Below are 1,152,473 nucleotides of genomic sequence, written 5' to 3' on the forward strand. Positions count from 1 at the left end.
ATAGGCCTTGACCTGGGAACACAAATAATTTTGTTCTGCTGTTATAAAATACCTATTTTGCAGATGGAATCACCTTTAATGTTGAAAAGGAAACTGTATCTTTAAAGTAACTTTAAAAATTACATGGAAATAAAATTGATAAAATATTTAAATTCTTGGAAAGTATTTTTAACCCACAAAAAATCAATTTGGGAACTTTTGAAAATCATTTAAATGTTTTGAATACATGAGAAATATTAAAATCAAACTATTTTGCAATTGCTATGTAGAAATTTCATTTTTTTTCTCTTCTAGGTCTTCGAAAAAAAGTTTTTAATGCATATATCCCTAAGGATAATATCAAAATCTGAATTTTGGACAATCATACTGTATGTGAGAATTTATAGTAGGTTTGTTCGTTGGAGAAAACGTAAATTTGTCAGAAGCTAAATTTGGAAGTGGTGATAATTACAAGTAAAATGAAAAAGATAATTGTGGGAAGTAGAAAAGTTCCTTTTTAAAGTTTCCTTTCTTGTTAAAGAATAAATCCTAAGTGTGCTAATAACTCTTTGTTAAGACCTATCCTATGTAGCTGTTAAACATGCCATGCTTACAGGCATGTAGTGCATTCTATGTCCTTGTACTTTAACCAAGATATCTGTGCTGGACATGCTCACAGGCATGTCCCAGCTCTCCACTGCTTTTACCTGTTTAGAAAAGTTTTATTAAGTTGTTAGCCAATCGAGTTTTAAATTGTGAGGTCTGGCTCCAGCCAACAGAGATCAGACACAGCAATAAGGATGACCCCAAATGCATAATGAATAAATTTGTGTTTTCCTTTGTTCACTGTACTCTTGTGGCAAGACGGCTAGCAAGAGTACCCTTCCTGCAGTCCAGTAAGTAAAAATTGCATTGCTGAAAGATCTTTTGTCTCAGTGCTAATTTTTCTTTGTGGCATCGAGCATCTATTTCCAACATCTATTTCCTACATAATAATAATGATAACTCATATTGAAAATCAGGCCGGGCGCAGTGGCTCATGCCTGTAATTCTAGCACTTTAGGAGGCTGAGGCAGGCGGATCACGAGGTCAGGAGATTCAGACCACTCTGGCTAACACAGTGAAACCTCATTCTACTAAAAATACAAAAAATTAGCTGGGCATGGTGGCATGCACCTGTAGTTCCAGCTACTCAGGACGCTGAGGCAGGAGAATCGCTTGAACCCAGGAGATGGAGGTTGCAGTGAGCCAAGATCGTACCATGCACTCCAGCCTGGGCAACAGAGTGAGACTCTGTCTCAAAAAAAAAAAAAAAAAAAAGTGTCATGAATAATTTTTTCTGTATAAATATGTATATTTACAGTTTCTTTGTTTGAATCAGGATTCTTCGAAAGTCCATACATTATATTAATAATTCATTGATATATCACTTAAGATTCTCTTAATCTATTGCTTCCTACTCAATCTCTTTTATTCCTTCAAAATGACTTTTTAACAGAAATTGGGTTGTCATGTTGAATTTCCTACATCCAGATTTTACTGACCGTTTTGCCACAGTGTAGTTTAATATGCTCCCCTGCCCTTAATTTCCATAAACTGGTAGTTAGATCTAGGCTTGATTAGATTCTGTTTTGATTTTTATTTTTTGGTGGTGATTGGGCAAGACTTTTTAAAAAGTATATTGTGTACTTTAATAAGAAGGTTCATAATGTCTGCTTGACTCTTTGTGATTAAGATGCTACTAATGATCATTGCCCAGATCTATTTGGTTTACTAAGGGCTGCAAAGTGGTGATGTTTTAATTTTATCATTCCCTCTTCATTTATTAGCTGGAATATTTCTGTAAAAAGAAAACTGCCCTTACTAACTTTTTTCACTGAATATTTCCCCATACCCTTAAATATTCTTTAAAATACTGTTTTTAAAAATTGTAGGCCAGGCATGGTGGCTGACGCCCATAATTCCATGACTTTGGAAGGCCCAGGTGGGAGGATTGCTGGAGTCCAGAAGTTCAAGACCAGGCTGGGCAATAGAGTGAGGCCCGTCTCAACAAAAAATAAAAAATAAAATTAGTGGACTATGGTAGCATGTACCTGTAAAGTACCAGCTACCTGGGAGGCTGAAGTAGGAGGATCACTTGAGCCTGGGAAGTCAAGGCTGCAGTGAGCCATGATCACACCACTGTACTCCAGCCTGGAGAACAGAGGTGAGACTCAGTCTCAAGAAAAAGAGATGTAGTATTTTCTTTCTTAAGTATGTACCATACTTTATATACCCACTCCCTAACTGCTGGAAATTTATAATGTTTCTGATTTTTCACTCTGTAAACATTGATGGGGTCAACATTCTTATATATTTCTTACACATATATCTTTATTTAGGTATCTGGTTATTCAATTAGAATAGAATCCTAGCAGTGGAAGTCCAAGGGATAAACAATTTTGTAGCTTCTTACTAAACATTAAAAAGTTTCTTCCCAAACATTAAAAAGTTTCTTCCCAAAATGTACCAGTTGACTCCCTCTACCAATGAGAGTTCCTGTTTCTCTAAAACCTTACCATTCCCACATATTTAATATGTTTGTGCTCCATGTTTTATGTTAACTGTAAATGGTTTGAATTAGGAATGCATCTACTATATAGCGAGAAAATTCAAGGTTTGGTATTTTATTTTATAGAGTACAGAGAAATGAGACAAAGCAATTGCTCACATATGAGAAAATAAAAAATTAATCTGTAGAACTTAAAAACCATGAAGAAGTATTGAGCTACTTGGTAGGTCTCATGATTATTCATCAATTGTTTTCAGGAACTAATGGTAATTATAGAGTGTGTATGTGTGACATAATTTTCTAAAAATGTTGAAGTAATGTTTTTAAAATGTAAATTTCAGATTATAAATGTAATATGCTAATAACAAAATACTGCTCTGAGGAATAGCCTTTTAGAAGTAATGCTCCAGGCATCTTTCATATGTATTGCTAATATTTCCTCTAAGATCTTTTTTTGCCTTTTGTCTATGTTTATGATATCTTTTGCTAAACCACCTTTAATTTTTAAGTGTTATGAAATATGTCTATATTTTTCTTTGTCTTCTTAGTTTTCTCCCCTTTTTAACAGTCTTTCCAACCCTCAGATTATACATGTATTATGTAATTTTTTCTGATGCTTGTGTTATTTTATTTAGTTGTTTTACATTCATATAGAGTTGATGTGCTGATTATTCAGCTATCATCATTCAGCTTCAAACCCACCCTTCTGTATCCTGCTTTGTGATGAGGGTCTGGGGACTCTGCAAACCACATTTCTGCTTTGCCAGCTGGTTCCCAGCTAAGTCCTGTCAACGGAAGGTGGGAGAGGGGGACTGGATGGATAAAGGAGGAAGACAAGACTTGATCTTTTTTGTCTTTTCTTTGTTCCTGTCAACATCACTTAAGAAAAGATCTTCACACAGTGGTACTTGGTTCTGGCAGTGGGTTTCAGTTTGTGGTTTTTCCACCTCTTGCAGAAACATCCTCATTGCACTCCCTCAGAAATGCTGCCAATGGGCGCCACCTGTTTACGCTTTCAGAGGTCTGACCTCCAGTTCAATGAGCCCCATCTCCAACCTTCTAAATTTTAATAATCCTCTCTACTTCCCTTTGTTCTCCCAGTCCTATGGATAGTAGCTACTGTCTACATGTTCCCTATGATATCTCAGTATCCTCTTTCTGCCTTTTTATTCCCTGAGCACCTAGTTAACACTCTTTATATTAAATCCTCTTTCTTAAAATAACTGGTATGGTTTCTGTTTCCTGCCTGGGCCTTGAGTGTTACTGTTGAAGAGTCATGGAATGCACAGCTTTTTTTGTTTGTTTTTTTCTTAGTAGAGATGGGATTTCACCATGTTGATCAGGCTGGTCTCAAACTCCTAACCTTGTGATCCACCCACCTCAGCCTCCCAAAGTGCTGGGATTACAGGTGTGCCACCGTGCCCAGCCTGGAATGCACAGCTTTTAATAATTCAAGCTTTAGGGACTCAGGAATAACTAGGCAGCCATCTAGGTTCTGAGTCTATGCTTAACACTGGATTTACATCTTCTTAAATTCTAATTTTGTTTTTCTAGTTCAGGTGCCTACAGCTGTTTATTAGATGGGTTATCATAGGTGATTTGATGTAGATCATGGAGTTCATTCAAATTGCATTTCTTTTTTTTTTTTTTTTAATTGCATTTTAGGTTTTGGGGTACATGTGAAAAACATGCAAGATTGTTGCATAGGTGCATATGTGGCAGTGTGATTTGCTGCCTTCCTCCCCTTCACCTATATCTGGCATTTCTCCCCATGCTATCTCTCCCCAACTCCCCCCCCCGCTGTCCCCCCCAGTCCCCCCAACAGACCCCAGTGTATAGTGCTCCCCTCCCTGTGTCCATATGTTCCCATTGTTCAATACCCGTCTATAAGTGAGAACATGCGATGTTTGATTTTGTGTTCTTGTGTCAATTTGCTGAGAATGATGGTTTCCAGGTTCATCCATGTCCCTACAAAGGACACGAACTCATCGTTTTTGATGGCTGCATAATATTCCATGGTGTATATGTGCCACATTTTTCCTGTCCAGTCTATCATTGATGGGCATTTGGGTTGGTTCCAGATCTTTGCTATAGTAAACTGTGCTGCAATGAACATTCATGTGCATGTGTCCTTATAGTAGAACGATTTATAATCCTTTGGATATATACCCAGTAATGGGATTGCTGGGTCAAATGGAATTTCTATTTCTAGGTCCTTGAGGAATTGCCACACTGTCTTCCACAATGTTTGAACTAATTTACACTCCCATCAACAGTGTAAAAGTGTTCCTATTTCTCCACAACCTCTCCAGCATCTGTTGTCTCCAGATTTTTTAATGATCGCCATTCTAACTGGCGTGAGATGGTATCTCAATGTAGTTTTGATTTGCATTTCTCTAATGACCAGTGATGATGAGCATTTTTTCATATGCTTGTTGGCCTCATGTATGTCTTCTTTTGTAAAGTATCTGTTCATATCCTTCGCCCATTTTTGAATGGGCTTGTTTGTTTTTTTCTTGTAAATCTGTTTTAGTTCGTTTGTAAATTCTGGATATCAGCCCTTTGTCAGATGGGTAGGCTGCAAAAATTTTTTCCCATTCTGTTGGTTGCCGCTTCACTCTATTGACTGTTTCTTTCACCGTGCAGAAGCTGTGGAGTTTGATTAGGTCCCATTTGTCTATTTTGGCTTTTGTTGCCAATGCTTTTGGTGTTTTGGTCATAAAGTCCTTGCCTATGCCTATGTCCTGAATGGTTTTGCCTAGGTTTCCTTCTAGGGTTTTTATAGTGTTAGGTCTTATGTTTAAGTCTTTAATCCATCTGGAGTCAATTTTAGTGTAGGGTGTCAGGAAGGGGTCGAGTTTCTGCTTTCTGCATATGGCTAGCCAGTTTTCCCAACACCACTTATTGAACAGGGAATCCTTTCCCCATTGCTTGTTTTTATCAGGTTTGTCAAAGATCAGATGGTTGTAGTTATGTTGTGTTGCCTCCGAGGCCTCTGTTCGGTTCCATTGGTCTATATCTCTGTTTTGGTACCAGTAGCATGCTGTTTTGATTACTGTAGCCTTGTAGTATAGTTTGATGTCCGGTAGAGTGATGCCTCCCGCTTTGTTCTTTTTGCTTAGAATTAACTTGGCTTCAAATTGCATTTCTAAACAATTTCAGTACCAGCTGCTTTAGTGTGAAAATCTGGCAAAGTATTTTTTTGGTATTCAACTAATTTTTGTCCTGCTTGGGTTATCAGTTTTTAAACTAGTCTCTTTCTTAGAGTTTTTGGAAATTCTTACCCAGTCCAAATGATCTGATTCCAAAGTCATCAGAAAACTATTTAAGTGAGTTTGTCAGGGTCCTTTTGATCTTTTCCCATGAACTGCTTTGAAGACACAATACACTAGAATTTTATTTGCTTGTAAAGAGTTTTTAGAAACTCTTTCAGAATTAAGTAATTAACTAACTGTAAAAATGACTTCAAATGGTTGTAAAGACACACTGACAAGGAAATTTGGTTATTTCTGTCGCCTACAATAATTTAACATAATAATCATAATTATGACTGATAACATATCAAGACATATCAGAGTGTTAGTAATCTCATATAATTTTGGAACATATATTAATAACATATCTATTAAAATGTAACTTGAAGAAGGTTAAACATTATTCTTTATTTCACAATACTTTTCACATAATTTAACATATCAAATAAACTGTTTCTCTCTCTTTTGGGTGTTGTATGAGCCCTCTGTAGCATCTCAAAGTTAGTTGGAGGTCAAAAAGACTTAATTTCTAATTCAAAAATTTGATTTTGAGAAACATCAAATAGGTCAAAGGTTTAAAACAATCCAAATAGAATCACAAGTCACTGTAAAATAATATTCATGTAGTCAAAATTATAAAAGGTTTTAAAAGCAAAAAACATTTTTTGAGAGGAGACTCAGTTTTCCAAATAATCAACAGACCTAAGAAACAGCATTAGACAATTTCTCTCTTTTTCTCTTCTTGTCTTTTACTTAAAAGATGCACAAAAATTTTACCATTTATTAATACTACATGAAAATTTTTGTTTAAAAGAGAAACCCATATTTTACTTTTATATTTGTATATTATAAATAGGAAAGCTAATTTTACTAAAACCTTATAACCCAAATTATCTGATCTCAAACATCTTTTGACTACACTAGACTTTTATAAACCTTATATAACATATTGTAATTAATTTTTTCACTTTATATTTATTTAGCTTTAACAATATATTTCAATTTTTTAAAATTTGAAATAATCTTTAACTTCTAAATGAGATAAAATTATCTTTTTCTCCTTAAACACACATTTTTATGTCTCTCTATTATTTCAATAGCTTTAGGGGTACAAGTGGTTTTTGGGTACATAGATAAATTGTACAGTGATGAAGTCTGGGCTTTCATAGTGCCCATCATCCAAGGCCATTTTCATGTTTTTACCAAGTTTTTCACTAAAATCCCATCTATCTTTTCCATTATTATTATTATTATTGTTATTGAGATAGAGTCTTGCTGTGTCACGCAGGCTGGAGGGCAGTGGCATGATCATGGTTCACTGTAGCCTCAACCTCCCAGGCTAAAGCAATCCTCCCACCTCAGCTTCTGGAGTAGCTGGGACTACAGGCACATGCCACCACACCTGGGCTAATTTTTGTATTTTTTGTAGAGACAGGGTTTTGCCATGTTGCTCAGGCTGGTCTTGAATTCTTGGGCTCAAGCAATCCTCCCACCTAAGCCTCCCAAAGTGCTGGGATTACAGGCACGAGCCACCATGCCCAGTCCTTGCTTTGCGTTATACACTTTGTATACAGAATTAGTGTACTCTTAGTAACCTTCATTTCTTTTACTTTTCCTTCCAACTTTCCTCATTTTAGAGGGTACATGTTCAGTTTTGTTACAGGAGTAAATTGCATGTTATTGGGGTTTGGTGTAGAAATAATTTTGACACCCAGGTAGTGAGCATGGTGCCCAGTAGGTAGTTTTCCAATCTCCTACCCTCCACTTTCTAGGAAGCCTCAGTGTCTATTGCTCCCCTTTTTGTATTCACATGTACTCAGTGTTTATCTCCTACTTATAAGTGAGTACATGCAGGATTCAGTTTTCTGTTCCTGCATTAATTTGCTTAGGATAATGGCCTCCAGCTGCATCCATGTTATTGAAAAGAATATGATTTCATTATTTTTTATGAATGCATAGTATTTCATAGTGTATATGTATCACATTTCCTTTATTCAATCCACTGTTGATGGGCATGTCTTTGTTATTGTAAACAATACTGTGATGAACATATGTGTTTATGTATCACTTTGGTAGAGTAATTTATTTTCCTTTGGGTATATACCCAGTGATAAGATTGCTGGATTGAATGATAGTTCTATTTTAAGTTCTTTGAGATATCTCCAAACTGCTTTCCATAGTGGCTGAACTAATTTACATTTCCATCAGCAATGTATAAGCACTCTCTTTTTTCCACAACCTCACCAGCATCTGTTATTTTTTTTACTTTGTAGTAGCCATTGTGATTGATGTGAGATGTGATCTCATTGTGGTTTTGATTTGGATTTCTCTAATGATTATTGATGTTGGTCATGTATATGTCTTCTTTTTGGAATTCCTAATTTCTTTCTTTCTTTTTTTTTTTTTTGAGACAAAGTCTTGCTCTGTTGCCCAGGCTGGAGTGCAGTGGTGTGATCTCGGCTCACTGCAACCTCTGCCTTTCAGGTTGAAGCGATTCTTCTGCCTCGGCCTCTTGAATATCTAGTGCCACCACATCCAGCTAATTTTTGTATGTTTATTAGAGACAGGGTTTCACAATATTGGTCAGGCTGGTCTTGAACTTCTGACTTCATGATCCGCCTGCCTCAGCCTCCTAAAGTGCTGGGATTACAGGTGTGAGCCACCCAGCCAGTAATCCTAATTTTTTTTTTTTTTTTTTTTAGAGATGGGGTCTCGATGTGTTGCCCAGGCTAGAGTTCAGTGACTATTCACAGGCATGATTCCACTACTGATCAGCAAGGGAGTTTTGACCTGCTCCATTTCTGACCTGGGCCAGTTCACCCCTCCTTAGGCAACCTGGTGGTCCCCTGCTCCTGGGAGGTCACCATATTGATGCCGAACTTAGTGCAGACACTCGACTGGCATAGTGCACTACAGCCCAGAACTCCTAGACTCAAGTGATCCTCCAGCCTCAGCCTCCCAAGTGGCTGGGACTACAGGCATGCACCACCGCTCCTGGCCAGTAATCCTAATTTCTAGAGAAAACCTAGAAAGTAAGTTTGAGCTGTTTTATATCAGTATTTATACATGAAAACATTTTATAATTATTAGAAAGATTTGTTTTCTCACATTTTTATCAGTTCTAAATATATTTAGCTTTTTAAATACCATAAGAAGTTAAAGTATACAAATTTAAATTTATGTTTGATAATTAATGTTTAATATTTTAACTGACTTAGAAATGATCCAGCCATTTTATGATTATCTATTACTTTACTTAATATGGACTTTAAGGTTTTAAATTACTGAAACTATGACACAGGTATCCTTCCTAATGTCTTTCCTGGGTCTTAAGTAGCCATGTGGTACTCAGAAGGGCTATGAAGGGCAGGGCGCATCTGGTTCCTGAACTTATATACCAGGGGTAGGCACAGGATAGAAGACAACTGTGAAGACAATGCCTGAAGGATCCAACCCCTTCTAACATAGCCAGGAAGCAAAACTGGGACAGGTAGGAAGGGGCTATAGTGGGGCTGACTGCCTTACAGCTGGTGGTCAAGGTGCCGAGAATATGTCCCCAGCCCTTACCACAGCTACCTGTCCAGACACCAGAATCCAGAGGTTCAAAAGCAAAACCAAAAGCTTACAGACAAACCAATAAATTAAAAGAAGCCACAATATCAAAAATTGAAGCAGCCACATTTTATGACTTTAAAACATGTAGTAGAGACATTATAAACCCATATGATGAGTATATTCAGGCAAAAATGTCTGAATTATATTTAACTGATAATTCTGAAGTCATTCTTATTTTATTTTACCAACTATTTTAAAACTAGCTTTATTCCCCAAATATTATCACATACTTGTAACACATATTGAGTTATAGACATACAGACACATAGACACAGCAGGTCTTATAGCTTTCATCAGGAATTCTCATTTGCCAGCTTTCAAAAATAAAACAAAATTTAGACAGATTAAATTTAACAAAGTTAAATTAAACGAAAAACAATTCACAACTCCCCAAACCAAAATAGGTTGAGAGAGACTGGCACTGCTGCATGGTCCAAAAAATTTTATAGAAAAAAAAGTGACATGCGAAAAACAAAAATAAAATACAAAAACAGCCAGATTAGTTACAATTCAAAGTTTTCCTTTTAAAAACACTTTTTGAACAGTTGGCCACCTGTGATTAAAATATGGCTTCTGTGATTAACCGAGACTTCACTATTTGTTACAAGATTCGGTTGCAGTCCATTTACACATTCAGTTAGGTGCAGTTACCTATATGGGGAAAAAATCTTCAAGCCAAACTTACATCAGGACTAAACACTGGGGAAAAAATATAGAAAATTATTTCTTTAGGTGATATGAGTTTCAAACAATTTTTTCAAGTTTTTACCTTTATTTGTTTTGTTTAGTTTTGCAAAATTAAAAAAAAAAATTTTGCAAATTTTTTTTTTTTTGGAGATAGGGTCTTGCTCTATTGCCCAGCTGGATCTCAGTGGTACAATCATAGCTTACTGCAGCCTTCATTTCCTGGGCTCAAGTGATCCTCTCACCTTACCCTCTGAGTAGCTGGGACTATAGGTGTGTGCCACTGTGCCCAGCTAATTTTTTTGTTTTTTGTTTTCTATAAGCAATATAGAAAATTTTTTTGGTTTTTAGTAGAGATGAAGTCTCGCTATGTTGCCCAGGCTGGTCTCAAACTCCTGAGCTCAAGTGATCCTCTTGCCTCAGCCTCCTAAAGTTCTGGGATTACAGGCGTGAGCCACCATGTCTGGCCTGGGAAAATCTTATAATCAAGTTTTTAAAACACTTTTTCTCTGGCATTTAAAGTCTTAGTAGGAGTCCAAAATCATACAATAATTCATTTGTTTTATATTCTGATACTTTTATGGATTTGTATTTTAAATTTACATCTTTGAAGGTGATATGTGAAGGTGATATGTGAAGTATGGATCCAACTTTATCTTTTTCCAAATGGCTCCCTATTTGTGCAAACCATTTATCTTTATATCACTGATATGAGATGCTGCATTTCTAATGAGGTAATTTTCTAATTTATTTGGGTCAATTTCTAGACTTTGTATTTTGTTTCATTGGTTTGTCTATTCAAATGTCAAATTATTGATGTTTTATAATTTTTTTTATATCTAACTTCACTGGTTCTCTTTTCAAAGTTTTCTTGGATAGTCTTGCTTGTTTAATTTTTTCTATATAAGTCTAGGAAAAAACCCTGTTAATATGTTTATTGGAATCTCATTCAATTTACCAGTTAATTAAGAGAGAATTGATATCTACAGGATGTTGAATATTCTAATCCAGTCCTAGGATTTTTATCTGCTTTGATTGCTATTTTAAATGGGGCCTCTTTTTCCATCCTATCTCCTAAATGGTTATTGTTTGTGTATGTGAAGAATACTGTACTGATTTCTGAATGTTAATTTTTACCTCCTTGCCTTTTCTAATTCTTTTTGTTTATAGTAAGTTTTCAGTTGATTTTTTTGGGATATACAATGATATCTGCAAATGGAGATAATTTAACTTCCTCATTTCTAATCCTTATGTCTTAGACTGATTTTGTGGTGTAATGGTGGTTGTACTTCTGGCCTTGCCTGTCTTTTCCTTCCTGTCTTTTTTCTAAGCTTGAACTGGCAGCCTCCCTGGCCATTCTCTGTTATTCAATACACTTTCAGTAAATTTCTTTTCACATAATGTCAGAACTGGTTTCCTGTTACTTTATCTAAGAAGCCTGATTAAAAGTTGATTTTGCACAAATAGTGCCCAATGATGCATTATCAATAGTGATATCTATTGCCATTTATTGAAGGGCTATTGAGGCAGTGTGCCAAGTCATTTGTATATATAATATCAATCAATTCCTAGAGAATGTGCCTCTGGTTATACTATCAAGTTTGAACTCATCATTTCAGCTTCTTCAAAGAGACTGCTTTTTGTGTTAGCAGTAGCTCTAAAATGTAAGGTAAGAGTCAGTTTAATATGTGTATGCTTTTATTGTTTGCTTTGACATTATAAAATCAATTTTTATTAGGTTAAGAGTGTTTCAGATTTTTTTTTTTAAAGCAGTGATACCTTATTCCCAAAGCAAATCCTGGAAGCCCAGAATGAAACACATTTTAAAGGGACACTGCAAAGGTTAGGTAGATTACATAGGAGGAAGCTACTTAACCTAGAATATCGTGTTGCATCTGAGCATAGACAAAAAGGAGTTGTTTCGATGATGAAATGTAGACATTTCTGGACACAGATCTTGGTGGCTCTTATGGGTTGAATTGTGTCCTCCAATAAGATATGTTGAAGTTCTAACCCCTAGTACCTCAGAAAGTGACCTTATTTAGAAATAAGGTCTTTAGAGAGGTGATCAAGTTAAAATGAGGTAATTAGGGCAGCCCCTATGACTGGAGTTCTGATTAAAAGAGTAAATTTGAACACAAACAGATATGCACAGGGAAGACAATGTGAAGGCACTAAAGGAATGTCTACAAGGAACGTCTAAAGCTACCAGAAGCTAGGAGAGATGTACGGAACAGATTCTTTCTCAGAATCCTCAGAAGGAACCAATCTTGCTGATACCCTGATTTCACATTCCATGGTCTTGAGAACTGAGACCCAACAAATTTCTGTTATTTAAGCTACCCAGTTTGTGGTATTTTGTTATGGTTGCAGAAACTAAACGCAGCACCTATGTGGCCAATTGGACAGAATTTTGGAAGTGGAGTGTCCTACACATTCCAGAATGTAGGTTCATTGTAAATAATGTTTATCTGGCATGGGTTAAGGACCTTGAGGCTTGTTACTTATCAAATCAAAGATCTCTTCAGGCTCAGGAAGTGAACAATCCTTATAATTGTTGAGTTCATCACTTAGAGTTGGAAAAAGCTGATTTTTATGTACAAACACTTTTTATGTCTTAAACCAGAGAGAGTAAACTGGTAACTTGTTCATAAGTATTTTGTTTGACCTACACAGTGTTTCAAAAATAGGGAGAAAAATGTACTTGCCAATATTTAAAGATCAGATTTCTTATAAACATTTCTGGATGCTATGGTTTGAATGTCCCCTCCAAAACTCATTTTGAAATTTAATTGCCATTCTTACACTGCAAAGTGGGACCTTTAAGTGGTGATTAGGTTGTGAGGGCTCTGCCCTCATGAATAGATTAATTGTTACTGTGGGAGTGGATTAGTTATCCCCAGTGTATAGGGTGACAAATAGGATGAATTCGGCTTGATTTGTTCTCTCTGTCTCTAGAGCTCACTTCTGCCTTCTGCCCTTCTGTCATGGGATGGATCACCTTCGCCAGATGCTGATGCCACACTCTTGGACTTCCCAGCTCCAGAGCCATGAGCCAAATAAACTTCTGTTCATTGTAAACTACTCAGTCTGTGGTATTCTGTTATAGCAGCAGAGAATGGACTGAACACCGGATTTCTGGTTTTGCTTGAAAAATGAAAAGATCTGCATTTCCTCATGACAACAGTTGGCATTGCTGAAGCTCTGCTGCTTCCTTTAGTCAGGCCAAGAATAATTCTGTCAGCTACACAGTCACCAAGCCCACTTACTGGGCTGAGTCTAAAAACCCCTTCCTGCAGCAAAGTAGGGAAATAATAAAAGCTAGTGATTGCTCAGCACCACGATGTAACAGGTGCTTCCTAGACAGTTATTCAACAAATATTTATTGAGGGCCTACTAGGTGCCAGACACTGCTCTAGCTACTTGGAATATACCAGGGAATAAAACAAATGATCCATGTAAAACTTACATATTAAAGTGGATGAAGGACAGAATCAAATAATAATTATGATAAGTAAGCAAATCACATGGTATATTAGAAGGTGATACATTCTAAAAAAAAAAAAAAAAAGTAGAGTAGAGAAGGGGAATTCCAAGTCTTGGGAGAAGGTAAGTTGTGATTTTAAATGAAGTGGTCAGGGTAGGTCTTCCTGAGAAGATATTTGAGTGGACTCAAGGGAGGAGAGGGAGTTAGTCATACAAACTTACTGGGGAAGAGTGTTTCAGGCAGACAGAAAGGCTAAAGGAAAGGTCCAAAGGCAGGAGTGTTTGGTGTTACTGGTGTTTGACGAAGGCAAAGAAGCAAGTGTGACTGGAGCTTAGTAAAAACGGGGAGAGTGGACAGAGGAGAGCTCAGAGGGTAAGGGGCTGTGCCAGAATATGAAAGAGCTTGAGAACTGATTTGGTTTGAATATTTGTCCCCACTCAACTCTCATGTTGAGTTGTAATCCCCAGTGCTGGAGGTGGGACCTGGTGGGATATGCTTGGATCATGGGAGTGGATCCCTCATGGCTTGGTGCTTTTATAGTGATAGTGAGTTCTCATGAGATCTGGCTGTTTAAAAGTGTGTGGCACCTCTCTCTCTCTCTCTGTCCCTTTCTCTCTTGCTTGCTCCTGCTTTCAACATGTGACATGCCTGTTTCTGCTTCACCTTCTATGACTGAAAGCTCCCTGAGACTTCACCAAAAGCAAGCAGATGCCAACATTATGCTTCCTGTAAAGCCAGCAGAACCATGAGTGAATTAAGCCTCTTTTCTTTATAAATTACCCAGTCTCAGGCATTTCTTTACAGTCATGATGGAACAGCCTAACAGAAGGACCTAATAAGGACTCTGGCTTTTACTCTAAATGAAATAGGAGCCATTAAAGGGTTTTAAGCAGAAGAGTGATCTGATCTAATTTAGATGTTGAAATAATTACACAGCTGCTCTGCTGATAGCAGACTGTAGGGGGAAGAAGCATAATGAGGGAAAAAGAGAGATGTGTTTGGAGGCTTTCTGCAGAGATCAAGAAGTGGCTTGGACCAGAATAGTAGCAGGGGAGATGTGTTAACTGGTGAAAGTTAGGATGTCTTTAAAGGTAGAGTCAATCTCCAGATGGATTAGATGTGAGGTGTGAAAGAAAGAGGCCAAACCAAAATCCCAAAGATTTCAGCTTGAGTAACTGCAAGGATGGACTTACTATTTGAGAGGAATAAGCTGTAGGAAGAGTAGATTTCAAGGGGAAAATCAGTAGTTCTGTTTTGGACAAGTTGACCTTGAGATGTATATTGGATATCTGAAGGAAACATTGAATAAACTGTTAGATACAAGTTTGGAGTTCTGGGGACTTGTCTAGTTGGCAATAAATCTTTCCTCTTCTGATCTAGTCTCATAGCTTTAAATAGAATATAATGCCATGTAATGCCAATGACTCACAAATATTTATGGTTATGGTAGATTCTAGACAGATGTCACCTGATGATGTGCCTATTGCCAGCAAGAGGAGGGCAGGGTTTCTAGCGCTGTCTCTTTATCTCCGATTATGTAACAGGCATGGTTTTAGTTCCAATGCTTGGGTCTCCCTGGATTCATTCCTTTGAATTCCTACCCAATATAATGACGGTCAATATCTTCGCCAGCTTTACTAAGTCTTACATCTGGTGAAGTGTACAGACCAATCTGAATCAAGGTCTTTTAGTCCTTACCTGGGGCTCTTTCTTCCATGCCGTTATGCCAATCTTTGTCAAGACTATTTTTCAAAGGCTCATTCTCCTTGCTTCCTTATCTCTTTTCTAGGAATTTTAGTTTCTTTCTTTACTTCAGAAATTAATTTCTCACTTCATTTTAGTAGTAGGAATGTTAGTGCTGAGAAACTGAAATATTAGGAAGAATCATTGACCAAGACTTCCAGGCTCTAGCTACTAGGTGTGTCTTGTTGTAATTAAGGAAACCCTATCTGCTCCACCATAGCCCAGTTTAACGTCCCCAGGAACTCCATCTTCTGCAGTCTCAAACTTTTCGCTTTTTCAATTCAGTCCAATTTATACTCTTCTTTGAAAGTGGCTCCAGGTCTGAAGAACCGTGGTCTTGAGGAAGAGAAATGGCATGCTCAGCTGTAATCAGGCCCACAGCCAGCCCATGAAGTTATGGGGTGGACTCAAGAGCCACGCTTCGTCCGGGCACCTAGCGCAGTCCTCCCTCCGATTCCCAAAAAGCGGGGGTCTTCCGGCGCGGTCCCCTCCCCTATGGGCGGGGCCTACTGCTACTGCTCCCGCTCCCGCCTCCCCGGCTGCGCGCGGCTGCGGGCTGCGGTCACGTGAGCACAGCGGGGCGGGGGAGGGGCCTTGATTTCCGGGCGGCGGAAGGAGACGCGGCCGCGTGAGGACGAGGCTATTTGAAAACACGCTCCGGGAGCAAGAGCGTGAGGCCGGCGGTGCACGCTGTCTCCTTGTGAGCTTTTGCTCGCTGGATTTTTCTCCTCGGGCTCCGAGCCCCGGCCGTGGCCGGGTCCTCAGGTGAGCGGCCGTCGCCCGTCGGACTGGGTTCTCCCGGGGCTCAGGACTGAGCGTGGTGGGGCCGTCGCCCCCTGTCCGCGGCCCAAGCAGGCAGGGTTGGCCGTGGACGATGTGCTCCCCCGGGTCTGGGCCGCGGCGTCCCTCGGAGCTGGGCCTGGGTGTGCAGCAGGCACTGCGGGGGCGTGTGCAGCAGGCACTGCGGGGGCGGGCCCCTTTAGGGCGTTTGAGGAGCTTCAGGTGACTGGGCGGGTTCGTCCAGTTTCAGGTCCGAGAGAGTTTTAGGCCCGGGTGTGTGAATTGGGCCCCACTTCCCCGACTCTGGTCCTGGCCGGCATCCACTGGAGTAGGAGCACGGTGTATAGTACTTCTGGGATTGATGCAAGACCGAAGGCGGAGTGGGGATGAGCAGGCGTCCCATGTTCCGCCCTCTAGTCGCCCAGGCGGGAGAGTTAAGCGAGCGGAAGGGGACCACAGTTTTCTCGAGTCGCCCCTGCCCGGGGCATTTGCTTTTTGGGAAGTCTGTCGCCCGTGGTTGGCCCCTCCGTGGTGTTTGGAGGAACTCGTGAGTTTAAAGGATTTGGGAGGAAATTATCAAAGGCCGAGTGCAGTATGCTTGTTCTCTCTGGGTTTTTTTTTTTTTTTTTTTTTGGAAAAGAAGGTGGAAATGTGAAAGGGTAAGAAGGTGGCAGGCAAACTATTAATAGTTGGAATTTAGTTCAGTTGAAATCCTCATAACGCTAGGATCTGCCTTTTGTTGGAATTAGCAGGAAAAACCTGCAGTAGGAGTATGTGACGTTCAGCTTTGAAACTGTTGTGGATCGCAAACCTAAGGACTAGTGATGTGAGTTCCACCCCTGAGGCTGGCATTCCTACTTTCTGCTAAAAACTGATTTGCTCTGTTATGAAAATCTTTTGTTATAAGTTAAAGTCAATTACTAGTAGAACTTTCAGAATTCTTCGTGTAAAAATGGTTTGTGTACCGTAATAATATTACTAGTTTTAAAAAGTCAAGGAAAGGTCAGTCAGCCCTCTTTAATTTTCCTAACAGAGAAAGCGTTAGTATGACTAATACAAAGCGATAGATAATATGGCATAAAGTTGACAGTAGACTATTGAAGATTCATCAGGTGGTTAATGGCTAAATAGAACCCGGAGGAGTAGGGGAGGAAGCGAGTTAATTTTTCTGAATGTCCTGTACCATTTACTTTCGTCTCCGGTACCAGCTAGCAGTAAAATTGTAGAAAAAGCTCACAACGTGTGCTTGCTTAATTAAAACCATTTTTGTATTAAAAGAGGCCACGTGAGTATCATGGCCTTCTTTTTAGGCTTTATTCCTTTCCCGCCCCTCCCCGCCCTTTTTTTTTTTTAAAGACTAGGGTAACTAGAGATGTGGGTGAGATGAAAACTTGGGAATAGGGACAAATGAAATAAGGTAAATTATTTTGCCACCAAGACTTCCAGTCTTGAAGTTAATTCTGGTGTGTTAAAGGTTATTTGCAGAGCTCAGTTCTGTGAATGAATCCCTCTTCAACTTCTTGATAAAGGAGTGTCTTCCAAACTTTTCTGACATGCATTGTTAAAACTGGTTTAGTACCACCTATCTTGCATGGTTCTGTGCGGATTGCATGCAAAGGTACACAATGCATCTAGAACCGGGCTTGGTATATACTGATCCTGAGACTTTAGGGACATGCACGTATTTATGCTTAGAGCATAACCACTATGTGCCAGGCACAGTTCTGGTGTTTTGCAGTTGTGTAAAACACTCTTCATTGTAGTACCTCATCCTGTGATTATCTGTTTTGTAGATAGAAATTGGGACAATGTACAGGTAGAAAGAGTACGAGTCTGGATAAGAACCCAATCAATCTGGTGTAGAATTGGTTCTTAACCTGTGAGAAATCCTAGCTCATGGCCATCTAATATAACCCTGTAATTAAGTGAATTTGGATATAGTGTAATAGCTGATTGGCTTCGGAATTCCTTGAACTTGAGCTGCTCAGTATTGCACTGGCCATTTTATTAATATTGTAATAATGGAAACTTTTCGTTTTACTCAATTTCTTTATGCCCTCGTGTATAGCATTACCGCTTTTTATGGCCAGGCATAGGATAATTATGATAGACCAGGAGATGAGGGGAAGCTTTATTTATTCCAGAGGTACTTACCCTATTCAGGTGGTGTACAGTGGAAGGCAGAGCTCATTATTTTTGCGGGTGTGGAAGAGGCTTCAAGAATCATTAAGCTGCTTCCAGGTAGAGGAGTCTATTTTTTTAAATAGAGGTTACTTTGTGGGAAGATAAAGCTGGAGAGGTTGGATGGGGCCACATTAGGCTAAGGTTTTACTGTGTGTGAGGAGTAGGAACAACTGAGAACTCTTGAGCCTTCGTCATGAGCTCTGTGTTTAGAGAGGGCTCTCTGGTAAAAGGCCAGTGGACTAAAGAGTAGACACTAGATAGTAGGCAAGAGTACCAGTGGAGAACATATTGAATGGTAGAAATAAAGGACTTCTTTAAAGTCGTGGCCTGGAAATGGGTAAGAGATACAGATCAAAGATTTCATGTGTAGGTACAAGGTTTGGAATGTGATATAGCGGGGGAGGGAGTACAAGATGGCATGGTGTTATGCCTGAGTTATTTTAATAGTGGCTTAGCTGGTCTTTGTTCCTTATCTCCCTGTTACATCATATTTCTGTTTATGCTGCTTTTTATCCTTTTTGGCGAGCAAAGAGGAATACTGTTTTCTGTTTATATCTAGTCTGAATGTTACTTTTGCTGTACTAGGTTTATCCCTTACACCTGATCTTTACCTTGTTTTCCTTGCTCATGAAAGGCCTATTAATCTCCTTGCTGTGTATTTGAATCTTACCCATTTTTCAAATGCTCAGCTTAGGTTCGTAAATCTTTTTCTAACCATTATAGGCTGCATTAAATAATAACATTGGTTTTCCAACTTTGCTTGATATTTATTGCTAGAGAGGTTCCTCTGGGGCTTTTATGAATACCAGGAGCTCACCAGCAGATACAAGTTATATCTCTAGCAAGTCTGTGCTGCACTCCTACACAGGAACAAAGGAAAAGAAAAAAACACTTTTCAAAAGGTTTCACATAGCTTGACAAAAGGTTCCCTGACCCAAAAAACTTTGCAAAACAGTGGCAAGACTGTTGCCTTGTTACAGTATTTTATGACTGAGTTTATAGTAGTTCTTAACAGTATTTTTTAGTATTTTGATCTTTCAGCATACTCACCGATTCTTGATTATGACTGAAATAAATGTGTTGGGAAATGCCTTTTCTTCTTTTATCATTCATCCTTGTCTTTATCCATTGCTTTTAATTAATTCTTTTCATTATAGTAGTCAAGAATGACTAAAAAAAGAAAACGCCAAGATGATTTTCAAAAAGTAAAACTGAAAGTTGGTAAAAAGAAACCCAAGTTACAAAATGCTACTCTTACAAACTTTAAAACAAAGACTATACATCTGCCTGAGCAACTCAAAGAGGATGGATCACTTCCAACAAACAATAGAAAACTTAACATAAAGGTAAACCATACATCTTGTTTTGATAAAATAAGATTTTCTTTGGAATCATGTAGAATGTTGTATTTTGTGAAAATTTGTTTCAACTCTTAAATACTTTGCCTAGGGTCATCATAGGGTTTATTGATGTTTGGAGTTTATCTTTTACCCAAATCTGATCTCTTATCATACAGCTGTGTCTTTCCACTTCCTCCAGAAAGATTTGCTAAACTAAATGCACAGTTGTTTCTCCCTGGTATACTTATTTGATGATTTAATTCTTTTCTTTGGAGACAGGTCTCACTCTTACCCAGGTTGAGCACAATGGGGTGCTATCATGGCTCACGGTAGCCACGACCTCCTGGGCTCAAGTGATCCTCCTACTTCAGCCTCCCAAGTAGCTGGGGCTATAGGCGAGCATCACCATGCCTGGCTAATTTATTTTTTTTGTAGAGACAAGGTTGCACTATGTTGCTCAGGCTGGTCTCAAACTCTTGGATGCAAGCAGTCCTCCGGCCAAAGCCTCCCAAGGTGCTGGGATTGTAGACGTGAGCCATGGTGCCTGGCTATATCTGCAAATAATCCTTACTTGCTTTTGATATGTCGAATTTTTGATGAACAGTTTTCTAGCTGTTTTTATAGCTAATTAAGATACAATCCTGTCATTCACTTTTGAACCCATACAACACATAGCTTATTATAGGTTCTTAGTAAATACTCGAAGTCAGTTGAAGTTTGAACAAGTGTTGCTTAACAATTTAACAACTTTATGGAGACGTAATTTACACATAATTAAAATCACTCACCTAAAGTATACAATTTATTGGTTTTATTATATTTACAGAGTTATGCTACTATCATCATAATCTAATTTTAGAACTTTTTTTTATCACTCCAGGAAGAAAACCTGTACCCATTAGGAATCACTCCTCATTTCTTTCTCCCAGCCCTAGGCAATCACTAATTTACTTCTGATGTCTGTAGATTTGCTTATTCTGGAAACTGCATATAAATGAAATCATACAATACATGGCCTTTTTTACTGGTCTTTTACTTAGCACAATGTTTTGGAGGTTCCTCCTGGTTGTGTGTAGCTTGTAGCATATATCAGAACAATAGTGCATTCCTTTGTATTGTTGAATTGTATTTCATTGCATGCTTAGGCCACATTTTGTTGATCACTCAGCAGTTGATGATAATTTAGTTTCTAGTTTTTGACTCTTATGAATAATGCTGTTATGAACATTTGTGTATAGGTCTTTGTGAGGATATATATATATTTCTAGTTTTGCTTTTTAAGCCCTCAAAGTTAAATAAAGGGTTATTTGAAGTTTTTTTTCCAAAGGTTACATATATTATTCCACATATAAAATTGTGAAGTAGTATACTCTGAATAAAACACAAACACCCTTTGAAAGACCATTTAAAACAGGCAGAAAGGGCCTGCCAAATTAAGAGTATATAAATGAACCTTCCATGATGTTTGGTACATAGTAGCTTTTCAATAAATGATGGTATGATTGCTGGCACTATAAATCATAGAGTGCTTAAGCCTACATGTAGGTTCATGTAAAGAGAGAAAATTCTAACTGAAAATTATGTCATGTTTTTGTTAAGCTGAAAGTATTTTTCTGTTTCTGATCCTAATGAAAGCTAAATAACATTTAAAAAGCACTTATTGAAGCAGTTTCCCCAAGGAGTGTCAGTTTACTAGTATAGTGTTAGTTAGCATGTTTATTTCAAATTGGTATATGTATATAAGTATACATCTAACATTTGTATTTTTATTTATAGGATTTGCTGTCACAGATGCATCACTACAATGCTGGGGTTAAACAAAGTGCTCTTCTTGGACTTAAAGAACTTTTGTCTCAATACCCATTTATAATTGATGCACACCTTTCAAACATATTAAGTGAAGTGACTGCTGTGTTTACAGATAAAGATGCTAATGTACGATTAGCAGCAGTTCAACTTCTTCAATTCCTGGCCCCTAAAATACGAGCTGAACAAATTTCTCCATTTTTCCCTTTGGTAAGTGCCCATCTCTCTAGTGCCATGACTCACATTACTGAAGGAATTCAGGAGGACTCTTTAAAAGTTTTGGACATTCTGCTGGAACAGTACCCAGCTCTAATTACTGGCCGTAGCAGTATCTTGCTTAAGAATTTTGTAGAACTTATTTCTCATCAGCAGCTGTCCAAAGGACTGATAAATAGAGACAGATCCCAGTCCTGGATACTTTCTGTAAATCCTAATCGGAGACTCACTTCTCAGCAATGGAGGCTGAAAGTCTTAGTGAGACTCAGTAAATTCCTTCAGGCCTTGGCAGATGGATCCAGTAGGTTGAGAGAAAGTGAAGGACTTCAGGAACAAAAAGAAAATCCCCATGCCACTAGCAACTCCATTTTTATCAACTGGAAGGAACATGCCAACGACCAGCAACACATCCAGGTTTATGAAAATGGGGGTTCACAGCCAAATGTCAGTTCACAGTTCAGGCTACGGTAAGAAGGATTTCAGTTATGTCCACACTCAGTTTTCCTGTATTGAATTATAACTGCTGACCATTGATGACTATTGGTGGGAATACATGCAGTTGTCTTTCATAGTTTTCATATAGTTACTCATGATTTGATTTACTGATGGGAAGAGTCATTTGTATGTTAATTTATTAATTTATAGCAAAGCCTATACTTGATAATATCTGTTGGCTTTGTCATCTTTGTTGAGTTTCATATTTCATACTAGTTTTGATTTAATTATCAGCTTATGGTTCTTCATTTTACTCTAGTACTTTATATTTAAGATTAAATTAGCAAGGGATAATAAACATTTTTTAATCACTAAATTTTTTTCTTTCTTACCCTTATTAGGTATCTAGTTGGAGGACTAAGTGGTGTGGATGAAGGCCTATCATCTACTGAAAACCTGAAAGGATTTATTGAGATAATAATTCCATTGCTAGTTGAGTGCTGGGTTGAAGCTGTACCTCCACAACTAGCTACTCCTGTTGGAAATGGTATAGAACGAGAGCCTCTACAGGTTATGCAACAAATCCTTAATATTATTTCTCTTCTGTGGAAACTTTCTAAACAACAGGATGAAACCCATAAATTGGTGAGAACTAATGGTTCTTTATTTTCTTAGTATTGCCTTTTATCATAAATGGGAAGATTAGAGATGAGCTCATTGCTACTAATTGGTTATGTATTTTCTCAAAAGTACCCCGGGTTTAACTGTAAACTTGTTTTGCACAAAACTACAATACAAATTAGTTTTCTGAGGTTTTTTGTGAATGTGTATATTTTTAGCATGAAACGCATAACTCATTATGCTTGATTCCATTAATTTTTATTAGGTATAATTCACAGTAGTGTTATAGTGTATTGTTTATGGCAGATTGATTGTGTTGGAACATTCTAGTTTCTAAAGGTCTCTTACAGGATTTAAAAAGTTGCTTATTAGGTAAGTAGTCTCTTTGAATTTATTCCACATTGCCTAGTAGAAATGGACAAAACTGAAGAGCTCATAGCCAGACTTGAATTGTTTTAAGTGTTGTGTTATAGTGAATGTAGTGCATAGTGTATGCTACACTTTTTCTGTGCAACCAAGGAAGAACAAGCTGTGAGATTAAGTTGGTGCTTAATTAATATGGTAACACACTTAAAAGGGGCAGCTGCAGAAGCAAGATTTCAAAGGGAAGCATCTGGTTTTCAGAAGTATTGCTGTAAGGACTTTTGACAAGGCAGGTGTGAATCCTTGAAGTTTTCTGTGTATATATAAAACCGAGAAGGTAGTTTTCTTGTTTTCGTGTTATTTTTATTTCAAGTTGAAGTTTAGAATGAGTTAATATGCTGCATAAAATAAGATGGGATAAGTTAAGTAGTATTTGATAATCTTGAAAAGCATTATAGAATTTTAATAAGGTATGTATTTTAAAAGTGTGTTCTATTGCTATTAACCCATCATCTGTAGGGATGTTTTGTGAATTGCTTTTTAAATAAGATGGCATTTTGTCAGTTACAGTTTTGAGACTTTGTTTTATGATTCATTGCATGCATTGGCAAAAAATTGATCAGGGCTATAATGTATGATTTTGAGAAAGCAAAGCTTGTTTCTCATATGGCAATTAATTTGTGATATAGGCTAGAGACAGTAAGAAGGTATATAGCTCCTTAAAACAAAAAAACTATTACTTATAGTCTGTTATCTGAAAGGTTGAGATAGAAAATAAAAGTAATCATAGTCCTTAAGATGTCCTATAAAAAAGGAAAAGAAAAAGTAATGATATTCAACATGGACTTTGAATGCTAGTTTTTTCTTTTTCTTTTTCTTTTTTTTTTTTTGAGATGGAGTTTCGCTCTTGTCACCCAGGCTGAAGTGCAGTGGTGCCATGTCAGCTCACTGCAACCTCTGCCTCCCAGGTTCAAGCGATTCTCCTGCCTGAGCCTCCTGAGTACCTAGAATTACAGGCATGCACCACCAAGCCCGGCTAATTTTTTGTGTTTTTAGTAGAGGTGGGGTTTTGCCATGTTTGTCAGGCTGGTCTTGAACTCCTGACCTCAGGTGATCTACTTGCCTTGGCCTCCCGAAGTACTATGATTACAGGCATGAGCCACTGCTCCCGGCCTAGTTTTTTCATTTTTAGAGAGTCAAGAAGTAAGAATTCCAAGCTTCTTTAGTGTTTGGTTACATATAAGCACCAGTAAACTTTGGTTACTGCTTTGTTAGTAGTGTTTGTATTTAGATAGAATAGTAGGACCAAAATACAAAATCTGAAAATTCATTAATTATGCAAGTTTTGGGTCATCTTATCATTTGGATAACACTAACAAAGGATCTGAATACTGCTTTAATTTTATAGATATTTAAAATAGTATGATTTAGAACTATTTTGTGCTGTTATAACATAACTAGGCTTATTAGCAGCTCATTAACATAGAATGGTAAGTTTAAAAGACTGCATAGACTGTTGAAGATGAGAATATTAAATTGAGATACTGTATAAAACTGAAATAAATTGAGAGAGGATGGTTAATTCAGATAGGAATGCTATTTAAAAACATCCACTGGTAGAATTCTCTTAATTCACCTTGGCAGAGATTAGTGGTACAATTTATTCAAAATGATGGAGCGTTGGTATGATTCTATACAAAATGACATTAAAATGCAGTTCTGGTTTTGAACTTCTGGCCTCAAATGATCCTTGCACCTTGGCTTCCCAAAGTGCTGGGATTACAGGCATGAGCCACTTTGCCTCGCCACAGCCTAATCTTTAGGAGGAACCAAATAGCATTCTTTGGCATTAAACTCAAATCATGTACCATAAGCTGAATTTGTAACTCTTTTCTTTCAGAAAATCTATAGATTTTTCTATTGGTAAATTGGTGTCTTGATTAGGTTTAGTCTTAGGACCACTGACTGCTTGCTTTTACATGTTGGTGCTACGGCTTAATGCATTTAGTTTGCTAGTATTTGCAGCACAGTTGAGAAATTTCACTTGTATTCAAGTAATTAAAAAAAACCAACTTTTTAGTAATTTAAAGCTTCGATCCTTGTTTTGAAAAGAAGTCTCAGGGTGCATTAAGTCTTACTTCAAGTGGTTGAATAGTCAGATCCTTAATCAACTAAAGTTGTTTGTTTCTGAAATACTGGGTGTTTCCTTAATAGCTAGCTACCTGCATCCTTGTTATAGCTAGTTTTGAAAATAAAAGTAGAATTTGACATTAAATTTTTGATTTACTATGATTTCTCGAGTACTACATTAATAGGGTAGTATTATATGTTATAAAAATTGTGCCTTAGCTTTTCATTTAATGCTTGGCTTGCTTGCTACTTTTTCTCTTTGTATCTCATTGCTTTTATCCTTTTCCTATGAGGATTAGGGTTTGTAACCAAACACTGATGCAGTCATGCTTTTTGAGGCACTTGTTCAAAGCTTTGTTGGGCATCAATAAATATGGCTACTTAATTAAAATGTAAAATTCAATTCCTCGTTCACGCTAGCCACGTTTCAAGTGCTCAACAGCTACATGTGGGTAGTGGGTACTGTATTGGACGGTGCAAATAAAGAACAGTTTGATCATTACAGAAAGGTCTTTTGAGTAGTACTATTCTAGACTTGGGCTACAGAGATAAACATGGTTGCTAAGGTGCTTGCCCTCATGGTGTGTACCTTCTGGTGGGGTCAGTAGACAATAAACAAACATATAGTGTCAGTGCTCGGAAGAAAGATGAAAGTGAAACAGGGTATAAAGAGAGCGTATGCAGGAACAGTGAGGGGGAGCTATTTTAGATAGGTTGTCAGGAAATGCTGTCTCAGAATAAGATAGTTGAGTGTCATTGAATGAAGTTGAAGGAGCACGTCTTGTCAACATCTGTGGGAAGAACATTCAGGCATAGGAAACAGCAAGTACAAAGGCCTTGGGGTGAGAACAGGTTTGCATATTTGAAGAATGACAGGAGGGCCTGTGCAAATGAGATACTAGGAGAATATTTGAAGATGGGGGAGAAGAGTTGGAGTGGCCAGATTATGTGGGACTCTGTGGTTCCTTGTAAGGAGTTTGGATTTTATCCTGAGTGTGGCAGAAAGACCATTGGAGGGTTTTGAGCAGAGGAGTGGCATAATCTGCATTATATTTATTAAACTTTAATTTGCTGAATTTACAAAAATAGAACACTAGTAAATTCCCAGGTGCTTACAGTCTAACTCTAGTAACCATCATCTCTTGGATGACCAGTCCTGTCCTACATGTATATACACTCATTTCCTTTCCCCCTTCCTGTATCATTTTGAAACATGAGATTATGTTTTAAAAGATTACCCTGCTGCTGTGTGGGGAATGGTGTCTAGTGGTTGAAGTAATGAGAAGTAGCTGGATCCAGGTAAAGCCAGCAGGACTTCTGGTATGTATAATGAAAGAAAGAGTCAAGGATGATGCCAGTGTTACATTGCCCAAATGAGAAAGGTCATTTGGTAGGGAGAATTTGGTTTTATTCATGTTAAGTTTTAAGATGCTTATCGGAAGTTGAGGAAATGTCAAGTATACATTTGTATATAAAATCAGGAGCTCAGGCAGAAATGGTTCAAGTACTATTACTAGGCAAATCCAAACATTTAGAAGTAAGGAAGAAGAGAACCCAGTAAAGATACTAAGGAGGAACAATAATTGGGCTGTAAGGCTGGGTGTGGTGGCTCATGCCTGTAATCCCAGCATTTTGGGAGGCCAAAGGGGGCGGATCATTTGAGGTCAGAAGTTCAAGACCAACCTGGTGAACATGGTGAAATCCCGTCTCTACTAAAAATGCAAAAATGAGCTGAGCGTGGTGGTAGGCACCTGTAATCCCAGCTACTTAGGAAATTGAGGCATGAGAATCGCTTGAACCTGGGAGGCAGAGGTTGCAGTGAGCTGAGATGGTGCCACTGTACTCCAGCCTGGGCAACACAATGAGACTTCGTTCTCAGAAAAGAAAAATTGAGCTGTAGGGTAACTAGCTGTTTTAGCGCCTCAAGTCCCACATCTGGGAATCTTCTCAGTCTCTGACAAAATGGATTGTTGGGTTACCCTGGATAACAGGAAATAAAGAATACTCTGATCTGGAGTTAGACAGTGTTTCCATAGGAGGGAAATGATAAATTCACCAAAACTACTGAAGCATTTTAAGGAAATGCATTGCTTTGTGAAATTGTTAACCTTTAATGGGAAATAATGGAATTGCTAGAGAATAGAGTTATGGTACAGATAGAACATCAGGAAGAAAGACTTTCTTGTGTATTTCATAAACATTGCATTGGTGGTCCAAATTCAGAATTTTCTTAAGTCTCAGATATTTTCACTTTTAAGCAGCAGACAGAATGCAAGTAAAACTAATTATTAAGCACCAAAAGGATCTATGGATAAAAACTGGATGCTTTAACAGTTCATTGTGATTTTAAAATTGATTTACACATTACTGGTAGAAAGTGTACTATGACGGGACATTTATTTGACAAGTTGTCAATTTTCTTCCAGTTTTATTGGTTATTTTACATTTTTTTCTTGTAGATTTTACTAATCTTTGCTATTTCAATAGGAGTCATGGCTTCGAAAGAACTACCTTATTGATTTCAAACACCATTTTATGAGTCGTTTTCCATATGCCTTAAAAGAAATAACCAAGCATAAAAGGAAAGAGGCAAATAAAAGGTATTTTGATTCTTTTTCACTATATAACCTTGAAAAGCTGTTTAACCTGAAATTATCAGAAGATAATTAGCCTTAATATGGAACTTTGTATGCTGCTGCGTATTTATGTCTAGATTTTGTGAAAATAAAAGTAGTATGGCTGATTTTTGGACAAGTCAGTTTGAGCCTTGGGATTAACAGTTTTTAAGTTTTGTTTGTTTTAAGTCTGTAAAATGATTTTTTTTTTGTGCTAGATGAGTGTATCAACTTATGTAAATACAAATTTAATAAAAGTTGCCAAGGTGGATGGTTTATTTGGGTGAAGCACTGTGAGATTATTGAATCTCTTAAGCAAGAGAATATTGTAATGATCATCTAGTTTTGCTCTCATTTATACACGAGGAACCTGGTAGTGAAACTAATATCAGTATCCTGAAGAAAGAAGGATAATTGGAGAAAAATCAGAAGTAAAGGGTAACTGATTAGAAGGTGAAGTTTAAAAAAAAATAGTAAGCCTAGAAATTATTTAAAGTGACTACGTCAAGTAAGAGCAGATAAATGTGAGAACCACTTATGTAATAAAATTTGACAAGCAGGTAGAAGCTAAAACACTAATAATGTAGTTCCCGTAAATGAGCAAACACTTGCAAGGGATCTTAAAGTCTGGTAAAGGCTCTTAAATATATCAAAGGGAATACACTAGCTAGAGAATCATTGAGGTTTTTTGAACAGGGTTCAGAGGATATGCTTGGAAGCAGTATTTCAGGCATAAGAGTTTTTCATTCATTCACTAAATATTTATTTTGGTTGCTTACTGTGAACAAGGTAGAACAAAGTATTGTGATAGAAAGGATGAGATTTTTTAAGCTATGTTACCTGCTCTCCTAGGCAGTTATGTTATTTTTTTTTTGAGATGGAGTCTCACTCTGTTGCCCAGGCTGTGGCACCATCTCAACTCACTGCAGCCTCCGCCTCCCGGGTTCACGTGATCCTGCCACGTCAGCCTTCCAAGAAGCTGGGATTACAAGTGTGCACCAGCATCCCTGGCTAATTTTTGTATTTTTAGTAGAGACAGGGTTTCACCATGTTGGCCAGTCTGGTCTTGAACTCCTGACCTCAAGTGATCTGCCCACCTCAGCCTCTCAAAGTGGTGGGATTACAGGTGTGAGCCACTGTGCCTGCTCTTAAGCAGTTATATTCTAAATCATAAAAGAGTGTTAGGATCCAGTCATGAGACAGAAACCTCGACAGTAGTTTTTTAACAAGAGAATTTAATATAAAGAATTGTTAACTAGGTATACCAAGGAAGTTAGGTATTATGGAGGTAGCAACTACAGGAAGCAGATAGTACCTGTAGAACTGGGAGAACAAGGAAGAAGCTTGGAGGAAAGGAGCCAAAACTCTAACCTCTGAGAAGGGGATGCTCCTCAGTGGGTACTGTTATCTTGAGCTGAGAGCAAGGATTCTATAGGGCTGGGGCCGAGTACTTTGAAAAGGGAGTGTTGGCTGGCTGGTGCTGACATTTCTTAGAGGCATGATGATTCTGGTTCTGTGTCAGAAAAACTACAAAGTGGAGTCTGCTATGGCTGCTATAATGAACTGCAAATGACCTGAAGAAGAGCTACTGATTGACACTGGCAGCAATAGGAAACAAAAACAAAATAGCAAGCAAACCAAGAGTGTCCCATCTTCCTCTTACAGTTTTCTAGTCTCTTTCTACCGCCTCTTTATTGGCAGGGCCTAATAAGCCATCTGCAAAGGGAACAATATGGGTCACGGAGTCCCAACCCCAGGGTCACAAAGCAGAGTGTAGAGGGTGACTTTCAAGTTGAGAAACAGTAGCTCAGTAACTGGCAGGAGAAGTAAATGTACATATGTAACACAAAGCAGTATATAAGTATATTAGAACTGTACAAGTAAGTGCTATAGGAATTCATAGGAAGAGACAGATCACTTCTTGTTAGGATAAACAGACAAAGCTAAATGGAAGAGTAGTAGTTAAACTGGGTTTGAACGTGAATGGTTTCAGCAGGTGGAAATGCAAGGGATGAGACTATTGTAACTGGAGGAGATAGCATGTAAGAAAGCTGCAGGATTAGGAAATGGATGGAGAGCATGGATCTGGGTCCAGTCTGATTTCTTCACTGGCATTGATGTGGAAGTCATTTTTTGACTCAATAGTTCATTTATCTTTCAGATTCTTTTGGCATTAAAGACTTTTGGTTCAGTCAGAACTGTTTTAGGGAGCTTCTGTAGTTGAGGGGACAGAATCAAAGGACACTTTATTGAGCAAAATGTTAGATTTTTTTCCCCCCATACAATTTTCTTATTTGAATTTTTATTCTGGGGTTCATAAGTAAGCTTCAGAAAGAAAGTCCATGAACTCTTTAAGTATTGATACAGAATTATATGTGTATTTTTTCAGATAAGGCATTCCATTTATAATTTTCATCAAAATGTGATTAAATTGTGGTTAAAGTGTTTAGGATTTAGTAAATAAATTATTCAGTGTAAATAAATTATTGAAGAGTGTATTGGTGTATCATTCAATAAATTTACTGGACTCTTATGTGCAAGCATTTATTGTACTAGTTGCTGAGCATTTTGTGGTAAAGGAAATAGGATACTAGTTCTCATGGAGTACAGTGTAATGAAAAAGACATCTATTTCACTTGATTCTTTAATCAGTGACTGATTTTGATAAATACAGTGAAGGAAGAGTTTAGGTTAATACAGGAGTATGTAATAAGGAGTTGGTCCTGATCTTTCATGGAGGGAAGACCATCTTGGAGAAGGCTGCCCTGATGGAAGTGACAGTGTGCTGAGATACAAATGGGAAAAAAAGAAAAGGAATTAACTTTATGAAGAGGTTGAGATGATGAAATTGAGGGATTTTTAGCAAAGATGGATTGACAGTATAACCTACTTTTCATAAGATTCCCACCAGTGACTGATTTTTGGAGGGCCTACAGACTGCTCTTAAGTAAGTGCATTAAATACTTAGCAAATAACCTGTGAACGGCGGCACAAAAAAGTTAGGAAAGTCAACAGTGGTCTAGGCCAGAGGTCCCCAACCATGTTGCTATGAGGGCTGGTTTCATGGAAAACAATTTTTCCACGGACCTGAGGTGGGAGAGTTGGTTTTGGTATGATTCAAGTGCATTACATTTATTGTGTGCTTTATTTCTATTATTATTATGTTGTAATATGTATTGAAATAATTACACAGTTTACCATAATGTAAAATCAGTGGGAGCCCTGAGCTTGTTTTCCTATAGCTAGACGGTCCTATCTGGGGGTGATGGGAGACAGTGACAAATCTTGAGGCATTGGACTCTCATAAGGAGCATGCACCGTAGATCCCTTGCATGTACAGTTCACAGTAGGGTTCGTGCTCCTATGAGAATCTAATGCCGCTGCTGATATGACAGGAGGCTGAGCTCAGGCAGTAATGTGAGCAGTGGGGAATAGCTGTAAACACAGATGAAGCTTCACTCTCTGGCCGCTCACCTTCTGCTGTGCAGCCTTGGTCCTGACAGGCCACAGACTAGTGCCAGTCTGTGGCCCAGGGTTGGGGGACCCCTGATCTAGGCCAGTGTTGGTCCACTTATTCATGTACCCTCAGTGTATTGTTACTTTTATTTTTTATTGTATTTATTGAGACAGAGTTTCACTCTTGTTGCCCAGGCTGGAGTGCAGTGGTGCAATCTTGGCTCACTGCAACCTCCATCTCCTGGGTTCAGGCGATTCTCCTGCATCAGCCTCTCAAGTAGCTGGGATTACAGGCATGTGCCACCATGCCTGGCTAATTTTTTAGAGAGAGGATTTCACCTTGTTGACCAGGCTGGTCTTGAACTCTGACCTCAGGTGATCCACCCACCTCAGCCTCCCTAAGTGTTGGGATTACAGGCATGAGCCAGCATGCCCGGTCTGTATTTTTAACCTGATGTCTACATTTTTAAATCTTTTTTTTTTTTTTGAGACGGAGTTTCGCTCTCGTTACCCAGGCTGGAGTGCAATGGCGCGATCTCGGCTCACTGCAACCTCGCCTCCTGGGCTCAGGCAATTCTCCTGCCTCAGCCTCCTGGGTAGCTGGGATTACAGGCACGCGCTGCCATGCCCAGCTAATTTTTTGTATTGGTAGAGACGGGGTTTCACCATGTTGACCAGGATGGTCTTGATCTCTTGACCTCGTGATCCACCTGCCTCGGCCTCCCAAAGTGCTGGGATTACAGGCTTGAGCCACCGCGCCCAGCCACATTTTTAAATCTTAAGGTTGAAATACAGAGTTAAAAAAGATATAATTTATTTTTATTGGGGTAACATATATATAACATTAACCTTTTAAACCACTTTTTAAGCGTACAGATTAGTGGCATTAAGTACTTTAACATTATTGTGTGATCATCATTACCATCTATTGCCAGAATTTGTCATCCTAAACTGAAGCTCTGTACTCAAATAGCCCCCACATACTCCTCTCCTTCTAGCTCCTGGTAACTACTGTTCTACTTTCTGTCTCTATGAATTTGCCTATTCTAGGTACCTTTTATATGTAGAATATTGCAGCGTTTGTCCTTTTGTGTCTAACAGGTCTTCAGGGTTCATGTTGTAGTTTGTATTAAAATTTCATTTCTTCCTTTTTTTAAATAGACTTTATTTTTTAGAAAAGTTTTAGGGTAAAAGCAAAATTGAGCAAAAAGTAGAGACTTCTCATGTACGTTGCATGACACTTAGTGACTGGGATATATCCTGAGAAATGTGTCATTAGGTGATACCATCTTGTGAACATCATAAGGTGTACTGTACTCCCTGCCTCCACACTTGTGTGGCCTGTCAACATCCTGCACCAGAGCGGTACATTTGTTACAGTCAATGAACCTCCATTCTTAATACATCATTACCACCTAAAGTGATACTTGACATTAGGGTTCACTTTTGGTGTTACACATTATGTAAATTTTCATAAATGCATAATGACATGTGTCCACCATTATAATATCATACAGAATGGTTTCGTTGACTAAAAAAAAACCTCTGTGCTCTGCCTAGCTTGTCATCCCTCCTTCCCTCGTAACTCTTGGTAACTACCTACCTTGTTCTTGGTAACCACCAGCCTTTTTATTGTCTCCATAGTTTTGCTTTTTCCAGAATATCATATAGTTGGAGTCATACAGTATATATGCTTTTCAATTGGTTTCTTTCACTTAGCAATATTCATTTTAAGTCTCTTCCATTTCATTTAATGGCTTGATAATTTCTTTTCAGTGCTGAATACTATTCCATTTTATTGATACATATACATAACATTTTATTTATCTGTCAGTGGGCGTTTGGGTTTTTTCTGTCTTTTAGCTGTTGTAAATAATGCTGCTATGAACATTACTCCATTAATTTATGTGTGTTTATTGTTTCACCAATACCATCTTGTTTTGCTTATTGTAGCTTTCAGTGAGTCTTGAAATGGGGAGTTTGAGTCTTCCAGCTTTGTTTTGCTTTAGTGTTTTGGGTTTTTTTTCTTTCTTTTTTCTTTCTTTCTTTTTTTTTTTAAATGATGGGGTCTCCTTATGTTGCCCAGGCTGATTTTGAACTCCTGGGCTCAAGAGATCCTCCTGCCTTGGCCTCCCAAAGTGTTGGGATTACAGGCATGAGTCACCATGCCCAGCTTGTTTTGCTTTAGTCTTGTGTTTAGTATTCTGGATCTTTGGCCTTTCCATATAGACTTCAGAATCAATTTGTCAACAATTAAATAGCTTGCTAGAACTTTGATTGGGATTGTGTTGAATCTATAAATGAGGAATAATTATTCCTTAAACTGCTAGAATGATGCAGAACTAGGATTCAGGTTTATCTTAAGACTGGTTTTTGCATCCCTGGGAGAGAAACCTTTAAGGGCCAAGCTTAGGTTAGGGACATTGTCTGGGCACAGTGGCTCACACCTGTAATCCCAGCCCTTTGGGAGGCTGAGGCGGGCAGATCACTTGAGGTCAGGAGTTCAAGACCAGCCTGGCCAACATGGTGAAGCCCCGTTTCTGCTAAAAATACAAAATTAGCTGGGTGTGGTGGTGTGTTCCTGGAATCCCAGCTACCCAGGAGGCTGAGGTGGGTGGATCGTGCCACTGCATTCCAGCCTGGGCGACAGAGCAACACTCTCTCAAAAAAAAAAAAAAAAAGAGAGAGATGTCTTGGCAGGTCCTAGGCTTTGACTTTTGACTTCCTTTTCTCGTGGAGCCACTAAAAGGTTGCCTTAGTTTTGCAGCTTTTTTCTTTGGAACTGGCAGTTGCCCTCAGGACTAAACCTTGAGTGCTGGAATCTTGCACTTCTAGTTATTTTCAGCAAGATTATAATTACCTATACTACCTTTACTGGAAATTGAAGTTTCATCAGAGATCTGCCTTCCTCCTAGAATTGTTGGTTGGTATATTTAGTCTTTAAAATTTCTGTATATGTTATTGGAGGAGCAGAAGAAACTCTCTCAGGTTTGCAGATGTCCATTGAGACTTTCTGGATTGTAATAGATTATGCTGCTTGAGATAAAATTAGGGTAAAATTTTCAGAGCTTTGCCTCTGTAGAAGAAATGTTGCAAGTCTATCCCAGCGTTTATTGTCTCTTGTTAATGATAGGACTCCTAATTTTCATCTGGATGTATCACTACACAAAATAAAAACTAGATTTCCTAGCTTTCTTTGCCACCAGGAGTGGTCATATGGGTAATTTCTACTAAATAGCTCATACTTCTTCCAGTGTGAGACTTGTACCTTGAGTTATTGTTGGCCATCTTCATCTGGAATTGATTAAGATACTTTAGGCTCAACATATCCAATGTAGAATTAATTTCTGAATCTCTCTGCCCCTTTTTCTTCATCATCTCTATCAATTTAGTCACTAATGCTAGAATCCTTGATGACTACTACTCCTGTCTCCACCATCTTCAGGCTCATATATTTGTATATATTTAAGCACATTTTAAATCTGGCTAATTTTTGTTCTTTAAATGCCCTCCTTCTCCCAGTTCATACCAGTATTGACCCTGGTTCTTGGACTTGCCATCTCTTGTTTGGAGTGCTGTAGTAGCCCCACAACTGCTTGTTTATAGCTTGTAACTCTGATTTTCCTCTTTGTATCCACACAATCATCTCTCTGAAAGAAGTTTGCAACCATGTTATTCCCTTGCTTACAGAATTAATTTTGATGTCCTTAGCCTTCGGCTCTTTATAATCTGGTTCCATTTTACCTTTCCAGTCTCATTTGTCATTCCTGGTCTTATATTTAATGCTCGATAATGCCAGATTTCTTTTATTTCTCTTCTCATATATTTGTGGTTCCTTACTACTGTGTCCTTGCTCAAGCCTAACTGGGATTAATCTTTTCCTTTAAAGTTGATTGGCTTGGCCAGGCATGGTGGCTCACGCCTGTAATCCCAGCACTTTGGGAGGCTGCAGCGGGCGGATCACAAGGTCAGATCGAGACCATCCTGGCTAACACGGTGAAATCCCATCTCTACTAAAAATACAAAAAAATTAGCTGGGCATGGTGGCATGCACCTGTAATTCCACACTCAGGAGGCTGAGGCAGGAGAATCGCTTGAACCTGGGAGGGCAGAGGTTGCAGTAAGCCAAGATCATGCCACTGCACTCAGCCTGGGAGATAGAGTTGAGACTTCATCTCGAAAAAAAAAAAAATTGATTGGCTTGTGATATTTATGGCTTTAGTTAACTTTACATTTTTATTTTTTGTTTTTAGTGATAGGGTCTCTCTTTGTTGCCCAGGTTGGTGTGCAGTTGTGTGATCATGGCTCACTGTAACCTCAAACTCCTAGGCTTAAGTGATGCTCCTACCTCGGCCTCCTGAGTAGGTAGAACTATAGGCACTTGTCAGCATGCCGGACTAATTTTATTTTATTATTTTTTTGAGATGGAGTTTTGCTCCTATTGCCCAGCTGCAGTGCAATGGCACAATCTTGGCTCACTGCAACCTCTGCCTCCTGGGTTCAAGTGATTCTCCTGCCTCAGCCTCCCAAGTAGCTGGGATTACAGGCATATGCCACCATACCTGGCTAATTCTTTTGTGTATTTAGTAGAGATGGGGTTTCACCATGTTGGTTAGGCTGGTCTTGAACTCCTGACCTCAGATGATCCACCTACCTTGGCTTCCCAAAGTGTCGGGATTTCAGGTAAGCCCCTGTGCCTGGCCTTAATTTTCTTTTTATTTTCTGGAGAGATGGAGTCTCGCGGTGTTTCCTAGGCTAGTCTCTAACTCCTAGCCTCAAGCAGTGTTCCCAGTTCATCTTCCCAAAACACTGGGATTACAGGCATGGGCCACCATGCCCAGCTAGCTTTATGGTTTTGAAACGTGAAAGAAATAAGCTCTGCTGTTGAATATACTACAGTCTGAAATGAGTATGTTTAAGTTGCAAATTTTGTTTTTATTTAAATACTTGAGGTTTTTTTGAAATTGTGTTTTGTTTGGCTAGAGTGAATAAACTGATGTTCATAAGTGAATTAGAAAATTGTTTCAAATCAGTGCTTAACTGGATATATCTCCTTATTACACATGTGAGAAAGTTATGGCCAGGAAGGACTAGTGATTCTTTAAAGTCAGATGATTAGTTAAAAGCAGAACCAAGATCTACTGTGATTTCCATCCAAATATAAATATCTCCTTTAGAAGAAATCAGGTGTGTCAGGGTTAAGTCTTATCTTTCAAGTTCCCAAGCAAAACATAAGGGCATTTACATTTTGTGTGAATAGCACTTTGAGTAATGATTTGAGCTGTATACACTCTAATTTATACCTTCTTTGAACAACTCTGATTCCATAATGAAATGGTTTATTTTTAGAACTGTGGCCTAAATCTTGTTTATATACTTATCTTCTTGCCATCTATTAATTCTAGAAGGGAATTTTTAAAAAATCCACTGACAGATTATTTTAAGTATCCTAATGAAGCAGGCATGGTAGATGTAACACTTTATAGATGTGTGTGTCTTTGTTTGTTTCTAGCATCAAGCATTGCACAGTTTTCTCCAATAACATAGATCATCTCTTACTGAATTTAACACTGTCTGATATCATGGTCTCCCTGGCAAATGCCACAACTTTGCAAAAGGATTGCAGTTGGATAGAAATGATAAGGAAATTTGTAACAGAGACCCTTGAAGATGGCTCTAGGCTAAATAGTAAGCAACTAAACAGATTGCTTGGAGTATCCTGGAGGTTAATGCAAATACAACCAAACAGAGGTACGTGATGCTACTTTGCCCTTATTTAAGAGTAGAGCTCTTGTATGTGCTATTTTAAGGTCTAGCTTTGAAATGACAACTTCTAAACATTCCATGTAGTCAGGCTAATTATATTTGAGCCATAAAAGGTAACTACTGTCTACTTGAACGCTAAAATTGTTTATGGCTCAGAGTATCTCTAAGTGGGTAGGTCTACTCTGAAGCAAATTGATAAAGATTTCTACCATCTTCTGATCTAGTTTGACTAGAAATTGAGAACTTTTCCCTTTGATTCATATGGAATGAATCTTCCCTGTCTCTTTACCTTTCTTCTAGCTTGAAGTTAAGTTATATTAAGTCAGTTTTAGAGTGACTTTGAGTCAAAACAAAGCTTTCCTATTTGGTTCCCATCTAAATCGTGTTTCTAATATCTTGTTTTTTGTTGTTCCTAGGTTTGTTCTTAAGAAAATTTATACTGTAGCTACTGATTGGTTTGACATTTTTATTAAGCCATTGCTGTAGGACTTTAATGGTAGTTGCCAGTTTGTGGCTAAAATTGGCTTTGCCATAGGAACAAAGTAAAGTACTTCTGTGTATTCAGAGGAATTTGGGGGCTGTTAAAGAAATATTTTTTGATTCATATGCAAGTTGTTTTCTTTTTGTTTGTAGAGGACACAGAGACTCTTATTAAGGCAGTTTATACATTATATCAGCAGAGGGGCCTTATCCTTCCAGTTCGAACTTTGTTATTGAAGTTTTTCAGTAAAATCTATCAGACAGAAGAACTGAGATCTTGTAGATTGAGGTAAAATCTTGTTATTTTTCCTTTCTTTTTCTCTTGCTGAGTTTTTCTGTAGTCTGTTTAAATATTTAAATAATTTTAGAGAGATTAGATCTTTGGAGAAGTTTATTCTTTGTAATCTTACTTGCTTGCATTTAAGAAATGATATAAAATTTTAAAAGAAGCCTGCATAATAGTGCCAGTAAACTTTATACCCATATTTGGACAAATAAAAGTCTGCTTAGGCGTGCATTTCTGCCTGTAGCTAAGGAACAGTTGGAACAACCGCAGCCTTTTCTCTTTCCTTAAAAATTACAGAGGTTGAATTTCTAGCCATTTGTGACATATTGAGGCATATAGGATAAGAGTGAGGGCAGTAGAAAATGAGAAAGTTTCTGGCCTAGCTTGGTGCTATCAGAGAGACAACAAAAGAGTGAAACTCAGGAATTTTTCGGTAAGGCGAGTTTGAGGTTTATTTGGCATAGTCAGAAATGTTTGAGAGGAAGATACAGATTTGGGATACCGCAACATACATAGGTAGTTGTAACATATTCTATTATTTACTTTAAGCCAGTACTTTACATGACCTCGGTAATTTTCATACTGCTACTGTGAGGTAGATAGTGTTAGCTCCCATTTTACAGAAGGAAGCAGAAAATAAATAAATTGGTGAGTATTATGTAGCTAATGTGTAGCAGAGCTGAGACTTAAGTTCAGGTTTGTCTTGACAGCAGAGTCCATGATAGAATCATCAACCTCTCAGGAGACCTAGTAAAAATATTTACTATTATTTAAGACATTTGCACTCTACCAAGTTTTCTAAAGGAATAAAATAGCACAAGTTTGAAGCCATTTTGTGTCAGAGCAACTTACAGTGAATGTGTTGTACATTTGTTAATATACAATAACACCAGTTAGGATAAATAGTTCAGTTAAGTGTCTTTATCCTTCAAAATAAAAATATAACTTAGATACTGCCCCCAAGTAACATTAATTTAGTGGGTAAAGCCTTGGAAGATGATGCTGGCATCTTGTAGGCTCTCAAATGTTTAAATGAATAATGGATTATTATTTGTACATAATTAGTAACTTTGCGATGTGTTGGTTTAAATTTTTTTGTTGTTTAAATTATTTTCCTTGTCTTTGAGAATTACATTTTATTCTTCCTTGGCCTTTCTAAGATATCGTAGTAAAGTGTTATCCCGTTGGCTGGCTGGTTTACCGTTGCAACTTGCTCATCTTGGCTCCCGAAATCCTGAGCTCTCTACACAGCTTATTGATATCATTCATACTGCTGCAGCACGAGCAAATAAAGAATTACTAAAGAGTTTACAAGCTACTGCCCTCCGAATTTATGGTAAGAGTTTGTTTGTTTAATGGTGTAGGTAGTCATTGGTCCACCCTGCTATACAAAAGGAGTTTTTAAGAGGAGCTCTGTAGGTTTGCCTCTCCGTTAGTCTAAATTAGTGATACCATTGCCAAAACAAAACATCAGCCAGTAAATTCATTTTCTGTAGTATTATTTATTAGAATATAAAAGGTTAATGATTGTAGTTGCTTATTAATTCTTAAATTGTCTTTCAAACTACTTGCTATTCATAAATTCAAAACTAATCTGATACTTAACAATTCCTTTGGCAAGACATATCTTCATTACTTATTTAATCATAATGAATATCTTGTATGACTTTCGTATATTCTTTATTCTAGAACTGACTTAAGTAATATTTTAAGCAAAATTATTAATTAAAACATAACTGGGATGTATGTATGTATATAATTATTGAGATACAATTCACATACCATAAAATTCACCATTTTACAATGTACAGTTCAATGAATTTTTAAAAATATATTCCTGGCCAGGTATGGTGGCTCACATCTGTAATCCCAGCACTTCGGGAGGCCAAGGCTGGTGGGTCATGAGGTCAGGAGTTCAAGACCAGCCTGACCAACACGGTGAAACCGCGTCTCTACTAAAGATAGAAAAATTAGCTGGGCATGGTGGTGCGTGCCTGTAATCCCAGCTACTCAGGAGGCTGAGGCAGGAGAATCGCATGAACCTGGGAAGTGGAGGTTGCAGTGAGCTGAGATTACGCCATTGTACTCCAGCCTGGGCAACAAGAGTGAGACTCTGTCCTAAAAAAAAAGAAAAAGAAAAAAATACATTCCTAAGATTGTGCAACTCTCACCACTATCTAATTCTAAAACATCTTTATCACTCCAAAAATAAATTTGTACTGATAAGTAGTTTATCCTTATTCCTTCCTTCCCTCAGCCCCTGGAAATCACTTACCTACTTTCTGTCTATATGAATCTGCCTATCGTAGATATTTCTTATAAGTGGAATTATATAACATGGGGCCTTTTGTGTCTGGCTTGTTTCACTTAGCATAATATTTTCAAGATTTATCCATGTTGCAGCAAGTATCAATACTTTATTCCTTTTTATTGTTGAGTAGTATTTCATTGTGTAGATATGCCACAGGTATTTGTCCATTTGTCTAGTGATTAACATTTGAGTGGTTTCCATTTTTGTGGGTTATAGTTTTAAATACGTATCTTTCAATATTGGTCATGTATATGTAGGTGTATGTATATATATATATGTGTGTGTATATATATATACACACAGAGCAAACAAACTCTTTTGCTATAAGGTTGATGTTGTAATTGTCACTGTTTAGCAAAATTGCTTGTTTGCTTTGTGCCCAATCTCTTTTCCCCTTTACTCCCATGAAAGTTTTTATTTCTAAAAAGACACTTGGATATTAAATCTTTTTTTTTTTTTGGAGACAGAGTTTCACTCTTGTTACCCAGGCTGGAGTGCAATGGCGCGATCTCAGCTCACCATAATCTCCGCCTCCTGGGTTCAGGCAATTCTCCTGCCTCAGCCTCCTGAGTAGCTGGGATTATAGGCACGCGCCACCATGCCCAGCTAATGTTTTGTATTTTTTTTTTAGTAGAGACGGGGTTTCACCATGTTGACCAGGATGGTCTGAATCTCTTGACCTCGTGATCCACCCGCCTCGGCCTCCCAAAGTGTTGGGATTACAGGCATGAGCCACCACGCCTGGCGGATATTAAATCTTTAAATAAATTATGTTTGGTGTTTTCTGCGGTAGCATAACAAGCTGTGCATATGTGCCTTATGATAGTAATATAATTGTGCTTTTAAGTAATGGATATTTATCATAAAATGTTAGCCTATAATTCAATGGAAGTCATTGATCTGCTTTATTAATACCTGGTTTGTATATCTTTCATAGTTGATTTTAATATGTCTGTCCACCTCACTAGATCCACAAGAAGGCACTGTGGTGGTTCTCCCTGCAGACTCTCAGCAGCGTTTGGTTCAGCTTGTATATTTCCTACCCAGTCTACCTACTGATTTGCTTTCTCGGTTAAGTCGTTGCTGTATTATGGGAAGACTCAGTTCAAGTTTGGCTGCCATGCTTATCGGGATACTGCACATGAGGTAGCATGCTCAAGTGAGCTATATTTTAAGTGTATAATCTTCTCCCCCTTTTGCTGGTAATTTGTGAATTACGGAAGGCTTTTGAAGTCACATACACTACACCTTCATTTACTCTTAATGCAACAATTACAACTCTGTTGATATCACTAGGTAGAGTGAGTTCATAAGAGTAAGACTGTTTCAAGTTACTTGTTTAATGATTTTTATAGATAGGTTGGAATTAAGGGTTGAAATAGAATTTTTAAAAGTGTGCATAATAAGGGGTTTTTTGGTAGGTCAGAGTGTCCTACTTCAAACCTTTGTTGTTATGGAATTGCAATACAGAAGAATTTAATGTCACTGGTGAATTAAATAAGCTCGTGAACTGAGACCAGGAATCACTTGTAATCTCTCACTTTTTTTTTCTGGTGGTTTAATAAACATAAAATTTGCCATTTTAACCTTTCTTAAAAAGTTTTAATATTTTAAGAGATGAGGTCTCACTCTATTGCCCAGATTGGAGAGCAGTGGCATGATCATAGCTAACTGCAGCCTTGAAGGCTTGGGGTCAAGAGATCCTCTGCCTTGGCCTCCCAAGTAGCTAGCTCTACATGCCATTTTCCATAACGGCTGTGCTATTTTACTCTGAAAGGTTTTATATTGTTTGTGTTGGAAGTATCCTTGTATATATATCTTCAGTCATAATATTTTAGTATTCTGCAGTATTACTGGTTGTGGCTCATGGGAAGGGTCTGATGTGGTTTTAGGCAGAAATAGAAATCTAGGGAAAAAAAAAAGAAATCTAGGATGCAGTTGAAAAGTTCTTGTCTAGATCCCCTGTCTCAGGTAGTTAAGAGTAGCTTACTCTAGTAGACTTTCTTCATACCAGTATAGGACACATTCGGCTCTGTTCACTGGAGGTCTGCTTCATAAATGACAATAAAGTTTCCTTTTACCAAAATAGAGAGCAAAACATATAAATAAAATATTGTTTGTATTTAAAAATTCAAGATTTAGTTTTCTTCTTTTTCTTTTTTCTTTTTTTTTTTTTTTTTTGAGATGGAGTCTCGCTCTGTTGCTAGGCTGGAGTGCAGTAGGGTGATCTCGGCTCACTGCAACCTCCACCTCCCAGGTTCAATCCATTCTCCTGCCTCAGCCTCCTGAGTAGCTGGAATTACAGGCACGCGCCACCACGCCCAGCTCATTTTTGTATTTTTAGAAGAGACAGGGTTTCACCATGTTGGCCAGGATGGTCTCAATATCTTGACCTCATGATCCACCTGCCTCGGCCTCCTGAAGTGCTGGGATTACAGGCGTGAGCCACTGCTCCCAGCCTATTTCTTTCTTGTATATGCACATTTGAGGGGCTTGATCATATTTTAAAAGAATTTTAAATACTGATTAGTTTCTCACGTTTTTTCTTTTTAGAGATAAAAAACTGCACTTTGTTTCGCGTAAGCAAAATGCTAGGCCTTTTAAAAATTAAATGTTTTTTTCTATAATTTAAGAGGTTTCTTATTTGACTTCCAGTAGAGGGCACTCTGTTCCTTGGATGTAACAACATTCAGTTCAGTTAAATCACCCTTTGAATTTCTTGAAATTGATTCTCCTTGGAAGATGCATTTAATGTCTTCATCAACATCTGTTCGCTTATTATGTTTAGTAACTTTTGTCAAGGATGTTTTTTAAACTTTTTAATTTTTTAATTTTTTTTTTACTTTTTGTGGAGATTCGTGGCAAGAGTTGGGAAAATATATTAATTTTACAAATATTGATTATATGGACTCATAATTAAACGATTTTCATTATAGTTAAAAGTACCAAATCAAATTTTAATTTTTGTGTTTATACAGAGTCCATTAGTAGACTTCTCTCTATATAGGTATATTATTACCACCTCTCTTTTTTTTTTTTTTTTTGAAGCGGAGTTTTGCTCTTGTTGCCCAGGCTGGAGTGCAATGGCGGGATCTTGGCTCACTGCAACCTCTGCCTCCCAGGATCAAGCGATTCTTCTGCCTCTGCTGCCTGAGTAATTGGGATTACAGGCATGCGCTACCACGCCCGGCTAATTTTGTATTTTTAGTAGAGGTGGGGTTTCTCCATGTTGGTCAGGCTGGTCTCGAACTCTCCTGACCTCAGGTGATCTGCCTGCGTTGGCCTCCCAAAGTGCTGGAAGTACACTGCACCTGCCCAAGTAGTCCCTTTTTAAAAAGAATACAAAATTAGGACTTTTCAGCCTTCTTGAGTCCATGGCACTATCATTTTATCACTTTTCATAGGGTCATAATTTAAAACTGGCCAGGCGTGGTGGCTCACGCCTATAAGCCCAGTACTTTGGGAGGCTGAGGCGGGCAGAACACCTTGAGGTCAGGAGTTTGAGACCAGCCAGAGCAATGTGGTGAAACCCCCTCTCTTCTAAAAATTCAAAAATAGGTGGACGTGGTGGCTTGTGCGTGTAATCCCAGCTACTCAGGAGACTGAGGCAGGAGAATTGCTTAAACCCAGGAGGCGGAGGTTGTAGTGAGCTGAGATTGTCATGCTGCACTCCAACCTGGGTGACAGAAGGAGACTCCATCTTAAAAAAAAGACTAAGTTTAGTTCATTCAGACATATGTTGGGTTACTTCATATCTTTAGTTTTCTCTTCATAATACCTTGTCTTCTTGACCATGACTATAAAATAGCCCATTTTTAAATTATTTCCTACTTAACAGTCTTATAATGTTGCTTCTCAGTCCCATGCATCATGTGCACTGCTGCCAGATTAATTTTTCTGAAATACTCCTTTACTCATTTCTGATCTTTATCTTGTCACATTACATTAATTGGTCTGTGAGATCAAGTTTAACTCAATTTTTGTAGTTCTGATACTTTGCGATCTCTGTTAAAGCATTTGTCTAATGGCAGGACATGTACCACCTAAGCAGGGATTCCATGTGTTAAAAACCCATCAGCAAGAAATCGTTCATGTTTATTTTCTCTCAGCTTTTCAAAAATGTGTTTAGAATTGCTGTCTCTACCTTTTTACCAACCAATTACAGTTTTTTTAATCTGACATTTTCCTCACCAGTGTTCCATAACAATATCCAGTGGCCTTTTCTTAGTTTTTACCCCCTACCCCGATTGGGGGAACATAAAGCATAAATATGGAAAGATGCTCTTTGGTGTTATATAAAATCTCTGAGGAAGGAGAGATTGGCTTGCATTAAGAAGTTGGCTTGGGTTTTAAATAGGGTGAGTATATGACCTGGTCTGCTGGCAACAGTTCCATTTTACTCCTTTTGGCCCAGCATAATTAGTGCCAGCACCCTCTTTTACTCACAGAAGTGTTCAGGCTTGGAAAGTGTGTGTGGTTTTCATAGTTTTAAAGAAAGTGTGATATATTGCTTGTCATTTATCACTTTTCACAGGGTCAGAATTTTAAATAGGCTGTTAAATAAGTTTGCTCCCCTTTTGGCCACTGGATGGCACAATTGCTTCCTGTTTTCATTGGGTTCAAGAGGATAATTATTTTCTAACCACTATTTTGTACTTCTTTCTGTTGAGCATCTATGCTTTTTATAACCCCTTTAGCTTGTGCTATTGCCTTCATAGACCTTTGTTTATCACGTGGGAATGACACTCAGGAAGAGTGTTTTCGTTATTTTACGTCAGTCCCCTCCTTAAGAATATTAATAAGGCCAATGTCGGGTGCGGTGGCTCATGCCTACAATCCCAGCACTTTGGGAGGCCAAGGTGGGCAGATTACCTGAGGTCAGGAATTCAAGACCAGCCTGGTCAACGTGGTGAAACCCTGTCTCTACTAAAAATACAAAAATTAGCTGGGTGTGGTGGTGGGCTGGTAGGCGCCTGTAGTCCCAGCTACTTGGGAGGCTGAGGCAGGAGAATGTGAACCCGGGAGGTGGAGGTTGCAGTGAGCCAAGGTCTTGCCATTGCACTCCAGCCTGGGCAAAAAGAGCGCAACTCCCTCTCAAAAAAAAAGAATAAGCGCTTATAGATGAATTAGAAGCTCCCAATTTTGTTTGATATTTATTCAGATGTCTGTGATAAAATTTCTAGTATCAGCTTGTCTGTATATTCTCAGCCTTTTTGCAATACCCATAGTTGACATTTGTTCTCTTTCTTCCCAGCCTTTCTATGAAGGGAATTTTTAAAGGAGACACTAGAAACTGATCTCAAGAAACCAAATAATCCTCATTTAATGAGAAGCTGCTTTACATTTAGCAATTCCTTTTGAGTCTTCTGCCAATACCTTAGCTGCACTATTGTGAAATAGACCTAGTTACAACTTTGCTAAGAATAAGAACACATAGTTGCCTTATATTTTCTTTGCCTAATTAAGATACTTTTGCTTAGTTATGTAGGAAGCTGAAGCTTATTTAAACTTAACTCACTTACTGAGGCTAAGACTATAAAAATCAAATAGTAAATACATAGCAGCTGAACCTACTACTGAAAAGCAGAACTTTATTTTGGCTCCTTAGAGTCTGATTTTCAAATAGGATGGAAATTTTCTGTTGTACTATGTATGTTGATCAAGTATGCTTTTTAATTAAACTTTATATTAATATACTTGAATTTCAAACTTTCCTACTATGGTACTTGAGCCCTTGGATGTACAATTAATACAGTGCATACTATGGGTTTTATTTTGAACTACTACATGAAACTTGTTTTCAATAAAGAAAAATGGTTATGTACTATGCTACCTTTGAAAAATCTGTCAGCTTTGTCACTTCCGGTAATAGTTCTCCCATTGTTTATTATAGATCGTCATTTTCTGGGTGGAAGTATTCAGCTAAAGACTGGTTGATGAGTGATGTGGACTATTTCAGCTTCTCATTTTCCACACTTACAGGTAACCACATTCACGTGCTGGATTAAAAAAGAAAAAACCTAATATGAATCATAATTCTCCTCCTAAGATTTGCCATTTTATTGGTTTGGTTCAGTTTTGAAGATGACAAATACTCTATCTTGGAATGATTTTTGTGATTAGTAAGTGGAAATCTTTGAAGGAATATTTTTAACCTACATTGTTAGGCTCCTGAGGCAGGAAGATGGATGATTTGTCTTTAAATCTCTTACAGTATGAGTATCAAAATGCTGAACGTTATTTGAATGTCATGTTATTGTATTTTTAAGTTTGATGTATTACTATTACTTTAAATAATTGTATGAATATTTTCATTTTATACTTGGATAATAATAGGATTCTTTGAAATTCTCTGAAGGCTTGAAATTAGGAGAGTTAATGTAGTGTCAGAATCCAAAAAGAACTTGACAGTTCCAATACTGTGCTGAATCTAGCAAGATAAATATTTCAGAAGATACATGTAAACTCCTACATGTTTGTTGTATATTTTTGAAAGTATACATTTGAGATGGCTTTGTTAATAATAGTACTTGTCAAAAAGTTTTTAGTGGTTTTAGAAAGCTCATTGAGAGTCAGTACTATGGCGTGGCTATCAAACTAGATGATACCTCTTTAGGTTGTGCTTACAGAAGTATAGTATTTGAACATCAAGGTAGATAAGGCTGGGCCACATCGGTGGTATTCTGATCATCCTGAGAACTACCTTTCAGGAGGGACTTTGGCAGGTTGGTTATGTAGGTCAGGACAAATGTAATAGAGGTGGTAGGGGGAACCAGAAATTGTTAAATGAACTATACACGTATTGTTAAAGTAAAAACACTTAGGGGGATAGGGCAGTTTTAAGACATTTGAAGGGTTATTATCTAAGAACCTAAAGCATTTGATACATATGTAGGAGTATATTAATGCTTTTACTTGCACATTAGCTCTTTTAAACCTACCATTAATTGGAAAGATTATGTCTTTCACTTTAAGTAAAAGTGTCAAAACCCTAGTAGAAGGGGTAAAACCTGTTTCTTGCTATAGTATATAGATTGAGTCTCATCACATCTTTTATATAATTATATGAATTTAACTGCCTCCATTGCTAGCATTTTATTTTTTTTAAATACTGCATGAAATGCAGAAGCTCAGAGTAAACAAGGTAACTTAAAGAATGTTCACTTGAAGACATGTCATCTCTGTTTTTTAAAAAATTGTGAAAAATGTCACTGCTTTTTTTTTTTAATTGGCTTTCTTTGTTACCTGAATTAGGGTTTTCAAAAGAGGAGCTGACTTGGCTTCAGAGCCTTCGAGGAGTTCCTCATGTCATCCAGACACAGCTTTCCCCTGTGCTTCTCTACCTTACAGATTTGGATCAATTTTTACACCATTGGGATGTAACAGAGGTAATAGCTCATTTAAAAAGAAACTGGTAATTATTAAAATTCAGTTCATCAACCAACAATAGTTACTATATATCAGTTGCCTTGTGTGAGATCTTTTCAAAGATATTTGTTTAAAGTGCTTATAATCTTGGGTAGGAGAAGTAAGTTTGAAAAGGAAAATGTTCTTTTATAAATTATGCCACTAGAACAGAACCAGATCAGCAATTTGAATGATAGATCCATCTTTTTAAAAGAGGAAAACATTATGTAACAGGAAGAATTTGAGTTTTTGAAGGTAAAACTTAAGTAAGAGTTGGTATCCTTGAAGATGACTTTTTAAATGGAAGATTATTCACCAGTTCTTTTGGTTTTAAGAATTACTATGTAGCTTATTAAAATTAAATTTAAAACCCAAATTCTTTAAGTTTTGAAGTTTGGTTTACAAGTCTTACTTTATTTTTATTTTTTGAGACAGAGTTTCACTCTTGTCACCCAGGCTGGAGTGCAGTGGTGCTATCTCGGCTCACTGCAACCTCCGCCTCCCTGGTTCAAGCGATTCTCCTGCCTCAGCCTCTCCAACCCAGGTAGCTGGAATTGCAGGCATGTGCCACCACAGCCGGCTAATTTTTTGTATTTTTAGTAGAGACAGGGTTTCACAATGCTGGCCAGGCTGGTCTGGTCTCGAATTCCTGACCTCAGGTGATCTGCCCACCTCTGCCTCCCAAAGTCCTGGGATTACAGGCGTGAGCCACCACATCTGGCTGCCTACAAGTCTTATTTTTTAAGTAAATTTAAACATTTAAAAGAGGACTTTGATTTAATTTGATTCCTTTTACAAACTTAACTTTTTTACTTTCTTAAGTAACCTTAACAGTATTTGTCAAATACTTCGTTTCCTGACAAATCTTCACAAATGATTGAAGTAAATCTTAGAGATACCTAATAAATTAAACATATAAATGTGGGAAATCATATGCTTTAGTACTACTTAATGAAACTTCAAATTAAAACCACAAGTCTAAATTAACTAACTACTGACTATAAAAAGTTTTTGTTTCTGTTTTGGGGTTTGGTTTGGTGTTTTGTCTTTTAGAGATCTTGCTATTTTGCCCAGGCTGGCCTTGAATTCCTGGGCTTAAGTGATCCTCCTGCCTCAGTCTTCTGAGTAGCTGGGGCTATAGGCATATGCCATCATGCCCAGCTACTGATGTGTTTTAAATTGGAATTATAAGGCTGATCTTTTACTCTAATAGGCAAAATTTTGTCTTAAATGTTATAAATACTTACACTAAACACACAGAAAATATCACAAACATTAATACTAAAGATTTCTTTAATTTCTAAGTTCTTGTTTATTTTTATTCTCGTGTATGTATGTAAATTTATGGGGTACAATTACAGTTTTGTTACATGCAAGATCAGGTATCGGAGAGTATCTGTCACCCAACAATGTACGTACACTGTACCCATTAAGTAATCTCCTGTCATTCACCACTCCCACCCATTCACCTTTTTCAGTCTCTGTTGTCTGTCATTTCACACTCTATGTGCATGAGTAGACATTATTTAGCTCCCACTTACAAGGAAGAATATGCGCTGTTTGTGTCTGACTTGTTTCACTTAAGATAATGGCCTTTAGTTACATCCGTGTTGCTGCAGAAGACATGATTTTATTCTTTTCTATGGCGGAATAGTATTTCATTGTATGTAAATATCACATTTTCTTTATGCATATGGTGATGGGCATTTAGGTCAGTTCTATGTATTTGCTATTGTGAATTGTGAATAGTCCTGTAATAAACATATAATAAACATAGGAATCTTTTTGATGTAATCTTTTTTTTTTTTTTTTTTTTTTTTGAGACAGAGTCTTGCTATTGCCCAGACTGGAGTGCAGTGGTGCAATCTGGGCTCACTGCAACCTCCGCCACTCCTCCCCACTGGACCCCCTCATCGGGTTCTAGCGATTCTCCTGCCTCAGCCTACTGAGTATCCAAGACACAGGTTCACCACCATGCCTGGCTAATTTTTGTATTTTTTAGTAGAGGCAGGGTTTCACTCTTTTGGCCAGGCTGGTCTTGAACTCTCCTGACCTTGTAATCCACCTGCTTTGGCCTCCCAAAGTGCTGGGATTACAGGCTTGAGCCACCACGCCCAGCCAATTATTTCTTTTTATTTGGGTACATACTCAGTAGTGTATGAGTGGTAGTTCTTTTTTCAATTCTTTAAGAAATCTTTATACTGATTTCCACAGAGGTTGTATTAATTGACATTCTCATCAACTGCGTATAAGTGTTCCCTTTTCTGCATCCTCACCAATACCTGTTATTTTTTGTCTTGATAGCAATTCTGATTGGTGTAAGGTGATATCTCTTTGTGGTTTTAATTTGTATTTTTCTGATGATTGATGATGTTGAGCATTTTTTCATGTGCTTTTTTGGCCAATTTGTCATCTTGAAAAATACCCATTCATATCCTTTGCCTGCTTTTTAATGGGATTATTTGATTTTTTGTTGTTGTTTGAGTTCCTTGTATTGTAAATTTTGGATATTAGTCTCCTGTCTGACGTATGGTTTGCCTATACTTTCTCCCATTCTGCAGGTTTTCTGTTTGCTTAGATAATTATTTTTCTGTGTAGAAGTTTTTTAGTGTTATGAAGTCCTATTTGTCTATTTTTGTTTTTGTTGCTTGTGCTTTTCGGCCCTTAGTCATGAATTATTTGTCTAGATCAATGTGCAGAAGAGTTTTCTCTAGGTTTTTGGTATTTTTATAATTTCACGTCTTAAGTGTTTAATCCATCTTGAGTTGATTTTTGTATATTGTTAAGGGAGATCCAGTTTCATTCTTCATGGCAATCCAATTTTCCCAGCACCATTTATTGTAAAAGTTGTCCTATTTCCAATGTATGTTCTTGTTGACTTTGTCAAAGCTAAGTTGGTTATAAATATGAGCCGTTATTTTTGGGTTCTTTATTCTGTTCCATTGATCTATGCTTCTGTTTTTATGCCAGTACCATGTTGTGTTTACTACAGCCTTGTAGGTAAAGTATCACAGTTAATGTGATACTTCCAGCTTTGGTCTTTTTGCTTAGTATTGCTTGGCTATACAGACTCTTGTTTTGGTACTTATTTTAGGATTTGTTTTTTCTAATTTTGTGAAAAATGACATTGGTATTTTGATAGAAATTTCATTTAATCTAAAGATTGATTTGGATAGTGTTGTCATTTTAATGGTATCAATCTTCCTATCTGTGAACATTGGATGTTTTTCCATTTGTGTCATCTATATTTTTTTTTTCATCAGTGTTTTCTAGTTCTCCTTGTAGAGCTCTTTCACCTCCTTGGTTAAATATATTCCTAGGTTTTTTTTTTTCTCCACCCCTACCCGTATTTGTAGGGTTTTTTTTTTGTAGCTGTTATAAGTGAGATTGCTTTCTTGATTTTTGTGGTCAACTAGATAGTTATTGGTTATAGAAATGTACTGATTTTTATAAGTTGATCTTACATCTTGAAAACTTTACTGATTTCATTTTCAAATCTGTTTTTTTGGTGGAATCTTTAAGTTTTTCTAGATATAAGATCATACTACCATCTAGCTGGATGTGGTGGCATGTACCTGTAGTACAAGCTACTTAGAAGGCTGGATATCCTAGCTACTAGGATAGCTGGGGCCCAGGAGTTTGAGGATGCAGTGAACTATGACTGTGCCACTGAACTCCAGTTGGGGCAACAGAATGAGACCCCATCTCTTAAAAAATAATCATATCAGCAAACAGGGATAATTCAACTTACTCTTTTCCAATTAGGATGTCTTTTATTTTTTTTCTCTTGCCTGATTGCTTTGGCGAGGACTTCCTATACTATGTTGAAAGGAGTGGTGAAAGTGGGCATCCTTGTAAGAAATCTTGTTCCATTTCTTACAAGAAATGCTTCCAACTTTTCCCCATTCAGTGTCATGTTGGCTGTGGATTTCTCACATATGGCCTTTATTATTTTGAGGTATGTTTCTTCTTTGCCTAGGTTGTTGAGAGTTTTTATCATGAAGGGATGCTGAATTTTAACAAATGGATTTTTTGTGTCTTGAAATGATCATATGGTTTTTGTCCTAACTCTGTTTATGGGAATTATCACATTTATTGATTTGTGTATATTGAACTATTCTTGCACCCCTGAGATAGAAACTACTGTATCATGGTGTAGTATCTTTGATGTGCTTTTAGATTTGATTTGCAAGTATTTTGTGGAGGAATTTTGTGTCTGTGTTCATAGGGAGTAAAGGAATGAACAAAGCTTTCAGGACATTTGGGACTTATTAAAGTGACTGAGCTTATGAATTATTGGTATTCCCAAGGGGAAGAAAGATTTAAAGCTTAGAAAACCTAGTCAACAAAGTAATTGATGAAAATTTTCCAAGCCTAGCAAGAGATTTAGACATCCAGATACAGAAGGCCCAGCAGTCTTTGGGAAAATACATTGCAGAAAGGACTTCATTGTGGCATATTATAATCAAACTGTCTAAAGTCAAAATGAAAGAATGCTAAAATCAGCAAGGGAATAGTGTCTAGTCATTTATAAAGAAAATCTCATCAGACTAACAGACTTCTCAGTGGAAACCTTACAAGACAAAAGACAATGGGATGACATAATCAAAGTGCTGAAAGGAAAAAAAAAAAAAAAAAATCCTGAAAGCCAAAAAGTACTTTCTTGGCTGAAAGTTGGGATTAGAGAGGTGGTAAAAGATACTGATACAAACAGAAACCAAAAGTGAGCAGGAGTAGCTATACTTTACAGGTAAAACAGACTTCAAATCAAAAACAAAGAAAATTGTGTAATGAAGAAGGTATCAATTCAGCAAGAGGATATAACAATTCTAAATATATATGCACCCAACACCAGAGCACCCAGATTCCATTAGTATTATTAGACCTAAAGGAAAAAAATACAGAGCAATACAATATATTTTTTGGTTGGGGGGACAGAGTTTTGCTCTCTTGTTGCCCAGTCCTGTAGTGCAATGGCACGATCTCGGCTCACCGCAACCTCCGCCTTTCAGGTTCAAGAGATTCTCCTGCCTCAGCCTCCTAAGTAGCTGGGATTTTACAGGCATGCGTCACGACGCCCGGATAGTTTTGTATTTTTAGTAGAAATGGGGTTTCTCCATGTTGGTCTGGCTGGTCTCGAACTCCTGACCTCAGGTGATCTGCCTGCCTCAGCCTCCCAAAGTGTTGGGATTACAGACATGAGCCGCCGTTCCTGGCAGCGTGCAATTTTAACACCCCACTCTCAGCATTAGATCATTGAGAAAGAAAATACAAAGAAACATTGGACTTAAATTGAACTGTAGACCAAGTAGACCTTACAGACATTTACAGAACATTGTACTCAAGAAACTGCAGAATATACATTCTTCTCATTAGCACATAGAACTATTCTGTCTCTCAGATAGACCATATGGTAGGTCACAACATATCTCAACAAATTGTAAAAAAATCAAAATCATACCAAGTATCTTTTCAGACCAAAGTGGGATAAAATTAGAAATTAATACCAAGAAGAACCTCAGAAACGACGCAAACACATTGTTTTGCGTTGATGTATTGCAAAATTAAACAACATGTACCTGAGCAATTACTGGGTAAATGAAGAAATTAAAATGGAAATTCAAAAAAATTTTGAAACAATTGAAAATGGAAACAAATCATGCTAAAACCCATGAGATACAGGAAAAGCAGTGCTAAGAGGGAAATTTATAGCATTAAATGTCTATATCAAAAAAGTAGAGTACAACCTAACATTGCACCTCAAGGAACTAGAAAAGTAAAAACAAACCAAGCCCCAAATTAGCAGAAGACAAGAAATAACAAAGATGAGAGCAGAACTAAATGAAATAGAGATCAAAAACAATACAAAGGGTCAACAGGATGCAAAATTGGTACTTCAAAAAGATAAAATTGATAGCCAGTAGCTAGGCTAAGCAAGAATAGTGAAGATCCAAATAAAAACAGAAATGAAAAGGAGACATAACAACTAATAGCACAGAGACTGTTACAAACAACTATACACCCACAAACTGGAAAACCTAGAGGAAATGGATAAATTCCTGGAAATATACAACTCCCCAAGGTTTGAACCAGGATGAAACAGAAAATCTGAACAGACCAATAATGAATAGTAAGGTTAAATTGGTAATAAAAAAAATCTCCAAAGAATGAAAACCCCAGGACCAGATGGATTCACAGCTAAATTCTACCAAATGTACAAAGAAGAACTAATACCAATTCTCCTGAAATTGTTTCCAAAAATCAAGGAGAGAAGAGGGAATTCTTAATTCATTCTGTGACACCAGTATCACCTGATAACCAAAACCATACAAGAAGACTACATACCTATTGATTTCTCTTTTTTTTTTTATTTTCAATTTTTTTTTTTTTTTTTTTCAATTTTTTTTTTTTTGAGACACAGTTTCACTCTGTCGCCCAAGCTAGAGTGCAGTGGCACAGTGTCAGCCGACTGCAACCTCCATTTCCTGGGTTCAAGCGATTCTCCTGCCTCAGCCTCTTGAGTAGCTGGGACTATAGGCGTGCACCGCCACACCTGGCTAATTTTTGTATTTTTAGTAGAGACGGGGTTTCACCATGTTGGCTGGGCTGGTCTTGAACTCCTGACCTTGTGATCCACCTGCCTCGGCCTCCCAAAGTGCTGGGATTACAAGCATGAGCCACTGTGCCCAGTCTGTTAAACAGTTTTGACAGTGTTCTCAACAAGGTAGTCTCTAGGTTCAAGTTACCACCCAATTCTTTTGTTGTTGTTGGTATACCAATTAATTTATTCAGTTTATATATTCAGTCTATTTTGAATTCTCTTCACGTTCTTCCTGTCTCTAGGGATTATATATTTTATAGATATTTAACTTATTTCTCTCATGGCTTTGTTTGACTCTGGTCGTAATACTAGGGTCATGCCAATGATGTCCTCTTTATATTAGTGCCTGGTACTGTGTTTACTTACAGGTCTTGAAATCTTACATTCATTTTAGGTTTTCAGCTTGCTTTTCTCTCTCAGGGTCTGTGTGGTGACTTGTAAATTCTCAGGGAAAGCTCAACCTCTGATGGTTATGGTAACACGTGTAACTTTTTTGGTATGATACTTGGGTAAAGTTCAAGTGTTTTCTGATTTGTGAAAGAGGAGATTATATTAGAGTAGTTGTGGCAGACCAGTTTTCTACAAAGAACAGTAGAGAATGGTATTTAGAAACCAACATGTGGAATTTAGGTGTGCTCATTGCTGTTTGGTGTTGCTTTTCCTGTATTCTCCTATTGGACATAAAATAGTCATTCACCACCACAGAATTTATTCTAGTTACATCCTGTTCCTTTTTTGTACCTGCCTTCTCCTGGCTCCAGTTTTACTTAATATATTTACCTGATCAGTTTCTCTGTAGTCAGTCTTCCTTTGCTGCCACCCCTCTCATCTCCATTTGGACTCTGGTTTTTGCCCCATCTCAGTACTCCCACTGAATCCAGTGCCAAAGTTTACTTAGCTCGGCCCTATCCATTGGCTTTAGAACTGAATTGTTTAGGGCAGCAAGGGGAGGCAGAAGGGAAGCGAAGTGGTCATTATTGAATGTGTACTTTTCAAATGTGGTTTACCTTTGATTGATGAAAATATTCACCATGTTTGCTCTGAAGTAGGAAGATAGCCTTGGAAATGAGGTTTTTCTCATTGTTACTTATAGGTATAAATGAAAAAGTTACCAAGTAGAATCTCTGGGTTATATCAATATACAAGATATTTTATAGAGAAATAATATATAGATCTGTTGATTTCTCTCCCCCCACTCTAAAATCTCTAAATAATAAGTATGAAAAGTCTCGATTTTTCAGGGCTAGATGACAGTTCTCTTGAACTTAAATGACTTATCTCTTCCTAGAGTGACATTCTTTCTTCCACCATTCTTGTTTTTTCATGTGATTTTTCTACATATTTCATTTTTTGGTAGCATACTGTATCAGATCCTGGAGTTTGTGCTGTGACTGACATCTGTGAAGGACTTACTACTGTTCTTGACTTTTCTCGTTTTTCCAAGAGCTTAGGAAATTAAAAATGCTAGGGGTTGGCTGGATGTGGTGGCTGACACCTGTAATCCCAGCACTTTGGGAGGCCAAGGTGGGTGGATCATAAGGTCAAGAGTTCAAGACCAGCTTGGCCAAGATGGTGAAACCTGTCTCTATTAAAAATACAAAAAAATTAGCTGGGCGCTGGTGGCGGGGGCCTGTAATCCCAGCTACTCAGGAGGCTGAGACAGAGAATTGCTTGAACCCAGGAGGTGGAGGTTGCAGTGAGCCAAGATAATGCCACTGCACTCCAGCCTGGGCAACAACAGAGCAAGACTGTCTCAAAACAAACAAACAACTAGAGTTTTACTTGTAACTACTTTTTGTGCAGATTTCTCTTTTACCTTTAGAGAGTAGGAGGCAGTGTTACGATTAAGTTGAACCAGGATATTGGTATTTTCTGGGTCAAAAATATTTTTTTGTGATACGTTTCTCTATCAGGTGGGCAAAAAAGCTTTTGTTAGCCCTTTGTTCACATCACTCAGATCTTTCTGTTGTAGTACTCAACAGAAATACAGTATGTCCTCACTTAACATCATCAGTAGGTTGCTTAGGAAACTGGAATGACATACATGGCAGGTCCCTGAATAACTTTTTTTTTGGAGATAGTGTCTCACTTTGTCATCCAGGCTAGAGTGCACTGGCATGATCATGGCTTACTGCAGCCTCAATCTCTTGGGCTCAAATGTTCCTCCTGTCTCAACCTTCCGAGTAGCTGGTACCACAGGCACATACTACCACATCTGACCAACTTTTTTTTTTTCCTAGAGATGAGGTCTCACTGTGTTGCCCAGGGTGGTCTCAAACTCTTGGGCTCAAGCAGTCCTCCCACCTTGGCCTCCCAAAGTGCTAGGATTATAGGCATGAGCCACCAGGCCTGGGTGAAAAACATTTCATAATAAAATTGATTAGGGAAAAAAATGATTGCAATATACATTGTTTTACTTAAAGTTACAGTTTCCGAGAACCTGCTGAGGTTGTTAAGTTAGGACTTACTGTATAGTCTCCATGTTGGTAGATTGTAAGCTACTTGAGGGTTGTGAGAAAGAAGAGGTTTCTCCTCCCTTTATTCCTGTGCATGGCACCTAACAGGGGCTAGCTCAATATTCAGTACATGATTAGTAGATGAATTATTTGGAAAATTAGGCCATATATAAGATCTATTAGTTTGATCTTTGACATTTGCATCTTCAAAGTAATTGTTATGTGTTTCCTGTTAATATGCAGAGCAAGTAAGTATTAAAAGAAACTATTGCTCACACCTGTAATCCTAGCACTTGGGGAGTGTGAGGTGGGTAGATTGCATGAATTCAGGAGTTTAAGACAAGTCTGGACAACATGGTGAAACCCCATGTCTACTAAGAATACAAAAATAAGCCAGGTGTGGTGGTGTGAGCTGGGTCACCAGGCCTGGGCGACAGAGCAAGACTCTGTCTCAAAAAAAAAAAAAAAAAAAAAAAAAAGAAGTGTATTGAACTTGTTTCTGACCTAAAATGTTCTGATTTGGTTGCTGTTTTTCTCTTTTTCTGACAGGCAGTTTTTCACAGTTTATTGGTTATTCCTGCCCGAAGTCAGAGCTTTGACATCCTGCAAAGTGCCATCAGTAAGCATTTAGTAAGTATCCTTAAACTTTCTCTTAGGAAAGAACACAAGATGCATTGATTAGGATAAAGTTGACCATAGCCACAGAAAGAGCATTTCTGGAATTCTAAGCTTAATGATACCATAGCCTCTTGCAGCATGATGCATTGGCAAGAACTAAGGAATCTTGGTATTTTTCCTGGTTGTTATTAATTTAATTGTGTGACCTTGAGAAAAGTCTTTTCTTGGGACCTCACTTTTCTACATCAGTGAAATAGGGACCTGAAAATTAAATTTGAAATACTTTCCAACTTCGAATGTTCTTGTAATTCATATTTGCTTGGCCTCAGTGTATTGAGAATTCAACATCTAGACTGGAGTCTGGGTTCCACCTAGAAGGTTTGGGGTCCAAAGTAGGGACATCATCTAACCCGACAGAAGGTGTGGTCACTGGAAGCTAGAGACTCAACCCTGAGACTGACGTGTTATTTGATATTGGGTGTCTCATTTCCATTGGTATAAAATTCACATTAGGTATACCTCCGTAGTGGCTTCTAACTTCTTCCAGTGTTTGCATTCTTATCTTTGGCTTTTTATTGTAATGTATTATAGTACAAAAGAGGGCTCCCAAATTATATCTTTGGGAAACACACTTGTTTGGATAAAATACAGGCACATCCAGACCCCTTTTTCTCTTTTAAAAATGTTACTTCCCTTGAGTTGGAAGAGAGTACTGCTTTGAATTCCTAGTACTTTCTTCCTGCTCTCAGACTTCCAGTCCTTACCCCTGTGTCATCAATGATGCCAACTTTTTTCCCCTATCTCCACTCCAGAGATTACATTCTCCTTTGAATACATTCATTAGTAAAAGATCAATATGCCAGTAAGTCTTGGCCACTATTTTCAGACAGCCTGTGGAGGAAGTTAAGACATCAGAATTTGCAGACTTTTTAAGATAATTACTCAACAGTAAACCATGTATATATGCGGTTACAAGATTAGACTCTGCCTTAACAACAATGCATACAGTATATTCTAGATGAATTAGCAAACCCTAATGACCCTGCCTGGGTTTCTTGGCAGTGAAGCAGTCAAATGTTAACTATAGTAATATCTTTTACTGACTCCAGTAGAGGTGTGTTTATTCATGTCTGAATGACTAAATCAAAGTGCAGAGGAAGGCTGATTTTTAAATGAACTATTTATACATTTAATTACCTGGCATAGGAGTGGTGCCAGATACGAGTTTTCCAGCCTGAATAATCTATAAACATTTTTAAGTATGATTGTTGGTATCAAGATTTTTTCTTTGAGTGCATGAAACAATCCCTTTAAATAGTTATTTCTAACTATAAATAGACATTTTACAGAAGATTTTGTAATGAAGGGGAGGCAGTGGATTGGGTTAATAGCACTTCTTGCATTTGCATGTTTTCATTAAGTCATTTAGGGATTAAATTCTCAAGGGAAAACAGGACCTTAAGGTGTGGCAGGTGGCATCTGTTAGGTATGTATCAGTTTTCAGTAGAAATGATGTAAAATTAATCATGATTTAATAGGTTTTGGTTTTATTTGTAGGAGGGGGGGCTGTTTTGAAGCCATAATTAATCTTGTTTTTCTCTGCTTAGGTTGGGTTGACTGTAATTCCTGATAGCACGGCTGGCTGTGTTTTTGGTGTTATCTGTAAGCTCCTGGATCATACTTGTGTAGTTAGTGAGACTCTACTGCCATTTCTGGCTTCTTGTTGCTACAGTCTTCTTTATTTTCTACTCACTATAGAGAAAGGGGAAGCAGAACATCTAAGAAAGAGGTAATTATTTTTAATTCTTCAACCTTAATTTTTCTACTGTCTCCCCTCCCCCAACCAAATAATAATAAAGAGAGAGTTAACGATAATTAGGTTATACAAAGATCTTAAATCCTCTTTCAGAGAGTTTGTGTCAGCCTAGCTAGCGTTTTCTTTGTTCCTTCATGAATCCCCTTTGTGCTGTAGTGAAAATTAATTTTTAGTTTTTAGTTTTTTCCCCTTTAAGTTACAAATTTGAAAAGTTAGATGGCATTATAAAATTTCTTGAGAGGTTTCTCTTATTAATATTGCTATAAGTCTAGCAAGAAAAATAATTCTGCCCTTAGGAGGATGGGCTATTATTAGTACAAACCTTTGTATTTTGTTTTGAGCTTCATTAGAGCTAGCCAGAGTAGAATTTCAAATCTTGGATTTAAGGAAATTTCTCTAAGATGTTAGTGTTTTTAATTAGTACTTTTGCTCACATATAGCAGGCTAGAGCTTTTAGCCTAGCTGGGAAGATTTTACTTTAATTTTAAAAAGTATTTTATGCTTATATTCTTATTGGCGTGCCTATTAAAAGTTCATTGTGGAAGGTTTTAAAAACTAACAGGTTGGCAAACATGAGAAAATATTCTGTCATCTGCTGTTAATGTTTTGATGTGTGCCTTTTTGGCCTTTTTTGAACTTGTAAATGACATGAAGATACATATACTGAACGTATAAGACACATTTATATAGTTTAAAAGATAATTATAAACTGAACCTCCAATTAACCAACCCCACGTTCAGATATAGAATATTATTAGCACATATACTGCTAATGTACCCAGCACAGTTAAATGTCTTCTACATACCTCTCTGCCCCAGATCACTTTGGTATTGATCAACTTCGTTGCCTTTTTAAATACAATAATAAAAATGGTTTATTTGCATTTGTGAACAGTATCATGTTTGTTTTGCATATTTGTGAATTTTATGGGAATTAATACTGCATGTATTTTTTTGTGATTTGATCCTCTCAGTGTCAGCATTCAGATTTTTTCTAGTAAAAGAGTTAGGTGTGTATGAAAAAAATGTGTATTTCACTTTATGCTATAAAATTTATACATAACATAAACTTGATATTTTTCTTATACATCATCAAACTTTAGATCTGACAGATCAAGAAAAGGCTTTGTAAGTAGCAAGGAACTTCTCAGGGTTCTAGAGATTTTATAAGCTCCCCACTTAGGAAATGTGTATATTGCTATTTGTCATTTCCTGTCACTTGGAAGTATAGCCCCTAAAACAAGTTGATGCAGTTTCAAAGATCTGTTGTAGTCTATTAAAGAGAAACATCCTTTGACGTCATGTGGCTGCACTGAACAAAATTAAGTGTGCATAATACTTGTTGCCTGTTTAAAATGCCCAGTTTTAGAGGTGTTCTATACTGGGTATTGGAAAGGTTGACGTTACTAGGATCTTGTACATATTTTAGGATATCAGGCACAGTTGGCAGCTGAAGTCTTACATGTACCTAAAATTCCCTTTTTCCCCACTGGAGAAGGTATTTATAAGATTATAAAATGATGAGAATGCTGGTCAAATTATTGAGGAGCCTTTGATTTCACAAATGCTGTCCAGAAAGTTAGGTTTGACCAAGTCGAGTTATTTAGTACTATCTGCTGTGCCTTGAAGATACTGTTCTGTTGTCTGCTTGCCTCTGTGTTACTCATGAAAAATCTGTTGTTAGTCTTAGCCCTCTTGGTTTGTAGGCAGTGATCTTACAGGTAGTCATCCAAATTGTTACTGCTTCCTCTTTATCTTTGATCTGTTGCAGATCAGGATGTGTCCAAGTGTAGGTTTTGTGCTTCCATAATAGATTTAATTTTTTTTTTCAGGTCTGGAAAGTTGTTAATTTCAAACCATCTTCTGCCATTGTTTCTATTATCTTCTAAAAACTCCTTTTAAACATAGGGAGCTTTTTATTCTGTCTTCTTTATCTGATAAAAATCTTTCCATTTGCTAATTCTTTTAATCCTCCTACTGAGATTTTATTTCATCAACTATTGTTTTTTTTCTTTTGGATTGTTTCTGTTTTGGATTTTTATTTGTTATTTTGTCATTCTTGCTTGTTCTCGGTTTGTTGATGTTTCTTTAAACTTCTTGTTCCATTAGCTCCTTTTTTTTCTCTGGTGTGGGAATTCTCCCTTATGTTAGGGAGCAAGTTGAACAGACTTGTGTATTTTGGATTACCTACCTTTTCCCTAAGTGTGTCTTTTGTGGGAATTCTGTGGAGGCTTATAGAGACTTCCTGTAGGATAGTTTGATATTTGCATTTTTCTGGCTTCTCCTTCTATGCAAGGAGCATAGTTCAAACTCCCTGCCTTCCATAGCTGGGTTCTGAAGCCTCAGCTTCCAGTATTGTTGACTGTTGAAAATCCTAGCCCTAAAATCCCACATACAGTTCTATATGACTGTTGGGTATCTTTATATTAATTTTGTTATAGTTTCTGTCACATAGAGGTTTCACCCATCTGGCCTTGAGCTTTGCTGTCTTTTTTTATAGGTCTGTGGTTATTTGAAATCCACTCACATTAACAGAAGCAGAAAATGAAAATATTTGGTTATTACAGGAGTAATTTGTAAAACTCAAGGGCTAGGAATTAGAAATTTAGCAAGAGACAAAGCAGCTTACTCTATTTTTTTCTTCTAGTTTGTGTAGTCTGTATCTCCGTGCCTTTGCGTTAGCTATGTCTGCAGTTTGGCTTTCTCTTTTCTCCTTGTACACGACTGTCTCAGCCGGGCTCTGCATAAGAGTATCTGTTTGGCCTAGAATGGATTCATTATTCACCATAGATGCAATTATCATATGTGGAGTCAGGGAAATTGGTTATATGGTGAAAGGACTGGTCCCTCTAGACGTGGAGATAGTCAGGTTCTCTTAGAAAGATTTGGGAACTAGGAGGGTTACATGCTTCTGGTAAAGAAGCTGCAAAGAGGTCAGAGCCTATCATAGTCAGTGGACTCTAGATCCAAATGAATATTGCACCATCTAATTAACACTTGTAGAATATGGTTAGGCTAGCTGCAAGTTCACCTGTCTCTACCATAAACATTTTGCTCTTGCTCTATAAAGATACCAAGTGAATGATGTTTATTGTTCTTGATTTGGCTCTCAGCTTGAATGTTAGTGAAAAAAACACCATGTTTAGTGAAATTTGGATAGTTTTTCTTGTTCTTGAGTTTAATTAGGGCCCACTTGTCTTTTTTTTTTTTTTTTTTTTTTTTTTTTTGCAATTGCCTTTGATGACTTAATCATGAATTCTTTGCTAAGGCCTGTATCCAGAATGATACTTCGTAGGTTTTCTTCTAGGATTTTTATAGTTTGAGGTATTTTTTGTATATGATGAAAGTTAGGGATCCAATTGCATTCTTCTGCAAAAGTATAGCCAGTTCTTGTCTTGTTGCTTGTTTTTGTCACCTTAGTTGAAGATGAGATAGTTGTAGGTATATGGCTTTATTTCCGAGTTCTCTTTTCTGTTCCGTTGGTCTATGTCTTTTTCTACCAATACCATGCTGTTTTGGATACTGTAGCCTTGTAGTATAGTTTGAAGTCAGGTGGTTTTTGCTTAGGATTGCTTTAGCAATTCTGGTTCTTTTTTGATTCCATATGAATTTTGGAATATGTTTTTCCTAATTCTGTAAAGAATGACGTTGGTAGTTTTATAGGAATACAGCTGAATCTGTAGATTGCTTTGAGCATTGTGGCCATTTTAACAGTACTGATACTTACAATCCATATGTTTTTCCGTCTGTTTGTGTCATCTGTGATTTCTCTCAGCAGTGTTCTGTAGCTTTCCTTGTAGAGATCTTTCACCTCCTTAGGTAGATGTATTCCTGGGTATTTTGTGTATGTGTATGTGTCTATTGTAAGTGGGATCGCATTCTTGATTTGGCTCTCAGCTTAAATGTTATTGGAAAACATATTTCTTAAAGGACATTTCAGTTTAGGGGAATATGGAAAGGGGGCTTTTCCTGTGTGCATTTGCTCACTGAATCTTTTCTGTCTCTGTTATTGTAGGGACAAGCTATGGGGGGTCTGTGTCTCCATCCTGGCTCTCTTGCCTCGAGTACTCAGGTTGATGCTGCAGAGCCTGCGGGTGAACAGAGTTGGGCCGGAGGAGCTGCCTGTTGTGGGCCAGCTGCTTCGACTGCTGCTTCAGCATGCACCCCTCAGGACTCATATGTTGACCAACGCAATCTTGGTGCAGCAGATCATCAAGAATATCACGGTAAGAAGCATGGTACCAGAGGCTTTGTAAGATTAGCATAAAAATGAATTTTTGACAGGGGCATGGGGGGGTGTGTTTTGAGGGAGGAAGGAGATTCCGTACATTGAGTCTAGGAATTAAGCCCAATGTGGTAATTTCTCAGGGTCTCTCCTGCTGTTCAGCACCTGACTGTGACTTAACGGGGAGTGTGTCTATGATTCCAGAATCAGTAATAAAAGTCTTAAAATAATCAAACTGAATGAAGGTGCCAAAGCTTAGTTTGAAAAGGGCATCAGAATCATCCCTACCTAGACTCTGATACAGAATCTATTAATGAACGGAGACATCTTGGCAAGGTTTTTCTTTCTTACCTATCCAAGGTTGTTTTCCTATCTGTAAAAATGGGAATAATGCCAACTTTATTGTGTTTTGGTGGTCATTAAAGGAGATAACCCAAGTAAAGTTTTTAGTGTATCTGACACATATTAAGTGCTCAATAAATATTGTCATTAAGGAAATCATTTAGCAGGAATAAGCTTCAGGCCAATTTCTAGTCACTTAGTTCACTGGAAAGTAAGAAAATCAGAAGTTGCACACTTCAGCTTTGTCTAATGGATGGCTCTCTGCCTTCAGCTGTGTCTCTTTGGCGGGGGCAGCTCTGTTTATGTTTAGGATTCCTTTGGTGATTTTAGTTTGTGGGGGTTAAAAAGGTGTTTTGTATAGTGTGATTTGCAGATTATCCCTTGAGATTTGTAGTGATACTTTGAAGTAATAATGCTTTTATATGCATATAGTACAGGTGCTCATTAAAATTTTCTCAGTAGCCTTTGTAGAGGTAATAGAAGTGGCAGTGGAATAATTCAGAAAGAGTAAAGGGAAGAAAAGCAAGAGCTTTGATTATTTCCAGATTGGAGAATCAGCCCATCTTTGTAAAGAAGAGATTCACAGAAATTGTTGGTTGGCCCTGTAGAATTATTCTCATTTGGTGTTGGTGTAAAGATCAGGAGACATGAATGCCAAGAGGGAGGCAAGAGTGAAAGGATGGTTGATGGTGACATTTCATTAGTCTCTAGCATGTGCAGGAGGGAACGGACGTAACAAGAACCCGTTAGCATTTGCGGATATTACTAGGAATTTTCACTGCCTGTGATAATGCCTGATAAATAGTTCCCTGTATCCTGGAAAACTTCCTATGGTAATTTATAGATGGGGATACAATTGCCAAAGCTCTGGGAAATCGTGTTTGGGTGTGAAAAATGCTGTCAGGTAGCATAGTGATTTGGGTACAATTCTCAAATTACTCTTGTTTTTCTCCCCAGACATTGAAGAGTGGAAGTGTTCAGGAACAGTGGCTCACAGACTTACATTACTGCTTCAACGTGTATATCACTGGGCATCCCCAGGGGCCCAGTGCACTGAGTACGGTGTATTGAAGAGTCCATGGTACCTCCTGTTTGAAGTTGTTTATTCACATCTATCTTATTTTGAAGAAAGACTGATGTAATAGATGTTTGTCATTAAAGCTGAACTTTTAAAGAAGTTTACGAACCTTGCTTTGCACTGATGTAGGAAAATAATGCTTGGGAGTTGCCACTGATGTGCAGGCTGGCTTCCTAGACGAGTACATGATACATGGTCACAGGCGGTTGTGCATTTTGGATTTCATAGGAGCTGAATATTTACAAAATAGAGAGTGATACTGTGGTACCTTCTGTTATTTACTAAAACATGTAATCCCATCTAAGCAGACCTCATTCTTTGTGTTTTCACGACCACGAAAATGATGAATATAATAATTAGCAAACTAAAAATCAAGGTAATAAGTGAACATGTCATTGCCTCCTGTCTTTTATCGTTAGCACACGAGTGGCACTGATCTTAAGAAAATGAAAGCGGGCCGGGCGCAGTGGCTCACGCCTGTAATCCCAGCACTTTGGGAGGCCGAGGCGGGTGGATCACGAGGTCAAGAGATCAAGATCATCCTGGTCAACATGGTGAAACCCCGTCTCTACTAAAGATACAAAAAATTAGCTGGGCATGGTGGCGCGTGCCTGTAATCCCAGCTACTCAGGAGGCTGAGGCAGGAGAATTGCCTGAACCCAGGAGGCGGAGGTTGCGGTGAGCCGAGGTCGCGCCATTGCACTCCAGCCTGGGTAATGAGCAAAATTCCGTCTCAAAAAAAAAAGAAAAAAGAAAATGAAAGCAACTCCCAAAATATTTGTGAGTCTTATATATATCACTGTTTATACCTACTGTCTATATTCCCACAGCAGCTTTACCCTTAAACAATGTGAAAGAGCCCAAGATTGCTGGATTTTATTTAAACCAGGTGTTCTTAGAATGCTAGGATGTGTGCCATTACATTCTTCTCTGCCAACAGGAATGGCATTTTAAGAAGATTGCTCACTTCTTCAAGTTGATCAGAAAATACAAGTAGAACATTGAAGCCTGAGTTGGCACCTTGCTGCATGAAGAGTCTGGTCTGTAAACCCTACCTTACAGAATCCTTGATACTGTAATATGGATGTTAGTATTCAGCAGTGAGAAAGCCATTTAGAGAAGACATGGCGGCAACTTGTGGCCTTGGGAGACTAATGGAGTAACTGTAAAATGTAAGAAATCACCAGAATGTATCTATGGTCTTTTGGATAATTTCTAAATGCAAACAGTAGGCATGATTCTGATCTAAAATTTAAACCTGATTAATTTTGAAGTAATAGTGGGATGTGATGTGGTGTGTGTGTGGTACGTTTGTTGCATTAGATTCCAGGAAAGTAGTGAGATGAAGGCTGCTATGGGACAGGCTTCCTATCTCATTTAGGTTTATCTCTTGAGCCAAGAAGCCAGTATGAGCTAGCTGGCAGCCTGAGTTTTCCTTAGATTTTACTGTTAATTATAAATTCTCATTTCCAACCATACAGACTGAGGTGAAAGCAGACAGCCTGGCACTTTGCACAGACATAGTCTATGCTGGTCATTTCCGGGCAGGCTATGATGATTGATAAAACAATGCTGTGTTAGCAGAAAGGAAACATTCTGACATTTTCCTTCAGTTAATACATTTTTAGGTGAATAAGCCTTCAGGTATGAATATTAAAGTTTTCCCAAGGTGCACAAGATTATCAGCAGGAAATCTGAATGCTGCACTAGCTATGCCAGATCCCCTGAACACAGTCTTCCTCCATAGGTACTCGAGGTTTTGTTTTGTTTTTTGGCTGAGTAGCTGATTGCAGGTTATAGGAAAAGTTCTTTGATCTTCCACTGTTCTCAAGGAGATGTATACACTGTAGGTTGCTCACTGTTAAAAACAAATACCAGATAGATATTTAAGTTACTGATTTTAATGCTGAAGGGAACAGTTCATTGGTGGTGAGGAAGAAGGATTTAGGTTTAGGCAATCCCTGGGATGACAGGTCAGTTTACTGTAGAGGCGGGATGACTTAATAGAATAGCTTTATATTTTCTGCAGTCTCAAGATATGGGATATCTCTTCAAGGGAGACTTGATTAAGAGAGAACAGGCACCTGGGGAGCTAGTAGTGGCACCTAGGTCTTCAGTCTGCCTGAAAGAACTAATATATTCTCTGTGTCTCTCATGTAACACATTACATAAACACATTACACATCTTTTAACTCTCCTATTACACTTTGAACAGTCTGTTCTAGAAAACAGGTTTGTTAGAAAATACTCAGATTCTCATGAATGATAAGCTGATGGGAATATCAGACTTATGAAATGGATTTTTTGAGGCCATTTATGATTTTGAATTAACATTTATAGGGTGCCACAGAAAACATTAGTGATGTACTTCGACAAATGATACTGAGGCCCCATATAGTTGAGAGACCTTGCTGAAGACATTGCTGTATTTTGCTTCTAAGTTTTTATGGAGCATATAAGCAAATACATTAAAGGTTGAGTAGTTTAAAAAGTAACAAACATATGTCTCAATTTTTAACTTCCACAAAATTATTTTAATGTGAACTATTGTTTTTGGCTGCCTTCACTGTATCTTGAATTGAGTTGTCATCTATGTACCCCTCTGTAAGTGAACGAGAAGAAACTGGATTTGTACAGGGGTACCAATACTAATCAAAAAGTTATTCCATTCACTGGAATGGAATTTTAAAGGGTGTTCTTTTATTGTTAAAGAAAGATACAGGCCCAGGTGCGTGTGTGTACGTGTGTGTATCAGTAAAAAGCTCTGCTGAGATTCTTGGTGGGAGGTTTGCAGGGGTGGCTGTAGAAGACTGGAGTGAGCAGGGATTGTTTTGCTGCCTCCCAAATACATGTGGAGAAACAGCCCAAGGAGGCCGGCATTGTGCTATATCCTCCTTTCTGTCTGTCTCTTCCTTTTTAAGTAAGTGGTAAAGGAACCTTGGAGGGTATCTCTCCAAGTTGGAGGGTGAGAGCAATAATAGTCATTAACTGGTTAATGCTTAATGTGGGTGGGCTTGAGCCTAACAGAACCTTATGTTCTTTCTAATTTGGGGTTAGGAAAAGATTATCCCTGTCTGATTTTAAACCAGTCAAAAATACGCGTAGGACAAATAAGTTGCTTGTTCATATGAAGTCGTAAGAAACCATTAAGTATTGATTTGAATTTATTTACTCTGTCCCTTCTGAGTCCCTTAACAACTAAAAAACTTTATGCTGCTAAACACCATTTTAAAAGATTTCTGGTAGTCCTGGATTTGTTTTTCTCTTAAGACAGTGGGAAATGATTCGATTATCTAATTTATGCTAGTATTTGATTGTCTAAATCCCACTTCTCTGGTAGTGATATCTCACAATTCTGTTTTGAAATGATTCTTCAATTTGCTCAGCTATAACAAAAGGGTTTTTTTGTTTTTAAATGAACTGTAGGCCTTGATTCCTTTGAAGGTTTCTAACTACCCCACCCACCACTCCCTGATCAGCCTGTCTGTATTACATGAGTTGTCCAACTCTTAATAAAGATTTGGCAGTAATTACTCTGTCCCCCACCTCCAGGTTTTTGCCCCCCATCAAAAACTAAATGAATGTTAAAGTTCATGCTGACAGTCATTGTTCACCTTCCCAGCTGCACTCTGTTCCTCCAGGATGACTGTGTGGATCAGGGAGGGTGGGGGGGAGCGTGTTGCCATAGCCACCTATGAGAAACACTGGACCTGGCATTAGCTGCTGACAGCAATGAACTTATCACCCATATTTAATGCTGGCGTGAATGAGGGGGCCTAAGTAAAACACTCTTGTCTTGTGGCTGAAAAGAAAGTTCCCTGAGCTTCCCCTGTATGAGGGAACGCGTGCACAGCTGAGCCTGGGCTGTACATGCTCTCAATGTCCTCTTCATGGTGTTTTTTCCATCTTGGAGAAGGAAATAGAGGATCATAATGTGTCACCAAAATGAAGCAAGGATTCCCAAGGTATTCCTTTGAAGAATGACAGTATTTTCATTTATCTCCTCCTTTAGTGAAAAAGTGTGTAAAAGTGACCAATAATAGCTACCATTTATTGTTTCTATTGGAGTTAGTTAATAATAGCTTTTAGTTGTGAAAATAATTTGCCTCTTAGGGAGACAAATGTTGGCTACAGTAATCCCTTGAAAAGGGGATAAAACCTGAAATCAGATAACCATTGGAAAACCGTGGCCATCTCTGTTCTAATGTCTTCTACCTTTGGGGATGAAACAAAGGAAAATGCTTCCCTATTCTCCCCCACCATCTGCTTTGCAGTGGCTGCCTTACCTGAGTTGAGACGCAGCACAGAAGGGGCTTTTATAGATCTTGTGGGATGATGTATTTTCCCTTCTTGAGAACAACCTGAAATGAACCAAAGACTGTTACTTTTTTTGGCCAGGGATAGCTTTGGCTTCACCAATTTCTGAATTCCTTATTGTGGTAAAGGCTTGAGCTTAGAGGTGTCTATTAAGATAAGTTAGGTATGGTGTGGAACCCTGTAGGCCCAGAGCAAAGTCCTGAGATTTTGCTACCTGGACTGTAGGAAATCTTTCTAAAGGTGCCCTTGCTTATCTTTTTTTTCTCTTGAGCCAGCAAGGCTTCTGGAACTCTACTGGGTTTATTTGCATGGGCTCTTTGCAGAGCTGAAAGTGTTTCCATTTACAGCAGTTAATCTGCTGAACAAGTATTTACTGTAGTGCATGGGTGTTGAGCATTCTCATAGTGGGCAGCCCTACATCTTAGCATAGGAAAAGTCAAAGTGATGCAGGCAGGGTCTAGCTAAGTCTGGAATGCTCCAAATAATGCAAGGGGGAGGCTCAGGCAGGAGCTGGAGAGGTTTCAAAAAAGCTTGAGGGCACTCTGGGCTGAGATGCTAGAATGCCTCACGAAACCAGTTCTGACCCAGTATCACTGGAAGGGAGGCACAAAATGGTGCTGTTCTCTTGGTGCTTGAAAAATAATAGGTTGGTGCAAAATAATTGCGGTTTTGGCCATTAATTTTTACGCAATTAATTTTCCACCAACCGAACAGATTTATCTGAAAGGAAGTTTGCTCGATGCAATTAAATTCCATTTCAGATTCTGCTGTGGCACTCTGCGGGTACTTGTGAACTACAAAGTAGGCAGAAGGATAGTTACCGTAGATTTGCTTAAGCAGTGAGTGCTTGGTGGACTTTGTGCCTGAGGTGCCCTTTAATGGACTCTTGGGGGCCTTGCTTACTGCAGTGGTTTTGGGGAGTTTTACTTCCAGTTCCTTCCTCCAAACCTGGAGGAGCAATGCTGTGCATTCTCGCCTCCATCTGTCCACATCTCCAGCTCCAAGCTGCTTCATATGCTGAAGGTGGGACAGGTGCTTCCTGAGCTGGTAGCTGGTGGGGTCAGAGGAGAAGAGAGGCTTTAAGATCACAGTACTGAGAAAACCAAATTTCTTCAAGGTTCTTAGAAGCTAGAGAAATAGTATTTGCTGAATTCCTGATAGGTCCATTCAAGCTCCCATTTCTAATTTCAGCGGCAGCATGCTGAATGTGGAATTCTTTTTCCATCATCAAACACTTCCTGAATTAGGATTCAATCATGATTCCGTGCCTTCAAGGAGCTCACAGACTAGTGGGATAGGCTGCTGTGTGAGGAGTATGTGTCGTATGAGAGTACTGTGCAAGAGCCAGGAGCTGGTTGTGCAAACAGATATAGGACTGACTGTGATGGTTTGGTAAGGTTTCATAAAGTTAATATTTGTGTTGCATTTTAAAAGATGAATAGGAGCTTACCAGGCAGGGAAGGGCATTCTATGCAGCAGAACTGGCATCAGCAGAGTTATGGGCATTTGTGCCAGAAAGTCAGTAATGCAGTGTGCTGGAAGCACTGTGTATTTTGTGAGGAAAGGGGGCTTTAGAGTGGTAAAAGTATGAGCTGCGTCTTACTAAGATATGTCTGTTGAAGGTGGGTTTGGAGTGGGTGAGGGATGGAGATGATGGCTATATTTACATCTAGGGTTTATTTGATGCTATCTATCCCACATGCACTTTCAAACTTAGCACAACAACTATTTTGAGGCATCCAAAGGAATGCTGCAGCAATGTTAATTATCTGTATCTGTCTTTATTCCCAGTGAGCCTATAGGTAGCTGCAGAGAGCAACAGGCTTCATGTCTGATTTTACAGTGATCCCATTTGGGCTGCACCAAATGGGAAGTAATCTTTTTCGTAAGTCTGCTAAAAGCTCTTTGCAGTGCTTGGTGCAGCCCCTCCCTCCTTCCCCAAAGGCTGATTTCAGTCTGCCTACATGACTCTCCTTTCTTTTCCTAGTAGACTAATACATGGCATCCCTCTACTAGAATACGTACCACATTTCCAAAAAGCCAAGTCTAGAGAAAAGTATGCACTACCACTTTATAATTCAGTTTTTCCTGTTTAAAATGCTGTCTTCTGTACCTTCTGCTCTTGTGGGCACAGAACTTGTGGGGAAGCGCGGGTAGTGGCTCAAGCTGTTAGCCATGTCAGCCCTCGGTGGGCCCAGCAGCAGCTTTCCTGCTCAGCTTGTCCAGTAGCCTGTTTCAGTCTTTAAAATAGTCATCTTACTTGGTTATTAAATTGGCAATTTTAAGATCAAGTTTCATTTTCTTAGGACCCAAGGTTCATTCTGCCCACTCCTTCCCTCCCTGTTTTCCAGCTCCTTTTCTCCATCCTCCACTTGTCCCCCAGAACCACAGCCTGCATTGAGCAATTACATGTCCAGCTCTGATCCCTGCCCCAGCCCTCACTGCTTAGGTTTGCTATCATGTATACTGTTTCAGGACAGCACTTGGGCTCCTGTATTTACAACAGAAAATGTAGTTAAAATATAGTAGCATCAATAAAAGTATTTTTACTGTCACCAGACTTGGCTTTCTGCAATGTGCAACAATCCCAGAAGTCATTTGGGCCTCAGAATTGCACACTGGCACATCCAGAGGGGGCCTGCGTAGTTGCCTATCCAGGTGGGCATGTTAGACTATAAGCCCACTGTTCTTGGGGGAATGACTGAAGGCTCATTTGCAACTCTGGTCACTTACTGACAGGACCTGTCAGCTTCTGACTCTTCAAAGGAGGCAAAGAACAGACAGTTGAAGAGGGAGACATTTCAGGTAGGAGCAGCTGTGAGTCTGGCATGGTAATCCCTGCTGGGTTGTTTAGATCCTAGATTTCAGCCAAAATACTTAAAAAGTTCCTCTGGATGGTAGCCAGTGCATGTGCCAGCATTAACTCCCCAACAAGGGGATGCAATGGCCATTTCCACCTGTGGCTTTAGAGGCCAACTGTCTTGGCTCAAAGCCAACCCTGGCGCTTGATAGCTCTGTAATGTTGGCGAGTTAATGAACCTCTCTGTGTTTCAGTTTCCTCATCTGTGGAACGGGGATAAGAACAGTACCTACCTTGCAGGGTTATTGTTAATGATTACATTAGTTAATCCAGGTAAAACTAGTTTGAACAGTGTCTGGCACAAGTGTCCAATACATACTAACTACTAGTATGTTAACAATGGGAGTAATAATATCACCCTTCTCTTGGTTACCCTGATATGTGTGACACAACCGAGGCAGACTTCTCCAGCCTATTCTCAGGCAAAGAGCATGGGGCCCACCTCCACCTCCACCTCCATTAGTTTGACCACAGCAAAAACTAACTTAATAATGTAAGGGCAAGGCCCTTGGATTTGAGTCATCCAGAGGTCCAATTGCTGGCTCTGCACTCACAAGGACAAGTCAATTTTTCCTCTCTTGTCTGAAAAATGGGGATACTGCTCCCTGACCTGATAGCATCCTAGTGTGGTTGTGAGATCACATGGGATTAGGCATGAGAGGACTTTGTCAATGGCCAAGGGCTGAAACAGACATGAGGGAGAACACATTGCAAAGTCTGCAAGCACAAAGCAGATCACCCAGCTCTGGGTTAGGCAGTCTCTGGTATGATACTCAGAGGTGTCTCTCTAGACCCCCCAGGAATCTATCTTGTTCTCTCCCTGCCAGTGTTAAGGAGAGAATGTTTTCCTTTTTCTCCTGACAGGAACCTCCATATCTGGCACACCTGTGCCTGCATCATTTGCTTGCCTTGTCTCCCCATTGGTCATCCTCTCCCCAGTGATGGTGGCAATGTAACTTCCACCTATCTCTTTTCTTGAGACAGGGTCTCACTCTGTTGTTGTTTAGGCTGGAGTGCTGTGGCATGATGATGGCTTACTGTGACCTCAATCTCCCAGGCTCAAACGATCCTCCTGCCTCAGCCTCACAAATAGCTAGGACTACAGGCACGTAGCACCATACTTGGGTAATTTGTATTTTTCATAGAGACGGGGTTTTGCCATGTGTCCCAGGATGGTCTCATACTCCTGGGTTCAAGTGATTCTCCCGCCTCGGCCTCCCAAAGTGCTGGGCTTACAGGTGTAAGCCACCACGCTCAGCCAACTCCTACCTATTGGCAATGGGTCCAGCTCCTCTCTGGACACTCATCACTGTAAGGCCTAATTTAGATTTAGGCTCTAGTGAGGCTTTCAGGATGAAAGACATTATGAGATGTTAACATTTGTAGCAAGACTTATCTAGTTCTTCCATAATCACCCCCTGGAGGCATTTGTCTCTACTATTTTGGGACACTGTTTCAGGGTTTAGGACAGCCTTCACTCCCACTCCCAGTCCCTACTCCCTATTTTGAGCTTGGTAGATGCTCAGACAGGTTTATGTAATAAAGTTTAGTCACTCAATCCATCATAGCCAGACCCTGGTTTAGGTGTCGAGTATGACTAGGTCCTGGGTAGTAAAGACATAAGAATAAAAATAAAATAGCTCCTACATGTAGTAATTTAGAATTAATGAAGCGTGCATTATCTCATTCCAGCAACCTGTCGTATAAACAGGACATGTGCAACAATTGTTAAATCCTGTTTTACAGATGAGGCAGCAGAGGGTCAGGGATGCCATGTGATTTGCTCAAAGTCACATAATCTGTTAGAGCTTACCTGAACCTCACATATCATGGTTATAAACCCAAGGCTTTTTCTTTTACGCCATGCTGTCCTGAGCACTTTCCCATCTTTCTAGGTAAAAACATCTTCCAAATGGTTTATACAATGTAAATTACTAGGATCTTGTGTGAATTTCATGGGTAGGCTCCATAAAATTGGCCTTACCATGCCACCACATGGAACTCACTGGGAAAACATCAAAGACCACGGATGCCATGTTGAGAATACCAACAACCAAAGAACCAAAGACGCGGCAGCACCCCGTTTTCTTACCTTCGCCAGGTGCGCTGGATAACTGCTGCTGCCTTGTTCTTTTTGCGAAACAGCTCTTTCCTCCTCCGTTCTCTCTGAATTATCTGCAGTCGGAGTTCTACAGGGAGAAGGTCAATATTCACACTCTGCCCAGAAAGGGGACCAGGTGCTGGATCAGTCTCCTTAGATTCCTGAAAGTCCTCAGACAGGGTGGATGTCCCCAGCCTCTGGGCTCCTGACCTCAATTCCTCTGTGCTCTGTGGCAGATCTGAATAGAGCCCTCCTGCGAGCTTGGCTTGTGTCACTTTGTTTCTTGGTGTACGATGGTGGGGAGGATTCTGCCCAGCATGGACCACCTCCCCCCGGGCACTGCCAGGCCGGCTAGAACCAGCTGGGGAGCATCTTCCTCCTTTGAGCTCCTGAGTGCGCCTTTTCTGGGGGGCACATTTGGCCTTGGGTTCTGTGTCATGCCGCCTGCTGGGCTTCCAGTGGCCACCATGCAGTGGAAGGCTTGCAGCTGCCCGCCTGGAGTCCTCTCCTTTCTCATCAGGCCCAGCCACCCTGATACAGGAGGGCTGCTTCAAGAAGCCTTTCCCCTTTGTACATCGCTGATCGCCAGCTGTCTCACCTCTGGACTTCTCAACAGAGGGAACTCCTGGATGCCTGTTTCTATCATTGCCTTCACTGGGTCTGAAGTGGACACAGGCAGATTGGCCTTTAGAATGTTCTCTGGCTGTTTCTTGGGGAAACAAAGAAAAAATATTGTGTAAAACTTGCATAGTAGAACAATTTTGCTAATATGTTGACATAAAATATTTAGACAGCCTATATCATCACCATAATAGTAGCAGTTACGCCTAGGAAAAAAACTGTTTAACAACTTCCATTTCCAGCAATATGGTAGATAACCTGAAGGCCTTCTCACCTTAACGAAAGTATAATGGCCATTCTTTGAAAAGCACTGTCATACCTTTAAGAAAATAACTCTGGAGGCCAAAAACAAAGAGAAAAGAGAAAATCAAAGCAGTTAAGTGTGTGAGCTGATGCAGTGACTGTCTAAGCAGCTAATAGTGGTAGAGTGGGCAACAGATGGTCTTATTAAATACCCGGCTGTGTTTTAACATCTACATAGGAGCAGAAAATGAGGGCTTGCAGGAAGAAAGTTAACTGGAACAAAAACTCTACATGAAGCCACACTTTTGAAGGGATATACCTTTTGGAAATCATAATGCAGATTTTAAAATCTGCTCTCCAGCACTTGGAGATGACAAGGAATCTTGTTTCAGTCTAAGTTCTGGATGGGGTAAACAGTCTCCCATAAGAATTTAAAACCAAAGTCGTCATCCTCACGTGGGCTTGGTATTCATTTCTCAATCCATAGGAGACATTAATATAAAAACTGGACTTAGGATAGAGATATCCCAGGATGCCTCATAGAAGCAAACACAATATTGCTTTAGTGTGACATGCCCTTAACTCAGGCTCCACAAAGGGGTCCTCTGAAAACGACTTCTCGATCCAAAATCACAAAATGCATGAGGAAACAATCTATACCACAAGCAACAATTAACCCAATAGCAAGATCAGATCTCCCAAAACTTTAGCACACACAGACTGATTAGACACACAAAAGAAGTTTAAAATATGAGAAAAGGATAGAGTTGAAAAAACTACCTACAACATCTAAAATGAAAAATGTGCTGGGCGTGGTGGTTCATGTCTAATCCCAGCACTTTGGGAGGCTTAAGGCGAGTGGATCATGAGGTCAGCAGTTCGAGACCAGCCTGGCTTCATGTAACCGTCTTTACTAACAATACAAAACAGCTGGGCATGGTGGTGCATGCCTGTAGTCCCAGCTACTCAGACGCTGAGGCAGGAGAATCGCTTGAACCTGGGAGGTGGAGGCTGCAGCGAGATGAGATTGTGCCACTGCACTCCAGCCTGGGTGACAGAGCAAGACTCCATCACATACACACACACACACAAGATTAATAAAATAGGCACAGATTATCTAGACAATGTATTTTCAGAAACAGACTTTAAAATAACTATTCTGGCTGGGTGCAGTGACCCAGCACCTTGGGAGGCTGATGCAAGAGGATTGCTTGAGACAAGCCTGGACAACATAATGAGACCCCATTTCTTAGGGAAAAAAAAATGCCAGATGTGGTAGTGCATACCTGCTGTCCCACCTACTCAAAAGGCTGAGATGAAGGTTGCTTGAGCTTGGGAGGTTGAGGGTGCAGTGAGCTGTTTCTGCCACTGCACTCCTGCCTGAGCAACAGAGTGAGACTATGTCTCGATAAAGTAACTATTCTTAAGTGCAAAAGAGTTATCTATGCTACTCTTCATTTAAGAAAGAAAGGGATATGGCCGAGCACAGTGGCTCACGCCTGTAATCCCAGCACTTTGGGAGGCCAAGATGGGTGGATGACGAGGTCAGGAGTTTGAGACCAGCCTGACCAACATGGTGAAATCCTGTCTCTACTAAAAATACAAAAATTGGCTGGGCGTGGTGGTGCAGGCCCATAATCCCAGCTACTCAGGAGGCTGAGGCAGGAGAATTGCCTGAACCTGGGAGGTGGAGGTGGCAGTGAGCCAAGATCATGTCATTGCACTCCAGCCTGGGCGACAGAGTGAGACTTTGTCTCAAAAAAAAAAGGAGGGAGGATATAAGAAAATATACCTGTATCTGCTCATTTGTGCAAAAGAAATACAGAAAACATAAAGCAAAAACTAAAGAAATTGGTTACCTGCAGGGGTTGAGTGGGAAAGAGGTGGAAAGAAGGGAGAAATGGGAGCTGGATAGTAGGGAAGAGGAGGCAGTGACCCTTCCCTAACTACACCTTTTCGTATAGCTCTGACTCTTAGAGCCACTATAATGTTTCACATATATGCCCCGCCAAAAAGCTAAAACTACAAGATACCACTACACACCTATTAGAATGGCAAAAATCTAAAACAGTGACGAAACCAAATGCTGGTAGGGGGGTGAAGCAATAGGAACTTTCGTTCATTGCTGGTAGGAATGCGAAATGGTACATCCACTTTGGAAGACAGTTTGGCAGTTTCTTACAAAACTAAACATATTCTTGCCTAAGATCCAGCAATCATACTCCTTTATATTTACTCAAATGAGTTGAAAACTTATGTCCATACGAGTTGCACACAGATGTTATATTAGCTTTATTCATAATAGCCAAAACATGGAAGCAACCAAGATTTCTTCAGTAGGTGAACGGATAAACTGGGTAACATGCAGTTTCTGCCTTCTCTGTCAAGAGTACTGCTCTGAGAACAATATATATAAGGAAGATAGTCTAACTGGAGAACAAAAGGTCATAAAGAAGAGAATGGAGACGGCCAACAGCCACCACTAATTGCCAGATATATGAAGGAGGCCATCTTGGTACATCTTGTGCAAATTCTATCAACTCATGAGTGAGCCCAGGTAATCAAGTAGAGGAACTGCCCAGCTAGCCCATGGGACTGTGAGAAATAAACTTCTGTTGTTTAAGCCAGTTATATTTACATCTATAAAAGAGAGGTGCTGTCTTGTAATAGAAAATCCATGGTATTGACTTTGAACTGGTTGGCGAGCAGAAGCTGGGAAGGCAATGAAGAGACTGCTGGTGAAGGCTGGAAGAGCAGGGAAGAAACTGCTGTTGGAATCTAGAGAGAAGTGAACCTTGTTAATCAGTGGCAGAATTAACTGGCAAAATTGTTACCTGCAGTAACTTAGAAGATAGAAAATATACCTAATGAAGCTGTAGATACAGCTCAGGAGGTTTCCAGATGGAATGCAGAACAAAATATCAACTGCTCTTTAAAAATACATGACAAAGTATGGGGAGAAAATCAAATAAAATGAAGAAAAAACTGCTCAGTTTGCAAGCAAACTTTAGAGATAATGTAAAGATCCTAGGATGTGCTGGGTTAAAAAATAAAACTTTTAACATTTTTATTCTTTCCAGCCAGCAAAAGAGTCTCATAGTAAGATACGGCCTCAGCATAAAGATCAAATCAGGCTAGGCACAGTGGCTAACACTTATAATCCCAGCACTTTGGGAGGCCAAGGATGGTGGATTACTTGAGCCCAAGATTTTGAGACCAGCCTGGGCAACATGATGAAACCTCATCTCTATAAAAAAGAAATGCAAAAAAAGTAGTCGGGCATGGTAGAACATGCCTATAGTCCCAGCTACCCAGGAGGCTGAGGTGGGGGGCTCACTTGAGCCTGGGAGAAGGAGGTTGCAGTGAGGCATGAATGCACCATTGCACTCCAGCCTAGGTGACAGAGCAAGACCCTGTCTCATAAAGAAAAAAGTATGGTTGTATAACCCTTTATTAAGACTCAAAAGTATTTAAGGTGGTACATAATATAATAGGCCCTCTCAGCTTGACAAAACAGTTTCTAAGAATGGCAAGGGCATTTTCCCACAGAAGTCTGAGCCACTCAAAACAGAGAAAAGTTTGTTTGAAAAATAATGGATGTGGGCCGGGCGCGGTGGCTCACGCCTGTAATCCCAGCACTTCTGAAGGCCGAGGCGGGTGGATCATGAAGTCAAGAGAGCGAGACCATCCTGGCCAACATAGTGAAACCCCGTCTCTACTAAAAATACAAAAATTAGCTGGGCGTGGTGGCATGCACCTGTAGTCCCAGCTACTCGGGAGGCTTAGGCAGGAGAATTGCCTTAAACCCAGGAGGCGGAAGTTGCAGTGAGCTGAGATCACGCCACTGCACTCCAAGCCTGGCGCCTGGCAACAGAGCAAGACTCTGTCTCAAAAAAAAAAAAAAAAGAATGGATGTGGCTTTTGAAACATGGAATGAATCCAGTCAGATTCACAAGAAACTCATGAAGCTTTTGAGATAATCATGTCATTGAGAGTACCACAAGCTTGAACTGGTGACATAGTTCAAAACAAAAAGAAGCCTCTGGGGCCCCAATATCCTATAGTCAGGAAATATGCTGCGAAAGCTACTCAGCTGCAAACACGGGCATTTCTTAGGAAAAGGAAGGAATTCTCAGAGAGCAGAGCCAAAAATTCAGGTAGCAGAGCCAAAGCCATGGAGAAAAATGGAATAGGAAGCCACCAGGAATAAAATGAGACCCTAATCAAGGAATATTTACCTCAGAATAGGGGCCCCAGTAAAATGTGACCAGCTGGCTTTCAGAATTGCTATGGACTAGTGGCTGCTATGCACCTCCTATTCTACTTCGTTTTGTCTCCTGTGGTTATTCTGTTCCTGTCTCACCACTTGTTTGTTGGGTGTGGGGGGGTTGATAATGTATCTTTTGGCTGAATGGTCTCTGAATCAGAAAACAGACCCAACTGGTGAACCTGAACCACATCTGGTTCATGTCTTAAAATCCTAGACTTCAAGTGTGATGTGATAATCAGGATGAGATTTTGGGGACACTGAGATAGAGATGTATTAGTAAATTCTCACACTGCTATAGAGAACTACCAGAGACTGAGTAATTTATAAAGAAAAGAGGTTTAATCGACTCACAGTTCCACAGGCTTAACAGGAAGCGTGACTGGGGAGGCCTCAGGAAACCTACAATCATGGCAGAAGGCAAAGGGAAAGCAAGCACCTTCTTCCCATGGTGACAGGAGACAGCATGAGCAAGGGGGGAAGTGCCACTCACATTTAAACCGTCAGATCTTGTGAGAACTCACTATCATGAGAGCAGCATGGGGGAAACCCGCCTCATGATCCAATCACCTCCCACCAGGTCCCTCCCCAGACACTGGGAATTGCAATTCAACAAGAGATATGGGTGGGGACACAGAGCCAATCCATATCAAGAGGTAAGAAGATCTTCCCTGTGGGAGGAATGTGAATAGGCTGTGACCAAATACGAACTATGGAAGATTGTTTAATAGCCCCAAATTCCTCCCATCTTAGTATGCACAATGGTAGAATCTATTTCTCCACATCATTTGGCCTGGGATGGTCTTGTAACTTGCTTTGATTAATACAATCTGTGCAAATTCTAGAGTCTATTTCTCAAGAGGTCTTGTGGCTTTTATCTTTGCTTTCTGAGAATGCCATCCTGAGATCATGATGTAAGGAAGCCAGTCTAGTCTGCTGGAGGATGAAAACCATGTAAAACAGAGTCAAAGAATCCCATCTAATAGCTAGCATCAATTGTTAGACATTCAAGTTAGTACATCTTAGATATGCAATTCAACTGACTGTCCACCTGAATGTAGACACATGAGACCAGATGAAGCCCGTAAAGAAACTTCCCAACCAAAACAATCATAAAAAATAAATTGTCATTGTTCTAAGTCACTGTGTTTTTGTGTGGTTTGTTATACAGCAGTAGGTAACAGAAGCAACCCTGCTCTTACAGATCTTGTATTTTGGTGGAAAAAATGACAAGTAAATCAGTAATAACAGTAAAAAGTGATGATCTTTATAAGAGGGAAGCATAGAAGTATGGAAGCATATAGCAGGAAACTATAGCCTCCTTTACTGGGGAGATAATGGTTGAACAGAAGAAGGAACACCATCCCTGTTATCTAAAAAATAAGGTAGAGGGAATGGCATCTGCAAAGGCCCCAGGCTAAAAGAACTCAAGGAAGTTCAACATGGCTGTCACATCATGAGAGCTTAATTAAGGCTGGTTGGATGTATAAATGAATGAATATGTAGCAAAGCATCAAGGGTATGTAATCTTTAAGGATTACACTGTAAAGCAGATTATAGAATTATATTCCAGAAATGTTTAGTCATTTTATGTGTGTATATATATGTATATATATGTGTGTATATGTGTGTGTGTGTGTGTGTGTATATATATTTTGAGACAGAGTCTCACCATCACCCAGGCTGGACTGCAGTGACGCAATCTCGGCTCGCTGCAACTTCTGCCTCTCAGGTTCAAGCGATTCTTCTGCTTCAGCCTCCTGAGTTGCATGCACCACCATGCTTGGCTAATTTTTGTATTTTTAGTAGACATGGGGTTTCGCCATGTTGGCTAGGCTGGTCTTGAACTCCTGGCCTCAAGTGATCCTCCTGCCTTGGCCTCCCAAAGTGTTGGGATTACAGGCGTGAGTCACCACACCTGGCCTGTAGTCATTTCATGTATACTTTTCTGTAATTGTTCTTGGCTAACATGTGGCTTAATAATAATAGTTACTGAAGACCTACAATGAGTTACGGGCTATAACAAGTACTCTGCATGAACTATTGCTATCCATAGCTACCTTGCAGTGTAGAAAGTATACCCTCACTTTTTAGCTAAGAAAGTTAAGGTTCAGAGAAACAGACTGAACTGTCCAGGCCCTGAATTCAGTAATCATGAAGTTCCGGAGCCCCTTTTTGACAGAGTGCATAAGATCAGGGCTATTTTCATAAAAATACTAAGACACTATTTGTTTTTTTCATTGTGTTGGCATTTGCACTTAGATTTTGGGAAAGCTCCCACCATTCTCTAGCTTTTAAGAGTAGCTCAGTGTGTTTAAACTGCTTTGTGCAAACAATAGGGTTCGTGCTGCACACCTTTCCTTCTGGGAGTCTGGAATTTTGGCATATGCTAGGTAGAGTGTAGCTATGTGACTTGACTCCAGATAAAAATCCTCAAGTCCTAGATCCACATGAGCTTTCTTTGTCAACAAAAGGTTGTCTGACTGGTTGTTACGATTTATTGCAGAAGGAATTTAATGTGTTGTGTGTGACTCCACTGGGAGAGGGCTGTTGGAAGCTCGTGCCTAATTTCCTCTGGACTTTGCTCCATACACCTTTTCTCTGCTCAGTTTGCTTTGTGTCCCTTTGTTATAAACCTGAGTTGGGAGTACAACTCTATGCTGAGTCTCCCTAGTAAATCCTCCAACATCACCAAACCTGGGGTAGTCTTGAGGGTGGGGATTCCTGGCACACAAGTAAACTCCAAATAGGATAAACTGCAAAAACCCATGCCAAGACACATCATATTAAACTTCTGAAAGCTAAAGATAAATGTTAAAATCTTGAAAGCAGCCAGAGAAAAATGACGTATTACCTAGGACCGTTAGTGAGAAATGCCAGTTTGAATGACAGTGGATTTCTCATCTGCAACCATGGAAGCCAGAAGGAAATGGCACAGTATTTTTCAAGTGCTGAAAGGAAAGAATGGCCAACCATGAATTCTACATCTGGCTCATGCTTCTTCAGGAATGAAATAAAAACATTCTCATACAAAGGAAAACTGAAAGAATTTTTTGCTAGCAGATATACCCTTAAAGATTGGCCATAGAAAGCTCTTCATACAGAAAGGAAATGATACAAAAATCTTAGAGCGTCAGGAAGAAGAAACAACAGAAGAGCAGAAATATGGGTGCAGAAAATGTCCTTTTCTTTGTGAATTTTATAAATTGTATTTCATGATTGAAACAAAATTTATAACGCCATCCAATACCTAAGTAATGATACTTAAAAGTGGACAAGACAAATGGAAGTGAGGTTTATACATTTCACTCTAAAAAAGAAAAGAAAACAAAAAATCATATGTCAATCAAGATGGAATCCTAAAAACTGCTGAAGTAACCTGTAGGAAGGGGAAGAAAAAAGAGAAACAAAGAACTGAGAACAAGAGGAAACAAGTAGAAAACAAATCATAAAGTGGTGGTCCTAAGTGCTGATGTAACAATTACTTTAAATGTACTTGGTCTAAGTACAGCAATCATAAGAGCCCACAGTCCATGGGCTGGCAGCAGATGACAAAGGCAATACACCTACCGTTCGGCCTTCTGGAGTTTGTTCCCTGCAAATCTGAGGAAACATGCTGCCCCTTCTGAAGGGCTCTGCCTAGAGACCCTCCTGGGGACCCTCTGCTGTCTCTTGGCTCAGGCCCCTGGGTCCCATTGCCAGCAGGAGGCTGTTTGTTGGGGGCCTGGCTCTGCCTGCTGGGAGCATCCTGGGTGCTGGTCAGACAGGGAAGGGCCTGGGGTCTGCAGGAACCTGGGCTCCGCCTTCCTTTTTGCTGTTCTGCCTCTTTTCGTTTGTTTTCTTCCTCTCGCTTTCTGCAAGCAAAGCCAAAGAGGAAGAGAAAAAAAATTTAAAGAGCATCACCTGCTCAAGTGTCTCTGCATGAGATTTAAATTTTAAGAGGAGCTACTACATCACAGGAACTATTTGGAAATTCACATTTTTCAAGAGCAGTCTTTTCTCCAGATAAAATAAAAACCATCTCTATTACACCAGGCCTTATAACCCAAAAGATGATGGAGCTGAAAAGTTTGTAGGTCAGTCTTTGTGCTGTTGAAACATATGACAGATAACCAGGTGACTTTTCTGTACAAAACATAACACATTTCCAAGGCTGTGTATGTCCCAAGCTTGTGTGTGATCCTTGGAGCTACCTGTAACTCCATTTTCTCCTGTTTCAGAAAGCACACCAGAAGGCTACTGAAAATGACAGTCATAGGGATAACCTTGAATCTGCTCTATTTATTTGAAAAAGCCCACTGGCAAACCTTAATGATCATATAAAAAGTCACTTGCAAAGCACCTTGCAAGTGATTAAAACACACCTGTGAGTTGCAATGCTGCCGTTGAGAGCTCTAACTAATGAGTTAAATCCACTCATTTTACAGATGAGGCCCAGAAAGTAGGGTGATTTTCAAAAAGTCACACCTAAGTTGCTGGTGGCAAAGCTGGAACCCTTGGGTAGGAAAAGAACAGATAAGGGTTGGGCAGGAGGGGCCTATCTAAAGATGAGTAGCAGGATGAGGCAGGTGGGTCTGAGGTAGCTCAGAAAGGTAGCCTAGGCCCCTAATTCAGGACAAAGGGCTGAGTTATGGGCAGGATTTGTTTGACCACTGCTGTTAATTTGTAGGGATTTCCAAGGGAAAGACAGGAGGAAAAACACTTAATTTCTGAGTATCTCTCTGTAGGGTACTGAGGATACAGAAATGACAACCACAGATTTCAGGTCCTCCCCTGAGGAATCTTCTACCCAGAAGGGGACAGCTAGGAAAACAAAGACCTAATTTATAATGGAAGAAATGTTGTATTTTGTATTTATTCATTTATCTTTTTAAAGACTTTAAAGACAGGGTCTTTTACTCAGGCTGGAGTACAACGTGCAGTGGCACCTTCTTAGCTCACCGCAGCTTTGAACTCCTGGGCTCAAGTGATCCTCCCACCTCAGCCTCCTGAGTAGCATGTGCCACCATACCTGAAAAATATTTAAATTTTTTGTAGAGATTGGGCGGGGCAGGGGTGGGGGTGGGGGTGGGGTCTCACTTTGTGGCCCAGGCTGGTTTTGAACTCCTGGCCTCAAGCCGTCCCCCAGCTTTGGGCTCCCAAAGAGTTGCGATTAGAGGTGTGAGCACTGCACCCAGCTGAAAAAGACTTTAGATCTGTGCTCCTCACACTTTATTGGGCTGAATCACCTGGTGTCTTGGTAATTATGGATTCTGACTTAGAAAATCTGGGGAGGACTCAAGATTCTGCATTTCTAACAGACACCCAGGTGATCCAGGTGTTAGTCTTCTGGCCATACCTTGAGTAGCCAGGCTTAAGAGCACAGAAAAGTCTAATATGGACTGTTCACTATACCACTAGACGGAATGAAATATACAATATGAAATGTGATTCACCACAATGACACCAACTTTTTGTAAGGTCCACCTTGCTCACACATGAGCATGCCTTCTTCATAGGTAACCTGACAAGTTGCAGGGCTAAGGTACAAGACATGGAAGCATGAGACAAGGCAGAGGCCCTAAGCCTCCAAGCACTCACAGAACCCAGACTGCCATAGACTACAGCATTTGAAGCAAAGCTCATTTAGATCTCAAGGGACAGGAAAGCCCCAGCTGACAGATATCTAGGTTACACTTTTTTTTTTTTTTTTTTTTTGAGACGGAGTTTCGCTCTCGTTACCCAGGCTGGAGTGCAATGGCGTGATCTCGGCTCACCGCAACCTCCGCCTCCTGGGTTCAGGCAATTCTCCTGCCTCAGCCTCCTGAGTAGCTGGAATTACAGGCACGCGCCACCATGCCCAGCTAATTTTTTTTTGTATTAGTAGAGACGGGGTTTCACAATGTTGACCAGGATGGTCTCGATCTCTTGACCTCGTGATCCACCCGCCTCGGCCTCCCAAAGTGCTGGGATTACAGGCTTGAGCCACCACGCCCGGCCTAGGTTACACTTTCATTTAAAACCTTGTCAACTTGTTAAATTCTCCTTCTGAAGATCTTTCTTCCTGTATGGAGTAGCCCATGATCCGGGGTCCAAGCTTGCTTATCTAATAGTTTTCTACTGAGTCCCATTACCTACAGCATGGCCAGATGGGTCGTGCTAACTCCTGTACAGCTCTAATATTTTTATTCGACGCTGGCTCTGTGACATCTTTGCCACCTGCTAATGACTGAGCGTGCTGCACTGCAGTCTATAGGCCAGCTGGACAGCCTGTCATCTCGGAGCCTGAGATTCATATGGATGTCAGTAGGTGCCATTTCAGTGCGATCTGAAGGATTGAAAAGGGACAAGGCTGCTTTTCAGAAGAAGGTGGAAGCATCTGGGTAGCCAAAGTGCTGCTAATAGATTTAAAGCCTTGCTCCAGGAAGGCAGAGGAAGTGCTGTGCTTTTTATTAGCACCGACGAGCAGGGCTGTTTTAAGAGAATGATACTGGCTCTTTAGACACATGTGGGTGGTTGTCTGGGTTGGCACCTATATGGATCTTGCTGCCATTAAGGGGGACTCTGAGGTGATAAATTAGACTTTGTTATTTGAGCAGTCTCCTCTTTCTTTTTAGGAAACCAAACTCTCTTTTTCAGTTCCAAGAAGCCTCTCTGTAGCCAGCCCCGGAGCAAACCTTATCACTGCAGACCTTTCTGGGCCTTCAACAAAGGCAGCCACTTGACAAACACCAGCCTTTTAAAGGGATCAGCACGTCCAGAAAGCAAGAGGGCTTTGACTTCTGGAGATTTCTTTGGAGGGCTTTGGCTTCTGGAGATTTCCTTGGAGGGGGGATTTCTTTTCATTTTGGTAGAACTAAGTAAGGAGGATTGGGAGACAGAATGTAATCATCTGAATGTATAATTAGCCCCTGGTCTTATAATTAATTTTTTAGTTGATGCATTTTGCATTAAAAAACATCTTCCAGGTGGCACATGGCCCACGACTGTGAAGTTCTTCAGAGCAGTGGTTCTTGATGTAATAGCAGTGATCATTGGGAAAAAAAAGGGGGTGCAATTCCAACTGGAAATTATGCATAACCTGTATCCTATTTTATCTAGATTGCTGCCTTAAAAATAAAGCAGTAGCAGCAGCAACAACACATACAATTTAGCTCCTGAGAGTTGAACGTGACCCCACATATATGTGTCTCGCTGGGGAAAAGGTCCAGAACCATTGCTCATAGTTTAAGAGTTTGAAGAAACCTCAGTTTATTGCGGGTGACACCCTCATTTGGTAGATAATAGGCAGAGAGTAAATGACTTACCCAAGGCTACGTGGTAAAATACAGACAGAGCCAAGATAGAATTCAGCTGCTTTATCTCCTGGTAAAATTCATCCCAATGACAGAATTGTTTTTAAAATTTTCACCTAATCTTCTTCCATTATTTAATAAATTAATTGGGTCATATGAAGAAGCTGGAGCTGCCACTTCAAACTAACCATTAGCAACATTTAAAAACGAGCTTTCTTTTTAATTTTTAGAGACAGGGTGTCACTCTGTCACCTAGGCTAGAATGCAGTGGTGCCATCATACTCACTGTAACCTTGAAGTTTCAGGCTCAAGCGATTTCCTACCTCAGCTTCCTAAGTAGCTAGGACCATAGGCACACATTACCAAGCACAGCTAATTAAAAAAAAAAAAAAAATTGTAGAGACAAGGTCTCCCAAAGTTGCCCAGGCTTGTCTTCAACTCCTGGCCTCAAGTGATCCTCCCACGTCAGCCTCTCAAAGGGCTGGATTACAGGTGTGAGTCACCACACTCAGCCAAACTAGCTTTCAATGTAGTGTTTAGTCCCTAACTCTTAGATTCAATAATTGTCCTGGAATTTAAACGTTTTTTCTTAAGTTACTATGAAATGTCAAAGATCTTTACTCTTTAAGGTGGGCTATGTTATAAAGATCTATTTTACTTGTAAAGTTTAGGAAAAAAATCAGAAAAAGAACCAATATTATTCTAGTTGATATGAAAAATTAAAAAAAGTTATATGACACAGCAAGCAACACTTCAGCAGGAAATTTATTAACATGGCAGAATATTAGTGTATAAAATAGTCCCACCTTTCTCTCTCCTTTTTTCCTACTATGTGAAGAGAAATTGGCTAGACAATAGCTTCTAATGGGCTGCCAATTTAGTCGGTTTGGACTGTCTTTTTTAGAGCAATTTTTGCAGCTCTTCAGATGCTCACAGATAAAAAAAAGAGAGAAAGTCAACTGGAGATCAAATCTTTTGACAACATCTGTTTCAGGTCCTGTGCTCCACAGGGTGAAGAGGGGTCTCTAGACTATGAGCTGATGGGACGAGGGCTGTCTACTCAGGGAAGAAAAAATTTACAGGACACAATGCTGCTTCACATGGCTGGAGGGCTACTGTGGGGCAAAGATATTCCCCCAAAGACCCCTCAAACTAAATCTAACACCCACATATAGCAATTTTTACAAATTACAAGCCTGGAGGGAAATTTAGCAAGGAAAGGGCTAAAAAGAAGTTGAGTGATCAAAAGATGGCTTGATGTACAGAGAGCTGATCAAGGCAGTAACTTTAATGACTTGAATGTACCATGGCTTCAGCATCTCAGGAGTGGATGTATCTGTTTGTGCAAAATGGCACTCGACTCTGACCCTGCACAGTTGGAGTTATGGAAGTTGATATTTTTTCTACCCCACTATGTGGCTTTAAGTACTGCGAACTACAAGAGAGTTGTATTTGCTCACTTTTGACATGAAGAAATTAATTCTATCAGATACTGCAGAAATAGGCAGGCTCTTTCCCATCTCATGAATATTCAGGTTTCCATTGCGTTGAATACAAGACCTAGTGAGATCTGAGAGATGTGATTAAAATGCTTCTACAGAAAAGAGAAGCCTTGTTAGTGTGTCCTGTTGTACTGATTTAACCTGGCTTTGACTTAATGCTGCCATTCTAGTTCACAGTCCTGGTGTAGGCTAGGGACCAATCAATATTTGTAACTTTCTCAAGGATTTAGGAGAATACTGGTGTGCTCTGTTCTGTTAGTTTTGAGAGTAATAGGAAGTGTTATTGAATTACATTATAGAATTGATAATAGTAGCTTGGCACCATTCTCTTAACAACGAATGGAATCAACAGTGGCATAAATGAATGAGCCAGATGATTATTCAATCAGATGGTTGCCAGTATCTGGGGACAGCTTCTAGCATGGGCTTGGCTGGTGAGAGGATTTCCTTGAACCAAGTAATGGTAGGTAGCTTGGCCTTGAGACTGATTCATAAACCATCTCTCTTCCTTACTAGCTGTGTGACTTCAGGCAGGCTAATTTTTGTGTGCCCATCTCTGCATCTATGAAATGAGATTAAGGAGAGCTGCCATGTCTACTTTTTAATATTTATTTATATTTGTAATATCTAAAATCCACATTATTCAATGGGGCTTCCATTTCTTATGAATGTTTTTGGTTCCTAGAGACAAATTAACATCAACTATTTGGCTAAGCTTCCTTATATCTTCTAAGCAAGAAAACAGGGTATTTTCCTGCAGTGGCTCTTCCTAATACTCTCTGAATCTGGCAGGGATAAGACTTGTAAACAGTTTGAGTCTACAAAATTTACAGAATCATGATTTCATGTTTAAGTACAGACAGCGGTGCGCCCCTTTGCTCTAATCTTTCTTTTTAAAATCAGAACACAGACTGTCAGAAATCTGTCAAATGATAATTTGCTCATGACCAATATTTGGGGAGTTGGAAAACCAAATAAACAAATATATACAAGTGTCACAGGGTGTTGTGAGAATAAGTGCTACATACTGTGTTTGCTGCCTTGAGTAAGGCAAACAAGTTAAAGTTGTACAATTATAGAGAGTCACAGTATAAGAACTGAAAGAGACTTAAGAGAGTATTTGGTCCAACCCTTCCATTTGACAGATGGGAAAACTAAGGCCTACAGTGTTCAACAGCTTACATAAGATCTTAGACCCACTGTAGGGGAATTTACTAACATTTGTTTATTGAATGCTTACTATATACCAAACATTCTCAGGCACTTGAGATGTGGAGGTACGTAACACACAGTCCCTGTTCTCAAGAAACTGACAATTGAGTTGGGGAATCAGACCCTACGCTCCTGCCAACAGTGACTTCTAGATGTGATGAGTGCTAAAGGAGAGGTAACCACACAGAGCTATGGGAGGATGTGGAGGCAGTCACTAATTAAACCCAGGGGGAGAAAAAAGGCTACATATGAAGAATGAGCGTAAACTGAGAGGTTATTTCAGGCAGAGGGACAAGCATGCATGAGCAGAGACTCAGAAGAGATCTCAGAAACCAGCTCCTCACATAATTTTTTGTTTGTTTGTTTTCTTTTGAGGCAGGGTCTCTGTCTTCCAGGTTGGAGTGCAATAGTGTGATCATAGCTCACTGCAGCCTCAACCTCCCTGGCTCAAGTGATCCTCTCACCTCCCTAGTAACTGGGACTACAGGCATAAGCCACCACAGCTGTCTAGTTTTTAAATTTTTTTGTAGAGATAGGGTCTCATTATGTCTTGAACTCCTGGGTTGGTCTCAAACTCCTGGGCTCCAGTGATCCTCTTGCCTTGGCTTCCCAAAGTGCTGCAATTATAGGCATCTCCTCATGATTAAAAAAATTCCTTATATACTGTCCTGGAGAGATGATAATTCTGCTTCTGTTGGATCATTTCCAGTGAGAGGAAAATACTACCTCATGAGACAAAAAAGATTTAGCTCTAACCTTTTCAGCTGGTGTTGCATGGTGTCTAGGGGTTTGTCAGATTCTATCTCTTCATTGTCGCTGAATAACAGGCATAGAAATATTTGATCTTTAACTCCCTCTCAAGGGAATAAGAAAATGTTGTGTGCTGTAGGACCTCTGACTTACAGAATGTTAGAGCTGGGAGGGACGTCAGAGATCATTTAGTCCAGTGGTTTTTGTCTTTTTGTGTGTGACTCATGGATCCCCTTTGGAGAATGTAATTAAAAAAAAAAATCGATAGATCCTTTCCCCCAAAATGCATATGTGTTCCTGACACACAAAATGCTGTGTACAATTTCAGGGTATTCATGGATCCCTGAAGCCCATCTTGAATTAAGAAATCTTCTTTCCATTTTACTGATGAAAATCTGAGGCTCAGAGAAGTGGAATGGCATGAAATAGAAGTATGGAAGTAATTCCCTATAGGCCAGATGACTTTGTGAGCAGATGAGCCAGACACATAGGCCAACCATTAACAATCTGGTGATGTTCAGGGGAGCATCGACTAACTACCAAGTGAAAAGGAGACCTGCGGTAGCAATGGAAGTGTTATGAGCATTTTAAAAAAATCTGAAAGTTGATTTACGAAAAAGGATTTAGATTTTTCTCTTTGGCTCCCAGGGGTAGCTTCAAGACCAAAGGGTAGAAAAGAACTTTTGCTAGACAGAGCCCTCCACTAATGGAATATGCTGTCTTGAGAGGTACAGGATTTCTTGTCACTTGACTTTTTCAAGACACAGAACAACCTCTTGTAGAAGGGACTTAAGCATCACAAGAGTTTGAACTGGGTGACCAAAACTGGACGTGATGATGTAACTCTAAGAAACATATTCAATCACATATACTAGCCAGGAAGGAGCTCACGTCTCCCAGACAGCATGGTAAGTGAAAAGTGAAGAAAGTTCAGGATGGCTAAGACATCAAGTGGGAGGGTGGTGGTAGCGGAGAGAAATGGGACTTGGAAATTTAAGTGGAAGTGAAATGTTGAAGGACCTTACGGAGCACCATGGCTGGTATTTAAGAACAAGGGGGTTGGGCATGGTGGCTCACACCTGTAATCCCAGGACTTTGGGAGGCTGAGGTAGGTGGACTGAGTGAGTTTGAGACCAGCCTAGCCAACATGGTAAAACCCTGTCTCTACTAAAATTACAAAAGTTAGCCAATCATGGTGGCACATGCCTGTAATTCCAGGTACTTGGGAGGCCGAGACAAGAGAATGGCTTGAACCCGGGAGGTGGAGATTGCAGTGAGCCAAGATCAAGACACTGCATTCCAGCTTGGGCGACAGAGTGAGACTCCGTCTCAAAAAAAAAGAATGAGGGCCTGTATATAGCGGTGGTGGCACAGAAGAATGAAAGCAAAAGCATATCAAAGGAGGAATGCACACAATCAATGGTAGGAGCACTAGCAAGCACATAAAAAGGCCAGAAGAGAGACAGACTGCGGTATGAGCTGTTTCCATTTGCATGTCTGTGTGTTGCAGACTCACACAGCGAGTCTGAAGTTATAGTGAAAACAGGACATGCAAATGGAAATGTCCAACGATCTAAAGTGTTGGCAAGTGACAAATGCATAGCAGAAATGCCCAGTAGGCAACTGAAGATATGAGACTTCCAGGAGGTCAGGATGTGAGACAGATTAGGGGGCTACCTACAGGAATGAATTAATTTAAAATTTAAGAGTAGATACATTTTCATTGGAAAAAAGTATAATATAAGTAGAAGTCTAAGAAGTTTGCCTTCAGGGCTGACCACAGTGTGGAGATGGAATAATTTAAAAGATGTGAGAAGGGAAAGTCAGAGAGTTGCAGATCTGAGGTTCAAGTGAAATAAGAACCTGGCAAAAAGCAAGCTTCAAGGAAGAAGGGTGATCAACATAAATATGGTTTTATTTTCGTGTACACTCAACTGTGTGCTTGGGCAGGTAAATTATAGTAATGTTCATTTTGGCAACAACATAGGCAGTGCAGTGTGAATTATGAAGTGCTTTTAAATGGATTATAGATATTCCTTAAATAGCATTTTCCAACATTACCTGTCTTATTAAATATCATCATAACTTTTTTCTCTCCCGGTTTCTCTTTCAGTAAATTAGAAATCACTTTACTTAAATTTAATAAGTTCCTTTCACATCCTCATTTTAAGGAAGATGATTTCTGCCGTCCTAACATAATAAACTCAGAAAGGTACACCAAGGTGACATGCTGTGCCTGGACCACCTTAGTCAATAAGGCAGCAGCAGCAAGGACTGACTTCGCATCCTGATGTTTGTTTCTTAACACAAGAATTAAAAGCAAAATTAGACACTGACTCAGATTTTAAGAAATAACTTTTTAGAAATAAAAGAAACCAGTTTCTCTGCATTTAAGTCTATCTCCTGGAGATCTACACCCTCCCTTTAGGGACAAAGTCAGTTACGTTGCCTTTCTTGAGTCCCACCTTATAGTCAGGTAGATCTGACTTCAAATTCTGAAAATAGATTCTCACAAATTAAACTGGAGTTTATGGAAACATCAGTAGAAGGAAATATAACATTCCATCTGTTTACAAATTATCCTGCAACTTAGGATAATTTGTCATGTGTATTATCTACTTACAGTTGCCACTCACACGCAGAGAACGTTTATAAGAAGACTGGAAAGAGAGGTGTGCAGAGGCTTTTAGGTTGATACTGGATTCTTTGGCAAAAGTGAAGAGAAGGGGGCGGTCATTAAGAGAAGAGCTCAAAATAGTACTTCCTGGGATGCCATCTACTTCAGTAGCTTCAGAGTCACAGAAAATTGTGTGTTTCTGTAAATCTCATCTACTGAAGGCTGACATGATGAGTAGCATTCCAGTACATAGTGGTATTTAACTTCTCATTAAAATGACTTATCTTGCCTCTTATTATTACTTTTAATGATTATTTAGTACACTTATGCTTCCCCCTTGTGGGTAAGATATAGAAGGATTTAAGAGTTGGAAGAACTCAAGATTTAGAAACATTTGAGATACAGCCAAGAAGTTATCCTTCAAGAATCTGCCCAGGCCAGGCACAGAGGCTCATGCCTGTAGTCCCAGCACTTTGGGATGCCAAAGTGGGCAAATCACTTGAGGTCAGGAGTTCGAGACCAGCCTGGCCAACATGGCAAAACCTCATTTCTACTAAAAGTACAAAAATTAGGCCGAGCGCGTTGGCTCACACCTGTAATCCCAGTACTTTGGGAGGCCGAGGCGGGCAGATCACCTGATGTCAGGAGTTCGAGACCAGCCTGGACAACATGGTGAAACCCTGTCTATACTAAAAATACAAAAATTAGCCAGGTATGGTAGCAGGCACCTGTAATCCCAGCTTCTTGGGAGGCTGAGGCAGGAGAATCGCTTGAACCTAGGAGTCGGGGGTTGCTTTTTTAGTTGCCATTTTCTCCCTAGGCTCTAGCCAAGCCTTTTGTCTGTATAGTAAGCATTCAATCAATATTTCTTGAGTAAATTATTTAGTACAGATGTATTAAGAAATGAGTGAAGAAGAGTAAGCTATTTATACAAGTTGGTTGCTTATTTAATAAAATTAAAACCAGACTTAGATTGGTCTAGTGAAAGTAGGCCAGATATTGGCATGTTTCTTTTAGAAAGAGAAGAAGGGCAAGAAGAGAAGTTATCTCTTTTCAGCTCTTATTCTAGCAGTCCCAACCCCAACTCCCTGCCATGGGTGGGAGTAACAGTGGTTCGTCCCTGGGCTGAAACTCATCTAGAAGAATCACCACCAAAGAGAGGTTAGGCCTTTGTCCTTCACTGCAGCCTTAGACCCAGAAGACGAAGTGCTGAGAAGGAGAAGGTGACCAGGTTGCAGGGACCAACAGTAATTCAGATTCTCATCTGCTTCCCTCTTCTGGCCACCCCTAGCACCCAGCCCTGCTTCCACCCTGATTCTGGGTGGCAAGAATGCTATCTGCATAGCTCACACTTACTTTGCAGCGGCATCTTTTCTCAACTGTTCATGCTTCATGAGGAGATTTTTCCGGTCTCGGAAGGCTTTTCTGACCTTGTACCCTTTGTAGACGGCTTGGATTTTGAAGGCGGCAATGTCTTGTATGGCTGCAATGGACAGGGCACCGTGCTCCAACATGTATTGGATCACTTCATGACGCTCACCAAGCAAAGCATAATCAAGGGGTGTGTATCTGAAATGGGAGGAAGATTTCTTTTTTTTAAATTTCAGAATGTAATTCAAGGCACAGTTAAACTGAAAATATTATGCAGCAGAAGGAAACTTCATTATAACATGTGGAATATTCCCCAAGCAAAGCCACCTTCTCTATACCAGGGCTGTTTTTTTTTTCCCCAAGGGGCACAAAACAGGGTTGACTATGACTGTGAGTCAGGTGCTTTGTGCTGCTAACCATGTCAGTTCCCAAGTTTTACTCCCTGGCACACAAAGAGGGGCCTATTGGAAACACATGATCTCTTCCCTTCTTCCCCATGTGCCAAATAATTCCCTGTCCCTATCTAAAAAGGTAGTGAAAATAATAATTGTGAGATTCATAAATTTGAGCCCATGATTACTGACAGTTAATTAGAGTTCCAAATGGAGAAATTTAGTATATGATAAGAATGGCCCTTTAAGTCTCTGCAGAAAAGATAGATTACTAAATAGTGATGGACAACTAGGTAGCCATCTGGTGAAAAAAAGGAGATTCTTATACCACATTTTATACCAAAATAAATTCTGGATAGAGCAAAGATCTAAATATTTAAAACAGGAACCATAAAAGTACCAGAAGAAACCATCAAGATTAAAAAAATGATATAGGAAGTATTTTCTAAAAAAAAGGATACAAAATTCACAAACCATAAAACGGCTGGGCACAGTGGCTACTATAAAAGGGCTGGGTGTGGTGACTCACGTCTATAATCCCAGCACTTTGGGAGGCCGAGGCAGCCAGATCACTTGAGGTCAGGTGTTCGAGACAGCCTGGCCAACATGGTAAAACCTCGATTCTATGAAAAATACAAAAATTAACCAGGCATGGTGGTGCACACTTATAGTCCCAGCTACTGAGGAGGCTGAGGCAGGAGAATTGCTTGAACCTGGGAGGTGGAGGTTACAGTGAGCCGAGATCACGCCACTGCACTCCAGCCTGGGTGACAGAGTGAGATGCTGTCTCCAAAAAAAAAAAAAAAAAAAAAAAAAAAAAAAAAATTCAGACACCATAAAAGAAGATTGACAAATCTGACAACATAAAAATAACAAAATTTTACAGGGTAAAGAAAACATCAAAGACAAAGATAATAGTTCCCCCAAGAGTAAATACTAATACCTCTTAACATATAAAAATAACTTCAATCTCACTCATTTAAGAGAAATATGAATTAAGACTAACATGAGAGAGTACCTTTCACTGATGATCAGATTAGCAAAAATCAGCAAGGTTACTAACACACTGCACTGGCAAGGACAGAGGGAGACAGGCTCTCTCATATACTACTTCAACTTCTAGGGAGGACAATTTGGCAACGTTTTATCAAAATTATTCATGTATATGTCATTTGACAGCCATTTCACTCTTAGGAATTTATCCTACAGATCTGCTCTCATGTGAAATGCTTTATGTACTAGGTTACTCATGGAAGTACAGTTAGTTATAGTAAAAGAATAGAAACAACCTCAATATCTATCAACAGAGGACTGCTTAAACAATGCACAGGCTAGCCATATAATGAAGACATCTGTATATGCAGTCATTACTGTTGTCTATGAATAAATAAGGAACAATCTCCAGGACACCTTGTTAAATGAAGACAAAGAAAAAAGCAAGAAACAGGAGTTATTATGGGACGTTCCATCTGTATAAAAAAAAATTCCTGTATGCTTATCTATGAAAAATACACTTCCAGAAGTTTTCCAAGAAACAGATAACAGTGATGCCTCTGGGGAGAAAACTAGCTGTCTCAGAGGCAGGGGCAGGAGGAACATTGAGTCTTCAGTGAACGTCCTTTTAAATTTTGTGCAGTGTACATACATCATTGTTTTGATAAATACATTATTTAGAAAGGATGAATATTATTGCCATATTGTTGTATATTTGAATCTCAAATGGCAACTTTCTTGGTGTGCTGTTTTCAGCACATTCTTTTTTTTTTTTTTGAGACAGGGTCTGGCTAGAGTGCAGTAGCACGAACACAGCTTACTGCAGCCTTGACCCCTCCTGGGCTCAAGCAATCCTTCCACCTCAGACACCCAAGTAGCTGGGACTACTGGCATACACCACCAAGTCTGGCTAATTTTTATCTGTGTGTGTGTGTGTGTGTGTGTGTGTGTGTGTGTGTTTGTGTGTTTTTGAGATGGAGTTTTGCTCTTATTGCCCAGGCTGGAGTGCAATGGCGCCATCTCAGCTCACTGCAACCTCCACCTCCTGAGGTCAAGCAATTCTCCTGTCTCAGCCTCCTGAGTAGCTGAGATTACAGGTGCATGTCACCACGCCCGGCTAATTTTTTGTATTTTTAGTAGAGACGGAGTTTCATCATATTGGTTAGGCTGGTCTAGAACTCCTGACCTTGTGATCTGCCCACCTTAGCCTCCCAAAGTGCTGGGATTACAAGTGTGAGCCACCTCACCCAGCCAATTTTTGTATTTTTTGTAGAGATGGGATTTTGCCATATTGTCCAGACTGGTCTTGAACTCCTGAGCTCAAGCAATCCTTCTGCCTTGGCCTATCAAAGTGTTGAAATTATAGGCATGAGCCACTGCACCCAGCCCATTCTTTTTAAAAAATATTTCTTTTTAAATTTTGGAAACATAAAAAATTGGGTAAATACATAGAAGAAAATAGCTATCATCCATATTCCGACCCTGAGAATTAACCATTGTTCATATCTTGGGAGATATGATTTCCTTTTTTAAAGAAAAACTACTTTGTCAAAATGATATAGTTTTTTTGTTTGTTTGTTTGTTTGTTTTTTGAGATGGAATCTTGCTCTGTTGTCCAGGCCGGAGTGCAATGGCATGATCTCGGCTCACTGCAACCTCTGCCTCCTGGATTCAAGCAATTCTTCTGTCTCAGCCTCCTGAGTAACTGAGATAGATTACAGTTGCATTCCACCATGCCTGGCTAATTTTTGTATTTTTGGTAGAGATGGGATTTCACCATGTCGGCCAGGATAGTCTCGATGATCTGACCTGGTGATCCGTCTGCCTCGGCCTCCCAAAGTGCTGGAATTACAGGCATGAGCCACTGCGCCAGGCTGCAAAATTATATAGGTTTTAAGAACTCAAACACTGAAAAAAAAAAATACAATAATTGAAGTAAAAAAATCCCCCAAATTCTACCATCCTACTACAATGGCAATGATGATTGTCACTTTTTAAACAATTTACTTTACATCTCTAAGTCTTAGTTTTCCTCATCTGTTAAACAATGTAATACTTTGCAGACTTGGTAGGAGGAGAGAATGGAATAATAAGTGTAAAGAGGTTAGCAATGTTCCTGGCCCAAAGGAAGCAGTTAATAAATGTCATCTCTGATTGTTATTATTATAGGAAATTTACTGCTGTATGGTTTGCAATACCACAGCTGCTTATCAAAAATATTATCTCCATAGGACCCAAACTAGTATCTATGACCATCCCATGACCACCACTGATGCTGATTCCTCTCAGGATGACTTTGACCAGACCAGTGCCATCAGAGGTCTTAGGAGAAAACATCAGATGATTTATGAGGCAGAAAAAAGGATGACTATATATATAGATGCATGATTAGACACAGAAAATGATCCAATTATAGAAAAGAAATGATCTCTCTTCAAAACTTACCTAACAGTCACAGTTAAGACATAAAAGGAAGAGGTTTTCACTTTAAGAGTGTTTTGATCACTTTAGTTAAGGAAACTGAGTTTGGGAGGAAACCCCAAACATTGAAATTAAGGAACCTCCATTTTAGGATAGCTTCATTCGTCACTTACTGTTCAGGGACCAGAAGGCTGTAAGTAGAGGCATCTATATAAACCTTAAAACATTATTTATAAGTAGATAGCATTTTTTAAATTCAGGAGAATTTTTAAAAAATTGTTGCTACATGTTCTGAAATGCCTTTCATGATTATACTTTCTCTAATGGAAAAAATTATCATGGAGTCATTAAATCATGTAATACTAGAGCTAAATTAAATTTTAGAGGTCATTTAGTTCAATACCTTCATTTTATAAATGGATGAACAGATCCAGAAAGGTTAAGCAACCTACCAAAGGTTATGTAAACTGTTTCTATAGAATGCAGACTAGAACTAACATGTTTCCCAGTTCAGTAATCCTTTCACAACGCATATATCAATTACTTAGTATGTTTCCTATAGAATAAAATGATTTTTTAAATCAATGTGCAAACAACATATGTATTTGGTAAGTCTGACCATTCTTTCTATAATTATTGATATGTAGTATCCTTTACATAATATATACGCATGGGTTAACAAATTTGGCTTATAAAATGTAGGGCCAAAATTATTCCTTTACCTACAAATATTACAAAAGGAAATAACATGTAGCTTAATATACCCTAAAGAATGCTGATCTGGGAGTCAGGGGACCTGTGTGACGCTGGGCGTTCTCTTAACTTCTCTGGGGGCAAAGGAATAAGGGAAGAACTAGACCTCTCAGGCTGCTTCTGGATTGAAAATTATATCTTAAATATTTTTCCTGTAAAAAAATTATATTTTCTTATGAAAAATTTTAAGCATAAAAAATGTAGAGAGAATAACATAATAAACCTTTACATACTCATTACCTAAATTTAACAATTTTTTGCTACATTTGCTTCATCTAGCCCCTTCCTTTTTATTTTTGCTGGAGTATTTTACAGCTAATCTTGGAACTCCTATCATTTTGTCAGAGGTATTGGAACCAGAGGACTCACTCTATCTTGAGTGAGGGCTAGGAAAATGAAGCTGGCACTTGCTGGGCTGCATTCCCAGAAAGCTATTCCTAGCCTCTAGATGTTGAAGGGAACAGATAGAGAATGTTTACTAAACAGATCCAGACTTGGGAGTGTCCTAATATCCTGATATCTTGAGAACAAAGGCATTCCTAATTTTGCTTTAAATATTGATTCTTGCAAAATATAGTAATTAAGAAAATGAATCCTTTATCACAAACCCTTGTAGCAGAGCATATCTTCCCATAATCTTTTTTTATCCTGTACATAAACAAGTATTGTACCTAGGGTGGATGCGTTCCTCCTCTTACTTTCGGGAATGCCCTACTCTGTCTATGGTATAACTGTACTTTCACTACTTTACTTTCTTAATAAACTTGCTTTTGCGGCCGGGTAAAGTGGCACATGTCTGTAATCTGTAGGGTCCAGCCCTACTAGGGTCGTGGGGTGTCCCCTATCACTGTGCTGAGGCGCTGGATCCGAGAAATAAAGAGACAAGACACCGAAGGACAAAGAAAGCACAGCTGGGCTTGGGGGGCCAATGCCACTTAAGCGGAGACAGGCGAAGCCCTGAATGTCCAGGAGAGTCTGTATTTATTGGGTATACGTTAGGGGGCAGGGTAGTGAGTGAGGTCATCTTAAGGATAGTGATAGGGTCAAGACATTCACATGAGCGATAAGCAAGAGGCCCACCCCTATTAGGTCATCTAGGCTAGGAGGTGGGCAGTATGCAGCAAGGGGTCCACCCCGTTAGTTCACCGAGGCAAGGAGTTGGGCCGTGCGCAGTGAAGAGGTTGCAGTGTGCAACATCTAGGGGCAGGCTACTTCTAAGAAATTCTATAGGAGGATGCTCTGAGTCAGCACAGTGGCAAGAGAGCTGACAAGGTATACAGTCACCTGCTAGCAGCTTCCAATGATTCCTATAGAAGGATGCTTTGAGTCAGTATATAGCAACAGAGCTGACAAGATATACAGCCACCTAGGTGCGATTATACTGGAGGGGTTTTAAGCCCTCGGACATTTGCGGGCTTGCCAACCTGAGGCCAGCTTTCCACAAGAACTGGACGTGAGATACTACAACTCCCTTACAGGAGTAGTGACTCTTGCTCCAAGGCTGCCATACAGCAGGTATCTTTATGATACTGAACGCTGACGTGTGGGCCAGCCTGCCATGTAGCACACGCCCTTTTAGGCAGGGGCACTACCGCCTGGGCCATAGATTCTTGTCCTGATCTGTTTTTCCCTTAAATCATGCTCTGCACCGTGTCTGCTCTAGATCTTCCTCTGACTATAAACTAAGATATAATTATATATATATGTGGAAATAACTGAGTAGTAAGATATTCTTCAGGCACTAATTGTTCCAACTATAAACTAATACATGATTATATATAAAGGATTATATAAAAGAAATAACTGAGTAGTAACAATACAAACTAAGATATTCTTCAGGCAATAATTGTGCCAGGGATCTGCTTAGCTCTTCTTCCTTGGTGCCCAGATGGGGGGTTACCCACATAATCCCAGCATTTTGGGAGGCCAAGGCGGGCGGATCACAAGGTCAGGAGTTTGAGACCAGCCTGACCAACATGATGAAACCCTGTCTCTACTAAAAATACAAAAAAAATTAGCCAGGTGTGGTGGTGTGTGTCTGTAGTTCCAGCTACTCAGGAGGCTGAGGCAGGAGAATTGCTTGAACTCAGGAGGTGGAGGTTTGCAGTGAGCTGAGATTGTGCCACTGCACTCCAGCCTGGGCAATAGAGTGAGACTCCGTCTCAAAAACAAAACAAAACACCTTGTTTTTGCTTTGCACTGCGGACTCACCCTGAATTATTTCTTGTGAGAGATCCAAGAACCCTTCTTGGGGTCGGGATCAGGACCACTTTCCTATAACATCTTCATCTCTATGTGTTTAAGTATTCATCTGTAAATAATATGGGCCTAGCCACAATGTCATTATTATACTAACAAAGTTAACAGGAATTCCTTAGTAAAATCTAAGGACCACTTCATAATCAAATTTCCCCAATTTTCTCAAAAACATATTTTTGTAATTGGTTTATTCAAAGTAGGATTCTCAATTTTTTATTCAGAGACGCAATCCAAATATCTAACATCATTTTAAGATTGAAGTCTATACCTAGTGTTTAAAACAACTGTGGTCATAAAACACACTGTGATTATTACTACTGAATCTTTCTTTATCCCAAATTCAATTTAGAAAAATTCAAGTACTGTGAATATTCCCATCAGTGTTGGGGTGAGTCTGTCAGATAGTTATTGACTGAAAGTCAGCAGAAGTTGGCAAAAATTATGTCTACAGGGTGTTCATCAACTGACTAGTGTCAATGTATGAGAAGTAAAAATTAGCACTACACTGATGGTAACCAACCAAGAAACAAGGTGGATATAGACAACAGACAAGATACAATTGGACCTGCCATGTGGGAATGGTCTGATGGGATGAGTAGAATGCCTAGACTGGAATGTCAATAAACGTAAAAGGCAGTGCCAAGTTCTGACATTTGTACATCAAGGTGCATTGCTGATGAAACATTAACAGAGACTGGGTTATTGCCACTATCTCTTTTTATCTATAGATCGGCATGTAGTTAGGAGCATTTTTTCCTTTGGTCTTTTGGTCTGTAATTAACATATGTTTATTCCGGGAGGGAGTAAACATCTTAATTCATGCAGTTACTTAGGTCTCATATTCAAGGTTTAGCATACAAATGGAAATTGAGTTACAAAAAATTTCATTGTTTCCTTAAAAATATAGCAGTCAGATGGTAAATGCTGTTACACAGAATACATTGTTATAGAAACAAAACAAATCATCACTGTCTGAGGATTATTAAACTTTCTTTTCTTTTTTTTAAGAGTTTTAAGGGGAGACAGACATCTTCAGCTCTCCCTCTAATGAGGAAAGTTTCTGAAAGAAGTGGTACAGGGGTTAGTTCTAGAAAACAGAAACATGTTTCCTCTGAGATGGACCTAGAGAAATCCCTTCTCAATAAAGTTTCCCACCAACTAATAGAAAGAAAGAATGAGTGGTGGCTAAGAGGATGGGGATGGTATTTTAGCAGGAGCCATTTTAGTTACAGCATCCATGAAACGTGAAAACTAACACAAAGACCTAGGTCAGAGTGACTGTCAGAGATGTGTGAACTCCATCTTAAAGACGAGCTGGGTAAAATGAGGCTGAAACCTATTGGGTTGCATTCCCAAACAGTTAAGGCATTCTAAGTCACAGGATGAGACAGGAGGTCAGCACAAAATACAGGTCATAAAGACGTTGCTGATAAAACAGGTTGCAGTAAAGGAGCCGGCCAAAACCCACCAAAACCAAAATGGCAACAAGAGTGACCTCTGCTCGTCCTCACTGCTACACTCCCACCAGTGCCATGATAGTTTACAAATGCCATGGCAATGTCAGAAAGTTGCCCTATATGGTCCGAAAAGGGGAGGCATGAATAATCCACCCCTTGTTTAGCATATCATCAAGAAATAAACATAAAAATGGGCAACCAGCATCCCTAGGAGGGTGCTCTGTCTGTGGAGTAGCCATTCTTTTATTTCTTTACTTTCTTAAAAAACTTGCTTTCACTTTGCTCTGCAGATTCGCCCTCAATTCTTTCTTGAATAAGATCCAAGAACCCTCTCTTGGGGCCTGTATTGGGACTCCTTTCCTGTAACAGGACCTCAGGTATGGAAGTCTAATCACAAATCAGTTGTTATCTACAAATTATGAGAATCTGCCTAGATCTAAGACCACCAAGAATCACTCTTCCTTAGATTTCACATGCTGCTTGGTCCTTTTTATTGGGCCTGGATTCTTGGGCAATAACCCTAACATAATTCTGCAAACTTTATATTAGTTATGCAATCTGCATTTAGATTAAACCCTGAACTTTCATCTTAGCTTCTCCTTATGTTTTCATGCTACACAATGGCATCTCTTTGTCCACTAACTGATAATATCCTCTCCATCAAGAGAAACCTCTGGAATATATAATACATTCCCCTGCCCTAAATGAACTCCTTGGCTCAGTCAATCAGAACTTCACTGACCTAATGTTAGCCAGAAGTCAGAAGGAGGACTAAAATATTCTCATCTGCAAAATGTGTGCTTGCCCTAGGCTATAGATAAAATTCTGAAGAGCTATAAAATCCCATTGTGGGGAGTGCTGTTGGCTGAATGGGGCCAACAGATGCAGGTCCCTTTAAGGGTGGAGGAAAAGAGGGCAATAGCTTTTCTATTGGGGGACGAAAAGGCTCTGGTCTGTCCTTATCCTCACTAGAAAAAATTTTCCTTATTCCTCACAGGAAGGAATAAAGTGGGGAGAGAAGTCTCTCCCTGATCTTCTGGTTCCTGTCTTTCCTTCTCCTTTAAATATCCTAAATTCCCTTCAGGTGGAGAAGATGGGTGGCCTGACTCACTGCAATCTGGCAGATAAACAGGATACAAGGCAGAGCATACACACCACAGCGCCCAGGTGCTCAAAACAGTAACATTAGTAAAGTGACCTTGCTCATATCCTCTTTTCAGGCAGCGACTTACCTGCTCCTGTAACTCTAAGTCTAAGGTTCCTGATCAGGAAACCAAGGGCATTCCTGCCGAATTAAGAGCATAAGCTTGTGTAGAGCTCCAGGCTCTACAGTGCACTGGATAGCTTTAAGTAGCTGTTGCACTGTTTTAAAAAATACTTTCTGCACTTTGGTCATTTCTTGACCCATGATAAGCTAACCCCTGATATTTTACACATGTGTCCTGCCCTCCTGATGGGAGTCAGGACTGTCCCTTACCAGGATTCCCTGAAAATTAATGAGCTCTCCTCCTTCATGTGTAACTTCAAGTCTATCAAGTCGGGGTCACCACTTGCAGAGCTTATAGCTTGCAGTCAACGCCGAGAATGAAGTACTGAGATGATTGCAGCTGAGCAGGGATGGGGGTAGCTCTTCTGAGAGAGTCCGCCCCAGCATCTGTATGCCAAGTATTTATTGAAAGGGCTTCTATTAACTACAAACATCCACTAGATGGCCATTTGAGGTGGGTTGCTGAGGCACCTGTGACCTTGTACACACTCAAACTGCATTCTCAGGAGGCTGTTTTCAGCGTTCCTTATCACACCACACACTATACTCCTTGTCCTGTTTTCAGGGTCAAGGAGTTTCATTTCCATGCACAAATAACATACAAACAGTGCCTCAGTGTTTTTCATGCCCCAACCTCAAATGCCATGTACATAATAAGCTTGAATATGATGCCATGCGCCCCCCCTACTCCTATGATTCAAAATCAACATTGCATGGAGGTTTTGCTTTTCTATTCTGGCTCACTATTTCTTAGTGTAATGTTTTCTTATAAGTTATTATTTCTAAACCAATATCTAAATGTGAGATTTAAAAAAATCTAGTAGAAAGGATGCAAGATAAACAAAGAGCACTTTAAAAAAAAAAAGTCAACAACTTGGCGGAGCATGGTGGCTCACCCCTGTAATCCCAGCACTTTGGGAGGCCAAGGCAGGTGGATCACCTGAGGTCAGGAGTTTGAGACCAGTCTGGCTAATATGGTGAAATCCTGTCTCTACTAAAAATACAAAAATTAGCTGGGTGTGGTGGTGTGCACCTGCAATCCCAGCTACTCAGAAGGCTGAGGCAGTAGAATTGCTTGAACACAGGAGGTGGAGGTTGCAGTGAGTTGAGATCGTGCCAATGTACCCCAGCCTGGGCAATAGAGCTAGACTCGGTCTCAAAAAAAAAAAAGTCAACAACTTACCTCTCTTCATTGTTTTCCATCTGATTAGGGAAAGCAGCAAAGTCTAGCAGTAATTTAATGGCATCAAGGTATCCATTGTTACAGGACCAATGCAAAGCTGTCCTTCCCTATAAGCACAAACAAAAATCAAGTACATCTGGAGTAAGCATTTTGGAAATGTGGTTATTTAGGCTAACTCAAAATCAATACAAGCAATTATTTTCTCAAATTGCTTATTTACCAAAAGGGAAAATATTAAGTATACAGTGGAGAAAGCAAATGGGATTTGATCCAAGTGACAGTAATTAACTCTACTATTTTTTTTTTTAGATGGAGTTTCACTGTTGTCACTCAGGCTGGAGTGCAATGATGCAATCTTGGCTCACTGCAACCTTGGCCTCCCAAGTTCAAGAGATTCTCCTGCCTCAGCCTCCCGAGTAGCTGGGATTACAGGTGCCTGCCACCACACCCAGCTAATTTTTGTATTTTTAGTAGAGATGGGGTTTTACCATGTTGACCGGGCTGGTCTCGAACTCCCTACCTCAGGTGATCCACCTGCCTCAGCCTCCCAGACTGCTGGGATACAGGCGTAAGCTGCCGCACCCAGCCAATTAACACTATGTTAAGGGGCATCATATATCTCCAGTGGTAATACCCTGAGAAGGATTCACAATACTTATGTAATATTCCAACCAAAAATGTGAAACCTGACTCTAATTATGGGGAAACATAAGACTAACCCAAATTGAGTCAAATTCTGTAAAATAAATGGCCTGTATTTGTTAAAAATTTTAATGTCATGAAAGATAAAGATGAAGCATTGCTGGACATAAAGAGGGACACTTTATAGTGTTAAAGAATTCAAAAAGGAAGATATCAGAATGCCAAATTTGTATGGATCTAATAACAAAGCTTCTAAATATACAAGGGAAAAATCAATAAAACTGAAAAGGGAGAGAGTCAAGACCATAATCATAGTGGAAGATTTTAACCCTTCTTTTAAAACAGGTGATAGAACAGATAAAAGAGCAGTAAAGATATATAAGACCTAAACAACACACTTAAAAAAATGGGCCCCAAGTTTTTTATATATACATATATATAGAACACTGCATCCAACAGGGACAGAGTTAGTACTCTTTTCACATGTATACAGAACATTTACCAAAATCAATCATATGCTGGACTATAAAGAAAGTTCCAAAAAAATAATGCCCCCCTGCCCCCAACAAAGATGTCCATATCCTAGTGCCTGGTACCTGTGAATATGTTATGTTAAGAATTAAGGTTGTAGATGGAATTAAGATTGTTAATCAGCTGATCTTGAGATGGGAAGATTATCCTGGATTATCTGGGTGGGCCTTATCTAATCACAAAGGTCCTTTTAAGGGAAAGAGTCTGTCAAGAGGGTAAGTGTAAAAGTTATACAGATAAGTGATATAGAGAAAGACTCAACCAGCCAATGCAGCTTTGAAGATGGACGAATGGGGTCATCAGCCAAGGAATGTGGGCAGCCTTGAGAAACTGAAAAAGTAAAAAATGGATTCTCTCCTAGACCCACCAAAAGAAAAGCAGCCCTGCTTAACACCTTGATTTTTTAACCCAGTAAGACTCACTTTGAATTTCTGACATCTAGAATGGTAAGATAATAAATTCGTGTTGTTCTATGCCACTAAATCTGTGGTAATTTGTTATAGCAGCAATAAAAAACTAATACAATCAATTCAAAAAGAAATAAGAAAACACTCAACTGACTGAAAATTAAACAGTACACTTCTAAATAATCTATGTGTCAGAGAATAAACCAAAATAGAAATCAGAAATTAGAAAACAGAAAAGACAGGAGCAAATGCCAATGATATAGTAAACAAACTCAAAATACAGGCCAGGTGTGGTGGCTTAGCCTGCAATCCTAGCACTTTGGGAGCCTGAGGCAGGTAGATCGCTTGAGCCCAGGAGTTCAAGACCAGCCATGGGCAACATGTTGAAGACTCTTCTCTACAAAAAATACAAAAATATTAGCCAGGCAGGGTGGCGTGCACCTGTAGTCCCAGCTACTCAGGAGGCCGAGGTGGGAGGATCACCAGAGCCTGGGAAGGTTGAGGCTGCAATGAGCCATGATCATGCCACTGTACTCCAGCCTGGGCGGAAGAGTGAGATACAGTCTTAAAAAAGAACAACAACAAAAAACAAAAAACAAAACAAACCAAATCTCAAAACACAGAAAATCCATAAAGACAAAAGTAAATCCTTTGAAGAGATGAATATCAAGGTGTTTTTGTTTTTTGGGTTTTTTTTTTTTGGTGCTCTGGGTGAGGAATGAAGGAAATTAAAAAAAAAGAAAAACAGAGCGAAAACAAACACCAATTTATGACAAAAACAAGAACTCACTCACTACAGGCCCTATAAACATAAGAAAGATAAGGGAATATGTATGTGACAAAATTCATGCAAATACATTTGACATTTTGAATAAATTCCTCAAAAAGTACAACTTACCAAAGCTGAAAGAAAAATAATTAGAAAATTTGAATAATTAATGGAAGTGAATTGGTTGTTTAAAACTTTTACACACAAAAAACTCCAACATGAGATAACTTCAAGAGGAAATTCTTCCAAATATTTAAGGAAGAAGTAATACCAATTTTATTCTCCCAGAGAATAAAAACAAGGGACTGCTTTCTAAATTTTTTTTTTACAAGGTTAGCCTTACCTTGCTATCAAAACCTCGCAACTATAATACAAGAAAGGAAAATTATAGGCCAATCTCTCTCATAAACATAGATGCAAAAATCTTAAAATATCAGCAAGTAAAATCTATTAGTATATAAAAGTCCATAATATATGTAGGGCTTACTCCAGAAATGCAAGCATTGTTTAACATCTAAAAAAAAAAAAATCAATCAACATAATTTGCTGTATTAACAGAAAAGAGGAGAAAAAAATATCTGTTGATAAATGCATAAATAGTATTTGATGAAAAGCCAATTATGATTTTACTCTTTTCTTTTTTTTTTTTTTTTTGAGATGGAGTTTTAATCTTGTTGCCCAGGCTGGAGTGCAACGGTGTGATCCCGGATCACTGCAACCTCTGCCTCCCATGTTCAAGTGATTCTCCTGACTCAGTCTCCCAAGTAGCTGGGATTACAGGAAAGTGCCACCATGCCTGGCTAATTTTGTATTTTTTTTAGTAGAGACTAGGTTTCTCCCTGTTGGTCAGGATGGTCTTGAACTCCCGATCTCAGGTGATCCGCCCACCTTGGCATCCCAAAGTTCTGGGATTATAGGCGTGAGGCCACCTTGCCTGGCCCAATTATGATTTTTAAAAACTCTTAGCAATTAGGAATATAAGGAAATCTATAGCAACACCTTACTCAATGGTAAAATGCTGAAAACTTGCCATCTGAGAAACCAGAGTGAATGAAGGATGTTAATTATCACCAATTCTATTCAATATTGTATTGAAGGTTCTAATTCAATATGGCACATCAAAGAAACAAAAGGCATAAAGATTGGAAAGAAGAAATAAAAATGTTATTATTCATAGATAGCATGCATGATTGCTTATGTAGATAATCCAAAACAATACACATAACAGCTAATAGAACTGGAAAGATGCTTTATATGCTACTTATGTAAAAAACTGGCAATTTAGTAAAACATTAAAAGTTCTACAAATTTAAAAAGATGCATTCCTGGTATCATAAGGAAAATGACCACATTTGGCATACTTGTCTTTATGTTACTTTTACATACAGTAACAATCCTGATAAATACTTGTTCAATGAGTTTGATAGGTAATTGAGTTAATAGGGACAATTAATTTTCTGACTTGGAAAACATTATTAAAATGCAAATATTTTTAAAGAGTTAAAATAATTTAACTAGCAAAAAAGTTAATACTGGCTAAACTGAGAGAAATTGATACTACACATTTGGGGAAAGTATAGATTAACCTGAATCTTTTAGAAATCAGTTTGGCAGTATATATCAGAGTCTAATCACATTAATAAAGGACTGGTTGCTTTGAGCTGATAATCTCACTTAGGGGGAATTATTCTAAGGAAATAATCCCAAAGGAAAAAAGTTAAATGCACAAAAGTAATTACTGAAATATTACTTATAATAGTGAAAAAGTGACCAGCAATAGGAAGTTACTTATTTAACCTAATATTTGGGTTAAGGGCAGAGTTTGGATCCTGAATCTCCCCTCCAGCTCCCCTCACTGTTGTCATCTTAGGCTAACTACTTAATCTACATGAGCTTCAATTTCCTCTTCTATAAAATGAGTATAATAATAGTAACTACTTTATAGGATTATTGCAAGGATTGAATAAGCTATTAAAAACATAAAGTTCTTAGAACTTTGGAATTTTAAGCATTCATGATTATTAAAAAGATTATATATCACATGAGAAAATGGTGACAATTTTAAGTAAACAAAATGTGGTTTGAAAATTATATAATAGGCCAGGCGCAGTGGCTCACGCCTGAAATCCCAGCACTTTGGGAGGTCAAGGCAGGTGGATCACCTGAGGTCAGAAGTTAGAGACCAGCCTGGCCAATGTGGTGAAACTCCATCTGTACTAAAAATACAAAAATTAGCCGGGTGTGGTGCCAGACACCTGTAATCTCAGCTACTTGGGAGGCTGAGGCAAGAGACTGGCTTGAACCTAGGAGGCAAGCGATGCAGTGAGCTGAGATCGTGCCACTGCACTGCAGCCTGGGGGATAAAAAAAAAAAAGAAAGAAAGAAAGAAAGAAAACCATGTAATATATTTTTATACATGCATACATATGTATACCATGTAATCTTTTATAAAAAATTATAAAATTATTCCCAGCCTATATTATAACTATGTTAAATTATACATATAGAAAAAGACTAGAAGAGAACATGAACAAATAATAGTCATGATTAACAAATGGATTTGTGAGTGGTCTCTTCAACTTGTAAACTATTGTTTTACTTATGTTTACAACAAAGAAGAAATACTCTAAATTCTTTGGAGCAAACTTAATATAGAAAAGACATAGAATTTTTACCTCTTTGTCTTGAATGTTAGGGTCTGCATTATTTTCCATGAGAACTGCCATGCAGTTGATATAGCCTCCATAGGCAGCACACTGCAAAGGGGTTCTTCCTGCATAATCCTGGACATTTGGATTGATCTTATTTTCTATTAATATCTGGCAAACATCAGCATTTCCTCCCAGTGCTGCCCAATGTAGAAGAGAATGTCCATCTTGGTCAACTAGATCTACCCTTGCTCCACCTGGAAAAGCACAAATATAATGAAAATGTCTAATATAAATAGCATTTATTAAAATGAAGAGAAGTAAAAAAAATTGTTCCTTAAATGCATTTGTTAAAACAAACAGAAGTAAAATAATAACAATTGTTCCTTAAATGCTTTATTCTTATGGAAATGCTTCCACATACATCGTCTACTTCAGATTTTTACAACTGGGTAGGAATCATTCCCCCTTATTTAAAATAAAACTGAGGATCAGGCAGGTGAAGTGACTTTTCCTATACCAAGCAACTCCCAACAAGTGGAGCTAGGAGTAGAACTTGAGGTTCCTGATACCACGTTGGGTGACCCTTGTACCTGTGCAGCTCTGTGCTAAGGAAAGCTTTATCTCAAACAGAGTATGCAACAATTCCTACCTGTTAAGAGAGACTTATTAGGAGTACTCTTATTAACCCACCTTTAATGAGTGTCTGAATCACATCTTTGTGTCCCATCTCACAGGCTCGGAAAAGTGGAGTATGTTTCATAACATCGGTAGCATCTACTTGAGCATTATTTTCCAGTAATAACTTCACGGTGCTGACATGGCCAGAAAGGGCCGCAGCATGCAAAGCTAAAAGGGAATCAAAGGAAAGTAATGAACTAGTCAATAACAATTTCACCTTTTAAATTATTATATGTCCTTTCCTTTCTTGATTTCCCCATCATTTTGAATAAATGCAATCTCAATTTTTAAAGATTCCCTGTTTTATTTTTCGTTTTTATAGATTCTGCCTTCCTTCCTTTTCATAAGTATTACTCACACTTTCCCCCTGCCTTCTATCTTTCTCTTCTTGCTGTTTTCTTGCCTTCCATCCTGTTGGTCTGAAATGGTATCCCCTTCTCAGCTACTGGTCTTCTCTTTTCAGCTACTAGTTTTCTCTTTTTCTCTTTCAAGAGAGCAAGAGAACAAATAATAACAAAGGGAAATGATTTAAATGATGTACACAATTCTGCCCAACAACCCACTCAATAAGCATATTCCCCTAAGGGGTCATGTGACTGGAGACATCAATCTACTGTTCCTTCTATTGGTTACATGTGCTGTTCCTTCTGTTGGCCTGTGTACCCCAGTGGTACTAAGAGCACGCACATCCTGCTGGAGTGCATTTTTAATACTATATCACTCCAAATACAAGCCAGCTACTCCCCCAGGGCTCAATTTAAGAAACAATGAGGTGGCATGTGCCTATCGTTCCAGCTACTTGGGAGGCTGAGGCAGGAGGACTGCTTGAACCCAAGAGGTCTAGGCCAGTCTGGAGAAAATAGAGAGACTTCATCTCAAAAAAAAAAGAAGAAAGAAGAAAAACAGGAATTTGTTTCACTGGAGAAAAACTGAGATGGAATATGGTCTCCTCTCTGGTGCCTTCCTGAGGTTTTAAAGAGGTTTTTGACCACATGTGTTTCATGTTACACTGACTCATGACTATGTTACTCCACTGTAATGCTTGGCTTATGCCATCCCTCTATAGGTTTGAATTGGCTACAGTAACATTTTAGAGGCATGGGCCAGTTCTAAGGATTGTGGCTCTATACGGCCTAGAACAGTGTCTCTTTCATAAAGGGTGATCCATGGAGCAAACCTGGGAAGCATATTTTTGGGCTGGGTACTATTATAATGCTAGGTGTTTAGCAGGGAATAAAACAGGTAAGGTTACATTCTAGGAAGGGAAGCAAAGCGCAACAAAAAAAGCCCAAAACAATTCCCCATCAAGAAAGTATTATATAGTGACAACTGGTATAATTAAAGTAATAAAAAGTATTTTGGTATGTAGTCACTTAGGGACTACTTTTGATTGGTGGTTACCGAAAGCCTTGCATAAGAGCTGACGATTAAGTTGAGACCTGAACCATAAAAAAGACAGAGTATTTTCAGCAAAGGGAAGAGTTAGTACAGGACAGGAATGATTGTGTGTGTTTAAGGAAGGAAGGGTAGTTGCACCACAGTAAGTGACAGTGGAGTAAGCCAGAAAGGTAGAAAAGGGAAGATCACAAATGGTCCTATCAGTCAGACTGATGGAAGACACCTGAAGGGCTATGTAAAGTGGAGTGATATTATCTGATTTATGCTTTAAACAGATCACTCTAGCTGTTCTGAGGAGAATGTTTCATAATAGATTAGAATATAAGCAGGGAGACTGGTGAACATTTTAGCAGTAGACTGAGTGAAAAATGATGGTGGTTTGACTAGGATGGTTGGAATGGAGATGGAGAGAAACAGAATGATTTAGAACATGTTTTAGAGGTGGAGGTCAACAGGACTTGCTACAGGATTTGAAACAGAATCTGTCCATATAGCCTGGGAATCTGAATGTAAACAAACACCTCTAGTAATTCTTATGTCATTCTTGAGTTTGGGAACTACTGACCTAAACAGCTGAATGTTAGTTTGACCTAGGCAAGATTCAGACAGACGTGAGTAACTTCAAATATCTGAGTGCTATCACATAGAAGACAGCACAGGGCAGAACATTCAGTTTGACAAATTTTGGCTCAGTATAAGGAAGAACATTCTAATAGAGTTAAGATGAAGACAGTGGATTCACTATATTGGAACTGTTCAACAAGAAGCTGAAAAACCACGGGTGAGAATATTATAAAGCAGATGAAAACATCATACTATATCTGTGATATTTCAGTGACTTCACATTTTAAAAACATAAGAACCTTTTACCCCAAATGAAAATTTATAAAACACCTAACACATAAAACAAGTAAGAGTTGAGTGGTTCTGACTAAATTAGAAGTGGAGCATTACACACTCGACTGCATATTCCCTCAGCTAAGTATTTCAGGTGCCTCCATAGAAAGCTGTTGTTCTAAAGAACATGATTTGGAAAACCCAGGGCTATATTTAATTTTAAGATGACTTCTAATTCTGAAATGCTATAATTCTGTGATGTGACATCAAGTATGAGATATACTATACATACAATATCAATGTCAAATTTTAAAAAAATAAAATTTCAATAAAGTAAAAGATAAAATTCATGATCAAATGAAAGGAAATTCCCCATTTTTGGCTATTTAAATTTGCTCTATTTTTATTTATTTATTTATTTGAGACAGATTCTCACTCTGTCTCCCAGGCTGGAGTGCAGTGGCATGATCTTGACTCAATGCAACCTCCACCACCTGGTTCAAGTGATTCTCCTGTCTCAGCCATTGAAGTAGCTGGGACTACAGGTACCCACCACCATGCCTGGCTAATTTTTGTATTTTTAGTAGAGGCGGGGTTTCACCATGTTGGCCAGGCTAGTCTCAAGCTCCTGACCTTAGATGATCCACCCACCTCAGCTTCCCAAAGTGCTGGGATTACAGGCATGAGGCACCACACCTGGCCCAAATTTACTTTATTTAAAAATAACTTTCCTCTGAAATCTAGGTGAAGGCATCCAAGAAAAAAAAATAACCTTAGGCCAGGTGTGGTGGCTCATGCCTGTAATCCCAGAACTTTGGGAGGCCACAGTGGGTGGATCATCTGAGGTCATGAGTTTGAGACCAGCCTGGCCAACATGGTGACACCCTGCCTCTGCTAAAATTATAAAAATTAGCTGGGTATGGTGGCACATGCCTATAATCCCAGCTACTTGGAGGCTGAGGCAGGAGAATAGTTTAAACCTGGGAGGCAGAGGTTGCAGTGAGCTGAGACTGCGCCACTGCACTCTAGCCTGGGTGACAGAGTGAGACTCCATCTCAAAAAATAAAAATAAAATAACATAAAAATAACCTTGGACTTGGAGAGCAATCCAAGATAGCTGATCACTAGCAGCTCGGGATTGTAGCTCTCAGTGAAAGTGCAGAGAACGAGAGGACGCCACACTTTCAGACGAATTTTTGTTGCTCACGGACCAGGAGATTCCCAGCGGAGGAGCCCCACGGGTCGCCAGCGTGACTCTTGCGGCCGGCGCGGCGGTTTTGCCGGCACCTCGGCGCAGCAGTTCTTGGTGCAGTGTGAGTGGGATTGGGTCCCCTTTTGGCCGATGTTGTTTGGAGCTCCAGGAAGACAGAGTCGCCTATTCAGCTGATTGAAGGAGGGACTCAAGAAGGGAGCTAGACTGGAGATTCCTGGGCAGAAAAGCACCATCAATCTTAACACTGCTGTTTTGGTCAGCGCAGTGGATTGCTCAGATTTCGGTGCTGGGAATCAACAAATTGGACGTCCACTCAGAGACCTAATTTGAAAGTCAGTAATCACAAAGACAACAGGTGGATAAATTTACAATGATGGGAAGAAACCAGCGTAAAAAGGCTGAGAATACCCAAAATCAGAATGCCTCTCCCTCTACAGGGGATCACAGTTCCTCATCAGCAACGGAACAAGGCCTGATGGAGAACGAGTGTGTTCCATTAACAGAAGTAGGCTTCAGAAGGTGGATGATAAGAAACTTCTATGAATTAAAAGAACTTGTTCTAACCCAATGCAAAGAAACTAAGAACTTTGAAAAAAGGTTTGATGAAATCCTAATGAGAATAGACAATTTAGAGAGGAATATAAGTGAATTAATTGAGCTGAAAAACACAACACGAGAACTTTGCGAAGTATGCACAAGTTTTAACAGTCAAATTGATCAAGCAGAAGAAAGGATATCAGAGGTCGAAGACCAACTTAATGAAATAAAACAAGAAGTCAAGATTAGAGAAAAAAGGATAAAAAGGAATGAGCAAAGTCTCCAAGAAATATGGGACTATGTGAAAACACCTAATCTACGTTTGATAGGTGTACCTGAATGTGACGAAGAGAATGAATCCAAGTTGGAAAATACTTTTCAGGATATTATTCAGGAAAACTTTCCCAACCTAGTAAGGCAGGACAATATTCAACCCCAGGTAATACAGAGAACACCACAAAGATATTCCTCAAGAAGACCAACCCCAAGGCACATAATCGTCAGATTCATTAGGGTTGAAATGAAGGAGAAAATACTAAGAGCAGCCAGAGAGAAAGGTCAGGTTACCCACAAAGGGAAGCCTATCAGACTTACAGCAGATCTCTCAGCAGAAACCCTACAAGCCAGAAAAGAGTGGGGGGCCAATATTCAACATCCTTAAAGAAAAGAACTTTCAACCCAGAATTTCATATCCAGCCAAACTAAGCTTCACAAGTGAAGGAAAAATAAAATCTTTTGCGAACAAGCAAGTACTTAGAGATTTCACCATCACCTGACCTGCTTTACAAGAGCTTCTGAAAGAAGGACTTCACATATAAAGGAACAACCAGTATCAGCCTTTCCAAAAATATTCCAAAAATATATCAAAAAGTAAACAGCACTAACATAATGAAGAACTTACATCAACTAATGGGCAAAACAGCCAACTAGCATCAAATATATTATTGAGGAATATATTATTAACTGGATAAAAAGCCAAAACCCATCGGTATGCTGTATCCAGACCCATCTCACATGCAACAACACACAAAGACTCAAAATAAAGGGACAGAGGAAGATTTACCAACCAAACGGAGAGCAAAAATAAATAAATAAATAAAAAGCAGGAGTTGCAATTCTCACCTCTGATAAAATAGACTTTAAAGCAACAAAGATCAAAAGAGGCAAAGAAGGACATTACATAATGGTAAAACAATCAATGCAACAAGAAGAGCTTGCGATCCTAAATATACACGCACCCAATACAGGAGCACCCAGATACATAAGACAAGTTCTTAATGACTTATAAAGAGACTTCGCCTCCCACACAATAATAGTGGGAGACTGTAACATCACATTGTCAATATTAGACAGATCAACGAGATAGAAAATTAACAAGGACATCCAGGACTTGAACTCAGACCCGGAACAAGTAAACTTAATAAATATTTATAGAACTCTCCACTTCAAATACACAAAACACACATTCTTATCAGTACCATATCACACCTATTCCAAAAGTGACTACATAATTGGAAGTAAATCACTCCTCAATAATTGCATAGCATTTCATAGGTTTAAATGAAATATTGGTTGGCTGCTTGTTTGTTATTTTCTTCCCTTATTCCTTCCTGTCTCCATTGTTAAGCACAATTATTGGCATAAAAGAGGTTTTCAATTCCCATTTTTAGACTGCATTCTAGCCTAGGCAATAAAGCAATACTCCCATTCTCTCTCCCTCTTTCTCTTCCTTTTTCTTCCTCTTCTTCATTCTTTTTTCTTTCTCTCTTTCTTTCTTCCTTTTTTTTTTCTTCAAAAAAAAAAAAATAATAACCTTGGACTTAACTATTGTTACTCCCTCTTTGAAAAGTGCTGCAAGTTTATATAGAATCTTAAAATTTTTTTTAAAAATGTAACTTTATATTATGGAAACCTTCAAACATATCCAAAAGTAGACAATTGTCCAGTGAACTCAATATAGCTATCTCCAGCTTCAACAATTATCAACACATGGCTAATCTTGTTTTATTTAAACATTATTCATTTCCTCCACTTCTGATTGTTTTGAAAAAAATTTTAGAGTCATATCCTTTCATCTGTAAATATTTTAGTATTTCTGAAAGACAAGGATTCTTTTTTTTTTTTTTTTTTTTAAAGAGAATGATATAGACCTCAGTATATCATTCAGGGTCCAGTCAGAAGACAGAAACCATACCAGATATAATAGAATTCAGTATAAATAATTATTGGCTTTGTATTGAAGAAGTAAAAAGGCAAGAGAGAACACTAAGGTTCCACAGAGGTAGCAAATGCAGGAAATAGCTACCAATCCTGGCACTGCAGGGGTGAGGGTGGGGGTGGTACAAAAAGAAGAGGATGAAATTATTGAAACCTAAAAGCTTAGAAGAGTCCTGAAGAATGAAAACTCAGATCTCTGAGGAATGTCTCTGCTTGGCTGGTGCTGTTGTCTCTGAGAAGGGTGTGCTGAGGCTGATACTGTGAATGTTGGCAAAACTGCAGAGTGAAACTATGAATGTTGGAAAAAACTGCAGGGTTAAATTAACCATTGTTGCTGAAATAAAGTATCATTGCTGTGTTGAAGAACCATTATTAGGGTGATGCTGACCATAGCAGGAAATAAAAACAAGAACAGGCTGGGCAAGGTGTCTGACACCTGTAATCTAAGCACATTGGGAAAGCTGAGGTGGGAGGATCACTTGAGCCCAGGAGTTCAAGACCAGCCTGGGCAACAAACATACTGTGATCCCATCTTATTATTATTATTTATTTAACTTCTTTTTTTTTCTCTAAAAAAAGAAAAAGAAAAAGAAAAAAAAGCAAGAGCAGGAAGCAAACAGAAAGATGTAATCCCTTGTCCCTCTTCCAGCCTTCCAGTCTCCCTCCAATGCTCCCAAATGGCGGACTCTAAAAAAGCACCTGTGACAAAGGGAAAATGTGATTTGCAGAGCCCCAGGCCCAGCACTGCAAAGAAAGGAGAATAGCTTCATCACTGGTAAAACCATAATGGTGTTATCATACCTAAAAGATATTAACAGAAATTCTGTAATATTCAGTAATGTTGACATTTTCCTGATGGCTTTAAAATTTTTTATAGTTTATTTATTTGAGTCAGGATCCAAATAATGTCCATACATTGCTATTGGTAAGACCTCTTTTTAATAGGAAGGAAGAAAAAAAAAACTTGTAGAGGGATGATGGAGAAGAACTCACTTTCATAGACGAGAAATGTCAGGAAGGCATCTCTGACATAATAAAATCCCCGTAGAAGAAAGAACCCAGCGAATTAATGAATCTGAGAAGAATTTATGTCTGAACTTCAACCATGGTGCATAGGAGAAAGATACTTTTGGTCAAATAATGTAAGTATCCTTGCCCATACCCTATTCAAATACCTGAAAAAGTTAAATTAAAATCAAAGCTAGTGATGAAGAATATATAATGGAAATCTGACAAAATTAAATGTTCAGATCGTTTATAAGGTCAATATCTATGTGTCTACACTATACTCCTTAAGAAATTTAAGAACTGTTGTTAGGCGTTGATAGATAAATACTTTTTTTTTTTTTTTGAGACGGAGTCTTGCTCTGTTGCCAGGCTGGAGTGCAGTGGCGCAATCTTGGCTCACTGCAACCTCTGCTTCCTGGGTTCAAGCAATTCTTCCACCTCAGCCTCCTGAGTAGCTGGGACCACAGGTGCATGCCACCACGCCCGGCTAATTTTTGTATTTTTAGCAGAGACAGGGTTTCACCATGTTGGCCAGGATGGTCTCGATCTCTTGACCTCGTGATCCGCCCACCTTGGCCTCCCAAAGTGCTGGGATTACAGGCATGAGCCATGGCGCCCGGCTGATAAATATTTTTGAAAGTTATAGTCTTTATCATAAAATTGAATTGTCTTCTTAAAAGAATTTTTTTGAGGCTGTGGTTGTCTTGGTATAGGGAGGGAGATTTTAAGTGTAGCAACTCCCCTCCCTTCTTTCCCCCTACTGCTGCATCAATAGTTTTGGTGGCCAAGAAAAATCTTATTCAGGATAACAGTAGATATAAATGGCTCTAGTATGTTTCTACTAATAAAAAAAATAATATGGAGAAGCCCCTTACTGATTTTTTATTCTATTCAGTGTTATTGTGGTGGTATTTCTCCTTCTCTTTCTGAGTTGTAAATGGGATACAATATACACAAGGAAGAGACCTCCAAGTTGACACTGAGGCTGAAAAACTACCTCATTAACCAACACATAGTTAAAGGCCTCTCCTATTAGAGAAAGAAATTAAAAGAAGCATCTAACAAGAGTTTTTGATGCAAGGTTGATTTGAGGCTTTGAAGCTTCTAGAGCCATGGGAGGTTATCTCTAAAAGTGGGAGATTGAGGATGTGGTAATGCTATTCAAACCTGAGAAAAGAGCACAGTAAAGGAGACTGGTGAGAATACACTTAGATGTGTGCATTCCTTAAATATAATTCTAAATTTTTGAAACTACAATTAATAACTACTAAATATGCATAGTTCTAAAGTATACTTTTTTTTTTTTTTTTTTTTTACAAAAACATAAATGATCAGAAGAGTCCCCATTATCATGTCTAAGGAGCAACCAGATAACCAAATGCAACCATTCATTTGGTAGAAACATATGCTAATCTTAGCCATAATACTTGGAAGCAATAAAGCCTTTGGAGTTACAGCCTGGCAAACCCAAACTTAAAAACTTTAGACCAAAGTCAAACAATATTAGATTAGGAACAATGATTTCAAGTTGCTATTTTACAAGTTTTATAGCACCATCGACACTTTGGAACCTGAATAAAAGCAAATTGAATGTGTCTACCAGTTCTCACCTGTACCTCCATATTTGTCAGCCATGTTAATATCAATGTCCGATTTTAAGCTCAGCATAGTCCTAAGGACATCATCACTGCCTTTGCCAGCTGCCCACATAAAGGATGTTCTTCCTTCCAAGTCTGAATCATCTTTCACTGAAGGATGTTTTAAAAACACTTTAACTGTATCCTGTAAGAAAACTTGATTTAAAAAATCGAGAAAAAACAGTAGTATTTTCTATGGTAATAAAGTCATATAATAATATGTGACTTCCATTAAGAAGCAAAGCATTTTCTCCTTGCTTTTTAATCTAATTAAATTATCTTTTTATTAATGACAGAACTACAATTTCCACTGAAGATATCAATCCTCTGTCCTTACAAATTAGTTGTAGTTTCTGTAACACTTCACAAACATCACCTAACTTTCCCACTCAACATCCTCAAAATGGAAAATCATCTTCAATTAAGCTTGGAAACTTCATAGGTCATTGTTTGAGTGACAGTTAAAGACTCAGAAGTATTCAGTGTTTTATTCATTAATGAGCAAAATTAAAATATATGTTTTGAGAGGGAGTCTTAGTCTGTCACTGAGGCTGGAGTGCAGTGGTACGATCTCGGCTCACTGCAACCTCCCGGGTTCAAGCAATTCTCCTGCTTTAGCCTCCTAAGTAGCTAGGCTGTGTCACCACACTGGGCTAACTGTTGTATTATTAGTAGAGATGGAGTTTTACTATGTTGGCTAAGTTGGTCTTCAACTCCTGACCTCAAGTTATCTGTCCGTCTTGGCTTCCCAAAGTGCTGGGATTACAGGTCTGAGTCACTGCACCTGGTCCATAAAATATGTTTTCTTGGACATTTTACACGAGACCCATCTATTCAGGCATGCCTCCAGAAAAGAGTCTGCATTCTCTCATTGCATTTTTTGTTTGTTTTTGCCTTAAATCCAGGAACTGACTGGAACTATGTGATTAGTTACTAAACATTTTTAAAATGGTTAATGTATTTATTGAATATTGATTGATGGTTACTGAGAAACACAGTGCTCAATTCATTAAAATAAATATTTATTCAGCAATTCCTTTATTATGGAATTGTCCTCCTATGGAATCATGTAAAAATTAGGACCCTTGACAATTCTGTTAGTGCCTGAGGATTTTAATGGGGGTTAACATTCCAGCATTTTAAATTGCCTCTTTCCTCAGAACTCAGCCTCATACAAACTTTTAGAAAGATCATAGAAACTGGCCGGGTGTGTTGGCTCACACCTGTAATCCCAGCACTTTTGGAGGCCGAGGTGGGAGGATCACCTGAGGTCAGGAGTTTGAGACCAGCCTGACCAACATGGAGAAACCGTGTCTCTACTAAAAATACAAAATTAGCCAGGCTTGGTGGTACATGCCTGTAATCTCAGCTATTTGGAAGGCTGAGGCAGGAGAATCACTTGAACCCAGGAGGCAGAGACTGCGGTGAGCCGAGATCACGCCATTGCACTCCAGCCTGGGAAACAAAAGCAAAACTTCATCCCAAAAAAAAAGAAAAAAAGAAAGATCTTAGAAACATTTGCTTGAATGGAGGTAAAGGAGCTTCAGACAAAAAATTCTGAATGCTGTGAGCTGATGAAAAATGTATAACATGTTGACTTAGTATTTTACAGAAAGAAGACTTCGAGGCCTCATCTAATCTAGTCCCTTATTTTACAGATGAAGAAATTTAGGTTCCAAGGTCATATAAATATTGGTGGCAGATAAAATAATATAATCCAGGGTTAAATCATAGCACTCCTTCCACTGCATCACACATTGCTTTCTACTTTTAAGACTATTTGTTGAGTTACTGAGGTATACTAACTTAGTACTCCTAAAGTCTAATGGATATGCTTATTATGCATAATAAACCTATTTGCATAAAGAAATGAACTTTAAAAGTTTGTGATTTTTTGCTTTGTTTTCCTTTACTAATTTGCAAACATGTCTTTACTGAGTATGTTTTTACTTAACGATGAATGTTTACATGGCTCTGTGTGTGTAGGGGAACGTGTCTGTATTTTTCAAGGAGCGAGTTGTAACTTCTTGTCAGTTAATAGAGGACAAGGAGATCAAGGGACTTGAAACTGAGCTTATAAAATTTGTATAATTATTTAAAATCAACTCTGGAATTGGCAGATTATCCAACAAAATATTTCTTTGAATAAAATTATTATATTATTATAGTATTGAATCATTATAAAGAATAATGTTCTATCATTTTTTCTTGTTTCCACTAGCACACTTATTTTATTATTGGTATCTGTATATATATTAAATTTGGGGTGTAAGTTTTGTGTTCAAGACCATGAACAAGTTATTTAATCTCACAGAACCTTGTTTTGTTTTGTTTTGCTTTCTGTAAACGGGATAACTTGACTTATCTAATAGGCTTGTGTTGATTTATGGGTTGAGCTCTGATTTCCATAGATTGACTAGACTGGGTCAAGTTAATTTCCTATCTATTTGTAATAAGAAAAAGCTTCTCCTAAAATACTTCTTTGTTAGGTGATAACAGATAATGATTTATCAAAATGCTAGGTGGTAAATTCAATAAGTTGTTAGGAATTTGGAGAGGTCACAAAGATGAAATTATACTATGCTTGATGATAGATTTATTTATTTATTATTATAATTTTTTTTTTATGAGACGGAGTCCTGCTCTGTTGCCCAGGCTGGAGTGCAGTGGTGCCATCTTGGCTTACTGTAACCTCCGCCTCCTGGGTTCAAGTGATTCTACTGCCTCAGCCTCCCGAGTAGCTGGGACTACAGGCACCTGCCACCTCGCCTGGCTAATTTTTGTTGTTTTAGTAGATGGCCATGTTGGCCAGGCTGGTCTCAAACTCCAGACCTCAGGTGATCTGCCCGCCTCGGCCTCCCAAAGTGCTGGGACTACAGGCGTGAGATACCATGCCCAGCCTGATAATATTATTATAATTTAATTAAACAAAGGGTTTCACTATGCATACCCATGTAGAAGGCAGCAAAATCTGCTTTAATGTGTGCATCCTTGGATGAATCTGGTCTTGTCTTTCTTTTTGTTTTTTTAGATGGAGTCTTGCTCTGTTGCCCAGGCTGGAGTGCAGTGGCATGATCTCGGCTCACTGCAACCTCTGCCTCCTGGGTTCTTGCAATTCTCCTGCCTCAGCCTCCCGAATAGTTGCAACTACAGGTGCATGCTGCCACACCCAGATAACTTTTTTTATTTTAGTAGAGATGGGGTTTCACCGTGTTGCCCAGGCTGGTCTTGAACTCCTGAGCTCAGGCAATCTGCCGGCCTTGGCCTCCCAAAGTTCTGGGATTACAGGCATGAGTCACCATGCCTGGCCAAATCTGGTTCTTGATAGCCATTCGTACTCGGGAAGCTGAAGTAGTCTAGACACTATCATGCTGTGTGGGGTGGACTGAGGACATAATGATGAGACAGTGGAGGGGAAGAACTATGAATAATATTCAGTATTTTTGGAAATAATTCATTTTTACATTCTCGGATGTATAATATACATAATTATCAGCATTAGTAGTAATGAGAATACATTCTATTTCTTGAGTACCTGCTCTATGCCAAGGTATACATCAGACACTTCTCATAAATTTTCTCTAATCTTTACAACAATCCTGAAAGAAAAGGTATAATTATCCTCATCTTACATATGAAGAAACTAGGATTAAGAAACTTGTGTAAGGTAATACAGTTTGGCAAATTGCACAGACAGGATTCTAGCTGAGATTGTGCTAGTTCCAAAGCCTTGCCACCCTGCTTTCAGGACAATTACACATGGCTGAACACTATGATGTTCTCAGTGCTATTAAAGTAATACTAAGATGAAGTACTCTTACAGTAAAGTAAAATGTTATGCTTAACATTAAAATAAAAACTGTATAAAACTTCAGATGTGACTAACAAGTTACAAAAAAACAGACTATCATTTGCATCACAGAGTGAACAGCATGAACCATTGTTAAAAGATAATTGCTATAAAAACACAGACAAATGAGTCTAAGTAAAGCTGGGAAAGCTGAATAAGGTCAGTGGATTGTATCAATGTCAATTTCCTGTTTATGATATTGTATTAGATGTTACCATTAGAGTGAATTAGGTGTAGGAGTGCAAAAAGCTTATTGGAAAAATAAATAAATAAAAAACAGAGTGAACTAGGTGAAGAGTACATGGGATCTTGCTGTATTACTTTCTACAACTACGTATGAATCTACGATTATATAAAAATAAAAATTTTCACTAAGAACAAAGGGCATTGTCTTGTTTTACGTACAGCAAAGTTACTCTGAGCTGCATAGTGCAAAGGTGTGGCTCCTTGGCTGTCAGATGGGATAGTTCCAGACTTATTTCTTTCTAAAAGGAGATGGACAATCTGTGCGTGGCCTGAGAAAAGACACAAAAAGATAATTATCACTTATAAAGGATGTTAATTAATTTATAATCTTTTTAAATAAAACAGGTAAGAAAAATCACTAACACATAATACAGCATTCAAAATGATTTCTGAACAGCAGCCCCCAGGGCAGCCTCTTCTAGCTTCTCACTAATATATTAATATGAGGTAGAACAAAATTAAAACTTACTAAAAACTTTATGCTGCAATCAGGTAAAAATGACATTAAGTATAATTGTCAGACTGAGAAAAAACTTATTAAGTATCACCTCATTGCATTCCCTGGCTTCACTTTATAAAGTTGCCTAAAGCAAAGGAGGGTAAGGAGGGGAAGGTGCTTTAGAGCCAGGCCCTCTTAGGCTTCACTGCTCCTACTCTCAAGGTTCCATTGCCCAACCAAACAACTGCACAGCTGTTCTCTTCTACTATTCAGGTGGACAAACTATAATACAATCTCTTCTATCTCTGAGGCCTCCCATCCCTATATTCTCCCTCCCACAATCTTTTATTATATTTATATTTTATAACATCTAGGTAGTGATTTCAAATCCCGGAAAACAAGTGGGCAGGTATGATGAGGTAGCGATGAAGACAATACAGTGCATTCTGGAGGATGTGATCTCCACAAGTGAAGAGCTGTAGAAAAGATTTAAAAATGACTAAACTTGGTAGTAGTGCATGTAAGAAACCTGAAATTTCATACACTCTATTGCTTTCAGATATTGGAGAATGAAGAAGATGTCACATTAGTAGAGCAAGGATATACTGCATAAAAGCCAGGCAGAAAAAAGTAATTTGAGTGGAAGTTGTGTGCATCTATCTGTTCTCCAGATGTGGTATAAGATGGAGTTCTCCATAACACAAATGTAGACTCAAAGACAATCTTTGCCACATAGTTACTCTAAACACATTCCATTTTGTTTGAGATATAAAAGGAAAAATTCAGTAAAGACTACATAAAACATACTATAGGAAAGGGAAAAAGAAACACTGTCAGAAAGATAAATAGCATACCTCTGAATATGATCTAGAGAAGGATCCAGAGGAAAATTTCAGGGAACTGGTATCCTCGACTTAGTGCAAAAGAGATGGCTTCTATGAAACAGAAACAGGATATTCTAAGAAGAAAACAGAGTGAAACAAAAAAGTAATGGAAGGAATTTAAAAGGAAATGAAATGAGAAAAAAATATATAGGTAAGAGAAGGAAATAAAAATATAACCCAAAATGCGATCTATACAGGAGGCAGAAAGAAAGTAGAACTTACAGAACAAAAAGTCAATTTAGTTATGTGGAGACAAATTTGCCAAGTCAGTCCAGAATTCAGAGGAAAAAGAAAAAGAGATGTAAAATAAATCTGAATAATTATAAATCTGATGATAAAAGTGAGTGCACATACACACATTATTTAAAAAAAAGACAATGTGTAATTTAAAAACTAAGATCAAGATTATAATAATTAGGGGGGAACCTCAGATTACATTAACAATTACTAAAAGAGTGATGAGTATCTGCACTAAATTTTTTATCTTGAATAGGTGGGAATCAAGATACATTTTTGCTCTTGACTCTGATTCAGGTTTTAAAAAGTTTTTGATAAATTTAAAAGTAACCACAAACAGAACCTAAACCCTCCTAAAAACATTAGGCAATTTAAAACCAAATAACAACAATGAATCTAATCCATATACCAAAGAGCAGAAAGCAAAGGAAACAGGAAAAAAACAAACAAACAAAAACTTTAAATGGAAAACACTAATAATAGCAGAATAGCAGGAAAAAAAGACCAGATTATTTATTTTATAACAATGACCATTAATGGGTAAAACTACTTCATTGAAAGAGAATGACTTTCAGATTGGCTCCACACACAGAAAAATCCACCATACACATAAAACACATAAATACACTCTCTCATCTATAAAAGTGATCTTCAAAAAAGTTAGGTAAAAGGCATATCAGGAAAACATAAAGAAAAAACTCAAATATCATAGTATTAGCACAAGCATAAAATTAAAGCCCTTCTCCCCAAAAAGAAAGGCATTGAATGTGAAAAGAGGTTTATGTTACATTTCCATGTTGTCAATAAATGTGAATTACTTTTATTACAAAAATTTAAAGATATGATGTTGAAATTAAAACTAATATTTAACAGAAAATAAATTTATATTACTATAATTTAGTTTACAAAACAATGCAACATATCAGTTAGAAATTAAAACAATTAACTATGAGTTGGGAGTGAATGGTGGAAGGGAAGGCACAGAAATATTCCTATACTCATGAAGCTTCTTCTACTGTTAATCCTTGGAGGCACATACCTAATAAAGCTGCCCAGTGCAGTGGGGTTCGAAATAAGTTATCATAAGATGTTATATTGCAGCTTTCATACGAGGTCAAGACATCAACCACAGTCACATTCCCATCAGCAACTGCAAAGTGAAGAGGAGTTCGACCCTCGTAGTCTTGCCAGTTCAGTAAAGACTCCGTTGGAGCAGCATCCTGGTTTGAAGGAACCAGAGACTTCAGACATACATGGAATCCTTAATAAATTACATTAGGCATAAGTATATTTTTCTTTCTTTCTTTTTTAGAAACAGGGTCTCGTTCTGTCACCCAGGTTGGAGTACAGCAGAATGATCATAGCTCACTGCAGCCTCAAACTCCTGGGCTCAAGCAAACCTCCTGCCTCAGCCTCCCAAATAGCTGGGATTACAGGCACACCCCACCACACCTGGCTAATTCTTGTGCTTTTTTGTAGAGATGGGGTTTTGCCATGTTGCTTAGGCTGGTCTTGAAATCCTGGGCTTAAGCAAACCCCCCAACTCAGCCTCCCAAAATGCTGGGATTATGCGCACAAATATTAAATGAGGAATTTTCTAAATAAGACCTCTACATTCTCTCTCAGCACAAGTGATAAATTCAGGAAAAAGTACAAAGCCTAAATCTTTAAAAAATTATTTTCATATTTAATTATAAAAAGTACAAAAAAGAATATAATAACCATTACATACTAATTATCTAAATTTAAAAGGTGTCAACATTTTGCCTGATATGCTTTAGTTTCTGTTATGGTTCAACTAAAGATGTATATTTTATACTTTTGTACATACATACGTATCCATAAATAATACATAAATTTTGTAGGTATGTTTTCAATATTTACATTATGGCAATGTACATACATCCTTTGACAATTCTTTCTTTCAACAATATACTTTCGATATCTATGTTGGTACTGGTTCAACTATTAAGGTGCTTAAATAAACCATAATTTAGCTATCTATTTTCCTACTCAGGGACATTTAGGCTATTGCCATTTTTTTTCACTATTACAGATAATGCTGCAATTAATGTTTCCTTTACATGTCCCTTGTAGCACATGTGTGAGGTTTTTCCATAGGCTAGATACGTAGAAGGGGAAGTGCTGGGATGAAGGATATCTTCAAATAGGTATTGTCACATCACTCTCCAAATGGTCTTATCAATTAACACACCCATGAAAATATGTAAAAATTTTTATTTCCCTACTGCTGGCACAAATTAATCATTTGGTATTATCAAGCTTACTGCATTTTTCTCTTATGGTTATGAAAGACATTTCACTGCTGTTTTAACTTGTAGTTCATTTATGAACAGGGTTGAGATTTTTAAATCACGTATTTACTAGTGATTCAGTTTGATGTCTCTGTAAATGGACAGTGTACAACATTAATTAATTTTTTGACTGGATCTTTGTAGCAGACATTATCAAAATTACCAGGCGAATTTGAAAAAGAACCAAATAGAACTTTCAGAAGTGAAAAATAGAATCACTAAGATTAAAGGTTCAATGGATAAGGTAAACAACAGAATAGACTTATTTGAAGAAAGACTTAGTAAACTGGAAGACAGATCTAATGTCACTACCCAGGATGCAGCAGAAAGAGACAAGGACATGAGAATATAAAAGAGAAATTAAATGACATGGAGGATAAGATAAAAAGGCTTAAAATATATATAATTGCACACACTAAAAGCAAGAGTAGAGAGAATGAAGGAGAGGTGATATTTAAAGATAACAGCTACGTATGTTTGGCAGAACTGATATACAATAGTTAGAATGTATACCAAACGGGATTTTTTTAAAAAGACAACACCTAGACATACTGTAGAAAAACTGTAGAATGCCAAACAAAGAGCAAAATGTAAAAGCGGCCTGAGAGAAAAGATATATCATGTATAAAGGAATGGCAGTAAGACCAATAACATACTCCTTAAGAGCAATAATAAAAGGCAGAAAGTAGCAAAATAATATCCTGAAAGAGCTGAGAAAAATAGATTCCTAGGACTGTGTACACAGGATAATAATTTTTTTTCAAGTGTGAGGTTAAGAGGCAAACATTCTTAACAATTAAAAACAGAGTTGGATGGGTGTGGTAGCTCACTCCTGTAATCCCAGCACTTTGGGAAGCCGAGGCAGGTGGATCACTTGTGGCCAAGAGTTCGAAACCAGTCTGGCCAAACATGGTGGAAACCCTGTCTCTACTAAAAATACAAAAACTAGCCAGGCGTGGTGGCATGCACCTGTAGTCCCAGCTACTCAGAAGGCTGAGGCAGGAGAATCACTGGAACCCAGGAGGTGGAGGTTGCAGTAAGATGAGATCATGCCACTGCACTCCAGCCTGGACGACAGTGTGAGACTTTGTCTCAAAAACAAACAAACAAACAAAAAACACCACTGAAAGATCTATACTAAAGAGAGTCTAGAGGATAACTCAGCAAGATGGCAGAATAAGAACAACCCTGGTCTGCACCTCTCAGTGAGAACAACGCAGAAGACAGGTGATTTCTGCAATTCCAACTGAGGTGCCCAGTTCATTGGGACTGTTTAGACAGTGGGTGCAGCCCACAGAGGGTGAGCAGAAGCAGGGTAGTGTGTTGCCCCCACCCCTAGAAGCTCGAAGGATCAGGGAACTCCCTCCCCTAGACAAGGGGAGCCGTGAGGGACTGTGCCATGAGGGAGGGTGCTATCTGGCCCATGTACTATGCTTTTCCCACGGTTTTTGTAACCAGCAGACTAGGAGATTCCCTCAGGTGCCTACACCACCAGGGCCCTAGGTTTCAAGCACAAAACTGGTCGGCCCTTTGGGCAGACACTGAGCTAGCTGCAGGAGTTCTCTTTTGTACCCCAGTGGTGCCTCAAACCCCAGCAATTCAAAACCATTCACTCCTCTAGAAAGGGGGCTGACACCAGGGAGCCAAGTGGTTTTGCTCTGTGGGTCCCACCCGCTCCAGAACCCATCAAGCTAAGATCCACTAACTTGAAATTCTACCTGCCAGCACAGCAGTCTTAAGTTGACTTGGGACACTCAAGCTTGGTGGGGGGAGGGGTATCCACCATTACTGAAGCTTGAGTAGGTGGTTTTCCCTCACAGGGTAAATAAAGCCTCAGGCAAGTTCAGATTGGGTGGAGCCCACCATAGCATGGCAAAGCCACTGTAGCCAGACTGCCTCTCTAGATTCCTCCTCTCTGGGCAGAGCATCTCTGAAAGAAAGGCAGCAGCCCCAGTCAGGGGTTTATAGATAAAACTCCCATCCTCCTGAGACAGAGCACCTAGTGGAAGAGGTGGCTATGGGCACAGCTTCAGCAGACTTACATGTTTCTTCCTGCCAGCTCTGAAGAGAGCCGCAGATCTCCCAGCACAGTGCTTGAGCTCTGCTAAGGGACAGACTGTCTCCTCAAGTGGGTCCCTGACCCCTGTGCTGTATGACTGGGAGATACCTCTCAGCAGGGGTCGACAGACACTTCATACAGTAGAGCTCTGATGGGCATCTGGCATGTGCTCCTCTGGGATGAAGCTTCCAGAGAAAGGAGCAGGCAGCAACCTTTACTGTTCTGAAGCGTCTGCTGCTGATACCCAGGCAAACAGGGTCTGGAGTGGACCTCCAGCCAACTCCAACAGACCTCTACAAGAGAAGCCTGACTGTTAGAAGGAAAAACTAACAAACAGAAAGCAATAACATCAACATCAACAAAAAGCACACCCATGCAAAACCTCATCCAAACGTCATCAGCATCAAAGATCAAAGGTAGATAAATCCAGGAAGATGAGGAAAAACCTGCATAAAAATGCTGAAAACTCCAAAATCCAGAACGCCTCTTCTCCTCTAAAAGATCACAACTCCTCACCAGCAAGGGAACAAAACTGGACAGAGAATGAGTTTGACTAATTGTCAGAAGTAGGCTTCAGAATGTGCGTAATAATAAACTCCTCCGAACTAAAGGAACATGTTCTAACCCAATGCAAGGAAGCTAAGAACCTTAATAAAAGGTTACAGGAACTGCTAACTAGAATAACCAGTTTATAGTAGAACATAAATGACCTGATGGAGCTGAAAAACAAAGCATGAGAACTTCGTGAAGCATACACAAATATCAATAGCAAAATCAGTCAAGTGGAAGAAACAATATCAGAGATTGAAGATCAACTTAATGAAATAAAGCATGAACACAAAATTACAGAAAAAAGAATGAAAAAGAATGAATAAAGCCTCCAAGAAATATGGGACTATCTTAAAAGACCAAACCTACGACTGGTGTACCTGAAAGTGACAGGGAGAATGAAACCAAGTTGGAAAACACACAGGATATCATCCAGGAGAACTTCCCCATTCTAGCAAGACAGGCCAACATTCAAATTCAGGAAATAAAAAGAACACTACTAAGATACTCCTCAAGAAGAGAAACCCCAAGACACATCAGATTCACCAAGGTTCAAACCAAAAAAAAAAAAAAAAGGTTGAGAGCAGCCAGACAAAAAAGTCAGGCTACTAACAAAGGGAAGCCCATCAGACTAACAGCAGATCTCTCTGCAGAAACCCTATAAGCCAGAAGAGAGTGGGGGCCAATATTCAACATTTTAAAAAAAAATAATTTTGAACCCAGAATTTCATATCCAGCCAAACTAAGCTTCATACAATTCTTTACAGATAACATTTTTGTCACCACCAGGCCTGCCTCACAAGAGCTCCTGAAGGAAACACTAAATATGGGAAGGAAAAACCAGTACCAGCCACTGCAAAAGCATACCAAAATATAAGGAGGAACAACACTATGAAGAAACTGCCTCAACTAATGTGCCAAATAACCAGCTAGCATCATGATGACAGGATCAAATTCACACATAACAATATTAATCTTAAATGTAAATGGGTTAAATGTACCAATTAAAAGACACAACCCAGCAAACTGAAAAGAGTCAAGACTCATTGGTGTGCTGTATTCAGGGGACCCATCTCATGTGCAAAGACACACATAGGCTCAAAATAAAGGGATGGAAGAATATTTACAATGCAAATGGAAAGGAAAAAAAAAAGCAGGGGTTGCAATCCTAGTCTCTGATAAAACAGACTTTAAACCAGCAAAGATAAAAAAAGACAAAGAAAGGCATTACATAATGGTAAAGGGATCGATGCAAGAAGAAGAGCTAACTATCCTAAATATACATGCACCTAACACAGGAGCACCCAGATTCATAAAGCAAGTTCTTAGACACTTACAAAGACACTTAGACTCCCATACAACAATAGTGGGAGACACCCCACTGTCAATATTAGATCAATGAGACAGAAAATTAACAAGGACATTCAGGATTTGAACTTAGCTCTGGGCCAAGCAGTCCTAATAGACATCTACAGAACTCACCACCCCAAATCAACAGAATACACATTCTTCTCAGCACCACTTAGCACTCATTCTAAAATTGAGCACATAATTGGAAGTAAAATACTCCTCAGCAAATGTAAAAGAATGAAAATCATAACAAAGTCTCTCAGACCACAGTGCAATCAAATTAGAATTCAGGATTAAGAAACTCACTCAAAACCACACAATTACATGAAAACTGAACAACCTGCTCCTGAATGACTCCTGAGTAAATAATAAAGTTAAGGCAGAAATCAAGAAGTTCTTTGAAACCAATGAGGACAAAGACACAACGTATCAGAATCTCTGGGACACAGCTAAAGCAGTGTTTAGAGGGAAATTTATAGCACTAAATGCCCAAAGGAGAAAGCAGGAAAGATCTAAAATCGATACCCTAATATCACAACGAAAGGAACTAGAGAAGCAAGAGCAAACACATTCAAAAGTTAGCATAAGACAAGAAATAACTAAGATAAGAGCAGAACTGAAGAAGATAGAGACATGAAAAGCCCTTAAAAAAAATCAAGGAATCCAGTAGCTGTTTTTTTGAAAAGATTAACAAAATAGATAGACTACTAGCCAGACTAATAAAGAAGAAAAGAGAGAAGAATCAAATAGACGCAATAAAAATGATAAAGGGGATATCACCACTGATTCCACAGGAAAACAAACTACCGTCAGAGAATACTATAAATGCCTCTATGCAAATAAATCAGAAAATCTAGAAGAAATGGATAAATTCCTGGACACATACACCCACCCAAGACTAAATCAAGAAGAAGCCAAATCTCAGAATGGTCCGATAACAAGCTCTGAAATTGAGACAGTAATTAATAGCTTACCAACAAAGTCCACAACCAGATGGATTCACAGCCGAATTCTACCACAGGTACACAGAGGAGCTGATACCATTCCTTCTGAAACTATTCCAAAGAAAAAAAAAAAGAGAGACTCCTCCCTAACTCATTTATGAGGCCAGGATCATTCTGACACCAAAACCTGGCAGAAACACACACACAAAAAGAAAATTTCAGGGCAATATCCCTGATGAACATCAAAGCAAAAATCTTCAATAAAATACTGGCAAACTGAATCCAGCAGCACATCAAAAAGCTTATCCACCTTGATTAAGTCAGCTTCATCCCTGGGATGTAAGGCTGGTTCAACATATGCAAATCAATAAATGAAACCATCACATAAACAGAACCAATGACAAAAACCACATGATTATCTCAATAGATGCAGAAAAGGCCTTTGAAATAATTCAACAACCCTTCATGCTAAAAGTATTGATGGAACATATTGATGGTACTGATGGAACATATTGATAGTATTGATGGAACATATCTCAAAATAATAAGAGCTATTTATGACAAACCCCCAGCCAATATTATAATGAATGGGCAAATGCTGGAAGCATTCCCTTTGAAAACTGCCACAAGACAAGGATGCCTTCTCTCACAACTCCTATGCAACATAGTATTGGAAGTCTTCGCCAAGGAAATCAAGAGAAAGAAATAGAGTATTCAAATAGGAAGAGAGGAAGTCAAATTGTCTCTGTTTGCAGATGACATGACTGTGTATTTAGAAAACCCCATCGTCTCAGCCTAGAAACTCCTTAAACTGATAAGCAGCTTCAGCAAAGCCTCAGGATACAAAAATCAATGTGCAAAACTCCCAAGCATCCCTATACACCAATAATAGACAAACAGAGAGACAAATCACGAGTGAACTCCCATTCACAATTGCTACAAAGAGAATAAAATACCTAGGAATACAACTTACAACTCTTCAAGGATGTCCTTGAACCACTGCTCAAGGAAATAAGAGAGTACACAAACACATGGAAAAACATTCCAGGCTCATGGATAGAAAGAATCAATATCATGAAAATGGCCATACTGCCCAAAGTAATATACTGATTCAATGCTATTCCCATCAAGGTATCATTTTAGTTTCTTCACAGAATTAGAAAAAGCTACTTTAAATTTCATATGAAAACAAAAAAGAGCCTGTATGGCCAAGACAATCCTAAGCAAAAAGAACAAAGCTGGAGGCATCACGCTACCTGACTTCAAACTATACTACAAGGCTACAGTAACCAAAACAGCATGGTACTGGTACCAAAACAGATATATAGAACAATGGAACAGAACAGAGATCTCAGAATTAACGTCACACATCTACAACCATCTGATCTTTGACAAACCTGACAAAAACAAGCAATAAGGAAAGGATTCCCTACTTAATAAATGGTGGTGGAAACATTGCACTTATTCTAAATTGACCACATAATTGGAAGTAAAATACTCCTCAGCAAATGCAAAAGACCGGAAATCATAACAGTCTCTCAGACCACAGTGCAATCAAATTAGAACTCAGGATTAAGAAACTCACTCAAAACAGCACAAATACATGGAAACTAAACAACCTGCTCCTGAATGACTACTGGATAAATAATGAAATGAAGGCAGAAATAAAGACATTCTTCAAAACCAATGAGAACAAAGATTACAATGTACCAAAATCTCTGGGACACATTTAAAGCAGTGTCTAGAGGGAAATTTATAGCACTAAATGCCCACCAGAGAAGTGACAAAAGATATAAAATTGACACCCTCATGTCATGATTAAAAGAACTAGAGGACCAAGATCAAACAAACTCAAAAGCCAGCAGAAGGCAAGAAATAACTAAGATAAGAGCAGAACTGAAGGAGATAGGGACACAAAAAACCCTTCAAAAAATCAGTAAATCCAGGAGCTGGTTTTTTGAAAAGATCAACAAAATAGACTGCTAGCCAGACTAATAAAAAAGAAAAGAGAGAAGATTCAAATAGATGCAATAAAAAATGATAAAGGGGATATCACCACTGATTCCACAGAAATGCAAACTATCATCAGAGATTACTACCAACACCTCTATGCAAGTAAACCAGGAAATCTAGAAGAAATAGATAATTTCCTGGACACTTACACCCTCCCAAGACTAAACCAGGAAGAAGCTGAATTCCTGAATAGCTTAATAATATCTGAAGTTGAGGCAGCAGTTAATAGCCTACCAACCAAAAAAAGTCCAGGACCAGACGGGTTCACAGCTGAATTCTACCAGAGGTATAAAGAGGAGCTGGTACTATTCCTTCTGAAATTATTCCAAACAATACAAAAAGAAGGAATCCTCCAAAACTCATTTTATGAGACCAACATCATCCTGATACCAAAACCTGGCAGAGGTGCAACTAAAAACGAAAATTTCAGGCCAATATCCATGATGAATATTGATGCAAAAATCTTCAATAAAATACTGGCAAACCGAATCCAACAGCACATCAAAAAGCTTATCCATCACGATCAAGTCGACTTCATCACAGGGATGCAAGGCTGGTTCAACATCCACAAATCTATAAATGTAATCCATCACATAAACAGAACCAAAGACAAAAATCACACAACTATCTCAACAGATGCAGAGAAGACCTTCAACAAAATTCAACAGCCCTTTATGCTAAAAATTCTCAATAAAGTAGGTATCAATGGATCATATCTCAAAACAATAAGAGCTATTTATGACAAACCCACAGCCAATATCATAATGAATGGGCAAAAACTGGAAGCATTCCCTTTGAAAACTGGCACAAGACAAGGATGCCCTCTCTCAGCATTCCTATTCAACATAGTATTGGAAGTTCTGGCTAGGGCCATCAGGCAAGAGAAAGAAATAAAGGAAGAGAGGACGTCAAATTGTTCCTGTTTGCAGATAACATGATTGTATATTTAGAAAACTCCATTGTCTCAGCCCAAAATCTCCTTAAGCTGATAAGCAACTTCAGCAAAGTCTCATAATACAAAATCAATGTGCAAAAAATCGCAAGCATTCCTATACACCAATAGTAGACAAACAGAGAGCAAAATCAAAAGTAAACTCACATTCACAATTGCTACAAAGAGAATAAAATACCTGGGTATACAACTAACAAGGGATGTGAAGGACCTCTTCAAGGAGAACGACAAACCACTGCTCAAGGAAATAAGAGAGGACACAAACAGATGGAAAAACATTCCATGCTCATGGTTAGGAAGGATCAGTATTGTGAAAATGGCCATACTGCCCAAAGTAATTGATAGATTCAACGCTATCCCCATCAACCTACCAATGACTTTCTTCACAGAATTGGAAAAAAACACCTCAAACTTCCTATGGAACCAAAAAAGAGTCCACATAGCCAAGACAATTTTAAGCAAAAAAACCAAGCTGGAGGCATCACACTACCTGACTTCAAACTATATTATAAGGCTACTGTAATCAAAACAGCACAGTACTAGTACCAAAACAGAGATATAGACTAATGGAACAGAATAGAGGCCTCAAAAAGAATGCCATACAACTACAACCATCTGATTTTGACAAACCTGACAAAAACAAGCAATGGGGAAAGGATTCTCTATTTAATAAATGGTGTTGGGAAAACTGGCTAGCCATATGCAGAAAGCTCAACCTGGATTCCTTCCTTACACCTTATACAAAAATTAACTCTAGATGATTAAAGATTTAAACATGAGGCCTAACACCATAAAAACTCTAGAGGAAAACCTAGGCAATACCATTCAGGAAATAGGCATGGGCAAGGACTTCATGGCTAAAACACCAAAAGCAGTGGCAACGAAAGCCAAAATAGACAAATGGGATCTAATTAAACTTAAGAGCTTCTGCATAGCAAATGAAACCATCAATTAAGTGAACCAGCAACCAACAGAATGGGAAAAAAAATTTGCAATCTACCCATCTGACAAAGGGCTAATACCCAGAATCTACGAAGAACTTAAACAAATTTATAAGAAAAAAAAACCCCGACCGGGTGTGGTGGCTCACGCCTGTAATCCCAGAACTTCGGGAGGCTGAGGAGGGTGGATCACGAGGTCAGGAGTTCAAGACCAACCTTGCCAACCAACATGGTGAAACTCCATCTCTACTAAAAATACAAAAAAATTAGCTGGGTGTGGTGTCGGGTGCCTGTAATCCCAGTTACTCAGGAGGCTGAGGCAGGAGAATCATTTGAACCAGGAAGGTGGAGGTTGCAGTGAGCCAAGATTGTGCCAATGCACTCCAGCCTGGGCAGCAGGGTGAGATTCCATCTCAAACAACAACAACAACAACAACAAAAACCCCATCAAAAAGTGGCAAAGGATATGAACAGACACTTTTCAAAAGAAGACATTTATGCAGCCAACAAACATACAAAAAAAAGCTAATCATCACTGCTCATTAGAGAAATGCAAATAAAAACCACATTGAGATACCACCTCATGTCAGTTAGAATGGTGATCATTAAAAATCAGTAGACAACAGATGCTGGAGAGGATGTGGAGAAAAAGGAATGCTTTTACACTGTTAGTGGGAGTGTAAATTAATTCAACAATTGTGGAAGACAATGTGGTGATTCTTCAAAGATCTAGAAACAGAAGATACCACTTGACCTAGCAATTCCATTACTGGATACCCAAAGGATCATAAATCATTCTATTATAAAGACACATGCACGCGTATGTTTATTGCAGCACTGTTCACAAGAGCAAAGACTTGGAACCAACCCAAATGCCCAACAATGATAGAACGGATAAAGAAAATGTGGTACATATGCACCATGGAATACTATGCAGCCATAAAAAAAGGATGAGTTCGTATCCTTTGCAGGGACATGGATGAAACTGGAAACCATCATTCTCAGTAAAGTGACACAAGAACAGAAAACCAAACACCATATGTTCTCACTCATAAGTGGGAGTTGAACAATGAGAACACATGGACACAGGGAGGGGAACATCACATACCAGGGCCTGAGGGGTGGGAGGCTAGCAGAGGAATAGCAGGGGGTGGGAGTATTGGGGAGGTATAGCATTAGGTGAAATACCTAATGTAGATGATGGGGCAATGGATGCAGCAAACCACCACCATGGCATGTGTATACCTATGTGGCAAGCCTGTGAGATCTGCACATGTACCCCAGAACTTAGAGTATAATAAAAAATAAATAAATAAATGGTGGTGGGAAAACTGGCTAGCTTTGTGCAGAAAACTGAAACTTGACCCCTTCCTTATAACTTATACAAAAATTAACTCAAGATGGATGAAAGACTTAAATGTAAGACCTAAAACCATAAAAATGCTAGAAGAAAACCTAGGCAATACCACGGAGGACATAGGCATGGGCAAAGGCTTCATGAATAAAACATCAAAAGCAATGGCAACAAAAGCCAAAATAGACACATGGAATCTAATTAAACTAAAGAGCTTCTGTATAGCAAAAGAAACTATATCAGAGTGAACAAGCAACCTACAGAATAGGAAAAAATTTTTGCAATCTATCCAACAAAGGGCTAATATCTGGAATCTACAAGGAACTTAAATAAACAAGAAAAAAAGAAACAATCCCATTAAAAAGAGAACAAAGGATATGAACAGACACTTCTCAAAAGAAGACATTTATGTAGCCAACAAACATGAAAAAAAGCACATCATCACTGATCATTAGAGAAATGCAAATCAAAACCACAATGAGATACCATCTTATGCCAGTTAGAATGGCAATCATTAAAAAGTCAGGAAACAACAAATGCTGGAAAGGATGTGGAGAAATAGGAACACTTTTATACTGCTGGTGGGAGTGTAAATTAGTTGAACCATTATGGAAGACAGTTTGGTGATTCCTCAAGGATCTAGAATCAGAAATACCATTTGACCCAGCAATCCCATTATTGGATATATACCCAAAGAATTATAAATAATTCTACTATAAAGACACATGAACATGTATGTTTATTGCAGCACTATTTACAATAGCAAAGACTTGGAACCAACCCAAATGCCCATCAGTGATAGACTAGACAAAAAAATGTGGCACATAGACACCATAGAATACTATACAGCCATAAAAATGGATGAGTTTTTTTTTTTTGCAGGGACATGGATGAAGCTGGAAACCATCATTCTCAGCAAACTAACACAGGAAGAGAAAACCAAAGACTGCATGTTCTCACTCATAAGTGGGTGTTGAACAATGAGAGCACATGAACACAGGGAGGGGAACATCATACACCAGGGCCTGTTGGGGGGTGGGAGGCAAGGGGAGGGATAATATTAGGAGAAATACTTAATGTAGATGACAGGTTTATGGGTTCAGCAAACCACCATGGCACATGTATACCCATGTAACAAACCTGCATGTTTTGCACATGTATCCCAGAACTTATAGTATATATATATATTTTATATATATATATAAAATATATATATATATAATATATATTTTATATATATATATAAAAGAGTCTAAGAACTATATTTCAGGGCATAAAATAATAACCTTAGAAGGAAAATTTAGATACAAAAACATGCAGAGCAAAGAAATTAGTTAACATGCAGGTAAAGCCAGGCACGGTGGCTCAAGCCTGTAATCCCAGCACTTTGGGAGGCCAAGGCAGGCGGATCACCAGGTCAAGAGATCGAGACCATCCTGGCCAACATGGTGAAACCCCATCTCTACTAAAAATACAAAAATTAGCTGGGTGTGGTGGCATGCGCCTACTGTAGCCCCAGCTACTCGGGAGGCTGAGGCAGGAGAATTGCTTGAACCCGGGAGGCGGAGGTTGCAGTGAGCCGAGATTGTGCCACTGCACTCCAGCCTGGCGCCTGGCGACAAAGCAAGACTCTGCCTCAAAAAAAAAACCAAAAAAACAAAAAACAAAAAAAAACATGCAGGTAAAAATAAATAAGCACTGCATACACAAAACAATAATACTTTAGTATCAGAGGTTGTAAAAAAGATAAAAAAATAATACCTTAAAGTTTAATTTGTGTATTAAAAACAAATATGACTAGCTATTGGACTTTCATAGCATGTAAGTTAGAAGCTGGGACAGAGTGATTAGAAAACCTCAAAGAATCTACTGATAAATATTCAAAATAAATAAGGAATTTAGCAAATTGGTTAGATATATAATCAATAAACACAAAGGTCAACTGAATTCCTATACACCTACAACAACCAGTTAAATATATATCCTAGATATGTTCAAAAATGTCAATGCAGCAGTGTTTGTAAATAACCAAAAACTGGAAACAGTCAAAGTATCTGTCAGTAACAGAATAAATAATGTGTGGCTTATTCATAAGATGGAATCCTATATAGCAGTAAGAATTAATACATCATAGCTACTCAGAGCAACATAGATAAAATCACCAGCGGCCGGGTGCGGTGGCTCACGCCTGTAATCTCAGCATTTTGGGAAGCCCATAGTCACAGCTACTTGGGAGGCTGAGTCAAGAGAATCGCTTAAACCCAGAAGACGGAGGTTGCAGTGAGCCAAGATTGCGCCACTGCACTCCAGCCTGGCAACAGAGCGAGACTCCAACTCAAAAAAAAAAAAAAAAAAAAAAAAATCACCAGCATAAGGTTGAGGGAGAAAAAGGTATTGCAAAAAAAAAAAAACCAAACAAACATGCAATATAATTCCTTGTATATTAAATTCAAAAACATTAAAAACTGAGCAATATATTGTTTAGGGATACAAATAAATGTAATGAAAATCAGTGGAATGATAAACACAAGACTAAAGACAGTTGTTGCCTCTGTGAAAGGAGAGAAAAGAATGAGACTGGGAGGTACTCCACTCAGAGGACTTCAAAGGTAATGGTAATTTACTTTTTCTTAAACTTGATAGTGAGTACATGCGTATTTGTTGTTTCATTATTATTTATATTTTACATGTATTTTAATGATAATTATATCTATTCACTTTAACAAAAACAAGTATGAAACAAAGTAAGGAAATAAATTTAGGGAGTAGTTGCTGGGATACAGCAATGAGCATGGCTTAGGCGAAATGAATGCATTTAAAAACTGGGACTCGGGGCTGGGCACGGTGGCTTACGCCTGTAATCCTAGCACTTTGGGAGGCCGAGGCAGGTGGATCACCAGGTCAAGAGACCAAGACCATCCTGGTCAACATGGTGAAACCCCGTCTTTACTAAAAATACAAAAATTAGCTGGGCATGGTGGTGCAGCCTGTAGTCCCGGCTACTCGGGAGGCTGAGGCAGGAGAATTGCTTGAACCCAGGAGGCAGAGGTTGCAGTGAGCCAAGATCGCGCCATTGCACTCCAGCCTGGGTAACAAGAGCGAAACTCCGCCTAAAAAAAAAAAAAATTGGGACTCTATGTGGTCTTAAATAGTAGTATTAAAATGTTCTATTTCTTGGGGGATGGGTCCACATGTCTGTTGTATTCTTTTGCTTAATAATTTGCTTGTATGTCACATGTATGCTTTTGTATATATTGAATAATACATAATAAAAACATTTCTTAAAAAGGCCATTCAGGTCTAGCAGTACCATTCAACTCACCAGAATGCATCTGACTGTGTGAACAGCACTTGGATCTTTATGGTTGGCTGCCCAGTGAAGTGGGATCTTGCCTTCAACATCAGGAATCCCAATGTTAGAATCATGCTTGATGAGCAGCTTCACATGCTCAGGGTTATTGTAGTAGGCACTCCAATGCAGAGCTGTTTGCTGCAAAATTGAGAGGTTTTCAAAATAACAACAGTAACAACAACAACTAACTTTCCCCAAGATTTTATTGTGGGACAGGCACTGTAATAAGAATTTTATACAGTAGATCCCCCTTATCCTTTGTTTCACTTTTCATGGTTTCAGATCCCTGTGTTCAACTGAAGTCTAAAAATATTAAATAGAACATTCCAGAAATAAACAATTCGTAAGTTTTAAATTGTGTGCCATTCTGAGTAGCATGATGAAATAGTGCTTCATCCCACGCTATCCTACCTAGGACACAAATCCTTCCTTTGTTCAGCATATCCCCACTGCAGACACTTCCTGCCACTTAGCAGCCAACTCAGTTATCCCATCCATTGTCATGATATTAGAATCAGAGTGCTTGTGTTTAAGTCATCCTTCTCTTACTTAATGGCTCCAAAGCTCAAAATTATTGATACTGGTGATTCAGACACGCCAAAGAGCAGCTATAAAGTGTTTCCTTTAAGTGAAAAGGTGAAAGCTCTCAACTTAAAAAGATAAAATTGTTTGTTGAGTTTGTTAAGATCTATGACGAAAACAAATCTATCTGTGAAACTGTGAAGAAGGAAGAAGAAATTCATGCTGCTTTTGCTGTTGTACATCAAACTGCAAAAATTATGGCCACAGTACCTGATAAGTGCTTAGTTAAGATGGAGAAAGCACTAAATTTGTGGGTGGAAGACATGAACAGAAATGTCTTCCTATTGATGGGAAATGGGTTTGGCACTATCTGTAGTTTCAAGTATCCACTGGGGGTGTTGGAATATATTTCCTTTGAATAAGGGAGACTATTGTCTATTTAATTGCATGTAGTCATCTTACTATTTTGGGAGACAAGTATGTTTTCAAATTTGCATGTGATTTCTGAGGAAATAATAGCACATGGAACTTAAGTAATCTGCTCAGGAATGTAAGTGGCTGAACTGAGATTTTAACCCAGGCAGTCTGACTCCAGAATCTGACCTCTTAGTCATGACAGTTATTTAGTTCATCTGGTACTGATAACACTGAGAAAGAGAAAGCGGTCCAGTTATTTATGAATAACCATCAATAAAGTAAGTGATGATCTTGATAATGCACATCTGGTTATCACCAAGCACCTTAAGAACTTGATAGGATGTTCTGAATTTTAATATCCATAAAAAAATCCATGCATAGGAAATTAATGCATCTGGAACTCATTCCATATATCAGAAGATAAATTTTAATTTAGCATTTTAGCTATAATTTTACAGGATAAATTATTAGACCCAGTTATTGACAAAAGGATATATTTTGAAAAGATAGCAGCACTTGCTTTTGTCAACCTAAACAATAGAGAGTCTCTCTAAAAGAAAATAATGTTTGGCCGGGCACTGTGGCTCATGCCTGTAATCCCAGACCTTTGGGAGACCGAGGCAGGTGGATCACTTGAGGTCAGGAGTTCGAGATCAGCCTGGGCAACATGGTGAAACCCCGTCTCTACTAAAAATACAAAAATTAGTTGGGCGTGGTGGCACATGTCTGTAATCCCAGCTACTTGGGAGGCTGAAGCATGAGACTTGCTTGAACCCGGGAAGTGGAGGTTTCAGTGAGCTGAGATCATACCACTGGCTCTCCAGCCTGGGCAATAGAATAAGACTCTGTCTCAAAAAAAGAAAGAAAGAAAGAAAATAATGTTTGTTTGGTATCTGGGAATAGGGCATTGCAATAGGAATATGTGTGTCAAGGTAAACTATGTGTACTCAAGTAAAGGAAGACAAAAGTTTTTAAAAGAAAAATGAAGAGGATTACATAATTCTTTTAAAATGATTATCCTTGGCTACAAAGATCAATAACAAAGATAATGCCAGTGCAAGGTTGGTCAGGCAGTTGCTGGGCAAATGTCTTTGAAGAAGTAATTTTTTTGTAAGGTTATGATGGCCTTTGTGAAAGGTTGTGGCTTTTGCACAGTCTATGATTTTTTTTTTTTTTTTTTTTAAATCAGGCTAACAAGCACGAGAATCCTCTCTTCATGGCCTTCTCTGGCTCAGTCAGTTTTTGTTTTTGTTGTTTGAAACACAAACAACTCCATTTTGATTTTAACAATGTTAACACTTTATTTCAGATAAAAGTTAAAAATGATCACATGAACACAGGGAGGGGAACATCACATACCAGGGCCTGTTGGGGGGTGGGAGGCAAGGGGAGGGATAATATTAGGAGAAATACCTAATGTAGATGACAGGTTCATGGGTGCAGCAAACCACCATGGCACATGTATACCCATATAACAAACCTGCATGTTTTGCACATGTATCCCAGAACTTATAGTATATAAAAAAAAAAAAGAGAGAGGGTCTAAGAACTATATTCAGGACGTAAAATAATAACTTTAGAAGGAAAATTTTGATACAAAAAAATGCAAAGCAAAGAAATTAGTTAACATGCAAGTAAAAATAAATAAGCATTACATATATAAAATAATAATACTGCTCCTGCCTTTTGTCTTGTTTTCTTCTCTGTGCCTTTCTGGACTATGCAGATCTGTTTTTTATCTGTCTGACTAGATACTTTTCCCTCTCTGTTCAACAACAGAAGAAAGTTCCAATATCAGAGGACAGCAAGCAGGAAGTTTCTAGAATATACTGGAGAATACGTTATAAAGCCTGAAGATATTTGTAGCTTCTTAAGTGATTAATTGATCTTCGTGGATTGATCAAAGTGCTTTTCTTCAGTAAAGTATTAGCACTACAAATGCTGTGAATTAGGAACAGTGTTAATGTACAGGAGTTGTAAAGTTAAAGTTGGTCTCAGAACTCTGGGTGACTACTAAGGAAAATGTGAAAACTACATAAAGAATAATATGAATATGAAAGAATTATTAAACATAAACTGAGGGGATTTATTCATAAGAGTTTTAATTATAGGCTGGGCGCAGTGGCTCATGCCTGTAATCCCAGCACTATGGGAGGCTGAGGCAGGTGGATCACGAGGTCAGGTGTTTGAGACCAACCTGGCCAAGATGGTGAAATCCTGTCTCTACAAAATACAAAAGTTAGCCAGGTGAGGTGGCAAGCGCCTATAATCCCAGCTACTCAGGAGGCTGAGGCAGGAGAATCACTTGAACCTGGGAGGAGGAGGTTGCAGTGAGCTGAGATCACACCACTGCACTCTAGCCTGGGAGACAGAGCAAGACTCCATCTCAAAAAAAAAAGTTGTAATTATATAGGAGCACTGGAGTTAGCAAGACTCTATGACTAAGTACATGGTGGAAAGAAGAGTATTACTGCACTTGTCTAACTAAACACCAAATTTTTTTCCTTGTAAAGAATCATCAGAGCATCAATCAAAACAATGATTAGTGTGTATAATACATTACAGTTTAAGGGCTAGGAAGATAACGATTCTTAGTAACAAATGACAGAGCAGATGTTAGACCTGAAATAAAACTAATAATTATTTCATAGTTAACATTTATTGAGAGTATACTATGCACTGGGCTTTGTGCTAAGCAAATTATATGTATCATCTCATTTTATCTTCAGTAATCATATTATCCTTTCTTCATACATATAAAAACTGAGGCACAGAGGAGTCAAGCAATTTGTCCAAGGACACAGAACAAGTAGTGGATTCTGGAAGAATGATACCAAAAGGAGGTCTGATACCAAAGCCCAGGCCACTAAACTACTATGTACTTAGGACATTGCCATGGGCACTTAGCCATCACGAGTCTAACCTCCTATAGTAACTATTATGACTCTGTTAAATATTGGGTTTTGGAGTTAGAGAGGACTGAATTTTTTTTTTTTTTTTGAGACAGAGTCTCACTCTGTCACCCAGGCTGGAGTGCAGTGGCATGATCTCAGCTCACTGCAAACTCTGCCTCCCGGGTTCAAGTGATTCTTCTGCCTCAGCCTCTCCAGTAGCTGGGATTACAGGTGCATGCCACCACACCTGGCTAATTTTTGTAGTTTTTATAGAGATAGGTTTCACCATGTTGGCCAGGCTGGCCTTGAACTCCTGACTTCAGGTGATCCGCCCACCGCCGCCTCCCAAAGTGCTGGGATTACAGGTATGAGCCACCTCGCCCGGCTGACAGAAGTGAATTTGAATTCTAGTTCTTCCATTTGCATCTTGGGCAAAATGTTAATCTTCCTGAGCTTCAGTTTTTCCATCTGTATAAAGCAGATGATACTACCTAACACACATGGTTGCCAAGAGGATAAAATGACAGAATTTAAGTGAAATACTTCCCTGGGAATGTATGGAGATTTGGAATCGTTCTATCATGTATATAGGTGGTAATTTAGGTCTTCTTTCTTGAAATTTCACATCATAAAAGGAAACATTTGCTTTCTGGTCTTATTAGTCTTGATTTTGACTATCCATTACCTTGTTTTTATCCTGTGTATCCACTTCTCCAGGTGCCATAAACTTCAGCAGAAGTGCTAAACACTTAGGGCTCTTGTGCCGAGTGGTCAAGTGCAAAGGAGTCATCTCTTCTAGATCCTTTTGCATCCAGTTTGCTCTGCGTGTAAGTAAGAGTTTCATGAAACGATAATTTCCCTAAATAAAAAAAAAGAGATGATTAAAAAAAATTTACTATGGGGTCAAAAAAATTTTTAAGTATGTTAATTATTCTCCTAGAGTAATAACATTCAGAGAAATTGATAAATAAATATATTTATAATTCCACTATACTGAGACATCAATTATTTTCTTTTTTCATTTTTCATGTTTCTTTCCAAGAACCTTCTACATGAAAATAATTTACATAGTGGTTGGTCAATAGTTAATGGCAAATAAAAGCAACATATTTTATTTAAACAGTCTATTATTGTTAGATATATAGAATGTTTCTAATATTTTCTTTTGTAGAAAATGCTTTGATGTACATTTTTTTTACATTTTTTTTCTTAATTTTTTCATAAGACTAAATAAATGATCAGGAACCGAACTACTGAGTCAAAGAAGTTTGTATATTTTACTGTGTTTGGTATATTTTCCAAAATGCTACCTAACAGCAGCAATGTGTAGGTGTACTACTTTTGGCACATTCTGACCAATATAGTACCTATTATTTATACTCAAAGTGTAATAATGTAAAATAAGCAGATATGTTAAATCCCAATTTACAGGTGAGGAAACTGAAATTCAAAGAAGTTAAATGTTTCATTCAGGGCCCTCTGGTTAATAAGGAAGGGATGATTAGTTATTTTAAAGAGAGCTATTTATGGGTACAACTAAGGTAGAGGCAGCTTATTCAGTTTGGATCCCAGACTCAAATGGTCACCTAAATGCCAACTCAGAAGTCATGGTAGGCCCATCCACTTGCAGGCGATACTCTCCATGTCAGTTAAATCCTCCAGTCTGGTAGAATCAGCCTACCTCAAGAAAGAACAAGGGCCACAGCAAGAGTGTTAAGGAGTCAGGCCAACCATTACATAGTAAGTCTGTGTAACATGGGCGCTTTGAACAAAATAAGACTCTAAAAATTGTTCTTCTGGGCTCTTTTCTCAGATCTAGTTTCTCATTTTTACTTCCAGTTGGAGGCATCTATGTGCTTGGTATCTCAGATATTTCAAGGTCAACGTGACCAAACAGTATTGCATGATCAAGTTCTTGGCCTACTTCATGCCTATTTATCTCCACCTATTCAGAGGATAACGGTAGGCAGAATTATTTGTCCATTTGTTATCCTTAACCTTGTTAGACATGGGCCCTTTAGCATGATAATGTATTGATGTTCTCCTATGAGGGACTATCAATATTAGTAAGGAAGATATTTTGTAATCAAGCAGATGCCACTGTGAAGAATGTGAGGCTCTATGGCAAGCTTGTCTAACCCGAGGCACCCAGGCTGCATGCGGGCCAGGGAGGCTTTGAATGTAGCCCAATAAAATTCATAAACTTTCTTAAAACATTATGAGATTTTTTTTGCACTTTTCTTTTTTTAGCTGATCAGTTATTGTTAGTGCTAGTGTATTTTATCTGTGCCCCAAGACAATTCTTTTTCCAATGTGGCCCAGGGAAACCAAAAGATTGGACATCCCTGCTGTAAGGCAAAAGGGATTACTAGAGTGACAATGAGGTGCAGAAGGATGAATGAGACCTAACTGCTTGCCCACAGGGGCAGAGATAGGATTGACTAAGTCCACCAATGAGGCAGAAATAAGAGGAGATAAGAAAGACCATGGCTAGGGAAGAGGATCTGTAGATGGTCTATATTAGACAGGAAGACTTGGAATAGGTGGAAAAGCCAACGGACTCTGCTGGATAATTCCTCTCAGCGAGGCTTCCCTTAAAGACCCCAAATAGAACTTATTTTGTTATTCTTTATTCTAGTACCTTTTCATTTCCTTCACAGTACTTTTCTCAGTTTGTAATTACATATATATATTTGTTTCTCTTCGGTGTGATCTCCCTCACAAAGGGTAAGCTCCATGAAGGCAGAGACCATATTTTATTGATCCCTGTGCTTAGCATAGTTCCTGACACAGAGTAGGTGCCTAATAAATATTACTTGAAGAAATGAGTGAATAAGAAGAAATAAAATGTCTTCTAGAAGTTTTTGTTTTTATTAAAAAATGCTTATTTACAAGGTCAGAGTGGTGGCCCATGCCTGTAATTCCAGCACTTTGGGTGATGGGCAGATCACTTTCAGTCAGAAGTTTGAGACCAGGCTGGCCAATATGGCAAAACCCTGTCTCTACTAAAAATACAAAAAAAAAAAAGAAAAAAAAAAGAAAAAAAATTACCTGGGCATGGTGGTGCAAGCCTTTGGTCCCAGCTACGCAAGAGGCTGAGGCATGAGAATTGCTTGAAACTGGGAAGTGGGGGTTGCAGTGAGCTGAGATTGCACCACTGCACTCTAGCCTGGGTGACAGAGTGAGACTCTGTCTCAAAAAAAAAAAAAAAAAAAAGTAAATAAAAGTAATAATAAATAATAAAAATTCTTATTTACAGTTGCTATATTAGATCATAACAGTTAAGAATACTAGTTCTCAAATACCTGGTATTTGGTTATTCTTAGTTTTTAATGTTTCATTTTTCTGAGATTCATTAATAGTGTACATCATTTATCTAGACTTCTCATTTCATTCGATGTCAGTTTTTAAGAAGGAAGATGCTAAAATTTCCTCAAGAGGGCACCCTGCTCTAAATTTCTTGCCATCTTTTCTTTGAAAATAGAAAAAGTGCCCAAGAAAAACAAATCTGTGTGACACTTCATACTGAAAAATAAGGTCTGACCTTTCTGAACATAACATTTCAAATATTTCAGAATAATTCATCATGACCTTTTAAAGATAGTCAATCAGGACAGTCATTTTGATTGTGAAATTAGAGGAAAAGGGAAGAAGAAGAAGGAAACTAGTATATGTTGGTGGGGGTAACTACTGAGTTACAGACACAGTGCTTGGCATATTTACACTTTACATTATTCTGAGAACTCTACCTACACAAGACACAGTACATCCCAGTAATGATATTTACTCATTCATTCATTCAACAAACATTCATTGAGCCTTGTTATGAAGCAGGTAACAGTACAGTGTTTGCACTTCATTTTACTTATTACAAAGCTCTTTGATGTAATTTCATCTTTGCTTCTCACAGAAGTATCATCGAAAATTTTCGCAGATTAAATTATTCTCCTGTGCCTCTGTTTTCTCATCTATAAAACAGGGGTAAAAATAGTACCTGAAATTATTATGCATATGAAACGAGATCAATGATATTTGTAAAAGTTCTTAGAACAGTGCACAAAGCAAATGCTCAGTAGATGTTTGCTATTATTAGAAATAGTTTTCCTTTGTGAAGTATTCAACAAAACATAGATGGTCAGACAGAACCAAGAATGGCCCATTATAGAGGGCATGCAGATAGAAAGATCTGACTGTAATATACATAGTTCAGCTAGTGATTAAGAACCAAGATTAGGAAAAGGTAAAAATAAAAATAGTTAGAATGTTCTAAATAGAGCAGTCCCTCTTTTTCTGCTGGGGATACATTCCAACATCCCCAGTGAATATCTGCAACTGCAGACAGCATCAAACACTATATATGCCATGTTTCTGTCCTATACATATATATCCATGATAAAGTTTAATTTATAAATTAGGCACAGTAAAAGATTAACAATAAGTAATAATAAAATAGAACAAGTATAACAAAATACTGTAATAAAATTTACGTGAATGTGATCTCTCTCTCAAAATACCTTAGTATTTTTAGACCATAGTTGGCCACAGTAGATGAAATAACAGAAAGCAAAACTGTGGATAATGGGAGACTACAGTAGTGGTTTTTCGGATTTTTTTTTTTTTTTTTTTTTTTTACACTGAGAAAGATGTCTATATTCCACATATAGATAATGATGAAATAGGACCAACAAAGGGATAGGCAATAGGAATTTAGCAGGTACCCTGGGGAGGGGTCAGCTATATGATAAGTCCAGCATCTCCTATTTCAAATGACAGAGACCCGTCAGAAATTATCTATGAAGGCTGGGCTAGAAACAATATAATTTACTTAGACCAAGGCCAACCTCCTTGTTCTCCTAAACAAGCAACTGGATGGCCATAGTGACTCACACTTGTAATCGCAGCATTTTGGGAGGACAAGGTGGGAGGATCAAGTAAGCCCAGGAGGTCAAAGCTGCAGTGAGCCATGATCATGCCACTGCGCCCTAGCCTGGGTATCAGAGATGATCCTGTCTCAAAAAAAAAAAAAAAATTGCCCATTGTATGCAAAATCAATCTTTGGGAATGTGCAGAAGGGACAAAGAACTTTAATTGCTAAAATCAGGAGAATATTTCTAGTGTCAGTGGAATGGGGAAGATACTAGTTTGAGGCAGCAAGCTAATTTGACAACCTCCTGAAGGTTGTGTGATCCCAAGGACCCATGTTATAGGCCACTTTGCTTCCTGTAAAACCTTCTCATTATAGAAAGTCTAAACACTTCCTCAATATTTTTCGTACTAAGGACTTCTTATGTTTTCAAGAATATTCTTATAATGCAAATACTTGTTGGAGGATTTGGAAGTTTATCTATTTTTTGTTTGTTTGTTTTTGAGACAGAGATTTGCTCTGTCGCCCAGGCTGGAGTGCAGTGGCGCAATCTTAACTCATGGCAGCCTCTGCCTCCTGGGGTTCAAGTGATTCTCCTGCCTCAGCTTCCTGAGTAGCTGAGACTACAGGTACTTCTTTTTTTTTTTTTTTGAGACAGTTTCACTCTGTTGCTCAGCTGGAGTGCAGTGGCACAATCTCAGCTCACTGCAACTTCTGCCTCCATGGTTCAAGCAGTTCTCCTGCCTCAGTCTCCTGAATAGCTGAGATTACAGGTGCCTGCCACTATGCCTGGTTAATTTAGCATTTCGCCATGTTGGCCAGGCTGGTCTTGAACTCCTGACCTCAAGTGATCCGCCTGCCTCAGCCTCCCAAAGTGCTGGGATTACAGGTGTGAGCCACTGCACCTGGCCTGGAAGTTAATCATTTAATATAACCTGTTAGAGCTATACAGAAACTGATCCTGTTGTAAGGACTGTTTGTTTTAGGGTCTGCTTTTATAATCTTTGAGTGGGTAGGAAATAGTATAAGAGTGAAGGAGATAATTGATCAAAAGAATATATATGCTTAAGAAAACTCTGATGGTAGGTGAGCAGAAGTAAGGGAGCTGAAGTTACAGGAAGGTCTCGATTTGATCATTTAAAAGGACATTACTCTGCTACAATCAGGTCCATCATACCTCTGAAATGTGAAAACATTTCCCAATATCTTTGAAACAGAAAATAAATTGTTTTTTGTTTTTCATTAGGTGGTCATAATTCTCATCTAAATATTCCTGTAATTAAAAGCAAGAGCTTCTTTTGTCTGTCACATAAAGATTATGACACTTAGATTTTCTCCAAATGTATGAAAAGGGTGAAAGAGAATGAAATGTTCTCTGACCCAGAGAACAGCACTTGAAATGAATCTGGCAAACATCAGCCCCAAATGTGAATTTTAACTTTATATTTGTGTCTGTCCAGTTCTCTTAGGATGAACTCCTTTTTTTAAAAAAGTATATAGTTATTTAATTGTAATAACAATGATATAAAGATTTTGAGCAGAATATTTTGATATTTTGCTTTAGATTTTTCATTTTTAAGTAATAAAACCTAACAGATACAGTTAATATTTCCTTTGTGTCCCCAATTCCATTACCTTCTCTCCCTCTTTGTAGACTACTATCCTGAATTGGGTGTTTATCATTCAAATGAATGTTTCTATACTTCTATTTCATACAAACACATATATATCCATAAAGGACACAGTATTGTTTTACATGTTTTCAATCTTTGTATAAATGATCCTGTATAAATCATGTGCCATTTTTTACTCAAAGCAGTATTTTTTAGATTTATTCAAGTTGCTTGAGTTCATACATTTTCACTGGAATGAGTATGCTGTCATATGAAAATATTTATTCTTCTCGAGAGGAATATTTAGCATGTTTCTCATTTTTCACAATTACAAACAATATTGTAATGAATATTGTCATACATATCTCCTGCTAAGTACGTAAGAATTTCTGAAACTTCTGGGTTGAAATTGCTCTCTAAAATAGCCACTCCAAGTTAACATTCATACCAGTAATGAATAAGTTCCTGTTTCTCCACATCCTTACCACACTTGCTTTTGTCATACTTGCTAATTTTGCCTATCTGATGGTTATAGTTTTTTTGTTTTGTTTTTTAATAAAAGGGGTCTTGCTATAGCTTGCACAGGCTCTACTCAACTCCTGGGCTCAAGCAATTCTTCCACCTCAGCCTCTCAAGTAGCTGGGGCTACAGGCATGCACCACTGTGTCTGGCTTACAGTGGTGTTTTAATTTGCATTTCCCAAATTGAGGTGGAAGGTTTTTATATGTTTGTTGGATATTTGTATCTTTTGTAAATAGCCATTTTGTGTTGTTTACTCATTTCTGAACTTGGCTATTTTTTTTTCCTACTGATCTATAGGAGTTCTTTATGTATTCTGGATACTAATTCTTGGTTAGTTTTACAAATATCTTCTCTCTTTGTGTGGCTTATCTTTCTGCTTTGTTTATGCTCTTCCACTAGGAATGAATTCACAATGTAAATGATAATATTGTTAGCTTTGTTAGCATCAGATTTCTTCAAATATTTTGAAATTTTTGTCTGCAGGTTCATTTTTGCTTTTCATATGTTTGCTTTGTTTTCCTTTTTTCTCCTTGTTCACCCATAGAGAGTCTTCTACCCAGCTCCTAGTCCATTATAACAATCTGGTCTTATAAGGATCTCCTGGAGCCCTGTCTCCAGTGATATTAGGGATGTTACAATTATTGTCAGTGAACTAGTGAGTAACTTCCTGACCTGAGGCTTGGATTGTGTCCTGCTTCTGCCATTTCTCTAGACAAACAGCTTCCTCTAAAGCTGTAGCCTCATAAGGAGGCAATGAATATTCCAACATTCTCAGAATTTTCTTGTCTTTTGCACAAATATGACCACCTTTTAATCACTCAGTGAAAGAAAGGAGGCATCTTCTTGAACCCTGTTCTGAAATAGTATTCTACAAGACTGCTATTTGTTCCCAGTAAGTGTCTTTATTACTAACTTCTAGACAATTGGCAGCTGATCCTCAAAATATTCTGGATCCCACCTCTACCTTTCTTCATAAAATGGCTACCATATTTTCTATCTGTCTCCCTAGGGCCTTTGTGATTTGCTACTTCTTCAGCTGAGGCAATTACTTTAACAGACTTCAATGCCCAAGTCTTGGCAAAACTGCCTAGAGCGGCCCTCTCTCCCCACTAGAGTACTGAAGAAGGCAGATGTTTTCCCAAAACCAATACTTTGGGACCTACATGTTTTCCAATTAATTTCTTTGCATTCTTGTTCTGTGTCCCCAGTGCTTATATTTTTTGTCACTGTACCTGGGAAGAAAAACGATAGCTCACTATATATACAAATGTTCACTATAGTTTTTTGTTCATTTATAAATTGGTATATAATTTTGGCCTGGGAATATAACTATATTTATAATAGCACACACAAATGTTAAGCAGGTACTCTGTCATAGTTCATTCTAAATCCTAACTATATTATATACCCAAAATACATTACTTAAAATTGAAATGGAAAAATAGAAACATGATTTGTTATTATTAATTCTAATGATAGCTATATAATTATATATTTATAAACTCTCAAGGCATTTACTGTATTAATTTTTGAAAAGAATCACTATCTCTAGGAAGTATCTAGGCCACAAATATCAGTAAGTTCATTCTATCAAATTTTCTGAGTGGTTGCAGACACAAATGAGTTTTGGAAATACCACAATAGTGTTGGGAGAGGCAACCTGCCCTGGGCCTTGAGTGTCCCTAAATGTACTTACTGGGTATGCCAAGAATGCAAAAGCTTGACTCCCCTTTACTCGGACCATTTCTCAGAGTGAGGTTTGCAGTGAACAATCTTGAGTGATGAGGTAGTGTCACCCACTGGGGCAAAGAAGCAGGCTTGCTTACTACTCTACTTACTAAAAGCTGGAGATTCCCAAAATTTAGCACTCTTCAGATGTCATGCAAACCCACTGTGTGCTGTGCCCATCTGAGTCCTCTATATTGCCCCCATGATTCTTGAAGGCAACGGAAACTGATACCAACAGGTAAGTACTCATGCTCCTTAGCTAGGCCATCAGTAATAAAGTTTTTTTTGTCTCTGATGAGTCTTGGGTCTTCTGCCAGCATCTGCAGCTAACTTATTACCTTGTAAATAGGGTTAAATTAAATGCAATTTAATTAAATGCAAGGGAAGAATATGGGTGGTGCTCATTCTTTATGATGTGTTGTGAGTAATAAACTACTTTGTCTCTGACCTTGGAGTCTCATATCTATTGTCAGCATGCATGAAACAGTAACAGACTAACTTAACTTCCTAGCTGATACTTAGGGTAAAAATCACATCTCCAACTCTGCAAATAATTAAGTATCATTGTAATATGAAATGCATTATAAGGGCCAGGCATGGCAGCTCATGCCTGTATCTCAGCACTTTGGGAGGCTGAGGTGGGCAGATTGCTTGAGCCCAGGAGTTAGAAACCAGTCTGAGCAACATAGTGACACCCTGTCCTTAATTTAAAAAGAGACAGAGAGAGAGAGAGGAAAGAAAATGAAATGCACTGTAAGAAGAAGTACAAAATAAGATCAGAGAGGTGAGCAGGGGTTATAAAATGGGTAGTCTAATACGCTATGATAAGGAGCCTAAAGTTTATCATATTGGTAAAAAGGAGTGCTATAGACTGAGTATATGACCCCCAACCCCCAACCCCAGCAACTCATGTGTTGAAATTCTAACTGCCAATGAGATGGTATTAGGATACCAGACATTTGGAAGATGATTACATCATGAGGGTAGAGCTCATACATGGGATTAGTTACTCCTAAAAAGAGAGCTCTTTCACTCCCTTCTACCATGTGAGGACACAGCAAGAAACAGCTGTCTATGAACCAGAAAGCAGGCCCTTGCCAGAAACTGAATCTGCTGGTGCCTTGATCTTGGACTCTGCAGCCTCCAGAACTGCGAAAAATAAATGTTTGTTGTTCCAGCCATCCAGTGTAAAGTATTTTTGTTATAGAAGCCCAAGCAGACTAAGGGAACAGGGAAGACTAGAGGAGGAAATTACATGGCTGGATTTGTGTTTTTAGAAAAGACACTGGAAGTTGTGTGAAGCACTGATTTGAGGGGAACAAATCTTTAGGCGAGCAGAGCAGTAAGGGGGTTATTACAGCAATCCACAATAGAAGTGTTCAGAGCTAAATAGAAATAAGGGAATAGATCAGTGAAATACATAAGAAGATTCCTGAATGACTACCAGATGAAGGTGTTGTCAACAACCGAAGAGATGGAAGGAAAAATAGGGTGAGGGATGAAAACCTTTGAGTTCTGGTTTTTTTCTAAAGTGGAGTTTGAGGCACCTGAAGGGAATCTATGCAGAGAGGTCTAGCAAAAAGAAAAGGTGGCAGGGGTGGGGTGGATATATATAGATCTGAAGATTAGAAGAGATGGCTAGATTCAAGATACAGATTTACGAGGCATTTATATTAATAGATGCCACAACTGTTTTCTCAGAAGACATTAATTTTCTAACATAAATCAAAGTATATAAACTGGAAATATGAATCTCTGCACCCTTCTTGAAATATAAACATAATATAAATATCCACATAAACAGCTCAGTACAATGTGGTCATGAGTTAGATACCACTGCCATACAAAATGTGGAGTAAAAACGGATTAGAAAGGAGAGTGCCTTCTTATATGCTTAGATAATTTTCTTATCTCAGTTGATTTAGATGTCTGTTTGTACTCTGGCTTCTTAGTCTTTAAAGTGATTTTATAGGGAAGCAAAGAGTTACAAAAATCAAGTCATGAAAGACATAAATTCACTGAACTACAGAAATGAAATTAAATCTGCATTGCTTTCTCCAGTGACCAACATTCTTCCTCTTTCCTTAAACTTCTGATTGTCAAGGCTTAATTCTGTGCTTTATTGCTAAAATTTCTATTTATTTAACAAATATGATGAGAACCACATCACTAACCTGCCATCTTAAGCAAATCTTTAAAATTATATTTTTTAGTTATTTGACAATTCTCTAAGCAAAGGCTAAGAATGTGCTCCAAAGACAGAATAGGAGCTTTATTTGCTATTTTCCAAGTTTAAGATGTTCATCCATCTGGCGGAGCAGCTAGACAATACATCAGCCAAGAACATCTCTCTGGCTTGAAATAGGTTCTGGCTCTCAAAGAGGATTTGACTGAGGGAAAGGCAACATCTTTAGTTGCTCTGTGGCTGAACTCTTCTAATATTTCTCCCCAATGCCTTCTCCAAGCCTTGGCTCCATCCACTAACTTGGTTTCCATAGGAATAGACAGAGCTATCAAGTGGCACATAGTCAAATAGCACAAATGAAAGGAGAAAATGTTGCTGTCAAAAAAAAGGCTTTTCTCTGTGAGAGGAAACTATGAAAAGGTATTCTTGATTCTGAGGCTTCCTTACTCGATGCCAGATTTTTCATGTATTCTTCCTAAGATAGCCTATTTTATTTAGATTATTATGAAAATTAATCCCTTCAGCGAAGAATCTTTTATATATAGGAAACTAACAAAAAATAAATATAGAAAAAAGTTATAAAATGCTGGGATGTGTATTTCCACAAGGATAATTCTGTTGTGCTTGTGAGATACTCTCATTTATTTAGAGTGGTGCTTTAAATTGGTACAACCTTTTGGGATGATTATAAAGTATATTTGGTTTCTCACAGTTGGTATTTTATTTAAGGACAACAGTTGTTTTTTGTTTTTTTTTTTTGGTCTTAAACTCTAGCAAAAGCAGCAGTTCTCAAACTCTAGCATGCATCAAAATCACCTGGAGAGCTTGAAAACACAGATTGAGAAGACCCTCGCCCAGGGTTTCTCATTCACTAGGTCTGCTGTGGGGACCAAGAATCTGCATTTGTAGCAAGTTTCTGGGAGGTGCTGGTGCTGCTGGTCTAGAATTCTACACTTTGAGAACTAATATTGAAACAAAGAACCTAATCTAGGAATTCTCAATCCTCAGGAGCATTAAAAAAAGTCTGCTCCCATCCTAGATCAACCAAACCAGAATTTCTGGGACTTTGGAGTTCATATTTCTTAAATTCTCGGTAGGTGATTAAAAAATGCAGTCGGGATTGAGAAGCACTGACCTAATTCAACCATTAATTCAACATTCAATGGTTATTTTTGATATAATGAATCTGTATCAGACTCTATGCTAAGGGTTGGGAAACTTTATACAGATGTGCACTTGTATGCAATGCAATATTATAAGCAGGGAAGGGTAAATGCATAAAAAGGATACAGAAACCGACCACAGAGACAGAGGATAGAGGATGTACTTAAAAGTCATCCCTGTGACTTCCCCAAGATGTACTTGTGAAGAGGGGAAGGGGTTAGAACAGAATGACTTCATGAAAGAGATGGCAGTTGAACAGGATCTTAGGATCACTAACACTTTGGCACTCCTCGATGTCTCCATCTTGTTCCTGCTGCCCATTTCTTTGATATGGAGGACAATAAATATTTTCTGAATTTTATGTAAAGTGCTATATAAAGACAGCTTCAACTCTTACTCGCACCCCTTCCAATCAATTTGTCCCATAAGCTCCTCCTATATGGATATTCTAAAGTCAACATTAGGAAGTTGTGTATATCACATCTCTTGGATCCACTTCTTACGTGCTCCAATAACTCTCACACTATCCCTGACTTTGACCATAATAGAAAGTGATACCATATGCAATGCTATTCACTGCTGTCATACAATGAGAGCAGTTCTATGATAGAGGTAAGGACACATGGCAGTAAGAACTCTGTAGAGGGGCACCTAACCCAGACTTGAGGGGTCAGTAGAAGCTTCTTGGAGAAAACAGTGCCTGAGCTGCATGTTGAAAATGTATGCAATTAAGCTAGCTTAAAGTAGGAAGGAAGCTGAATGTGCAAGGGCATTGTGTGTGGAAGATGAGGAAGAGGTGACTAGAATGAAAGCTTTAAATACACAGTATGTCTGAAGCTAGAGTAGAACTGGGAACACAGGACACTGAAGCCAAAAAGATAAGCAAGAACTTGATGAAAAGTACAGGGTGAAGGAGTTTGGGCTTTTCCTTTCAGTCTTCTGAAGCAATACTGAAGGATTTAAGTAAGGGAGTGACATGAGAGAAGTCTCAGCCAGATCACCCCCACACCCAAAGGCAAATCACTGAATTTTTCCTAGCCTCCATTTCCTCCCACATGAAAAATGAAGAGGGTGAATTATGATCTAAAGCCCACTCAGCTTAATGTTCTTTGACTCCATGATTCTAAAAGGCAGAAGACCCACTCTCTATAGCTACTTCAAAACTTAATGTTTTTTATTCTGACTCAACAATGACTTAAATTCTAATAATTTTTATTTTCCTTAACCACAGGGTAATAGTTTTTACATCCATTTCCTTTTTTCCAATACTGTACAAGTAATTCATTTTCCTAGCATACTGATGTTCGCTTTAGGGGATCCAGAAATGCTACCCCATGGGGAGGCAGTGTGGTGTAATTAAATGAGAATGGATCTGGGAACCAGTCAGATTTAGGTACTTCATTGGCTATATTATTAATAACTGTGAGCAAGTTACTTCTCAAAGCCTCAGATTTCCCATTGGCAAAAAAGAAAAAAAAGTGACCAGTGCACAGCGAGTACTCAACAAATATTGGTTTCTTTCTCAGATAACATCATTGCTCTCCTCTCATCATAAAAGTAGTCTCTGTAAATGAAATAACTTTCATTTGCTCCTAATGTTCTCATTGTTTGATGTCCATGATAATCTGTGCAGCCTGTTCTCCTTACTGATCCTGACCAGCCTTCTCAGTTACACTGCAAGCAAAGTTATTAAAACATCACATTTTAATATTAAACTCAGAAGCTAAATGCAACAAATCTTGTTTAACACCTGGTTCCTTTGAAGCACCCCAAGTCTTGTAGGCTCCAGCTTTAGTTTTCCAACAATGTACCTTAGTTTTATTGATCCTAGCATGCAGTTTAGAAAAATCAATTCACCTACTCTGCAAAGACGTGTGCCTTTGGGGGAACTATTTCAAACAACTGATTGAATCCATCTGTTGCCTTCTCTACTTCAGTTCCACACTATGGATGGGATTTCTTAGATGGTAGAAAAAGACAAATACACAGACAAATGTATAAGTAAATTCAATTATACTAAAAAACCTTTAATGAACCTCATTCAGGCCATGCATTAAAGGGTTTAATCCAATGCTGAGCATAACTAGCAATCTGAATTGGTAACTATTATCCATTTCAAAATGGTAGTCTAAATTCTCACAGTGGTGATGCTTGAATTCAAACCTGTATCTTCTAGTCTCAAATTTAGCCATCTTTTAAAAATTATAGCAAAACATACCTCTATCTGCAAATCAATCAATCCCTGAATTCTATACTGCTCCTTATCTGTCTGCCACCATTCTAGACCTTTTTATTTGAAACTAAGAGAAGCAACTGAGTCGAAAGCATAATGCTACAGCTTAGTGGCTGAAGTGAAGAAGCCCTTTGTGGACCAAATGGAAATAACAAACGTACATTTTAGAAAGCCATTCAAAAATTATTAATTCTACATTTTATATATATTGAAAATTTTGGAAAACTATTAAAAATTGGGAAAATAAAGTAAGAAAAAAGATTATCAACAATTCTATTACCTTAAGCCTAACACAAGCTCTGCTAGCATTTCTGTGAAAATTCCTCTATTCTTTTTGAGCTTTTTTGTTTAACATGTGGGGGGATTTTTATAGTTTTCATCAAACTATACATCTAATTTTATATCTTAAGTAAGCAATGGTTCTAAAAATAACTTGTGCATCTGTGCAGAGTGGCTCACATCTGTAATCCCAGCACTCTGGGAGGCAGAGGTGGGTGAATCACCTGAGGTCAGGAGTTCGAGATTGGCCTGGCCAACATGGCAAAATTTTAGTTTCTACTAAAAATACAAAAATTAGTGGGTAGCCACCATCATAATAACCAACTCAGGTGTGAGTGGTCAAATGATGCTAACAAGAGAGAGTGGGTTTGAGGAGTCCCAGGATATTTATACAGTTTCAAATTAGCTCCCACAAGATACTTATTATTAATAGTTACAAAGGAAAAAATAGTGATGTCACAGCAAAGGAACCTGGGAGGAGCTGCTTTATTCAAGTGAACAATCCAAAGTTAACACCACTACTGGGACAAATTGATGTCATATGCTTCCTGATATGAGGTACTGAGAGGAACACAATATCACTCTTGTGGTATTTTTACCAAAAGTGCATAGCCTAAACATAATTATATGGAAATATCAGACAAAAAGGAAAGCTACTGTACAATTTAACTGGCCTGTACACTTAGAACATGTGAATGTCATGAAGTACACATATACATACACAAAAGACTGAGGACTGCTACAGATTAATGAAGACTAAAAAGACAACGACTGAATGCAATGCCTAATCCTGAATTTTTTTTTTATAGATGACACTGTTGGAACAATGGACAAACTCTAAGTAAGATTTTTGGATGAGATAATATTATTTATGTTAATTGTCTGACTGTGATAATTGAGCTGTGGTTATGTAAGAGAATGTCCTTGTTTTTAGGAACTATGCACTGAAGATTTAGGGGCAAAAGAGTATCACACTTGCAATTTACTCCAAATGATTCAGAAGACAATGTCTACACATTCCCATATATCAAGAGAAGGTAGAGAGAAGGATAAAGCACACGTGGCAAAATGTGTATATTTGGGGAATATGAGATTATATGAAAATTCTTCACACTGTTCTTGAAACTTTTCTGTAAATCTGAGATTATGTCAAAATATAAAGTTAGAAAAGAGAAAACAAAACTTAAAATTTTTGTTATAAAAGTAATAACATATCCATTAAAGGAATTTCAAAAATAAAGTATAAAGAAGAAAACAATGATCAGCCTGCACCTCTTTTTTTTTTTTTTTGAGACCGAGTCTTGCTCTTGTTGCCCAGGCTGGAGTTCAATGGTGTGATCTCGGCTCACTGCAAACTCTGCTTCCTGGGTTCAAGTGATTCTTCTGCTTCAGCCTCTCAAGTAGCAGGGATTACAGTCATGCACCACCACATCCAGCTAATTTTTTGTATTTTTAGTAGAGACAGAGTTTCACTATGTTGGCCAGGCTGGTCTCGAACTCCTGACCTCAGACAATCCACCCACCTCAGCTTCCCAAAGCACTGGGATTACAGGTGTGAGCCACCATGCCCAGCCTCAGCCTGCACGTCTTAAACCTGAGGTAAGCGTAGTTTACATTTTGACATACTCTTTTCCTGTCTCTTGTCTACAAGGAGTTGTTTCTTATCCTCAGATTGCACTTAAATTTCAAAATGATCCCTAATCATGCCTTAGTTAATATTCACAATATCCTTGTTGTGAAAGCCAGAATTATTCTCACTACTTAGATGAGGAAATACAAATTCAAAAAGATTAAACTATAGGTTTACTTTTAAAAGATTATCTGTTTATATCCTATAATAGAAAAAAAAAGTCACTAAACAGCTGGTTGAGCATGATTCACAAACTGTCTGCAATTTAGTTTTCTGTAAAATGAGTAGTAGTATATGATTTCTAGGATTCCTTCTAACATTAAAATGCTACAATTCTAACATGCTCTATTATCACAGTTTTTTTTGTATAGAGAAATTTGTAGTGCCTAGCACAGTGCCTCATTTATAATAGGCACTAGATAAACATTTTTTGAATAAATAACAAATGCTTTACAAATTGTAAAATGGATAGTTATAGAGGTTATGAAGATTAACTATTAGATGTGAGTGGTTTATAAAGTATAAATATAATTTATTATTACTGATGGCTTTGAATAGACAACAAATTGCTTATTATTCTAAAATAGAGATTAAAGTTAGGACAACAACCAAAAGATGTCACCTTTTTGTAGGAATCTAAGACATTTACTATGAAGTTTATTTTTATATTACTCTTGTTTCAAGTATAATTCACCTTATTCTCATCAATAACCAATTTAACTGACTGTTTACAGACAGATGGAGAGACAAATGACAAATTAGTACTCTCCAGGTTTGTGGCATGGACATAAAAGTGAATTTATTTTTCAAATACCTTTTATAGCCGTAGCCTTGCAAGTAGAAGACATCTTATCTAGTTTACTATTGATCCAAATGACAAAGCTGAGCATCAGATTAAGGATATGTCAGAAACCTGAGAAAGGCTACCAACAGATGCAGCAGGATGGCAGCTTCTTTCAAAATGATCTATTAAGGCTACTGTGTTTACAAAGGCAGTTGAGAAAACACAGCACAATATACTGGGTTGTATCAAGTAACCAGCAGAGTGGCCATAAAAACTTCTGATACTAATGTGAACCCCCATACCTGAATGATACATGTTTATTTTCAGCAATAAAAACTATGCACAGACTTTTGCAGATAAACAAAAGATACATGACTGTTTTTCACCTCACATCCCTTTCCTTTTGTCACAGTGTCTTCTTCAACAAAAGGAAGCATTTCTAAGAGATGACATCTGTTGTGAGATAATGGGAGATACTATCTAATTTAAGCTCACTGTCAACCGGAAAGGTCAAGAGCAATTCAAGAACTTCATCTTAAGATATTTTCTTTGGTGATACTAAAATATGACATGGCTAAGTAGGTAATGACCAAAAATATCATGCCAAAATGGAATCCTAAAAAACAAAAATCCTGAGGTATTTCTTATATATAGCACAATATTTTATATAAAAACAAAACATTATTTTGGGCATAACATATTAAGCATAATAAAAAAAAGCAGCAAAACCACAAAAAAAGAAATCTGTTCGGAGGTGGGAAAATCTTTTTTTTTTTTTTTTTTGTGATCACCTTGGGATTAGCACATCTTTATGGAAGATCCATTACTTTCTAGACTAGAATGAATTGAAGACTTTTGTGAGAATCATGGGAATAGAAAAAGCTTCAGAAAAATTCCCCTTTCAGATGCCTTTACACATACTTGAACTGGTTTTTCAAAACCCAGAGTGCTCTGAACAATATCAAGAGACCAATATTTGACACTGTTAAAAACTAAAGAGATAGATAACTGTGGTCTAAAACGATTTAAAACATCAGCCAACCATTCAACTTTTTTAGTTTGCCCTTTAAACCAGAATATGATGCTTTTTTATAGCAATTATAAAATATTTTTTATTTATCATCAGCTTAAATAGCAGTGAATAGATATGAACTGCATTATCATTATTAAATGCTATTGTTCTAACTTGTCAGGACAACTGGGTTTTAGTCCTGGCTCTAACTAGTTATGTGAATATAAACATAACATTCAATTTACCAAACAATTATTAAGTACCTACTTTTTGTAAGGCATTGTTTTTAGATGTGATGAGTAAAACAACTTTCTGGGCCTTAGTTTCCTCAACTGTGAAATAAGGAAATTCAATTAAGTTATAAACTAGTACTTTACCTACCAAAGTGTTTTACAGAACATTGTTTTCTTAAATGTTGTTAGTTTATGCTAAAAAAAAAAAAAGTATTGGGATCAAATGATTATGAGAAATTTTGGATTTAAAAAAATTAATGGGTTTCTTTACTGTGCAACTTCTCAGAGCCTCTAGAATGCTTATACACATTGAATTTTCAAGGAGGAACATGCAGTAGTTCCTACACTTATTTGACCATTGAACCCACTTTTTTACACAACATTACATGGGCATATTATTTTAGGAAAGAAGCTTTGGGACTGGGTGCAGTGGCTCACGCCTGTAATCCCAGCACTTTGGGAGGCTGAGGCAGGCAGATCACCTGAGGTCAGGAGTTCAAGACCAACCTGGCCAACATGGTGAAACTCCCTCTCTACTAAAAATACAAAAATTAGCCAGGCGTGGTGGTGCATGCCTGTAATCCCAGCTACTCAGGAGCCTGAGGCAGGAGAATCGCTTGAACCTGGGAAGCGGAAGTTACAGTGAGCCTAGATCATGCCACTGCATTCTAGCCTGGGCGACAGTGAGACTTGGTCTCCAAAAGACAAAAAAACAAGCTTTGGGGAATCCTGCACTAAATGCTTTTTAAGGTTCAAGTTAGCTTTTATAATTTCTATTTCTTTTTGTAAGAAACACAGAGCTGCTAAATACCTAGCCTGGATAAAATAAACTTGAGAAAAAAGTTTTCACAAAGCCAAAGAAAAAGTTACTTGAGACTAAAGTTATTAACAACAAGAAGTCGACCTACTGAGTAACAGGCAATATAAAACACTGAGAATGAATAACAGAAAATGGGGCAGGAAAAAAAATTACAGGGTATGTTTGAAGCAAGGATTTCTTAAAAATCAAGACTTCTTTCAAGCTGCTTTATCAAAGTAACTGGTATGTGCTTCACAATAGCTCACCAAATGCTATAGATGTTAAGCATCCAATGTATGTTGAACTTTATGTTTTGTACCTCAGGAGATATAATTTGTTGAGAGCTATGGTGAAATATCTGTGTTATTGCCTCCAACATGCCTTGCTCTCATCCTCTACAAGCCCATCACATTACTTTCATGACTACCACTAACTCAAATTCCCTATCACATCCTTAACTCTTTTCTGCCAATGGATAAGAGATATTGCTCTGGTTAGAATCAGGTGGCAGTAAACAGGGTTGTAAAGCTCAAAGCTTCCAAGTGCAGTCATGCACATCTGGGGAGGATTTCTGGTAGCCCACAATAAATCCTGTTAGTCTAAGGAGACTAAATTTATGAATGAGTCTGCTTGGTAATAGAGCCAAGTTCAAGAATGAGTCTGCTGACCTAATAGTGGAATATTAAATGGAAGGAACAAAACTTTGGAGGTGAAGCAACTTCTTTGATTCTGAAGTCCACCAAAATAAGTAAGCAATGTCTATGAATGCTACCGTGTGACATCGAAGGCTGAAAGGACAGACAAGTGATGGAAAGAAAGGGAGGGAAGAGAGAAAGAAAGAAAGTGGAAAAGAAAAAGAAATGAAAAAATTCAGGATTCGATAGGAAAGAAAGACATTTGTATAACAGGAAACTCTATCATTCTCTTCTGTAATAACTTCCTCAATGTTTCTTAAAAAATACCATGGCCATTTCTGCCTTTTAATCTTTGCTCACTCTATTTCCTCTGCCTGAAGTTCTCTCTGGGTTCTCATTCTATGTCAAAAGTCGACCATTTCTTTAAGACCCACCTGAAATTTCAATTCTTCCAGGTATTAGGCAGGTTCAGTACAGGAAACAGAAGCCATTTTAATACAGGGAATTATGTGCTTATAAAGTAAGTGGAAGGACTCTAGCTAGGCTTTAAGGAACGACTCCCTGAACGATGTAAAGTCACCATTGTGACTACAGTATTAAGTTCAGTGTACCTCTGTAGATGCATTAGGAATTCAAAATAAAAAAAACGATTGTAATAACTGCTTTTTAACACCCAGCTGGAAGAGTAATGGAAACTGAAATGTTCTATAAAAGCATCCCCTAATGACTGTTCCCACCTCTGAATATGAGAAGCACTATGGCTAGACTTGCTTGTTCAGGACACTCAGCATACTAACAGTGGCTTGTAAGAGTATGCTCTTTTAAAGTATATGTCCATTCTCCTTATCTTGGGTGTAAGGCCCTTGCAGCTAGAACCATAGTACTTATCTCTAGTCTCTTCCTCCTCTGATTAAACCTAACTTAATTCCTTTGGATAGTAGTAAACAGGTAACGCCTGCTTTTGCAGACTACACCTTTCCAGTTTAGTGTAAAGGAGTGCTAGCCCAACCCTTCTAAGGTAATTCTGGCTTCCGGTCTTATACCCAGTTGTGGGATGAAATATTTAAAACCTTTTATGGAAATTTATGTCTATAATTAGCAAGTGGTTGAGATTCTTTTATCTTTGCAGATGGAAAGGAGAACAATAACTGGGGTTGGGAAGCAGATGGACACATTTCTGATATCTCTGAAATCAATCTCAAAACTTGACCTAAGGTAAATTTGATTTCTCCTTGTACTTGTTTGGAAGCAATTCTCCATCATGTTTCTGCATATCTGGTAATCTGGACTATCTTTTCAAAGATGTCTACATAACTAGTTGCATTGGAAGCTAGAAATGGTACTTCCCTTCAGGTGAGAGGAGAGATTTGCTTGCTAACCAGGATAATAAAGATAATGTTTCATTTGGTGGCAAAGGATAAGCAGGTTTGCTCACAGCCTTGATGTAAGATTGGAAGATTTTAAGTTCAAGTTTTCTCAGGTGTGACACTGACCCCTCTGCCTTTTCAGGATCTACCTGGACCTGCCTCCATACCACCCTTATGGGACTTCTGGGCAAGGAGAACCAATGCAAACCTGAAACTCATGCTGCCTGCTGTGCCATAAGCAATAAACTGTATAAATCAATTTGGACTTACGGTCTTCCAGCTGAATCTATGTGGCAAGCCAGACTAGCAGCTGCAGTAGTCTGACTGCTTTAAAGTATTGTCTTTTAGGAAAGTGCTCATTGACTATTTGTTAAATGAGTAAATGAGTGAATGAAATCTGGCTGCAGTGTGAAGAATGCCTTGAAGAGGAGAAAGACCTGAATCAGGAAGATAGGTAGGCTACTTCAGTTGATTAGATAATAGATATGGTAGATGAAATTAGAATGATGGAATAAAAGAGATGGGTAAAAGGGCCAAAGAGGGGAAGCCCCAAATATACATATAGACTCCCTTAAAATCCTTGGCTGATCCCTGAATTGACAATGTATGGGAGACTCCAAGAAGTCTTCAGAAACCCGCAAAAGGAAAGTTGAAAAGCTGATCAGTGATTTAGCTACTACCCAAGGCATAGGGGTAGAATTCGGAGTTTGATTTCACCTACTCAGAGGGCTTAGTACACATTTTAGACTTCTCATTGAAATCTCTGAAGGGCCATGCCTTAATAGTATAGACTATGTACCAGGACTATGGAACTGGTCTAATAGCTTCAACTACAACCAAGGGAAAAACCAAGACACTCAATGAGTTCAGTGTAATTAGTCAGCTTTAACTTCCTTAGAAAACAGTCAACATTCTTTAGAGGAAGATAACAGAATTAAGAGTCCCTACAAGGTAACATCCACAATTCTATACTATAAAAAATTACTACCAATGCAAACAAACAGAAAAACAGGACTCAATTTTAAGAGAACAAAATAAATAGATCTTAACCCAGATGTTGGACTTTACGACAGCTTTATAAATATGGTCAAAGACTTAACAGAAAAAGATGGTCATAATTACCAAACAAATAAGGGAATCTCAGTAGAGAAAAATGACATAAAAGGGACCAATCGGAAATTCTAGAATTGGAAAGTATTATATCTGGTATGTAAAAATCATAGCATGGTCTTAATAGTAGACTAAAAAAGAGAAGAACAGTCCAATCAATTTCAGTTTAGATCAATAGAAACAATTTAATTTGAAGACAAGGAAAAGATTTTTCAAAAATCAACAGAACCTCAATGACCTATAAGACAATGTAGAAAAATCTAATATATGTGTAATTGGTATCCCAGAAGAAGAGAGAATGGAACAGATAGCACATTTGAGAAATAATTGAAATTCGGTAAAAATATCAACTTTTATATCCAAGAATCTCAGTGAATCAAAAGCATGGTTAATATAAAGAAAACCACCTTGCGGTGAGCTGAGATCGTGCCATTGTACTCCAGCCTGGATAACAAGAGCGAAACTCCGTCTCAAAAAAAAAAAAATAAGAAGAAGAAGAAAAAAAAGAAAACCACCTCTATGCACATGATAGGCAAATGTTGAAAACCAAAGCTAAAAACACAATATTGAAAGAAGTCAGAAAAACAACCACCACCATTATACACATATGAACAACTGGAATGATGGTGTACTTCTCATCAGAACTGATGACTACCAGAAAACAATAAAATGACATATTTAACTTATGTTTTATGAGGCATAGTATAATATTCCAATGTGATAAGTGAAAGATGCATACTGAAAGCAACCTCCTAAAAATAATATATAGGTATAAGTAAAGAGCCAATTGAAGAACTAAAATTAAAAATTAAAAAATTTGATTAATGTAAAAGAGAATAGGAAAACAGACAGAAAGAAACAATAACAGATGGCTCAAAATAAAAATAAGATGAAAACCTTAAACTCAATGATATCAATAATTCATTAAATGTAAATGGACTAATATTTCAGTTAAAATGCAGATATTGTCAGACTAGATAAAAAGAATATCTATAAGATATGCTTATGTTGTCTACAAGAGGTATACTTTAAATATAAAGACACAGATAGGTTGAAAGTAAGAATAGAAAAATATTTGTCTGAAGTGAGTAATAAGAAAGTTAGAGTGGCTACATTAGTAGCAGATAAACAATAAAATATTTACATAGCTTCAAAGTACTGCCCCTCAAAATATTTATTGATTACAAAGATGAAAAGCCTACAATGTACCTTAAATGAGAAAGTGAACATAATTGGTAATGAAAAACATAAAAATTTTATGACACATAATAGGATTCAATAAGAAGAACACAGCATTACTACTATGATGTCTCTACCAAAATGAACAACACAAATCTAATCATAAGAAGATACCTAACAAATCCAAATCAAAGGACATTATATAAAATATCTAGCCAGTAATCTTCAAATGTGTCAACACCAATAAAGTTGAGGAAAGATTAAGAAACTTTTCTAGATTGAAGGAGACTAAATAGGTTTGACAAAGGCAATATGTGATTCTCAACTTACTACTTAAGGATATTATTTGGATAATAGGATTTGAGGATAGTAATATATAAATGTTAATTATCTGATTTTAATGGTGGTGATATGGATATAGATATAGGTTTTTTTTTTTTTTAGATGGAGTCTCACTGTCACCAGGCTGGAGTGCAGTGGCACAATCTCAGCTCACTGCAACCTCCACCTCCTGGGTTCAAGGGATTCTCTTACCTCAGCCTTCCAAGTAGCTGAGATTACAGGCATGTTCCACCATGCCCAGCTATTTTTTTATTTTTATTTTATTTTATTTTTAGTAGAGATGGGATTTTACCATGTTGGCCAGGATGGTCTCAATCTTTTGACCTTGTGATCTGCCCACCTTGGGCTCCCAGAGTGCTGGGACTACAGGTGTGAGCCATCATGCCTGGCCAATAGATATAGGCTTCTGTCCATGGTTCCTGGCTCTTAACGCCCACAAACCTTGTTACAGTCTTTTGTTAAAATGTTGGGTGCTTTAAGCCTTAGAAACAGGCCTCAGAAAACAATCTCTCTCTCTGATCTTCTCCTGCCCTCTTTCACCTGCTCCTTTTTCTCCCCAAGGTAGGTCATAGAAACCAAAAATATACTCTACTCTTCCTCTGCCTCTGGCCATAAAGGAATTCTCTGACCTACTTTGTCTGACTATAGGTTACAAGACCTCTGTTTCAGAAGTCTCCTTACACCTTATACAAAAATTAACTCAAGATGTATTAAAGACTTAAATGCAAGACCTAAAACCATAAAAACCCTAGAAGAAAACCCTAGGTAAGACCATTCAGGACACAGGAATGGGCAAAGACTTCATGACTAAAACACCAAAAGCAATGCCAACAAAAGCCAAAATTGACAAATGGTATCTAATTAAACTAAAGAACTGCACCGCAAAAGAAACTATCATCAGAATGAACAGACAACCTAAAGAATGGGAAAAAATTTCTGCAATCTATCCATCTGACAAAGGGCTAATAGCCAGAATCTACAAGCAACTTAAACAAATTTACAAGAAAAAAACCGAACAACCCCATCAAAAAGTGAGCAAAGGATATGAACAGGCACGTTTCAAAAGAAGATATTTATGCAGCCCACAAACGTATGAAAAAACCTCATCATCACTGGTCATTAGAGAAATGCAAATCAAAACCACATTGAGATACCATCTGACGCCAGTTAGAATGGTGATCATTAAAAAGTCAGGAAACAACAGACGCTGGAGAGGATGTGGGGAAATAGGAACACTTTTATACTGTTGGTGGCAGTGTATATGAGTTTAATCATTGTGGAAGACAGTGTAGTGATTCCTTAAGGCTGTAGAACCAGAAACACCATTTGACCCAGCAATCCCATTACTGGGTATACATCCAAAGGATTATAAATCATTCTACTATAAAGACACATGTGCATGTATGTTTATTGCAGCACTGTTTACAATAGCAAAGACTTGAAACCAACCCAAATGCCCATCAATGATAGACTGGATAAAGAAAATGTGGCTCATATACACCATGGAATACTATGCAGCCATAAAAAAGGATGAGTTCATGTCCTTTGCAGGGACATGGATGAAGCTGGAAATCACCATTCTCAGCAAACTAACACAGGAATGGAAAACCAAACGCCACATGTTCTCACTCATAAGTAGGAGTTGAACGATGAGAACACATGGACACAGGGAAGGGAACATCACAGGCTGGGGCCTATCAGGGGGTGGGGGACTAGGGGAGAGATAACATTAGGAGAAATACCTAATGTAGATGACAGGTAGGTGGGTGCAGCAGACCACCATGGCACATGTATACCTATGTAACAAACCTGCATATTATGCACTTGTATCCTGAACTTAAAGTATAATAAAAATAAATGAGAAAAAAACAAAACAAAACAAACACCCCCCTCCAAAAAAAAGAGCTTTTGCCCCATACCCTGGAGGAAAGAATGCTGCACAGAGAGGCCAAGATGAATCTGAATAGACAGGCCTTGATGGGTTTTCCCCCTCAGTCTATTAAAATTACATCACACCCTTTTGGCACCATCACATTTCTACATGGTTGTTAATCATGCCTGTCCAATGAAGTCTCCATAAAAGGCCCAAGAGGATGGGGTACAGGACAGCAGAACATGTGGAGGCTTATAGGAAGGTGAACAAGAAATTCATCCATATGCTGGGAGGGTGGTGCACCCCACTCCACAGAGACAGAAGCTCCTGTGCTTGGGACCCTTCTATACCTTGCATTATGTAGCTTACCTTTTCTTTTTTCTATTTTATTTATTTATTTTGATAGAGTTGGGGTTTCGCTATGTTGCCCAGGCTGGTCACAAACTCCAGGGCTCAAGGGATCCTCTCACCTCGACCTCCCAAAATGCTGGGATTACAGGCATAAGCTATGGTACCCAGCCCATGTATCTCTTCATCTGGCTGTTTATTTGTATCTTTTAATATATCCTTTATAATAAACTAGTAAACATATTTCCCTGAGTTCTGTGAACCACTCTAGCAAAGTAATTAAACCTAAACAGGGAGTCCTAAGAACCACAACTTGAAGCCAGTTTAGTCAGAAGTTCAGGAGGCCTTCATTGTAACTGATGTCTAAAGCATCGGGCAGTCTGGAGACTGAGCCCTCAAGCTGTGGGATCTGATACTATCTCTGGGTAGATAGTGTTAGAAGTGAATTAGGCAGGCCGGGCGTGGTGGCTCACACCTGTAATCCCAGCACTTTGGGAGGCCGAGGCGGGAGGATCACGAGGTCAGGAGTTCGAGACCATCCTGGCCAACATGGTGAAACCCAGTCTCTACTAAAAAAATACAAAAATTAGCTAGGTGTAGTGGCACGCATCTGTAGTCCCAGCTACTTGGGAGGCTGAGGCAGGAGAATTGCTTGAACCCAGGAGGCAGAGGTTGCAGTGAGCTGAGATCACGCCACTGCACTCCAGCCTGGCACCTGGCAACAGAGAGAGACTCTGTTTCAAAAAAAAGAGAAGTGAGTTAGGCAATATCCAGGGGTGTCTGCTGAAGAACTGACTGCTTGCTTGCTGGTGAAGTCTCCACATTATTTGGTCACTGAAGTCTTCTGTGCTGATTGTTGTGTTGAGTGAGAGAACAGATAAAACCCCCAACACACAGAGTGTGTTTTCTCCCCTCAGAATTTCAAACTTGAAGCAAATGCAACATAGTAAAACTTGTGAGTTGCAGGTAAAGCAGTGGTTAGGAAAATTTCATAGACTAAAATAATTATATTTATATGTATTTAAGAAAACTATATATACAATTAGGTAATTATAAATATTTATATAATATGTATAAATATATAACAATGTCTTATGATGATTTTATCATAATGATTATATAAAATCATTGACCTAAGATTCCAAAATAAGAAGTTAGAAAAAGATTGAGATAGAGCAGGGATCCCTCTCAGGGACCTGCTAGCCCCTTCTCAGCATGGAAATAAAGGCAGCATTTTGAGTCCCTTCAAGGCAAAGTCCAAGCACCCAGCTAGCCTGGAAAAGTAAATGAGCAACCTGATAATAAGCAAGAAGATAGTAAAAACATTTCCCAAACAAGCCAGAGTCATAAGGTATTTTGGTGTCCCATGGAAACTAAAAGATAACATTTTAACATATGTTTTTGAGTTGTTTTTCAGAAACTGCACCAGATGAAAAATGCCAACAGTTATCATGCAGGCCTCAGATAAAGGAGAACTGAGGACTGAATTCTGACCATCATTTTTTGTTCTAAATTTCTTCCTGAGGGGCCTGGAGAAATCACTGAAAAAGACAACACACTAAAACGGAGGTAAGAAGAAATAAAATCTGGAAAGTCAAAATCTATAAAAGAAAAGAAAGTAGGTTTGTTGTCAAAAAACCTTCCTACCAAAAAACAAAACAAAACAAAACAAAAAACTCCAGCAGGACTAAGTAGTTTCACTGGTGAATTCTTCAAAAAATTTAAGAAATAAATAATTCCAATCTTACCAATCTTACTCAGCTTTATAAATAATAGAAGAAGATAAGACAGTTTCCCAGCTTATTTTATTAGATCTGTAAATCCTGATGGGAAAACCTGACAAAGACATTACAAGAAAAGAAAACAAAACTATAGACCAATATTTCTTTTAATCCTGTTGCAAAAATCCTTAACGTATTAGCAAATTAAATTGAGCAATATATAAAAAGCATAATATGTCATGACCAACTAGGACTTAATCCCACAAATGCAAGGTTGGTTTCATATTTTAAAATCAATTGATGTGGCTGGATGCAGTGGCTCACACCTGTAATCCCAGCACTTTGGGAGGCCAAGGAAGGCAGACCACTTGAGGTCAAGAGTTCGAGGCAAGCCTGGCTAACATGGTGGAAACCCTTAACTACTAAAAATACAAAAATTAGCCAGGTGTGGTGGCACATGCCTGTAGTCCCAACTGCTCAGGAGGCTGAGGCAGGAGAATTGCTTGAACCTAGGAGGTGGAGGCTGCAGTGAGTTGAGATCACACCACTGCACTCCAGCCTGGACAACAAAGCGAGACTCCATCTAAAAGAAAAAACCTAAAAAACAAAAAACAATTGATGTGCTGGGTGTGGTGGGGTGTGCCTGTAGTCCTAGCTACTCAGGAGGCTGAGGTGGGAGGATTGCTTGAGCCTAGAAGTTCAAGTCCAGTCTGGGCAACACAGTGAGACTCCATCTCTAAATTTTTTTTAAACAATTGATGTAATGAGTAAAATAAATAAAGAACAACAACTATATGATAATTCCAACAGATGTAGAAAAGGCGTTTGACAATATGTGACACCAACTCTTGGTTTAAATTCTCAGCAAACTAGAATCAAAAGAAAGTTTCCTCGATCAGTGTGTCATTTGTCAGTTTTTTGCTTCTCAGCTCCAAATCAGCTTCTTTACCTTGTTTTGTGAGACTAGACCCTGTGAACATTTCTCCTTTGCCAGTTGCCACAATATTTGACTTTATCAGTAGCGGGTGCAGCAGGGATACTGCAAGTAATAGCAGAAGAAGGGGCTCTTCACCATGGTTCCAATGTTTTCTTCCCATGAGGCAGATGTCAGAGGTCTACAGGAGACTCAGTGGACCTCACACTCCAGTAAGTTTCACCATTAAAACAGTGGGCAACTTTCTGTTCATCAGCCCCAGCTCTCTAGCTCTGGCCCTTGGCATTCCAGTGAACTTCACCATCCAGGGCCACAACTACATTCATTCCCATAAGGTCTGAATCTCAGCTTCCAAGTTTGTTCCTCCCTTGGATACTCTCCCTAGCCTCAGAGGTAGTAGCTTCCCCCTATATTTCTTATTCCTGTATTCTTTAGCTCAAGAACATTTTTTTAAAACTGAAGTTAATTTCACGTTTAGTGTGAAATATTACATGCTTTCTTCCTAAGATCAGAAATAAGGCAACAATGGCTACTCTAATCATTTCTATTTAAATTTGTAATGAAGGCATTGGCCAGTGAAATAAGGCTGAAGAAAAGGAAAGAAGGAAAAAAGGATAGAAGGGAGGAAGGGAGGGCAAAAAGATTTGAAAAAAAAAATACCTCACTTTAATTTGCATATGGTATGACTGTTTTTGTAGGAGCCTAAAAAAATCTACAAAACAACTAATAAAACTATGAGGAACTTAAGCAAGGTTGCAGAAACAAGATCAATGCAAAAAGATCAAAGACCTACAAACGACAAGCACATGAAAAGACCTCGGCATCATTTGTCATTAGAGAAATGCAAATTAATAATTAAGACATCACAGAAATATAAAAGATCAGTTGAGACTACTGTCATCACCTCTATGCGCACAAAGTAGAAAATCTAGAGGAAATGGATACATTCTTGGAAATATAAAACCCCCCATCTTCGATTAGGAAGAAACAGAAATCCTGAACAGACCAATAACAAGCAGTGAGATTGAGTCAGTAATTTAAAAAATTGCCAACAACAACAAAAAAAGCCCAGGTCCAGATGGATTCACAGCCAAATTCTACCAGATATTCAAAGAAGAATTAGTATCAATATTATTGAAACTATTCCAAAAGACTGAGAAAGAGGCAATCCTCCCTAACTCATTCAATAAAGCCAGTATCACCCTGATATCAAGACCAGAAAATTATCTAACAGAAAAAAAAAGGAAAAGAAAAAAAAAGAAACTACAGACCAATAGCCCTGATGAATATGGATGCAAAAATCCTCAACAAAATACTAGCAAATTGAATCCAACATAATTCACCCTGAGTTTCATCCCAGGGGTGCAGGGATGGTTTAACATATGCAAATCAATAATTACAATTCATCACATAAATAGAATTAAAAATAAATACTATGTGGTCATCTCAATAGGCACAGAAAAAGCATTCAATCAAATCCAGCATTCCTTTGTAATAAAAACCCTCAACACATTATTATTTTGAGGTATGTTCCATCTAGGTATAAGAGGAAGGCACAGTGCTTGCTTCGGCAGCACATATACTAAAAAATTGGAATGAGACAGAAAAAAAAAAAATGAAAAAAAAAAAAAAAGGAAGGCACATATGACAAACCCACAACCAATAACATACTGAATGCGGAAAAGTAGGAAGCATTTCCTGCAAGAACTGGAACAAGATAAGGATGCCCACTTTCACCATTTCTATTCAGCATAGTACTGGAAGTCCTAACCAGAGCAATCAGCAAGAGAAAGAAATAAAGGACATACAAATTGGAAATGAGACAGTTAAACTATCTGTCTTTGCCAATGATATGACTGTACACCTAGAAAACCCTAAAGACTTCTCCAAATGAATCCTAGATTTGGTAAATGAATTCAATAAAGTTTCAGGTTACAAAATCAATGTACACAAATTAGTAGCACTGCTATACACTAACAGTGACCATGCAAAGAATCAAATCAAGAACTCAACCCCTTTTAAAATAGCTGCAAAACAACAACAAAACAAAACAAAAACCTAGGCATATACTTAACCAGAAAAATGAAAGATCTCTACAAGAAGAACTATAAAACACTGCTGAAAGAAATCATAGATGATACAAACAAATGGAAACACATCCCATGCTCATTAACTAGAAGAATGAGTATTGTAAGAATGACCATATTGCCCAATGCAATCTACAGATTGAATGTAATTCCTAAAAAAACACCAACATGGTTTTTCACAGAATAAGAAACAATTCTAAAATTCAGGTGGAACCAAAAAAGAGCCTGGACAGCCAAAGCAATTCTCAGCAGAAAAAACAAATCTGGAGGCATTACAATTACCTGACTTAAAATTATACTATAAGACTACAGTAATTAAAACAGCATGGTACTGGTGTAAAAATAGATATCAGACCAATAGAACAGAATAGAGAACCCTGAAATAAAGTCAAATACTTACAAATGATCTTTGACAAAGCATACGAAAACATAAACTGGGGGAAAAAACACCCTATTCAATAAAAGATGCTGGGAAAACTGGATATGCACATGTAGAAAAAAGAAACTGGATCCCTATCTCTCACCACATACAAAAATCAACTTAAGATGGATGAAGGACTGAAATCTAAGACCTGAAACCATAAAAGTTCTAGAAGAAAACCTAGGAAAAACTCTTCTGGACATTGGTCTAGGCAAAAAATTATGACTAAGACCCCAAAGCAAATATAACAAAAACAAAGATAAATAAATAAGACCCAATAAAACTAAAAAGCTGGCCAGGTATGGTGGCTCACGCCTGTAATCTTAGCACTTTGAGAGGCCGAAGTGGGCTGATTGCCTGAGCTCAGGAGTTCCAGACCAGCCTGGACAACATGGTGAAACCCCGTCTTTACTAAAATACAAAAACAATTACCCAGGTGTGGCGGTGTGCACCTATAGTCTCAGCTATTCAGGAGGCTGAGGCAAGAGAACTGTTTGAACCTGGGAGGCGGAGGTTGCAGTGAGCCAAGATCACGCCACTGCACTCCAGCCTGGGTGTCAGAGTGAGACTCCATCTCTTAAAAAAAAAAAAGCAAAAAAAAGACTAAAAAGTTTCCGCACAGTAGAAGAAATAATTATCAAAGTAAACAGACAATCCACAGAATGGAAGAATATATTTCCAAATTATACATCTGAAAAGGACAAGTAAACAGAATCTACAAGAAACTCAAATCAGCAAGAATAAAACCCAAATAATCCCATTAAAAAGGAGGCAAATAACATGAATAGACATTTTTCAACAAAGATATACAAATGGCCAACAAACATCTGAAAAAAATGCTCAATATCACTAATCATTAGGAAATGCAAATTAAAACCACAGTGATATAATATCACCATAGCCCAGCCAAAATAGCCATTATTAAACAGTCAAAAAACAATAGATGTTGGCATGAATGGGGTGAAAGGGGAATACTTTTATACACTGCTAGTGGGAATGTAAATTAGTACAACCTGTATGGAAAACAATGTGAGGATTTCTCAAGGAACTAGAAGTAGATCTACCATTTGATCCAGCAATTCCACTACTGGGCATCTACCCAAAGGAAAGTAAGTCATTATATTAAAAAGACATTTATGTGTATATGTATATTGCAGCACAATTCATAATTGCAAAGATATGGAATCAACCTAAGTACCCAACAACTGAGGAGTGGATAAAGAAAATATGGCATATACACACAATGGAATACTACTCAGCCATAAAAAGGAAGAAATAATGTCCTTGTGGCAACTTGGATGGAGCTGGAGGCCATTATTCTAAGTGAAGCAACTCAGGAATGGAACATCAAATACTGTATGTTCTCACTTATAAGGGAAGCTAAGCTATGGTTATGCAAAGGCATATAGAGTGGTATAATGTACTTTGGAGACTCAGAAAGGGGAAGGGTGAGAGTGGGCAGAGGAATACAAAGCTACATATTGGGTACAACACAGACTATTCAGGTGATGGGTGCACTGATCGTAGCCTTCACTACTATATAATTCATCCATGTAACCAAAAACCACTTGCACTATAAAAACTACTAAACTGAAAAAAATATATATGTATATTTTTATTTATATATAAATATATGTTATTTATATAAATATATATATATTTCTGTGCACATACAAAATAAAGCGTGTCTCTTGTAGATAGCAAAAATTTTTCTATTTATAAAAAGTTCAAGAACAGGCAAAACTAACTTTTTGTGTTAAAAATCATAATGGTAGTTAACCGTGGAGGTGGGGACTGGTTGAAAGCGTGCAAAAAAAAAGGAACTTTTTGGTGTTGCCGAAATGTTTTATGTCCTGATTGTGGTGACATGTGGGTACATTTATTAATATCTATCTAATTGTATATTTTTCTGCACATTCTTGTACACACATTTTAACTCAATAATAATCATTAAAAACAAATATTAGAGACAAACATAAAGATGACAGTATGAAGTGTATGTTTTTGCAATGTAAGTTCATTTTAAAAAGTAAATCTATTATCAACATCATTTCATAAAAAAGTGTAAGCCCTGAAAAAAGGAATAAAGGACTGTCCTTTGTGAAAGGACAGCTGGTGGCTTTTCAACAACATCTATATAAATCTTTTGTGCCTGAGGAAAAACGTTAATGATTGACAATCAACAAATCTATGGAATGCATTACACAGAGTTACCCAGGTAAGAAACAGCTTTATAGCAAATGATCACAAATTAATTGTAACTTGAGTATCTACTCCTACCATTTTCCATTTGTGGCAAATATTTAGAATCACTGTTTTTTTCTGCATGCAATGTCTTTAAAAATTATGGCATCTTTCTTCCAATGACCTCTTAAATAGGCCTCTTATTGAATCTCTGTTTGAGATGTTTTGGAAGATCTCTTTGAGTGCTCCCCTTACCTTCCCCCACATGCATTTTTTGTATACCATGTAGCCTCTATATAAAGTCATATTATTCTAAATATGCCTTTCGAATGTAGCAAAAGGCCACCCAGCTATTTTCAAGAGATGTAGTAACAGGAATACAGACTTACTGCATACAGACATACACAAACCTATATATGTTAAATACTACAATGATTCATTAAGGATCTAGAACCAGAAATACCATTTGACCCAGCATTCCATTACTGGGTTTGGTTCTCTGTTCTTGTGTCAGTTTGCGGAGAATGATGATTTCCAGGTTCATCTGTGTCCCTACCAAGGACATGAACTCATCCTTTTTTATGGCTGCATAGTATTCCATGGTATATGTAGGCCACATTTTCTTTATCCAGTCTATCATTGATGGGCATTTGGGTTGGTTCCAAGTCTTTTCTATTGTAAACAGTGCTGCAATGAACACATCTGTGCATGTGCCTTTATAATAGAATGATTTATAATCCTTTGGGTATATACCCAGTAATGGGATTGCTGGGTCAAATGGTATTTCTGGTTCTAGATCCTTAATGAATCACTACACTATCTTTCACAATGGTTGAACTTATTTACACTCCCACCAGCAGTGTAAAAGCTTTCCTATTTCTCCACATTCTCTCCAGCACCTGTTCTTTCCTGACTTTTTAATGATTGCTATTCTAACTGGCATGAGATGGCATCTCAATGTAGTTTTGATTTGCATTTCTCTAATGACCAGTGACAATGAGCATTTTTTCATACATTTGTTGGCCTCATGTATGTTGTCTTTTGTAAAGTGTCTGTTCATATCCTTCACCCAATTTTGAATGGGCTTTTTTTTTTTTTATTCTAAATCTGTTTTAGTTCTTTGTAGATTCTGGATATCAGCCCTTTATCAGATGGGTAGACTGCAAAATTTTTTCCCATTCTGTTGGTTGCCGATTCACTCTAATGACTGTTTCTTTTGCTGTGCAGAGGCTGTGGAGTCTGATTAGGTCCCATTTGTCTATTTTGGCTTTTGTTGCCAATGCTTTTGGTGTTTTGGTCATGAAGTCCTTGCCTACGCCTATGTCCTGAATGGTTTTGCCTAGATTTTCTTCTAGGGTTTTTATGGTGTTAAGTCGTATGTTTACGTCTTTAATCCATCTGGAGTTAATTTTAGTGTAAGGTGTCAGGAAAGGGTCCAGTTTCTGCTTTCTGCATATGGCTAGCCAGTTTTCCCAACACCATTTATTAAACAGGGAATCCTTTCGCCATTGCTTGTTTTGTCAGGTTTGTCAAAGATCGGATGGTTGTAGATGTGTTGTGTTGCCTCCGAGGCCTCTGTTCTGTTCCATTGGTCTATATCTCTGTTTTGGTACCAGTACCATGCTGTTTTGATTACTGTAGCCTTGTAGTATAGTTTGAAGTTCGGTAGTGTGATGCCTCCCGCTTTGTTCTTTTTGCTTAGAATTGATTTGACTATGCAGGCTCTCTTTTGGTTCCATATGAAGTTTAAGGTGGTTTCTTCCAGTTCTGTGAAGAAGGTCATTGGTAGCTTGATGGGGATAGCATTGAATCTGTAAATTACTTTGGGCAGTATGGCCATTTTCACAATATTGATTCTTCCGAACCATGAATATGGAATGTTTCTCCATCTGTTTGTGTCCTCTCTTATTTCGTTGAGCAGTGGTTTGTAGTTCTCCTTGAAGAGGTCCTTTACATTCCTTCTTAGTTTTATTCATGGTATTTTATTCTCTTGGTAGCAATTGTGAATGGCAGTTCATTCTTGATTTGGCTCTCTTTAAGTCTGTTATTGGTATATAGGAATGCTTGTGATTTTTGCACAGATTTTGTATCCTGAGACTTTGCTGAAGTTGCTTATCAGTTTCAGGAGATTTTGGGCTTAGACGATGGTGTCTTCTAGATATACAATCATGTCATCTGCAAATAGAGACAATTTGACTTCCTCCTTTCTTAATTGAACACCCTTTATTTCTTTTTCTTGCCTGATTGCTCTGGCTAGAACTTCCAATACTATATTGAATAGGAGTGGTGAGAGAGGGCATCCTTGTCTAGGGCCAGATTTCAAAGGGAATGTTTCCAGTTTTTGCCCATTCAGTATGATATTGGCTGTGGGTTTGTCATAAATAGCTTTTATTATTTTGAGATATGTTCCGTCAATACCTAGTTTATTGAGTGTTTTTAGGATAAAGGGCTGTTGAGTTTTGTCAAAGGCCTTCTCTGCATCAATTGAGATAATCATGTGGTTTTTGTCTTTGGTTCTGATTAAGTGGTGAATTACGTTTACAGACTTGCGTATGTTGAACCAACCTTGCATCCCCGGGATGAATCCTACTTGATCATGGTGGATAAACTTTTTGATGTGCTGTTGCAATTGGTTTACTAGTATTTTATTGAAGATTTTTGCATCTATGTTCATCATGGATATTGGCCTGAAGTTTTCTTTTCTTGTTGAGTCTCTGCCGGGTTTTGTTATCAGGATGATGTTGGTCTCGTAAAATGATTTGGGAAGGATTTCCTCTTTTTGGATTGTTTGGAATAGTTTCAGAAGGAATGGTACCAGCTCCTCTTTGTATGTCTGGTAGAATTCGGCTGTGAACCCATCTGGACCTGGGCTTTTTTTGGGTGGTAGGCTCTTAATTGCTGCCTCAACTTCAGACCTTGTTATTGGTCTATTCAGGGTTTTGACTTCTTCCTGTTTTAGGCTTGGGAGGATGTAAGCATCCAGGAATTTATCCATTTCTTCCAGGTTTACTAGTTTATGTGCATAGAGTTGTTTGTAATAATCTCTGATGATGGTTTGTATTTCTGTGGAATCTGTGGTAATATCCCCTTTATCATTTTTTATTGCATCTATTTGATTATTTTCTCTTTTTTTTATTAATCTGGCTAGTAGTCTGTCTATTTTGTTGATCTTTTTTAAAAACCAGCTCCTGGATTTATTGATTTTTTGAAGGATTTTTTGTGTTTCTATCTCCTTCAGTTCTGCTCTGATCTTAGTTATTTCTTGTCTTCTGCTAGCTTTTGAGTTTTTTTGATCTTGCTCCTCTAGCTCTTTCAATTTTGACGATAGGGTGTCGATTTTAGATCTCTCCTTGCTTCTCATGTGGGCATATATTGCTATATATTTTCCTCTAGAGACTGCTTTAAATGTTCCCCAGAGATTCTGGTATGTTGTGTCTTCGTTCTCATTGGTTTCGAAGAACATCTTTATTTCTGCCTTCATTTCATTGTTTATCCAGTCAACATTCAAGAGCCAGTTGTTCAGTTTCCATGAAGTTGTGTGGTTCTGAGTTAGTTTCTGAATTCCGAGTTCTAACTTGATTGCACTGTGGTCTGAGAGACTGTGTGTTATGATTTCCATTCTTTTGCATTTGCTGAGGAGTGATTTACTTCCAATTACGTGGTCAATTTTAGAGTAGGTGTGATGTGGTTCTGAGCAGAATGTATATTCTGTGGATTTGGGTGGAGAGTTCTGTAAATGTCTATTAGGCTTGCTTGGTCCAGGTCTGAGTTCACGTTATGGATATCCGTGTTAATTTTCTGTCTCGTTGATCTGTCTAATATTGACAATGGGGTGTTAAAGTCTCCCACTATTATTGTGTGGGAGTCTAAGTCTCTTTGTAAGTCATTAACAACTTGCCTTATGTATCTGGGTGCTCCGGTATTAGGTGCATATATATTTAGGATCGTTAGCTCTTCTTTTTGCATTGATCCTTTTACCATTATGTAATGTCCTTCTTTGTTTCTTTTGATCTTTGATAGTTTAAAGTCTATTTTATCAGAGACGAAAATTGCAACTCCTGCGCTTTTTTTGCTCTCCATTTTCTTGGTAAATCTTCCTCCATCCCTTTATTTTGAGCCTTTGTGTATCCTTGCATGTGAGATGGGTTTCCTGGATACAGCACACTGATGGGTTTTGGCTTTTTATCCAATTTGCCAGTCTGTGTCTTTTGATTGGGGCATTTAGCCCATTTACATTTAGGGTTAATATTGTTATGTGTGAATTTGATCCTGCCATTTTGATGCTAGCTGGCTGTTTTGCCCGTTAGTTGATGCAGTTTTTTCATTGTGTTGATGTTCTTTACCATTTGGTATGGTTTTGCAGTGGCTGGTACTGGTTGTTCTTTTCTGTGTGTAGTGCCTCTTTCAGGAGCTCTTGTAAAGCCGGTCTGGTGGTGATGAAATCTGTGAGTACTTACTTGTTCGCAAAGGATTTTATTTTTCCTTCACTTATGAAGCTTAGTTTGGCTGGATATGAAATTCTGGGTTGAAAGTTCTTTTCTTTAACAATGTTGAATATTGGCCCCCACTCTCTTCTGGCCTGTAGGGTTTCTGCTGAGAGATCTGCTGTGAGTCTGATGGGCTTCCCTTTGTGGGTAACCTGACCTTTCTCTCTGGCTGCCCTTAGCATTTTCTCCTTCATTTCAACCCTGGTGAATCTGATGATTATGTGCCTTGGGGTTGGTCTTCTTGAGGAATATCTTTGTGGTGTTCTCTGTATTTCCTGGACTTGAATATTGGCCTGTGTTGTTAGGTTGGGGAAGTTTTCCTGGATAATATCCTGAAGAGTATTTTCGAGCTTGGATTCATACTCTCCGTCACATTCGGGTACACCTATCAAACGTAGATTAGGTCTTTTCACATAGTCCCATATTTCTTGGAGACTTTATTCATTCCTTTTTACCCTTTTTTCTCTAATCTTGCCATCTCGTTTTATTTCATTGAGTTGATCTTCGACCTCTGATATCCTTTCTTCTGCTTGGTCAATTCGGCTGTTGAAACTTGTATATGCTTTGTGAAGTTATCATGTTTTTGTGTTTTTCAGCTCCATCAATTCACTTATATTCCTCTCTAAGTTGTTTATTCTCTTTAGCATTTCATCAAATCTTTTTTCAACATTCTTAGTTTCATTGCATTGGGTTAGAACATGTTCTTTTAGCTCGCAGAAGTTTCTTGTTACCCACCTTCTGAAGCCTGATTCTGTCAATTCATCACACTCATTCTCCATCCAGCCTTGTTTCCTTGCTGGTGAGGAGTTATGATCCCTTGTAGGAGGAGAGGCATTCTGGTTTCGGGTGTTTACATCCTTTTTACGCTGGTTTCTTCCCATCTTTGTGGATTTCTCCACCTGTCGTCTTTGTAGTTGTTGACTTTCAGATTGGGTCTCTGAGTGGACATCCCGTTTGTTGATGATGAAGTTATTTCTTTCTGTTTCTTAGTTTTCCTTCTAACAGTCTGGCCCCTCTGCTGTAGGACTCCTGAGGTTCACTCCAGGCCCTGCTTGCCTGGGGATCACCTGCAGTGGCTACAGAACAGTAAGAGTTGCTGCCAGTTTCTTCTTCTGCTATCTTTGTCCCAGAAGGATACCCGCCAGATGTCAGTCTGATCTCTCCTTTATGAGGTGACTCTTTCGATATACGGAGGTCAGGGAGCTGCTTGAGGAGACTGTCTGTCCTTTATAGGAGCTCAAGTGCTAAGCTGTTAGCTCCGTTGTTCATTCAGAGTTGCTGGGCAGGTACGTTTAAGTCTGCTGCAGCAGACCTCATAACCCGCCCCCACTTTTTTTCCCCCAGATGCTCTGTCCCGGGGAGTTAGGGCTTTATTTATGAGTTTCTGTTGTGCTGCTGGCTTTTTTCAAGGCTGCCCTGCCCAGCGAGGAGGCAGCCTAGTCACTGTCTGCCTGCAGAGGCTTTGCTGAGCTGCTGTGGGCTCTGTCCAGCTGCTGTGTGAACTTCCCTCCAGTCCTGTTTATATGGGTGTAGTTAGAACTGCCTAGGCAATGGCAGCCCACCTCTATAATGGCGGCCTCTCTCTGTAATGTCGGACTGCCTCAGCAAAGGCGGACTGCCTCAGCAATGGCAAACTACCTCTGTAGTGGTGGAGTGCCTTGGTAATGGCAGATGCTCCTCCCCCACAGAGCTAGACCATCCTGGGTTCAGCTGTGCTTGCTGTGAAACTCTTGATCCAGAGCATTTTCAATTGCTGTTTTTTTGTGGGAGTGGGACCAGCTGAGCCTGATCACCTGGCTCCCTGCCTCAGAGCCCCTTTTTTTTTCCCTCTTTTTTTAGTTGAATGGTCGACTGTCTCCCAGGTGTTCCAGTCGCCTGTTGAAAAGGCGCCGGGATCTGTGTGATTTCCCGTGTGGCAACCCACTGTGCCTGTGCCAGCTGAAACAGCTGCGCTAAGATTCGTGGCGTTTTTTTTGCCTGGGAATCTCCTGGCCTGGCTCCGTGTTTCAGTCCCCCTTTTAATCAGATGAATGGGTGACTCTGTCTCCCAGGAACTCCAATCGCCAGCTAAAACAGCACCTGCTCCCGTGTATTTTGTATGGAGAACCACCGTGCCAGGCGCTGGCAAAACCGCCGTGCCGGCGAAAACAGCCGTACCGGCCAAAACAGCCGCAGGGGCCAAACCAGCTGCACTGGCAACCCGTGGGACTCCTCTGCCTGGGAATCTCGTGGTCTGTGGGTAATAAAAATCTGTCTGGAAATGCGGTGTCCACTCACCCTCCTTGCTTTCACTGGGAGCTGCAATCCTGAGCTGCTCCTAATCGGCCATCTTGGATCTGGCCAAATGTCCTCTTTTGAAAAGTGTCTGTTCATATCCTTCACCCACTTTTTGATGGAATTTTTTTTTTTTTTTTGTAAATTTGCTTTAGTTCATTGTAGATTCTGTATATTAGCTCTTTGTCAGATGAGTACCTTGCAAAAATTTTTTCCCATCTTTTGGTTGTTGGTTCACTCTAATGATGGTTTCTTTTGCTGTGCAGAAGCTCTTAAGTTTAATTAGATCCAATTTGTCTATTTCGGCTTTTGTTTCCATTGCTTTTGGTGTTTTAGTCATGAAGTCCTTGTCTATACCTATGTCCTGAATGGTATTGCCTAGGTTTTCTTTCAGAGTTTTTATGGTTTTAGGTCTTAAACTAAGTCTTTAATTCATCTGGAGTTAATTTTTGTATAAGGTGTAAGGAAGGGGTCCTGTTTCATTTTTCTAGATATGGTGAGCCAGTTTTCCTAACACTATTTATTAAATAGGGAATCTTTTTCCCATTGCTTGTTTTTGTCAGGTTTGTCAAAGATCAGATGGTTATAGATGTGTGGTGTTATTTCTGAGACCCCTGTTCTGTTCCATTGGTCTATATCTCTGTTTTGGTACCAGTACCATGCTGTTTTGGTTACTGTAGCCTTGTAGTATAGTTTGAAGTCAAGTAGCATGATGCCTCCAGCCTTGTTCTTTTTGCTTAGGATTGTCTTGGCTATACGGGCCCTTTTTTGGTTTTATATGAAATTTAAAGTTGTTTTTCTAATTCTGTGAAGGAAGTCAATGGTAGCTTGATGGGGACAGCATTGAATCTATAAACTACTTTGGGCAGTATGACCATTTTCATGATATTGATTCTTTCTATCCATAAGCATAGAATGTTTTTCCATTTGTTTGTGTCCTCTGTTATTTCCTTGAGCAGTGATTTGTAGTTCTCCTTGAAGAGGTCCTTCATATCCCTTTTGTAAGTTGTATTCCTAGGTATTTTATTCTCTTTGTAGCAATTGTGAATGGGAGTTTGTTCATGATTTGGCTCTCTGTTTGTCTATTATTGGTGTATAGAAATGCTTGTGATTTTTTCACATTGATTTTGTATCATGAGACTTTGCTCAAGTTGCTTATCAGCTTTAGGAGACTTTGGGCTGAGATAATGGTGTTTTCTAAATATACAATAATGTCATCTGCAAAGAGAGACAATTCAACTTCCTCTCTTCCTATTTGAATACCCCTTATTTCTTTGTCTTGCCTGATTGCCGTGGCCAGATCGTCCAATACTAAGTTGAATTGGAATGGTGAGAGAGGGCATCCTTGTCTTAGTACCAGTTTCATTCTTGCAGCTAGCTTGGTGTCTGCCCAAATGGCCACCCAGTTTTGTGCTTGAAACCCAGGGCCCTGGTGGTATAAGCACCCAAAAAAATCCACTGGTCTGCCAGTTGCAAAGACCATGGGAAAATCATAGTATCTGGGCCAGAATGCACCGCTCCTCACAGCACAGTGTCTCATGGCTTCCCTTGGCTAGGGGATCATGTCTTTTACTTTGGCTGCTTTTCTTTTTAAAGGTGAAATGATTGGTTTATTCGTTTGTACTTAATCCAGCCAAACTAGTACTGATGTCATCATGAGGCAGCACATTTAAGACCCCTGTCTATAAATATTAGCAAAATCAACAAATTAGGGGCTATAGTAAAACACAGAGCCAAAGGGGCTAATAAAATCAATGAAGTATGTTAGAGCTTAACCGTTCACCTCAATAATTGAGTTTTTAAAAATAAGTCAAGCCTGTCAATCCCAGAAAATAGGAATATACCTTCACCATACCAATTTGTACTTTTGTTTCCTATTCTTGAGGCTAGATTCTAAATCCTAAAGATATTCAAATTAGTATTATATCTACTTATCTATAGCCAGAGACAGCTTCTATCACATTGTCTTTAGCAGCCAAGGCTATTAAAACCTTTTTTCTCCCAAAAGATCCCATAGGAAAAAAGAAAAAAAAAGAAACCTCTCTGATTACAATCATACCCCACCCTCCACAAAATCGACTTGATAGGCATAAAGGAAACAAAGATATGAAGGCAGAACATGTAGCTTCCAAACAAGAAAAATCCTATGAGGGAGGCAGGAGGGGAGAGGAAGGATTCAGCCAGGGTCCAGACTGAAATTGAGTAATATCAGTTGCACTTGTCTTTACACATCTTCAGGCTACATGTTCTTAGAATAGTTTAGGAATAAATCCATGGCTAGTGGAGTACTAAAATACCTAGTGGTCTGCTGTATTACATTAAAGCTTTCCTCAGCAGTTTCCAAGGCAGCCTCCAAGCCACTGGCAGAAGAATTTTGCTGGAACTGCATGCAGCCCTTGCCAAGATTCCTCTCCACAGTTATAGAAGGGATTGTTCCAGGTCTCATTGTTCCAGGATGGGGTACACCAGGTCTGAGTGTTCCAGGAATGGCTGCTCTAAGACTGGCTGTTCCAGGTCTGGCTGTTCCAGGCCTGGTTGCTCCAGGTTGAATTGCTCCAGGTCTGGTTGCTCTGCATTGAAAGGTTTCCAGACAAGTTTGCCAAGCATTCCTGGTGACAGGAAGAGTAGAGGCTGGGGTAGGTAGGTGCTGAGGCCTTCCGAGTCACATCATTGCTATTCTTTGGCCAGTTGTTTTTCTACCACCTCTTACATTTCATTCTCTGGCTCTGGAACCTGTTTGTAGCTAAGGTTCAGGCTGCTGTAAAGTTCTTGCACCTGCTGGAGGCTGAGGTATTTCTGTCTCTGAAATCTATCACTGAGTACACATAGCTGGGTAGAAGAGAACACAGTTCTGGTGGTCTATTGCTTGACCAGGACTTCCTTTTTTGCAGCACTCTTCTCTGCAGAAGTGGGTTCGTCTTCCTTTTTTGTGGCACTCTTTTCTGCAGAAGTGGCTGTCTGCCTTTGGCACTGGTGAAAGAATTAGGGGTGTCCAGACTCTGTGTGCAGCATCTCAGCAGAAGATATATGCAAGGATGGATAGTTTTCTTCAGGCCCACAAATCACAGGCATTGGTGAAGAGTCTTTACAGTTGGATGCTTCAGAGCAAGGCAGGCTTTGGGGACAACCTGGATGCACACTCATGTTATAATTGAAAAAGGGGAGGAAAAAATTTAAAAGCTGGACTGTAAAAAAGGCTAAAGCTTTAAGCGCCCCCCACCTTTTTTTTTTTTTTTTTGGCAGATCTCAAAGGAATATGACTTCCAGAAGTGAAAGTATCAAGAAGCTGGGATGAAGTGAGTCCCCACCGCAGTAACAGAAGGCAACCAGCTCAGTTCAGCCCTTTGGGTGATTTTGAGAGTTTCTCTTCATCTTTGGTTTTCAGCAATTTGATTATGGTATTTCTAGGTGAGATTTTTTTCTGTATTTATCTTATTGGAGTTCATTAAGTTTCTTGAATATTTAAATGTATGTCTTTCATCATGTTTGGGCAATTTTTGACCATCATTTTCTTAATTATTTTTCTGCCCAATTCTCTCTTTCCTGTCTTTCTAATTACAAACAATTTGGTCTTTCAATATTGTCCCACAAACCAGTGAGACTCACTTTTTTCTTAGTATAGTCCCTTCTTTAAGACTGATAAATATCTATTGATCTATCTTCAAGTTTACTGACTCTTCTTTATCTCCAATCTGCTGACAAGTCCTTCTAGTGAAACTTTAGATATTTTTGTATAAAACTTTAGATATATTGTATTTTTCAGTTCTAGATTTTCCATTTGGTTCTTTTTTATAGTTTCTATTTTTCTGCAAGACATCCTATCTGTTTATTCATTATGAACATATTTTTCTCTGCATCCTTAAGCAGAATTAAAAGAGCTGCTTTAAATTTCTCGTCTGCTCATCAAAATTTGAAGCAACAATGATGATTGTTTTCCATTGTTACCTTTTCTCTTGAGTATGGAACACAGTTTACTGTTTTTCCTCATGTCTAGAAATATTTGAGAGTATCTTAGACATTGAAAATAATGTGTTGTAGAGATTCTGGATTCTGTTATGTTATGCTGAAGACTACTCATTTTTTGATTTGGCAGGCAGATATCTTGGCTGAACCCAAACTCCAAATTACGTTTTTCCTGCATAGGCAGGCAGCAGCTAAATCTCAGATGAGTTATTTTAGCCTTAGCTTGGCTGCCTAAATATTTCCTGGTCTATGTTTAGGTTAGGGGTTAGTCAGAGATTTTGGCAGTTTACATGTAGAGGTTAGGGCTTCCCTTATATGAGTCTCTCTGTTCTGGAACATCTTTTTTTCTTTTTTCTTTTTTGAGACAAAGTCTCACTCTGTCACCCAGGCTGGAGTGCAATGGCATGATTTTGGCTCACTGCAACCTCTGCCTCCTGGGTTCAAGTGATTCTCCTGTCTCAGCCTCCTGAGTAGCTGGAATTACAGGTGTGTACCACACATCTGACTACTTTTTTTGTATTTTTAGTAGAGACAGGGTTTCACCATGTTGGCCAGGCTAATCTCGAACTCTTGACCTGAAGTGATCCACTCACCTCAGCTTCCCAAAGTGCTGGGATTACAGGCATGAGCCACTGCACCTGGCCTGAAACATCTATTCTGACTTATAGCCATTGCCTCAAATGCTGTCCTTTGATTCTCCAAAAAGTAAGAATGCAGATTTCTATTCAGTTTTCATCCTCTTTGGAGAATGAGTAGACCCTGCTATAAAAATGGAAATTCACCCAGTGCTATTCTCTATTTACGGTCTTCCAAGTGCTAATTACACTACAATTTCTGCTTCCTTGGTCACTCTTCAATTCTTCCAGATAGTTGTTTTTATATTTTGTTCAGAGTTTATAAATGTTACCTACTGGAGGGCTGATCCAATAGGAGCTACTACATCAGTTTCAAAAGCTATTGCTACTTTAAAAGGCTTTCTAGATGGTGGGAACCGCTGTATTAATCTTGATGATGTGAGAAGTACTTAGGCCATCTCAATCATCCTCCTCCTTCTAAGTTAATCTAAGACAATGGTAGCCCTGGATTGACCACTAAGAAAGCATATATCTTGAACTATCCATTCAACTATTATAACCTGGGACTTGGTATCCTAGTGATTATCATTGGGCTTTCATATTTTCCCCCAAGAAGCCAATTCACTGTATTGAACAAATGATTTGACTCACTGGGTGGAATAGCCACTCTATCTTAAGCTCTATTCTGGCTGGTGATTGGAACTCTCCTATTCTTGCACAGAATTTCAAGTTGCCCACTGCCTACCTGCAGTGGACTCACAAGTATCATCTGACTCTCTATCTACTTGTTTTTAAATCTTGTGCTAACAATAGCAGCTCAATGTCCCCTCCTGCTGAACCTCTGTAACCAGCTTCTCTTAGAGCTTTCCTCGTCCCAGCAGATGAGACTAGTACCAAGCTTCTGTCTTTTCTCACTGAGTCAAATGCTATATCTTATTAATAGATTCCAAAGTTGGAACAATAAAAGATTTTAGAGAATTAGTGGTATTTTTAAACATCTCTACAAAACTGAAAAATGGAAAACAAAATGAATCAAGGATGTTGGATATTAACTGTATCCTGAAAGAATTCTGACACTACAATAATTCATTGTTTCATTACCTGAAGACATTTATTTAGCATCTATTTTGTGCAAGGCATTGTAGAAAGATACAAAGATAAATTTGATAGGATTCTGTATTCTAGAAGCTCATAGAACAACAGGGGTAAATTTGTTCGTGAATAATTATGGGATAAAAAGGGCTAAGATTCATAAGTAAAGGTCCAGTGTTATTCTTAGAACTGTTACCTAAGGGTTTTGGTTGACATTTCTTAATTTTAATTTCAATCTGCTTGAATACATTTTTTTTACATGACTTAGCATTTTGTGATTTAAATCAGGGCTCTTTAGACTATGTGTTCCTTAATATAATCAAAGGTTTTATAAGTCCTTTCAAATTTATTAATTTGTTTAACCCCTGTAAGAACCTAAGTACTGCCACAAATTTAAAAAATAGGAAACAGAAGCCTGAAGTGTTTAAACTTAAAACTTGCCTAAAATCACTCTGTTAGAAAGAAGCAGAGCCTAAGTCATGAATCTAGGTCTTCTGATTTGGATCAGTCCAATGCTTTTGCCAATGTTATACCTGATATACATCAGAGAAAAGAAAGAGACGTATAGAGAAAGTTATAAAGAAGGTAAAATGTACCAATTTTGTCAAGGGATATGAGGAAGTAGGAAAGGTATATGAATTTGGTGATCAGAAGGGCAGTGGTGAGTTAGTTATCAATTCCTTTCATTTAGTCCAATTTAATCAATATTCAAGTTTTAAATCTAACTCTTCAGTAAATATTCAAATGTATTTATTGTCCTCCATGTAGGACAGCCACTTCATGGTCTGATCCTACTTTATTTGTCCAGTATCATCTCTCTATATTTTCCAGCTCATAGTCAATGATCCATATACATTGAACTATATAGTCATATGTTGCTGAACAATGGGAATGTGGTTCTGGAAAATGTGTCATTAGGCGATTTTGCCATTGTGTGAACGTCATATTACACACAAACCTAGATGTTATAGCTTATTACATACCTAGGCTATATGGTATAGCCTGTTGCTCCTAGACTACAAACCTGTACAGTATATTACTGTATTGAATATTCTAAGTAAAAATAACACAATGGTAAGTATGCATGTATCTAAACATATAAAAAGAACAGTAAAAATATGCTATAAAAGATAAAAAATGAGCTAGGTGTGGTGGCTCATGGGACCAGCATCATATATGTGGTCTGAAGTTAAACAAAATGTTATTATGTGGCATGTGACTATATATATTCTCTCTCTCCTTGAAAATACTACAAGGGAATGGAGGGAATAGTCCTTGGGAATGGGTTTCCCATCTCTTTTCTCCTCTCCACTTAGCATAGTTGCTATCTATTGAAGGAAGTCATTCTTGACCACAACACCCCCGGATGGCTTAGATGCCCCTCTTACATTTTCCCATGATATACCTAGGCTTACTCCTTTTCTAGCATTGAACACAGGAATACTATATTTTAATTACCCATTTGGCTTGTCTGTTGTCCCCATTAAACTATGAACTTCTTTGAGGGCAGGACAGTCCCTGTCATGGTTGTATTTCCATAACTTAGCACAGTGGCTTTTGCAAAAATATTTGTTGAGTGAATAATAAGGATTATAAGGAGTTACAAAGCAGCAAAATATTCTAATCTAACCTCAAGAGCAATAATTTTGTTTATAGGTCATAGAAAGTATGTTCTGATCAAAACTCCGAACACAAACCTATTTAAATTTTGAACTTCTTTTGCAAGGATATCAAATCTGATCTTACCATTTCCTTTTTAATTTTATTTTATTTTGTTGAGACAGAATCTTGCTCTTTCACCCAAGCTGGAGCACAGTGGTGTGATTACAGCTCACTGAAGCCTTGTCCTCTTAGGTTCAAGCAATCCTTCCTCTCAGCCTCCCAAGTAGCTAGGACCACAGCTGTGAGCCACCATGACTGCTAATTAAAAAAAAATTCTTTTTTGTATAGACAGGGTCTCACTATGTTGCTCAGGCTAGTCTCAAACTCCTGGGCTCAAGTGATCTTCCTTCCTTGGTCTCCCAGCGTGCTGGGATTATAGATGTGAGCCATTGTGCTTGGCTGACCTTAGCATTTCCTATGAGTAATTATGTTGCAGTATAAATGTACTCACAATTATACTTACACAGAGCTCTAGAAGAACTGCATGAAATCCGAGAGATTTCTGTAATCATGATAAACTATTTGAAATTTTAAATATTTCTAGCTTAGATCAAGTAAAACAAGTACTTTAGATTACTATAATTCTAAATTATTAGTCAGCGTTATTGAGAATTTTGCTGATCTTCACTGTGGATTACACAAGTGAGTTAAATCATAGAATTTTCAAGCTAGCACTGACATAAGAAGAACTTAATGAAATATCTGTAATGGTAATAAGTAGCACGAACCTCAGGGTTTGAAGGGCTCAATGAGATAACCTGGTTCATCCAACTAGTGTCTTTTGTAGAGTTGTTTTAGAGTACTTTTTGAAGTCATTTCAAATTGGTTAGCTGAGCTTTGAATGACTATAGAAAAGGGACCATAGGGTTATAGAGACAGACTGAATATATAATCCATAAGTTAGAAATGCCTATTCACATACTCTTGGCATTACTGTCAACTCACCTTTATTCAAGGCTTTCATAAAGATATACTGTATAGATGATGCTTACAAATGCTTAGTACCTACCACATTGGAAAAACATTTTAAAAAAATTATACATGCTTTTGGACAATAGCAATGTACTGAATTTGTACATAGAGAATGCATTCATAAAGAAGTTTATAAATTTTGTTTTATAAAATTGTGTTTAATATTTATCATCATTAAATTTGTTCAATTTCTATGAAATTTGGTGGAATTTAAAGTCATTTACTTGGCCTTGAAGAGACAATATTAAGAGCTATATAGAGAACAAGTTAACTCATTTTTCTCAAATACCTCCTCCATTCATACTCCAAATGATGGCATGATAACATAAATATAAAGAAGTACAGCATAAGTATGTAGGGGTATATAAAAAAAACACTTTGGGACTGAACTGGATATAATACCATTGATATCACTTAAATGCAATCCTGTCACTTGCTAAGGAAGAAAAAATTGGGCATTCCTTTAAGAAGCAATTTAGCCAATGCATAAATCTTCATTTTTTGGATTAGTTCAGGTTGGAATAAATAAAAGATTTTGTTTTATAAGAAATCACATTTCTAAATGAGCATGGGAGAAAAACAACTGTCAAATAGCCATACTTTATTATTAACTCATTTATCCTTTTAATTTAATGTCTCACTTACTTTTTCTATTAATAGTATTAAAAATGCTTATCACTTGCTAATTCTGACAATGAGATGACTACTTATGCAATTATCTCATAAAGTTTCATTTTTCACCTCCGTTCAAGTGGCTTATCTTCTGGCATCACTAAAGACAAAAGAACCAACCTGGATTTGTATAGCGTGTGTGTGAATGTGTATGTATATTATATATCCAACCTTAAAAATATCATTTAAAGTTCCATAGATTTATTATCTAAAGGGATATTTAATTAAGTTTAAAAGGGACAATATGTTAGCTGAATCAACTTCAGGATCTATTCCTTTGTATAAAGGGCTTTCACATGCCTTTCTCCTCAATTCTGAAAGCACAAGGTTCCTTATTCCCTTCACCATGAATAAGGCCGACATTTGACAGCTTCACAAGGCTGACAGGGTTACCCAACAGCCCACCCTCCCTATTCTCAATCCAATTAGACCTCTAATCCTCCAGATGAAAGGCCCAACTGCTCACGTTCCTCATGACAACGACAGCTATTGATTATTTGTCACTGCAGCTAACACCTTCCCTGTCGAGGCTGCTCTGACAGAAGCAAACCTACCAAATTAGACAGCACTTTATCTGCCCTGGAGGCCAAATGGCACAACAAGTAAAGGCTAATAAATGGTATAAAAATGAACAAATCATAACATTATGACAGGCTGATCGTTGCCAGCAGCCTCCCAGCTCAAGCTTGATGTTGTGTTAGTTTGGCTCCTTCTCTTTCCCCTCTGCTCTAGCTCCAACTTTGACTGAATTAAAGGCCAGAACAATTAAGGCATTTGACCAGCAAAGATAAGCCAATTGAAGTATCACCAAGGGACAAAAATGTCAATAACTGACTGCCATTTGTCAATACAAACATTCTGGAGATGCAAATGCTCCAGCTTCTGCTCTCCACTAGGCTGCACTGACTCACTTGCCAGCGAGAGTCAGCTCAAATGGACAGTCTGTGGCTATTTAACCAGAAGAGGAAAAAAAGAACAGAAAAGAGAAAGAAATATCTAGTCCCAAGAGAGGAAGTATTCTATGAAGTACAAGCAGGAGTCGCTGGGGTGGGGAGGAAGGACTGTATGAGAAAAAGAAAGATAGCAAAACAGGACTATTCTTCCTTTAAAAAATATTCTAGTATTAGACAACTGTAATCTCATCATATTGTTTTTGTCTATAATAGATGAATAATGCAAGAAATCCTGGACCACCTGGGAGAATTAATAAAGCTATAACTTTAGAAGTATAGTCGTTCATTCAACAAATATTTTTTGAGCACTAACTACCTGTTCTAGGTAATGAGGATAAATTAGGAATACACAGACCAAAAATAAATCCCTGACTTCATGGAGTTTATATTCTAGTGGGGCAAAAGACAATAAGCAAGATAAATAAGTAAAATATAAAGTATTTTAGATAGTGTTAAGTGCTAAGAAAAGACATAAAGCAGAGTAGGGAGAATACAATGTGTGAGGTGAGGCAGGTATTAGACACGATAGCCAGAAAAGGGTTCACTGAGACAGTGACTTTTGAGTAAGAAACTGATGAAAGTGAGGGAGTTCAACACAGAGATTCCTACTAGAACAGCATTCCTAGGAGAGGGAAGAGCAAATGTAAAAACCTGTGATGCGAGCTTTACTCACTTATTAGAACAGCACTGAGGTCAGAGTGGTTTATATGGAGGAAATAAGGGGAAGATTAGAAATAAGGTCATACAAACAACAGAATTCAGAACATGACATAAAAGGCTTGATAGGTCACAGGAAATACTTACTCTTTTACTGTGAGATGGAAAATCTTTTTTTTTGTTTTTTTGAGAGAGTCTCCCTCTGCCACCCAGGCTGGAGTGCAGTGGTGCAAACTTGGCTCACTCTGACTCCCAGGTTCAAGTGATTCTCACACCTCAGCCTCCAGTGTAGCTGGGATTACAGACATGCACCACCATGCCTGGCTAATTTTTGTATTTTTAGTAAAGATGGGGTTGTGTCATGTTGGCTGGGCTGGTCTTGAACTCCTAACCTCAAGTGATCTGCCTGCCTTGGTCTCCCAAAGTGCTGAGATTACAAGTGTAAGTCACTGCGCTCAGCCAGAAAATCTTTTAAGGGTCTGGAGCAGAGGAGTGACATGCTTTGACTCACATTTAAAAGATCATTCTGGTTGACATGTTGGGCATAGACTGCAGAGGGTAAGAGAAGAAACCAGGAGACCAGTTAGGACACTATTATAATTATCCAAGCAAGGCTACTACAATAATCCAACCCAACGTGATGGTGGCTAGGACCAAAGTAGTGGTAAAGGGAATGTTGAGAAAGTGGTTGCATTCTGGATAAATCTAGATTTGTATATAAATCAACAAATCAAATTTGTTTATAGATACCAGTATCATACAGGTGAACAGGACTTTGTATAAAAATATTAATAAGTGCTCAATACACGTTAGTTGAACTGAATTATCTACCTGGCAGTTCTGTTAAAAATGCTACTCCTTGCAGCAAGGGATCTGTGGTTTCTTTTTTTTTCTTAGACAGGGTCACACTGTGTTGCTCAGGCTGGAGTACAGTGGTGCAACCATGGGTCACAGCAGCCCTGACATCCCAGGCTCAAGTGATCCTTCTGCCCCAGCTTCCTGAGTAGCTGGGACTACAGGCATGCACCACCATGCCTGGCTAGTTTTTGTTTTGTTTTGCTTTGTTTTGTTTTGTTTGTTGTTGCTTGTAGAGATGGGGTCTTGCTATGTTGCCAGGGTTGGTCTCAAACTCCTGGGCTCAACCCATCATACTGCTTAGGCTTCCCAAAGGAGCTCTGGCTAAAACACAATTTTTCTAAAGATGACTTTATGCAGAAACTTTGGAGTCAAACATCTATATTTGAACCCTGGCTCTGCCACTTAGTGACAAATTACTCAAGCTCTTAAGTCTCAGGTTTTTCATCTAGACAATGTGATATTCTATCATTCTTGACTGGCTGAGCAAAAGGAGTAGAGATGTAAAAAGAGGTTAAGTTTAAAATCTTTTAGCCCCAAATTAGAATAGGAGGTGATGAAATAATACGTTTATTGCTTAAAAAAAAAATCTCCAAGCTCTGTCCACTATAAAAGCCTAGAAACAATCACCAACCCAGTAGCAGTGAACTCCCTAGATCCTAGATTGTGTTCTCCAAATACTTTTTCCTACCAAAAGTAAAGCAAATGGAGAAATGGCTGATTCCAGGTCTGAAGCAAAAAATATAGAAATGAATCTGGAATATTTGGACATAGCAGATAGCAAGTAAGCTATCAAACACTAGGACCATGTCAAATGGATCCAGAAGTCTACTTGAAGGGCCTACCACAAGACAAAATTAGAGTAATTTGAATATTAATTAACTTCAATGGATTGATATAGCAAATATGTTAAAATGATACTAAAAAATTCTAGGCCTTGTTCATAATGATTCTAAAAATGAAAAAAATTGATTATACTGGGAGGATGCCAGGAAACCAACTCATTATTTTGAAAATTGGTAAATAAAGTGAGAGAATCAAGCATTCTTCCTTCGTTTCTTCCTTTCCTATATGAACTGGACCATAGATTGTGAGTAATCTAATAGTATATAAGGGGAAATTTCTCTTTAATGAATTATTCCAGCTAATAACTGTAGGATCGATGATAGAACTAGAATGTCATTATTTTGCAACTCCTAATGAACAATGAGGTCTAGGTACTGAGCATCACTAATTGCTAACATCATAAAAATAGATACAACGAAACATTATGTCCCTCCTAAGAATGAATGTACCATAATAATAAAATAGTTTTGCCAAAAATTGAACTGTAATCCTAACAAAAAAGAAATGATAAATGCTTGAGGTGATGAATACTCCATTTACCCCGATACCATAATGACAGAGTGAGACTCCATCTAAAAAAATAAAAACAAAAATAATAAAGTCACTCGAATCTCTCTGCAGTTAAGCTACCAACTTAATACACAGGTGTCTTTGTTTTATTTGGTTATCAATCTTTAAGGACTGCTCATTGTAGACACTTAATTTTTTTTTTTTTTGAGATGGAGTCTCACTGTGTCACCCAGGCTGGAGTGCAGTGGCATAATCTTGGCTCACTGCAACCTTCGCCTCCAGGTTTAAGCGATTCTTGTGCCTGTCTCTTGAGTATCTAGGATTACAGGTGCATGCCACCACACCTGGCTAATTTTTGTATTTTTAGTAGATACTGAGTTTCACCAGGTTCGACAAACTGGTCTCAAACTCCTGACCACAGGTGATCTGCCTGTCTTAGCCTCCCAAAGTGCTGGGATTACAGGCATGAGCCACTGTGCCCAGCCTGTACACACTTAAATTATTATCATTATGGAAATAACTTACAAAGTTCCAAAATCAAAACTATAGAACAAGATACACTCAGATAAGACTAGCTTCCATTCCTGTCCCCTCTACATTATCTCCTTCTGCCTTTATGTAAGAGTCTTTATTTATTTTTCATTTACTTTTTCATCTTTTAAAAATATAAGAAAATGTTTTTCTCCTCTTTCCTGGAAAAAAGGTTACACGTACTTGTTAGCATCTTACTTTTTTCTCTTAACAATAAACCTGGAGGCCACTTCATAGCTATATATAAAATAAAGACTATCATACACAATATTCTGCACTTGCTTTTTTCATTCATTTTATAATGTTATACAAAAATATTTCTCATTACTCCCTACAGATGCATAGCATTCCGTTATGTGAATACACTCTTGTTTCCTTAGCCAGTCCTCTACAAGTACATTTGTAGGCAGGGCATGGTGGTCACACCTGTAATCCCAGCACTTTGGGAGGCTGAAGAGGGCAGATGGTTTGAGCCCAAGTTTGAAACTAGCCTGGGCAACCTGATGAAACCCCGTCTCTACAAAAAAAAAAATTCAAAAATTAGCTGGTTGTGGTGGCACACACCTATAATCCCAGCTACTCAGAAGCCTGAGGTAGGAGGATTCCCTAAGCCCAAAAAGGTCAAGACCGCCGTTGAGCCTTGATTGTGCCAGTGCACTACAGTCTGGGTGGAGAGTGAGATCCTGTCTCAAAAAAACAAAAAAAAAGTGCATTTGCTTTCAAGCTTTCTCTATTATAAATAATGCTGCAATTAAATAACCTCATGTATACATTTCTTATTTTTTACCACATATTTATAGAATAGATTTCCAGAAGTGGCAATATTAGATCAAAGGTAAATGCATATTCTGATTAATTTTGATGGATATTGTTATGTTTCCCTCCATAAGAGTTGTACCAATGCTATAATTTGAACGTCCCTCCAGAATTCATGTTGAAATTTAATTGTCACTATGACAGTATTGAGGAGGGATCATTAACAGGTGATTAGGCCATGGGGACTCTGCCCTTATGAATGGATTACTGCTGTTTTCATGAAAGTGGCTTCCTGATAAAAGTGATTTTGGTCCCCCTTTTCCTCACTTGTTCTTGCCCTCTTTTGCCCTTCCGCTTTCCACTGTGGAATGACACAGCTTGAAGTCCCTCAGCAGATGCTGATACCTTGATATTGGACTTCCCAGTCTCCAGAATTGGGAGAAATAAATTTCCTTCCTTATAAGTTACCCAGTCTGTGGAATTCTGTTATAGCAACACAAAACAGACTAAGAAAACCATTCCTTCAGCAATGTGTGAATGCTCACTTCCCTACAGTTTTGCCATCTTAGAACATGTTGTCAAACTTTTGGAGTTTTGACAGTCTGAAAGATGAAGCATGTTATCTCTTTTTGATTTTAATTTGTATTTCTTTTATGATAATATTGAACATATTTTCATATATTTAAGGGCCGTTTTCTTTTCTGTGAACTATCCAGGTATACTCTTGCTCATTTTTATAGGGTCATTGGTCTTTTTCTTCTTCACCTTATATATGAGGAGTATTAAACCTTTGATAATGATATAATTTGCAAATATTGCTTCCAATTTGTCTTTTTTTTTTTTTTTTAGCATTGCTTACCATATTTTCTGGAAAGAAAAAGTATTTCTTATTACTATGTTGCCATATTTATTAATCTTTTTCCTATTGCTTCTACATTTCGACTCACAGATAGAAACATCTCCTAACACCCAGATTATTCACTGCAAACCTTCTTGGTATCGTTAACATTTTATAATATGTATAAGCATTACCATTCAATTAACAATTTAAAGCATGCACCTGTGTATACCTGTATACACACACACACACACACACTCACACACACACACAGTATTAGTTTGCAATCTCTACGACATTGAAATAACCAGTTACATACATGAAGTTTACAATCATTACTTCAAAGTACAGTCTAGTATTTTAGCCCAAATTCCTTAAAACAAAATGGCTGACAAAGAGATAAATGACACAGAGATAGGAAAGACTTGAATCAAAGGACCCAAACCATGTCTTCTGAAACCTATAATTGTTTAAGATAAACTAAGAGTATATGTCTAATAAATTGCCCGAAAATGAGTAGTTATACTGGTGAAATGTTAGTTTTATTATTATAAAATCTGAAAGACCACATATTTAGACATAGGTTAAATTTAAAGTACTTTGAGATATAGTATAATGGCTGATACATATTAAATACTAAAAATTTATCTATTGAACAAATGAATGAATAAATGAGTAATATACCCATCAGAACTGGAATGGTAAACAAGTGGATTCTGACAGATTATATAAAATTTTTCAAGAGGGTGAGTTAATACTGATGACATAATTTAGACAAGTATAATAAAAGAATAAAACAACTTTTTAAATTAGTGAAGTTTGTTTTAGTACTAGTGTTTCAATGATTAAGCTTTTCTATAAGCAGGATCTGTTTCAATATCAAAGGTAAGGATGAGAATCCTGGTGACTCATAAGTGGGAGAGATGACAACTATACTGAATGGCAGACTCAAGAATCAAGAGGACCTGGGCAGGTTACATGATGAACCCAATTCAAATCAGCAAGCATTGATTGAGTGTTGTTAAGTACTACTAGACATTGGGAATAAAAAAGATGACTAAGATACTCTTCCACATTAAGATGCTCATCATCTGTGAAGAAATAAAACATGTAAACAAATAAATGTATTTCAGAGTAATAGGTGGTATAATAGTGGTTGAGTACATAAGGTACTGGAGGAGCAAAGGACAGAATGGTCAATTTAGCTAAGTATGTCCGGGAAAGTTCAAAGTATGGATACAATAAGATGCTACATTTGGGTCTGAAAACCACAGCCATATTAATACAGGATGTAGTTAAAGTAGATTTAGAGCTTTTATTTGAAAAATCTTCAATATGAAACAACTGTATTTTGTTACCAAAATGTCAACAGTGATAGTCATGTAACACTCTGGGCTCATCAGATTGGCATCATATTCTGTTGGAGGTATCACATTTTGAAGAGAATTTAGACAAATATGTGCATATCTGGTGAAAGTGATCAGGATGAGGAGGTTGAAAGCATATTATATGAGGAATGGGTGAAGGAATAGATAGTACTAAAACTGGAGGAAAATTTCTTCACTTGGTCAGAATGATTCTTTCATTAATACATAAGTCAGACCATGTCACTCCTTTATTCAAACCCTCCTCATCTCATTTGGAGTGAAAACACATTCTTGACAATGGCCTCTAAGGCCCTACAGGATCAGGCCACCATTCCTTCTTTTTCCTCATCTCCTACAGCTCTCCTTTTGCTCATTTATTATAAGGTATATATATATTTATTATTATTATTTTAGACAGGATCTCATTCTGTTATCCAGACTGGAAGACAGTGGTGTGATCATGGCTTACCACAGCCTCAACCTTCTGGGCTCAAGTGATACTCCCATCTCAGCCCCCTGAGTGGCTAGGACCACAAGCATGCATCACCATGCCCAGCTAATTTTTTAAAAATGTTTTTCCTGTAGAGATCGAGTCTCCCTATGTTGCCCAGGCTGGTCTCAAACTCCTGGGCTCAAGTGATCCTCCTGCCTTGGTCTCCTAAAGTGCTGGGACTACAGGCATGAAGACTTAATTTATACTAATTTTCTTGCTATTTTGCAAACATTCTAGGCTTGCTCCCATCTGAAGGCCTTTGTTCTGACTGTTCCTTCTGCCTGGAATTAATGTTCTTCCCTCAGGTGTTCGCATAGCTAACTTTCTCACCTCCTTTGTCTTGCTTCAAGTGTCACCATCTTAATGAATATTATTTTGATTGCTTCATTTAAAATTACAACCTTTCCTCCCTAGCCATCCCCTCCCTGGTTCTCTTAATCCCCCTTACTTTGGCATTTTAGTTATAATCTGTTGCCATATTTGTAAATGATCATTTGCACCTTGTAAAAGCTTAACAGCTAAAGAAGGTACAAAGAGACTCCCTCTGTTGGTCCTATGATTGGTCATAGTGAAAATGTCATGCCCAAGAGCTGACAGTATTCACACATAGGAATAATAATCATCCTGATTCCCTCTCATTCTTTTCTGAGTCATAAAATATGAGTAGGAAAAAAACAAGAAGAGGAAATGATGTAAACAAATACTGCCCTATGACATAAGAAGGTAATTAGAAAATTAATGCTCAAATTTTCTTTAGAATTGATGTTACATACAAAATTAATTTTTAAAAGGTTAAATGAAAGTAAATGGATTTGAAGTTCCTTTTTACCAGCCATAAAAATATTTGCTGGCCCTGTGCCCAGAGTTTAAAAGAAACCAGCATGAGTCTAATGAAAAACAAGCTGTAGGTTTCATGGAAATTCAATATACACTCTTTCTTTTCCTTTTAGTTTTTGATTGGTTTCCATGGGAATCTAGGCTTGTGAGATCTCTGAATCTATTCATGGAAAGCAGATGCTTGTATTTTCATGACTTTGTAAAAATGAGAGTCAGTGAAGAGATGAAGATGATTAGAAAATGAATATGACTGTGGGAAACATAATATTTAAAACAAAATTCCACAACCATGTAGATTTTACAATAAAATCTTCAAGGCTGCTCTACTGTGTTTGAGAGATATGATAAAGAAAAAACACTGGATTTAAAGAAAGCAGCTTTGGGTTCAAATCCTGAGTCTGACCTATGAGAAAGAAACCCTTCATTACTTCTTTGGAGTTTCAACAGAAAAACTGGATCTAGGTATTACTCATGGCCAGAAGGACCAGAAGTCTGAGAAGGTAAGCTTTAGGAAAGTACGTGAATTTTCTCCCAGTACAGCAGTATCAAGAGCACTAAGATGAGAATCGGAAAATCAGAACAATTCATCATTCTGCAAGTGACAAGGTGACTTGAAGAACTTTTTCAAACTATACCTCAGTTTATTTATATAGAAAACACATAACATACAACTATTCTAACTGCTATGAAGCTACTATGAAGCTAAATGAAGGGTTTTTTTTAATACTAGAACCATGTTAGAAAAATTCAAAGTGGCAATTTCAATCAAGATGTGTTGACATGTTATTCCTGGTTACTATAAATTTTACCCATGTAAACAGAAGTACATAAACTATAATCAAAATGTTAAAGGACAGACAGGCTTTTATTTCAACTCTGGTTCTGATTGGAACACTAATTTGAATGTAAGATCCTAAATATTTGAAAGCAGGAGAGAGGATCCAAGATGGCCGAATAGGAACAGCTCTAGAGAGCAGTTCCAAGCGAGAGCGCAGAGGGTGAGTGATCACCACATTTCCAAATGAATTTTTAACGCCCAGAAACCAGGAAATTCTGAGGCAGAAAAGCGCCACAAGTTTCCACCATGGCTGTTTCAGCCAGCGCAGCAGGTTGAAACTCAAAGCAGGAAAAAAAACTCATACAAATCTGGGTGCCGTTTCAACTGGTGCCTGGAATGCCTGGGAGACAGAGTCGCCCATTCAACTGAAAAAAAGGGGGCTAAAACAGGGAGCCAGGTGATCTGGCTCGGCGGGTCCCACTCCCACAAAGACCAGAAATCTGAAACCTCTGGATTGAGAGTTTCCCAGCAAGCACAATTGGAACAGGGACAGTATAGCTCTGGAGGGAAGGGCGTCCGCCATTACTGAGGCAGTCCACCATTACCAAAGCAGTCTGCCATTAGAGAGACAGTCTGCTATTACTGAAGCAAACCACCATTACTAAGGCAGTTCTAACCATACCTATTTACATAAACTGCAAGGAAGTGCACACAGCAGCTGAGCAGAGCCCATGGCAGCTCAGCAACGCCTCTGCTGGCAGACTGTAACTAGGCTGCCTCCTTGCTGGGCAGGGCATCTCTGAAAAAGGGAAGCAGTACATCAGGAATTTAAAAATAAAGCCCCACTTTCCCAGGACAGAGCACCTGGGAGAAAAAGGCGGTTATGAGTTCTGCTGCAGCAGACTTAAATGTACCTGCCCAGCACCTCTGAATGGAACAACGGAGCTCATAGCTCAGCACTTGAGCTCCTATAAGGGACAGATTGTCTCCTGAAGTAGCTACCTGACCCCTGTATATCCAAAGAGACACCTCATAAAAGAGAGCTCAGGCTAACATCTAATGGGTATCCTTATGGGACAAAGATAACAGAAGAAGAAACTGGCAGCAACTCTTACTGTTCTGCAGCTGCTGCAGGTGATCCCCAAGCAAGCAGGGTCTGGAGTCAACCTCCAGCAGTCCTACAGCAGAGGGGCCTGGCTGTAAGAAGGAAAACCAAAAAACAGAAAGAAATAACTTCATCATCAACAAACGGGACGTCCACTCAGAGACCCCATCCGAAAATCACCAACTACAAAGACCACAGGTAGATAAATCCACAAAAATGGGAAGAAACCAGCACAAAAAGGATGAAAACACCCAAAACCAGAATGCCTCTCTCTTCCTCCAAGGGATCACAGCTCCTCACCAGCAAGGGAATAAGGCTGGATGGAGAATGAGTCTGATGAATTGACAGAATCAGGCTTCAGAAAGTGGGTAATATTGGGAGGCCAAGGCGGGTGGATCACGAGGTCAAGAGATCGAGACCATCCTGGTCAACATGGTGAAAACCTGTCTCTACTAAAAATACAAAAAATTAGCTGGGCATGGTGGTGCGTGCCTGTAATCCCAGCTACTCAGGAGGCTGAGGCAGGAGAATTGCCTGAACCCAGGAGGTAGAGGTTGCGGTGAGCCGAGATCGCGCCATTGCACTCCAGCCTGGATACCAGCCTGGGTAACAAGAGCGAAACTCCGTCTCAAAAAAAAAAAAAAAAAAGAAAGTGGGTAATAACAAACTTCTCTGAGCTAAAAGAACATGTTCTAACCCAATACAAAGAAACTAAGAACTTTGAAAAATGGTCTGACGAAATGCTAACAAGAATAAACAGCTTAGAGAAGAATATAAATGAATTAATGGAGCTGAAAAACATAGCACGAGAACTTCACGAAGCACGCAAACATTTCAATAGCTGATTTGACCAAGCAGAAGAAAGGGTATCAGAGATTGAAGATCAACTCAATGAAATAAAATGAGAAGGCAAGATTAGAGAAAAAAGAGTGAAAAGAAATGAACAAAGCCTACAAGAAATATGGGATTATGTGAAAAGACCTAATCTACGTTTGATAGTTGTACCTGAATGTGACAGAGAGAATGATCCAAGCTGGAAAACACTCTTCAGGATATTATCCAGGAGGACTTCCCCAACCTAGCAAGGCAGGCCAACATTCAAGTCCAGGTAATACAGAGAATACCACAAAGATGTTTCTCAAAAAGAGCAACCACAAGGCACAAAATCATCAGATTCTCCAGGGTTGAAATGAAGGAAAAAATGCTAAGGGCAGCCAGAGAGAAAGGTTGGGTTACCCACAAAGGGAAGCCCATCAGACTCACAGCAGATCTCTCAGCAGAAACCCTACAAGCCAGAAAAGAGTAGGGGGCCAATATTCAACATCCTTAAAGAAAAGAACTTTCAACCCAGAATTTCATATCCAGCCAAACTAAGCTTCATAAGTGAAGGAAAAATAAAATCCTTTATGGACAAGCAATTGCTCAGAGATTTCATCACCACCAGGCCTGCCTTACAAGAGCTCCTGAAAGAAGCACTAAACATAGAAAGGAACAACCACTACCAGCCACTCCAAAAATGTACCAAATGGTAAAGAGCATCAACACAATGAAGAAACTGCGTCAACTAATGGGCGAAACAGCCAGCTAGCATCCAAATGGCAGGATCAAATTCACACATAACAATATTAACCTTAAATGTAAATGGGCTAAATGCCCCAATCAAAAGACATAGACTGGTAAATTGGATAAAAAGCCAGAACCCATCAGTGTGCTGTATCCAGGAAACCCATCTCACATGCAAGGATACACATAGGCTCAAAATAAACGGATGGAGGAAGATCTACCAAGCTAATCGAGAGCAAAAAAAAGCAGGAATTGCAATCCTAGTCTCTGATAAAATAGACTTTAAACCAGCAAAGATCAAAAGAGACAAAAAAGGACATTACATAATGGTAAAAGGATCAATGCAACAAGAGCTAATGATCCTAAATAAATACACACTCAATACAGGAGGATCCAGATACATAAAGCAAGTTCATAACAACCTACAAAGAGATATAGACTCCCACACAATAATGGGAGACATGAACACTCCACTGTCAATATTAGACAGATCAACGAGAAAGAAAATTAACAAGGATATCCAGGACTTGAACTCAGATCTGGACCAAGCAAACCTAATAGACATTTACAGAACTCTCCACCCCAAATCCATAGAATATACATTCTTCTCAGAACCACATCACACCTACTCTAAAACTGACCAATACTTGGAAGTAAGTCACTCCTCAGCAAATGCAAAAGAACGGAAATCATAACAAACACTCTCCCAGACCACAGTGCAATCAAGTTAGAACTCAAGATTAAGAAAATAACTCAGAACCGCACAACTTCATGGAAACTGAACAACTGGCTCTTGAACGATGACTGGATAAACAATGAAATGAAGGCAGAAAGAAAGATGTTCTTTGAAACCAATGAGAACGAAGACACAACATTCCAGAATCTCTGGGACACATTTAAAGCAGTGTCTAGAGGAAAATTTATAGCAATAAATGCCCACATGAGAAGCAAGGAAAGATCAAAAATCGACACCTTATCATCAAAATTGAAAGAGCTAGAGGAGCAAGATCAAAAAAAACTCAAAAGCTAGCAGAAGACAAGAAATAACTAAGATCAGAGAAGAACTGAAGGAGACAGAGATACAAAAAAACCCTTCAAAAAATTAATAAATCCAGGAGCTGGATTTTTGAAAACATCAACAAAATAGATCACTAGCCAGATTAATAAAAGAGAGAAGAATCAAATAGATGCAATAAAAAACTATAAAGGGTAATCACTACCAATTACACAGAAATACAAACTACCATCAGAGATTACTACAAACAACTCTATGCACATAAACCAGTAAGCCTGGAAGAAATGGATAAATTCCTGGACACTTGCACCCTCCCAAGACTAAACGAGGAAGAAGTTGAAACCCTGAATAGACCAATAACAAGGGCTGAAATTGAGGCCGCAATTAATAGCCTACCACTCAAAAAAAGCCCAGGTCCAGATGGGTTCACAGCCAAATTCTACCAGACATACCAGTCCTTCTGAAACTATTCCAAACAATCGAAAAAGAGGGAATCTTTCCCAAATCATTTTATGAGACAAACATCATCCTGATACCACAACCTGGCAGAGACTCAACAAGAAAAGAAAACTTCAGACCAATATCCATGATGAACATAGATGCAAAAGTCTTCAATAAAATACTGGCAAATCGATTGCGACAGCACATCAAAAAGCTTATCTGTCACAATCAAGTAGGTTTCATCCTGGGGATGCAAGGCTGGTTCAACATACCCAAGTATATAAACATAAGTCACCACATAAACAGAATCAAAGACAAAAACCACATGATTATCTCAGTAGATGCAGAGAAGGCCTTCAACAAAATTCAACAGCTCTTTATGCTAAAAACTCTCAATAAACTAGTTATCGACAGAAGGTATCTCAAAATAATAAAAGCTATTTATGACAAACCCACAGCCAATATCATACTGAATGGGCAAAAACTGGAAACATTCCCTTTGAAATCTGGCACAAGACAAGGATGCCCTCTCTCACCACTCCTATTCAATATAGTATTGGAAGTTCTAGCCAGAGCAATCAGGCAAGAAAAAGAAATAAAGGATATTGAATTAGGAAAGGAGGAAGTCAAATTGTCTCTATTTGCAGATGACATGACTGTATATTTAGAAGTCCCTATCATCTCAGCCCAAAATCTCCTGAAACTGATAAGCAACTTCAGCAAAGTCTCAGGATACAAAATCAATGTGCAGAAATCACAAGCATTCCTATATACCAATAACAGACTTAATGAGAGCCAAATCAAGAATGAAATGCCATTCACGATTGCTACAAAGAGAATAAAATACCTAAGAATACAACTAACAAAGGATGTAAAGGACCTCTTTAAGGAGAACTACAAACCACTGCTCAATGAAATAAAAGAGGACACAAATGGATAGAAAAACATTCCATGCTCATGGTTAGGAATAATCAATATTGTGAAAATGGCAATACTGCCCAAAGTAATTTATAGATTCAATGCTATCCCAATCAAGCTACCTACAACTCTCTTCACAGAATTGGAAAAACCACCTTAAACTTCATATGGAACCAAAAAAGAGCCCGCATAGTCAAGTCAATTCTAAGCAAAAAGAACAAAGCTGGAGGCATCACACTATCTGACGTCAAACTGTACTACAAGGCCACAGTAATCAAAACAGCATGGTACTGGTACCAAAAACAGAGATACAGACCAATGGAACAGAACAGAGGCCTCAGAGGCAACACCACACATCTACAACCATCCGATCTTTGACAAACCTGACAAAAATAAGCAATGGGGAAAGGATTCCCTGTTTAATAAATTGTGTTGGGAAAACTGGCTAGCCATGTGCAGAAAGCAGAAATGGGACCACTTCCTGACACCTTACAATACAATTAACTCCAGATGGACTGAAGATTAAAACATAAGACCTAACACCATAAAAACCCTAGAAGAAAAGCTTAGGCAAAACCATTCAGGACATAGGCATAGGCAAGGACTTCATGACTAAAACACCAAAAGCATTGGCAACAAAAGCCAAAATAGACAAATGGGACCTAATTAAACTCCAGAGCTTCTGTACAGCAAAAGAAACAATCATTAGAGTGAACTAGCAACCAATGGAATGGGAAAAAATTTTTGCAATCTACCCATCTGACAAAGGGCTAATATCCAGAATCTACAAATAACTAAAGCAGATTTACAAGAAAAAAAACAAACAAACCCATTCAAAAGTGGGTGAAGGATATGAACAGACACTTTTCCAAAGATGAAATATGAGGCCAACAAGCATGAAAAAATGCTCACCATCACTGGTCATTAGAGAAATGCAAATCAAAACCACATTGAGATACCATCTGATGCCAGTTAGAACGGCTATCATTAAAAAATCTGGAGACAACAGATACTGGAGAGGATGTGGAGAAACAGGAACACTTTTATACTGTTGGTGGAAGTGTAAATTAGTTCAACCATTGTGAAAGACAGTGTGGTGATTCCTCAAGGACCTAGAAATAGAAATTCCATTTGACCCAGCAATCTCTTTACTGGGTATATATCCAAAGGATGATAAATCATTGTATTATAAAGACACATGCACACGTATGTTCACTGTGGCACTGTTTACAATAGCAAAGACCTGGAACCAGTCCAAATACCTATCAATGATAGACTGGACAGGGAAAATGTGGCACATATACGCCATGGAATACTATGCAGCCATAAGAAATGATGAGTTCGTGTCCTTTGTAGGGACATGGATGAATCTGGAAACCATCATTCTCAGCAAACTGAAACAAGAACAGAAAATCAAACACTGCATGTTCTCACTCATAGGCAGGTGTTGAACAATGAGAACACATGGAAACAGGGAGGGGGGCATCACACACTGGGGTGCGTTGCGGGGGACTAAGGGAGGGACTGCGAGGGGTAGGGAGTTGGGGAGGGATAACATGGGGAGAAATGCCAGATATAGGTGATGGGGATGGAGGCAGCAAACCACATTGCATATATGTACCTATGCAACAATCCTGCATGTTCTTCACATGTACCCCAGAACCTAAAGTGCAATCAAATATATATTAAAATATATATATTTGGAAGCAGCTTCTAAACTAGAAAATGAGAGGATAGGTTTAGAGATAGTTTCTACATACATGGAAGAGGACAAACAATGTTAGTTTAAAAACTCCAGAAGTTGGAATAAAATGAAGCAAGACTCTTTAGGACTTTCTCACTGCCTGGAGAAAGTAGTCTAGCTAGTGTTGAAGTAAACTGCAAGAGCTGTCTAGTAACACCATCTCAATCCCGAGGTCTCTTAAGATTCCAGAACATAAGAGTTTCAAATACTAAGACTTTCCTACATTTCTAAGTATAGTGGACATCACAAATGTCTTTTGTTGCTTTCTTTTGGAAGCATACCAACAGCCCAAAACTCATAAACTATGACTAATTGCTTACTCTTCAGATACCCATTGGCTATACAGCTTGTGGTAGAATCGGCACTTATTTTACTGTTTTAAAATGGACTAAAGAGTGAATACAGCCACAGAGATGCCTAGTACTATCTACTGAAAATGTTTGAAGCAAAAGGTATGAGCAATGGCACAAAATTTTTTTTTGCTATAATGAACATCTCTTACCTATATAACAAAAAGACTTTAAGAAAAATAATGACAATATTTGATACGCGGCAGTCTGTTACCTTTAGACAAGATTATGATAGTTCTACTGTCACTTTAACAATATTAGTTCATTTACATAACACGGTAAAATCCCAGATCTAAACATGTTTTCATATATATGTCACACCATGTAAGTCCCCAAGATAACAAATGACTTTTCTTGACATGGATGGAATGTATATAAGTTGGTTTTATAGAAAGACTGAAGTAGAGGTCGAGAATATATAAAGAATAGAGGCTATTTACAATATATATTTTTGATTTAAAATATTTTTGCAGCTTTAAATAATAGCTTTAATTAAAATCTTTCCATTTTAATGTGTTAAACATAAAATCTAATTCTTGTACAGCCTCTTCTCCTGTGCTAATATTTTACTTATGCTTCAGCTGTTTAAATGTTGCTGCACAGTTTAATTACTTTTCTTTGCACTAGGGTAATTTGTCCGGTGCTTGTTGCCTATGGCATTATATCCTTGGTAAACTTGCAGTTACCTTATGTCTATCTCTTTCCCTTGGAATTTCTTTGCCATTTCCCAGTCTTGCTCAAACATGTCTATTTCTATTAACCTTTTTGCTGCCATAATTTTAAAAATAATTTACTTTTACCTTAAAATTTTTGCATAAAATGCATTCAGGTGGTTCAAAAAAATAATATAAAGAGGTACATAATAAAAGCTTTCTCCCACCTCTGCTCTAATCTGCCTCATGCCTTCTTATGTCCTCACTCTGGATAAATTATTTTATTAGTTTATTATATGTCTTTAGAAAGTTTTTATATTCTTAACCTTTTTGGTTTTTTTTTTTTTCTTTCTCGTTTTTTTAGAGACAGGGTCTTTCTCTATTGTCCAGGCTGGAGTGTAGTGGCATGATCATAGCTCACTCCAGCCTCAAATTCCTGGGCTCAAGGTGGTTCTCTAGCCTTAACTTCCCAACGAGCTGGGACTACAGCTGCATGTCACCATGCCCAGCTGATTTTTTTTTGTAGAGACAGGATCTTGCTTTGTTGCCGAAACTGGCCTCAAATTCCTGGCTTCAAGGAATCCTCCTGTTTCAGCCTCTCAAAGTGCTGGGATTACAGGCATAAGCCATGACACCTGGTCTTTTAAAATTTTTCTTTGCAATTTATAGTCTTAATTTTACATAGTCTTATTTTTAACCCATCTCTTGTTCACTTAACGATATATCTTGAAGGTATTTCCATCTTAATAGACAGATAGCATCATCATTCTTTTCACAGTTCCCTAGTTTTCCATTGTATAAATGTACCATATTTTATAAACTAGATTCCTATTGATGGGCATTTGATTTGCTTCTACCTTGTTTTTGTAAATACTGCTGCCATAAATAACCTACTACATATGTCACTTCTTACTTGTGCAGGTTTGTCTTTAGGATAAATTACCAGAAATGGAATTGCCTGGTCAAAGGGTATATGCATTTGCAATTTAGATAACTATCCTAGGGGCAGGGTATGAAAAAACTTATTTATCCACAGCCTCACCAACAAAGTGAGGTGATAGGTGGGAAAAAATATCTTAGCATTGCTTTAATTTGCATGACTTTTATATGCATATTTGAACATACTTTCATGTGCTTGAGGGTCATTTGAATTTCTTTTAATGTAAACTGTCTGCTGATTTTTCTCTAGGTTGCTTATCAATTCCAAGGAGCAATTTGTATTTGCTCTCTGTTTTAAGTTAAAATGTATTTCCCAGGTTGTCTTTGACTTTATGTTTGTGGCTCAAGAACGTCATTTTACGGAAGAATAAATATAAAGAGGCCTTGTAGAGGCCTACAGAAGACTATGCATAGAAAACTAAGCATATAGTTGTGTTTTGCTCAATGTTATACAGTTCGTGGAAGAGTTAAGTCTATAACTGAATTAACATGTGATTAGGTAGAAGAGGTAAAGGAGAAAGAAGTGAACGAAAACTAATTCAACATATTAAGTTAACATATACATTCAACCAATATAAATTTAGCACCTACTATGTGCCATGCAGTTTTTAAACATGAGTGACTAAAAGAATACAGTACCATAAATTGCAAATGAAGGAATTGAAAACAGGTACTCAAACAAGTACATGTACACATATGTTCACAGAAGCACTATTCACAATAGTGGAAATAGCACTTGGATGAATGAATAAATACCTGTGGTATATACACAAAATAGAAAATATTATTCATCCATAAGTTAGCTATATACTGTCAACTAGAAGCTTATTCTAATATACTACCTCTGTTATTTTCTCTTTCCTTTCTAAATCACTTAATTTCACCTAAGAAACTGTCTTTTAAATTCTAGACTCATTAAAAAATTTAATAATTAAAGATAGTGTCATTGATTTTATAAAAGAAAAGATTATTCATCTATAAAAACGAATGAAGTACTAATACATGTGACAGCTTGGATGAACCTCAAAAACATTATTCTAAGTGAAAAAAGCCAGAGACAAAGGTCATATATAATTCCTTTTTACGTGAAATACCTATAAATCCATATAAACAGAATGTATATCGGTAGTTGGTAGGGGCTAGGGAGAGAAGGCAATGGAGACAAACTGCTTAATGGATAAGAGGTTTTACTTTAAGTGATGGAAATGCTTTGGAACTAGATAGAGGTAATGGTTGCACAACATTATGAATGTACAAAATTTCCCTGAATTGTTCAATTTAAAATGGTTATTGTGACTGGGCGTGGTGGCTCACGCCTGCAATCCTAGCACTTTGGTAGGTCGAGGCAGGCTGATAGCTTGAGCTTGGGAGTTCAAGACCAGCCTGGGCAATAAGGCGAAACCCCTATTTCTACAAGAAATACAAAAATTAGTCAGGTGTGGTGGCATGTGTCTGTAGTCCCAGCTACTTGGGGGGCTGAGGCAGGAGGATCACTTTAATCTGGGAGGTTGAAGCTGGCTGCAGTAAGCCCTGATCACTCCACTGCACTCCAGCTTGGGTGACAAAGTGAGTCCCTGTCTTAAAAAAAAAAGGTTAATTTTATGGTATGAGTACTTCACCTCAATAAATTGTTTTTAGGAATCAGATCATGGGACTGGTTACATGTAAAAAGGAAAGGTCTTGTTTCAGATATGTTGAAATTGAGATTTGGGGAAGATATCTCGGTAGAGATTTCTAGAAGATAGCTAGAAATATAAGTCTGGAATTAGGGGAGAGACTAGGGCTAGAGATAAAGATTTGAGAGAAAATAGCTCAAAGTTGCAGAAGTAGATGAGACCTCTGAAAGGTAGACTATATAGAAAGATTTGTATCTTGGGGCAGAAATGGGAGTTAAAGAAAAAGAATTAATAAAGAAAACAATGAACTATCAAAGGAGTAGGAGAAAAATAAGTTACTGCAGTATCAGAGTCCAGAGAAAATTCTGAAATGAACAAGTGGTCAATATATATCAATGAATAAGAGAAGTAAAGAAGTAGAAGAATTGAGAAAGAGTAAGCCTAGGTAAATTAGGTCACATTGTGCATCATGAAAACAACAACAACAACAAAGTTATTTCTGTACCCTATAATATAAAACAAAGAAGTGTAAATCATGTTTGTAAACGAGATCTCTCCACATATTTTTGTTTTGATTAAATAATATTTTGACAAGGAAAACCATCAATAAAAATGATTTGGAAACAAAACTTGAAATCAATAAACTTTCAGGCTTAAAGACTCTACATGCCAGAATCTCTGGGATACATTTAAAGCAGTGTCTAGAGAGAAATTTATACTATTAAATGCCCAGAGAAGTGAGGAAAGATACAAAATCGACACCCTATCATCACAATTAGAAGAACTAGAGGAGCAAAATTAAACAAATTCAAAAGCTAGCAGAAGACAAAAAATAACTAAGATCAGAGCAGAGCTGAAGGAGATAGAGACACAAAAAACCCTTCAAAAAAATCAATGAATCCAGGAGCTGTTTTTTTTAAAAGATCAACAAAATAGATATACCACTAGACAGACTAATAAAAAAAGAGAGAAGAATCGAATAGATGCAATAAAAAATGATAAAGGAGATATCACCACCGATTCCACAGAAATGCAAACTATCATCAGAGATTACTAAAAACAGCTCTATGCACATAAACCAGTAAATCTAGAAGAAATGGATAAATTCCTGGACACTTATACACCCACCCAAGACTAATCCAGGAAGAAGTTGTATCTCTGAATAGACCAATAACCATCTCTGAAGTTGAGGCAGCAATTAATAGCCTAACAACCAAAAAAAAAAGTCCAAGACCATACGGGTTCACAGTTGAATTCTACCAGAAGTACAAAGAGGAGCTGGTACCATTGCTTCTGAAATGATTCCAAACAATACAAAAAGAGGGAATCCTCCCTAACTCATTTTATAAGACCAACATAATCCTGATACCAAAACCTGGCAGACACACAACTAAAAAAGAAAATTTCAGGCCAATATCCATGATGAACATTGATGCGAAAATCTTCAATAAAATACTGGCAAACCGAATCCAATAGCACATCAAAAAGTTTAACCATCATGATCAAGTTGGTTTCATCCCAGGAATGCAAGGCTGGTTCAACAAATGCAAATATATAAACATAATCCATCATATAAACAGAACCAAAGACAAAAACCACATGATTATCTCAATAGATGCAGAGAAGGCCTTCAACAAAATTCAACAGCCCTTTATGCTAAAAACTCTCAATAAATTAGGCATCAATGGAATATATCCCAAAATAATAAAAGCTATTTGTGACAAACCCACAGTCAATATCATACTGAATGGGCAAAAAGTGGAAGCATTCCCTTTGAAACCTGGCACTAGACAATGGTGCCCTCTCTCACCAATCCTATCCAACATAGTATTGGAAGTTCTAGCTACAGCAATCAGGCAAGAAAAAGAAATAAAGGGTATTCAATTAGGAAAACAGGAAGTCAAACTGTCTCTATTTGCAGAAAACATGACTGTATATTTAGAAGACCCCATCATCTCAGCCCAAAATCTCCTTAAGCTAATAAGCAACCTCAACAAAGTCTCAGGATACAAAATCAATGCGCAAAAATCATAAGCATTCCTATATACTAATAAGAGACAAATGGAGAGCCAAATCATGAGCAAACTCCCATTCACAATTGCTACAAAGAGAATAAAATACCTAGGAATAAAACTAACAAGGGACATGAAGGACCTCTTCAAGGAGAACTACAAATCATTGCTCAAGCACATAAGAGAGGACACAAACAAATAAAAAAAAAATCCATGCTCATAGTTAGGAAGAATCAATATCATAAAAATGGCCATACTGCCCAAAGTAGTTTATAGATTCAATGCTATCCCCATCAAGCTACCATTGACTTTCTTCACAGAACTGGAAAAACCACCTTAAACTTCATATGGAACCAAAAAAGAGCCTGCATAGCCAAGACAATCCTAAGCAAAAAGAACAAGGCTGGAGGCATCACACTACCTGACTTCAGACTATACTACAAGGCTACAGTAATCAAAATACCACGGTACTGGTACCATAACAGAGATACAGACCAATGGAACAGAACAGAGGCCTCGGAAGTAACATCACACATCTATAACCATCTGATCTTTGACAAACCTGACAAAAACAAGCAATGGGGAAAGGATTCCCTGTTTACTAAATGGTGCTGGGAAAACTGGCTAGCCATATGCAGAAAGCTGAAACTGGACTCCTTCCTTACACTTTACAATAAAATTAACTCCAGATGAATTAAAGACTTAAACATAAGACCTAACACCATAAAAACCATAAAAGAAAACCTAGGCAATACCTTTCAGGACACAGGCATAGGCAAGGACTTCATGACTAAAATACCAAAAGCAATGGCAACAAAAGCCAAAATAGACAAATGGGACCTAATGAAACTCCAGAGCTTCTGTACAGCAAAAGAAACAATCATTAGAGTGAACTGGCAATCACCAGAATGGGAAATAATTTTTGCAATCTACCCATCTGACAAAGGGCTAATATCTAGAATCTACAAATAACTAAAGGAAATTTACAAGAAAAGAAAAAAAACAGCCTCAACAAAAAGGGGTGAAGGATATGAACAGATACTTTTCAAAAGAAGACATTTATGCAGCCAACAAACATATGAAAAAATGCTCATCATCACCGGTCATTAGAGAAATGCAAATCAAAACCACATTGAGATACCAGTTAGAATGGCGATCATTAAAAAATCTAGAGACAACAGATGCTGGAGAGGAAGTGGAGAAATAGGAATGCTTTTACACCGTTGGTGGGAGTGTAAATTAGTTCAACCATTGTGGAAGACAGTGTGGTGATTCCTCAAGGATCTAGAAATAGAAATACCATTTGACCCAGCAATCCTATTACTGGGTATATATCCAAAGGATGATAAATCATTGTATTATAAAGACACATGCACACGTATGTTCACTGTGGCACTGTTTACAATAGCAAAGACTTGGAACCAACCCAAATGCCCATCAATGATAGACTGCACAGGGAAAATGTGGCACGCGTACACCATGGAATACTATGCAGCCACAAAAAAGGATGAGTTCATGTCCTTTGCAGGGACATGGATGAATCTGGAAACCATCATTCTCAGCAAACTGACACAAGAACCAAACACCACATGTTCTCACTCATAAGTGGGAGTTGAACAATGAGAACACATGGACACAGGGAGGGAAACTGTTGAGGGGTGGCCTGTTGAGGGGTGGGGGGGTCTAGGGGAAGAATAGTAGGGGGTGGAGGGATTGGGGAGGGATAACATTAGATGAAATACCTAATGTAGGTGATAAGAGGATGGATGCAGCAAACCACCATGGCATATGTATACCTATGTAACAATCCTGCACAACCTGCACATGTACCCCAGAAATTAAAGTATAATAAAAAAAAATCTAACTAGGATCTAAGCCTATATACATCTCTTTTCATTAAAATAAGACAGAGTTTTTTGAGCAAATGACAGATCCAGAAAGGGTAGGAGCTGGGTACAGAAACATTAATGGTTGAAGTATATAATAATCTTCCTTTAACTCAAATCTAATGCTTTCAATTAAAGAATAAAACTTAAGACATTGCTCTGTAGGTTAAATGTATAAGGAGTTACATACATATATATGTATGTATCTGTGTATATGTGTATATATATATATATATATATATTTTTTTTTTTACTATTTTTTATTTATTTATTTTTTTCGAGACAGAGTCTCACTTGTTACCCAGGCTGGAGTGCAGTGGGGTGATCTCAGCTCACTGCAACCTCCACCTCCTGGGTTCAAGTGACTCTCGTGCCTCAGCCTTCCAAGTGGCTAGATTACAGGCATGTGTCACCATGCCCAGCTCATTTTTGTATTTTTAGTAGAGGCGGGGTTTCATCATGTTGGCCAGGCTGGTCTTGAACTCGTGACCTCAAATGATACATCCACCTCAGCCTCCCAAAGTGCTGGGATTACAGGCATCAAGGTTACAATCTAGTGAGTACCAAATGTCTTTGAATTATGACTGGAATGTAGATCTTATAAATTCAGATGCCGTTTTTTTCATTATGCTGTATTTACTCTGCAGAGCACTGGAAAATAACAAGGTCCTTGTTATGTAGAAAAAAAAATTATCATTAAACATTAGCTTTCTCACTTCCTCTGTTCCTGAAGTCGGAGTTTAGGGGTTTCATGAAACCAAGGGTGTTAGGGTCTGGTGAGACGGGAGAGGAGCAGCAGTGGTCCCCTATATCCCTAAGGTTTCCTTTCCTATCCAGTCTCCCCTACTTTAGGGCCAAAACATCTCCCTCTAATCAAAAGAAAACCTAGAGCTCTTTGTTTTCCCATCTGTAAAACAAGAATAAATTCCATGGGCCCTTCCAGTTTTCATATTTTATAATTGATTGTCAAGAATATTCAGATAGATGGAGTCTCACTCTGTTGCCCAGGAGCTGGAGTACGGTGGCACGATAGCAGCTCACTGCAACTTCCGTCTCCCAGGTTCAAGCGATTCTCCTGCCTCAGCCTCCCAAGTAGCTGGGATTACAGGCGTGCTCCATCATGCCCAGCTAATTTTTGTATTTTCAGTAGAGACCGGGTTTCACCATGTTGGTCAGACTGTTCTCAAACTCCTGAACTCGTGATCCACCTGCCTCGGCCTCCCAAAGTGCTGAGATTACAGCCCTGAGCCACCGTGCCCTACCCTGTTCTCCATTCTTATCTCTATACTTAAAATAACTAAAACCAAAAAACAACATTCCAGGCATATGCAAAGGCAAAGAGAATGATGAGCACAGTAATTTATAAAGGGAAGAGACGTAAAAGGAGTAGAGTTCAGTTTCCTCATTCAAGGACAAACTGGACAAGATTCTAAAGAGTCTTTCTGTCTCTGACATCTACTGATCCCTAAAGAGTACTTTGATGTTTCTACCTATATTGTAGTGTGACTAATAGCAATAATATTGATGATGTAGTCCTTGAGAATAAATTACTCCAACAAACAGAATGCTTTATATCTACAGACTCATTATCCCTACATAGAAGATAGGATGTATTATTCCATTTTATAGATGAAGAAATTGAGGCATACAAGAGTGTTATTTATTGAGAAATTAAGCTCACAGAAAATCTTTAAAAATCCTGATTGCAAAATTGTAAGAGGGGGAGTGAATAATGAAAAGGAATAAATATAATTGTTAATTTAAACTTCAACAGTTTTGAAGGCCATGCCTGTTTGATATTCACATTTACTGATTAATTTATTCATTAATTTATGTATTCCTTAAAACAAATTACTGTCTTTATTAAGTGGAGGAAACTATGATAGGACTGTAACTATAAAATCAAATATGGTCTCTGCCCTCAAATAGTTTTACTGGGGGTGAGATCTAGATAAACAAAATCTCCAGTAAACTGTGGTGAGTAGAGCTATATATATACTGAGAGGGAATACAGAGTTGAAGGGGCCTGGGGCATGGATTGTTTGTTGTATTTGTGTGTGCAAGTGCAAAATAAGAAAACCTAATAGTGTTACCTGCTATAAGTGTTCCTGAAAAGTTTCAGAGGTATTCTATCTTTTTTCTTTTTGTAAATCATTAATATGGAAACAGCATATCTTGAAAACTGAAAATTAGTATTCAATTTTCATAGATGAACAGAAAATTATTTATTGTTTATTAATTTAAAAAAAGCACAATGCAGCTACAACCCAAAGGTTAATTTTTGTGTTTAAAATGATATGATTTTTCAAAGTGGGTAGTCTTACTCTTCTTGAAGTCAAATGAATAACCTCCTGGAAGATTAAAAATGTATAACTATTAACATTTAGGAATATTTCTAAAGCTTTTTTATCCTTATTAACAAATCTATCTGTAGAAGTCAGGGAAATAGTAGCCTCCCTAGAGCACAACATTTCTAACAATTAGATTTGTTTTGCGAGAAGTCCAGAAAAGGTATGACTGATTGTTTTCTTGGATTAAACTGATGGTTCTAAATGAAAAACAAATTAGGTGCAGATGTTCAGTATATTGAGATTAATTTTATTCTCATGGGTGCCATTTCTCCAGTTTCTTGTACTAACAGTAATTTGTTTCCAGAGAAGTGAACATGTGTCAAAATAACTAAGCCAAGTAGCACAGTTCAATAAGTTTTTCCACACGTACATATACTTTTAAAGTAGATAAATGTTTCCAATAAACAAAAGGTTTTGCATTTGTATTAGTAATGACATTTGTATTAATAATGTATAAGTAAAATAAAGTTCACTCAACCAAAATACGTCAGACTCTACTAGATTCAGAGAGATTCAAAAACAAAGAAAAAAGGTTCTTACCTGGAGCTCCAGTCTAGTAGATAAGAGACAAGTAAGCAATAATTACAGTATAAGGTAATATGGCTCTAATAGAGATGTGAGCAAAATGCTATAAGAACATGAGCTTTTCCCTCAAATGAACCCAAGAAAAGATAACACAATAATATAGTTCACTATCACACACATGCAAAAACTAAACACATAATAAATAACGTATGAGAATGTTTGGTCTTCTTAGGTCAGTAATAACAATGACTATATATTATGGCTATAGATATTTTATATAACACTTACATATTATAAGGTAGATCAATCAGCTTTAATTATGATTTAATATCTTTATCCATGATCATTGTAAGCAACTTAAGAGCAGGAATCATGTTGTTTACCTTTGTTTTATAATAGTTTTAACACATGTTGAATGAATGAATGCATACATACATACATGAGTGTTCATGATTACATAAATAGCACACTTCTGCATTCATGGATACCAGAACTAAGTGGGACAGACAATACTCAGAAAGGATATTTGATATCCAATATATCAGAAGGTTCACTAAACAAAGGGAAACGAAGTTTAATAGGGATGGGTACTGAGAGCACCTATCTGTAAGCTAACACGTGATTCATTTTTTTTCATATTCTCTCTAGTTGTATAATCATAACTACATAGTAGATATTCAACAAATGCTTGTTGAATGAACACTTCTACCTCCATAATATATCTCTTGAACCCAACTTCTTTCTATTGGCCTGAACTTTAATAGCTTTCTATGTATCTCCACTCTTTCGCTTCCAAAGTAGCTTTAGTTGCCATATTAGTCCCCCTAAAATACACTGATCATGTAACTTTTATTTTCGAATTTCCCAAATGGCTTCCTAGTATTCAGGATCCCTCATTTAAAAAAAATGCATAGGGAGTTCATAGTACAAAAGCCTAGAACTGACACAGAGCAGATACTAAATGGTCAAAAATTAATGAACTAGGCTGTGTTGGAAAATTAGTTATCCATATGTTTTAAAATGAGACTGGATCCCTACACAAAAATCAATTTGTTATGTATTAAGAGATTTAAACATAAAAGAAAACATATGATAATTTAAAACCATCCCTACTCAGCTCTCTAGTCTCCCAGCTGTTGTTTACTACTGGGTTTCTTAGCGTAACTCCTTATACAAGCACGGTTTAGGAATCTGCTAAAAACTTGTGAGGAATTTGTATCCAGATTCTTGCATTCCTTCTCTGCAATTTTCTCCTCTCCAGGATTTTGACCTTCAAGTTTCAGCCACTATTGTCTCGAAACTCTGCCTCAGTTTCTTCAGCCCGGTAAGACTGCTGTTTCCTGTGAGAGTTGTATTCTTTTGCGTTCCAATTTGGAAAATGTCATAAAGGAAAAGACCAGGATGAATGTGGTGCTCACTTCATGTGCTTCTCTTCTCTGAATGATTGTAGTCTCTTAGATCCTACCTGTGCTGATTCTTCTCAATGCCTTCAAACAGTATATATAGTATTTTATTCAGTTTTTATAGACTTTTTTGGCAAGCAAGTTAGTTTAAAATAAGCCATCCTGGACAGAACTGATGCCTAGTTATGAACTGATGCCTAGTTTTGTTGGTTTCTTATTTTTCTAATTCCTTGTTTAAAAAAAATTTTTTTAATTAATTTATTTTTTTTTTGAGGCAGGGTCTCACTCCAGTCCCCCAGGCTGAAGTGCAGTGGTGTGATTTCTCCTCACTGCAGACTTCCCAGGATCAAGAGATCCTCCCACCTCAGCCTCCTAAGTAGCTGGGAGTACATGTGCTCATTACCATGACCAACTAATTTGTGTGTGTGTGTGTGTGTGTGTGTGTGTGTGTGTGTGTGTTGTGTGTTGTGTTTGTTTAGTAGAGAAAGGGTTTTGCCATGTTGCCCAGGCTGGTCTTGAACCCATAGCCTCAAGTGATCCACCTGCCTTGGCCTCCCAAAGTTCTAGGATTACAGGTGTGAGCCATTGTGTCTGGCTGGATTCCTTCTTTTAATTATTTATAATATTAAATAAAATACAGATTTTTTGAGACAGGATCTTGCTTTGTTGTCCAGGCTTGGTCTCAAACTCCAGGGCTCAAGCAGCCCTTCTGCCTCAGTCTCTCGAGGAGCTAGGACTATAGGCGTGTAGTTGTAATTTTTTTTTTTTTAAATAAATGGAGTCTCTCTATGTTGCCCTGGCTGGTCTTGAACTCCTGGCCTCAAGAGAACCTCTTCCCTCGGCTTTCTAAAGTACTGAAATTGCAGGTGTGATCTACTGTTCTTGGCTGATTTCTTCTTTCATATCTTCAAACATTTCATCAGTGGTTATTTTATATGGTGTCTCTAATGATGCCAATCCCTGATGTTTTTCATAGACTAAATCTGTTTGTTGTTTCTGCTGACTCTCATTCATAGTAGACTGATCCCTTATGTGTTTGTTGATCTTTCATTGTGAGTTCACGTTTGGTTAATGTAATATGGGGACATCCTGAAAGTTTAAGGTAAAGATGTTTTTTTCTGAAGAGAATTTGTGCTTGTGTCTATTTGGAGGCAAAAAGTATCACAGACCTGGAACATATTATCTCCAACTATTCTTTGAAAATTATTCATACATCATTTACTATCTTATTCCTGACTGTTGTATACTATCTTTGATTTCTTAATGCTGGTGCTTTTTATAAAGCACAAATGAATTAACACAATACCCAGATTTAATTGGATGGAGGAGAATACTCAAGAATTATTACTATGCTTTTCTGGGAATTCTAGTGTTAGTGTGATCATTACTGCTTTTGGCAAGCATGTAAAAACAAACAGCAACACAGAGAAAGGGAAGAAATGCATAATTATCAGATACTTGAAAGAACATAAGATGTTATGAAATCAACTATGTAAATACTGCCATATAAATCATAGTTTAATTTATTCTTTGATACTATGAAAAACTTATAATTTAAAAAATCAAAGTAGAAACAAAAAAAAACAAAAGAAAACAATGCATGTTATCTGATGAAAAGATTTACAGCTAACATGTCTGGTTGTACATTCCCCTTCTTTCAATTACCTTGATCATATAATACCTCTACAAAAATGTTATAATGTTGGATCATCAACTGAAATCCTCACTTTCTCCATATAATCTACTCGATGTTAAGCTAGGTTCCTTCACTCTACATTTTTGAAGCTGAGTTTTACACCTAAATCAATCATAATGAAAAAGCTAAAGGGTATCAAAGTATTAATTTTGGGGCTATCCCCAATCTGAATTGTTTGCTTTTTTATGATAACAAGTTAAATGGAATTACCCTTCCTGAGTGATTAATTTCATCAGCTGACAAGCCTAGGTGAAAGGTTATAATATAAATATCCGAGCAGTAGTTAAAACTGAGATTGAAAATGAGGGAGATTTTTTTTTAAATTACTATAATAAAAACCAAATTCAAGAGAAGCAACTTTGGAAATAACCTGACAGACCTAACTGAGAAGAGCATATAACTAGCATATTCAGTAGTATATCTTAATGTCAGCCTCTTTTTATGCATTTGACTAATGAGAGGTATTTTTCTAACCACTTAATTAATTAGCTATATCTGGTTCACATTTTTTAAATAGAAAATAATGCTAATAGTTCCTGCTGGATCTAACTCATTTTCATTGCTTTTTATTCAAAAAATACAGAAATCTGAAATAACAAAAAGAAAAATATCAGGCATTGGAAATCTATTTTTTGGACCAAAATTTTATGGAGGAAAAATAGTTTTTAGGTGAATAAGTCTTTAAATAAATGTAGAAGCTTCCTGTCTTATTTGTTTGATATGTTCAATCTTAAAAATCTGAGCTCTTAATAAACCTTTAAAAATGAAAAATCATTGATATTGGCAACATGGTTTTAGATTTTAAAAAGCTGAAAATACATTCAGAAAATTAATTTATTTTATGCCACTTAATGCTACATATTTCAAGAGACATTTCAACTTTTTAAATTTTATCTGATTTGATTTTTATTTATTTAATTATTTAGAGACAGGGTCTTGCTCTGTCACCTAGGATGGAGTACAGTGATGTAAACTTGGTTTACTGCAGCCTCAACCTCACAGGTTCAAATGATCCTCCCACCTGAGCCCCACAAGTAGCTGGGACTGCAGCTAATTTTTTTATTTTTTGTAGAGATGGGGGTCTCGCTATGTTGCCCAGGCTGAGATTTCAGCTTTTTTAGGAAAAGTAATACTCATTAAGAAAAAAATTTTAAACAGTGAAAAGTAAAAAAAAAATCCATATATATTTCCCAAATTTGAACCCTAGGATTATAGGTGCCTGCCACCACGCCTTGCTAATAGAGACAAGGTTTCACCATCTTGGCCAGGCTGGTCTTGAACTCCTGACCTCGTGATCCACCCAGCTTGGACTCCCAAAGTGTTGAGATTACAGGTGTGAGCCACTACACCTGGCTAAGATTTCTTTATTATCTTTCCATTGCATAGTTCCACTAATCAACTAGCAGACATCACATAAAACATTTATTCTTCAAGGAAATTTTACTTCTCACCTTCTGAGCTGCAAGATGGAGGGCTGTTCTCTGGCTATGATCAGTTTTATTCACATCTGCTCCTGCCTTCAGGAGAGCATCTGCACAATCCAATCTGTCAGCCAACACGCAATACATAAGTGGTGTTCTCCCAAATTGATCTTCTTTGTCTTTAAGAGCAGAGTTTCCTATGAGGATAAGAAACAGATAATGATATTTGATGACTGTTATTACTAATATAAGTAGGAATGATATTTACTGTTTATTATCAAGTATTGTGCTAAATGCATTAAATATATCATCTCATTTTTACTTGTCCTATGAAGTAGATATTACCATTGTCATATTATAGGAAACTGAGGCTCAAAGAAGTAGCCAGTCTATGTTCACACTGAAAGTAGGTGGAATTAGAACTCAATCATCTTATGCTGAACTAACATTTTGAGATTCAGAGCTACTTATGTTCCTCCCTCCCTCACTCTTGTCTTTTGAAACAAATATTTAATTAGTGCCAATTGTACACTACGTATTGTGGTATGTTTTATGAATGACATAAAAATGAATCACAGGCTGGGTGTGGTTGCTCATGCCTGTAATCCCAGCACTTTGGGAGGTTGAGGTGGGCAGATCACCTGAGGTCAGGAGTTTGAGACCAGCCTGACAAACACGATGAAATCCCGTCTCTACTAAAAATACAAAAATTAGCCGGGTATGGTGGTGGGTACTTGTAAATCCAGCTACTCAGGAGACGGAGGCAGGAGAATCCCTTGAACCTGGGAGGCGGAGGTTGCAGTGAACCAAGATCATACCATTGTACTCCAGCCTGGACAAGAGCAAAAACTCCACCTCAAAAACAAAACAAAACAAATCACAGCTGATTTTCCTTTCTAGACAAGATGACAAGATAGAGCAAGTTCATAGTATCGTCATCCTCCTGCTAATCACAACTGAAATCCCCAAGGCAAAAGACAAAATAAATGGCAGGTGGAGAAGGGAAGGCAACCTTGACTAGGAACTTTGGAACTTGAGAGACAACCTGGTGGTAAGTTCCCTGAAGAGTTTTTTGTTTGTTTGCTTGTTTTTACCTCCAATCTATAGTAAATTAGGGGCTAGAGTAGCCTATAAGCCAGAAACACCAAGGCGCACGGTTGCGGAATTTCTTGAGAAGCCTACTCTCTCTAGTAAAAAGACTGGGAGGCAGGTAGGTCTGCTGAGTGAACCATTTGGCTATGCTCTACTCAAAACACATACAACAAAAGAAACTGTACCTCTTTTCCCCACTGGGCATTACAGAAACTGTTGGGAGGAGCCCTGTCAAACTATCATGACTTGAATTAAGCAAAGGATAGCAACAAGGCAGTATTTTACCCCTTTCAAACTAGAGAGTAGAAGAGGATTATCAAGAGGATGAAGTTGGAGGAAGTAATTCTTTAAATTGGCATAATGTCAGGATGCTTTTGAGCAGCTCATGCGTGAAACTGGTCAGAATCAAGATAGCAAAAGCTCTAAGAATTAAACTATAGTTAGATTACTGCCTTTGTTCTAAATGAGCCTGAGTAGCCCAGAGGTGTGGCAAACCAGAAAAGCCCTGCAAGATCTCTGAAAACTAACTTGAAATTTGAACCATAAAATCAAAAGAGAATGTTCATTCTGAACTTTAACAGCTTGTCAGTTTACTAAAATAAGATATTTAAATAGGATCCAGAGTCTCATAATACAGAAAATGTCAAAGATACAATCCCAAATTACAAAACAACTGAAAAGCTGGGAAAATATTAATTTAAACAAGAAAAGACAATCAACAGGCACCAACACTGTGATGACACAGATGTATTAGAACTATATGACAAGAATTTTAAAGCAACTCTTATAAAAATGCTCTAACAATCAACTATGAACATTCATGAAACAAACAGAACATCAGGAATGAAAAAGGAACAGCAGAGGTCAGGTGCGGTGGCTCACGCTTGTAATCCCAGCACTTTGGGAGGTGGGCAGATCACGAATTCAGGAGTTTAAGACTAGCCTGGCCAATATGGTGAAACCCTGTGTCTACTAAAAATACAAAAATTAGCTGTGCATGGTGGTGGGTGCCTGTAATCCCAACTACTGGGGAGGCTGAGGCAGGAGAATGGCTTGAACCTGGGAGGTGGAGGTTGCAGTGAGCCACGATAGCTTGGGTATTAGAGCCAGACTTCATCTGGAAAAAAAAAGGAAAGAAAAAGAGCAGCAGAATGTAAATAACTGAAAAAAAAAAGTCTGTTTTTATCCTCTTCAGTTTTTTGTTTTTATTTTAATGCGGGTCTTACTGTGCTGTCCAGGCTAGTCTTGAACTCCTGGTCTCAAGCAATCCTCCTTGACTCAGACTCCTGAGTAGCTGGGACTACAAGTCACATCCAGCTTAACCTCTTTAGTTTTTAGAATTATGTTTTGATGATTGAGAGCAAAAATAGCCTTGTTGTATGATGTGGTTCTCAGTTTATGTAGAGGTGATTTTTAAGATAACTATATCAAAAAGAAGGGTAAAGGGACCTAAGTAGTGATAAGGCTTCTGTATCGCACTCAAAGTGGAAAATACAGACTGTAATAAAATGAGTATATATATTCTAATACCTAGATCACACACACACACACACACACACACACAGGCAGAAACAAACAAAAAACCTCTAACAAAAACAAACTATACAAAGAGATTTATTTAAGAACACAATATAGGCCCAACATGGGCCTATTTATTTAAAAACACAACATAGGCCCAGCATGGGCCTATAATCCCAACATTTTGGGAGGTCAAGGTAGGCAGATCACTTGAGGCCTGGAGTTCCAGACCAGGCTTGCCAACATGGCAAAAACTTGTTTCTACTAAAAATACAAAAATTAGCCGGGTGTGGTGGTGGCGCATGCTTGTAATACCAGCTACTTGGGAGGCTGAGGCATGAGAATCACTTGAACCCAGGAGGCAGAGGTTACGTTGAGTTGAGATCGCACCACTGTACTGTAACCTTGGCGACAGAACAAAAACCACAATATAAAATATCACTTCACATACACTAGGATAGTTATAATAAAAAAATACATATAATAACAAGTATTGATGAGAATATTGAGAAATCAAAACCCTCATGTACTACTGGTAGGAATCTGAAATGATGCAGTCACTTTGGAAAATATTCTGGCAGTTCCACAAAACATTAAGTAACCATTTGACCCAGCAATTCTACTCCCAAGTATGTACCCAAGAGAAATGAAGACATATGTTCACACAAAACTGATACACAAATATCTAAATGTCCATAAGCTGTTTATTAGCTGATGAATGGTTAAACAAAATGTTGTGTATTTCTACACTGGAATATTATGCAGCACAAAGAATGAAGGTCTAATAGATGCTCAATATCATGAACCTTGAAAACATTATGCTAAGTGAAAGAAGGCAGTCAAAAAATACCACATGTTGCATAATTACATTTATGTGAAATATCTGGCACTAGCATATCTATAGAGACAGAAAGTAGATGATAGTTGCCTAGGACTGGGGGTGGGGCACAAATTTGAGGAGTAACAGCTAAAGGGTGAAGGGCTTCTTTGTGGGGTTAAGAAATCATTCTAATATCAACTGTGGTTATGTTTGCCCAACACTGAATATACAAAACCACTCAATTGTACACTTCAAATTTTGAATTGTATGGTATGTGAATTATATCTTAATAAAGCATTACAAAAAGCTCTACTATATATAAATTAAAATGGAATACTAAAAATAGTCAAGAAATGGAAAGGAGGACAGGAATAAAAAACAGAAGGAACATGCAGTGTTCAACACAATAAATTGGAAATCTTTGATCTTAACATTCATAATTACGTTAAATGTAAATGGTATAAACACACCAATAAAAAGGCTGAGATAAAAAAGAAGGCTCGATTATATGCTATTTATAAGAAACTCACTTAAAACACAATAACATAGGTGGTTAAAAGTAAAAGAATGAGCAAAACTATAATAAATACTAATGAAAAGAAAGCTTGAGTTAAGTATATTAATATCTAATAAGGTAAACTTTAAAGACAGGACAATTACCAGAAACAAATAGAGATATTATATAACAATAAAAGGGTCAATTCAACAAGAATATATATAATTCCTAAATGTATATGTACTAAATCACAGAGCTTCACAATACAGGCAGTAAAAACTGATAGAACAGAAAGAAACACTTGAAAACACAATTATAATTGGTAACTTCAACACTCTTCTCTCAATAATTGTAGAACCACTAAAATGAAAATCAGCAAGGACACAGAAGAACTGAACACTGAGAAAAAGCAACAGGATATAACTGATATTTATTGAACACTTCATCTAATGACAGCCAGAAATACAGTTTTTCAAAACACCCATGGGACCCTCACCAAAATACTCAATATACTGCATCATAAATGAATATTAACAGATTAAAAACTGAAGTCATACAAAGTATGTTATTTGATGACAATGTAATTAAACTAGAAATCAATGACAGAATGATAACAGGAAACAGTGAAATATTTAAGATAATCCATTGGTTAAAGAGAGAATCTCAAGGGAAATTAAAAAGTATAATTAAATGAATAAAAACATTATTTTAAGGTTCTTGCACCACCCATGAAGGAAGCTTAGAAGGAAATATATAGTAATGAATGCTTTTAATTAGAATAGAAGAATAGTTTCAAATCAATTATCTATGCCTCTACTGTAGAACACTAAAACAGAAGAGCAAATTTAACCCAAAACAAGCAGAAGGAAGTACATAAGAAAAATAAGAGCAGAGAGCAATTACATTAAAGTCAGAAAAAAATTGAGAAAATCAATGAAGCTAAAAGTTGGTTCTTGGAAAATAAAATTAATAAATCTCTAATCAGATTGATCATTAAAAACAGAGGAGACACAAATTCCCAGTATCAAGAATGGCAGGGGGTCATCACTACAAAGACTGCAGATATTTAAAGGCAATAAGGGAATGTCATAAGCCATAAACTCACATTTAAGTGAAATGGATAAATTCCTTGAAAGATATAATCCCTCGAAGTCCACTTCAGATACAGATACTCTTAACAGTACTTGTGGTAGAATTCTGAGATGGCATCTAAAACTTCCAGCCCCTGGTATACATGCCCTATATGATCCCCTCCTCTTGACTGTGGGTAGAACTATGATGTCACTCCCATGATTAGATTTTCTTATGTGGCAAATGTGAAGGGTTTTACAGATGTAATTAGGTCCCTTAATCTTTTAACTTCAAATTAATCATAAGAGAGATTAGTTTGGGTTGCTTTGACCTAATCAGGTGAGCCTTTCAAAAAGAGTGTCGAGGTCAGAGGAAGAAACTGGAGAGATCTGAAGCAGCAGAGATACTTTCCTGCTGGCCTTGAAGAAGCAAACTGCCATGAGTTTTAAAATTGTACCAAAAAAAAAGAAAAGAAAAGAAAAGAAAAACCTGTAGTCAGCTCATTCACCACTATTGGTTGGAGTTAAGGTTTTCAGGTTCTTTCTGGGCTATATAGTTCTTTCCAGGGTACCTTGTAGCAATCTGAGAGTTCAGCATCACATTCTGCCAGGACCAAAGATCCGGGAGGAGCTTAGAGCTATGACTAGACCATTGACTGGTCCATCAACAAATGTGCACCTTGATCCCAGAGTCTTCACAAATGCTCACCAAATAAAGACTCCCAGGATGATTTAGAGGCCTCTCATAACCTCTGCTCCATAACGTTAATAAAGAACCTTGGTAACCTGATTCTCCACCCACATACCAAATTCCCTTACCCTCTACCAGAAGGTTCACCCCAACAACAAGATAGAAGAGCAAAGACCTTCCAGGACTTCAGAGATGGTTTTCCTTATAGGAAGAGAGGAGTGAGGACACTGTCATCTGCGTTGAAAGAATGGTAAAACTGAGATACAAATACTGGGCCAAAGAGTGTTCAGAATGAATCAAGAATTGAACCATTCAAATGTGGGTGCAGTTTCCACATGTATCACAGATGGGATCCTTCTGAGAATGCTGGAATAGGAAATTATGACAATCAGCTGGTTTAGTCATAAACCTTTTCTTGTACTTTTCTTTCTTGCTGGTAATTTTATGCAGTAGTATATGCTACGATAGACTGTATACCAATAATTTCAATAGCCTATGATGAGTGATGTCTTTTTCTTCTTGTATCTTTTCCTTCCTACCTTGATAGCAGTAATTTATAAGGAATCTATATAAGTTTGAATGTATTTTAATAGCTTGAATACACTTTAGCTCCACTTTTTGGTTTGATCCCAAAGCAGCACCAGTAAGTCTGAAGTATTCTCCCATGTTTTATTTTAATTAATTAATTAATTAATTTTTTGAGACAGGGTTTCACTCCTGTTGCCCAGGCTGGAGTGCAATGGGATGATCTCGGCTCATTGCAAACTCCGCTTCCTGGGCTCAAGCAATTGTTGTCTTAGCCTCCCAAGTAGCTAGGACTACAGGCGCATGCATTGCATCAGCTAATTTTTGCATTTTTTGCAGAGACAGGGTTTTGTCATGTTGTCCAGGCTGGTCTCAGACTCTTGAGCTCAAGTGATCCACCTGCCTCGGCCTCCCAAAGTGCTGGGATTATAGGCATGAGCCACCACACAGGCCTCCCATATGTTTTAGAATCATAAGTCAGTGAGATGAAACCCAACATCTAGAATTTGAAGCAAGGTAACTTGTGGGGAAAGAATGAAAAGAAAACATTGAGTAGTTTGACTACAGCATAATAACACACTATTTTTTCAATTTTCAGTAACAAATAAATATGCGTATAGATAAACAATAAAGTTGACACATTTGATTAACTTAAAAAAAAAAAAAGAAAGAAAATGAATTTTGCCAATGTGCAGTGGGGAGAGAATCCTAAATCTCAGATGAGACCTTAGCCCTTGCTGATGCCTTGATTGCAGTTTAGTGACACCATGAGCAAAAGCCTCAGCTTGAGCAGTGTCTAGACTCCTGACATACAGAAACTGTAAAGTAATAAATGTTTGTTGTTTGTAAGCTAAGTTTGTGTCAATTTGTTACACAGCAATAAAAACCTAATATAGTACTATATTTATTAAAAAATTAAATTCATAGTTAATCTTGACTATAAAGTACTACTAAGAATAATTTCTTAAAATCTTCCCAGAGCAATCTTTGTAGAAATGAATGTGCAGTTTTAAAATTATTATGGAAAGGCAAAAGAAGTAGAAAACTAAGTTTTTGAAAAAAAAAAACAACAAAACAAAGTTGGTGAACTCACATTGTATGATATGAAGGCATATTGTAAACCCACAGTAATGAAGACAATGTGGTAGTGGCAAAGAAACAGAGTCATAGACCAAATAGAACAGATTTGAGAGTATGTAAATAGATGTATACAGATATGATAATTGACTCTGACAAAGATGCAAAGGCAAACCAATGTCTTTTAAATAAATGGTGCTGGAAAGGCCAGGCATGGTGGCTCATGCCTGTAATCTCAGCACTTTAGGAGGCCAAGGTGGGCAGTTCACTTGAGGCCAGGAATTTGGACCAGCCTAGCCAACATGGTGAAACCCCATCTCTACTAAAAATACAAAATTTAGCTAGGCATGGTGGCAGGCAGCTTTAATCCCAGCTACTCGGGAGGCTGAGGCAGGAGAATATATATAAAAATTTTAGAAACAATTGAAGGTGAAAACCTTTGTGATTTTGTGTTAGGCAAAGATTTCTTAGATATGATACAAAATAATTCCAAATAAAAAAATGTGCTTGAAAACACAATTAAGAATTTTTTTAAAAAAACCACAAATTGGGAGTAAATATTTGCAAAACACATATTTGATAAGGCCTTTTTTTTTTTGAGATGGAGTCTCACTCTGTCATCAGGCTGGAGTGCAGTGGCACGATCTCGGTTCACTTCAACCTCCACCTCCCAGGTTCATGTGATTCTCCTGCCTCAGCCTCCCACATAGCAGGATTATAAGCATGTGCCATCACACCAGCTAATTTTTGTATTTTTAGTAGAGACGGGGTTTCACCATGTTGGCCAGCATGGTTTCCATCTCTTGACCTCATGATCCGCCTGCCTCGGCCTCCCAAAGTGCTGGGATTACAGGTGTGAGCCACTGCGCATGGCCCCGATAAGTCCTTTTATTCTGGGATAAATAAAAAAATTCTTAAAATAGAACAATAAAAAGATGGATAATGAGACTAAGGCTGGATGCAGTGGCTCACACCTGTAATCCCAGCACTTTGGGAGGTAGAGGCAGGTGGATCGCTTAAGCCCAGGAGTTTGAGACCAGCCTGGGCAACATGGCAAAACCCCATCTCTACTAAAAATACAAAAATTAGCCAGGTGCAGTGGCTGGACTCCTGCCTGTAATCCCATCTACTTGGGAGGCTGAGGCATGAGAATCACTTAAACCTGGGAGGTGGAGGTTGCAGTGAGCCGAGATTGTGCCACTGCTCTCCATCCAGCCTGGGTGACAGAGTATAAGCCTGTCTCAAAAAAAAAAAAAAAAAAAAAAAAAAAGGAAGAAAGAAAGAAAAAAGAAATTAAAAGGTTTTAATAGACATTTCACTAAATAAGCATATGAAAAGACTCAACATCATTTATACATAGGGAAACGTAAACTTAACCCATAACGCAATACCATCATACATCTATTATTAGAATGGCTAAAATGAAAACAGTCAAAAGCAAACCTCACAATACCAAATGCTATTAAGGATATAGAACATAGTTGGTAGAAATGCAAAAATGTTATAGTTACTATAAAAACTGTGGCCAAATAATGATGGCCTAATAATTTTTCACCTAAGTATTTACTAAGGAGAAATGAAAGCATGAAAGCTTAAGTTCATTTAAATAATTGTATGTGAATATTTACAGCAGCTTTATTCATAATTGCTAAACACTGATACATCCCAATTGTCCTTCAACTGGAAAATGAGAAAATAACCTGTAGTACATCCATACAATGGAATATAGCTCACTAATAAAAAAGGAATGATCTACCAATTAACTCAACAACATGGAAAAGTCTCAAATACCTTACGTCAAGTGAAAGAAATCCACTTCACCAGAAACGGTGGCTCACGCCCATAATCCCAGCACTTTGGGAGGCTGAAGGGGAGGATCCCTTGAAGCCTGGAGTTTGACACCAGCCTGGACAACATGGCAAAACCCACATCTCTACAAAAACACACACACACACACACACACACACACACACACACACGAACGACTCGGGAGGCTGAGGTGGGAGGATCACTTGAGCCTAGCAGGTTGAGGCTGCAGGGAGCCATGACTGCACCACTGCACTCCCAGCCTGGGAGACAGAGTGAGACTCTGTCTCAAAAAAAAAAAAAAAAAAAAAAGAAGTCTGTCTCAAAGGGAAATATAGCATGTGACACATTTGCATGGGACTGTATAAAAGTTAAAACTATAGAGACAGAAAACAGACCAGTGGTTACCACAGACTGGAATATGTGGAATGAGGAGAGAAACTGGCCATAAAAGGACACAGTTCTAACATTTTGGGGCATGATAGAACCGTTCTATAACTTGATGGTCATGGTGATTACACGATTATATATTTGTCAAAATTAAATAACTGTATACTAACAAGGGTGAAATTTACTGTATTATACCTCAATACATTTTAGTTAAAAACAATAACTACAAAAGATGCCATGGCTCCAGTCATGTACTGTAAGTGAAAACAAGGTTGCCACTTTTGTTACAGATAATCATTAAGTATTCATCTCTTACTAGCTGAGGGTAATTACATCTGGGTTGAACAAGAAAGCCAGTTACTTCTAAGGTATCTTCGCCTGAACTGTGCTAATGGAGGAAGTGAATTGACAAAAGAAAATGTTTTCTTTGGAAAATGGAAATGTGAATGGGTACAGTTAGATATGAGAAATAAGTTTTGGTATTTTATTGCACAGTAGAGTGACTATACTTAATATCATATTGTATATTTAAAAATAGCTAGAATTTTTAATGCTTTCACTATAAAGAAATGATAAATGTTTGAGGTAATGCATATGCTAAATACCATAATTTGATCATCACACAACGTATACATGTATTGTAACATCACACTCTACTCCCGTAAACAAATACAATCATTATGCATCAATTAAAACTAAAAAAAAAAAAAAAAGACACCAGATAAATGCCTGGGTTGTTTTGGGCATGAAAATAAGCTATTGTTTTAGTTTGAAATACTTCAACATATATTTTAATCTTGGACATACTGGGATCCAGAAAGACTTCCTAGCTTCTCAGCAATTTACTTTGCTAATCCATGCTTCCATGTATACTGGTAAAAACCAAGAAAGGTCATTGGTCTGGAAATTTGAAAGAGCTTTATAGATGTATTCAGGTTGTGATAACACCTAGAGAAGGCAGGTATTGTTTTTCAGTACCTTTGTTTTGAAGATATAGGCAAATTTTGCACTGTATTCAACACATCTGATAACAGAAGCCCCTATGCACAAGGTTCTGTGTGGTACAACAGTATATTCTTTCCACTAGAGCCTCCAATATCTAATCTAGAAGATTCCAAAGATTCTATCACTGTATTTATAGATAAAGATTTATTGAAACCCAAACTCATTAACAGAACTAAAATATAGTACAAGAGCACATTCCTTTTATTGGTTTGAGTCCTTCTGGAGCCAAAATGATACTTACAGAGAATATGCCATAATAAGGCTAGTCTCCAGTTGTCTTTCATGATTAAAGGTCAGTCTCTACTGGCATCTTGTTAGGCTAAGCAAAGATAGTAGTAGCTAGTATTAGTAAGATAGCAGTAATTAATTTATCCTTTCTGCCTAGGGAGACACTCATCCTTGGAAGCTTTATTAAGGGAAAAGATTAGGAACTGAGGTCACAAGAGTAACTGCTGAATAACCAAGGTCATTTTACATTCTGGGATAATCCTAATTCGAGCTTGTCCAACCCATGGCCTGTGAGCCACATGTGACCCAGGAAGGCTTTGAATGCTGCCCAACACAAATTTGTAAATTTTCTTAAACCATTTTGAGCTTTTCTTGAGTTTTTTTTTTTTTTTTTTTCCTCATCGGCTATTGTTAATGTTACTGTATTTTACGTGTGGCCCAAGATACTTGATTTTCCAATTCTCAGGGAAGCAAAAAGCTTGAACGCCCCTGTCCTAAGTGATTAGGCTCCTCAGGGCCAAAGTAGAGTCAGCATCATGGGGTTAATAGGTAACTCACCTTCTAGGACATAGAACTTTAGGCCAATCCTGTCCTCTTCCTAAGTCTTATATAAGATACAGGGAAACTTCAAGCCTTCTCTTTGTTCCCTGACATACCTTGTTTCTATGTAACTGGTATATGTATTTCCCAGAAGAGAAGACATTATTGGGTTATGTCACCGCAATCCAATATGTTGTGCCTATAAGGCCAAATTTGTCTATTTGAGGAAATTGAAAGTATATATCCCCTGGCCAGGCATGGTGGCTCATTCCTGTAATTCCAGCACTTTGGGAGGCTGAGGTGGGTGGATCACTTGAAGTCAGGAGTTTGAGATCAGCCTGGCCAACATGGCAAAACCCTGTCCCTACCAATTATACAAAAATTACCTGAGTGTGGTGGCACATGCCTGTAGTCCCAGCTACCTGGGAGAAAGGCTGAGGCAGGAGAATCACTTGAACCTGGGAGGTGGAGGTTTCAGTGAACTGGTATCACGCCACTGCACTCCAGCCTGGGTGACAAAGTGAGACTCTGTCTCAAAAAAAAAAAGTATATATCCCCAAAATGATTAGAAAAAGCAGCACTCAGCCTCACTTAGGTCCTATCTTAAGTAGCTCTAGGGGGACAGCGGCTTCATGGCTAGTTTCTGAATAATGAAGGTACCATTAGGTTCTGGGCTTCCTGGCTGAAAGACAGTAAGTGAGCAAGGTCTGTGCCTTTATCTATCCATCCTACTTTTTTCCTTAGTTTTCTCACTTCTAACATTCAGCTAATACCTGTCCAATCTACACCATAACTTTTTTTGATGATCCAATAAAAACAATGTATTGTTTGGAAATATTTGCTAATTGCAACATGTTATACAAATGTAGAGCTTATGATGTAACTAATATTCACTAGACGACAGTGTATTTAAATTTGCATTCCTGTCAGGAACAGTTAATATAGAAGGCAGCTGGCTACTGTGCTGTGTTGTGCTAATTATTCTGGCAACTGTGGAGATGGCCTCTAATCCATGACCAATTGGTGCTTGCTCAAGTGGGGCTGGCATTCTGCATGTGCTCTGTCTCAACACAGCCCAGAAAGCTGAGCTGGAAGCATGACTGGAAAGCCACTGCTCTATTGCATTCAGTTATTTTAGGGTTTGTTGAAGCATAAGAGTCTGTATGGTTAATGGGCTGGTATGTGCAGAAACTAGAGTTCCAACTCTAGCAGTTAGAGGAAATGACTGTCACTTGCAGTGAGTTGTGCTAGTCTGCACAATAGCTTCAGCAACACAATGTCCAATACAAGTAACAAAAGCAGTCTCTACCTATATTTTATTTGCTTGTTCTAAAATGTTGTATTTGCATGGTATCCAAGATGTATTTATTTCATCTGATTTCACCCACTTCTTTTTTTCTTTTTTTTTTTTTGAGACGGAGTCTAGCTATGTCGCCCAGGCTGGAGTGCAGTGGCACGATCTCGGCTCACTGCAACCTCTGCCTCCCCGGTTCAAGCATTTCTCTTGCCTCAGCCTCCTGAGTAGCTGGGATTACAGGTGCACACTGCCACGCCCAGCTAATTTTTTTGTATTTCTTTAGTAGAGACAGGGTTTCACTGTGTTGCCCAAGCTGGTTGCGAACTCCTGAGCTCAGGCAATCCGCCCACCTTGGCCTCCCAAAATGCTGGGATTACAGGTGTGAGCCACCATGCCCGGACCCACTTTTTACTTACATATTTTGTACTGTTACAATCTTGGGAAGGCATTTTGCTGTCCTTAAAAAACATTTGCTTATTGTTATAGAGCGACAACATGGGAACCATGGAAAGAACATAGGATTCGTTATCAAATAACTTGGTTTGAGGCTCAACTTTGTCAATTATTAACTGTGCAACTAAATTTCTCAACTTCTGAGTCTCAGTGTCCTAACATATAAAATGAGAATAGTAACATGAGACATATTGTATTTTGAGAGCACTTGAGATTTTACAAAATATTTTTATAACATAATTTGTGCAGGTATCTTACAATATCATTTTCACTCACTGCTATTTCAAAATGATCATATTATTAGACCTGCCCATATACTTTGCTATTTAATATGTTCATAAAAAATTATGGCAGAATATCGCTATGTTTCAATTTTAAAATTTTGATATTTCAATAAAACCAGTTTCCTCTGTAATCCTCTATATTGCATTTCAGCTCTTAAAAATATTTTTTTTTTCCTGAAGAGTCCAGAGGCTTACCAGATTGCCAAAAGGGCCCATAGCACAAAAAGGTTAAGAAAAATCTCATCTAGATAATCACTCATTTCATCATTCAAGGTTCAGACCTAATCAGTTCTTTCTTATCTTTCTCATGCCTATTTATTCATACATATGAAACTGCATGTGTGTGCAAAAATATCTACCTATACATTGAGGTCCCATAGTTTAGTAGTTAAAAGGATGGACTCTGAAGTCAGACTTCTTGAGTTCAATCTCAGTTCTGCCACTTCTTAGACAAGTTACTTAACCCTCTCTGCATCTCAGTTTTCTTACTTATAAAATGAGGGTAATACTAATACCTCAAACTCTTCATATTATTTTACTGTTAAATAAGTTAATGAGTTGCCAAACAATACAGTGGCTGGCACATAAAACATAACTTTATAAATGTTAGCTAATTTTATTACTATTATTGGTATGGATGCATAAACATGTAAGTGTATTTATAAACACATTTGTATATAAGCAAGTTTTTTTTTTTTGAGATGGAGTCTTGCTCTGTTGCTAGGCTGGAGTGCAGTGGTACGATCTTGCCAGGCTGGAGTGCAGTGGCACGATCTCGGTTCACCACAACCTCCGCCTCCCAGGTCAAGTGATTCTCCTGCCTCAGCCTCCCGAGAAACTGGGACTACAGGCACGTGCCACCACGTCCAGCAATTTTTTTTTTTTTTTTAGTAGATACGGGGTTTCACCATGTTGAGCAGGATGGTCTCGATCTCTTGACCTCATGATCTGCCCACTTCGGCCTCCCAAAGTGCTGGGATTACAGGCGTGAGCCATGGTGCCTGGCCTATAAGCAAGCATTTAAAAAACATTTAATGACCCCAACATTTAAAGGTAGGGATTGAGGTAAAGGAAGAAGTAACCTGAAATAGTACCTCTACTCTGTCATTTATGAGGCTCCCTTCCATATTTAAATACTGTGTCAGAAGATGTTAAAAACAAGTAGAGGAAATGATTTAGAGAGATTATGCTTGCTCAGAACATGAACAGTGAAACGAAAGTTGTAGTAGAATCAGAATGGTGCTTCCTGGTCACAATACCACTGCAAATGACCTCAAATATTATTGGCAATAATGACAATATTGATCATTACACACTGTGCATATTTACAATTATTTTGTTTGGTTTTCACAAAAAACCCCCATAATATTAATCTTTGTTGCATTTAGTGCTTTTTCATCTTGAGACATTTCTGAAACTATGAAAAACTTATGTTAGTCTAAGCTGATATAACAATAATAGTAATAGGATATTAACTTATTGTCTACTATGTGCCAAGTACCACGGTAGATATTTTACTGTCATCATTTCATTTAACTCTCAGGCAAGTGAAATATTATAATCTATAAAGATGAGGAAACTGAGTCTTAAAAATTAAATGGCTTAGCTAAGATAATACTACTAATAAATAATAGTTGGAATTTAAAATCCAGGTTTATCTGACTGTAAAGTCATACCTTTTTCTACCATACTATATTATATAGTATTAAAATGAATCTACTAAATTCTATTATCAATTACATTTCTAGTATTCATACAAATTGTTTGAGTTTGGTATTAAGAGAAAAAGCTAAATATCTATAAATGAGAACCATAGCATATAAAAATTTTACTATGTATGCTTATGCTTTCAATGCTCAGAAGTAAGCCCTCATACATCTGAATCTAGGAAGTGGTGAGTTATAGTAAAACATTAATCCACTGTATTAGGTTAAACACTAAGAACTGCTATTGAAATGATGTTTCATTCAGAAAAGCCTCTTCAGTCCTCCTCCAGGACAATGGGCAACATAGAAAGTGTTCGATTTAATTAGTTGTGTATGTAGAAAGAGACACTCATCTGTTTCCATGGAGTCAAACACATCACTGACATACTTCACCATGGAAACAGAGAGGGGAAAACAGAAAATGCTAAAGTGAATGAATTTACTGAGCAGTTGGTGAACAAAGATTCAAGAAAAGAAAATTCATCTGTAGTACTATGTCACTAGTTTAGGAAAGAGAAATAGCATATATTTAGAGATCATCAAACATGTGCTACATAAAGAGATGTTTAAAATACAGTGAAATTATGACCTGGCATTCATATGCATAGAAAAAAATACATTGAAATGTAAGATGAAACAGTTATTATTTTCATACAAATATACAAATGCTGGAAAATACTCAAGAGCAAAGGTATTACTGTCTGTGCACAGAAAACATAATGGCACAATTCTGTAAAGATGAGGAGAGGTACCCTCAGTCAGTAATTAATAAGAAATTCCTCAGACAAGATAATAGAAAACAGAAAAACAATTTATAAGTAAGTTTATTAGCTATATACTGGTTTCATATCATGATTGCTTTTAAAGGATATTCTCTTTGGGGCTTTTCAAGGTTTCAAATTTCATCAATAACACATTAATTAATCTGTATGACTGAGCCATATAAATATAAGGGTTTTTAATTTATGACAATACTGCACTTTTTTCTTTAAATGTTATATTTTCAATTAATATAACAATTAATATTTTTAATATATATTATAATATTTATTATATATTATATATTTATATAACAAATATATAAATACTAAATATAAATATATTTTAATTAATATTTATTTTAATTAATATTTTTAATTAAAGCAATAAATAATTCATTTTACATGGTACTTTTTCTTGATATATTCTGACTTAAATTTTTTTTTCTCTTGGAATTCAGTCTTAACCTGTTCCTCGATTCAGTTTAATTCAACTCAATTCATTTTTAGTTCTGACCCTCAAGATGATTACAGACTATTTGGGAGAAAAGATACTTAAAGAATGATTATAATATTTATTCATTCCTTCAACAAATATATTTCTTATGTGCCTACTATGTGCCAAGTATTGTGCTGAATTTTGTGGATTTAGTGATGAATTAAACAGACCCAGTCTACTTTCATAGAGGCCATTAACTTATGGAGGAGAGAGATGTTAAAATAACCATACACATAAATATACAGTGATAATCTGAAACAAGTTCTATGAAGAAACACTACAGAGGGCCAAGAGGGAATAATACAATGAAAAAATTTAATTGAGGCTGGATGGTTAGCAGGCCTTTTTGACGAAGTGACCTTAAAACTGAAACCTAAAGGATGACTAAGAGTTAGTCAGACAGAGAATGGGGAAAACAGCCTTTCAGGTGAAAACCCTGAGATGAAAAAGGGCTAGGCAGGTGTGAGACACTGAAAGAAAGCAAGTTTTTCTTGTAAGAGAGTGGTAAAACACGAGGATGGACAGGTAAAGAGATACAAGTAACCTGCTAAATTTTATTCCAAGTATAATGGGAAACAATGAAAAAGAGCAGGAAAATGACAAAAATATAATATATACACATTTTTTAGTTCAAGTGAACATGGAAAATTTAGCAAAAAGTTAAAAATGGCAAAATTAAAGTGTTTAAGGATGTATATGTAGGTGGTAAAACTACAATGTAATGATTACTATAAAAGTCAAGATAGCCAATTACTCTAGTGGGGAGAGAAGGATACATTAGGGGCTTCTGGGGTTACTGACCATGTGCTGTTCCTTAACCTAGGTGGTTTAAGTGGATGTTTGCTTTATGTTTATTTGTTAAATTGTACATATAAGTTGAATGTAGTTCTCTATATGTATACTTCAAAATAAGAAAGTATGTTTTGTTTTAATAAAAGAGTGAATTAAGGTAAATAAGTGAGGAGAATGGGTACAGCTGGCCCAAGAATCTTGGTTTTGGTGACAGGCAGCAATACTTGCCCCTCATTCATTCTTTCATTCTTCTTTTTAGAAATTGAGCACTGTGACTTTTAGCTTGGTGTGATACCATCTAGAGAAAGACTTTTTCAGCTTCTTTTGTTCTAGGTGTGGCTCTGTGTCTAAGTCTAGTCTACCTCCTTAATGACAAATTGCCTTCCCTGTACTCTCTCTTCCCCTTCCTGCTGACTGGGCTATGACTATAATGAAAGTATCTGCCTTTGACCCAGAAATAGAAGCATCATGTTGAGAACGGAACAGCCAAGGCCCGGCAGCATACCTGAATGGTTTTGTGAAACGAAGGTATCTATCTAACCTAGACTGCCCACATACCTGTGTACTATTACACTGCTAGGTTCAACTGCTTAGCAGTTGCCAGGAAGATAGGTTTGATCTATCCAGAGTTGGGATTGCAATATTATGAGATTAAAATATACTTCTATCTTATTCAAGTCATAGACATAAATATAGTTCTATCTAAACAGCCATAGTGCAGTTTAGCCTGTGCACTATGCAGTCGTGAGGGAAAGTTGAGAATGGCAATACTTAGAGGGAGATGAAGAAACAGAGATGGGATTTTTAAATAATGGAAACAAGCACATTTAAGTGCTGATGGAAATAATTTAGCATAGAAGAAAGGTTGAAGATATAGTAATCAAAGAGAAAAACAAAAGAAGCAATGTCCCTGAGAAGACAGGAGGAGATAAAATACAGAGCACGTGTGGAAGAACTGGCCTTTAACAGAAAGACGGATCTTTGCTCTGTTTTAGCAGGTAGACAGAGAAGATGGGTACAGCTAGAGGTAGATCTGTAGATGTCATGCTAAGATGAGGGAGTTCCTACTTACTGTATTCATTTCCTCTAGGAAGCCTCCTGCATTAAAGAGAATGAAAGGAGGGGGAACTGGCAGTCAGAAGATCAGTAGAGTGAGAGGTATGAAACATTCATCATGGATAAAATGTGTATGATGAGTGCCTATTTGAAGTGGGTAATCATGAATTTGGGATGCTAGCAATCTTTCAGCTGGATTCAACTGCTTAGCAAGGGTTTGGTACATCCAGAGTCGGGATTGCAACAGTCAAGTCCAACAGAAGGTAAAAAAAAAAAAAAAAAAGGCGGGGGGAATTTTTCCAAGAGAAGGATTTTAATAACAGACAAAGAATCAGGGCTAAGTAGTGAAGAAGGAAAAGACAGAAGAAAAATTGATGGTCAAAACTAGAGAAGATAGTGGATTCGAGGTCTCAGTGAGCATGAAAACTATTGTTTGTCATCGGTAAGTGAGCTGAAAGAGTTTTTGTTGAATGGTAGAATGTTTGAGTGATTTGGAGGTGGGGGAAAATGTCAAGTTCCAGTGAATTGAACAGCTGAGGTAAATCAAGGATAAGCAGAGGAAGAGACAAGCAAATAGACAGCTGAGGTAAATCAAGGATAAGCAGAGGGAGAGAAATCTTCACAGAGTATGTGATAAAATACTTTTGTCTTTAACGATGAGTAGGAGTTTGTTTACCACGGAGGAAGGTAACAGAGTAGCAGATAGAAAAGAGGTGGGGGAACAGAACATATGGAGAAAGGGAAACAAAATTCATAGCTTACTGGGAAATAGAAGTAACCTCTAACCTAGCCAGAGGTTACCGTACACCAGCAGAAGTTCCTGGAGAAACTGCAAATGGAGGGTAAAAACAAAGACGGAAGAAACAGCTATGAAAGGTCAAGTAATTTGGACTTCATTTTGTAGCCCAAGGTGTCAGTCATGATCCCCAGACACTGGTGTGAATAAAGACTACAAAAAAAAATTTTTATTTTATTCTCCTTGGGATTTAGGACTTGTGAATATCTGGATTTGAGATAGACAGATCTTCACTCTGTTTTAGCAGGAAGCTAAAATTCTAGAAAATTCTTAGCCATTCTGTTTTTCCCATACTTTGTTGTCTCCTCTAGAACTCCTACATTGGACATCTCTATATATCATTTACACATGCAAATGACAGGGTTTTGAAACATTGAATCAATTTTAAATCATTAAAAATTAAATTATTTGTAAACTTTAGTATTTAGGGTATATATTACATGTTAAAAAATTAGTATCCGTGGTGTCATTCTAGATTTCTGATAACATAAAGATGAATTTGTTTCCTTAGTACCTTAGAATATCTATCTAAATTTAGTGCTAAATATATAGAAATTTCTCAAATACTTTTCACCTAATCCTAACCCATATTTTTAAGTTTTAGGACTTAATTTCTTTCTTGTCCATGCGTTGGAAAAAAATATAAATAATAACATAATTCATTAAAATGCATGAGTACATGGGACAAACAGTTGCTTTTAAAGTTTCTGTACTTAAGGGAAGTGCTTACCTACAATGAGCCTCTGAAGAGTACCCTTATCTCCATTAATGGCAGCAGCATGGACTTGTGATGCTAATGAGGAACCCGCAAAGAGCAGGTTCTCCGACTTGTTCATAGTCTTCTTAGCAACTGGAGGAACCTGAAACAATGATTCAGACAATAAGCGTATGCAGCAAACATTTCTGAAACCTGTCTCATCAGTTCCAAGTGGGTATTTTATAAATATGATTTACTAGAAATATTTGACTAGGATTAGAAAAACCTATAGTCCTGGCTGGAGGCAGTGGCTCATGACTTTAATACTAGCACTTCGGGACGCCAACACAGAAGGGTTGCTTGAAGCTAGAAGTTTGAGACCAGGCTGGGTAAGATAGTGAGGCTGTCTATCTTGACCTGTCTCAAAAAAAAAGGGGGGTGGGGGGAAGAAAAACAGCTACAGTCCTAGTCCTAGAATTGGCATTAGGTGGCAAATTAGGTGACCTTTGTACAAGTGGCTCATCTGTAAAATGGGAGGGTTAGGTCCTTCTTAGACCCTTCTTAGGGCTATCTGAGGAAAAAACAAAGACAATATTTAACATTAGGCACAGGGCTCAGGGTTACAGGGACAGAAGCAATATGATGCCACATAATCTAAGTTAATACAAGTAATATGATGCCACATAATATTAAACATTATAATTGATACTCGGAATAAAAGTGTGCCCAAGCCACAAAAACAGTATAACATAAACTTAATTGTGAAATCAGAATTAGCTGGATTTAAGCACTAAATTAACTTAAAAAAATTAATTAGGGCTGGGCATGGTGACTCATGTCTGTAATCCCAGCATTTTGGGAGGCCAAGACAGGCGAGAGAGGAAAATTTTTTGGGCCCAGGAGTTTCAGACCAGCCTGGGAAATACAGTCAGTACTCATTTCTAGAAATCCCATCCCCTCTCCTCCCTTCCCCTCTTTTCAAGACAAGGTCTTGCTCTGTTACCCAGGCTAAAGTGCAGTGGTATTCAATCTCAGCTCACTGCAGCCTCTGCCTCCAGGGCTCAAGCAATTCTCTTGCCTCAGCCTCCTCAGTAACTGGGACTATAGGCATGTGCCACTACACCCAACTAATTTTTGTATTTTTAGTAGAGACAGGGTTTTGCCATGTTGGCCAGGCTGGTCTCGAACTCCTGACCTCAAGTGATCCGCCCGCCTTGGCCTCCCAAAGTGCTGGGGTTACAGGAGTGAGCCACCATGCCCTGCCTACAAAAGGTTTTTTAAAATTGGCTGAGCACGATGGCACGTACTGTAATCCTAGCTACTCGGGAGGCTGAGGTGGGAGGATGGCTTGAACCTGAGAAACAGAATTTGCAGTGAGCTGAGATCACACCATTGCACTCCAGACAGGGCAACAGGGTGAGACCCTGTCTTAGAAAAAAACAAAAAAAATAGTTAAGGCCAGGTGTGGTGGCTCACGCCTGCAATCCCAGCATTCTGGAAGGCCAAGGCGGGTGGATCGTCTGAGGTCAGGAGTTTCAGACCAGCCTGGCCAACATGGCAAAACCCTGTCCCTACCAATTTCACTTTTTGTGGGAATGAGGGAAAGAACTAGGTGCCTTTTAATTTAGTACTTAGCCCGGTGTGATGGCACATGCCTGTAATCCCAGTTACTCAGGAGGCTGAGGCAGGAGACCTGCTTGAACCTGGGAGGTGGAGGTTGCAGTGAGCCAAGATCATGTCACTGCACTCTAGCTTGGGTGACAGAGCAAGACTCCATTTGAAAAATAAATCAGTTTAAAAAACTTTTTTAAAGAGACGGTTTCTTGCTATGTTACTCAGGCTGGAGGGCAGTGGCTATTCACAGGTGCAATCCCACTACAATCAGCACAGGAGTTCTGACTGGGACCAGTTCACTCCTCCTTAGGCAACCTGGTGGTCTCCCACTCCTGGGAGATCACCACATTGAGGCCAAACTTAAAGTGGACACTCAAATGGCATAATGCACTTCAGGCTGAAACTCTTGAGTTGAGTGATCCTCCTTACCTCAGCCACCTGAATAGCTGGGATTACAGACACGTGCCATCACACCTGGCTAAGTACTAAATCAAAAGGTACCTAGTTCTTTCCGTCATTCCCACAAAAAGTGAAATTTTTGTTCTCTCCTTGGTACACCAGGAAAATACACCTAGATTGAGGTCTTAACCATAAGATCTTACTTGGAACACGATATCACTAAGATGAACCATATTTCATTAAGGACAATTTTGTTCTGACTGGTAGTCTCATGGAGCTTATAAGAACCTTTCACCATATTGGTCGAGACCAGCCTGACTAATATGGTGAAACCCTGTCTCTACTAAAAATACAAAAATTAGCTGGGCTGTCGTGGTGTTCGCCTGTAATACTAGCTACTCAAGAGGCTGAGGTGGGAGAATCGCTTGAACCTGGGAATGGACAGAGGTTGCAGTGAGCCAAGATGGTGCCACTGCACTCCAGCCTGAGGACAGGAGACCCTGTCACAAAAAAGAAAAAAAACAATTATTAGCTGCATAGGAAGATAGTGAGATCCCTATCATAAGAGTGTTTAAGCAAGCAGAGGTTAGACTATGTCAGAAATGCAAGAATTCAAACATCTGATGGGAAGAAAAGAGGAATAGTTGCATCAACAATCTTAAACATCCTTCCTAAACCTAAGCTGCTTTATCAAAGTTCCAAGGCTGAATACCTACAAGCACTAGAGAGGTAACAACTGTTAGAAATGGAGGGAATCAGTAAACTTGAATCACAGTAAACTCAACACATGCACTTATCTAAAGGGAGCAGCTGTTAACCAGCTCCAGTTAATTGCTGCCACGAGGGTAGGCAAGTCCTTTTCTGATTTCATCAAAAAGCAGGTCATACCAATTTGTTACTCCTGGGGATCTGGGAGTTTTGTAAGATAAATTTATAACAGATGAGCTAGTATTTGTCTTGTCATCAACAAGGATTATTCGTTCATATTCTGCCCTAGAGAGAACATATTAATACTTTCTTAATTATGGCAAAGGACAGCTCTTTATGTCTTTATTTTGCTGACAATTTGAGTTAAGGTGCTGGCAGAAAATACGGAGGAAGAGGGTGTTGTGGGACACTTCAGTCATGTCTGAATGTTAACAGTCATGTCAGAAGAACCACTGTCACATGCAGAATTATATTAAGGTCACTTGAGAGAAGCTACAAAACAGAGGTGGAGGTAAAAACAAGGAAGGGGAGTAACTGCACTTGGGTTCTAGGTCCAGTTGTATTAATAATAAGCAGTGTGGCCAGGCACAATGGCTCACGCCTGTAATCCCAGCACTTTGGGAGGCCAAGGTGGGCAGATCACCTGAGGTTGGGAGTTCAAGACCAGCCTGACCAACATGGTGAAACCCTGTCTCTACTAAAAATACAAAATTAGCTGGGCATGGTGACACACGCCGTAATCTCAGCTACTCAGGAGGCTGAGGCAGGAGAATCCCTTGAACCCAGGAGGTGGAGGTTGCAGTAAGCCGAGATTGCACCACTGCACTCCAGGCTGGGCAACAAGAGCAAAACTCTGTCTCAAAATAATAATAATAAGCAGTGTGTCCTCAGGCTACATCAGCTTTTTGAGTTTCTGTAAAATGCAAAAATAATAAGGGTGGACCACGTTCACATTCATTCAACAAGCTGAGTGACAACTATGTGCTAGGCACTGTTCTGAATTCTAAGACCTGTCATTTTTGATTCTAAGTGAACAGAGTTTTAGGCACATCAGAACAACAAAAAAGTTATTTATATCTTTTGAAAAATACACTAAAAATGTAATCTCTGTTATATATATGTGTGTGTATATATATATGCATATATATACATATACTTTTTACTTCATAATCCTTAGCACTCAGCACAGTAACAGGTATATAGCTGGTACTCAGTAGATGTTTGTTGGATGAAAGATCACAGGCTGAGTGCTAAGTCCAAACAGTGAGCAGGATCAAAGTTTAAATAATGAGTTCACACTTATGAGTCTCTGCTCTTTTAAAATTTTCCATTTCAACTATCTTTGGGCTCTGTCAGGGACATGGACAAGAGATAGCAGCACTAGTGTAAGAATCAGCCAGCCTTGGTAAGAGTGTTGGTTCTGCCACTGTCTAATTTTGTCACCGTGAGAAACCCATTCTCTAGGGCGTTTTAAATAAAAAATGTATTTTTTTGCCTCTTTAAAAAATAAATCATTTTTAATAGATAAAAATCAAAACCATTCTGTTAAAGTGCTATAAAACACAAAAGTGTCATTATCCTTGCCTAATTATACAAGCCCATGTAATAAATGCTCTAATAATAATAACCGTACAATACTAGTGGTACTGCAGTCACACTCATAGGAAGAGTAATTCTGATTAGGACTAAAGGGTTGGTTGCTTGGGAAGTTCTCAGAGATGGTGACATTTAAGATAGCATTCCAGAGAGAGAACGGGGTAAGGCCATTCCAGGCAGCAGGAAAGCTGGAGCAAAGGCGGGGAGTAGGGAGAACCACAGAAGCACGGTGTGCCTCCTGGATACTAAGCAGAGATCATGTGGGCGCCTGGACCTCACTGAGTGTTTGCAGAAGATGCCGCAGAACTACCTGAGGCCAGGTGAAGATCCTCGACTGCTTGGCTAAGGAATTTCGTAATTATATTGGAGGAGCAATCCACGCCTTAGCAGCAATCACTCACGCAGAGTTTTCCAGTTTACGACGTGCTATCCCATCCCTTACCACATCTCCTCCTTACAGGAGCCCTCAGAGACAATTAGGGATAAGTCGCTGACCCGTTCAACTGAGGCCCCGAGTGGTGACTTCGACTTTATAATGCAGGAATTCGCGCAGAAAGAAGAGGCAGCGGGCGAGGAGGCCAATGATGGAGGCTCAGGCCACAACCCAGGCCAGGAGGGCCGTGAGTCTGCAGCAGAGGTCAAGGCGGTGCAGACCGATCGATCCTAGCCTCCCCAGCCAGACGCCCTCCTACTCACCCTCGCCTCCTCCAGGACTGACGTCCCGGGGACGGCTCCAGGAGGTGCGACCCGGACCGGGCCGCCCCTCTCGCGGGGCCGGGACACTACCCGAGGCAGGTCAGACCCCCACGGCGGTGAAGCTAGAGGAGCCCCCTCAGAAGGCCGCCCGAGGCTCTCGCCGCACAGTCTTCTGGGAATTGTAGTTCCCATCCTCCGTAGCACGGCATACACCCGCCCTCCGCCCTTCTATCCCACAGGACGCTGCGCGTAGAAGACTCGGTGGACCTGGGCCGAGAGCCCAGTGGGAAAGGGAGTTCTAGATGACCGACGACGTGCGGGGTGAGGCTAATACAGGACTACATTTCCCGAAGTGCTCCGAGGTGGGCAGGACCCGGAAGTGAGGGTGTGAGAGGCCTCTCTGGAAGTTGTCCCGGGTGTTTGCTGCTGGAGCTCGGGTCGAGAGGACGGGGTGCCTCTGCCGGGAGAATCCTCCGCTGCCGCCGGCTCCCGGAGCCCAGTCCTTTCCTAACCCAACCCAACCCAGCCTAGTCCCAGCCGCCAACGCCTGTCCCTGCCGCGGACCCCAGCGTTACCATGAATCCTGCCCTCTTCCTATCCTTACCCGACCTCAGATGCTCCCTGCTGCTCCTGGTGAGTGAGGGAGGGAATGACAGACCCATCGACAGACGCAGGAACGGCCTCCCGCCCTCGCCCAGGGGGAACATTGCTACCCCTGCCCCTGCTTTCCCTTTTTTTCCTCCACTCTTTTGGAGTGCACCCACCCCCGCTGCCTTTAGTCTCGCCATCCGTCTGTCTGCTTCCCAGGCGCGGGGTCCCCGAGGCCTGAGAAACCAGGGTCGGTGGAGAACCGGAGAATTAGCCCTGAGGGAGTGATACGTGGGAGGGTCACGGCGGAGGAGGTTCCCCTTCGCCCCTAAGTCCAGGGGTTTCATTTTCGAGGGCCAGTGGACCTGATGGTAGCTTGAATCGGAAGAGACCAAGCATAGACCTAGCGTTTCTTCCCACCCTCTCCATTTGGGAAGAATATGAGGTCGACAGGTGCTGGGGTTGTGTGAATCTCACTATAGATCCCTGAAGCGGTGCCCGGGTTGGCAGAGCCCTCTGTTGTGGCTTGATGCGATTGGTTGGGAACCCGGAACTGGAGACTGGTTTGGATTCCACTGGGAGAATAGTTTGAAGTGTGGAAGTTGTGGTTACCTGACAATCTCAGCTCAAGGCCTTCCTCACATCTTATTGCAACGTATTTCCTCACACCCTAATTCCCAAAGAAGCAGATTTCTTCTTCATTTCTTCTTATTTGAGAATGACCAGGTCTTCTATATACATATGCACTCATTGCTAACTGCCTAACCTGCTCAGCATCATCCCATCTTAAGAGAATCTTTCCCTAGTCCTTCTTGCTCCAGAGTACGTCTTGAGTATGCAGACTAAGTGATCCAGGCTTCAGGTCAAATTGAGACAAAAGTGAAGGACTAAAAACATATGGCAAAATGACATACATTTAATTGGGCTGTTATTATAATGTAATATTTGAAAATACTTTGTGGATTTTTAGAAATTCAGATTTAAACATTAAGAACTATTTTACAATTTAAGAAACAATTTAGTGACTCATATGAGGTTACATAGCTAGTTACAGGCAGAGCTGGGATTAGAAACAGGTCTGTTGACTTGCAGTGCTTATTCTGCCATATCCCATTAAATGTATACTGTTTGTGTTTGAAATAGTTCTCTCTATTCTCACTTGGACCTTTTCAGAAAAAGCACTATAAAATGCTAAATGGGATGTCAAAGTACTTTTGAGAACAAAAAGTTGTATATAAACATTGTAATATTAAATAATGTGTCTTATTGCCACTTATAAGTATACAAGAGTGTATGACTTCTGTATCAAGGAAAATATTATGTATAGTGCTGTTTCTTGGTGATTTCACTATACACTGATGCATTTTTCCTTCTAGAAGTATTAAAATAATACTGTTATTAGAGACCACTCTCTCCTTAAGAAGACTAGATACTAATCTTTTTCTTATCCACAAAATGGCTTGAGTTATGAATTGTGTGCTAGAAATTACTTTTAGGGTATCAAAAAATACAAAGGGCAAAAATCTTAAGACATTTGAAAGAAAAGTTGAGACACTGAACAGACAAACTATATCAGATGCACTTTCCTCAAATGGTATGTTTGGTTGTAAAGCTAAGTTATGAGGAAGAAATAATTTATTTTGAAATAACTCATGCTTTTTATAGGAAACTTAACCTTGTTAAATATGAGTTTTTTTGCAAATAGAATCTAGATTTAACTAAAATCTTAGCGTTTTGTATTTTTATCTTTCTAAGCAAATGGAATAGAAATCTAGAAAATATGTTAGAGAATACCTGTAGATATGAAAAGGCTGGAAAATAAAGCCCCAGAAAAGGTTTAATAAACTAGAATTACAGGTCAAACTCGATTCAGTTGGAATACAGTGTTTACCTAGTTTTAATACTCATATGCTGGTTAGCAAATATTTATAAAACATCCATCCTGTCTAATCACAACTTTGAATTGCTTACTTAATTGGTAATTCTGTCCTATTGATGGAATGTGCTTACTCAGTATTGCTGTTTAATAGTTTGTCCTCTTTGTTCCTCTATGTACTTTTTTCCTTCTCCTCCAACTTTCTCTCTCAGACCTCAAGTTTATTCCTTCTCGCATACAGATACAGCAAAGCCAAGTTCCCATTTAGCTGAGGTCATCATTTTTTCCTTAAATGGCCTCCTCTAAAAAGCTGTATATTCTCCTACTACAATAATTTTCTTCAGACACTTTATACCTCAACCCTAAAGAACTAGACCTGTTCAAATTTAGTGGTGTTCAAATAACAGCTGAAACATAATCCCAGACTTCTGGAGGCAAGTAGCTGTCTTTTCCCTGATCTCAAACATTTTGGAATATATCACTCTGCCACAAAGCAGAGTTACCTACCTCTGGATAGGTAACTAAACACAAAAGCTCAATGTGATAACTTTTTTTTCCTGAGCTTTTATATATATTTTTAATTTGCATATGTATAGATTTTTATTTACATATATTTAGATAGAAACATAGACTTAATTAGCCCTTTTCTGCTTATCTTCCTATCTAAGGTGGGTTTATTCAGGATTTTCCCTTGGGAAAATCAGTAAGGGGGATAAAAATCTTGCCAGTTCTTCCGGCACTGTTTGTGTACAAGTTTTGAAAAGTCAAGATAAGAGAAATAAAACTAAGTTGGAAAGAAGTTGTCTCATGTACCCTAAGTAACCTCTTCTGTAGTTCAGATTTGTAGCATTCCAGTCCAGTTGTTTTATTGAAGATGTGCTCTCATTAATCTCTTGATAATTATGTTTATAGATCACGATTGTTACTAGTCCTTAAGGGTTTTGCATTGTTGTTCTTGGTTCAGTATGTATAGGAAGTCAAGAAAAGTTTGCTTAGTTTAGGAAGCTGTATAAATTAGAGAGCTAAGTAAACATTTATTTAATCGTTAGATGTACCTTAAAAATAAGCACAGTAGAATTCAGATATGTCAGTTTTATCCTTTAATGTTAATAGTATATGCAGATTCCAGTCTTCAAGAGGAGTACTTTTGGAGGCATGCAGTTTGATTGATAACTAGGTGAGTTTTGTTTATCCTGTTAATTTAACTTGCCCTAGATAAGTAGTTTACAAAGCCTGGCTGCTCATTAGAATCATATGTGGCAGTTTTAATGATGTCTGAGCCCTGTACTAGGTCAGTTACATCTGTGGCCCCAGAAATTAGTTAAAAAAAAAAAATTCCCAGTTGACATACTAAAGTGTGTCCCTCTAAAAGGTAAGAATTAAACAAAAACCACAATGCCATTATCACATCTAGAAAAATTGACAAATTTCTTCATATCATCAACCATCTGGGCAGTTTTTGGGTTTTCCTGATTGTTTCCTTTTTTTTTTTAATTATTCAAAGCAAGGGCTATATAAAATTCATGTATTCCAATTGGTTCATATGCCGCTTATAAAACTTTTTAAATCCATAGGTTCTCTCTCCATCTCAACATTTTCCTTGTAATTTGTTTAGGAAACTGATCCTCTGTCTTGTAGCATTTGCCACATTCTGGATGTTGCTGATTGCATCCTTGTTGTCGGGTTTTATGTTTCTCTGTTTCTTGTGTTTCCTATACGTTTGTAATTCAATTTATGTGATCTTAATCACCAACTGCATATATATTGTTAGGCTGATTTGTTTCATTTATCTTTTAATTTTTAGTTTTAAAAAATTTGCCTTTTATTTTATAATGATATAAAATCTGCTTCCAAAGCCAAATCTATAAAGCTAACTATATTTGTATAAGGCTAATTTCTGTTTGTCTCTCTTACTGTCTTATCTCCCTCCTAATAACACTTTTTTCCCCCAAGACAAAGCGTAGCTCTGTCACCCAGGCTGGAGTGCAGTGGAATGATCACAGCTCACTGCAGCCTCAATCTCTGAGGCGGAAGCAATCCTCCCACCTCAGCCTCCCGAGTAGCTGGGACTATGGGACTACAGGTGTGTGCTATCACACCTGGCTATTTTTTTTTTTTTTTTTGGTTTTTGTAGACACAGAGTTTTTACTATGTTGCCCAGGCTGATCTTGAACTCCTGGCTCAACTGATCTGCCTGCCTTCCAAAGCACTGGGATTATGGGGATGAACTACTGTGCCAGGCCTAGGAAAAAACTTTTTTTTTTTTTTTTTTGGAGACAGAGTCTCACTCTGTCACCCAGGCTGGAGTGCAGTGGCACCAACTTGACTCACTGCAACCTCTGCTTCCTGGGTTCAAGTGATTCTCCTGCCTCAGCCTTCCCAGTAGCTGAAATTACAGGTACCCACCACCACACCTGGCAAATTTTTATATTTTTAGTAGAAATGGAGTTTTACCACATTGGCCAGGCTGTTCTCAAACTCCTGACCTCAGTTGATACACCTGCCTTGGCCTCCCAGTGTGCTGCAATTACAGCCTGGAAAACTTTTTTAAAAATTTCTTCAATTTTATGTTCCTTTCTTCCTTTTTTTTTCTTTTTTTAATGTGCAGGCTATTTGTATTTATGTGTATATTTGTTTCTCTCTCCCCTTGGAGAGAGAAATTGTAGCATATTAGTCACACTTTTTCCCACTTTTTTTTTAACTTAAAATTTTATTCGAGAGATGGGGATAGAAATTTTGCCTGTTTCTTTTTGACTGCTATGCTTCACTGGATACATGCCAATTCACTGTTGTTACCATTCTTTTGCTATTACAAATAATTCTGCAAACAATAGCTTGTGCTTACATAATTTTGATAGTATATCTTTGAGATATACTATACTTCTGTACTAGAAGTTGCTAGGCAAAAGGTAAATGTATATATAGCTTTGTAGGTGTTGCTATATATTTTAAATTACTCTCTGTATAGGGGTTGTGCCATTTAATGATCTCACCAACAATGTAATAGTTTCCCTCTAGCCTTGGTAAAAAGGTATAATGTCAAATTATTGGGTATTTGTCAGTCTGATGAGTGAGAAGTGGTATCTCAATGTATTTTAATTTGCCTCTCTTTAATATGAGTGTAAATTGCCTCTCTTTAATATGAGCTTCTTAAAGTCATTTGCATTTGTTTTTGTGTGAACTGTCTTCCTGTCTAGCCTGGTTTTTTGTGGAATTGTTGGTCTTCTATTTCTAGACTGTACAGACACACACAAAGTTCTTTTTTTTTTTTCTTCTGACAAGGTCTTGCTGTGTAGCCCAAGCTGGAGTGCAGTGGCCTGATCTTGGCTCACTATAGCCTCAACCTCCCAGGTCACGTGATCCTCCCACCTCAGCCTCCCAAGTAGCTGGGACTACAGGCACAAGCCACCACGCCCAGCTAATTTTTGTATTTTTAGTTGAGATGGGGTTTTGCCATGTTACCAAGGCTAGACTCTAGCCATCCACCTGCCTTGGCCTCCCAAAGTGCTGGGATTATAGGCCTGAGCCACTGTGCCCAGCCCACACAGAGTACTTAACCCTTTATATCCTTAGTTGATTCTGTGTTGATGCTCACAGAATTGAGAAGCACTGGAATAAACAACCATATGTGAATTTAGTCATATGTCTGATAGGTTAAAATTTGTAATAGCCTTGGAGATGTTTAATTGCTTATAGTTACTGAAAATTTTTTCTAAACTGTGCTATGATTTTTAATAGTTTTATAGTAGCTCAACCTTTAAATGCACTATAACTTACTTCATTATTAAGACATTTGGTTACTGGTTATTTCCAGTTTTTCAAAGTTATTAAAAAAATGTACAAAAGGTATGCATACAATAATGTTCACTGCAAATGTCCAGATACATCCTCAGGATACTTTTCTAGAATTATAGTTTTTGGGTTATATGGTATTTCTTATTTTTAGAATTTCTGCTACGTTGTACTAAATTGCCCTACTGAAAGTTTGTGCCAATGTGTATTCCTACTAACAGTGTGTGAATATGCCCACTTCCTCACACTCTCATCAACAGTGGGTGTTTTTGTAATCTGTGCCAATTTAGTAGACCAAAAATGGTATCTCAATTTAAATTTACATTTCTTTGATTACAACCAGAGTCGAATATTTTTTTCATACTTATCGATAATTTGTGTTTTTGTCTGCATGTTTGTGTTATGTGTTCATGTTACGTGTCTTTTTTTGTGTGTGTCTTCTTTTCAAAAAACTGCTTACTCTTTTTCTAGTAATTCAGAATAACTCTACTCACAAGATAGAGTTTAAGAACAATGGAAGATATTATTCTTTTGTCTATCCATTAGTTTCTATTCAGAAGGCAGTGTAATATGAAAGTAGATGTCATGGCATCTATATATGTGTAAGTTCCAACTCTTCCATTTACTTAACCATTGTAACCTTGGTTAAATTACCTATTTTTCTTGTCTATAAGGTAAGCACATGGATTTGATGATTCAGTGATTCTTTGTGTAGTCTGCCTTATTTTCAAGATAGACTACAAAAGAATATTCATTTAGCTCCTGATTATAGACTTATTTGATTGGATAGTTCCTTTAAAAATCTGCTAGCTTGTCAGCATGTTGCAAGAGTGAACGGGGCATGCTTAGCATGCTTTGGTCACAGCTTTTCTGATATTGACTGTTGCTGTGCTCTATTTCTTCTAACCCAGGAAGTGATTAAAAACAGTTTGACATTTTGCAACATTTACTGATTTTTAGCCTAACTTTGATTCCATAGAGAGGAACTTATCTGTGGCTCAGGCTGCAGGAACTTAATCTGTATCTTTGTTATTATTTTTCTTCTCTATCATTTGAAAGCCTATTTGCAATCTGCTATCGAGGAGAAAAAAAAATTATTGAGATGCATATCATGCCTTCAAGAAATGAGTAATTCAAATAAGGAGAGAAGATATATGTGTAAATAATTAGAATATCAAAAGGAAAGTAATGGATGCCAAAGGTATTTGTAGAAGTGGGTTATAAATCCTGCTACTCAGAAGGGTGGTTGTGAGCCCAGGCATCAGCATCATGTGAGACCTTTTAGATCACCTCACCTCAGACCTACTGAATCAGAACCTACACTTTAAGAACTTATATACCCAGGTGATTCATATGCACATAAAAGTTTGAGAAGTACTGCTATGGATGTGTGGAAGAAACAAATTATTTCTCAGTGGAGGAATCAGAGTAGTCTTAGAAAAAGATGAATTTGAATATTTCTTTGAATAGTTAAATGAATCAGCCTATTTTCAGTCCTGAATGGAATGAAGGGCTGTGCCTTTCAATACTGTATTAAATCTTTTATATCAATTGAATATCTGTTTTTTTTTTTTTTTTTAATTGTTTTGTTTTTAAGAAGTCATCTTGTCTGATTGGCTAGCATGGCCAGATGTTAGAATTGGTTCCAAAGAAGCTGGCAAAGCCTTGGCCAGCTTCATTAAAACAGTTTGTTATCAACTTAGCAAAAATAAAAATCATGTTCTTTAGTGGATTCTAACTAGCATTGAAATAAGTTCATTCAAGGAGGGAGAGGAATACAATGCCACTTTGAAGAAGTCTCTTCTGTAATGCTGTGGATCTTGATTCTGTCCTTGTAAAGAATGAAATTAAATTCTAAATGCTTTGGGAATCCTTGGTGATATTGTAGTCACCACATTCATCTCTGCAATTCCTACAACCCTGAGATTTTTCATCATTGTGTAGAACTTTGAGCGTTATATTGGACTCTAATTTTAAGTTACCTGAATTTGTAGACACAAGCATTATAATATAGTAGAGAAAAGCAGAAGAAAACCATCTCAGAAAAACATTGTAGTCTTATTTGAGCTAAAGAAAACTGTAGGCTGAGTAGTATAATGCCAATACTTTTTCCGTTTCTTCTTTATTACAGTCTGGTGGTGGGAACTTTGGTGAGTGGATTTAATTAAGAGACTTTAGAAAAAGGTTGTTAGGTCATGCTTGACATTCTTCTGGGAAAAATTTGTAAAAATTTTAAAAAAGAAAAAAGGTCATTAGGAATATAGATTATGAATGCGTCTACAAAATAAAATGTTAGAGTTAAAAATTGTTGTCCTATAGAGAAGATGCACTCATATTTACAAGACTGCTGTTTAGCTGTTTTGTGGTTTTTTTTTGAAATGAAGTTTCACTGTTGGCAGGCTGGAGTGCAGTGGCATGATCTTGGCTCACTGCAGCCTCTGCCTCCCTGGTTCTAGCAATTCTCCTGCCTCAGCCTCCCAGGTAGCTGGGATTACAGGCACCTGCTACCATGCCCAGCTAATTTTTGTATTTTTAGTACTGAAGGGGTTTCACCATGTTGGCCAGGGTGGTCTCAAACTCCTGACCTCAGGTTATCTGCCCACCTCAGCCTCCCAAAGTGCTAGGATTATAGGTGTGAGCCACTGTGCCAGCCCTGTTTTGTTGTATTTGAAGTTTTAAATAATGTAGGGGGAAATGCCAGCTTTTAAAAATTGCCAATACATCATTGAAGTTTATTTCCTTGCTTATGGAACAGCTTCAGGTGTAAGATATGTATTGTTATTTGGCATTACCTTGAGAGAAGAAACCTGCACATTTTCAGTTCCTTTGACTTATTACTGGAGTTCTGACCCGAGTACAGTAAAATGTCAGCCAGTGATAAGCTCACACTCTTATAATGATTTAACCTCTGAAAGGGCTGAGAATAAAGAAGAGCTACTTTTTTTTTGCTAGTCAAAATGATTTCTTAGAAAACAGCTATTCAAATGGACTCATTCCCCAAGCTTTCTAAATAGCAGAAATTTTTAGTATAGGAATGGATACTATTTCTAACAGGAAGTCTTGTAGTCTGCTAACAACAAAAGTACTACAATGTTGTAAAATACTTAGTTCTTTGTTAGTTTAACCTTTGAATGAAATGAACAATTTCAGAAACTCTTAATTTTTCTGTAGAGTTACAGTAGTCTCTCCTCATCCACAGGAAATATGTTCCAAGATGCTCAGTAGATGCCTGAAATTGTGGATTATACTGAACCCTACGTATACTGTGTTTTTTCTTATGCATACATACCTATGATAAAGTTTCCTTTATAAATCAGACACCATAAGAGATCTGCAATAGTAACTAATAATAAAATATACTGTTCAAAGTTTCATAATATAAGATTCATTCTTAACCTAGATCTCAGCCACCTCAGCATATGATGATTTATTTTCTTTCCATATAACGTCAGGAGCTTTCATCTTTTCACTTAAGGAAGCTCTTTATGGCTTCTCTTTGGCATATCTTTTTTTTTTTTTTTTGAGATGGAGTCTCACTCTGTTGCATAGGCTGGAGTGTGTGGCGTGATCTTGGCTTGCTGCAACCTCCGCCTCCTGGGTTCAAGCGATTCTTCTGCCTCAGCCTCCCAAGTAGCTAGGATTACAGGCGTCCGCCACTATGACCAGCTAATTTTTGTATTTCTGGTAGAGATGGGGATTTGCCATGTTGGCCAGGCTGCTCTTGAACTCCTGATCTCAGGTGATCTATCTGCCCTGGCCTCCCAAAGTGCTGGGATTACAGGCTTGAGCCATTGGGGCATGTCTTAATTGCCAGTATCACTACTCTTGCACTTTGCAGCAATTATTAAGTAAAGTAAGGGTTTCTTGAACACAGTATTGTGATTCCAGTACCACTACAGTTGATAAGGGATGGGTTGTGTCTACAGTGGGGATATGCTGGACAAAAGGATGATTCACATCCCACTTAATCTGAAGCAACCTGGCGTGAGATTTCATCACACTACTTAGAACTGCATGCAATTTAAAACTTATAAAGTGTTTATTTCTGGAATTTTCCACTTAATGTTTTCAGATCATGGTTGGATAAAAGGAACTAATTAAAAGACTGTGCTACGTTTTTAAAGCACATATTCTTATTTGTTTCAGAAATCATCCAGTTTGTTTATTTGTACCTATACTCTGGTTTTAGGATGTCTTCTAGAAGATTCAAAGTATTTTTTTCTTTTAATGATAACTTGACTATATATAAACTAAAGAGAAAACATTTAGAAGAATGTTTAGGGATCAGGGATTTGGGTCGAAATCTTGGCTCTGCTACTCACCACCCCTGTTTCTTCTTAAGATCTCTATCTTCCTATTAACTTCTGAAGAATAATACTGGTATTATGTCTGACTCCTAAATGGTGTTGTTACTCCATGCTACTATTACGATTTTATGTAAAAAGAAAGTGGCAAAATTATCACTTTTTCCTCATTCTTAGATCTGTTTCTAGTACAGTGCCTTATCACAGATTAAGTGCTCAGTAATTTTTTTTTTTTTTTTTCCGGAGTCTCGCTCTGTCACCCAGGCTGGCGTGTAGTGGCCCGATTTTGGCTCACTGCAACCTCTGCCTCCCAGGTTCAGCGATTCTCCTGCCTCAGCCTCCCGAATAACTGGAACAACAGGCGTGTGCCACCACACCTGGCTAATTTTTCTCTTTCTTTTTTTTTTTTTGAGGTGGAGTCTTGCTCTGTTGCCCAGGCTGGAATGCAGTAGCACGATCTCAGCTCACTGCAACCTCCTACTCCCTGGTTCAAGGGATTTCTGCCTCAGCCTCCTGAGTAGCTGGAATTACAGGCATGCACCACCACACCCAGCTAATTTTTGTATTTTTAGTAGAGATGGGGTTTCATCATGTTGGCCAGGATGATCTTGATCTGACCTCATAATCCACCTGCCTTGGCCTCCCAAAATGCTGAGATTACAGATGTGAGCCACCATGCCTGGCCGCCTGGCTAATTTTTATATATTTTTTTAGTAGAGACGGAGTTTCGCCATATTGGCCAGGCTAGTCTCGAACTCCTGACCTCGTGATCTGCCTGCCTCGGCCTCCCAAAGTGCTGGGATTATAGGTGTGCGCCTAGCCGCCTAATTTTTATATTTTTTTTTAGTAGAGACGGAATTTCGCCATATTGGCCAGGCTGGTCTCAAACTCCTGACCTTGTGATCCACCTCCCTTGGCCTCCCAAAGTGCTGGGACTACAGGTGTGAGCCACCATGTCCAGCCAATAACAATTTAAGTACTGTGAAAAAAGAAAAGGTAGAGCTGACGTGAGGAGGATAGGGAGTATATTAGGGGAGCTGTAGTTTGTTAGCATCCCTGGACAAGGGAGCCTTGAAGCAAGTGAGGGAGTTAGTCATTTGGATTTCCTGGAGGAAGAGCCTTCCAGGCAGGGCCATTAGTCAGTGCAAAGCTCCTAATGTGAGAGTGTCCCAGGCATATTCAAGAAATAGCAAGGAGAGCAGTGTGGTTATCATATAGTCAATAAGACATAGCATATTGGAAGATGAAGTCATATAGCTAAAACATATTTTGCAGAACTGTACTTACCCTATGTATGTTGTTTACAGATGCTGTTTTTCTTTTATTTTTTAAAAATTGCTGATCTGACTCAGTAGGGAAGAACTTCTAAGTGGGTGGCTGATATTGCTGATCTCTTCAGCCTGGCCCCATTTGCCTCTGTTGAGAGTAGCCTTGATTGTTTTGATTCTCTGTGTGTTACGGGAGTGGTCCCAACTTGCAGTGTGAAAAATACTGTTGTTGTAACTTAAAATGTTAAACCAAAATATTTCTTGACATATGTTTTGATTCCCAAAAGTGGTATCACTTTCATGGTACAGAAAAGCAGAATGAAGAAAAAAATGCATACATTAACTACTGATAACATTTTAGTGTATTTCTTTTCAGTTTTGTTCTGTGCATATTTGTATGGATTTTTAATAGTATGTGTATATTTTGAACAATGTAAGATTGGGCCCTTTTTGTTTAATCCTGGTATAGAGTGGTAGACTACTGATTCATAGAAATATAGAAAGAAAAGATACCCACATGTGTAGATGTATTCTATCAGTCGGAAATAACTCCTAGCTTGACCACTTAGATTCAAAAAGTTATTTAACCTTTCTGAGTTTACATTTTCTCACACATCAGAGATAAAGACCTCTCCCGCTTAGTTCTGGGGTAACAAATGAGACTGTGAATGCGTCTGTAGCACATTATAGAGACCTAAACTTTTCTGGGTTTTGCCATATAGTAGGTGCTCCATAAGTGTTAAGATGAGGGACTGAGTGAATGAATAAATGACTAAATAGATATCCTTTTTTTGAAACTTTCAAGTTGTCTGCCCAATGCTATTAAAATTGTGTGCACTGATGTAATGAGTTCACATGATCAGCTTCTATCCATGTGGTCTGTGGTCATCTTATCCAAATAATTACATTGTCATTATACCAACAAAACAGCTTAAAAATGTGACTGTAAAGTGAATAAGTTATCAGCTAAGCTCTGTTTTATAACTGTATTTTAATTATATAAATTTTTATACATAAATTTTTTATATTTTGAAAAAAGCTTATGGAGGCAGTTATGTTTTGTTGTATAGTCCATTGGTTTTAGAATTAAAGGAGATCAGGGTTTGAATCCTGTTCTACCATTAGTTTGGTCAAGTCACTTCACTTATTTGAATCTTATTCATTTAATGAATAGTTTTCCTTTTACTATATGCCAGAGACTGTAAAGTTCTTCTTTTTTTTTTTTTCATTTATAAAATAGGGATAATATTCCTACTTCAGGTTCAGAGTTGCTGTGATGATTTAAAGAGATAATATGCGTGTTTGTAAACTGTAAATAGAAGATACTATTAGGTTAAAATATTTGTGCAGGCTTCAAACGTATGTTTGTTATGTGGATTCTTTCCCCAGAAAGCTAGGTATGCAATATATTTCCCTTTCAGGGAGAGTTGATCAATTATGGAAGTAGTTCTATGGTCTGGATTTCTAGGATAACTGACCATATTAGAAGGTAGAGTGACTTTGAAGCCAGAGACCTGCTTCATTCCTAGCTCCCTTTCTTTTTAGCTGTTGTGAGAGTAGGTAAATTTCTTTATCCTTTTGAGTATCAATTTTTCTAAAAGTGGGAATAATTATTCTGCAAGATTGTAAGATTAAGATATAATATATATGAAGGACTGCATGATGTCTGGCATGTAGAAGATATTTGTTTGTAAGGTAATAGTAGACAAGGAAAGGTTGTTAAGTGAATGGAGTCATTGTGAAATGCAGAAAACACCTTAGAAGAGGATAGTGCTTAACATCATCCTTCTCTGATTGTGTTATCTTTTGACCCTCTGAAATGAGTAAATGGGTGAGGCTTTTAATTTTAAAAGTCTAAGTCTAAATATTAGTGGTTTCTTAAAGTGTTTATTAACTTGTCTCTTTCCTTTGGTAAGTTATGGCATAGTCTTAACAAAATAGTGACAAATATAATTATTATTGATAGAAATAAAAATCTAACTGGATATGCATTTCAGCTTTTAAATCAAAAGCAAATAAATTCCTGTAAGTGGTATAAATGAAAGTGTGAAAAAATGCTTTATGCCCTGCCGTTTGAAAGGTATCATTTGCTCCACATAGAAAAACATTGTTTCTATTACCTTGAACATTCAAAATTATTCAAAAAATATATCTCTGACTGTTGTAATTGGCTAGGTATATGGAAAATGATGATGATTCTTTAGAAATATATAATCTTTCTTTAGTTGAATTTAGTAAGGGAAGAGTAGATTATACTGCAGATTTATTGTTACTAAAAGAAAAAAGTTCTGTTTAAGTGTGGAAAGTTTTTTTTTTTTTTTTTTTTTTGAGAGGAAGTTTTGCTCTTGTTGCCCAGGCTGAAGTGCAGTGGCGTGATCTCAGCTCACTGCAGCCTCTGCCTCCCAGGTTCAAGCAGTTCTCCTGCCTCAGCTTCCCAGGTAGCTGAGATTACAGGCATGGACTACCATGCCCAGCTAATTTTCTATTTTTAGTAGAGACAAGGTTTCATCATGTTGGCCAGGCTGGTCTCGAACTCCTAATCTCAGGTGATCTACCTACCTTGGCCTCCCAAAGTGCCGGGATTACAGGCGTGAGCCACTACACCTGTCCAGTGTGGAAGATTTCAAATTGCTAGTTAATGTAGTTTCATTTGCTCCTGTAAGCTTAACTTACATACACCATAGTTACCATAGTTCTGTGGTCTGGAATATTGCTTCTATTGGAGTATAAAGTTTTTTACACAGAAGCATATATAATATTTACTACTTTCAGTAAGTTTTGGCCCTTAAGCTTAATCTATTTATAGACTTGATGAAAATGGGAGATTTAACAAATCTATTTAAATTTAGATACTATAATGAAGGTATTTGATGAGAACCTGTTGGCAGATGAGATAGATTATGATGGATATTTTAATTTGGATCAAGAAAAGCTCATTATATGGTCTAGCTTTTCCGATCTCATTAATAGTTACACATATACCTCCCATTGGAAAGATGCGGAATTGGTTAAAAGAGAAGGGTAAATTGTATCTTCCAGTCTACAATATAAGTAAAATTATAAAGACTTCCTTGATACACACTAGTTATTGTCTTGAATAAAAAATGCTTTAAAATATATAGTAGCATAAACCCTTAATAAATTTTAGTAGCTTTTAATTATGAGAAGTATCCAATATCCTGTAGCAAAATAATCAGAGGGTTCTGTTTTTCTTCTTCATTTGTACCATGAGGCAAGAGAAACCACCTGGCCAGTATGACTGAAGTAGCTAATTGTGGTAAAGCTATTGTGTTTGTTGCCTTAGCTTTTTGTGTTTGATGCCTTTCTTAATTTACTTTATTTGGGGACTACCCATTTCGACAGTAGTATCTAGTGTCTCTAGATCATCTTTAGCTCTTCTGGTGCAAAATGGATTGTGGTATTTAAGAAAATAAGCAGAGAGCTTTTCCATAGTTCCTTATGATTTTGTAAGAGTCTGTCACTTATTTTTGAACATTACTTTGAAGCATTAGTTAAGAAATATTCTGGAATATTGTAAAAGTAGGATAAGAGATGTTTTCTTAATGGCTTTAAATGCACTTTGCTCAGGTTGTTTAAATGGTTTTTAGTTTAAAGAAGGAACAAGCGTGTCTTCAGGGCACAATTTCTTTTAAGAGAAATATGGACTCTTGTATTATTATCAGTTTATTAACCCATTGTCAGGTACTGAAGTAATTCATATCAGTCAGATATTTTAGCTAATTAAAACCAATACCGTTAAAGCAAAACAAATTTGGTTGGAAATCATTTAAAAGTATACACAGTCATCCTCTTTATGTTTAGGTCCTGAAACGGTATTTGTTAATGCCCTTGTGCATAAATCCGGAGTGGCACATCATACAAGCGTTGGCTAATTTTATCTGTTGGTGACAGGCAGAGTCAATGTGGTTTTGCTTCATTTGCATCTGTGAAAACTTTTAAGTGTATAGATAGAAAGACTAAGTAGAAGAAGAGCCTGTTGTCTGACATGCTGGAAGCTATCATACGTGATTTAACTTTTTTTAAGTGATTATGATGTATTCCTTAGGTTACAGTAGCTTCCTAATCACAAATTATAATATCCTTTGGTAAATCTTCTACTGTAAAACTCTTAGAGCATTTTATACTGTTAACTACCTCATTCTTCTCCGATACGCTGTTTTCTCTGGTTCTTTCATGCTCCAGTAGTTCTCTCTTTCTCTCTCTCCCTCTCTCTCTCTCTCTCTGTATCTGGCTTTTTTCTCTTGCTTTTGCACTGGGTGGAGAAAGGGAAAAATATCTACATTTAAGGGACAGAAGACAGTAAGGAGATAAATGTGGATACTCTCTAATGTACTATCTTAGAGCTTTTTTCCCTTCCCATTGCATCTTGATATCCAGACATTTTAATTCATATATGCTATTCAGTTTCACTATTGCATCTCTATAGGTTGGAGTAGCTGGGAACCTGCTACTGCTTTTATTAGTGCCTTGGGCAGTGTTACTCTCTTGGTCCATTAGTCCTGGGTATAAAAGGTAGTGAAACACAATTTCCAAATTTCACATGCTAGTTGGTAGAAGGTATCTCATCTTCTGACAGCTATTTTCTCATTGACTGGAGCAAGGCATGCAGTACTGAAATTGAAGTAGATCTGGGACTGCACAGATATTCTTTTCTCTCAAATAGTCTTCCCTTTCAGTTCTCAGTCACCTAGGTTTGAAGTCTTACGCTTTTTGACTTATTGTACCTTCAGCTCTTCTCATGGCTTCTTATTTTTTGCTATAGGTGATATCAACCCCCCATCTGACTTTTGGTGATCTATTTTATATATACCTTGCTTTTTTCCTTTAATAATGTATTTTGGAGATCTTCCCATTAGTATGTAGAGAATGTCCTCATTTTTATTTTCTTAGTGGCATAGAATTCCATTGTATTGCTGCATTATAATTTATCTACTCTCCACTTGAATATTCAGGTTGTTTCCAATCTTTTGCTATTACAAATAATATTACAGTGAATAACATTATATGTTCATCAACTTTGTTCATTTTTTTTTTAATTGGGAGATTGTCTTTTCCTTACCCATTTCCAGGAGCTTTTTCTATTTTAGGGAAATTATTCTTTTTATATGTTTTCTCAGTTTCTTTTCTCTTGTTCATTCTTTCTGTTCTTTTGTATAAAAAGTGTGCTTGTGTTGTGGTTTAATCAATCTTTTATGGCTTTGGGTTATGATTCATAATTATAAATGTATTCCCTATTCCAAGATTTGAAAGTAATTCTCATGTATATTTTGTTTTTTGGCTACTTTTGTGGTTTCATTGGAAATATGTAAATCTTTAGATTTATTTGACGTATATTCTCATGAGGATTTAGAGCATGTTCTTTAATATACAGTGATTCACCTATGGGGACCTGACAAAGGCTCCAAACAGCATCCTTATCTTCCACTGACACCTCAAGCACCATTGGATCTGCTGGGGTATATGGCCCAAGTGGCAGAGCAGCTTGCACAGCAGCCTGGACCTGTTGCAGAACCTTCTCCTGTTCTGGACTCCACTCAAAACTGGCAGCCTTTGGGTCACTCGATAAGTGGGCTGGAGTAACATATCCAAATGAGGAATGTGTTGCCTCCAGAATCCAAATAGGCCCTCTAGGCATTGTGTTTGTTTCTTGGTTGTAGGAGGGGCCAAATGCAGCAATTTATCCTTTACCTTAGAAGGCATATCTCGACAGGCCACTGGAACCCTAGAAATTACTGAGGTAGAAGTTCTCTGAATTTTAGTTGGATTTGTTTCCCATCCTCTAGCATGCAGATGTCTCACCAATAAATCAAGTGTGTTTGCTAATTCTTGCTCACTGGATCCAGTTAACATAATGTCATCAATATAATGGACCAGTGTGATATCTTATGGAAGCGAAAAGTGATCAAGGTCTCTTTGAATAAGATTATGACACAAAGCCAGAGAGTTGATATACCCCCGAGATAGGACAGTAGAGGTATTGCCAGCTGAAGGCAAATTGTTTCTGGTGGGCCTTATGAACAGGAATGGAGAAAAAAGCATTTGTCAAATGAATGGCTGTATACCAGGTACCTCGAGATGTGTTAATTTGCTCAAGCAATGAAACCACATCTGGTACAGCAACTGCAGTTGGAATCACTGTAAGGCCGGCTGCCTCACTGAAGAGCCAAATGGACACACTTATCTCTCTGTGCTGGCTCCCCACACCTGCTCCTATCTAGTTTCTCCATGCAGGCTCCACATGCCCACTCCTGCATTCCTCACTCAACCCTTTCAAAATTTAAAAAGCCCGCGGAAGATTTGTCCAATGGCAGTTTAACATTAACCTCCCCAGCCAGTCAGCCTACCAATGAAACTGTCTGCTCTTTGTTTCCCTAACAATCAATCAAATCTCCTTACCAATGAAACTGTCTGCTCTTTGTTTCCCAATGACCAATCAACTACCTCCACTTCTTATAAAACCCCACACCCTGAGAAGCCCATTGCGACTTTTCTGGCCCCTTCCTGGACCACAGAACCTCGCCCGGGAGCTGAATAAATTGGATTCTCATTTTTTCTCACTGGCCTCAGTTGCCTCATTTTAACTCGGCAATATACCTTACAATCACCACTTGGTTAAGCTTACGATAATCCACGGTCATTCTCCAAGATCCCTCTGTCTTCTGCACAGGCCAGATAGGAGAGTTGAATGGGAGTGTGCTGGGAATCACCACCCCTGCGTCTTTCAAGTCCTTCATGGTGGCACTAATTTCTACAGCCCCTCCAGGGGTGCAATATTGTGAGTCATACTCTGAACCCACCTCCTTGTGGGTCATACTCTGAACCTTCCCTCTAGGGGCTTGCCGGGACTTTAGTCTAGTTATAGGTCTAGAAGCAAATGGCATGTTCGAGGTGGGTCCTGAGGAGGATCAACATTGTCTTGCCTGGCAGCTGCCTCAGTGGAGGCCATCACTGTTGCCTCAGTCAGCACAGGGCTTATCTCCTCAGACAAAAGTGGAAAGGCTGATGGCAGCGTGGGTCGGAGAGGGGATGTTGCCACTATTGGAGATGGGGAAGCTGTTTTGTCTGGTAAAAAAGGGTTCATCAGAGTTTACAAGTCCAGTGTCCCCAGCTTCATCATGGTCCTCCCACATGTCCCCATTCCAAGTTGCAGAATCCCGTTCTTTTCCAGTCAATGCCCTCACTTCAATAGTAGACACCTGGGGAGGCTGTGGGTGCACCTTTTGTTGCAGGTCAGCCACTAGTATGATAAGGTTTGTGTCTAATTTTCCACAATTTCAGCTCTTTCTCTACAGGGGATAAGACTCTGACTTAGGGCAATCTTAGAAGATTTGAGGCTCAGTATCTGCTTCTGAAGCTGGGAGTTAGAGTCCCTGAGTTCATTATTTTCTTTCATCACTTTGTCCAAAGAACTTAGGAGCAACTAATCAGTTTTATTGTGTTACTTGGTTCTCCATGTATGGTCAAAGGTATTATGTATAGAGTCACTAAACTCCTTGCCTTTCATGAGCGTTGAATCAGGAGTGTCAAATGCATTTATTTGTGTAACTCTAAATAGTTCACGCCAAGGACTATCAATGTTGTCCACACTATTAGAGGTAGAGTCCTTAGCATTTTTGGGTCTAATCATATTAAGCAGCCAACTCTAGAAACCCCAAAACCAACAAAAGAACTCCATCCTTAATACTCTGTTCCTCTAGAACCACTCCTGGTACCAAATCTGTATTAGTCAGGGTTCTCTACACAGACAGAACTAATAGGAGATATACATATATGGAGTTTATTCAGGAGTATTAACTCACATGGTCACAAGGTCCTACAATAGGCTGTCTGCAAGCTGAGAAGCAAGGAAGCCAGTCAGTGCCAAAGCTGAAGAACTTGGAGTCTGATGCTTGAGGGCAGGAAGCATCCAGCACTGGAGAAGGATATAGGCTGGGAGGCTTAACCAGTCTAGCTTTTTCATGTTTTTCTAAAAGACTGTTTATATCCTGACCACCCTCGCAGCTGATTAGATGGTGCCCACCCAGATTAAGGGTGAGTCTGCCTTTCCCAATCCACTGACTCAAATGTTAATCTCCTTTGGCAGCACCCTCACAGACACACCCAGGATCAATATTTTGCATCCTGCAGTCCAATCAAGTTGCCACTCAGTATTAAGCATTACAGTGTTCATTGGAACTGCTGTAGTAATTTCACTTACTGATAAACAGAAAAATTGTGCTCATCTCCATGATAGATATAAATTCCAGCTAATTGAGACTTGCCTTTTTCTCCTTATAAAAATAGAATTCATTGGCAGATACTATATATTTTGTATTCATTCTCTTAATTTGATTGTGAATTGATTTGTCACACTTTTGCTTGCTAGTTTGCACTAAGGCTGGCCAAGTATTTTTCTTAAGTCTCTTTGGAGAATGAGAGGGCTTTAGAATTCTTGCATGTGGTTCTTTTGTCGAATTTGAGTTCTAGTCCCCAAGCAAAGATTCAGAAAGTGCCTTCTATTCTAACTGCAAAGTAAATGTCATTCATGACCTCTGCCAACTTTAGATAGACTTTTTTTGGTGGTCTTGGGAGGCTGAGGTAGGGGAATCACTTGAACCCAGGAGGTAGGGGTTGCAGTGAGCCGAGATTGTGCCACTGCACTGTAGTCTGGAAACACAGAGCAAGGCTCCATCTCAAAAAAAAAAAAAAAAAAGAAAGAAAGGTGATCTCAGAATTGTAGAATGTTGAAGAATGTATGAACTTTAACCTGATCTGGTTCAATCTGTTCGTCCTTTTGCAAACATTGTGAAATCTCTACTATATGTCAAGCACCCGATGTGGTCTTAAGGAAACGAATGAAAATGTAAACATACACCTTTTTGGCAATAGAAAAAAAAAGCAAAAGGAAATGCATTTCCACAGTGAAAAGCTTTTCTTTCTGACAGTCTTAGGTTTTGAAATGCAGGGTTATTATCATACAGAAGGACTAGAACATTGATACTTCTTGCCATTGGTATATTTCATTGCCAAATACATATGTGAATGGTCTTGACTTCTCTTATATATTTATATGGCTCTTTAATGTGAACTAATGTGATTTTGCCTCTGTATTCATTTCCTAGCGTTACCAAAACAAATTAACACAAACTGGAGAACTTAAATTTATTCTCTCACAGTTCTGGAGACCAGAAGTCTGAAATTAAAGTTCTGAAACTGCCTCTTTCAGTTCTGAAACTTTGCCTTCTTTGCCTCTTTCAGCTTCTAGTGGCACCTGGGATTCTTGGCTTATAGATACATCATTCTAATCTCTACCTCCATCTTTATACCATCTTCTCTGTTTCTGTGACTTCTCCTCTTAAGGACACCAGTGATTGGAGTTAGGACCCACACTGAATCCAGGATGATTCAGATCCTTAGCTATAATTATATCTACAAAGACACTATTTGCAAATAAGGTCACGTTTGGAAGTTCCAGTGGACATGAATTTGGGGGTCCTTGTTTGACTCACTAGAGGCTCTATGGCCCTTTTGACCCTAAATCTGTATTTACATAGATTCCTAGGTAGAAAGAAATAAGCTATTAGTGTGTGTGTGTGTGTGTGTGTGTGTGTGTGTGTGTGTGTGAGAGAGAGAGAGAGCATGTGCGTGCACAAGCACACACATATCTCAAATGTTACTTAGCTTGCGTAATAATAAAAATAGTGAATACTTTTGTTGCATTAAAAATATTTAGTAAAATAGCTATTTGCATTGATGGTGAAATAAGGAATAATAACTTTAAAATGATTGCATCTTTTAAAAAAATTTAATTTTAATGATATATTTTAAAAATTCATTATTTTCTTATATCTGTCTCAAGCTTATATCTTTTGCAGATGGTTTAGAACATTTTCAAATGCTTCTACATGTAGACCTGTAAGCAGGTACAGGATATGAGTAATATACATGATGTCGTTATGCAGTAGTTTGTATCCAAAAGGAAAATGTTAAGTAAAATAATGTTATTCAGCGTGATAACCCAGTGGTCTTGAATGTTTTTGGCACCAGGGACTGGTTTTGTGGAAGACTGAGGCGGGTGGAGGACATAGTTTTGGGATGAAACTGCAGATTAGTACTGGTATGTAGTCTGGGGGTTTGGTACCCCTGTGATAACCCACTTTGGACATTTGGCTCTAGTGAAATTTACCTTTTCAGAAAGATCGATCCCCAAAAGTCGTAGCTTTTTAATGATGGAGTGTGTTGAAAAGCATGGATCATGGTTTTTTAAGAGACTTCCAAAGGAGACTTTCTCTCCAAAATATTTTCAGCAGTATTGTTTGAATAAGGTATAATAGTCTTTAGAGCAGTATTTTTGGAAGTGCAGACTGGGATACATTAACGGGTTGTATTGGGGTTATGTTCAACATTAATTAAAAGGATAGGAATAGAAAATATTACTGTGGATTGAATGTAGTAAGGACAGGTAGTTTTGAAAAACTTTTATTTGGGTTTCTGTTTATTGGACTACAGTTTAAAGTGTATTTCTTGCTGTGGATTATGGTCAAAAAAAGTTTGAACAGCCTCTGGTATTAGATGATAACACACATTTGGATATTAACTTCTTAGAGGTTAGTATATGCAGTCTCACCTATGTAGAATATAATTGTATATTTCTGTTGCTGTGTATTTGTGAAAAATGTGAGAATGATTTATTGTGAAACAGCTTTTAGTCCAGTAATGATTTTAATGTTTCTCTTCAATGGAAGACAAATTCCACTGAAATCAGGCATCTTAGCATCTCTACTGAATCTTAGAACATCAGAATCAAAAGCAGCCTTAGATTATTAGTTCAGTTTATTTATGGACAAATAGAAATCTGAGGTCAGGAGGTAGAGAAATGCATGCCTAAGGTTATATTGTGAGTGATAGAGCTGGTACCAAAACTTTTATCTCTTGATTCCCAACTCATAGACTACAGAAGTTCAATTATAGTTTAATCATAATCTCAACTAATTGTATGTAACAGTAATAAAAACAAGTTTTTACAAGAGTTCATGTTCAGAAATAAACAATGACTAATTGTTTCGTTTTTTTAAAAAAAACTTGATCATGCATTACTTTTAAAATTCTCTTTGGGTATAGAATGTGAAATTTTTAATTTGAATTATGTAAGCATATACTCTCTTTGAAAATACTTGGGAAGTTTTGAGTTTGTTACAGGGGACTTATTTTTAAATCATATGCCTCTTGGCTAAAATGCACTGTTACCAGATTCAAATCACCACTTAAAATTGCTTGCAGTGTTTGTCAACTGCTTCATTAAAGCCCAAACGGGGTATATATTCAGTGGGCAATTTCAAAGAATCAGAATGAAGTTCAAACATTAGGAAATTAAGGACATCCTATACTCCATTATTTTAATTAATACATGTTGTAAAAATCTAAAAATCAGAAGGAATCAAGGTTTTAAGGCTGTGGATGACTCAGGGACTTGGAAAATTGCCCTTCTTACCTCTAAGGTTGATTGACTGCCTCAAAACTCCAGAAGATAGATAGAGAATGTTTTTTTTTTTTGAGTTATCTTCTTTTGTCTCTTCTTGTTGGTCTTATCGCTCTACCTCCCAAATTGTCTTGAGGATTAAAGTAAACAGTATATTCCTAATTGTGCCAAATGCTTATTTCTTCTTTCTGTACCTCCATCTGACAGCAAGTGTAAAAGTGAGGACAGACGTGAGCAAAGGAGATAGATTCCTAAATTCAGATTTCCTTTTAACACACCAAGGTCATTCTCTGATTAGCTTTTTGGTCAAAGTGCTTAGAAAGCTGAACTACTACATGGTAGTGATGAAGATCGACCTTAGTGACCCTTAATATATAAGAAAGCTTTGAGAGTGTCACTGGAGGTATTTTAGACCAAATGAGAGACAAATCTGTTTGCTTTACAAAGCTAATTAAAACAGTATGTGACAGATGGGGCAGCATTAAAGATTCTTTCAATCATTAATTAGTATAGGCATCTCAACAAGTATATGGCCTCTCAAGGACTAGTTCTGATTGATATTTAGAATTGGTTTGGTTAGAACAATATAATTTTTTTTGAAGGCAGTTTTATAACTTTATTTGAGGTATTTGATGGTCAGTAATTAGTTCTCATCCACATTGTCTGTAGATTTTTGAAAGTGGTAACAGGTACATAGGTAACCAAAGTATAAAGCTTACTTGTTGAATCTTCATCCTCATTACGTTTTCTAGACAACCACACACAGATTTGGTATGGGACATTCCTTATTCCTTTGGCCCAGACAGCGTTGTTGAGCCTGGTATCAGTACACACATCTGGAGTTCTCATTTCCTTCACGGCAAATTTCCAAATCTCTTTGAATGTCCGAGGGGTATGCTTCTTGAAGCCCACTCCATGGATGCGCTTGTGAATGTTGATGGTGTATTCTTGGGTCACCACCTCATTGATGGCAGAATGGCCCGTTTTCTTCTCACCACTCTTCTTTGTGGGAGGCATTCTGCCAGGTCCAAGTTGGAAAAGAACAATATAATTTTTAAAATACAGATTTTTTTTTTTTTTTTGAGACAGAGTTTTTCTCTTGTTGCCCAGGCTGGAGTGCAATGGCATGATCTCAGCTCACTGCAACCTTCGCCTCCCAGGTTCAATTGATTCTTCTGCCTCAGCATCCTGAGTAGCTAGGATTACAGGTGTCTGTAACCATGCCCAGACAATTTTTTGTATTTTTAGTAGAGACAGGGTTTCACCGTGCTGGCCAGGCTGCTCTCGAACTCCTGACCTCAGGTAATCCGCCCCACCTTGGCCTTGCAAAGTGCTGGGATTACAGGCGTGAGCTACTGCACCTGGCTAAAAAATACAGATCTTTAAAGTAAGTAGTGGATTAATACTTTGGATGTATATAGTAATAGAATCATTAGGGGATTTGGAATAAAAACGTTTTTACCCAAGAATACACACAGTACTCTACTTAAGAATAAGAAACTAGGAAATCTGAGAGTGATTCTGGAACTAAGTGAATGTGGAAAATAAGTAACCAAAGGTATGAACTGAGTCAATGTGGAGAATAAGTAACCCAAGGTTTCACTGAAGACAGTTTTTCCTTGAAGCCTGTTTACTCACCCAAAAACAGTCAGGGCCACATGTTTAGTAATGAAATAAAGGCATTCTCTGACATGTAGGAGATTATTTTCCTCAAACTTTGCAGTGTAAAAATGTGTGTACCAACAGCAACAGCTAGTGAAAGGGCTAAAGAATATTATATGTTAGCTGGATGTGGTGGCATATGCCTGTAGTCTCAGCTACTTGGGAGGCTGAGGTGAGAGGATCACTAGAGCCCAGGAGGTAGAGGTTGCAGTGAGCCGAGATAATGCCACTGTCCTTCAGCCTCGGTGACAGAGCAAGACCTTGTCTCTAGAAAAAAAAAAATTATATAATTTAGAGGTACCACAATCTGTTGAGTATAAACTTCGAAAAATTGTTTAACAGTTTAGTGAAAATGTTGGTATTTCCAATTTAGTATACGAGTACTGTAGCTCACCAGCTATAGTATATTGCCTGTGTTCCTGTCCCTGTCTCACCTCTCTCTTCCTCCTTTATCTCCCAAATACTGACTCCTTGTACTTAACTCCTTGTACTTAACTCCTTGTCTTGAAGTCCACTTCTGGCTGGAGGCCAAATGAAGATAGGCTATCATTGTTTTCTGTAAAATTTCCTGTATTCTGATATAGCAGCTTGCATCTTCATTGTGTCATTTTATATGTTCCTCTGTAGCCAGTGTTTCTTATACACTAGTTTCTTGGGCTTGATTAGATTGAGATCACGTTCAAATTGTTTGTTAAGAATATTTACAAGTGGTGCTTTCTGTCTTGTATTGCATCCCATCAAGAAGCAGAATACTTGGTTGTCCCACTTTTAGTGATGTTAAAAGATTGCTCAGTAACAGTGTTGATATATTCATTCTGCACTAAAATTAATTTAAAGCTTCATGAAAGCCCAGGCAAAAAGAGAGTACTGACATACAACTAATCTCATTGTTTAATGCCCAGCAGTTTCCTTCTTTAGAGAATACATAATAACTTTGCAGGAAAGATGGATGACTCTTAAATTAAAATATTTGAATGAGATAACCTTCTTTCTCGCTTTTATTTTTAATGTGAAAATGAATTTTGTAAGATTAATGTAACCATGTACAACATTATGTTTTTCAGTGTCTAGCATGTAGACACTGAGATGACTCAGTGAAGTATTTGTGGAATGAGTAAGTGAACAAAAGATACCAACATGTATGTAGACTCTCTTAAGGTAACTTTCTCTCATAAAGTATCCTGGGTAAGAATGACAGTGCAGCACAAAGTAGAATGGTCACAATTCTTATCTTAACTTTTCTTCTAGTTCCCATGCTTTGTTAGTGCTGCCATTGCTAGAAGTTTGAGTTTTAGAAGAGCAAAATGTGGTGATTTTAAGAGAATAATTTTTTCCACACAGAAGTTGAGAAGCTCACCCCCAGCTCTGAAAAGCTTTTTATAACAAAAATATCCTCTTCGAAGATCAGAGAAAAATATATTGTCTATTCCAGGTAAATTAGTTAATCACATTTTTAAATACACTGAAGAACGAAACACAGACAGTTGTTAACGGAAATTCATGTGTGATCAAATAACTAAAATTCAAGAAAAAGTATGAATTGCAACACATTTTGTTTCTTTTTATTTGTGTATGATTGTTTTTACTGGCCTTAATTTGAGATTAAGAATTTGTATTATCTATATTTGAACTTTTTTGGGGCAGGGAATTTGTTTTCTCAAACATTTCTGCACCATATTTTGACTGACTTAATGAAGAAATCTTATAATTCTTCTAGTGTTTCTTTATAAATGCAGATTGGTTCTCATATGACCAAGATGAGTTGCACTGATGCTATAGGAAGGTTGTATTACTGAACAATTTAAGGGTTAAAGTAGCTTCTCGGTGTTATTCTATACTTAGTCCTGTTTTTCCCCCTCTCTTTGAACTTCTAGTTCATTATAATGCTTCTGGGAATGTGAATAGTGTGAGATGTGCCTTGATTGATACCCAACTTCAAGGCCCTTTTAGTTCCTGTCAGCCTCGGCTTCTTTTCTCCAGGGACATTTCAACATCTCCCAGCTCCTTGAAGCCAACTGCAAACCTTTATGCTTTTGTTGCCTTCCAGCTTAATGCAAAACTGAAAGTAACAGTGGACTGATTGGAGTCAGAGAAGTGGCCCCCAGGGAAGAGAAGCAGCCTGGGTCCCAGGGCACTGGGACTACAGATGGTAGGCCGATGTGTCAATCTAGATTAGAAATGGAAGAGAGCTGTTGCCTGGTACATTGCTTATTTTTTTGCTATAGGAGAGACATAGTTTGTAAAGAAGGGGCTCTGAGAATCTCCCAACAGAAAGGCAAGTAAATGAAAGATTTAGCAAAAATACACTAAGCTTTTACAGCAGAATACCTAGCAGATGTACTGCCAACCGAGAACAGTAATGCCACAGGAAACGAAACATCCCTTATTGAAGCTTCTATTTTATGACAGTGATTTCATGCCGAAATATCTGTTAAAGCTATTTTTTGAACAGAAGACAGTATACTTTAAAAAAAATTAGCGTCTATGTACCTCTCTGATAGGTTACAGATTCATTCTACATTTTTCTAAAAGCACAGCAATTTGCATGTCAATGCATTGTCACAAATGGATCTTCCTTGTACTTGTGTTCATATTTGAGGACCAAAAACATTGTACAGAGTTTAAATTGAATTTGCACACTTGCTCCTAGAGTAAAAAAATTGCTTTCCAAAACAGTGTTCCTGAACTTTAGTGTGCATAGGAATCAACTGAGGATCTTATTAAAATGGACCTATTCATTCAGTAGGTCTGGGGTGGGAACTAGTATTCTCTATTGCTCACAAGCTTCTAGGTGATACCAGTGCAGCAGTTTCAGAGGCTACACTTTAAATATCAAGGTTTTTAGATATTGAGCTTTAAATAAACAAGCTCACTAGAAATACTTCTTGTTTTCTAAACTCATTTACTAAGCTATTTTAAGACAACACTTGATACCTAACTAATGCCTCTATGGATTAGGAATCTTATTAACAGAAGTAATATTTGATAACCTCGTTACTTGATGTTTTATTAGCCTCTAGTCCTGAAAGTCTCAAATTATTCATTTTCATGACTGAATTAACAACCTTAAATTATAGCACCATACAAAAAGTGTTGAATTTTTATTTACTAACGTAATATAATTCTTCCTCTGTTTTGTGGTAATTTATGGATGATTCTCTTCATTCTACTCCCTAGCTTTATTAGGGTATAGTTGACAAAAATTGTATATATTTATGATGTACAGTGAGATATTGCGATATATGTATATATATTGTTAAATGATTATGTCAGGCTAATTACCATATCTTTCACCTCATATACTTTTTTTGTTGTTGTGAGAATATTATCTAATCTCTTAGCAGTTTTCAAGGATACAGTACAGTCATGCATGACTTGATGATGGGGATATGTTCTGAGAAATGTGTTATTAGGCAATTTTGTCATTGTGCAAACATCATAGAATATAATTACACAAACCTAGATGGTATAGCCTACCACACACCTACTATAACCAAAAAATAATAGCCTATTACTTTTAGGTTACCTGTATAGTATGTTAATATAGTGAATATTGTAGGCAATTGTAATACAGTCTTAAAGATGCCACTCTGCTCTGCTTTCTTGGCAAGTAAATGAGCTAATAAACTGAAGAGAATGACCAAGTTGTAAAATACTTCCTAAGTTCATATCTATATATTTGTATATGTTGTCTAAATAGTTTATCATTAGAGACTATATTCTTTGTGACTGTTAAGATCTGTGAAAATTTCCATATGTCTTTGTTTTGTTTTTAACATAAATTTAAAAGTTTTATTCAAGTCTAAATTGAAAAAAATTAATGATCCTTATCAAAAGCTTTATGGTCTGGAGTCATACTTTATTTTACTTAAGCACTATAGTATTTGACACATGAAGATGTTTCCCTGGGAGAATCTTGTTGCTGCCCAGGGCTGACATGAAAAGAAACAATTTGTCAGACTAGTGGAGCTTACTAACAGTTCAAATAAACAACCATCTTTCTCTTCATACTGCATATTAATAGAAATGTTAATGATAAGCTAACAGGAAACTGCCTTCTTTACACCCTACAGGGAGCAGAGATTACTGGGTCAGAGACAGTTTTCTTGCTTTGGGCTCTCTTAACAAACACAACTATTAGCAAAGTACCGGTCTTATCACTTGCATATTTATTAGCACAGTGTTTTTAAATAGTTACCTGTTTAATACAACCAAATTGATCGTTGCCTCATTTTTGCCATTACTTAGCATGTAAATGTTTTTGCCATGTAAGTATTTCAAGGTAAAATGCAATTTCCACCACCCCCCTGCCTTTTTTTTTTTGTGTGTGAGACAGGGTCCTGTTCTGTCATCCATGCTGAAGTGCCAGTGGCACAATGATAGCCCACTGCAAACTCGAACTTTTGGGTTCAAGTAATCCAGTGGCCTCAGCCTCCCCAGTAGCTAGGACTACAGGCATGTGCCACTATGCCTGGCTAATTTTTAAGTTTTTTATGGAGACAGGGTCTTGCTATGTTGCCTAGGCTAGTTTTGAACTTCTGGCCTCAAGGGGTCCTCCTGCCTTGGCCTCCCAAAGTGCTGGAATTATAGGCGTAAGCCACTATGCCCAGCTAGTAAAAAACTATTAACTTTAGACTTTAAACATATATTCTCTTTACATATTTTGATAGATGATAACTAACTCTTCAAAAATACTTCAGAATAACCAGAAGATTCGATTTGGAGTGTTCCCAACACAAAGAAATGATAGATGTTTCAGGAATGGGTATCCCACTTACCCTTATTGAGTTCTTTAATGACTGACTTTGATAATGCCAAGTTCATTGTTCTATGATAATATTTTTCTGCCTTCTTGAGTATTTCTTTAGCACATAAGTGTAAAATCTTGCTATTACCAATATTATTGAGTTCCACTGTTATCTAGAACTGGTCAGATGCTTATGAAGACAGGATCTGTTATTAAGACATTGATTATATAGAGTAGAAAAGATTTCTTACCCATCTCTAGGTTCCTGTCTGAGACCCCTATAATAAAAGATAGATTAATAAGAGAAAAGCATCCAAATTTATCTAATAGAAGTTTTACATGACATGGGAACCTTCAGAAATTACAGCCCAAAGAAGTGGGAAAAACTTTATTTTTATGCATAGGTTGATGAAGAGTGGACAGTTGTACCCACGTACAACTGGACAAAGGGATCTAACAGTAATAAACTGGGAGAACTGTTAGTTCAGATTCTTCTTGGTGTCTCTGTGTCCTCAGAGATTGGGATGTTCCTTTTCTTAGGGTCTAGAGGATACATCTCTTAGAGGGGTCTTATGACCTACTTTAGAAGACTGTCAGAGAATTATTTTATGACCTGTTTTAGGGGAGAAGGGCAGGAGAAGGTCAAAGAGACCTTTTTGCTTCTGCCATTTTCTCAAATGCCAGTGTGCTATATTTTGGGGTAATGTGTCCTAAACCCCATCAATAGTAAATAATCACTAGTGAGGGAAGTCTGGTCTTTCCAGTTAATGTTTGAGGCACTGAAATAATTAAATTAGTTATATAAGTCAGATATTTGGAGATTTGCAATTATTTAGCCTACTTTTAGGAGAGTGTAATTTATTGGTTGCTGACAGACATGATAGTTATTGGCTACACCATTATGGTAATTTAAAAAAATAAGACTCAGTGTTATCTTTAGGCCTTTCCTAAGAAAATAATAAATCTATAGAAATGTTTTTTAATATTAGCTGGGCTTATTAATATACTAGCATCAGTGTCTCTCTTTACAGCATTTAGATTGAATTGTTGGTCAATTATAAAACTTTTGAGTCTGTTACAAGTGCTGATGTGTTCAGGAAATGGATGGGCAAAAGAGTAATCTTCAGGACTTTGATCAGAGCCTGACATTAGTTGTCATTCAGTAAAAAGCAATGATTTAGTAAATGAATTTCTATACACAAACTCTATTTCAAACAAAAAACTCTAGTGAGCAAACACCAAGTGATTAAAGTCGGAAACTAAAAATAAAATACACTAAGTTTTACTTTTTAAAATGAGGAAACATTTGCTAGTTTAGTTTAAAATTTTATATTTTCGACTGGGCGCGGTGGCTCACGCCTGTAATCCCAGCACTTTGGGAGGCCAAGGCGGGCGAATCACAAGGTCAAGAGATCGAGACCATCTTGGCCAACATGGTGAAACCCCGTGTCTACTAAAAATACAAAAAAAAAAAAAAAAAAAAAAAAAAAATTAGCTGGGCATGGTGGCAGGCACCTGTAGTCCCAGCTACTTGGGAGGCCAAGGCAGGAGAATTGCTTGAACCTGGGAGGCGGAGGTTGCCGTGAGCCGAAGTTGTGCCACTGCACTCCAGCCTGACGCCTGGTGACGGAGTGAGACTGTCTAAAAATAAAATAAAAAAATAAAATAAAATTTTATATTTTCTTTGATTTGCAGATGAGAGGCTCAGGTTTTCTTTGATAAACCTGAACTTTGGATTTCAGGTTTATTAAAGTGGAAGCAAAACCATTCTTATTTTAGTAGCCTCTCATGTAACACATTGTTATCACCAGTGAGTGAAAATGATACTGGAAGGGCTTTTGGTTTATAACTTGCAAAAATCTTTCTTGCATTCTTCATTATTTTCTTCTTAGAAACATGGCAGGATAGAATCAGCAAACTTAGTTTTGGTTTTTATATTTATACCTTAAAAACTGATAATCTCCTCACAAATTATTTCTTGTGATGCTATAAAGTTCTTGAAAGTATTAATTTGAAAGGATATGTACATTATCAGGTTTCCTAATTCTTTAGAAGCAATTTATTTTGTGTATTTGAAAGTATAGAAACTTTTATTTGACCAATTTCTGGGCTTGAGAAACTGATATTTCTTCTATTTCATTTATCTAGTAAAAGGTTAGACTAGGCAATAAAGATTGAATTCAATTGATGGATAATTTTTTAAGGAACAAATGGAATCAACTTTATTTTTGGATTTTCTGCTTTTACATATTTGCCTTTTGTGGACACATTTATTAATTTCTCATTTTTTAAATTTTCAGGTAACTTGGGTTTTTACTCCTGTAACAACTGAAATAACAAGTCTTGATACAGAGAATATAGATGAAATTTTAAGTAAGTACCTCAATATTTTTAAAGTGTACTCTTCTCTATATAGAGTTAGTTTACATATACAAAAAATAAAATAAAATCTCAGTTACCTAGCACAGATGAAGAGCTTGCAGTCTGATGAATTCCATGGCTTTCTGAATTATCAAACCATTTTTTGTTACTTTTAGTCTATTTTATTTGACTTGATATAGATATCATTCTTAACAATTCATGAAATGTTTTGATAAACCTGCTTAGAAGCCAATAGTTCTTACTGTGTAGTACTAAATGTTAATGACCTTAGGACACAGCCGAGACATTTTTTTTTTCTTTTTTCCCTTTAATTAGATCGCCTACTCTGATCTCTTTCATTGTCATTGGTCCAGTTAAGTTCAGTAAGTTTTTTTTATTTTTTATTTTAGAAAAAGCATCTTGCTTTGTCACCCAGACTGGAGTGCAGTGGCATGATAATATTATTGCTCACTCCATCCTTGACCCCCTGGGCTCAAGCAATCCTCTTTCCTCAGCCTTCCAAGTTAGCTAGGACTACAGGTGTGCTCCACTGCACCTAGCTAATTTTAAATTTTTCTTGTAGTGACATGGTCTTGCTATGTTGCCTAGGCTGGTCTTCAACTCCTGGCCTCAAGCAATCCTCTTGTCTTGGCCTCCCAAAGTGATGGGATTACAGGCATGAGCCACCACACTTGGCCTAATAAGTTTTTTACTGAATGCTTTGTTTGTTGACAATGTGATTATAGATATAATTAAGGGAAACCATTTCTTGTTTTTTAAAAATAGTAAAGGAAAGGTGAAGATGTGGTTGATAGAAAATCACAACTTAGGAGCTTTAAGAAAATATACAGTTTGCACAAATGATTTTTTAACCCTCTGTTTTATGCACTGGTTTGCACATAACAAAATCAAAAGTAATAGAGGCAAAAGGAGTTACAACATTCATTTGAGTGTAATATATTATGCTTCTGGACCTTTAAATGCTAAAAGTCTATTCCTGTCTTATGGAGTCTCTTTAGAGAAGTGGTTTCGAAAACTTTAGCATGTATCAAAATCACCTGGAACACTTATTAATATCTATACTGCTAGGAAATTGCTAGACCCCTACCTAAGAATTTGCATTTCTGTGAGTTCCCAGGTGATGTTGGTGTTGCTGGTCCATGAACCACAGTTTGTGAACCACTGCTTTAGAGCAAATAAGCAAGTGGATAAAAAGTAACTTGAAGGTAAAAAGTGAAGAAAGGAATTGAAACTCACTTGTCATTCTCATTTCTGTCATCTTTCAAATCCTAGAATATCTTTGTGTTTTATTTTCATTAGTGCTTGAGGAGTTTAAGTTTCTCTCGTAGGGTTAGGCAAAAAGCACTACATCTTTCTCATGTCTTTACATCCTGATATGCACATAATGCTGTTATTTTTGCAGCAGGGAATAACTGTTGAATGGATAGGAACCAAAATATTAATGTCTTGTGCAACATTGTTGTAGATTACTTGTTGTAACTAGGTGGGATATGTGAGGTTTAGAAATAACTTAGTTATACAGGTCTTTTCTATTATGTGGGATTTTATTTGTAGGACTAGTTGTCATTTATGGATATGAAAGATCAAAAAATAAAAATACAGATCATTCTACTTTACTTTTTATGATAGTAACTTACTTGCCTTATCTGGACTTCATTTCCCATTTGCTTTAAATTCATTTAAGATGCAGTGAAGGAAATCTGGTGTGATGGCTCATGCCTGTAATCCCAGCACTTTGGAAGGTTAAGGTGGGAGGTTGCTTGAGGCCAGGATTTTGAGACCAGCCTGGGTAATATAACCAGACCCTGTCTCTACAAAAAAATACAAAAATTAGCCAGGTGTGGTGGTGTGTGCCTGTAGTCCTAGTTACTTGGGAGGCTAAGGTAGGAGAATCACTTCAACCCAGGAGTTTGAGGCTGCAGTGAGTTTTGATCATGCCACTGCACTGCAGCCTGGGCAACAGTGAGACCCAGTCTCAAAAAAATAAAAGATGCAGTGAACTTTTAAAGATGAAGCATAGAGGGAGGAGAGAAAAAGTCTCCCATAAATTATATAAGCTGTCCATGACTCTAGGTTTCTGAGTGAGAGATAATAGTTACTGTGTTTTTTTAAGTGGACCCTTAAAATGGACAAGATCATAATTAAACTGTATCTTTAATTGTGTGAAAATTATTACAAATAACTTAAGTTATTTGGTTTTGTCTTTCAATTTCAGACAATGCCGATGTTGCTTTAGTAAATTTTTATGCTGACTGGTAAGTAATCTTATTATTTGGGTTTGTGTGTGTTTGTTTTTACTTGCTAAAGGTTAATTTTTCTTTGCTAGAAAGGGGAAGGGAAGGCTTTTTCTATTTCAAGACAGTATTCCATACATAAAGTCAATTAAGGTTCATCCACAAAGAAAGTAGTTTAATTTGATAAGGATTTCTGTTTTAAGAAAGAAAGAGTGCTGATTCTGTTACCTCGTATCTTAAGACCAAGTAACATAAAACTCAAATATGACTCCTTCCACCCCTCCCCACTCAAAGGGAACACATACCGCAATTCTGTATTTGTCCTGACTGGAAGGAGGGTAGTGTTTGTAGGTCATGATTTGGGTATGGCAAGTTTAGAAGGAAAAATAATGTTGACATTTTAAAATTTATACAATCTGCTGCCTCTTCTAGGATACCTTTACTCCTTCCCCTGGCTGAATCAGAGTCTGTCTTTTGCGTTTATATAGTACTCTATGTGCTATTATTTTTCTTACTAAATGTTTTGTTTTTTCTTATTTGTTTGTGCCCTAGCAAACAAACTTTGAGGGCAGAGATAATGGCTTACTCAGTATTCTCAGCATCTAGAACAATTTGGTGTATAGTAGATGTTACAGAATATGGCATGGAGACAGGAATAAGGGAGATGTAGCTAGAAAGATTCTGAAACACTGGCATAATCTTTATTTCTAGACACTCTGTATCTTATCTGACCCATTAAGGCTTACCACCTACCATACTCCAGGCCACAGTCCTGTCATTTACTTAGAATTCATTACTCAGTCTCCTCATTTCTTTTCTGTGCCTCTAGTCTTACATATCTCCATTCTCTTCTCTACGATGTAAGCCAGAGTTCTTTTTCTTACACAGTGTAAATAAGATTGGTTAACACCCCTTCTTAAAACCCTCAAAGGGTTTCCATTACCTTTGGGTTAAAGTTTAAATCCTTTACTTTGACCCAGAAGGCCCCTTACAAACTGGTCTCTTATTCCCTCTGCAGCTGTTATGTCTTATCTCTCTCCACTTCCACAATCTGCTCCAGTTATACTAAGCTTCTTTCAATTCCTATGAAATTCTGTATTTCATCACTGGACTGCTAGGCATGATATTTCCCCTGCCCGGATGGATCATTCTTCTGTCGCCCACTTCTCTACTTAGTTAAGTCCTAATATTTCAAGTCTTAGATTAGATGTCATTTTCTCCAGGTTGTCTTCCTAGATCAATACATTTACTCCTGCTCTTGACTCTGATAAGGGGCCCTTCCGTTATTTCCCATAACACCCCATACTTACCCAATCATAACACTTGTAGGCTATAATCCAGTTGGTGACTCCCTACTACATTATTTGCTTTGTGAAAATGGTTACCATAGTTTTATTTTTAACATTAATCCCCAAGCACTTTGCTTAATATATGGCTGATAAGTACATAATATCTACAGAATGAATATATATATGGTATGATTACTTAAAGAACTTTAGTAAAAAGTTGAAGATACACAGAGAAAATGCTATTTGTAAAACATGTAACTAAGGTAGCATTTTTCAAGGTAAATTAGGGTTGTCAAGATGTATTAATAGCCACAAAATTTGGTAGAGTATTATGTAATCCAATCCATTTTAAAATAAGAAAACTGAGATCCAGGGGAGTGAAGTACTTTCCCAAGGTTACCTGACTAGATGATGTCTGAAGAAAAACTAGAATGACATTCTCCTGAGAGATTCTGTATGTTGCAAGAAATTCTGTATGTTGGAAAAGCTGAATTGGAAACATGGACTAAGTTATTTGGGAAAACATTACCTAAAGAATATCTTCTTAATGAATTAATACTCTTTTATACAACTGAAAGACCTGGGTAATTGGCTGTAGGACATAGACTTATACTGTGTGGTTTCGTAGTCTGGACTCTGAGTTCCCCCTGGAAGTTAGGGATTTGGTACCATTTAATAATTCTGTAATAGAGGTGCTTAAAAATACTGCTACTCCTCGAGTAATACCATAGTAGGTGGTTAATAATGCTGTTTTGTGCCAGACTATTTTTTAAAAGTTATTTAATATTTATGGGTACATAGTAGGTATATATATTTATGGAGTACATGAGATACTTTGATAGAGGTGTACAGTGTATAATAATTACATGGTTGGGCACGGTGGCTCACGCCTATAATCCCAGCACTTTTGGGAGGCCGAGGTGGGTAGATCATGAGGTCAAGAGATTGAGACCATCCTAGTCAACACGGTGAAACCCCATCTCTCCTAAAAAATACAAAAATTAGCTGGGCGTGGTGGTGCCTGCCTGTAGTCCCAGCTACTCGGCAGGCTGAGGCAGGAGAATCACTTGAACTCAAGAGGTAGAGGTGGCAGTGAGCCAAGATTGCACCATTGCACTTCAGCCTGGGTGACAGAGCGAGACTCTAAAAAAAATTTAATAATAATAATAATAATAATTACATCAGGGTAAATGGGGTATTCATCACTTCAAGGATTCATCATTTCTTTATGTTACAAATATTCCAGTTATACTCTTTTAGTTATTTTAAAATGTATAATAAATTTCTGTTTACTGCAGTCACCCTACTAGATCTTATTCATTCTAACTATATTTTTGTACCCATTAACCATTCCCATCCAGACTCTTTACATACATTGTTTTTAATGCTCAGAACCACTCTGCAGGTAGGTATTAAAATTTCCATTTTAGGTTGAGGAATTGAGGCTCAGAAAGGTCATATGGCTAGTAAGTGGTGGAACTGGGATTTAAATTCAGGTATGTCTGACTCCAAAGCTTATTTTTTTCTCTAACTGGATCATATTAGTAGTGCCCTCAAAATGTCTCTGCAAAGATTTATCCATTTGGTAGATTTCTTAAGGATTGATTTAAGCACTAGATTAGAGATTAGGTTTAGATAACCCTTAGGCCCTTTTAATAGATCCATTGCTTTTGTGATGTTCCTTTTGTTCCTTTTATAAATGTATCATTTCTATGTGTATGGATACATGTGTATGAAAGTACAGTAATTTTGGAATTCAACTTTTATTTCATTTTCCCTTTTTACCTTTTGGTACAGGTTGAGTATCCCTTATCTGAAATACTGGTGACCAGAAGTGTTTCAGATTTTGGAATTTTTCAGATTTGGGAATATTTGCCTTATACTTACTGGCTTAGCATCCCTAACCCCAAAAATATGAAATCCAGAATGCTTCAGTGAGCATTTCCTTTGAGCATCTTGTTAGCCCTCAAACTTTTAGATTTTCAAACATTTTGAATTTTTGGATTAGGGACATTCAACCTGTATTAAGATAGGTCCTATTTTAAACATAAACCATGCTTAAATACTTACGGGGTAGCAAACTGGACAATACAGAGAAAAGAAACCCTTGATGTGTTTTTTTACGTTGCCCTTAAGCCATAAAGAGGCTTGCCCACTCTTTTTTTACTATGTCAGATCTAAATTTTTCAAGAAACCATTAATCAGTTCCTACTCCTTGCCTCTCTTGCCCTCCAGCTACCTTATTTTCAGCAAACTGTAAGAACCCACAGTCCTAGCTGCTCCAGTTCCTCCATTCTATCAATTTATTCATTTAACACACATATATGAAATGCTTATTAGAATACGTAGTCAAATAAGACACGGTCCATGATGTCCACAGACCCCACCCACTTATCCCTGATGGGAGAGACTTAAGAATGCTAAAAGAGGAAACAGCTACTTGAAAGCAAGAGATTGAAGATACAGATGTGTCTCCTTGATATATTCTAGGACATCTCCTTAGGAAGTCAGGTGAGTGGGCTAGAAGAGATATATACAAGAAGAAATAGGGAGGAAGTATAATGTTTGCATCCTTTCACAGGCTTTCCAATATTTTTATTGTATTATAGCTAATACATATGACCTAATTACGTGTGGATTAAACTGTTCACTGGCATCATTTAAGTAAATTTGGTGGAAAACAGCTCTGGAAGCAAGAGTAGCAATTTCTTTGTTTACATATCCTTAATACTTCTTCCGTAAGACAATAGCCATTGTAACCCAGCTGGTTATTTGCTGATTCTGATTCTTCCCCTTCTTACTGGGTCCCTTTAATGACCTACAACATAGTCATGCACAACATAATGATGTTTAGGTCAATGACAGAAGTCACATAAGATTATATAATACCATATTTTTACTGTACCTTTTCTGTGTTTAGATACGTTTAGGTACAAAAATGCTATCGTGTTACAATTGCCTACAGTAATTAGTTTATTAACGTGGTACAGGTTTGTAGCCTAGGAGCAATAGGAGGCTGTATACCATATAGTATAGGTGCGCACTAGGCTATATTGTCTAGGTTCATGTAAATATACTTTATGATGTTCACACAGTGAAAAAATCGCCTAATGGTTTCTCAGAGTGTATCCCTGTCATTAAACACCACATGACTGTGTTTGTCAAATGTTTGGCTTGATTAAGGGATAGTTAGAAGTAACTAGTTAATAGTAATATTGTGGGGCTTGTGCGCTGTGTTTAAAGTAAAAGAAAAAAGAAAATATAGACAGTAAGTCTTGGTTAGAATTTAAAATATTTGCTTCTAGACTTACTGTATTTAGTATGTTTATAGATATAAAAGCCCATTTTAACAAAGGATAAATTTTGAGGGGAAATAGTTCATTAAATACCATATATTCTTTTAATGTAACTTATTTAGTATGCTAACTTGCCTATGAGATTAATAGAAGTAGCCAGGTGGACCAGTCTAATATTTGTAATACAGTTAAAAGATTTTATTCAGTAGTCTAAAATTTCATTATTTTGAGGTGGGAGGATTGCTTGAGCCCTGGAGGTGGAGGGTGCAGTGAGCTGAGATTGTGCCCCTGCCCTCCATTAAAAATTAATAAAATAGAGAAAGCCAATTTCTTTTATACACGTTCAAGCTTCAGTAGTTACAAATCCTAATAGTACTTCTTAGAGGGCTTATTTCAGACTTGTTTTATGACCTCTGCAAGAGATCCTTAGCTGTGTGCTTCATAATACTGGCAGTTATCTTAAGATGAATAAAACCAAAATCTATTAGACATTCTTAGAATCCATATACAATCTTTGAATTCAAAATTGTCTTCATCTCCATTGAATGACATCAGGGTCCTTGATTAAATCAAGTGTGTGATTATCTCACAAAGTTGTTTACTGTACCTATATCAAATGTCAATGGGTGATAACTGAAATAAGATTTTATTACTTCTGCTTTTCATTTCTAATTGACATCCTTCTCTGTGTATAGGTGTCGTTTCAGTCAGATGTTGCATCCAATTTTTGAGGAAGCTTCCGATGTCATTAAGGAAGAATTTCCAAATGAAAATCAAGTAGTGTTTGCCAGAGTTGATTGTGATCAGCACTGTAAGTACCTCAACAAGAAGTCTAGAAGAAACTGTCCCATCCCACACACAGGCCCACAAACACATTTTTCTTTTCTTTTTTTTAAATGCTTTACTTTAAGTGCAGAACTGGAAAGGTTCTAGTGACCTTGGTTAAATTGTTACAATTTAATTTTTAGGTACTTATAACACTACTTTCCATTTTGCTTGTGTGATGGTTTTTTTGTTGTTATTTAAAAAATTACAATAGGTCAAGCATAGGGATCACAAGTAGCAATGTTTTCTACCAAAGCAAATACCAAAATCAGTAAATAAAATTGAAATACAGTAATAGAAGAAAAATGTATTTCTGTTAGTTTTAGAATCATGTGAAAATACCATTTATAGTCATTTCAAATAAGATAGTCTCAGATTTTTGTGTGTTTCTGTTTTTTAAAGATTCTGTGAAGATTGGTTTAGACTATTTATGAGGTCTAATTAACTGTAGCAACTGATTATAATTATTAGGAGTTTTAAGAAACTGAGCTTAGACTCTTAAAATCCAACCTCTTGCATTTTGCTTGTCCCAGTGGAGCATACTCTATAAAATCCTCATGGTCTTTTTGTATACATGACAGATTTCTCTAACTTGAGCTAGTGATCTTGCCATTGGTGTTTCTTCCTGTGTGCTCCCATTATACTTGAACTTTCCTCTCTCATTGTACTAAACTCATTGTATTTGGTAGTTCTGGTTCATTGTGTCTTAGTTGTCTTATCAACTGCATTGTCTTGTTCATCGAGGCAGGAATTTTTTTTTTCTTCTTTTTTAATGCTCACTTTTAAGAGGAGACCAAACCATTTATTAATCTCTGTGTCTAAAGCATCTGACAGTTTCTGGGAGACAGGGACTACTCACAAAAAGCTTTTGCATTTAGTTATTGGTAAGTTGGCGTGAATACAGAACTGTCTCCCATTCTTCAAATTTTCTATTTTTTGTACTTAACCTACTGATTAAAATTAGTATGTGTGTATACACACCTAAGTTTTCATTTTACTGATGAGAAATGGATATGAAATGGCTTAATCAATGTTACACAACTCACTGTCTAGTCAAGCCAGAATTTGAATCCTGATCTGACCAGATGCCTTCATTTGCTCTTTTCTGATCAAACATTTTGGGAATTATCGATATATCTTTGTGCTAGGCAGAAAGGCATTTTCCAACAGTAAATCATTTCACAGTCTTCTGAGCCACAACCCATATTTCTGTTGCTGAGATTCATTACTAGATAGGATAAAGGGAACAATAAAAACTTGTCAGTACAGGCATGGGCTACGTTTTCACATTGCTTTCTAGATCTTTTCTCCAACCTTTTATTGACAGAGAACATGATGTTTTTGGTGTGGGTTCTCGTTTCAAATCTTTCTATTCTTTAGGTATTTAATTAGATGTTATAGTACAGATAAGAGTCCCTATTTTTACTGAATTTGAACCATAAAATTGGAAATTACGCTCTAAAGCTTACAGTCATTGGGAGGAAAATTTAATACTTATGTCCTTGAACCATAAATATCATTTATTCCATCTTTTAAACAGATAACTTTTGAAGAAAATCTGACATCATTGCTAATAAGCTTTCTTTTTGTGGGAGCAAATAACACAGTTCAGATGCTTTTCAATCCACCGGAAAGTTATCTGAGGTATTATGCATCTCTCTGACTATTTTTTCTCTTCTATGTAATTCTTCACTTTTTTTTTTTTTTTTTTTTTTTTTTGAGACGGAGTTTCACTCTTGATACCCAGGCTGGAGCGCAATGGGGCGATCTCGGCTCACCGCAATCTCCGCCTCCTGGGTTCAGGCAATTCTCCTGCCTCAGCCTCCTGAGTAGCTGGGATTACAGGCACGCGCCACCGTGCCCAGCTAATTTTTTGTATTAGTAGAGACGGGGTTTCACCATGTTGACCAGGATGGTCTTGATCTCTTGACCTCGTGATCCACCCGCCTCGGCCTCCCAAAGTGCTGGGATTACAGGCTTGAGCCACCGCACCCGGCCAAATTCTTCACTTTTAAAGAAATGATGTTATGAAATCTTTATTGATTAATGTATTCACATTTTCCACAGTCTCTTTAGAGATTGTAAGACAAACTGTACTTTTGTTCACCTCATATGTGCCAGTTAGATTGTAGAGGTTTTGAATTGGAAGAACCTTAAGAATTTTGTGTTCTGAAAAGAAATGCCTTTTAGGCAGATTATTCTGTGGTCAATTTTTTTTTTCTAACTATTTAAACAACTTGAATTTATAAACTCATATACGTATCAGTGCTTTGAAAAATAGATTGTTCAATCCTAAAGCAGCTTTTTAAAAGAGATGTATTGAGATGTAATTGACATATAATACATAAATTTAAATTATGTAATTTAATAGGTTTTGATATGTGTATATATCCATGAAACCATCACTACGATCAAGATATTGAGTGTATCTGTCGTTCCTCAAAATTTTCCTTGTGTCCCTTTGTGGTCCCCGTCTGTTGCCTCTACTCCCCATCTCCATCATCCTTACAGACCAACTACTTTCCATCACTATAGATTAGTTTGGATTTTCTAGAATTTTGTATAAGTGAATCGTACAGCATGAGGTTTTTTTTTTTTTGGTCTGGGTTTTTTTTTTTTTTTGGACTCAGTATGTTTATTTTGAGATTGTTTCATGTTGCATATATTATTCCTTATTATTTGGCGGCATTCTATTGTGTGGCTATATACCACAATTTATTGTTCACTTCCTGACAAACATTTGGGCTGTTTTTACTTGCTGGCTATTACAAATAAAGCTGTTATGAACATTCAGATATAAGTCTTTATACATACGCTTTCATTTTTACTCAGCAAATACCTAGATGTGAAATGCTAGGTCATATGGTAGGTCCATGTTTAACTTTTAAATAAACTGCCAAACTATTTTCCAAAGTATTTCTTCTATGTTACATATCCACTAGTAGTACATGAGAGTTCTAGTTGTTCCATATTCTTGTCAACACTTGGAGTGGGGATAGTCTATTTAATGTTACATATTCTAATACATGTGAAGTGGTGTCTCCTTGTGGTTTAATTTGGATTTTTCTATTGATGTTGAGACTGTTTTCACGTTTCTATGACATTCATATTATCTGTGATTAAGTGCCTGTTCAAATATTACATATTTTTTATTGGGTTGTTTATTTTCTTATTGAGATTTATTTATTTATTTATTTGTGACAGGGTCTCACTGTGTCACCCAGGCTGTAATGCAGTGGTGTAATCTTGGCTCACTGCAGCCTCAACCTTTCAGGCCACAGTGACCTTCCCACCTCAGCCTCCCAAGTAGCTGGGACCACAGGCATGTTCCACCACACCCAGCTAATTAAAAAAAATTTTTTTTAGAGATAGGTCTCCCTATGTTGCCCAGGCGGGTCTCAAACTCCTGGGCTAACGTGATTGTTCTGCCTGGGCCTCTGAAAGCGCTGGGATTACAAGCCTGAGTCACTGTGCTCTGCCCTCTTACTGAGTTTTGAGAGTTAGTTATTAAATGTTGTGAATACAAGTCTTTTTTCACATGTGTAATTTGCAGATGTTTTCTCCCATTCTACCCTTGTGTGTATTTTTTTTAAATTATAAACTACACATAAAATTACTATCCTACCATTTTAAATTGTAAAATTTAATCCTTTTTTTTTTTTTTTTTTTTAAGACGGAGTCTCTCTCTGTCGCCAGGCTGGAGTGCAGTGGCCCGATCTCAGCTCACTGCAACCTCCGCCTCTCGGGTTCAAGCGATTCTCCTGCCTCAGCCTCCCGAGTAGCTGGGACTATAGGCACGTGCCACCATGCCCAGCTAATTTTTGTGTTTTTTAGTGGAGATGTGGTTTCACCATGTTGGCCAGGATGGTCTCGATCTCTTGACCTCATGATTGCCTGCATTGGCCTCCCAAAGTGAGCCACCGTGTCCGGCCAACTTAATACTGCTAAATGTATTCACATTGCTGTGCAGCCGGTCTCCCAGTTTTTCATCTTGCAAAACTGAAGCTCTACACCTGTTAAACCACAGCTTGCCATTGCCCCTTCTCCTCAGCCCCTGGCAACCATCATTCTATCTTCTGTTTCTACAAGTGCGATTACTCTAGGTACTCCACATAAGTGGAATCATACAGTATCTGTCTTTTTGTAACTGTCACGTTTCACTTAGCATAATGTCCACAAGGTTCATTGATGTTGTAGCATTTGCCAGAATTTTGCTACTTTTTTTTTTTTTTTTTTTTTGAGACGGAGTTTCGCTCTTGTTACCCAGGCTGGAGTGCAATGGCGCGATCTCGGCTCACCGCAACCTCCGCCTCCTGGGTTCAGGCAATTCTCCTGCCTCAGCCTCCTGAGTAGCTGGGATTACAGGCACGCGCCACCATGCCCAGCTAATTTTTTGTATTTTTAGTAGAGATGGGGTTTCACCATGTTGACCAGGATGGTCTTGATCTCTTGACCTCGTGATCCACCCACCTCGGCCTCCCAAGAATTTTGCTACTTTTTAAGGCTGAATAATACTTCATGGTATGTATATCATGATTTGTTTATCATTATCCATAGAGGGCATTGGTTGCTTCTGCCCCTTGGCTATTGTGAATAATGGTGCTATGAACATAAGTGTGCAAATACCTCTTTGAGACCTTTAAAGAAAGTTCCCAGTTTTTTTAGGATATACATCTAGCAGTGGAATTGCTAGTTCACATACATTTTCATTAGGAGTACCTAAGGGTTCCAGTTTCTCCACACCCTCACCTGCATTTCTTATTTTCTTTTTGTTGTTGTTTTAGTAGAGATGAGGTCTCACTACGTTGCTTAGGCTGGTCTTGAACTCCAGGGCTCAAGGGATCCTCCCACCCAGTCTCCTGAGTAGCTGGGACTATGGTGCGTGCCACCGTGTGGGCTCTATTTTCTGTTTTTTTTTTTATTGTTGTTGTTGTTAATAGCAGTCATACTAAATGAGTGTGAAATGATATCTCATTGTGGTTTTGGTTCACATTTCCCTAATAACTAGTGATGCTTAGTATTTTTTATATACTTAGTGGTCATTTGTATATCTTCCTTGGAGAAATATTTATTCAACTGCTTTGCCCATTTTAAAATCAAATTGGGTTATTTGGGTTTTTGTTGTTGATGTTGAGTTGCAGGAGTTCTTTATATATTCTGGATATGCTGATTTGCAGATAATTTCTCCTGTTCATTCCATAGGTTGCCTTTTCACTCTGTTGATTGTGTCTTTTGATTCATAGAAATTTTTAATTGTAATATAGTCTATCTTATGTATTTTTATATTGGCTGACTGTGCTTTAGGTATTATATCCAAGAAATAATTGCAATCTAATGTCATGAAACTTTACTCTCTTATGTTTTCTACTAAGAGTTTTAGAGTGTTTAGAGAGTTTAGAGAGTTTTAGGGTGTTAGGTCTTATATTCAGGTCTTTCATTTATTTTGAGTTAATTTTTGTATATGGCGCAAGGTAAGGGTCCAGCTTTAGATTTTGCAGCACCATTTATTGAAGAGACTGTTCTTTCCTCATTGAATGATGTTGACATCCTTGTCTAAAATCATTTTGTTACATATTTAAGGGTTTATTTCTGGACTTTCTAGTCTGTTCCATGGTCTGTATCATCTTTATGCCAGTTTCACTTTTTGATTACTGTAGTCTTGTAGTATGTTTTGAAATCAGGAAGTATAAGACCTCCAACTTGAAGAGTGTCTTTTGAAGAGCAGATGTTCTTAATTTTGCTGCAGTCTCACTCTCAATTTTTTAAATGGATTATACTTTTGATGTTGTATCTAAGAGGTCTTTGCCCCACACAGGATCACAAAGATTTTCTGCTATGTTTTCTTTTATAAATATGATAATATGAAGGTTTATACTTAGGTCTGTGATCCATTTGGAATTAATTTTTACATGTGGCACAGTGTATGAATTGGAGTTCATTTTTTTTTTGCATATGATTCTGGCATTATTTGTTGAAAAGACTATCCTTTCTTCGCTGTCATGGCATCTTTGCAGAAATAAACTGTCACTGTATGTGTAGGTCTATTTCTGTTCTCTCTTTTCTGTGCTGTTGATCTGTTTGTCTATGCTTATTCCAGTACTTTGTAGATTTCTATAGCTTATGAAGAGTCTTGAAGTCTGGTCAGGCAAAGCTTTCACCTTGTACTTTTTTTTTTTTCAGAGTTGTTTGGCAGTTCTGGTTGCTTTAGATTTCCATTTAACTTTTAGAATCAGCTTGTTAATTTTTAATGACAACATAAAAGGCTACTGGGATTTTAACTGGGTTTACTTTGAATCTTCAGGACAATTTGTGGAAAATTGTTATTTTAATGATACTGAGTCTTTGAATCCATGAAGATTGTATATCTCCCCCTTTACTTAGGCATTTTCAATTTCTCCCAAGAATGTTTTGTGGTTTTTCAGTGCTCATGTCTTGGATAGCTTTGTCAGATTTATTCCTAAGTATTTCTTACTTTTTTGATGCTATTATAAATGATATTTTAAGAATAAACTTTATTTGTGGAATAATTATAGATTATATGTAGATTATAGTTGCAAAAATATTAGAGACTTCCTTTATATTCCTTGCCTGTTTTACCCTAACAGCAATATCTTGTATTACTATGGCACATTTGTCAATGCCTAAGAAACTAACATTGATACATGAGTGTTAATTAAACTATGGATTTTATTCAGATTTTATCCCTCTTCCACTTGTCTTTTTGTTGATGTTTATTTAGGATATCACTTTTAGTCATAATGTCTTCTTGGTTACCTCTGATCTATTTGTTTCTCAGTCTTCCTTTATTTTTCACAACCTTTATAGTTATGAGTAGTATTAAAGAATCTTGTAGACTGCTCTTCATTTTGGGCTTGCCTGGTATTTTTTTCCTCGTGTTTTGGACATCTTTTGTGAGATCTCTCAGTAAGTATGTCTTATTTTGGGGTGCTGTTACAAATGGCATTGATAGTTAAATTTTAATTTTTAGTTTTTTTGTTGCTAGTTTATAGAAATAAAATTGATTTTTTTATATTGACCCTGTATACTAAAACTTATTAGTTCCTCTAAGTTTTGTAAATAGAGTCCATAGGATTTTCTACTTAGACAGTTAGGTTTGTTTGCAAATAAAAAGTTTTACTTCTTGTGGTCTCTGTTTCCTTACAGTATTCTTTCCAACCAAGTGCAACTACTTGTTGCTTTAGGATTCGTTTTTGTTAGGCAGAATATCTGTAAGAAGCTTCCTAGCAAGGACAGAAGGTGGCTTCAGAATCAAGATATCATCATGCCCACATATGTCTTGTTCATATCAGTCGCCTGTCTGATACTATGTTAGCCTACTCTGTCCTGCCCTTGAATACTTCAGTCTGTCTGCCTTGCTTTCGACTCACTGCTTCACTGAGAGCTTTTATCCAAAGTCACAGTATTATTTCTTAGAAAAGTTCCTGTAAAAAGTTGCTAGTCAAATTGCCTGGGGAAAAAAAAACCCTACTATTTATTGAGTGCTTACTTGGAATTTAGACATGTTCTTTCACATATTTTAGTTATCTTTACCACAACTCATTACAGCTCAAGTTAAGTAGTAGTATTCATTTAACAATAAAAAAATTTATGGCTACCTTATGTACTGCTATGCGGATGGGTCTATAGATATAGCAATGAACTGAACACACCCAGAAGGCAAGAGAGATCAATACATAATTGCGTATTGTGATAACTATTCTGAAGAGAAGGTACTGAATGCTACGAAATGATGAGTCTGACTTAGTCTACAGGAATAGGGAATACCTTTTTGAGGAAATGATAAAAATGAAGGAAGAGTAGGAATTTTCAAGTGAAGCAGGAGAAGGAGAGTGTTTTAGACAGAAGTAGCAGTAGATGTGAAGTTTCTGAGGTAGGAAAGAACACTGACCTTTCAGAGAGTTGGACTGTGTTACCATTTTACTGATGGAGAGGCTGAAAGATACTGAGAGGCTAGGTGATTTCCCAAGCCTGCATAGTAAATGGAGGGAGTCAGACTGGAACCCAGGACTATATAGCTTTTATCAGCTAACTATGCTATTTCAAAGTCAAAATAAGGTAATTTAAATTGAATTCCCCATAGAAATGGAGAATTTGCCCATTTCTGAATAAAAACAACTTAAAATATCCTATTATGGATTATAAAATAGTCTATTTAAATACTCTCTACTGGATCATTATATAAATAAAAACGCAATTGCTTGTATGTGATATTATTGTTTTTGTACTGTGTGGCCCAGTCTTCTAAGGTAGAATCCTTTGTTCTAGGACCAGAAGCCTCCTACTTAATCAGTCATATACAATTGGGCATGTCACTTTAAGAATCACTGAACTTGATTTCAGTACTGCCCATAAAAAGTATGTGTTTGTATGTGTGTAGTGAGAAAAAGACGTGGTAACCATATGTGGTAAAATTAGGTGATTTATTTTTATTTTTTGGTAAATTTGAAATTTTACAAATTTTTAGAAACATGGTATTTTAAAATCCTGAACCTATAGTTTGTCATTGATTGAGGAAGAAGCAGGTGGGAGTGCCTTACTGCCTTAGAGTTTTTGAGAAAATATGTGTAAGAAGCTAGAAATCTGCACTATACAGAGGTATTGTGATATTGTTAATTGTAATTTGCTTATTTTCACCGATGACCTTCAACACAATTACTGAATTTTTAAAAACTTTTTTTGAATAGGCCTTTGTCAGCATTTTGAGGAATGCTTAGAGCTACTTAATGGCTCCTGGAAACTGACCCACAGTTCTCTGTGTGGTTGTTCTGAGTTTTTCATTTTCATTCAAGATTTTCATTTAATATGTTCATACCGTTCTGTCCATTAAAAGAAAAAGAATTTCATTTAATATGCTAACCTTTGAAAACAACTAGAAGTAGTAGTAGCAGCAGTAGTTATGTTAATAATAACAATAATAATGATAAAATGGCTCAGTGAGGGTAGAGACTCTATGTTTTTACTCTTCTGCTCCTCACACTGGCATGGTATCTAGCACATAGTAGGTGTTCAGTTGTAATTGTTGAACAGATGGATAGATAAATGAATAATAAACAGTACCAGCAGTTATGAACTATTTTGTAGGCACTATAATTATGTCATTATTTCCTAACAATGAAATAAATATTTACTGCCATATTTCTCCTGGTCTAACTCATCACTGATTGTAAGGCAAAATGTTAGGTACAACTGAAAAAACAAAGAAAAAATGAACTACAACACAAAGCTTTCTTATCATTTAGATTTTTAAAATTCACATGTGATAAACATATTTATGAGATACAGCGTAATATTTCAGTACATGTATATACTGTTTAATGGTCACATCAGGATAATCCTCTCTTCTAGTACTCAAAAATATACAATAAATTATTATTAACTATAGTCACCCTACAGTGCTGTAGAACAACACTAGAACTTATTTCTCCTGACTAGAGGTAATTTATTTTTATTTAACTTTTGTGGGTACATAGTAGGGTATATATTTTTATGGATCACAAGATTTTTTTTTTAATTTTTTTGAGACAGTCTTGCTCTGTCTCTCAGGCTGGAGTGCAGTGGCGCATTCTCGGCTCACTGTGACCTCTGCCTCCTGTGTTCAAGCAGTTCTTGTTTGCTCAGCCACCAGAGTAACTGGGGTTACAGGTGTGCGCCACCACACCCAGCTAATTTTTGTAGTTTTAGTAAAGACAGGGTTTCACCATGTTGGCCAGGCTGGTCTCAACCTCCTGACCTCAAGTGATCCTCCCGCCTTAGCCTCCCAAAGTTCTAGGATTACAGGTGTGAGTCACTGCGCCCAGCCAAGAGATATTTTGAAGTGCCTAAGAGTCACATCAGGATATCTATTATCTCAAGCATTTATCCTTTATCTTTCAAATGATTGAGATCAAATCATACTGTTTAAATTACTTTTAAAAGTACAATTAAATTATTTTTTACTATAGTCACCCTGTTGTGCTAGCAAATACGATGTCTTATGTGTTCTTTCGAACTACTTTTTTGTACCCATTCACCATCTCTTCCCCGACCCTCGACTACCATTTCCACCGTCTGGTAACCATCCTTCTAACTCTCTGTCTCATGAGTTCAGTTGTTTTAACTTTTAGCTCCCACAGTTAAGTGAGAACATGGAGTGTTTTTCTATACCTGGCTTATTTCGCTTAAACCAGTAACCTCTAGTTCCATCCATGTTGTTGCACATGACAGAATCTCATTCTTTTTTATGGATTAATAGTACTCCATTATGTATAGGTACATTTTCTCTATCCATTTGTTTGTTGATGGACACTTAGGTTGCTTCCAAATCTAGCCTATTCTGAATAGTGCTGCAGTAAACATGGGAGTGCAGATGTCTCTTCAATATACTGATTTCCTTTCCTTTGGGTATACACTTAGCAGTGGGATTGTTGGATCATATGGTTGTTCTATTTTTAGTTTTTTGAGGCACCTCCAAACTGTTCTCCATAGTGGTTGTATTGTTGTTTATAATATACATTCCCACCAATAGTGCAATATGGCTCCCTTTTCTCCTTATACTCACCAGCATTTTTTATTGCCTGTTTTTTGAATAAAAGCTATTTTAAGTGGGGTGAGATAATATCTCATCGCAGTTTTGATTTGCATTTCTTTGATAATCATTGATGTTGTGCACTTTTTCATACATCTGTTTCCCATTTGTATTTCCTTTGAGAAATGTCTATTCAAATATTTTGCCCATTATCTAATTGAATTATTACATTTTTGAGTACAGAGTTGAGTTTCTTAAATATTTTCGTTATTAATCCCTTGTCAGATGAGTAGTTGGCAAATATTTTCTCTTCTTGTTCTGTGGGTTGTCTCTTCACTTTGTTGATTGTTTCCTTTGCTGTGCAAAAGCTTTTTAAAACTTGATGTGATCCCATTTGTCCATTTATTTACTTTAGTTGCCTGTGCCTGTGGGGAATTACTCAAAAAGTCTTTGCTCACTCCAGTGTCCTGGAGAGTTTCCCCAGTGTTTTCTTGTAGTTCCATAGTTTGAGGTCTGAGATTTAAGTTGTTAATCCATTTTGATTTGATTTTTGTGTATGGCAAGAGATAGCTGTCTAGTTTCATTCTTCTGCCTATGGATATCCAGTTCTACCATTACCATTTATTGAAGAGACTGTCCTTTCCCCATGTATGTTCTCGGATCCTTTGTCAAAAATGTGTTCACTATAGATAGATGGATTTACTTCTGTATTTTCTGTTGCAGTGATCTAGCTGCCTGTTTTTTATGCCAGTAGCATGCTGTTATGGTTCTAGGTTGGTGCAAAAGTAATTGCGATTTTTGCCTCCCCCCCCCCCCCTCGCTTTTTTTTTTTTGAAATGGAATTTTGCTTTTGTTGCCCAGGCTGGAGTGCAGTGGTGCGATCTCGGCTCACTGCAACCTCCGCCTCCAGAGTTCAAGCAACTCTCCTGCCTGAGCCTCCCGTGTAGCTGGGACTACAGGTGCACGCCAGCACACCTAGCTAAGTTTTTTATATTTTTAGTAGAGACGGGGGTTCACCCTGTTGACCAGGATGGTCTCAATCTCTTGACCTCGTGATCCGCCCACCTCAGCCTCCCAAAGTGCTGGGATTACAGGCATGAGCCCACCGCGCCCAGCTTTGCCCTTTTTTTTTTTAATGGCAAAAACTACATTTACTTTGTTGCCAACCTAATATTATACCTCTGTAGTATAACTTGAAGTCAGGTGATGGAATTCTTCCAGTTTTGTTAGGATAACTATGGCTATTCTGTGTCTTTTGTGGTTTCATATGAACTTTAAGATTGGTTTTCTATTTCTGTGAAGAATGTCATTGGTATTTTGATAGGGATTGCATTGAATATGTAGATTGCTTTTGGTAGTAATAACATTTTCACATATCGATTCTTCCAATTCATAAACATAGAATTTATTTCCCTTTTTTGTCCTTTTCAGTTTCTTCCATCTGTATTTTATAATTTTAATTGGAGATCTTTCACTGTTTTGGTTAATTCCTAGGTATTTTATTTTATTTGTAGCTATTATAAATGGGATTACATTTTTATTTTTTTAGATTGTTCACTGTGGGCATATAAAAATGCTACTGATTTTTGTAAGTTGATTTTGTATCCTGCAACTTTATTGAATTTGTTTATCAGTTCTTATAGTTTTTTGGTGGTCTTTAGGTTTTTCAAAATATAAGATCATATCATTTACAAACAAGGATATTTTGACTTCTTCCTTTCTAATTTGAATGCCCTTTATATCTTTCTCTCATCTGACTGCTCTAGCTAGGACTTCCTGTACTATGTTGAATGAGAGTGACAGTGGGCATCCTTGTATTCCACATCTTATGAGGAAAAGCTTTCAGTTTTTCCCCATTCGGTATGATATTAGCTGTGGGTCTACTGTATATGGTCTTTTTAAAGTAGAGGTATATTCCTCTTCTGCATAGCTTCTTGGGGGTGTTTATCATGAAGGAATGTTGAATTTTATCAAATGCATTTTCAGCATCAATTGAAATGATCATATGATTTTTATTCTTCATTTTCTTGATATGATATATCACATTGATTGATTTGCATATGTTGAACCATCATCCTTGCATCCCAGAGATAAATCCCACTTGGTCATGATTAATGATCTTTCTGATGTACTGTTGAATTTGGTGTGATAGTATTTTGTGGAGGATTTTTGCATTAATATTCATCAAGCATATTGGCCTGTAGTTTTCCTTTTGTGGATATGTCTTTGGTTTTAGTATCAGAATAATACTGACCTCCTAGAATGAGTCTGGAAGTATTCCCTCCTCCTTTGTTTTTTGGAATAGTTTGATAGGATTGGTATCAGTTCTTTCTTAAATGTTTGGAATAATTCAGCAGTGAAGCCATCAAGTCCTGGGCTTTTCTTTGCAGGAAGCTTTCTTATTATGGGTTGGATCTCATTATTTGTTATTGGTCTGTTCAGGTTTTGGATTTCCTCATGGCTCAATGTGGGTAGGTTGTATGTGTCTAGGAATTTGTCCATTTCTTCTAGATTTTCCAATTTATTGGCAGATAGTTGCTCATAGTAGTGGCTAATGATCCTTAGTGGTATCTGTTGTAATGTCTCCTTTTTCATATCTGATTTTATTTATTTGGGTCTTCTCTCTTTTTTTCATAGTCTGGCTGAAGGTTTGTCAAGTTTATTAAACTTCTTAAAAAACCAACTTTTTCTTACATGAGCTTTTGTATTGTCTTTTTCATTTCAATTTCATTTATTTCTGCTCTGATCTTTATTATTTCTTTTCTTCTACTAATTTTGGGTTTTGTTTATTCTTGCTTTTCTAATTCTTTAAGAGGTATCATTAGGTTGTTTATTGGAAGTTTTTTCTTATTTTTTGATGTAGGCATTTATAGCCATGAACTTCCCTCTTAGTTCTACTTTTGCTGAATCCCATAGGTTTTGGTATGTTGTATTTCTATTATTATTTGTCTCAAGAAAATTTTCAGTTTCCTTCTTAATTTCTTCATTGACCCCACTGGTCATTCAGGGGCATAATTTCAAAGATTTATCTTGTTATCAATTTCTAGTTTTATTACGCTGTGGTCAGAGAAGATGCTTGAGATAATTTCAGTTTTTTTTGAATGTTTTAAGACTTGTTTTGTAACCTAACATGTAGTCTATCTTTCAGAATGATCCATGTGATGAGGAAAAGAATGTGTATTTGGCAGCCATTGGATGAAGTGTTGTGTAAATATCTGTTAGGTCCATTTGGTCTATAGTGCAGGTTAAGTGTGATGTTTCCTTGTTGATTTTCTGTCTGGAAGATCTATCCAAGGCTGAAAGTGGGGTATTTAAGTCTCCAGCTATTATTGTATTGGGGTCTGTCTCTAATAATACTTGCTTAATTTGTCTGCATCCAGTGTTGAGTAAATATATATTTACATTGTATTACATGCATTACATATGTGTATACGTTGTATTTGCGATGGTATCCTCTTGCTGAACTGACCCCTTTGTCATTATATAGTGACCTTCTTTGTCTCATAGTTTTTGTCTTGAAATCTATTTTGTCTGCTATAAGTATAGTGATCTTGTTCTTTTTTGGTTTCTGTTGATGGAATATCTTTTTCCATTTCTTTATTTTCAGTCTGTGTGTGTCTTTACAGGTAGAGTGTGTTTTTTGTAAGCAACAGATCTTTGGGTCTGGTTTTTTGAAAATCCATTCCACCAGTCTGTGTCTTTTGATGGAAGAGTTTAGTTCATTTGTATTCAGTTATTATTGATGAGTAAAGGCATACACCTTCCACTTTGTTACTTGCTTTGTGATTTTGTGGTCTTCTCTTCCTCCTCCTTCTTTGCTGTCTTTCTTTTAGTGAGGGTGATTTTCTCTGGTGATGTGATTTAATTTCTTGCTTTTTGGTTTTTGTATATCTGTTGTTTGTTTGATTTGAGGTTACCATGTGGCTTTCAGATATGCTCTTATAACTCATTATTTCAACATAATGAGTTATAAGATAACAACATTGATAACAACATTGTTTAACATTGTTATAAGATAACAACTGATAACAACATTGTTTGCATAAACAAATGAACAAGCAAAAAGAGAACTAATAAAAACTGTACAGTTTAACTTCATCTCCCTGCTTTTTAACTTTTTTGTGGTTTCTGTTTATATCTTTTTAAATACTTCTTATGTCTTGAAAAGTTGTTGTGGTTATTATTTTTTATTGATCCCTCATTTAGTCTTTCTACTTAAGAGTAATTGACACACCACGTACTTACTATTTTCTATGACTTTTGTACTTTCAGATGATTTTCTCTTGTTTATTAATGTCCTTTTCTTTTTCTTTTCTTTTTTTTTGAGACGGAGTTTCGCTCTTGTTACCCAGGCTGGAGTGCAATGGCGCGATCTTGGCTCACCACAACCCTTTTCTTTCTCATTAATGTACTCCCTTTAACATTTCTTTTAGGACACATCTGCTGTTGATGAAATCCCTCAGGTTTTGTTTGTGTGGGAAAGTCTTTATTTCTCTTTGATATTTGAAGGATGTTTTTGCTGGATACACTATTCTAGGATAAAAGTCCTTTTCCTTCAGCAGTTTCAATGTGTCATGCCACTCTTCTGGCCCATAAGGTTTCCACTGAAAAGTCTGCTGCCAGATGTACTGGAGCTCCATTTTATGTTATTTGTTTCTTTTCTCTTGCTGAATTTAGAATCTTTTTGTAAACTTTTGACTTTTGGAAGTTTGATTATTAAATACCTTGAGGTAGTGTTCTTTGGGTTAAATCTGCTTGGTGTTCTATTACCTTATTAAACTTGGATATTGATATTTTCTCTAGGTTTGGGAAGTTGTTTGTTATTATCCTTTTGAATAAACTTTCTACCTCTATCTGTTTCTCTGCCTCCTCTTTAAGGCCAGAGTAGATTTTTTCTGTTTGCAGATTTTCTAGATCCTGTAGGCATGCTTCATTATTATATATTTTTCTTTTTTCTTTTGTTTCCTGTGGCTGTATTTTCAAATAGCCTGTCTCCAAGCTTACTAATTCTTTTTTCTGCTTGATCAGTTCTGCTACTAAAAGAGTCTGATTCATTCTGCAGTATGTCAGATTTTTTAGCTCCCAAATTTCGGTTTGATTTTTTAAAAAATATTTCAATCTCTTTGTTAAATTTATCTTACAGAATTCTGAATTCCTTCTCAGTGTTATCTGTAGTTCCTCAAAACAGTTTTTTTGAATTCTCTGCTTGAAAAGTTATCTGTCTCTGTTTTACCAGAATTGGTTCCTGGTGCTTTATTTGGTTCGTTTATTGAGGTTGTTTTCCTGGATGTTCTTGATATTTGTGGGTGTTTGTCTGTCTCTGGGAATTGAAGAGTTAGGTATTTATTGTAGTCTTCACAATCTGATCTTGTTTGTGTCTGTGCTTTTTTGGAAGACTCTGCAGGTATTCATAAGGACTCAGGTGGTGTTACATAAGCTGTAGCTGCATTGGGGGCACCCCAAGCCCAGTAGTGCTGTGGTTCTTGCAGCCTCATAGAGGTACCACCTTGATGGCCTTGGACTTCTGGAAGAATTCTTTGGATTACCAGGCAGAGGCTTTTGTTCTCTTACTTTCTTCCCAACAAATAGAGTCTCTTTCTCTGTTCTGAACCTACTGGAGCTGGGGATGGAGTGACACAAGCACCCTGGTGGCTGCCACCACTAAGACTGCTCTGGGTCAAACCTGAGGTAGCACAGCAGAGTCCCACCCAAGGCCTGCTGTAACCACACCCTGGCAACCACCTGTGTCTCTGACAGAGAATCCATAACTGCCATTAACCATGCCCAAAAGTACATTTCCTGCCTAGTTCTCTCATAACTAAAAATAATTTCTGATACCTTCTAAAGTCAAAAATGCCAGATAACGCAATGCAAAACAGAACAGAACCTTAGATTTTGAGAGGACTCTTAAGAGCCTTCAATTTCGAGAGGAATCTTATCTGCTTCTAATTTCTAGGGTTTCATGAGGAACACAGAGGTTTTTCCCAAAACAGAGTCCGTAGTGCCACCTCTGTTTTTCTTAAGGAATCTCAGGCTGTTTTAGCTTAAATATCTGCTTTTAATTAAGCTGACTTTTAACCATAGCACTCTTAAAAAAAAAAATTCTTTTAAATTTCTTATCACCTGACTTTAGCCAGGCCAAGTGGCCAGTATTTCTGGCTTTTGAACTTTACCAAAAGTAACCTCCCAGGTGCTCAGAGAAAGGAAAATTCAAGATTGTTTGTGGAGGGGAAGGGAGTCAACAAATGGAAAAGACCTTGCAGCTATCAAACCAGGAAGGACTCATTCCCTAAGCCAGGAATTGAACTCTGAACCTGTGCCACCATTGTGAAAATAGAAAGCCTTAGCTACTAAGCTACAGCATTAGGCAGTTTCCATTGCTCTTCCCTGAAGGAGCCTAGAGCAGTCAGCTTTGAGCTTGCAAAGGCTTTTAACTGCTTAAGATAATTTTTTGAGCAAACTATGACATGGACCCCAAAATTTCTGTTCCCTGGTTGACAGAGACCAAGAGAAAGTACTGTCCCATTCTTACGAGGTCACGCTCCCAAAGACATAGAACAAGATGAGAAAGAAACAACTTTTTTTTTTTTTTTTTTTCCGGGAATTGCAGCAAAGTTTGTAACTGACCAGTTTTCCAGGCTGGCTTGAATAGTGGGATTATGAGATCCTAAGCCAGTGTTCTGTGCTAAGGTATTCTTCTGTATGACAGAGCATATGGAAAGACAAAATTGTAGCATAAAATATACCAGGTTCGTTAAGAGTATCCACTTGCTTAGTATGCAATACGGAACTGGCAAGGCTCAAACTTGCCCTTGGATAGGCCCTGTCACTTTAATCCAACCTCTGCCCTTTTATGGTCTCTGGGCAAGATTGTCATCTTGAGTAACAGAAAAGATAGGAAAGGGAGAAAAGCATTGCTTCCTGCAAGGTAGGGAGGGCAAGGAGCTCAGGGAGGCCAGAGAAAGACCCACTCATTGCAGCAACACTGAATCAAAAGTTCAGGCAGTCACTTGTCAGTTGCAATGAGATGTTTTCCAGCAGTCTTACCAGCTCTTAAGTTTTCCCTTTCGGGAATTAAAAAAGCTCCCCATGTCCAGTGATCCTGTACATAATCCTGTCACCCACAGCTGTCAGTGAAGAGTATAAGGCAAGAGAATAGTGGTTAACATCCCATAATGCCAAATCCATTCTTAGCTGAGAGGGACTTTACTGAGGGGGATCTCTCACTCCCTAAATCTTAGGAAGGACTCTAACCATCCTAAGTTGGGCCTTGAACCCCAATTCCATCAAATGTCTTTGCCTTTTATTAAGAGGGGCCTTTAATTCACTCTCTTTTAGGTGATACTCTAACCCCCCTAAGTTGGACCTCTAACCCAATCTCATCCTTTACTTGGGTACCCCACTGCTTACCCAGAGTTGGCCAGTTGGTGCTGCAGTCTGTTTCCTTTTGGGTTGGGGGTTTCCTCAGTATCATCCCTCCATGGTTCGCCAGGAGGATGTTACCGGAAAGGGGTCCTGATCCAGACCCCAAAAGAAGGTTCTTGGATCTCATTCAAGAAAGAATTCGAGACGAATCCATAAAGTGAAAGCAAGTTTGTTAAGAAAGTAAAGGAATAAAAGAATGGCTACTCCATAGGCAGAGCAGCCCTGAGTTGTATTTTATTGTTTATATATACTACATTTTCATTATCCATTCATCTGCTGATGGCCACTTAGGTTGATTTCATATTTTGACTGTTGTAAATAGTGCTTCAGTAAACATGGGGGTGCAGATATGTCCTTGCTATACTGATTTCTTTTTCTTTGGATAAATACTCAGTAGTGGAATTGCTGGATCATATAGTAGTTCTATTTTTAGTTTTTGAGGAACCCCTATTCTGTTTTCCATAGTGGCTATACTACTTTACAGTCTCATTAACAACATATGAGTGTTTCCCTTTCTCCAGATCCTCTCCATTATTATTTTCATATTTTTGTTAATAGCCATTCTAACTGGGGTGAGATGATATCTCACTGTGGTTTCAATTTGCATGTAACCACATGATTAGTAATACTGACCATTTTTTCATATACTTTTTGGCCATTTGTACATCTCTTGAGAAATGTTTATTGAGATGCTATGCCCTTTTTAAAATTGGATTTTTTTTCTTTTGCGTGTGTTTCTTGTATATTCTAGATATTAATCTCTTGTCAGATTATTAGTTTACAGATATTTCCACCACTAATTCTCAGGTTGACTCTTCACTCTGTTGAATGTTTCCTTTGCCCTATAGAAGCTTTTTAGTTTGATATAATCTCATTTGCCTATTTTTGCTTATTTTGCCTGTGCATTTAAAGCCATATCCTTAAAATCTTTTCCCAGACCAGTGTTCTGAAGCATTTCCCCTGTACTTTTGTTTATGGTGAGAGATACGGGCACTTAGAATTTTTTTATACCTATTGTAAAAACTATTTTAGACTTAGTTAGAAATCGATTTTTAAAAATTGTGTCATTAATGTGTGTGCCTTAAAAGGAAAATAAATATGTTCAAGTAATTCCTAAACAACTTTACACTCAGAGACTGACTGTTGTGCATCATTTCTCAACTGAGTCGAGTTTTATTTTTTCTATACAATATTGACCTCCATGCCATTAGGAGTGTTGGTAATGCTCTACTCTCTCTAGGAATTTCTCCCAAGCTGCTAAACCCTTTCTGCAAGTATTGATGCTATCACTTTCCTATTTGACTAACCTCAGAGTTTATTTTTTCTGAATTGAAATATATCTGCTAGTTAAGCAATTTTTCTTCAAAGTTACCAAAATATAAACCAAAATGTTAATAATGGTTTTCTCCAGTGGTGGTTGGAAGTAGGTCTTGTTTTCTTCTTTATACATGTTTGTTTTCCAAAACTTCTAAACACACATAGACACATGTGTACACATGCATATGCACATGCACACAATTAGAACATGGCCTTGCTTCAACTGTGGATCATCATCATATCTCATCTTCTGCAGTCTTACCATTTGGGGAATTTGGGGAGTAGAATTCATTTTTCTCTTTGGTGGTCATGCTTGCTGCCTTGGATCTAGGAAGTCCCATCAGTTAGCCCCTGGTGGGACCAGGTTCTCTGCTGACCTCCAGTGGCCTTAGGCTGTATGGCACTAAGCAAGAGGCATTCATATGTTTGCTGGTCAGTGCAGAACTTTGAAACAGACCCACACTCGGTACTTTGTAATTGTCCTTGTTAGGTAGCACATGCCCCCATATACCTGAGTTGCTTTTACCTGTCTGTCTTTCAGTGCAACTCGAACCTTACTTATTGGAAACTGAGAAGCTTTTTATAGGAACTATAAATAAATACCATAATAAGAACAAGAAAATATGAAGTGAAGAATTTATGTGCATAGAAAAGAATTTGGATAAGCAGTTAAGCCTGGGTTCTGAGTAAACTTCTAGGTTTTGCTTATTAGTTTTCTGTTGAGGTATTTTGTTTTGTTTTTTTGGGGATGTTTGTCTTTTGGGGTTTTTTTATTTGGTTGTTTGTTATGAGGGGTGCAGTTTGGGAATAGGAAGAGGTATATAAGCAGCAGTGGTCCTTCTGAAACCAGAAGAACAGTAAGACTTTCCTGTTGAAATGTTCTGCCTCTTTGTATTTTCTGCCATGGGTATCCATAGCAGGGAGAGACGTTGCTGAAACAAGAGCATAAGGCAGTTTCCCCATTTGGAACCCGGCTGGGCATTAGTGAGGCAGGCAGGCAGGACCCGTCAAAGAAAAGTAAGTGACCATTGGAGCAAAAATACATGCTAATTTTCCAATCAGTGAGCTGTTAACCTTCTGGGATATGTAATTCCTCTGACATCCATTTTAACGTTTGATCTATCCAGTTAATTAAAAAAACCCATTTATTATACCCCTTAAGTCATTCTTTGTTACATTGTCAAAATGTCACATTCTAATTATCTTAAAATCACTTTTGGCCAAAGCTTGTTAAAAAAAAAAAGTCAGCATTATGTCTGAGATTATTGATCAATGTAATTTTAAGGTTTTCGCTTCTTAATAATTAAATGCCGCTGCATTATGCAGCATACCTGCTGCCATGGTTGTTTGAGAATGAAGCAAATGAATATGGGATCCCTTACTGGTTTTCAAATATTTTAAATGTTTTTCTGTCCATAACCAGAATTTTAAAGCAATCTAAAGATTATAATGTTTGTTAATAGACTCTTGTGATTTTTGCCACAACTATTACAGCAGCCTCCTTACTAGTCTCCCTGGTTTCTACTACTGCCAGGTGAATTTTTTGAAAGCCCAGCTCTTACAGCTCAGTGGCTGCTTATCACAAACAGGATAAAACTAAAACTCCATTAACTTAGCACTTAGAACCCTCTAGAGTCCATTTCTAACTTTATTCTACTCCTAGTTTATGCATACTTGCTATTAGCACTGCTTTCTCATTATGCCCACTAATTCATCAAGTTTAGAAAGTTAAAAGCATTATATTGTCTCTGGTAGTGCATCTTACTGTCCATTTTCATACTGGTACGTAGGGCACAAATGGAAAATAGATGTTTTCTGTTAGACTAGTTTTTTTCCTTCTGAGTCCATCTCATATCCTGTCTGCCAGATCCTCTGGGTATTAAAAAGATTCTCTGACTTCTCGTTGACAAATTAGACATCAACTAGGCTAGTTTACCTTTATTAACATTGAATATTGGACCTAAATTAAACCTAGTAGGAATTTACTTTCATAGGGCTTCATACTATTGAATTTTAGTTTAAAAAATTTTTATTATTACTGTTTTTTTGCCAATGTGAAAGACAAAATGTTATCTGGGAGTTTTAATTTGTAACTTTCTGATTACAACTGAACATATTTAATATGTTTATTGCTAATCTGTGTTTCTTTCATAAACTGATATCATTAGCCCATTTATCTTTTTGGTAGCCTTTTTTTTAGCTAATTCTTTATATATTCTGGATATTAATTAGTTGTGTCTAGTACATGTCACAAGTACCTTTCTTCCTGTTTGTCTTAAAAATTTATGTGTGTGTGTGTGTGTGGTTTTTTTTTTGTTGTTTTGTTTTTTTATGTCTAGATGCTTCCTGGCCTATGTGGCTTCAAAACCTGGCAAATGTCTTAGCTGTGCATGGTCTTGATACAGGGTTACAGGTCCTTTCCGAAGTAGACATCATTGTCTCCTAAGTACCATGAGGCCATGTGAGATTTTTCATCTTTGTGACCCAATTCCCCAGGTTCCTATATCACCCCAGCACTCAGCAAATGTCCCCTGGAGACATTTCTCTTGCCTATGCAGGTATAATTCTCAGCCCTGAATCTGCAACTACAGACTTATTTTCCAAAACAAATTACACAGGAAACCTATAAAAACGGTCAGTGATCTTCGCTTACCCTAGGATTGGTTCTTCCCTTCCTGGAATGTCAGTTCCTTTAGTCTTCATTGCTTTCATGATTTCTGATATCTTAAAAATAAGATACGAAGGTTTTTTTAGTTGTTGGAGTAGGAACAATACATTTCTCCTACCCACGACATCCTGTTTGAAAATGGAAATCCATTTATAGGTTCTCTTTTATGTTTTCTATGAACTCAATAAAATCATCTGCAAATAATGACATTTCTTCCTTTCCAGTCTTTTCTTTTTCTTGTTACTTTGACCAAGAACTCCAAATCAGTGTTATATAGAAGGGATAGCAGACATCTTTTTTCTTTTTTGATCTTAGCATGAAAGCTTTTAGTATATCACCATTCAGTTGTTTGGTATTTGTTTATTTAAATATCCTTTTTTCAGAAGTCCTGTTACTAATTTGCTACGAGTGTTTAAGCGTGAATGGATATCAAATGTTTTTCTGCTTTTGAGAGGTATTAAATTTTTTTTCTTTCATTTTGTCAGTGTTGTGATGTACATTAATTGGTTTTCAAATATTTAAACTGAAGTGCTAGACTAAATCTAGCTTTATTGCGATGTATTATCCTTTGTATGTAGTGCTAAGTTTGTTAATATTTCTATTCAAGTTTTACATCCATATTCTTGAGTAGGATTAACACATACTTTTTTTTTCTCATAATTTTCTTGTCAGGATTCCCATAAAGATTATGGGCCGGGCGCGGTGGCTCACGCCTGTAATCCCAGCACTTTGGGAGGCCGAGGCGGGTGGATCACGAGGTCAATAGATCGAGACCATCCTGGTCAACATGGTGAAACCCTGTCTCTACTAAAAATACAAAAAATTAGCTGGGCATGGTGGCGTGTGCCTGTAATCCCAGCTACTCAGGATGCTGAGGCAGGAGAATCGCCTGAACCCAGGAGGCGGAGGTTGCAGCGAGCCGAGGTCGCGCCATTGCACTCCAGCCTGGGTAACAAGAGCAAAACTCTGTCTCAAAAAAAAAAAAAAAAAAAAAAAAGATTATGTCGACCTCGAAAACTAGTTGGGAAGTGTTCCCTCTTTTTGTATTCTCTGGGATAGTTTGTGTAAAATTGCCATTATTGGCTCCTTAAATGTTTGGTAGAACTTACTGGTGAAGATGTCCAGGAATGGAGTTTTCTTTGTGGAAAGGCTTTGAATTAGATTTGGGTTCCTTAATAACTTTAGGATATTTTTTTTAGATGGAGTCTTGCTGTGCTGCCCAGTCTAGTCTTGGAACTTCTGGGCTCAAACAATCCTCCTGCCTCAGTCTTATGCATAGCCAGAGCTATGGATGTGTGTCACTGTACCTGGCAATAATTTTAGGGCCATTTATATCTTCCATGTCTTCTAGTGTCAGTTTTGGTAAGTTATATTTTCATGGGAATTCTTTCATTTTATATGAATCTTCAAACTTAATGGCACTAACTTACTGATAGTAGCTATCAGTGGAATGAGCTTAGAAGTGTATTTTTTGAAAGAGAAAAACATGAGGTCACGCCAGTACTTTCCATTCAAATTATTATGGGGTTTTTACATAATTATCTCAGTTTTATATATTTTTTCGTTATGCTAAAAGTCTTGATTCTTTTTTTTTTTTAAGCCCTGGAAAATTAAAGCAATTAATTCAAAAAGTCTTGATTCTTCATGGCATTAGCATGATTACTCATGTGCCTTATCTATAATACACATGTATTCAGAATAACAATGCCAGTATTAAATATTTTTTTAAAATTTTGTTTTGTTTTAATGTTAAACATTTCCATGGTTCCAAAGTCAAAACTATAAAAATAAAGTATTGTCAGGGAATTCATACCTGACCTCTCCACCCACCATTTTCTCCCATTGGTGGTTTTTTTTTTTTTTTTTGTGGGTAAGGGAGAGACAACTATATAAGCAAGCATATATAGACATGTAAATATGTGTGTATGTATATATGTATGTATTTATATTTCTTCCCCAAGTTTCTTCTTCATATTTCTTATACAAAATATTTGACCTGTACACACTCTTCTGCATCTGGCCTTTTTTTTTTTTTTTTAACTTAAATATGTATGTAGTGTATACATATTTAAGTTAAATATTTGACCTGTACAAAATATTTGACCTGTACACACTCTTCTGCATCTGGCCTTTTTTTTTTTTTTTAACTTAAATATATCTTGAAGATTGCTCCTTAGCAGCATACAGAGATGTTTTTTATTCTTTTATGTTACAGGCTAGTACTTCATTATATGGGTCCCATACTTTATTCAGCCAGTCTCCTATTGATGGACATTTGGAGAAATAGTAACTTTTTTTTTTTTTTTTTTTTTTGAGGCAGGATCTTACTCTGTCACCCAGGCTAGAGTGTAGTGGCACAATGTTGGTTCACTGCAACCTCCGCCTCCCAGGTTCAAGAGATTCTTATGCCTCAGTCACCAGGTATAGCTGGGATTACAAGTGTGTGCACCAGGCCTGGCTCATTTTTGTATTTTTAGTAGAGACATGGTCTTGCCATGTTGGCCAGGCTGGTCTCATAAACTCCTGACCTCAAGTGATCCACTTGCCTCCGCCTCGCAAAGTGCTGGGAGTACAGGCATGAGCCTCTGGGCCCGGCCAAAATAGCAACTTTTAAAAAGGCATTTTCCATTCTCAAGACTACAACACTGTAGTGTTGGCCAGTAGAACTATTTGATCTAATTTTTTAAAACTTTTTGTTTATACATGATGCCAAAATTCATTTTATGGCTAGACACAGTGGCTCACAGCTGTAATCCCAGTTTTGGGAGGCTGAGACAGGAGGATCGCTTGAGTTCAGGAATTCATGACTGACCTGGGCAACATAGTGAGATCTCATCTCTACACACACACACACACACACACAAATATATATATATATACACACACATATAAAATTTAAGATTATCCAGGTGTGGTGGCATACACATGTTGCCTGAGCTACTCTGGAGGCTGAAGTGAGAGGATTGCTTAAGTCCAGGAAGTTAAGGCTGCAGTGAGCTCTGATTGTGCCATTGCACTCCAGCCTGGCTGAAAGAGCAAGACCTTGTCTAAAAAAAAAAAAAAAAAAAAAATCAAAGTTTCTTTTTAAATGATTTCTCAGGTTATTCATCATTCTAAGTAGGACAACCGCAAGTCTTTTTGCCTTCTTTCAGGTGTCTCTATTTTGTTTAAAAGGCTGCTACTTGTTTATGGTACCATTCTCTCATTTCTCAATTTGTAGTACCAATTTAATCTCATTAAATCCTTGCTCAGGTAATAGGACCCATCATCCTTATAACACCCCAAAGACATAGTCTCTCCTTGTAATTTATCAGGTTGAAAAGGGGCTTATAGTTGATATGTATCTATTATTCATCTGCTTCAAGGATGTACCAACTCCTAAAGTAGATTATTGTCTGCGTTAATTATGTATAAATTAAAATGTCTTATTTCAGATTTCTGTGATTTGATGAATAAAGCATTCTTCTCAATCTCAGTATGACCAGTTGTTCCCATTGTTTATTCATATTTGTCTTCTGTTTAAATAATTTTAGTAATCAATCATGATTTCTACTTTATAAATCCACATGCAGTATGCCAAAGTGTTATTTAGTCTTAGTTACTTAGTTTGCCAAAATATTATATAATCTTTTCTCCAGCCTCCCTTCTGAGAGCCCATATTCCATTTTAACCTCTAATATACTTTTAGTATTTTTGATTGCTTATACTAGAGAGAATAAAGTACAACCTTGACTTATCAAAATATTGTAAGTACTTTTGCCTGTCTCTTCCTGGACCATGCAAAGACTTTAGAATGTAATTCACCTTCTGCTTACCTCCCCTCCCCAGTTTATATGCTGCTGTCATGTATTTTAATGTCTGTTGAACCCCATAAGGCATTCTTATTATTGCTGCTTTTTATAGTCATTATTCATGTGCCATGCTTACTGTGGCATGCGTTGTATTACTTAATTTAATGCTTAAGACAATCTTATGTGGTAGAAATGATTATTCTTATGTAATAGATGAGAAACCAAGCCATGGAGAGTTTATGCAGTTTACATGTTCACATGGCCAGTAAGTCACAAACTAGGATTTAAACCCAGTCCAGACTCTGGTCTCTTAACTAATGTAAACTCAAGTCATGATTATTATTATTTTTTTCTCTCTCTCATTGAAAAAGAATGACTTGAACCAAAAAATTCTCACTAAGCAGTTGTAAGATTTTTGGCTGTTAGGCTATTGGGCTCACCCGGACTACATATGAAGGTAAATAACTTTTTTCATTCTTTTAGCTGACATAGCCCAGAGATACAGGATAAGCAAATACCCAACCCTCAAATTGTTTCGTAATGGGATGATGATGAAGAGAGAATATAGGGGTCAGCGATCAGTGAAAGCACTGGCAGATTACATCAGGCAACAAAAAAGTGACCCCATTCAAGAAATTCGGGACTTAGCAGAAATCACCACACTTGATGTAAGTTGTAACTTTTGCTAGATAAATGAACACTGCCTGATTAATTAATGTAAACATTCTAATGCAAACAAAAAATCTGGACATTCTCCTATAGTTTATTGCAATGGATTTGACATACATAATGAGTTGAATATTTTTGAATTAATCTCAAGGGAAATGCTTATGTTATACTGAACTTCTGGATAAAAGACACTGCATACAGTAAAGTTGTACTAATTTGAATTAATTGAGCACAAAGGAAAGCCTCAATTATAAAGAAATGGAAGTTGGGCCGGGCGCGGTGGCTCAAGCCTGTAATCCCAGCACTTTGGGAGGCCGAGGCGGGTGGATCACGAGGTCAAGAGATCGAGACTATCCTGGTCAACATGGTGAAACCCTGTCTCTACTAAAAATACAAAAAATTAGCTGGGCATGGTGGCGCGTGCCTGTAATCCCAGCTACTCAGGAAGCTGAGGCAGGAGAATCGCCTGAACCCAGGAGGCGGAGGTTGCGGTGAGCCGAGATCGCGCCATTGCACTCCAGCCTGGGTAACAAGAGCGAAACTCCGTCTCCAAAAAAAAAAAAGAAATGGAAGTTAAAGTCAAGCATATACAACCAGAGCTTCTGTATTTTTCTTGTGGAGACCTTCAAGGTATCTCCTGTAATCACTCTTGTATTAGCTCTTTTTAAAGTTTTAATGTCCTCTAAAATAGCTTCTTCTTAATAATAAGTTTAGCATACCCCTTTCTTTGTACACTAGGTAGTGTTTTAAAGATAACAAACAACAACAAAAGCAAAAACAATTGAGTTTGGTTACTAATTATCACTGTCATTGGTGACTAACACAGTCAGCAATCAGCAGTGTCAGGTTTGAGATTTGATTTTACCCTACTTGCAAGCTGAGCTAACCAATTACCATTACATGGATTCTATTAGAAGACATGAGACTCCTGGGTCAGAAACAAAAGACTTTATTACTCACATCACAGCAAGCAGTGTGAGCATGTTTGCATTTGTTTCCTTGCCCTCCACATCCTATGGAGGCAACACATAACCAACTGCACATGCAGGTAATGTCACAGGAGAGGGACACTGGGTTTAGGGAACTCACTGTTTCAGAGCAAGCAGTAACCCTGCTGTTTGTCCTGTCAGAAGGAATTACCCCATATCTCAGTGTTGCTTGCTGCAAGCACAACTCTGAGAAATGGCCTGGATAGAGAGTAGTCAGGGTCTCGCCTTTTTTGGTATACCCAGTAAGATGGGTAGGAGTGTGAGAGGGCCATGGAGAAGTCTCTCCAACAGTCACAAGTTATGATTGATACATTGTTTTAACACATTTTAGAATTAGTCTTCTTACTTAGGAAAAGATTGTCACTAATCAAATAGTTCTCTATTTCTTAAAAATTTAAAATGCTAGAAGGAAATGTTTATAATTATATTTATTACAGTTAAGATTGTTTTCAACCCAATATAATCTTTAATCGTTTTGGACTAGGTTTTAAATACTAAATATGCAAAGAAACAAAACAAACAAATAAAAACTATGCATTTATAGTCATACTTCATTTGAAAAATAATTTGATCTATTTAGATACTAAGATAAGGGGTAAATGAAATAACATGTTTATAAAACTATATATGTTTGCAAAATTAGATACTTTATTTTACAGCGCAGCAAAAGAAATATCATTGGATATTTTGAGCAAAAGGATTCGGACAACTATAGAGTTTTTGAACGAGTAGCGAATATTTTGCATGATGACTGTGCCTTTCTTTCTGCGTTTGGGTAAGTATCTTACTTAAAAGTGTGTTAATGGGTTGGTTTGGCTGACATGTTAAATTCCTGTTGTATTTGGTCATTTTCTGAAGATGATCTCTTCAAAGATGATCTCAGTCCTTTTTTTTTTTTTGGAGTCTCGCTTGTTGCCCAGGCTCGAGTACAGTGATGTGATATCGTCTCACTGCAACCTCCACCTTCCAGGTTCAAGCGATTCTCCTGCCTCATCCTCCCGAGTAGCTGGGACTACAGGCATTCGCCAGCACACCCAGCCAATTTTTGTATTTTTAGTAGAGACGGGGTTTCACCGTGTTGCCCAGGCTGGTCTCGAATTCCTGAGCTCAGGCAGTCCGCCTGCCTCGGCCTCCTAAAGTTCTAAGATTATACTCTCTGTCCTTTTAAAATGACCAAGCAGTCTTTATACCTGTCTCTGAATTCTTTTTAAGGGTTTAAAAGTCTGTTCTTCTTTCTATAGTATTATCTATTTCAGAATATGGGTAAGAGGGAAAAAATGGACAAGTTAACAATTAACTCATTCATGCTTTTATTCAACTAATTTCTTAACACTTATGCTTTGTCAGACAAAATGCTAATCTGTGGGGTACCACACTGAAACAACATACTGTTTTTCTTGTTAAGCATGAGTTTTATCGTCTTCATTCATCTCCATCTCTCCACCACCTTTTCTTACACCTTCCCTGTCTCAGAGGAACAATTCTAATCTAACCTCTTCACTGGTGTCCTTGTAACTGTCCTTTCAAACTCCTCTGGGGCTTTGAGACATCAGTTGTTCCTGCTTTCTTATGTTTTCAACCTGACCCTTTTCAAGAACTGCTTTCCTTTTCTGATAACATGCTTCTTTCTTTTCTGACCTGCCTCTTCTATCTCTTAAGCTATAATCTCATTTTTCTTTTTATTCTTTTTTTCCCAAAGATTAGTTTATGCCTGGCTACTTTGATTTTCTCAAACTCTAATCAGTAAAAAACCTTAACCTTTTGGAAGCTGACTTTCACCCTCCATTGCTCTAATGAAACTTGTCTCTACGCAGTCACAAAATGACTTAATTACCAAATCAAGTGGCCTTTTAAACATCTTAATACTTTTCAATTCCTCTGAAGGGTATGATAGTCAACTACCTTTTCCATTTTTTGCTGTGTCAACACTTATATTTGAACCCCCTCGTTTGCTCCTTACCTGTCTGAATTCTCTGACTTTATCTCCTTTTCTCTTTTTTTTCTCAAAATGCAGTCATTTTTATGGTTCTATTCTTGACCCTCTCTCCTCATTGGAGGTTATCTCAACCATCCTTTGACTTCCATGCAGTATTATTTCTCTTTTCACTGGGTTATGACTATTAGGCTCAATTGTAGTTGCCATCTTGAGTAGAGCCCAGATTTGTGGCACAGCATATCCTCTCCATTTTTTGACCTTTGTTGTTTGTTCTTGCTTTAATGCTTTTTAAAGATTTTGTTTGTATATTGTATTGTGCACATTATCAGTTTCTTATTTTTTGTTTTTTAAGCAAAGAGGTCTCACTGTGTTCCCCAGGATGGTCTTGAACTCCTGGCCTCAAGTGATCCTCCTGTATCTGCCTCCAAAACTGCTGGGATTACAGGCATGAGCCACTGTGCCCAACCCATATTTATTAAATGCTGCCAGCACACTTCTGCACTGGAGCGTTTGACCTTACTGTTCCTGTATCTGGAAGTGCTTCTCCCAGATGTCATCTCATCAGAAAGTCCTTGCCTGATAACCTTATATAAAGTAGCACTACCATCATTTAATTTGTCATTCTTTATCTACTTATTCCACTTACTTTCTTCATAGTATTTTTTTGTAACCACCCAAGATAAATAGATCTATTTGTTAGTCTATCTTTACTCACCAAAATGTAAACTCCGAGAGAGAGAGAGTTTTGTTAGTTTTGTTCACTCCTGTTTACTCAGTGCCAACACCATACCTGGTACAAAGGAAGCACATAGTAAATAGTTATTTAATTAATTAATTAATTAATGAAACACATTCTTTCTGTTTCTGTCATTAATCTAAGTTAGCACCCCTTCCCCCATCTCCTGGACTACTCTAGTTAGAAACGAGATAAATCAGTGTTGAATTAATCTAAAAATAATTGATTACAAAAATAATCTGTTGTAGTAGTCACTCTACAAATGTTTATTGAGCACCTGTTATGTGCCAGATACTGTACTACGTTTAGGAAATATCAGTGGACAAATAAACAAAAAATTACTTGATTTATGTAAAAAATTATCTATTATTTATGAGTCTTTTGTATCACCAGTAGATTTTCTGGGTTCATGGATGGTTTTAAGAATGTACTCTTTAGCCTGAGCAACTTATGGAACTATATTTGAGTGATATGGGTTATTTCCGTTTCGTTTTTTTTTTTTTTTTTTTAATTGGTCCATGTGACCAAACCAATGATCTTGATCCCTAGTTGCTAGAAAACAGTCTGGGGTCAAAAACAACCTTTTAGTGCTAAAACTCCCAATCTAAACTTATACAAAACACAAAAACAACTAACTAAAATTTTTCTTTAAAAAGTCTGCCTCATATTAAAGATTTTCTTTAAATGTTTGCTCTTCTTGGTATTGCATAGTCTTATAATAGGAAAAATTATTGATAAGTATATATTTGTAATTCATACATTGCAAAATTCTGTCATTCAGGTTTATTACTATTTCTCCTTTCCTATAGGGATGTTTCAAAGCCAGAAAGATACAGTGGAGACAACATAATCTACAAACCACCAGGGGTAAGTTTCTATTTCTTAATGTGTATGATAAGATATAATTTAAATACATGTATAACACTTAGTTTTAAATGTGTTAATGTTCATAGAATCATAGAACTTTAGAATTGAAAGTACTTTTGAAGCATCATCTTATGCTAATCTAAACCCTTCAGAATGAAGATGGGACCACAGAAGTCTAACGTCACACAGGCATTAGAGTGGCAGAGCTGGCATAGGGATCCCCTGACTCTCAGGCCTTTTCTACCTTTCTGGCATCAGTTTGGGAGCCAAATTTTAAAAATGCTCCAGTTGTCCGTGATCGTCACTTCTACCTATATTGTACAAGCCAAACTCCCAAATCTTCTGGGGTATAAATTTACTAGGTACCTGCCAGATAATAAGGAACAGCTAGGTTGTTTTGAACCTGTGGGGTAAGAAGTTTTAAGTAGCTTCTTAGGCCCTACCATGTGATGGTAGCCATAAATAAGAGGCAAAATTCATAGTATGTGTTATCCCAAATTCACCAAGGGTCTGCCATTGCAATTTTTTTTACATACAAAAAAATGGAAATTTATGGATATTTTTGCAATTCATAGTTTTCATTTTAATATTTATGGTGTTTTGACACTGAGATTTTGAATTTTTATGCAGTCAGATAAATCAATGTCTTGCTTAGAAAATACCCTATTTTGAATTCACCTAGGTGTTTGCCTATATTTTTTGCAAGTGCATTTCTTTGAGTAGCTTACCTTAGTATCATCATCTCTAGATTGTCAGAATCTAGTACATATCTCCCAATGTAGCGTGGTTGTTCAGAGGATGGGTTCTGGTGGCATCAGACTGGGTTTGAACATCAAATGTGCCACCTTCTTAGGTATGTTACTCTGGGAAAGTTTCTTCACTTCTCTGTGCTTCAGTTTCCTAATTAGTAAAAGTGGGATGATAATAATAGTACCTGCTTTATAGGGATGTTGGGAGGATTAAATGAATCAACACATGTTAAATGCTTACAACCATGCTTAGACACATTAAGTTTACTCAATAATATTAGCTATTATTGTTATCATTTTAGACACTTCATAATGATTTTGAGTTAATGTAGAACAAGATACGTAGGTAATAAAAGTAATAGTCTTGCCTTACATCCATATAGCATCTTGCATTTTTCAAGGCCTTTTCACTATTCATAGTTTCTTCTAAAAGAAGAAATTTCTAAAATTTTCAACTCTATAAGAGTAGCTAAATTAATTCATTTGGAGAATTCTTCTTTGCAATTGCCTTCCTGCCTTTGGTGAAGATACTGATAAAGAGTTAATTGACCTAAATCCAAGGAAAAGCAACAGGCTTGGGTGTCACAGGTTGGATTATTAGCTCCCTGGTAATCACGGAATTATCTGCCTTTTACCACCTATGCTTCTCTTTCTTGGAAGTTCTATGATTTATGATTCTTCTGTATCACGAGTAGATTTTCTGGGTTCATGGATGGTTTTAAGAATGTACTTTTTAGCCTGAACAACATAACAAGACCCCATCTCTGCATAAAATAAAATAATTAGCTTGGCATGGTGGCACACACTTGAAGTCCCAGTTACTCTGGAGGCTGAGGTAGGAGAATTGCTTGAGCCCGGGAGGTCAAGGCTGCAGTGAGACATGATCATGTCACTGTACTCCAGCCTGGGTGACAGAGTGAGACCCGCTTTAAAGAAAAATAAATACAATATACTTTTGCCAGCACAGGTTAGATTTAATTTTTTTTTTTTACTGTTTTGTAATAGCATTCTGCTCCGGATATGGTGTACTTGGGAGCTATGACAAATTTTGATGTGACTTACAATTGGATTCAAGATAAATGTGTTCCTCTTGTCCGAGAAATAACATTTGAAAATGGAGAGGTATGGGCTTTCTACTGTGTATTGTTACTTTAAATGTCTGAAATCATGACCTTCCTCCACCTGTCTTACTATGTTAACAGAGTTATCAGTTGTAAGAATCATATAGTGAATATAACTATATCATAGCTATTTCTGTAATATAAGCCAGTGATTCTTTACCTTTGCTGTCCCAGAACCCCTTTGTTACATTTCCAGTAATAGCAGTAGTTCACTACAGCCTTGAAAATGAGTTTGAAAATGCCTTTCAGGTGATTCTGATACCCAGCTGTTGGTTGAGGATTCTGTTTAAGTGGATGTCCTTTAGAACAAGGGTCCTCAATCCCTGGGTGGTGGACCAGTACCAGTCCATGGCCTGCTAGGAACAGGGCTGCCCAGTGAGACAGCATTATGGCCTGAGCTCTGCCTCCTGTCAGATTAGCAGCAGCATTAGATTCTTATACGAGTGTGAACCCTGTTGTGAACTGCACATGGAGGGATCTAGGTTTCATGTTCCTTAGGAGAATCTAACAAATGCCTGATGATCTGAGGTGGAATAGTTTGATCACAAAATCAAACTATTCCCCCACCCCAACTGGTGGAAAAATTGTCTTCCATGAAACCTGTCTTTGGTGCCAAAAAGGTTGGGGACCGCTGCTTTAGGAGCAATGCTTTGCTGATTTTAGTTGCAATTATTTGTATACAATGAATAACCCTTTGGCACTAAAAGATTTTTCTGTCTTTTTGTAAAGCAGTTATGTTGTCTTTTTCATTATAAATAATCAAAGCGGTTATCAGTGATCATGTAACTGACCTAAGTCATCCCATGTATCTGAAATCAAGCCGATCAAAATTTGTACAACTCTCACAAAAACAAAACTCCAAAACCTAAGAGGCTAGAGGAACAAGTACAAAGAGTTATGCCTGTAAGGACCTCTCTCCTTTCTTTACTTCGTTAGACATATATTCAGTTTCAGGTCTTTTTTTTTTTTTTAAACCAGTGGCCTAAGAATGCAAGTTTTTAAAAACTTTGTAAAATGTATATGTATGCATGTACATTTCAAAGAATTGTAAGTGTATATAAATCACAGTTGAAATATCTGACTTCCCAAAATTATCACAGAGTAAACATATCCATATAATCACTACTTAGGGTGGTGGACCAAATATTTGTGTGTCCCAATATTCATATGTTGAGATCCTAATCCCCAGTGTGATAGTATTAGGGAATGAATCCTCCATTCATGAGATGGACTTCTCATGAATGGTATTAGTGACCTCATAAAAGAGACCTCAGGGAGTTCTGTAGCTCTCTTTCTACCATGTGAGGATACAATGAGAAGTAGGTAGTCTGCAACCTGGAAGACAGCCCTCACTAGAACTGACCTTATTTTGGACTTCCAGCCTCCAGAATGATGAGAAACGAATTTCTGTTATTTATAAGCTACCCAGTTTATGGTACTTTAATATAGCAGCCCAAACTAAGACAGAGAGAGAGTGGACAATTTTTTTCAGCAAAGGGCCACGATTGTTGTATGACAGGCTTTGTAGTTCATATAATCTCTGTTGCAGCTACTCAGCTTTGCAGTTGTGACACAGAAGTAACCTTAAGACAGTATGTAAACAAAAAATGTGGCTGTTTCAATAAAGCTTTATTTCTGGACACATAATTTTCACATGAAATATTAAAATTTTTTCCCAATTATTTAAAAATGTAAAGACCACGGCCCTATGCTGTGGCTCACACCTGTAATCCTAGCACTTTGGGAGGCCCAGGCAGGCGGGTCACCTGAGGTTGGGAGTTCAAGACCAGCCTGGCTAACATGGTGAAACCCCATCTCTACTAAAAATACAAAATTAGCCAGCATGGTGGCAGACGCCTGTAATCCCAGCTACTCGGGAGGCTGAGACAGGAGAATAACTTGAATCCAGGTGGTGGAGGTTGCAGTGAGCTGGGATCTGCCACTGCACTCCAGTAACCGCACTCTGGACAACAGAGTGAGACTCCATCTCAAAAAAAAAAAAAAAGTAAAGACCATTTTTAGCTTGTGGACCAAACAGAATCAGGCAGCAAGTCAGATTTGACGCATGGCTGTAATTTGCCAATCCCTGAGATAGGTCAAGAAATAAAATATTTCCAAACCCCTTGTTTTCTCAATCATTACCCCATTTACCATCTTCTTAATCACCATAGCTATTTTGAATAGGGCTATCTGAAGTTTTTCCTGTTTTTGAACCTGAAATGGAATCATGCCTTTTGTTCCTGGCTTCTTTCACTCAACTTTATATTTATGGAATTCATTCATATTGCATGAAGCTGTAGTTCATTCATTTTCATGCTGAATATAATTCCGTTATATAAATATAACACAATGTATCCATTCTACTGTTGGTGGACATTTAGAATGCTTCCAGTTTTTGACTACTGTGAATAATGCTGCTATGAACATTCTTATATATGTCTTTTGGTGAATATATGCACAGATTTCTACTGGATATATATACCTATGAATAGAATTGCTGAGTCATAGGGCATATATACATTCAACTTTAGTGGATGATATCAGTTTTTCCAAAATGGTTTTAACAGTTTACATTCCTACCAGTAGTATATCAAAGTTCACATTGCTCCACATTCTTACTGACATTTGACATCAGCCATTTACATTTTTAATCTATTTTGATGTATGTGTAGTAGAGTCTCATTGTGGTTTTAATTTATATTTCCCTGATCAGTGGGATTGAGCACTATCAGTTGCCTTTTCTGGAAAGACAGATGGTCTAGGAGAAAAGCAGCTTCAAATGCCATGCTTAATGTTCTGGGTTTCCTTCTATTCCAGTCTTGGCCCATAATTTCTTTCCTTTTGTTTTTTTTTTTTTAACTCTTGGATGCCTTCAAAAGGTGTTTTATTATTATTACTCTGGTTTTTCTAATTTTCCCAGTAGTAAGATTAGTCCAAATTATATCCACTATTACTCCAGAATGCAATTTTTAGCACTGTAGCCTAACCTAATTGTAACCCAACAAAACCTGTAGTTCTCTGTGTGTGTGTGTGTGTGTGTGTGTGTGTGTGTGTGTGTGTGTTTAATTTTACTTCAAGTTCTAGGGTACATGTGCAGATCTTGCAAGATTGTTACATAGGTACACACATGCCATGGTGGTTTGCTGCATCCCTCCCCACCATCATCTACATTAGGTATTTCTCCTAATGTTATCCCTCCCCAATCTCCCCACCACCTACTATCCCTCCCCTAGCTCCCCACCCCTCAACAGACCCCAGTGTGTGATGTTCCCCTCCCTGTGTCCATGTGTGCTCATTGTTCAACACCCACTTATGAGTGAGAACATGCGGTGTTTGAAAACCTGGAGTTTTTAAGAAGGAATATAATCTCAGATTTGATGCCTTCTGTTACTAAGGGTGTATGTATATTGGTAAGGGCTTTAAGATTTGGGGATAATATATGTGAACTCTCCAAGATTCCCTGAAACTCTCCCTGAATCTTTCCAGAGGCTTCCAGCTCTTGGATCTTAGTATCTCTTTTCCTCTTTGTTGGGGAAGAAAGAGCAACACCTAACTTTTGGGACTGGCCATCGTGAGCAAACCAGAATGTTCTTTGCCCCCTCTTCATCTTGAGAATGCATTCTTGGGGTATTTTTGCTGTGCGTCCATTGGCATTTCCAACACTTAGACTGGGATATATAAGGAACTGAATGCCATTTCTTGGGTCCTTAAGTCCTTAGCCAGTCTGCTTTCTTTTATTCGCTTTTCAGGGCCTTACGTTTGTTATGTAATGTCCAGGATTTTTAGGTGAACTTCATGGAAGAAATAGAGAAAAGAATCTGCTTCATCTTTCTGGAAGCAGAAGTCTATGCCAACAGAATTTAAAAACTTTTTATAACTTTTTTTTACCTGATTTAAATGTTGCCTTTGCATTTTAGCACATAAAAATAAGTTAGTATTTTTATGTCAGCATGGAACATTTTTGGTGTACCTTTTCCACCATGAAATAATGTTAATCCTTATAAGCTTGTAGCAATTTCAAATCAAATGTATGAATGTTTGTATGAGATTCTCTGGGTGTGTTTGCTTGGATAGATCACTGCAAACCTAAATCATCTTACAATGGCTCTTTGCTGAGTGTCTGCATGGAAAGAGGATTAGTGCTGCCAGGATCCAGTTAAACATGTCAGAATACCCCACTGGGACATCCTACTTGTTTATAATAGCTATTTCTCAAATCAGGGTTCTAAAAATGGCTTCTCATGAAATGTGATTAGTATAGTTTTAAGCCTGCAAGCTTAAATGTCATAAACTTATCAGGCTCTTTGCACTAGATATTATCTTAATGCAATGCCATATTTTAAAATATTTTGGAATTTTGAGTCATAGAAGACTTGAGTGAAAATTCTAACACAGTCTCTTTCCAAGAGACTTTTCTTGGAAAGTCTCTTTTTTTGGTTCAAAGAAGTTGATTTACCAAGTTTTCTAGTTTATTTTGTTTCTGAAATTCTTTGATTCTACTTCCTTTTCCCCAGTTTTTTAGAATTTCTGAGAGTATTCCTAATTTGAAAATCTGAAATCTGAAATGCTCCAGAATCCAAAATTTTTTGAACACCAACATGACACTCTTGGAGCATTTCAGATTTTTAGATTAGGGATGCTGAATTGGTAAGAATAATGCAAATATTTCAAAATCCAAAACACTTCTGATCTCAAGCATTTTGAATAAGAGATACTCAACCTTTACTTCCGTATGACATCTTGACATTTTGAGGCCATTCTTAGTTACCAGAGTATTTTTGTTGTTGTTGTTCAGTAATGTTCTGTTGCTTCTTTCAGTGTTGTTTTTGAACCTGCTTCTCAAAGTAGTATTTCTCTGGATTCCAAGTAATTCATACTGTTCTTTAAGATGCATCTTGAGTCATTGTAGTTGTTTTGTATGTAGTTTTTTGAGATGGTCTAAGCAGACAAAAGCAGCAAGAATAATGATGCTCAGATTGTGTGTCTTTCAATCTTTAATCATGTGTTATTACTTTTCATGACACACTGGATGCTCAGGTATAGGAGTTCAAATGTTAGCGTCTTTCAAACCATGCTTCATTGCAAGGCAAAAAAAAATTCACTAGTATATAGATAATACTCATTTTTCATTGAATAATACCCTTCTATGAGCAATGCACTCAATTTTGTATTCTCTTCTTTTCTTTTTAATACTGGACATATAGATTGGACCTAGCACACATAATCTCATCTTGCCTCCATCTATTTCCTATCATTAATAGCATTATAAAGTATACGCTAAGACATTTCACAGAATGCAGAATACTGCTCCTACAATTTGAATGTTTGGCCACAAGGTGCCAGTGGTGTGTCGTAGTTTTATAGTACCAGAAGCCTAGAAGAGATAGGGATTTAAGCTTCCTCTGCTTTTTAATGCACATTCATGTTTTTTTTTTTTTAACTTAGAATTTATTAATAGAATAGTTAAGTACAAGCCATTGTAAAGGAGAATGTTTAAATCAAACTTTGAGAAAGTAAACATTTAAACAATATTTATTTGTTTATATTTGAATTGTTTAGTCTTTTCTATTTTGATATTAAACTTGGTTTTGAAAAAGAGGGTGGATTATACTCTTTCTGCTTACAGTTTATCAAATGAATGTCCCTGGTTTTCCTTTCCTTTTCTTTTGTTTTGAGATGGAGTTTTGCTCTTGTCATTCAGACTGGAGTGCAATGGCGTGATGTTGGCTTACTGCAACCTCTGGCCTCTTGGGTTCAAGGGATTCTCCTGCCTCCGCCTGCTGAGTAGCTGGGATTACAGGCGCCTGCCAACGCCCAGCTAATTTTTGTATTTTTATAGAGACAGGGTTTCACCGTGTTGGTCAGGCTGCTCTTGAACTCCTGACCCCAGGTGATCCACCCATCTCAGCTTCCCAAAGTGCTGGGATTATAGGTGAGCTACTGCACCCAGCCTGTCCCTGGTTTTCTTACTTCTGTAGGCATCAGGTATGTTTAGTTGGATTACTTACACTGTTTTTTTTAAAAAAAAATTGTAGTTGCTCATTTAGTCCTCAGAGGCCCAGGAAATTGTAAGAATTTGTCATGACTATTCACCTGCTCTGGCAGTTCTTGCAGGGGTAGTTTTAAAACAGGATTTAAAGGTATAGACCTGGAAATCTTAAACAATGAAACAGGGTACCTCCCTTCCCTGTGGTTGTCGGCACATTTATTAATTCTTGAGATTTATTATGTTGTAACCAATCACCATAAATCATTTAGTCTGTGGGGAAAGATCTGTTTCCTGTAAATCCGGTTGCCTTGATGTTCTTCTTAATCTTTTAATATCTGTTTGGTAAAGAATATGCTGGTATGGACACAGGTAAACTTGGAAGCCTAAGCAGCGTAAATTACCATCTATTGAGCAACATTTGTTTATTTGTTGGCATATGTTGACTGTGAGCAAAAGAGAAATGAAATAAGATTGTCTGTCTTCAAGGGGTTTTCAGTTTAGTATATGTACCGATAATGTAACATAAAGTCATGCCCCATGCCACATGAGGGGCACTGATAAAATGCTCTTGGAGTTCAGAAAAAAGAATTTTCCTTTGACAGATATGGGTTGGAATGAGAGATGACTTTAGAGAAGAGGCATTACATCCTGAAATGAAAAGTGCTAAGAGAGAAGTAGAAGTACTTAAAGAAAATGGGGAGGTAGGAGAAGAGGGTTAGAGAGGAGGGGACTAGGCATTAGTTTTGAGTATTTAAGGTACTTGTTTAGAATTTGAAATAGGGATATTAAGCAGGCAGATGGAAACCTAAGTTTGGATTCAGTACTGGAGCTGCGCTTGTAGACACAGATAAGGGATCAGTTAGAAGTAGTGATTGAAACTGTTGAACTACATGAAGTTGTCAGGCTAGAGCAGAGAAGTCCAAAGACAACCATTAAGACTAACATCAGTTATTGGATGGGGCAAGAAAAAATGTAAGTCCAAGAGATAAAAGATGAGGAAGAAAAAAGTCAGCTTACTAAAAGATTAATGTAATGCCAGGGAGTAGGGAGAGGGGAGATGGGAGTAACTACTAATGGGTATGGGGTTTCTTTTTGAAGTGATAAAAAATGTTCTGGGGCCAGGCATGGTGGCTCATGCCTGTAATCCCAGCACTTTAGGAGCCTGAGGCGGGCAGATCATGAGGCGATCCAGACCATCCTAGCCAACATGGTGAATCCCTGCCTTTACTAAAAATAAAAAAAAATTAGCTGGGCATGGTGGCACATGCCTGTAGTCCCAGCTACTTGGGAAGCTGAGGCAGGAGAATTGCTTGAATCCAGGGGGTGGAGGTTGCAGTGAGCCAAAATCATGCCACTGCACTCCAGCCTGGCGACAGAGCGAAACTGTGCCTCAAAAAAAAAAAAACCTACTGGAATTAGTGGTGACGTTTGTACAACTTTGTGAACATAATTAAAACCACAAAATTGTACACTTAAAAATGGTGGGCTAAGTGTGTTGCCTCATACCTGTAATTCCAGCACTTTGGGAGGGTGAGGCAGGCAGATTACTTGAGCCCAGAAGTTAGAGACCAGTCTGGGCAACATGGCAAAATCCCATCTTTACAATAACAAAAATGAGCTGGGCATGGTCATGCATGCCTGTAGTCCTCACTACTTGGGAGGCTGAGGTGGGAGAATCACCGGAGCCCGGGGAGGTCGAGGCTGTACTCCAGCCTGGGTGACAGAGTGAGACTTTGTCTCCAAAAAACAATGCTGAAATTTATGGTATGCTAATTATATCTTAGTTTTGTTTTTTTTTTTTTAAATAAATGTGACAAGAGGCTTAATAATTGATCTTATATACAAGTGAAACATGGAGATGATAACCAGAAGAAAACATAATCCTGTAAAATAGGTCCCAGTGTCAGTTTTTTAAAGAGTAAAAGACATTTGTACTTTCTGCTAAGGTAGTTCCTAAATGTATGGAGAGATCCTCAAAAGGATAGTTGATGAAAATAATTTTGTTATGAGATCCTTTCCGGACTTTTTCTGATAAGTCAGAACTTAGCATTTGTTGGGGAGAATAAATGATTAAAGCTGTCTACATATCACATTTCATTTAATCATGTCTACCCATTGTATTCTCCAATTACAACATTAAAAATTTTAATAGCACTTTATAATTTTCAAGGTGCTTTTGTGTGTGTATAGATAAAGAGGTATATAAAAATATATAGGGGCAGGTATTTATTAATAATGTTAATTGTATATCAGTTGAAAATAAAATAATAGAGTTTTTGTCTTTTACCCTGGATAAAACACTTCAGCTTTGGGTAAGTTTAATATGTAAGTGTAATGGTTTTCACAACCTTAGAATAAGTATAAGTTTGCAAATCAGATTTATTATGGCTGATATACTCAGTTTTCGGTGTTACTTGTGAAGACTGAAAATACTAGTCATGTTTACCTAAAATTAACACCTTGGTAAAGAACCAGCATAGTTCAACTCTGTATGTCATGAGTTCAGTAGCCTACCCCTGAAGCCTCATATCCCATACTGGCTAATAGACAGTGGTTTCTTTAAGCCAGATCAGTGTCTGCAGCAAAGCAGGGCCTATGGGTCCTCTGACTTCCTGGGTACTTGGGGTGGGGAGGGGAGTAAATTCAATCTTCTGTTCATGCTAATGTTTATTCACACCACTGGGCCTTTCTTTCCCCCCTGGGATATTGCAGCTATTACATTACATGGGTTGGGTTCAAAATTGTTCCTACCTAGAAAATAGCTACAATGGAATGGAGAAGCCTGATAATTCTCATTGAATGCTTCTCTCTACAGGAATTGACAGAAGAAGGACTGCCTTTTCTCATACTCTTTCACATGAAAGAAGATACAGAAAGTTTAGAAATATTCCAGAATGAAGTAGCTCGGCAATTAATAAGTGAAAAAGGTAGACAGATTAAGGTGTTTATTTTCATCATTCTTTCTCTCTTTTTTTTTCCGCTTTCATCCTCTCCCCTCCCATTACTTTCAAATCACATAAACATATTTGGGTTGAAAACTAATTTTAACATTTACATTCAAATGTGAGGGTAAGGAGGCATTAGCAGAGAGAGAATATGAAGTAGTGTTTTTTGTTAGTTTGTTTTCTGACTATTACTATTTTGGAGAGAAAAATAGCATGAAAAGCAGGGTCATGAATGAATATTAGTTCTGGGTACTTTCTTTCATTGCTTGTCTGACTCCTTTTCCAATTGCCATTCCCAGAGATATTGCTGAGAGAGCTTACACAGTCTGATTAACATTTATTTCTAAATGAAAGAAAGTTGAGTAGTTGTCTGTGGATTTCTCCAAAGCATTTAATGGAATTTGAGTTATCTCCAGCTTCTCCTCTGTAGTTAGGGAAGAAAATAAAACAAAATAAACTAAAGATACTGCATAGAACTGCCCATTTTAGTCACCTGCTATTTTGCAGGTTGAATTAGACTAAAAATCAACCAGTATGACTGGAATAGGCTGGAATGAAAATGGTTCCATGAGAAAGGCTCATATATCAATTTGAGCTTCCTGCCTAGAACCTGATAATCTACAAGGTAAATCATTGCCCATTTAAGGAAAGTAAAAAATTCATTATAGCCCTCAAATTTGGGTTAAGTCAGTATGATTTCTAAAAAGGTATACTCCATGCCCTAAGAACGAAAAGCCTACCCCTTTTAAGTGTCATAATATTTAGGTTTTAATTTTTCTGATCTGTATTATGCTTAAGAATGTTGAGGTTTTTTTTTTTTAGTATGTCAAGTTTCATAAGCTTGCAATCTTATGAAAATATAATCAAGAAAATCTGAATCTACCTCTCAGATTTCTATTTCTTTTAAAGGTACAATAAACTTTTTACATGCCGATTGTGACAAATTTAGACATCCTCTTCTGCACATACAGAAAACTCCAGCAGATTGTCCTGTAATCGCTATTGACAGCTTTAGGCATATGTATGTGTTTGGAGACTTCAAAGATGTACTGTAAGTATTCATTTTGTTTTTTAAAAATTACTGATATGTGTCTCAAAAATGAACTTAAAATAGTTGTTTGAATATTTTAAATAATCCTATGTTGGAACTGTAAGACTTTGTTAACTGGATGGGAGAGGTTTGGGCGACTGCTGATTTTTTTCACTATGGAGTGTGGTATAATTGTGAACATTTATGATATACACCTGTAGAAATACCAACATTAAGTGATTGGGAGTGATAATGAATGCTTGGGTGATTTGCGATTAATGCTTGGGAATCAATCTCTCAAAGAAAATTTATGTCTTATAAGAAATTAGCTCTTCATTGAGTTTGGTCTTTGCCAAGCACATCAAGAAAAATAGATTATAACCTTAGGCTAGGGTAAAGGAAATTGGTAATATGGCTGTTCATTCATGACTGCACCTAACAAGAATATTAGTAGTAGTAGTAGTAGTTATGAATTTTGCTATTACTAGGCATTTCTATGGCATCTAGCTATGAACTGTTCCAAGAATAGGTAAGCTTTCTGAGATATTTATTCTTAGCTATTTATAGTATTAATATATGTATAAACTTTGTAGCTACTACAGATACTGAATTTTTGTCAACTTTGTGAGATGTTAAATACAGTGGTTAAAAATGTAATGTTTCTTATGAAAAATTTAAGTGATACAAGTATTCAAATTAGACATTTTAAAAATTCATTTAAATGCCATTTTTATCTCAAAAGGTTAAATTACACAGAGGGTGATTTGTAGTCCTATTGCAGAATGAATTACCCCACTAAATTGTAAATATTTCAGTGCAGATGTGATTGTTTGATAGAAGATTCCCAATCCTAAAATTATGTAGGAAGCCTAGAATTGAGTCCTGCCTTGGGAAAGTCACTTAACTCCTCTGTTCTTGTTTCTTCATTTATAAAAAATGGCCAATGATACAACTTACCTAATGGGATTGTTATAAAGATTAATGGGAGATAATGATTATGTTATAAACCATAAAGTGGTAACAAATCTTAGTTGTTTTACTTTACGCATGCTCAGAAAGATACCACTCAACCTATTAATTCATTAAATATTTAGCTAGCTCTTCTGTATGACAGACATTGTGCTAAGAACCAAGGGTTTAAAGTTTATTGAGACTGGGTCCCTGCCCTCAAAGAACTCATAACCAAGTGGAGGAAAGGGATAAGCAGGCAATTATGTTTTATTAATGGATAAGTGCTCTGACAGAGATCAACAGAATATTGTATGATCCAGGATTTCTGGAAATATTGATGCCCAAGGTAGGTACTAAAGTTTGCCCAGAGGTCAGAAGGAGACAGGGCTTAGAGAAAGGTGACATTGGCAGGAACAAGTTCAAGGCTGTTGGTGAATATAAATGGAAGGGTGAGTGCTGAGGGATGAGGTCAAGAGAACTAACTCTGGAAGTTCTTATATGCTTTGCTAAGGAATTTTAACTCTATCCTGAAAACCATGAAGAGTCACTGAAAGGTTTTAATCAGGAAGCGACATAATCAGATTGTTTTTTAAAGATTACTCCTGGTGCAATTTGGAGAATAGATTAGAGGGGGTCAAAATAAAATCTGGGAGACTGTTCAGTAATCTAGTTAAGAGTTGAATATAAAAGTTAATCTCAATGGATGTCAGCAAGATGACAGAAAAGGACTTTCCATCTTCTTCTCCACACAGATACATCAATTTAAACATATATCCATGCACAAAAATACCTTCACGAGAGCTAAGGAAACCATGTCAGAGATTATAGTATCTAAGTGTAGCAAAGAAGGAATGCACTAAAGAGGCTAAAAAGGACAGATTTATACTACTTACACCACCCTTCCCCCAACCCCAGGCAGCACAGTGCAGAGAGAGATACCCTTCCTGTGGGGGAAGGAGAAGGATGTTAGCACTGAACTTTTCCTCAGACCCTGACACTTGGCTTGCCCTGGTAAAACCCAGTGCTGGCAAGGCTTCTGTGGCCCCAGATTCCAGGCTGGTACCCATGAACGGAGCATTCAGTCCCACCATGGTGCCAGGCTAGATCTCAAAGCCCCAAGCTGGATTCCAAAACTACAGGCTCCAGGCCTGCCTAGCAGACTCAATCTCTCAACCTACTCCAGCACCAGGCCAATTCCAGTGGCTCCAGGCTCCAGACCAGCTGCCCACAGCCCTGATCATCAGGCTAGCACCACAGACCCAGGGTTCAGGCTTATCCTAGTGAAGGACCAGCCTCCATGGACCTAAGCTCTAGGACCACACTTGTGGACCCAGGTTTCAGACTGGCCCCTGAAGCCCCAGGACCCAGGCCAGCCTTTGCAGACCTGACCTCCAGGCCAGCACCTGCACACTCAGCCTCCAGGCCAACACAAGTGGACCCAGGCTCTAGCCAGACTTCACAGCCCTAGGCTTTTGGCCAGCCTCAATGGCTTCAGACACCAGGCCAGCAACCATGACCCTACATTCCAGACCAGCTCTTGCAGACCCTGATTCCACACCTGCCCCAGTACTAGGCCAGCTGCAGGCTCCAAGGACCCAAGATACAGGTTTGGTCCAGTAGACACAGAGTCCAAGTTCAGCCTAGCAGGCCCTGGTTCTAGGCCAGTCTCCATTGACTGAGGCTCCAGGCCTCAGGCCCCTGTGGACTCTTGACCCAGGCCTGCTCCCACAGACTCAGCCTGTCCCAGTAGACCCAGGCACCAGGCTCATCCCACTGTTTGGCTGGCCCTTGCAGACTCAGGCTCAAGGCCCACCCCAGTGCCGGGTCAGCCCTAGTGGATCCAGGCTTCAGGCCAACCCTCTTAGACACAGGCCCATTCCATAGAAGCAGGCAACAGGTCCACCCCAGTGTATCCAAGTTTTAGGCTTACCTTGATGGACCCAGGCACCAAGCTCACCCACCTGCTGATCCAGGCACTAGGTCAGCCAGTGTGAAGACTCAAGAGCAAGCCAAACTATGGACCACAACAGGCAGCTGGACTAGAATCCCTGAATGGACGGACTAGTGCAGTGGTGCAATCATATCTCACTGCAGAGGTAATCCCACTTCAAGCCTCCCAAGTAGGTGGGACTACAGGCATGTGCCACTATGCCCAGCTAATTTTTTTTACTTTTTGTAGAGATAGAGTCTTGCTGTTTTCCAGGCTCGTTTCAAGTTCTTGGCCTGGCCTCAAGTGATCCTCTAACTTAGGGCCTTACAAAGCACTGGGGTTATAGACATGAGCCACTGTGCCAGCCTGAGAGAACACTTTTAAATATATTCAAAGCCAGACTAGGACACTACAAGAAAGGAAAATTACAGGATAATATCCTTGATGAACATAGATGCAAAAGTCCTCAACAAAATCCTAGCAAACTAGAGACCCTGGTTATGGTCAATTGATTTTTGACAAAAGTACAAAGAACACACAATAGGGAAAAGAGAATCTCTTCAATAAATGGAGCTGGGAAAAGTGGAGGGAAACTGGATATCCACATGCAGAAGAATGAAGTTAGACCGTTATCTTACCCCATATACAAACAGCATCCCAAAATAGATTAAAGACATTAACATAAGACCTGAAATTTTAAGAGTAGTAGAAGAAAACAGGGGAAAGCTTCATGACATTAGTCTGGGCCACAAATTTTTGGATATGACCCCAAAAGCACAAGCAATAAAAGCAAAAGTAGAAAAATCAGATTACATCAAACTAAAAAGCTTCGGCACTGTGAAGGAAATAATCTACAAAGTGAAAAAAAACAACCTACAGAATGGGAAAAAGTATTTGCAAGCCATACATCTGATGAGGAGTTAATGCTCAAAAAATAAATAAAGAATCCAAACAATAATAAGAAAACAACCTGATTGAAAATGGGTAAGGCATCTGAATAAACATTTCTCAAAAGAAGACACACAAGTGGCCAATAGATACTTGAAAAAGTGCTCAACATCACTAATCATCAGAGATGTTAGAATGGTATCTTGAACAACCCACAGAAATTCTTCACAATCTATACATCTGACAAAGGACTAATATCCAGAATCAACAACGAACTCAAATCAGTAAGAAAAACAATCCCATCAAAAAGTGGACTAAGGAGATGAATAGACAGTTCTCAAAAGAAGATACTCAAATAGCCAACAAACCTATGAAAAAAATGCTCAACATCACTAATGATCAGGGAAGTGCAAAGCAAAACTACAATGCAATACCACCTTACTTCTGCAAGAATGGCCACAGTAAAAAAATAAAAAAAACAGCAGATGTTGGTGTGGATGCAGTGATTAGGGAACACTTCTACACTCCTGGTAGAAATGTAAACTAGTACAGCCACTATGGAAGACTGTGGCGATTCCTTAAAGAACTAAAAGTAGGACTACAATTTGATCCATCAATCCCACTACTGGGTATCTACCCAGAGGAAAAGAAGTCATTTATATGAAAAAGATACTTCACACTCATGTTTATAGCAGTACAATTCACAATTGCAAAATCATGGAACCAACCCAGGTGCCCATCAGTCAACAAGTGGATAAAGAAACTGTGATATATATATATACAATGGAATACTGCTCAGCCATAAAAAGGAATGAATTAACAGCATTTATAGTGACCTAGACGAGACTGGAGACTGTTTTCTAAGTGAAGTCACTCAGGAATGGAAAACCAAACATTGTAAGTTCTCACTGATATGTGGGAGCTAAGCTATGAAGACACAAAGGCGTAAGTGATACAATGGACTTTGGGGACTTGGGGGGAATGGTGGGAGGGAGGTGATGGATAAAAGACTAAAAATAAGGTGCATTGTATACTGCTTGGGTGATGGGTGCACCAGAATCTTAAAAGTCACCACTAAAGGAACTTACTGATGTAACCAAATACCACCTGTACCCCAATAACCTATGGGGAAAAAAAAAGAATTGTGTCTTTGTCTTGCTGTAAAGGAATACCTGAGGCTAGGTAATTTATAAAGAAAAGAGGTTTATTTAGCTTATGGTTCTGCAGGCTGTAGAAGAAGCATGACACCTGCATCTGTGTAGCTTCTGGTGAGGGCTTTTATGCTGCCTTAAAAGATGGCAGAGAATGTCAAAGTGGAAGTGGGCACATGTAGAGAGGCCAAACCTGAGGGGTATCCTGGCTTTGTAACAATCCACTCTCATAGGAACTAATTCAATCCCAGCAAAACTAATCCCATCTCACTAGAGCTAGAACTCAACTACCATGAGAATGGCACCAAGCGATTCATGAGGAATCTGCCTCCGTGACCCAGATACCTCTCATTAGGTCCCATCTACTGGCACCTACCATGTTGGGAATAAAATTTCAAAATGAGATTTGGTGGAGACAGACCAACCATATACAGACCACAGCAGGTGACTATTATAAAAGAGACAAAAGTGGTGGTGAGGATGTGTTTAAAAAAAAAAAAAAACAGGGAACCCTTGCACACTGTTGGTGGAAATGTAGATTAGTATAGTCATTATGGAAAACACTACGGAGTTTCTTCAAAAAAATAAAAATAGAACTACCCTATGATCCAGCAATTCCACTACTGGGTATCTATCTAAAAGATACGAAATCAGTATGTTGAAGAAATATCTGCATTCCTATGTTCACTGCTGCATTATTCACAATAGGCAAGATATGGAATCAATCTAAGTGTCTGTTTACAGATGAATGGATAAAGAAAATGTGCTACATATACACAATGGAATACTATTCAACCTTAAAAAAGAATGACATACAGTCATCTGCAACAACATGAATGAACCAGGAGGGAACAGTATGTTAAGTAAAATAAGCCAAGCACTGAAAGACAAATATTGCATGATCTCACTCATATGCAGAATACTAAAAGTTGAACTCATAGAGGTAGAGAGTAGAATGGTTGTTACCAGAGGCTGGGGGTTATGGAGATTGGGGAGATTTTTTAAAAAGGAAACTTCAATCTTTTAAAGGGCATCTATAAAGGACCTACAGCTAATGTCATATCTAATGATAAAGGACCGAATGCCTTTCCTGTATGATAGAGAACTAGGCAAAGATGTCCAATCTCACCACCTCTTTTCATATTGTACTGGAAATCTTAGCAAGTACAATAGAATAATAAAATAAATGAAAGGCATTCAGACCTGAAATAAATAAAACTTTCTTTGTATATGACATGATTGTCTGTGTAGAAATTACCAGCAAATCTATTAAAAAGCTCCTAGAACTAATAGGTGATTTGAGGAGTATACAGGTTAACTTTTTAAAACATCACTTGTATTTCTATACAAGGACAATGAACAATTGGAAACCAGGATTTTTTTAAAGCTCCATTTATAATAGCTCCAAAAGGAGGGGTAAAAAAAAACCACCTAGTTATAAATCAAAACGTGCAGGATCTGTATGTTGAAATTTACAAAATGCTGGTGAAGGAAATCAGAGACAACCAAAATAAACAAGGAAGCATAGTGTATTCATGGATTACAACACTTGATACAGCCAAATTGACCAGTAAATTTAATGTGATCCCAGTCAAAATCTCATTGTAGACAACCAGATTCTAAAATTTATATGGAAAAGTTAAACCAAATAGCTAAAACATTTTTGAAAAAGAAACAAAGTTGGGGGACTCACATTATCTGGTGTTAAGACACAATATAAATCTAAGGTAATTAATACAGTGTAGTATTGGTGAAAGAGTAGGTACATAGAGCTATGGAAGAGAAGAAACAGAGTCTAGAAATAGACATACAAATATGGTAATTGATTTTTTTTAAAGGTGAAAAGGCAATTCAGTGGAGAAAGGATAGTCTTTTCAACCGATGGTGCTAGACCAACTGAATGTCCTCATACCAAAAAAGAATTTCCTTCTATGAAAAATTAACTTAGAACTTATCATGCACCTATATGTAAGATAAAACTAGAAAACTCTTAGAAACAAACATAGGAGAAACTCTTTATTACCTGGGGTTTCACAGAGTTCTTACAGTATCAAAAGCACTATCAATAAAAGAAAAAGAATGATAAATTAGTCTTCATCAAATTAAAAACTTTTGTTCTGTGAAAGATACTGATAGAATGTAAAGAAGATATATGGATAGCAGATAAACACACGTGAAAGGTGCTCAGCGTCATTAGTCACTATATATTTTTTAGAATGCCTAAATTACTGATAATATGAGGTGTTTGTGACGATATGGAACAACTGGAAGTTTCATACATTGCTGGTGGATTACAGCATGATACAGCCACTCTAGAAAACAGTTTGGCAGTTTAAAAGTTAGACATATGCCTACCATATAACCTGGTATTTGTTCTAGACAGAGTTCACACAAACACTTGTGCACAAATGTTTGCAGTAGTATTGCTGATAATCACCAGAATCTGGAAAGAACTTGAATGTCCTTGAACTGATGAATGAATAAACTAATTGTATATCTACTTGATGGGATATACTCAGCAATGAATACAGGAACAGATCTTTTTATAATACAAAAATAGATGAATGAATCTCAAATGCAATATGCTAAGTGGAAAAAAAAGCCATTCTTATAATTACATGTTCTATGATTTTGTACAAATGACATCATAGAAGGTCAGCAGTTGCCAGGAGTTGTGGGAAAGGGGAAGGTCTGACTTAAAAAGGGTATTGAAATTGTTCTGTACCTGGTTTGTGGAGCTGGTAGCAAAATGCTATGCACATGTTAAAACTCTCATAAAACTTAAGCCTAAAAAAGTGAATTCTGCTGTATATAAATTTTAGGAAATAATAAAAATACTACCTTGTATGCATTTGTCAAAGTTTGTTCATACACTTAACATTTGTGCATTTCACTGTGTTGAAATTTTGTCTCACCTAAAAATAAAGAATTGTTAATAAACAAAAAAGTAACTGTAGGATGGGAAACACTTAGGTGTTCTAATTAGAACAGTTTTACCCTAAAGTGTGATATATATAATTTATTTATTATGGTAAGGGCTCATTTATTTTCCTGCTTAGGAGATTACAATGTTGTCTGTTTTCTTGACAATTTATTGTTGATTCACTGAATGTTACTTCTTAATAATGATGGCTAGTTTCTGGCTACAAGCTAGATAAGAGCTCTTTTATAATCTGTTTTTCTACTGCATCAATTCAGATTTATCCTATCTCTTGTCTTTTCCTTTTGCACAAAATTTTTTCTTTCATCTGTTGACAAGGGAAAAAAATCAACCTGGAAAAATGTGTTTTGAGTGTTTTCAATGAATTTGTCACATTTAAGATTTAATCATTCATAAATTATTTCCTGACTAGAAGAAGCAGTTCACACTATTAGTTGTGATAATCTTTGGGCCTCATAAACTAGCAAAAGCTTTATCTTAAACACTGTAGACCATTTGCGATGCTATGGATTGAATGGATATATTTGACCACTTGCTGTGGATGACAGATGATGTCAGATTAAATTTAAATTGATCTCCTCTCAATGTTTATCTCTGGTGCATGTGCAATTACTTCAGCACCAGAGAACCTTTCAGAGGCATTCTGTCAATACAGCTACCTGACAGTCATTTGTATTTGTAAACTGTGCATTTGGCACCTGCTGGTCTCTGTTGCATTGGAGCTAGTGGGGAGCCAAAATGGGTATACAATGAAGTTTTTGGTTGGTACATCTCAGTGGGAGTTATTGAAGAGAAGAAACAGCACTTCCGGGACCTCAGGAGAGGATAAAAAGAAAAAGAAACTGGTAATACTAACTACAAGCCAGCTATTCTTTGCTACCAAAAAAAATAATGGTTTTAAAAGTCAAATCAATTCTACCCAAGGAATTAAAGTGTATGTGGACCTGCATTTTAATTCTTGTAACAGAATGAAAAAGTGTTTCTATTTAAAATATATAATTTTTAAAGCACCAAGATCTCAATTAGAAGGCAGACAATTCATATGAACAGAAATGTAAATACAAGCAATGAACAAATGCTTAATTTGTGAAGAAATGTAAATTAAAATGCCAGGTATCTTTTCCTTATAAAATTAGCAAAACCAATTTTAATTTAAAAAAGACAAACATGCTGGCAAGACTTTAAAGAACGAACAGGTGAACAGATAGTAAAAACTGATGATGTTCTGTAGGTGTAATTTGCTCACACTTGGTGAAAAGCTCTTATTCGTTAACCCAGTAATCCTACTTTATTGTATTACAACTCAAGGAAATATTTCAAAGAAGAAAGCCTGATATATAAATTTGCTTAGCTCAATACGGTGTTTTCTGCTACAGTGCATATTTCTGTGCTGCAGATTTGCTCATACATAACTGGTAATCAAGAGAATAATGTCCACAGAAAGCGAAGTTGTGTCGGTTCATATATCATTATCCTCAGATTGTCCAGAAGCCATCAGAATAAGCTTTGTCATACAGAGAATGGCATAGGAGTACATGAAGACCTCTAAAACAAAACAACTTGAGAGTCCTGGGAAAGTGCCTTTCTTAGTGTAAATAAAAGCTAGTTTAATGATCTTTTTAAGTGCTTTGCTTTTCACAATGTTAAGCTATCCAATGAAGTTGCATGTGTGGTTTGAAGGAGTTAGGAAGACATTTCCCCGTTTAGGAAAAAAACATGAAGTTGCTATGCCCTGGTTCAGGTTAATTTGATGTAATTGGTTTTTACTGTCTAATGAATGCCCTCAAGGAACTGAACCTCAAAAGAGGGCTCACAAGCTTTATGTTAAGGCTGCAGAGGATCACCTGGTTGACACTAGGTTTCAATGCTGGTGGACATTGGATGGTGCTAACATTTTTGTTATAGCTTTGTAATGATACTTTGGTTACAAAGCTGCATAGTTTTAAGTAATTAGCCCCTAACTATTTTTCCATTGAGCCCTGTTATTTTTAGTGTGATATTGCAGAACAAAAGGTCTTTTTAGTTACATATATGTAATTTAGGAAAATATATAAGTGCCCATTAATAAAAAATGGTTAGGTAACTTAGGGTACAGCATCTTGATAGACTATAATGTGCCTTAATGATAAGCATGGAAAATTTTCTATGAAACAAGTACAGGAATTGGAAAACAAAACTGAGTATCTGGATACTGTGCTTACAACTGTGTAAAAATGTTTGACACACACCTGGTGTGCAATAGTTGTGGTAGGATGGTGGGATTGTAGGTTAGCAAAATTAATACTGTGAAGTTAGTAAAATAGAGATAAGCCTGTTTTAACAGTTTAAATTTTATTTGACTGTGGTTTCAGAATTCCTGGAAAACTCAAACAATTCGTATTTGACTTACATTCTGGAAAACTGCACAGAGAATTCCATCATGGACCTGACCCAACTGATACAGCCCCAGGAGAGGTAGGACTCTTATTTATTTTTCAAGGGGAACTCTTTTTTTTCCTTTTTCAGTTAGCCTTAAAGAGGGCCCTTCTCACATCGGCTTGAGCTTGAGCTTCTGAATATTTTTGTAAAGAAATTCTGAGTAGAAATTATCCTTTTAAATTAATTTTTAAAATGTTAGGTCCTCAGAAAAGTTGAAAGAATATTATAATGTGGTTTCTTGATCATATAAAAGTACTCTGAATGTGACCTCTGTGGAATATGGCTATAACAGGGTTAAAATACATTTGGCTTTAAATGGGAATAGGAAATACGAATCTAAAGCAGATAAATCAGTGAAGAAATCAGTGGATTCCAATAATTGTCCAAGCCTTCCTCTGTGGCTGGAAGATTGACCACACTATAAAGAAAGTAATGATTTGTTATTCTTGCTAAATCATTCTAAGAGCCTTAACAAATACACTATTGATAATGCTCAAAACTTTGCAGTTTAATGCAGCCTTCCCATTTATAATATAGAATACCTGACAACAGTTTCATCAAAATTTTATGTTCTTTTATGTTTTTTTTTAACCTGAGAATTTTACTATTTCTACCTTGTAACTTCCGTTACAAGTAAATTCTGTTCCTACTGTACTAAACAGCTCTAAATTTGCATTTTGATGCATTATGATTTCTATCATGCCTATTACCATGATACCGAGAGGGAAGATGATACATACCAAAACCCTCTATTTCATACGCTCAGAACTTAAATCCATTATTTTGCCTATAGAACCTCTGTTAATAAAAAGAAAATAAAAACTGAGTGAATTTTTGTTTACCTTATTTAAGAGTCAGATTAGGTTCAGAGGCAAGAGTTCTCTATAGGAATCCAACATCATGCTTTTTCCTTTAAAAATGAGGTCAGATTTTTTATAATTAAGCAACTGTAGGAGGCAAACTTGTTGGCTCTATAACCCAAAGGTGATTATTTTCCTCAGAAAAGAAGGCCTGCATAATACTTTATCAGATTAGGAAAAGATGTCATTTACCATTATTGTATTATCCTGATTTGTTTCAATTTTCTTATTAGCCAGTGAACTTATATTTTTTCATCTTTGTGTACTAACAGAGGGTACCAAATAAATGTTTGTTTTATAGTAATATAATTAATTTCAGCCTTATTAATCCAAACATATATCTCACTAAAAAAATTAAAAATGTATTGGGAAAGGAACATGATAAAGTCAAATGATAAGTTTGTAGACACATTGCTTCCTGTTAGAATTAATGTGCCATTACATATAGTATGTAATATATGCACTGTGTGCCTGTGTTAACTACAGGGGATATTAAAATGAAGAGAACAATCAGGCCTGCTCTTGAGCTCACAATTTGGAAATAGACGATAGACTGCACTGGCTTTTCTTTAGAACTCTTGGAAGTAGCTCTTGTTTCATGTGTATTTTTGTCTACTTTTGGTACACAAGTAAAATACTACAGAAATTTATTTCAGTATTGAAGTGTTTGCTTTCCTCTTTATTTCAACTAAGTTGTAATAACTTCTGGTATCCTGGTAATTGATAACTAAGCCAATATCTAGAGTGGGTGCTGTTAATTCTCTTAGCAGGCATGCGCAAAAAGGAAGGGTTTGGGCCAACCTGGGGTTGTGCTGCCTCTGCAGACTAGTCTAGGAAAGCACCCAGGTGTCAGTATTTTGGTCCCTTCCACCACACCTTAGTAAATGTAAACAAGCCCACAGTTAATGGCCCTGTGGCAAACCCTGCCCTGGAGAATCTGAATAAGAGCATTTGAAATGGGGAAAGCAAGATTTCACACTTAAATCTCTTGCTTTGGCACACGGTTGCTATCTTTTATTGATTAAAAAGCAAATAATTACAGGGGAACTACCATTCATTGAATACTCTTATTAAAATATTACTGCACCATAAACTATATTGGTATAAAAATGTTTTATTCTTTCTTTTGTAGCAAGCCCAAGATGTAGCAAGCAGTCCACCTGAGAGCTCCTTCCAGAAACTAGCACCCAGTGAATATAGGTATACTCTATTGAGGGATCGAGATGAGCTTTAAAAACTTGAAAAACAGTTTGTAAGCCTTTCAACAGCAGCATCAACCTACATGGTGGAAATAGTAAACCTATATTTTCATAATTCTATGTGTATTTTTATTTTGAATAAACTGAAAGAAGTTTTGGGTTTTTAATTTTTTTCTCCCCGACTCAAAATGCATTGTCATTTAATATAGCCTCTTTAAAAAACAAACAAACAAAAAAAAACTGCTAGGGTTAAAAAAATAAAAATCAGAAGCCTATATCCTCTTTAAATCTGTCCTGTAAAATTTTAATAAATCAAGTGAAAGGTGACATTGCCAGAAACTTACCATTAACTTGCACTACTAGGGTAGGGAGGACCTAGGGATGTTTCTGTGTTGTATGTGCTTTTCTTTCTTTTCTTACGATCAATTCTGTTGGTATTTTCAGTATCTCATTTCTCAAAGTTAAAGGGATATACATTCTGGATACTTGGGAGGGGAATAAATTAAAATTTTCACACTGTGTACTGTGTTTTACTGATTGGTTGGATATTGCTTATGAAAATTCCATAGTGGTATTTTTTGGATTCTTAATGTATAACTTAAACATACTTTGAAGCAGAGGAGAATTGTAAGACAGAACATTTGGCAGGAATTGTCCTTATGAACCAAGAAAAAGAAAGTGAAAAGTATTATTAAGCTTCTGTGTTTGTCTAAAAATGTGGCATATGGATGGCATTTAAAACTTTGAATGAATTATATCTAAAGCTGGGAAAGGGAGGCGACAGTGGAACAGGTTACCAGTCAGAACTAGATGACTTTTAAGGCTCCTCCTATTATAAGACTTCAATTTCCAGAGAGAAAAACCAGCAGATAAATTGTATTTCAGTAATTCTAACCTGCTTCTGTCTTGTAGAGTCTTGTTATAGTTGTAGAAATCAAAAACAAGGAACATACATATTTACTTTTTTTTCTATTGTAAAATAGTTAGAGGACCCTACCCCCTCTAGATTCCCTGATTTCCCAGGCCTGCAGCATACAGTAAGATGGGTCCTTGTACCAGGCCTCAATACTGCCAGGGACTAAAACCAGAGGGAGGGGACCCTCAGTGTCATATCAGGAAGCCCAATGCCAGAGGACAGACAGGCTCAAAATTGGCTTTTCCTCTGGGCCTGGGTTGGTGCTATAGGCCAAGGGTCATTTTATACTTGGGTATAAATCAATCCCAGTTTGGGGAGAGATGATTTTTAAGCTTAAAAGGCTGACATGTGCCATTATATGTAGTATGTAATATATGTAACATGTTCCAGTTCTTATAAAATGAATATTTATAATGGATATTTAATGATTGTTATTTTTAAAAACTAGCTTATAATTCCTAGTTATGCATGATTTATCTATAGTTTACATAGTTTTATTCAGAATAATAAATGTTAATAAGGTGATAAGGGATATATTTAGCGTATTGTACCAGATTGTGACTAAAAGTAGGATGGGGCTTTCTAGAGCTTGGGCCTTAGTTCTGTTATCTTCATTGCTTTTAACCAATCAGTTGAATGAAGTTAGAGTTATGGTCCTCAGGTTAGATGATGGACCAGATCTGTGAGGGTCAGCATGGAAATTCACAAATATTGAAGATAGTACACAGGACCAAAAGCAGCACATGCAATCAACTGGAATAATACTGTAATCGTCTAATTGGGTTTGAAAAAAATAATCAACAAAAGATAAATTCAAGAGTTAGGTTGCAGAGAGGTGGCTTGGGAGTATTGTTATTATGAAAAAGGCCTCAAGGAGTACATGTTCATTATGTTCTAAGATGATAGAGTGGCTGTTAAGGGAGTCGATTTGAGGAAGTATGATTTAGCATTCATGCATGTTGGACTTAGGCTCTAGCCCTGCCACTATCATTGTCTTCTCTGGACTGTAAAGCCATTGAGGACAAGGAAACTAAATGTAATGTCTACATTACTAGTGCCTAGAATTTCTGGACACTTAGTAGTCACCATCAGGCATTTGATTAATGAATAAGAAGCAAAGTGACCTTGGTTACTTTTTTACCCAAGGGACTCAGCACTCATTAGGACTTGGTGCCTAATTTTATAAAAAGTCACTAAGCTCAAGTGCACTCCATGAAAGGGCAGCTTGGATAAAAAGAGGTTTTTAAAACATGGGTGTTACAGCTGTTTTGCTTGGAGAAGACTTGGGACTGGGACAGTCTTTCTTAGATATTTCAAGGGCCGGCATTGTCTATCTATCTGTATCCTAGGGCTTGAACTAGGATTTGAGGAAGTCACAGGGAGGCAGATTTCAGTCTGACATTTTTATTCAGTCCAAGTTTTTTTGGTGCTGTAGTATATGATGAAAGATGTGACGCTAAATAAAGTACTTTCTGCCCTTGAGTTGTTGACAATCTAGTCAGGCAGATGGGTATGTAAACAATGACTAACATGTTACAGATGTAAAGATAGAAGAAAGTAAAGGTTAATGAGGGCATAAGGGAGCACTCAGTAGCAGAGATTTGAGAATATTATTTTGAGCGTTTAAAAGGTGAATAGGTGTTCTCAGGAGGTAGGGATCTGGCTGAGGGAATAATCTGAGCAAAAGTGTGAAACAGGCTAATGTATTAGAGAAAAAAGTTCTTGTAGTAAGGCATTTGGGGTTGGGAGGAAATGATAAAAGAAGCTAGAGAAAGAAATGGGAGCTGGTCACAGGGCCTGTGTGCCAGACTAAGGGGTTTGTACCATATATTGTAGGCAGCAGAGATCCATCAACAGACTGCAAGCAGGGAAGTAGGTTCACTTTTAAGGTTCAGAAAGAATACTGTGGAAGCAAGTCTCAAATTTAGGCTTGTTCCCCTCTGAACCATGAACCAGAGACCACTACAGGTAGAAGTCTTCCCTGGTTTATCCAGTCTACTTGGGGGCCTCAGGCTCCTCAGCTAGGAAGAGAGGATGCAAGACTAGACTGAAGAACACAGTTGAGTCCCAAAACCAAAAGGAGGCCTTTCTCCTTCTTAGCCAGCTACCTTTGCCAGTTTTGCAAATTGTGAGGGGGACCATAAAAGGATCAAAACTTTTAAATGACATTCTAAAAATTATTCTTTTTTGTAAGTTAAAAGAGCCTAGAGAAATAAGATAGAGAATGGGCATCTAAAGCATCTTTGATAAAACCAGTCTGCCAAAGATCATGTGCAAAAGAGGGGAAAACTGGCGTGACAAAAGCTACAGAGAGGAGAGTGAAATATAAAAGTGTTTGAAATGTTCAAGCTCAGAATAAGCTTAAATTTATAGAAAATGCTAAAGTTGTCAAGAAGGCTTTTTTTTCCTTTTTAAAACCTGAGTAAGGGCAAAAAGAATGGATAAAGTATTGTAATGGATTGACAATCAGGAAGAGCAGAATAACTCAGTTTTTTTTCCTCTTATAAGAAGATATCACTGGACCAAAATAAAATGACATGAAATTGCAAAGATGAAAAGCAAAAAAAAATCTTGCCACCTTAAATGATTTCAAGGCTGTTAGACCCACACTTCTGTATTCTAGAGAGCTGCTGGAGGTTGCAAATGCTTTCTGTTAACAACTATTGGGAATTTTTGAGAAACCATGGAGAAAGTAAGGTGACAGAAGACTGGAAACAGGCAAACATATTGCAGTTTTCAAAATAATTAGCTATAGCTTTAGCTATTTTTCTAAAATAAAACCTCATGAACCAAACAAATGTTAGTACTCTGTATTTGGGGGAAAGATTTAAATAGGTGTAAAGAACAATACATTTACCTGTTTTTAAACCCATTATTTAAAGACCCTGAAGACAGTTGTTTTAGGACTCAAGTTTTATGCTGATAATAACTGTTTATGTGTTCATTAAGCCACGTTGGTTAGGACCTCTGCTTAGCAACTGTTTTTTAGCTGTATTTGAATTTTTGTATGTATTTCCAAGTAATAAAATTATAAAAATTTCTATATTTGAGACTTTTTACTAATTCAGTTACAAATCACGTCATATTGTAAACACTTTACTCAGAATCTAGATGACCAAAGTTGCTAGCTTTTTCAGTTTAAAGTTATTTCCTAGCTAATTTAATTGTACCAAACCAGAATGGAAAGCTGTATGAATCCATGTGATCACTCAAACCCAGCCTTTTGTTGAAGCAAGCATCAAAGTTCCCTCTTGAAGAACACATTAGGGAAAGGCTGGCCTGCCCTTAAAACAATAGGTTTTGGAGTCACCAGAGGAGAAAAAGTGCAGCTTACAGATTGCTTCTCTAAAATACCCCTTCCCCCACCTTGCTTAGTAAATTCCTCCTATTCATCCTTCAATGCCTAATAATACTTGTTGCTCCCTGTGGTCCCACAGTCCTGTATGGATTTTAGATTACCCAGTCTAATTCAGAGTTAGAAGTACATGTATCTCTCTCCCTTATCACTATGTGAATGCCCTAAAAGCAAGAACTCCTCTATCTTTGTAATCCTAGCACTTGCGACACTGAAGGTACTCAGGAAATCTCTGATGGAAAAAAAGCCAAATTAAGTAATAAATATGTGAGTAAATGATTAAAGAACAAGAAAACCACCCCAAGTGGAAAGAGCTCTACTGGTTAATCTGCAAATCTCAATTATCTGATGATTCTGTCCATCATAAACATGTTTTTAGGTGAATCTAGTCACCTTTAATCCTATATCTAAATCCGGCTTTGGGGTCCTAAGAGTCTCTGTCTAGAATAGATTAAAATCTTAACAGTGCACACCAATCCAGAGATACATAACTCTCAGAATGACACTTAAATACCCTCTTGGGTAATGCAGAGTCCTGCAGAGGTGCTGGAAAATTTCTGCACTCCACACATTTGCTGTGAGGTGAACCTTACCCCTAACTTAGCCTCATGGAGCAACAGACTTGAGTTGACAAAATAACCCTGTTATGGTTTACAAAACACCATTCATTTACCATTCAGCAAGCATTATCTACTGTTTCCAGGCTACAGATCTGACAGGAGACTGCACCTACCATCAAGGAGTGAAAGTTGAGTGAAGGAGCAAAATAGATGTGTAAAAAGGTGATTATAATGAAATGTTGTAGGTGCTAGGATGTTAGTTAGTCACAGAGAACATGGAGGTGTGTACATTCTTGGGAATCGGGAGCCTTCCTAAAGGAAGTGCTTTCTTGCTCAGAAAGAGCTATACTTACTTTCCTAAGCACATCAGGCTCTTCTCTACGAGGATTAATAGAGGCTGTCATTATTATTCTATTATCTTACTGTAATAAAAGTATTGTTAGGTATTGCCGACCTGTTCTTGTTCCTCACAATTACTGGTAGCACTTTAACTTGCATGTTTATGTTCCCACTAACATTGGGATTTTGTTTTTTATCTGGGCCTAGAAATGATCAATCCTTTTAAAACATAGATGCTGTTTGTTTTTGGTAATGCACACTTACTTTCATTGCCCTTATAACTAGGGTGACCATGTAATTTTTTTCATCCAAACCAGGACACTGAGATGAAAAGGGAGCATTAGTAATAGTTTCACCAGGACAACATGTAAATCAGGACTATCCTAGACAAATTGGGATGTGTGACCACCCTGCTTCTAACTGGATCTTACATATTTTCATGTTTGGATATCATTCTTAATAAAGTCTTTTTAAAAAAAATCATTTTAAGGATTCTTAGTATATTTCTCAAGTCTCCACTCATTTTAGGTGTCTCCCTAACACTATTCTTGTAGGTACATACCTTTTTAAAATTAATGTTCATTTCCTTTAAACTTTGGGAAAAAATAGTAACAATTATAACAGTAACAGCAACGAACATTTGCACAGTTACTAGAAGCCAGGCACTATCCTAGGCACTGGACAAGAATTTAGTCTTTTAATCCTCATAACCACTCTGTGAGACAGCAAGGTGTCAAGGCAGGAAGGAGGAAGAATTAAGGACGTCCTGAATTGTTGACCCCCAGTGTACCCTGATAAGTAGCAGCAACCTGTTATGAATATTAAAACCTATAGAGGAAAGAAAGAGAATTATGGAGAACTAGTAAATGCCACTTGATTTCTTTTCATTCCTAACAGCTCATTGAGAGGCTATTTGGTGGAATAAGTATATGAACCTTAACATTAGAGACCTGGGTTCAAATCCTGCCAAATGCTTACCTCTTCAGTCCTGCCCTTGCCTGATGCCAATATGTGCTTGCTTGATACAGCCATTAAATTCCTGTTGCTGCACCCTGTTTCAATACTAGTCTGTCAGACTATCAATACTTCTTGGATTCCTGCTATTCCGACCTAGCAATCCTATGGTAGGACGGAAGATAAATCAGTCCAAATTTTCCCACAGCATTTCTTCCGTGATTCAGGTCCTATATCCTCTCTCTTTCAAGTCATGACTTTTAATTGGAAAAAGAGATAGTAATATCTTCACCTTCAAATTCTGAAAATTTAAATTCATGATTTCCAAGTCCTAGAGTTGTCTAGATTTCTTCTGTTGCATCATTCATTCCTATTAATATACAAAAGTGGGTACTAAGCAAGGATTTGATATGTCTTAGAAAGCTATTTCATATTTCAATACATGTCTCCAAAAGATAGAACTCACACGCTATTACCTCATCACTTATCATCTAATAATCACTAACAGGAATGTAGTTTCTTTTTTCCTTCTCATCACTGTATTTCATGGCAAGAAGTACTCAAAGAAGATGATATGATCCCTGCCCTGAAAGCAGCTTACAGTCTAGTTGGGGAGATCACACCACCACCAGTGAAAGAATTTTACCTCTCTGAAGTTGGAGAACATTGCAGAATTAACCATAAGTGAAAATGGGAGCCACTGAATTTCAGTGGTCAAGAAATATTCACATAGAGATGGAAAATGATTGTGAAGGACTTGGACACTAAGAAGTAAATTTCATGAGTGTTTTCTCAGTGGGTTTTCAATAAATATGGAATGACTATTAGGACAGGAACAAAGAGGGCATTCAGTGTTAAGCAGAGAGGGAAGAAAGCACAACTTTGGGAAAGGAAGGCAAATATACCAAGAACTCCACCAAATGTGAGGTTTAATACTAACTTCCCTGGCAAGAAAGCAAAATGAGAAACTCGGAGGAATAATAGTCTCATCTGACAGAAAGCAGTACATCAATTCCTATGAACAAAGAATTACTAAATTTTAAATAGATAACATCCTAGTTTGTATTTCCTTCCAACCGGCTTCATCACTCAGGTGTGTTTAATTTCTTAGTTTTCTGTGAGCCCACCATGTTATGTTTTGAGCCCTTTGTCCATAACTCCATCTTCAATCGGGCATATTCTTCTTTAGGTACTGCTCAAATACTACATGTTCCACAAAGCCTGCCTTTCTTTTCCAAGCAGAGTTTGGCCTCCATTCTGTGTGCCCTCGTATTACTTTGTTCATTCCTCTCTTAGGGCACTTACCATGTTTTACTGTGATTTACTTGCTTTAGGTATCTGAATTCATTAGTCTGAATGGTTTACAAGGTAGATTCTATAGGTCTAGCATTTTTCTATGTATGGCCCCAGCACTCAACACACAACAGGCATTCAGTTAAATGTCTGTTGAGTGAGTAAATTTATTGCGTGTTCCTTATTCAAGCACCACTCAGCAATATAATAAATGACAAATGAATTCAGTAAGCTTTACAGAATTTGCAGAAATTCTTGCCATTGAGGCTTTTCTTGTGCTGACCCTTGCTAACACCAAGTGTTTAACAATAAAATGGAAAACATCTCTAGGGGGGTTAGTTAATGAAACCCAAGTAAACATCTTTTTAGTGATTAACCTTAATACAAGAAAATCTCAACTATTTGTGAAGTATACAGAAAACACATACTGTTGAATGTCTTTCTCAAATACTAAGTTTTTCACAGGAGCTGGACAGTGGTCCATTCAAGGCTGGAGTATTTATGCTCCTGAAGAATATTTGCACTTTGGCTATCAAATGCACAGGTGACAAGACTGACATTGTTTTGAAGGTTAAGAAATTGAATGCAATTTCTTCTGGTGGAAAAAAATATTTTCTTCAGGATACAAGTTTTAGGCTTGCCCAAGAGCTTAAATAAATCCCAGCTGACTATAATAAAGTGAAGTAATATAGAAATTATTTTAGACCAAAAAAATGTAAACCTGGTTTACTACCAGTTTGGTCCTTCACCATATAAAAACCTTAAAATCACTCTTGTGGATTTTTAGTGGCATTGTCAGATGGTGAGTAGTGAGTTTGAAGAGATAAAGGGCCAGAACATAGAAAGCTGTGAATGCCAATCTAAAGGATTTGAACTTTATTTGGTATTCAGTGGGAGCCACTGAAAATTTTTCAGCAGAAAAATGAAAGATGGACTTGGTTGTTAATTCTTGTGATATGAGGAACTGAGCCACTTAATGGGGGAAGATCAAGTGTGGGGTGTGACATACTTGTCTTTTACTAGAGTGATGGCCATGGATATATTTAGAAATGGATGCAACTAACATTTAATGGAGAATTGACAGTACCAGGCTAGATATAAGGAATGGACTCAAGCTGGTGACCACTAAGGTTGGAAGATTCATAACTGGGATGGGAGGAGACAGCAGCCCCTGATTAAAAAATCTTGCTATAAGAGACAAAGTGAAACTAGGACTCTGATCTCAGGGTTTCCCAACCAATTCTCTTTCCATTGTAGCTACTGCCTGATTTGGAATGTTAAAGCTAGTCTGAAAGATTACAAGCCTTAGCAGGTAACTTGATATGGTATAACACTCAGTTATATTACCTTCAGGATTTTTTTTGTTAGATCCTGGTTATAATCTTAGCTTCTGTGCTAACTAGTTTTGTGATCTGGAGCAAATCATTTGCCTTTGACAGCTTTTATGTTTTTTCAATTTAATATTGCACAGATATATTTCTTATCTACCATTTCTACTTGAGAGTAGCAATGTGGATACATGCGATGTGGGTCCTTTACATTGTTTATAATACCTAAGATGTTTCTTTGTAAAAGGGCATCAAATTAATGAATGTAAATTGTGAGAACCACTTGTTAAAAACAATAAGGTGTTAATTTAAAAACAAAAAATACCCCCAAACTTTTAATATTAATTTAGGCTGGAGGAGAAACTCCCCTACGTTTTACTAGGCTTCTGATTACTTAAGAACATTATCTAACATTCATAAGTACCTGTGAACTACAGACACTTTCTACTTTATAACAAGTAAACACCTCATTTCCCAGGAGAACTTTTTCTCCCAGGCTTTTCTTCATCCTTCCTTGCAAGATTTCATATGGCAGCAATAAAGGACAAAGGGGACCCTGAGAAACACTTTCATATTTAAGGTTAACACAAAGCATGGTTTGGTTTCTCTACTTTAATGAAGAAAAATATCTACATTATATACTTATATTATAGATTTCCTCACCTTCTTGTGATCGATGTTATCAGTATTTGGTTCTTATTCCTGTACAAACAACTTAGACACTTAAAGGAGGGAAGGCAGGCAGGCAGGCAGCCCACAGAAGGAGGTTTTTGGACTCATGGAATTCTCCCTGTACAGCACTCTGTTTCAGTATAACCTCAAAATCCTCCAGGAACTCTGGCCAGTTCTACACAGCACCATCATACCACCTTTTCTGGGATGGTTTGCAAAATGTCTTTAGAGGCAATTCTGAAAGAATAGTTTCAAAATTAAGTAACATTAATATTAGCATCACTACAGTAAGTACATGATTTCCCAAGGGTATCATTTTAAAGGATAATAATCATTTAATCTATGAGTTATGATAAAATTTGTTTTAAAAGCATTGAAGTTTATTTTTAAATTACATAAAAAGCACTGTTTAAACAATGGTACTTTCTATAACCAGTGAACTTTAAGAAAACTTGTAGGCAGGTAGGTGGGACTGAAATATTCTTGATTTTATAGTTTAAGGGCCAAATTGAGCACTGTGTAAGTCTGCAACAGCTATCATTAAAAACTTTGAGGCTGCTGGACACTTGGTGAGGAATCAGAAGTTTTTTTTAAAGATGCAAATGAATGGAATGTGTTATTTCAAAGCCTGTTTGGCAAAAAAAAAAAAAAAAAAAAAAAAAGTAATAAAGCAGAATGGATGACCCACATTTTTTGAGCTCAAGTGATCCTCCCACCTCAGCTTCCAATGTAGCTGGGACTACAGGTGTGTGCTATGCCACACCCAGCTAATTTTTAATTTTTTTTGTAGACACGGCCTCACTATGTTGCCCAAGCTGGTCTCAAACTCCTGGACTCAAGTGATCCTCTGGCCTCAGCTTCCCAAAGTGCTGGGGTTGCAGGCATCAACCACTGCACCCAACCCCCATCTCAATTGTATAGAGAGGCAGTATAGTATGAGAGACATAAAACCGTTTTTGTAGCTCAACAGACCTAGTTAACATTCCTGGCTTCACCCCTTTGTAGATGAGTAAACCTCTGCAAATTATTTTCTCTAAGGCCCAGTTTCCTTACTTGTAAAATGCCTGGTGAAGTGACTGGCAAACAGAAGGTATTCAAAAAATATCAGTTCTTTCGTGAGGGTGTTTTTTCAAGCTAAGGATTGCAACCCATTGGCAGATTATAAAATCAGTTTAGTGGGTTGCAACTGGCATATTTTGAAAACCGAAACAATAAAAAACCTCAGAAGGGTAAGTATTGTTTGTTAAGCATATGCTAAGGTTTGATATAAATGCATTTTTTACTGTGGGTTACAGCCAAATGGTTTAAAAGTCTCTGCTCTACAGAGAAATTCTCAGATTATGGGAAAAAGGCCTTAGGATTGCTGCCTTTATCCAAATGAAGGCCCACAAAATAAGATAAGACCTTAATCAGAGTTCCCTACTTTCTAACTTGTTGCAGTAAAAATAAGACATAAATTGGAGAAGATATTTAATCGGATATGATAAAACATTAAATTCAATTTTAGGATTGGTTTCTGCATCATACTAACTACTGCTTATAAACACTTTATCGTTCATAGTTGATCAAACTCTTCTAGCAATTTCTATGAAAAAGTTGGCTACTAGGTTCCATTATGGGGAAATGAGATACTTTTTAAAAGGACTATAACTTGCCTATGTGTGAAGACCACTAGAGTAATATTCCAATCGTGATGAGCAGTAAAAGTCAAGGGCTTATACGAGTACATACAGTGGTGTTCCACACTGACTCAGTAAAAATGAGAGATACCAACACAAAGTGTGAGCTTCAAATACAGGCTTCCTTTCTCCTTCAGGTCCTTATGTAAACCAGACTTACCTTATAATGAATCCCTAGTGCTGCTGCTAAGTTGGTGGGCTGAAAGGATAGACAATTTGGGGTTGGAGGAGTGGGGTCATACGCAGTGATGAAGAAGGGTAGAATACTGGGAATTTCAGAATTAAATGACAGCTGAATCTTGATGAAACTGTTTCTTATATTTATAATCTCAGCTGACTATGCTGGACTAGTGGTGTCAGAATTACCCCTGGAACTGAGGTTTAGGAATCTTGCTTTAATTTAAGTGCCTGGGTGAGTTCTGATCCTCATTCAGGTTTGAACATCCTATGTTAAAGGGACAGAGCAAGGTCCAGAAACTAGAGAAGAGGTGTAGTTCAAAAGTAATTATCTCAGCCTCACAGGTGTCCAATATCAGATACTGGATCAGACTCTGACACTTATTCAAAGTATTTCCTTTTTGGTATTATTATGTTAATGATACATAGCAGCAGAGAGCAATACTTCATACTTTCTAGTTTTTTAATGATACTAAGAAATGGTGCTGTTTCACTGAAATTCACTGGTGAGATTTAAGAAGTATGAAAGAGAAAGTCTCTTTAGATTAGACAGGGACATGAAAGGCAGCAATCAGTAAGTTATTAAAAGTAGGCCAGGAGTGGCGGCTAACTCCTGTAATCCCAGCACTTTGGAAGGCCGAGGCAGGCGGATCACCAGAGGTCAGGAGTTCGAGACCAGCCTGACCAACATGGAGAAACCCCATCTCTACTAAAAATACAAAATATTAGCCAGGCATGGTGGCAGGTGCCTGTAATCCCAGCTGCTCTGGAGGCTGAGGCAGGAGAATTGCTTGAACCCGGGTGGCAGAGGTTGTGGTGAGCTCAGATCGTGCCATTGCACTACAGCCTGGGCAACAATAGCAAAACTGCATCTCAAAAAAAAAAAAAAAAAAAGTAAACTCAGAAAGAAAGAAGTGATAAACCATCCAATTGCCTGATAATCCTTAGTCCCTGTCAGAGAGACAGCTCACACTTTCTGGGGTGCAGGTGCCCATTCCTGTGCTCAGAAAAGAGTAAAGACTAAGGCAAAAGGTGATTCCCTACTATTTTAAATGAGGTTGGGTATAGAGGGAGGCTGCCTGTAATCTTAAATTCTTCTTTCCAAATTTAAAGCCTTTCTGCAGTTTGAGATAGACATGAGGTTGGGCTGAACCATCCTTGCTGTCAATGTCAGGTGTTGAGATTAGCACCACACCCTTCCCTGGGTCTGAGTCTTGCATGGGGCTTTGTCCATCATTGTCTAGAATGTGATAAAAGTAAGCATGGGAACGCCATTTTGGGGAAGAAACAGCAGCTATAAAAAGCAAAGGAATGCATAGGAGATAAAATGTCTGGGGAAAAGGATGGTAGTAACACAAGTGAGGTAGCAAGTAAATTCTCAGCTCCCCGCAGAGACCAGCTAAAAAGAAGACTGAGTCAGAGACCCCCTATGTGGTAGATACATCACCCCTCAAAATTGGAACATGCCCCAGGAAATGTTCTTGGTGTTTTTTTCTCCTTGCTCATTTTAGCTCAAACTCTAACAATGTTGAAAATATCTGGAAATTTTTTTCTTTTCTTTTTATCTAGAGGTCATAGGAAGGGATGAACAGAGATGAGAGACAAGACAAAAAGTGTTTTGAGAGAATTCCTCATTATACATGGATAGATTTCACCCCAGAAACCAAAGAACTTCATAATGACAAGGGAGGGATGGCACAGGGCACAAGATCTTTAAGGTGTTAGGAGACAGGCTGACAGAGCAAGCTTGATGACTGGCTTCATAAGTCTCCTACCACTTGAAATTCTGTTATTTATTTAAAGAGAGGCAGAGGAAGAGTTCAGAAGCCAGTGTCACAAATGAAGATATCTGGAAGAGAAGTTGAGCCTCTTTCATTTTTCTTACATCATTAATTTCCTTCACCAGAAAATATAGTTGGACCAAACTGCAATAGGGTTCACCAATTGACTCCACTATGAAGTCCACCTGTATTCCTCACTAGGCCCTTATTTCCCCATCTGATAACAAAGACTCCTGAACTCTTATTCTTTTCCTCACTAACAAACCTCAGTAATCCCTCAGTAGGGATTGGGTTATGGAAGAAACTAGTCTTCCATAACCCAGCGTTTCTATACATCTCAAGTCCTTATCAGAATTATAAGTTTAGTTTTCACATTTCGAGGGAGAAAATCTGCTCCTTGGCAGTCTTCAAACATTACCTGACATATACATTATACACCCTCAGCCCAGGGCCTCAATCTCTAACATCTCCATGAACACCCCAGCAAACAACAAAATATATCCGCTTATCACACTTCAATCCCACTTGAACATCAGTAGCCACTATCTTGATATACTTGTGTTCCAAAAGGTGATGGAGTGTCCAACAGCAGCAAAGGTCCTCATTAGGATAGACATGTTGGCACCAATAATATTGAAGTTTGGTTTTTAACTGCATTTTTTGTCAGTTTGGCTGGGAAGATCTGGACAGCTGGAAGTGAGCTTCTCCATCATTTTCTGTTTCTTTCTTTGTATCAATTTTCCACCTGTGAAGCCCAACACCCCACCACCAAGTGCAGCTGCAATTCCTGCCACTTTGAAGCCTGCAAGGAGGCCAATAGGACCCCCTACCATTCCTCCGATGAGTGCACCTGCCACAGGCAGAGCTGCCAGCTTGTATTTTGCAGCCTGTAAAAAAAAAAAAAATTCAATTTAGAAACTGAGTTGAGACTATCTGCCTGTGATGATGTACGTTTTCCTCTCATTACTCCTGGCAATGCCTCTTTAACTCTTGGTACATAATTAACCTTAGAGACTGAACTTGTAGAGGGAAAAAGAAAGTATTCCACAGGTACTGCAATTGCTCCAGATCTCAGAACTTAGAGAACTGAGCTACGAAGAGTGGACTGCTACAAATTGATTTTACTTGCAAAACAATCAATTCACTAACTATCTAGCTGGCTTATTTAAACTGTTTCGGCAGCCACAGATTCCCCCCAAAGCTTTTATGTTGCACAGAGATTACTCTGTGCTGTGTGCCTGGGGTTAAAAGCAACATCCTATGGAAAATAGATGGTCCCTCTCCATGTGTGCTGTCACATACTTACACTTTCACACTCTGCAAATATTCCCTGGAAACACCAAATGCCTTATAACACAGCTACAGTTTATTCTCTCTTTGAAGAAATTACTCTCTTGATAGAATGAATGTTAGAGTAGAATATTACAACATTGATTTCTTGCACTACCTATGTGTCATTTCTTCCTTATTTCCTTAATTGCTGGTTCCCTCAACATTGAAGAGAGCAGATCAATTGGGTTAATACTAGAGATTCCTGGGAGCCAAAGTACCATTGATTTGTCAGCAGGAGCAGAATCTTACCTTCCCCAAGTTTTTGGTTCCCTCTTCAACATTCACAGCGGCACTGTTGACATGGTCTGCAATGCTGTCAATCTTCTCCTGCTGAGACTAGATGCAAAGGAATTATGAGTGAGCAGTCCTGCTGGGGAGCAGCAGGGAGCCAACACACACTATTTTAATTCCTGTAATCAGGTCCCCGGGTACTGCAGCCTTGCCGTCTTAATATGGTTCATTAATAGCATCAGATAAAACCATGTCAAAAGGACAAATTAACTTTCATAAGAAAAAGGCAGGGGGATCTTAATTATTAGGTAATAAAAGGGTGGCAACTTTACAGCAAAAAGCATCTTACACTAAAATTCACTCAAACATACAACATATTATTCTCCAAACGAATCTACGTCCAAGAAAAAAAGTCCAAATAAGCATTTACATGTCATGTTGGGTTTGACGGAAAAAAACAAAAAATCAAACCCTCAAAACACCTCCTTAATTTAGCTTCTTTGAAGATTCAGTTTAAATCAGGCACATTTACCTTAGGAGTAAAATGTCCTTGGTCCAATAAATACAAATTGTTATGTTTCAGGAACAAGACTAGAATATGGTTTGATCTACTGTGAGCTCTTTCCATTTGTAATATGCAGTAGGGGTCAGTGAATGAATTCACTGTTCTGTGTTTCACACCTGTATATCTGAATACATTTTAAAATCATGACAGTTTAAAATGTTTCAGATCAAATATATTAATAAACCATTCTACATAAAATGGCAACACCTGTGCTGACACAACAGCATCTGTGACTCATGGAATCTCTGGGTGGAAGGAATGTTGAGGTCATCAGGTCAGTTCTCCTCTGATGTATGAAGCCCTACTATAACATTCCTGACAAGCGGTTACTGAAGCTCTGCTTAGACACCCCAGTGACATGAATTCATCACTTGCTATAGGAACACATTCCTATTTTTAAATCAACTTTAGATAGAATTTACATATAACAGGTACTGCTTTTAATGGAATAGTATGATGAAATTTAGCAAATGTATAAACCAACTATCACAAATGTATAAACAACAAATGTATAAGCCAACATATAATTAACTATCACAAACTGTTTACAGACTATTTTTTTTTTAATGTGCAGAAAAAAAGATAATCTCTCTTTGATCCTAGATAGATGCCACCTACAATGAGGGAAATAATTCAACTTTAATCCTGAAGTGTTTGATTGCCTTATATAACTGACCTATTCATTTATATTGAGGCAGACACAAATAATACTTTTCTAATTCCAACCATCATTTCATTTGAAAACATGAAGCCCAAACAACACAGCTATTTTTTCCCACATTTGTTTCCTCTTAGCATTATTGATATTCCTTCCCTTCTCATACATAAAATATCTTCTTCACCATTGTGGTATCCCTTCATTCCAGTATTCTCCATCACTATCTTGACATCTCTAACACAATCTCTAAGGAAGTCCCTTATCAGTTTTCCTTTGAATGTCTCTGTCAGAGACAAGTTTAACAATGGTTCTCAGTATTTCACTTGGAGGTTTCTTAAACAGCTTGCTGGGCCCCATGCCTAGAGTTTCTGATCCAGTAGGCCTGAGATGAAGCCTGAGATAATAAGCTCCCAGGTGATGCCGATGCTGCCAGTCCACAATTCTCACACTTTAAGAACCACTATTATATGTGCTCAGATCAAGGGCACCACCTTTAGTCAGATAATCTGTGTTCAAATCTCAGCTAATGCCACTATGTGCCCTTAGACAAATTACTCAAGCTCTCTAGGTGTCAGTATTCTCATTTATCAAGTGAGAATGATGAAACTTATACCTTCATAGAGTTGAAGTGGGGATAAAATGTTTTTGGAAAATGTGAGGGGAAAAATAGAAAAACTCATCCTGATTTCCCCAAGGAAGTGTTAACTCTCATCTTTCTATAAAAAAATAGATTTAACTATTTATTTTGATGCTTGAAAATTCTATGGCACTAAAACATTAGATATCTTTTAGCATTCATTCAATTTTTATTTTCCTTATTAGCAAAACTTATTTAAGTCAGCTTTCTTTTTCTGACTCACAGAAGAAAAAGTACCAGCACTAATAATAAACAACTTGTCTAGATTTCTGACACCCTATCATTGTTTCTATTTAGGACATCCCCAACACTTTCCATTCTTGCCTGGAACAGTCTATGCTAGCAGATAAATCACAGGCTTAAAACTTTATCATCAGCTGTTATATGTTGATGAGTTGAAGAGTAGAGGAAAAATAGTCAATGTGTTTTCCTTCCTTCAGCCCCAAAATAATTCCAGCAAAAGAGAGGAGCCTGCCAGGACTATTGCCATTTCTGTACCCCAAGTGTGACAGTAAAGCCTCAGGGAAATACTTTTTAATGTTCCTTCCTTTAAAAAGGGTTGGATATTGCAGATGCAGTTGCTGATATATTTAAAAAAAAAAAAAAGGCGGGGGGGTTGGATATTGTACTTCTATGGCTTTTTAAAAATTAAAGCAAAATTTTAAAATAATTTAAATATTTTTTCATAAAAATCATTTGGAATAACTGAAGAAGCAACCACAAGAAAAAAACAATCCGGAGATCACTGATTATTTGAATTACAAAGTTTCTCATTATTGCAATCACCAGCATTTGATGAGGCCCATCCCACCCTAGGGAGTAGCCCACATCTATAAGTATTTATTCGTGCCATCAGAAAGCATGCTAAAATATGGGGCTGGGGTGTGGGAAGGAGGTAGAGGGCAGACAGCCCCTATCCTGAAATCAACAGCCACCGTTCGATTGTGCATATCTGCCTTTCTCTTGTCCATGTTTTGCTTGGTTTGCAACTTCAAATTCTGCTTCTTGAGTAAGGAGGACTCAATGACCCCCACAAAGGTTTCAGTTAGGCAGCAAACTGTTGTCACAAAGTTGTCAATCATCATCAGTAGAATGCCAAATTAGACTCCATGCAGAGCTGAATAGTGTCACACTACCCGTCTTATTAAACACTATGTCCTTGGCTCTTTTTGTGGGACCAAAAGATACATATACAACCCTGACTCAGCCTATGAAATCAAGTTCCAGACATTAATGGTGGTTCTCACCTCTATCTACCAATCTCCCCTGAGGTTTTTGCTTCTGATTTGCTCATGTTTATTTTCATCTGCCTAGGCCTCCTACATTTGACAATCTTCAAATTCTATGACTGACATTTTATAGTTTGGCACCCCATATATGTTCTTAGTATTCCTTTAACAATGAGTTGAACTATATTTAAGTGTTTTGCTCATTACACTGCAGTGTTTCTCAAGCTAGAGTAATATATAGACCCCCTATTACAGAAAAAAAAAAATCTCAAATGACTTTAAGAATATGTCTATAGATTTCATTTTAAGGAACACTGAATTAAGTTCCCCTATTGGCCTGAAAATAACAAATCTTGATGAACAGCTATAGGAGTACCTAAGTTTCTGTATAAACTGTGGCTTATTATACTTCTCAAGCAGAATGCAATTTGGGAATATAAATTCAAAACCAATGAATTGTTTTGTCCTTGAATGCCTGTTGGGGACACTTGTAGGCCTAGCATCCTGTATGTCAAGCAATAGTAATACATTCAACGAATTAATCCCCAAATCCATTTATATCACTAACAATGGTCTTCCTTGGAGAGTTCTGACAGTAGCTGTAAAGTTTAAGGTTCTTGGAAAGCTATGAGTTTATTAAGAGGGTAATACCAAAACTCTAGGTACTTCCATTTATTCCTCTCTAAATTCTAGCCAGCCTTCAAGGCCAAGTTCTAATCTTAGATCTTGACCAATCCTGTTCACATTGAGCTATTCTGGTTCTAAAATCCTATGGTATATTCTATACACTCCTTAATCATATGCAATCATATACACAAAAAGGCCCAGAAACAAACTTACAAATACTATGACATATTGGCAAAATAAATGATCATACTGGCCTCGAGCAGGCAATAAGCAGAGTAATTAAGTAGGAAGTTGATATCAGAGGATTCATCAGAGGATTTAGTACTGAAGGAATTCCAGTACTAAAATGCTGAAGGATAACAGTGGTGGAAAAAGTAAAATTTTTGCAAGGAGCCAAAGAAGGAATCAAAATAAAGCAAGGACAAAAGCGGGAATGCAGTTGGGGTCAGTGGAAGGGAAGAGAATAGAAAGTACTTAATAACACACATTATCTCATTTAGTCCTCCCATCAATGTTATAAAGGTCACTGTTGTCAAATAACATCCTGAAGGTCACATAGGTAACAAATGAAGGAATCTGATCTGATCCATTGCAACCGGTTTTTATGCTTCCAGAGTAAAACTGTATTACAAAAACCATAGGAATAAGGCAAAAGGCAGAAGTCAAAACTGACTAGCAGCAAGGGTGAGTTGTTACTGAACTATTGGCCCATGGTTCTTTAAATTCTCCTTGACTAGAAATAGAGCTAGTTACAAAGTTACAGGAAGAGAAGAGGGCACTCGAACAACAAAGTTTGCAGAAAAACAGAGCAGGGTGCCTAGTAGATATTAATTTATTAACATTTATTGGACTATAACCTTGATCTGTCAATGGCTTTGTAAGTTCTTTTTGTAGTGGTAAAATAAATATAACATAAATTTACCATTTTAACCATTTTGAAGTGTACAATTTAGTAGCAATAAGTACCTTCACAATGTTGTGCAATCATTACTACTATCTTGTAGGTTTTTTCAAATGCTTTTTCCTATTCTTGATTCAGTTTAGCACAGTGCTATGTACATAGAAAGTATTCCTTAAATACATGGTTAATTTGCCTAGATGCTATCATGTCCATGTGATAATAATGAAAGGATGTGGTCACTCTGATTATGTTCCCAGGTCATTCTGTGCTTAAATACAGCTTCTGTGAATCCTTAACCATGTGGTCATGAGAACTTAGTCACCCTGGGAATAATAATCAGGGGTTCTCCTTTGAGCTTTTGCCTATTAGCATTCTGTCTCATGTACTGATACAGACTATTATAAATAGGACATTTGTATAGAGCTATGGCTACAGCCAGAATTTTCCTGCACAAATCTCCCTTAGATTAGAGGTTATGAGCTGCTTACATAATATAATCAAACATGTAACTATCAAATGGTCACAAACCTTTAATTTTTCTTTTATGTGCCTATCCCAGAAGAAAAGAAATGTGTTTGTATCGAGTAAGAACTTTGTACATGTGTAGTTTGTTTTTCAAAACCAGCTTTATTGAGGTATAATTTACATACATTAAAATACATTTTATGTGTACAGATCAATGACTTGGCAAGTGTATATATTTGTGTAACCATACATGTGTACATTTTTACAAACGGCACTGGATTCAGAGATTATTAGTTTACAGTAGTTGAATAAATATTGATTCTGAAACAACAGATATTTGGGGATTCTTGTTCTATTACTTCCTTCTGTTTGTGAGTATATTAATATTGTATAGAAACCTACTCCAGAAACTTCAAACATTTTGCTGCTTCAAACTTAGAGGCATCAGAAACAATTCAAACAATTTACTGAATTCAATTTTAGGTAACACATTTCAAGAAAATATCCACCATATAGAACACAAGCAGAGTAAGGAGCTAGTATTGAAAATCCTAGAAATTATATTGTAGAAGGAATGCAAAAGAAGCAAGGGTTCTGAAGAGAAGAAAATATGGTGGGGGTTGGGTAGAGTAAGGAAGGATGACAGTTTTGAAACCCTGAAAAACTTTCACATGGAAAGAAGACAAAATTTGGTCAGTATGTAGTTTTGAGGCCAAAAATGCCAAAAAGAAGTTACTATAGGGCAGACACTTCTAACTCTTCTAAGAGTTACAGACTCCAAATGTAGCGGTTTAAGTATCAAATATCCTTGTGCTATAATTGTTCCAAAAGAGGCTAGAAGACCATTTATTTGAGAAGTTGGGGCAAGAGTAGAGGGATTAGATTAGTTGGCCTCTTTTCCCATTCCAATTGTGATTGTGTGATCTAGGAACTTCTTATTTAAAACTAGATCTCAGGGAAACCATAACTCAAAGATAGACAACCCCAAAATCATGGTTTGATGGAGAACAAAGAACTAAACCTAGACAGAACTGCAAGCAGAAACAGGTATGTTTGTATGGACACACATAGATAAATATACATACACACATGTATTCATACATCCTACCTTCCCATAACTCCTGGGAAAGACAAACAGGAACAAATTAGAAAAACGATGGAAAATCCATCTTTCCCACCAAATTGACTTTGTGCTTCCTAATCTATATTAACAGTATCAATGACACCCAATTATGCAGAATAAAGACGATGTGCCTTAGCTTTGACTCCATCTTCCTCCAATTTCTGCTAAGTCCCCCAGAAATATCTCCCAGCTGTCCTTCACCTTTACACTGGTATTGTCATTGCTCCAGGTGAACTCTTAGAATTGATTCCTAGCCAGTCATCTTTTCCATGACCTCCTCCTCTCTTAGGCCATTATTAACAAAGCCAACAGTGATCTTTCTGAAGCACAGACTATATTTCACGACTCTACCCTGCTCAAGAATAAGTATTAGGCTCCTTAATGCCTACAAAGTAAAGTTCGAATTATTTGGCATAGCATTCAAAGCCATCACAATCTGGTCCTCACCCTCCTTGCTTGCCCATGGTATCTTATACTTTGGTTATACTGCAGTACTTGTCATTCTGGAACAGGCCATACATTTCTCTACTCCATATCTTTGTTCAGCTTGTCAATTATACTCCATAACTCCCACCTGTGGACATGTACTCATTTTTCAGGGCTCATACAAATACTGTCTACCTGTGTGAAGCTATCCTTAATACTTCCACCTCACAACCCCTTCTTCTCTCCCTTGGAATTAAATGCTTTTCCTTGGAGCTGATAATACTTCTCTTCCTTCTTGCTTTTGCATTTGACCATTATGCTTGAAAGCTCAGTTTCTGGGGTGCAGGTCTATCTCTACGCACTGTAGAATCCTCAAAGGCGGCCGGGTGTGATGGCTCACACCTGTATTCCCAGCACTTTGGGAGGCCGAGGCAGGTGGATCATGAGGTCAGGAGTTTGAGACCAGCCTGACCAACATGGTGAAACCCTGTCTCTACTAAAGATGCAAAAATTAGCCAGGCATGGTGGTGCACATCTGTAGCCCCAGCTACTCAGGAGGCTGAGGCAGGAGAATTGCTTGAACCTGGGAGGTGGAAGTTGCAGTTAGACGAGATCGTGCCACTGCACTCCAGCCTGGGTGACAGAGTCTCTAAAAATTCCATCTCAAAAACAAACAAACAAAAAGAATCCTCAAAGGCAGAGAATGGGCTTCATTTATTTCTACAATCCAACCTGAACATACCCTCAATGTTAAGCATCTAACACAGTGCCTTTACATAACAAGTGACTAATAAATGTTTACTGAATTAATCTGGAATTTGAGAACAGTTAAACTTCTATCTATGGCTCAATACCAGTCTTTATAATAATTTTTATTATAAGTTCTATTAAAATTCTAATTAAAAGCCTAATAACTACAAAAGCTTCTCATTCGAATAACCTAACAATTCTGCATCCAAAACAGTTATATACTTACATTCACTAGGAGAGAGAAGTCAGTGACCAGTTGGCTAAGTTCAATTAAGTCCTTTAAAAGAAAGGGAGAGGAAGTTACTTTTACGCCCCTCAGCTACCAAAAAGAAAATATTTTTTAACATACCGCTTCTAAGGTTTCCCATGATTCTGCAGCATTTTGATCTTGAGGAATTTCAGGTAAGGCATATATCTGAGTCAAACTCTGAGAACTAGCTTCAGCTTCAGTAGTGTGAAATGCTCCTGGATGAACATAATAACCCCATGTTTAGAGTTTATTTGCCTTGTTAGAAAGGAGATAGCATAAATTGATTTCATAAAACAAATGCCACATAAAATGCTCTCTAATTAAATTTAGGCTAAAAGGAAATTGATTATTCTACAAAAATAGAATTGTTTGGCTGGGTGGAGTGGCTCACACCTATAATCTCAGCACTTTGGGAGGTTGAGGCAGGAGGATCACCTGAGCCCAGAAGTTCAAGACCAGACTGGGCAACACAGTGAGACCTCATCTCTACAAAGAAATTAAAAAATTAGCCAGGTGTAGTGGCACACGCCTGTAGTCCCAGCTACTTGGGAGGCTGAGGTGGGGAGATCACTTGAGCCTGGAAGGTCGAGGTTGCAGTGAGCAGTGATCATGACACTACACTCCAGCCTAGGTGACAGAGTAAGATCCTGTCTCAAAAAAAAAAAAAAAAAAAAGATTTATCCATGGGGCATCTTGCTCCCCGGGTTAACACATTTTTTTTTCTTAAAAAGAATTTTTTTTTTTAATTGAGACACAGTCTTGCTATGTTGCCCAAGCTGGTCTTGGCCTCAAGTGATCCTCCTGTCTCAGCTTACCAAAAGTGCTGGGATGACAGGCGTAAGCCACAACACCAAGCTTACACACACACACATATTTTTTGAGACAGAGTGTTGCTCTGTCGCCCAGGCTGGAGTGGCTCACGGCAACCTCTGCCTCCCAGGTTCAAGCAATTCTCCTGCCTCAGCCTCCTGAGTAGCTGGGACTAGAGGCGGACACCAAGACACCCAGCTAATTTTTTGTATTTTTAGTAGAGATGGGGTTTCACCATGTTAGCCAGGGTGGTCTGAATCTTCTGACCTCATGATCTGCCCACCTTGGCCCCCCAAAGTGTTGGGATTACAGGCATGATCTACTGTGCCTGGCCCCACATATACATTTTTAAAATCTACACAGTCATCTAAAGTATGGCTATGAATAATATCTATCCAATCTGAATAACTAGGGCAGATGTGGAAGAAGCACCAAAGGAAAACTATTCTACTTGGCCAATGTTCCAAGGAGACATATCTATATAAATAGGTTTAATACTTTTCATCCTTTAACTTCTACTTGGCTATTTCAGTAGTAAATACCAGATACAGAAGGTGTTTAAAGCAGGGAAGTAATGTGTTTTTATTAATGAAATCAGTCACTATTGGTAATAATCAGATTGTCACCAAATATTCTTACCATATGTGTCTTTTTTGTCACTACTCTTCTCCTCAGAGTCAATCTTCTGGCCCATGCCACCATTGTTTCTACTTCTTTTGAGTTTAAAAAGGGATCAACCTACTAGTTCGTTCCCCATTAAACACCACTATGATAATGAATTAATTCATACTTTAAAATCTACCTTCAAGTCTTTATTTCCTCATATTGGTTTTACCAATCATTAATTGAGTTGACATCTATTAAATGCTTACTACATGCCGATCAGTGTAGTGAGGTGCTGCAGACACAATGGCAAACCATAAAACGTTTGGAGGAGGCAACATAGTATAGTAGTTAGGAGCCTAGGCCTAGTCACAAAGACTTGGGTTAGAATTCTGATTTGGCTATTTATTAGCTGTTTGCCTTGGGAAGGTATTTCATCTCTTCAGCTGGTTTTTGTCATTTGTAAAATAAGGTGATATTTACTTTGCACAGTACCTGGGCTATACATAAAGTACAAGTGCTCAATAAATTAGTTACTACTGCTGCTGTTATTAACAGATCTTACCATAAAATGTGATAGAGACATATTAATAATCAAGTTCAGTCAGTATAGTCTAGTAAGAACTATAATATTGGTAAGTATAAAGTGCTACATGGGTACAGATGAGAGGTATTTAACCTAGACTTGTGGAGGGGAGAGTGGTCAGAGAAGGCTCTGAACCTGAAGCCTGAGGATGAACAAAATTACTATACAGGTGAACTGGGGCAGGGGTGGAAGGAGAGGCAAAGAGTATTCAGTTCAGAGAGAGCAGTATGTGTATAGGCTTAGGGACTGAAAAATGTTCAGTATAGCTGACTGTGATAAGGAGAAAAGCAAAAACTTAGGCTGGAAATCTACTTTGAAATTATTCATAACATTTGTAAACTATGTTAAACAGTTTTGTTTTTCACAAAAGATCAATATATTACTATTAAAAATACTGGAGACAGAAGGTGCCATAATCAGATTTTAGATTTACAGAGGAAACTATAGCCACAGTGTGAAAAACACATTAAGGATGGAGTTGAAAGGTGAGAAAATTAGAGAATAAAAAACCAGTCTGAAGGCTTTCTAATACATCCAGTGTAAAGTGATGGTGATCTAAGATAATGACAGCAGAAATGGAAACAAGAAATCTGAAGGTCTACTATCTCCCCTTCACTTCAAGTTCAAAACACCACTTAGATTTTCTGAGTACCCATTGAGTATCGTTTTAGGGTACCAGGGATAAAAAGTAATTAACAGAGTATATATTCTCAAGAAACTTATATTCTAGAAGAGCCAGACATACAAAAAGAAATCATAAAACAGTAGGAGACTGCATTGGTATCTATCTAGAATCAGACATAGATACGTAAGTATTTGATGAGAGTTCAGAGCTATGGGTGGCATCTGATCCAGTTTGATATGGTATGCAGTTTATGGGAAGCCTTTCTAGAAAACTTGAGGTTACTAGGCAACGAAAAAAAGAATATACATTCTAGATATAAAAACCAGTAAGAACAAAGGCCCTCAAGGAAGAAACAATATAGCTATGTAAATCAGCAGTTTGATGGTAACAAAGCAAGAAGTAAAAGACAAATTACAAGTATAAGCCTATGGATGGTCAGGATGGGCCTTGCAGACCAGTTAAAGACTTTGGACTTTATTGGCACACCAAGGAGAGCTGTTGGAGAGTTATAAGCAGAAAAATGCCATGATGACATGTGGCACCTGATCTACTCCTAAAAGTAAACAATTATAACTCTAAGTCCCTATTCTCTCAATGTTCTTTTCAGCCAAACCTATAACTGAAATAGTATTTTATAAAACTGAGTTACTATTTTACCTTTAAAGCTTATTAATGCTTTATCTTTCCAGAAAAAAATGTTTAAATTGTTTAGGAAGGGCATAGTCAGTGGACTAAAAAGTAATTTGTAGATATATCAGGACTGACAGTGTTTTGAATCTTATCTGAATATATTTATTTGACTTAAAGGAAGAGCAAAGGCAGCCGATATAGAGTAAGTTTTACATTAAGATGTTATGGCAAATAGCCAATATTTTGAAAGCTCTAAATGTTTTTTTACAAATGCTTGAACTAGTTATTTACTCTATACATTATCACCATAAAGACACTCTCATTTTCACTTCAACCAAGATAAATGAATTACTCTCTTACCTTTCTTCAACTTAATATTTCCAGGTATTTATACTTCTTTAACATTATAATGAATAATGATAACTTCATTATTATTAACAAATCAAATATAAAAGGGAACTTTATAATCATGCCCATTTTAAATATTTTTTAAAGCCATAATTTACGTACTATTAAAGAGGATTCAAATGAAGTATTCGAGGGTACACAACAAAATGAGGAGAGATTATCATATATTCATACTTAATCTAAAAAAATAAGGGATGGGAAATGTTTGACATTTTAAATAAACATAAAAGATTTCCCTCAGTAAAGAATAAAAATGTTTAAGTCATTTACGTCTAACTTGAAACCAAACTACGTATGCATCTTAGTTCAAATAGAGTCTTAGAACAAAGAAGTCTGTCTTCTTCCATTAAAAAACTCTGCTGTAAACTTAAAATTCTAAACCCCACTAATCAGTTCAAGGCATGACAATCAATTAAAGCAAACCTTTTAATTTCTACAACTTCCATAATTCATTTATTCCAGCTTGCAATTAAAATCACTACCTCAATGATGATCTTTTGACTTTGAACTTTTACAAATTGCTAAGGACATGGTAAGGCAAAACACTGAGATAGATTATAGTTTCTGGAAAGAAGGCTGAAGAACTTTAGCTTTGTCCACAGAAGTAAAAAAGTTGCAACTGTTTTATATAACATAATCATCTCAGATACTCCCAACCCACACACAAACTGGAAACATAAAGGGCAAGTAGAACATAGTACCTATCACTCAGCACTGTTTTTTAAAACCCAGAATTGGTTTTAAAACCTTATTGTTGGCTGTAAACTCAAATAAACATTAAGAAAACTGTCTCACTTTCATCAAAGTGAGAAATAAACTAAATAACGTAAGACTTTTCCCTTTTACATATATCCAAATATTCTCTACCTCTTTCTCCATACTTTATGAACCGCAATCATTTTACCAAGAATTATAATATATAAAAAATTTCCACTAAACTTCACCAACATAAGAAAAAGTTCTTTATAAATCTAAATTAATTCAAAAGCTTTCCTGAAATGTTTTCCAGTTCTGATAGTTTAAAAATAGTGAGATTAATTTATTGATCATCTACATAAGCCTATCTATCAAAATAAAATTACTTCTAAGCATGGCTTAACTTAGCTGCAAATGAAGACTTTAAAAAAGTTAAAACCAATAGAAAATACATCTTTTGAATCACATAATATAAACCATTTACATGTTTCACAAAACTGTTCAGTGCATGTATATACCTGTGATAAAAATCTAAATTTCATCAAATTCAATATGCTGGTCTGAAGTTCCCAGCAGTTTTAAGATTAGATTCTTTTCTTTTGTGAATATTTGCTTAAAATGTAATAAGATTCTGTTCCTTTTGCACTGCTGAAGTGTGTGTCCTGAGAGTAAAGAAAGACAAAAATGGAGAGAACCACTGATTCACTCAACGACTTGAATCACCTTTCTAAATACAAATCAGATTTGTAGGCTCCTCACTTCTCTTGGTGGGAAGCAATATGCTAAAAATGAAACCAGACACACAAGTGAGACAGAAGGAAGTTTCTCAGATTAAGAAGATTGGCAGAGAAGATTTGCTTTAGGAACTCTCAGAATATGGACAAAAGACACAGCAAAATCATCACAGCTTCTCCCAAAACTTAATAAGCTTCTTTCATTCTCCAGAGAACATAAAACGTCCTATTCTACTTGTTATTTCTATCTGTAAATGAAAAACAATTTTTGTATTTTTGATTGTACTCATGGAAATGTGGCAACATTGCTCCTCAATCTCTGCTGATGTTTCCAACCAATTTATTTGGAATCAGACTGAATTTGTAAAGTAAAAAGTATTTTAAGGCACTTAACTTCTATGAAATAAAACAGATTTTCCATATAGGCTGTTGCTACTATAATGAGTATCTAAAGCAAAAATAAGGAAAAACTGGAGAGCACAGAATAAAAACATGTAGAATTAACAAAAACAATCTATAGCTAGCAGAAGACCAAATATGGAGCAAACTCAATTCCTACCCCACTATTAGTGTTATGTAAATTAGCTACTTGCTTTCATTTAATTATTCATTTCCTTTCCCATTCTCTTGATTATTTATTAATAATATTTCTGGATTTGAGGCAATATAGTAGAAGTATTTCTCACATTTGGTGAAATACTCGGGCACTTGGTGAGACAGTTTTTTACTTGCTTTATGTTGGCAATGGATTCATAGCAAAAGCACAATATGACAAGCAGACTATTCAGAATTTGAAATTCTATACACTGTTTTAGGTATAACCTAGGTATTGATTTTATTAATAGAATGACTATCTCAACCAAATCAATACTGGTTACAGAGATTTAATTTTGTAGTTTTCTCCTAGTAATTAGGCCTTTAGTAGCCTATTTGGTGAATTCAGAAGTTTGAGAATCAAGAGAACTGGGAAGTGAATTTCACCTGCTATTTCTTCTCCCCCATTCTCTGGCTCTGCTCCAATGTTTTCATTTCCTTTATGCACATACTTCTTCAAAATCTGCCCAACTTTTTTTTTTTTTTTACACCAATCAGCTTCTTATAGAGAAAGTTAATTGACAGTAAACTGGGTAAGCTGCCTTCTTCTATTAATGATAATAATCACGCAATTCCTCTGATGATATATAAGCCCAAGGTTGTTGATCCCAAACAGTTCTACTGGTAGAAACACATATAATGAAATAATAAAATGCAAATTACAGCAAGTATTAGGATATTATCATATTATGAGAAAACTCTCAGAACTTAAAATTTTTGTTTGAATAGGGGAATTGCTAGAGATAGTTAATTGAAAGCTATGCAGCAAAGAGACTGATTCTAGTTACTCTTTCCAGAAAATCCAGCTTATCTTCACAGTTATTACTACCATCATAACTATCATAATGTCTGGGTTATAAGATGGGCCCTTAATCACACAGAACTATAAAACCCAGTTTCTCTACATGTGCACATAAAGCATCAGTTTGCACTAAGTGATAATAACAGCCTTCCACCTCACCAATATGGCAACGATAACTACAGGTGAACAGAATAATGAAATGGTAACTACAAACTATCAAAAAGCATTCTTTCCAAATACTCTTCAACCAAGGATTGAGTGCTAGCATCTCCTTCTCTCAAAAATATTTAGGGTACTGATTATCCACAGAGTGAGGTGATTACAGCACATGTGAAATTACAAAATTGTCTCTAAGAAGATATTTATTTATTTATGTTTATAAAACATTTATGAATGGTCCACTATGTGTCAAGCATTGTGCTAGGTACTAAGGCTGCAACAAAAGCAAGATTACCCAGAAACTCTGAACAGTGGCCTAAATGTTTCTTCCAACAGTTTTTCTCTCTCTATAAATGACTGGGTCATTTATAGAGAGAGAAATTAGCACTGAAAATAAAAAATATAAAATTAAAAATAATATGGCTTTGGAGATAGTGAGTGGTACAGGAGTGCTCTGAGTAAATAAAAAGAGAAAAAACAGGTAGTGTAACATCTCTAAGATTCTATTCTAATTTGTAATTTACTTATTTATACTCCATCTTTTCCATAGGATTAAAGGTAGCTTAGAATAATTTATAAAAAATAAGAAGATGAGACAAATTACAAATAAAAGAGAACAAAAAAGAAAACAAGGGCAGTAGTTATAAAACAAAGCTAGGATAGGTTTAAATATTTGACTTTTGGCGGCTAAAAATTTTGGCTGTAAGCTTTCTAGTAAACAATTTAAGTAGTAAAACCTTATCAGTTATTCAATATCCAAAAGATAAAAAAAGATCAACTACTTTGAAGAACTACTATGTATTAAGCCAAGAATATTTTCAGAGTTAAAGACATTATTATCATATGATTGGCAATTATCAATTACATCCTTAGAAGAGATGTAATGACAAATTTCACAGGGCTGTTCCTTAGAGTATCACTTCACAGAAGATGATGGCTTGATTCCCATTGTAGATTTCTTAATGTTGTCAGTTATTCAGGGAACTTGGTTGAAAAACAGATCTAACATCCCCTCTGAAAACCAGAATGCTTATGAAAAAATGTATGCCTGAAGAGGTCACCCCGCACCTGGAAAGGAGTGAAGAGTACTCTGCTGACAAGAATGACATTATGCTTAGGAAATATATTTAAATTTCTCTTCAATAAATAGACAAATAGGAACTTGCCCTGAAGTCCCACTCCATAAGCACAGTCTCATATTTTTTATTCTGCAAAATATCCAGGGTACACATTTCCAGGCACACTGATCAGGGTCAAAGGAGTCAGCATATTGGGACAGTGAATGATCCATGAAGACCTATAGATAATTCAGTATCTACTCAAGGAGGTGAGCTTTAATTAACTGCATTACTGTAACTGAGAATAAGACAGTACAATACGTTACCACCAACGGTCACGGATCTGGTCAAAGGAGGCTGTAGCAAAGTTTCCTCATCATTAAATTGCTTCTTAAGTTCTTCCACAGATTCCAAATGGAGTTGAAGAAATTCTGCTGTTGCTGCTGAGGCTTCTTCTTTAACAGGATCTATCATTCTCTTCAGAAGTACTAGGTCATCCCTTCGGACTTTCAAACAAAGTTTCTCAATTTCTCGGATATTGGATCGGAGTTGCTATAAAAGAAAAAAAGCATTAATGCCACCATTTCTTAGTATAAAATATCTTTCTTTTCAGAAGTAACATTATAATAGTTGTGGATGGAAATTATTACAAATGTCTCCACAATAGAAGGTGTAGCATAATACTTTTACATTTTCCATGTCTCTGCCTGGCCAAATTCAGCAATTTTGGAACCCACATCCTCATACTTTGAATTTATTTAGCATTTTTTCCTTCATTAAATGTGATTATTACAAAGATAAATGCTCTTCACAATAAATCACACACTGCAGAAAAATATGAAATAAAAATGATTTTCCCACTTTACTTATCCCACCCGCTCTCTTAACCCAATCCTCCCACACATTTCTCATGGCTCATGCATGCATTTAACATATATAAGGTTTCTCCCTTTTTATTAAAAAAATGGATTACATTATACACAGTAATCTATAATTTGTCATTTCATATCCAACTTAACAGTATCATGATGGATATCCCTCCTGCTCAATGGTTGCACTATATTCCATGGTGTAAATGTAGAATAATTTATTTAATCATTCCTTCGGTGATCACAGTCATTCTCATTGTTTCTAATTTTTAGTTATTACAAACTATGAAACAAATATCCTTGCAATAAGTCCTAATTTACTATATTAGTATATATTAACATTATAGTACATACTAATATAAACATATTATTTTTTGTAGGAAAGACTCCCAGAAACTGGAATATTCAAATGATAATGTGCATTTTTATTTCAGAAGCTACTTTTTTTCCCAAAAATGTTCAATTCATACTAGTACCAAAGTATGAATGCCTATTTCTCCACATGATGCCAGTCCTGCATGTTATCTCACTGTTCTTTACTCTGCACTTCTCTATGAATGAAGTTGTTCAGATTTTTATCAAATGATTTTCCTTCTTCTTAAGAGATACCTACTGGCTTAGTCATAAATTTTCCTCTAATATACTGTTATAATGAATTATGTACAGGTTTTGTGGTGTAGAGTCATCTTTATATTCCTGGGATAAATCCTTTCTAGTCAATATACATACTTTTTAAATACAATGCTGAATTCATTTGCTAGTATTTTATTTGGAACTTTAGCACGTGTGTGTGTGTGTGTATGTGTGTGTATGTATGTGCACATACACAGTTTGTGTACTTCTACTATCTTTACTAGGTTTAAACTCATTTTAACAGGTTTAAGGTTGTGCTGGCTTCATAAACTACACTGGGGAGCTTTCTCTTTCTCAATGGTCTATACTTTGAAAACAAAGAAATTATCCCTTTAAAATTAAATATAACAATTTTGCAAGAATAATCAAAGTAAGATGTTTCAAAAAAGTTATATGTCTATTAATGTATTTTAAATTATTTTCCCTAAAGTATTTTCACAAACGTTAATGTAAATCCTATACAGTAGACAGATCAATAAGTATTAATTTCTTTAATTTCTCAAATGTATACTCTGAGTGAGGTGTTACATTATTACAGTCCAAATTATTACGTATGGAAAAAGCAAAACAAAAAAATCTGTTTAGGATTTAGTTACCTAGTGGCAAAACTGGGGTTAAAACCCAGGTATTCCCATAGGGCCAGCAATCTTCCAACTAAACTACTATCATAATACCTATCTATATTTTATCCTAATATAATACAATCTAAATTTCCATTTTACTGTAGTAAAATTAAAGTCAATTCTAGAAAAAAAAAAACGAATTTAGTTACATCCTAAAGCATCTTTTAAGATTTTCTGAGGTGAAAAAATTGTCCCTCTATCTTACCACGACTCTGTACTTCCTATAACCTTATCTTCACTCTCTTACCATTCTAATATGAGCTGAAAAACCTAAGGATAATTAAACTGTAGATTCAAAATATGTAAAAATGTAAGTATTAATATGTTTAAATTATATAACCTTAAAGGGGGCCTAGGTGAGTATCTAACCTAACCTCATAATTTTATAATAAGGAAACTGGAGTCTAGACAAACACAGTGGCAAAATTAGGACTACGGCCCAGGTCTCAAATCCCAGAACAAAACTGTTTACAACACACCATCACTTCCTGGCTGTGTGATTATTTTCTGGACCACAATTATAAAGCTTGGTTATATAGTTGCCACACAGTCTACAGAAATATTTTAGGTAAAATTATCTTGGAGAAGCATTATTTGACACAAGAACAGAAAATCAAACACCGCATGTTCTCGCTCATAGGCGGGTGTTGAACAAAGAGAGCACATGGACACAGGGAGGGGAACATCACACATTGGGGTCTGTTGGGGGGAAACGGGAGGGACAGCAGGGGGTGGGGAGTTGGGGAGAGATAGCATGGGGAGAAATGCCAGATATAGGTGAAGGGGAGGAAGGCAGCAAATCACGCTGCCATGTGTGTACCTATGCAACAATCTTGCATGTTCTTCACATGTACCCCAAAACCTAAAATGCAATAAAAAAATAAAAAATAAAAATTAAAAATTTTCTACAGCCAAACATAATGAGCATTTGCTTGTGACATCTTCCTCTCTTATATAATTTGTATATATGTCTGTCCCCAGTCAAATTACAGTATCCAGCTAAGAACTCTATTACTATGAGAAATGGGGTAATAGAGTTTTGAGGGAGAGAAAGAAAAAGCCCACTGAAGTATAAAATCTGATACTATAATAACAGCAACAACAAAAACATAAATAATGGCTAAATTTTAATCAATACTTAAAGTTATCCATTGTGTTGACTGCTTTACATTTTTTATTTTCCCTTCACAACATATCTTTGAAATGGATATTACTATATTCTCATTTTACCGAAGAGAAAATTAAAACAAGAAGTTCAAAAAGTAGCCCAAGATTACATTGCTAGTGAGTGGTACAGGTCGGAATCAAATCCAGGCCACGTATCTTGTGTTCTTAACTACTTTATTACATAGCAAACACCATCAAATAGAAATATAATGTAAATCACACACACAAGCCACATACGTAATTTAAAAATTTCAAAAGTTACATTAAAAAAGTAAAAAGAAGCCAAGTGTGGTGGCTCATGCCTGTAATCCCAGCCTGTTGGGAGGCTGAGGCAGGTGGACTGCCTGAGGTCAGGAGTTCGAGACCAGCCTGGACAACATAGTGAAAGCCTGTCTTTACTAAAAATACAAAAAATAAGCTGGGCGAGGTGGTGGGTGCCTGTAATCCCAGCTACTAGGGAGGCTGAAGCAGGAGAATCACTAGAACCCAGGAGGTGGAGCTTGCAGTGAGCTGAGATCACCCCATTGCACTCTAGCATGGGCAACAATAGCAAACTCTGTCTCAAAAACTAAATAAAGAAACAAGGGAAATTAATTTTAATAATATTTTTATTTAACCTAATATAGCTAAAATACTATATTAATATGTGATTATAAAAACTATTAGTAAATGTCTTCTTTTAAGAAGTGTCTGTTCATATCCTTTGCCAAGTTTTATTGGGTTTTTTGTTTTTTTCTTGTAAATTTGTTTAAGTTCTTTGTAGATTCTGGGTATTAGCCCTTTATCAGATGAATACACTGCAAAAATTTTCTCCCATTCTGTAGGTTGCCTGTTTAATCTGATGATAGTTTCTTTTGCAGGTGCAGAAACTCTTTAGTTTAATTAGGTACTATTTGTAAGTTTTGGCTTTTATTGCCATTGCCTTTGCTTTTTTAGTCATGAACTCTTTGCCCATTCCTATGGCCTGAATGGTACTGCCTAGGTTTTCTTCTAGAATTTTTACAGTTTTAGGTCTTTACATTTAAGTCTTTAATCCATCTTGAGTTAATTTTTGTATAAGGTGTAAGGAAGGGGTCCAGTTTCAGTTTTCTGCATATGGCTAACCAGTTTTCTCGACACCATTTATTAAATAGGGAAGACATTTATGCAGACAACAAACATATGAAAAAAAGCTCATCACCGATGATTAGAGAAATGCAAATCAAAACCACAATGAGACACCATCTCACTCCAGTTCAAATGGCAATCATTAAAAAGTCAGGAGACAACCGATGCTGGAGAGGATGTGGAGAAACAGGAACACTTTTACACTGTTGGTGGGAGTGTAATAAATTCAACCATTGTGGAAGACAGTGTGGCGATTCCTCAAGGATGTAGAACCAGAAATACTATTTGACCCAGCAATCCTATTAGTGGGTGTATACCCAAAGGATTATAAATCATTCTACTATAAAGATACATGCTTATCAAAGTGCTGTTCAAAATAGCAAGGACTTGGAACCAACCCAAATGCCCATCAGTGATAGACTGGATTAAAAAAATGTGGCATACAAGCAGCATGGAATATGCAGCTATAAAAAAGGATGAGTTCATGTCCTTTGGAGGGACATGGATGAAGCTGGAAACCATCATTCTCAGCAAACTAACAAAAGAACAGAAAACTAAATGCCACATATTCTCACTTATAAGTGGGAGTTGAACAATGAGAACACATGGACACAGGGGGGGAACATCATATACCAGGGCCTGTTGGGGAGTGGGAGAGGTAGAGCAAGGATAGCATTAGGATAAATATCTAATGTAGATGATGAGGTGATGGGTGCAGCAAACCACTATGGCCTGTGTATACCTATGTAACAAATCTGCATGTTCTGCACATGTATCTCAGAACTTAAAATATAATAATAAAAATTAAATAAATAAATAAAATTAATAAAATATTTTAATTTTTATTTGTAGTAAGTCTTAGAAATCTAGTATATATTTTATAATCGCAGCACATCTCAGTTCAAACTGGCTACATTTTAAGTGCTCAACAGTCATATGTCGTTAGGAGCTACTACTACATTGGATAGGGCAACTACAGAGTCTCTCTAAAATCAATAGAGGGAACAGGATGGTAAAATCATATGTGAAGAACATAAAGTTAGGTGTTTCTGGTTCTGAAAATAGCAGAGTAGGTGATTCAGACTAATCTTCCCACCAATGGCTTAAAATGTTGAACAAAAATCAAATCATAAAACAAACCAAAAGGGAAAAAAAAAATTCAAAAGTATCAGAAAGCAAACAAGATAGTAAGCAACTATAGGACAAGAATTGGGCAAAGATGGAAATCTAGAGAGGTAAGTCCTGAACTCAGGGCCACTTTTGCTTTGCGAGTATTTGTATACCAGAGTCCAAACTCACAAGCTTGGATTAAAATTTCATGCCAAGACCTGCAAAGTATAAGGACTCTGGTACTTTAGGTTGGGATCATCAGGACTCCACCCTAGGAACACAGGTAATCCTAAAATAAAGCAGCCCTTACATGAACTATAGACTGGCCTCCAGTCTTGAGTAGTTCGTAAAAAAAACCTTAAGTTCTAAAATTGGATAAAGATAATCTTGGTTAAGTTAGTACCCCCAGGGGCTTAGAAGAGCAAATAAAAATCTCTGGAGGAAGATAACATCATCCCTATCTTCAAATAATTTCCGTAATTTTCAAATACAATGTCCACCAATCAATTAAAGATTATTAAGCACATGAGGACATATGTAGCATGAGGAAGAAACAGCAAAAACAACAGGCAGCAGAAACATCCAAAAGGATATGTAATGTGGGAATGAGCAAATGTAGTCTATAAAACTATAGTTATTTTGTTCAAAGATATAAAAATAAAGCTTAGCAGACAATTGGAAACTATAAAAAGCAACATAGTTTTAAAATGAATATTCTATAATTTTAAAAGTGTCCAAACGAATTTAATAAATGAGTTTAGCTTCATATTAGGCCCAGTTCAAGGAAGATGTAAATTGGAAAACAGATCTGAAGAAACTATTTAAAAAGTAACTATTTAAAACTATATAAAAAAAGAAACAAGGAAGGTAAAAAATACAGAAGAAAAGTTAAGAAATACAGAAGATATAGTTAGAAAGGGTACAATATACATTAACTTAGACTCCCAGAAGAAGAGAAAAAATAAATTTGAATAGATAATGACTGAGAATTTTCAAAAAATTGAAGAAAAACATCCATCCACAATTCAAGGTCAACAAATCCTGAGAAGAATAAATAAAAGGAAAACTACACCTAGCCAGAAGAGAGAAAAAGAGGGAGAAAAGATGTCTAAAAGCAGCTAGAGACAAGAGTTTCTTGCAAAGAAACAGTAAGATTATAATATGACTTCTCAACAGCAATGGAACAATATATTCAAAGTATAGAAAGTAAATTACTATCAATCTGAAGTTCTGTATGCTGCATTAATACCAGATATAAAGTTGAAAAATGCAAAAAGAAATGAAGAGGAATGAAAGCAAGATAAAAGGTGGGTAAATCTAGATGACCAGTAATTCTACTAAAACAATAATAATAATGTCTGTGGGGTTTAGAAATATTTATATAAAAATAGCATTTGAGTTTCCAGGAATACATGGAACTAAAAGTCTAAGGAACCTGTATTATCTGTACTTCTAAGTCAAAGAGGTATGTTGTAATTTCTAGTAAACATACATACATTTATTCCTTGGTATCCATGGGTGCTTGGTTCCCAGACTCCCTGCAAATACCAAAAATCCATAGATGTGCAAACCCTTATATAAAATGGTATAGTATTTGCATGTAACCTATGCATATCCTCCTGTATACTTTAAGTCATCTCTAGATTAGTTATAATACCTAATACAATGTAAATACTATATAAATAGTTGGTATACTATACTTTTATAGGGAATAGTGACAAGGAAAAAAGTCAGTACAGATGCAACTATCCATTTTTTAAAAAAAATATTTTTCTTCCACAGTTGGTGAAATCCAGTTCCTAAACTAGAAAGGGGAAAATTGGATAAACAAACAAACAAACAAAAAAAACCGAGATCAATACAAAAGAAAGTAAGTATGGATATTTTAAAAATATGTGTAAGAAATAGAAACCACACCAAAAGGTGAAAGATTTAAACCTAAATATATCAACAATTACACTGAATAAAAATGAAATAAATATTCCAGTTACAAGATAAAGATTTATAGACTGAATTTAAAAAACGTAAGTGATGTATCAAAAACATAAAGAATGGCTCAATGTAAAAAGATGAAAAAGAAAAGCCAAAACATTACTAAAAATAAAGAGAATCACTTTATAATATCTGTACCAGGAATATATAATAACTCTAAAGATAAATGTACCTAATAACATACCCACGATATATATAATGCAAAAACAGACAAGAACTATAAAGAAAAATTTAAACAAATCCACAATCACAAGGGAAGGCTTTAACACCTTTAAGTAATTAACAGAACAAATGGACAAAGGATATAAGTTAATATAAAGGATTTGAACAATAACTTTAACATAAACTAGATATAAATTATATAGAACATTATATCCAACAAGGTGAGAATATACATGTAAAAAACATACAAATACACATGGGGAACATTTATAAAAATTAATTATATACTAAGTCTTAAAGCAAGTTTTGACAAACTTCAAAAATATTGACACTGATATACAGACCATGTATTCTGATCATAATAAAAGTAAAACTCAAAATCATTAATAAAATATATCTATAAACATTTCATGTTCAGTAATGAAGAAAGACATATTTCTATACAACCCACAAGCCAAAGAAGAAATCACGATGGAAATTAAAAATGTGGCCGGGCGCGGTGGCTCAAGCCTGTAATCCCAGCACTTTGGGAGGCCGAGGCGGGTGGATCACGAGGTCGAGAGATCGAGACCATCCTGGTCAACATTGTGAAACCCCGTCTCTATTAATACAAAAAAATTAGCTGGGCACGGTGGCGCGTGCCTGTAATCCCAGCTACTCAGGAGGCTGAGGCAGGAGAATTGCCTGAACCCAGGAGGCGGAGGTTGCGGTGAGCCGAGATCGCGCCATTGCACTCCAGCCTGGGTAACAAGAGCGAGACTCCGTCTCAAAAAAAAAAAAAAAAAAAAAAAAAAAAAAAAAAAAAAATGTTGGCTGGGCCCAGTGGCTCATGCCTGTAATCCAAGCACTTTGGGAGGCAGAGGCAGACGGATCATCTGAGGTCAGGAGTTCAAGACCAGCCTGACCAACATGGTGAAACCCTGTCTTTACTAAAAATACAAAAAGTATCTGGGCATGGTGGCAGGCACCTGCAATCCCAGCTACTCAGGAGGCTGAGGCAATAGAATCTCTTGAACCCGTTGCACTCCAGCCTGAGCAACAAGAGAGAAATTTCGTCTAAGGAAAAAAAAATACTTTGACCTGAATGAAAAGAAAAATAATGCATATTTAAACATACAGGCAGCTAAAGTAATAGAAATTTATAGCTGTAACTGCATATATATATATATATATATATGAAAAGAAAAAAGTTGAAAATTAGTAAATTGAACATCCATCTCAAGAAACTAGAAAATAGCAAAAACAATTGCAAAAAAAAAGTAGAAAGGAGAAAATAATAAAGATGTAAACATAAATTTGATGAAACAGAAAAACAGGCATACACTAGATTAACAAAGCCAAAATTGGATTTTGGGAAGACTAACAAAATTGATAAACCTCATTGAGAAGTAATTTTTAAAAATAAAGAAGGCATACATAACCAAAATCAGAAATGAAAAAGGGGCATTACTACTGATCTTGCAGAATTAAAAATAAGAGATTTTGAAAAAAATTATGCCAATAAATTAGAAAACTTCTAACAAATTATTAGAAGACTATAACTTATCAAACTGACAAGAAATAGAAACCAAAATAGTAATATAATTATTAAAGAAATTAAATGTATATTTTGAAGTCTCTCTTCCCCCCCATACTCCCCACAGAAAACCAAAACCAACTAAACAAACATACAAACAAACAAAAAACCCAGTATGGATAGTTTTACCAGCCAATTCTACCAAACATTCAAAGAAAATTACACAAATTCTTCAAAGGTACAGAAAAAGACCATCCTCTAACTCTTTATAACGGCAGAACCTTGATGCGAAACTTAACAAGAAGATTAAGAATAAAGAAAAATTTAGACTAGTTGCATGCACTATAAACAAGATTTTAAAATCCCAAAGAAATGTCAGCAATATAAAACTAGCATACAAAAGATAAAACAATAAAATGAATAGACAGAATATGGTCATGGATTGGAAAATTCAATATTGCAAAGATGTCACTGTTATTCAAATATAGAGATTCAGCTGGGTGTGGTGGCTCACGTCTGTAATCTCAGCACTTTGGGAGTCCAAGGCAAGCAGATCACTTGAGGTCAGGAGTTCGAGACCAGCCTGGCCAACATGGTGAAACCCCGTCTCTACTAAAAAATACAAAAATTAGCCGGGCGTGGTAGTGCATGTCTGTAGTCCCAGGTACTTGGGAGGCTGAGGCAGGAGAATGGCTTGAACCTGGGAGGCGGAGGATGCAGTGAGCCAAGATCACACCACTGCACTCCAGCCTGGGCTACACAGAGTGAGACTCTGACTCAAAAAAAAGAAAAAAAAATTAGCTGGGCATGATGGCAGGTGCCGGTAATCCCAGCTACTCGAGAGGCCGTGGCAGAAGAATAAATTGAACTCAGGAGGTGCAGCTTGTAGTGAGCTGAGATCACACCTCTGCACTCCAGCCTGGGCCTGGGCGACAGAGCCAGACTCCGTCTCAAAACAAACAAACAAACAAACAAACAAACAAACACACAAAAATAAATATAGATTCCATAAATTCAAATAAATTTGCAAAAGACTAATTGATAATTTCTGTTGTTTTGGTGAAACTTGATAAGCTGATTCTAAAATGTACATGAAAATGCACAGGGCTGAGGCTAACTAAATCACTTCTGAAGAAGAAAGTAGGAGAACTTCCTCTATTAGATACCAAAACTCATTATAAAGCCACAGTAATTAAGAGAGTATGGCATTAGTGCAAGAATAGATAAATATACAGTGAAACAGTCCAGAAACAACCCAAACATATAAGCACTTGACATATAACAAAGGTAGCACTACAGAGTAATGCTGGGGGAAAAAATGAAGTTTTCAAAAACATTATGCTTAGTAATTTGGGTATCCTTATGAAAAACAAAATAAAGCTGAATATACCACTTCACACCATATATAATAATCAACCAGATGCACTATAGACTTAAATGTGAAAGGCAAAACAATAACACTTTTAAATAGAAGAATGTCTTTGTGACCCTGAGGTAGGAAAGATTTCTTAAACATGGCACGACCCTCCACTGCACTCCAGCCTGGGTGACAAAGGGAGACCCCATCTCTAAAAAATAAAAATAAAAATAAACATGGGACAAAATCACCAACCATAAAAGACTGATAACCTTTAAATTAAATGAGCTTCTAGTCATCAAGAGACGCCACTAAGACAGTGAAAAAGTAAACCACTGAGTGGCAAAAGATAAGTGGAAAACATAACTAATCAAGGGGTCATAGGCAGGCAGAACATATAAAGAAGTCTTATAAATCAGTATTAAAAAATTACAAAAAACCCAAAGAAATGTAGGCAAGAACTCTAAATGGGCACTTCTCATAAACAAATGAAAAATTACTCAATCTCATGAATAATCAGGTAAATCTAAATTAAAACCACAATTAACTTACCCACCAGAACAAATAAAATTAAAGTCTGACAATACTAAACATTGATATTGATAAAGATGTGGTACCCACAGGACTGTATTCACTGCTGGAAGGAATGTAAAATTAACATTGCTGTTTTGGAAAACAGCCTGGCATTACTTACTAAAGTTGAAAATAAGTATGCACAATGAACTAACAATTCCTGTCCTAGGAATATACTCAACAGAAATATGTGCACATGTGTAAAAATACATAAGAATGTTAATAATACGTATAATATAAATTGAACAACTCAAATGTTCATAAATAGTACAATAGACACACTATGGTATATTCATTAAATAGAATATATACAGCAATGAAAATAGATGAACTATTGTTACAGGCAAAAATATAGATAAATCACAAGCCAAACACAAAAGATATCTTCTGTTTAACTCAATTTATATAATGTTCAAAAATAGGCTAAATTAAATTACAGTCTTAAGATCACACTTTGGCAGTAAAATTATATGGAAAAGTTACAAAGTATTTACCATATAAATCAAGATAGTGATTATTTTTGCAGGGGAAGAGATGCTTGTAATTGGGAAGAGGCTCTGGGCTTCTAGGATACCAGCAACTATCTATTTCTTGATCTGAGTAGCATATGAGTGTTCACAGTATAATAATTTAGGTGTATATTTATGTTTTAGACATTTTTAGAGTATGCATGTTGTATTTCACAATAAAAAGTTTAAATAATACTTTTGGAAAAGAATATTATATTGACCTGTATGGTCAACTAACCTTAGGACAGAAACAAGGTTGAAAGCATTGAGTAGGGGTAAAACTGAGTAGGGATTTTATTGTGGAAGCATACTGGATGTTAATTAATTAATTCAAATGAACTGTAAAATTTCTAAGATGGGGACTGTGTCTAATTTCTTTGTCATATATCTTCAAGGCCATGTTTGGTCCCTGGTATATGGTATGATTCAATCAATACGGTAAAAGAATGAATGCTTTCTTAATACTTTCCTCAAAGTGGCAAAGCAGTGGTCCGACAACATGGATCTCCAACTATCAAGAAACCAACGAAAATTCTTCTCTAGAAGTATAAGTCACTAGCATATGAAACATTCCATCTTTCATTAGGTGGAAGAAATAATGAAAAGAATTACTCCTTTGGAATTAATTCTAACACACAAGCATAAAATAGTGAAGTGGAAGTGAGATGCATGAGCGAGAAACCATGATACCATCCTGAAGTTCCCAAGCGTTAGAAGGAACACTAGGATTAGCGATTCTTTAGGAAAGTGAATTTTATAATGTTTAAAGAAAAAAGCTGTATGATGCCATAGCAGAAATCATAATGTAATAAAGTTTTTGAAAAAGAGATAACATTTCTAAAAAGTAAAATTCTGACACTATACAAGCAAGTTAGTCTGACACTATAAAAACAAATTAAGCTCACGCCTGTATTCCCAGCTCCTTGGGAGGCCAAGGCGAGCAGATCACTTGAGGTCAGGAGTTGGAGACCAGCCTGGCCAACATGGTGAAACCCCATCTCTATTAAAAATACAAAAATTAGCCAGGTGTGGTGGCAGGCGCCTGTAATCTCAGCTACTCAGGAGGCTGAGGCAGGAGAATCACTTGAACCCAGGAGTTGGAGGTTGCAGTGAGCCAAGATCATTCTACTGCACTCCACCCTGGGTGATAAGAGCAAGACTGCTTCTCAAAAAATAAAAAATAAGAAAAATTAAAGTTAATCTGATAAGAAAGAAAAGAAAGTGGCATCTAAATAATACAGTATGGTTGTTGTGTAAGGCGTGCTATGATAAGTTCAGAATTTTAAGAGACTTGTGAAACAAGAAGAATCTTATAAGTAAAGTAAGAACCCAGAATGAGCGGAGGCTGATGAAAAATGTTAAGAACAATAAAAAGAACTTAAAAAAAAATACATGTAGAGTAAGAACAAGAAACAAAGTTCAGGCCTACTGCTTGGGGCAGATGGTACAGTGTTAGCAGATGATGCAGAGAAAGCAGAACTATGTAACTCCTATTTTGCTTTTGATTCTCTATTAAGGGGACATTTTCAAAATGAAAGGGGCAGAAGAAACATGCTCAAAGGAAATTTGAAACATATCTTACAGTAAGGATCCAGGTAGGCTTCATAAAGGAGGAGAGACTTGTGCTGTCTCTGAAAAATAATACTTGGAAAACAGAACATAATAAATAGGAAGCATAGATTGGGAAAAGACTGAGGTAGGGTAGCAGCCTTCTAAATACTACATTTCATCAATTTTAGAATACAGTATTTTGTCTACATTTTAACATCTCTAAAATTGAAAGGCATCTTAAAATAAATGGTAAAAAGAATTGTGCATAGTTAACTGGCAGTACTTTTTCTTTCTTAGAGGTATACAAAATAATAGTATGTCTTACAACTGATGTTTCAGATTTAATTTCTTCCCTGAGATTCTGTAGAACCTATGCCAATCAGAGTAGAGGTCAAGGATCCTAAATCCTGATTAATCAACTCGTAAGAATTTTAAGGCAAAATGTAAGTTATAAATTCATCTAAAGCTCACAATAACCTAAAACAGTTTATATCTTAATAGCATTCATTTTGGAATCTACTCTTATATCTTCTTTTCCATTCTCTACCTGGCTTTGCTTTTCCTTAATCATTTCTTCTTTTCTCCTAACCAGTCTACTGCATTTGCTTCTCCACACTCCTCCTCATTTCCTCTCTTTTCTATTGTTTCTCCCTTTTAAATCATCCCCTTTTTAAAAAAATTGAAAAGTAGATAGCTCAAGTGTTCTATATTTTTCCTAGTAAAATCATGAAAGTCACATCTCATGTCTACAAGTTCCATGGCTGATTTTACTTTTGTGCATCTGTATACTTACAAAACTGGGATAGATTCTCCAAAGCAGTATCTTTCCAAATGTGGTCTGAAATCTACTGAATCAAAATCTCTAATGTGGATCCCAGAAATCTGTGACCTCAACAAGTTCCACATAATCACTATTATGAAGAAAAAGCTAGGCTTATGAGGTAGATTCCTCACTCCCTCTCTCTTTTCTTCTTTCCCTCTCTCCCTTCCTTCCTCCCTCCCTCCCTTCCTTCCTTCCTTCAAGACAGGGTCTCACTCTGTCACCCAGGCTGGAGTACAGTGGCATGATCATGGCTCACTGCAATCTAAATCTCCCAGGCTCAACAGATCTTCTCATCTCAGCCTCCCAAGTAGCTGGACTACAGGCACACACCACCATGCCTGGCTAATTTTTTGGTATTTCTTGTAGAGACAGAGTTTCACCATGTTGCCCAAGCTGATCTTGAACTCATGGGCTCAGGCGATCCATCCACCTCAGCCTCCAAAAATGTTGGCATTATAGGCATAAGCCACTGCTCCTGGCCTTTATCAGATTTCTATAAAAGCCAAGTTAATGTTCTTCAGTAAATTATTATAGAAGTAACAATCCAGCTCTTTCATTTAGTTTCAAATTTTGATCACGAAATGTTTCTTAATCCTAATGTTTTCTTATCCCAGAAAAGAAAATTGTTAAGTATACTATATTTGCAGTTTCAAAACAATAATAGATGACTTCTGTTTCTGTCCCAGGTGAGCACAGTTCACTTAACAGAACATTGGAGAAGAGAGAGCAGCACAGAGTGAGCGAGCCCTGGAAATATGCAGAGGGATCAGTGATACATCGGTATTTAGAGGTCACTAAGTATCAGAATCAGCAAAGAACTGATCAGAACATGGATGTGAGGAAATTACCCAAAGCTGGAGAGAGAACCATCTGAAAAAGTTAGAGGGAATAGTACCTGACACTCACTCAACACTGGAGACAGTACCTGTTCTCACCAGCCAAAATGGGAAAACTCTTAATTCACAGGGAATTGGGTAGAGCACTCAAAAAGATTTTGCCCCCGTAAGGAGAAATAATTAGCAACAGACTGAGCAGGCTGCAGTTAAGCCTAATGAATCATAAGAGTCAGACCCTAAAGGATCAAACAGTTTCCAAGCAACTTAACTACATTCCAGAACAAAGCTCATTGTTTTATAGAAACATAAGATTTATAAAAACATAAAAATACCCAGCACCTAACAATGTAAAAGAAACCCAATCAAAGATCACTAGAAACAAAGAAACAGGAAAACATCACCCATAATGAGGAAAATAATTACTGAATTGAAATTTACCTAGAATTGATATAGATATTAGCATCAGTAGAAAAAGATATTAAAATAGCTATTATAATTGTATTTCATGTATTCAAAAAGTTAAGTAGAGACATAGAAGATATAAAAAAAAAGACTCAAATCAAAATTCTGGCAGAGAAAACTACAATATGTGAGATGAAGAAATGAAGAATACATTGAATGGATTAATGGCAGATTAGATACTGCTGCTGCTAAGACTAATAAATATAAAGGCATGGCAATAGACACTATCCAAAATAAAACACACAGATAAAAAAGAATCAGAAAGAATTAAAAAAGCATCAGTGAGCTGTCAGATAACTTTAAGTAACCTAATACATGTGTAACTGGAGTCCTTAAAAAAGAAGAGAAGGGAGGGAACAGAAAAATACATGAAGAAATAATGGCCAAAAAATTTCCACATTTGATGCAAATAATAAATCCAGAGGCCCAAGAAGCTCAATAAATTCAAAACACAAGACATGAAGAAAATGCCAGCAAAGCCTATCATAATCAAAGTGCCCAAAACCAGTGATTAAAGGAAAATCATAAAAGCAGTGAGAGAAATGAGACACATTACATACAAAGGAACAAAGATAAGAATTAAGCAGTTTCTCATCAGAAACAATGTAAGTCAGAAGACAGCTAAACAACATCTTTAAAGTGCTGAAAGACGAGACGGGACCGTTTTGTTGAAGGAAAACAAGCTCAAGGCTTCCGCCGATACTACATTATGCCATGAGAACTGCTGAGGAAACAAATATTTAAAAGAGAGAGTTGGAAGATCAATAGAAGATCAAGTTGGAAGATCAATAATGTCACCAACCTGTCAATCTGATATTTAGCCAACAATGTGGGACCATTAAGGGATGCTGGTGAAAAAAAAGGGTCTCACTCTGTCACCCAGGCTGGAGTGCAATGGTGTGATCACGGTTCACTGCAGCCTCAACCTCCTGGGATCAAGTGAACTTCCCATCTCATCCTACCAAATAGCTGAGACTCCAGTTGTCTACAATGGAACCATACTATCCTAAGACATTGAGATCCAAGATGGCCGCTTAGGAGGAAGTCGGGATTGCAGCTCCGAGAGAAGGCGCAGAGGGTGAGTGGACGCCGCATTTCCAGACGGATTTTTACTGCCCACAGACCAGGAGATTCACAGGAGGAGAAGCCCCACGGGTCGCCAGCGCTGCTGGTTTGAGAGGCGTGGCCGCTCAGCCTACGCCCTGGGGCGGGGGGCAGTGGCTTCTTATGCAGAGCGAGAGAGACAGAGTTCCCTCTGAGCAAGCAAGGGGAGCTGAAGCAGGGAGTCAAGCCAGGAGACCCCCAGGCAAGGACGCGCCACGAATCTCAGAGCCGCTGCTTCGGCTGATGCAGCGGCACACAGGGCAGTGGATTTTAACTGCCCACAGACCAGGAGATTCACAGGCAGAGAAGCTCCACAGGTTCCCAGCGCCGCTGGTTGGACCAGAGCAGCCGCTCGGCCTGCACCGGGGGCAGGGAGCAGCAGCTCCTTGAGCAAAGTGAACGAGACTGTGTCCCCTCTGGGCCAGCAAGGGGAGCTGAGGCAAGGAGGCAAGCCAAGAGATTCCCGGGCAAAGAGGGCCCCACTGGAAACACGGCTGAACCCGGGACGGTCCAGCTCTGGGGGGAGGGGCGTCCTCCATCGGGAAACACCCTGCAGTTCCCGGGGCAATTTGCTGTAACCAAGACAACCCGCCACTACAGAGACTCCGTCACTACAGGGGCGGGCCAGCATAGCGGAAGCAGTTCTAACTACACCCATATAAACAGGACTGCAGGGAAGCTCACACAGAAGCTGGGCGGAGCCCACAGTAGCTCAACGAAGCCTCGCAGGCTGAGTGTGACTAGACTGCCACCTTGTGGGCAGGGAAAACGGTAGCAACACAGCTGAGAATCATAAAGCCCTAACCCCCTGGGCCAGAACACCTGGGGGGAAGAAAAGGGGGTTTATGAGTTCAGCTGCTGCAGACTTAAAATTACCAAAATCAGAAAGACAGCAACTACAAAGTCAATAGGCGGATAAATCCACAAAGATGGGAAGAAACCAGCGCAAAAAGGATGAAAACACCCAAAACCAGAACACCTCTCCCCCTACAAGGCAGCGTAACTCCTCACCAGCACGGGAACAAGACTGGACAGAGAATGAGTGTGATGAAATGACAGAATCAGCTTTCAGAAAATGGATAATAAGAAACTTCTGTGAGCTAAAAGAACATGTTCTAACCCAATGCAAAGAAACTAAGAACCTTGAAAAAAGACTTGATAAAATGCTAATGAGAATGGACAACTTAGAGAGGAATATGAGTGAATTGATGGAGCTGAAAAACACAACACGAGAACTTCGTGAAGCATGCACAAGTTTCAACAGCAGAATTGACCAAGCAGAAGAAAGGATATCAGAAGTCGAAGATCAACTCAATGAAATAAAACGAGAAGGGAAGATTAGAGAAAACAAGGTAAAAAGGAATGAACAGAGTCAACAAGAATTATGGGACTACGTGAAAAGACCTAATCTACGTTTGATAGGTGTACCTGAATGTGACGAAGAGAATGCATCCAAGCTGGAAAATACTCTTCAGGATATTATCCAGGAAAACTTCCCCAACCTAGCAAGGCAGGCCAATATTCAAGTCCAGGAAATACAGAGAACACCACAAAGATATTCCTCTAGAAGAGCAACCCCAAGGCACATAATCATCAGATTCACCAGGGTTGAAATGAAGGAGAAAATACTAAGGACAGCCAGAGAGAAAGATCGGGTTACCCACAAAGGAAAACCCATCAGACTCACAGCAGATCTCTCAGCAGAAACCCTACAGGCCAGAAGAGAGTGGGGGCCGATATTCAACATCCTTAAAGAAAAGAACTTTCAACCCAGAATTTCATATCCAGCCAAACTAAGCTTCATAAGTGAAGAAAAAATAAAATCCTTTGTGAACAAGCAAGTACTCACAGATTTCATCACCACCAGACCAGCTTTACAAGAGCTCCTGAAGGAGACACTACACATAGAAAAAAACAACCAGCACCAGCCACTCCAAAAATGCACGAAATGGTAAAGAGCAGCAACACAATGAAGAATCTGCATCAACCAATGGGCAAAACAGCCAGCTAGCATCAAAATGACAGGATCAAACTCACACATAACAATATTAACCCTAAATGTAAATGGACTAAATGCCCCAATCAAAAGACACAGACTGGCAAATTGGATAAAAAGCCAAAACCCATCAGTGTGCTGTATCCAGGAAACCCACCTCACATGCAAGGATACTCAAAGGCTCAAAATAAAGGGATGTAGGAAGATTTACCAAGCAAATGGAGAGCAAAAAAAAGCAGGAGTTGCAATTCTCATCTCTGATAAAATAGACTTTAAAGCAACAAAGATCAAAAGAGACAAAGAAGGACATTACATAATGGTAAAGGGATCAATGCAACAAGAAGAGCTAACGATCCTAAATATATATGCACCTAATACAGGAGCACCCAGATACATAAGGCAAGTTCTTAAAGACTTGCAAAGAGACTTAGACTCCCACACATTAATAGTGGGAGACTTCAACACCCCATTGTCAATATTAGACAGATCAACGAGACAGAAAATTAATAAGGATATCCAGGACTTGAACTCAGACCTGGAACAAGCAAACCTAATAGACATTTACAGAACTCTCCAGCCCAAATCCACAGAATATGCATTCTTCTCAACACCACATCACACCTACTCTAAAATTGACCACATAATTGCAAGTAAATCACTCTTCAGCAAATGCAAAAGAACGGAAACCATAACAAACAGTCTCTCAGACCACAGTGCAATCAAGTTAGAACTCAGAATTCAGAAGCCAACCCAGAACAGCACAGCCTCATGGAAATTGAACAACTTTCTCCTGAATGTTGACTGAATAAACACTGAAATGAAGGCAGAAATAAAGATGTTCTTCGAAACCAATGAGAACGAAGACACCACATACCAGAATCTGTGGGACACATTTAAAGCAGTCTCTAGAGGAAAATATATAGCAATAAGTGCCCACATGAGAAGAAAGGAGAGAACTAAAATTGACACCCTATCGTCAAAATTGAAAGAGCTAGAGGAGCAAGATCAAAAAAACTCAAAACCTAGCAGAAGACAAGAAATAACTAAGATCAAAGCAGAATTGAAGGAGATAGAGACACGAAAAACCCTACAAAAAATCAATAAATCAAGGATCTGTTTTTTTGAAAAGATCAACAAAATAGACAGACCACTAGCCAGACTAATAAAAAAGAAAAGAGAGAATAACCAAATAGATGCAACAAAAAATGATAAAGGGGATATCACCACAGATGCCACAGAAATTCAAACCATCATCAGAGATTATTACAAACAACTCTATGCACATAAATTAGAAAACCTGGAAGAAATGGATAAATTCCTGGACAGTAGCCTCCTCCCATGCCTAAACCAGGAAGAGGTCGAAACCCTGAATAGACCAATAACAAGGTCTGAAGTCGAGGCAGCAATTAAGAGCCTACCACCCAAAAAAAGCCCAGGCCCAGATGGTTTCACAGCCGAATTCTACCAGACATACAAAGAGGAACTGGTACCATTCCTACTGAAACTATTCCAAATAATCCAAAAAGAGGGAATCCTTCCCAAATCATTTTATGAGACCAACATCATCCTAATACCAAAACCCGGCAGAGACTCAACAAGAAAAGAAAACTACAGGCCAATATCCATGATGAACATAGATGCAAAAATCTTCAATAAAATACTGGCAAGCCGATTACAACAGCACATCAAAAAGCTTATCCACCATAATCAAGTAGGATTCATCCCGGGGATGCAAGGCTGGTTCAATATACGCAAGTCTATAAATGTAATTCACCACATAAACAGAACCAAAAACAAAAACCACATGATTATCTCAATTGATGCAGAGAAGGCCTTCGACAAAATTCAACAGCCCTTTATGCTAAAAACTCTCAATAAACTAGGTATCGACGGAACGTATCTCAAAATAATAAAAGCTATTTATGACAAACCGACAGCCAATATCATACTGAATGGGCAAAAACTGGAAGCATTCCCTTTGAAATCTGGCACTAGACAAGGATGCCCTCTCTCACCACTCCTATTCAATATAGTACTGGAAGTTCTAGCCAGAGCAATCAGGCAAGAAAAAGAAATAAAGGGTATTCGATTAGGAAAGGAGGAAGTCAAATTGTCTCTATTTGCAGACGACATGATTGTATATCTAGAAGACCCTATCACCTCAGCCCAAAATCTCCTGAAACTGATAAGCAACTTCAGCAAAGTCTCAGGATACAAAATCAATGTGCAAAAATCACAAGCATTCCTATACACCAATAACAGACTTAAAGAGAGCCAAATCAAGGATGAACTGCCATTCACAATTGCTACAAAGAGAATAAAATACCTAGGAATACAACTAACAAGGAACGTAAAGGACCTCTTCAAGGAGAACTACAAATCACTACTCAACGAAATAAGAGAGGACACAAACAGATGGAGAAACATTCCATGTTCATGGTTAGGAAGAATCAATATCGTGAAAATGGCCATACTGCCCAAAGTAATTTGCAGATTCAACGCTATCCCCATCAAGCTACCAATGACCTTCTTCACAGAACTGGAAAAAACCACCTTAAACTTCTTATGGAACCAAAAGAGAGCCCACATAGCCAAGTCAATTCTAAGCAAAAAGAACAAAGCAGGAGGCATCACACTACTGGACATCAAACTCTACTACAAGGCTACAGTAATCAAAACAGCATGGTACTGGTACCAAAACAGAGATATAGACCAATGGAACAGAACAGAGGTGTCGGAGGCGACACAACATATCTACAACCACCCGATCTTTGAAAAACCTGAAAAAAACAAGCAATGGGGAAAGGAATCCCTGTTCAATAAGTGGTGTTGGGAAAACTGGCTAGCCATATGCAGAAAGCAGACACTCGACCCCTTCCTGACACCTTACACTAAAATTGACTCCAGATGGATTAAAGACTTAAACATAAAACATAACACCATAAAAACACTAGAAGGAAACCTAGGCAAAACCATTCAGGACATAGGCATAGGCAAGGACTTTATGACCAAAACACCAAAAGCGTTGGCAACAAAAGCCAAAATAGACAAATGGGACCTAATCAAACTCCACAGCTTCTGCACGGCAAAAGAAACAGTCAATAGAGTGAATCGGCAACCAACAGAATGGGAAAAAAATTTTGCAGCCTACCCATCTGACAAAGAGCTGATATCCAGAATTTACAATGAGCTAAAAAAGATTTACAAGAAAAAAACAAACAAGCCCATTCAAAAATGGGCGAAGGATATGAACAGATACTTTACAAAAGAAGACATACATGAGGCCAACAAACATATGAAAAAATGCTCATCATCACTGGTCATTAGAGAAATGCAAATCAAAACTACATTGAGATACTATCTCACGCCAGTTAGAATGGCGATCATTAAAAAATCTGGAGAAAACAGATGCTGGAGAGGATGTGGAGAAATAGGAACACTTTTACACTGTTGGTGGAAGTGTAAATTAGTTCAACCACTGCGGAAAACAGTGTGGCGATTCCTCAAGGACCTAGAAATAGAAATTCCATTTGACCCAGCAATCCCATTACTGGGCATATATCCAAAGGATTATAAATCGTTCTACTATAAGGACACATGCACACGAATGTTCATTGCAGCACAGTTTACGATAGCAAAGACCTGGAACCAGCCGAAATGCCCATCGATGATAGACTGGACAGGAAAAATGTGGCACATATACACCATGGAATATTATGCAGCCATTAAAAACGAGGAGTTCACATCCTTCGTAGGGACATGGATGAACCTGGAAAACATCATTCTCAGCAAACTGACACAAGAACACAAAATCAAACACCACATGTTCTCACTCATAGGTGGGTGTTGAACAAGGAGAACACATGGACACAGGGAGGGGAGCACTATACACGAGGGTCTGTTGGGGGGGAGGGGGGGACAGCGGTGGGGTGGGGAGTTGGGGAGGGATAGCATGGGGAGAAATGCCAGATATAGGTGAAGGGGAGGGAGGCAGCAAATCATACTGCCACGTATGCACCTATGCAACAACCTTGCATGTTTTTCACATGTACCCCAAAACCTAAAATGCAATAAAAAAAAAAAGTGCTGAAAGACAAAAGTCAATGTATATACAGCAAAATTTCTTTTAAAAACAATGGTGAAATAAAAACTTTTCAGATACACAAAAATTCAAAGTTTTGTCACAGCAGAATCACACTCCCAGAAATGTTAAAGGAAACCTTTCCAGCAAAAGGAAAACCATACCAGATGGAAATATGGATCTACATAAAAGCATTAAACACACTAGAAATGTAAACAACACCAGTACATATATAAGATTTTTTCCTTTAATATCTAAATCACTTTACAAAATAAATGCCTATTTAAATATTATTAAGTATATGATGTATAAAATTAAATATATGAGAACAGCAGCATATAGGCTGGTAGAGGGCAAATAGAGGTGTATTGTAAGTTTCTTAAACATATGTGAAATAGAATAATATCGCTTACAAATAAACTGTGATAAGATGTAAACTAAAAACCCTAAAGGAACACTAAAATAACAGAGGTATAGCTAGCTATGGGCAAGGAGATAAAATGGAAGAACTTCAAATTGATAAAAATACTCCAATCAAAAGAAAACAGAAACATCATATTAGTCATTAGGCAAATGAAGGTTAAAATAATGATACACCATTACAGACTTAATTAGAATGGTCAAAATTTAAAAGACTGACTATATCAACTGTTTGCAAGGACAACAGAGGAACTGGTGGGAATATAAAATGATATAATCATTTTGGAAAACAATTTGGCAGTTTCCTAAAAAACAACTACTATATGCTCCAGCCATTCCATTCCTAAGTATTTACCCACAATAAATGAAATCCTTTGTCCACACAAATATTTGTACCCAAATGTTCATAGCAGCGTTATTAGTAATAGCCAAACAGTGGTATAGCCATACAACAGAATAGTATTCAATGATAAAAAGGAATAAAACACTGACAGACATTACAACATAAATGAATTTCAAAATATTTATGCAGAGCGGAAGAAGCTCAGAACCTTCCAAAAGCTGTCTACCAACTCTGAGGTACCACATCCTGCAAGGCTCTCCATGATCTGACCCTCTGATCTCTTTGACTTCATCTCCTGTACTCTCCTTGCTCACACTAGCCACACTGACCTTACTATTCCTTGACTATGCCACATCCTCTCACCTCAAGATTTCCCTCTGCCTGTAAAACCCTATTCCCCATGGTTTATGCCTTCACTTCCTTTAGCTCTCTGCTCAAATGTCATCGGAAGCCTTCCACAACCACCATTTACTTAAAAGAAGATTCATCACCTTCTGTGATTCTTTGTTCCCTTTAACCTGCTTTACTTTTCTTCATAGAACTTATAATCATCTAACATATTACATATTTGTTTACTTTGAAAAAAATCTCTCTCTTCTCTCTCCACTTGCCACCCCCACAGCTGTATGCCCAGTGTCTAGAGAGTATCTAGAAAACGGCAAATGTTCAAATGCTTCTGTTTTTCCAATAATCAGGTCAGAAAAGCAGACACTGTACCAAATTCTGAAAATTTTCAGAACTCTCCAGCAGTTAATCAAGGGGTCTATAATCACTGACCAAAATTTTTAAAAAAGAATATATATCAATTTAATATTTAACAAGCTCTGCAGTGTACAAATAGTGAACTGTAAACTATAGCTAAACTTTTAATAAAATAAAAACAGCTTCTCTCTTTTGTTCTCTTTAGTTTTAAAACTAAATTTTATAACTACTTATGGCTTTTCTCTTTCTTTCAGAAATGTCCCAAAACTTGTCTAAAGATTAAAAAATATATTAAAATATATACTTATCAATACTGATAATTGTAAAAAGTAATTATTTTAAGTTAATTGAAAATTCTGAAAAATGGCTAATTATGTATTTAATGATTAAGAGTGGCTATGCATATATTCACCTTTTTAAAATATTGATTTAAGGATTCCTAATGTGTTTTTACAACATGTAATTTTGAGAACAAATTGTGTACAGCAGAAAACATTTGGTATAATAATTAATCTGATTTCTTTACAAACACAGAGCAGAAGTCCACTGGTAAACATTTAAATAACTTAGAGTCAACACATTCTAGACAGCATATAATTTATAATTAAGGGCTCCAGAGTCACAGCTATTTAATTAAAATAAATCTGGACTATTCTTTATTTTCATTACCTAACTACTATACTTAAGGCACTGATGCTAGTATAAATATTTCACACTTATTTCATCATCAAAAGTCACAAAAAGAATATATATTGCTTAACAAGCATTAACTAAACCACCAAAAAGAGTAAAAATCAATAGAGAAAAAGGTCTCCGTCCATTTATTTAACAAATATCTAATGAGCATCTTATACAGGTATTAAGTGTAGTACTTGAGTCCCTAACCACCTGAACTATTATTCAAAATGTTTCCAGATCAAAATAAAAACACTAGACTACAATAATGGAATTGGCTCTCATTAAAGATTTTACTAAGTGCCAACTAAGAGCACTGATGCTATGCCAGATAAACTGGTTTTCCTACTACTTCTTAAACTAACACTAAATCTCTTCAGCCTTCTAGTAACTAAAAATAAGGATAATACCCCTTTATCCAGCATCCAGATAGCAGGTACTATATCATTTACTAGTCTCTACAATGCAATTGTCAATTAATCATATTCTGACTTACATTAACTTTTACTAAGGTTTTAAACTATTGTTTAAATATTTAATTTAACTTTTTGTGAATTCCTGTCTAGGTAAGTTCCTTCAAGGTAGAAACTGTGATGTACTTTTCAGAATCCTCTATTATCAGTGTTGTTACTAAATATTAAGTATTTGAGAAGGAGAGCAGAGGAAAACTCAGCTTTGCAAAATATTCATTTTATACTTTTGTTTGATAAGTGACAAAAATGGGAAAAATAATGCAATTACAATGTGTTTTAAAATAAACTAATAACAAGTCAACAAATAAGCAGTTTTACTTCTGCCTGGATTCAAGAGAAGAGGAATTAGATTCCACCTATTGGTGGAGGAGTAGCAAGGTGGAATGGGGGATATTTTTGTGAGTATCTTTAGAAAGTACAATCGCCATAACCTGTATGTAAAAAACTATAAAGACTCCCAAATATTAAAGAAGATGAATACAAATGGAAGAATATTCCATATTCACAGGTAGGAAAACTAGATATTGCAAAGATGTCAATTTCTTCTATAAATCCAATGCAATTCTCAACTTCCCAACAAGACTGTGTATGGGCTTTGAAAAGCTGATTCTGAATTTCATGTGAAGGACTAAAGAGCCAAGTATAGCCAAAATACTCCTAAAAAGGAAGCATGCTGTGGAACTATTGTACAATCAGATATCAAGCCTTATCTTAAAACTGTCATAATTAAGATAATGTGGAATTTGGTGCCGAAATAGACTGACCAGTGGAATAGAATATAAAGATCAGAGACATATGGAATTACATGCATCTTTGGAATTACAATACGCTTCAGAAGCAGCACCATAGAAATCAGGTAATAGTGACATACAAGTGATTTTAAAAATGGAATAAAATAAGATTTTATTTAGGTCTACCTGATACCACCAATTCCAGATGGATTAAAAACTTGAACGCTAAAAGCTAAATATTTAAATCACTCAATTGATTATATAGAAAAATATCTTCTTGACTCTTCCACAAGAGGAATTCTTGAACAAGACACCAAAGTAGGAACCATAAAATATTGGTAACTTAAACTACATTTAAATTAAGAACTTCTTTTTATCAAGATACCATAATGAATGTGATAATATAGCTTTTACTATATAAATCTAATGATGATAAATCTAGAATATCTGTGATAATTGTTGATGAAATTATTTGTACCAAAATAACTTTTACACTAAGTAGCAAAGAAGAAATCTACACACAAAATTCAGAGCAGACATGAAAAAAATTAAGTAAATACCTACATCTAACAATAGCTTCAATTTCACTACTTTAATAGCACCCATAAATATTTTATGCCAGATGGAGGTCAATACGGTAAATATATATGCATATTTTAAAAATCAGTAAACAAATACTTTGACCATAACCAATGTCTTAAACAAATCATGTGATTTGTAAATGATAGATTAAACAGTGAAGATGGTAAGAAATCTAAGTCATAATAATCTCATTAAATCATTAACATGCTCAGTACCATTCAATAATCACCATATCTTGCTGGGTACCAGATGCTGCGGAATATACAAATAGTAGAGACATAGTCTCTGCTCATTAGGCCTATAATCTAGTTAGCAAGCAGTAAATACAGCTATAGAAAGATAAGTCAAATTTACATCTAAATTTCAAATCAATCTGTTTCCTCCATCTCCACTATCTCTAAGCTGCTAACATCTATTTCTTGGACCTCTGTAACCCTTCCTAATGATCTCTTGAATTCATTTCATTCTATCCCAATTTAATCACTATACTGCAGCTATAATAATCTTTTTGAAATTCAAGAGGACCGCAGGCGTATTCTTTGGAGTGACTGACTCTAGATTCAGAAACACCAGCAGGCACAGGGCTAAAAAACAGAGATTTGTGGGAAAGCCTGTACTGAACAATGAAAGCCCAGAAGCCTTTATCTAATCTGCCTCTATAACTCTGTAAGGTAAGCACCTACCTGCCCTAGGAGGAAAATGAGGATTCTTCTTCAGAAAACCAAATAAGAAGAACCTCCAGATACTGATATTTAGAGGTATCCCTAAGGAAAATACCAGCTTGCCCAAACATCCTTAAGTGAAGTCCATCAGAAGACAAGCAATCCACTTTTTAATATCTCAGAAAAACACACAAACAAAAAACCTATTACACCCATGGACAAAATGCTATAAAGAAAGGAAAAGAAAATAAGGAAAAGCTCTTGTAAACTAAATAGCATAATAGCAGAAAAAAAGAATTCAAAGAAAAAAGTTAAAGATAAAGCTGAGGGAATCTTTTAGAAAATAGAGCAAAAATCAGACAAGTAACCCAAGAGTTCCAACATCCCATAGAACAAGGACTGGCAAATTTTTTCTGCAAAGGCCCAGTAAGTAAACAGCTCAGGCTTTGTAGGCCATGCAGTCTCTGCTGCAACTACTTAACTCTGCTGTTACAGTGTGAAAGCAGCTAAAGAAATGTGTAAGCAAATGGAATGGACACAAGGCCAGACATAGCCTCTGAGCCACAGTTTGCTGACCCTTAGAAGAAGAAAAAAAAAAAACCAGCAAAGAGATTAAACACAGAAGAATAAATGACCAAAGAAAAATCTAAGAAAATTACCCAGAACTAAAGAACATGAGTGTAGAAAGAAATAGTCCAACACAGTGACATCATCATCAAATTTCAGAATACCAAAGATGAACTAATTTCAAAACCTCCCAAACAGGAAAAAAACAAAACAAAACAAAAGCAGGTCCTATACAAAGACTGGAAAATCATATGATACTAGCTTTTTTTAAGTATAACACGAAAAAGATAGAAAGATAGAAAGGCTTCAATATTGAAAGAGAATTCCAACTAGAATTCTATACCTAGCAAAATTAGCAATCACATGTCAGGGGAGAATAAAGGCATTTTTAAGAAATACAATTACTTATATTTATCTCCAAGATACCCTTAATTAGAGGGTAAGATTACTCCAATAAAAAAACAGAACCAAAAATGAGGAAGACATAATGCCTAGGAAAATAGAGACTTAACACAGAAAAGCAGCAAAGGCAAGTCCCTGAACAGGAGCTGCACAAGCCTAGAAAGTCCACATAGGAACTAGGGGAAGAAGAGTTCAGAAGAAAATCTTTAAAATAAAGAATCGAACTGATACATTTGAGCATATAAGAAATATTATTGATAGCATGTGACAGAGATATGAAGCATTTAGAGAAAATTAACCACAGATACAGAGAAAACCAGGCTATAAAAAATGAGGCAATTACTAACATTTTAAAAAGTAAAAGGCAGTACTATATTTCACTGTTTGACAGCAGAAAACAATATCTTCATAATCAATATAATGAGTTTATATTACATTAATTTAACCATAAATTGTAATATATGTAATTATACAGGGGAAGGGGAGTAGGAGAGCAAGCTGGGAAGCTAGAGTTCCACCTACCACAAGAAATTAAATAAATAAATAAATAGGCCGGGTGCAGTGGCTCATGCCTGTAATCCCAGCAATTAGGGAGACCGAGGGGGGTAGATCACCTGAGGTTGGGAGTTTGAGACCAGCCAGACCAACATGGAGAAACCCCATCTCTGCTGAAAATACAAAATTAGCCAGGTGTGGTAGCACATGCCTATAATCCCAGCTACTCGGGAGGCTGAGGCAGGAGAATCACTTGAACCTGGGAAGCGGAGGTTGCTGTGAGCCAACATCGTGTCATTGCACTCCAGCCTGGGCAACAAGAACGAAACTCCAAGCCCTCATCCCCCTAAAAAAAGAAAAGAAAAGAAACAGAAGACCGGGTGCAGTGGCTCATGCCTGTAATCCCAGCGCTTTGGGAGGCCGAGGTGGGTGGATCACGAAGTCAGGAGATCAAGACCATGCTGGCCAACATGGTGAAACCCTGTCTCTACTAAAAAATACAAAAATTAGCTGGGCGTGGTGGAGCACGCCTGCGGTCCCAGCTACATGGGAGGCTGAGGCAGGAGAATTGCTTGAACCGGGAGGTGGAAGTTGCAGTGAGCCAAGATCGTGCCACTGCACTCCAGCCTGGCGACAGAGCGAGACTCCGTCTCAAAAAAAAAACAAGACATCTAAACCTGATTAATCAAGAAATTTCAGTCTACACATGTGATTCAGTAATAAAGAGGTAAATTTCAAGGAGAATGGTCAAAAGGATTAACAGTGGTTTGTTCCAAGTAGGAGGACTTGCAAGTGGAGAATATGGGATATTATAAGACTTGTATTTGCATTTGGCTTTTAAAACCATGTAAACATATTATTTTTTAAAATTATGTTAAAATAATTAAAATTTATTCTTAAAAAGCAAATAACAACGGGGCACAGTAGCTCATATCTGTAATCCCAGCACTTTGAGAGGCCGAGGTGGGCAGATCACCAGGTCAGGAATTGGAGACCATCCTGACCAACATGGTGAAACCCTGCCTCTACTAAAAATACAAAAATTAGCTGGGCATGGTGGCATGCGCCTGTAATCCCAGCTACTCGGGAGGCTGAGGCAGGAGAATTGCTGGAACCCAGGAGGCAGAGGTTACAGTGAGCCAAGATAGCCCCACTGCACTCCAGCCTAGCAAATGACTAGTAAAGAATATCTGCAATACTAATTATAGACAGAAGATAAGTATCTTTCAACTTACAAGGAGCTCTCACAAAAGACATCAACATAATATAATACATACAAATATATTAACAGGTAATTAACAACAAAAAAATTACTGTCAGGACATGTGAAAAAAAGTTCATCCTTCAAAGCGTTTACAAATCCGGATGAAAACAACAAAGTGGCATTATTTTAACCTATCAATCAGCAAAAATTTAAGAAATGGGTAATACCAATGACTTATATACGCTCACAAGCAATGCATTTAAAAGGTTTTTAGAAAATGCATTGCTTGTCAGAGTATAGAAGTCAACGTGTCATTTCTGGAGGAAAATTTGGTAATAAAACAAAACCTTAAAAATATGTATAACATGTGATTCAGCAAGTTCTGCTAAAAATATATCCTCAAGGAAATAGTGACAAATGTGTATAAAAGGATTCAGCTGCAAAGGAAATATTTTAGCAAAATTATCTAAAGACTGTCTTTTTCATACTGATTTAGCAAAAAAAAATAACAGCTTTACCTGAACTGTACGTCCTGCATTGATATGCTCTTCATGTAACTTATCCCAGATTCTGCACCTCTGATACTATAAAAGAGAGGGGGGAGGTATTAAATTTTTCATCACTACAGGGTTATTTCCCATTACCACAAAAACCCCCACTCACTTACCCAAACTTAAACATACCAGCTAGAGAAGCTAGTAATGTAGTAGTGGTAATTAACTTTCCAAACACATACAAATAGGAAATTATTAAGAATATTGCACACAAAATTATAGAAATTGAAAAATAAACCAAAGAACCCTACTAGATCAGGTTATTTTATTTTACTAAAAAAGAGTATGTATTTTCTCTATGTTGCAAACTCCCTAGAGATGGAAAATATAAAGAATGAAAAAGTAAAAGAATATAAAAAATAAAAAGTGTTCATAAGATATTCTTACTGTATATGAAGAATTGTACACCTCTGTCAATGATAGTGTTAAGTATTGAAAACTAAAATCTGAATTTTAAAAAAGTAACACTGAAACTACAGACTACAGAGTAAATAAAAATGAGACTGAACTTTTAATATATATGTTTAATTTTTACCAAGGCAATTTTTAGCTTTCAGAGTATCATACAAAAAAATTTATGAACATAATGATGGGAATTTTTTTACTTGATAAAAACCATAAGAATGTGATAACATTACAGCAAAATATTTACATGGAATATAAACATCAACACCAACTATATTATTTTTAGTTGAATTTAAAAATCAAATAATTAAAATATTAGCAGATGTGAATACACTAAACATGTTTTTGATACTTTACACATCCCCCAAAAAAATCAACCTAGAAATAATTAGAAAGGACAGAAATATGAAAATGCCCCATATACATGGAAAACATAGATTATAAGAGTAGAACACTAAAAAAATTTCTAGGGCATTTTTATATTCCTTGTTCTGCACATTCTTAAAATTTGCTAAAGAATGATGCAACAGGCCGGGCACGGTGGTTCATGCCTGTAATCCCAGCACTTTGGGAGGCCAAGGTGGGCAAATTACAAGGTCAGGAATTCAAGACCAGCCCGGCCAATATGGTGAAACCCCATCTCTATTTAAAAAATTATAAAAATTAGCTAGGCGTGGTGGCACACAGCTGTAGTCTCAGCTACTTGGGAGGCCGAGGCAGGAGAATAATTTAAACCAGAGAGGCAGAGGCTTCAGTGAGCCAAGATCATGCCACTACACCCCAGCCTGGGTGAGAGAGAGACTCCATCTCAAAAAACAAACAAAACAAAACAAAACAAAACAAAAATTCTTTAAAATTAATAGCAATAAAAAATAATTGCCATGAATGCAAAAAAGCAGAATAATATGATCTGCAATAAGAAAAACCAATGAATAGAAATAGACCCTGATATAACAGAGATGATGGAATCAGTAAACAAGGATATTAAAAACAGTTATTATGATGTGTTCCATGTATTCAAGAAGGTAGAAGAAAATATAAGCACATTAGAAGAATAGAATAAAAGATATTTTAAAATATTAAATTAATACAGTTTTTTTAAAGAAGTACCTGAAATTTAAAAATGCAATAGCAGATAAGACAATGCAGAAGAAAAGATCAGTAAACCTAAGGACACAGCAATAGAAACTATCCAAAATGAAACACACAGAGAAAAATAAGTTGAAAATAAATGAGCAAAGATCAGTGAGTCATGGGCCAAATGAAAACAACATAAAAATACATGTAACTGGACTCCATGAGAGAAAAATAATTTGAAAACATAATGGCCAAAGTTTTGCCAAATTTGAGAAAAATAATAAAACCATAGATCCAAGAAAAATGAAGAAAACTACACTAATGCACATTATAGTAAAATAACTTAAAATAAATAAATAAATAAATCTTCAAAACAGAGAGAAAAAAGACACATGAAGTACCAAGAAACAAAGATAAGAATGACATAAGACTTATTGTGAGAAACAATGTAAGCCAGAAGATAGTAGGACATCTTGAAAGCATTTGAAAACAATAGAAAATGCAACCTAGAATTCTATACCCAGAAAAAGCTTTTTAAAATAAAGACAAAATATATTTTTTAAACATTAAAAAGCTGATAGAATTTATCACCAGCAGAAAGGTGTGCTACAAGAAATGCTTAAAAAAGTTCTTCAAGTTGATGGAAAAGGGATACCTGACAGAAACCTGGTTTTACACAAAAGAATAAAGAGCACTGAAAATGGCACATACAGATATATATATAAATATAAATATTTTTCCTTATTTTTACAACCTCTATGAAAGATAACAAAATGTAAAGCAAAAATAACAACAACAAATGGGGTTGACAATATATGCAGAAGTAAAATGTGTAACAACCATAGTACAAAGACCCTAAGAGAGGAACTGGAAGTATATTATCAAAAGGTTCTTATAACATATGTGAAGTGAAACATATTACTTGAAGGTAGACTTTGATGTTAAAGATGTATACTCTAAACCATAAAGCAACCACTGAAAAATAAAAGTAAAAAACCAAGAGGTATAATAAGCCAGCCAAAGAAAAAAATTGAATCATAAAAAATATTAATCCAAAAGAAAGAAGGAAAAGGGAACAAAGAACAGATGGACAAAGAGACAAAAATAGCAAGATGGTAGATTTAAGACAATCATTTGACAAAATTGAATATTTATTCATTAAAAAAACTCTCAGCAGGCCGGGCGCGGTGGCTCACGCCTGTAATCCCAGCACTTTGGGAGGCCGAGGTGGGTGGATCACGAGGTCAACAGATCGAGACCATCCTGGTCAACATGGTGAAACCCCCGTCTCTACTAAAAATACAAAAAATTAGCTGGGCATGGTGGCACGTGCCTGTAATCCCAGCTACTCAGGAGGCTGAGGCAGGAGAATTGCCTGAACCCAGGAGGCGGAGGTTGCAGTGAGCCGAGATCACGCCATTGCACTCCAGCCTGGGCAACAAGAGCAAAACTCCATTTCAAAAAAAAAAAAAAACTCTCAGCAAACTGAAAAATAGAAGTTAACTTCCTCAATCTGACAGCAAGCATCTACAAAAACCCTACACTTAACATCATACTTAGTGGTCAAAGACCATTGTCTAACATTGGGAAGAAGGTAAGTCTGTCTGATCTCACCACTCTTACTCAACTTCTTACTGGAGGCCCCAGCCAGTGTAATAAGGTTAAAAAAGGAAGGAAGGAAAGAAGGGAGAGAGGATGACTTGAGAGACATATCTTCAGCTCCCTTCTTGTCTCCTTGATGTTCTCGTCCAGCAAGAATATGCCCTTTTTGGTTGTTACAGTTTGACAGTAGAGAAGGACAATTTTAATTAGTTCAATCAATATCTATTGAGCATGTACTATGTGACAGGCATTAGAAGTACAGATAGGCATTGGAGAAAATGTCAAAGTTCTTGCCTCCTTCAGTCTACAGTCAGGAAGGCAGTAAATATCCCTCATTTGCACAATATTTTGTACCCTTCCACCCTCACCAGATACAGTCACATCTTCCAATATACAGATTGACTCCTGACCCCTTTGGGTAAATAAAAAACTAAAATCTTTGATAATCAGGAGATAAATAATCTGAAAGGCAAAAACAAAAACAAAAAACATGTGAATGTTTAATCTATAAACCTTAAGGTCTGTGGCCCAGGACTGTGTACGGGTGGTATGTTTATATCTGACTGGGGATGGTATCTTCAGGACGTGTGGAATAGGGAGCAACTGAGCTATGCAATAAACAGTGACTGAAAGGTGACAAATGATAGGGTGGCTATTGTCAATGGATGCAAGAGAGAAAGCAAAATTATTTGACTCCAAATTTTTCCCACCTTCCTTCTTTATTGAGGAAAATGATCTTTCAAATATAAAAATCTAAAATAAAATGATTAAGAGGAAAATAAAAACAAAGGAAGATTAAGAACAAATCTAGATAATTCAAATGAGTCCAAGTCAACAGGCCCAGGGAAATTACATTCGAGAGAACCAAAAGACCTTGCAAATGTGATCACAGAAATATTTCTGCTTGTCTGTGAAGAACTGCGAAGAATTGGTAAAGTTCCTAGAGACTTGCAAATATTGACCCAATTTTCACAAAAGAAGTATATTTAAAACACTGCAGGCTGTAAATCTTAATGAGAGTCTTGGAGAAAATTCTGTACTAGATAATTAGAGAGATGGTTTGGGAGAACATGTAGAAATGGTGACAGTATACCAGCATGCTCTGGCCCTTTCCTGTCCAACATTTTCATCAATGACTTCAAAACAAAGAATGCATAATTATCAAAATTACACATAACATAAATTAGAAAGATTAACATAGATGAAAGATCACAATTCCACATAATAACAAATATAACAATGATAACTGTAAAGTCCAGCATTTAAATTAAAAAGAGCAATTGTACCAGTATAAGAAATAGGTATGATCTGGTTCAACAGCTCTAGTTCATATTTTAAAAAAAAGTCTTGTGGAATTTATTTAGTTGATCACAAAGTCAATTTAAAAAGCTGGCAGTATAGAATGGCTTCTAAAATGACTGATATAATCTTAGGTTCTATACATGCATATGTATATTCATTCATTCAACCCACTTTTTTTCAGAAGCACACTACATTTCAAGCACATTAGAAGTTTAACACATTTACTAACATAGGGATCTCAAGCAAGTAATTAAATCTTTCTCCACGTAAAAAGTGAAGGCAATAATAATAATAACTAACCTATAACAATGCTATAAGGATTAAATGTGATGATATATAAAAACGCCTAACATAACACTCAGCAAATGAAAATAACAACTACCTTCATGGTTATTATTTTCTCACTTGTCGAGAAAACTAGAAGAGATTACTATTTCAAGTGGAGGATGAACCAGATGACCTTATTTCTTATCACAACAAATAACAAGAGAAATAAGGAATAATTCATGCTTCCTACGTGATTTTGTAACTAAATTAGGATACACTATTAAAAGTTATCAATCCAAATGTTTGAAGAGGAGAAAAAACTTAAAATGATTTAATGATATGTGTGAAAAAAATTACAAGTAACTCCTAACAAATTTAGTTGAGACCCCTGACAAGCATTGCTAAACAGCACTACTTTTACAAAGTATCATTTTGGTATTTTCTCTTTGCATGGTGGCACGAGAGAGGTAGGTTAAAGCAGTACCATAATTTTAGCCAATTACTATGCTTTGGGTTGCAAACAACAGGAAACCCAAAATTAAAAATGGCTTTAATAATAAGTTCTTTATCATCTCACATACAAAGCAATCTAGAAGTAGGATAATTCTATGTTAGTTTAATTCAGAAGCTTACAAGGTCAAGTATCCAAGTTCTATGTTGCTGCTTTACTTTCAATAAGGAGCTTTCATCCTCAGATTTGTCCCCTAATGGCTGCAAGAGGATTGGTTACAGTTCAGATACAACAGGAAGACACACAAGACCAAGAAGAAGGGGACTGTTTCCTTCCATGTATATCTGTATATCTTCACAAGAGTAGGAAAATCTTTCCAGTTTCCATATCCCAAACAGGTTTTCCCTCAGGTATAACTGGCCAGAACTACAGGATATGTCTATTGTTCACTGGTAACCAAACATTGACAAGATTGGAATTACCATGCCCATGAGACCATTATCATTCACCACCTGTGCTGAGGCTTGCCTATCTTGAAACACAAAGGAAGGAAACTGAATGGGGTTCTGTCAGAAAAAAGGAACAAGGTTGGGAAAGGTGATTATAAGATCAAAGCAGATATTTACACACTAAAAAGAGAAATGGAAAATACTTGCATTATAATCACTGATTAACAATAAATAAGAGTGATTATGTCTGATTTTATACTATAAAGTTCAGATTTCACGTTGGTCGAATAGACCATGCCATCCATTTTCATACCTAATTATATGCTGCCTCTTATCATTCTTTGAATATTTCCTATCTTATTTCCTTAACTGGACTGCGAACTTCTTGAAAATTAAAAATCTATCTTTTACATGTTCTTCAATGCTAGCAGTCTAAGAAATAGCAAACATCAATATACTTATGAAAAGCTAACATTTATTTCCTATAATAAATAATCTCCCTTCTCATTAAACCTGGCAGATTGAACACAAATATTCATCTCTGCTGTTATCCAAAACCCCACTAAATGACAACAAAGAACTTTAGAAAGTATAAATTCACAAGAATAATGAGAACAGAATAGAAGACATCAACTAACAAAAAAAACCCCCAACATTTTAGAAGCTGGAAAGAGTATGGATATGTTGTAACTGACTCAGCAAACCAAAGAAAGTTAAAATGTAAGCCTACAGAAGGGGTGTATGGCGGGGGAGAGTGGCAATGAGAAGCAAGCTACAGACAGAATACTACTTAGAAGGACTAAGCAACTGAAGGTACCAGCTACCAGGTAACCAGATGGAAGTGTATGGTGGGGCAAAAAGCAGGTCTGGTTGAAAATTTATGTAACGAACAGGAAGTCCACCAGATCCCCTCTATACTTTCCCAAGCAACTACCCTGTTCCATCACTGCACAAGACAATACTATAGAAGACAGCCTCTGGAGAGGCTAGAGAAGCTAAGGATCCTAGACATCAAGCACAACTAAGGGCTGGGATCAGTTACCATACCACAACTAGGAATATTAAGCCTGGACAATAAATATCTGAATGGTGGTGAACCTGCTCGCCTTCTCACCTACTTTCCTTTCCCTGGCTTAAAAGGCTGGTCACAAAATTCATAATATATCCACCCCTCCAATCTCCCCACCCCAATACCTGCCACAACTATCACCTCTGAAAAAATAAACACACCCCAACAGGTAGGAGATGGAGGATTGCTCTTCCTTAAAACTGAACAGCTAACAAGACGTAGAGTTACTGATATCTAGTGGTTCTCCCATTAAAATAGATTCTCACCTATTACCCCTCCAGACAGCAAAGCCCCTGCTCTAACCTGCTACCCACATACACACACACACACAAACACATTTACACACATACCTTCCAATCAGCACTCTTAAATATCAACAGCCAGTCAAGAAAAGCCTATAATACTATATGCCGAAACAGAAGAAAGAGAGAGAGAAGAAAGAAAGGTAAAAGGGACTTGGGGAAAACAGGACAAAGAAGCAGAAGAAAACTTTAAAAAAAAAAACATAGAAAGATGTTATGACACTGCATCCATGAAATGAAAACAGAATTCTCTTTAAAAAGAGAGACCAGGCATGGTTGTTCATGTCTGTAATCCTAGCACTTTGAGAGGCCAATGCAGGACAATCACTTGAGGCCAGGGCTTTGAGATGAGATGGGCCTGGGCAGCATAGTGAAACCCCGTCTCTACAAAAATATTTAAAGATTAGCTGGACATGGTAGAACACATCTGAAGTCTTAGCTATTCAGGAAGCTGAGATGGGATGATTGCTTTAGCTCAGGAGTATAACATTACTGTGAGCTATGATTGCACCACTGCACTCCAGCCTGGGCAACAGAGTGAGACCGTGTCTCCATTTAAAAGAGAGAGAAAGAGAAAGAAAGACAACAAATGCACTAAGATAAACCTAGAGGAGGTATGATTCTGGCTATTCCATCCAGCTGGTATGTGGATGTGATGGCTGGTGCTGGAGTAGCCATCTTAGACACAAGGTAGAACCAAGTTGAGGATGGGAGAGTAAGATGAAAAGAGCCTGGGTCTTTGATGATTGCTGAGCGGCCACCGTATCCCTTGACTACCTCTGTTGCTATGAGATTAAAAACAAAAGCAAAACAAAAACAAAAAACCTCTATCTTATTTAATATATGATTTTTGAGTTTTCTGCCTCTTGTACCTTATCCATATAACTAATATAATATGTGCTACACAGTAAGTTTTTCCCCAAATCCCTACAATAAAAAACAAAGAAAATTATGTTCCAGGCTTACTATCTTGTCATTCCTATTAACAATGCTTAAGTCTATCTTACATTAGCCAAGAAAGCTGAATACTAACACTTCAAATTTCAGGATTACATTCTAATTGAGTTTATCATGTATAATAAAATGAAGGACCTATGGAATACAGCTCCAGGTGTCCACAGCACACTACTCTCATTGTTTTCAGATGTTGCAGAATCACTCCACTAAGGCTTACCTTCAATTTCCCTTCAGTCTGACTTTCTTCTTTTAAATTCATACTGGATGACTGATGTCCAGCATAATAAATATTTTATCTTTCTACACCTTTTCCACAAGAATAATATGCCTTTTTGAAAGTGAGGCACTGTCAGACACCTGGAGTCCAAACTTAGTTCTTAACTCTTTTGTCCAGAGTGAGCCCTGCAGCTTTTAAATGTTTTTACATTGCTGTAACGTATCTATTAAAATAAGCCATTCAATTCTGTATAGATAAAAAGTCACTTTTATAATTAAACTAGATATCCTAGAGACAGTGGAATGACCAAGTATATGGAATAAAACATAGGTCAGTATAAATTTAACTGTTTGGCTTCAGATGATATCACCTAAATTATAATTATTCTGATACTGTCTAAAAATTCCATAGTAAGTAACAATTTTATAAAATGTTAAAGAAAAAATGCCTGGCAGAGGCGGATGGACATAATTCTGGAATAATTTTCTTATGACATATGGCACAACTAATCAAATCACTAATATAACCATTCTATCCCCACCCACCTGTCTTTTCCATTGATGACTGATTGGGTGGTACACGTAGCAAGGATCTGTGGGTACTGACAGTGGACACTTTTTCATAGAATAAATGTAGGAAAAGGAAAATCTAAGACAGATACGCCAAACCTCAAAAGAAAAGTAGGACAATAAAGGTAAGAAATAGCCTTAATTTGCTTCCGTTCATGTTAAAAAGAAACCATTTATTAAACAACTCCTTATCCATCCTTAGAAGTCACAGAATTACTTATTGCTTGTAAGTAACAAAGAAAGAAATCCAGGGATGACAAAATACTAATCCTGAATTCTAGGAAGACTTACATGTTTGCATTAAAATTTTCATTTTAATATTCTCAGAATTGATTTTCTCCACTTTTAAAAGGACTTGAATTCTAGGAAGACACATGGTATCTATGGAAGAAAAAGGTACACTCTTCTGACTTCTATAAGCTACTGAGTTGAGTAATGAATAATGTTTATATTGAAAGGCTTAATGACCATATCCTCCGCTCCCAACCTTCAAAAGAAAAAATAAATAAATGGAGGTTCGGCAGCTTAAGACTTATTCTGGGAAAGGTCTTTTTCAAGCAAAAACATCACTGACCTGTCCCGTAACAAGTAAGACAACGTAATCTGCCAATTAATGCTCAGTACTCAGTAAACTTGCTCTTTCAAAAAATGCCACAACCACTTTACCGACCAGGGCAGGTTCTATGCAACCTTCACTATAGTCTCTGAGACGAATTCATCTTCCCTCTACCTATTTCCTCAACTGCCCTAAGAAGTATTTCTCAATTGTGAGCTTTCCTCAAAGGGAAGCAGTGAAATAAGAGAATTCCCTCATATCTCACAATGATTTACTTCTTTAATATATGTACACCTAAAGAGGATATGAGTTACTGAAAGACACATAGTCAAAGTTCAAAAACTTGCCATAGGGTGAAAGAAATTAAGGCTGGTACATCAGCCAAAGTTCTCTGCCTTTACATTATAGTGCATTGTCAATCAGTTTGTATCTTCATTACTAACTGCCTAAAACCTCAATACATACAATTAAAAAGGTATAGACTCAGCCAGACACAATGGCTCACACCCGTAATCCCAACACTTTGGGAGGCCAAAACAGGAGGACAGCTTGAGACCAGGAGTTCAAGACCAGACTGGGCAACAAAGCAAGAACCTGTCTCTCCAAAAAATAAAAATAAGTTAGCCAGGCATGGTGGTGTGTGGATAGCCTGAGCCCAGAAGTTTGAGGCTGCAGTGGGCTATGATCATGCCACTGCACTCCAGCCTGGGCAACAGAGCAATACCTTGTCTCTTAAACAAACAAACAAACAAATAAAAAAGTACAGACTCTATTCCTACATCCCTTCCTAGAACAAAGGAATATATGTGAGGTATATATGTAGAACAGAAAAACCAGCTAAAAAATGCATAATGTTGCTAAATCAGTAGGAGCTAGGTGTCTCAGCAAAACTTCTTATCTAGGCTGGGCGCTGTGGTTCACGCCTGTAATCCCAGCACTTTGGGAGGCCGAGGTGGGTGGATCACGAGGTCAAGAGATTGAGATCATCCTGGCCAACATGGTGAAACTCCGTCTCTACTAAAAATACAAAAAAATTAGCTGGGCGTGGTGGCATGTGCCTGTAGTCCCAGCTACTTGGGAGGTTGAGGCAGGAGAATTGCTTGAACCCGGGAGGCGGAGGTTGCCGTGAGCCGAGGTCGCGCCACTGCACTCCAGCCTGGCGCTTGGTGACAGAGTGAGACTCTGTCTCAAAAAAATAACAACAAAAAACAAAACAAAAACTTCTTATCTAATACTCTAAATTTAGCTGAAATGAACAACCAATATAAATCAGACTATGTAACTATTTCTTGTGGTAGTAAATGAAACAGCTTACCTTCTCAATATTTATCTGGTGCTTTCTTAACCTCTCCAGGTCTGTTGGGATTACTATCTTAATGAATTTCTGAATAGCTGGTTCTAGACGGCGTAATTTCACTTTTTCTTCATCTTCAGACATCCTAAAAAAATGTTGTATGACTTCCCTGGTAATAGCTGTCTTCTCCACTCATATAGAAAAACCTAAAAGAAAAATATTTAAGAATGTTTTAAAATCAGTTTCTATTATTTTTAAAAGCCAACAATTAGTTTTACAATTTATTCTAAATATGTATCAACTTAATGCTGAGCTTGAGTGACTTGTTTTTTCTTTATGAAACCACTGATTTTTAAATCTTTTTCCCTTTACAAAAATTACGTATATTTTAGAATGTTCAGAACAATATAAATAAATGAAGAATAAAATAAAGTCAACAGTCATCTCCTCACCTTTTACAAAGAGTACAAAATGAACGCTTTACATTTTGGCATATGTCTCTCCAGGACTTTTTCTATATAAGTATGTATGTATATATATAAATACTTAAAAAAAAATAGGAGTACTGTCCAAGTTTTAATTTTCTGATCTATCTTGGACATTGAATAACTTTTTTAAAAAAGGTGTCAAATGGCTTAACATTGATCCTTGTATTAAACTTCATGTCTAATGTCATCATAATGTAACTCTGTAATTACACAACTTCAAATAGAACATGATATGCAACTCTTCTCAGTGATTTAAATTGCCTCTTCCATTTTCAATAAAGTGATTAGTACTGCCTACAACTGATTCAAATAACCAGTGAAAGAGCTGGAATAAGAACCCATGTTTTCTGAAATTACATTGAAATACTTTTTCCACTTCACCCACAGTTTTCTACTAGCATTCCAGAAAGTCCAAGGGTATGCATTTGGGGCTAGAGTACAAGGGTAAGGGCTGGAGGGGAGCAGGTTTCAGGATCTCACCCCCTAATTCAATTGCAGAAACTTTACTTACAACTATTTTATGAATTGGAGCTTGTCAGAGCTTATATAAATAATGGGCTTCACAGCTTAACCAAGCTTGAAAGCCACCATTGTACACCATGCTTTCATGCCATTTCATTGGGTACAGCCTCTCTCATGTTTTAAAAAATTTTGAGTATGTTAATACTACTGAGTTATGCTGTCTTAGTCCAGGGTCCATAGAGATAGGAATTCATATACTGACTTTGTGGAGCCCCTGACTCTTAATAAAAAATTGTGAATGAAGGGGCTGGGTACAGTGGCTCACATCTGTAATCCCAGCTACTCGGGAGGCCAAGGCGGGAGGACTGCTTGAACCCAGCAGTTCAAGACCAGCCTGGGCAACATGCCAAAATCCCATCTCTACCAAAAGGGGGAAAAAAAAGTTAATGTAGTTTATTTTAGAGAATAAGAGTCCATTGTTTCAAGAGATTCTCAGAGATCTATCATCCCCAAAACATTAAATATTTATCCCCTTTCTTTCACAGTTGAAAACCTTGACATGTTGGTTATAAAGACTGCCTCCAATGCCTACGCATTAGTAACTTGGTTTTTATATTTGATACAAGCTCAAAAGTAAAAAAGGAAAATCTCCAGGTACAAAAACAAAGAGGGTAAAACACGTGCAACAGTGAATGGGAACTGGAGACATATGGAGAAATTCATTACCAAAAGAGACCATCCACAGACCCAACAAAACAGGAAAATTCATAGCTAATGGACTAAAGATAATAATTTTAAAAAGAAATTAAAGTAAGTATATTTTTAAATATCCAAAGACATAAAGGAAAGAATGGAATCTTTAAAAATAGATATTATGAAACAATAAGAGGCCAATCTGAATATAAACCAAGTAAAACTTCTAGAAATGAAAATCTCAAAAGATGTGTTAAACAGTAAACTATATAGCTAAGAGACAATTACTGATTGGAAGAAATCACTCAGAACACAGAGGAATAAAAAGATAGAAAGTATAAAAAAGAAGATAAAAGATATAAAGGATAAAATGAGAAGCTCAATAACAAGAAGTAGTCCCAGAAAGAAAGAACAAAGAAAATGATAAACAGGAATTATTCAAAGAGAATATATTGAGAATAAAAATGTAAGACCTCAAACTGAAAAAGCACATCAGCCTCAAGTAGCATAAATTAAAAAAACAAAATTTGCCTAAATACATGGAAGGAAATTACAAAACATTAAAGAAAAAGAATCATAAAATACAAATGAGAGATAAAAGACAGATAAAGCAATAATATCTTGCTTTTAACAGCAAGATATTAAAAGACAGAAATACCTTCAAAGTGCTGAGAGAGTTAGTATATACCCAGGTAGATTATCATTAAGAATGAAAGCAAAGGCCGGGCGCGGTGGCTCAAGCCTGTAATCCCAGCACTTTGGGAGGCCGAGGCGGGTGGATCACGAGGTCGAGAGATCGAGACCATCCTGGTCAACATTGTGAAACCCCGTCTCTACTAATACAAAAAAAATTAGCTGGGCACGGTGGCGCGTGCCTGTAATCCCAGCTACTCAGGAGGCTGAGGCAGGAGAATTGCCTGAACCCAGGAGGCGGAGGTTGCAGTGAGCCGAGATCGCGCCATTGCACTCCAGCCTGGGTAACAAGAGCGAGACTCCGTCTCAAAAAAAAAAAAAAAAAAAAAGAATGAAAGCAAAATAATCATTTTCAGACATACAAAGACTAAGAGAGTTTATTACCAAGCCCCTCATTAAAAGAACTACTGAAAGGAATATTTTAACAATAAAGAAAATAAACCCAAAGGAGCAGAATAGCAAGGAGCAATGAACAGAATAAACTGTTGCCAGATAGAATAAATGGGTGGATGAAACAACAAAGAAAATAAAACACTTATTTTGAATAGTGTGATGAAGTATAATAAAAATGTTTCCATGTAAATAATTTTCTATAATTATGTAGATGCTTCATAATTTTACAAATTGGCTACATTTGGCTATTTAGGTTGTTTCCAATTGTCCACTACAAACTACAGTGTAATTACCCTGCTTATACATAAATCCATATTGTCACCTATAATTATTTCCTTAAAACAATCAACAAAGACACAGTCTGTATAAAGGGAGAAAATATTTGCAAACTAATCATCTAACAAGGGACTAATACCTAGAATGTATAAGAAACTGAAGCAATTCAACAGCAAAGAAACAGTTTCATTAAAAAATTGGCAAAGAAGCTGAATAGACATTTCTCAAAAGAAGACATACAAATGACCTAAAAGTATTTTTTTAAATGCTCAACATCATCAATCATCAAGGAAATGCAAATCAAACCAAATGAGAGAACATCTTACCCCAGTTAGAATGGCTACCACCAAAAGGACAAAAAAATAACAAATGCTAGTGAGGGTGAGGATATAGAAAAAAAGGATCCTTTTTTTGTGTGTGTGGATACGGAGTTTTGCTCTTGTTGCCCAGGATGGAGCGCTGTGGCGTGATCTTGGCTCACTGCAACCTCTGCCTCCCAGATTCAAGCAATTCTCCTGCTTCAGCCTTCAGAGTAGCTGGGATTACAGGTGTGTGCCACCACACCCAGCTAATTTTTGTATTTTTAGTAGAGACACAGATTCACCAAGTTGGCCAAGCTGGTCTTGAACTTCTGACCTCAAGTGATCTGCTTGCCTTGGCCTCCGAAAGTGCTGGGATTACAGGCGTGAGCCACGGCGCCCAATGAGAAACAGGGCTCTTAAACATTGTTGGTGGGAATGTAAATCAGTACACCCATTATGAAAAACAGTATGAGCTGTGTACAATGGCTCATAGCTGTAATTCCAGCACTTTAGGAGGCTGAGGCAGGTGGATCACTTGAGGCCAGGAATTTGAGGGCAGCCTGGGCAACAAGCAAGACCCTGCTTCTCTGAAAAAATTAAAAACTAGCTGGGTGTGGTGATGTGTGCCTATAGTTCCAGCTACTTGTTAGGCTGAGGTGGGAAGATCCCTTGAGCCCCAAAGTGTGAGCCTGCAGGAAGCAGTGTTCTTACTACTATACTACAGCCTGGACAACACAATGAGATCCTGTCTCAAAAAAAAGAAAGAAAAACTGTACAGAAGTTTCTCAAAAAATTAAAAATAGAACTACCATATGATCCAGCAATACCACTACCGGCTATTTATCCAAAGGAAAGAAAATCAGTATATTAAGGAAATACCTGCAGGCCCATGTTTACTGCAGCACTATTCACAATACCCAAGATATGGAATCAACCTAAGTATCTGTCAATGAATGTATGGAAAAAGAAAATGTGGTATATATACACAGCCAAATATCGTTCAGCCATTAAAAAAAAGAAGGAAATCCTGCCATTTACAGGCAACGTGGATGGAACACCCAGCCTGTACTCCCAGCTAGTAGGAAGATCACTTGAACCCAGGAGTTAGAAGCCAGCCTGAGCAACATAGTGAGACCCCCATTTCTAAAGAAAAAAGAAAAAAAAAATGTTGATCTCCTGGAGGTAGAGAGTAGAATGATTGGAAGGGCAGGAGGGATGAAGAGAAGTTGGTTAATGGGCACAAACATACAGTTAGATAGAAGGAATACATTTCTCATGTTTGATAACACAGTGGGGTGACTGTAGTTAACAATAATTATTGCAGATTTCAAAATAGTTACAAGAGAAGATCTGAAGTGCTCCTAACACAAAGAAATAATAAATGTTTGAGGTGATACATATCCCAAATGCCCTGATTTGATCATTACACATTGTATGCAGGTATCAAAATATCACATGCATCATATAAATATGTAAAATTCTTGTGTATTAATTGAAAAAAGTAACATAAAAATAAAAAATAAATATCTGGATATAGAATTACTAGACAGATTTTTCAAGGTTTTTTTATATACATATTGCCATATCCCACAAAAGGTTATGCCTATTATGTTCCTATCAGAATCATAACACAATATCCATTTATCCATATTCTAACCAATGTACTTAGTATTATCATTCTTAGATATGTCATTGGTGAGAAAAACGATGTCTCATTATTGTTTTATTTTGTATTCCTTAAATTACTAATGGTGTGGATTTATCAACCATTTGCATTTCTTTTATTAATTTTTAATTTTTGTGGGTATATATTAATAGTAGGTACATATATTTATGGGATATGAGTTATTTTGATACAAGCATACAATGTGTAATAATTACATTAAATGAGGTATCCATCCATCACCTGAAGCATTTATTCTTTGTGTTACAATCATACTTTTAGTTATTTTTAAATACACCACTGAATTATTATAGTCACCCTGTTCTGCTATCAAGTACTAGATTTTATTCATTCTTTCTCACTATCTTTTTGTACCCATTTAATTTCTTCTTTCGTGAATTGCCTGCCCATGTCATCACATCTGTTTTACTACAGGGGATGTCTTTCTCTTATTGACTCATAAAAGGCTATTACATGTTGAAAATATCAATTATTTGTCAAACATTAACATTTCCCTATCTATCACACTGCCTCTTTTGTTTTCTTCTATACTGCGGAGAGATATCTTTATATCTACATCATTCCTATCAAAATGCTTTTTGAACATACCTGTTGTTCGACAGAAGCTGCCTGAACTAAAATATTTCTTCACATGTCCCTTCTTCACCATTTCTAATTCTATCACTCTAGTCAAACAGCACAATATACATAGCACATGACAATGGAGCTTCAATTAGTCTGCCTTTAGACTCTTTCCCTCGAAAATGGAATATAAACTATAAAAACATAAACTGTATTATAAACAAATAGCATAACCACATTGAAAGAAGTGAGAAAGAAAAATAATCTAAGCCACTTTAGAAAACAGTATTTTAACTGAATACTATAAGGCTAGAGACAAAAAGAACCACACTATACTCTATTTAGTAACTGTGTTTCTCACAGGAATGTAGGTCAGAAATCCTAAAATTACTTTATGTGCATACTAGGACTGAAGAAATAAAAAAATATTTTGTAGAATGCAAGAGTCAGATTTCTCACTGTCAGATAAAGAAGTTAAAAATAAGGGACAAAACTAGAATGAACCCTGTGGTGTTAGACTAGAAACAAAGCTACTGGGATGAACTTGTTTTGAAAAATACATGGGGCCAGGCGCAGAGGCTCACAGCTGTAATCCTAGCACTTTGGGAGGCCAAGGCTGGCAGATCATGAGGTCGGGAGATTGAGACCATCCTGGTCAACACGGTGAAATCCCGTCTCTACTAAAAATACAAAAATTAGCTAGGTGTAGTGGCGTGCACCTGTAGTCCCAGCTACTCACGGAGGCTGAGGCAGGAAAATTGCTTGAATCCAGGAGGCAAAGGTTGCAGTGAGCTGAGATTGCACCACTGCACTCCAGTGTGGGCGACAGAGCAAGACTCTGTCTCAAAAAAAAAAAAAAAAAAAAGATAGCTATATCTATATATATGGATAAATACAGAAATATAGATCTTTGTGTATGCATGGGTGTGCATATGTATAGATTGGTGTCTTCTGTGGGGCCCTGGAAGCAATGTTACCCCAGTAGCAATGAGCATCCCTAGAGCACAGATCTTTGTGTTTAAATACTTTTGTCCAAAAAAAAGAAACTACAGGTCCTTGGAGAAGTGGCTGATACCAGGGTTGAGGCAGGGAAAACACAAGATGAGCCTGGGGCATCATCATATGATAACAGAAAATTAGGAAGTTCCAAAAAAGAAAAAAAGGATGGAAATATGATGAAAAGCTACAGAAAGCAACCTGAAAAAAAAAAAAATCCCAATGATCAAAGCTGGAACAATTTCACACATAAAATAACACAAGTGTAAGATAACAACCAAGAGAAAAATATCTGAGTCCACATCTATACAAATAAATAACAGAATACAAATAAACAAATGGGAGAAACTGGGCAGCTCATCCTTACAGATTAATTTCAATGAATAAATAATGAGGAAAGTAGAAAATCCTCATTACAACACCATAGTCATAATAATTGTTGAAGGCAAGATCCATCAATGGATGCAAAATTTAGCAAGGGAAAGTCTGAGAAGTAACAGGATATTTGTACAGTTTAAAAGCTTCCTCCAAGATGTCAATTAATTATAAGGAGAAAAATAAGACCTTTACATTGGAGAATCCCAGCAGACACCCTCTTACCAAGTGATCAAGATCAACCTCACAAGCAATAAGTCATATATATCAGCTACGCTCATATGATGAACTGAGAAGGGCACATACACTTTTATGTTAACAAAAATGTACAACCTTAATCTAATCATGACAGAACATTGGACAAACCCCATTTGAGGGATACTCTACAAAATAACTGACCAGTACTCTTCAAAACTGTAAAGATCAGAAAGAGTATAAAGACAGAAAAAGACTGTCACTGTAAAGACAGGAAAAGACTGAGAACTGTCACAGACTGGAGGAGCCCAAGGACCCAAGACAACTAACTGCAATGTCGGGTCTTAAGAGTGGATCCTGGAATAGAAAAAAGACATTATTAATACAGGGGGAATAAAAGAAATCAAAAGAAGGTCAGGAGTTCTGTTAATAGTATTATACTAACATTAATTTCTTGCTTTTGATAATTGCACTATGGTACGAACACCTTCCATCGGCCCAGAGGTCCCACTTTTCGGGATATTGGTGGCGCCCAATTTCTTCCGGCCCGCCGCTTTGTGTTTCTGACTTATGGAAGAGGTACTGAATTTGAAGAGAAAAGTCAACGCCCTTAGTCGCACTGTAAGATCTCCTCTCTGAACCTCGGATAGTTAAAAGGAGGAAGCCAGCTGTGGAACCTTCTGCGAACCACCTCTGGGTCTGGAGGGCTGGGGGCTCCGGCCTCTCGCTCCCTGTCCCCCACTCACTACCCTCGAGCGTCGCTTCATTCCTCGCAGTGTCACCCACGGGACACCTGGGCCACACACAACAAACGCGCCCACGAGCGAACGGATGCGCGGGTCCGCCCGAGACCCAGATGCCGGCGACCCTGCAGACCCGGGCCCCACTGAGCGCCAGAAACAGGACACGCGCGGGAAATTTTTCCACCCGGCGACACTGGGAGGCCGTCCCGCTCGCACAGTCTGAGGCCTCCCCATACCAGCTTCTAATAAAGCTTCCAAAAACGAAACCGCGAGAGGCTCCGCCACTTCTGAAAGACAAGAGGAGCCACCATGGCACTCGCACTTCTGATCCAATACCCCACTTCCCGCCCAGCGCCTCTTGCGCGCGCCACAAGAGCGCCCAGCCCACCAAGCCTGTCACGGCCCCCAGAGGAGGCCTCCGGAGAGCCCCTTACCTCCCGCCGGGGCGCTTGAGGCCGGTCGGTGCCCACGGCGCAGGCGCAGGAGCGACGGGGCGGGGCGTCGCGAGGGGTGGGCTGGGATGTACCCCCCCTCCGCCCCGCCCCACCCCGCGAGGCAGCCGGGCGGGGTGCGGGGGTCATACAGGTGAGTACAAAGGCGGACGTTGCTCTGAACAGCGAAAGTCTTTTTCAAAATGATTTACATTGTGGGATTGTGACTCGAACCAAGAGGAGAGAGACGCACAAACGCTTTTTAGGTCTGCTTGTTGTGTTTAAGACAATTCACGCTTGTGTGTCCGACTGTATTTTGCAGTTTTCCTGTCTGTTTTCCTCTGTTCTTCCTAGAATTTTATCTGCAGGTTGGGCATGTATTCTTAGCTCTGTTTTGAAACTGAAGCTCAGAAAGGTTGTGTCTCCCCATCCTGCCCCTAAAAGCCCTGTGAAGTGGACAGGGCAGGAGTGCCACCTTAACTGCAACAGGTGCAGAAATTAAAGCTCAGACAAATTGTGGTTTCCTCCAAAAACTGGTAGTGGGCTTAAGGCAAACGTCTTTATCCCGCCTTTAATTATGACTCTGGGGTTTAACAAAGAATTTTAAGTGACTCACTCCAGTTCAGCCAGCTTATGACAGAGGTGGAACTCCACCTGGGTGTCCTAATTTCCTTCCCAAGTTATTCCAGTTAGACCAGCTGCTACCACATGAAGAAGCAGGTGGCTGGCTTTGAAGCCTTGTCCAAGTCACAGGTTCTCCTCTCTTCATGGCCTAACATCCAGATCCAGCCCTTTTTAAAATATATCTGTGAATATTCAGATAACGTGCTTATAATGTATTCACTAATTTTATTGTCTCAGAAGTGATCAGGATATTCAAACCACAGTTAAGGAAACACAGTTCTTACGGTGTTTCAGTAGAGTAGGAGGTAGAAATTGTAGAACAGGGAAGATTAGGGGCCTGTAGATCCTTTAAAAAGCCTTGAAAGACAATTTCTAAAATAAAGCACCAAATCTACCAAGCAATCTGGATTTTCTTTGGGGGCATAATGTATGCTGATGTTTGAGCCCCAGAATGTATTTATCAAATTTTAATTCTAAGGAGAAAAATTAAAGTATTAGGCAATACCATGAGAAAATATTTTTCACGCAAGGATCAGTTAAATAAGATTTTTTGAGGTAAAGATCATTTGTGTTAAGTTCTGAGCAAGCTACCGCAGGTCCAAAATCAGGTGGTGTGGTACTCAAAAATTCTAAATTTGGATCTGGGCTTCTAGGTTGTTATATTTATGTTTGCTATAAGTTAGGTGTGTCAAGGTAGTTGGATAAAACTTTTTAATCTAACAGTTGGTTAGCTTGATTTATAATCTTTAAATATTCAAACATATGGTGTGTGAACCTCTTCTTGTACTCTGGGTCATCAAGTTGTTAGGGACAGGCTTGCTACTACTAGCCAACATTTTCCTGAAGTTCTAACTGAACCAGCAAGGCCAAACAAAATAAAACATTGAGTATGTATGTTGGAAAGAAAATTTAAAAAAATTCTTTTAGGATATTATGATTGATTGCTTTCTTGGAAAATGCATGGAATAAATTGAAACTAATTCAATAAGGTGGCTAGAAAATACCTCTCCTAAACAACAATCATCAATTTTAGAATGTAGTGGGAAGAAGACTAGGTGTGATGGCTCATGCCTATAATCCCAGCACTTTGGGAGGCTGATGAGGGAGAATTGCTTGAGGCTAGAAATTCAAGACAACCTGGGCAACATAGTGAGACCCCATTTCTTAAAAAAAAATTAAAGGTAGCTGGGTATGGTGGCATGTGCCTATAGTCCCAGCTACTCAGGAGGCTGAGGCAGGAGGATCACTTGAGCCCAGGTGTTTGAGGCTGCAATGAGCTATGATCCCACCACTGCACTCCAGCCTGGACAAAAGACTGACACCCTGTCTCTAAAAACAACAACAACAAAATCATAATGTAGTGAGAGAAAGATTACTTTCAAAAATAACAAATATCAAGTTTGTGTTTATAAGGAATTATGAGTCCTATTTGAGAAATTGAGAATAATAGCTAGATGAGGGATAGGGGTGGAAGGAAGGATCACAAAGGTGCATGAGGAAACTTTGGGAGTTATAGAAATGTTCATTATCTTGATTGTGGTAGTAGTTGTATGGATGTATGTATATGTCAAAAGTTACCAAATTGTGTACTGTAAATATGTGTATGTATAAGTGCTTACTGTAGGGAAGAGGGAAGAAGTAGCTTTTTATTTGATTGTATGTGATGTGTAAAGCACTTGGTTAGGCACTTTACATGCAATATGTTATTTAATACTAATAGCACCCCTCAAAGTAGGCATTACAATCACCCCCATTGTACAAACTAGGAAATTGAGGCTTAGAGAGTAACTTGACCAAGGTCCAAGTCTCATATACTACATAACAGGAGTAAGACTCAAATCTTACCTAGCAACAATATTTATACTTTAACTTGATTTCCATATTTCCATAAAGGATACAAATAAAGACTTAAATATATAAAAAAAAATTCAATATTGTAAAGTTGTTCATTTCTACCAAACTAATTTAAAAATTTATCAAAATCCCATTATGATTTTCTTCCTTCCTTCCTTTCTTTCTTTCTCTTTCCCTTTCCTTCCCTCCCCTCCCCTCCCTCCTCTCCCCTTCCTTCCCCTCCCCTCCCCTCCCCTTCCCTTCCCTTCCCTTCCCTTCCCTTCCCTTCCTTTTCCCTCTCTCTGTCCCTCCCTCCCTCTCTCTCTCTTTCTTTCATTCATTTATTTTTGAGACAGGGACCTGCTTTGTCACTTAGACTAGAGTGCAATGGGGGTGATCATGGTTCACTGCAGTCTTGACCTCCTCCCTCCTCAGCCTCCCAAATAGCTGGAACCACAGGTGTATGCCACTACACTGGGCTGATTTTTAAATTTTTTTTCCTCGAAATTTGGACTCCCTGTGTTGCCCAGTCTAATCCCCAATTCCTGAGCTCAAGCAATCCTCCTACCGCAGCCTCCCAAAGTGCTAAGATTATAGGCGTGTGCCACCACACCAGGCCCTCTTTATGATTTCTATAATAAAACATTTTTTAAAATCCAAATTGATTTTGCAACTATTACTCTTTCTTCTTAGAATGCCATTTTTTGCTTGCTTTTCCCCATCCCTTTCCCCCACCTCAAAGTAAAGAAATAATTATTTTGTTGGACTCTTTATCTAGGAAGCTTCCCCCACTGATATGGTTTGACTCTGTGTCCCCACCCAAATCTCATCATAAATTTTACTCCCATAATTCCTACATGTTGTGGGGGGGGACCTGATGTGAGATAATTTGAATCATGGGAGATAATTTGATTGATAGGGCAGTTTCCCCCATAGTATTCTCATGGTAGTGAATAAGTCTCATGAGATTTGATGGTTGTATCTACTTTTGCATCTTCCTCATTTTCTCTCGCCACTGCCATGCCAGAAGTGCCGTTCACCTCCCACCATGATTCTGAGGCCTCCCCAGCCATGTGGAAATATAAGTCCAATTAAACCTCTTCTTCTCAGTCTCGGGTATGTCTTTATCGGCAGCATGAAAATGGACTAATGCAGTAAATTGGTACCAGTAGAGTGGGGTGTTGCTGAAAAGATACCCAAAAATGTGGAAGTGGCTTTGGAACTGGGTATTAGGCAGAGGCTGGAACAGTTTGGAGGGCTCAGAAGAAGACAGGAAAATGTGAGAAAGTTTGGAGCCTCCTATAGGCTTGACTTGACCTTCTTTGTCTCTTTTTATAGTTTTTGTTTTGAAATCTTTTGTCTAATAAATATATAGCTGCTCCTGCCTGTAATCCCAGCACTTTGGGAGACTGAGGCAGGTGGATCATTTGAGGTCAGAAGTTCAAGACTAGCCTGGCCAACATTGTGAAACCCTGTCTCTACTGAAAATACAAAAATTAGCCAGGCACAGTGACACATGCCTATAATCCCAGCTATTCAGGAGGCTGAGTGGGAGAATTGCTTGAACCCAGTGGGGCAGAGGTTGCAGTAAACAGATCATGCCACTGCACTATAGCCTGGGCAACAGAGCAAGACTCCATCTCAAAAAAATATATATATAGATAGGTATATATATATGGCTGCTTCTGCTTTGTTTTGTTGTTGTTGTTGTTGTTGCTTGTTTGTTTGTTTCAATTGGCATGGAATATTTTTTCCATATCTTTATTTTCAGTCCCTGTGTCTTTACAGGTAAAGTGTTTTTCTTGTAGACAACAGATCATTGGATCTTTTTTAATTAGTTCAATTACTCTATGTCATTTTTATTTAGTCCATTTATATCAAATGTTACTATCGATAAGTAAGGACATACTTCTGCCATTTTATAATTTGTTTCCTGGTTGTTTTATGGTCTTCCCTCCCTGCCTGCCTGCTTTGCCTGCTTTCTTCCCTTCCCTTGTTCCCTTGCTCCCTCCCTCCCTCTCTTCCTTCCTTCCTGCCTTCCTTCCTTCCTATTTGTAAAGATTATTTTCTCTGGTGGTATGTTTTAATTTTGTGCTTTTTACTTTTTGTGTATCTGCTGTAGGTTTTTAAATTTGAAGTTCTCATGAGGCTTAGAAATAACAACTTATAACCCATCATTTTAAACTGATGACAACACTGGTTGTAAAAATAATAAGCAAAGAGAAGAGTAATAAAAACTCTACACTTCACTTTACACTTTAACTGCTTGCTTTTTAACTTTTTGTTGTTCCTATTTATATTTTATTATACTCTCTGTGTGTTGAAAAGTTGTCGTAATTATTATTTTTGATAGGTTCATATTTTAGTATTTCTGCTCAAGATATGAGTAACTTCCATACCACAATTACAGTGTTGTTATTCTGTGTTTGGCTGGGCACAGTGGCTCATGCCTATAACCCCAGCACTTTGGGAGGCCAAGGCAGTCTTGGCCATGTTGAGCAGGCAGTCTCAACAGCTTGAGCCCAGGTGTTTGAGACTAGCCTGGGCAACATGGCAAGACCCTGTCTCTACAAAAATTTTTTAAATAAATAAGCCAGGCATGGTGGCATGGGCCTGTGGTCCCAGCCACTTGGAAGGCTGAGGTGGGAGGATCACCTGAGCCCAGGAGTTGAGGATACAGTGAGCTGTGTTATTAATAGTACCACTGTACCCCAGGCTGGGTGGACAACAAAGCCAGACCCTGTCTTAAGAAAAAAGGTCTGTTTTTGTCTGTTTACTTATTATTACCAGTGAGTTTTCTACCTTCAGATCACTTCTTACTGCTTGTTAACATCCTTTTCTTTCAGATTGAAGAACTCCCTTTAGCATTTCTTGTAGGACAGGTTTGGTGTTGATGAAATCCTTCAGCTTTTGTTTGTCTGGGAAGGTCTCTATTTATTCTTCATGGTTGAAGGATATTTTTGCTGGATATACTATTCTAGGATAAAAGTTTTTTCTTCAGCACTTTAAATATGTCATGCCACTCTGTCATGCCATATGCACTGCCATGTCAAAACCTTTAAGGTTTCCACTGAAAAGTCTGCTGCCAGACATATTGGAGCTCTTTTATATGTTATTTGGTTCTTTTCTTTTACTGCTTTTAAGGTTTTTTCCTTCCTTCACCTTTGAGAGTTTGATTATTAAATGCCTTGAGGTAGTATTCTTTGGGTTAAATCTGCTTGGTGTTCTATAATCTTCTTGTGCTTAAATGCTGACAGCTTTCTCTAGTTTGGAATGTTCTCTGTTATTATCTTTTTAAATAAATTTTCTACCGCAATCTCTATCTTCTCTTTAAAGGCAGTAACTCTTAGATTTGCCCTTTCAAGGCCATTTTCTAGATCTTGTAGGCATGCCTTATTTTTTTTTATTCTTTTTTCTTTTGTCTCCTGTGACTGTATATTTTCAAGTAGCTTGTCTTCAGGCTCACTAATTCTTTCTTCTGCTTATCACTTCTGTTGTTAAGAGACTCTGATTCCTTCTTCAGTATGTCAGTTGAATTTTTTAGCTTCAGAATTTGTTTGGTTTTTAAACATTATTTCAATCTCTTTGTTAAATTTATCTGATATGATTCTGAATTTCTTCTTTATATGTGTATGTTATCTAAAATTTTGTTGTACTTCCTCAAAACAGCTATTTTGAATTCTCTGTCTGAATGTTCACATAATTCTGTCACTCCAGGATTGGTCATTGGTGGCTTATTTATGTTGTTTAGTGAGGTCATGCTTTCCTTGATGGTCTCGATGCTTGTGGATATTCAGCAATGTCTGGGCATTGAAGAGTTAAGTGTTTATTGTAGTCTTTGCAGCCTGAGCTTGTTTGTACCTATCCTTCTTGGGAAGGATTTCTGAGTATTCAGAGGGAATTGAGTGTTGTGATCTAAGTCTCTGTTCACTGCAAGCATATCTGGATTAGTGGTTACTCTAAAGCCCAGTAATGCTGTGATTCTTGGAGACTCATAGATGTACTGCTTTGGTGGTCTTGGGTAAGATCCGAGAGAATTCTCTGGATTACCAGGCAGAGACTCTTGCTCTCTTCATAAATGGAGTCTCTCCATGATGAGCTGCCTGGATCTAGGGGAGGAGTGACACAAGCACCCCCATGACCACCACCACTGGGACTGTGCTGGGTCATACCTGTAGCCAGCACAGCACTAGATCTCGCCCAAGGCCTGCAGCAGCCACTGCCTGGCTCCTGCATGTGTTTCCTCAAGGCTCAAGGGCTCTTCAGTCAGCAGGTGGCAAATCCAGCCAGGCCTGTGTCCTTCCTGTCAGGACTGTAAGCTCCCCTCAGCCCAGGGCAGGTCCACAAATGCTATCTGGGAGCCAGAGCCTGCAGTTGGGAACCTTAGGCAGATCCTTAGTGCTTTATTGTACTGTGGCTGAGCTAGCATCTAAGCCACAAGATGAAGTCCTTTCCACTCTTACCTCTCCTTTCCTCAAGTAGAAGGAGTTTTTCCCTGTGGCCACCACTGTCCCAGGCCTATGGCAAGTACTGCCTGGTTTACACAAGTCCCAGGGCTCTTCAGTCAGCTTGCAGTGAATGCTGTCAGGCCTAGGTTTCTCTTTAGGGCAGTGTGCTCCCCTCTGGCCCAGGGTTAGTCTAAATGCCATCCAGGAGCCAAAGCCTGGAATCAGAGACCCCAGGAGCCTACTTGGTGCTTTATCCCACTGTGGCAGAGCTGGTACTCAAGCTGCAAGGCTTACTCTTCCCTCTCCTTTGTTACACCAAAGGAGTCTCTCTCCATAGCCACTACAGCTAGGAAGGTGCTGGGTCACACCTGAAGCTAGCACAGCATTCAGTCTCACTCAAGCCCTGTGAGAGTACTGCCTTGCTGCTGGTGGTGTTTATTCAAGGCCCAGGTGCTCTTTAGTCAGCAAGTGATGAATCCTGCCAGAAGGAATCCTGTCCTTCTCTTCAAGGCAGAGGGTCCCCTTCTGGCTCACGGTGTGTCTGGAAATGTTCAGGAACTAGAACTGGTTTGGGGGCCTCAGGACTCTTCCTGGTACCCTGTTCTACTGTGGCTGAGATGGTATCCAAGTTGCAAGACAGAGTCTTCTTTACTCTTCCCTCTTCTCTCCTCAAGTGGAAGAAAGGAGTCTCTTTTGGAGCTGCAAGCTGTGCTGCCCAGGCTTGAGAGAGTTTTGACACAAGCACTCCATTGGCCACCCCGGCTAAGGTCTCACTAGGTCACGTGCACCCCGGGTCCACTGGCTCTGAGTCCAGCACAGTACCAGGACTTTCCCAGGAAATGCAGTCCTTGTTGCTCAGACTGCCTTTCAAGTTTACTTAGAGTACTAGAGTACTTTAGCCCATGGTTGTGTGGCTTAGTGCCTTTCAAGTTTACTTAGAGTACTAGAGCACTTTAGCCCATGGTTGTGTGGCTTAGTGCCTTTCAAGTTTACTTAGGGTCCTAAAGTACTTTAGCCCATGGTTGTGTGGCTTGCTGGAACTCAGGTTCTGACTGTTGGGATGGGTGATCCCCCTCTGGCTAATGCTGGTCTAAATGGTGCTCTGCGAGTGTCAGCTGAATTCTTTCTTGCGTTGCTTTCCACTGTGACAGTACTGAGTTCCAGTGCAAAGTCTCACAATCACTGTACTTTTCCTCCCCCAGGGATACAGATTCTCTCTTCTTACCACATGGCTGCTGCTGGAGGATGAAGGAGGGGTGGTGTCAGCAATTCAAGATTGTCTTTCCTACCCTCTTCAGTGCCCGACCTTGGTAAGTTGTTTAAACCAGGTACTGTGATCACTTACCTGATTTTTGGTTCTTATGAAGGGGCTTTCTTGTTTGGATGGTTTTTCAATTTGCTATTCCTGGCAGAGGGATGTTCACTGGAGGTGTCTATTCAGCCATCTGGCCCCACCTCCCTCCAATCTATCCCTCATTTTTCTTTAATTGCTTTAACTAGCTCAAATGAACTTCTACTACTTTCTTTTTTTCTTTTTTTTTCTCTTGAACTTCTACTTTCACTAAGAGAATTCTAACTATTGTAGACACAAAATTCCATGTTTCTACTATCTTATGATATCAGTTTAAACATATATATAATGAATCCACTGACTTTAGTACTTAAACCTCACTGTCTGCTTTGTTGTCCTCTGCCACCGCACACACCATCACCAAACTGTCTGTTCATATATATATAGTAGGTTAAAGAGGCTTTATCTCAAACCCAAAGGAGTAAACGCTGCAGATAATCAGGAATGCTAGGATTTTTCACTTATCTCTCATTCACTACATAGGAATTTCATAATCATTTTATATATGGAATGGCTTAAATGCCCAGACATGTGCTTATAAATTTCATTCCCTTTTTTCCCCTCCCTCTTTTTGTTATTTAGATTATCTAGTTTAGTTATCCTCACAACTTAGTGTGCCTAAGAATTATTGTATATAAAGTCATGCTTAATGAACCTTCTGGACAATTTAAAGAATTTTCAAGGATAACTTTGACTATGTAATTTTTGCTTTGTTCATTGACTTTAATTACTCTTATTTACGTCCCTTACCAACCTAACTCCTCCTCAAAAATGGAACTTTATATTATGCTTACAACGAGAACATAGTAAACAAACAGCATTAAAATTATATTAAATGTTATTTTTACTTTAGCTGTTTTGGGTTTTGTAGTATCTTAGTTTTTTACTTTAGCACCTTGGGTTTTGTAGTAACTTAGTTATTATTATGAATGTCAATTAATATCACATGACAGATGTACAAACATGCAAGTTAATAGAAATTCCACATGGGCCCAACCTTGCTTCCTAACTTTATTTCCAATTACTCTCCATCATACATCTTTAGTTCTAACCAAATTGAAATTCTCAGTGTTTTTTAATCCCAATCCTTTCCCCACCCTGTGCCTCCCACCTGGGATATTCTCTACCAATTGCTCTTTCCTCTATGCATGTCCAAATCCTACTCATCTTTCCATGTTCATACCAAATGTGGCCTTTCCTAACATTTCTAGGTTTAATGCCTCCTTCCTCCAAATGACTACCTTATAATGTGGATTTTCTGGTTTTTTTGATTCATTAGTCTACATTTTAGTACAGTAATTTGGTATGTGTCCTGTTGCCCCTCCCATGCTTTAAACCTTTCAGCTCTCTGTTTAAAGTAATAACAGTAATAATATAGTTGGTGATGATAGCATATGGATAAGTCAAATTAATGGCATAAATGCTCTAAGAGATGGGAGGGAGGAATTGGGAATAAGGTAACTGCACTACCTCTAGAGCGGCGTTGTGTTACTTGAAAGTAGACTTAGATCAGTTGTGAATGTATATTGGAAACTCTAAGGCAACTACTTTAAAAAAATTCAAAAGGAAGTGTAACTGATATGCCAAAGAAGAGAGAAAAGAAAGGGGAACAAAAAGAAACAAAGAATGAGTGCAATGAGTAAAAAACACTGGGAACATGTGGATATTAAACCAAATACATCAATAGCCACTTTAAGTGTGAATTGTCCAAATATATCGTTTTTTTTTGGGGGGGGGTCAGTGTGATTGTCAGACAATAAAAAGCAAGACCCATATGTTGTCTACAAGAAACTCACTCTATAAAGACACAAGTAGGTTAAAAGTAATGGGATAGAGGAAGAGATACTATGGCTGTATTCATTTGCTAGGGCTTCCATAAGAAAGTTCTAGAAATTAGGTGGCTTAAACAAGGGAAATTTATGTTCTCACAATCTGCAGGTTAGAAATCTGAGATCAAGGTGTTGGCAGAATTATTTTTTTCTGAGGATTATGAGGGAAGGAGCTGTTCTTAGCCTCTTTCCTTGGCTTGTAGATGGCCATCTTCTCCCTCTTGAGGACATAGGCTTCCCTCTGTTCATGTCTGTGTCCAGATTTCCTCTTCATATAAGGACACTAATCATAGTGGATTAGGGGCCATTCTTATGATCTTCTTTTAATTTTATACCTCTTTAAAGACCCTGTATCCAAATATACAAGTCACATTCTGAGGTATTGGGGGTTAGAATTCCAACAATAAAAATTTGGGGGAGGGGACACAATTCAACCCATAATATACGCCTACACTATTCAAAAGAAAGCTGGAGTAGCTCTATTAATTTCAGGCAATGTAGACTTCAGAACAGGGAAAATTATCAAGGATGAAGAAGAGCACGTTACCTAACGATAAATGGTTCAGTTCTCCAAGAGGACAAAACAATCCGTAATGTGTACACACCTAACAACAGAGCATCAAAATACATGAGGCAAAAGCCAATATAAATGCAAGGAGAAATAGACAAGGCACCTCACAAATAGAGTTTGGGAGTAACAGTGCAAAAATTAAGTTCCTTAAACCTGTTATTTCTTCCAGGGGCAAGAGGATTGTTAAAGAACCAAGGAACTATAACAGTAGGGCAAAATTATTCCTGAAATAACAAATATTTCAAGATTCCTGTTGGAGGAGCTGCTGGAGTTCTCTTTTACAAGATTGTAGACTCTATCCTCCGTCCTTTGACAACTGACACTCTCACAAGTAAACCTTTTAATCCTCCAACTAGTGGAATACATTTAAGGAACTGTGATAATGCCCATGAAATCATCAAAATTCACAAAGAGCACCACCCTCTCTCTTCTTATCCCAGGAATTCCAAATTCTATTGTCATACCCCTTAGGGAATTTTTCCCCTTTTGTAGGCTTCAGTGGCTTTCAGGAGCTTTTTGAGTGATATTTATATTTCTAGCTAACGATGTATTAACTTTAGCATTTCCTTGGCAGATTAGTACTAAAGAGAGAAATGTTGCTTGTTTCATGGAAATAAATTGATAGGTTCAGCAACTGTCATTTTGCTTCTATAAGTGAACACTTTAGAAGTGTTTTGACCTGAGCAAATGGTTTTACATATGAAAAAAAATTTCCTGAATCCCAATACCTAAACATTAAAGAACATAATTGGTAAGTTTGAATCTTTCCAACATCTGGTAAGTGCTTTCTCCTTCATTCATTCGTTCAGTCTTCACCACCAGCGTGTAAGCCACTGTGCTGAGTCCTGGTGATTGAAAGTTTAAAAAGATCCTGTTTCTGTCTTCCAGGGGTTCACAGTTTTGGGGGAAAGACAGACATGTTGCTAAATATAATATAATCAATAAGTATTATATTAGCTCTCCCTACAAAAATGCTATAGAAAGACACACAGAGCTGGCAACTTAAGAGTTTAGTCAGTACATGGGCATTATCACAGAAGGGAAGAAATAGCATTCTGAACAGAGAGAACATATGTACAAGGCACAGAAAAAGTGCAACAGTGGTATGTCCAGGTCTCTCAGAGTAGTGGGAGCAGCAAGAGGAGACTCTTAAACCCAACTCGATTTAGGATAAATAATTTAAGTGACTTTTCTATACAGCTTTCTGCCTCATCGTAAAGCGTAAAAACAGAGAAGGCTGCTGGAGAACAGGATGAGTAACTACCTCAGATGTGTTTATCAAAGTTCATATTGATCATGTTTGTATTTGTTTCAGATCTTATCATGGCGCTATTTGGTTTTGAATCTCTGTTGTATTCTCTCCATCTAAGACACATGCCATATAGACTTACAGACTCATAACACCTACACATTACTTGTGAGTGCTTCTGAGGCCTTCCACCAATTTTTTTTTTTTTAATTTCAAAAGCATTTTAAGAGACAGGGTCTCACTGTATTGCCCAGGCTGGAGTGCAGTGGCTATTCACAGGTACAATCATAGAACCAATGTGCCTGGTTTCACATTTAAATTTAAATCTCCAGCCTTGCTCCAGGTGCAGTGGCTCAAGTCTATAATCCAAGCATTTTGGGAAGCTGAGGCAGGAGGATAGCTTGAGCCCAGGAGTTTGAGAGCAGCCTGGGTGACATGAGAACCTATCTCTACAAAAAATTTTAGAAGTATTAATTTAAAAAAAACCCTCCAGCCTCATAGGCTACTATTTTCTGAACCAGGTTCCTGTAATTCCTCAATATCCCATCCACTTTCTTGCCTCTATGCCTTTGCTCAAGCTACATCTCTCTTTGCAATGCCTTCTGCTTCCTTTCCACTGATCAGAACTTTATTCCTCCTTGAACACCTACCTCAAGTGTATTTTCTCTTCCAAAACCTTCCCTTATTCCCCCAGCCTGTGCTCCCATAATACCTTGATTTAATTTTGCTCTGTGTTACAGTAATTCACATACCTGTCTTTCAGCTAGAGCAGAAACTTTTCGAAGGTAGGGACTTTGTCATAATTATTTTGTGTTTTCAGCACCTAGTACATGACGAGGAATGTGGCACTTGATAAATATTTGTTTTAGATGACCTGTTCATCTCATTGTTTTTTTGATCTCATTGGTGTCCTCTCCAGTTTCATAACTGAGTTTCTCCAGCTGAGCAAACCTTCTGAAGCTCAATTTATCACTGAGGCTGAGATCAGAGGAAGAATAAGAAAACTACCCAAGGCACAGGTTCACCACCCTGACAGCACAATGAATCACTTAGAAACCTTTTAAAAGATGTAGTTGCTCCCAGCACTTTGGGAGGCCAAGGTGGGTGGATCATGAGATCAGGAGTTCAAGACCAGTCTGGCCAACATAGTGAAACCCTGTCTCTACTAAAAATACAAAAAATTCGCCAGGCATGGTGACATGTGCCTATAATCCCAACTATTCAGGAAGCTGAGGCAGATGGATCACTTGAACCCAGGAGATGGAGGTTGTAGTAAGCCGAGATTATGCGACTGTACTCTAGTCTGGGCAACAGTATGTGAGACTCTATCTCAAAAAAAAAAAAAAATCATGTAGTTGCCTGAGCCCCACCTTCAGAGACCTTGACTTATTTGTCCTAGGGTAGAAACCAGGTGTCAATATATTTTCTGTAAGTAATTCTAAAGTACAGTCAGTTTTGGGAACTACAAACCTGAAGGGTGGTTGGGAAATTGTCACTGGGCCTCATATGTAAGTTAGAATAATTTCTAATTTGCTTTTCTCAAAAAGTAATGCTTTTCACAGAAAAACGTAGCTAAAAGAATGGAGGCCACACAGTCTGGATGAAGTTGACCTGTTTTCCAGAGAAATCTTTGCCATCAGAAGCTTGAGTCACGCTATAGGAGGAATCACACAATTGGCATGATACGCACCTTCGAGTTCCTCCTTAGCATGTCTAGAGAATCCCAGTGCCCATCATAGACACCTTTAACATGAAATTACAGGAAGCCATAAAGTGAACTGAAATCAAAATGCCAAGTACCAAATCATCAAATGAGTAATGAAAGCTTGGCAGTTTCCTGGTCCCTTGAGGGTCTCCACATGGATGTCCCCTGTGACTTGCAGTCAGTGGAATGGGAGGACAGGGCCAGATACCATAAGGAGGACCCCATGTTGCACAACTCCAAGGCCATGTGCACAGTATGGGGCATGTGAAGAGCAACCCCTGGAGTTGTGTAATGCTGCATCTTAGCACAGGGACTTTCCAGTCCTCAGACCCAAAAGATTTCTGGTGGTGGCTTCCACTTTGGTTCTGTTCTCCAGCCTTCTAGTTTGGAGCTGTCACTCAGAACCAAGGTGAAGGAGGAAGAGTCTCCTCATCAAAACCTCTCTGCTGGAGTTTTTTCCTGCCTGAGGATGTCTTCACCCGAAATTCCCCTAACTGGCAGCTCTTGTCAACACATTCTGGATCCCCCAATGGACTCCAGCTAGACTTGGTTCTTAAATCAGTCACTGTAGCAGAGTTGCAGAAAGGATTTAAGTTCCTTTTCATCACCACTACTCCTCTTCTCTTTCCCCATTTGTCAAAGTGTCCATAGAGAAGGAGTACAAACTTTATCTTCAGATTAGGGTCATCTCTGGGGGTGTGTGTGTGTGTGTGTGTGTGTGTGTGAGAGAGAGAGAGAGAGAGAGAGAGAGAGAATTTAACAGTGTAAGGGCAAAGAAGTAAAATGCAGCAGTATCATCTATTTAAAAATTATGGCAGCACCTTCCAGAGAGTAGGAACCTTAGAAATGTTAGTTTCTATTGTTCTTGGTAGATGATAAAATGAATGCAGTAATGGTGATGAAATCTACTGGGTAGCTTTTACTTTTTATAGTTTTAGAGAAAGCAGAGGAAGCAGCAGGGGCCTCGTGGTAAGGAGAGGATTATTTTTTTTCCAAATGAGGTTGTAAAAATGAAAAATATAACAATTTTTCATGATAAACTTTTTTTTATAAACTATAAAGGACTATGTAAAATGAATGGAGTTATTTTGAAAAGAGATGCACAAACTGAATGCCACAAGGGTTTGAAGAAGAGAAAGAGACCATGACCTGTTGTGGAAATCAGGAGGAAATGGTATCTCCCATTTAATAAGGATGTGATCTTGTACAAGATGTGGTTTTTGCATTGTGGAGCCAGGACCATGATCGCTTCCCTGACTATAAAGCAAGGCTGATTATGAGAATAGAATTGGATTTTTTGTGTCTGCACTTGTAAGCTGTAGAGCACAATACAAATGCAAAATGATGGTATTGTAGCCATTATTGGTGATGAGGATATTATTGATTCTGAAGAAATTGGGCAGCATTTAACTGGCAGAGCTGGCAGGGGAAGGCCTTACCAGTAGAGAAAAGAGGACTGGAGAAGTTTCTGCCAATTTTCTTAGGTGATTGAGAGTCCCTGTATAAAAGAGTTGTTTCTGTGCATCTATTGATACCTACATTGTCACTGGACCTGTTACAATGCTAATAATATTGAGTAAGAAATGCTATCTGCCTTCAGGGAGTTCACCTTGACTTGGTTTTGAGGATGGCTTCAAATATCAGATTAAGAAATGTATAGTTAATGTATAGGCAGTAGAAAGCCACTGAAGGTTTTAGAGCAGAGGAATGACATGATTTGGACCCTCCTGACAAAATATAATACTTAATTCAGCTTTCAACCAGTTTACCACCAGGAAATATTTTTTGCTAGCAGATGATTGAGCTCCTCAAGCCCCAGGCTTCAAGAACCTAAAATGTTGTACCCCTCTAAATAGCGCTTTTTAAAATACTTGTGAATAATGGAACTGATTGTTTCCTTCTTTACAATGACTGTTAGAAAGCCTAAGCTAAATTTAGCCAAGTACAAAGGACTTCGAAGCATGAATGTGAATCCCTGCTTCAGTCCTGGATAATTTTTCCCACATTCACTTTATTTTTAATCCTTCTCTTGCTTTTATAAAATGTTGTTGAATTATATGTAGTTTTGTAAATCAGGAAAAAGATTAATTATAAATAGAAAAATATTGCTTATTTTTTATTTCTCATTTAGTTAATTTTGGTGAAGATTATTTGAAATGTCCCCAGAGAAATTTGCATGGATGAGGTATATTGGAAAAGTAATGTTACAGATGTTACTTTCTGATAATACTGCTGATCTCCTAACTTTTAAAATTCTGTTAAAGTCACATATAACATAACACTTAAATATGATGTGAATGTATTGGCGACAATATTTTTGCATTTAAAGTTTGAATTCTGTTTTCAAAAGAATTTAACAAAAGATATAAACTTAAAACTACCTAAATCTTTGTTCCTATGTATTTTTAAAATTCCAAGTTTAAATAAACGAGCTATGATTTGTAGCCTATCAGAACATTAGAAGATATAATCTGCTATCCTGATTTTAAAAAACATACATATCAAAATACATTTGAAATGAAATGAAATCTGTTCTGTAACTAAAAGTTACTTATAATGCTTGGATTACATTGCTAGATCAGAAGAAAGGAAGGTATAGAAAAGTCTGTATGTATTTCTATGTTCAATCTGCCTTATCATTTTAAACTTACATTTTTAAACATTTTAAAATAAGATAATCTTTAAGAATTTGAAAAGTATTAAGGACATTTTTCTCCATTAAAAAATTCCTCTTTAGAGACTGCTTTCAGGGCCAGTTTACAAGACCCACAACTAAATTGTTGTTTTTTTTTTTTTTCCAGTTTATATGTATACCCTAATCTTTGCATTCCTCTTTCCCTCTACCCCATCATTCAATTGACTAGCTGATCGAAGTTCATCTCTTTTTGTTTCTGATAGAAATGACTGTTTCTGGAAAAGGTAAAAATCTATTCTTCAAAGGGCAATGACTTTCTACCTGTGGGGAAAAAAGTAAACTTCAGAAGAAAATTCTGAAAGGAATTTAGAGATGTTTCAAACAAAGGCAATATAGTCTCACTGGAACTGAAATGTTGCCTTCCAGTTCTACTACAGAAGGCAGAGTGGCACATGTGGCACCTGGTCAGGATGGACTCACTAAAGGATTTAACCCAGAATTCTGATGAACAAATATTGCTGCTACATTAACTGATTCACAACAAAGAAATAAAATATCATCCCTTTTATTTTATTATTTAAATGCAGGCTCAATCTTAAATGTGACAAACCAAGAAATAAATATAACTGAAAAGTAAACAGTAAATGGCCAAATGGTATGGCTGAGGCATTTGTAGTGAGCTCATGCTGCTTCCTAGAGATCACTGCATTCTTTTCTGTGCTCGGTAATCTACCTAAACTATGTCAGAGATTTGTCTGAGACTTACTTTCCTGTCTTTTCTGGCTCAGATTATTTCTTTATTTAGAAAATCAGAACATTTGCTTGTTTTTAGGGTTCAAGTACCTCTTCTCATCTCTATAATGTCTCCAAATGTCTCAGAGGATTCCTAACAGTATCTGTATTTCTTGCACATTTTGGTATAATTTATCTGTGTCTAGAGATCTGAAGTCAGGCAAAGTAGTTAAGGTCCTCTTTCTTCTTACTCATATATCTTGAGACACAGTTCACTGTCCTTGTGGTTTGTCTGACCCTTTTGAGTTCCTGTTATGATTCCATTTATACCAGAAGACAATGGAAATAAAATGAAATTAAGTATAAAAGTCAGAACTAGAAAAGCTTTTAGATCAAGTCCAGATAAAGAAATGAGAGGGATTTAATCTGCCTTCTTCCTTACTAAGACAAGTACATGGGGCTAGATCCAAGATAAAACTATGAAACAATTGAATCACTAACTCCCCTCGTTCTTAGTCTATGCTTATGTGCAGCAGACTTTTGATAGTAATTTGGCTTTCTGTGTAGATCTGCCTATAGATAAAAATATATATACTTATCGGAAGATCTGAGACCCTAGTTATAAGTGAATAGATAAACTTCCTGGTTTATACATCAGAGCTTGTTAGTGGATGTTCATCTGAGAAAAGGAGGGGCTCAGAGAGAGGGAGAGATCATCCACTGTCATTATGCTGCTAAATCAGGTTCCTGAGGGATAGCCCCTGGAACGCAGCGATCACACCAGGGTACTATCCCTTCAAGGCCTCTGTAGGCACCTAGCAACCCTTCTCCGTGGTGTACTTTAACTCCATCTTATTGCTAGTTGTCCACAAATGCTCGCTTCTTGAGGCAGTCCACCTCTTGGTTCATAAGGCCAGGCATAAACACAGCCACTTCTCAAGAGGCTGTTACTGACCCCAATAGGTTTTTTTCTTGTTTTTGTGGGGGTTTTTTTGTTCTGTTTTGTTGTTGTTGTTGTTGTTGTTGTTTTGAGACAGAGTTTCGCTCTTTCGCCCAGATTGGAGTGCAGTGGCACGATCTTGGCTCACTGCAACCTTCACCTCCTGGGTTCAAGCAATTCTCCTGCCTCAGCCTCCCGAGTACCTGGGATTACAGGCGCCCTCCACCACGTTGAGCTAATTTTTTTTTTTTTTTTTTGTATTTTTAGTAGAGACAGAGTGTCACCATGTTGATCTGGCTGGTTTTGAACTCCTGACCTCAAGTGATCCGACCCTCCTTGGCCTCCCAAAGTGCCAGAATTACAGGTGTGAGCCACTGTACCCCATTTGGTCTTTTCTTCCTAGAGGCAAAATGCTGAATCCTTCCACCTGTTAACCCTGTAAATCTTGTGAAGTACTCCTTGGAACAAAGACTGTTGTTTCTTCTTTTAGATGTATGACATGAAAATCCATTTTTATAGCCATGCAGTGAAATATACAGCTATGTGGAAAGCTTCAGGAATAAAGAAAAATTACGATAGACTTCATTCAAAACTTTTTAGGAATTCTTCAAATAATGATAACTAATTGGAGAATTTGATACATGTTCCAAGGCTGAATCCTGGGCCTTTACAGCAACCAGAAAACAGACTGAAAATGCCTAAAAGCTCTAACACTCACTTTAAAAAATGCTTCAAAATTATACTTATTGAAAAATACTATTTGGAACTATATCATGATGAAGGAATCATCAGAAAATAAAGTAGCTTGGCAATTTTGAGTTACTCTCCAACTAAAAACATCTGTTTAATGGACTTTGAAATGATTTCGTATTTGTGTTTAAAAAATATGCATCTCTATCCAGGTTGACAGCTTAAGTACCTGGCTCTAGCCAAACAAAATCTGAAGTGACTAAGGCATTGCTTCTTAAATAAGAGCAAGTTGGAACTGCCATCTCAAATCACTACCATGTCTTCTGGCAAGTCAAGATTAGCACTCACACTCACATCTGATGAGGGAGTCACCTCAAGCTTGCAAACAGCCAGTTTGGATTACCCAGCAAGGGTAGGGTGAAACCAGCAAAGGGTTCCCAGGCCTCTGTTCTTTGGCCAGCCTATATACAATGGAGAATTTTGTAGAGGTGATGTGTTCAACACTTGGATACATTTAAGAAGACAGCTTGAGTCTAGTTTCTTTTGTCTCTAGGCCAGCTCAGAATAACCAGGCACATACCCTCACTGACCTCTAAAGGTAACACTGTTAAAGTGAGAGTCTTACTGGCTCTTGCTTGACATCTCTTTGTCTCTTTCTGCTACCCGACTTTGGTTCTGCTTCTGGCCCTTTGGAATTGGTGTTTGAACTTAGTCTCTGTTCTTTAGGTCCTGGATTTTCCTAACAGATTCCAATTGGGTTTATCTTGCTTTTTATGTCTATGGCTGTCTATGAGCTAGGCTACCCTCATTCTTGTTCTTCTGAGGCTAACTTCCAGCATAGTCCACTTAGCTGGCTGGTTCTTCTCTGTGTCTGCAAGAGTATATATGAGTGTTTGGTGGAGAGGGGAATAGGATGTATGCTCAATTTGAATAATCACTCACTAAAATAAGAGAGAGAGAGAAAGAGAGAGAGAGAGAGATTTAACCATGGGGAGTAGGAAGTAATGCAATTGCTTCTCCATATTGACCATCCTTAGGTCTGAGGTAAATTCTTAATTAGGTATTTAGTTCCCTCCCAAGTATTTTTTCTCAGCCCTCAGATTCTGCTGCCACCTGGTGCTAAAATGTTCCAAGTAGTGATGACTAAATAGTTTGACAAACTCCAGAAAGTATCACCTAGATTCAGAGATAACAAATACTAATTAGGAGGCTGAATATTTAACATAATAAATAAAAGATATAACATTTTAAAAATAACAATAGCTTAGCATAATAAATAATGTGTTATACCTATGAACTGATATATAAGATGTAGTCTCTTAGACATATGATCCATATCACGGTTGGGCGTGGTGGCTCACTCTTGTTATCCCAGCACTTTGGGAGGCTGAGATGGGCAGATCACCTGAGGTCAGGAGCTCGAGAACAGCCTGGCCAACATGCTGAAAACTGTTTCTACTTAAAAAAATGTAAAAAATTAGCTGGGCATGGTGTTGCATGCCTGTAGTCCCAGCTACTCAGGAGACTGAGGTAGGAGAATCACTTGAACCCAGGAGGCAGAGGTTGCAGTGAGCTGATATCAAGCCACTGCACTCCAGCCTGGGCAACAGAGTGAGACTCTGTCTCAAAAAAAGAAACAGAGAGAGAGAGAGAGAGAGAGAGAGGGAGTGAGGGAGGGAGGGAAGGAAGGAAGGAAGAAAGGAAGAAAGGAAGAAAGGAAGGGCGGGCCATGTCTAATCCCCATTTGAGCTGTCACTTTCAAATATGACAGAATGCTTAGTGTTAATACACATTGACAATAAATAATTTCTCTCAGTTAATGGCCTCCCTAACTGAAAAAAGTTTTCTGCCAGCTTCAAAGTTAAGATTGGTTAATTTTGCCCAAGGTTTATTTATATTTCACAGAAATTATTGTTTTCTTTTGTGGCTTTATCGATCTGCCATTGCTCTCCATTCTTCATTCTGCCAGCATTGCTCCTCCAAGCAGGATCTACTTCCATTGCTTTAGGTTTTTCCAAAATTGTCTTTTTTCTATTCCTTAACTCTCTGTTTTGTGAGATTTTAATATTCCTGGTGATTACATACTGTCCAGCCAACCTTTCCCAATGGAACTTTTACAGAAATGCTGTCCTGTTGGACTCCCAAATATAGCAATACCTTACTCATTTGGCTTTTGAGTCCCAGCTGTTGAGGGACATAAGAAGAATTCCCCAAGGTTCAAGCAAAAGAGAAATTCAATAGGACCATTCATCTAAGACAGATTATATTTTTCGGAGATGATCAAAAGAATAATTCCCACTCCACATGCCTTTTTTTTGTTTTTAAACAATATGACTTCTGTTCTCTTTTCATAAAGAAGTGGAATCTTAATTCTCTTCCCTAGAATCTGGGTGGGCTTGTGACTTTGGAAGAAGTGATGCTGTGTGACTTCACTTAGATGTGACTTAGGTGGGTTGATAAAAAGTGATAAAGTTTCATCGCCATCAAGCTGTGAGGAAGACCAAACTAGCTCATACAGAGATACTACACGGAGATGCCACTGTATTTTTTTTTTCCAGCTGACAGCCTAACTGAAGTCCCTGCCACAGCCAGCATCAACTGCAAAGACACCTCCAGATAACTGCAACCCCAGCCATCAAGTCATTCCCAGTCTTCAAACCTTCCCAGCTGAGGCCCAGACATTAGAGAAGGTAAACAAGTCACCTCTGCTGTGCTTTGTCCACATTCGTGATCTATAGAAACCATGAGGACAATAAGATTGTTGTTTTATGCCACTAAGTTTTAGAGTGGTTTGTTACATAGCAAGAACAATAGAAATGGTATTCTATTTAGTTCCTCACAAATTCTGAGCAAGTATCCCAAGATAGGTACAGAGCCCAACTTTCTTCTAGTTCATATATAAGTTTCTTGTCATCCTGAGGAATCTCCCTGAATCAGAGCTTAAGCAGCCTTCATCCATTCTGATTTTGAGAATCTTATTTCTGGCATCCCAGAAGCCCCATTACTAATTTGGGACTTGGCATCCTAGTATTTCTGTCTCATCCATTTCTGGCCCGTTTCTTACATTATCCATAGTTTCATTCCATCAACTTCCCCTGGGATTCACATTTTCTTGGGATGAGTGGTGGTGGGAATTTAACTTCCTCTAAAGAGACTCCAACCTATGCACAGGAGTATGGCCTCACCTCTGGTTTCAACAAGACAGTTATATCATTGATACCCAGTATCATCATTTTCTAAGTTATTCAGCCTTAACTTCAAGACAATAACAATATCTAACATTTATGAAGATATTACTATATGCCAAACAGTGTGCTAAACTTTCTCTATACTCCTTTTGATCCTTAATCCTTTTAACGACCTTATAAAGTAACAACTATCTTCCTTCCTATTTTAAAATAAAGACAGTGAGGCAACATACCTTGTATATGGTAGAGGGGAATTTGGATGGCAGCAGTCTATCTCCAGAGCCTATGCTCTTTTTTTTTTTTTTTTTTTTTTCAGAGGTGGGATCTTGCAATATTGTCAAGGCTGGTCTTGAACTCCTGGCCTCAAGTGACTCCTCTCCCTCAGCCTCTCAAAGCACTGGGATTACAGACTTGAACCACCATGCCCAGTCAGAACTCATGCTCTTAACCACATGTCTCATGTCTAGGACATTAAACAGGAGTATGCATTGAGCCAAGCCTAGTCATTTAAAAGACTATTGGGTAAAGTGAAGATCTTACTTAAATGTCTCCCCTGACTTTCTCTTCCTGACAACTTCCCATTTCTGCACGTAAGGGCACACACATCTCCACAAGAAATAAGCAACTGCTTCTAGGTGAAGAACATCCAGTTTAATTTTGAACAGAGAAAATAAACATTTCTCCCAAAGAAGCAACAAAGTCTGCAGATGCATAATTCTGGTTGCTAAACCTAGCTAGGACAATTTATATTCTAGCACAGTCACTTAGCATTTAGGCTAAAATATCTGCTTTAGGTTGCATCACAGATCTTCCCAAGAACAATAGGCAAAAGCTTGTTTTGTATCTGTATGACTTAAAGGGCCAGAGTTTTATCCCCCTGAAATAAAGGATAATCTGCCTCAAAGTGCCTTTTTGTAGGACAGAAACTGCTTACCATTCTTTAACAACAGTATTTTGCAATGTTTTAGTCACCAGTGTAACTGAGCTTAGCAGACTTCCTGGGAGCAGCCATAGCTCTTGCTCCAGGCCTACTATTGAGACTGCATTCAGTACTTTGACATATCTCTAGTATAAGTCCACCTCTTCCATGGATGGATGAGAATTGGATATTTTACTGAAGATTCCATGTAGATAGTAGAAGAGGTTTTATATACAAAATCATATTTTAGAACTTAATAAAATTCCATTTAAATATGCTCTTTCCCCATTTTCCATTATGGATAGTAGCTTTCTTGTCTCTTCAAAAATTTTCCCTGTTCTTCCATAATCATTCTCCAAATTCACATTTTTCTTCAGCCTGTCATCCCAAGTCATCTTCATCACCTCACCCCCATTCATAGTTCTCTCTCCAGTTTGCATTCTCAGACCCATTCTTGACTGCTCACCCTGCTGCAATTCCAAATATGGTTTCCTATCTGAAGCAAATCGGCATATCCTCTGGCAGCTATCAATGTAGCAGATGCTTTTTTCTCAATGCCTATTAGTAAAGACCACCAGAAGCAGTTGTCTGACCCAGCAGATCCAATAGTTCTTGGAGCATCTTGACAGAGATGCATTATAAAGCACATGGCAAGCCTTTGTAGTTCAGACTTTTTGGAATTTTGGAGCAAAATTATGTCACCCTCTCCCAGTTGCTATTCTTCTTTGAGAAACAGCTTCTGACTTGCTACTGGGCCCTAATAGAGACTAAATACTTCACCATGAACCAAGAAGTTAGCATACACTCTGAGCTGCCCATTGCAAAGTAGGTGATGTCTGACTTAACAAGCTATAATGTTGAGTGTGCACAGCAGCACTTCATCATTAAGTGGGAGTGAAATGCATGAAATCAGGCTCACCCAGGTCCTGAAGACACAAGTCAATTGCATCAACAAATGGCTCAGATTCCTATGAATCCTACTTCTGCTACCTTGCCTCTCCTTTTTCAATCTGCACATATAGCTTCATGGGATGTTCCCTATGAACAGTTTGATTAAAGAAGAAAAAATAGTGTCTAGTTTACAAATATTTCTACCAAATTTGCTGGAAGAAGCTGCATGGAATGCCCTATTTAGGTGTGGCCATGAAGGACAGTGTTGAAATGAAACATTTCCAATGGGTAGTGCACTTGTTTGGTTAATTTGCCTAGAAGGAGAGATGGCTAAATGTATGGATCTATTAATTCATGAGAAGTGACTAATGGTTTGGTTAATTGGTTATGAACTTAGCTTGAAGAAAGATGATTATACAAATGGAGGCAATGAGGTCTGGAAAAGAGATACGGGGATAGACCTCTCTAAATGACTACAAAATATGACAATATTTGTATCTGAGGTGAAAGCTCACCAAAGTGCAGCCTTACAATAGAAGGATCTTACCAATAAGATAGACAAGATGACCTGTTTTGTGGATGTTGGTCATCCTCTTTGCCCAGTCATTCTTGTCCTTGCCCAATGCACTCATAAATAAAAAGGCTGTGGCTACAGGGACAGAGGTTATCCAGCAACATTGATTTTCTCTCACCAAAGCCAGTCTGGTTACCTCCATGGCTGAGTCTCCAACTGTGATCAGCAAAGACAAACACCAACTGGAGATACAGCACCATTTTTCAGGCCACCTTGTTCAGGCTGATTATATTGGACCATTTCTACTTGGAAGAGAAAATGCATTGTGCTTATTGAATCCTTTATTTGTCATCATAGTATCTCATACAGTGTTGTTTCTGCACTCATTTTATAGAGAATGAGCCCAGTACCAGTTTTTATCTAACCTGGAAGAATAGTCTTCTCCCTACCTAGAAGAAACTGACCTGATAGATTTTTTTTTTTTTTTTTTTTTTTAGAGATGGGGTCTCCCTTTGTTGCCCAGGTTGGTCTCAAATCTGGCCTCAAGCAATCCTCCCACCTCAGCCATACCTGGAATTAGATAGGTGTACTCCACTACCAGCTCTGATAGATTTTTGTGATGCCTTTAAAAGACTTAATTGAGTGCCAGATGAGTGACAAAACTCATTTGTTGCATCAATTTATCTAGAGGCATGGTTTTGTAATTGTTTTTATTTGGAAATTAAATGTGGTTAAAGACGTGTATGTGGATACCAAGTTGACAAGTGGTGGATTGTGCATGATTGTGTTATGTCAACATGGATAAACTGAGAACTAAATTTCCTAGAATCCCATTTTTTTGTATGATTGCCCAAGAGAGGAACTTGTGTTAGTTTTGAAAGGCAAAAATTAAGCTGTTGTTATTACTGTCTTAAGGTTGTTGTAGTCAGATGTGGTGATGGACAGATTCAGAGGTGCCCAGTGGGTTCATCTTGTTGTTTCTCTCCCATTTGCATTTAAACATGTCTTTTCCATCTTTAAAAAATCTCTCCTTTAAACTCATGTCTCCTCCCATATTACCTTCTTTTCTTTCATGCTAGCTGTGTTCATTTTCATTTTTCTGCTCTATCCTCTGCTATGGGTCTCTGCCACGTCCTTCTCCCTAAAATTGTTCTCACCATTCTTCCCCCATACTCATTATTTCTGGATGTCTATTACTATCATATACTGATGGCTCTCAAGAATATGTCTACTGGCAGGGTGCAGTGTCTCACATGTGTTATCTCAGCAGTTTGGGAGACCAAGGCAGGCGGATGACTTGAACTCAGGAGTTTGAGACCAGCCTGGGCCACACGACGAAACCTCATCTTTATAAAAAATTCAAAATTCGGGCCAGGCATGGTGGCTCACCCCTGTAATACCAGCACTTTGGGAGGCCGAGGCGGGGTGGATTACGAGATCAAGAGATCAAGACCATCCTGGCCAATATGGTGAAACCCCATCTTTACTAAAAATACAAAAATTAGCTAGGCGAGGTGGCGGGTGCCTGTAGTCCCAGCTACTTGGGAGGCTGAGGCAGGAGAATTGCTTGAACCTGGGAGGCAGAGGTTGCAGTGAGCCAAGATCATGCCACTGCACTCCAGCCTGGAAACAGAATGGATTGCATCTAAAAAAAAAAAAAAATTTAGGCAGGTGGTTACATGGGCCTGTGGTCCCAGCTACTCAAGAGGCTGAAGCAAGAGGATAGCTTGAGCTCAGGAGGTTGACACTGCAATGAGCTGTGATTGCACCACTGTACTCCAGCCTGGGCAACAGAGTGAGACCCTGTCTTAAAAAGAGAGAGAGAGAAAAAAAGAGACAGAGAGAGAGAGAGAGAGAGAGAGAAAATTTGTCTACCCAGATGTCTCCTCTGAGTTTCATACTTTCATATCTAATGACCTCCACCTCTGCCTGGATGGCAGACAAGTGCTTAAACTCAGAATGTTCATAACTAAACTCATCATATTTCCCATCAAAACTGTACCTTCTTCATATCTCAGTGAATAGCACCATCATCCACTCAGGTTTCCAAACCAGAAATCAGGTTTGAAAACTCCCACATGTCTTCCTCCCACTGTCACTTTCCTAGTTTAGCTTTCCTTTATCTCTTGCCTGGAAGAATGCAGTAGTCGTTCTTCCTGAAGTTGTGAAGATCCAATTGTATAATACAATTAGAAGGTACCATACATACATTATGGTTCATCTTCAGTATAGACCCATATTATTATATGGATTATTGCCTACTTTGAGAATGTGGGCAATAAATCCATTTTATGGGAGCAGTTGAAACAAATAATGGGCTAACATGAACAAAAGGAAAACACATTTGCACAACAGTGGACATTTTCAGTGTGTTAGACCTGGTGGTGATGCTGTCCATTTCACAAATATTTATTAATTCCCCACCATGCACTAGGAACTGTGCCTGCAGGAGAAGCTTCCAAGGCATTGATTCACTGCGTACTCTTTTCTGGGCCCAGCATTATGTGATATGCAGAGGATACAAAGATGAAAAATTCATGATCTCCATTCCTAAGGGACACTCGACTTTCTTTGGTCACTACCCAAGTTGAATGATGTCCCAGATGGTCCCACCTAATGCTGAGCTCCTTTTATAGACAGTGTTGTAGTGAAGTTCCTTTTATGGCCTTTTATTTTTAGAGAGTAAATTAAGTGCAGAGGGGAAAATGTTCCCATTTCAAAGTCAATCTACAGACACGTGGAGACTGTTGTCTAGATGCAAGCGTTCTTTTCCAGGGACACACAGGAACCACCTCCCTGAGACCTGAATTAAATTGTGAGCAATTTCAGTAATGAATTCAGACTTGGGCTCAGCCCATTCCCAGAACCTCGGGCTTAATTATGAGAAGAAAACCTATTTATTCTGGGATATCACCACTTTGGGATAAATTCCTGGAAGCCATCAAAAAAGCAAAGGGAAGATCTTTCTCAGAGTCTCTTCTCTGAATTTCTGAGAAAGAAGCGTTTCATGTTTGGCCTGTCAAGTTGCTTTTAGTTTCAGCCCATGGATTTGCCCCTTATTTAATTATCTCTGAACTTAGGTCTCCCTGTCCATCCAAAGGCCTAGGTCACCTGTGGGAGACTAAGTCAACCTTTCTTGGGGTTTCCTCAGATACCATCTTCCCCTGAACACATTCTTCATATTATTATAAAAATAATAATATGTATACAGTACTTTAAATTTTACTAAACTCTTTTCAGGTATTTTAGTTCACTTTAATAGCAACCAAGAGAGGTACAGCTATGAGGAATCTGAGCCTCAGAGAAAAGTAACCTGTTCATTTCATCACGCTACTGAGAATAAGGGAAAAAAAAAAAAGAAAGAAAAGTAACATGATCACACAGCTATTGCATGACAGACCTCAGTAAGAACCCAGATATTCTAACTCCTATCCTCTTTCCACCTTTTCTCCCTGTATCTGTCCAGGGACCAAAGCAATTTCTATATCTGATATACATCAAAATTGTTATGAAAACTGAGTAAACTATGTTGATATTGGGAATCAAGGAATAGTGATGTCTGTCCTGGGACTAGCTAGGTTGTGGGGATCCACTGAGGCTCCCTATAAGCCAGGGTCCCAAGGGGACCTACAAAGAGCAAGGAAAGGCAAGCAAAGCTCTCCTGAGGCAGTGGTTCAAAACCTTGGCCACACATTGAAAATGCCCCAGGAGCTTTAAAAAAAAATTGAAGCCTTGGTTTCAGCCCCAGAGATTCTGATTTAGTTCAAAAGTCTTGGGGGCAGCCTTTCCATTTAGATATTTTAAAATAGCCCTGGGTGATACTGTAACAAGATTTGCTAACATTGCCTGAGGGCACCCACAGTTTCTTTGTAGGGGTTGTGGACTCATTCTTTCTCTTTTCTAAATGCATTACACTAGTCATATTTAGTCATTGAATAAAATCTAGAAAATACTGATTAATTTTTAGAGAGTAATCATAATTATGCCACAGAGAAATACATTTTGTTAACAATTGGCTGTATATCCTTCCAGGATTTGTCTACGTGCATACACACAAATAACCCTTTGCTCTTTCTTTAATCAAAAATGATATACATACTGCTGTATAATATGCCTTTTATCTTTGACTTTTTTTCTATATCAACACATTCAAATCAAGGCTAGTTTCAAAGACTTTATAGTATTCCATTGTGTGGCTGTACTTCATTGAACCTCTAATAACAAAGAGGAGTCTTCTTTTTTATCCCCATATCTGTTTCCCTTCCAAGGAGATGCTTGAAATCCTAGAATCTAGTAGGGAGGATCAGATTTTGTCAATCCTCTTGGCTTCTACATCACTTCCAATTTACCTGGAAGATTTACAATTAATCAAACAGTATACTAATGTGGGAAAAAATTGTAGTTTGGAAACTACAATTAATACACAAGCCCTGATAGAGAATGAAAGAAACTGAGAGTTCTACAACTCTCAAAATTCCAATTTGTTTTCACTTGTTTGAGGTCCTTTCTCAAAATTGTTTAAACCTAGTCGTTACCTGGGTAAGTTCATTAAGGGAGTCTATGACATAATGCTAAAAATAATAACAACAACTAGTACTTGCATAGCACTTTAAAGTGGATAATTCTAACATAAAAATAATATGAACTAACTACCATTCATTAAGCATCTAGAGAATCAATGTGCCAGGCACTGAACTAGGCACTTAACACAGTTTTCTATTTGATATCTGTCATAAAGTCTATATACAATGGTATTATTATTTCAGTTTTACAGATAAGACAGCTGAGGCTCAGAGAATTGCCTGAGCTCACCTACTAAAACTAGGCTGTAAATATGGATTGTGTCATGGTTTTACTCAGCATTATATCTCACTGTCTGGTTCAATGCTTTGCACTTTGCCTAGGATAAGGTAGGGACTCAATACATAATTGATGGATGAAGGAATAATTAAATCACTAGCTGTTTCTTTAATTTATATTGCCTCTGGGTGATACAGAGATGCTCTACCCAGAGGAGACTTGCTTCCTGGGCCTTCATCCTCTAGCAATAATTCACATAGTAATGATTTGGTGGCTGATATGATTTGGCTCTGTGTCCCCACACAAATCTCATCTTGAATTGTAATCCCCACATGTTGGGGGAGGAGCCTGGTGGGAGGTGATTGCATGGTGGGGTGAACTTCCCCCTTGCTGTTCTCATGACAGTGAATGAGTTCTCATGAGATCTGGTGGTTTGAAAGTGTGTGGCACTTCCCCCTTCTCTCTCTGTCTCTCCTGCTTCATCATGGTAAAGATGTGCTTGCTTCCACTTTGTATTCTGCCATGATTTTAAGTTTCCTGAGGCTTAACCATGCTTCCTGTGAAGCCTGCAGAACTGTGAGTCAATTAAACCTCCTTTCTTCATAAATTATCCAGTCTCAGATAATTCTTTATAGCAGTGTAAAAACAGACAAATACAGTGGTTTATGGAAATGTCCCTTCATTCTTTTCACTCTCTAGAGTAATGGTTCTCCAAATGTGGTCCCTGTCCCAACAAATTCATGGACCTTACTTCAGACCACCAAATCAGAATCTCCAGTCATGAATATCAACAAACTGTTTTAATAAGCTTTTCAGATGATTCCAATGAACATTAAAGATGACCATTAAAGTTTGAGGACTTAATAGATAAATGACCTTTCTGTCCTGAGACTCATAGTAGATATTTAGCCTGGATGATTGGATGGAGGAGCCATTTACAGAGACTGGGGAAACAAATGGAGGAGCAAGTTTGGAAGGAGGTCATGAATTTGGGTCTGGTGTGTTTAATTTGAAGTACCTTTGGAATATTCACGTGAAGGTATCTGGAGGCGTATGGAGCCTCTAGGTCTGGAACTCAGAGGACAGGACTGAATTGGAGATACAGATTTGGGAGTAGTAATTGAAGCCATGAATAAGACTGCTCAGGAGAATGGGAAGCATTAGTTTACCCTAAGTCATAGCATTATTTTAAGAGAGTGGGGAAGGGGTGCTGAGAGAATGAAGAATCTGAGGACAGTCATTCTTCCTTGTGAGTGACTTGCATTGGAATGTTTGTCTCATCTCCTCTGGATTATAAGCTCCTTAAAGGCAGGGACTGTGTAAACTTTAATAAGTCCCTCAAACAAAAGAACATTGCTGCATAGGCTGTGAATAATCAGTGAATTCCCTCCTGGATTCTGTTTTGCAGAAATCCAGTGTGATCAGAGCCACCAGCAAGATGTTTTCCCAAAAATCACTTCTATCATTTCCCAATGGACAGTATTGCAGATTAAAAATAAGTGAATAAATAGAGGGCATCATGTATAATCCACTGATATCTATGCTAATCACATTAATCAGAGTGAATTAATTACACCTGAAAACAGATGCAACGTTAAATTCCTCAGAAAATCAATTCATTAAACTCATATTGGAATGCACAGTCAACAACCCCCATGTTTAGAAACTATCAGCATGATTTGTGGCAACTTCTGATTTACTAACGAAACTGCTTAAAACATTTTTAAAGGCAATTACAATTACTGTCTGGCATTTGATGGAAAGAAATCTTGTCAGCATTGTCCCTTGTGTGTCAACTGTCACAATTTTCTAAAAATTTTGAGGCGAAAAATAGGCAGGCTCTACTATTTGCTAGCCTCGATTAGGGTTAATTCAATGTGTGTCTGCAAATAATAGTGTTTAATGTAATCTCTCTAATTACAGATAAAACGCATTTTCAGTCATGCTCATCACTGACAGTATTTTGGGATAAGTTAAACTGACAGCTGCTTTCTGAAGGAAAGGAAAAAACAAACCTTCCTTGGGGTTGTGTTGATTTTTTTTCTCTCTCTCTCCATCTCTCTCCCTCTTTCTTTTACATTAAAGATTAGAAAAAGATGAAACTTGACACTTTGGCTCTGGATGCCAATTTTGGAAGTCATGACACAGACTATCTCTTGGGAATTTTACATGTTTTCCAGCTCCTACTCCCATCAATGAATACCTAACTTGAATTCACTCAACAAGCATATTCTAAGGGTTTCCAGTGAACCAGGTATTGCACTAGGCAGTAAGGAAATCAAGAAGGAATTCTACCAAACCTGCTCTCCACAATTGGCCCCTTGAGTCAAGTCAAGCTTCCTACTATACTAGATTTTACAGTCATAGAGCACTTATATTCTCAGCTCTTCCAGAGTGAAATTATTCAAGTCACAATATTTTCTGAATAGCCGTTGCATGTTCCTCCTCAACCACAGCTGACTGGATCAGGGACTTCTCAAGGACACCCAGGCATCTGTAACATGGTCTCCCATGACAAGTTGAGCCATACCAGTCAGATTTTATTTCTCAGGAATAGCAATTGGAAAATACTAGATGAGGTGGTTAGGGGCAAAGGTGAGATTAGAAGGCTGTAACAGAAAAACCACAAGATAGGAAGAATTAAGACCTTGAGAGGGCAGGCATCATTAGGTCTGTGAGACTATGAAGAAGATGAAACACAGGGCCCAGGTTGAATGAATCAAAGGACGAATAAATAAACAAATAATTATGACCTAAGATGTCTTTGGCTTTTTTAGTATCCTCAAAACATGAGTGATTCACACTGAGTCACAGTTCTTGATACTCCTGACTTTTTTCACCTGTGCTGTAGATGAACCATGTTTCTTGCATCCTGTCTGTCTTAATTGGGATATAATTCAGCTTTGAGTAATGGAAAAACTCGAAATAACAGTGGTTTAACATGGAGTTTATTTTTCTCATGAAAAGTCCACTTACACGCAATCCAGCTCAGATATGGATGCTCCATAAAATCCTCAGGGCTGATTTCTTCCAAATTCCTTTGCTACGGTTCTTAAGAGATACCCTTATCTCCATAGTCTAAAGTTGCATCTACGTTCCAGATGAAAGGATGGAGAGAGGGATGAAGAAGAAGGGGCAGGAGTCACGAGCCATTGCTTAAGATAGGTTTCTAGAACCTGGGAAAGTCTTACTCATGATGTTTGGGTGGAAATTTTGGAAAAGATCTAAATTCTACTTCCAGAGCAGCACCAGAAGCAGAGATGACACTAGCAGTACAGCAAAAAATAAAAATAAAAAAAATCAATTAACAGAGCTAATGTCAAAAAGAAGTGGGAGCCTGAAGCCACAGCTAACATAAAAATTGGCAGAATTTACAGATATCTTGAGGAGGACTTTCAACTTCTCCATTTGTGAAATAGAGTGTTTAAAACAATCCCTTCTGGATCTTAAGGAAAAGAGGCCCCAGCAACCTATGGGTTACAATACAAATCAGACATATTCCAAGACCAACCCTACATCTAAACCATTCCTAAAATATCATGATACCACCCTTGACTCTCTCTAAGTTGAAATTTTCATACATAGAGCCACTCTCTGGAGCCAGACAGTAGCTACTGTCCAATGCCTTCTGGAAGAGAGAGAGCCATATAAAAAATAGTGCCCAAATTTCTAGCCCTCAAGATGGTAGAACTTACACCATCTCAGAAGTAGGGGAGCTGGAAAAGAAAGGAAAGCTAGTTCTGAAAAGTAAGGGGGCTGTTTTGAGTATATGGACTTTGTTCTGTAAAAAGTGAGGTATAAAGCAAAGTAAGATGCTGTTTTATAACCATTTAATAATAAAAAATTCTGGGCCGAGCATAGTACCTGACACCTGTGATCCCAGCACTTTGGGAAGCCACGATGGGAGAATTACCTGAGGTCGGGAGTTCAAGACCCGTCTGACCAACATGGGGAAACCTCATCTCTACTAAAAATAAAAAAATTAGCTGGGCATGGTGGTGCATGCCTGAAACCCTAGCTACTCGGGAAGCTGAGGCAGGAGAATCTCTTGAACCCAGTAGGCAGAGGTTGCGGTGACCCTAGATCGTGCTATTGCACTCCCGCCTGGGCAAAAAGAGCAAACTCCATCTCAAAAAAAAAAAATTCTGATGAATCAAAGTGTTGGGGAAGATGTAGAACAGTAGGAACTCTCGCTGGTGAGAGTGTAAATTGGGGCAATGCTTTTGAAGAAAATTAACATATCTAGTAAAGGAAACAACATGTATGTCACATATCCTACAACCTCTACTTCTTGGTTGGCCTACAGCTGTGAGTCTCAAACTTTGGTATGCATCATAATTACCTGGAGGGCTTCTAAAACACAGATTGCTGGGCCCTCTCTCAGAGTTTTTGAATCAGTAGGTCTGGGGTGGGGCCTGAGAATCTGCATTAGTAAGGTCCCAGGTGATGCTGATGCTGCTGATCTTAGAATTACACTTTGAAAACTCCCAGCCTAGAGAAATTCTTTCCTGTGTTTATTAGGAGATGTGTACAGAAATTTCATAACATCATAGCTAGTAATGGCAAGAACGTGAAAACAAATATCCATTGACAGGAAAATGAATAGAGAAATTATAGTGTATTAAGAGAGGTACTACAGAGCAGAGAAAATTAATGCATTAAAGCTATACAACATCATAGATAAAACAAGTTGCAGAAGAATATATGCTTTATGATACTAAATATAAAACTCAAAGATGGCTGGGTGCGATGGCTCACACCTGTAATCTCAGCACTTTGGGAGGCTCAGGCAGGCGGATCACGAGGTCAGAAGTTCAAGACCAGCCTGGCCAACATAGTGAAACCTCGTCACTACTAAAAATGCAAAGTCAGGCATGGTGGCCTGTGTGTGTAGTCCCAGCTACTCGGGAGGTTGAGGTGGGAGAATCACTTGAACCTGGGAGGTGGAGGTTTCAGTCAGCCGAGATCGTGCCAACTGTACTCCAGCTTGGACAACAGAGTGAGACTTTGTCTCAAAAACAAACAAACAAACAAACTCAAAGACATGTAAATTTAAACAAGAAATTGTTTAGGAATATATACATATATAATGATAAACCAAAATTCAGAATGGTGCAGGGAAGAGGGAAGGGGACTGGGGAGGCATAGAGATTCCGACAGTTCTTGAGTTAGGTGGTAAGCTCAGATATGTTTGTTCTATTATTCTTTCACTTGTATAAAATATTTAACAATTATTTTGTGCTCTTTTTGTTCCATTATTCTTTCACATATATAAAATATTTAACAATTATTTTGTGCTTTAAAATCAGTTTCATCAAGTGTGGTGGTTTACGCCTGTAATCTCAACACTTTTGAAGGCCAAGGCAGGTGAATTACTTGAGCCCAGGAGTTTGAGACCAACCTGGGCAACATGGTGAAACCCCTTCTTCTAAAAAAAATTACAAAAATGAGGTGAGGGTTGTTGCTTGTGCCTGGAGTCCCAGCTACTTGAGAGGTTGAGGCATGACGATTACTTGAGCTCAGAAGGTCAAGGCTGCAGTGAGCCACGTTTGCACCATTGCTCTTCAGCCTGGGTGACAGAGTGAGAACCTGTGTCAAAAATATAAAATAAAATCAATTTCAGTTTTGTATATATGAAGTATTTCACTTTTTTCTTTTTAATCAGTTACATATTTCTAACTTCACATTATTTTAGTTTCCCATAGAATCTTGACAATATGAAAAGCAAAAATAAGAATATAAAGATGGGCTTGGTACGGTGGCTCATGCCTGTAATCCCAGCACTTGGGAGGCCGAGGCAGGCAGATCACGAGGTCAGGAGTTCGAGACCAGCCTGGTCAACATGGTGAACCCCCATCTCTACTAAAAATACAAAAATTAGTGGGCATGGTGGTGTGTGCCTGTAATTCCAGCTACTTGGGAGGCTGAGGCAGGAGAATTGCTTGAACGTGGGAGGCGGAAGATGTAGTAAGCTGAGATTGCGCCACTGTACTCGAGCCTGGGTGACACAGCAAGACTCTGGCAAAAACAAAACAAAACAAAAAAAATATACATTATATATATATATATATATATATATATATATATATATATATATGTATCCTTTTTTTTGTAATAAGGAAAAATCCCCTGAATATTTATATATGGACGAGGAAGCAGGTAAGCAGCTATGTTAGGATTGTGTGTGTGTGTGTGTGTGTGTGTGTGTGTGTGTGTGTGTGTTTATACTTAAAATACCTTTATGTAGTTCTGAGCAATTGATTAAAAACTGGCAGCAGAAAATAAGCAAGGGATGAAAGGGCTGGGGGAAGAAACTACGGTTTTAGGAACAAAAGGTAGAAAGTGTTTTTGTGAATATGTAAATTCAAAGGGCAAGATGGAGGCTAGGCTGCCAGGAAGGGAATGGCTGTGAGATGTACAAGGATTGGCTGCTTCTCTGCATTTGTTCCATCATCTTTTCTCAGAGATAAAGAAGGCAGATCTTGGGGGTGATGGCTTTGTGGGTTTTATGTAAGTAACCAGAAGGGGACAGAAAGGTGGTTGTAGTCCAAAGGTGAACAACTTGGAAGAGGTGTACTACAGAGCTTGAGTGGAAGTTTTAAATCATCTGGAAATTGGGAGGTTGGCCAGAAGCAGAAAAGAGTTATGAGGGGTTGAATGACTGAAGCCCACTCTGAGGATAGGGAATGTTTGCGTTTAGAGATGAAAGCACTAGAAAGGGATTTCAAAAATGGAGCAGGGCCTTGTTATTAAAAGCCTCAGTGGGACTGAGTCTGGTGAGGGGCAAGCTTTGAGTACTGTGGAGATAATGGTGGGGACCTGCTGAGTCAAGAAGTCTGAAGAATTCACAAGACAGGTGACACGCTTGACAGGCAGGAATGATGAAGCTGAGTCAGAGTATTGGATAGTAGCTGTGTTGCTCTGGTAGAGTTTTTACCATTGCTGATGAGCAAGGAACTGAGATTAGATGACCCCTGTGTCCTGGGAAGGAATGGGGGTCTAATCACAGCTCCATGAACGCAGCCAGGGACAGTAGAGCCATATTGACTTGTGTTCAAATCCACTTACTAGCTGTGAGGTCCTGTTGCTATGTACTTAACCTCTCCTGGCCTCTTTCCCCATTTTCAGACAGAGGATATCACCTCCTTCCTAGAAGTAGTAACCATTGAATGAGAGCATGAATGAAAGGGTTTACAAGAATATCTGGCACACACCATAGATTTTTAATAAATGCTAGTGAGACAAAGCAGGGGCCCTTTTTAGGTGGAAATAAAAGAAAAATCTTGGGTCTCTTTGAGGGAAATTCCAGGCACACAGATATCCCTGAGAAATAAATAAGCAGGGAATAGCATAAACAGTAATCTCAAGGAAGTTAGAGTCACAAAGTGTTTTAGTTTCCTCTAGAAACTTAAAGATAACATCTTAACATATGTTCTTGAGTTGTTTATTAGAAACCAAGACTCCCACTGATGAAAAATGCTGACCATTGTCAGGGAGACCTTAGATAAAGGGGACCTGAAGATTGAATGCTGACCACCATTCTTTGTTCTAAATTTCTTCCTGAGGGACCTGGTTAAGAGTCACACCTACAGGCCAAACGTTAACCTTCCTTTCTGCTGACTCCAAGTTTTTAGACAAAACTTTGTTTCCTTAACCAATTGCAAATCAAAGAATTTCTGAGTCCACCTAATGACCTGAAAGCTACCACTTCAAGATAGCTCACCTTTTCAGGCCAAACAATGTATAACCTCCATGTCTGACTTACAATTTTGCCTGTAACTTCTGCTTTCCTGAAATGTACCCTGCCTTTAAAAACCTTTGCTTGTAAGCCATCAGGGAATTTGGGTCTTAAGCGTTAATTGCCCGATCCCCTTGCTTGGCACTCTGCAATAAATGCCTCTATTTCTATCACTGCAAATCCTGGTGTCAGTGTTTGGCTTTTTCTGTGCACTGAGTGAGCAGATCTGAGTTTGGTTTAGTAACATTAGGTTTCTCTTCTCTTCCCCTCAAATCAAGTACCCTTCGAGGCCCAGCATAGGGAATGGCCAGCATCACAGCAGGTAATTAGAGAAGGGGCTGATGATCCCTCGGCTCACTGATGGAACCATGAAATGAGTCAGACAGAGATGGAAAAACTAAACAGGAAGGACAGTGCACTTGCAACAAAAGCCAAACAAAACAAGCATTGCCTATGTCAATGTCACAGTTTAACTCAGAGACAACCCTGAGGAAGACTTTTCTGAAGCATTTCGTGAAGAATTTTGTTCATAGTGAGGGATGATAAATAATAGAAGGTACGAAAACCCTCTTTGAAATTGATGGGGTTTTCAACTGGTTGGGCAAAGGATGGGCCTTCTTAGAAAAGTGCGTCCAGACAAGATGATGAACCACTTAAGCCTCTTAGATTTTAGTCCTTTCAGTTTTCAGCCTAGCCCTGGAACAAAGGTTTATAAACAGCCTTGTTCATGGAGCAACATCAGATGCCTCCTGAGATCAAGAAATGGGGAGGCTCTGAAATCAGTGCCTAAGATTAAAAAAAACCCACATAAAATCAAGATTGTTCTTGAAAAGCATTTAAATCACACTTAAGCTTAAAGATCAACAATTAGTCAAAATAATGGAAAGCAGGATTTTAAGAGATATTTGCACATCCATGTTCATAGTAATATTATTCATAATAGTCAAGAGGTGGAAGCCACCCAAATGGCCAATGACAGATGAATGGATAAACAAAATGTAGTATATAAATACCATGGAATATTATTTAGCCTTAAAAAGGAAGGAAATTCTGGTACATGATACAACTTGGATGGACCTGAGGACATTATGCTAAGTGAAATAAGCCAGTTACAAATATACAAATTCTGTATGGTTTTACTTACTTGAGTAGTCAAATTTATGGAGACAGAAGGTGGTTGCCAGGGGCTGCAGAAGGGGGAATGGGGAGTTGTTTAACAGTATAGACTTTCAGTTTTACAAGATGAAAAAGAGTTCTGGAAATTGCTTGCTTAACAATGTAGATGTACTTAACACTCCTGAACTGTACACTTAAAAACAGGATGGTAGATCTTATGTGTATTTTACCACAGTTAAAGTCAGAAATTAATTGCTTGTGTTTATCTTTGCATTTAACCTATAGAAATTCAACTGTAGGCAAGTGCTCCTTTATTTAGTCCTGTCCTTCCTGGCCCCCTCACCATTCAAACCACACCTTTGTCCTTATTGTCCCTTGAGGAGGAGCTTAACCCTCTCCTCTTATTTTTTATTGTAGCCAAGCATTTATATTTGTTTTCTTATTGATAAAAGCACCTGTATTTGAATTCATATATCAGATGGCACTCCACTATATCTGTCATTCTTTTCTTACTAATCATAGTTTATGGTTAAATAATGAAGGTCCTGTTGAGAAGCAGAAGTGTTTGGCTTGTCGACCAAATGCTTGCATAAAGTATTGTCTGTGACATCTAAGCACTGTGTCTGCATAGTACACAAATAATATATTTATAATTTAATGCTGAATAATATTTCACTGTATTTATATACCACATTTTGTTTATCTATTCATCTGTACTTAGATGTCACAGACAATACTTTATTCATGAACTGATGAAGTCATGAGAACTCCCACACTTTTGAGCCATCAACACACAAAAAGCACATTTGCACTAATTCAGAACACATGATGTTTTGGGTAGAGTTGAACGAAAGTTGCATTTGTATTGTCCACAAAGAAGGGGTTTCTAAGTAATGTAGTAGTGATGGCTTAAACAAAAAGGCAGAGAGCACATATCTGTCTTTGAGAACTATAACCCTGATTCTTGGAAATGTTGGTTCACAAACAATTAATATTATATTGTCTTGATATAAAAGTGAATCTCCTTACCTCTAAGGAACACTTTTAGCCAACAAATTTTAGCTCCATTTACATTATATACAGTTGAAAGAAAAATGGGAGTTTCTCACACTGTGCATGTTTGTATGTCCTTAAAGCACTCAGCAGTGGGTTGCCCCAGGAAGTAGTCAATAAATGGTTATTGAATTTAGAATGTCCTTCTTTCCAATCAGTAAGGTTTAATATATATGCAATTCAGAAATCCTATTAATTTTTCAGCATTACTAAGCCTTTAAAAATCAATTTTGGGGATGTGCTTAAGAGTTCACAGCAAATACTATTACATAATAATTAAGAGAAGACTGTTAAATGAGGCATGCGTATTCAATACACCAGTAGCCATTGATAAAATGTAATTTAATTTAATCATTTAAATTTACATTGTTAATGTACAAGAGCATTTCTTTCAAACCACAGGTTAACACACACTAAAGAGCAATGCTGTTAGAGGAGCAGAGAAACTTTGGAAAACTCTGCTGTCTGAAATAAAAGCAAGGCACTCTCTATTAACAGCTGGTAGCTTCCTGATTTCTGCCCACAGAAGGCATGTTCACACTGAGAGAGCTCTCCCACAAGGGGAGGAATCACCTGCTTTAATACATGTTATCCTCTTCTGTGCTAGTGTGGTCATCAACTCTGTATAAACTTATTTTGTGCAACATTAAGACAAAAAAAAAGGGAGTTTAATTGATAGATGACTTGGGAGGCTCTCATAGTTATAATAACTATGGAGGACAGAAGAACAGGCTATCATCTTTATTTTTAGCACTCATATCTGGACCTATTACTAAAAAAGCTTCTTCATTCCTTCCAACCACTAGATTATAATGGCTAAAAAAATCTTTTCCTTAAATCTGATGGGTGTAAAAATAAAAAGTAACAGCATTTCTCTAGGGCTGTGTTTTTGTTTTGTTTTGTTCTTCTTTATAGACATGACAAAAACAAGGATTAACTTTCCAAATACTCATGGTGCACAAGAAGGTTATGTATGCACAGTATTTCTAATTTATTCAAATTCAATTTGAATTTGGTCTGAAGCTATCTTGTATGAAATGTTAGCTTTCCTGATATTTAATAATATTTATTATGTTTGCATATAAGCTCAAAAAATTAATGCAGAAGTACTACTTTACTCATGGTTATCTTCAGGTAAAATGTAAATATTAGTGGTTATGTTTAAAAGCCTGATTTTATATAGATGGAGTAAGTTGAGGAACAAAAAAGACTATAGAAAGGTAAATTAGGTCTTAGTCTTGATTCTGTTACTAGCTGTTTGACCTTGAGTAACTCTTCACCCTTCAATGGGCCCCAGTTTGCTCCTCTATGAATTTTAGGGAGTTGGACTAATTGACAGGCCAGGATCCTTCCAAGTCCAACATTTCAAAATGCTAACATTCCAGGTTCTATAATCTTGATATATAAAAATAATCTTTCATAAACGCGCATATAAACATAACACATGATCAAATATTAGAATGACTCTTGAAAAAAACATATGATTTCCTATATGGGTTATACTTTGCAGCAATTAGGCAATTCATTTGGCATTTGTTTGATTGTATAATTTAATGACAATATAAACAGCATAGTTTTGTTATTTTTCCTTTAAAAAGACTAAAGCAAAAATGATTTAAAGCTAACAAAAACTACTGTGACATCAGTTTGACATTCAAAGTTTGTTTCTTAGCAAAATGGCCAAAGATATTTTGACTTGATACAGAGTATATAATATAAAGACTTTTAGACCTAGAAATCTTCAAACATTATTCGAATTTAGCAAAACATAAGCAAAATTTTAATATCAAAGTGCTAAACAGTACTGCCTTAAAAGTCACTGCAAATGAACCATAAAATAACGGCATGGGAAATGACATTTATTGTACAAATGGTTAATAAAAAGACACATTATAAATATATATATGTAACCTGCTATATTTATATATATATATATATTTGCTTATTTAATTTCTAGTTGGTGTATCCAAGTCACTGTGAACACCTCATTTATTTACTCTGTAACTCAGCTTCCAGGAACTGGTGGTCTTGCAATAAATACAGGCAAAGCTATTACAATATAACGTGCATACAAATGTTTATACAAATAAGGACACTATGCAACAAATTATCTCATAATAATATGGCATTAACAGTAGAAACATACAAAAGGGAATACGAACACGGAATGTTGAAACGCAGCCCACTAATCCTTCCTAGTACTCACACTCATACTAGTTTTTAAATCTTTTCTACTATTCACATTCATACTATTTTTTAAAAAGAAGATTTGCTTGCTCTCCAAAATCGTCTCCTTAACCAATAACAAAAGTTAAATTATATCTATAAAAATCCTTATTGTCCCTGGTGCTTACCCTGTATAACCCAGTTCCTACTGATTTGCATGTTCTTATCTAGGGATCAAATACTCACTGACTTATGGGGTTTCTGAATGAATACACCAGTCAGTTGCTATAACTGAAGCAGGTTTAGGGAACTCTGGTGGGGTTGATAGAACACAACCAAAACAGTTACATGTAATCTAGTTTATAATCTGATCCACTTTCAGGATAGCTGGACAGTCAGGGCAGGGATCTGGTTCCATCAAGAATGGCCTAAAAGTCTCGGATACCTCAGAAGGGTTCTACAGGGAAGGTGAACCCAGCCTCTGCTAGGAATATTAACATGTGTCATTTGCTAACATGACTGCCTCCTTTGTATTTCCATATAGAATAAAGGCGGAGTTAATAAACAAGACTTAGTAAGACAGCACTTTAAAAAATTGCACTTGTTTATGGAAGCAAACAGCCATTATTGTTTTGCTATGTCTGATTTGTAGGTAATCCTCTATCTTTCACCATTTCTTAAAGGAAGAAAGAAATTAAAAGGAAATTTCTGCCTTGTTTGCAGCACATACATACCTTTGATACAGGAAGTGTATTTTCAAGGGACCAATCTTTAAGACACATCCTACCCTGGCGAACAACCCTTGGCTGTTCTTGTTTTTAAATACAAAGCAACTATAATTGAATTCCCCAGAAAGAGTTTTAAAACAGTTATATTATCCTTTTTTTTTCCTGCTGGGATAGCATTGTCCAAAAGTGCTTTGTTAGCAATTTTTTAGAAAACCCTCATGAACTATATCCCCCTCCCACCCTATCCCCCAATGCCTAAATATAAAACACAACCCCAACACAATACTCTGCAAGTTTTAGGTTGTAAGGAAAAGAGCCAGAAAAAAAAAGTCTTTGCTTTCTACAGGAGCTGCTTTTCCTCTTAAGGAAGGACAGGAAATGATAGGTTTCCAGACATATCCCTTTGCTGTGTAGCAAGCAGGTGCTAGGAGAGGAGGCGGCTCACTGCTCAGGCTGTTCCTGATTAGAAAGGTAGGGTGTCCAGGAAGAGCTTATCAATGATGGAAGGCGGAGACACCAAGTCTTCCAGCTTCAGGTAGAAGATGCGCTGGAGGCCCAGGGTGCAGATCTTCCTCAGTTCGACCAGCGCACTCAGGACCTTGGGCTCGGTGGGCTCCAGAGCCTGTCCCTTACTCTGGTGGTCTTTTAAACTGCTTGTGATCTTGTTGCATAGCTCCTCGACTCTCTTTGGTTCTTTCAACCCATGTCTTTCTGCAGAGGGATAGAGAAGGGCAAGTTTAGGAGGCAAATATATCTTAAGACACTTTGAATCCCTAATTGAGGTCTGTGTCTCATTCTGCCAGTTCGGATGGTTTTTTACAATCAAAGTGCCCTCTCTCTTAGAGGTAGCTCATGGCCTTTGGTATTAAACAACACCAAGGTTTGAATCCTAGTCCCAATACTTACTTGCTGTGCGTCCTAGAGTAAGTGTCTTAACTTCTGAGGACAAATTTCCTTATGAGATGAAAAAAATGATGATACTTAACTCAAGGTTTCTGCAATAGCCAGCTTAGGTAAGTAACACAAGGGAAGCACAGCTCCTGGCACACAGCCATGTGGAATGAATGGCAGGGTGGTTATTATTTTGCACACATTATCCTACTTAGGTCTCAGAAACCATGGTTAGTAGGCAACTATTTTTCAGAGTGGCAATTTTTTAGAAAACCCTCATGTTTCTATCTTGACAGACTCACTTGAGGGAGGTGGGGAGGCTGTAAGTTCCATTTGCTAATCCAAGGACTGCCTGACAAGACCCAACACAGCAAAGTGCATTCTTGTGTTTTCATGCTAACCAGCACTGGGAAGAATTCAGCTTTTCTTTTCCTTGTTTTGTCCCCCCACCTTGAAACCCCTATTGACATACACCTGGCACTCTGTACAAAATACACATGTCCTCCTGCTGTGGAGATGGAAAAGCCAAAGAGAAGGTGAGGAAGCCCAGAAGGATGTGGTGCAGGCATTTTATAATGTATCAAGACACAAATACCAATATCTTATATTTTATAAAACAATATATAAAATGATCTCCATGTTAAATACTATCATCTATTTTATGTATAAAGTTAAATGAATTTCCCAAAGTTACTCAGCTGCTAAAAACTCGGATTTGAACCCAATTTTCTGAGGCAAATACTGGCCTCTTGTTCCAGAGCAATGGGAAGGGAGCCTGACATCCACAACAAATCACTGTGCTCTCCCCGTCAACGTTTAGATTTCAGAGCCTCTTTTCCTCTCTTTCTTTCTTTCTTTTTTTTTTTTGTTCTGAGACAGAGTCTTACTCTGTTGCCCAGGCTGGAGTGCAGTGCTGCTATCTTGGCTTACTGCTCCCCCACTGCCCCCCTCCCACCCCCGGTTCAAGCAATTCTCCTGCCTTACCCTCCCAAGTAGCTAGGGCTACAGGTGTGCACCAACATGCCTGGTTAATTCTTTTGTATTTTCAGAAGAGACGAGGTTTTGCCATATTGGCCAGGCTGGTCTCGAACTCCTGACCTCAAGTGATCCTCCTGCCTTGGCCTCCCAAAGTGTTGCGATTACAGGCGTGAGCCACTGTGCCTGGCCTCAGAGCTTCACTTCTAAGGGAGGAGCTTGGCCTCTGTTATCTCAAAGTTTTCTTCTCTCAGTACATTTACATGTAAAATTATAAACCTTGAGAGATGGAAGACATCCTTCTAATGGGAAATCAAGCAATAGTTTCTATGTTTTACTAATTTAATTATTTTTCGAGTCAAGGTCTTGCTCTGTTGTCTGGGCTGCAGTGCAGTGGTGCGATCATGGTTCACTGTAGCCTTGAACTCCTGGGCTCAAGTGATCCTTCTGCCTCAGCCTCCCAAGTAGCTAGGACTACAGGTATGCACCACCACACTTGGCTGATTTTTAAATTATTTTTTGTAGAGGCAGGGCCTCACTATGTTACCCAGGCTGGTCTTGAACTCCTGGGCTCAAGTGATCCTCCTGACTTAGCTTTCCAAAGTGCTGAAATTACAGGCATGAGCTACTATGCCTGGCCCTAAATTAATTTTTTAAGTTGGAAACATTTTGTTAGAAAACTTATTTCCTTGAATCAAAAGCCAATCAGAAAAATGAAGAATTATCCAGACACTTTTCTCTTGTCCCAAATAAGAGGCTTGGAACCAGGAAATCTGCAGTATCCTCAGCTTGGCTAGTTGTGTATGATTTGGGGAAGTTCTTACCTCTTTGGGGCCCTGTAAAAGGAGAAGGTTGAATTTAATTATCTGTAAGGTCCCAAAACAGCTCTGATGTGTTATTTTCTTTTTCTTTCTTACTTTTTTTTTTTTCTGAGACAGAGTCTCACTCTGTTGCTCAGGCTGTAGTGCAGTGGTAAAATCTCAGCTCACTGCAACCTCCACCTCCTGGGTTCAAATGATCCTCCTGCCTCAGCATCCCATGTAGTTGGGAATACAAGTATGTGCCACCACACCAAGCTAATTTTTGTATTTTTAGTAGTGACAGGATTTCACCATGTCAACTAGGCTGGTCTCAAACTCCTGGCCATGATCCACCCACTTTGGCCTCCCAAAGTGCTGGGATTACAGGCATGCACCACTGTACCTGGCCTGATATGTTATAATGATATGAAAATACAACCAAGAAGAAGATTGCCAGCGGCATCTCCATGGATTGTAAGCTGCAGGCATCTTATCTCAATGCAATATACTATAAAGAGAAGGGCACTGGGCCTGGAGTTAGACCTGGGTTCTAGTTCTGGTTCTGTCACTAGGTAGGTGACCTAATTTCTCTAAGGCTCGATGTCTTCATAGGAAAATTGGATTTATTGGGTGGCAGAAACACAGCCTTCGTTGTATTCTTCCTTTGTGTCTTCAATGTTATGCAATAAATTAAAAGAAAAAGTGCAATGATATTAAAACCCAACTCCATGGATTGTTGTGGCTCCAATAAGATAATGTTATGGTAAAGTGGTCTGTCAACTGTGGAGTGCTATACACATGGAATAATCAGCACCAAAGACAATGCTTGCCAGTGGGCAAGTGGCTGGCAACTACAAGGTCTAACAAAAGGCAATTAGTGGCCTAATTCCCAAGCTTTGCAGTACATCATTTTGCTTTCCCTGAGAAACTATTAGCTAATCAGCCCAGGTGCAGACCTGTCTCCTACGGCTTATCTTTACAAAATACATAGGCTCCATGTTTCAGTCTCAGAAGAAGCACCTGAGAGTGAATTTTAAGAGAATTCCTGCATGCAGTGGTGTTCTGCCTAAAGTTTTATTTTTTCCCCCAAACAAAAAAGCAGGCTGTAAATTTGGCAGTAAATTTCAAGAGCTATAAATCGTTCATAGCCTCTGACCAAGTAATCCCACTCTTGGGAATTTATCCAAAGGAAACATTTAACAGAAGAATAAAACTGTATACATGGAGACATTTGGTTCAGCATTATCTACTACCAAGACAAAACAAAACAAAAGCAATCAAACAAAAAACTGGAAAAAGGCAAAGGGCTGAAGAATAGGGAAACTGCTAAGTAAATGATGGTATATGGAAGGGAAGATTCTGGAGACGTCAAACAGAATAAATATGAAGGCTATGAAGCAAAATGAAAAAAATGTTTAAATAAAGAGCAGAATATTAAATACTATCTAAGCTGTGATTCCATCTATGCAAAAATTATTTCTTCATATAGAGAAGGGTGAAAGAAAATATAAACGTGAAAATACCTATGGGGTTTTGGGATAACTTTTTCCTTCCTTTAAAAATGTCCAGGTTGTACTCTTTGCATAATAATGTTAAAATAGAATAAGATGGATTTTGTCCTTTGTGAAGCCCTTGAGTAGCTATAACATGATCAAATATCACCTTGCTGATACTAAATTGAATTAATACTGAGAAATATCCAATTAGATTCATAACCGAGGGAGAGATGCCTTTCTCAGAATAAATACCAGTCCATTGATTTAAACTTTCCCTTCCCTTCAGTGTCTCATGTCTTACATAACATTCAAGATCTCATATTCATCATCAGGATACAGTAACTGAGCAATACGCTGGCTGGATTTGGGGAAGGGGCTAATGTGGAACCTTGTAACCAGACTTTCTCATGGCCAAACTCACAAAAGGTGCTGCAGAGTTTTCCCTGCTCTCCAACCAGTTGTGACTGCTCAATAACTATGGCAACCATTATTTATTCAGTGAATTCAAGTGGAGATCGATACCTCCTGCCAGCTGGATCAACTCTAGGCCTGGAATTCCTCGAGGAATTCAGAGACACTCCTGTTAGAAGCCAAAGGCACCTCAACCCTTCTTTGTTGTTTTGAACAGCCACTGGATTTGTAGCTTCTTTACTTTTTCAAAAGGGCTGAGATAATATTCAGTCTCCATGCAAACTACTGCCAGCAGCCAGTAAGATTTTCAAATCACTAGGGAGTCACCAAGTGTCTGGGTCCCTCCCTAGTAATTTGAAATCCCTTAAAACCCAATCACTAACATTTTAGTTAAAGGGATCTCCTTTCTTCCTGTAGCTTGGTAAACATGGCTACGGAGCTGATATACAGAGTTCATAAATTCTGGGGGAAATCAGACATTTGGACTATCCCCTTTCCTAGAGAATTATACACAGAAGATTTTAGCTTACGGTCTTTGTCCACCATTAAAGAAAACAAACTTCTTAGTATTTCTTGCATTTTGATCTATATAATTTTCATAGAATGCTTCAGTATATTAACTTAGGTATTATATAGTCAAAACTTTATAACATACAGAAATGGTTAAGTAATTTATGCATCATCATCGTACAGCTAGATTAGAAAGAATTTGAGTTAATTAGTTCAAATTCCTATCTAAGACAAGAATCTCTACTACAAGCTACTATAAAGAGAGTGTCAGGTAGTGGCTGGACTGGGAGTTAACTATAATATTACGCCATAATAATACAGATATATTTAATAGCACTTTATATAACACTCTTTTACTTAAGATTATTTTATCTCACTCTCACAACAATCCTGTGAATTAGGCAGGACAAAGATTATCTTTAATTAATAGGTATGGAGGGTAAGGCTCAATTAAATGATGTGCCCATAGTCAAAATTAGCAAGGGGCTATCTTCTTTCACTCCAAGTCCAGAGATATTTCTCTTATAACAGGCTGCCTTCCATCTCTGGATGTCTCTAATTGTTAGAAAGTTTCTCATCCTGAGATGAACTAGCCTTTCTATAACTCTCTCCTATTTTCTATACACCAAATTAACTAATTGCTTCTTTCAACAAATATTTATGAGCACCTATTCTGTGGCAAGCAATGTTATAACCACTGGGGTTAAAGACTCGACAGACAACAGATCACACTCCTACTCTTTGTGTGGTATGACCATCTAAAGGCACCATTGGATCTTGTGCATTTTAGCTATCCATGCATAGACATCTCTGCTTAGAGCAAGAGAGAGGGGTTGGGGGTGAGGGGGAACCAGGGAAGAAGGAGTCAGGGGGAGAGAGTGATGGAATGAAATAATAGAGCTATTTAGGTCTGTGCTCATGTCTTCCCATCTTCATCTGGTTAAGATCTACTCATTCTTTGGATCTCAGATCAAATATTTCTTGAAGGAAGCTTCCCTGTTTACCCCCAGTCTAGATCATGTTCTCCTCTGGCACTCTAATCTTTCCCTTTGCAGGATATAACAGTTTGGAATCAGATGTTATATGATTTTTCTTCTCCCATTAATTGTAAGCACCATGGGGGCATGAACTGTATTTGCTCAACATTGTATCTCCAGCACCAAGCCTAGTACATAAAAGACACCCAATCAACATCTGTTCAATGGATACATAAATAGAGAACAAGGGTCTATAAAAAGTGATTATATAAGTACTAAACATGTAAGTTGCTAAGAACAAATATACAGGTTGGGAGTTATTAAGAAGCTAACAACAGTAAAGAATTTTACAAACTCTAGAAGCTACCACATCAAAGCTTTGGAATTAGATTTCCTGGCTGTAAATCTGAGTTCTACCACTTATTTATTTACTTATTTATTTACTTATTTATTTTTGAGACGGAGTCTCTCTCTGTTGCCCAGGCTGGAGTGCAGTGGTGCTATCTTGGCTTACTGCAACCTCTGCCTCTCAGGTTCAAGAAATTCTCCTGCCTTAGCCTCCCGAGTAGCTGGGACTACAGGCACGCGTCACCATGCACAGCTAATTTTTATATTTTTAGTAGAGGCTAGGTTTCACCATGTTAGGCAGGCTGGTCTTGATCTCTTGACCTCATTATCTGCCCGCTTTGGCCTCTCAAAGTGCTGGGATTACAAGCGTGAGCCACTGTGCCCAGCCTCTACCACTTATTAACTGGGTGACTTTGGGTCTGTTTCCACATTTGTAAAATGGTGCTAATAATGGTACCTGCCCTATGGGTTGTGATGAGAAATAAACAAGTTAATAATACATTTCGAGTATTTGGAACCATGCCTAGCATACAGTGAGCACGTAGTGAATATTTGCAAGTATCCTCTCTACCTAAAACTCAAGTCATTACCTTCCCCTTCAAATCAGCCACTTCTCTGAGTTTGTCTATTAATGATATTACAGCTTTTCCCATCACTCTCATAATCATCTCTAACAATTCCTTCCCCCAATCTGTCATATTTAATCCATTGCAAGAACTTCAGTTCTTATCTCTATGATGTTCCTTGCATTTATGTCTTCCTGTCAATACCCATAGTCTCTGAATCAGGATCTTCAATATCTGTGCTATCTAGATCATTTAAGCAGCTCTCCATGCTGATCTCCATGCTTCCTGTATCTGCTGTTAGACCTACCTAACCAGAACCTGCAATGCAATAAGATGTCTGGTGCTGTGAATGGTGGCGAAGCTCTGCTCTAGTCAATCCTAGTCCTCATAAGATGCTCGACTCAGTCCACACCTAGTGTTCATCTCGTCTCTATAAACCTCATTCCCCAAGGCAGGAACTCATTCCTCAAGGCAGCTTATTCTAATTTCAAATGGTTCTGTCTATGATAAAGTTTTTCTTATATTGAGCTAAAATTTGCCATTCTACATATCAGGGGTCCCCAACTGGTTTCTGTCCATGGCCTATTGGGAACTGGGCCACACAGCAGGAGGTAGCAGCAGGCAAGCAAGCGAAGCTTCCTCTGTATTTACAGCCACTCCCCATCATTTGCATTACTGCCTGAGCTCCACCTCCTGTCAGATCAGTGGCTCATAGGAGCATGAACCCTACTGTGGACTGCACATGTGAGGGATCTAGGTTGCACACTCCTTATGAGAATCTAATGCCTGATGATCTGTCACGGTCTCCCATCAACCCCAGATGGGACCCTCTAGTTGTAGGAAAATGAGCTCAGTGCTTCCACTGATTCTACATTATGGTGAGTTATACAATTATTTAATTATATATTACAATGTAATAATAATAGAAATAATGTACATAATACATGTAATGAACTTGAATCATCCTGAAACCATTCCCCCAACCCCAGTCCATGTAAAAATTATCTTCCATGAAACCAGTTCCTGGTGCCAAAAATGTTGGAGTCCGATGCTATATGTACTTTCCAGTTCTGCCTCTTGGGCTTATATGAGAAATGTCAAATTCTCTTCTTTGCAGGGAACAGGGGATAAAGAAAGGGATGATAGTAACCATCAGAAGCCCCACCAAGGGGAAAAGTAAATCCCCTTTCTGAGCAGGTCTTAGGGCAAAGGCTAACTTGGTGACAACAATACAGTTCCAGCCAAAGGGGAAGGAAAGGTGGGCCCCTGGAGAGAGGTGTATGTAACTCAAACACCAATAAACAGAACTCCCAGCTCTGAGCTCTACAGCTTTCTCTAGGAATTCACCTTGCTGCTACCACTCATGTCATATACAAAATCTTTTACTGATGGGCAGTCCCAGAGACATTGAGCCCATGCTGGTCAGGAAGCCACAAGTCAGTTGGCAGTCTGTGTTGAGGCTGATTTAAATGGTACTTTTCAGTCTATCTTTGATTTGGTAGATCATGTGTCTGTCTCTCTCTCCAGTGAGACCACAGACTCTTTGAGGGTAAGGGACTGTGTCTGGTGCACAGTAGATGCTCAATAAATATTTACTGAATTAATCTGAATCAAAATAAGGCAATTTTCAAGAATTCATACTTTTCTGATAACTGTGGTAGGTGAAAAATAATTAATTCAGATTTTTCTAACTTGGTAGACTTTCTGATACAATTGGCCCATTCATTCAATGAATATTTGCCATATATCAGATACTTGTAAATGCTAAAGTAATTTTAAAGCTAAATAAGACTCTCCCTGTCCTTAAGAACAGGGAGACTTTGGTAAAGAAAGACACAAATAAATTCCTTTCTTTGGTAAAGAAAGACACAAATAAATTCCTTAATACAATGTGTATATTCAATGGCAGGGATGTATGAACACTTTTATGGATTCTTAGACAGCTAGACAGCTGGCTCTTCATGGAAGTGTGTAAAACAAATAATAATAACAATGAAGGTTTGTCTGATTTTTTTTCTCTGCATAGTATACATTAGTTCATTCAATCTTTATAAGAAACCTGCAAGTAGACATCTTTATCCCTGTGATAAACTAGGAAATTGAGATTCAGAGAGGGTAAGGAACTTGTCCAAGATTGCAAAGACAGCACATTTCAGGGTAAAGAACTGAATTCAGATCTCCATTCTCTAAATCCTGTGGCCTCTCTCTTCTCCCACCTTTTTTGTTCTTAACTATTCTGCCCTGCTACATTTTACATTTAGTTTTCCTTGCAACGTAGCTGACAGCTTTATTTGATGCAAAAGCAGGGGTAACCAGGTAACCATTTAGAGTGAGCAGTGGAGCTCTGGAAAGACAGATGGCAGAGGGTGTGGCACGGTCAGCCACCTGTCTAGTCCTGCTGTGTCACTGTGTCGCTGCTTTCTGCCCTCGGTTCTGCCCTCCTTCCGCCTCCTCAGTCTTAGAGGTCATGTTTCAACATGACCAGGAAAAAGATGACAGGCAGAAGAGAAAGGAGTCATTTTCTCGCCTGACAGATGACCTGAGTAGGGAAAAGAAAGCCATGGGGAACAGCAAAATGGCATTTGAGCACTCGAGATTCCCTCCGCCATCTGGTTCAAAACTACCTTTCCAATCTTATTTCCCCTATTTCTGTATAGGAAATGCATTTTGCTGTGAGGTTATGTCATCATATCAGGCCTGAATTATCACACAGAATTAGTTTTATCCCTGAAAATCCTTTAACTTTCCCAAAAGCATAAGACATGTTCTCAGCACTCATCACCAGAGGAAGAGAAACCATGACCGGTAGTGGATTCATATCTTCTCTGTTAAGCTCATTCCAGGACATACAGTCATCAAATGTAACAGCCTGCACTCTTAATTTTTCTCCTCTTGCTACTTGGATCATATGTGTGATTTTAACATATGCACAATGCAATTCCACTGTAATTGTTTTATCCCTTAACTGTACTGAGGCATTCAACTGCCATGCCCTTGCTATACTCTTTCCTTCATCTGGAATGTTCTTTATATCTTCCCATGTCTAGATGCTACCCCTTTGGGAAGCCAGACATAACCAACACTTCTACCTTCCTTCACCTCAAGAAAGTTAGCAGTAATCTGGACTTCCCCCACACTGCATCTGTCCCTTTTCAGGACCTAAGCACTAATCACTAATACATCAAGTTCATATATCATAATCTATGGCTTCCTAGTAGACTACCCACTTCCTGGCAGAAGAATGCATGCCTAGCTCACCTTTGCATCCCTAGAGACTGTCACAATGCTTGGTACACAGTAGGCCCTCAATGCTTATTTAATGAATGGATATTTATGAAATAAATTCCACACTAACTTTCTGTTTGGTGGTGGGGGGTGGGGGGCTTCTTATTTATCAACCAGTTGATATCTGGTTGCAGTTAATAACTGCTTGCAGTTATAAACATTATTAACTGCAATCAGGTATCAACTATTGGTATCCCATCAGAATCAAAGCACTTGCATTACTTCAGAGACGCAGCACTGGCAAAAGGCAATGGTTAGGGTAGATAAACAGGGAATCTAAAAAACGTTTGAAAACCAACCACTGTGGGGAAACCCCCTATTTACTGCAGGAAAAGAGAGTGATCTGAATGAAACCATTTCCTGCCCCACTTCACCACCTAGTTTTTCTTGAGGGTGTACAGAGAGAAGAGGAGGACAAAGAAAAAAGAATCAGAAAAAAAAAAAAGCCATGTTTGTGCAAACTACCAATACTGTCCAGATTCTTAATACTTTTCCTGGAAGCAAGCCTAGTTAAACTTCTAAGATGCCATTTCCTTTTAAAGCTCTCCTCTATGATTTAAGAAAAGACAACTTTGGGATGAAGTTTCTAATGTAAATAGCCCAGCTGATACTCCACAATCACCCTTTATCATCAATTCAGAAGTCTAGATCCATGGCACCTCATATTCAAATGAAAATTAACATCCACAGCAATGCACACGTTTCCCAAGCATCGCCTTTTCTGCCAGTTTCCTGATATTTTCACATGTATCAAACCCACTTTCAACCAGTAAATCACAAAGAGAGTGTTTTAAGGTCCAGAAATGAGACAAGAGGGCCTAAAATTTGTTGTAGGCTAAAACCTACAGCAGGAATGAGGGCAGCATACCTGGTCCAGGAGGCCCCAAGATACCACTGTAGAGCACTTGGCCCATTGTAAGTGCTCATTAAGTGCAGCTTAATTAGTTTAATATCACTGTCCTCCTTTGAGCCTCTCTCTCAACCATCCAAGGAGACTGTCACCAAACATACTACCTTCTAAAGCCACCACCTGTTTCCTTATGCCACTGAGTTTGATGTTTCCAAGGGGTAGGGGAAGGCATATACCTAACTTGAGGGAATCTGTCACTATCACTCCAAGGGGGACCATAGGTGAATTCAGAATTGCCTATCCTGAATCCAGTTTGGTTACACTGCCAACTGAATTTTCTGTAATCCTCACTGCTGCCCTATGGAATAGACATGGTTATCCTCATTTTACAAGTGGGGAAACTGAACTTCAGGGAACTGAAACATGTTACCCAATAGCACCTACTTATTAAACTTGGGGCCGAAGATTAAAATCTGGGAGTGCTCGATTCCAAAGTCCATGCTATTTCTGCCATGCCAAACTTCCTCCTCCCACAGCCAATCTCCACATAAATGGGCAGCGGGCTAAGGAGCTATAACTGCAGGGCATAGAACAAATGGGATGCAGAAAGAGGACTGGCACCACCCTTCTCCTAATTTCTACTCTGTATTCTCTGCACTGAACTGCCCAGTCTCTCTGGGTTGAGTATTCCTGGAACCCACACGTCCTGGCCTCTTATATATCTATCAATTTCCATTTAAAGAGTGAAATGAAGATGTGGGCTTCAGGGATGGGCCCTTCTCTTGAATCATGGCTCTCACTCCTGGACAGGCCTTTTTCCTCTTAGATTCTTCCCCATTCTAATCTGTGCCCAAAATGCACTTGACAGAGTAAATCTTTCTAAAATGCAAAACTGACCATCAAGCTCCTTTGGTCAAAACTTGTGGATCCTTGTTGTGCTCCAGATAAATTCTGCTCCCCTCACCTAGGCGTGGAAGGTTCTTCATGTCCCACCCCACCCTGACCTATCAGACCAGTCACATCTCCTGTCATTCCATTTTTCAGCTGTTTCATTTCTGAAACGTAGCCATATTTTCAGTGGCTTTTGGCAAATGTTTATTTATGCCTGGATTCTCACTTTTTCCATTTTAGCCAGGAGACATCTGCATTTACAAAGAACCAGCTCCTGTGATCTCTTCTTAGAGGACTACCCCACCTGCTGTCTCTGAGCACTTTGAACTCACTCCCTTGTCTCCACAGTGGCACTCAACACCTTGCATCACATGTAGTACTTTGCATGTCTATCTCCTCTAGGGATGTGTGTTATCATCTCTGAAAAACCTAATGACATGCAACATGGTTCCTAGGTCAGTGAATATTTGCTGATTAACTAGACTCAACCCTCATTCCCATAGAGATGAGGCAATGAACGCCTTTACTTACAGGAATCTGAAGCTGGATCTAGTTTTTTGTTTTTGTCTTTTAAAAATGAACTAAACTCCATACTTTCTAGTTTTGAATGTTTAACTGACGTAGGAATTGCTGAATGGTTTTGAAGTTGAGCTAAAGAGCTTTAGTTCAAAGGTAGCCTTGAACCAGTTTCCTTCCAGTCCCGATGAAGTAATATGCTTGTGCCTTAAATCTGTTTTATTGTTTTTATTCAGATGCTCCTGTATGCCATTTGAAAGCCCTCCAAATGGAATCCATACTGTTTGAGACTGCCTTGGTTTTTGTTTTGTTAATGGCTCTCTTGGAAGTCTAGCAGCCCCATTTAAAAAAAAAAAAAGTGAGTTTCTTATTCTGGACCAAAGACCAGAAGGAAGTCAGTTTCCATTTGGAGTACTGAAGGAACAGCTAGTGTCTGAATCCTCACTGCAACCATACCGTTTACTTGTCTTTGCCTTCATGTTAACCATCAAATGATGAACCAGCCTCGCTTCTTAAGGCACACAGACACATCTAACTTTAGCTAAGAAGACATGTCCCAAGAAATGCATGTAAACAATGCCTGGGCAAACCAACGCAATATTCCAGTGAAACAGAAAGAAGGGGCCATCTGTACCAGAGGATGCATTTGGTGCTCTGGAAACTCACTGTCTGCCTGAAAAACATGTTTTCTACAGCCAAGAGCATATTAATCTGATCTTGAACTCTCAGTTCAACAGCCAAGCCTGTGCGTGTGTCTGACCAAAAGGACAAGGATGAGCCCTTCATTTGGCCACTTCTGGAGCACTCACCCTCTGTCATTGCCTCCCGAGGCCCCAGTCTGACTGAAAAGAATGAAGTCTAACAGGACCCTCTGAAAGGATGAAAGGGCAAAGGGAGCTGGGGCCAGGACATCCATGGCTACAAGGAGATGGTATTCCATCCCTTGCCCAAAATGCACCTTCCTCCATCCCACCCCACCTTAGGATTCTTTATCTCCCAAAAGATAGAAAGACAGAGACGTATAGAGGGAGACAGGCATAAACCAAATATGTTTTATGCTTGTGGTTAAAAAACTGTTGAGTTGGCTGGGTGTGATGGCTCATACCAGGAATGCCAGCACTTTGGGAGGTCAAGGCAGGCAGATCATTTGAGGTCAGGAGTTCAAGACCAGCATAATGGAACCCCATCTCTACTACAGATACAAAAATTAGCCAGGTGTGGTGCAGGCACCTGTAATCCCAGCTACTCAGGAAGGTGAGGCAGGAGAATTGCTTAAACCCAGGATGCAGAGGTTGCAGTAAACTGAGATCACATCATTGCACTCCAGCCTGGATAATGGAGCCAGAATTTACCTCAAAAATAATGATAATATTAAAAAAGTAAAAAACTACGGGGTTGAGCCATTTTTGCTTTTTCTCAGTCCTTTGCCAATCAAAGTTATTAAATCAAGTCATATTTGATGTCTGTAGTTTTTTTGGTTTACTTTAGGTTGCTAGCCAAGCACCGGGGAGAGGGGAAGCCTCATCACCTCTGCTCCACAGGAATGGGCTGGTTAAGGTAATCTTCCTAGGAAAGGCTTTGTAAAAAGAACTCTGAACCAGTCTGGACAACAGGGTGAAACAGGGCTACAAAACAGCCAAGTATGTCTGGTGGCACGTGCCTATAGTCCCTACTACTCAGGAGGCTGAGATGGGAGGATCACTTGAGCCCAGGAAGTTGAGGCTACACTAAGCCATGACTGTGTCACTGCTCTCCAGCCTGAATGACAGACCACGACCTTGTCTCAAAACAAACAAACCCTGAAGCAGCTAGTCCCACTGTCCACAGATCTCTGGTGTAGACTTAGATTTTCATATATTGGTCTTGTTGACAATAGTAATTCAATAGACTAGGGATTCTCTTTCCTAGAAGTTTATGACAACACATTATAGATGCCTGTTTCTTTGCTTAAACTTGGTTAAACTTACCAGATTTTGGAAAAATGGTAGTAATTTTCCCGTTTTCTGGTGTATGTGGTGGTCAAGGCCAGACTCCACCATAACAAAGGGAAGGAGAGAAATGAAGATGCAGTTCTGGCAAGGTGGTGCTTACCTGTGATCATGCTCAGTGCTGACAGGCAGGCTAAGGCTTGGATATCAAGGTTCAGGCTCTGCAAATTTAAGGAAAAGTCTTTAATAGAGTCGAGCCACTCCCCAAATCCACGAAGGCACTGAAGTCGATGCAGGACAAGTCCATTGCAGAATACAAACTTATCTTCAGCAGTGTTTGACCTGGCAGGTGAGAGGAAGAGACATATTAAATAGGTCTGTCCAGTCTGTTCAACATGATAACATACGACACACAGGCACCCAAACAGCTGCAGAGCAGCATTGGGACCCCGGTGTGGTGCTATGAAGCATGCCCAGATACCCGAAATGAACAACATTCTCTATGTTCTCCAGGATAAACAACAAGCACCACTTGCCTATGCTAATATCTTTGGTGAGCATCAGCCCAGGGGAAGATATGGGCTGTGGCACTGGCTGTCTTATTACTAGAATCAATTATTGGCTTTCCTTGGGACAGGACATGGGGGAGCAGGCACTCATGGAATACGGAAATGAAGCCCAGTGCACCCTCTCTCTCAGCAATGACCATGAGACTGTTCCTTCCAGGGCTCCTGAGACAGAGCTTGTCCTTGATTTTCTTAAATGTTAAAAACTGCCAAGGCATGAGGCTAGACACTACAATTCCATTGTACAGACTTTAAAAATACCAAGTCCTTGGCTGGGTGCAGTGTCTCACGCCTATAATCCCAGCACTTTGGGAGGCCAAGGTGGGTGGATCACCTGAGATCAGGAGTTTGAAACCAGCCAGGGCAACATAGTGAAATCCCATCTCTATTAAAAATACAAAAATTAGCCAGGCTTGATGGCACGCATCTGTAGTCCCAGCTACTCGGGAGTCTGAGGCAGGAAGATTGCTTAAAGGTGGGAGGTGGAGGTTGCAGTGAGCTGAGATCATGCCACTGCACTCCAGCCTAGGTGACAGAGTAAGACTCTGTCTCAGAGAAAAAAACAAAACAAAACAAAAACAAAACCCAAGTCCCTGCAAGTGCCAGAAGTCAATCACAAACAGAAGGGTGGCCTAATGTAAAACAAGTCCTTATTTTGTATTACCTTCTCTGCTTTTAACATTGGGGCTGTGGAGGGCTATTTGTAAATCTGTCCTGATAGTTTATATTATGTCCATCATCATCTCCTTCTTCTTTCATGAAAGATGCTCTGGAATTTCCAGTGGGACATCAAGACTTAGGGGTGTGGCTTTGGGTGCTTCTTAAATCTCTCTGGACTTCTTTTTCCTTAATTATAAAACAAAAATTCTAATGCTACCTCCTAAGATTGTTGAGGGAATTAAAGAAAAGATTTGAAAGCCCATGCATGGTGCCCAATACACACGATGGTTCAACAAGTATTGGGTATAACAAGTAATAGGCTGAATTCTATGTGGTCCTTCCTTTAATCTTAGATTTCCTTTAACTTTCAAATCTCTTGCCATGTATTTATCTATTTTGGCCTGTTGTATTCACAAGTCAAATATCTCTTTGTGCTTCTTAGATGAACAGCTTCATTCATTCCTTCACTCAGCCAAGTGTCTAATGAGCATGAAGTATGTGTCATTCCTGGAGCCAGGCACTGGAGAAAACTTGGTAAATAGGACATATATGGTACCTGCCTGCATGGAGCTTATAGTCTACTCAATCCTTTGTTGCATGTCTAATAGATGACAGTCACATTGCTGGCTCAGCTCTGGTGTATACTGGATTGGCTACAAATTAAGCTATTACTGGCGCTCTAGTTGTAACTCCACCCAATCTCTCCTACTGATCCCTCAACAGAAGGCATAGACAGGACAGAATGATTCAGTCTCAGAGTTTAAAACATGGACCCTGACGACTGGCATCAGAATAGTTAAAAGCATGAGTTAAAAATGCAGACTTCTGGACTTCTCCCACAATCTACCAAACCAAAATATATGGCAATGAGGCTTGGCAATCTGCACTTTAAAAATTAAACAGGAGTTTCTGGTAACAATTTGAAACTGGGGAGGGGATGGCAGGAAAGAGAAAGAGGGGAAAGATGGATTTTTCTGATAATATTTGGTAACAAGTCGGTATCATCTCCTAAAAATATATAACTCAAAGGAAGCAAGGAACATGAGTTAAACAGGTTATATGTAAATAAAAACAGAAATAAAATAAACTTTAAAAAGTCTACATGTGGAACTTACTATAGGATCTTAAATCCAAGGTTCTGTCTTTTTGAAAAAATCACTTTTCCTTTTTGTGTTTGGTGTCACTGAGTATGACAGGATGGACTAAATCTTTCAATCTAAGAGTGTTCTCTTGGAATAAAACTGAGGGTTGAGAAGCTGTGGGAACTCTTTAGGGTCCCATCAGGTGTGCTAGAATAGTAACTTGTTAAACAGAAACCCACGAGGCAAATACAATGTTCCAAAGCAAACACTTGCTCCCAGGAAATAGCTTATGCACCATGAGAATCCTTCCAGAATCGTAGAATGTTGGAGCTGCAAGGGACTTCAAGAGATCACCAAATCAACCTCTTCCTTTTAAGGAGGAGGGAATTGAACTTCTGGTCATGCAAATGACCTGCTCAGAGTGAGACAGCAAGTCCACAGTAGAACTGGGACTAGAAGCCAGGGGTCCCGGAGGCAAGCCTAGTGCTTGTTCCATGACTCGCTGCTCAGTTTTTTTAAATGCCTGATCATATTTCACATTTGCTTCTTGAGGAAACGTTTCACCAGTGATTCAATTACAAACACAGAAGGTTTCAGCCTTCTTCAAAGAAAGGAGTAGACTGAAGATAAAATAGTAGTAATTACCTGATGGAAAGTCTGAGGACAAACAGCTCCAAAAAGGCTGATTCAATAAGTAATGTCTGATCTTCTTTGGGGAGATCAGTAAATCCCGGAATCTTTTCTGCCCAGCTTCTGGATACATCAATGGAGGCTGTCAGGAGGTTGTAGAATTGTTGTACATGCTCAGCATCTGTGCCTGCAGCAGCCTGGTCAGTGGGACAGTACTAGAATGCAAACCAGAGAGAGCAGCATTATCCTGCTTCAGTGGGGATAATGGCATCAATTGCAAACAGGTCCTTCCAAGACCATCAATGCCTAAATTCTTCCTTTTAGGTGTCACAGTTTATAAAACCCCTTCACATTCACAGTCTCATCTGATTCTTACAATGGCCCTCTGATACAAATGCAGCAAATTTTATTGTTATCACTTAATAGACAAATTTGCTTAAGTCAAATTAGCAAAGTGGTTTTCACCCTTGACTGTGCAATCACCTGGGGAGCTTGAAGAAACAACTCTTGTCTGGGTCCTGCACCAAGAGATTCTCATTTAATTGGTCTGGGGTGGAGCCTAGGGGGTCAAGAATTATAAAAGCTCCCCCGGTGACTCCAAAGTGGGATAGCCCAGTTGACAACTACTGCCCCAGCATTTTGTGTCCAAGTAGATCTCCAGATCTACTGCTCATTTCACTACAGCACAGCTGTCTCCCCATGAGATGCTAAATTAACCCAGTGGTTCTCCAAGTGTGGTCTCCCGACTGGCAGCATCAGCAACACCCAGGAATGTGTTAGAAATGACAATCTCGGCCAGGTGCGGTGGCTCATGCCTGTAATCCCAACACTTTGGGAGGCTGAGGCAGGTGTATCACCTGAGGTCAGGAGTTCGAGACCAGCCTGACCAACCTGGTGAGACACCCCCCCCCCCACCCCGTCTCCACTAAAAATACAAAAATTAACTGGGTGTGGTGACATATGCCTATAATCCCAGCTACTCGGGAGGCTGAGGCATGAGAATCACTTGAACCTGGGAGGTAGAGGTTGCAGTGAGCCAACATCACACCACTGCACTCCAGCATGGGTGACAGAGTGAGACTCTGTCTCAAAAAAAAAAAGAAAAAAAAAGTGACAATCTCAGGCCCTACCACAGACCTACTGAATTAGAAACTCTTGGGGTAGAACCACCAAACATTAAAAAAAAATTTTTTTTGTAGAAATGGGGGTGTGAGTTGGGGGTGGGTATCACTGTGTTGCTCAGGATGGTCTTGATCTCCTGGACTTAAGCAATTCTTCTGTCTCAGCCTCCCAAAGTACTGGGATTACAGGCATGAGGCACTATGCCTGGTCCACCAAACTGTTTTATCAAGATCTCCAGGTGATTCTCATACACAGTAAAGTTTGGGAATCGCAGAAATAATCAGTAAGAGAAAGAATGATTTTTGCTTGCTATTGATGGATTTCTGTGAGATAAAACAAACCAGGAAGTGGTGGAAGGGGAGGTCTCCTTGGCAGAACCCAGGCAGCTGTGTGCCATCAGACTCAGGACTTGTGGCTATTTAAGTTAATAAAAATTAAATGAAGTTAAAAATTCAGTTCCTCAGTCAGGTAAGCCATATTTCAAGTGTTCAACAGCCAAATGTGGGATAGAATATTTCCATCACTGAGGGGAGGTCTATTGAACAGCATTGATCTAGACTCCCAAGAGCAGGAAGATATAAGTAGGAATAAAGTCTTCACCCAGCTTTCCAATATTCTAGTAGAACCAGGGTTTGTTTCTAATCACTGGTGGAAAGACTTTTCTGCTGCAGGCAGGAAGATTGATACAATGATACTAATCAAGGGACAACCAACAACATAGAGATTTAAGAGATTATGCAGAAACACTCACGTAAATAGGCACATCATTTCCGTCACATTAACATGGCTGTGTATCATTTTGCATTCCTTTTCTGAATTGATCCTCATGGGGTAGGGATTTTAATCTTTATTTTACAGAAGAGAAAACTGAGGCTCAGAGAAGCTAAGAGACTTTCTCAAGTTACACAACCAATAGTGGCACAGCCAGGACTTACACTGACCCTGTGATTTCAAGTTTTACCCCTCTTAGCTGTTAAGTATGTTCTGATGTTACTAGCTGGTGGGATCGTTTATGAAATTTTTTTTTTTGAGACAGAATCTCGCTCTGTTGCCCAGGCTCGAGTGCAGTGGTGCAATCTCGGCTCACTGAAACCTCCACCTCCTAGATTCAAGAGATTCTTGTGCCTCAGCCTCCCGAGTAGTTGGAACTACAGGCATGTGCCACCATGCCTGGCTAATTTTTGTATTTTTAGTAGAGACAGGGTTTCACCCTGTTGGCCAAGCTGGTCTCCAAATTCTGAACTCAAGTAATCCACCTGCCTTGGCCTCCCAAATTGCTGAGATTACAGGTGTGAGCCATCATGTCCGGCCTATGAAATCTTTAAAAAGCATTTTGTTTTACTCTCATTGGAGCTCTCCAGGTATGTGTTCATTGGTCCTATGTTTCTGTCAACAGTACAGTGACTGGCACATAAACCTCAATAAATAATTGTTGAATATTTTTTCAATGAAAGAGCAGTCAGAAGAGTGCTTAGGTTTGCTGTAATACCCTAACCTGATTGGAGGAGAAACAGCTAATAAGCAACTAGGTGCTTACTGTGGAGCTACCTAGTGTGAGGAAATGAGACACTTATTTAATTGGGTCTTTTTTTGTGTTTTCCCAAGAAGCAGTATTAAATAACTTAAAAAAAAATCAGAGAGTCCAGCTACTTTAATCTCAATTTTGTTCTGGTCCCTAATATGTGAAATAATGTAGCATCATTTTACTTTTCTGAATCTTCAGTTTTCTCCTCTGTAAAATGGGGATAATACCTTCCTCAAAAAAAATTTTTTTTGAGACAGGGTCTCGCTCTGTTGCCCAGGCTGGGGTACAGTGGTGTGTGATCACAGCTCACTACAGCCTTGACTTCTCTAGCTCAAATGATCCTCCCACCTCAGCCTCTTGAGTAGCTGGGACCACAGGCAGTAACCACCATGCCCGTCTAATTTTTTCTATCTTTTGTAGAGACAGTGTCTTACTATATTGCCCAGGCTGTCTTGAACTGCCTGGCCTTCCTCAAAATTTTGTTGTGATGATTAAATCTGATAACATGTGAAGGGCCTGATATATAGTACATGATTAACAAATGACAGTGATGATATTGAAAACAGTTATGGTATCTGAAACTATCGCCATCCCTCAGCTTCCATATTTATGAAATGGAATGGACTGAAGTAGAAAGTTTTTTATTTTCAGCCCTGATGTTCTAAGATCCTATAACATCTGGTTCAGTTCAGAGCCCTGGCTCCTCTGTTCCCAACAATCCTACACAGTGCCTGGCATTCTATGAAGTCCTGAATATTCTGTGATGTCATAGAGCATGGGAGCAAAGTCTGGAGAAGGAAGCAGTTCTCCTTCCCAAAGATATTTATGGATAATGGCACGATCCTATGTCATAAGACACTTCCCACTACCTCCTTTTGGCATACAGACTCTTAACTGGAAGAGAGTGGGAAAAAGGGAATTAACTCTTTTGTTTTTTACTTTCTCCTTACTTACAAATCTATTTAATAATTCCATACGTTCTCCAAGAGCAGAATGAAATTCAGGGCAGATCCTTCCTTTCAAAAACTGAGGGAGCTACTTGTGAAACTCCCAAATGAGTGGGAGTAAAGGAAAGTATGTTGGACTGAGCAGCAGGTCATGGGGTCCTCATCCAGGCTCTGCACTGACTTGCTGTGCAGTTCTAGACAAGTCACTTAACCTCTCTGAGTCGGTTTCAGCCTCTGGAACAGGAATCAAGTGGACTAGCTGATCCCTAAGATTCTTTCTGGCACTTGCATTAAATGATTCTAAATATTACTAATAACACTAGGTATGATATTATTGCCTGGAACTTGACACTGATTCAGCATTATTTTCTTTTAAAATAGTGGGTTAAATGGAAAGAAAAAGACTAAAGAATGAATAGTTTCCCCTGAGAATGGCTCTGACAGCTACCTCCTGCACTGACTCCCCTGAATCCATGGCTCACAACTCAACAATTTCTCTGCTTCCATTATTTGTTCAGAATCCACCAGAGCACATAGCGTTCACGCAGGGTCCTCTGCAGGCTTCTGCCCCTGCTGGGCTCACATTTCATGCCTCCTGCACACAGGGAAGTGAAATCCCTGCCCACCTTGTGTGTGTACTTTTCTCTGATGGAGCACAGCAAGAAGGAAAGCCAGCCAGCCGGGCCTGCCAGACTCCAGCCAGATCCTCTGGGCTTCACCTGCAGTAGTTTTGGTCCAAGTCTCAGAATTGTGGAGCCAAACTGAATTCAGCCTGAGCCACCAGTAACTTGGGGGTGACTGGAGGGTCAGCATCCAATGCTGGAGGAAAAGAAAAGTCTCCTCTATTGGAGAAAAGATTGAAAGGAATGGAACAAAACATTTTATTCTTTCTCTGCCTGGCCTACCAGTTTAGAAAAACCTCACTCAATGAATACTGGTCCTAGAGTTAGAAGGACTGGACTCCCAGCTCTGCTTCTCTGCTGCCTTACATTGATGGTGCTATCTCTGGGCTAAGTGGGTTTCAGTGTTTCAAAAAGAAAATCTAGAAATATTTGCTTACTGATTATGACAAACAAACATAGGTCAAATGCAAAAAAAATCTTTAAATGGAATTTTTTTCCTGTTAATGCTTATTTTTTTCCAGCCTTATAGGGGTTATTGATTTGTCAGAACTCTGGCTTTCTCACTAATCAAAGACACGGTATTACATTTACTGACAGCCAATGCCTAAAGAAGGTTTCTCTGAAGCACCTAGAATGAGAATCTAGAGCTGCAAACAACAGCAATGGATATTATTTAAACAAAAATGGGTCTGCATGTTTCATAAGGCAGTAACATAGCTATACGAGTCAGACTTCAGCAATAGCCCAGGTCCAAAATGAGATATTTGTGTAGAAATTAAGAGAGACCCATGGAAAATACCACCCCTCAAAAATTAGTGATGTGAGGCTTTAATAGCAGAGTGGAATCTAATATTTACTCTATTTCACTTTCAGCTCTGGCTAAATATGTAGCCTATGCTAGGGACACGTTTTTCTTTCCCTTAAAATGTTACTTTTCTCAATTCTTTATAGCTCTAAAAATTTTAGATGTGATCATTGTATAGGTCAAACTATGTATACATATTCTTAGACTCTTACACTTTAAAAAGTGACATTTTAAAAATTGGCAATGAAAACAATTCTCAATGTTTTATTTTCCCTCCAATTTTTTCTTTTCTGATCTAATTCTACGCTCCCCACTCCAAAATGCAAAAAGCAAAAAACTCCTCTCTTCCCACCAATGACATCACTACAGTTGTATGTTTGTTTACTTTTTCTCCTTTACTAGTATGTAAGGTTCATGTGGATAAGGCTTTATCTTCTTCAGCAATGTGTCCATTGCCCTGGACAGTGCCTACTACTAGGTAGCCATTTAATCAGTATTTGCTAAATGAATTAATTGCTTTCAAGAAAATTTATATCTCTATTGCTCATCCCTTCTCAACCCTAGGAAAAGCTGGAAAATTCAAGGTAAAATTGAGTTGTTATTATAAACTATATCCATGGCTCTCAAACCTTAGTGTGCCAAAGAATCATCCGATGGCACCTTTTAAAATACAGATTTTTGCTGCCTCCTCTTCTTCCCAGTTCTGTTTCAGTATGTCTGAGTGGGTGTGGCCTGGGAATCTGCATTTTAAAGCAAATACACCAGCTCTTTCTGGTAGAAGCAGTCTGGGCACCATGTTTTAGGAAATGCTGACCTGTACCCATAGTGGAACTATAGCTTAATATTATGGACAGAAGATCAGGGAATGAAGGTTAGAGGAGATCATGGGAATGAATTTAGTTTATTCCTCTTTACCATTTGGATCAGGAAACTGTGGCCCACACAGGGACAGGAACTGGCCTGAAATCATCTAGTAAATTGGTATCAGTTTGATAGGGTCTTCTGAGATGCTTTATGAAACCACTCCTTTTGCAGTTTCGTTCTGCTTACCTTGTAGATCTAACCTGTCTTAAGCCACATTGTATCATAGGCTATCTTGTTAGCACATTTAAATACCATTTGCTGATGCCTGGTTTTATCTGGGCAGTATCTCTCGTATTTGCGAGTCTCTTACTACATTAAGTGGCACTGATTACCAGAAAACATCCTAGTATGCTGAAAAATACTTGAAATGACCAACTAATGAAGACACTAAGTATATTTTCTCATTAGTAATTATGCAGCCTCTGAAGCCAAGCCCAGTATCTATACAGACTTGTATTGCTAAATTAAAAGCAACTGTGGGGCAGAGAATAGCAACATTTTGAGGAGAGACAAATCAAACGTGACATATTTTGACTGCACTGATGTACAATGATCTGAGCTCACTTTTAAGGGAGAGAAGTTTGGCCCAAAGGAGAAGTGAAGGTCCCAGAGCCAGGAATGCTTCACAAAACTCAGGAGCTCTTTCTGGCCTCTAAAACATTCATTCCCTCTGTGACTTGGAACAAAACCCCTCCACCTCCCATTCCCACAAACAGAGAAAACTGCTCACTTACTACCTTAAAGGAACACATGCTGGTACATGAAGATTAAAACATACTGGGCTGGCAACACATTTCCTCCTTTTTCTATTGACCTGACTCATTGGGGGAAGCTAGCATCTTTAATAAATTGTAGGGCTCAAATCAACTCTCAAACTTGACAGGGCAAATTCTTATTTAGCATGTAATAAATTATGGATACACACTAAAACACTGCTAAGGAGTAGAATAAGGCAGCTATAAATGAAGCAGAGAGTTTTGTTTTTCATTTTATCCATCTCAGAATGGTTTGCCTTCAAAAAAAACCCAATGGATATATATATATATATATATCCATTGGGTTTATATATATATAATTGTAATTTTATATATATATATAATTGTAATTTAAAGTTTCTATGTTCAAAAATATAGTACATCATCATTAAATAAAAGTGGCAGTATGATGAAATAGGAACATATTACTTTGAGTGATGAGATCTGGATCTTATATATAGTACATCATCATTAAATAAAAGTGGCAGTATGATGAAATAGGAACATATTACTTTGAGTGATGAGATCTGGATCTATATATATATATATATAATATATATTATATTATATATAATTGTAATTTTTATATATATATATAATTGTAATTTAAAGTTTCTATGTTCAAAAATATAGTACATCATCATTAAATAAAAGTGGCAGTATGATGAAATAGGAACATATTACTTTGAGTGATGAGATCTGGATCTTGTCCTCTACTCTGTCACTGACATTAGGCAAGCCAGTTAACCTCTTTAATCCTTAATTTACTCTTCTCAAAATATGGGAGTTGGATTAGACAATCCAAAGGTCACCTCCAGTTCTATGAATTTGTAAATGTAAAATTTTAAGAAGGAAGGTATTATGAAAATTGAATTTTGGTGAATGACAGTATTAAGAAAATTAAACCATAAATTATACCACACAGAGCTGGAGACTTAAGTGAAATTATTTAAAAAATATATGTGATGGTCAGCAAAGGAAATAATTTAAAAAGTGAAAGCCTACAGAATGGGAGAAAATATTTGCAAACTATCCGTCTGACAGGGATTAATAACCAGAATATATGAGGAATTCAACGCAATAGCAGAAAAGAATTCTGTTTAAAAAATAGGTAAAAACCTAAATAAACATTTCTTAAAAGAAGACACAGAAATAGCCAACAGCCAATTTTTGTTTAAAAATTCTCAAAATCACAAATCAACAGGAAAATGAAAATCCAAACCACAAGGAGGTATCCCCAATTTGAATGATTATTATAAAAAGACTAACATGCTGGTGAGGATGTAGAGAAAGGGGAATGCTCATATACTGCTGATGGGAATGTAAATTAGTATAGCCATATGGGAAACAGTATGGAGTTCCCCAAAAAGCTAAAACTAAAATGACCTTAATTAGTCCTTGCGCTGATGAACTCACACTTCCACAGCAGCTAGTATGGCCAATACTTGTCATTAGACAAGTGAGCGGGAAGAGGTCCCCCCACTCTTTCTCTCTCTGGATCTGTCTTTGGGAGAATAGTTCTTTTTGCTATAGGGCAAAAGAGTGGCCCAATTTCACCAAATCTTTTCCCTTCCTGCCTACATATTTCCATTTCCCCCAATCATCTATTACAAGTTCCCAGAAACAGTGAATCCCAGTTTAGAACTGGACTCAATCCGTGAAGTACAGTCTGACAGGACAGAGTCCATGCAACCATCATCAACTTGGGTCTGGTCCCATACTTCTACTAATGCAGCTGAAGGTAATGTAGCATCCCTCCCTTCTACCACACATGTCGTTGGTTCATATTGAGTGTATATGGAATAATCTCCCAGATCTTCTTAACATGAACCACTGACAAGCCAAGGCTCTCCCATTTGTTTAAATTCTAAATGCCGAGCTTCACATTTATTTTTGTTAACTTTCTTTGTGATGGCTTCACCCTTCCTGTTCCAACCTGTCGAGATTACTCTGAATGTTGATACTGACATCCATCATATTAGCGATCCCTCCCAGCTTTCTGTCATCTGCAAATGTGATCAGCATGCTCCTATGCTTTCATCCAAGTTTTTGATGAAAACTCACTGTATTTTTTAAAAGTCTTTTAATTTAGTTGATTCGGGTCCAATTTTTGATAATTGTGTAATGCCATCTAAAAGCAGGGGAATCCAAGTTATGAGGTTCAACCTGATTCCAAAATAATGCAATTAAAATAAATATGCTTTGCAAAATTGAGCCAGGCCCCAAAGGTAGTACCAATGTGACCCAGACTCTGGCATGGTCAATCTGCTATTTTGGACAAAGCTAACAATTAAATTGGATAAATGTTTGTTGATGAAGATGATGACTCTAGACTAACAGACTGAATGGTGCAAAGGCAAGCAAACATACTAGATTGATTTTTCAGTGTGGAGACAGTTCCCAGCTGGGACAACTCAAAGTGCTGGGAAGGCTTTGCCATTGAATGACTAATTAGGCCATGTAGACTGATAATTGGATAATTTGGGGCCAAAAAAATCACTTTTGAGGCCTAAATTATCTTAACTGGCCATCTAGCGTGCTTTCAAATGCCCTGGAACAATGTCAAATTGTATGCTCTAGCCTTAGCCTAGGCAGTGCTAAGAAGCTTCACTAATTGAGATGAACTGCATATTGAGAGGCCAGGGTGCTTCTGGAAGGATAACTCTTCATTCCTGAATACTTTTCTAGCACCCACTCTCACTGGAACCAGAGAGACAGTGAAGCTTGGTATTTAGGAACACAGATTTTGGGTTCAATATACTTGGCTCCTAGTACACTTGGCTCCTAATTCTATCTCTGCTGCATATTAGCTACATGACCTTTGGCAATTCAGCCCTTTAGCCTCTCCCAGTTTAAATTTCCTTATCTGTGAAATAGAGATCATACTACTTACCTTAAGAGTGTTCTGCATGATATCTGATGTGTAGTGTTCATGCTCATTAGGACATTCAACAAGTGGCAGAGTAAGAAAGTCTGGCCAAGGAAATAACATTCAGGGCACTGTGCTAAAGCTTTGACAAGTATAATTGTATTTAATCTTCACAAACAACCCCAGGAAGTAGATATTATTGTTACCCTCATATCACAGATGAGGAAGCTGAGGCATCAAAAGGTGTAATCAGTTGCTCAAGGTCACTTAGCTAGTAAATGACAGTGTTGGGATTTTCATCTAGGCCCGCATAATTCCAAAGAAGCCTAAACTGTTAACTTAGTCTTATTATTCTGCTTTATTCTCTTACACTATTATTTGAAACTTGATTTTAGTCAAGAGCCACTACTTATAATCAGAATAAGAGTCCTCAACCTTTGATGCTAAGGATCTACCATGCTTCTCATATGATGTTTTATGATCAGGTGCAGAGAGGAGACTTCGAAGCCTATAATGAGGGTAGGGAAGAGGGAAAGAGGATCACAGCAGGCACACTAATCATTTCTATCAACACTGCAACCTAAGAGAAGGGTACATAGCAGGGACACACTCACTCTTTACCAGCCATTAGACCAGAAGCTTGAGACACTGATTAGACCTGGGGAGAGCAGTTTGGTAGTAGCGACCAAGACAGATCAACTGACTGGAGGCCTCTAGACTGATATTTCTTTATCTGAGCACAAGCTGTGATTCTAAGTTTTTTTTTGTCTTCAAGTAGAAGGGATAATGATGCCTACAGTTCATGGTGGTTTAAAGGATAAAATGAGACAATGTACCACAATGTCTAGCATATAGAAACTGCTCAATAATTGTAGACTTTTTTTCCTTCCCTTCCCTCTTCATTGAGACCCTGTTTTACTAGAAGTTTGCTTTTCTAAGTCATTTAAATAAATTGCCTTACAGAACTATTTATTCATTTGCTGAGAAAATCCTTTCTTGTGGCTTTTCTCTGTGTTACCCAAATTCTGAGGAATTTGCAGGGTTCAGACTGATGGGATTTTACTATATCTCATATGAAATAAAAATGTTGGTATGTTTTGGTTGACTTAACTATAACAACAGCAATTGTCATTTATAATCTTCAAAATGTTTTTACAACCATCATTCTTGTGTGGCTGGTGTTCACAATACCCCTCTGAGGTTAAATATTGTAATCATCTCCATTGTAGGAAGGAGGGAGCCAAAAGCAGGAACCAGGTGACACAGGCAGGAAGCAGCATAGGTGGTGTTCCATCCCAGTCCTCCTGACATCTGATGTCACAGCCAGAGCTCGCTCCTCTCCACCAATGGTCTAATCTCTCGGAATAAGCAGCAGGTTAATCAATGTTGATGCAATTGCATAAACTGCTTAAGAATAACTTGAGACTCACCCAGATGGTTTGAACACAATATGAAAAAAAAAAAAAAAGTAGTCACTTTGTCTAGGTCATGAGAGAAATCTACAAATTGTAGTTCGCCTGTGCATATTTTCATTGGCACAAACACCAGGAATCCTGCAACGATGTGTATGACAGGTGCAGCACCATCAGGGTCATTTGTTAAGGCATTTAGAGATTCAATAAGGCAAAAATTATTTGGCGCAATGGATGCGCTGAATTGCTAAATGAAGTGAGAAATACAGAAAAGGTACGAAAACTGTCTAACACGGTGCCAGACGCAAAATCATTCAATCAACTCTTATGGCAAGTACCATAAATAGAGACCCTGATCATTCATTTGAGAGGAGGAAATCATAAAACTTACTCTGGAATAATCAAGATCTCTGGGTGTTGAGTCTGTTAAAGCTCGGACAAGGGCATTCATCATGCAGATTGGAGGAGAAGGTGGAGAGGGCTGAGAAGGTTCCTGTTGCAATGGGCTCTTTGGTTTGGAAGGCAGACGACCTCTCCTCCCTTTCAGACTATCTGTACGGACAACTGATGCCAAAAGAGACAAAAAAAAAATCTTCAAAGATTATGTTATGAATGACCATAAATCACAAAAGGGAATAAAAACACATTATAGCTGAGCAATCGTTAAGGAGACCAACCATTTAAAAGTGGCAATAAGTTTAGAATAATATTCACACAATGATTTCATGAGAGTTGAAGCAAGCAGCATAAAAGCCACCCATATTTACATTTGGTAATGAATTAGCACTAAAAGTCTCCTTCTAAAATAGAGCAAAGATGTATGTATACAAGTTCTCTATTAATTTTGAGAAATTAGACTAGTCCTCAGTTATTTTAAAATGTAGATATATATGACAAAATGTTGAAAGGAAAAAGGAACAAGTGTAAATATTAACTTTTTTTTCAGTGATTTCTGAGAATATGTATGAGCAAACTGGGTAAAAAGCATTATACCATACCTTCTTTTACCATTCCAACACTGAGACACTTCTGAAATCGACAGTACTGACATCGGTTTCGACGTCTCTTGTCTACTGGGCAGTTTTTATTTGCCAGGCAAACATATTTTGCATTTTTCTGCACTGTTCTCTGAGAAAATATAATACAAGATAGTCAACTGATAGTTTCTGGAAAGAGGTAGGACCTGACAAGATGTATTTTAATTACAATGTGAAAAGCGACAGTGCAATTCATATAATTCGATAAATTTAATTTCGTAACACACTAGCCTGCAGGAAAAACAATTTTATTAGTGTTAGCTGCTGACAATGAAAATCATCTCGGATTGTTCTAAAGCAAGTCTCAGGAGACACCCAACTCTGAATGATAAAATCATATCTGAAATTACCAGGTCAACATATCATACCTTGGAGAATTAGATTATCTCCACTTTTAATATCCCTTTGGGAACAATTTTCTACTTGTTCCACTCCCCTGATTATTGCTGACCTTATTAAAATAAAATCAAAATTATCTGGGATGTACTTTGTTTGCTATCACTATTGTAAGTCAAATATCATAGTAACTGGCTTTGTTACCCAACAGAGATGAAATCATAAAAAGCAAAATCAGGATTTTTCTGATTAAAACGTATAGGAAATAATACTTTAATGCAAAAAATTTCACTTAATCAGCCTGTATAGCTTATTTTATCTTTAAAGACCATATATGATAAACAGGCCATTTCTGATTTTTCAAAGCAAAAGCTTAAAAGTAGTTATTAGAAATCATTATCATATCTAAGGAAGAAAACAAAAAACCCTAAGGAATAAAAAAATAAGACAAAGAAAGAAATGCGAGAGCCATATATTTTCAGTGCAAATTCCTATTAATAGGTCATTTCATAAATGACTATTGACATAGATACCAAAATAACCGTATTGTAAAAAATATCATAAAACTTGAGCTTGGATAGAAAAATAATGTTGTGTTTTTCAGAATCCATATAATTTGGAAATAACACATGGAGATATAAACATATTTCATCCTCCAAATTTAAACAAATGCTTGCTTTTAAAATTGAAAACATTTGTGCAAATGAATGTATTTTACCATTTAGGGTGAAACTGTTCAGAAATTACCTGGATCTATACAACTCCTAATAGAACAGAAAGTTGGAATTTATTTGGGAAGCCTGGGCTGCATTAAAAAAAAAAAAAAAAGAAAGAAAGAAATCCAGGTAACTTGGGCTTCATGATCTATTTTGTGTTCAGACATCTAGATTTTCTTTCAACCTTTACTTTCAGTCATCCTCAACCCCCATGTTTCAGTTTTACCCTATTACCTTTTAATTTCATTTTAGGGGATAGTTTCTAGATTGCTTATATAAAACTTAACAAAGTCAACCTATCTCAAGTCTAAGACATGTTTTCCCTGCCTTAGTAGGTGATTTTAGTTTAAAATGCAAAATTCTGAAACACAGACACACTTCTAAGGTTCCAGCATTTAAATTCTTAGCAGTCTGTAAGGGTAGGAAACGTGTGTTTCCTGAATAAAGCTTTCATTGAACATGCAGTAATTTCTAACACTCTACTTCTTGCCATCATCCTCAAGGCTATGTGCCAATTTGACTGCTGGTGGCATTTTGCTTCAGGTATACATTTTCCCAATAACCTGAAGCCTTCCTTACATTTGTGTGTGTACACAGTTTAAGGACAGGGAGAGATCGTTATGGTTCAATCACCGAATTCCTATCATTAACTGCACTTCATGTCACATTTTTAAAGAATTCAATTTAATGGTAGAAAGCCACTGGGTAAAACCCGCTCTGGTTCCCTTAATTAACAGTTCTGTGGGGTGGTTCCCCCCCCATCTTGCCTCCACCTTTTCAAGTATAGATTTGTTTTCAAGGGATTGCTGCAGAAAAGGGAAGCTGTTGGGGAACACTTAATTGACATTTCTAGACTCAGAATGTATTACCACTCTGGTATTTTGGTCAACTCTCAATTATTTAGGGATAATTGTATTTGTAGATTATTCATAATTCTTTTTGTTTCTTTTCCCTCTTTCTGCTGCCAGTTTCATTGTCCTTCAGCACTTTCTACTGAAATCCTGTAAAAATAAAATCTGCTAAAGGAATGAAGTTACTTGAAAGTAGTTCTGATAAAGCTTGAGAAAGAAAGACAAAAAATGGCTAAACTAAGTGGCTAAAAAATAAAATAAAATGGCCAAGATTCTGCATTTAAAACATCATAATCCCAAATATCTGTAGGGCACTTAACATACTGCAGTCTTTCCAAACATTTTCTCATTTATCTGCAGAATTCAGGTAGTGACATGATTACTATCTGAAGATCAAAAATAACTGTTGCTTGTTGCTACGTATATCCCTCCACAAATGTGCATTTTTACAAATACTTTATAGCTTTTGTTTAATAATGAGCTATTGTTTATAGCCCTTTAAAGATTATAAAGTACTTTCATATGTATTTTTATCTCATTGAATACACAGCCCTTCTCTGAATTTTATTCATCGATCGGGAAACAGGCCTAGAATGAAATGTCATGCCCAACATGATACAATTGGAAGGTGAAAGATCAAGGTCTTCTATTTGATTCTTCTCTCTCCAATTCCAGTATGCTCCCAGATACACTCTATTGGCCTCCCAAATCCCAGTTACCCAATCAGCATCCCCCTTCCTCTTTCTCTCTACCCTGTCCAGCACTGGAGGATAGGTAATAATTTGTGTGGGTTTGTAAATGCCTGAAATAATGGCCAGTAGTGTGGGGAGTGAGAAGGATGACACAGAAGTAAGTGTCTGATAAAGTCTGGGAGTCAATAGCAAAATGTGGCAGAGCAAAAGAGCAAGGTCTTTTCCCTAAGTGGCAGAAATAACACTGAAAGGTTCAGGAGTCAGGAGAAATCAGCTGGAAACATCTCATGGGCAGCTAAATTACTGCTTACAGCCTACATAAGGCTTCACTGCTCCTCCAGGCCTCAGCTTCCTCGTGGGTAAAATATGGGGGAGGCTGATGGCCCTCCCACTGTAAAATTTCTCTGTTAGGCCTATGAGGGAATGAACTGTGTTTATGCCTGGCACTATATGTGGTACAGAAGTAAAGAAGGGTTTCTGGAGGACACGAGAACCCCAAGTTCTATCTTCTGTGGAAAAAGCTGCCTCACATGCATCTAGACAGCTGCCCCTGTCTCCCAGAGCTGCAGAACTATGTAAAGGGAGTGGACTTTGGGGTCAAACATGGGCTGGCATCCTGCCTCCATCTCCCTTTCTGAAGGTGTGTCCTGAGGCAGCTGATTAACTTCTCCAAACCTCAACATCCTCATCTACAAAACAAGGATAATTAATACCTACCTTTAAAACACTGTTACTAAAAATAGCTAGTGAGTAGCCAGAATTCAATCTTAGGTGTGTCTGACTCTAGAGCACCAGCTCTTAGTGTAAAGATTAAATGAGACATAAATGTCCAGGGCTTGGTATGCACACCCTATCACCTCAGACACCCTGGATGGACAAAGAAAGCAATGAGGTTTTTACATTTTCTAAGTCACAGGTCCTTTTAAGACGCTGCTGAAAGCTCTCCGGAAAAAATGTTCATAGGGCAGTGTCAGGCCAGGACGTTCACGGACCCCCGGAGTCCATCTGGGGTGGCCAGCTGTACATGGACCTCAGTGGCAAGCCCCTGAGAAAATGGATGTGAAGGTACTAGGAAGAACTGTAGGAACGCGGCCTGCGCATTACAGCGCTCAAACCCGGAAGGACCAGGACGCTCCTCCGCCCACTTAGAAGCTCCCTTCAGCGAGGGGCCTGGGTGCAAAGGGGAGGGGGCGGCATGGGCTCACCTTGAAGAAGCCCTTGCAGCCCTCGCAGGTGCGCACGCCATAGTGCTGGCAGGCGGCGTTGTCCCCGCACACGGCACACGTGCCCTCGCCCGACGACGAGCTCCTGTTGGGCGGCGACGGCAGGCTGGGACTCTCCCCCAACAAGCTGGACGCGGTAGGAGAAGGCGTTAGGCCGAGCGGCGGGAAGGCCAGAGCAGCCGCCCTCTTGGCCAGCGGCAGCCCGTACGGGTGACCCTCGAGCGCGGCGGCCTGGCTGCCCGCGGCGGCTGCGGCTCCCAGTGGCAGGCTGAGTGCGGCGGCGGCCGTCGGGTCGTAGCTGAGGTGGTGGCCGCCGGCCGGGCTGGGCGCGGGCGGGTGCGGCGGCGAGGGCTTGAAGTGGAAGGGCGGGAAGCGCGCGCCGGCCACCGGGGGCACCGCCTTCATCCGCGGGTCCAGCAGCGGGCCCGGCGCGAGGCAGCCGGGAGCTGAGGGCAGCGCGTCGTCCCACAGCGCCCCCGCCTGCGGGGGGAAGGCCGGCGTGGTGGGGGTGGACGGTGGGGACTGCTTGAAATACATGGAGGTGCTGGGCAGCACCTCGTCTTCCGGGCTGGAAGCGGAAGGGATGGATGGCTGCTGCTGCTGCTGGTGATGGTGGTGGTGGTGGTGGTGGTGGTGGTGATGATGGTGGTGATAGCCATGCGCCCGCCCCTCCTCCACCTTGATCAAGGGCCGTGGCTGCATTTGGTACACGCAGGAGGGCTTGAGTTCGTAGTTGCTCGAGTAGCCTTCCATGAAGGTACTGAAGCTGGGCAGAGACGTGGTGGCGGTGGCCGTGATCTCAGTGCTGCCGAGGTCCATGGTCAGCTTGGTGTAGTCGGGGTTCATGATCTCTGTGGTGTATTCCGAGCTGTATGTCTGCGCTGCATAACTGGAACCTGGAGGTGAAGGGCTATATTGGGCTTGGACGCAGGGCATATCTGCAGAGACAGAGAAAAGGGTCTCTCAGAAGCAAGTTAACACTGGTTGTCTAGCTAACAGGCAGCAATGGGTTCACTGCTCTCTAATCTGGGAAATAGAGAGGAACTGACATCCTCTCCGTCTGGTAGCATAGACAAAAAGCCCCACACTTATTTTCTTCATCCCTAGTAAGGAAGCTGAATTCCTGACAAGGGGGTGCCAAAACTTGGCCTCCTGTGGACCTCTGTACATATCTTCCTTCCCTTGCCCTGTCCTCTCCAGCAGATTTGGGAAACTTGAAGTCTTTCCTCATAAGCTCAGACATGGTTTTAAAAAGTGGCTTTGAGTCCTATAAACTAATTGGAGTGGCCTCCTCAGCTATAACCTAGGAAGACAAAGAGAAAGCCAGTCGGCTTATTTTTGGGGAAAGAAGCCATTGATCCCCCCCCAAGGCACACACATTGATTTGTGAACCTGAATTAGTCAAAAAAGAGCTACCCTGTGAGAGATTTAGTGGCCAAAGGAGAGAGTTGACATTCTAACATTTTATAATGCCAGTTGAGCCTGCCCACACACGTTGTGGTTGCTTTGTCCCACCCTCTCCTCACTCCTCCAATAGGGCTAGCAGCCTGCACAAACTGGACCCCTGTTGATAATTTCAGTCAGCTAGGTGGGGACATAGGCCCAGGAAATGGACTCGGGGGAGTTTGTACCATCTGCAAAGAAAAAGATCAGCAGCTGCAACAAAACACCCACCCATATATATATAAACACACACATATATATCCCAATTCTAACTAATAAAACATATCAGTGGCTGTTTTGTGATAACAGTTTATAACTATCATAATAGGCAAGTTAGTATAGGTATTTCCTTGTGACATAATTAGTACCCATGATTTTAAAAAAAGCAGTTTCGGAATAGACTTGATATCTCCGCCAGTTTGACTATGTTGCTCCCAAAGTGGCTGGTATCCAGGGTACTTACCATTGTTCAGAGAGGCTGAACTGAGTGAGAAGGCTCTGAGAATTATTGGATATAGTGGATGATTTATCTAATTATTTTCCTTTATGGCTAAATATAAATGGTTAAAAAAAAAGGGCGGGGGGTGGGGTGTGATTTCTGGTGGTTGGTTTTTCTGAGCCAAAGGAAAACCAGGTGCTTTACGCCTTTTTGGAGTCTATGGTGTAAAAGGTGTGACTAACAGAGAAGTGAATACTTCACATTTCCTTTGACATCTTTCTCTTACCCACATTTCCAAATCTGATTGAGTCATGCGTGTATGGGATGAAATCTTGACTTGAAAAAAGATGATGAGGGCCTGTTGGAAGAAGCAGTGATGAGGAGAGGCCAGTTCAAGCCTTTCTTTTCCAAGCAGGGCTTTAGAAATACACTCATTAGTTTAAAGTCAAAGGTTTACTTATCTTGCTGTCCAATTGTTGGGATGAAATGAAAGGCTAATCATTTAAAAGAAAGAACACTGCCTGAACTTTCATCTGTTCTCCTTCTCACTTCAGCACCTCTAGGATTTCTCCCTTAGTCTTTTCTGTCATTCTTCCCTGCCAATCCCTTCCTATTGCTCTTATTTCTGTCTTTCTGAGGTTTCTAGCTAGCAGATGACCTTGCTGGGATTGTATTCTATTTATCTGCATTATCTATGGTGCCTATACAGGCTTGGCACCTACTATTCCTTTAACAAATTTGTAAAGAGGTGGTACAAATCAAATCTAGAATCTGTTCTTTTGCCAAACTCAAATTTACTCTTTGGTTTTCAGTTCAAATGCTTTTCTCCTTCCCTCCGAGCTTCAATCATCCAAACTTCTTCACCCAAATGATTTGGGTTTTATATAAATGAAAATGTTCAGTATTGCTCTAAGTGATTCCATAACTCTTACATGTTTACACTAAAAGAAGAGCAAAATGAAATTAAAATGTATAAAATACCCCAATCTATTGGTGTATTTATATTTCTCTTAGGAAAATTAATTTTGAGCAATGCAACGCTTAATTTAATCTGGCTGTTCTACTCAGTAGCAACAGGGTGTGGTATACAGAGGAGCTTCCTGTGAGGAAGCCACCTGTGCTGTGAAATTCGCGGTCAGCAGTCACCGTCCTGGCACTGGGCAGGTCGACCACGTTGCCCGCTGTGTGTGTGTTTCCCCCACCCGCTTCCCTCAGCTAGTGAGGAGAAAGGCGTCCTGCCTTCGGACCTACCTGGAGGATATCTTGCGCGCTGAATGGTGGGGCTGGGGGTCTCTCCAGCGGAGGCTGAGAGTGTAGGAGGAGGGGACGTCTGGCGAGGCGAAGCGCAGGCAGTGCTGCCCGGCACTGCGGAGGGTCCAGGCTCAGGGCCCGGGCTTGCCGGGCTGCGCTCTTCCGCAGTGGGCTCTGGAGAGGACATAAGTCACAGTGAGACCAGGATGGATCACTACGGCCCGGGCTGGGCGCATTGGGACTGGGGAATTGGTTGGGAACCTCTAGAAATGCTACATTAATTACAAAGAATTATCATAAAATTAAGGGTGATTAATGGTACAGAAGTCCCCCTGAGCAAGAAAGCATCACACGGCCTTGGGGAAGCCGAGGAAAGGTTGTACGAACCCACGGCGCCTACCGCCGTTTTGTGGCACCAGAACCGAGGCTAAAAAAACGCGCTGCCTGTCATCGCCCAGAAATTGATCTCTCTGCTCCCACAATTGATTCCGAGCTTGCGAAGTCAGGAAAACCGAAGAAAGCAGAACACTTGAGGAAGGAGCTCCTCCCGAATACGGGGGTCAGTTAGTGTTCACCAGCGGAAAAAAGCCATTTTCCAACTCCGCCAGCCCCCACCCCTCAAATACAAATTTTACAAGTTGCATAGGAAATGCACAAGGTCCGGAACGAATGCATGAATGCCCCGAGGAATTAAGAAAGTCTGCGCTTTTCATTCTAAATGCTAATGGAGCTTCGCTTCTATTAGCCTCGAGTTTCGAGGTCCAGGGGTCAAGCAAACAAAAGGACACAGCGAAGAGAAGGCTGGCGCTGGAATCTAGGGGATGAAGCGAACGGCGTTCGTGGCTGATGGGGCGGGCGGAGGCAGGTCCCCTGCACCCAGAGGGCGGTGTCTTCGAGGGTGGGCGGCTTGGAGGCTCCCGGCCACCCAGCGGCCCAGAGGGGGCACATTCCTGAGGGCGCCGAGCGCGGCTCCCGGACCAACGCACAGCCGCCGCGAAAGTTTGTAGCTGAAAGTGCAGCTCAGCAGGCCTCAGGTTAGGATCTGGATGCCCCAAACTCCGGCCTATAGCGCCCCCTTTGTCCCTGGTGGGCATAGCTCGAAGGGTGGGAACAAGGACCGAAACACCCCCAAACCAAACCAAGCCAAAAACCTCTGAGGTGCCCGGGGCCACGAGGGTCGTCTCTTGGCGCCGCTGAGCCCGGGGCTTGCCTGCAGGAAGAGAGAAAGGGACTCGGAGCCCCCAGGTCCGGGAAACCCTCGACGGCCAGGAAATGCGGGATTCCCTTGCCACCCCTAGCTCCAGCCGGAACTGCTCCGACGGAAAGCTTTCGCTCGCTGCAGCGCGGGTAGAAGCGGATCTTCCCACGGAAGTAGCCTGTGCTTCCCGTCTCCCCGCATCTTCAATGGGGGTCTCCAGCAATGCCCCACCCACCCTTTCTTCAGTGGGTGCCCGCATTCCTGCCCCGCATTCCCCGAGGGCCTTTCGAGCGCAGTCTTTCTCTGAGGGGCAGCCTCTGAACTCGGATGGGCGGGGGCCGCGTCTCCCCAACGAAGGGGTTCCCCTCGAGTGCCCAGCGTTCGCAGGAGGGACCCACACCGCTTTTCCTCCAGCCCAGCCCAGCGCCCTGCCGCTCTCTCCGCCCTACAAACGGCCGGTTACCTAGGCAAAGCCTCAGCGCCTGAAAACACGTTCTGCCGCTCCGGCTCGCGGCAGCCGGGGCCGGGAGCACAGAGCCTTGGGGTTGTAAATTAGAAGGAAATAACTACCTCTGTCAAAGCCCCTTTCTTTCTCGTGGGCAGACGAAAGGAACACCCCCGTGTTCCCCTCCCCGTGGTGGAGTGTGTGGAGGAAACCGTGAAACGCACCATTGTGACCGGAGCTCCTCTGCGGAGTTTCCAACCCTGGGGAGCGGGGGCGGAGGTTGGGCGGGGGCAATAGCAGCAGAGGAGAGACCGACAGAAAGGGAAAGACTGAGATTCTCAGAAAGACCGAGGGAGACGAGACAAACCGCGGGGAAGAATTTCTGTGAGCGCACGGTCCCAGGGAACCGGGTGGGTGGGTGCGGGGGGAGGGAGAGGGCGTGAAGGTTGCTATGGCCTAAGGAGTCTTTGATACTAACTGCGAGCATCTTGTTCAGAGAAAATAACTCGAATAAAGTAACTTCATTCATTGTGCCCATTAGCCTCGTTGGGCAGCTTTTTCATGCCCCAACTCAGCTCTTTAAAATATTTCCCCGTCGTGGGAAAAGACATCCGGCATTGGACTCTAGATGGAATGACAATGACTGACGGCTCCCTGTACTTCTCTCCCGGCACCCCAAGGCCCTGTGATCACAGCCTGATATTTCTGATTACTAACTCCTCGTAGCTCTTCCCTCTGGAGAATCCGGACGCATAAATAAATAAAAGGCAATTTCCAAGAACGGTCTTGGAAATCAAGGGACAGATGCGTTCTTCCTCGCTACTGCTCCGAGGCTTCCAACAGGTTGGAGAGGTGCCTTTGGAAGTCAGTCCCCGCAGCCTGCGCTCGATTGACCGCTCTCGTCTCACCACCGAGAACTTTCATTTCTACTAAGAGTAAAAGACTCGGAGCAACTTCTCCAAAAGCGCTAGTTCTGTCAGTGAAAAGTAAAGCATGCCTTTCCCACACAGAGCCAAGGTCCGGAGGAGAGGGACACCGTCCCCACACGTGTCAGGCCGCTGGAGTCGGCAATTACACCCGATTTACCTCCTAAAGGAAAAGTGTAAACCCGCAAGTCAGCGACGCCAGGGAGACGTGCCTAGTGGAACCCCAGGTTCATTTCAATACAATAAGCCACATTCCTACAATTACGCCCTCTTTCCTGAGGTCCTCCGAGTGCCTCTGCAAACTCTGGCCGCCTCTGCCTGGGCCCTTCCCTCCCCAGCTTCTTTCCAGAGAAGCAGCTCGGTGCCACCATTAGGTACATTAACTTGGACCCACCAGAGCTCCTATTTTCAATCCTACTTAAAAGGCAGGAAAATTACTGCCGTTCATCACCGGAGCTGCAACTCCCTGCCGCTGCTGCCGCCGCCGCCGCCGCCGAGAGCATCATTACCATGACAACTAGAGCCGAAAAACCCTGAATTACATCGCTGGAGCCGCTACAGCTCAAATCCCGGTCCTCCTCTTTGTTAGAGGCTTTTCGCCTCTTCGAGTAGGGGGAGGAATCCCACGAGCTCCAGAGATCCCCGCGGGCCAGCTACTGGGGAAAAGTTTCAGACCAGAACCTACGGGCCGCTAGGCTAGCAAAGCCAAAGCCTGGCGGTGAGGTAGGGGGAGGAAACCCCACACTCAAAGTTGTCAATTTCAGGAGCGACGCTTCCCAGCTAGCCAACTTTTTAAACAAGTCCCCTTATTAACTGGGCGAATCTCATACGTACTTGAGTGCTGTGGCGGTTCCGTCTTTAGAGCGAGTTTCTAGAGAGCTGTCCCGAAATCTGCACTGGGGGGGAGTCACAGCTGCTGTCCCGGAAGGGCTGCGATGTACAATCCCAGCGGCTCCCGGAGGCGGTGAGCGACTGGTGTGGGATGCTGCGATCCCGACTCATGGGAGAGCACAGCCGAGAGGTTCCGCGGGCGTCCTGGCTCGGGCTGCGACCAGGGGGAGGATGCCGACGCTGTTCCCACCTCCACGGCCACCGCCAGCACCGTCAGCGTTGCAAAGTGATCCCGGGAGGGGCGTCCGGCTGCGGCGCCGCGCTGCACCCGCGAGGGCTCAGGGAAAGAGGGGTGTGAGCGCGCGGGAGAGTGAAGTGTGTGTGCGGAGCGTGTGTGCGCGCTTGTGTCTGTGTGTGCGAGTGAGGGAGCGGGTGTGAGCGCGTCTGTGTATGGGGAGCGGAGGAGGAGCAGGAGCAGTAAGAGTGGGGGGCGGGAGGCAGGAGACTCCGCTCTCCCGGCTGCGCGTTCGCTCGCTCTCTCGGCACGTCATTTATGCCACAGGAGCCCTAGCGGCCTCTCCATAGAGTGCCTGGAATGCGAGACGTCAATGTGACGCCATGGGACGCTACGTCACCCTCCTCCTCCCTCCCTTGGCCCAGCCGGTTCCGCGTGTGCGAGGGAGGGTGTGTGTGTTCGGGTGCGCGCGCACGCGCGCGCGTTCCCCGGCCAGTCGCACGGCCGCACAATGGAAACTCCGCTGCTTGGCCGGCCCCGGCCCGGGGGCTTCTCGGACCCGCGGTGCCAGCCGTTTTGCAGCGGACCCGCTTGCCAGGGCGTGCGTCGGCGGGAGGGTGCAGCGACCTGCCCACGGGTCAGGCGGGACCGCCCAGCTGTCAGGCTCGGGTGGAGTAGAGTTGGAGGAGTGCTGCTGGCGCGCCTCCGAGGCTGCCCCCAGGCACCAAGCCAGGGCGAGGGGGTAAGGGAGAGGACAGCTCTTCCGAAAGGGAAGGCTGCGCCTGCCAGCTTCTCCGAGTGACCTGGCAGCCGGTGCAGAAGGCGTCTGGCACCAGCCCGAAGACGCCCTGAGGTGTAGCTGCACTTTCCTCCTGCAAAGGTTCTAAAGCTGTTTACCTCTCTCCGGTCCTCTGCGCCCAGGCTAATCCCCTCTCCCCGCATCATTTACTGGGTGCGTGTTTCACACAGGGGTTCAGATGGCTCTGAGGATAAGGTTTTATTTCTTTACACGTACGGCGTGGGTTTCTTAACTGGACACGTTATAACCCAGCGAAGTGCACATCCATCATCCACACGCGCGCTGCAGCAAAAACTACTCAATGTGTATAAAACAAACACACGTGTTGAACAGCTGAGCGGGTCTGACTATTGCAAATCATTCCTCCTCCCCAGTCCTGGGTCAGAAATGGAACTTTCAACTAGCACTTTCACTTTTTGATGGTTGTAGATGCCCTCTGCCCACATCTCCCAAATTAAACATTTCGAAATCAATAAACAGGATTTATTAGTCAGTCCCTCACTAGGGGATTTGCTTTGGTCTCCTGGGACACATTTGTCATGAAATGGTGTGCCGAAAGCCTAGGCGACTGTATAAGGGAGAGCAATTTCTTGCTGGAAATGATAAATTTAAGTGTAAAGTTCTTGATGAAAACAAAATTTATCAGAGTTAAAGACTCCTAGTCCCAAAGGTTGCTGCTGAATGAACGAAACCTCCTTCGGAAATGAATTTTTGCAGAGGAGAAAATATTTGAGTGAAACAGTGCAGAGTGGTCCCCATGTGGTCCACTTGAATCACAAATACCATTTTGTATCTTTGACCTGTCCCCGAGGTGTGTGGCGAGGGCAGGGGGTGCGCGGAGGGCAGATAAAGGATTCCACTGTAGACAGCACACGTTTCAGAATCGAAGAAGGTTCGAGCTAGGACCAGAAACTTGAAAAGAAACTACATATAGATAAATGTGGCATGTATATCTTTCTTCGCCTCCACTTCCAATTCAGACAGGGTGGTGCGTAGAGGATCGTGGGAGGATGCCCCGAAAGCTGACCCAGCCAAAAGCAACCGAATCTCTGCACAGCCGCGGGTTCCAATCCAGCCTCGGAAGGAAGGAGGGCGCTGCTACATTGTATCCATTCAAAGACTGGAGGGGGGGAGCAGGACCTGGAGCCGCGCGGCGCTGACGCACGCGAGGCGCGTGATTGACGCAGGCGATGTTACTAAATTCGGCGGTTGGCCGGGCCCCGCCGCCGGCGCGCGCCGCAGATAGCGGAGTAGGTTCCCCTCGGTCACCCCCGCCCCTTCTCCATTCAGCGCCGCGTGGGGCGGGGCAGGGCGCGCGGGGCGGGGCGGGGCGGGGTGCGCGCGGCCGCGCCGGGATCCGGCCGAACCAAATATAGTCGGGCCTGTCTATTTTTAGCCAGGCCTCGGGCGCGAGCCCGCCGCGTGAGGGGGCGCCCTGACCCCGCGGGGAGTGCGAAGGGGGCGGGGGCAGAGTCGCCATCTTGGACTCGGTTCGACCCTGTCTGGTGACCGGCGACGCGGGGCCGGGCTCGGCGCCGGGGGTCGGGGTGAGTGGGTGCGAGCCTTGGGAGAGCAGGGGGCCGCCGCGGCTCTCTCAGTCCGGCCCGGGCTGTGAGGAGTCAGCGGGGCGAGGCGCGGGCGACAGCGGGGCGCGCGGCCCGTGCGCGTGTGTGTGCGCGGAGGCGGGGGGGAGATGGTGATCCCCGCCCGCCTTGCGGAAGGCCCGGCGGTCCTGCAGCCCGGTCAGCCCCGAGTTGCGTGGGGGCGGAGCTGCCCGCGGCCACCACTTCCTGAGTGCCGGGGATACCCTTCCCGGACGTCACGGAGGAGCCGAGGCGGTGGTGGCGGCCCGGGGCTCATCCTGCACTTGCATCACGGGTGCAGCAGCAGCTGCTCTGCTCCTTTGTGGCTTTTTCCCTTGTTGAGTAACTGCTTTGTTAACTGAAAATACCATGACGGGCCAGTGTGATCACCAGCTCCAGACCTCAAAGAAGTGAAGCTGTCAGGCACGAAGAGGGAGACTCCCCCAGCCGGCTGCGATGGTATCTGGTGGGTGGGTGTGTAGAGAAGCACTTGACAGTTTCCACGTCTTCTTGCCTAACTCTTCCCCCCAAGAAGATTTAAAAATAGTTTTATTTCCATGCTGTAAAAATTTCATTTGTGTTGTGCACCTCCCTCACCCCCCATAATCCCCCTTCAATTTAAACTTTCATGCAGAACTGCAGTCACTGTAAGCAGGGACCCTAAAATTAGGTAGTTTTTAGGATACATGACATCTTTCAATAAATTTATTGAATAAATTACATTTTCTAAATGTTAGTATATATGAAAGGTCCTTGCCTTTCATATAACAACTGAGTTGTTATAAAGCTACTAGATTGTTCATATGAATTGGGCTCCAGTGACTGTTTCAAACCAGTATCCTTGTTTACCTAATTTTTTTTTTTTTTTTAAAGAAAACTTTTCTCCCTGGCTGAGAACCTCTAAGTAAAGTTTTCTCTTTTTGAGTGGGTGTGTCTTCTGGATCTCTATCTTGGTTACTTCTGTTCATCCTCCTCCTTTCTCCCCTTCACCTTCCTTTACATCCTCTTTTTTTTTTTTTTCACATGCTTACTCCTTTACATCTGTTTCTTCCTTTACATCCTTTTCTTCCTATCAAGTCGCCAATCTCTGTTCCTGGACTGCCCTGTTAGATTGAGGACTGTTGTCTGACCTCCCTGAGCCAATGCACTGTTCCTGTCTCAGTGCTGCTCTGGGTAGGAAGCTGGACTGACTGCTGGAGAAGTCACTATGTGGCAGCCTTTTTAAACTCAAATGGAACGTTATGGAAGCAGAGACACAGCTCTCTTGTAGACGGAGACACCATCCTCTGCTGAATCCTACATCCCTAAACGTATGCTGTGCTTTAGGTGACCCAAACATAATTAGTTTTTCTCGATTCTTTTTTTTTTAGAATTAGTATCTACTGCTCTGTAGCTTTTTCAAAAGTCAGATTTATTAGAAATAAGGCATAATATTCTGTAAGGCATATGTAATGTGACTTTCAGTAATCTAAATTTCCTTTTTAAGATTTTATTAATTTTTTTATCTCTTCTTTTGGGAAATCAAATAAAACTACCTTAATTTGTGAAACGTTGAAAACTTTCTTGGTTCAGTCCTTTTTCTATAACAGAAGAGGGACAATTATATGTCGTTAGTTTACATACACAAAGTTAAGTTTCTGCTTTCATGATGCTCACTGCAACCAGCCTGTTGAAGAACTCTGTAAATTAACCATTACAGATTCACTGGATAGTTACTTTTCATTTTGTTTTGGATTTGTAGTCCTAATCTGCCTGCAAAAAAGAAAGAACTATTTTTCTTAGAAGATAAAATATGAAATTTGGGGGAAACATCATATGTGATATAAAGCAGTTGTTTTAAATTGCTTTAAATGCTATTCTGATGAAGTGATGACATAAAATCTTACTGCTTTTGCTGATTATATAAAGAGGATGATTTCTTATTAATGCAAAGTTTGGGTGAGGAATGGTGACATAAAAATTCTAAGCCAAAAGTTGTTGTTATCTAGGGTGAAAACAGGAAAGAAAAGTAAAAAATTATAAGTTCAAGTTTTCTAGAATCAGTGTAGAAATTGTATACTATCTTTAAGGTACATATATAAAATTTAGTAACTTCAGCTGACATTGATTTATACACTTAAGATGTACCTGGCTCAGTAACCTGCAATCATTATAATAAGTTTCTGTCTGACCTACATGCTTGCCATTCCGTAACAGTTTCATCATTGCCAGGTTAGTCTTCTAAAATTTAGATTTTGTTATATCACTTTTGGCCTCAAAAGTCTTCAGCAGCTGCATATTTTCTCCAAAGTCAAACCTAGAGCCACTTTTATTTCCACAGAATTTCCCTGCCCTAGTCAAACTGGTATTCTCACTGTTCTTCAAACGTCCTTTCAACTTCCCACATTTGTTCATAGTTTTCCTTTTTATGGCATCCCCTCCTTCCTCTTCTCCACTAATTGAAATGTACTCTCCTCTAAAACTAGCTCAAGAAGTGAACTCAGATTGTACTTTACAAAGTCTCACAAAGTTCTTATATTTCTGCCTTCTTTTTGTGCTCTTGTGTCCGTTGTCTATTCCCTTGTCAAACTGTAAGCTTCAAAAGCATACCTCACACATCTTTGAAATCCTGGTGGCACCTACGAATGTTCGGTATAGATAGTATCAATAAAATATTGCCTCATTTAATTTGGATATGAATACAGAATAGACATAAGTAATAAATTATATGGATTTTTATTTGTTTGCTTTGTTTTGTTTTTTAGAGTCTCACTCTGTCACACAGGCTGAAGTGCAGTGGCACAATCTCTGCTCACTGCAACCTCGGCCTCCTGGGTTCAAGTGATTCTCCTGCCTCAACCTCCAGAGAAGCTGGGATTACAGGTGCTTGCCACCACGCCTGGCTAATTTTTGCATTTTTAGTAGAGATGGGGTTTTCACCACATTGGCTAGGCTGGTCTCCAACTCCTGACCTCAAGTGATCTACCTGCCTCAGCCTCCCAAAGTGCTGGGATAACAGGCCTAAGCCGCCATGCCTGGCTGGATTAGGGTATTTTTGGCATGAGTGGGCATATGCGAGTTTATTCATTATTTGCTTTCTTTACTTCAACCTTTTTTTTTTTTTTTTGAGACAGAGTCTTGCTATGTTGCTTAGGTTGGAGTGCCGTGGCGCAATCTCAGCTGACTGCAACCTCCACCTCCTCCCGGGTTCAAGTAATTCTCCTCTCTCAGTCTCCCGAGTAGCTGAGACTACAGGCCCACGCTGCCACGCCCAGCTAATTTTTTGTATTTTAGTAGAGACAGGATTTTACTGTGTTGCCCCGGCTGGTTGCAAACTCCTGAGCTCAGGCAATCCACCTGCCTCAGCCTCCCAAAGTGCTGGGATTACAGGCATGAGCCACCGTGCCTGGCCTACTTTTAACTTTTTTTTTTTTTTTTTTTTTTTTGAGACGGAGTTTTGCTCTTTACCCAGGCTGGAGTGCAATGGCGCGATCTCGGCTCACCGCAACCTCCGCCTCCTGGGTTCAGGCAATTCTCCTGCCTCAGCCTCCTGAGTAGCTGGGATTACAGGCACGCGCCACCATGCCCAGCTAATTTTTTGTATTAGTAGAGACAGGGGTTTCACCATGTTGATCAGGATGGTCTCGATCTCTTGACCTCGTGATCCACCTGCCTCGGCCTATCCACCCGCCTCGGCCTCACAAAGTGCTGGGATTACAGGCGTGAGCCACCCCGCCCGGCCCTACTTCAACTTTTAATACTCTGGATAGAATGTACTTTATCAAGGTGCCTGCCACAAGCCCAGACAGCTGCGTGGTGAAAACAAGAAAATGGCAGTTTGGCTTGTATCTGTTGTATCTGCGTCGGAAGATTTGCTATGATTTGTTTTTTCCTGATAGACTTTTGGTTTGACTCTTATTCTAACCTCTTTCCCCTCTATTTGTACTTTCTCTTATGGTGCTTTCTCTCACTAATGGACTAGATGCTGTAGGTTAGGAAATGTTAATATCAGCTTCTTTTTTTTTTAATATCAACTTCTTTGGAAGAAAATTTTTAAGGTTTGGAAAATTGAGAACCATGACATTTTTATATAACCGATTAAATATAAAAATTCTTGAATTTCTTACGTTTTCCAAAATGTATTGAAATGGGTTAGCTTGCTGCTTATGCAGAAGTAAAGTGGGCAAAACAATTTTGGAATTATGATTTTTTAGAATTTTTAGATAGAAACTTATGTGACTGAATATTAAAGTTTATATTAACAAGTATAAGGTAATATAGTAGATCAGGAAAGACTTTTTAAATTGTAGAAAATTTTAGAAAAAAGTAGAAACCTGAGATGGAAAGATTACGTAACAGTATAAGTGCCAATAATACTTTAAAATCTCATTAAATAATGTATTTTCATTTATTAGAAATAATAAGAATCAAGACAGGCATGCCATCTGGTTTAAAAGATAGTTTATTTCTTGGTCATGTTTTCCTCAATCATTGGTAAACTCTGGAAGACCTCAATAATTTGGGGGAGAAAAGTAATCACTCGTGTGATAAACCGATTCAGGATATTATTTATGCCTATGAAACAAGATCTGCCTTTTAACTAGAGTTGATGGATGAAATAAATATCTCTTTCCAAATATAACTGCATAACCCTTTCCCATTATTTCAACGCTGAAAAAAAAAATCAAAAAGATTGCCTCACATCTACAAGTTCAGTTCCTTCAGCATATTCTCCAACAGTGAGATGCTGATGTCACAAAAAGCACTAGACTGCTTCTCAGAGACCTGGGTCTGGCTTTGCTGCCATGAAGGTGCCCAGCCTTGGGTAAGTTCATCTTTTTGGGGGGCCTAAATATTATTTGTAAAATGATAGTGTTAGGCTCACTTTATGATCTTTAAGGAAATTTCAAGTTCTAAAGTTAAATGCTTTTTTAGACATATTAAATATTGTGAATCATGGGTCAGCTGTGCCCTGGTCTCCTAAGTGATTGCTATGGCCAGGAGACTTACAACTCTCTTGTATACAACATGTGTACTTTTAGTGGTAGCTGTATTAAACTGCTTTGGCCTGCATGGTAATGAACTATAGCCACTGACTGGGGTCTTGGTGGCCTGAGAGAGTTAATGCTGCCAGCATCACAGCCTTCTGTCTATGAAGTAGAAATGAGCAGAAACCTGGATAGTCCAAAAGTCATTTTATATTTAGCTTTGGAATTTGTTTTTGTGCCTTCATTTGAATATGGATGAGTCACAAATTGACTTCATACAAATTAGCAAACTTTCATTGGAATGGATTCTGTTGTTTGCTCCTCTTCAGTTCCTTTCTGATCCTCACTGCATGCGAAGCACAAACCATTTCTAAGTGTAGCATCGGAGGCAAAACTGTCCTTTTTCTGCTTCTTTCTAGAGAAGGCTTGATGATGGTGGGGTTGCAAGTCTGTATCTCCTTTCAGAGTGTAAATAAATAGTGAAAGTGAAATAGTGAGAAGGCAGGTCACGAGGAAAGTACCAAGTAGGTGTTAAGTTGAAAAAAAAATTGGCAAAACAACCAGGATGAATACAGTAGGCTGTATTTGCAAACTTGTTAAATTTGTGGATGGATACATCTTTATGGTTAAATAAGAGCTGACTTTGTAGGCATTTGGAAGTATCTGAATTTTAGCAGATTGCAGGTTGAGGTATCATCTTAGTTAGATTTGGATAGTAAAAACATGGTTTATCTATTCTTTAAATGCCTGTTCTACATATTTAGGTATCTGGTTTCCTCCTTACATCATGTAATTAGTAACTGATACTGATTTTTTACCATAATACATTTTCCAGTATTCTGCATGTTTATAGTTCACTACTGGAAAAATTCGTCCCTGACATCTGTTCTCAATTAGTTCCCTTTTCCAGTTATGTTTTCCTGTTTTATCAATTGTGGTGAGGAGAGTAGAAAGCCATATTTTTAAGATTTCTGCTACTTAAGTTTAGTAAAATTGAAATAAATTACCTAACTTTTCTAATTTCTGAAAATTTGCATGTTAAATTACTGGTTTCATTTTTTAAAAACAATAGCATAAACCGGACAAAATTTGAGATCCAATTACCATAGCCTTTTATAGTTGTCGAATTGACTTTTCCACAATTAAAAAAATTTTTGGAGAACAGCTTCTATTGTCTCAATGTCTTTGTTTCTTGAGGCGTAGTTTCGCTCTTGTTGCCCAGGTTGGCATGCAATGGCACAATCTCAACTCACCACAACCTCCGCCTCTCAGGTTCAAGCAATTCTCCTGCCTCGGTCTCCCGAGTAGCTGGGATCATAGGCACGCACCACCACGCCCAGCTAATTTTGTATTTTTAGTAGAGATGGGTTTTCTCCATGTTGGTCAGGCTGATCTCAAACACCCAACCTCAGGTGATCAGCCCACCTCGGCCTCCCAAAGTGCTGGGCTTACAGGCATGAGCCACCATGCCTGGCCCCTCAATGTCTTTAAAAACATTTTTTTGTTTCAATTATCTTGGACCTATGTATTCTTTGGGATGAATCTTCTTTGGGGTGAACTTATTGAGTACTTAGCAGTTCTTGGCGTGCTAAGAATAGGTGTTAAGAGGAAGAGTGGTGCTCTGTAAATATTTGATGAATGAACGAAAGCAGTTTTCAGGAAGCTTTATCCAAAATATTCTGTTTTCTTTATCTTAACCAGCCTCATGGCCTTAGAACTTTTCTGGGATAGTTTCACTCAGGGATTAGGCATAAGAGAGGAGCAGAGAAGGCCTAAGAGAGGAGCATATGTCACTGTGCTGCTGCTACTGCACTACTCTCTTCCACCATTCCACCAAGTCTACGGACACTTCTGGTTGCCCAGATTCAGGGAGGCACCCCTGAGTTATAGCACTCTGTGACATCTGTATTTGAACTGAGAATCAGTTCAGATGTCCTAAGGAATTGTTATACCTCAACTTTTAATCCCAGACACCCGCAGGAATTAATCTCTGGCTTATCTCTTTATTTTGATATGCCACTTTTGCTGTGATACTTTCAGAAGATTGTGTTTTCTCTTCACTGTCTCTGCCTGGGCGAATATATAACCTATTCATCAGTGAGTTTCTCACCTCTAATTATGTGATTTCCAACTGTAATCCTCACTTTGCTTTCCAGTTCTGGATGCTACTATTCAAGGCTTCTAAGTTCATAGTTACTTGTCTACTATCTATCATCCATAGACTGAGAGGCTCACATGTAGGGTATTAACTAGGAACTCAACTTATATCTACTTACTTAAACATTTTAAGATTTAATTTTTGAAAAGAGAATACATTTACATGATTCAGATGACAAAACATTTAGAAATGAGAAGTGTACTTTTGTCCCCTACTAAATGACCATCCTTCCAGAGGTTTTTTTTTTTTTTTTTTTTTTTTTTGAGACAGAGTCCCTCTCTGTTGCCCAGGCTAGAGTGCAGTGGTATAATCCCAGCTCACTGCAGCTTCTGCCTCCTGGGTTCAAGTGACTCTCCTGCCTCAGCCTCCTAAGTAGCTGGGATTATAGGTGCATGCCATCACATCTGGCTAATTTTTGTATTTTTAGTAGAGATGGGGTTTTACCATGTTGGCCAGGCTGGTCTGAAACTCCTGACTTCAAGTGATCTGCCTGCCTTAGCCTCCCAAAGTGCTGAGATCCTTCCAGAGTTTTTTAGTGCATTTCCAAGATGGTACAAATATAAATTCTGTTTCCCTTTCCTTTTTTATACAAATGGAAGCCGACACGTGTTGTTCTGTCTTTTTCACTTAACAGCATTATCTTGGAGTTCTTAACAGTGGAAAAATATCTGAGATATATTTCATTTATAATGTATCTTGGAGATCTCTTCATGTCATTTTGTGAATATATCATTATTTAGCCAGCCCCATATTGATGGACGTTTGGGAAGTTTTCAGTCTTTTGCTGTGTGAAGTAATACTACAATAAATACTTTTGTTATATAGATTACTTGATATTTGTATAAAGGTAGGGTAAATTCCTAGAAATTGAGGGATACAAGTTACAAGTAATGCTACAATAAATGCTTTTGTTATATAGATTATTTTATACTTGTGAAAATATATTTGTAGGGTAAATTCCTAGAAATTGAATTACTGGGCCAGAGGGTATATATCATAGTAATTTGACAGGTACTGCCAAATTACTCTCCGTAGAGGTTGTAGAGTTTACACTCCACTAGGAATGTAGGCAAGTTCCTGATTACCCATATTCTTTCCAACAATGTATTATTTAACCTTAGGTTTTTTCCAGTCTGGTTGGTGAAAATGTTATCTTAGTGTAACTTTAATTTCTTTCTCTCATGAGTAAGTTTGAACATCTTTTCATATGCTTAAGAGACATTTATATTTCCTTTTGGTGAAGTGTCTCTCATATCCTTTGCCTATTTTGGGAGGCGGGAGTGGTTTAAAAATCACTTTGTAGTTGCTGTTTATAATATGGAGATTTGCCCTTTGTTATATGAGTTGCAGCATATTACCCCGTAGTTTGTCATTTGTCTTTCAACTTTGCTTACGATGTTTTTGCTATGTAGATTTTTTTTAAAAATGTACTTGAATTTGTCAGCCTTTTATGGCTTCTGGATTTAGTCATAGTTAGAAAAACCTGCTCCACTCCAAGGTTATGAAAGAATTCCCTCATGCTGGCCTTTACTACTTTTATGGTTTCTATTTTACATTTAAATTTTTGATCCATTTTTCCTGGTGTATGGTATGAGAGGTGGGTCCAATTTTATTTTTTTCCAAATGGCTACGCAGTTGTCTCAACACCATTTGTGAATAGTCTACCTCTATGCTATTTTGCTTCTTACTCAAAACAAGACTGATTCATCTCCTCTTTTTTTTTTTTTTTCACACCTACTCTGCTGTGACTGAATATGAATACAATTCTCTGCTTTCCTTCCTGTAGAACACCTTCTTCAGTGGCAGAGATGTCTTTCTCCCTGCTGCCTCCCTGCTTTCCTCAGCAACACCGCATGCAGCCTGGCAGCCAGTTAATGTTGGAATGAATACAGGCTACTCAGAAGGCTCTCCAGGATTTTCCATTCAGCAATAATTGGTTAAAAAGAAATCCTAACTGTAATCAATCAGGTTTGTTAGAAGACTGTTCAAACTTGAGATGTCTTTGGGCTCTCTCTAGTCATGGTGACCAGTTATTCCAGAAGCTAAAGGTGTACTACCTGGGTCCCTTATTCTACAGGCAGTCCAATTTGGGTTGCTTTCCTCCATGCAGATTACTCTTATCTGCTACCTCTGCTCTGTCTGACAGCATGGGATTTTTACTTTCTGTAATTTGAGATGGGAACCATAAAATGCCAAAAAGGTGGTATTGGATTCCCCATGATGGAATGGCCAGCTCCAGAACTCATTTACTTGGAAAGTGAGACTGTGAGTGAATGATTTTGGAAACATTCTTCCTCAGTTTGAACCCCAGGCAGATGCTGTTTCATCTGTGGAACCTGGGGAAAACCCTAGCTTTGTTCTACTAGGTGAGAGTGTCCAAGAAACTGAATTTACTTGATACCTTTCCTTACTAGCATTCTCTTAAGTTATGTGGGCTAGTTTTACAACTACTTGATAAAAGCATTCCTTCCACTTTGAACCATTGCCCTAGGCCATCTTTCCCTTCTAAACTTGTCCAGGCCATCTTGCCTGTTCTTTATTATTGAGCCTTACCTTTTGATCCTGTTTCTTATCTTTGCCTTCAGACTTTCCCCCTGATGCTGGTAGTACCCTCTTTGTCCAGTACCAATTTAACTTAAAAGTTTTGACCAAAAGCAATTTGGCCAAGTACAATTTAGTTGAAAGTAAGCTGGTTAACTCATTTGTTGTGGTAATCAGCTATTAATTGAAACAGTGATTTGGTTAAAACAATGAGTTGATCAAAATGAATATCCTGTTAATAGTTTTTGAGTGGTGGTAATTTCAGTGTATAATGATTAGATACTTATGTTCCATTTTTTAGGGACTTTCCAGTTTTTTTCTTTTACAGTTCCAAGTTAACTTTCAGTTATGGCAGCATTTTGTTGCTTGTGATTTCAAAACGTTAAAGCAACCTGGCTACCCCAGTAATAGGAGAATAGTTGGACAAGAGTAATCTTAAAGGCAGTAAGAGGTTAATTGGAACAAAAAAACACCCAGCGATAAGATAAAAACATGTTTCCTGTGTTATTTTTCTTTTTCCCTCATTAAAAAGGCACTGCATGTGCAGTACAGGACATTCACAAAAATACAGATAAAGAATAGAAGGAAAAAAGAAAAAAAGTTATAAATTAATTCACCCAGGAATAACCACTGTTGTTCTTCCCTATCCTTTTAAATGCATGTTATACACATAAACTCTACCTACAGTTTGTAATTTGCCATAATTTATGAAAGCATTCTCCAGTTATTGGTTAGTCACTTTTGTTCAGAATCAGATTTTGATTCCTTTGTGCAACTGTGGGCTGGGCTACCTTTAGTTGGGAATAGATTATCTTTCTCTTTTCCCTTCTGTCCCTCAATCTTGCCCAGGCCTGCATCCAGCCTGGGCTCCTGAGGCCCCCCTGCCTGCTTCAAGTCAGACACTTTGTAAATGAAACCATTCTGCCAAGCCTTTCTATGGTTACTAGAGAGGCCTGGTTCCAGAATTCCTGTGGAACTCTGTTATATATAAAAAAATGTTTGGAGTTCATGCTTGATATATGTTATATGTATATGTATGCAGATTAGATGGGGAGAGTGAAGAGTTGGGAGGGATTATATTGGGTCTTCATTAAAATAAGAATTAAAGAGGCATCGCAGCAGAGAACTCCATTATCAGTAGAAGGAAATTGCTTAGGAGATTTTCTCTAAAATAGGGTTGGCAAATACGTGCTATGTGTTGTGCCTGAACCTGAGTTCGTGGTAGACTGACTAATCAGTCATGGCACCATTTCTCACTGGATCCAGACTCAGCTTTAATAAGTCTTTCTCAAGGTTGGGTTCTAGGTGACTGGATCCACTGTAGTTGCTGTGGGAGACAAACTAATTACTACTCTTGCTTCTGAAATGTTACATTAAAGTTGTTGTTTTTTCTTACAATGGATTGACCAAGAAAGGCTTTTTTTTTTTTTTTTTTGAGACAAGGTATTGATCTGTTGTCCAGGCTGGAGTGCAGTGGCAAGATCCTGGCTCCTTGCATCCTCGGCCTCCTGGCTCAAGCAATCCCCCTGGCTCAAGTGATCTTCCTGGCTTCAGGTAGCTGAGACTACAGACATACGCCACCACACCCGGCTAATTTTTTTTTTTTTTTTTGTAGAGGCTGGTTTCCCTATGTTTCCCAGGCTGGTCTTGAACTCCTGGGCTCAAGGGATCCTCACACCTTGGTCTCCCAAAGTGCTGGGGTTATAGGTGTGAGCCACCATGACTGGCCTGACTGAGAAAGTTTTAATAAAGTGTTTTTTATCTGATAAATAAGTTTATGTTGAAAAATATGGGATGTGAGCAAAGAATAATTATCTGGATCTTAGGCAAAGCACACGCCTCATAGTTAAGCTCATGGAAGCAGCATAATCACATTGTAGATTTGTTATGGAGTGAAAACAATGTCATAATAATACTCATTATAAATTGCCCATGGTATGGTCATGGTGACTGACTCCTCAGTATTCATTCCACTCCAGGTGATTAGTCTAAGCAGTCACGGTTAATCCCATTTCCCTTGCCAATGAAGAGTTAGGAATGGCCTGTAACCTATTCTGGCCAATGAGATGTGAAGGAAAAGTCTGCAGAGGGCTTGAGTGCTTCTGGGAAAGGATTTCTTGATCCTAAACAGAGAGAAAAAGAGATGATGCCTCGTTTCCCTATGATTTTATGTTTGAGTATGGTAGCTAGAATTGCTGTAGCCATCTTGGGACCACAAGGGAAACTGGCTTTGGGGTGCAGCTGATCTAGATGATGGCAGAACAGAGATGGAAGAAACCTGAGCCCTTGATGACCTTCCTGAACTGCTGATTGTATTGTACTTGGTCTGCTTTACTTCTGAGCTTCCAGTTCTGTGAGATAATACAGTTCCTCATTGTGTAAGTAAGCATGATCTGGGAATTTGTCATTTGCAGCCAGAAATACCTACTTTGTCCCAAACAGATTCACGTCAGGTGGATTTGATATTATTTGGATAGGTTTCTTTTTGTTGGGGCTCTTCCCTCCCCATGTCTTCTGCCTTCATAAGGCGGATGCAGGTTCTAACTGGCCAGGTCTTGTCTCTGTCTTTTCTAAAGGGCTTTGCCTTAGACTAGGGTTCTTCACGGGAAGCAGCAAGGCATCAAACAGCACTCGCTGTCTCTTCCGGAGCCTTTTGGGTTGTTCGAATATCTGGTGGTGTGACTGCTGCCACTTGTTCATTCCTTTTTTTTCTGATTCTTACTCTGATTTCTTGCTTAGATCTTGGTCCCCTCTTTTGTATATTTTGTGTCTCATGCCTGACCTCAAGAATGTTTGATAGATTTATTTTCTTCTCTTCATTGTCTCTTCAGCAACTCTTTTCCCCTTATCTCCTTCATCTACTCCTCCTCACCTGTGACTTTACTTTGTGGCCAGTGGAGACTGTTCTAAGCAGATGTGCTGTATAGTATTTGCCAGGAACAATAGTGAGTTATATAAGTAATCATACACCTATTTGCTCTAGAATGGTATGGTAAAAAGGAAGAATAGGTCGACCCTTGGTCTTCTCATCCAGTACCTTTCACTCATGGCATAGAATAATAGAACCAGAAATGGTCTAGAAGTCAAGGCATTTGAGTCTTCATTATGGTTTAACCATTTGCTACGTGAAATTTTGGGCAAGTTTCTTTAATATACTTTTTTCTTTAAAGTTTGTTTCTAATGTCTAATTTTTAAAATAGTATTATTGTGATTCAAATGAACTTGGCAAATGAAAAAAATCTTTCTTTAAGAAAATAAACTTGGTTGGATTTTCTGATTATCTTCAGTGAACTAATGTCAAAGTCTCTAAATTGTGTAGCTTGTTAATCTCTGTAGAAAGGCAATGAAGTATGATATGGGCATACTAATACAAATAATTAGGGATTGAAATTTATATTTTAGTGTTAACTAAGGCCTGAAAAAAAGGAAAAGGCCACACGATATTAAAATAAAGGTCAGGATGTTGATCTTGAGGCTTATTTCTAGTTCAACCAGAAATTCTGGTCAGCCGAATTAGGGGGAAGAGAAACCAACAGAAGAAACACCCCCCTCTAGTGGCGAGGGGCCAGGTTCTGCACTTGGTTGCTAAGATAGATGAGGGGAATGGATGACTTCTGAGGATGTTTTTTAAGTTTCTTAAGAATTCTGAGGTTGTAGAGTTAGACTCCTTAAGGAAGATCTTAGTTCAGGCTTTACTTGTCAGGAAACTTAACACATTTCTCAGGATAACTAGTATCTTGGCAGTCTCATGTGAAATTGATTGAAAAATGTAGAGGCTACTGTTGTTGGAAGAGGTTCACAGTTTACGCTTACATAGGCCAGGTGGAGATCATGAAAATTAGGAGGCAGTTGTTGCTAAACTTCTTATTGGTCTGAGATGATATAGTAGGTACCTTTATAATCCCATTCACAGGGGGATAAATATTTAAAGTTGTGGGTAATGCCATAGAGTAGTATTAATATATGTTTATACAAAATAATGGCTGTGGATTTCTTAAGTTTTGATTTGAAATTTTTACTAGTGATTCTAAGAACCAGATATTTTAACTTGCATCTTGGGAATGATTTAATTGCAACCTATGGAAAGGCAGTGAAGTTAAATATATTAAAATAATATTACCCATACTTTAGTGGCTCAGAAAGAGCACCTAATGCTTTGTTTTTTTGAGACAAGTCCTCACTCTGTTGCCCAGGTTGGAGTGCAGTGGCGCAGTTTTGGTTCACTGCAGCCTTAACCTCCTGGGCTCAAGCAATACTCCCACTTCAGCCTCCCAAGTAGCTGAGACTACAGGTGTGCACCACCACACTGGGCTAATATTATTCGCTTTTCGTAGAGATGAGGTCTCCCTGTGTTGCCCAGGCTGGTCTTGAACTCCTGGGCTTAAGGGATCCTCCCGCCTTGGATTCTCAATGTGTTGGGATTACAGGCAGTAGCCACTGAGCCACCTAATGCATTCTTGAAGGACATTTTGTCTTAAGGATATAAGTTGTTAATGATAATGGTTGTAAGTGATTGTTACATTTGCAAATCTCAAAGTCCATTGAAGTTTCTACTGTTTGAAGCTCTGTTTGGGATAGATTCTTTTACGTTCATTTAAAGATATCTGAGGAGGCAAACTTTCAGAGAATATTATTTTTATGATACTCTGTGTTAGATCTAAGATTTGAATGCCATTCAAATTCAATATAAAAAATAATGGTTAAAAGGCATAAGAAAATAAATTCTCATATCAGACTGCATTATCAACATGCCATTTCTTTATTTTTAATGTCAGACTTCTTTACCCTGAAGGAAAAAAATTGAAGCTTGCAGTTGACCAGCCATTCCATAATTTGGAGTATGTTTGGTGGCATTTCTCATGAAATAGTAATGGAAAAATTCCCTAGAAAATATAAACTTGGCCGGGCGCGGTGGCTCACTCCTGTAATCCCAGCACTTTGGGAGGCCGAGGCGGGTGGATCACGAGGTCAAGAGATCGAGACCATCCTGGTCAACATGGTGAAACCCCGTCTCTACTAAAAATACAAAAAAATTAGCTGGGCACAGTGGCGCGTGCCTGTAATCCCAGCTACTCAGGAGGCTGAGGCAGGAGAATTGCCTGAACCCAGGAGGCGGAGGTTGCGGTGAGCCGAGATCGCGCCACTGCACTCCAGCCTGGGTAACGAGCGAAACTCCGTCTCAAAAAAAAAAAAAAAGAAAATATAAACTTGTGTGTGGATGAAGTGAGATTATAGAGTTACAAAATTAATTTTTGTGCATAACTTGTGGAGCTAATAGCCTTAATTTATTATTGTATTTCATAGATATACTTTATTTCAGGAAAGAAGAACTGGATCTGGCAGTAGATCAGGATCCACCTGTTAGGGAAAACCAGAAATAGGAAGAAGAGTTATTAATGGCTCATTCTTAGCTGAGAAAAATTCAGTATGGAATAATTAAGGTCAGTTAGGGAAAGAATTATGATTATGTTAAGGAGTTCACAGATATTATTGAAAGTAAATTGGTTAGAACTGATTTGTTAATGTAAATGAGGCCAAGAAACCAATTAGATGATCTCTCTACTAAATCGATGTGATAATAGTAGAGAATATCTGGAGGGAAGTAAAATAGATGATAAGGTTAGTGGTAATGAGACTTTCTTCATTAAATCCCAATACTAAAGATATACTGTGTACATTAGTGACAGCTTAATTCTATAAATAAAGGTTTATGTTAAGAATTGATATAGAGCCTGTGGTGACTCATACCTGTAATCCCAGAGATTTGGGAGTCTGAGGTGGGAGGATTGCTTGAGGCCAGGAGTTCCAGACCAGCCTGGATAACACAGTGACATGCCATTTCATTCACTCATAAATAAAAAAATAGCAAGCCTAGTGTGGTGGTGAGTGCCTATATTTCCAGCTACTTGGAAGGCTGAGCCAGGAGGATCACTGGAGCCCAGGAGTTTGAGGCTGCAGTGAGCTGTGATTGCCCCACTGTCCTCTAGTATGAGAGAGAGAGCAAGACCCTGTCTCTAAAATAATAATAATTGATATAATCTTGGCACTGCTGAAATTAGGCAAATATTAATTTGTATAAAGGGTTGCAATGAAAGGACTTGAATAAAGAGCCCAGGCTCCAAACTCATTTGAGATTCTAGGTAAAGTATAAGAATAATAATTCGTATTTGTATGGTATTTTATAATCTGAATGTTTTCATTCACAAGATCTCCATTGATTCTTGTAAGAACTCAGGGTAGTAGTATAGGTTTGGAGGTTCTGAGAGGCTAACAGATTTACTGAAGAGCAGATAGGGACTAAATGACAGGAGTGGGACTTGAACCCAGGGCTCCCTACCAAAATGCTTTTTTGCTCACTGTGTTGGTTGCTGTAATATTATTATAGGTAACAAATTATTATAGGTGGCTTAAAGCAATAGAAATTTAGCTCTAACTCTTCTGGAGACCAGAAGTCCAAAATCAAAGTGTTGGCTAAGCCACATTCCCTCTGGAGGCTCTTTGGGGGAGAAATCTGTTCCTGGCCTCTTCCAGCTTCTGTTGTGTATGGGCATTCCTTGACTTGTGGCTGCCTCATTCCAGTCTCTGCCTCTGTAGTCATTATAGCCTTTTCTGTTCTGTGTCCTCTCTTCTGTGTGCCTCAAATCTCTCTCTCTGCCTTTCTCTTCTAAGGACTAACTTTAAGAGAATCTACTTGTCACTGGATTTAGAGTTCACCTGGATCATCCAAGTTGATCTCAACTGAAGATCCTTAATTACATCTTCAAAGACCTTTTCTTCAACTTAAGTAACATTCACAGGTTCTGGGGATTGGGACATGGACATGTCTTTTCAGGAGCTACCATTCAACCCACTAAATTCATTATATGCCATTTAATGCTATATTTTCCTTTTGAATTGAAGAGATATGCTTCTGTTTGAAGATGGGCAAGTGGGCTAGGGAATTTTTAGCTAGTATGTAAAAAGGAACTTTAAAATATTTCTGGTTGGTGCTAAGTATTTAGTAAGTGCTTGCTAAACTTTCAGAGGTCAAATATTTTGAACACAAGCTGGAGAAGGAGTAAATCAGTATAAAGTGAAAAATAGGATGTTTTCTCCAAAAGGCAGTCACTGACTACTTTGGCAGAAAGAAGAATTGAAGTGATTACTAAGAGTTCTACCAAATTGTTTTGCCAGCTTTTTCATTTGCAAACTATAAAACATGGGACTAAATTAAGTAGCAGCTGACTTTTCCTTATTAACAATATTACAAGTTGACTTTTTCATTTCTTGTGTAATTGAGATAAAAGATGTCTCTCTCTGTGTGTGTTTTTGAGAGAGAGAGATTTTAATGATTTTAGTGTGATTCATTTCTTACATCATATGGGCATTCTAATTTGTCATATAAATTAAGATGATGATCAATGTATGTAAACTCTTTGAGGGAGGGACTTGGCATGTCTTGTTTATAGGTAGATCCCCAATGTAGTTCCTGACACGTAGTAGATGTGCTCAGACAACATTAGTTGTATGAATGAAATAACTTCCTAGGATAACCAAATCTGGCAGCCACAGGTCTCATTACAATTTACTTTATGGAGGGTCCTAGATGATAATAAGCTCTGTTAATTGTAGAAGTGTCCCTATTGACTTTAAGAGACTCCACTGTGTGTCCATTTATCCTGACAGAGCCTACAGCTTTTTTCATCTCCAATAATCTTCAGCTCCAGGCCAAAAAACTGTTGTCCTTGCCCTGCTCACATTAATTGAAATAAATCAATGAGATTCCTTCTGCCCACCAGTTCACTTCTCACTAGCATGGGGCTCAGCTACCATTAGAGATGTTAGGCTGGGGCTGTTGTGCAGTTCTTCAGACTATTAGTGATGTACACTATGTTCTGAGGAGGATTTGGACTTTTGTCTTCACAAAAGTGTGTAAAATTTTGACTCGCTGATACAGCTTTTGATGTTAACAGATGGAAGTATACTGACTGTATGTGCTTGGCTCTTTCATATATTATATCACATGTTGCTTCCAGCCAGTCTGAGAAGCTAAATACTAACATTATTCCTATTTTACAGAAGCATAAAGAAGTTAAGTAACAAGTTCACACCAAAATCTGAACCCAGGTAGTCTTGCTTCAGTGCCTGTGTTCTTAACCATGTCCAATGACAACCTCATGCTCATTTGTTTATAAATAACCTATTCTTTCTTTCCTCTGTTTTATTTTAAACCTCAGAAATTAGAAATCTGACTAGGATATATATAGGCTTGTGCCCTTTTTAAATTTACCCTGTCTGGCACTCAGTGAGTACTTTTGATTTCATAATTCTAGTCTCCTCCTGAGGGAAGTTTTCTTGTATTATGTTTTGATTATTACTTTTTCCATTATGGTCCTTGTTCTCTCTTTGAACGCCTTTTATTTCCAATTAGACTTCCTGGACCTGCTGCCTAGTTCTCTTATCTTTTCATTCAGCAATTCCATTTCTTTTTATTTTTGCTCTAGATAATGTGATACACACTCACCTGCTTTTCCAGATAACAGATTTGTTCTGTGGAGTGTCTCTTGTACTTTTTACTTCCTCAATTGAAATTTAAAATTTATAAATCGTGTTTAAAAATTACCCAATCTATTATTTTGTTCCACTTATTCCCTTGCATTCAACAGCATATACAAAATAAAATATATAGCTAAACATGGTTTATTTTAGAAACGTGAGACTATTTCAACATTAGGAAATGTTAATGCAAGCTATCACTCTAATAGATAAAAGGAAATAAACTTAGAATTATTTTCACAAATATTGCAAAGGTATGGTAAATCACTACCTAATCTTGATAAAAACTAAAGAAACAAAAAACAGCTCTTGTTAGTCCGATAAATAAAGGCTATTTTCTTAACAGCACAGCCAATATCATAGTTAATATTGAAAGTTAATTTTGAAATACTTGAGCAACATTCCCTAAGAGTATCTTCAGAACTGTAGATCTGATCTTATATATGAAAAAGTGTATCTTGATGTAATAAGGTAAAGCAAGATGTTACAACAAATACCAACATTTCAGTGACTTAATAAAATAGAAATATATTCTTCCCTCATGTAATAGTCCACTGTGGATGTATCTGATTGGCAGACAGTTGTTTTTTTCTGTATGGTGACTCAGGGACTTGCTTCTTCCATTATGGGGATCCACCATTCCCTAAGGCCTTAAATTCTTCTGTTTCCAGTTGATAGAATTGCAGAGATAGGGTGGAGAATGCATACTTTCTTCTCAGTTACCCTGGCCTGGATGTAACACACATCAGTTCTGTTCACATTCCCACATTCCATCTGCCAGAACTAGATGCTTTACCTTACCTGTCTGCAAGGTGTGTGTTCCAGGGGAGGGAAATTGAAAACATTATCTGGCTGGGCAGCCATGGGCGTGGAAAAAGTCTTATTTGTAGTTGGCAGGAGTAGAAATTAGGAACACCTTAATGGAGGGCACTGTGTAATATCTGTCAAATTTTAAAACATACATGTTCTTTGACCTCAAAATTCCACTTACAGCAATTTTTCCTACAGATATACCCACAAATATATGCATATTTACATTTGGAGGATATACCTAGCAATATTGTAATAGTGAAAGATTGGAAGCATTGGAATATCCATCAAAGGGGACTAAGTTGGAACCATTCTGAATGTCCATCAAAGGGGACTGAGTAAATTATCCATACAGTGAAACACTGCAGCCACTGAGAGGCAGTGTCATGTGTACTGACTAGGGAGAGAAAAGCAAGGTAGAAAATTATGTGTTCACAGCTACCATTTACTTAAAAAGAGAAATATATATATGTATGCTCATATATTCATAGAGTATTTGTGAGGGATCACAAGAAACTGTGGAAGGATCATAAAAAATGTAACAGTGACTGCTTCTGGTTAAAATTATAAAGTCATAGAGCATGGGATAAGAAAGGCAGGCTTTTACTGTGTACTCTTTTATACCTTTTGATGTGCACCTATTTAAATATAAAAGTCAGTTGTAGAAGTATAATAAATAACTTGGAAAGATGGCTGTAATATATTGTTGCCTAAAAATCAGCTTACTGAAAATTATGTACGATAGGGTCTCTTTTTTATAAATAAATAAAAAAATGGGATGTACAGAAATACAGTGGTTTATGTGCTTTTTTTTTTTTTGCTTGTCTGTATTTTTGGATTTTTCTACAGTAAACATGTATTAACTTTATAATTAAAACAATTATAAAGTGAAGAAACACAGTGAAAACTTTTCTTAGGAGTCCTTTTTGGCCCTGCCATGAAACTTCCTCCATTTCTCCTGTTAAGATTAATGGATGGCTTCTTTTTCCTTCCATGCTGAATTTCACACATACCACACTCTGAATCACATTATCATGTACACATTTGGCTCACCTAATCTGTGTGTTCTTAGTGGACCTGAATTATACCAAATTCATCTAGTTGTCCCTCTCTGTGCCAAAAACAGTGGCTTTCCTCTAAGAGGTATGCAGTAAATACTGAATTGGCACTTTAACCAGGGAGCACAATGAGTTCCAACTTGTTATTTTTTTTAATCATTTTTTTTTCCTTTTTGTGGAGAACAGGGTCTTGCTATGTTGCCCAGGCAGGTCTTGAATTCTTGGGCTCAAGCTATCCTCCTGCTTCTGCCTCCCTAAGTGCTGGGATTACATGTGTGAGCCACTGTGCCTGGCACAATGAACTAAAGTAGGTGTGCACTTTTTGTTCTTGTGTGATGTAGCCTGTGTTGAATATTATACCCCAGATATCACTGACTTGTTAACAGTGCCATTGGCTTATTAGGTGCAGTTTGAAGTCCCATGGGTCAAAGGTTTCCTTTTTCTAAAATGATACTGATTGCTTCCAGGGATCTGTCTTTGCATCCTAAGTTAGCATGGGTCTATTATAGACATATATGTAGTAAGAAATGAAAAAGTTAAAAAACATCAACCTGCTGATGACATGGTCTCTGCTCTTATGCAGGTGAATACACTCCTATCTGCTTGGTATTATAATTTAGAATAGTTTTCTCCTATTTTTATTTCCCTACTATTTTCCTTTCTCTATTTCTATCCTTTTGCTACGACCGCTCCTTGCACACACATAGATGTAAGTTACCAGGGGTCAGTTATGAATAAATGAGAAGAAATACAAATAAAAGAATTGGGAGCTTAACAAATTATTTGCAGCAGTAAGATTTTTAACTGGACATTGCCTGAGAATAGATTTGATGGTTTGGGGTCTCTGCACTTCTGTTTTATTGCAACTATGTCCTTATTTGTGTTTCTTCCCTATGCTCTAGTCACAGGTGTCTGCTTACATCCCAGGAGTTTTTTCCAAGGGCCTTTTTATTTGGAGGTTCTCTTTTTATTGGAGGTCCTCTGCATGTGTCCATTGATCCAAGTTCTGTGATGGTAAATTTTATGTGTCAACTTGCCTGGGCCACAGGATGCCCAGATACCTAGTTAAACATTATTCCTGAGTGTGTCTGTGTGGGTGTTTTCACAAGAGGTTTGAATCAGTAGATGGAGTGAAGCACATTGCCATCCCCAATGTGGATGGGCATTAGCCAATCAGTTGGGGGTCTGAATAGAACAAAAAGATGCAGAAAGGAAGAATTCTCCCTTTCTGCCTGACTGCTTGATTCTTCTGCCTATGGGTCTTCTCCTGCCTTTTGATTGGGACATATACTTTCTGCCCTTCAGTTCTGAGGCTTTTGAAATTCAACTAGAACTTACACTGTCAGTTCTGGTTCTTATGCCTTTGGACTCAGACAAATTACACCACCACCACCACCTTTCCTGGGTCTCCAGCATGTAGATGGCAGATCGTGGGACTCCTTAGCCTCCGTAGTCACGTGAATCAGTTCCTCATCATCAATCTATATCTCTGTCTATCTCGATCTCTCTCCTATTGGTTCTGGTTCTCTAGAAAACAACTATCTTCCTATAAAGAACCACCTTTGTCAAGTCATTATAGACACTCAATTTTTTTCTCTTCTGATTCTTCCATTAAATTATACTTATTGGATGTGGTGGCCCATGCCTGTAATCCCAACACTTTTGAAAGGCTGAGGCAGGAGGATAGCTTGAGGCTAGAAGTTTACAACCAGCCTGGGCAACAAAGTGAGACCCTTTCTCTACAAAAAGAAAAGTTAGAAAATTAGCCAGATATGGTAGTGGTGTGCCTGTAGTCCCAGGTACTCAAGAGACTGAGATGGGAGGATTGCTTGAGCCCAGGGGTTTGAGGCTGCAGTGAGCCGTGATGGTACCACTGCACTCTAGCCTAGGCAACAGCAAGATCCCTGCCTCTAAAAAAAAAACCCTATATACTCCATTAGAGCACTAATTATAGTTTGTTCTTCCATTCTGTACACATTCATTGAGTGTCTACTGTACATATGTTGTTCTGGGAGCTAGGATGATACCACTAAGACAGTCTACCCTTGAGCAACTCACAGGGTAATGGAGGAAGCAGATAAGCAGTTTCAGTATAGTCTAATAAGTGCAATCTGTGTGCAGAGGATTCTGTGGGAATACGGAGAAGGAGCCGCTAATCTAGAAGGAGGTGGGGAATTCCAGAAAGTTGAGTTGCATACGGAGGTGGGGAATTCCAGAGAGTTGAGTTGAATACTGAAGGTGGGGAAATGGAGGTAGGGAAGGGAGTTTTTCAGATTGATGGAACGGCATGGGAAATGTGAAATATATGGCATGTCTGAAGAATGGTAAGCCTCAAACTGGACTGTGAACAGGGAAGTGGCAGGAGATGAAGCCAGAGAGTAAGAAAACATGCAATTGTGTTGGGCCATTTGTGCCAACCTAGAGATGTGAGCTTTCTGAAAGCAATGTAGAACTGTTAGGATTCTGTGTAGTGGAGCAGTGTAATCAAGCCTTGAATTCTGTGAGCTTCTTGAGGGCAAGAATCAAGTCTTTTATCACTGTATCACCTTAGCACTTAATAAAGTTGAATTGGATTTTCTGGATACTCCTCCAATTTTTAAAAGAATTCATTTATCTGAAATAACGGTAATCGTGTTGGAACACTTTTCACTCCATAAAATCTATAAACATCTTAAACATAATTCTTAAAACAACTCTGTGAGGTAGGTATTATGGCTTAGAAGGTTTAAATGAGGGGACTGTGTTGTAGTAGTTAAGTCTGCTTTGGTTTGAATTTGACTTTCCCCACTTGTTCAGGATCTGAAAGTTAGATATGTGCCTCAGTTCCCTCATCCATAAAATTATAATGATAATAATGATACCCACATCAAAGGGAGTTGAGAGGACTGATGATACCATGTTAATGCATGTAAAGTGCTTAATCCCATCCTTGTTACGTGATTACGTGCTCAGTCAATATAATTCTTAGTAATTATTAAGACACATGCTCCAAAGTCACATGAGCAATTTGTGGTGAAGTCCAGGGTGAACAAGGCAATCTGATTTCAGAATTCACACTCTAATTACTATACCATGCTATGACTGCCTCTGCAGTTACAGTGAGATGATTACAGATTGATTGGTTCTGAAACAGTGAAACAAAATGAAGAATTTGAGTCAATATGGGAAATGCTGTTTGGAGTAGGGAGTTCTTAAAGGCTCTTCAGATTATCCCCACTTAAAGAACTCTTCCCTTGCTACCCTGCTGCACACAGGGAGCTATGTGAGAAATACATCTCTGTAATTTACACAAATGTCATTAGTTCCAGGCTCATAAGGCACATGACCAATGCATCTGGAGAATATCTGACAAAGCTCCACCTTTGGAAGTCAGTCTGCTAGTGCGGACATCTGGCATACTGTGTCAACTCTTGTTGCTCTGTTCCCCTTCTCTATACTCCCCAGATTTTTCCAACTTTAGGACCCAAGTGGGAGTCTTATGTTGGAGGATGTTGTGCAAACCACATGCGTAAAGAAAATAATTTACATTTTTTCCTTTCTTAGCTTCTGGAACATCAGTGATTCCATCCTCCCACTTCTATTGGGCAGAAATTGAGGTATTCTCCTTATGCTTCCTCATCTTCTCCAAAACCTACTACACACACACACACACACACACACACACACACACACCCCACTCCCTGCCATTCATGTCAGCAGAGATCCAGCATAACTACCTTTTTTTTTTTTTGTCTGATTCAAGGGTCTTTGGTAATAAAGGAGCTCACTAACAATTCACTTTTTCTCCTCCATTCCCACCTTTTCCATTCACAACTGTCTTTAAGCTTTCTTTTCTCAGTTTCTTTGCTTACCATTTGATCTTTTTATCCCTTGCACAATGCCTGGTACATAGTGGACATTCAGGAAATCATTTTGAAAGGATGAAAGACAAAATGCATTGTATGTTTAATAACAATATTCAGTTACAGAAAAATGTGCAAAAATATTACCTTTCTTTCTTTAAATGTCTTATGAGAGCAGATTGTTCTTAGCAAGCAGGCTTCACCTTCACCTCCATTGCTGCATTAGAGCTCCCACAACCTCTATGTTTGTTTGATAACCCTGTGAAGCTCTGAGTAGTAAAGAAACTGGAGGGAGGCCTCACAAATACTGAAAGAAATGTCTGGGTTGAAGGCAGGTCTATCTCATGGTATCTGTTATTCCTCCAAATTCTTTTTCAATTTTCATGACTTCACAATGGAAAAGTGTCCTCAGATTTAAGGACATAAAGGAAATTGATAAATCATAGAAGACATACTACTTGCTACTGAAAGGGGATGTGGAGAAAATCTGAGGAAAATAGAAGATACCCAGAAAACCCAAGTTCATTGCTTCGACTTACTTTCTAGGTTTAAAATCTCCTTGGAAATCATTGGCTTCTACAGACTTCCAACCAGGAGGGCAACAGACCTAATTCTTTAATTTTCCAATTTATTTTTTTAAAAGATGAGTTCTCACTATGTTGCCCAGGTTGTCCTTGAAGTACTGGACTCAGGTAGTCCTTCTGCCTCAGCCTTTCAATAGCTCTTATTTTTCAATTTTTGAACCCTTGCTTACATTATCAGTTGTATTTGAAACTGTAGCAGTCTTCTTCCCTTATTTTCCTCTTAGCCCAACCTGCTTACACACCTTTTCTCCCACCAACTCAAATTTTAGAATTTCTTATTAGCTTAGATTGGTTGACAGCACTTGTTGATCAGGCTGCTAAAACCTACAAAATTATAGCTAAAGGTATTTATGGCCCATGGTCCAGAATAAGTAACCTTTACATCTAAAGAGCTCAAATTTATGTAGACAGTGATGCTGAGACAACCCCTCCCTGCTGGTTTCCTAGGAAAGCCTTTAGAAATGTGAAAAAGATTTAAACTTTAGAACCTTATCTTTGCCTGAAAGTCATGTTTAGTCTGGGCCATGGTGATGCACTAGTGGACTTTTTAGACATGTTCAAAGCAGTGAACCTGGGAACTTTGGCCCTGGATCTTGTACACTGTGTTGCAATATGCAGCAGAAACAGTCAACGTGGGAAAGATGAACATTTGCTCCTAAGCTCAGGCAAATGGTGTGTGTGTGTGTGTGTGTGTGTTTGTGCGTGAGCGTGTGCGTCTGCAACCTGGAGGTAGTCTTCAAGACTTCCAGTGATGGTGATACTGAAGCTTGAATTTGGGATGCTTCACACACAAATCTTGCTCACTGTCTGCTCTGTCTCTAAACTTCCTTAAGAAATTAGAAAAAGAAGACCAAACTGAACCCAAAATAAGTAAAGATAAGGGCAGAAAGCAGCCAAAGAGAAAAGAGACAATAGAAAAAATTAGCAAAGCCAAAAGTTTGTTTTTTAAAAAATATTGTGAACATGATGAACCCCCAACAAAACTGATAAGGAAAGAGAAAACAGAAACGGGAATGAAAGTTACATAACTATAGATCATACTAGCATTAAAAGACTAATAAGAGAGGCCAGGTGGTTCATGCCTGTAATCCCAGCACTTTGGGAGGTGGAGGAGGGTGGATCACTTGAGGTCAGGAGTTTGAAACCAGCCTGACCAACTTGGTGAAACCCCATCTCTACTAGAAATATAAAATTAGCTAGGCATGGTGGTACACGCCTGTAATCTCAGCTACTCAGGAGGCTGAGGTAGGAAGGAGAACCACTTAAAAATGGTAGGTAGAGGTTGCAGTGAGCCAAGATTGTACCATTGTACTCCAGCCTGGGCAACAAGAGCGAAACCCCATCTCCAAAAAAGAAAAAAAAAAGGAGTATTATGAAAATTTTATACTAATAAATTCAGTAAATTAGACATGTTTTCAAATTAAGCTAATGAAAGATAGAATAGAAAATCTGAATAGCCCTGTATCTATTTAAAATTTGAATTGTGTTAAAAAAAAAAAAAACTTCCCCCCATGAAGAGAACTCCAGGTCCATATGGTTTCTTTGGTGAATGGCACAAACAATTAAAGAAGTAATGATATGAAAGTTAAGCAAATTCAGAAAATTGAGGAGCCCATTGAGGCAAACAATACCCAGATACCAAAATTTGAGAAAAATATTTCAAGCAAAGAAAATTAGTCAATATTCCTTATGATCATAGACACAAAAATCCTTAATGAAATATTAGGTTGAATACAGCAATATATAAAAAGGTTAATACATCATGACCAAGTGGGGTTTATCCCAGGAGTACAAGATTGTTTAATCCCAAAATCAGTTAATGTATTTAATGTATTTACATAATAAAGGAGAAAAACCATGGAGTCCTCTTAATAAGTTCAGAAAAGTTCAGAAATAGTTCAAGTATTCCTGATTCAGCAAATAAAGAATAGAAAGAGGCCAGGTACAATGGCTTATGTCTATCATCCTAGTGTAATAGTCTGTTTTCACACTGCTATAAAGGAATACCAGAGACTGGGTATTTTATAAAGGAAGGAGGTTTAATTGACTCAGTTCCGCATGTCTGGGGAGGTCTCAGGAAATTTACAATCATAGTGGAAGGGGAAGTAGGCACATCTTACATGGTGGTAGGCAAGAAGAGTGAGCAAGAGAGGAACTACCAAACACTTATAAAATCATCAACTATCATGAGAACTCACTCTTATCATGAGAACAGCATGGGGGAACCACCCTCAAGCTCCAGTCACCTCCCACCAGGTCTCTCCCTCAACACCTGGGGATTGCAATTCAAGATGAGATTTGGGTGGAGACACAAAGCCTAACCATATCACCTAGTACTTTGGGAGTCTGAGGCAGGAAGATCACTTAAGTTCAGGAGTTAGAGACCAGTCTAGGCAACGTAGCAATGCCCTGTCTCTAAAAACAAAAGTTTGCCAGGCATGGTGGTGTGCATGCCTGTAGTCTTAGCTAGTCAGAAGGCTGAGTAAGGTTGATTGCTTGTAAGCCTGGTTGACAGAGTGACATTCAGTCTCTAGGCAATAATAATAATAATAATAATAATAAATAATAATTTTTAACCTGACAAAAAACATCTACAAAACACCTTATAATGGCATCATGTTTAACACTGAAATAGTAAAAGCCTTCCCTCATGATTGAGAGCAAAGTATGGATGTGCTCTCATGCTACTTCTATTCTATATTGTACTGCAGGTCCTACCTGTTCTAATGAGGCGAGAAAAAAATTTAGCAAAAACCACAATCACTTTTGCACTAACCTAATAAAAGCTATAAAGCTTGGAAAGAAAGTACAACCACCTCTTTCTCACAGATATGATTTTTTACATAGAAAATCTTCAGGAATCTACAAAACAACTACTATAACTAATAAATGAATTTAGAAAGGCTGCAGGATACAAGGTCAATATAAAAAGTGTATTTTTATAAATCAGCAGCAACCAATTGGAAAATGCAGCGAGTAACACAATTATATAAGACAACACCAAAACCCACAAAGTACTTAGAGATGAATCATAGGCCCCAACGTGACATTAAAACTATAAAGCTTCTAGAAGAAAACGTAAGGAGATATCTTCACAAATTTGTGTTAGGCAAAGATTTCTGAGGGCATAAATAACATTAAACAGAAAGGAAAAAAGTGATGGAATTACAAATTTTGCTCATCAAAGGTTACCATAAAAATGGAAAAGGAAAAGAATGGGAGAAAATGTTTGCAATACATATATTGGAGACAAAGGATTTTTGTCCAGAATAAATAAAGACTCCTACAAATCAGTAGCAGACAAACAACTCAATAGAAAATGAGCAAAAGACTCGAGCATGTAACTCATCAAGGAAGATATACAAATAGCCAATATGCTATTTGTAAAATTGCTCAATACCATTAGTCTTTGGGAAAGTGCAAATTAAAATTATGAGATACCATTTTATACCCACTAGAAAGGCTAAAATTAGAGAAGCTTCTGATGAGGTTATAAAATTGTACCTCACTTTGGAAAATATTTTTTGCAGTTTCTCTTAGTCATATACCTATGCTGTGACCCAGAAATTCTACTTCCAGGTATTTATCCAAAAGAAATGAAGATATATACCCACAAAAAGACATGTATAAGAATGTTCACTGCAACTTTATTCATACTAACCTCAAACTGGGAGGAAGTGTCTGTGAGCAGGAAGATAAATTGTGGTATAATTCATATAAAAGACTACTCAGGAAGAAAAAGGGATGAAATACTGATATATGCAGAAACAGGAGCAAATCTTCAGAACATATTGAGTGAAAGAAGCCAGTGACGTACTGAATAATTCTATTTATAAAAACTTCTAGAACAAGCAAAATTTATGTTGATAGAAATAAGAACAGTGGTTGTCTATGGGAGTATGTGGTAACTTTGGAGTGGTGCATATTTTGATCTCTTGATCAGGATAGTGGTTACATGGGTATATACATTTATCAAAACTTGAATTGTATACTTAAGATTGGGCGTTTCATAGTATGTATATTTTACCTCCATAAAAACAAAACTAAGAGCTTTATATATGCCATTATAACAATGACCTAGGAAGGTTAAAAATACAAATTGGGGCAAAAATTGTAGTAAAGAACAAACATATGGGTAGCAATATTATTATCAGACATAGTAGATTTCAAGGCAAAAGCATTACATGAAACATTAAATGAAACAGTAATGCATTTTGTATTGATAAATATACACTTCATAAGAAGTGTTTCTATCTGAAATATATTTTTAAAACTATTATAAATACAGGAAGGATTTGCAATGACCACAGTAACTGCAAGAAATTTCTAAACAACTCTCCATTATTGACAGAATCTCTAAGTATAAAGAAATGAGGATATATACAATTTGAATGAAAAAATCAGTGATAAATATTAAACTCTATAACCTACAAAGTGACAGTATACATTTCTTTCCCAGTGTCCACATTAAACATTTACAAAATGTGATTATATAGTAATCCAGATAGAAAACTAATTTCCAAAAGCAGAAAATATAGAGGCCACAGTTTTTGCCAACAGTGTTGTAAACATTTGAAATTGATGATTAATGGTTAACAAAAAGAGTAAAAAGCCCCTAAACATAGGCTGGAGTACAGGGGAACAATCTCTGCTCACTGCAACCTCCACCTCCTGGGTTCAAGCGATTCTGCCTCAGCCTCCTGAGTAGCTGGGATTACAGGTGCCCACAACCATGCCTGGCTAATTTTTGTATTTTTAGTACAGACTGGGTTTCACCACGTTGGTCAGGCTGGTCTCGAACTCCTGACCTTGTGATCTACCTGCCTGGGCCTCCCAAAGTGCTGGGATTACAGGCGTGAGCCACCGCACCTGGCCAACTCTTGAATATTTTAACAGACACTCTACTAAATAACTTTTTGGGGCCAAGAGAAAATGTATACATTAATGACAATGAAAATTACTACTGAAAATGTAAGTATGTTTATTGAGGTAGAGAGTAGAATGATGATTACCAGAGGCTGAGGAGTAAGGGAGATAAGCGGAAGTTGCTTAAGGGGTACAAAAATACAGTTAGATAGGAGGAATAAGTTCTGGTGTTCGATTGCACAATAGGATTACTATAGTTAATAAAAACTTGTGTATTTCAAAATAGCTAGGAGAGAATTGTAATGTTCCCAACACACAGAAAAGATAAATGTTTGCAATGATAAATATCCCAATTAGCCTAATTTGATCACTACACATGGTATACTGGTATAAAAATATCACAGGGACTCCCAAAATATGTACAACTATTATATATCAATAAAAAATGCAATTCTAAAAAATCCTATTTGATATTAAAGATGAGAAATGAGAAGAATGAATGAAGACATTAGGATCTATGTGGTACATATACACCATGGAATACTGTGCAGCCGTAAAAAAGAATGAGATCATGTCCTTTGCAGAGACATAGATGGAACTGAAAGCTGTTGTCTTCTGCAAACTAACGCAGGAACAGAAAACCAAACACCAAATGTTTTCACTTATAAGCAGGAGCTGAACAATGAGAACACATGTACACATGGTGAGGAACAACACACACTGGGCCCTGTCAGGGGTGGGATGGAGGAAGGGAGAGTATCAGGAAAAATAGCTGATGGATCCTGGGCTTAATACCTAGGTGATGAGGATCTATGTAGCAAAGTACCATGGCACACCTGTGTAACAAACCTTCATATCCTGCTCATGTACCCTGGAACCTAAAAGTTGAAGAAAAAAAAAGAACAGTGAATATAATTGAGAATGTAGGATGTAAAAACTAACAAAATTAAATGCATAAATTACAGAATTGGTAAACACAGAGAATGGAATGATAAGTCCATTTTATATGTTGAGATAAATCAAATAAAACATCTTATAAGGCAAATCAAAGAAGAAAAAAATAAGACTGGAAATGGGCCTGAAACCACAGATATGAGGGAGATAAGAAATTGCAAATGAACATAACACTCATCTTTAATGTATCTGAAAGTCATGATGAATGGATGGTTTTCCAATGGAAAAACAATCAAATTTATAAAATTAATTAAAGAAACTGCATACACCAGGAATTATACAAGAAATTGTAAACGTTGAAGATCTATTCCACCTAGAAAATGTTAGACTGATGATTTTTGTGGATAATTCCAAAAAATGTTCAAGGAAGACATACCTCTTTTGTTAAGTAGATATTTTGAATATTAGAAATATACAGAAATTTTCTCAATTCAGTTCTGTTTGAAGCAGGCATAATTCTGATATTCAAATCTGACCAAACTAGCATGCCCACACAAACACACATATGCAACTGTATCAATCTCACTTATGAAGATAGATGTAAATATTCTATAGAATTATAACAGTTGATTTCTATACTATATTAAGTATATCATAACTGCAATGTAGGGTTTAGTTCAGGATTTTTGGATAAATATGGAAATTTATTAATGTAATTATCTACATTTAATGAGCTAAAAGAGGAAAAAACATGATACCAGAAAGGCATTTAGTAAAATATATTCTCTGTTAATTAATTCAAACTGCCAGTAAGGTGGGACCAGGCATAGATTTTCTTAACATACTATTTGTAAGAAACTAAGAGTAAACATCTAACTTAATGATGAAACCTTAGGTGCATTCCATTAGAGGTGCCAAATATTACTGAAAATATTAAAAGTTATTATGGTGGTTCCTAGCTATTATTTTAAACTAAGAATAAGCATAAATATTGGAAAGAAAGGGCACAATGATTATCACCTAGAAAATATTTAGAATACATAAGGTAATCAAATGAGGAGGTTTTAGGGTCAACATGAATTTTTGGTAGGCTGCTGGTTAGTTATGTATGTATGTACTCACATACATTATGTGTGTGTGTGTGTGTGTGTATAGTAGCATTCTTAGAAATAAACGAAAACCAGCTAGAGAATATAATGGAAAAAATATCCCTTTCACAATCACAATTAAACTTACAGAAACCTGAGAATTAACTTAGCAGAAAATGTGCTGAACCACATGAAGAAATCAACAAAACTTTTTAAGGGATAAGAGAAGACTTGGATACGTGGAGAAACTGATCATATTTCTGGATGAAAAGACTCAAAATTATGAAAGTGTAAATTTTCTCTAAATTCCTCTACAAATTAAATTGTAACCAAAATCCAATGACAGATGTTTAAAATTTGGCAACATGATTCTGAAGTTTAGATAGAGTTAAAAACACTCAAATATACCTAACAAAATATTTTAAAAAGTGATAAAGGGAGACTTATCCTATAAGTTACTAAAATGTTACAAAGCTGTAATGATTTGTTCTACTTAGAACTGGTTTAGAAATAGAGAGGTAGATCATGGGAATAGAATTAGAAGTCTAGAAACAGTCACAAGTGTGTATAACATTAACAAACAACAAGTTATGTTACAAATTCATTTTAAATCAGTAGGAAAAATGCTGCATTATAAAAAATTGCATTGAGTGAGCACTAGTTAACACTTAACTTAGAAAAAGCATTGCATAGCCAACAATAGTATCAAAAAATGCTCATCATCATCAGAGAAATGCAAATTAAAACCACAATGAGCTATCACATTATACTTGTTAGAAAGCTGTTATGAAAAAGATGAAAGATAAGTGTTGGCAAATATGTGGAGAAAAGGGAACTCCTGGATGCTGTTGGAAGAAATGTAAATTAATATCACCATTTTGGAAAATGTTACGGAGGTTCCTCAAAAAATTAAAAATAAAATTACTATATGATCCAGCAGTCCTCTTCTGGGTATATAATCAAAGGAACTGAAATCAGTATGCTGAAGAGATGTCTGCACTCCCCTGTTCATTGCAGCATTATTCACAATAGCCGAGATATGAAAGCAACCTAGGTGTCCATCATCAGATGAGTGGATAATGAAAATATGCTATTGTACATATGCCAATGGAATATTGTTCAGCCTTAAAAAAGAAAAGTTCTGTCATTTGTGGAAACATGGAGGACATTATGCTAAGTGAAATATTCAAGCCAGGTACAGAAAGGCAAACACTGTATGATCTCATATGGAATCTAAAAAAGTTAAACTCATAGGAGTAGAATGCTGGTTATGATGGGCCTGGGAGACAGAGGTGGATGGAGAAAGGGAGATACTGATCAAAGGGTATAAAGTTTTAGTTAGGAGGAATGAGCTTTAGTGATTTATAGCACAGAATAGTGACTATAATAATTAATAATGCCATGTATATTTCAAAATTGCTAAAAGAGTAGATTTTAAATGTTCTTGCCACAAAAATTATTAATGTATGAGGTGATAAATTTATTAATTACCTCGATTTAATCCTTCTACAATGTATACATATATAGAAACATCACATTATACCCCATATATCCAATTATCATTTGTCAATTAAGAATAAAACTTAAAAAATTTCAGTCATGGAAATGCAATCAGATTCAAGCAATGATACAAAATGTACTTCTTCATAAATGAATAAAGAAGAATTGATTTTTGATTGGAAAATAAAAGAGGAGAAGCATACATTTCGGAACTTCCCTTATTCAACTATACTTCACAATGTCAAATTCCTAACTCTCAATATCTTTCCTGTTCTTTGTTGCTGCTTCCAATTCTCTCCATTACTTTTGTCCAAAATTTTTATCAAATTATTTTTTGCACCCAGCATTATCTTCTTCCTCTTCAACTTTCCATTTCCTGAATCTGTTTTCTAGCTGCTAATTCTTTCCCTTTCTAGGGTAAGATCTCACAAAGTCTTTTTGGCTTCATGTCAAAAAGACCACCTAAAACATTGCTTATTACATTCTTTATTACTGGATTGGACAAAACAATCCCTTTTGAGGGATATTTGGGGTGAGCTGGGTGAATGGAATCAATTCTCATCAGACAACTGCAGGATTTCCTTCAAAGGTGGAAAATGAAGAATAAGCTGTGAATGCTCAGATGTTGACATTTTTGTTACTCTCGGAGTTAAATTGTGGGTCATGCATGAACTGGAATCCAGTCTTTAAAAATGAAACTGAGACAGTGATTGTCTGACTACTTGGTACCATTATGATGGCTCAGAGGCTGCCAGAGGAAGACAAAGAACAGGATGAGCAGGAAGGCATGACTTCCTAAGTACGTTCTCACTGCAACAATATCTGTATGTTGGGGGCTCACATAAAATTTTGTTTCAGGAAAGATTTCTCCTGCTAGAAAATTTGAGGATCACTTCTTATAAAACAATTAAATGATAATGATGTTAAATAGAAAAGAGCTGATTTAAAAAGTAATATGATTTATAAAATTAAAAAAATACAGAACTACAAAAATCACTTAGTAGTTATATTTGAACGATAGGAAGTGAATGATTGTATTCACTCCTTTTGCTTATCTCTATTTAAAACATATTGATAACATATTGATGTTATTTGCTTTTGTCTTGTACCTTTGGGGTATAATTTAGATACAGTAAAACACACAAATTTTAAGTATACAATCTGATGACTTTTCACACATGTATAAGACCAAGTGACCACCACCCAGATACAAATATAGAATACTTTTATCACCCTAGAAAATTCCTTTATGTTCTATTCCAGTCATAAGCCCCACTCTCCACATCCTGCCAGAGTTAACCACTACTTTGATTAGTTTTGCTGGTTCTTAAGTGGACTCACACAGTCTGTACATTTTAGTCTTGTTTTTTGCTCAACGTAATATTTCTGAGAGCCATTAATGTTATTGTGTATATTAGTAAGTTTTTTTTAATGTGGAGTAATATTCTATTTTATAACTGCACCACAGTTTGTTTATTCATTCGTCTAATAAATATTTGGATTATTTAAAATTTTTGCTATTTAAGAATAAAGTGGCTATAAATAGTATTTATTTATTTATTTATTTATGTATTGTGACCATATCATTTATTTCTCTGGGGACGTATACCTAGGAGTAGGTTTACAGGATACGTGCATCTTTAACTTCTCAGGATTTTGCTGAATTTCTCTTCAGAGTGGATGCATGCATTTACATTTCAATTAGCAGTACTTGAGAGTTTCCCATTCTCTTTTTCCTTTATCATTATAAGTAAACAAATCAAGCGGACTATCCCCTCTGGGAAGACCAAAACTAAGCCTAGGGGAATGTGGCAAAACTAACTCTCACCTGGTCCACTATCCAATCCAAGAGAAGCACACAGAGAGCAAAAAAGGGTCTTGGGTCAGCAATAATTCTGGGTGTCTGTGCCTGTCTGGGTTGCCATCCTGGGAGAAGTGTGGGAGAGAAAGTGAGAGGTGTGGAAAGCCAATCTCAGAACAAGGCTGCAGATATTAGACAAGAGGTCAGGTTCCCCTGGCTGACAGGTTAGGTTTTCAGGGTTGGATTCTAGGTCCTTCAGGGAACTGGAGGGTCTTGGGTAGCAGGGTTAGATTAATGAACCAGCCTAGAAAATTCCATGTTTACACCAGCAGTAGGGCTGCTGCTGCTGCTCTGCCTTTCTGGAAACACAGGGTAATAAGCTCTTAATGTACAACTAAACCTGGGCTGACTTGAACTTGTGAGTAGATCTAACAGAAAGATAGGGCAAAGTGAATATAGACAGAGATAGGTAATATTCCAATGCCAAGTGCTCAATTGAGCCTAATCCTGGGGCACAATATGCATGTTAATTTTTAGGTAGGAAGCTGTCTAAGTGCATGGGAGAAGCTAAGTCTATAAATGTGTGAAAGAAGTAGGTATTTTTTGCCAAGGCAAGTGGAACAGTCTGAACTAAGCAGTGTTGGTGGGTCCTAATAATGACAGTGAAAATGAAGGCAAATTTTCTTACTCACCTTTGGTCGGTTTCATGGTCATAGACTGAATGCTTAGACTTTCCTGGAAGTTTGAGAAATTTGTAACTGATGATCCAGATGGCAGAGTTCAGCTGATTTTGATTCTACTTCCAAAATATATCTTGAATTATTTTACTTCTTTTCAGTTGTATTGCTATCACTTGAGTTGAAGCCACCATGATATATATTCTTTGGTAATTTCAATAGTCTCATTACCAGTCTCTTAACAATTTCTGCCTCACTCACATTCATGCACATTTATTGTGCATCTCAAAGTGTTATTCCTTTTTTAGCTACTTTCAAATATATGCTCTTGAAATTTCAACAAAAATCATTTAAAAAAATGAGGAGCATATATTGGAAGATAGATAATATGGATACTGTAACTGCCCAACGGGTTAATCTTGCCTGCTGCCTAGACAGAGCTGATTTATCAAGATGGGGAAATTGCAATGAAGAAAGAATAATTTACACAGAGCTGGCTGTTCAGGAGACTGGAATTTTATTATTACTCAAATCAGTCTCCCCAGGCATTTGGGAATCAGAGTCTTTAAGAAGAATTTGGCAGCTAGGGGCTCGGGAAGTGGGGAGTGCTGATTGTTCAGATTGGAGATGGAATCATAGGGGGTCGAAGTGAGTCCTTCTTGCTGTCTTCTGTTCCTGGGTGTGATTATAGAACTGGTTGAGCCAGATTATCATTCTAGGTGGTGTTAGCTGGTGCACCGAGTGCAAGGTCTACAAAATATCTCAAGCACTGATCTTAGGTTTTACAATAGTGATGTTATTTCCAGGAGCAATTTGAAGAGGTTCAGACTTTAAGCTAGAGGCCAAATGACTCCTAAACCATAATTTCTAATCTTGTAGCTAATTTGTTAGTTCTGCAAAGGCAGGCTGGTCCCCAGGAAGAAGGGTTTTTTTTTTTTACGGAGGGGAAAGGGCTATTATCAATTTTCCCAGGGTTAGTTCGGCCTATGCCCAGGAATGAACAAGGACAGCTTAAAGGTTAGAAGCAAAATGAAGTTGGTTAGATCTGATCTCTTCCATTGTCATAATTTCCTCAGTTATAATTTTTGCAAAGACGGTTTCATTACTAAGAAATGTGCCAACTTGGGGATTAGATAACTAACTCAGGTTCTAATCTTAGAACAACCACTAGCTAGCTTACAACTGAGTGATTATCTCTCTACTCCCCGGATTTCAGTTTCCTCATCTGTAAATAAAAGGATTCAACCAAACTAGAAAGTTTCTAAGGGCCATTGTAGGTCTAATATTTTCTGGTATTTTGTGAGGCTGCTTGAGAGGATTTTTCTTGAATTCTTGCCTGTGGTGGAGAGAAATGAAGTCCTGAGATGGTATTTCAATCGGCTGTCTCCTATCTCTCTTCTCTGAGATTACTGGCCTCATTGAAGTTTAAAGAGTTCCCGTACACTGAGGAAAATCATATGAAAATGTTTAAAGAGCATTTCCTCATTTGAGCAGGTGTGCCATGAGGACTGAGCTCCCAGCAGGGAAGGGGAAGTCTGCGATGGTTGTTTCACAACTCTGGTGTAGGTTCTTGTCAAATTCTCTGTGCTTTACTGTATACTTGACTACTTGACCTTAAGGTTGTGTTGCTCCTTAAAAGCCACCAAATCTAGACTTGTTGGTGGGAGGTGAGTCCACAAGTTGTCTGGAGTGCTGCTACCATCTTTGTAGGGTTCTGACTGAGTGGTGGATGTCAGAATATACATTTGTCCAGTTATGTTTTTAAAAATGTAAGTCTTATGGCATAGAGTTATACAAACATGTTGTGCAATATCAGTTTCCTAATTTTGATATTGTACTTTAGTTATGTAGGATACAACCATTGGTGAACTGGGCAAAGGGCATGAGGGACCTTTCTGATCTATATCTGTAACTTCTCTTAAATCTTTGTTTAGAAGTTTAAACCATTTGACCCAGCAATCCCATTACTTGGTATATACCCAAAGGATTATAAATCATTCTACTATAAAGACACATATATACGTATGTTTATTGCAGCACTATTCACAATAGCAAAGACTTGGAACCAACCCAAATGCCCCTCAGCGATAGACTGGATACAGAAAATGTGGCACATATACACATATGTGGCAGCCATAAAAAAGGATGAGTTCATGTCCTTTGCAGGGACATGGATGAAGCTGGAAACCATCATTCTCAGCAATCTAACACGGGAACAGAAAACCAAACACTGCATGTTCTCACTCATAAGTGAGAGTTGAACAATGAGAACACATGGACACAGGGAGGGAAACATCACACACCGGGGTCTCTCAGAGGGTGGGGCAAAAGGAGAGGGATAGCATCAGGAGAAATACCTAGTGTAGATGACGGGTTGATGGATGCAGCAAACCACCATGGCATATGTGTATACCTAAGTAACAAACCTGCACATTCTGCATGTGTACCCCAGAACTTAAAAATATAATAAATTAAAAAAAAAAAAAAAAAGAAAGTCTTTCAAGGTGGTGACTAGGTCTCTAGGGCTGATTCTATGACATATTTCACAATTGTCTTAAGTTTGGCTTTTTTGTTTTCCTAAAGCAAAATGTAGATGATCTGACAATGCAACTGATTTTTACAATTTTACTTCTGAAGGATGTTCCTGAGGAATTTCCAGTTGAAGTCTCAACATACATGTTCAGTGGCCTGTGCATTCATGTTGTGTTTGATCAGGACCAAGGCCAGCCTCAGCAATAGCACTATGTGTACTGGTCTTTCTGGGTCCTTGGATTCCACACCGTGTCCCAACTTTGTTTTCCTTGTTCTGGTGTCTTCTGCCTTGCCTATTTCTAGGAAGTTCATGCAGATAGAAGACCATGGAATGGCCTGGCTGGTGGCCCTCCCAGACCTTAAAGGAGATTAGGTGGGACAAGATGGGCCCCAGTGGTCATTTGGGGATTCAGTCAATCCAGAATCCATTCTTCTCTAGATCAGGGATGGGGAGTGTGTAGGGAAGAGGAGGGTGTGCTGAAGGGAAGAAGGATTGAGAAGTGACATTTGTGTAGAGAGAATTATGACTCTCCAAAGATATTCACTCCCTCATCTCCAGAGCCTGTAAATATATTAGTTTACATGGCAAGGGGAATTAAGGTTGCTAATCAGCTAACCTTAAATAAGGAGATTATTGTGGGTTATTCTGGGGGAGGGGGCAATGTAATCACAAGTAGCCTTAAAAGCAGAAGAGGGAGAAGAAGACAGTCAAAGAGTTGTGATAATAGAGCAGGGTCAGAGAGATGTTATGTTGCTGATTTTGAAGACGGAGGAAAAGAACTTGGGTGGCCTCTAGAAGCTGGACAAAGGAGGTCAGCGACTCTCTCCAAAGCTTCCAGAAGGGAATGCAGCCCTACTGACACCTTGACTTTTATTTTTAGTTCAGTGAGACCCATGTTGGGTTTCTGATCTACAGAACTCTAAAATAATAGATTTGTGTTGTTTTAAGCTACTGTATTTGTAATTTGTTACAGTACAATAGAATAGAAATCCAACAAAAGTGAATATAATACTGCAGTACATAAGGTTTCAGGATAAGTATTGATTGAGGAATCAGAGAATGGGATGCTGGGGTTAGGTGGAGTGAAATTCTAGGCAGAGGGTAGCAATTAGGAAGGACAAGAAACCCAAGGTTTAAGGGGAAGGGTCTTAAACACTACAATCACTACTATCAAAATAACAAACATTTCTATTCCTCTGAGTTTCCTGATGCCCTTTGTAATCCATTTCTCCCTTCACCTCTTTCCCCAGACACTGATAAGCTTTCTAATTACCATAGAGCAGTTTGCATTTTCTAGAATTTTATAGAAATTGAATCATACAACTGAAAGTAGAACTAACATTTGATCCAGCAATCCCACTACTAGATATCTACCCCGAGGGCAAAAAGTCATTATTTGAAAAAGATACTTGCACACACATGTTTATAGCAGCATAATTCACAATTGCAAAATCGTGGAACTAATCCAAATGCCCATCATTCAATAAGTGGATAAAGAAACTGGTATATATATATGATGGAATACTACGCAGCCATAAAAGGAATGAATTAACAGCATTTTCAGTGACCTGGTTGAGATTGGAGACTATTATTCTAAATGATATAACTCATGAATGGAAAACCAAACATTGTATATTCTCACTGATATGTTGGAACTAAACTATGACACAAAAGCATAAGAATGATACAATGGACTTTGGGGACTTGGCGGAGGGGAAGAGTAGGAGGGAGGTGAGGGATAAAAGACAACAAATATGGTTCAGTGTATACTGCTTGAGTGATGGGTGCACCAAATCTCGCAAATCACCTCTAAAGAACTTACTCATGTAGCCAAATACCACCTGTAGCCCAATAACTTATGGAAAAATAAAATAAAAGAATTGAATCATACAGCATGCCCTATTTTTTAAAATATGAGACTTTGATTTACCATAATGATTTTGAGATAAGTCCTTATAGTTGTATATATCAATAGGTCATTCCTTTTTTAAATATTGATAGTACTTTATTGAAACTAATTAAATAAAACTATTGTTTTTGGTTGATTTTTGCATAAGCAACACCTTATTCATTGACTCATTTCACAAATATTAATTGAGTGCCAACCATATGCCAGGTACTTTTTTTTTCTTTTTTTAGATGGAGTCTTGCTCTGTCGCCCAGCTCACTGCATCCTCCACCTCCCAGGTTCAAGTGATTCTCATCTCAGCCTTCTGAGTAGCTGGGATTACAGACACCCACCACCACACCCCGCTAACTTTTTAAAAGACTTTATTTTTTCAGAGCAGTTTTAGGTTCACATCAAAATTCAGGAGAAGGCAGTGCTGTGCCAGCAAAGATTGCATTAAGAATCAGGAAAAGAGATGTTCATTCAGCTCAAGAAATCTGAGACAGCCTTGGTAATTTGAGGTATCTGGGTAGTAGCACAGAAGTGAAACTTCGATGGGAAAAGTGTTTATGGAAACAGTGGGTTTGTATTACACTAGGCAACAGAGAAAGAGGGTGAAGAGAGTACAAGGCTAGGAATTTAAAAGTCTAGATTTTAGGTCATCTTGCTATCTGATTACTTAAATCAAATCCTGGGCCTTAGTTTTCCCATATGTAAAATGAGGGGCTCAGAGTATCAGGACTGCTTTCCAGAATGAAATACAAATTACATGATTTGGTGAAGTACCTTAGTGAGTTCTTTAGGAATAACATGGCTATGGTTATGGCATTTCAGCTTGCTATGTCACTAAGCCACCGTGAGCACAGCTCGATCTATTATGCGTGATGACTGTGGAATATGGCTTCCCCCTAGGCAGAATGACATCTCTACTTATGAGTATTCACTGCACTGCTTAAATGTAGAATAATGACCATGGCAGATGCAACCCTCCCAGTGACTGAAATTATTTTATATTTACTGAGATGTATATATATGATGCTTTGCATGGGGCAAGTTCAAAGTCTTCACAAACTGCCATCTCTCATTTCTTTTGGGGTAACCAGGTAGTAACTATTTTGCAGTTGCTAAACACAGAAACATAGGGCTATGGATCCTCAAATCTTTCAATTCTTAAACATTAAGTATTCTAGAATCCCGAAATACTAAATTCAGTAAAAATGTCTCTGCATTCTGTTTGATTTTGTACACTTTTCAGTTTCTCACAAACCTTTTACTGACAGAGCATCGTAGCATCTGCCAGTGATAGGGCAACCAGAGGGTTTGGCAGCTTGTGGGTGGGAGTTTCAGGGTTTGGGGACTTGGCGGCAGTTAGATTGGGCTGTTGGTGTGGGAGGATGAAACTGTGTATTGATGATGGTCTTTGCTTTTCCTAAATCACAATTGCATCATATGAGATAGCTGAATTTATGTTGAGCTTTACAAAAGCCTCCTGGGAAAAGGGCAAAACTGGTTTTAGTGCGTAAGAAATTTATTTATGGCAATTATGGTATCAAACTGAGACTGGAGACTGTTGAGAATCTGGACCGTTTTCTGGTGGAGGGAAAAAAATCCATTTTACTTTTATAAGTAGGAAACATAGTTGAATCATTTTGTAGTTACAGTAATTTTTGAAAGTTCTTATTGTCCTTTTCTTAGGGTAGTAGGTAGGATATTCTTATCATACTAATTCGTAATTCAAATAAGAATGAATTCTGGAAAGAAATATGAGTTAAAAAAAAAAAAAGAATAAAGATGAACAGAAAGACAATGGCCAGCTCCATGGGAGGTGGTTTGAAGCTGTTAAGCATCCTTAGCCAGGTTTTTCATGACTCATCTGCATAGCAGAGCGATGGTTCTCCTGGAAACACCGGGTCACAGCTTTCTGCAGTTATTAAGATGATTCACAAGGAAGGAGGCTATAGGTCCCATTTCAGGTTTATCTGCCATGCATAAATATGACTTATTTCTTTGATTTGATTTCAGACAGAATATCATGAAAGGGAAATTGTATTAACTAATTTCTTTTTGAAACAAGAAGACTAGAAAACTAGAGTGCACCCCAACCATCCTTGCACATTGTCCTCTAACCTGGGTTACTTTTGGTAAGGTTCTGAAAAAGGTCCTTCCAGTAGAATGTGTTATAATGTAACCTGTCTATGGACAACTTAGGATATATTAAGAAACTAATTTTTTCCCACATAACTTCTTCCTACTGAACTCTGTAGAATCTCCTTTTCCTGGCATCTTAAGTAGGTACCCACCATTCTGATCATTTAATTTTTAAACTTTTAATGGAAGTATAGTTGACTTACAATAAACTGCACATATTTAAAGGATACAATTTGATAGATTTTTAATAGGTATACACTTGTGAAACCATCACTAATATCAAAATAATGAAAATTTCTATTCCTCCGAGTTTCCTGGTGCCCTTTTGTAATCCATTTCTCCCTTTACCCCTTTCCCCAGACACTGATATGCTTTCTATTACAATAGAGCACTTTGCATTTTCTAAAATTTTATAGAAATTGAATCATACAGCATGTACTGTTTTTTAAAATCTGATAGAGACTTTAATTTACCATAGTGATTTTGAGGTCAGTCCTTACAGTTGTATATATCAATAGTTTATTCCTTTTTTTTAAATGTTGATAATACTTTATTGAAACTAACTAAAGTATTGTTTTTGGTTGAATTTTGCATAAAAGACATCCATTCATTGATTTACTATACAAATATTAATTGAGTGCCAACCATGTGCCAGGCATGTTTTAAAATACTTAAAAAATTTTATTTATTTATTTATTATTCATCATTTTTATTTTTGAGACTGAGTCTTGCTCTATGGCCCAGGCTGGAGTGCAGTGGTGCAATCTCAGCTCAGTGCAACCTCTGCCTCCTGGGTTCAAGCCTCCTGAAGAGCTGGGATTGCAGGTGCCCACCATCACAACTGGCTAAGTTTTGTGTCTTTAGTAGAGATGGGGTTTCACCATGTTGGCCAGGCTGGTCTCAAACTCCTGACCTCAAGTGATCCACCCACCTAAGCCTCCCGAAGTGCTGGGATTAAAGGCGTGGCCACCATGCCCAGCTAAGACTTTGTTTTTTTAGAGCAGTTTTAGGTTCATGTCAAAACTAAGAGGCAGGTACAGTGATTTCCCATATGTCTCCTTCCCCAACACATGAATGGCTTCCTCCTTGTCAACATTTCCCACCAAAGTGGTATATTTGTTACAATCAATGAAACTACATTGACACATCATCAACCAAAGTCCATAGTTTACATTAAGGTTTATTTCTGGTATACATTCTATGGATTTGGACAAATATAAAATGACATTTATCTACCAATATAGTATCATACAGAGTATTTTCACAGCCCCAAACATCCTCTGTGCTTTACCTGTTCATCCATTTCTCCTCCTTAACTTCCAGCAACCACTGACATTCCAGTCATTTTTGATGAGCAAAGTTCCATCCAATACACTTTAAAATTCCAAATTCATATCCAATTTAAAACTCTTCCCTTAACTTATTGCTCGAGGGACCCAAAAAGTGGATTGGAGAGGGGCATGCAGAAAGAGAAGGGGAGAGAGACAGAGACTGCATCTGAGATTTCTCTCCTCCCTTTCTCTCTACTACATATGTGGGTTGTCCAGGATTGGGGCAGGTTAGGGGCGGTGAGAGGAGATAACAAACTCTTAGACACTTGGCCACCTGCCAGTTGTGGGATAGTGCCCTTGGTCTTACTCTGGTCACTCTGGTTCGCTCTGCTTCTGGTGGACTCTGCTGTTATAATGGTTTCCTTATGATGGTTTCTTGTTCAGGTCAACCTGATCCCCTGTCTCAATGAGGGCTTTGTTAGAGAGGGGCAGCACCACTGTGGTCCCTACCTTCAGTCCCCTTTTATGTAGGTTGCCACTTTGTTTGCCCTGTCTATCTGGGTACCCCTTTTTGTCCCTCCTCTGCTCTGTAGTCCTTGCTGTAGACTGATGGAAACCACTGAGATTTTCTTCCATACCTTCTGTTGTGAAGCCAGGGTGGAGATGCCACACACCCTTTTCTTCCCAGGATCACTAAGCCGTACCTTGTCCTTGATGTGCTGCTCCAGGACTACTCCAATAAGCCTCTTGCCTTCAGAAATCTGGAGTGAAAGTGGGCACAAGTCTCCGTGTTCAAGTGTATGCCTCAATCTTCAGGCCAAGGCCTCCGTAGAACTCTCTCACTGGGCTTCGCTCTGCTCTACTCACTGGGCAGTGGAATGCTGGTGGGCTCCCTGTCTCATAGCCACCCCTAACTCTGCAGGACATTCTCCTGGAGGAGGGCCTTCCCTTTCCCCTGAACATACTTGGCTTTGTGGGAGAGGGGAAAGATTTCCTTACTGCCAAAACTATACTCTACCCAAGGCTGGGGACTCTTACCACTCTCCTCTGCCTCCCCAGATTCTTACGTGGACTGTGAGGTAGGGTTAATGGCTGTCATTGATAGGGTTGGTTTTACCTACTAGTAATCACTGGGGGAATACGACTGTCCCTTTAGATATAGAGACCTCGTGCTTGTAGACCTCATCTATAACTCCTGTGCCAGTTCTGGAGGCATAGGAAAAGATCCACTCAACGTCCGGGCATACTACTATCTGGTTTCATAGTTGACTATGTTTTCCTGCCAGTCAGTAGCCTTTCAGTATTATGGGATGATATGGCATTTTTTGTTTGTTTTTGTTTTCATCTCTTAGTTCCTATTTCTAGAAAAGCCATAGAAAATAATAGGGTTTATGAAAAATAAGACTATTTCAGTACAGACTTGTTTTCCAGGAAATATTTGATTTCCCTACAGCTAGATGCTGTAAATACAGTAGGACTTTACATGTACATTGTTTGTTATAACAGAGATTTATTCTGTAACTTAAATTGTGGCCTTCAGCTGTGTTCTATGTAGTAAAAGCCCCTTCTGCCCAGGGAGGCTGTAGGGAGCACTTTGAAGTCAAGTGGATTTGGGTTGGAATCAGCAGCTGTGTGAGACTGGGCAAGTCTCTTAACATAGCCCTCATAGTAAAATAAAAATATTTGTTCCTACTCATCTCAGAGGCTTATAAACACTCAACTGAATAATGTATGTAAAACATTTAACATGATTCCTGGATCATAGAAAGTATACAATAGAGCTAGATACTTTTATTATCGCTATGGTACAGATAATGCTGTACTACAGTTTGAATAGGAACATGTCAAGTTGGGCAGGGGAGGCCAAGACTGGGTATTCTACTACATAAAGGAGCATATATCATGGAAGCAGGAAAAGGAGTCAAGTTTGGAATAGATGGCAGAAGTTAGGACTCCATCGAAATGACTGGGAGAAACTAGATCAGGTGTTAAGGTCAAAGAGTGTGAAAAACTACAATTAGGTATAGTATGGATAAGGCTTGTTGGTTATGGATTTGTAATGTAAGGTTCAGAACATGCTTCTGAAGGAAGGAGACCTAGGATTGTAGATGGAAACAAAATAGGACCTCTGACATCAGCACTGCTTAGAGTGTGAGAGAAGGTATTTAATTCCTTGTGATGTTTCTCCTTTTGCCAGAGGAGATCCTTAAATATTTTCCCCTTATGCTCAGCATGTCTCATTTTCTCTGTTTGTTTCTTTTCTACTAATTCTGGTAGGGGTGAAGTAGAATTGAATATTCTTTAAAAAAAGTATTGCTAACCGGATAGGAAAAAATACTCATTCAGATTATTATTTTTTGATAATAAGTGGGATTTAACATTTTTCAATATGTTTGCAAGCTGTTTGCCTTTTCCCCTTTGTGAATTACCTACTTCTGCCACTTATAATTTATTTATTGAAATTTTAGGTTTTTTCTTACTAATCTGTGCATTCTCTGGATATATCAACTCCTTTTCAGCCATATTTGCTGTATATTTTCCCATTTGCCTTTTACTTCTTGATTTTGCACTTTTAGGGAATATGGAACTTTGATAACTATATGGGGTTAGATGTATCAATCTTTAAAAACTCCAAAGACTCTTCCAAGACTTTTAAGATTACTTTTGTAACTTTTTTCTATGGTACATTTTTTACATATAATTCTTTATATATTCCCATAGGCATTATCAAGTTTGATTTCTACATATAACTATTCATCTGAAATCTATTTATGAGATACAGATATGGTGCACATTAATCACAGCATTGTTTATTGTGTATTACTTCTTTTCTGCACTAATTTGTGATCTTTATCATAAATTAAACTCATGTTTAATAAGCACTGTTTATGTGTAACTTCTATTGTTGATTTCAAGAATATCAATGGGATTTTTTTTTTTTTTTTTGCCTCATAGTGTAGAGATGTGAACAGAGAACTGCTGGGTTGTATATTTACCCAAGGCATCTCTTTGGGTATCATGGTTATTCTGTTAGCGTAAACTCAGTTTTCAGAATGTAATTATCAAGTGGTACTACAGCTCATTCAACATTATTTATAAATATTAGTCTTTCCACATATGGCCAAAGCTCAACACCATGAGTGTTGACAAGAAATAATGCATATCATGTTCAGTTTCATTAGCAGGGGGAGGTGAATTAAAAAGGAAAATCTGTTTCTATAGCATTTGTAGAGCCAGTAGTTGTTATTATGTCATATCTGTTCTTAATGAGTAATGCCCTTCCTACACTACCCTCCCAACAAGCTGGTGGCTGCTAAGTCAGATAATTGAATTTTCCAAGTGAGAAAAGTTGCTCTTGCATCAAGTTTGTTATACAGTGCTTGTTGGTGGATATAATTCTTCCATTATAAGCTCCATCCATCATGCCAAGGCAAGTGTCCAGAACTATGAGATCGGACATGGCAAAAACTGATAATAATTTCACTAATAGATTTTATTTCTTCACTTTAATAATTATATGTCTATCTACACATAGGACTATATTTAGATGGTATGTATTTTCAATTTTAAGCAATTTCAGACCTGTTTGAGGAGAAATACTTTAGTTAGCATCATTCTCTAGATATTATTTATCAACTGACCTTGTTCATTTGAGCACGCTAATTAATCTGTGGGCAAAGGTCCTGCTTGCCCAGTGATACTCAAGCTGAGTTTTACAACTGTTAGATCATGCCAGGGGTTCAGGCTTATAGAAGTGTGCTCTAAGACTATCATGGCTTTCTTGAGATTTGACTATCCTATCCCATTTCTGCCTCCATTTGGATTCTTGGTCTCTCACATGTAAGGGATCCAAAGAAACACAGTCATCATATTTATTGCAACTGAGTTGATTGTTTCTTAAATTTCTCTGAGCAAAGTGGTACTGAATTTTTTACTAGCTCCTTAACTTCCTGGTGTGACATGCACTAATTTTTCCAGACTTGACCAATTCACCAAACCATTATACCTCCTCTTTCATTCCACAGAAGCAGGAATACCCAATGGGTTAGGAAATCTGACTCATACTTGATTTATGGGCTTTGTGGATAAATGATATTTACTGGAGTCAGTGCCTGTAAGATTTGGTGAGTTATGGTAACAGCAACAGAGTGGTTCTGTGCAAAACAGGCAAAATGAAATTTAGGAATTAGACAGATTGGTAGCTGAAGGGATAGAGCTGTTTAGAAGTATAGGGGTTTAAGGAAAAGTAGGTATATATTTTTGGAGCTTTGGCACTTTCTAGAATTCATGGGGAAGAGAGGTTTTTGTATCCTTATCTATGTATCAGAGGTTGTTTCAGTGGGTTTAGAACAGAATGGAGGAAATAGATAGAACCTGTTTCAAAGCCTAGTAACATGGGGTTGTAGGCTGAGCAGTAGCATCCAAGCAACCCAGGAAGAATGGTCCCCACCACTTGGAGATGTAAGTGTGATTGGGCTCCTAGGCCATGGTAAAGAAGTGATCAGAAGAGAGGGTAAGTGAGTAAGAAGAGGGTTGGACACAGCTGAAGCATCACTTGGTAAATTCAAATCTTGCAATTATAGTTGATTCTGGTAAGGGAGCATTTTGTTTTGCTTTGTTCCTTTGGTCTAAGGTAAGTGCTTACCTGGCACTTTATTCCACTGGAGGAGTGATCACTTGAAACTGAGAATATCAGGTCTTAATCATGTCAAGTCTCAAGAGAAAAGCAGTATAGATGGGAACTCAGGATTAGACATTGAGGAATAGAGGGTTTGGAGTAGTAAGAAATTCCAGTCTTTAGATTAGAGAGGAACAGCCAGATATTGGAATCAAGCAAGGTTATGCCTAATAGGTATAGGGTACTAGCAATAAGCAGCCAGGATTTTGGGAAATGGTAGTTGCGCTTGATTTTAATTTTTTAGAATAAAAGTGTAGCATGTATCAAATAACATATAAACCCAAATATTCTTCTACTAGATAATTTTAAATGAAATTTGGTCCCTAGAAAGTAAGTATTAATAATAAAGCTAAAAACTGGTGAGGTGCAGTGGCTCACACCTGTAATCCCAGCACATTGGGAGGCCAAGGTGGGCAGATCACTTGGGGTTAGGAGTTTGAGACTAGCCTGGCCAACATGGCAAAACCCATCTCTACTAAAAATAAAAAAATTAGCTAGGCACAGTGGCACATGGCTGTAATCTCAGTTACTTGGAGGCTGAGGCAGAAGAATCACTTGAACACAGGAAGCGGAGGTTGCAGTGATCCAAGATCGTGCCACTGCACTCCAGCCTGGGAGCCTGGGTGACAGAGTGAGACACCATCTCAAAAAACAAACAAGCACACAAACAAAGAAACATTATCACTGCATATTTGTGAATATTCCCTATAAACTTTACTCAAATTACAAGTATGTATGCATTATATACTCAATGTATGTATAAGTATATATCTTAAGATTTTTCTCTCTCTATATATAAGGACAGGGAGAAAGAGAGTGACAGAAAATGGACTTCTGCCACTCTGAAAATAAAGAGTTTTTTTTTTTTTGTGTGTGTGTGTGTGTGTGTGTATATATATATATATATATATATATATATAAAACAAAATTAGCTTGATTCCTTTCCTGATTGTGTGCTTTTATTTTTGGCTTGCTATTTTCAATAAGTGACTCAGAATCGGAAGTGAAAAATCATTTTACAGTTCAACTAGAGATTTTTTTTCTGTTAGGATAGTTGTAATCCTTACATAATATGAGCACAATCTCTGAATGTTTATTAAATGTCTGGTGCTAGGTTTCTGGGTAAAACAGCAATACCAGCCCCCTAACTTCCATGTCTCTCTAATTATATGTAAACTTATTTAAGATCATCAAGTGCAATGATTCATCATCCAAGGTGCTCTGCTAAAGGCTACATTGTTATAAGACTATTGTTCTCTCTCTACTGAATATATTTATTTTGAGCTTTGGTTAATTTTTTTTAATTTTAAAAATAAGCTCCAGATCTCTATCTGTACTTATTATGTAAGAAATAATGAACACTTGAATGTATTTATCTACTTTTACAAAGTTACTTAAAAAATAGAAGGCTACTGCAGTCTCACAAATATCTGCTTAGATTTATTGCTGTCATTATCAGCAGCATCATCATTATCGTCCTCATCACCATTCCTTAGGATTTGTTGGTACTAGTTGCTAGCAATTGAGTTCAGGTATTATTGTAAATTCCAGTAGCATTTATAAATAGTATATATTAAATAACAGACTCTTTGCCATTAGAAAAAAGAGAGAAAAATGAAGAATGGTCAAAATTATAGGTAGTTCCTAAATTTCAAATGAATTGGTTGCTAAAATTTAGTTTGTAAGGTAGTTTGTTTGAACTTGGATCACCTTTTATTGACTGATTGGTGAACACTGTTATATATGGTATATATGTACCTAGTTTTTCTACCAAAAGCCTGCTGAAGAGCTGAAAACTATGTGTTTAGCTCTGTGGTAAGAGTATTTAAATCAGAGTATATTGGTAAAAATGTATCAAGATTCAACACAGAGACTTCCAGTAGAGTGGAGAGTGATCTTTCTCTTTCTGCCATCCTCACCTGTACACCCAAGGAAGACATGAAGACATTTATACCCACTGTCGTGGGTTGAATTGTGCACCTTCCCCCAAATGTTGAAATCCTAACCCTGGATACCTATAAATGTGACCTTATTTGGAAATAGGGTCTTTGACATCCAGTCAATTTAAAATGAGGTCATATTTGATTGATTAAGGTGGGGCCCAGTTGAATGACTGGTGTCCTTAAAAGAAGAGAGAAATTTGGACATAGAGACAAGAAGAATGCAATGTGAAAAGAGAGGCAGAGATTAGGGATGTGTTTACAAGCCAAATAATGCCACGGATGGCTGGCAACAACCAGACGCTAGAAAGGGGCAAGGAAGGACCCTCTCCTAGAGCCTTCACAAAGGGCATTGTCCTGTTGATACCTTGATTTTAAGCGTTTAGCTTCTAGAACTGTGAAGGCTAATACATTTCTATTTCTCATGTGTCTGTCTGCTCTGTGATTACTCCAGGAATGGACTTACTACTAAAACAAAACTTGACAGGTGTAAGTTTGATGTAGTTTTAGTTTGCCATCTTATAACACAATTAGGGAGGTAATATTTGAACTACTTTATTACTAGTGCTTTTTTTTTTTTTTTTTTTGAGATGGAGTCTTGCTCTGTCGCCCAGACTGGAGTGCAATGGCGCAATCTTGGCTCACTGCAACCTCCGCCTTTTGGGTTTAAGCAATTTTCATGCCTCAGCCTCCCAAGTAGCTGGGATTACAGGTGTGCACCACTATGCCCAGCTACGGTTTGCATTTTTAGTAGAGATGGGGTTTTGTCATGTTGGCCAAGCTGGTCTCAAACTCCCGGGCTCAAGTGATCTGCCTGCCTTGGCCTCCTAAAATGTTGGGATTACAGGTGTGAGCCACTGCACCTGGCTAGCTAGTGTTTTTAATATAAATCCTTCAGTTCAATATGAATTTTAAGAAATGTAATGACACACAGTGAGCCTTACAATTTATAGGATTACCATGACAAGACATGAATATGTAAAAAATACTAAAGCTTGTATACAGTAGAAACCTGTATGTCAATGCTTACTTTATTATTATTATTATTTTTTGCAATATTAATATTTTATTTTATTTTATTTTATTTATTTTATTTTTTATTGCATTTTAGGTTTTGGGGTACATGTGAAAATCATGCAAGGTTGTTGCATAGGTGCATACGTGACAGTGTGATTTTCTGCCTTCCTCCCCTTCACCTATATCTGGCATTTCTCTCCATGCTATCCCTCCCCAACTCCCCACCCCCCCTCTGTCCCCCCCACTCCCCCCGAACAGACCCCAGTGTATAGTGCTCCCCTCCCTGTGTCCATGTGTTCTCATTGTTCAACACCCACCTATGAGTGAGAACATGTGGTGTTTGATTTTGTGTTCTTGTGTCAGTTTGCTGAGAATGATGTTTTCCAGGTTCATCCATGTCCCTACAAAGGATGCGAACTCATCGTTTTTGATGGCTGCATAATATTCCATGGTGTATATGTGCCACATTTTTCCTGTCCAGTCTATCATCGATGGACATTTGGGTTGGTTCCAGGTCTTTGCTATTGTAAACTGTGCTGCAATGAACATTCGTGTGCATGTGTCCTTATAGTAGAACAATTTATAATCCTTTGGATATATACCCAGTAATGGGATTGCTGGGTCAAATGGAATTTCTATTTCTAGGTCCTTGAGGAATCGTCACACTGTTTTCCACAATGGTTGAACTAATTTACACTCCCACCAACAGTGTAAAAGTGTTCCTATTTCTCCACATCCTCTCCAGCATCTGTTGTCTCCAGATTTTTTAAAGATTGCCATTCTAACTGGCGTGAGATGGTATCTCAATGTAGTTTTGATTTGCATTTCCCTAATAACCAGTGATGATGAGCATTTTTTCATATGCTTGTTGGCCTCATGTATGTCTTCTTTTGTAAAGTACCTGTTCATATCCTTCGCCCATTTTTGAATGGACTTGTTTGTTTTTTTCTTGTAAATCTGTTTTAGCTCGTTGTAAATTCTGGATATCAGCCCTTTGTCAGACGAGTAGGCTGCAAAATTTTTTTCCCATTCTGTTGGTTGCCGATTCACTCTATTGACTGTTTCTTTCACCGTGCAGAAGCTGTGGAGTTTGATCAGGTCCCATTTGTCTATTTTGGCTTTTGTTGCCAATGCTTTTGGTGTTTTGGTCATAAAGCCCTTGCCTATGCCTATGTCCTGAATGGTTTTGCCTAGGTTTTCTTCTAGGGTTTTTATGGTGTTAGGTCTTATGTTTAAGTCTTTAATCCATCTGGAGTCAATTTTAGTGTAAGGTGTCAGGAAGGGGTCAAGTGTCTGCTTTCTGCATATGGCTAGCCAGTTTTCCCAACACCACTTATTGAACAGGGATTCCTTTCCCCATTGCTTGTTTTTGATGGGTTTGTCAAAGATCAGGTGGTTGGAGATATGTTGTGTCACCTCCGACGCTTCTGTTCTGTTCCATTGGTCTATATCTCTGTTTTGGTACCAGTACCATGCTGTTTTGATTACTGTAGCCTTGTAGTATAGTTTGATATCTGGTAGTGTGATGCCTCCCGCTTTGTTCTTTTTGCTTAGAATTGACTTGGCTATGCAGGCTCTCTTTTGGTTCCATATGAAGTTTAAGGTGGTTTTTTCCAGTTCTGTGAAGAAGGTCATTGGTAGCTTGATGGGGATAGCGTTGAATCTGTAAATTACTTTGGGCAGTATGGCCATTTTCACGATATTGATTCTTCCTAACCATGAACATGGAATGTTTCTCCATCTGTTTGTGTCCTCTCTTATTTCGTTGAGCAGTGATTTGTAGTTCTCCTTGAAGAGGTCCTTTACGTTCCTTGTTAGTTGTATTCCTAGATATTTTATTCTCTTTGTAGCAATTGTGAATGGCAGTTCGTTCTTGATTTGGCTCTCTTTAAGTCTGTTATTGGTGTATAGAAATGCTTGTGATTTTTGCACATTGATTTTGTATTCTGAGACTTTGCTGAAGTTGCTTATCAGTTTCAGGAGATTTTGGACTGAGATGATGGGGTTCTAGATATACAATCATGTCGTCTGCAAATAGAGACAATTTGACTTCCTCCTTTCCTAATTGAATACCCTTTATTTCCTTTTCTTGCCTGATTGCTCTGGCTAGAACTTCCAGTACTATATTGAATAGGAGTGGTGAGAGAGGGCATCCTTGTCTAGTGCCCAATTTCAAAGGGAATGCTTCCAGTTTTTGCCCATTCAGTATGATATTGGCTGTCGGTTTGTCGTAAATAGCTTTTATTATTTTGAGATACGTTCCGTCGATACCTAGTTTATTGAGAGCTTTTAGCATAAAGGGCTGTTGAGTTTTGTCAAAGGCCTTCTCTGCATCAATTGAGATAATCATGTGGTTTTTGTCTTTGGTTCTGTTTATGTGGTGAATTACATTTATAGACTTGCATATATTGAACCATCCTTGCATCCCCGGGATGAATCCTACTTGATCATGGTGGATAAGCTTTTTGATGTACTGTTGCAATTGGCTTGCCAGTATTTTATTGAAGATTTTTGCATCTATGTTCATCATGGATATTGGCCTGTAGTTTTCTTTTCTTGTGGAGTCTCTGCCGGGTTTTGGTATTAGGATGATGTTGGTCTCATAAAATGATTTGGGAAGGATTCCCTCTTTTTGGATTATTTGGAATAGTTTCAGTAGGAATGGTATCAGTTCCTCTTTGTATGTCTGGTAGAATTTGGCTGTGAACCCATCTGGACCTGGGCTTTTTTTGGGTGGTAGACTCTTAATTGCTGCCTTGACTTCAGCCCTTGTTATTGGTCTATTCAGGGTTTCAATGCTTACTTTAAGTAGAGAATACATATCAAATAAAGATAGAATTGCTATAGTTAAGTTTTAAAAAGATCCGTCTGTTTACTATCCTTCTGTTTTGTTTTGTTCTTTTTTCCTATTGAAACTTGGCTTAACTCCAAATTTCCGAGTGGTAGGAGTCCATTATATTTCTAGATTCTCCTTCTCTCCAAGATGGTCCAAGAATCCAGCTGTCTTAATGAAGCCAAAGAGGCCAGTTATCTTTCCAAATATCTCACAGAGAAAGAGAGAGAGAGAGAAATAATTAGAAAATTTGATCAGCCTTCTGTTGGTTTTGATGCCATTGTTTCTGTTGTTCACATGTTACTGGTAATAATGGGTCCTTGGAGTTTGATGCACCCTTTTTTACTCCAGTGATGCACTTTCTGATTAATGACCTATTGCAGTAGTGGTATGTCTCACACTTGGACCACAGTTCTATACTTCATCCTCATATAGGCTAAGAGGATGGGCTTTGAAGTCTGATAACCCTGATTCCCAGTTCTGCCACTTAATAGCTTAAGCTCATTAAGCCTCTGTTTTCAGGACTGTAAATGGTATACTATTGTATTTTTTCTTGTAAACTAGTTGTAGGAGTTAAATAAGAAAATGCATATAAAATACTTAGGAAAAGCCTGAAATGATGACTTAGAAACAGAGGCTTTTATATGTATGTTTATGAAGAGATGTAATAGCATGGGGAAAAGCCAATGATATAATATACCATATATCATATATGATATAATTTTAAGGGCAAAGAGAGGAATAAAATTGTATATTAGTGTGATTTTTTTTTTTTTTTCTGAGACAGAGTCTTGCTCTGTCACCAGGCACCAGGCTGGAGTGCAGTGGTGCAATCTTGGCTCACTGCAACTCCACCTCCCAAGTTCAAGAGATTCTCCTGCCTCAGCCTCCCAACTAGCTAGGACTACAGGCATGTGACACAATGCCGGGCTAATTTTTGTACTTTTAGTAGAGACAGGGTTTCACCATGTTGGCCAGGCTGGACTTGAACTCCTGACCTCAGGTGATCCGCCCGCCTTGCCCTCCCAAAATGCTGGGATTACAGGTGTAATCCCACCGCGTCCAGCCAACAGCCTATTTTTTATAATAAAGTGTTATTGAAACACACCACACTCATTCATTTCAGTATTGTCTATGGTATTTTAATGCTACAATAGTATATTTGAAGAGTTGCAACAGAGACCACAAGACTCACAAAGCCTAAAATATTTTACTATCTGGCCTTTTCAGAACTTTTCCAATCCCTGTTGTAGATTGTGAACTCTGAGCAGGGTTTGATCAAAACCTGCCCTTTTCAGAAGAATTTTTCACCCACAATTATACTATCCAACAATAACCACTATGACAATTTTGGTAACAAATTAACCCCCAAATCCCAGTGGCCTAACTCAACAAAAGTTTATTTCTCTCTCATGCCACCTGTCCTTCATGGGTTAGCAAGGGGCTTAGTACATCAAAGACTCAGGCTGATGGAAACTCCAGCATCTCATAGCTGCATCTGGAACATGTGAACTAAAGAAATCACTTTAAGAGACTAGGAAGAAGAGAGTGGGGCACTTGTCTAGTGTAGTAGTTAGGGTTCTCCAGAAAATAAACCAACTGGATTTATTTATTTATTTATTTATTTATTTATTTATTTATTTACTTACTATTTTTAGGACTTGGCTCATGCAATTATGGAGTTTGAGGAGTCCCAAGATCTGTAGTTGGCAAGGTGGGGACCCAGGAGAGCTGATGGTAGATAGTTCCAGTCCAAGTCTGAAGGCTTGAGAAGCAGGAGTGCCCATGGTGTAGGTTTCAGTCCAAGCCCATCTGAACTGAAGGCAAGAGACCGGTGCCCCAGCTTGAAGGTAGTCAGGCAGAGAGAGAGAATTCTCCCTTACTTGGCCTTTTGTTTTATTCAGACCCTCAGTGGATTGCACGAGGCCCATCCATAGTAGGAAGGACAATTTCCTTTACTCAGTCTACCAATTTAAATGCTCATCTCTTCCAGAAACACCCTCTCACAGGCACCTAGAAATTACATTTAACCAAATATCTGGGCACCCCATGGCCTAGTTGAGTTGACACATAAACTTAACTGTCACACCTAGAGCATAAAATTTAAAGGGAAACTGAAAAACTCAGTCATCAAGGTTAAATAACATTTTAATGCAGTATTTAAAAAATCAACGCAAAGATCCACAATGAACAAAATGTTGACATTTTAAATAAAGATAGAACCAGTAATAGCACCTTGCCAAACCATGTTGGAGCCTGAGGCAATACTAATTTTGTCTTTACCTAGAATTTTGATATTTTGTTCACCATGTAGGGCACAAAAGTGCCCTAAGCACCCTAACACAATGATTTACATATAGTGGGCCTGTTAAAGTTTTAAAAAATTGATTATGAATTGGTTAGCCCATGATACTGCACAAGAGGAATTGGAAAACCTGTTAGTGGGAACAGTTTGACCTAGTTGTTCTGGTAGAAGATAGAACTTTCTAATCCTAAATTTCTGTACTAACTCTATTCAGCAGTTTGTCTATTCACCGACAAATATTGGCTATGGATTCTGCCTTAGTCCTAGACCCGTGGGCGCCATCCTAATTTATATGACTATCTTAAGGTGGTATTTTGGGATTTATTATACTTTAAGCATAATTCTGAATATAATTTTTTAAAATTTAGATTTTCTGAAAAGACTTGCTTGTACAGTCTAAATACTTGCCGTATTACTTTTTAGCCAACTATTTTTGGCATCCTTTCCCATTTCTTAGTTGATGTAGTCGTCAAATAGAATAATATCATCTTCCCCTTCCAGATTCTTCTTGTAATATCTCCATTATGACTGGAAGACAGAATGTTCATTCCAAAAGTCAGATTTGTTAGAATTCTAAATCACATTTTTCAGAGTTCGAAGTTCCATGTTATACACGAGCTTGAACTTTCCTCCATATACTATTTGGATGTAGCTGCTCCCAAGGACTGAAATAATAATGTTTACTTCTTGGCACGGAGACCTGTGTTGATCAGTACAGAGACTTGGATGAGAATAAGGAAGCTTCACCTTTCTCTTCCAAATACCCATTATTTGGTAGAGACAAAGATTTTGGTAAAGGCTTGGGAAGGAAGCATTATGTGAGTGGATGCTAAAGTAACATGATAGTCATTAGACAAAACATTTTAAAGGGAGTATAATAAATGTAGAAATAGAAAACACAATTATACATTTAGTTTACCATTGAAAATAAAAATAAATGTACCCAAATGGTAGTTACCCAAATACAAAGATAAAAGTGTTCATGAAGTTCCAGTAAACTTACACATAGTTTAGTCTGAGATGTACTTAAAATGTCAGCTGGCTTTTTGTTAGATGCCCTCATTACGAGACTTCCCTTACCCAGAGGTAAAATTTACAGTTATTCTTCATGTAGGGAAATAGAAGAAGAGCAAGAAACGTTCTCCTTCTTCACCTCAGTTCTTTGATGTGGATGGAGAGAGGGTGAGGTTGTCGGAGAGAAAGAGAGAAAACCCAGAAATGAGGTTTGAGGAAAGAAAGAAGTGGAAAATGAGAGAAAGATATTAAGGGAGAAATGTGGAGTGGTGAAGAGGAAAAGGACAGAAAGAGACTGTGAGGAAGGAACAAGAGACAGGAGTCTGGCTCTAAAATCTCCATTTTGTGTACTGCTTGGAGACAATGTGAAGGAGACAGAAACAAAGTTTTGGGTAGTGGAGACTCACCTGATTCATTATTTACTATACAGGTGCCCTCCAAATTGTGGGGAATAATTTGGGTCTGGTGCCACTATTGGGATTTTTTTCTGAAGGTACTAATATTCTGAGGTGTAACAGAATTTCTTCTCTTTTCCTGGGACAGGAATAAAGTGAACTAAGAAGAACTAAATATTTATCAAGTACAAATGGCAAGAATAAAGGTCTCCAACTCTTCGTTTTTTCCACTATGCTAGTTTTCCTGTTATTTTTCTAATTTTTTTATTTTGGTGAGGACTGCCTATAGCATGGTTCTCTAGTAGGTGGGAAAATGAAAGAGTTCTTCTGAAGAAAAATTAACTGCTTTCTTAAACTTTACCTTGAATAGCTGGTATGTTAACTTGCCTCTATTTTTATAAATTTTTGAGAGAAAACTTGCAGGTTTTCTGCATAGGCAATTTTCTAATATTACTTAGCTGAGCCATGTGGAGAGACTATTTCTACTGCTGATAATAGTTGTTTTATCTCTGGAAATCATTAAAAATAGAGTATTTATTTGTATGTCTCACAGCACCTATGCACATGCTTTGTTTACAGAAGGTCCTTTGTAAAAATTCAAAAAATTGTCAATTTAAGGTCTTTGTAGCTTATATATATATGTTTTTTTCCTCCATAATTATGAGAATTGTGGGCACTTAAACTAACTTGTTTATATGCTATATTTTATATCTGAATTACACTGCTGGTTTTTATTTTTAATTTGATTTGTATCTTTATCAAACCAACATAAATGCATAGTTTAAAAAGTCAAAATGAATAAGACTTATAATGAATACAGCAGTGTCCTGTGGCATATTTTCCCACACCTGATTCCTGTTCCCTATTCTACTTTATTAAGTTTTTCACCTCCTTATTTCTAAACAACAGACTTATACTAACTTTGAAACTCCTTTTATGCACCAATGACTTTTTGCTATGGATAGTCAGGCTTTAGTTTTCTTACACTATCTGTTCCTTCTTCTTCCTTCCTGCCCTTTTTATTCTACTGTCAGTTCACAGTTTTGGTTAAATTGACATTTAGAAGTACTTTTAAAAAATTCTTTTAAATATTTGTACTCTTAGAATTCATTTTAAGAAAATAATCAGAGGTGTGCACAAAAGATTTACATACAGGGAGGTTCATTACAGTCTTTCAGTAATAATGTAAAAGAAGACAGAATCTGAAGTCTAGCATTAGGAATTTTTTGTTAAAGTCTATCATCACCCATTCATATAATAGATTACTATGCAACCATTAAAAGCTATGTTTTTTCTAAGACTGTTAATGACATAGGCAAAGGTTCATGATATTCAGAGTTAAAAAAGATAATAAAAACAGTTAACAATATACCTAGTTTGATGCAAACTTTGTTTAAAAAAGAAAAAGAAGAAAAAATGTATGTAATACGAGACTATGGAATGCTATGTACCAAAATGTTAAAAGTCATCTCTAGATGATCAAATTGGAAAGTAATTTTGTTTTCCTGTTTAGGTTTTTCTGTATTTTCCAAAATGAATCATGTTGGTAAATTGCTTTCCAAAAAGGTTCTACTATTTTGCAATATCATCAGCCATACTGTATTCTCACTACTACTTGATATGGTGTTATTATTTTCAAGGTTCTTGATATTAGATGTGCTTATCTTCTTTTTATTTATATTTGGACACTTTTGTGGAATTTTGACATGAGTTAAATGCATTTACCTTTAGCTATATTTTATAGGAAGAAATAAAATTCTCATCATAATGTACATTAATCATTCTAACTTTATTTTGCTAATTTAATTGCCAATATCCCACATTATTTTTAGTTTTGTTTCTTTGTGCTCAATTGATTTTTTTATCGCTTTCTTTTTGTGTTGTGCATTGACTGTTTTCTGAATTACTTTTCTATACACTCATAACCTTTGGCTAGTCATTTTGAGATGATAAGACAGGGGTAGAGATTACTCAAAGCAGAGAGAACAGTGTGAGCAAAGGCATGGGATAATGAATTGTGGAATAGGTTTGGGAGATAGCAATTCCACTTTGAAAGGAGTATGTTTGCATGTAGGAGAATACGCAGGAGAATGTAATGCCTTGGGGGTGTTGAACGTTTTGCTTGCTCTTCCCCACCTTCTTCTCAAAGAATCTCTTCTGCTCACAGCCCTGCTTTCAATGAGTCTATTCTCTGAACCTATTATCCTGTCCATTCCCCATGTGATTGGATCACAGTTGATTGGAATAGAGCGGGCTTCTGATCCAAGTACACATCATCCAGCGGCTGTTATGTGACATTTCTATGGTCTAGCATGAAAAGACGGGCCATTTGGAATTGGTAACTTAAGAGACTGAACCAACTAGAAGTGGGGGCAGAAACTACAAGGAAGTGTTGAGAGTTATCAAGATTTAAAAGATATTGGGAGTGACCACATTGTGCTGTATGTTAGCCGAAACTATGAGAGAAGGGAAACTGCATAAAGAGAGGAAGCAGGGTAATAGAAGGGAAACTGAAAGGAGAAGCAGTAACATGGATAGAAAGAGAGAGTGGTTGAGTTTTAGAGCTTTCTTGTTTTCTGGCAGTTATCAGTTGATCAATGAGGGTGGTTTAAAACATTTTCTTACCTGGGTGTGGTGGTGCACATCTGTAGTTCCATCTGTTGGGGAGGCTGAGACAGGAGAATCTTGAATACAGGAGTTAGAGGCTAGCCTGGGCAACATAGCAAGGCTATGTCTCTTAAAAAAGAAGATTCTGGGCATAGTGGCTCATGCCTGTAATCCCAGTACTTTGGGAGGCTGAGGGTAGATGACCTAAGGTCAGGAGTTCAAGACCAGCCTGGCCAATTTGGCAAAACCCCATCTCTATTAAAAATACAAAACTTAGCTGGGCATGGTGGGGAAACCTGTAGTCCTACCTACTTAGGAGGCTGAGGCAAGAGAATCACTTAACCCAGTATGTGGAGGTTGCTGTGAGCCGAAATTGCGCTGCTGTACTCCAGCCTGGACACAGAGTGAGACTCTTATCTCAAAAAAAATCTTTTCTTTTTGAGGTAACTTGAGTAGATCTTTAGTCCTTCCAAGCATATAGGCATTTTGGAGGCCATATTATGAAGAACTTTGGATGCTAAGGAAACATGTTTGTAATCCTAGGCAAGGGATAAATATTAACAATTTTTGAGGTGTGGAGTAATATATGAGAAGTACATTAAATGAAGATTAATCTAGTAGTACAATGTAGGAGAAATCGAGGAAGTGATTCTGGAAGCTATTACAAGAAAATATGTGGTAGGTAATTAAGGCTTTGAGGAGATGATGGAAGGAGGGTAAAATGAGTGGATAGACTTAAAACATATAATGAAGGCAGGTTCACCAACATGATAATTTATTAGATATAAGGGACTGGGAAAAGAACAAGTCAAAGTCAAAGCTCAGATTTTAAATTCTGGGGATTAGAAGTTGATAAGAGAAATAGGAAAGTCTTATTAAGAGAAATAGAAAAGTCAGGAGGACCAGACTGCTGTTAATTTTGTGTTGGCTGAGTTTCATGTGCTGGTGGGAAGCACTGTTTTGTTTAGCTTAAGTAATGTTTATTCAGTTCCTAAACCTTGTTTTAGGCTCTGGATGGTGGAGGTGAGGGGTTGAAGTACAAAAATGAATAAGATTTATGACTTTAAGAAACCCTAGTATTATGGGTGAAGTTATCTTTCATGTAGAGATGTATATGTGGAGCTTGGGAGAGAACTTTTGGACAGGAGATTCAGGTGTCAGTAGAGTCCCAAAGAAGTGGACCATGAATGGATAGACTGAGGAAGTGCAGAGAGAAGGACTAAGGCTAAAACCACAGTGAAGACCTTGTGTGACAGGGCAGGAGAGTCAAGAAGAATCAGAGAAGGCATGGCCAGGACATTTTCAGGAGAATCAGAATGGTTCAGGGTCGAAAGAAAACCACAGGAATGGAGGGTTTTAGGAGGCACAAGGCCATCAATAGTTTTAAATACTGTAGGAAGCTTGAGAGAATGAAGTTGGTTTGATGTGTAGGAGGTTATTTGTGATCCTAGAAAGAATTTCTGAATAAGGGGCTAGTGAAGAAATGTAGAAAGCAAAGGTAAACCACTCTTGTAATAGTTTGGGTTTTGAAGGGATGATAAGAGGAGGAAACTTGTGGGAGCAGGCAGAGTCCAGAGAAGGTTTGGTTTGTCTGTTTATTTTTAAAGACTTCATCTACATGAGGAGGCAGAAGACGTGATCACTAGTCTGGAGAAAGATTCAAGAAAGAGAATGGAAGGAGCAAGGAAGTAAGGATTTGGGAGGGCTCATGATCGAGAGTAAAAGTGAAGGACGTTGACTTGCCAGAAGGAGAGACATTTATTTCATCCTGGAGCCAAAGATTGCAAGGCAAAATACAATATACAGTACGAAGGAATTCAGAGGGGAAGAGAAAGGAAGTAGAAAGAAAAACACCTCAAATGGCTCCAGTTTTCTCAGAAAAGTAGTGAACTAGAAGTGGAGTCTTGTGATTGGGGATTTTAGGAACCTAGAGGAAGAGAAAGTTTTGAAAGGCCACTGAAGGGAATGGAAAAGGGAATTAATAAGAGGTAAATGAGAGGATCTTTGAGTGGTAATCAAGAGGCAAATAAAAATGAAAAGTTGAGAGACGAATCAAGAAAATGAAAATGATTTCAAGTTCTAGCAGTACTCACAGAATTTTACAGAATTCCTCCCTCCTCCTCCTACATGATTTTACAAATAAAGAATTTAATTCCAGAGTGGCTAAGCAACTTACTGTAAGTTTGTTGGAGTTCTAACTTTTGCCCTCCTTCTTTCTGAATGAAAAGAGACATGACAGTTGATTATAAAGTTAATTTAGGGAATTGATTAAATCTGAAATCTGACTAAACCTGGAAAATATAAAATTGGCCCAATCAAAAGATCAGTGCCTATATACATTAAACAAATGTGATAGTCGGTCAGTGAGTCAGAAGAAATGATTCAGGAATATTCTCTCCAGTATGTGTTCTGGGTTAGCATAGTTTGTCAAATGTTTATATAATTATGATTTTGCATAAAAATATTTAAAGTCTGGTTGATGTAAAATAACTGTCAATTCACTTACTATCTAAAGAAAACTCAGTTGTCACAGTGCCATTCTTTAATGAAAATCCAGTTTTCAGTGTAAAAGTTACAGTTGTGGAAGATAATCTGGAAAATTACTACATATTCAGAGGTAATCAATCATTTCTGGTAATGGAATGAGAACATTATTTAAACTGTTTTTAAAAGTATTCAATTTATTCCCAGATCTCAAGACTCTGTTCCTTAAATTTCCATAAATCATCTTACAGATGAGGCTTTGACTTTCTGAGGACTCATTTTTTTAGCAGCACTCCAAGAAAGGCTGAATTCCTTCCAAGGTGGTAGGAGTGAAATAATATTCTTATTTATTTGTGGACAAAATCAAATTATAACTTCATATTGAATTTCAGTAGTGACCGTTAGGGAACAAATGAAATAATCACAACTCTTCTGTGTCATTTCCATGTGCAATTTTAGTAGTTAAAATGTATAGACACTTTTCAAAAGAAGACATGTATGTGGCCAACAAACATATGGAAAAAAGCTCAACATCACTAATCATTAGAGAAATGCAAATCAAAACCACAGTGAGATGCCATCTTACATCAGTCAGAATGGCTATTACTAAAATGTCAAAAAACAACAGATGTTGGTGAGGTTGTAGAGAAAAGAGAATGCTTACACACCGCTGGTGGGAATGTAAATTAGTTCAGCCATTGTGGAAAGCAGTTTGGAGATTTTTCAAAGAACTTGAAACAGAACAACCATTTGATCCTGCAATCCTATTACTGGATATATAACCAAAGGAATCATGCACTTGTATGTTCATCACAGCACTATTCACAATAGCAAAGACATGGAATCAACCTAGATGCCCATCAAGAGTGGGCTGGATAAAGAATATGTGGTACATATACACCATGGAATACTATGCAGCCATAAAAATGAATGAAATCATGTCCTTTGCAGCAATAAGGATGCAACTGGAGGCCATTATCTTAAACAAATTAATCCAGGAACAGAAAACCAAATACAGTATGTTCTCACTTATAAGTGGGAGCTAAACATGGAGTACACATGGTCACAAAGAGGGGAACAATAGACACTGGGGCTTACTTGAAAGTGGAAGGTGGGAGAAGGAGGAGGATAAAAAACCTACCTATTGGGTACTATGCTTACTACCAAGGTGATGAAATCATTTGTACACCAAACCCCAGTGACACGTAATTTACCCATGTAACAAACTGCACATGTACCTGCTGAACCTAAACTAAAAGTTGGAAGAAAAAAAATTAGTAATCATATACAGAACAAACAATGGCCACAATATTAGGGAGAATATTGTTATTACCCTTGGCTAGAATAGATATAGATATAGATATAGATATAGATATAGATATAGATATAGATATATACGGAATATATATATTGTTGTTGAAACTAAATAGAAGTGATTCCAGAAAAAAAGAAGAAAGTCTTATTAGACATTTTGTGTTTCCAAAGCACATTGTAATTGTCAGTATTCTTTATCCCACTGTGACAGCAGATGGGAATGCCATCATTGATGTCCATAGACTTCAGCATGAGGTGGGGGTCAGTGATGGTTCTGGCCTCTCACCCTGGAGGTAGAATGGAATGACTCAGGTTTTTTTGGGCTCACCTCCAAGGAAGCCTCAGGAGAGCTCTTCACACTGAACTGGTACTGAAATCTTTAACACTTTTCTGAATTGGTAGACTTTGTCCTCAGGGTGGAGACAATGCTAGTGGTATACCCATCTCTATTGGTGTGTAAGTATGTATGTATGTATATTCACTGCTGCTGGCAATCCAGACTTGTAATTCCACAGGGGACAGTGGGTCTCCCACCCTTACCATCTTTTAAGTCCCAGTTTAAGAATGAGTGCTCTGCATTTCAGAGGTATTCCTAACCAAGGACTCCAGCTTCCATGATGAAGTATTGGGCAGTTCTGTTTTAGCAGGCCAGGTTCTCTATCTGAGTCAAAAGCTCAGACATTGTCCATGGGTGTCCTTATTTGTGAGGCCACATTCTGAAGAGAATATCCCCCTTAATCTGTATCTAAAGAGTTAGTCAAGAATGCTCGGGTCTACTTTTCACTGGATGCTCAAGCTACTTTAACTTCCCCCTAAGTATGCTCTAGACACGTTTTAAGTCACTTCACACTTCCGCCATCAACATTTGGTTGTTCCTGGCTATGTGCCATTCCATTTGCCTCTTCTCTGCCAGGAATTCTAAACAACTCTACTGCAAACAGGTGAGAATTCTCATGCGGGAAGTCAGAAGACCTACCTTGGCCTCCACGTTCTGTGCCCATCACTGGGATGGCATGTGATAGAGCCTAACATTTCTGCTGCCACCGAACCAAGGCTGTTCTTTGTTTTCAACTCAAGACCGAAGTCCTTTTCAAATATGACAGTACTTACGGTGGAGGATCTATCATCTCCTGTGGGTTCATTTTTATAAGAAAAAGAATGGTGGCGTGGTATTCACCATTTCTGGCAAGATAACTGTTACTTCAGCATGCTCATCATATTCAACTTACTGGCTCTCAGTAGAAAAGGCAATATATAATATAAAGTGAAGAACACAGACATTGGAGCCAGGAGGATCTGGCTGTGATTTCTGACTCTACTACTTTCTAACTATGTGACCTTATAGAAGTCTTGTTTATCTATCGCAGGGCTGATGTGAGAATTGAATTAACTAATACATGCACAGTTCTCAGCATAGGGTTTGGCACACAAGGTACTTAATAAGTGATAGAGTATCATCATTATCACTGTTTTTCTTGAACATGGGGTGTAAGTGTTTATGAAATTTGACAGGACAGTTTTATCGTTGTTCCTAGAAAGGTGGCATGTAGATGCCATCCTTGCAGGTATATTTTGATGAGTCTTAATACGTGCACTCCACGGCCATCTTCCAAAACCCAATGAATTACCTCTTGGATGAATGCTGGGACTAAAGAATCACAGTCTTCTTGGGTGACATGATTTACTTCTCTGACTTACTGTCACATAACTCCCTCCTTTGGATAGGTTTTATAAGCATCCTGCAGTGTATCTAGACCAACTCTGAAAAATGTTTGTTTGAGAACCCAAGGGGGAAGACTCATTTTTTCCTTCAGAGATTTGCCATGTCAGAGAAGTATATCATGCTAGTAAAAGGGTGGTTAGCTTCGTGCCCGTGCCCATTCCCATGTTTCAGCTATATAATTCTGCCTATCATTCAAGTCATCGTTAGCAGACTACAGGAAATTCTGAGATCCAACCTTCTTACTAGCTCATAAGAAACTCACGCCCCAACTTGCTGCTCTCTCATGGCATTTTGTTCCATTGCCACTGTTGTTTGCAGCCCTGCTACTTACCTTTAATTTAGGGCATCTCTCACATCATGGATGCCTTTCATGACCTGGGCAAATGGCCCACAGCCATTCAGAAGGGCTTTCAGGACACTCTAGCTATCTAGACATCAGTACAAAAAATACTGTGGTTAGCACTTGGCCTTCAGTGAGAATATCTGTGTGGAAGATGCCATCTGTGTCTTCCCACATCCACTACCCACTTGAGGTGAAAGTAGAGGGTTTTGACTCAAGATCCTTTGAGGGGGTTGCGCTGTTGAATGTAGTTACCCTCTTCCAAGTGAATTAACCACACCTTCTATGTGTGTACTGTATTATATTTTTCATGTAACAAATTATCCCTTTATGTCCTATGCTAATTTTTCAGTTGAGGTGCATTTTTCTATATTTTAAATTTTTATAAGTAAGTACCTTATTGAGAAATAGGCTAAAGAAAAAGTAAATTGGACATTATTCAGGCTTCTGTTCTAGAGCCTTTTTTAAAATTTATTTTGCTCCCTTAGATTGGCTCATGCAAATTCATAGCTTCAATTACCACCTTTCTGCTTGTGGTTCCAAATCTTTTTCTCTACTCAGTTCTTTCTCTCAAATGATAGACACACAGTTCCAAGTGCCTCCTGGGCATGTGATTCACCTGGATGTATCTCAGGGAACATACTACATCCTAAATTGAGCTAATTACTACCCCCTTATAAACTTTCTTCTCTCATATTCTTGATCTTGTATAGTGGCACCAACATAGTCTAGTTACCAGACTAGAAGCCAGGAACTTCTCGTCTCTTCATCTCCCTCATTTCCAAGATTCGAATCCTATCATTTATTCTGACAAAATACTTTCATAATCTCTCAATTTAGGCCTTTCATCATTTAACTCATAAGTTAATATAATACTTACCTATAATTACTCTCCTTAACTTCTGGCCTAGAAGTCTTCAATCTGTTTTCTCATGACTCGAAATCAAAATTCAACATCTGCTATGATTTTTATAAGATGTGAAAACTGGCAAATAAAATTTTTTCTTCTCTCACCTACTCTCAGCTTAAACATCTTTAGAGGCTCCTCATCATTTTTAGAATGAAGATTTAATTTGTTAACATGACTTATAAAACCTTTTATGATTTGACCTCTGCTGACTTTTCTTACTGCGTCTCTCACCACTGTCTCCCATTTGTCCTCTCCATTCTTATTGTAGTGAACTAATTGGCATTTCCCGGCTTGTTCAGGCCAATGTTGTTCCACATAGTCTTTACTTATCTACAGTTTCTTTACTCACCTTGTTCTCTTAATGAACTCACGAAGCTTTTCTTGACCTCCTTCCTAAAGGAAGAGGTATGTTTTTCTTTCTTTCTGTTTCCATGGACCCTGCATCACTAATTTAACAAGCATCTATTGAGGATGTACACCACAGTAGAAATACCACATTTAAAAAATCAAATATTAAACCATTATTGGATTCAGCACATAAATATATTTATTTTGGTTAAAAAATCAACTTAGTCACTTAGAGTGGAGTAAGTTACTGTTTTACCCCACTGTCAGCCTAATTAATTAATTTCTGTTTGATTCAACCATTCCTGCATTTTTTCTCCAAATCCTTTTTTTTTTTTGAGATGGAGTTTCGCTCTTGTTACCCAGGCTGGAGTGCAATGGCGCGATCTCGGCTCACCGCAACCTCCGCCTCCTGGGTTCAGGCAATTCTCCTGCCTCAGCCTCCTTAGTAGCTGGGATTACAGGCACGCGCCACCATGCCCAGCTGATTTTTTGTATTTTTAGTAGAGACGGGGTTTCACCATGTTGACCAGGATGGTCTCGATCTGTTGACCTCGTGATCCACCTGCCTCGGCCTCCCAAAGTGCTGGGATTACAGGCGTGAGCCACCGCGCCCGGCCCCAAATCATTTTTTCTCCAAATCATCGGTGTTGTTTTTGAACTAGGAAAAATAAATTCATTCCACCTCAAAGGTGGTATCTTTGTTTTAAGCAAATAATGTGTCTGAAAGTTGTGACTAGCTTCCTTTGTTTTTGTTTGCTTACTTATAATTATGTCAGAAAGTGGAAGGTTGGGTTTATTGGGCTACATAAAATCTTGTGTGGTATTTTGGTGTATTAGTTGAGGAGAAACAGCAGACAAATGGACTGGAGATAGTCAATGAAGGGGATTAGGATTTGCCCTGTGTTATACTGAGTGTTTTTGTTGGGTGTGGGTAGTGAGGAGACAGAACATTTTAGGACTAGTATTACATATTTATTTAAAGCTCTTATCTAAAAGAAGGCGATGGAGAGAGCTCTGTCTCCACAGAAATAGGCTTTTGCTCTTATCATCCCACATTAAATTTTTCCCTCAGTCCTTCTCTACCTTTGTAGCTTCATTCTCCTTCATCTGCCTGAATCATTTTGGGGCTCTGGTTATACTATCTGTAGCAAATCTCCATTATTTTGTCTGCCTCACAGGTTTCACTCTCCTTCCATTCCTTTTGAGAAATTCTCCTTCTAGCACTCCAGTCAGTTGGTTTGAATGTGAGCTGCCATGTTTCCACAGACATTACACCTGGTCCCAGTTGATGGCTAAAAGGTGGTCAGAACTCATTCTTTGGATTTTTGAACTAGGACCCAGTGAAAGAATGATCTGTTGTTCTTTGGAGGTAATGGTAGCTCTAGACAGCCATTTTCTTCATCATCTGCTTGCAAATTTAAAAGAATAAAATAAACTTGCAGAGAAAAGCAATGAGGAGACAGGAAGTCTTGGTGGGATCCAGGTTTCTGCTTATATTCAAGTCCCTGTCTTGAGGTCCAGTTGTAGCCTTGCCCTTCATACAGCATTCAAACAAATACATTTCCCTTTTTGACTAATCCAATTCCATCTGGGTTTCTGTTATTTTGAAACTTAAAGAATCTCAAGCATTCTACTTTACTCATCTCTTCTTCTTTATAACATGTTCTGTCCATATTATTATTTTATTCATGTCCTTATAATATTAAGGATTTGCATTGACAACACTTTTGCTGAGTTATATACTGAGTGTCCCAAGTGAGCAATATAATTAGGAAGTCAGGTGGAATGAGTGAGGTGATTTACAAATACCTAGAAGGTTAGAGGAGAACTAATTCACATACAAGGTCAGCCAAGACTTGTTCCTTAGAAGATGAGATCAGGGTCTTGTCTGGAAAAAAATGGAAAGATATGGAATTTTTACTCTGAAGTTCAGAGATCCTAGAAAACTCAATAGATCATCACAAGGTTATAATCACTGATGTAGAATGGGAGGAAGTGATATATATGTATCTATTCTTATTTTATAGAAATGTGTACATAGACCAAGGAGTTTAACATTTGCCTAGGAGTTCAATTTCTAAATATACCATCTGTATGTACAGGTTCATCATGAGGAGGAGGCTTAAATGTGTTTGTCTTTAAAAAATTGGGTTTGAGTTTCTCTAATGATAAATTAAAATTTTTATTAATATAGGTACTAATATAAAGACAAAATGTGACTTGGGGCAGCCTAGTTCATGTATTTTGCATTATGGACTTGAAAGCATTTTTTAACTTAGAGCTTATAAAATATATTATGATAATAAAAAGAAAAACAACCTAAAAATATGAGTAAAAGATTTGAATAGACATTTCACAAAGGAAGATATATGAATGGCCAATAATAAAGACATGAAAACGTGCTCAATCTCATCAGTCATCAGTGGAATGCAAGTTAAAACCACATGGGCTAACATTTAATATCCAATAGAATGGGTGAAATTTAAAAGTCTGGTATTACCTAATGTTGGATAGGATGTGGAGCAACCAGCACACTTAGTCATTGTTGGTACGTGTGTAAAATGGTTTAGCTATTCTGGAAAATGGTCTGAGAGTTCTTACATCGTTAGGCATACAACTTATTTATGATCCAGAAATTCCACTCCTAGGTATTTACTCAAGTGAAATGAAAAATATGCCTACAGAAAAAACACTGTGCAAAAATGTTCATAACAGCTTTATTCATAATAAATGAAAACTGGAAACAACCCAGATTCAAACAACAAATACTACCTAGCAATAAAAATGACAAATCATTCATACATACAACAACATGAGAAAAATATAAAAACAAACCCCAAACTCAAAAGCTAAACTGAATAAAAAAAGTATACAAAAGAGTAAATATTTTGTGATTCCACTTATATAAAGTTCTAGAATAAACAAAGCTAATCTATGGTGAAAAACATCAGAACAGTGATTGTCTCTGTGGTCATGTGAGCTGGGATCAGCTGGGAAGAAACACAAAGGAACTTTCTGGGATGATGGTAATGTTCTATAACTTGATAGGGGTTGGGTTATACAGATATGCATTTGTCAGACTCATCAACTATTGCACTTCATATTTTTGCATTTCACTGAATGTAAATTTTGCCTTAAAAAGGAACTATAAACAAATGTTAAACTCTAGTTAATGATACGCATGTCAAGGCATTTGGGGAGAAAATCTTCTGGTATTGAAAATTACTTTGAAATGCATTAGAAAATAAGATGGATTGATGGATGGATAGAAGGACGAATAGATGGACAGATATGTGATAAAAGCAAATATGGCAAAATGTTAATTGTAAAATCCTCAAGGTAGGTATATAGATGTTCACTATAGAGTTCTTTCAACTTTTTCTCTATGTTTGAAAATTTTCATAATAAAATATTGAAAAAAGTAGCAAAATGGAAAAAAGAACATTAAGTATAATGAGAACTGATTATATATTACTGAATGCATTTGATTAAGGAACCAGCTTAAACACAACTATATTACCACCACATGATAAGTTACAAATAATATGTAGGTACACCTCATTTAGGGCTGCCTCAAGCAGTGCTGATTTGATATAGTGATGGTTATCTCATAAATGTTTTTATGTCAAAAATACATATGCATAAACATACATTACAGTGCTGAGGACAATGGTAATATACATACTCCTCAGGGTCCATCAGTAAGTGCAGCAGATTGAGATCCATCAAAAGCTTAGCCAGCCAGAGGTGGTGAGTGGGACTTGCCACCCATTTCCCTGGTTTGATCCATATAAGGGCTGATAAAAGTGTGCACGTGGGAATGCTGGAGGAGCCCCAGATGTACTAGGCTGGATGTGTAAAATGCTAATTTTCTATAGTGGGTGATCTGATCAAGGAAATCAATGAAAAAATGAAACCATTAGTCCATTAAGTCTTGATGGAAATCCTTTCAAAAGAGAGGTGGTGGAGAGTAGGGTTCTGCAGGCAGACTGCCTGATTCCAGTCTGGGCGCTGCTCTGTGTCCTTGGGCAAGTTAAGTCTCCTCTTTGCCTCACTTTCCTCATCCATAAAATGAATGTGATCATAGTATCTGCTTCAAAGGGTTATTGTGAGAATAAAATAATTTAGTACATGTAAAGCCCGTAACACAACTCCTGATACTTATTAAGAACTCTGTGTGTGTGTGTGTGTATATATATGTGTGTGTGTGTGTGTATATATATATATATATATATATATATAATTATTATTTTTTTTTGAAACAGGGTCTCATTCTGTTGCCCAGGCTGGAGTGCATGGCACAATTATGGCCCACTTCAGCCTTGACTTGTTGGGCTCAAACAATCCTCCTGCCTCCAACCCAAGTAGCTGGGACTCCTGGCATGCACCACCATGCTTGGCTAATTAGCTAATTAATGTTTTTTTTTCTGTAGAGACAAAGTCTCACTAGCTTGAAATCCTGAGCTCAAGAGATCCTTCCACTTTGGCCTCCCAACGTGCTGGGATTGCAGGCCACTGTGCCTGGCTCCATCCTCATCACTGTTATGAAGGGCATCCCATGCATCAATTATTGCAGCCTGGGAGGAAGTAACTAATAAATGTCTTAACAGTGTGGTAAGAAATTATGTCCGCAGGCATGTCATAACTTCAGGGCCTCTGAAGTGAATGAAAACTACAACTGCCAATTTACAATGTAGAAAATGCACCTTCCTGGGATCCCAGTGGTAATTTCCCTCTACAGTGCTGATTCGGTGTGCCCTACCTTTTCTAGTAATGCATCCCTCCTGCTAAACAGAGTAAGCCTGGAGGTGTAGCTCCCCATACTAGATTTTTGGAAACTTCTTTAGCTGGGAGGCTAATCCTAACCTAGTTCTAGATCCTTTTCTTAGATCACAATTTTGTAATAAATACATATCTTTCTGTTGTGATCCCCTAGCATCTCCATTTACTTTCTATGTCTGAGGAATCTTCGGTGCATCTTGGGGAGAAGCAGGGCTCACCTTATTACAGAGCAAAAAAAAAAATCAGGCATTTGTTCTCCCTCACAACTTAAGTTTAGGTTTGCTAACCTCAGCCATAGATTCTCCTGCCCAAGAATTCGAATCCTCAGGGAGTTAACCTAAAGAATCAGGGATGGTTCAGACTTTCTTGAGGTGACGGTGCAAGCTGTGGCATCCGGTATCCACAGGTGGTTGTGCCAGCAGTTTTAGCAGGGTTCCCCAAGTCGCAGGTGGTGCCAGTTTCAGGTGTGGCACACAAAGTTAAGTGGTGACAGGTCAGCATCTAACCACACATTCCTGGCATGTGGCCTTTGCAGGGGTTCTGGTTACCTATATTTTCCTGCTTGTATTTTAAGCCTGGTTCTTCAGCCTCTGTGTTGATTCTGTGAATTATCCAGTAGTTTTCAATGAATTCATTTTTTCAGTAATTATCCAGAGTTGGTCACCATTGTTTGTCACATGGAACCCTCCTTAATGCACTGATTTTCTGTGATCCACTGATCCTGTTCTATACCTACTAGTACTACACTGGCCATTCCTTTATGTCACAGCAAATGTGTGTTGATTGTAGAAAAGTCTAACCTTGGTCTGTTGCCGTCCTTGAAATTCATTTTTTAAAATACAGGCTCCATGTATCCATCCACAAGCAACTGTGTTTCTTGTCAAAAGTTTACTGTATTGTACAATATGCATTGTGTTTATTCAACTCACATCAATTTACCAAACATCTATTGAACATTTACCTTGTGCTAGGGAATGGCTAGGCTTTGGGGACACAAAGTTGAATGAAACTTGGTCTCTCTTGCACATATTTAGAATTATAGTTGTTTAATTTGTTATATCATGGCAAGATATAGACAAACTAGTTTAGCCTCACTCAAGGGATGGTGGGGAAGCAGAGTCCAATTAATGGGTAGGAGTGAGGGTGGGGAAGGCAGTGTAACATGTTGTGTAAAATATTTACCCAGAAGCTTGGTTAGCATTAAGTCATATTCAGGCTTTTAGTTACTTTGTGAAATAAGACAAATTACTTAACCTATTTACAACCTCAGTGTCTTTATCTGTAAAGGGGTGATAATAATATTATTTTGAAGTTTAAATGAGAAAATGAATATAAAGTGATCAGCACAATGCTTGGTCTATGATTAAGTGCTTAGTAAAATGGTAGCCATATTCACATACTGAGACAGGCTGCCTAGAGGGATTGTGTAACTTCTAGCCTAAGTACAATTTTCAAGCACATAAACTGTGGCTGTGTTCCATAATCTCCTTGGCTATTTTAGGTCTTCCTTTTTTTTTTTTTTTTTTTTCCATTTCTAGTCCAGTTCTATTATATTGTTCTTAACATCAGTAGACAGAAATGTATGTTTCTTCCAGCATGGATAAACCAGTTTTAAATAGAAGTAGGCAACATTTCTGCCTGTTTTTCAATATTCTACTTGATGCTGCTTAGTAGCATTTTAATTGATTTTTTTGGCATTAGTATGTTGAGGCAGTGTCCTTTCCCTGCATTAACACAGTGTCTTAATATGAACTTGAGGATATTTTTTCCCTCAGTTGCATAATTTGTGCTTTACACACATTAAAACCTCATTGCCTCTTTCCTGCTCACTCATGGGGATGTACCATTATTTAATATACCATTATTTAATATAGAAGACCTGACTTGTATGTTTCAAAAGAAACTCATGATACATGAGTCTCCCCTGTAGTAATTGTTTTCCCCATGAAGACCAAGAGAAATGATTAATTTACTCAATTTGCTATTTGAACTTCCTGAGTGTTCCTCTTGTAGATCCTTATTATTAAATTGTTATTCAGATTTTTTGGCCCACTTTGTTTTTAAAAAATGTGTTATAAAAAGTGATGTATTGCTTTTGGGGTCCTTTTCAAAGTATTTCTCAAATGATATTAGGTATAGTTTTCATTTATGACCAACCTGCTGTGTTTTGTGGACTTCCTTGTTTTCCTTATATAGGCTAATTTTCTATTATTAAAAACTGATTTTTGTTTTCTCTTGTAATTGTTGTTTTGGACATCAAACAGTTGAAGTTTTTGTATATGCTTGGAAGAGTTTTTACTTTTTAAAATTATTTTTTGAGGTACTTCCTTCTCAATCTTATTTACAACTTCATTTTTTTGTCGTGTGACTTCTGATGGGTGTTTGAAAACAGTCTCCAGATTTCTATTTTATTTTCCCTTTTCATTCAGTTCTCTTCCCACCCCAACACCTGCATTTGCTTATGTTGAAATCAGCAGAAATTACACCAAGTAAGAGATAGTAGACTGAAGTTCTAGTGCCAGGATGTCTACAAAGTCACTGTATGGTTTGGTTAGGTCATTCTGTTACAGGAAAGGGGTCCTGATCCAGACCCCTAGAGAAGGTTCTTGGATCTTGCTCAAGAAAGTATTCAGGGCGAGTCCATAGAGTAAGGTGAAAGCAAGTTTATTAGGAAAGTAAAGCAGTAAAAGATTGGTTACTCAATAGAGAGTGCAGCCCCAAGGGCTGCTGGTTGCCCATTTTTATGGTTATTTCTTGATATGCTAATCAAGGGGTGGTTATTCATGCCTCCCTTTTTTAGATCATATAGGGTAACTTTCTGACGTTGCTGTTCCATATGTAAACTGTCATGGCGCTGATGGGAGCGTCGTAGTGAGGATGACCAGAAGTCACTCTTGTGGCCATATTGGTTTTGGTGGCTTTTGGCCGGCTTCTTTACTACAATCTGTTTTATCAGTAAGGTCTTTATGACCTGTGTTTTGTGCTGACCTCCTATCTCATCCTGTGACTAAGAATGCCTTAACCCTCTGGGAATGCAGCCCAGTAGGTCTCAGCCTTATTTGACCCAGCTCCTATTCAAGATGGAGTTGTTCCATTTTACACGCTTCTGACAATTCAACTGCATTGGCCTCCAGTTTTTGCCTCTGTGAAGTTAGGGGAGTTTATTTATGTGTTCAGCAAGAATTTATTAGGCACATATTATATGCTAGAGACTGTGCCAGGTGCTGGAAAATCTACAGTGAACAAAAGAGTGGAGGTACTTCCCCTCATGAGATGCATATTCTCGTATTGTGAAATTATATAAACTCCAAGGGTTCTTTTGAGTTTACAGTGCTGCATGTATGACACTTCTACTTAATTCCAATTCTCTTTGGAACAGAATAGAAACAAACAAACTCTGTAATATATCTAAAGTTTGGTTTTGGCTTTTTGGGTATTCCTTTGACTTAAAATTAAGGTCTTATTGTTTGTCCTAAGGGGAATTCCATGGAAACCAGTGTGCGATGCTCTTACCTAGAAAGGATTCAGATTGAAAGCTGCATCCTGTATCCCCCTCTTAAAGTGAATCTTAAACATTTTTTGGAAATATACACCAGAACTCTGCTTTTTTTTGAAGCACATTTAAAAAAGAAAAGAATTACTGGAATAATTGTGTCTGACCTTTATTTAGATGTGGGAGTCAGCATCAGTGAAAGAGGAAACGAAAGCTTTTTTGGTTGCTGCCATTAAGACAACACTTATTGAGTTATAAGATTGTATTCAGTCATAGAATATAAAGCTCTTTACCGGGATCAGTAGTAATTCATAGACAGTGAAGAGCAAAAGTATACATGTTATTATTTGGTTGACAATATATGTAAACATATGCTTCGGAGAAGTAATGCTGCTGTTACACATCTAAACAGACTTGCCAGAGGGTTATTAGTATTACAGAAACTATCACAATAGGAGTCCTCAAAAAGATATTTAAGGCTGGGCACGGTGGCTCACGCTTGTAATCTCAGTACTTTGGGAGGCTGAGGTGAGTGGATCATGATGTCAAGAGATCAAGAACATCCTGGCCAACATGGTGAAACCCTGTCTCTAGTAGAAATACAAAAATTAGCGTGGTGGCATGCACCTGTAGTCCCAGCTACTCAGGAGGCTGAGGCAGGAGAATCACTTGAACCTGGGAGGTGGAGGTTGCAGTGAGCCGAGATCGCTCCATTGCATTCCAGCCTGGTGACAGAGTGAGACTTCATCTTAAAAACAAAAAACAAAATAACAACCAAAAAGATATTTAAGCCAAGTCTCCTTCTCTCCCTTTATTTTCCATTTAATATGAAGTGGAGTGGGGTTGGAATATGCCAGGTAGTAAGAAAAGGCTGGACTAATGTCAAGGTAATTTTGGAACTATTATCAGAATGGAGCCATCTAAAAGGAATGTTTATAACAGATAATTGTTGTCAGGAAAAAAAAGTAGAATGCAATATGTAAATAAAGTGACAGGAAATAACTGATGAGCTAGTAGAAAACTCAGAAAACATCTTGCATGGAAATCAACTCATAACAGGGTTTTGCTTGATTTTACGGGAAAAATTTAAATAGTAAATGTTAATTTTTATTGTTTCTCAAATTATTTCTTATCCAGGATAATAATTCTTTTTTCAACTATCAATTACACTTATAATTTTTTCTGTTCATGAGTTCATATTACATTTTGTTAATATCATGGCTCTAATTTTACTTTTCTTTTTAGAATAATTTTCTAAAAATTCAGGAATAATAACCACCGTTACTGAGAGGAAGCTGGAGCCAGTATTCCAAACATTTTCATACATGTACATATGTGTACATATGTAAAGGTAGCTAGAAAAAAAAAGTAGTGCTAAAAGAAAAATGGGAGCAAGAGCTATTAATATTTCAGAGGTAGGAAAGATTACTTCTAAATTGGAGGAAACAGTAAAATTTTGTTTATAAGATTTGTATGGGTCTTAAGAGATAAGAAAATTACGGCATTCAGAGATGAAGCAGACACTTCCTAAGTTGGAGGAACAGTAGTGCTGTATAGTAGAAAGTATATTGTCTTGAAGTTAACTGAACTTTGGTTCGATTTTCTCTAATTCTTCGTTTCATCTGTGAAAATGGGAGTGATACATCAAAACCTGCTGCAGGCTTGGTGTAAGATTAAAATGGTAGACTCAAGTGGAATTGCTTAGCAAAATTCCTGGCAAAAAGTGGGGTAGGAGGCTTTGACTAAGACCTCCTCTTCCTTTTTCATGTAAATATGGAGATCAGCCTCACGCCCCCTCCTCCACCCTGCACCCCACAAGGAGTTTGCTGGAGACTTAATCCTGGTTCCAGCATTTACTGCCTAAAGGACCTTGGAAATAAATTTGCTTATTTATTTATTTACTTATTTGTTGAGATGGAGTGTCGCTCTTGCCAAGGCTGGAGTGCAATGGCACAATCTCGGCTCACCGCAACCTCTGCCTCCCGGGTTGAAGCGATTCTCCTGTCTCAGCTTCTCAAGTAGCTGGGATTACAGGCACGCACCACCACACCTGGCTAATTTTGTAGTTTGAGTAGAGACGGGGGTTTCTCCATGTTGGTCAGGCTGGTCTCGAACTCCCGAACTCAGGTGTGATCTGCCTGCCTTGACCTCCCAAAGTGCTGGGATTACAGGTGTGAGCCACCGTGCCTGGCCTGGATAACTTATTTAACCTTCTGCAGTTTCAATTTTCTCATCTTTAAAATGGAAGCTGGGCAGAGTGGCTCATGCCTGTAATTCCAGCATGTTGGGAGGCCAAGCAGGGCAGGAAAATTGCTTGAGCCAGGAGTTTGAGACCAGCTTGGCAACATGATGAAACCCCATCTCTACAAAAAAATATAAAAATTAGCCAGGTATGGTGGCCTGCCCCTGTAGTCCCAGCTACTTGAGAGGCTGAGGTGGGAGGACTGTTTGAGCCCTGCAAGTCAAGGCTGCAGTGAGCTGGGATGTGACACTGCACTCCAGCCTGAGCAAGAAGGCAAGACCCTGTCTCCAATAAAATAAAATGAAGAGAATAATGGTACCAATGCCATAAGGTTGATGTAAAGAGTAAATGAGTTCACATGAGGTGCTTGTAAAACATGTTGCACAAAGTATGCACTTGTTGTTAACTATTATGATTTCTTTTTTTCCAAAGGCACTGAGGAGCCAGTGGAGGGTTTTGAGATGGGTGTGAGGGGTGGGGTGGGTGGTGGGATGGGGCTGGGAGCTCCAGAGAGTGGCTTAATCTTTCCTTTAGAGAAATTGATCTGTTGGTGGTTTATAAATGGGAATTCTACAAATAGGAATTGGGTAGTGAAGGATTGAGGAGAGAATAAAAGTGGGATAGACTAGTTAGGGGATTAGTAAACACTTCCTTTCAGAGACATAGGGAGCCTGATGAATAATTGTGGCAGCTGAGATGGAGAGGACTTAGACTAGAGATGTGCTTTTCAACCTTCAGTGTGCCCATAAGTCACCTAAGAATCTTGTGAAAATGCAGATTTGGGTTCAGTAGGTCTGGGTAGGGCCTGAGATACTGGCTTTATAAGAAGAGACAGACGGTACCAAGGATGCTGGACCACACACCACATTAGCAAGCGTTTTGTGTGTGGGATTGATAGGATTTGACAATTGCTTGGTCATGAGGGGAGAAAAGAGGGCTCGTGGGTTTTCAATAGAAGGAGCTAAATTGGGAAGGAAAATAGTGAACTCGGATTGACCTGCTAAGCTTGATTTCTTGAATCTGGAGTTGCAGAAGATAGAATAGTATAATGACAAAAAGATAGATTTATTGTCAAAAGACCTGGATTAAATCCTGTCTCTAACAATTAGTAGAAGGATGACTCTGGACTCTTGCTGTTCTTCTTCCTCTCTAAAGGAGAACCACAATGACTATTTAAAAGGACTGTTGTATAGATTAATGGAAATATATTGTGAAAACCTCTCACATGGTGGCCCGCACATAGGTGGCACTTCTTGAGTGAATAAAAATCGCATCTATAGTCTTTATAGAATTTATAGATGAATCCAGCTCTTGGCAAAGCTGCTCTGGGCTTTAACATATACGTTTTTCCTACCACATGCATACTGATATTTCAAATTGTACGATAATTTGACAGTCTTCTGAACTTTATGTTTTCTAAGTATTCATTAGCTGACATAATTTCAGGGGACTTGAATGCCTGGATTGGCAGCGGTTCCACCAGAGCTACATCCATCAGAAACCTGCAATTGTCAGATTCTTCCTTTTAAGGCACTTTTCCAGGAATAACTGTCTGAATCAAAGAGGAAAATATCTGGTCAAACTCATTTATAATCATAGTCCAATAATGGTAAATGGCAGGCTGTGGGATAACTCTGTGGCCTTTCACTTACATTTCCAACCAGAGGCAGCATTATTGATGATTGAAGAATTAGCTCTTCAGAGCTTATCTACATCCTTAAGTTGGACATTTTAGAATGGTTGAAAATAAATATTTTCCCCTTAAACTTAATCTGAACTTTCAAAATGGTCCTTATGTCTGTCCCTATACATTAATCAGTGAGATTTTAGGGATAAGGTTAAAGTAAAATGAACAAATAAATTTATGACAAAAAATTGCATATTTAGCCTACTAACAGGATAAGGGTCAAAAAAAGGGAACATATAGCAATATTTTACTTTGGAAGGCTCATTAATAACTATTTGTAACATTAACAAATTGTAGTTACACTACTATGTCATGGGACTCTTCAAGAACTACTTCTTTTATTTCTTGTTCATAAAAGAGATCAGAAATCAAAAAATAAAAATAAGTTTAAAAAATTATGGGCCATATTATCAAGCTATTACCTCAAATATAATTGAGCTCAAGTCATCTAAAGGGTCATTAAGTTGTAATTCTTTTAAACACAGCATATCCTTTCCAAAAATTAAATTACATCAAAAGATCCTGGTATGTTTTGGGCTCCACTGCAGGGACACTAACAGTGCAGATTTGGGGACTTATCTTCTTTGGTCTCAGTTCAGTACATGGAAATTCAGAATCACATGTATGGATTGATTACTAAGCAAATTATCTTGATTTCTACTCTTCCTCTCTGCATTTTGTTGTTTCCGGTAGTCTTGAGACCATAGCTGGAACCCAATATTTCCTTCAACTCCAAAAAAAAAAAAATATCCAATCTTTCAAGGCTAACAAGAGCTCCAGAAGAAAATCTCTGATGCCAGGATTATTTCAATCTTGCTTGAGTGGTTTGCCAATCTATTTACCTTAATTAACACCACAGATATGGTTCTCGTAAGATGAACTCTAAGTGTGGTTGACTCCAGATTCAAAAAGGGAAACCTTCTGTCTCCTGAAATTATAGAACATTAAGGCTCTTAGAGACCCCCTTCAAAATAATACCAGATTTCTTCTTAAATTGAAAGGTGAAGCCTCAATGTAATAGTTTGCTTGCATATGGAGCTCACTAATTTTAAGTGTAAAAAAACCCCCTGCTGACAATTGCTATTAAAATGTTTGTTGAATGAGTGGATTCTCTAACCTATCTTATCTCTCCTGAGGAATAGCTGAGACTTTTGTATACTGTCATCTAGATATATTATGTTTTTTTCCATACATCTTCTCTTCCTGTATTCAGTAACTCCAACCATTATCTATCCAATAATCTGAGAGAGAAATCTAGGAGTTATCTTGCAATCCTTCCTGCCTTTCCCATAGCCAGGCAGTTCCCAACACCTGCTGACCTTTACGTCCTAAGTATGTGTTGACTTTGTTCTCTCCCTTGATCTCTTCTTATGCTATTTTAGCTTAGGCTCCGCATTTCCCTGTGGGCTTTTATAACAGCATCCTAAGGGCTTTCTCTGCCTCTGGTCATGGCCTTCTCTGATGTACCCTTCAGAGTACCTTCAGAGTGATAACGTATCTTTAAAACCTAAATTTTATCATGTAATTTCCATTCTGTGGCTCTTTGTCATCCACAGTAAGAAAAAAAAAAAAGGCCAAGCTTCTTGATATAAAATCCAAGGCTTCCCATGTTCTGGCTTTGACACGCCTCTCAGGTTCAACAGGTTAGCTCCTATCTGCTGCTCACTGTTTCATGTTACAGCAGGGTGCCTCAGCTGTGGCACTATTGCCATTTTGGGTCTGATAATTCTTTGTTGTGTGGACTGTCCTGTGCATCATAGGATGTTTAGCAGCATCCTTGACCTCTGCCCCCTAGATACCAGTGGTATTCTCCTCTTCCAGTTATGTCAACCAAAAGAACAAAACCCCCAAACAAAAAAAAATTCTGACATTTCAAAATGGCAATTGTTTTCTGGTTGACATAACTGGAAGAAGAGAATACCACTGGTATCTAGTGGGCAGAGGCCAAGGATGCTGCTAAACATCCTATGATGCACACAGGACAGTCCATACAACAACGAACTATCAGACCAAAAATGGCAGTACCCTTATACATGTAAGGGTATAACCCACTCTTCAAGTTTTTAAAAAAATTACCCAATTAATACATGAATCCATGCTTGTAAAAATCCAAATATAGAACATTGTAAGAACATCACTTTTAATAAGAATTAAAAGTGGAAGTTTCAAGAATCAAAGCATTATGATTAAAAAGATTTTTTTTTTGATACATACTACTCCAACATTATCACCATCAGACATCCTCCTCCTTTGTGGCCATGGCCCCTTAGGTTTCTAGGGTTGTGTACAGAGGATCGAAATTAGGTTGGTTGGCCCATCAAAACATAGGAGCCTATTGACGTTATGATGCTTGCCAGGATTATTGGAACAGGTAATTTATGTTTCAGGCCTACCTAGCTCAAAAAATTTTCAACGAAGTTTATATAGGCCACTTGCTTCTTCCATGTTACTATCCCTTCTCCAATCCTTACAGTTCTTTTCCCTTCCCTTCCTATAAAAATCCACAACTCATACTAATCAGAGCTATTATCAAAAAAGAGAGACCTCTGATATTTTGTGATGTACGATGGTTACCAAACATTAGTCTGTAGATGAATGCCAGAGATTCTGCTTCACAAGGTCAAGGGTGGGTCCTGGGATTTGTGTTTTTTACCAGCTCCCCTCCAGATGAGTCCGCTGTGCAGCCTGGTGTGGAAGCCAGTGACTAAAGAACTCCAAACTAAAATGTAAAATGGTGCATCCAGGTACCCAGCGTTTTGACAGCTGAACATGCCACTTCGCAATCATATGGATTCAGCATCTAGTATCCACACTTTGTAAATTCCAAGTTATACAAATCTTTTATAGCAGATGGAGGAAAAGATGTCTCTATATGCTTATGTCCTAAATACTAAGCAGGCCTTCAAAACAAACCAGGTAAAGTGGGAATTCCTGCAAAGGCTCTTTCTTAAGATAACAGAAACATGCCTGATGATGGGAAATTGACTATTTTCATAAAGGTTTCAGCTAGGGGAACAAAGGGTGAGAGAAATTCTTTCCACACAAATTTAAATCTAGGGACTCCATCCCTTAAAGAGGGAATTTAAAAATAACTTTTTTTTTGTAGTTATGTTGATTATTATCCTTTTACACCCCTTTGGATCCCATGGGAGGCCACTAAGGACGATGGGGTAAAACATTCCCAGTAGTAGAAACAAAGATGATGGAGTAGACTATAAAAATGCTTTAAAAACTCTAATTGAGACAAACCTGAATACAAAATTGTATCTGTGCTATGATTACAACTATAAAAATTCTGTCTGCATATGGACAGGGACTGAAAGGGAGCATGAAAAAATGTAAACAGTTTGGTTTGTAGGATGGCAGAATTTTGGGTGGATTTTCCTTTATTTTATTTTGAATTTTGCTAATGTTTTTGTAATGTTTTGTAATAAACAATACTATAAAAGGAGCAGCTGAACCTGCTGACTAATTATTGTTAGAGCAGCTTAGCATCAACTGTATCAGAGCTAAAATTGCTGCTTTTGGCAAATGTTCCACAACATTTAAGTTGATAATATCAGATAACCTTAACCAAGAAGTCAACTCATTCTGGTGCATAGGAGCATTTTTTCACCCCAGCTAACTCATTCTGACAGTCATACCAGGTATTACTTCAACTGGGGTCATAATCAGGGTGAGTTTTTTTTCTTTTTATTTTGAGACAGGGTCATGTTTTGTTGCTCAGCTGGCTTACTGCAGCCTCAAACCTCCTGGCTCAAGTGCTCCTCCTATCTCAGCCTGCCAAGTAGCTGGTATTACAGGCAGGTACCACCATGCCTGGCTAAATTTTTGATTTTTTTTTTTTTTTGTAGAGATGGATCTCACCATGTTGCCCAGGCTGATTGAGGGTGTTTTGTTTTGTTGTTTGTATTTAAAAAAATAATTGAAAAAGTTGACTCTTATACCTGCCCTAAGAAAAGTCTCAGCCCAAATAGTCTTCTGTAATATAGTAAAAAACTCAGGATCCTCAAAAGAACGTTTGTTTAAGTATGTGAGAAGATTCAAACTCCATTTTGGAGGAAATACTGTATCACCTGCAGGAGCCCCTGCAGCTTACCTTTGTGTAGAAATAGAATGGCAAGAATACAAGTCAGGTTCTTAAAAATTTGACAACAGAATGTCAGCCTCACTTCCTGCACATCTGGTGTTTAAAGCATATGGATAATCAACATCATAGACTATTGGCACTTCAGGCACTTGTCAGCGAATTCAATCTTGAAGTGACTTGTAACCATGTGCTTGACAAAGGCTCACCTACGACATATAATATCGAAGAGAAACAATTTAATGGATAAGCCATCTCTCTGTTTTTCTTTTCTAGTCTCTATTCAAGAAATATGTTATTGTATCAGAAAGCAATATATCTGGACTGGATTACCTCTGTTCCTAATTAAAATGCTCTCACTGAGTTAAAATTTTAGTATTATACTTTGAGCCTTTATGAGAATCAATACAGGAACTGTCCATTGGAACAATGATTTTGCATTTTTTGCAAGTAAGTATTGTTGCCAAGGATGTTGTGTCTTAATGTCACCTAAAATCTTTTATGAAAAATTACATGATAAATTTCTTCTGGATTTAGTACATTAGCTTCTCTTTGCTTATAACATAGACATACTGTGTGGTTTTCTTTGTGCCTTAGCTGCTGGGAAACTTGTGCTTAACTCTCACTGGTATGCCTCTCTGGCAGTTTCTTACATATCAGAGGAATTGACATGCTCAGATAGAGTTGGGCATAGGGAGAAAGATACCATTTGGTGCCCATTCATTTGCTATGCCTGTTATGGGTATGTAGGTTCAATGCTTCCAATTTTAATGATCTCATCAAAATTTTTTTCTCCAAGAATTTGTTGTTCCTAAAGTGCTAGATTTTCATAAAGAAAAAAATTGCATTTCATTTTCTATAAATATCAAAATTAATTACTCATCGTTATAACTATTCATTAAAATTCAAAATTAGATAAGAATGTTCTTCATAGACTTTTTTAAGCCTTGAAGAGATCTATTTTATTATAGCATCGACAGCTCCACTATTTAAGGAAATCATGACATAAGGTTCCTAATTGAATTAAGCCAATCCCTTTGCCCAAATCCTAAGAAGAAATTAGTGAAAGATGGTAGGTAAAACTATGGTGGTTTGTTAGGTAGAAGGAAAAGTGTGAGCGATTGTTAGAATTGTTTTTGTAGATCTCACCCCTATAAACATATTGGGAATATATTCATTCACTAGTTGGTAATATATTCATTCATTCACTGATTCATTATCTCAGTCATTCAATATGTGAGCCTAATATCTTCCAAGGACCACTTTAGGTGTCAAGCATACATCAGTAAACAGAACAGACAGAACTCTCTGCCCTTACAGAGTTTATGTCTAGTAGGGGACACAGTCAATAATAAATAAATAATTAATACACGGTATGACAGTTGGTGTTCAGTGCTATGGAGAAAAGTCAGGTAGGTAAAGGAGAGAGAGGGTGCACTGGGTATGGGGGTGGAATTTGCTATTTTAAACAGTGTGATCAGGTGGCATCTGAGCAGAGATCGGAAGGAGGGAGCTATGTGAGTCTCTCCGGGAAAAGTTTCCATGTGGAGGGAACAGTTTGTGCAAAAACTCCAAAGCAGGTGTATGTTCGTTGTGTTTGAGGAAAGCAAGGAGACAGGTGTGGCAGGAAGAGAGTATGAGAGCATAGTAGTGGGAGGCCATGGAGGTCGCCAGATTATATAGGCCTGTTAAAGGGCTTTCAAAATGAGATGGGGAGCAAACAATTAGAGAGTTGGAGCAGAGGAATAATATGATCTGACTTATGTTTTAAAAGCATCATTCTGGCTGCTTTGTGGAGAATAGAGTGTGGCAGGAGAATGAAGGAAGAGTGGGAGCAGGAAACCTAGGCAGGAGGCTACTTTAATAATCCAAGCAAAAGGTAATGGTCATCTGGGCACAGGTGGTAGTAGTGGAGCTGGCAAGAAGTGGGCGGATTCTGGATGTATTTTGAAGGTAGAGCCGCTGGGATAGCTGATTGTTAGGACACAAGATATGAAAGAAAGTTTTTGGTTTGAGCAAGAGCTTCAGAGAAAACAAAAGGTGGAGTTATCATTTACTAGATGAGGAAGGCTGTGGGAGGAAGATCAAGAACTTTTTTTTTTTTTTTTTGAGATGGAATTTCACTCTTGTTGCCCAGGCTGGAGTGAAATGGCGCGATCTCGGCTCACCGCAACCTCTGCCTCCCAGATTCAAGCAATTCTCCTGCCTCAGCCTCCCGAGTAGCTGGGACTACAGGTGTGTGCCACCATGCCTAGCTAATTTTTGTATTTTTAGTAGTGACGGGGTTTCACCATGTTGACCGGGATGGTCTCGATCTTTTGACCTCGTGATCTGCCTGCCTTGGCCTCCCAAAGTGCTGGGATTACAGGTGTGAGCCACCACACCTGGCCAAGAGCTTGGTTTTGAACAGATTAAATTGGAGATGTCCAAGTGGTGATAACTAGCAGATAGTTTGATAATATAAACATTAGCTCAAAATGTATGTTACATTTAATATTAATATTATTATAATATATTGCATATTTAATGTATGTATAATATATTAATGGTAATATAGTTAGAGATGAATAATATTTGTGGTACAACATTTTAAAACAGTCACTGACAAATTACATGTATTTTAAAGAGGATGACTGAGATGGCAAGGGCAGGAAACTATATTAGACAAAGAGTCATTGAGGAACTGGAGATGTTTAGCATGAAGAAGAGAAATCCTAGGGCCAATGTGTCTCTTTTCATGCTGAAAAGGCTAGTGAATTTCACTGGATTTCTCTGTAGTTAAAAGACGTTACAGGAAGCCAGGTTTCAGGTCAGTGTAAGATATCTAGAAATGCACATGTATGTGTATGTAAAAATATATAAAGTGTGCACACACATATCTGTTTACAAACAGAATTTTCATTTTCTCCTATAGCAGGGAAGATTCTCTTTGAAAGTAGTGGGTTTCTTATTGCTGAAAGTATTCAACTAGAGAGTTGCTGAGAATATTGTAGAGGGAATTGGATGGAAGTTAGACTTGAAGGCCTCTAAGATTTGTTCCTTTTTGTTTCTGTGTATTTTTCATAGGGACCAAGACACTCCATGTACCAATACATCATCAGGAATATTCTTTCTTGTATTTTAAGATTTCATGGTCTATGACTTCCTCCTAAATTAGACTATAAACCCCTTGAGGACTGGAACATGTTTTATCCTCTTTGTAATCCCTGAAGCACTTGGCACAAGCTTTTGTGTAACAAGTACTCAGAAAAATACTTCGCTGGTTGAATAATTTTGTTTCCAAGACATCCCTCCTTCTCTAAAGCATAAACACTACTGAGATGAGAAACTCATGCCCAGCTTAACATTTTAATGTGGCTGAAATAATGGAACCAGTTTCATCCTTGGAATTCTGAGAGCCTGGAGTTGGGGAGGTTGTTAAATGAAGAGGAGAGGAAAATTTACAACATCACACCTTTGCTGATGGCTGATTCTGCTTGTGTATAAAGTCAACCTGACAAGTATAAAGTATACCTGTCAAATATTGTGGTACTGGAGTATTAAGAATATATTTTAGAGTGCTAAATGTCTGAATGATACATTAGTGACTTCAAAGAATTAGGCAACATCCAAGACAGTTACTTTTTCTTCTTTCAGAGAATACTTTCAATAGTGAGAGAATTTCATTAATTTATGTCTATAGACTTCACAGAAAATTATTAGCAGATGTTCAATGAGTTCCTTGCCACAGAAAGTGTTAAGTTAAAGCATTAATAATTAGTCTCCATACATCCACCCTTCATCCATGCATCCATCCATCCATCCATCCATCCATCTATCCATCAAACCCATTTATTGAACACATACTATGGACTAAACACTGAGAAGTTCAATGAAGGACAATGACCTTGAGAAATTCAGTTGAATACCTAACATAGTACACTGTGCTAAATTCTTTACAGTGGCAAAACAAAGTTCCGTGAGATCAGAGAGGAAAGAGCAGCTAAGTTCTTGGGAAAGCTGGGAAGGCTTTCTGAGGCAGGTGCCATTTGAACTGTTAAAACTTTTTTAATGATCCTCTCCCCTAACCAAGCTGCGCAGTTTATTTTCCTCTGCTGTTTCTCATATCACTTGCTACCAGATTCTAATTACAGTAGTACCCTGTTTATTATAATTATCAATGCAGTATCTGCCCACTCTGCCTTGACATAGACTCTTTAGGGGCAGAGATTGTGTTTTATACATCTCATGGTATTTATACCTACATGGTATCCAACACCGGTTAAAATGTGTTGGTTACAGACTCGAAATGATTGATTCTTGAAGAATAAGTTGAAATTTTCTAGGCCCAGGAGGAAGGAGAAAGGCATTTAAGACAGAGGCATGAGCATGAGAAATTATGGAGGCATCTAAGGATATAGTGTCTGAGGAAAATAGTGAGTAGTCTTGGAAGACTGGTAAGGAGGGAACATTCAGGAGAGGGATGGGTGGTGACTTGGGAAGGAAGCAGAACATTTTGATGGGTCCACTGGATGCAGCCATGTGAATGACTTGGTTCGAATGTAAAAGCACTTGAAAAACTACCAAGCAATATGTGCTGCAGCTGTCCCCTGACCCCAAGTCCATCCTCAGGACCTTGGCCTCACTCTATCCTTCATCCTGTCTCTGAGTCTTATTCTACCTTGAGCTTCACTCGTCCCATCTGAGGTCATGTTTGCTGTCTTGTGAAGGTTCACAAAGCAAACATGAATTTTGGTTGTAGGTTTAACTACATTCTACTTATATCTTTCTTATTCCATGGACATGGTGATACTTTTGTTCCTTATTGAAAGAAAATCATTTTATCTCTTTTCTAAATTATTCTATGAAAAATTGAACACTTTTTTTTTTCAATCGCTCACTCTTCTTAGTGATTGGCTTCATCACCATTCACTTAGTTTCTGGTCAGAAATCTGGACTTAATCCTAATTGCTTCTTCTCCCACAGGGCTGGCTTCTAATTGCTACTAAGTCTTCCTGTGCTACTGCCCAAATGAATCATATTTTATATATATATACACACACACACACACACACACACACACACACACATGCACACACACACGCATATATATTGTACAATTATATATCTACACATATATATATTACAGTGGCACACAAGGAAGGCATTGAGATTTATATTCCCCAGCCCTCAAACACCTGTAGGAGTTTTGGTACTTTCACACAATTCTAATCCTTCTCTCTTTTGGTAAATAATGCTTACATCCTTCCTGCTTCTATTCTCCACCAGTTCTCTCCACTCTCCTCCTTCTGCTGCTCTGAACTTGGAAATATATTTGTATGTAAAATTTTATATTAAAATATATATATAATTTTAAATATATATAATAATTTTAAAATTGATAAGTGCAGTTTAGAAGCATTAAGTACATTCCCTTTGTTTTGCAACTATCACCATCATCCATCTCCAGAACTTTTTGCATCATCCCAAACAGAAACTCTGAACTTATTAAATAATAAACCCCTATTTTACCCTCTCCTAGCCCCTGGCAACCACAATTCAACTTTCTGCCTCTATGAATTTGACTGCCATAGGTACCTCACAAAAGTGGAATGATACAGTATTTGTCCTTTTATGTCTGGCTTATTTCACTTAGCATAATATCCTCAAGGTTCCTCCATGTTGGAGCACACGTCAGAATTCCTTGTTTTAAGACTGAGCAACCTTCCACTGTATGTATGTGCCACACATCAATAGAACTACTCTGAAATATTATCACTCTTAGAAATGTATATTATCACTCTTAGAAATGTATAGTAACTTTCCCCATGATCAGAATAAACCTAAAAGTCTTTAAGATACTTTCCAAAGCTCCTACCTACCACCTCAATTTTTATTTTCTTTATTCTCCTCTTATACTTTGAGGCTACTTGATTTTGCCAAAGTCTTTTTCACACCTGGGTCTCAGCCTCAGCTTCTTCCTTGGCTTACAAGGATAAGCCCAGCTTGTACCTTAGACTTGACTTGAGACATCACCTCCTCCAGGAAGCTGTCCCCCATCCCTTCCAGGATGGGTTAGGTATCCTATTTTCTGTGCTTCTAGAACCCCCTGAAATTCTTTCTACCATTGTTGTCACACTTAGAACAAAGATGATATCTTATTTACCACTTCATTTTCAGAGTCTGGCATGTTTTGGGTGCTCAATAAATTTTTGTTGAATGAATGAATGAATGATGAACGAGGTGGACATTGAGGTCGTGGCCCATATGAATGACTACCTTGGCCACAGCAAATGTGAAGAGCGATCCTTTGCAGCTCACTGGACATTAGACTCCCTTCACTCCCATCAAGCAGCTGACTTAGGCACTTTGTGCACATGGTGGAAAGGCGCATGAGGAAGGCACTGAGATTTATATTCCCCAGCTCTCAAACGCCTGTAGGAGTTTTGGTACTTTCAGCACAATTCTAATCTTTCTCTCTTTTGGTAAATAATGCTTACACCCTTCCTGCCTCTCTATTCTCCACCAATTCTCCCCACTCTCCTCCCGCTACTCTGAACTTGGAAATAAATTTGTACGTTTAGGTCACTTAAACAAAAATGGGACTCTATTCTTTGAAGTAAGTGTTTAGTTTGTAAAAGGATCAATGGGCTATTTTAGATCAAATAATTGTGTTTTCTTTAGCCATTTAAAATGGTCTATTTTCATTTTTTAAGCCATTGCTTGTGAAGGGACCTAAGAATATCCCCAACTTAGCGTTAGATCCCGTAATTACATTTTCCCATTTTGAAAGCAGTTATGCCGTCCTTACAATAGAGTCAACGCAGCTAAAAATAAACTCCAGGCAGTTCATATTAACTGGGTAATAATAACAGGCAACAAGGAGGCTCGGTGTCCAAATATGATGAAAACAGGAAGTTCATTACACAAGCTGTTCTTTCCTGATAGATCTGAATTCTTAAAGCCTTAACTCAAAAATAATCCCTTCAGGTTATAAATAAAAGCAGAGAATTGTCTCTTTCTTGCGGCTTAATGGAGATGATAACATTGTAGCTAAATAAATCCACATCGTTAGGGATAGAATGTAACACAAGAACATCTATTTTGGAGGAGGAAGGAGTAGGTCTGGAGACCCCTCTCCTCACAGACAGCCAGGGTGTATTCTCTTCTAACTCTGGGCACAAGTTGCCAAGGAGATGCTGCTTTACTAGGGTACAGTGGCAGGGAAACAGAAAGCCTTCAGGTGTAAAAAGGATTTTTATTTTTCCCTGCGGAGAAAATGGATGGACAAAACAATCCCAATTCCAAAGGTCTGCCAAATATTTGTAAATTTCAATCCCGCTTTTTCAGGGTCATGAGAATGAGGCCCAAAGAAAGAGGGTAAACCTCTTTCCATATAGAACTTTCCTTGGGTGAGTGTCAGTGATTGTGAAGATTCAGATTACTGATTAAAACATGATGAGCATGAAGGAAAGAAAATTTTAATTTAGGTAGCTAGCATGAACCTGAGGGGCTCCCTTCCTGAAACCAAATCCCAGCCTTCCCGAGTGCCAATGGGCACTGTGAGGAGGGTGACCCTGCCCCATCCAGCGCTTCCAAGGAAATCTCAGTAGTCATTACCCCGGCTGCCCATCTTTCCTTAATCTCTTGTAACGCAGTGGAGACCAGGGCTTGACTGTAGGATTGGGGTCGTGTACAGGATGGGGGTAAAAAAGAGGCATCAACTGCAGAGAGTAATGAACACAACCTGGTCTGGCTTGGTAGGTACAGTTTTCTCTCCCTAGGCTGGGTCAGCCTCACCTACAGGCTTTGCCTTGAGCAAAAGGGTACGATTAAAGAGTGCTGGCCTTTTGAATTGTCCTCCCCATGCCCCCCACCAGTTATTCTTATTCCACTTGCATGTTGGGTGCACTCCCCCTTCAGTACACAAGTCTAGGAATCTGTTCAGGGAAGTTGTTCTTGTTACTTTCAAAGTGATGGCAGATAGGGCCAGTCACAGTGGTCATCAGGAGGGTGGCATTAGCAAGGTCTCACATTTGAGAATGGCCTCAAGTTTAGACATTTGATGTTATTTCCAAATGAGGCTAAACATATAGCCACAGACATACCCTGCTTTGAAAAGAAATTTATATGTGACTTTAAAAAATTTTAAATTTGTGGATACATAGTAGGTATATTTATATATTTATGGGGCCTGGGGTTTGAAGCTTAACACAAACCTTTCCCTTGAATCACTGCATATGCTAGAATGAATACTGCCTGCAGGCCACTTTGCTAAGAGATGCACAGTGCAGACTGACTTTTGATGATGCTTTGCATTAATTGTTATCATTTTTTGGGTAAAAAATTAGGGAATATTAAGAGTATTTAGGGATAGGGTTGGGTGAAGTCCTAAGCTGTGGAGTAAGGAGTGTTTTATACTACATTTTTGAGTTGTGGTTTAAGCTGAGCGAAGTCTGACATTCCTTCCTGGATCAACCTCTGCCTCTCATACCATCAGTACTTCTGTCACAAGGGTCAATTTGTACATTAAAAAATTATAGGATAGACATTACTTTCATTTCCATGGTCCACTTATAACTTATAATGCCATGAATCCAAAATTATTCTGTTACTTTTGTCCATTTCTAGAACCTATCACAAAACCCTCCCTGTGAGTAAAAAGGACTTTTTATCTAATTGAATAATTATTGGGCTTTCTTTCACTTTAAATATTGATGGTCTTTGTTACGCAAGTTTTTCTTAACTTTAAATTTCATTTCTTTAGTTTTTCCTAATGGTAGCAACTGTGCTTCATATTTTGGAGTTATCTGCCTAGCAACTTGACTATGAGCCATTTGAGCTAACGGTGCAATTCTCAAGCTATCTGGATTGCGACGCTCTATTGTTTCTTGACTTCCACATATTATCCGTGTTTCTTTTTCTTTCTTTTTTAAAGGTGTTCATTAACAGATTACAGCAAAACGTCATAACAACTCAACTTCTGTTTTGCTTCTGTTGTCTCTGTCACAGGTAATTGTTTCCAAGCTATAAAAAAAAAACAGAACGAATATTGTTAACGGGACTTTGAAATCAAAGATAGTTGTTGGGTGTGTGTGTTTTTGGGGTTTGTTTGCGGGAAGTCAAAAGAAAGTCTACTTAAGTAATTTAACAAATATATTTTGTGCCTAACATATGCTAGATACCGTTCTAGGTTCTGGGAAAACAAGAGTGTACAAGGCAGTGTTCCTGTTTTCAGGGAACATATATTCTCATGGTAGGATCATGAGGATGGAGGGAACACGGAGAGGGATCATGAACAGGGAGTGATAGGATGTGAGATGTATGTGCTGTTTTCTGTGAGCGTGGTTAGAGAAGGCCTCTGTAATAAGTGACATTTGAACAGAGACTTGAAAGAATTGAGCAAGCCTAGTGGATGTCTGGGGGACGAGCTATCTTGGGTACAAAGGCTTTGAGGCAGGAGGTTGCATAGCATTTTGAGGAATATCAAGGAGACCAGTTAGAGTGGAGTGGCTTGGAGGAAGGGGAGAGTGAAAGGAGATGAAGTTAACAAGTTAGCTGGGGAAGAAATTGTAGGTTTTTTTAGGCCATGGCAAAGACTTTGGGTTTTTTTTTTCTTTAGTGAGATGGGAAGTGAATGGGGAGTTTTGAACAAAGGAATGATGTGAACATTTTGACAGGATCACTCTGGCTGCTCTAAGGAAAATATGTTAGGCTTAATTCCCTAGAGGTATAACCTAAGATGGGGATGGGCATGATTTCTGAAGGGAACAGGGTAGAGGATGGGCAAGAATGTGATTTCAGGTGATGGGTAACTTCAGCCTGATTTGTTCTGAAGCATAAGTTATTCTGTAGAGTTTTTCCCACATTGAGATAAGCAAGAGGGGCTTTTTACCCTCATCCTGGTTATTGGGTAAAGACTCTGGGGAAGGGTATAGGCAATGTAAATCCCAAGCACCTGCAGGTGGAGGGCTTCCATTGCTCAAGGGCAATTCTCTTTGAGGTATTCACAGCAGCAGGGAAAAGGGCTCATCAACCAAATTAATAAAAGGGAGTCCAAGAGACCCGACTGAGGGTACCAATAGCATCTCTACACAGAATAAGAGTGGAAGTAGAGATACCATTAGGAGGCTACCATAATAGTCCTCAAGAGAGATGAAGTTGGCTTGGACTAGAATGTAGCAGTGGAGGTGTTGAGAAGTGGTTGGATTCTGGATATATTTTGAAGGCAGAGCCCACAGGATTTTGCTGGTGGATTTGCCTACAGAATGTAAGAGAAGAAGAATCAAGAACAGCTCCATTGGCTTAGTTGTCTATTGAGATTAGGAAGACTGTGGGAGGAGCAGGTTTTGGAATGGAGTAAAATTAGAAGCTTTGGTTAAGACATTTTAAATTGGAAATGCCTCATAGATATCTAAATGAAGATGTCAAGCAGGCAACTGGATTTAAGTGTCTGAAGTTGTGAAAATATGTTTTAGTTTCTAGGTTCAGATGACCAGCCACCTTTGGTACTAAAAGAATGTGCATATGGGTTTGAGTAAGAAAGACCTATTAGTCCCAATAAACTTAAAAAAGGGCAAAAGGTCAACATTGGACACTAAAGGTCAGTAAGCTTGATGGCAACTTCAGGAATCATTTCTAAAATGAATCATTAAACAAATGACTTTTGGGTGATTTACTGCAAATTGTAATAATTTGGAGGTAACATAGATTTCCAAAGAACAAATAAGACCATACTAGATTCCTTTCCATTTCTGAAAGGTATTATATGCACATAGGTTGGGTAAATTCTGCAGCCTTAATATGTCCTGATTTTCATGCAGTGTTTGTTAAGTTTCTCTATTATAGATAAAATGAAGAATTATGGGCCAGAAACTAGAACACTTATGTAGTTTTATAGTTGGCAAAACAAAAAGAGCAAAAAGGGGTCAACCCCTACTATTTTTTGCTACCAATTAAGTTGTTATGTCACCAAGCCCTTGGTTAGTCATAATTTTTTTTGTTGACAACTTAAATGAACAGCTAGAAAGCATATTATTAGATTGAAAGATGATGGAACCTGGAGAAAAATGGCCAGTATATTAAAATATAGAATAGAAGTTTAAAAGGAGAAGAAGGAGAAACCCAAACTGCCAATCTGAAATTTAATAGGGATGTGTGCAAAAGAAAGCAAAATACCCCCATTTACAGGTTGTGAAAGATCTCCCTTCAGCCAGGAAAAAAATAAATAATTTTTTAAAGAAAAGTTTATTTTTTATTAAGTCCACATTGGCATTAAATTAAGATTGTTGGCTTTGGGGCCATCTGCCTGGGTTGGAACCCTGACTCTGTCATTTACAAGTTGTGTGATCTTGGGTATGTTTCTTAAAATCGGTTTCATTTTCTTTACCTGTAAAATGAGAATGATAATATTAGTTCCAACTGACATTGTTGGAATTGTAAGAATTAAATGATTTAAGACATATAAAGTACTTAGAGCAATGCCTGGCATGTAGTAAGTGTTAGGTAGGTCATTATTATAGCAGGTTTAGCAATATGGTGGTTGCTAAAAAGGTAAAGCAAGCTTTGGGTATAATGGTAGAAGTGAGAGGCCAGGATCAAGGGAAATTCATAGCCCACTGTAGTTTTCATTGTCAAGATTTTGTGTTCAATTCTGGGTGTCTCCAATTTAAAAAGTGTCTATACCTTGTGGGAGATAGAGTGCTGAAAGTGGTACAGGGTGTGGACTCATGCCAAGTGGAGAAAATGGAAAGGACTGGGATGGAGGATATGACTTCTCTTGGAGACAGATTCAGGAGCTGAAATAAAGCTCTCTTGAAAAATTTGAAAGCCTGTCATGTGGAATAGGAATTAGAGTTCCTGTTGCTCTGGAGATAGATCCAGGAACAAAAGAAGGAGCAAAAGATGGAATGGGGTTGGGAAAATGTTGTAGCTTTCTGTTATGGGCAGAGGATGATAGAAGCATGTTCTAGCTCTGCCTCTATGTTACTGTATGATTCAAGTCTATTAACTCTTCAGGCCTCAGTTTCATAATCTGAAATCAGGGTTTAGATTAGATGTACTCTAAAATGAAAATTATAGTTGGTCTATCAATGGACCGTCTTCCTAGACAGTGAGTTTCCTGTCATTGGAAATGTTTAATTAAAGGGCATAAGACATATTAAGAGTAGATATTGAATTTGATTATAATTTGGCCTAAATGGCACCAAAAATCTCTTTCAATTTTAAGATTTTAGGAAATTTGTTGTATATTTTAGATCCTTTTTCCATCCCCCATCCTTATCCCCAGCCCTGCTCTGTTGATGATATAGATTCTCACATGATTACATAAGAACTCCTGACATTCCCCATTGATTAGACTAAGGTGTGATTTCCACCCTGTTCACCTTCTGTGAGGCATAAAACTCACAGAGAATTGGATGACCTTCTGAGAGAACTCATGGTACTAACTCCCATGGTGCCTAACGTCACACACAGAAATTCTAGTTCTAGCATGTTGTCATTGCTCCTATTCTGTACTTCAAGTGGAAAAACTGAAAAGTGCCCAGAAGCTACTGACTCCTTATTATATAGCTCCTAGTCTCATGGCTGCATATTGAGTATGTGGTGTCTATGCAGGCCTGGAATCTGCAGACTGGGGGATGGGTATAGCAGGAAAGGGAGGCATTAAACAAAGCAACAGCAGACTGGATGGCAGCCACGAGCAGCAGAGCTGTGGTCATCTGTTGTCTGCAGCTGCCAGGATGTCATTCTTTATACAGAAAATGTTTACTGACCACTTATCATGTGGAGGACACTGTGCTAGGCACTCTGAGAAGCACCTAAGGGTGTGACACACTGCCTCTTTCAGGCAAGGAGCTTCTAGTTTAATTGGAAGACAACTATGAGCCAGCAGCAAGCACTTTGTATAGTTCTGGTATTAGTCAAGGTTCTCTGGAGAAACAGAACTAATAGGTCATAATTGGTTATGTACATATATCATAGACATATGAGATTTATTAATAGCAATTGGCTTATGCAATTACAGAGGATAAGTACATCCCACAATCTGCTGTGTGCAAACTGGAGACCCAGGTAAACCAATGGGATAGTTAAAAGTCCTTACAGGAAGAGAGCTAAAGAGCTGTTGGTGTGGCTTCCAGTCTAAATCTGAAGGTCTGAGATCCAGGAACCCAAGGGCAGGAGAAGCTACATGGCCCAGCTCCAGCAGTCAGGCAGAGAGCAAACTGAACTTTCTCCAGCCTTTAAATTCTGTTCAGGTCCTTAATGGATTGGATGATGCCCACTCCTATTGGGGAGGGCCATCTGCTTTACTCAGTTCACCAATTAAAATGCTAGTATCTTCTGGAAACGACCTCACAGACACACCCCAAAATAGAGTTTAACCAGGTGTCTGGGCATTCCACAGCCCAGTCAAGTTGACACATAAGATTAGTCATCACAGTGCTTCATTGTTTTCAAAACGCCTGCAAGCAAATCATTCTTCTCTCATTAGGCTGTGGATTAAACCCTTGGAATATCCTTAGAAGAACCTGTGAGCTACTGTTACTCTCACTTTTCAGACAGAAAATGAAGGCTCTGACAAGTTAAGCAACTTACTTACCTGAGATCATCCATTTGTGCTGTCTGAAGTGCCCTTGCTGCCATTGAAGTAGACCTAGGCATGACTTCTGACTCCAATTCCAGTCCTCTTTCTACTACTTTACACTAAAATGCATAATAAAAGTTAAAAACCAGTTTATAAAGACTATAGTATATATAAAGAGAATGGCACAGATTAGATGTGTTACAGGAATTCAGTAATACAAATCACTGCTGCTAGGTACAGAAGAAAGGACTATGGAGACAGGTTAAAGTTTGATGGGTTGAGACCAAAGGAAGGCATTCCAGACAAATCAAAAGTTGTATTAAAGGTGGGAAACAAGAGAGAACAAATTTAAGATGTTCACAGGGCTGCTAGGTTTGGTTGCATCATTTGTGCCCTGCATAATTCACATAGATGCTGATACAAATGGCATCCCAGGGCTTGTTCAGTGAACAGCGTGTACAGTGGTCTGGGGGAAGCCCTGAATGTGTACATCAATGAAACTGAGTTGCCGAGTTTTGTAGAGAAAAGAGAGATAGAAGCCTGGAAAAGTGGGCAAAGAACTGATCAAGGAGAGATAGGAAGATTAGAGTAAGGATTTCGAATTTCAATCTATAGGCAATGAATGATTCTTAATCAGAAAAGGGTCACAATAAAAACATTGTTTTGAGATGATTGATCTAGCAATGTACAGATTAAATTTGAAAAGGGAAAGATTGGGAACAGAAGACCAGATAGTATTTTGGTCACCAAAACATGAGCTTAAAAAGGGTCAGAGCAATGATGGTGACAATGAGAAGATAAAAAAAGAGAGCCAAATATAAAAATCTTCTTTCATTAATTCAAAGATGTTCTTTGAATGTTTAATAAGTGCAAGGCATTATGCTTTATACTACTGATTTAATAGTGAGCCAAATAGGCATGATTCTTGCCATTTTAGAGTTCTTAGACCAGTAAGGGAGTCAGACATTCATCAGACAAATACATTTGACGATTCTATGAAGGAAAAGTATAAGAAGATATGAGAATACATAACATAATTTAATTTGATCTGGTTTGTGCAGTTAGAGCTCAGGGATGGCTTCTTTGGGAAAACAACAACGACAACAACAACAGATGTTTGAATTGAGATTGGGAGGGTGAATAGGAGTAAGCTATGCAAAAGGAGGTAAGGAAAGGGACAACAGCATTCCAGACAATGGAAGCAGCATGTGTAAAGGACCCATGGCAGGGAGCATGCATTTAAAAAGCAAAAGATGACTAGGAGATTTAGTATATGGCAATAAAGGTAGTGAGTGGCTGACATGAGGCTGGAAAGGCAGGAGCTAGATAATACTGGTTTGTTTGTTTTCATTTCAGAAGCAACAAGAAGATATTGGACATTTAAATCAGGGGCTAACATGTTCAATTTTGCATTTTGAAGTGGATACTCTTGATGCTATGTGGAGAATAGAGGGGAGTGGACACTCAGGGAAACTGCTACAAGCTTGTTACAGTAGTCCAAGAGATCTTGTCAAATTGGACAACAGGGATGGCAGTGAGGAGAGAACATTATGAAAGAGGACTTATCAGGACTTGATGACTGATAGGATGCAGATAAAGAAAGGAGAAAAATGAATCAGCAAGTAAAGTTTTAGATTTGGGAGTCCTCCTACCCAGTGTTACTATTAACATATATTATGGGAAACGGGAGGTGGTGCTGGTTTGATATGCAGGGTTGGGGGTATGTTGAGTTATCCAAATGAAAATGTATCTAGTAAGCAGTTGGACTAGGATTAATAAAAACAACAAAAGGATTGAAGTTGTAAGATTGAGAACTGTCAATAAAGTTGTTGGTGGTTTAAATAATGTGACTGGAGGAATCTATAAGTAGAGGGGATAGTGAAGAAATATAATAGTGAACTCACAGCTGAATTATGTAGGACAATGGGGTGATGTGAACTGATGTAGTACGTGAACATGCCAAGAAGTGGCCACAGAAGTAGAAGTATTAGTCCACCAAGAAAAATCAGAAAATTAGCCACTAAACATAGTTTTAAAATTATAACCTCTTATAGACTTCCCTGAATTAAATAACAGTATATATTAGGATATACTACCAGGAAGGAGATTACTATGTAAACTGCAGTGTACCTTAAGTCTACCAAAGTCATCATATCATGGTTGCTCTAAAAATATATCTTTGTTTAGGGATGAATAAAAATTAAGCTTATAGCCACTTCTAGCCAGAAGGCCTAGCTTCTTATCTCTGCATACACTAGTCACGACTGGAGAAATTATACTTAGGTTGCAGTTTTTACTAGTGAGTATTGTGGTCTTGAATCAGATTCTGTAAGACCTATCCTTTTGTAAATAAATAAACCAAGGACCTAGTGTATCATCTAACTATAACCATTAAAATCATTACTAACACTCAGAAAATAAAACAGAACTAAAAACAAAATAGAGAGTATAGAAATACAACCATATATATATACACTCAAATGACTTTTGACAAAGTCACTGTAGTTTTTTTTCCTAAAAAATTAATAAATAATTTTTTCTAGGTTTGAGAAGTCACAATGTGTTCCTGTGACCAAGTACACCAAACTTCCATTCTTATTCCAAGTGTCTCTAAAATCCAGTAACATTTGTCTCAGCATTGAATAAGCACATTAAAAAGGAAGTGATTGACTTCCTCTGCTGAAACTTTTTTTCATCCATTTATAGGTGTGCCCAGAGACTTCAGTTCTAACATGGTAGTGGTATGCTCAGTTTGTGTCAGCTGCTGTCAGGAGTTATGGGCCAAATTGGTTCTTCTTGGATGTAAAACCAACTTGAGGTGGGCACCAATGACTTAGTGCACTTGCGAAACAAGGCATTTAAGTGAAAGTCATTGTGTTCCTCTCTTTGGGAAATCTTTTGAGAAAGCAAAGCTCAGGTGGCTTCATCCAGCCAAGATTAAATTCAAAGTTGACTACTGTAAAGACAAAACAGAAAAGTTCAAGCCAGTGAATTGGGTAACTTGTTGAGTTTATGGTTAGTTGAAAACATAAGGCAAGACTTCATTGTCCCTCCACATCTGTGCGCAGAAGGGATGCATGTGAAGAATCACCCTCTGGTAGCTGCCTTTTGTGATTTCACACCTCGAGAACTAGCTCTGAACCACAGTCTCATAGTAGGGTGAGTCTGTTCTTTTTGTAGTATTCCAGATTTATCCCACTGTTTTCATAGTTTCTTCTGACATGCTACTTCTCTCTGCTGCAAAGATTTGAGGTGAACATTTCAGTTGGGTAGGATGATCACTCCTCCAACCTAAGCATAGGAAGTTCGTTGAAATAAAAGAAGAATTAAGCTTCACGTATGTCAAATGTCAGTGCAGATCCAGGACTTCTGGAAAAGTTCACATTCTTAGCAATTATATATAGGGAAGCACTACTTGAAGTCTAATCCTTTAGCAACAACATTTATTAACCTTTAAAAAAATCAAAGTATAATTTATATACAGTGAAATGCTCAGATCTTCAAGTTCAATCACTTTTGATAACTGCATATCAAGACACAAAATATTTTTATCAGCCCAAAATGATGTTCCCTCATGCTTCTTCCCACTCAGTTTCCATACTTACCCCCTAATGAACGGCTGATCTGACTTCTATCAGTATAGATTAGTTTAGTTGATTCTAGAATTTCTTATGACTGGAATCATACAGTATATGTTCTTGGTGTTTTGTTTCTTTCACCGGACATAATATTTTTGAGATTCATTCATGTTGTGTATATCAGTAGTTTCTTTCTTTCTATTGCTGAGTAACATTCTATTCTTTGAATATGCCACAGTTTAAAAAAAAACACATTTGCCTGTTGACGTTCATCTGGGTTTTTTCTAGTTTTTGGCTATTATGAATAAAGCTGCTATGAACATTCTTATATAGGGCTTTATGTAAGCGTAGGTTTTCATTTCTCTTGGGAAAATACCTAGGAGTAGAATTGCCAGGCTGCAGGGCAGATATTATGTTTAACTCTTTAAGAAACTACTGAACAGTTTTCCAAAGTTATTGCATCATTTTACACTCCTACCAGCAATAAATGAATTGCTCCATATTTGCTTTCCAATCAAATATTGCTTTCCAATATTTGATGTTGTTAACCTTTTCTTTTAAAAAAAATTTCAGTCATATTTGTGCGTTTGTGTCTGTGTATGTTGTTTTACTTTGCATGAACCTCATAACTAATGATGTTGAGTATCTTTATATGTGCTTGTTGGCCATTTGTATATCTTCTTTGGTGGGCTTTCTGTTCAAGTCTTATTTAAAAAATTGGTTTGTCTTTTTATTATTGATTTATAGAATTTCTTTGTATGTTCTGTATGCAATATGTTTTTCAGAGAGATATATATTATATATTTATATATAAAATATTCACTATATATATTTTATATTTTTACATATAAAATATTCACTAGATAGATTTTTACATTTTTATATATAAATATATATAATATATATATTTATATATAAAATATTCACTAGATAGATAGATCTAGTGAATATTCACTAGATTATCTAGTGAGTATTTTTTTCCCCAGTGTGTGGATTGTGATTTATTTTCTTGACAAGCAAATGTTTTACAATTTGAGGTAGTACAATTTATCAGTGTTTTTCTTTTATGGTTCATGCTTTGTATGTTCTTGGAAAATGTTTGCTCATTGCAAGGTTGTAAAACTTTTCTCCCACTTTTTTTCCCTTCGTAACTGTGTTGTTTTATCTTTACTTTTAACTCCATAACCCACCTCCTATGGATTTTTTTTTTTTTTTTTGTATGTGGCGTGAGGTAGGGGTGAAGGTTCTTTCCCTCTCCCTTTTTTTTTGTTTTTGCTTTTGGTATGGATATCCAGTTATTCCAATCCAGTTGTTAAAGAGATTTTTCTTTTGCCATTGAATTGCTTTGGTCTTTGTCAAAAGTCATTTGAGTGTATATATATGGTTATATTTCTGTACTCTCTATTTTGTTTTTAGTCCTGTTTTATTTTCTGAGTGTTAGTAGTGATTTTGAAATAGCAATAGATTGCGATTCTTAGCTATATAAAGGTTTATGAATTAGTATAGTCCCACAATAAGCATTTTTTTTTTTTTTTAACACTTGAAGACTTTTTCTTGTGTTCAATGAACACAAGATTATTTATTTGATTCTTATGTGAGTGCTTGAGGGGAAGTGGTTACAAAGAGCCAGAGTGTTAGTGTGTTTTGGCTTTTACTTGCTGTTTTAAGCAATATCTTCCAAGAATGAGCTGAGATCAGGCAAGAATTAGCTGGTTTGAGAGCAAAAACAGAGCGAATAGAGAGAGAGTCTAGAAATTCAGGGGCTGATGGGGTTGGAAAAACCAACTATTCCTGAACTAAAATAAGCTGCTGCCTTGCTATCCAAGCCTATTATTTCAAATGGTTTCAGTGTAACTGCCATGAGTTGAGAGAGGTAAAAGCTGGGTCACATTTGACCTTTTGCAATTAGTTAAAATTTTCTGCTGAATTCTTACTTACTTCTGTTCCACTCAGTGTCTCTTCATCTGGTGCTTCGACTCAGGTGAACCAGAGGTCATGTCCTGGCTGTCCTTGGAGGGCCCATTTTTCCTTAGAATTCAGGTTACTTGTCCTATGATTGCAACTCTCTGATAGTTCAAGAAAAGCTCTGATTTGTAGTCTATCTGGCTTTATTATTGTGAAGGTTGGACAGATATTTTTCCAGCTTTTTACATTCCATGTGGAAATAGAACTCACAAGAGAGTGATTTATAAAGATATTCTTCATTTAGTAAGGTAACTTCCTGTAGTATTCCTTTGAATTGTAATCTCCATTACCATTCCCTCCAATCTGTTTCTTTATGGGATCTTACTCACCTGCCTCTAAACTGCTAGACTACATCTCCTGGAATGTGCAATTTGGCATGTGTTTCTATTCTAAGTAACATGCACAGATCCTGGCAAAATTAAAAGACCCTGTTTGTTGATTAATTGATGAATGGAATGTATTTACCAATCTTCTTACCTGACAAATGCTTATCTATCTTTCAAGGCCAAAAGCAAATGTCATCTCTTCTGAGAAAACTCTATGAGTTCCTTTAGGAAGAGTTAGTTATTTTTTTCTCTATGTCTTCATAATACTTTGTACATTCCTCCACTAGATGATTTTTATATCTTTTACTTTAGATTGTGAATAAGATTGGAGCATGACCAATTCTCCTTATTCTGTATCTTTAGGTGCCTAGAACAACGTGTGGCACATATAATTATGACTCAGTTTGTCAAATGGATGCATAAAAATTGATTTTCTAAATCAGCTGCTCAATGTCTTTGTTGAATGATCATACACATTGAGCTTTGCATTTTTATAACTTTTATGTGCATGAAGAAATGTACTTGTAAAGGTATGTGTATATGTGTGTGAGTGTGTTTCATCTCCTAATGATGCAGGTAATTGCAGAATTTGCTTAGGACAAAGATATGGCACCTCTGCCACCATTTTCTCCTTGTATGCCATGCCATGAGACAAACCACCTCAGTTCTTTTTCCTGTTGATCCCAGGCATGAATTCAGAATCTGATCTTTCAATAATAATTCCATCAATGAACCAGATATTTCCCCTTCTCTAATCTAAGAGGCTCCTAACACAATAAGCCGGGAGGTTACCTTTGATACTCTTGCTGAATGGTACCTAGAGGGAAGATTCTAATAAGCTGCAGACACTTTGCAATTCCTGTCTTTCAGAACTTAATCACATTTGCATTTTGGCTATGATCAGATGGTGGAAACACAAACTCCAAACTGTCAATCAACTTAGGCTTCTTTTCCAACTTTTCATAAATAAATTTCTTAAAAGATCTTTGAACATTCTTTTAAACACCAAAATTATACAACTAGTTTTTAAACAATTACAATGTATTCTACCTGTATATTACATTATAGCTGGTAACCTGGAATTATTCATTACTGAAAATCTAACTTAGGAGGTATGCATATAAATATGTGTGTGTACGTGTGTGTGTGTGCGTGCTCGTGCATATGTGTGTGAACTGAGATATTCATGAGAGTTGAAGGAGAAAATAGGGAAAATATTTACTGAAAATATATTTTTTTATATTGTCCAGTTTTTACCTTTAAATATCAGTAGAAAAAAATGGAAGCATATAGATTTCTGGCATGTAATTTATCTTCAAAACAGAAATTAAACCTAACCAGTTATAAATTTGAGTTTCTTTCTGAATTAACCATGTTGGCATTACCCCAGCTACCTCCTTATGTTCACATGGTTGCTTCCAGACTCTATGTAGAATTTTATGCCTCTGTAGTATCAAATTTGTTAAATGGCATATTTTTATATCAGTAATTTTTATAGCATATTGTTATTCCAGACTTTTACATGCCTCTAATTTATTCTTAACTTCAATATAGCAGTATTGATTTTTTTCTTCCAAGTTTGATGGTATGAACACTTCAGTTGTGATTTAAAGTCATTTCAACACCATGAATAATTTGCACTTCGTTTTCTATTCTTTTGCAAACTTAGATCTTTGGGCAGGTACAACTGGAAGTAATAATACTCCTCAAGTTTCCTTTTTGTATCACTTTTTAAAACATTTAGATTATTTCTTAATGTGATTGAGATTATGTGTCTCTAGTGCCTTTGAATTATCCATGACACTTAAATGCAAAATAGTAAGAATAGTTTTGGTTGCAAATCAAATAGAACCTGATACAGCTTCCTTAAGTCATATTTTCCTCTCTTTGTCCACTAGTAACAAAGAATAAATTGATCATAATCTTTCTCTTTTGTACAACTAGTATCAATGCCTTTTACAAAATGAGATCACTGGATCGGAGAATTGGCCTTCAAGAAGATTTTGTGGCCATGTGCTTTCTCAGCTGTCTAGTGCTGGGTTTCTATGACTGCAAGGATGATGGTTAAAGGTAACATGGATGAAAAACGCTGATGAAGCATGTTTTGGTTGTTATATAAAGCAAGGCTCACAAATACAGCAATCAAGACATTGATTTTTTTCTCTTGGCTACTTTGCAGTTGAGATAAGTTGCCACCAGGTGAATGGTGGTACCTTGGTTATTTGGCCCCTGGTCTAAATAGCTTTAGTGGGAGAACTGTTTAGAGCATCAATTTTTGGTTTTAAATACATCATTTTATTATTGGCACAAAATTATGACCACATTAATGGAGATAGAAATAAAGAAGAAAAACTAAAAATCATGTCTTTATTTTCCCTTGCTTTGCGTCCATTTATAACTATAATTTGTGTGTTTTTGTAACCATATTTTTGATATATAATTTTTTATTCTAATTTTTAAATAACATATCAAAAGCATGTTTCCATGTCACTACATTGTATTATTTATAAAGATCATTTTAACATATCATGTATTTTTACATGTCAGCAGATGTTCTTTTTAAAAAGCTGTTCATTAAATGTTGCATATATATACAAAAATTATAAAAGTTATACAAGATCACCATAAATAAACACCCATATGCCTATCATTCAATTTAAGATAAAGAACATTACTATTATCTTTGAAGGCCTCTGTGTTCTTTTTTCCCACCTCATCTTCTTCATTACCCCTCCAGAGGCCATGCGGTCATCCTCCTAAATCTCGTGTTTATTGTATCTTAGTTCTCTTTATAGTTTTACTATATTTGGTTGTGTTCCTAAGCAGCATACAGTTTAGTGGATATTTTAATCTATATTTAAATGGACTAAAAATGTGAATACATTTTTCTGTGATTTGTTTTTTCACCCAATATTAAACCCCTATGTTTTTTCTATGTGTTGTCTTGTATTCATCTTTATGGTTGTCAAGTATTTCATTATATGAATTCACCACAACTTATTGTCCATGATAAACATTTGGGCAAATTCCAGTTTTTTGCTATTGTAAATGGTAATGTAAATAATATTTTAATAACACAATTTCTATTACAAATGTCCAAGAGTTTCTTTATGATATATGAGTGATCTGTTGAGTCATTGGTGTGTATCTCTTCAAATATATAGGTAACGGCAAATTGTTTTCCAAAGTGGTTATACCAAATTATACTTCTACTAGCAATGTATAAGAATGCTGGTTGCATCACATCCTTGCCAATGCTCACTTGATATTATCAGACATAATTTTTGCTAATCTGGTGGGTTTGAGAATCTTTTTATTTGGTTTTAATATGATTTTTTCCAGCTAGTAATGAAGCAGAACATCTTTTCATATGGGTTCTCGTCTATGAAGTGCTGTTAAAATCTTTTGCTCATAGTTCTCCTGGGTTTTCTCTTCTTATTGGTTTGTAGAAGTTCTTTATATATTCTGGATATCAATTATCTGAGTTACATGAGTTCAAATATCTACTACCATTCTGTTTTCCACTACCTTTATGGTGTTTAGTAGTAAATAGATAATCTTAATTTTGATATAGTCAAATTTATCAAACTTTTCTTTGAATAATTGTGTCCTTTGTGTCTTGTTAAGAAAAACTTCTCTCCTCAGGGTGTTAAGGATGTTCGCCTACATTGTCCTCTGTAATGTTATAGTTCTCTCTTCCGCAGTTTGTGTTTACCCCACATGGAATTGCTTTTGTATATGATGTGATGTAAAAGTACATTTTCTTTCTTTCTCTCTTTCTTTTTTAAGACAGGGTCTCACTCTCTTATGATCTATAGCTCACTGCAGCCTCAAACTCCTGGGCTCGAGCTATCCTCCCACCTCAGCCTTTTGAGTAGCAGGGACTATAGGCATGTGCCACCATGCCCAGATAATTTTTCTTTTTCTTTTTTTTTTTTTGAGAGATGAGGTCTTGCTGTGTTGCCCAGGTTGGTCTCAAACTCCTGGGCTCAAGTAATCCTTCAGCTTTAGCCTCCCAAAGTGCTGGGATTACAGGCATTAGCCACCATGCCTAGCCTCTCTCTCTTTTTTTCCTTTTTTAAATAAGTATATTAGTTCATTTTGAATTGCTATAACAAAATAGCACAGATTGGGTATTTTATAATAAATAAAAATTTATTGGCTCGCATTTCTGGAGGATGAGAAGTCAAAGATCTGGCAAAGACTTTCTTGCTGTGTCATTCCATGGCCAAAAGGCAAAGAGAGGATGAAGGCAAAAGAGAGAAAGAGAGAGAGAAGCAAAAGGGGGGCCAAACTTGCCCTTTTATAAGGAACCCAGTCCCATGAAAATGCCATTAATCCATTCATGAGGGCAGAGCACTCATGGCCTAATAACCTCTTAAAGGTCCCATTTCTTAATACTGTTATGATGGCAATTAATTCTAACATGAGTCTGGGAGGGGACAAACATTTAAACCCTAACAATAAGGATAACCAATTATCCAAGAACAATTTGTTAAATATTCATTCTTTCCCCACTGATTTGCAGTGCTAGCTGTGTCGTAAACCAAGTTTCCATATATGTGTGGGTCAATTTCTGGGTTCTTAACTTTAAAAAAACTGCTGAGTTGGCTGGGCATGGTGACTCACGCCTGTAATCTCAGCACTTCAGGAGGCTAAGGCAGGTGGATCACTTGAGGCCAGGAGTTCGAGACTAGTCTGGCCAACACAGGGAAACCCTGTCTCTACTAAATATATAAACATTAGCCGGGTGTGATGGCATACTCTGTGGTCGCAGCTACTTGGGAGGCTGAAGCAGGAGAACCCGGGAGGTGGAGGTTGCAGTGAGCTGAGATCATGCCACTGCACTCCAGCTGGGGCTACGGTGTGAGACTGTGTCTTAAAAACAAACAAACAAACAAAAACTTATCAAGTAATGTTAAATTGTGGGTATAAACTCACGTGAAGACTGGCTGTCATTACCGGTTCTTTGAAGGTGGAGTCAGTTTATTTCTAGTTAATTCTTATTGCAGGGGCATAGCCCATTGAGATCTCAACTTTATGGGAAGAGTTCCCCATTGATTTCTCACATTGGGGCAATCCCCAGAATATTTTGAAAAATTAAACTCAAATTGAGCTGATTTGGAAAATATTCTAATGGAGAAAGTCAGGTGCAGTACTGTCTTTTCTAAAGTTTGGCTTTGGTATCTTTTATATTTTTGCCATATCAATGAAAAATATATAAACATTTTTACCTTTCCATTTTGGTATTTTAGTTTTAGTTGTTTTTTATTTTAACAGAGATGGTCAGTTTTGGCACTTAGCCCATCATACTAATGGAAATGGAGGTTTTAGTAAACTATTTTTCAACCTGATTTTAAATGACTGCATAATATAATAAAATACCACATGAATAAACTGACATTTATTTTTACAATTAATATTTTAACATTTAAAATGAGTCCACTCATCAAGTTGATGTAACACAGTTACTTGACCATGTTTTCATTGTGTATTTATGTTGTTTTCAGTGTTTCTCTATTATAAAAATGCTATCATAATATTTTGAAAAGGCTTTATGTATCTAAGGGACTTGTATGCCATGATGAGACATTCCCATTTTATCCTGTAGGCTATGGTGATACATCTAATTGTTTTGAGCTGGGAAGTGACATGGTCAGATTTACATTTTAGAAAAAGTGAGCCATGAATTGCAGGTGGTTGAGATTAAAGACAAAGCGACTCATAACAAAACCATTTAAATAGTCTAGGTAAGATTTGATAGGGGTATGAACAAGGCCAGAAGCAGAGGAGATTAAGAAGAGGGCCTATGCAAAACCAAAACCAAACAAAGAGCCCTCCAACACCACCCCTCCCAACTGGAATGCATCTAACCAAGGAGGTTAAAAAATGGGCAAAAGACATAAACAGACACTTTTCAAAAGGAGACATACAAGTGGTCAAGAAACATGAAAAAATGCTCAACATCACTAATCATCAGAGAAATGCAAATCAAAACCACAGTGCAATACCATTTCACACCAGTCAGAGTGGCTATTATTAAAAAGCCAAAAATAAGAACAGCTGCTGGTGAGGTTGTAGAGAAAGGGAATGCTTTTACTTTTGGAGGGAATGTAAAGTAGTTCAACTATTGTGGGAATCAGTTTGGAGATTTCTCAGATAACTTAAAACAGAACTACCATTTGATTCAGTAATCCCATTACTAGGTATATATCCAAAACAAAATAAATCGTTCTACCCAAAAGGCACGTGCATTCATATGTTCATTGTAGCACTATTCACAATAGCTAAGACATGGAATCAACTTAAGTGCCCATCAATTGTGGATTAGATAAAGAAAATATAGTACATATACACCATGGAATACTATGCAGCCATAAAAAGAATGAAATTATGTTCTTTGCAGCAACATGGATGCAGCCGGAGGCCATTATCCTAAACAAATTAACACAGAAACAGAAAACCAGATACTGCAAAATCTTACTTATAAGTGGGAGCAAAGCAATGGGTACCCGTGAACATAAAGTTGGCAACAATAGACATGATAGACACTGGGACTACTAGAGTGTGGAGTATGGGAGGAAGGGGTGAGTATTGAATAACTATTGGGTTCTATGCTCAGTACCTGAGTGACAGGATCAAGCATTCCCATCATGAAATCTGTGTATTTCATCAAGCAGTCTACCCTACCCAGGGTAACAAACTGCACATATGCACCCTGAATCTAAAATAAAAGTTGAAATTATTTAAATAATTTTAAATAATAATTTCACATAAAAAAGAAGAAGGCCTAGATTGGAAGACACTTGGGTTTTAGAATTCATAGGATTCACAGAGTAATTGGATGAAAGTAGATGGGAAGAAATAACAAGAGGACTCCAGTGTTTCTGGTGTTAGCAATTTAGTGGTTGGTAATGTCCTTCAACAAAATGAAAAATGGAGAGAAGGAGCAGATTACGATTACAAGTTTACATTGAGTTTTAAGTATATTTTGAGATATTTGCTGGATATATACCTTTGGATATTTGTATCTGAAGTGGTCTGGGCTGGAGATAAAATTTAGGAGTCATGAGAGAACATGTTGTAGCTTGGGTAAGTCTGCCTGGGGAAGTTGTGCAAAAAAAAAGAGGCTCAGGCAAAACCATGGAAAACACCATTATTTAAGAGATCAGAGGCAGATCTAATACAAATAAAAATATGAAATCCATTGTTCAAAATGCAGGGGGGAAAAAAAGCACTGTTAAAAGTGTATTGCAAAGTATTTTCCTTCTTCCATGATCTCTGTCTTGCCATCATGGTGGTTTTGTTTGCTACTTAATATCATTCCAAATAAGGAAAAACTAAAACTTTAAATTATTAGCTGAATTTTGTTGTTCATCTTTATATTGTACAATGCCAATGTTTAACAGTTTTATTGACATAAATTTACATACACTAAATTCATCCATTTAAAATGCTCAGTTCAGTGGTTTTTAGTATGTTCACACAGTTGTGCAACCATAACCACAATTTAATGTTAGGACATTTTCATCATCACAGAAAAAAAACACCCCTGCACCCATTAGCAACCCCAATTATCCTCTTCCCCAGTCCTAGGCAACCATTAATCTACTTTCTGTCTCTGTAGTTTTGTCTATTCTGGATATGTAGTACAAATTGAATCATACAATATGTGGTCTTTTGTGACTGGCTTCCTTTAGCAATGCCAAGTTTTAATGCAAATATCAGAATATTTATATTTCATGGCTCATCTCTGGAGAGTGCCTTGAGCTATACAGAAGAGACAAATTCAAGGCAGACTCAGAAAGGTTGGAAGAAAAAGGAAAGATCTCCTCCTATTCTTCAACAATGTGGCTGACCAAAGGAATGCTTGTGGGACAAGTGGAGACCCTCACAGGTGCACATACCCTGGCCAACAGTGAAGTTTGGGGAAATCAAGTTGGGCATCTCCTCTATCCATGATCTGCTGCCCTAACTTATGGCATATGGGTGATCCCTAAGGATCTTTAAATCTCTGTCACAACACGCTCAGTACCCGCTTGGGGGTGGCTAAGAGATTTATGTGCCAACATGCAACCCCACCTTATTACCAACCACATGTGCCAGAATTCTGCCAGTGTTAGGCAGGAATGAAATGTGCACTCAACTCCTTGGACCCTACGCAGGCCCTTTCTAGGGGCAGAGGGTGGCAGCACTCATGAGATGGAGGGTGAGGGGGAAGACCATGCAGGACCAGGGATGCAAAGGGGGAATACTAGTAGGTACGAGAACCCACCTCTGGAAGATGGCAGGAGACAGGATGAACATGAGCTGAGGCTCCAAGCCCAGCACATGTTTCATTGTCCCATTGGACTTCGCTTATAAAACAGAAATTCAAAGATAAAATTAAGAATTTCAAGATAATGACTGCAAAACATTAAATCCCAAGCAGAGGCCCTTCTGAGCACTGGGTCTTGTGCCATTGCACTGGTTTCACTTCTGTGAAGATGTTCCTGGTCAGAGAAATGAAAAAATCAGAAGCAGCAGAAAGAAAAGTATGCTGGGAGCAATGAGAGAATGATGTCAAAGAAGCCAACAGAGGAAACGGAAAAAGATGAGAGTGGTCAACATCACCATTGCAAGAGAAAAGCGTAGATAAGAAAAGGACTGAAAACTCTCATATGACAGCAATGGTGACTGCTGAGAGCAATTTCAGTGGAATGGAAGGTACAGAAGCCAGAATATGGGTGTTGCAGAAAGCATGAGAAGTATAGAAGAGACAATGAGTGTTGACTTGTTCAAGAAACTTGGCTGTAAAGGGAAGGGATGAGAGTAGAACTCTGAGCTGCAAGGGTCTGTTGCAGAGTTTGGTAAATGACAGCCCATATGCTGGTCCATGGCCTATTTTTTGTGACTAAAGTTTTATTGAAATACAGTATCTACTCATTTATGTATTGTGTCTGTTTTCACATGACAATGGCAGAATTGAGTAGTTGCAACAGAGAACATATCACCTGCAAAGTCTGAACTATTTACCGTCTATCCCTCGACAGAAGGTTTTTGACCCCTAACATAGAGTGGTGGTTTTTCGAGCGTGGCTCCTGGACCAGCAGCATCAGCATCACCTGGGAACTTAGCAACACAAATTCTTGAGCCACATCCCAGACCTAGTGAATCAGAAACCTTGGAATGGTAACTCCTATTCTGTGTTTCCTTAAACTCTCCAGGCAATTCTGATTCACCTTAAAATTTGAGAACCACTGGGATAGAGTGCAGATAGAAAGAGGAACTTTTGATGGAAGGGAGAACCTCTTCCTCTGAGCCAGAGGGAAGGATAAAAGGATGGGTGGGGACACATTAAAAGGAGTCCCACTCACAAGGTTCCATTCACTCCTTATACTGCCACACTCAGATTAGCAACATTACCTGGTCCAGTATTAGATGGAAGCAACCAGGACAGATTTCCAAGTGATGTATACAACACCACCTAGGTCTAAAGTTAAACAAACAGGGAGGAAGATTTCAAGTTAGTATATGGTATGGAAGAAAGTTCTATTTAACAGTTGTAAGGTGATGTATTCCCAGGAGAACTGCATGTTCATCCATTTGTACATTACATAGGCACTTTGAGCTTAAGACAGTCTGTTAAGTCTTCTCCAATCTAAAATTCTATGATTCCTGCCTAGAATGAACACTTCTTTCTAATCCGATTATTCTATCTAGAGTCGAAGTTTCTTCTTGGGATACATTCTGGTCTGTGGAGCTCTTTCCTTATTTCTAGGGGTCAGATCTCAGCTGCTTGGGGTTTAATTAAACCAGCTAGTCAGAGAATCCACTGACCTGCTAAGAGACCCATCAAAGGGCAGGGACAAATTTGTCTTTTCTCTCTGTTCTATTCTAAGAATTCTTGTCAATATTTAGTGAATGATTCTTGTGTTTTGAAAAGCTGTGAAAGTGTGAAAGCGAGGGTTTTCTAGGTCAGCAGTATATTTTCTACACTCTTCAATGATTCTTGCTTACATTTTGTGAATTTGTAATTCAAGTTCAATTGTATCCTTAGCAAACCAGTTCACATCGTCCCAATCTCATACATTTGCTTTATGCTATACAATTAGAATTGCTTTTCTTTATGAAAAAACAAATACATTTTCAGGTATGAGGTATCTGATTTCCAGACTTGTTTTCTCTAGGCTGTGTTCATTATGAAAAAATACCAGAGAAAGAGAAAGGGGGCATTCAGAGAGAAAATGAAGCTGATATCCCTGGTCTATCATATTGGGATCTATGGGCTCTGAAGGGCTCATGTTGACTCACATCTAGGGTTGGGGAAGGACCTAAAGAAGGTAGTAGCCAAGATCTAATCTAAAAATCATTAAAAAACATTTTGTTAGGAAACCAAATAATAAAAGAAATGTGCTTTCTTTGGAAATTTTTGATGACCTCTGTGTGTGTGTGTGTGTGTGTGTGTGTGTGTGTATTTTATAATTGTTGTATTTTCTCTTTGATTCATTGTCTTTTTACAACTTTGTGCTTTTTTTTTTTTTTTTACCCATTAGTTTCTCAAAAAACAAAGGTATGCAATGTTTCTCTTTCATATTTGCTTTAAATAATTTTTGTAGTTGCTTGCTTGCATTTAAATTTTGGCTATGATTTTATTTATAGCATCTAAAAATAAGTAGTCAAATGTGTTAGTGTTTCTTAAATGAGAAGGTGGAGAAATGTCACGTTTACCTGCAGGCCAGAAAAATTTCCTGTATGGGAGAATTTTTTATGCTTTAGAAGTGCTGCAATGAATGTACATTATTTTGGCATGGATAGATTTGCTATCTCTGGTTGGGAGACTGGGGTAAAGAGATGAGAGAGGATCACTATTAGCTGCTATTACTTGGATGATAGTGCCTTAGGTGCCTAGCTATTGGAGGGCTTTGTCAGATTCTTCTTAAATAAGCTAGCATAGGTATCTGTCCAAGCTTTATTCCTGTGTACAGATACTAGTAAGAAGGTAGAATGACTGCTACTCACATCTGCCCATCATTGCTGCTGGGGTCTCAGCACAGTCTGTGGTCACATATGAGGAAGAATCTAGGCAGGTGAGATGACCTTTCCTAATTGAAAGACCAATGATGGGCAACTAGAGTGATGTTCTGTTTATGAAACAGCAGTTCTAAGCTTCTTGACCACTCACCCATAGTTGCTGGACGATTTCTTCTTTCAATTTATTTATTAATTTTTTTGTAGAGATGGAGTCTGTCTTTATCACCCAGCCTGGAGTGCAGGGGTACAGTCATGGCCTACTGCAGCCTCGAACTCCTGAGCTCAAGCAATCCTCCTGCCTCAGCCTCCTGAGAAATTGGGACTATAGGCATGAGGCACTGTGCCCAGCTCATGCTAGTTAATTTCTGAAATGTTCCCTAAAGTGTGAACAGACCTGGTCTAGTTTTGTGCTCCTACTTCCTTTATGGTCAATAATCTACTCTTGAGACTTTCATTGGTTTTCCAACTCTGAGATTGTGAAACTTGTCTGCTGAATGTGGCTATGATGGGCCATAGGGTATTGTACAGATTTAAAATATTAGACTCTGTTCTTAGAAATATAGCTTTGAACATGACTGAAATACCACTGGGCTAAGTGATCTCATCAACTTAAGCTACCTACAGCTTGTATTTTAAGATAGATGCTTGGGGAGTAGAATTGAATTCCAGCCTGAAGAGATATACTACTTCTTAAAACGAGGGCCAAAGGCCTCTGAAAAAACATTGATAAAAATTCGTGGTTAAGGTTCATTTGTCCCGCAATATCTCCGGGAGTTCTGTGGTGTTATTTGTAATAAGAAGTATGATGAGTACAATTCTGCTGTGGCTAACAGCCTTTGAATGTGGTAAGCATTCAAGACTAGAATTCACTTCCACTCATCCTTCATTTTCTGGGCTTAGCTGGGAAGATCTGGGGTATAAGTAAGCCCAGACCCTAGTCCCCCGCTGTGAGTTGGAGTAGGGTGGATACAATTCCATGTCTATCCAGATATCTACAGGAGAGATGGATGAGAGACTGTCTTCAAATGACATCCAGACTAGCTTGAAGCTGGCTCAGGCTATTTGATTTGTAGAAATTCCAGTTTTCATGTTTTAACACCTAATAAATGACAGTTCATACTCTGTTTCCTACATGGTCTCCTATATCAATAGCAGCTCTTTAAGTGTCTATGGTTTATAATCACATCTGACCAGAGGCTTCTTTTCCTCGGACTACATAAACTTTTCCTTCAACCCTTCTTTATGTTAAAAATTCAAAGGGGATGTAATAATTTCCACCTCACCAGCCATTAATATCCCAATAAAAAAATGGATAAAGGATAAAACAATCACACACAAAAAAAAGTAAAAGTGTTTTGTAAGCATGTACAAAAGGTTTAACTCTTTGATAAACAAAGAACTCCAAGTTAAACAGGTATACCTATCAATCTGGCAAAAGTTAAGATGATTACATCCCGTCTTAGTGGAGCTATGGGAAATAGCAAGTCCAGATGAGACTGATAAGAGAGTGAAATGCACTTCTGGAGACAGTTTAGCAAAAGTCACCATAAGCCTTAAATATAGGCGGGCTTGCAATTTCACTTCTAGGAATTCAGCCTGAAGAAATAATCAGGCAAGCTCTATGTACACAGATGTTCACTTCTGCACTGTTTGTAACATCAAAATAGCAACAAACAACATCTAATACTAGGCAGCTGGTTAAATAAACGATGATACAACCACATAAAATGATGATATGACTCTATATTGAAATGGAAAGATAGTCACAATATGTTTTTAGGAGTAAATTGGTTATGAAATTGAAAGAATAACAAAGTTGTTTTTGAAAGATATGCATTAAAATATTAGTGGTAATTATTTTTGACTGTTAGGGATAGGGGTGTTTTTTCTTTTCTGGATCTCTATTTCTAACTCTCCCCACTAAACACATATTACTTAGAAATTAAATAAATATTAAAAGTTAAAAATATTTGCTAATTTGATAGGCAAATATACTTCTTGATTTATCTTTTTGGTTACTAGTAAGTTTAAACAATTTTTCATGTGCACTGATAACTTAATAAAATGTAGTTAAAGTCCTGCAGTTTTGGAAGAAATGTTATAGTTGGAAGGGAACCCAGCACGTTAGTTGAATAAGTTTACAGCTTTCATTTTATAGATGAAGACCAGTAAGTCCAGGGACGGTGTATAATTGACCAAATTTGAGATGCTATGAGAACTGACAATCCGTGAATCCTCTATGTGAACTCTGGTGCATGTCTGGTCCACTTGAGTTTTCTGTTAGTTTGTTGTCTCCCTCAGATCAGGATCTTGGTACTTCATATATGCTTCCTGGTAATATCAAGTGTTCTATTGCATAAATTCAGAGATTAATTTGCAATGCATGATTACTAATGATTAATTTAGGAGGTGATTTTAAGATAGATGTGGATTTACACAAGTTTTTTGTGAGGGGAGTTTAAGGGGAATATTGTTTGTATATTTGAGTGTGTACAAGGGAAGGAAGAACTTGGGGTTTGAGTTGGAGGACTTGAATGTGACTCCAACTGCACCATTCCCTAGGTGTGAGTCCCTGGGGAGGTTACTGAAACCCTTTTGAACTTTGTATATAAATGATCACAAATATGTACTTCACAAAATTGTAAAGATAATTAATGTATGAAAAAGGCCAGCAAAGTGCTAAGCTGAATTTTACATATCTATTTATCCTCATTTTCCTTATTTACATCTCATTAGGAGATTTGACAATGCCAGTGTACATCATATGTTTGTTGTTGTGGTCAACATGATTTCTACTATTATGCCAACTTTGGGGAAGGTCGGTTGTCATGGTGGACTGCAGAAAGAAGGCACAAGTATTTGTATATAACCTGTTTCAGAGAATTGGGGCAAGGAGGACCCTCCTTGAGGAGGAAAGTTAAGTTTCTGCCAGCCCCTCCAGGATGAAGAGTGAGGCTGTCAGTTATGATGTTCAGGACAATCATCTGGATCAGGCTTATGATTTACTAAGAGCCAAACACTTCTTAGTCTGGGGGAAAATGTGTCTTTTAGTGAAGAGAGTCTCTGGGAGACATGAAGTGGGTTGGCCCACCATTAGCCTCTAACCTTCTCAAAGTCAGGGATTGTGTGTTTCCTGTCTGCTGCTGGACCACCAGTGCTGGCTCAGGTCAATAAATATTGATTGTATGAGTAACTTCATGCTTCAGCCAACCACTTGGGCTATGACTGCTGAAGGTGCTGTGTGTGTGTTGGGCTGAGCAGTTATGGGCCATTTCAATCTGGAGTCTAATTTCCTTCAGTTCTAGAAAATTCCCTTGCTTTATTTCTTTGATAATGTCCTCTCTTCTGTTTTCTCTGTTCTTTCATTTTGGAATTCCTATTGTTAACTAAATGTTAGATCTTCTGTACTGATACTCTCACTTTTTCTTTTTGTTCTATTTTCTGGATGACTTTCTCAACTTTATCTTCCATGTTTTCTGTTTAAATTTTTCATTTGTCATATTTTTAAATACTAATGTTTTTCATATTCTCTGAATATCTGAATATCATTTCCTTCCATAGCATCCTACTATTTAGTTAATCTAATAGGTTTAAAAACTTTTCTCAGAAAATATTAGTTATAATTTTTTTGTGGGGGGAAGTTTTTAAAATTTCTTATATTAGTTCTAATTATTTGGGTGGCTGCTTCTTTTTTCATATTTATATTGGTCTCTATTATAAATATTGGAGGTTTTGCTGAAATGCCTGGTGATCCCTGGCTATCTGATCATATTTAAAAATGAGGCACTAAAAAAGCTAATTGAAAGCTATGTATTTACACACAGGCTTGACAACTGGTAGGGTAAACCTCACTGTTCCCCTAGAAAGAACTCACTTTTTAGCTGGGAATTTGTAAAAGTCAGTATCTTTTTGTAAAGCCTGTTTTCCTAGAGTGGAATCCTTTAATCTCTTTCCCCAGCTAGGGAGGTGGCAGGAGGTTGGTGCAAGTAGTAGATTTAAGTCTCCCTCTCAGAATTTTGAAAGCTGATTTGGGGAAAGGGAGTTGGAGATTTCTCTTTGTTTAGAATGCTAACTTTGATTTAATAAGTACTTCATCTTTACTCTCAGAAATCAGAACTACTGGGTGACCTCAAAATTAATATAAGCCAACAATGGGATACAGCAAATAAAATAAAATGGGATTGTATCCCTAAATGCACATTTGAAACTAAAGGTAAATTAATGTAAAAACTCTTCTTACTTTAAAAGATAACTATCTTGAACTATAGCAATTGGCTTATAATATCCTATTCATGGTATTTATAACACTATTATAGTTTATACTGGTCCTGCCATCTTTAGGGAAGACCCTAAAAATGTGTATCTTTCCAGTTTAAAAGGCTATTGTCAAACTGAATGAGGGTGGTGAAGAGAGTGAAGCATCTAAAGCAGAGGTTAGCACTCTATGGGCTATGGGTCAAATGCAACCAGTTGCCTGTTTTTATAAATAAAGTTTTATTGGAACACAGCTGCAGCCATCATTTACATATTCTCTATGGCTGCTTTCATGCTAGAAATGCAGGCTTGAGTAGTTGTGGCAGAAACAGTATGGTTTGCAAAACCTTAAGTATTTGCCGTCTGGCCCTTTAAAGAAAAAGTTTGCCAACCTCTGATCTAGAGGCCACATTCTATGTTGCATGCTTAAAGAAAGTGGAGATTTAGTTTGGACACAAAATGATAGAATAGCTATATAATAGTTAATAAGCATAATGTCTAGTATTTATTGAGTATTTACATGTCTCTGGAAATTATATGCATGTATTATCATATTCGATAGTGATTAAGGATCATCTTTCTGAATTGATTATGTGTTCTGCAATATCAGGTTTATAGTTCCAAAATACAGAATGCAACCTAGCAAATACAGACTGTGTGTGAATATTTGTTGAATTAAATGAGCAGAGCTATTGTGTGGAAGAGAAGAAGGTGACTTCTTGGAGGTCAAAATAAAAATTTCAGGGAAGGAGATTTCAGAACATCAAGAAAAACTGCTGCTGAGTTGTATTAGCTCCTTCTGAGACAGTGAGAGATCATCCCTGATAGGGGTTTACAAGAGCCTGGCTGCCCACATAGTTGTTCATTGCTACTATCATTTTGGGGATGCTTGCTTAGGGTAGCAGATGGAACAGAAACATGAAAAAAGAAGCTGTCCAAATAGGTAGAAATAATATAAGAAATTAAAAATACTTCCCCCCTCCACAAAAAAACTGTATTAATATTTTCTGAGAAAAGTTTTTAAACCTATTAGTGTAATTAAAGAATAGTAGGATGCTATGAGGGCGGGAAATGATACTCAGATATTCAGAGAATATGAAGTCTTGGCTTCTAGGATTCTACCATTCAAACTAGGATGGAGAAGACTAGAACTCAAAATTTAGAGTTGAAATACTTCTGTTTTTACCGTGCCATGCTGCCTCCCTTAGAATTTCCATAAAAGGAGCAAGAAGAACATCATAGTGAGCATCAGGAGATTTTGAGTTATAATTCCACCTCTGCAACTAATTTACCATGTGAGCCCAGCAAGCCTTTTAATCTCTGAGGGCCCAAGTGTCCTCAAGCAAGGGGGCTAGACTAGGTAATCTCTACATTCTCTTTTAGTTCTAAATTAATTTTATCCAAGGATTAGCAGTGCCCCTCCTATTGAAAGGGCAGGGCTGACTAGTTCAGACAAGATGTTTCCCTGTTATGTGCTGCCAGAGTAGTGAGGTTTTGCTATTAAAAACATTTTGCCCACCTCCTGATCCTATTCCAGTCTTAGTCACTCAGCTCCCATCCCCTTTTAGGATCCCTATCCTGCTTTATGATACATCTTACTTGGGAAAATAGGTTAAATCAGGCTGTAGCTTTAGCCATGTTGAAGGCAAGCTCTTTCTTGTTAAGTTTTCACTCATTTGGCTGGTAAAGAATTTGGAGTTGTTAAACTGTCTTGGAAGGCTGAGGATATTAACATTGACCTCAAAAAGGTGATTGGACCTCCTTTATTTAGGGCTCTAAACATGGAGAGCTCATATTTCTCATGGGGGAACACTTTATTCTTGGTAGAAGCAGTTTCAGCTTCCAGAATTAGCTATCTACCCATTTCTCTACGTTCTTGAACTGAAGAACTTAGACCTTAATCCTTTTCAAAAATAATGGCCAAATTCAACCTTTAATGGACCCTCCTCTAGCAGCATTTTTCCTATTTTCCATCCAAATAGACATCAACTGTGATCTCCAGTTACCTCTAGGCTTTTGTTTGAACTATTCCAAATTTTGAAGATTTCATTTGACTTAAATGCTTAGTATTCAACAATTTTATAGTTGCCCATATTCCACACTATATTTGACCATGTCTCTCGTATTAATTGTGAGTAGTCCTAAAAACTGCAGTGTCACGTTAAGAACTTCTTTTAGTCCAAGGCATGTCAATATGTGTTGCCAACTTCCAACTGATTCTCATCCAGAAGATTAGCAAGGCCGCCACATGGTGTTCTTTTTTACAAAACGTTATTGCCTGCATTATAGCTAGGACTCGATCTGGTGACATTAATCCCAAATCTGCAGAATGGTACTCTTAATTCTGCTTGGGTGGAGAGCAACTTGAGCCCTCTGCATAAGCCTTTTATTTTAGGAATACCATCCTTTGTCATCATTTCTATTAGGCATATTAGTCAGTTGTTAGGCATTTTATTTCTCTCTTGAAAAATATTTTCTCTCTTTTCACATTTAGATGGCCATATTATACTTCTTTAGCAAATAATCTCTAGCATTGATTTAGTTGTCGAATATACTCCCCAGACATGTTTTAATTATTCATTAAGAAGCTATAGGAGTTACAGCTAAAAATGGAGCCTGGCTAGCAGCCCTTGGTGAAGTGTTTCTCAATTTTCCTAATAAAATGCCTATAAAAATAAAGGAAAAAAGATAATAATTGAAATATAAAAATAAAGGCAATGGCTAGCATAATTTCAACACTGGGGAAGAATCTATACTAATTATAAAAGCAAAAATTGAGACAAACCTACTCAGGTCTCTTTCTGTGGCATAACAGACAACTTTACATGACATAGAAACCCTTTGAAATGAAGAGGGAAGATATGGAGTCCTCTTCGTTGTCTATCCCTTATCAGACTCAGAGACTCAGGGTTGGCTCCAATTAAAAATTGGACAGGTGAGCTTTTACCCATGTGGATTGATTTGTGAATCTGAGAAAGTTGTGATAGCATCCTACATTCAGAGAAATTAAAATGCCCAGGAAACAACTTGAGTGTCAGGTTAGTTTTGGCCACCAGTGGGAAGGCTGGTGGAGGCATATTGCATTTCAGAGGAAAATTTCTTGCAGGTTTAGTTCTTATAGGTTGGGTTGGGAACCAAAACACTACTACTACTAACACCACTGCCATCACTACCACCACCACAACAGAACAATAAACCTGGTAACAGCACACTTGGAATTGTAGATTCTTATGCACACTGCAGTTTCACAGTATCAGAAAATCAGATTGTTCATGGAGCATAATGAAACCTCAGTAGTGGAGAGGTGCATTAGATGAAGTCATGTAGACCAGGGGTTTTTAACCCCCAGGCCATGGACTGGTGTCTGTCTTTGACCTGTTATGAACTGCGCCGCACAGCAAGAGATCAGCAGCTGGCAAGCAAGCATTACCACCCAAGCTCTGCCTCCTGTCAGATAAATGACAGCATTACATTCTCATAGGAGCACAAACCCTATTGTGAACTGTGCATGCAAGGGATCTAGGTTGCCTGCTCCTTATGAGAATCTAATGCCTGATGATCTGAGGTCGAACAGTTTCATCCTGAAACCACCCCACCCTTGTCCCCTGCCCCATCCATGGAAAAACTGTCTTTCACAAAACTGGTCCCTGGTGCCAGAAAGTTTAGGGACTGCTGATGTAGACCACTGGGACTTTGGACCAGATGGTGGGCACATCGAATAAATAGAGCCAAAAGTACTTCAACTTTCCTGCCCTGATAAACACCAAATCAGAATAAATTTCACATTATTCAAGTTAAATAAGAGGGAAAAGCCACATGAAGTCTTTGAAAAAAAATTTACTGCAGGGGAATAGAGTGTTTAGAAGACACAGAGGGAGACCACTTTTTCTCTGAAAGGATTTAGTGGAGGATCCATGAACTGGAGGACTTTAGGGAACTGTCTGGCTTTCTCCATAGGATACAAAAAACATGAATATTAAAGAGCCCAGAGTAAACATATGGATAATTGGCATTTCTGAAAAAAAAATTAAATGGAACAAAAGCAATAATTAAAGATATAACAGGAAAAATATGAATGAGCAGAAGTAAGACCCAGATTGAAAAAAATCATTGTGTTCCAGACAAATCAATGAACAAAGGCACATACAATGATGTATCCTGGCAACGATTTTAATTCATAATGATAAGAAAAAACTTTCATAAGCATCTAAGCAGAAGAAACCACTACCTAAAAATATAACAAAAATCTGGCTATTCTCTGGCTTTTACTGTGAAAGCTTAAATTTAGAAGAAAATGGAGTATTGTATAGAGTTTTGAGAACCAAAGTTATAACTTACTGCTTTTATACCCAGCCTAGTCATCTGTAACTTCTGAAATAACAACAATAAAAAATTAAATTGAATATGCAAAGACTCAGAGATATGTGCCCTCATTGAAAAAAATTGCTTGAAAGAATGGAGAACTTATGCTAGAAAAGGATTAGCTTTAGGTTTGAAACCGATTAAAGTAGAGATATGTCCAAATATGTTTTAGTCAAGTGTATTTTAGTCACAAAATCCTTTATCTAGAGGAAATCTTCTTTGAAAATAAAAATATAAATAGCTACAATTAAAAAAAGAACTAGTCCATCTAAAAAAAAGCTACAAAGCAAAGGGAACAGTAAGGAAGTTTGAAAACAGAAAACAAGAGGAAAGAATAAAGATCTGCTGTACCAGTCTTAGCTGTAAATAATTGAAATACATTACATATTAAAAGATCTGAATTCTCAGATTGTTTTTTTAAAGCCCTATTAAATTCAACTAAATTGTTTGTAGGAATTAATTACACTTAAAGCAATGTGATATAAAGAACTTAAAAAGAATTATTTTATTTCAATAAGGGTATAATTCCAAATGAAAATATATTTAAGCAGACCAAAAAATATTCCTTTGAAATATATAGTAGGAAATTTATTTGAAATATAAAGAAAAATTAATCATTGGCAGGTTACATTAAAAAATGTAAAAACCAACATTTTCTAGTTTCATTTCTATTCTTTTATATCTTTCCATTTTTAATATCTATTTTCTCTATTTGGATATTTCAGGCTTCCTTATTTTAAACTGTTAATTGGATCTTTATGGAGATTTATTAGCTTTGGAAGAAAAAATATTTATAGATATCAATAGCAGAAATTACACAAATTACATTCTTGATCACTGTGCACTAAAACTAGAAATTAACAATTGCACATAAACAAGATATCCCCAAAATAATTCCTGTGGCAAAAAAGAAATTAAAAATATAACTTTAGACAGAAGACCGCTTAGAATAATTTTTCCAAATTTTCTAAACTCAGGCCTTTTCAGTTATAAAGATTTAGCTAAGTAATACTTGAAAAAATTTTTGTACTGAGTCAGGCTATACATGCAATATGATATTCAGATATTAAGTATAATTTAATGTACTTTGACAATGTATATCTGTTGTATTTATTTAGCTTTATGAAGAATGGACAGTCTTCAAAAGTTGTTCCAGAGTGAATGAGAATTTTAGCTGTACTGCATCTTTGCAAACATTTGCTATTTACTTAAAAAAATGTTTAATCCTAATAGATGTGATATGGTATCCCATTATGGTTATAACTTACATTTTTCTTGATGACTAATGATATTGAACACATTTCCATGTACTTATTGGCTATTCATATAGTTTTAAATTCCAATTTTTATTCACAAGCACAAGTTAGGCATTGTGGGTTTGGTTCTAGATCCTACAATAAAGTGAGATGCACACATTTCTTGGTGCATTAATAAAGCGAGATGCACACATATAAAGTGAGATGCACACATTTCTTCTATGCATATAAAAGTTGCATTTACACTATACTGTGGTCTATTAAATGTACAAAAGCATAATATCTAAAAATCTACATGCCTTAATTAAAAATACTTTATTGTTAAAAATGCTAATCATCTTAGCCTTCACTGAGTTATAATCTCTTTGTTGATGGAGAATCTTGCCTTGATGTTAATGGTTGCTGACTGATCAGGGTGGTGGCTGCTGAAGCCTGGATGGCTGTGGCAATTTCTTGAAATAAGACAATAAAGTTGGCTGCATTGATTGACTCTTCCTTTTACAAGATTTCTCCGTAGGATGTGATGCTATTTGATAGTATTTTACTCACAGTAAAACTTCTTTCACAATTGAAGTTAATCCTCTCAAAATCTGCTGCTGCTTTATCAGCTAAGTTTATTTAACATTCTAAATCCTTTGTTGTCATTTCAACAATGTTCACAGTATGTTTATCAGAAGTAGATTTAATCTCAAGAAATCACTTTCTATATTCATCCATAAGAAGCAACTCCTTATTCATTAGTTTTATAATAAAATTGCTGTGATTCAGTCACATCTTTGGACTCCACTTCTAATTCTAATTGTCTTGCTATTTCTACCACATCTGCAATGACTTCCTCCACTTAAGTTCTGAACCCCTCCAGGTAATTTATAAAGGTTGGAATCAACTTCTTCCAAACTCTTACGCATATTGATATTTTGAGCTTCTCTCATGAATCACAAATATTCTTAATGACATCTAAAATGGTGATTCTTTCCAGAAAATTTTCAATTTATGTTGCCCAGCTCAACTAGAGGAATAACTATCTATGGCCACTATAACCTTAGAAAATGTATTTCTTAATTAATAAGACTTGTAAGTAAAAATTACTCCTTGACCTGTGAGCTGCAGAATGGATGTTGTGTTAGAAAGCATGAAGAAAACATTAATCATCAGAGTTCTTAAGTCAATGACCAGGCATATTGTCAATGAGCAGTAGTATTTTGACAGAATCTTTTTTTCCTAAGCAGTAGGTCTCAACAGTGGGCCTAAAATATTGAGTAAATCATGCTATAAACAAATGTGTTGTCATCCAGGCTTTGTTGTTGCATTTATAGAGCACAGGCAGAGCAGATTTAGCATAATTCTTAAGGGACCTAAGACTTTCAGAATGGGAAATGAGCATTGGCTATAGCTTAAAGTCAGCAGTTGCACTGGCCCCTAACAATAGTCTCAGCCTGTCCTTTAAGGCTTTGGAGCCAGGCATTGAGTCCTCTTTTCTAGCTATGAAAGTCCTAGATGTCATCTGCTTCCAATAGAAGGATGTTTTGTATACATTGAAAATCTGTTGTTTAGTGTAGCCACTTTCATCAATTATCTTGGTTGAATCTTTCAGATAACTTGCTGCAGCTTCAACATCAGGACTTGCTGCTTCACCTTTCACTTCTACATTATAGAGATGGCTTCTTTCCTTAAACCCCATGAACAAACCTCTGATAGCTTCAAACTTTTCTTCTGCGTTTCTTTCCCTTTCTCAGCCTTCGTAGAATTGAAGAGAGTTAGGGCCTTGCCTTGGATTAGGCTTTGGCTTAATGTGTGGCTGGTTTAATCTTCTATCCAGACTACTAACACTATCTCCATATCATCAGTAAGATTGTTTTGCTTTCCTATCATTTGAGTGTTCACTGGAATAGCACTTTTAATATACTCAAGAATTCTTCCTTTGCTTTCACCACTTGACTAACTGTTTAGATCAAAAATCCTAGCTTTTGGCCTATCTTGACTTTTGGTATGCTTTACTTACTAAGCTTAATGATTTCTAGTTTTTGATTTAAAGTGAGAGATATGTGACTCTTCCTTTTACTTGAACACTTAAAGACTAGTGTAGCGTTATTATTTGGCCTAATTACAATATTGCTGTTTTGGGGAACGAGAAGGGAACAAGATGGGGAATCGCTGGTTGGTAGAGCAGTCAAAGTACACACAACCTTTATTGATTAAGTTCACTGTCTTATATGGGTGTGGTTCACAGTGCTCTAAAACAATTACAACAGTAACACCAAAAATGAATGGTCACATATCACCATAATAAGTAAAATAAGAATGAAAAAATTTGAAACATGAGAATTCTTAAAATGTGACACAGAGATGAGCACATTATGTTGATAAAATGGTGCCGATAGGCATGCTCCATGCAGGGTTGTCACAAACTTTCAGTTTGTAAAAAATGCAATATCTGCAAAACATAATAAAACAGAGTGCAACACAATAAGGTATGCCTGTATGTATTTTATTACTGATTTATAAATGTTCTTTATACATTCTGTCTATATCTGCAATACTGCAATATATATGAAATGTAATACATTTTGAATATATCTATACTATTATAATACATATGAAATAGAATATATTCTGAACATATCTATAATATTATAACATATGTACAATATTTACAACACACATATTTATTTATTTATTTATATATGTGTGTTGTATATTGTTATATATTTTATATATTATATATGTGTGTGTTGTAAATATTTACAAGACAATATTTGCAACACACACTATATAAACATATATATTTATATATATGTTTGTGTTGAAATAATTACAGCACACACACAAACATATATGGCTTACATTTCTTACATTTCTGTGGCTTACATTTCTCCCAGTCTATGGCTTGCATTTTTATTTAATAGTGTCTTTTAATAAGCATACATTTTTGTTTTGATGAAGTTCAATTTAGTAATATTATATGATTAGTGCTTTTTGTGTACTGTGTGTTTACCTATGCCAAAGTTGCAAACACATTGTATATTTTATTCTAGAAGCTTTATTTTGCTTTTTACTTCTAGATATATTATCTCCCAGTCTATGGCTTATATTTTTTACCTTTCTATGGCTTACATTTCTCCCAGTCTATGGCTTACATTTTTATTTATTTAATAGTGTCTTTTGATAAGCATAAATTTTTGTTTGAATAAAGTTCAATTTAGTAATATTATATGGTTAGTGCTTTTTGTGTACTGTATTTTTACCTATGCCCCTATGCCGAAGTTGCAAACACATTGTATATTTTATTCTAGAAGCTTTATTTTGCTTTTCACTTCTAGACATATTATCTATTTCATATTAGTTTTTATATTTGGTGTGAGGTAGGAGTTGAAGTTCAATTTGTTTATTGCAGTCATCTAGTTACTTTTTTTTACCACGTGTTAGAAAGTATTTTTTTAACCCAGTTATTTACCTTCGCATCTTTGTTTAAAATCAACTGACCACACACATATATATCTATTTATACATTCTCTTTCCTGTTTAATTGATCTTCTTTTTTCCTATTCTTATACCAACACCACAAACAGTTGTTGATTACTGTAGCTTTGTAGTGAGTTTTGATATCAGTCATAATTTTTCTGACTTGGTTCTACCTTTTCAAGATTTTTTTTGGCTATTCTAGGTTTATTGTAATTCCATATAAATTTTAGAATCACCTTGTCAATTTCCTGGGGGAAAAAAGCCTATGGGTTTTTGATTGGAAGTGCATTATACCTATATATCAATTTGGAGAGAACTGACATCTTAACAATATTGGGCCTTCCAAACCATGATCATGATTTATTTTTCCATACATTTAACAGTTTTAAAATTTTCTCTTAGATGTATTTTTCAGTATACTGTGTAGAGAGAAGTCTTACACGTATTTTGTTAACATTATATGTTTTTGATCCTACAAATGTATCATTTTATTTTTTCCAAATTGCTATTATATAAAAATATAATTGATTTTGCATGTTTACTATGTGTCTTGTTTTATAACTTCCCAATTGCATATGTATGGAAACACAATCAATCTCTGTATGTTACATAGTATACTAAGACCTTGTTAAATTCACTTACTAGTTCTAGTAGGGTTTTTTTTTTTTTTTGTAAATTTCTTAGAATTTTCTACATATACTACCATGTAATCTGCAAATACATATACAATGCTATGTATTTATCAATGCAATTACATACTACTTTTTTTAAATATTGCGATCAAATTTTTAGTTTCTGTCTCTTCACACTAGAAGTTTGAAAACCTTTCTGCCTATCTTTTTGGAATCATCAGTTTTGTGTCACATCATCATGACACACTGCTTTTCATTCCTGTTCTTCTGGCCATAACTACTATTCATCTTTAGAATTAACGGTTTAATTTGAAATCATATTTAAAGAGGTTTACTTGCTTTTTCTATTGAGTTGAACTAATAATTTTTTTCCTTAATTGAAGTACATATAACTGGGTCACAATTAGCATCTCTAGAGCCAGAATTGGTCACACCCCCATTCCTAGCTTTAGAAGCTCTATTATCTATGTGAGAAATCTGTCAACTTTGACCATCTTTAATTGTATTGCCTTGTATGAGATGAAAAATCATCTGCATACAGAAAAAGTTTCATTTCAATACAGCCACATCGTATGATATTTTAGGTCATTTTAAAAAATGAAATCAAAGAAATTATTTTAAAGCTAAAATTTAACCCCATGTTGGGCTATCAATGCAAATAAATAATCTGAGGTGACAACTGAATGAACACAACTTCCATGCATAGCTAGCATCACATGTATGTGGCAACGACACCTATGACTCAACTTACATCTTTACTTGTCCACTGCCTTACTTCTTCAGCATTCATTGAAAGATACATTCAAATTTCAGAAAAATTAAGATTTGACAATAGCACTAATAAATTATAAAATGGAAAAGTTGTAGAATTGCTTAATAAATTAAAAAGCTACCATTTTAGAAACAATAAAGGCATGAACTTTTGGCAAGTGTATTCAGGGAAAAGAAAAAATTAGATATACAGATATTAAAATAATTATTAGATAATATGCCAGTGTTTTTTAAAAATCTGCATAAAATGAATGATTCTTAAGGAAAAACTCTATTACCAAAATTAGGACTCAAATAAGAAAATTTTATATCCAGTAATCACTAAAAAAATTATAAAAATTATCAGATAACTAGCTCCCAGAAATGCCCTTGGCTAGATGGATTTATAGGCAATCTTTTAACAACTTTTAGTGAATGGTTAATTCCTATGTGTAAACTGTTCTATAATAAATGGTGGTTAACTTTCCAACTAATTTCACAAAACTAATAGAGCAATTATACCAAAACCTTAGAAATACTATAATGGACACAAAGTAATTTTAAAGCTGCTGGATGCAGGCAGACAGCTACTTGTTTGTTTCACTTGACAGAGTAAGAATCATTCCTTAAAAGGTAGAATAAAGCTGAACATAGAATGGATTGGCAGTAGAATCAGACTTAGAACTTGTAACTTTTAAAAATCTACATTTTTTTCATATTGAAGTTATATGTCAAGATCATATGACTAGATCTCTACTACGTATGTATGTATGTATGTATGTATGTATCTTAACCGTTAAGAACTACTGTATTTAAAAATATGAGTAATAAAAATCTTAAGAATTGTTCCTTTTATAAGGGGCAAAACTTTAAAAAGTTGGAGCCATTGTGTTGAGAGGGAGCTTACAGGCTGTTGACTCCATTCTGTTGTGGATTGTTAACTCATTCCCCCTTTTTTTCCTTTCTTTTCTTTTCTAGCACATACAGATCATTCTTTTGCATTCTTTTTAAAAATACTTTTAGGTTCAGGGATACATGCACAGCTTTGTTATATAGGTAAACTGTGTCACGGTGGTTTGATGTACAGATTATTTCATCACCCAGGTACTCATTGCCTTCTACGTCATTCTCTCATATGAGTCTAGCCTTGGCTCAACCATCTACAATGGTAAGGAATTAATTATTTTGAGTCTGCTCATGTTATTTAAAGATGGTGGCAGTTTTATTTATTCTTGGTCACCAGGTTTTGTTGGTCTCAAAGTGTTTATCAATTTGGAGCCCCCCTTAAAAAAAAGAATTTAAAAAATACAAAATTAAATTGAAAATTAAGCTACTTGTTTGTTTCACTTGACAGAGTAAGAATCATTCCTTAAAAGGTAGAATAAAGCTGAACATAGAATGGATTGGCAGTAGAATCAGACTTAGAACTTGTAACTTTTAAAAATCTACATTTTTTTCATATTGAAGTTATATGGAGGATTTCATGCAATGGAAGGGCCTTGAAGCTTCAGCTTCATCAGCTTCACAGAAGATTTGCCTCTGTGTTCAGCTGTGTCTGCAGTTTTCCAAACTTAGTCATTTTGAGGCTTCTTATTTCTTTCTTGCTTTACCGGCTTTGACTTGGGGTTTCAAAGTCAAATCTCTTTGTAACTGTGCTCAGAAATAGGCACAAGATTCCAGTATATTCTGATTAGGATGGAAAAAGACCAGTGTCTCATTTTATTTAAAAACTTTATACTTCTATTACCACACTGATAATACTGGCTAACTTTTTAAAAGAAAAACATACTGCATATCTTATGTTTTAATGAGAGATATACATTTTATTTTTTGCTTCTCCTCATATCTCCTTAATGAGTTCTTATTCAGATGATTAATCTCATACCACAATCAACAACACAAATAATAATTAGCACTATTGAATATTTACTTATTGAATGCTGGATATCATTCTAAGCACTTTATACATCTTTATTTAATCCTCACAAAATCCCATGAGGTAGGAACTATAGTTTTCTTCATTTTACAGATAAGAAAACTGAAGTACAGAGAGGTTAAAAACTTGCCCAAAGCCCTCATACCAATTGAAATTGATCAAAAACCAAGAGCTAAATATAAGAGCTAAAAATCATAAAACTTTTAGAAGAAAACATAGGCATAAATCTTCATGACCATGGATTTGACAGTGGTATCTTAGATATGACAACAAAAGCACAAGCAACAAATGAAAAAAATAGATAAATAGACCATCATCAAAATTTAAAACTTTTGTTCATCAAAGGACACTATCAAGAAAGTGAAAAGATGACTCACAGAATGGGAGAAAATGTCTGCAAATTATGTATCTGATAAGGGTCCAGTATCTGGAATATATAAAGAACACTTACAGTTCAACAGCAAGACAACTACCTAATTAAAAATAGGCAAAGGACTTGAATATATATTTTTCCAGAGAATATATACAAATGACCAATGAAAATATGCTTAATATCATTAATCATTAGGGAAATGCAAATAAGAAAAACCCACATGAATTACCACTTCACATCCACTAGGATAGCTATAAGTAAGATTAAACAAACAATGACAACAACCAAAAAACCAGAAAATAACAAGTGTAGGTAAGAGTATAGAGAAGTTGGAATCCACTTACATTGCTGGTGGGAATGCAAAATGGTTCAGCTGCTATAGAAAACTGGTTGGTGATTTCTCAAAAAGTTAAACATGCAACTACTATATCGCAAAGAAATTCTATTCTAGTCATACAGCAAAATTTGAAAAGAGATATTAAAACAAAAACTTGTACACAATTCCTTAGAGAAGCACTTCTCACCACAGCCAAAGGGTGGAAATAATCCAAATGTCTAGAAATTGGTGAATTAGTATATAAAATGGATACTATGGCAATCTAAAATGGCAATTTGCTCATTGAAAAAGCAAATTTTCCCAAGGTCACACTACTGGTAGGTGGTGGAGCCAGGCTTCTAACCAAGGCAGTCTGACTTAAGTCTGGGTACATAAACTCACTCCATTCTGACTGTGAAACATTTCCTGAGTGCCTTCTAGTGAGTGTTAAATACTTAATATATTTTCTCTCTGCTATGTTATCTTAATTCCAACTCACAACTGTCAACTAAACAAAAAATCTTGAAATTATTTTCATCATTTGGAAATCTCAAAGTATAACTTCTAAAAATTCTTTGTTGCCTTTTACCAATTTCATAACAGTGAGGACTCTTGATTATATGTGACAGAAGCCCATCTAGCTTAGATGAGAAGAGAAGTTCAAAGGAAAGACCCATGAAAATACAAGATGGGTAAGGATAGAGCTGGGTCTCAGGGATCTCTGGACTCAGAGACTCAGATCTGTAGAGGGCTCTCTTGGTTTCTTTTTATCAACTGTCTTTGATTCTCATTTTGTGTTGGATTTATTCTCTGTTGGATTTTTTCCTTTATGCTCAAAACATAGCTACTAGAAGCTTCTATGTTCTTGTTTCAATTTTGCTTTTGAATGGGTCTCCATTGTTTCCTCTTGCTCCTATTTGAAAAATCCTAGTAAGACTCTGATTGGCCTGGTTTGTCTCCATGCCCATTGCTTGGTCCAGTATCTGTGTGTGTGTGTGTATGGGTATGAGCACTAGAGATTGGTAACCCCCGCTGCCCTATTATTAGAGGAGGTGTAGTCCACCAGGAGAGGTGTGCTCTTCCCAAAAGGGCTAGACAAATAAAACAAAACACCACTGTACCTACCAAAATCATAAATCTGTAACTCACACATAAGGTCGTAAATAACATATGCATTTGTATAACTTATCTATCTTGGCAATCTTGTAAATCTTTCTAGGTCTATAAACCCACAAAGCGTCAGAAATCACTTGATTTAACTAATTTCTGTAGTGCCTAACTTGCTAAAAGGAAAATCCTTTTCTTCACCAATTCTCCCTTTAAGATGCCATCTTCCCTTTATCTCACTTGCTGAAGAAGAGGAGCTCCCAACACCATCCCCCAAGTCCCTTTCATGTCTTGATGCATTTCAATCAGGCATCCACACTTATTGCCCCACTGAAACTACTCTTATGAAGGCTGACAATGGCTTTTAAATATCAAATTCTATGGCCTCTCCTCAGTCTTGATCCTATCTGATATATTTTCAGAAATCCTTCTCTGTCGATATGCTGCCAGTTTTCTGTTCTGACAACTGCTCTTAGCCCATGTTAGTGGCTCCACTTTTGTCTCTGCCTTACACTCAGGTTTTCCCTGAGACTCCTTGCTCAGGCTTCTCTTCCAATTTTCTAGGCATGTTCTTATCTATCCCATGGCTTTGCTCATCGTCATAGGCATGTGGCTTCTATGTCTGTAATCACAGTCTGGAACTGCTAACTACCTTCTGACTGTCTTCATACAGATTCCCTGAAAATATTACAACTTGAATATTTTTTTTTATTCATATCACACCTTATTTGAATCTCAGAGGATTCAAACTACCATTTTCTCTTCTTGTTGAAATCTTACTCCACTTTCAAGACCAAGCTGAGAGTTGTCTCCTCTAGGAAACCTCTCTGCAATCTAATCATGACTTGAGATCTTATGTCATTTTCATTAACTGTAGTCATAGATTTCTATGATATAAAGTTGTGTTTGTATCCCCAAAGATTTGAGAGCTACTTGAAGGGAAGGACCAGCCTTTTAATTCTTTTTCCTTCACCTGTCCAACTCTGAGCATAAGATCTTACAGACAGGGGAGCACTCAGAAGTTGTTCTAATTCTGATCTCTGAATTGAACTAGAATAGAAGGGCAAGGCTGGATGCACCAAATAGTTTTAAAATATATAAAAGGGAAGTCTTTGACAGAGCAGGGAATTGACTTGTTAGTCACCTAGGTAGAAGAATATAAGAGATGAAAATAAGCCTAGTTCCTTTAAGAAATGTAACCAAACTTAAACAAGTTTAGAGAGATGTATAATGTGTTTCCAGGGGAAAATGGGGACATGCCATACCTTTCATGTGTAGGCCACAGTTGACAATGACCATGATTTCTCAGGATTGTCCTGGCTTACACAGGACATCTAGTCACCCACAGATTTGTCAACAGTTCAATTATTCTGTTCAGTTCAGATCACCAAGCTGGCTAATAGATGCTTTCCACTTCACTGCAGTCTCTGGAGACACAAACGCTCGTCCACACCCCAGAATGAATCCAAGCTGAGGTTCAGCACAATTAGTTATTTGTTTCCTCTAACATCTGAACCTTGTGAGATTCAGCCACCTCCTGGGAACCAGCCGTCTGCCAGTGAGGCATGAATAAAACAGAGAAGGTTCCAGCTGGCATCACCTGCTGTGTTTTGCCTTATTTCTCTACACACATTTCTAGACTTCTGAAATCCAGGGGCCTCTCTCAAGAGGATGCATGCCACATGGGCTGGGTCTCTGAGACCATGATTCTGTTTTTGAATTTTTTATTTTTTGAGCCTCAGCCTGACTCAGCCATTAAACAATGGATGGGGGAACCACAATCCTCAGATTCTTACATGGCTCTGACCCCTGGCCAGCTTCATATTCAAACCCTTTTCTGATAAGTCCCTTACATATTATTAATCTTCAGATCATAAAATATCTCTGTTTAAGAACCCATCTTTTAAGGGAACCTATACTCTGCCAAGATTTCTCTGTTGTCCTGTAATATGGTAGTTTGGGTTCATTTTTATTTTACAACTATAAGCTATGGTATTATTGAGGTTTCACTGCTTGTCTTTCCTTTATGATAGCTCTCTGTGAGTACATGGATGACCCTTTCTCCTCATTCCCACTGCCACTATCATGACCCAGCCTCTTGTCCCAGCTTATTTGCTCTTTTCCTGCCTGTCAAGGTTGTAATGGTTAAGTGCCTGGATTTTGAAGTCATATAACATGCTTAAATCCTGGGCCTGCAACTTACTAGCTGTGTGGCTTTGGATAAGTCACATAGTCTCCTTGTGCCTCAGTTTTCCCATCTGGGAAACTAAGGGTAATAAACATACCCATTTCCTAAGGTCATTGCAGTGTTAGTATGTTACACTGCAACATGTTAATACGTAACACATAAAGTACCATAATATAGAACAAGAGAGAAGTTGCTTGCTTTTACAGGAGCTGAAAAAGTGTTCGTTGTTATTATGGTGTTATTATTATCCTTCATATGATCCAAGACACTTTGCACAGAGCACTAGTTCAATTTTTGAATAAAAATAAGGTTATTTTATAGCCATTCTTGACAAAAGTCGGGGGGGGGAAGCAAGCCTTTTGTAGGTAGAATGCATTTGAGAAGAATTCAGTAAAGATGAAGTATTCTGAGTGCAGGTAATCCTCAGAGATGGCAATGGAAAGGTAGATAAAGGATAAATTGTGGGGAACTTTTAACACATCGTGAAGAAGCTGGAGGTTATAAAGCAGACAGGGGAGAATCCCTGAGAGTTTTGAGTTGTGAGTGACAGTGGACACTGAGAGGTTAATCTGAAGAGGATGTCTGTCTCATTTAAAGGAGAATAGGGCTTGCTTGCAAAGCCAGTCCTAAATTCATTCAGAGTCTGCAATTCATTCATTCATTAAAAAGTTTCAATGGATATTTACCATTACATCCAGGTACTTGCTAGCTGCAATGGTGAGTAGACCTGACACACTTTATATTTTCATGAAGTTAATGGTTTCGTGGGAAAGAGACCACTTTAAAAGAAGGCATGGTAAATGCTGCAGAGAGTATTGAGACTACCCCTCCTTCATCCATTCCACCTATTTCACTTCACCCAGGAAGAGTGCATATAGTGTGAGTGGGACTGATCCCACTCTTAACTCCAGGAATGTTATCGAAGCCAGTTGTTTCTAACTCTGATGCACATTCCAGTTACTTGTGGAGTTTAACAAAATTATAAACACCAGGCTGCCAGCTCTAGAGATGAATTGATCTGGGATGTGACCAGGAAATAATCGGAGTGTACATACAGATCACCAGGTGATGCTAATATGCAGAACCACAGTTCTAATCCAACCAGGTAATCTTACTCCTCTTGCTAGAATGTTTTGTTCAGGAACTGTTTCAGAGATGGAGATCATAGCCCTACGGCAGCCATAGCATATCATTGGCGTCGGCCATTGTCACTCGCTTTGAGTGGTCATCAGAGGGAACCCTAGTACTTTTGTCAGATGATTCTCTGAAGTGGGACTTTCTTCTCCCCAGATACAAGCAATTAGACAGTTGTTTTTTAACTGCCTTCTGAAGGCAACTTAGGGAGTTGAGCACAGCTAGCAGAACAGCAGAGAAATGGAGCTGGAGCCCTGAGAAAAACATGCTTAATGCTTCCATACCTCTTGATTTTCTAGTTACGTGAATGAAATAAAGCTGCTTCAATGTTCAGGCCAGTTTGAGATAGGTTTACTGCTACTTGGAACTGCAGAGTGACAATAAACGTCTCCTAATTGATTCAAGACATAATGCTATGGTGTAAGGTGCTTAACTCAGAAAAGATCAGGGAGAGAAGGAAGTGGGTACTGAGGAGGAAGAGGACACTCTGTTTGTAATTAGAGGGGCAATGTGACTTACTGGAAAGAGCAAGGCTTTAGAGTTGGATCTGCCTGGTTTTCAGTTCTGGTTCTGCCACTTTTTGGCTCTCTGACCTTGCTTCCTAAAATTTAAATTGGGGGTTTTACTAGAACTTGTAGGATTGTGGTGAGGTTTGAGATTAATTATGAAATGAGCTCAGCCCAGTGTCTGCTAGTATGTTGTAGATACTAAAAATATGAGGACGATTGCTTTTGTAGTGACAGCTGCTACCAGGTAAATGGAGAGGACAGGTACTAGGTTTTATGGTTAGGGACTGAAAGGCACATTATAGGATTCCATAGGCTGGGGCTCCCGAAATCTCAACAGGTTTAAATCTGATTGAATGCAGATACGATTATGAGTAGCTGGATTAGAAAGAAAGAGGCAAAAATAGAACAAAATGCTGAATGCTTTTAAGGTCTCTTTCTGTTATGGAGAATTACCTGTATGGTTTGCCCTTTTTGGTGTATGCATGCTTCTGTGTAAGGAATCAATGTATATCATATATAAAAGAAACACCTTTTACTGCATTGTAGTTATGTCTCCGTGAGTCTAATATACTAAGAAGTGTGTGTTAGACACCTTGAATGAATTTGGGAAATACTCTAGTGTCTGATGGAAATTTGAGAACCATATTTGTTTTGACTTCTATTTTGAGTTCAGAGGTACATGTACATGAACTCAAAATACTTCTGTAGGTTTATCTATATAACAAATACCCCTGAACTCAAAACGGAAGTATTTTGAGGGGGTTTGTTGTACAGATTATTTCATCACCCAGGTATTAAGCCTGGTACTCATAAGTTATTCTTTCTGATCCTCTCCCCCTCCCTCCTCCCGTCTTCCACCCTCCAATAGGCCCCAGTGTGGGTTGTTCCCCTCTATATGTCCATGTGCTCTCATCAGTTAGCTCCCATGTATAGGTGAGAACACATGGTATTTGGTTTTCTGTTCCTGTGTTAGTTTGCTAAGGATAACAGCCTCTAGCTCCATCCATGTCCCTGCAAAGGACATGATCTCATTCTTTCTCATGGCTGCATAGTATTCCATGGTGTATATATACCACATTTTCTTTAATCAGTCCATCATTGATGGGCATTTAGGTTGATTTCATGTCTGTGTCTTTGCTATTGTGAATAGTACTGTGATGAACATATGCATGCATATGCCTTCATAATAGAATGATTTATATTCCTTTGGGTATATACCCAATAATGGGATTGCTGGGTCAAATGGCATTTCTTTCTTTAGGACTTTGAGGAATTGCTATACTGTCTTCCACAGTGGTTGAATTAATTTACACTCCTGAGAAACACATTTTTTTAAAAATCAGCAACACATTTATAAACTCTTATGAGTTACTTCTTCAGAAGATTATATGTTCTTTATATACTAATTATTTAATAATCTCAACTTTAGAAGACTTTTTTCCTTTGCTCCAGATGCTGGGGCAGCATGATGTATAACATTCAGTGGCTACAACTTCTCACTTGGAGTTGAGCACTACAGTCAGCTAGAGAGATTTATCAAAAAGATACCAGGAGCCTAATCTGGCCTTCTGGATCAATCTCTTCTACACATGTTACTACTGTGGCTTCAACTACAATTAAAGCAAATTTAAATAAATTATAAGTAGCTAAGTATAGATACATTTTTCTTAACCAAACTTTAATTATAATCTGCTATTGCCTGATAATGATCTGTCATTGCCTGGTCTAACTTTTGTTTTTTCTTTTCTCTACTTTGCTCTAAGGATATTGTCTTATTTTTTTATAATTACATATCTCATTCTCTTTTTTTTTAAAGTTTTTCTGAGTCAGGGTCTCACTGTGTCATCCAGGTTGGAGTGCAGTGGCACCATTTTGGCTCATTGTAACCTTTGGCTCCCAGGCTCAAGCAACTTTCCTACCTCAGCCTCCTGAGTAGCTGGGACCATAACTGCATGCCACCATACCTAGCTAACTTTTTGGTATTTTATTTTTTTTTGGTAGAGATGGGGTTTTGCCATGTTGTCCAGGCTGGTCTTGAACTCCTGAGCTCAAAAAATCCACCTGCTTTGGCCTCCCAAAGTGCTAGGATTACAGATGTGAGCCACTGCATCCAGCCATATCTCATTCTTACTATGGGAATTTTCTTCTCAACCTTTGGTAGGACAGCCTTACTACCTCTTAGTACTCTGGTGAAAGTGTATTTTCTTTGCAATTTATTTTTGTTAGGGACACAAAACTCTTCTTTCATGTAGGTTTTCTTAGCTACAAGTTGACTTTTGTATTGAAGGAACAAGATTACCAAGACGGGCATAAACCTCATGACTGTCATTTTCCAATCAGAAAAATGTTATAAATGGCTGACCATTTTATGTTACTTCATGTCTGATATGGGGAAAAAAGCGTGAGCTATGGGTTCAAGACCCAGCCTTATAATTTATCTTTGTGATCTAAGGCAGCTATTTAACCTCCCTGAAACTTAACTTTTCTCATCTGTAAAATAACACAATCACTTAGATCATAAGATTTTTTTTTTAACTTTTATTTTAGGTTCAGGAATACATGTGCAGATTTGTTGTAGGTAAACTTGTCTCACAGGGGTTGTTGTACAGATTATTTCATTACCCAGGTACTAAGGCTAGTACCCAACAGTTATTCTTTTTGATCCTTTTAGGATTATTACAAATGTGAAATTAGGTATGTAAACCACCTAGTATGGTACTCATATATAGTAAGTGATCAATAAATTTTGATTTCCTGAACTCTCTCATTTCTCTCTTTTGAGGCTTATATTTGGGGTAGAATTATTTGCACAAAATACTAATTATTATAATTTAACTACTTGAACAGCTTGTAACATACTTTAAACCTTATTCTCAAAAGAATGATGCCTAATTTTTTTGGGCTCAAATATAAAATTCATTGCATTTCTTAATTGTCCCAGAATACGGAGATAAGTGGCAGTTACTAATTCACAGCTATTATCAGTGATCTTTAAATAAGACATAAAGAATAGGAGGAATTCCAGAATACTTGGAATGAGCAAATATTCCAGATTTTAAAGAAAAAATAAAATATGTATGCCACCCTGCACAAACAGAGTGGACAGCTTTATATTAATTCCTGAATATCCAGCTTGATATTAATCCCTGGAAAAATTCTAAAAATGGCAACTATACTTGTGATTTGTAAACATTTAGAAAACTAATTAGAAATTAGTAGTTGTCAGGAACTGGTATGGTTCTATTAGGACCAAAGTATTTCCTAATTTTCCTTCTCCTTTTAAATAATTGAGCCTGAACAACATCTCTACAAAATAAAAAAAGTAATTGGCTGGGCACCGGTGACTCACACCTGTAATTCCAGCACTTTGGGAGTCTGAGGCAGGTGGATCACGGGGTCAAGAGATGGAGATCATTCTGGCCAACATGGTGACACCCTGTTTCTACTGAAAATACAAAAATTAGCTGGGCATGGTGGTACATGCCTGTAATCCTAGCTACTTGGGAGACTGAGGCAGGAGAATTGCTTGAACCCAGGAGGCGGAGGTTGCAGTGAGCCAAGGTCGCTTCACTGTGCTCCAGCCTGGCAACAGAGTGAGAGTCTGTCTCAAATAATATAAATAAATAAATAAACAGGCCAGGTGTGGTGGAGTTCCTATAGTCCCAGCTACTCAGGAGCCTGAGCGGGGAGGATCGCTTGAGCCTGGGAGGTTGAGGCTGCAGCAAGCTGTGATTGCACCACTACACTCCAGCTTCAGTGACAGAGTGAGACCCTGCCTCAGAAAGAAAAAAAAATTAAATAAACATTATAAGTCCTTTGGATCATGTTAAAGCTGTACAAATAGTGTATTTTGATGCAGCAAACCATCTAGCAAACTTTTCATGACATTCTTGTGGATAAAATCCTTAGAAAAATGTGGCCTGAATTGTTTGTCTATCTTCTATTTTTATCTTTGTTCTAAAAAGATTTTTGATGGCTTTAACAATACATAAAATTTAATAACATAAAGCAAAAAAGTGAGAAAATTAGGGTAAAGGAAAAACAAGTTTAAAGGAAATAAGAGGAAACCAAGTGTGTTGTTGGTTCATAAAATGTATGCCATGACATTCTGTTATTCTGTACTTTGTACACTTCCTAGAGATAGTTTACAAATGTTGGTGTGGGCTTCCTAACAGTCAAAGCAAAGAGGAAACATCATAAATAAAAGTGTCTATAAGAAAGAAAACAACACTGAGAGCAGAGAAGCTTCTGTTGGGTCCTTGTAAAAAGGACATATGTCATGCAGTAAACCATCTGCTCAGTACATCCTTACATGAAATGCAATGGTGAGTTTTGAAGACTGCTTCTTATGAAATACCTTTACGTAGGCCAAAGTATTTTATTGTGTAAAAAGTGTATATGGGCAATTGTGGTTTAGGGGCCTTGGGAATGTCATCAAGATATGTAACTCTCTGATTGTTGGGAATTGTTTTTACCATTAGGCTCTAGTTCAGCAGCTGGTTTATAAAACTTCTCCAAAGATCATTCATTAAAGGGTTGATATCTCTACTGCTTTGTTTTATCCTTGGATAGTCGGAATTATCATCAAAGATGAAGTCATTGAAAATACTCCTCACATTTTTGAATAATGACAATTTGGAAAAGACAGTAAATAATGGTTAAGGTGTCTTGATATCTGCCATATTGGGTTAAAGCCTACAAGATAAAATTTAATAGCTATAAATATATAAAATTATGAATTTGAGCTAAAAAGTGAATCCTTGAGTGACAGAACCAGAGGCACCCTGAATGCAAGGCACATTATTTGAAAAGGACACCAGGAGCTTCCACACCTGCAAACTCAGATGTGGCATGGTGTCTAAGAAAGCCAAAGTTGCATCTGTAGAAGCATTGTGCTCATAGAGGCTCTACATACTCTGCCAGGACCAGGTCACATCAGGAGCCGTCTGTTCAAATTTCATGCCATTTTCCAAGAGAGCTATTCTTTCAAAGGAAAGTGTCTGGGATGCTGAGGAGTCTAAAGTAAAATTTAGAGAAACTATATTCTTATTCTAAAAATGAGAAGATAAACATAAAATCTGCCTTAGTTGAAGAGATATTATGTGATCAGGAAAATAATTTCCTCCTTTACATGGTTTGGGTTTTTGTCCCTGCCAAAATCTCATGTCAAATTTTAATCCTCAGTGTTAGAGGTGGGGACTGGTGGAAAGTGATTGGATTAAGGGGGCAAATTTCCCCTTTGGTGCTGTTCTCCTGATAGTGAGTGAGTAATCGCAAGATCTGGCATGAATTAAAGACTTTGGTGTACTGTTTAAAAGACATGATTATATTTGGAAATGTTAGAATGACATGAGATTTGGGAGGGGTCGAGGTGGAATAATATGGTTTGGGTCTTTGTCTCTGCTCAAATCTCATGTCAAATTTTAATACACACTGTTAGAGGTAGGATCTGGTGGGAGGTGAATGGATCAAGGGGGTCAATTTCCCCTTTGGTGCTGTTCTCATCATAGTGAGTGAATAATTGTGAGATATGGTTGTTTAAAAGTATGTAGCACCTTTCCCTTCTCTTTTTTCCTCCTGCTCTGGCCATGTGAGATGTGCCTCTTTCCTCTTTGCTTTCCCCCATGATTGTAAGTTTCCTGAGGCCTCCCCAGCCATGCTTCCTGCATAGCCTGTGGAACCGTGGGCCAATGGAACCTCTTTTCTTTATAAATTACCCAGTCTCAGGTAGTTCCTTATAGCAATGTGAGAACAGACTAATATACTCCTGGATAAGACTAAAAGAAAAAATTTAACAAACTACTGATTGATTACATAGGAATATATAAAAGAAAAACATGACAATAATTAGAGCTATCTGAAAAATCAAAATGGTCTTTGAGTCATGAACTTCTCATTGCTGGATAGCTTCCAGCAATGTTGTAGAGGATAGTTTGATGAGGATGAGAGATTGTTCTAGGTGACCTCCAAGTTCCCTTGTCACTCAAAGATTTTATATATCTTTCCCTGAAATGACAGAAATTTCAAGAGTTAAAAAAATACACAAGTTATTTAAAGAAAAAAAAATCAATTTAGTCTCAGACTATTGTTAGTGTCTCAGAAGATCTGCCCCCAAAGGGCTAAGCTAAAGTAACACAAACAGAAGATGATGAATCATGCTGCTTTTCCTAATGGACTCCTATATGCAAAGCCCCAGTTCACAGTTGCCACTCTGAGTGACTCCATGGGGAAGGAGAAGTAGATTATGGTAGTTATAACACTGTAATGTTCCTAGTTGGTAGCTTGTGTGTATGTGATTACCTAGTATTCCTTACCAGCTGTTTTTTTTTTTGAACATTAGTCACATGGATTTAAAACAACCATCCTCTTTTCATTTATTTCAATAAGCACTGTTCTTTTTGGGAGAGTAAGACATTTCATTTAAAAGTGGAAGCTTTTCTTAGCTCTTCTATTCGTCCATTCCCACACTGCTATTAAGAAATACTCGAGACTGGGTAATTTATTAAAAAAAAAAAAAAAGGTTTAATTAACTCACAGTTCTGCAGGGCTGGGGAAGCCTCAGGAAACTTGGTTCAGGTTCACAGTATTGCACTAAACATGGCGGGGGAGGCCTCAGAAATCTCCCGGACAAGAAATCATGGTGGCAGCAAGGAGAAGTGCTGAGCAAAAGAGGGGAAAGCCCCTTATAAAACCATCAGACCTCATAAGAACTCACTCATTATCACAAGAACGCCATGGAGATAACCACCCCCATGACTCACTTACCTCCTTCTAGTTCCCTCCCATGACACATAGAGATTATGGAAACTACAATTTAAGATGAGATTTGGGCAGGGACATGTTGTAACCATATCAGCTCTTAAGTGCATATGATGTGATTGTACATGTATATGTACTTGACAGGGTGATTGTGAGTCTCAGGTGAGGTAATTATTCAGGCACTACTCTCTCTTCTTATTCTTGATCGAGGTCACTGAGGTTGAGGCAGGGTCATGGGAGTGGTGAGAATCAGTCACTCACTTCTCCATGTCCACAATAAAGGAAGTCTTTAGTGGTGGGTGGACAAGCTTTTGGAAAGGGTCTATGGAGGGTTAGCAACAAGGACAGATGGTCCCCAACTGCATCTCCCCATTCCCCAGTGTGTGAGCACTTAGTTGACTGGGTTTTCTTTCTTGGTGCTCTTGGGTCTTGAATGAGGGAAAATTCTGAGATGTGCTGGATTGATAACAGAAAGATGATTGCACCTAGTCTGGAATGGGGATTTGGGTCACCAAAGATAAGGAAGTTCAGGGATTGGAAAAAACAGGAGGGGACTCCAGCTTTTTAATCAAGGGTAGAGTTGGGGAGAAGACTGTGAAAGCTCAAGTCCAAGGTCTAAAGCCAGAGTAGGAACCAATGAAGTGTCTAGATATTAGAAGATAGAACAGAATCAGATGAAGGCTGCCCACACAGATTCTGCTACAAGGGTGGTGGTCTTCATAGGACAGCTTTTATTTTATCTCACTCAGGGGCAGCTCAGAAGCTTGTGACACTAGCTAAGGCCAGAGGTTCCCTAGAACTTGACCTACCAATAAGCATACAATTCCTTGATAAATCAAAGTCTGCTGTTTTTCTCCAAGAAATCTCCAGGACAGATGGGCCAACTGATTAAAATAATGTGGTTCCCTTAGGGCTAAGAAATTAATTTGGCAAATCATATTCGTAATCTCAGTGCAAATTCCTCAGCTGAAAGACCTGTGGAAAATTTGGTCAGTCATCTCTCTGGTCTCAATAAGTGAATTCCATTGCAAAATGGCCACGTAAGCTTGTCCTCTCCCCCTCCCTTCCTTGGGAGCTCTGTTTAGCATACACCCATGTGGCTTCTGGTTGGGGCATGCAGAGGCAGCTAAGGATTATTTATTGCCTCTGGTGTGTCCTTGCACTGACTCTGCCCTCAGACATAGACTGAACCCTTAGCATATCTTTTCTATACTCTAGTAAAATCTGTGTACCTTTTTTATATTCTGTAAAAGTCTACATATCTTTCCTATACTTGAAAGCTATGTCACCAGCTTAATCATAATACAGTTCTGATTGGATACTCTCTTAAATTATACATTAATTTCTAAAAATTCACAGTTGCATTTTACTATTTTTATTAGTCACTAGTGAATGCTCTTAGTCTTGTATACCATAATAAATAAATTATTAGAATTCTTGAGGATTCCTTTAAAGGCTCCTTTATGTATGTGTGCTTTTTTAAATAGATTGAGACTTCCTTGAGATTCTTTCTTGATTCTTTTGTCTATAAAGGGATAACACTCAAGACCTTAGGATGGGCTGGGTGCAGTGGCTCACGCCTGTAATCCCATCACTTTGGGAGGCCGAGGTGGGCGGATCACAAGGTCAAGAGATCGAGACCATGGTCAAACCATGTCTCTACTAAAAAATACAAAAATTAGCTGGGCGTGATGGCACATGCCTGTGGTCCCAGCTACTCGGGAGGCTGAGGCAGGAGAATTGCTTGAACCCAGGAGGCGTAGGTTGCAGTGAGCTGAGATCACGCCACTGCACTCTAGCCTGGCACCTGGCGACAAAGCAAGACTCTGTCTCCAAAAAACAAAACAAAACAAAACAACAAAAAAAAGGCCTTAGGATGATCTTATGTGTATACATCTTGTTATTTATTATATATACCTACATATGCATATATAAAATGAATAAATGTATTTTAAATAGTATATATAAAATAATAAAGAAATATGCAGTTTACCTTTGAACAACATGAATTTTAACTACACTAATCCACTTATATATGAATTTATTTCAATAAGTATATTGGTAAATTCTTTTGAGATTTGTGACAACTTGAAAAAAGTCACAAACAGTGTAGCTTAGAAATATCAAAAAAGTTAAGAAAAATTAGTATGTCATGATGCATAAAATACATGTAGTACTAGTCTATTTTATCATTTACTACCATAAAATACTCGCAAGTCTATAATAAGAAGTTAAGATTTACCGAAACTTAGGCATACAAACAGACTGTACATGTTACCATTCATAGTCCAAAGAAATGTAAACAAATGTGAAGATACAGTACTAAATCATAACTCATACAGTACTAAATCATAAATCATAATTTTATTGCATAAAATTCATTGTAGCAATATACTGTACTACTGTAGTAATTTTGTAGACACCTCCTGTTGCTACTGCAGTGAGCTCAAATGTTACAAATATCCACTTAAAGCACCTTGTGACAATAACCATCTCTGCAAGGGCAGATTCTCTCTTCAGTAAATTGTGAATCGCAGCAAAAAGTGATCTCTCATGATTCTCACGTATTTTTCACCATATTTAGTGCAATACTGTGAACCTGAAATAACACTGTAGGACTGATACTAAGAGCCACTAGTGATGCTGTGAGTGCTTGCAGGAAGCAGAGAAAAGTCATGGAGAAAAAGTGGAATAGTTTGTTATATACCCTAGATTATAGATATAAGAAAAACTGAAATAGTTTATGTACCTTAGATTGAGGTCTGCAGCTGCAGTTGCTCACTATTTCAGACACATGATTCATCTCATAAACAGATGACATAAACTTATGGTATGGATAAATACAGTACAGTGTTGTAAATGTTTTTTCTCTTTCTTATGATTTTCTGAATTGCATTTTCTCTTTTCTAGATTCCTTTGTTGTCAGAATATTCTTAATACATGTAATAAACAAACATAATTTAATCAACTGCTTATGGTACTAAGGCGGCTTTGGTCAACAGAAAGCTATTCATAGTTAAGTTTTTGAGGAGTCAAAAGTTATATGGGATTTTAGTCTGTACGAAGATCCCCTAACCCTTCTGTTGTTTAAAGGTCAACTGTATATAAATTAAATACATGCCTACTGTTGCTTTTCTGGGTCTATTTTTCCATTAGACTAAAGTTTTTTCTTCTCATAACTCTCCCACATAGTAATACCCAATAATAAGTGTTATGTTGCTTTGATTTAAAAGTGATCTACTTAGGTATGAAATTATTTTAATTTTTTCTTCAACAAAACTTGAGCATCAATATTATATGCTGTCTAGGTAATCTGGCATATTATTTCATTTAATTTGTAAAGCAACTTTGAAAGTAGGTATTATTACTCTAACTTAATGGATAATTAAACTTAAACTAAGGCTTAGGGAAAGTCAGAACCTTGTATAAGTCCACCTGGTAAGCCAAAATTTGAACCCAATTATTTTGATTTCAGACCTAATGCTGACTTTTTGTGGACATCACTGAGTTTATCAATAAGGAATGTGTGTAAATTGCTATCTCAGATTGTTATTGTATAGAAATTGTATCTCTTTTCCCCCAATCTTAGAAATTGTGTTAAAATACACATGACTTGAAATTACCGTCTTAACAATATTGTCTTCCAAACCATGAATATGAGATGTTTTTATTTATTTATGTCTTCTTTAATTTCTTTCTCCAATGTTTTATCGTTTTCACTGTACAAGACTTTCCTTCCTTGTTTGTTAATGTATAAGGATTTTATACTTTTTGATGCTGTTGTAAATGGGGTTGTTTTGGTAATTTCCTTTTGAGATTGTTCATTGTCAGTATAAAAGTGCAACTGATTTTTGTGTTTTCACTTTATATCTTACTACTTTGCTGAATTTATTTACTAGTTCTAACAGATTTTCTTTCTTTCTTTCTTTCTTTTTTGGTGTAGTCTTTAGGGTTTTCTATATATAAGATCATATCCTCTGTAGACAGAGATACTTTTACTTCTTTCTTTCCAATTTCTATGCCTTTTATTTATTTTTCTTGCCTAATTGCTTTGGCTAGAACTTCTAGTATCATGTTGAATAGAAGTGGTAAAAGTGGGCATCTTTGTCTTACTCCTGTTCTTAAATGAAAAGCTTTTAGCCCTTCACCATTGAATATGATCTTAGCTGTGGGCTTTTCATATATGGTCTTTATTATGTTAAGGTAGTTTCTTTCTATTTTTAGTTTGTCAAGTGTTTTTATCACACAGGAGTTTTGAATTTTGTGAGATCATTTTTTTCTCCATCAATTGAGATAGTCACGTTTTCCCCTCTTCATTCTGTTAATGAGGTATATTACACTGATTGACTTTCATGTGTTGAAACAACCTTTCATGTGTTGAAACAACAAATAGCATTCCAGGAATAAATCCCAACTTGTCATGGTGTGTAATCTTTTTAACTATTGAATTCAGCTTGCTATATTTCATTGAAGATTTTTTGATCAATGTTCATGAAATTGTCTCTTATTTAACTTTTTCTGCTTAATTATATAACTCAGCTTTTTATGTAGTAAGTGCTAAATAAGTTTGTGTTGAGTCTGTGGTGTCAGTAGCATTGATAGCCTTGAGGTTATAGGAATCAGGAAGGTACTGTGGTGGTGAAAAAGTTCAAGTTGTCTATTGACAAGACCATCTTCTACCAGATGCACATAATATCTACACCAGAAGGAAGAGAAACCAAATTTTATGTTTAACACTGACAGCAGTGTAGGATTCAAGATGCCAAATTTATCAAAAGGCAGCACCAAACAATCCGAATTTACATATAAATATTCCTCATCCAGAGAACAAGTCATTCATCCTTCCTATTGAGAGTGGAATGCCCTGAGTATATTAATAAATTGTGGCTATTTTCTGGTTCTTGCATCAATCTGTAAACCAAAAGTAAAGTTCTAGGCCCCTCAACCAATTGAATAGATCCCCTTCTTGGCCAAGGGGACCCCAAAGTAATCTGAAAAGCTAGTTCAGGACATGACAGGAAGTGGGGGTCAGACATGCCTTATCTTTCCTTCCTTTGGAGTTTAGACATAACTAGGCAGCGTTAACATTTAAAGAGAGAGATTAAGACTGACAAAACAGACTCTTAGTTGTAGTAAGATACCAAATTCCAACCTTACTCTGGTATAGCATCATATGAAAGATAATTAGGCCCTGAAATAAATCAAAGTATTTTACCCTCAGATTTGTTTATTTGACATATTCTGAAACATTTCTGTAAAGCTGTCTCTCATGGGAGAAATTTGCATTCTGTAGACAATCTCCTTTCCTTACTAAGTTTTTTTCTGGAGAGTCTGATACCTTTTAAGGTCTGATAAGAGATCATCACCATTTATACTATCTGTGCCCTGCTACATGGAGGCTTCGTCTACATAACAAGAACCTCGGATTCCACAACCCTCTTATCTAAACTCAAGCATTTCTTTATGCTGAATTCAACTCTTCATGCAGGACTTAACTGTTATTTCAATGAATTGCCAATCAGAAAATCTCCAAATCCACCTATGACCTGGAAGCCCTGCACCACCCCCTCCTATCCCCTTCCTCCACTTTGAGATGTCCTGCCTTTCTGAGCCAAACCCACGTATACCTTACATATATTGATTTATGTCTTTGCCTGTAACTTCTGTCTTGCTAAAATGTATAAAACCAAGCTATAACCCAAGTACTTTGGGCACATGTTCTCAAGACCTCCTGAAGCTGTGTAACAGGCCTTGGCCCTTAACCTTGGCAAAATAAACCTTTAAATTGATTGAGACATGTTTCAGATACTTTTATAAGACTAATGAACCTCTACCCCACCTAAAATAAATTTCTGAGAGGTAATGATTAAAATGAAAACAGTGCAATCTTAATGGTATGGCAGAAAATTTGGGTGAATATTTATACAATGCTGGATGTGAGAAAGTCTTCCTATGCTGCCAAAAATAAAAATAGAAATCATAAAGGAAAAAGTGGCTACTTTTAACTAAATAAGGATTAGCAATCTCTATCCTACCCAAAGTGATATTAACAAAATAAAAAGGCAGAAAGTAAACTGGGAAAAAATATTTGCAACATATATGATAGTCAAAATGATAAAAGCATTAATTTATTTAAAAAAACCTCATAAATCAAAATGGTCAAGTTAGAAAAGAAGAAACACAAAGACCGATAAGCATATGAAAAATAAAATCTAATTCAATAATTAAGAAATTCAAAGAGAAAGAAAGAGAGGTGATTTTCCAACAATTACAAATGAGGAAAATAGAGCATTGGAGAAGGTTTGGAAAGACACTCATACCCCAGTAATAGGAATGTAAATTGGTACCATCTTTATGAAGGCCAATCTGGAAATACATATTACAAGTCTTTTTAAAAGGTATATCACCGGCCGGGCGCGGTGGCTCAAGCCTGTAATCCCAGGACTTTGGGAGGCCAAGGCGGGTGGATCACGAGGTCAAGAGATCGAGACCATCCTGGTCAACATGGTGAAACCCCGTCTCTACTAATACAAAAAAATTAGCTGGGCATGGTGGCGCGTGCCTGTAATCCCAGCTACTCAGGAGGCTGAGGCAGGAAAATTGCCTGAACCCAGGAGGCGGAGGTTGCGGTGAGCCGAGATCGCGCTATTTGCACTCCAGCCTTGGTAACAAGAGCGAAACTCTGTCGCAAAAAAAGAAAAAAAAAGTATATCACCTTCTATCTAGTAGTTATATTTAACAAAAAGTATTTCAAAAAAAAAATAATATCTGCAAAAGAGTGGTTAGAAGAATGTTTATTAAAAATATTTAAAATAGGCTGGGCATGGTGGCTCAAGCTTGTAATCCCAGCATTTTGGGAGGCTGAGGTGGGTGGATCATTTGAGTTCAGGAGTTCAAGACCAGCCTGGCCAACATAGTGAAACACTTTCTCTACTAAAAATACAAAAATTAGCCAGGCGTGTGTGCTGGTACATGCATGTACTCCCAGCTACTCGGGAGGCTGAGGCAGGAGAATTGCTTGAACCCAGAGGTGGAGGCCGCAGTGAGCCAAGATTGTGCCACTGTACTCCAGTCTGGGCCACAGAGTGAGACTATCTAAAAAAAAAAGTATTTAAATAGCCAAGAGATTTAGAAACATAAATGTCCAGAAATAGGAATTTATTTAAATAAATTATTTAATACTCATATAATGGGATATAATGTGATTATTAAATTTACATTATAGTTGAATATTGTTGGAAGTGGCTTTAGCTGGAATTAATGGTGCTGTCCTGAAGCACCATTACATGGCAAGGATCAAATTTGCTCTGGTTAATACTTCTTACCTTTCATTCTCCAGAATCAAACACTGTTTAGGTCTTATATCATCTTGCACATCTCAAGATCACCAAACTGCTGTTCACTTTCCTTTTCCTTAGAACTTTTCACTTTCACCTTGCCTGAAGTTTGCATAAAGACTTTATGCTTGTTAGTATCTGTTTGATGTTTTTTCATGCTTTCTGTTTCTTCTACATGGTCTCTGACCGCTAAGTATTGGCAGGCTTCCCAGTTCAGTTCTTCTACCTATCTGTTTTTTTTAATCTACGCTTCCTATCTGGGCGATCTCTCCTAGTCTGTGGCTCTCAATACCATCTATATCAAGCTTATCCAACCCATAGCCCATGGGCTGCATGTGGCCCAGGACAGCTTTGAATGTGGCCCAACACAAATTCATAGACTTTCTTAAAACATTATGAGATTTTTTTTTGGTGATTGTTTGTTAGCTCAATTAGCTATCATTAATGTTAGTGTATTTTATGTGTGGCCTAAGACAATTCTTCTTCCATTGTGGCCCAGGGAAGCTAAAAGTTTGGACATTCCTGATCTATCTGCTGATAAACTCCCAACTTTCTAACCTAAACTCCCCAAGACTCAGACTAACAGATCTATCTATTTATTCAACAGCTCCTCTATAATGGCTTATCAACTCTAACGTCCAAAGCTGAATTCCTAATTTCCTCCACTGCAAACCTACTCTTTTCAAAGTGCTTCCCTTTTCAGCACATGATAACTATATTCTTGCAGTTTCCAGGGCCAAAATTTTGGTGACATCGTTAACTCTTCTCTTTCTTACAACACACATCAAAACTGTCACCATATCCTGAGGCTGCTTCTTCAAAACCTATGTAGAATCTGGCTGCCTCTTACCCCTTGCATGACTCTAAGCCATCATTTCCTGGATTTTTCCAGCCTCCTAGTTGGTCTTCTTGGTTCTACTTTTGCCCTCTATAATCTACTTTGAATAAAGGAGTCCTTCAAAAACCCAAGTCATCTAATGTCATGCTCATGCTCAATACTCACCAATGGTTTCCACCTTCCTCAGATAAAAATTCAAGATTTTCAATGATACACAAGGTCCTGTGTGATCTTGCTTTCAGCTACCCTGATAACCTCATCTTCTATTACTTTTTTCCTCACTGTGTTCCACCCACATTGGCCTCCATACTGGATCAGCATGTCACTCCATACTGTATCTGGAACATGCCCAAGTACTTTCCTACCTCAGGGCCACTGCCTGGAATGCTCTTCCCTTAATATACATGGGACTCCCTCCCTCCCTACTTCAGATCTTTGGTTTAAAGCCATCCTTTTTATTTAGGACTTTCCTGATCATGCTATTTAAAATTACAGTCCCCTTTCCTCCTCCATGTCTCTACTTATCCTCCTTTTTGACTTTCATTTCGGCATCTATCACCGTACAACCAACTTAGTGTTTATTGTCTGTTTCCTACAACAAGAATGAAGGCTTCATGAGGACAGATACTTTTCATCTTTTGCTTACTGCTTTATCCCAATTGTTGAGTATGATATCTGGCACATAGTAGATACTCAATAAATATTTGTTGTTGAATGAATCTACAGATGCTACATCTGAGGACCTACTGAGATGTTACCCTTGGTGCTAAGATGATGAATAAGCCTGAGACATTTGGAAACTTTTAAGCTCTTATGGGATGAATATGATTATAATATCATAAGATGCCCAGACATTACAAGGGAGAGGTAAGATGAGACCTCTGAGGCTCAATTAGGATGACAGATGTTTCTTCACTCTCTTCTGATTATGTTCCTGTCACTTGACATGGGATGTAGCTTGTTATCATGATGGAGGGAAGAGTGCTGAAACTGGGAGAGGACTGTGAAATATGAAAATGGAAGGCAGTTCAAATATCCCCCTTAGAGCTAGGTGGGAGGCACTCATAGAGTAATAATATCTCATTATCTAAACCTCCTAAGACTATGTGTATCCTGTCAGTTTCTATTTTATTTACATCATTCATAACTTCAAGGCTGTTATAGGAAGTTTCTGACTCTAGCAAGAACTATAAATTGACAGGGGAATATATTCATTATATATTGAATTTTAAAAGGAGATTATAAATTACCATAAAGATAGTAATCTTGTTTGGTTAGGAAGAGACCCATGCTTTCTATCATGTGTTTAATGATACATCTGAAGATAATATAATAGAAGGGGACACACACACACACACACACACACACACACACACACACACAGGTACACACATACTTAGGTCCTATCCACGACTATATCTGGAGGTTGGGACTATATTTTTATTTCTTTTCTTTTTGTTTACCTAGTATCTCTCACTTCTGATTTTCTATGGTGATTATACTCTGCTTGTATAATAAAAATAAAGAGTGAAGATGTTTGTGGGGTTATTAGGCTGTTGAGGGTATGAGATACTCTAGGCAATGATCATGGAGTCTTAATGTTGGAAATGACTTTTAGGTCTTAAGGCCAACCTTGTCCATGTCCTTGCCAAGTGGTTCTCTATTTGCGCACCTCCAGTGGCAGAGAGCTTACTGCCTCCTGAGGCAGCCCATTCCATATGTCTGCCTACGACTTCTACACATGAAGCTCTGCTCTTGGAAGTAATAGATTCTGGATTTTTGCAATAGCCCCCTAATTGGTCTTCCTGTTTCCGTTCTTGCCCCTCTGTAATCTCTTTTCAACAAAGTGGTCCTCCAAAAAAAGATCCTGTATGTTGTAGTTTCTAATTTATACATATGTATGTACAGTTTCAGTCTACTGTGAAGGGAAGAGAAAGAAAACATGGAGAGGATTTGAGTCTAGGGACTATGCTTTAGGAAAACATATAAAGGCTTTATTAGTGCTAGGAGCATCACTAGTTTAAATAAAATATATTCTGCTTCTTTGAATTTTTATAGATACATCCTTAATGTAATGAGATTAAATTATATTCTGTGGAAGGAATATTATGGTAGGCACTGTTGGTGAAGATAGAAAGCAAAAGATATAAGAGAAATTCAAGGTATAAATTTCTTTTTCTCATGACACACACTATCTAGTTAGGAAGAGCCTGAAACAGATGATATAAAACATCCTGAAAGCCAACACAGTGTATCATAAAATAAACCATAGACACAGGGCAGTACCAGATGACTGGTACATTACGGGAAGATGAGAGTGCACTGGTGTTGCAATTCCATTCAACAATTCTTTTAAATATCTCTGTTCTGAAAATGACTGTGCTGATTTCTATGGAAATAGACAAAAAGAATAAAGTATTGAGTTTACCCTCAATGTCTGTGGTTCAGTGGCATTCAAGATTGAGCAGTGATAAGAGTTTTTAAAAAGACTTGGGCAAATGTTCAAGACGATGTTAAACTAAAAAAAATAGTATAAGATTACATAGTCAGTATGATTTTAACTGTGTAAAAAGTTCCCAAAAGAGCATTAGCAGAAAATATGCTGAAATGTTAAAAAATTTTTAAGAGGTCAATCATGTCAGGTTGCAATTATGGTGATTTTACCTCCCCCCACCTTTTAACAGTTGACTCTTGAACAACACAGGTCTGAACTATGTGGGTTCACGTAAATGTGGTTTTTTTTCCACTTCTGCCACCCATGAAAAAGCAAGACTGACCCCTCTTCTTCCTCCTCCTTTTCAACCTACTTAACATGAAGATGATTAGGATGAAGACCTTTATGAAGATCCACTTCCACTTAATGAATAGTAAATATATTCTTTTCCTTATGATTTTCTTCATAATGTGTTCTCTCTAACTTACTTTTTATAAGAATTCAGTATATAATACACATAAAATGAAAAATATATGTTAATTGTTTATGTTATCAGTAAGGCTTTTGTCAACATAGTTAACCTAGTTAAATTTTGGTGGAATCCAAAGTTATATGTGGCTTTTTCACTGTATGGGGATGTCAGTACCCCTAACCCCCACATTGTTCAAGGGTACTTTTATGTGCTTACCCATTTTGCATCATAAAATGCATTGTCAGGTTTTATTATCATTAAAAAATAGTTAATGCTGGCTGGGCACTGTGGCTTATGCCTGTAATCCCAGCACTTTGGGAGGCCGAGGCCAGTGGATTGCCTGAGGTCAGTAGTTCGAGACCAGTCTGGCCAACATTGTGAAACCCCGTTTCTACTAAAAATACAGAAAAATTAGCTGACTGTGGTGGCGTGCACCTGTAATCCCAGCTACTCAGGAGGCTGAGGGAGGGGAATTGCTTGAAACAGGGAGGTGGAGGTTGCAGTGAGCTGAGATCACGCCACTGCACTCCAGCCTGGGCAAGAGAGCAAGACTTCATCTCAAAAAAAAAAGTTAATTCCACCAATTTTACCGACATTCTTGTCTTGCAGGATAATAGAAACTTTATCCTAACACTTGACATCAGTTCTTAGCCTTTGTTCTATTGACCATCATAACTTTTGACCACCTACTCTTTCTTAACACATCCTTGACTGCCATGGATTTGCACTTTCATTGTTCTTTCACATCTTGTATTTCTCCTTCTCTCTCTATAAGCCTTAGTTTTGTGTTTCTGAGGCTCCGTCTTTATCCTTCCCTCTCTTGGGGACTACTCTGTAATAGGCTAAGGGATCTCAAGTGTACCATCTGTGATCTTGGCAGCAAGTCCAATCCCTGAATCATGACACACAAGTCCTGGCCTCTCTAAGGGACATCAGGAGCCAAGGTACTCCTCTATAATGCATGTGTGCTCTGGCCTTTCTGCATCAGTATTTTGAAAGATAATGTAGGGCCAAGTGAAGAGATGGGACTGGTCTTAATTTTTCTGAGCCTCTGTTTCCTCATCTGTAAAATTGTACCCAGGGGGTTAGGATGAAACTGCAAAGAGTTAAAATACGTAAAGTGCCCGGTGTGGTACCCACATGCAACAGCTGCTCCATGAATGTTTTTTTCCCTTCCTTTTCTCCTTCCTCCATTTCTACCATCTGCTGGAATACAAGATTGACGATCTTCAGGGCATATTGTCTGTGGTTCTTATTATATACATCTATTAAAGGTCCAGTTAATCTATTTTGGTTGCCATCAAAGCAAAGGATTGCCATCAAAATGTCTATTTGCATAAGCCAACAGAATAGAGTACTTTATTGACCCACCAATTAGTAGTGTTCTACTATTTTGGTCTAGTCTCAGCTTTTGGGAGTTTCTCCTGCAGTTAGCAGAATGTCAGTGAATAAACAAATAAAATAAATGTATTGTGTGGGATTAAAACAGTAGCAAAAGGGATTATTGAAATTACTTACTCCTACTTTTATGGTTTTTCTAATGCTTGTTTTAGCTGTTTTTTTCTAAACAGCTATTTTAGTTGTTTGAGGACAGTGCCGTCCTGGAATCTCTCTACCTTAACAATATACACTAGAGTATTGAAAATAATTATGATTTATCTTGCCAGAAGATACTTTTCTCTTCCTGCCTTGATAACCCTTGGTGTTAATGTGAGAGACAATATGGTATAGTGGAGAGTGTTTCAGATTCAATTTGCATTTAAGCTTCATAAGAGTGGGAAATCATTCCTACTTAATGCAGCTAGTATGATAATTAAGTCAGTTAACATCTAGGTAGCTTTTTTTTTTTGAGTACTAGCAATGTAAGTCATTATTATTTCTTAGGCTGTTGCAACATATAATCCAGAAATATTTGACTCTAGCCTTTCTTGATGTAGTTAAATATTTATTTTGTTTTCCACGTACTTGCCCTTTAAGCAAAAACAATAAAAGAAAAAGAGATAATTAGTGTTAAGAAAAATTAGCATCCAAAGAACCTCAGCTACCATATCTTTTGTCACTTAGCTAGTGCATGGCTTACAGTGGATGCTCAATACATGTTTGTTGAATGAGGAATGAATGGAATAGATTTATCCTACCCTTGTGATAGAAGGATAATCATGATGACTTTTTAGCAGAGAGAACCACAATTCGCTGACCATTCTTGAAAAGGATCTGTGAAGCTATGATCAACTAGGGCTAGGGCTCTCCATACACTGTGTATGATACATGCTATTAGGTTTCAGGTTGGCTTCTATTAGTTCTAACCAATCAGTATATTTTAATTAAGTTTGACATTTGTTGAGTACTTTGTAGTTCATGAAGCACTTTCATGTCAATATCTCCTATAACATTATGGAGTCCTACTGATTCTATATAGCATAGATGAGGAAATAAAATTTAAAGAAGTAATTGTTTAAGGTAATGTAGAAAGCAAGAAGCAGAATCTTGCTGTGAACTCAGGTCCTCTGGGTCCAAGCTTAGGGCATATGACTTGAGACTCCTGCTCTGGCCACTGCTACTGCGGTGCTTGAGTGTTTTGCCTCTGAGTTTCTCCAGTGCCTAGGATGAGATACTGGGAGGCAATTTGGTTTTGGAGGTGCGGAGGGGGAAGCTGGCTGTTCTACAATTGCTTGCTGAGCCATCTGCTCTCTCTTCCTCTTCAGAAATGATGCATTTGTTACTGTGGGCTGCTTTTGCTGAATACTTGGATTATGTCACTTTCTCTGTTTGTCACATGTGGGGCATTTGGTGGCATGCAACTCAGCCTACATTGGTTTTCCTACGTAATGTGATAGGTACACGCACATTTGCTTTCATTTCAATGTCTGAACAATTTTAATGCCATTTAGACAAGAGTCACATGTCTGTGCAACAATAGAACACATTTTCAACTTCCCTTTTTGTATAATGCTAATAGAAATCCAGGGAAAAATCACATACACACATGTGCACACACATATGACACAAACCAAAGGATTCTATTGATTAAGTCAGACACTGGTCAGTTGTGTCATGGAGTTTTGTACTAGTGGCAATACTTGTTTGTGCAGGTTTATCTGTTATTTTACAATTTATTTTCCAAATCTGTTCATGTTTAGTAATAATTATTAACAATTATCCTGGAATAATTTGTAAGTGAACCGGTGGTTGCAAGGCTTATGTGTGGGTGGGAGAATTAATTTTTATCTCTGCAGGAATATTTGGTAAGATGATTAGGAAGCAACACACTTAGGTTAGTGCTTCTGCTGATTTGCTTTATGGCCTTGGGGAAGTGATTTCACCTCTTTAGGCCCAGTTATTCTGTCTGTAAAATAAGCACAAAAGGTCTTGATAATTCCAGCTCTGTGGATCTATGATTAATTGACCTTGTAATAGATAGTAATTAGAGAAGACATGCATGGGGTATATTTTCTGGGAATAGAGAAATAGCTCCAAACATTCTGTGTTTTTTTTTCCTTTGTGAGTAGAAAGAAGAATTATAGGAGAGGTGTCAGGCTGTGCAGATATCTCTGAGCGTGGCTAGAGTATGGAGCTTATTGTTTAGATGTAATGTCTATATAAGCAACATTTTGTCAAACAAAAGACTGAAAAATTCTACTTTTTTCATTCGTTTTCATTTCTGAGAATGTTTAGTGCCTTCATGGTTTATTAGGGTGTTTAGAATCCCCCAAAACTTGACGAGTGGTAACTTGTCTCAGGTTGGATTTATTAAGTTCTTTGCTGTTCAAATATATAGTGAGTCTTTACTATGTGCCAACCACTGTGCTTGATGCTGGAAGTTCAAGAGTGAGTTTAATTCATTGCCTGACCTCAAGGGATTCCTAATCTCATGACAAAGGCAGGTCTGTAAGCAGTACAAGTGCAATAACAAGGAGAATGTTCAAATTAACATGGATGGCAAGGAAGAAGGAGAAAGCAACCTGCTGGAAAGGACTGATGAAGAAAAGATAACACAAAGTAGATCGTATAGGATGGGAAGATTATTTCTAGGTCAAAGTAGTATATGAAGGACAGGCTAAGCCAAAGGAACAGGAGGTAGGAAGATAGAGAGGTGTGAAATGCATGCAATATTGGGCCATAACAAATAGTGTAGTGAGCCTGGAGTATGCATGAGATGTAGTTCATGAGGCTGGAGAGAGAGTTTAGAGTCCAAGTGTGAAGAAACTTGATGCCAGTCTAAAGAGTCTGAGTTTCGTTCTGTTTCTGGCAAAGGGCTTTAAACAGTAGAGTGGCATGAACGGCTTTTAATCTACCAGTATTCCTTCATTACAGTCAAGATCTTGACATGTTCACTGAAGAAGTCTAGGTCAAATGAATTAGACCTAGAAGTTTGCTTTAGGTTCTGAATTTATTTCTTAATGGTCTCCTTTTAGGAAAACTGTCTAGTTGTTTTTGATATGCTCTTGCCAGTAAGTAGGAGGGTCTTATTAGTGGTATCTGTCTGATATGTCTGGGCAGGAAAGGGGAATTTTGTTTTAACTAATGTAGTGGGAATAAGAGAAACAAGGTGAGAAACAAAAAAGGTTCAATGTCAAGGCAGATGCTATAGGAATTTCTAAGCCAAACAACAGTCAGAGAGATAACAGTTTAGAAGAGGGCTCTTGTAAGTAGTAAGTTAAGGACCAATAATTATAGCCTCACAGTGAATAATATTTTGAATAGGATTCATCTGGAAGTCCAGAAAATATAGTTCTTTTTGGCTTGTCATAAGTGAGAGAATGAGGAATGAGTTCTCAGTATTTTCAAGAATATTGGGAAGTCTTCTGATCACCTGTTCATTAGTAGGATCCATGGCAGTTGCTTATGCCTTCTGGGTTGTGATCTTTTCATAGATGGTGTGTGCAATTGACCACTAGGAGGGTTGGCTTCTGCCTTGAGTGAGTATAATTACTGTTATAAAAATGTGACAGGTATTTGTTGCTTTTGTCTACTCAGTAAATCTTTCCCCTTTTAGTAAAGTTATCCCTTTTCCTTTGAGAAGTTGCCCTATGTCTATTAAATAGTGAAGCTTAAAAGCATTGTTTCTCTGCCTTCCTGGCCAAGGGATCAGCATAGAAATCAACATAGGCCAATCAGACTATCTGTGGAATTCTGAATCTAGAGAGAAGTCTTCCAAGGATGGAATGCCGTTGGAGCTCAGTCAGCCCATTTGCAATGCCCTGCCAATGAGATGTCCGGAACTGTTTTGGTTCTAATTCTCCCTGGTGGCCTGTGTGTTACTTGGTTCACTGAATCTATGATGCTTAACCAATTAATTACTTTTTCTTGCATGCCTAAGATGCTGAAAGTTGCTTTCTGAGCTTTTGACAAAAGAGTCCCAACTATTACAGAAGTTGGTACTAGGAGCCCTCCAAGTCTTATACATTTTCCTTATAATTACTCCTACTCTTTTAAAAATCGGTTTTCCAAAGAAACATAATACAGATATAAATTCAGCAGAAATTTCAATTCAGCAATACATAAATCAATCTCTCTCTCTCTTTTTTTTTTTTTTTTTTTTTTGAGACGGAGTTTCGCTCTTGTTACCCAGGCTGGAGTGCAATGGCGCGATCTCGGCTCACCGCAACCTCCGCCTCCTGGGTTCAGGCAATTCTCCTGCCTCAGCCTCCTGAGTAGCTGGGACTACAGGCACGCACCACCATGCTCGGCTAATTTTTTATATGTTTAGTAGAGACGGGGTTTCACCATGTTGTCCAGGATGGTCTCGATCTGTTGACCTCGTGATCCACCCGCCTCGGCCTCCCAAAGTGCTGGGATTACAGGCGTAAGCCACCGCGCCCGGCCTCTCTCTTTTTTTAGTGAGCTCTTATCACCATATATTACTTAAAGAAATTTCCATCTTCCCTTCCTTTAATTTCCCTCCTCTTCCTTTCCTTTTAGATAAACAGAACTTTGGGAGTTCCAAGGTTGGAGCCAAGAAAGCGGGTCTGGGCCCTGAGAAGGCATCCAGAGCCGATAGAACCTTTGGGGTTGGGATAAAGAAGAAGGTCAGCATTGAGGAGGTAGTCACAGCCCATGAGGCCCTTGTAGTCTGTGGGGCCTGTGGGGTGCTGGTCAGAGGTAATTGGGCACAAGAAGGCCTTTTAGATTTTTGTTGTTGTTGTTGCTATGTATTATTTTAAAATAAAGTTTCTATTTGGTGCTGGAATGCTATTGATTTTTATAGAATGGTCTTGTTTCTGACAACCTTGCTGAGTTCTATTTTTAGTTCTAATGGTTTATCTATTTCATTCTGTTGTGCTAAGAGAACATACTTCATATTATTTCAATAATTTTAAGTTTATTGAGACTTTTTTTGTCACCTTAAATATGGCCCGTCCTGAAGAATGTTTATATGGACTTGAGACTAATGTGTATTCTGCTGTTGTTAGGTGGAGTAGTCTGTTGATATCTGTTAGATCTAGTTGTTTAATATTTTTTCCCCAATTTAAAAAGTTTTGGCAAAATACACATAACGTAAAATTTGCCATCATACTCTCTTTCCTTTTTGTTCTTATGTCTAGTTGTTGTATCCATTATTGAAAGTGAAATACTTTATTTTCCAACTAATATTGTTGAATTATCTATTTCTTCCTTAAATTTTGTCAGTTATTGCTTTATGTATTTTGTTGTTAGGTACATCTCTGTTTATAATTACTATATCTACCTGACGAATGGACCCTTTTCTCATTTAAAGATGTTTTATCTTATTTCTATTAATTATTTTGAACTTAAAGTCTTTTTTTTCTGGGATTAGTATAGTCACTTCAGCTCTATTTTTCTAACTGTTTGTATGGCATATCATTTTCTATCCTTTTCCTTTTAATCTATCTGTGTCTTTGAATCGGTACTGTATTTCTTATGAAGAGCATATAGTTGGCTTATTTTGTTAAGCCATTTTAACAATCTCTGCCTTTTGATTGGACTATTTAATCCACTTACTATTAAAGTAATTGTTCATAAGATAGGAGTTACATCTGGTTTTTTGTTACTTGTTTTCCATATAACTTGTCTTTTTTATTTCTCTTTTGTTCTATTACTTCCTTCTTTTGTGTTCGATATTTTCTAGTATACTATTTTAATTCCCTTGTCATTTCTTTTGCTATATACTTTTTGAGTTATTTTCTTAGTTGTTGTCCTGAGGATTATAATTAACTTTTATTATTTAAAAATTTTTTATTAATTCATGATAATCATACATATTTATGGGGCATGGTGGTATTTTGATACATGCATACAATATGTAATGATCAAATAAACATATTTAGGCTATCTATTACCTCAAACATTTATCATTTCTTTGTGCTGGGAACATTTAAAATCTCTTCTAGCTATTTTGAAATATATAATAAATTGTTTTTAACTATAGTTACTCTACTATACAGATATAATTTATTTCTTCTATCTGAGCTTATGTTTGTACCCTAATTAACCAACCTTTCTTCATCCCTCACCTCTTCCCTTCTCAGCCTCTGGTAACTAAATATGCTCTCTATCTCTATGAGATAACTTTTTTAGCTTCCACATATTAGTGAGAACATGCAATATTTGTCTTTCTGTGCTTGGCTTAGTTTACTTAACGTAATGGCCTCCAATTCCATCCATGTTGCACAAATGACAGGATTTTATTATTTTTATGGCTGAATAATGTTCCATTGTGTATATATACCATATTTTCCTTATCTATTTATTCACTGATGGGCATTTAATTTTGTTCTGTATCTTGGTTATTATGAATAGCACTGCAATAAACATGGAGAAGAATTTTTTAATTTATAACAATCTACTTTGGATTAATATCAATTTAATTTCAATTGCATATAAAATTTTCTTTTATATAGCTTTTTTGCTCTCCTCCTTCCGTTGCACTATTATCATACAAATTGCTTCTTTATATCTTATACGCCAATCAACAGAGTTTTTATATTACTACTTTATGTGATTTTCTTTTAAATTAGAACAAATGAGTTACAAATGAAATACATTTATACTATCTTTTATATTTACCTGTGCTCTTATTTCTTCTTGTGGTTACAGTCTAGTGTCCTATCATTTCAGTGTGAAGGACTGAATCCCTTTAGTATTTCTTCTAGAGTAATTCTGCTAGTGACAATTCCTTTGTTTTTGTTTATCTGGGAGTGTCTTAATGTCTCCTTTATTTTTGAAAGATATTTTTGCTGCAAATAGAATTATTGAGTTACAGTATTTTTTCTTGTAAATAATTAGGAGGACCTTCATAAGTATAACATTAAACCTGTGAGTCATTTAGGATAAAAATGTTAGTTCAAATGTGTTTTTTTTTCAGAGTAGTTAACAGAAACAAAGTCAAAATCAGTTAGAGTCTAGATAATAATTATAATTAATGGGGTAAAAGGATAATTCATTTTATTTATTTATTTACACTTATTTTAGTGAACAATGTGGAGGTTTGAACCTATATCAGGGTTACATGTACAGGTTTATTACACAGGTATACTCATGTCACAGGGGTTTGTTGTACAGATCATTTCATCATCCAGGTACATCTCCTAGTACCCAAAAGATATTTGTTTCTACTTCTTTCCCTCCTTCCACCCTGCACCCTCAAGTAAGCCCCAGTGTCTGTTATTCCCATCTTTCTGTTCATGTGTTCTTATAATTTAGCTCCAACTTATAAGTGAGAATATGCAGTATTTGATTTTCTGTTCCTGCAATAGTTTGCTAAGGATAATGGCCTTCAGCTCTATTCATGTTCCTGCAATGAACATGATCTTGTTCTTTTTTACAGCTGCATAGTATTCCATGGTGTATATGTACCATATTTTCTTTATTCAGTTCATCATTGATGGGCATTTAGGTTGATTCTATATCTTTGCTATTGTGAATAGTGCTGTAATGAACACACATATGCCTATGTCTTTATGGTAGGATTATTATTGTTTTTTTTTGGTGTATACCCAGTAATGGGATTGCTGGGTTGAATGTTAGTTCTGTTTTTTTCTCTTTGAGAAATCACCATACTGCTTTCAACAGTGGTTGAACTAATTTTCACTCCTACCAATGATGTATAAGAGTGCCCTTTTCTCCACAACCTCAACAGCATCTGTTATTCTTTGACTTTTTAGTAATAGTTATTCTGACTGGTGTGAGATGGTATCTCATTGTGGTTTTGATGTTCATTTTTCTAATGATCAGTGATATTCAGCATTTTTTCACATGCTTTTTGGCCACATTTATGTCTTCTTTTGAAAAATGTCTGTTCATACCCTTTGCCCACTTTTTAATGGGGTTGTTTTTTTCTTGTAAATTTGTTCAAGATTCTTATAGATGCTGGATATTAGATCTCTGTCAGATGCATAGTTTGCCAATATTTTCTCCCATTTGGTAGGTTATCTGTTTACTCAGTTGGTAGTTTCTTTTGCTGTGCAGAAGCTCTTGTTTCATTATATCTATTTGTCAATTTTTGCTTTTGTTGTGATTGCTTTTGGCATCTTTGTCATGAAATTTTTGCCTATTCCTGCATCCAGAATGGTATTGCGTAGGCTATCTTCCAGGGTTCTTATAGTTTTCAGTTTTACATTTAAGTATCTAATCTATTTTGAGTTGATTTTTGTACATGGTTTATGGAAGGGATCCAGTTTTAGTCTTCTGTATATGTCTAGCCAGTTATCCCAGCATCAGATATTGAATGGGTAGTTATTTCCTTATTGCTTGTTTTTGTCAAGTTTGTTGAGGATCAGATGATCGTAGGTGTATGACCTTATTTCTGGGCTGTCTATTCTGTTCCATTGGTCTATGTGTCTGTTTTTGTACCTGTACCATGCTGTGTTGGTTACTATAGCCCTGGAGTATAGTTTGAAATCAGATAACATGATGCCTTCAGCTTTGTTCTTTTTGCTTAGGATTGCCTTGGCAATTCAGTTTTGGAGATCATTATTGGTCTGTTCATGGATTCAATTTATTTCTGGTTCAATCTTGGGAGAGTGTATGTGCCTAGGAATTTATCCATCTCTTCTAGGTTTTGTAGTTTGTGTGCATAGAGGTGTTCAAATGAGTCTCTGATGGTTGTATTTCTGTGGGGTCACTGGTAATATTCTCTATGTCATTTCTAATTGTGTTTATTATTTGTATCTTTTCTCTAATTTATTCTAGTGAGTGGTCTGTCTATCTTATTACTTTTTTTCAAAAACCAGCTCCTGGATTCATTGATCTTCTGAATGATATTTTGTGTCTCAAACTCTTTCAGTTTAGTTTTGATTTTGGTTGTTTTTTATCTTCTGTTTGCTTTGGGGTTGGTTTGTTCTTGCCTCTCTAGTTCTTTTAGTTGTGGTGTTAGGTTGTTGATCTGACATCTTTCTAACTGTTTGATGCAAGCATTTAGTGCTATAAATTTCCCTCTTACCACTACCTTAGCTGTGTCTCAGAGATTCTGGTATATTGTATCTTTGTTTTCATTCATTTCAAAGAACTTCTTGATTTCTGCCTTAATTTCATTATTTACTTCAAAGTTATTCAGGAGCCTGTGGTTCAATTTCCATGTAGTTGCATGGTTTTGAGTGATTTTCTTAGGCTTGATTTCTATCTTTATTGCACTGTGGTCTGAGAGAGTGGTATAATTTTAGTTCTTTTGCATTTGCTGAGGAGTGTTTTATGTCACAGTGTGTGGTCAATTTTAGAGTATGTGCCATATGCAGATGAGAAGAATGTATATTCTGTTGTTTTGGGGTGGAGAGTTCTGTAAAGGTCTATCAGATCCATTTGGTCCAATGTTGAATCTGCCTTAATGATCTGTTTAATATTGTTAGTGGAGTAGTGATCTCCCACTATTATTGTGTGGGAGTCTAGGTCTCTTTGAAAGTCTCTAAGGACTTGCTTTATGAATCTGAGTGCTTCTCGGTTGGGTGCATATATATTTAGGATAGTTAAGTCTTCTTGTTGAATTGAACTCTCTACCATTATGTAGTGCCCTTTATCTTTTTTGATTTTTGTTGATTTAAAGTCTGATTCATCTGATAAAACAGGATTGAAAACCCTCCTTTTTCTGTTTTCCATTTTCTTGGTAGATTTTTCTGCCATTTGTTTTGAGCCTATGGGTGTCATTGCATGTGAGATGGGTTTCTCAAAGACAGCATACCAATGGGCCTTGGTTCCTTATCCAGCTTGTTACTCCGTGCCTTTTAACTGGGACATTTAGCCCATTTACCCTCAAGGTTAGTATTGATATGTGTGGATTTGATCCTGTCATCATGATGTTAGCTGGTTATTATGCAGACTTGTTTGTGTGGTTACTTTGCAGTGTCACTAGTTTATGTATTTAAGTGTGTTTTTGTAGTGGCTGGTTACAGTCTTTCCTTTCATTATTTAGTGCTTTCTCAAAAGTTCTTGTAAGTCAGATCTCATGGTCGTGAAGTTCCTCAGCATTTGCTTGTCTGAAAGTATCTTATTTCTCCTTCATTTCTGAAGCTTAGTTTGGCCAGATATGAAATTCTGAGTTGGAATTTCTTTTCTTTAAGAATGTTGACTATTGGCTCTCAATCTCTTCTGGCTTGCAGGGTGTCTGCTTAGAGGTCTGCTATTAGTCTGATGGGCTTCCCTTTGTAGATGACCTGACCCTTATCTCTAGCTGCCTTTAACATTTATTCTTCATTTTAAGCTTGGAGAATCTGATGAATGTGTGTCTTGGGGATGATCTTTTTGTAGAGTATATTACTGTGGTTCTCTCCATTTCTTGAATTTGAATGTTGGCCTCTCTACCTTGGTTGGGGAAGTTCTCATGGGTGACATCCTGGTGTATGTTTTCCAGGTTGCTTACACTCTCTCCAACTCTTTCAGGGACACCATGAGTTGTAGATTTGGTCTCTTTAACCCCATATTTCTCAGAGGTTTTGTTTATTCCCTTTCATTCTTTTTTCTCTATTCTTGCCTGACCATCTTATTTCAGAAAGCCTGTCTTAAAGCTCTGAGATTCTTTCCTCAACTTGGTCTAGACTGCTGTTAATACTTGCAGTTGCCTTATGAAATTCTTGTAGTGTGTTTTTCAGCTCTATCAAGTCAGTTATGTTCTTTTCTATACTGGCTATTTTGTCTGTCAGCCCCTGTGTTGTTTTACTGTAATTCTTAGCATCCTTGGATTAGGTTTCAGCATACTCCTGCATCTCAATGATTTTCATCCCTATCCATATTTGGAATTCTATTTTTGTCATTTCAGCCATTTCAGCCCAGTTCAGAGTCCTTGCTGGAGATGTAGTGCAGTCATTTTGCGTAAAGAAGACACTCTGGCTTTTTCAGTTGTCAGAGTCCTTGTGCTGGTTCTTCCTCATCTTTATTGAAGGTATTCCTTCAATCTTTGAAGTTGCTGTCCTTTGGATGGAGTTTTTTTTCTCTTTTATCCTAGCTGATAACCTTGGGGGTATAACAGTGGTATAAGGTGGGTCCAATTGACTGACTGTTTCTGAAAGATTTTAGGGGGCCAAGGTTGAGCTCAAAACTTCTGGACTGCATGCTCTAATTCTGGGAGACTTGTGTCAGGCCCCTGGCTTTGTTCTAATCTCCTTGAGGTTAGGAACCTGCTGCACTGGAGAAGCAGACGTACTCCCAGACTGCTGCTCACAACACTTCCATGGGTGGTGGCAGCCAAGTGCTTTGTAGGGCAGCAGAAACACAATTCATCCTCCTTCACATGTGCTAGCAGCAGTGGCAGCAGCAATGCAGGAGGGTGCATGCTTGTCTGCTGTGGCAGAGTGCTAGTGGGTGCTAGGGTGTTAGCCTCTATGCAGGCATTTGTAGCAATGGCAGTGGCAGCTCAACTTGAGGGAGGGGGGGCCCACCAGCAACTATGAGCGTGTTCACACATTGATCTTCTGAATGATTTTTTGTGTCTCAATCTCTTTTGTGTCTCAAGTCTTTTTTGTCTCACCCCGGGGTGGGGTGCTGGTGGGCTCAGGACTGTATGTGCCTTCTGTGCATGTTCCCATGGGTGCTGGTGGCAGCTCAGGGTAGGGGCTGGTCCATTTTTTTCTGGGCCCTGTTTCATGCTGGCAGTAGTGTCAAGTAGTGCCAGGGGTCCTGGTGGAGGTGAGGCTGGTGGGCTCCATACTTGCCAACACTCTGACAACAATGGTGGTGTAGGGGTTGGGGCACAAGGTGAGGTGCACTCATGCTGGCAGCAGTGGCAGCAGTGGCATGGGGCAGGGTGCATGTGTACATGCTCACTGGTGGGGCTGGTGAGGACGGTAAGACAAGGTCTGCCTGTGTATATCGGTGCCAGCAAAGCAATATGGGGAGTGTCTGTGGGCAAGTGCATACAGATCAAGAGGCAAGGAGGAGGCTACAGTGGGAGGAGGGCATGGGTAGGCTGCTGATGTTTCTGGTCAGGGCCGCTCTGCTGGAGCTCTCTACCTGTCAGACCCAGTCTTCAAATGCAGGAACTATGATGTAGCCCTCATGAGGTACCTGGAGGCGGTACTGCAAGAGGCATGGTCAGGCTGAGGCACCAGGAGAGGCCAACAGACTGGGGGATTTTCCAGTGGGACTGGCCCATCTCATGGGCAAGACTGCCCTGCAGAGTTTAGATCCAACAGCTCCCCTAGGGCTAAAGCCTTCTATGGGAGCAAGTCAAGCCTAGGAGGTGCGGGAGGCGGGGGCCCTGGCTGTGTTCCACTACACACACTCCTGCACCAAACCCTCTGGGCTCTGAACAGGCTGGCGTTTTGCCTTTACTACTTCTCTAAGCAGCTCTTCCTGCCAACTCAAGTGTCTGCAATGGACAAGAGGTCCCCTTCTGGCAGGATTTCAGAGGGCCGTGGTGAGAGTGAGTTGCTCTTTGCCTGTTCAACTCACCCCTTCTGCAGTTGTTGTTGAGGGACAGGAATGAGTTCCAGGGCATGTTAACCTTATGTAGGGTTCCCAGCTTCCTCCCACTTTAGCCTAGCATCTGTGTCCTCCCTCCATTCTCTCTCAATGCCTTCTGTTTGAAGATCTTCTGGGAGTACATCAGTCTTCCTGATGTCACAGTCCTGCAGTAGGAGATGTTCCTCCTGGCTGCATCTAGTTAGCCATCTTGGACCAGCAATCAGTTTACAGTCTTTCTTTCAGCACTTTAAATATGTCATTTCATTGCCTTCTGTTCTCCTTAGTTTTTGAAAGTATATCAATTGTTAATCTTACTGAGGATATATTGAATGTGATAAATATCTTGCCTCTTGCTGTTTTAAAGATGCTCTCTTTGTTTTTGACTTTTCACAGTTTGATTGTGCTGTGTCTTGGTGTGAATATCTTTGAGTGGATCATAATTGGACTTTGCTGAGTTTCTTGTTTAGACTGTTGTTTTTGACCATTATTTTTCCAAATATTCTTTCTGCTTCCTTTTCTCTTTTTCTAAGACTCATTTTGTGTGTGTTGCTATGCTTGATGGTGTTCCACAGGTTTCTGAATATTTATTTATTTTTCTTCATTCTTTTTTCTTTTATTTCCTTAGATTAGATTATCTCAGTTGACAAAACTTCAAATTCACTGATTATTTGTTCTACTAACTCAAATGTATTGTTAAGACCCTTTAGTGAAATTTTCTTTTCTTTTATTTTCCAGTGCCAGAATTTCTATTTTTTTTTTTTTTTTTTTACAAAATTAACTTTTTAGAGTGGTTTTAGGTTCATAGAAAAATTGAGTTGAAGACCTAGAGATTACTCATATACCCCATACCCCACATCTATTTGTTTTAAAAAATAATTCATCATATTTCTTTAATGATATTCTCTCTTTGGGGAGGCATTTTCTCATACTTTCCTTTAGTTCTTTAACATGGCTTTAAAAAAATTCTGTAAACAGATTTACAATAACCAATGTAAAGTCTTTGTCCAGAAAGTTCAATCCCTGAGCTTCTTCAAGATAGTTTCTATTGACTGCTCTTTTATTCTGTATATAGGCCATACTTTCTTTACATATCTCATAATTTTTTGTTGGGAACTGTGCATTTGTTTAAAATAATATAATGTGACAACTCTGGAAATCAAATCCCACTCCAAAGTTTGTTGTTGCTCTTTGTTGTCATTGTTGCTGTTTGGTTGTTTATTGGCTTTCCTGAACTAATTCTGTAAAATCTATATTCTGTCTTGTGTGTCGCCACTGAAGTCTCTGCTTAGGTAGCTTAATAATTATCTGTTATTTGAACAGTACTTAAATGGCTTGTCAGTAATATTTCCAGCCTTTGCTGAGGGACTCTGTGTGGTATGCCTGCCTTTAACTTCAGCCAGGCAATTTACAACTCTACCTTAGCCTTTACTTTCTGCTTATACAGAACCTCATGTTCAGGTTCAGAGGTGATAGGTCAGGACTTTCTTAGGTCTTTCCTGGGCATTGCTCTGTACATGCATGTGGCTTTCTGGATTTTCAAGCATCCAGTTGGAGCTTTTCAAAGCCCTTATGGACATTTAATTCCTAGGATTTTACTTTTATGTTGTTTGGTCAGATTTCTGTTTGCCTCAACTCTTCTCAATACTACAGGCAGCTGCAATGTTAAATGATGAACACTAAATGCTTCAGGAAAAGATTGTTTCCACTTAGCAAATTCTGAATCATGTCAGATAAAGATGAGTTCAGCAAATGAGGTTTACCAGGGAAACTGCTAGATATATCAAATAACAATTCCCTGGAGTTGGGCTTTTGGGCAGCTCCAAACCTGTTGGTACCCTCCAGTAGTGCTAGGATACTGATTTTCACAGTTACCGTGATTGTCAGCATATTGGTTTTCAAGACTACGATGGGAGAGGAAGATGTAAACAGGAGAGGGGAAACACCACAAAACATACTGTTCTTGTTGAGGTTCAGCCATTTTTCTTTTCTTTCTTTTTTTCAAGACAGGGTCTTGCTCTGTCTAGCAGGCTGGAGTGCAGTGGCACAATCATAGCCCACTGCAGCCTTGACCTCCCAGGCTCAAGCAATCCTCCCAGTTCAGCCTCTTGAGTAGCTGGGACCACAGGTGAGCACCACCATGCCTGGTGAATTTTTAAATTTTGTGTATAAACAGGATCTCCCTATGTTGCCCAGGCTGGTCTCACACTCCTGGCTTCAAGTGGTCATCCTAGCACTCCTAACTTCAAGTGGTCCTCCTACGGCCTCTCAAAGTGGTGGGATTAGAGGTGTGAGACACTGCACCCAGCCCAGCCATTTTTCTTGAATAAATGGTCCTTGGATTGTTGTACATCTTTGGTTACTCTCCAAAGTTCTAAACAGGTTTATTTTTCACATTTTTTTCTGACTTTTTTTCTTTAATTGTTGTTTTTTTTAAGGAGCAAATTTTCAGACATCTTTACTCAGTCATTCTTGAGGTCAGTCTCTTCCAAATCCTTTAAAAAATCCATTGACATATTCATATGCTATTTTTCCTTTAGTTACTCGGTATGGTGAATTACAATGACATATTTCATTTGAATTCCTATGGAAAAATTCATATGATTGTGATGTATAATTTTTAAGTATATATTTTGTTAGTTAATATTTGTAGTTAAAGTTTGTAAGTATATATTCAGTTAGTTAATATTTCATTTAGAATGTCACATCTATATTTTCAGAGGTAGTAGGGCCAACAGTTTAATTTTTTGTTCTGATCTTATCCAGTTGTGAAAATTCAATTATATTAGTTTTAGAAAATAATTTAGATAGTTTTTTCTCATTTTCTATATTTTTGAAACAGCCTATATAAGTTAGAAATTATCTATTACTTGAAAATTTGGCAAAATGCACCCACAAAACCAACTGGGCCAGGCAACATTTGTGGGAAGAGGATATGTCAATTTTCTTAATAGTTTTGATAAGATCTAAATTTATTGCTCATTATTTTGTCATGTCTCCTTTCCCCCCCACTCCTTTTTTTATGGCTGTCTGATCATCTTGTGTGAAACCTAATTTTTTTTACCTGAACAAAAATATCACATAGAAGTTTCTAACAATGGCTTCTGTCTCTTGTAAAGATTATCTGCAGAAAATTGCTGCTTCTTTTAACTTTTAGAATAATAGACTTCCCCACTTCTTCTGCATTCTTTTTTATAGGGCTTGTGTTGTGTGTGTGTTTTATTTACTCATTTTTAAATAAGATAGTTATCTATAAGAGGATTTACAAAATTGAAATGCATGGCTTCTCCTTCTTCTGTCTTCTATACCAAATCCCTTCTTAGATTGGTAGCATTCAATTCTGAGCCTAATTCTAGTCTTTTTCCAGCATTCATATATTATGGTTCTGCTCACCAGAGGTGCTATCTTTTGTTCTCTCTTTCTGGTTTTCTGATACTCTGAACCAATGGAGTAAATGACATATTCTATTCCTCCAAATGAATTTGCTGTACCAGGGCTTTTTCTTTTCTTTTTTTTTCCCCCACTTGCCTACACAGTCCTTTTCTGAAGGAGAATTTCCATTCCAGCCAGTTATACTTTTTTTTTTTTTTTTTTTAAGACAGAGTCTTGCTCGGTCGCCCAGAGTGGAGTGCAGTGGCTCAATCTCAGCGAACTGCAACCTCTGCCTCCTGGGTCCAAGTGATTCTCCTGCCTCAGCCTCTGGCATAGCTGGGATTACAGGTACCCACCACCACACCTGGCTAATTTTTGTATTTTTAGTAGAGACAGGGTTTCACTATGTTGGCCAGGCTGGTGTTGAACTCCTGACCCCAAATGATCCGCTTGCCTTGGCCTCCCAAATTGCTAGGATTACAGGTGTGAGCCACTGCGCCTGGCCTAGTTATGCTTTTTTTATTATAGTAAAACACCTTACCCCTTTTTTCCTAGAAGTGCCTTCTCTGAATGGCATAGATAGAAGAGAAGGTTGAAATAAATGTCATAGAAAATGAATATCATAATAGCAAAGGGATGGCCACTCAACAATCTGATTGGTCCTGACCTTAGTTTTCTGAGCCAGGGATAATATTATGAATGAGAGACAAGTGTTTTTATATTTTATTTGTTGTTTGGGCTTCTAAAAATTTTTATTATTTTTGTAAAGCAGAAGGACCACTAGTTGTATCTCTCAATTCAGCGCCATAGGACTTGTAGATAGTAAAAATTCCTTTGGATTCTGGCAACCAGCTTGTCTACATGTCTCAGTCTTGTGAGTTGTTTTTAATTTTGGGCTTCTCCTCTTTCTTGGTAATTTTATTGGGTTTTTGGAAGTAATTGCATCAGGGATTGCTAATTTGATTCAATTTAAAAAAGAAGTTCCATTGCAAATGAATTTAAAAATAATTTTTTCAAGTTATATAAGGAATAGTTAAGATTCACTTTTGAATTGCTTTAATTTATAGATTAACCTGTGAAGAATTTTTATCTTTATAATATTTATTCTTTCCTTTCCAGAATTTTTATTCACAGTTTAACATAAATTTTGCATTCCATTAAAACATCTCTATTTTACATTTTTGTTGTTGGTATAAATTGTTTTTATTTTAATTTCTGGCTACATTTAATGATAAAGAAATAGAATAGGGAAATGCTATGGATTTATATAATGGATTTATATGGATTTATCACTGATTCTTTGCTGAACTCTTTTAACAGCTTTGATAATTTTATAAGTGATTTATAATTTTTTTCTAGGTATACAATAATATGGCCTGAAAGTAACATTTTATTTTTCCTCCCTGATACCTAAAATTTTCGAATGTCATTGGATTTGTAAGTCTGAAATGCAGCATTAATTAGTAAACAGTGAAAATAGGCATTTAAATTTTGTTTCTGTTCTTAATGAGACACCTCTAGTATTTTTTCAATTACTTAGAATGTTGGTTCAGGATTTTAAGTAGATACTCATTTGTATTGAGTATTCTTCCACATTGTAAGGATTTAATAACATATTTGTGAAGTTAAATGAAATATCTTTTTATTTTTATATTTTCTGTTGAAAACTTTTAAATACGTTCTGGTGTTTTCTTGGAAACCCTTTAGGCACCTATTGAAATATGGTTTTTATTATTTGCACTATTGATGTTATATATTGTTTTGATAATTTTTCTTATGTTGAATATTCCTTACATTCTTGTGACAAATTCCATTTGTTCTTGGTGTGTGTGTTTTTTTGTAAATAGCTGAATTGCTTGCATTTTGTTTAACCATTTTGCATGTATATTAATAAATAAAATTGGCTGTAGCTTTTTAAATAGTATTTTTTCAGGTTATTTAGATCCTAGATCATATTTTACTTATTGTTTTACCATTTTTAAAAATGTTCAAAATGGTTTATATAATATTGATATTATTCCCTGATCATTTTAGGTAACTTATCTATAAAAGTATATAATCCCTCTGCTTTCTTTGATTTTCTCTCTAATTTTTTTTCAGTTTTTATCATATTTTATAAAAAGAATTATTCATTATATGAAATTCATTTTCACACAATTGTATATTCACACATTTTATTTTGTATTTTGATTATGTATTTTTTCTCATCTTTATTTGTTTGTGTTTTACTTGATTAAATTTTTGGTGTTTGTTTTTAACACCTCAGATCTTGGTTTTATTTTTTAATTATATTCCTATTCAATTTTCTGATATGCTTATTTAATTATATTTTTTTCATTTTCTTATTTTTGTTGAGGTTGTCTTTTTTTCTCATAGAAGCTAATTGACTTATTTTAAAATGTTTCCAAATTGTCTCTCATATACCAGGGACTCTTCTACATGGCGGGGGGGATAAATAATGGTGTCCAAACAAAGTCCTTGTTCTTATGGGACTGTATCTGTATATCTATATCCACACACATTTCATAAGTATATGTAATATAATATACAAATAGTATATAATAAACTATATGTATAATATTGTGGCAAGAATACCTAACATGAGATCTACCCTCTGAAATTTTAAGTGCACAGAACAGTATTGTTAGCTATGGGCATAATGTTGTACAACAGATCTCTAGATATTAATACATTTGTAGCTGCCTCTAGAAATTATTCATCTTCTATAACTGAAAACTTATTTCCATTCAACAGGAACTTCCCATTTTCCCCATTCCTCAGCTCCTGACAATCACCATTCGACTTTCTACTTCTATGAGTTTGACTATTTTAGATACTTCATATATTAATAAGCATAATCATGCAGTATTTGTCCTTCTGTAACTGGCTTATTTCACTTAACATAATACCCTTAAGGTTTATCCACGTTGTTGCTTATGGCAGGATTTTCTTCTTTTTTAAGGCTGAACAATATTCCATTGTGTGTACACACTACATTTTCTTTATTCATTCATCTGTCAATAGACATCTAGTTTGTTTTCACTTCTTGACTATTGTGAACAATGCTGCAATGATCATGAGAATACAAATATCTTCTCAACATCATGATTTCAATTTTTGGATAAATATTCAAAAGTAGGATTACTGGATCAAATGGTAGTTCTATCATATTTTTAATGTTTTGAGGAAACTCTACAGTGTTTTCTGTAATAGTTGCATGATTGTATCCTTGCTAACACTTGTTATCTTTTGTTTTTGACAATAGCCATCCTAACATCTATGAAGTAATTTCTCACTGTGATTTTGATTTGCATTTTGCAGATGATTAAGTGATGTTCAGGATGCTTTCATAGGCCTGTTTACCATTTACGTCTTCTTTGGAGAAATGACTATTCAATTCCTTTGGCCGTTTTCAAATTGAGCTATTATTATTATTATTATTATTATTATTTTTGCTACTGAGTTGCATGAGTTTCTTGTCAGATATATGGTTTGCAAATATGTTCTTCCATTCTGTAGGTTGACTTTTTGTTCTGTTGATTGTTTTATTTACTGTGCAGAAGATTTTTAGTCTGATATAGTTTCACTTTTCTATTTTCGTTTATGTTCCCTGTGCTTTTGGTGTTATACCAAGACCAATGTGATGAAGCTTTTCCTTATGTTTTTTCTAAAAGTTTTGCCATTTCAGATCTTACATATTAAATCTTTAATACATTTTGAGTTGATTTTTGTGGGTCATGCAACATAAAGGTTCAATCTCATTTTTTTGTATGTGGCTATCCAGTTTTTCCAGGACCATTTTTTGAAAGACTATCTTTTCATTGTGTTTTCTTGGCTTATTTGTCAGAGTCAATTGACCATAGATTCATGGAATATTTCTGGGCTCTTTATTGGGTTTCATGGGTCTATGTCTCTAACTTTATGTCACTGCCATACTGTTTTGCTTACTGTAGCTTTGCAATATATTTTGAAATTAGAAAGTATGATGCCTCTAGGTTTGTTCTTGCTTCTCAAGATTGTTTTGGCTATTCGGAGTCCTTTGTGGTTCAAACCCTTCTCTGTCTTCCTTTTTCCTTTCTCTTTTCCCTTCTGCCATGTGATGATGCAGAATGAAGGGAAGGCCCTTGCCAGATGCCAACATCTTGATATTGAACTTCCCAGACTCCAGAACTGTTAGCATATACATTTCTGTTCTTTATAAATTGCCCAGTCTCAAAACTGTTACAGCAGCACAAAAAAGACTCAGACAGATATTTTTTGTCCTTTAAAATATTTAACTATTTTTTCTAATTTTTTAAATGATGAAATGCATGACATTGTGACTTTCTTCTAAGAGTTACTTTTGCTGCATTTAGCAAACACATTGCTTTTTCAAGGCTATTTTCTATATTGTTGCTCTTGTATTCTTATTATAGTCCTGTAAGTAAATTGTGTCTGAGGAATTTTTAAATTGAAAATTCTTGTTTATAGTCTTCTTATCAATACCTACTTATTTTATAGTTAGAGGATGAAACATTAATACTTCTTAGTTTAGATTTTCTTTCTACCTTAGTATGTGAGCAATATTGGTGACTTTCTCTAAATATAGCCTTGTAAGAGTATCCAAAGTTTGTGTAATTTGGGGAAGCTGAGCTCTCTTCAAAATCAGTCAAGAGGAATGATAAGATGAAAAGCATATTTGATTCTCCTTTATCTAGCTTATTATTAAGGTCAAGGTTATTATTATCTTATCATTAAGATAGTTGTTTTAAAAGCAGAATTACCAACATGTCTCCGTAAGTCACACATATGGTAAAGAAACTGGAAAATAGCTATATTATGAACTTGCATGTAAAGCTCATTTAAGGACATTTTCTTAATTCTTTATTTCTGTGTCTCATATTGTAGTTGACACAGCTCTTTTCAGAGATATTTTTATTAAAACTTCAAACCTCATAAGGACCTAATGAAACAGGCAAGTAGGCATGTGGTGTTAAACTATTTTACACATGAGAAAATTAAGGCTCATGGAAGTAAATGCCTTATTCAAGTCCCCAGTTTAGTTAGTAAAATATCTGGAAGTAGAACCCGAGTCTTTTGCCTCCTAGCCCTATGCTTTTAGCACAATGTCACAATACTCCAAATTAATCCTGAACTGAAACACTTCAGTGTGGAGTCTTTTCTAGTAGTTGGCTACAAATGATACATAATTTTAATAGCATATGCTTATTTCCAGAGAAAGAATCTTACCCCTACTCTATGCCAATGTTATTTTAATGTGTGACATTACATAGCAGGCTGCATACTCTTACATGAAAAAAATTTAGGAAAAAACTGCTTGCATGTATCTATTTTTGCAGATACATTCTAATTTAAGGAATCATGATGATTGAAAACTCATATTTCAGAACAAATTAGAATAAAAATTTGTTACATCTTGACTTTTACCTTCTTTGAAGCCAATATATTTCTAATGGGAAATCTAAGAAAATATTTTAAATTTCCATCATGAATTTCATGAATGAAGTACGTCATGGAACAGGTGGGTGTTGGAATCTTATATTTTTCTTTCCTTGCCTCTCTGTACCAAAGAACTCATCACTGGAGCTGCCTCTTAAGCAGGAGACATGCCATAACAATTTTAGTCATAATAATAGCTATTCATTCTTCTACTTTGTACTTCTAAGTTTATAAAGCCCATTCTCAGATACCCTTTCTAAACTCTTGTGAGAAAAACAGGTCAAGGGTTATTAACCCTATTTTACAGATAAGGAAATAGGCTCAGGGGTATGACAGGTGTTACCTACATTTACAATTCAAAGAGTTCTGGCTTAAAAATCACATTCTTTGACTCACTGTTAGGAGCCTTTTTTTACTATGCCATACTGCCTTCAGTGTGGTCACTAGGAAGATTGCTTTGAGAACCAGGAATGCTAAAGGTTTAAATTGTTCCACATGATAACAGCAAAACCCTTGAGTACTTTGCAAAGCTGAGGAACAGAAGAAAACATTTTTTTTTTTCAAGATACAGTGATGTACCTTGGGATGAGAATATAAGAGGTAATACCCACCTCTAGAAATTATACAGTTCATTGTAGGAACTTTAACAAAAGAGAAAAACAAAGCACATTTATCCACCTGACCTTGTTGGCATTAATTTGATAGTGAATTGTCCATTTTGATTTTTTTGTGCAATGTTTTTAAGTATTGATTGAATGATGTATATTAATATGCCCATACACATAAACACATGTGCACACATAAGATAGTTGTGGACATAACCTCAGATATGCATATGCCTATATGTACTAACACTTTTTCTGTTGAGATTACGCAGCAGCCCAAGAGAATTAGAACTGCCTCTAAAATAGAATCAGAATGCTTGTCTCCCAGGCCATGTCCATAGGCAACATGAACACAAAGCTTGCCCTCCAGGGTTTTAGAAAAAATCTGGGCAGTTCCTTTCTTGGGCAATAAATCAGGGAATACTCAGCTTTGTATGAGGGTGAGGCAATTTGCAAGGACGTCTTTTTCACTTCTAAAGACAATCCCAATACTGCAATGTTATTTCTTTTTTCTTTTTAAACTCACTGTCATCCTTAACTGTTCAGTTGTGTGCTTCTTTTTTTAAGTGTCTACTTGGTAACTCTACACTTTGGAATAATAAATGACAGGGAGGAGGCCATTCATCCTTGAAGTTTTAGTTAGAACAGTGGATGAGTACTGGCTCAGGGATGTGCACAGGCTTTTGTCATCATTATTCTACCACTTGATTAGGTGCTGTTGTGTTCTTCTGGTCTTTGTCCATGAGATCATTGATGTTTCAATTCTGACAACTGTTCAGCTTTCCACTCAATCAGTTGATACTGTCATTCTCTTGAAGGTCGGTTTTGATTCCCTAATCACCAAATTTGATATCCCATTCTTGGTCTTCATCTTCCTGGCAGTCTCTGTTTCTCTAGAGGAAGAAAACAGTCAACATCCTGAAAGCATGGTTTTGGGAAGCCTGGAAACTGCAAGGGAAGGCAAATCAATGGAGCTAGCAAGTTGAGCCTTACACTTTATAGGGCGAAAATCAAGAAAATCAGACCATGTCCCAAGATGATGAAAGAAAAATGTGACAAATATCCTGTTTAAGATTAGACAGTCAGTAAGAGGAATGTAAGTCCCAAAGGATAGGGCTGGTAAATGGGGTGGTTTAACCCTCCGGTCTCATGTTAGGATTGATCTAGACTAGCGCCTTGTTGTCCAGAAGAAAAATATAATGTTAGCCACAGACATCTGCTGCATATATAGTTTTAGATTTTTCTAGTAGCTACATTAAAAAAAGTAAAAAGGAACAAGTGAAATTATTTTTAATGTTTTGTTTAATACAATATATACCAAACATTATCATTTCAACATGTAATTAATAAAATCTATTGATAAGGTATTTTACATTCTTTTTCTCAGACTAAGTCTTTTAAATCTGAGTTTTACACTTACAGCACCTCTCAATTTGGACTAGCCACGTTAAGTGCTCAATAGCCACATGTGGCCAGTGGCTACCATATTCCACAGTGCAGGTCTAGAGCCAAAAGGACAAGGCGAAACTTGTGGAGAGGAGCCGAGCAGCCTCTGCTGTGGGGAGAAATGACTTGGGCTATGGAATATATAAGCAGTAAGCCTGCTATTTGCCATATTATTTTGTAAAACATGCTCTTTAATACTTTAATTGCTAAGCATGCCCATTGATATGCTCAAAACCTTTCCTATCAAATAACAAAAACAGCAACCTTTGCTGTTTCCTTGTTGCCTGTTGCAACATTCAACTTCCTCACTGTGACATTTGAGGTCCATCTCCACGTTGGCTTAACCTATATTGATGTGTATTCTTCTTCCACTGTCCCACTTCTGTGATTGCATTATCTCTGCTTTTTAAATACAACAGAAGCCCTCTTTTGTGACTTTTTTGGTTGATCAAATTATTGAAAAAAGTCATCGAAAGAAGGAAATTGTTAAAATGTGTAGAAATGATCATATATACACCTTAAACCTTCCCCAACTGAAAACACATGACTACACATTTAAATGAGGAAGGGATAAGGGTGATTTTTAAAACATGGATCATCTGATTGAAGTTCTTCATAACACTTCTTGTATAAACTTAGCCCATAATGCATAGTATACATGAAACATATTTGAGAGACAATCTGATTATAGAGCCTTCTAGATTTCTACTATTTTCTCCAAAATCATTGTAGTTGTCTTGTCCAATTTAAATTGTCAACAAAAAATTTTTGTACCTTACATTTAATGAGTCCTTCTAAACCATTCTATTTAGTTTGCATGAAAATATTCTCTTTTTTCTCAGTCCTACTGGTTTTTATACTATGTAATTAAATTATGTGTAACAGTAACAAATACAACTAACCTAAATAGGTTTAGAAAGAAACACAGCTGGTTTTTGGTAAGCATACAGTTCTTCTGGCAGGAGTGAGTGTGAACAGGTGTGCTAGAATAGCCTACCAGTCCTGAGTATCCAGCATGCATCATAGTATGTCTTATAGATGGAGTAGAAGACACTGGCTGATCAGGTGAGCTATTAGTAGTTAACAATTTCTAGTTTACCTTGCTCTTGGCCTGCACCTCCTCCTACAATCTCTTCCTGTTCATTTCCTACCTCTTGCTGTTTAAAATATTTTGTAGGCAGAATAATGACTCTCAAAGATGTCTACATCCTAATCCCTGCAACCTTCATGTGTTACCTTATATGGCAAAAGAAACTTTGCAGGTATGAGTAGTTTAGAGATCTTGAGATGGAAAGATTTTTAAAAATTATCTGGTGGGCCCAATCTAATCACATGGGTTTTTAAAAGCAGAGAACGTTTCCTGGATGTGATCAGAGGGACATGTCAGGGGAAGAAAGGCACAAACAGATGGAAGGCTGCTGACATTAAAGTTGGAGGAAGGGAGTCATAAACCAAGGAATGTAGGTGGCCTCTAGAAACTGGAAAAGGTAAGGAAATGGATATTCCCCTAGAGCTTTCAGAAAAAAATACAGTCCTACTGGCACCTTGATTTTAGCCCATTGAGGCTCGTATTGGACTTCTAACATATAGAACTTTAAGAAAATAAATAAGAAATGTATATGCTTTCAAGCTACTAAGTGAATGGTAATTTGTTAATAGAAATAGAAAACTAATACAAAATCTATTTGACCTTCTGGGCTCACCTCAAATTAAAAATCTTCCGCAAAGATTTTCTTGATTCCTGTGATTTGGTATGTACTTCCTTCTTTTGGATTTGAGTTCTTTGTATTGTACTTACCTTAATTTTCCTTGTATTATTTTGAGTAGTGCCTTTTCTTAATCCTCTAGTAGACTATACACTCTTTCACTTGTTTTTTTATTTTTATTTTTGTAAATTTATGGGGTACAAGTGTGATTTTTTATCTGGATAGATTACATAATAAAGTAAGGGCTTTTAGAGTATCCATCACCTGAATAATGTATATTGCATCCATTAAGTAATTTCTCATCATGCAACTCTCTCTTTGACCCTCCGACCCTTCCTAGCCTTGTAGTCTCATTTCATACTCTATGTCCATGTATAAACATTGTTTAGCTCTCACTTATAAGGGAGAACATACAGTATCTGTATTTCTGTATCTGAGTTGTTTCACTTAAAATTTTTGTACTATATATTAATTTAGTCTCTAGATTTTGTCCTTGGATTAATATAGACCTGCATTGCGCAGTAGGGTAGCCACTGGCCACATGTGGCTATTTAAATGTAAATGTAAATTAATCAAAATTAAATAAAATTAAAAATTTAGTTTCTTAATCCTACTACCACAGTTCAAAAGCTATTAAGGCTAGTATATTGGGCAACACAGATATCCATTATCTCAGAGAGTTCTATTGAATATTGCTGCACTAGATGGCCAGTTTTTGAATACTTGCAAAATATTTTCTTGGCTCTTCTGTAGGTATTTTCATTGAGCTATGTGTGAAGGCTATTGTTATGTTCTTTCTTTTCTTTTGAGAAACAGGCTTTTAAAATATACTTCGCTGTGGGAACTCATGTGTATCAATTGGGTCCCAGAAAGAAAACAAATTGACACCATTTATTCAAAAGAAGAGTCTTTAATGATGGCAGAGTTAAGAGAATCAACAAAAAATGTAGAGGCAGCTAGAGTTTAGCAAAGTGGTAAGGGATTACAATTTAGAGCTGAAGGGCTATTGGAGTCGTGGGAAGTGCCACCCCACATAGCTGTGGTCCTGAAGGAATTTAGCCTCTAACAGAAGTGGGGCCCAAAACAGAGAAGCAGCAAGGAAGGAATTTTCCACCCTCCCTCATGTCCTGACTTTCAGTCTCCAGCCAAACCCAACCTGAAGCCAACGAGCAAGGGAGCCTGGGAAAGCTGGTCTGCAGGATAAGCCTCTTATGGCACAGAACAGAGAGAAAGGCAGAGAGTAAAAGGGTGGAGAAAGAAACAGAAAATAACCAGCACCATGGTTAAGGGCATTATACCATGTTCCCCAATCCCATTTTGAGACATTTATATTACAGGTAAGTAATAAAGTTTTCCTTCTCCAAAAGGATAACAGCATTTCAGCATCATGAATAATAACAAAATGCTTTCCTTTAGCTGTGGCATTCTGGAAGATCAGACTGAACTCTATAGTCTATAACTGTGAGAGGGCATTGGAGTTGCCTATTTGTGCTTATTTTCTTTCTGGCCTGTACTTCTCATTCTAATTTATATTGTACTTTGTCCTATTGTTTTATTTTCAGTTTATATTTTTCAGTTTTATTACAAGCATTTCTTTGTGCTTACATTGTGAAATGAAGCAAGAATAAAACAGACAAATAGATAAATGCCTGTTTTTAATTCTCAGAATCATTCTGCACTGTGTCTTGCCCATAGTTGACTTGTTTATTTAAGTGGAAACAAATTCAACCATGCAGATAAATAATTTATATGGTAATTTCCATTTTTACCCATAGCTAATACTGATCATTCTGTTCAATACATATTTCTTTTGTCTGAAATGGTTGGATAGCTTCTAACTTTCCATATCCTCAGAGGAGACAATAAAGGGAACTTAAACTGAAACTGATGCTGCAAGTGAAGTTACAACTGTATGAGTCACAAATTCAAAAAAGGAGTTCTTCCATTATGTCTGAGAGCATATAGGAATTAGGGACATTTATGATAGACATGGTGAGAGTTGGGGACTTTTATGAGAGTATTTCACAGAACTAGGCAAGATGAAATAAAACCTGCCTAAAATGAATGTATGATTGGAGGCTAAAGGTGTAATAATCTCAACTATTTTCACCTTCCTTTTTTTTTTCTTAATGAATTGGTCACCTTTAAGTCATAGATTCTTAGATATGAAGATGAGAAAAGACAGTAGAAACAGAATTCAAGCTTGGAGAAATTCTCATTGGTTTCTGTGTTCAGGATTTTTAAGTCTTCTAATAGTGTTTATGTAAAATATTTTACTGTGTTAAAACATGAAACTATGAAAATAGAGCACTCTAAGAAGAAAGTGGATAGTCACTTACCTCCCTCTCATCTTTTGCTCTTAAGTTTTCTACAGATTCATTAGATTGGGCTTTCATCATTTCTTCTCAATGTTCAGAAACTTAATGAAAACTATCAAATTCAGAAACTTAGTAAAAATTATCAAAATCTCCCTTTAGTCACTTTTCTTTTTGGCAACATGTTCTCAGTTCCCCTTTCCCATCTTTCTTACTGGTCATATATTATAAATAGTTTAGCATTTTGGATATTTATATTCTATTCCATCTGGTCATAATTCTTTCTTTTTGAAGAAATTAAGGGCAAGTTGCACTTGGTATTTTTAATGGCAAGGCATTCTATAATTTTATAATAATTCTATAATAATTCAAGTCTTTCAGAACTCTTTGTGGATTCTTAGGAATTATAATTTAGATTTGTGACCGCATATTTATAATACCTTGATTCTAGACCTAAGATATCTATATATTTTTAATTGCGAGAATACTTTTCTTTGAGAAAAGGCATTTTTTTTAAGAAAATGGAAGAAGATAAATAAAATATTTTTTCAAATTATGAAGTTACTTTCATAATTTGAAATATGCAATATTTTATGCATAGTGTCATTTATAATATTATTTGATATGTTCCATGTAACATTTCTATTAACAATTTTAATGCAGTGATTAATTTTACTTTAATATATTTTCAGTTCTTAGAGTATTTCTTTGTTTTACCCTGTTTATAGGAAGCCTTAAAGAAGGAAGGACAGAGAAAATCATTCACATTAGTGTACAGCACAGTAAATTGTTGTTTGATGAAAATAGTGACCTCAACAGTATCAAACAGAAAGAGTGTCTTCATCTTCAGGGGTAAAGCTGTGAAGAGACAGAGAAAATGTGCTTGAAGCTCATTGAACTTTGTCCAATTAATATTTTTTTTTCAGAGCTAACATTATTGGTAATATCTACTTCAAATGCTTTCTTTATTGTCTTCATAGACTTCTAGAAACTGATTATTTCCCTCTGATTGTGATGATTTCCAATGAATTCCTAGCAGAAAACATCCCTCTGATTGTGATGATTTCCAATGAATTCCTAACAGAAAACATTTGAATGTAGTTTTTGTGTAGAACTGTAAAATTGCTGATGTGTGGCCTTTATGTTTTTGATTTACAAAAGTGATTCAAATTAATGTGACTGAAAAGCTCTCATACAGACCAGAAGAAATGTGTGTGTGTATGTGTGTATTTGTGTGTGTGTGTGTGTGTGTAGTTGTTGTTCACTCTTCTTGCCCAGGCTAGAGTGCAGTGGTGCCATCTCAGCACACTGCAGCCTCCGCCTCCCAGGTTCAAGCAGTTCTCCTACCTCAGCCTCCTGAGTAGCTGGGACCACAGGTGCATACCACCACAGCAGGCTAATTTTTGTACTTTTAGTAGAGATGGGCTTTTACCATGTTTGGTCAGGCTGGTCTCAAACTCCTGACCTCAAGTGATCTGCCCACCTCAGCCTCCCAAAGTGCTGGGATTATAGGTCTGAGCCACCTCACCTGGCGTAGCCAAGAGGGATTTTAACTGAAGATTGAAAGGGAGAGTCAACATGCTAATTGTAAAAACAGCATGGATTCCAGTAGGTAGGACCTTGAAGAAGCCAGTGGGAGAGTACTCAAATTCCCAGGGGAAAATCACAGGCTAGGTACTCAATAGTTTCATAAAAAAAGCACAGAAAATGTGAAACTAATATAGTAACCTTGAAAGATAAGATGTAGTGATTCTGTAAACATAGGTCCCTGTCCCTCCATGGTAACACTACATTTGTAAGGCCCAAGAAATCTATTAGGAGTTGAAGCTAAATAATCTTTTACGTCAATGGAGATCTCTCTCCTGTTGACCTTGGTACTTTAAAGAAGACTTCTTGGGCAACTACATAATCGTCCAATCTGTATTTCTTCTTCTGTTGCATAAATATATTACAAGACACTTGGCTAGATATAATACTGAGTGAGGATACTTTACATCTGTAGCCTTTTCCTGTATCAAAAAAGTTTGAGATTTCTACTGTCTTGTTGTTAGTGAACTTATACATGTTTGTGTTCTATAGAGGGAATTCCATTCAAAAGTATGATTGCCATCTTCTGACTCCTTCCTGGCTATTAGAGGATTAAGTTGCAGCTTTTATATTAAAATATTTGACCAGTTTATTTTCCCTTGGACCTGTTAGGTTGATTTTCATTCTTTGAGCTTTGCAAGATCAAAAATATTTCTAAAATAAATAAACCAGGAAGATGTAGTACTTTCCAACAGAAGGTTGAGAAATGCTGTATGAAGTAAAGATAAAGTCTCAGCAAGGTCTCAGTAGAAGTGTAGGCCTTCTTGAAGACTCCATCTTCCCTTCCCATAGTACCACAGACACAGGACTGGCATTGAGTGTAGTTGAAAAAGAGTACCGGGATGGTGCTATGCTTTGTTGATGAAGTAATTTGTAGATCTAGACTTTCCAGTGCCAGAAAAGCCAGCAAGTTTATGTGAGTGAGTTTTATAGTTTCTTCAGAACTGAAGGGATGTCATTCCAAATGACTTGAAATACAATGGTTCCTTTCGTTGTTTCAAATGAAAAACAAGGAGTACATGCAACTGTAGATTGGCTTCACACAGCAGAAGAGTGGCCACAAGCCACTGCCAATGCAAGGTTTGCTGGAGTCACAACTAGGTGAAGAAAGTAAGAGGGAGTTAACAATTGTCCATCAATAAAAGGTTTAAGGAAGCAAGGCATGTTTTTTCCTTTTTTCTGAGACTCCCTCTTCTCCAACTAATTAGATGGTTTTCCTGGTTACAGAGGCCAATTTACTAGGGAAAAAGTCAGGGTGGACGTGTTATCACAGGTGTTCAAAATGGCAAGTTGCCATGAGTGTTTGTGTATGTATGTGTGTGTGTGAATGTGTATAAGGTATGTATGTATGTGCTAACATTTTAAACATACCTTCTGAACCTTTATGGAACTTATATTTGTTTTTGGTGATTACACCTTTCTTTTCTAGTAATTTCAAATCAAAATACATGTTGTGATCCTTTGCTGGTCACCTTTATTTGGTTTCTTTCCTTTTTTTTTCACTTCAGCCAGTTCATATGATAAAAGGGATCTATTTTCTACCTCCATTTCCTTAAAGAAAGGTAGATGTCAATGTATGTAAACTTGTATGGTCTCGCCTAGCTTTATTCAGTGCTTTCCTCCAAACAAGTTATCTGTTTTCTTCTCTATTCTTCCTATTAGAGAAGTTGAATTAGTGGGACAGAGGCCAGAGAAAAGTTCTTCTAGCTCACACCTGCTTTGCAGCCCATAGGGTAGGGTAACTTGGGCCACTCCTATTTAGCTGTGTTGATTTCAACAGAGATCAACAATATTTCCCAAGTAGAATAATTTTGTCAGAAATGGTCTGGTTGCTGAGTGGAAATGTAACTGTGTTTTTTTTTAGCAGCCGAGTCTATTTTACTAAAGGTGGTTTATTGTTATGAGACCTCTTCATCCACATTTCTTACTAAGTCCTGCTGCATTTTAGATATTCACCAAATTTACCCAAGTTCAAGATATTAGCTGTTTATTCTTAATTCTGACTCCAAATAAGTGTTTTGTTTCTCTTTTGTGCTTAGAGTTGCAAAAGGTGAAGAAAGGATCCAATATCTTGCCAAAAAGAAGCTCCTTCTGCAAATAAAGGACACACAAAAAAAGTAGTTTAATGAACCAAACAAAAAATGCCATTGCACAGTTGTGATTCTCCCAGGGAAGCTTGCATTTGTTAGGTGTACTCTCTTGTAAATGACATAAGGCAAGTTCGCCCATCTTCAGTATTCAGGTGGGGCTCAGCTCTTGGCATGATTAGCAAAATGGGTTTTCCAACACATTTATTTTGGGGACTTTTTATCCCTTGTGAGTCTTTAATCTGGTTGCCAGACTCTTCCCTAATTTCATTGTTCTGTGTTTTTTCTCTTTTTGAAGGTGAAACTTACAGGCACACTACTTAGTTTAGCAAGAGTAGGGGGAAATGATCATTTTTGATATTCACTTTTTAAGGAGGTTTGCTTGTTTTCCTGTCCGATTGACTGCACTGACATTCTCCCTATGTGTGGCTACCAAGTGTAAGATCTAAGAAAGACTTCATTCTAGAAGATAATGTTTCATCTAAACAGTCTCTTGATGTAGCTACATAAATAAAACTATAAGGGCTCTGCCATGGTGTTGCTCTTGATATATGAGCAAACCTCTTCCTCTTGTGCTCCCTTGTGTTAACTGGCCCCCAACCCTTTATTTGGTAACAACTTCCTCTTCTAGGTCTAAGATTAAAACCTTTAAGTATCTTCCTCCTGAATCCAGGTCCAGTTGACAGTTGATAGACAGAAAAATGCTTGTGGGCTAGGGCAGAATCTATGCTGAGTATGATTAGAAACAGTTTCTTTTCTCTCTCTCTCTCTCTCTCTCTCTCTCTCTCTCTCTCTCTCTCTCTCTCGCTTTCTGTGTCTCTCCCATGAGTATGCAGATCTCATGAATATGCCACCTTTCAGTGGCTCTTTTTTTCCCTCCTATACTCCCTCAGACACTCTAGTCTGGTCTTCTCTGTCTTTTGGCCCATGGAATTGGCCATTTTTGCTCCTTTCCAAATCCACATATTCACCTTCTTATCTTTCCATGCCTAGCTGAAGTGCCATTTTGTCCACAAAATCTCTCATGAACTTCCTTTCCCCCCATATGAAAGTAACCTTTTCCTTTTTAACTTCTTTAGCACTTTATATATACTTCTCTGTTACACCTCTGAGCACTTTCTCTCTGTTCCTGTAGTTATTTTACTGCATGGTTTCCATATTAGAAGGTAAAGTGCTGGAACAGGAACTGCGTCTGATTCTGTTTGAATCTGCCCAGTCTCTGGCACAGACTCTAACACGTAGGAAGTGCTCTGAAATGTTGGCCACTGATGAAGACATGAATAAACAGAGCAGGTCAGACCTTCCCTGGAGCATAGCATGATTTGAAAGGTAGAGACTTTATGATTGATTCCTCATTAAGAGATGAATGGGCATCAGATGTCTTAATGAAGCCTTGTAAAAGGGGAATGAGCTTAAATCATGTTGGAGGGATTCTGGATCAATAAAATTCAAGTTATGGAAACCTCATCATTCAGGTTCTGAGATTCCTTACTAGAAAGGCTTGGAATTTCTTTCGTTAGTCTTTATGGTAGGCTTTGGAGCTGTAGGTGTGGGTAGATGGAGCAGGGGTGGGAGGATTAGGGGAATTCTCTTCTTAATTTGTTGTTGTTTCCAGCAAAGCAGTCTAATCCAGAGCAGGGATTTCCAGAAATCAGATATTATAGCCCAGAGGGTCCTAGAAGACTCCCCAAAATGAATATGAAGCTTGATTCTGCTTTGAAGAGATAGTTGCATGGTGTGCACTCTTAAACATTGAATAAAATGAATAGTAAAAATTATTGATAACACCAGAAGAGCAACCCAGTAATAGTATAATGCTTAAGGCTCCAGCTCCTGAAATGTCCCAGAATATAACTTGAAAAATCACCTATCCAAGGAAATGTATTTTGCTAGTAGGACACTCAACTCTGGACTAGGTTCATAAAATTTCTATTAATTTTTTGTCTGTTTTCAGGAATCTCATTACAGCCACATGATTGTCTACACATCTTCCACCAAACCCATTGTCTTTTTCCTTAAATCTATTATGTTGGTAGAATTGCTGTTTTCTCTAACAAGCCCAAATCCTGGTTTTCTTTGAGTTCTTCTCACATTTGCCTCCCAACCAAATGTTTCCAGGTCCTGGTCATGTTCCTCCACTACTTTCAGTGAGGTCCTATATGCCAGGACTGCACATCTGAACATTGTATTTATAGCCTCTCTTACTGGTTTCCCTTTCTCTTTTCTCACCTTTTTCCAACCCACCATTCCTAAGTCCTATGTTCATGATTCCATTCCTATGTTCAGTAACTTTCAGTGGTTTTCCATTGCTTACAATATAAATGCTCAACTTGTTAGAACTCTACAATTTATCCTTTTGATCTTGTCCTTTCCTATCCAAAATTTTATCTATTTTTAAAATTCATTTTTACATATATATAATATTTGTACATTTATGGGGTAAATGTGATATGTTGTTACATGCATAGACTGATGTAATGATCAAGTTAGGGTATTTGGGGTGTCCATCACCTTGAGTATAATTTCTATGTCTTGGGAACATTTTAAGACCTCTTTTCTAGTTATTTGAAATATACAACACATTGTTGTCCATTATAGTCACCTTTATCCATTCTTCAGGTTGCCACATGTCTATGTAAATGTAAATTTAATTTTTTATATATTTACCTTCCTCATTAGGTAATAGCTCCTGGAGGATAGGAACTGATCTGACTTAGCTTTGCATTTGCAAAATAGCTAAGATAGTGCCCAGCACAGATAGAGTCTTGGACTTTATCTTTATGAAGGGAAAGCTGATGTCTCATTCACCTTTGTGATCCTGCACTTACATAGTATCTAACTCTGACAAACATGCATTAAAAGATAAATGAGGCCGGGCGCGGTGGCTCAAGCCTGTAATCCCAGCACTTTGGGAGGCCGAGGCGGGTGGATCACGAGGTCAAGAGATCGAGACCATCCTGGTCAACACGGTGAAACCCCGTCTCTACTAATACCAAAAAAATTAGCTGGGCATGGTGGCGCGTGCCTGTAATCCCAGCTACTCAGGAGGCTGAGGCAGGAGAATTGCCTGAACCCAGGAGGCGGAGATTGCGGTGAGCCGAGATCGCGCCATTGCACTCCAGCCTGGGTAACAAGATTGCAAAACTCCGTCTCAAAAAAAAAAAAGATAAATGAATAAAGCAATGTTTTTCCATGAATGAAGGTATAGCCCATTCTACTTGCAGTTTCTTTTTTAAAGAAGAGGCAGTATGGAACCAAACAGATGGTTAAAATGTTAATTCTTGTATTGTCTAGTTAGGCTTCGGGCCTATTACTGTTCTCTGGATCTCAGATCTCAGTTTTTTGCCTGTATAAGAAGAGGAAGTTTAGGCTTAGATCTAAGAGAGAGAGAGAGAGTGAGAGAGAGTGAGAGAGAGAGAGAGAGAGAGAGAGAGAGAGACAGAGAGACAGAGGGAGAGAGAGAACTGTAAAGAGAGAATGCCACTGGTATTTCCCTAAGGAACAGGGAAAAAATCTTCCTCATATTTAGGCTTTATTTATATGAATTAGCACTGGGTGATATCAAGGCCAAGAGAAGTTGAAGTTTAGAGTTCAAAGAGGTCTTTTATCTCCTGATGCTGGAAGATGCGTTGATTTATGTTTACAGCCTTGACTTGGCTTTGCAGTCTTGGAAGCTTGTAATGATAAATCATATGAACAACTAAAATCATCCTCTATAGTTTACAAAACACCTTTGTTTGCTAGCTTCTCTTCCTTGTTCTATCTTTCTGTGTTTATTTCTTGTTTTAGCTGCAGATATTTTTCAAGCACTTTCAAATCTTTTATTTCATTGCAGCTTCATAAGCACCCCGTGAAGTAGCTTGAGTAGATATGGTTATGATAATTTTAAATTATGTTTTGGCTTTGGAATTAAGTAGTCTTTTAATTTAAAAAAATTTTTTTATTATGAAAAAATTCCAACCAGTGTTTGTTTGGAATCCTGGCTTATTTCTTACTAGCTATATGACTTATGGTGGGTTATTTAATCTATCTGAAACTTTGTCCCTCTTCTATAAAATGGGGTTAACAGCAATACCTACTAAATGGATTTGTTATGAGGATTAAATAAGATAATACCGTTGCAGCACTTATTGCTCCTGGATCATAGTAAATGCTGAAATAAAATAGCTATTATTATTTGGTGATTTATTGACAAAGGAGAGGGGACTATAACCCCCATATGCTTTCCTAACCTCTTTTAAGTTGAAGAGGACCCTTAGCATAATTGGTTTATTAACATTGGCAGTAAAAGTTTTCAGTTCTATAACTTGGGTTTGATGATGTTGATGTTGGGTTTGGAGATTTTAACTTAGGCTGCCTGAATACTATTGCTCCTGAAATTTTTTTCTTCTTGTTTTGCTTTCAACTCAGAGTTGCTCTTAAGCAGAGACTTGGAATCAAGCCACTTTAAAGAGTTAAATTTCTGATGCCATTTTCAAGACTTGTGTGGGCATTATCTTTGACAATCTTTATATCACGGTACCCCGGTCACTCCTGAAACATGAAGGGGTATAAAGGGGTCCTTCTACTTTTTCTGTACAACATGACCTCCTTGAAGACACAGAATGTTTCTTGCCTAACAGAGCTCTTTGCACTTGTCCAACTACAGTCTTAACACATTCTTTACTATGTATGATTCTTAAAGACTGTTGATTAAAATAATTGTTTTAAAAGCTGTTAGGGTTAGGTAGAGCAAAGATGGGAGTAACAAAATGCATTTCCATTATCGTCATCCTTAACTTATGATAAGATTCTACTCTCTAATTCCTTGCTACTCAAAGTGTAGCCCTTAGACTGGCAGCATCAGCATTACCTGATGATTACCTGGGAGATCATTAGGAAATGCAGAATTTCCACCTGACATCCAACGTACTGAGTCAGAAGAATCAGATTCTACACTTTAACAAAGTCCCCAGGGGAATCTCTGACCAGTGACCAGCATTTGAGAAATGCTGCACTAAAAGACAAGCCCTCAGTGCAGCAGGTGTTAAGCCATGCCTGCAGGACAAACTGACTGTGCTCACCAGATCAGTTCCCATATTGGCTACTAATTCACCTGGTTCTAGATCTAGTCTCATTTCATTCTGTTTTGAGACCTGCTCATTCTTCTGGCTTTCCATTTAGGCTATTATGGCAACCCACTGAAATTTAACTTTTCGGATGCTTGACTTATCTACTTTGCATCCCATTAACAGCATCATTCCTCCTTTGGGCACAGTTTTCCTAAGGTTGCTAGTCTTGAACCCTCCATATCTATCTGTTCTTGTGGGCTACTCTCATTGGACAATCCTTCACTATTTTCTTGCTCAGGCCTGAGTCAGCAAAAAATATCAAAAGGCGTATTTTAAGAATTGTGTGTGTGTGTGTGCGCGCGCGCACAGTGCAAATGCAGCCAAATATACTGATCCCCAAAGGGAAAGTACAGATATTATTGAAACAATGTATACATGTAGTAAAAACTGTTTTAAGAAATGGTGCTTATACTGTACTGACTAGACTTTCTTCTTAAATGTGGGTTCTACATTTGCCATGTATAATTTCTATTCAACAGCACTTATATAGCTAATGCTCTCACACTAAATTTTTAACATTTGTTTCTGTTTTCCTTAAATCAAGCCACAGGGGGAAATGTATGATTTTAAAGATTTTCATCTTTTGGGGAGAAGGGAGCTTTTAAATCTCTCGTTCATTGAGATTTTTTTTTTTGTGCGCACAGCAAAATACCAAAAGGAAATAAATTCATTTCAACAACATGAGAAGCATAATGACCTTGGATGTTTTCATCCTAGTTTTTGAAATATTCTTCTTCCCTTTTGTAAGGATTCATGCTGAAATAACACCCTTGTCAAAATGTCTAAGCACTCCAATAATAGGTGATGAAGAAATGGTGACAGAGAGAAAACAGGTATTTTTTAGCTCACTAATATAGCAGCCAGGCAGTGCTTTCCACTCTTACCTGCTCCATGAGAGTAAACACTTTAGAACCACAATCTTGATGAAAGTAAAAGTGACTGTAAATGATGCTGCCCACTTTCCCTAAAGGAGCTTTTTAAACGTAATATTATTAAAAATGAGATTTCACTGATTTTTAACTTTCTCTTTGTTTACCAAAGCTGTTGTTTGAACACTGGCAGGAAGGAAAAACTATTAATGACTCTTCTATGTTAACATGTGCTAATGAACTAACAAATGTTTTCCTCCCTCTAAGTTAGAAATTTCAGTGTGTGTGTGTGTATGTGTGTGTGTGTGTGTGTGTGTGTGTGTGGTCTATATTAATAAGAGTTCCTATCTCAATAATTAGTACGAAGTGATGTCAAATCATTTGATGCACTCATTAAAACTTACTGATTTCTTGTCCCTTTCTCCAGTGCAATGATACGTAGTTATGTTAAGATTAAACAAGATAATGACAGGAAAAGTACTTGAAACTCTATATTGCCACACAATGGTGTTCCAATCTATTCTGTCAAATGAAGAAATTTAAATAAATGCCTTATTAGCTGATGATGGCTTAAAACATAAACAGTATGAGGGAAAGTTGCTTTTTGACCGCTTCTTGCAAGGAATTATCCTAAAAAAGGTGAGTACTGTGGCGTTTTCTTTGCACCAAGGCACTGTGTATATGGGTCACTTTTTGCACAGGGCAGGGCAGCCTGTCTTAATCCGAACCCCTGACGTCAAGACTGCCACAGTTGCTTGGCTCCACCACATCAGTGGTATCTCCTGCTGTTGTCCGATATGGTGGCACTGCCTGAAGCCACACCAGGTCGCAGGGAACTTTCTTTGCCCTGGTGGGAGGGCCCACATTATCCTGTGACCCTGACCTTTCCTATAAACGGAATCTTCCTATGAAGATGCCATTTTATGTTTTTCTTTAAATGTTTTGCTACACCTGGCACCTATAGTTTTCTAGAACATAAAAGTAAGTTACAGTTTAAAACTGTGCTGTCCAATACGGACGCCTGTAGCCACTACCAAGCATTTGAGATGTGGCTTATCCCAACTGAGATGTGCTGTTAGTGTAATAAACACACTAGATTTTGACAACTTAGAAGTAAAAAAAGATTGCAACATATTTCATTAATAGTTTTTTATGATAGATAATTAATGTTTAAATGTATTTTTGATATATTGAGTTAAATAAAAATATTATTAAAATTAATTTCACTTTTTAAAACGTGGTTACTAGAAGATTTAAAATTACTTATGACTTGCATTATATTTCTGTTGGGCAGTGCTGGTTAAGAGAATTTTTTATATATAATAATATTATATATATATATAATGTTTATATGAAAATACAGTTAAGTAGGATTAGTTAGGATTCACCAGATAAACTGAACTAATATGACATTTTATAGATATTATTTTTAGATATACTTTATATTATATATGTGTAATAATATATAACATATGTAACATATATTTTTAAACATATATTTTAAAATTATGTGTGTGTGAATAAATAAATATATGGGGAGAGAGAGAGAGATTATAAGGAATTTATTTATGCAATTATGGAGGCTGGTAAGTCTCAAAATCTGCAGGGTAAATTGGCAAGCTGGAGACTCAGGAAAGCTGGTTGTGTAGTTTCAGTCTGAATCTGAAGGCCTGAAGGTGATAGTTCCAGTCTGGAACAGGAGAAGACCATATGCCCACTTAAGCAGTCAGGTAGAGACAGAGAGTGAATTCTCCCTTCCTCTGCCGTTTTGTTCTACTCAGGCCATCAGTGGATGGGGAGGCCCACCCATATTGGGGAGGGCAGCAATGTACTCCTGATTCAAATGCTAATCTTATCCAGAAACACCCTCACAGACACACCTGCAAATAATGTTTAACCAAATGTCTGGGCACCCTGCGGCCCAGTCAAATTGACACGTAAAATTAACCATCATATATATCAGGGGTCCCCAACCCCCGGGCTGCAGACCAGTACCAGTCCATGGCCTGTTAGGAACTGGGCTGCACAGGAGGAGGTGAGTGGCTAGCAATGGAGCATTCCTGCCTGAGCTGCGCCTCCTGTCAGATCAACAGCTACATTAGATTTTCATAGGAGCCTTAACCCTGTTGTGAACTGCGCATGTGAGGGGTCTAGGTTGAACATTCCATAGGAGAATCTAACTAGTGCCTGATGATCTGAGGTGGAACAGTGTCATCCTGAAACCATCCCCCGTCCCCAACATCCATGGAAAAATTGTCTTCCACAAAACCAGTCCCTGGTGCCAAAAAGGTTGGGGACTGCTGCTATATATAACAGAGACAGCAAAAGCTGCAAGGAAGTGAAAGAACCTACAGGTTGAAAGATCACTATGCAGTTCTAACACAGGCCAGCAGGAATTATACCACCATATGGTTTTTTTCCTTTCTACTTTTCCAGGAGATAAGTGAGGATGTAAGTCATGGCAGAATGTTTCTGGTGGAAACAGTGTCCTTAGAGAGCAATTACACCTGTTCCTTCTGTAAGCATAGATTTGAAAACCCATTTAGCCAGAGGCAACAAATGGAAGGTGTAAGAATTTTTTATGTGGAGTTGTTTTTGAGTCTCGAAACATACCAAACTCCTCAGCAAATCTTAGGAGGCAAATCTCTTATCTCTACATAAAAGACTCAGAGTGAGGTGGTGGACTTCAGCAGAAGGCAGGGGTAGGTGCCGGCATGAGCTTCCTTCCTAAGACTTGTTCTTTGTGAACTGACTGGTAAAGCCACTTTGTCTTCTCATGCTCATAGCTTTTTGTTTTTAGTCTGTAGTTCCCAGCATCCACATTTCCTCCACTTTTGGAAAAGGGTATATTTTTCCATCTCCCACCTTTTCATACTCTTTGTGCATGTTTCAGGAGTACTGACTATGTTTCTGCAGTCACACTTCGGTGTCCTTTTAGTCCCTCACCTAGTTGCCTCGGCTGCATGACATTCATAGAAGTGAATGTTGCTTTTGAAGAGAAACTTTATCCTAGACACCCCCGACTTTACTCCCAGTCTAACGTGACTCCTCAGTACAATCTCATGTCATCTTTTCCTTTTTTCACTCCTCTTATCACAATTTGTGCTGATATATTCATGTGATTATTTGTGATGTCATCTCTCCCACTGAGCTACAACTTGCATGAAGATGAGACCTTGGCGTTTTTGTTCTCTGTGGTTTTGCCAGTGCCTGGTACATATTAGCACTAAGTAAATATTTGTTGACTGACTAAATGAATGAATGCATTGATTTAATGTAACTAGAAACTCTTAATATGACTTTATCATGACATAAAGTCCATCGTTGTTTCCTTTTTTAAGTTGATACAGGATAACTATACATATTTATGAGACAGGGATATTTTGATACATGTATTCAATTTGTAATGATCAAAGGAGGACAATTAGCATGTCCATAACCTTAAACATTTCTCATTTCTTTGTATTGTGAACATTCAAAATCCTCTCCGAGCTTTTTGAAAACATGCACTTAATTATTGTTAGCCATATTCACCCCACAGTGCAATGGAACACTAAAATGTATTCCTCCCATCTAGCTGTAACTTTGTTTCTGTTAACCAGTCTCTCCCATTCTCCCTCCCTGCTACCCTTTCCAGCCTCTGATAAGCACAGTTCTACTCTCTACTTCTATGAACTCAACTTTTTTTTCCCCCAGCCCTCACACATGAGTGAGAACTTGCAGTATTTATCTTCCTGTGTCTGGCTTATTTTACCTATAATGTCCCCCAGGCTCATTCATGTTCCAGGAATGACAGAATTTCATTCATTTTTTTAAATAGCCAAATAGTATTCCATTGTGTATTTATACCACAGTAAATTCCACATTGTAATCTTTTGTCTTCCTATTTCTATTTGAAGACAATTTTTGTGAAACAAGAAAGGAACCACACTGGCTGAGTGATCTTGCTACTTCTAGGTCATCCATTAGTTGACACTCTATCCATCTTATCCCTTGGCCTGTCCCTTCCTTGTTCTTCTTTTTTTGCTTAGAACACACCTTGGAATGATATTTTTGTCTAGCATTATTCACTCCCAACCTCCCCCAGAAGTCTCATCTCATTCACGATTTCAGTCTTTCTGATAGTTATTTTTCCTGATGTCATCTTCTTTGTGTTTATTATGGGTTGTATTATCTATCATCTATCCTTTATTCCTTTCTTTCTTGTAAATTATTGTAAATTTATTTTAAAACATTTAAATACCCTGTCTTTCTCAAAAGCCTCATTCTATTCAGAGGCCTTTGCCATGGTGTGATGAGAAAAACTTGGGATTGAAAACACATCCTGCCCAAACTGGGAAGAAGCCACGAAACTAAACAATGACTTGGACACATCCACCTTGATGAGCAGATGAATTTATTAGGACTTACATACCGGGCACTCCTGGATGGCAGCAGGACCTCTCTAGAGATCCATGCCACCTTCCATCTCTAAGCTGGATGGAGACGGAAATTAAAGCTAATTTTCTGGCTCTTTACCTACTGTGTGTGAATGATGAGACTGTTTCCCTTGGTAGGTTCTCAGATACTCTCTGGGATGTTTGGGTTCTCAGGGTCACTCGCTTGTCATCTGGGCACCATGGCCTTGGCTCACTGCCCAGCCTTCAGGGTTTAGGCAGCAGAGGTAGACTGTTAAGTAACTTGGTGGGGGATCCATTACAGTACACATCGGAACCTACCTTTTGTTGGGGGTAAAGTAGGGGGATGTTTTGCAGTTTGCTTTTTTTCATATACAGGACCAGTGTCTAACTGTGCAATATTGCTCCTGAGTTATTAATCAAAAACAATTTTTTAAGTGTGTTGGTTTTCTATTGCTGCTGTAACAAGTTACCGCAAGCTTGGTGACTTAGAACCACATACACATATTCTCTTACAGCTCTGGAAGTCAGAAGTCTGAAAACCAGTTGCACTGGACCAAACCAAAGTGTCAGCAGGAGTCTGCTCCCTCTGGAGGCTCTTGGGGAGAATTCATTTTCCTTGCCTTCTCTAGCTCCTACTGGGAGCTTATATTCCTTGGCTTTTCACCTTTCCAAAGCTAAACACATAGTTGCAGCTTCTGTTGGGTCACATATTGCTTCAGTTGTCACACTGTTATATTACCTTCTTCTGTGTCATCTTCTCCGTGTCATCATCTTATAAGGACACCTTTGATCATACTTAGAGCCCATCTGGATAAATCAAGATAGTCTTTCCATTCTAATACCCTTAACTTAATCACATCTGCAAAGTCCCTTTTGCCATATAAACTAAAATTCACAGTGACCAGGGATTAGAGTCTAGATATCTTTGGGGACTATTAGTCAACCTACCGCAATGAGAAAACTGAGTTTTAACTTTTATATGATAAAGAAGTTTAGGTAAGAGGATAATTATATGACATAGATAAATAAGACCGGGCGCAGTGGCTCATGCCTCTAATCCCAGCACATCAGGAGGCTAAGGCAGGTGAATAACCGGAGGTCAGGAGTTCAAGACCAGCCTGTCCAACATGATGAAACCCCGTCTCTACTAAAAACACAAAATATTAGCTGAGTGTGGTGGCACATTTGTAATCCCGGCTACTCGGGAGGCTGAGGCAGAAGAATTACTTGAACCTGGGAGGCAGAGGTTGCAGTGAGCTGGGATCATGCCACTGTACTCCAGCCTGGGTGATAAGAGCAAGACTCTGTCTCAAAAAAAAAAAAAAAAAAGATAAATAAACCGGATACATGGTTTATGTATTTCAGAATATTAATAGTGGTTTTCTGTGGTTGGAGAGTGATCTTTACTTGCTTCTTAATTCTTCTTATCTGTATTTTCTCCACTCCCCACCCCCAGTCCTTAGAACCTGTGAATCTCATCTGTATATTTCTAAAATTTCTACAATGAACAGGTAGTTTATTTATAATGAGAAAAACAGGAAAATATTTACTTTTTAAAATGGAGTCAGGGTCAAAAGATCAATCTCTCTTTAATTAAATTATGACCTGGAGCTAAGAAAAAACTTAATCCTTATATGTTGGAGAAGGAAGGGATAGAGGTTATTTATGGAGTATCTTTTTTTAAAAAAATGTAATTATACCACTTATAAGCACCTTTTTTTTTGTCTGTTTAATTAGAAAAACACTTTGGAGGAGATAATTGTCTCTTTTTATTTTTAATTTGTAAGATTTTTAAGGAAGATAATGTCAACGTTAGGGAATAATATTTTTCCTTCCAATATTTATAACTCTTTTTTCCTTTTCTTTACTTATTGCATTAACAAGCAGTTCCAGAATAATTTTGAATAATAGTGGTAATACTGGGAAAACTTATTTTACTTTTTAATTAATGAGAATATTTCCAGTATTTGATCATAATATCTGAAGTTGTATATATTAGAAAGATAAACAGTATCATGTTAAGGATGAATATTTTTTTAATTTTTGAGGAATTTTACAAATCAGGAATAGATATTGAATTTTATTAATTACTTATTATCCTCTATTAAGCTGATCTTATAGGTGTTTTTTATCTCTTGGCCTATTGGTGGAATAAATTACCTTACTAGATTTCCTGTTAAATCTTACTTGGACATCGATTATTGTTCCTTTTTTAAATTTGTATAAATGTATGGAATACCAGTGTAATTTTGTTACATGGATATATTACATCGTGGTGAAGTCAGGGCTTTTAGCGTATCCATCACTGGAATAATATACATGGTACCCCTTAAGTAAATTCTCATCATCCACCCCCCTTTCATCCCCTACCCTTCTGAGTCTCCAGTGTCTATTATTCCATACTCTATGTCCATGTGTTCCTGTTATTTAGCTCCAGCTTATAAGTGAGAGCATGTAGTACTAGTCTTTTTGTGTCTTAGTTGTTTCACTTAAGATATTGGCCTCTAGTTCCATTCACATTGCTACAAAAGACATGATTTCAATCTTTTTAATGACTAAATAGTATTCCATGTTATATCTATCTATCTATCTATCTATCTATCTATCTATCTATCTATCTCACATTTTCTTTATCCAATCATCTGTTGAGGGACATTTAGGGTGACTCCATATCTTTGCTATTGTGAATAGTGCTGCAATAAACATATGAGCACAGATATCTTTTGATCTAATGATTTCTATAATATTGTATTTTGTTTGTGTTATTTAGAGTTTTTAAAATCCATGTTCATAAATAATTTTATTCCACAGGCTTTTAAAAATGTATGTGTGAGCCAGGTGAGGTGGCTCATGCATGTAATCCCAGCACTTTGGGAGGTTAAGGCAGGTAGATTGCTTGAGGCTGGGAGTTCAAGACCAGCCTGGGTAATGTGGTGAAGCCCCTTCTCTACTGAAAATACAAAAATTAGCCAGGTGTAGTGGCATGCACCTGTAATCTCAGTTACTCAGAAGGCTGTGGCAGGAGGATCGCTTGAACCCAAGAGGCGGAGGTTGCAGTGAGCCAAGATTGTGCCACTGCACTCCAGCCTGGGTGACAGAGTGAGACTCTGTCTCAAAAAAAAAAGGATGTGTGACTACTTTTGTTTATATTTATTTATATACTTTGTTCTAACACATTGAAAAATAATTATCTGTTTATTTGAAATCTGAAAGAATTTGTCCATCACAACCATACATGCCTATATCGTTTTTAGAGCAAGTAATGTGAACACTAATTTATGTCATGGGTCTTCAGTCATTCATTTTAAAAAAAGTTTTCTTGCATCAGTTTAAGTAATTTGGTTTTTTTAAAAAAATTGTTTCATTTCTTTCACATTTTCAATCTTTTAGTTTAGAGAAAATTTTTCATTGTAAATGCCTACATTTCTCATTTCTCCTATTTTGTAGAGGCGAGACTCCTCCACCCCTTTGGCTTCTTTGTACTCATCTGCTGTTGGAGGAAGCAAAGTCTCTCCCAGCTTTAGCTGCTGCTCTTAAATTGGCCCACTGCATCTTCCAGTAAAAACCCTCTGACTCCTTCAGAGGGCTTCAGTTCTGGGGTGCACCCTGATGCATCCTTCTGCTCCCTCTTGCATGGGGGCCAGTGATACTCAGGTCTTGACTTTTGTCGATTTGTGCCACCACTTGTATTTAGGAGTTCTTGGAGGTAAGTTGTCACCTAGTCTTGTTGTAAATGTTTTTTATAGATTTTGGTTTTGCCATGTAGTTACTCCATTTTTATGTGACGATTTGGGAATATCTAAAAACCATCTCACCACTGTTGTTTCCATCTTCTTGGAATTCTCCCTTACTTAATTATATGTTAGAAACTTGGACATTTAATCTTTTTTATTCCTTTATCTTTATCATGTTATTTTATATTTATTTATTCCTTTCCCTTATTTAAAAAAAATTCTATTGTTCTTTTTCTAGGTTTTCTTTTTCTTTTTATTTATTTATTTTTGAGACAGAGTTTCGCTCTTGTCGCCAAGGCTGGAGTGCAGTGAGTGGCATGATCTTGGCTCACTGCAACCTCTACTTCCTGGTTTTAAGGGATTCTCCTGCTTCAGCCTCCTGAGTAACTGTGATTACAGACATGCACCATCATGCCCAGATAATTTTTGTATGTTTAGTAGAGACATATGTTTAGTAGTATGTTTTTCACCATATTGGCCAGGCTGGTCTCAAACTCCTGACCTCAGGTGATCCACCGGCCTCAGCCTCCCAAAGTTCTGGGATACAGGAATGAGCCACTGTGCCCAGCCTTTTTCTAGAATTTAAATAAGACATTCATTCATTAATATCTTTCTTATTTAATATTGGAATATATATGACCATACACTGTTTTCTGAAAATAGTTTGGGTATTTTAAATGCATTTTAATGTAGAGTTTAAATTTTTTTATTTAAAATGATTTGCAATTATAGTTTATAGTTCTTCTGTAAAAGTTGTTTCCTAGAGTAATTTTTAAAATTTCATTTCTAAGTGGTTGGACTTTTCTTTCAAACTTTGGTTATTAATTTCTAATTTTGTTGCATTACATTCAGGGATATAGCTTGTGAAACTTTGGTTTTGGGACTTTGAATTTTCTCTCATACTCTATGATAAATTATTGTAAATAATTTATAGGTCTTGGAAAGAAAGTATATTTTCTGATTGTTCATATTAAATCATACAATTTTATAAATTTGTACATTAAATCAATTTTAATAGCTTCATCAGCACCTTTACATCATTTATTTATTTATTTATTTATTTTTAGAGATGGAGTCTCACTATGTTGCCCACCTGTGATCATAGCTCACTGTGGTCTGCAACTCCTGGCCTCAAGCAGTCCTCCTGCCTCAGCTTCCTGAGTAGCTGGGACTACGGGTGCATGCCACTGTATCCAGCTTCTTTTATAAAAATGTTTTAAAAATACATTATATGTATTTAGTGAATACAACAAGATGTTACAAGATACATATAGATGGTAAAAAGGTTAGTATAGTGAAGCAAATGAATATATTTATCAGTCCTCTCACATAATTACTCATTGGTTTTTGTTTTTGTGGCAAGAGCAGCTGAAATATACTCATTTGGCATGAATCCAAAATACAGTACAATTTTGTTACCTATGGTCTTCATATTGCATGGTAGCTCTCTAGACTTGTTCATCTTATATGTCTGCTACTTCGTATCCTCTGACCTACATCTCTCCATTTTCTCCCATCCTCTGCCCCTGATAACCACTGTTTTGTCTTCTATCTCTGTATATTTGATTTTTTTTTTTAGATTCCACATATAAGTAAGATCTTGCAAATTATTTTCCTTTCTGTGTCTGGCTTATTTCACTTAGCATAATATCTTCCAGGCCTATCCATCTTGTGGCAAATGGCAAGATGTCATTCTTTTTTTATGCCTGAATAATATTCCATTGTATATATACAGGTTAAGCATCCCTTATCTGAAATGCTTGGGATAAGAAGTGTTTTGGATTTCAGATTTTTTTTCATATTTTGGAACATTTGCCTATCCATGAATGAGGTATCTTGAGTATGGGACTCAGGTCTAAATACACAACCCATTTATGTTACATATACACTGTATATACTTAGATGAATTAGTTCCTTTATGCATTGCTATAAAGAAATACCTGAGACTGGATAATTTATAAGAAAAGAGGTTTAATTGGCTCATGGTTCTTCAGGCTGTATAATGGCATCTGCTTCTGGGGAGGCCTCAGGAAGCTTCCAAACACAGTGAAAGGTGAAGCAGGAGCAGGCACTTCACACAGCAAAAGCAGGAACAAGAAGAAAGAGAGAGGGAGTGAGAAAGAGTGAGAGAGAGAGTGAATGAGAGAGAGAGAGAGAGAGAGAGAGAGAGCAAGTGCCACACACTTTTAGATGACTGACTCTTATGAGAACTCACTATCATGAGGACAGCACCAGGCTGTGAGAGATTCGCCCCCATGATCCAAACATCTCCCACCAGGTCCCACCCCCAGCATTGGGATTACAATTCAGCATATAGCTGAGATTTGGGCAGGGACAAATATCCAAACCATATCACTAGGTTAAAGGTAATTTTATACAATATTTAAACTAATATATATGACCAATCACATGAGGTCAGGTGTGGAATTTTCCACTTGTGGTGTCATGTCAGTGCTCAAAAGTTTTGAATTTTGGAGCATTTTTTGTCTGATTTTTGAATTAGGGATGCTCAACCATATACTATAGTTTCCTTATTCATTTGTTCATTGTTGGACACTTAGGTTGTTTCTATATCTTGGCTACTGTGAATAACATGCTATGATAAACATGGAGAAATAAATTATCTTTTCTGTTTGTTCATATCAAATTGTCATTTTATAAATTTGTTGATCAAATCAGTTTTAATAAATAGATTAACCAGCATCTTTACATCTTTGGTTACTTTCTTATTTATCTGTCAAAGACAGATTTGTTAGCACATCTGAATATGATCACATTTCTGTATTTTTCTCTTTGTATTTCTGACAATTTTTGCTTTACATGCATTAATGCAATATTGACATATAAATGTTCGTGAAAATTATATTTTCATTGTAAATTGTAACTTTTGCCAATGTAAATAATGAACTTGTGCATTTGCCTGGTAATCAATATTATCTGGAAATAATATTGAAATTATACTTTATGATTATATAAATTTATTCCATATCCCTTCACTTATTATTTACATTTTTTGTTGCTTTGCTTTAAGGTGTATTTGGTAAACAAAACAAAACAAAACAAAACAAAACAAAAACCAAATAGAAGACAGTCAGACATTATCTTTCCTTTCCTTCCTGAAGTCAAGGAATTTCATACCCCTAAACCTATCTTTTATTTCTGTGTTCTACTCTTGAATCTTATTATGGATATCACTTTTGGTTTTAATCCAGATTTTTATTGTAAGATATTTTTATTCTACCCATGTATCCTAAATAATGATGAATATTAATCAAATTACTGTTGATTAATTAATTAAACAACTACTCAGACACTGTATAAAGGACTAGGAAAATATCTATGAAGTAGATACACACTGTCCCTGATCATGTTCTGAACTTGATAATTTAGTACGTGATAGAGACAAGCAAGTGGACAATGATAGTATTTTAACCAGTGGCCCGAGGGCCATGATTGAGGGATGTTATGAAGGTGCTGTAGGGGGACCTGGGAGGGATTCTACCCTGCCTTTGGTGAGTCAGAAAAGATATTAATACTCATAACTTTTAATTAGGAGACAAGATGACTTCACATGTTTTTTAGTTTCCTTTACTCAGAAACCAAGAAATCCTCCAGATTTCTTTTTGAATTCTTTGTTCTTGAGTAAATCTATAGAAACGGTGGAAGACTTGGAACATTTTATGAGGCCCTATCATTTTATAGGCATTGTGCCAAGTGCATAACATTAGTCATTATCTTTCAAATCTCATAACAACCCTATCTGCAAGATTTTTTTGCCCATTTCATGGATTAAAAAATGGAGGCTCAGAAAGGTTAGGTAACTTGCCTCTAGTTGCATGACTTGATATTAATTCCTATCCAAGCCTGACCAGTCTGAATGCCCTTGATCTTTCCACCCTAAAATTCTCAGACTGAGAGTCTGAGTCTTGGAGAGTTCCCATTTTTAGAAGATAGCATACCTTACTTGGCTGCATTGATTATGGTATAGAAGGTAATCCTTGTCCTCCTAGGAGGATGGTAACAAGAAAGACTCTTCCTATTTTCTTTCTTCTGTTTTTTTTTTTTTTTTTTTTTTTTTTTTTGAGATGGAGTCTCGCTCTGTTACCTAGGCTGGAGTATAGTGGTGTGATCTCCCAAGTAGCTGGGACTACAGGCAGGCACCACCACACCCAGCTAATTTTTGTATTTTTGGTAGAGACAGGGTTTTGCCATGTTGGCCAGGCTGGTCTTGAACTCCTGACCTCAAGTGATCCACCCACTTCGGCCTCCCAAAGTGCTGGGATTACAGGTGTGAGCCACCACACCTGGATGATTCTTCCTATTTTCTATTGCCTGGATCTCACTGAATTCATTGCAAGAAAAATAGATTCTTGCCTTTTTAAAAAAAACTGGGAATTTCCCATCACGCTGAAATTGGTGGGAAAGTTTCATTCCTTTCTTCCCCATTTTTTAGACTACTGACATTGGTTTTAAGTCCTTCTTTGAAATAATTTTCTTATTTGTTTCATTCTCAGAAGCATTTTTGACTATGCATGGAAAATGTGTTTTTTTGAGACTCTTCACTGTGACTTCTGGGTGGGTGGGGGGAGACCCTTTATACTATGCACTATTGCTCCCCGCCTCCAATAGTAAGGAAAACAGGACCACAATAGAAATCTTCCCTTCTGGCTGCACAATGAGCTGGCTGACTTGTGTGCACCTGCCCCCCTCCTCAGCAACTACCTGAAATTTTCCTGTGTGTTGCCACAGAAAATTGCCTCTTGGTTCATTTCTTTGTCTGCAGAAGAGCTGGTTTTAACCCTGCCTGGATATTCCTCTTGCTTTGCTATTATTCCTGTTAACCTGATGGTTGACTAGTAATTAATTCTAATGAGTCCAACAGGGATTTCACCTTTTCTTCTTTGGTAAACATTACCCTGGGGATAACCATTGCACCTCTCTTTCCCTCTGTCTGTCTGTCTTTCTCCACTATAGACCAGTACTTTTGACGTGGGTTGATAGGCAGCTGTGCCGTCTTAGGAAGAATATGAGCATCCTACTTCCTGGGACTCTTGTTCAAAAAGGCTTTCTAGGATAATTGACCTTTGAGTTCAGATCAGAGCTGAAGGATGAATTGTGAAGACAAAAAGGCTGGGGAGTTGGGTGAGTAGCACAGGGCGGCAGGCAGGGAACAGTAGCGAGTATGCCTGACCAAGGCTGTTTTTGCCCCACAGTGTTGTTGCTAGGATTCGTGAGGAATAGGGGACATTCATCTACTGCGACAAGTACCCCTGTGCCGGGTATCTGTGTGTCCATAGAAGAATTGTAATTGGTGCGAAATTTTACTCCTAGAATTTCTGAAACGAAAGTCTCCCTTTTCGGAGGGGTCATTCATTCACTCATTTAACAAACCTTCATCAGGTGTCCGTCATGGACCCTCCAGTGTCAGGCTTGGCTATGACAGGACGCCTGGCTTTTGTTGTCTGGGGCTGAGACTGCACCGTGTAGCAATTTACTCCCCATATACTGACACCTTTACCTACATGGCAGGGGAGGCTTGTTGATCAGAAGCAAGAATTTTCAATTCCTTTTACCAAGGACCTTGTGGTTGAAACAATCACTGGGGCAGTCCCAAAGAAGCAGACTGCCCACAGGGGTCATGCCTTGGCCTGTTAGGGTAGATTCCATAGCTACCCCTGGAGGACAGTGAACCCAAAGGGCTGCTTCTTCAGAGGCTTTACTCTCAGCTGGCGCAGGGAACAGGTGACAACTAACAAATGCACTAAAGGGTCACAGGTGCTACGATGAAGGCTGCAGAGGGTGAGTGGGGCACAAAGAAAGGAGGGAAGGTCTGCTGGAATGACCAGGAAGGTGGCACCTCTTAGGCACTTAACAAACTTTACCCCAATCTAATGTCATGTCACTATCATGCCTCTATTCACATAGAGCAAAGATCGTGTCTTTGTGCATTAGTTTATCACGTGCAGGTACCTTTCAAATCCATTTTTCTCATTTGAATGATTATCGTAGGCAATTTATAGATGGTGAAGCTGACACTGAGATGTTAGGTAATGTGCTGAGATCCGCACAGCCAGAACACAGCAGAGATGGGACTGAAGTGCAAGGCTTCTGACTGCCAGCCTTATCTTTTTGACCACTTGAAGGATGAAACGCTTTTGATTTGGGGGCTTGCTCTGCCCCTGATGGTTCTTTCATTTATCCCTGCCTCCGCAATTCAGGCACTGTGCTTGGCTCTGCAGACACAGCCAGACTTCACTCATGTAGCTGGGGCCTCAAGGGGTTGGCACGCTCATCAACAGCCACCCCATACAGAGGGCTCCATGCCGTAAAGAGGGCATGCAGGCTGCTGGAAGACTGGGGCAGGCGAGGAGCGAAGCGGGCAGCTGCTAGCTGCATGATGGCAGGGCTGAGCCCTTCCCCCGGGCTCCCTGAATCACTGTGCAGAAGCGAAGCGCAGTATATTCTGGGGATCACTTCAGCCCTTCCTCAAACCCATCCTATTCCCACTGGGCAGAAGGTGCCAATGCTACTCACAGCCACTCTCTGCCCAGGTCCCCTGAGGCTGCCCCTTGAGTCTCTATTCTGGTGGAAAACGCTGTTCCTAAAGAGTATCCAAAATTTCAGAATCTGACCCTGGGCAAGATACTCAACCACTCTATGCCTCTGTGTCCTTTCTATAAGGTGGGGAAATGTTACCAACACCTCATGTGCCTAAATGAATGAAAACACATAAAGGGCATAGGCCAGGGTCTGGCACATAGCTACCCCCAGAAAGAAGATAAAGCATTAATGAGAGGTCCTGAGAATCATTTAGGGAACTCATTAAATATGCAGGTTTCCAGGCCCATTCTTATAGACTCTAACTTAATTATAATAGTTAACAATTATCTGTGTCTTACTAAGTCCCAGGAGGGCATTGTTTCTAAGCAGTTTTCACAATTTAACTCATTCATTCTTCCCAACAACCTTACAAGGTAGGTAGGATAATGATGCCCATTTTACATGCCAGGAAACAGAGACTAAACTAGATGAGGCAATTTGTTTGAGCCCACACAGCTAGAAAGAGGGGGCATCAGGATTTGAAGCCAGTTGGTCTGACTCCAGGGCCTATGTGCTGACCCTCCGCACTATACTACTTATGAGGGCCCAGTGATCTGGAGTTGGGGGTTCTGCATTTGCCCCGACAAGTGCCTGGTAACAGTTCACACAGAGGCTTCTGGAAGTGAAGTTGAGAGCTCCATTTGACCTTGGCTGGAGCTTGCAGACATCTTTTCTTTCTACACCCTTTCTTGTGCTTCTGCCCCATTTTGTGCTGTGATCACTTCCATCCTGGTATTTCCCTTTGGAGTGAAATCCTTTCGGTTTACCTGTGGTCCTACCTTGTGTACCTGAGAGGGAGGTCAGGAGGGATGGTTGAGGGCCCCCTAAAGTCTCTGAATCCCAGAGAACTGCTTCTTGATAAAAGAAACTGGACTTTCTTCTGAGAGTGACTCTTGCAGGATTGTGACCAAAGTGTTATTTGTAGATTTGTTTTTCTGGGATACAGTGGGATACCCTTTGCTCTTGGGGCTTGACATATATACATATATAGCCTAGGTAGGGAATGAAAGAGAGTTTTGGAATGCTGCCAAGTCCTTTGGAAACCTGAACTTGGACACAATTGAGAGAGGTTGATACAACTCCTCTGTCTGATTATATCTCTGCCCCATTTAAAACCTATTAATAGTTTCTGATTGCCTTGGGGCAGAGTCCAAAAGTCTTAAGGAGACCTCTAGAGTTCTACATATGTTGGCTGTACCTACTTCTCCAGCTTCCATTTGTTCATTCTCTGCTTATTCAAGGTCCTCTGGTCACACTCACCTTCTTTCTAGTCCTTGGATGTGCTGGGCTCCAGGGTCTTTATGTACGGTGTTTCCTCAGCCCATACTTTCCTCTCGCTATGACCAGCTTACGTCTACTCTAGGTATTGGTGCACACATCACTCTGGACAGTGTCTCTTAATCCTCCAGGATAGGGAGGTCCCCTGTCACAGCATCCCACACTTTTGCCACGCAGCACTTAGCACACTGTTATTTGGGTAATTATTTGTTTGACATCTGACTTTCCCCATTAGATAGTCAGTTCCATGAGGGCATGACCTACACTTGCCTTGCAGAATTCTGTATTCCTAGTGCTTAGCTTGGTGCTGTGCACCATGTGGGTGCTCAGAGAATATCTGTGGAATGTATGAGTCACTAGAACGTCAGGGGGCCTGGAGGTTCTTCAGAGCTTGGTGAAAGGGACTGAGCTGGAGTCATGTGATGTTCCGATGCTGCTGCAGACGCTTGCTTCCAGGGATCTTCAATAAGTTCCTTAAAAAAAACTGCATACAAGCATAACAGCTGGGGCAGGGGAAAACCTGGGAACTAGGAAGCCAGCCCCCTTCCAAGAAGGTATTTTTATAAATTGGTTTCAGCGCAGCAAAACTCTATCCCAAGAAAGAGAAATTTACTTCTCAGTAGACCTAGTTACCCTGCTAGTACTTGTTATACTGTGATGGCCAGGGCTGGAAGAAAACTTAGACATGTCTAATTTCCACAGATATTGAGCCCAAAGCTCAGAGAGGCAAAGCAGTTTATCCAAGGGTACACAGCTGCTTGTAAACCACAACCAGATCTCCTGGCTTCCAGACTAATTCTCATTTCATTACAACACACTGCACTTTGACTTAGGGCTACTGTTAGAGGTGAAAAGAAATCATTAGAAAAGAATGTTTCCTGAAATATCACCTGCAATTTATTGCACTCAGAATTTCACACTGATAAATAACCTCTTTCTCATTAACATGCAGGCTTCCTACAATTAGCACTCTCATTTGCACTATGTAAACAGCTTCTAACTGTGCCTTTTACCTCTTTGTTCAAACAAAGATTTCTGTTAGCAAAGAAACAAGAAGGAAATTAGTAGCAGGTGAGAGCTTATTTTTAATTATATTGAGATTGACTGTTGTTCTCCAAATCTTCTCTAATTCTCCCAAGATATTTATTTGCAGACCTGAGTTTTCAATCTATTAAAGCAGCAGTCATTTCTGATCTTTATTTACTAAATGAAAACACAAATGGCAGCAGTGGATTTCTGGCTTGGTGCCAAGGAAAGCGGTGTTGGAGGATGGTGCTGGATCAAGCACGGATCTGAGAAGCCTGGTAATCAAGGTGAAATATTAAACTTAGAAGATGTTGAAAAACAACGATGTTGGCATATGAGGAGCTTAGAGTCTCTAAATCAAAGCTTTCTCAGTGATAACTACCAAATTCTACTACCTGAAGTGAAGTTTAGGTTCTTTAGCAGAAAGATTTCAGTTTGTTTCCAAGGATGAAAAACTTTTTGCCTGTCAATGATGAAGGGACTGGCTTGTAGCATCTTTGGGCAGAAGATTTCACAAGGGCAAGGATCCACTTTGAAACATCTGACAACTGATATTCTAGCAGCTCACCATTTCACTTTTTAATGTCCTCCTTTCTGAAATTCCTCTACCCCCGAATTGACATCTTGTCTCCAGCAACGTTCACATAGTGGGAGATCCACATTGAAGGAAACATTTCCCTCTTTCACATGACAATCCTATGTCATCATCTACATCTGAAGACAGGGATATGTCCCTTGAGTCTGCTCTAGTCTATGTGTACAAAGTTCCTTTAGCTACTTTTAATGCGACATGGTTTCCACGTCCCTTCTTACTCTGCTTGGCTTCTTTTGGACACACTACAGGTCTGAAAACGCTCCTGCAGTGAGCTGTCAAGAATCAAATATAATGCTTCAAGCATTATCTGATCAGTAGAAAGTCAAGGTAAACCTAAACATTATCTTCTTCCCAACTGAGGACCCCACCCTGCCCACTGTTTTCTTATAAGTTTTCCTCTATTTAAGGAATGCAATGTAATACTCTAGACTGAAAAAAAAAATCTACCTCTTTTCCTTAGGAACAGGAAAGCCACCTTAGATGATGGATTGGTTATCACATTTGAATATATTTTATTTAGTATTTCTGAGCTATTTCCATTAGCTGTTAAATGATTTGCATTTTAGAAAACGCTTCATTCTGTAATTTCCTCATTTCACAAATGAGGAAACTGGACCTCTGGAGGTAATGACTTATCTAATGCTATAGGGAGTTAGGGTTCAAGCCCTAGTTTTCTGGCTGAAGGTCCAGGCCTGTTTTCACCATACCGCAGCCATCTCTCCTTAACAGATAATTGGGTTGAGAGGGAAACACTTCGTTTCTGGGTTAACTGAATAAGGCCCCAGTTCTTCTACTCTGTCAAGTTTAGCATCCCTTCTGGGTCCTTCATCCTATGTCATTTCTCCAATGAGGCAGGTTGATGGAAGCCCCATCATTGGTGTGGAGCTGTGAAATCAAAGATTCACCAACATTTGTAAGCTGAATAGAGAAGGTGACCTTCTGAGATTTAAGGTAGAGCTTGAATTTGAATTATTCATATTGCACTAATTTGGAATTTGTGCTCTGGCTACTTCTAGTGACTTAATTAGAGGTTATATATCTTTTAAAATGCTTAATGAAAGGACCCAATATGGAAAGGGAAACAAGTATACCTAGAAATCTAAGCCAGGAAGAGTTACTATCAGCTTTTGGTTTCCTGGTGTCCAAGGCAAGAATGGAAACATAATGGGTTACCTACCTCTCCTTTTCTTATAAAAGGAAGCAAACAATTAGTGAGAAATGACACCAACACTGGGATCTATCACTTTCATTATTATTTTGTTTTTCACTTTCATGATTATATAAACAATTCTGAACAGCATAATGATCCATGACTTCCGTCACAATTTCCCAACTGTGGGAGATTTCATTCAGAAGGTCTGGAGTATGTTCTGAGAACCTGCACTTTCAAACTGCTCCCCAGATGCTTTTAGTGATCAGGCAGATTAGGGAACTACTGCCTTAGAACAACACCTCGGGATGCTTGTTAAAAATGTGGATTTCGGCTCTGCCCCAGAGGTCCATGTGCCTGGGATTCTTAGCCTGACTGGGAGTTTGATCAGAGCAGTGGCTTGTTAGCTAATAAGTGGAGCTCTCAGGTAAGGGCTAGGAGGCAGTAGATGTTTTTCATAAGGGCAAGGATGCAGCAGTAATGATGTTTTCATCTGACATGTAGAGATGTGGACTTGTAATCTCACCAAGACAGGATCACTCCTTTATATGGGCCAGCCAGGGTTACCAAAAAGCATGGCCCAAACATCTCTTATTTAGGTAACAGTTTTGGCTCTGATCAGTAGCTCAAGGCATTTGCAGCCCAAGGGTTTGACAGCACAGGCAAAAAGAAACACTTTTGTCCAGGAAGATTTTGAAGGAGCGTCTTGTCAGTCATCTGGCTGCTGACAAAAGAAGTTGAACATGGCTTCGATGCAGTGTTTGTTTCTGTGTAATACTGCAGTTATAAGGTCCCTCTGTACAACTCGGTGTACTTCCACATAACTCAATAAATTCACTTAAGAATTATTTAACAATGTGCATCTGAATGCTGAAGAGTGTCTGCACATTAGAATTAATGTCAGTCTTAGACATGATAAATATGATTCTAGTGGCTCCTCTGAGAAGCTTCAGTAGGGTACCATTTTATTGTCTGCTGTCTCAAAGGCTTAAATCTCTTTTTCTGCCTTCAGTTCATAGGATGAAAACATGTGAAATCACTAGGATTTATATAGGCAGATTTGGCAGCTCTTTCATTTTTTACTTGGACTGTCAGATATAAATCAACGTTACAGCACTCTTTCCAAGAATGTGTTAGAATGTGCATGTGTTTGGGGAGCAGACATGGTATTTCTATTATAATTTTGTTTGTTAGGTGTGATCTGAATTGTTTGGCTTTGTTTTATAACATTCACAATTTGTGGTTATTTAATTGGTTCTCCTCTGTTATCCCTACAAGTGACTGTCAGGTTCTTTTTTTTGCCTCCACGACTTTACTCCTGCCCAGAATGTCCCCCTTCCCTCACTCGTCTTTGGAGACCTAATTCCAGTACCACTTTCTTGATACAACCTTTGCTGATATGTCCACCCCATATCCATCTTTCCTTAAACGACTTCAAAATTTGTTGCCAGGACCTTATACTTAACATTTTATTGTGTATTTTCTAGTTATCAACATCTGTGCCATTTAATCTCTTTATTTTAAACTATTTTGTGGGCCAACAGTTTCCCATGTGTATCTTATTTTGCAGTGAGCTGTGTAGCTAAAATTCCCATGTGTATCTTATTTTGCAGTGAGCTGTGTAGCTAAAATTCCCATGTGTATCTTATTTTTCCAATGAGATTTGGAGCTTAGAGCCTGCATTTTATGTATCTTGTTTACACCACTCCCTCCTGATGGTGGGTACCCAGGGCTAGGTGCTTGTAGATGTTCAGTGTATGACTGATTATTTTACTCCCTTGCTACATTTTGTAGAGTCATCTCTTTGCAAAATCAGTGGAAGGAACCACAAAGATCATTTGATTATAAACTCTATGAAGGCAAGAACCATGTCCTAGTTATCACTACATCTCCAGTGCCTTGAACAGTTGTTGAATTAACTTGCTGTGTGACTTCTTTTATCTAAACCCAATCTTATCTGAACACATCTCACATAAGCCATATCTGTAGAGATGGAAAGCAAGGTGTTTATTTCTGGAAAAGAAAAAGATTCTGGAGTTAGGGCTTATTCTTTCCACTCTTTTTTTTTTTTTTTGAGATGGAGTTTCGCTGTTGTTACCCAGGCTGGAGTGCAATGGCAAGATCTTGGCTCACCACAACCTCTGCCTCCTGGGTTCAAGTAATTCTCCCACATCAGCCTCCTGAGTAGCTGGTACTACAGGCATGCACCACCATGCCCAGCTAATTTTTGTCTCATCATGTTGACCAGGATGGTCTCAATCTCTTGACCTCGTGATCCTCCTGCCTCGGTCTCCCAAAGTGCTGGGATTATAGGCATGTGCCACCGCGCCTGGCCTCTTTCCACTCTTCAAGCCCATCCATTCCTCCTCCCTGTCACATCTCAAAATGAACACAACAAAAGAGTCCAGAGGGGAAGCTCTGATTATGTGCTTTTCTGGGGGCAATAACTTCTTTCTTGAAGAAATTCTCAACAAGTTATTTGTTTTTTGAGGTATCTGCAATCATACAGACTTGCCTGAACCTCAAAGAATTTTAAATCCTTTTATGTCCTCCCCATATCTAGAGTCTGTATGAAACATTCCAACCAACATAGATTTCACTTGCCAGACAAGGTAAAATCAAATCCCTGTTATGAATATCCTAAATATGGAGGAAGAATTATGCAAACATCTCGCCCTTCAACTTTTGGTGGGAGAGGGAGAATAGGGGCAAAAGACTTAAAAACCTTCCACTCTTGAGTTTCCATATTAGACATGCAGGTTTACTGTAAGAAATATTGGAATGTCCCTTCATCAAGCACTCAGTCACCCAGATTCCATTTCTTCAGTACACATTTCCTGTCCAGTCATAAGAAGCAGTTCAAGAGAACTGCTAAGGTCTGATGGCCCCATTTATCTGTTTATTTGGCTAATTTTGTTTTCCAACAAAGATTTGGTTGGATCAGCTTTCCCAGTTTCCTTCAGTAAAGAGCTGTTTGTTGGGCAGTTGGTCTTTATGAGTCCAGCTCATGGAAGATCTGTAGCAATAACTAGTTTTTATTCCAGTCAACTCTGTTGAGGTTAGAAGTATTGGTTTCACTTCAAGTATATTGGGAGGGGAATAGCAAGAGAAAGCAGGAATAGGGTAGAAGTATTGGTTTCATTTCACATGTATTGGGAGGAGAATAGCAAGAGAAAGGTTGGGGTTGCTTCCCTTGGAAGGAGTTTGGCAGATGCTTAAGGCTTCACGGATTGTCCTTCCACCCATCCAGTCCAAGACCTACTAGAGAACTGAGGGCAAAAGTGGCAGGGCTGAGATGGCAGGAGGCAGGCAAAGCAATGGCCAGTATGCAGGTAGGAAGCCAGGGAATACTTGGTCAGGGCTTCCTGCAATAGGCCTAGGAGTTATTCAGGGAAGGAGTGGGTTTCAGATAGAATGTCAAGTAACTGGGAGGAAGGATTCTCTTTATCAGTAAGCAACCCCATTCCACCTTTCCCACCATTTAGGAGTGATTCACATATGATTTCATTCCAAATCAAAGGACCAAAGTTTATTTATTAGAATGTTACATTTCTGTTTGCTGACGTGTCATTGACCTACTCTCTGAGGTTTAAAACCAGTTGACGTTAGTGACAAGGATGAATACAGAGCTGAAACCATGACCTGTGAGATATTGTTAAAAGTCCTCTTCATCTTAAAATGTATGAAGGCCATTATGGAGAAGAAGAGTTGGATTTATTCCACAATACTTAAGAAGGCATAATGAGAACCAATTGGTAGAAGATGCAGGGAGGCAGATTTGGGCTTAATTAAAAAAAAAACAACTGCAATTAAATTTGTTCAAAAATGACTTTGCTGCCCCAAGAAACAGTGAGTTACCCTTTCCTAGAAGTGTTTGGACAAAGACTAGTGGTTGCTCATTAGGGACACTGGGGAGGAAATTCTCTTTAAAAAGCAACAATATAAAAGATTGACATGTTCAACTTTGTCTTTGGTTTATACTGCAAAGGCTTAATAAACGATGATGATAAAGCAAAGATAGACCTTTCCCCTTTCTGGGCCTCAATTTCCTTCCTTTCAAAACCAGAAGACTGGGCCAGGGATTCTCAAAGGTCGGGTGGGCTCTGGCATTCTGTGCTAGCATTAGCAATCCAGGTAATTTACCATTTTTAGTTTTGTGCTCATGTTGCAAAGAGCATATCCAGGTGCTGTGTCAGGTTCTTTGGGTACCTTAATTCGTGTCTTTAGGGAGAAGGGAGGGAGAAAGTTCAGCCTTGGTTCCCATGACCTCATATGCCATATATCAAAGGCTTTGGAGGTTTTCTTGGCTGCCTGACAATTTTCTTGGCCGTTTCACATCCCAGCCTTGTCTGTGTGCACCAGGGGCCTCAGCAAAGCCCAAGAGACTCGGTTGCCCAGCACAAGGAAACTTAAGGCTTTCAAGAAGCAGTTGAGGACTGGCTATGTTCTAATAGCACTGGGATTTTTGACTCTGATCATTTGAACATGTTCCTAAATTGGAACTTTTAAGAAATCCCTTACCTAGTCCTAGGATCAAGAGTTAGGAATGGATAAAAAAGAAGATATACTCTCTTATCTTAAAATCTCAGAACTGGTGGTTAATTAGTACACACATATGTTTCTTCTTCTTCTTCCTTCTTCTTCTTCTTATTATTATTACTATAGTTTCTGTAGTAGGAATTCCCAAAAGTTAACTACAAACATTGAAGATGAGGGAAAGATATGTTTCTTATTCACTTATTCATTTCATCAATATTTGAGTGCTGAACATGTGGCAGTCATTAAGATAATGTATTAGCTTGCCAGGGCTGCCATAACAAAATAACAAAGATCAGGTAGCTTAAACTATAGAAGTGTACTTTCTCACAATTTTAGAGGCTAGAAGTCCAAGATCCAGGTGTCAGTAGGTTTGGTTTCTTCTAAGCCTCTTCACTTGGCTTTGTAGATAATAACTTCTTGCTGTGTCCTCATATGGTCACCCCTCAGTCTGTGTGTTTGTGTGTCATAATTTCTTCTTCTTATAAAAGCACCAGTCATATTGGATCAAGGCCAACTCATGTAACCCTACTTTATCTTAATTACCTCTTTAAAGGTCGTATCTCCAAATACAGTCATATACTGAGATGCTAGGGGTTAAGCACCTCAACATACACATTTTGGAGGCACATAATTCAGCCCAAAACAAGTACTAAATTGTGACTTAGAGGTAGATATAATAATGATGAAAATAATGTTTCAGCTGACAGGGATATCAATATGATTTCACTGCCTAATGTTATGGCAATCTCAAGTTGTGTGACCAGAAATATGGCACAATATATGCTCTTTTAATCAGTTTCCATTTACTTGACTTATTAGATTGACATATACTCTTGATTACTTCTTTAAATTATGCCAACCAATACGCATGGTATGCTGAATGCTGGCAGCCAGTGGGCTCAGGCACCTGTGCTCCCCCAGGTGGGTCCCTGCTCACCAAGAATCACTTGTGTTCATTCAAAAATATGGAAATGGCAGTTATACTTGTTATTGTAATCATATAATTTAACTATATATATTGTCTAAGTAAGTGAAATACAAGTGCAAAAAAGGGTGATTTCTATGAAAACTAAGTTGAATGTCTTAGAAACACTTGATAATGATGAGTCACTAAAAGCATTGGTGTCAGTTGGGTATGGAACAGACATGATCCAAACCCTGGCTCTGCTCCTTTCTAGGTAGTAATTTTGGGCACATTACTTTATCCCTACAGAACAGTAATATGATGACTGAGAGCAAGGACTCAGCCAACTATAAAAGACTAAAATGATTCTGGACTCAGGCTGCTTCCCAAGTATAATATCTTTAAATTCTTAGCTTAGGCTTAGTCCCTAAACTGTAAACTCTATGAGGACATTAACTAGGTCCATTTTTTTCTCCATATCTAATGAAGTACAGAGTACCTGGTATATTATAGGTCCTCAATAAATAATTGATTAGTGAAGGACCTCTGTTAATATTTTGGTATGTTTTTGCTAGTGTTTTTTCTATGTGTAATATATATGTGTATCAGAATATATGTATACATATAGTATATATTGTATATTTACATATATGCAGTCATGTGTGGCTTAACAATAGGGACATGTCCTGAGAAATGTGTTCATGGGCGATTCTGTCATTGTGTGAACATCATAGAGTAAACTTACACAAACCTAGATGGTATAGCCTATTATACACCTAGGGCCTATGGTCTACCATTGCTCCTAGGCCATAAACCTGTATAGCATGTTACTAAACTAAAAACTGTAGGCAATTGCAACATAATAGTAAGTATTTATATATCTAAACATAGAAGAGGTACAGTAAAAATACAGTATAAAAGATAAAAAGTGATACACTTCTACAGGGCACTTACCATGAATGGAGCTTACAGGACTGGAAGTTGCTCTGGGTGAGTTGGTGAGTGGTGAGTGAATGTGAAAGCCTTGGACATTACTGTACACTACTGTAGACTTTATAAACATTGCACACTTAGGCTAAGTATACTTACACTAGATTTATTTTTTAATGGTCTTTCTTCAATAATAAATTAACCTTAGCTTAGTGTAACGTTTTTACTTTATAGACTTTGTATTTTTTTAAATTTATGCCTCTTTTGAAATAACAGCTTAAAACACAAACACATGTACAGCTATACAAAAATTTCCTTTTTTTGTATCCTTATTCTATAAGCTTTTTAAATTTAAAATATTTTTTAGTTTTTACTTTTAATACTCTTTCATTAAAAACTAAGACACAAGTACACACATTAGCTTAAGCCTACACAGGGTCAGGATAATTGAGACATTACTGGGTGATAGGAATTTTTAAGCTCCATTATAATCTTATGGGACTATTGTCATATATGTGATCCATTGTTGACCAAAACACTGTTATACAGTGCATGACTGTGTATTCATATACATATATGTTAACTTTTTGGAACATTATATTAATTTTTTCTCCTCTGTTTTTTTCACTTAACGTGACTACATCCCAAACATTTTCCCGTCAGTTGAAATTCTTTTTTTTTTTTTTTGACGGAGTTTTGCTCATGTTGCACAGGCTGTAGTGTAATGACGTGATCTCAACTCACTGCAACCTCCACCTCCCATGTTCAAGCAATTCTCCTGTCTCAGCCTCCCAAGTAGCTGGGATTACAGGCATGCACCACCACACCCAGCTAATTTTTGTATTTGTAGTAGAGATGGGGTTTTACCACGTTGATCAGGCTGGTCTTGAACTTCTGACCTCAGGTGATCCACCTGCCTTGGCCTCCCAAAGTGCTGGGATTACAGGCCTCAGCCACCGCGCCCAGCCAGAAATTCTTAAGAGATCTTATTCTGGAATTCTAGCTGGTACTTGGGGAAGTGCACACAATTTACCACCTGTTTCCTTTAACTTTAAGGTTCTAAGATGTCTTCATGTGGCTAAGGGGACACTGTGCCTCTTAATGACATCCTTTGCATGTGCTGTTGCAGAACACAGGTTGTAACTGCTGCTTTATTGGCTAAAACAGCTTCCAAAGATCAGATTCATTTCTTCAACCCGAAGGTGTCTTAGGAAGCCAGAGTCTGGAACACTAACTAATTCTTACTAGATTCTTATTAGGATATTAAATAATTCTTAATTCCTGTAATGTCTGTCTTCTGGTTTGCTTCACTAAGGGGTTTACAGGTACCAGAAACTCAACATGTCTAAAATTTCTTCTCTGGCAATGTTACCCAAATCATTTAAGAGAATCATCTTTGTCTTAATCACTCAAGATTACAAACTTTGTGTTTTTCTTGGGCGTGTCCCTCTCTGGCACATTGGATAAGTCCTGCCAATGCCATCTCTAAAAATTGTCTTGAATACCCTGCACCCCACCATTCTCTATTTACTGTGACCCTTTTCTTACTCAGACCTTCCTCATGCCTCCTGGGACTATTGCAGCATCCTCCTAAGTTCTATTATTTTTTGCCTCACTCCATCTGATTCATTCTGTACATTCTAGTTAGTTTTTTTCCCTGAATGCAGACTTAAACATATTGCATTTTGATTTTCTGCTCAAAATGCTTTTGAGGGCATTCCTTGACATAGACTGAGTTCTCACTCATTACTATGGCATTTAGAACACTTTATTCCAACCTACATTTCCAGTCTCTTTTTCTGGCATAAAATATTTTATAATACATTTTTGGAAAGAGTACTGTCTTTATTAAAGACAGGCAGACAGGGGCCAAATCCTGGCTCTGCACCTTTCAGCTGGCAACTTTTAGCATGTTACTCTGCCTCAGCAGCAATGACATGATGGTTGAGAGCAAGGACCCAGGAGTCCCTCCACCTGACATCACCTCTTATTGGTGATAAAACCCTAAGTAAATGACTTAAGCACTCTAGACCTCAGGTTCTTCATCTTAAAAATGGTCTTTGCATCTGTATATTTGCATTAGTTATATGTAGTTATGCAGATTAAATGTAGAATGTTTACAACAGTGCCTAATATATAGTACATGCTAAATAGGGTTTGCTCTTATTATATAAGATCTGCTCCACATCTGTAAAGTGGGGGTAGTATTACCCATTTATCACACAGAGGCATTTTGTAGTTAAGTAAAACGATATTAGATAACCCATGTGAAAGCACCTAGAATGACTTCTGGTACAGATTAGATATTCAGTTCTCTCCATTACCCAGATTTCAACTTAAAGTTTATTTCTGCCTCTTGTGAGCTTCTATAGCCCTTTGATTGTAGCATTAATACAGCATCAAGTCACTGTATATTATAATTATAATATCTATATATACACACGCACATTCAACATATAGAATGCACATATATGCATGTGTGTACATGCATATATTTATGTATGCATGTATTTTTAAAAAAATTGTTAGCTTCTTCTTGAGGGAGGGGGATATGAATCACTTACTTCCAGATCACTGTCTCATGACTCATGGTGACTTTGAGCATGTTGCTCTGCCCCAGTAGCAGTAACATAATGGTTGAGTGCATTCTATTACTGCAGCAGGTACAGATGGGTGAGGTAGCATAGGTAATTATTATGAATGCAGCCTCTTGAGACAGACAAACACAGGTCTAAATCTCAGCCCTGCTCCTTACTAGCCATAGGATCTTGGGCAGATTACTTACCCTCTCTGGTGATACTACCCTCTGAGTAGGGGTTGTCAAGGAGTGAACAAGATACTCAAACATAAAGCACAGTGACTTGATCAAAATAAATGCTCTATAAATATTGCCTAGTAATAATACTCTACAGACATTTGTTAATCTTAATTGTTTTCTTGGGAATGCATAAGGTTCAATACCCTGACTCTTTTAAAAAATTACAGTTCTTTTATTCCATTAGTTTATGATATGGATGTATGATGGAAGGAAGGATCTATGAATTTAACATTTGAGTTTCAGTTACTGACCCTTACTTCTTCCAGAAAATCAGGTCAAAAGGTAAGGACTGAAATGGGAAGCTCTATAATGAAGGGCAGGGTGAGGGGAACCTTCCTTATTTTCGCTAATAATTAAGACAGGGAGGCAACCCCATGATAAGGGAACAACCTTTTCTGTCATGTCTTCATTGAAATTGAAGAAACGAAATGAGCACTGACGGGGAAGGGTGATGTCATGCTGTCATCTGCTGTCCCTGAAATACCACTTCCTCTTGGTGGGAGCATGACAAGACAGCACAGAAACACAGTTTTGTCCCTCTTGGAAGGACTGTCAGATCTTCAGATGCTCACTGGCAATGAAAGGGTGTCACTGCCAAACCCAGCTACCTAATCCTAGAGGAAAAATAGAAGCCATACATAAAGAAATACATAAGATATCAGCAGAGGGCTGTTATTTGCAGACAAATAACAAAAAGACCTTTTATAGTATGCCCTAGGCCCCCATCACCACCACACAAAGACACTACAGTATAATCAATCCAATTGTGCAAAAATAAATTTTGTGTGTCAGATTTATGCTAGGCATTGTTTTAGATACTGTAGGAAATAATGGTGGGTCAAAGGCAAAGATTTGTCTGATCTAGTAATGCCCTCAAGAAAGTTTATGTCCTAGCAGGAAGACAGAAGTATTCTAAGGTCATTGATAATCTATGAAATCATACATAATAAACACATGAAGAGTAAGCAAACAGCTGTGAAACCCTGAGGAAGAAGAAGTCTCCTGGGTGAAGGGAATTAACATCTGTTAAGAAGCTACTGGATTTATATACAAAGTCTATGAAATCAGTATGTTGAAGAGATATCTGCACTTCTGTGTTCACTGCAGCACTATGTACGATAGCCAAGCCATGGAATCAACCTAAATGTCTATCAACAGATGAATGGATAAAGAAAATGTGCTGTATATGTACAGTAGAATACTATTCAGCCCTGAAAAAGAAGGAAATGCTGTCATTTGTGACAACATGAATGAACCTGGAGGAAATTATGTTAAGTGAAATAAGCCAGGCACAGCAAGACAGATACCATAAGATCTCACTTATATGTGGAATCTACAAACGTTGAACTCATAGAAACCGAGTAAAATGGTTGTTACCAGAGACTGGAGATGAGGAGACTAAGGAGTTGTTGGTCAAAGGGCACAGAATTTCAGTTAGACAGGAGGAATAAGTTTAAGAGGTCTATTATGCATCATGATGACTAAAGTTATCAACAATATATTGTATTCTGGAACACTGCTAACAGAATAGTTGAGTATTCCCCACCACAAAAGTAGGTGAGGTAATGCATATGTTACTTAGTTTAATTTAGCCATTCCACAGTGTATACATATATCAAAACATGTTGTACACCATAAACATATGTATTTTTTACTTGTTAATTAAAAACTTCTTTAAAAACAGAAGCTATTATATGGCACATGCTGTGTTGGAAATTTTACACATATTACTTTTTTCAACAGAAAAATTGAATGAGATCAGTATTATTAACTCTTTTACAGTGGGTTATTGGAACCTCAAAGAGTTTAAGTAACTTGCCTGCGTCATGAATTAGCAGTAGTCAAGGTAGCACCCAGCTCCAAGGCTGTCTGATGTCAGAGTTTTGGCAGTTTCCTTTCCACTAGAGATAATAGAAGGCAGCTTTTGATTGGGGCTTGAAAAATCTCAGCAGGTGGGAAAAAGGAATGTGAAGGGGACATGAAGAGAAGGCTTGTCATTCCAAGGAAAGGATGGCATGTCACAGGATAACCCAGAACTGTCTCATTCACATTATCCATGTTGTCATCAAACAGATCATACACTCTTTCTATAAGACAGACCCCATACTTGTCCTTAAGAGATAGGGGTGCATAGGACAAAAGCCCACGACCTTGCACATATGAGTCAAGATCTACTCAAGGAAATGTGCAGAATATGTAGTATCAGTGCCTAATGTGGCATTGACGTGTTATAAATCATGGTTATTTTATCTAAAAGAGAATGACTGAGAATGTCAAGAAGTATGAGAAGGCTCTGGCCTGAAATTTGAAGAATCTGAGGCTGGTCTTGACTACCACATCCTGACTCTGTGACTTTGGGCATGTCACATCCATTCTCTGGCCTGAGTTTCTTCACAGGGGGAGTGAAGGTTTAATTTACATGATTTTGAACATCTTCCTTCCAGCTCAAAGCAGACAATGAGGAGTTTTGCTAAATTAATTTTGATAAAACAGGCCCTCTTTTGAGTATTCTCCCTTATTTCTCCCCTAAGATGGCTAATGCTGTTTCTTAGGAACATTGATTGCAAACCTTCAGCCTACCTTAGAGGGGAAGGGAGCCAAGCGTAAATGTCTTTCTGAGGAGGAAGGTAGAGTTGCCCACCTGCTCAGAGCAGTAAACATTCCTCCCTGGCCGTCAGCTGACTGTGGTTGGGGAAACCCAGCCTGGAAGATCTCTAAGACTGTGTCTCAGTGCATGAAAATGACAGTACAGCCCTGCATTATTCACCCAGCTACCAACTGTGTTTACAAAATAGGACTGGTGAGTTCTGGATAATTGGCCACTCCTGGATAAAATTATAAAGTCACTATGTCATTGTGCTTCAGCACAGTGGAAACAACAAAAGGTAGAAAATGGATTCATTTGAGGTCAGTTTTAAACATTTAGGTCGTTTATTACCACTGAATCCCTAATTCTTTCTGTCTTCACAATAAACGTTGGCTTATTCTTGGATTGCTAAATACACAAACTAAATGATCTCTTCTGAGGTACTCTGCTGGAAGACTGGCTACCTCGTGCTTTTATAGAGCATTTAAAAGCCTTGAGTTTCGTTCTTACCTCTGACACTAACTCTCTGTGTCATCTCAGATAAGCCACTAACCTCTTTGTGCCAGGTTTTCTCATTGGTAAGATGAGGAAGTTAGACAAGATCTATACTTTTGTTCACTAGCTTTACATACTTTTTTTTTTTTTGCCATTGATCCCACATTTTGAAACATTCTCACTCTCAAAAATGTACATTTATTAAGTAATAATACTAGGAAAAACATGGCTTAAGTAATAATTAACATTAGAAAAACACAGTTTTTCCTAGTGTTTTCATTGACCATCGATGTCTATAATTTCTTGTCAGAAGTTCTGATCATAGTGAGGTACCCAGTGTGACCACACTGAGATGATGTCATCCCAGACATAAGAGAAGACACGTGACATTTTTTCTCACCTGCGGAGTTTGACCACAGGAACACTTGTGATTTCTGGAAAGATGTAAAAGGTTGAGAAGAGCTGGAGGAACCCAATTGTCAAAAGCACAGGCAAACCTGGGTTTAGAGTCTCATTTTACCATTTGGTAGCTATGTGGCTTTGGGAAAATGATTTAACTTTTCTGAACCTCATTCTCATTTTTAAAGTGGAAATAATCATGAAATTGTATCTATCCTGGCTATCTCACAAGTTTTTTTCTAAGAGTTTAATTAAATAATACACTTGGAAATTGGTTCAAAACTGCAAAACCTGAAACAAATGTAAGTTGTTATTCCTAGTGTTATAAATATTCTAATTCCACATATTATTAGAATGTTTGATTGTAACTGACAACTTTTCAGACTCATATTCCATCATCCATCCTGTTAGATGTATGAAATAATTTGCCTCTGCTACTTTCCTTTATTCATGAAGTGATTTTTTTCTTCTTATTATTACCATTGTGGTAAAATTCACATTAAACTCGCCATTTTAAGGTGTAAAATGCAGGGCCATTAGTGTATTCACAGTGTTTTGCAACCATTACCACTATCTGGTTCCAGAATATTTTCATCAGCCCAAAGATAATCCCATACCTATTAAGCAATTACTTCTCATTCTTCCCTCTCCTCCCCCACTAGCCAATGGCAACCATTAATCAACTTTGTGTGTCTATGGATTTTCCTTTTCTGAGCATCTCATATAAATGAAATCATACAGTATGTGGCATTTTGTGCCTGGCTTCTTTCACTTAGCATGTTTCCAACCTTCATCCATGTCGTAGTGTGTATAGAACTTCATTTGTTTTTAGAGCTAAATAATATTCCATTGTACAAATATGCCACACAGAGCGGTTTTAACTTTTGTGGATTATGGCCTTCTTTGAAAATCTGATGACACACACAAATACATTTTAATGCCTTTGAAATGTAATTTCAAGGCATTAAAAGATATCCCCAAGTCTATTAATGTACCCCAGATTAAGATCTACTGCTCAAGTAAGAGACCTTTTCCTGAATTCTCCCATTCATTCATTCATTCATTCATTCTAACCATTCATTTATAATTACTAATTGTATGTAAGGTGCTTTTTGCTGGTGGAAGGCATGGGAATAAAAGTGAGAAAAAAACAGACACTCATGGAGCTCACTTTCTAGTGGTGGGAGACAGGAAGCAAATAAATTCAATCTAATTATTATTCCAGAAGAGAAATAATACTAGAATAATAATTATTAATTACAGTAATAATTATTATTATTCCAGAGGAGGAATAATCTAGCAAAAGGCTCTAGATAATGTTCCTTCTTCCTGCTATAGGGGCAATTCCATCTCTTAATTATGAAACAATTCAGGTGAACATGTGGATTTTCTTAAATTTTCCTTTCAAAAAGTCTGTAGTTTTCTGTGTTTCATAGTAATTGAGAGCATAGGCTTGGGAGCCAGAGTCTATCTTTTCCATGAAATATCCATTTCCCACCCCTACCCTGCACCACAGAAAGTTAGTTACCTCTCTTTATAGCTTTTTCATCTGTAAAATGGTAATAATAATCCTATATAATTTATCCTTTTTACAACAACCCTACTTGGTGAAATAAAGTATGTAAAACACCTAAGACAATTGAAATACAGATTTTGCTCAATAAAAGGGGGATCGTTTGTTTACCAAACACTTGCCGATTGCCATTCTCTCCTGAGGTAAAGCTCTTTTGCATGCTGCTTAACCATGGAGAAAAAGGAAGTGTTCTGTCACATGTGTCGTTTTAGTCAGAAAAAGAAGGAAGTGGGATATGTCTTACAAGGCTGGAAGAGAAGGAGCTGGGCTGTTTCAGCCCCACCAATACAGACTGGTTGATGTTTCACCTCTCTGTCTCTATTTTGAGAATCATTCTGGGTTTTCCTGGGATTTGGGTTTTTGATGTCTTGTTTCGGCCTTAAAGGTAGCATTTCCCTTACCCAGCCTCTTCCTTCTGTTTTCTTCTGGGTCTCTGCTTTGGAGAATCCTTCCCTGGCCTTGTTTTCTCCTCTCCCTCCCCAACCCTATCACTCAACTCCCCTTATCCTGCTTTCTTTCTCTTCATAGTATTTAACACAATTTTTAATCTGTAGTGCATAGAACAGTGCTGTGCACTAGCAAACACTCAAGGAAATATGTATTGGACAGGCCAATTTATTGAAACTCTCAGTATTAATGAATTTTGTACTTCCTGCCCACTTGCTGTTAGGTGTGGCTTAATTACTCATTTTGACCAATGAACTGTATCATTCTTAGGCAGATCCTTAATAAGCCAGGGCATGCTATTGCTTCTCTTTCCTTCTGTTGTGTAGTTAACCATGTGTGAGATAGTTGCTGCATTGTCATCCCAGGTCCCAGAGTGACTACAATGAGTGGAGCCTCCCCTAATGTCTTATGATGAGCATGTTACATAAACAAGAAATAAATCTGTACTGTTTGAAGCCACAGAGCCTTGTGGGTTATTTGTTACTGCAGCATAACCTAGATTTTCCTGACTGATACAAGTGCCAACCTTATAATTTAGTCTTCTTACTCTCTCTCCACAAAAGAGATCTGGTAATAGTCAACTTCAAATAAAAATCCCATGATTAGAAAAAGTAGATGTGGCATTATAGTACTATCTTGGGTCATATCTACATCTAATTTATTCACAAGAAGTCTACGGAATAACCATTGGTCAACTCCTACTTCACATACTGCACTTTAGCACTGGAGAATGAGATTAAATGTTGGAAATCATTTCCTTCAGGTAGCAGAGGTTTCTCCACATGAGACCTCCCTACCCGACCCCTATTCCCAGGCCGTATGCCATTTGTTCTTCCTCAGCCTCTGCTGCAATGACTAAATTTGCACAGTCTCTGACCAAGTTTAGCTCTTTTATGTTCATAAGACAGACAATTATCTCAATGCTCAATTTCAGATTAATTGAAGTTTTGGTGTCTTAGGAAAAAAAATTAAAGATTTTCTATCAGAGAACTTTGGTTCAAACTGTGAACCTAAAAGCTCCATGATCTTGGGTAAATGGCTTGGTTTTTCTGAACCAAAGGACCCCAATTATAAAATTGGGATGACAATGTGAGTCTAACCAAAATTCTTGCAGACAGAAGTGTTTTGGAATTCAGAATTTTTTTTAGATTTTAGAAAGGTAATATGTTGCATGTGATGCATAAATTGAAACAAACCAAGCAAGATCTTGGTAGCCCTCCAAAAGGAAACACATTAATATTTCTGCGGCAAAATGTATCAATATTCAAGTAAATGGGATAAAGACTATGAAGAAGCTTTGTCATTACATGAGTTTTCCCAGAACTTTTGGTTTTCAGAGTTTTAGAAAAAAATGATGAACAAGGTATTGTGGGCGTGTACCTATAGTTTAGGTTGCTATTGTTTCAAATCATATGTCATTAACCTCTGTCTCCTGGGTTCAAGCGATTCTCCTGCCTCAGCCTCCCGAGTAGCTGGGACTACAGGCACATGCCACCATGCCCAGGTAATTTTTGTATTTTTAGTAGAGACAGGACTTCACTATGTTGGCCAGGCTGGTCTTGAACTCTTGACCTTGTGATTTGCCCGCCTCAGCCTCCCAAAGTGCTGGGATTACAGGCATGAGCCACCATGCCTGGCCCATTGTCTCATTTTTAATGCACATAAACTGAAATAAAATAATGTATCTAAAAAAGATGTCATGTAGAATGTATATAAAAAAGGGACATTTGTACAATGTCACCATAAAAATGAGGATTGTTATATCCTCACAGTACAGAATTAATAGTTCATTCAATTAACATTCTATATAACATTCAATAATAACAGTAATATGCAGTCGACATCTACTACATGCCAGTCATTTCTCTAGGTGCTGGCACTTACGTCACCAATAAATCAAGGCTCTATTTCTTCTCATCAATTTTTTTCCCAGAAGATGCATGCACTTCTGTGTAATCCTTTTGTCTTAGTCTGCTTGAGTGCTATAACAAAATACTTTATTTAGACTGGGTAATTTGTAAACAACAGAAATTTATTGCTTACAGTTCTAGAGGTTAGGAAGTCCAAAATCAAGGTATCAGCAGATTTGGTACTGGTGAGGGCTCACAGATAGTGCCTTCTGGCTGCATCCTCATATGGTAGAAGGTGAGAACAATCTCCCCCAAGCCTCTTTTCTAAGAGCCCCTATCCCATTCATGAAGACTCCATCCTCATGACCTAATGACTTCCCAAAAGCCCCAGGTTTTAATGCTATTACATTATGAATTAGGTTTCAACATATAAATCTGGGGGGAAATGCAAACATTTAGACCACAGTAACTTTCCTACATGTGTGCACACACAGAGCCAGACTTTTGATAGTTTCTTATGCTTATTAAGATACTTTATTATTTGGGGCTTTAAAAATATGTCAGATAAATTAAATTCTCTACTTTTCAGAACAGAGTCCTAGAAGGTCTTCTGGTGAGTCACATTCTGAGAGGAAATCTGGCATTGAGGCATAATTAACATTCAGGTTGCCCCCAGTTTCTATGGAGATGAGTCTAGCCCCTCAGGGGAGTAGTGATGGGTGTGTAATCTCCAAGATAAGTAACTGACAGGTAAGAAATTTTTCTTTCTCAGATGCATTAATTATTCACATTCATTATTCATCAAACACTGCAAATTTCTATTTGGAAATTGGACAAAATAGAGACATTCTCCCTGGTCCACTTCCTATAATGAAATTCTTCCAGAGACTGAATAGAGTCTGAATAGGTTTGCTGTTTGGTGTAGTTTAATGGCAGGTGTTTCTTTAATGTCACCAGATGATACAATAAAGACTAAATACCTTGTGGACTACAGTAGCAAAGACTTTCATGGGCTTCATCCTCTCCAGGCACACTGAATTTTCTTCTTCTTGTTTTCTCCCTCTAGAATGTAGTAAGAACTCAGACCTTGCCTGTCTTGTTCACCAATGCATCTCCAAGCACCTATAACAGAGTATAGACACTTGATAAATATGTTTTGAATGAATGAATGAGGTTTGGGTCAGGGGATGGCAAAGTCTATCAGAGTGAATGCATATATGAACTGTCATATGGGAGGTCCAGTCCTGGTTTTTTAATGGGGATTTCTGTCCTCACCCTTCCCTGGCTAAGAGAAAACATACAAGGAGGCACAGAGAGAAGTAGTTGGGTTACTCTAGGCACATCCTTTAAGTCAATTCTTATTGCAGATACTGCCTTTTTATCAGTGTGTCTAAACGTAGACCTGTACTTTGCCTGATATATATCCCAGGACCATGGTCAGTCAAGAACTACTGATGGCCTCAACAGGACAGGCTGTGAAACTGCACACAGTGCCTAGTCTCAGTATAGAACCACAACCCAAGGTCACTTCTCTAAGAATTAATTTGAAAAAACAAATTCACTGAATGCCTATCTGCCTAATCACCAATATTCCAAAAACATGCTTTCTATAATAGGATTGACTTAAAAAGTAGGCAGCTATTGATGTTCTATGGGATGGTTTCAAGGGCCTTTGAGTTTTCCAATAGTGTCTTTTTTGTTCCAGTAGTCTTAGTTTCATTAGAGCCACCTCTTCATGGCAAGTCAAAGCTTCATAATTTATAGGTATTTGGATCTGTGACTTTTTGGCATGAGGATTTCAGATCAAGTATTTTGTATATCTTAAATGTCGGGAATATTATAAAAGATAGAGTAGGTGTCTCTTGTCTAACACATTCTAAATCCAGTTTACTGCCTAAATACATGTTAACTGGTTCAAACAAATGGATATTTTATTTAGGCTTTGAGCAAACCCAAAAGTATTTTAGGATCTAAATTATTAAATACAAAAGAAATGAATGTTCAGTCCCTCTGAACTAATAGGGCTAGGTGTCTAAAGAGATATAGTTGCAAGAAAGCCAAAAACTAATTGTGTTTCTTAATAACACATCCTTTCATTCATTCATTAATTCAACAGGTTGAGTCTCTTTTTGGTGCCAGGCTAGATATGTAGGCACTCAAAATGAAAGAAAAATAGGATACGTTTCTTACTTTAGAGACCATAGAAACTCGTCTCCTTTATTGGACTTTTTTGGTAAGAGGTAGGATTTATTCTCTTGAATTCATTGACTTTCTTTGGTGCTCATTCTTTTATCCCATTCTTTTATACCTTCTACTTTACAAGTATAACTTATATGCCTTAACCATACTGATTTTTACCTTCATGGCCTATCCTAATACTCATGAAAATGCCCTTTCTCATCTTACATATGCTCACTGTATCATTTGAGACCTGTTTTAGCCTCTCAGCCTCTTTCTGTCCTTTCTTGCTCTGGCAGCCCCATCCCTTCAAAGGCCACATGGATCTGAAGACCAGTATTCAAGTTCTATGCTGTTACTTATCAACTTGGATGCAGCAAGTCATCTGACCTGTAGCCACAGCCTCTGCATCTGTTGAGGGCACTAAAGAAGTCTAATTCACAGTTACTCAAGTATAATGGAGTTGAGTGGACTGTGTGAGCAATAGCACCAATGTAAGAATTATCATAGATTAACACATTACTGGTTCTGATGTACCACATAAGACAAGTACCAGGAGAATGCAGAGGAGAAAGCAATTAGGGAGATCAACAAGGTTTTGCAAAGCAACTATGGTGAACTTGGCCTTGCGAGTAGGGTTTTCTTGGTGAAGAATAACATTCTAGGCAGAAGAAATAGCATACACAAAGACTCAGGGGCACCAAAAAGTCCTGTGTATTTGGTGAATAATGAAGAGAAATTGCCATAGATTAGGTGGGAATCATTGGTGTTGATTGATAAGTTTGGTAGAAGCCAATTCTTGAAGGGTTTTGTATGCCATAGTAAAGGATTGAGCTTTATTTAAGGAGCCACTGAAAAGCTTCATTCATTCTGCAAATAACTGTTTTGGTGAGCCAGTATGTGACAATCAAGGTTGTAAGTACAGGTAATACATCAGAATAATAATAAAAAGAATATTCATGTACCCACCACCCAATTTAAAAACTAAAAAATAGTCAATCCTTATGTAAGTCTGTGTTTCCCTTATCAATGGAATCCTTCTCCTTACTCCCCAGAAGTAACCCAAAGGCTAAGTTTTGTGTTGTCATTTTCTTGTTCTTCATTTCAGCTTTACTTATATGTGAGGAAAGTGGCTTTAGAAATATTTGCTGAACTGATAAATAAAAATAAAAATATGTGCCCTTGTGTGGGTGGTCTCTAGAGCCCTTTCTCACAGATCTTGCTTCTACTTCTGTTGTCATTATAATTCCAGTGCTCTCAACCAGTCTTCCATCCTCAGTTTTCTTGGCTTATATGCTGGTGTATATCTGTATAAAATTGTTCTATTTCCTATTGAAGTGACTTTACACAAATTACTCTCAGAATCCCATTTCTTTGACATAGCACTTATTTATAATTCCTATCTCTTTTTCTATCTTTATCCACACTTAAGTAGAATCATTACAATTATAGACATTTTATGTTTTGTGCTTCAGTTTTTTACTTTGTACTGGTTTGTAGTTTTTGTATTTCTAGATAGTCTTTGTATTAATTATTTTTATGACTGCAAAATATTCTATCAAGCAAATATATTATAATTTGCTTTATCATAATTAAATTGCTGGATAGTCAGGCTGCTTCCCATTTTAAATGACTGTGAGAAACATTGCTGAAAAAACCTTTTCATTTATAAGATTTTTTTTTGTTTTGAATTATTTCCTTAGGATATATTTTCATGAATGAGATTATTCAGTCAAAGGCTTGATGAATTTTGTGGCTCTTGTTACCTGAGGGGCTTGCTTTATTTTTAACATAATTCTTTTTCTGATTATAAAAGTAATTCATGCTCATTTCTGGAAGATACAGAAATGTATGAGAAAACAAAAAAACTCCCATGATCTTTCCCCATAAAGATAACCATCATTACCTTTTTAAGAAATTACCTTAAATTTTTATTCCGTCATTAACATTCTGATATATTTCTTTCAACATTTATAAAATTGGAATTACGTATTATTTTTTAACCTGTTTTTTAAACTTGATCATCAGCTTTTCCTATGCTATTAAATATTTTTCAAAGACAGTAGTTTTTAATGGCCACATAGTACTGTGTTGTGTGGATGGGTATTAATCCTTTATTATTGAGCTTTTTAATGTTGTAAGTGAAAATTCTTATATAAACCTTCATGAGAATTCTGATTGTTTTCTTAGTGTAAATGTTTGGAAGTAAAACACAAAATGAAGTATGTGAAAACCGTCAGTTTTTGATCCATGCAGGAATCATGCTTCTTGACTCACAGTAGTCCTTTGTTACCCTGTATTAGTCTCCTATTGCTGCTGTCTAACAGAGGACCACAAATTGAGAGTGGTTTACACCAGGGATCCCCAGCCCCCAGGCCATGGACCAGAACCAGGCCCCACAGCAGGAGGTGAGCAGTGGCTTGGTGAGCATTACAGTCTAAGCCCCACCTCCTGTCAGATCAGCAGTGGTATTAAATTCTCATTGGAGCTTGCACCCTATTGTGAACTGCACATGCGAGGGATCTAGGTTACATGCTCCTTATGAGAATCGAATGGCTTATGTTCTGTCACTATCTCCCATCACCCTCAGATGGGACCGTCTAGTTGCAGGAAAACAAGCTCAGGGTTCCCATTGATTCCACATTGTGATGAGTTGTATAATTATTTTATTATATTTTATGATGTAATAATAATAGGAATAGAGTGCACATGTGTATACCTGTGTAACAAACCTGCACATTCTGCACATGTGTCCCAGAACTTAAAGTATATTAATAATAATAAAAAGAAATAGAGTGCATAATAAATGTGATGTGCTTGAATCATCCCCAAACCATCCCCCTACACCCTGGTCTGTGAAAATTATCTTCCATGAAACCAGTCCCTGGTGCCAAAAAGTTTGGGGACCACTGACTTAAACACTACAATAATGTCTTACAGTTATGGAAGTCAGAAGTCCAAAATGGGTTCCACTGGGTTACAGTCCAAGTGCCTGCAAGGTGGTGTTCTTTCCAAAGGCAGTAGGAGAAATCCATTTCCTTGCCATTTCTAGCCTTCTGGAGGCTGCCTGCATTCTTTGGCTTATGGCTTCTTCCTCCAATTTCAAAACTAGCAGTGATGAGTCTTCCTCACACTGTTGTCTCTCTGGCTTTCTTCCGCCTCCCTCTTCCACAGATCTTCGTGATTACATGGGGCCTACCTGGACTAACAGTGTTTCTCACATGTCCAGACACAAAACATGTGCATGGTAAGCATTAGACCGATGATGTGACAGCATATCAGGTAGGAATGAACACTGGGCTGTGAGTTCTGTTGCTGTGACTTTTGGGCTTGGGCAGTTCCATTCCATTCAATTCAATTGGCATTTGTAGCATCCTGTGACAGGTCAGGCCCTGGGAAACAAGCTGAAGACACAAAGAAGAGGGATACAAATCTCTGCCCTCAAGTAACCCTCAAAATATATCTCTCTTAAACCTTAGACTTTCATCTATAAAATAGCAAAAATAATTGTATTGATCCTACTGGGTTTTCATGGAGGTAACATCTGATTAAGTACCTGCAAGCAAATTGTAAAGAGCAATTCAAATGTGGGGAGTTCTTACTATTTTAAATGTTTGACAGTTGTTTTCCCGAAAAGATAAGGCAGCTCGAGAAGATGATGCATCTTGATAAACTTTTCCGCCATCTTCTGTAAGTGTAATCCGTGATATGATAACCACATGGTTGTTAGAGGACCTCCGCATTTCTTTTTCTAGATGTTTATTGAGAGGTCTGGGTTGTAACTATACCTCTGTCTGTATCTGGAATGATACAATTTCCAAAGCCTGTCTAAAGGATTTCTAGTCCTGTGAACTGGCCAATACGATTTCTTGAATCATCGCCCAGTGCGGACCCAATTTATATTTGGAATTTCATGCCATCTTGAAGGAATATCATCCAGTGCCAGGGTCTTCTCTGAACTAATTGGGCTTTGGCAGTGATGTCATTCCATGGTGGGCGTTTGTGGAGATTATGGCAGCAACAACTCAAATCTCATTTTCGGCAGTGTGTGCCCATGTGTGCAAAGAGGCTGCTCTCTTCCCTCACACGCAGTCACTCCGCCTGCTGAAGTTTCACTTCTGGTCCCTTTCTGAAGACAGGAGATCAGTTTGCTATTTATACCCATGGCTAGAAGCATTCCTCTCTTTCCATGCTATGTACAATGATGTTTCCTGTTATTAATGTGGCTTAAAATAAAATTAGGCAAAGACATCATCAAACTTATCAAACTTTTGATAAGTAGGAAGCAGTCATAGAATCATAGAGGGAAATGCTTTCCACTTTGGAATCAAGCAAACCTGTTTGAATGGCTGCTCAGCCAGTCCAGTTGTGTGTGTTGGACAAGTCAACAGACTTGATTTCCTTACCTGTAAAATTAGGGTAATATCTTTTGCCTCCTTGAGTTGTGAATTTAATGTCACCCAGATTTATGGCTGTCTCCTATGTCTGCTGACTTTACTGACCTCAGATTTTCTTTCTATCTTGCTGACAAATCCTCATGTCCCAAGAGCACTAGGGAATAAGAAAGAGTTTTCTGGTGATTTCCTAGGGGAGATGAGAAGGTTTTATCACATGACCTACAGTGGGACTTTCACAATCTCCAGTGTCCCTCCTGAACACTGTCCTCAGCTATCCTGCTGGCCTGGTGACTTTTTATCTACTTAACTACAGAGAATATGTTCTGGGCCAGACACTCAGCCAAAGGCTGGAGAGACAGAGGGAAGAAAACATGCTTCTCAGAAGAACCCACCTTCCAGTCACATGGAGAAGTCAGCTGCACAACTTGATGAGCTGAGTGTTCTAAGTGGGGCAGATGGGAGGGATTTATTTTGCTAAGAGAGTAGGGAGCCAATGGAGGTTTCAAGAGCTCTGCCATTTAATCTGGGCCCTGGGGAACAAGTAGGGATTTTGTAGACCACGAAGCAGATGATAGCAACCATTCCACACTCTTTAGGTGTGCCAGAGGAATCCAAGTGAGAACTCTATGAGGAAAAGGAAACTCAAGGAGATAGACAGAATTTAGGCTTTTTACTCTATCATGCCTCTCCATGTGGAAACCCAGATCTCTGAACAAAGTATGGAGGGCTCTGTCTTTTCCTTTAATGGAGAAGACTACTCCCTTATAAGTGAGAACTCTTTTCCTCCTTATACAGAGATGTTAAATGCCTTGCCCAAGTCTGCATAAGTAGTAGGTAACAAAGAGAACCTAAATCTAGTGCCTGTCATAGAGCCTAGCCCCCTACCATGTGGTCAATAATCAATTTTGTTGAATGAATAATGATTGAATAAATTAATAAATGGATGAACAAACTCAGATCTCCTGAGTCTAATGTAGCATAATCTCTGCTACTTGGCACTTGCTATTGTTGTTTGATCATACTACTAGCAATCATTGATTGTTATCACGATACATTGCAGCATTACTCAGACCTTGGTAAAATCCCTAAATTCATGAAATCCTCTATAACACATACATTTCTCCATAATATTAAAATTTGACACAGGAAAGGAAGTCTATCAAGCAGCTTTAAACATTGCTTTCTATTCTTTCTGCCTCAGTCTCAATTCCTTTTAATTTCTCTTGCCCATAGTTATTAGGGGCTGGGCAGAATCATACCCTGAAGTGCACCCTTAATATGCTTTCTATGTGGCCTTTCTATGGTCTGTAGGCCAGAGATGCTTCTCTACCCCAGGGTTAGAGGCTCCAACTTGACTTTCCATCTTTATATTTCATTTATTCTCACATTCATTCAATAAATATTTATTGAACACCTCTTTAAAATCAGACCCTGTGCTGGCTATGAAGATACAGGCATAAATAGAGGACAGCCACACTGTCTCACCTCATGGAGCTTGCTATCTAGTGGAAGAAACAGTGAGAAATGAAAGTTAAACCTATGATGGCATAATGTTCATTTTGGTAAGTGCTACAAAAGGGAAGTAAAGACACTTCCCTAAGGGGAGTGGGCAATGGCTCAGTAAAGAGTCAGGGAAGCTATTTCTGGCAGAGGGCACAGCATTGGTAGAAGCCCTGCAGTAGGACAGAACTTGGCTTTTCCAGAAGATTTAGAAATGCTCACATGGCTGTAATGCTTGGTTCACCAAGAGCCTTTCAGCAGCTTCCTACTGCATTGAGAGCACACTCCAAAGTTCTTACTCCAGTGAACAGGACCCCACATGGCCCAGAGCCCTATAGCAGCTTGGATCTCATTTCCTCACTCCCTTTTCATTAGCCTCATTTTGCTATTCCTCAAAAGTGAGAGATATTGTTCATTTCCCAGGCCTCTACATTTTTTCTCCCTCTGCCTATGACATCTTCATACCAGATATTTTCATAGCTCACCCTACCATTCCATTCAGCTATGTGCTAAAAGGTTACCTTATTAAAGAGGCCTTCTCTGATAGCTCTACATACAAAAGCAACCTTCCCCCACTCTCTGCCCCATTACTCTGTACGTTGTCCTTCATTGCACTTACCACCACCTGACATATTTCTGTTTTATTTAATGAACTACATGTAGCCTTCCATTACCTTGAAAGGGTCATGAATGAGAGTATCTTGTTGACTGCTGTATCCCTAGCACTTAAAACAGTTCCTGACACTAATAGGCACTCGACAAATATGTATTTACTAACAGCTGAATGGAAAGATTGAATAAGACCAGTTCAAAGAGAAAGGCAGGAGTCAGACCCTGTGATGCCATATAACCAAGTCACCATTATCAAAACCTCATATCTTTCCTGAATATGCTGTGCACTGTCATGCCTCTGGGCTTGGCTCAGATCTTTCCATCTGCCTACAATGCTCTTCCCACCCCCTTGCATTTCCATCTCTGTCAATGCAGGTCCCATTGGCATACCCCATTGATTGAACTTTCACACAGCATATATTTGATTTCCCTTTGGATTCTAGTGCATGGGGTACATATTCCACTCTTTTCCCCAAATAGACAGCTTCTAATGAGTGGATAATGTTGATTCATGCCTGGTTCCTGTCCCAGCACAGAGTTTGACCCCAAGTAGTACTCAGGAAAGTTTAACTGGATGGCAGGAAGGCAATAATCCAGGAGAGCTAATAATCCGAGTAAGGTCTGGGAGCCGAGTCAAAGTCATGGTTGGATCTGAGGGAACATATAGTTAAGAGCACGAACTGGAGTCTGCTTGCCTGGATTTTGAATCTGGCTCTGTCACTTACTAGTGATTTAACCTCTAAAGGCCTCAGTTTTCTCATCTGTAAAATGGTCATAATAATGGCATCTCTCTCATAAGATTATTATGAGATTTATGTTAATTACTACAGGGAAGTATTCAGAACAGTACAAGAAACATAATAAATATATAGAAGCATATTATTTAAAAATATATTTATATTAAATCAAGGATGTTGTCTATAGGGAGGAGACCTTGAAGTCCAGGAGAGGCCTGAGCTGGGTAGAGAGGCAGTTATCTGGAGATGTACCTGGGAACTTGAGCAGAACAACCAAAGGCAAGGAGAGCTTGAGGGCCAAAGCTCAATCTAGGCCAGGGTTCCAGACATTATTTTGTGGAAGAGGAGACTGAGGCCAGGAGTGAGAGGAGTTCCATCATGGCAGAGCAGTGCTGACTACTCAAGTCTATGGCCCCCAGCCTAATGCGCCCCTGATAATTTCCTCACAATTTACCACTGAAAGCCAATAATTCATTTCCTTGATGGTGGTTTATTATTTATTTTCTTGTTTTTCTTCCTCCTCATTTCTCAGAGCAGTTGAGGTAGCTTATAGGAAACATAGATAATAGGTAAACTATAGATTAAAAACAAAATTAGGACTAGAAAGTGTACACATTAAGAGGCCAGAAGGGTGGTGAGGTGGGAGAGGAGAGGGCACTGATGACAACCGGAACACAAGCGTCTGCATGATTTGTTATTTCCACGTGCAGATTAAGTTCTGAGCTTTCCGATGGGCAGAGTGAAAAGTGACACATGTCAGTTGTATAGAACAGAAAAATCAAAGTGTTTTCCTAGTTCTTAGTCATAAAAAAAGTTTCTCATTTGTGCGAGGGTCCTTGAGATGATGTTAAAGCAAAGTTCTTTTTTTTTGAGGCAAGGTTTTGCTCTGTCACCCAGGCTGGAGTGGAGTGGCGTGATTTCAGCTTACTGCAACCTCTGCCTCCTGGGCTCAAGCAATCTTCCCCATCAGCCTCCCAAGTAGCTGGGGCTTCAGGTGTATTCCACCACACTTGGCTAATTTTTATAGAGACAGAGTTTTTCCATGTTGCCCAGGTTGGTCTTGAACTCCTGTGCCTAAGGGATCTGCCCATCTCGGCCTCCCAAAGTGCTGGGATTACAGGCTTGAGCCACTGTACCTTGCCAGAGCTCTTCTTCTGAAGATCTCCATTCTCATGTCCTTGGGACATCTTGGCTGATGGGTTATCCAGATTTTTTCCCTGAGGTGGTTATAACTTCTGGATTTGCTTGAAAAATCTTAGATCCTCATTCTGATCTGCTGTAATTATGGGGTTCCCCTGATCAACCAAGAGCTACATTTCTGATTCAACCTTTCAGAATTTCATGGTTTTGGAAGCTCTTAAAGGTCATCAAGTCCAACATCCCTGTCCCACTCACCTTCTGATGTTTGAATATTCACTGCAACAACTCCATCAAGTGGCTGTCTAGCTTTTGCTTGCATGCCTTCAGTGACAGGGAACTCACTATCTTCCAAGGCATCTAATTTCGTATGTCCATAATGTTGCTTATCTTATCTCACTGATATCTGAATCCTGGTCATACCTATTGAAAGAGGTATATCATCACCAAGGAAAGAAATCAAGTCAAATTGGCCAGCAGGAAGAAACTCTTTGGGAATCCTTAGCTTCATTAGAAGTAGACTTTTGTTCAAATGAAGTGTTAAAATTAAAGCAGTATATATCTGAGTGGGGCCAATTGGCATTAACTCATCATAGCATATGGTGTGCTTCCTTTTATATGCATGTTTAGCAGCTAGTGGGTACCAAACCTCACACAGCTCTCAATTGCTAGCACTAATGAAGGATCTGTTTGCCTTTGGGGATAAAGATGGTATCACTGATTCACAGTTGTTTTTCCAGGAGTGAAGAACAGATTTTACTTCCTCATCCATACTCTCTTGCCTGGCCCTTTCTCGTCCCTACTACCACTGCCCAAATTCAGGCCTCCTTGTTTCCTGCCAGGAGGTTCACCTGCCTCTAACTGGCCTCCTTGCCTTTGGTTCTGGCCCTGTCTGGTTCAAGATCACATTGCCAGAGTGATCTTCATAAGCACAGATTTGCTGTATCACTTCCAGCTTAAAATCCGTCAGCGATTCCTGTTAGCTCGTGTGGAATCCAAACTTCTCAGCATGTAAGAAAGGCAGGGCGGGGTGAGAGGGTCACTTGGGCTATGAAATGAGCTAAAACTAACTGTCCACATTAGGACATTTAAGCCCCTAAAGACATGCAAGTTCTTCTGGAACAATAACTAACATTCATATAACTACAAATCTCTTAGCTTATTCGCTGAAAAAATTACTTTAATCTCCACGTAGAAGAAAAAGCAGAGCTTCTCTCAATACTCCTATTACTAGTACAACTATTACTGAAAACAATATCAGATACTTTTATAGCACCTAAGCACTTTATATACAGTACTTTATTCAATCTTCACAGCAAAGCGATGGCATTTGCACAACCTTGAGTGTGAGCACCTCCTTAAGTTTTGTACCCTGATGGCTCACTCAGCTCACCCTAGTCGCAGCCCTGAAAAGCCCTGGGCATCAGTGAAACATGAATTAGGCTTTGCGGGCAGCTGGTGGGGAATCTTAGATAAAGAGTCTGGTCTGAGCAGAGCTCCAGTCACATGGCTGGCAGTAGGAACAGAAGGGCCAGCCCAGAGTTCTGTAGTCAGCAACAGGGAGCCAGGCGGCCATCTCCACTAGGGGCGGCATGGTGGAGAAGACTACAGGGCTGGGTTCAGGGTTCCCATCTGTGTATGCCATGGGTGGGGGGCCATATGCAGTTTTTGAGCCTCAGTTTCTTAACTCTGAGTATTGATGACCCTCTGCCTCCTTTCCAGGTCCAGTATGATGGTGCCATTAGGGATCTGATGCTCAGTAACATGAGGTGCCCCTGCAGCATGAGGTGGTGGAGAGGGTATCTGAGTGGGTGTGGGAGCCTGAGGTCAAGCCCATCTTCAGTTGCTCAGGAGCTTGGCACACAACTTCCCCTTTCTGGGGGAAGGCTTCATATCTCATTAAGATGGATGAAACCTCTCAGCTGGACAAAGACAGCTGCACATTATGTTCACAAATAAGAGAACTTGGTGGTGTGAGATGGCTCCTGAACAGCTCCCTTCCCAACATCCCAGCCATGGGCAGCCCACAGCCGGAAGTAGCAGGGCCTTCAAATTCCAGCCCAGATCTCCCCTCTTGATGGATACCTCTTCCAGCTCAGCTGCAATGAAATGTCACCTTCCTCCATATAAACCCAGGGCTATGCCCAAGCCTGCCTATCCCATCACCCACACTTCCCCCAAGTCTTAAAACATGTCACTTCCTCGAGACTTCGAGGTCCACCTTAGGAAGTATAAGATTCATGTTGATAACTAGTTAGGAGGCTCATTGAAAATATTTTGGAGTTTGCATGTTAGCTCTGTCAAATCAAGTAAAAAATCATTCTTATCTACCATAACCCACAGTTATGCAAATCTGCCAGTGGCACTAATTAAGGGACTTCTCAAAGCATTTATCATAAATGAGGAACAGAAACATTCAGGGGCCTATTTTATTCTCTCCAGCAGCTATAGCCCCATCTGATTAATGCCATATGGGAAGAGTCTATTCTGGAGGGCAGGCTGGAGTTTGGTTCATTGTTGGCAGATATTTGAGTTCCGTGTTTGTGCAACACGGTATGCTTACCAGGTAGCAGCTTCAGTGGGATAGACCACCTTCACACTTATCCCATCGTCACTTGAGATTTTGAGCCTCAACTTGACCCCAAATGGCAGGAAGAGCGTATGCCATGTACAGAAAAATTTTACGTCTGTTATCGTTTTATCTTCCCAACAGTCTGTGATGTTTGTTATTATCCCTGCATTGCAGATAAAGAAACAGACTTCCTTGCTATAAAATAGGGTTGACCAAAATTTCTGCAAAGAGCCAGAGAGTAAATATTTTTGGATTTGCAACCTATAATGTTTAAAGTCTCCATTGTGAATGTTCAACTCTGCCACTGCAGTACAAAATTAGAGATGCATGCTGAATAAATGAATATGTATGGCTGTGTTCAAGTCAAGCTTTATTTATAAAAACAGGTGATGGGCCAGTGCTGTCTACTAAAAAGCACTGAAATTGTTGTGGAGGGTTGAGGGGAAGTACCTTTGGTAAACAGAAAGCCTTAAAGAGGGGATTTGTTATAGACTCAATACATATTACTGAGCATCCACTCTGGTGCTGTAAGAAATATACAGGTAAATCAAAATGCTCATGGGGGTTGGAGAAATATCTATGTGAATTCACATCACTATAATGTAAATAAAGCCCAAAGTACTCAGGGCTATCAGAAGAGGGAGATGAAACTCAGAAGCATCTGAGGTATCATGAAGCCTTCCTGGAGGAGGTTCTGTCTTAGCTGGGCTTTGAAGAACAATAAGGAAAGAAGAGGAAGACTTACACATGGGGCTGGGGGAGCTGTATTTATTGGAGGGTCAGTGTAATCATGTTTCTACTCCTCATTCTGCTTTACCAGCCAGTAGAGATCAGGGGCTTTTGCCAAGCAAAAGTCCATGTTGGACTAGCATGGTTGTGAAAGGCTACTGAAGGCCTGAGCTTTAGGACAAGTCTTGTGTAAAGAACAGATCCAAATTAGGTCATGCAAAAGCCAGTTGGAATGAGACAGGTGGTTATGGGCGGTAGAAAAAGAGAAATTGGGGTAAAAGATATCCCACAACACTGAGTCATAAGAAGTGGGTAGTCCCAGGGTTGTTGCTGTGTGAAACCTTAGGCTGCAAGTCATATGCTGTGGCCACAATCCCTAGGCTCTGGGGTGCTTCGGGCCAGAAGGTTTTCCCTACACCAACTGCAATAAGGATGATCTGACTTTGGGGAGTAGTGCATGTGGTGCTTTGAGATCACAAGGCACCTTCACGACCATTATCTGTTAATCTTTACAATAAATCCTATGAGGTTAGTACTATCACTCCCATTTTACAGGTAGAGAAATTGAGGCTCAGAATAGTGTACTACTGTGCCAAAGAGCTTGAAGCTAGGTCTGTGTGACCTGAAAGCCAGTGCTTTTCTCACTATTCAATACTGCCCCATAAGATATGTGCCAGGGTTAAAGACAGAAGAATAAGAGAATAAGAAAATATAAGTTAGAACCCTAATCAGGAGAAGCCATGATAGCGGACTTAAGGCTCAAACTAAAGCTGTGGGAAGGAGACAAATTGCCACCTGATTGGAAGCCCTGGGTTCCCATAGAATGTGCTTTTCTTCTTGCCCAGTTGGCTAGAGGGCTTGGGAGTGAGTCTGTTTCAGGCTATCTTCTTAAACTCCAAGAGCATCTCCCTACCCATGTGGCTGACAGCTGGTGGGCTTGGGAATACTTCATGGCTCTTCCCCTTTGCCTCCAGGTTTTACTCTCAGCCTGGTCCCTCTGGCTTCTAGCTCTTCCCAGCCAGCCCCTTGAGAGTAACTATTTCTTTGGGCACTTTTTCAGGGTTCGACTCTCAGAGCATGCACAGCTAGCCTCAGTGTCTATCACAGAGGACCACATGCCCAGGCCTCACATTCACGACCAGCCTCCAATGTCTATTTTTAACTTCATCTCCAATCGGGGTTATGCATACTGTCTCAGGGAGGCACTGCCAAGCCTGGGCGAAGACTCTCATCACACGACTGAAAATTGTGTCTCTATGGGACTAGAGCCCTGATGGTATAATTGATGAACTGATGCTTAAAAAAGTGGGGGTGGAAGGGCTTCTATGATTGTCCTTGAAGAGTAAACAGACATATAGTGCATTATGCATGTGATTTAAAAGCTATAATTTTTAAAAAGCAAATATTTAAGAGATACCACTGTTTATTTGGCCCTGTTTTTGAATTTTTTTTTCTTCTTATTTAAAATTCTAAAAGCCTCAGACATGGAAATGTCCAGGATTTTCTTCAGCTCTAAGAAGCCCGGGTGCCCCAGCATCCCAGGTTGCTGGGAACAGGGATGGGACAGAGAATTCTACCACTTGTCTTCTGTCCAGATCTTGGTTTAACACAACAGCTCTCTGCTCAGTGTCCCAAGTTAGAACCCCCTCTCCAGTCGGTGCTCTGCCCACACTGCCTCCGCCTTCGTCTGGTCTTCATCTTTCTCTTGGACTGTTATTTAAACATTCTGGAACGTGATCCTTCTGTTACCAGTTTCTTCCCAGCCACTCGATTTTCCACACTCCTCTTAGAGTGATCTCTATAAAAAGCAAATCTAATCGTGCCCTTCCTGGCTGAAAACCCTCAGTGCCTTGATTTTACTCTTAGCTTGGTTCTAGTGGGGTCTTCTTGCTGTCATTGCCCAAGGTGACTTCTCTTGCATAGGAACACCCACAGGAGGCAGCACCTACCCAGTCCCAGAGAACAGAGGCTCCTAAGGCCAGCTCTCTCCCTGTGGGTATTCCCCTCCCTCATGCTGTCCCATCAGCTGTCACCAGACCCATCGATGGTGCTGTTCTGGGAAGTTCTTTTCCAGATCTAGGAAGGGTCATACGGCGCTAAGATACAAAACCTGGAGCACATGCTCATTGTTCTTTTTTGCCACACAAGAAAAAGGCTTAGACCTAAGAAAAGTCTTATAGACACCTGAAGAAGGTGTTTGCCTTTCTGTGGATGGTTCTTTTCTCTACTGAGTTCAGTTGCCCCAGACTATTTCCTCTTCAGTGTGGACTCTTCACACTTTTGCCCAAGAGGCAGTTCTGACCTTGCTGTCTCTCAGCCTCTTGCAAACTTGAGTGTCGAGCTTTAGTGCTTCAGGCATCCCAGAGAGTGAGAGGTGAGGGTTGGCTCTCATCCTCTGAGTGACTGTGAGTCTGCAGTACCAGTCAGATTTCCTCCAGAGAGAGCTGGGTTGATTTCTTTATATGACTACCTAAAAAGTGAGTACCCCTCACCAAGGCTAGCAGTGAGTTTTTTTGTCCTTCTTTTTTTTTTTTTTTTAAAGAGTCGAGGTCTGACTCTGTTGTTCAGGCTGGAGTACCATGGTGTGATCAGAGCTCTCTGTAACTTTGAACTCCTGGGCTCAAGTGATCCTCACACTTCAGCCTCCAGACTACTGGGACTACAGGTAGGTGCCACCATGCCTGGGTAATTTTTTTTTTTTAAAGAGATGGGGTCTTGCTATATTGGCTAGGCTGGTCTTGAACTCTTGGCCTCAAGCAATCCTCCCATCTCAGCCTTCCGAGTTGCTGGGGTTGTAGGCATGAGCCATTGTGACTGTTTTTAAAATGAGTCAATCTCATCTCAAGTCCTACTGAGGATAGTGTTTTTCCTCCCATTAGCATATTTTGACTATGCCCCTTTGAGGAACCTCATGATTATGCCTAGTTTTTGCTAATAAGCCTGGCTTTGCTTGTAAAGGAAGGACAGGCTTTGATCTACATCTGATGGAAAGGAGGAATAGAGGGGTTGCTGGTGTACCCAGCAATGCATCCTAAACTGCCACAATGTACTTCTCGCTGTGTGCATGAGTTTCCTGGGGCTGCTGTAACAAATTACCACAAACTTTCAGTGGTTTAAACAGAGGTTTGTTCCCTTTCAGTTTTGGGCACCAGAATTTGAAATCAGGATCACAGGGCTATGTTCTCTGTGGAGGCTCTGGAAAAGAATCCTTCCCTGTCTCTTCCAGCTTCTGGTGGCTCCAGGCATTCCTTGGCATGGCAGCATTGCAGCATCGCTATAATCTCTGCTTCCCTCTTCACAGGGCCTTCCCTTTTGTGTGTCATTCCCTTCTCTTTTGTCTCAAGTCTTCCTTTCTTTCTCTAATAGGGATACCTGTCATTGGATGTAAGGCCACTGGCATATTCCTGGATGAGCTCATTTCAAGTTCCTTAATTACATCAGCAAAGACCCTTTTCCAAAGTAAAGTCACATTCACATATTTCAGGTGCTGGGACATGGATATATCATTGGGGAGGGGGCTGGCACCAGTCAACCCACTATATCATTCCAAGACACACCAAGACCTTTGACAACTATGCCTTTGCATAGGTTCTCTTTGTTGTCCTTCACTGTCTCCCAACCTGTCCACCATCCTCACATTTCCCTCACTTGGCGAAGTTATTTATCCTTAAAACATCAGCTAAAAAAATCACCTTGTGTGTAAAGTCTTCCCTGACTCCTGAGGGTGCCATCCCATGTTCCCTGCTCTAGGTCCCTGCAGTAGTAATCATTTGCCTGGAAGGCAATGGCCAGCCAGAGTTTGGAAAGCAAACCAGTCAGATGAGTGCATAGTGCCGGACAGGAGAGAGCCAGAATCTGAAGGAGGGGGTCAAGGACGGTTGAGGAATTCATTTGAAAGAGAGCCTTGACCCACTGTTCCTAAATCTGGACAATGGCTGCTCTGAAAGGGATTAAATGTTCCAGAGGAGGAGTCTGAAGATTGAGAGGCCATGAGAAAATCCTCCTACTTTTTCTGAATCCCTCTTCCTTTTCATACAAACTCAGAAATTCCTTTGAGAAGAGTAAGATCTTTCCCCTCCTGACAAAGGTAAGATGGGGGAGACAATTGTACCCTATGTATATAGTAATAGTTTCCATCAGTAGCTTCTCCAGTTGACTGTGAGAGATGCAGAGGGCAGGAGGACTCTTAAAAGATGCAAGTGGCAAAGGAGTGGGCCACATTCACCAAAGACGCCCAGGGAGATTCTTGATGATGGTCAGTCCTGCTTACCCTCAGCTCTCAGGGCCAATAAGAAAGAGGCAACTTACTGCGGTAGAATGGACACTGAAGTGGGAAGTGTGGGTCTCAAGACTGAGCTTCACTGTAATTTTCCATGACTTCACCTTCTCTGGTCTTTACTTTCCTTTGTTTGTAAAATGAAATGGTAGATTAGATGAGCTGTAGGAACTCGGTGATTTTAAGAGTAACTGTCATCAGAGATGACTTTGTTCTTTCAAGATTGACTAGAAAATTTGTATAATCTTACCATGTAAATTTGCAAGACTGCATCAGAGGAAATCACTACTGTCCACACATGTTTGGGAATCACTGAAGAATTAACAGACTTGATGAATGCAAAGACACTGCCACATACTCTGTGAAAGGCACTTAGGACAGAGGGACAGTCCTAAGTCTCAAAGGCCTTATGATCTAATGTAGGGGGGCACATGCTTTCAAGATTTACTGTAATGCAGGTTAGACATTGATGTATGCTATAATAGAGCAAGGGCAGGAGAACATGGGAGTCCTTCAGGGAGGAGGTGACGTTGTAGCTGGTCTTAAGGGTGAGTAGGAAGTAGGCAGGCAGCAAGTAAGTAGGCAGCAGCATTAACAGACTGCTTGGAGATTTAAGGTGAATGGCATTGTATGAGTGATGCTAAGAAAGGAACCCAGAGAGGTAGGTTGGGGCTTGACTCAGTTACAATGTTTCATTACTGTTAACCAAAATGAGTTTATAGTTGCTTAAACATGAAGAGCATTTAGTAGGTTAGGAAACTGGAAAGGCTAGAGGTAGCGAAAGATTTCAGAATTGGTTTGTTTCAGTGGCCTAGTAATGTCCTTGAAGGCTTCTTTCAGTTTTTCTTCTCTGCCTTCTGCAGGGTCAGCATCATTCCTGGCTGGTGGCCCTCCAGCCCAAAGCTGGTTGTAACTGATCCCTCCCAGGGTAATGTTCTTCCTTGGGGACAAGGTTTCAGTCCAGGAATAGAGAGTGAAGATGGCTTCTAGGAGCTGTCTTGGAAGATTAAGGTAGTTTCTTTCACAGAAGTTTCTCAAGTAAATGTTTCTTTTATTTTACTAACCAGAACTAGGTTGTATGCTTGTCCCTAAACCTATCACTGTGGCCAGAAGTGGGGAGTATGCTCATCGCCTTGGGCCACATTGGAAGTACTATCCATGGGTTGAGACTAGAGTCAGCTTCCCCCAAAATCAGTAGCTTGCTAGGCTAACAAAAATCAAGATAGTTACCAAAAAGAAGGGGAAATTGCTATTGGGAGGTGAGATAGATAACGTAGATTCCAGACTCTTGCAGTAAGGGGTTCTTATGTGGCCAAGGATCTCCCAACAAGAGGATAAAACGAGCAAAGGGAGATGTCAACTGTAGACAGATTGGTCTCCTGACAGAGACGGTGGCGGAGGCATCTGCTTCTTCTGGGGCAACCGTGTGGGATTTCTAGGTCCAATTAAGCTGGAACTGCCCCATAACGGATGAGGTTCCTCCTGGCAGTGTGACTTTTGTTTTGGTTGTTTCTGGTTATGGTAACAACCAAGCATGGCTCGTGGGCCCTCCCTCAGGAGATCCTATGAGATACCTAATATCTTTTCATAAGCCCAGTTCTGCTTTCATAAATTAAAGTGAATTCTGTTTTTGTTTTTCAATTAAGAGCCCTGAAAACTAAACGATTTCCTTAATAGTGTTAGATGGTGGAAAGTCACTTTTATGGTAAGGAATATGGTTTTTATCTTTTTATATGACGGAGAACCATTGATGGGTTTTAAATGCGAAAGTGGTCATGATTGGAATCTTATTCCCTTTTTCAACCCATCATTCTACTGATACTGCTCCTGTCAATATCACCGACAGTTCCATTTGCCAAACTCACTGGTCACTTCTCTTCCCCCCACCCCAACTTTTAAAATTTTTGAGAGAGTCTCACTCTGTTGACCCAGGCTGGAGTGCAGTGATGTAATCTCAGCTCATTGTAACCTCTGCCTCTCAGGTTCAAGCGATTCTCCCGCCTCAGTCTCCCAAGTAGCTGGGATTACAGGCACCCACAACCACGCCTGGCTAATTTTTTGTATTTTTAGTAGAGATGGGGTTTCACCATATTGGTCAGGCTGGTCTTGAACTACCAACCTTAGGTGATCTGCCTGCTTTGACCTCCCAAAGTGCTGGGATTACAGTCGTGAGCCACCATGCCCTCCCCTCTTCCCCGTTTCAAACTCAACTCTTTAGCAACGTTTGACACAGTTAATATCTCCCACCTTGATCACTTTCTTCACCTGGTTCATTAGGTGGCACTGCCCTTGTTTTCCTCCCACCTCACTGGCAACTCTTTACTGTTATCCTTTGCTGGTTCCTCTTCCACTCTAACCATCTGGATGCCAGAGTGCCCCGTGGCTCTTCTCTTCCCCTTTTGCCCTTTCCCCTAAGTGGTCCAGGGCTTCAGGAGTAATGGGTATATAAGCCAATGACTCTTAAATAAGTATCTTTAGCTCAAAACTTCTGTTTACCTCTGGAGTTGTGTATCCAGTCATCTGCTTGACATTTTCCCTTGAGTGTCTAATGGATACTTTATGTGGAACATATTCAAAGCAAAGCACTTGCTTTTCTCCCAACTTAGTTCCTCTTGCTGCTCCCACTCAAAGTGGTACTACCCTCCACTCAGTTGCTGAAGCCAAAACCCAGAGTCATCTTTGATTATTTTTTCCTAACTCCCTGTCTTACTCCATGTTGTATTGCTGTAAAGAAATACTGAGGCTGGTTAATTTTTAAAGAAAATGGTTTATTTGGCTCATGATATCAGGAAAAGTTCAAGATTGGGCATCTGCATCTGGCAAGGGCCACAAGCTGCTTCCATGCCTGGCAGAAGGGGAATGGGAGCCGGTGTGAGAGGTCACATGGTGAGAGAGGAAGCAAGGGAGAGGGGGAGGTGCCAGGCTCTTTGTAACAAGCAGCTTTCCTAGGAACTAATACAGGGGGAGCTCACTCCCTCCCCCAAAGAGAGGGCATTCATCTGTTCATGAGGAATCTGCCTCCATGACCCGAGCACCTCCCACTAGACTCCCCCATCAGCACTGCCACACTGGGGATTACATTTCAACATGAGATTCGGAGGGGACAGACATACAAACTGTAGCACTCCCCATGCCAACTCGTTCAGAACATACTGCCAGCTCCACCTCCCAAATATGTCTAGAGTCTACCTATTTATTTCCTTTCCTACCACAGCCACTCCAGCTTCTGCTTCAATCTCCAGCCCCAACTCCTACCACTCTCCCTCTGCTCACCATCTTTCAGTCTCCTGGGACTTCTTTATGTTCTTCCAACTGCCAAGTTTATTTCTATCTTCTGAATCTCCTCTTTCCTTTGTCTGGAATGCTTAGTTCTTGGCACAGCCAATTTCCTTCTTGTCTCTGAGGCCTTGGTTCAAATAACACTTACCTTCTAAAGTATCACCCCACTCAAGTCACTTTCTACCCCACAACCACTACTACCCTGTTTTGGTTTATTTCTGTTACTAATTACTTATCAAAAAATAAAATAGGTTGGTTTGTTTAACATCTTCTCCTACCTCTAGATAAAAGTAGGTGTTCCCTGCCTTGATTACTATGGCACTTGCCCTACCCGGAAAAGTACCTAGCACCTAATAGTAACTGAATATCCATGTGTGGAATGAATAAGCGTATGTTTTGGGAAAATTGCTTTGATGGCAATTTAGGAAACAGACTAGAAGGGAAGAAATTTATGCTTTAAAACATTCTCTCTGGCTAGAGTTGCAGTATAAACTGGCCTTCCTGGAACACCAGACCTTGTAGGATGTTTGATGAGGTGAAGAATCCAGGATGAACATCGCTGAGAAGTGACTTAGGTGATTTTTTCACTGATACCAACAGGTCGGATTCTTTTCCTGTGCTGATGCCTTTAAGTGGAGTAGTTAAAATGTGGCCAAAATAGATTTCTGTATTTGGATTGCTGATACCACAAGTGTGTGAAAGTGGAATTAGATCCTTTTCCTGTGGTGGCTCCTGACCTCCAAATCATGGACAATCACAGAGGGGACAGTCATGTTCTGAGAGCACCATCTGGCAGGGAAGGAGCGAGGGGAATTAACCTGCAGTGGGGTGGCTTCGGTCCCCGAGTCAGAGGTCCTTTTGCTGGCCTAGTGGTGGATAATGTGAGGACAATTCTTTTCTTTCCATCTCTTCATTATTGCACAAAAGAGCACACAGATCTTCACAGAAAAGGGGTTAGCCAGGCTCCGTAACTCGAGGATTCTTCTTTCTCTCTTTATCCCAGAGCCCAAGCTCTCTTCCATTCTTTTCAATGCATGGAAATAGAAAGAATGCTTAGAAAAGTAGATAAAAAAGAAAACAGAATAGAAATCTCCTACACCTGCCAACTTCTTCCCCTGAATCCCATGTTATGCAGAATTTTTATTCAGTGAAAATATTTTTTCAGGACAAATAAACATCCATTCCAGTGGCAATTATCCCCTCTCCTTTTTTTGGACTTTATGGAGTGATTTGAATTCTTAGGGTTTTCTTTCATTGCACAGACTGAGAAATTGTAAACCTCGTAATCGAGAGAGCTGCGTGATCCGGACAAGTAGGAAAACCAGACTCAGGGAGCTGGCACGGTACCCACAGATCCACATGGAAGCTGAGTCTTGCCAGTCAGCATGGACATTCCCCTCTCTAAAAGCCATAAGACATTCTACTTGGCAGCACTACATAGTAGAAAAATGTGGATACAGAAGTCAGGACACCTGGACTGTGGTTCTCACTAGCTAGGTGACCTTGGGTAATCTATTTAGGATTTCTGAGCCAAGCCTTTTCTATCATAAAATGGGAGTAATAATGCATCCCTCCCCTAAGTACAATGTTGTTTTGAGAATTAAGTGTATTCGTGAGAGTGCTTAGGAAATTGTGAAGACCTCTGCATATCTTAGTCACTATTTTTTAGTTTGTCAAATCAAACTCTTAATCTAGAATGGATAAATCTATTCACAGTGAATGTTCATTCATTAGACAGTCTGATTGATAATGACTTGGTATTCTGGATTCAGACCAGGAGACAGAAATAAATTCACTCTTGATGATGTTTTAGAGCCTGTCCGATTTAATATGACTTAATCTGCACATTTATAGTATAGAACTTGAGTATTAGATAGGGCTAAAAATGTAGCTGTTGAGATTTAGTCAGAAAAGCTGGTTTTATCCACTCAGCATTTACTCAATACCTTTTTTGGGGTGCAGGTAAAGTGTTTATGTCAGCAGTTGGCACATGTCAAGTACTCAATAAATTCCTTCTATTATCATTATTATTATTATTATTATTGCTATTTGCTACACTTTGGGCTGGGCTTTGGGGTTGCAAATATGCAAAGCCATGGTCTCTCTCCTCTAGGAGCTCTGAGTGTAGTCAAGGAGGTAGATTTGTAAGCTGACAGCACAGAAAAATGGAACAAGTGGGTACAGTCAAAAACTGTCTTGAGTTAGCCTGTCTGAGTTCTGCTCTGCTATTTATTTGCTAGGTGAACTTGGGCTAGTGACTTAACCTTTCAAGCTTCATTTTCCACATCTGTAAAATGGAAGAATAATTACATTGATTCTAAGGGTTTCTTGATGAGTGAAATTAGAAGATAATTCACTTATTTATTTATCAAATACTTATTGAATGTTGTTGTTGGCAGTATAATACATTTCCCAGGGATGTCCATGCCCTAATCCTCAGAATCTGTGGTTATGTTAGGTTACATGACAAAGGGGAATTAAGGCTGTTGATAGAATTAAGGCTGCTCATCAGCAACCTTAAAATAGAGAGATTATCCTGGATTTTCTGAGTGGGTCCAGTGTATTCACAGAAGTCTTTAAAAGTGAGAGGGAAGCAGGAGAAGTCAGAAGTAGAGAGAGATTTGAAGATGCTGTGCTACTAGCTTTGTAGATGAAGAACCACGGCCATGAACCAAAGAATGCAGGCTGCCTCTATAAGCTGCAAAAGGCAAGGGAACTTTTTCCCCCTGCAGCTTCAAAACAATGAAGCCCTAACTGCCCCTTGATTCTAGCCCATTGAGACCCATTTTAAATTTCTGACCTCCAGCGGTGTATGATCATCAATTCGTGTTGTTAACCCAGTAAGTTTGTGGTGATTATTACAGCACAACAGGAAACTGACACGAGTGTCCACCATGTGCCACCAGCCTCTGTTCGAGGTGTCGGGCTAAGCAGTTGTCCAATACTCTCCAATACACACACTCTCTCTCTCTCTGTGTCTCTCAAAAGAGCAGAGAGAGAGCTTAAATTCCGGAAATATAAGTAAATGGATGAATATAAGTCAGAGGCTGATAAATGCTATGAAGAAAATATTAAAGCAGGGTAAAGGAGCTAGAGAATAAAAGAGATTATGATTTTTCAAAGCAGTGGTCAAGGATAGCCTTCACAGAAACCTGAATTAAATGAGAACTTGTGCCATGTGGATATCTAGGGGAAGAGCAGCCTTAAGTGACGTAGATCCTTTCCAAGGGCCATTCCCAAACACAGATGCAACTATGAACCTTCAGCAGCCAAAACTCCCAGCAGCTAGGGAAATGAATAGCGTGGTCCTGAAGGGGAATCTGATTAGTGCATCACAGCAGCCACTACAGAAGGCTATTATCGTAGTCTGGCCAAGAGGCGATGTTAATTTGTACAAGGCTGGTTTCAGGGGAGATGGTGAGAAATGATCAGACTCAGGGTATATTTTTAAAGTAGAGCTCATAGGATGACTTTCAAATGGATTTGAGAGAATGGTTGTGATGGAAAGAGAGGTGTCAAGGCTGACTCCAAGTAACAGAAACGGGGTTGTCATTTACTGAAACAGAGAATATTGGATGATGGGCAATTTTGGGGGAGATAAAATCAGGAGTTTAGTTTGAGATATATTAAATTTGAGATGCTTTAGCATTTCTAATAGAGGAGATGTTGAGTACAGAGGAGAGATCAGAAGTGGAAATGTAACTTAGGGAGAAAGCTGTGACTGACATAAATCACTTTACGGAGTGGATTAGGCAAAGAACAGATCCAAGATCGAGTCCTGGGGCACTCCATCAGCTAAAGATTGGAACAATAAGAGAAGGTTCCCACGAAAGCCCATGGCCTGGTATATGGTAAGTGTTTAGTATAAAGGTAGCTAGCCTTGGAGGTTTTGTAAAGGGAAGAGGGATTCAGGCCTGGGAATACACTTGCTAGGCTTTACTCCTCCTAATTTTCTAACTGACCCACATTCATCCCTGACCCTCTCTGGCCCTCAGTTTCCTCTTCTGTAAACTAAAAGCTTTTTTTTTTTTTAACGTCTATAAACTATTATTTAGAAATTGAACTGTTAGAAAACATGTATAACTGCATTCATATAAATTTACTTTTTTAAAATTTTATTTTTTATTGTGGTAAGATACACATAAAATTTACCATTTTAACCATTTATTAGTGTACATACAGTTCAGTAGCCTTAAGTATATTCACATTTTTGTACACCTATCATCACTATCCATTTCCAGAACTTTTTCATCATCTCATACTGAAACTCTGTATCCATTAAGCAATAACTCCTTTTTTCCTTCTTCCCCCAGTCCCTGGTAACCACTGTTCTACTTTCTGTCTGTATGAATTTGACTAATTTAAGTATCTCATATAAGTGAAATAATATAGTATTTGTCCTTTGGTGTCTGGCTTATTTAACTTAGCATAATATCTTCAAGGTCCATTGAAGTTGTAGTGTGTGTCAGAATTTCATTCCTGTTTAAGGCTGAATAATGTTAGTCATGTGGCTCTGAAATCACCAGATCTATGCTCCAATTCCACCTCTTCTGCTTATGAGCTCTTGTGACCTTGGATGTGCCCTCTGCATCTCATTTCCTCATCTTTAAATAGTGAAAATAGTACTTACCTCACAGACATGTTGGATGGAGAATTGGTATAATGGATGTGAAACCTCTTTAGAAAAAAGATTATGATGCTATGGCTATTTTTAACTGTAAAAGGCCACTAGGTTGGCTGCCAGGCTCTTTCTCTTCTCTTGACCACATTAATGATATCTTTCCAAATAATTCCTTGGCCAGGCTGCATAGCTGTTCCAATTCACTTATCATGGCAGTCAAGTAAATGGACTTGTTTTCTTCCCGTCAGCTTCTCTATGTGTCAAATCGACATAGCCCAAGATAAGGAGCCTCTGTCTCTGACCCAGACACTTTGGACCTGGGTGCCTCCATCGAATGCCAGGGAAAGTACAATTTCTAAGGTCTAGAAAAAACCCTCTTCCTCTTTTCTTTTTGCTACATTCTAAAGAAACATCCAGCTCGCCATTTCTGGGCTGGACTCCATGAAGTCATCTACCCCGGGGAGGGTGGGAGGATGGATTCGTTAGAATTAATGAGACAGCATGGTTTGGGAGTCTGGGGCCCTGAGGGCCAGCTGGATGTCCTGTGGGCTTGCTGAGCAAGTGTGACTAGGCATTTCACCTCTCCGAATTGGTTACCTTTCTCGATGTCATAAGGTGGGAGACTTGATGACCTCCAAAGTCATTTCTGGTTCTGGCCTTCTATGAATTATGAATTATTTATAAATTACCGTCTACTTCCTGTCAATGACTCCAGAACTTTCCTTTACTCTCACTCTTCATGTACTGTCCTTGCCCACAAGAGGTCCTCAAATCAGGTTCAGACTTAAACTTGATCCTTACTCCTAGCTCTGAGCCTAGGTTTTCCCTCCTCCCTCTTTACTTTGATTCCTTTCTGGTCCCATTTTCTGTCTACAGTGGCTAACTCTAGAAACATCTGCTTTCCTGATGCATGCTGAAAGATTAATGGTAGATTAAGGCTTCAATTCACATTTCACTTTCATTTTAGGAGAAGATTGACACTCCAACTTCAAAAGAATGGCCCTCTCACAATAGGGCCTAGACTCAGAGTGAAAAGATTGGCTGAGATGGGGACCCAGATTATATAAGCTTCCAAAGAGAGGCTAAGGAATTTGGACTTCATGCAATAGCAACAGGGAACCATTGATGGTTTTTGTGCTGCATCTGAGTTGTGGCTTCAAGAGGTCATTCAGGCAGCTTTTTGAAGACCAGATTAAAGTGGGAAGAAGGCAGAGGCAGGCAGCAGAGTGAATCCAGGATCTAAGTGAGAGAGACCAAGAAGAGTGGCTATAGGGAAGAAAAGGAAGAGACTGATCTGAGAGATTTTAGAAGAATCAACTGGACTTGGGTCCCAGTGAGTCTTGGGATGAGAGAGAGGAAGGAGTTGGGAATGATACACTTCTAGCTTGTAAAATTGTTGCACAGTATCAGCCTTATTTTACAGGCATATGACATTGTGCCTGTACCTAATGTATGAAAGGCATGCTCTTCCATTCTTCCCAGCTCACTATGCTGCAGCCATATCCAATCCAAATTGCTCCTGCCTCAGGAGTTTTGCACTCGTGAGAATGAGGATAGAGAGAGGGAGGGAGGGGGGAAGGAGGAGAGCGGGGCTGGGAGAGAAAGAGAGAGAGAGAGATGTGATTCAGGAAAGAAGAAACATGGGGTAAAGAAGTATCTGTGGGACTTTCTGTCTCTATCACCATAATTCCTTTAGCAAAAGATTTGAAAGATGTGGGGGGGATTGTTAAACTGACAATATGAAGCACAGGATAATTTATTAGATGAGGGAAAATATCAGTGAGTTATCGATATCAGTGTCTCTGACTTTTGGAGCACCAGATGAGGCAACCTTGCACAAAGACTTGGGGGTAAGGCCCTGTGAGTTGCCTGATTCCTCATTGGTCCTTGGCACAATCACGGTTTTCACCCAGAAATGTTTCAAAAAGTAAATACATTGATAAAAGAGAAGTATAAAAAGCCCTGCAGAAGCAAGTCATATTCTGAGCTAACATGGAACAGTGGAAATCAAATGATTGCAAGATGAGATAACAGCTTCTTTTGTCAGCAACTTATAGATTGCTAAGTTAAAGTTGTAGAAAATCAGTTGAATTCTGCCAAAAGGCAGACATGGAATAAAGTTTCATTTCATTTTCTGGAGAGACCAAAAGTACTTTGTGTAAGTGATGGTAGAATGATGTGGAATGTGACAGAATAGAGTCTTCAAATAGTATTGTTTTTCCTGACTGAATGAAGATGCTAATTGCAAGTCTAGAATTATCCTGTCTTCCAAAAAAATCTGCAGCAGTTACATTTATCTTAGTTATTTGGGGTTGAGAGAAGAATTCATGCAAAATAAATTTTTGACCACACCAAATCCAAGGAAGAACCCCAATTAAAAACTGAGTGCTATCTTGTCAAAACTCTGTCTCATACCTGTAAAACATCTTGCGTCTCATCTACAAAATTAACTACAAGTATATCTTTCTACATCTCTTCTCTGTGGCTATCATGTAATTAACACAGAACAATAAATCAGGCATGGTATGATTTAGCGTAGGTAATAATTTGGATCTCAAGTGTAGAGTTATAAATTGCTATTATTTATGTTAATTTTTTGTACATGCAAGGTACTCTAGTTTAGACCCAAAATTTGGAAATTATTTGTAAAGCTGTAGAAAATAATATTGATAAACCTAATGTATTGTGAAAACTAGAGCATATGAAACCAATTATATGGTAATATAAATGTTGTATGAACTACTTAAATAGGAGCTTTTACATTGTTTTAATTGAGCCTTTGGGGTAAAAGTTTAGAATTTGGTTGCATTTTCTGGCATTGGCAATTAGTTGTTTATAGCAGGGCAGATGCAATTCTAGGATAATTGAATATCTTTTCATTTTAAGAACTCTAAATCGTGGGCACTTAACACCAAATCCACCTTGGATAAAAGATAAATTAGGACACTAGAACTCATGAACACACAGAATTTAAGAAAATTTTGGATGAAACATTAACATTACATATTGATTTATTTATATTGTCCCTTTCATTGCTTTTTTCATTTCTTGAGAATATAATTTATTATTGGCCAGGTGTGATAGCTAACACCTGTAATCCCAGCAATTTGGGAGGCTGAGGCAGGTGGATCACCTGAGGTCAGGAGTTCTTGAGACCAGCCTGGCCAACGTGGTGAAACCCTGTCTCTACTAAAAGTACAAAAATTAGCTGGGAGTGGTGGAGGTTACCTGTAATCCCAGCTACCTTGAGGGCTGAGGGAAGAGAATCTCTTGAACTCAGGAGGCAGAGGTTGCAGTGAGCTGAGATCACATCACTGCACTCCAGCCTGGGTGACAGAGCAAGACCCTGTAACAAAAAAAAAAAAAAAAGAATATAATATATTATTAAGTAGAGTCACCACTTTTTACATAGATCTCTTGAACTTATTCTCCTGTCTAACTGAATCTTTTATATTCTTTGACCAACCATTTCTCCAATACCAGTCCCCACTCCTCTCCACCCACTCCACTTCACCCACTCCTCTGGGACCACCATGCTACCCTCTATTTTCATGAGATCAACCTCTTTAGATTCCACATATGAGTGAAATCACGTAGTGTTTGTCTTCTGGTGCCTGGCTTATTTCACTTAGCAAGATTTCCCAGGTCTGGGAAGGAAGTAGAAATCCAGATCTAGAAAGGACAAAGAACATCAAATAAGAAGAACTCAAAGAGACCCATATGGAGATACTTTTATATATATATATATATATATGTATATATATATTTTATTGCATTTTAGGTTTTGGTGTACATGTGAAGAACATGTAAGATTGTTGCATAGGTACACATATGGCAGTGTGGTTTGCTGCCTTCCTCCCCATCACCTATATCTGGCATTTCTCCCCATGTTATCCCTCCCCAACTCCCCACCCCCCACTGTCCCTCCCCTAGTTCTCCCCCACAGACCCCAGTGTGTGATGCTACCCTCCCTGTGTCCATATGTTCTCATTGTTCAACACCCACCTATGAGTGAGAACATGTGGTGTTTGATTTTCTGTTCTTGTGCCAGTTTGCTGAGAATGATGGTTTCCAGGTTCATTCATGTCCCTACAATGGACACAAACTCATTGTTTTTTATGGCTGCATAGTATTCCATGGTGTATACGTGCCACATTTTCCCTGTCCAGTCTATCATCGATGGGCATTTGGGTTGGTTCCAAGTCTTTGCTATTGTAAACAGTGCTGCAATGAACATTTGTGTGCATGTGTCCTAATAATAGAATGATTTATAATCCTTTGGATATATACAGAGATACATTATAATCCAATCACTGACTGTTAAAGACAAAATGAGGCTTAACTGTTTAAGCTCCTGCCCAGTGTTAGGGATCTGGAATTTAAAAGAAGTCTAATTTCAAAAGTATAGTTTCTTTTTGTCTTTAACTTTGTGCTTTCTGGATCTGGATTTCTGTTTCCTTCCCCAGACTTGAAAAATCTTCAGCCATGACATCTTTGAATAAGGTCTTTGTTCCCATCTCTTTCTCTTCCTTCTGAGACTCTGATAGTGAGTATATTGTTTCATTGATCATGTCCCATAAATCTCTTAAGCTATCTTCACTCTTCGTTATTATTATTATTTTTTTGGCTCCTCAGATTGGATAACTTCCAATTACTTGTCTTTGAGGTTACCGTTTCTTTTTCCTGCTTGCTCTACTCTACTGTTGAACTCCTTTATTGAATTTTTCAGTTTAATTATTGCATTCTTTAGCTCTGCTATTTGTTTGACACTTTTTGGTAGTTTCTATAACTTTGTTAAAATTCTCAGTTTGTTCATGCATTGCTTTCCTGACTTTGGTGAGCATGTTTATTATTGTTCTTTTAAATTTTCTATTGGGTAAATCATATATCTCTGTTAATTAGGGTCCATTTATTTGGAACATATTTTCCTGCTTGTTCATTTTTCTTGTCTCTCTGTTAGTTTCTGTACATGAAAGACAGTTCCATATCCCAGTTTTGTCAGACTAGCCTGACACAGAAGATGGACCTCACCAATTAGTTCAGTCAGAGATTCTAGGTGCCTCTCAAACCTTCCTGCTTGTCCAAACCCCTTTCTTTGTTCTTAGTGGCCCCCAGAAGATTTACGTGTGCCAAATCCTATCAGTTTCCTAAGGCAAATGAGAGAGAAGCCAGTAATTTGAGATACAGCTGGAGAAGTTAAATGTTAGATGTGTGCTCCAGTTCTTTCTATCCTCAGAAAGAAACTGAGGGCTAGAGTTGAACTTCCACTCACTCCGCATTAAGCTGGGGAGAGACTCTGTGACAAATGCCCACACTCATTCAAACTACACCCTCTGATACTGGGGGTATAGAGACTGCAAATGTGCCCATTGAAAAACCACCTCTTTATTCTTTGTGATCTAGAAAGGCTCAGGAATGCAGAGTCCCACCAACTTTCAGAGCTAAGTGATTAAAAAGGCATTCCCTGAGATGGGAGCTGTAGATGTTGGTGCACTTGAGGCATGCACAAACTTCTTACAGGGAGAATATGCAGACCTGGATTTATCCCTGAAATGAGTCAGGGAAGAAGATGCAGGAAGTGCCCACACTCCCATTCAGGGACACAGAAGTCTATTGTTTATCTGCCCCATCACCTCCCAGATGCAGACTAGTTAGAAGTCCAACCCTCAGGCAGCAACTGGAAAATTGTGCAAACTTTTTTCAGGGAGAAACTGGGAACTGGGCATTGTAGCCTATTCTCTGCATTGAGCCCAGGGGATACAGCATTGGAAGTGCTCACATGCCCATTAAAACCACCTCTTTGTTCTCTATAATCCATGGAGATTCACAAATGCAGAGCCCTGTCAGTTCTCAGAGCTGAGTCCAGTGCCTTGGTATGAGGGCTGTAAAAGTTGGGGTAGTATTTGTGTGGTTCAAATACTTCACTCCTTAGTAAGAAGCTGGGAACTGGGGATTCCTTCTCAATTGTAAGATGTGGTATCTGGGGTGGGGTTTGTGCCTAAGTGTGTGCCTCAGTGTTTTCTATCCATTTTGATGTAGATATTTTCTCAGTTGCCTCGTGAGTAGGAGTCTCTCAACCAGTTTCTGGCTTTCTCTCAGAGAAAATTTATCTGCATACAGTCATTTATTTGGTGCATACAAGGGAGAAAGGAAAGCCAGGAGCCTCATCTCGCTGACATCACTCCCATGCAGTGTGATTTGAGAAACATTCAGGACCCTGCCTGCCCGAAGTTTCTTCCCTACTACATCCTGCCTCCCTGATTTCACTTTTCTGCCCTTATCGTTTTTCCTGTTGCCTGGATTCAGGCAGCAGATGTAGAAGCATCTGTTCCAGATACTCTAATATTGCCTAACCTACATCTAGTGTTTTTCATTTTATAAAGCAATTTTTCCATCATTATCTCATTTAATCCTCATAGCAACTACATGACATAGGTTCTTTTTTTTTTTTTTTTTTTTTAAACAGAGAAACAGAAGATCAAACTTAAAGTAATAGCAAGTAGGTGGCAGAGTGAAGAGCAGATCCAGCCGCCTCTCTTAACTCCCGGGTCAGCATGCTTTCAACACCAACACACACCACAATAGAACAGACTATGAACTTCTTGGAAACTATTTAAATAACAAAGATAATGACTTTTGTCTTGAACCATTCATTGTCTGTCACAGGAGACATGAGATATCATCTTTGGGCAAAGTCTTCGCCCCGTTTTGTAATTTAAGTAAAACTTTAGTGCTGATTTTCTCTCCCTCCTAGTGTTAGTCCTGGCTGCTGGGAAAGGAAAGGAAATGCTTTCACACTTTATAGACAACCTTGGCTTCAACCACATCATTTGCTCCATTTTTTTTCTGCTAAAAAATAGGAAAAAGCAGATGTAAAGACTTCTCTGTTTCTCTTTAAAGGAAGAAGATAATAGTTGTTTTGCATATTTTAATTTAGCATATTTTAAAGGATTGAGAATTGATTTTTTTAATTGCAAGATTTATCTTGGATAAAAAAATTAATGTGAATTGAGCTAAGAATACTTTTTTGAATATCATGAGGCAAGGAGGAGGCTCTGGATATCTGTAAACCTCCAGCAACCCTCATAGTCTCTTTGAGACGAGCTGGACACTAAGACCTGGGCCCATTCTGGCATCACAGGCACATGGACCTCAGAATACGTGATGGAGTTGGATGTGGGCGCAGGGTATCTTCTAACCAGGCCCCTCATCTCTGCAATTCTCCATCACAAAATGAAAGCCCACATCTGACTTCTCTTGGTCTCCCGTTCTCATTTCTCTTTTTTTGAGACAGGGTCTCATTTTGTTACCCAGGGTGGAGTGTAGTGGTGTGATCATGGCTTACTGAAGCCTCAGCTTCATGGCCTCAAGTGATCCACCCACTGCAGCCTCCCAAGTAGCTAGAACCACATGTGTATGCCATTACACTCAGCTAATTTTTTAATTTTTAAAAAATTTTTGTAGAGATGAAGTCTCACTATATTCTTCTCAGTACTGACTTTTTTTTTTTTTTTTTTTGAGACAGGATTTCTGTCACCCAGACTGGAGTGCAGTGGCACAATCTCAGCTCACTGCAACCTCACCTCCCAGGCTTAAGCGATTCTCCTGCCTCAGCCTCCTGAGTAGCTGGGATTACAGGCATGTGCCACCACACCCTGCTAATTTTTGTATTTGTAGTAGAGACAGGGTTTCACCATGTTGGCCAGGCTGGTCTCAAACTCCTGACCTCAAATGAACCATCTTCCTCAGCCTCCCAAAATGGTGGGATTACAGGCATGAGCCACCGCACCCAGCCAGTACTGACTTCTCTGCCTCTTTCCATTGTGCCCCTCAGAACTTGCTCCTTGATGAATGGCTTTCTATTCACCTTCTTTCACTAAGATCCTGATGCCCCATGTGGACTTCCTGAGTGGAGGCTACTCATTCTGTTTTTCCATGCACCATGGGGCTGGAAAAAGTTTGACATTAACCCAGATCTTTTTTTAATGTTTACAGACATTACACTTTTACTTGGTAACAATCGTTATTTATTTTGAGTTTCATTATATTTTTCTATATGACCCACAATATCTTCTGTATCACTGCCATTGACTTACCTCCCAGTTACTGTTATTCATTTATTGAAGACTCTGGCACCTGATTTATAATCTTTCTCTCTATCTCAAGTCCTGACATCATCCCAGGAGATTTCAATGACAAGAATTGAACCATCCAAAATCCTAGTCTCATAATTCTGAAACTTCTTATTTCTAGAGACAATCACTTTACCTCAATTTCAGTTAGACACTCAAGGGCTATTTTCTAAAAGAGTTGTCCCCTGCTCTGGTTTGAACGCACCCCCATCCCCCCAAAAAAGCATATGCTGGAAACTTAATCCCCAAAGCCACAGGGTTAAAAGGTGCGTCCTAATGAGAAGTGATTAGGCCACGAGGGCTCTGCCTTCATGAATGGATTAATGCATTCTGCATTAGTGTAGAAGTAGGTTTATTATCACATGAGTGAGTTCATCATAAAAGGACAAATTTGGCCCCCTTCTCTCCCTCTTTCTTGCCCTGCCTTTCCTCTTCTTTCATGGGATGATGCAGCAGGAAGACCCTCAGTGGCCCCTTGCTTTCCAGCCTCCAGAATGATGAGCCAATACATTTCTGTTCATTATAAAATTAACTAGTCTGGGTATTTTGTTATAGCAGCACAAAGTATACCAAGACACCTCTGAAGTCTTCACCTTCCCTCTACCTTCTAGTTTTCTCATGTTTGCTTCCGCTGGATACTTGGTCTATTTTCTCTCTCTGCGTTGGCATTTTCTCAGCTTTTATTTTTTCTTTTCCCTCTTTAGACCCCATGATTGAGCATCGTTTTCTTCTTAGTAACTCTGAACCTCTATCACTCTCCTTTAGTTCCACGTTAAACTCCCACACCCCACATTCCTAGCAGAAGACTGTGTCTCTTACTCCACTGAGAAGTTTATGCCTCTGGTTTCATCTTTCTCGACTTTCAGCAGCCTACCCTTTATTGCCTCTTCTTTTCTTAGTCTAAGAGGATGTGTTTCCTTGATGCCACTTTCTTCTCCCACACACACACTTATTCTCGCAGTCATCACCTCCGTTTTCTTATATAAAAACTTCTCCCTCATGATATAAAAATAGTAATTTTTCCCATCCTAAAAAAAAAAACTTTCAAAAAACATAACTGCCTTTATGCCACGTTCATCTCTAACAAGGTAGCATCCTATCCATGTATCTCAGAAGAGTTGCCTAACACTCACTGCCTACACTTTTTCACCTCCCATACATTCCTCAATTGGCTGCGGGTTTAGCTTCTTGTCCCAATCATTCCATTAAAACAGATATCACTAAAATCAATAAGAGTTCCTGAAGTGTCAATTCCAGTAAATGTTTTTCAGTTCGTATCTTATTGAATCTCTTTGACATTGTTAATCTCTTTCCCTTCTTGAAACTGAATTTCCTTGGCACCTGGGACACTAATTCTTTTGATTCTCATAATATCTCACAATTCTATCTCTGGTCTTTTTAAGGCTTCTTTTCCTCTTACAGATTGGAAGTCTCCAAAGTTGCCCATGATTTCACATTCTCCATAAGTGAGCTGTTCTACCTCCATGACTTCTGTTAACACCTGTAAGTCACTAACATGAGAGAATCTCTCTTTCATCCACACCTCTTCCTAAGTTTTAGAGTTGAGAGTTTTAGAGTTGGATATTTACCTTCTAGACCACTCTAGCTCACCCCTCAAACAAACACAACATGTCCCCAAACCAGCTCCTTCTCCTGAATTTGCTAATTTATTCATCCTTGCCTAAGCACCAGATTAAAACTTGGAGGATGTTTTATCCTCAACTTCTTTTTTTCCCTTGTCAGCCATATCATATTCATGGCCAATCATTCCAAATTAAGTCAAGACTCATTTCTCCCTCTCCTGGATTGTTGTAATGACTTTCACACAAGTCTCCCTGCTTTCATTACTGTTTACTTTCAGTCTATCCTTATAGGATAGTCAGCACAATCTAATGAAATATAAATCTGACTATACCAAGCTTATTCTTAAAGGATTTAAATAATTGAATGGTATCTATAGAAACATGTCTAGGTTCTTCACACATAAGAGTTTCCATGATCTAGTATCTGTAGATGTCTTTGGCCTCATCAATCAGCCCTCCCTACTTGACTCTTTCTGCTTCGGCAACAAGGAACTGCATGGAGTCTACATCCCACACCACACCAGTCAGGCAGGACTAACTACAGGTATTTGCTCATGTTTTTCTCTTGCCTGGAATTCATCACCATTTTTCTCTATATTTTATGTGGATGAATCCCTCATTCTTTAAGACTCAGTTTATAAGCCCTCCTCATGTTCCTTAGCTGATAATTGAGCCTTTCCTCAGAGCTGCTATAATACCCTGTATATTCCTCTGTCAAATTGCTTTACACTGTCTTCTCTGTTTATCTTCCCACCACATTGTATGCTTCTTGAGATCTCATTAAACTTTCTATTCCTCTTGTCCTGCCTAGTGTCACATATCTAGAAGGTGCTTGGAAAACACTTTGGACTTGAATTATACTAGAGTTCAAATCCTTTTCCTTCCATGCATTGTTCTGTGATGTACATAAGTCACCTTACCTGTTTGAGCCATGCTTCCTTATCTATGATTAATCTTTTGTTTTTCAATAAAAAACCTAAAGATCAAATGAGAAAATATATAAATATTCCTTGTAAATTATAAAGTACTCTGAAAATACTTTATTATATAGAATATGCAGAAAGATATAGACAAAAAAAGATCTTTCATATTATGGATCCTATACAAATTTTAACAAAACTTCATACTTATTAAAAAATCTCCATGAGCATTTTTATATCAGTATGTGCTATGGTTTGAATGTTTGTGTCCTTACAAAATTCGTGTTCCTCTAATGTAATACTATTATAAGATGGGGCCTTTTGGGAAGTGATGAAGTCATGAGGGTTCCACCTTCATGAGCAAGATTAATGAGAACTGTCTAGTCTTTTGCTCTTCTACTCTTTCACCATGTGAAGACACCTAATTCTTCAATGCCTAGACACCAATAAACATCCACAAGCATTAAGAACATCCAAAAAACATGACCTCACCAAATGAACTAAATAAGACATCAGGGACCAATCTCAGAGAGAGAGAGATGTGACCTTTCAGACAAAGAATTCCAAACAACTGTTTTGAGGAAACTCAATGAAATTTAAGATAACACAGAGAAAGAATTTAAAATACTATCAGATAAATTTAACAAAGATATTAAAATAAAAAGAATCTGGCAGAAATTCTGGAGTTGAAAAATGCAATTGATAAACTGAAGAATGCCTCAGAGTTTCCTGATAGAATTTATTCTGCAAAAGAAAGAATCAGTGCGCTTAAGACAGGCTATTTGAAAACATACAGTCAGAGGAGGCAAAAGAAAAAGGAATAAAAAAGGATGAAGCATGTTTACAAGATCTAGAATATAGTCTCAAAAATCTAAGAGTTATTAACCTTGAAGAGAAGATAGAGAAATTGGGGTAGAAATTTTATTCAAAGGGATAATAACAGACTTTCCAAGAGAAGAAAGATATCAGTATTGAAGTTCAATAAGATTATAGAACACCAAGCAGATTTAACCTAGAGAAGAATACCTTACATCTTTTAATAACCAAACTCCCAAAAGTCAAGGATAAAGAAAGGATCCTAAAAGCAGCAAGAAAGATGAAACAAATAACATACAATACATCTGGCAGCAGACTTTCCAATGGAAACCTTACAGGCCTGGGGAGAGTGGCATGACATATTTAAAGTGATGAAAGAAAAAAAATTCTTATGCTAGAGTAGTGTGTCTGGTGAAAATATCCTAAACTGGAAGGATTTCATCAACACCAGACCTGTCCTACACAAAATGCTAAAAGGAGTTATTCAATATGAAAGGAAAAGATGTTAATGAGGAATGAGAAATCATCTTAAGGTTCAGAACTCACTAGTAATAGTAAGTACACTGAAAAACACAGAAAATTATAACACTGTAATTGTGGTGTGTAAACTACTCATATCCTAGGTAGAAAGATGAAAAGATGAACTGGATCAAAACAATAACTACAACAACATTTCAAGACATAGACAAATGCAATAAAATATAAATAGAAGCAACAAAAAGTTAAAAAGTTGGGGGAGGAAGTTAAAGTGTAGAGTTTTTATTAGTTTTCTCTTTGTTTATGCAATCAGTGTTAAGTTGTCATCATGATATGTTGCCTACAAGAAATATGCTTCACCTATAAAGACACACATAGACTGAAAATAAAGGTATAGAAAGAGATACTCTATGCCAAAAGAAACAAAAAATGAGCAGGAGTAGCTATACTGTATCAGACAAAATAAATTTTAAGACAAAAACTATAAAGAGAAACAAAGAACATCATTATACAATGATAAACAGGTAAATTTAGCAAGAAGATAGACCAATTGTAAATATATATTCACCCAAAACTGGAGCACTCAGCTAGATAAAGCAAATATTATTAGAGCTAAGTAGAGAGATAGACCCTGAATACAATAATAACTAGAGGCTTTGACACTCACTTTCAGCACTGGACAGATCATTCAGAGAGAAAATCGACAAAGAAACATCAAACTTAATCTGTACTGTAGACCAAATGGACCTAGTAGATGTTTACAGAACATTTCATCCAATGACTACTAAATACACATGCTTTTACTCAGCATATGAATCTTTCTCAAGTATAGACCATGTGTTAAGCTCAAAACAAGTCTTAAAACATTTTAAAGTTTTGCAATAATATTAAGTATCTTCTCTGATCACAATGGAATAAAGCTAGAAATGAATAAAAAAGGAATTTTAGAAACTACATAAACACATGGAAATGAAACAACATGCTTCTGAATGACAAGTGGCTCAATGAATACATTAATAAAGAAATTGTTAAAATTCTTGAAAGAAATGATAATGGAAACATAACATACCAATGCCTATAGGATACAGTAAAAGCATTACTAAGAGGGAAGCTTATAGGTAAAAATGCCTATGTCAAAAAAGTAGAAAATGTCAAATAAACAACCCAATGATACATCTTAAAGAATTAGAAAAGCAAGAGCAAACCAAACCCAAAATTAGTCAAAGAAATGAAATAATAAAAATAGGACCAGAATAAATAAAACTGAAATGAAGAGAACAATATAAAAGATTGATGAAATGAAAAGTTGGTTTTTTGAAAAGATAAAATCAACAAACCTTTAGCCAGACTAAGAGAAAAAAGAAAATACCCAAATAAGATCAGAGATGAAAAAGAAGATATTACGACCAATACCACAGAAATTCAAACTCATTTTCAACTAAGGTGCTAATAATTATTAATTAATTAGAGGCTGCTGTGAGCAACTATATGCCAATAAATTGGAAAATCTAAAAGAAATGGATAAATTCCTACCAAGATTGAATCATGATGAAATCTAAAACCTTAATAGACTAAAAACAAGTAATGAGATCAAAGCCGTAATAAAATGTCTCCTAGCAAAGAAAAGCCCAAGACCTGGTGATTTCACTGTTGAATTTTACCAAACATTTCCAGAAGAACTAATGCTGATTCATTCAAACTATTTTGAAAAATGGACTAGGAGGAAATACTTCCAAATGTATTCTACAAGGCTGATATTACACTGATACTAAAGCTAGATGAAGACCCATTAAAAAAGAAAAGAAAGGAAAACTACAGGCCAATATCCCTGGATGAACACTGATGCGAAAATCCTCAACAAAATACTAGCAAACCAAATTCAACAATTCATTAGAAAGATCATTCATCATGGCCAAGTGAGATTTATCCCAGGGATGCAAGGATGGTTCAACATATGCAAGTCAATTAATGTGATACATCATATCAACAGAATGTAGGACAAAACCCATATGATCATTTCAATTGATTCTAAGAAAGCTTTTGATAAATTTTAACATTCCTTCATGATAAAAACCCTAAAAAAACGGGGAATAGAAGGCGCATACCTCAACATAATAAAAGCTGTATGTGACAGACCCACAACTAGAATTATACTGAATAGGGAAAAACCGAAAGCCTTTCCTCTAAGATCTGGAACAAAACAAAGATACCCATTTTCACCACTGTTATTCAATGTAGTACTATAAGTCCTAGCTAGAGCAATCAGAAAAGGGAAAAAAATAAAGGGCATCCAAACTGGAAAGGAAGAAGTAAAAATATTTTTGTTTGTTTGAAGATAATATGATCTTTTATTTGGAAAAATCTAATGACTCCACCAAAATGCTATTAGAAATGATAAACAAATTCAGTAAAGTTGCAGAATACAAAATCATACAAAAATCAGTAGCATTTCTATATGCCAACAGTGGGCAATCTGAAAAAGAAATCAAGATATTAATCCCAGTTACAATAGCTACAAATAAAAGAATACTTAGCAATTAAAGAAGAGAAGGATTTCTACAATGAAAACTATAAAATATATTGATGAGAGAAATTGAAGAGAATATAATAAAATGGAAAAATATTTCATGTTCATGGATTAGAAGTCAATATTGTTAAAATATCCAAATTACCTAAAGCATTCTATAGATTCAACGTACTCCCTATCAAAATATCAATGACATTCTTCACAGAAATGGAAAAAACAATCCTAAAATTTATATGACCACAAAAGACCTGGAATAGCCAAAGCTATCCTGAGCAAAAAGAAGAAAATTGGAGGAATCATGTTGCCTAAATTCAAATTATACTACAGAGCCATAGTAACCAAAATGTCATGGTACTGGCATAAAAATAGACACATAGACTAATGGAACAGAATAGAGAACTCAGAAACAAATCAATACATCTACACTGAACTCATTTTCAACAAAGGTGCTAAGAATATGCATTGAGGAAAACACAATCTCTTTAATAAATAGTGCTGGAAAAACTGTATATCCATATGCAGAAGAATGAAACTAGACTATCTCTTGCCATATAAAAATATCAAATCAAAATGAATTAAATACTTAAATCTAAGTCCTCAAACTATGAAACCACTAAAAGAAAACTTTGGGGAAATTGTCCCAGGAAAATGATGTGGGTACAGATTTCTTGAGTGATACCCCACAAGCACAGGCAACCAAAGCAAAAATGGACAAATGGGATTACATCAAGTTAAAAAGCTTCTGCACAGCACAGGAAACAATCAACAAAGTGAAGAGACAACCCATAGAATGGGAGAAAATATTTGCAAATTACCCATCTGACAAGGGATTAAACATCAGAATATATAAGGAGCTCAAACAACTCTATGGGAAAAAAATTTAATAGTCTGATCAAAAATGGGCAAAAGATCTGAATAGACACTTCTCAAACAAAGACATACAAATAGCAAACAGATATATGAAAAGGTGCTCAACATCACCGATCATCAGAGAAATGCAAATCTAAACTACGAGATATCATCTTACCCCAGTTGAGATGGCTTTTATTCAAAAATGGATAATAGCGAATGCTAGTGAGAATGTAGAGAAAAGGGAACCTGCATATTACTGTTGGTGAAAATGTAAACTAGTGAAACCACTGTAGAGAAGAGTTTGGAGGTTCCTCAAAAAACTAAAAATAAAGCTACCATGCAAGCTGCCTAACCATACAACCCCTGCTTCATACAATCCAGCAATCCCACTGCTAGATATATACCCACAAAAAAGGGAATTAGTAAATATCAAAATGATATCTGCACTCCTGTGTTTATTGCAGGACTATTCACAATAGTCAAGATTTGGAAGCATCCTAAATGTCTATCAGCAGATGAATGGATGAAGAAAATGTAGTACACATTCAAAATGGAGTAGTATTCAGCCATAAAAAAGAATGAGATCCTGTTATTTGAAACAACATGGATGGAACTAGAGTTCATTATGTTAAGGGAAATGAGCCAGGCACAGAAAGACAAACTTTGTATGTTCTTACTTATTTGTGGGAGCTAAAAATGAAAATGATTGAACTCATGGAGATAGTAGAATAATGGTTACCAGAGGCTGGGAAGGGTAGTGGAGGAGTTGGGGGAAAGTGGGAATGATCAGTGAGTCCAAATAGAATAAATAAGTTCTAATATTTGTTAGCATAACAGGATGGCTATCGTCAATAATAGTTGTATTTTAAAACAACTTAAGGAGTATAATTGGATTATTTGTAACACAAAGGTTATGCTTGAGGTGATGGATGCCCCATTTACCCTGCTATGGTTATTAGTCATTGTATACCTGTATCAAAATATCTCATGTCCCCAAAAATATATACAACTACTGTGTAACCATAAACATTAGAAATTAAAAAAGAAGAGAAATAATATTAATCAATAAATAAGATTCAGTAACAAGTAAGTATGCCATTTTCTTTAAACCTTGCTTTACAAAAAGACAATAGGAAGTCACTGAAGGTTTTGGAATAGAAAAGTGACATAATTAAAGTAGCATTTACAATGTTCAAAAAAAAAGAAAGAAAAAGAAAAAGTGCTTTCAGGAGACAGTATTAAGGGTGCAGCCAAGAGACCCTTTTGTTAACAAGATTAGTATGGCTAGAAGGAAGCCAAATGCTGTTCATCAAAATAATGGAAGAATGACCCTGAAGACATTTTAGAAATCTTTAAGGCTGGCATTCCTATCATAGGCCCAGAGTGCCAGGGATTTGAGAACAGTTTCAAGGGAAGGACTCAGGATGCCCATGGGACCTAAGAGCTCACTGTCCAAGGATGCCTCAAGTTTTTTTCCACGCATTCCAGTACAGGGGTCCTCAGCCAGCCCAGATGTGGCTGCAATGGTCCCAGATGCAGTGTGATATGCCATTACATCCCCACCCCACCCCAAGAAGGGCACAGGCAGTAAACCTTGGTGGTGTCCACGTGGTGCAAACTTTGTAGGCACACAGAATGTAGGAGCTGTGAGGACAGAGCCTCCACCAGGGCAATATCTACTGGAGCCGTCGGGTAGGGCTACCCCTGAGACTGCAGACTTAGAACTGCCAGAATGCAACTCCAGCCTGGGAGAGCTGCGGCAGGGTATGCTCCCCACAAAGCTACAGGGGCAGGGTTGCTTGGAGCTTTCAGCACCCAACCCCTGCTTCAAAGTGTCTGTAAGACAGAGTATGGAGTCAAAGAAAATTATTCTCAAGCCTTAAGATTTAACATCATTTTTCTTGTTGAGTTTTGGATTTTCTTGGGACTTGCTACCCAGGAAACTTTCTCCCCTGTTTTTCCCTTTTGCAATGGGAATGTCTATTCTATGCCATTCCACCATGTATTTTAGAATCACATAACTTGGTTGATTTCACAGTCTCACAGCTGGAGGGGGAATTTGCCTCAGGATGAATTGTATCTTGAGTTGCACCCATATATGATTTAAAAGAGAATTTGGACATCAATTTTAAAGTTGATGCTGAAATAAGTAGACTTTGGGGGCTATTTGGTTGGAATGAATGTGTTTTGTTTGTGAGAAAGACCTGAATTTTTTTAAGGAGGTAGGGGCAGAATGCTATGATTTGAATGTTTGTTTCCTTCCAAAATTCATGTTGAAATTTAATACTCAGTGCAATAGTATTAAGATATGGGGCCTTTTGGGAAATGACTAAGTTACGAGAGCTCTGCCCTCATGAATGTGATTAAGGCCCTTATAAACGAAGCTTCTGAGAACTGCCTGGCTGTTTTTATTCTTCAACCCCTCTACCATGTGAGGATACCTATATGTTACCATCTATGAGGAATGGGGCCTCATCAAACACCAAATCTGCCAGAGCCTTGATCTTGGACTTCCCAGCCTCCAGAATACAGTTCTGGAGTTTTCATACAAGAAATGTATTTCTATTATTAATGCATTACCCAGTTTCAGGCATTTTATATAGCAGCATGAACAAACTGAGATAGTGTGGTAGTTTGCAAAGTGTAGCAAGAGTATTATCTCTTTGTTCAAAAGCCTAGTCAATACTCATAGAGGCACTAGAATTAAACCTCTGAAAATAATCAGCTAATATCATTTAATAGCTGTGACAAGAACACTATTTTAGCCTCAACATCAGCAGGACATGCACCTTCAGAGAATGTTTAAAAAATGCATAGCATCACATCATTTTTCTCTGTGCCTCCAGATTACTCCTTCTACCCAACTCCTTCAGCAGACACATTTTATACATTTCTCAATCCATGTGAAAATCAGGCCATGGAGAACAGATGCAGATGAGATTGCACAAACCAACCTGAATTACCTTAAGTGAATACATGTCACTTATCCAGTTCTGCCTCTACTGCCTGTCAAGAGAGTAGGAAAAACAGTTCCATTCTGTATGGACAATTCCTGATTCAGATAAATGGAAATTAGAAACAAATAGCTATGTGATCACCGGAAGTGATCAGTTCTGATGATTTAAATCTTTATAGAAAATAGGAGCTAGAAAACTCCTCATTCCAGATTGTGCAACAAAGAGCTTCAAGGAACTAAAAGCACTAAGGCAAGAGTAACATAATCATTTGCTCTTCATGGTGGAGGGGGTATATAGGAGCTTCCAGAACAGGGGAAGTTATCGAGGGTAGAGATGCAAGGCCTGGGCTTTGGAGATGAAGACCTGACTCTGTCACCTACTGAATGGGTGACCTGTGGCAGGTTATTTAATCTTTCTGGGCCTCAGTTTCCCTCATTTGTCATATGGGGACCAATCACAAGATATATTTCATGGAGCTGTATTTATATATATATGTGTGCGTGTGTGTGTTATATATGTATATATCTGTGTTTTTATATATGTTACATATGTTGCTGTATATAAAAAACAGAGAGAGAGAGAGAGCTATCGAGCTAGTACACATGCATGCCTGGCTTGTATTCAATAAATAGTGGATATTACTTTAATTAAAGTTGAATTCATGTGAAGAGAAATGAAAGTGCAGGAGAATAAAGGAAGACTGTAAAGATATGTTGGAACCAGATTTTGCAGCTCTTGACATCTAGGTTACAATGTTAAGGTTTTGTTTAGACAATGGGGAGCCTTCAAAGATTTTTGAGTGGGAGCATGACACAATTACAGATGTGGTTTTTGAAGATTGATCTGGAAGCAGTGTATGGAGCGAGCTTTCAGGAAATATCAGGAGGTAGAAAAAACAGATAGGAAGCTAGTGTTTTAGTGCATAAGACCTGATGAAGTCTGACCTGTGGCAGTGTTGACTGGGTTGAAGAGGGATATTGTTGAGATACTGGTGAGAGGGAGTTAAAGATAGCACCTGTATTTCACACTTTTGTGACTGGGAGGATGATGTCTTTATTTTAACAATGGGAAGCATAGGTAGGGAAATGAGTTTGAGAGAGTCTGTAATTTAATGTTGAATCTGGGTATTTCAGAGGCTACAGATAGAAATGTCCAACAGGCATTTGGGTACAGTAACTCTCTAGCACTCTATGATCAATATTTTGGTATACTTCTTTGAATTATTGGTTCCTATTTCAGAACACTCTGCTTGATTTTTTTTTAAATGCATTCAGGCATGTAGGATTCACCCACAGAAACACTCTTTCTAGCAAAACTGGCTGGAATGCATTTCTTCGATTAAGTGACTCTTTAGGAATTCCCAGCCCACTGCTGTGCTACCCAAGCTAATCACATTTGTTTGCCGCTAGGAAGATGTTCGAATTCAAGCAAGAGCCCATGCAAACTCCTCTCTCTCTGTCTTCCTGGAGTTCCTGTGTTCTACTTCCCACCCAAACTGGCTGAAAACATGAACAAATCTGATTCCTGTACAACTGTGTTGAACAGTCTGTCCTTTCATTCTCCTTATCAAAGAACTCACCCTGGCTGCAGAGGCTGAGCCTCCCCAGGGAAAACCATGCTGAGACCTAGTGTCACATTCACCTTATCTGTATTGTACGCTTCTGTTCTTTAAACTCCCCTTCTGTTGTCCTGATAGACACCAAGGTGGAGTTTAAATGGTCTCTAATCCCCAGGTTCCCAGTGGTGCCTCTGGAAAAGATTGGGCCCACATTAGCAATTTTCCAAGTTTTGGCAATGGTGCCTTCTACAGCCCAGCCTCTGTTGACCAGTTCACACTTCTCATCCATCCAAACTCCAGACAGGGGGGTCCTGCTGTTTTCTGATCATATCCAGCTCTCAGGGATCTATTTTTTTGAGAGAGGCTTTAGTATGTTGATCAATTTCCTTTAAAATGTATTTCTTGTGTGTAAAACATTGAACTAGACAATGCCAGAGACCTCCTTAAGATGAAAGAGACATACAGTTTTTGTTTTCAAATGAAATTAGGATCCAGTGAGGCAAGTTGACATGTATACAAATGAGACAAGGGAGGATGGGCAGGGGTGAGCATGAGGAAGAGGAGTGTGAAAAGCGAAGCATGAGTTAAATCTGCAACTTAGCAGCTACAAGACTTAAATTTTATACTGAAGACAGGGTACTTTGAAACCCTTTCTCTGCAGAATGGCTAATGGTAGAGCCCAAGAAGTCTCTGGGGACAGGTGGAGATCCCATTTCAATGCATCTCTGAGGCCTATTACGTATAGAGTGTTCTGTTTGGCTAGAAGAGTGGCTGAGAGGTTGAGTTGAAGGGACCATTTTGTTAAAGTGAAAACAGAGCAAACAAACACATTTTACACCATTGCTCAGGTGCTATCCTTAATGGTAAATAAAGGAGATCAAGATAGTATACTGCTTAAGTAATTATGTTTTTGTTATAAGTCTAGAATTCAAGTGAGGTTTCTGCTAATTCACTTTTTTTTTGTTCTTTGATTATTGTCAGACTGAGGATTCTCATGAATACAGTCGCTCATGGAAGACACGTTTTATATACTGTTTCTTGTGTGTAGAATATGCGTGAATTCATTGTGCATGCAGTTTGCATCTCCCCATTTGATTCTCACACCAGCCCTGTATACAGGTCTTAGCTCAAAAAATTATGAGACTTGCTCCAGTTTCTCCCTAACCAGAGGGTAATTTTTATGTGGTCAAGGGCCATCTTATGTCTCTAGGAGCCAGAAAAGAAATGAACTGAAGAATTTATGACAGAGCTGCAGAAAAAACCTCAAAAACTTTCCTCAGTTCTGTGCTTTTTAAAAAGAATATAATAGCAATTCATTTCTTTTAGATAAAGCAAGTCAGCTGGGACTACATCCAAAAGAATATATTAGGTTGGTGCAAAGGTAATTGCAGTTTTTGCCACAATTACATTAAAAGTAATGATAAAAACCGCAATTACTTTTGCACCAACCTAATATCTGATGCTAGACACATTACTAGAACCCTATGGTGCTAAGGGGAGGTTTCAGCATGGTATTTCAGAAATTCAGAAATTGCTGGATTCGTGCAGAAGAATAAAGACTCAAGTCCACAAATCAAGGGCTAGCAAAGGATGAGGCCAGAAATAGGGTCAGTAGATTCATTGTGTATGACACCACTGGCATATGCTCTTCCTTTGAAGGGTTTCAGCCTCAATTACTTTTATTCTTAGGTTTCTGTGATCCATCTCATTGTCCTGACCCTACAGGCAGGGATTTGGGCAACGTAAGGTCATTTCAAATGGTTAAAATATCTCAGAGTCATTCCAGGAGAGACACATCTTTGTCAACGTCTATGTCTTTAGTTAATGGGATGAGTCCTTTGATGGGAATTGAGGTTCAATAATGGGAAAAATATCCATGGTGATCCAGGTAAACTGTATTCTAAGGGTGGTAGGGCAGACTACGGTAGAAGCCTTTTCTTGGGGAGAGTTTTCTTTCTCCAGGGAGAAGGTCAATTAACTAAGTTTAAGGATTCTAATTGAATACTTAGAGGACCCTGCTTCTTAGAGCCATGGAATGAGGTAAAGCATGAAACCAGTGCATGAAGCCTGTGCAAGGTTCATCATAAGGTGTTGACAACATTGGATATTATTATAGCCTGAGACCCAGAAAAGAATACATTCTGAATTGGCTCAATCTCTTCTTTTTACATATTACAGAGAGAAAAGTAAGAGAACCACAAATTCACATTTTATTGTTAGCTGTGATTGAGACACAGCCCTGTGCAGAGAACTTGAACAGGTTTGGCTGGAGCACTTTCCTCAAACTATGGTATAACTCAAGAGCTGCAACTGAGGGACAATTCTACATGCTTGTTAGCATAAGAACAAACATAAACAGAGGAAAAGCGACTCATCTACATGACAAGGTGACCTAAACTGGCCCTAGGCAGTAGTTTCAGGAACATTACTGCTACTTAGAAGAGGTCCAACTCACCAGTTTTTATTTTATGTTTCATGCCTTTTGTGTCCTGAATAAAAATCTTCAAGGTCTCAAAGATCTTCTCCTATATTTTCTTCTAGAAGGTTATGGTTTTAGTTTTTATGTTTTGTCCTATGATTTATTTCAAGTTAATTTTTATGGAGAATGTAAGTTAAGGATTGAAGTTCATTTTTTGCCCATACAGATATCCAGTCATTCCTGCTCAATTGGTTGAAGACTGTCTTTTCCTTATTGAATAATCCTGGCTCCTTTGTTGAAAATTAGTTGACCACTCATGTGTGAGCTCTACATTGCATTGAGCCATTTGTCTATCCTACACCAGTTCTGCATTGTCTTGATCGCTATAAGTTTTTTTGTTTGTTTGGTTGGATTTGTTTTTGAGACGGAGTCTTGCTCTGTCACCTAGGCTAGAGTGCAGTGGTGCAATCTTGGTTCACTGCAACCTCTGCCTCCTGGGTTCAAGCAATTCTCCTGCCTCAGCCTCCTGAGTAGTTGGGATTACAGGCGCCCACCACCACACCCAGCTAATTTTTGTATTTTTAGTAGAGACGGGGTTTTGCCATGTTGGTCAGTAAGTCTTGGAGTCAGGTAAGGTAAGTTCTCCAACTTTGTGCTTCTTTTTCAACATTGTTTTTGATATTCTAGGCCATTTACAATTCCATATACATTTTAGAGTCAGTGTATCAACTTCTACAAAAAGAGACTGCTGGGGTTTTATAGGTATGACACTGAATCTAAAATCATTTTGGAGAAAATTAATATCTTAATGCTGAGACTTGCAGTTCATAAACATACATGTATGTGTTAATTTATTTAGGTGTTCTGAATTTATCATAGCAACATTTTATAGTTTTCAGTGTATTGATCTTGCATATATGTATCAAATATATATATATTTTTATTGCATTTTAGGTTTGGGGGTACATGTGAAGAACATGCAAGATTGTTGCATAGGTACATACATGGCAGTGTGATTTGCTGTCTTCCTCTCCATCACCTATATCTGGCATTTCTCCCCATGTTATCCCTCCCCAACTCCCCACCCCATGCTGTCCCTCCCCTGTTTCCCCCCGACAGATCCCAGTGTGTGATGCTCCCCTCCCTGTGTCCATGTGTTCTCATTGTTCAACACCCGCCTGTGAGTGAGAAAATGCGGTGTTTGATTTTCTGTTCTTGTGTCAGTTTGCTGAGAATGATAGTTTCCAAGTTCATCCATGTCCCTACAAAGGACATGAACTCATCGTTTTTTATGGCTGCATAGCATTCCATGGTGTATATGTGCCACATTTTCCCTGTTCAGTCTATCATCGATGGGCATTTGGGTTAAGTGTTTCATTTTAAAATGTTATTAAAGTCCATATTATTTCTTTGACTTTATTTTCTAATTTTTATTGCTAATATATAAAAATATAATTGGTATTAAATATTGACCTTATAACCTGTGACCTTGCTAAATTCACTTGTTCTAGAAACTTTGTTATGGATTTTTTAGGGTTTTCTACATACATAAATTGTGTTTTATTTTACATGACTTTGTAATGCAATAAAACTAACTGCTTTAAAAAAATGACACAATTATTGTCTTGAGAACTGATCCATACAATGACTATTTTTGAGAAAAAAAATTGAAAAGTCATGGGATATATCCTTCATAGATGGAGGTATTTTGGTTATGCAGTTAACCAGTAATCAGTAGTCACCAAAGGTCTTAACAAATTTTAATGATTCAGAAGAACATAAAAGAGACTGATGAATGTTTCTTGGTATTCCTGCTTAAAATAGAGGTAGATAGGGTGTGGGTAGGAGAATAAAGGCCAAAGAGAAAATCAAGGTATAAAGGATTTAAAGGAATTGTGGATTGGGCCAGTCATCTCATCAGGAGAAGGGGACTGACTTCTTGAAGCAAATGTATATGGGCTGTGGCAGAGTCTGCTAAGCTATTCCACTCTTAATGAATCATTTGTGTGGGCAAATGTTGCCATCAAAGACTCTTCTGTGCTGATCAGGACACTGCAGAACTTATGCGCATCAGTGTGGCTTTCTTCTCTACTTCTTCAGGTCATTATTTGGAAAAATAGCTTGGAAGAAATAGGTTTATCTGAGAACTGAACGACAATCAACATGTCTGAGAATAGAATTTGAATTTGGAGATCAGGGTGTTAGATCTACAAAATGAAGAGCTCTTAGCTTGAGGTAAATGTGTCATGGCATTTTAGAAAGACCAAGACCCCCAGATATATTTTCCATCCTTTTCCACCTTGCTGTTTGCACTGGGAGGCTGAGAAGCTAGGAGACTGCTCTCTTGCTTCCTGTTGGGTTTAGCCATTGGGAGGCACTGGAAAGTAATCAGAGGGTGGGAAGTAAGGTTAGGGTATTTATTTTCCCAGCTCCTTCTCTGCTGGGCTGCAGTTTGGCCATAACTGTTCCTGACAGCTGGCCCTCTCCTATGACTCTCTCTCTCTCCATATTCTAGTAACCACAGACTCTTCTTGCCTCGTAATGCCCAAGGATAGTCAAAATCTTCTACTATTTCTAACCATAAGTTGCTTTACCATTCTTTGTAAGTTTCCTATATCTCTGCTTACACCTTAAGATGGTCTCTTCATTAAATTTTCTTCAGTTAACTCTTTTGAGGATGTCATGTGGACTCTGATTGTTATATCAGCCCATCCATTTTAATAGCTTTGGAAATTTGAGTAAGTTATTTAATCTCCTGAGTTTTAATTTTTCATCTATAATGTGGAGGTGAAAATATCCCTTGCAAAGATAAGAGACAATATATGTAAACAGCATATAGTTGCTACCCAGTAAGTGGTATGTGTTGTCATCATTATTAGTAAATATTATCACGTAAGAACTGGAAGATCATGGTGCTCTCAGGGACTATTCAGATTAAGTTGTAGAACTGGTTGTTACTCATACAGAAGCATAAGACTGAGGAGGAAAATTTCAGGAAATAAAAGGTGAGAATGTGGCAAAGGGTTTGAATGACTTACTAGTACATGAAAAATAGAATACTTTGATATTTTAATATAGGAAGGGAGATATAGCTTTAGGAATCTCAGACACTTGGTGGGAGGATTCTTATGCCTAAATATGGCAGCGGAGGTGTTCACCTTGTTAGAAGGGAGCAGGCTTTCAGAAGAGAAGGTAGAGTAGTGCTACATATCACAGGAAAAATATTTGAATGGAAATGCACTGAGCTGTGAGTTAAATCTTGAGAAAGACAAAATTATAAAAGAAAAGAAGTTATTATTGACATACATGAGAGTATCCTGCAGATCCTCTGACCAGATGGAAGAAATGGACTCCTGACTCAGATTTCGGGTCTGGAAAGGAAGCAAGGTATATAGCTGCTTGAATCTTGACAGTCCTCAGCTTGCTTTTATACCATCCCTTGATACCCACTGCTGTTCTGGCTGGCTGGTCCTTCCTTCTTCCATGTTTCAGTTTCTTAGAGGAGCCCACAGCCATTTAGTGGGAAAGCTCCTTTAGTTGATCCTCTACTTTCTTCCCTCCAGGGCACACATGTCTGCCTGAATGAGGAGAGGGGTTGGGGAGACAGTCAGAGTGGGTTCAAATAAAATCTCCCCATCTGTCTTGCAATCTTTGCCCCCCAAGAACCTTTTCCCCCAGAACCAACTCCCCATGGTGCTGAGTCTGACTCATGCAAAACTCCTCTTCTTTTGGAGTAAATTATCTCCAAGAGATCCATAAATCCTTTTGCAATTTACTTTTGATTGGGTACCCCTACTTTGCCAGTTACTCTGACATGTGACATACATCTGAGTTTTTTTTTTCCCCAGAAGGTGTCTCAACTCCCATATAATTCAAAAGGTTGTAAAGCTAGAAACTAGAGGATGTCAGATTTCACCCAGCTTCTTATAGATCTTCACTTGTCCTACAGTTTTTTCTATCAGCATGTAGATAAAGTGATGAGACCCTTTCCTGCACATAATTATGATCAGAGAGGAGAAAAACTCTGAGAGACAGAGCTTTCGTTAGTCAGAGGAAAAGAAAAAAAAATCAGAGAAAAGATACAGATAGTTCAAAATTCTAAAGTGGTAGACCTTCTCAGAAGGATTGGGAAGGTCCTGGAGTTGGACATTTTGTTTATGAAATTGCCTACAAGCCTCATGTAGAAGAAACAGAGGAATATCTAAATAGACAAAATCCTATGGCTTCACAGGGACCTCTATGTGAGCTCAGATCTTAAAAGAACATGGCCATACTCACACCTGTAATCCCAGCAGTTTGGGAGGCTGAGGCAGGCAAATCATGACATCAGGAATTCGAGACCAGCCTGACCAACATGGTGAAACCCCATCTCTACCAAAAATACAAAAAATTAGCTGGGCATGGTGGTGGGTGCCTGTAATCCCAGCTATTTAGGAGGCTGAGGCAGGAGAATCGCTTGACCCCTTGAGGTGGAGGTTGCAGTGAGCCGAGATCGTATCACTGCACTCCAGCCAGGTCAATAGTGCAAGATTCCATCTCAAAAAAACAAAAATAAAAATAAAAAAAGAACATGGCCATAAGTTAAATAATGAATATAAAGAATGATAAATATGTGTGCAAGTGACATTAGAAAAGCAAAAGCTCAGGATAAACTGTGACTCTTGGACAATGCTCAAGACATCATCAAAAGACACACATTTTTTGTTTGGAGCAAACTGAAGCATAAAAAATGCAAAAGTAAATGCCTTTGGTAAATGCTTTCAAAGCCATTCAAAAACCCTTGGCCTTCCATTCACTCTGCCAAGGAGAATGACCTTATGAATGAAGAGGGTAGAACAATCAAGAGCATAGAAAAGATCATCGAAGCCCAAACTGGTGGAGAGACTGTGAGTGAGCACAAAGTTTCATGCCTCCTGGGCCAGAAATGTTCTATCCCAGGAACTCTAAGACCTTGCAAATGAGATTCCATACCACTTTTGGTTATCTTGGAAGAGGTGTGAAATTGAACATGTGTCAGGAGACTGGACTCAGCTAAGCATAGTCATGATTTTCTAAAAGGGAAGAAGGTGGGTTGTGTAGAGAGATAGTAAATTTAAATGTTTATGGAGACCAGATAACAACTTAAAAACAGTCAAGTAAAGCTAGTGGAGGCCCTAAGAGCTTGAAAGGTTAAGCTCCCTCAGAAGAAGGTAGCTGTCACTGAGCTCCAGCTGGTTGTAGCAATATCCAGAATTGCTAGAACTTCAACTTTTTAATGTTAAATTTTATTATTTTTGAATGTGGATAATTATTTAAATTTAAAAATATATATTGCGCAGGCTGAATTAAACAGGTCTGTAGAGAGATAGGGCCAACAGGCTACCAGTTTGTGCCTTCTGCTTGTGGATTTGCCATCTTATAGCTAAGCAGCTAGGACAGTCTACTAAAAGATCACCTGGTAAGCATTTTAAAGGAGCTGGTCCTTAGGAACTGCATGGATTCACTAAGGACCAACATGCCACATACTAACCTCCTCTCCTTTGATTAGCAGAGGGCTGTAGTAGACTTGGGTAGACTGATTCCAGCAAGGTTCCCACAGGGATGGCCATGTTGTCCATGGGGACTAGATAGAGAAGCTCAAATTAATGTCAGTAGTTCTAGGAAGAGTCTTAGCTGACTGAAAAACTGTGTTCCAGGTTAATGTATTAATGACCAATAGGGAGGTCTCTATTCTTGTCTCTGGCCAATTAAAGTTTTGGAGCCCAGAAATGAACTCAAGAATTGGCTTATGGCTTGTTGTCTATAGGGTGTAATGAGAATAATAATCCCTTTCATTTTTCTGTATTTTGATTGACGTAGCCAGGATTTGGTACACTATAGCCCATGAGCCAAATTTGCTTGCTACCAGTTTGTGTAACTAAAGTTTTATTGGAGTGCAGCCACACCCATTATTTTACACATTGTCTCTGGCTGCTTTCAATAGACAATGGCAGAACTGAGTATCATGACAGAGATTGTATGGCCTGTAAAGTCAAAATATTTACTATTTGGCTCTTTACAGAAAAAATATACTAACTTTCTGATGTAGCTAAACATCATATTAATCATCTTAGAGGCCTTGTTAAACTATTAATTAGTATTAGACTTGTCAACCTCAGTCGATAAAAGCCTAAAGTCTATATTACATTAGTTTCTGTCAAGACACAGCTTCTTGAATTCCAGATTGAAACAACTTATTTAGGAAATCAAGGAACAGGGTGTCACACTCATTCTTGAGAATATTTAGCTTGTTGTTTTATAATTCTTTTGTCCAGTGAGCTGATAATGCCTTTCAACTTCATATCCAAGGTGTTCTGCCTTTGAAGTGAGCAAACATGGGCCCTTATGCTGGCGTAAAATTCAGAGACTTGGGCCCAGAGGAAGGTCAGCATGGTCAGAAGTAGATGTAACCTGAGGGCAAATTCAACATGGGGCCCTAAGAGGAAAGTGAAAAGTCAAGATCAAAAAAGTCATGGCCATAATGATGGCAGAGTCCAAAGCAAGAGGGAGTGAATGAATACAGAAGCAGATTGGGAGTGAGGTCAACATGAGAGCAAGGCAAGAGAGTCCTCAGTTTTGTCCCTGGTGGGGACAAAAGTGTCTGAAACTCTTCCTGGATATCTCCTACTGGAGTATGGGATGAACTAGCTAGAGATAAAGGGCTAGGCTGGGAGGACAAGACAAAGTATAGTTACATAAATACACAATTTGGGGCTTCACTTAGGATCTCTCCTAGGTAGTATTTGGGCCTAGGATGTCATCAATTACACTTGAAAAATTGTGGTAAAAAGAGCATAATATAAAATTTCCCATTGTAACCATTTTTAAGTGTACAGTTCAATAGCTACATTATGTAGCATGAGGTATATTCACATTGTTGGGCAACAGAGTTCCAGAACTCCATCCTCTTGCAAAACAGAAACTCTATATGCATTAAACAACTCCTCAAGTCCCCTCAGTTTTACTTTAAAAAAAAATTATCAGAGTACCTAAACAGAAACACCAGCAGATATTTAGAAAAATCTGCTTCAGAAGCAAAATAATAAGAAAAAGTAGATGCAAATTGGTATATTTTTCATTGCTTACTAATTAGTATCCTCTTTTCCATTTGCCTTCAAAGAGAAAAAGATTAATTCCTTCTTTCATTTGCCTACTTTAGCATTGAAAGCTTCAGAAGCTGGAATCCAGATTTCTGGCTCGTGGTGGAAGGAACCCAGTTAGTGTCCTTCACAGCTGTGACTGGCATATGGAAGAAACCTGGAAGAAGACATGTCTCTTCTCTGATAACATGCCCCAAAGACTTATTTCTAAAAAACCAACTCCAATTGTTGCCTTCCTCCCTGCTACTGAAGAAATTCCCTAGGTTTTAAGAATTTCTTCTCCCTAAAGTTCTCATGTTTTATTTCTTTCATACAACTTGACCAAAAATCAAAGAGGAAATTATTACCACATGCATTTTACATTTTCTGGAATGGTCATTTTCTTTGCCCTGACCTTAGAAAGGTCTTCTCAGTATCTAAAAATTATCTGTGATTCTTAAGCTTATTTTTCTAAACAATTCTCTCTATATAAAACTCTCCTATAAATTGTAGTGATTGGTTGTGGATATAGATTGGTAAATGAAAGTCGGGAGTAATTAATCTGTACACTGCCCAACTTTTTTTGATGGAAATGTCTTTATGCTTTCCGAAGATACATAATGTAAAAAATATTTCAAAGGTTAGAGAAAAAATGAATGTCCTCCTGCAATTGGACTCTAAGAGATAACACCTTAGTTCTTAAAAAAAGAAAACAGCAAACATTTAAACAGAATTCGACTAGGGACTTCGTGTATCAAGTCAGCAGAATGTGTCTTTAATGTATCAATCTTATGTTACACAACGTGGCATTAATGCTGAAGTTGTAGGTTAAGGGTCAAGATTCCAGGACTTGCTTGACTGCTATCTCTGCCACTTACCAATGGCACACCCTTGAGCAAGTTACTTTATTTATTTAAGCCTCAGTTTCCTCATCATCAGTGTAGAGATAGTAATAACCTTCAAGGTAGAGATAATTACTCATAGACTTGTGGAGTTATATGACATAGAACATCTAAAGCACCTAGCCCAGTGCGTGGGATACAGCGGATTCTCAATAATAGTAGTATCATAATTATAACTACATTAGTTTAAAAGTGTTTTAAATTGTGGTAAGGAAACATAACATAGAATGTACTATCTTAGCTAATTTTAGTTGTACATTCAGTGCTATTAAATACATTCACATTGTTATGCAACTGTCTTGGTCCTGTTGTGCTGCCATAACAAAATACTTTAGACTGAGTAATTTATAAATAATAGAAATTTATTTCTCACAGTTCTGGAGGAAGTCCAGACTGAGGCACCAGTTGATTCAGTATCTGGTGAAGGCTTGCTCTCTGCTTCACAGATGGTGCCTCTTGTCGTGCCCTCACGTGGTGGAAATGGGAAAGGCTATGTCCTTAAATGGTGGAAGAGGCAGAATGGGTGAACAGCTCCCTCACATCATTTTTAAGGTCACTAATCCTATTTACAAGGGCTCTGTCCTCATGACCTAATCACCTCCTAAAGGGTCCAGCTCTTAATATTGTCACATTGATGATTAAGTTTCAACATAGGAGTTTTGGCGGGACACTTTCGTACCATAGAAATAACTGTAAACACCGTCCATCACTGTATTAATTATTAATGTGGCTTCAATCTACTGTCCTGAAAAAAATAACATGAATTTACCTCTATCCTATGTGAGGCTTTGTCAGAATAGATTCCTGCTAGTTTCTCAAAATTTCTTGAAATCTGGCCACATCTGTTTGTGGCTAGATTTTGCAAAGCCCTTCATGTGAAGTGTTGAAGGCATCAGACTGATTCCAGTGTTATTGAATGTTCAAAACTGTAGAGGTTAATGCTAAACAGACCTGCACAGCTACTCTAGGGTAAAATTAATTCTCAAACGCCCTCACTGACACTTTGCAGCGTCTTCTCCAGCAGACGCTTCTGACTGCTGCCGGCCTAGGCTCTGTTAATGGAGGTTTATAAAGGCCTTCACAATTCCTATGGTAACCCAGGAGAAGGGCTGTTGCCATGGGGACTAGTGAAGCCTATATAAACCTTCCATCTCCATCAGACAGATGAGAAGGATGTAAGAATGAATCCTTTGCTAGTTCACCTCCAGAAATTGCTACTAATTATCTCTGTTTTGGGAAAAAGATTCTTCATATCTTTCAGGTGAAAATTCATTCACATTTTTAGCTTCAAATAAGAATTATGCAAAATCTTGCTTGATGCTCTTGGTGTTAACTAAAATCATCCAGAGAATGAAATGGCCAGTGATTGAACCATTTTCAAATTTCTATAGAGTTACCAGCCACTGAATAACATTTATTACAAGCATATTAACTTCACATTGTTTTAAAAGAATACTATGTTTCTTTGAAATGAATGAAACATAAACATATGTCTAATAATGTACTTCTCCATTGTTTTATAATTGGACCTAGGAAAATCTGAGCTCTATGAAGGCAGGGTCTGTTTTATTTACTTTCATATCCCCAGCATCTAGTCTATTGTGTTGCAATATTAGGGGTTCAGTAAATGAATGAATGAACCAATCAATTACTATACAGTCTCATGTTGACAATGGCAGAGATAGTGAGTATTGGTGTTCAAGTGTGTAACAAATGAAGGTTACCTCTAAAAACAGTATTATCATTAATTCATTTATTAAAGAACAATTTCTTAATGCCCACCACATTTATTCATTCAATGATGGCACAGTTCCTGCTTTGGTTTATTCCAAAAATATTTATTGAAGCTAGTCTTTAGGGATAGCACTCTAAACAGGGGAACGTTCCCATTTTCCTGGAGCTCTTGATCTGTGGGCAGAGGCAGACATACATCCCTTCATAGTATAGTGGCATTGGTGTGAAAAGAAGCACAACAACCAAAATTTAATCCTGATGGAGCTTAAGGAGAGAGAGGACACAGTCTAAGCTAGGCCTTGATGGATGAGTAGGAGTTTCACAGGCAGACAAGGTGATGAGAGGAGGTTGTTTGTTGAGAGGAGAAGATGAGGCATTTCAGGCAGAAGGAAGATCATATGTTAGAGAACATGACCTGCTGAGGGAGTGACAAGCATTCTCCAGTGGCTGAAGTACAGGTTTTCCGAGGGCTGCAGCAGGAGGCTGATTTGTGCCAGATTGTGATGAGCCTAATATGCAATTCTTATCCAGATTCTTCTCCTGAGTGAGTGGAGCATCCACAGCTTGAGTCTGCAGTGAGTTTTCAGGAGTTAGGACTGGGTGAGGCACAGTCTCCACACATGGGTTGTAGAGGAAGAAGGTCACAGAGTACATGCAGGATATGACAGCATGGCCAGGCTCAGGGCTCTAGCATGAGGAGCCCACCATTCAAAGGGTCAGGCAGTAGCCCAGAGCTGCCTTTGGGGATAGCCACCAGGAGGAGTTGGGAAAGGTGGCCAGGAGGTCCATCTCTTTTAGAGGGTGTCTGTACCCCTGCCTAGGTGTAGGCAGGCTTGTGTTGGAACAACACCATAGAATACAGACCTTTTTCAGCAGAGATAAGACATCTTCAGATCTGTGTTTTACAGACATCCTTCTATGTCAGGCAATGTGTAGGATGAGCAGAGCTGGGAAAGCTTGAAGGCAACTGCAGGGATCAGAGAAGAGATGACCATGTGAGAGTTAAGTAGCTCTAGCATCAAGCAGGCTGATGAGTTCCCTCTTTTCCCTTCAAATATTTTCTTAACACTTGTCATTTGCTTGTGGGTTGACTTGGATCCTGAGACTACATCTTTCTCAAGTAATGTGTAAAACAGACACCATGAATCTTTTCCTTATCCTAAGCTGGCACCCTTGAAGTGAAGAGTTGATGATGGTGTAAAGGTAGAAGATGGAGTAAATATGTCTGTGGACTCTTTTGCATATTACTTGCCCCTCCTTTCCCACAAAGGGTGGAAAGCTTGTTTTTTTAAGCTACATTAAAATGTACCAAAATTTACACTGCCTCATCTAAATGTCACACATTTAGGGTAGACATAGGGCTGATGATGGAAGCTACCAAAAAATATTTTAATCAATATTAATAAAAACTTTCTAAAAATGAGGATAACCCAAAAAGATGGGAGGTACTTCCTAGAGTGGCACTGAGTGGTTCCCAGCATATTGTAGAGTTCTCAATAAATTATTAACTATTATATGTCTTTTTTTTTTGAGATGGAGTCTCACTCTGTCACCAGGCTGGAGTGCAATGGTGTGATCTTGGCTCATGGTAACATCTGACTCCTGGGTTCAAGCAATTCTTCTGCCTCAGCCTCCCGAGTAGCTGGGACTATAGGTGGGCACCCAGCTAATTTTTGTATTTTTAGTAGAGACAGGGTTTCACCATGTTGGCCAGGATGGTCTCAATCTCTTGATTTTGTGATCCACCTGCCTCAACCTCCCAATGTGCTGGGATTACAGGCGTGAGCCACTGTGCCTGGCAACTATTATATATCTTACAGTTGTTTCATAAACTTTCAGAGTAAGAAAGTATCAAGGTTATGGTGACCTCACCAAAGTGATTTAGAAAACATTATCTCTTTTTCTATACTCAGAAAGAGAGTGTATAATATTAGCATTATTTCTTTCTTAAATGTTTAAGAGAATTCACCTGTGAAGCCATCAGAGCCTAGAGTTTTTTCTATGGGATGGTTTTTGATAGGAGATTCAGCTTATTTAATATAAATAAGAATGTCCACATTCAAATCTCTTTTGGTGTCTGTTTCAGAAAGTTATACTCTAGATATTTATTTCATCTAAGTTTCATATTTATTTGCATATCATTTTTCATAATATCTTCTTTTTTTCTAATTTCTGTAGGTTCTGTAGTGATGACTTCTTTTTCATTCCTGATACTGCAAATTTGTCCATCTCTCTTTTTTCTTCATGAGTCTTGCCAGGGGTTTGTTAATTTTATCAATTTTTTCAAGGAACCAACATTTGGTTTGACTGATTCTCTTTATTATAGATTTATTTTCTATTTCATTAAGTTTTCCTCTTTATTATATTTATTATTCTTCTACCTTTTTGGACTTTATTTTGCTTTTGTCCCTAAGTTCTTTTAATAGATACTTAGGTAATTGATTTTTAGCTCGTATTACTTTCCAATATAAGCTTTTAAACCTATTTTTCTCTCAGCACATTTTAAAAAATATATATATTTTATTGCATTTTAGGTTTGGGGGTACATGTGAAGAACATGCAAGATTGTTGCATAGGTACACACATGGCAGTGTGGTTTGTTGCCTTCCTCCCCATCACCTATATCTGGCATTTCTCCCCATGTTATCTCTCCCCAACTCCCCACCTCCCACTGTCCCTCCCCTAGTTTCCCCCAACAGACCCCAGTGTGTGATGCTCCCCTCCCTGTGTCCATGTGTTCTCATTGTTCAACACCTGCCTATGAGTGAGAACATGTGGTGTTTGATTTTCTGTTCTTGTGTCAGTTTGCTGAGAATGATGGTTTCCAGGTTCATCCATGTCCCTACAAAGGACACGAACTCATCATTTTTTATGGCTGCATAGTATTCCATGGTGTATATGTGCCACATTTTCCATGTCCAGTCTATGATCAATGGGCATTTGGGTTGGTTCCAAGTCTTTGCTATTGTAAAGAGTGCTGCAATGAACATTCATGTGCATGTGTTCTTATAATAGAACGATTTATAATCCTTTAGATATATACCCAGTAATGGGATTGCTGGGTCAAACGGAATTTCTATTTCTAGGTCCTTGAGGAATCGCCACACTGTCTTCCATAATGGTTGGACTAATTTACACTCCCACCAACAGTGTAAGTGTTCCTATTTCTCCACATCCTCTCCAGCATCTGTTGTCTCCAGATTTTTTTGTTTGTTTGTTTGTTTGTTTTTTTGAGATAGAGTTTCACTCTTGTTGCCCAGGCTGGAGTGCAGTGGCGTGATCTCAGCTCACCGCAACCTCTGCCTCCTGGGTTCAAGCAATTCTCCTGCCTCAGCCTCCCGAGTAGCTGGGACTACAGGCATGTGCCACCATGCCCAGCTAATTTTTGTATTTTTAGTAGAGACGGGTTTCACCATGTTGACCAGGATGGTCTTGATCTCTTGACCTCGTGATCCACATGCCTTGGCCTCCCAAAGTGCTGAGATTATAGGCGTGAGCCACCGCACCTGGCCTCCAGATTTTTTAATGATCGCCACTCTAACTGGCATGAGATGGTATCTCAATGTAGTTTTGGTTTGCATTTCTCTAATGACTAGTGATGATGAGCATTTTTTCATATGTTTGTTGGCCTCATATATGTCTTCTTTTGTAAAGTATCTGTTCATATCCTTTGCCCACTTTTGAATGGGCTTGTTTGGTTTTTTCTTGTAAATCTGTTTTAGTTCTTTGTAGATTCTGGATATTAGCCCTTTGTCAAATGGGTAGATTACAAAAATTTTTCCCCATTCTGTTGGTTGCTGATTCACTCTAATGACTGTTTCTTTTGCTGTGCAGAAGCTGTGGAGTTTGATTAGGTCCCATTTGTCTATTTTGGCTTTTGTTGCCAATGCTTTTGGTGTTTTAGTCATGAAGTCCTTGCCTATGCCTATGTCCTGAATGGTTTTGCCTAGATTTTCTTCTAGGGCTTTTATGGTGTTAGGTCTTATGTTTAAGTCTTTAATCCATCTGGAGTTAATTTTAGTGTCAGGTGTCAGGAAGGGGTCCAGTTTCTGTTTTCTGCACATGGCTAGCCAGTTTTCTCAACACCATTTATTAAACAGGGAATCCTTTCCTTATTGCTTGTTTCTATCCAGTTTGTCAAAGATCAGATGGTTGTAGATGTGTGGTGTTGCCTCTGAGGCCTCTGTTCTGTTCCATTGGTCTATATCTCTGTTTTGGTACCAGTACCATGCTGTTTTGATTACTGTAGCCTTGTAGTATAGTTTGAAGTCAGGTAGTACCATGCCTCCAGCTTTGTTCTTTTTGCTTAGAATTGACTTGGCTATGCGGGCTCTCTTTTGGTTCCATATGAAGTTTAAGGTGGTTTTTTCCAGTTCTGTGAAGGTCATTGGTAGCTTGATGGGGATAGCACTGAATCTGTAAATTACTTTGGGCAGTATGGCCATTTTCATAATATTGATTCTTCCTAACCATCAGCATGGAATGTTTCTCCATCTGTTTGTGTCCTCTCTTATTTCGTTGAGCAGTGGTTTGTAGTTCTTCTTGAAGAGGTCCTTTACATTCTTTGTTAGTTGTATTCCTAGGCATTTTATTCTCTTTGTAGCAATTGTGAATGGCAGTTCGTTCTTGATTTGGTTCTCTTTAAGTCTGTTATTTGTGTATAGGAGTGCTTGTGATTTTTGCACATTGATTTTTTATCCTGAGACTTTACTGAAGTTGCTTATCAGTTTTAGGAGATTTTGGGCTGAGACAATGGGGTCTTTAAATATACAATCATGTCGTCTGCAAATAGAGACAACTTGACTTCCTCCTTTCCTAATTGAATACCCTTTATTTCTTTTTCTTGCCTGATTGCTCTAGCTAGAACTTCCAATACTATATTGAATAGGAGTGGTGAGAGAGGGCATCCTTGTCTAATGCCAGATTTCAAAGGGAATGCTTCCAGTTTTTGCCCATTCAGTATGATATTGGCTGTGGGTTTGTCGTGAATAGCTTTTATTATTTTGTGATACATTCCGTCAATACCTAGTTTATTGAGTGTTTTTAGCATAAAGAGCTGTTGGATTTTGTCAAAGGCCTTCTCTGCGTCTATTGAGATAATCATGTAGTTTTTGTCTTTGGTTCTGTTTACGTGGTGAATTATGTTTATAGACTTGCGTATGTTGAACCAGCCTTGCATCCCCAGGATGAAGCCTACTTGATCCTGGTGGATAAGCTTTTTGATGTGCTGTTGCAATGAGTTTGCCAGTATTTTATTGAAGATTTTTGCAATACCCATGTTCATCATGGATATTGGCCTGAAGTTTTCTTTTCTTGTTGAGTCTCTGCCAGGTTTTGGTATCAGGATGATGTTGGTCTCATCAAATGATTTGGGAAGGAGTCCCTCTTTTTGGATTGTTTGGAATATTTTCAGAAGGAGTGGTACCAGCTCCTCCTTGTATGTCCGTTAGAATTTGACTGTGAACCCATCTGGACTTGGGCTTTTTTTTGGTTGGTAGGCTGTTAATTGCTGCCTCAACTTCAGCCCTTGTTATTGGTCTATTCAGGGTTTTGGTTTCTTCCTGGTTTAGGCTTGGGAGGATGCAAGTGTCCAGGAATTTATCCATTTCTAGTTTATGTGCATAGAGTTGTTTGTAATATTCTCAGTACATTTTTAATTTCTCCCATGTTTTCATAAGCTGTAGAATCATTACCATTGAATTCAAAATATGTTTTAATTTCCATTATCATTTCTTCTTTGACCCAGAGGTTATTTAGAATGATATTGTTTAATTTCCAAACATATATGAATTTGAGTCATCTTTTTATAACTGGTATAGCTTAATTCCACTGTGGTCAGAAAACATACTTTAAAAGATTTCAGTCCTTTGAAATTTGTTAAGGTTTACTTTGTGGTCTAGTATATGTCAATCTTAGTAACTGCTCCTTATGCACTGAAAAGAACATTTATTCCATCTTTGCAGTGTTCTATAAATATCAGTTAGATTAGGTTTGTTAATTGCATTGCTTAGGTATTCTTTGTTCTTACTCATTTCGTTCCCTGCTTATTCTACTCATTATTATGAGAAGTATGTTAAAGTTTTTCACACTGATCTGCATTCAACTATTTCTTTTAGTTCCCTAAATTTTTACCTTATATATTTTGAAACTATGTTATCAGATGCATACAAATTTAGAGACTGTTATATCTTCTTGGTGAGTGAAGCTTGTATTATTATCAAAGGTATCTCTATTTCTGGCAATAATTTTTTTCTTAAAATTTACTGATATTTGTAAACCTGTATCAACTTTATTTTGGTTAATGTTTGCATAATATATCTTGACTATCTTTTTACTTTCAATATTTCTGTGTCTCTAAGAAATGATTGATATGTAGCTAGACTAGGTTTTATATTTTTATTCAGTTTGACAATCTTTGTATTTTAATAGTATTTAGTATTCATAGAAATATGTATATTAGTTTATACAGCTATTTGAAAATTTGTTTTGTATTTGTCCCACCTGTTCTGTTTGTTTTTTAATTCTTCTTGCTTTCTGTCTTTGAATTAATGAAGTTCTTTTATTATTATTATTATTATCTTAACATTTTTCCTCTCTATTATTTGTTAGTTACATATTTTTTACTATGTCTTTAATAGCTAGCCTAACAATTAAAACATGCAAACTTGACTTATAGTATAATGTAAATTAGTACTTTTATCACTTCAGTGACAATGCTAGGGTTTTAGAACATGTTAATTACTCTTTCCATTGTTCTTTATTCTTCTAGCATTTCAATGTTTTGGAGGAATTATTTTTCTTTTTTGTGAGGAACTTCCTTTAGTATTTCTTTTAGTGCAGGTTTGCTAGTGATGAATTCTCTTGTGATCTTTTTGGTCTAAAAATATTGCAGAGCAAATGATTTGTCTTTACTAATTAAAAAAAAAAGAACACTTCTTAATTGAAAGAATTTCATATGTATGGAAATTTTTAACAATAGTACAAGAAATCCTATACACTTTCACCTGGATTTCCCAGTCTTTAGCATTTTGCCACATTTGCCTCTATTTGTACATATTATTTTGAACCATCTGAGAGAAATTGCAGACAAGATACCTGAGTACTCCTTAATATATCAATGTGCATTTCTAGAAACAAGGACATTGTCTTATATACTCATAGTACAACCATTAAAATCCATAGACTCCATTAGAAATCTGCCAATTGTCCTATGAATATCTTTTACAGATCCAGGATACTACCCAGGATCATGGGTTACATTTAGTTATTCAGTCATTAGTCTGAAATAGTTCTTTACTCTTTCCTTATCTTTCATGACATTGATATTTCTGAAGAGTATAGTCCCATTACGTTATAAAATGTCTCTCAATTTGAACTAATGTTTCCTAATGATTGAATTCAAGCTATGCATATTTGTCAGCAAAACCACAGAAATGATGATTTATTCTCACTGCATCACATCAGGAGTCACATTATGTTGATTTGTCCCAGTATTGATGATGTCAAGTTTTGTCACTTGGTTAAGATGATGCTTGCTAAGTTTATCCACTCTAAGATTAATTAGTAACTATTTTGTACTTAGCAAGAAATAACTCTTATATTTACTAATTAATATGTGTTTTATAGGACAATATTTTGAGAAAATGGTAAATATCCTGTTGCCTATCAAACTTTAATCCATTAATTTTAGCATCTGTTGATGATTTTGCCCAAATCAATTATTACCAAGATATTACCAAATGATAATTTTCTAATTTTGTCATTCATTCTGCATTTATTAGTTGGTATTCTACTTTAAGATAGAAAATTTCCTTCTCTCTCATTTGTGTTTTTATTCATTTCAGTATGAGTACATGGATTCTAATTTGTTTCAATGGGTTATAATCTATGACTTTCCTTTCTTATTTTGATGTGCACATTTTCCCTGATTTGGCCCGGCATGAGAGGCAGTTGAAAATAGGAAGCTCTTTCAAGCTGGTTTTATGTCCCCAAGATTTGACATGTCCCCAAGATTTCTGAGCACTCTCTTAGTTTTTGGATGTACATGATGCTCCTGGCTCATCTTTTACTTTCATTGTCTCAGCCCTAGAATCCCCCATCTTTCCAATGGGCTCTGGTTCGTTTTAGTGGAGAATCATGTTTTAGAAACCAAGATCTAGGCACTAGGTATGATCAGTGTTATGGGTATCATGGATTCTAGGTCCTCTTGGTGGAAAGAGCTAGGAAATATATCCGCGTACACACCTACACACTTACATCAATCTACATCTATGGATATTAAAAGCCAAAAGTTCACATTGATATATCCAATTGTAATCCAGTAAGCCTTTTCATATTTAGAACTCCTTTCTCTGAAAATGAGAAATCAGGGTCTCACTACCCTTAATAAACTTATTTACAGAATCCCCCTGTATGTAACTACTATAGCCCATATGGTATCATTGTAGGAAATAGAAAAATATGCCTCTTCTGAGTATATTTCAGGGCCTACTCACCCCTCAACTGATTTCCTTTGTGCAGTGAATAACATGCATAACCTGCTGCAGCCCTGTCAATTTTAGAGTCTGTGTACTTGACAGTTATCCCATAATTCTTATCTTAGTATAATTACAATTAATGTATGAAACTGACAGAAATTGCACAAATATAAAGCAGCTTGGGTCCAATAAACCACTTCATTTTATTTTTGGCTGTATAAAGTCTTGTGTGTGGTTTCTCTAGAGCTAATTATATTTTTAGGAATAGAGAGCTCAAGGAAAATTTGGATGTGTTACCCTGCTCTGCTAAGCCCTGGTGTTACTGCAGCTGGCACATGGCATGCCTTTGGGCTCAGAAAGTTCAGAAAAGATAAAGTTAGGGGAAAATCTCTGAAGGATAAAAGGCATAACACCAAGGTTGGGAAGCTATAACGTAAAAGGAAGGGAAAGAGAGCACTAAATATATCAGTCTGATAATATATATATATAAGGAAGTTGAGGGGACCCTAATTATCCTGTAAAGAATTTCCAGGGGATTATGCAATTTCTTAATTTCCTAGTTTTCTGAAAAGCACTCAAATAAGGAGCATGACATTTGAATGTCGTCACCTTTATGAAATCTTCCCTAATGTCTGCTACTATATTCCAGAGCCCCAGCCCCAAATCATGACAGAAATTTGAATGGAAGGAGGCATGAACCTGAGAAAAAGTGGAGAGAAGGAAAGATGCACCCAGAATTAAAGAAGACACAGTGGCAAAAATAATAATGGCTCATACCTATTGGGTACTTCCATGTGCCAAGCATTGTTCTTCAAGCTTCCAGGTGTTCTCATTGTCCCTCACAGCTGCACTATGAGTAAGGCACTATTACTCTTACCCTTGTTGTATAGATGAGGTAGCAGACAGAAGTTGAGTAATTTACCTAGGGTGACATGGTTATCGAGTGATCATATGGTTATTTCAGAACCAGAAAATGAACCCTGAAAACTTGACTTTGGATTCCTAATCAGCATACTACGCTGCCCCTGACAGTGGAGAGGGGAACTGAAATCTCCCAATAACCATCTTTCTTCAGAAATTCCTATTGTCTAGGAGCAAAGTTGGCTTTCAGAGGGTAGCCGAGCATGAGTATAAGTGTTTGGGGGACCAGAGGCAGGGGACAGGAGCATGTTTGCAATGACAGAGCCAGGTCTAGACTGAGACATGTGGGTGCTTTTGAATCTTTAAATATTTATTGAATATTTATTTAGTAGGTTCTGTGAGACACTAATTTTCTAATAATAAAAATATTGTGCCTCTATTGTAAAAAATAAAAGATTTATTATGTCTACTCATAGCATCATAACCCTTTAACTTATTTGGAACCATCTAGGAATTTTTATTTTCAGAATCAGATAGCTTTGAGGGAGGTATAATAAAAGGTTCAAGATCCAGATAATTAAATGAATCATTCATTCCTAATGAGCAACACTACACTATGTATTATTCGATTTTAAAAAAAATTTTTCATGGGTTCTGCAAATGGAGTAGACTATTCAATTTTAGAGTATTAGCTAGCTGGCCTCGGAATTGGTGGCTCATCCAGTAGTTGTACTGTACACTTTGCACATGCAAAGAACTAAAATACTTACCCTGTATTGGTTAGTGCCAGCTAAGAATATTTTTAAGATTTCTACTCCAATGTGCTGTCTATATGGTTTCAGCAGTTCCAATTCATATTTTGCTAGTTATTTAAAGAAGTCATGTGGAAACCTGAGTAGGCTGGCACCATATTCCTATGTATTCTAGTGATGTTTTAGCATCCCTTATAGATTGGTATCCCAAGCACCTAGAGCTAGAATAAGTTGTGGCAGGCTGTAAGGAGACAGAACGTTAATCTCTTCTACCAGACCTGTGAAAGTTTGGATACTTTCCTTAGAAATGCTTGGTAGGTTGAGCAACCTTTGTGGCTATGGTGAACAGTTATGTGAAGCACTGTGTGGGCTTTTGACTTGTTGACATGTTATGTTTCTTCTACACATTAGATTCTGAGACTCTGATTTTGTGTATGGGTGCTCCAGGACAAGAGAATAGTGACTCAGCAATTTCTGAGCCTGGTTCAGTTTACTGATTGCAATGATCATTTCATGAACCTGAACAGGTGAGATGAAGTGATAAGATAGGTAATTCCAACTTCAGGGAGGTCAAGATCTATCTAGTAATTATGGGAATGCCACAGGCAAAACAGAGGAAAGAATGACTTCTTAAACAATTATTCTTGTAACACTTGTCTTATCTTAAGGTGCCCTGTAATTCTGCTTAAGACTTATCTTCATCTAGCCATCATCTTCATCATCATCATCCCCATCATAAGCATCACCACCATTATCACTACCACCATCACCACCACCACTTTTACAATAATCAGCATTTACTGAGACTTCTAATATGTCAGCTTCCACTTAAACCTCTGCCTGTGATTTCTTCCTTTGATTTTGCAGTATCTGGGGATTTATCTTTCTTTGAAGCCCAGATATGTATTTTGTAAGCATTTATTTCTATATTGCCCAACATATATGTGTTGAAAGTATAGAGAATAATCAGTTAATTCCAGCTCAGCCTGCTGTGTTGCTGGCAAATCTCCCACATAAATTCATTTATCCATTCAACAAATACCCGTAAAAGTCCTTGCCTTCATGAAGCTTAGAATTCTGTAGAAACCTACTGTGGACTTGCTATATGCCAGGAGACTATTCTAGGTTTTACATATATGAACTCACTGAGTCGTCACAATCACCGTGGGAGGGTGATGGCATTATCATCTTCATTTTACAAATGAAGAAACTGTAGCACGCAGAGGTTAAGTCAGTTGTCCAAGGTCACACAGGTAGTGAGCAGTGGAGCTAGGGTGCAAATTCAGGCAGCATGGGCACTGAGTTAGTGGTTTGACGACTATACTGTACAGCCTTTCTGTATGTGAATACAGTGCTCTCTCATAGTTTCTTATTGAATCATTAAATGAAATGAATGAATGATCACACTGTACTACATCATCTGCTACTTGTATATCTTCCAATAGATTCTAAGCTCCTTGATGTTCAGAGCAGTATCTTCCTTGACTTTGTATGTATGGAGCCAAGCACAGAGCCTGCACAAAATATATGCTCAGTAAGATGTCAAACACTGGAATGAATGAATTGCTAAGTGGTCCCTAGAATGATAGTGTTTCCGGACTTTGGCATACATATGAGTGGGAATCTGGGAATCTGGGAAAGTGACTCTGAGATTGCAGATAGTCTGCCCAGCCCCCACAGGTGGTCTGCACCTCTCCTTCTGGCCACACTTCATAGGGGCCGTCAGTACATAACTGAAAGCCACAGGGCTGTTGGTAGGTCACTGAGGTCTCAAAGTTTTGAAGCTTTTCTGGAGATTCATTTTAGAGAAAACTGTTGACAATCAGCAGGGAGTGATTTACTCTCCAGGGAACCCCAGGAAATTGTCTTCAATACATAGAGTAACTCGGACCTGTGGAGTCTCAAGGTCATCATCTCAGGTTTGATGTTCCACAGAATGTTATAAAGAGCTACATTCTGCCATCTGACATGGATGAGCAAGGCACTTGCAGGATTATTTGAATACATGCTAATTCCTGTTATGAGTGAACAGCAGCATTGAATTTTAGAAGTCTTACTGTAAGTGTTTACACTAAAACATTTCAGATGCCCAAAGTTAAGAATGTGGAAGGCTATGATATATGATAAAATGGATGCTGGGTAAAGAGTTGTTCTCCTAATTGGTCCTCAATATTCTTACCTGCTAAATGAGAAGGTTGAATTAGATGATCTCTAAAGGTTTTTCCACATTATCTGTGGAATGACATATCTATCATTTATTGTATGCCTACTGTATACCAGCACTATTTTGGCACTCTGCCTTTATTATTTCTAGTAGATAAATATCAAAATAAAGTTACCATGTATTAACTACATTCCTACAGAGACATGCTATTTATTCATTCATGTATTATCTAATGATAGTTTACTGTATGCTAGGCATCAGACTGAACACTGAGTACCTTGCCAGGCATTGGGGCATAAGTTGCCCCAGTGTCACAAAGCTAAAGAGTGGTAGGATAGGAATCAACCTCAGGTACATTAAACTAAGGTTTGAGCTCTTTCTCCAGCTCTCATACATTTCTTCTAAGATTCTTTGTCCATAAAATATACGTGAATAGCAAAGACATGGAATCAACCTAGATGCCCATCAACAGTGGATTGGATAAAGAAAATGTGATACATATACGCCATGGAACATAACACATCCATAGAAAAGAACAAATCATGTCCTTTGAAGCAGCATGAAGGCATCTGAAGGCCATTATCCTAAGAAAATTAATGCAGGAACAATAGACACCAGGGACTACTAAATGTGTGAGGGAGGGAGAGGGGTGAGGGCTGAAAAACTATTACTAAATGTGTGAGGGAGGGAGAGGGGTGAGGGCTGAAAAACTATTAGGTACAATGCTTACTACCTGGGTGACGAAATCAATCATACCCCAAACCTCAGCATTGAGCGATATTCCTATGCAACAAGCCTACACGTGTACCACTGAATCTAAAATGAAAGCTGAAATTATAAAAATAAAATAAAATATATGTGAGATTACTGAATTTTTTTTCTAATTCTTACACCAGTGATTCCCCTGGTTATGTATTAGAAACATTCAAACCAATTAGATAAATATTTCTGGGGGATAGGGAGGGAGAATCAATGTTTTATTTTCAAAATTCCCCAGGTGACTGAAATGTGCTGCCAGAGTTGAAAGCCAAATCCTTGCATAGAGTCTAATTTTAGAAAGTTTTTTTAAAATTTGAAATTGTGGTAAAATACATATAAAATTTACTATGGTAATCATTTTTAAGTGTACAGTTGAATAATATTAAGTACACTCACATTGTTGTATAACTAATCTCCAGAATTATTTTTATTTTCCCTAACTAAAGCTCTGGTACCCATTAAACAATTTCTCCTGCCCCCTCCCTCCAGCCCCTGACAACCACCTTTTTATTTGTCCTTATGAATTTGCCTATTCTAGGTACTTCATAAGCAGAATTGTATGGTATTTATCTTTTCATGACTGGCTTACTTCACTTAGCATAATGTCCTCAGATTTATCCATGTTATGTAGCATGTGTCAGAACTTCCTTCCTTTTTGTCTTTGTTTTTGTAACTATAATAGAATACCAGAGGTGAGGCAATTATAATGAACATAAATTTATTGTATTACAGTTCTGGAGGCCAGGAAGCCCAAAACTGAGAAGCCAGTATTTGGGTAGGGCCTTCTTGCTGTATCATCCCATGACAGAAGGCTGAAAGACAAGGGAGGGCAAGATGGAGCTGAATTTGCCCTTTTATAAGGGCACCAATCCCACCTATGAGAGTGGGACCTCGTGGTCCAACTGCCTCTTAAAGGTCTCACATCTTAATATGGTGTGTGATGGTGATTAAATCTCAACATGAGTTTTGGAGTGGACAAACATTCAAACCAAAGCACTTTTTAAGGCTGAATACTATTCCATTGTATGTTTATACAATGTTTTCTTTATCCATTCGTCCATCAATAGACAATCGGGTTGCTTTCAACTGTTGGCTATAGCAAATGATGTTGCTATGAACATAGGTAGGTGTACAAATATCTTGTTGAGATCCTGCTTTCAATTCTTTTGGGCATATACACAGAAGTGGAATTTCTGGATCCTACAGTAATTCTATTTTTAGTATTTTGAGGAATTTCCATACTGTTTCCCATACTGGCTGCACATTTTACATTCCCATCAACAGTGCACAAGGATTCTACTTTCTCCACATTTTCACCAATGCTTGTTGTTGTCTCTCTCTTTCTCTGTGTATGTGTGTGGTAGCCATCCTAATGAATGTGATTTTCTATTTTAATTTTTAAATCCATTTGTATTTATGTATGAGGATCTATTTTATCACATAATTTTAGTTATTTGTCTGTGAATTTTTCAATGATTTTACGTCATTCTTCTACTCTCATTTGAAGAATCTCTTGAGATTCAGTATTGATCACTGTTCTTACAACTGTGGGAGTGGGCTGATGTTGAGGAGGCATTTGACAGGATCTCTGCTTTCAAGTTGCTTACAATCTAGCTGAGAGCTTGCTTACAGCCTTGCTGGATTTTTTTTCTTGGCTCAAGTCATATCTGCTGCTATCTGGTGGCTCAAGTCCTTGAAAGATACAGATGGCTGAAAATGCACAGTAGCCAAATGGAGGGTGAGAAGATATTCCACATAGAAAGAATAAATGGGGTGAATTATGGAGCTGGGAATGGGCCTGCTATTTTGGAACAAATACTGGCCTGATTAGAACTCAAATTTACGTTGGAAAAAGATGGGGGAAATATCAGATAAGTCCAAGCAGATATGTGATAATCTTAAAAGTCAAGTGGGGCATTGAGAATCAGTGGGGCAGGTTGTGGGGTTCTCCAGCAGGGGAGTGCACACCAGGCTCTAAGAAGTGTTTGTGTTGATGGGAATAGAGCAGAGATGCCACACTGAGTGGTGGCGCAGGCAAGAGCATAAAGAGAAACTTTAAGTGTTGGAGACAGATTGAATATGGGAATCAGAGAAAGAGAAGAGGCATCTGTTGGAACTATGGAATATTCTGGGGATGAAGTAGTTAATTCTTCAAAGAAGATTGTAGGCTGGTTGTGGTGGCTACCACCTGTAACCTCATCTACTCAGGAGGTCAAGACGGCAGGATTCCTTGAGGCCAGGAGTTCAAGTCCAGCCTAGGCAACATAGATTCCATCTCAAAAATAAAAATAAAAAAATTAGCTGGGTATAGTCATGTGAGCCTATAGTCGCAACTACTTAGGAGTCTGAGGCAAGAAGATTGCTGGGGTCCAGGAATTCAAGGATGCAGTGAGCTATGAGGCTGCCTGGGTGGCAGTATGAGACCCTATCTCTACAAAAAACAAGCAAACAAAGGAGACTGTGGACATGAGGAAGATGGAGAGCCCCAGTAATGGTATTCATTAGGCTTATGTTTTCATGTAAGGGAGAGAAAACCAAAATATCAGCAAGTTAAACAAGACAGAAGTTTATATTTCTGACACTAAAACCAAGTCCATAAATGAACAGACTAGGATTCATGTAAGTTGTCGGGGTTCCCCTGGTCACATCGCCCCCAGTGTGGCCACTGTCCAGAATGACCTCTGCCCTTCTTTACCTTTCACTTTCTTCTGACTGTTAAACTCCAAGCCTTCTTCCTTCTTGATTTCCCACAACCGTCCAGGAGCAAATGCCATTGTCAATCTACAATGCATCGTTGCCTGTTCACGTGACTCCTCTTGCCCCAGCCCTGGCCTCAGCTCTCTCCTTGCAATTTTTCCCCAGCTGCCTTGAATGTTCTTCCAGTCTCTTCTCTAATCCATCTTTCTCATAGTTGTCAGGTTAGCCCATCTCAAGAGCACATCACTCCTGACCCACAGCCCTTTGAGGATGTTCTATTGCTTCTAGAATAGTCAGAACACTCTTTAGCTTGACATTCAAGGCTCTAGGTCAATTAGCTAAAATCTTAAAGACAATTGCTTAATTTCAACATTCTTATTTTAATTTCATCTAACTTTTAAAACACCTTAAAGGAGATGGCTTTTAGGTAAATTTCTTTTTAGAATAATTAATGACTGGGAGAAACCACTTAAAGTGTTTTCACATTCAAAGCCAATAACAAGCTGACTGCACTCCACCTTTTCAAACATAGTTCAATTTTGTCTTAATAGATCAAGACCGTTTATCCAATTTACTAAAACTCTACGAGTTTTCTGGATTCTCTTTCAGTCCCCACGACTCAGTTAGGAGGTTAGATCTGAAAGGGTTGACTTAAAACCCATGAGTAGGTTTGGCTGAGGTGCTAGATGTGCCCAAGGGCTCGTGATTTTGTGAGGTCTGCCCTGCTCTGGTGTTTTCTTCATGGCAAAGAGATCCAACTCTACCCCATGTGTCTCCAGAAGGAAGTGAAGGATACATAATGGGAAGCCGTTATGGTCCTTGGGAGCATCTGTCTGGAACTGGCTTAGGATGGATACAGATTTGAATAGCAGCCCTCGTGCTTACTCTCTTGTGATCTTGACATTTTGCCTTGTATCTCTGGCCTCGGTTGCCTCACCATAAAAAGGGACTGATCACAGGATTCCACACCCTCTTCATGTTGTTGTTATAAAGATTAAAGATGCCAGGACGCTTTTCAATTACAACTATCTTATGGGAATTTTAATACTTCCTCTACTTGTTTTCTAGGGCTGCTGTAACAAATTAGGGTACCTTAAGATGACAGAAATATATTTTTTCACAGTTCTGGAGGCTTGAAATCTAAAATCAAGGTGTCTGCAGACCTGCATTCCCTCCAGAGGCTCCAGGGAAGAATTCTTTTTTGTCTCTTCCTAGCCTTTGTGCTCTGGCAATCCTGGGCAGCCCTTGGTTTGTAGAGGCTCACTCTTTTGCTGTGGGAAGTGGATTGGTGGAAAGAACACCAGATACCTAGGTTCTAGTCTCAGTTCTGTGTGATTTTAAGCAGGTCCTTTTCCCTGTCTGGGTTTCAGTTTCTGCATGCGTGAAACAAGGCATTAGGCCATGAGAGTTCTAAGACCACAGGCAGATGAAGGGGCTTGGAGAAGAGGGAGGGCTAAGGACTGCTTACGCAAAGAGGGCTTAAGAAAAATTCCCTGCCTTTTATCCTGCTTATAAAAACTGTACATTCAGTTGCGATGGTGGTGATGGTTATATAACAATGTGAATGCACTGAAGCCACCCTGTACCATTTAAAATGGTTACAGTGGTAAATTTTATGTTATGTATATTTTACCACAATAAAAAACAACAACAAATGTCATCATTTGTGGTACAGGGTTTCACAATTTGTAAACTTCTCTCATCTCTCTATGTGATCTTCAGAATAGCTCCACAAGGTAGGCACAATAAGTGTTTGTATTCCTATTTTACAGATGGGGAAACTGAGATTCAAAGCAGAATGCCCTGCTGCAGTTTCCTGATGACAAGTGCCACCGTGGCTGCCTCTGGGCTTAGCACTGGCTCACTCTAGAATTGAAAATGTGTTTTTGGGCTCTGTGTCACCCAACGCAATGCCACACGCTGTGGGTGCTCTGTGAACAGCTCTTAGTGTTGATGACTCAGGGGAGAGGAAGGAGAAACTAACAAACAGGGGGGTTTGATCAACACATATGCCAGGCACTGACCTACGCTATGTGAGCTCAGCAGTGAACCAAACAGATACAGCCACTGCCTTCTTGTAGGTCAGAATCTCATAGGAAGGCAGGCACTTAGTCAATAAGTACAGAACTAAAGTTTAATTGAACATGCACGAGCATGTGATGTGTTGCAGAGGGGAGGCTACAGCGCTTTAGGTGGAAAGAGTGCAGAAGCTCACTGACATTGTCGGGGTAGTCAGGGAAGGCTTCCCAGAGGAGGTGAGACAGCCACAGAGACCTGTCAGAGGAGTCGGGGTGGGGCCAGGACTGGCACTGAGGGTGGGCCCAAAGGTTACGGGAAAGCTGGAAAGAAGATCATAACAAAGATTCTGTTTTACTTCCTTTGTTATAAAGTGAACTTCCTCAAAAAGTACCTTGAAAAAAAGAGAAAATGGTTTCAGGAGGTGTTATTTTTTGCCTCCTCAGCCTCAAAACTGAGCTGAATGGAGGAAGTTTAATGTGAAACTTTTGATGCACTGGGCACTAATTAATTAATTAACCCACAGTACACTGAATGTCAAAGGCATTTCATGGAAAAGCGAAGTCGCCCTTGAATGGATTGCCAGGCCTTTGGTTCTGCTCATGAGGCATGCCCACTTGCAGAAGCCCTCAGGGATTTAGGAACCTGCCTTCTGTCCCCTTAGATGCTTGCTATAAGGGTGTATCCAAGGGATGTGAGCATGAGTGGGCTTGTGTGTTGGATAGCTAAGCAGTACTACAGCAATCAGGAATGGAGCTCAGGTCTTCTGTCTCTAAATCCGAGTTCTTTCCACTAGCAAAGCTTCCCAGCCATGTACTGTGGCGTATCAATGGATCCTCAGTATCCAAAATGTCAGTGCCCTGGGATGACCAGGTAAGGCCTGGGCTGCAAGGAAGAAAATTGAGATGCCCTAAACATAGAGACCTGCAGTTAAAAAAAAAAAAAAAAAATTGGATGTGCGAATTTTGCTATCATGTCATTGAACATAGGTTTAATTTATTATTATTATTTTTGTGCCAGGTCATTGGTTGGAAGCAGAATTCTCTGTTAGAATTGGCCTAGCAGTGTCACATCTTTGTGTGTTAAATGGCACAGCTATGATATCATTAGACCTCTACTTCCCTTCCTGCTGGACAGCTTGACATCATGTGTTCCTGATCTCAGCCCTAGACTCCTGGGGTTACTGTCTAGTCATGCTGTCCTTCTTAGTGTCAAAGTCAGCTTATGACACAGTCTCAAGGAGTCACTGCCGCTTCTCTTATTTCCATGTCCCCAATTTCAAATTTATCAGAAAGAGCTGCTTAGCTTTCACTGTCTTTGCATGGACTCTATTACATATAATGGTCTTTAGGCCACACTCTCCTTTTAGTTAGAAAACATGACTGAGTGAGTTGCTATATTCTTTTTTTTTTTTTTTTTTTTTTTGCTTATTCACTGTTAATTCCTCTTAAAAAATCAAAGGGTAGGAGAACTTTAAGCGTTTCGAAAGAGACAGTTAATCAATACACATTATTCTCCAAACATTCTAGGAAATTCAAGGAAATGGTAAAGTGCCTCCTAAAGACCTCTTCAGATATCTGTGTGCCTGCCCTTCAGAGAGAAAGTTTCCTCTTGGCACATAAAGAAGTCAAATTAGGCCCAGAAGAGACTATCCTTGTTGGAGCGTGAATGTCAAAGAAACAATCTTCAGTAAAAGAGCTTTCTCTCTCAGCATGCTCTAGAGAGAAGAATAACTTTGGTTATTGGTGATGCCTGTGAAGAGCGTAGTGAAAGAGTTTTGGGATCACAAGAATGATATTTGTATGAAGTCTGCATGTCTTGCTAAGTAGGGATTTTACTTTCTTGCATCCTTGGCAAAGAAACTTTTTACTGCAGAGTGCACTGGGATTTGGGAGCTGCAGAAGTGATAGTACCCAGCCTCTCCTAAGAGAGGGGCTAAGCGCCTTTATCAAGGCTCAGTGGTACCTGCTTGGGAACAATCTCTTTAGATGTGTGGAATAAACACTTGCCCATCTCCTCTGCCAACTTCAGAGCAAGGACCTGGTATGACTCCAGGGCCAGGACATTGTCCCCACCCCAGAGGACAGCCCCTCTTGGAGTATATTTACAAATACTTTCCTGGGGACCAGGTTTCATAGCTTAGATATTTCAAAAGAATTGGCTTAGAGCAAAAGGCAGTCCCTAGGAACTGAAACTTAAAGAGTTTCACAATCGTTAATCAAGCTACAGTTCACATTTTCTGTGGTTGGGTGAGTCCTGTGATTCCAACTCAGGCTGGACCGATCTGTCGGAGTCTCCTTTTGGGAGACAAACCACAGCTGAGCACCCTCCCAGGACCTGAGAGGAGATCACATCTCTCACAGCCTCCTGGGTGTCGGAGGCTGCGGCCACCAGTACTCCCTGCAGCAGTCAGCGTAGTCCAAGCTCACTGTCTCTGCTTATCAGTTTACAGAAATTATACAGTATCTGTTTATACCACAAGAACTGACTCAAAAATCCCTAGTCACCTACCTCTGGGGGATAGTGCAGGAGCATCTACTCAGCTGAAACACATTAGGAAGTAGCATTGTTTACAGTATAATTCAAATCTCAATTTTTCCGTTTTCCATCTGTATAACTTAGGGCAAATACTTAACTTCTGTGAACTTCAGTTCTCTTACCTATGAAATAGAAATAACGTTTTATTTCTTAAATAATATAAATGATACAAAGCATTTATTTAGCCCAAACTCTGACATGGAAGTAGGCCCTCAATAAATGATGGATTTAAACTATGCCGGCAATACAAATATGGAAATGGAGGCTTCTCCTTCATTTACTTAGAGCAAGGCCTTCCTTCTTGGGCTTATGCCAATTGGGAGATGGTATTAGATCGGGGAGCACCTTGGTGAAATCAGATCCAAGATAACTAGGCTTGAGTTCAGAGTCCCTCTGGCTCTGAGGAGGTTTCTGTCAGGCCCCATGGCTGTGCCAGATTCTGCCAGAAGTGTTGTATTCTTTAGTCATCCTTAGTATTCCACGTTTCAGGCCAACCACCTTTTGATTGATACACGATATAGTTCTAAAGCCTTGATTATACCAATGATCCAACTGAAAGACAGCTCGGGTCTCCTTATGGGCCCAAGGATACTTCGTAGGGCCTCTTAAAGCATCTAAAATGTACCAGACATTAATCTAAATGCTGGAGATAAGGAGATAAATAAACTAAATGCCTGCCCTCATGGGGCTTACACTCCCATGGGGAGATAGACAATAGATAAGATATAATTAATATAATGTATAATATAAAAATTTAATATAGTGCTATTAAAAAAAAGTAGCAGAGATCAGAAAAGGCCTTGCTGGGGAAGTAATGTGTGAGCAGAATCTTGGATTAAGTGATGAAGAAAAGCATGGAATGTCTAGGGTAAAACTGTTCTGTGCGAGTGGAATGACAAGCACCAATTTCCTGAACCAAGAGGGTGGTTGTTGGATTAGAGAACAGAAGGGGCTGAAGAGGGGTCAAACAAGGAGACAGAAGAACATGAAGTTGAGGGGTCAGGGGAAGCCAGATCTGCAGGGGTCTCGCAGGTCATGATAGTGTCTTTGGAGTTAATTTTGATTGAGACAGGAAACCGTGAAGGGGTTCTTTGTGATTGATCTGATTTATGTCTTTAAATGATCACTCTGGTTGCCATAGGAAGAATAGACAATAAGGCGGCGAACGTATAAAAAGAAGACTGGTGAAGACCCTCTTGCAGTATTCCAGAGAAGGGGAAGGTGGTATTGGTGGAGATAAGAAGTGGCTGTATTCAGGATATATGTTGAAGATAAAAGTGATGGCCCTTGTGGAATAGATTGGATGTAAATGTGAGGGGAATGGGATATAAGAGTCAAAAGATGAGTCCCACTTTGGGATTTGAGAAACTTGATGAATGGAGTTGCAGTTTATTGGGATGAGAAGAACTGCTGAAAGAACAGACTGGAGGAATTAGAAGGGCTGAGTCCATCCCCAGATGGCTTTCAGGCACCTGAGTGCAGTCACTGGGGTCCTTCTGAAGGTTAGAGTGCTGGGAAGATGAATCAAAGGCCTTGCTTTCCCAAAGGATTCAGCAAACACTCCCTGTCTGTGATCACGGAACTGAAGCTGTAAAGAGCACCTACAGTAGGCGCTCCCCAGATGCTCATTCTTAGAAAAGAGGCAGGGTGAGTGTGACTGAGGCTGGGGGCAGCTAAAAGTTAACTGGTAATGGATAATATTTAAGCACAGAGAGGTGTTCAACACTGCATTTGGATTTGAATTTTTTTGTGTAAATAAGAAAGGGAAACCTGGATTCATAGAATGTTTTACAATTTAGTGTGTGCTTTCAAATTCATTGTCATATTTACCCTACGAGGTAAGAACTGCTGTCTTCAATTCAGAGATGAGGAAATGGAGAAGTTCAATGACTTGCCTAAGGTCACAGAACTAATAGGTGAGGGAAGCCTCAAATCTAGAAGTTTTGTAACCCCTAAAATATTTTCATTTTGTTGTTTTGTTTTCATTTTATCATGGTTATTATGGAATACTCACATTGATTCTGGCAATAAAAAAAAATCAAAATTATCTAAGACAGGTTGTCCCCTGTTGACTGCATATGACCTATGTAGCCTCCTAGACATTTTGCAATTTAAGGCTATTCTGGCAGCTTTTTAAGAGCTTCACCCTAACTCCTGTTTCCCCTAACAAATTCTTTTTTATCAATGGGTTATTTGCATTGAAAGAGGTTTTCATGCCAAGCAATATTTTGGGAACATTTTACAATTCCTGTTGCTAAAGTTCTGAGAGAAGATGTTCCAAAAAAGTCCCTTTCCCTATTGGATTATTTCAAAACAAGGGGAAGAGAATAGTTTCTCATTGAGCATTTCAATAATTCCTGCAAAGTATCATTTAGTTCTGATTGAGACCACAGCTGTTTCCACTTGGTGCTAAACGCTTGAATGAAAAATAAAAATGACAGGCAATGAGATGTTAGGACTGGGTAAAAGGCCAGCTCTGATGTCCCTTAGACACTGTGAGTCATTGCCTTGGGTCACCCAAGTCCCCTCAGGCTCTCCTCTCAAGCATAGCAGCCTATGAAGGAGTAGACAGAGCCCGGGGCCTGAAGACTGACCTTGGAGTATCACTCTTAACTCTGGTACTTCCTGGTGTGTGATCTTGTCCAGCCTCAACTTTGTCATCTGTGAAATGGACATGTGAATGCTTACTCCCTTCCTTTAAAAAGTGTATAGCAATAAATTAAGCAAATTTTGAACTAGGCAGGAGTCATGTACTTATCTTTCCATTTCCAGATCCAAATACATGCATGTAGTAGGGACTGAATACAATTTGGTTGAATATTTTATAAATGGTTATAGTATAGGCGATGCTCTAGCACCTATTATTTATATAACTCTATTCATGTTTGCCAAGTCCCTCTGGTACTGAAGCAAATTTGCCATTTCTAGAATATGAGGACACATAATCAGAAAAATAATACTAAAAGCATAAAGTATGCTATGCTAGATGTAAATAATGTTTTTTTTTTCCAGTTAGTCCAAGCAGTGAATAATCCCAACTCTTGTTCTACTTGGAGCACCTGTTTGTAATCCATGTCATAAATATTTTCATGACTATTGCTTAGTAGTCAATGAGTTTCTTTGTTGGCATAGAATTTAAGATATTTCCCTAATAAGGACACCCAGTGTTAAAGCAATGAATTTCTATAGCTATGCAGTTCAGAGAGTTACCTAGGAGATGAAAAGCTAATCTGTCTGGAATTTCTGCCCTTGAAACCAAAGATACTATAAATTTGCTCTGGAAGAAAATAATCATGGTAAGCATCTTAATTTCTTCCATCTCGTTTCCAAGCAGATGTCGCCGTGTTTTAGCCTGGAATTCATCATCTCTCTGATACATCAACATTGACATATTACATCTTCATCTCTTATTATAGAAAATGGAAATGAAACCAGAATGTGAGCATGTTGAATGAATTGGACTCCCCAGAGATTTGGGGGAGAAGAAAACCTCCCACTCGCCTTTGACTTTTGGATTTCTTGTTTCCTTCATGTTTAGATTGCACTTTGAGAAGTCCATCTGGAAGTTCACTTTGTATATTTTGCAAATGCAAACAGAGCTTATTATCAAAGACAAAGCTGCAGAGAAAGCAAAACAGTTGGGGAAGTGGGAGAGAATCACCTAAAAAATCTAGTGACAGTATGAAGGTTAAACTCTAGAGATTAAACTCCATTTATTTCTGGGCTTGACTTTGCCAGTCTGCTAGTTTGGGTGAATGCTTAGATATGTTTAGCCGTTTGCTTTCTATCCATTAAGCTCTCAGTTTAGAGGATGAATTTGGATAGGTGTCAATACCTGCAAATGTCATCAATCCCGTAACACCTCTTTGGCGCTGAGTTATCATAGTAGCACTGCACTGCCTGCCTGAGACTCCAGTCCTCCCACAGCAGGCATCACTACACTTCTTTCCTTTTTCTGGCCTCAGGAAAACATTCTTAGGATTTCAGGATCCCTTTATATATTGAGTGAATTGCGTTCTTCTTGAATTCCTTACGAAGTCACTCTGGTCCTTTGAGATTAGAAGTTTAAACTTGGAAGGCCATACCTCGTTGAGCTCTCTTTACTGTGGCTCCCCAGCCATTTCTGTCACAGCCAGACTTAATCCCTTTCAGACATATCAAGTCAACCATCAGTCAAGGTGGTCTTTATTTCCTTCCACATGCTGCAGAGATTAAAGCTGCCTGATTTTCTCATATACTCCCTGGCACCCTGACCACAGACTCTGCTGTGGTCCAAGATGGATGTAAATAATATTTACAACTTGGCCCAAACTTGTTGGCCATTTGTGGGAAAAATCCATTTTATCTTAGAGTCACAGGGCTAATGCCATCTTGGCCATAATAGGCTAATTGGAATGAACATTTACACTCTAGGACCTCTTTGTTAATTTATGGACCACTGAAGAGAAAAAGCAGTTTGCTTTAGTAGTTCTGGGGAAAGCTGTCAGCATTAGGCATTGGGGGTGAGGGGCTGGGGGCATGAGAATGGCATTGAATTTAGAGTTGGAAGCCCAGTTCAAATCCTAGATGTAGTATTCTCTAGATCTCTAGATATGTGACCTTGAACCAGTAGTTTAATCTTCCTGGGCCCATGTTCTCACCTGGAAGATGAGAATGCTGTCATCTGCCCTACACAGTCACTAGATGGTTGGGATAAGGGCTGGGGGTGTCTTGAAAACAATCAAGTGCTAATGAAGTTAAGAGCTACTGCCATTGTCACCCACATCACATGATGGGTGGTCTGATGACCATTTATCACAAGTTTTATGACAAATTCTAACATATATCAAGAAGTTTCTTATATGCCTCTCTAAGCCTTGGTTTTCTTATTACAAAATGAGACGAAAATGATTCTACATAGATCACAGTTTCAATGAGATAGTGAGGGTGAATAGGCCTGGACTGCACAGGATGTCTTAGCTGTCTGTCTCTTGGCACTAGCCTGGGACCTTGTAGAGTAGCTGTTCAATATGTATTTTTTTGATCTGAGTTTCCCGCATATACTTTCCTGAAAGCTTTCAGGCAATAGGGTCTTAGAATGCTACTGCTGAAGACATTAGAAAACTTAGCAAATACGGAAGCAAGGAAAACTGCTGCCTATCTCCTTGCCCACAGGTGTGGTATTGTCCACCTTTCTCCCAGTCCTGTCCTGGCCGGGAGATTCTGTGATTCTCCTTCAAGAGGAATGTTGAAGATAGCACAGTCCGAGAAGAGAGACCAGGAAAGGGGAGGGGCTGGAAACAAAGTGAAATGAGGCATTTTCATGAGAACTGGGATACTGAATCTGGAGAACAGAACCCATGACACAGTCCTCAAAGACCTAAAGGAACCGGTGTTTTCCAAACTTTCCAGTGGCAATCTGAAGTAAGAAAGATATTTTTATAACACAATCTAGCACACATGTACATAGATAACTGAAATTATAATACCAGTTACTATTGCAACCTCTAAATGATGATATTTTCTACACTGAATACTCAATTCAATGAGATTCGATTCAATTCTATCTTTTTCTATCCTATCTTATCCTCTTCTAATTTCATTCAGTATAATGCTAGATGTAATTCCAGAATTGATTTAATGGCCCATTAATGAAAAATATTGACGTAGAAGACATGCATAATCCTGAAAGATGAAATTAGGACTTTGGGTTGAAAATTAGAGTAAATTTCAGCTCAAAACAAAGAAAAACTTACTACCAATTAGACACACTGTAATATAGAATGACCCTTTGTTAGTGAAACCCTTATTCTTGGATTTTTTTCAAGATTAGACCTAATTTATATGCTGTGTCTATGGGTTAAAAGCCCACCAATTTCCAAGACTTCAAGAATCTACAATTCATAATAAACTGAAAGAGAAAATCTAGAATATAAAGGGAAGATTTTGGTCCAAAAAAAAAAAAAAACAGAAAAGGGCCGGGCGCGGTGGCTCACGCCTGTAATCCCAGCACTTTGGGAGGCCGAGGCGGGTGGATCACGAGGTCAAGAGATCGAGACCATCCTGGTCAACATGGTGACACCCCGTCTCTACTAAAAATACAAAAAATTAGCTGGGCATGGTGGCGCGTGCCTGTAATCCCAGCTACTCAGGAGGCTGAGGCAGGAGAATTGCCTGAACCCAGGAGGCGGAGGTTGCAGTGAGCCGAGATTGCGCCATTGCACTCCAGCCTGGGTAACAAGAGCGAAACTCCGTCTCAAAAAAAAAAAAAAAACAGAAAAGAAAGAGGCAAGGATGAGGGTAGTAAAATCTGGGAAATCGTCTCTCTTTAGCTTCATCCAGCTAAAGATAAAACATTGCTACATTTTTATTCCCTACTGAATGATCTCCCTTCTCTCCTTTCTTCAGAAAAAAAAAATTGTCAACAGTAGCACATTTTAAAGCTGTTGCTCCTAAGCTGTTGGGACATCCCTTTTTCAAATGTTATGGTCACTCTAAACCATCACAGATTAAGTAGTTGCCTTTTGGATATTTTGCAGAATTTGTGTTTCACTGTGCCCTGGGCTTATTAGCACAATGTCACGTATAGAGTCATCATAAATGCATATTGCACAAATGAATAAATGCGTGCATGCATGAAGACTCCACTAACTTTCTTAGAAAAGAGTATCTTTGAGTGACTAGTCTAGATCTTGATGGGAAAGCAGTGTGTTTAGGAATGAGAAACAATAGTAATGATTGTTGAAATGTTGACCAGCAGATGATATCTCGGCATTCTGGACATTTTTAGAGACAAAAACTCTGAGAATCTCATGAAAATTAAGGATTCCATTGTTAGAAAAACAAACATATGCATATTTATACAAAATTATGCATGCAATTTCAGGAGTGCAGTTATCCACTCTCTAGCCTAAGGTTAAGCTTAGCAATTGGATCTGACTCAAACAGAAATTTCCTGTATTTGCTTAAGCAAGTAAAATTTTGGAGACAGTGGAAAGAAACTAACACAAATGCATTCTTACTAGGCACCAGGTAGTGTTCAGTATATTATTTACATTAGTTCATAATAACCATGTGAGGTAGGTACAGTTATCGTCTCCTGTATATCCACACATATATTTTATATATACTATATGTAATATACATATACATAAAATAATATGCATATACACACACAAACACTTATGCAAACAATGTCACATTCATGCCACCCAAATTTATTCCCTGTTCTTTTTGTCCCTCAGTCAATAGCTTTTATCCCTTATTCTCCCTCAGGCTCAGAATTTAAAGCATAAAAATACTGTTTAGCACTTACCTTTGCAGAATCCCACTCTCACTCGTGACTTCTCTAAAACAAAGGTATAGTTCACTCTCTGGGAAGGGAGCCTGGGCTTCATCATTGGGTCTGTGGAGTGTTGTATGCTAATGAGTGCTACTGGTTTTGGGGAAAGAGGTCTCCTAGACAGGGTTTCAAGTCATCGACATAGGCTAGTTAAACCAGGAGTATGGAGGAATTTACCCAGGAATTCCTTGGAGAGTGAGAAGCAATGACTGAGATCGGTGTGCTGAGCAACCCCATTGTTTATCAAGTGGGAAAGGAAGGACATCAGCAGTAGGACCTGAGAGGGAGTAACCAGAGTGAAGGCAGGAGGAGGACCCAAAGGGAATGCTGTCAAAAGCCAAGGGAGAAGAATTTCAAGAAGCAGGGCCTGGTTAGCAGTATCCTGCCACCAAGGAGAAAGTAAGGTGAAGTCTGAAATAATCTGTGGACTCGGCTATCAGGAGTTCATTGATGTTAACAAGACCAATCTGTGAAGTAGTGAGGGGGAAAGCATTGCTGTGGGGTATGGAGTAAACAAGAGATGAAGAAGTTGAGAACTGAAATATGTTTACCACTGTTTCTCAAATGCCAGACGTAGACTTAGCTATATCAGTCATCTGTGGGCCTTTAAAAGTGAAAAGATCTAGAGTGGGTCCCGAGGATCTATAGTTCTAGAAAGCCTGGTTTGGGAATTGTAAGAGTGTAAAATATATGAAAGCAAAGATCCTGTCTGTCTCATTCACCACTGAATCCCCAGAAACTGGAGTAGTTTCTGCCCATAGCAGTTTCTCAGTAACTGTGTAGGATAGCAGTTCCCTGAACTGAACCATTAGTATCAACTACTCTTTACGGACTAGTATTCATAGTAAGGGCATTAACTGAAAATCAGTGAGGATGCAGTAGACCGATGGCCCAAGTACTGTCTCTCAAAAGTTAGGATGCTAAAATGATAAATGAGCTTTTTTTTTTTCTTTTTTGAGACAGGGTCTTACTCTGTCACCCAGGCTGGAGGGCAGTGGCACGATCATGGCTCATTGCAGACTCAACCTCTCTGGCCAAGTGATCCTCCCACCTTAGCCTCCCAAGTAACTAGGACTTCATGTACATATCACCATTCCTGGCTAATTTTTGTATTTTTTTGGTAGACATGGAGTTTCACCAGGCCAGTCTCGAACTCCTGAGCTCAAGCAATCTGCCCACCTCAGCCTCCCAAATTGCTGGGATTATAGGCGTGAGCACCACACCAGGTGATAAATGATACAATTCCTTCCAGTGTATTGCTTCAGTTCTGAGAATTATAACAAAAGCCTCTGATTGATCTAGGGGCAGCTATTGGCAAATCAGAACTGACTCAGAATTGTTCATTTTAACAGAAAAGGCTGTTGCTTGTCTGATAAAGATAGCTACTGGAAGGCAGTAGGTTGTCATAGAAAGGACACTTGGTGTCTGCTGGAGTTAGTTGTATCTTACATCCAGCTTGTGCAATGATTAAGTCTTTGGGTTGTTGACCCCTGGGGGCCTATGCCGTTAATTCTAGAGAGGTAAGGGGAAGTCATAAATCTATTTCCCACCAGTTATTGTTTGAAGACTGAATAAATAACATACCTCCAACTATAAATATTAACATTTTCCCTAAGCACACACATGCTATTGCAATTAATGAAGTACAGCATCATCAAAAAGTGTTCATGGATATCTGAGAGCTTCTAGAGATGATAAATTAGGTGAATCACATGAAATTGCCATTTTTGTGGGTCAGAAACAGGTAAACCTGGGCAATTTCATATAATTTAAACTACTTTTTTTTTCAGTCAAACATGATACAAAAATTATGATCTTGGCTGTGCGTAGCTCACACCTGTAATCCCAGCACTTTGGGAGGCTGAGGCAGGTGGATTACCTGAGGTCAGGAGTTTGAGACTAGCCTGGTCAACATGGCAAAACCCTGTCTCTACTAAAAATACAAAAATTAGCTAGGTGTGGTGGCAGGCGTCTGTAATCCCAGCTACTCTGGAGGCTGAGAAAGGAGGATCTGAACCTGGGAGGTGGAGGTTGCAGTGAGCCGAGGTCGCCATTGCACTCCATCCAGCTTGTGCAACGGGAGCAAGACTCCATCTTCAAAAAAAAAAAAATTATGATCTTGATCTTATAGGAGTCAGCAAAAATTTTAGAATCATAAAGCGGTTGTATGGTAACCAGCCTCCACAATGGGCCCCATGATCCTCATTTCCCGATATTCATGTCATTATGTAATGCTCTCCCTTTCCATGTGAGCTGGACTTAGTGACATGTTTGTGATAAATAGAATACTGCAGAAGTGATGGTGTATCACCCTTAATATTAGGTTATAAAAATACTATGGCTTCCAACTTGGGTAGTCTCTCTCTCCCTTTCTCTCTTTCTCTCTCTCTTTGTATCTCTTTCTTTGATCTCTCAATCTAAAGAAAGCCAGCTGCCACATCAAAAAGACACTCAGGCAGCCTATGGAGAGCATTGGGGTTGCTCCACAGGCCAACAGCCAGTGAAGAACTGAGGCCTGCCGCCAACCACATGAGAAAGTCTAGAAGAGAGTTCCAGCCCCAGACAAGTCCTGAGAAGACTGCAGCCCTGATGGCCTGAGCGCAATTTTGTGAGGGACTGTGAGTCAGAATCTGCCAGCTAAACTGTCCCCATGTCCCTGACTCTGAACCTTTATGAGAGTATAAATGTTTGCTGTTATAAGCTGCTATGTTTTGGGGTGGCTTATTCTCCATAAATAGATAACTCATATACTTCCCTATTTTCAAAATGTTGGGAACCAGTGACCAAGCAGTTTTTAGCTCAAACATACTTTAACATATATCCTTCAGGTCTTGCAAAACAAGTTTTAAATGTTTTATTACTGAGGAAATTGAACAGTATTCAGTGAGGGAGAAAATAAAATATTTGGAGCCAGAAGGTAGGTGTAAGTTGCCCCTTACTAGCTGTGCAAACTTGAAAATCACTTTGTTTCTTTGAGCTTCTCTTTCTTCTTAGAAAAAATGCAGATTCCTACAATGCCTGCCCTGTCTTAATGTTTATGATAAGGATTAGATTGTGAATACAGTTGATGAATCCTAAAGTGCTATCGAAATGCTAGTTTTTATTGATGATAGAATTAGTCATTTTTCAACAAGGATAATCCGACCAAGGTTATAGAACAAGAACTTATACCAAAGTCTTCTAATGCCAAGACAAGGGCTTCTATAACTGAGCAATTCACTTTTACTATATGAGCCTCAGTTTCCCATGAGTGAAATGAATAGATTAGACCAGGTAATGCAGGATCTCTTTTAGCTCTGAATAGTCTGTGATCAGAAGCCAAGGCAAGGAGTCTCATATATCTAAGTTCCTATAAAGGCTGGGTGAAGAGTGTATGTGACATCCCTGGGATTTCAGAGCCCCATCAGCCTGAGTGCTGATACTGGGGGAGGCTTTGTGATGTACTCTTTGTAAGTGGCAGCCTTGGTGCCACACAGAGGCTGCCGATGCCACTGTCTGGGACAATGGAGCTCACACCTCTGCTGGTGCTGCCCGCCCCCACACAAGCCCCTGCAACAGCATCCTATCATTTGTCACTTCAAACCACATACACTTTGGATTTGTGCTTGTGCCAGGGGAATTCATAATGAATTCAGTTCCCATTCATGCAGGAAAGAAAGTAAGGCTTGGGGTAAAAAAAAAAAAAAAATCTCCTGGAAACTGCCTTTGAGCTTCTGTAGAAGATGACAAGTATTACATCTTGAATAGAGCTGACAAAGTCATGATTCAAGTTAACGTGTTTGTCTGAAATTGTACAAGCCTTATCACAGCATAGTTACCTAGTATTTGTATATAGGTCTACAGTTTGTAAAAGATATTTACAAACATCTTCTCATTTAAAGCTAATTCTGTTCATTTTCAGCTGAGAAACTAAATCTCAGGGAAGTCAGGTCATTAGTGGCAGAACCAGCTCTTGAATGCTGGTCATCATTTGCAATATCCTGTTCTTGTTCTACCAGACAATGTGGGCTCCTGTTGTAGTAGGATTTCCTGTTTCCAAGAATAGTGATTTTTCTGTTGTTGCTGGTCTTGTCCTCCAAGAGTATGGGAGGCCTCAAAAGAAAACAAAAAAGAAAAATGTGACTGTGGTCACACATCGTAAGAGAGAAGATTGATTATCAGAGCTGACTGAACAAGTGAACATTTGCAGAGTGTTTGTGGCAGACAGATTTGAGTCCTGTCTATGTACCACTAAACATCTCCATGAATGTGGAGACTTGGTGCTTGATTCTGCAAATACATGGCTTTGTGGTTGGAGGATCAAGGGGCTCTTTGTAGACGGTAGAAAGGCTGGGTTTGTTTTTTCTCTGATGTAGGGCCGTGTTAGTCTCTGGCCTTGGGTAGGGTCAGTGTGGAACAGACTGAGGAAGGAGGCCCTCAACCAGGGGTCAGGAAACTCAGAGATCTGGGAATAGATTCTGACAAAAGGGAGTTTGCCCGGGACTGGGATCACTGACTGGGGAGGAAGCTGGCCACAACCACATTACTTGGGATTTGGAGTCAGGCAGATCTGATCCCAGTTCCAGCCCTTCCTTATACTGGCTGTGTGGCCTTAAATAAGTCATTTAACTTTCTTTGTCCCTTGTCTTCTCTACTAAAAATCAGGGACAGCACTATTGCCTGTCCTGAGTATTGATTTGTTTTGACTATGCTATGAGATTTTAATCTGGTTAGGACTTTAGAGAAGTGACTGGTGAGCTAGAGTCTGTGGGTCAAATCCAGCCTACTTCCTGTTTTTATACAGCCTATGAGCAAAAAATGGTTTTTGGAATTTTAAATGGTCAGAAAAAATCAAAAGACAGTATTTTGTGACACATTGTATATAATAGAAATTACACAAAATTTAAAAATATATAATTATATGTAATATAATTTACACATATAAGTATGCAATATACTACATATAATTATATATCATTATTATAATATGCAATGTTATATATTATATTTTTAAAATATCAATATAAAGTATAACTTCTGTATTTATAGGTAAAATAAATTAATTTTGGTATCCATAAAGAAAGCTTTATTGGACAATAGCTGTACTCATTTATTTTTACTATTGTCTACACTACTTTCATGTTGCAGTGGCAGAGTTTAGTAGTGTGGCAGGGACCAGATGACCTGTTAACCTCAAATATTTACTGTCTGCCCTTTACAGAAAAAGCTGGCTGACCCTTCTTTTATAAGTGCTCAAGGTGCTCAGACAGCCCTGTAGGGTAAGTGGGTAAGTGGTATTACTCTTTTCTGCAGGTGAGAAAAGAGAGACCCCAGAGAGAAAAGGTGAAGTTAATGTCACACAGTTTAAAAAATGAACAAACAAGAAAACACCAGAGTTTGCCCTGGAACCTAAACTTCTAACTGCATCTGACACTCTCTTAATCCATGATTATAAATCCCTACCCAAGTTTTTAGACTTTGGTAAAATGGTCGACAAATGTGAGATCAAGTTGTGTCAAAGAGATTAGCAACTAGGGGAAAAAGCCAGAGCGAGGGAGCACAGGTTATAAATGCGAGAACCAAAACATTGGGTAGCTAGCTGCACCAGAGCAGAAATTCTAGCACTGTCAAAATCTCCAAGAGAAGCAAGCATAAGAGAAACATAAGTGAAACCTGCCAGCCTCACCAGTGATTAAAGAAGGGCAGATTTTTTTTCAAAATGAGATATCACTTATACATTCTAAATTAGCAAAAATGTTAAATAATCATGACACCCAATATAGGTGATATTGTGATGAAACTGAAATACTTATGCATTGCTCATGGCAAGTTAAATTAGTTAAAAATACCCCCACTAACTTTAATTTGGCACTACATATTAAGAGTTTGAAAAACACTCATACTCTTTAATTCATTGATTCCTTTCCTGAAAAATCCATCCTTAGAAAATAATTCTAAATTCAGAAAAATAATATCCACCAAGATCATCATTGCAATGTAATTTTAGCACCAATTTGGAAGTAACCAAAAACGAGTGAGCTGGTTAAGTAAATTGTGCTGCGTTGACCCAATGTAAATACTATGCAGCTGTCAAGGACTAGACAACAGCAAAGGGAAAAATGATTATATTGTGAAGCAAAAAGAAAAAAATCAGAATTAAAATTGTAATTCTAAGGTTTTATGCTATACAAAAGTTTTATCTGTTCTGGAACAAGGAGAAATAAAAACAGGAAATTTCTTAAGGCAATTATCCTCTAAATCCATTTTTACAACATGGACTGGATAGTGGAACGTCTTCTTGTGGAGATGAAGTCAGAATTGACTGAGTTGCTATGTTGGCTGATACCTACACCAAGACCTTGTTCTTCCCTCTACCTTGGGCCAGGGTAGGGTCCAGAGCTGGAGGACAGGTAGGGTTGAGGAGGCGTTCCTTCCAGAGTTTGACAAGTAAAGAGGAGACCAGGGGTGTGTGAGATCTCTGTCAATAGATGTTCACTGAGACCTCTCAGCTAGCATGGTGGTTGAGTTGCCATGAAAAGAGACTGGCTTCAGAGCCAAAACCCAGAGACTGCAGACTTGGCCTTAAATGCAGGAAGACTCACTCTGGTGTGAGGAAACCTGGGCAGGAGGCATGGTCCAGCACCCAGTTACGGAGACGGGCTCTGTGGCTGGCCCTGTGTTGGACATCAAGAAGACAAGCAGGAAACATTCAGCTCTGTCCCTAAGGAACTCGTAAGAGTACAGTCATGATACATGGGATACTGCAGGGATAAAGTAATGCTAAACACACAAAAATCACCTGGAGGAGGAGAGGCCCCCAACACACTGTGAATGTCTCTGCTGTTCTCTGAGCTTTGCCTGTTGGCTTAATTGATGATTGTTTCTGCACTGATTGAACACTAATGTATATTCTGGATTCTCATCTAGCTTCTCATCATTTATGGATTTTAATAATGGAATTGTAAAACATTGCACATGGGAAGCCCTGTGAAAATATTTTGCATCTTTTTTTGGGTAAAGACCCCCCATAGCTCTTCTCTTGTTTGATTTCTTACATGAAACTGAATTTTCCTTTCATGCAAATCCTGTCCTAACACAGAGTGACCCTCTGATGCACATTTCCCCTGACTTCAGTAATTTATCTTTCTGCTTCATGGTTCTTTCTTCTTCCTGTGTCAGGTTTTGGTACCACCTCTCACAACCCCTCCTCCCTTTAAGCCCCACTCTGATTTCTCCCCAGGAGATGATAGCAGGGCCTCTGCCCTCCTAGAGGCATCAGGGCAGAGAGAGAGAGAGAGGAGACATGTTTGCCAAGAACTCTGAGCACCAGGGAAGGCTGAGCTTATGAGGCTGGAAAGATGGGTAGGAAAGATTGGCATATGCCCATTGGCACTGCAAGGGGAACAGGCTGTCCTGGTCGAGGGGATTGTGTGAACATGCACCCAGAGGCAAGACTATGAGGGGCTTATTTGGGGAACAGTGAGTGGCTCAGTTTGGAATTATCCCAAGAGTTTTATTTGTATTAATTCAATTTTCTGGAGATATGGAGCATGGTATGAGAAATGGAATTTATCTTGGATGAGACCCTAGGAAAAAAGCAGGTTATCTAGGGGGACTATGCAGGGTTTCTCTCCCCAGACCTACAAATGGCACACTGGCCCCAGGAAATCTTGAACTTGCCTAATAAATTATTAGGAAGTATTAACAGTCCCAGTAAAAGCAGCAGTAAACTAAATGCTGTCTAAACAAGTTCCCGATGTTTCTGTCATATTATTATCATCATCATGATCATCATCTGAGTGCCCCTGTGAGGTATCATTGTTTCCATTGTATAGATGAGAAAACTGAGGCTCACAGAAGTTAAGAGATGTGCCCAAGATCACACAGCTGGTAATAGTTGAGGGCCGGATTCAAACCCAGACCCATCAAACCTCAAAGCTTATTCCCTGTTAGCATCATCTGGTTGTTCCCAGATATGTGTGATAGTGCAGTGGTGAGGGTAGCTTGGGCTAACCACTTGCCAGGTACTTGTGCTTTGCTTCAGGAACTGAGAGGAAGTTGGGCATGCTTTAACGGCATTTTAAGAAGTTATCTGAGGGGCAGGCTCCTGGCAAACTGAGTGCTTCAGCTGCAGAGAGCAAGGGCCCAGCTGTACTTCCTATGAAACTGAAACTGGGGTCATTGGGATGGGCCCTCCTGGAGTAGAATGAGAGAAGAGATGGGAATGCTGGGACCTATGAGGGGAAGAATAATGCAGCTGCTAACAGCTGCCCAGATGAAAGAGTGATGTTGTTAGGAGAATAAACAGCATCTGTTCACCTCTGGACAGCTCTTTGTGGTTTACAGAGCCCGTTTGCTTTCATCATTTCACGACCATCTTTCTCCAACTGCGGGGGGAGTTGGGGTGAGAAGCTCCTTTTTATAAAACACCAAATTAAAGATTCAGAGATGCTGTGTGATTTTCCTCAGGTCACACAGCTTGTTAGCAGTATCATTTGCATATCATTTGCATTTGAGTTTCCTAAAAACATCCTTCCCACCCAATTCCACTTTCTATCACATTTCCGGAAGCAGCAGGGCCCAAGGAGATCTTTCTGAGGACAGGCTGCCAGAACAGCCTTGGAGGTGTCATCTGAATGCAAAGTCCACAGAGAAAATGAGGAGGCAGATGGGAGATACATGGAGAACTCACCAAAAGAACAGGGTAACAAATCTACTTCAGGTGGGACCCAGTTTCAAAGGACTAAGGCAGGGATTGGTAGGGTTGAGCCTAGCTGGGAGGTAAAAGGAGAGGCTGCCTAGAGAACAGGAACTCTCTTGTTTATTTGAGAGGAAAGCGAGAGTTTGACACAAATTTTGAAAGACAGACGTCATTACCAAAATGTGGGCAAAGTCCAACTGTGGAATGGAGATTATATAAAAAAGAAGGCCAGTATGTATAATATTCTTACGTATGCAGGAGAGCATCAAAACTGGAGGTACTCTTAATACTGATTAAAGCTGTATATTTTAAGAGCACTATTGGAAATGAAGAAATTGAATTTCCGGATTTCTTGAGCCAGATGACCATCTTTGGCATGTTTTGGGAAGCATACTCCCAGGCCCCTTTGAGTCCCATTCCAGTCTCCAGTTGGAGCGTTGAGGCTGCTGACCAAACAGCCCAGTCTGACTATTTCCGGCGTATCAACCATGTCTTGGACTCTTGGCTGTGCTTTTGTTTGGATTCCATAAGCTGCAGTGAGTAATATTCATGAATCCTTTTCTGAAGGTGTTAATTACTCTTTAAGAGTACTATATTGGATATCACAAAGCTTTTAATAAAAGTAGCCACATAAGAGTTGCAATCAGTCCCCTAAGCTCCATAACCTGGAAGAGTATGTTTTAAAAGTAATTTGCTTTTTATAGTCCATGAGAAGTTTAGCAGTTTCAGTATTAAGGAGCATTGCTTTATTCATCTTCAAATTTGTTTTCTAAGACATCCCAAGACAAATTTATTAAAATTAGTGAATGTAATCATTTAAGGACCAGTAATTCCTAACAGTATTTAGAAAGAGGATGATAATGATACAGATATTTTTCAAAATTCAGCTTAATTGATGATTTTTACTGAAGGGCCATTTGTACTCAATGGGGGTTCAATGTATTGTGTACTTTACTAGATAAATGGATGACATTATTCTTTACTTTTAAAGTGTTTATTCAGGGTTGAGGTATTACAAACTGTGGGCATCAGGAAAGCTGGGAAATGTCAGGATCAGATTATAGGGACCATGTGGTAGAGGGCCCAGTCCTAGTTGGAGAGGCCAAAGAGGAACCACAGTGGACCCCAGCCCAGGAGATAATAGATCTGGGAACTTAGGGCTCAGTGTGGGAGTTGTAGTCACTGCACAAATCCACCCTTAAAGCTGGCAGGGACTGGCGAGCGGAGAGCAGGAGAGAGGGCAGGAGAATACTTTGTGTGGACAGTGAGCTGGGCAAGGCTCTGTGGCCTCATGAACTTCTTTGAAGACTTGGGGCCTGGATGGTGATGGTCTGGACCCAAAGCTATAGTTACATGTGGCCATGAGCTGATATCTATCTGCATGGAGGAAGCCATGGAGTACAATTACATCATGTTTAGGAGCCCGTGGAAAAGGTCCTTAAAAATAGGTTTAATTACAGGCAAGCATTCAAAATCTGCTCTGTGTTAACAGGTTACACTTTTTGGTTGTATTTAATGGAAGTCATGATTATCTTGAGACTTTTTTAATCTAAAGAAAACAATTTTAGGACAAAATATTTAGCAGGTGTATGTCCATGTGCTGCGGCACAGAGAACATGGAACAGAGTCTGTGTTGCAACCCCACACCCACTGATGACCAGCTGTGGACCAGGGGCATGTCACTCAACCACTGTGAGACTCGCATTCCTCGCCTGCACCCTGAGGATTGGGAGAAGCACAGAATTAGTGAAAGTAATCGTTACTGAACTGCAAAAGGCCCTACATGGGTAAGGTAGTGGTTTTGACAAATGACAGACCTGGGTTCAAAATCCTGGCTATATAACTTACCCGGTCTGCAACCTCTCCAAGCCTCAGTTTTCTCATCTGTTAAGTGGGAATGATAATCTAACATCTAACTCCTAGAGTTCCTGTGAGGATTAAATGAAATAAGCACATGACATACTTGGCACGTAATATATGATCTGTAAACATAAGCTATGATTATATTTTAAAGAAAATAAAAATAAAAGAGAAACCACCCATGGCCAGGTTAAGTTCAGGAAGGCTCTTGACCTAAGTGAATCACAGTGAACTTGGTAGGAAGGGTGAAGAAGCTGGAGCCATCCAGAGAAGTGAATGGAAGATGTTTGATGGGGTAAACAGGCCAGCTGCCAAGCAGACTCACAGCCTCATCCATAGATACCTTCAAGCCACAGAAGGCTTGTCTTGGGTAGGGGAGGGAACGTGAACTCTGCCACTCAAGAGACACAATGAGGACCAGTCTCAGGAGCTGCAGAGGACACAGTCCAGCGAGTTCAGTATGAGGAGATACTTTCCCGTAGGACTTTGCCAAGACAGGAGGCACCTCAGAGCAGCCAGGAGGTGCCACAGGGGAGAGGGTGTATGGACATAGAACCAGGCCTCTGTCTGAGGGATGCTTCAGGGCACAAAGGCAGCCACAAGCCCGATCCCCTGAAATGTCCCCAGCAATTTCAATCAGCTAATCCCCTCTTGCAAACTTGCAGTTCTCTTTTCTTTTCCAGGTAGCTTCATAAATTCATAAACTTTTATCTTTTCTGTGGCAGCAAATGATATCAGAAAGCTAATTAGCTACAGAGCTAATTTTCATGTCAGAGGGAAATTACAGGTTTCATGGTATAGAACAAAATTATTTTCTGTCCTTCCTCATCCTCCACCCCCAACCCATCCCATTTCCTTCTCCCAGAGCATGTACATACTCCCTGTTTCTGTCTGGTCACAAATGTCAGCAGAGAGGGGTGGTCGCTCAGGAGTCCCTTTCTCTCTGGTGTCAGGCATATTTGCATTTGCAAACAGCTTTAATTGAGTAGAGTTTTTATTGCTCTTTTTCCTTCTCCTGTTTTTAAATGCAAATGTTAATGTTTGGTTAGCATGAGTTCAGAATTAAGCCCCTGCTACCTGTGGCTGCCTCCTTCCCTGGGTTCTAAATAAGCGCTGGTGGAGTATCACAACCTGCTGAGAGCTTGTAAGTCCTGGAAGGCTGGAGTCCAGCTAATTGCCAAGCATGCTGAGAGGGCTGGGCAGAGCCTTGTCTCACTTACTAGTGCTCATGGAGTCCTGCTTCCCACCAGCACCGAAGGAGGGAAAATTAGTGTGCTGGGGATGGAAAGGGAGGCGGGGGAGAGGATGCTTTTTGGCATTAGGTTCTGGACTCCCTTTTGGCATCAAAACTCGGAAATTGAGAAGACCTTCAGAAGTCATCAGGTTGGCCCCAGAAGTTGGAATCTCTTAGGCTAGCCTCTTAATGGTTTGTCTTCAAACCTCTGTTTGAATGCTCCTGCTGGTGTATGTGTGTAGTAGAGGGGAGTCTTTCCTTCATGAGGCAGTGCTCTCCACTAAGAGTCAGTTCTGTTTTTTAGAGAAGGTGCACTTGATATTGAGCCAAAATTAACTTCCTATTATCTCTAGCCATTGGTTTTAGTTTTCACATATAATGTTGTTGATCTCATTTCCAAATGACCACCTTTCAGATTAATGGAAGCAACTCATATGGAGCCTCGAATGCCTTTTCTCCTACAAGCCAGAGATTCCCAGTTTCTTCACATTGGCTACATATCTGACCCTTCATCTGCCCTGTTTCTCTTTCCATTGTGGACTCAGGGACTTGTAATTGCGGGTGTGATGATCCAGCTGACAAGCTAACCAGCACAGGGTGGAATGGGGTACCCAGCCCCTCCCACTCATTAGAACTCTTCCCTTTTACCAAGGCCAAGCAAGAGGCTGCAGACTTGCTAAGCAGCTACATCACATTGTCCTCCCTTGCTGAGCCTACAGCCAGTTTCCAGCCCCAACCTCTTTCTCATGCAGGTGTTTCCTAGCTTAATTCATGTGGAACTCAACAGCTAGCTAGGGAACACTGAAGTCCTCATTCAGTGACAAAGAAAGTATATTCTTCTAAAGTATCAGACTGATCTCTAATCCAAGGAGAGAATTTTACAGGGGAGGATATGTTTATAAGGTGTCCAGCTTTCTCTTTTGGAAATTAGAGACCTGAATGCTCAGAAGTCCTAACAGGGTTAGTATCCCAGAGACCTGGGTGCCTCCTTTGCCTTAGGCCTGCAGTGCATGATTTTCATGGGGAGAGAAGTCAAATATGAAATCTGGAGGTGATCCTAAGAAGCTCTCACTCTGAAAGGGACCACTCAAAAAAGGAGCAACTGGAAGTGGCTACTAGGTAGAAATGTGTGGAGAAGAGGTTGCAACGGCTTTAAGGTAGAAGGTAGAAAGCTTGTTAGGCTGTGTGGCTGAGAAGGGATGAGATGAAGGAGGCATGGCAGGAGAGTAGAGAAGCTATAGCCTGTAGTAACATTTCCTATTGCCCTCTAGGTTCAGTGATCACTCCACCTCCATCACCATAGCAACCCACATCCCATGAGAAGTGGTATTTATAGGAAAGATGGGAGGAGCAACCTGTCACTGTAACATTTGCCTCTAATTCACATGTGTTTTTGTCTTCTAAGGTCTCACCTAATAACCTTGTCTGCTAGACTCTGGGCATTTTGCATTATGTAAGGGCTCCAAAAAAGCCTCACATGGGTTTGACCCTCCTAACATCCTATCACCAAGGATATTTTCTTTGACTTATTTATGAACTTCCCTATGTCTAGAATCAAGGGTTAATATGAACACCCACATTATATAAATTCTGCATATCAAATAGTAGAAAGATGAAAAATCCATGCTGTATTGATGTGTCATGTGCACACACACACACACACACACTTTAGAAGTACTCTGAGATTCCCCAAGTGACCTTAGCCACAGAGAGAAGATATAGGATGCTGGTGTGTTCCAAGTATTGTCAACAAGGAGAGACAAACACTGGATCTTTACAGAGTAAATCCAGTACAATTTGCACCAATTCTATCTGTGCGCACCTTTTTGCTGTTACCATCTAGATGTTCCTACTGCTAACGTGGATCTCTCCAGGAATATTGACTCTCTATAGTAATAGAGGAGGCGTTTGGCTTTTATCAATATTTCTGAATCCTCCCTATAGATGCCAGACTTAAACCTGACCCTAATATTCTTGAATGACTCCATTTACAGCTCTGAAATTTAAACTTCTGGAGGCTGTTGTTTGCTATAGGCAAGAACATCATGTGCTGGGGTGATTTTTGTGAGTAGTAATGTGAATGATCAGATATGGCTGGAAAGAAACAAAAAACTTGTGGTGCCTACAAGTGGAGAAGGAAAAAGGTAATATTCACAGAAGCACAAAGTTGCCTTTTTGGGTTTAAACTGCCTCTAAGATTTCGGAAGTACACTGCTTCACTGAATCCTTACAACTTGTGTAGTGCAACAACCATTTTGCAGTTGAAAAACCTGTTTGTGGGAGACATGAAATGACTCTTTCAATTAGCAATAGACAGAGATTAGATCAGATCCAGTACTCTTACCTACTAGTCCTGTACTTTTTCTGCTTTCCCTTGAGCTGAAGGCCTAGAAGAGAGCCTTGATCCAGAAGATCTATGGGTGAGAGGTGGGAGCTCTGGGTTAACTGGGAAAGGAATGTTGGCTCAAATTCTAAAGTAAAGCTGCCCTGCCGCGTTGGATGATCTTACAGGTTCAACCAAAATTTGCAGAGTGCTTATTGAGAGCAAGTCTCTGAGGACATGGAGATGAGTTAGACATGGCCCATGCCTTCGGAAAGTGCACAGATTGGGGAAACATAGTGGGCTTATGTGAAAAAATATATCAACACCTAAGGTTAGATATGGGAAATACAAAAGAAGTGGCTTATGTACACAGGCCATGAACTAGTAGTTCTGAGGTACATGAGACCAGAGAAAGCCAAGAGGATCAGGAAGGCTTCCTGGAGGAGGTAGAACCATTGGGTATGGAGGTTGGGAGAGAGACTCTACGGGTCAGAAGATGTCTGTAAGGATGCTGAGCTAGGCTTGCTCATGTTCTATTCAGACTATGCTGAGAAGTCTAACACCCAGAGCAGTGTGGACAAGGGAGAGGTGTGCATAATCAAGGTGGAACAATTCTCCTTGAATTTATTTCATCTCAAAGTCTTTTAAAACATGACTTGCTCCTCTGTGCCCTCTTCATGACTGTGTAACCAAGGGGTAAAGAGCTAAGTGAAAAGAGGAATAAACTCAGATTTATTTTTAAAAAAGTCATCACAAAATGACCTCCATAATCATGTCAAGAAAGAGAAATACATTTGGCAGCCTTGCCTTTTTTTGATGAGCATTGCCAGGGGCCTCTTCTTGGAAAAGCTGCAGACAAATGCCCTTGTCTCAGGATGCTGCAGTGTGGTGGCATCTGCAATGGGCTACTAGGACTGATTTCATCATTTATTTCCACGCTGGCCGAGGCACCAAATTGAGCCATGCACGCAGCGGGATGCTTTGTTTCTGGACTGGCGGTTCATCGTGACTGGAAATGAGAACAATTGAAATTAAAAAGTATCAATCAAAGGCATTCTCTAAAGAATAAAACCAAGCCTGATACATCCAGAGGCACCACTGATCAGCTTAAACTAATAAACAAACTCAGCGAAGTCATAGAACACAACAGCAACATACAAAAATCAGTTATGTTTCTACACACAAACAATAAACTATCCAAAAAGACAATTAAGAAAACAATTTTATTTACAGTAGCATCAAAAGAAAAAAATACTTAGGAATAAACTCAACCAAGGAGGTGAAAGATTTGTACACTTAAAACTATACAACATTAAGGAAAGAAATTAAAGACACAAATAAATGGAAAATCATCCTGTGTTCATGGTTTAGAAGATTTAATATTTTTTAAATGTCTACATTACTCAAAGAGATCTACAGATTCAATGCAACCCTTATTAAAATCCCATTTTTTAAACAAAAATAGAAAAAGTAATCCTCACATGCACATTGAACTACAAAATACTCTGAATAGCCAAAGCAATCTTAAGAGAGATAAACAAAGCTGAAGGCATCACACTTCTTGATTTCTAAATATATTACAAAGCTGCACTCATTAAAACAGTATAATATTGGTATGAAAACAGACATGTAGAACAACGAGCAGAATAGAGAGCCCAGAAATAAACCCACAGCATACATGGTCAACTGATCTTTGACAAGGGTGCCAATAATACACAATGGAGAAAGGATAGTCTCTTTAACAAATGGTGTTGGGAAAATTGGATCTTCACATGCAAAAGAATGAAGTTGGACCTTTATCTTACACTGTACACCAAAATTACCTTAAAATAGTTAATTAACACAAATTTAAAAATAAGACCTGAATCTCTAAAACTCCTAGAAGAAAACATAGAGAAAAAGCTTCATAACATTGGTCTAGGCCATGATTTCTTGGATATGACACCAAAAGCACAAACCACATAAGCAAAAATAAACAAGTGAGATTGCACCAAACTAAAAACCTTTTGCACATAATCAACAGAATGGGAAAAGGCAACCTACAGAATGGGAAAAAACATTTGCAAATTATATACATGATACAAGGTTAATATTCAAAATATATAAAAAGCTCCTAAAACTCAATAGCAAAACAAAATCACATACACATGCACACACACATGCACACACACACCCCCCCCAAATGGCAAAAAGACTTAAATAGACATTTCTCCAAAGATGACATAAAAATGACCAACAAGTTTATGAAAAGTGTTCAATATCACTATTCACCAGGGAAGTGCAAATCAAAATCTCAGTGAGATACCATCTCACACCTATCAGGATGTCTATGTCAAAAAAAAAAAAAGGATAACAAAGGATGTGGAACATTTGGAGCCCTTGTATACTGTTGGTGGGAATATAAAATGGTGCATGGTGCAGCTGCTGTAGAAAACAGTATGAAGTTTCCTTAAAGAATTAAAAATAGAACTGCAATATGATCCAGCAATCCCACTTCTGAGTATATATACAAAAGAATTGAAATCAGGATCTCAAAGAAATATTAATGCTGTCATTGTAGTGTTAGTCCTAATAGCAAAGATGTGGAAACAAGATAAGTGTTCACTGACAGATGAATAAAGAAAATGTGATACACATGTGCGTGCATGTGTGCATACACACAGAGAGAGAGAGAGAGCACAAAAGGGTAATTAATTCAACCTACAAACATGTATTGATAACCTATAATGCATGAGGTACCACTATGCTAGGCACTCAGGAAACAAAGATAAGTGAGATGCAGTCCCAGCTCTAAAGAATCTCATAGTCTGAATGAGAAAATAGATAAGTAATCAAGCAATTCAAATCTAGTGTAAGCATTTTGGGAGAGGAAGCACAAGGTCCTATGGGAGCAGAAAGGATTCTCAACAGTCACGAATTCCTAGGTTGAAACAAACAATTAGTTAGCACACAGCTGCTCAGCAAAACACTACATTTCATAGCCACCCTAGAAGCCAAGCGTGGACAAATAACTTAATTACGGCCAACAGGATGTGGGTGGATGTAATATGTTTTTTTCGTCTTGTCTGGATCCTTTTGTTGTCCCTTTGGCCCTTTACAGTTGGCTGGAATAGAAAGCGATGGTAGGAGCAGTAGCAACCACCTTAGACCACTTTAGATGGAAGCCGCAGATTGAGGATAATGGAGCAGCAGGATGGAAGGAATCAGGATTTCTACATCAGACCTGACTGTTTACACTTGGTTTTCTACATATGAGAGGAAAAACCATCTATCTTGTTTAAAAGCCACTCTTAGAGCTGTGTCTTTGTTATAGCAGCTAGAACCTCAATCCTAACTAATACAGATGGCTGGAAGATGCCTGGAGCAGTGAGCAGGGATCAGAAACGAGGAACTGATAAGATATCCCCAGGTGTTTGAACCTTATCCTGAAGGCATTAGTAGCCATTGAGTTTTAGATATGAGAGTGAAATGATCTAGTTTGCATCTTGGGAAAATCACTCTGAATGCTGCATGAAGAATAGATTGAAGAAATTAAGAATAGAGCAAAGAGATCTGTTAGAAGGCTTTAGAAGGCTTTTGCTATTGTCCAGATGAGTAAAACTAGTATAGTAACCAAGGTATTTTGATGGTTATTGAAGGTATTGGAGAAGCAGCATAGGCTTAGGATCACTGGGTGTGGCAGTGGGAAAGAAGTCAAACATCCATGGTTTTTGCTTACATTCACTAATAGGAGGCACAAGAGGAAGATTATAATTGACTCTGAATCATCCTGGTCAAAGTCATGGGTTGACCCTGGGAATAATAAGTTCAGCTTCTGACATGTTGAGTTTGAATACTGCGGGGACATTTGAATGGAGGTGTCCTGTAAGAGGTTGGCTTTGCAAAGCTGAAATTATTTCAAAATGTCTGAGCTAAAGATATAAATTTGGGAATCATCAGCGTAGATCATCAGATAGATACTGAAGTCATGGAAGCAAATGAAGTCATCAGAGTAATAGCCTGAAAATGAGCCTATGGATGGAGCCAATATCTAGGGGGAGGAAAGAAGAGGGAACGGTACAAGAGGCAGAGAGCCAGGGAAGTGTGTGTTACCAAGACCAAGGGAAGGTGGTGGTGTAGCAGAAGACAGTGGCTAGCCATGTTCAATGTTGCAGAGAGACCAATTAAACTAGCAACACTATGCATGGTGTTCTGTGAGCTCATGTATTTATTCAATACATGTTGGAGTGAATTGCTAATTGGTAAATCACTAAATTGATGCTGTTGTTTTTAATTTAATTATTTGTTCTGTTTTTGCTTTCATTAGAAACAGCACATCTAAATTGCATTTACTGAGACAGACAAAGTGGGAAACCCTGCTTATGTTACATAAACTCTTGTTTCTTGAGTTAAATGATGAATTTAAAGGTTTTTTTTTTTAAAAAAAAAACTTTGTTGTTTTGAAAGACTATGAAAATACTCTTTATTCACTAAAGAAAAGTTGACAAATAGAGACAAGAAGAGAAGAAGAAAAGAAAGGTGACACCAGGCAAGGCAGACAGAACATGGTGGCTATTTCCTTTGGTCATGGTCATCCTCCCTAGAAGCTATCTCCACAGAACAGGACTTGGAAGAGGGTGACTTCAAGTGCGGAAGTCAATGTGGCATTCTTACATCAACTGCTCTTTCCCTTTTGTGGGTCAGAAATGAGAGAGAATCAGGCAACACCTGTGATCTTTCTACCCAGAAAAATATCAAAATATTTATCCATGCAATTTTACATTCCATTTCTATGGGACCCTGTGAAGTCTGAGGACTTCCAAACTCAGTGGGAACTGTTTCCATTCAGAGCCTTTCCCTACTTCTCCCTAACATAAATGCCCCTAAATGCTATAAATTATCCTCAAGGACCTGAAGTTGCCTGGGTCTTTCGCTCTATTCATAGAATAGCCACAGAGACTCTGGATTCACCCAGGGTCTCTGGCTTTCACCCACTATTAACAACGAATAGTCTCGCCGATTTTGTTCTAGGCCACGGGGCAACTTTGAGGAGTTGACTCTGGCCATTACCAGTGACTCTCTGCAACTTCTTAGAAGGGAAAGAACATTAGGATTGAAGGAAGAAGAGCTGGATTTAGGTTTCATCTCCACGTCTTATTCATGGCATGACCTTGAGTAAGCCACTCCACAATTCTGAGCTTCCATTTGTCAAAAAAAAATTAATAATTCTTGGCATATCTTCCTTACAGAGTATAAATCTAATGAGTTAGCAGCTGTGAAAGTGCTTCACGAAGTGAAAAAATGTGACACAAATATGAGGGTTTATAAATAATAAGTGAGTCAACTAATATGGAGAATTTACTACCTGGTAGCCATTGCACTAAGTGCTTTATCTTTATCATTTTATTCCCACAACAGCTCTAAGAGGTCATTATTTGTTATTTTACCCAAGAAAAAAAGTGAGGCTCAGAGTGGTTACGTAACTTGCCCAAGACTACAGAGCTGGTAATTAGTGAAGCTGGGATTCACAAGGGATAAAGTATCAGCTGCATTAGAGGCAGTTGAGTTTTGGTGGCATAAAAATAAGGGGTACAGGGAGGAAGCTCATTCTCACTGAGTGCTTGTTAGCCTATCAGATACTTCACCAAGTAGCTTCAAAAGAATCCTGAGAAGTAGATAACACAGGTTCTACCTGCAGAGGACATGAAAAAGTGCCTGGGTACATAATACACCTCCAGCAGATGTTAGGGATTAGAATTATGTTACCGTTGCAATACTCATTGTACAGTGAGAAAATCAAGGCTCAGAGAAGTTAATTGACCTGCTAAAGAATACATAGACAGTAAATAGCAGAGCTGGGCTTGGTATTCAGGTGTCTGGGGCTCCTAAGTTCACATGCTTTTCCCTGCCACACACTGGCTCCTGCACATAAAATGCTAGTGTGTTGTTTTTTCCAGATCCTCTACCCTTCCACAACATTCCATGGCCTTGAAGTGCCAAGGTCTGTGGCCTCCCAGACCTGTGGCTTTTAGTATTGCCTTCTACCCCTTTGGATTCATTACGCTGAACTGCCGTGTTTGAAAACTGGTACCATCCCAATTAGACATTTATTGGCCAGATTCCGTGTCTGTCAACATGCCAGCTGATAGGCTCACAGGCACAAGCCTCCAGCCCTGGGGACTGTCTGGTTTGAGCAATGAGCCATCCTGTTAGTGGCTGGCTGGCCCCACCGCCAAGCCCGGAAGGCTGGAGGGGAGGGTTGGGGGGATCGCCAGATGACGGAAAGGAGACAGTGAGTCTGCACAGGGCCAAGAGAGGCTTTCTCTCCAGCTCTGGTTTTGTTTATGCATCATTTAGACCCCAATGACTTCCCAAAATAATTTGACGTGGCTAATGGCTTAGGTTTGTCTAGTGTTTCAGTTTACAGAGCACGGCGATTTAGTGATCTCATTTGAATCATGAAAACATCTCTGGAGATGGGTGGTATAATTTCCATTTTACAGATGAAGAACACTGAGGTAGAGGTGGCAAAAATAATTTACTCAAGATTACATGATGCATAACAATTGGGGCTGTTAAAACTCAAATTCAGGACTTTAGACTCTAAAATTGCTGTATTTCTGCCATGCCATCTTGCTTTCTAATGAAATATACATTGGAGTTTGGAGGGAATAAAGAGAGGGGGTTTGAAAGAAGTCAGAGGGCCTATGCCAAGGTTGGGGCCAGTGTGGGGCCAGCTGGACTGAGAAATGTCAGTCCTGCCCCGGGACTCCTGCCTGGGATACTGGGTCCTAGTAGATCATCCATGTGCTACTCCATGGGCCTCTGAAGCTACTGAGCAGGCCCTTCTTTGGGCAGATATTCTCTAAGCAGATAGTTTGTTGAATGGTCTCGTGGACAGCTTCCCCAGTGTCTTACCGGAGTGGGAAACCTCGTGAGCCATCCAGGAATCCCCAGAAGGCCGCTCTTACTTTTCGTTCTTCTCTAGGTCAGCATGAACTCTGAGCTGCCTTGCCCTCTGCTCCTGTCTGACCTTGTTTCTGACCACTCTGTTTTTCCCAAGCTCCAGTTGGGAAGGGAGCCTTAGAAATCACTAGTTTTAATCCTCTTTCTTTGACAGATAGGGAAACTGAGGATTAGCAAGATGACAGTATGTGTTTCCTACACCACTCTTCTAAAGATGTTGTACTCATGAATGTTATTTCCAAGGCCCCGGGGGCCATGTTCTGAAGCCCTTGGCCTAGGCCCTGCCGTTAGTCACACCTTATCCAGGCCCCTAATGGACTGGCCATATCCCCAGCTCCAGCCAGCCTGTCTTGACTCAAGCAAGTATGACAACAAAGCTGGCAGTACTCCCTGAAGACTCAGCCTACTGCAGTCTCCTTGAAGGCAAGGATCCATCCCAGCCATTGCCAAAATACCAGCCTCAAACAGCCAGATATCTTTGACCTATCCCATCACTGGAGCCAGGGAATGAGATCAGCTTTGGTGAGTAGAGAATACAGGGATGGGAAATCCCTTCCTCCAATCCTTTCAGATCCCTTAGTATTTGAGTAAGGCACAGGGGTTTTACCATAAGCAATAGTCTGAGATTCTTACAGTAATGCATCACAGTCCTTTCCAAGGAGTCTGTGTGGTCTGCTGATATTTCTCCATTTGCTTTCAGATGTGTCACAATAAGCCCCAGCTGAAGGCAAATGCACTTTAGTCCTCTTAAGTATAAGGGACTGCAGGGGAGAATTAGGAATCACACACTGCACAAAGGCATTGCAAGCACAAAGGCATTGCAACCAGTGCCTGAAAACCAGAAGAAAATTGACTAAACTAAGATATGAGACTATATCTTGCAAAACATGCTGTAAAATGAATTACTGCCGACTGTACCCTCTTAATATGTGAAATTTCCCCAAGTACTAACAAAATACTAGAAAAGGAAAAACCGATTATAGTGTTAGTAATTTTTTTTTTTTTTTTGAGAAATGCCCCTTCTTCAAACACAGCTAGTGATTTAGCTTGCCTAATCAGGAAAAAAAATTAGTGCTCTAAAATTGTTCAAAGTCTACAAATACTTATTTGGGTGTGGCATCTTATATCCAACCCTGTGCTGTGTTCTGAGGACCCAGAGGTGGACAAGAAAACCCAGTATCTATCCTCCAGGAGCTCAATTTAAATCCAGGAGCCAAGTGAAAGGTACATCTTTCACTCAGGGTGGCAATTGAAATAAACAGTGTAGAGAGATGGCTCAATGAGGAGTCAGGGAAGCTTTTCTAAGAAACTGATGGCTGAGCTGGGTTTTGAAGGTTGAAGGGTTTTCATGGTTAGTGCAGGGAAATGGTGAGGCAAAGGCATTATTAGTTGAGACCTGTGTGCAAAGGCACTGGAGCAGGAAACAACTTGGTATATTTAGGACTGAGAATATAGAGTGGGAAGAAAAAGTAATGACTGGAGACAAAATTGGGGAGGCAGGCAGGGGCTACCTGAGGATATGATGGGTATGTGCAGCTAGATAACTCCAACTCTGGAGAAACTAGGGGAATTTTGCCTTTGCAAGTGTAAGCTGTTGAACTGAGAACGTAGCATTAATTTTTATATGCATTTATTATTATTATTATAAGTAATAGGATTTCAACATGACAAAGCACATTTTTTCTATTTCATTTTTAAATTTACATACAGCAAAATTCACGTTTTTATGGTATATAGTTCTATGGCTTTTGACAAATGTATAGAGTCAGGTGTCCATCTCCAGAATCATGACACAGAATAGTTTCATCTTTGAAAAGATTCATTCGTGCTGCCCCACTATAGCCAATCCCCACTCACGCTCTAACACCTACTTTCTATCTCTAGTTTGCTTTTTCCAGAATGCCCTATAAATGGAGCCATACAGTATGTAGACAGGGCAAGTTTTTATCCTAGAAAAGAAATGGTCCAATTTGTATATTTTCAAGTTCAAAGACTGGAATGTTTTAATAAAGTGAGAGGGAACAGAAAATCAGTGTGATAAGGCCCAATGCTGGACCCTTTTGCAGACCTTTAGATCCTCTATCCAGTTGCCATTATTAATACCTTATGCTTTATGGACATGTTTGTTAAATCTTGGCCATGCTACACAAAGTCGTCCAGCCTACTCTTCTCTAAGTGGTTCTACAAATATGTTTCAGAGACTTGGGCAAACGTCTTGCTGCATTTCACCAGCACTGGCTGAGGGAATTCCCTGATCTGTCTTTAGCCAAAAAGGGAGATAGAGATAATTTGGTTGAACTTGTTGGGACATCTGGGCCAATTCTTTGTGCTCCTACCTTTCTGAGCTATGATCAGAGAAAGGAAGCTCCACGTTCGAACTCTAGGCATCATAATGAGTTCCTACTGTAGCCAAAAGGCTAGTGGCAGATGTAGAATGAATCTGAGGTCTGTGAATTGCAGGGCCAAGGAAGCTTATGACTAAGGAATTCTACATGGTGTCAGCCTTCATAGTTACAAAGGAAGATGGCAAGGATCGGGAAGATACATTTTATCCAGCGATTGAAGTCTTCAGGGAGGAAGAAAGTGTGTTTGGTGAAAACCTCTTGGGTATTTTTTTTTCTTAATTCAGTATTACTTTATGTTGTGAACAATTTATTAATAAGTGAAAATGTATTGGAAAATCAATTCTGGATGATTTTTGTGTTTAGAAAATAATAGAAATAATGTATCCCTCATGGTAAAACTTTCACATCTGAAGGATGAAAGGCAACAGATCAAAGCATCTCATTCTCTTTTTCTCTTTTGATTAGCATTTCCCAGCAATTAATTTTCTTGCATGTTCTTCTAGAAATTTTCTGTGTATGTGTAAATATATACATTTTCTGTTATATATAACCAGATCATGTTACATAGTACTGTGACTTCCTTTTTTATCGCTTTGTATCTTTATGTATGTTGAACATCATTCTGTATCAGAACACACAGTTCAACCTTGTGTTTTTAAATAGCTGTATGCTATTCCATAGTATATATGCACCATAATGTATTCTAATCAGTCTCCTATGGAAGGAGATTAAGATTATTCCCATTTTTTTCTATTACAAATAATGCTGCAATGAGCATCCTTGTACATATGTCTCCATATAATCTTTTCAGTATTCTGCCAAGTATCAGCATGAAGAAAAACAGTTTCTTGAATTCGACTTCTAGCTGTGTTCGAATATCCTTGTCTTTTGTTTCTACAATGCTTCTCTCACAGGGTCTAGCATCCATTTGAAATCAGTCTTTAATATGCTCAACCTCTTTTGTTTCTCTCTTTATTAACCCTTCATCCAGTAGGAAGACCCCATACAGCCACACAGGTTTCTCCTGAAGCCTCCATGTTTTTCTTCTTAATTGGTCTGGGTCTTTCATTTAAATATAAATATTCGCAATTGTCTCATATATTTTTTAATTGATAGACTCTAAAATAGAAGATTCTGTTTATCTGATGACCAATCTGATGTTTTTCTTTCTGGATAGAGGAGCCTAAGTGGCTTTGAACTTGGTTGTACAGTGGGATTTAGATATAAGGAAGAATAAAAGAGAAATAATTGTCACATTTCTAGCAAGAGTGTTATGGAGCTTCAACTTCCCATCAGCTGGGGGAGGAGGAGAGAGAGGCTGGGAAGTCTGCCACAATATTTGGCATGGCTGGGCTTCCAGATTGCATCTATTTTTGTAGCTGCACAAGTTGGGAGGAGATTAGAAGGATAGTCAAATTTCCTGCTCCAGGTTGTAAATTGATGAAGAGGTGGAAGGAGCACTAGAATGAGAGTCAGAAGACCTGGTTCCTGGTCCCAGATTTCTCAGATATTAATAGTGGGACTTTGAAAGAACCTTTTTTCTTCTCCAAACTCCCTTTTTCTCAGCTCCAGAAAAAGGATGTTGAGTTACTTCATGTTAATGTCCCCTCCATCTCCAATATTTTATTGTTTTGAGGTTCTAGGAATGTTTGCCCCATTTTTAAAAACTTTCTGTACGTAAGAATGTTTACACACATATCAAAATGATCAATTAGGAGTATCTTTGTTAGTAAATAAATACAGAGCTGAATTGTGAGTCCAAGTTATATCCACGTGTCCTCTGTTTCAAAGCTTTGCCTCCACCAATAAAGATAGGCCTGATATGACATGCAGAAGACCCTGGAACTATGTAGAAGCCTCCAAAATGAAACTGTCCAGATATCTCAGAAGCAGAGAAGCCTGATTGGGCCCCAAAGAACAGCTGATGAGATGGGTAAGTCTCTGCAAAGCTACACATGAGAATGTCCAATTCCAACTTTGAGAGGTCCATCTCAGGACAGACATTCTGGAAATGGCCAAAATAAGCTTATGTGCACTCCATGCTACCAGGAGGTTCCTCAGCCACGTGTCTAAGGGTACTTCTGGGCTCGTTCCCTGCTAAGCATGTCCATCCAACTCTCTCCAGTGGCCACAGCCATGGTGCTCCTTCTCAGAGAGCCCCATATCCCTAGGCTGCTTCCCATATCTTTCTCACTCAAGGCATTCCCTGTATGCTCAATAATGAAGGTGTTTTCTTCAGGGATTGTTCTCAGAAGATTGTACTTCTCTCTAGCATTCTTTAACCTCTTGGGAAATTGCCAGGCTTAGCCTGCATAGTAAACTATTTTTTTAATTTGTAAGGCAACCCATAAACTATGACTTTTAGCAACACTAAAAAAAAATCATGAAAAAAAGCATGAACAAGAAAATGATTTCTATTGAAATAATAGATTCTTTTCTAAGAAAAAATTGGTATGGAAAAAGAAAGGGCCAAATTAACAAAAAATATCAATAATGGTAATGATACGTTATTATTATAAACAATGTATTGAGTATCTCTATGATATAAGCTTCATAAGATCAGGAACCTTGTTTGTCTTGTTATCTGCTGTATCCCAGCTTTAGAACAGCAACTGGGTATTAAATTTTCCAAATGATGCTCGCTATGATCCTGTTTGTGTTACTGTGTTCCCATTTTACAGATAAAGTAACAGAGGCTTACAGTTTAAAGAGATTGTCTTGCCCCAAATCAGAGCTGACAAGTGTCAGAGCTGAGAAGCATATTCCAAAATGGTCTCTATCATTATTACTTGTCCTTTGGTGTCCCTAGGTCATCCCAAGTCATTCAAGGTAAAAGATCACATCTTGCTTTTTTAGATATCTATAGTGAATGATGTCATTGATTTGACTAAGCAGTTACCTTTAGTAAGTTTCCACCCTTGCAAAAATTCCACCAGTGAAACCTTTATATTTTTCTTTAGAAATCAACAACATCCCACGTATGACCACTGTGGGGTATGTGAAATTGAAAAAGAAGGAAGTAGAATGTACTACTTTCTTCAGAATTATTATTGTTACCATTTCTAAACAGAGATGCTGACTACCTAGAAGAGTTTGAAGATTGCTAACTTCCTTGTGTGAAAATCCTATGAATGTTGAATGTTAGAAATATCTAAAGTGAATCTCTGAAGGCTGGTGTATATTTTGGAGAGAGACTTATTAGAAATCTTATTCTCTGTCTTGCTTCTGAAATGCTAATTTGATGCGTGCACTTACTCAGAAGATGACTGATGTGCTCGTCGGCTGATTGATATTTGCATCACCCCCTCACTGCTGCCGCTCACTGAAAATGCAGGAACAATAATCAAATGTTAAGTTTCTCAAGAATGCTTCCAAAGAAAATCAAACCATTTGCCCTTTGTTATCTCAATCATCTCCAGAGCTTCTTGGGAAGAGCTTGTGTTTACCCTTCTTCTCAGAGAGGTGCATGTGTCTGGAAGAGCATCACACTTAAGAGTGAGAAGACCCGGGTATGAATCCTGCTCTGCTAGTGTGAGGATTCACAAAAAATCAGTTTACTGCTCCTTTTCAGTTTAATGGAACTTCCTGCCTTGGGATGGTTAAATAAGATAGCATGTGTAAAATAAAATGAAATTGATGCCATGAGGAAACTGCTGAGAGCCAGGTTACCTCAATATAAAAAGATGATTTCTGAAGCCAGTCATTCTGGGAGTATCCCAACACTGACACTTACTTACTGTGTGAACTTGGGGAAGTTCCCTGACCTCTCTGTGCTTCAGCAGCCCCATCTGGAATAAGGAGATAATTATAGTATGCCTGCCTCATAGAACTGTGATGATTAGGTGAGATGATGCACATAAAGGTGCTAAGAGCAGTGCTTGGCCCATAGTTAGAGCTCACTCGAAAGGGTTATTATAAATATTGGATTGTTTATAAATGAAAGGAGGAAAAAATGAAATAGTTTACAATGAAAATATGCATAGACAGTAAAACACTGTACAAACATTCACTCAGTTAAGATTCAATGAGCTGATGAGCATGTAACGACTCTCAGACAAAGCTCCTACCTTCTGGTACTGATGGTGGTAGCTAGAATTAGAGGTGAGAGAGCAGGGAGTTACCTGGGACAGTGAGGGAGTGGATGCGAGAATTCAGCTTCCGGGAGATGGGCATGTAGTCTTCCTTCTGGCGATAATAATGGTCAAAGAATGCTTTATCGTTTGCTAAGCACGTTCAAAAACTGTCTGTGTACTAATGCTTACCTTAGCTCTCTAAAATGGCAGGCAGATGGGGATGTTTTTGCAGTTAAGGGCTGAAGGGAGGTTTGGAGGTGAAGGGGCATTCATGAGGGCTCTCTGCTTGTAAGTAGTGAAAGCTAGGTTTCCTCTTCCTCTTCTTCCCCACACTGTGACTGGTGATCATATGTCCCAGGCCAGATTTTGTCAGTCTTCTGGGGGTACTGTTTTCTCTAGTTCTTTGCAGTACAATAGTGGTTATCAGATCCAGAAGGTCTGCTCACAGAAAGCTGTGTGTATGATAGAAGAGGAAGGGAGCTGGCAGATGGGTGTGTGTGGTGGGGGCTAGGGGTTGGGATCAGTATCTCATTGCATTATGAGTTACCCAGGCAGAGGTGATGCTTTATAGAGAGGTCAGGGATCCCTGGACATCATGGGTAACACTCTATTTCCTCAAAAGTGAAATAGGTTAATAAATACTTTCTTGCCACTCTGGTCTAGAGTAAGGATTCAAAGAGATAAACTATGAAAGGACCTTCATGCTTGAGATCCCCGTAATGATGGAGTCCTTCTGCCATCTCATCCTTCATGGTGTTCAGGACCCCACAGAAACTTCACTGCTATCCCCACAGCTTGGCTCTCTCTATGGGTTCTGCTGAGGGGAGGAGACAGAAGCATCTATCTGCTTTCTCTCATCCCCATAAAACCCCCACCTAGTTTGATCTCTGGGCTTTGGTGAAGGAAGAGGAACTAGCCTATTTTGCTTTTTCTTGACCTCTGGTTTCTTGTGGCTCTCTGTTCCTGCCCCAACCCATGGGAATTGGCCTGAACTGTCATAGAACATGCATTTTAGCAAGAAACACGTGTCAAAGGTCATCTGGACCAGCTGCCCTTACATCTACCTTCTATACATTCAGGTTACCTTTCCACCTTTCCAGGAGCTTGGAATGCAAGTGGCTTCTAAAACACCTCTGGAGTCAGACACTAGGATGAATAAATCTTTTCTAAATCATCTTGGTTAAAGTGGACACTTTAACAACTCAAAAGGCAGGAAGGTATATGTAAGTTTTGGTACTGTTATTTTGCATCGTGTCTGTGTGTGTGTGTGTGTGTGTATGTGTGTGTGTGTTTGAGATGGAGTTTTGCTCTTTTTGACCAGGCTGGAGTGCAATGGTGCAATCTCGGCTCACTGCCACCTCCGCCTCCTGGATTCAAGCAATTCTCCTGCCTCAGCCTCCCGAGTAGCTAGGATTACAGACATGCACCATCACACCCGGCTAATTTTGTATTTTTAGTAGAGACAGGGTTTCTCCATGTTGGTCAGGCTGGTCTTGAACTCCCAATCTCAGGTGATCCACCTCCCAAAGTGCTGGGATTACAGGCATGAGCTGCTGCGCCCAGATGTGTATGTGTTTAACATTATTGAGGTAAGATATAAGTAGTTTTCCTTTTTAGGAATTTGGACTTATTGAGATAAGTCCTTGTGCTGAGTTCCACCCACAGCCTTTTCAGTAAGAAACAGTCTGATCCCCTCTTCCCCCTGCTGTGGTCCTAACCAGTTCCTTATGCATTGGTGACCAAGCAACCTGGCTATGTTGGCCATAGCTGATTGGGTCAAAATGGGCGCTTGACCCACAAGCAACCAATCTCTAGGCTGGTCAAAGACAAATGAGGTATGATGGTGAAGATTTAGACCAATTGGATTTTCTTTTGTGGAGTTTAATGCAAAAGTTTATGGTAGTGATCCCTTGGCATTTGGAACAAAGACAGAAAGACACATGAGGAGAAGCAGAGGCAGAGATAGGAGTCAGCTTAATAGGAAGACTTAGGCTAAGATTCCCCATTTCCAGTATCATTAGTGTCAGGCCTGCTGTGGATCCTGGGTAACTTTTCTATTTCTGAAAAACTCTGTTCCTACAATGTAGAGCCTCATCTTTCTGGGAGCCTGGTTTGGTAGCTGCTTTCCTTCCATTTCCTTGGGACTTAGCCCTGGATTTCTTAGTTTCTTTATTTTCATGTGTATCTTTTTAATAAACTTCTCATCCCTTGAAGGAACCTGAGTCTCTGTTCTTTGTACCAACAGTATCAAAGAGTGAACTGCCAATGAGCCCCCTTTCCCTGCTGGAGGAAACAAGGCAACAGAGAAGCTGGGGAGTGCTGTCTTGAGTGTCACTGTCAACTAACGCCTCTTTGAGTGACCTCCCCTGACCACTGGTTGAAAGCAGCAGCCTGTCCCTGCCCGGTCAGTCACCATCACATCCCCTTTTGTTTTCTTCAAAGGTCTTCTCATCAGCTAATATGGATCTTAGTATTAGTTTCCTGTTGCTACTGTAACAAATTGCCATGAACCTAGTGACTTTAAAAGCAACATAAATTTATGATTTTATAGTTCTGAAGACTGGCAGTCTGAAAAGAATCTCATGGAGCTAAAATCAGGATGTTAGCAGGGCTGGTTCCATCTGGTGCTCTGTGGGAGAATCCCACAGCTGCCTTTCCCAGCCTCTGGGGGCTGCCCACATTCCTTGGTTTGTGGCCCCACATTAGATCACCTTTTCCCTCTCTGCTTCCATCATCACGCTGCCTTCTCTGCCTGATCATCCTGTGTGTCCTTCTTTTTTTTAGACAGGGTCTCACTCTGTTGTCCAGGCTAGAGTGCAGTGGTTCAGCTAATTTTTGTATTTTTTGTACAGATCCATTTTCTCCATGTTGCCCAGGCTGATCTTGCCTAGGCTTAAGTGATCTGCTTGCCTCAGCCTCCCAAAGTTCTGGGATTACAGGTGTGTCCTTCTTACAAGGGCTGTTGTGATTTTATTTAGGGCCCCTCCAGATAACCCTGGATAATCTCCCAATCTCCAGATGCTTAATGCAATCACATCTGCAAAATCCCCTTTGCTGTATAAGGCAACATTCACATATTCTAGAAAGTAAAAGATAAACGTCTGTGGGGGGTGGTTCTTTTCCAGCCCACCATAATCTTCTTCATATATTTGTTTACGGTTCATATCTTTCTCCACAAAATAGAACTTCCATGGGAGCAAAGACCTCATCTGTCTTGCTTATTACTGTATTCCCAGAGCATGGGATAGGGCCTACTATATAGTAAATGCTAATAAATGTTTGTTGAATGAATACATAAATGAAGGAATGGAATGACCAGAATTTCTAATGTTCCCGAGGCTCTTTTTTTTGGGGGGGGGTGCGGGGGACAGAGTCTAGCACTGTTGCCTAGGCTGGATTGCAGTGGCATGATCTCAGCTCATTGCAACCTCCATCTCCCAGGTTCAAACAATACTCCTGCTTCAGCCTCTCCAGTAGCTGTGATTATAGGCACCTGCCACCACACCCAGCTCATTTTTGTATTTTCAGTAGAGACGGGTTTCACCATGTTGGCCAGGCTGGTATCAAACTCCTAATCTCAAGTGCTCCATCCACCTCGGCCTTACAAAGTGCTGAGATTATAGGCGTGAGCCACCACACCCAGGCACCAGTGTTCTTTAAGCCAAATGGTTCTGTGAAGTACTGTTTCTGCAAGATACCTTATGAAAAAGGAAAAAAAAAATAGTCCTGTGGTCAAATAAGTCTGGGACGTATACAAACTTATCTTCTTGTTCTTAGAGATGTTCAGCACACATTAGCATTTTAAAGTCTCTGAAACGTTCCACAATAAACAACTTTATTAACTGTATAATCCAACAATTCTGAAACTTATTTAACCATAGTTGTTCTTTTCCTTGTTACAGCCCTTAATAAGATTCCACAAAATTTACGTTCAAGGATCTCATGTCAGGAATGCTGCTGTCCAACTTGTTGGATTTTTTTCTCTCCCTCTTTTTATTTTCCTTCTCCTCCTTCCCGTCCTCTGCCCCATCTTCCTCCTCTTCTTCTTCCTTCTCCTCTTTCTCCATTCTTTCCCCTCCTCTTCCTCTTTCTGCTTTTTATCTCCGAGCTTATTTTAGTCCTTAGCTTTCCTAACTCTGTTCTTGCAAGTTTCTACCCCCATCCACTTTCCTGTCCTTCCTTATAGGTTCTTACTGGAGAACTCGCTATACCCCTCTGCGCTCTGGCCTGTTTATCAACACTGTTCTAAGTGTCCCCACCACACTTTTTTATTCATCTTTGGTTATGTGACCCCCTTTTTTTAAGTCCAAATTCTTCACATGGGAAAGGAGGTCTTATTTCATGACCTTCAATTATTTCACAGCTAAAGATTTTTTTAAAAATCTATTATAGTTTACTTACAAAATGCCTTTGTTACCTAAGTCCTAGAGGAATTATATTCTATGGTTTTAAATATGCTTTTATTTTCTGGAAGGGCTGATCCAGGAGGTACTGGACACCCAACCTGGTCTTCTAGTGATGTGGTAGCCAGCGCTGGACTCCATCACCTGAATGGAGTCAAAGAAACTATTGCTTGGATGGGCATTCATTCTGTTGAAACTCGTGTCCATTGAGGTGTTCGTTCTCCTTAAATCAAGCTGCAGACTTTGGATGACTTTTTAATTCCTGACCTATCTCCAGGATCCAACAAGTATAATTTAGAACCCATAGTGTGCATGTTCTGGTGTAATCATATTTCTCTTTTATTTTGCATAGTGCTTTCACATTTGTTACCTCACCTAGTTCTCTCGACAAGTCTGTAAGGCAATACTATACCCATTTTACAAATGAGGAAACAAAGGTCAAGTTCATGTAGTTAGTGAATGAGTGACATAGTGACATTCAAGACTCAGCTTTAGATCTTCAGGCTCTTCTATAGCTACATTTGTACTAAAATTTCAAAAAGAGCAAATATTTGTAAAGTGCTTTCGTGTTTGCAGAACACTTTTATACGCATGATCTTACTGAATCCTTAGAGGTACTCTATAGTATAGGCAGAGCAAGTATTTTAATCTTCATTTTATAAGTGAGAAAAACTGAAAACCTGAGTGTCAGGTCATATAACTGGTCAATGGCAGGGACTGGATTTAAAAAGAACTTCCAAATGCATGTGTCAAACACTTTCAAGGACCCCAGAATCCTTTGTATCCCAGGGTTCTTAGAGATCTCACTATGGGGAAAAAGATCTCACTATTTTTTATTTTTCCACATTAAAAATATGTGGAAAATACAATCTAAGGTTAAAAAATCCAACCACCAGCTGGGGGTAACCACTGGCTGAAGTGTGGCTGAGGTGTTTAAGGTAATAAAATTAGGCAGTAAGATCTTCGTTTTGTTACCTGAGGGCAACTAGCTTTTGGAGATGGGATACAGTGTATCCGAGATTAAAGTCAATAAGTGAAGGAGATTTTACCCCTTATCTCTGTTCCCTATTTACTGTCTATCCTCATTGTCAGGAAGTTCTTTTTTATCTGTAAATGAATTCCCTCTTGCTGCAATTTGAATCCTTCTCCTCTTGTTCTGCCTCAGGGGAGAGGAACCTGGTTTGCCATCAAACCTTTCCTTTCTGTGTATTTATTCTGCCCTGGCTGGTTGTCTGGGTTTTAGTTTCCTGTATTGCCTGTACACTTGCCCTGAATGATTTTGTAGAGAAAGTCCTTTCCTTTTTAAGAATCTCAGTGGTTACTATGAAAGCCATCTTTTGAAAAAAAAAAAGGATTAATTACCACCCAGGTTTAGATAGGAAGAATTCCAGTTAGGCTCAGGATATAGGTCTGAGATGATGCAAAGACGCAGAGCAGGGCTGGGTGCCTTTTGTAACCCAAAGCTGGATGCGGGGAAGGTCTCAGACAAGGCCTTGTGGATATGTCTCTGGTGGTGTGGAGTGTGAGCCAGGACCTGGCTGACAGTGCCTGGGTCTCAGCCCACAGAGGTTTGCCCTCTCTGTGAGGACTGTGTTCCTGAAGGGAAGTCACCCGGCAACTCCTGATTTGGAATTTTCTCTCCTCCCCACATGGAATAATTTATGGCAAGCCCTAAAATAAGCTCCTTAAAATATCCAAACAATGTTGTTGGTGTATTTTTCTTCCTTCCCCCTAAGCATTTTGCATCCAGGCCTCCATCAAGCAAATTTCGGATAAAAGGTGATTAGTGTTTTGGCAGGATTTTCATGAGGCTTTCTCTTGTATTCCTGCCAAAGAGCTTGCCAGGCCCAGATTTGATTAAAATGGCAGTGGGCTCTGCTACTTGAATGTAATTAGAACCATTCATTAAAGCTTTTGCTGACAGTTTGGCAACCTGTGCATTTTTCAGAGTATGGCCAGCAGCCCGTGGAAACGGCTCAGGGGAGGAGGACGGGCCCACCAGCCTGGGCCGGGCTGAGGAATGGGACATGCTCTATGGCCAGGTTTTTGCGTGGCCAGACTGCCATTCACAGCCAGGGAGAGCTCTTTTAATTGGATTAAGCGGGATGGGAGTGCTGCCTTCTCATCAAAACCAAAGCTTAAGCGGGAGGTTTTGTGGTGCCTTTCATAGCAAGTACCATGTGCTTAAGTTCCAATGACAAGTACCCTTAAACAAATCCATCACATGCACAGAGCTGCGCAGAGTGGTTGGCCACACCATAGCAAGGCCAGTGTCCTATTCTTCCTACCTTTGGTCCCTACTATAGAGCCTGACACTGAATGGATACTCAGTAAATGTTAATGAATAAATAATAGTCAGCTGAGAAGCAGAAGAAGAAAATCTTGTTTATTTTGAAATCAGTTTATCAGTTTTCAGAGGTGAGGTCTCCCTACCCCCAGCCTTGCCCCCTCCAAGTTATTCGCCATGGTGGTCTTTATAAAAGGTGAGTCTGGCCATCTTTCTCCCTAAACCATTTCAGTGGCTCCCACTATCTTGTAGATGATGTCCACAACCCTTAGCATGGCCTTGGCTGCCTCTTGAGCTTCAGCTCTCACTGCCTGCCTCTGCATCCCACCCCTCTTCTCCCCCACTCCCTTTGCTCTGGTGTCTCTGAATTCCAAGCAGTTCTGGCATAGCCTAGGAAACCCTCACTTTTGGACAAGCTAGCTGACCCCTCTACCAGAACATTCCCTTACCACTTTATCTTAATTTGGTTCACTTGTGCATGTTTGGAATTATTGGGTTGGTGCAAAAGTAATTGCAGTTTTTGCCATTGAAAGCTACTTCTTCTGTGAAGTCTTCCATGTGATACTCAGAGGTCCTTCACAATAATTTCTCAGGCCCTTATTGCTGTAACTAACACAATCTGTTGACGTGGTCTAAGTCCATGTGTCTCAATCCCACTGAAATGTTCCCTCCCTGAGGGCAAGGACAATGCCTTATTTACCTGTGAATCCTCAGAGCCTAGCACAAGACTTGAATATGATCAGTGCTCAATAAGTATTTTTAAATGAGTGAATGGATGTGGCTGAACAGAATGAATATATCAGGTACCCAGTGATTTGATTTCCAGGTCTTACCCTTGTGCAGAGTGACCCCAATGCCATGGTTTGGCCCACAGGTGGTTCGTTGATTCAACGCCTTAGCAAGTGGTGAATGGTGCCTTTAAGACAGCCCACAGAAGGATCAGGAAGGCATGTGCTTAGCTCCACAAACGGACCTCATGCTGAGAAATTACAACCTGGTGGGATGATTTGGTTTGCCCTGCAAATCCCTGTCCAGTCACTGCCTTGATATTGACTCCAGTTTATGCTTGACTCAGCTCAAAACACTGTCCGCCCTGACTCCAGAAAACAGCTTTGGCTTCAGTCTGCCACTCTGACCTGGCCTCTTTGAATGCTATTTGTCCATTGTTATCCTGGAACTGAAACCCCAAATTGTAGTCACACTATGCTATGCCTTGCAGTCCCATTTCATAGGTTGCATGATGAACTAATGGAGAGGTTGGAAAACATCATGGAGAAAGTCAGTGACACAGCCATGTCTTGGACGTGTGTGTGTACTATGTGTACCATAGCAAGAAGCAAAAGGACGGGGATGACACTTTTAAGGTTTGTCACCCAAAAGGTTATAAAGAGCAACTCACCATGGAATTGAAGTGAATTACAACGAAGTCAACTGCCTTTCGCAATAATTTTAATTACCTATTGCTTCCCCTTTTTGCTAGCATTATTCCTGGTCTTTTTAATCTATGGATGAGGGTTTATGGGATAGCCAACCTTTGACTTTATCTTTTCTTATTTGATATTTAATACTTTATTTTTTTAAATGGTATTTGCCCAACTCATTGAAGCTGGACAATAAGGAGGACATGTCTTAGATCAAACGCCTTTGACTTCAAGACAGTGGAGACACCCAGGTCCATCAAGAGCTGCTCTGGTTCTCGCAGACACGTGATCTTTGTCCCAAAGTTCCCAGTGGAAATCACTGAGTGAGATTACCAAGGAGGAACAGCTCCAATAGAGCAAAAGTCTTTTGGCTGCTTCCTCTGTTTCTCCAGCTAACATTCTTGCTGATTATCAGATGAAATGGATTGTCTTGTTGATTGGAGGTGGGGAATAAACTGTGAAAACCCTGCTGTGCAAAGGAGGTTCTAGCCTTTAACATACTCCTTTTGGATAGGGCCTGAGATGTCCCTTTGCCTACTTCCTAATGCTGGCAAGCATCATGAGGTCAATAGAATTTGTCTTTCTCTGTGTTTTGCAGTTTTCCAGGAAGCCATGGCAATTGAGAAGGAGTAGAAGAAGTGAGTATGGTGCTTAAGAGTACAAATCCTGGATCCACTTCTTGCTGGCTGTGTGACCCTGGGGTTCCTTATAGCCTATGTGGCTCAAATCCCTACACGGGGATTTTTAATAGTGCCTACCTCCCATAGGTAGGCTTTCCCCTAAAATTTGCAGTGAGTGGGGCAAGAGTCCAAATGGAGGTCCTCTATTTATGGCCTGTCCCCCTGCTCTTACCCACACCCTAACTCTTATACTTCGAAGGGCCTAGCACATAGCTTCAAGCACATGCATGTGTACACACACACACACACACACACACACACACACACACTGCCTTCTGTAAGCAGCATTTCCTTGGAAACCCTGTGGCCCAGGATAAGCATGCCAGCAGAGCAATGTGTCCGATGTCAGTGATCTCTTGAACAGGCCCTGGAAGTAGGTTTAAGAATGTTTAAGCTGTGAAGTCCATGATATTTGGGTGTCACAAGTTCCTTGGCTTGTTGAATCCTTGGCTTTGCAGGCTCCTCAACCCATGAGAAGGAACACAGAGCAGGGGCAGAGTGGGATCTATTAAAGTGTGAGGCCCAGGGCAGGGACCCCGATCTAACCAGTACTGCTCATCGGGTCATAATGAGTATTGAGATGCTAATGCTTAGAATAATGCCTGGTCTAGAGAAAGTACTCAGGAAGCAATAGCTGGTAGCAATATTATTAATCTCTTGAGCATCACAGAAACTGTTGGTGGTAGAGGACTGGAGCTCATGACTGATATAGACCTTTACATCCCAGAGAAGCAGATAGAAGAGGAATTAGAGAAAGACCAATTGAAAAGATAATTTTCATCTCACCCATGGCCACAAATATGAGTGTGGAAACCAACTGAGAGCCCTGGGTCCACGATAAAAGAAAAATGATATGAGAATAGAGGACAGAACATGTAGTCGGATTGCAAGTAGTATGGCTCTGGCAAAAAGAAACTCAGAGTGGTAACTGGGTTCTTTCCTAACCTGAGTCTTAAGTCAGGTCCTGACTCTGTGGCTATATTAGTTAGTTTCCACATAGCTACAGAGACTGGGTAATTTATAAATAAAAGAGGTTTAATTCGGTCACAGTTAATTGGGTTCCTACAGGCTATACAGGAAGCATAGCAACTTCTCCTTCTGGGGAGGCCTCAAGGAGTTTCCAATCATGGCAGAAGGTAAAGGGGAGCAAAGAGTCTCATATGACGGAAGCCAGAGCAAGAGAGAGTGAAGGGGGGAGGCTCTGCACACTTTTAAACAACCAGATCTTGCTATCATGAAAACAACACCAAGGGGATGATGCTAAAGTATTCATGAGAAATCCACGCCCATGATCCACTCACCTCCCATCAGGCCCCACTTCCAACATTAGGGATTAAAATTTGACATGAAATTTGGTAGGACGCAGATCCAAACCTTATCAGTGGCTAACAGCTCTACAACTTTGAGTTAGTCAGTTCACCTCTTTGAGCTTCAGTCTCTTCACCTACAGACTGGGGGTGAGGATGTCTATTGTATCTAACTCACTGGGCAGTTGGGAGGATAGGCTGAGATGATGGAGTCTCATGGTGCCCTCTAAACTTGCTGAATGAATACTGGCTGCTGTTGTCTGCATCATTCTTGAAGGCGATGCACTCATCACCCAGAGGAAGCAATAAGGAGAGCCTCTAGGATGTGAATCATCTGGTGGAAGAGGCTGGAGATTCTAGGTCTCTGTTGTGCCCTAGGGTGAGACTGTACATAGGTACAGTCCATGACAGTGGAGGATCAGAGGAGACTCTGCGAGCTTGAAAGCTTCTTCCCTGCCAGCAGAGCACTGCTCCAGGGCTCCAGGGTAGGAGAGGACAAGGGAGGCCTCACATCCAGTCCATGGCTTGGCTCATAAGGACGTTTCTGGCTCTTCCAAAAAAGTCACCCAATCCCCAAGTCAGGGAGGACCCTCTAAATCCTCTCACATCTTGAACGTGACTTGATTCTCTTTATGCCTGGGTGATAGCTGTTGGCTTGGTGGCTCTGCTTTGAAAACCCAGTCCCATCCAATTTCAGGAGGGAGATGTGTATGTTGGGAGGACAAGATGACATACACTACTTCTGAATTTTCAGATGAGCACAATAGTTCTACCGTTCTTATGAAGAACAAATCATATACATGTTTATTTCATATACTAAATATATAAGTATATTTATTTATAAATATAAATTATCTAGTTATGTATATATTTGTATATGTAGATATATATTGAATTATCTAGACATTTATTTAAGCTTGGAAATATGTACATTGGAAAACCATATAATTCATTAAAAGAGAATTCAAAATTTTTAACTTCAGTTTTTATTTTATTTGGCCTTTGTTTAGCAATTTTACTTCTGGAATTCTATTCTAAAATGATGACTGGACAAAGTTTGCAAACTATGTGTATGTAAAAGGCTACTGATTGCAACATCATTTATGTATATCATAGAAAAACACTAGAAATAGTATCAATATTCAACCATGAACAGTGGTTGAGTAATCATGATATTTTATTAGAATGAAATTCATAGAGTCATTAAGAATAATGTTGTAGAAAATATTAATTGACATGAGAAGTCACTCACAATATATTGCTGAGTGAAAAAAATTATGAAACAATATATAGGTTCCGATATCATTTTTGTCTACTAAATGTATACCCAGAGAGAGAAACAAAGTCTGGAATAGATTCAACAAAACGTTATCAATGATTTATCTTTGGGAGATAGATTAAAAACTATTTTATTTTTCTTTTTGTTATATGCCTTTTCCAATTTTTCTACAATGAAAAGAAATCACATTTGTAATAATTTAAAAAGTTATAAATCAGAACTGTGCCGCCTGGAGTTTAGCACAAACACGGGGCTCCAACTGGGGCTTTGCCATTGCCAAGGAAAGCGGAGAAACCAACTGTTTGGTTTCACACATGACGCTGGTGAGGCTGCAGCCAAGGGCAGCATTTGTGTATGAGTGTGACCATTGAGACCAATGCCCGGGAACCTGGTCGTCACTCACGCCTACGTCCTTTCCATACTGTTCCCAGTCTGGTTAAGATGCTGCTCGAAAGATGCATTTTTTTTTCTCTCAGCAGAGAGAAGTCTGAATCTAATTGGGTCCTTTGCTAGCTACACCAAGCATTTGCACCAATATTTATCCCATCTGTTCCGAGAGTCTGCTCCCCATTACTTACCAAAACTGTCAATGGCTCCCCATTATTTACAGATTCTTTGACCTGGCATGCAGGGGCTTGTGAAGTCTGCTCCCAGCCTACCTTCCCAGCCACCTCTCCTTTCAGGTACTTTCTGCTCTAGCCAATTTGGACCGCTTACCATTTTCTAGTGACTCATTTAGGAGGCTTTCAACCGCCATGATCAGAAACCCAAACTAACTTCTATAGAAAGAAAATGTATTCTTGGGTTCTCTCATGTTCTAGGGATTCCAGAGGGTAGGTGGGCTAAGGGGATGATTGAGTCAGCAGCTTAGGGATGTCAGCAAGGACCCCCCACTTCTCTGCTCCACCATTCCTAGTATTAAATTCAACCTCAGGGTAGAAGCAATTGGCTGCAGCAGTTCCAAGCATCCTGTTCAAGCATGGAGATGCCTTGAAGAGAAACACTGTCTTTCCTGTGGTCTTCTCTAGGATAAGAAAACCTTTCCAAAAAGCCCTTATAAAAACCCCTCCCACACAGCTCATTGGCCAGAATCAGAACACATGTTATTCCCAAACTGCTCAGTGATGTAGTGAATGGTAATACTTTCAGTCTAGGGAAGAAACACATCCCTAAACAAATCCTTCAAAAGCAAGGCATCAGCAGAGGAGTGCCATAGAGAGGCACTCACAGTGAGCTGTGTAAACGTGGGCATCAGGGAAGACTTCTTGGAGAAGGGAGCTCTTCAATTATTTGTATTCATTACAAACCCTTTGCTTAACCGATCCCCTGCTGTGGGACATGTAGGTTGTTTCTGATTGCTCCATATGACAAACCATCCAGGTGTTCAAACTTTATTTTCAGTCATCTTTGTATGGGATAAAATTCTAGAAATAAAATATAGCTAAGACAAAGTGTATGTATGTCTTAGGACACACACACACACACATCATCCCTTTTTGGGTCTCAACTATGTAAAGGCATCGTAGTTTATTCAATGAATTATTGGACAAAAAGACATAGAAAATTATACTGCAGTGAGTAGCCCTGTGCATATCTCTTCTGGTATTTTTGCCACTGGGTCTTTGGGATAGATTCCTAGAAGTGGGATAGCTGGGTCAATGGGTAAATGCATATATGATTTTGATAGATATTGCCAAATTCCCTTTTGTAGTGATCATATCATTTTACATTCCCACCAGCCATGCATGACAGTGCCTGTTTCACTAATCTCGTCAGTTGTCAAACTTTTGGAATGCTATCTCAGTGTCCTATTCATTTGTGTTTCCCTTATTGTAAGTTATATTGAGCATCTTTTCATATGATCAAGAGCTATTTGCATTTCTTTTTCTATGCCAGTCTGTACATAGCTCTTGCTCATTTTTCTATAGGTTGTTGCTCTTTTTAGTCTCTGTTTTTAGAAGTTCTTTATATATTAGGATTGCCCTGTTGTCTGTGATACAAGTTGTTAATGTTTCCTTTTCTTCAGCTTGTCATTTGCCTTTCACTATTTTTTGGTGTGTTTTGCTATGCAAAATTTAATGATTTTTAATTTTTGCATAGTCAAATCTATCAATCTTTTTCTTATAGCTTCTGGATTTTGAGTCATAGTGTAAAACCTTTCCCCATTCCTAGGCTGTGGAAGGATTGACCCATACGTTTAACACCAATATGGTTTCTTTTTTCCCTCTTTCCTTCCTTTTTCCTTTCCTGTCTCCCTCCCTCCCTTCCTCCCTTCCCTCCTTCCTTCGTTCTTCCCTTCCTTCCTCCCTCCCTCTCTCCCTTTCTTCCTTCCATCCTTCCCTCCCTCTTCCTTTCTTTCCTTCCCTCCCTCCACATTTAAATCTCTGATCCAATTAGAATTTATCCTAGTGCATGATGTGAGGGATGGATCAAATTTTGTCTTTTTCCATCTGGCTATCCATTTATTCCAAATCATTTTTGCACTACTGATTTGTTTCATCATACATTAAATTTTCTTATGAAACTGGGTTGATTTCTGGAGTTTCTATTCAGTTATATTGCTTTATTTGTATGCCAATACTGCATATTTAATGATAGAACCTTTAAACTATGTTCTAATATCTGCTAGGGCTAGCCCCATTCTCCACTTGTGCTTCTTTTCCAGAGATTTTCGAATTACTTTTGCTTACTTGCTTTTGAAATGAACTTTATAATCAACTTGTCAATCTCTGGAAGAAAAAAATTTATTTTTATTAGGATCACAATAGATTTGTAATTTAACTTAGGGAGAACTGACATTTTTCTGAATTTGAGACTTTCTAACCAAGAACATTATTTTGTTTATAAAATTTTTTTGTGTGTGTCTTTGGGGAATGTTTTCACTTTCTCATAGGGTTTTAGATATTTGTTAGGTTTATGTTAGGTGTTTGTGTAAATAGGCCTTGTCTTCCATTTTATCTTCTAGCGAGTTTATGTTTGTAAACATGAGGATTACAACTTTTCTATAAAACATTTATTTTTATATAATTCCAAGCTTAAAGAAGATCCAAAAAATAGTGCAAGGCACGTACATATGTGCCCTTTACCTAGTTTCACTCATTGTTTACATTTTGACCCATTTATCATTTTTTCTCTCTCTATATATATTTTTTTCCCCCAAACCATTTGAAAGTTGGAGATATTGTGTTCTTTTACCCCTAAATACCTCAGTGTGTATTTCCTAAGCACAAGAACATTTCTTTTATAATCACAGTATGGTTTTAAAGTTAATAAAATTTAACATCATAACACTTCTATTAAATCTACAACTGATATTTAACTTTAATCAATTGAACCAATAATGTTCTGTATCCTCTTTGCCTCCTCTTCCCCAGTACAGGATCTATTTCAGGATCATGCAATGCATTCAGTTGTCATGTCTCTTTACATTCTTTATTCTGGAACAGTTCCTTGGCCTTTCTTTGCCTTTCTTGACTTTGACATTTTTGAAGAGTACGGACCAGTTATTTTGTAAAATATGCCTCAGTTTGGATTGAGATGCAGTTTATTCATGTTTAGATTCAGGAAAAGCTATTGATTTCCATATGTTGAGTTTTTTAAAAATAAATGCTGTTTATTTGGTAGACATTTGCTTTCTAAAAATGGCGTCCAAAACCCCCCATAAAACTAACAAAGGATTTCTTGGTTGTAACAAGGTTGATGCCCCTCAATAGAGTGTAGTCTCCTCATTTTTTAGGTCTGATATTCTGGAAAAAGATTATGAGAGGGTGTGAATATATTGATTTTTATAATGTGCTACTAAATTACATTATTCTATTATCTGTGGTAGATTTTTTTCAAATTCCCTTGGGTTTTCTACATATAGAATCAGATCATCTGCATATAAGGTTGTTTTACCTCTTCTTTTCCAATCCTCATGTCTCTGTTTGCTGTCAGAGACCTGGAGGGGCACTTGGATTTTGGCCTCTAGTTAATGCTTAAATGTTTTCTGACAGACTCTGATTGCTGATTTACTACTTGAAAAGGACTGAATATTTCCAAGAGAAATTTGCTTTTCCTAAAGGGTGTATATAGGCAGGCAGTGATGGTGGCTGGTAAGATGGTAAGCACTGTGCTTATCCAAATCCCCAAATAAAACAGAGTTCAATGGGAGAAGAGTAGGATTGTTTGCTACAAAGTATGGAGATGTGTTCTATAATTATGGAAACATTCAGTGAGAGCACACTGTGTGCCACAGCTTGTGCTAGGCAATAGATTACCATTTGGGGGAAAATTTGTTTAGACTCCATTGCATATCAGAGGTGAATTATTCCAGATGTCGTAAATGGCCAAATGTATAAGAATTCAGTCAAATGCAGACATATAAGCAAAAAACAGAAAATTTCTGGTGATTAGGGGAAAGCAAGGAAGTTTACAAACGACTGAAGAAATCACAAAGAAAAAAGGCTGGCAGATTTGACTACATAAAAATTAGAAATTTTTTACATAACCAAAGGCAAACTATCAGATAGGGTAAGAATAAAGAGCTAATATGTATTTGGAAGAAATGCAAATTAGAGCCTTAATGAGGTACAGTATTTTGCTTATTAACACTAATTGTGTGTGTGTGTGAAAGAGAGAGGGAGAGAGAAATGTTACTTATAAATTTAAAACGACATGGCTATACTGAAAACCAAAAGGGAAAGTTGTAAGGAGTAAGAATGAGAAAGAACCTTGAGTGGTCAGGAAGGGTTGAAGCCATTTGACCAATGAAAGCTGGTCCAAGGGCTGTGGTGTGAAAGCCTGCAAGGAAGCAGGAGTCAAGCTCGCCTCAGGCTTGGTAGGGAGGTAATCTCTGTCAGACCACACTGCCACATAGTTCAAACCAGTGGTTCTCAAAGTGTGGTCCCCAAAGCAGTGGCATCTGCATAGCCCAGAAATTTTTTACAAATGCAAATTCTTGGGTCCCATCACGGACCTACCGAATCAGAAACTCTGGGGAGGGAGTCCAACAATCTGTTTTTTAATGAGGTGATTTCCGTGCATGCTAGAGTTTGAGAACTGCCAATTTAAACTTAGCTCAGAGAGGAGATTTTAATAATTACTATTCACTTGTTCATGCATTTATTTAACAAGTATTTATTGAGTGCCTGTTTTGTGCCAGGCATTGTTCTAGGTTCTAGGGATACAGAGGAGAACAAGACCGATAAAGTCCTCATTGTAGTAGTATATCATACTACTTTATTCAGAAGAGTTTTAAAAGTTCCTTGCAAGGCAAATTGGAATTCGATGCCCATAGAATACCTGCTTTGAGCATTAAAAAATGAACATTTTAAAAAATGATCTTTGGATGCATGTGTTTGGGCAGAAGTAGGGGAATGTGTACACTAATTGTGCCTTTCCTTTGTTAAAGTATTATATTACAAGTGGTTTAACATTTTGTAGAGAATGCTGGCAGAGTACTTTCTAGGAACAAAACAACTTAAAAGCTAATAATGGCTTTTTCTTTTCTTTTTTTTTTTTCTTCTCTATGTTTTCTAGACTCAAGGATGACTTGGCAGAAAAAGCTAATAATGGCTGTTTTGCCACAAATTATCAAAAGTTTTGCCGTACAGATGTGGAGTTATATTTCGCTTTTTAAAATTTTAAACATAAGGTATAATTTAGGACTTTAAAGAAATAGTACATACAATTCTTAGGCATGTGCACCTCCAAGAAAACTTGTTAAAAAATAAAAAGAAAACATTGTTTCCACTTCAAAAAAAAAAAGTAGTATATCATAAGCTTCTAGCATCTTCTTCCAGTAGTTCCCATGTGTCTTATATTATGTTAATTATTAGATATTATGTCCAGATGGTCAAGACCCATATCCTGAGCTCTCCTTTTCTTCTCACACGTCATCTCAGGAAATCTTGTTGCCTCTATCCTTAAAATACATCCAGAACGTGTCCTTTTTTTTATCACTTCCACTGCCCTGACCTTGGCCCAAGCCTCTATTATCCACATTAACTGAAGTTGGTAATGATGGAGGTAGGAGCCAGAGCAGGAGGGGAGGAGAGGGTGGCAGTGGAGATGTGCCTCAACACAGCCACTAAAATGATCTGCTTAGAATCCAAGTCCTATTTTGACACTCTTCTGCTAAATACCTGTGTGACTCCATATTTCATAAAGCCTGAGTTCTTCAAGCACTCAGAGTAAAGGCCAAGTCCTTCCTACCATACGGAGGTCTCCAAGGTGTGTATGTGATGTTCCTTTGCCCCCACCCCAACATTTACACAGCAGCCACTGCGCTCTTCTTGCCTTGATGTTTCTCTAACACAACAGGGAGGCTCCCACCTGACAGGCTTTGCACTGGCCGATTCCTCTGTCTTTTGAACACGTTTTTCTCAAATATCCATATGGTGACTTCACTGGCCTTCAGGTCTTGACTCAGATGTGATCTTTTCAATGGCCTGGACCATCTTATTTAAAAGTATAATCCCATGCTCATTGCTTGCATTCCTTATTCTCTCTAACCTGCTCATTGTTCTCACAGCACTGAGCTTCGAAGGTGTGACACAATTTACTCATGCTTTGCCTGTCTCCCTTCCTTAGAAAGAAAGCTTCCTGAGGACAGAGATTTGTCTATTTTGTTCTTGGCTCTAACCCCAGTGCTGAGAACATGGTTTGGCATGTAGTAGGCTCTTCATAAACATTAGTTGAATTAATACATTGTTTGATGTTGTGTGTTGCTATTTTATGATATTTTCTGGCAATTTATATCAAGTTCTCAGGAGTTGTTTATTAAATATCACCTTGACATCTGCAACTGTTTACCTTACTTAAGTTTGGGGTTGATTCCCTTAGATTTTTAGAAGGTGATCTTCTCTTTTCCTTTTCTATGGGAATCTCCTTTCATGAGCATCTCTAATTATAGAGTATCACTAATCTCTGTTAAAAAAGATAATATCCTGTTTTTTTAGAGAGGGCATGCCTTTCTATGGTTTCTCTATTGAAAGACTAATATTAAATTGTTTACATATGTGTTTTTCTGTGTGTGTGTACACCCATTCTGAGTCTTTAGAAATATAAAAAGACAAAAACATAAAAAGACCAAGATATGGCTTTGTGTATCTCCCAGGAAGCATTGTGGTCTGCTAGATATATCTGAGCTACTTGGGTTCCAGCTGCCTCTGTCTCACTTGAAGTTTGAGCTATTTCCCACCTCTGGAACAGGTTTCTCTCATTTGCAAAATGTGAACCAGGATGAGCTCATCCAAAGAAAGCTGTTTTCACTGCTCTAATACAGCTACAAAACCCAATTTTTGCTGCTTTGTCCATTAATATGATAGATTAGGCTAATAATTTTCCTCTTGTTGAACCAATTTTGTACATTTGATGGAATCACTCCTTACCAGTCTCTGGCACATCAGTAGTGTTCCATGAATATGTGTTAAAGGAGAAGGAAGAAAGAAATGATGATGGAAAGATCATGAGATTTTTTGAATAGAAAGAAGCTGCGTTAAAATCTAATTTCTCCAGGTAAGCTATGAGATTTAGTCTCAATGTCATCTTTTGAAAAGGGAGATACTTATCTAAAATATTGATTGTGGCAATTAAATGAGATTGTAAATATGAAAGAGCTTTGCAAACCATAAGATGCCATGAAAACTATTATTATTATAACCAAAAATATAAAGGCTTACTAAAGTCATTGTACTCTATCAGTATTACTAATTGAAAAGAGAACATCAGGTTTTTTCTGCTATTTATTTTTTTGAGACAGGGTCTTGCTCTGTTGCTCAGGCTGGAGTGCAACAGTACGATCACAGCTCACTGCAGCCTCTATCTACTGGGCCCAGGCAATCCTTCTGCCTCAGCCTCCCAAGTAACTGGGACTACAGGTGCACACCACCATGCCAACCAACCTCTGAAAAAAAAATTGTAGAGAAAGAGTCTCTTCCATCTCCCATGTTGCCCAGGCTGGTCTCAAACTCCTAGGCTCCAGTGATCCTGAATTCGGTTTCCCAAAGTGCTAAGATTACAGATGTGAGCCACTACACCTAGATTTTTCTGCTATTTAACCTATCATGTGTCATTTGAAAATGTCTGGATGCCAAGCTATTCCCTCAATATCTACTGCTGAAATATAGATAATAAATATTATCAATATGCTTACTAGAATGTTATACTTCCTGGTATCTCCTGTGATCCTATCATAAGAAACAAGGGCATCTACATTTTGGCAGTTGTTGTACCTGACACATAGAAACACTTAGTACTAGTTAACCATTGATTGACTCTTTGACATGGCTATTGGCATTTCTTGGTACTTGGGTGAAGAAGTGACAAAATTACACAGACCGTACCTGTCATTCACTGCATTTTTCTTTTCCATACAAATTGGCAGATGTATTTTCATTAAAGGTGATGGTGGTGACTCTTAGGCACAACCTGTGAAAATATCTTTAAAAGATAAGCAGCTATAGTGGAAATAACCTTTGAAATGAGCACCAGGGAACCTGATTTTTCTAATCCCAACTCCACCACTAGTTGAGAGAATCTGAACAAGTGTCTTAATACATTTACCTCAGTTGCTTCACTTCTAAAAGAAGAGATTTAGAAAATATGTCAGGAGCCTTCCTAGCTCTGAAAGTCTATGATTCTAGGTAATGGAATGAAATATCAACACTTAGAAAACCCCTAAAGCCACCCAAATAATAGCTAATACAATTTAAAAGACAACACAATAATATCACTCTAAGGCAGATTAAAACAAAAAAGAACTCTTACTACATTTAAAAAGTAATTAGTTGGAAAAAGGCACTACATGCAAAAACTAAGACCCAGCTACAACCTGAGAGCTATTAAAACCGTTGGCTTTCAATACTATTAAGGGCTGAAAAGAAAACAAAAAAAGCTAATTAAATTCTGAGCTTTCTAAAGGTAAAACAAATTCAGCATCACAGTGAACCACATTTTGAACAGCGCACAGACATTAGAATCAATCCAGTGCAACCCATGTAATGCAGGCAGTAGAGGCTACCAGAGCTGTGTATGCCTGCCCTTGGAATCCCATGTGACATTTCAAAAAACACAGGGCACTGAGAGCTAAGTGCATCTGGGAAGCTGAGTGCTGCTTGGCAGAAGTCCCCAGGCTGAGTGCCTTGGGCAGAAATCCCCTGGTTTAGCAGCAGCCTAGAGCTTACACAAACTCCTGCTGGTCACTGGTCAGAGGGGAGGGGTATCGGATACAGTTGACCCCAACACAGCATATCCTCTTCTGGCTGATCAGAATGGGACATCTTGACCGCTCCACATACCTGTTAGGTTTGGAACTCACAGCTGCTCATTTCCTGGCAGTTGATAAAAGCCTGGAGCAAATATGTCTGGGAAGAGCTTAGGCAATGTGTGAGAATGCTTCATCTAAGCCCTTTGACAGCCTGGAGAAATGCTGAGAACGTCTCACACAGCTTGTTAGCATGGAATCCACAGGCTTTCCATTTTGCATCTAGGTTTACAAAGTGGTTACCTATGAATAAGAAGTAGGAAAACAAAGTGAAGCAAGCTGACAAAGCAACTTGAGTCAACACCCTGATTTATCTTGAGGAACTAATCTCTCTTCCACCCCAGTGTACTTCCTGCCTCCTAGTTACCTTTTATTTGGATGTAGATGGACTGTGTATTGGGTAGAGACATAAATCTCAAGGAGCTAGCAATCATTCATTTGTTTAACAAATACTTATTGAGGATCTTCTATGTGCCAGGCAATAGCCTAGGCACTGGTCAACTTTATGATACAGGTTTGTGGAACATCCATTATTATTAGACACCCTCATTAAATTATGCATGTTCTAGTGTGAATATCTGTAACAGACATAAACTTGCAACACTTCAGATGAATTCACAATGCATTTGTAGTTTGCTGCGAACACATCCAGTGTAGATTAACTTATATTACAATTTAAAATTTGAATTCAGTATTTGTTGTCCAAACCACATGATTACAACATTAAGAGAAATCAAGATGTTCTTATGAGACTTTCTAACAGATGTGAAGGGAGATTTGACATAGTTAGTTGGGGAACACGTATGGATATTTGCTTAGCGTGTTCAGGAAAAGCATCCTCGATAAGCAATGCTTAAACGAAGGTTGAAGTAGAAATGAAATTGGCCAAGCAAAGGGAGTAAGGAGACAGCTTTCCAGGGAGATGGAACAAGAAGCACAGGGGCACAGCTTTCAGAGGGAGAACAACAGAACAAGTGTCACATGAAGCAGAAGAGTGAAGGAGAAAAAGGGGAGATGTGGGTGGACAGCAGGTGATGGAGGCAGCGGACTGAAAGGGTAACATCATCAGGTTTTTATTTTTAAAAGACTACATTGGACTTCTGGTATAAAGCCTGTTTACTACAGTCTCCAGTGTGTAACCTGTTAAAATAATCCAAAGAACCTAAAGCAGAGAAGAAAAATGCATCTCAAAGAAATATCGCTAGAGCTACAAGTACCAATCAGACTAGGGAGAATATCTGCCAAATTGATGAATTTTGAATAAATTTGAAGAAGAATGCTGAGAGACAATACATAACCCTCCAGTTTTCAGGCATGGTCCAGATTTCTCTAAAAGTAAATGAAATGGGCCTCAATTGTGAGTTAGGATTTTCTGTGAGCCAGACCTACCTTCTGGGTGTGTGATCTGCTCATCTGAAATGGGCAAACAATGACAATTAGAAAAACAACTAGCTCTGAATATATTCAGAAAGAATAAACCAGGACATACACTGTCAGCATTTTAAATCACTCCTCTGCCCCAGCCATGCAGACCACTCTTGAGCAAATAGCAGCCTCTGGTAGAATGACCCCATTCTCAAGGGAGACATAAATTTAAAAAACCCACTATGGTACCTATGCGTAGAAACTATGAAAAAGAAAAGAATGAAGGAAGTTAAAAAGTGAAAACCAATGAAGAATTTATATCTGACATGGAATTATTCCAAGCTATGAAGAAAAATTACTGCAGAATAGAGGATAGAATTCCAGATAAATATTTGTTAAGGCCAGGCATAGTGGCTCACATTTGTAATCCTAGCACTTTGGGAGAATGAGGTAGAAAGATTGCTTGCAGCCAGGAGTGTGAAACAAGCCTGGGAAACATGCAAGAACTCATCTTTACAAAAAAATATAAAAACTTAGCCAGGCATGGTGGTATACACCTGTAGCCCTAGATATTTAGGAGACTGAGGTGGGAGGATGGCTTGAGCCCAGGAGTTTGAGGTTGCATTGACCTGTGATTGTGCCACTGAACTCCAGTCTGGATGACAGAGAGAGGCTCTCTCTCTAAAAAAGAAAAATAAAATTACTTGTTCCACCCTTTAAGAAGTTAAAAAGAACAGGACCCCTTTGAAAACAACAACAACAACAAACAAACAGATAAAGATTCAAGGAATAGATTCTAAGATGGTCAAAGGAGAAAAAGTGACCTGCCAATGTTTAGGAAAGAAACTGAAAACTACAATAAAACCCCTATAGAAAAAGAAGTCACCTTAAAAGTAGCAATAACAAGATTCAAGAGCTCAAGGAGAGGCTTGCGTCAATTAAAGAAACTATAAAGATGTTTATAAATTGTTAGAAAGAAAAATGACGGTCATGAAATATAAAGGCCAACAAACACAAGCATAGCAATGTTTCTGGAAAAGAGAACAAACACGTAAGACAGAAATGCACTGAAGGACATCATAGAAGAAAATTTTTCTTTAATAAAGCAAAAGCTGAACCTGCAAGTTAAGAAAACTCAATCCAGAAAGGAAAAAAAAAGACAGAACAAAATGACCCTTAGATATATGTTGAGTTACTAAACCTCAAGGACAAAGAATGTTCTATCTGTAATTTTATTCCATATAAAGAATTCCATGTAAGAACATCAAGCTTGTCTCTGATTTCTCCATTGTGACATTTAGTCTCAGAATACAATGGAACCCTGTATGCAAAATTCTTATAGGAAGTTTTACCTAAACGTTTTATATTCATTAAATTATAACTTATGTATGAAGATAAAAGACAGACATTCTTAAAAAAAATCCAGGAACTATAGCAGCTATGAGCTCTTCTTAAAAAAGAAAAATCTACTTACTGACAAAATCTAACTGATAGTATCAGAAAAAATGACCACAGTCAATGGTATTGATTTTTTCTTGATATGTCCCTGTGCTCATTTATTTAATAGTAATAGGAATAATAGTAGTACTAATAGTAATAACTACCATTTATTTGATACTTTCTACATGCCAGGCACTTTCTAATTTACTTATTTTCTGAATCAACCCTTATAGGACCCTATAGAGTAGTATTCTTAATCACCCCATTTTATAGTTGAAGAAACAGCTTTAGACCTAGTATGCAGTCAACCCACGTGTTGATTTCTTCATTTTCTGACCTCCACTTATGTCTCTCTCTTTCATCACTTTAATCTGTGTCTTTTTGCTGTGCATTCTGAGATTGCCTCAGGCTTATCCTCCACATTACAGATCTAATTTTCTGCAAAATTAGTGCTGTTCTTTACTGCTTCTGCCAATTTCAAATTATTCTGTATCATTATCTTTACATATATCCTTTCATTAACTACCTTATTATATATTAACATATTGTTTTACCATCTCATCTTTCATTTCTTCTTTCTTAGAAGCTTTGCTCTTATTTCATCAAGGGGATAAAGCAGATGCTTTCCAAAATATACTTCTATGGCCTGAGGAAAGTATATATTTTAGGAACAACCTTTTTCTATCTCTGAGTGAGTGTTACATTTATCCTCTATGTTGTAGGAGATGTTTTATAGCCCCTCTGTGGAATGTGTATGTGTGTGTGTCTGTGTGTTTATTTACATCTGAATATTTGGTCCTATATTTGCCCAAAATTAAGGTGAGTAAATTCTCCTTAGGTCTTAGGTGGATGAACCTAGAATCTTTAAGTCTTAAACTGGAGGGCTGGTTGATTGTAGTCCTCATTCAAAGATGCAGCAGCCTATGGATAGGAGGGATCCTGTCCAAGGTGAAGTTTATGTTACAAAACCTGCACCCAAATCTCTGTCTGGCTTAGCCTTCATTCCACGAAGTCAGAGCATCTGTTTCTGACAGACTTCTTGGATTTCTTTCTTCCACATCAGGGAAAGCTGGCTATATCAGAAAAGAACAGAGCCACATAAGAGAGACTCCTGCAGTGAGCCGAGACTGCACCATTGCACCCCAGCCTGGGCAACAAAGCGAGACTCCATCTCAAAAATAAATAAATAAAAATAAAAATAAAAAAAGAAAGAGGCTTCTGCTCAGAGAGAAGTCCTGCTATCTTGGGTTTTCTGCTGGGTGCAACAGGTTTCTCCTGGGCTGCCAGTATAGCTGATTCCCAAATATTTTTCTGTGCCATCAAGTGCATTTTCAAAGTGAAATGGTCCCTGTTCTCTGGTGGTCATGCCTGGCCTCCAGCCTGCAGCCCTCACAAATTGGGGCTGTTCTTTGCTTCAAAGAGTTTCTTCAATCAGGTGCCCAATTATTCCACTTGAAAATTAGAAATTTCTCAAAATTCATAATGTGGCCGGGTACAGTAGCTCACACCTGTAATCCCAGCACTTTGGGAGACCAAGGTAGGCAGATCACCTGAGGTCAGGAGTTCGAAACCAGTCTGGCCAACATGGTGAAACCCCATCTCTACTAAAAATACAAAAATTAGCTGGGCATGGTGGTGGGCACCTGTAATCTCAGCTCCTTGGGAGGCTGAGGCAGGAGGTGGAGGTGGAGCTTGTAGTGAACAGAGATCATGCCATTGCACTCCAGCCTGGGTGACAAGAGTGAAGCTCTGTCTCAAAAAAAAAATTACAATATGTGGTTGAGACCCTTCTCTAGTATTGATAGGTGATGTTATGTGCCCCATTTAAAACACTTTCATATGATAATTTCACTTGGTTTCTTAGGGAAGCCTGATATTTCTATGTATTGCAGTGTTTTTCCTCTACCCCTTATGACCATATTTCAGCTCTTGACACCTGCTCCTGGTCCCTCAGTTGTGGTGGCCTTCTTTGGCTTATTAGACTCAAATCCACACGTGGCTCCTGGTTCAGCCCAGCCTCCTAATGCCAGGATGAGCTGCCCTTGGGGGAAAAGCCCTCAGCCAACCACAGTTCAGTGACCCTTTTAACTGGATATTTCTGTCTTGGCTTCTAGTCAGGGTTGGAAATTTTGGACAGATCTCAATAATTTATTGAGATCTTAATTTTTCTTACATTTTGGATAAGATCTTTATTTGACATAGATCTTAATCCTTTATTGACTTCAATTATTTCTCCCTTATCTATTCTTTTTCTTCCTTTTTTAAATGAAAGTGTTCAACTAAGTTTTTAGATGCTTTGTGACCTAAAAGGGACTGGGATCTGGTAGGAATCAAAGTTAATTTAGAATCTGAAATCTCATGCCTATATTTCCTTGGCAGAATTGAAAGTGACTAAAAGATTCTGTCAGTGTGATTCAACCCAGCTATTTTGTAAAGCCCCAGGCATGGGTAATGATGGGGGAGGACACCCAGAAATAGCAGCCTCGTCTATCATGAGTGCAACTTATCAAGGCCACAGTCAATGAACAAACCTGCTCTACTTACGTCTACTTCTGCTAGAGTCAAGACATGCCCACAGATAAAGAGGGAGTTTTCTCAGGATAAGGTCAGAGTGAAGCAACCTCCATCAGAGGAAAAGCTGATTGCTAAGAAGGGGGAAAAACAGGCTAATGTTTTATGTAAAAGACAAAACTGGAAGGTATTGGGCCCTATATATAGTGCTTCTCTGTTAGAATTGCTCCAGAGTTATGCTTGGATTCCAAGAAGAAGTGATTCACCCATTCCAGTAGCCTCAGGGCTCCGGACCAGTGGTCAAGCCAGGAATGTGATGAGTGATCAAGCACTCTATGGCTCCCTGCTTCTCTCTCAGGACTTTGACTGCATCCCCAACATAGGCATCTGAATATATAATAGACAAAGGTGTCCTCTGAACACCAAAGGGCTGCTCTGTTCAGCTGGCTGGGAGAAACAACAGCTATTTGGAGTATAAGGAGGACAGTGATGGGGGAGCTGATCTGAGCTGGGGCAGCTGATGTGACATCAGCTTTGGCAGGGGAGGTGCTGACAGCAGTGGTTGGGACATGGAATTGTGTTGACAGAAGTTGAATCAGCAGACACCAGAGCAGCAGGCAGGAGCTTGCATGAGTTGTCCCAGATACAACACTCCTCTCCTTGTGAACGTCCAACATACATAATGTCTAGCTAGTACTAGAGTAAAGACGAATCGATACCACCCACTACCAATGGAGGAAACCAGCAGCTGGCTCTCTTGCTTTGCTGCTTGCAAACTGCCTTTCAGAACCCAGCCATTCATAAGTAGTAGAATTTCTGTGCTCAGGAAAAGAAAAAGAAAAAAAACCAAGTAACTACAGCCTTTTTCATTATATAGGTAGTCATTCATTTGGCAATCACCATGTTTTCTTTAAATGCAAGATACTTCTGATTGTAAGATACACAATTATTTTACCCGTACTAGGAAAGAAAAATGCTGCCAAATAAACTATGACATAAGAACAATTGAAAGCTGCATCCTGATTTCAAAGATGTAAAAACAGAAAAAAAAATGTGCATCTTTGAGCTGGTAAAACACAGTGTGCGTCAGGCACTGGGCTAGGCATTGAACATAAGGCTGCACACCAGATAGACATCAAGTCTGGCCTCAAGCAACATGTGGTCTGGTGGGAAGATAGATGCTGACAAAGCAATTGCAAGTGTGTTGCAGGGCCTAGAAGAGCATAGGGGCTTTTCCAAGGAAGTCACATGAAGGCTGAGACCTGATGGGGAGCAGGAGTTAGCTAGGTGAGGGCAAAGGTAGAACTTTCCAGGCAGAGGGATTAGAATGTGCAAAGGTTCTGAGATGGGAAAGGGTTAGTGTGAGCAAGGACAAGAATGACTTGAAGCAGACTCAGGCAAGGCCAAATCCTGTGGAGCTTCTGGCCCATATTAAGGATTTATCTATGAGCACGAGAGGCCACAGAGAGGGCTTAAGCAAGAGTGAAACAAGATCAGATCGTGTTTTTAAAAAACCACTTTACTTGCAGTGTTGACGTGAGAGGAGCACAAGAACAGGTGCAGGGAGATCAGCTAGGAGATTTTTGAGACAATTCAGAGAAGAGAGGATAATGGGTTGTAATAGCGTGCTGGCAGTAGGCATGGAAAGAAACGAGGCTGTGGCACACTTCAAAAGGGCCAACACTTTCTGTGATTTGTTTGTCTGATTTCATTTCTTTTGAGGGGGGATGGGTGCGGGAACATGGGGTGGGAAGGATTCAATTGATATTCAAAAAAAAAAAGTATGGACTAAAGAAAATTCTAGCTGCAGACTGGAGCCAGCTTTTTTATTTTCCAGTGTTAATTGTGACTTGTTTGAAAAATGAATTTCCCATAATTTGGATTTTTCTTTAATCACGATACACTGCTATATTAGGGCACAAATGAGTCCAGTGTCTCGATCATAAGTTATCTCCTTCAAATTTGTTTACTTACTTCTCTAGATATTATTGCAGTGATTTTAGATAGCTTCATGTTCATAAATGTAAATTGTGAATTTTATACATTAAATTATATTAATTTTTTACAAGCATCCTAACAACAAGCAGTCACTTAAGGAAGACTTTAGCGATGAAGTATTTTGAAATTGTATGGGGTTATTAAGTGCATATTTACAAAATAAGAGATAATTGTGTTGTGCTAGAAGATGCACTGCCCTAGAAATAAGAAGGCGTGGTTGAATCCCAGCTCTCTCAACTCACTACCTGTGTAACATTGGGCAAGCTATCCAAATATATTTCATCTGTGAAAATGAAGAAAGAGAATCTCTCTAGTTACCTTACAGGATCATGTGAATGTTAAATAAGATTCACAGCAAATATTAATTGACCTTCTATCATGTACTAGGAGGTCGGTACATGAAGGTCAGTACATGAGGCCAGACAGAAGGAATACAATGGTACACAAGACAGACAGAGCAACATCTTCAAGGAGATTCTCATTGCAGAAAGGAAGTTGTATACTACAAATTTCTGTAGACATGTAAAGTAGTGTTATCATCAAGTAGTAGGGAGTATTATACTTTAATCTTATTAAGTAATAATTTTCAAAAAATATAAAATTATTACTTTCTCTTAAATATGAAATGAACATATGTCAAAGATTTTTTTTAACTTTTAAGTTTGGGGATATATGTGCAGGTTTGTTACCTAGGTAAACTTGTGTCATGGGGGATTTGTTATACAGATTATTTCATCACCCAGGTATTAAGCCTAGTACTCAGTAGTTATTTTTCCTGATCCTCTCCCTCCTCCCACCTTCCATCCTCCAATAGGTCCCAGCGTATATTGTTCCCCTCTGAGTGTCCATGTGTTCTCATCATTTAGCTCCCACTTATAAGTGAGAACACATAGTATTTGATTTTCTATTCTTGCATTAGTTTGCTAAGGATAATTGCCCCCAGCTCCATCTATGTCCCTGCAAAGTACATGATCTAGTTATTTTTAAAGGTTGCGTAGTATTCCATGGTGTATATGTACCACATTTTCTTTATCCAGTCTAACATTGATGGGCATTTAGGCTGATTCCATGTCTTGCTATTGTGAATAGTGCTACAGTGAACATACACGTGCATGCATGTTTTTAACAGAATGATTTATATTCCTTTGGGTATATGCCCAGTAATGGGATTGCTGGGTTGAATGGTATTTCTGTCTTTAGGTCTTTGCTGAATCACCACACTGCCTTCCACAATGGTTGAACTAATTCACACCTCCATCAATGGTATATAAGCATTCCATTTTCTCCATAACTTCACCAGCATCTGTTATTTTTTGACTTTTTAGTAATAGCCATTCTGACTGGTGTGAGATGGTATCTTATTGTGGTTTTGATTTGCATTTCTCTAATGATCAGTGATTTGAACTTTATTTCATATGATTGTTGGCTGCACGTATGTCTTCCTTTGTAAAGTGTCCGTTCATGTCCTTTGCTCACTTTTTAATGGGGTTTTTTTGTTCTTGTACATTTGTTTAAGTTCCTTACAGATGCTGGATATAAAACCTTTGTCAAATGCATAGTTTGCAAAAACTGTCTTCCATTCTGTAGGTTGCCTCTTTACTCTGTTGAAGTTTCTTTTGCTGTGCAGAACCTCTTTAGTTTAATTAGATTCCATTTGTCAGTTTTTGCTTGCAATTGCTTTTGGCGTCATTGTCATGAAATTTTTGCCTGTGCTTATGTTCTAAATGATATTGCCTAGGTTATCTTCCACAGTTTTTATAGTTTTGGGTTTTACATTTAAGTCTTTAAACCATTTTCAGTTAATTTTTATATATGGTATAAGGAAAGGGTCCAGTTTAAATCTTCTGCATATGGCTAGCCAGTTATCCCAACATCATTTATTGGATAGGTAGTCCTTTCCCCATTGCTTGTTTTTGTCAGGTTTGTCAAGGATTAGGTAGTTGTAGGTATACAGTCTTATTTCTGGGTTCTCTATTCTGTTCCACTGGTCTATGGGTCTGGTTTTGTAACAGTACTATGTTGTTTTGGTTACATGTTAAAGATTTTATTCAACTCATTAGTTTAATGAGGGAACCACTAAGATGTTAAAATCATGCCAAAGAGATTTTGAGAAGCAGAGTATTATATTTATGTGCAATATTAGGATAAGATTGCTACATTAGATATAAAACCGATCAGTGTCCAACAGGGCCATAGACCACAATTCATTGGGATTATCTGTTCCACCAGACAAAAATCTATAAGCTGGTTACTGGCCCTACAGAGTTGTAAAATAACCTTGTTAATAGAAAGTTAGGCCCCAGTCAGCATTGAAAGAACATTAACTAACCTTATTTGCCTATTTTCAAGTTTCAAATTATTTCTCTCACAATGTCAAGTTCTCTTTGTTTTATTCTTCCAAAAGATCATGTGAATATTAAAATATTTTGGAAAATTAAGATACATTTACAATAATTTTGGTCTTAAAATATCACTAGGATTGTGGTGGACATTCCAGTGAGCTAAAGTGAATAGACTGGGGCAGAGGATAGTAAATGAAATGGAATTTGGGAACCTGGGAGAAATATTTTAAAAACTCAAGTAACTCAAGAATATTCAGAGTTTCCCAAGTTTCAGAGCATCTCAGTAGATTACTACTTTACAATAAGGCCTTCCCCCAAAATTACCTGGCACATTCCAACATTTTAACAGGTAATAATAGTAATATTCCCAGATGTCAGTGAAGTTATTCTATTCTTTAAGATTTAAAATAATGTTGGGAGGGTGACATCAGTAAGATGGTGGAATAGGAGTTCTCTAGCTTTTCTCCCTGCCCCAGAAATTCAACTAGCAATTGTCCACAGGCAAGAATATCATTGTGAAGATCCTAGATCTTCGGAGTGAGGCTGAGACACCCCCTTGGGCCACAGAAATGAGAAAAGCTGCAACCAGACAGAGGACTGATTCTCTTTTGACTACACCGCCTCTCCCCAAGACTGGCACCATGAGCTACTGAGAAATAGGCCCAGGATAGAATAAAAAGGAGAAATGATGGTGAGAATCATCCTCTGGACAGTCCTTTTTATAAAGGTCAGTGGACTATCTTGTATGCCCTCCCTTTGCAGGCAGGAGCTGCTTGTCTTGAGGCCAGCAGTTTTCATGTTTGTGTGTAAGCAACTCAAACAATAATGATTCCTTGGATTAGTTTAAATGTGCCGATTCCTCCTCTGTGACTAATTAAGACTGAATTCTGTGCATACAAGAAGCTGTTTGGCATTTGCTGGTGTCTGTGCAGACCTGCTGTGTTTGATTAGCCACTATTAGTTAATAGCTGTTGGACAGACCAGCCGACTTCCAGGATTGTCTCAATTATCAAGATACCTTGTCACATTTCTGGTAAAGTTTTAACATCTTCACATAATCCCAATAGAGAGTGTTTTAAACTTGGTCTTATCTGGAAGATTAGTAAAAACATGGACACTTCCTCCTTAGGTGGTTAATGAAGTCTCTGGCAAGCACAACAGTATGAATTACTTTCAAATAGTTCCTATTTTTGTCAGTGCTAAAAATACTTTTTCATTTATATTTTCTTCCAGACTAATGTCCCTTTCCAAAGTGAATAATTGAAAAAGAAAGGATCTGTATACCAACCATATTAGACTAACAATGCAACATTAGGAGAATGAATTAAAAACGCATCTATGAATTATAAATAATGTATACTCTCACCATATAATATGGTGCATCCCACAAAAATGCTGCTTTCTTTTTCTTAGGGGGTAATTTGTTTTACTTGTGGATTTGTATTAAAGTCTCAAGTCCTGGTGATGGGATCGATGGGCAGAGCTTTTAATTGGAGCTCTCTGGTGATTATCTAGATTGACAGTTGGTGTCAATCAGCTTCTAAAGAAATTTCTGAGCCAATGATTAGGCTGCTCCTGGAGATGTTAGGCCCCTTGGGGGCAATGTTAAGGCTCCCAACCACAGGGGAACACTTAAGAACAGTGGAGCTATAATTTTCCAAGTTGCTGGCTTACCTGGCAATGCATATGTCTTAGCTTTCTGGCTGAGCGAACTCAGAAGGATGATATCCCAGCATACATTGGGTCCACATGATTTTATAAGCAAAACAATGCTGCAAGTCCTCTAACAGCTTCTATTAGAGTTAAATGATAATACCCCATGTATGTGTGTGAAGCCCTTTACAGTTGTACATTTTATAATTGAATTCCATTGATAAAATAACAATGTTGTGCTGATCATTTCTGGAGAAAATATACCAAGTTCACAAAATTTTTCCCCCACTGGTGTACATCATACTCGTTTAGAAACAATTGTTATATGAATTAAAAATATAAGTATTTTTCAGACTAATATTTGATAATGACTTAATCTTGTTAATTCAGAACCCACTAATTTAATTCAAGTAGGATTTGGCTAAATTTGTTTTTTCCCTCATCCTTGAATTGTGATGAATAATGATGAAAAGTGCCCTATTGGTTAAAAAATGAGTTGCCAGTTTCTTACAAAGTTAAATGTGCAGCTAATATGTGACCTAGCAACTCTACTCTTAGGTTTTTCCCCAAGGGAATGGAAATATGTGGAAATACACCCAAAGAAGTATGTGGAAACATTCATAGCAGCTCTATGTGTAGTAGCTAAAAACTAGAAGTAACCCAAACATTCATCAGTAGGTGAATGGATAAACAAACTGTGATATAGCCAAACAGTGGAATATTAGTCAGCAACAAAACGAACTGCTGATACATGGGAATGAATCTCAGAAACATAATGCTGAGTGAAAGATGGCCAGACACAACAGATAATGCTGTATGGTTCTACTTCTGTGATGTCCTAGAACATGCCAAATTAATCTACAGTGACAGAAAACAGATCAAAGGTTGCCTGGGGATGGAGGTGTGCTACTGACTGAGCAGGATATTTTGAATATTTTGAGGTGATGGAAATGTTTTATTTCTGGATTGAGATGATAATTATACAGGTATATACATTTGTCAAAACTCACAAACTACACTTAAAATGTAGGCATTTTACACTATGTAAATTATAACAACAAATTAGATTTCTTAAAATATGACATCCTGGTACATATGTCTTTATTAATAGAAAATTTCTCTATCTCTTTTGTCTCTCCATGTTTCTCTTCTTTCTAATGTTAATTTGTTTTTTTGCAATACTCTTTCCAACATCCAAATGGTATTGGGAATCCCAGCTTGAGTTCAACAGTTAGCTTATAAAACAAGAATAAGAAAAGATTCAACCTTTCCACTCCAGGACTAACAGGTCCACAGATTCTATCTATTCCAACTCTTAAATATTTCTTGTGTCTTTATACTGCTGCCTTGCTCCACCTGCACTGCTTTAATTTAGTATACAATTATCTCTTCACTGGTCTTCCCTCCTCTGATTTGGTTTGAACAAGAGGATCCTTCATAATATCTTCCAGGTGCCAGAAAACAAAATGATACCCAGAAGTCTTATGGTTGAGGGAAGGGCAGGGTTGTTGGAGAAGAAGCAAGACAGAGGGTGGAACTGAATAGGGACTTTAGGGAAATCTTGATGAAGGTCTCCTATCCTTCCTCTGGGATTCTTAGGCTCAAGATGTGGTTGTGAGTAAACTGGATTGTTCTCAATGCCATTGGTCTATGTTCGTGTCTTCATTGTGTTAGTGAAGACTTTTAGAAAGTATTGGCCCATTTCAATTATGTTCAAGAGAAATGGAAAGATGTGCTGGTGGCCACAGAAATCAAAGGCAGAGAACTTCAAGGAGGATAGGAGACTTGGAAGGGTAAAACCAAAGCTCAAAGATGCAGTCCACCTCAGCTCCTAGCATCCAACCACCCTTCATGATTTTCTCCCAAGTCACTGCTCTTCTGCCTGCCCCTAAGAGGATTCTACCCTGTATGTATTAAGAGAGTGATTTTGTTTGTGACTATAACCTCACATTTTTCTCTGCCAGAGAGTTGGTCATAGTAAATGGTCACCTGGGAGGATAAAGGTGATGATTTTAGGCCAGCTTAGTTCATTGTAAAAGGCCTCTAAGAGCCTTTCCCCTCTCTGATAGTGCCTTTTATCGAGACTCCAGATAGGATAGGATAGCCTCCATTGAGAGATTTCCCTTCGATTACACACTTGTCAGGAGAAGCACAGGCCCAGCTTACAGATTTCCATCTTAAACATTCAAAGGAAGCTGCTTGCTAAAGGTTCTGCAGCTGGAGGAGCCACTAAAAAATCAAACAAGTAAGCAGAAACCAAGGTTGACTTTTGGCCCTACGGGTTAGAGAGATGGAGATAAAAGCTGACAGGCCCCTACGTGACAAGGCCTCTGCAGAGCCCAAGTGGGTGACTCACAAATCTGAGTGGCAATTCCTCTCTCTGAGTCATCCTATGAGCAAGGCTTGAACACCCCTGCCCAGCCCCTCGGTATTCACGATCCTGGCCTGCTGACCTGGATATTTGAAGGCAGGCCCTGCTACCCTCAACACAGGACACATCCTTGCGGGGTACAGCCTCACTCTCAAAGACAATCAAGGCCTCAGCCCAGTGGATACTTGCTATGGCTAAAAAAGCAGGGCACATTTTATCATAGAGGGGACGTGGGGATGAGCTCTGCTCCTAGGTTATCTTGTAGTCCTGGCTCTGCTGTTGACAAACTGAGTGAACTTGAACTTGAGTATGTCATCTAGTCTTAGTCTTTGGGGGCCAGAGTTTCCTAAACTATAAAATGAAAAGAGTGCATTGTTTTGTGGAGGAGAGAATATGTACACAGCCATGGTGTTAGATGTTGACGATAACGTGTGGGGAGTGCAGATGAAGGGTAGGTTAATACACAGAGGGGAAGTGATATTTGAACCAGGTCTCAAGAGAGCAAAGAGTTTTCCAGTCAGGCAAGAGAGAAGAATATTCCATGCTAGGCAATATATTCGTAAACCACTGAAGGCAGGAGAGGCAGGGGAGAAATAGTGAGGCCAGTACATGGGAGGAGCAGTGGATTCAAGAGCATGGGAGAGGGAGAGGAGTTCAGAGGTGATTTAGAAGCAGGATCAGTAGGTGATGTCCACTGTGGGAACGCACTTCCCACATTCTACAGAGGATGGCCTGCTGGCTTCTGGGTTGGGTGACTGGGCACATGATGTTTAATTAAATAAAACACCCAAAGCAGAAGAGGGGGAAAAATGATGAATCAAATTTCTGACATGTTGAAATGGAAGCATTCGTGTTCAACCAACTGACGTGTCCGTGAGCTGGATAAACCAGTCTCGTGCCCAGGGGAGTGCTTGAAGCTAGAAACACAGATCTGGTGTCATCAGGTGATGTTGCTCTAGATCATTTCAAAGTTCTTTTTTAAATCTAAACTCAAAGGACTTGTGATTCTGACTTGTGTAAAAGGAAAAAAATCAAAAATAAGTATTTTTTCCTCTCATTCTAGTGAGACACTTGGTGTGTTATCCTCTGCTTTTCTTTTGGTTGTGTTTATGTGTCACCATAGGGTGTTTGCAGGATTTATGCTACCAAATTTTGTTTGACTGAGTTTCCGTTAGCTATTCATGGTGGTATTTTAGACAACATAGGAGGGTCTCAGCCCAGAGAATTAAATAGTAGACTGACATCAATGAATCCTTAAAAAAGGCTTTGGAAAAGACTGTTAGCTATTCTCATCAATGATCAGTGGCTCCCCATTTTGCGTAGAATAAAGTTCAAGCTCTTCAGTTTGACATTTGTTTCTGATCATTCGCCATGCTGTGAGCAGCCCTATGGAGAGGCCCATGTGGTGAGAAACTGAGGCCTCCAGCCATCAGCTGCATGAGTGAGCATGGATACAGGTTCTGCAGCCTAGTCAAATCTTAGATGATACAGCCCTGGCCGACACCTTTTCTGCAGCCCCATGACGGCCCAGAGCCAGAAGCACCTACCTAAGCCAGTCGTGGATTCCTGACCCTTAGAAACTGTGAGATAAATTTTTGTTGTTTAAAATTTCTAAGATTTGGCTGTCATTTGTTAAGGTAAGATCAGGAGAAGGAGAAAATTGTTTTTCTGATAATACTGTATGTGGAAAATGGGCCAGGAAAGGCTGAACATGATTTCAGTATTTTGGAGCTCTGCAAGGTACTGAAAGGAGGGGACGGGGTCTGGTCCTGACTCTTCTGCCTGTTCACTGAGTGGCCTTGAAAACATCACGTCTCCTGTTACCTTCATTTGGGCCTAGTTTCCTTACTTGTAAATGGCGATGGGAGTGTCAGTGCCAGGTTACAGTCTAAAACCTTTACATATGTGCAGTACTTAGTTGGCAAAATATTTTCTATATTGTGGTCAGGATTCAGAGACAACAAAAAATAGTTCCCCAAATTTCAAACTAAGGAAAATGAAACTGACTTTTGGGAGTCAGACTTCAAAGTCAGTACATATGGATTAGGACAGAAACACACCAAATCGCCTTAAAGCAGTATTTAAGGGGGCTTCTGACAGGCTACCAACTAAAACAAAAATATAATTACTTTCTTCTTACCAATGAATGATTGGAAATACCATGAATGCTCATTTTTTAATGCATGAAAAGCTCTTAGGAGACTTTCTGGAGCAAAGTAAATACTTAAGAGATGTTACTTATTATATTTATTTATAGCTAAGGGAAACAGAAAATAAATAAGTTGGTCATTGAAAGATATTATGATCTGATATTTATAAGTAAAGGAGCCAGGGTTTGTTAAAAACTCTAATGGTAGGACGCAGTGGCTCACACCTGTAATCCCAGCACTTTGGGAGGCCGAGGTGGGTGGATCATGAGGTTAGGAGGTTGAGACCATCCTGGCCAACATGGTGAAACCCCATCTCTACTAAAAATATAAAAATTAGCTGGGCATGGTGGCATTTGCCTGTAATCCCAGTTACTCAGGAAGCTGAAGCAAGAGAATTGTTTGAACCCGGGAGGTGGAGATTGCAGTGAGCCAAGATCGCACCACGGCACTCCAGCCTGGTGACAGAGCTAGATTCTGGCCCCCAAAAAAACCCAAAACCCAAAAAAACTCTAATTTGGTGTTCTAATAAGGAGTCTAGCTGCTATACACAATACTGGGCAGCATGGCACATGTCCAACCCTGCACAAAGAGTTGGAATTCCTGAGATGCTCAGGCAGGATGTGTTGTTATCAGTGCATCATCATACCTGTCATGAATTGGATCTGACTTTCAATTGCTGTTATTCTCGAATTAATTAAAGCACTTTGTAAAATTATACACAGGTCTTATCCTTATAGATACCCTTTGGGGGTAATTGCTGAATTGTTATGATTTGAATATTATGTTGTTCCTCTCTCATTTTTATCACCATATTCTTCATCTGCTGGGAAGTGGAAAGGATAGAGTGGGTGATTTTGTGGGATTTTTACTCTACTTAATGATCCATGGTAAAACTTTTGAAAATTACTGACTTAATGGCCCTGTTGGGCCAGGCTTGACCATTGTGTGATTCAGTATATGAACCTAGCTGAAGCAAAAAAATGTGCCAGTCAGCAGCCTGCCAGCAATGGGAGCCAGTAGGAGTGGGAGACTCATAGGGACTTCCACTATTATTGGCCATCTATTGCTATCCAGGGACAAGAGAGCCTTCGTCAACAGCCCTAATGAAAAGGGTATATTGAATGTGAAGATGCACACAAAGGATTGAACATCCCTGTTTTCTTGGCAAATTCATCCTTATTGTTGAAGAATGTATCCTCTCAACACTTGACCACTAAATATTGGCTCCTTCTGGCTAACCCCCTGCTGTGGTCTGAATGTATTCTCTCAGAGTATATATACTAAAAGTCAATCCTCAGTGTGATGGTATTAAGGGGTGGGGCCTTTGGGAGATGATTAGGTCATATGCGTGGAGAGCTCATGAATGGCATTTATGCCCTTATAAGAGGCTGAAGAGACCCACTTCCACCTTGTGAGGGCACAGTAAAAACACAACCATCTATGAACCACAAAGCAGGTCATCACTAGACTGAATTTGCCAGTGCCCAGTGACTCAATCTTGGACTTCCCAGCCCCTAGAACTGTGAGAAATAAATTTCTTTTTTTTTAGAAACCAGCCAGTCTATGGTGTTTCATTATTGCAGCCTCAATGGACTGACACTTCTCCTTGACCTGATTCTGCATTCATCAAGTGATATTCTAACTATGACATGACTTTTCATATAGGGCTATATGATGTTGGTCACAGAGATTTCAAGTATTTTGATCAACCTGTCCAGATAATGAACATGTTGGCTTTCTAGGTTAATATCCTTGTCCAAAGTCAACATTGTCATTCTGTCAGATGTAACCCCAGCCTTCCAATTTGTCTCCCAGCTTCCATTCTTGCTCCCTCCATTTCATTGTTGTACTGGGCTCTAAAAAGATTATTTCTCTATGTACATTTATTAAAACACTATCTCATTTGACCATCACAGCAAATGCAAAAGATCTTATTATCTCCGTAAGCATATGAAGAAGTTGAGAATTATAAACAGTAAATAATAAGTTGTAGAATTGGGACTCAAACTCAAGTGGGGTATGTTGTTATTGTTACTGGTTTGGGACATTTAATGATCAACTACTACATAGGTTTGTTTGTTCTAAACAAATAGTACCAGCATACTCACGTACCTAATCTGTATTCTATTCTTGCTACAGATGAGAAAATTGAGGCCCAGAAATGTCAGGTGAATTGTTCAAATTTACCCTGCAGGTAATAGAGTTTAAATTTATACATTTTTTGGAAGAGATTATTATTCTTTTACTTTTTGCTTCATATATAAATATATTTTTTTGAAACAGAGTCTCACTCTGTCGCCCAGGCTGGAGTGCAGTGGTGCAATCTTTGTTCACTACAACCTCCACTTCCTGGGGCAAGTGATTCTCCTGCCTCAGCCGCCCAAGTAGCTGGGACTACAGGCGCGTGCCACCACACCGGGCTCATTTTTGTATCTTCTTCTTTTTTTTTTTTTTTTAGTAAAGACGGGGTTTCACCATGCTGGCCAAGGTGGTCTTGACCTCCTGATCTCATGATCCACCCACCTAGGCCTCCCAAAGTGCTGGGATTACAGGCGTCAGCCACCACCCCCGGCCCATATATTTTTATTTTAAAGGCCTACTATAAACACTTGATTTCAATTTGTAACCATGTTTACAATTTTTTTAAATTTAATTTTATGTTTAACTTTTAAAAATACCAATTTTGTTTCCCTTAAAACAAAATTGAGTATGTGTGTGCATGTGTGTGTGGATATTTTCTATTGTTGACATAACAAATTACCACAAACTTAGTGACTTACACAATGCAAATTTAGTATTTTAGAATTCTTTAGGTCAGAAGTCCAAAACCAGTCTCATGAGGCTGAAATTAAGGTGTTGTCAGGGCCACATTTCTTTTTGGAGAGTATAGTGGAAAATCCATTTATTTGCCTTTTTCAGATCTAGCCACCAATTGCTTCCCTTGGCTTGTGGCCCCTTGTAGCTTCAAAGCCAGCAACAGAAGATGGAGTCCTTCTCACACAACCATCTCTTTGGCTTTCTGCAGGCAGGAACGGTTCTCTGCTTTTAAGGATGCATGCCATTAGATTAGGCCCACATGAATAATCCAGTATAATCCCCTCATCTCACGGTCCTTCACCTTAATCATACCTGTCAAAGTCTCTTTGGCAATGTAAGGCCCCATATTTCCCAGATTTTAAAAGTCAGTAAGTGGACATCTTTGAGGGTCATTATTCTGCCTATGTATATAGGCAGAATTATATATATTTTATATATATAATAATAGATTATATAGTAATAATCTAGTAACATATTATATACTATATGTACTGTATAATCTACAGATTTTATATATAAATATATATAATTCATGAGTTATCTATTTATATTATATGTTATAAAAATATTACATAATTTATGCATCTTGAAATTTTTGTTTATGTGTATATACACCGTGTGCATATGTGTATATATATGATATGTTAAATACCTAGAAGTCTTTTTCACAGTTGTTTTTTATGGCTTTTACTTCTCCACCCTTTGCTCCACACTCAGTGACTTAGGTAGAATTGGCTATTTTCATCTTTTCACTTTTTTACTTGAGTCTACTTTTATTGAAGTGATTATAGCAGTCAGATAGGCTAAGTTATAAGCATTGGCAAACAGCATCCACCTGCCACACCTTAAAACTACAGAAGCCCTAATTTTACTCATATTCCATGTCAGTCACAGGGTGACTGCAGGACTCTGCTCTGTGCTGTCCTTATACAGGGACCCCAGGGCAGGGAAAATCCAGCTCCATGATCCACAATGCCAAGATAGGAGAAGGAATGTGGTGGATCGTGCGCTCGTTCCTGAAGTTCCACTTTCAGCCCCATTTCATTGACCAGAGCACATCATTTGGCCTCACCTAAGTTCAACAGCACATTGGATATTTATGGACAGTCCTTTAAAATGCACAAACATCCTTTAAAAAGTCCACATTGTTTAACAAATAGAACTACAAGGCCGGGCACGGTGGCTCAAGCCTGTAATCCCAGCACTTTGGGAGGCCGAGGCGGGTGGATCACGAGGTCAAGAGATCGAGACCATCCCGGTCAACATGGTGAAACCCCGTCTCTACTAATACAAAAAATTAGCTGGGCACGGTGGTGCGTGCCTGTAATCCCAGCTACTCAGGAGGCTGAGGCAGGAGAATTGCCTGAACCCAGGAGGCGGAGGTTGCGGTGAGCCGAGATCGCGCCATTGCACTCCAGCCTGGGTATCAAGAGCGAAACTCCGTCTCAAAAAAAAAAAAAAAAAAAAAGAACTACAAGATTTATCATGAAAAAAACGAAGTCTCCTGCTCTACCTCAAGTAGCAAGCACTTTAAATTGTTTAGTGATTTCTTCCTAATTTGCCCTCCAATTTTGAAATAAAAGGTGTAGTTATTTTCTCCCATTTAAGATACCATCTATTAAACTCCTGTTAGGGAAGATTTGACTTACTTCTCTTCCTCACTTCCTCTCCACTCACACTGTTCTTCTCCCATCTTCCCAACACAATCACATTACAATATTTGGTTAGATCAATATTTAGTGTTGACAATATCATGATCCTGTGAGCAACATTTACAGCTGAGCTATGTAGTGTACTATGGTTTCATTTCCTTTCTTGTACATTTTTTCTTAGAGTTAATAAATGCCTCTTTTTAAAAATCTGCATAGTTCTCCGAGTATTTACCATTAATTTTTCCCCAAGTTCTCTGACCAAGCTGTAAAACTCCTCCTAAAACATTCAGACACACTGAATCCTTCATTAGTTCCATTCTGTACTTCAAAACATTCCTCGTCAGCCCTCAGTCCCCCTGCTCCAACTAGGACAGGTTATTCTCTAGGCCTAATCACATCTAGAATTCCTATTCCTTGAAAACTGTGGGTTACCAATCAAGAAGAGAAGAAAAGACTAGATGACTTTGGAAGTCCCTGGTCCCTGCTCTGGAATTAGAGGACAAAGATGCAATGTTATGAGAAGCCCACATAGGTTCTAAGGATTGGCTCTGCACCAGTGTCCTTTGGCCAACACTGCCCATCAATGCAGTCTCATCACTGGATTCTGGGTCCTCCCCTGTCCAGCTCAGGTTTACATTCCTTACCTTGGCTTTTGTCTCTGCTGCTTTTTACATCTTGATCATCCTCTGATCTCCATTGTCCTGGAGCCAATAATAAGAGATGAGGGGAAAGGACCAGCCTGTTTTGGGAGGGTTCCCAAACTCCTGAACTCCAGCCCTAGAAGCAGCCTCATGATTTTGTTCCTCCTGTGTCCCATCAGAAAGGAAATGATTAGACTACTCAATAAGTGGAAAATCCAAGTCATAGAGAAAAGCAATGCAAAAGATAATATCTTGTTATGCTCTTATCTAGGAACTGATTGAATTCCTGAAAGCTCTTGAGGTGCCCCTGCTGGCAGCTGTGGCTGAGGGTTCAAAGCAGAGAAACAGAGCATGTGGGGAAATGTTTTTACTGCATGATTTTCTTCTCACACCTGGCGATGGAATGAAATATGCAAGGGGGAGTGGAATGGGAATATACATATTGCAATGATGATGGTAATGCTTTTATACTTGGTGCAGGAATGAGATTTGGTTTGGTTGTAGAAGGATAAGGCAGAGAGGACAATCAAAATGATTTTGACATACTTATAAAATTCAAACTGGGCGGAGTGTGTGTGTGTGAAGAGTGTGTTAAAAAAACCTAAGTGATTTTATGCCTGCTTAGTCTAACACCAAGGAAATGATCTCATTCTTTTTCTCCTCTCTTTTTCTGTTATGTGGTAACATAACTGGAGATTAGACTAGAAAAGACATTCCTGGGGCTTGCTCTGAAAATAATGGCCCCACCCAGTGACAGGACAAGGATTGATGCTAGGAATTACCCACTTGTAAATGGAAATGAATACTCTAATTAGCAAGATAGGAAAATCCATCTTATTGTAAATAGTGCTACTTATAGATTGTGATATTCCTCCAGGGATTACCAGGTTATTTAAAAGAAATAAATCAAGAACTACATTCAGACCCATGAAGAAAGAACAGCAGAAATATTCATAGCAGGCATATGCTAAAAACTGGCAATATTTTCATCAAGGTTGTAAAACAATGAATATAGTCAGTTTTTAAAAAGATACACATTTGTGGTTTTTGACACTTCTTAGATGGAAAGTGTTTTCAGATTGGCTTTTGAATATTAACATTGTCACCTAGACAGCTTTCTAGCAAACAGACTCAAGACATTGGATAAAAAGATTAGTCTTACAAAAAAAAAAGAGCAGATGAATACTGCATTTCAAATAAAAGCAAGGGTCTCCAAGGATGAAATATAAACATTCGATAAACCTGCAACTCTGATGAAAATCTATTTAACAGCCTGGCATTTCTATGGCTGTTTAAAATGTGGAAACTGCTTCCACATCCATTAACTCATTTGATTCTCAAAAGAGAACAGATGAGGAAATGGAGTCTAGAAAGATTAAAACTCACACTGCCTCCCAGGTATTAAGGGGCTGTATTTAATGTTAACTTCCCTTGAACCAAAGTTAAAATGTAGCCATGCTTCTCTTGACAGCCCCATGAATGAACACAGAGATGACATTCTATCCATAGTAGGGTTGTGACTTTCTTTTGAGTTCAAGAATGAATCCATGTAAGCCAATTAGAAAAATGGCTCCGGCTGGGCTCAGTGGCTCACATCTGTAATTCTAGCCCTTTGGGAGGCCGAGGCAGGCAGATCACGAAGTCAAGAGATCGAGATCATCCTGGCCAACATGGTGAAACCCTGCCTATATGGGGAAAAAAAAAAATACAAAAATTAGCAGGACGTGGTAGCAGGTACCTGTAGTCCCAGCTACTTGGGAGGCTGAGGCAAGAGAATTGCTTGAGCCTGGGAGGCGGAGGTTGCAGTGAGCCGAGATCGCACCACTGCATTCCAGCCTGGTAACAGAGCAAGACTTGGTCTAAAAAAAAAAAAAGGAAAGAGAAAAAGAAAAATGGCTCCCATTTCCTTCACGTATATGAATTTAAGGTTAGCAGAATCTCATCCTATTATTCCCTTTATAACACTCATGTGTGACAGATTGATTAGGGCTCTGGTAGTGACAGCACACATCACAATTGGCCTTAAATCAAGACTCTTCATGTACATGTCTTCTCTGCTGGACCATAGGAGCCAAATACCAGCAACAAGGTCTTTAAAATTTTGTCTCCATCCAGTGCCCTTCCCAGTGCCTAGCACAAAGGAGCTGCTTCACAAACGTGTGGTGATTGAAAAAAGTCACAGAGCAGACCTTAGCAATGCACCAATTGAGTTATATCGTGGACCTGCAGACTGGAAGTAGTCACAGACAGTTATAGGGATGTCAGATTGTTCCCTTTTAAATCATATAAGCTGGTTCTTGTTCTTTTGCATAGTTTCATCCCATTTGGGGGGATGAAGTCAATTATGAGTGACCTCCTACTTTCACACAGAGTGAAAATGTGTGCGAAAATCAAGAAAACTCATACGCTAAAATAAGTTGTTTCCAGGTTTCTGTTTAAATCCCTATCAGAAATACCAGGCCCTCTGGCAGGGCTAGGGTAACTCTGCAAACTCCCTTAAGTGATTGTCCATGTGATGTTATGGTCCCCACCACGGCTCTGGACCACATCACAGGCCACACCCCTAACCAGGCTCTCCTGGAGAGCTTGGGAGGTGGTTGGAAAATCAGGGATTGGTGCACAGTGAGAGGTGGCAGGGAAATCGGGGATTGGTGTTCAGCGAGAGGTGGCTGGGAAATCAGGAATTGGTGCACAGTGAGGGGTGGCTGGGAATTCGGGGATTGGTGCACAGTGAGAGGTGGCCGGGAAATCCAGGATTGGTGCACAAGCTACAGGAGCATCCATGGAGAAAACCTGTGCCAACGAAAGAAGCAACATGTAATGATTTCTATTTTGTATAACAGTGGGGGGAAAGGTTAAAATGAATATACATGCAAGCATAGACAAAATATAGAAAGGAAATAGATCAAAATTTTAAGAATTTATTTTTCTAGGTGATATTTTACGTTTTTTCTTTTCCTTTTTTGTATTGCTTTTATGTCCCCATTTTTTAATATCTATAAGTTCTTTTTAATTTTATTTTTATCTACCTGTAATACATTAAAAATGTTACTGATAAGGCTAAAATCTGACCACTATCCTCAATTCCAGTTATTCCCCCGACTACCCAGAGATAACCATATTTCATGTTGACATCATCTCTCTAGACCCTTTGGACATACAATGCCTCCGCCTTATGCCCCTTTATCCTTAGGGGATATGTTTCAAGACCCCCAGTGGATCCCTGAAACCACAAAGAGTACCAAACCCTAGAAACACTGTGCTTTTTCCTATATAATAATGGGTGGATAGTGTATGCAGGGTGGATACGCCAGAGAAAGGGATGATTCATGCCCTAGGCGAGTTGGAACCAGAGGGCACACAATTTAAAACTTGTGAATTGTTTATTTCTGGAATTTTTAATTTAAGATTTTCAGACCTTGGTTGACCATGGTAACTGAAACCTCAGAAAGCAAAACTGCAGATAAGGAGGGACTACTGTACTTACATATACGTATACGTGCCCATGGAACCACACAGTATTGTTTTGTTTCTACGTAAATGGCATCATACCATTCATATTCTGCAACTTGCTACCCACGTCAGTTACATATAGATATTTTTCAGTTAAAAAAAAAAACAAAAGCATACTATTTTCACCTAACAGAGAAGCTTGCAGTCCAGGTTTAGCACTAGAATCATGTGAGGAGCTTTAAAATAAAACCAATGCTCAGGCTCTACCCCTAGCGACCCTCAAATGATTTGTTTCGTTTCGCCTTCCCGACTCTAGGTGATTTTAATTTTTTTCACTTGTGACAGTTTAATCACATCCTGCAGCCTTGCACATGTGTGTGTGGTGCTCTAGAAAGACACCAAAAAACAAAAAGCACTTACATTGCAATACCCATCTACACCCCCACTAGAGATATGTGAAAAATACCCACTTGCCTCTATACTTCTCAACTTTATGTATAATCTCTAATTTTTAATTTTTTAAACTTTTTTTGGCACCTTCATGGATTAAAACAAACAGAATGTAGTTTATTTTCATTTTATTGATTACTTAGAAAATCTACATCTTTTCATGTGTTCAGCAAAGGATGAAGAGCACAAACCACCCAGTTTTTTATCCCAGTTCTGCCACTTCTGAGCTGTGTGATTTTAGGTCAGTTGCTCAATCACTGTGCCTCTATTTCCTCATTTGTAAAATGGAAGATTCATAGTGTCTGCTTCATATGCTTGTTGTGATATTAAATGACTAAATACAGATAAGATTTTAGAATAATGTCTAGTATATAGTAAGCATGCAATCAATGTTAATTCTTCTCTTTGGCTATTTGGACTTTTTTAGCATTACTGATTAATCAGAAAACAAAAATAATTCTTAAATATTGGCCCATCCAGAGAAAGCCAACCAGACAGGCCATGAATCAATCATGGTTGGAAACCTTAGATACCTTGTTCCTGTTCTCAGTAGTTGTCTCAGCCTGTTTGGACTGCTGTAACCAAAACATTGAAGTTGTTTACATGGTTATAAACAACAGAAATTTATTTCCCATAGTTCTAGAGGCTGGGAAGTCCAAGATCAAGGCACTGGAAGGTTTAGTGTCTGGTGAGACCCTTTTTTCATCTCCTTACTGTGTCCTCACATAGGAAAAGGGCAAGGGAGCTCTCTGGGAGCTGACTTTTATAAGGATATTAATTACATTCATGAGAGCTCCACCCTCATAACCTAATCACTTCCCAAAGGCCCCCACTTCCTAATACCATCACCTTGGACATTAGGATTTTACATATAATTTTCAGAGGGACACACACATTCAGTCTGTAGCAGCAGTAAAATGGGAATGACAGCTCTGTACCTGTTTGAAGACAAAGAAGGTGAAACATGTCCTTTGGGATCCGTAACAGGTCAGAGGTGATGTGTTAATGTCATTGTTTCATACTGGGAAGCAAAGTGCTTTCATTGCTATCACAAGGTGAGACTGTGATGCTTCATCTAGCAGCCTAGAATGTTAGATCTTGAAGGACTTTAGAGATCATTTACCAGACACTATTTTTTAGACAAGAACACTGAATCCCAAAGCATGAAAGTAATTTGGATGACATCTCCTCATCACCCAGTGACAGAACCAGACTAGAACTTAGGGCCCTTGACCTTCAGGAGGCTTTTTTGCTGTACTTCTCTCTATTGTTCATTTAGACCTAGCGTTTGGTGAGAGTCAGGGTAGCAAGGAAACAGATCCCAATATTAATATGTATGTGAGAAATCATGTAAAAAATGCTTTAATTTTATAAAATTAGGGCAAAAAGTAAGAAAAATTAGGATTTGCTATTTTAGACATGATAAGAATACAAAATACTTTTAAACTGTAGCAAAACTGGCTTCTTAGCCTTAGGACAATTTTCTAAGTAATATATCACCCAGAAAATGTTTTTGTGCCATGGGATAATTCATTTAAGTAAAAGGCCCAACAAATCCAACCAATTCAACGTTAAAGTATTCGAATAAAAACATTTACAAGATAGAAATATGGAAAGCATTATGATTTAAATAAATTGCAAATATTTGGTGTCCCAATGTGATTTTTCAAACAACTCATTCTCACTCAAAGATACCAGAATTTGAAAAACTTTTAAGTCTTTTAAAAAATTCAAAAAATTTTTCTAAATTTCTGGAAAAGGAATTAATTTTATTAAAAAGTCACCCTTAACAAAGAATTATATATCCATCTCTGGTTTTGAAGAAAAGCACAGATAAACAAGAAATATGAGGCATATCATTTTGTTCAACACGATTGTGTAAAATACTGGTAAGTTTTTATCCATAATGCTTCACTGGTAACATGAAAGCAGGTTTAAAAAAAATTGCTGGTTATCTTTCTCTTCTAAAGTAAAGCCTTCAATTAGTGTATGCAAAAGTCATCACCAGGATTCAGAAGGCTCAGGGTAAAATGTTAACGAGAGAAGCTGACCAGTCTGGATACTAATATAAGGCAATGTGGTCTTGGGGATGTCACTGTGAAGCACACCATCCTGAATCCTATATACAGAGGTGGAGAGACAGTGTGGGTTCAAATCCTCCGGATTTCATTTCTGGGACTTGAGATTTCACATCTTCTGTTAGTGACAATTTACCCGTGCTGGGTTGATTCTGCTAATTTTCACTAGCAGGAGAAATGAAGGGGAGATGTCAAGTGACTTGTACAAAACAATGGAGAAATGCAGTGACCTAAAAAACAGGCTTTTATATGAAAATAATACCTAAGATAGACAAAGAGATAGCGCTTTACAGCTGTTCTCTTATTTCCTTCTGTATCAGGTATCTAGTGCCATGGAATAGCTTGCTTCAGAACTTAGTAGTTTCAAACAACAACAAACATTTATTACCCCAGTGCCTATGGATCAAGAATTCAGGAGAAGCCTGGCTGAGTGGCTCTGGTTCAGGGTCTCTCATGGAGTCACTGTAAAGATATCGGCTGGAGCTGTTGTTATCTGAAGGCTTGACTTGGTCTGGAAGATCTGCTTTCAAAGTGGCTCACTCACATGAATGACAGATCAGTGTTGGTTGGTAGAAAGAAACCTCAGTTCCATGCCACATAGACTTCTTTTCCAGACTGTTTGAGTGTCACAGCATAGCACTGGCTTCCCCCAAAGCAAGTGATTCAAGAAGGAACAAGGTGAAATGCAATATATTTTATGAGTGACAGTGCCCTGTTCTGTAAAATGAATGAGTTGGACTAGATTAAGGAGGTCAAACAGGTTTCCGTATATCCAGTCTGTCATAAAAAAGCTGCATGGAGGTATCCTCGGAATTGTAAGGTTAAATCTCAGATAGAAGCTTACCCTAATAAGTTAGTGATGTTGCTGACATCTAGGAGCAGAGAGTAGTGACATCTGTGGCATATATTTGCCATCCATGGACTAGACAATCAATTAGGTTCACTGAAAGATGGAGGCTAACATTCTATAATGCACCCAAGCCTTCTCACCAACAGGAGAAGGTTCTGAAACCAAATCTGGATTATCCAGTTTTCTATACCCAGCTCAGCCATAATCAGTGTTGCCTTTACAATTTTTGTGAATAGCCAGCTGGTTACTTAATTAAATTCACCCAGTTGTTTTCAAAACAACCAGGAGTATGACCAAATTCAGTCTTTTCTTCAAACTAGTTTTGCATAGCTCTGTGAGGTGCTACATGACGATATACGTTATTTTAAACTCTCCTTATTTTTAATGATATAAACAATGAAAGCCTAAGTAAGAGAAAGGAGCTAACACATTTATTCCCATTCTGCCATCTGTTTAAAGCTGCTGATGTAATTCCAGTTTGAAATTGCATTAGCGTTTGCCTCCTGGACTTCTTCCTTATTTCCTTTTGTATTTCAGGCCTTCTGTACTTAAGAGAAAGCACTGCCTCTAGGATGTTGGTCAATTAATGCGAAGCTACAGTATATCTCTGGCCATTTTCAAACTGGCCTCTGATTTGGATTTCCTTCATGATGAGCTAGAATGACTGTAACTGGAGTGTTATTTGCTTAAATGTATTTGGTATTTAAGGTTTGATTAGTGATGTTTTCAGCAATATCATCAACAATCAGCAGATTTGTTTACACTGTGAAGGATGGCAGAGATTAAGGGTTGTGGCCGTGCATACTCAATCATTGCATATTGGTTTTTTTGACTTTTATCTCTTGGATTATGCCTCAGAATTCAATTTTAATTTTGTTTTTTAAAAATGCGCTGCTTTACACTGATTCAAATAATATTGTGGTAGAGAGCTTTGTTAAATTGTGTGATACTGTGTGTGGGGGGGTGTTTTTTATGAGGTTAGATCTCATTTAAAATTAAATTTGGTTGGATGTCCAGAATGTGGTTTCTTTGCTTGGATATGAACTGGGGACACAGGTCAAGCCCTCCTCTTCATTTCCACATATCCCCGACGGGGACCTGATGCCTGATGGTGGTGGACGGGGAGGGTGTCGACAAAGTGTTTGAAAACACAAGTGAGGCTGTGGCAGAAAATCCAGAACCATGGGAAGCTTTCTTCAGTTTTCTGAGCCTCAGTTTCCCCACCTGAGATTACGCTAGCCAATTCTGAAGTATTTCTCTTCTAAACAAATTCTACCGATACCTGAAACAAACACCTTTGCCTTTCCTTGCTCTCACTGTAGTTAGTAGCACTGCTTTGGGGTAGTGATATTGAATCTCATGTCAGAAAATCTCATCAGGATAACAGAAGGTTGGACTTGGAAGGGACCCTAAGGACTCTCCCCCTAAAACTCTTTTTATTTATTTTTGAGACAAGGTCCTTTTCTGTTGCTCTGGCTGGAGTGGAGCAATCATGGCTCTCTGCAGCCTCAAACTCCTGGGCTCTAGCAAGCCTCCTGCCTCAGCATCCTGAGTAGCTAGGGCTACAGGTGTATACCACCATGCCCAGTTAATTTTTAAAAATTTATTTTGTAGAGATTGGGTCTTGTTATGCTGCCCAGGCTGGTCTCAAACTCCTGAGCTCAAGTGATCCTCCTGCCTCAGCTTCCCAAAGTGCTGGGATTATAGGCATGAGCCACTGTGCCTGGCCTCCCAAAATCTTTTTTTAGACTCTCAGTTATACTCACCCTCAGAAACTAAGGGCATGGCCCACAGAGAGAAATGTGTCTTACCAGGTACCAAGAACACGGCTCAACTTCAGCAAGCTAATCTGGAATATCCCTTGTTACTCAGGACCGTGGCTCTGAACTGTGGCTCAGAACCACCTATGGATTTTTTTTGTTCCATAATATCAATGTCTAGGTCTTACATCCAACTTGCTAAATCAGACATCTGGGCAGTAGGGACTAATTACTTGTATGTTACAAAGCTCCATGGCTGACTTGGAGTCTAGTGAATCAAAATCTGTTGGTCAAGGGGGAGAACCTCAGTTCCAGAAAAGCAGATCACTGGAGGTAAAATGGAGTCAGCAGACAGAGCTGATTAGAAAATCCAGAGATCAGGGTTTGAGCCATGATCTAAGTACGGAAGTCCTGAAGGAGCCCAGAGAAAGAGGGAGAACTGATACGGCTCAGGAAAAACAGGAGAGCCCTCACAGAGCAGGTTTATCTGTGTTAGATCTTAAAGGTAAGTAGAAATTTTCCTTTTGGAGAAGAAAGGATGGTTGAGAGGAGGACAACGTTGAAATTCATCACAGAGCATGCCACAAAGCAGGAGTCATGAAAGGCGAATGTTTTGAACAACTACTCATCTCTTCCAGAGATCATGTGAGATGCTGGAGATAGAGAGACATGATTTCTCCCATGGAGAGTTTGACTGGAACATGGAGAAGGAATATCAGGAGTCTGACCTGTAAAAGTAATCTGCATCAACTCATTAAAAGTCATGACTCCAAAGAAATAATTTTGGAATCAATCCTATAGGCTGTTGTTTGCAACTGCAAAGTCACAGCACATGGGTATGTTACAGGAAAAGCTACAAGTAATCTATTGGCCATGAAGGAGGCAGCAGAGAAGATCCCAGCTCTGCTACTTACCAATCATGAGCCAACTACTCTCCCCTGGGAAAATTATTAGAGTGCATAGTGCCTCATTTTCTTTATCTGTATTGTAGAGATAATCATGACACCTGCCTGATAAGGTTGTTATGAGGCCTAAGTGTTAGTATCTGTGAAGCTGTTGGCATAGTACCTGGCAATATAGATATCATTAGTAGTAGTATTACTATTGCTATTGTTGTTGTTGTTATTTCTACAAGAGTTTGAAGAGTCATACACAGACACATTTAAGGAGGTGCAAGCTTACTTATAATTCGCAATCACTTGCTTTATTAAGTGGAACAAAACAAGGTAGTGAGTGAACCGTTGTCTAGTAAGTTGATCATAGCCCTGGTATCATCTAGGGCAGTAAGTGGAGCCTGCAAATATTCTCCAGTGTGAACCGCTGCCACAGGCAATACCAAACATCTTGAGAAGGGTTGCCATGTAAAATACAGGATACCCAGTCACATTTGAATTTCAGATAAAACAATGAATAACTTTGTAGTATAGTAAGCACGTCCCGTTATTGCATGGGACATATACTAAAAAAACTTGTAAGTATGGGGGTAGGGGTCCATATGATTCGTTGGTCACACTTTAGGTGCCGGAGCCCTTCCAGAAATGATGGATCTCCCTATCCTTTCTGGAGGGGGATTCCCACAGGTAGGGGTAGGAGCTTCATCCCTGAGAAATCTTTGGATTTTGACAGGTGGAAAAAAGCATACAGTGTTGCATTCTAAGAAATAGCATGCTCCAAGGACAGAGTCACAGGAGCATGCCTAGGAACCTTTGAGGAGACAAGGGTGGGTGAGGCAGTGTGTGTGTGTGTGTGTGTGTGTGTGTGTGTGTGTGTGTTTGTAGATGGGGTCAGGAGGACATATGGTCAGGGAAGTGTTTGGGGCCAGGAGTTTAAGAGTTTAAGAAATTATATTGAATGAGCTACTACCTAGTAAATGAATGAGTTACTACCCAGTTTCTGAATTAGTCATTTTGCTTCCTTTCTTAATGGGTTTCAGACGTGTTTCCCAAAGCGTTGCCATTATTTTTTCTTATTATGATAATTGTTTGTTTGTTTTTTTATTCATTTTACAATTTTTCTATGTTCAGTTAGTGAATGGTTGTAAGATGGATAGGAACAGCAAGACTCAATGATTATTTAACAAGTGATAAACTGACAGTACAGTCAAACAAGCTTGTCATTGGAAGTCTTATTCTGCTATCTGAAGTGAACATGGCAGAGCTCATTTATTTAATTAGAAGCTGTTTTTACTGGAAGACTTCCAGGAGGACAGTGGGTGTATTCTATGGCGTTTCAGGGCTCCTTCAATTTCAGAGGTCTCACAGATAGAAATTAAATAGAAGAGGGCAATTAAAATAAAACCCTGTGAACTATTACTTCCTTCAGGAGTGTCTGTTGACTGCATCCTCCCCCTTGAGCTGTTTGGGGATGGAGACCTTTATCCTCAGAACTAGGCAGATATAAATTACATAAAAATGTACCAAGTTCTTTTGGTGTTTTTCCCAGATTTAGAAGACACACATCTTGCCATTTCTTGATTAATTACTACATGAAAGTTGTAGAGAAATGAGCTTGGCTCAACATAACGAAGGATTTGCATGTGACCTGGAAACATTGTCAGGCTGGGTAAGGAGGAGCTGAGTTCTAGTCTCAGGTGCAGCAGGAATTCTTTGTGTGACCCTGGGCAGGTTGTTTCTCTTTCCTGGGCTTCAATGCTTCATTTGTAGAATGAGAAGGGAAACTTTATGGTTCCTTTTAGATGCTCCATTCTGAAATTCTGGGTCACAAGAAGGCTGTTCAAAGAGGAGGACCTGGACAAGGCAGAATATCAAGGAAAGATCTTTAGAATGGTAGAGGTTGAGTGGAGCCTTAAAGAAAGAACAAGTATCAATGACAGGAGTGAATCCTATAAATGTCTCTAAACAAATAATCATTATTATAGAAGTATGTAAAGACTTACCTGGAAGAAAGAGAAAATGCTAGAAGGTTCTTTGAATATTATTATTTTGAGAATCTTTTTTTTTTGAGACGGAATCTCGCACTGTTGCATGGGCTGGAGTGCAGTGGCGTGATCTCAGCTCACTGCAACCCTCTGCCTCCCAGGTTCAAGCAATTCTCCTTGCCTCAGACTCCCAAGTAGCTCAGATTATAGGTGCCCATCACCAGGCTCGGCTAATTTTTTTGTGCTTTTAGTAGAGACGGGGTTTTACTATGTTGACTAGGCTAGTCTTGAACTCCTGACCTCATGATCCACCCACCTCAGCCTCCCAAAGTGCTCGGATTACAGGCATGAGCCACCACTCCCAGCCTATTTTGAGAATCTTAAATGAGTTAATGAGTATGAAGTTTTTAACAAAGCTCTTCTTTTTTCTAAAAACAGTGGAGTAGGTTATTTAGACCAATCCTCCTGCCAGAAGAAACTGAAAATATACCTTTTTAAAAAATCTTAAAAGCATCAAAGAGATGACAAAAAAATATAAAAAAAAAAACAGATTAAAAATAAAAAGAAAATGAAAACTTAGCAAAGTAAGCAAACACAGAAAGGTTATTGCTCTGAACACATATGTGCCGATTTCTCAAAATCAGAAATATTTTTCTGGCAGCCTTAAGAAATGAGGGGAACAGAAATAAAATCAAAGCCTAGACCCACAGCAGAGAGGCAATTCCCAGGAAACCCTTCCTACAGCAAGCTACAATCCCAGAGACTTCACTCCCAGGATGAGAGAGAACCAGAAATGGCACAGCCCTTATAAGAATCATAGCCTGATTCCAGTCTTCTGGATTCTTTTCTAGTCCCTTACTACTCAAAGTGTGGCCCACAGATCCCCAACATCAGCATCACCAGGGAGCTCACCTGCAACATAAATTCTTGGGCACCACTCCAGACCAATTGTATCAGAGTCTGTACTTTAACAAGATCCCTGGTAGAAGCAAATGCAAATCCTTTTGAGAGGAACTCACTTTCATTATGGGCCTCAAGTTATTGCTGGTAATAATTTCTCCAATGCAATTTCTGGTCAATATAAAAGATAACAAAGCACAAAAGAAAAGTAGGCAAGAGAGTCAGCAGAAACAACAGACAACAGAAACAGATGTACAGAGTCTTCAGAGATTGGAATTATCAGATGCAGTCTCTCAATAAATTATATTCACAATAGCTATGTGTGAAAGGAAACATAAAAAGTAAAAAACGAACTTGAAGTTCTCTTCAGTGAATAGGAATGTATAAAAAAAATTATACTGGATTTGAAAAAGACATTCTAGACATGAAGTATTTAGCACATTGGTGTAGTGAGTTCCCGGTCACTGAAAGTACATGAACTGAAAAAGGCTAGACAACTGGGTATCAGAGTAGTTGAAGAGGGGAGTCTAGCACTGGCTAACAGTTATCCTGGTCATCTTCAAGTCTCCTTATGGTACAAATGCTGTAAGCTATTTTATCTAAGACCAAGACATCCTTCAATTGACCAGGGACCCTAGATCATGTCTAGCTTGACTTCTCTAGGTGTGGGCTTGAGAATCCTGTCAAAGCCTGCTGCATTGGTCACTGCTCCAGGGTAGCTAACAGTTACCATGGCTATGTAAACTTGCAGAGAGGTAGGGATCATCCATAGAAGCTCCAGATAAAACACAAGGAGCCAATCTGGGGGACATATCACATACCATGGATTGAGGAGAAATTTCATAACAGGTAGTTCAAATGGATCATTTGCATACATCTGCATGAGTTTGCACAAACTCTCTTCACTTTCAAACATTCTCAGAACTTTATAATATTTAAAAATAAAAGGAAAAAAATGAAGATTTTTCTTTTGACCCTCTGTGTTTCTTGGTTCTGTTTATGTTCTCACCTTGTTCTACTCTATCAAACTTTTCAAATGGGGCCTATGGCCCTATTTTCTGTCCATGATCACTCTTCAGAATCTCTGAACCCAAATTTCTTTGCATGCAGTCAGTTTACTCAAGTTACACTTTTTCTTAGTTCATCCTTTCCAACATCTTTGATCATCTTCTCCTTCCTGGGCTCTCTCTTTGGAAATCACAGTTACCATTCGAGGGGCATCCTTAAACCATTTTCTGTTACAGCATTTAATCCTTACATGAATCATGAGTAATCATTTTTGTTATGCCTATTATATGGCAATATTCATTCCTTATAGAAAAATGAGAAAATGCCTGTAAACAAAAGCAAATTGAAATGTCTTCTAATTTTGCCAATAAGAGATATCTTTTTGTTAATGTTTGTTAATTTTGGTATGCTTTCTCCAGACATTTTTTCCTGTGAAATTTTGCAAAAAAAAAAAAATCAGATTTTATATGCTGAGCATACATTTTACTCTGCCTTTATTTATTAACAATATATGAACCCTTTTCCATGTTAATAAATATACATCTACAACATAATTTGTAATGTTTGTACAGTATGTTCTCATATGGATATATGACAACTTCCTTACACACCTTCTATTGTCAAACATTTGAATTAATTCCAATCTTCACTATTAAAATAGCATCTTATAGCTATATATTTGTGTACATCCTTAATTATTTCTCCAAAATAAATTTCTACATGTGGAAATGACTTAATGCTTCTGCTTTTGACAAATTTCCCTTCCAGAAACTTTGTTGTAATTTGGACTCCCAACCACAATGTGTGAACAGGAATATTTCCCTGCACTCTAACCAACATTTGGGTATTAATGTTTTTATTGTCCTGGCTAATTTCATAAGTAGCATTTTATTATTGTTTTAATTAGCTTTTCTACAGTTATAAGTAAAATAGAATATGCTCTTCTATGTTTATTTACCAAGTAAGTTTTTTTCTTTTGTTAATTTAATTGTTAGTATTATTCATATAGTAACACTGGTACATAGAAGTAAATATTAACCAATATTATTATCATCATCATGATTATTTTCATAGGTAGCAGCCCTTGTACATGGTAAACAGAATCCAAAATTTGTCATTTCCTTTGAATTTAATCCAATTTTATTTTATCAATTTAGGCCATACAGAGTTTACATTTTCGATATGAATAAATTGATGAACTTTTATTTTTATGGTTTCTGCCTTTGATGACTTGCTTAGAAAGCTCTTTCCCATACTAACATTATATAAATGTTTTTAAAATGTTCCCCTTGGAGTATTTAAATGGTTTCATATTTTATATTTAAATTATTAATACATCTGGAATTTATTTTCATATAAGAGTAGGATAGAGACCAGTGGGTCTTCACAAAAAGCCAAATGTTTTTTCTACTCAACATTTTAAGTATTTTTCAAACAGAACAGAACAGGAACATTTTTGAATCAAGACCTGTGAATGGCTACATCTCTGAGTGGAAAGGAATTAATTACCGCATGTCAGAAATCAGCATGGGGCCAGAGCTGTTAAACATACTAATGGCTTGGATGAAAGGAGAGCTGCAAAACAGGCTGCTAGCTTTTCCCTGTCCAATGGTGATTTAAGAGGGTTACTTACAGCCCAAGATGACAGTGAGGAAAGCCAGACGGCCTTCAGTGTCAGGGAAGGGAGCAGCTGTGGTGTCAGCAGACAGAATTGGATCTGGCTGTAATCTGTCTGCAAGGCTCTCCTGGGCCCTCATTGTGCAGACTAGAAAGGGATGAGAATGCCCATCCTGGCCAGGACCGGAAGGACCACACCCAGAGCCTTCTGTAGGTATAGCTCAGCAGCCAACTGTGCTGGGGGTTCCCCTCCAACATGGCTGTCTTCTTTGGTTTTGCTTCATAGACTTCTGGCTTACACTTTTATTCTCCTACATCTCCCACTCTACTATTTTCTTCAGAGCACACATTTCATATTAATTTCCCCAGACTTTGTTTCCATGCTGTACGGCTGTCCCATCATTGCATGTCTTTTCCACCTTTAAACTGTTTTTCATAAGGCTATATTTTCTGAACATAGCTCTTGGTTATTCTGCCAGTGAGAAACATAATGCTATTACTTGACAATTACAACTTGATTTTAATAATTTGCTTCATATGTCTTTTAATACAAACCTCTGAGTAATCCTGACAGGCAGGTAGGGAAGATCATGTGGACCAAGCCTGGATCTGAGAAGTCATTTGTCTGAGGGGCACAGTGACTTAGGAGCAGATCTGGAACTTGACACCAGAGATCTGGCCCAGCTTCAAAGCTCATCCTACCAGCCTCTGTGGCCCCTTTCCTACTTAACTTGGTGGTTCTTAGAAGTCCTGTGGTTGAATATAACTCTTAATAATTTTCTCTGTCTAAGTTTCATGCTAGGTTGTAAGGGTGCCAAGATAACAGAGTCATACTCAGTGTCTCAGCAAGTTCACACCAGGAGTGACTTTTGCGTATTTTGTGCATACAAAATCAGAGATGGACAGAAGAAACTGTTAACCATTGTCAGGCTGTTGGTTGGGGAAGGCATCACAGAAGACCACATTTTGGCATGTGGGTTGGGGCCTGTCAGACTAGATGACTTTGGCATCTTTAAAGGACATCTGTTGTACCATCCTGCCCATTCCCCATCCACACTAGTTTTCCCTCCCCTACTCTCAGTTCATGCAATATCACCTCCTGGCCGCCAGTATAGACTCAGGTCTGGGACCTATGTTATTCCAATGACATGCAACTCTGGAGTTTTGTTAATTCCATTGGGAAAAAAAAAAATGCTGACTTCTGCAGGGGTATCTGAAGCTGGTGACCATCTTGTCTTTGTAAGGAGAGAACTTACTTGAGAATGGAGCCCACACAGGAGCAAGTAGAACTGAGAGGCAAAGGAAAATACTGAGCCTGTAGGATGTTGTCTGGGCTCTGAATGCAGCCACCCTTGAAAGCAAATACTTTGAATTTTATAGTTTTATGAGCCAATAGATTCCTTTTCTTATGCAGGTACATCAATTTGAGTTGGGTTTCTGTCACTGGCAACTCAAAGGTCTTTGACTAATATAGAGTCCCATTCCAAATCCAAGGCTCTGTGAGTCTTTGGCAGACTGGAGGGCAGACATGTATCCAGCTGCCTCAGCACCTAGCTCCTCTGCCTTTCTGGTCCAGGTGCCCAGCATTCATTAAATGACTGGGCCAAAACTGTGCTGCTCTCAAAGATGTAGATTTTTATTCTTTGGTGGTATGAGGTTTCAGACCAGCAGGACTTTAACTCTCCTTGGTTAGAGCAACTATTGAAGCATTTCTGCAGAATGGTCCAGCTGCTGATATCCCAGGTGAGGGCCACAGATGGTGGCTGCGTTGGGCCATTCTTGAATTGCTATAAAGGAATACCAGAGACTGGGTAATGTATAAGGAAAAGTGGTTTACTGGGGGGCTTACAGTTCTGCAGGCTATACAGGAAGCATGGCATCAGCATCTGCTTCTGGTGAGGACTTCTGGAAATTTTCAATCATGGTGAAAGGTGAAGGATGAGAAGGCATATCACATGGTGAGAGTGGGAGCAAGAGAGAGAGGGAAAGGTGCCACAGGCTTTTAAACAACTAGATCTTGCATGGACTCAGAGTGGGAACTCTTTCATTATTGTGAGGACAGCACCACAACATTCATGAAGGATCTCCTATCTTCACCCAAATACCTCTCACCAGGCCCCACCTCCAACATTGGGGATTACATTTCAACATGAGATTCGGAGGGGACAAACATCCAGCTATATCAATGGCTATCCCATGGGGGTTCTATTGTTTGTTTTGGTAGAACAGTATCCCCTTTCTGTAAAATGATCCCTTCCCCAACTCTACCCATGTAGTTTGAATGGGGCTGCCACAATCTTAGTTACATGTAACCAAAGTGGTTGGCCTGGAGTAGGTGCCTGGCCAAGAATGAGATGAAGAAGAAGTCTCAGATCTTTTCTAACAGTGGACATCTCTGGAGCCATTGGTGAGCAGGCACCTTGTATGGTGGAAGAAAGAGTGTGAGGAACAAATGAAGTGACTACAAAGAGAGAACATGGGATGAGGGCTGTGGATATGGGGCAGGCGAGATCAAGTGGTTTTCTACTACTGGAGTGGAAAACTTCTTGAGATTTGTCCTTGAGATCCCACTCTATCCCCTACACACCTCTTGGTGAAATTAGTCTCCTAATAAATCCCTCTGCAAATAACCAAGCTAATGTAGCTGAATTAAATATCTAGCATTTGCCACCCAAAGGATGTTGCACAACTCCTGAACTCCCCAAGGCCTTCTTGGCTCCATTTAGCTAACAAGCCACCCATTAATTCAGTGGCTCACAGCCCTGCCTCACATTAGAGTTACTTAGGGTGTTTTTAAAATACCGTGGTACCCAGGCCCAGCTCCGGGGATTTTCACTTAACTGATCTAGGGGAGGGCCTAAGCTAGGGTGTGTTTTTAAGCTACCCTGGCAATTCCGGACTTGTAAACCACTGCAGAAACGATCCACTCCCCTGACTTGCCTCTAGAATGGGACATGGGGCACCAAGGTGTGAGGAAAAGACCACTGGGTGATCTTGGTGTCTGAGGGGCTCTGTCCATCTTGGTCATTAATTCTGTGACTATAGGCAAGTCTACTGATCAAGTTTCTGGGTCTCCACCTGTAAAATGGAAATAATAACTACTTTGCGGTCTTCCTCACAGAGGTCTTTTCGGACAAATGTGAAGAACCTAGAACTTTGGGAATCTGGAACCTGCATCTCCCAGAATAGAAATCACACTTTGCATGCTCCTCACACAGGGGAAGAGGACACCAGGGCTTCTCCACATCTTTCCTGGAGTCAGAATTGAAATGTTCACAAGGAGAAAAGGGCAACGCCACCTCAGCAGAGGAACACAGAGAAAATGGGTTTCTAACCTGCTGCTCCCAAGAAATGCTTGTTTTGTCGTCCTTGTTCCCTACCCCACCCCCATGCCCACCCCACCCCGATCAAAGTTCCTGTAGGAATACCTCAAAGGTCCCTTGTCAACAGCCAGCTACCCATCAAGGCTACTTGATGATCAAATCAGCCTTTCTAGGCCTTTTCCTAAAGGATTTTAATCTCTGTCCTTGTTCTCCCCTGGATTTTTTTCCACCAATCTTTGGCTTAATAAATGCCTTTCCAGAAGGCTTCAGCACGGCTGGAAGTATACTTGAACAGCAATTCTAAGTCCTTATTAGCTCTATAGTGATCAGGTGAAGGAATAATTGATCTCAATCAGGAACACCTGGTTTTATAATTGCACAAATGATTATAATTCAATAATAAAAGTCAATTTAGCTAACTTAATTCAGATTTCGTTAACCTCTCGCAGACAGTTAAAAAGTGAACAAGCAAACAGGAAAGGGAAAAGAAAAGAAAAAAAGAAAAACAAAGCTCTGTCTAAACTACCTGACCAAATAGGGCCAAAATGTAATTGATTCATTTTTCCCCTACCATAGGTAACATGAATTTTCACTTCTGGGCCTGTGTTCGTTAAAGTCTTTATGTGTCAAATGTCCTTCTCTCTATATACTTCCGAACTATATTCATTTTTCCAGACCAGGCTGAAATACAACCTCCTTTACCTTTCCTAGAGAGGTTCTGGGATGCTAGGAGTTGGAGAGACATTCACTTCCCCCACAGGGCTTGAGTGAGATCAGGCCCAAGTAGAAGAAAATGATATCCATTGAGCAGCTGTTATGAGTCAGTCAGATGTTATTTCTGGCATTTCATTCAGTCTTCACAGAGAAATGGGAAACTGAGGCTAGGCAAGCTTAAGGATTTGCTCAAAGTCCTTCATTGGCAGATAATAGCAGAGCTAGGACTTGAACCCACGTCTTCCTGATTTCAGAGTCTGTGCTCTTTGCTCCCCACCATGACAGACAATCAGGGCACCCCAGGCCTCTCCACGCTCTTGGACTTTGGCATGATTTCAGCCACCCTTTTGAGTTTCAGCTGCTGGCACTTGAGTCTGAACCATGAAGAATTTAGCCAAGAGGTTGCCAGTCAGATAAGACTTTCTCTGTTGGCTTCCACCTCGTGGCTATTTGCAGAAAGGGTTGTTAGGAGCCTCAAGAGGTGTGCAGAGGGTAGAGTAGGATCTCAAGGATCTCTCCCCGGTCTCTCCAACCAAACATTCATTCATGGAGATCAAAGGAGGACATGAAATGCTGGTCTGTGCATCACTTCAACTTTGTGAATCCTAGAGATTAAGCTTCAAGAAGTATGGCATTGAGATCATAAAGAATGCCTCAGGCTGAGGCTCAGAGATGGAGCAATGCCCCCAAACCAGTTGCTGCTTCTGTCTGCTTTCTGGGCGGGAAGGGAGAGAGGAAGTCAGTGAAGGGGCTCAGAGATCCACCCTTCCATTTACTAAGTAAACATTCATGGAGTCAGCCCCCAAGCCGGAGATTCTGAGCTAACTGCTGCTGCTGCTACTACTGTTTATTATCAATGATAATAATACCACATGCAATTCATTGAGTATCAGATACTCTGATGAGGAGATATATGCATTAACCTGTTTACCTTTACAGCGTTCTAAAGTAGGTACTAGCAGTAACCCCTTTTACAGATGGACAAATTGAAATTAAGAGGATTTAAGTAATTTACCCAGAGTTGCAGAATTTGCTAGTAGTAGACAAAGATTTCAACCCATAAATGTGGTTTTAAAGTCTGAGCTCTTAACCTTTCCTCTGTAGAAAATCTCGTTTGTTTCGAGGTATGGCCCCTGCTTTCAAGGGCTCATAGCCTAGTGAGGAATATGGGTGTGCACATGAATCAAAGAAGTATCTATGAAAGGGCCAGTGGAGGCATACATGATCTATGACGGCAGAACTAGGGAGAAACATAATTAACATAATTCTACTGAGACTGGAGTTGGGATATGATCCAACTGGGAAGACTTTCTGTGAGGTGATAGTTGAGCTCAGCCTTGAACATTCTAGGAAAGATGACAAACATACATAGTCATAGGCCCAGCTGAGAGAAAGTTTGGGATGTTCAGAAGCCCCCAGAAGTCTGGTGCACTTGATATTAGAGCACTGGTGTATGTGCCAAGTGAAGTTGAGACAGGCTGGAGAGATGGGCAGTATGTTGTCTTGGACAGTATTCTGCAAAAACAAGAATCCTTGGAGAGTAATGAATAAGGGATTCAAATAATGGACTGTGTTTTATCTATGGTTGGAAAGGAGGTTGGGCAGACCAGAGGGGAGGGGCTCATCCAGGCAGAAGTAAGACAGGCCAGAGGGGAAAGGGGGCAGGCAGAAGGTCTCATTCTTTATCCCTGAGTAGCGGGTCTGTCTCCATGCAGATGTCCCTCCCTGGCCTTTAAAGGCTGAGTTCTCAGACAGACCCTGTGCAGACACTCTGATACACTTTGACATGATCTTATTGGCCAGTTTCTGAATACAGTTTCTTTTTCTAGAATACATTGGCCCTCATGGATAGTGTTTCTTTTCAGAAGCTGTCACTATAAGCTGTGAAATCTCCTCCACTCCTCAGCTCTTCACTATCCTCCTTATTAAGAAGTAATTTGGTTCCTCAAAAAACTAAAAATAGAACTACCATATGATATAGCAATCCCACTGCTGGGTATATATCAGAAAGAAAGGAAATCAGTATGTTGAAGTGATAGAGAAGACTACATGCCCATGTTTACTGCAGCACTATTCACAATAGCCAAGATATGGAATCAACCTAAGTGTCCATCAGTGGATGAGTGAATAAAAAATGTGGTTTAAATACACAATGGGATACTATTCAGCCATAAAAAAGTATGAAATCCTGTCATTTGCAGCAACGTGGTTGGAACTGGAGAACGGTATGTTAAGTGAAAGCTGCCAGGCACAGAAAGACAAATATCTTATGTTCTCCCTCATGTGTGGGAGCTAAATAAGTGAATCTCAAGGAGGTAGAGAGTAGAATGGTGGTTACCAGAGGCTGGGAAGGGTAGGCAGAGAAAGGGATGAAGAGAGGTTTGTTGATAGGTACAAAAATACAGTTAGAAGGAGTAAGTTCTAATTTCATCAGTACAATAGTGAGACCATAGTTAACAATAATTTATTGTGTATTTCTAAATAGCTATGAGAATTGGAATCTTCCCAACACAAGAAAAGATACATGTTTGAGGTGATGGATATCCTGATTACCCTGATTTCCTCATTATACATTGTGTACATGTATCAAAATATCATCTCTACCCCATAAATATGTACACCTATTATGTCAATAAAAAATAAAACATGTATACAGAAAAAGAAGTAACACATTAATTAATAACAATTAACATATTAATTATAAAGCAGTAATTTGTGTCAATATATAATTGTTAATTAAAGTAATTTATGTTAATTCATTGAAAATGCAGGTAAGGAAGAATTTTTTTTAATTTCCTGGAAATTCCATCTCCCAGAAACATCCATAACCATTATTTTGGTGTTTGCTCATTCAGAAATTGTCCAATGATCATGTGAAGCGTGTGTATGGGCATACTTTTCTTTTACAAAAATGAAATAATATTGCAGTTCAGTTTGCAGCCTGCCTTTTCAACATGGCAATATACGATGAGCACCTTTCCATGGGATCACATGTAGAATTAATGGTTTCTAAACCTTTGCGAACCTTGAAACCTGCAGCATGGCAGCACATAGGTGACAAAGCATAGGAGACAGCAAGGATCATGGGAAGCAAGCCATAGCATTTGAGCCCTGGTTTCTCCTCCCATAGCTGGGTGACCCCTCTGAACCTTTCCTTTTTTATCCATCAACTGGGGATGATACTACACCCCTACCTGGCAGACCTCACAGGTCTGGGCTGAGTATCTATGCAGTGGCAGACATAAAGTGGTAGACTCTTAATGTATTATTCAAACATAAGAGATCTGTAAAGACTCTGTGCCCTGAATTCACCTCCTTTTGCTACTGAGAGCTCTGAGATAACATCCCAAGAATCTGAAGATTCCAGGTTTATCCCTGGGGTACCTGCCAGCCAGTCTTCCTAGTTGGTAATAATGAAATTCTAATGTTAGAGTGGGGAGGAATTAAATCAGCCTGTTTGGCTTATTTTCATGATACATTTCAGACTCTTGGCTACTATGGGGCCCATGTTCCAAGCAGGCTGGGCATCTTTCACAGCTCCCTCCTTGCAGTGGATCTTATGACCCTGAGGCTCTGCCAGCTAACCCTGCCAACTTGCTCTTACCTCTGTTACCTCTTAGAGTTGGATGCTGTCTCCTCTTGCAGCAGACCCCTAGAACTTCCTCAGTTCTTGGCCCCACCTTCCAGGACTAAGACAACACCATACTTTGCCAGGAGAGGAGGGGTGTGGCTTTCCAGAGCTTCTTCAGGGCTTCTGATGGTGACTTTCCAGAAGAGCCCCAGTGCCCCAGCGCACCCTCTGGTTCTACCCTGCCTCCTGGGCCAGCTGTGTTTTTTTAGCCTAAAGTGGCAAATGGACTCTCCATCACCAGCAGTGAGGCCCTGAGTGGTGGCTACCCTCACTTCCCAGGATCCCATCACAGCTGAAGGAGCTGTGAACTGATTTCCTAACTGTTCCTTTTCTCCCTCCAATCCATTCATTCACAGCTCTCTCTTCCTGAATCATTATTCCCCTACCCCACACCTATGACCCTTCCCCATTCCCCAGTCTTCCCCATCCTCTCCTTAGAGCTGAGCTCAGACCGTGGGGCCTTTCTCATCCTGCAGGGCTACTTTAGGTGTTTATAACCTTAAAGCATCTAGCACTTCTAATCACCACAGCAAATTCTAATTTTCTATTAACTTGTCTTTAAGTTATGAGTTCCTTGAGGAAGGGGACTATGTCTTATTTTCTATTATTGCCCAGAGCTGAACATATAATAGATGCTTAGTAAATATTTTTGGAATGATTGAACAAACTTAGTATACCTGAACACATAACAGGTGCTTAGTAAATATTCGTGGAATGAATGACTGAACAAACTTAGTATACCTTAGTCTCACAAGGGCCACTTCAACTCCCTTTTGTGCTTCTGGATAATTTTTTTGGTAACCTAGAAGTCCATCCATCTTTTCTCCTGCAGCTGAGCTATGAGCAAAAAAATCAAGGTGGGCAGGCCTGACTCTAATGTGCCCCTATCCCTTTGCCCCTGTGGCCCTCCCCAGAGGAAAAGTCTGATCTGTGACTCAGAAGACCTTGGGTACCTTCTCTCTGTGTTGACTTCTTGACCTATCTTCCCAAAAGCTACCTGCCCTGGGTTATTTTCCAAGTGAAAATAAATTTTGTGAATGTCCTAAGAACTTGCTAATATCCCTGTATGTACATAGAGATTTCTGCCCAGATCCTGCTTAGATATCATCAAAGCTGAGATAGAAGTCGCTGAGCTTATCTCATTCATGCATGCATTCCTTGATGCAGCATGCATTTTCTGGGTTTCTCTAATGCCCCAGGTACTGCGCTAGGTGCCAAGGATCCACGTTCCACTGTAGATAGGCTCTTTGCTTTAACAGATCTCACTGTTAAAACGACTTCACCTAAAGCCATTTCTTCTGTTGGTGGATTTCTGTAATGGGCAGTTGGCCTAAAATTCAGCCCATTTGTGTTATTGAACCTGTTTAGATGTCCTGTTCTTTTGTGGCATCTTTTGGAGGGGGGATTGAAAGATTTATTTTTGTAATGATTCACCTTGTAATTTTTCTTATATCAATTAAGATATACATTCTTTTAAAAATAAAGTATGCAAATGTGTGTTAGATGTGCCTGACAGCAATAACTTAAGCATATCCTGAAAATGACCCTATGGCCGAAGAAGAATATGTGTTGAAAGCTCCAAGTTAAGGAATCTGGGAGTGGCCACCTGGAGATTCATTTCTTATTTATGAGGAATATCTGAATCCCTGGCCCATCCAGTGGAACACAGATCATACAGGGGATTGAAGCCCTTTGTTTTGGGTTAAATGAAGTTGTCAGGTGGAGATTGTTAGGGGGAGGGTGCTCAATGAAAATGCTGTATAAATGGCATGCTTTTTACAAGCAGCAATGGTTCTCTTGTCCAGTCTGCCACCACTGGCAGGGGACCACCCTGTATGTAAGTCCCCTTAATAATCCCTGTGTCTCATTTGCTGGCTTCATGTCTCTTCTTCAGTCTTTCGAACATGGTGCCATCCCTGTTGAAGTCAATAGTGGTCCAGCACAACAGCAAATCAGACTGATGTTCGAAGATTGGAGTTTGTGGAACTGGTGGGCTTTCAATGCCTTTTCAATCTGGTTGCTGGATTCTACTGGCACAGGACATTCATTCTTGGTTGAAGGAGGGGTGGTTTTAGAGGGAGTACGCAGATGAGACATGGTGGAATAGGATGTGGTTTTCCCTCTCTGCAGACCTGAGAGATGGATCCTGGAGGGAAGGTCCAGAATAAAAGTTAATGGACCATGTTCATGAAAAACTGGAAGGCTCTTGTCTTGCACAGAGCCCACCCTGGAGCTAGATGAGCCTGCTCACCTCCCTTGTGTACCAGAGGCTGAGTGTGGTTTTAGCCCACTTTAGGGGGACATGTGTCCTTCAGAGGAACTATGTGGAAGGAGAATGTGAGATGAAGCCTGGAGGAAAGGCCACCAGTGACATGTTATGGAGCACAGGTGAGGCAGCCCTGCAGACAAGTTGAAACAGCTGGGGGAGGGGCTGCCAAGGTCCTCCGGTTATCCAGGTTGAGGCTAAAGGCCAGCAAGACCTGGGCATTCATGTCACTGGAACTTTACTTCTGTTCTCAAGATGTTAAGGCCTGAACATGTTTGGGTTACAAGATACCCTCAAGAATATAAAACAACACACATCGAAATGAATCTTATTGGAAATATAAAATTAAGTTGAAAGTGTCCCATTTTTAAATTAAGGAAAAAATCATCTTAACAATGTCAAAAAGAAAAAAAAGTAAAGCAATGGATGGATTAATAGGCAAATTGATTGTTAAGCGAACTGGTTTTAGGCAACAGAGCTTTAGGTGAAGTGATGGAGCTGCTGTTTGGCCTTGGTTGCAGTCCTGGGACCACAGCTCCCCCTCTGCTGAGGCTCAACAGGGCTAACTGGCCGCTCCCATATGGTCTCTGCATTGCCAAGGAGAGGAAGCCCAGCCGTTCCTGGCAACACTCTCGGCTGGGGCAGGGCAGCCTCCCCGATGACGGCAGAGAGCAAACAAAGGTAGCCAGGCTAAGGCTGGGGCACACAGGGCTCTGTTCCCAATGTAGCCCCTGGACACTGGCCAACCCTCCTTGTCCACTGGGACTCAGGGCAGAGGCACAGTATCACAGGCTGGGAGAGAATCTCTCTGCTCCTAGAAACCTTGGCCTGGGGATCATCAAAACCTCAAGCTGTAAATACCCTTAGGAATTATCTAGTCCAACTCCCTCATTTCCCAGAGCAGTTGCTGGGGCCCAGAGAGTGGAAGGAATTTGTTCACTGTCACCGGGAATGCTAGTGACGCAGGCTTCCCCGGCTGGGTTCAGTGTACCATGCTGAACCCTGAAAAGGGACCCCGGGTTTCCATTGGGTTTATCACGAAAATCATAATAATTGCATCATTCAGTATTTTCCAGTCACTGGAAAAGTCTAACTTTGTTAAATACATGAAGTATAAACATTTGCTAATCAAAGTACTTACCCAAATGATACTCAGTTAAAGCGATATTAAGGGAAACAAAATGTGTACATGCTACTGACCACCTACGCAGGATTTATATCACATTTCCTTATATGAGCGTTAACTCAATGGCAGTTCTCACTGGCTGGGACGACTTGAACATCAGGGAATTAACTGGAGCCTTTAGGAGGATTTGACAGGCAGTGGGAAAGGTGCACCACCGTCAGGAGCCAGGAACTCCAGCTCCTCCCTCAGCTCTGCCACTCCAGGGCCTAATGACTGGGGCAAATCCCCAGTCTCTCTGAGCTTCAATATCCTCAGCCTTGAAATGATGCTTGAAATGATGCTCCCTGCCCAGCCTGCCCACCAGGGTTATTGCAAGGACAACATGAGGTGGTCCTTTGAAAATTGTGACGTTTGATGCAAATCAGTGTTTTCTAGATGCCCTCAAGCTGGGCTGGTGGCCAACTGCAGAAAGGAGAGTGGCTGCGCAGGGCAGGTCAGAGAAGGGACAGGGTGGGGAAGGAGACTGGAGACCAGCCTTCTGAGTCCCATGTCTTCACTATCCCCATTCTACCCCCATGAGAAAATGTAGGTAAAAAGAGATTCAGTAACTTGCTCAAGATCACACAGCTACAATATGATAGAGCCAGACTTTGCATTTAGGCCTCTGGCCCCAGAACCTGTATATTAACCTCTCTGCAGGGCATATGAATGTCCTGTGGCTGTTGTAACGAATTACCACAAACTTAGTGGCTTAAAACAACACAGATTTAGAAGCTTACAATTCTGGAGATTAGAAGTCCTAAAACTAAGGTGCTGGCAGGGCTGCATCCCTTTTGGAGACTCCAGGGAGAATCTGTATCCTTGGCCTTTCCAGCTTCCAGAGGCCACCTGCATTTGTTGGTTGATAGCTTCCTCCTCACATCACCCTGACCCTCCGCTTCTGTGGTCACATTTTCTTCTCTCCAAATCTCAGTCTTCTGCCTCTCTCCTCTAGGGACCCTTGAGATCACTTTGGGTGCACCCAGATAATCCAGGATAGTCTACCCTTCTCAAGTTCCTTAATCACATCAGCAAGGTCATCTAGATGGCATATTTCAAACTATATGGTGCTGGACAATCTAGGCTGTTATTATTATTATTTTAAGCTTTAGTAAATGTGCATTGGTCAAGCTGAATCTATTAACAAAATTCTTTACATCATGGATTTATTCAAGTTTATTTTTTTTCTAATCTGTTTTTTAACTGACAAAATTTGGATATATTTGTCATGTGCAACATGTTTTGCCTCTTGATGGTTTACGTCATGGATTTGTTCACATGTCTGCTCTACTTTGACCAAGTAACTTCAGTGCGTTATTGCAGAGCCATGGTAGCATGTGGACAATGCACCGTCTTTCCCCCTCCCTCTGCCTTGCCCAACTTCAAATGGGTCTCCTACAAGAAAAGGGAAGTGGCCAGAAGTTTGCATCATGAGAAAAATGCCCCAAGAAGGAGAAACAGGGCAGCCTTCCAAGTCTCCCGTGGAAAACAAGAGCCCAGAGATACCTGAGAAGAAGTCTAAGCAACCCAGACCCATTGGGCTGCTCCACGGCTCCCAGGTGCCGAGGCTTACTCCGCAGATTCGCGTCATCTGTGCCTCTCAGTGAATACATTCCACTGGGGGAAAATTGTAGTTCTGAGGATTTCCAAGTAGCGCCTGGGCCATCTGTTCCTTCTGAGTATCTCCTCTCCTTCAGCATAAGGAAACTCTAATTGGAGGAACCTTTGCCCTTCTCCTTTTCACTTTTTATATGAACATGTGCAGATGAAGACAGACCGCAGCATCTCTGTTCATCTGTAGTCAGATCTCACCACACGATGCACAGATCAGGCAGAAAGGGTTGAGGGGCATGAAGAGGCACAGGCAGTGATACCAGAGGGAGCGTACCCTGCTTTGGGATGGCTCTGGCAGGGTGGCTTCAGACTGGTCCCTGAAAGATGGAGAGGTTGGGATATAGGGAGACTGAGGGGAGGAAGATCCTGCAGGTAAAGGGACCAGTATGAGGGTGAGGTGAGATCACTCAGGAGGATTGTAGTTCTGCACTGATTAACAAATGCTGTTCTGTGAACCACAATCAATCTGTGATAGCTTTTCTCTGGCCCACAGTAAAAGTGAGAAAAATAAGGACAAAGAGTATGTTTTAAATAAAGATAATTCATTGAACTTGAAGTTTTCTTTTTTATTGTTTTGAACATTAAAATGTCTTTCTTTTTATAAAACAAATGTTATCTTCAGACATAAGCTTGAGAGCCAGGGGTATTTTCCTAATTGTTTCTCTTCTCTCACCTTCCAGGCGTGTGGGTGGATTACTCTTCCTGGCCCTGTTTAAGTGAGGTCTGGCCAAGCGATTTGTTTTCACCAATGAAAGAAAAGTAAAAAGAATATGTCACTTCCAGGCAGAATGTCTGCAAGTCGGTGGACAGTCTGCCTTGATCCCATTTTCCTGCGTTGGAGGTCATGGAAACATGCGTCAAGACTCAGTCTCTGTCAGCCTGGATTCCCCAGTGACCATGACCCTGCCAGCCTCCCTGGGCATGTAGTGTGAGTGAAAAATAAGCTTCTGTTGTATGAAGCTAAGAGATCTGGAGAGTTATTTGTTTCTGTAGCACAGTCTGACTAATAGAGTAGCTAGTAGCTAGGAGGTTTTTCATATCTTTATTTAGCAAAATGAAACGGTGCCAATCTTAGGTTGGTATGATTTTTTTCTTTTGATATTTAATTGCCCCAGGAAATACAATGCCTTGGACATTCTGACACTGATAACTGGAGTGTGGAGTGTCTGGTTTAACAAGGGTAACAGTTCTTAGGACAGGGGCCACAATATGGGACCCCTCAGCCCCAATCAACCAGAGTCACACCTGTTTTACCTGCATAAGATTTCAGCATCAGGAAAGGGTTTTATAGCTGAAAAAGGAAAAAGGAAAAGTTATGCGGCAGAGACTATGCTAGGCCCTGGGGATGCTGTGAAGAAGGAGACAGACATAGGCTTGTTCCCATTTACTTACATATTGTATGACTTTCAGCTTTGCAGGGCATGGAAAGGCCGGAAGGGCAGACAAAAGGCAAATCAACTAATTAAATAACTGAAAGAGGAGACACTCTATTTAGGTAAGATATGGGGACCAAAGAAGAGATTGACAGGAGAGGGTGGGCTGGTAAGATCTCTTCTCGGAATGTAGTATTTTAGTTGCAACCTGGAGGATTGGGAGAGCTAGCAGGCAAAAAGGTGTGTGACCTGCTCAAGAGGCCGAAGGCCTGCGTAGCAGGAGGCAGGGCTGAGAAGGAGAGAAACAGGAAGTAAGTTGGAGGGTCCACAGGAGCCTAATCAGCAGGCCCTCGCAAGCCACAAGGAGGTAAGCGAAAGAGAGCGAGAGTGGATGACGCTGCCTTGCCCGTGTCTACTTAATAAACACTCGGACGTGAAGCCTTCAAAGCAGAAATCCCGCTGTCCACTCGCTTGCTCTCCCATCTGCCTCTCCTCCTACCTTTCCCATCTCATAAATAGCAGTTGCACTTTTCAAGTGACTCAAGCCCCAAACCTTGAGATTTCTTTTACCTCCATGCCTAATGGGGGCATCCTACTGGCTCTGCCTTCCAAATGTACCCTGAATTGGACCACCTTTCACCACCATGGGGCTATTACTATCATTGTCCAAGATGCTAGCATCTCTTATTGGGACTTTTGCAGTATTCTCTTCACTGGCCATTTTGCTTCCACTCTTCATCCTGAATCCCTTGCTCTACACAACAATCAAAGATACCCATCAGAACACATGGTCAGACCATTGTCTACTCCAAAACTATGATGGCTTTACACCCCACTCAGAATAAAGCCAAGGTTGGTATCTGGGCCTTTGAGTCCTCCATGGTCTGGTCCTTGGCCAGCTTTCTGTCTCATCTTTGTTCCTCCTCCTCTTGCTCACTCAGCTGCAACCCCATGTGCCTTCTTGATGTTTTTGTTTGTTTATTTTTGTTTTGTTTTTTGAAACAGGGTCTCACTCTGTCACCCAGGCTGGAGTGCAGAGGCGCAGTCACGGCTCACTGCAGCCTCAACCTCCTGGGCTGAAGCAATCCTTTCACCTCAGCCTCCTGAGTAGCTGGACTACAGGCAGGTGCCACCATGCCTGGCTAATTTTTTGTATTTTTGTAGAGACAGGGTTTGCCATGTTGCCCAGGCTTGTCTTGAACTCCTAGGATCAAGCAATCCGTCCACCTTGGCCTCCCAAACACAGACGTGAACCACTGTGCCCAGCCCTCCTCGATGTTTTTGAACATGCCAAGTGGCATGGTTTTGTGGCGTGGTCTTCGCGTTTGCTATTTTCTCTCCCTGCAACCACTTTCCTCAGTTATCTGTTTCTCGTGCTTCGTTCTCTCCCTTCCTTTGGCTCTTTTATTCATGGTCGTGTTATTGGTGTGCAAATCTCTAGACACACCTTTCATCATTTTTATCTCCACACCTGTTTATTTTTCTTCATGACATGAATCGTCACCTGACATATTTTATGCTTATTTTTTCTAGGCCATAGGTTGGCAAACTTGTCTTATAAAGGGCCAGATGGTAAATATTTTAGGCTTTGCAGGCCATACGGTTGCATCACAACTACTAACTCTACCATTGTGGTGTAAAAACAGCCAGAGACAGTAAGTAAAATAAATGAGCATGGCTGTGTTCCAATAAAACTTTATTTACAAAAGTAGACGGCAAGATGGATTTGACCTATGGGCCATAATCTGCCAACCCCTAGTTTAAGCATTTGTTGTTCACTTCCTAAAATGCCAGCTCCAGGAGAGCAAGGACTTCTGTCTTTTTTGTTCAGTACTCTTTAGGGCACCTACTAAAGTGCCTGGCATGTGGTAAGCAATCCATAAATATTTATTGAATTAGTTAATTGATTAATGAATAAGCTCTTGGGAGACCTCAATTATCAGGGCTTGGCTAAGGAGTTTGGAATTTCTTCTTTCAAGAAGTTTGAAAAGAGTCTTTGCCATTTTTAACAATGTTCATGACTGCTGATTGACAGCTCTTATCTGCAGTCTGCAATTCTCAGAATGAAGACATTTTGAGACAAATAACAGCCGCTTGCTCGTCTCACTGTTTACTCCTCTCGTAAGAGCACTGTATGATGCACATCGCACATTGAGTTGGATGTGTGATGATGCATCAGACTGCTGCCAACAAAAACATATCGAAATAAAATAATCATCTCTGCAGAGGCCCAGGGATGACACTCCAGACATTCCATAGAAATCAAGGGACCTGCTGCAGCTCTGCAGAAGACAGGATCGAGGACCCATCATAATGCTGAGTGTGGGGAAGCACACAGGTCAGGGCAGGATTAAATGAGCAGCAAGACTAAAAGAGCTGTAAGGAGACAGGTCAGCTTGGGCCGGCTGGAGGGAGTAGGTGGAGACAGATAAAAGCGTGAGTCATTTTCTGGGACTTGGTGAGCCAAGGTGTGGGATTGGCGGTGAGCGGAATGTGCTCCTGAATTCTGATGAACCCAGTTAGAGAAAGTATTTTCCTTGAGGAGAGGTTGGTTGGATATGAAGTTCTGGACCTTGGACAGCCTTGAAAGCCAGTTTGGGGCCAGGTGTGGGTGGTGGCTCACACCTGTAATTTCAGCTCTTTGAAAAGATGAGGTAGGAGGATCACTTGAGCCCAGGAGTTCCAGAGTAGCCTAGACAGTGTGGCAAGATCTCATCTCTACAAAAAAATATTAAAAGTTAGTAGTAGTCCAAGCTACTCAGGAGGCTGAGGCAGGAGGTTCACTTGAGCCCAGGAACTAGAGGCTGTAGTGAGCTATGATTACACCACTGCACTCCAGCCTGGGTAACATAGTGAAACCCTATCTCTATAATAAATGAATAATAAATAAATAAACAAAAGAAAAAATTTTAAAAAATTTTACAAAAAAGAAAGCTGGTTTGGAAAACCGGTACCATCTGGGCAATGGGAAAGCACTGAAAGTTTTTAAGGAATCGGTTGTTATGGTGATGGAAGTCTGTCTGCAACAAGATTGAGAAATGAAATGAAAGAGCAAATGGATGTGAGTGATGAGGGTGAGGTGAATCTTAGGTGGAGTCAGCACTGAAGTCCTGAGGACACTGCAGAGCCCATGAAAGGTTTTAAGTAGAGAGTGGCATCATTGTATCTCTCTTTCCAGGTGAGATGGGTGGGGGCTTAGAGGGAGTGAAAGAGTCTTAAACCTAAGAAGACTACTTGGACCGTGGTTTCTAATGATGCCCCTTTTGCACATGTAGCCACATTGTGTGGCATTTGGGTCAACAAGGGTCACCAAGCTGATACAGTTTATTTGCTAAATCTGGCAGCGGCACTCAGGTGCAACCTTCTCCATGAAGTCTTCCCTGATCTCCCCACCTGGAAGGGAACTGTCCTCCTCAGGGAGCTCACATCTCTTCAAATGCTCCCCTCTAACGACAATGATTACTTTTTATCTTAGCACCGGACTGCCTGGAGTTGAATCAACAGCTCTGCCACTTGCTAGCTCTGTGGCCTTGGACAAGTCCCTTAACCTTCTTGGGCCTCTGTTCCTCAGTAAAATGGGGAATAATAATATCTTTCTTCTAAGGTCACTGTAAGGATTTAATATGTGAAAATATGTGATATGCTTAAAACAGTGCCTGGAATATCGTGAGCTCTATATGAGCAATGGCTACTATCATCATCAGTTTTACTGTTGCTACTATATTTATGTTATTTGTGCCCATATCTTATCTCCTATAATAGATTTGAGCCTTTTGAGGGTACCTTATTCATTTTTGCGCTTTCCCCAATGAGTAGTAAAATACATTCACATAGCATGTGCTCAATAAGTATTTTTGAAGTTAATGAATAAATGATCAAACTAATATATGAATATAATCTTTGGAATGGGATTTAACTATGGTGCTGTGAACAAAATATTATTTGTATTCAAGGATACTCTGATTTTTTAAAAGAAAAACAAATGATGTGGGTAATGGCAGGACCCTAAGAATTTGAGTCAGAAACACAGGACAAGGCTGGGCATGATGGCTCATGCCTGGAATTCCAGAACTTTGGGAGACCAAGATGGACGGACCCCTTGAGCCCAGGAGTTTGAGACCAGCCTGGGCAACATGGTGAAACCCCGTCTCTACAAAAAATACAAAATACAAAAATTAGCCAGAGGTGGTGGCATGTGCCTGTGGTACCAGCTACTCAGGAGGCTGAGGAGGGAGGATCTCTGGAGCTCAGGAGGTGGTAGCTGCAGTGAGCCATGATTGCACTCCTGCACCCAAGCAAGACTCTGTCTTAAAAACGGGAAGGAAGGAAGGGAGGGAGGGAGGGAGGGATGGACGGATGGACAGACACGGGGCAAATCCTACAGCGTGTGTTTTCAAAACCCAACTCTGTGCCTTCTTTTTTCCATTGGCAAATAAGGAGGTTTGAGTAAGTTATTTTAAAGGTCCTATAGTGTCCTAAAGTTCTATTATTGGGGTCACTAGATTCTCAAGAGTCTTGTTTTTTGGTGACTACATCATTTGGAATTTCCTAGATAAAATGAGTGGAAGAATTTTTTTAATTGAAAAAATACTTCCAAAGGACTCCTAGTACTAGGATGTAGAGAAAGATCTTATCAAATGTAGTGAGAGCTCGAGTTAGAGGTGGATTCTTTCTTTCCTCATTTTAATTAGTACTAACACATCAAGAAGAAAAATTTTTCTATCTACATTAGCCACATATGCCCCAAAGACACAGGAAGCTTGCAAACAGGGACCAGACCTGTTCAGAAGTCCCTGAGAAAAGGGACAATGAGAAGTACCAGCAAAATGAATCCAAATTCGCTGCAGAGTCACTGACCCTGCTGAATCAGTGGTTTGGCAGACTGAGCTGTGCCACTGCAAATTTTTGGGGGCTCAGTGTTAAAGGTGAAGACTCTGGCTTCTTTGTTTTTTTGAGATGGAGTCTCACTCTGTCGTCTAGGCTGGAGTGCAGTGGTGCGATCTTGGCTCACTGCAACCTCCGCCTCCTGGGTTCAAGTGATTCTCCTGCCTCAGCCTCCTGAGTAGTTAGGATTATAGGTGTGTGCCACCACACCCGGCTAATTTTTTGTATTTTTAGTAGAGAGGAGGTTTCACCATGTTAGCCAGGATAATCTCGATCTCATAACCTTGTGATCTGCCCGCCTATGCCTCCCAAAGTGCTGGGATTACAGGCTTGAGCCACCATGGCCAGCCAACTCTGGCTTCTAAAGATGCCTTGAGACGATGGCAGAGGGAGATCTAAACCAGGTGGCCCTGTCTTGTAGGTCTCACTCAGCATCCTCTCCATCTGCCTGTGTGGCTATCATTTGTGTCATTGGATGCTAAATTCTCCAAAGATCGGGCTTTTTTGTCTGAAGACCCACTAGTGCCTAGTAAGTGCAAAACAAATACTTGTTGAATGAATGAATAAATGTTGGCTAAGCCTTAAAATCTGGCTTTGGGGAATGTTGAGGTGAGAGAGAAGGCATTGTAGGTCCTTTAATTTCCAGGTTATGTGGTGGTAAACTAATGAACATTTATTTCCGGGTTAAAAGAAATTGTATGTGTAGTTACCAGATAAAGGCAAAGCAAGCAGCACATGTTCTTCCTTCTTCTCTCTTGACTCCTCCATCACCCTGGGCTGACAGTAGAGTCCTCAGGGCAAGGAGCCTATAGCTCTAACATTGGCACAGTCTGTAGGTCTGCCCATCTCTGAAGGAAGTGCCTGGGATATCGGGTGGCTCGTAGCTGGGGATAACAAAAGCCACGAGGCAGACACGGCTGATTCCTGTTGGGGTTCTGCCTCTCCCACACAAACCCCGCAGCATGTGATCTCCCCCAAAAGAGCCCTGTGCTGGGTTGCTGGGTTCTGGGCAGGGAGAGGGAAGCTAGATTCCTCCTCAACAGATGTCACCATAATTAGATAACTCATTATATCAAGGAATAAGGAAGGGAGATCGACATGGATACAAATGCGAACATATTGATAGCTTTTCTGCATGTGAGTTTGTGCAATCTGGGAAACTGATTTCCTGGACAAGGCTCAAGGGATGAGTCAGCGGTTGGAGCCTGGGGAGATTTTCCACAATGAAATTCTAGTCCCAGGAAAGTAATCCTAAAAGCTTTCCACCCTGTAAGATCATTCTAGGGGGCGGCCACGGCTGGAAGCCAGTGTGGGTGTGTACCTATGTGTGGGAGAAGCCCAGCAGGGAGCCAGAGCTTGAGGGTGGAGGAGCGCAGGGGACACAGTCATGCTGTGGGTGAAGCGGGCTGCATGGGCAGTGGCTGAAGCTGCCACAGCTTACCCCATCCACAAGGGCTGTGCCCTGGGAACTGGCAAACGGCAGGAAGAGGCTCCTGCCGTCTGAGTTCGAAGCCTCCCTGGGGAGGTCACTGTGGTCCCCAGGCTGGGATTAAGTGTCCTTCACAAGTGTTCCCATATGACCCTGCTCATTCTGTTGGAGCACCTATTGTTCTGTCATGGATGTGCCTCTTTTTCCTGTGGCAAAATGTGTGCTCTGGACTACACGAACTTTTCCATCTCAAATGTTCTAAAGATGGAAATGCCTAAAAAATGGGGGAAGAAAAAAGAAACTGAATTGACATCAAACACACGGCCGCTCCTTGGCTGAGCATTTTGCATCTATCATTTCCAACAACCTCATGCGGTGGACCTTGCAGTTTCAGGGGGCAGTGATGACTCAAACCACTTACGCCTTCTGAGGATCCCAGAGCAACCCGGGCTCTTTCCCTGTGGTCTGGTTGGCAATGTGTACTTAGCGCTTTTCTCCTACAGGAGACTTAGGGGAGTGGAGGGTGTGAACAGGAGTGAACAGATGCTCCTGCAAGAGTTCCTAATGTGCGTTCCTCCCACACCTTCATCCTCCATCCCCACACCCCAGGCATTTCATCTGGGGCTCTCAGGCATCATCCATTCCCTTCTCCCCACCTCCACCCCAGCATCTAACCCCTAGTGAATGACCTCTCCTATTTTACAGAGAAAATAGTATTGACAGGAAGGGAGCTGTCTATTTTACTGCCATGGAAGAGGCACCCTGCCTACTCCCTAAGGACTTCCCTGGTGGCTGGGACCCATCTCACACTAGGAGAGTCATGGTTTATCCTTGATTGCATTTTTTGAATCTCTCCTCTTCTCTAACACCAGCCTAACCTAGCCCCTTGAGACGTTCCTCTGGACAATTACGATATACCCCACCCTCTTCCCAGTGGTCTTTCTGCCACTACTCTCTTCCTCCTTCTGGGCCTTAGATTTCCCACTCACATCTCACACACCTTCTCCTGAACCTACAGAAAGACCTTTCAGCTGCTGGAACCTGGCACTCATAGATCTTGGTATGAGTCCTAGGAAAAATCCTTTTTTTGGTACGCAAAGTCCACAAGCATTTAACATTATCCCAAAGTTCTCGATTCAGGTGGGCTTTAAATATAAAGGCAGAAGTCCTTGGTTGTTTGTGTTTAGAAGCCAATGCTATGTGTGAGATGTTAAAATATGGCAGGTTTTTAGTTATACATTTTTTAAAAATTGCTGGGCACTATAACCTCGAGAGTCAGGCCCCAATGACAGATGACTCTCAATCAAAGGTAGGTCTATGCTTAGCTGGTCACATAAAAGAAAAGAGCCAATGATCATCGCTCTTGAACAGCTTGGGGCAGTGACACCTGGTCCTGCTACTATTACTCCTGCTGACAGGAAGCCCTCCTGGGCTGGGAGAGGATGCAGAAGACCCCCTTTCCTCAGGGACTAGATACAGTCAGACCGTCTCCACTTTCTATCAGAGTCACTAGCCCCAAATCTGCTTGAAGGCTGAGAAACAGTGACACCCCTTGCCTAGGAATCCACTTTCTTTCTATTTGGTCTTGGGAAAATGAGAGGCAGCATCAAAACTTTCTGGACTGTGTTTTGCTCAGGCCTTGTGAATCTGTGTAAAAGTCCATCCAGAGGACCAGTTTGTATTTGTAGCTCCAACTCTGGAACCAGAACGTCAGTCTTTAAACAGGAATGCTGACTTTCCATCCCCTTTCCAGCCTTGCCTCCTGCTCACTCTGTATGGTGACTCTTTCCCTATACATGTGCCATGCTTCTTTCTTCTGTTTCCCTTTGTGGCCAACTCTGACCATCCAGTAAGGATCCTCTCAAACTTCACCTTTCCAGGCAGCCTTCTGGGCTCTGCCTAACCTAGTACCTGTCACGGTCCCGTGCTACACTGTCAGCGCACTCTACTTTCTACCAGAGATATTGTTGTGCTTATCTTGTCACCCCTTCTTTCTGGAATTTTTCCAGGAAACAAATCAGTCTAAGTCAAGGAGCACATCCTCTGGGCCCCAGCATGATGTTGGTTGACTGCACGTAACTTGCTATGGAAAGAGTATATTGTTTCCTGGCACTTACTAGATACCTTATATTCATTATCTTTCCAAAGCTAATCTTTTCAAAGCCTTGACAGGGACATCATCCCATTTTGCAGATGGTGAAACTGAGGTTCTGAGAGGTAACATGACTTGCCCAGGGTCACATGGGTAGCAAGTGGCTGAGGTGAGATTTGAACCAGCCTTCTGTTTGCAGGCTCCTGCAGTGTGAAAGGAGGGGTGGGAGGGATAGAAGAGCTAACTTGATCAGTGGTGTAAACACTGCTTTATAGGCACAGTCTTTCCCCACCAGAACATACATCTGAGATGCCTTTGAGAACTTTTGAAGGAGCTCTTGAAAGAATGGAATCAATGTGGTCCACATACTAAAGGAGAGATCCAGAAAGCAGATCAGACACCAAGAGTTTAGTTTTCTTCTGCTGGCCCTCCTCCCCACCAAGGAGTTTGGTTTACAAGTTTGAGAAGAGAGAATGGGAAAGAAGAGAACTTCCAGATGAGAAAAATGGTGTAGCTATGAAAGTGTGGGCAGCTGTGGGAAGATACATAGGTTTTGTCCATAGAAAAGAGACCGCTATAAAAATATATGTCGTTTGTCATTGCTTTCTGATGTCAGGCCACTGTCCAGATGACTGAATGAGGTGAGCACTGGAGGTCACGCAGTATATGTCCCCTCCACCTCTCCTCCTGTGAGCAGAGCAGGTGTTGGCATCTCTATTTCACAAGAAGTGGATTTGTGTGCTTCACAGTGGAATGTGTCTACTTGGGCTGCTGTAATAAAATACTAAAAACTGGTTTAAACACTGAAATTTATTTTTTCACAGTTCTGGAGACTAGATGTCCCAGATCAGTGTCCAGCAGAGTTGGTTTTTGGTGAGGGCTCTCTTCTGGCCTGTGGACAGCTGCCTTCTTGCTGTGACCTCACGTGATGGGGAGAGAGAGATCTCGTGAGCTCTCTGGTGTCTCTTCTTAAAAGGACACTAATTGTATGGGGTTAGAGGCCCAACTTATGACCTCATTTAACTTTAATTACCTCCTTAGGGCCCTATTTCCAAATACGGTCACATTGGGGGTTAGAGCATCAACTTATGGATTTGGGCAGGGCAAGGGGGTAGAAGGAGACACAGTTCAATCCATAGCAAAACTCAGATGTCCTAATCCCAAGCCAGTGTCCTTTCTCAGGGCCTACTTACACCTGCGTGTTCTCCTGTGGCCTGGCCTCATTGCATGAATCCAGCTTGTCTATTGCAGGTCTTGTGCAAGGCGGAGCAAATCACTTCCGCTTTTGAACTCTCCTCTCCCTATTCGTGGCAGTTTCCCACTGGTTCTCAGAGTCCTGAGACTGATGCTTATTTGTTGTAGGGCACTGGCGATCTTTTTCTGATAGCAATAGAAAGAGAAAGAACTATGGGATCCAGTTCACTGTGCATTCAAGAGCCATCAAAGGTGGGCTGTGGCTATAGAAATAAAAATGCTGCTTTAAAGTACAATATTCAGATGTCCAGGTTTACTGAGCTATTTAAACTCTATCTAGAGTGCTGTGTTCTGGGCCTCACTTATATCCAGGTTGCCAAAGGGATGGAAATAACACTCTCTGGCTGATGGTTAAAGGAACTATGGATATGGGGCCAAGGTGAAATTTCATCTCTAAAGAGCCGTCTTGAGGCAAAGGAAGATGATGGATGATTGCATGGGCCTGGGTTGGGGAGGCAGGACGGGTGGAAGAAGCTCTAACAAAGCAGCTTTCACTTAGTCAGAGGACCCTTTCTGAGGCTTAGAACTTCCCAGAGATGGATGAATGGTGGTGATCTCCTGGGTGTGTCCAACCAGAGGCGGGATGAGCATGGAGATTGGAGGAGGAGGTCAGATTGGCAAATCGGGAGCTATTACGTATGAAATGTAGCCCGTGGGGTTTTCATTGCAAAAAAACAATCTGCCTCCTTATTTTGAATTTTCAATCTATTACTAAGAGAGACAGAACAGCCAGGAACTTTTTGGAATATACAAGAGTCCAAGGTAGCCAGTTGTAAATGACTCAGAAACCAAAGGAACCCACATTTAGCAAATTTGCCTGCATTGTACATCACTCCTATTTTGAGGATTCTTACATCCAGAAACAGAGACTGTCATTTTTGGCTCCAACTTCAGAAATAATAACATACCCTTAGGGCTTGTAATCCACACTAGAGAAATCATTAGCTCAGATACCTAGCACCATCTGAAAGAGTCGCTCTATCTCACTTGAATCAAACCAAACCAGCAAATATTTACCGAACACCTTGCCTGTGCAAGGCCAACTAAGATGAGTAAGATCTGGTTTCTGCCATCTAGGCACCAACAAGAGAGTGAGGGGAGAGGACAGGTTGTAAAAAGCTTAATTACAATGTCACCTCTTCTAGCACTTTTCCAAATTATGGCAATTATTTGTTTAAAATGGCCAGCTGCCCCACCAAGCTGTGAATTCCCAAGGACAGTATAGCTTACTGGATGAGACACAGCATTTACACTAATAAAACCTGAGTTTCCACCTTTCCACCTGGCCATGTGTCAGTTGCAACTTAGGACAAGTTGCTTTACTGCTTTATACCTCAATTTCCTCTTCTGAAAATGTAAATAATATTGGTACTGATTATTGTGTGAATTAAAGCAAATAATATATGTAAAATACTTAGCACTGTGGCCTGGGATATAGATGATGCAATAAGAATTTGCTGCTGTTAATACCACTACTAGTAATAGTAATACAATGGGATTGCTCTATGTAGGAGTTAATTTCTAAATTAAGTTCACAAGGTAAAAACCATACGTAATATGATAATTCAAAATCCCATCTTGCATGCTCTCAAAAACATATACCTCTCTTGTCTCTCTCTTTCTCTCTCTCAACCTGTCACATGAATAGGATTGGCCCACTTAAGTTAAAAACAGCTAATATTTAATGAGTGCTTGGCATGTACCGGCAGTTACTGGTAGAAATCTTTACATGCATTAACCCATTTTATTTAATGTTATATCAATTCTATAGGTAAGTACTAGGATTTTCTCCATCTTACATGTGAGAAAACTAAGGCACAGAAAGGTCAAACAACTTGCCCAAATAACACAGGGACTTTAATCCAGGTGGTCAGCCAGCCAGGCTCCAGAATCCTCATTTGCAACCCCTGGGTTCAACTGTCTCTTCTAAAGTAAATAAGATGTGACTGTACTCTAATACTAATTTTAGTATGGCCAGGCATTTGTACAAATCCTGGAATACAGTGGAATACAGTGGATGTTTGCTGAATGTTTGTGGAATGAATGAATTCCTCAGGTTACTCATTGTAAGAACGACTTCCTTTGCACAGAGAACCCATCTATTCATAAACTCACAAGCAGTGGAGCGGAAATGGGGCGGGGTGAGGCCAGCAGGGAGCATCCCCACCCCGGGAGCCTCTTTGCTGTTCTCTGTTGATGCTTGGCTGGCTCCTGGTCCATGTCTCCATCCTCATCCTCCTGGAGCCAGATCATTCCCAACTCAAACCATCCTGTAACAAGAAGTCTTCACCCCTTGCAGCTGTCATCTTGTGTCACTTTGGAGATGCTATGTCACCATATTCTTCTAGGGTAAGGGTGTAAAGGGAGCAGGAAAAGGAACTTATGACCTTTAGCAATCTTTAGAGGGACTCTAGTAAAGCAATGTTTCTCCAAGTAGGGTGATGGTGGGGAAGTGCAGAGATGTATTCTCAGCGGTGTATGAGTTCTCTCCAAGAATTTTTAAGTGATATGTTTTTATTTCAATGATTATGTGATCAAATTAATAGTCATATATTCTAGGGGTTAAGCTTGCTAACTCTTGCATCAGAGATTCTGGTTGCAAATCCTGATGTTGCCAAGAGACAAATTGAGCCCTTGCAACTAGGCTCCTAGATGATTTGAGACATTGAATGCGGCAAAAAAGTTTTCCTCTTGACCTTCTCCTTCCTCCCCATCTAGGCAACTCAGAAACTGGTTCTGATTTGTATTTACAGTTAGGTCCTGGCCTTTGATGCAAGACTTTCTGGTGGAGGTGACTCGAGCTGAGCAGGGATCCACCAGGCTGGTGTGTTACACAACCATTACATTCACTTATACAGTGACTTCTGGTAGAAGATGTCTTCTCCCTATGCATTGATGGTCTGACAAAAACCATGTGAGGTAAGTAGCGATACAGTTGACCCTTGAACAATGTGGGGCTTGGTGGTGCTGACACTCCATGCAGTCAAAAATCCCCACTTTTGAAACCCCAAAACTTAATTGCCCACTGTTGACTGGAAGCCTTACCCATAACATAAATACTCAATTAACACATACTTCGTATGTTGTGTGTATTGTATGCTGTATTCTTACAATAAAGTAACATGGAAATGAAAAGATTTCACTAATCACAAGGAAGAGAAAATGTATTTACTATTCAGTAAGTGGAAATGGATCACTATGAAGGCCTTCATCTTCATCATCTTTACCTTGCATAGGCTGAGGAGGAAGAGGAAGAGAAATCTTCCTCCTCTTGCTGTCAGAGAGGTAATAGAGGTGGAAGAAATTCTGTTTAAGTTTCCCACACAGTTCAAACCTGTGTTGTTCAAGAGTCAAATGAATATATATTTATATTTATATACAGTCTACATTAATCATAATTTCTATATTTGAAAATCTGCCTACTCATTAAGATTAATTTTTAACCCCAAAATCAATACTTGCAGCACTTTTGCTGTGAGCAGAATGGCAAAAAATTGCAGCCACCCAATGCACACATTCCCGGCTGAGGTCAAACAAGGCGACACTCTGTCTCCTTGCTTCGGCTCCCACACTATAAACAAGTGTCCTTTTGTGGTCTACTTGCTACCACATTTTTCACATTTTTGTGCTTTTTTGTTTCAAATGGTCCCCCAGCATAGCACTGAAGTAAGCACAAGGAGGCTGTGATGCTCCTTAACAGAGAAAATAGATGTGGTAGAAACACTTCGTTCAGGCATGAGTTACAGTGCTGTTGGCCATGAGTTCAGTGTCAATGAATCAGCAGTAATATTAAGTAAGCTGTCTTTAAACAGGTGAGTTCAATGTCAGTGAATCAGCAATAATATTAAATGTCTTCAAACAACAGCACACACATGGTTGTGTTTTATGATTGACAGAATTGTAACCAGAGGCTTGCTAGAACCTAACCCTGTTATTTCCCCTTGGAGCGGTGGTTCAGTATCTGCCAGTGCAGTGTTCCCAGAGGCTTCTCAGAACACAATGACTGCAAATAATAACAATACAGGGAAGACTGGATATACATCAAATATATGACATTTTAATATCGAGGCTCAGAGAGGAAGGAGAATCTGCCCAAATGTCCCGGATCTCACATCTGATGCAGAAGCAGAGTTGGTCCCTGAACTCAGGTCTGTCTGAGTCCCTGCTCCCTCCACTACCGCCACTGCCACCCCCAACCCTACCCTCACCACTCAAATGACTTGTACAGACAGTGGTCGTTTGTGGAGCTGGGTAAGGAGGACTCACTCCAGATGTCTTTTGCCTCTCCTTTGCTAATGATGTTCTTCGTTTCTCCTCCCACCCTTTGTGTTCATTTGTTTTTGGATTATCCGTAACCACTTTGCCATTGCAGGTGAGCTTGCAGGTACCTCTTGCCGCAAAGCACAAACCTTTCCAAACAGGGGTCTAGGGAAAGAACAGGGCAATCAGCTTGGAAATAAATGCAGTCAGACTTTTTTTTTTTTTTTTTTTGAGATAGAGTCTCGCTCTGTCATCCAGGCTGGAGTGCAGTGGTGTGATCTCGACTCACTGCAACCTCCACCTCCTGGGTTCAAGCAATTCTCCTGTCGCAGCCTCCTAAGTAGCTGAGACTACAGGTGCCCACCACTATGTGTGGCTAATTTTTGTATTTTTAGTAGAGATGGGGTTTCACCATGATGGCCAGGCTGGTCTTGAACTCCTGACCTCAAGTGATCTGCCAGCCTCGGCCTCCCAAAGTGCTGGGATTACAGGTGTGTGCCACTGCCCAGCCTGCAGTTGGCTATTAAATTCAAGTTCACACATGAGCCAGTGAAAATTCCCTTATTTATTCTTACCAAAATTTAAACTCTAGAACAGGGCAGGTGGGAAGAGAGGAACTAAAGGAACATCTGCACCTTCCCAGACCCTACCTTGGCAGCCTTCAGCAATCCTGGAGAGTCTTATCCCTTCCCACAGAGGAGCAGGGACTCTAAGCATTTTCAAACAATCAGTTACATTTTGTGGGAACTTAGATCCAATATATCCCTGTTCACGGGTCCCACAATGCTTAGAATGATGCACTGCCCTGAAGAGTTTGACAGGTGTGGCAGAGGAGAGGCAGGAGAGAGTAGGAGAGAGGATTAACAAGTGTCTGTGAGGTATCATTTATATGTAGAATTTCCTTTCCTTTCAAAGGTTTCAGAGGAATCTCCAGGATAGCTGGAGTCCAGCTCAAAGGTAGCCAGCCAGAAAAAGTGCCCAAACCATGCAGTAAGATCATACCTTTGAAGATCCCTCCTTGGTGTAGACTCTATGGCTTTCGCAATGATGCTGAGCTCTGGGCAGCACCAGAACCTCAGGCTCTGACACCCCCAAAGCTGCAGATCTCCATGGCTGCTTGGGCCAAAAGGTGGGTTCTGGGCAGTCCCCTTCCTCCTGGTCCACTTCTAAACTAGACTCTTCCATGGGCATATCCGATTCGTAAAGCCCAGGGCACATGACGGGGTGACTGAAAACAATAGAAATTTATTGTTTTACATTTCTGGAGACAGGAAGTCCAAAATCAAGGTGTTGGCAGTGCCACCCTCCTTCTGGAGGCTGTAGGGGGGAATCTGCTCTTCACCTCTTCCAGCTCCTTGGGGCTGCAGGCATTCTTCAATTTGTGGTCACATCGCTCCAATCTCCGTCTTTCTGGTCATATTGCCTCTTTCTCCTCTCTCTCTATATTAAATCTCCTTCTGCCTTATATTTATAAGAACACTGGCACTGGATTTAGGGCTCATCAGATAATTGGGGATGATCTTCCTCATATCAAGATCCTTAACATCTGCAAAGATCCTTTTTCCAAATAAGGTAACAGTCACAGTTCCTGGGGATTAGGACATGGTTCCCCTGTTTTTTGTTTTGTTGTTGTTGTTTTGCTTTTGGAGAGGGGGAGCCATTCAACTCACTATGCCTGACAAAAAATTTAAATCACCAATGAAGCTTTTTATACAAGTACAGATACAGAAGCTTACTCAGACCAGTGGAATTGAAATATTTAGGGCCGTGGCATCCAAGTTGCATTTTGTTGTTGTTGTCAATTTTCCAAGTATTGTGCTGCTTAGCCTGGCTTGAGGACCAGTGATTGTACAATCCATCTCTTTATACAGGTGAGAACAGAGGCTCAGACAGGAGCCAAGACCTCCTCAAGTCAAGTCACACTGTATAGCCTGGACCTCCAGCAGATGTTCCTCAGCCACTTCCAGCTGTGTGCAGCCCCCTTCTCCCCGGGACCGTTCAGGCTTTCGGAGCACCCAGGTGGCCAGCGTCTTCCCTGGCTTGCTCTTAGCTAAGATCCTAATGAATTTTCTCAAGATTCAGGACAATGCTTGGCCTCAGATTTGATGGGTCCTCAAACAGGGGCCAGATCAACCTGCTGACTTGCCATGTGACCTCAAGGAAGTCACTGAACTTCTCTTGTTCTAATTTGCTCATCTTTAACATGGAGGATTCAGCTCATTGTGCTATAAGGCGACTTTCATAGCAAAAATGCTGTGATTTGATAATTCTAAGCATCTGAGAATGTTTTCTTTGGCCCTCAGCCATCCCAGGATGTTTGATAAAATCTGATCATTTGGATAAGTCCCAGGAAAGGAACAGATCAGAGCCTGCATTGGGTGTTGGGAGCCCACCTGATGGGAGTGTGTGCATGCATGTGGTGGGGAACAGGGAGCATGGTAAAGTGTGGAGACTGAGAACTAGAAAGAATTAAAGATTATTCAACTTGTTCCAAATGTGGAAACTGAGCCCCAGAGAAGGAAATGATTCATTCAAGTTCATACAGCTAGTTAAAGGCAGAACTTGGATTAGAATTAATCCATTCCTGGGTTCTTTCCCCTACAATGAGGATGACAAATACATTTCCTTTTCTGTCCTCTGATCAATTAGCAGTGGCTGCCTTGAGCACTGACTTCTGGAAGTTTCCCAGGTCCTTCAGAATTCAGCAAGAAGAGTGATGATTGATTAGCAATGTCTGATATGGCCACAGGAAAGGAGAGTGGTCACCCAGATTTTGTCAGCCCTGACTTTCCAGGACTCGTGATAGAACATAATTGCCAGTGGGGAACTTGAGGCTTATTCTTCATACAGAACCAACAGGTGAAAGAAGAGCAGTAAACTACATAATTCCTTTTGCAGAAAATTCTTTTAAGTGCCTGGTCCAAAATTCAGAGGTGGTAGTCAATGCATGCTTAGGGAACCAGTTCAAAGTTTGCTAAGTAACACTGGGAACAAATAGTATTGCAAACTGTGAAAAGGGACGCAGAACAAGATAACAAGTAAGGTAGAGACACATTGTACAATATGCACCAGAAGTTTTTGTTGTATTTTTAAATGTTACTCCAACTGTAATATCACTGCTTAGACTAAGACAGTGAAATTAATTGATTTACTTTCAGGAGCATAGTTGCAAAGTTATATGTAAAACTATACGAGCATATGGACTAGCTAATCCCTCCATGCCTAAATTTAATTCTTGTCAATAATAATAACAACAATAGCTATGTCATTTAATCCTCATGACAATCTTCTGAGGTAAATGTTGTTATTATCACTGCTTTACAGATGAGGAAACACGTGTAGATGGGCTGAGGGACCTGTCCAAGTTCACACAATTAATAGGTGGCAGAACTGGGATTTGAGTCAAACTTGTGATTTCAACACTTCCCTCTAATTAAAAGCTGGACCCAACCTGAGGCATATTTGAGGACTCATGGAAGTTACTAGAAGTAGGGTATAGGCCTTCTCAGAACTGGCCTTGAAATGTCAACTCTTCTTAATACAAAAGCAACATCATGATCTTTCTCTTGTTTTCATTTACTAGGCTCCAAATCACCAAACTTCTTTGCCTCTCTGGGAAAAGTAAATGACCCACCACTTTAGAAGAAGCTCATGGGATCTGTGCACAGCTTTTCACCTCCTCCCTGAAACACCAACACGCCCGGTCCGGGTTAAAGGATATCAGCACTGCCACACACTCTTCTTTTTCCCAAATTAATCAAGAAGTAGGAATTTCTGACAAATGCCATCTGCTGATTTTTCAGAGAGACAAGTTTTGGTGGTGTGACCAGCAGGTGCCTCGGCTTTTTCTAGCATGCAGTACCAAAATAGTCACCATGGCAACCCTGGGAGGGCAGACTTCCAAAGAGATGCATTGTGAGCACAGAAACTCTAGAGCACTTTCAAGCTAGAAGGAAGAAGGCTCAGCGGTGGGTTTCCAACTGTGGCAAGTAGCGGCTTCTCCCCACAGCCCCGGGCTGGCCCCAGACCCCTGTGTACTGGGCACAGCCAGTACCCCCACCCCACCCTGGGGCTTGTGCCTCCAGGAAGAGAAGGGAAATGGAATTTGTGGGGAGTGGCAACTCCCAGATTTCTTGCAGGAGCTAAGGTAGCATGGAGGGTGACAAAAGAGGTGCAGACCTGGGTTGGGAGGCAGGAGAAATGGGTTGAAATACCTGCCCTGTCACTTGCTAACCAATGACCTTGGGCAATTGACCTTGCCTTTCTGACTCTCAGCTTCTGATTTTTGAAATGGGAGTGGTGAGCTTGCACCGCCTCTTCACAAAGACCATTGTGGATATGATAGGAAGCTGTGAAAACTGTTGGGAAAGTGCTCAGTGGACAGTGCAAAGCAGAAGAGAGCAGGGATTTGGGGATCAGGAGGTTTGGGTTCTGGACCAGGCTCTGCTACTTTCTAATCTTACGAGCTTGGGCAAGTCATAGAGCTTGTCAGACCTACTCCCTCACCTTGGAAGAAGGCTCAGAAGCCCTGCCTCGCAGAGCGGATGTGCAGGTTACCTGGGCTCCTTCTGTGACCTGGGATTCTACACTCCCTTGGTGCAGACACCAAGACAAGATAAACCATGCAGAAGATTTCACTAGGGGAAACATCTGTGAGACAACAATGGGGAGGGAGCTGGGAAAGGCCGGGAGAGCCATCGCACCTTGATGCAAATCTGACCCAAGTGCAGGAGGGAAGCAAGGTTGAATGGACGCTCCTAGACTGCCTACAGTAAGGCCATCAGAGAGTCCTCAAGCCAAAGTCACCTATCAGAGAAGTTCCCTGTCTCTTGGAGACAGGTCTGCCTTAGTATCCCTGCCACACTCAGTTGCTGATTGTCTGGAAGCAGCCAACAGGAAGAGTGGCCTCTGCATAAATATGGGTACAAGCAGCTGGAGGCCATGATCAACTGAGCTCCCTCTCCAGGAGACATATTCTTATGGCCACCACACCTACTCAATTCTGATGTCTTTTGCTTGGACATCCACATCAGGTACTTGGCCTCTGGCCCACACCTCTACTTCAGAAGCCTTGTACCCTACATTCATGGTCCTCTTACCCAGAACATGATAGGAACTCAGGCTCAATGATGTCTTAGAACAGCACCCCTGGGAAAAAACATATTTTCTACATCTCAATTAGATTATGTAGCAAAGGTGCACAGGCTGTGTTCCATTCTGCATTTGAATGCGCACATGTGTAGGTACGCATGTTTGTCAGTGTGCATGCATATGCACAGTGTATTTGTATATACAGATGAGCATTTATAACTATGCGTATGCATGTTGTGAATTTACATGATGATACCATTGCCCATTAGCACTACGTAAGCATTTTGCACACAGTATTTTTGATCTTTACAATTATCTTTCAGGTAGATAAGCAGATAGTTTGTAGGCAAAATCCTTGTTTCAACTTAAATGTTTTCCTCAACATGCCACTGAGATAATACAAGGCAGAGCCGTGGTTTGAACCAGAAATGTTTTCCTCTGGAGTTGTAGCTCTTGTCCTTTCTGCCACCCGCCCCCATCCCACCTACTCATGTGACTATGTGTTGCATGAAGGCACATATGTGTGTGTGTATATAAAAGATTCAGACGGGGAGGGGAATATACCTGGAGGAGTATAGATTGATTATCGATTGGTGACTGGTGAAAGCTATTTCTGCCAGAAGCCCCCACTCTCCAAAATATAATTCTATTAGTGTGTGTCATCTAAAAACATATATTATATCCTAGTTGTAAGAATTTCTATTTAATGGGGTACAAGACAAATTTGGAGATTCTAAGCAATTTGAGGCTCTTACTCTTCTAGTATAATCAAAGTGATCCACTTTCTTGGCCTTTCCCCCAAATCCTTGCTCCCATGGCGAGTTTTTCAGCCTACCTGGTGGACACTGTTTTGTCCTGATTGGGAAGTATTAAAGAAAAAATATCTACCCCAGCACCTTAGTTTTCCAAATCATTTGTCTTTGCTTGTTTCCTAGCAGCATGAAATAGCAGTCTGGAGAAATAGATTTAGAATCAGTTTCAATTGCCATTTATTGAGCACAGGTTCTGTGCATACAATTTTCATAAATGATCACATTTGATTTTGATTCTCATCAAAATGATGTCTATTTAGCAATGAAGAACTGAGGGTCTAATGGGTTAGGAGACTTGCTCGATATACCCTGTTAGGAAAGGGGCAGAACAGGAAGTAGAGCTGAGCTCTGCAGAACTCACGGCCTGGCTCTTTCCACAGTGTTCACATTCTCTCCAGGCAGAAGATACGATCTGCCCAAATACTTGCTTTCCAGGCCATCCACCAGTTCTGCGGTATCCTGGGAACCTGCAGGACCAGCCAAGCCCAGGACAGGGCCTCTTGGGGCCAGGGCAGGTAGACTTACCTGGAAGAGCACCAGCCTGGCTATCAGCATATCCACTTTCTTCCCATTTCCTTTTGCAGCCTCCTTCCTTGGTTCACAATGACAGTCCAACTTCTGACAGTCCTGACTGCCATTCAAGCCTTTTTGCTATTTAAGAATTTTGAAGAAGAAAACCGTCATCTCAAAATCCTGGTAATCAGAAGTGTCTGGAGATTTCGAGCTGTTAACACAGAGAGGTGGCAAAAGTATTTTCTAGGACAGCCTTATGGGCCCGAATGGCAGCGGGAGTTGACATAACTGATGCCTGGGCAGGTTTCCAAAGCACAGCCGAGGTGGAGAGTAGGTGAGGGCTGCCACAGAGGCCCCAGCATCTGAAGAGCACTGCACAGTTTGTCAGAGGCTTTCAGCTCCACGCTCTCACTTAGTCCTCACAGCAACCTCATGCAGTGACGGGTGTCACTCCTCTTCACAGCTGAGGAGACCGTGGGGAGAGGAAACGTGAATTGCCCACTGGCAGGCAGGTGAGAAGAGACAGAGCTGAGACTCTCACCTAGTTCTTCCAACTCCAGGCCCAGCATCTCAGGATTGTACCCCAATGGCTCTTGCCCCTGTATCAGGGCCAATGGCAGGGTCAGTGGCAAATAGCAGAGGGGCCTGAAAACAGATGGGAACATCTAGAAAAGGTAAGGAAGTTGTCTCCGTCAGCTCCAGCCACTGTAACAAATACCCTCGGCTGGGTAGCTTAAATCACAGACATTTAGTTCTGCACTGGGAAGTGCATGATGAGTGTGCCAGAATGGTCGAATTCTGGGGAGGACCCTGGCTCGACATCTCCTTGCTGTGTCTATACATGGCAGAGAACAGAGAGAGAAAACTCTCCTGTCTCTCTTTCTATGGGCACTAATCCCACCACGAGGGTTCTGTCCTCATCACCTCATTACCTCCCAAAGGCCCCAACTCCAAAAACGATTACATTGGGGATTAGAGTTTCAATATAAATTTGGGGGAAATGCAAACATTCACTACATAGCAGAAATATAGTGCCCTGGTGGCCCAGTTCATTTAGTTTAATAAACCTGTCGCTGTGCTAGGCACTGGGGATATGGCCTGAACAAGGCCATCCAGACCCTGCCCTAAGAAGTTAGAGTCCAGTAGGGAGGCCGGTGGATAAGCAGGCAACTCCCACACAGAGGAACAAGCATTCTGGTGGAGGGATGTGGAGGGCACCACACCCAGATGCCGTACTGGGCCTCTTGATTCATTTTCCAAATATACAAAAATGACTTGGGGTTTGCAGAAGGAGTGAAAAATAAATAAATAAATAAAAGGTAGTTGCTGTGGGAGGGGAGATACAAGAAGGCTTCCCAGAAGAGGTGGACAGCCTTCTGGAGCTGGGGCCCTGAAGGGTGGGTAGGATCCTGATGTGCAGAGACCTGGAGGAGAAGTATTGCAGCCCAAGGAAGCGGCATGGTCCCTGCAGAGCAGGAAGGGGGAGATTCCTGGGGGTAATCACTCACCTTCAGAGCCTGTGTAGGCACTGTATGGGGTAGGATAACAGGAGATGCAGCTGGAAAAGCAGATAGGGGTCAAGACGGGCCTTCCAACGTTTCATTTTATCTTACAGGCAGTGGGGAGCTCTCGAGAGCATTTTGAGTGGGGCAGTAATACTGTTGGCTCTGCATTTTGGAAAGGTGGTTTTCAGGGCACTTTGGATGATGCTGGGGAGAGACTGATAGGTTCAAGGTCATTCCTGAGGAGCAGGTAGGTGAGACATGATAAGGGGATTAGCAGGCTGGCTTGGGGGCGGCACCAGCATACAAGCCCCAGTCATATCTGAGGAGAAGCACAGATCCACCTGGAGGAGCCAGGAGCCAGAGGCAAGCTCAAGGCTGGTGATGAGCCAGAGGGCAGGGGCAAGGCAGATGAGGGGACTCCATGGGAGTGCAGGGCTAGGGTGGGAGGCTGGGGGCGGGGGAGGAAGGGCCGCATGCCCCTAATTGTGGGTGTGCATGAGTGCATGTATGTGCGTTGGGCTGTACATGTGGATAGTGATGCATGCATGGATGTGTCCCGGGCTGGGAGGAGAGGGCACTGGGTTAAAGGGTGACAGACCAGGAGATGAGGGCCCCCAGAGGCCTGGAGGGGAGACACACAGGCTGGAGCAGGTCCTAACACCCACATGGGCACTCAACCCTTGGCCATCTCTGTAGCTGTAGAAAGCAGAGCAGTGAGCTTCCCAGAACAGTTTTGTTCCCTTGGTCATGCTTTACTGGAAGGCAATGCCCGCAGCAACTCCCAGCTGTCCAGCTCAGGGGTCCAGCCACTGTGCCCCAGGCACCTACTTAGCACGTGACACCAGAGACACAGACATGAAAACCCAGTCTTTTTTAAAAAACTTGAATCAAACTCCTTTCTGGCACTTCCCACTGATTTTCTAGAAGTTTGTCCTCTGCACTCAGGGCTGAGGAAACCAGCTTGTCTGCAGGCTGGTCATTCCAGGGGGTTCCTTTGAAAACTTCCTGGGTGTCCAGGAGCCAGCAGCCTGCTGCACACGGGACACAACGCCGGGTGAAATCCCAGATGAAAGTGAGCGGCATCCCCGAGACAAGCCCAGATCCTTTTCAGCACAGCGATTCCTTCCTTCCTCCCTTCCTCCCACAGCTCGGCTAGAGTTTTCCGCCCAGCGGAGCTCCGTGGAGCGTTTCCGAGCCATCCGTGCCGCTTGCCCCCAACAGGGCGAAGCCGGCTGGCTGACCCTTTGCCTGCTGGGGGGTACTGTACCCACGGCCGGGGCTTCGCTATCCCTCTCCTCCCCTCCCGCTGCTGACGCACGCTTCCTATAATAAGCCTCTGTTACTTGGAGCTGGGGCGGCTCCGTAGTAAGCCGAAACCGCTACTATATTTACACCCTTTCCACATTTAGACAAAGGCTATTTTTAACAGAAGGTCTATTTGTGGGGGTTGCCCACGTCACACTGTTCACATGCATCTCACCATCCTCAGTCTGTTCTTCTGATTTCACACTTGTACCGGGCCTCTCTCCTTCTCTCTCTCCTTCTCTCCATCATTTTTCTTTCATTTCTTCCTTCCTTTCTCAAATTTCCTTCCTTTCTTTAATCAGATTGAGGTCTTTGGCAGGCTGTTTGGCCAGAGCCCTTCAGGAGAGAGCGAGGCCCTGTCCTCACAGAGCAGAGTGGGCAGTGTGGCCACGTGCTGGGCTGTGAACTGTTCTTGGCACCTACTGTGAGGACCAGCAGAGACCCCAGTGCCCAGGGGCTCCATATTGGCCTGTTCTGCCTCCAGGTATATGTGGGCAGGATGCTGGGACCATGACAGTCTGCCCTTTTCTCCTCATGCCAATCTAGTTTTATTGGAGGGGGGAACGGGTGTGCACTTTTGTGTGTGTGTGTGTGTGTGTTGGGGGAGGAGTGGTGAGCAGGGTCAGAGGAAAATAAGCCAATGCATTCATCATTCGTGCAGAACACTTTTTCAACTTAAAAGTTAATTTTATCAGATTTGTCTAAGATGACAGAGTTTTTGTTTGTTTGGGTAAAGGCAGTTTCATATTTCTTAGGTGCATAATCCACTTATGAAAAGGATGCATGGAGTTAGCACATATTAAGTGCTTGCTGTAGTCAAGCCCTCTTGGGCACCAGGGAGGTCTGGACTCTTGACAGCGGAGCTAAGGGGTGGTCCTGCCTGCACCAGGTTTCAGGTGAGGAGATTGAAGCCCATGGAGATCCGGGTCTGGCCTGAATTCACTTAGCTGGTAAGTGGCTGTGCTGGAACTTAAATCTTTACAGACTGCGTGCTGGCCCCAAATCTCACACCTCCCCCATTGTTCCCTTTTCAGCTCCTAAAACATCACCAGTCTCCATTAGCACAGTTTCTGTTATTTTCTTTCCCCAGTTCTGCTCCTCTCCTCAGCCCCCACCCCAATGAGAAGAGACCTTTCCCACCTCAGAACCCCATCTGCACTTCCTTGGTCTACTTCTTCAGATTATGAGTCCTCTCAAATACAGACATGTCGGAATCTAAAAAGGACACCAGAAAAGGCCTGGTGGGCACTGAAGGGTCCCAGAGAAACCCCATGTTGCCAAATCTTACGTTTTTCCTCCCAACAGTCAATTTGGGTTGTAGCTTCTGAGTGAAATATTTTTACTGCATTTTTAAGAGAGGAGAGCTGAGATTTGAATCCACATCAGGCTGTGCTAGAAACAGAATACAGAGCCCGTCGTAGGACGCCCTGCCCTCTGTAGCCTAACTTCTGAAAGTCTCATAAAACATGTGGGAACCAAATGCTCCCTGAGCCCCCGTATTCAAGCCTTTAAAATTGCTGATTCTGATTCAGATATTTCCTGGAGACTCTGATAAAAGATTATTGTCTTCTTGGTGTCCTAGACATGAGGGGTCCTGAGCCCAGGAGTCTAGCAGCTGTAACATGAGGCAAGTCACATTGCTTATATTTAATTCAATGTCTTCACCCCTAAAATAGAGATAATAATGCCCCCTTGCCCACTCACCCACTTCACAATTTGCAGAGGTATTGCAATGAGAGAATGCATGTGAGCGTGCTGCTTTGAAAGCGGGCAAACACAACAAGACGGCTAGCTGCTAGTGCTGATGTTTTCATCCTTCGCGTGGATGTTGAGAGAGGGCTCAGGAAGGCCAGGTGATACGGACAAGGTCACACAGCAAGTAAGTGGTTGAAATAAAGGCACAATAGCCCTGTGTCCCTCAGCAAGGGGCTGAAAAGAAATTACAGAGCCAGTGGGAAGGCTCGGGTGCTGAGCTTTAGCAATGCTGGGCTGAGCTCAGTCCAGAAATGGGGACACTGATTTGGGATGAATCCCATCGCTCTCCCCAGCTGACCCTCCCTGTACCTTGGTCCCAGTGGCTTCTCAGGCTTCTCTGCAGCATGGGTGTCCTGCCTTGGCCAGAGCCGAAATCCCAGGGCAGTGAAAAAGAAGCCAGTGTCACAGGGCTTCTGGTTTCAGGACACACTGGAAAGGTGAGAAGGAAGCTTGTCTTCCCATGGATCTGGGCCAGGCCTGGGTGGCGGGGCCTCCCCACCAGGAGCTGGGACGTTCCCCAGGTGCCTGGGCATCCCCAGGTCAGGAGGGCCCCCAGCACTTTTTCAAAGCATTAGCTGGGTTAGAAAATAAATCATTCAGCCCTTTGCAGAGACCAGATGCTTTGTTGGTACAGGCAAAACCTGTCCCAGAATCTGCAGCCTGGGAAGGCCTTGTGCCCACCTGGATTAGGGGCTAGTTTGGGAAAAAGAGGCTCCTGCTCTTTGTACCTGCTTCTTGGAGGACTTGATGAGATGACCCCCCATACCTTGACCTCCATGACTTTGACCTTCACACTTTGGCCATGCCCTTCTCACCAGCCACCACTCCACCTCTCTACCCCAACCCTCATCAGATTTTCACCTGTTTTCAAGGTTCAGATATTGCTCCCTATGTTAAATCTTGTCTGGCCCTCTTTGACCCAGTCAGGAATAATTCACCCCTGCTCCCTTCTCTGTGCCCTTAGTGTTCTCTGTGAACATGGTAGACGTCACAGGCTGGTCTGTGCTGGAGTTATCCTGGCACCCAGCCTAAAAACAGAGGAAATGTGCAGTTCATCCATGGAATTTGAGTCAGGCTTAGTTTTCACCTCTTCTGAGGGTGGAGCAGAGCCTCCGGGTAAGAGGGACACAGACAGTGTAGAAGATACTGTGGTGCCCCACCAGCTCCCCTTTTAAGGATCAATGCACACTCCTCCACCCCCAGCTGCTGAATGTCACCTGTTTGCCTGCTAATGACTCACAGCTGCCCCCTTTCTCCAGAGAATGGCTCTCAGAAGACAGAAGCTGCATCTCCACGAGGTTAAAACTTTCTCCCCATACCTGCTCCCCAATCACCGCCACCACAGGCAATGACTGAGTGACACAGAAATGCAAAAGGGCAGTCCCCTCCCCTCATGAAGGGACACCTCTGCAGTGTGCTTTAGGCTCTAGAGAGTCAGTCCACTTCTATCCCCTTTCCAAGGATCAGGCCAAGGCTGGCCTTCCCTGAGATCATAGTTTAGGATGACCAGCCTAAATTTCAGTTTTAGCACTGAAATTCCCATGTCCATCAGTTTTGGGCAAATGGGGCTGATTGACTAGCTTAGACTGGGTTACCAGATTTAGCAAATAAACATGCAAGATACCCAGCTTTTTCAGATAAACAAAAAATACATTTTGAGTATAAGGAGGCCTCATGCAAGACTTCCAACATACTTACAGTAAGAAATTTCTCATTGTTTACCTGAAATGCAAATTGCCCTGGGCAGCCTGTATTTTATCTGTTAGCCTGACCCTCGACCACATCTGTGTTTGTCTCTCTCCCTATCCTGCTTCCTTTCCTCTCTCCCTTGCAGATTTTTCCTGAAGAGCACTCACCCAGTGAATGACATGTACCTAAGTCCCTGCTTCAGGCTCTGCTTCTACGGAACCTGGCCTAAGACTATCGTTTGTCCCGCTCTGCTGCCTAAGGTGGCCAGAGAAGTCCTTTCATTTCCCCTGAACATTGCAGAATCTTTCTTTTTGGTCAGACTTCACTTGGTCCACCTTGGCTAGAGTGGGGGAAATCATGACACCAATTGTTGCCAGCTGAGGTCCCCCAGGTCCTCACAACAGCCCTGAGTGATGGCTACAATTCTTATAACCATTTTTAGATGAGAAAACTGAGGGAAGAGAGATGCAACAGCTTACCTGGCTGCACAGAAAGTGGCAGAGCTGAAATACAGAACTATATTTCCCTGCCTCTAAGATTCCTGCTTCATCAGTGCCTCCCAGGGAATCCAGGAGAGACACAAGATCAAGGCTTTAGCTTTGCTGATCTACCCCTTCCTGACCACTGCAGCGTTTGGACTTCAAGCTTTGACCTTGTCTTTTGGCACTGGATGGATAGGGCAATTCTAGGTAAGTTCTCTGGGTGACCCTGGGGGCAAATCTAGGTAAGCTCTCTGGGTGACCCTGGGGGCAATTCTAGGTAAGCTCTCTGGGTGACCCTGGGGGCAATTCTAGGTAAGTTCTCTGGGTGACCCTAGTCGCTAACTCTACATTTGTGCAGAACTGGCTTCCCAGAAACCACAGGAAGATGGGCGTGTCCAGAAATCCATGTGGCCACAGCCCCCTTTAGGAAGACTCTATTTTCATTCATCTGTGACAGAGCTATGTTCATGGCTTAGGGTCTGAGCCTCAATTTAACATGCTAGAACATGAGAACTAGGTGAAATGGACCTCTGGGGGCCATTAAGCTATCGCCCAATAGGACTTGAAGTTTCCATAGACCTGACATTCATGTTTAGTTAAGTACTTAACTTGGTACCTGGTACAAGGTAGTGCTCACCTAACAGTGGCTGTAAGTAGTAGTAGTTATCCTAAGCAATAGTGATAAGAACATCCGATGAATGAACCTGAAAACCATCATTCTCAGCAAACTGACACAAGACCAGAAAATCAAACACCTCATGTTCTCACTCATAGGAGGGTGATGAACAATGAGAACACTTGGACACAAAAAGGGGAGCATCACACACTGGGGTCCATTGTGGGGGCTATGGGGATAGTGGGAGGGAGGGTGGGGAGAGATAACGTGGGGAGAAATGTCAGGTATAGGTGATGGGGTGATGGTGGCAACAAACCACCTTGCCATGAATGTACCTATGCAACAATCTTGCATGATCTGCACATGTACCCCAGAATCTAAAGTACAATAAAAAAAAAGAACATCTGATTCCCCAGATAACATGAGACTGATATGAATATGTTCCATAGCATACTCAACAGGCTTCAGCTTAAAGCAATCCAAAGATGCAGTGAGTTGCCTCAGAAGCCAGTGAGCTTTCTGTCATTCACGGGGAAGAAAGGGAGGAAATTTGTTTATCTACCTACCAGTGGGAGATAATTTTCATCCGTTATCTCTTTTAATCAAATGCTGAGATGTTCCAGAAAAGGCTGGATGACAGCTTGTGATGGCGTGCCAGCTTCTGAGGGGCTGAACTAGAATGACGCAGAGGTCCTCCCAGACCTGAGACTCCAGGAGTCTTTGAAAACGCTGACGTCCCACATTTATAAGACCAGTGGCCACTCTGGTGTCCAGAAATCTGGCAAATCGTTCTAAAATAATGTCACAGGCTCCAACCCTGCACTTTTCAGAACTGTCCACACACTTAGACCAATCAGAGACCTGGCTTGTGCCCCTGAGTTGGGGGGTGGGGACACTGACCTGTGGGCCCTCGAAATCCTCCCGACCTGCAAGTTCCTCGGCATAGGAGACTGCACCAGACCCTCTTTCTTCTTGCCTGTCACCACACTATGCCTCCCCTCTTCTCAAGCAGCTTAGCTCAGCCACAGACAGAGTCAGGCATGCTCAGTTGCCAGCCCTACAGCTGTCCAGCTTTCTGCTCCCTCTCCCACAGCTGTCAAAAGGATACCCCAGAGTCTCTGTTTCACACACACACACACACACAGACACACACAAAAGCCTTATGGAATCTTTGCCCACAATCACAAAATCACAGGGCTGAAAGACACGGCAAGTACCTAGCCTAAAGCTGAGCAGATCCCTTAAGTCCAGGCCTCTCAAGAACTCCCCTACCAGAATCCTCCATCCGCACACCTCCGCAGTGGAGAGCTCACTCCCAGCTGGTGTCACCCTTCCTAGCGTTGAACTCCTCGGCCTTTAGAAGGTGCTTCTCGTATCCAGGTGCCAGGCATCCAGATATCCAGGTGACTTCTGGCCTCCTCTCATTGGACCTAGTGTTTTAAGGGATGGCACAAGAGTCTAATCTTGTTGGAAGGTGGTGTGCAAAGAGGTGCAGGAAGACACATGGGAGGAAGTAGAGAGAGATGAAGTCAGAGGTAGTGAGAAACATGATGAGAGAGAATTGGCAGGGATGTACACAATCTAAAAGGGACCTGTATCCCGCATGCTGACGATTTTTCCATTACGCTTTTTAAAAAAAAAACTCTGTTGCTCTTCAGCCGAATGGAAAACATGTCCATCCCAAATAACTTACTCTCTGAGAACTGCAGAATAAACGGGAGCATTGTATGACCTATTGTGCTGATGAGAAAAGAGTGATCGGGAAGGGAGAAGACTCAAAACTGTGTCGCATAGAGAAGAGTTGAAAGAACTGGGTCTCTAGCCAGAAGAAGGGATTTGGCTGGTAAAGTGTTTGCCTCTGACAATCCTTCCTGGGAAAGAAGGATTGGACTGATTCTAAACAGAATTAAGAATTGGACTTAGGACCAAAGGATAAACCACCGGAGTGACCAAAAGCTTTCTACTAGACAGAGCTGTTTAACAGTTGGTGGAGTAGTGAGAAGTCCCTGTCACTGAAGGTGTCCAAGCAGTGGGGGCACTTGATGTTTTATGTCTGACAGTCCATGAGTTTTCTTTTAATGCATGCACATCACCACCACCACCCCCAACACACACACACACACACACACACACACACACACACTGAAGCCTGGCCATATAAAGCCAGGTGAGGCACACGAGTGTGGGGCGTGCATCTCTCACTTTCCTTAGCTTTGGTCACCCAGAGATTTTCCCATTGCAGACTTGGTTGTCAGCAAGAAATAAAAGCCTTTCCTCTCTCCTTGGGAGGAGCGGAGCAGATTGTCTGGATCTGCTGCATACTGCCCTGGCTCTGGTCTCAGCACCAAACGCGTTCCTTCTGCTCAGTCTGTTCCCGTTTTGACAATGCAGAGGGGAGAGCTGGAGAAAGTCCCGCAGCCCAGAGCCCTGGCAGCAGAGGGCGGGGCTTTGTTGTCGGACAGGACGGATCATATTTGCATTCAAGAAAGACTAGGTGGAGCCCCTTGCTCCCAACACTGGGGCTGGCGCCCATCTTTTGAAGAGAAAGTGCTACCTGCTGCCATCCTTTCAGTGTTTTCTCAAGGGCAGAGCCTGAAAAAGGTTTCCGCAGGAGGAAACTTCTCTAAACCTCTCTAGCATCCTGGAGATTAAAATAAGTTGTTTTTTCTCTGCAAAAGGGATGAAGTGCTCTGCTACCTGAGGGTGGAGTACTAGGCTCTTCGCCTGATTAAGATTCAGAAAATATACTTTTTGACTACAGCATTGTATGTCCCATGACCAGCCAGTAGTGATCCATTAAACAATGTTACTCAAGGAAGATTCACTCAGTACCCACTCTGTGCTAGGCCATGCCTCCCAGGCACTGAGGAGCAAAGGTGAGAGAGATCCAGGACTTACCCTCAAGAAGCTTATAGTCCAGTGGGAGAGACCGTCACAAACAAAAAATTAAAATCCATGCATTCAGGGCTCCAGGAGAGCTTTGCTGTGAGTGCACTAGCTGTCTGGGAGCATCTGGGATAGCGTCTGTAAGGAAGGGATGCTTGGGATGCATTTTCAAGAATACACCGGATTTTATGAAGCCGCAAAGGGTAGGAATAGGAAGGGGTCTGTGCACGCAAAGTTCTGGGAAAGACATGGAAAAGCTTTGTTTATTTAAGGAACTATGAGACCTTTGACATGACCAGAGGTGCTACCATGCAGACAGGAAAGTGCAAAGGATGAATCTAGAGCAGAGGTTTTAACCAGAGACAATTTGTATCCCAGGGACATGTGTTTGTCACAAAGAGAGGAGCAGCAGTGCCACTGGCATCTAGAGGGTAGAGGCCAGGAACGCTGCTAAACATCCTACCATGCTACCATGTGGGCAGCCCTCACAATCCATGATCTGGTCCACAGCCTCGATAGTGCTGAGATAGAGAAACCCTGAGCGTGGTAAGGTGTTTAGGACCCTCTGCCCACTGCAGAGAAGCAGCAGCCACACCAGGAAAAACAGAGCTCTGTGAGGGGCACTGTGCTTTCTGAGGGTCACACAGAGAACGCATCCAGAGGAGGGAAGCCGGGGGAGTGCTGAGCTTTCAGATTCTGCACTCTGGAGTCCCCCGTACCTGTGCTTCAGCCAGCCCTCCCAGCTTTATTTTCTGTACACATTTGATAAGCCTGCATCCAGTGTCTCCCTCCGAATTGTTGATAAAAATATTGAACACAAAAATTTCAGGGCAAATAATGACTTAGATTCATAAAATGTCATTCAGTTTATGGGCATTTTACATCCTTCATCTCATTTATATTCATTTTACAAAACAAATATGAAGCTAAGAGATGTTCTGCAATCTAGGAATTATTTAACTATAATATGTTCAGCTCCCATCTCTTCTCCTAGACTGGTCCCTGAGTGCTACAAGGACCCATGCATCTAGTCACAAAGGTTGCCGGGAGTATCCTCCATCTTGGCCTTAAAGGGCTCCCTTTCAGCTTCCTGGATTCATATCTGTGTGAGGGGCGAAGAGCAGGTTCCCTGGTCTCCTTCTGCCCCTAGCTGTGATACTCACATACCCTTCTGACTACAGGGAACTTCTCCCTCCATGAGGCTGAATTGGTAAGAGGACCTCTCATGGCTAGCAGGCAGGGACAGCTGCTCGGCTCATGTTCTCTGGCCAAGAAGCATTACTGACCCTGTGATTTGGCCCTTCATCCAAACTGGCAGATGGGTACAGGTGCCTTGCCATGGTACTGTTTCCCCTCTACCAGGCATGCCTGACCATTAAATCACCCAGCGGAGGACAGCACCAGTCAGCTGAGGAGTGGGCTCTTTCCAAGTGGAACCCCAAAACACTGCTAGTCCACGCCAAGTCACACACTGCAGAAACACTCTCAATAATCAACACTAGGTGTTCTAACAGCTTGTTCAAGCCTGTTCATCTGTGGTTTAGAAGTTTAGAACATGGCAATCTTTTACCCCAATAGCTCTCTGGGAAATGATTTCCCATATTCCCAAAGCCATAGCCAGCTCCTAGCTTCATCATTCAGGAAAAAGAGCAAGCGTCTCCCCTTCATCCTCCTCATCTCCCACAGTACATTAAGTACACGCCCAAGGAGAAGAATCAAGAGCAATGAGTCTTCATCAAACAATAAAATCCTGTCTAGTGCCAGACCTACCTGCTCCATCCAGGCACTGCCTGCCCTGTCCCCCCATTAAACCTCTTACCGTTGTGGCCGGTGGCTCCCGGGGCACTGTCCTTTCCATGGCTCCTTCTCCTACCAGCATGGCCCAGCGGCTCTCTCCTGCTGCTGTGGTTCCATCCCTGTCCAATAACATTGCTCCTTCTCCAGCAGGGTCCAGCCACTTTGTCACAAGCTACATCTGTGGAGAATACCTACCCCTGACTGCAGGGTGGGATGGATAAAAAGATAAGAAGGGGACAGGAGCAGATGGAGAAAGAAGGTGGCAAGACAGGGCAGGCAAGAGATGGTGGTGGCTGAGTCTAGGGTGCTGATTATGGAGTGAAGGGAAAGAGAGGCGTGAAAGCTGAGCCCATGCTGAAAAGAATGTCAAAGGGAGCTCAAGCACTGGGTGGGGTGAGGGCGGAAGAGGGGTCCTTTCCAAATGTGGGACCTTTAAACAGTACAGAGGCTACACTGGCTTGGAACCATGCCATGCCTCTGATCCTAGGGAGTAAGTATCTCTTTTTTGGGGTGCAAGGCAACAGCACCCACTTCTCCATGAGCCACGTGCTTGCATTTTCCAGTTGGATGCTCTACGGGTTCAACCAGATCCTCTTGTCTTGTGCTTGTTCATCGCCTGAGCATGATTCCCTCCAGCTCAGCAGAGCGGTAGGGGATCGTGAGCTCACAGCACAGGGGCTTGACCCCAATGGAGGCTGGGCATTGGTCCCTGGGACTCTGTGGCAGTAAGGCAGCCACACCGTGTCAAGCGGCTGCTCTGCCTGAGGGGATTTCTAAAAATACATCTGTCCTGCTGCTCATAGGGTTCATGAGTGCCAGGCAGACGGGACAGGCGTGTACAACCCGCTCCCTCCTCTGTCCCCACCGCCTCCCCACTACCTCTTCTCACCCAGATGATTCCACGAGCCACCTGCCTGCTCTCCCTCTCCCCATGGACCACCAGGTACTATAGTTACTAAAAACACAGGGTCCTATTGGGAGACCACACTGCAGCCAAAGCCTAGTCTCATTGATTCACTCACTCATTCATTCAATCCTCAGCAGGCACCACATATACATTTAATGTGCCAATGTTAATACCGATCACTTCTGGGAAGTGATATGTAGCTATTGACTGAGGAAGGGCAGGATGGACTTTCTGGGGTCTGGCAATGCTCTGTATCGTGATCTGAGTGATGGTCTCAAGGGTGTAACAAACTGTGAAAATGCACTGAGCTGCACACTTGAGATCTGTGCCTTTTAGTGTTGTCAGTTAGACCTCAACAATTTTTTTAATGTATATAAAATATAACTCTGGTTTTACTTTTTGGAGCTCTACACATATCCATGACTCAAGACTCGAGGAGAAAACTGTCAATACCTTAACAGCGTTTGTCTCTGATTGGTAAGATTACGGTAAACTTTTAATTTCCTTTTTTATACTTTTCTGGACTTCCCAAATATTCTACACTGAAGAGACCTTGTTTAAGTAATGATTCAATGTATTAAATGTTATTTTAAAAATAAGAACCCTCGAGGTGGGACAATCAGCAAGCACAAGGCAGGTGGCTGTCTTCCCGGAGAGGCCAAGCCAGCTCACAAGCTTTTGTCCTCTTGGGCAGCAAGGACACCTGCTTAGGAGTCTTGTTCCAGGTCTGAGATTTCAGGGCAGCTAAATAAAGCTCTTGGCCCACTGGGGTTGGTGAGGTGGGGCTGCTGGTGGAAGCCTCGGGGTTTTCCTCTCATGCCTGAGGGGAAGGAGGCTCCAGGGCTTTCAGAGGCTTGCCAGGCTCATTCTCACCCTGGCAGCTGTTTCGACCAGCCTGACTCAGAGTCCCGTGCAGTTGTAACATCTTAGGATTGGGACTGTGAGGCCCAGCCTGCCTGGAGTTCTCTCTCATGGAGGGGGGATAATTTCAGGATCCTCCACCACATCCCTTCAGCAGGAAGGACGTGGCAGTGTATGCAGTTTGGGGGCACAGAGAGGTACAGTGAGCTAATGGTAAAAAAAGAATAGATCAAACCCTGGAAACTCTAAGGAAGGAAGACAATGGGACATGGAGGAATCACTTGGGGGCCTTGGTTTTCCACTGGGAAATGAGGCTGTTGTGAGATTACCCTGTGAATGAGCATGTAGAAAATGCTGGAATGGGAGGCTGGCTTTGTGTTCTGGTTTTGGTGACGGTTTAGGACATGGAGACTGGCTACATGGCTGTCTCCCAGGCCTTCTGCTCCAATTCCAGTGCCCCACTTGCTCGGCTACCACATCCCAGACATAGCAGGGGCAGGATAGATTTCCTCGTATGTGCATCTGAAGCCTGATTTCTGCCTTGGCAAAGCTATGGTGGTCATGTGATGAGGATCAGCTTGTGATTCACGAATGTATTTTGTATTTCTAACTTGGATCCTAAAAACACTTCCCTCTTCCCTCCCACCTCCTTCTCTTCTGCCCACAACATGAAGGCTCCCACAGAGATGTCATGTGAAGGCTTTTCAGGCTGAGCCAAGGGAAGAGCCAGTGGCCAGCTCTGCCCTGTGACACACACAGCCTCCAGCAGTCACATGGTCTCCAGCTGCCACCACCTGCCCTCTGTCCCCAGCCTGCTACCCTCTCCTTGGCAGGCTTCCTGAGCTTATGCTTCCCTCCAGGCTGCAGCATAGCAGACAGTGGGACTGACGGACAGACGGTACAGGGCCAAAAGGCTTGGACAGTTCTGTTCCCAGCTGACCTCGGGGTGGGAACCCAACCGGGAGGCTCCTGGACACTACATTGTGTGCCCTACAGGGAGCTGCCTTGCTGGCCCGATCCAGAGGTAGACGGGACTATTGGCAGCTGGTTCCCCACAGCTAGCCCCAGCTCCACGAGCAGGGAGCCTGAGCCACAGGCGCTGAAAATAAGGCAGTGCAGGGAGCCAATGGCAGCATCGAATGTACCTCATGGAAAGGCTGGAAGCAAGACATTACCAGGCCTTCCAGAGAGGGAAGAGGACAAACACAGGAGGAGTCATCTGTGTACATATTCATAAAAAAGAAAAAAAATTGAAAGTTCTCAGTCAAGAGCTGTTTTGCCACCCAGGGGACACTTGGTAACATTTGAAGACATTGTTGGTTGCTGGCATCTAGTGAATAGAGGCTAAGGATGCTATTGCTGAACAGCCTGTGATGCTCAGGACAAGCCCCACCCCCAACAAAGAATAACCCAGCCTCAAATGATAGAGTTGCTGTTGAGAAACCCCTACCTATAGAGAAAGCAGCCTTGCTAGGGAAGATTTGAGCAGGGCCCCATGAATAAACCCACCAGAGTGAGCTGCAGCTGTTAGTTCCAGACTTAGAACCCTTCCGTGTCTGTTTAGTGCCCTCAAATTTGAGCTTACACCCTTGGGCACAGGCACCAAGACTTCCTGCCATGATCTAGCACTGGCTTACCCTTCAGCCTCATCTCCCACTCAGTTTTGGTCACACCAGACCATCAACATCCCAAATACTCCAAGGTCCTTGCCCTTGAGGAAGAAGATGCCACACCCTGCCTGGAGTGCTCTCTCTCCACTTCTGTCCCCCGCTTCCCTGTTCTGAATCCAGCTGTGACATCTTTGAGAAGCCTTCTTTCATTGCTATCCTGCATCTTCCTTGTTCCTGGGATAGCACACAGCCCCTCTTCCATAGAACATCACACAGGACAGATGCTGGGATGGCTGACTTATATATCTGTCCCTCCCACTAGACTGTGGTTTGCCTCAACAGGGTGAACTTGAGCAACAGAAGCCACCAGTTTCTCCTGATAGTGTGGTAGATGGGCAGGTCTGGCCACAATAGAAGAAGATACTTGGGGAACTGGAGAAAATACAGAAGGAGATGTGAAGTCAACTGGGCCATCAGAAGAAGGTGGGAAGCAGAGGCAGGAAAGAGTCCTGAGAAACTCACCAAATAGGGGCCTGGGAACAACGCCGCAGAGGAGCAGTTGGTCTGAGAGACCAAATGGGAGGTGGTCTGCCAATTCCAGAGGAGGATCTGTAAGCTCCCAGTGCACCTCAGGGTGGGCAAATGGCATGCAAAATTGGGATTGCCACCAAAGGTTTGATAGTGATTGTTACAGATGGGGAAAATTAATCATTTACACTTAAAAGCAGCTTTGTGGAGAAGGTAGGATAATAAGAGACATTGCCATTTTATAATTAAAGATGCTGAGGCTTAAGGAGGTAAAGGGATTGTCCCCATATTGCCAAGCACCTCATCCCACCTCCTCTTCTCTTTGGGCTGCATCATTCTGAGTCAGCCAGGACAAGATTGGTCAGCTCATTCTTGCACCATTAGTCTGATTTCCATGGGCAATCTCAAAACAAGACAAAAAAGAACAACTCTCCAATGCCATTTCTGTGTGTTCATTTATTCCCAGAATTTGCTTTGTTCTTGTTTTTTACAGCTTTGTTAAGATGTAATTGACCTCTAATAAATTGCACATATTGAATATGTATAGTGCGATTGGAGTTAACATATGTATACTCCCATGAAACCATCACCACCATCACCACCGTTGAGACTATAAACATGACTGCCACTCCTGAAAGGGATTATCCATCTTCCTGACTCCTCTTCATTCTCCCAACAAGCAGCCCTGACCTGATTTCTATTGCTGTAGATTAATTGGCACTTTCTAGAACTTATACAAATGGGCTCATAGAGCATGTATTCATTTTTGTTTGGTTTCTTTCACTCTACATAATTATATTTTGTTTGTCTGTTTTTGTTTTTGTTTTTTAGTGCTCTAGTGAGGCTAGCATAATTATTTTGAGGTTCAAGCATGTTGTTATGTGTATCTGTATTGCTGACTAGTATTTCATTGTATGGATGTATCACAATTTGTTTCTCCACCTGCTGCCCATGGACATTTGGATGGTTTCTAGCTTTCAGCTACTACAAATAAAGTTGTCATGAACATTTGCATACAAACCTTTGTGTAGACATACGTTTTTATTTTTTGGGGGTTAAATACCCAGTAGTTGAATGGCTGGGTCATATGATCAATTTATGTTTAACTTTTTAAGAAACTACCAGCTGTTTCCCAAAGTCACTGTACCATTTTACACTCCCACCAGCAGTGTGTGAGAATTCCAAGTCCTCATATCTTCACCATCACTAAGTTTGCTCAGTCTTTTCAATTCTAGCCATTTTAGTGGGTTTCTAGTGGTTTCTTATTATGGTTTTAATTTGTATTTCCCCAGTGACTGATGATGTTGAGCATCTTTTCCTGTACTTATTTGCCATCCTTATATTTTAATTGGTAAAATGTATTTTACTAATTAAAGACAGAGTTTTGAAAATTATGAACATGGTATTTGGAATCCATCAGACCTGGTTTCACTTTCTGGCTTGGCCATTTACTGTGCAATTTAGGATAAGTGGCTTATCCTCATTGAACTTCATCTTCCTCTTGTGTAAAATGAGGATAAAAGAACCTGGTAAGGTTAGAGTGAGAATCAAATACTAAATGCCTTTAAAGTACTTACCTCGCAGCTATATAAAAGGTGACAAACGTTATTAATAATTTTTATAACATTCTGTCTTAGTCCAGTTGGAATTATAAAGTAAGACCCCTGGCATACCTCAGAAACTAATCTCTGCAGGAATTAAATGGTGTTTTATTTTCAGTACAGTTGATATACTAATTTTTTTGTCCCTAGGTATTGGAAGTATGAAATTTAGTACAAGTCTATTATGGCACAGCAGAGTCTTTAGAGATATCTAAACCAAGGCCACACCTTAGTCCAGGTCCTCTAGGAGTAAGAGCCTGAGGCAAGAATTACAATGCTGGGACTTTATTTGAGAGGTGCAAACCTGGAATACTTAGCGTGAGGAAAAAATCAGGAAGGGATACAGGAAGCTTTGGAGGTTATCGTGCAAGTTTCCACTACACAAAAAAATTGCCAAAGAGACACAGTAAGTCTCTTGACAGAAGTGCTTGCTCAGCTCCCAGAAATTCCCTGGAAGGCTTACAAAAAGAAAGCACACTTCCCAGAAGCCCAAGGAGGGAAAAAGCAGAGGATGCCTGTCTGACAGCTTCCTTCCCGTGGTCAAGATTGACTTCATGGAGAGCAATGTTCCCTCCACTTCTGGGGCATGTTGTCCAGCACCATGGTGGCCATATGGGGACCAGGGACACACATCCCTTAGGTGCTGTGGCATTTCACCCAAGCCTAGAAGTCAATGGGCAGCTTCATGCAGGTGGGAACCAGCCAAGGGAGAAACAGAAAGTGCACCAGAGTTACAGCCTGTCTTAGTCTGGGAACCCCCAGAAGAAGATCCTGAGTCAAAGATCTGAATGCAAGAGGCTTTGCGGAGGAAGAGACTTCACAGGAAGCACTGGTGGAGGAAACAAGGAAGGGAGGGAAAGCTGGGGGCGTAGGGATGGCAGTGTACTGTTCGGAGACCTCTGGGAGACAATAAGAAACACATTTTAGGATTTTCCCGTGTTGACTACTACCTTCCCTCCCCCAAGAGCAAGGAGGGCCAGTCTCTGGCAGTAGGGTGTTTTTGGCATATCAGATACCACATCTGCCACATCATAGGCCAACAATTTTTTTCTTATTGGCCAGGAAGTATTTTAGGTTTGTTGGCTACATGGTTTCTGTTGCAACTAGTCAACTTTGCTCTTGCAGCTCAGCCTCAGGCAATACATAAACAAATGTGCAGGGCTGTGTCCCAATACAAGGTTAGTCACAAAAACAGGCAGCCAGTTGGCAGGCGTAGTTTTCAGATCCCTGTGCTCCAAGTATGATGCATCCCATTTGCAGATGGAAAAACTGAGGCCTAACAGAGAAAGGTAACAGATCATGTAGCCAGTCAGAGGCACATCTGCTGACTTTCTGTTCAATATTTTCTCTGCTGTGCCTTGCTATCTGTCTACTGAGGCCTGTGTGTGTGTGTGTGTGTGTGTGTGTGTGTGTATGTGTGTGTGTGTGTCTGTGTGTGTGTTTAGAGAACTGGCAACCAGAATTCTCCCAGAAAGTATGTGTGTAACCCATATTTTTTAAATGGTGGTGGTTTCCTTCCTCTTGGTGGCTAGAGAGACTCCAGGGCCTGAAGCTTTGCAGGCTCCAAGAATGGCTCGAGGCAGCTGTCTCCCCAAGCATCACTGAGTGGGGCTGCCTTGGAAGCCTCCCCCGTGCCAGCCTCTTCCACCAGCCTCTGCCTCTGCTGGCTTGGCAGAGTGTCTCCCAGCAGTGGCCACAAAGCGCACAGTGAAAAAGCATTTAGAGCATTGGATCCTGTAAAAATCTAAAAATATCCAGGAATGTGTGCACATATGTGGCCCTTCTGTGATCAAAACATCTGGGAAGAAGATCAAATGCTCCTGCTTTAATTTGCCTAAACTTCTTCGAGGACTTGGAAAGGGAAAGGATGTTGAAAGTCATTGACTTTAAGGGGGTGGGGTGGAGGGAGGGAAGGACGTCACAAGGTTTTGTTTTTTTAAGGCAAAATAAGTTATGCGTATGCAGAATCCTCCCCTGGGGTGAGTCCTGGATCTTGATTTCTTTGGGATTCTGGGGATTGCTTCTCATAACCGGGGTGGAAAGTTTATTGCCTACAGGCTTGAATTCCTGATTTGATGCCTTTTTTTAAAAGAAGATCAAAATGCCAAGCCCCTCAATCAAAACATTAGGAGCAGTGATAGTGTAACACATCACTAAATGTTAGATTTGAAGAAGGCCTGGTGTAAGCCAGGCATTTTTCAGATGTGGAAATCAAGACCCAAAGGGAGTGCTTTCCTGGGCATCCCTCCTGACTCTCTGACCACTGGTGCATTGGGAAGAAGAGTTGCAGCAAAGTTCAATCCTGGTCCTGCCACTTCTAGGCCATCTGACCTCATCTGTACACAGATGATCCTGGATAGTTTTGTCTGTAAGAAGCCAGGTTAGAAACCTCTGTATCTTGTAGCTGCTTGCTGTGGCCCTATAGCATCCTTGCAGGGTGACCAAAGGCAGGCAGATGCCCACTGTCTTCATTACTTTTCATGGTTCCAAACGCTAATCAAGTGGCCTAGTCATTTGTGCTGGCTGATGTCAGCCTGGAATTCCATTTGGTCCCTGGCTTGAATCCTCAGCTAGAAAGTGGCTAACTGGCCTCTAGAGTACCCTTTCTTCAAGCTACACCCTAACTCTGGGCCAGAGAAGGCAAGCCACTCCCTCAAGCTTAGGCTGCAACAAAGGCAACCACCTATGCACCCACCTGTGTCCCTCTTCAGTCCCACTGGCCTTTGAAGGAACAAACAGTGGCTGCATGGAAGATGAGATGGAAGCCCAGACTAGGAGTCCCAAAAGAAAAGATGTGCAAGGAGGAAGATCTAAGCAGAGCCTGCTACCAGGCACCAGAACTTCTCAACCAGCTTCCATCATGGAGAACAGTAATCCAAGCGTGACCTTGGCTTCATCTCCGCCAGAGATGGTGCCTAGTGTGCCCTCTAGAGGCCAACCTTTCTGTTTCTATCCAATTACTCCCATGGGCCCAAAGACCAGGCCCACCAGGGGCACAGCTGTCACTCTCAAGTGACAACATGAATTATCAGGATAGTCCTAATGGTATCTTGGCAACACTGTTTCTTAATATCCTTTCCACTGTTGCCACTTGGTCCCACATGGGACCATTAAGATGGGAGGTCCACACACCCAAGGTCTTTATGAATGCCTCTTTCATGCTGTGGTATACTGTCTACACTTAGCTGAGAAGTCGCCTTCTCTCATATTAACCACATCACTAACAAGCCAAAGACTACATAATAAACATCCAAGAGCAACCAACTGTGATTGTAACCGCAACACCCCAATTTGCCACCACCCTATTATCATTGCTATCCTCTCCTATTTTAATCAGTCCAGAGAAATATTAAATAAATATACCTCCATTGCCACTGAGAGAAAAATCTCAAAGTATGTGAAATCTCTCAACAATGACCCCTTGTTTCTTTGTACTTCACTTGGTCCCAGCTGTAAGAGCTGTAGGAGCCTGAATGGAAGCTGGGTCTTTTCCTCAGTAGCTGCAGACAGACTAGAACCATCCTCTGCTGATCTCCCAAGTTGGGTCCATCCAGTGTTCACTCTATCATGTGACCTGCTTTCCCAAAGTTCCAGAGAGTCAACAAAACAAACTGTTGTGCCAGGATTAAAGGAGATTAAGACTCCTCCATAGAGCCATCTCTGGGGATTGAGAGCATCTGCATGGTGGGGATCGGTTTCAATTTATCTCCATTTCTAGGGCTGTCTTGTTTTATGTATTGGTTGGTCACGTGTTATAAGTATTTTTTTTAAAGCACCCCTGGTTTTTTTTTTTTCTTCTTAATTTGGGAAGTAGGGAAATGGAATCAGAGATATACTTGGCCAGCTCCTAGTCTAGATATTAGGCTAGATGAAAAAAGTGAAGTCACACTGACACAGAGATATGCTTGTGATTTCTACATGCTGTGAGTATGGAACTGATACCAGGTGCTTCTTAGAGATAGTGTTGACTAACGTGGACTTACACCCACATTTGCTCAGGAAAGTCCCAGCTTGTTGTCCTGACTTCCTGTCTGGTTTAGCAATTTATCCAGGATGTATGTTATTTTTACTCCTAAGGGGGTTACTTCCTCTGCCATGCACACTGTAGGCACCTGTCTGGTGAGCTTGTTTATACAAAGTATCTGAGCATATTTCCAGATGGAAGTTAGAACAGGTGAGACTATGCAGCTAATTAACATGGAAACCACGAGGAAAATGCTGAGCTGCCCATTCATTGGCTTTACATCTAGATGTAAGAGAAGAGGCAAAGATTAAAGTCCAAATGAAAAACTGAGTAAGAGTTAGATTTTTCTGATGCTCTTGATTTTTCTGTACCAAGGATAACACCCACATCTCTGAGTTAAAAAGAGAAGGTCAAAATATGGGGGTGTGTCAGCTGCAGGCTCCAACCTCTGGAGAGGAAAGCTAAAACACCTTTTTAAACAATCTACTCATAAGCAGGAGTTTTCTGACGTGGGTGATGGACCTTGCTCTACTGGGGTGCTAAGATAATGATGGTAAATGGATTTCAAACACTCTCCAATTCCAATCATCTAATATAGATGCTTGGTGTACAATGTGGAGAAAAACGCTAGGTTTAGCAAGAATGAGAGCCCTCATCGGTTTGGGATGTTGGCCTTGGTTCCAGAGCAGAAAGCATCTGCACATGTCTCAGTAATTTACCATTTCTGTGCTAACAGAAAAAACTTTCAGTGGGTGGAACAAAGAACTTTAAAAATTCCTTCTTCTACATGGCGTGCCCTACTGGATGCTTTTGCCTTTTGAGACTGATTATGTCTGTAACTGTAGTTGGCTATCAAGAGCCTGGGGCAATATTCTTGCTTATAAAACCCCACTCTCCCACCATAATTTTTCTAAGCGAGATGGTAGGATAGGAGATTTAAGCCTGCTCTACCAGATCTGAGGATAATGCTTTCTTTCCCTTGGAAGTGTCTTTCCTTAATTCTGCTCATGGAGATGATAGCTCCTATAGTGGGCTAGGATGACTTAGTGGTGGACTTGATCAATCTAGGGGCACAAATCAGGACCCTACAGTTTGGATAGAGTCTAGCCTATCTCACCAGGGTGAGAAGATTTGGTGCCAAAGCTTTCTCTGTAGTAACATTTTCCCTCTGACTGGTTCTGTTGATCTGTGCCCTGCTCATGGACATAGCAGGACTGGTGCCACGCAAGGTGGCAAGCTGATGGACTTGTGGCTTTGAGATCTCAGCAAAACATCTGGTCATTTCAGCACAACCACCAATACTATAGATTTTCCTGCAGCTGTGAGGATTCAAGATAATGTATAGAAAGTGCCTAGGACTTGGGTTACTGTTATATAGTTAGCTGTTACTATTGTCATCACAATAACAACCAATGTCACTCAACAAAATCCTTCACCATCTAGTTTGATTTTTGGCCAAAAAATACATGCTGTGGTGACTACAAGGTAATTCTCTTGAGAAAATAGCTGGGCAACAGCAGGCAGTGCAAATCTCCTCTAAAGACCCATCAGTAAGAAATTCAATACAAATTCCATCCTATATTCCATTGCTCAAATGAAGTGTTGAACATAATGGGCAGTTTGATGTCAGCTACTCTGCTTCCTAGGGTTTGTACCTTGAGAGGTTTTCATAATGTCTTTTTTAGAAAAAAATGCTGGAGGCCCAAGGCAAGCTTCGCCAGACAATGCTTGCTCATCGGTGGACTGGGTGTGAGATGTGCACACACTCCAGATGTGGTGTACCAAGCTACTGAGGCCCTTCAGCAAGCTGACTCCAGGATGGCTAGAAGCCAGGTGGAGGGTCTGTGTGCTGGCTCTTTCCATCAACATGGTCATCATTCCATTGCTATGGGACAGCAAGAATGGGACAGCTCTTAGGAGAGGACTGATTTATATCATTTAAAATAACTATAAAGTTAGAATTTGTAGATTTTGGTTAAGATATAAGGTTTATATGTTGCCTCTTCATAGGGAAGGAAAAAGGCTCCATGTGGGAGTATGTGCACTTTTAAGATAAGCCAATAAAGATGCTGAAGGCCTTGTTCTCCAAGGAGAACTGTGAATAAGAAAGCTGGAAGCACTGGTAGGCCCTGGCTATATAAACAAATGTTGGACCAAAGATGCTAAAGGGCCTCTGCTTTTACAAGGAGAAGAGGAACTCAGAAACAGAAGGCCCACAGGGACTAATCATCCATCTGGTAGTTGAGGAAGGAGGCTAAGAATGGACAGTGTGAGCCCAAATGTGCACTGTGTGGGTTCAAGGATAATATATGTGAGTCTAGGGGTATACAATATCAATGTCTGCTGTCTGAGAGGCCCTAAGTTTGAGAGGTGATATAAAAATGGGATTTGAGGCTGGGTGCATTGGTTTATGCCTATAATCCCAGCATTTTGAGAGGCCAAAGCAGGTGGATCACTTGAGGCTAGGAGCTTGAGACCAGCCTGGCTAATGTGGCAAAACCCTATTTCTACTAAAAATACAAAAATTAGCCTGGTGTGGTGGCACATGCCTGTCATCCCAGCTACTCGGGAGGTTGAGGCACAAGAATCACTTGAACCCAGAAGGTGGAGGTTGCAGTAAGCCAAGATTGCACCACTGCACTCCAGCCTGGGCAACAGAGTGAAAAAAAGGGATTTTGGGTAGGGAAACCAGGTATACTCTAAATTCTGCCTGAGTCCAACCACTTTCTTCCTCATGAGGCATCCAAGGGAAATACAAAGGCTCAAAAGTACCAAAATAAGACATTATTATCTGAGGCTTTAATACTAAGATCGATTATAGAATTCCAATAAACTAGGTTAAAGCACATTGAGGGCTTCTTTTTCCGAATCAGAACAAGTTGTATGAATAGTTAATGTTCCACCGTATCCAGGAAACCAGCCCATCTGGGGCAGAAGTGCCCGGGGCTGCTGGTGTTTGTGTATGTCTTGGCTGTCCCTTTGTTAGGATCCTTCCCACTCTGGCTTCACCCAGCATCCAGCCCTCTCATTTGCTAGTGAGGGTTCAAGGACGTCTCAGAAACCACAAGAGAGTAAGGAAGAAACTGAAGGAAGGAAGGTTTTAGTGCAGCTGAGGAAGGACTTTCTAATGGCCAGATCTCCAGGATGGAAGAGCTACCTCTGAAGATCATGAGGTCTCTGTCTCTGGCAGGACAACTTTGGGTGGAAATGCTGTAGGATGGTTTACAGCCCCAAAGAGAACAGACCTATTTGATCCTTTTCCATCTTAAAAAGCTATGATTCTGAGTCATTTCACCACCCCTGGCTTCAATTTCCTGATCTTTACAATGACCCCTGAAACCCTTTTCTGCTCTGTGGTAATGATAGACCCTTAATAATGTCGCCATGTATTCTAGTGCATCATAGGTGAAGAGGACTAGAATGAATGAGACAATGAATAAACACATTTATTATTCATACCGGTGCTTTACTTTAAGGAAAACCACTGGATTAACTGGTGAGGGGAAATTGTAGGAAAGAGTGAAATGGTAGCTCTGTATTGTCAGTATTGGAGATAAGACATATACATATCTTTCATTCTGCCTAATGTTTTGTCAGTTCATGCTTTTCCCTTCAGAAATTGTGTGCCTGCACATGGTATATAATCCAGTTTCCCAACCAGCTTTAGGAGATGCCAAATATTTAATGACACCCCACCTAGAAACAATAAATACATTTGAGTCAGTCCTAGACTCCTGGGGAAAGGGATGCTGAAAATTTGATGAAAGAGATTAATAAATTATAACCAGGCTATTAAGATGTGAATCACTAAAGGCTCCTGACACTCTTTTCCTCTCTCTAATTAGAATTAGGAAACAAACAGACTCACCTCCCGGTCCTCAGAATTCTGCCCCCACCTTTCTGAGGCCACTTTGTTGGTCTAGTTCATAGACTTTGATTTAGCCATTAAGAAGGCTTTTACCAATCAGCAATAAGGTTCTGAAAATCAATTCAGAGGCAGTGCACTGGCTCTCTAGGCCAGATGCTATGACCATATTGACGAGATGCCATTCACACAGCTGGAGAATGGGAAGGTCCAATTGGTGAGCCATAGGGTATCTTCCCAATCAAAGTGCTCCTGCTGGTTGATTTCGGGGCCTGCTTCAAGCTATCACAAACCCAAGCTTCTTGGAAGAAAGTATAGAGATTGTCTCATCCTGTCTCTTTATTTGTAGACAGAAAATGAGGCCACAGGAGAGGAAGCAATTTGCCCAAAGTCATGGAACCTTTCATAGCTAAACACACAAGAGCCTGGGTCTCCTGACTCCCGGACCACTATTATTTCTACACCTATTATGGGGGCCGAAATTCAACAGCTTTGTGTTTTACTATTCAACCATTAGATCAACTCTTCATAATACAGACATCAGAGCCAACTACTGGAGTTGAGAGAAAATTCCAGCACCTTTCTGTAGGGGAGGTTTGGTGGCTTCTCCCCTTGAATACAAGATGTAGACCTCTGATGTCATACTCATTCAGTTTGGGTGCAGAAACTGACTATCTCACTCATCTTTATATCCCAGAGCCTGGAGCAATGCCAGTACTGAGGAGTCTTGGGGCAGAGGAAGCAGGGATTATTTAAATGAATGAATCATGAGAATTTATCTAAGTTCAGAACTTTTTTTTTTTCGGTGCATAGTGACTCAAAGCAAAGAATGAAAAAATGCATTTTCCTCCAAATTATTCATGGGTTCTGCTTCAAGTCAATTGTCAATATTTACTAGGTCATTTGTTCAGGTTTACTACATGCTAGGTACTAGATAAAGAGAAATAAAACACAGCCCCTATCCTCAGAAGCTCATAACCTAGTAAGAGAGACAGATGTCCCAGTGGTTACAACCAGGGTGAGGATATGCATGATACAGGTATATCACAAGAGGGACATGTAGACCAGAGGCGGGGCACAGGTGACAACTGAGCTGAGTGTTGAAGTCAACTGGGGAAATGATAAGGAAAGGGGTTTTAGGCAGAGGGAACACCATGTACTAAACACTAACATGAGATAGCTTGAGAATGCTTGGCCAAGGACGTAGGAAAAATGCAACCAACAAATTTTAACATGTGGTACAAATGAAATTTAAAGTTGTTTGCTTCTCTGTTTGCTTTTCCAGAAGAGGTCATTGGTGACCAGTGGAAGAAGCCTTGGACTTGGAACAGGAATAACTTGAAAAAAAATAATGATTCCATTTATAGTTGCTCAGATTATACTGTATCTTCCAGGCTCTTTGCAAACAGTTGCTGCATAATGGGAGAACTTTTACCTTGCTCCAGTCTGCAGATGGGGAAGCTGATGTTCAGTGAGTACTAGCCTGTGCTAACATAATTGTTTTTCTTCTCAGCCTTCTTTGCTGAGACCCAGGGATGTGGCATAATTGGATCGCCACCTTAGACACAAGTGTAAAGCCACATTATCCTTGCATGGCAGGGAATTTCCTGCTGTCATAAAAATCAGCAATCACTTCCACTTCCCTGAACAACCCCCATGGTGATTCCTGCCAGAGCACCCAGGAATATCCCAGAACATTCTGAGATATTCATGGGAGAATACTGTCCCACCCACTCCCCTGCTCAGGCACCTCAGGTACCTTTCAGCAAACTTTCCTCATGGGATTGGAAGTGTCCCCCCCTCCTCTGGTGTGTGAGAGTATGTGTGTATGTATGTGTGTGTGTGTGTGTGTGTGTGTGTGTGTGTGTGTGTTGGGGGGTGATGGCCCAGTCTCTTCCATTTTCCCAAATACGTTCTTTCATCATCCCATTCTCTCCTCTCTTCCTCATATACTTCGATATATTCAGAGCCACACCCACCCCCGAAATCGACAATTACCTCATAACCTTACCAGCAGCAGCATCTTTTCTGAGGTTACTCCTTTTCTGTGTCAAACACAGAATCACTCTCTCTGGGCTTTCCATGCCCTTGGATGCTTCCCTGACATTTGTCATAGTTCAGTTTACTCTGCATCCCACAAGAGACTGAGACTCATGGAAGGTAAGGATGCTTCCTAATTCTCTCGGTGTCCTCAACACCAGTTGGGTAAATGGTCAGGCTCCCAGCTGTAAATGTTCTAAATTCCAGAGCAGATTCAAGCCCTGACTGCCACTTCCTGGTGCTGGGCCCAGCCTCCATTAAAGGCTGGTGAAAAATGGGGACCTTGCCTCAACATGTCACCATGGAGGCCCATGTGAGGCAAGAGGATGCACCTCAATCTACTTCTTGATCTAATAAGCTTCTGGTAGTCCCACGGGCCACCTTCATCTCCACCCATGCACAAGTGAGCAGGTGTTAGTGGCATGTGATTGGATGTTTCTGATCAGCCCACCACCCTCCTGTCTAGACACATCTTCACTGAAATCTGCAGAAAGTGCCTGTTGTTTCTAGGGAGTGGATAGCACCCTTCCCTATTTTCCTGCACATTTATTTGTTTCTCTCTTATTATATTCCTTGGCCATTTTTATGAGATTTTGCATGTATGAGAATAGAGTAAAATGCTTATGTTCAGATTTCTGTCTTGGACTCCATTAAAGTTTTTAAATAGGTTGATTTCTTTTAAGAAGCACCTCTGATTGACGAATGCTCAATGCTCTATTTTTTTTCTTTTTTGAGACAGAGTGGCACTCTGTCACCCAGGCTGGAGTGCAGTAGTGTGATCTCAGCTCACTGCAACCTCCGCCTCCCAGGTTCAAGCGATTCTCCCGTCTCAGCCTCCTGAGTAGCTGGGATTACAGGTACCTGCCACCACACCCGACTAATTTTTTTTTGTATTTTTAGCAGAGATGGGGTTTCACCATGTTGGTCAGGCTGGTCACCAACTCCTGACCTCAAGTGATCCACCTGCTTTGGCCTCCTAAAGTGTTGGGATTACAGGCATGAGCCACCACGCCCGGCCTAAGTATTGGGTTTGAATCCCAGCTCCTCCAGTTGCTAGCTGTGTGATCTTGAACCAATTATTTAACCTCTTTGAGTCAGTTTTCTTATCTGTAAAATGGAAATAATGCTGCCTTTTTCACAGAGTGGCTGTACACTTAAGAAATAACCACAAAATGCTCACAAGAGGTACTCAATTAATCACTGCCCCCCTGTGTTTAGGAGAGGTATAATGTATTTGCTACATACATCTTTCCTTCTAGATTCGCTTTCTAATACTCTGGAGAGGAAAAGGATGGCCCAAATCCCACATTCCCCGGAAATATATTGAGTTAACTAATAATTCAAAGTATCTATTGGATTGGAAACTGAATTTTTTAACTTAGTGAGATCAGTTTCACTGAAAAGTTTGGGCAATGGGTTATGATGTGGACCACAGCTCACATCCACCTTCTATCCTCTACACTGCTGTATCCACCTCAAATCTCCAAATTTAAACGTCAGCAGTTTCCAAGCAAAAATGTCAGGCAGAGCTCACACTTCCCAAGTCTCAGCCACCACTAGTCCCAAGATGATCATTGAGAATGTTAATTGAATACTGTAATTATAGTGAATGTGTAATAGGCATTTTGCACTGATGTTGTACACTGCCAAGAAAATATTTACTTGGCTAACTCAAGTCCACAACCAAGTCTGGTTTTTTTTCACAACCAAAATAATGTTTTCATTTGGCACCACCAGATGACACACCAGAGTGAAGCATCCTGGACGTTTCAGACATAATTGAGATGTCTCTTACACTGTGCCCCCCTCATAAGTCATCTGCCTCCTTCCTTCGCAGGACTATACCTAAGCCTGTGTGGGTTCTTCTGTGTTCTTTATTGGCTTTTAATGCCTTCAGGTGTTTATTGAAGATTCATTTGAAGATGAGCAGAAATGAGCTGGAAGAGTCTGAAACTTTACATTAGGTTTCTTGTCTCCAATCCTCTTTCATCAAATTCATTATTTCCTTTGCACCGGATGCTTATTTTCCTGTGATGTTTGGTCCATGGTATTCACAGCAAGGCCTTTTAAGTCATAGGCTCACTGGCAAATAGCAGATTCTACTTCCCAAGCCTTGATCACCCATCTTGACTCTAGCCGTTGCCCTTGACCAGGAGTTGGTCTCAGGCAATGGAAATGGTGGATTTCACCTTTAGCCTCCCAGTTGTTCTCCGGGACGCACTGGTCTTCCGCAGGGACATTCCTATCTATCTAGGGGCCTACCCAGCCTTAGAGTGGGCCATTCTAATCAAAGGCTCCTTTCAGGATAGAAGCACTCACATTTAGGGAAATCTTTCTTGCTCAGGCCCTGAGATGGTCTCTATTCCTCTCTCATTTTTCTCCAGATTTCACAGTACGGTTCATAGCTTGTAGTCTGGGGCTGTGGCCTTTTCCTTGTTTTACTAAAGAGGAAGAGTTTTCTTTCCCTCTGTTTTATTCATGTTTGTTTTCAGTGTGTTTCTAAGGAGAGATAAAAACTACAAATGCCTTTATGCTGCCATCTTTAGCCAGAAGTTCCAAAGGCCTTTTGAAACCCAAAACCTTTCATTTATTTCTCATAGAGGCACACTGTGTGTGCTTCTACACATTTCTTCAAGGCCTGCTATGAAATAAGGTGAGGGTGTCTGTATACACATTTTTAAACGTCCTGTTCCTCCACTTGTCCCTCTCTACACTGTCATTTCTGTTTATCTCTTTGGAGGTCTCTTCATCTTTTTCTTTTTTGTTATTCCTTTCATCCAATCTGGAAACCTTTCTATCCTCTAAAAGTGCTCAAATAGATATTCTTTGGGTCCCCTTCTCCTCCTCTAGCCGGGAAACACTTGCCGGACGTGTAGTTAGTCCTCTCCCTTCACGGCCAAATTGCATGGGTTTCTGCAGAGGTTCCCTCCCTGCCCGTGTGCTCTGAATCTCTAAACCAAGCTTGTCCAGTCCACAGCCCACAGCCACCTGCAGCCCGGGATGGCTTTGAATGCGGCCCAGCACAAATTTGTAAATATTCTTAAAACATTATGAGATTTTTCTGCGATGTATTTGTTTTAAGCTCATCAGCTATCATTAGTGTTAGTGTATTTTATGTGTGGTCCGAGACAATTCCTCATCCGATGTGGTCCAGGGAAGCCAAAAGATTGGACACCCCTGCTCTAAACAAAACAGCAGTGTGGTGTGGCTCTCTCGAAACTCTCTCAACTGCTGCTGTGGAAACTGCTTCTTTCTGGCCTCGATTGAAGGGGCTTCTGGGAGAGCTGCTTTTGGGCAGCCCATACTGTGTCCCTTCTCTGCAGACCTGCTATATATTATCAAGATGAGCCCCCAAGATAGCTGAAGAACCCCCTCATTCCTCTCACCACATTCCCCCTGGGGCCGTTGAGCAGTAGAAGCACGGCAGAAGCAACATCCTGCTCACCAGCGTTCCCACCTGCTTCCTGCACCTGTTTTCTTGGGTTCCCGATCCAAGGGGAAAGGAAAGATGATTCAACCTTGCATGTATGTTTATCCTGCTGGTGGAATGTCATTAAATATGGAAAATCATGCAAGTAGAGTTCCAAAGAAATGGATCACTGGATTGATGATCCCCCCTGGACTCATTATGTTTGTGGCTGAGAAATCTGGTTTCTCAAAAAAAGATACTTTCAGGACTCTGAGGAATATGAGGGAGGGTAAAGTCAAGACCTGTCGCTGACGTAAACAAAACAGGAGGTATAAGAGTGTGGGATTTACTAGCAATAGCTTCTACTAAGAAGCTCCTATTCACAAAATCCTTGAGAGGTACCTTTTATATTTTATCTCATTGAGTCTTTCCAATAATCCCACAAGCAATTACGCCCATTTTATGCACAAAGATATTAAGGATTCTTGTAGAGAATGGAAAAGACCAGAAGAGTGTTTGATTACACTGTTTGGTGATTACTTGTTAAAAACAAAAATATTTTAATATTTGACTTTGAATAAGTCTTCCAAGAAACTGCAAATTGAGAGGTGAGGCTGACCCTGAGCTTCATGTCTTTGAGCAATTTGAAGTTAGGAAACATTCTCTCCTGCAGTGCATTTGAGTATGGGAATAAAGCCTGCCTCTCTCCCAGGCCCACAGGCCTTCTACCTAGGGTGAGCCCTTAGCATGGGCAGCTCAGCTACACAAGTTAAGACACCCAAAGGCATTACCATGGCTCCAGCTTATCACTGTGTGTGTGAATATGACTGAATAGTACTTCCCTATCAAAGATCACAAGACTTTTGTACTAGAAAGGCTGTTAGAGATTCTAACCCCTGCATTTTAAAGAGATTGCAACTGAGGCCTAAGCTGGTAAAGTGCTTTACTCTGTTTATGTTTTTTAACTGTGTAAGGACAAAAAGTCAGTATCATAACAAAATAAATCTCCTTGATGTGTTCATAACCTTCTCTTATATTGAAAAGGAAAAACAGAAAATAGAATATAAATGCAGCTCCAAGACAGATGCCTGCAGTCTGCAGGGATGAGGGGAAAGAGGGAGCGTACTGAGGCTGGAGGCTAAGAGGAAGGCGAAGAGAGAAAACACTGATGAGAGAAAGGGCCAGAGAGAAGCAGAGATGACCTTGGCAGTCCAAAGAGCTCCATATTCCAGGGATGCAAGGAAGACCTCATTTATTTATTTTGCAAATTAAATTAGAACTGTTTCCTGGTCCCATCCACCAAAGGCAGAGGAGAGCAGTATCTTACTCTCATGACTTCCTCCCTCCCCTCCCCTAGATTGTACAAAAACCTCAAGGGCTTACAGGTTTTGAAAATGTTGTTAGTCAGGAAAAGCCCCTGCAGCTCTCAGCTGGAGTGGCCATGACTGTCCCTACTCACGGGACACTGAAATTAGCCCCCCACCATGCACCTAGTGTCCCAAGTATTGATCCAGGGACCTCACCATCTATCCAGTGCCTCTGACACCCATTCAGTGCCCCCTCCATTTAATCAGCATCCCCCACTATGCAGTGCCCCTACTCTCCATCCAGTGGTCCCCACTATCCATCCAGTGTCCCCATCAATCATCCAGTGACCCCACCATTCATCTAATGCTCTCACCATTCATCCAGTGTCCCCATCATTCATCCAGTGACCCCACCATTCATCCAGTGCTCTCGCCATCCATCCAGTGTCCCCATCATTCATCCAGTGACCCCTGCCATTCACCTAGTGCTTTTACTATCCATCCAGTGTCCATCAATCATCCAGTGACCCCTGCCATTCATATAGTGCTCTCACCATCCATCTAGTGTCCCCATCATCCATCTGGTGACCCCCACTGTTCACCTAGTGCTTTCACCATCCATTCAGGGTCCATCAATCATCCAGTGACCCCCGCCATTCATTTAGTGCTCTCACCATCCATCCGGTGTCCATCAATCATCCAGTGATTCCACCATCAAGCCAATGCTCTCACCATCTATCTGGTGCTCTCACCATCCATCCAGCGTCCCCATCAATCATCCAGTGACCCCACCATTCATCTGGTGCTCTCACCATCCATCCAGTGTCCCCATCAATCATCCGGTGACCCCACCATTCATCTGGTGCTCTCACCATCCATCCAGTGTCCCCATCAATCATCCAGTGACCCCACCATTCGTCTAGTGCTCTCTCCATTCATCCAGTGTCCCCATCAATCATCCAGTGACCCCACCATTCATCTAGTGCTCTCTCCATTCATCCAGTGCTTCCACCATGCATACAGTGACTTTGCCACCTATCCAGTGACTCTACCATTCATCTAGTGCTCTCACCATCCATCCAGTGCTCCCCAATCCATTTAGTGACCCTGCATTTATTCAGTATCCCCCAATGTGTAGTGCCCCCACCATCCATCCAGTGACTCCTACTATTCATCCAGTACCCCTCACCGTGCATCCAGTAACCCAACCATTCATCCAGCCCTCCACATTTATCCAGTGCCCCTTCCATCTGTCCAGTATCCCCCACTATGCAGTGCCCCTACCACCCATCCAGTGCCCCCCACATCCATTCAGTGCCCCTTCCATCTACTAGTATACCCCACTATGCAGTGTCCCCACCATCCCTCCAGAGCCTCCATCATCTCTCCAGTGCCCCCATGATCCATATCATGCATCCCACCAGCTGTCTAGTGCTGCTACTATTTCCTGCAGAAAAGTTGTGCTTGCCTAGTATCTAAAAGCCAAAACTGGTCTTGAAGGAAAGGTCATAACTTTTAGTACCCAGTCTTTTGATGTACCCTCATGCTCCATAGCCCCAAAGACGCAATGCCACAGCTGGTTCAGTCATCTACCCATTGCAAAATCTGCAATCACCTCCTCTGGAATCCACTAGGGGTCAGACTTACCTCTTTAACCCCACTAAACTTTGGGACTGCCTGCTTTTCTCCCACAGGTGGGCTTGTGAATCTATCAGAGGAAGCTCAGACCTCAGAAACATAAAGCTCAGCCCAGGTGAAACAGTTTTCTTTATTTACTTAATTTTTTTAACAAGGCTTTTTTTAGGCACCTGGTAGATGCCAGACATTATTGATATGCTATTCAATCCTCACCACAATGCTTTGCTGTTCTTAGAAGATCTAAGCCTCAGCAATGTATCCAAGTTCAGTCGGCTAGAGCTGAGATTCAAGTTCAAACAGAAATCCTCGGTGCCTGGGGTTTGAAGCAACACATTCTGCCTTCACTCTTGCTAAATTTTGTGAACCACAGAATCATACAGTTGACAAGGTAGGCGTCATCTAGACCAGTTCCCCTGCAAATATAGCATTGCTAATATATAATTTCCTCAAATATAGCAGAGAATTGGGCGCTTTCGTCAATTAAGGAGCTTCTACAGCATTGACTGAAATCTTTCTTCAGTTTCTACTGCATGTCCTGGCTCTGGCCTCTAGGGCCACATAAAACCAACCCAATCCCTTCTTCCTCTAACAGCACTTCAAGGTTTGAATGGAAGTCCTCCATCTTCCTCTATGTCTTTTGCAGCCTGATCACCCCCAGTTTCTTCTGCCTTTTTATCATCCATGGCTGGTTTCGCTCTCTGTCTTTCAGTTCTTGTGTGAAGCTGGGACATCAGGGAATTTTGAAAGAAGTATCGACTACTGTCAGTGACATCACTGGGCATTTGTGTTGAATAAATCCTCATCCCACTCTTTGATAGACTCTACCAGGTGCCAGAGACATTTGATGATTTCGTGATTTAGAAACATTCTTGAAAAACTCGCCCAGTGAGTATCAAGGTGTTTACCTGTAATTATTTCGGAACAAAGGTTAAGCACTTTGGAATATTAAAGACGTTTTCAAAGATTATTTTGAAAATTTGCAAGAGAGAAAAATATGAGAACATCTGTTCTTTAAAATCCCTGTAAAATATTCATGTACAAATAACTTAAAAATACTAAATACTGAATTTTTTTGGAGTCATTTGGGTTTGTAAGTTCAGGAAGTCTCAGCTGGGAAGAGAGAGAAATTTTCCTTAGAGTTCTTCCTGAATCTTTTTCTTTTACAATTTTCTTTATAATACTACACCTTTCCTCAGGGATTATTGCCATGATATTTAAATAGGGTTTTTTTGTAATAGGGTTTTTAAAAATAGATTTTTCTTGGCAAGTGAGAGGAGTTCTTTTGGAACTGTTCTAGTCTCTGAGATAAACATTATGTAAAGGAGTGTTTATGCCATGAACCCAGAGATTCACCTGAAGCATCGTCATGCCCTCTACAGAGCAGTCTCACATTCTCTTGAGTATCATTCCAGCCTCGAATATAGGCAGGCCCTGGGGAGGCCCCTGGTTCTTGGATATTTTGCATCATGTCTAACACCTGTGTTACTCTCCACTTAAGGAGTCGTGCAGTGACTTTTCAGTAAGGTTGAGATAGAATTCGCTTAGATACGAAAGGACCTCCAGCCTTCTTTTATATGCAATTCTGGATGGCAGTGTTTGGAAACACAGCCTGGATTCTACTGAAAGATGAACTGCTGACCTAATCCACTTTATAAAATGTATGATGTCTAAATAAGATTGCAAAAACTTGGGAAAATTTTCCAATTAAATTTGAATTTCAGATAAACAAGCAATTTTTAGTAAGTATGTCCCAAATAATGTATTCAATCTGGCATCCCTGTGCCCAAACTCAGTGTCAACTGCCCAATGTTCATTTCACTAATGAGCTTTAGAAAATTCTCCATCATGTGTAATAGAGATTTGGAAAAACTGCACTATTTTTTAAATCTCTATTAAAGGCATAACAAATCATTTCTTGACAAAAGAAATAAGTGCCAATTGAGGCATATGGCCAGTCTCATCCAATGTATGTGCCTTGCACGAAATTGGAATCTGGGCTTCCACTCATTTCTTAAGAGCTGATAATTAGGGGAAACCACAAATGAGCTCAAAACAACAACAACAAAAAAGATGAAAGGGTAAGGAAATGATCTCAGCACTCAAAGAATGGTAAGGGGGTCAGAGACCTTGTGTTTCATTCATTGTTGTCCCCCCCCCATCTAACACTGTGTCAAATATACAATAAATGCCTGTACAATAATGTATAGATAAACAAATGAATGAGTAATATGCTGGAAGCTTCTTTTTTAAGCCACTGCTACAGGATATCGAAGGGCCTTTCAGATGTCATTGTTGCCTTAGGCTCTAAAATAAGACATTAATTAGGCTTTAAAATGTATGGCAGTATGAGTGACTCAGTTTTGGTATGAAACAAATTTCTCTTTCCTAAATGGGACTCTGCTTCTTACCTGAGATAAAATAGATAAAATAGACTGAAGTTTAAATGTGAAACTGTACAACTGTTCCCAGTACAGGCAGTCATGAGGAAATATTTTCAAAAACATTGACCGCCACCAACACACCCATCTGACATACAATTCCCTGTGAAGAAGGGATACTCCATGTTGAAATGTTAAAGTGTACAGCAGGAGGCCAGGGACCAGCAAATCCCAATGGAAGGAATTGAACAAAGTGGAACGAAGCTGGGGTGTGACAGTACAGGACAGGACTGTGTTAGACTGGTCCATCTGATCAATGTAAGGAATTGAATTGTATTGTATTTGTTTGGAAATGTGTTGCCTATTCATCCTTATTCAAAAATAGACAAGTAGTGACATAACACAAAATACATGTGCAAACATAATTTAAAATACTAAGAAGGGACAACCTATTAGATATTTGAAGTCCACTGATCTGTTGTCTTGAGGTCCTTTTTAAGGCTAAAATATACAGATTCTTCAACGATTCTCCATACATTGTGGTGTCAGTACACCTCTATTCTTTGTCAGTACCTGAACACACCTGCACTTATAAATAATCCACTTATGTGAAACAAAAACCTGGCCACAGAACAATGGAAAACTGGAAGATCACCCTCCTTGTTCTAGGCCCCATACCAATTAACGCCACCTACTTTGTGTGGCAAAAAGGTAACACCTACTGTGTCACCTTTTCATTAGGATGGTGCAAAAGTAATTGTGGTTATCATCAGGAATTTTACAGGAAAATGGCCTTGTAGGTGCCATTAAAAACAATGGCATGCTGGACGCAGTGGCTTATGCCTGTAATCCTAGCACTTCGGGAGGCCAAGGCAGGCCGATCACAAGGTCAAGAGATGAAGACCATCCTGGCCAACGTGGTGAAACCCTGTCTCTACGAAAAATACAAAAATTAGCTGGGCATCGTGGCACACACCTGTAGTCCCAGCTACTTGGGAAGCTGAGGCAGGAGAATCGCCTGAACCCAGGAGGTGGAGGTTGCAGTGAGCCAAGATGGCACCATTGTAATCCAGCCTTGGTGACAGAGTGAGACTGTATCTGAAATATATATATATATATTATTGCACTTTAGGTTCTGGGGTACATGTGAAGAACATGCAGGACTGTACATAGGTACATACATGACAATGTGGTTTGCTGCCTCCATCTCCATCATCTATATCTGGCATTACTCCCCATGTTATCCCTCCCCATCTCCCTACCCCCCACTGTCCCTCCCTTAGTCCCCCTCCACAGACCTCAGTGTGTGATGCTCCCCTCCCTGTGTCCATGTGTTCTCATTGTTCAACACCCTATGAGTGAGAAGATGCAGTGTTTGATTTTCTGTTCTTGTGTGAGTTTGCTGATAATGATGGTTTCCAGGTTCATCTATGTCCCTAAAAAGGACATGAACTCATCGTTTTTTATGGCTGCATATTCCATGGTGTATTATGTGCCACATTTTCCCTGTCCAGTCTATCATTGATGGGCATTTGGGCTGGTTCCAAGTCTTTGCTATTGTAGACGATGCTGCAGTGAACATAAGTGTGCATATGTCTTTATAATAGAACAATTTATAATCCTTTGGATATATACCCAGTAATGGGATTGCTGGGTCAAATGGAATTTCTATTTCTAGCTTCTTAAGGAATCGCCAGATTGTCTTCCATAATAGTTGAACTAATTGACACTCCCACCAACAATGTAAAAGTGTTCCTATTTCTCCACATCCTCTCCAGCATCTGTTGCCTCCAGATTTTTTGATGATCGCCATTCTAACTGGTGTGAGATGGTATCTCAATGTAGTTTTGATTTGCATTTCTCTAATGACCAGTGATGATAAGCATTTTTTCATATGTTTGTTGGCCTCATGTATGTCTTCTTTTGAAGTGTTTGTTCATATCCTTTGCCCACTTTTGCATGGGTTTGTTTCTTGTAAATCTGTTTTAGTTCTTTATAGATTCTCCATATAAGTCCTTTGTCAGATGGGTAGATTGCAAAAATTTTTCCCCATTCTGTTGGTTGCCGGTTCACTCTAATGATTGTTTCTTTTACTGTTCAGAAGCTCTGGAGTTTAATTAGATCCCATTCGTCTATTTTGGCTTTTGTTACCAATGCTTTTGGTGTTTTAGTCATGAAGCCCTTGCCTATGCTTATGTCCTGAATGGTTTTGCCTAGGTTTTCTTCTAGGGTTTTTATGGTGTTAGGTCTTATGTTTAAGTCTTTAATCCATCTGGAATTAATTTAAGTGTAAGGTGTCAGGAAGGGGTCCAGTTTCTGCTTTCTGCACATGGCTAGCCAGTTTTCCCAACACCATTTATTAAACAGGGAATCCTTTCTCCATTGCTTGTTTTTGTCAGGTTTGTCAAAGATCAGATGGTTGTAGACATGTGGTGTTGTCTCCAAGGCCTCTGTTCTGTTCCATTGGTCTATATCTCTGCTTTGGTACGAGTACCATGCTGTTTTGATTACTGTAGCCTTGTGGTATAGTTTGAAGTCAGGTGGTGTGATGCCTCCAGCTTTGTTCTTTTTGCTTAGAATTGACTTGGCTATTCAGGCTCTCTTTTGATTCCATATGAAGTTTAAGGTGGTTTTTTCCAGTTCTGTGAAGAAGGTCATTGGTAGCTTGATGGGGATAGTGTTGAATCTATAAATTACTTTGGGCAGTATGGCCATTTTTGCGATATTGATTCTTCCTAACCATGAGCATGGAATGTTTCTCCATCTGTTTGTGTCCTCTCTTATTTCCTTGAGCAGTGGTTTGTAGTTTTCCTTGAAGAGGTCCTTTATATCCTTTGTTAGTTGTATTCCTAGGTATTTTATTCTCTTTGTAGCAATTGTGAATGGCAGTTCATTCTTGATTTGGCTCTCTTTAAGACTGTTATTGGTGTATAGGAATGCTTGTGATTTTTGCACATTGATTTTGTATCCTGAGACTTTGCTGAAGTTGCTTATCAGTTTCAGGAGATTTTGGGCTGAGACAATGGGGTCTTCTAAACATACAATCATGTTGTCTGCAAATAGAGACAATTTGACTTCCTCCTTTCCTAAATGAATACCCTTTATTTCTTTTTCTTGCCTGATTGCTCTGGCTAGAACTTCCAATACTATATTGACTAGGAGTGGTGAGAGAGGGCATCCTTGTCTAGTGCCAGATTTCAAAGGGAATGCTTCCAGTTTTTGCCCATTCAGTATGATATTGGCTGTGGGTTTGTCATAAATAGATTTTATTATTTTGAGATACGTTCCGTCAATACCTAAGTTTATTGAGCGTTTTTAGCATAACGGGCTGTTAAATTTTGTTGAAGGCCTTCTCTACATCTATTGAGATAATCATGTGGTTTTTGTCTTTGGTTCTGTTTATGTGGTGAATTACGTTTATAGACTTGCCTAGGTTGAACCAGCCTTGCATCCCCAGGATGAAGCCTACTTGATCGTGATGGATAAGCTTTTTGATGTGCTGTTGCAATGAGTTTGCCAGTGTTTATTGATGATTTTTGCATCTATGTTCATCATGGATATTGGCCTGAAGTTTTCTTTTCTTGTTGAGTCTCTGCTGGGCTTTGGTATCAGGATGATGTTGGTCTCATCAAATGATTTGGGAAGGAGTCCCTCTTTTTGGATTGTTTGGAATAGTTTCAGAAGGAGTGGTACCAGCTCCTCTTTGTATGTCTGGCAGAATTCAGCTGTGAACCCATCTGGACCTGGGCTTTTTTTGGTTAGTAGGCTATTAATTGTTGCCTCAACTTCAGCCCTTGTTATTGGTCTATTCAGTGTTTCAACTTCTTCCTTATTTAGGCTTGGGAGGGTGCAAGTGTCCAGGAATTTACCCATTTCTTCCAGCCTTACTGGTTTATGTGCATAGAGTTGTTTGTAGTAATCTCTGATGGTGGTTTGTATTTCTGTTGAATCAGTGATGATATCCCCTTTATCATTTTTTATTGCATATATTTGATTATTCTTTTTTCTTTTTTTTTTAAATCTGGCTAGTGGTCTATTTTGTTGATCTTTTCAAAAACCCAGCTTCTGGATTTATTGATTTTTTGAAGGTTTTTTTTGTGTCTCTATCTCCTTCACTTCTACTCTGATCTTAGTTATTTCTTGTCTTCTGCTAGCTTTTGAATTTTTTTTTCTTGCTCCTCTACCTCTTTCAATTTTGACAATAGGGTGTCAGTTTTAGATCTTTCCTTGCTTCTCATCTGGGCATTTATTGCTATAAATTTTCCTCTAGACACTGCTTTAAATGTGTCCCAGAGATTCTGGTATGTTGTGTCTTCATTCTTGTCGGTTTTGAAGAACATCTTCATTTCTACCTTCATTTCATCGTTTATCTAGTCAACATTCAAGAGCCAGTTGTTCAGTTTCCATGAATTTGTGTGGTTCTGAGTTAGTTTCTGAATTCTGAGTTCTAATTTGATTGCATCATGGTCTGAGAGACTGTTTGTTATGATTTCCATTCTTTTGCATTTGCTGAGGAGTGATTTACTTCTGATCATGTGGTCAGTTTTAGAGTAGGTGTGATGTGGTGCTGAGAAGAATGTATATTTGTGGATTTGGGGTGGAGAGTTCTGTAAATGTCTGTTAGGTTTGCTTGGTCCAGGTCTGAGTTCAAGTCCTGGGTATCCTTGTTAATTTTCTGTCTCATTGATCTGTCTAATATTGACAGTGGAGTGTTAAAGTCTCCCACTATTATTGTGTGGGAGTCTAACTCTCTTTGCAGGTCATTAATAACTTGCATTATATATCTGGGTGCTCCTGTATTGGGTGCATATATATTGAGGATCGTTAGCTCTTCTTGTTGCATTGATCCTTTTACCATTATGTAATGACCTTCGTCTCTTTTGATCTTTGTTGGTTTAAGTCTATTTTATCAGAGACTAGGATTGCAGCTCCTGATTTTTTTTGCTCTCCATTTGCTTGGTAAATCTTCCTCCATCCCTTTATTTTGAGCCTATGTGTATCCTTGCATGTGAGGTGGGTTTCCCGAATACAGCGCACTGATGGGTTTGACTTTTTATCCAATTTGCCAGTCTATGTCTTTTGATTGGGGCATTTATCCCATTTACATTTAAAGTTAATATTGTTATGTGTGACGTTGATCCTGCCATTTTGATGCTAGCTGGTTGTTTTGCCCATTAGTTGACACAGTTTCTTCATTGTGTCTCTGCTCTTTACCATTTTGTATGTTTTTGGAGTGGCTGGTACTGGTTGTTTCTTTCTACGTTTAGTGCTTCTTTCAGGAGCTCTTGTAAATCAGGCCTGGTGGTGATGAAATCTCTGAGCAATTGCTTGTTCATAAAGGATTTTATTTCTCATTCGCTTATGAAGCTTAGTTTGGCTGGATATGAAATTTAGGTTGAAAGTTCTTTTCTTTAAGGATGTTGAATATTGGCCCCCACTCTCTTCTGGCTTGTAGGGTTTCTGCTGAGAGATCCACTGAGTCTGATAGGCTTCCCTTTGTGGGTAACCCGACCTTTCTCTCTGGCTGCCCTTAGCATTTTTTCCTTCATTTCAACCCTGGTGAATCTGATGATTATGTGCCTTGGGATTGCTCTTCTTCAGGAATATCTTTGTGGTATTCTCTTTATTTCCTGGACTTGAATATTGGCCTGCCTTGCTAGGTTGGGGAAGTTTTCCTGGATAATATCCTGAAGAGTGTTTTCCAGCTTGGATTCATTCTCTTCGTCACATTCATGTACACCTATCAAACCTTTATTCAAGGTTCTTAGTTTCTCTGCATTGTATTAGAACATGTTCTTTTAGCTCAGAGAAGTTTGCTATTACCCACCTTCTTAAGGCTATTTCTGTCAATTCATTAGACTCATTCTCCATCCAGCCTTGTTCCCTTGCTGGTGAGGAGTTGTGATCCCTTGGAGGAGGAGAGGCGTTCTGGTTTTTGGGTGTTTTCATCCTTTTTGCACTGGTTTCTTCCCATCTTTGTGGATTTATCTACCTGTGGTCTTTGTAGTTGGTGGCTTTCAGTTGGGGTCTCTGGACATCCTTTTTGTTGATGGTGAAGTTATTTCTTTCTGTTTCTTAGTTTTCCTTCTCACAGTGAGGCCCCTCTGCTATAGGACTGCTGGAGGTCCACTCCAGACCCTGCTTGCCTGGGGATCACCTGCAGTGGCCTCTGAATTTTTGCTGGGAGCTGCAATCCAGAGCTGTTCCTATTCAGCCATCTTGGATCGTCCTCCCCTAAATATTTTTAAAAGTAAAAGCACAATTACTTTTGCACCAACCCAATAGTAAAAACCCCAGCTGTATAAAAGGTTTATTTTATGTTATTGCTGCTTATTATTGAATGCATGTGAAAGTTTATGTCACACTCATTCTTATTATCTTGAAAATGTCAAAATAACATTTTAAAGTATTTTAATGTGGGTTTTTCTCTCATGTTTTTGGACATCAAATCCATCTTTTTCAGCCAGAGGTTCATTCTTGAGGAGACAAAGGATTTTTAGAGCCAGAGTGCAAAAAGAAAGATGTCAGTTCAATCTTTAACTTCCAATTTAGGATCTTAAAACTGTGAAAGTCAAGAATTTCATTCTCACAAGCAAAGTTTTCTTGGGAGAAGAAAAGATTTATGGTAGGGCTCAGTGTATGGTATTTTTCATAAACTTCTGAGCAGGTAGAATGCAGGAGATGAATAGGAGTAGGAAATAAACACACTTCCTAGATAGGAGGAGAGAGTTGGGAGATGGGGAGAAGAGAACGAGAGAGTTGAGACTCAGCTGTGGTCCTTTTCCTCACACATCCATATATCCCAGAGCCAAGTCTACCCCTTCTTCCCCCAAACTTAGCACGGTGTCTGGGAGTTGGAGGCCCCACTTATCATAAAACCTTGACATCATGGTTTTAGAGGGTGCATGCCTGGCCCTTGTGGGGGTGTCTTGTCCTGCTGCTCTTTGGGTGTTGATCTCTACCCAAACTATGAGCTCTGTCGATCTCGTTGTGTGCACCATGGTCTCCAGTTACAAGCTCAGCCTTCTCAGCACTCTCCAACCTGACTCAAGGCCTATTACATTCTACTGGCCTTTTCAACAGTCCTGAGTCCCCTCAGCAGAGCTCAAGAGAATATCTGGATCCCCTCTGAAGCACATACAGGTGTGGATTGCTGGAAGGGGTGATGCAATATTCTTGCGCTCTCTGCCTGAACATGCTGACCTGCACCATCTGCTCTGCTGTGGATGGTCCATGGAGCTCAAGACCAAGCCATTTTCCCCCAAGATTCCTGATGACAACTGGAGCAAATCTCCACACCCTTCATTCTGGGGTTACAAACCTGTCAGGGGTTTTCTATCAATCACCCATGGCTTTTAATTAAACAATATTAATCACCTAACTTAAGTATGATATACATTTAAGTATGGCTTAAGTGTACAGTTGGATGTATTTTCACATCCATGCAGACCAGGAAATAGACTATCACTAGATAGCCCCTCATGCCCCTCTCATTTATTAAGATGCCCTTCCCAGCACCACTACTCTGCCTTCTATCGCTGTAGATTAGTTTTGCTTACTTTTAAACTTTATACAACATGTATCCTTTAGTGTCTGACTTCTTTCACTTAATATTGCATCTATGTTGTTACATAACAACATAGAAGAGTATTCTGTTGACTAAATGTACCACAATTTCTTTATTTTGAGTTGTTTACAGTTTGTTTGGTTCTTTTTGATGCCTTAATATAAAATGAGAGTTTACAGTTTTTGGCTATTACAAGTAATGATGCTGTGAACATTCCTGGTGATGTTTTATGATAACCATATATACCCACGTCTGTTAGGGTATCATAAAAGTGAAAGCTAAAAGTGAAATTGCTACTGGATCATCAACTATGTGTATGTCCAGCTTTCGTAGTTACTAAAAACTACCAAAATGGTTGTATTAGTTTGACCTTTGAAAGTTGCCATTTTTCCCAGTATATCAGAATATCAGTAATTTTAAATACCAGTAATTTTAAAAGGCTAAACTTCCAATTTACATTCTACCAGTAATGTTTAAGAGTTTCAGTTGTGCCACCTCCTCACCAACGTGTGAAACTCTCAGTGTTTTAGACTTTGCCATTCTAGTGAATATGTCACATTGTCTCTTTGTAATTTTAATATCTGTTCCCCTGATGATTGATGAATAATCCTGAGCCCTTTTACACATTTATTAGCCATTTGGATATTCTCTCTTCTGAAGTTTTGTTCAAGGTTTTTCACATCTTTTAAACATTGCATTGTCTATCTTTTTCTGATCGTACACGTTTCGTTAATATTCTGGACACACGATCATTGTCAAATACACATACTGCAAATTTCCTCTCCCACTTATTGGTTTTCTTTTCACTCTCTTAATAGTGTATGTGATGACAGAAGTTCTTTGAATATAGTCCAACGTCCTAATATTCTCCTTTCTGTTTTGTGCTACTTCCGTCCTAATGTTTAAGAGCTCTCAGTGTACCCCAAAGTCATCCCTCTATTCTCATATGTTAGCCTCTAGAAGCTTTATAATCTTAACTGTCACATTTATAGCTATCATCCACTTGGAGTTGATTTTGCATAAGGTGTGAAGTAGATGACAAGATTCATGTTTTTTCCATATGGATACCCAGTTGACCCAGAATCATTTATTAAAAAGACCAATCTTTACTCACTATATTGCAATGTCCCCTTTGTCATAAATAAGGTGACTGTACATGTGTGAGTCTGTCTCTGGCCTTTCCATTCTATCCCACTAGTTTGCCTGTCTCTCTCTTTACTGATACTATGCTCTTATAATTACTGTAGCTTTATTTGGTAGTGTAAGTCTTCCAATTTTGTTCTTCAAGATTGCCTTAGGAATCTGGGCCCTCTGTGTCTCCATATAATTTTTGGAAGTGGCTTATTAATTTCCCTACACACAGACACAAATCTGCTAAAATTTTGGTTAGACTTATAATAATCTACAAATTAATTTGAGAGAGTGATAATATGGAGTCTTCTAATCCATGAATGTGGAATAGGCCTCCATTTGTTTAGTTTTCTCTTATGAAGCAGAAAATGCTTCAAGAGGAAAAGCATGCAGAATGCTAGGTTCATCTCAGTGGATTTCCCTTCTTTCAGTGATCTTGACCCTTCAATCAGTAGTTCATTGATGCCTTCAAATGGATACTTTTTCCCTAGTTTAGAGGTATTTCTTTTTAGAAGGGAATTAATCTGATACAAGTGGAGGTGAGTATAAGATGAAAAGTAGAAATGGAGTAAGTTGTTAGGACTCTGGTACTCAACAGAGGAGAGTTCAGATCCAAGTTTTTCTATTTACTATATCTGTGACCTTAGCAGGCCTCAATTTCCTTTAAAAACATCAGATTAAAGGCACAGAGGTGGGTAGGCACAGTGGCTCGTGCCTGTAATCCCAGCACTTTGGGAGGCTGAGGCAGGTGAACTTCTTGAGGCCAGGAGTTCGAGACCAGCCTGGTTAATATAGCAAAACCCTGTCTCTATTAAAAATACAAAAATTAGCCAGGCTTGGTGGTGCATGTCTGTAGTCCCAACCACTTGGGAGGCTGAGGCATGAGAATCATCTGAATCCAGGAGGCAGAGGTTGGAGTAAGCCAAGATCGCATCACTGCACTCCAGCCTGGGTGACAAAGCAAGACTGTTTTAAAAAAAATTTAAAGAAAAGCACAGAGTTGGAAGATAATGGGGTATATTCATGAATGGCTGTTTGAGTGAAGAACAATGGAAGATAAGATGAGAAATGCAGGAAGTCCACATAATAGTGACAACTGTGTGTGTTCACTGGGTACCCGGCAGAGTGCTATGAGACACTGGTATCCTCACTCCACAGATGAAGAAACTAAGAATTAAAGAGTAGCACTCCAGGTTTCAGGTAACACCAAAAAGTGATACAGGCTGGATTTCAATCCAGGCAGCCTGATTTAGGATATCTGCTTCTAGCCAGAGACTTCAGCAGTGGACTATGAAGTTTAAACTTTATTTTACATTCACCAGAGACCTATCAGATTTCTTTAGGGTTGGAATGATATATGATTTAGAAAGGTCACACTGACCACGGTTGAAAGGTGAATCAATCTTTCAACATAGTTTTTATAGTTAGATTTCTATGTCCTTGTCCAGTATTGTTTAAACAAAATGATACAATCAAAGTCATATTTCTAAAACTTCTGCAATAGTAAGTTATGTAACTAAAGAGACCCAAACATTATCCATTTTCTTGTTTTTATTTTTCTGTCTTGAATTCTGGGTTCATAATTGTTACCAAAATAAAACCTACTACTTCTTGAGAAATGGATATGTGTGACATATATCTTCTATATATATATTTATTTATTTATGTTTCTTTCTGATCTATTTCCACATGTTTGAGATTGCTAATTAGCTATCTTATTTTCACGTTTATTAGTCTTACTTTTTAATTGTTGAAAAAAATCGCTCAATAGCATAATCTTGTCAATACTTCTGTGCCTGCCTTCTGGCCTGGGTGATTTTAGATGCTACAGATTTTTTGTTTTTTTTTTTTTTTTGGAGATGAAGTCTTGCTCAGTTACCCAGACTTAAGTGCAGTGGCATGATCTCAGCTCACTGCAACCTCTGCCTCCCGGGTTCAAGCAAATCTCCCGTCTCAGCCTCTGGAGTAGCTGGGATTACAGGCACTGGCCATCATGTCCAGCTATTTTTTGTATTTTTGTAGAGTTGAGATTTAACCATGTTGGCCAGGCTGGTCTTGAATGCCTGACCTCAGGTGATCTGCCTGCCTGAGCCCCCCAAAGTGCTGGGATTACAGGCGTGAGCCACCATGCTTGTCCCAGATATTTTTAATAAATAACTTTAATTTCTCTGGTTGTGAAAATAATACACATTTTTAGCTTATTATATGAGAACATCATCTTTCTGGCAATTAATTCTCAATCTATTATTAGCTTTTTCTCTTTCCTTGTTGTCATCCCATTTGTTCTTTTCATTAAAACCTCATCGTTGTCTGCCTTTTGACAGAGACATTTTAGCTTTGCATATTCTAAGTAGGTGATATTATCTAATGTTATTTCTTACGTACTTAAATACTGCATAAATTTATTACCTCTAAGCGATTGGGCCAATATTGTTGTCTTCTTATAAATTTTTTTAACTCCTATTGTTTTAGGCTTGGTGTTGAAACCTCTGTTAACTTATAATGATAGTTTCACTATTTGCTACCTAATTTGCTTGCTTCTCAGAATATTTGCCTGGCTTGTGAATTTAATGGATTAGTTGCCTCTTGGGTCTATTATTAAAGTGATTTTTTTAATCAGTTGATGATGAGGATTTTCAACATGATTTTATATGCTCTACAATAATGATGATAACAATAGTAGCAGCGATAATAATAAATTTGAGTGTTTATTATGGTTCTGGCTCTGTGGTAAATGCTCTGCAGACATCACCTCAGTTAATCTTCCTAAAATAAGTATTATTAGTCCATTTACTGTATGACAATACTAAGCCAGCCACTAAGTGGAAAGAGTGTGATTCAAACCCAAGTCTTTCCAACTCTGAAGCCTGTGTTCTCTATATTTCACATTAGCCTCATGTGACCCGGTGGCTTTTCAATAACATGAAAATTTGTCTGAGCCTATTGTCTGTGGTCTTTGACTTCATTTTTAGTGACTTACTCTTTATTCAGTTATGCCATATAAAACCCAACACTTGCTGGGCATGGTGGCACTTTCAGAGGTTGGGGCAAGAGGATAACCTGAGCCCAGGAGTTCAAGACCACCCTGGGCAACATAGTGAGACCCCATCTCTAAATAGAAGAAAAAAGAAAAAAAAAACATTGATTTCAAGCTAGTAAAATAAAATACCTAGTGGAAATCTTATGGCAAGAATTAAAATGAAAATTCAGAGTTTCCAGTTCTACTTGAGCTGTATTTTAAAATCCACACAATGTATTGACTTCCTTGGGTTTAAAATTATTTCTGAAATTTCTTAGTGTACATATTTGGCTTTCCTTTAAATGTTTCTCTGTGCTGTTTGGCATGTAGGTGCCTGTAGATTTGGTTAACCATGGAGAGAGTTGTTATTTGTCGTTGTTTTGATGGAAGCTCGTATTCTCCCTTCTGGAAGCAAAGGAGGATGGGACAAGAACCTGATGTAACATGTGTCCCAACCCCTGGTCTTGAGCCACACACAAGCCCCCAGATTAAAAAAGTGATGTTCTCAGAGGACCATGTGGAAATGGTGGCCCTGCTCACCTGGGGCCTCAGTCTCCTGGGAGAGGCCACCCACATCTGCATCCATATCTGACTGCCGCTTTGGTCCTGTGCAGCCTGCTGCTAGCCAGAGCCTGGATCTCTGTAGAGAAAGCCTCTTCCTGCTCTTCTTGGTCAACAGAGAGGCTCCCCATAGCTGAGCATTGGGCTGTTAGCATGGCTAAATTCCATCCTCTTGGTTGAGGTCAATTGTCCCACCCTGTCCAGTGGTTTAGCCATGACTCTTTCTTTTGTTTCATCTTTGAAACTCCAAAACACACTTTTTTACCTCTTCACCTAGACTTTATTTACAATGATGAACAGATCCAAAGGTGGAGTTTGGAGTCATAGAAAAATTTTCCCTACAGGTTTACCCTGAGTAATAAACAGGTTATGGATTCATTTGTGCTTTAGAAAAAGCATCCAGCTCTTTATAAAATTATCCAGATGACTTGCTGATGCCAAGATACAGAGATTTGGCAGCTCCTCTCTGCTAGTCCACAAAAACAGAAAGAAACAATATTTATTTGCTAAAGCTTAGGAAAACCAGCTGACCCAGTAACCACAAGTGTGGATTCATATAGATCATTATGCCTGGCAACCTGTGCTAGAAGATTTTCAGGACTGCTTGCTTGTCATTTAGAGAGGTGACATGGTATAGTGGAGCCACCAGAGAGAGTTTTAATTGTATTTAACTATGTCTCCACATCAACATATGTGGGTTTAATTCCTAGATCCTCACCAACTGTCATAAAGTTTTTTATAAACCTAAGCTTCCTCTATTAAAAAGTGTGGAAAATATGACTTACCTCCTAGGGTTCTTAGGCACCAGACAGCATAACCCATGGCAAGTTTGCAGTGCCTAGCTTTCTGGAACTGACTCTTCATCGCTTTCCATTTCTTAATTTCTTACTTCCTTTGTTATATTGTTAAAACTTCATGTTTTTTCACATTTCAAATGTACATGATCTTTTATAGTGTGTAGTCTTTCAGGGAGGTTTGACTCTCCAATGACTCAGAATCACTGAGCCCACCTCTCTGCACTTTTCTAGTGCACTCAGGTGAAATGTAATTAGGCTGGAAGACTTGAATCCACTCCTATCTCTCCCTTGGTCCCAGGTTTCCAATCCCTTCTAATTACATTTGCCCCATCCTTCCCAGTTGACATCTCTTTCTCAAAGGAGGGACTGGACACAGAATGGAAAGAAGTTGTTTCGTTGTCTCTCTTTTACCTACCTTCATCCCAATCCCAGCAGCTATGAGGACATCACTATAGGATTTCCCATGCAGCCTGCTAATCTGCTTCCCTAGGAAAGGCGGCGCATGCTCTAGTCAACCTTAGTCTTGGCTGTTAGGCCACTGGGTTTACGGGAATGGAGGCCTCTAAAGGAACAGGTGCACTCAAACTCTCCACCCCTCTCCAGCCCTCTCCTTGTTTTTGTTTAAGAGAAGTAGATTCCGAGCTGCAAGTTCAGGTTCCAGGGCCCTGACTGGGTCATGCGTACCTGTGGGAAGGGCCCCTGAGTATTTCACAATCATACCTATTAGCGTGTGGCTAACCCCTTCTATTTGTTTTTTTCCATGAACTTGGTGGTGAGAGCACCAGAATCTTCTGCATGGGAGGAGATCTGATCCTGCAGTTCACTGTCTCTCTGATGAATGTTCTTTGGCCTCTGCCATGGTCTGAATGTTTCTGTGATCTGAATTCATGTGTGGAAATCCTAACTCCCAAGGCAATGGTATTAGGAAGTGCAGCCTTTGAAAGATGATTAGGTCATGGGGGTGGAGTCCTCATGAATGAGATTAATGTCTTATAAAAGAGGTCCTGGAAAGACCCTCAACCCCTCTACCTCATAAAGACACAGTAAGGAGGCACAATCTATGAACCAGGAAACAGGTCATCACTAGACATGAAGTCTACTGGCAACTTGCACCTCTCAGCCTCCAGAGCTGTGCGATATAAATTTCTATTGTTGATAAACCACTCAGTTTATAGTATTTGGTTATAGCAGCCTGGCTGACTGGTCATATGACTTGAGTTTAGGCCTCACATTGAGAGAAGCCCCCTCTTAGGCTTTGGGCCTCAGTCACACTCTCAGCCAAGTTTACCAGAGCTTTACTTTACAGTTTGGGCACAAGTCAGCAAGAATATGCTGCTTTGGTATGCCATAGTCCCTCAGGTAGACCTCTTTGAGGACCTCTTAAGATGGACTGCTGAGCAATATTCAGGCATTTCTGTGTCTTCTGGACATGAGATGCACCAGCACCCCTTCTGGCACTTAGCTGGAGACAGACTCTGTGGACTTTTTCTGTTTATTTTAGCAAATCTCAGATTCAGTAGCATTGTATCCTCTATGACATGACCTTCTAAATCTCTGTTGTTGTCTTATTTTTGGCTGTTTCAGAGTTTCTGCTTCCATCTGTGTTCAAAAGCCTTGTTAAATATGTGTTTGTCAGAAAGACCTCAGGGCAGCTATATTAATATTAGAGGCTACTACTATTAAAAGAGTTCAAGCAGAAAGGATCCACCATCCACCACTGACCTTTAACCTTCTTGGCTTCTCTTCTCTCTGCGTGTATCTCTCAATATGTCTACGTATCCCTGTGTCTGTCACTTTCTCCCATCCAGCAGTTCTTCTTGGACCATTTTTACCGCCGTTGCTGCTGGTCCTCCTAGCTCTTCCAGCTGAAAGGTAAACATTTTCTCTCTGTAATTCATATAAGACACCAGTCTTCTCACAACTCCTTCAACTCAACAAGCTTCTTCCTGTCTGAGGACCTTTGCAGATGCTGCTCCTCTTCTATAACCTCTCTGCCTTCTGCCTCCATCCCCAACACCATTTCTCCAGTGCAGCCTGATTCTTCCTCCAGCTTGTCTCCTCCCATCCTTCAGGTCTCAGCTTGCATATCACTTCTTTAAAAGAGCTTTTCTGACCAGACCTCCCCTCCCCTAGACCAAGCTATATCCTGCATGTCCCTCTCAATCATATCACTTCTTTTCCTTCCTACCATCAATCACACTTCTAATCATAAGCCTATGCCTGTTGGTTTCATACCTTCCTCTCCCACTTAGCCTCTAAGCTCTATTAAGGGAGGGGCTTACTTGTCACTGCAACCCCATACCCAGTCCAGGGCATATAAAGCTTGCAATACATATTTAATTAAATGAATAAATTAATGATCAAATGTTGAACATTTTAGGGTCATTTTCTCTAGAAAAATGAAATAATAATAAATTTTGAAATGCAGCACCTACAGAGCTTCAAGGATTTGAAACATACATATTTACTAACAATTTAGCCCAGTTAGCTTGACTGTTGTCACATAGGGAAAACTAGCGCTAGGGTGCTAATGATCTCAGTTTGCCTGGGTCCCTCACAGTTTTAGCACTGAAAGTCTTGCATCCCAGGAAACCCACAATCCCAGGCAAACCAGGATGGCTGGTCATCTTATCTAGCACAGCCCTTGTCTTAAGTCCACCTGGGATGAGAGGATAATAAACATTTCTGACTTCTGAATGTGTTCTTACAGCACCAAGATGGATTAATTTTTGTGTCTTTTGTAGCTGTGTAAAAGTCTTGTCTTCCCTTTCTAGGCAAAGGTGCATTTGGCTGCAAACCAAACCTGGGGCTGGGCTCTTATTTTGGTTGGTACATTAAACTCAGAAACTGTTAACTGCATTTTTTCTTGGAGTGGCCACTGCTAAATATGGTACTATTTTAATTATATTAAGACATACAGGATAGAAGTTTTCTTTTTCTGTATGTTAAGTTGTTTTTTTTTTTTTTTTTAAAGATGGGGTTTCACCATGATGGCCAGGCTAGTCTTGAACTCTTGACCTCAGGTGATCCACCCACCTTGGCCTCCCAAAGTGCTAGGATTACAGGTGTGAGACACCGCACCCGGCCTGTTAAGATCTTTTTATTGACACATGGACTTCAAGAACTTTTGGCCACTAATTATCCGGGTGCAACTTTATTTGGGTTTCTCTTTGCAGGTGTTCCTGAGCTGTTTCTGTGATAGTTATTCAGGAACCTTATTGTAAGAATTTTCCTTTGTTTTCTTCCTATTTTCCTTTTTGCTTTCTTCAAATTTACCTATAGCTTGGAGAACATCTCTACTCTGCCAATTCTCAAGGCCGTCTCTTATTTCAAAACCCAACGTATGGAATTTCTTGGCTTTGCTCATCCTTACCCTCTCATCTGCAAGACTATCTTCTACTGCTTCCTGTTGGCTGGTAATGATTTCTAGTTTGCCAATTATTGTTTGTAATGTCCTTTTTATAATTCCTTGAAACTTACAATTATAAAAAGGGGTCGAGTCAAAATCTCCCTGCTTCTGAATTTCTGAGAAATGCTTTGTGAACCATGTCTTTTCTCTATTTTTCTTATCTGCTTTCATTTTATTCCATTTTATAATGGTAATCATTAATAACACCATTTAAGGTTGTCTGCTTTCATTTTGTCACCCTTGTTTCCCTTTGCCAAATTAATACATTAACTGGTCTACTGTTTTCTTTCTTTAGAGGTTTGCCTGCCTTGTAACCGAGCAGTCCTCATGACCCCTCCCCTGCCTTGAGTTTTTATTGAGTTCTAGTCTTATGGGGGGGAAATCCCACAAATTTGAATGCAAAGGTTCGCAATTCATTCTAACTGTATCTTTTCATTTTTGCCATTTAGAGTTGGATATTGAGGCAGAGTCCACAGCAACACTATTCCCTGTGTGGCATCTTCTCTGGATTTTAGACAGAGGCATTTAGGAGCATCCTTATCCCAACCTGAGCTCAGAGCAATAAAGTAATATCATGTGTTACAATGTCTGGTCAGGACTTGGAAGAAAAAAACTCACTGGGTGGTTATCTGAAGTAGGAGATGTGTGAGATAAGGTGCCCAGCACTTGGCTACCACAAGGACTATTTCCAGCTCGTGAATAATCAAGTCAATATGAAAATCTTAATAATCAAAATAACCTGCAGACACAAACTCAGAGGTTTGGTGATATCTCATGATTTTTTCTTGAAACATGCCAAACACTCTTTTTATTGATTTGAAGAAACACATACACATACCGGAAGCCTTCAGTAGTGGGAAAATTATCGAAAGGGTGCAATAGCAGCTCTGAACCAATACTTACCTAATTCTTCCTCTCTCTTACTCTCTCTCCCACCCTCACCCCACCCTCTCTCTTGGGGTTTCTGCTATGTCTTGATCTTTCTCTCCTGTTAACTGCTCTAAGCAGAGTCGGATAGGACCAGATGATTGGCACCAGGTAGGAGTTTTTCTATTAGTCAGCCTTTAGCTCCAGCTGGTCAAATCAAGACTGCAGAATTTGTCCTACTCAAAGCATAAGGCTTTATATGCCATAAAAAATTGCTAAGAGGCTACTTTTCTTGGAAAGGAGCTGTGTAACTGGCACCTTCAAGGCTGCGTAAGGAAAAAAGTCAGAAAACGAACAGCTGATAAAGCAAACAAATTAGAAGTCAGACTTAGAAAAGGTGGGAAAGTGATTTTCTGAATTTTTCCTGCAACACTTATTGCTGTCATATGCTTCCATGCATTTTGCTTTGATGTATGAGGTTGAATTAAAAATTAAATATTTGATCATTTTCCCTTACAAAAATGGCTATTTCACCAGTTTGATCTACTGTCTCTTACTTGAAATACTAATGGTTTCCTCTGCCTGCTTTTCGTATCCAATTCCTACCTGTCCTTTCAGGTCCAAATTCAAATGCTAATCCACAATGAAACCTCCCTCAAGTTCCCCAGCTAGAAGGAACCATGCTTCCCTCCCAAGTCTCTGCAAATCATTTATTAACTTATCATGAGCCTAACCACTGTCTCCATGGTGTTGTGGGCATTCTCCTCCAGAGCTATTCTCAATTTCTAACTGTAAATTTCATTTTTGTGCCCATCTCCTCACTTCTGCAGCATCTCCTACATCTGGCACAGAGGAAGAGCTGGGAGTAGGCAGAGTGATGATTAATATGTTACTTTACATGGCAAAAGGGAATTAAAATTTCAGATGCAATTAAGGTGGTTAATCAACTGACCTTAAAATAAGGAGATTAATCCACTGGGCCCAATCTAATCACATGAGTCCTTAAAAGTGGAAGAAGAGACAGAAGAGAGGGGCAAAGTGATGCAACGTGAGAAGGACTCAACACACCATTGCTGGCTTTGAAGATGGAGGAAGGGGCCATGAGCCAAGAAATGCAGGTGACCACTAAAAATTGGAAAAGGTAGGAAAACGGATTCTTCTCTAAAGCCTCCAGAAAGAATACAGCCCTGTCAACACCTTGATCTTAGCCCAGTGAGACCTGTGTCTGACTTCTAACCTACAAAGCCATCAGATAATACATTCGTGTTGTTTTAAGCCACTATGTGGAAATTGTTACAGCAACAATGGAAAGCAACACAAAGTTCAATAAAAATTTGTTTGATTAATCCATTATAGAGATTTTTACTCATTTTATTTATAAACCAGATATTAAATCAACTCAAATTTCACAGAAACTCATATTTAGAAACATTTTGTTTATGGAGATAAAAAGAAATATAAATCTTCTTTCTTTTCATTCACATATACATTGAAACAATTTTTTTAAAGCTTAAGGAAGGAGAAAAGGTCATTTGCAACCTCACTGAGATCTAACTACTTTCATTTTTCCTTCTTTTCCATACCTGATCATAGGTGCAAATGATTTTACTATTAAAGTCACAGCATAAATATTGTTGAATATTCTTTTATATTTAATATTGCATGATAAATATTTTCCATAGTTCTATTGCTTTTATTATTGTCATTAGAATCATTGCTTTATATTCCATTAGGTGGGGGTACCAGAATTCACTTCTGTTCCTGTTTTGTGGATCATTTGAGTTACTTCAAGCACTTTTCTTCATACTTTCACAAAATATTAGGCCAGGGACCATGGCTCACACCTGTAATCCCAGCACTTTGGGGGCATATTGCTTGAGGTCAGGAGTTCAAGACCAGACTAGCCAACATGGTGAAACCCTGTCTCTACTAAAACTACAAAAATTAGCCAGGTGTGGAGGTGCACACCCATAATCCCAGCTACTCAGGAGGCTAAGGCACGAGAATCGCTTGAACCCGGGAGGCAGAGGTTACAATCAGCTGAGATTGTACCATTGTACTGGTAGCACTGCACTGTACCACTCTGGGTGACTCCATCTCAAGAAAAAAAATATTAAAATTAATTTTTTCCTTCACTTAACCTTTTATTTCTGTTGAATTAACTTCAAAGCAGATTTCCATAATTGGGATAACTAAAAGAAAGAATCAAGGTGGCAGCTCTGGCTCTTGAAGCTCACTCCAAGAAAACTGGAGAGGAGTTTTCTAGTTTCACAACTATTTTTGTCAGCATTTGTTACGAGTTATACTTTTTAGAAAAAAATGCTTATAGCTTTTGTTCATTTACCTATTAGAGGCTTGATTATTTTCTTATAAATAACTTTTTAAGTACTCTTTAAAAAATGTAAATATTAACTTTCTGTCAAATTTATATACATGTTTGTCATCTAGTTTGCTTTTTTTTTTTCCTGGCAACTTTCATTTCGTCTAGTTTGTTTTTTAATTTAGCTACATAGGTTTGCATTTGTTTGTTTATTTTCTTGTGTCATTTTTTAGAAAAAATAAATCAAATCAGAAAATATCAAAAACAAAATGAAAATGTATATGTTATCTGAACTCTATGTAGTTGACTAGGCAATTCAGAATAAATCTAAAGGTTTGAAATTGAGTATTATATGAATAACCTGTAGGGTAGCTTTAAATTTTAGTCTGATAATGCATCATATAATTTATAACATAAATAGCAATTTATTATTTGTTACAGAATCTCTGTAGTTCATTTAATTTTTGTATCTCTTGATGAAGCTGTAATTTGAAAATGAGCAAAATCCATTTTAAAATTAAATTAATTCAGGGAAAACTAACTTCTACTTTTTTCTTAATATGTTTTCTAATTCCAAAAATAGTATATGTTTATTTTACAAAAATTAAAAAGAACAGAAAAGAATTTAAAAATAAATAAATTTCAACCCTGTGCTCATCATACAGAAATACCTCCTGTTAACACTGAGGTGTATTCTTTCAATACTTTTGCCAACTGTGTGTATACAAAAATACTAATCAAATTTTGATTAGGCTATTTTGCATCATATTATTTTATTACCTAATATTTTTGATGAGCATTTTTCCATTTTATTAAATACTTTGGAACTAATTGGGTAATTGGATAATATCATCTATGTGAGCTAATTAGGCTCTACCTTAGAAGCAATTTGAACTCTTGAAGGAAGTCTTCTCATTCCTTAGTGGAAGCGCAAGTCCATTTTTTTTGCTGATTCTGACATCAAGTGCATGGAGACTCCTGGGAATAGCCAACCACAAAAAGATGCCTGTTGTGGAGAACCAAAGCTCTCCCTATGGCCGCTCTGTGTCACACACCCCACTAACTCTGTCCACCTCCTAAAAAATCCATGCACATTGTGTTCTGAGGTGCTACTTACTATTAGGTAACGTTTTGCTCCTGCTTCTGCAGCTGTTTTTAATCACAAGCCTTGGGCACTACATCCTAAAGAAACCCTGGCAGAGACAAAGGTGTAGAGAAAGAGGAAGCAGCACATGTCCAAACATCTTGGACATGATATTGACAGAAAGGGAATCTATCCCCATAGAATTTCACATTTATTACTGTGCCATGACAGAAGTAGTAAAAGATGCAAGACCAGACAAGATTGGTTCCAGTCCCCATTCTCCATCTTAATTGCCAGTTGAGTAAACTTGGAGAAGCCACCTAACTGAACTCCAATCTTCTCCATAAAATAGTAAATACGCCAAGTTATAAGGGTTCAATGCTTGTGTAAAACTGCCTTGTAAACTCTAATAGCCATTCCTGTATCTTAGTAGAGAGGAAGAGGGAGCTTCTGAGGCATCCTTCTTACATTTCCCGTTGTTTATTAATTATAGTTTTATGAGTTTACCAACAACAAAATGAACAAGGTAATGCTAGCAGCTATAACAAATTTCCAAACTCCAGCGGTTCAATACAATAAAAGTTTTTTCATTCAGGTGAACATCCAATACAGATATTGACAGTTGGTGGGCAACCTTCCAGAGACCCAAACTCTTTCCGTCCTGTGGTTCTGTTCTTGTCTTCTATGGCTTCAGGGTCCTCTTCATTCTGTCAGCAGATGAGGCAAATGAAAGGAGAAAGAAGACACACACTTACTTCTTAACTGCCACAGCCAGAAAGTGACAGTCATCAATTCTGCTCATATTCCCCTGGAGAGAATCCATTTCATGGCACATCTTACTTCAAAAGAAGCTGGGAAACACAGCTCTAAGTTTAGTGAGCAGCTAGCCTGCCTGCCACATATACAAATATAATTAATAGAAGAAAACACAGCTAAGTCTTCTCTTAATGTCGTCTATAGGTTCTTGGAAACTGTGACTTTAAGCAAAATGACAAACTATATGCTGTAGAAATTTAACTCTTGTTTATATCAGTTAGCCTATGATAAAATTGGTTCCATCACACTGTACATCATTTTGCTTAAAGTGGAAGTTTCCAAGAACCTATCAATGACATTGAGGATTTACTGCATGTGCCAAGAATGAATGCTAAGATTGAGCATTACCCATAGTTTGAGCTAAAAGTGAATCCATTGGTTCTCTTTGTGACCTGTCCAGCTTATTCCTGTAGCCTTGTTTACAGGGGTCTTCAAAGGAAGACTACATTTGTTGATGCATTTATTGGTTGATTATTCATTCATTTGTAAAAAAATTTGCCAGGCACATTCTCTGAGCAAATAATCTATACCCACGAAAAGTGACAGATTGGGGGCTGGGAGAGCTCTCTCTTTGCCGTGGGGAGGATGTCAAGACCCCTTGCTTCCTCTCTCAGACATGCTGCAAGCTGCCGAGAAGAAAGCCGCTGTACCCACATGCCTTTGCTCCACTCTAACACAGAACACAGATTCTCAGGTCTAGCTGCTGGCTCAGCTCTACCCTCTGCCTCTGATTAGCTGTGTGGCCTTGGGCAAGTTATCTATGCTATCTGAGCCTCTGCTTTCTCATCTGTAAGATGAGGATGAATAAGGGCGAGTTTGTAGCGCTCTTGGCACAGTGACTGGCACACCGCGAGTGTCCTACGCATGAATTCTATGACCACTGTCACTGCCTCTTACCATCCAGCCACACTGCACGCAGATTTCTAACAACCCCCACTTGAATGTGCAGGTTGGAGAACTGGGCAAAGAATTTGTATTTCAAATAAATAACTTTTCCTGAATTCACTAACTGTGAAATCTGCCAGTGAAGATGTGCGAAGTGTGATTATTTTGATGATGGAAAATTGGAAAGAATATTCTAAATCATGGCTTGCCAATTCATTTCATAGACAAATATAATATTAGTGGATATTTATTAAATGATCATTAAGCCCACTATATTGTGCAAAGCGCTAAATTGAGTTTCTACATGTTCACTTTCACTTAATTCCCACAGTAACCCTGTGAAATGGGCATTATTCTCTATTTTACAGAGGTGAGTAGCAATAACAAGCAATATGAGGATCAAAGGGGCTTAAAACTTCCCCAAAGTCACACAGCTGGTCAATAGTCAAGTCAGGGTTTGAGCCCAGGACTGCCCAGTTCCGGGTTTCTCCCTGCCCACTGGGTGCGCTGCCTCCCAGTTTCCTTTAGTGAGGCTTTTTCTTGGGTACGGCAGAAAAGAGTCACAGTGTTCACATAACACGCTATCATTTTCAAATGCCATGCTTACACTGAATCCTTACAGCACTCTGTGGAATAAGAGAGGCAAGATGCTGACCACATTTGAGAATGAGGAGAAACTGAGGCACAGGGAGGCTCCCATCAGGTGCTTCATTAGGGAGTGGTCAATAACAGTAAGCAACATTTACCAAACACTAACTACATGCCTGGCATAGCAATAAGTACTTTATATAATTTCAAATTTAGTGCCTTTAAAGTCTCCATGAGACCGGTGCCTTTATTATCTCCGTTTTACATATGCAGAGACTGCCACTTAAATATTGGAATCCTATGCCAATCAAGTAGCATACAGTGAAGAAGATTAAAAAAAAAAAAAAAACCATTTTTCAAACCTAAAGCAACTGAGAGATTTTTGTCTCCGAGGAACCTTATCTAGGAGGGAAAAAGCATTTATGAATACATATTTCCTGAGCATCTACTTTGTGATCCACAGGCAGCAGTGCTCAGGCAGACAGTTCCCCTGCACATGGAGTGACAGCTTACCAGGAAAAGACAGATAATAACAAGGAAACAAACTGGTCAATAACATACTTTCTGATAGAAATAGTTCCGCAGAGGACATGAAGCAGGCCACAGCAGCAGAGAATGACAGCAGGTGGCTAGTTTAGATAAGGTGGAGATAAATTCAAGTGCCTGCATATTAATAAGCATCCAGCCACACAAACACCTTGGGGGAGGAATTCCGGGCAAAGGATATAGTCAGTGCATTGGCTTTGAAGTGTGACAATGCTTGACATGTTTGGGCAAGAGTAAGATGTCTAAGGTGGCCATAGATTATAGTTAACAATAGAATGACATTAGAGATGAGGACAAGGAGAATCATCAGGGAGTGGTGGCTAACTGTCACTTGCAAACATAGATGCAAACATCCTAAATTATAAATCTTAGCAAATAAAATTCTAGAGTATATTAAAGAATACATGTTTTTTTCCAAGAAGAGTTTAGTCCAGGGACGAAAGACATTTCCACGTTAGAGAAATTTATCCTGCAGTTCAGCGCAGAGATTAAGAAATATTAATCACATCAATAAATACGAAAAGCATTCAATAAAGTTCAACATTCAGAATTAATTTTTTAGAATCTCAGTAAGTCAGAAATAGAATAAAAGTTCCTCAATATAAAAAATGGCCATCTATCAGAAAGCTTCAGCAATTAAATACTTAATGGGGAATTCTTAGAAGCATTCCCACTAAAGACAAGTGCAGGACAGAACTGATTGCTGTCGTTGGTACTAATCATTAGTGTCCTGGGGGATCAAAAGATAACGAAATTAGAGACATAAAGATTGAAAACAGAAAAACAAACTTTTGCTCTGTGCAGATAATATGATTGCCCACTTAAAAAAAAAATTCAAGAGAAACAACTAAAAGCTATTAGAATAAAAATATTATAAAAACTAGGGATAAATACATAAATATAATTCATTCAATAGCTTTCCTATATACTGATACTAATTAATCTAATAATAATTTTTAAAGGATTTTATTTACAACAAAAAATCTAGAAAATAAGTATAATTTTTAAAATGTACAAGATCTATTTAAAGATAACTAAAAAATGTACTTAATGATGTGAACCTAAATACATGAAGTAATAAACCTTATATTAGAAGAAAACAATGGTGAAGAAAACAAGTAAATTTTTTTTAACTTAGGGTGGCAAGGTCTTCCAAACAAGAAAAAAAATCCAAGAACTATAAACGAAATGTTTCCCAGCTGGGCACAGTGGCTCATGCCTGTAATCCCAGCACTTTGGGAGGCCGAGGTGGGAGGATCACTTGAGGTCAGGAGTTTGAGACCAGCTTGGCCAACATGGTAAAACCTCAACTCCATTAAAAATACAGAAATTAGCCGATCATGGAGGTGTGCGTCTGTAGTCCCAGCTGCTTGGGAGGCTGAGGCAGGAGAATGGCTTGCACCTGGGAGGCGGAGTTTGCACTGAGCTGAGATTGTGTCACTGCACTACAGCCTGAGCTACAGAGCAAGACTCTGTCAGAAAGAAGGAAGGAAGGAAGGGAGGGAGGGAAAGAGAGAGAAAGAAAGAGAAAGAGAGAGAAAGAAAGAGAGAGAGAAGGAAAGAAAGAGAGAGAGAAAGAAAGGAGAAGAGAGGGAGGGAAGGAGGAAGGAAGGAAGGAAGGAAAGGTTTCCCAAATTTAACCTCATAAAAATTACAAAATTCTTTAAGTTAAATATGCCATAAGGCAGGTTTAAAAGTCTGAGAAACAATATTTGCAACATACTTAACAGGTAAATGATTAATATATGGAGCATATAAAGAGTTTCTAACAAAGGAAAGAGACAAACCTCAGAAAAATTTGAAAAGGAAATAAACAGGCAGTACACAGAAAATCTACACACAGTGGGCATGCAAAGCTGCATATCACAGTTAGTGAGAGAAAAGAGAATTATTTGGTAAAAAATAAAAAGAAGTCAAGTGTTGGTGAAAATGTGAAGAAAGAGACATTCTCAAGGTCTACTCTGTGTGTAAACTTGTGAAGCTAACTGATGAAGCCCACATGAAAATGTCCATCAAATTTTAAAATGCACATCTCAGTTGGCCCAACACTTCTACTTCTAGGACTTTTTCCAAAAGAAATACTTGTTTGTGTGCCCCACACAACATCTTGTACATGTATAAAGAATTTCATCACAGTATTGTGTGTGGCGGTAAAAAAATTAAAATCTTCTAGCTTATCGTCAATAAGGAAGGGAATAGTTAAGTAAATTATAGTATACTGATTCCATCCCAGATATCTGTGATTCATCATTCTTGCAAAAGACTTCGAGATTCCCTCCTATCATTTATGACATTGGCCTGCACACTTCCTCTTTATAGCCAAGTCAGTGATTTGGAACAAACAAGGGCTGAGGTGTCTGGGCAGGCTTTCTGAAGGTATGTCTTCCTTACATATTTTGCCTGGCTTAACACCCCTCCACTTACCTGCCCCGTCCCCCCACCCTCCTGTAGCCTAGATGGAAAAAAATTCAGCTTGTAATACAACCTCAATACATGGCATTCTATTCATTATTCCTTAAACAAGTATAAGCCTATGGGAATCAATACTTAAGATCCCAAAATAAATTCGAAATTGCAGTATCACTATTTCCAGTATTAATTATTAAAATAACTAGCATGCACAATCTTTTGCAATTATCAAGTACTTCCAATCTAGTATTTAAATGATTTTCACAACATCCCTGTGAGTTGTACAAGACAAATTGTTATCCCATTTCATAAGTAAGGAAACTAAGGTCTAGAAAAGGAACGTGATTGATCCAAATCTCATAGCTAATAATAGGCAGAGCCAAGACTGAGTGTGAGCTTTCTGACTGTGAAACGTCTGCTCTTTATACATAAATCCAGCTCATGCCAAAATAATTGGTGATATCCCATTTATCCATATCCTAACCTGGTAAATTTGATGCTCAGGAACATTTAACCCAGAAATGAGGACACCTAATGTCCCTGTAGCATTCCCCAGACCAGCTCTCTCAAAGTCTCCCCCTGGAGATAATTCCTTTTCTCAGGAGGCCCTGACTCAGAGGCTTTTGCCTCTAGTCTAGGAAATTGTTCCTAATCAGACTCATGGGTTTCCCTGCCCCTGAACGATCAGAAATAGAGAATTTGAGTGGGTGGGAGTGGGGGCAGGAGGAACCTTTAAGAAGCAAGCTGTGCTATTCTCACTGTTTTAACTCAAACGTGAATCTTTGTTCTCCGATGCAAATTTTGAGAAGTTGGTGCCAATCTGCTCTGAACAAAAGAATTCTGGTCTGAACAAACAAAATTTGGGATGGGAAGTCTGGCTTTCCTAGTTGCGCTTTTGACCATCTGCCTCTACCCACCACCCACCACACTGGATCTCTCCCAAAGGTGGCGGTGAACTTTGAGGAAAATTTCCCAGTTTGCTTACCAGTATGGAAGTCAAAGAGGTCCCAGAGTATTAAACGTCAAGGTTGCTAAAATAGCATCCTTACAATGCTTAGGAGGTTAAACCAGCTGACTCTAGAGCCTTCCCTCAACACCTCAAAGATGTTAGGGTCCTGTGAAAGAGGGAGGCCTTGATTTCAATGGATGTTTGTCAAAGGCCTAATGCTCTACTTCTAAATAAAATTTTCTATTGGCTTTGCATATATAATATTCTATTAATGGTATTATTTAAAATATATATTTTATTAAGCAAATAATTTTTTAACAAAAGTGTACCTTTTCCTTGTTCTCAACTCTCAGCCATATACCAAAAAAACTGTAAATGGATTAATTTTTTTCCACTACACTACATTGAATGTCATAAGCATTTATTCCAACTGACATAGATTTTTTAAGTCATTTTAGTAGCTGCATATTTTATTCCATAGTGATACCTCAGTTTATTTAACATGCTATTGTTGGATATTGAATTTTTTCATAATTTTAGTGAAATTATGAATAATGCCTCTATAAGGATCTTTGTGAATAGGCCTTTATTTTCTATTGAATGATTTACTTACTCTAAATTTCTAGGAGGAAAAATATTGCATTGAAGGATATATGGGTATCTTTGTAGTTCTTCCTAGTTTGGGCAAACATTTAAAATGAAAGTCAGTCCAATTAGGCCAACCTCAATATTGGACATTGACTTCAATTTTGCTGCTGTTAATCACAACTATATTTGTGAGGTCTTTTTTATAGTTTAACATTTTCTTCCTTTATCCTTTTTCCTTTGTTTATCCTAAGTTGTACCTACCTTAAAACAGCTTCACTTATCTTTCTCACAATCATAAGGACAGAGGTATTTTAAAACTCTGTGTGTGTGTATGTGTGTGTGTGTTTGTATCTCATATTTATGTTTAGTGGAAAAAAAAATGACCTAGCAGCTCATATGGTAAATATCGAATAAAGAAGTCAGCCAGCCTGTATATCTGCCACTTTCAGTAATGGATTTTTCTCTGGAGTCAAAGGAATGAAACTTTGTGCCTAAATGCCTTCTTCACTGATTTAATATGCCCATATGCCTGAAGGGGGTCAGCATGGCTATTAAAAAAGAAAATCCTAGCCCCATCTCAGCCTCATTGAATCAAAATATCCAGGAGGGACACAGGCATCTGTTTTGTGTAAGCTGGAGTTGGTCTGGATTCTAAGTGATATTGTCAGCAGGGAAATTTGGAAACACCTAGTTTAAACCTTGTGACATTGGATGAAGATCACAGGGAGTCAGATTTCCAGTAACCTGAGAGAATTCCAAACAGTCAGACCTACCTTAAGGTAGGGGAGGCAACTTATTCCTGTCAATCAAGTGTTTGTTTGGAGACCAGATTACCACAACATCTCTCAGGAAGACTCCTTTGAGTTTGGGAGACTTCTCTGATCACAGCACCAAAACTACAGAGCATCTCCTATAAGCAGGCAGAACTAGAGGCCTTGAGTTGGCCTTTCTACCCTAGCACTGCTTGATTCTGCGATTTCAAATAATTAAAATATTGTTCACTAATGTAACTTCAATAGTTTCCCATTTATCTAAGAAGACATAATATGATCTTTTGATTTGTAATAGAACTGGAAAGTAAAACTATCTTTGACTCATAATACTCAGGATATTCTAGGTCTTTTAGCCACATTCCCCTCTGATGTTCAAATCCCCTTCACGACACCCCAGTAAGAGACCTTCCAGCCTTCGGTGAAGACTTGATGACTGGGCGCTTTCTAACTCCATAACAATCCTTTTGTAAGACCATGAAAATCATTATCTTTACCAACAATTTACACAAAAATCCCATCAATTGCATGGGGGGAGGGGAACTGAGTCATTGGTATAGCTGAGGCCAGAGTCTTTCCTCTTGATTCCTAAGTCCCTTTCTGTGGGTTCAAATGATTATATCTGTTTGGGGTGTAAAAGAGGTCAAATTTGGGAACCTGTTCTCTAAAGAAGTAACCACCAAAGTGCTGCATGTTGAGCCCAAACATGTATAGATTCCAACCTCCTTGAAACTCTTCTTACTCAATCGTCATGGCACAAAATGCCCAGTGAACCGTGAAGATCTATGAAATATGGGAGTGGGGAGGGAGGTGAAGAGCAGGGAGGTATCACACCTGTACCCACCCTTCTCAAAGCACTGTCTGCACCAGCAGCATCAGCATCCCCTGGGATGTTTGAAATGCAGAATCCCAGGCCCCCAGCCCTACAGAATCAGAGCCTACATTTTGACAAGGTCCCCATGTGATCTGCAGGCACAGCACACTAACATATGACTCATAGAGACAAAATTATTTAATATTTCTTCTGATTATAAAAGTTGTAAAAACTCATACTAGAAAATCTGGAAAACATCTTCCCATCCCCATTTAGATCCTTGAAGGAAGAGGAAGAGGAAGGCAGCTTGCATGGGGGCATAAGCAATCAGGCTCTTACACTTGGTGATTATAAAGCCTCTCCCAGGTTTTTCTGTAATTAAGAGAGCAGTTATGTTAAGTCCAACATGACTGGTCTGGGGTAAGGTGGGCGGCAGAGTGGAGAGGGGAATGTAGGAATTACTATTATAACTCTGAATAACAACATGAAGTACCTACAACTTTGTGGGCAGGTGGTTTGTAAACCACAGCACAGGTAGGAAAACATTTCTCTTCTTCCTCATGACTTTCCTTGAACTGATGCTAAGTCTTGGGAGAGAGGTGCTGGGAACTATCCAGATCCGTTAACTTAGACGGAGTCAAGCACTGCTGAGGAAAGGCAAGTGACTCAGGAGAAAGAGCCCCATGGGTGGGGCTCCCAGGATGGTGGAGATATGAAAGGAAGTGTTTAAAGGATGATGGTGCTCTTTGAGAGATGAGAACAAGGAAGATCAGGGTCAGGAAATGGGATCTGCTTCACTTTCCTTGAAGGTAATGTAAGAAAAAAAGCCAAACTCTAAAATATTTGACGAGATTTATTTTGAGCCAAATGTGAGGACCATGACCCATGACTGAGAACATGTGCCCAAGGTGGTTGGGTTACAGTTTTGTTTTATACATTTCAGGGAGACAAAAGACGTCAATCGGTTCATGTGAGATATACTACACACTAGTTCAATCTGGAAAGGCAGGACAACTAGAAGCAGGGGCTTACAAGTCATTGATGGATTCAAAGATCTTCTGATTGGCAATTGGTTGAAAGAATTAGGTTATTATCTCAAGACCTGGAATCAGTAGAAAGGAGTGTCTAGGTAAAGATACGGGGTTGTGGAGACCAAGGTTCTTATTATATAGATGAAATCTCAAAGGCAGCCTCCCTTAAAGCAAATAGATGGCACCTTTAACAGATGCTAGATTCTCAGCTAATCTCTTCAGGATCAGAAAAAGACCTGGAAAGGGAAAAGAATCTCTACAGAATGTGCATTTCCCCCACAAGAGATGGTTTTGCAGGGCCCTTTGAAAATATGTCAAATAAATATATTTTGGGGTAAAATAATTTGATACTTTAAGGGCCTGCTATCTATCATGTGATGTTATACCAGAGTCAGGTTGGAAGTTGGTGTCTTATTGCTACAAAGAGTCTGTTTTGTTGGTCTTAGGATCTTGTTTTAATATTAATGCTGGTCATTTGTTCCTGAATTCCAAAGGGAGGAGAGTATAATGAGGCATGCCTGACCCGCTTCCCATCATGGCCTGAACTAGTTTTTCCAGTTTCTTTGGAATCCCCTTGGCCAAGAGGAGGGGTCCATTAAGTCCACTCTGGGGTTTTTTGGTTTACAATAGGAAAAGCAGATATGGAGCAGACCTTTAAATCATTTCCTTTGGCGGAGGAGGGGGGACTCCATTGACTTACCTGCATCCCCATGGCAGAGGCTGCAGTGAGAGGAAGCCTATAATCAGGAGTCTGATGCCACACTCAGCCTCTCCTCCAGCCTCTAGGGCTAAGGAAATAGCCCAAGCTCAAATTCTTTTTGTTTTGTTTGTTTGTTTGGTTGGCTTTTGAGACAGGGTCTCTGCTTCCCAGGCTAGAGTGCAGTGGTGCCATCACGGCTCACCACGGCCTTGACCTCTGGGCTCAAGCACTCTTCCTGCCCCAACCTCCTGAGTAGTTGGGTCTACAGGTGCATGCCACCATGCTGGCTAATTTTGTATTTTTTGTAGACAGATCTTGTCATGTTGCCCATGCTGGTCTTGAACTCCTGGGCTCAAGCGATCCACTGGCCTTGATCTCCCAAAGTGCTGGGCTTATAGGCATGAGCCAACATACCCAGCCCACCAAGCCCCAGATTTTATACACATAATATTTTATTCAACTAACTGTGTAATATTAAAATTCCCCCTACACAGTTAAAAAGTCCCTTGAAAACATCATTTTAAAGATGGTATCATTACCATATTTTATTTAAATATTTTTCGTTATTGGAGTGTTAGTTTCTCTTTTTCACCATACATATGATGCTGTAATAAATATCTTTATCCCCATATCCAATGACTTACATTTAGGCAAGCTTTCTTAAAATCAAAGTGAACCATACATATGGAAAAGTGCAAAAATCAAAAAGAGCACAGTTTAATGACTTTTCACAAAGTGAATACCTCACAGAACCATCACCCAGATCAAGAATCAGAATATTACCAGAACCCCAGGCCCTTTTGTGTCTCCATCCAATCACTACACTTCCCCTCAGAGTAATACTATCCTAACATTAAGCATCAATAGATCACATTTTCTATAAATTCAAACATACATTATATTTATATGGTTGCTTATTTATATTATATAAATACAAATTTGAATTATATTTATATATTTACTAATAGATTTCATACTTACAAATATTTATGTCTTAGATACATTTTAATGTATCTTCTATGTCATCCATACATTAATATATATTTGAATTTTATACAAATTCAAGTATAAAATTGTGCATTTTTTTTTTTTTTTCAGAGCTAGCTGAGGTTTTATTTTGGACAAAAAAAAAAAAGCAATTGAACTGTTTTGTGGCTGGAGGCATGGGCAAGAGGGGTGCCCCAGGCAATTAACTCCCCTTCCTCCCGGGGTCTGGGGCAGCCTCAGGAAGGGCAGGCTGGGAGGGGCTGATGCAGTTATTCACCTGGACAGGACATCAGAGGACTGGGACTCCAGCTTCCCATCACGGGTCTTGACCTTCTTCACAACCACTGCCCTGATGGAGCTGGTGCAGCTGAAGGAGCTGGAGCCTGTGCACCAGAGCCAAAGCTGGAGCCCAGCCCATAGCTGAGGCTGGGGCTTCTGTGAGGCCCCCACAGGCTGGGCTCGGGCCACCTGCATAGCGGCTGGTTGTCTTCGTATGGATATTCATGTTCTGCCCGCCTCCAGCTCGGACAGCTAGGTGTTGGCATCCTCAATGGCCAGCTCCCCGCGCTGCTCGGCATCTGAGATGGCAACCGCCAAGGAAACCCTCTGGCTTTTGAGGCCCTCAATCTCAGCCTGGAACCGGTTAATATTCCGTTCATCTCAGAGATCTGTTTTTGTGCGCCGCAGGTCATCCCCGTGCTTCCCAGCCAGCGTCTGCAGCTCCTCATACTTGATCTGACGCATGCTCTCAGCCTCAGCCCGGCTGCGGTTGGCGATCTCCTCGGGCTGCGCCTTGACCTCAGCGAGTGGCTGTTGAACATGGATAGCAACACAGACGTGTCTGAGATCTGGGACTGCAGCTCCCGCATCTCCTCTTCATACAGCTGCCTGAGGACATTGATCTCATCAGTCAACCCTTGCAGGTGAGACTTCAGCTCTCTACCTTGTTCATGTAAGCTTCATCCACATCCTTCTTGATAGGACAAATTCATTCTCCATCCCATCTGCTTACTGATCTCATCCTAGTACTTGTTCTTGAAGTCCTCCACCAGCTCCTGCATGTTGCCAAGCTCCGCCTCCAGCTTCAGCTTCTCCTGGCCCAGAATCTCCAGCTGTCCCCTAAGGTTGTCAGTGTAACTCTTGGAGACGTCCATGTTGCTCTGAGCCGTCTTCCGCTACTGCAGGAGGCTCCACTTGGTCTCCAGCATCTTGTGCTGCTGCTCCAGGAACCCTACTTTGCCGATGAAGGAGGCAAACTTGTTGAGCCTCTTGATCTGCTCCTTCTCCTGGGTGTGTGCGGCCTGGATGTTGGGGTCCACCTCCAGGTTAAGGGGGTTCAGCAGGCTCTGGTTGACTATGATAGTGGTGATGCCTCCCATGCCCCTGGCCCCACCATAGCCTCCACCCAGGCCACCCTGGAAGCTGCTGCTGCCTAGCTGGGAGAAACTTGAGGAACTGATGCAGGCACCGGGCCCACTCGTGTAGGAGTGGCTGCTGAAGGCCCGAGGGCCAGAGGTGGACACCTTGTATGACTTCGGGGTCACCCTGATGGGCGCGGTGGAGGTAGGAATGGAGGCAGGCAGGCTGAACCAGGCGGAGATTCCAGAAGGAGCAGAGATGGGTTGTTTTTGTTGTTGTTGTTTATGAGATGGGGGTCTCACTAAGTTACCCAGGCTGGTCTTGAACTCCTGGGTTCAAGCAATTCTCCCGCCTCGGCTTCCCAAAGTGCTGGGATTACAGGTGTGAGCCACCATGCCCAGCCTAGATTTTGCATCTGGTTCCTTTGCTCAACATTGTTTGTAAGATTTATCCATGTTTTTCTTGTAGCAATAATTCATTTTCATTGCTGTACATTATTCCATTGGGTGCATACCACAACTTTTCTTTTGTATTTTGTTCGGTGTTTCTAGTTCTTAGCAGGAGCATTAGGCTGCTCCAGGCCACTCAATCATGGCCCGAAGCAGAAATCCACTTACTTCTTTTTGTTAAATTCTAAGTAGAATTCCTGAGCAAAAAGAAACAAATATTTTTTAGGCCATTTTTGCACACTGCTAATTGTTTTCCATAAAAGCTGTGACAATTTACACTCAAGAAAAATCATGAAATTCTTCTGAGGGATGAGTGTCAGGAGTCATCCTAATAATAACAAAAAGTTTTAAATCTTAATAATAGTATTGAATAGTGTCAATATTATATTAAAGCTGTCTCATATATAAATCATAAATATTAAAATGCTGGTATTTCATAAAATTTTTTGTGCCAATTTATTACTTAATTCTCACAAAACTCTGAGAGGTATATTTTATTGCTGTTCCATTTTAAAGATGAAGAAACTATGGCTCAGAAAAACTCAAGTGTCCTGGCTATGTGACCTGGCAGACGACCAGCAGATAGTCTTTCTTTCTCATTCCAGGCTACACCTTGCCTAAATTGCTGAAGAAGCATCTCGGATTCTTCAGGCTAAGATAGGTGCCATGGAGAAGAACATGTTGCCCTTTTGTATGGAAATGATCATCCTTCAAAGCCCAGTTCAAATGACAACCCCTTTCCCAAGGGACTCTTCCCTCCCTACCCACCCTATTGAAAGTAACACAACCACAATTTCCTTCTGGAAGCCACACTCCTGTACTAGAAAGGGGCCCTTACCTACAAGATCCTGGAATGTCATTGCTGAGATCATTTAGTCCAGGGATTGCAAATAGGGAGCACACACCAGTGAGGCTCCCTGATCCCTTGCCAGTGGCAGACATAACAAATCAATCACCATCGAGCCACTGTCTCCCACATTGAGTCCATTCCATCTCAGCCTCAGCTGCCACAATGGCTTTGTCTCTGTTCCTTGTGCATGCCAAGTTCCGTTCCACCTTGTGACCCACACATTAGCTGCAGCCAGATCTCCTCATGACTGAGTCTTTCTTGTCCTCTCAGTTCTCAGCTCAAATATCACCTCCTCCTGATCCCCCCAAATCTAAAGTATCATCACCGTCCCTGATTTATCTTCTCTTACGATCATTTTTAAATCTAATTTATTTAGCTGTCTGTTTTTGTGTTTGTTGTATCCTGAAAACTGAGCCTCTTCTAAGTTGTTCACCTATTCCCCAGTGCCTAGAAGAGTACCGGGGTACTCAGCAGTTGCTCAATTAGTAGTTGCTCAATGAGTGAGTGAATTAATATGCAATTTTCTGCTGAGTCCAGGAATGACCTGAAAAGCCTTCCCATCACAGTGTTACAGCCATTGGCTCCCAGGATCATAAATAAAATATGGGATAAAATATTTTTGCCATGCCTAACTTCCTTAATTCCCCATTTTACAGATGGGGAAACTGAGGCCCAGAATAAAAGACATGCCTTTCCCAAAACTACAGAATGAGGGAGGGGCAGAGCTAGGACTGACACCAGCTCCTCCCACGTCCCCATCCTTTCTGATCCTCCCCAGCACAAGGAAAGGCCGGAAGAGCTGTCGTAATGGCTCAGCCACAAAGCGGAGGAACCTGGCCGCTGAGCTCCAGAGCTTGCCTATGAATTACGCACCTAATTACCAGCTGCCTTTTTTTTTTCCATTCTGTGGATAAAAGTCTGATCACATAGAAGATTCTCCCTGTGTTTCCGTGGATACGAAGCAATCTAATTTCAAACTCCCTTGCAAATGGCAAATGAGTGAACTTAATTTTAATAAAAACAAGGAAAATCATACGTGTGAGCTTAATAAAATCTAATTTGGGCAATTTAGAGCTCAGAAAATAAAGCCTTTATGTAAAAACTAGCAATTAGCTTTATGAGACAATACAGTGAACCTTGGCATTGGGGAGAGTTGGGAGCTGGAGGACTCCAAGGATAAGGAAATGTGGCAATAATATAAAAAAGCTAAAGGGAAAAGGAGCCTGGTTCCTGGGGTGAGAGGATTCAAGTTCAAATACACAAGCTACCACTTCTTAACTCTGTGACCTTGAGAGAGTCACTTGTCCTCTCTAGACCCTATTGTCTAAACCCTAGTGTCCTTGTTTGTAAAATGAGGTTAATAAAACCTGCTTGATCTACCAGAATGGTTGTACAGACAAGAAAACAAATAGGCAAGAGCTTTGTAAGAGTGTCCAGCAACTGTTACCTCATCATCTGTCCCATCTAACATTCTCAGAGAAGAGGAGGCTAGTGGAGCATATTACCTGGATCAGGGGATGTGGGATGGAGTTGGTGTTACGGGAAAGAGGTCCTGATCCAGACCCCAACAGAGGGTTCTTGGACCTCACTCAAGAAACAGTTTGGGGCAAGTCCATAGTGTAAAGTGAAAGCAAGTTTTAAAAAGCAAAGGAATAAAAGAATGGCTACTCCATAGGCAGAGCAGTGGCATGGGCTGTTCGACTGATTATACTTATAGTTACTTCTTGATTATATGCTAAATAAGGGGTGGATTATTCATGAGTTTTCCAGGAAAGGTGTGGGCGATTCGGGGAACTGAGGGTTCCTCCCCCTTTTAGACCATATGGGTGACTTCCTAACATTGCCATGGCATTTGTAAACTGTCATGGCACTGGTGGGAGTGTCTTTTAGCATGCTAATGCATTATAATTAGTGTATAATTAGTAGTGAGGATGAGCAGAGGTCACTTTCATCGCCATCTTGGTTTTGGTGGGTTTTCGCCAGCTTCTTTACCACAACTTATTTTATCAGCAAGATCTTGTGACCTGTATCTTCTGCTGGCCTTCTATCTCATCCTGTGACTAAGAAGGCCTAACCTCCTAGGAAAGCAGCCCAGTAGGTCTCAGCCTTATTTTACCCAGCTCCTATTCAAGATGAAGTTGCTCTGGTTCAAATACCTCTGACAGTGGGGGTAGAGAGCAGATTTGCAACCTTCCATGTTCACCTTGCATTTAGATGTCGCAGACCTATGGCACGCTGCCAGAGGTGACTCCCAGAGGTGGTTTACCGGAGCCAGAAGCAAATCTCCAAATCAGAGTGAGTGGGGGAAGACCTGAGGCTCTTGACATGTAATTGCTGTAGCCCAGCATAACTGCACTGCTGACAGATCCTCTTCACAGCGATTTCTAGGGGCAGGCTGTATTATTCCCATTCTACAGAGGACGAAAATGAACCACTGGGAGGTGCCGCAACTAAACCCAGGTTACACAACTAGGTGACCCAGGCAAGAGTCAAGCCAGGTTTTCTGATTCCATCCTCCAGCCCGCTTACCAGCACCTCACATGCTTACAAAAGCAAGTGACTGTGAGACTGAGAACCTGCTATTTCTGTTGTGTCCCTTCTTCCCCAAGGGCATGTGCATCTTCTATCAGAGCTGCTGAAAGCCACATCTGCAAAGAGTGTGGTCTTCATCACAGAGGCTCCGGAAGCAGTGGCTTTCCCACTCCAGGCAGAAAGCAATTTTTTCCTAGTGCCTTCCCAGAAGCAAAGTGGGTAATTAATTGCACTGAATAACACATTAAATGTACTAATAATTGGGTAGTCACAGCAAAATGATTACTTTGAAGAAATATTACCAATTCCCTGTTGTACTTAACATTTCTCCTTATTTATCATTACCATTTTAATCAATAATAGTCACAATGCTAATAAATCCGTCTTAATTTTAATTGTGTTCAATTTGATGTACCAGTACTTGAGTATTCTGAGCATACTTCACTATTTATATTAATTTAAGATCACTTAAAGGCAAATTACGTAGTTTGTACTTTCAAGTAGGTAGGTAATTATGACAAAGTTTCTCTAGATTCAGCATTTTCATGCACTGAGCAGTGTGAGGTGTCAGGTGTCTGTCCTTTTCTGTCAGGTCCAAGGGTCAGGGATGGAGAGGATAAAGGAAGACTCTCAAAGCCTCCACTTGAATTAGCATATTCTGGCCTTTTAAAAGAGGCTTGGGTCCCTGAAAGTATGATTAATAGCTCAATGGCTTTGCTTTTACTTACGTGTCTAGCCATGAACACAGCATTCATCCATTCATTCACCAACGCCCAAGGCCAAATACTGCGCTAACACCAGAGACAGGGAGATAGAGTGAGAAACTTAGAAAGTGTGAGAAAGGCTGGCTGTAGCCACCAGTCTGAAAAGGTAAACAACATGTAACTGAAGGAATGGAGGAGTACTTCTGGGAGGCAGAGGCATTTTCCTTGGTCTGGAAGGGTGGGTAATGTTTGTCAGGGAAGTGAGGGAGTGGAGTCCAGCTTTGGCAGAGAGCCAGTTAGGAGGCTCTGGCAGAATGAGGGCTTACCAAGGTGGCAGTGGAGGTAATGAGAGAGAAAGTTCAGAAGGAAGAACCATGGCCAATGCAAAATTGACCCTCGGACGTGACTTAGAGTGGATGATTGGGAGTCAGTGATGCCAGAATGGAGAAAGATGGAAGCCAGGAGGAGGAAGCCAGGTAAAAAGATGAGTTTCTTAGGAAATCACTAAGTTCTAAGGGACATAGAATAGCCAGGGGAGAAATCTAGCAGGTAAAGTGGAGAAGTTGGCTAAAGCCCAGAGGAGAAGCCAGCACTAGAGAGAAGGTCTGGAAGCCCTCTAGTAGAGAGTCCCATGGGAGAGAAAGGTGACAGTCACAGCTCTTGCCTCTGCGGACTTCACTTCACAGGTACATACTAAACTGGCCACAGCCTCACAGTCTCCAAGCCCCCTTGGAGGGCCCAGCCAAGAAAGTTTCTTCTCTCCTTCTCTATCCAGGGCCAGCATAAAGGGCACATCTTTTTTAATCAAATTGTACTGAATTGAAATTGTACAACTGTGTTGTCAATGGCCCTATTTTGTGAGGACATCCTGCTGCCTGAAGGGGAGGGTGCAGGGGCTAACATGACTCAAAGAAGTCATGCTGATAATGTGGAGATCAACAGCAATGGACGGCTCTGTGTCTCCACTCTGCATGGCTGGGGTATCAAGGTCCTGGCACCAGCAATAATTTGCTAGGGTGTTGCAACCGGTGCTAATGATTTCTAGAAACCTAGAAGTTACAGGAGAGGAATTTAATGGGAAAGAGGCTCCACCTCCTGGTAATACTCAAAACCAACATTTCTTCAGCGCTTTACAGTTTATAAGCTTCTGTCAGCTTTTCAAATCTCATTTAACTCTCTTTCTCGATCTGGGTGGTGATTACCAGCTGCACATGTATGTAAAAAAAAAATCATTGAGCTTATAGTTAAGATTCACGCACTTCAGTCTATGTTAGTTATACTGCAACTTACATTGTGTAAATAAATACATGGGTAAACAAATAACCTCTTATTTAACCCTTCTAGCTGTCCTATGAAGTTAGCAACTTTATATCCACAAGTGAAGGAACCTGAAACTGAATGATTCATTCTCGATCCTGCGCTGATGAGTAAAATGACTAAGAAGCCACAATGGACTGGCATGCATTCCTCTGGAGCAATTTGAATAACAGGGATTATAACGACATCAACAGGGCTTGGAAGGACTGAAGAGGGAGTAATCATGGTGCCAAAGGGCCCTGTGGAGGTCTCTGGGGATGAGCTCTGCTGTCTCCACCCGGCCCTCCCTTTCCCTGGGACACAGGTTTGACTTGGGCAGATATCTTTCTAAGTGCATATTTTCTTTTTTTAAATTATTGCATTTTACGTTTGGGGGCACATGTGAAGAACATGCAAGATTGTTGCATCGGTACACACATGGCAGTGTGATTTGCTGCCTTCCTCCCCATCACCTATATCTGGCATTTCTCCCCATGTTATCTCACCCCAACTCCCCACCCCCTGCTGTCCCTCCCCTATTTCCCCTCAACAGACCCCAGTGTGTGATGCTCCCCTCCCTGTGTCCATGTGTTCTCATTGTTCAACACCTACCTATGAGTGAGAACATTTGGTGTTTGATTTTCTGTTCTTGTGTCAGTTTGCTGAGAATGATGGTTTCCAGGTTCATCCATGTCCCTACAAAGGACATGAACTCATCATTTTTGATGGCTGCATAGTATTCCATGGTGTATAAGTGCCACATTTTCCCTGTCCAGTCTATCATCGATGTGCATTTGGGTTGGTTCCAAGTCTTTGCTATTGTAAACAGTGCTGCAGTGAACATTCGTGTGCATGTGTCCTTATAATAGAACGATTTATAATCCTTTGGATATATACCCAGTAATGGGATTGCTGGGTTAAATGGAATTTCTATTTCTAGGTCCTTGAGGTATCGCCACACTGTCTTCCACAATGGTTGAACTAATTTACACTCCCACCAACAGTGTAAAAGTGTTCCTATTTCTCCACATCCTCTCCAGCATCTGTTGTCTCCAGATTTTTTAATGATCGCCATTCTAACTGGCGTGAGATGGTATCTCAATGTAGTTTTGATTTGCATTTCTCTAATGACCAGTGATGATGAGCATTTTTTCATGTGTTTGTTGGCCTCATGTATGTCTTCTTTTGTAAAGTGTCTGTTTATATCCTTCGCCCACAGCTCAGGGACAGGGAAAGTCCCAGGAGTCTGCATCTCAGGAGTCCTCCAAGTTGTTCCCCATTGGTCCCTCAAAGTCCCCATGGAAATTTGCTCAAAATGAATAATGCAAAGTAAAACCATCCTGGCATTGTCAACAGGTCAGACATAATACCTTCTTGCTCTTTCAAAAAGGAGCTGCTAACAAGCACCAGAATCTACCTGGCCCTGGGACCTCTGGAAGGGAATAGGAAGCCTGTCCTTTCTGTCTGTGGGAAACAGACTCTTCAAACAAAGAAACAACAAAACAAATACAATAGAATGTGACAAATAGAAGAATGTGCAAAGTGGGAGTCCCAAGCAGAAAACCACCAACTCTGCCAGGAGTGTCCAAGGAAGGCTTCACACACAAGGGGTGTGACTTGATTTATGCTTCTAAGCATAAATAAAAGTTTGGTGAGCATAAATAAAAGTTTGGTGAGCAGAAAAGAGGAATATGTATTCCAGGCACCAGGAACAGCATAAGCAAACACCCAGAGGTAGAAGCGTATCACATGAGGTTGGGGAGAACTATTAGGGGTAGTCAGAAGGGCCCAGAAATCTGGTTCCTCTCTTTACATACAAACTCCATTAAGGATACCCTTGTGCCTCACCAATTAGATGAGAGTTGGAGAAGAGCCTCTGGTCTCAGTGGACCTTTAAAAAGGTTTGCAGTTCAGAGGCGGCAGACTTCTTCTGTTCTTGTCCTTATGTCCATGAACTCTATGGGACTCAGAAATTCTTAAGTTCAACCCCACAAAATGTTAACAATTTAGTTTTCTCTTGGCTAATCCAGTTTGCATCCTCCCCATATTGCTCTGCTCAGCAAAGCCCATCCTTAGGAACTTGACCTTCCCCATGTTTCCAGTCCATTCTCAACTTTAAAAGAAGCAGAGTTTGGATATAGTATTTTCCCTGTGCCAAATAGCATAGTAAATTCATGTTTGACATATTTGTGTGCAACATGCATTTGAAGAATCTTCCAGAATCATGTTCTGGAAACAAGAGACTGCCAATAGCCAGTCCCTGATTTGCCACGCCCTGAAGTGGAGCTTTCTAGTAGAGCCATTCATGCAGTTTCTGATCCTACCTTTGATACTCGGGAACTTTTTTCTCTGGTACCTGAGAAAATTAATCAGTTATCTCCAAGTTTCCAGCATCAAGATGGGATTGAATCTCTGTCAGGTATCAGCTTTCAATGTGATGAATGGGCTCTTCCTTTCTGCCTTTACGTCTGGAAAGTCCAGATCCCCAACTGGGATGACATCCACCTGGGGAAATGGCATCTGACAGACCCTCAGCTTCCTGGGGCCACTGAGGGGTCAGATTGCAGACAGGACTAGGGACTGGAAAAAAATTAACATCTTTTTGCTCAATCTAGAAGTTATTTGAAACAATAATCTCCAAGCTCCCTACCCTGGGGATTTATTAAGTCGTCAGCAAGCAACTCTGAAATAAACTACACTCACGGCTTTATGTTCTTTCCCCGCCCCACCCCCAACCCAGACTTCTCCCCACTTCTCCTGATACATTCCAGGTAGGGAAGAGGGAGGACAGGACCCGTGGTCTGAAGATCAGAGTTCAAATTTCCTCTCAGCCAAGTTTATCATTATGTGGTTTCAGGCAAAACTCTCTGAAGAGCCTGTTTTCTCATCTGCAAAATGGGTGTGAAAGCACTTCCCCAGGGTTGATTGATTTATTCATGTATTATTCCTCTAACTTACTGTATGCTTCTATGCCAGACCCAGTTCTCGAGGCTGGGAGTACAGAGGTGACTCTCACCTGCCCCTACCCTCTGGAGCTCAAATGAGAGAATGAATGCCCCCATGGCTTTGAAAATCACACGACAACACCACGCACCTTAATTATCACTCATACTACAGTGGCCTGACACTCAAAATGCTTCTAATAGGAAGTCACAACAATGATTACGAGTGGAGGCTTTGGCACAAGACCTGGGTCACTTACTAGCCGTGTGACTAGCATAAAATCCTTAAGTTCTCTGGCCTCGGTTTTTTCATCTACAAAATGGGAACAATAGCAGTTCTTTGCTCGGAGGGCGGTTTGAAGGAGTAAATAGAATAACGCACCTGTAGTCGTTTGGCGAACTGGCTGGCACGTATAAGTGCTTGACAACTGTTAGCTATCACTGTCATACTCATTCTCATTAGAATGATGATGATCATCATCATTATTTTAAAAGCAGACAGTCGAGCACAGCAGTCCAAAACCACTTTCCTCGCCCCCGGAAGGAGATGAGAGTGAACGAGCTGGCGCATTGACACGCGCGCCTGGGGCGCCACGTGGTGACATGGGTTTCTCCTGTTTATCCCTCGAGGCTTCCTTTCAGCGTCTTCTTCCCCAGCAGCTGCTCTGTCAACAGTCCATATGCTGCCTCGGCTACGGAGCAGCTTTCAAGAGGGGGCTGCCAACCCCGTAGGAGAACTTTGAAGACAAGTTCAGGGGCACGCGTGCTGGGGTGGCAGTCACCCCGCGCCCGGGAGCTTTGGGTCCTCCCCTCCCGCCCAGCCTCCCCGCACCCCTTCTGGTGGCGGAAGTGGGCACGGGGCGGGTGGGGGGGGGGGGGGCGCAGGCTGCCAGGCCTGGTTCCGGGGAGGGTGTGCGCATGGCAAGGAGGCCAGCTGGAGGAACAGGAGGGGACAGATGCCATGGGGGCCCGGATTTGTTCCTGCAGGAAGAGTGCAAGGAGCTAATTGTCTAATTACCCAGGAGCCGTTTCTCCGTGGCCCTGCCACGCCGTGTGGAAAGGACTCCAGTTTGTGCATGTCAGTCAGTGGGCGGCTCTGGGAAGGAAAGGGAAGGCGGTCCTGAGCCTGGATTTATTCCAGGCTTGTGCTGCAGAGTCACTTCTAGCTCTGGACCCCGAAGCCTTATAAATATTGCTTTGAAAAATTCAATCATAGGCTCTACATCCCTTCAGCTTAGCTGGCTGTTGGAGAAAACTACACCCGGTCCTTTTCTCTCCCCCCACATTACCCTCAACAGACACACACACACACACACACACACACACACACCCTTATACCCCGCCATTGGTTATTTACACTGAGCAGTAATCTAGTTTCCAATCCATTATTTAAAATATGAAAGTCCTTGGGTCCTGGCTTGGTTCTTTCCTGTGTGAGTTCCCAGCATTTTCCTGCTGCCAGGACTTTGCTATGCTGGGCACGCCGTCTATGTGCCCTCTTTACGCAGCCCTTTGTAACCAGCACCTTCTGCATCATCCTTCAGGAGCCAGTTTAGCACCCTGTAGTCCCAGCTATTTGGGAGGCTGAAGAGGGAGGATCTCTTGAGCCCAGGAGTTTGAGGCTGCAGCGAACTGTGATTGTGCCTCTGCACTCTAGCCTGGGTGACAGAGTGAGAGCCTATATCCAAATTAAAAGAAAAAAAATCCACCTTTTCTTAGGCTTTCATTATGTATAATATGATGTGTACATACATATTATGCTTCTTGTCTGTCTTTAATTTCAGACTATTTCATATGAAAAGAAAAGTAATCGGCTTCCGTGCAGCACCTTCCTTTTCACAAGAGACTTCCACCCACACTCTCCCATCTCTAACTCCTAAGTGAGAACCTTGTGAAGTGAGCAGTGTCCACAGTGTGTGCGTGTGTGTGTGTGTGTGTGTGTACAATCAGGTGGTAGATAGAATATTTACAACTCACTCCAACATGCTGTTACATTGGGGTAGCCCTTGAAGCATAGGAGACTAGATCTTATTTACCCCCTGCAGACACACTTCTCAAGTCCTGGTAGTTGGTCACTACTGGGATCACCCTTTCCAGGCTCCTACCACCCCTCCAGAGAATTCTGGTCTCATGATCTCACATCCAATACATGTGAGTGTACCAGTAGGAACTGCATCAGTTGTATGCAGGTGTTTAACCACATCTGTAGGTGCTTATTTTTTCTCACGTAGCAATTCTACATGGCTACCTCATAACTGCAAGATAACTACTCACTTCTAGCTGCATGCTCACATTCCCCCAAGGAAAGGGGAAGAAAAGGAAGCAATGACATGGAAGGGTCAGCCACCCATATCAGAAAAGCAACTTCCCTGAAATAACCAGCAGGTTTCCAGTTATATCTCTTTGACCAGAACATGTCATATGGCTACCCTCAGCTGCAAGGGAGTCTGGGAAATGTAGTTGTTTAGTTGGGCATCTTGTCAACCCAAACAATATCAGTATTCTATAAATAAGAAGAAAAGAGAGAAGGACACAAATGTACAGTGATCTTAAGGTGTGTCTCCCTCATAAGAGAATAGGCTCTAGGAGGTGAAGGAGCATATCTGTTTATGCTCACAATTTGTGTCCCAGAGCCAATACCAGTGCCTGGCACACAGTGGGTGTGCCATGATATGTTTGAAATGGGGAAATGAGCCTGGGCAGTATGGGGAAACCCCATCTCTACTAAAAATACAAAAATTACCCCAGCATGGTGGTGTACGCCTGTAGTCTTAGCTACTCAGGAGGCTGAGGCAGGAGGATCACTTAAGCCCAGGAGATCGAAGCTGCAGTAAGCTATGATTAAGCCCCTGCACTCCAACCTTGGTGACAAAGTGAGGCATTGTCTCAAAAAATAAAAATAATAAATGGTGGAATGAATGAATGAAATGACTGCTAAAGTCATCACTATTAAGGTACTTTAAGCTCTAAATGGGCCTAAATGTAAGGTCCCTAAAACTCTTCCACACATCCGGTATTTGCCAAAGTTCAAAGCCTTCCAACCCTCCAGCTTCTCCCCGCATCCTCTGTGTGTCACTTGGATAACCCCTAACACCCATTATCAGATCACAATGAATCAAATCTGCAGCATTTCATTCTGAGTTACCTGGTATATAGCCCTCATATTTTAGTTCATAAATTAATAGCCAATTATGGAGCAAGAGATAAATAATACCCAACATCAATACATATCATCATAATTACAAAGACAGGATCTGGTGTGTCCATGCATAACACTTGGCTGGAATTCACATTTTAAGTGCGGGTATTTATTGCCACATACATATCATTTTGAGGAAAGGGTAGTTTTATACCTTTTAATAGAAAAGACACCCTACACAGATAAGAAATCCCTCTTCATAAAATGCTGCAAATTTGATAAAGGAATAGAAGCATAAAATTTAGCCAGAAGTTTTCTCTTAGATGAATAGGTTTTAAAATAGTTACAGTGTGTTTTTAAATGACAGGAAAAAAAATAGGACACCCAAATCAGATCTAGAAACGCTCAAAAAGAGATTACATTTTAGGTGAACTGTTTATAGAAAAAGCTGGCTTTCATTGACTTAAACCTCCAGGAACTGGTTCTGTGGACTCTGGAAGGCAAACATAGTCCCAGGCCATTCCAAATGAGGTCAGGGGGTTTTGAGGACCTCTTCTTTCCCTAATAGACAGCAATGCTTCAGCGTCAGAGCTGGGGGATACAAGATCAGAGCTGAGGGTTTCTGTGTTCTTAATGGTGGCCAGCAACGGTGTTGACTAATCCATTAACTTAACCCACCAACAGTACTTCATTACAATACATTCAGAATTTCACTGAAAGACACACGGATTCTTCAGAAGAATCTTACTCCTTGAATCTCAGTTACTCCATCTGTGCAAAAACAATAAAAGTAGCCACTCTGTGTGCCTTTTCAGTATGGTTGTGAGGATCACATAAAGAGAGCGTGAAGCAAATTATCATACCCATCATCTCACATCGTTACCCATTGTGTGTGTGTGTGTGTGTGTGTGTGTGTGTGACAAGAGCAGCTAAAATCTACTTATTTAGCAAGAATCTCATACATGAAAGCATGATGTAGATGATAACTCGCTATACCAGTGAGAGAGGTTTATAGGATAGGTAATGATTTTCACAGGAAGTATCTTAGTAGGACTGTTTGGGTTGGGGATTGTACATTCCCAGCACTAAACATGGCCTATCTGTTGGATATCAATGGGGTGCAGGGTTGTACTCACTCACACTCAAATAAGGAAGGACCACTGTCACACTAATAGGGGCTGTGTGGTACCCAGGAGTTTGGATGTCTGAGCTCTCCTGCACCTACCACTCTCGTATCCTGCGTGTTTGAGCTATTTATTTCCATGTTGTGCATCTCAGTCTTCTCATCTGAAAAAACGGAGGTGTCGAACAAACAAATCTCTGGGAAGCTATTCTAACTCTGACCTAGTAATTCTGATGCTATGGAATCCAGGATCCCAGTGTGTGGTGGAATCGGGGACCTGTTCAGATGGACATCCACCCCAAGGCCGTCTGAGACCCTTTCTGGCTGCCCCTGCCCTTCTCATCAATGTCTCCCAGAAGATCTTCTCTAGTCTCTTGGGGGTCCTCTCCCAACCAACTCAGAAACCTCAAGAGCCTCTGAGACCAGCCAAGTTAAGGGTCTTAGGACGGGGTTGAAACACCACCTCTGTCTCAAGCTTGGTGCTGTCTACCAAGAGCCTGACTGGGGGACATCAAAGCAACCTTCCCTGACTTCATCAAACAGTTCCAAGAGCCTGCAAACAGGTGCTGGCTTTTTAAGAGGAATAATTTCTGTGGTTCTCACTCTAGCCACATTAGTCATTCAAGTGTTGAGGGACAATATAAATTCCTGTCATCCTAGTTTATGTGACCACTAAGATTTATTCCAAGCGACAGGTCATTAACATTTTTCTCTTTATTTTTTTTTTCTCAGATCCACTGAAAACCCATATTTCTGCTTCATTATAGACTGCTAACAGCTATGTTTTTGGTCAGGAAGTCAGCGATAAATCTGAATTTAATAAACTGATAAAAGATCACTGTCTCTCTTCCTCCTCTTGTTCCATACAAATGTTTTTGTACTGAGATATCTTCCACATAAAAGCTATGTTCCCCACAACCTTGCATGTTTTTCACATGTACCCCAAAACCTAAAATGCAATAAAAAAAAAAAAAAGCTATGTTCTCCATCTAAATAGTCACCTTCCCCCCACCCCCTTAGATGTTTTCCGTTTCAAGGCTGACTATATAATTATGGATTGTCAGAGCCTGAAGGTCCCATAACAATTGCAGTGGGTGGGGAAAGACCTGAACTCCAGGCTCAGCCATTCCCCTGCTGTGCGACCTTGGACACATGCTGAGCCTCAGTTTCTTTATCCATAGAATGGAAATCATGGTCCTTGTCCTGTCTAGTTCTTGGGGGACTATGAGGATTACATTCAAATGAAGGCAGGATGGAAACCATGAGGCTCTATGCAATTGGGGGGCAGGGATTGTGACTGTTTTTTAGTTTTAAATGTTCAGCATGTTAGAGCCAGCATGTATGTTAGAGATTCTTTACTTTACAAAAGAACACTGAGGTAGCAGCAAGTGGACATCTCCCTCAGGGAACCAGATTCTCATTTCGGCTGTTTTTTCCTGTTACACAACAATCTCTCCCAAATCTCACCTATTTGTTCTTGAAGAAGGGTTTAGAGGACAGGTTCTCTGAAGTCTCCTGGAAAGCCTCACCCAACTACAGATTGCTTGGAGAAGGAGGCTCTAAGAACTTTCTGGCTGCAACCAGAGTCATTATCAATGTGTCTTTGTTCACCTTCAACCACTTGTGAGCACCTTGAGGGAAAGTCTTGCATAGAGTAAGCATTAGGGAATGACTATGTGAAGGAATTCCAAATGAATCTAAGGGGGCTCATGTTCTGGCTAAACTCCAGATAGCATTCTGGATTATTGGGAGGCACCTGTCCTAACACCCTACCATCCCTTCCCCGAAGGCAGCAATATCTTAGACGATGGAAAGCTAACCCCTTTCTTTTGGGGACTCTCAGATGCACTCTAAGAACTACAACTACTCCACTCTCCAAAATTGTGGACCAGAATGAGGACTTTTAGGAGATTAGCATGCAGACAAACACATCAGGCCTTCTATAAACTTCTACCTTCAAACTCTCTATAAACTTCTGTCTGGCTTTGTAAGTAACAACCATATAAGAATTTTCCCAATAAACACCGGAAGCAGGAATAGATAGATATTTCTGAGGACCTGTTTCCGACTAGTTGAACAAAGCTTATAAAAGTTATACTGTGTGCTCTGTCACCCTTTTTACTGTTTCATGATGTCATCCATAAACCCAGAACAATTCTTATTTACCAACTCTCTCTCTGCATGATTTTGCAGTCTTCAGCCAAAACTTGATGCAAATGGTGAACAAATTAATTCTATTGACTAAAATTAGAAAGCTCTAAAAATAGGGTGGTTTAGAAAAAGAAAATAAACTGCCCTGAGTAATAGTGAGTCTCCCACAACTGGGAGTATGTTAGCAGAGACTAGAAGACCATCTGCAAAAATGGTCTAAAGAGGAATGCCTAAAATTGACTGGGCAATTGGCTTAGACAACCTCCAAGTCTTTGCAAATCAGAAGTTCTGGGAATTGAAGATGTTGGTTCCCCTCAAAGCTTTTCTGCAGGCCTAGTGTGTGCTAGGCTGTGTACTGGCAAGGGATGAAGTAGACCAAGCTCTTGGTGATGCTCAGTGAAACCCCAGTGTGATGGTTAATACTGAGCGTCAACTTGATTAGATTGAAGGATACAAAGTATTGCTCCTGGGTGTGTCTGTGAGGGTGCTGCCAAAGGAGATTAACATTTGAGTCAGCAGGCTGAGAAAGGCAACTCACCCTTAATCTGGGTGGGCACCATCTAATCAGCTGCCAGAGCAGCTGGAATATGAAGCAGGTAGAAAAACATGAAAAGGTTAGACCGGTTTAGCCTCCCAGCCTACATCCTTCTCCCGTGCTGGATGCTTCCTGCCCTCGAACATCAGACTCCAAGTTCTACAGTTTTGGGACTCGGACTGGCTCTCCTTGCTCCTCACTTGCAGACAGTCTGTTGTGGGACCTTGTGATCATGTGAGTTAATGCTTAATAAACTCCCCTTTATATATAGATAGATTATAGATATAGATATATAGACATAGATATAGATAGATATAGATATAGATATAGATATAGATATAGATATAGATATAGATATAGATATAGTATCAGTTCTGTCCCTCTAGAGAACCCTGACTAATACAGCCAGCTTAGTGAGAAGACAGACAGGCCAGCAGCTAACTCCAGTGCAAGGCAGAATGATGTACATGTTAGAAGGAGGTGGGCAACAAGCAGCTATGGGTTTGCAGGGATAGTTGTGAAGAAGAACCACCCAGAACTGGAGGAAGTCTCCATAGCCTGCTTCCTTCAGTTAGAGGGCTCTGGCTGTGAGGAAATTGTCTATATATAGCAAAATACTTTATTGAGCATTTATGAGGTGCCAGACACTTAGCCCACTTGTCAGTTAATAGGCATAATAGTCTAAGGTAGGTACTACTGTTTTCCCCTATTTTACATATGAAAAAATCAAGGATAGAGACGGTAAATAATGTGCCCAAAGTCACATACCCTAATACGTGGTCAGGCCCTGATGTGAAGCCAGGCGGTCTGCTTCCAGCCATTGCGCCTGAGGCTGCTATTCTCAATGTCTCTAGAAGAACAATGAAAGGTTCAGACCTGGCTGTCTGTAACGCCTGGCCTCCCGAAACACCAAGACTGTCCAATACTACCCCTCCAGGATGGGGCTGAGAGGAAAGGAGGATTTCCTGAACCAGGTGAATGCGGCATCTGTATTAACTTCATTTTCCCAAGTATGGATTCCTGAGCCTTGAACTCCACAGTATCTCGGAGAAGGCTTCTCACACACAGCTTCAGCTTCCTAAAGCTTTCCATGAATGCAGAACGGAAAAGGAAATCCTCCACAAAGATTTTTCCATAAACTCCCTCAACTTTCAGCTGGAATCAGATCTGGTTTCTGAAATCCAGACCATGAAGGGGTGGCGCGAAGTTCCAGAAGTTCTGGGAGGGCCAAGCTGGGAGTGCCTGGTACACACAGGGAAGGTGCTTTCATTGACCTGGACAGCCGCTGGGACAAAGTGAGAAGACACAGGTGAGCTACAAGCCATCAGGTAGCCCACGGTCCAGAGTCAGTGACGAGACAGCAGCCTCACAGGGTGTGGGGGCTTTACAACGTCAATTTAGTGAAGCTGGAGTTGTATTTCTTAGAATTCCCTTCTCTGGGTTGTGCCAGGTCAGCTTTGGCCAAAAGTACATTTTAAAAGAGATTCAGAACAAGGAAAGGCAGCAACAGCCACGTTCTTGTCATGCTCAGAGGCCAGGGCAGGGCACAAGCCCTCACACACAGTCACATATCTTCTGGGTGGTATCGGTGAGCATTGGGACCTGCAGCCTCCCCCAAGCCCATCGGCTCCTGCAGATGCTCTCCCTCCAGTTCCCCTGATCCCTGGGCCAGTCCAGCATTTTGCTTTTGCTCCCTAAGAAAATGCACAACTTCTTTAAATCATCCCTCTCATCAAAGTTGGAATCTTGGGGGAAGTGAGATAGCAGTGTGGATTCCAGCCCATCCCCTGGGTTCCAGCTGATCCAGTTTATCCTCAGTTCCCTACTTCCTGTCCATCATTTCTTCCCCACTTCTGTATCTGGTGCTGACTTCAGGCCTCAGCACTAGACACAGAAGGAACAGCCTTGCATAAACCAGTCCCTGCAGTTACATCAGGTGAAATGTCTATAGCCAACCCCTTACTATGTCTATCTCACCAAGTGGCTCTGCTTCTCTGACTGAACCCCAAGTGATATGAAGAGGAAAACAAGGCCAAGCCTGGCAGGATAGAGGGAGGGATAGGCTCGATGCCAGGTCACAGCAGAAGTCAGTTTGTCGGGTGCAGGACCTGATGAAGCTCTTGAGCTTCTGAATGTGGGCTAATTAGCTGTCTTGTGAAACTATCGATCTCAGAGCCTAAAGAAGACCCAACGAGTCAAGGAGCAAATGACTTCAGTTAATGGAAGGCAGGAATGAGCCAGGCTCACATCGGAACTTTGTATGACTTAGACACTGCACTATAGCTGCTATAGACACCACACACACAGACACACACACACACATTCCCCCCCACGCACACACATACATCCCCACACAGACTCACACATACATATACACACACATCCACACACACACATCCCCACACACAGACATAGCATCTATAGTCTTCCCTAGTCAAGCAGTACTTTTGGTGGCTTTCTTTTACTCCTTTCTCCCTCCTTCCCTTTTCCTTTGAGGTGATGCTTGACGTTTCAATGACTTTCTTAAATCCTATAAAATAATATCTGTCCAGGTAGAGAACAGCTTGTGCACCTGGAGGAGGCCGCTCATGTGTGGTCCTGGGAGGGCCCGCCAGACTCTCCTGGCCTCAGAGAACCTACAGGGGAACAGGAGTAAGGTAACTACTCTTAGTCCCTGATGTGACACGAGGCTGCTCCTTGGACCTGTGGGAAGAAGCTTGCTCCCTCTGCTTAGAAGAGTGACCATGGCTGTTTCATTCACCATTGTCCCTTAAGGCTAGAATTGCCTAAGCCCTGCTGACACTGGAAATATCCCAGCGACTTACCCAACAGTTGACCTGATAAAATCACAAGCAGGTTAAGGAAAAGAACATCTCTTTCAGCCAACACTCAATAATAGAACAAAGGAGACACAGCAGAGTTCAACAAGCAGGGGACCCACTGGAGCAGGATGTCAGAAGACTCAGGTGAGACTATTAAACAGCAATCTAAGAGAAGTTCTAAAGGAGATCCGATTGGAGAATAAAAAGCACCTTCTAGGTCTCACACCTGTAATCCCAGTGCTTTGGGAGGCTGAGGAGGGCGGATCACTTGAGGCCAGGAGTTCAAGACTAGCCTGGCCAACATGGTGAAACCCCATCTCTACTAAAAACACAAAAATTAGCCAGCACAGTGGCTCATGCCTCTGGTCCCAACTACTGAGGAGGCTGAGGTGGGAGGGTCACTTGAGCCTGAGAGGCAGAGGTTACCGTGAGCCATGCCACTGTGCTCCAGCCTGGGCAACAGAGCGAGACTCTGTCTCAAAAATAAATAAGTAAATCAATAAATAAAAAGCACTTTTTAGGTACAAACAATACAGCATTCTTATCGAAACTTTTAATACATAAGCTGACAGAGAAGATGGTCATTGCTGAAAACGGACTTGGTAGCCTGTACAACAGAGCAACAAATGTAAAAAGGTGAAAATCATGAAAGGAAAAGATGTAAAATGCTTGAAGACCTAAGCTGCAAAATAAGCATTTGAGAAGAGAAGAAAGTAGATGAAATTACCGTGAAAACTAAACAAATAATAAAGGATTTTTTATCTGAAGAAAGATTGATCTCAATATTAGGAGAGCTTTTTTTAGTCCCAGAATGTACTAATTAAAAAGAGAACTAGAAACCTTGACATAGCCTAATTTTTCAAAAAGTCCCAAATTCCAATTTCACCACTGTTTAATCCCTTACAATCAACAGAAAGAAGAAATTAGTTAAAAAAAAAAAAAACAGAAACAGACTAGCACCCAACTTTTCAACTGCAACACAGCAAGCTAAAATAACACTTATATGGAAAAATAAAAATATTTGCAGATGTGCAAGGATTCTTAGGGTGTGTCACCCATCTATCCTTGCTGAGGAACATACTTGAGAAAGTACACTAACCAAAACAACCGTTCAAGCAGGAAGATTAAGTAGAGCGGAAACGCTGGTAAGCTGCACTGACAAGAATGCTTAGTCACAGCAGGCATTTATTCTAATAGGTGGGTTCCTGTCCACACTGGCTGTTAAATGTTCGTAATAGTACCTGTATATATTTACAGTATTAATATTGTATTAGATTAATATTATATTACTATTACCTGTATATATTAATTATTGTATTATTATATTACAATATTATAATATATATTTTATTACATATATACAGGTAATATTTATATTTTTTATATTATATATGTGCATGCATGTATGCATATATGAATAATACAAATGGGGATTTTACTTAAAGTTTTAAATAAGAAGTTTTAGAATAGGGAAAAGAGAAAAGCTAACCCTGGTACAGGCTATGATGGTTAATTTTAGGTATCAGTGTGATTGGATTAAAGGATCCCTAGATGGCTGGCAAGGCATTGTTCCTAGGGGCGTCTGGGGAGGTGTTTCAGGCATGTGAGTCATTGAAAGGAAGACCCGCCCTGTGGGCCCAGTTGTAACAAGAAGATGGAAGAAAGAGAACTCTCTCTCTCTCTCTATCCCCCACTGCCCCATCCTACCCTACCCTTCCCTCCACCCCTCACCCCCCGACCTACCTTCTGGAGCTGGAGCAAACATCTCTCTCCTCTTGCCTTTGGGCTTTAGACTCCAGGTTCTTTGGCTTTGAGACTCTGGGACTTGAACCAGCAGCCTCCTCCGTCCCTCATACTGGGAATTTCCCTGGTTCTAAGCCTTCTGGAATTGAACTGAGCCCGGCTATGAGCTTCTCTGGTTCTCCAACTTGTAGCCTACTGGGAGACTTCTCTACTTCTGTCATCATGTGACCCCATTCCCCTAATAAATCCCATTTCATAGATTCTCTTGGTTCTGTATCTCTGGACAACCTGACTAAAACAATAGCCTAAACTAAATGTTTTAAACTCTTTGAGCAAAACCTGGAAAAGAAAAATAAGGAAAAGTTTGAGAGTAAAGAAATAAAGCATTTCTAATGGTTTCCTTTCATTTTGCTCTTAGTAGAGAGGAATAGGTAAATAAAGAATTTGTTGGGAGCAAGTGATATTTGCTGTCATAATCAGACATAAGCGATACTATATGTTCAATGATGATTCTTAGAGCTAAAAAAGTAACCTCTTGCAGAATTGAATAGCAGAGAAATACTTCAAAATTAGCAAGGGGAAAAAAGAAGGGAATAAATGACAACTGACTCAAGCTAGCAAATTAATTAAGGGAAAAAGAGGAAGAAATAACAAAGTAAAACACAGAGAAACATAAAATTACATGGAAGGATATTTACTCTCCTAAATGCAGATAATCTGAATTCCTTTACTGAAGTAAAATATATTGAATTTAAAAACCAAGAAATACACTTTAAAAGATCAGAAAAGAGTTAAAATAAAGGGATACCAAGAAAATTCAAACAAAATGAAAGCAAAAGTTGCAATAGTATGTCACATGAAACGGATTTAAGGTCAAAATATTTCAAAGGAAATGTACATCAACAGCTCACATTAATACCTAGGAAATTTACAGTTCTACAGATATAAAAACCACATTTGCCTTTTGAGCACTGAAACATTTATAAAAATCAATCAGAAGTTGGTGTTTGTCTAATGGTCCCTCAAGATTAGGTTTCACATTCTCAACCAGAGTACTACATAAAAAATGCTTCTGAGTGTGTTATATCTGGAGGCACACGTTGTTTTTCTGTCCTTCATTGGTAGCATTAATTTTAATCACTGATCAAAGTGTTGTCCAATTTCTCTACTGTGACTACACACAGTTCTCAGTACATTTAACATCCATTGATGATTCCTGCCTGAACCAGTTTTATTATGATTTTTGCAAAATGATGATTTAATTCCAGTACTCTCTCCACATTATTAGTTGACATTAGAAAATGCCTTCATTTTTTTCAGAGCCTGTTTGGAGGTTCTATCAGAGGAGTGCAGCTACTCATATGCCCTTGACTGAAGACCAGTCCTCTTCTATTGGGGATGGTCATCCTCTTGGACCAAGTGTGCAGCTTCCAGAGGGAGGCACATGGAGTGGTGAGGGAAGAAGGGGACACCTGCCTAGCCAGCCAGATCAACCGAACAACCCTGGCAATCAATGACAGATGTCGAAGCCAGATCACCCTCACATCTGGAAAATGCCTTCTTTTAAAAAAAAAAATGATGACTTAAAATGAGTAAGAATCTTAAGCAACTAAAAAAAGGGAAAACAAAATAGTAAAAAAGTTTGAGGAATTAATTGATAAAGATAAAAATGAAAAATAATAGAATAAAAGAGTAGAAGGCATAAATAAATTCAAAATCTGGGTTTTTTTAAAAAAATCACTAGGCTAGGCATTTTTCTTTTTAAAAGAATATATTTTGTATTTTTCAGTTCAAGGATTTCCATTTGGCTTTCTTAAAATAATTTCAACTTCTATTTTAGATTCAAGGGGTACATGTGCATGTTTGTTACTTGGGTATAATGCATGATGCTGAGGTTTGAGGTATGATTGATCCTGTCACCCAGGTACTGAGCACAGTACCCAATAGTTAGTTTTTCAACCCTTGTCCCCCTTTCTCCTGTAGTTCTATTGTTGCCATTTTTATAAGTAAAAATCTGTATTTTTAAAAGACACCAACAGATCAACTGCTCACTAGCTTGATTAAGAAAAATAGAAACAGCAAAAAATGCATTCAGGAAGACTGAGAAAGGAGATAAAGACAGAGATATCAATTGTAAAACAATAGTATATGCAATTGTATAAAAATACATTTGAAAATCTAAAAGGATCAATAAATTCTTGCCAAATAAAAATGACAAAAGTAGACCAAAGAATAAGCTAAAAAAAAAAAAAAAACTTGTATGGACCAAGACTTTAGATAACATTAGAAAGGTTATTAAAATTTCTATTTTTAAAAGGCATCAGAACCAGATGGTATAGCTGAGCTCTCTCTAACCTTTAAATAATAGATAACTCTAATGTTATTTAAATTGTTCCACTCAATAAAAAAGAAATGCTCCCTAATTCATTTTATAATGGTAACACAACCTAGATTTTTAAAAATATGATATTTAATAAAGAATTATCAAACATCTTTATAAATATATATTTAAACATTTATACAAAATTTCAGAAAATCTAATTTACAATCAAATATCTACAAATTTAAAAAGAAAAAAGTGATTAAGCTAGATGCCAGGAAGACATTTAACAAAAATAATGCTGTTTTATACTTTCCCAATTGAAAATAAAGTTCTAAGTAGAAAACAAATAGTAGAAGGCTATTTACCTAAAGTCTACACAGTAAACATTGCATCCATCCAAATCAGGAGCAATACACAGGTGCCTTCTGTCACCCTTTTAATCCTCCTTCTTTGAAGAATCTAGCTAATATAAGGCAAAAAAATTAAATCATCAGAGTGAATATTGAAAAAAACCATTAAATCTATTTACAAATCATACAATTATAACCATTTTAACCCAAGAGACTCTTGTAAATAAATTCTATAATTAATTAGAGAATTTGGTAAAGTGGCTTGATTGAAGATAAATATATGAAAATTAACATATTTTCCATTTGCTAGTAGTAACCAGTTTGAAATGAAATTGTGGGAAACATCAAATCCTTAGTAAAAATAACTACAAATGTAAAATATGTTGTCGGAACAGAACTAGATCTATGTGAAGAAAACCGTAGAATCCTATTTAAGAACATATCACAATAATTGAGCAAATAAAAGGATACAATATTCGTGGGTAGAAAACTTAGGATTGAGGCTGAGGTGGAAAGATTACTTGAACCGGGAAGTTCGAGGCTGCAGCACGCTGTGATCGTGCCACTGCACTCCAGCCTGGGCAACAGCAAGATCCCATTTAAAAAAAAGAAGAAAAGAAAACAGAAAAATAGGATCGCAAAATGAAATTTCTCCCTATGTAAATATATAAATATGACATCATTTCCATTTTAGAACTAGATACAGGCCGGGCGCGGTGGCTCACGCCTGTAATCCTAGCACTTTGGGAGGCCAAGGCGGGTGGATCACGAGGTCAAGGGATCGAGACCATCCTGGTCAACATGGTGAAACCCCGTCTGTACTAAACATACAAAAAATTAGCTGGGCACGGTAGTGCGTGCCTGTAATCCCAGCTACTCAGGAGGCTGAGGCAGGAGAATTGCCTGAACCCAGGAGGCGGAGATTACGGTGAGCCGAGATCGCACCATTGCACTCCAGCCTGGGTAACAAGAGCGAAACTCTGTCTCAAAAAAAAAAAAAAAGAAAGAAAGAAAAAGAACTAGATGCAAGCTTTTGAAAAATTTATAGAGGGCCAAGCATGGTGGTTTATGACTGTAAACCCAGCACTTTGGGAGGCCAGGGTGGGAGGATCACTTGATGCCAGGAGTTTAAAACCAGCCTAGGGAACACAGCAAGACCCTGTCATTACCAAAAAAATGTTAAAAATTAGCCAGGCATGGTAGTGTATACCGGTAGTCTCAGTTACTTGGGAGGCTGAGGCCAGAGGATTGTTTGTGTTTAGGAGTTTGAGGTTACAATGAACCATGATTGCACTACTGCACTCCAGCCTGAATAACAGAGCTAGATCCCATTTCTTTAAAAAATTATAGAGAAACCCAAATATTAGAAAATTATGAAAAGCAAAGTATATGAGAAGTAACATGGCTTATCAGATGTTTGTCACAGAAGAAGAAAACAGATCAGTGAAACAGAGTCTAGGAATCCAGAAACTGAAACAAGCATCTATGGGAAGTTGGTATATAATTAAGATATTTCAATTCTGTTGGGGATAAGAATCAATTATTTAATAAAATGATGGCAGAATTGATTAACCATAAAAAATGAAATAAAATATAGTTCAACCATATAAAAATAAGTTCCATATATATTAAAGACTTAGTGGTAAAAAATTTAAACAACAAATAGAAAAGCTAGTAAAATAATGATGTAACCTTTAGGGGAGGGGATATCCTCTGAGTCAAGACAGGGTATTCAGATTATATGAAGGGAAATATGAGCATATTTTACCACATAAAAACTAAAAATTTATGTGAACCTAAAGGAAAGGAGAGACTGGGTAAATAAAAAAATACATGATAGATAAAGAGTAAATGTTACAATAGTGAAAGAGCTGCTCCTGGATAATAAAACCACAAAAAAGAGAAAAGTGGCATATGGGTAGGGAAATGATGTACAGTACATGGAAGAAGGATTTCAAATGACAAACACAAAAACGATGTTCAACCTAAAAAACAGTCAAGAAAATGCAAAATAAAGCAATAATAAGACCCCAGTTTTTCACTGATAAAATTGGAAAATTTTTAAATAAGAATGCCAGCTGCTGGTGAAGATGTGGGGAAATAGTCACGTTTATACAGTGCTGGTGGGAATGTGAATCACCACAACCCTCTTGGAAAGCCATCTGCCAATATCTGTTCAAATTTAAAATATAGATATACTTCAACCCAGCAATGCTAATTCTAGAAATATTTTCTATAGAGACACATAATATAATACAAGGAAGTTTTGTGCAGCATTATTTGTAGTGGGGGAAACTAAAAGTGGGTAAACATTAAAAAGAACGGCTTTTGTGTCCATTGACCTGAAGGATTGACCAAGATGTATTGTCAAGTGACATGGAAAAAATGAATTTGTAGAAAAATATCTTTAATAAGAATCCAGCTTTTGGTCGGGTGCAGTGGCTCACACCTGGAATCCCAGCACATTGGGAGGTCGAGGTGGGTGGACCACTTGAGGTCAGGAGTTAGAGACCAACCTGGCTAACATGGTGAAAATCTGTCTCAACTAAAAATCCAAAAAATTAGCCAGGCATGGTGGTGTGCACCTGTAAACCCAGCTACTTGGGAAGCTGAGGAAGGAGAATCACTTAAACCTGGAAAGTGGAGGTTGCAGTGAGCTGAGATCATGTCACTGCACTCTAGCCTGGATGACAGAGCAAGACTCCATCTCAAAAAAAAAAAAAAAAAAAATCCAACTTTAGAAAAAAGAAACCAAAAATTTCTATATTTGAGTATATGTCTTTGTGTAGGATTACATGTACATAGAGAAATGTATGCAAAGATACACATCAGGTTATTTCTATTGATCTTTTTGGGGAAGACGGATAGTCAGAAGATGGAATGAAAGAAGAAAGGAGACAGGGGAAGAAATAAAAAAGTCTATAGCAAAATGAAAACGCCAAGGTGATGATGTTGAATACACTTGTATGCTGGTATTTGTGTATGCTTGTGTTTACATTTTTTCTCCTTTAATGGATTAAACTTACCAGAGATTTGTCTATTTTAAAGAAATCAGCTCTTAGATTTTGTTTCCTAATTTACAGATTACTACTTTTAACTTTAACTGTTTACTCTCTACCATTGAATTGAATTGAATACTTTCAGCATTATCTTAAGAAGGTATAGTATTGCATTTACCTGTGACTAATTATTTACTTTTGTATCTACAATTATTTAGAATTATAAATTTATTATTGTTCCAAATATAAGTAGCACTAAAAGGAATATCTCTGAATAATTATTTCAGAGGAGGAAGTATGTGTAAGGTTTTCTTAGTCTATTTGAGCTGCTGTAACAAAATATCTTAAGACTGGGTAATTTATAAATAGCATAAATGTATTTTTCACAATTCTAGAGGCAAGAAGTTTGAGATCGACACCAGCAGATTTTAGTGTCTGGTGAGGGTCTATTCCTCATAGATAATGCCTTCTTGTTGTGTCTTCACAAGGTGGAAGTGGCAGACAAGATTCTCTCAAGACCTTTCATGAGGACATTTATCCCAGTCATGAGGGTGGAGCTCTCATGACCTAATCACCTCCAAAGGCCCCACCTCTTATGCCATCATTTTCAGGGTTAGATTTCAACACATGACTTTTGGAGGGACACCAACATTCAGACCCTAGCAATGGTATACTTTTCAAGACCTTTTATTTCAGTTTTTATTTATATTGTATTCTATTTTTATTTTTTGATTGCTTCACATGTGGATACCTCAACTAAGTTTAATTCTTGGGTCACATTCTTTTTATTTTAAGCTCTCTATGTATTAGCTCATTGTGATCTAGAAAAGCATCTCTTAAAGTATGTTTGACAGAACACTGGTCTTACATAATGTTTCTGAAAAAAAGAGTCTGACAGTGAAAATGTTTGGGGAGTGCTTTGTGTGTTGTGCATAAATTTCTAATATTCAAATATTTAGCATGAACACAAAAACACTGAAAACCACTGACTTAGGACTTTATATCTGGTAAATCATCACCTTTTGGGGTGCATCACACCTCCACTACTAGTCTCTTCCCACCTGTAAATGCATCATTTCCAGACTGTAATTAGATTAAGGGGAAGGAGATTCCAGAGAATGTCTAAGGTCTGTGCTAAATGCTCTGTTTTGGAAATTCCATTTCTCAGACCAGAGAAATTCTTCCCTGGGGAGTAATGGATACCTCAGAAACCATTGCAGTATCTTTGGAGGAAATGATGGTATAAATGCCTGAAGTATAACATAACGGCGTATAATTTGGCTTATACACTTCAAATTTCACTTTCAATGTATTGAAAGTTTCAAATATATTTCATAAATAAATATGCCAAACTCCACTAGAAGTCTGATCACTTCTAAAATTGACAGTTGGTCTTTTCTCTGGTATTTCAAAAATCGGGCAACAAGACCCTCCAAGCAAATTTCCCTTTGACAGTCAATGAACCTCATATAGAACAGAAGACCTTTGTTATCTATATTTAATTTTTCACAGAGTAAAGCATATAATCACGCTTTTATCCAGTTTTCTTAAATAAAAATTACCCTCTTGAAAGCAAGGTTGAAATCCTCTCATAAATTGCTTGTGATTTATGAGGTAAGGTCATCATATATCCTAAAATTAGATGAAATTTTAAAACTTTCCCTCTAAAAAGTCCTAATTTCAGACCAAGCATTGCTGGATCACCACCAGGACACACTATAAATATATTTTTCCCATTCAGTTCATTGACTTTAAATAATTTTGGCACAGCATCAAAGACATCATCAACTTCAATGATGGTATCCAAGGCTTTGAAAAGCAGCACTTTTCTATTCCAATGTATCTCTAACCATATATCATGCATAAATAAATGGCTGTGCTCAGTCCCTGTCCTCTGTGGATTTGTTACGACTAAAAGTAAAATGAGCAATGATTGGCTCTTTTGCAAAACTTGAAGCCTGATATCTTCAACTAACACATCAATTTGACACTTGACTATAGAACTAAACAGAAAAAAATGTTTCCTGGTATTTTATCTCCAAGTAATTTTTGGCAGTATTGCAAATGTGATATTTGATGAGAGTGTCTCCACTCTTGGTGCAATATTTTAAAAAATTATTCTTTGTGCTTAAAGGGGCTATTTCATAAAACATTTTCATTTTTACAAAAATGATCTCATATTCTGTCACAGGAAAACACAATTTGTAAAAAAAACTCACTTTCTTTTTAATGAGATCAGTATAATTGCACTTTAATATTATTGAGAGATTCTCAATGCATACTTGCCCTTTATTTTTAAACCACTGATTCTAAGGAAGTTGGACTTCTTATTTTGCAGTGTGTATGTACCCATATGTATTAGTTATCTATGGCTGCATAACAACTTCGTTTATAATTATTGAGTCCGTATGAGTCCTTTGATCTTTTGTTTGGTGGCCTAAAGGATTTCTATTTGTCTTTAAAATCTCATAGTTAACAGAATATGTTATGAAGTTGACCTTATGGGTAAACTTTCCCACGTACCTTATGGACCCTCTCAATATATAGATTCTGGTTTTCTTTTATTTCCGAAAGTTTTCTTGAATTATAATTTTAAATATTCATTCTGTTCCATCATTTTTTTGGCTTTCAGGACTCCAATTATATGTACACTGATTCTTCTTTGCCTGTCTGTCTACCATTTCAGACACTTTCTCTCTGACCCTTTTTGCTCCTCATGTTATCTTGTTTTTATTCTTTTGGTTATGTTCCTACCTTTCTTTAGTTTCCCCTATCAAAATTTTAATTTAGTCTGTTCTCTCTTGGGTGCCTCATAGTCTTGATTTCTGAATGATTTTGTCTTCTAACTTTCTTGTCTAAATTCAATAAAGGCTGTTTGATTTCTAATTCAAGGGTGCCCTTTTATGTGCATGTATCAATGTGTAGTTTTTTTAAAGGATGGCTTTTTATTTGTGTGTGTTTTATTTTCTTTTAGGTTGAGGAAGGAATTGTCTGTCCTCTGAATTTTTGGTTAGCTCTTACATTGCAAGACTCTAAAATTTCCCCTTTTCCTTCTTTTCCCCTTCACTACCAAATCCCCCAAAAGTGCCCTTCCCTGCCTTTTCATATTCTCTTCCCTCAGAAGCAATGCCTTTTGAAGACTGTCACCTCAAATAGCATGACTTTTTAAATCCCTTTCTTAGAGAAGTGTTCTGATCTACTCAGACTCTTTAATAGTGTCCAACTCAGGGTAGGTTTTTTTCTTTCTGGCAGTGGTTTTAGCTCAATCATAACCCTGCCACCTCTTCTTTTTTCTGTTCTGCATTGCATTTCCCCTACTGTTCTTTTTCTTCATGGGGCTACTGGGGAAAGCACAAAAGACAATTTGTTGAAATTTGGTATTTCTTTATCTACTTGTGGATCAACTTAAAATTGGGGCATTCTCTTTCTCCTGGTTCTGCTAAAGTCATGTATTTTACTTGGTTTTATTTATCCTTCTGTTGCCCTGAATTGTTTTGAGAGATTCAGATATTTGTGGCCATCATCTCAGCTAGGCCTAGGGCTAATTTAGAATGCTTTTTTACTATATTTTTGTGTGACCCCCATCAATCATAGAGATTTGACTGTCTTAAGTTCCTGAAGTTTTTACTAAGAATCTATTAGCTCATTTGTGTTTGCCAGATATCAAATTATGTTATTATATTGAGTATGCTTTTTCAAGCTACATACCCTGCAACCTGTAGATTCTAATATTGCCCCCACCTTGTCACCCCAACAGGCAATCTCCACTTTCCTCATTCCTTGTTTCCTGACCAATATTCTAGCTATAGCACAAATCACTGTAATATAATGCAGAATCTGGAGGTGGTGGGGTACAGAAGCCCTGACATGGTCAGGGGGAAACTCAGAGTGGCAGGCCCTAGAGTCAACGGATTTCCTAAACCTCCATGATGTTAGGAAGGAAAATATGAAACTCTATAGATATGAAAAAATGAATCAGATGAAATTAATCCCCACTCTGCCCACCATCTGAGATACTGGCCTCAGAACATAACTATTTGCTATTGTTATGAGGGAAATAAAATCAGGAATCATTTTAAAATGGAATGTCATGAGAAAATCACGACATACGTATAAGTCAAAAAATGCTATTTAGTACTTTAGATCTCATAATCTGTAACTTTACAGCAGTGTGTGTACCCATTAATAACTGGTAGAGGGCCGTTTTAGACTTAGCAACAAGTAAGTTGAACAGTTTTTCAAAACTCAATCTCTTTGTTGATGGAGGAACCTCTCTGGATCCAGATCAGTCTCGAAAAATTCTCTCCATTTCTAAACCACCTTGTTTTCTATCTCTATACTTTTTCTTAAGATCTTTCATTATGAAATATTGTTATAAATGCTGCAGAGAAGATTAAAGGGGTGTTGCAACCCTGGGACCACAGAGTTAGAGGTTAGACCTATAAACTATCAGCCAGTCTTATTATATAACTATTTCATACCCAGTTCATTTGGTTTATACTTGTTTTCTTTATCTACCATAAAACTTAATATTATAAATAACACTTCTGGCCCCCTTTCAACCAACTCTAACCATTAGCTGGTGGAATCAACAGTTATTCAAGTCAAAAAATCCCAGCTGACCAACACTGAGCTTCTCATTGTTGTTGTTTTTGGGTTTGGTTTCACCTCTGAAATAGGTCTAAAAGCTTGCTTATGGACCTAGACGTTAGGTCCTCAGGTATGCACCCACCAGGACTTTGTTCCATATTGTTACTTGGAACCTGGTCTCCTTGTTTGTGTTCCTAACAAATAACTCTTTGTCTTCAATTCCTTAGCCAGAGCAACACTGAAACACCCTTCCCACTTGAGCAATGTGATTTGCCATCTGATGGAATCTGGTGCAAATTATTACTCGCCAGCCCTAAATGAGACAGGTGTGCTAATGAAGAGCAGCAGGGAATCATGGGAAGATAAAAGCATTCAAAGGAGGCAGAAGGCTGGGCCCTAGTCCCTGCTCTGCCATTGGTTCAGTGTTTAACCTGAGCAAGTCTCTTTCCTGCTCCCTGGTCCTCAACTTTCCCATCTGAACTAGATGATCTTTGGCAATCCTTGTAGCTCAGGGTAACTCAGGCCTTTTCTAAAAGAGACTTTCATTATACATTGACCTCATGGCCTCTAAGAGCTTTGTAGGCCTCATGGAGGGAGCACTACCTGCATAGGCAGGAGAAAGGGGTGATGTCAGAGAAAGGAAGGATGAACTCTCGCCCCACAGCTCAGGCAGGCGATAGAGGATGAGTGAGCACTCGAAGCCACCTTGGCATCTAGTCCCTGCTGTATCACCCATACCAAGAGGCCAACCAGTCTCTGTTTGGACACCACCACCAGTGGTGACCTCATTCCCTTTCAACTCAGCCCCTTTTGTTTTACATATTTAGATGCAGTAGAGATGAAGAGAAGTGGGTATGTTCAAGAGCTATTCACAGGTTAAAATGACAAGAGGGAGGTGTCAAGGATGAGGTCTAGTTTTCTGACTCCTCAAAGTATATGGATGGTGGTACATTCAATCAGGAACAGGTTTGGGGTGGGTGGGAGAAGGTCATGAGTTCAGTCTTGAACAGACGACTTTGAGGAGCCACTGAAACATCCAAGGAAAGGCAAATAGCCAGTTGGATATTCAGATCCAGAGCTCAGAAGAGACAGCAGGCTGGGGACACAAAATTTAAAGTTATTGTTCCAAAATTGATAGCTGTAATCATTGAGGAAAACTGTGAAAAAAAAAAGGAAAAAAGGAGTCTCGGATGAAAACTTGAGAAATACCAGCACTGAAAGCTTAGGTAGATGCGGAATTGCTTGGCAGCCAGAGAGGTGGGGGAAGAACCAGGAGAGTGACACATCAGAAGCCTTCCAAGGAGGGTCTCAGGAAAGACGAAGTTGTCAGTAGTGTCAGGGACTGTTGAGGAGTCAAGGAAGATGAGCAGAGGAATGTCTATGGAATGCACTGAGGTGGAGATGATTGGTGACTTATTAAGAATGATTTTGGTAGAGTAGTGGGGCCAGAAGTTGGAGTGGAAGGGGTTGAGGACTGAGGGGGAAGTGAGAAAATGGTGCAGCAGATGTAGTCAGCTCTGGAAAGGCATTTAGGTATAAAAGGAGAGAGATGGGCAGTACTGGTGTAAATGGAATCCACTGATGCCTTCCTGAATGGAAAGGGGTTTGCCATGGCTATATGTCAACATTGATTATCCAGTTGAGACAGAAAAGTTTCATATACAGGAGATAAAGGACTAGTGATAGTTCCTTAGAAGGCATAATGGAATGGGTCCAAAGAACAAAGGAGGGGATAGCTTCCTAAGTGTTTCAAAATTCTTTGGGGCTGAGTTTCAACCAGAGCACTTCATACAAGTACATGGCTGGTTTTTTGTTTTTATTTGTAGCACTGGGTCAACTGTATAGAATTACAATTTTATGGGCCAAGTGTGGTGGCTCATGCCTGTAATCCCAGCTCTTTGGGAGGCCGAGGTGGGTGGATCACTTGAGGTTAGGAGTTCGAGACCAGCCTGGCCAACATGGAGAAACCCTGTCTATACTAAGAAAATACAAAACCTAGCCAGGCATGGTGGCACATTCCTGTAGTCCCAGCAACTTAGGAGGCTGAGGAAAGGAGAATCGCTTGAACCCCAGGGGCAGAGGTTGCAGTGAGCCAAGATTGTGCCACTGCACTCTAGCCTGGGGAACAGCCTGGGCCACAGACTCTGTCTCAAAAAAAAAAAAAAAAAAAAAAAAAAGAATTACAATTTTACCATTTCCTTTACATAGGTATTATCTGCTCCTCCCATATCAAAATTATTCAATTCTACGAAAATACAACCAACATCTACAAAAGTTATGATACCTGAAAAAATGTTATATTTATTCAGAGAAATGATATTCAGATATTTTAAAGCAAGAAAATGCAGAAACCTGTGTTTTGGTACGCTTCACCAGAACATTCTCCAGCCTCATCTTCTGAATGTCTGAAGGAAATCCAAATGGAAGATAAGACATCAAGAATTTGTGTTAATCATCCATCAATCAGCCTTCTTTGTCCTCAGTAAAGAACCACTGGGCAGGAAACCAGGCTGCTCTGGTCCTCAGTCCTTGCCCACATGGCCACCCAGCCATCTGATTCCTAACAAAACCCATGAGTATAGGTCGTTACCCTCTCCCACACTGCCCACCCCCTCCCCATTCCCTCATGTAGATTCAGAGCCATTCTCATCACAACACAGAAGAGGGAAAGGTATCTCCATGGGGTATCTGCACGGTCAAGGTATCTGCACGGTCAAGCACCATGAAGCCACTGAAGCTCTCTCTTTCCTACTTGGGGATTATGACCCATTTTTCCATAGCCTGTTCATTTAAAGACATCCACTCTATTCACATTTGCTGAGACCTTTCATGCAACACACAGAAAAAGGTCACAGGAACAAGTGGATAATGAAGACACAGCCCTTCACCAGTAAACCTTAGGTTCATAGACTCTAAGGAGATTCTAAGAGACCATGGGTTAGCGGGGTCACCCAGTTGAGTCTCTCATCCCCGGGGAGGTCTCCTCATCAGCTTCTGTAAACAATGGCACTGCAGTCTCTATCTGAACTCCTAAAGTGACAAGGAGTTCCTAACTTATGAGGCTGACACAGGAGCAGACAGGACACTATATTTGAATTTCTAAAGGGTTCGCTTTAGGAAGAGGAGCCTGACCCTAAGGGCAGAAATAGGAACCTAAGACAGAAGCTCAAAGAAGTGGATTTCAAGTTCACAAGAGGGAGAGGACCTTGAGAGACAGGGCTGCCAAACAGCTCTCACACTCTCATCTTCCGTTGTTCTTCCCCCTTCCTTCTGATCCAGAGGACCCTCCTGCCTAGCCTACCTATGATTAACTGTAATTGTGGAAGAAGAATTCCTACCACTGAGCCAAGACAAGTCTGGGAACTTCTACTGATTTGTCCCTTTTAATGCTCACAGAGACAGTGGCCATCCCACCCTTTTCTAAGAAGAAGCCTTCAGAATTCATAATTGGGTCATGTCCTACCTGAGATCATGTTAACAAAGCTAAGACGTCCCAAATCCACCCAGCAGACAAAAAAGAGAAAGAATGTTTACTCAGACAAGAGCCAGCCCCCAACTGTGATGTTTTAAAAGCAGAGGATGCTGTCAAGCGCCAGCGCCATTAGCAGAACTTCTGCCGACCCCAGCCGACCCCAGCAGAGCCACACAGCTTGATAGCAGGAGTTGTATTTTTGTTTACACACATGGGTTCAGACGTCACCTAAAGTCCTGCAAGCTGCTTTTTAAAGTAATGATCATGACCATCATTAATTTTTATTGTTATGAACATCCTTCCCTTCTGTACATGCAAATGTACCTCATTCACTTTACAAGCTGCCTGGTATTTCATTAAGTGGGTGCACGTAATTCATTTAAGTAATCTGTTCTTATTGGACAGCTGAGATAGTTTCAAGTCCTTCCAAAACCACAATGAAAATTCTCATGCACACTTCTGTCAGTGTTCCCCAGCAAATGTGAATACCTTTTCCCTCAGCTTTTTCACAATGAGCACCTTGTGCACACATCTCTGTGCATATGTTTGAGTATTTCTAAGACTATATTTTTGAAGCAGAATTGTGTAGCCAAAGGGGATGAATATTTTTAAAATTTACTGCCAAATTGCCTTCCAAAAGACCTTACCAATTTATATATCCTCACCAATGAGAAAAAGAGGGCTCCTGCTTCCCTCATATCCACTAACACTCTGGTTATTTTTGATGCTTTAATTTCTGCCAATTTGTTAGGTGGAAAATAGATTAAAAATAAAAGAATTGCATTTCCCTGGCCATTGAGGAAGTGGAGCATATTTTATATCTTTGTTGGCCATGTTTATTTCTTCTTCAGTGACTTGCCTTTTCACAGCCTCTGTTGGTTTTTCTTTTATTTGTCTCTTCATATTGATTTGGAGAAAACTTTTATGTCAGTGGCTTTATTAATGCTTAATCTGTTTTCCGTGCCATAAAAATTTTCTCCTGCTCCATCACTTATCTTTTAACTTTGCTTATCTCTGCTTATTTTTTAATGACTTACTCAAATTTTCTTATTAATTTGTAAAGCCCTTTTCTAGCTTAATCATATCTACCTTTGTCGTAAGTCTTGCAAATATTTTTGTCTTCCCTTTTTTTTGGACTTTATTTAGAGGAGATTTTATGTTTATTTAGACACATATACCATTGTATACTGTAAGTCCTTAGGAAGGTTTTCCCTACCCTGAGATGAGACACTCACCAGTATTTTCTTCATGTTTTCCTAGATATAATTTTTTAATGCATCTGGAATTTATTTTGTTGCGTAGTATGCCATAAGAATCTCACTTTTTTTCTCCCCAAAATAGTTGGCCAAATTTCCCAATATCTTTCATCAGATTAGTCATCCTTTCCTCTCTGCTTTGTAATCCCAACTTACTCATACGCTTCATTATTATTTGGACTTAAAAGAGGTAAAAATGATGCTTATCAACAATCTTGACTTCATTTGCAGGGGAGAGATGAATTGTTATTTGTTTTGGATGGGAAAGGAGAGTGGTGTGGGATAAAATCAGGGGAAGGCAGTTAAGACAGTCATGGAATTTGTTGTGAAAAAGGAAAGTCTGAGGAAGAAAGGCCAACAGAGAAAACTACTGAGTCATAAAAGGAACGTGTTATTTTTAAAAATGACTTAGGATTCGCCATAGGGAAGGAATATTTGGGGGAGTCTTTAAAAGAAGATGATGCAAACAGAATTGAATTGGTTATACTGGGCTCCCAACTGAAAAAGAAAGACCCACAGTCAGTCTACCTTGCGAGAGAAGCCTTGAATGGTTGTCATGAAGCCTAGCATAGACTGCATGTTATGTTGGGGGTTTCTAATTAATTAAAAAATTCAGGCTGGGCGCAGTGGCTCACGCCTATAATCCCAGCATTTTGGGAGGCCGAGGCAGGTGGATCACGAGGTCAAGAGATCGAGACCATCCTGGTCAACATGGTGAAACCCCGTCTTTACTAAAAATACAAAAAATTAGCTGGGCATGGTGGCGCGTGCCTGTGTCCTAGCTACTTGGGAGGCTGAGGCAGGAGAATTGCCTGAACCCAGGAGGCGGAGGTTACGGTGAGCTGAGATCGCGCCATTGCACTCCAGCCTGGGTAATGAGCAAAACTCCGTCTCAAAAAAAAAAAAAAAATTCAAAGAACTAACATTATTGCTATATTAAATAGCTTTTATACATTTATATATATACAAATATATATATATTCATTATTAAAAATTAAAGACAGAAGCCAGGCATGGTGGCTAACACCTGCAATCCCAGCACTTTGGGAGGCCGAGGCAAGAGGATCACTTTAGCCCAGGAGTTTGAGACCAGCCTGGAAAACATAGCAAGACCTTGTCTCTACAAAATAAAAATTAAATATTAGCCAGGCATGGTGGCACATGCCTATGGTCCCAACTACTCAGGAACTGAGGAAAAAAGATCATTTGAGCCTGGGAGGTCAAGGCTGCAGTGAGCCATGACTGCACCACTGCACTCCAGCCTAGGTGACAAAGCGAGACCTTGTGTCAAACAAAAGAGAGAGGAAAAAAATAAATAAATAAAAGAAAGAGAGAAAAATAGAATCATACTGGCTAACATTTATTGAGAACCTACTATGGTCTAGCACTACATTAGCTACGTTACACATACTTTGCTTTATAAAAAGAAAATTAAAACCATTGTAATCTTACCATCTGAGATCAACCACCATTAACACTCTGCTGTATTTACTTCCAGTCTTATTTTCCGGATATGTATTTTATGACAGTAGATAATAAGTGTTGAGCCCTTATTTGCATGCCCAGAACTAATAAAATAGTTTATTTAAACCTTTGAAGAAATAGTTATTTTAAACCTCGTAACAATCCCATGAAATAGGCAGTATCATTGTCTTAATTTTACAGATAAGGAAATTGAGACTAGAGAAGTTAAGCAATGTGCTCATTCTATATGCCCAGTTTTGTAAATTACTTTTTGTCACTTAAGCTTGTATCAGGCATATTTTCCCACATCATTAACTATTCCACAGAGGAGATCACTTAATGGCTGTATAATATTCCATTATATGGGCATGTCATCATTTATTTAACTATTTCGTGTTTCTCTTCAATTATTAGTGATTTTTATAGACCAAATATTGCTGTGATGAACACCCTTGTACTTAAAACTTCATGCATGTCTGAGCACTCACATAAAAACAAATTGCTGGGCACAGTGGCTCATGCCTGAAATCCTAGTACTTTGGGAGGCCAAGGCAGGCGGATCACCTGGAGTTCGAGACCAGCCTGGTGAAACCTCATCTCTACAAAAATACAAAAACCAGCCAGGCATGATGGCAGTGCCTGTAATCCCAACTACTCGGGAGGCTGAGGTGGGAGAATTGCTTGAATCCAGGAGGCAGAGGTTGCAGTGAGCCGAGATCAGGCCATTGCCCTCCAGCCTGGCTGACATAGCAAGACTCTATCTTAAAAAATAAATAAATAAATAAATAAATAACAGTTGAGTTACTAAGTCACTTTTTTCAGGCTCTTTCCACATATTGCTAAATTGCCTTCCAAAAAAATTCTATCATTTTATAATAGACCAGCAATAAATGAAAGCATCCATTTTATGCCCCAGGCAACACTAGGTATTAATTTTAAAACCTAGCCCATTTAAATGGGTAAACAATTATATATCATAATTTTGTTTCATTTTTATTATACAGGAGAAATAGGACAGACTTCAGTTCTTCCAAAAATTTTAGTGAGGCCTCTTGTCTTACTCCAGGCACTCTTGTGAGGGCTGAGGATACAACAGTGAACAACACAGACCCAACGTGAGACTCTTAGGGCTCACGACCTAACATACGGGGTACATTAAACACAAAATCCATGAATTCCGATTGTATGTTCTATAATAAGCATTTGTAGTGTGTGTTTATCGGCCCTTTTTGAGGTAAAGCACCAAGAGCTTATTTAATCTTCATCACAACCCTTTTAGGTAGGTACTATTACTATTTGCATTTTACAAATGAAGAAACTGAGTCACCAAGAGGTTAAGAAATTTGCCCAAAGTCATAGAACCAATAAGTAGCAAAGACACGATTCAAATCCAGACAGAGCAGCTCCAGTGCCCTTCACCACAATTACGATACCACACTGCCTTCCTTCTGCTAGAGGGAAGACGCACGGGCTGCTGAGATGCCAAAAAGAGTGAAAGAAGTTGTAGAAAAATGAAACAACGCAGATGTTAGCCAACAGTAAAAGGGAACAGAGATGGGAGGAGTTCACTTTGTCAGCAATATTGCCATGAAGTGCTGAACTGTATCTTTCCTCTTTTTTTTTAGAGGAGTAGGTGAGGGTAACTCATGACAAAAATCAGCAGATCATACATTGGACAATAAGTAAACCTGGAACAGTCCAAACAGGAAAGGAGTGGCCTAAATTCTCCTGCTAGGAGGCAGCAGAGGAAGGAAGAAAGGAGAGGCCTCCACCTCCCTAGGCCTCAAGGAATGGAAACGATACATTGTTCAAAAGCAGTAGTCAAAACTGAAACGATAAGGAGAAAATGAAAACTTCTACTTTTCCAGGTCTTCTGACCAAGTATCTCCCAGTATGGTCTGAAGCCCTCACTGGTGACACCTGTGGTTTTGCAGACCAGAGGGCTCCATTCTCGTGGGCTGCAGCGCCATCTAGCAGGTGTGAGGATGAATGGCGTCATAACCACTCCAGCAGTCCTAAGAGTCCTTGAAGAGAGGACGACCCACGTGGCCTAGCACCGTGCTAAGTGTTGAGGTCACTGTGGGGAACAAACAAGTCTCTGCCCTTGAGAAGTTCACGGTCCATCTCAGGAGACAATCACAGGCCCTAGAGCAGAGACCTGTGCAAGTGTTCAGGAAACACGGAGGGGCAAGGCTGCCCTTAACTGGAGTTCAGGGAAGGCCACACAGAGAATGTTCTGTACAATCAGCTCTTCAAAGATGAGTCATTATTAAAGATAAGTCCAGCAGTAAAAGATGGAAAAACCTCCAGGCAATAAGACTGGAAGCTCAAAGGCCCAGAGATGTGAAAGAGTGTAGAGCACTCAGGGAAGACTGGAATGTCCAAATCACAGCCAAGAGCAACTTTACAGACAGTTTAGCCTGCTTATTTTATGAATCATGTTACTGTGATTTGAGCAAGAAAGGGACTTTGTGCAGATTCACATCCTAGGCTAGGAGTGTCCACACTGAAACCTATGACTCCTGACTCTTGGTCCCATGCGCCTTCCACTGAACCATGGAAAAGCAAGGCCAGCCACCTGCATCCAGCTCCCTGGGAAGGGCCACATTCACATGGCAGGGACCATTAGTGAGGCTGTGTACACAGAATGTTGACCCTGAACTCAAGATGAAGACATGCCTGCACTCAAAACCCACCTGCACCAGTAGCGACGTAACTTTCATCAAGTTACTTCTTTCTCAGTCTCCATTTCCTTATCAGTCCAATGGGAAAGATGTCAGCCCTTACCTCGTACAGTTGTGAGACTGGAAAGAGTGAATTCACGTTAAGGGCTTGGCACAATGCCCAGTACATGCTAAATGCTTGACAATTAGATATTAAAGACCATCATTTTAATATTGTCACTTTGTATTGTACTATTATGGTATTTTTCTTACTCAGAAGTATTATTATTAATTGTTATTTATAATTTTTACTATTTGTTATTAAGTGTTGAGAACTGGGGGCTCTCTGGCTGCATAAGAACAGACACAGAAGCCCCAGTCCTGTTTTCAAAACTTGAAGGGCTACGCTGGAACGAGAGAGTAGAGATGGACTGAGGTGCCCCAGGGGCCAAGCTGGGCACAGTGCAGGATGGAAGAGTCCAGTCCAATGTAAAGAAAACCCTGCCCACTCATCAAGCAGCCTTGGGAGGAAGGTATTTATCTGTTATTGGAAATGTTCAGCCTAACACCAGATGACCATTTGTCAAGGCCACCGCGTACCTTGCACAGGGCAGGAAGTCATCTAGTCCATGGCACTATCTGATGCTTTAAACATCTAATTGAGCTCTTAAACATCTAATTGAGCTCATATTCTAGGGAAATATGATTTGGTAGGTCATCTGGGAAGACAGCTGTCTGTTTATAAATTTCAAAGTCATAAGCAATGCTCGAAGAAGTCAGGATCCAAAACACATAACCTTGTTTTTCAGAGTAATTTGTTAGATTTTAGCTGGAAACATAAGGAAGAGGCTGAGATGCCTGTGTCAGACTAGAGACCAGGGAAATGGGTTAGAGGAACAGAAGGCAGCTCAACTTATCCTCAAATGCTGCCCAGAGAATAAGATTTCATTCTGAGAAGACACACAGGGCTGCCCCAAAGCTGACAGCCGTTATAGTGTAAAGGTACTGTCTTAAAATAATTCAATAACAAAGCACATCAAATGCTGACTCTTCAAACATTTATAAAGGGTCTGCTATGTGCAAAGCACTTGGAATATTAAAGTAAATCTAAGACCAGGCACACTGGCTCATGTCTGTAATCCCAGCACTTTGGGAGGCCGAGGTGGGCGGATCACCCGAGGTCAGAAGTTCGAGACCAGCCTGGCCAATATGGTGAAACCCCATCTGTACTAAAAATACAAAAAATCATCTGCGCATGCTGGTGGGCACCTGTAGTCCTAGCTACTCTGGAGGCTGAGGCAGGAGAATCGCTTGAACTTGGGAGGCAGAGGTTGCAGTGAACAGAGATCACACCACTGCACTCTGGCCTAGGCAACAAAAGCAAAACTCTAACAGAAAAAAAAAAAAAAAAAAGGAAATCTGCCAGGCACAGTGGCTCACGCCTACAATCCCAGCACTTTGGGAGGCAGAGACAGGTGGATCACAAGGTCAGCAGTTCGAGACCAGCCTGACCAACATGGCGAATCCCCGTCTCTACTAAAAATACAAAAATTATCCGGGCATGGTGGTGTGTACCTGTAATCCCAGCTACTCAGGAGACTGAGGCAGGAGAATCGCTTGAACCCAGGAGGCGGAGGTTGCAGTGAGCACTCGGGCCTTGGCGACAGAACGAGAGTCTGTCTCAAAAAAAAAGAAAAGTAAATCTAAAAAGCAGACAAAGCTAAGAAGTCTAGAAGAGGCAATAAGAAGACCTGGGCAGAAAATAACTGCAATCCAATGTAGAAAATGCTCAGTGTTATGAAAGAGGCACATGGGATTGTATGGCTTTCACAAGAGGAAGCACTGGAGGAAGGTTTTGCAGAGGAAATGACATCTCAGCTGGGCCTTCATTGACACAAGAGATTTGGACCCCAAATGATGGAAGGGAAGAATATCTCAGGGGAAATAGTAGTGTGGGCAAAATTGCAGAGTTCTGAAAGCATGGGCTGAGGAATTGGAAGTACAGGTAGGTGGCGCCCCCTGTGACTGGAGCACAGGGAGTGTGGAGGGGGTGGGGCAGGATGTAAGATCAGAGGAGTAATTAATCATCCAGCCGTTGCATTCCTAGGTCTATTCCCAAGAGAACTGAAAACATACCTCCACATCAAAGACTTACACACCAATGCTTAGAGCAGTTTTGCTTATAATAGCCAAAATGCAGAAACGACCTATTGTCCATCAATCAACAAATGAATAAATAAAATGTGTTCTATCTATACAATAAAATATTACTCAGCATTCAGCAATAGGAGGGAGTGAAGTATCAACACGTGCTACAACATGGTGAACCTTGGAAATGTTCCAAATGAAAGAAGACAATTACCTAAAATGCATATTGTATGATTCCAGGTATATGAAAGGTCCAGAATAGGGTAATCTATAGAGACAGAAAGTATCCTAGGGAAAGCAGGGAGACAAAGGGATTAGGTGTCGGTGGAAAAGGGCTTCTTTGGGGGATGACGAAGGTGTTGATGTTGAAGGATTTGTTTTGGGGATGATGAAAATGTTCCATAATTGATCATGATGATGGTTGTACAATTCTATGAATATACTAAAAACCATTTAATTGTACATTTTAAATGGGTGACTTGAATGGGATGTGAATTATATCTCAATAAAGGTATAACCCCAGAAATGGTCCTTCCGCAGAGGCAGCATGAGAAACACTGGAACAGACCACAGAGAACACCCAGTTTTGCTCCCATGGTACAGAAGGAGACATGAAGGCCCAGAGAGGGGAAGGATTTGTGCAGGGTCTCACAACAGGCCAACAGCAGGGCTACAACTAGAACACAAGAACTAGAACGCATGGCCTCAGTGTCCTTCCCACTGCGTGGGGCTGTTTCCAATATCCTTCCACTCCTAGAACCACATGCTTCAAGCAGAAGTCATGATCACAGTTGTCAGAGTCTTCCTAGAGAAAGAGAAGTGGAACCAGAATATTTATGGTTCATTCTCAAGATTGGAAGAAAGGTCATAACTGACAGGCTTCTATCCCCTTTTTAATATTTCCATTAGACGGTCATCTAGCAACCCTTGAACCATCTTGATGAAGGGAACCCCGGTACCTCCAAAACGTCTCTGAGCACCTTCGTAGTGCACAGAACTGCATCTCCCTGTAGCTTCTTCCTGATGACGGGAGAGTGACACTGCAGTCTGACGCTGTGAGAGGCCTTGCAATGACCCCCGGCTGTCTGCATTACTTTTTCTCACTTGATTAAGGCAAAGGCTGTGTTTTTTCTTTTCTTTTCTTCTTTTCTTTTGAGACAGAGTCTCACTCTGTCTCCCAGGCTGGACTGCAATGGTGTGATGATCTTGGCTCACTGCAACCTCTGCCTCCCGGGTTCAAGCAATTCTGCTGCCTCAGCCTCCCAAGTAGCTGGGATTACAAGCACACACAACCATGCCCAGCTAATTTTTGTATTTTTAGTGGAGACGAGGTTTCAACATGCTGGCCAGGCTGGTCTCAAACTCCCGACCTTAGGTGATCCAACCGCCTTGGCCTCCCAAAGTGCTGGGATTACAGGCATGAGCCACCGTACCTGGCCTGTGTTTGATTTTATATCTCGACCTCCTGAAATATGGCCAGATTCAGAGAAGGAAGTCCTAAACACTTGTTTAAGGAATTAGAATTAGTGAACCAAAGGAACCATAGGCCTTGATGCTTCTAACCAAGCCCCTCCCCTGGAGAATGTCTCTCTCCTTGGTATCATTAACATGACCCAATATTGATGCACTGCCCATTTCTGGGCTGCTCCACTGCTTTGACTTCTGCTTTCTTCCCATAGCACTGGCATTTCTTAAAGGTTAAACTTCAACTTTTCTGGCTCTTCTCACCATTAGAGAGTTCCTCTACTCTCCAAGCTCACTCCAGACTCCCCTGCCAGACTCATTGCTCACGTAAACTTGGGTGGCAATTCTGAGTGCTACTGGACATCTCAACTGAACGTCCTCCCATCACTACAGACGTCCAAAACCAATTCGTCGTGCCTCTGCCAAGAACAGCAGCCTTTCTAGGCCTTCATGCCTCTTATTAGAACTAAATATGGCAAGAAATTTGGAATTTTTTTTTTGACACCGAGTTACAGAGTCTCGCTCTGTCGCCCAGGCTGGAGTGCAGAGGCGCGATCTCTGCTCACTGCAACCTCTGCCTCCTGGGTTCAAGCGCTTCTCCTGCCTCAGCCTCCCAAGTAGTTGGGACTACAGGCACCCGACACCACACCTGGCTAATTTTTGTATTTTTTTTTTTAGTAGAGATGAGTTTTCCCATATGGCCAGGCTGGTCTTGAACTCCTCACCTGTGATCCACCCGCCTCAGCCTCCCAGAGTGCTTGCCCTCCTGCCCTTTCTCCTGTCACAGGCATGAGCCACCATGCCCAGCCAGGAAAATATTTTTGTAGCTATGAAGTTATTCTCAAATTGTTTTAACACACAGCCTTTGTCCTAACTAAAACAAAATCAGGAGGCTAAGACATTCAGGACTTGCCTCTGTGCAAAGCTGGCACAGCTAAAATGTAAATAGGAAGCAAAGAATCAACTTCTGGGTTATTGAAATCCATGGCAAAAACCGTCTTGAAAGCCAGGATTCTGGTTTGGAAGAACCTGACTTTTGAAGACAGACTAGGTCTCTCTGAGTTCTACAAGCATGGTTTGGGGCATGGAAAACAAAGCCTGAGGGATGGGGCTTCAATTACAGCCACGTGTGGCTTCTCCTTCTTCCTTTAAATGTATCCCCATCACACAGGCTCAGCCCCTTCCACACCTTCACTTCTTCTCTCCTGCCCTGCTGCAGGCTGAGCTCTTACCACCCAGGTGTGGACTACTGTAACAACTCCTTACCCAGCACCTTGGCTCTGTCTCATGCCTCCCCCATCCATCTTACACAGTCTACCACAGTCATCTTTCTAAAACCCTATCTCACATGCCTCCAATGCCTCCTCTTGGCCTGCTAAACAATTCATATCAATTCGATACTTACTGAACACCCACTAGATGCCTGGCGTTGCACTAGACTGTCAACCAACAACAACCCCTAGGCCCAATCAGGCCCACCACCTGTTTTTATAAATAAAGTTTTATTGCCAGGCCCAGTGGCTCCTGCCTGTAATCCCAGCACTTCTGGAGGGTGAGGTGGGAGGATCACTTGAGCCCAGGAGTTCAAGACCAGCCTGGGCAACATAGTGAGATTTCATCTCGAAAAATAAATAAATAAATAATTAAAACATGAGGTGAGAGGAGTGTTTGAGCCTAGGAGGCTGAGGCGGCAATGAGCCGTGATGGCAGCACTGCACTCCTGCCTGGGTGACAGTGCAAGATGCTGCCTCAAAACTAAATAAATACATAAATAAAGTTTTCCTGGAACCCAGTTATGCCTGTTCATTTACATATTTATTTACATATCATTGTTGATGGAGGTTTTCACACCAAGAGGGCATAAATAGCTGTGACAAAGGCAATATAGTCCAAAAGTCTCACATATTTACTACCAAGCCCTTCATAGAAAAAGTTTACTAGCCCACGTGCTAGAACCCAGGGCTACATAGCGTGGTTCCCTGCTGCCACAGAGCTTCTGGAGCAAGGCCTTCCACCCTCTAACTTTGCCTTCTGCCCTTTCTCCTGTCCCTCTCCACGAGTCCTCTGAAAGTCCAATGGTTCCTAGATTTTTGGAATTTATAAATCAGTAAAAATACTGTTCAATAACAAAGGATGTACATAGGGTTATCATGTGGGTACATTTCAAAAACCAACTACCATCTAATATCACCATTGTTTTATAGGGGAAAGAATTAACATTAAAAAGTTGCAAAAACATTCTTTATCTAAATCTAAAGAACATTTCCTTAAGTTACATTAGGTTTATATTCTCCTGGCTGTCTTTTTCCATTTTTTGTTGTGAATGATAGCATTCTTCAGTCACCACGGGTCTGCAGTCAGGCACACAGGAATCTTTGATCTAGTCTAGGCTTCTGGTTTACTTTGTACTACTCAATTTTTCTATGGATCTTCCCATGAGATTCAACATCCAGAAAGCTCTTCCTCCTTCTTTCCTGCTCACTGTGCAGAGCCCAGCTGGTCGGCAGCAGGAGGGCAGAGTTCCTCCAGCAGCACCCTACATGCAGGCTGTTCAGAGGCAATCCCGGCCGTCAGCAGCAGGGCTGAGTGATGCGACTGCAGGTGTCTCTGTCAGCCACAGAGCAGGGTGACAGGATGGCCCAGAAGGCTGCCTGGCGTGTGGCCCTTCCTCTGGCACAGGCAGGTGAACCCGCTGACACAGTCACGCTGACAGCTCTGTAGCACAGATTCTTACCCGAATACCAGATCCGTGAGCACTGGCTCCTGCCAAGTCTCTCACATGACCCGGAGGCCACAAGGGCCTGGGCGGCCGCGGCCAACTCCCAATCAGCAGACGGTGTCGACAGGCACTGAGCGAGGTCGCCCTACTGCCAGGCAGCCCCAGGATACTGGGTACTCCGCTCACATGAGGCCTCTGGAATCCCCTCCTACAGTCCTGAGACCCGTGGGAAAGAAATCACAGCTCCACTGAGAAGGTAACCCCAGCAAGGTCTGGCCCCGTTTTCTGCCTGACTTTCATTTGGGGACACGCATTTTCCAAAAGTGCCTGCTTACTCAACATCATCTCCTCCCCTGCTGCGTGTTGGGGGAGGGGAACGTGCTTATGGCCACTTGCAAAATCCTCCACTGTGGGTGAGAGATGACATTAAATACCCTTTTTTAATTTTTTATTTTTCACATGTGGAGCAGGGGCTGCATTTTTCTAACAGTTTTCCATAAGAGAAGTTGAGAATTTCATTGTCCTTCCAAGCTGGTCTATAGCAAAGTTGTTTCACTTCTCAACTATTCTCATTTAACCCATTAGTGTGACATGGGCTATGGAGGGGGTGGGGGGCGGGGGTTAAGCTTCCAAGGGAAAACTAGAGACCCTGATTCAAAACTGGAAGGAAGTTTCAAGATCACCTGCTCAAACAGCTCACACTTCTGAGGGAAACTGAGTCAAGGAGAAGCAAGAGCTCAAGACTCCACTGGTAGAACTGAAACCAGGAATGAGATCTCCGTGGTTAATCCAAACCTCTTTCAACTACAGCCTGAAAAGTCCAGCATATCATTTCCTAAAATCCAGAATGAATGTGATTTTCCTTCTAGAAAAAGAGGGTGTAGGTTCTAGCTCAGCTTAAGATGCGGTGAGGAAGCGGGGACTGTGGTGAAGAGGGAGGACGTGGACTCCAGCAGACAGTTAGATGAAATACACCTCACCCCTCACAGTAACACTTCCATTCAAGGCTGAAAAAATAGAGCCCCTGAATTTTAAGTAATGAATCCATAAAAATTTGTTCCCGAAACACCATCACATTTGGCCCAGATGGGGAAGCCAAGGCTCAGAGGAGGGACAGGAGCTGAGTGAAGGTCACACACAGTCTGGTGAAGGGTGGGATTAGGGGCTAGGCCTCAGGAGTCTGGCACTGGGTCAGACTGTCAGCAATCCCTGTCCTGAGGCTGATGGCCAGCCTTCATCTTGGGACCTCATCTCAGCTTTCCCCACTGAGAGTCAGCTGTTCTTTCAGGCCATTTGGCGCCAGGCTGATATTGCATTCCTCTCCAGAGCCAGGGACATGCTCACTGCTTGGACTGGTAAGGGGACCCTTCCTGCCACCTAAGCCATCCTTCGCAGAATGATTTCTGTGTAGTAACTCAGAAGACAGCTGGTTTGGGGGCTGGCAGGTGAGGCTCTGAGTCAGGCCTGGCTAGTTGGTGAGGATCACTCGCCTTCCAGGAGGCTTGGGTTTTACTGTTGTCTTGCCACATACCATAGAAGGACATGCTGAACTCTCCCCATGACTTGAGGGCAGGGCTCAGGCTGCCTGGGAAAGGCAGGGAGGGAACCTGAGAGCAATCCAGGCAGTGTCCTTTCCTGGGGGTGTCATCAGGGCATGTAGCTTGGAGGCAGCAGTGCCAGCTCCTGTCCTCAGGCAAACGGGAACAGGCAGTCTTGGCCTAAGAACTCCCAGTCCCAGACCCACTTCCAGCAGGTGCTGACTAGTGAGGCCTGTCTAGAAAACCAGCAGACCAACTCAGCACCAGGCGAGTCATCGGAGATGCTCTTCCCCACAGAAAGAGTCAAGGCATCAGAAAGTAACACCCTGCCATGGCCCAGATCCTCCAGCTTCAGGGGGCTGAAGGACCCCAAAGATCTTCTCACCCACATTCCTCATGGCACAGGAGAGAAAATGGAGGCGCCAAGTGGAAAGCACTTGCCCAAGGTCTCACAGCAAGTTAGAGCAGGGCTGAAATCCAGTCCTGCTGTCTGATCCAGTTCTTACCCCACAAAAGGCTTTCAAAGCGTAGAGTGACACACCTCACTTAGAAGCCCAAAGTGCCCTGAGAAGGACATCTCTAAGGAGCCTCCAGGTGCCCCTAGCAGGATGGGTAATAAGAACAGCTGCCTTTTTTTTTTTTTTTTTTTTTTGAGGCAGAGTCTCGTTCTGTCCCCCCAGCTGGAGAGCAGTGGCACAATCTCAGCTCACTGCAACTTCCACCTCCCTGAAACTTCCACCTCCCTGGTTCAAGCTATTCTCATGCCTCAGACTCCCAAGCAGCTGGGATTACGGGAATGCGCCACCACACCCAGCTAATTTTTTGGGGGTTTTTTGGATTTTTACAAATACAAACATGGGTTTTCACTATGTTGGCCAAGTTGCTCTCAAACTCCTGACCTCAAGTGATCTGCCTGGCTTGGCCTCCAAAAGTGCTTGGATTACAGGTGTGAGCCACCACGCCTGGCCAAGAGCAGCTGCCCTCTACAGAGCCACATTACACAAAGCACTTACGCATCACCTTTTTAAATACTTTCAGTAATCCTATAAGGTAGTGTAATTATTATCATCAACTTACGTTAAAATAAATCCAAAGGCCCTATTGGAGCCTCGCTAGCCATTCCTTGTTCTTGTTTTCCCCTTGTTCTTTCAAGACCAGCCAAGGGGCTGGCAAAGCTGGCCATTTTTAGAAGACCCTTAGAACAGGAGGTAAAAGGGCTACAAACGGAATTCCAGGTAACCAAAGTCTAGAGGACCAGGAATATGGACTCTGCAAACCACCATGTCCAACCATGTAAGGGGAACGGTCTGCAAATGTCCAACACTCTCCCCTCAAGTGGCTCACTCTGTGACCAGCACAGGACCAGGTGGGCTGATCTGAACTGGAGCCTCCTGGGAAGCATGCACCAGAGAGAGGCAGACCCACAGTAACCCTGCCCCGCAATTTCTGTTCCATCTCACTGTTGTCTCCTCCTGCTCCTTCTGCCCCTCCACCTCCTCCTGACAGCCAGTTATGCATCCATTCAAAGAAGCCACAATCAGAGCCCTCTGCAGTCCTTCTCCCTGCAAGGCTGGTGATGCCCTGTGAGGTGTGTGCCTCCCTGTCACTCAGCCCCAGCTGATGGGCAAATGGGAGCACATCTGGAGGAGGTGGCCCAATAGGGAGGGGCCTGAACTTCAAGTCCCTGGAAAGGCAGCTGAGAAGCTTGAAAACACTGGGGTCATTCAGCCTGAGAAGAAACTCAGGGGAATGCTTTCAATGTCGCCACATCCCTGGAAGGTTGTCAGGGGTGGAGAGAGCAGATTTACCTTGTAGGGCTCCAGAGGACAGAGGTAGGAAGGGGCAGGGTAGACATGAGGGGCAGATTTTAAGTCAAAATAAGGAAAGCTCCTTCTTGGGCAGAACTAACCCAACACAGCCCAGATACGTCAGACCAAATGGTAAGTACATTACGCCCAGAGTCAGGAAGCTCAGATTGGAGCCTCAACTCCTACCTGTGCCACATTGAGCAAGTTACTCAGTGTTTGTCATCCTACAGTGGATAGAATGATGTGTTTCTCACAGATTCACTTGGAACTCCTTATAGCACCTCCAGAGGCAAACCTGAAATTCTCCAAAAGGAAAGAGGCAAAGAGCTCAGCTCCCACTTATCCCAGTTTCAACCTTACCCATGTACAGAGATCATGATCCCAGCCTGGGTAGTCACAGACAGAGCTTACAAGGGCAGTGGGCACAGAGCAAAAGTCCTGGTTAGGAGCCAGACTAGCCTTGGTTCAAGTCCCAGCTCTGCCTCTCACCATTTTCATCTTTGGCAAGACACCCGGCCTCTCTGAGTCTCAGTTCTCTTATCTGTAAAATGGAGCTGTAAGCCAAACTCCCTCATAGGTTGTGACAAGGATCAAATGAGGGAGAAGAACAAGCACCTTGGAGGCCATAAGCACGTTTACCTTATCCTTATGGCAAGGATATGCTGAGGATTTACAACTGTCATTATTTTTACCCCAGGAAGAACGTGAGTAACACAATTGCATTCCATAACAAAGGTCTATTCAACAAACGTTCACTGGACACTTACTGTGAGCCAAAAACTGTGCCAGATTCTAGAGGTGCAAGCATACATAAGACAAAATTCGGTGTCCTCTGAGACTAACTGGAAAGATAGCCAGTAAATTATTCACTAAAGCAGAATGTGTTATACAGAAGTGTGTACAAGTTATAGTAAAAGCACAAAGGAGAGTGACTAGGGCTGAAGGAGGCAAGGATGGGGCATCAAAGCAGGCAGCATTTGAAGAGAGTCTGTAAGAATGGAGAGGAACATTTCCAAACCTAATAATAGGCCGTCGAAATACATGAGCCCAAAATGGACACAATGGAAGAGAGAAATAGACAGTTTCTACAATACCAGTTGGAGACTTCAATATCCTACCCTCAGTAATAGAGAGAGAGAGAGAAAGCAATGAGACAGAAAACAGGTAAGGAACTAAAGGGCTTAAGTAACCCAAGAAAACAACTAGATCTAACAGACATACACAGAACACTCCACTCAACAACAGAATACACATTCTTTTTATGTGCACAGGGGCATTCTCTAGTATAGACCATATGTTAGGCCACAAATTAAGTCACAATAGCAAACAGAGCTGGGATCAACCCGAGTGTCCATCGATGGCTGGATGGATAAGTGAAATGTGGTATTTACATACAATGGAATATTATTAAGCTTTTAAAAAGAAGGCAGTTCTGACACATGCAACAGCATGGATGAACCTCTAAGACTTGCTAAGTGAAAAAGTCACAAAAAGACAAATACTGTAAGATTCCACTCACACAAGTAACTTAAGGTAGTCAAATCCATAGAGACAGAAAGTAGAATGGTAGTTGCCAAGGGGTGGGAAGTGATGGAGGACCAGGGGGCTAGTGGGTAGGGAGCTTTGGTTTTGAAAGATAAGTCCTGTGGATGGATAGTGGTGACGGTTGCCTCTAACGATGTGAATGTACGTAATGCCACTGAACTGAACACTCAAAAATGATTCAAATGTTAAATTTGATGTTATGTAAATTTTATCACGATTTTTTAAAATAAATACTTTTTTTTTTAAAGAAAAGAATAAGGAGGGAGTGTTCCAAGCAGTCCAGATTGGGGAGAAAAATCTAGACAAGAGAAACAGCTTATGCAAAAGCACAGAGATACAAAAGTGAGTGGTGTTCTCTGGAAGCAACAAAGGCATCCCCATTGTGTAAGACACACAGGGTGGCCACAGCGGACTGTGTGTCCACAGTTCCCCGAACGCCCTGCTAGGGAGTTTAGATGCCGCTCTGTGGGCTCTGGGGGAATGGCATGGCCACAGATGTGGCTTAGAACAATCAAACTAGGAGGACAATGGGGAACGGGTGAGTGGCACCAGGAGACATACAGAGCATAATACCACCTCTAGACAGACTCCAAGAGGGAAACCACCTTCCAGATGGCCCAGTCAACCAGCCCTGTTGTCACCCCTTGTGGTCACTGTCCCAGCGCTGCAGTGAGTGACTCAGCTACTTGCCCCAAGGGGCGATCCACTGAAGGCAGGAGGGATTCCCCTGGAAACTTTGATTCTGCTGAGAGAAAGTTCCCTTGGTTCTTAACCCTTCTGCCTGCCTTCTAGGGCCCAAGTTTTCTTCCTCTTAGGAGTAGAGGAGCACTAAAAGGGGCTTTGCAAACTATGGATGGAAGGAAGAAAATGAAAGCAAATCCTTCTCTACCTAACCTCAGGGTTAAAAAAACATCTACCAAATAAATACACATGTTTGAGTAAAATTAGCTGCCTCTTCGCTAAAACTGGTGTGTTATTCTACTCAAAGCACCACTTGGTTTTTCCAGAGGAAGTGAGCCAAGTACAAATATATGTATCCTCAAGAAGAATTTGTTGAAAATTAGATTGTCAAAAGTCAATTTGCCAGAAATGTCAATTTGCCAAATGATTCACTGCATCACTGAGCATGCCTTTAACTTGACGTTGTAGTTTCACCACCATGAAAGCAAAATCACTCATGTCCTAGGTAAGCAGGCTAGCCATAAGATAATGCAGTCCTGCCATCATTATCCATTGCCTTCCAGAACTGCCCTGGGGGTTGTCTTCATTACAGCCAATATCTTTAATCTAGGTTAGAGACTGATAAACTTTTTCTTCTCTTTTTTTTTTTTTTTTTTTTGAGATGGAGTCTTGCTCTGTGGCCCAGGCTGAAGTGCAGTGGTGCAATCTTGGCTCACTGCAACCTCCGCCTCCTGGGTTCAAGCGAATCTCCTGCCTCTGCCTCCCGAGTAGTTGGGATTACAGGTGCCCGCCACCACACTCAGCTAATTTTTGTATTTTTAGTAGAGACAGGGTTTCACCGTGTTGGCCAGGCAGGTCACTCCTGACCTGAAGTGATCCACCCACCTCGGCCTCCCAAAGTGCTGCGATTAGAGGTGTGAGCCACCCACCCAGCCAACAAACTTTTTAAAATAAAGCATCAGATAGTAAATGCTTTAAACTTTTCAGCTCATACTGCCTCTGCCACAACTCCTCAACTTTCAACTCTGGCACTGTAGCAGGAAAGCAGTCCTACACAATATGAACATGAACGAATATGGCTGGCCTCCAATAAAACTTTACTTACGAAAACAGACAGTGGCTGCCATTTGGCTCACAGGCCATAGTTTATCGACCCCTGATTTAGACTAACACATTTGTCAATTCTAATTTAAGAAGAAATAGAAGACCCAATTAGGGTTATAACTGAAGAATAACTTGAATTAATTGTTTTAAATTTTTCCCACAGAGAAATTATAGGTCCCAGACGGTTTCTACAGGTGGATCCTCTAAACTTTCATAGAACAGATAATTCTAATTATATATAAATTCTTCCATGCAATAAATAAAAACGAAATTCTTCCATTTGTTTTGTAAAGCTAACATAGTGTCGATAACACAACCAGACAAGGATAATAGGAGGGGAAGATGTACAAACCCCCCACCTCAAAAACATATACAAACATTTAAAAATAGATACATAGAAAAAAACAGCCAGAAAACAGACATAGTTAAGCAGTGTATAAAAAGAAATACACCATGATTAAGGAAAAGAGAAAGTATCATCTTTTATCTTTTCTTTTCCTTAAAAAATGGGATGCTTTAACACTAGGAATCTATTGACGTAACTAACTAAATTAAGAAATTAAAGGGAGAAAATTACATAGTCAATCAATAGATGCAGAAAAAGAAACTTAATGAAGTCAGTCATAAATGGATATTGGTATATAGTTTTTGCAATATATTTGGCAAACTAGTAATAGCAGGTAACCTTCTTAACCTGATAAGAAGGTATCTGCCAAAAAACCTACACAAGTATCATATCCAAAAATACAAATATTATGATCTCTTTAAAAATCAAGAATAAGGAAATAACCCTGGATTCAACTCCTATTCAACATTGTACTAGAAATAGAAATAAGAACTTTAGGGATAGAAAGTGAAAAACAAAACTATCATTATTTCTAAACAATGTTATCTTCAAAGAAAATCCAAGATAATATATGCAGCATTTAGAACTAAAAAGAGTAATATCATATCATGTCACTGTAGTAATAGTATACAAAAAATAGTATATAGCCGGAAAAATGGATAACTATAACTGCATTAGTAATATGGTTAATATTAATGTAGTTAAACCTCAGTGTTAGGTAAAAACAAAAAGCAAACTGAAAAAGGATACAAGCAGTATGATACTGCTTATGAAATTCCTTTAAGACACAAGACAATTCCATACATTTGTGTTTAGTCTTGTAAAAACACAGAAAAAATTGGGACATAGAAGTTACTTTCTAACTTGAGAATTACTTCTGGGAAGAGAGAGAGGGGAATGGAGATGCATTTGGGCTTCAACTTTATTTGTACTTTTTCTTTCTTTCTGAAAGGATCTAAGATGAGTGTTAACATTTCTTCAATCCGGTGGTGGGTATATTTGTGCATATGACATTATTCTTCTTAATTTTCTGTAAGCTTGAAATCTCTCCTAATTAAAACCATTTTTAATGGAAAAGAAAAGGAGCCATGATCAAAACTGTCAGGTCTTTGAGTAGGTTCTGGCTGCACCTGTGAGTACAGGAAAACAGTGAGTTCACCCTGCCCACACTAGGGTGACACAAGGCTCTAGACCCTGAATTCTTGAGATCACTGTGGCTTCCTGCTCTGCCACCCCACTCAGGGCTACACTACTCTGCAGGTTTCTTGGAAGGACAAGTTTCTCATGGGGCAGTGGACACTGTTAGAAATGAAGTCAGTCCATTTCATAGACCCCTTTCCATGGGCAGGGGTCACTGTCAGAAATGAAGGCAGTCCATTCTATGCATGACCCCATCCTATGAATGTGATTTTCCATTTCCCATTTGGTATCATCTGAAGCTCAGTTTAAAATTATCTTCCATAAAACTGGCATCATAAGAAATTTAAGAGAAACAGATTTGTTTATCCTTGGGCTGAACCATAGGCACATATAATCAAGGGGGCATTGTCCTCTTAATCCCTTCATTTGAAGGCCAAGAAGAGTCTTATCTTTAGGAGAAAATTATGTTCCCCTCTGACTTCTACTATGGCTCAAGCCTTCAAACTTTCAGTACTATGAATTTGAGGCTGAGGCAGTAAAAGTACACAATGAGGTCAGCACTCATTTTGTACCCCAAAGTAAGAACATGCTCAAAGAATCATGGGAACATGCCAAAAGGTCACAGGAGCTAGCATAAAGGGGTTTCCAGTGATCATCAAAACCCATGGAATAAATCAGGCTCCAAGAGATTCTAGTCACATAAATTAATAAACAAAAACATAAATAAGTATAGGAGAGAGAAAGTCCTCCTTTGTAAGAGAATGATGACTACTGAACGTCAAAAGAATGAAGAAACAAATACCACAGGATTGGATTATGAAGGAAAGAGCTGTGAAAGCATGAAAGGCAGAGAGTAATGGGACCTAGTGTGTATACTGATTGAAAAAATATATATATCCCTGCTCACAGAATAAGAGCCTACTTTCCCAACTCTGTCTCTTCTTCCCACCTCCTGAAAAGCCCATTTTCTTATTGACTTCTCTAAGATTCAAAAGGTTCTTCTCTCTTCATGACGTTTTCACTTGCCCCCAAATACCCAAAGAGTAGTACCAGTGTACCCGAATATAAACAAAAAACCAGGCAACATGGAAATGTGCGATTCATATTTACCTAGACTGAGAAATGGAAACTGACTTTGTGCCTTGAAAAGCCCACATTCTTTATGCTCCAATTATCTCATCTGTACAACTGGGATTAAAATTATTTCTCTACTTCATTGAATGACAATCCAATTATTCACCATGTGAGAAGGTGCCTGTACACCACAATACCAGCAGACACTGAAGGTATTACAGAATTCATAGTTTCTTAAGAAAGGGCTGGAGAAAGACAGTATGGTCCACCTGCCCGACAGGCCAAGATCAAAATCATTATTCTTGACATTTGAATAATACACTGAACCCTTTTGAAAAATAAAAGTCAGACAGCAAGCACTGACTTAAATCACTTTTATTATAATGCTTCTTATATATGAAAAAACATAGAGCTAGGTTGTGACTTCTTATGCTGTGAGAGCATCTGTTAAAGAAGAATATGAATAATGGCATGTAGGACCCTCTGGATTGAGAGCCTGAGAAAAAGAGTGGAAGTGGAAGAGCAGTCTCTTGATAGGGAATGCCCAACCTCTTTCTCTTTTTCCTTTTTCCCACAGAGACCACAAAGAATTTAACTAGCTGTGTTCAGATCAACATGATGTTAAAAAAAAAAAAAAAAAGTTTGTGATTTTTGAAAAAAATCAATTATGTGCTTGCTTCTTCAAAAAGAATACTATACCAGGGCAGAAGATATTGCTATAAATATTTATGATTGACATATGTAAATATTTACAGTATTAACTTTTTGTGGACACGGGGTAGGGTAAGGTGGGGGTCCTGGCATCCAGGGGAGGAGTAGATGTTTTCATTGTTTCTATCCTGTAAGGACTGTCTGATGGCTGCAAGTGTTGATGAAAGGCCAAACTGTATTGATTGCATTTAAAAGCTCTCTCTCCAGAGTGAGCTTTGCCACACTGCAGTATACTTATACAAGGGAATATTCTATAGTTATTAAAATGAATAAAACATAGCTACGTGGTACAACAGGGGTGAATCTCACAAACAGCAAAAAATGTAAGTCATAAAGAAGACATACAGTGTGATTTCATTCAAATAAAATTCACAAACAGGTAAGTCCACTCTATCATACTGGGCTGCATACATAAGTCATAAAACCAAAAAGAAAAGCAAGAAAATGATTCTTACCAAAGGGAGGCTGGTGATGACCTGGAGAGGGAACACTGGGAGGTTAGGGGTGCTTGCAAAGCTCCCTTTCCTGGCCTGAGTGGTGGTTACACAGGGATTTCCGTAATTATAACTTAATTTGTGTAATTACAACGCATTAAGATATATTTTTAAAAAACTTTTCGTACAGATCACATTATTCAAACAAGGAGGAAAGCTGAAGCAAATATAACAATATTAACTAATCTCAACATGTGAATTAATATCTGAATTAATTCAATTAATGAATTATTTGAATGTTTAATATTTCAAGTTCTGCTAGGGCTATATCATTGTTATACTGCTATATAAAAAAAAACAGGCAAAAAAGTGGATACGTTATATATGGAAATTTATATTCCATTTGTACAAAATTCCAGAAAATGCAAACTAACCTAGAGTGGCAGAAAGCAGATCAGTGGGTGCCGGGGCTGGGGGAGGGGGTGGACTTTCAAAGGAGCCCAGGGAAACTGTTGGGGGTGATAGATATGTCGATTATAATGATGGTTTTGCAGTGTATACTTTCATTAAAGTGTATCAATTTATACACTTTAAAATATGTGCAGTTTATTGTATGTCAGTTATGCATCAATAAAGCAGTTAAAAAAACTCCCCTGGGCCTTTTCATATGTTTCACACAGTCTTCAGTATGCATATATTGCTTTGAAAATGAGGAAGATATTTTTAAATGGTCAGAGAAACCTAAGTACCTTGAAGCTGTCCACCAGAGCTTCAATTATGTCAATATACTTCTGTTCTGCTTTTGACAGAAAAAAGACCTCCACGCTCCTCCCTTCTCTCTTTTCTCCTCTCTTTTGTCTCTCTTCTCCCCTCTTCTCTCTGTCCCTCTCCAGCCCTCCCTTCCTTCTTCCCTTTCTCCCTTCCCCTTCTCTCTCCTTCTCCCCTTCTTCTCACTCAATGTCCTCTCTCCCTTTCTCCTCTCACCCTTTATCAGTCTATTTCCTTTCTCTGTCTCTCTTCCTCCTCCTCTCTCCTCCCTCTCTCCTCTCTCTCCTCCCACTCTTTCTTATCAATTTCCTCTCTCTGTGTCTTTCTCTTTCTCTGTCTCTCAAGTCTTCCCCCTCCTCTCTTTCTCTCCCTCTCTCCTTTTCTCTTTGGTTCTCACTCTGGCTCTCTATCAGAAAACACTTTTCTTCAACTGAGCAGGCAGCTTTGGGAGACATGACAACACTCATAATAATGACAAACGATCATTTCTGTCATTGAATAGCATTTTATAGTTCACAACATGATTTTTCCTATCTGTCTTCTGATTCTCACAACAATCCTTGGGTATAGATAGTAACAGGAAAATAAAAGGCAACTGTAACCGCTTCTGCCTTCTAAAGAGGGTGGCAAATTTCACAACAGTGGGAAAGTAAATTTCTTTGCTGCCCCCTCCACTTTCACTGTTAGTGAAGACAGCAGATGAAGGACAGAGATATTTCTTCTGCTCCAGCTCCCCACCCTTCAGTAATGGCATGGCCTCTTAGTTTTAATTTAAAAATGTTTCATTAGCTATGCAAAGATACATCCAGAGCTGAATTGGGGGTTGTGGCAGACACTGCTATTTGCCGATCCAAAATTTATTCTTCAGGGCCCTGACTTTTTGGTGAGCAGAAATGTGTCCCCGCTGAAAAATTCGATTTCTTATCCTCCCTTCTAGATAAGAGTGGTCATGTGACTACCTTCAGGCTAATGGAATGAAGAAGCTATTGTGTAGGACTGGAAATGCTCCCTGAAAAAGTGACTGACTCTGTTGGCAGGTCCCTTCTTGGCCTTCCTTCTTCCTCTACCTGAAATATGGATGTAATAACTGGTGCTTCAGCAGCCACTCTGCAGGCATGAGGTGGCCTTGATTGAGGACAGTGGGCTTGTGCTGGTACAGCAAAACAGAAACACAAGAGGAGATAAGGACGTCAGTGAGATGGCAGCATTAACATGCCAGCCCTAGAATGCTCTATGGTCTGAATGTGTCGCCTCATCTCAAAGTCAGGTGCTGTCAATGTAATATATTAAGTACTGTGGCTTTTTAGAGGTGGTTAGGTTATAAGGGCTTCTTCTTGGTTAGTGGAATTAAGGTCCTTTTAAAAGAGCCTTCACACAGCAGGATTTGGCTAGCTTGCCCTTCACCTCTCCTGCCATGTAAGCATGCAGCATCCTGCCCTTATAGTAGATGCAGTCTTACCAGACAACGAAGCCAAACCTGCCAGTGCCTTGATCTTGTACTTCACCACCTCCAGAACTATGAGAAATGCATTTCCATCGTTTATACATGACCAGTCTGTGGTATTCTATCATAGCAGCACAAAATGGACAAGTCGAATGCCTACTTCAAGACTTCTTTTATCTGAGAGATAAACCTTAGACCTCATTTAAGGCATTATTTTATAAGTCTCTGTTGGGGCAAAATATAGTTTCTAAATGATAGAGAATTGATGAGCTTAGTGATTCTGTGATTTGAAATGAAGGACAGGGAATTTCTGGGATGAACCTGCAGAAAGGTGCTCTAAAAAGAAGGAGCAGCAAGCAACACAGTGATGCAGACTTCTCTTTTCAAGTCTTTTGTAATGGCAGCTACGTGTGTGTATATGCCTTGTGTGCTTATGAGGGGAAATCAAGGAAAAGGGGTTGCATTTCCTCAACAATGTGATCTGAGACAAGAACAGCACATGTGAGAAAGCAAATTGATCCATCCATGAAATTAATTCAAAATAAACAGGATCTGAGGTAAAGAGGACAAGAAAACTATCTATACCCTCCTGCTTTCCTACCCAGAAAGTCTAAAGAAGCTTGTCTCACTACATTGGGGTGGGTTTGAACCAATACCATTTGCATCCCACAGGACAGGTGCTGAGTTAGCATTGGGATGATAAGAGGAAGTCAGTTCATTCTACAAATGAGGAAACTGAGGGCCAGAGAGGTGAAGGGACAGCTGGATTGAAAGTCAGCTCTTCCAATGTCAAAGTTCGGGTTTATTTTATAATGCTTTAGTTACACCTGGACTCAAGAGGAACAGGGAGAGAGGAAAGAGAACAGCCACCTAAACAACCAGATGGGCCATGTGGGTCCTGGGGCCAATGACAACAAGTGTCACCGCCAATTCCCTCGTCACAAGCACGTTTACGTGTAGACGTTGCCTCCCTCTTGTGGAGGTGTGTATATGAAAGCCAGGTACATATAGGTATTTTAAGGGCTTCTTATTGTGGTAGCAAGAGCACATTTAAAGTGTAAAAATCTAGATTTGAATCCCAGTTCTGCCTTTACTACCTGCATGATCTTGGGCAAATTCCTTCCCCTCTCTGGGCCTCAATTTTTTCATTACCATCAGGAAGGAATTGGCCAAATTAAGTTCTAAGGTCCAATCCTGCTCTAACCTTCCAGAAGCTTATATAAAATATATCGTTAAAGTAAGATAAAACCTATTAAGCCCTGAAGTTCGGCATGGTGGCTCACGCCTATAATCCCAGCTATTTGGGAAGCTGAGACGTGAGAATTGCTTGAACCGGGGAGATGGAGGTTGCAGTGAATCAAGATCATGCCACTGCACTCCAGCCTGGGCAACAGAGCGAGATTCTGTCTCAAAAAAAATCTATTAAGCACTGAGAATAACCTCAGCTTTTTATAAATAGATGTGGCATAACAATGAGAAGCCATTATTTCACAAATTGCAGTTCTTAGGGGAATAGTACAGATCTGTAACTAGATGAGCCATGCATGCAGTTGCTTATTCCCGTATTATCCTTAAATCACTCCATTACTATTTTGATAAATACGACAGCACATTTCTAGATCTTCACACCTAGGTATCTTGGTAGCTGCTTTAAACCTGGAAAATCATTTCCTTTAAATGAAAATTAAATAGACATATTGAGAATGTCAAATATGTTCTGGTACTGGCCCAATAGCACACGAGCATGTGACATGAAGCTATTATTGTAACATCAGCAGGGCCCTGGGAGGATTTTATTAGACATATCAGATAGTTTATTAAACACCCCAGAGCCTTCTCATCATAAATGCAGCCAAGCAGCCCCAGAGTGATGGAGAGGAAGCCCCTCGTGAGCTCTAATCTCTTTATTACGGTATTTAATAAATATGAATAAGCAGGGATGGATGGTATCATTTACCAGTCCTTGTGAACCCAGGAAAAAGGTGATTTCAAAAGTTCCTTTGGGTCATTGAGGCCTTGCCTATAAAATGTGCCTGGATTATCTGGGTTCCTTTTCATCCACAGTACCTCGTCTTCAGCTGCACTAGACTCCCAAGAACTGGGCAAAGGCAGACTCTGGAGTCTGGAACCTTAACCTGCAAGTACATCACTGAGTTAGCTACAAAAGCATTCTCCAAATGATTGTTCTATCTTGTTCCCTAGCAGCCTACATTACTGTAGCTGAACAGGGAAGAGGGAAAGGCTTCCTGTTCCCTGCAACTGGAAAGCAGTTTAAATACATCACACCTGTGCACAGAGCGCCTCCTTGATATCTACAGAGTGGCCCAAAGAAGGCAGGGATTCCCCAAGAGCTGTGAGTTACCCATCACAGGAGGTCTCCTAGCAAAGCCAAAGGCTGAATAGAGGATTTCATAATCCAATTGGGAGTGGAGAGGGCAGGTTGGCCTAAGGGACTTCTATTTCCTTTTCAGTCCTAAAAGTTGAAGATTCTATGACTGATATAGGATCAAATGCTACTCAGTATTGATAATATTTGTTATTTAAGGCTTATGTGCCAGGAAGCTGTGCTGAATACTTTACTTGAATTCTTTCATCTAACCCTCACGTAAAATAAAAGTCAGCCCCATATCCCTTTTATATGGTTCTACATCTGATAATCAACAGACCAGGGAACTGAGGCTCAGGGGCAGCTGAGCCATGAGATCACGTGGCTCATTAAGTGCCAGGCAGGGTCTGAGGTCCCCCCAGAGCCTTTGCTTTCTACCTCTCAGGGGTGCTTCACCCACACAGGCACAGGGTTACAGAAATGCATCACAAAGGGAGCTTGCCAGAGCTCCAGCCTAAAATCACTCCTCCCCACCTCTGGCCACCATTGTCAAGGATCTGTACAGAAAAACAGGAGATCCAGGGGTAGAGAGTTGGCAAAATCAAGACTTTGTGGGCTGCGGGGAGGAGACTCAAAGGTCAAAGCCTTTTAGCTAATATACTGTGCACATGAGAAAGATGCTCAGGGGTAGGCTTGTCCCCAAGAGGGACATTCCAGGGGAGGGAAATTCTAACCAAAAGTATCCCTTTTTCTTTTGAGTCACAGGCTTAGTTCCTTCTGGGGGACCTTGGCCAAGCAGGATGCTTGAGGCCAGAGCCAGCCCATGCTCCCCATCTTCACTGTGCAAATCCTTCCTGGCAGACAGGCATCCTGTCTCAAGCCTAGGCTGTTCTTTTTAGAGCCCTCCAACCTGTTCATGGCCTGAGCCTGCCTGAGGAGCCTGAGGTTTTCTGGCTACTCACAGATGCTGAGATTCGAGTCAGTAGAAAGTAGAAGACAAATTTAAGAGGCTTGGCTTTCTCTCTCTCTCAAAAGGCAGCCCCCAGCAGTGTTTGTTCTCAGAGCAGCCCTGGGGAGAAGGATGGTCACTTTCCTTTCTCCCAAAGATAATTGAAGAGAAGTAAGAAAGTACCTGTGCTTGGAAGCAAAATGACAACAATTAATCTCTAGGCACAGGGCCTAGCCATTCAATTCTTTGGAGAAACAACTTTAGGAGTTTAACGACAATCAAGAGCATAAAATTGAATTAAGAGAAATAGTAATTAAATCAGGAAAGAAGTTTTTGCAAAGGGGATGGTAAAGGAAATTAAAACCAGTAATGCTGAAAAATGTGGTGGCCAGAGCTAGGGGAGGGGAGGGCTTGTGGAGAAGAGCAAAGAACCAAGCACAAAGCAAACCGGGTTGGGAGATGCAGAGTGCATGGCACGAAGAAAAGGAATCTGGAAATTGTTCTCCTTGAGAGACCAGGCAGCCGGGCGCGGTGGCTCACGCCTGTAATCCCAGCACTCTGGGAGGCCGAGGTGGGCGGATCACCTGAGGTCAGGAGTTCAAGACCAGCCTGACCATCATGGTGAAACCTCATCTTAAAAATAATAATAATAATAATAATAATAATAATAATAATATACGAGAGACCAGGTGTCTGGTACTTCCAATTTGTGTCTAACTATGCCCACATCCTAATGGGGACAAACTTTCTTTTATGAAAATAGAAGCATCTACTTCAATGAAGTATTTTTTTAAAAAGCTGTAGACTTAAGTAGGGTGACCAACAGTCCTGATTTGTCCAGGACCATCTCAGTTTGCTTAGCAGAGCTGATGACATTCACATCACCATGTATAGAGCTTGGACCAGTGAAGGTACAGTCAGCTGGGATTTGTTTCTCCAAAGAATTTACCATCAGTCAAGGTCTTCTTCTGGCTTCTCAAGTCAGAACACTGGATTTTTCTCAGTTCACCTGGAGACGAACAACTCCAGATAACTAGATCCAGACTAACCAATCTAAATAGAAAGAGCACTTGCCTCATGCATAAAGAGGCCAACTTTTTATTTACAATGGAGGATATATGCTCCTAGTGAGCCAAGATGCTTGTTTCAAATGTGGGGTACCACCTTTCTCAAGAGTAAGATATCTGGAAAGCATAATCAGTCATCAGAAAATTGCTTTAAACCAGGCACGGTGGCTCACACCTGCAATCCCAGAATTTTGGGAGGTCAAGGCAGGGGGATCACTTGAGGCCAGGAATTTGAGACTCTATCTCTACAAAAAAAAAAAAAAAATGGTAGTTCATGCCTGTAGCCCCACCTACTCAGGAGGCTGAGGCAGGAGGCTGAGCCCAGGAGCTGAGGACTGCAATGAGCTATCATCATGCCACTGTACTCCAGCCTGAGTGGCAGAGCGAGACCCTGTCTCAAAAAAACAGTTGCTTTGAGAGCAATGAATCAGAACATGTTGATTTCTTGCTACCCAGGGGGAGGTGTTAGAAAAACGAGTCACTAAGCCTAGTGGTATAGAGGTTTTGGAGTTCAGAGGTCAGGAGACTGCATAGCACTGGCAGATGTAAAAGAACTGGGAAGATGGAAAGGGGGCTTTTAGAAGCATTGCTGGGAGTTAGGGATTGGCTTCCCCTTGAACACATTTGTGTTTGCAAAGGCTGCCAGAACAAAGTACCACAAATGAGGGGCTTACACAACAGAAAAATATTCTCTCGCAGTTGTGGAGGCTAGCAGTCCAAAGTCAAGGTGCTGGCAGGTTTGCTTTCTTCTGAGGGCTGTAAGGGAAAGAGCTGTTCCAGGCCCGTCCTTAGCTTGTAAATGGCTATCTTCAAGTTCATATGGTGTTCTCCCTGCATGGCTGTCTGTGTCCAAATTTCTCCTTGTTATGAGGACACTGGTCATACTGGATTAGGGCCCCCCATGATGACGTCAATTTAAGTTGATGACCACTGGAAAGGCCCTGTCTCCAAATCAGGTCCCATTCTGAGGTCTAGGGGTTAGGACTTCAACATATACATTTTGGAGGACACAATTTAACCCACAAGAAGGTGAGATTTTGTTGGAGGACTGTGCTCCTTTGCACATAACTTTGTATATATGATCTGAGTTTTAGAGTTAACAACTGAAAGAGCAGAAGAGAGTAATGGGAGGCTAGAAGGGAAAGACAATTGGATAGTGTCCCTTGTTATGAGGACACTGGTCATACTGGATTAGGGCCCCCCATGATGACGTCAATTTAAGTTGATGACCACTGGAAAGGCCCTGTCTCCAAATCAGGTCCCATTCTGAGGTCTAGGGGTTAGGACTTCAACATATACATTTTGGAGGACACAATTTAACCCACAAGAAGGTGAGATTTTGTTGGAGGACTGTGCTCCTTTGCACATAACTTTGTATATATGATCTGAGTTTTAGAGTTAACAACTGAAAGAGCAGAAGAGAGTAATGGGAGGCTAGAAGGGAAAGACAATTGGATAGAAGAGGAGTAAGAGGAAAGGGAGAAGAGTAGGAGGAGCAGAGGAAGGAAGAAAATAGAGCAGTGAGTTAGGTCAGACTACCAAGCCTGGACCAGGTTCAGAAACTGGCGAGAATAACTCATCACTCACCTGTTTGCTTTCATTTTGATTTAGTAACAAACCCACAAGCAAGCAGTGCAAAGGATGGACACAGCATTAATACAGGCGTTTCATGGCTCCCTGATGCCTTCCCTTGAGTCTTACAGAGGAGCACCCAAGCCTGGTGGATGCAGCAGCTCTCCCTCAGTGAGGAATCTGCCGGTAGAGGAGCACAAAACCACGCTCCCTTTCACACCACTGCAGGGAGGTGGGGAGGGGTGAATGCCACCTTATTACTTAATGGACCAGCCAGTAAGGAAATTCGTGTCCAGCATGCTCATTACACATTTGTGCCTTTCACCTCTTACTGCTTTCTGAGCTGAAGCTTTCAGTACAGGAGTCTACAAGGGGACACCACAAAGAGGAAAATGGGAAGGACAAGAGAAGCCCTGACAAGACTGTGTTTTGTTCATTCAGGTAGCATGTCCCCTGATATAGTCTGGATATCTATGTCTCCCACCCCCCTGCCACAATCTCATATTGAAATGCAATCCCCAATGCTGGAGGTGGGACCTGGTGGAAGATGACTGGATCATGGGGGCGGTTTCTAATGAATGGTTTAGTGCCATCCCTCTTGGAATTGTCCTCACTATAGTAAGTGAGTTCTCCTGAGATCTGGTCATTTAAAAGCACCTCCCACCTTGTTCTCTCTTGTTCCTGCTTTTGCCATGTGTCATGCAAGCTCCCTCTTGGCCCTCCATGAGTGTAAACTTCCAGAGGCCTTCCCAGAAGCAGATGCCAGTGCTGTGCTTCCTGTACGGCCTGCAGAACTGTGGGCCAATTAAACCTCTTTTCTTGATAAATTACCCAGTGTTTTAGTCCATTCTTGCACTGCTATAAATACCTGAGACTGGCTAATTTGTAAAGAAAAGAAGTTTCATTCACTCACAGTTCCACAGGCAGTACAGGAAGCATGGCTGGAGAGGCCTCAAGATACTTACAATCATAGTGGAAGGCAAAGGGGAAGGAGGTACCTCTTACATGGCTCCAGTAGAAGAAAGAGAGAGAGCGGGGAGGTGCTACACACTTTTAAACAACCAGATCTCACAATAATTTACTACAACGAAAACAACAAAGGGGAAATCTGCCCCCATCATCTAATCACCTCCAACCAGGCCCCACTTCCAACACTGGGGGTTACAATTTGACAGGAGAGTCGGGCAGGGACACAGACCCAAACCACATCACAGTCTCAGGTGTTTCTTCACAGCAGTGTGAGAACAGCCTAAAACATCTGCTATAACAGGAGGCACTACTATGTAAGAAAGAACAGAATGAAGAGCCTTCCAGCTTGACAGCTATGTGACTGCATCCCAGCAGGTTACTAGTACACACAGGAAAATGTGCACTTCCCCAGACACGGTGCAGAGAATGCAAAACAAATAGTACCATGGTTACAACTCCAAAGAAGAGAAAGGCAGACTTTAACACACTTGTTTGGGTTACGGGCCTAGAATAAATTACAAGCCCAGTGACCCTAGCCCCACATTGCGATTTCTGCTTTGGGGCTACTGCTTTGGGGAGTGCAGACTCCCAGTTGGGTGCGCTCAAAATCTGCAAAGTAGCAGCTGCAGATTCCTTCCAGGTGCCCCTGATGCATGCTAAAGTCTGGGAACCGCTCATCTAAGCACCAAGTTGCTTAGATAAGTTGTATTCTACAACCCAGACCAATTTAGATAGAGCCCTAGAAGAATGATCTTGTTTTCTTACTGGCAACTGTATTATTGAGTAGAACAGGAAAGACAATAGGGGCATGCAACTACATGATTCATTATCTACGATGCGTGTGACCAGAGTCAATGAGAAGAAAAATGAGTATGCATGTTTGTAGGACTAATTTAATCTTTATATATGTAATTCAAATTCTTCCCCTCATGTCTTCATTTGCTTTCTGAGGAATAAACTTCTAGACCTCTCCTTAAAATGGAGCAATCCAGACTATGTATGACTACACCTTTGATTCTGATTTAGTGCATTTGCATGTTTTATCTTATTTTAATGCCTTCACCATGGGAAGGAGACCCAGTTGCCAAAGTGGCCAGGAATAGCATTTCAACAGTTTAGCCTTTACTCAAACCTTAACCCTACTTGGTCAATTTCACAGTGTTCTTGGCTCACCTAACATCTGTGGTCACAAAAATGCAAAACACTGCAGTTCTGCTAGTGGCTCGTCCCTATTGCCTCTATAAAGTCTCATGAACTTGACTTTCTCCTAAAGTTGCTAACAGAGTTCATTTTATTTTTACTAACTAGCCTTGCTGTCTTCACTCCTTCCCCTTTGATTAACACTGACCACTATTTAAAGCCTACCACTTAGTTTACCTACTTACAGAGCCTACCCTCTAGAGACGTTGACGGGCTTATGCACAGGCTCAAAATGGGTTCATAATGCAGTACTGGGAAGAAGCCCTGGTCTGGAAACAGGAAAGCCTGGTTCTGGCCTCTGTTCTGCTACAAATCTGCTGCACAATCTCAGGCAAACCCCTTCCCTTTCTGAGCCTGTCTCCTCTGTCATACAATGGAGAGAACCCAGTGAACTCTCAGCCCTTCCAGTTAGGGCACCTCAGGATTCTCTGCTTTTCCTCTGTTGGGCAAGTGATCATACAGTATGGATTTCCTGGGGACGGTGCCAGTTTTGCAGTCCCTGGCACCACAGCCCGTGCATCATAAACATACTCGTTCTTAAACTGTGGTCCTATTTGATTTCACCAATGGCAGGGCAGGTAGAGAGGACTCCCTGACTGGTTTTTCCATAATCACAGTAGCCATTTCTAATTTGTAGCCTCAGATAGGACTAGGATCCTAGTACTCAAATGCCCAGCCCATTCAAGCTAACAACTTTGCCAGGTCATTTCTAAAACCCCAATAAAAAGGTATGGCACACAGTGCTCAGTAAATGTTTGCTAAATGCCTAAACACTATGCTTTCTCTGTAACTGCAAGAGCTACACAGAATAAACAAAGCTCAAAAGGACTGAAATACAAAAACCAATTCCTTCTGTGGAATCTAAAACCTCAAACTGAAGCTATTTAAGGCTTGAAGTACAATAGTGGGGCATATTCTTGGGATTGTTATTTTTAAAGGCACTACCTTTCAAGCTCTATTATTGTGACACACTTCCCTCACCCCAAATACTTAAGAATCTCATTCATGTGACTCCAGAAGGTCAAAGATTGCAGTAAAATCCCAGCTCTTCCACTTACCGGCTGAGTGGCTTAAGCTTCAGTTTCCTCCTGTGTAAAAGGGGGCAAAGAGCAAACTCCTCATTAGATTGCTGATTAAATAAATAACCATATCTCTAAAATTAGTGTTGCAAAGAAGCACTTGTTAACTGTTAGTCAACGAGTTAAGGATGGTCTACCCCAAAATATGCCAATTTCATATACTGATTATTTAAGAAACCGTAAGCACTTAAGAAACTGTAAATGCAGAAAGGGTTATCTGACCTGTCCTTTCCTACATGTAGCAAACCATAAAAGATCCTTTGAGGAGGATGCCTTCCCCATACCAAGGTGAAAAAATATCAGGCCCTGAGAATTGCTGCTGCAATGAACCTGTACAAATAAACTTACTGAAGAAACCCTTATCTTCCACTATCTCTACAACCCTCCACCCCATATATCTCCTGGTGATTTCCCTAGAATTTACGGCCCCATCCCAGATTCCTTTGTGCTGTCATTTTTTCACAAATTTATTGTTCTGTCTAAAACCTATAAGACCTTTCTCCTTTGGCTATTTCCTAGGGTCTTTACTCTCTTGTGAGGGTCCCTATGTACAATGTAATACAATGTGCATGTAATACAATGTAATACAATATGCATGCTTTCCTCCTGTTAATTTGTCTTGTGTCAATTTGATTCCAAACGCACCTGAAGATCCCACTGAAGAACTAAGATGGTAGAGGTGATCTTTAGCTTCCCCTACGTTAGCTAGTTAACACAGCATTCTTACAACCTTCTCTTGTGGAATCTCTTATCTGGTGGGAATTATCATACCTATACTTATTTATGCATAAGAAAAGTGAGATCCAGAGAAGTGAGTTGCCCAAGATCACACAACTGGTTATGTTTTAGGGCCAGCAGTTGAACCCACATCAGGAACACTTCCAATCCCAGAAGATGGAATAAAGTAGGTGCGCTAAGTTTAGAAGGTGCACCTAAAGAATCAAACAAACTTGGTCCTGGCCCTCCTCCTCCAGCATTCGAAGGGAGGAATGATGGCTCTGGAGCTACCAAGGGGCAGCTTTATGAGAATCAAGAGCATGGCTCTCTGCACATAGGCGCTCCACATGCTTGACAGTATTTTCTGTTGAATAAATCCAGCTTTGTAGGCATTTTCATCTATTTTAACTTGATGCCAACATTTGCATGATCTCAAAATGTCCTTTTCAATTCTTTTTTTTTTTTTTTTTGAGACAGAGTTTCGCTCTTGTTACCCAGGCTGGAGTGCAATGGCGTGATCTCGGCTCACCGCAACCTCCACCTCCTGGGTTCAGGCAATTCTGCCTCAGCCTCCTGAGTAGCTGGGATTACAGGCACGCGCTACCATGCCCAGCTAATTTTTTGTATTTTTAGTAGAGACAGGGTTTCACCATGTTGACCAGGATGGTCTTGATCTCTTGACCTCGTGATCCACCCGCCTTGGCCTCCCAAAGTGCTGGGATTACAGGCGTGAGCCACCGCGCCCAGCCCTTTTCAATTCTTGTGGGGACACTGGCACCTGGAATAAAAACTGATGAGGACAGGTGTGAAAACAGAAGCTACAACATATTTAGCTTCTCCCAGGCACAGATGCTATCCTCATCCAGTCTCACTGGAACACGTCTAGGGTAATATTAGGGCCCAGAGACCCTACTCTTTCTAATCCCTACTAGTTTCAGGGACTCATTGGGCCTTTTCTCTAACATATTTTTTCCCCAATGGCTTAACAGGCTCAACCCAAACTGCAGTTACAATGTAACTCATTTTTCCAGTTTTCTTTAATTACTTAGAGCTTCTACTCAGCATGTGCTGTCTTGTTTCCATCAGAAAATGGTTAGAATTATAGCCCATGGTCAAAACAAACTGATGATTTGTTGAGCCAAGGTAAAGATTTAATTAGTTAGGCTTTCAGAATTACTATGAGTAGCTCACGATCCCTATCCCCTAGGGCTCAGGAAACAACAATCTAGGAATACCTATTAAAGAGAATACCTTTAAAGAGAAAGGAACACAAAATGTAGTATAGACACATATTATTGTTCAGTCTTAAAAAAAAGGAAATTCTAGCATGGATCAATCTTGAGGACATTATGCTAGGTGAAATAAATCAGTCACAAAAAGACAAATATTATGTGATCCCACTTCTATGAGGTCCGCAGGGGCAGGGGCAAGGGAAGGGCAGGGGCATGGGCAGGGGCAGGGGCATGGAGGAGTTATTGTTTGATTTGTAGTTTCAGTTTGGTGATGGTTGCACACCAATATGAATATACGTAATATCACTGAATTATATACTTAAAACTGGTTAAGATGGTAAATTCTATGATGCGTATTTTACAATTAAAAAAAAAAAAGGAACAGCTTGTACACTAAGATTCTCAGCTATGCATGAGCATCGTATCATCAGAGCCAAAAGCAGCTCCGTAATAGATGTTGCACATCTTTATGCCCAACCCCAATTTTCCTTCTTTTCCTTCTGCTGAATGAAGCACTTCCTTGTTCTGCCACTGAAAGTAGCATCTTATAAATCACTAATTTAAAAAGTTCAGTGACTTTCAGCTAGTAGTCCACTAGAGACCAAGGCTAGGCAGATAGGTGCAGCAAGGAGAATGCACCCCTCACAACCAAACAGCTCCCCCATGTGGCTGCAGCATCTCCCCCAGAGAAAAAGGCCCCTCTGGACAGAGGGACAGATTTCTTTTCCAAATTAAGGGCATAATTTTTAGCTATAATTGGTACCATCAAACTCGATATCAGGGGAAAAAATCCATTATGGAAACTACCATATTTAATTTCTTCCAAATGAAATCAAGACATTTTTCCCTGCATTTCAAAAATGAAGACACCTGTTTCATGTAATAAGCAACTCACAGGATCCAAGAAAACCAGTTTCTCATCAATTTTTTCCCAATAAAATGCCATTTGTTAGGATTTACAAGAGCTCAGTTACCAATATATTTCCCTACATCTTTTTTAAAGATACATATTCTCATCATTTAAATTTGACACTTTGAATCTAAAAGTACTTTACAGCTAGGATTTTAAAGAACACTTAAGAAAATGCTTACCTGTTCAGAGACTTTTTCTTAAAAATAGGCTTAGTGTATGAAAAAGATGTTTTTAAAATTACCTGTTTTTTCTTAACTATTAATAATACACCTCTATCATTTTGTGACTCTGTTCTACAACTCAGACCTTTCCCAGGGAATGCCCTCTCTTGTCAGAAATTCTGGCTTGAAGTCCTGGCTGAAGTATGCTACCTTTGAGCCATTCTTAGTATGTCCCAGGGCCTATCAGAAACTGAATCTGTATACCCAGTATGGCAGCATAAGCTAAGTGAAACTTCAGTTTTATTTCTGGTTAGAATTACGTCAATTTGGTGTAGAAATGTTAGTGTCTCATTCTGATTAGATAAGTCTTACCAAATTTTATTTGAGAAATCCCAATTTATCAAATGAATTATCTCAACATGGATTTAACAACAAGAAATAGATGAATTGAAATCCCTGATCTACACTCATAAAATTAAGAACTGAGAAAGAAGAGGCAAAATATAGTTTATGGCCTTAAAGACAAAGAGCAGCCTGTGCCAACATTTCATCCAAGATCTCTGGTTTCTTGTGTGATTGTTCTCCTAAGTAGCAGCTGCCTCTGGACATAGGTCTGTCTGATGGAGTCACGGACACACTCCTTGATAATCACAGAATACCCAAAAGGACAATCATCAGGATAGAAATACCTAGAAGAAAGCAAGCCAAGGGCAATTACAGGATCTTGGACTTGAATAACCACATGGTTATGTGAGAAACTGTCAATCCAACAAAAAACTCAATATTCACAAGACATATTTTCTACATATTTACTTGCAAATCTAAATGCAGAAAGACTAAGGGTCCTAGCAGTGAGGCATCAACCATCAGACTCAGTATAAGTGAATTTAAGTTTATTAGCCATAGAAAAAAAATGATTCCTCAAAATCAATTATGGATAAATCCCCTGTAAAACAGCAAGCTTACAGAAATTTTTTTCACTTGAAAAGATAGTCACTATACTTTTGGTCCAAGATATGTTAAGTTTTTTCCTCCTTCTTCAGATGACAGATGGATGTAACTGAATCTACGAACGAGTGTACTTGCCCCAAATGTGCAACATAAATACAGAAGCGATGAACAGAAGACTCATAACCAATACTGGAACAGGGCCACTAGAAATAAGAAGAGAAAGCATGCTTACTTTTAGTAATAATATATTATTATATCTACAATACTAAAGATTGCCTAGGGGAAAAGTAAGAGGTAAGGTGGGCAGCACTCAAGATTCATCCAGAAACATTATTTATATCATTTTTAAATAATCCTAAAATTATTGTGGATATTTTGAGGGTGTGATGATGGCACTGCAATTTTGTTTAGAAAGGACAAGTCCTTATCCTTTAGTAAGACATACCAAAATACATACAAGTTGAAATGATTTGATGTCTTGGAGACATTAATTTCATGTATTTCTTATCTTCTCAAATAAAAAGAAGAAAAATTTCCTAAACTCTTCCTGTGCAAATGAACCAATTACCAAACATTTTTGTTCAAATTAAGATTTAAAGACAACCTTCTGAGTAAGACCCAGTATTTGCTAGCACACCAAGGTGACTATAGTAAAAAATAATTTAATTGTATATTGTAAAATAACTAACAGTATAGTTGGATTGTTTATAACACAAAGAATAAATGCTTAAGGTAATAGATACCCCATGCACCCTGATGTGGTTATTACCCATCATATGCCTGTATCAAAATATCTCACATAACCCGTAAATATATACACCTGTATACCCATAAAAATTAAGACAACCTTCTTAAGAAGGGTTTAAAAAGAGTCCCCTGAAGAGCAAGGGGCTTCAAATGTTCTCTCTGAGGCTGGGTACAGTGCCTCATACCTATAATCCCAGTACTTTGAGAGGCTGAGGCCAGGAGTTAGAAACCAGCCTGGGCAACACAGCAAGATTCTGCCTGTACAAACAATTAGCCAGGCATGGTAGCGCACACCTGTAGTCCCAACTACTCAGAACTAATTAACTAATACAAATTTATCCAATTTTGTCTCTTGGAGTAAAGATCACTTGAGCCCAGAAATGCAAGACTACAGTGAGCTATGATCACACCACTGCACTCCAGCCTGGGTGACGGAGCAAAACCCTGTAGCTAAAGGAGAAAAAAAATTCTCTCTGAAATACTCAAACTACCTCTACCAAACACCAAAACGTTGGCAGTCAGGATACCTTCACCTCACATATCCCCAACCCCAAGAATTACTTCCTAGATATTCCTACATTATCATGTAAGTCTCCAATATAACAGAAAACAAGAATTCCAGGGAAGCCTTTGTAAACTAAATTTGTGATCCAAGTCAAGATGCTGGTCAAATTAATTAAAACTAATCCAAATTATTCAATTTTCTCCCCTCCCCCGTCCCCACCAGGTGGATAATATGAAAAGACCGTAGGACTTAACCAGAATATCTGGTTCCACCTCTTGCTGTTTGTCTTTGAGCATGTCACTTCACCTCTCTGAACCTGAGGTCCTCATCTACAAAATGACAACATCTCTTACCTCACTGGATTGGTAGACAGATCAAACTAGATAAAAGACATTGAAAGTTCTTTGCAAAGTACCAGGTGCTATGTAAATGAGAGTCACTGTTATTATTTCAAATCCTCATCCAGCGGGTTTAGTCAGGAAACAGCTATAGGCAGTGGTGTTCTGAAACCTAACAGAAACCTGTGGGATTAGATCTGCCACACAATACCAGAAACCCTGAGCAAGGCATGGGGACAGGGGTCCCTGGATGCCCATTTCGCATCACCTAATGAGCACTCCAAGGCCTAAGAACTTGTAAAGTGGTATTATATGTTCACCCTCCTGAGACTACTCACCATCCACCAAAAGCAAGGAGGCCAAGGAACTCCTGGTAACACAGCCTAATGGGAAAACCTCCATCAAGCTGTAATAATATCAGTTTGTGCCTTCAGGAGAACTTTGAAAAATCACCCAATTCCTATTCAAATGATTAGTCCTATTTCTCAGTATGGGGCAAGAACACCAAATAAAGAGCAATTTCATCTAATCAAGCAGTTTTCCCTCCAGTTCTCCCTGTTCTCATCATTTATTTTGACATAGCTCCATGAAGAACTTCCCTTCCTTTCCCTCACTCCATGAAGAGATGTCATTCCTGGTCCTAAACTGCCTAATTGGTTGATAAACAGGCAAACCGAACCCAGCCCGCCTGGCACAAATGAGGCTGTTGTGTACAGTAAATCTCATCAAGGCAAGCACCACTGGTGACAGAGACAGAGCGCTGCCACTGCTGCCCTGCTGACACTAGACAGAAACACAAGGCCTGTTGCGAGGACTTACACTTTGAGCCCAGGTGAATCTTCTGTGTAGAATCGCCACATCCCTCCGGTGCCTGCCGAGGTTGTGCGGCCTGCGCTCCTTGTTCCACAGCTGGCGTTTTTCCTGAAAGAGAGGAAAATGTTACAAATGGCCTTTTCTGGAAATTCTTAGAATAGCATTATAACATATGCTACCATTATTACACTGTTAAAACAAACAAACAGACAAAAAGCTTTCTTTGCTAGAATCCACCCAAATTCCTGCTTTTACTCCTTTGATCATGATAACCACAGGGAACTAGGTGCCTGCCTGATGCCAATACACACAATAACCCTGAAAAGCAGTCACTATTTTTCCATTTTATAAGTCAGGCAAATTGGTCTCAGAAAAGGTCAAGCAAAGTACCTAAGACCCCAACAGGTGGCTGAGCTGGGACATGAACCTAGCTCTGACCCTGGAGCCCATCCACATGACCAAAACATCCAGCTGCCCCATGTGGACAAAGCATTTCACTTTCTCCTCACATGTATTTTTCATGAAGCCAAGTAATAAATCCCTGTTTTAAAATGCCCTGAATCCATACAAGCTGATCTTAAAATGGCTACTTTAAAAGATGTATTTTAAAATTAGTATATTTACTGCAGAGACAAAAACTTTAAGCTTTAAATTATATCCAGGTCCCAAGATAGAGTATACACTTTACAAAAAATTACTTTGTTATATGTTTTCACTATTTTAATATAGTGACCACAGATCTTGCACAGAGAGGTAGGATATTTAAAAAAAAAAAATACAGAGAACACCCAACCAAAACGTGCCTCTCACAAGGGGATCAAGGCTGTGAGATACACTATGTGATACATGCAGCCCAGGCAGACAGAAGCAGCCTAGCAGCACTTAGGACTCTGCTCACCAGGAATAGGCCCAAGGAATCCTTTCTCTCCTCTTTGGGAGAAGCTCTCAGTCACCGGGGAAGCCCACACAGCAACTACCCTTCCATGCAGTACTTCCCCAACCCTGGCTGCTCATCTTGCCCCATGCTAGAGTGGTACAACATAGGGTAGGGGGCAAGTGGTAAGAAGTCAGAAGCAATCTTCTTCAGCGCATGCATCAACAACTCAGAAGTCCTAGTGAGGAGTAAAGAGGGGAAGCCCTGTCTCATTGCTGCCTGCATCATTCAGCATCAAATCCCAGTATACCCTCCCTCAAAATCTCATTCCAATATCTGTGGGCTGCTGATTCTCAATTTTTGAAAAAGGGAAGGGCATATAGGGAAAAAAACAGACCCTATCCCTACCATCTCCTCTTGCTCTCCTCCCCATTCTGGTCCTCATGCCTACTTTACCCAACCATAGTCTTTACCCCACACTCTGAAAGCAGGCAGCACCGTCTACAGCTCAGGGAACCTGCCCTACTACATAACAGAGTGGGAGAGTCCAGTCCTGGTTTCAACAGGAAGAGCTGTGTTCATGCTAGAACTTTGAAAGCAATCAGTTTCAAACAAAGATTTGGGTTTACTGTACTACAAGGATTATATTTCAAACACATTAATTATGGGCTACATGGTAGCCTGGGAACTTATAACTCCATTGTGTGACTGTTTCTATGGGAAAACTGATTGTAAATGGCAAAACATAACTGTACAGGGATTTACAGAGAAATTCATGCCCTTAGAAAAGGTTTCACATACACAGATATACATCATTTCATCTGTGGGGTATACAGCTGAAATCTTCCTCCTCGTTATTGAAAAGAAACTTAAGCTAGAAGACAAACTCAGTGTGAATATATTATAGTAACTCGTGGACTTAGCCAGGACTTGGACCCATGTACTTCCTACTATTCCCACAATCTCCCACCTCCAGTTCCTGACTTCAGAGTTTCCTGGAATTATAGGAGCCCCAGAGGAATCAGGCTGGCTTCTCTTAAGATCTCTTATTTCTGCTGGCACATGGAACATAGCAGAGTATTTGAAAACCAGGGCCCCTAGAAATACTAAAGTGTTTGAGTAAAAACTAAAGTTTTGAGTAAAACACCTCCCATTCCCTAAGGGAGGCTAGCTAAAGGTTAATAAACACATTTTAATCTCTCAAATTTCTATTTGGAGGCTATTTTACCCTTTCTTTCTTTTATTTCTGCATAACTGCCTCTCCCTTCCATACCTCAACACAATGGTTTTCATAACCAACCAGTTACACACTTTGTTCTAACATGGTGACTTCTGTCTGCTCCTCAAAGCCAAGCTCATTGACCTCAAAATCTTCATACTTACCCATTCCTTTTGCTAGGATGCTTATTCGTCACCAACCATTGTGTGATCTGCTTTCTTGTTTTTTTCAGGTCTCTACTCAGATATCATCTACTGTGAACACCCTATTTAAAACAACTACCTACCTTCATCCTATCCCACCACTCTCTATCCCCCACCCAGCTTCATTTATCTTCATAGCCCTTATTGTCTGAAATTACATTATCTTATTTTCCTTGCTTTTGATCTCCTATACTGGAATATAAGGTTGATGACTATAAACCTTGCCTATCTCGTTCATAGATCCATCTTTAGAGCTGAAACAGCATTTGGCATGTAGTAGACCTCAACACCTTGATGTCTATACATCAAGCGATTCTCCTGTCTCAGCCTCCCTCCCAAGTAGCTGGGATTACAGGTGCCCACCACCACAACCGGATAATTTTTGTATTTTTCGTAGAGATGGGGTTTCATCATCTTGTCCAGATTGGTCTCCAACTCCTGACCTCATAATCCACCTGTCTCGGCTTCCCAAAGTGCTGGGATTACAGGCATGAGCCACCGCACCCAGCCTGTTCCACCATCTTAATATCTGTGATTCCCATTAATCCTGCTAGAACACTAAATGGCACTTCATACCTTCATAGTTTACAAAGCATTATTGCTCCTCACAGCAAGTTCCTTTTACACTGCATTTAGGAGAGCAAGAACACTAACTCTGGCCTGACCTTAAATTTAACAACATTTCTCCTCCAAGGTAGTAGTCTATTATTTCATCATGCATGGAGAACGCAAATATGCAGACAACATAATCCAAAGCACTATTATGAATCATTAACTTCCAATGTTTTCTCAAAGACTTATAAAGCAAGGATATTCTTAAACAACCAATACTTATTACAGTACACTCATGAAATGATATTTAGTCATTACCAAAATTCTAGAAGGAAACACTGTCAGGTCTCTCAATATATACAACCGCAGTCTCTCTAGCTACACTCGCTTTATCACACTGAATCCTAAAAGATGATACCAACACCCACAACTTTAAAAACTGCATCTGTCTTCAAATGTTTAAGTTCTCCATTTCACCTGTGCATCAGTTATTTCATTTTTACTATTAAATAAGTTACTTCATTATCACATGTACATTTGATAAATATATACTTTTTCTTTTATTTCTCTACAAATTCTCTGATGGCCAAACTTCACTGCCACAGTATTACCAATTCTCATTAAGCAGATCCATTCCCAGGGAACTGCATCCACAGGACGTGTTTTCTTTTCTCACACAAAGAATCTCTAAAACCCAGGGTGGGAAGGGGACAACACTCGAAGCCCATATAAGCTAAACCACAGCCTGATACACTCCTCTTGAACATCTCAGTGACAGGGAACTCACAAGCATTCAGGATAATTTTACGTTTCTGACAGTTCTGTTAGAATGTCTTTGTTCTAATGTGAAACGTTTCATGTAAGTTCAAATCATCAGTTTTAGATTTACCTATTGCAGCCAACAAGAAAAGTCACATCCCTCTTCACATCCTTAAGAAGCTTCTGTGCATGCACTTAAGATGTTTTCCTCCCTAGATAAAACCCCATTGGTTCCTTCAAAAATCCCAAAACAACCTGGTTGCTAGATTCCTTCCTTCCTTCCTTATTTATTGTCACGCCTTATGGTGGGTGCTGGGGATAGAAATGACTTGAGCAGGTTCTCTGTTAAAGTCTAATGAAGGAGATAAATACGGAAACATCACTGGTCTTACAATGATATGAACAAAATGCTATGGGAGCAAAAAGGAAAACTAGTAGCTACTGCTGCTTACAGTCACAGAAGGCCTCAAGAGGAAATAATCTCTGAGCGAAAATAAATAGAAATTCGCCTTGAGGTAAGGGAGAAACTTAGTGAATTCAGAAAACAATAATGAGTTCATAAATGCTGGATCACAGGACAGCAAAGAAAGGTTAGGCTGAAATGACCACCAAGAGCTTTGGTATTCCCCTGGCTTTTTTATTTATTTATTTTTTGGTTCAGCAACGAGAAAATAACAGAAATTACCCAGAAGAGTAACAGCAAAGCGGAAGATGGATTGGAAAGGAAACAGCCTGAAGAGAAGGGTTAGGTCAAAAATGCAGGGCAGTAGGAAAGGAGAAGGAAAGAGCTTATGAGAAGGCTTTCAAGTAGAGTTTAAAGTCTGGCATATGACTGAATAGAGAGAAAGCATAAGAAAAATTCTAGATGACGCTGACGTTTCTGGCTTTGAGTAAATGCGTGTACAACTGTGCCATATGGAAGTAAGGAGATATAATTGAGAGTGAGGGAGCTGAGCTGAAAAGAGAGTTTTTGTGCAGGACAAGTTATCTGTAGGACAGATTGCTTATGGGGCCTCCAGATGGAAATGTGAGTGGAAACCTCAGGTCCAGAGACACCAGTTTAATGACATCGGTTTTCTCAAAGTTATCTCTGACTCTATTCCAGTTTGTTAACTTTCCTTTTTTAAGAGTGGTGCCCTAAACTGAGCGACGAGAAGAAAATGTCGCCTTCCTCCCAAAAGACCTTTAACTACTCACACGGCCACGTCACTTGAAGCTCATTTTGCCCTCGTCAATCTTCATATGCTAGAGGGTCTCCTCCCCAGAACCAGCGAGTTCCTGGGCCCTTTCTCCGAGTCTGCAAGCGAACGGACTGCAGGGTTTCTTACCTCTGCCGAACAGTGGATCCTGCCGCCCGGGCAGCCACCGCTTTGCTGGGAGAGCGCCCTGAGGATCCCACGTTAGTGCCACTGGGGGTCGGACCAGGCTGTAGAGGGAGACAAGCAGACAGACGGGTGAGCGGGGCAGCCCTGCCCCCAAACCCTGGCCTAGACACCCGCACCAGACGCTGGGGGAAGCAAGGGAGCTATGGAGAAAAAGCATGGCGCAAAGGAGGAGTCAGGGCTTCTGGGAGAGGCGGGGATCAAGGAAGGGGCGCCATACCATGCTGAAGATGAGAGTGTCAAGGAGCTGACGCGGACGGAAGGAAAGTTGGGGAGCCCTGGTAAGACCGGCAGCTGGCTAGACTGGCTCAGGCCCCGCCCCCGGACTTGCAGGCAAGGTCCTCGCTAACTCCAGGGACGCCTGTGTTGTCTCACGATATGCCTGTAGATAGTCTGCTACACACAACTTAGTTACCTGCTCTATGTGAAGTAGAGACCTCCGGCCTCCTTCCTTTGGATCACAACGTCCTCCCTAGAGTCTAATCCCTACGTAAGGAAAACTATAACCAGGGTTTAGATAAGCTATTTTCTCAGGCAGTTACTAGGCCCTCCCAAATTTGCGCTGATGTGGCCTAACTGACGCACGCGCGGAGGGGCGGGGTGGGCCCTCAGTGGCCAGCTGGGAGCCGGGGGGGGCGGAGCTTGCGCAGAAGCCCCCTCAGGGTGTGGGATGCAGTTGCCGCTCCAGAGCCATGGCGGAGGAGCAGGGCCGGAAACGGGACCCAGTTCCCAAGCCGTCGGTGCTGTTCCTGCACCCAGACTTGGGTGTGGGCGGCGCCGAGCGGCTGGTACTGGACGCGGCGCTGGCGCTGCAGGCGCGCGGGTGTAGCGTGAAGATCTGGACAGCGCACTACGATCCGGGCCACTGCTTCGCCGAGAGCCGCGAGCTGCCGGTGCGATGCGCTGGCGACTGGCTGCCGCGCGACCTGGGTTGGGGCGGCCGCGGCGCCGCCGTCTGCTCCTACGTGCGCATGGTCTTCCTGGCGCTGTACGTGCTGTTCCTCGCCGACGAGGAGTTCGATGTGGTCGTGTGCGACCAGGTGAGGCAGCCGCGGGGCCGGCTGCGTGAGTGCGGACCTCGCCTTGGAGGGCGGCCGCGAGCAAAACCTCTGAGACAGGACCTTCCCTGTCTGTGGTTCGGAAAGATCGGAACTGACTTGGAGAAGTCAGAGCGGGGAGCGAGCCTGTGGTTTTCTAACTTTAGTGTGGGCCCATTAAAGTTGCAGATTGCTAAGGCTCCACTCTCCTGGAAGTTTTCATCCTGGAGCCTTGATGTGGGGCCCAGAAATCTGCATTTTAACTGGGTCATGGGGTGATTCGGATACAAATAGTCCTTGGGGATCGCTCTGAAAAACGCTGGTATTCGAAGTCAGCTTCATTCACCTTTTATTAATGAGTAATCGTGTGTCGTCTTCCCTCTTATGCGTTATTTTTGTTGACTCTACTTTCAGGCTATTTGCATCCCACTGTCCTTGTGTTCGGAGCCAGGCCACACCGTCCTCAGCAGTGTCCTGTGTTAAAAACGCCAAGCTGAATATATCATGTCCCTATTAAAACTTGTACATGGCTCCGCACTGGTTTTTGGAGAAAAGTTCAAGCTTTTAATCTTGGTAAATAATGTCCACCTGGATCTGCCCTGTAGCTATTCTCGGCTCCTTCTTTAATTCATTTTTCCCATCCTAAAAAAGATGACTTTAAAAAGTAACATTTACTCGACCAAAACCTCAGTATTATAGAAGAATGTAACCTAAAAGCCCCGTCCTTTTCTACTCCCTGAAGATAGCCACCGTTAAGTTTCTCTTGTATTTTTCCAGGAGTTGTGGTGACACCAGCATGTGTCTTTTCATAGGTATATCTTCTATTGGTACATAATTGGGATTATGACATACGTACTTTAGGCATCTTCCCTTTTTTTCAGCAAAAAATTCTATTTGGGACTTTTTTTTTTTTTTTTTTTTTCTTTCAGATGGAGTCTCTCTCTGTCTCCCAGGCTGGAGTGCTGTGGTGCCATCTCGGCTCACTGCAACCTCCGCCTCCTGGGTTCCAGCGATTCTCCTGCCTCAGCCTCCAGAGTAGCTGGGATTACAGGCACGCCCCACACGTGGCTAATTTTTTGTATTGTTAGTTAGAGATGGGGTTTCACCATGTTGGCTACACTGGTCTCTCACTCCTGACCTAAAGTGATCCACCTCGTCCTCCCAAAGTGCTGGGATTACAGGCGTGAGCCACCGCGCCCAACCGGGACATTCTTAGATGTCGATATTAGAGAGTCACTTCGTCATAGTGGCCAGAAAATTCAATTTTTTTATAAGTGTGCCATAATTAAACAGGCTTCTGAAAGGACACCAATGTTGTGACTAGTTTTTTGTGAATAGATCAATGTTGTAATGAACATCCTTTTATGTCTTTTTAATTTTTTTTTTTTTTGTACTTCTGCAAACATGTTCTTTGAGGAAATTCCTAAAGTTGGTGGGTCTAAGAGTTGTTCATTTTAAATATCAATAGCTTCTGCCAAGTTTGTCTACCAAAGAGGCTGTGTCACTTTACTCTCCCACAATGTATGACACAGCTTCATACTCCATGCTTTTGTCTGCCTTGGATATTAACCATTTTAATCTTTGCCAAACTGATAGGTGAAAATGACATCACATTTGTATTTGTATTTCTTTAATTCTGACTCCTGAGTTATTTTTGATCATCCTTGCTTGTGTGGAAGCTTTCTTTTTAAGTAATATGAACATTTACCAAACATACTGCATGTGTCAATAGATAGGCATGAGGCATCTGAGACTATAGTGGGTAGAGGAAAAATTTTGGGCTTGGAAATAGGCATCCTGGATTCAAGTTCTGTATCTGCTGCTTTAATAAAGTGGCTTTGAATAAATTGCACAATATCCCTAAAGTTTACCTTCTTCAGGTGTTAATTAAGTTAGCTGAGACTAAAATGACTTGTAAAGATTACCCAACAAAAAAGACTGTAGTAATGCTAGCATCTAGTTTATGCTCAGTATGACTAGCTTTAATATTTATTGAGCACATACTGTGTGCTAAACTCCATGTGTTTTGCATATATTAGTGCATTTAATAATCACAAAAATTATATGGGTTTTTTTTTTTTAACTATAATTGTCACCATGTTACAGAAGAGGAAACTAAGACCCAGAGTAGGATAAATTACTTGATCATGGCCACACAATTAGTAGAGCTGAGATTCAAACCCTAGCAATCTTGAATCTAGAGCTTGTGCTCTAAACTACTATAGTTGATTCACTCAGTTCTTTAGGAAGAGAAAGATCCTAGAGCTGTACTGTACAATATGGTAGCCACTAACCACATGTGGCTGTTGAGTACTTGAAATGTGGCTAGTCTAAACTGAGATGTCCTAAAGTTAACTGATTTGAAGATTTAATGTGAAATACATGTATATATAAAGTATCTCATTAATACTGTTTAGTGTTGATTACATTTTGAAATGATAATGTTGGGGTAAATAATATATTAAAATTAATTTCACCCTTGACATTTTTAATATTACTAGATTTTTATCTTATTTCCATTAGACAGCACTATTCAAGAGGAAACCACCGGACTTGAAGCTTTAAGTGTTTAGCACACATCTCGCAAATATCTCTGGCCTTCTGTACACCAGGCATATGGTACTGGGTGAGAGTCTAGGGGAACAAAGCAGAATCAGATACTGCCCATAAGGACCCCACAGACTAGCAGACAGGATGGGTGTCTGTGCTTTTGGTTTGGTTGAAGTTGAGTTGACCACTTTATCTCCTGTTGATTTTTGCTTTGGCTAGGTGTCCGCTTGTATCCCAGTGTTCAGGCTGGCTAGACGGCGGAAGAAGATCCTGTTTTACTGTCACTTCCCAGATCTGCTTCTCACCAAGAGAGATTCTTTTCTTAAACGGCTATACAGGGCCCCAGTTGACTGGATAGAGGAATACACCACAGGCATGGCAGACTGCATCTTAGTCAACAGCCAGTTTACAGCTGCTGTTTTTAAGGAAACATTCAAGTCCCTGTCTCATATAGACCCAGATGTCCTCTATCCTTCTCTAAATGTCACCAGCTTTGACTCAGTTGTTCCTGAAAAGCTTGATGACCTAGTCCCCAAGGGGAAAAAATTCCTGCTGCTCTCTATCAACAGATACGAAAGGAAGAAAAATCTCACTTTGGCACTGGAAGCCCTCGTACAGCTGCGTGGAAGATTGACGTCTCAAGATTGGGAGCAGGTTCATCTGATCGTGGCAGGTGGTTATGATAAGAGAGTCCAGGAGAATGTGGAGCATTATCAGGAATTGAAGAAAATGGTCCAACAGTCTGACCTTGGCCAGTATGTGACCTTCTTGAGGTCTTTCTCAGACAAACAGAAAATCTCCCTCCTCCACTACTGCACGTGTGTGCTTTACACACCAAGCAATGAGCACTTTGGCATTGTCCCTCTGGAAGCCATGTACATGCAGTGCCCAGTCATTGCTGTTAATTCTGGTGGACCCTTGGAGTCCATTGTCCACAGCGTCACAGGGTTTCTGTGTGAGCCTGACCCAGTACACTTCTCAGAAGCGATAGAAAAGTTCATCCGTGAACCTTCCTTAAAAGCCACCATGGGCCTGGCTGGAAGAGCCAGGGTGAAGGAAAAATTTTCCCCTGAAGCATTTACAGAACAGCTCTACCAATATGTCACCAAATTGATGGTATAATCAGATTCTTTTTGAGATCTTTATGCTACATTCATTAATGTCATTTTTATGTATTGTAGACCCAGTTTTGAAGCCTAAAAAAAACTGAGAATCTAATGCAGAAGAGTTTTTTTAAAAAATAAACTTGAGTCTTGAATCTGAGCCACTTTCCTATATACCACACCTCGCTGTCCACTTTTCAGAAAAACAATGTCTTTTATGCTATAATCATTCCAAATTTTGCCAGTGTTAAGTTACAAATGTGGTATAATTCCATGTTCAGCATTGTATTTTAATTATGTTTTCTCTGGATTATTGCTCATCTGTCTATAAATTTTGAATGATACTGTGCCTTATGTGGTTTTGATAGTTTAAATGTATATCATTATGAAAGTTGATTAACTTGGGTTCATAGTATAATGAGAGCAGGGCTACTGTAGCTCCCAGAATCAATCCACCAAAGTATTCACTGTCATCTGTTAGAGAACTTTCGTTAGTCATGTCTTTGCCTGGATCCAAAGCAAAAGTGCTGTGTATTTTATTTTTGATAATTTGTATTTTTGCACACTGAAATATAATAAAAGGGTGTTTATCGTAAAAAAGAATATTAGATTTTGGTCTCCATAATCTATTTTGGTATTGTTATAAACATAGATATGACATCCAAACTGGAAATCAGAACACTAGGGTAAAGTGGATATTGCAATGAAGCAAGAATATCGTCACCCATGTGTTGTGCATCTTATTTAGGGCATATTTCTTAATATCATCTCGGTCATTAGTTTTGTTAATATTTTTGTTGTCTTGATCAAGCTCCTACTAAGTATAGGACACAAATTTTTTTTATCTTCCAAGGCCTGGCTTAAATGCCACTGCTGCAAAGCTTTCTTTGACCCTCTGGCTACCTCCCAAACCAGAACTGATCTTCCCCCTCCATGTGCTCTAGCCTTGTCATGACACTGACCACTCACTCTGATAGTTCACTATTTACCTGTTGGTCCAAGAGCAAATTATAAACAGTAGTTTTGAATATACCTCTAAAGCTAAATTCATTTCCAAAAATAGCAGCTCACTAGCCAAAGGCTCTACATGTATCAACTCTTAAGAGCTAGACTTGGCCGGGCGCGGTGGCTCAAACCTGTAATCCTAGCACTTTGGGAGGCCGAGGCGGGTGGATCACGAGGTCAAGAGATCGAGACCATCCTGGTCAACATGGTGAAACCCCGTCTCTACTAATACAAAAAAATTAGCTGGGCATGGTGGCGCGTGCCTGTAATCCCAGCTACTCAGGAGGCTGAGGCAGGAGAATTGCCTGAACCCAGGAGGCGGAGGTTGCGGTGAGCCGAGATCGCGCCATTGCACTCCAGCCTGGGTAACAAGAGCGAAACTCCGTCTCAAAAAAAAAAAAAAAAAAAAAAAAAAAGAGCTAGACTTGAGAGCCTAACAGCCTATGTGAGTTTGAGTAAATTAATCTCTATGCCTCAGCTTCTTCATCTGCAAAATGAGATAACTGTAGTATTCTACTTTCCTGATAGTGCAGTTATAACAGATTGTGATAATATTGCAAAGTACTTAATACTTGGCATGTAGTATATATATTAGCTATTAGTATTTTGCAATTTGGGGAATATTGAAAATTAGAAGTTGCATGTTGGTGTGTGCTACACTACCTTGTTTTTCTGGGGTTCTTTAGAAGGTGAAATTCTATTTTACAATTTATCATGTGCATCTGTATCACAGAAGTATTTTGGCAAAATGATTCTGTACCAAAAAGGAGTACTCTAAAATGAGGCTGCCAAATGTATTGAGTCTTTTATGGGATGAAAAGTTCTGTTGCATTCCATTTTTTCTTTGGCATTGTGAAAGTTTACCATGTAGTGCAGTAGATAATCCCCATTTTGTAATTTGGTGCATGTGTTTCTGAGAAATGCAGCCTTTCAGAAAGGCTAGTGGCTCTTATCATGGAGTTTAGCACAGACAGACTTGGCCACACTGTGCCCTGTAACATAGTGCTTGCCATACTAAGCAATACTAAAACATTTGTTTATTTGACCATTTTTATGCAGATCCTTTCAAATGGACCACATGGGTTCATGGACCCTGAGTTTAGCTTCACTTCATAGTCCTAAGCTCGAGTGAGTGACAATAGGTCTGGGAGAGATACAGAGTCCTGCCTGCCGTGAGCTTCCAGCTTCTGAGCATTAGTTCCTGGTTCCTGGACCCTAGAATGGAGCTTTGCCCTTAGGAGGTGTTCACAGCTTCCAAAACAAAACTGAAGTTAGGGAAAATAGATGCATGGAATATTTTCCCTGCATTGAAGGGAAATATCGAAGGTGAATTTTTGGGGCCTTATCCTTAGTAATTCTGCTACTTATTTTGTGCAGGACATGATGTGTGAGATACATGGCAGAGGCTTAATCCTCAACAATTCACTAAGGTGTAGGTGTTCTTTCCTTTTAGATGAATGTAGTTGAGCAACTTGTCTGTGTCCCATGACCTTGAAGCATGGACAGAATCTCAAGGCCCTCTGATTTCAAAGTCCAATCATTTTACCATTCTTCAGTCTGCCTTCACCCTAACCAAATTTCTTGTGTAATGTTTTTTCAGTACAACTCCCTCTGCAGCACTGCAGTTGTAGTTGTACAGGTCTTTGGGTTTAGAAAGACTTTGCTATTTACTGTCCATTTTCATCTCATCAATCTTCTGAGGTGAGTATGATTATCCCCCATCTTACACACACTCTCAGAAAGGTGAAAGATTTGCCTGAGGGCACACAATTGAAAAATAACTGAGCCAGCATTGTGCCCTCAGTTACCTGAGCCATCCAGGACTTTGCACATACCAGAATTTCTCAGTCTCTTCCCCTTTGATATGCATAAATATCATTTGTCCTTCATACACACACATACACATAAAAACGTGACGGGCCAGTGGAAGAGGAAGTGTCATGTACATAAAGAGATCCACTCAGCTAAGGAGTATTGCAGTTCTTTGATTCAATAACAAATGTCTACTGAAGCCCCATTTGGACAACCTTTAGAGATTGCAGAGCCCTTAGAAGTTGACTCATCTGCTCTTCACAGCATCCTTCCAGGTAATTAGTATAGGCATTTTTAGAGGTTGAAAATCTGAGGCTTAGAGCTAGGAAGCAGGGGAGCTACAATTCAAACCCAGGTATGTCCAACTTCAGGTTAACAGTTCTTTGAATTGTACTACAGATGCCTTTTCAGCAAATGCTTCACAACCTTCTAACCTGCCTAAGAAGTTAATTTCACTTCTGCAATCTTGTTCTACTTCATCTCTTTCCACAAAGAAAATGAAAGCTGGGCGCAGTGGCTCATACTTGTAACCCCAACACTGGGAGGCTGAGATGGGAGGATCACTTGAGACCAGGAGTTCAAAACCAGCCTGGGCAACAAAGCAAAATTTTATTTAAAAAAATAAAGCGTAAAAATGAAGCACTAGAGCACTTCACTGCCCCACTCTGCTCACCTCATCTCTGATCATGACAATCAGCCCTTCCCATGTCCACCTTTGCTAGGGTCACTGATTGTCCCTTGACCTCCTTTCTTTGCATTTCCAGCTCCCAGAATCAAAGCCAGTCAAAGCTGACTGGGACCCCAGAGGCCACCTAATCTAATTTGGTATTGCACAGATGGGAAAACAAGCCCAGAAAGAGGAAGAGACCTGTCTGAATTCATACAGAGGGACAGTTGCAGCCCTCCTTTCTTCCACTTTTATCAAAAACCCCTTATCTTCTATCACTTCCTTTGAACTCCTTACTCCATTCCTAACCTTAACCTTGAACTCTGTCCCCAATAGCTTGAGATGGTGCCACTATCAAGACACCAGTGCTCTCATGCCTGCTAGCTGAGGGGCGGGGAGTCTTCCCAATGACAGACTCACTTTCCAAACTGTCCTTGATTAAGCAGCGACTCTTGGGAGGTAGGGGAAGGGAGAGATTTTACCATCCTGACCCCTGAGTCAAGGGGCTGCTGGAGCCACCAGCTCTGTTTATGTCAAGAGGACAGGAGTTTTGGCGTTGGCGTCACAGTGAGAGTGAATGGGCCAGAAATTTTTTGTTTATGCTTTCTGATATCCCACAAATTTTTTAACTTTTTGATATTCCCTAAGTTAGATTGCTTCCTCAGAAAAGAGAAATTTGAGCAATAAACTGTAAAATAATCCTGTTGATCACTTATGACTACTGTGTTTACAGCATAGTGACATTTGTGTTTCCAACTAATGCCCTGTTTGAGATACATAATTTGTTCTTTATAATAATCCCTTATTGTTATATATTGAGATTATTCCAGCTTTTTCCTACTATAAGCAGTCCAAAGGAAGAACAACTGAGTTTAAATTCTAGAAGCAAATATTTAAAGTTTTAAAAGGCAAATTTGAAAAGCAAAAATGAAAAAAAAAAAAAGACATGAAACGATTACAAAACTGCTTGGATATACCAAAAAAAAAATTATCAAAAAAAAAAATCATTGGTGATGTTTATTTTCAAACCAAATTATCATGTTAACCAGCTTACTTTCAGCCAAATTATATGCTTCCTTTGCATTATTGAACCTGGTAACCTAACAACTTTTCAATTCAATAGAGTAATACACTATCATATGGCAGGATATATGCATAAATATCTAAAATGTTTAACCCAACCCTGCCTTAGGCAGAAAGAGAACATTTTTAGGAAGCTACTGGGATAGATTGTGTAATTCAAGGAAATTCACACATTTGAATCAAGAGAAGTACAGGAATGTAGGTAGGCTAGATGTTCAAATGAAGCCAGGAACTTAAACGCCACCAGAACATCATTTCCTTATATGATACTTTATTGTATTTCATTATAGACTAACTTCTTTTTGGTAGCAGGAAAACATGCTACCAGTGAAGCCAAGCTCTCCCTCTTAATAGTTCTATCACCAAAGAGGAACTGGCTTTCTTTTTCAGGGTTTAAAAAAATAACAGAGAGGATTATGATGAACGTTTCTTGGAGCAGGTGCCTTCTTTTAAATTAGTGAAGCAAGGTTCAGAGGCAAAGTACTATGGGTTGCCAGACTCAGGTCAGCAATCTAATCCTGAACCCATCAATTGTGGCCAAGATCTAGGATCATACAGCAGCAGGAATCATATAGCTGGGAGAAGGGAACAGGGGGTATATTGAGGAAGAAATTGGAAGCTGTTTCCAGAAAAAAGTGAGTTGGGCAGATAAAGTAAGAGATCCCTTAAAAATTTACACCTAGAGGCCGGGCGCGGTGGCTCACGCCTGTAATCCCAGCACTTTGGAAGGCCGAGGCAGGTGGATCACGAGGTCAAGAGATCGAGACCATCCTGGTCAACATGGTGAAACCCCATCTCTACTAAAAATACAAAAAATTAGCTGGGCATGGTGGCGCGTGCCTGTAATCCCAGTTACTCAGGAGGCTGAGGCAGGAGAATTGCCTGAACCCAGGAGGCGGAGGTTGCGGTGAGCCGAGATCGCGCCATTGCACTCCGGCCTGGGTAACAAGAGCGAAACTCCGTCTCAAAAAAAAAAAAAAAAAAAAATTTACACCTAGTTGATGGCATGAAGCTCAAGAGTATACATCAGAGAAAGGCAAAAGTCAAATGGAATAGTTCCTAAATGCAGTTTTGATCTTGTTTGCAATTATTTTGAAGGGGTGAGGCCATCTGGATCAGTCCTAGTCATACAGGAGAAAATATATTATTATTTAATAGAAACTTGATCAGCTGAGGCAGCTTAAGGACAGAAACCTGGGAAAAAGAGACCTAGGGAAAGCCTTCAAAATGGCTGACAGAGGTATTTGAATAGAGCATCCAGGAGAACACTGGAAATCAACAGTGAAGTGACGGGAAACAGCTGAGGCATGGGAGGAGCGGGAAATTAAGCAACTGGCTCAGCCAGCATTGGCTAGGAGCCCAGAGAGACTAGTGTGGGGAAAGGGAGAGATGCACAGTGAGAGATCCCCAGTGGTCCACATTCCCACCACAGATTCTTGCAATCCTACCTATGGGACGGCCCCTGGATCTTCATGGACCCGGAGACTAGCATAGGGAGCTGCCTAGAGACCCCGCAACAGCATTGCTCCAGAGAGGGAACTCATGCTGGGTTCCCTACACTCCCTGAGTTCTAAGCAGCTACAGCATGGCATCATTTTGCAAGCCCAGCCCACACCAGTTTGCATTCTACCCTGGGGCACAATGGCCCCTGCTCTGTGTGCCTGCAGCCCCATTGATATACCCCCATGTACACCCAATTGAGGAGCACAATACCAATTGGACCCAGCAGAACACCAGGGTTCCAAGCATTCTAACACACATAGTGTCCTGAACCCTATGGGGAATGGATGGTACAACACACCAGGAAAGCTACCCTTGGGACAAAGGGAACCAAAAATGTGTGTTCCCTAGGGCCTGACAACTGCCTACCTGGGAGGGCTACCACAAGCAGCAACTCAACTCCCCCCAGCAGAGAAGCTGCTGTGCACATGCCCTGAGGACAAGCTCTGCCACTTGTCCACTTCAGCCAATGCTGCTGCCACTGAGAAACCAAAGCACATGCTACTGGCAGTGACTCTACCTGCCAAAAGCAGGGCCACTGCTACATAGTTGCATGTACCCTGAGGACAGGCTCCCCCAACCATTGCTGCTGCTGCTGCAGCCACCTGAACATCTCACCAGGGGTCTGGAGAGCACCCTGCCCTGCCCAATACAGCCAGCACCTGAGCACACCACCAGGAGGCCTGAAGATAGGCCTGTCTGGCCTGCTACAACCCCCACCCGCCATCCTCAAACACACTACCTGTGGGTATGGGGATTGCCCTTCCTCATTCACCACCACTGGCATCTGTGCACTCCTCCCAGGGACCTATGGATGAGTCTACCCAGCCTGCCCCTACTGCCCCCACGGCTCCCCACCACCACATGCACCACCCCCCAAGCCTGTTGCAGCCACCACTAACACCAACATATGCTGTTTCAGAGTCCAAGTGTTGTGGCACCGCTGCTACTGCCATTGCCCATGCCACACACACTACCCAGGGGATGACAGACTCAGCCACACTCCCAGCCTACCACGGTCACTGCCAGCACTAAAGCAAGGGCCTTCTAGAGGTCCAAGAGTCGGAGTGTTTGTACCCCCTAATGCTGGCGCCCAAAGAAAGACACACTTGGCTTGCCACTGCCACAACTGGGGCCTAAGAACTGGTGATCTGGCATCCCTATCCCCAGTAAAACCTCAGCACAGCCTCCACTAACAATTATAGCCTAAGTCACTGAAGAAATCACAGATACCACCAATGCTTTTTACAGTTGAAGAAATCATATGGAGACTACACTACTGCATGCGCCCAGAATCAAAGCTGAAGTGCCCTGCCCAACACCATAGATACATTTTTAGGAAAGAGTCTTCCCCTATTAGAGCCAATCCAAAAAATTGGAAGAAGTGACTGTTAAAACAGATGCACAGATACCAGTGTAAGGACACAAGAAATTAGAAAAAACAAGGAAGGGTTTTTTTCCAAAAAAAAAAAAAACTAATAATTTTCCAGCAATAGATTCCAATGAAAAACAAATTTATGAAATTCTTTTTATCTTTAAAAAGGAAACAAACAGAAATCCAGGAACTAAAGAATTTAAGGAATAAAATTTAAAAGAATATACTCGAGAGCCTTGACAATAGGCTAAATCAAACAGAAGAAAGAATTTCAGAACTTGGAGACAGGTCTTTTGAAACAAGCTGGAAGAAAGAAAAAGAAAGAAAGAGTGAAGGAGGAGGGAGGGAGGTAGGGGGAGTGGGAGGGAGGGAGGGAGAGAGGAAGGAAGGAAGGAAGGAAGGAAGGAAGGAAGGAAGGGGCAACAGAAAAGAAGCAAAAAACAAAGCCCAAGTATCTGAATTATGGGTATTCCAGAAGAAGAAGGAAGACCAAAGTTATAGAAAATGTATTTAATGAAATAATAGTTGAAAACTTCCCAAGCGTACCAAGTGTACATCCAGATACAGGAAGCTCAGAGATCCTCAAATAGATATAACTCAAAGTTTTCTCCACAACACATTCTAATCAAGCTGTCAAAAGTCCGTGACAAAGAGAGAATTCTAAAAACAGCCAGAGAAAAGTCACATATAAAGAAATCCCCATCAGCCAATTTCTCAACAGAAATCCTACGTGCCAGGAAAATATGGGATGATATATTCAAAATAGAAAGAAAGAAAGAAGGAAAGAAAGAAGAAAGAAAAGGAAAGAAAGAAAGAGAAAGAAAAAGAAAAGAAAAGAAAGGAGGGAGGGAGGGAAAGAAAGATTATGCAGAACAACAAGAAAACAGTTAACAAAATGACAGAAGGACAGAAGTAAGTCCTCACATATCAATAAAACCCTTGAATGTATTCCACTTAAGAGTGGGAAAAACTGACTGAACGGATTTTTTAAAAATGTCTCAACTATATGCTGCCCATAAGAAACTCACTTCACCTTGTAAAAGACATATAAACTACAAGTAAAGAGATGAAAAATGATATTCCATGCAAATGCAAAGCACCACAAGCAGAAGTAGCTATATTTATATCCTATAAAACAGATTCTAAGTCAAAAACAAGGTGACATATCCAGGTAGTTGTGGTGATGCTGGCCAAATAGAGCTCAGCAGGTGAGAATGAAAACCCAGGTTCAAGTGGAGTAATAAGAGCTTGAATGTTTTCATGTGCTAATGTTGCACACTTGTAAAAAAAAAAAAAAAATCTTAGGAAATAGAAAATATATATTAGTACACATTGATATGCATTTTGAGGCAAAGACACATTTTTGGTTCCACGATTTGTCCTTAAAGTGAAAGAACATTTAAAGCTTAGATTTACCTGGCTGTAGCAATGCTGTTCTATTAACAGAGAACTAAAACTTACATTCACATTTAATTTATGTAAATTATGTAAAACCTAGTATAGTGAGCATAATAGCCTGTCAATGTTTGATTCCTTTTACCCCTCAATAAGTATATTTTTACCATATTCCTGCCTGCCTTTCTGACCTTGTTGAATCAGCCTATGGACTAGAATGTTAAAGAAATGTTATTGCCAAAGTGATTGTGAGAAAATTGGTATGTCATGCAGATATCATACAGAATCTTCTTGTAACATAAAAAATACAGTTTTATCATTGTTTGTGCCTCAACTGTTTAAGTGAATATTAAAGGGCTTGGGGGAAAAAAAAGTCAAAACAGGAAAAGGAGACAAAGAATGTGTTATATAATGGTAAAAGAAGCAATTAAACAAGAGGATACAACAATTCTAAATGTACATGCATTCAACACTGGAGCACCCACGTACATTCCGCAAACTCGTTAGATCTAAAGGGAGATATATATACATAATATATATGTGTGTATGTACATATATCCTTTCTGCCATCCTTTTTTTTAAAAAAAAGAAAAAAAAAGGAGACTTGCTTTCCCTTCTGATTTTCTTCATTCTTCTGCTATCCATTGATGTATGTCATTATCCCATAATTTCAATATAGATAGTTTCTTTCAAATATTTTAAAATTTTTATTTCAATTTTGACAATATATTCGATGCAGTTGTTTGGACTTACTTTAATACAATCAACTGGTCTCATTGGTTTCTACCTTAGATTCATTGTTCCCTTTCTATGGAACACATATTTGAATAACATTTTTTCAGAGAGAATATATTCATTTGTATAATTCCCATTGTCTTGCATACAAAGAGCTTGATTATACATAAAATTTTTGAGTCGCATGTTTTTCTTTCAAAGCTTTGTAAATGTTTACCTTCTAGGGCTGCTTTTCCTATAGTATGTCCCAGGGAAAATAAGCTGTGAAAAATGCTTCAGGAAAAAGGTCTCCATGGTTATATAACTATAGGAAAAGTTTCATTCCTACAGAAAAGTTACATTTTCTATCAGAAACGTACCAGGCAAAGTAGCATTGTATAGGCCATGAGCTCTCCTGAGATAATGAAGATGGACTACTTTTATTTCTGGTGTTTCCAAGCTACTTGACCACAGTAATACTGAGAGAAAGCAAATGACCAATAATAATAGGTAACATCTTTTCAGCATTTACTACGCAATAGGCACTGTTCTAGGACCTAGTCAGTCTGTGTACATTATCTGATTTAATCCTCACAAGAGTTCTAGATGGGGGGTAGAATTTTTCAATCTGTTTTAACAAATGAGGAAACAGAGGCACAAAGAACTTAAGAAAATAAGCTGGAAATGCTGAAGCTAAATTGAAACCCAAGTAGTTAGCTCCGTACCGTTATTCATATCCTTAAGCGTTGACAGGGAAGGGCAATAAAGGCAACTTCTGTATCTTTTCTAAGCCTGAAAAACACAGCAAAACATCTAATTGTGCCAGAAAAGAAAGGGAACTTTCCACCAACCAGAGGTACACTCTACTAGTCTGTCCTAGAATTTGCCACTGAATTATGGCACAGGCACTTTGTGGGGTAATCTGATGATCGTCCGTGCAAGTGCTCAAACTCTGCTGTTGGCCAGCGTCCAAGACTCATCATTGAATACTCATCACCTCATCAATTCATCCTCCTCAACTGACGGGCAAAACAACATCCAAATATTCATTGCACATCTGTGCCGGGCAGATTATACATTAGCAATTCAAATCCGGCCGGTGCACTGGCCGTTCCTGCAAATGCGTCTGTTTGGATGAGATGCCTTGTTGTCTGGGATGGATAATAAGGCAACTCGGTCTAATCTTGAAGAACAATCAACCCATCTTGCGAAGGTGACTGGCTGTGTGTGTTCTTGCCCTGGCAGCATTGGAACAATGGCCCCATAATGCACTCGACTCAGCTGGCAATGAAGTCCCATCCTGATTAGTAGCCGTGGCTGATGTCAATCACCACAGGATGCATCATTGTCCTCTGGTCCCCAACACAGTTTATTTACAGGAAAACAAAGGCTTTGGGGGGCCATGGCTGCTTCCCAGAGATTGCAAAATAGATTGAGCTGTCAAGCACACAAAGTAGATGAAGATTAATGAGTTGTGCGGACAATAAATATGAAGAGATGACCATGAATATGCTAATGGGCATTATCCATATACACCGTAATTGCTACCAAAATTAAAAGGTGGCATGAAGAAGATGGGTCACAGGGTGACAGGGAGATAATCTTGGATGCTTGAGACACTCACCCAAGATAAGGCTCTCTACAGGTTTCCTTTTTCCCCATTAAACACACACTATCTGAAGCTCCTTTTAAACAGGGATGTTAGGGGCAGGGTGAGGGTGGGAAGCCAGAAAAGTTACTTTAGGGAAAGGTGTAATTAGAATAAGAAAGGTGCTTATCAAAGGCAAGAAGTGATCAGCTGTCAGGCTCCCACTTTATCCCCAGGGGCAGAATTGATGAGAGATGTCACTTCAAATTTCAGATTCCCCAGGCTAGAGCCACAGGGATTGTGGAGAATGGTATTTAGAATACCTTTCAGGAAGGTATGGGTGATTTTTCAAAGTATTCTAATATTCTAATTTTTTTTAAAAAAAACAACAACATAATAGAGAAAGTCGAAGAACTTAATATTTTAAGGCAAATGAAATCTGGCTATCAGCAATGATTTGACCTTGGAAAAGCTATGCTCTGTAGTACTGTGGCATGGCCATGGCATGGCTGAGTCTCACCCTGCCTTGCAGTCAGTCCTCACCGTCCTCCATGTGGCAGGATGATGACCTCTGTCCCCATTCACAACCTTTCTTCCTTTCCACACTCCTGTCTGTGGATGGGAGTTAAATTATTATAATAGTACACCTAAGTAACACTATGAGAGGCCACGAATAACAGAAAGAGAGAGAAAGGTTTTCTTGTTTCATGGGTTCTCTGTTCTGGACAATCTGCTCCCCAGAGGTCTAGGAGATGCTTCCCCAGGTTGTGGGAACTCACCTTTGCTCCTTCAGGATACAGACCAAACATGTTCCTTGGCCTACCCCAGGTGAAGGACTAGCAGGATGAAACCACAGTTTCAGGATGAAGAGCAAAGGGTGAAAAAGAGGAAGAGAAGTCAAGAAAAGGAAGGGGTTCCAGTCTCAGGCAGGACTGAAACTCTGCCTAACAGGGAAAAAAGGAAAGTTTGTAGAAATGTTTGAAACACGCTTACTGAAATGGGTGAGAGAAAAAGGTATCGAACTAACTTCAGGAATGAGTGAGGCCTGGCCAAGAGAAAGGCCAAGGGAATGGCATATAAGCACTGTAGTCTAGTGACGAAATTGTCTCCCACAGGGGTATGGGTTAACAATTCTAAAACCAGCACATATGTATACTGGAATTCAACAATTAAGTAAATAGGTAACAGATGGTAGAAGCCAGGCTTCTCACTGTTGGAGCAAGAGGTTACAGGTAAGCAAGGGGAGAAGGCTACACTGATCAATGTAGTAATAGAGCAGAGTTGAAGACATCAGCATGCGCTCATGTTAAACTTAATATAGATCCAGGTGGCTACACAAAGAAATATTATGGATATATTTATGTGCACAGGTTAGTGTACACACATATATTTCCTTGCTCTGTCTGCTAAGAGGGCCTAGAAACAATGACACTCCAGGGGCAATGATACCCTAGTAGCAACAAGCATGCCTAGCACTTAGATCTTGATTTTGTTTTTGTTTTTGTTTTTGTTTTATTTTGAGACAGAGTTTCTCTTATTGCCCAGCCTGGAGTGCAATGGTGGGATCTTGGCTCACTGCAACCTCCACCTCCCAGGTTCAAGTGACTGTCCTGCCTCAGCCTCTCGAGTAGCTGGGATTACATGCACCCACCATCACACCCAGCAAATTTTTTGTATTTTTAGTAGAGATGGGGTTTCACCATGTAGGCCAGGACGGTCTCAAACTCCTGACCTTAGGTGATCCACCCGCCTTGACCTCCCAAAGTGCTGGGATTACAGGTGTGAGCCACCACGCCCAGTCAATCTTGGTTTCTAATCCCATTCTCCAAGTAAAGGAACCAAGACTCCTTAGAGTAATGGCTGATGCTAGGATGGTGCAGGAAATATACAAGCTAAGCCTGGAGCATCTTGTAATGCCGGAAAGTAAGGAAGTGCTTTCGTTTTGTTTTGTTTTAAAGCCATATTGATTGAGAATATACCAATGGGACACAAGAGCACCAAAATAAAGTAGTACTAGAATGTAACCCAAGGAGCGAAATAAATATCCATGACTTCACACTGGTAGAAATAAACGAGTGAATAAACAAGCAGGAGAGAATAGAATAGATCTCCCACTTATTTAGTCACGCGTGTATTTATATTGGTGTGGAATAAATCTCCCTGCAGAATTCCAAATAGTTTACGTAGCTACCCCGCTCTCAAGGATGTAGAGCGTAATTCCCTACTCTAATTTTGGGCTGTGTATAGTTCCTTCCTTCCAAAGAGTATGGGGGAAAGGGGGGAAAAAGTGGAACTTTACAGCCAAGAAAGCTGACAAATGCTACCTCATCTAGGTGACTGAGGTCAGTGTCATATGTCATGTTGATAGGTTGTGCCCTTGATCTGACGTAACGAGAATGGCACTTTACCTCCGTGGTCTTCTTCCTCAAAACCCATAACCCCAGTCTAATCATGAGAGAAACATTAGACACATGCCAGTAGAGGAGCATGCTACAAAATACCTGACCAGTCCTCCTCAAAACTGTCAAAATCATCAAAAACAAAGCTTGAGAAATTGTCATAGACAAGAGGAGGCTAAGGAGAACTGACAACTACATGTAATTTGGTATTCTGTATAGGATCCTGGAACAGAAGAATGACATTACATAAAATGGGTAAAAACTAAGGAAATCTGAATAATGTTTGGACTTTAGTTAGCTTTTTTTTTTTTTTTTTGAGACGGAGTCTCGCACCGTTGCCAGGCCTGGAGTGCAATTATACGACCTTGGCTCACTGCAACCTCCGCCTCCCAGGTTCAAGGGATTCTCCTGCCTCAGCCTCCTGAGTAGCTGGGATTACAGGCTCACACCACCACACCTGGCTAATTTTTTGTATTTTTAGTAGAAATGGGGTTTCACTATGTTGGCCAGACTGGTCTCCAACTTCTGACCTCGTGATCCACCCACCCGGCCTCCCAGAGTGCTGGGATTACAGGCATGAACCACCGCACCTGGATAATTAGTATTAATGTATCAGTGATGGTATGAACTGTGGACACTGTGCCTTACTAAGGTAAGAATGTTGAGAATATGGGAAACTGACTGTGGAATATGTGAGAACCCTCTGAACTGCTCTGCACTTCTTCTGTATGTCTAAAACTATTCTGAAATTAAAAGTCCAGTTCAAAAAAAAAAAAAAAAGTTTGCAGCGTCTTTTGTGCTCAGTAGAAAGCTTGCAGTGAGACTAGTCATTTTAGTAATGGATTGTGCCTGCATACCCTTCCAGAAGTTGTGCATGTAACAGCCAGGGTGCTTAGTTTGCAAGCAACAAACATCTACTCTGACTAATTTACACGGGAAAGAAATTTACTGTAGGATATTGAGTAGCACACAGTATGTGAGAGAGCCTAAAACCAGCCTTGGAGGCCATACGGCTGGGACAATGTTGGAAACCAGGCTCAGAACCCGCCCCGTGGAGACTCCGCTGTTGCTGTTGTGGACCCACAGCTCGTAGTTTACAATGCCGGCCCTCTGCTGTTCCATTCAGATGCAGCCACTAGATCTGCCGCCTCAGGAAACTGTTGTGGCTGCTCTGGCTGCCAACGCCCTTGCTAGAATGCCTCCTGCAGGGTCCCTCCTTCTCCACTTCAAGCGCTTGTAATAGAGTTCAGGAGCGATGAGTCTGATTGGCTGAGCCCAGGCCGTGACTCTGCTTGGTGCAAGGGAGATTGGGATGTGAGTGTCTGGCATTTTCAGCTTCTACAGTGGGAGGAAAAGCCATGACTGGGCTGGGTTTTTCTCCAAGTTGTGAGAAGTTGACATTTCCTTTTATTTACAGCCTACAACCAACCATAGGTAAAGCCAAGTGGGAACTGAGTGACCTCAGCTAAGGGGAAAATGCTATCATTGAAGAAAAGTATGTAGCTAGGACCTGAAGCTCTAGATGGCTAGCTTCACTCTGCTGAGCCCAGCTTAGATGTGACCAAAACAGTTCTTTTTTTTTTAGTCGAAACACTTTGAACAGGCTTGCAGGGGGATTATTCTGGAGATGGCACCACTTTTGTTTTCTTTAAGCTCATGCCATCATTTCTGGAGAATGCTGTGACAAGAACCATCATCATTCAGAAGCCACCTACATAGAGCCGGGGTCCATGCCTGCTTGGGTGCCAGAGCTGCTCCCTCCACTGGCAGCTGTGCACGGCAGAAGGTGCAAGGGAAGAGGGGCAGGGTTCCAGCTTTGTAATTAGACAACTCAGACTCTGGGTCCTTGCTCTGCCACACTCTAGCAGGCGACATTGGGCAAGGTATGTTTTGGAAGCTTAGTCATTGACACTCTTCATCTGTGCTCACACGCCAGCTCTCCTGGCACACTTGCCACTCTGAACTGGAACCATCTGTTAATGCATCAGCGAGCTCACCGGACTGTGCCCTGCTCATCCATTTCTGGACCCCTGGTGTTCAGCCCAGAGCTGGCACACAATAAGCACTCATGGATGTTTGAATAAATAAATGTACGTATGAGGGTGGCAAGAGAGCTGTTTGCCCTATAGAATGCCCTCAGTCAGTAAGAATTGCTTGTTGAAAATTTTGTGAACTTGAAGTCAAAGAAATGTGGATTCAAGTTCTTCTTAGTGGCTTGATCGTTGGGGCAAATAAGAGCTCTTCTGAGTCTCAGTTTTTCTTTTGTAAAAAGGGGTTAATAATGAGGCAGACAGTGCTAAGTGGCTATCCAAAGGAAATTCCCAAATCCCTTCTCTCTTCTCACCACTACAGAGGCTAGAAAAGCTAAACACCCAGTTTCCCGGTCTCCCCTGTGGCTAGCAGTGACCATGTAACTCATGTTAAGCCAATGAGTTGAGAGGGGAAAGATTAAAGAGAGAGAAGCACAGTGAGGACCCAGAAAATCTGAGACAGGTCTCAGTTAATTTAGGAAGTTTATTTTGCCAAGGTTGAGGACATGTACCCATGACACAGCCTCAGGAAGTCCTGACAACATGTGCCCAAGGTGTTCGGGGCACAGCCTGGTTTTATGCATTTTAGGGAGAGATGAGACATCAGTCAATATATGTAGGAAGTGCATTGGTTCAGTCTGGAAAGGCAGGACAACCTGAAGCAAAGGGAGGAAGACTCGAAGAGGGAAGGGAGCTTCCAGGTCACAGATGGGTGTGAGAGACTAATGGCTGAATTCTTTTGAGTTTCTGATTAGCTTTTGCAAAGGAGGCAATCACATGTGTATTTATCTCAGTGAGCAGAGGAATAACTTTGAAAAGCATGTGAGGCAGGTTTGCCCTAAGCAGTTCCCAGCTTGAATTTTCCCTTTAGCTTAGTGATTTTGGGGGCCCAAGATATTTTCCTTTCACAAAAGGAAAAGAAAATTTCTCACAACCTCAGCCTCCACCCTTCCTCCTGCCTTTGAATGCAGATGTGGGGCTCAGCTGCCATACTGCAACCATGCAGGAAGAAGCCCGAGGGAGAAGAGGCGAGCAAAAGGCTGGAGGCCTTGATGCCACCACTGGGCAGCTGAACTAAGGCCAACATCCTCCTCCTCCATCCTTTTAAGTAAAGGATAGATGCCTTGTGATTCAGGCCACTGTGAGTTGGGTTTTGTTACTTGTAGCCTAAAGCATCATTGGTTATTACGCTTTAGGCTGCAAGTAAGGGAAGCCTACTTGGGAAGGGGACCCCAGTAACCTGAAGCAGAATGGTTAAAAAAAAATGTAGTAAAACAAGAACTCAGAGTCCAAAGCTGACTTAAAGGAAATAACGAATAATAACACTTCTTGTATACCCAGGGCTCTAAAAGGAAATATGGTCCCACTATATTCTGCAGAGTTTCTGTGAGCATGTAACAAGATAATTCAGGTGAAAGGCCTCTGAACATGGCAGACACAGAATAAATATTTTCCAAATTAAATGATATCCATTCAAAATTGGCAGCTGCAGAAGGGGCTAAAGAACCTAATTTCTTGCACCCCATTTCATCCTACCTGAGTGAACATCACCTGGTCCATGAGAATAGAGCCTAAGCTCCTCCCAGGTGCAGTTAGAAAGGGGAGATGAAAGGGTCCAGCTTTTTTAAGACATGCTATTTGATGTCATTTAACAAGAAGGTAGAGGGCAAGCTTGGCAGAGCCTGGGGATATTCTTTTTTTTTTTTTTTTCTTTTTTTTGAGACGGAGTTTCGCTCTTGTTACCCAGGCTGGAGTGCGATGGCGCGATCTCGGCTTACCGCAACCTCCGCCTCCTGGGTTCAGGCAATTCTCCTGCCTCAGCCTCCTGGGATATTCTTTTAAATAGGACTCTGCAACGTCAGCAAATGCTATATGGTGAACAGACATGCCATTGGCAACACTGATCAAAGCTCAGTTTTATTCCAGGTAATTAAAACAACAGCAATAAAATCAGAGTAGCTTACAATTGCTATAAAACTCATTTGGGGGACATTTGAATATAGATGACATTAGATGATATTACAGAATTATGTTTAACTTTCTTAGTATTAATAGCAGATGGTACTATAGGAATATGTTCTTACTCTTAGGCAATTGTCTTACTCTACTTGGGCTGTGATAACAAAATACCATATTCTGAGTGGCTTAAACAACAAACATTTATTTCTCACAGTTCTAGGAACTGGAGGTCCTAGGTCAGGGTGCCAGCATAGTTGGACTTGGGTGAGGGCCCTCTTCTTGAAAGCTGTAGTTTCAGCTGGCAGACAGCTGCCTTCTCACTGTGTCCTCACACAACAGAGAGACAGAGAGAGCACAGAAGCCCTCTGGTATCTCTTCTCACAAGGGCACTAATCGCATTGTGAGGGCTCCACCCTTGCAACCTCATCTAAATGCCCCATCTCCAAATATCACATTTGGGGTTAGGGCTTCAACATGGGAGTTTGAAGGGGACACAATTTAGTCCATAGCAGAGATTTATGTTGAAATATATAGGGATGAAGGATCATGATGTCTGAAAATTACTTTCAAATTGTTTTGAAAATAAAAAGAGAAATAGAGTGAGATATAAGGTAAATATGAAAATTGTGGAAGTAGATAATAGGCTTATGGAAACTGGCTAGCTCGATTCACTCACTTTTCTGTTTCTCTTCATCCACTCACCACTCTCCTCCCAAATCCATTCTTTGGTCTGCCTGGCCCACGGTGGATGCTCGATATGTTTGTTGAATTAATATTAAAAATAAAGTTCTCCTTACCTGCTAATGTCTACGTGACTAAGTAGAGACACGGTTTTAAGCCACATGCAAAAAATACCCACAATGAATTACTTTCTTAACACGATTTGCTTAAAATCACAGCTTAACCTTGCTTTTTCTTCCCAGAGTTAAGCATCAAATGAAAGTGTGCTTGCTCCCTGTCCCCAGATGCCCCAGCCTGTCCCTGCAGACTCCAGAAGGCCCAGCTCCCTCTTTCTTTCCCTATGTGCCTTCTGCCCTCACTCAGAGTCCCTACCGCTCCAAAACCTCGGGAACAAAACACATGGACAAAAACAATCTAATGGAAGACAGTACAAATGTCGTACACTTTGAAAAATTATTTAAAAGAACTGGCAAGATAAAACATTCAATTCCAAGTAACTTGTAAAAATCAAAGTAATAAAAACGAGGCAGAGCAATGGACCGTAGTTCATTGTTTGAGAATGAATTAGACCTTTATAACATTTTCAGATTATTTAATTGTTGCAGTACACCTTTTATTGCTTTTTTCTTATTCCAAAGGTCCTTATGTCTATCATAGAAAAATCAGGGCTGGGTGGTAGCTCAAGCCTGTAATCCCAGCACTTTGGGAGGCTGACTCGGGAGGATCACTTGAGCCCAGGAGTTCCAGACAAGCCTGGGCAACATGGCGAAACCCCATCTCTACAAGAAACACAAAACTTAGCCTCATGTGGTGGCACTTGCCTGTAGTCCCAGCTACTCAGGAGACTGAGGTGAGAGGATCACCTGAGCCCAGGAAGGTTGAGGCTGCAGGGAGTCATGATTGCACCACTGCCCTCCAGTCTGGATGACAGAGCAAGACCCTGTCTTGAAAAAAGAAAAAGAAAAATCAGAAAATGAAGACAAGAAAAATGAAGTCATTCTCACCCTGAGACGACTGTCATGTTGCTGTAGGTCCTTTTAGATTTTTTTCTTTGATAATGATAATAGACATTACTATTAAGTGAGTGCCTACTGTGTACCAGGCACAGTTTAGCCCTCACAAGACTACGAGGTGAGTATCCTCATTTTACAGATGACAAAATTGAGGCTCTAAGAGGATTAGTCACTTGTTCATGATCACACCGCTAGAAAGGATAGAACCAGAGTGAGACCTCCACATCTGCTCGCCTCAAAAGCTCTCACTCTGCACTACCTCCTGTAAGTGTGTTTCTCTATAAAAACCAGCTTCTGTCACACAGTCCCCTATCGTTGCTTCATTATATTGCTTCCCGCTTGTATTTGTTTTTCATTGTTGCTGTAATAAATTAGCAACAATTAACAGAATTAACTTTAGTGGCTTATTTCACTTAAGTTCTGGAGGTCAGATGCCTACAATGAGTCTTCTGAGGCTGAAATCAATGTGTCAGCAGGGATGGTAGCTTCTCAGAGTGGATCTGGAAAGAGTCTGTTCCTTGGCTCTTGCGGCCCCTAGAGGCTGCCTGTATTCCTTGGCCCTTGGCTACATGACTCGGTTCTCTGCTTCCATCATCTCCCCTCCCTGCAACTCCAGTCTCACTCTTACAAAGACTCCTGTGATTATATTGCGCCCACCCAGATATTAATAATTCAGGATAATCTCCCCATGTCAAGATCCTTAATTTAGTTGCATCTGCAAAGTGATTTTTACCATGGAATGCAACATTCATAGGTTCCAGGGATTTGGACGTGGGCATCCTTCAGGGATGATTATTCAGTTCACCATACAGCTTTCAGCTTTTTGACCCAAAGTGCAGAGCAGGAGTCACTGACTCTCCTCTGAGTCTCCCACCCATCAGGGACGGGCTCCTGCCTGCTCTGACACTTACCAGTGATCTTGGATACTAACCAATCCCATTGCCTGCTAGTTTCCTTCACATATAGTGGAGGCTTGTTTTAAGCCACTAAAGTTAATTGTGTTAATTGTTGCTAATTTGTTACAGCAACAACGATGAACAATGCAGTATCAGGCTGACCTATTTCAGACTCTCCTGAATCACCCCCAAACACACACACATTTCATTTCATCCTTCTCTAGAAGAGATGTATTGAAAATAATCCCACCTACCTTCTCCATCTTGTGAAACTTTCAAGAGTCCAGGTCCTGAGGCCCTCTCTGTTGCCATAATATTTAAGTGGAATGACTTTAACCCTAAATCCATATGTGATGGGAAAGAGATAATCTTCCTAACGTCACTGAAGAGCTTCAGGAGTAAGGGACTTCCATTTTTCTTAGTCACATAAATGTCCAGTTTTCTACTTTCCAGCTCCGGTAACATGCAACAACTGCCCCTTTCCCATAACTCTCCATCCCACGTCGAACACCCAATTCCTTCAACCTCCAAAGCACCATCAGTGCCAGCAGAGTGTGTATAGTGGTATGTGAGTTCACTCCTGTTGCTATAACAGAATACCTTACATGGGGTAATTTATAAACAACAGAAATTCATTGCTCACAGTTCTGGAGGCCGGAAAGTCCAAGATCAAGGTGCCAGCAGATCTAGTGTCTGATGAGGTCCTGTTCCTCACAGATGGTACCTTCTCTGTATCTTCACATGTGAAAGAAGGGCAGAGAGGGTAAACTCACTCCTTAAAACCCTTTTATAAGAGCACCAATCCCACCCATGAGGGTAGAGTTCTTGTGATCAAATCACTTCCCAAAAGCTCCATCTCTTAATACTATCACTTTAGAAATTAAGTTCCAATATATGAATTTTAGAGGGACACCAACATTCAGGTCATAGCAGGTAGAGTCAACAATTGCCCACTACCACTTAGATGTTACATAATAACAACTGTCTCCTCTGCAACATGTTTCATCTTGTACCCAAGCCTCTACCCTTTCTCTGATAAGGAAATTCAACCTAGGGCAGAGGTAGCTTAAGCTTCTTAATTAAAGGTAGCTCAGTCTCTTTCCATTTAGAATAGTCTCCTTGGTATGGCTTCAGCTGATTTAAAGTTAACATCCATAAAGTCATAAAGTTTTATCTGGTCGGGCATGGTGGCTCATGCCTGTAATCCCAGCACTTTGGGAGGCTGAGGTGGGCAGATCACAAGGTCAGGAGTTGGAGACCAGCCTGACTAACATGGTGAAACCCCGTCTCTACTAAAAATACAAAAATTAGCTGGGCGTGGTGGCTGGCACCTGTAATTCCAGCTACTCAGGAGACTGAGGCAGGAGAATAGCTTGAACCCGGGAGGCGGAGGTTGCAGTGAGCTGAGATTGCACCACTGCACTCCAGCCTGGGTGATCGAGTGAGAGGCCGTCTCAAAAAAAAAAAGTTTTCTCCATTCGTAGCTTCTCCACTCCTACCTCCTAATTTTTGATACGGTATCAGCACAGTGATGGGAAGGGTGACCTTGGGTGCTTGTCCCCTCTGGGTCCTCACTGGCCTCTACTACTGCATCCTCATCCTGTGGGGTCCTGGGCATACCATGATGGGGTCTTCTAGGTTTAAGGGTAGATGGTCTGGTCTGGGAGTATCAAACAGATAACCAAAGTCCTTCCATAGCCCGAGGTCCCAAGATCCTGCGCTTTGTAGCTCCCCTGTGCTGTCCCCTAATTGATGTAAGTCAGGCAGTTCTCCTAGAGCTTCCTCATGCCCCACCAGGCCATGTGGGAGTTCTTGGGTTTCTCTCCAGGAAGTGGATATCCATCCAGCAGCATCGTCTCTGCCCATCGATCTCTCCTCTCTCTAGTGCTACTGCTTCCATGTTAGACATGGCCTCACACCAATGGTTGGCTTCTCTGAGAGGCTTAGAGTAGCAGCCCTGATATCTTTTAACTCCTCCACACTCAGCTGATGTTCTTCTGCTTACACTTCTCTCTGAGGTTCAGCTCCAAGGTGATAACGTATTGGTCAACCTATTGCCACGCAAATGCTACATAACAAGCCACCTCAAAACTCGGTGGTGTCCTACAACAAGCATTTTTTTTCACTTGCAGTTATGTGGTTTGCCTGGGAGCAGCTCTGTCTTAGGATGCAGGTCAGCTGGAGTTGGCTCCAGGTTTGGATTGGAATCAGATTTAGTCCACATCACCTTACAGTCCCCTTGGAAAATCAAAGAAGCACAAAAGAACACAGGCTGTGCACTGCCTCTTAAGACCCTGGCTCAGATTTACTTCCCACTGGACTAAACAAGTCACCTAGCCAGATTCATCACCAACGAGACAGGAGCTATAATCTACTCATTCTGTGTACCACAAGGCCACAAGACTACGAGATATTCAGGGTTTACTAGAAAGTCAGAAGAGGGTTAAACTCTTCTGACTTCCCAGAGGACTCTGAGAAGGCTTCAAAGAGGAGATGACTTCTGAGCTGTTTTAAAAAAACAGTTTTTTTTTTCTAACCAAACGGCTCTGAAAGGAAGGGCATCCTGGGCAGAGGCTGCATGTTATGGAAAGTGTGCAAGCAGTGAGAGAGCCTGTGGTGAGGCTCAGAAGCCCACTGTGCTGGGACGTGAGCCTGCAGAGTGGCAGAGCCTGACCGCAGAGGATGCTAGGAGCCAGCTAAGGATCTGGAGGCTTGGACTTTGTTCTAGAAGCCATGGGCAGTCTGTGATGGGTTCTGGACCAAGGAGGAGGCCTGAGCAGGTTTGGATATGTGAGAGTCACACCACTAACAGGCAGGGAGGAGGCAAAAAGGGGTCTCCCCACTCCCAAAGCAGGGGTCTCCCCACTCCCAAAACGGGGGTCTCCCCAATCCCAAAACAGGGATCTCCCATTCCCAAAACAGGGGTCTCCCCACTCCCAAAGCAGGGGTCTCCCCACTCCCAAATCAGTGCTCCTTCCATTAGGATTCCTGCCTACTTCCAGCCATGCCAGGCTCCAAATGCCAGTGCTTCCGCCTCTGCTCTCCTCCTGTTGAGAATTACCACGGCTTCCTCACCTTAATGGGTAAGGAAGAAGGATGAGCAGGCCCCTTTCAATGACCCCGGAAAAGGAAGTGCTCCATTTCACATGACCTATCTACAGAATTTGGATAGCTGTAGACCAGCAATATAAACTCCTAGTCTCTATCCTATTTATTTCAGTTGATGACTCGGCATGTTTGAATAGCATATAAATTTATGGTCAGAAAATATTAGCTTCTAAACACTGCAACCGTGCCCCAAATCACTTCTTTAAACTCAGATTGTTTTCCCATTCCATCATTTGCGATCAGAGTTTTCATCACAGACAGATTTTTATAAGTCAGCCCTAGACCTGGAATTTATTTGTGCCCATAAACAAAACCCCAATATTAATCGCAAACTATTTCTGATTCTCAGTTAACATCCTTAAACATCTTGTGTCCCTGGGGACTCTTTGCCCTGTCATATGAAGATGATGTTTTAAGATTTGTATTTCCCCAAAGAAGCAAGTAGATCATAAAACCTAATGTATTCCGTGGTTTGGAATGATAATTTCACCAAGAGGTGAGGGAATATTTCACTGTGCATCGTTACAACACCCACGTAAGTTGTTAATATACTCCTTCCCGTTAAATATTCATCCAGCTTCTGTTTATGGAATGGCTTCTACGTCCCCAGCAGGGACTGTGGGTGGGTCTTGTATGTGTGGGGGAGGGGGGAGTGAAGGACAAAGCTGTGGACAGATTCCTAACTTGGGGTAAGAAGGTTGTAGATAGAGGCCAAGGCAGGGGATCACCTGAGGTCAGGAGTTCGAGACCAGCCTGAAAAACATGGTGAAACCCCACTTCTACTAAAAATACAAAATTAGCCAGGCATGGTGGCACATGCCTGTAATCCCAGCTACTCAGGAAGCTGAGGCAGGAGAACAGCTTGAATCCGGGAGGCGGAGGTTGTGGTGAGAAGAGATTGTGCTGTTGCACTCCAGCCTGGACAACAAGAACGAAACTCCGTCTCAACAAAAAAAAAAGGTTGTGGATTGAAGGAAAATCTATCTTGTGAAGCTAGAAAGCAAGAAGCTATGGAGGTGACACAGCCATTCATGGGTAGCCTGCTGGAGACCAAGATGGGAGACAACTTTGGCTATTAAGAGGAAGCAAAGGCAGGGCCCCAGGCTGACACTGCATGTGGCCACAAGAGTGCCTGTCCATGGAAACCTGGCCAGGATGGAACAGAGGCATGTGCAGAGCCCAGATGCAGAGAGGTTGAAGAAAGGGGTGGGGAAAAGAGGCACGCAGCGCCAGATGCTACCTGAATGCAGTGGGATTCCACTTCACCAGCATTTTCTGAGAATCTCTGCCTCAGTCCTATGCTTGAATTGTTCCCACTCTGGGAACAGAAGCAGAGAGTTGCATGGCAAAGTGCCTCACAAGAAAGACCACAACAAGGGAACCTGGAAGCAAAGGTGTAGGAACCTTGAATTCTGTCCCTTGGGAGTCATCTGAGAAAGCTCATCAAAATGATATGGTGCCATTGTGCTAGGATGAGGGTCAGTCTTTGAAAACAGACTGAGATTCCTGCAGTTTCCTTTCCTAGCTAGGTGGCCTTGGTCCTCAGTCACTTCAGTGGCCCAATTTTTCCCTGTAAAATGTGGGTAATATTATGACCCCCTCTGAAAGTGGTCAGGAGGGTGAAATGGAATACTATGTGCACCCAGCACTTAGCAATGAGCCTGGCACAGAAGTGGTGAGAGCTTCGAGGCATTGATGCCACGCTTTATGAAAGGCAAAGAGGAACCACCAATAGAATTCGGTAGGAGAGTGACGGGATCCAGTCTTCCTTTCAGAAAGGAGACTGGGGTGTGGAGGAGTTGGGTTGTGCTGATGTCACAGCCAGGGAATAGGGTGTCCTGATGTAAGCACAGTGGCAAAAGAAGCCTCACATGAAACCGCGAAGAGCTGTGCCTGTTGGAAGCCAAGAGGAGGGAGGTAGAAAAAATGAGCTCCTGGGGGAATGGGAGGGAGGTGATCACAGTTCTGAGTGATGGAAGAAGTTGGAGAGAACAGGAATGAGCTGCAAATGCTATAATTTCACAATTTCACTCTCAGACTAAGTCATTGCTTCTACAACTCTCACTCAATGACGGAGAAATGGAGAGAGAATCATTGAGAGATACAGATAGGTAGATGTATGTGTGGGTATAAAAATTTTTAGAAGAGAAAGACTATTTAGAGTCCCGAGTACTTGTTTGCATTCGTTCCTTTACTGGAGCTATAGATCTGAAATATGGTTTGGTTATCTGTCCATCCATATCCATCCACTCACTGTGTTTAGCAGCCTCTGACCATAGAAAGTACTACACCAACATTTGCTGGGTAAATGAAGGAAAGAGTGAGCGCCAACAAGATCTGAAGAATGTGAGATTTAATTTAAAACTCTTTGTGCCAGTGCAGTATTACAGTCTTGTTTTCATTTATTTCAATGGATAATTCAGGGAGTAATTTAGAAAATAAACCTCCACCACTTTAACTCATATTCAGATCAAATCAACAGACCGTATAGGTGAAACGCTGGCTCAGGGCACTTTCTCCAGGACTGGTGGGAGTGAATATTGTTACAACTCGTGTAGGCAGTTGGTACACTCTCTCAGTACGTGTGTGTATTGTACACATACCCAGGAATTTCGCTTTTAGGATGTTAGCCTTTAGATAGGCTCACACATGTGTAAAATGACATGTTACAAAGATATTCACAGAGCATTGTTAATAACGTTAAAAATGAGCAACAAATGTCCCACAGTGGGGGCCGGCTCAGTGATAGTATATCCATACAAGGGAATACTATTTCGCTATTTTTAAGCAAAAGCAGCTTTAAATAAGTGGTTAGGAATGATATCCAAGATATAAAGTTGAGCGAAAGTAAAGGCATGTAAGACTGTGTATGTTTTTGTATTCTTAGACTACTCTCGTGAGAACACCTAAGAAACTGGTAAGGTGTTGCTTCTGAATTGGAAAACAGACGAAAATAGACTGACTTCCTGCATCCTCTTTTGTACCTACTTTGCCTATTTCAAAAACTAACAAACTTTAATTTCAAAAGCCAAATACTAGAAAAGGGTTTATAATGACCTAGCAAAATTCCTTTGCTCCATCCCTAGTCCCCCTCCCAGTGGTAATCACTTTTGACAATTTTACATCTCAAATAACATGTTAATTTTGTTACTCCTTGCATGAACAATTTCTCTATTACCTGTTTATTTTCTGTTCTAATAGTTGAAGACTTAGCTCACCTATAACCCCAACCACTTCCTCTTCCGTCTTTTTAGAAAAGTTACACCATGTGCTAGTTCAACATATAGCAGGTAACGCTGCAATGACAGACAACCCCAAATCCCAATGGCTTCTATCAAGAAATGTTTGTTTCTCACTCACAGGACGTGCCTATTGCAGGTCCATGGGGGACAGGAAGAGGCAGAATCTGTACAGTGTAATTATTCCAAACCCAAGGCTGATGGAACAGCCGCCATCTCACAAAATCGCCTTCTAGAAGAAAGATTGATCCCAGTGCCAATGAAACGCTAGCCCTGGAAGTGATTCCCATCGCTTTGGGTCACAACTCAGTTACCAGAACTAATCTCATAGCCCCATCTAACCACAGAGGGTCAGGAAGTGTCCAGAACAAGGGAGAACCAGAAATATCTTGGCAAGTGGCATTCGTGGCTAACACAGTTACCTTTGCAACTCGACATAAAATAGTTAAACCTCTTTTTCTTGTTATATCTATGTTAGGCATCATTTCTAGACTCCCCATGTTGTAAGATGCAGTTGTTACTGTTACTAGCAGCTTCTTTGCCTTCTTTCTTCCAGCTTTGGTTCCTGACTTCTTTCAGTTACACTTTCCCCCACCCCAAACCTTTTTTTATTTTTTGTTAGGTTCACAAACACTCCCACACATTTCAGTAACCATAATTAATTCTCTTACGTTCTGCAATTCTATGACCATATAAATATTATTTACTGCAGAGCCAAGCAATGTGCTGCAATTGTTTCTTTCTTTGTGCATCTAACGTTTCAATCTCTGGTGCCACCCCAGATAATTTTCAGATGAATTCTCCTACACACCATAAACTTCAGTTTGCTTTATAATTGCACTGAAATTTAAAAATCAATGGGAGCATTGGAAGATACAACTGAAGAAATATGGGCCACACAAAATATCAATGGGCCATGGGAGCCACAAAAGCCCTGTGTGCCACCATAGAGCTAACGCAGCCTCCATCAGCTGGAGACTAGGACATCTGAGGCTGGACAAGGGACAGCTCCTGCAAGCACTGAAGGCAGAGCTGAGCACACGAGGCCAGGAGCCAGCACAGGGAATGCAGCCTCGTGCCTGCTCCTCACTACCAGTCTGTGCTGGCCTCCTCTAATTGGATCAGGTGTTCTGTCGTTTTTCCTCGGATGCACTGCGGGTAGAAGGGCCATATGTGCATTCACAGTAATGGTTTCCAACCACTATTCGGTTGGGACACTTTGGGGGCACTACAGAGGTCAGAAACAGTCAAAGGGCAACATGTTGTATTTTCTTTTTTAATGGAATCAGAATCAGAAGAATTAGCATCAATATAGGCTCTGTGCCAGGCACAGTGGTGGCACCCACCCGTCGTCCCAGCTACTCAGAAGGCAAGAGGATCTCACTAGGGGCCCAGGAGTTCTGGGCTGTAGTGCACTATGCTTGGCACTAAGTTTGGCATTAATATGGTGGCCTCCCGGGAGTGGGTGACCTCTGGGTTGTTTAAGTGAGGGTGAGCAGGCCCAGGTTGAAAATGGAGCAGGTCCGAATTCCAGAAATGTCCTGTGCTGGACAGTAGTGGGATCAGCCACTGCACTCAGGCCTGGGGAACATAGTGAGGCTTCACCTCTTAAAAAAAAAAAAAAAAAAAAAAAGACAAACGAAAAAGCTCCGTGTGTGTTTACTGGGACAGAGGTGGAGGGAAGCAATGGCTAGAAATCACCAAGTCCGACCCAGCCATTCCACAGATGAGACAGTGAAGGCCCGAGGAATGGGAGGGGCATCTCCAGGTTCCCAAGCATCACAGGCTCAGCACCAGCTCCCCACATCGGTGACCTCTCTCTCCCTGCCAGCACCTCCCATGTTAGAACAGCTCAGAGGACTCCAGGCTGGAAATGCTGGACGGGGAGAGACCCCACCACCTGCCTGCTGCACAGAGCGAGACACTCCTTGGCTTACACAGTGAGTCGCCGTCAGAACCAGGGCCAGAGGGTCACCCTGTGGACTGAGACCAACCCTCCCCCTGCCCTGCCTCCCTCTCTCCCTTGAGCTCTCAGATGTAGGGAGGCGGCTCTGCCCTGCTGGCCCCAGAGCGGCCACCGTCCATGGCTGGGAGCCAGCTACATCCTGAGTGTCCTCCTCATTCTCCGTCCTTCTCTGCAGATGGGAAGGACGCTGGCATCAAACACAGTAGGAGAAGCAGCAATGGCCGCCTTTGTACAGAAGGAACCATTCTGAATCCACGCTGCTAAAGCCGCTTTAAAGGCTATCAGAGGTCTGGGGCAGGGAGGAGTGCCATCACCCTTCCTTGACAGAGTCACCTTTCACAACCCCCAGATTCTCCAGGCACGTGCCTCGGCGGGCTCTTTGGGAGGATCTGATGTGTGGACCCCTATCGCCCTCTCGTGGCCTGTGGGCGAAGTGCTTTATGGTCTTGTGAGAACAAAGGCCGACAGTCTCCCTCCCTCCACCCGAAACCCCTTCCTGTGGCCGCGGCGGTTTTTCATTCTGGGGGCCTTGGCCTTGGCAGTTGCAGCTTGATAGACTAATGAGATGTACATCAGCTCGGGAAACGGCTGCTGAGTGCCTGACGGAGGGGCCGAGTCCGAAGGAATGAAGTGAAAAATTGATTTATGTCAGAGGCTTTGGCAGGCGTTTGTCTGCGAAATCGCTGCCACCGGCGCTGTTCCAGTGTTCACGAGGCCACGCATGCGTGTTCACAGCCCCTCAACACCCACCCCACCAACCCACACCTCCAGGGTCACTGAAACTGACTTCAAGGCCCAACTCTCACGCCCCCTCCTCCAGGAAGCCCAGCTTGCTCTCTGCAGCTCCGAGGACTCCAAAGACAGCCATGCCCCGGCCTGCGGCCCACACCTCTGGTTCCACCTCTGCTCTGGTTCAGCCTCTGCCACGTGTCCGAGTGAGCCGGGACTGTGGCCAATGTCTCCACCTTTGAATTTCTGAGGACAGGGGGCCGCACCTCGTGCATGCTGGAGTCAGGCCAGGCCCAGCCCTGAGGGGCTGAGTCTGTTGAATCAGAGAGGTCACTTAGGCCTAGCCATCGCCTCCCAAACCCACACCAAGCCCAACAAGAGATTCAAGCCCCTCTGGAGAAAGTGGGCTTTGCGGGTGCCCTGGCTGGCAGGGCTTTGCGACAGGTTTGAGAAGGGGCCATAGAAAGGATGTCTGGGTGGGGTGGGGTGGGATGAACTGAATACCGACCGCCTCCCCCTCCCCCAGTGCTTGTTCCAGCCTCCACTTCCCCAACAAGTCCCAGGCAAAGCCTCTTCTCTCCTGGGGCAAGCCTCTGAGGAGAAAAGAGTCCACTGGACCTGAGGTAGGCTCTGGGGCCGTTATCTTGGTCCCTCTATTTCCTCATCTACCCATTAGCAGCCAAGAATATTGATTGGCATGGTTTGGGAACATGAACGGAGATGGCGGATGAAAACCTGTGAGCACCGTGGTGAGTCTTTCTGATCACTCAGGGTTCTGAGCGCGGGGTAGGCTGTTCCCACCACATAAACCATTCAACCACTGCTACAACAGGATGGAAGAGCGGTCCAGGGCCCAGGCACTGGAGCCAGACTGCTTGAGCCTGAATTCTTGTCCGGACACCTACCAGCTCTGGCAATATCTGCATATTATCTTTAAAAAGGGAGATAACCAGAGCACTCACCTCACAGAAGTATTGTGAGCAGGAAGTGAGTTAACACATCTGAAGGAATTAGAGCAGTGATTGGAGCATGGGAAGTGCTCCGGAAAACCTCGTGTCTTAAAGACATTTGTTGCTCTAATGTCTATGGAATTAATTAACTAATTAATAGGTTGTATTTTTCCTACACAGATTTGCACTACGTGCGTGGATGAGGAAGCTTGAGGATGCGGTAACCTACAACTGAAATGTTGGGCCTGATCTCCAACCCAGGACCATGCCAAGCAGAGACTAGTGGCAGATATGGGAGCCACAGACCCACCGAGAACCTTGAAGATCTTCGTGCCAAACCAAGACCATTTAATGTTTTCATTAATGGCTTGAAGGATGGAATCGAGACCCAGCTAATCAGATTTCTGGATGATAGGAAGCTGGAAGGGATCTTAGCTACTTTGGAGGACAAGATTAAAATGCAATCCAAGCTTGACAAATAGCAGAGATGGACCTAAATCAATAAAGAGAGCAGCAATAAAGATAAATGCAAGCTACTTGAAAGAGAGCTGAGAAAATTATCCAGGTACCAAATGGTGATGAAAGAAATGAGCTTTGAGGGAGCCAGGAGGAGGTACCTGAATGTAAATTGATCAGGTCATGGTGTCTGCAAAGTGGAGGCACAACTCTGTCACCTGGTGGATCTCAAACTTCAGTGAGCCTAAGAATACAGCTCAGAGAGCTTTGAAAATGCAGACTTCTAAGCCACAGACTTGAGATTATGATTCAGTAGTTCTGGAATAGAGCTAAGAAGATTCTGGTGCAGGTGGCCCGTGGGCAGTGCTTTGAGAAAACTGGCAGAGTAAGGACGTAGCCTCTGACCACACCATTATTTCCTAAATGTTTACTGTGTGGAATGTTTATCCCACGGGACTTTCTGTAAGAAGTGAATCCATGGTCAAATAAGCTTGGGAATGTTCTCTGTTCAAAATAGAAAAAAATTGTGGCCAGGCGCAGTGGCTCATGCCTGTAGTCCCAGCACTTTGGGAGGCTGAGGCGGGTGGATCATCTGAGGTCGGGAGTTTGAGACCAGCCTGACCATCAGGGAGAAGCTCTGTCTCTACTAAAAAATGCAAAATTAGCTGGGAATGGTGGTGCATGCCTGTAATCCCAGCTACTCAGGAGGCTAAGGCAGGAGAATAGCTTGAACCCGGGAGGCCGAGTTTGCCATGGGTGAGCCAAGATCGCTCCCCTGCACTCCAGCCTGGGCAACAACAGCGAAACTCCATCTCAAAAAAAAAAAAAAAAGAAAGAAAGAAAGAAAAAAAATCACAAGGCAAGTGAGCACAACAGTGACCCCAACTATTTTTGCAATCAAATAAACTGCATAACTTGGTTCAATCTAGAGTTTCCCAAACTTTTTGATTAGGGACCCATTTTTTTCATGTGACATCCAAAAACACCTTGTGCAACACACTTCAGACAACTCCCATTCAAGCCCCTTCCCCATCAATTCTCTAGGATTTCTCAGTCTTCTCCCTTTCACTGCCCTGTGCTGAAACCTACCCAGGGAGCTGGAATTTGCCGGCATTTACAATGCTGCTCTGTCTCCTAACTACCGTGGGTGCGAACTTTCCTTTAACATTTAGAAGAGAGGAAAGCAAGTTAACTACAGCTTGGGTCTTGGGCTTCTATTGCTTATCGACAGTGTCCAGTGTACCCGGGATGGTGAGGAGGCTGTGCTTTTCCTCCTCTGTTTATTGCCTTCCTGGAGCTTGTGTCCAGAATCGCTAGTTGCCTTCTCATTGGCTATGCTCTCTTTCCTTTAGTAACAGAATCCCCGTGTCATTGAATGTGGCAATGTGCCCCACTACAAAACCACATTCTACAGCCTCCCCTGCAGATGTGGTCAGTCAGCTGTACTCAGAAGTCACTGGGGGGATTTCGGGGGAATTCCTTTAGAGATGGCTGACGCATTTGAAAGGCAACCTTTTTGCTCTTCCCCAATTTCTTCTTCTTCTTCCTGCCTGGAACACAGATAGGACAGGGGAGCTGGCAGCCATATGGGGCCATGAGGTAACCTTACAGATGGAAGCCACTCACTAGGGATGGCAGAGCAGAAAGACAGGAGGAGCCCAAGATGTTGATGGCACTGTGAAGCCACCCGAGCAGTCCCGCCCTGCCTAAGAGAAAACATACATCGCTATTTTGTTTAAGCCACTGTTTTTCAGGTCTCTGTTGCTAACAGTTGAATGCAATTTTGAACTCACACAGGGTAGAGCAGGAAAGCTTTTTTGTCATTTTCCCCAAATCTCAGCTCCTCCGGCCTTCCATCCTGACCACACCCCTCGATGTTCGTGTGTGTGTGTGTGTGTGTGTGTGTGTGTGCTTTCCTGTCCCACCCTCAGCATAAGGCACCTGCTCTGCTTGAGCCAGCACAGTTCCGTGCAGCCCGTGTCTTTGGCTGCCTCTTTTGTCTCCTTTACTGCAATTAACCACAGAATGGAATTAACTCAGAATAACATGTTCAAGAGCTTCACATCCCTGTAGAATGAATCCCTTTTGGAATCTCTGTGCTTTATTTCTAAATGCTTTGTAATCTACATTCAACATAGAATTCCTATCCGAAATCATTGGGTGGCTCCTGAGATGAGGCAGGTTGAATAGAAATACCATCTCCAAGAATTCCCTTCCTCTCACCCATGACACTTGCTGAAAAGGAAGGGAAAGCCATGCCATTGCAAAGACAAACAAGAAACAAGCATGAGCTAGGACGGGAGGATCCACATGGTCCCCTCCAGTGAAGGAGAGATGGGAGGGCAGAGGGGCCCCTGCAGCCCGTGTCCTCACAGCCCCTTGGCCGCCTGCCTCGTTCTCTTGGCTTCTGGTCCAGGAGGCCCCACCCTCCGTCAGAGGCCACCCCCAGCCTGGTGCAGACCCACATTCTGCCATGTAGGTCCTGCCAACAGAGATCCATTGGAGTTTCTTTCTGCGCAGGCCCTGCTGGCCTCAGTCCTCAGAAACAGCAGCAGTCTAGAACAATCTTTAGACTTTTCTTCTCTGCTGGGACTGGAAAGTTCATTTCCAAGGAGCTTTTCCCCAAGTTTAGACCCACTAAAGTGGTTGCATTTTCCAAGAGATTCAAATGGGACATTTTCCTGGAGGAAGGAACTAGAATTCACTGAAAACCTATCAATTGCTTCTGTACATATTTCTCAACACCTGGCCAAGTCATAGCAAACCAAGAAGAAATTAGTGGTAAGCCTCACTTCTGGGAGATTCCAACACTGGACCTACATAGATCTCTTTGCTCGAGAATGTGCTGATAAAAAACAAAACAAACCTATGAAAACTCAACATGGGGCCTTGTGAAAATTGTGTAACAGAGAGAATAGGAACCAGCTAGTAAGGTCCAAAGGAAATCTTGCCTTGAAAACACAATCACTTCCTGAAATAGAAGGAAAATTTGAGAATAGATAGGGGCATATTCTTAATGAGACACAAGATATATAAGTTCTATTAAATAAGAACTGAGTGAGGTAAAGAGAGAAACGAAAAGAAACGTAGGTTCAAGAAGAAACGCACCGAAAGCAATAAGCAACAAACTTGGCACTTCAGCTAATCAATTGATAAAAGGTTTATTATGAGACACTTACAAGATGTTTCCAGAAATGAGATTAAGAAATAGAAAATAAATAATAAGAATAATAAGAAATAGAAATAGAAAAGCAGTAATAGAGATGGCTATCAACCGTGGCTCTCCACCCTGTGAATAAAGGGTGCAACAGCTTATTCAACCTATGAATAAAAGGCCTAGGTTAGCAGCGATACCAGAAGTGTCATGGGAGAAAAATTCCCAGATCTGAAAAAATACCCCAAATTCTGACTTTGTTACCATTGAATTCTGCTAAAAAGAAAAACCGAGCCTAAGGATGATGGAAGGCCAAGGAAGACCAGGAGGCACCATGGGGGGAGCCGGCCAGGCTGAGCTCAGGACCACGGACCTGGGATCAAGGCCTGCTCTCTCATTCGCCATCTGGGTGGCTCGGACAAGCCACTGTCCTTCTTCTGGGACTCAGTTTTCCCCTCTGTGAAATGGGAGGGTGTCCATCTTAATTCAGGTTTCCCAAAGAGCAGACCCAAGGTAACAACGAGTGCAGACAGTTAATTGGGAAGGCAACGTCAGACAGCAAAGCAAAAAAGTGAGGAAAATGAGGCAGAAAAGTGGCCTCTAGAAGCCAAGGAAGGCAGCTGTGGGTTCAGGCCCAGTGGGGACCCTCTGAAATACTGAAAGCAGCTTCAGAATCGTCCCACCGGGACACAGGGCATTTGTGGCACCTACCCACGGATTGATTCCCATTCCTCATGGTACGCTGGTGGCTCTGCCATCCCCATCTTGTGCCTCCAGTGCCAGAAAAAGCTCCTAGCAAAGAAGCCATGCAATGCAGGTGCTTGAGGTGGAAAGCAGCCCACAAGCTGGGAACTGCCTTGTGCAGCTTCAGGAGAACTACAGGGCCAGAGAACGTGGGGCAGGGTGGCAACAGGATCTGCTATGAACCCCCCGCAGGCCCAGCACTCTGATATGAACAAGAGGGAGATCTGCTGTGACTGAGCACTGTGGAGCTCCAGGGTGGTTGCCAGGCACAGTAGCAAAAAGACAAATGCAATTGTTCTGATGCCTGTGTGTTCAGTGGGCTGTGTGCTCCTCGGGGAGATGGACCGTGTCTGAGTTATCACCGCAGCCCTGGAGCCCAGCACAGAGCCTGCCACACATTAGATGCTCAGTTATTGTCACCTCCAACTGTCCCAGGAGCAGAGCTTGGACCCGTGACACAGGTTTCAGCTCAACGTCAGGAAGAACTTTCTAAGAGGTGGTGAAGGGCAGGATGGGCACCTCGGAGTTTTGTGCCCTTTCCCCAAGCTAGGCTTATTAGCACCTCAGTCTCCTCTGGTCTAACTCCCATTCCATGCCTGAATGCCCTCAATATCATGTACTCTTTCATTTCCTGTTTATAAACCCATAGCAACGTGGCGCTCACCACCTCCTAAAGCAGCTTTTTCCACCTCCGTGTTCTCAGAAACGCCTTGTTGCGAAGGCCTGGGTCCAGGTACAAGCCCCAGTTCTGTAAGGTGTTTCACCACCCAGGGCCTCAGTTTCCTTTCCTGAAAAATGGGGGTGTTTGGACAGCAGAGTTGAGAGTTACATTTAGTAAAGAATTGAGCATAGCACTCACCACATCTACTTAGTCAATAATATTAGAAAAAATTAAATATTGGCCGGGCGCGATGGCTCACACCTGTAATCCCAGCACTTTGGGAGGCCGAGACTGGCGGATCACTTGAGGTCAGCAGTTCAAGACCAGCCTGGCCAACATAGTTAAACCCTGTGTCTACTAAAAATACAAAAATTAGCTGGGCATGGTGCAGGTGCCTGTAATCCCAGCTACTGAGGAGGCTGAGGCAGGAGAATCGCTTGAACCCAGGAGGCAGAGGTTGCGGTGAGCCGAGATCGCACCATTGCACTCCAGCCTGGGCGACAGAGCAAGGCTCCAACTCAAAAAAGTAAAATAATTTTTCAAAATTAAAAAATTTTTTTTAATAAAAAATTAAATATGTATGTAGATGTGCTTCTATTAGATAACACACGTTCTTTTTACCCCTACCGTTCCCTTTTTGCCTAGCAGTGCGCTTTAAGCTCATTTGACGCTTCAGGCTGCAGTAGTCACCTTTACCTCCTTCCTCTATTCGGTTTCTAACCTCTACGATACCTTCTTATCTTCTTTGTAGGTGTGTTTATTAAAGAGAATATCCACATGCTTTGCAGAAGTATTTGTGGTCACATCTAGCTGCCTATAAACTGAATCTGCCCCACTGAAATGTTTTGTTGGGCCTGCAGAATGCTTAATAAAAATGTGAACCAAAATTTTAAAATAGAAATACTTTACCCACCCCCCCAAATCTGGATTTCCGACTTTACTTGAAAAACGAAAACGTGGCAATCGTGGGCCATGATGTGGGCAACCATTGGCTGGAGCTGAGGCAGCTGTTCCTTAGAGAGGACGTGGGCTCTTCACTTCACCCCACTTCTCACCACTCCCTATTGTCTCCCTGCCCTCACCCCCACCTCACGAACTTAGCCTGCCTGGCCTCTGTAGCTTTTCTCATTGTGACCCCGGTTTACATAACACAAATCCGCACGAAGCATCTATTTTCTTCCAGTAATGCAGGGACAGGTATTTTCTATCCTCAGTGCCTCCTGTTGATTGAATAGATAAATGAACAAATGAAGGAATGCTAAATACTGAACTAATTAAGTATTTAATTTTTTTTTTTTACAGGGTCTTCCTTTCTTATCCAGACTGGAGTGCAGTGGTGCAGCCCGGATGAGAAAGCAAGACCCTGTCTCAAAGTGAGCTCACCGCAGCCTCAAACTCCTGGGTTCAACAAATCCTCCCACCTCAGCCTCCTGAGGAGCTAAGACTACAGGAACGTGACACCAAGGCCGGCAAACTTTTCTACTTTTTTGGTAGAGGTGGGATCTTACTATGTTTCCCAGGCTGGTCTCAAACTCCTGGCCTCAAGGAATTCTCCCACCTCGGCCTCCGAAAGTGCTGGGATTTTAGGCATGAGCCACTGTGCTCCACCTGAACACATCAAATATTTATAAACATGTACAAACTACATTGCTCTCATAGGAATGAAGTTCAAGTTACGGTGAATCTCACAAGGTTCCCGTCAGGATAAGCAGAACTCTTACTCCCTGATACTCAAAATAAAATACCCACTCTTTTCTCAATAGCTCCCAGATGCTATCTCCCGCATGTAAACAGAACCGCTCCCTCCAACCCCAGAAGTCCACATCTGGAATACGTCATGCCATTTCTTCCCTCTCCTCCCTGGGTTACTCATCGGATGCTCTCTGCATCATCTCCCGCATCCTGTGTCCAAATAAACCAGTCCGTGCTCAATTCTCCAACTGACTGGATGGCTCAGGGAACAAACCCTCAAATCTGATTACAGGAAAATTCATTACTTTAAGTCCTCCCTCAGGGTTCAGAGCTCATAAAAGAAACCTCCAGAGGCCCAGGCTGAGGGGAAGAGAAGCTCCTAGGCTGCGAATCTACAGATTGCCAATAATTAACCTGAACTAATTATAGTCGAGCCCCAGGTCAGTCTTCCCAGATCAAGGCTCCCTCCTGACAACCGAGTTTTCGGAACCAGAACTTTTCACTCAGACACAAAAGGAACATTCAGCAGATTTTAATAAAAAAGAGCATGACCCACACAGGATCCTCTGCAAGGCAGAGACCCAGCTGGTTGGAAGCTTACCGGCAGGAACCTGGTTCAAGGCCCCAAGGGACACACCTGTGTGAGGCAAGGACTCTTTTCCTGGCCCTGTTTACAACCCTTTTAGGATTTTTGAACAAATAAGACCACACATCTCAATACATAAAGACAAACAGCAAGGTAGGAAAGATATGTATATTCATAATATTAAAAGCTGACATGAAAAAATAAGATAAAAATGAATACTCCAAAGAAAAACTTAGTAATTATAAGGAAAATAATTCACTGTGGAAACAAAGCTAATCTATATAATCAACATGGTTTATTTCATATTCAGTCTCACTCTAGTAATTTTTTAAAAAATCAATGAGATAGCATTTATTTTTCTGGCTGGGCACAGTGGCTTATACCTATAATCCCAGCACTTTGGGAGGCCAAGAGGCGAGGATCACCTGAGCTCAGGAGTTCAAGACCAGCTTGGCCAACATGGTGAAACCCCATCTCTGCTACAAATACAAAAATTAGCTGGGCATGGTGGCACACGCCTGTAGTCCCAGCTACTTGGGAGGCTGAGGCAGGAGGGTCACTTGAACCCGGGAGGCGGAGGTTGCAGTGAGCCGAGATCATGCTATCACACTCCAGCCTGGGCAAGAGAGCAACACTGTCTCAAAAAAACAAAACAAACAAACAAAAAAGTCCATTTTGTTTTCTGAGATTGGTAAAATGTTTTGAGCCGGGCGTTTTAGTGCTAATGTTTGTATTCATAAGAGTAGTGAAATTGAGCACTGTTACATACTGTTGTTCGGAGTATAAAGTAATAAATCAGTGCAAGTTTGAGAAGGTAATTGGGCAATAGATAACAAAAACCTTAAAATACGCATATTTTTAAAACTTTATCCTTAGGGCAGTGGTTCTCAAGCAGGGGCAATTTTGCCGCCCAAGGGACATCTGGCAATCTAGAGACATTGATTGTCAGCACGTTGGGGGAGGGGGTGTTGCTGGCACCTAGTGGATGCAGGCCAGGGAGACGGTTACCCACCCTGCGACACACAGGACAGCCCCCAAAATAAAAATTATTGTCACTCTTGAGAAACCCTGCTTTAGGAGAAAAAACTCAGGCAAGTGCACAGGGGTATATAGCCAAAGATACTCAGTTCAGCATTGTTTAGACAGCTAAAAAGTGAGAAACGGTGCGCATCACTGGGTTACTAATTAAATAAATCATTCGACATGCACACACTAGACCATCATAGACCCATTAAAAATTAAACACACCCCAGCCTGGGGGACAGAGTGAGACTCTATCTCAAAAATAAAATTAAATAAGTCTGTGTTTCTTAATGAGAATATATTCATTCCATAATGCTAAGTGAGAAAACTGGTTTCATAATCATACGCCTAGGATAATCATCTTTTTGGATGTGCATATATATGTATAGAGAAAAATCTGAAAGTGTTTATCTACCATGTAACACCTTTAGCAGTAGTTATCTCTAGGTGGAAACATTATGGGTCATTTTAATTTTTTTTTTTTTTTTTTTTTTAGATGGAGTCTCGCTCTTGTCACCCAGGCTGGAGTGCAATGGCATGATCTTAGCTCACTACAACCTCTGCCTCTCAGGTTCAAGGGATTCTCCTGCCTCAGCCTCCTGAGTAGCTGGGATTACAGGCACCTGCCACCACACCTGGCTAATTTTTTTCTATTTTTAGTAGAGACAGGGTTTCACCATGTTGGCCAGGCTGGTCTCAAACTCCTGACCTCATATGATCTACCTGCCTCAGCCTCCCAAAGTGCTGGGATTACCGGCGTGAGCCATCGTGCCCGGACCATTTAAATTTCTTGTTTTAGCTTTTCAGTGTTTTCTATTTTTCTCCTATGAGCATGGCTAATGAAGACCTTCTAATGCAGAGTTGAAGATCAAGGACATTAGAATCAGACACAGAGAGTCCTGGCTGGGTCCTGTCCCAGCTCTGAGAAAAGCTGCATCTTTGCATGGCAGCCATCAGCGAGAGCTGCCCTTCACCCAGAGGCACCCCAGTTCCCATAAACTCCCCTCATGGAAAGATGTCAGCATGTCCCTTTTCTTTTCTGGAAATCATCCAAAGGCAACCATTTTTATTGAAATGTAGAGACACTCTAAACTCCAGAATGAAAACTATTTGGAAGGGCTGCCCAAAGCAGTGGAAATAAAACAGGAGATAAACAGGGTAGTACCCAAGACCGTGAGAGGCAGGCCTCCGAGAGAGCCGCAAACATGATTTTCTACACCGAGAGGCAACTCCGCAATGTGCAAAATGAATCACTGTTCACAACAGTGAGTTCATAGTAGGGGTTACTGCCTAACATAAGGAGATTTTCCTGGACGTGGTTTTGTTCTCAAAAGCAGAGGAAAGGGGGCTACAAATGAGAGCTCACCCAAACTAGCTATATTTGCAGGCAGCAGCTGGGAGAAGCAGCTGAAAAGAGTGAATTTGCTTGGCAAAAACAAACAGCACTCCCTGCAAGAAAAACAATAAACAAAACGGAGCAGTAAAGGCTAAACAAACACATACAATACTTTGCATCACTTCAAAATAAAACAAAACAAAATATCATTGTGTTGGGTACATAGTGGCGAAGCAACTGAATCTACTGCCTACCCTCGTAGACCTCACAATCTGGCTGGAGGAGCCAGATGATAGCCAAATCATTCCACCAACCACGAACCACGAACTGCAAATGCAATATGGCGGGTAAGAGCTTGGGCTTTGGAGTGAGATAAACCCAGGCTCTAACCCACACTCCTCCACCTAACCTTTCAGAGGGACTTTGCTCATCTGTGTTAGATATAGTGAACCCCAAGTTTTTCTTCAAAGAATCAGTATGTCAGTATGTTCAGCTCTTATTCTTTAATTCTCCATTTTAAAGTTTAACTTCCTTGTAGTTTCAGTAAACAACCTTTTCCACCAGTTCTAATCAGTAGTTCACATCTGTTCCCCTGGTCCCCTGCCCAGTCCTGACTCATCCCAGTCACCTGCTCTGGTTGTGCTTTGACCTCTGGCTACCTGCTCTGACTTGCCTATAACCATCCTTCCCACCAAACCACCCACCCCGCCACTCCTGCCCATACCCCTGCTCCCTTTAAAATAGCCAATCGGAATTAGACCAGACTGTGCAGTCTAACCCTAGCCAGTAGGGGAATGATACAGCAGTAGGGGTGACCTGCATCAGGAATAAGAACCCCTTCCCCTCCTTGTCCAGGTGTGCGCTCGCCATTGTTCCATCTATGAGCCGCGCCCTTCTAGAGAAGTAAATTGCCTTGCTGAGGAAATTGATATTCAAGTGCTACTTCTTTTGTGGCACAGAAAATTTAATTACAACATCTGCAAAATGTAAAAGCATAATATAATAGCACCCGCCTCTGCGGGTTGTTGCGGGGTTTACAAGAGATAATCTATGGAAGACACTTAGCAAGTGCCCAGCACATAGTGGATGCTCAGTAGATGTTGGCTTTGTTATTAATATCACTGACATGATCAGTAGCAGCAATAGTAGCAGTAGTCATAACAGCATGATGAAGAAAAAGCAAGTTGTAAGAACTTATAACATTCTTATAAGGGCCTGGAGGAGGGCACGTTTAGATGGTGTAGATGGTGGTCGTGGAAGCTTCTCTGGGGAAGAGCGAGAGGAACCAAAAAGAACATGAGTCTCCAGCATTTACCAGAAGTCACCCAGCATGGAATCTGCACAGCCCCCTTCATGGAGACATAGTTAAATCTATCCACATTAAAGGAAAATTCCCACCACCCACCCAACACCCTTCTTTCACAAACACTCACATTCCAAAGATGTTTGGTTACAACTGTATATAATTTCAAATGTTTTGCATATTACAAAGTAAATACAAATGTTTTCACAACATGGAAGAGAACCTGGCCTGATTTCCATGGGTGGCTCTCCCAATGGCTACTTTGATTTTCTGCAAGTCACTTTTGAGGACTGTGCTCTCTCTTTTGTAAAGTGCAGAGCTTGGGTTAAATGATTTTAAAAGTCCTTTCAAATATGAAAATTGTGGGGATGATCTGGATTCCTCCAGTGTGTGGCAGGGGCATTCCAGCTGAGCTTAACTAGCTCTCAGGGGCCAGGAGCCCCCTGCCGCCACTGGAGCCCTACCATGAAGCAGAGGGCCCCCTCCCCCACCCCATTCAGCCTCTCCTGTCAGCAGGTGCAGCAGACTGGCAGGAGCTAATGAAATGTTTACTGAAAAGATTAGCTTGTCAGTGGAGCCTGGACAGATGGCTATTGATCCTCTGCTCATCTGTCACCCCTGTTCCATCTGAGACAAGGTGCAGGAGCAGGCTGTCTCTGACCCAGAGCTCAGGCAGGGGCTCAAGCCCCAGGTATGCATCCCCAGTGGCACACTTGAAAAGACATTTGCAGTGTGATAAGGTCTCTTAGATCTGTGGCCTGGTCCCAGCAGTCCCTGGGTCACTAGAAGCCCCCACGTCTGCTCTGTTCAATTGTTTAGCTGTGGGATCCTGGCAAGAACCTCGGAAATGTCAGACCTGAGTTCAGATCCTACCTTAATTACTTTGTGAGTTTGCACCCTCTGAGACGCCATCTTTCTTACCCATAAAACAAGGACATTAACACCTGCCTCATAAAATATGACAAGACTAAAATTAGGAAATGAGGATATTGCAGTTCTAAGAACCAACATCATTGAGGGGACGTTTGTTTTATTTGTTAAAATGGAAAAGTTGAGGCCAAGGTTCGAACCCTTGCGGAGTGCAGGAATTTTCCCGACGTGTCATGCCCCTGAGTGGTCTTGAGGAATCTGGCTTCTATGATGTTCTCAAGAACTTGACTTTACCTCAAGGGCAACGCCATGCCACTGAAGGGCATGACCTGATGAAAATGAGTTTAGCAAGGTAGCTCTGCCTGTAGGGAGGTAAGAGTGGAATTTGTCACAGCTAAGGTAATGGCAATGGGAATCCAGAGGTTTGTTGGAGATATAAGAAGGCACAAGACTTGAAGAGTGATTGATGATTGATTGATTGATCAAACATGAGAGGTGGCAGCAGGGATGACTCCCCTGTGCATGGTGGCACTTTCGGTGACACAGAAACCCTGGAGTAGAAGCAGTACAGGGGAAGCTAGTGAGCGCATTTTGAGCATGATGAGTGTGAGATGCCTGCAGGACCCCTGACTGGGAGAACTCCTAGGAGGGTGATGGAGTCTGAGGCTCAGGAGTCAGATCTGGCCCAGTATAGAGATTAGGGAGTTGTCATTGTCATCATCTTCCTCCTCCTCCTTCTCCTCCTCCCCTTCTTCATCTAGCCACCAACTAGATGAGGCCACCCATGGAGAATATGTGATCAGAAGAGAAGGGGCCCAGTACAGAAAATCCTGTGGGGAGAGGCAGAAAGAAATGCCTGGAAAACAAAGAGTGCTATCACAGAAGTCAGGAGTTTCAGAAAGGAGAGAGGGAGGGAGTGGGTGACAGCAGAAAATCTTACAAAAAGGTCATATAGAAAACAAAAACAGAAACCTACACAGTGCCTCCTGGACTTAGTAACAAGAGGTTGTTTTAAACTTGAGAAAGGCGGTTTCTGTGGGGCAGTTGAAGCCCAAAGGTCAACTATGGAGAATTGAGAGTGGGTGGGAGGTGAGAAAAGGCAACCTGTGGAATGTCCCTTTGGAGAAGCTGGACACCAGCTGGAAGACCATGAGGGAAAGCAGGGCTGATGTAGGAGGGGAGTCCCCTGAGGGTACGCCCTGGGCTGTGGGGAGGATGCAGGAGAGAGTGAGCGGGTGGAGAACTTCCTCGAGAGAATGAGCCCGAAGGAGCCTGGAGAGGCTTGAGACCAGAGTCCAGATCCAGCTGGGGGGTTGAGGCCAACTCTACTACTAACTACCACCAACAGGCAGGCCCTGTAGACAGGACAGGCTGAGCCCCAAAGGGTGGAAGGGAAACTAAGCAGGTCCCTCCTGGTGGGCTTGAGTTTCTCAGGGAGGAAGGTTAGGTTGTCTGATGAGGACATTAAGGCAAGTCAGGAGGCTGTGGAACAGTTGCCCTGGGGAATGAAAGGCACTGGCCAGGGGTCTTCAGGGCTGCCACATGAGGGGAACACCACAAGTATGCACAGAAAAGGAAAGTTGGACTTAAAGGATGCCCAGGATCAAATGAGCAGGACCCTCCACTTGCTGGGCTGGGGGTACAGCTGCCACTCAACCCAACTGCCCAAGTGGGGAGAGACAATGGAACAAGGCCCTTGTGCCAGCTTGGAGACGCAGCTGTTCTCGTCAGTGAGGAGTCCCCCTCCTCTCTCCTTTTAGAAGCCTCTCCCTTTTCAGCACCAGCTTCATGCATGTCTGCATTCTGAGTGCCTGGCATCAGGTACAGAGACCAGATAGGACAGTATGTCACACTTACACACACACACAGGGCAGGGTGGACAGGAGCCCCAGCCAGGAGGCCTCCAGCTAGTGTCTGACCCTGGGACCCTGAGGCCTTTCTCTGCCTCAGTTTCCCCATCTAGACAATAAGTATAAGGTCTTTTAGGCCAACTGACTGTGCCACAAACGGCATGGTAACCTCTGTGACCTGTACGTACACCCCAGATGAGTTCCTGGAAGGACAATCAACCCCTGCAATGCCTAACTAACCTGACACATGCTTCTATTGTTTCTTATTCCAGCCTCAGTTGATAAGGCCATTGGACTTTGCAGCTGACCTTGGCTGACCTTGTGACTCCACACCCTATGACCCCTCCCAAACTGTAACTTCTGTAACTCTGTTGCTTACCCCAAACCTATAAAACCAACTCCTATCCCACTGCCCTCTGCTGACTCTCTTTTTGGACTCAGCCCACCCACACCCAGGTGAATAAACAGCCATGTTGCTCACACAAAGCCTGTTTGGGGAGTCTCTTCGTTCAAAGAGCGCGTTTTAACAATAAGAAGGCTACCTCCAGGAATCCCTAAGTCACCTGGCCAGTGTGGACCTTCTAGAGAGTGAAGATTTCTTTATGAGTGTGTTTTTTTAATCATCTGAGCTGCTGGCAAGGGAGGGTGGGAAGGTGCAGTGTAGGGCTGAGCTCAGAAACACAGACACGGAGTTAACTGCGGAACTGTCTAAACAAGATCTGAATGGAAACGCTGCTCTGTTAATTAATGGCTGCTTTTGAGGTTATTAAGTTAGACTGGGTAGGTGTGTGGCCTTTCTTTCTACTGCCCTTCCAATTAACAGGCACTTTGCTTGGTAAATGTTAATTTAGAGTAATTGGGCGTGCAGAGGAGGGGAGTGCAGGCCCGGGAAACAATGCTCCCTCTACTGTAGGTTAATTGCTGGTAAACGTTGTTCTCGGCAGCAGCCTTGGTCCCAGATGAGGATGATTAATGGCCATGGAGCACAGGCTGAAACCCTCTGGGGTCAGCAGAACTGCGGCAGGCTTAACCCCTCAGTGACCAGGATGAGGGCGAAATTCCAGTGACTCCTACTGGGTTTATGAGCAAGAGACCTTGAAGTGTGTTCCTCACCTGTGAAAGAGGTTCATGGGGTCACTTCTTGCAGGTAAGTCAGGAAAGTCAAGCACCAAGTTGGCAAAAAATGCTTCATTCCACTGATAGATGGAATAACTCATTGCAGCTGTGATTACCCTGGGTCTTATCATGTAAGGAAATAACACTGATTTCCCCCATCAAAAAAAAAAAAAACTCCAACGTCCCCAGTTAGCCTCTGCTTTCAGCGAAGTCAACCTGTGCTGGTCCGTTTGATGTGTGAACTTGTGAACAGTCCCATATTCTAGCAAACACGAGCCTAGGAATTGGTATGAAAGTATATTGTAGATGGCGTTGAAGGCAGTTGACTTTGGGTAAGGAAGATTGTCATAGATAGCCAGGGTGGGCCTGATTCAATCAGTGGAGCAGGGCTGAGGAGTTCCTGAAGAAGGAATTCTGCCTGTAAGCTGCAGTCACAGATCCTGTCCCAGGGCCCCAGCCTGCCTTTCCTGATGGCCTGCCCCACAGATTTCATGATAGAAGCCAGTTCCTTGCAATAAAACTCTTAATCTATATCCCCTTCAGGTTCTGTTGGAACTCTGATTGATACACAACCCAAAAGTCACTCAGGGCAAGGGACAGTGCCCTGAGCCAGGCTTCTTTTCCCAGCTTACCTCTCTCAGAAATGCAAATGAGGGCTGGCTCATCTCCCAGCTCTCAGAGCCACCTGGTAAGAAAGTTGCTGTGCTCACCTGGGTCCCAGAGGCTCCCAAGCCCAACTGTCTTCTGGGTTAAGGATTCTACAATCATCAGGATAATTTCTTCCCTGAAAACTTCCTCTTGGAAAAAGGGCATAGATGGATACATTTTTCTTTGGAAGATAGATAAATTATTGTAACATGCATGGGATTGTACCTATACATGCTTTATTGTGAGAAAACCAATGGATAAGTATTTTAAATTTATTAATTTTAAAACCTCTAGGTTGTAATGAGGAAGAATAAAAGAAGAACATTGGATATTCTTCGTGTAAGAAGGGAGGGAGGAATACAAATATATGTTCATAGTTACATAAGAATCACTGGAAGGACAAATAAACTAACAAAGACAGTTGTCAGTAGAGGTGGTGGGTGGAGTGAATCGGACAAGGATGAGAGAGAATTCTCAGGGAAACATATTCTGATTTTTTTTCTTCCAATATGATCTCAAGATGATTTTTTAATTAAGTGATTATTCAAAAAATAAAATTAAAAATATATTTATTTCACAAGAAGTTCCTAAGCACCTCTATGATGGACTCTAAGAACAGAGAAATGAATCAGAAACTGTGTGTGTGTGTGCGTGTGTGTGTGTGTGTGTGTGTGTGTGAGTGTCTGTGTGAGTGAAAGAGAAACAGACAGACAGACATTGCCAGCTTGGAGAGGGAGGGTATCTAGAATGGATAGTACGAGTTTTGAGCTAGGAGGATTCACACAGGCAGAGGAATAAGGACATTTGGCGATACAGACTCACCCCATTCCCCCCGTCCTGCCCACACCTTTCCTTTCCCCTCCCAACCTGAGTGTATTTCAGGCTTCTCCCTCCCTTTTAGAAAGAGCAGCGTTCAGCAGAGATACTTTCCAATCTCTAGTGCTTTTCTCTCACAAGATCAGTTTAGGGCACTGGACCCGGGATGGGAATGTGGCTGTGGGGGAGAAGATGAGCAAAGAGAAAAGAGGCCATTCACAGAGGCCGTCAGCAATCGGCTTCATTCTTCAGTGAGACCTCCACATCCAACTCTACTACCTGTAACTACTCTGGAAGTTACAGGGCTTCCAGAGGGCACAGCAGAGGGGGTGAAGCTGTGGGCAGCAGGTTAGGTGAGGGGTCCCTGGTCATCCATCTAAAGCACCAACCCCTGTCACTCAGAAACCCCAGAAAGATATAAAACTGGGGGAAAAATGTATTGAAAGCGTTCACAGGGAGGCTAATCAGTGGCTAGAACATTTCAATAAATCTCTTTTTTACGGGGGAAGGGGTGAGGAGGCCCTGAGGGTCATGCTTGAGTAATAAACTGCCTCAGAGGAAAGCGGGTTCAGTAGCTTCAGGGTTTGGGGTTTGCTAGGAGGCGGTGTATGTTTGGAGAGAGAGCTTACCTTGTCAGCAAGAGGAGGAGAATCACAGCTGAGAGCCATCCCCAGCGATCCTCCTCCAAACCAAGCTTGGCCTCTTCTTAAAAGCGTAGCTGTTTGGTACAGCATCATTTACGTAAAAATGGAGGGAGGCTTTATGGATAGTTGGATACATATGTTTATGTACATATGAAAGCAGTCACGCATGCATGCCTCTATACATCTGTTAGTTTATGTATGAACTATCCCTGGAAGAATCCAGCAATATGGTGATACCGCTTGCCTCCAGGAAGGAGAGCTGAATAGCCCAGAGATTATATCAATTAGCAGACAGAATAGGCTGTCGTAAGAAGTGACCTCAAAATGCAAGGCTTAAACAAGATAGCAGTTCAATTCTGTCTCACATAGCAGGGCAGGTACAATGGTGACAAAGTGTCATGGACTCAGGATCATTCCATTGTGTGGCTCTGCCATCCCTACAGTTGCCTCCCTCTGCATGGAGGGGGATGGCTCACCATCACCTCTGCAATCCAGCCAATAAGAAAGGGGGAATAAAGAAAGTGAAAGGCAGCTGAGCGCAGTGGCTCACACCTGTAATCCCAGCACTTTGGGAGGCCGAGGCGGGCAAATCACCTGAGGTTTGGAGTTCGAGACCAGCCTGACCAACATGGAGAGACCTCATCTCTACTAAAAATACAAAATTAGCTGAGCATGGTGGTGCGTGCCTGTAATCTCAGTTACTCAAGAGGCTGAGACAGGAAATCACTTGAACCCGGGCGGCAGAGGTTGCAGTGAGCAGAGATTGTGCCATTGCACTCTAGTGTGGGCAACAAGAGCGAAACTCTGTCTCAAAAAAAAAAAGAAAGAAAGAAAGTGAAAGACACGTTCCGTCACTGAACGTTAAGCACATGGCCTCCACTCACCTCCCACTAGCCAAAACCTACTCACTTGGACACATCTGGGAAACGCCGTCCTTAGCTGAGCAGTCATGAGTATAGCTAAAATTGGAGATTTTGTTTCTAAAGAAAGAAGGGCAGAATAAGTATAAAGGACAACCTGTAGTCCTTATCTGGGATGGGATGAAAGGGACGTATTCACTTTATACATCCTTTTAGAACCTTTAAGAATTTTTTGCCCTGTATTCTCTTGATAGACCATTCAGTGTCTTTTGAACCAAGTGAATTAGGAAAAAAAAAAACTTTGAAAAATATATTACTTTGGAAGTCACAAATTGAGCACATGCATCCATCTCTCCACTACACCATGGATCCATGGGAGTAAAATACAAAGTATCTTTTAGAGAGTGAAATCAGATCAGTGTTGGAAAACAAACAAGATAGGGTTCCAGCAGATGAGAAAGTCTGAGAAAATACTAGAAGCTTGAAATTTGGGATTGGCTGGGCGCAGTGATTTATGCTTGTAATCCCAGCACTTTGGGAGGCTGAGGTGGGCGGATCACCAGCGGTCGGGAGTTCAAGACCAGCCTGGCCAACATGGTGAAAACCCATTTCTACCAAAAATACAAAAATCAGCCAGGTGTGGTGGTGCATGCCTGTAATCCCAGTACTTGGGAGACTGAGGCATGAGAATCACTTGAACCCAGGAGGTGGAGGTTGCAGTGAGCCCAGATGGCACCACTACACTCCAGCCTGGGCAAAACAGCGAGACTCTGATTAAAAAAAAAAAAAAAAAGTAGTTGGGATTAGATCAACTGAGAAAGGGCAAAGGTAAACCACAGCTCCAAACACCAGGACCAAGAAATTTCCTTCTCAAGGGAGCCCTAGAGAAACCCCAAACTCAGAAACAAGAGACAGAAAGCAAGGGTAGGCCATAGGCTAACCATCAGAGTAAATGAGCAAAGAGCCGCATTCACAGTGCCTGGGCTACTCGGGGCTCCTCCCTTCTCCCATCCCCTGATCAACATATGCTCAACCCATAAAGGAACAACTAGCAGTAATTTTGCCTTTTGGGTCCCTAGGACCCAATCATTATTCTTAAAAAATGTGGGTCATCTATCCAGGAAGGGACCCTGACATAGGTGTCTAAAGTCACGAGAGAAGCAGAACAAGAACAGGGCTGGAAGACTATGTAGGCCTCCCCAACAAATATATATGGCCAGTTGCGGGAGAGAGGGTGTATTACTCCATTCTCATGCTGCTAACAAAGGCTTATTCAAGACCTTGTAATTTATAAAGAAGAGATTTAAATGACTTACAGTTTAGCATGGCTGGGGAGACCTCAGGAAACTTACAATCATGGCAGAAGGGAAAGGAAACATGTCCTTCTTCACATGGCGGCAAGAGAATGTGTGCCAAGTGAAGGGGAAGCCCCTAAAACCATCAGATCTCATGAGAACTCGCTATCATGAGAACAGCATGGAGGTACACCCCGCCATGATTCAATTACCTCCCACCAGGTACCTCCCAGGACACATGGGGATTATGGAATTACAATTCAAGATGAAATTTGGGTAGGCATAGAACCAAGCCATATCACAGGGTACGGAGGGGTGGTAGGAGGTCTTTTGTCCAAGGGGAAATTACAGCAAAACACTGCAGTCCATTATTTAAATACCTCCTTACCTTGACAGGCGTGGGCATCCCAGGCTGCCGGCTGCAATCTAGAGGGGAGCCTGCTGACAATGTGGCCCAACCACTCAAGGGGACCTGAGCTGGCCCTCCCCTTCCAGGGAGATGCCTCTTGTGGAAGCAGGCCACATCAGCTATCCATACAGATTCGTCTGTCTAATCCTTCATGTAGGAAAGTGGATGGAGAGCCATGGAGCCTGAAATATTTGAGAAAAAAACAATAGCACAACCAAGTCGAATAAACATGAATAAACAAAAAGAGTCACCAGCCTGAGCAACATGGTGAAACCCCATCTCTATTAAAAATACAAAAATTAGCCAGGTGTGGTGGCACATGCCTATAATCCCAGCTACCCAGGAGGCTGAGGCAGAAGAATCGCTTGAACCTGGGAGGTAAAGGTTGCAGTGAGCTGTGATCACACCATTGCACTGCAGAAAAAGAAAAGAAAAGAAAAAAAAAACTCCAATGGAATATGAATTTGAGTCAAAATTATATTCCAGCAATGCAAGGAAAGTTTATCATGTATGCATTCAAATGTAAAAATTACTCATGGAAGTACTTGTGCAAAACAAAGGGAATGTAAGAATGAGATTTCAAAAACATAAGACTCAAACAAAAAACAATGATACCTGAATAAAAGTGAGGAAAGTAAAAACTATATTAAAAGACCAAGATTTAACGTTGACAGTTGTGTGGCTGGGATTAAATACATGAAATATTATTTCTTTCTCTATAGATTTTTATCATACTTCGCTCTGCAGTGATTAATATTTGCATAACCACAATATGGTAAATGCTATTTTTATCCAGTTTAAGTATTCAAGCTTAGAAGACTTGACTGTAGTTCTGGAACAGAATGTAAATGTTATGGGAGGCTGAGGCCGGTGGATCACTTGAGGTCAGGAGTTCAAGAACAGCGTGGTCAACATGGTGAAACACCATCTCTACTAAAAATACAAAAATTAGCTTGGTGGTAGTGGTGTTCACCTGTAATCCCAGCTCCTCGGGAGGCTGAGGCAGGAGAATCACTTGAGCCTGGGAGGTGGAGGTGATGGTGAGCTGAGATAGTGCCACTGCACTCCAGCCTGGGTGACAGAGTGAGAACCTGTCTCAAAAAAAGAAAAGAGAAGAATGTAAATGTTATAAGCCATGAAAATGGGAAGAATGGTGATCATATATATTGACGTAGAAGAATAAACACTATGTAAATAAGCAAATGTAAGATGTAGAATAACATGGATAATATGACCCCATATATATATATATATCATATATAGAACATAGAGATAAATAACAGTTATATATATAAAACATGCAGATATATAACATCTATAAACATACAGATATATAACATTTATATATATAGGGTCATATTTTCCATAGTATTCTGCATATGTATATATAAATGTTATGTATCTGTTTTTGATTTTTTTTTTTTTTTTTTTTTTTTTTTGAGATGGAGTCTTGCTCTGTCGCCCAGGCTGGAGTGCAGTGGTGTGATCTCGGCTCACTGCAATCTCTGCCTCCCAGGTTCAAGCAATTCTCCCACTTCAGCCTCCCAAGTAGCTAGGATTACAGGTGTGTGCCACCATGCCAGGCTAATTTTTGTATTTTTAATAGTGATAGGTTTTCACCATGTTGACCAGGCTGGTTTCAAACTTCTGATCTTGTGATTCACCCACCTTGGCCTCCCAAAGTGCTGGGATTACAGGCCTGAGCCACCGCACCCGGCCTATCTGTGTTTTATAACTATGTGCATTTTTATATGCACAGCAAAACACCTGGAAAACTTTCATTCACTGTTTAGTTACTACACTTTTATAGCTTTTGAAATTTTACAACCATGAATAATTGTTATAATTAAAAATGTTAAATAATAGAATACTAGTTTGAAGATTTACCAAATTTTTAGCTGCCCTAGGAGACATTGCTTTTGGTAAGTTCTCAAGAAAAATAGTCTGATTAAGTAAATAACTACATTTAGTAGAACTCAATCTAAAGCTAGGTAGAAACCTCAACTATTTTCTAATATGAAAACAAAACAAACCTACACACGCCCACAGACCAAAGACCAAAGAAAGATCAACACTGCCACCTATTGAGGATTTACTGGAGAACATGCTAAGTTGAGGGTTTTTTTATTTTGATTTTCAAACACCTTTTGAGATCTACACAGACCTGAAAGCTGCGTTATCTTCCACCAGGCACATGGATTCTTAGCCATAGAAGTGAGAAATCATGATAATGATTCATCTGAGGGATGGCTGGGAAGGTATGAGCAACAGTTTAAGAAACAGAGCCTGTTCAGCCGAGTAAAGAGCCCAATCAAAAGTTCTTGGTCTCAGTTTTTCACTGGCTGTGCCTCTCAGAGGACAAAGGCTGGGAGTGTGGGACACTGGCAGACGAGTGGGGAGGAGATATGGGCTAACATAGATCATTCCGCTAGAAAGAATGTTTTAACTGTTACTTTCCAAAAATAAGCTAATGTTCTGTTGAAACAGTGAATGAACCCTGCTCACTGAATATGTATCAACAGAGAAGCACTGTGACCCTCCATCCTGGAAGTTACAGAAGAACATCTGCATTTCTGAGGGAGTTAGATTACATGACTTCTGCATACACTTATATATCCAACAAATTCTCATTGATGCCCACTCTATGTTAAGTATTATGCAAGGCCCCTTCCACCCAGAGTCACAGATCCCATTCAACTGGCTTTTGGAATGATTCAAACATAGCCAAGGCATGAGATAGTCCAGGAGGAATCAAGCTATATATTTGGTGAGCCATCCTGTGAAACCCAGCCTGTATTTGGCAAGCACCAAATGTCCATATCGAACTTAACCTTAGGACATGCTCTTTAAAAACATAGGCAGTGACTGGGCACGGTGGCTCACACCTGTAATCCCAGCACTTTGGGAGGCCAAGGTGGGCAGATCATGAGGTCAGGAGTTTGAGATCAACCTGGCCAACATGGTGAAACGCCGTCTCTACTAAAAATACAAATATTAGCTGGGCTTGGTGGCACGTACCTGTAATCCCAGCTACTCGGGAGGCTGAGGCAGGAGAATCGCTTAAAACTGGAAGGCAGAGTTTGCAGTGAGCCAAGATCGTGCCACTGCATTCCAGCCTGGGCAAAAGAGAGAAACTCCGTCTCAAACAGCAACAATAACAACAGCGTAGGCAGTGTGAGGTGATGAACCAAATTCTTGTTCCTTTTTAAAGTAAAAGTTGACAATGAGATACCATCTCACACCAGTCAGAATGGCTCTTATTAAAAAGTCAAAAAATAATAGATGGTGGGGAGGCTGCTGGGAATATAAAGTAGTTCAGCCACTATGGGAAGCAGTTTGGAGGTTTCTTAAAGAGCTTGAAACAAAACTACTATTCAACCCAGCGGTCCCATTACTCAGATACCCAAGGGAAAATACGTTGTTCTATCCAAAAGACACTCACATGTTCATTGCAGCACTATTCACAATAGCAAAGACATGGAATCAACATAGGTGCCCATCCACGGTGGATTGGATAAAGAAAATGTGGTACATATACACCATGTAATGCTATACAACCATCAAAAACCAAAATCATGTTCTTTGCAGCAACATGGATGCAGCTGGAGGCCAATAACCTAAGCGAACTGACGCAGAAACAGAAAACCAAATATCGCATGCTCTCAATTATAAGGGGGAGCTAACCACGGGGTACACATAGACACAGAAATGGGAACAACAGGCACCGGGGACTGCTGCAGGGGGCAGGTAGGAGGTAACAGGGGCTGAGAAACTACCCATTGGGTCTATGCTCATTGCCTGGTGGACAGAATCAATCATACCCCAAACCTCAGCATCACACAATATAATCATGTAAAAAATCTGCACACCTACACCTTGAATGTAAAATAAAAGTTGAAGTGTTTTTAAAAATCACAGAAAAAGGAACTTGAGAGAATAAATAAATGAATAAAGGTTGAAAATATGAACATCCCAATAAGATCAAAACAGATTTCATTCAATCGTTGGTTTTTTAAAAATGTAAACATTATATTAGAATCACAAAATAGTAGAGCTGGAAAGACTTCCAAAATCATCTGGGTCACTCTGCTTACAAGCTGGGCTGAGGTCTAAATTGCTATGAATAAGAATTCTGGTTTTCATCTGGGAGAACAAGAAAAGAAATGTAAAGAGATGAATAATATGTACAGGATTTATTATACAATGTACAATAAAGGGAATGTAAAAATTGCTAATAATTATTGAGAATGTAAAAATATTCTTTCATTTTAAATAATTTAAATCAGAAGATCCCAAACTTCCATCTTACTACAAGGTACTGGCTTCTGACTAAGGAGAGCTCATTGTTTTAAAGAGAATTACATAAAATATGAGAAAAATATAAACTAATTAAAGGACAATGGAAATAGTTGATGGAATAAATAAACAGAATAGCAAGGGGAGGCCAGAGATTGGTGGGGCAGTAAGAAATCCTGTTATAAAAACTTGTACACCTTGCATTTGGGGAGCCCCAAGATGAAAGACTCTGCTTATTCATAAAGTAAATATCCATCTCCATAGCTATATTCTGTTAGATCGGTTCATATTCATTTGGGATTCCTTCAACGGGATGTTCATTCATTCAACAAGCTTCCCTTAGTGCCTGCTCTGAGCCAAGCCCTGGGCTAGGCAAGAGCTTCACAGAAACGAATCAGGTATCGTTCCTGTTCTCCAGGCATTCATAGCTAGTTGCAGCAGCAAGCCTTAGAAACACACAGAAACATACAATTAATACAAAGCCTTAGAGGCAAGCATCTGTACAAAATGATGTGGCATTGGAAACAGAGTGCGGTGGGAGCCATTTAGGGAAGACCCCTACAAATTTGGACAAAGCACCCCAAACAAACATGCAAGACTCCAGAGCATCCAAGGACCCAGCACAGCTAGCACCCAAATAAGCACTGAATCTGTTTTGTTAATTTTTACATTAGGTGCTTTGAAAGGGAAAGGCATAGAAACTGTCTGCTTTGCCGAGCATGGTGTCTCATGCCTGTAATCCCAGCACTTTGGGAGGCTGAGGCGGGTGGATCACCTGAGATCATGAGTTCAAGACCAGCCTGGCCAAACATGGTGAAACCCCATCTCTACTAAACATAAAAAAAAAAAAAATTAGCCGGGTGTGGTGGCACACGGCTGTAGTGGCACATGGCCGTAGTCCCAGCTACTTGGGAGGCTGAGACAACAATCACTTGAACCTGGGAGGCGAAGGTTGCAGTGAGCTGAGATCATGCCATTGCACTCCAGCCTGGGCGACAGAGCAAGACTGTCTCAAAAAACAAAACAAAACAAAACAAAACAAAACAAAACCGTCAGCTTCTCTCAAGGGGAAGAGAGGGAGAACAAGAGTCCTAAAGTCTCTAAGGGAATTAAAATGGGAATGAGGTGCAATGAGATGAGCCACGTGATTTGGAAATGCAGTAGAGGATCAATGATGCACCAGCTGGCAGGATGAGCAACAACGGTGGAGGAAATGCCTTCAGACCTGAGCCTTGGAGTTGATTCAAGTTAGCAAGGCAGAAGAGAGGGAAAAGTGCAGTTCCATCAGAGGGCAGAGCAGAGCAGAAAGGCAGGAAGCAGGGTGCGTCTGGACATGCAGCATGGCGGGCACATGAAGTATGGTGGGTGGCAAGAATGGCAAGGTGAGACCAGGTGCAGTGGCTGACGCTTGTAATTGCAGCGCTTTGGGAGGCCGAGGCGGGCGGATCACCAGAGCTCGGGAGTTCGAGACTAGCTTGGGCTTTATGCTGAAACCCTGTATCTACTAAAAAATAGAAAAATTAGCTGGGTGTGGTGGCTGGTATCTGTAGTCCAGTTACTCAGGATGCTGACGGGGAGAATCACTTGAACCTGGGGAGGTTGAGGTTGCCTGGAGCTGTGATCGCGCCACTGCACTCCAGCCTCGGTGACAGAGTGAGTCCGTCTAAAGAGGGGGGAAAAAAAAAACAACAAAAAAAAAACAAAACAAAAAAACCTGGCAAAGGTGAGTTTTACTTGTTCTTTTTTTTTCTTTAACAGACTTACTGAGGTATAGTTTACACATCATAAAAATCCCCCCATTGCGTGTGTACAATGAATGATATTTAGTAAATTTTCAGAGTTCTGCATCCATCTACAAAATCAAGTTTTGAAACATTCTGTCACTGGTGGAGGGTCGTGACTGCAAGTTGCCCAGGTTCTTGTTTTGAACAAAGAGTCGGACAAAACGCCCAGCAAAGCAAAGAAAGAATGAAGCAACACAAGAACGAAAGCAGGCATTTTATTGAAAACAAAAGTACACTGTGTGGGAGCAGCCTGAGCAGTCGCTCAAGAGACCAGATACAAAATCTTCCTGTGTCCAAATATCCCCTAGAAGTTTCCCATTGGCCACTTCATGCTCACTTCATGCAAATGAAGTGGTATCCACAATCAGTCTGATTGGTGGCAGAGAGCAGCCAACCAGAGACTGAAATTACAAAGGTCACACTCCTGTGCAAACAATCAGAGGCTGGGGTGAAATTACAAAGTTATACTTCTATGCAAATGAAGACTGATTCTTCCGCAATCAGTCTGATTGGTTGTGGACAGCAACCACTGGGAGGCTGGAGTGAAGTTACAAAGTTGCAAAGGAAGACTCCACCGGCAATAAGTCTGATTTGTTGCAGACAGATTTCCCATCTGCGGGGCAGAAAAGTGAAAGGGAGTAACCTCTGGTCCTTTTGCTACTTAGGCATGGAAAGTTAGGGTTTTCCTTTCAATTTAGTTCTAGGAAGTTGGGGTGAAACAGCCTTAAGTTCCCTGCCTCCAGACCTGTTCTCCTGCCTCAATTCCCATTAACCCAGAAAGTTCCCTTGTGACTTTTTACAACCTTTTCATCCTACTTCCTGCACTTAGCATCAGGGTTGTGAGGTCATCCACATTGCAACGTGGATCAAGCAGTCTTGTAAACCGTGGTATAAATATCCCACGTGTTAAACATCAATTCACCAGTTGATGGACATTTAGCTTGTTTCCATTTTTGACTATTGAATTATGCTGCTGTGAATGTTCACCTACAAGACTTTGTGTGGACATATGTTTTAACTTTTCTTGGATTAGAGTTGCCAGATTTAGCAAGTTAAAATACAGGATGCCGAGTTAAATTTAAATGTCAAATAAACAATACTTTTTTTAGTATAAATATGTTCCATGCGATATTTTGGACAAACTTATACTAAAAAATTGTTTTTATCTGACACACAAATTTAACTGTGCATTCTGTATTTTATCTGGCAGCTCTGCTGATACCTAGAAATGGTATTAGTGGGTTACATAATAGGTTTCTGTTTAACCTCTTAAGATACTGCCAAACCGTTTTCCAAAGGGACTCTTTACATTCCAGCAATGTGTGAGATTCATCTTTTTCTCATCTTCATTGACACTTGGTTATCTTTTTAAAACTATAATCATTTGAGTGTGTGAGAAGGGGTTTCTTGTGGTTTTAATTTCATCAGGTCTTTATAAAGAATTATGTTTATTAGCTATTTATATATCTTCTTGGGAAAATGTCAAATTTTTTTTTTACCAATTTTTACTTTGTCACAGTCCTACATATAATTTACAGTATTCAGAAATCACTTTATAAACTGTTGTGAAATTACCATTTAAACATTAATACCTAAATAAAGAATTTAGAACATTATTTTAAATTTTAACTCTACCATCACAAATCTCTGAGCAATGAATTTGTTCATCAATTTTTAATTGGGTCATTTGTCTTTTTATTGAGTTCTAAGAGTTTTCTAAGAGTTCTTTATATATTCCGAATACAAATCTCTTATCAGATGTATGATTTTCAAATACTTTCTCCCAGGCTTTGGCTCATCTTTTCATTCTCTTGTTTTTTAAAGCCCCAAATATTTTAATTTTGGAGAAGTCCAATTTATCAACTTTTTTAAAAATAAATTTTGCTTTTGAATTTTGCTTTTGCTATTAAAATCTTTGCCTAACCTAAGACCACAAAGATTTTCTCCTATTTTCTTCTAGAAGTTGTATAGCTTTAGCTCTTATGTTTAGATGCATAATGAGTTGAGGGTCTAATTAACTTTCTCCTTTTCCTTCCTTTTAAAAATATAAATATCCAATTGTTTCTGCACCATTTATTGAAATAACTGTCTTTTCTCCTGCTTAATTATCTTTGTGCATATCTGGGAAGTCCACTGGTCATATGTGAGAGTTTATTTCTGGATCCTTAATTCTGTCCCATTGCTCTATATGACCGATTATCCTTGTGTCAGTAAACACTCTTGATAATTGTAGCTTTACAGTAAGTTTTGAAATTGGGTAATTCGTCTAATTTTGTTATTGTATTTTAAAATCATCTGGGGTCTTTTAGACATTTTGCATTTCCATATAAGTTTTAGGATCAGCTTGTGAATTTAAAGAAAATCTTTCTGGAATATTGCTAGGGATTGAGTTGAATTTATAGAACAATTTGGGGAGAATTGCTATCATAACAGCATTGAATTCTCTAATCCATGAACATGGAAGTGCTCTTCATTAATTTAGATCCTTTGATTTTCCTCAGCAATATTTTTCTCAATTAAATAAATGTATTATTGTATTCTTTTTGACACTATTTTGAGTAGTTTACTTCAGAAGGTATTTTTCATTGCTAATATGTCCATTTTTAAAATACTGATTGTGTTTCCTACAACCTTGCTTGCTAAGTTTATTGGGTCTTGTAGCTTTTTTGAAAGTTTTTTTCTGGTGGATTCTTTAAGACTCTGACAGGTAATATTAGTTGTAAAGACAGCTTTACTCTTTTCCCTAATCTAATGTCTTTATAGTCTTTTTGTAGGGAGAGGGAGCAGGGACTGGATAGAACCTCCATGACGACATTGAATAGAAATGACGAGAGGATGTTCTCTACTTGTTCCTGACTTAAGGAGAAAAATATTCTCTTTCACCATTAAGCATGTTGGCTGTGAATTTTTTACAGATGCCCTTCACTAGCTTGAGGAAATTACCTTCTATTTCTAGTTTGCTGAGTTTTCATCACGAATGCAGCTATTTAGTTATTATAATGAGTTTTATTGTTTCTTCTATTAGTATGGTATAACCCATTGATTTTTTTGATGTTAAATGAAGCTTACAGTCCTAGGATATGGTCCATTTGATCCTGGTGTATAAATCTTTTTATCTGTTGCTGGATTCAGTTTCCTAATACTATGTTTTAAGGATTTTTGCAACTCTCTTCACTGGCTTTAAATACTTTTAATATATAGGTATTTAAAAGTGTAAATTTCCCTTTAAGCAGTGTATTAGCTGTACACTATACATTTTGACATTCTGTACTTTTATTTTCATTTGTTTAAAATTTTCTGACTTCCTTTGTGACTTCGTCAACACATGGATATTTTAGAAATGTGTAATTTAATTTCTAAATATTTGGGGCTTTGTAATTTTCTGTTGACTTCTGATTTAATTTAAACATGGTTGAAGAACATACTTTTACTATTCTAATCCTTTTAAATTCATTGAGACTTTTTATGGAATACCATGTGGTTTTCCCTGGAGAATGTTCCATATGCACTGACAAAGAGTGTGCATTCTGTTGGTGGTGGGTGGTGGTAAGTGTTAGGACAAGCTGGCTGACGGCATTCTTTTATATGCCTGTGATTCTCAACTGAGTCATTCTATCAACTATTACAAGGTGTCAAAATCTCCAAATATTATTAATTTGTCCATTTGTCCTCTCAAGTCTATGGTTTTTCTCATTATTTTTTGGTCCTGTTAGGTGCATATACATGTTAACTGTTATATCTCTCGAATATATGACTTTTTAAAGTATCTTTTATTTCTAGTAATATTTGTCTCAAAGCCCACTTTATTAATACAGACATTCCAGCTCTCTTATGATTACTGTTGGATGTTTTACATTTTTCCATACTTTCAAACTATTGGTCTTTGAATCTACAGTGTGCCTCTGTGGACATCATATAGTTGATTTTTAAAAAATCCATCCTGACAATCTCTACCTTTTAACTATTTAGACCATTCATATTTAATGAAATTATGGGTATGATTAGACTATGGCTGCCATTTTGCTATTTGTTCTCCAAATGTCTCATACAATTTTGCTTCTCTGTCCCTCTCTTTCTGCCTTTTTTGTTAAATATTTCTTCCTTTACCATTTTTTAAAATATATTTTTAAATTGATGCTTTAGTGGTTACTCCAGGTCTACAGTATACATTTCAATTTATTACAATCTTTTTAAGACTAATTAATTCTAATAAAATACAGCTTTGTCCCAATAGACCTCCATTTCCTACCCACTCCTTGGTGCTATTAATATATTCTGCACCTGTACTGTAAACTCAACAGTATGGTGTTATAATTACTATATAGTCTTATGCTACTGAGAACTTGTATTTATTTTGGTAGGCAAATACATCCCGAAGATTCCCATTCTCTAGTTATTTAATCAAACACTAATCTTGGTACTGCTGTGAATGGACTTTGCAGGTAAAACTGAGGTTACTAAATAGGGTAATTATCCTGGATTATCCATTTGAGCCCAGAGTAATCACATGACCCCTTAAAAGCAAAAGAGGGAAGCAGAAGAATCAGAGATGCAGTGGAAGACAGTGGAGAGATGAGGCAGAAGGGGAGATCAGAGGGAAGTGCAAGGAGGATTCAACTTATTGTTGCTGGTTTTGATGATGGAGGAGGGAACCACCAGCCAAGGAATATGAGTGGCTTCTAGAAACTGACAACAACCCCTGGCCAACCTCAGTCTTAAACCATATGGAGTTGAATTCTGCCAACAACCTCAATGAGCTTGGAAGCCTATTCATCTCGAGCCTCCAGAAAAGAATGCAGCCCAGCCAATGCCTTCATTTTGACCTTTTACAATATGGAGCAGAGAACCAACTGAGCTATGTTATGCCCAGACTTCTGATTTATGAAACTCTGAGCTAATAAACAGGTGTTGCTTTAAGCCAGTACATTGTAGTAATTTGTTATGGCAGCAATACAATCATAGTCTTTTCTATTTACACACATATCCACCATTTCTGGTGCTCTTTATTTCATCCAGTGGATTCAGGTTACCATCTGGTGTCATTTATTTTCTGTCTGAAGGATTTAGTATTTCTTGTAAGGCAGATGTCCATAGGCAACAAATTGTCTTAGTATTTGTCTGGGAATGTCTTAAATTTCACTTTTTCCAAACTCAATAAAAGCTCCATATCCTGGTGATGTCTTTATTATAAAGAAAAAAAAATCCCTAAATCCAGCCTTCAAATTAAAGTAACTATCTTTAACGTGAGAGCAATCCTATTCCCAAAGCCCCTACCCAGAGTCAGTCAAGGGATTGGAGACCACTTCTCTACCATGATTTTCCCAGTTCTCTTTATCAGCCAAGTTTTCACTCCCAGGACACTAACAAATGTGCTGAGCCAAAGGCAACAGAGT

The 1,152,473-nt window shown here is 39.4% G+C and overlaps 7 protein-coding genes, 1 long non-coding RNA gene and 1 pseudogene across 15 annotated transcripts; 4 read left to right on the forward strand and 5 right to left on the reverse strand.

The window, feature by feature from the left end:
- The first annotated feature begins 15,902 nt into the window (after window positions 1–15,902).
- Window positions 15,903–74,500, forward strand: TEX10 (testis expressed 10). 3 transcript variants are annotated; one of them, XR_010343767.1, is made up of 16 exons: window positions 15,903–16,078; window positions 19,435–19,623; window positions 21,394–22,106; window positions 22,476–22,719; window positions 27,676–27,788; window positions 36,772–37,010; window positions 37,659–37,794; window positions 38,952–39,127; window positions 41,071–41,248; window positions 45,996–46,084; window positions 47,357–47,490; window positions 57,116–57,196; window positions 58,792–58,973; window positions 63,016–63,226; window positions 64,525–65,817; window positions 73,718–74,500. XR_010343767.1 is itself a non-coding variant. In XM_012437551.3 (16 exons), exons 2-15 carry the CDS (start codon window positions 19,444–19,446, stop codon window positions 64,636–64,638), a joined length of 2,790 nt encoding a protein of 929 aa, XP_012292974.2. In that variant the 5' UTR covers window positions 15,903–16,078; window positions 19,435–19,443; the 3' UTR covers window positions 64,639–64,648; window positions 65,586–68,279. The 3 variants fall into 3 exon arrangements, 2 of the variants coding, with proteins under 2 accessions (XP_012292974.2, XP_064235557.1); XM_012437551.3 differs by lacking the exon at window positions 73,718–74,500 and having other exon boundaries at window positions 64,525–64,648; window positions 65,586–68,279; XM_064379487.1 differs by lacking the exons at window positions 15,903–16,078; window positions 73,718–74,500 and adding an exon at window positions 16,779–16,919 and having other exon boundaries at window positions 64,525–65,033.
- On the reverse strand, window positions 60,999–249,054 carry INVS (inversin). 2 transcript variants are annotated; one of them, XM_012437549.2, is made up of 17 exons: window positions 248,961–249,054; window positions 243,981–244,110; window positions 224,382–224,548; window positions 145,034–145,207; window positions 140,486–140,653; window positions 125,726–125,906; window positions 123,286–123,395; window positions 119,004–119,175; window positions 110,196–110,351; window positions 109,530–109,759; window positions 104,506–104,612; window positions 93,766–93,978; window positions 82,625–82,908; window positions 73,915–74,632; window positions 69,784–70,013; window positions 68,932–69,006; window positions 60,999–66,503 (listed from the first exon to the last, which is right to left on the reverse strand). In XM_012437549.2, the coding sequence occupies exons 2-17, from the start codon at window positions 244,084–244,086 to the stop codon at window positions 66,352–66,354; spliced, it is 3,243 nt and encodes a 1,080-aa protein (XP_012292972.2). In that variant the 5' UTR covers window positions 244,087–244,110; window positions 248,961–249,054; the 3' UTR covers window positions 60,999–66,351. The 2 variants fall into 2 exon arrangements, with proteins under 2 accessions (XP_012292972.2, XP_021529916.2); XM_021674241.2 differs by lacking the exon at window positions 60,999–66,503 and having other exon boundaries at window positions 67,358–69,006.
- Window positions 184,460–187,500, reverse strand: LOC105706900 (homeobox protein NANOG-like; annotated as a pseudogene).
- Window positions 249,055–249,326: 272 nt separating the features above from the next.
- Window positions 249,327–344,318, forward strand: ERP44 (endoplasmic reticulum protein 44). Of its 2 annotated transcripts, XM_012437544.3 has the most exons (12): window positions 249,327–249,593; window positions 280,977–281,049; window positions 283,274–283,313; window positions 288,573–288,688; window positions 314,912–315,096; window positions 316,746–316,861; window positions 319,568–319,625; window positions 321,380–321,496; window positions 330,300–330,411; window positions 331,339–331,480; window positions 341,672–341,774; window positions 343,731–344,318. In XM_012437544.3, the coding sequence occupies exons 1-12, from the start codon at window positions 249,537–249,539 to the stop codon at window positions 343,830–343,832; spliced, it is 1,221 nt and encodes a 406-aa protein (XP_012292967.1). In that variant the 5' UTR covers window positions 249,327–249,536; the 3' UTR covers window positions 343,833–344,318. The 2 variants fall into 2 exon arrangements, with proteins under 2 accessions (XP_012292967.1, XP_012292968.1); XM_012437545.3 differs by lacking the exons at window positions 249,327–249,593; window positions 280,977–281,049; window positions 283,274–283,313 and adding an exon at window positions 287,030–287,092.
- On the reverse strand, window positions 310,237–422,872 carry STX17 (syntaxin 17). Of its 3 annotated transcripts, XR_010343774.1 has the most exons (12): window positions 422,844–422,872; window positions 414,570–414,754; window positions 403,996–404,061; window positions 374,077–374,302; window positions 366,145–366,260; window positions 366,022–366,072; window positions 358,433–358,519; window positions 353,206–357,738; window positions 326,216–326,433; window positions 320,354–320,525; window positions 318,738–318,812; window positions 310,237–310,693 (listed from the first exon to the last, which is right to left on the reverse strand). XR_010343774.1 is itself a non-coding variant. In XM_021674238.2 (8 exons), the coding sequence occupies exons 2-8, from the start codon at window positions 414,690–414,692 to the stop codon at window positions 357,499–357,501; spliced, it is 909 nt and encodes a 302-aa protein (XP_021529913.1). In that variant the 5' UTR covers window positions 414,693–414,754; window positions 422,844–422,872; the 3' UTR covers window positions 347,652–357,498. The 3 variants fall into 3 exon arrangements, 2 of the variants coding, with proteins under 2 accessions (XP_021529913.1, XP_021529915.1); XM_021674238.2 differs by lacking the exons at window positions 310,237–310,693; window positions 318,738–318,812; window positions 320,354–320,525; window positions 326,216–326,433 and having other exon boundaries at window positions 347,652–357,738; XM_021674240.2 differs by lacking the exons at window positions 310,237–310,693; window positions 318,738–318,812; window positions 320,354–320,525; ... (1 more) ...; window positions 353,206–357,738; window positions 358,433–358,519 and adding an exon at window positions 358,539–364,617.
- An 8,082-nt stretch (window positions 422,873–430,954) lies between these two features.
- On the forward strand, window positions 430,955–478,439 carry LOC105706903 (uncharacterized). The gene is made up of 3 exons (XR_001104953.3): window positions 430,955–431,055; window positions 444,006–444,137; window positions 477,313–478,439. It is a non-coding gene; the product is annotated as an uncharacterized LOC105706903 (long non-coding RNA).
- On the reverse strand, window positions 461,990–504,789 carry NR4A3 (nuclear receptor subfamily 4 group A member 3). 2 transcript variants are annotated; one of them, XM_012437553.2, is made up of 9 exons: window positions 504,256–504,789; window positions 500,853–501,026; window positions 499,888–499,959; window positions 497,702–498,657; window positions 493,863–493,992; window positions 493,256–493,428; window positions 481,958–482,157; window positions 479,168–479,346; window positions 461,990–465,271 (listed from the first exon to the last, which is right to left on the reverse strand). In XM_012437553.2, the coding sequence occupies exons 4-9, from the start codon at window positions 498,653–498,655 to the stop codon at window positions 465,024–465,026; spliced, it is 1,884 nt and encodes a 627-aa protein (XP_012292976.2). In that variant the 5' UTR covers window positions 498,656–498,657; window positions 499,888–499,959; window positions 500,853–501,026; window positions 504,256–504,789; the 3' UTR covers window positions 461,990–465,023. The 2 variants fall into 2 exon arrangements, with proteins under 2 accessions (XP_012292976.2, XP_012292975.2); XM_012437552.2 differs by lacking the exon at window positions 499,888–499,959.
- Window positions 504,790–1,079,271: 574,482 nt separating this feature from the next.
- Window positions 1,079,272–1,087,069, reverse strand: SEC61B (SEC61 translocon subunit beta). The gene is made up of 4 exons (XM_012446474.3): window positions 1,086,959–1,087,069; window positions 1,086,685–1,086,782; window positions 1,081,756–1,081,857; window positions 1,079,272–1,079,549 (listed from the first exon to the last, which is right to left on the reverse strand). The coding sequence occupies exons 1-4, from the start codon at window positions 1,086,959–1,086,961 to the stop codon at window positions 1,079,462–1,079,464; spliced, it is 291 nt and encodes a 96-aa protein (XP_012301897.1). The 5' UTR covers window positions 1,086,962–1,087,069; the 3' UTR covers window positions 1,079,272–1,079,461.
- Window positions 1,087,070–1,087,430: 361 nt separating this feature from the next.
- On the forward strand, window positions 1,087,431–1,092,036 carry ALG2 (ALG2 alpha-1,3/1,6-mannosyltransferase). Its single transcript, XM_012446473.3, has 2 exons — window positions 1,087,431–1,087,778; window positions 1,090,545–1,092,036. Exons 1-2 carry the CDS (start codon window positions 1,087,431–1,087,433, stop codon window positions 1,091,445–1,091,447), a joined length of 1,251 nt encoding a protein of 416 aa, XP_012301896.2. The 3' UTR covers window positions 1,091,448–1,092,036.
- The last annotated feature ends 60,437 nt before the right edge of the window (window positions 1,092,037–1,152,473 follow it).

Source organism: Aotus nancymaae, unplaced genomic scaffold, assembly GCF_030222135.1.
Source record: "Aotus nancymaae isolate 86718 unplaced genomic scaffold, 86718_ANA_hifiasm-v0.15.2.pri h1tg000003l, whole genome shotgun sequence".
Taxonomy (NCBI): domain Eukaryota; kingdom Metazoa; phylum Chordata; class Mammalia; order Primates; family Aotidae; genus Aotus; species Aotus nancymaae.

Coding starts and splice junctions, on each gene's coding strand:
- TEX10 (XM_012437551.3), top strand. CDS start 19,444: ATGACTAAAAAAAGAAAACGCCAAGATGATTTTCAAAAAGTAAAACTG. Junction 22,107..22,475: donor AGTTCACAGTTCAGGCTACG/GTAAGAAGGATT, acceptor TACCCTTATTAG/GTATCTAGTTGGAGGACTAA. Junction 37,011..37,658: donor GCAAATACAACCAAACAGAG/GTACGTGATGCT, acceptor TTTTGTTTGTAG/AGGACACAGAGACTCTTATT.
- INVS (XM_021674241.2), bottom strand. CDS start 244,086: ATGAACAAGTCGGAGAACCTGCTCTTTGCGGGTTCCTCATTAGCATCA. Junction 110,352..119,003: donor TGACAAATATGGAGGTACAG/GTGAGAACTGGT, acceptor ATTCCCTTTTAG/CTTTGCATGCTGCGGCCCTT. Junction 109,760..110,195: donor GATTCAGACACTCATTAAAG/GTGGGTTAATAA, acceptor GTGCTTTTCCAG/GTGGAGCAAGGGTAGATCTA.
- ERP44 (XM_012437544.3), top strand. CDS start 249,537: ATGAATCCTGCCCTCTTCCTATCCTTACCCGACCTCAGATGCTCCCTG. Junction 330,412..331,338: donor GCAATTAATAAGTGAAAAAG/GTAGACAGATTA, acceptor TTTCTTTTAAAG/GTACAATAAACTTTTTACAT. Junction 341,775..343,730: donor CTGATACAGCCCCAGGAGAG/GTAGGACTCTTA, acceptor TTTCTTTTGTAG/CAAGCCCAAGATGTAGCAAG.
- STX17 (XM_021674238.2), bottom strand. CDS start 414,692: ATGTCTGAAGATGAAGAAAAAGTGAAATTACGCCGTCTAGAACCAGCT. Junction 366,261..374,076: donor CAGATCCGTGACCGTTGGTG/GTAACGTATTGT, acceptor ATGTTCATCCAG/GAGCATTTCACACTACTGAA. Junction 357,739..358,432: donor GAACCAAAAACTTGGGGAAG/GTAAGATTCTGC, acceptor TTTTTTTTACAG/GCTGCAAAATACAAGCTGGC.
- NR4A3 (XM_012437552.2), bottom strand. CDS start 498,655: ATGCCCTGCGTCCAAGCCCAATATAGCCCTTCACCTCCAGGTTCCAGT. Junction 482,158..493,255: donor GAGATCTTGATTATTCCAGA/GTAAGTTTTATG, acceptor TTTGCATTCTAG/TACTGTCCCACTGACCAGGC. Junction 465,272..479,167: donor AGCACTGAGCATGATCACAG/GTAAGCACCACC, acceptor ATCCCTCTGCAG/AAAGACATGGGTTGAAAGAA.
- SEC61B (XM_012446474.3), bottom strand. Junction 1,081,858..1,086,684: donor GGATCCACTGTTCGGCAGAG/GTAAGAAACCCT, acceptor CCTCTCTTTCAG/GAAAAACGCCAGCTGTGGAA. Junction 1,079,550..1,081,755: donor GATTCACCTGGGCTCAAAGT/GTAAGTCCTCGC, acceptor TCTTATTTCTAG/TGGCCCTGTTCCAGTATTGG.
- ALG2 (XM_012446473.3), top strand. CDS start 1,087,431: ATGGCGGAGGAGCAGGGCCGGAAACGGGACCCAGTTCCCAAGCCGTCG. Junction 1,087,779..1,090,544: donor ATGTGGTCGTGTGCGACCAG/GTGAGGCAGCCG, acceptor TGCTTTGGCTAG/GTGTCCGCTTGTATCCCAGT.